This window comes from Staurois parvus, unplaced genomic scaffold, assembly GCF_062004578.1.
Source record: "Staurois parvus isolate SC_StPar_1 unplaced genomic scaffold, SC_StPar_1.0 ptg000341l, whole genome shotgun sequence".
NCBI classification, from domain to species: domain Eukaryota; kingdom Metazoa; phylum Chordata; class Amphibia; order Anura; family Ranidae; genus Staurois; species Staurois parvus.
In genome coordinates, this window is record NW_028318137.1 from 461,035 (window position 1) to 1,493,035 (window position 1,032,001).

The window sequence follows — 1,032,001 nt, forward strand, 5'->3', positions numbered from 1 at the left end:
CAGTCTAACAATAATTCAGAAGTCAAGAAACGTGAGACATCAGATCTGTATGTATTCTTTGTTCTGAATAACTTTGTAAAACTACAACATAAGCACAAACAAAACATATGTGCCAGTACATTAAACATTATACAACAGCTTCATCCCATCAGTGAGTGTACTTACGGACAATTCCATCATAAGTCCAGGAATAGCTCAGAGCTCCACTGTATGCTGCTTGCTAGATCCAGAAGCAGTCACGAAATGGAGAATAGGAAGTTCCAGGTTAAAGGTTATTGTCTATATGTGAAAATTACCACTTCCTGTCAAGTCCTGATATAACTAGGCATAATAATAACTAACTCTGACCACTAGATGGCAGCCACATCACATAACATTGCGGTATAATCCATTACAGCACATTACATACATTTATTTTCAACAATATGGGCAGAACACTCCCTGTCTGGCATAATATATTATGACACTACCTATGTAACAACTGCTATGCAGAAAAAACACACAAACAGGAAAATTGAATCCTAGCTAATCTGAGACTAAAACTCTAATGTCTGTTATAGGTCTAAGATAAATTCTGGTGGTCCCATTTTTTATAACCTTGACGTCCACCTTTCTAACCTTGCCATCTCTGCTTGGTAGTGCATTTACAACAAGTCCTACCGGCCACTCATTCCTGCCCTCTTGGCTGTCCTTCAACAGAACAACATCACCCACTTTTACATTTGGGCGATCCTTAGTCCATTTCCTACGGCTCTGCAAAGTTGACAGATACTACCTCCTCCATCTTTTCCAAAAGGTGTCTGCCAAGCATTGCACTTGCTTCCATTGCTTTGCATGAACTTGCGTTGTACTTATGTTTCCAGATGGAGCAGACAAAGAGTTCACCTTTTGAGTCAACAACATTGCTGGGGTAAGGACCATAGGTGTATCTGGGTCTGAGGATACAGGAACTATAGGCTTGGCATTCATAATAGCTGTAACCTCGGCCATAAAGGTGCTTAAAGTCTCATGGGTCAAGCGAGCAGGTTTAGTTTGTAGCAACATAGCATCCAAGATTCGCCTGGCTATACCTATAAGTCTTTCCCAGACCCCACCCCTGTGTGAGGAGTGCGGAGGATTAAAGACCCATGTACATCCTCTGTCCTGGAAAAAGTCTTGCAACTGTGAGTCGCTGGCACAAATGTTAAGTTCCTTGCAAGCTCCCACAAAGTTTGTTCCTCTGTCAGAACGGAGCAGTTTTGCTGGGCCACGAATCGAGAAGAATCTCCTCAAGGCATTAATAAAGCTTGATGTTGACATGGCTTCAGTTAGCTCTATGTGTACAGCTCAGGTGGACAAACAAGTGAAAAGGACTGCCCATCGTTTGCTGTCCGCGCTGCCTCCTCTAGTGCGACAGGTTAAAACTGACCACGGACCAAACACATCTAAGCCCACATTGGTGAAAAGTGGTTGAGCAATTTCTCTGTCCTCTGGTAGTTCTGCCATCTTTTGACTTTGTATTCTTCCTCGCAGCTTGCGACAGATGACACATTTGTGTATAACTGCTGATATCAAGCATTTGCCACCAAGAATCCAGAAACCTGATTGCACCCTCTGTGATGTGGCGCCCTTGATGAACTACTTGTTCATGATAGTATCTAACAAGCAGTGTAGCAATGTGATAATCATGAGGTATAATGATAGGCTGTTTCTCTCCCTCTGGAAGTTCGGCAAGAGACAAACGTCCACCCACTCTCAACAACCCATTCTTATCTACGAAGGGGCTGAGCTTCCTAAGGCGGCTTTGTTTTGGGAATGTCTTTTGTTTTGTGATGCAGTCAGTCAATTTCCTTCTGGAAATGTTTGTTTTGAACAGAAAAAATTATAACAGACTTTGCCTGAGAAAGTTCTTCTAGATTGACTTGTTCATGGAAACTTTCCCACCTTCGGACCTGATCGCTATTGGTTTCCCTCAGGAAGGTTTTAGGAACGTGGATGAGTCTGGCTAGGGTTTTAACTAATATCTTCCAGCAAGAAAATATCTCAAAGCAATGTAAATTAAGTGCTTCAGAAGCTTTGGTACTGAAACTTGTAATTTCCGATCTGATTTCAGAGTCAGCTTCGGGCTCTATGAGTGGATAAACATTAGCAGTGTCTATATCCTTACAGTGTGGTTGGTACAGAAAGGATGGGCCTGAGAACCATATAGAGTTCTGCAGGCATGCTGCTTGAGTAGGTCTAGTGGCAAAATCTGCCGGGTTTTGTTCTGTAGATACATAGAACCACTGATCTGGGTGTGTAGATTGCCGGATTCTATTCACTCTGTTGGAGACATACAGATAGAATCTCCTTGTGGTGTTGCAAATGTACCCTAGGACAGTCTTGCTATCAGTGAAGAATTTCACAGCATCAAAGTCAGTGTCTAGTTCATAAGTGATTAGCTCAGACATTTCGACTGCAAGTACAGCAGCACACAACTCTAAGCGAGGAATCGTGTGGGCTGGTTTAGGGCTTAATTTGGACTTTACTATAACAAATCCAACATGGCGCACATTGTCTGCATAAATTACTTTCAAGTAAGCCACTGCACCTATCGTTATGGTGGATGCGTCTGAGAAAATGCACAGTTCTTTTCTGCGAGCTGTTGATAGAGATATGGGAACATAGCATCTGTCTATCTTTAGGTGCTCTATAATGCTTGCAAGGATTCTGTCCATTGAACCCACTCACATAGTCTCCCTTCTGGAAGCAATGCATCCCATTCACTTTTCCAAGATGACAGTTCCCGAACTAAGGCCTTACCTTTTATTGTCACAGGTGACACAAACCCTAGGGGATCATAGAGGCTATTTACAGTGGATAGAATTCCTCTACGTGTAAAGGGCTTTTCCTCTGAAGAAACTCGGAAAACAAAACTATCTGTTTCTAGATCCCAACTCAGGCCTAGGCTTCTCTGCAGAGGAAGGGTGTCTGTACTTAGGCAAAGATCTTTAAGGTCCTTAGCTCTGTCTGCTACAGGGAAGGCTTCCATCACTCTTTGGCTGTTGGAAGCGATTTTATGAAGACGCAGATTGGATTCTGCCAGCATTTGCTTTGCTTTACTGAGGATGGAAATTGCATCTTCAGGCGTGCTAGCAGAAGCGAGTCCATCATCCACATAGAAATGCCTCAATACAAAGTGTTTGGCTTCTTGTCCATAGAACTCCACATTTCTCTGGGCATCTTTTTGCATGCAGTATATAGCGACAGCAGGAGAGGGCCTGTTGCCAAATATGTGCACTTTCATTCTGTACTCGACAATTTCCTTGTCTACGTCATTGTCTTCATACCAGAGAAAATGTAGAAAGTCTCTATGGTCTTCTCTGACAAGAAAGCAATAAAACATTTGTTGCACATCTGCTATGAAAGCAATGGGTTCTTTTCTGAAGCGCATAAGGACACCTAGCAAAGTATTGTTTAGGTCAGGGCCACTTAACAGTACGTCGTTTAAAGAAACTCCTTCATACTCTGTGCTGGAATCAAAAACTATTCTGACTTGGTTAGGTTTGTGTGGATGGTAAACACCAAACATGGGTAGATACCAGTGTTCCCTATCTGTCTCAATTGGTCCTACAACTTCAGCGTGATCGTTGTCCAGCATCCTTTTAATGAATTCAGTGAAATCTCTTTTCGCTTCTGGCTTTCTTTGTAGTGTTTTGCTGAGTGAATGCAAACGCTTCGTGGCTTGCTCCCTGTTACAAGGCAAAACACGTCTATCCATAATCCGTAAGAAGGTCTGATCCTCTATAGAGATGGCCTGTTTATCATCATCTTTAGTTTTCTGGAACACTGTAATCCCTAGATTGTCTGTCTCAATGTTGGAATTGACTTCTTCTTTGCCATATAGTGTAGAAGAGTCCCAGTGTTGTGTTGACCAGCCAAAGCTTTCCTTGACAACGAAGCTGTTGTGACAGGGACTGAGAAGAGATGTGCGTTCATTTGTTAACACAGATGTCTTCAAAGTACTAATGTTGTCAGGCTGGTGCACTGTCCCCAGGCAAACTTCTCCTACAATGACCCACCCCAGGTCCAGTCTCTGTGCGTAGGGGGCATTGTAAGGTCCATTGATTTGCTGGCGCACCTTGTGTACCTGAAGGATGTCTCTTCCAAGAAGTAGAAGGATAGAAACATCTGGCTCAACAGCTAGGATAAGGTGAGCAATTGAGCGGAGGTGTGGGTGATGATGGGCTACTTCTGGAGAGGGAATCTCTGTTTTGTCATCAGGTATCATGCCACACTCTATTAGGGTAGGAAGTGAGAACTGCACTGTTCATGTTTCAGCTGTCCGTGGAGTTCCCCACAGACAACTGAATGTAAAAGCATTGCAGGGAATTAAAAAAATAAATAACAGCCGCAGCGTGACACCGTGATTGACGTTGGATCTACTTCGGGAGACATTGTTTTATTAACGGACTTGTCAAAGACCCTGTACTGTGGTTTTTTACACTACACTTTTGCTTTTTTTGTGAATGAGTAGCGGTACCATGTACCGCATACTCATTCACTTAGGGGGGGGCTGGAATCTGGGGGCACCCTTGTTAAAGGGGGCTTCAGATTCTGATAAGCCCCCCGCCCGCAGACCCCCACAACCACAATAAATATTAAATAGACCTTCGAAATAAGTAAAATCATTACAGAAATAATTATAAGAGAAAAGAAACAAAAATAGAATCAATAGAACTAAGGAAATCAAATTAGAATACATAAAGATATGCCTGGCTACAAATAGTGCTGTTTGTTAAACACATTAGACACGATCGAGTGTCATCTGTCAGAGGACTCCACACTGAGATTTACTATTGAACAGCGTCTAAAAAGAAAGCGCCCACGGAAGACGTCTAAAATGTGTTCTGCACATGAGCATTTATATTGGCCAAAGACGCTACAAAAGCGTCTAGTTCTTCACTGTGTTGACTTGCTTTAAAAAAACTATTTTAATACATTTTTAATTTTTTTTGAAATGGCAGATATTGTTTAAAGTGAAGTCCTGATATTTGGAAAAGCAAATTTCAATGTGAACATGTCTCTGCAGTGATTTTTCATGGTGTTAGATGTGCCTCTTAGCAAGTCTGCTTTTTGAGTCTGATTCTTGGGCTGTGTCTCGTTAGTAAATTTAATTTGGCGTCTACTTGTTGACGCTTTCGTTATTAAATCTCTTTGCAGTGTAAAAGTAGACGGTCGCTATTAAAAAGTAGACGTTAGCACACGGAAATGCGCCTAGGCACAATAGTAAATCAGGGCCACAGTGTCAGAAAAGGCTTGATCTTCAGGTGGTTAAAAAGTGAGTGATGTGTGGCATAAACTTCTAATGCTGTGCATAAAATGCCCCACCCCCCAAAACGATTCCCTTTTGTAAAGTAGACAACCCAAACTATTTGCTGAGAGGCATGTTGAATCAATAGAAGAATTTATATTTTACCACAAGTTTTTGGAAAATGACAAAAAATATGTTTTTCTTTTTTACACAAAATTGTCAACTTAACCGCTTGCCGCCCTGCCACTGTATATATACGTGTGCAGGGCGGCAGTGGAGCGCCAAACCACGTTTTAAAACGGGCTCCGCGCGCCCGACACTTTCGTGGGTAGGGGGCGCGCGCGCGCACTCCCGCCGACACGCGGACGACTTCATTCGATCCAGGAGGGATCAATCATTAGATTTCAGCCAGTGATTTCTGGCTGAAATCAGATGATCGGCCCCTGTCCTATCCTGTCCTGTGTTGACATTTACACAGGACAGGATATGATGTCATTCTTCTCTGCCTGGACACATTCCGTCACCAGTGTCACTGATCAGTGAAGCGATTTTTACTGATCACTGTATCAGTGTCGCTGGCGACTTCCAATAGTGCTAGCGCCCCTCCCAGATAGCGCCAGTTTGCCCGCCAGTACACCAATAAAGCCGTTTAACCCCTTAATTCCCCCCCCCCCGTTAAATCCTTCACTGCCCTGTCACCAGTGTCACTGATCCGTGAAACGATTTTTACTGATCACTGTATCAGTGTCGCTGGCGACTTCCGATAGTGTTAGTGCCCCTCCTAGATAGCGCCAGGTTGCCCGCTAATACACCAGTAGTCCCGTATAACCCCTTGATCACCCCCCCCCCTGAGTTGACCCCTTCACTGCCCTGTCACCAGTGTCACTGATCAGTGAACCGATTTTTACTGATCACTGTATCAGTGTCGCTGGCGACTTCCGTTAGTGTTAGTGCCCCTCCTAGATAGCGCCAGGTTGCCCGCTAATACACCAGTGATCCCGTCTAACCCCTTGATCGCCCCCCCCCACCCTGAGTTGACCCCTTCACTGCCCTGTCACCAGTGTCACTGATCAGTGAACCAATTTTTACTGATCACTGTATCAGTGTCGCTGGCGACTTCCTTTAGTGTTAGCGTCCCTCCCAGATAGCGCCAGTTTGCCCGCCAGTACATCAGTAATCCCATTTAACCCCTTGATCGCCCCCCCCCCAGTTAACCCCTTCACTGCCCTGTCGCCAGTGTCATTGATTACAGTGAACAGATTTTTACTGATCACTGTATTAGTGTCACTGGTGACTTCCGATAGTTTTAGCGCCCCTCCCAGATAGCGCCAGTTTGCCCGCTAGTACACAAATAATTTGACCCCTTGATTGCCAGGAACACGCTTACTTGCACGCTAAACCTCCATTGCTAGTATAGTGTCTGATTGGATCAATATCTTTGATCAGATCAGTGCTATACCAGCATTCACATTTCTATAGTATCCCTTCTCCCTGTGGTTTCAATTGTCCCTGCACATGTCCTTAGGGTGTATGGAACTGCACTTGCCTTAAGGTTAAAGGTTTCAAAGAAGTCTGACTTTGCAAGGGATCTGTTGCTTTGTTCATCCAGCACTGCATACATTCTCACTGCCCTTTCTCTCTTGCCAGTGGGATATACAGTCACTAAACAGATTTTAGAGCATGATCGTGCACTCTTGCCTTGTCCACATATTTCAGTGCAATTCGACATTAATAAGGAGAGTGCGGTCTCTTGTTGCTCCCTGGCCTGATCTTTCATGGGTTCTACAGTCTCTAGTGGTGCAGGAACAGGGCCAGGGAGCAAAGCTGCATTATGTCTCTCACTGCCACATTCTGTACATTCCACTGGCATTTTACAGTCTTTGGCAATGTGGTAAGTAGATCCGCAGCACTTAAAACAGATGCCGTTTCGTTTAAGGAAGGACATCCGCTCTGCAATAGGTTTGCTTCTAAAGCTTTTGCATTTCTTTAGTGGATGTGTTTTTTTGTGAATAGGGCAATGTCTATCTGGGTTTTCTATTGTATGTCCTTATGGGTGCTTTGACAGTCTGTGACTTCTGAAGGTACAACTGTTTTGTATGTGGATACAGAGGTCTTACCGTGAGGTCTGTGAGGTCTTTGCGATTGATTGCTGCTGTTGGTGAAGGCGAAACTGGGATCACTTCGGATTTTTGCTTGCTGTCGGACAAACCTAGAGAACACAGAGAAAGGGGGAAAAGCGATTCCATAATCTTCTTTGAATTTACCTCCCACAGACATCCACTTGTCTTGCAGATTTGAAGGTAGTTTCTCTACTATGGGATTAGTGCCTCTGGCCGTATCTAGATATGAAAGCCCTGGCAAGTAGCCATCCTCTTTGGCATATTCTATCTCTAGCAGAAGATCACTCAGTTCTTGTAGCCGCACGTTGTCTCTGTAGCCCACCTTAGGAAAGACTTCAAGTTTTTTCAACAGTGCTCCTTCAGTTACCTCTGGGGATCCATACGTTTCTTCTAGTCTTTTCCAGGTCATGTTGAGTCCTGCTGCAGGGTTGAAATGGTTTGCTCTTCTCATCCTCTTTGTATGCTCTGCTGACTCGGTACCAAGCCATTTTATCATTAGATCAAGCATTTCTGCTGGTGATAAGTTCAGACCTCCAATGGCATTCAGAAATGAAGCTTTCCATGCCCAATAGTTTTCAGGACAGTCATCAAATTGGAGAAAACCTGAGCTGACCATTTCTTTGCGGATGAGATATTTGTTGACATCCACTGCACATTGTTGTTCACACATGTAGTCTTTAGGTTGAGGTGGTGGGATTTTTGTTCCTGGGAGATTCTAGTGCTTTATTTTTGGTTTGCTGGCAGCCACTGACCTCTTGTGGTTGCTTGGGCCTGCCCAGGGGGTCTGTAGATCTTGGCTTGAATTCCTTTACTTCAGGTATAAGAGACTGTTCCTTTGTATGTACATCAGTAAGGTTCTGGACGTACTCACTTGTACAATCTGCAGAGGATAGAGGTTTTTCTGGAACCTTTGGGTCCTTATATGCTTTTTCACTTTCTGACCGGCTTGTTCCCATGTAGGCAGCGGCCTCTGCTTCAGCAACTGCAGCCTGTCGCTGCAGGTTAAGCAATTTTGATTCTAATTCTGCCTCTTCTTGTGCTATGGCAGCTTTCTTAGCTGCTATCTCCTGCATCATCATGGCTTCCTTTTCTGCGTACTGTAGCTGGACACGGGCAGCTTCTGCCTTGGCATGAGCTCTAACTGCTGAGGAACTTGCTGAGGACATCTTGCTAGATCGTGAAGATCTGGACACATGTGACTGTGCATCGTCTTGCTGGGAACTGGGGATGTTGTCCCTAACTCGCTATGTCGGCGGTAGTGTGTCATCAGCCTGGTACTTTGTTCCTGATCTTAGACTCATGCTGCAGTAATGGCGTCTCCGTTTATTCCAGACCGCCACGTGGTTGTCCTTTTACTGTTCTGCTTCGCATTATTGAACTGTTGTATAACACTAGTCAGACAGTCTAACAATAATTCAGAAGTCAAGAAACGTGAGACATCAGATCTGTATGTATTCTTTGTTCTGAATAACTGTGTAAAACTACAACATAAGCACAAACAAAACATATGTGTCAGTACATTAAACATTATAGAACAGCTTCATCCCATCAGTGAGTGTACTCACGGACAATTCCATCATAAGTCCAGGAATAGCTCAGAGCTCCACTGTATGCTGCTTGCTAGATCCAGAAGCACTCACGAAATGGAGACTAGGAAGTTCCAGGTTAAAGGTTACTGTCTCTCTGTGAAAACTAACTAACTCTGACCACTAGATGGCAGCCACATCACATAACATTGCAGTATAATCCATTACAGCACATTACATACATTTATTTTCAACAATATGGGCAGAACAGTGTTTGTTTAACCCTCTGTATAACCTGTCTGCAGTGACAGTGCTATACAGACGATTATCTCAACCATTATAGTGTTATAGCTGATATCGCTGAGTTTCCTCTTTCTCTGTACAAAAAGGAGGTGGTGGCAGTGTGAAGGCTTAATTGCGTAATTAACCTGACCCAGTAACAATCGCTCCCAGGCTGCTGGTACATCGATTGTGATCCAATTAGCTGGAAAATCATTGTACAGGGTGCAGCTGGACGTGGCATTGTTACACACGTGACATTGCGGTTTTAAATTGGCTAATCCTTCGGTCACGAGTTTGGTGCGAAGGCAGGGGTCTGACGCCGCGTTCGTCACATATTGGCTGGCAGTGTACGTGGGATAGTTGCATTAGAGCCTCAGTGCAGTGTTAGAAATTGGCTCTGCACTGAAGGATTGTAACCTTTGTGGAAACAGTCCTTAGAAACAAGTGGTGCATATTTTTCATATATATATATATATATATATATATATATATATATATATATATATATATATAAAGAAAGAGAGAGAGAGAGAGAGAGACATAAAGCAAGAGCTCCTTCCTTTTCTGCTTCCTTTTCTATCTTTGCTTGCAATTATGCCTGGTGATGCAGAATACAAGAAAATGAGCAAAAGTGATTTGAGTGCGGAATGTGCCTCACGAGGAATGGTTGTCGGTTGTAAAACTTGTGATGATTTGATTCGTGACCTACAGGAGCATGATAGCCGAGCAGATCAGAACTCGGGGGAACTTGACCATGACGGGGTTCCCGCTGCCTACGTTCCCAGTGACTCAGAGATGGCCCCGCAGGATGGGCATACAGAGACTGACACTGGAGGATCACCGAATGGTATCATCACACCACCGCCTGAGCGGGCCAACACTGGAGTGCCTGTAATCAGCAGAGACTCTCCTCAGATGCAGGAAGCCCTGAAACGCATCATGGAGACGGATCCTGGGACATACTTGCGGTTCCTTGAACGCCAGGCTGACAGCGAGGTGGAGGAATGCCAAGCTGAGAGAGAGGCAATGCACAGGGAAGCTGATTGTCGGCATGAGCTGGAGATGGCAAGGCTCCAGCAGCGACAGAGTCAGAACCTCGAGTCCTTAGAGCACAGGGACGCCTCTCTGACCGTGGGCACAGCAGCCAAGTTTCCAGTGATGGAAAAAGGTAGTGACATTGACACGTATTTACTGTCATTTGAAAAAACGTGCCGTCAGTACCACGTGCCCCAAACACAATGGGCCAGAGGGGCAGGATGATGATCACGAAGCTCTAAAAGATGCCATCATCCAGAAGTACCAGATGATGCCATCATCCGGAAGTACCAGATACGCACCACATTCCGGCAGTGGACTAAAGGACTGAAAGCTAACTCCTATGAGTCTTTAGAAGATCTCATGATATGAGATCAACTCCTACATATCTGCCTGGCAGACATCAGACAGTTTGTCTTAGAAAGAGAACCAGCATCTGCTACAGCTGCAGCCGATTTGGCAAATACCTTTGTCCACACGCGGGTGTCTGACTGTCAGGGCTCCGGGTATGACCAGAGGTGCGTGGACTGACACAGGGAAATGCAGGCTTCAGATATAGTATAAACAATATAATTTACTTAAGACTAAACAATACATAAATGCAGTGCAAGACTAAACATAAACACAGTGCAAACAAACCAAACCAAAACCCCCAACAGATAACAAAAGAACAATACTAGGCGTAGTCAGACGGGCTGGGTCAGGAACAATCAGGCAGACAAGGTACCAAAGGAGCAGACTGGAGAGTGGTCAGGAATAGCAGAGGTCAGGACATGCGGAGTACAATCAGAGTCAGGGATCAAGCAGGATCAGACAGGAAGCCGACAGGATGCAGGTACAGGGGCTCTTGGGAAAACATACACCAAGGCCCTGATTGCAAGTCTGGCCATTCCTTATATGCACCTCCTGCAATCAGCCTCAGGTGTTTTGGCTGACTGCAGAAGTGAACCTCTGGTTGCTGAGAGCACCCGCTGGCCAGTCCTGGTATTGCAAACCACAAGGCAGGTGAGTCCCACCACTATTGCGCAGTGTCAGCGGGATGAGCCCCAACACCTGCCAGCACCTGCGTTTAGCCCCTATGCCCCCCCCCTTCTCCCCCAGCAAGTGCAGTGTCAGTAGATAACTGTCACTTGATACATATTACACACAAAACCGCAGTGTTCACAGAATCAGGCCTGATCTCTGTTAGCACTTGTCGGTAAATTTTTTGTAGCGGTTCAAGCAGTCCCTGACAGCCAGGCGCTCTTTTTCCCGTGAGTCGCACTAGGTACCTGTAAATTTAGTGGCCAAAATGTCTAAGCAAAGGTACACTAGAGAAGAGGCCTATAGGATTCTGAGCATGTCAAGTGAGAGCGAAGGGGAAGACTCACTGGCAGAATCAGGCTCAGAATACAAACCTATAGACAGCAGCGGCACCCTGACAGGTAGCTCAGATGACGAGGAAGTGGTCCCTGCTAAGGTCAGGCGTACCCGATCCCATTCACAGGTTGCTGAGGTGGTACAAATGCATGATGACTCTCATATGCAGCAGAGTGCCAGTACTAGTGCCGCAGTATCTTTTGGTGAACTGGCGAGCACCAGCGGCCTAGTACATCCTGGTCGTATGCATACCAGCACTGCAGTATCACTTGGTGACGTGGCGAGTCCCATAAGTGCAGTACAAGCTGGTGCGGTGGCGAGCACAAGTAGTGTCCCGCGGCCACCAAGAATTCGCAGACAGGCCCGTAGAGCCCCTAGTGTCCTTCCGGATGTGCTTGCAAATCCCGATTGGCAGCCTACAAATTCTGCAGCACCCGTACTTCCCCCATTCACTGCCCAACCCGGAATTCAGGTGGAAACAGCAAATTTAAATACTCCCCTTAATTTTTTTGAGCTGTTTTTCACAGAAGATCTTTATGCATTGATTGTGGATCAAAGCAATTTATATGCACGACAATATATCGCCGCCAACCCAAATTCAAACCTTGCCAGATCATTCGCATGGAAACCCATTACGGTTTCCGAATTTAAAGTTTTTTTGGGCCTAACCCTTAACATGGGCATTAATGATAAAAATCAATTGCGGTTGTATTGGTCCACAGACCCGCTTGTTCACATGTCCGTGTTCTCTGCTGCCATGGCCAGGCATAGATATGAGACGATAATGCGTTTTGTGCACTTCTACGACAACACACTCAGTCATCCTCGGGGTGACCCTGAATTTGACCGGCTCCACAAAATTCGGCCCCTCGTAAATCCCCTTAACCAAAAATTTGCAGATGTGTATACTCCCCAGAAAAACATCTGCATCGATGAGTCCCTCATTCAATATTCTGGCCACCTTCTAATCAAACAATATCTCCCCAGAAAGCGTGCCAGATATGGGATCAAGATGTATAAGACCTGTGAGAGGGCAACAGGCTATACATGTAAGTTTCGGATTTACGAGGGAAAAGCTAGTCACTTGGAGCCCCCCGGATGCCCAGACTACATGGGGAGCAGTGGCAAGATAGTTTGGGACTTGGCGTCATCCTATTTCCATATGGGGTACCACTTATACGTGGGCAATTTTTATTCAAGCGTGCCACTATTTAGACATTTGTTCAATTTGGGAATTTGCGCATGTGGCACTGTGTGATCTAATTGCTGAGGCTTCCCCCAACGGCTTGTAAATACCCGTCTTAAAAAGGGGGAAAAATCCTGCTTGAGAACTGTTGGGCAGCGCTGTTGGATGAGATTTTTCTTCCCCAGTTAAAAAAAAGAGAATATATGCCAAAGCATGGGGGCCTGGGGTGGCCAGTGGGTGGATGGCCCCTATGCTTCGGCATATATATTTTATATTTGTTGGCACATTTCATATGTGCCCACCATTAGAAGTGGGTGGATTGAGGGAGGTTTCTAATGGTGGGCATACCACCACACACTTTTCCTTATAAAGTTGTTTTATTGAGTTTATGTTTTATTGTTAACCATTGTTGATTTCTTTGCAGGAACGTCAAACTGCAGCACTGACCTGTTTATTCTGACAGCAACAGGGTCTTGCTTTCAGAATAGACATAAGTAGGTGTGTGCAGTGCTGTCGGATGAGATTTTTCATCCGCAGTTAAAAAAAAGAGAATATATGCCAAAGCATGGGGGCCTGGGGTGGCCAGTGGGTGGATGGCCCCTATGCTTCGGCATATATATTTTATATTTGTTGGCACATTTCATATGTGCCCACCATTAGAAGTGTGTGGATTGAGGGAGGTTTCTAATGGTGGGCATACCACCACACACTTTTCCTTATAAAGTTGTTTTATTGAGTTTATGTTTTATTGTTAACCATTGTTGATTTCTTTGCAGGAACGTCAAACTGCAGCACTGACCTGTTTATTCTGACAGCAACAGGGTCTTGCTTTCAGAATAGACATAAGTAGGTGTGTGCAGTGCTGTCGGATGAGATTTTTCATCCGCAGTTAAAAAAAAGAGAATATATGCCAAAGCATGGGGGCCTGGGGTGGCCAGTGGGTGGATGGCCCCTATGCTTTGGCATATATATTTTATATTTGTTGGCACATTTCATATGTGCCCACCATTAGAAGTGTGTGGATTGAGGGAGGTTTCTAATGGTGGGCATACCACACACTTTTTCAGGCAGAGATTTCTTCTCTTTTTTTTCATTCAGCCCACAGGCTGCATAAAGAAAAAAAGAACATAGCATATACACCCAACAAGGACCAGTGATGTACTGGTACATCACTGGACTTTGAATGGTTATACCAGGGTGATGCCTGCAGCTGCAGGCATCATCCTGGTATCATTTTTTTCAGCCGGCAATGGGCTTTCATGTAAAAGCATTCCTAGTGGTTAATTAGCTGCAGAATTGCCTTTACAAGCAGCGGGAGAAAATGCCCCCCTCCCCCTCCCTGAGATAGCATTAAAAGTGATTTAAAAAAATATATATTAAAGGGACAGTGTAAAAATAATTAAATAAATCAGAAAAAAAGAAAAAAAAAAGGACCCTCGCCCATCCGCGCACGTGCACACCTGCGGTCGTGAGCGTTGACCCTGTGCCAGTATGGAAACAACGATTGCACCATGCATGTGAGGTATCACCACAAACGTCAGATCAAGGGCAGTAATTATAGCTCTAGACCTCCTCTGTAAATCTAAAATGGTAGCTTGTAAAGGCTTTTAAAGCGTTGCCTATAGATATTAAAAATGTATGCAGTTTGTCGCCATTGCACAGGGCATGCGTAATTTTAAAGCATGTCATGTTTGGTATCTATTTACTCAGCATAGCATCATCTTTTATATCATACCAAATAATTGGTCAATATATTGTGTTTTTGTGCATTAAAATTAAAAAAAGTGTATATTTTTCAAAAAAATTGCGTTTGAAAAATCGCTGTGTAAGTAATATGTGAGATAAAAAATTGCACCACCCACCATTTTATTTACTAGGGTGTCTGCTCTAAAAAAATATATAATGTTTGGGGGTTCACTTTAATTTCCTAGCAAAAATACTGATTTTTTTAATGTGAACAAAAAGTGTCAGAAAAGGCTTGGTCGTCAGGCGGTTAGAAGAGTGAGTGATGTGTGGCATAAACTTCTAATGCTGGGCATAAAATGCCCCCACCCCTCAAAATGACCACTTTTTGGAAAGTAGACACCCCAAACTATTTGCTGAAAGGCACGTTGAATCAATAGAAGAATTTATTTTTTTACCACAAGTTTTTGGAAAATGAAGAAAGAAAATAAAAATATATTTTTTCTTTTCTTTTTTATAATTCAAAACCTTGTGAGAAAAATGAGATCTGCAAAATACTTATCATGCCTCTTTTTAAATTCCTTGGAGTGTGTACTTTCCAAAAAGGGGTCATTTGGGGGGGTTTGGTGCTATCCTGGCATTACAGGGCCTCTGAAACTGTGATAGGTAGTGGGGAAGTGAAATGAAGAAGTTACGCACCTTCAGGCTTTCAAAGTGCTCATTGGATTTCAGGCTCCTGTATGTGGCTAGACTCCCAAAAAGTGTCACACGTGTGGTATCCTCATACTCGGTAGAAGTAGCAGAATGTATTTTGGGGTATAATTTCACATATACCCATGGCTTGTGCAAGAAATAAATCATTTAAATGACAATTTTGTGTAAAAAAAAAACAAAAAAAAACGTTTTTGTCATTTTCCAGAAACTTGTGGAAAAAAAATAAATCTTCCATGGACACAATGGGGTTTATTTACTAAAGCTGGAGAGTCCAAAATCAGACTACCTTCTGCATAGAAACCAATCAGCTTCCAGGTTTCATTGCCAAAGCTTCATTGAACAAGCTGAGGTTAGAAGCTGATTGGTTTCTATGCAGAAGGGAGTCTGATTTTGGACTCTCCAGCTTTAGTAAATAAACCCCAATATGTCTCTCAGCAGATAGCTTAGGGTGTCTGCTTTCCGAAAAGGGGTCATTTGGGGGTGTTTGTTCTATCCTGGTATTTTAGCACCTCAAGAGATGTGATGGGCGGTCAGAAAGTAAAAGCTGTGTAAATTTCAAATTATCTATACCATAGTTTGTAGACGCTATAACTTTCACACAAAGCAATCAATATACACTTGTTGGGATTTTTTTTACCAAAAACATGTAGCAGAATACATTTTGGCTTAAATTTTTGACTAACTTTGAGTTTACAATATATTTTTTATAGCTGAAAATAGAAAATATTTTTTTTTTTCAAAATTTTCGTGATTTTTTTGTTTATAGCGCCAAAAATAAAAAGCGCACAGGTGATCAAATACCACCAAAAGAAAGCTCTATTTGTGTGAAAAAAAGGATGTAAATTTTGTTTGGGTACAGCATTGCATGACCTCGCATTTATCATTTGAATTAGTGCAGCGCTGTATACCAAAAAAGGACATAAATTACAGTATCTATACCATAGTTTGTAGACGCTATAACGTTCACACAAAGCAATCAATATACACTTATTGGGATTTTTTTACCAAAAACATGTAGCAGAATACATTTTGGCTTAAATTTATGACTAACTTTGAGTTTACGATATATTTTTTATAGCTGAAAGTAGAAAATATTGTTTTTTTTCAAAATTTTCGTGTTTTTTTTGTTTATAGCGCAAAAAATAAAAAGCGCACAGGTGATCAAATACCACCAAAAGAAAGCTCTATTTGTGTGAAAAAAAGGACGTAAATTTCGTTTGGGTACAGCATTGCATGACCGCGCAATTATCATTTGAATTAGTGCAGCGCTGTATAGCAAAAAAAGGCATAAATTACAGTATCTATACCAGCAATGGGCAAACTACGGCCCGCAGAGCGTGATACTGTCAGGATGGCTGTCAGGATGTGTGTAGGTGGGACAGCGTGACGAACGTGAGGGGAGCTAGGCTCCTCTCACAGTCCACCCTGAAGACCGGAACGGCGCGGGAACACGGCGAGAGGAACGCGCGGAGCAAAGGTAAGTGAATTGACACAGGGGGGACTTGGGGACTTAATATGGGGGATGAATTAATATGGGGAATGAATTACTATAGGGGGGATGAATTACTATAGGGGGGATGAATTACTATATGGGGGATGAATTACTATGGGGGATGAATTACTATGGGTGATGAATTACTATATGGGGGATGAATTACTATGGGGGATGAATTACTATGGGGGATGAATTACTATGGGGGATGAATTACTATGGGGGATGAATTACTATATGGGGGATTAATTACTATGGGGGATGAATTACTATGGGGGATGAATTACTATATGGGGGATTAATTACTATGGGGGATGAATAACTATGGGGGATGAATTACTATATGGGGGATTAATTACTATGCTTACTATGGGGGAATATTACTATACTTACTATGGATGACACATACACATCATTCATCTACTCTTGGTCTGGCCCCCGGGTCCAATATATGAACCCATTGCGGCCCTCAAGTCAAAAAGTTTGCCCACCCCTGATCTATACCATAGTTTGTAGACGCTATAACGTTCACACAAAGCAATCAATATACACTTATTGGGATTTTTTTTACCAAAAACATGTAGCAGAATACATTTTGGCTTAAATTTATGACTAACTTTGAGTTCACGATATATTTTTTATAGCTGAAAGTAGAAAATATTGGTTTTTTTGTGTTTTTTTTGTTTATAGCGCAGAAAATAAAAAGTGCACAGGTGATCAAATACCACCGAAAGCTCTATTTGTGTGAAAAAAAGGACGTAAATTTTGTTTGGGTACAGCATTGCATGACCGCGCAATTATCATTTGAATTAGTGCAGCACCAAACAGCAAAAAAAGGCCTGGTCATTAAGGGGGGTAAATCCTCTGGAGCTCAAGTGGTTAAATGATTTACTGCTCACACATACCATGAGTATATGTGGAATTGCTCCCCAAAATACATTCTGCTACTTCTCCCGAGTATAGTGGGTACCACATGTGAGAGATGTTTTGGCAGTCTAGCCAAGTACAGGACTCTAAAATCCTATAAACACCTTCAGGCTTTTAAAGGGCGTAACATCCTCATTTCACTTCCTCACTACCTATCACAGTTTTGGAGGCCCTGAAATGCCAGGATAGCACCAAACCTCCCCAAATGACCCCTTTTTGGCCTTGAAATTAAAAGGATGGGGAGGTTCCGCAGGGTGGATTGTGCAAGCGTGCTATGAGTCTGGTCCGGTGAGAGGAGAGAGTGACTGACAGAGCCCAAGGAGGAGGAGAATCCACAGACTGGTGAGAACTCAGCATGTAACAGTGGGAGGAAGGGGGAGAAATGTCTGTGACAGGAGTGCTTAGAAACGGAGTGTGACAGGCTGAGAGAGCCAGAGGGGAGATGTGTGTGTCTGTATGTATGTGTCTGTGTATGTGTGCTTGTGTGTCTGTATGTGTGTGTGTGTCAGTATGTGTGTATGTGTATGTGGTGGTGGTGGGGGCTCTGTATTCACTTTATGTAGTAGGGGGCCCTGTGTGTGTTATGGGGGGGCGCATTGTACCATAATGGAGACCATGTGCTCTAAGAGGAGGGTTGTGTGCTCATTATAACCTCAAATTATGGGGGGGATGGTGAGTAGCAGAAATACCAATCACCCCCCCTTTTTTGCCTCCTTTCCCCTCCTCTTTTTCTCTCACCCCTTCTCTCTCTCTCACCCCCCTTTCTTTTTTTAAAGGGGGTAGAGGACATGGCTATGGGGGGGGGGGTGAAGGAGGGTATATATTTATTTCTGTAACTGTATTCTGCATAAAACATTTAACAGTGTAATTTTATGAGAGAATTTACGAGGGCGTGTTTAGGGGAGGGATTAGGGGTGTGGCAGGGTAGTGGTTGTGTGGGGCAACTGGTGGTGGTAACTCTTAAGGCCTGCTAGTAGCTCAGGACTTGAAATTTTAAGCCTTGGCTTAGGGTGTCTACTTTCCGAAAAGGGGTCATTTGGGGGTGTTTGTACTATCCTGGTATTTTAGCACCTCAAGAAATGTGATAAGCAGTCAGAAAGTAAAAGCTGTGTAAATTCCATTATCTATATCATAGTTTGTAGATGCTATAACTTTCACACAAAGTTTTCACACAGTTTTTTTGGGATATTTTTTATGACCAAAATGAGAAAATATAGTTTTTTTTTTAAAAAAATGTTTTTTCTTCAAACATTTTTGTTTATAGCGCCAAAAATAAAAAGCACACAGGGGATCAAATATCACCAAATGAAAACTCTATTTGTGTGAAAAAAAGGACATGAATTTTATTTATGTACCGTGTTGCATGACAGCACAATTGTCTGCTAAACTAGTGCAGTGCTGTATAGCAAAACAAATAGTGTAAATTACCATAGTTTGTAGATGCTATAACTTTCACACAAAGCAATCAATATACACTTATTAGGATTTTTTTTTTACCAAAACATGTAGCAGAATACATTTTGGCCTAAATTTATAACTAACTTTGAGTTTATCATATATTTTTTATAGCCGAAAGTAAAAAATATAGTTTTTCTTCAAAATTTTTGGTCTTTTTTTGTTTATTGAGAGAAAAATAAAAAGTGCACAGGTGATCAAATACCACTGAAAGAAAGCTCTATTTGTGTGAAAAAAAGGACGTACATTTTGTTTGGGTACAGCATTGCATGGCCGCGCAATTATCAGTTGAATTAGTGCAGCACCAAGTAGCAAAAAGAGGCCTGGTCATTAAGAGGAGGGGTAAATCCTCTGGAGGGCAAGTGGTTAACAAAATAAGTGTTTTATTGATGTTTTGGTATTTTATGTTTTGTAATAGAGATTGATGCTTACCTTTTTATATAGTTGCACTTTTGATTCTGCCGTAAAGTCCCGTGGGGATTATTTTCCTTTCTTCCTATTTGATTTATTGGGATGTTGTCAGATTTGTACCTTTTGAACATTTCACACAGCTCTAGTCTTTACCAGAGAAATAGGCAATCACATGACCACTGATTGCTCAGTTCTTGGTCTTCACTGAGACCCTTTCTCAGCAACTCAGCAACTCTCAGTCACTGGCTCTCTGTTCTGACCCTCCACCGTTCACTGGCCGCGTTGAGAGTCTAAGCCAACATTATTGTCTGGATCCCTCCAGAGTCTGGAGTAGGTTTGTGGGCTTTAGCCCACTGTTGGTTGATTCTGGGTCACAGGAGAACACAAGTAAGTGCACTCCAGTGGCCCACGAGTCTTTGCTGTTCACATAACCAGGGTGTCTTTTGTCTTCATACTTGGTGCTGAAGGATGTCCCTCTTTCCCATTTTAGAAAACTGGGAAGTGAAAAAGTAAAAGGGATCCTAGCCGTTAAATGGCCCCTGGATCACTTTTGCATATGGCAAGAGGGGGTCTCCCCCCTCCCACCATCTTCTATCTTACCATAGAGATGATCCAGAACCGGAACGTCTCCAAAAAGCTCTACATTATAAGAGGTCAGAAGCAATGGTTATATTGTCACTTTCGATTTCACCAGGATGTAAACAAGCCATTACACTCTTGAAAGCATCTGATCAAACCGATCTTGGTTTGATCAGATGCTTTTAAGAGTAGAGAGATCTGGAATCTCTCCATAAAGAGGACCTGTCACTGCTCCAGCTCTCACAAGGAATGTTGTTCATCCCTTGTGATAGCAATAAAAGTGATTAAAAAAAGGAGTTAAGGAGACGGTGTAAACGTGTTTTTAAATAAATAACTAATTTTTAAAAAAAGATCCTTCGCCCCCCCCCCCATGCTTACATGCCCCCCCTCCCCAAAAGTGCCATTCCACAAACAGGAGGGGGGGGAACAGGCCTTAAAGCAGAACTTCTACTTTTGGGTGGAGCTCCGTTTTAAAGATTGTGTATGTGTATATAAGGGAAAAGGTGGAGGTGGAGAATTAATCTCCTAATGGAGTTAATAACAGGGTTGTCATGGGGGAGGGGATGGAGCATTGCGCTGTGAGGCAGCATAGAGCAGGAGCTCCAGACTCCCATCATGAGCACCACGAGGGATAAGCTCTAAAGCCTAGTATACACAAAACCCCAGCGCACAGGAATAACTCCAAAGCTTACACCCAGGTGATAGATTGCTGATGTGCACAGGTAAAATGAACCAAAAAATGAAAAAAAAAAACAAAACCGTGCAAATCAACACCCTTCCTCAATCAAAAATTTAAACACCTTAGAGTGAAAAAAATTCAATAAAGGTGCCCTCAAAACATATTAATGTCCAAATCAATAAAAAAAAATGACAAAAAGTAATATCTCCCCAAACAAATGATGAAAGAAATGATGAAAAAATCAAATGTCCAAACCGAGATAGTGCTTCCACCAATCACCAGTGAAAAAAACAATATCACCCGCACTCACCAGATGAAGGTGAGTAATACACCTTTTAGGATGTATAGGGATCCTAAGCCCCCTCTAAGACTTCAGGACTCCTTTCCACCATGTAGAACTTGGGGTATTTCTTCCACTTGCTCCTGCCTTATCCTCTCACCAAACTCCACAGCAGTGCAAGGGAGAGAAATGTATAATAGTGTAATACTGCTAATAACTGATGTAATGTTAAAAAAACATTACCTGGCCACTCACATTTATCAAATGAATAATTCATATCTAGAGCTAACCATATCACATACCTAAGCTCCTTATAAGATCTGAGACATACAATAAAAAAAAAACACCATAAAAATTAAAATTAACAAATCATTGATTCTATATATATATCAAAAGAATATAAAAGAGGAAAATCAAGAATAAAAAGTACATATGGATAAAACACATACTAAATGTAATATATATAATTTTGTATGTGTGTGTATATATAAATAATCAGAGAAAACAAACATATGAAAAATAAATATAAAAATAAAAAAATAAATATAAAAAATAAATAAATAAAATAAATAGTCTCTAGTCTCCTCCTCCAATGCCCGACTCCAGGACTTCCCCCATCCTCTGGAACTCACTACCCCAATCCATCAGACTGTCACCTACCCTCCTCACCTTTAGGCCCACCCTGAAAACCCATCTCTTCAGGGAAGCCTACCCTGCCCTCACCTAACAGCCGATCTCCTCCACTCCTCCTACCACTCCATCCCCACAGCCACTTCCTCCTGTACCACTACCCCCTCCCTCCTAGATTGTAGGCTCCAAAGAGCAGGGCGTGTTTTGTATTGTTACTGTATTGTCTCATGTACTGTCTCCCACTACAATGTACAGCGCTGAGCAAACTTTTTGGTGCTATATAAATACTGTATAATAATAATAATAATAATGTCCATGAAAAATGAGATTGGGACATTACGCAATGACCTGAGTCGGATATTAACCCGAATTAGAAGAAGTAGAGGGGAGAATGGAGGGATATACGCAACTAATTACCAAATTAGAAACGCAGGTGGAGGTGATGCGTAGAGAACAGAGAAAGAAGAGAAGAGAGTGTGTAATCCAATCATGGGTAGATCAGTGACAGAAAAATAGAAAATTGAGAGAGTACATAGGATTAGATGGCCAAAAGGAGTACCGGTGGAAAGCCCCAGAGATGTGATAGTTTGATTCCACCACTTCGGAGATAGAGAGAGAATATGGAAAGGGTTGCGTTACTCTACTGAAATAAAATATGAGGAAACAAAATTGCATATTTTTGCGGACATTGCCCCAGAAACACTGGCTAGAAGATCTTTGAAACCATTGCTGGACCATATGAGAGAGAAAAAAGCTCGATATAATTGGGGCTTTCCAGCATGTTTAATCAGATGGAAAGATGGAAAATCGGCAAGGCTGAGGTTCCCAGAAGATTTTAATGACTTTTGCGAGAAATTAGACTTAAAGAAAATTGACCTTGAAGAATGGTCAGAGGGGCCTAGAGAAAGCGGAGGGCAGGGGGCAGGAATGTGGCAGTGGGTGTCTAGGAAGAAGAAGTAGGGGGGTGTGGTGCGGTGGGGGTTTGGTGGGAGAGCTTTTTTTTTGTCACTCTCTCTTTCTCTCATTTCCCCCCTGCTCTCCCAGGCCATGGCATGGTTCCCTTGCTCCCAGTCCCTTCCTCCCTGGTTGAATAAATGGGTGGGAGGGACAGAGGGGCAGTGAGAATGGGGATCTGACGGGTGGTCTGCAAGCCAAGCATGCTGTCAACTCCAACCTGAGTGATGACTCGGCCAAGGATTGGGGTCGGCATGTGTGTTTTAAGTTTCACCCCAAACTAGGAATTGCTAGTGGGAATTTTCCACAACAGATTCCAGGGCAATATGCCGGGTGGGGTTTATAGATGGGAGAAAAGGGGGAAGTTGGAGGTGGGTAGAAAATGGGGAACTTATATCTATAGATATAGTGTTTCTTCAAGAGACACATATAACCCATGATACAAATATGAATTTATACTCGAAGCACTACATAACGTGGTACTATGCAGACTCTCCAGTTAAAAGGGCTAAAGGGGTAGCGATTGGGTTGTCAAAAAATGGGAGCTTTATCCTGGAGGGAAGAATGGAGGACCCAGAGGACCGATTTTTATATTTTTATATTTATGAAAGGAAAATTACAAGGATCTGAATTTAAACTAGTAAATATTTATTGCCTGTATAAAAATCCAGTAACATTCTTGGAGGGAGTGTTGAGAAAACTTTCCAAATTTAAAAAGGGTAGTCTGGTAGTGGCTGGAGATTTAAACCTGTGCATGGATCCCCAGATGGATGCATTATCCTGTACAAGGAGAGAGGGGGGAGGAAAATCAAAATTATCGAAGAGATTACTATATCAATGAAACTTGTCCAATGCTTGTAGAGTTAAACACCCAGGAGAAAGAGATTAAACCTCTCCGGTACATGGATCGTAATCAAGACTGGACTATATAATGATCGAACATAGACAACTGGAGTCATTGGTTAGCACCAACCAGGGGCGGACTGACAACTCATGGGGCCCCCAGGCAATAGAGGATCATGGGGCCCCTGTGTCCTTGCCCAAACTCACAAAAAGCTTATGAAAAAGGTACCAGGGGCATCTCATGGGGCCCCCTAGTGACCCTGGGCCCTCGGGCAGTGCCCGAGTTTCCAAATTGTCAGTCCGCCCCTGGCACCAACATAGAGGTTATGTCTATTTCTGATCATGCTCCTGTCACAATGAGACTACGGGTAGGAGGGGATAAGGATAGGATGTGCAGACTAAATGGGATGCTTATACAGGACCCTGAATTAGAAAAAAGGTTGAGGCAGGAAATTGAGCAATTTTTTTAGCTCAATAAGAACGAGGAGGTGTTGGTGGCTACAGTCTGGGAGGCACATAAAATATATATTAGAGGAATACTGATTTTGATGGGAGTAGAAAAAAAGAAAGAGGGAAAAAATAAAGATGGTGATAGAGGAGCTACATAAGTTAGAAAAGTCACATAAAGAGAAGACGGGAACAGACGTGTATCAGAAGATAACCATTAAAAGAGAAGAATTAAAAGATCTTATGGAACAGGAGACGAGAAGAATATTCAACAGGGTCTCAAAAGAAAGATTTCAGTAGGGGAATAGACCTGTAAAATATTTGATGAGAAAGTTAAAGGAAAAGAAATTCAAAAACTTTATAGAAAAAATTAAAGATGATAAAGGAGAAATGGTGTACGCCACCACTGATGTCAGGCACCGCCCATCTAGATCTCTAGTGACCCACAGAACGGGATTCCCCAGGGCGCGGAGTCTAAGCCCCAGTCTGCCTTTTCACCAGAGCCCCTGATGGTGGGGATGGACTTGGCGCAAGACTGAGACCAGGTCGTGGCCTCTGAGTGCACCCAACTGTAGTAGAGGGGTCCGCCGAAGGTATGTGCCAGGGGAGAGCCTGATGAGAAAGGGGCTGGCAGGTCCGGACAGTAGTAACTTGATCCGTGCGGGATGGATGGATGACAGTATGGAGTATTACGTGGTCAGACAAGCTGGGTTGGTAATGGTGGAGGCAGATCGGTACAGAGCAGCGGGCAAAGAGTAAACAGGTCACGAGCCAAGGTTCAGCAACAGGAGGTCAAACAGCATAGGAGTAGGCAGAAGAGTAGTCAGGAACGAGCCGGGGATCAGAGCAGGAGATGGTCAATGGGAATAAGGATCAAGCAGGGTCGGCAACTAGGTAACTTCTCGCAGGAACAGATGCACAGGGAACTAGACCTTACGGCAACCTGATCATTGCATGGCTGGTTTAAATAGCGTGCCCTGCGCCGTCATTTGTGCCAGGCGCATGCCCGCATGCCGGAGTGTGCATGCGTGGCCACAATTGCCGCCGCGTCCGCCCAGGTCCTAGTGACTGCACATTGGTGCACCTAGGTGTGAGATGGGGAAACAGCTCTCATTGTTTGAACACTGCACCGTAACATGTTGAGGCATTGTAATTTTGATGAACCAGTGTGCGTGGAGGGGATGGCTCCTCCTGCTCAGAGTACAGAGGAAATCTTCTTAGAGGAGGGGGAGGAATGGTGGGTTGTCCCTGCTCCGGTACCCACAGAGGCTCCAATCATAGCAAGTTTGCCACCAAGGGAAAGTGTTGAGCAGTCAGCAGCTCCTCTCCCATTAAATGTGCCTGATGTCCCCAGTGCTTCTGAGCCTGTCACTCTACGAAGGTCAACAAGGGTCAATGCTGGTGTGCCCCCACAGCGTTATGCCCAGAATGAGTTTGTATGTTGAGGGTTGCCGAGGACGACAACCTCTAGTGGGGTGGCATGTGAGATGGGGAAACAGCTCTCATTGTTTGAACACTGTTTGTGTGCAGTAAATTATTGTGTGGAGTAAATTGATGTTTTGACTGACATTCTGCGGTTTAGCCACAAGATGTCACTGTTTCTAACACAGGCTCAGACTGCATAGATATATGTATATTCATGAAGAGGTGGGGTTTTTAGTGAACAGGAAGAGGAGACTGCAGCCATGTTTTGGACGATGCTGAATGCAGGAGCCATGTTCTGGAGAATGTTGAATGGAGGGGCCGTGTAAGCTGCAGCTGGGTGAGCTGATGAGAGCCGAGGAACAACGCAATATCGCAGGCCTGTTGGTTGGAGAGACATTTGTTCTGTTCAGAGTCACCAGTGGATGCAAAGCAGACCCAGGTCGGTAAGATCGTGCACGCACTTAATTTCAGTGTTGGCGCCTTGAGACTGAATCCAGGCCTATAGTTAGTTAGGGTCTCTGTTTGTGTCAGGCCACAAGTGTTGTTACTGATTATTGGAAGGACTCCACAACTTAAAGTGACATTTCACATTGGAGAGCTGATAAAATCCTACAAACTCAAGCCAGACTGGAGTTTTGCTCAGAAGGAATACTCAGGCACGTGCTACAGGACCAGTTATGGGAGGGGGAATACTGTAGATTTGTGTAAGATTGTAGGGTGTTGTGCTGCAGCGCAGGCTAGCCCATACCGTACACTCATACACTGATTCCTGCTCTTTTAGGGTAATAACAGGTAAGGTGTGGCAGCTTAGTTGTGCCCGCCAGTAGGTAAATTACTTCACTTTCTACCTTCATCCATCAGAAGGCGCCGTGCTGTGCAGCACAAGAGTCTCAGCCTTTAGGCTGGGTGTATGTAAATTTATTGTATGTTTCCAGCATTTGTGGTTGTGTTTATTTGCCACATCTAAGTAAAATTCTGTTGTGGCAAAAGCTGGTGTTGAGGTTGCTTTCCTCGTTCGTGACTTCACTGTATCCTGGGGAGCCCACCCCTGTACACGGCTTACAACTTGGCATAGTCGGCAGGATACAGTGACCGTTATGGACGGGAATGTGGCGGGAGATCTTCCCCTGGCGCCAATGGCACCGGTCCAGGACCCAGCTCAGGGTGCGCCAGTGCAAGGCCAAGTTGCCCCAAAACCGCTGATACAGCTTGCCCCCGCCCTGCCCGTACCAGTAGGGTACATTCCCGTGGGGGCGCTGTTGAGTCACCTGACAAAATTTGACGGTAAAAATATGACGTTGCAGGACTGGACTGAAAGAGTGCGAAGTGCCGTTAGAATGTGTAACCTGTCCGAGCTGCGGGCAGAGGTTGCATTGGGGGCTCTAGAGGGTGACGTCAGATGGACAGTAATGGTAAGGCCCGAATCTGAGGGAGACACCCTAGAGAAAATCTTCTCCCTGCTGGAGAGAGCCCAAGGGGGGCGTGCTAAAGTAGTGCAGCTGCGGAGCTACTTCTTCAACCGACCACAGCAAGAGGGCGAGACCCTGATGCAGTACTCCAATGCCCTACAGGAGACGCTAAATGAAATACAGGGGCGAGATCCAGAGGCCATGGGAGCTTTGCGGGAGGTGGACCGGCTACTACGAGACCAGTTCATAGTGGGGCTCTCCAACAAGTTCTTACAGGACAAATTACAGCATCTACTTAGCCGCCATGGAGAGAGAGGAGGAATGCATACCTGTGGTGGCGAGAATAGTGAGTAGTACCCATGCTACAAGAGGTCAGTCTGCATCTGAAGACTCAGAATCCTTAAAGGATGTGGTCCAGGACCTGCGGACAGAATTAAGAGAACTTCGGCAGGAAGTGTCCCAGATGAAGGCAGAATCTCCCCGGTCTCCGGAAATGACATCAGCACTTCACGCTACTCCACCCAGGATAACTCATCTGCGGGGGCACGTCAAAAGGGGACCCCTCTGTTGGGCTTGTCGACAGTATGGCCACATGGCCAGAGTGTGCCCAGAACAGATGAAGTCTGAGCCGACGTTAAACTTCCGACCGCCGCAGTAGCTGGGCGTCCTGCGGCGGTACACCAGAAGCTAAGCCCTAAGCATGAGGAACACGACCTGTATGCCAGCAGCCCCATTATGGAAGCCGAGTTGGAAGGCCAGAAGGTACGCTGCCTAGTTGATACAGGGTCAGAATGCACCCTTATGCCTCTGGAGTTCTTCGAAAGACACTTTGGACATATGATGGAGCCGGAAGACCGGAGTGTCATCAAGCTGATGGCTGCCAATAACAGAGAGATGGACGTCCGAGGAATAGTCTGGATGCGGGTCCGGCTGTGTGGGCAAGACGTTGTCAAGAAGGGGGTCGTGCTGGTGGATCATTCGTCCAGGAGAGGGATGGACGTGACACTAGATATGAACGTGCTGAGGGACCTAGACCACCAACTTTATGCCAAAGAAGGGCTGAGGTATTGGCAACGGGCCACCACACACCGGCCAACCCAGAAGGTTCTACAGCAGATGGTGAGGAGCCGTAGTCTGCGAAAGGGGGACATGTCCGGTTGGCCCATTGGACACGTGAGGGTGCCGCGGAGGACCCCGGTGAAGATCCTGCCTCGACATGAGCGAATATTGATGCTGCCGGTTGGGGCTGGACGACGACTGAATGGACTGGAGGTCCTGATCGAACCCGCTTACCAAGAAGATACGCAGACTCATCCACTGGTAGCCCGGGCCCTCGCTATTGTGAAGGATGGATGTGTGCCTGTACGCTGCCTCAACGTTGAAGACTGTGAGTTAACCATCCCTGGGAATACCTTGCTGGACGAAGTTTATGTGTCCGAAGGGGATATTCCTCGACGGAGGAGCTTCACGCTACGGGCAGATAGGAGATCAGCCTGGATCTATGCTGTAGAGGTCCATCAAAGGGTGAACCCAACAGCGGAGTGGAACGGTCGAGTGATCATGGCCCGGGTGGAGGTGGACTGCAAGATCCTGACTCCAGGACAACAGAAGTTGCTGGAAGACACCCTTTGGGAGTTTCAGGAGGCCTTCTCGAGACATGATGAGGACTTCGGGTGTGCCTCCACCATCGAACACGAAATCCCCACCGGCAATGCTGCACCGATCAGGGAACGTTACCAGCAAATCCCGCCTAAAATGTACCAGGAGGTGAAGGATATGGTGGCCAGCATGTTGGAAAACCAGGTGATCCAGGAGAGTCAGAGTCCTTGGGCTGCTCCAGTAGTCTTGGTGCGGAAGAAAGATGGGAGTCTCCGTTTCTGCGTGGATTATTGGAAGCTGAATGCACAGACCGTCCGGGATGCCTACCCCCTTCCGCGGATTGAGGAGTCGTTGTCCGCTCTGAGTCATGCAAAGTTCTTCTCGACTCTTGACCTGGCCAGTGGGTATTGGCAGGTACCGGTGGCCAAGAAGGACAAAGCGAAGATGGCCTTCATCCTACCTATGGGTCTCTACAAGTTCAACAGGATGCCATTCAGCTTGTCCAATGCCCCGGAAACATTCCAGCAGTTGATGGAACACTGTTTGGGAGATCTCAACTTCGAGTCAGTATTGATATACCTGGACGATGTAGTAGTGTTTGGGGCCTCTTTTGAGGATCACCTCCAGAAACTGCGACAGGTCTTAGGACAGCTGTGAGACCATGGGCTCACAATCAAGCCCAAGAAGTGCCAACTGTTTCGACAGCAGATAGAGTATTTGGGACATTTGGTCACCCAAGAGGGGGTAAAGCCAACCCCCGAAAAGGTAGAGGCCATCCAGAAGTGGCCCCAGCCGAGTACACTACGAGAGGTGCGGGCGTTGATTGGAGTGGCCGGCTACTACAGGAAGTTTATACCCAAGTTTGCTCATTTGGTGGGCCCGTTAAATGAGTTGTTAAGGGGCACTTCAGGGGGCCTGAAGAATCGTCCCATCGAGTGGGGACCCCGGCAACAAGGGGCCTTTGAAGCAGTGAAGGGGGCGCTGATCAGTGCCCCGATTCTGGCTTATGCGCGGTTCGACACCCCATTCCTGCTGTACACTGACGGAAGTCTACATGGTCTGGGGGCTGTGTTATCCCAAGTCCAGGATGGACGTGAGAGAGTCATTGCCTATGGCAGCCGGGTGGTTGGCTCGCCTTTCTAAGTACCAATACCGCATCAAGTTCCGGTCAGGTAGAGAGAACGGCAACGCTTACGCAATCTCCTAAGTCCCTGTAGGGTTGTCGGTTTAGAGTGCCGATGAGGAGCTAGAGGACACTGAAACTCCTGACCTTGGTCGATTACCCATGTTCCAGGACATGGCACATTCAAGTGGGGTGGCGTCCGGGATGCCAGTGGTGCTGGGAAAGACGCTGGCTGATTGGGAGAGGGTCCAGGATAGCTGCCCGGACCTGTGGAAAGTGAAAGAATGGGTCCAGACCAAGACCTGGCCTCGGTCAGAAAAGCGGGCTTGCCTGACTCCCGAGGGCCAAATGTTGTTGAGGCAGTGGGATAAGCTAACTGTTACCCAGGGCCTCCTGTGTCAGACCATATACTTGCTGTCAGAGTTGCAGTACTGGCGACAGATTGTCATCCCCATGTCATTGGGACCGGAGGCTGCCCGGGAGGCCCATGAGAGGGGTGCCCATTTTGGGAGCGATAAAACGCTCAAATGGCTCCAACGGCTCGTGCACTGTCCCGATTTGGCAGATATGGTGGCCAAGGCATGTCTTAAGTGTCGGCCCTGTGGGCTGAGTAAGAGTACTGAACAGCGGGCTCCTGTCCAGGCCATCTGGACATCAGCACCCTTAGAACTCCTTATGATCGATTATGTACAGATTTGGTACTCTACCTCGGGACACTCGTACTGTCTAGTCATGACAGATCATTTCACAAAGTATGCGGTGGCTGTACCCACCAGAGACCAGACGGCAGAGTTGGCCGCTGAAGCATGTTTTCAGGGTACTCTAATGAATGAGTTGTACCAACTGTATGGGATCGAACATTCCCGCACCACCCCGTATCACCCCCAGGGAAATGGGGCGTGCGAACGGTTCAACCGCACCATGCTCCAGATGCTGCGGACTCTGGAGGACCACCAAAAAGCTTGGTGGCCTGAATACCTACCTGAACTGATGTGGGCCTATAATAACAGGGTACACAGTATCTCCACATGCCCACTTGAAGATCTCCACATGCCCGATCCGATGGATCCACCACCAAGAAATACTACCGCATGGGCGCAAGAGCACCGCCGCCGGCTGAGAGTGATCCACAAGGTTGTGGGGGAGCGCCTTAGACAAGTGGTATACCCCAATCCAAGACCAGTGCAGAAGGAGGGGTATGCTCCGGGTGATCGAGTGATAGTCAAAGCCAAGCGGCCGTCTGGAAAGTTGGATGGGCGGTGGGAGGCGGTCCCATACACGGTGAAGAGGAGGGTAGACCCTGCCATCCCTGTCTATGAGGTAGGGACTGGGGGGCCCTCACGAAACTTGCACCGTAACATGTTGAGGCGTTGTAATTTTGATGAACCAGTGTGCGTGGAGGGGATGGCTCCTCCTGCTCAGAGTACAGAGGAAATCCCCCTAGAGGAGGAGGAGGAATGGTGGGTTGTCCCTGCCCCGGTACCCACAGAGGCTCCAACCATAGCAAGTTTGCCACCAAGGGAAAGTGTTGAGCGGTCAGCAGCTCCTCTCCCATTAAATGTGCCTGACGTCCCCAGTGCTCCTGAGCCTGTCACTCTACGAAGGTCAAGAAGGCTCAATGCTGGTGTGCCCCCACAGCATTATGCCCAGAATGAGTTTGTATGTTGAGGGTTGCCGAGGACGACAACCTCTAGTGGGGTGGCATGTGAGATGGGGAAACAGCTCTCATTGTTTGAACACTGTTTGTGTGCAGTAATTTATTGTGTGGAGTAAATTGATGTTTTGACTGACATTCTGCGGTTTAGCCACAAGATGTCACTGTTTCTAACACAGGCTCAGACTGCATAGATATTTGTATATTCATGAAGAGGTGGGGTTTTTAGTGAACAGAAAGAGGAGACTGCAGCCATGTTTTGGACGATGCTGAATGCAGGAGCCATGTTCTTGAGAATACTGAATGGAGGGGCCGTGTAAGCTGCAGCTGGGCGAAGCTGATGAGAGCCAAGGAACAACGCAGCATACACTACAATATCGCAATCCTGTTGGAGAGACATTTGTTCTGTTCAGAGTCACCAGCGGATGCAAAGCAGACCCAGGTCGGTAAGATCGTGCACGCACCTCATTTCAGTGTTGAGACTGAATCCAGGCCTATAGTTAGTTAGGGTCTCTGTTTGTGTCAGGCCACAAGTGTTGTTACTGATTATTGGAAGGACTCCACAACTTAAAGTGACATTTCACATTGGAGAGCTGATAAAATACTACAAACTCCAGCCAGACTGGCGTTTTGCTCAGAAGGAATACTCAGGCACGTGCTACAGGACCAGTTATGGGAGGGGGAATACTGTAGCTTTGTGTAAGATTGTAAGCTGTTGTGCTGCACCACAGTCTAGCCCATACTGTACAATCATACACTGATTCCTGCTCTTTCAGGGTAATAACGGTAAGGTGTGGCAGCTTAGTTGTGCCCGCCAGTAGGTAAATTACTTCACTTTCTACCTTCATCCATCAGAAGGCACTGTGCTGTGCAGCACAAGGGTCTCGGCCTTTGGGCTGGGTGTATGTAAATTTATTGTATGTTTCCAGCATTTGTGGTTGTGTTTATTTACCACATCTAAGTAAAATTCTGTTGTGGCAAAAGCTGGTGTTGAGGTTGCTTTCCTCGTTCGTGACTTCACTGTATCCTGGGGAGCCCACCCCTGTACACGGCTTACATAGGCAATCTGCACATGCACAGACCCGTGTGCCGCGGCGAGCCCTGAAATCCCTGACATTGCCCCCCCCTACGGGCAGCCTCCGGATGCCCAACTGACCCCTTTTCTGTGGCTGATTTCGGAAAAATTCCTGAATAAGTCTTGGAGCATGGACATTTTGGGCCAATTCCCACAAATTTTCCTCTGAACCATAACCCTTCCATTTAACGAGAAACTGTGTCTGGCCTCTCCTTTTCCTATAATCTAGGATTGCTTCCACTTCAAACTCCTCCTCTCCGTCGATGTTTATAGCCTCTGGGGGTCTAGACCTACGATCCAGAAAGGGATCTGGTGTCGCCGGTTTTAACAGGGACACGTGAAAGACCGGATGAATCTTAAGGGATTCAGAAAGTGTGAGTTCGTAAGTGACTTCATTGACCTTGCGTCTCACCCGGAAAGGACCCAGGAACTTAGGCGCCAGTTTCCTCGATGGGCAGGACAGTCGTGGCTAACCAGACCTGATCCTCTGGGTGCAAGCTTAACTCCCCTCTTCTCTTCCTATCAAAAGCCCTCTTATTATCATCCTGGGGTTTTGCCATTGCCTCTTGTAACACCTTGTTGTTGGAAGAAAAAAAATTTAACATATCCTGCGTAGCAGGAACCGTGATCTCTGGAATCAGATCCGGCAAGAATATGGGGTGAAACCCATAATTCGCAAAAAACGGGGATTGCTTAGTAGCGGAATGACTCACATTGTTGTATGCAAACTCCACTAGCGGCAGGAGCGTCAACCAGTCATCTTGGAGAAAGGTGGTGTAGCATCTGAGGTACTGTTCTAGGGTTTGATTCGTCCGTTTAGTCTGGCCATTAGTCTGTGGGTGATATGCTGATGAAAAGGACAGCTTAATTCCTAGGGTTTCACATAGGGCCCTCCAGAATTTAGACGTGAACTGAACCCCCCGGTCCGAAACAATATCCTTGGGAATTCCGTGGAGCCTTACTACCTCCTTAATAAAAGCTCGTGCTGTCTCAAGGGCCGTAGGCGTGTTTTTTAATTGTACGAAATGGGCCATTTTAGACAGGCGATCCACGATCACAAAGATTGCCATGTGATCTTGAGATGCTGGAAGTTCCACAATAAAGTCAATAGAGATCATTCTCCATGGCCTGTCGGGTATCGGTAGAGGTCGTAGTAGACCCCAGGCCTTGTTTCTGGTGGGCTTGTTTCTCTGGCAAATGGCACAGGTTTTAACATATACTTCACAATCTTTGACCATATTTGGCCACCAGGACCAAGGTACGGGCTTCCTCGGGTACCACGATCTGACCCTCCTTCCACAAAAGTCCCTCCCTGTTCTGTAAAGGAACAGCGGGTGGACTTGGCATTTCTACGGATGCAGTTTGCAACTTGGAACGGAGCTCAGATTGGAGGACTAGGAAATTCCCCGTAGACAGAATGGTATCAGGTTTGGGGATCTCTTTAGGGTCCTCAAACATGCGGGAGAGCGCATCAGGCTTTGTATTCTTTGACCATGGCCTATAGGTTATGTAGAACGTGAATCTCGAAAAGAATAGTGCCCATCTGGCCTGGCGTGGTCTCAAGCGCTTTGCCGTCCTCTAAGTATTCTAAGTTTTTGTGGTCCGTGAAGATTAAGATTGGGTGTATAGCCCCCTCTAGCAGGTACCTCCACTCCTCTAGTGCCACCTTGATCGCCAAGAGTTCCCAATCCCCGATATCATAGTTCCTTTCCGCTGTGGTAAGTTTTCTAGAAAAGAAGGCCACTGGGTGCATGAGCTCCTTGATGCCCTTCCTTTGAGACAGGACTGCCCCTACTGCGTTCTCGGATGCGTCCACCTCCAGGATATAGGGTAAAGAAGGATCCTGGTGGCTCAGGATAGGAGCTGCAGTGAATAATTTCTTGAACGACTCAAATGCTACCTGTGCTTCAGGTTTCCACTGGAAACAAACCTTCTGCCTTGTCATTTGGGTGATAGGGGACACCAGACCTGAAAAGTTCTTGATGAACTTTCTATAAAAATTGGCGAAGCCAATGAACCGCTGGATACCCTTTTTATCGGTGGGAACTGGCCAATTCAAGATGGCTGAGATTTTCTGGGGATCCATGGCCACTCCTGTGGTGGAGATAGTCAGTCCCAAAAATGAAATGCTGCGCTGTTCAAAACTGCACTTGTCTGCCTTGGCATACAGCCTGTGTTGGCGAAGTCGCTCCAACACGCTCCTCACGTGACTTCTATGTACCTCCAGGGATGGGGAGAAAATCAGAATGTCGTCTAAGTAGACGACGACAAAGACATCCAAATAGTCCCTGAACACGTCATTTATGAAGTGCTGGAAGGTGGCGGGTGCATTACATAGCCCGAAGGGCATGACCAGGTACTCAAAGTGCCCAAACCTGGTATGGAATGCTGTCTTCCACTCATCTCCCTCTCTGACACGGACTAAATTATAAGCACCTCTCAAATCCAGTTTGGTAAAGACAGAAGCCGACTTTAGTCTTTGGAACAGTTCGGGAACCAAGGGAAGAGGGTAGCGATTTTTAACCGTTATTTTATTCAATTCCCGGTAATTTACACAGGGTCTTAGGGATTTGTCCTTTTTCTCCACGAAGAAAATATCAGCCCCAGCTGGTGATGTAGAGGGACGAATAAACCCCTTACGGAGGTTTTCGTCTATGTATTCTTTCAGTACCCCCAGCTCCCGCTCTGACAAGGGAAATATCCGCCAAAAAGGGATTTTGGACCCCTGGAGAAGGTCAATTGGGCAATCATAGGCTTGGCACGGGGTAAGAATATCTGCCCCCCGCTTACTAAACACATCCAGGTAACTATGGTAAGCCGAGGAAATAACTTGAGTCAGTTCTGCGTCCGCATCCACACACAATAAGGCCTGCGGAGCTGGGGAAGTCTTGGGGAAACAATACTTTTGGCAGTAGGGTGACTGGAACTGAATTGACTCCACCTTCCAATTAATCTGGGGGTCATGGGCTCGTAACCAAGGAAGCCCCAGGATAATTGGAAACAAGGGGGATGCAATGGCATCCAGGCGAAGGAATTCCTGGTGGTGGGCCGCCACCGTAGTGCAGATAGGTGGGGTTTCACGGTCTACTAGCCCTGATCTAATACGGGACCCATCGGCCAGGAAGATATTCAACCCACATTCCTTTGTTTGTAGGGGAATCTGCTGCTGGGCTGCAAAGTCTAAATCTATGAAGCAGCTACATGCTCCAGAGTCAACAATTGCCGTTGCTGACACAGTTCTTCCAGGAAGCTGGAGAGAAATAGGCACGGCTAGATAATTTGTGTTACTAGGATCATTAGGAGCTACAGCAGAAAAAACAGAGGCACACTTACCCAGCTTGGCTGGACAGGAAAGCACCACATGGCCTGCTTCCCCACAATAAAGGCAAAGGTTGTTTACCTGACGCCTCTGGCATTCTTCAAGTGTTAGTGCAGGCCGTGTCCATCCTAGTTGCATAGGCTCAGGTGCGTCTGTAGACTCAGGGTTCCGGTTTCCCACAAAATACTTAGGCTGGGCCGGGGCACGAGGTAGTACCCATGTTGGTCTCAGACCCTGGTTGGAACTCTCCAGTCTGCATTCCCGCAACCTGCGATCGATTTGGATAGCCAGAGTTATCAAGTCCTTCAGAGTATCGGGTATGCCCACTCTGGCCAGCTCGTCTATAAGTGACTCGGATAGCCCCATGCGGAATTGGTGACGCAGGGCCGCATCATACCATTGAGTGTCACTACTCCAACGCCTGAAATCAGAAGCGTAGTCTTCCACTGCTTGGCGACCTTGCCTCAGAGCATGTAAAGCCGCCCCAGCCGAAGCTGTCCGCTGCGGGTCATCGTACAACAGTGCCATCGCCTCAAAAAATACAGTTACCGAATTTAAATGCGGATGACGGGTCTCTAATAGGCGGTGGGCCCAGCTCTGGGGTTCATACTGCAGTAAGGATATGATGAACCCTACTTTTACGGACTCTGATGAGAATGTCCGCGGCTGAAGATCAAAGTACAGTTGGCATGACTTGCGAAATGCCCTAAATCTTCCTCGATCCCCATTGAAACGTTCCAGTGTGGGTACACGGGATTCCGGTGGGGGTATTGAGACCACTGCTCCCACAGGAGGTTCCCCGGGGTTCCTGGCGGGGGATGTTGGTGAGGCTAATGTCTGAATGCGACCCTCCAGATATTTGTAACCCTCCTGTAGGGTTTTAACTCCTTGGGTGAGTGCCACCAGGTGTTGGCATATGTAATCCAAAGGGGAAGATCCCCTTCCAGGATCAGTCATGGCCATAAGGTACTGTCCGGCACCACCCGGCGGGATCTCTAGTGACCCACAGAACGGGATTCCCCAGGGCACAGAGTGTAAGCCCCAGTCTGCCTTTTCACCAGAGCCCCTGATGGTGGGGATGGACTTGGCGCAAGACTGAGACCAGGTCGCGGCCCCTGAGTGCACCTAACTGTGGTAGATGGGTCTACCGAGGGTATGTGCCAGGGGCGAGCCTGATATGAAGGGACTGGCAGGTCCGGACAGTAGTAACTGGATCTGTCCGGGATAGATGACAGTATGGAGTATTGCGTGGTCAGACAAGCCGGGTCGGTAACGGTAGAGGCAGATCGGTACAGAGCAGCGGGCGAAGAGTAAATAGGTCACGAGCAAAGGTTCAGCAACAGGAGGTCAAACAGCATAGGAGTATGCAGAAGAGTAGTCAGGGACGAGCCGGGGATCAGAGCAGGAGACGGTCAACAGGAATCAGGATCAGGCAGGGTCAGCAACTAGGTAACTTCTCACAGGAACAGATGCACAGGGAACTAGACCTTACGGCAACCTGATCATTGCATGGCTGGTGTAAATAGCGCCCCTGCGCCGTCATTGGTGCCAGGCGCACGCCCGCGTGCCGCCACAGACGCCCAGGTCCTAGTACCTGCATATTAGTGCGCTTAGGCAATCAGCACATGCGCAGACCCGTGCGCCGCAGCGATCCCTGAAATCCCTGACAACTGATATCACCAATAGGTTTCAAAAATATTATAGCCAGCTTTACAATGTGGGCCCTAGAGACCAAAAGGAAATGGAGGAGGAAAAGAAGAAAAATAGGCAGAAATATTTAAATGAAGTGGAGTTGCCAAGACTAGCTGAAGAAAAATTAAAGGTCCTAGAAAGTCCTATTTCCCCAGAGGAAATTACTTTGGCCTTAAAAAATATGGCTATAGGAAAGAGTCCTGGTCCAGATGGATACACGGTGGGCTATTATAAGAAATTTAGAGATCTTTTAGTCCCTAAAATTTGTGGTTATATGAATGCAATAGGGGAGGGGCTGGAAATGAGAGAGGAGTCATTGCAGGCACATATAACGATCACACTTAAAGAAGGGAAAGACACCAAAATGTACGCCAACGTATTGGCAACTAGATTGAAGGAGTTGATGCCGGAGTGGACACCTGGATCAGGTAGGATTTATTCCTGGAAGAGAAGGGAGGGACAATGGCCTGAGGTCATTGCTTCTCCTACAAAGGGTAAAAAGAGATAAACTGCCATGTTTTTTCCTGTCAATTGATGCTGACAAGACTTTTGACAGGATTAACTGGGGCTTTATGATTGATTATGATTGGGAATCTTAGGAAAAGGACCTAAAATGTTAAGGTGGATAAAAGGGCTTTATAGAGCTCCATCAGCGGCGGTTATGGTTAACGGATCCCTCTCTCAGTTTTTTAAAATGTTTAACAGAACCAGACAAGGATGTTCACTCTCTCCTTTATTGTTTGTTTTATCCCTGGAACCTGTCCTGGCGAGGGTAAGAAAGTGTGTAGACATATTAGGAATAACGATAGGGAAAGTGGAACATAAGGTGGTAGCTTATGAAGACTTGTTCTTTATTGTAAATCCTAGAATAACGCTGCCTAATTTAATGAGACTTTTAAAACAGTACAGCGAGTTATCAAATCTGAAAATAAACCCTGCAAAGTCAGAGATCTTAAACATTAATATACCAAAGGCCAAGAAGTTGAGTATACAAAAAGACTTTCCCTTTACTTGGAGGGAAATGAGCTATCTGGGAAAAAAAATTAATTTCTTCAATAAAAACCCTGTGCCAGGCACACTACATTCCATTATTAAATGAAATAAAGATGAGCTAGGAAGATTGTCAAAAGGTGGAGCTTCTTGGATAGGCTGTATAAATCTGGCAAAGATGGTGATAGTACCAAAAATCCTGTATAAGTTTCACATGCTCCCAATTCACCTTCCAGGATCTTTTTTCGGGATAATAAAGAAGCTGATACTTAAGTTTATCAGGGGCAAACAAGAAACCGAGAATTAAGTAAGGGCAAAGGGGAATGGGGGTTTGGGTATGCCTAATGTTAACAAATATCAAGCGGTGATATTGTCACGAATAATAGAGTGGATATTTAATTCTCAAGAGAAATGTTGGGTGAATATGGAAGTGACTTAGTCCACTGACAAAGAAAGTTTTAAGTGTTTGGGATAGGATGTATAAGCAAAAGGGTTGGGAATATAATTCAGTTATGGTTCCCTTGGTGGGGAAAGAATATTTTCCCCCAGGGAAGGATAATATTTAAGGGAAATGGATTAAAAATAAGAATGCATGCTTGAAGGATATATTGAATAAGGGGAAATTGCACACCTTTTTAGAATTAAAGGGAAAAAAATTATTTTACACATTAGATGAATGGTGGTATGGCCAATTAGGTGATTTTGTCTCAATGCTCCCACAACCATTGAGGATGTCGGAAGATCTGTATCCATTTGAAAAATTGTTGAATGTAACTTTGGTTCCAAAGAAGGGTACCTCTAAGATCTATAAGATTCTCATGGATATGGAGAACAACAATCCGCCCCAGTTCTTGGAAAAATAGGAACATAAGCTTGGAACAAAACTGAATGATCAGCAAAATAATAAAATATTTAAATTAACACATGAGGTGACAAATATGAGCAGAGTTGAAATGAATTATAAATGTTTGGCTAGATAGTATTTCACACCAAGTAAGGCACATAACAAATAAGTAGATGTTTCATCTTTATGTTCGAGAGGACGTGGGAAAAAGAGAACAATGGTTCACATATGGTGGGATTGTCCGAAAGTACAGGATTACTGGAAGGGAATATTGCAATACATTAAAAAAATATGTAGGATTATTGTACAGCGAGACCCGTGGGTATGTTTATTTTATAAATTTGAAGCTTCAGTAAAATTGCAAAAGAACAGAATACTATAAAATTTAATCAGTGCGGCTAAGGGCTTGATTCCCAAATGTCTGGCCCCAGATCCACCAAGAATAAATGATTAGGTCAACAGAGTGCAGAATATCTACAGGATGGAGGCGCTGTGTCATATTGAAGAGGATAGAATAGAAAAAAATTAGGAAAACGTGGAGTAGCTGGTTAATTTTAAAACATCTAAAAGATATTTGGAATTGGTTGGAATATGGGGGGAAGAGTATAAGAAGGAGCTCTAATGGACTACCCGATAGAAAGAAGGAGATAGGATGGAAGGGATACAGATATACAGTAGATAGAAAATCACGAGAAAGGATAGATGCTAGGAACTCAGATATGGATTGGGGTAATGGGAGAGGGGGAGGGAAGGAGGGGGGGCATGGTGAGGGAAAAGATGATTTAAATGAATTGTATGTTTTGGAGAAGTTTCTGTTTTCTATTCTTGTGTGCTTTAGATGCACTTTTTGTATTGGGAAAAAATTCAATAAAAGATATTAAAAATAAATTAAAGGGTTGTCATGTGAAACAGGCGCATTGTGAGTGCAATAAATTGTATTATCACATGTGCCAATTTGCAGAAGCCTGAGGAAAGGAGAGCACTAGAACAGAACCTGGCAGAACAGGTGTCCAAAGAACTGGTCACGTGACAGTTGGAGCCTTTCAGTCTTCTCAGCTGCATAATCACCCAAGGGGGTCTGGCTTAGGGTTGCCACCTCATCCCTTTAAAACCGAACATATATTAATTATGCAGGTTCTGTGGCTGATTATGATGGTCATTAAACTCACTTGGAGCCTTATCTGCATTAAATTTGCCTCAGTACCTGTGTAATTAATATATGTTAGGTTTTAAAGGGATGAGGTGGCAACCCTAGTCTGGCTGCAGACTGGAGCTTCACGGTTTTTGACAGGAAACATGTGACCTCCACTCCACCATTTTTTTTAAAATGAACTTTAATGCAACAACCAACCAATGGCTGCACACTGGAGCTCCACTTGACAGGAAACGTATGACCTCCACTCCAGCTTTTTGAACTTTAATGTAACAAACAACCAATAGACACAACTAGCAGAAGTGGAGGTCACATGTTTCCTGTCACATCTACATCTCCCAAGGATTACTGGCTGCAGACTGGAGCTCCACTCTTGACAGGAAAGGTTACCTCCACAGTTTTTTTTTCCTTAAATCAACTTTAACTCTTTCGCTGCCAAAGCCGCTTTTGCATTTTTTTTTTGCACATGTTTAAAAAGTAATTTTAGGACTGAAGATTACACAAAACCCCCAAACATTAAATATTTTCTGAAAGCAGGCACCCTAGAGAAAAAAATAGTGGTAGTTCCAATTTTTTATGTCACACAATATGACCGTAAAGGTCTAGGAAACATGCCATTTCAGTAAAAAAACACACTAAAGTGAATTTTAGGGCTCACAAGCACAATAAATTACCCAAATTAGTGGTAAAATATAAAAGACAAGGTTGCACCGAGTAAATAGATACCCAGCATGTCAAACCTTAAAATTGTGTGTCCTTGAAATGGTGACAAACTTCAGTACCCTATCTTTTCTCTAGGCGATGCTTCAAAAGCTCCCTACAGGCCATTAGTTTAGTGTTGAGGAGGTCTGGTACTAGAAATGTTACTCTCACTCTGGCATGCGCAAGGATATGTAACATGTGCATTGCAATTGATGCTTTCAAGTGTAGGCTGCCCCGTGTTTCTGTTTGTACCTGAGTATATGTTGTATATATATATTTATTTCAGGTACTTATATAGTGCCATCAATTTAGGCAGTGCTTTACATATATATATTGTACATTCACATCAGTCCCTAACCCTCAAGGGGTGTACAATCTAAGGTCCCTAACTCACATTTATACATACACATACTAGGGCCAATTTAGACAGGAGCCAATTAACCTACCAGCATTTCTTTGGAGCGTGGGAGGAAACCGGAGTACCCGGAAGAAACCCACGCAGGCACAGGGAGAACATGCAAACTCCAGGCAGGTGGTGCTGTGGTTGGGATTTGAACCGGCGACCCTAGTACTGCCAGGCAGAAGTGCTAACCACTTAGCTACTGTGCCGCCCATACACATATATACACATACACACACCAACTCCTGCCTTTCAGGTGGAAGCATTCTAGTGGCTGTGCTGCCACCCGATTGCTTCCACACACCCTCAGTAGTGCAGCCCCTATCAGTGTGCAACCCCTGCCATCTATTCCAGGCTCTGCTTGCCCATCTGCGAGCCCAGGACTGACATGGCGGGTACCAACAGGTGGAGGGGAGGGAGGAGAGTGGACACACATCTGCTTAAAAAATCCCCCCTCAAAAAATCCTGAGGCCTCCACCCCCACATTTATGTACGTACAAACACAAACGTGTGTCGGGGGTGCCTACGCTTGAAAACGACAATTGTGATACACATACACTATCTCAACGTATAAAATTCAAAATACTAGCCACAACATACAAAGCCATCCACAACACTGCCCGTAGCTACATCACTGACCTCATCTGCAGATATTGCCCAAATCGCCCCCACGCTCACCTCCAGGTCTTCTCCAGAGCCTCTCCAATCCTCTAGAACACCCTACTGCAGTATGTCCAGTCAGCCCCCACTCTGTCGGCCTTTCGGAGACCTTTGAAAACTCACTTATTCAGGGAAGCCTACTCCACCTAAGAACTATACTTGAATCACCTCCACCAGATCATCCCCCGCAGCTATCACTTTTTGTATCACCTCCCCCTTTCTTTAGATTGTAAGCTCCATGAGCATTCCTTCTGTACTGAAAAGTATTGTAATTGTACTGTCTCCCTTACAGTCAGGTCCATAAATATTGGGACATCGACACAATTCTAACATTTTTGGCTCTATACACCACCACAATGGATTTGAAATGAAACGAACAAGATGTGCTTTAACTGCAGACTGTCAGCTTTAATTTGAGGGTATTTACCTCCAAATCAGGTGAACGGTGTAGGATTTGTGCTTCCCACTTGTTAAGGAACCAAAAGTAATGGGACAGAATAATAATCATAAATCAAACTTTCACTTTTTAATACTTGGTTGCAAATCCATTGCAGTCAATTACAGCCTGAAGTCTGGAACGCATAGACATCAACAGACGCTGGGTTTCATCCCTGTTGATGCTCTGCCAGGCCTCTACTGCAACTGTCTTCAGTTCCTGCTTGTTCTTGGGGCATTTTCCCTTCAGTTTTGTCTTCAGCAAGTGAAATGCATGCTCAATCGGATTCAGGTCAGGTGATTGACTTGGCCATTGCATAACATTCCACTTCTTTCCCTTAAAAAACTCTTTGGTTGCTTTTGCAGTATGCTTTTGGTCATTGTCCATCTGCACTGTGAAGCGGCGTCCAATGAGTTCTGAAGCATTTGGCTGAATATGAGCAGATAATATTGCCCGAAACACTTCACAATTCATCCTGCTGTTTTTGTCAGCAGTCACATCATCAATAAATACAAGAGATCCAGTTCCATTGGCAGCCATACATGCCCACACCATGACACTACCACCACCATGCTTCACTGATGAGGTGGTATGCTTAGGATCATGAGCAGTTCCTTTCCTTCTCCATACTCTTCTCTTCCCATCATTCTGGTACAAGTTGATCTTGGTCTCATCTGTCCATAGGATGTTGTTCCAGAACTGTGAAGGCTTTTTTAGATGTCGCTTGGCAAACTCTAATCTGGCCTTCCTGTTTTTGAGGCTCACCAATGGTTTACATCTTGTGGTGAACCCTCTGTATTCACTCTGGTGAAGTCTTCTCTTGATTGTTGACTTTGACACACATACACCTACCTCCTGGAGAGTGTTCTTGATCTGGCCAACTGTTGTGAAGGGTGTTTTCTTCACCAGGGAAAGAATTCTTCAGTCATCCACCACAGTTGTTTTCCGTGGTCTCCGATTCTTTTGGTGTTTCTGAGCTCACCGGTGCGTTCCTTCTTTTTAAGAATGTTCCAAACAGTTGTTTTGGCCACGCCTAATGTTTTTGCTATCTCTCTGATGGGTTTGTTTTGTTTTTTCAGCCTAAAATGGCTTGCTTCACTGATAGTGACAGTTCTTTGGATCTCATCTTGAGAGTTAACAGCAACAGATTCCAAATGCAAATAGCACACTTGAAATGAACTCTGGACCTTTTATCTGCTCATTGTAATTGGGATAATGAGGGAATAACACACACCTGGCCATGGAACAGCTGAGAAGCCAATTGTCCCATTACTTTTGGCCCCCTAACAAGTGGGAGGCACATATGCAAACTGTTGTAATTCCTACACCGTTCACCTGATTTGGATGTAAATACCCTCAAATTAAAGCCGACAGTCTGCAGTTAAAGCACATCTTGTTTGTTTCATTTCAAATCCATTGTGGTGGTGTATAGAGCCAAAAATGTTAGAATTGTGTCGATGTCCCAATATTTATAGACCTGACTGTATATTGTAAAGCGCTGCGCAAACTGTTGGCGCTATATAAATCCTCTATAATAATAACAATAATAGTAATGTAACATATTGCCGCGCATGCCAGAGTGAGAGTAATATTTCTAGCACCAGACCTCCCCGTATCACTAAAACTGATAACCTGTAGGGGGCTTTTGCAGCATTGCCTAGAGAAAATATAGGGTACTGAAGTTTGCTGCCATTTCACGGGTGCACACAAATTTAAGATTTGACATGTTGGGTAACTATTTATTTGGTGCAATCTCGTTTTCAATATTTTACCAATAATTTAGGTAATGTATTGCATTTGTGAGCCCTAAAATTTACTTTAATATGTTTTTTACTGAAATGTTGTATTTCCTAGACCTTTGTGGTTATATCGTGTGACATAAAAAATTGGCATTACCACTATTTTATTCCCTAGGGTGTCTGCTTTCAGAAAATATATAATGTTTGGGGATTTTGTGTAATCTTCAGGCCTAAAATGATTTATTAAACATGTGCAAAAAATGCAAAACCGACTCTGGCAGTGAAAGGTTTAAAGTTGATTTAACCGCCTCCCACATAAGGAAATGACGGGTGCAAGGTGGTTCTCTCATTCTGGGAGGACGTCATATGATGTCCTCCCACTCTAACCACATGTGCACGCCTCCGGCAGTGTGGCAATCGGTGGTGCGCTGTGTCCCTGGGACACAGCGGATCACCGATCAACGGAAAGAGCCGAAGACATCGGCTCTGTCATGTGATCAGCTGTGTCCAATCACAGCTGATCACATATAAATAAGGAAATGCCGGTTATCGGCACTCAGCGTGACAGCTCGTGAGGAGAGGAGAGCTGGTAATTGACATTACTCAGAGGGGACATGTACACTGATCATCAGGGCACTGATGATCAGTGTGCCCTGATGATCAGGGTAGCCCCATCAATGCCACCTGCCAGTGCCCATCAATGCCACCTGCCAGTGCCCATCAGTGCCACATAGTGCGTACCAGTGCACATCAATGTCACATATCAGTGCCCATCTGAGCTGCATTTCAGTGCTACCTATCAATGCCAGTCAGTGCCGCCTATCAGTGCTGCCAATCAGTGCCGCCTATCAGTGCTGTCCATCAGTGCCGCCTATCAGTGTCTGTCAGTGCAGCCTATCAGTGCCATATATATGCTGCCTTTCAGTGATGCCTTTCGATGATGCCTGTCAATGCCCATCAGTGCCACCTACCAGTGCCTCCTCATCAGTGCAGCCTATCAGTGCCCATCACTGCAGCCTCATTAGCGCACATCAGTGAAGGAGAAAAATCACTTATTTACAAAATTTTATAACATAGACTAAGAAAAAAACATATTTTTTTCAAAAATTTCAGTTGTTTTTGGTTTGTTTAGCAAAAAATAAAAAACCTAGAGGTGATTAAATACCACCAAAAGAAATCTCTATCTGTCTTAAAAAATGCTAACAATTTCATATGGGTGCAGTGTTGCATGACCGCGCAATTGTCATTCAAAGTGTGACAGCGCTGAAAGCTGAAAACTGGTATAAGTGCGCTGTAGGCAAGTGGTTAAGAAAAAAAAACTGCGGAGGTAACATGTTTCCTTGTCGAGAGTGGAGCTCCAGTCTGCAGCTAAATACCCTTGGTAAATGTAGATGTCACAGGAATCATGTGACCTCCACTTTCTCTAGGTGTGTCTATTGGTTGTTACATTAAGGCTCCATGTACGTGGGACATTTAGAAAACACTTCTGAATGATGGAAACTGACTGCTGGAAAACATAGGTTAACCAGGCGTCTTTTTGCTACTTGCTGCACTAATTCAGTTGATAAGCGCGTGGTCATGCAATGCTGCACCCAAATGAAATGTACGTCCTTTTTTTCACACAAATAGAGCTTTCTTTCGGTGGTATATGATCACCTGTGTGCTTTTTATATTTTCACGCTATAAACAAAAAAATTACAAAAAAATACCAAAAATTTTGAAGAAAAACAATATTTTTTACTTTCAGCTATAAAAATATATAGTAAACTCAAAGTTAGTTATAAATTTACACCAAAATGTATTCTGCTACATGTTTGTGGTAAAAAAAATCTCAATAAGTGTATATTGATTGTTTTGTGTGAAAGTTATAGCGTCTACAATCTATGGTATAGATACTTCAATTTACGCCATTTTTAAACAATTTTTTTTTAAAAAAAAAACAATATTTTCTCATTTCAGTCATAAAAATATCCAAAAAAACTAAAATTTTATCATAAATTTAGGCCAAAATGTATTCTGCTACATGTTTTTGGTTAAAAAAATCCCAGTAAGTGTATATTGATTGCTTTGTGTGAAAGTTATAGCATTTACAAACTATGGTATAAATAATGGAATTTACACAGCTTTTACTTTCTGACTGCTCATCACATTTCTTGAGGTGCTAAAATACCAGGATAGTACAAACACCCTCAAATGACCCCTTTTCGGAAACTAGACACCCTAAGCTTTCTGCTGAGAGGCATATAGGCCCTGATTCACTAAGATGTGAGTCTATCAGCAGAGTCTGACCATTCAGGCAGACTCCGGTCAATCAATCAGTCGTCTGACCAGCGTCTAGCAAGCTCATTAACGAGCGTCTACTTTGCCATTAGAGAATGTGGTAAACCTTCTGGCACATTTTTAGGTGCAATACCGGATATATTCGCTAGATGGCGAACAAGCACAGGCTTTATTAACATTGGCGTTTTTTCTGATAGCAAAAGAGAATTTTTAGAATGTAATAAATAGTACAGCTGTATTAGAATTTTCTATTTTTTTTTTTGCTGTTTCTCCACAATCATCAGGAAAGTATTGCATTTACTAATGAATGTCATACATTCTATTTTCAAATGTTAAACATTTTCACACTTATATCTCAAATAATTTATATACTTCTAATTTCCCAATATAGTTATATATCTTCATTCTCTTTAATCACATAACTATTCTATGTTAAAGACAAGTGCAGCGCTATAAATGCATGTGATCAATAATGAACACATGTAAAAACCAAAAAGTGCAAAGAATTGCAATAATGATGTAAACTGGTAAATCGTGCTAAAATAAGTTCATATAATCATTCCTGAATAATGGAATGTCCTTCGTGTGAGAGTACCAACTCAGAGAGTGCCTATGAATGGCACGTGTGGTCTCTCCGTGACGGACAGTAGTGCATGAACTCGTGAAAGGTAAACCACCCTTGGGACTGGTCTACACTCACCAGAACAAAAGTATTAATGTGCATGGGTTATGCACATCTGGGGGTGCAGCGGTATGCTGGCAGCTATGGGTTAGTCATCCAACTCCATCCATCCATCAGGGTGGGTGTCCAAATGGTCCTGGGGAGGAATTAGCTCAGCCACAGGAGCCAGAAAGTAGTACACTGTCACAGGGGTGGATGACCTTTCACGAGTTCATGCACTACTGTTCTTGGTTATATTTATCTTGTGTAATACCATTTTACTAGTCTATATCATTTGACCAGCGCTCGCTTTATCATTTTTAAACAATGTAACTATTCTACATTATAGCTCAAACTGTGTCTCCCACAGTGGTTTAGTGGTTAGAGCTCAGAACTTACAGCACTTGGGTCATGGGTTCTAATCCCAGTATTGGCAACATCCCAAAAAATGGAGATCAATTTTCTGGGTTGTGGCAGGAATATTGATCAATCAATTATGATTTTGCCTAATGACTAGAAAGTAGATGAATGTTACTTGCGTACTGTTCTTCTGCCAATTAGGAAATGTACAAGTTTCATGCCGTGTATATTTCATTGTAACTTTTTTCTCTTTTAAATCTGTCTCCTTATACAACTTGACCCCCTCCCCCACCCCATCATCACCTGTCCTATATGCAAATCTATGGATCACCGCCCCACTCTTTAACTATCTATTTACTGATCAAGTGAATGTGTCTCATTTTCTATCAGCTACAGCTCAGATCTCACATTATTATACGATTGCTGATTGTATATCACCACTAGTCTGATTGAATTCACAATTCCTGGTCAGTCCTGTTCCCTGACCTCTAATAACCTTTAGGGCCAGTTCACACTACATGTGTTTCAGTTGCTTTTTCGGCATCACAAACGCACAGAAAGAAGGTTATATGGTTGTCAATGTCATAGTTCACATCAGCGCTTGCATTTTCAATGCATTGCAGGTGCTGTAAACAAAGTTGACCACGCTGCATTCTTTCAGCACAGAACTGTACTGGAACACATTGAAACATCCTTGAATGTACTAAAGCGCACATGTCCCTAACTACATTGAATACAAAGAAAATAGAAAAAAATAAGTGGAAGGGATACAAAAATGCAATGTCAACGTGTCCAAAACGCATCCAAAATGTACTGGAACACACTAAACATGCATGCCAAAAGGGCATGAAAAAACCCATCAGGAACACATCTAGACTGTTTCTATAGCGTGAACTGGCCCTTAGGACTTGTTCACACCATTGGTGGTGCAGAAACGCATGCAAGAACACACATTTTCCAGCACAGCAAAGAAATGCAATGCCCTCTGTAGATGTGTGCAGGTACCATGATCAAACGTTATTGCACCTACACACGTCTATTAAAAACAGCCCCATTCACAGCCACAAAAACGCATGGCACCACACTACTGTGCGGCTAGGTGCAACACACTTGGAAAATAACATGCCTGCAGTATTGTGGCATGTTTCCACATGTTAAGCAGCCCATTGAATTCAATGGGCTTTGGGAAAAAATAAATATAACAAACACAAAATGCCACATTCACACAGGTCCTCTGACCTGTACAGCATGAATGAGTGGGTTGTTTATGTGGCTAGAGCCACCTGTTACACTATGGGGACACAGCAGCTGTATGAACACAGGTTTTAATCTGACAAGTGTGAAGGCGTGGGGAAGTGGCCCTGAATGCTCACTGTGTGTTCAGGGCTGTACAATTGCAACCATATGCTTGTCAAATTAGGATCTGCAGTATTCACATAGTGTAACATAGGTTGCATGCTAATGGCGACAGCCACAAAAACCAAACACTGATTCACACTCTACAGGCCACAGCACCCATGTGAATGAGCCCTCAATTACACAATGTTTGATTTATTAACTCAGTACAGTTTTATCATTTGGATTGAACAGGAATTTGTTTGTGATTGTGTCCATGAAGAAAATGTTGTGTATTTTTACCATATATATAATTTGGATATTTTCTCTGGTGGTGGGGGCCTGTCAGGTATGCTGTATGGGGCCCTGTGATATCTAACAGTGGCCCTGGGTGTATGCTTGTGTCTATGCCACCTGTATAGTTAGGAAGAACAATAAGTTCTTCTATGGAGTATCTTGAACCTCTGCTATGTACCTCAATGCATCTAGGGATCGGCCACGTTTTCCTATGAAAAATAACAAAATTGGTTGTAATGTTTCCCCTGAAGCAAGCGTGAACTAACCCCTTCATATTATAAAGCAGACCGAATTGGCATTTTCCACAATTATGCATAGGCCAGATCTGTGTGCCCAGATCGGACCTCCTAGTGGCTATTCTATGGACAAGGTACACTTTTCTGTATGCCTGATCTTTATTGAGCTGCAATAGTCAACACGCTGCAATGGGCAGAAATATTTGGAAACAAACCACATGAGCTCAAGTATCCAAACATTAATGTTCCTTCATAGCAAACCTCCATGATGTACTGTATGGGCCTGTCCCACTCCAAATGAATGCATTGTTCTGGTAGGTCCTCCTATGACAGACTTTAGCTACTTGTGGAGGACATTGCACTGACTTTTCCTCAGATTGCATATTATCTGGCCATCTTAAGTCTCGGGAATACAATCAAGAGGATCTGACACTTTTTTAAGGTAACAAAAAATAGTCTTTAATTGACTCAACATAAAAATAAGCCAACATGGCTAAAACATATCTTGAAAATATGGGGACTCTGATATCCGGCGACAGTCCGTTCACGAACGAGAAGCAATTCTGCACCCCTAAAACCAACATAGAGGAAAGGGATGGTCAAATTGCTGTGCTGCTTCCAAACCACCTCTGGCATGCCAGGGTCTTTATGAAGGTCCTCGATGCCAGTTCTTGCCTGGGGCCACAAAATATCCACTGGCCACAAGTGAAGGTGAGTGGAGGACGTGAAGGTGGATTTCTACCAGCTTCAACCGCAAGCAGTACCACTCCTGAAAAATGAGAGCAAATAATCATTGACACGTCATCATGACAGTCAATTCTCAGTGCAGGCTATCTAGAGTGTCTTTCCTTTTTAACCATTTCAAGAGTTCAAGGAAACATTCTTGGAGCATCTACTGTGTTTGGAAAGGCCCAAGGTCCCCCCCTCCCCCAGGCACACTAATGCTTACTTGAAGTGGAGCCCCATCCTGATTTCATGATGTGCTTGAAAAGCTTGCCTCTCTGGTCTACGTGGCTCATGAAGGAGTGTTCTTGGGCTCACACCAAAACAAGGTGCTTGTTCGGGGAGCAATGGACAGGAGAGAGGGGCCAAGGAATGCTGGCATGGGAGCAGCTAAATGAATGATCTTGGCTGCTCTGTGGTAAGCGGCTGCTTTTTAAAAGTCAGCAGCTACCGTTTTTGTAGCTGATGACTGTTATTTTTTGATAGGTGGAGTGTAAATCCGCTTTAAATGTCCTGTACAGCATTTCTGACAAACGCGGCTTAAGATATGGTGTGGCCCTAGGGTCAATGTGTGGTTAGAATACTTCCAAAATGCACATACAAAAACACTCCATCCAAATGCATGTTCCATTTCTATAGCATGTTAAACAGAAGAAAAATGCACTTACATAATGTTAACATGCGCAAGTAAAAGTAGACAAAATACACATCCTTTTATTCTGGCTTTACATACATGCATTGTGGTCTAACACCGCACTCCTAGGCAAATCACATGCAATTTGTGTGCGTTGCAATTAGAGACAAACATTTTGCACACCTCAAATTGCACCGCATCCGGGCCAAAAATGTGCAGGACCCTTTTTCAGGGTATGCACATGGGTGTGAATAGGCATGCCATCCAATTTGGCAAATCGCAATACGCTTTGTGTACCAATTTTGGTGTGTTGTTAACTTCACCTAGAAAGCCGCAGCAGGTGGCATGAAGGGGTTGCGGTTGTGATGCGGTGCAGCGCTTGCACAGAAAACACTGCAAATTTCACATCGCATCTGTGTGAAACCAGAATGTGCCAATATGTGGCTTGACAAAGCACAGTGGTCAGTGCAGATTATTTTCAATCCATGTTTTTTTACACTTTTCATTCACTGGTTTAACTCAGGTGATCGTTAATCACAATTATCTCCGGAGATCACATGCAGCCCCTCAACCATCTACACATATCTCTGGAAATCTATACAGATCTCCTTGAAAAAAAGTCTTCTCTCTTCTTCGGAAAACAATTGTCCTCCACCTCATAAACAGGGGGACAGAGAAGACTTCTCCTTGATAACTAAAATTAGATGAATTATCTGTGCTTAATAAACATACACCAATACTGCAAATGCATTGTACTGTCGAAGGCATTGCACACTAACGCATTGCACACTAGAAATGTCAAATGCGTTAGTGTGTACAGTGCATGAGTGTAAAATGCTTTAGTGCACACTGCAGTGTACAACGCATTGCATACTGTAATACACTGTACAATGTAATATCATGTACACCAACACATTGTAGACTGTAATGCACTGTACACTGTCATGCAGGATAGAGCAACGCATTGCACACTGTGATACCGTGTACACCCACACATTGTAGACTGTAATGCACTGTAAACTGTCATGCAGGATAGAGCTACGCATTGCACATTGTGATACCGTGTACACCCACACATTGTAGACTGTAATGCACTGTACACTATCATGCAGGCTGGAGCTACGCATTGCCCACTGTGATACCGTGTACACCCACACATTGTAGACTGTAATGCACTGTATACTATCATGCAGGATAGAGCAATGCATTGCACACTGTGATACCGTGTACACCCACACATTGTAGACTGTAATACACTGTACACTATCATGCAGGATCGAGCTATGCATTGCACACTGTGATACCGTGTACACCCACACATTGTAGACTGTAATGCACTGTACACTATCATGCAGGATAGAGCAACGCATTGCACACTGTGATACCGTGTACACCCACACATTGTAGACTGTAATGCACTGTACACTATCATGCAGGATAGAGCTACGCATTGCACACTGTGATACCGTGTACACCCACACATTGTACACTAATGCACTGTACACTGTCATGCAGGATGAAGCAACGCATTGCACACTGTGATACCATGTACACCCACACATTGTAGACTGTAATGCACTGTACACTGTCATGCAGGCTGGAGCTACGCATTGCACACTGTGATGCGCTGTCCACTGTCATGCAGAATCCAGCAACGCATTGCACACTGTAATACCATGTACACCAACACATTGTAGAATGTAATGCATTATACGCAGTATACATGTCCAGATATTCAAAGATTAGCCATGAAGGCCTAGCTGGTTACCTATTTAGCAACCGCAGATAGCCGAATAACGCTACACTACATCCAGGCAGCTCTGGGAGGGCATCATATGACATCCTGGCAGAACGCGCGCTCCGTGATTGCTGTGTCCTAAGGACACAGCTGTTCACGTGATGTGGTAAAAGGCCAATCACAGCGGCTTTTTACCATGTGATCAGCCATGTCCAATGACACGCTGATCACCGGGAAATGCATTTGCCGGGTCTTGGCTGCACTTTCATCACGCTGTCAGAATGTGTGGAAAGTACTGCCGAGAACCAGCAGTTATCAGAGCAGGGGTCAGCACCGATGATCAGTGCCCACCAGTGCCACCCACCTGTAGCCAGCAGTGCCACCCACCAGTGCTGCCTCATCAACACACATCAGTGTTGCTAAATTACCAGTTTACCAAATGTTATAATATAAACAGACTGTTATTCATTATGAGCTATTTTGTTGTTAATGGAGCAAAAAGTAAAACACACAGCAGCAAGTCAATACCACCCAAAGAAAGCTCTATTTGTCTGAAAAAACTGATCTAAATTTAAGATGGGTACAATGTGGCATGACCGCACAATTGTCATTCAAAGGGTAACAGTGCAGAAAGATGAAAATTGGCCAGGACAGGAAGGGGGTATGAGTACCCAGTAGGCAAGTGGTTAATATCATTGACCCATCAATACCCAGGAGCTAATGTACAGATAAGTAGCATGTGCACCAAGTGAGATTCTGCTAGGCCCCACCCAAAAAATTGCAATTACCTGTCACTCAGATGTTATAAACATATTTGCAATGGCCACACTTACTTTACATAGAAGGATCATCTCCTCAGTTGAGAACTGTGCTCTCGCCATGTCCAAATGCCAATAAAGTTATCAAAATTTTCAACCAACACAAAACCTCCAACCACTTCTCATCCACTTACACTCCCCACAACAAGTTCCGGGTGCGCGCGCACATGATGACGGACTTCCAGGATAGCCATTCATGCGCCATGGGGACACCTGTTTGGCGCTTATTTGTGTGTGATCGCGCATTTTTGTGAGCTATCGTGCATTTTTATGCACGGCTATGATAGCTTTCGCGAATATGTGTTTCTTATTGATTTGTTTTTTTAACCTTGGCTAATATATATTTGTTGCCAAAGGCCAAAAATCAACAAAGTGTGGACTATTTTATTACTGTAAATCGAATTGTAGAAAACCTGTAGCTGGCTGCACAGTGAATGTGACGTATTCATTAGTACATAACAATATTGTGGTGCAAGCGGGTTTTTTTTTTTTTTTGTTTTGTTTTGAAAAAGCCAGTTTGCACACACTTGCATATTCACGCTCTTACAAGCTACATTTGAGCAGATTATATAAGTATACAAAGTAACTATTAAGGTTGTTCATATATTGAACATAAAATAAACACAAAAACATCGGTCAAACATTTATTGATCAAATATATCTTCATTTATTTGGTCAGCAGGAACAAGTAGGTACAGTCAATATCTTGGTGAGTCACAAAAATAGGATTGACGTGGCAAAAATAAAACACTCCTGCTCATAAGAGCTTACAATCTAAAGATACTTCTAATGAACTGTGTGTGCACAGGTTATAGCAGGAAACAAAGGGGAAGATGAATCAAGTAACATTTTCATGCATATAAGATTTACTTACACAATCACTTAGTATAAAGATCCATTCACCAAAAAAGTCTACAGATCAAAATATCAAGAAAACAAAGCATGTGAAAAAAAAAACCCTCCCACCTCTACAAATCCCCTACACATACATTTGTCAGCAGGTTTGTCAGAAAAAGGCATTGGAGTCTAAAGCAAGCAAGCAAAATTAAAACAAGCAGATTTTAAACAAAACGATTGACATGTGTGAGGCTTTCAATGCAAAGAGAAAAACACAATCATTGTGCAATAACACACAAACACACTTTACAAGGCCAAAAATATGCAAACATTTCCAGTCCACTTCCAAACACAGCCTGAGTGGTGTCTGGGGCAATTCAGCACAAAATCTCTTCTTCCCCCAAACCGCTACAAGCAAGGACTTGGTCACAAACCACACGGCCTAGTAACAGGCCAAATCACTCACTACTGCACATCTTTATGTAAGCTAGGTTGTATTTGGAGCACGCCAAACAAGGCCCCACACCCAATTAAGCCACACCCACCACTGACCTTAATTTGGTCAGTGAAAGTGTTTTCACCTGATGAATCCGCTTCCTACCTGCATTAACCCTTGGTATACAGGCCCCACAAATCAGAAAGAAATATACAGTGAAATGTACGTGTGCAGCATACAACAGAACATTGAGCAGGGATGTGAAAGGGAACCCCAATTGGAACCTTTATTGCTACTATGGTCACAATTCCCTCCAAATTCTCGCATGAGGTAAGACAGTCACATGACCACATCTTGTATGCAATACTGAAAATGACAAATCGATTTGACTAGTATGGTGAATTTCCCATCAATTGGCAAAACACTCCAGAAATCAAACATCACCAAACATTACACTCTGGGCAAAGCTGATTTACAAATCATGCGACTTACAGTAAAATTGACCATTTCAATGCAATTTTCAAGACATCTGACACAGATCTCTATGCAAATTGCCACTAAAGTAGTACATGTACTACTATAGAAATCAATGTTTGAAACACACCCATGTGGTCGCTCTAATAGCATACAATAGGGTGCGACTTTGCAGACTTTCTCTCTCTCTGTCAGCTCTTTGCTTGCCAAAGCCTTCACAAAAGTGGATGGAGTGTAAACCATCATTATCAAATCTATTAGTGCTCCAGGCTCTTACCTTATCCCATTGTATGACATTCACATAAGGTGCAGCTTTGAAGGTGTTTCAACAGACAAGGCCTCATTCTAATTCACATTTTAGGGATCATTTAGACAGGTAGCAAAGATGTTGCCAGAACATCTATTTGAAGACAGCCACACACGGAGATCATGCTACTTCCTCGCCAGGGTTGGGATTCAAACCGACAACCCTAGAGTTGTGAGGTAGCAGTGCTAACCACTAATCCACAGAGCTACATTGCTAACCCAGCCTGTATTTCTGTGTTGTGAATCAATCCTAGGTCCCTGGGCAAGGTCAGTGTAACTAGCCAGATATCTCCAATGTGACACAAATGTTGTGCTATGTTGCCAATTCAGATGTATGTTGGTTCTATGTATTCCAATACAAAGGATTGCAATACTAATACAGGCGTACCTCGGTTTACCAACGCCTCAGGGAACGTCATATTTGGGGTACAAATGTCAAACCATTTCAGTTAATTGGTCTGTTTACAAATGCTTGAATAATTTGGTATGGGCATGTGGCCTGGTATGGTTCAGGAGGGGGGGGGAGGCGCTCGCTCGTCCCCCCCCTTTCCTGACCTGCTGGGCTGCATGCTCGGATAAGTATCTGTTATGGATTTTGGGGGGTACCCCATGCTGTTTTTTATTTAATTTCAGCGTGGAGTTACCCCTTAACATCCATACGAGACCCGAAGGGCTTAGTATGGATGGGAGGGGGGACCCCACTCTGGGTTTTTTACAAATTGTTTATAATTCCCTGCAATACTTTTACATCAACTGTCAGTGGGGAACTCCGCCGACAGCTAAAACATGAGCGCTGCATTGGTTTTCGCTACTAAAATGCTGCATGAGTTGATAACATAACTCATGCGGGATTGTAGGAGCGACAGCCATGTGTTAATGTTTCAACTGTCAGCGGGGTTCCCCACTGACAGCTGAATGTAAAAAAAAAAAAAGCGTGGGGTCCCCCCTCCCATCCGTACCAAGTCCTTCGGATCTGGTATGGATATTAAGGGGGAACTCCACACTGAAATTAAAAAAAAACAGCTTGGGGATCCCCCCAAAATCCATACCAGACCCTTATCTGAGCATGCATCCCGGCAGGTTAGGAAAGGGGGGGGGGACGAGCGAGCGCCCCCCCTCCTGAACCATACCAGGCCACATGCCCTCAACATGGGGGGGTGCTTTGGGGCAGGGGGGCTCCCCCCAAAGCACCTTGTCCCCATGTTAATGGGGACAAGGGCCTCTTCCGTTAGTGGGATAATTGGTCAGCCATTTTTGGGAATTTTAGCATATTTTGTTTACCAGTAAAGTTGGAAATTTTTTGTTCCAAATTTACTGATAAAAAAAATGTGCCAAAATCCCGAAAAACAGCTGACCAATTAACCCACTAACGGCCCGAAAATCGTTCGATTTTTTTTTCGGCAGAAAAATCGGCCGATTTTAGACCCATCTATGGCCTGCTTTAGATGGGTCTAAAATCGCCGGGCCGTTAGTGGGTTAATTGGTCAGCCATTTTTGGGGATTTTGCAACTTTTTTTAATTGGTAAATTTGGATAAAAATTGGCCGATTTTGCAGATCGGCCGATTTTAGCTGCAATGATCGGCAAATTGGCTGATCTTTTAACAGATAAAAAATCTGCACATGAGCCATGACCTGCAAGAAAAATAAGAAGAAAATGAAAAAGAAGAATAAAAAAAAAGAATAAGAAAAAGAAGAAAAAGAAAAATGCAGGCCATAGATGGGGCGAAAACTGACCGTTTAAAAAAAAAGAAAATCGGTTGTTCAATGGGCCCACTTTACCACCAATGGTAAAAAAATTGTTCGATTTTCGCCCCGTCTACGGCTGGCAAATATAATAGCAAAGTAATTACTTCTGTCCCTGCAGAGAGCTGCGCTATTATATTTGACATTAAAAAGTATAAAGGTTGCAACATTGTATCTATATGTATCCAAATAAAAACATCTATATCCGAAATGGATACAAATAGATACAATATTGCAGTCTCTATACTTTTTAATGTCAAATATAATAGCGGAGCTCTCTGCAGGGACAGAAGGAATGTTTCAGCTGTCATCGGGGTTTCCCACTGACAGCTGAATTTTAAATGCTTTCCGTGAATTAAATAAATAAAATAAACAAACAGCGTGGTGTCCCCCCTCCCATCCATACCAAGCCCTTCGGGTCTGGTATGGATATTAAGGGGGAACTCCACGCTGAAATTAAAAATAAAAACAGCGTGGGTCCCCCTCAATATCCATACCAGAACCTTATCCGAGCATGCAGCCCGGCAGGTCAGGAAAGGGGGGGGACGAGCGAGCGCCCCCCCCCCTCCTGAACCATACCAGGCCACATGCCCTCAACATGGGGGGGTGCTTTGGGGCAGGGGGGCTCCCCCCCCAGAGCACCTTGTCCCCATGTTGATGAGGACAAGGGCCTCTTCCCCACAACCCTGGCCGGTGGTTGTGGGGGTCTGCGGGCGGGGGGCTTATCAGAATCTGGAAGCCCCCTTTAACAAGGGGGCCCCCAGATCCCGGCTCCCCCCCACGTGAAGGATTCTGCGGTACACGGTCCCGCAGACTCATTCACAAAAAAAATAAGTGTGGTGTAAAAAAAAACAGTACAGGGTCTTTGACAAGTCCTTTATTAGAACAATGTCCCCCGATCGCGGCGGCAGGGACCCGAAAAAAAAAAAAAAGGTTCCGCTCCCGTCCGAAGCTTCCAGCCTTGTGAAGAACAGCCTAGCTGACATTTCTTATATAGGTATGGGGCGGGGCCAGCCGGGAACAGCAAGCATGTGACATGGGGCGGGTCACTGGGATGATGTCCCCGGCTGGCCCCGCCCCATACCTATATAAGAAATGTCATCTAGCCTTTTCTTCACAAGGCTGGAAGCCTTGGACGGGAGCGGAACCTTTTTTTTTTTTTTCCTTTTTTCGGGTCGCCGCCACTGCGATTGACGTTGGATCTACTTTGGGGGACATTGTTTTAATAAAGGACTTGTCAAAGACCCTGTAATGTGTTTTTTTTACACCACACTTAGTTTTTTTGTGAATGAGTCTTCGGACCGTGTACCGCAGACTCCTTCACGTAGGGGGGGGGCGGGATCTGGGGGCCCCCTTGTTAAAGGGGGCTTCCAGATTCTGATAAGCCCCCCGCCCGCAGACCCCCACAACCACCGGCCAGGGTTGTGGGGAAGAGGCCCTTGTCCTCATCAACATGGGGACAAGGTGCTTTGGGGGGGGAGCCCCCCCTGCCTCAAAGCACCCCCCCATGTTGAGGGCATGTGGCCTGGTATGGTTCAGGGGGGGGGGGGCGCTCGCTTGTCCCCCCCCCCTTTCCTGATCTGCCGGGCTGCATGCTCGGATAAAGGTCTGGTATGGATATTGAGGGGGGCCCACGCTGTTTTTTTTTAAATTTCATCGTGGAGTTCCCCCTTAATATCCATACCAGACCTGAAGGGCTTGGTATGGATGAGAGGGGGGACCCCATGCTGTTTTTTGTTTTTTGTTTTTTTATTGCGGACCTTTATTTTTACATTCAGCTGTCAAAATAAATATTATCTAGACCTTCAAAATCAGTAAAATCATTACAGAAATAATTATAAAGGATAAGAAACAAAAATAGTATCACTAGAACTAAGGAAATCTAATTAGATTACATGAAGATATGCCGAGTGCTGTTTATTAAACACAATAGTCACGACCGAGTGCCGGCTGTCAGAGGAATCCACAGTAAGATTCACTATTAGTCAGTGGCTAAAAAACAAACGCCCATGGCAGAGGTCTAAAATGTGTTCTGCACATGCTCAGTTGTATCTGCCAAAGACACTGCACGGGCGTCTAGATTTTTACTGTGTCGATTTCCTTGAAAAAAACGATTTTTAACACATTCTTAATTTTTTTGGAAATAGCAGATATTGTTTAAAGTGAAGTCCTGATATTTGGCAAAGCAAATTTCTAAGTGAACATGTCTCTGCAGTGATTTTTCATGGTGTTAGACGTGCTTCTTAGCAAGTCTGCTTTGTGAGTCTGATTCCGGGCGTGTGTCTTTTTGTGAATTAGATTGGGCATCTGCTTATGGGCTCTGGTCAATAGTGAATTAGGTTGCAGGGTAAAAAATAGACGGACGCCCATGAAAATTGGGCTTAAGCTCATGAATATGCGCCCACGCCCAATAGTGAATCAGGGCCATTGAGTCCATGGAAGATTTATTTTTTTTCCACAAGTTTCTGGAAAATGACAAAAACATTTTTTTTTTTTTTACACAAAGTTGTCATTTAAATTATTTATTTCTCACACCAGCCATGGGTATATGTAGAATTACACCCCAAAATACATTCTGCTACTTCTACAGAGTATGGGCATACCACATGTGAGACTTATTGGGAGCCTAGCCACATACAGGAGCCTGAAATCCAATGACCACTTTGAAAGCCTGAAGGTTCGTAACTTCCTCATTTCACTTCCTCACTACCTATCACAGTTTCAAAGGCCCTGACATGCCAGGATAGCACCAAACCTCCCCCAAATGACCCCTTTATGGAAAGTAGACACCCCAAGGAATTTAAAAAGAGGCATGGTGAGTATTTTGCAGATCTCATTTTTTCTCACAAGGTTTTGAAATATAAAAAAAAAATAGAAAAAATATGTTTTTTTTCTTCATTTTCCAAAAACTTGTGGCAACAAAGGAGATCTGCAAAATACTCACCATGCTTCTTATCAAATTCCTTGGGGTGTCTACTTTCCAAAAAGGGATCATTTGGGCGGGTTAGGTGCTATCCTGGCATTTCAGGGCCTCCGAAACTGTGATAGGTAGTCTGGAAGTGTAATGAGGAAATAAAGCCCTTTAAAAGCCTGAAGGTGCTTATTGGATTTTGGGGTCCTGTACTTGGCTAGACTGCCAAAACGTCTCTCAGATCTGGTACCCCCATACTCAGGAGAAGAAGCAGAATGTATTTTGGGGAGTAATTCCACATATACCCATGGCATGTGTGAGCAGTAAATCATTTAAGTGACAATTTTGTGTAAAAAAAAAAAATTTTTTTTTTTGTCATTTTCCAAAAACTTGTGGTAAAAAAAATTAATTCTTCTATTGATGCAACATGCCTCTCAGCAAATAGTTTGGGATGTCTACTTTCCAAAAAGGGGTCGTTTTGGGGGGTGGGGGCATTTTATGCCCAGCATTAGAAGTTTATGCCACACATCATTCACTCTTCTAACCACCTGAAGATCAAGCCTTTTCTGACACATTTTGATCACATGAAAAAAATCATTATTTTGTGCTAGGAAATTAATTTAAACCCCCAAATATTATATATTTTTTTTAAAGCAGACACCCTAGTGAATAAAATGGTGGATACTAAAATTTTTTATAGCACATAGTATAGCACATTTTTCAAAAGCAAATTTAAAAAAAAATACATTTTTTTACTTTAAATGCACAAAAACACAATATATTGGCCAATTATTTGGTAAAATAAAAAAGATAATGGTATGCCGAGCAAATAGATACCAAACATGACATGCTTTAAAACTGCACATGCCCCGTGCAATGGCGACAAACTGCATACATTTTTAATATCCATAGGCAACGCTTTAAAAGCCTTTAAAAGCTACCATTTTAGATTTACAGAGGAGGTCTAGTGTTAGAATTACTGCCGTTGATCTGACATTCATGGCGATACCTCACATGCATGGTGCAACCAGTGTTTATATACCAGCACAGGGTCAACGCTTGTGCACCCAGGTGTGTGCGCATGGGAGGGGCGAGTTTTTTATTTTTTTTATTATTTTTTTAAGTTATTTCAATTTTTTAAATTATTTTTACACTGTACCTTTCTTTTTTTTTTATCACTTTTAATGCTATCACAGGGAATGCAAATATCCCCTATAACTTCAATGGTCATTGTCATATATTCTTTTTTGAGAAATCTGGGGTCTATCAGACTCTGGATATCTCCTCTGCCCTTACATTATATAATCAAACCAAAATCGGTGTGATCAGATGCTTTCCCAATTTACAAATGGCGCTGTTTATATCCTGCGAAACTGAAGTGATGAAATGCTCGTAGCTTCCGAATTCTTAGACTATAAAGATGATTGGCACCACTCTGGTCTCCAATCAGCTCTATGGTCAGCTGACAGAAACACTGGCTGCATTTTCAGGTTCCCCCGTTGGCAAGCGACTGCACGAGAAGGCAGTGGAAGGCAGCAGGGGAGGGGGGGGCATCATCTGCTTGTAAAAGCAATCCTGCAGCTAATTAGCCACTAGGATTGCTTTTACATGAAAGCCGATCACCGGCTAAAAAAAATGATACCAGGATGATGCCTGCAGCTGTAGGCATCATCCTGGTATAGCCATTCAAAGTCCAGTGATGTACCAATACATCGCTGATCCTTGTTGGTTATATATGCTATGTTCTTTTTTTTTTTTTTGTATGCAGCCTGTGGGCTGAATGAAAAAAAGAGAAGAAATCTCTGACAGAAAAAGTGTGTGGTATGCCCACCATTAGAATATACCGCCCTGCATCCACCCACTTCTAATGGTGGGCACACATTAGGTCACACTTTGCTACAAGCGCCAGTTCCAAGATTGAACAATTGTCTAAATAGTGGCACGCGAATAAAAATTGTCCACGTATAAGTGGTTCCCCATATGGAAAAAGGATGACACCAAGGCCCTGATTCACTAAGATGTGAGTCTATCAGCAGAGTCTGACCATTCAGGCAGACTCCGGTCAATCAATCAGTCGTCTGACCAGCGTCTAGCAAGCTCAATAACGAGCGTCTACTGACTACTTTGCTATTACTAAATGTGGTATCCCGTCTGGCACATGTTTAGGTGCAATACCGGATATGTTCGCTAGATGGCGCACAAGCGCGGGCTTTATTAATATTGGCATTTTTATGATGGCAAAAGAGAATTCTTAGAATGTAATAAATAGTACACCTGTATTAGAATTTTCTATTTTCTTCTTTCTTTTTTTTTGCTGTGTCTCCAAAATGATCAGGAAACTAATGCATTTACTAATGAATGTCATACATTCTGTATTCAAATGTTAAACATTTTCACACTTATATCTCAAATAATTTATATACTTCTAATTTCCCAATATAATTATATATCTTCATTCTCTTTAATCATGTAACTATTCTATGTTAAAGACAAGTGCAGCGCTATAAATGCATGTGATCAATAATGAACGCATGTAAAAACCAAAAAGTGCAAAGAATTGCAACAATGATGTAATATTGTAAATGGTGCTAAAATAAGTTCATAGAATCATTCCTGAATAATGGAATGTCCTTCGTGTGAGAGTACCAACTCAGAGAGTGCCTATGAATGGCACGTGTGGTCTCTCCGTGACGGACAGTAGTGCATGAACTCGTGAAAGGTAAACCACCCTTGGGACTGGTCTACACTCACCAGAACAAAAGTATTAATGTGCATGGGTTATACACATCACACATCTGGGGGTGCAGCGGTATGCTGGCAGCTATGGGTTAGCCATCCAGCTCAATCCATCCATCAGCGTGGGTGCCCAAATGGTCCTGGGGAGGAATTAGCTCAGCCACAGGACCCAGAAAGGTGCTCAATAGTGTAGTACACTGTCACAGGGGTGGATGACCTTTCACGAGTTCATGCACTACTGTTCGTGGTTATATTTATCTTGTGTAATACCATTTTACTAGTCTATATCAGTGACCAGCGCTCGCTCTATCATTTTTAAACAATGTAACTATTCTACATTATAGCTCAAACTGTGTCTCCCACAGTGGTTTAGTGGTTAGAGCTCAGAACTTACAGCACTTGGGTCATGGGTTCTAATCCCAGTCATGGCTACATCCTAAAAAATGGAGATCAATTTTCTGGGTTGTGTCAGTGCCAGGAATATTGATCAATCAATTATGATTTTGCCTAATGACTAGAAAGTGGATGAATGTTACCTATGTATTGTTCTTCTGCCAGTTAGGAAATGTGCAAGTTTCATGCCGTGTATATTTCATTGTAACATTTTTCTCTTTTAAATCTGTCTCCTTATACAACTTGACCCCCTCCCCCACCCCGTCATCACCTGTCCCATATGCAAATCTATGGATCACCGCCCCACTCTTTAACTATCTATTTACTGATCAAGTGAATGTGTCTCATTTTCTATCAGCTACAGCTCAGATCTCACATTATTATACGATTGCTGATTGTATCTCACCACTAGTCTGATTGAATTCACAATTCCTGGTCAGTCCCGTTCCCTGACCTCTAATAACCTTTAGGGCCAGTTCACACTACATGTGTTTCAGTTGCTTTTTCGGCATCACAAACGCACAGAAAGAAGGTTATGTGGTTGTCAATGTCATAGTTCACATCAGCGCTTGCATTTTCAGTGCATTGCAGGTGCTGTAAACAAAGCTGACCACGCTGCATGGAACACATTGAAACGTCCTTGAATGTACTAAAACGCACATGTCCCTAACTACATTGAATACAAAGAAAATAGAAAAAAATAAGTGGAAGGGATACAAAAATGCAATGTAAACATGTCCAAAACGCATCCAAAATGTACTGGAACACACTAAACATGCATGCCAAAAGGGCATGAAAAAAACCCATCAGGAACACATCTAGACTGTTTCTATAGTGTGAACCGGCCCTTAGGACTTGTTCACACCATTGGTGGTGCAGAAACGCATGCAAGAACACACATTTTCCAGCACAGCAAAGAAATGCAATGCCCTATGTAGATGTGCGCAGGTACCATGATGAAAACGTTGTTGCACCTACACACGTCTATTAAAAACAGCCCCATTCACAGCCACAAATACGCATGGCACCACACTACTGTGCGGTTAGGTGCGACACACTTGGAAAATAACATAAAAATAAGCCAACATGGCTAAAACATATCTTGAAAATATGGGGACTCTGATATCCGGCGACAGTCTGTTCACGAACGAGAAGCAATTCTGCACCCCTAAAACCAACATAGAGGAAAGGGATGGTCAAATTGCTGTGCTGCTTCCAGACCACCTCTGGCATGCCAGGGTCATTATGCAGGTCCTCGATGCCAATTCTTGCCTGCGGCCACAAAATATCCACTGGCCACAAGTGAAGGTGAGTGGAGGACGTGAAGGTGGATTTCTACCAGCTTCATCCGCAAGCAGTACCGCTCCTGAAAAATTAGAGCAAATAATCATTGACACGTCATCATGACAGTCAATTCTCAGTGCAGGCTATCTAGAGTGTCTTTCCTTTTTAACCATCTCAAGAGTTCAAGGAAACATTCTTGGAGCATCTACTGTGTTTGGAAAGGCCCAAGGTCCCCCCCTCCCCCAGGCACACTAATGCTTATGCAGGCCATAGACGGGGAGAAAAATGGCCGATTTTTCTTTTAAAAAATGAAAAATCGGTTGTTCAAGCGGCCGACGTTACCAGCAATGGTAAAAAAAATGGGCCGATTTTCATCCCGTCTACAGCCAGCAAAAGGTGTCCCTGCAGAGAGCTCCGCTATTTCTTTGACAGTTCTTTGACATTTATAGCGGTTGCAACAATGTATTTGTATCCATTTAGGATACAGATGTTTTTATTCGGAAACAAATAGATACAATGTTGCAACCGCTGTAAATGTCAAAGAACTGTCAAAGAAATAGCGGAGCTCTCTGCAGGGACACTTTTTCCATACTGGAATTCCTCTCATTTTTCATCCTTCTTCTTCCTCTTCTTCTTCTTCTTCTTCTTCTTCTTCTTCATCATCCTCTTCTTCTTCTTCATCATCATCCTCTTCTTCTTCTTCATCATCATCATCCTCTTCTTCTTCTTCATCATCATCATCCTCTTCATCATCATCCTCTTCTTCATCATCATCATCATCCTCTTCTTCTTCTTCATCCTCATCTTCTTCTTCACCATCATCCTCTTCTTCTTCTTCATCATCCTCTTCTTCTTCTTCATCATCCTCTTCTTCTTCTTCATCATCATCATCCTCTTCTTCTTCTTCTTCTTCTTCATCCTCTTCTTCTTTTTCTTCTTTTTGTTTTCCTCTTGCAGGTCACTGCTCATGTGCAGATTTTTTATCAGTAAAAATCGGCCGATTTGCCCATCATTGCCGCGAAAATCGGCTGATCGGCAAATTCGGCCGTTTTTTTTTCCAACTTTACCGGAAAAAAAAATCTGCCAAAATACCGAAAAATGGCCAAACAAATAGCCCACTAACGATCCGAAAATCGGCCGATTTTATTTTCGGCCGAAAAATCGGCCGATTTTCGACCTATCTATGGCCTGCATAAGATATGGTGTGGCCCTAGGGTCAATGTGTGTTTAGAATACTTCCAAAATGCACATACAAAAACACTCCATCCAAATGCATGTTGCATTTCTATAGCATGTTAAACAGAAGAATAACGCACTTACATGTTAACATGCGCAAGTAAAAGTAGACAAAATACACATCCTTTTATTCTGGCTTCACATACATGCATTGTGGTCTAACACCGCACTCCTGGGCAAATCACATGCAATTTGTGTGCGTTGCAATTAGAGACAAACATTTTGCACACCTCAAATTGCACCGCATCCGGGCCAAAAATGTGCAGGACCCTTTTTCAGGGTATGCACATGGGTGTGAATAGGCATGCCATCCAATTTGGCAAATCGCAATACGCTTTGTGTACCAATTTTGGTGTGTTGGTAACTTCACCTAGAAAGCCGCAGCAGGTGGCATGAAGGGGTTGCGGTTGTGATGCGGTGCAGCGCTTGCACAGAAAACACTGCAAATTTCACATCGCATCTGTGTGAAACCAGAATGTGCCAATATGTGGCTTGACAAAGCACAGTGGTCAGTGCAGATTATTTTCAATCCATGTTTTTTGACACTTTTCATTCACTGGTTTAACTCAGCTGATCGTTAATCACAATTATCTCCGGAGATCACATGCAGCCCCTCAACCATCTACACATATCTCTGGAAATCTATACAGATCTCCTTGAAAAAAAGTCTCCTCTCTTCTTCGGAAAACAATTGTCCTCCACCTCATAAACAGGGGGCAGAGAAGACTTCTCCTTGATAACTAAAATCATATTAATTATCTGTGCTTAATAAACATACACCAATACTGCAAATGCATTGTACTGTCGAAGGCATTGCACACTAACGCATTGCACACTAGAAATGTCAAATGCGTTAGTGTGTACAGTGCATGAGTGTAAAATGCTTTAGTGCAGACTGCAGTGTACAACGCATTGCACACTGTAATACACTGTACAATGTAATCCCGTGTACACCCACACATTGTAGACTGTAATACACTGTACAATGTAATACCGTGTACACCCACACATTGTAGACTGTAATGCACTGTACACTATCATGCAGGATAGAGCTACGCATTGCACACTGTGATACCGTGTACACCCACACATTGTAGACTGTGATGCACTGTACACTGTCATGCAGAATCCAGCAACGCATTGCACACTGTAATACCGTGTACACCAACACATTGTAGAATGTAATGCATTATACGCAGTATACATGTCCAGATATTCAAAGATTAGCCATGAAGGCCTAGCTGGTTTCCTATTTGGCGACCGCAGATAGCCGAATAACGCTACACTGCATCCAGGCAGCTCTGGGAGGGCGTCATATGACATCCTGGCAGAACGCGCTCTCTGTGATTGCTGTGTCCTAAGGACACAGCTGATCACGTCATATGGTAAAAGCCAATCACAGCGGCTTTTTACCATGTGATCAGCTACGTCCAATGACACGCTGATCACAGGGAAATGCATTTGCCGGGTCTTGGCTGCACTTTCATCACGCTGTCAGAATGCTTGGAAAGTACTGCCAGGAACCAGCAGTTATCAGAGCAGGGGTCAGCACCGATGATCAGTGCCCACCAGTGCCACCCAACAGTTCCGCCCACCTGTGGCCAGCAGTGCCACCCACCAGTGCTGCCTTATCAACGCACATCAGTGTTGCTAAATTACCGGTTTACCAAATGTTATAATATAAACAGACTTTTATTCATTATGAGCTATTTTGTTGTTTATCGAGCAAAAAGTAAAACACACAGCAGCAAGTCAATACCACCCAAAGAAAGCTATATTTGTGTGAAAAAACTGATCTAAATTTAAGATGGGTACAATGTGGCATGACCGCACAATTGTCATTCAAAGGGTAACAGTGCAGAAAGATGAAAATTGGCCAGGACAGGAAGGGGGTATGAGTACCCAGTAGGCAAGTGGTTAATATAATTGACCCATCAATACCCAGGAGCTAATGTACAGATAAGTAGCATGTGCACCAAGTGAGATTCTGCTAGGCCCCACCCAAAAAATTGCAATTACCTGTCCCTCACGTTATTAACATATTTGCAATGGCCATACTTACTTTACATATAAGGATCATCTCCTCAGTTGAAAACTGTGCTCTCGCCATGTCCAAATGCCACTAGAGTTCTCAAAATATACGACACACAGCAAACCGCCAACCACTCCTCATCCACTGACACTCCCCACAACCACTTCCAGGTGCGCGCGCACGTGATGACGGACTTCTGGGAGGACAGCCGCTCGTGCGCCATGGGGACACCTGTTTGGCGCTTATTCGTATGCGATCGCGCAATTTTGTACCCTATCGCGCATTTGTATGCGCGGCTATGATAGCTTTCGTGAATGTGTGTTACTTAGTGATTTGTTTAACCTTGGCTAATATATATTGGTTTCCAAAGGCCAAAAATCAACACAGTGTGGACTATTTTATAACTGTAAATCGAATTCTAGAACACCTGTAGCTGGCTGCACAGTGAATGTGACGTATTCATTGGTACATAATATTGTGGTGCAAACTGGTTCTTTTTTTTGTTTTGTTTTTGAAAAAGCCAGTTTGCACCCACTTGCATATTCACACTCTTATATAATCTACTCAAATGTAGCTTGTAAGTATACAAAGTAACTATTAAGGTTGGTCATATATTGAACATAAAATAAACACAAAAACAACAGTCCAACATTTATTAATCAAATATATCTTCATTTATTTGGTCAGCAGGAACAAGTAGGTATAGTCAATATCTTGGTGAGTCACAAAAAGAATAGCATTGATGTGGCGAAAATAAAACACTCCTGCTCATAAGAGCTTACAATCTAAAGATACTTCTAATGAACTGTGTGTGCACAGGTTATAGCAGGAAACAAAGGGGAAGATGAATCAAGTAACAATTTCATGCACATAAGATTTACTTACACAATCACTTAGTATGAAGATCCATTCACAAAAAAAGTCTACACATCAAAATATAAAGAAAACAAAGCACGTGAAAAAAACCCCTCCCACCTCTACAAATCTCCTACACATACATTTGTCAGCAAGTTTGTCAGAAAAATGCATTGGAGTCTAAATAAGCAAGCAAAATTAAAACAAGAGCAGATTTTAAACAAAACGATTGACATGTGTGAGGCTTTCAATGCAAAGAGAAAAAACAATCATTGTGCAATAACACACAAACACTTTACAAGGCCAAAAATATGCAAACATTTCCAGCCCACTTCCAAACACAGCCTGAGTGGTGTCTGGGGCAATTCAGCACAAAATCTCTTCTTCCCCCAAACCACACGGCCTAGTAACAGGCCAAATCACTCCCTACTGCACATCTTTATATAAGCTAGGTTGTATTTGGAGCACGCCAAACAAGGCCCCACACCCAATGAAGCCACACCCACCACTGACCTTAAGTTGGTCAGTGAAAGTGTTTTCACCTGATCAATCCTCTTCCTACCTGCATTAACCCTTGGTATACAGGCCCCACAAATCAGAACGATATATACAGTGAAATGTACGTGTGCAGCATACAACAGAACATTGAGCAGGGATGTGAAAGGGAACCCCAATTGGAACCTTTATTGCTACTATGGTCACAACTCCCTCCAGATTCTCCCATGAGTTAAGACAGTCACATGACCACATCTTGTATGCAATACTGAAAATGACAAATCGATTTGACTAGTATGGTGAATTTCCCATCAATTGGCGAAACACTCCAGAAATCAAACATCACCAAACATTACACTCTGGGCAAAGCGGATTTACAAATCATGCGACTTACAGTAATGTTGACCATTTCAATGCAATTTTCAAAGACATCTGACACAGATCTCTATGCAAATTGCCACTAAAGTAGAACATGTACTACTTAAGAAATCAGTGTTTGAAACACACCCATGTGGTCGCTCTAATACAGTGTTTCTCAACTCCAGTCCTCATGGACCCCCAACAGGTCATGTTTTCAGGATTTCCCTCAGATGAAACAGCTGTGGTAATTAATAAGGCAGTGAAACTGATCAAATCATCTGTGCAAAATAATGGAAATCCTGAAAACATGACCTGTTGGGGGTCCATGAGGACTGGAGTTGAGAAACACTGCTCTAATAGCAGACAATAGGGTGCGACTTTGCAGACGATTTACAACTCGCATGTTGTGCAAATCACATGCCAAGTCCCACTCAATGTGCACGCTATTGTAGCGTTCATATTGTTGTGGTTAAAACTTGGTCGGAGCCGCAAGTAATAATAGAGTAATGAATACACTACTTTTCATGCAATTTGCTGAGAGATCGGTGTCGGATGTCTTGCAGATTGCACTTGAAATCACCATGTACCCCGACTTTGAAATCATGCAACTTCTATGCAAGTCACATGATGTGACTGTGGTGTCAATAACACCACTTAGAAATCTGCTTTAATGTGACCGGGTGGCCCCCAGTAACATTGTTTGGGATTGCCATGCAATTGGCATGACAGGCGACTTGCAAATCGTAGACCAAGTCGCACCCTATTGGCCACTGTAGGCTCTGTTCACATCCAATTGGATTGTGAACTCGTGGAACTTCACTGTAAGTTGGGCAATTGCTGCATCGGATTAGATGTGACAGTGGTGTTGGCCCCCAGTAACATTGTGTGCAATTTGCCATGCAAAGAGCAAGCTGCTGGCCATGCCAATCACATGACAAGTCACATCCAGGGTGTGCAATTTCAGGTGCGATTTGTGCATTGACATCGTACCTGATATTGGATATAATGAATGTGAATGTGAGTGTATTAACATACGCCATTTGTTGCAGCGAGAGTTCAAAGGTATTTGAGAATTGTGGCCATTTATTAGCAATTTAACATCTAGACTCAAATAGAAATCGCCATGCTACACACAATTGAAAACACAACTAGTTAGTAATTCTCTAAATTGGCAACTTAAAGAGTAATTTTCAATTGCATATAGTGTGAGCGAAGCAGGAAAATCAACAAAGGAAATAAATCTTTGAAGGCGTGCGGTACCTGCCTGCTGGGATAAGGGTCTGCTATGCATTTGGGGGAAAAATGCACGCCAGGATTTGTGACAAGTTTGATGTGTGGATTCACCAACCAAGTCTTTTCTCTCTCGCTCACTCTTCTGAATGTCTCTCTTTATCACTCTTCAGTATGTATATCTCGCTCACTCTTCTTCGTCTCACTGGCTCGCTCTTCTCTCTCTCTGTCAGCTCTTTGCTTGCCAAATCCTTCACAAAAGTGGGTGGAGTGTAAACCATCATTATCAAATCTATTAGTAGTCCAGGCCCTTACCTTATCCCATTGTATGACATTCACATAAGGTGCAGCTTTGAAGGTGTTTCAAAAGACAAGGCCTCATTCTAATTCACATTTTAGGGATCATTTAGACAGAAAGATGTTGCCAGAACATCTATTTGAAGACAGCCACACATGGAGATCATGCTACTTCCTTGCCGTGGTTGGGATTCAAACCGACAACCCTAGAGTTGTGAGGCAGTAGTGCTAACCACTAATCCACGGAGCTACATTGCTAATCCAGCCTGTATTTCTGTGCTGTGAATCAATCCTAGGTCCCTGGGCAAGGTCAGTGTAACTACCAGATATCTCCAATGTGACACAAATGTTGTGCTATGTTGCCAATTCAGATGTATGTTGGTTCTATGTATCCCAATACAAAGGATTGCAATACTAATACAGGTGTACCTCGGTTTACCAACGCCTCAGGGAACGTCATATTTGGGGTACAAATGTCAAACCATTTCAGTTCATTCTGTTTACAAATGTTTGAATAATTTGGTATGGGCATGTGGCCTGGTACGGTTCAGGAGGGGGGGGGGGCGCTCGCTCGTCCCCCCCCCCTTTCCTGACCTGCCGGGCTGCATGCTCGGATAAGTATGTGTTATGGATTTTGGGGGGTACCCCATGCTGTTTTTTATTTAATTTCAGCGTGGAGTTACCCCTTAACATCCATACGAGACCCGAAGGGCTTAGTATAGATGGGAGGGAATACCCCACGCCGGTTATTTAAAACACTGTTTATAATTCCCTGCAATACTTTGACATTCAACTGTCAGTGGGGAACTCCGCCGACAGCTGAAACATGAGCGCTGCATTGGTTTTCACTACTAAAACGCCGCATGAGTTGATAACATATCATGCGGGATTGTAGGAGCGACAGCCATGTGTTAATGTTTCAGCTGTCAGCGGGGTTCCCCACTGACAGCTGAATGTAAAATAATTCCCTTTATTGCAGAAATAATAAAAAAAAAGCGTGGAGTCCCCCCTCCCATCTGTACCAAGCCCTTCGGATCTGGTATGGATATTAAGGGGGAACTCCACGCTGAAATTTAAAAAAAAACAGCGTGGGTCCCCCTCAATATCCATACCAGACCCTTATCCGAGCATGCAGCCTGGCAGGTCAGAAAAGGGGGGGGACCCTGTACTATGTTTTTTTTACACCACACTTTTTTTTTGTGTGAAGGAGTCTGCGGGAGCATGTACCGCAGACTCCTTCACGTAGGGGGGGGCGGGATCTGGGGGCCCCCTTGTTAAAGGGGGCTTCCAGATTCTGATAAGCCCCCTGCCCGCAGACCCCCACAACCACCGGCCAGGGTTGTGGGGAAGAGGCCCTTGTCCTCATCAACATGGGGACAAGGTGCTTTGGGGGGGGGGGAGCCCCCCTGCCCCAAAGCACCCCCCCATGTTGAGGGCATGTGGCCTGGTATGGTTCAGGTTTTCTGACCTGCCGGGCTGCTTGCTCGGATAAGGGTCTGGTATGGATATTGAGGGGGGCCCACGCTGTTTTTTTTTTAAATTTTAGCGTGGAGTTCCCCCTTAATATCCATACCAGACCTGAAGGGCTTGGTAAGGATGAGAGGGGGGACCCACGCTGTTTTGTTTTTGTTTTTTTTTTATTGCGGACCTTTATTTTTACATTCAGCTGTCAAAATAAATATTATCTAGACCTTTGAAATAAGTAAAATCATTACAGAAAGAATTATAAAGTATAAGAAACAAAAATAGAATCACTAGAACTAAGGAAATCTAGTTAGATTACATGAAGATATGCCGAGTGCTGTTTATTAAACACAGTAGTCACGACCGAGTGTCGGCTGTCAGAGGAATCCACAGTAAGATTCACTATTAGTCAGTGGCTAAAAAGCAAACGCCCATGGCAGAAGTCTAAAATGTGTTCTGCACATGCTCAGTTGTATCTGCCAAAGACACTGCACGGGCGTCTAGATTTTTACTGTGTCGATTTCCTTCAAAAAAACGATTTTTAACACATTCTTAATTTTTTTTGAAATAGCAGATATTGTTTAAAGTGAAGTCCTGATATTTGGCAAAGCAAATTTCTAAGTGAACATGTCTCTGCAGTGATTTTTCATGGTGTTAGACTTGCTTCTTAGCAAGTCTGCTTTGTGAGTCTGATTCCGGGCGTGTGTCTTTTTGTGAATTAGATTGGACATCTGCTTATGGGCTCTGGTCAATAGTGAATTAGGTTGCAGGGTAAAAAATAGACAGACGCCCATGAAAATTGGGCTTAAGCCCATGAATATGGGCCCACGCCCAATAGTGAATCAGGGCCCAAGTCCCAAACTATCTTGCCACTGCTCCCCTTGTAGTCTGGGTATCCAGGGGGCTCCACGTGACTATCTTTTCCCTCGTAAAAACCAAAACTTATAAGTATAGCCTGTTGCCCTCTCACAGGTCTTCTACATCTAGACCCCATATCTGGCACGCTTGCTGGGAAGAAATTGTTTGAATGCAAGGCGGCCAGAAAAATTAATCAGGGACTCATCAACGCAGATGTTTTGCTGGGGAGTATAGACATCTGCAAATTTTTGGTTAAGGTTATTCATAAGGGGCTGAATTTTTGGAGCCGGTCAAATTCAGGGTCACCTCAAGGACGACAGAGTGTATTGTTGTTGAAATGAATAAAACACATTATACTCTCATATCTATGCCTGGCCATGGCAGCAGAGAACACGGGCATATGATGAATCGGGTCTGTGGACCAATACAACTGCAATTCATTTTTTTTAGTAATGCCCATGTTGAGGGTTATCACAGTCGTGCATACAAGAGCCAGGCACAGCTCTCCCTGTATTAAGAAGTCTTCATGTATCCCCTCATTCCCCCTCCCTCAGGAATGCGATCAGCGTGTGATGCTGAGACCCTGCCTAACAATTCTTTGCCAAATAAGGCTTGGCTTGTCCGTTGTGGGAAGAGACGCCCAGTTGATTTTGTGTAGAGAAAAGAAGCTGTTATGTTTTGTGTGTAGTCAGAGAAGTGAGGACTTTCTGCGTTTTACCATCTAGCAAACCGAGAGCAAAGGAGAATCGTGCTGTACCAACGAAACTGAGTGCGAGACCAGAAATCCCTTTTTAGCTCATCAGACTTGAAACTGCTTAAACCCAGGCATTTATTTGGCAAGTACTTATTTACCTAAACTTCTTTCTGTTATCTGTTTGCTGTGCTGTTGTGCTCTGTATATATATATACAGTGGGGATCGAAAGTTTGGGCACCCCAGCTAAAAATTTGTATTAATGTGCATAAAGAAGCCAAGGAAGGATGGAAAATCTCCAAAAGGCATCAAATTACAGATTAGACATTCTTATAATATGTCAACAAAAGTTAGATTTTATTTCCATCATTTACACTTTCAAAATAACAGAAAACAAAAAAAATGGCGTCTGCAAAAATTTGGGCACCCTGCAGAGTTAATATCTTGTACTGCCCCCTTTGGCAAGTATCACAGCTTGTAAATGCTTTTTGTAGCCAGCCAAGAGTCTTTCAATTCTTGTTTGAGGTATCTTTGCCCATTCTTCCTTACAAAAGTCTTCCAGTTCTTTGAGATTTCTGGGCTGTCTGTCACGCACTGCTCTTTTAAGGTCTATGCATAGATTTTCAATTATGTTGAGGTCAGGAGATTGTGAAGGCCATGGCAAAACCTTCAGTTTACGCCTCTTGATGTAATCCCCCGTGGATTTCGAGGTGTGTTTAGGATCATTATCCATTTGTAGAAGCCATCCTCTCTTTAACTTCAGCTTTTTCACAGACGGCATCAAGTTACCATCCAAAATTTGCTGAAATTTTATTGAATCCATTTTTCCTTCTACTCGTGAGATGTTCCCTGTGCCACTGGCTGCAACACAACCCCAAAGCATGATTGATCCAACCCCATGCTTAACAGTTGGACAGAGGTTCTTTTCATTAAATTCTGTGCCCCTTCTTCTCCAAACGTACCTTTGCTCATTCCGGCCAAAAAGTTCAATTTTAACCTTATCGGTCCACAGAACTTGTTTCCAAAATGCATCAGGCTTGTCTATATGTTCATTTGCAAAGTTCAAACGATGATTTTTGTGGTGAGGACGTAGAAGAGGTTTTCTTCTGATGACTCTTCCATGAAGACCATATTTGTACAAGTATCTCTTTATAGTGGAATAGTGTACCACAACTCCAGTGTCTGCCAGATCTTTCTGGAGGGATCGTGCAGTCAAACGTGGGTTTTGAATTGTTTTTCTCACAATCCTGCGAGCTGTTCTGTCTGATATTTTTCTTGGTCTTCCAGATCTTGCTTTAACTTCCACTGTTCCTGATGACTGCCATTTCTTAATTACATTCCGAACAGAGGATATTGACATCTGAAAACGCTTTGCTATCTTCTTATAGCCTTCTCCAGCTTTGTGAGCGTCAACTATTTTCAGTTTCAGTTTTCTAGACAACTGCTTAGAAGAACCCATGGTGCTGATTGTTGGAGCAAGGTCAGATGAGTCTGGGCATTTAAAACCTTTGAGATTGACATCACCTGGTCTTCCCAGACGATGATTGAGAACAATCCATGACACTGGCAGGTCTCAGCTTTGCAAAGGGGGCAGTGCATGCTATAAATTCTGCAGGGTGCCCAAACTTTTGCAGACGCCATTTTTTTGTTTTCTGTTATTTTGAAAGTGTAAATGATGGAAATAAAATCTAACTTTTGTTGACATATTATAAGAATGTCTAATCTGTAATTTGATGCCTTTTGGAGATTTTTCCATCTTTCCTTGGCTTCTTTATGCACATTAATACAAATTTTTAGCTGGGGTGCCCAAACTTTCGATCCCCACTGTATATTGGTTACATCTTCTTTCTGTAAATATTTCTACTGCACCCTTTTGACCTTTTAGTAATAAATCTTACTTCCTAAAAGTGTTGAACTGTTTCTATAGCTCCTGAATGTAACTTACGAATCCCTGCCGCTGAAGAGTGCTACTATGAGAATTTAACCCTCTGTATAACCGGTCTGTAGAGATAGCAGGATACTGACGGTTAACCAATCATCCTAGTGTATTGCTGAGTTTCCTCTTTCTCTGTATAAAAAGGAGGTGGTGGCAGTGTGAAGGGTTAATTGCGTAATTAACCTGACCCAGTAACAATCGCATTCAGGCTGCCGGTACGTCGATTGTGGTCCAATTAGCTGGAAGATCGGTGTGCAGGGTGCAGCTGGGTGTGGCATTGTTATGCACGTGACCATTACATATTGGTGGCAGCGATCGTGGGATCGTCACATATTGTTGGCAGCGTACGTGGGATAGTTGCATTAAGAGCTTCAGTGCAGTGTTAGAAATTAGCTCTGCACTGAAGGATTGTAACCTTTGTGGAAACAGTCCTTAGAAACAAGCGGTGCATATTTTATAAATATATATAGAGAGACATATAGCAACAGCTCCTTCCTTTTTCTACTTTCTATTCTATCTTTGCTTGCAATTATGCCTGGTGCAGCAGAATACGAGAAAATTAGCAAATGTGATTTGAAGGTGGAATGTACCTCACGAGGAATGGACGTCGGTCGCAAAAATCGTGAAGATTTGATTTGGGACCTATGGGTGTATGATATCCGAGCAGAGCAGAACTTGGGGGAACTTGACCATGATGGGGTTCCCGCTACATCCGATCCCAGTGGCACAGATATGGCCTCGCAGGTTAGGCATACAGAGACTGCTACTGGAGGATCACTGAATGTTATCATCACACCACCACCCGAGAGGGCCAGCACCGGAATGCCTGTAACCAGCAGAGACTCTCCTCAGATGAAGGAAGCCCTGAAACGCATTAAGGAGACAGATCCTGAGGCATACCTGCGGTTCATTAAACACCAGGCTGACAGAGAGGCTGTGGAACGCCAGGCTGACAGAGAGGCTGTGGAACTCCAGGCTGACAGAGGCTGTGGAACACCAGGCTGAGAGAGAGGTGGTGAAACACCAAGCAGCGGCTGACAGAGAAGCTGCGGAACGCCGGGCTGAGAGAGAGGCTGTGCAGAGGGAAGCTGATCGTCGGCACGAGCTGGAGATGGCGAGGCTCCAGCCACAGCGACAGGTGCAGAAACCCAGGTCCCTAGAGCACAGGGACACCACTCTGGCCGTGGGCACAGCCGCCAAGTTTCCAGTGATGGACAAAGATAGTGACATTGACACGTATTTACTGTCATTTGAAAAAAAACGTGCCGTCAGTACCATGTGCCCCCAACTCAATGGGCTCAGTACCCTGGATGCGTTTGTTGAAATGCCAGAGGGGCAGGATAACGATTATGAAGCTTTAAAAGATGCCATCATCCAGAAGTACCAGACGACCCCAGAAGTGTACCGAAAGCAGTTCAGGTCCATGAAAAAGGGACCTGGGGACTCTTACACGGATGTGGCGAGTCACTTACGCACCACATTCCGACAGTGGACTAAAGGACTGAAAGCTGACTCATATGAGTCTTTAGAAGATCTCATGATACAAGATCAGCTCCTGCATATCTGCCCAGCAGACGTCAGGCAGTTTGTCTTAGAAAGAGAAGCAGCCTCTGCTAAAGCTGCAGCCAATTTGGCAGATACCTTTGTCCACATGCGGGTGTCTTACCCCCGCAAGGCTCCTCCAAATGGCTAGAAAGGAGGGAAATCGCCCATAGCAACCCCTCCTACACCGGTGAGTCAAGATCCCCCTCAACCAACACCTGCAGCACCTGGGGCCAAGCCCTTCCTGACTGACAACCGCAGATGTTTCACCTGTGGGAAAGCTGGACATCTCAGGATGCAGTGTCCTGAGCAGAAGTAGACGACATCATCTGGCCAGCCGGCCAGCAACTCTTCTTCCGTGCTGTTTGTCCGCAGGAAGATGCGGGTAACTCCCGTCAACTTGCAGCCAGTCACTGTGGGCAACCAGTATGTAACTGGTTTCTGGGACACCAGAGTAGAAGTCACCTTGATCCGGCCAGAGGTGATTAAGCCAAGGAACCTCATCCCAGGAAAGTTCCTTAACCTCACAGGTGTTGGGGGGACCCGTTCACACATACCCTATGTAAAGGTATTCATCAATTGGGGTGCGGGAAGGGGGATGAGGGAGCTGGGGGTCTCGGATGAAATTCCCACACCTATTTTGTTGGGTGCCGATGTGGGTACTCTTGTGTCCTATTACGCCCCTGCCGAGAATACCCGGAAGGTCCCCCCTGGAATTCTCTGGACATGCCAAGGTACTGTGTGCAGATGTTAGGGTAATGTTTGGGCAACCTGTGGATGGACAAAGGGAGGGGGCTGGGAATGGAGTGGGGCTACAGGATTCTCCCTTAGCTGGAGAAGGAGAAGAAATCCCCTTGTCTGGGGAGGTATCGAACTCCTGTGTCATGGACATTAGAAACGTACCTGTTGATAATGATGACGATGAAGCCGATATTGATAATGTTGATGATAATGTTTATACGGTCAATGATAGTGATGACAATGATGACGATGATGCTGATATTGATAATGTCAATCATGTTGATGATAAGGTTGGTAATGCTAATGGTGATGATGGTCATGGTGATAAAAATGATGCATTTTCATTGTTGGGGGTCAACCACAGTGCTGTGAAGGGGGCAGAGGTACAATCTCTGGGGGCTGAACAAAGGGATGGCCTGAATAGGCCTGTTCCTTGCCTAGGCCAAGAGGATTCTACCTTGATAAGTGTCCAGGCGTTGTCTTTGCATGGTACTGGACAGCCGGCTGGGACTTGTAGTTCCATGTGTAAGGCAGCACTGGAAAGCAATTTACACATGGACCTCAGTAGCCAGATAGCTGTGAGCTTCCCTGCTGAGAAAGGTAAACAAAGGCCTGACAGGGAGACTGAAAGCATGTCATATGATCTGATCAATCCTGGTGTGTCACCAGGCAGGAAAACATGTGTCCAAGGCCGTGACAGCACACCTGGATTGGAAGTGTGAGGGGCCTCATTAGAGTTGATCAGCGGATCTCCGAGAGGGGGCTGCGGCCTTCAGCTCCAATCACCTCTTTTTCCATTCAGGTACAGAAGCTGCTGGCAAGGCCTATGAGAGATGGTGTCAGAGTTCAGGAAAACCCGGGGAGAGCTCACCGTGCTGTTCATGAGTTGGACGGCAGGGTGTATCTTTCCCCCATGCCTTCAGCCAACCTCATCTCACAGAAGGTGCAAACGGAACGGGCCAAAGAGACAGAGGGAATGGCGCCGTCAGGAATCCAGGGGTCAGCTAGAGTCTGGGCATCCCCGGTAGTCTCGGTCCCCAAACAGGATCAGATGACCAGACTTTGTTAGGACCTTGGAAAACTGAACGCCAGCCCTGTGGTTGTGGCCTACCCCATGCCCAGGAGCCATGAGGTAATGAAGCATCCGAGAGGGGCCCACTGTCTAACCATCATGGACCTGAGCGGAGCGTCTGGGCCACCATCTCTAACCCAGGAGGCTCAGGATGAGTCAGTCTTCACCACCCCATGTGGCTTGCCTAAATTCTCGGGAAAGCTATTTGGGGTTGAGAATGCACCAACCATCTCCCCAGGGGTCAGGAACGGCCTACAATGTGGAATGGGACTGGGTGCAGTTGCCCACTTTAGGAGCCTTGCGGTGTTCGGCCCTGTCTGGGAACAGCAACTCGGGCCCCTGTCACTAGTCAGGGACAAACTGCCCATGCCTAGTCTGACAGTCGAGAATGGTAACTGTCAGAGGGGCATGTCAGTGGTTCAGTTTTGGGAACCACCGGTAGGAGGAGACCCCAAGAGGTCTGGGAATAGGGAGACTGAGGCAGTTATGGCCTGGCCTGACTCCCCAGGTCAGGAAGCAGGTTTCGTCAGTCTTGGATGCAGCTGGCTACGTTAAGACGCCTGGGTGCAACTATCATGGCTCAGCTGGACCCGTGACTGACCTAGCAGACAGGAAACTGATGGAACTGGTGTCCTAGATGCTAGCAGGTAAAGAGGACTGTTCATCTTGGATGAATGTACCTGTGGATCCACCCGGGCAGCGATTTCCAGAATTCGCCTGTCCGGTTCCGGTGCACACAGGCGCCACTAACTTCGGGTCAGATGTAGTCCTGGTTCAGAGCAAGGAGATGGGAGATGGAAAGCTTACTCTCTATCTCGACAAAAAGCTACATCTCAATATGTTAGTGGATGACATCCCTGAGCCGAAGTGTTTTGTGAACAGGTGGGCACCCCGGCAGCCACCACGATATCCGGATAGTCACAGCCGACTGGTGCTCCCCCGTGACCACTCACTTGGTCGGCACAACAGAAGGAGTCTGGTTCTCCTGCAGTGCAATGGCACCCTGTCAACCCAAGGTGAACCTCTGGGCAGAGGTCGGTTGAAATTGTAGTTCCCTCCCATGCAACGACCTGAGGGGGGAGGTGTCACAGTCGTGCATACAAGAGCCAGGCTATATATATTGGTTACATCTTTTTCTGTAAATATTTCTACTGCACCCTTTTGACCTTTTAGTAATAAATCTTATTTTCTAAAAGTGTTGAACTATTTCTATAGCTCCTGAATATAACTTACGAATCCCTGCCGCTGAAGAGCGCTACTATGAGTATTTAACCCTCTGTATAACCGGTCTGTAGAGATAGCGGGATACTGAAGGTTAACCAATCATCCTAGTGTATTGCCGAGTTTCCTCTTTCTCTGTATAAAAAGGAGGTGGTGGCAGTGTGAAGGGTTAATTGCGTAATTAACCTGACCCAGTAACAATCGCATTCAGGTTGCTGGTACGTCGATTGAGTTCCAATTAGCTGGAAAATCGGTGTGCAGGGTGCAGCTGGGTGTGGCATTGTTACGCACATGACATCGCAGTTTTAGATTGGCTAGTCCTTCAGTCACGAGTTTGGTGAGAAGGGCTGGGGTCTGACGCCGCGCCCGTCCCATATTGGTGGCAGCGTTCGTGGGATCGTCACAAGGGTTAGGCCCCAAAAAAATGTAAATTCGAAAACCGTAATGAGTTTCCATGCAACTGGTCTGGCAAGGTTTGAATATGGGTTGGTGGCGATAAATTGTTGTGCATATAAATTGCACTGATCCACAATCAATGCATACAGATCTTCTGTGAAAAAGAGCTAAAAAAATCAAGGGGAGGAGTTAAATTTGCTATTTCGACCTGAATTTCAGGTTGGGCAGTGAATGGTGGAAGAACAGGTCCTGTAGAATTTGTGGGCTGTCAAGCATATCCAGAAGTATACTAGGGGCTCTACAGGCCCGTGTGCGAATTCTTGGTGGTTGCGGGACAATACTTGTTCTCGCCACCGCACCAGCTTGTACTGCCCTTATGGGACTCACCACGTCGCTAAGTCATACTGCAGTGCTGGTATTATTATTATTATTATAATACAGGATTTATATAGCGCCAACAGTTTGCTCAGAGCTACAATATAACGGGAGACAATACAGAACAATACAGTTCAGTACAAGAGGGTTAGGAGGGCCTGATGCCGTGAGCTTACAATCTAAGAGATATGTGAAAGACCAGGATGTACTAGGCCACTAGTACTCACCAGTTTACCAAAAGGTAGCGTGGCACTAGTACTGGCACTCTGCTGCATATGAGAGTCATCAAAATTTACTGATAAGTGCTAACAGAGATCAGGCCTGATTCTGCCAACACTGCAGTTTTGTGTGCAATGTATCAAGTGACAGTGACTTACTGAGACTACACTTGCTGGGGGAGAAGGGGGAGGTAAGCGTAGGGGCTAAACGCAGGTGCTGGCAGGTGCAGAGGCTGATCCCACTAACGCTGCATTTTTGGGGACACTATACTAATGTGAACGCTGGTATAGTGCTGATCTGATCAAAGATATTGATCTGTTCAGACACTATGCTAGCAATGGAGGTTTATTGTGCATGAGCGTGTTCCTGGCAATCAAGGGGTTAAATGTGATGACTGGTGTACTGACCTGCCATCTGACGCTATCTGGGAGGGGCAATAACACCACGGGAGCGTGAATCATGTATATTTAAGTGATTTTGTGCACCCATGCCGCCCTGTAGCAGTATTTCTGCTACAGGGCGGTCAGGTAGCGGTTGCAGAAGCGGTTTGTGTTACGTCGCTGCGTTATTTTAACTGACAATTGCGCGGGCATACAACACTGCACCCAAATTAAATTTATGTCCTTTTTTTCCACAAATTGGGCTTTCTTTTGGTGGTATTTTATCACCTGTGCGTTTTTTATTTTTTGCGCTATAAAAAAAAGGCTGACAATTACAGTGTAAATTAATTGGATTATGTGAAAGTTATAGCGTTTACAAATGGCGGTATAGATACTGGATTTTGAATTTTTTATACTAATAATGGCGGCGATCAGCGACTTATGGCGGGACTGCGGTGGACATTCTGACACTGGGGGGGAACTGACTTGGGGTCATTGACATCCCCAGTGACACCAATACAGTGATCAGTGCAAAAAAAAAAACACTGACACTGTACTAATGGCACTGGGGAGGAAGGGGTTAACTTTTTTAGGCAATCAAAAGGTTAACTGTGTGAGGGGAGTGTTTTACTAGTGGGCGGGGGTGTACTTCACAGGAACACACTGATCCCAAGAGCTAAACTCCCCTTCTTAGGAATAGTGTGTTGGGAACTGACAGGGAGCAGAGCTGCATTGAAAACAATGCAGCTGTGCTCTGTGTCACTGTTTGCCGGCAATCGCCGGGAACCGGTGGGTAATGACCGGCCGGGACCCGGTGATTGACACCCGCATCCGCGATCGGCGGTGCGGGTAGGGCGGTCGCACGCGCCCCCTACCTGATATGTAAAATTACGTTTATAAATGTGATTTTGCACAGCGGTGCCGCCCTGTCGCAGTATATATACTGTGGCTGGTAGGCAACCGGTTAAAAAACGTCTATTTAGCTGTGTTTGCATACCGTGTTTATGCGAGTTTGAGTGCTTGCCGTTTAGAAGTGTTTTTTTAAAGATAACCTCAGGAGACCTTCCAAAATGCCCAGAATGCACTGAAAAACAGTAAAAAATTAACTCTTTCAGACATTTTGAGAGAGAGCAGAAGAAGAGAGAGCAGTATGTGTTGAGATTACCTGTCCTTTCTGGTTGTATTCACTATGGATCCCATCATGAGCATAATACGGCACATTCTACCATTTTTTCCTTCACGCAAAACCTGGAACTGACTGTGCTGGTGTACTGGGTCCATTTGAATACATGGAAAACACATTGCATGCATTTCTGATGATGAAAAAAAACGCAAACGCTTATAAACGTGGTTAGCTGCGTTTACACTCATTTACAAGCGTTTGAAACGCTGATAAAATCTACTCCTGAATGAAAGTTTGGTGCATAAAAAAAAAACAGCTGTAAACTCAACTGCTTGTAAACGACATAGTGTACATGGACACATAGGAAAACATTATGGAGAGTTCAGGGGCTGCTAAAAAAAAATGCAGAAAAGCTCCTGAACGTGAGTTTATCAGCTGCAGAGTACATGAACCCTAAAAGTTCAAAAAGCAGGAGTGGAGTTCACACGTTTCCTGTCAAGTGGAGCTCCATTGTGCAGCCACTGGTTGGTTGTTACATTAACGTTCATTAAAAAAAAAAATTATGGAGTGGAGGTCACATGTTTCCTGGTGAAAGTGGAGCACCAGGCTGCAGGCAGACCCCTCCCTAATCGTCGAGTTACTACTTCCTGCGGAGTGTGAAGTGGATGAGAAAACGTTCCTTTCTTAGGGACTGATCGTAACAAAGGTAAAAACAAAGTTTGAATAAAGTTCTTTTTTCTTTTATTGTTTTTTTTTTGTATCTGATACGATTGGCATCATATAACTTCTGTGCTCCAGGACTTGAAATTCAGCGTGGAAACATTGTTAATATGTAGAACTGAACAGGGAATTCTTTGTTCTTTTGGTCACTCGTTTGGTTAGATGAAAATGCATTCTGTATAACTGGAGGAGAAGAAATGCGGTGTATGCATATTTGCCTGGAACAAATGGAATAGTCTTTGTTTCCGGAGGACTCCAGAAAAAAGAGCACGCAATGTACAATTCTGTAATTCTTATATACTACTAGCAGAGCTTGGTAGTAAATTGTTCGCACAAACGAGTGGTCTCTTTGGAGATGTTATAGTAGGGAGTGGTGATATATGTAAACTATAGCAAAATCTTGAGTACATATATCACTGCACTCGAGTCAGGGATTTCTTGCTATAGTTATCCTCATGTATTGTAAACTGTGGGATGTACTAAACTGCATTTTAGGATGATTTGATTATTGGCTGCAATGCTCAACAGTGACATATTTTTACACACATATATGGTAATGACTCTTACTCAGAATATGTTTTCTGTACTGCTTGATACTATGTTGCAGAAGTAGTGGCTAATGTTTAACTCTTCACTTGCTGATATAGATGCAGCTGTAAAATGGAAGCATAGTAAATTATACAGAAATAATAGAAACATTACTCAAAATATTTCTACTAATAGATTTGCTGATATTATACAGTTTATCTGTGTGTAAAACACTACATTTTGAACTGTTTTATTAGGAACCTGGAAAAAAGATGTTTCGAAAATGACGATTATAAATTACAAATGCCAAGAAAAAAAATTGATGCATTTCTAATAACAATGTGGTGGCTATTGATCTGCATGGGGACAATGGGGATTATGGATGAAATAAAATGGTTACACATCCTACATAATACATTTCACCTTTTTAGATAAGAATATGGGGAAAATGACTTTTATATTTGGTGATTATGGGGAAAATATCATGGTTACACTTAACAAATATATTTTACTTATTTTGGATAAGGAAATGCACATAGTTATTTTTCCAAATGTGGATTATGGGTGGAATATTGTGGATACACATGCCAAGGACCACATTTAACTTGTTTCTGGTAGGAATATGGGAGTAGCCTGTTTTTCTACATGATGATTATAGTGGATACACATGTCATATTTGACCTGTTTATGATAAGAATATGGGTATAGTTATTTTTATACATGGGGATTTTGGGAGGAATATTATAGTTAAACATGCCTAGGAACACATTTGACATGTTTCTGATAAGAATATGAAAATAGTTATATTTTTACATGGGGATTATGGGTGGATTACTGTGGATACACATGCCAAGGACCATATTTGACATGTTTCAGATAAGAATATGAGAATAGTTATTTTTTCGACATAGGGATTATGGGTGAAATATCATGGTTAAACATGCCTCGGAACCCATTTGACATGTTTCTGTTAAGAATATAAAAATAGTTATTTTTCTATATGAGAATCATAGGTGGATTACTGTGGATACACATGCCAAGGACCAATTTGACCTTTTTCTGATACAAATATGGAAATAATTATTTTTATACATGGAGATTACAGGTGAAATATTATGGTTTCTGATAAGAATATGGGTATAATTATTCTACATGGGGATTACAGATGGAATATCATGGTTCCACTTAACAAGGAACATATTTGATCTTTTTCAGATAAGAACACAGCTGTTATTTTTTAATCATTGAGTTTATGTGTGGAATATCATGGTTACACATCCCACAAAATCTATTTTTACCTGATTTTTATATAAATCACTTAGGAAACACTCAAAGTGGTTGAAAAAGCTGAACTTTTCTTTTTTGTTACCTTTTTGGATTCTATGCATGAATGTAAAAAAAAAAAATCAATGTGTTGCTCCCCCAACAGGCCCCGTAATACTTATCTAATTCTCCTCTTGATCCAGCAATGTGCTGGCCTGGGTTTCTCTGTCCTCATTGGCTTAGACACAGCAGTGGGAACTGGCTCACAGCCAGTGAGGAGAAAGCAAGGGGTGGGGCCGAGCCATGGCTCTATGTGTCTTATGAATGCATAGAGCAGGGCTCAGGAGCAAGCACGCACCAGTGCCTCCATAGCAAGCTTCTTACTATTGGGAGCACTGGTCAGGGGGGAGGGGTCAGGAGCTCCGGTGGGGGACCCGAGAAGAGGAGGATTGGGGTGCTCTGTGCAAAACCACTGTACAGCGCAGGTAAGTATAAGATGTTTGTTATTTAAAAAAAAAAAAAAAAGAACCTTTAATAACAAAGTAACATATCTAATTGGTTTCTGATAAGATGTTCCTTGGTATGGGTAATCATCATATTCTACCAATTATCCCCATATGTAAATTAATTATTACCCATATTCTTATCCAAAACAAATTAAATGTGTTCCTTGGCATGTGTAGCCATGATAACGCACCCATAATCCCCATGTAGAAAAATAATTATATCCATATTATTATCAGAAATGTCAAATATCGTCCTCGCATTGTGTAACCATGGAAATCCACCCACAGTCCCCATATAGAATTATAATTATCAGAACCTTTTCAAAAATGGTAAATGTGCTCCTTGTTAAATCTAACCATGATATTCCACCCAAAATCCACAGAAAAAAATGTTTTAACCATATTATTATCATAAACAGGTGAAATACACTTCACAGGATTTAAGACAAAGATATAGCCACCATGCCCCCTTCAGCCCCCAGCCCTCCCCCGATGCCCTTGAAGCAATATTATTATACCCATATTCTTATCAGACACGAATCAGAAATCTTGGCATGTGTAATCTTGGTATTCCACCCATATTCCCCGTGCAGAAAAATATTTATATGCATATCATCATCAGAAATAAGTATAATTACTTTATTTTAGTAACCATGATATTCTATCTATAATGCCCATGTGGACAAAAAAATTATGCCCATATATCTATCATAAACAGGTCAAATACATTATGTAAAATGTGTAATGATGATATCCCCCCCCCCAATCCCCTTGGAGAAAAATAGTTATATCCATATTCTTATCAGACACAGGTTAAGTATTGTCCTTGGCATGTGTAACCTCGATATTCAACATCGACCGGTCAGTTGGGTTCCTAGGCATGTGTCAGGGTCCTGTCCACAGCAGAAGTCCTGGCGTTTCTGCCAATACTCTACATGGCCGCAGAGGGACACAGCAGCCTCAGTCTGGTGCCAGACGGCCTTTATAAGGAGGTTCATCACGTCCTCTGGTTGCTGGATGATCCCTAGCTCCCTGTTGTTTGTTCCTACTACCTGTGACTTCCTGATTCCAACCCAGCTTGTACTTGGACCTGTCTGCTCTACTGACCCCCTGATCTGACCTCGGCTTGGCTAAAGGCTCTCTCTTGCTCCTTTGTGCATGACCTCGGCCATCCCACCTGACTATGTCTGTTCTGTTCCCCACCCGGTACCTGACCTTGGCTCGAACTGACTAACCAAACATCCAAATCCCGGAAGGCTTGCATACCACGCACAGGCGCCTCCAGTCTGCAGACCTATCTCCGTGCACCAGCTGTGCTCCTGAGCGTACCACCAACCAGCACTCCTACAGGCGACCTGTGCAACTTTGGGCCTGACTCCTGCTGTCCCACTCTCAGGGGAACTTAGCAGCAAAGGGAAGCCCTCTCTCCATTGGCCTCCATCACCAGGTACGTGATAGCATGTTTAACCATTATATTCCACCCAGAAAAAAGAATTATACCAATAATCTTTTCAGAAACAGGTTAAATATGTTCCCTGTTAAATGTAAACATTTGCCCCAATAACCCCCGTATATAAAAGTAATTTTACCCATATTTTGTTATCAGAAACAGGTCAAGTGTATTTTTGGAATGTGTAATTATGATATTCCCCCATAATCCCTTTGTAGAAAAATAATTGTACCCGTATGCTTATCAGAAAAAGGTTAAATTGTTCTTTGGAAATAGGTTTAATATACAGTATGTTGTTAAGTGTAACCATGATATTTCAGCCATAATCCCCATGAAGAAAAATAATTATATGAATATTCCTTTCAGGAGCAGGTCAAATGCATTACATAGGATGTGTATCCATGACATTCCACCAATAATCCCTATGTAGAAAAATAATGATACCCATGTTCTTATCAGAAACAGGCCAAATGTGTTCCTATGCATGTTTAGTCTTAAAATTACACCCATAATCCCCAGTAAAAAATTAATTAAACCCATAATGTTTTCAGAAGCACGTTAAATATTTTTCTTGTCAGGTGTAACTATGATGTTCCCCATAATACCCATATAGAAAAATTATTATACCCAAATTCTTATCAGAAATATGTTACATATGTTCCTTGTAAAATATATAACCATGATATTCTGCCCATAATCCCCATGTAGAAAAATCATTATTTGCATATTCTTATCAGAAATAGGTAAATAAATTCCTTGTTAAGTGTAACCATGATATTCCATTCATAATCCCCATGGAGTTCAATAATTATACCCATATTCCTATCAGAAACATGTCAAATACCTTTGCGTAGGATGTGTAAAATGAAGATATCCGCCCCCCCATAATCTGCTTGTAGAAAAATAACTATACGCATACTCTTATCAGAAAAAGGTCAAGTATGGTCCTTGGCGTGTGTTTCCTTAATAATACACCCATAATCCCATGTAAAAAAATAACTATACTGTAATGGGGTTTGCTCAGCAGCGGGTGTGTGTGACCCCCTGGGTCAGTTCACAACACAAAAAAACAGGCACAGCAAAACAGCATTGTAGGTGAAAAAACAAAAAGGTGCAGTTTATTTACAGTTGCAAGAAAAAGTATGTGAACCCTCTGGGATTACGTGGAGTTTTGCATGAATTGGGTATAAAATGGGCTCTGAACGTCATCTAAGTCACAACAATAGAAGAACACAGTCTGCTGAACATAATACTACACAAACATTAGATGTTGCCATGGTTTAATTGCACATAACATGTACACATTCACAGTGCAGGGAGGAAAAAGTATGTGAACCTTTGGACTTAATAACTGGTTGACCCTCCTTTGGCAGCAATAACTTCAACCAAATGTTTCCTGTAGTTGCAGATCAAACCTGCACAACGATCTGGAGTAATTTTGGACCACTCCTCTTCACAAAACTGTTTCAGTGTAGCAATATTCTTGGGATGTCTGGTGTGAATCGCTCTCTTAAGGTCATGCCACAGCATTTCAATCGAGTTGAGGTCAGAACTCTGACTGGGCCACTCCAGAAGGCGTATTCTGTGCTGTTGCAGCCATTGTTTTGTTGAATTACTTGTATGCTTTGGTTCATTGTTCTGTTGCATCACCCATCCTCTGCGGAGCTTCAGTTGGCGGACAGATGGTCGTACGTTTTCCTGCAAAATGTCTTGATAAACTCTGGAATTCATTTTCCCATCAATGACAACAATCCGTCCAGGCCCTGAGGCAGCAAAGCAGCCCCAAACCATGATGCTCGCTCTGCCATGTTTTACAGTGAGGATGGGGTTTTGATGTTGGTGTGCTGTGCCTTTTTTTTCTCCACACATAGTGTTGTGTGTACTTCCCAAACAACTCAATTTTGGTTTCATCTGTCCACAGTATATTTTGCCAGTAGTGCTGTGGAACATCCAGGTGCTCTTTTGCAAACTTCAAACGTGCTGCAATCTTCTTTTTGGACAGCAATGGCTTCCTCCGTGGTGTCCTCCCATGTACTCCATTCTTGTTTAATGTTTTCCTTATTGTAGATGTGTCAACAGAAATGTTAGCATGTGCCAGAGATTTCTGTAGGTCTTTAGCTGACACTCTGGGATTCTTCTTTACCTCATGCAGCATTCTGCGCTGTGCTCTTACAGTCATTTTTACAGGATGACGACGCCTAGGGAGAGTAGCAACAGTGCTAAACTTTCTCCATTTGTAGACAGTCTGTGTTACCGTGGACACATGAACATCAAGGCTTTTGGAGATACTTTTGTAACCCTTTCCAGCTTCATGCAAGTCTACAATTCTTGATCGTAGGTCTTCTGAGAGCTCTTTTCTGCGAGGCATGGTTCACATCAGACAGTGCTTCTTGAAACCAGTAAACCCAAAACAGGTGTGTGTTTTTTAAGGGCAGGACAGCTGTCAGCAACACATCCAATATCATCACACTGATTGGAGTCAAGGTCGGCTCACTCCTGGCTCCAATTAGCTCTGGGAGAAGTCATTAAGCTAGGGCGTCACATACTTTTTCCTCCCTGCACTGTGAATGTTTACATGTTATGTGAAATTAAACCATGGCAACATCTAATGTTTGTGTAGTATTATGTTCAGCAGACTGTTCTTCTATTGTTGTGACTTATATGACGTTCAGAGCACATTTTAGGCCCAATTCATGCAAAACTCCACGTAAACCCAAGGGGTTCACATACTTTTTCTTGCAACTGTAATACACAGCGGAGCGAATAAGGGCTACAAGAAAATGGCACTGGATACTATTTAAGGAGTCAATACATGGTGTTTCGTCCAATCACATCCCCCGGACGAAGCCACGTGACCCTGTGGCGCAACGCGTTGGGGAGGGGCACTGACGTCACCACGTACCCGACTCCTACGAACGGCGACTACAGGCAGTGTGTGTCTGCACGCCATTTAGGCTGGACACATCACATTCACTAAAGGCGCTGTATTATTTTAATATCTGTAAGTGCAAAATTGGCACTAATAAACATATATTTTAAACTAAGGATAAGGCACTATTCCTCTCTCTTTTTTCCTCCTGGTAATACGTGGAGTAATAGGGAGAAAGCAGATAAAATCTGTTGGAGGGAGGACCTCACCCTGGATCTATCCATAGCAGGATCAGCAGGAGCAAAGAGGCGAATCATCCAGCCTGTTTTCCATAGAGGAACTCATCAAGTAACCCTTTACCTTTTTGAGTATTACCATCCGGGATTATGTGAATAGTACATTACAGCAATTTTAATAAGCCCTATTTAGATGGGATTTCATCCGTGATTGGACTCTCATATGTATTGGACATTTTATTAGTTATATATATATATATTTATTTTTGATATATTTATATATATATATATATATATATATATATTTAATTTTTTTTTATTTCTTTTTCGTGTGCAATTTAATGAATTGAAGATTTGATTTATATTGAAGTAATTTATGTTAATATTTTCATTTAATTGCTAATATTTTTATTTAATTATTTTTTTAATTAATCTTAATATAGGTTTAATAGGGCGCGGCATCATTTTTTATTTTTCTTGATTGTCACCAATGTACATACAATGAGGATGTAGCTAGGAACCTGCGAACTTACCTTCTTAATCTTATATCTTAAATTCTAAATTTTAAGTGGCTCACAGGATATTCCATTACTATTTAGACCTGTTCTGGTGGCCTGAGTGGGAGAAGGATTGCAAGGCTTATGTAAATTCCTGTCCCACATGTATATGGAACAAGGGTAACAGAAGCAAGACCTGGGGATTATTAAGACCTTTACCAGTTCCTGACCGTCCTTGGAGAATGATATCGATGGACTTCGTTGTAGAACTGCCACCATCAGAAGGATGTTTAGCTGTCTTTGTTATAGTGGATCGGTTTTCTAAGATGGCCCACTTATTGCCATGAAGGGAGTACCATCTGCAGCAGACACAGCTCAAATCTTTATAAGAGAGGTGGTGAGGCTCCATGGTGTCCCAGGGAACATCGTCTCGGATCGAGGGGTGCAATTCACCTCAAAATTCTGGAAAGCTCTTTGCGAGAAGTTGAAATTGGGACTCACTCTCTTCCGCCTATCACCCTCAGACCAACGGCCAAACAGAAAGAACCAAACAGACCTTGGAACAGTACATTCGTTGTTTCACGTTCTTTTCCCAAGATGACAGGGTATCACTTTTACCCTTGGCTGAATTTGCATATAATAATTCAAAACACAGCCACAAAACAGTCTCCTTTCTTCTCTAACTGGATTTCACCCTGCATTAATTTCCAATCTAGTGCTTAAATCAGCAATCCCAGCAGTCCAAGATACCTTTGAATTCCTTCAACAGAACAACAAGATGCTACAGGAGACAATTTCAAAGGCTCAGCTAGATAATAAGAAATTCTTTGACAGAAAACGGAAAGGGGACCTGGTCCTGGAACCTGGCGAAGAGGTATGGTTGTCAACAGCCAATCTAAGGTTAACCTGTCTCTCAAGGAAGTTAGGTCCCAAAATTCGTGGGACCTTTTCCAGTAAAAAGGAGAATTAATAATGTAGCATATGAGCTCACACTACTAGAATCACTAAAAGTCCATCCCGTATTCCATGTATCATTGCTCAAGACGGCAGTCTCTAACCCCTTTCCAGGTCAGGAATTGGGGCCACCTGAACCAGTGATCATCGACGGCAAAGAGGAGTATGAGGTAGAAACTATTGTTGACTGTAGGAAAAGGAGGAACCAACTCCAATATTTAATTAAATGGAAAGGTTATGGACTTAAAGACAATTCATGGGAACCGGAGTCTAACATCCACGGTAAAGATTTAATCGTGGCATTCAAGCACAGGCATCCAGAGAAGATGGCCCAGTTGGGCATCCGGAGGCTTCCCTTAGGGAGGGGGCACTGTCAAGGATCCCGTGCAGCCGTGTGATGGCGACGGATCCCTTCGGGCCACGGCAGTGCGAGTGCACATTTGCGGGAGTGTGCAGGCGCGCATGCGCAGGAGCGTGCAAGTGTGCGCATGCGCAGTAGGGTACACATCACCGCAAGGCGGGCTATTTAAACCTGCAATACAGTGTAATCAATGCCGTCTGGTCTATAACGTCCTGCACTCCATAACTTGATTCTGTTGCCTGTATCCTGATCTGACCTGACTAAGAAAGAACTCCGCCTGCACCGACCCCGGCTATCCCTGACTATCCGCTTGCCTGCTCCCTTGTACTTGATTTGCTCGTTTGATCCTGACTCTGCTGCACCTACATACCTGTGTCTGCACCTGGCTTGTATTCTGATTGCTGACATACTTACCTGCTGCACAAACGGTCCTGCACCCGGCCTGCATCCTGGTCACTGCCATACCTGCCTGCTGCCGCACCCATGCTTCTGTGTCCAGTCCCAGTCTGTATCCTGATTGCCGTCATACCTTCCCGCTGCTGCACCTACGTTCCTGCATCTGCACTGGCCTGCATCCGGATCTCCTGGTTCTTCACCTACCTGCTGCCAGCTCCAGACCTACTCAACATTCGTGCCACTCTTGGCTCTGCGCCCTCTGTTCTCACTATCAGGGGCTCCGAGCGGGAGTCCTAAGAGGATGCCTCCTCTCCACGTCAGGCTCCTCAACCAGGTAGATGACAGGGATTTTGGGAAAGCTTGGGAGGATGGTGAGAACGAGCATCGGTCTAAAAGGGGGTTAGCTACCAAATTAAAATCGCCTCCCACCAGTAAATGGAGGGATAGAAACCCATCAAGAATTTTGAAAAACCGGGAAAAAAAGGATGCTTGCGCCAAATGTGGTGCATAGACATTAGCGATCGTGAGTTCACGACCTGAGAGGGTGCCTTTAATAATGATAAATCTGCTCTCAGGGTCACGATAAACATGTTGAACATCAAAGAGAAATGAGTTGTGTAAACATATGGCCACACCTCTACTTTTAGTAGAGTGTAAGGTGTAGAACCCCTGTTTGTAAGATCTATGAAAATATGTCGGGTGTTTAGTGGCTGCAAAATGGGTTTCCTGTAGTAAAATAATTTTTTCCCCTAGACGTTTATATTGAAAGAAGGCAGTTTTGTGCTTATTTGGTGAGTTGAATCCCTGGACATTATGTGAAATACACTGGATTACCATGGCAAACAAGAATCATATCTATCAGCATTATAGTATGCATTTGAAAGGTATCCCATATAGTTTTTCTAAACAGTGGAGCATATAGATCCACATCAGACAAGGCTAAATCCGCCAGTATCAATTTATGGAGCATCCAAGCCCCAATATGGGGGCCGGGACATCCACAAACTGGTGTATAAGCAACATCATGTACCAAAATTGTCAAAGAAATAGAAACATAAAGCAATAGAATTGGAGCTTTTAGAGCTCCTACAACTAAAGGAATCGCTATTAACCATGGATCAGGTGGGCTATCTGCCATACCTGAAAAGACATAAGAATCAAACATCAAAGGGCCAATCGGACCCAAACTCTGCCGCCGTTAAACACGGGGAATGGAGTGGCCACCCCACAACTGGGCGGTGACATCTCCGGCCATGCTAGGCGGCAGGGTGGGGTCACGTGTCCAAGAGTTTTAAAACCTTAGCGTATGGGTGGTAAAGTAAAGGTCTGAAGACCTCTGTTGATCTTTTGCTCAACCAGACAGATGAAGAGGAAATCAAACATAATAAACGTATGAGTATGAAGAGATCTCAGCATTGACCAAAAAGCCATCCAAAGGGTGTATGACATACAAATAAGCAGAATCCTTTCATCCTGGTTCTTGCCTGACTCTCCTCTTTTCCCTTAGTGGAGATGGAGTATGCCAAATGGGGGATACCCGAGGGGTGGACGTTGAGGTGAGGGAGCGTCCGCCAGGCCTAATTTAACCAGGATTTCTCGGCCTTCAGGAAGAGATGTGCTACCATTGTGTGGGACTATCAGCTTAAAGGGGAATCCCCATTTGTAGTAGATACCAGCTGAAAAAAGGGTAGATGTGATTTCCTTAATTTTTCTGCGTTTCTCCAACATGGTCGGAGAGACATCTGGAAATACAGTATTTGCAATGTTGAACTTTCAAAAGTGCTCGTTGAAGTATTGCGAGCAGCACTGAGTATATTTTCTTTGGTCAGGAAATCTTTCATACACGGGACAATGTCGCGAGGCGGTTTATCATTAGGAGGTTTTGGGCGCAGAGCTCTATGGATGCGATCACAAACGAAGGATCCAGTATCGTGGTCCGGGAGGAGGGACCTAAATAACTTGGTTGTGGTCTGTGAAAGGTCAGTCACAGTCTCTGGGACTCAATGAATTTGTAGATTATGTCTGCGGTTGTCCAGATCCTCAACCTACGCCTGCAGCTGCGTAAAGGATGTCTGCAAGTGATCGTGATCTCTGGACAGCTCGCCATAAGCTAAGCTGAGCTTGCCATGTTTTGTTTCTAAACAGTCAGTTCTGGAACCCAACGCAGCTATTTCCTGAGAGAGGACGTTTGTGCTCTTGTGGAGTTCTGAGTGGAATTTAACAGCTAACTTGGTGTACATAGTTTCCAGGCAAGATTCCAAATCCCCCTTAGTAAGTTGCTGTGTGTACTCACTGTCCTGAGCTGAAGGATCCTGCATGGAACCGGAAGGAGATGCTCGTTCTGCGGTATCTTGAGACCTGCTGCAAATCTCGTGCGTTTTCATTAAATATGTCGTAAGGGATTTTTGTGCATTACCCCTACGTTTCTTTTTTGGTGGACGGCATGCAGGAAGTCTCCTGGGGGTGATCAATTGAATTTTATATAACCAAGGATAGTATTGACCCCAGGGGACCTAAAATGCCCGGTACTGGTGCAATAGTATAGTTACATAGATGCAATCAGGCATCTAAACACAATTTCCATATTGTAAAAATTAGATTCAACATATGGGTTTAATAAGTGGATATCAGCTGTCTGCTTATATGCAATGAGGGTCAGAGAACCAGAAACTGGCCCAACCACTGTAATTGGGCCAGATAAGGCGCAGGGGACCGCCTGGCATAGGATCTCCAGGACTCCAGAATCTAGAGCTGGTCAGATGGGGTGTAGGGAGCCCAGGTACCTGACTCCCAGGCAGTTGCAGGCCCCCAAAAGCTTCTGGGCCCAATAGGGGCTACGTTTATGGTGATATAGGCCCCAGACACCTGTCAGAGTCCCTGGGACACTGGTAAGGTACCTGATGGGTGCTGGCTGCACTCCCCCCGCTGGCTGTACTCACGGTTGAGCTGGATGGTGTCCAGAACAGGGGCCTGTTGTGGCAGGCTGCGGTAGGCCTTAACAGGCCGGGTATGCCAGCTGCTGCGGAGAGGGGCCAAACGCAATCCTTTCCCCTCTTCTACATGCGGGGAGGGTTGGAAAGGCCTCCGGTGCCCACCAGAGGCTCCCCACTGTCCAGATGGTAGCAGATTATGCGAGGAGGAGAGATCGCAGTAGGCCGCACCGAGCCCAGTGTGTCTGCCACCACAGAGAGGGGCCAAAGTCACTCCACTCCCCTCCTCTAGGTGCGGGCAGGGTCGGGGAGAATTCCGGTGCCCACCAATGGCTCTCTGCTGCCCGGATGGCAGTGGATTCAGGTGTAAGGCGCCGGAGCTAGCGATTATGCGGCCGCTCCGGTCGCCATACTGGACATGCCCCAAGGGCAGTAATTCTAACACTAGACCTCCTCTGTAAATCTAAAATGGTAGCTTGTAAAGGCTTTTAAAACGTTGCCTATGGATATTAAAAATGTATGCAGTTTGTCGCCATTGCACAGGGCATGCACAGTTTTGGTGCTATCCTGACATTTCAGGGCCTTCAAACTGTGATAGGTAGTGAAGAAGTGAAATGAGGAAGTTACGCACCTTCAGGTTGTCAAAGTGGTCATTCAATTTCAGGCTCCTGTATGTGGCTAGGTTACCAAAAAGTCTCAGACGTGTGGTATCCCCATACTTGGTAGAAGTAGAAGAATGTATTTTAGGGTGTAATTTCATATATACCCATGGCTTGTGTGAGAAATATATAATTTAAATGACAACTTTGTAAAAAAAAGAATTTTTTTTCTCATTTTCCAGAAATTTGTGGAAAAAAATAAATCGTCCATGGACTCAATATGCCTCTCAGCAGATAGCTTAGGGTGTCTACTTTCTGAAAAGGGGTCATTTGGGGGTGTTTGTACTATCCTAGTATTTTAGCACTTCAAGAAATGTGATTAGCAGTCAGAAAGTAAAAGCTGTGTAAATTCCATTATCTATACCATAGTTTGTAGATGCTATAACTTTCACACAAAGCAATCAATATACACTTATTGGGATTTTTTTTAACCAAAAATATGTAGCAGAATACATTTTGGCCTAAATTTATGACGAAATTTTAGTTTTTTTGGATATTGTTTATGACAGAAATGAGAAAATATCTTTTTTTTTCAAAACATTTTTGTTTATAGCGCCAAAAAAAGCGCACAGGTTATCAAATACCACCAAAAGAAGCTCTATTTGTGTGAAAAAAAGGACACAAGTAGTTTGTAGATGCTATAACTTTCACACAAAGTAATCAATATACACTTATTGGGATTTTCTTTTTACCAAAAACATGTAGCAGAATACATTTTGGTCTAAATGTATAACTAACTTTGAGTTTACTGTATATTTTTATAGCCGAAAGTACAAAATATAGTTTTTTTTCAAAATTTTCAGTCTTCTTTTGTTTATAGCGCGAAAAATAAAAAGCGCACAGGTGAATCAAATACCACTGAAAAAAAGCTCTATTTGTGTGCAAACAAGGACGTAAATTTTGTTTAGGTACAGCATTGTATGACCGCTCAATTATCAGTTGAATTAGTGCAGCGCCGAGTAGCAAAAAGAGGCCTTGTCATTAAGGGGGGTAAATCCTCTAGAGGGCAAGTGGTTAATTGATTCCGACATAGACCATTCAGACGAGTTCACTGGAATCCTCAATTATCCACGTAATCATTCTCTATGGCTTCCATAGGATCTTAATTTTTTTTTTTTTTTGCAACAACTTTTGACTATTATTCTGGAAGATAATTTCTTCTTCTTTAAGGAGAATTACTGTTTGCAGCTCATAAGAGCAGGTTCTAAAGTCTCCCCCTCCATATGCAAATACATTTATGGATATGATAGAGAATGCATTCATATATCATAGTGACCTCTTTATTCAATACTGCCTATGTTGGTATATATTCATTGATGATGCATTTGCTGTGTGTACAGGCAACTTGGACACCTTATTTATCTTTATTTCATATTTAAATTTTTTTATACCTGGTCTGGTAGATTCATCATGTCGATGAGTACAATAGAAATTCCATTTTTAGACACTCTTAAAACTGCAAGATGGGCACATTGTGAGAGATTTATATATTAAACCCACAGATTGTAACCAGTTATTACTTTTCTCTAGTTTTCATCCATTGGGGGTTTTAAATGTATTCCCCTTAGCCAGTTAACCTGCATTTCAAGGATTGTCAATGACCCACAAGTTCATGATAATACATTCGATGAGATGGAAGGCAGACTTCGACAACGGGGATATCCTGTCAGTTTTATTGAAAAAAGGGATCATTTATCCAAACATAAAAGTAAAGAGTTGAATTCTTGTAGACTGCCTTTTTCACCTCCCAATTTCATCCTTACTTTAATTGTGTTCTCAATATAATTAAAAAAACATTGGTCCATTTTGAGCACTAATTATCCATCCGTGCCAGAATTTAGACTTCCACGTTACTTTGGTTCTTACCCATCTTAATTGCATTCAGTGTAACAGTATGATTAAGGGAAAGTCCTTTTCCCATCCACATTTAGGGTATAATATACCTATTAAGGATTATTATACCTGTCAGTCATCATTTCTGGTATATATCATAAAATATCCATGTGGTTTATATATTGGAGAGACTACTCATAAAGTTTAAGGAACGAATAGCCAGACATAAGTACTCAGTCAGAGCTAAACTTACTAAATTACCTTTCGCTAGACATTTTGTGAAAAAGGGTCACACTATATCCCACCTTAGATTTATGGTTATTGATGGAATACCCCAAAAAAGACATGGGGCAGTAGAGAATTGTCTTTGAGAAAACGGGAAGCGCAGTGGATTCCCCATTTAGATATATTATACCCTAAGGCCCATCATGCCTCTGCCTTTGGGAGTCATGCTTGTAACTGTCAATCATGCAATGCCTCATTGGACTTGTAGTTTGGCAACAGCTGGAGGGCTATCAGTTTGACACCCGTGCCCTAAGGTATTGAACTTTTGATCTGTATTTATTTCTCTGATTTGTATATGAGTTGAGTTCTTCATTATGGTGTGTATATGCAGTATATATAAAATGCTTTTTTTTGTTCAAATAGTGTATATGTATATTTTTGTAACCGTTATCTTTGCCAGCATTCTCTACTTGTGATAGGAAAGTCTTTTCACCTGACAGATTGTTCGCTCCAGCTATGTTCATAAGATATAATTGTTTAACCTGTCACTAATGAATGTAAATGATTTCAGTTTTTTGATGATTATAAATTGAGTTAATTTTTAGTTTCTATATTTAATGTATTCTAATCTGAAGAAGGGTGTTATCTATATAGCCCAAAATGGTTTGTTGAACACTGTATTTGCCGTTTTGTAATTTTTGTACATATTTTTTTCTACATTAAAATGTGAAGTGCAGAAATCCTTTTCTTCTTTTTTTTTCTATATTTGTCCTTTTGGGAGGGCCTGATTGCTATGCACTGAGACTTATTACCAATGTTAATAAGAATATCATCAAAAAGTTAATTTATTTCAGTAATTCAATTCAAAAGGTGAAACTCAGATATATTATATAGATTTAGTACACACAGAGTGATATATTTCAAGCATTTATTTCTTTTAATTTTGATGATTATGGCTTACAGCTAGTGAAAACCCAAAATTCAGTCTCTCAGAAAATTAGAATATTACATAGGATGAATTAAAAAAAATAATTTTTAATACAGAAATTACATAGTTACATAGTTAGTCTGGTTGAAAAAAGTCCATCCAGTTCAACCATTAAAAAAAAAAGTTATAATCCTATACCCACAGTTGATCCAGTGGAAGGCAAAAAAACCCAGCGAAGCATGATCCAATTTGCTCCTGCAGGGAAAAACATTCCTTCCTGATCCCCTGAGAGGCGATCGGATATTCCCTGGCCCAACTTTACCTATAAATGTTAGTAACCAGTTATATTCTGTGTATCTAAGAAATAATTCAGGCCTTTTTTTAAAGCAATCCACTGAGCTGGCCAGAACCAACTCTTGAGGGAGTGTATTCCACATTTTCACAGTTCTCACTGTGAAGAAACCTTTCCATGTTTGGAGATTTAAATATATTTTCCTCCAGACATAAAGAGTGTGCCCCCTTGTCCTCTGTGATGACCTCAGAGTGAATAACTCTACATGGAGTTCACTATATGAACCACTGATGTATTTATACTTTTTGATCATATCCTCCCTTAATCTCCTATTCTTAAGAGAGAATACATTCAGTTCCTCATAGCTGAGCTCCTCCATGCTTCTTATCAGTTTGGTTGGCCTTCTCTGTACTTTCTCCAGTTCCCCAATGTTCTTTTTGTGAATCGTTTGCTTACTGAAAAGTATGTCCATGTACAGTATATAGTATGCACTAAAATACCTGGTCGGGGCTCCTTTTGCATAAATTACTGCATCAATGTGGAATGGAGCCGATCAGCCTGTGGCACTGATGAGGTGTTATGGAAGCCAGATTACTTTGATGGTAGCCTTCAGCTTGTCTGCATTGTTGGGTCTGGTGTCTCATCTTTCTCTTGACAATACCTCACAGACTCTCTGAGGTTTAGGTCAGGAGAGTTTGCTGGCCAATCATGCACTGTTATACCATGATCATTAAACCAGGTATTGGTACTTTTGGTAGTGTGGGTAGGTGCTAATTCTTGCTGGAAAAAGAAATCAGCATCTCCATAAAATTGTTCAGCTGAGGCAAGCATGAAGGGCTCTAGAATTTCCTGGTAGAGGGCTGCGCTTACTTTGAACTTGATAAAACACAGTGGACCAACACTAGCAGATGACATGGCTCCCCAAAACATCACTAACTGTGGAAAGTTCTCACTGGACCTCATGCAAATTGGATTCTGTGCCTCTCCACTCTTCCTCCAGACTCTAGGACCTTGATTTACAAATTTAAATGCAAAATTTAATCTGAAAAGAGGACTTTGGACCACTGAGCAACAGTCCAGTCTTTTTTCTCCGTACCCAGGTAAGACAAGGAATGCGACAGTTGTAGGCCATGTCCTGGATACGTTTGTGTGTGGTGGCTCTTGAAGCACTGACACCATCCGTAGTCCACTCCTTGCAAGGCTCCCTAAATTCTTGAATGGCTTTTGCTTCACAATCCTCTCAAGGGTGCCGTTATCCCTGTTGCTTGTGCACCTTTTTCTACCACACTTTTTCCTTTGACTCAACTTTCTATTAATATGCTTGGATACAGCACTCTGTGAACAGCCGGCTACTTTAGCAATGACCTTTTGTGACGTACCCTCTTTGTGGAGGGTGTTAATGACTGCCTTCTGGACAACTGTCAAGTCAGCAGTCTTCCCCATGATTGTGTAACCTACTGAACCAGACAGAGAGACCATTTATAGGGTCGGGAAACTTTTACAGGTGTTTTGAGTTCATTGGCTGATTAGAGTGTGACATTTGGTTTATTTACTAAATCTGCAAAATCAAGTGCACTTCAGCAAAGAATCCAATCAGCTTCCAGGTTTTTTTGCCAAAGCTTAATTGAACAAGCTATGGTTAAAAGCTGATTGGCTGCCATGCACAGGTGCACCAGATTCCGAGTGAACCAGCTTTAGTATATCTCCCCCCATGAGTCTACAATATTGAACTTTTTCACAATGTTCTAGTTTTCTGAGATACTGAATTTTTGGTTTTCACTAATTGTAATCCATAATCATCAAAATTAAAAGAAATGCTTGTAATAGATCACTCTGTGTGTAACGAATCTATATAGTATATGAGTTTCGCTTTAAATGAATTACTGAAATAAATTAACTTTTTGATGATATTCTAATTTATTGAGACACACACACACGCGCGCGCGCGCGCGCACACACACACACACACACGCTATAAATATACCCAGAAGTAGGATATACAGGGTATTTTAGACATGTAGCTACAGGTTGGAGGGGGGATTATACATTTTTAAAAAAATTAAATTAGTTCTGAAGGTTGAGACTTTTTTCAAGGATATATCATTTTAAATATAATGCACGATATTGGTAACTTTCTACTTTAAATTTAATTGTAATGCCTTATATTATCTCCAGTCTATGGGCCTCCAGCTTCTCTGGGTTTACATGCTGATCTTCTCTGCACATCCCTTTAAAGTGATTGTAAACATTGGATTTTTTTTAACCAACAAACTTGTCATACCTGCTGTGTGCAATGGTTTTGCACAGAGCAGCCCTGATTCTCCTCTTCTTGGGTTCCCCACCAACACCTCTGGCTGCTCCTGCTCTCAGAGTGCCCCTAAAGAAAGCAGCAGTGTGTAGTATTGATTGCCCCTATAGCAAGGTAAGAAAGCTTCTGCTATTAGAATCACCCACTTCCTTCTCATGCCTAGGACTACATGTGCTATGAGTCGTTGCTCCTCCCACATTCACAAGTTCTGAGTCATTTGTGGATATGTATGGACAGTGTACGGAGTTGTATGTGTGCTGCACTGTGCGTATGACATGTATGAATGGTGTACTGAGCTGTATGTGTGCTGCACTGTATTTTCTGATATTTAAACAAATAATGCATTCTGTATGCAGGCCAACTAATCAGCTGACCAACTATTCAACTATGAAAATAGTGGACAACTATTTTCATAATCGATTATGTCGATTTGTTGTTTCAGCCCTAAAAAGAGGTAGCTGGTAGCAAAAATTGTCATGGTGTCATCTTTCAAATATAATATAATTTTTCTTTATTTATTTTGGCCAGATTTATTCTGCCTCTCCTGAACAGAAGCCCAACAGAAGAAAGAGGTAAAGTGAGTTTAGTAGATACAGTATATTGTACTTTACTACTGCAATGTAGAATTTTTAGGATTTCTTCAAACCAGCAAGCCATGCTGACTGCAAAATTATTTAGTGTTTGCAGGAAATAAATTGTGCTGATGCACTGATCCTGGAATGTCACACAGTTTACTTTTTTTTTAGAACTTTATTGAAATGTTGAAGTGACATTTCTTTACGTTCAAGTCACACAATGACATTGTGATATAATAGTTTGCATCGCAACCCACTGCACAGAAAAAAAGACTGCATTTCGTATATATTTGTCTTTACCCGCTTGCCTCTCGCTCACAGTAAATTTACTGCAAGCAGGTGGCACAGCCAGGCTTGACAACCTACACAGATGTTGCCTAGCACATGTGCATCAATCCAAAAAATTGTGACTGAAACTTAAAAAAAATTAATCTTGCTCTTACTAAATATCTTGGTCTGTCTACTTTCCAAAAAGTGGTAATTTGGGGGTTATTTGTACTGTCCTGGCATTTTAGAGCCTCAAGAAATAAGATGGGCTATCAGTACATCAGGATTGGTTAACTGTGAAATATATATATACATCACAGCTTGTAGACTTTACAGTATAACAGCGGTATTGAAATTAATTCAGAGGTCCGGTCAGTAAAATTTTCTTCCTGCAGAGGTCCGAATCTCATGTTTGTGTTATGATTTAGGTCCTTCACATCACAGCCCCCTCTCCTCTTAGGTTAGGTTCCATCTTTGCAGCTGGGGAACGCACTCAAAATTGCATTATTGCCCAACCTGCAGAGCAATGCTCTGAATTGTAGCAGAAATGCAGAGGTGCCTTAATTATTTAATACTTAATGGCATTCCCACACATCAGGACCTGTGGTTCATTTTCGTGTGTCCCAAGCAGCATGTTGCTGCAGCACCATGTGGCTTGGTGTGACGCGATTTTGGAAATAAATGGGTTGGGGGACTTCTTTCTCTGTGCTTATTGTGGGTAGTGCAGCCCAATGAAAAATGAATGAGCTGACCTACCATCAGGGTCCTGTCCACGGCAGAAGTTCTGGAAGATCTGGCATTTCTGCCAGTACCCTGCATGGCTGCAGAAGCACACATCAGTCTCAGTTTGGTGCCAGACGGCCTTTATAAGGAGGCTCATCACTTCCTCAAGTTGCTGGATGATCTCTAGCTCCCTGTGCCTTGTTCCTGTGTCCTGTGTTATTGTGACCTGTGATTTCCTGATACCGACTCGGCTTGCTCTTGGACCTGTCTACTCTGCTTAACCCCTGATCTAACCTCGGCTTGACTAACAGATACTCTCTCTCTCACTCCTCTGTGTATGACCTCGGCTATCCCATCTGACTATGTCTGCTCTGATTCCCACCTGGTACCTGACCTTGGCTTGAACCGGCTATCCAGTAAATCTCTAAATCCCGGAAGGGCTTGCATACCTCACACAGGCGCCACCTGTCTGCAGACCTATTTCCATACATCAGCTGTGCTTCTGGGTGGACCATAAACCAGCACTGCTACAGGTGACCTGTGCCACTTTGGGCCTGACTCCCGCTGTCCCATTCTCAGGGGAGTCTGGAACTTAGCCGCAAGGGAAGCCCTCTCTCTATTTACCTCCATCACCAGGTACGTGATATCATCCAGCCAGTATGTCCCAGGCCGAGAGAGGTGCTTCCGCACTAGAGGCCCTGTGCCAACAAATGACGGCACTTACTCAAGCAGTGAAAGATCTACAGCAAGGATACTTCCAGTTGGAAGGGTGTCTTCACTCCCTCTCTACTTCTGCGGACCAGGATCCTTCCGCCAGTTCTAACCTAGTAGCCGCACCTGCCAGTCTGTCTCCTGCCACCACTCCTGCTGTGGTGTTACCACCTCTGGAACCCAGAGTCCCTACTCGTGAATGTTTCCTTGGGGATCGATGTAAGTTCAGACCTTTCAAAAATGCCTGTGAACTGTATTTTGCTCTACAACCCAGAACCTTTTCACTGGAAGCGGTCAAGGTTGGATTCATCATCTCCCTCTTGTCTGAAAAACCTCAGTCTTGGGAACATAGTCTACTAGAACAGAAGAATCCAGCACTCAAATCAGTGAGTGATTTTTTTAAGCCATAGCTGCCCGTTATGATGATCCCCAGAGGACCTCCACTGCTAAGTCAGCCCTTCATGCTCTACTACAAGATCAGTGACCTGTGGAGGACTACATAGTGGAGTTCCGCAAATGGTCAGCGGATACTGCTTGCAACAATGCAGCATTAAAGTACCAGTTCCACCTAGGCCTGTCTGAAAAACTCAAGGACGAGTTAGCTAGGGTGGAAGCTCCCTCCTCCTTGAAGAACCTTATCCTGCTCTCTACCCAGTTGGATCAGCGTCTACGGGAAAGACGTGCTGAGTGTACTCAGACTGTTTGACCCTCATGGATTCTGCCAAAGATTCCAGGACCATTGGCTCCTGCCTCTACTCCACAACCCATCAGCACTTCTCCCCATGTCATTGCAGGTGTCTGGAAGAGACGTCAAGTTATGGGCAGTTGTTGACTCAAGAGCCTGTAGCTGTTTCTTGGACATCAAATTGGCCAAGGACTTACACATCCCTCTTCTGCCTAAGAAACAGAGACTTGACGTATTACTAGCGGATGCCACTACTCCGAGCTCTGGACCTGTTACCCAGGAAACCATTCCTATTCTAGCAACCACTGACTCCGGCCATCAGGAGTTCATTCATTTTGACGTCATCAGATCCCCCATGTTTCCAGCCATCCTAGGAATACCCTGGTTGCAAGCCCACAATCCACAGATCAATTGGCCCAAGAAGGAAATCATCTTTTCATAAGAATATTGTCTGCAACACTGTGGTGCCCCTGCTTTCACAAACTCTTTCCGTATGTCTCTCAGTCCAACCTTCACCAGGGGCCAGTCAATCAGTTCCCTCTACCTACACATTGCCTTCTCATCGGTCTTACGATTGCCCAATTGAGTTACTTCCAGGGGCAGAAATACCATTTGGGCAAACTTTCCCGTTGTCAGACCTTGAACTGGAAGCCCTCCGGCATTACTTAGACGAGAACCTCGCTAAAGGATTCATCCAAACCTTTTCCTCCCTGCCGGGGCTGGTATTTTCTTTGTTGAAAAAAAAAGATCAGTCTCTCAGACCCTGCATTGACTACAGAGAGCTTAACAAAATTACCATTAAAAATTGGTATCCTCATCCTCTTGTGCCCAAGTTGTTTCAGAGATTTCGAACAGCCCAGGTGTTCACTAAATTGGGCCTACAATTTAGTCTGTATAAGGGAGGGCGATGAGTGGAAAACTGCCTTCAGAACACGCTTTGGACATTTCGAGTACCTGGTGATGCCGTTTGAGCTATATGTAATGCCCCTGCTACGTTTCAACACTTTGTAAACAATATCTTTAGAGAGTACCTTGACCTTTTCGTATTTGTCTACCTGGACAATATCCTAATTTTCTCTACCTCACTGGAACTCCATCGAGATCATGTTAGGAAAGTGCTAAACACTCTAAGGATGCATGGCTTGTACGCAAAGGCGGAGAAGTGCGAGTTTGAGAAGCAGTCCATCCAGTTCCTGGGGCTCATAATTTCCATTGAGGGAATCTCCATAGACCCTCAGAAATTATCTGCTATCCTGGAATGGCCTGCACCTTCAGACAGGAAAGGGGTCCAAAGATTAGTGGGCTTCGCCAATTTCTATCGGAAATCTATTAAGGGCTTTTCCACCATCATTGCCCCTATTACTCAACTCACTCGCCAGCGTACACGTTTCTGCTGGAGCCAGGAAGCTGAAATAGCAGTCAAGCAGTTAAAAGATCAGTTCACTTCCACTCTGGTGTTACGGCATCCAGAACCAACACTTCCCTTCAACCCTGGAAAAGGATCAGGAACAGCTGGCTTGAGTAAGGTGATGTGGAAAACTGGATGGATCTTGTATGATTCTGGAAGAAACAGTTCAACCGCCACTGGATTGATTTCCCTCTGGATCCGGAAAGGGCCAATGTACTTTGGTCCCAACTTACGTGACGGGCAAGGGAGTTTTAGGTTGGCAGTTGATAGCCAAACTTTGTCTCCGATCTTCAGAGGAGGGTTTCCTCTCTTGTTTCCTGTCATAGTGCTTCTTATAATCAGTCTGGGATTTCTGTATAGACTCTCGGAGAACTTTACAGTTGTTCTGTATCATGGAGAGTCTGTCCTGTACTGCGGGTGCTGAAGTTTCAGGAATGGTGTCTGGTATGCAGGAAGGGTGGAATCCATAATTGGCCCAAAATGGTGACTGGTTTGTGGCAGAATGGACTGAGTTGTTGTAGGCAAACTCCACCAATGGGAGTAGGGATGCCCAAACATCCAGGGAAAAAGTAGAGAAGCACTGTAAATATTGCTCCAAAAGTCTGGTTTGTTCGCTCCTTTTGGCCCGTTACTCTGGGGATGGTAGGTGGACGATAGGCAGAGTTTCACCTTCAGGGCCTTGCAGAGGGCTCTCCAGAACCTGAAAGTAAACTGCACCCCTCGGTCTGAGACAATATTACTGGGCAGACCATGTAACCTGACAATCTCTTTCTGGAACTTAGCCACAAGGGAAGCCCTCTCTCCATTGGCCTCCATCACCAGGTACGTGATACCTACCCACTATGTGTGCACCAAATGCACATACACAGATCTCAACCTGTTCTTACATCAGTGTCCTCATTCCCCACTGCACATCAGTCGCCTCCCTTTTCACACCAATATCTGCTCTTGATGAGTGTCCTCAGCTCCCCCTTTACATCACCCTCTATCTACCACTTTCACAATAGTGTTCTTACACTTTCTTGCCATCACCCCTCCTCCAACAGGACCTACACTGCAGAGTACTCTGCCCCTTTTCACACCATCCCCCTACATTACTGCCTCAATCCCCCCACATTACTGTCCTCAGCCCCCTCTCCCACAATACTGTCCTCCCCACACATTAAATTCCTCAGCCCCCCACATTACTGTCCTCATCTCACACATTACAGTTCTCAGCCCCTTTTGCATTATTATACTCGTCCCCTCCTCCCCACATTACTGGTTTCAGCGCCCTCCAAATTACAGCCCCCCCATTACTGTTTGACTGTACAGCACTCAGCCCCTTATATCACTGTCCTCCGATCCCCTCCCCACTTTACAGTCCTCACATTGCAGTTCCCCCCCCCACATTACTATTCTCAGCCCCCACATTTTCACATCTACACCCACTTTACTGTCCTCAGTTCCCCCTCCCACATTACTGTCCTCAGCCCCCTCCATATTACAATCCCAAGCTCCCTCCCCCCACATGACTGTCCTCAGCCCCCTCCCCCCACATGAGTCCTCAGCCCTCTTCCCCCATATGACAGTCCTCAGCTCCCTTCCCCCACATGACAGTCGTCAGCTTCCTTTCCCCCACATGACAGTCCTCAGCCCCCTTCCTCCACATGACAGTCCTCAGCCCCCTTCCTCCACATGACAGTCCTCAGCCCCTTCCCCCACACGACAGTCCTCAAGCCCCCTTCACATTACTGTCTTCAGCCCCTTCCCACAGTACACTATTGTCCTCAGTCCCCCACATGACAGTCCTCAGACCCCCATATTACTATTCTCAGCCCCTCTGTTCTCATCGCCTCCCCGCACTACAGTTCTCAACCAACCACATCACAGTTCTCAGCCCCCCCAGCTTAATGTCCTCAGCCCCCACATCACAGTCCACGACCCACACATTGCTGTTCTCAGCCTCCCCATGTTATAGTTCTTAGCCCCCCTACATTTAGTCCTCAGCTCCTTTTCACATCAGCCCCCTTTCACACTAGTGTCCTCAGCAACCCCCCCACTGTCCTACCTTACACAGACAGATCGGAGGGAGGGAGGGAGGGAGGGAGGCAAGGCAGGTCTGAATGGAGGGCGGGAGCTGTAAGATAGCAATTGGTTGCTAGGACCTCCCTTAATTCTAGCAACCATTCCTTTGCATCTTAACCTCAGGCAGCTGCCAATCTCCATCCATAACTGTCCTGCCTCCCTCTGTCAGCTCTGTGAATACAACAGTGTGACGGCTGGGGGAAGAAAAGGCTTCTAAATGGCAGGAACATGGTGGTTTGGATTGGATTCTGACTTGGTTCGTATCTGTGTGTAGATATGGAAGGACCAAAAGAGTCCAAATTCATTTATTGATGTTATGTTAAAAGACAACCAGTGCGTTTTTTGGGGTCAAAGGAACTCCCCCTTCAGGGCTATAATAAATCAGAATATAATGTAAAAATAATTGTGACTGATAGTCATGAGCCTAACAATCGTAGAACATCATGGATAACATACATAGACATGTGCGTGCACATGCAAGCTTTCAAAAATGCCCGCATATTCACAAACATGCATACATACAATGAAATGAGATGTATGTAACAGTCATGGCCAAAAATATTGGCACCCCTGCATTTTTGTCAGATAATGTACCACTTTGCCCAGAAAATTGTTGCATTTACAATTGTTGAGACATTCCTATGTTTATTTTTTTTGTTTGTGTTGGTATGGCACAAAAAAACTGGAGAAACAAAAAGCAAAACCTGAGGCATTCCACGCAAAACTCCAAAAATGGATTGGACAAAATTATTGGCACCTTCTCAAAATTGTAAGAAATAATTGCATTCAAAGTTTGCGATGCGATGCTAAAATGGTGAAAAATTGACACAACCATTCTGCTGTGTGTCTCTGTGTGCCACATGAAGCATGGAGAAGAGAAAGAGCAGCAAAGAATTGTCTAAGGATATGAGAACAAAAATTGTGGAAAAACATGGACAATCTCAAGGTTACAAGTCCATCTCCAGAGATCTTAATGTTCCTGTTTCCACTGTGTTGCACATTGTCAAAAAGTTTACAGCCCATGGCACTGTGGCTAATCTCCATGGATGTGGATGAAAGAGACAAATTGATCAAAGATTGCAAGAAAGGGTTGTTCGAATTGTGGATAAAGAACCTCAATCAACTTCCAGACAAATTAAAGCTGACCTTCAGGCACAGGGTACAACTATGTCAGTCCACACTAAAAGTCACCATCTGAATAAAAAGGGATGCTTTGGTAGGAGGACTCCATTGCTGACACAGAAACATAAAAAAGCCAGATTGGAGTTTGCCAAAACTTACCTGAGGAAGCCAAAATCCAAGAATGTGCTGTGGACAGACGAACAAAATTACAGCTTTTTGGTAAAGCCCATCATTGTATTGTTTTCACAAAATGAAACAACGCTTTTAAAGAAAAGAATAAAGTCGAATATCGCATTATGAAATCTGAAAAGAAAAATAAATAAACATGGTGCATTATCTGACAGAAATGCAGGGGTGCCAACATTTTTTGGCCATGACTGTATACATGTTTGTGAATATGTGAGCATTTTTGGATGCACACATGTGAATCTGCGTTGCATTACAGCGCAGATGCATGAATAGCTGGTTGTTAAGGATGCCAAGGTGATGGCTCCTTAACAACTGGCTATTAGTTGGATTTTAAGAACGCTGGTGAGTGGTTAAGTAGCCGAAACCCACCAGCATCCCAAACAACCAGTGATAATGCCTCCCCAGTACCTCCTTGGTGGTCAGCATGCTCCAACTCCTCTTGTGCAGGAGTGATGCTGCCACCAGAGGGGGGAGGAACCGGAGAGATGGCTGGCAGGTTATCCTGGGCCATTGGCTCCAAGAATGTGAGAAAATGAGAGGGGCGTGCCCGGAACAAAGGAGCTGGATGGCTGCAGATCTCCCATGCTACCCTGGCAGGGGATCAGTAGGGAGTGCATTGTTTGCATATTCACAGATTTACATATGTGCTGGCTGCTTAACAATCAGCTATTTACTGGTTGTTAAATTCTTAAGTGGTAGGTGCAGGATCCTTAGCAACCAACATCTTTGTGCAATGTGACCCTAAAAACGCACTTAAAAATAAACCCTAGGTGAGTATTCGGTGCTTTTCCTATTGACTTAAATGAAAGATGCATCTTTGGTGATATTTAAAAAGCTCATAAAAGCTGCTTCATGCATGTGGAAAAGTAACATAGGATTTTTTTTTTTTATTTAAATTTTTATTCATTTTCTACAAATATTACATTTTTCATCATTATTCCCATACAAAAAAAAAACATTTCCATATCATTAATAACATTTCTGGCTATCTTTATTCCCATTTACCTCCCCCCCTCTATTTCCCCTCCCCCCTTAAGTAAAAACCTCCCTCCCCCCCCTATAAACCCACCTACTCTGCATAATTCTATTAACTCTTTCCCCAACTAGAATATGGGGTATGTAAATCCTTTCATCTTTCTCACATTACTACTTCATATATTTCACCATAAATTCTTCCCATTTTTTCCACCTCCTAGAGAACAACCCCATCCTGTCTTCCTGCATATAACACAATCTCTCCATCTTGCAAATTTGATTTGTTCTTTCCACCCAGTCCTCTATCTTCGGTACCTCTGGTCTATACCAAAACTTAGGTATCAAACCCTTCGCTGCATTCAGAAAGCCCCATATACCCGAGTCCTTATATTTATTTACCGATAACTCTGTACTATGTAGTAGACATACATCTGGGTCCAGTCCTAACTTTATCCCAGAGATATTCTCAATTAGTTGGACACTTTTCTCCCAGAAACCTTGGATCTTCGGGCACTCCCACCATATATGATAAAACGTGCCTGTTTTTCCACAACCCCTCCAGCACTCTTGTGATTTTTCCCCACATATCTTATACTCAACCTTCGGTGTAATGTGCCATCTCGTTAAACACTTATAATTTACCTCCACCTCTCTAACACTTATATTCTCGTGTATTAATCTATATATTTTCCTTTTGTCTGTCTTCATCTATCTCTATTCCCAAATCTCTTTCCCATTTTATTATAAACATTGGTTTTGTGAAAGTGTCTAACTCAGTGAGGATCTTATAAATTTTTGCCGTGCCTCGCCTCCCATCACCTCGTGTTTCTAACAACCTCTCAAACAGATTCCAATCCTTTCTCGATCTCAACGGTTTTGGAAGGTCTCTGACAAAGTGTTTTAATTGGTGATATTTCCATTCATCTATTTTAATAAAAAGTTCCTTTTTATCTTTTTTCAAATCCTTAAGTGTTCTCAATTCCTGTCCTTCCATTATATCTCTCAGTTGGATATCTTCTTTTTTAAACCATTTTCCTGTGCTCTCCTCCTTACCTGGGGGAAAATAATCCGTGTTCCTCAGTGATATTAATTGTGAATTAAAATCCCATTTCATAATTTTATGCAACTTATCCCAAACCTTAAGAACATTTAATGTAAAAACACTTGTGGTATCTTTTAAGCCTCTATATTGTACTGGTGCCCATATAACTCTACTCAAGGTAACTCCACTTAATTCATTCTCAATCTGAACCCACCTTTTCCCCTCTTGGTTATGTGTCCAATCATAAATTCTCGCTAGGACTGCTGCTCTATAATACCTCTTAATATCTGGTACTCCCAAACCTCCCTTCTCCTTTTTGCTACTTAACAAGTCATATGATATTCTAGGTTTTTTATTTTTCCATATGTATTTTGTTAACATCCTTTTTGTTACTTTAAAAAAGACCTCCGGGATTTTGACTGGAATCATCTGGAATTTATAGAGGATTTTTGGTACAATTATCATTTTTATCAAGTTTATACGACCTATCCAAGACGGATTACCTCCTCCCAATCTCCTTAATTCCTCCTTGATCTCATTTAAGAGTGGGATATAGTTTAATTTATACAGGTTCGTATATGAAGCAGAAAGTTTAACCCCCAAATACTTTATCTCTCTATTTTTCCATATAAAGGGGAATTCTTTTTGTATTTTTTCTTTTTCACTATTTGAAAGGTTTACATTTAAGATCTCAGTTTTTGTTGGATTGATTTTCAAGTTTGATAGCTCCCCATAATCCTTTAAACTCTTCATTAGATTTGGGAGTGTTATCCTAGGATTTCCTACATAAAACAACAGGTCATCCGCAAAGGCAGCTACCTTATGTTCGACTTCTCCTATCTGCACTCCTTTTATATCTATATTCTTCCTAATATTTGCCAATAAAGGTTCCAATGTCAAAACATACAACAATGGGGATAATGGACATCCCTGTCTAGTTCCATTTGACATCCCAATAAGTTCCGACCTCTCTCCATTAACCATAACAACCGCTGAGGGCTCTCTATACAACTTTCCTATCCACTCTCTCATTCTTACTCCTATTCCTAGAGTTTCCAGGGTATCCATCATAAAGCCCCAATCTACTCTATCGAATGCCTTTTCAGCATCGATAGCAAGCACTACTACCGGGGTTTTCCCCTTCCTAGCTTTTTGGATAAGCAACAAAATTCTCAGCCCATTATCTCTACCCTCCCTCCCTGGGACAAATCCCACCTGGTCTCCCTGGATCCATTCTGGCATAAAATTCTTTATCCTATTTGCTAGGACCTTTGCGTATAACTTAGTGTCTATGTTCAAGAGTGATATCGGTCTATAGCTAGAGCACTGAGAGACATCCTTCCCTTCCTTTTGTATCAGCACTACATGGGCCTGTAAAGATTCCCATCTCATCTCCATCTCTCCTCCCAGGGCATTCATATATTTCTTCAATTTAGGTATTAACAGGTCACTGTATTTTTTATAGTATCTTGCTGTATAACCATCTGGGCCCGGGCTTTTCCCCGTCATAGTACTCTTTAATGCTCTTATTATTTCTTCCTGTGTTATTTCCAAATCAAGGGAATTCAGTTGGTCATTACTTAGCTTCGGTAATCCTGCCTTTTTTAAATATTCCCTCCTTTTCTCTCTTGTCTCATTCCCAATTGTATTTACTGGGTCTTGGGGGGCAATATTATACAGTTTACTATAGTATTCTTTAAACACCTTAATAATCTCTTTAGTAGAATAAACCATTTCCCCCTTGGGGTTTTTTACTTTCTCTATATAGTTCCTATTTTTTTTTTTCCTCAAGGCTCTCATTAAATATTCTCCTGGTTTATTACCCCATCTATACCTCTCACTTGCAACTTTATTAAAGACTCTTCTCTTCTCCTCCTCCATCAGTGCCTCTAGCTCTTCTTTCTTTTTTATTACCTTCTGTCTTATCTCTTCTGATCTATTACTTTTATGTATCTGCTCCAAGTCAGATATTTCTTTTAGCAACCCAGTAAGTTTTTCTCTTCTTTCCCTTTTCTTTTTTGCCCCAGCAGCGATCAGTATACCTCTTATATAGGCCTTATGGGATTCCCACACTGTAGCCACCGACACCTCCCCTGTCTCGTTCTCTTGAAAAAATCTTTCAATCTCTTCTCTGATTTTCTGATCCACCTCCTGATCCAGGAGAAGAGCCTCATTCAACTTCCAACCTATCCCACCTGTCCCTCGTCTTCTCCACCTCACTTTCAGTGTTACAGGGGCATGATCTGAAAGGGACATCACCTCTATTTCTACTTTCTCCACCAATTCTATAAGTTGATGATCTATCAATATATAATCCAATCTGGAGTACATCTCATGTGCTTTGGAGAAGAAGGTATAATCTCTCTCTTTTCCATGAATCACTCTCCAAATATCCACCAGTTGACACTCATGTATCACCCTCTTCAGGATTCTCAGAGCTCTACCTCCCTCTCGTTGCACAGAAGAGGTCGTATCCATTTGTGGGTCCATACAAAAATTCAAATCCCCTGCCACTATCAAGCGTCCCTTCTTAAAGGCCATTAGTTTTCCCAAGACTTCCTTCAGATAAGTTTCTGGTCTTTTGTTTGGGCAATAGATATTCGCAATTGTACATTCTTGCTCTTGTAGTCTACCCTTCAAGAACAAAAATCTCCCCTCAGGATCTACCTCTCTCTCTTCTATCTCCAACATTATATTTTTTGCAAACCCTATTGCTACTCCCTTAGCTCTCTTAATTGGGGAATCCGCATAAAACCATGTTGGGTAATTTCTAGAGTACAACTTTATATTTGACTTAATCTCTAGGTGTGTCTCCTGCAAAAATACTACCAAAGCTTCTTTATGCTGTAGCTCCTTGAATTATTTAAATCTCTTCCCAGGACAGTTCAATCCCTTTACATTATATGTTATAAATCGGAGATCTTCCATCTATTTTTATCTCTCTGTTTTCTTTTTTTTTCTATCATGCAGAGTGTTACCCCTAAAACCCATCCCTCCCTAACCCTCCCCCCCTGACACCTCCTCTCCCTCCTCCCTCCCACCTCCCTACCCCCCCCCAGGCCTCTTATGCCTTTGGATCATGTTCCACCTTTGATCCCTCTATAGGGGTTCGACTCCGCCTATGACCGCTCACCTTCCCCCCCTCCTCCCCGGTGTCCCCTTATCTATTGACTCTCTATTTCCTCTTTTAACCAGCTGCCATTTTCCTGACCTACAAGTGTCCAGCTCTCCCTCCTCCACTTCCCAACCCGGTATCACTTGTCTCTGCAGTCCAAGTTTTTCACAAAAATCTTCCATATCTTCCGGAAATCTTAAGATAGCTGTAATTCCATCCCTCCACCCGATTAAGCTTGTGTCACGGCCCCATCTGTATTTCACATTATGTTTTTTCATCACTTCTAGTAGGGGTTTCAGTGATCTCTTCCTTCTCAGAGTCTCTGGTGTTAAATCTGCAAAAATTTGAATATTTTTCCCTCCATATGTAACATTTGTTTTTCCTTTAATCTTTTTCCATATCTCTTCTCTATCTCCGTAGTTATGGAATTTAACAATTATATCTCTTGGTTTTTCTATCCCTTTTTCTTGTTGATACTTCCCAATCCTGTACACTCCGTCCAATTTAAACATCTCCTCATCCGATTTATCCACTATGGAGTTAAAAATTTTGCCAGTTAGCTCTTTTAAGTCTTTTAAATCTGCCCCCTGTTCTTCCATCATATAAAGCAATCTCTTTTGTTCTTTTCTGTCTTCTAGTATCCATTTTTCTAATTTTGGGATGGTTTGGTTATAATTTTGAACTTTTTCCTCCTTTTCCTCCATTTCCTCCACCCTAGTTAACAATTGTCCCAGTTCTTCCCGAATTATCCCCATCTCATGCTTCATTGATTTTTCCAGGCCTTTAAACATCTCCGCCATTTCTTTTTTATTAGGTATTTGCATATCTCTTTCAAGATCTCTCGGGTCAGTGCCTTCCATTACTTGTTGACTATTATATACCGGGCCCAGGGAAAGTCTCGGGCTATTATCCAAACTTATTTCCAATTCACTTTTTTCACTTATTCCCTGAGTTCTTTCTGGGGTAACATTTCCTTGTGACACATACTTCTTAATCGTACCAGTTTGGGAGTTCTTAGGTCCACTCCCTTTGGTATTTTTACCTTTCATGTTGTTTTTGAACTTTTAACTCTTATTTCCAGATCTCCTGGACTCTTACTCCTCTCGATCTTCAGACCCGCCCTAGGAATCCCTTATTTCTTTTATTTTCAGATTGTATATTTAATACAATGTCTTACTGCAGGCATCTGAAGGTCTAATACGAGGAATCAATGTATATAAAGCTCCAATATACAGGTCCAATATATAAAGAGTGTAGAAGAAGACCTGCAGGAAAACCCACGGTCGTCACTCACCCTTCACGTTGGAATATCACTCCAGAAGTAGTCCTCCTTTGTAGTTGTATCCTCTTAAGGGGATTCCTGTGGGTCTCAAATAACTCAAAATCACTTGTCTTCCCATCAGATACCTCCTTAGATTGGAGGTGGTATGCTGGTAAATGTTAGAATAGAGATTGGGAAAGGTATAGAGGTTGAAGGGTTAATCGTATTGTAGCAGTGGTGTAAGGCTGTAGGGATGGTATGGTGTAGGGATGGTAGGGAGATTAGAGGGCTCAGGAAGATGGTATGGATATGGTGTGATGTGGGGGCAGTATGCTGGTTCACCTCCCCCACTTCTCCTACTTGCTTGGACACCAGACAATCTCTCCCACACCCGGATCTCCCAGAGCTCCTCCACGGCTGCCCATGTGTCGGCGCCGCTCCACTGCCTCGTCCGTCTCACAGGCGTCTCCCTGGCAACCCCACTCCTCCTCCGAAGCCGGCTCTCTCCTGGCTCCAGGCAGTCTGACCGGCAGTCCGACCGTCTCCCTGGCAACTCCACTCCTCCTCCGAAGCCGCCGCAGGACGTCAGAGGAAACCCCGAGGCGTCCTTCTCCCGGCTCTCTCCTAGTTCTCTCCTGGGTCCCGGCCGTCCGACCTTCTCCGGGGTTTCGCGAACCCTCTCCAGCTGGGTGAGTCTCTCTGCACACCCTCGGTGCAGCTGGTCTCTCTACCGGGGACTCATAGGGAGGATAGACGAGGGGAGGCTAACGGAGAGTGCTTACTGCACACTCTCCCGTGCCGCCATATTCAGGCTCCACCCCCGTTCAAGCCGCTCTCCAAAAAGTAACATAGGATTTAAAGAGGAATAATAGTTTGGCAAATGTACATAGGAGTGAAAAGGGCCCTTAAACTGATTTTCTGTTATATTAAATTACATAACCATATAAACAATGCAAATAGGATGTTAGAGATGCGTAATTGATTTAAACAGGAGGTTGAAGATCTGTATTGGTTACAGTCCAGTTCTTGAAAAAAGCATGTGCATTGTGATTAAAAATTAACTGGTTGCACATACTCTCTCTCTTCCAGGCTACATCTAAGAAAGCCTGATATGTCTGCTCTGCTCAGAGGTATTTGTTTCTGAATCATTTTTTAATGTTTGTGTGTGAGATAATGGGAAACTATGTGATCTTGTTTTTTTTTTTCCTTGCAGCTATGCTGAATATCATTTTGTAGGATTTCACAGTTTTCTTCATTATTATTATTATACAGTGTTTATATAGCGCCAAAGGGTTTGCTCAGCGCTGTACATTAGCGAGGGGGACAGAACATGGGACAATACAATACAATACAATACAATACATGAGGGGTTCGAGGGCCCTGCTCTTTCGAGCTTACAATCTAGGAGGTACTATTAGTAAATACTATTAGTGATTCCAAGTTTGAAAAAAAAATAATTAATTACCATTGACATTGTCCTTTTGGAGAAGAGTAAATACTATTAGTGATTCCAAGTTTGAAAAAAAATGAATTAATTACCATTGACATTGTCCTTTGGAGAAGAGATATGTTGAAGTAGAACTTCAGCCAGAAATGAACTGCAAAAGTAACAAATACACAAAGAAACAAAGCTAAATTTACATATTTATGTAATATTTACATAGTCTGGCTGAAAAAAGTCCATCCAGTTCAACCAGTTCAACCATAGAAAAAAAAAAAGTTATATTCCTATACCCAGAGTTAGATCCAGAGGAAGGGAAAAAAACCCCCTGCAAAGCATGATCCAATTTGCTCCTGCTGGGAAAAAAATTCCTTCCTGATACCCAGAGAGGCAATCGGATATTCCCTGGATCAACTTTACCTATAAATGTTAGTATCCAGTTATATTCTGTGTATCTAAGAAACAATCCAGACCTTTTTTAAAGCAATGCACTGAGCTGTCCAGAAACTACTCTTGAGGGAGTCTATTCCACATTTTCACAGCTCTCACTGTGAAGAAACCTTTCCGTGTTTGGAGATTAAATTTCTTTTCCTCCTGACGTAAAGACTGCCACCTTGTCCTCTATGATGACCTCAGGGTGTATAGCTCTACACCAGGTTCACTATATGAACCACTAATGTATTTATACATGTTGATCATATCCCCCTTACTCTCCTCTTCTCAAGAGAGAATAAATTTAGTTCCTCTAATCATTCCTCATAGCTGATCTCCTCCATGCCTCGTATCAGTTTGGTTGCCCTTCTCTGTACTTTCTCCAGTTCCCCAATGTTCTTTTTGTGAATTGGTGCCCAAAACTGAACTGCATATTCCAGATGAGGATTTTGCTTGCTTTAGAAACCGCAGCTTGGCATTGCATGCCATTATAAAGCTTGTGATCGACCAGAACCCCCAGATCCTTCTCCATCATTGATTCCCCCAGTTGTACCCCCCTAGTACGTATGATGCATGCATATTCTTAGCCCCCAAATGCATAACCTTACATTTATCAACATTAAACCTCATTTGCCACATAGTTGCGAAATTTAAACAGTGCATTGAGATCGGCTTGTAAGTTTAAGACAGCCTGTAAGGACGTTATTCCACTGCACAGCTTGGTGTCATCTGCAAAGACTGAAATGGGATTTTTAATCTCAGACCCTTTATCGTTTATAAATATGTTAAAAAGTAAGGGTCCCAACACTGAACCCTGGGGTACACCACTGATGACCCCAGACCATTTAGAGTATGAATCCTTAACCACTACTCTTTGAATATGATCTTTTAGCCAGTTTTCTATCCATTTACATACAGATTTTTCCAAGCCCGTAGACTTTACCTTACACATTAGCCTTGTGTGGAACTGTGTCAAACGCTTTTGCGAAATCCATGTATACCACGTCCACTTGCAGTACTTGCACTTAGAAGTGGAGAGTACTTGCACTTAGAAGTGGAGATCACGTGTGTGTTCCAGCTTAAAGCACAGTCACATGCATGGAATTTTTTTCACCTTTGATATTGTTTTGTTCACCTATGGCATATATCATTTATGTATAATTTAGACACCATTGTATGTGGCCAATATTCTGTTATATTCACGTATATATATATTCTGTTCATTATATTTGATTTATGCACTATATATTTAGTTTCCTAATGTGTGTTATTTAGCTATTTTGGTTGACACTATTTTTTCTTTTCACTAGAGGGAGTCAACACACATTTATTATATATAGTGGTCACTTTGATTTATAATTACACTATATGGAGATACATGATTGTATTCATGTGATACAAGCGCTTCACTAATTTTTAATTTTATTTTGCACTTATTGGTATCAGCTAAGTGACAGCAGCTGTATTTTGTCAATTATTCCCATGAGCGCAGGAGGATCCCTTATTATATACCACGTCCACCGCCACCCCTCTGTCCAAGGTTTTGCTCACCCCCTCATAAAAAGAAATCAGATTTGCTTGACAACTTCTGTCTTTCATGAAGCCATGCTGTTTGTTGCTTAAAATATTTTTTTGCAGCAAGAACTCATCTATGTGATCTTTTATTAAACTCTCCAATATCTTCTCAACTATAGACGTTAAACTAACAGGTCTATAATTACTTGGTAAAGATTTTGATCCCTTTTTAAACATTGGCACCACATTGGCAAATTAGTGGCATTCTACTTGACACTTTTTTTAGGCATTGGCCCATTGGTGCATTGTTCTCACATATGGTTGATGCCACATAAAAAAAATAAATGTGTAAGTATTTCAACGGCTGAATGCAACACACACAGGGACAATGATTTTGTTCTGTTGCTGGGTTAGGGGTTGTTGGTGAAAAGCAAAGTCTGGCATCTCCACATGCCACATTACATGTTTTGTGTAAAGTTTTTCATTGATGGCTTGTTTACACCGCAATAGCCATGTTTAGCGTGTGCTTCTGCATGCATGTTTACATGTGCTGGCACTGCTTTTGCGGTGCATTTTTATTTTTGTCTTTTTTTTTTTTTCATTTGTTTATCTTACTGCATTGCACTTGAATGTACTTGTAGTGCTTTCCATTGCAAAAAAAAAATGCAGCATGCTGTACTTTTTTTAAACACTCATGAAAACACAGCAGTGATGTAAACTAGGCTCATTGAAATGCATTAATCTTTCTTGCATATATTTTCATACTGTCCTCAAAAACATTCTTGACTGCATATGATTTAAATGAGCCCGAAATTGCTTGCTGCCGTTTTCCAACTTCTATCATATATTTTCTATTTTTACAGTAATGCAAGTATAAAGTGTAAATAACAGACAATACAGTAAATGTTTATTAGCTGAAATGCAAAGGAAAGAATACACTTGCATGTACAGACAACCCTGAGTTAATGTATTGTACTCCAAGATACACATCAAACTTACGTTGGTTTGTGAGTATATCACCTATTATTGGATTTTATTAATAAAATATATCTGAAGATAATGCACTAGGCTGGTGCACCCTCTGTTGTCTAAAAGTGGCCAGAGAAGGATATAGCCAGTCATATTTAAGTAGAGAGTTCCAGAGGATGGGAGAGGCTCTCAAGAAGTCCCAGAGATAAGTATGGCAGGAGGAGACAAGAGAGCTAGGGAGCAGAAGGTCTTGGGAGAAGCAGAGAGACAGTTTGGGGTGATATTTTGAGACCAGATGGGTGATAAAGCTCGGGGCAGAGTTGTGAATAGGTTTGTACGATGTTGTTAGCTCCTTGGCGCCAACAGTACTCAAATATGCGGCCTCTCGGAGGATGGACCTTGAATCAGAGAGGCCACATATTTGTGCACCCGATGTAAACAAACATGTGCCGAAAGCGTGTGCCCTGCGAGCTCCCGACACAGTTACCAGGGCCTCACAGAAAGCTCACAAGTAGTAGCCTGCTATGACAGGCAATCATGGCGGCCACATGACTCTAAACCCTCCCGACGTCAGAAACCTCATAAAAGGCCAGGAGGGGGTGGCGCAGAGGGGTTAGTATTTTGAATTTAATTTGCTTTGCAACTGGAAGCAAGTGGAGGGACTGGCAGAGAAGGGTGTCAGACACTGAGTGGTTGATAAGGTAGATGAGTCTGGCAGCAGGATGCATGACAGACTGAAAATGGATAGTCTGCCTATAGGTAGGAGTGAGTTGCAATAGTCAAGGCAAGAGATTACAAAGGAATGAATGAGCAGCCTGGTGGTTTCATTAGTTAAAAAGGGGCAAATGTAAATATGTTTTAGAGGTGAATTCTTCAAGCTTTCAACAGTGATTGATTGGATTTGGGACTGAAAGGACAGGTCAGAGTCTAAGATTACACCTAATACCCTGGCATGAGTGGGGGGACTAATATTTGTGTTATTATTGTTTATGGAAAGGTCAGAGAGGAATGCAGGGGTAGGGAGATATTACTCAGTTTTAGAAAGATGTCATTTGCAGTCAAGTATTGATTCTAATGGACTGCCGTACACGTGGCAAAGGAGCTCGTGAGACATTTTGGCGTGTTGCGGGTTGCACATTTTTTACTGCATGTTTTGTTGTGTTTGTCGCTTGTTTCTTCACACTACAAAATGTGTGTTTGCTTCTGTGTTTGGGGTGCCATTAACAATAAATGTCAGTGAAAGCTCAACTAGTTCATTTTAGGTATATAAAGGTGACCATACACTATACAAACTGATTGTACAATCTATGTATGTTCTTCAGATTTACCAAAACTATATAATAGGAGAACACACCATCTATCCAATCATTCTGTACCCAATCAGGCAGGCCCTTGCACTACATAGTTGATGGTAGCTGTAATAGAGATTGTATAGTATATGGTGAGCTTACATGATTCCAGGACACACTTCTGTTTTCAATACCACAGCTCTAGCCACACAGGCTGTGATCGCTCAGCTCCTACACACTCTGCCAAGTGAACGATCTATGCAAGCTGAAGGTAAGGAAAAAAAAACAATTGCTGTATATCTAATGAGAACGGTTAACACTGATTGCATTGGCAATGCATGAACCTGTGGAGGTGGGAACCATCTCCTGGAGGAGGAGGGCAAGTGCAGTATGTGTTAATAAGCTCAAACGGTGAATTGCTTCCTTCTACTGGTTCCCCTGCCCTGAATACTAAATTCAGGCAGCTAATGGAAGAGTTTTCAAAAGGACACTGAGGCTGAGGTAAGGTTTGGTGTAGAAGAAATAGAAAGCTTTAGCTTTTCTGCAAAAGAGCAGACTACTGCCCGCATGAATGTGTTGCAGAAGATGTGACATAATTACCACAGCAAGGAAAACATGTCTCAGAAGATGTGAATGAAATAACACATGGGGGGAGGGGGACTGAGTGTTGCACAGCACAAAACGCCCACGACACATCATTTAAAAAGTGCTGACGCACCCCTACAACACTTACATACATAATTAATTTGCTTTTGTTCAGCCAGAGGGTTGAAATTTATTTCCCCATCCACACACTCCCATGGATCTATTGTATTCCCTGTTATCAGAATACATTCATCAGAACCACTGGCTATAGCCAGCCTGCCCATAGATGGATCAAAATCCGGCCAGTCCCTGATGAACAGGCTGAATTTCAATCAAAATATGACTAGTATAATGAATTCATGTCACCCACACCTATGTGCACTAGGCAAGGGTCTGTAAATACTGACTACTCCCAGGAATGGGAGGGGAAGGGGCAAGGCCCCAGGCTCATCACACCAGGATACTGGCTCCTTCCATGAGAGCCAAACAGGTGGGGACTCCCTTCTTTGCTTGCTTTGAGGGGACATGCCCCTCTTCTATGGATGGGGTCTTCAGAGACTGGCTAAAACCAGTGAAGATCTCCACTGCCCTGGACCTTTAGAGAACCATGTTGCTAAATGCGCTTCACTAGTGATGTGAAAAGGAGCTGAGGACTAAATGTAGGGGGGCTAAGAACTATAACATGGGGAGGCTGAGAACAGCAATGTGTGGGTCGTGGACTGTGATGTGGGGGCTGAGGACATTAAGCTGGGGGGGCTGAGAACTGTGATGTGGTTGGTTGAGAACTGTAGTACGGGGAGGCGATGAGAACAGAGGGGCTGAGAATAGTAATGTGGGGGTCTGAGGACTGTCATGTGGGGGACTGAGGACAATAGTGTACTGTGGGAAGGGGCTGAAGACAGTAATGTGAAGGGGGCTTGAGGACTGTCGTGTGGGGGAAGGGGCTGAGGACTGTCATGTGGAGGAAGGGGGCTGAGGACTGTCATGTGGAGGAAGGGGGCTGAGGACTGTCATGTGGGGGAAAGGAAGCTGACGACTGTCGTGTGGGGGAAGGGAGCTGAGGACTGTCATATGGGGGAAGAGGGCTGAGGACTCATGTGGGGGGAGGGGGCTGATGACAGTCATGTGGGGGGAGGGAGCTTGGGATTGTAATATGGAGGGGGCTGAGGACAGTAATGTGGGAGGGGGAACTGAGGACAGTAAAGTGGGTGTAGATGTGAAAATGTGGGGGCTGAGAATAGTAATGTGGGGGGGGGGACTGCAATGTGAGGACTGTAAAGTGGGGAGGGGATCGGAGGACAGTAATATAAGGGGCTGAGGGCTGTACAGTCAAACAGTAATGGGGGGGCTGTAATTTGGAGGGCGCTGAAACCAGTAATGTGGGGAGGAGGGGACGAGTATAATAATGCAAAAGGGGCTGAGAACTGTAATGTGTGAGATGAGGACAGTAATGTGGGGGGCTGAGGAATTTAATGTGTGGGGAGGACAGTATTGTGGGAGAGGGGGTAATGTAGGGGGATGGTGTGAAAAGGGGCAGAGTACTCTGCAGTGTAGGGGACAGAGGACAGTACTGCTGGAGGAGGGGTGATGGCAAGGAAGTGTAAGAACACTATTGTGAAAGTGGTAGATAGAGGGTGATGTAAAGGGGGAGCTGAGGACACTCATCAAGAGCAGATATTGGTGTGAAAAGGGAGGCGACTGATGTGCAGTGGGGAATGAGGACACTGATGTAAGAACAGGTTGAGATCTGTGTATGTGCATTTGGTGCACACATAGTGGGTAGGTATCACGTACCTGGTGATGGAGGCCAATGGAGAGAGGGCTTCCCTTGTGGCTAAGTTCTTATGAATCCTTAACCACTACTCTTTGAATATGATCTTTTAGCCAGTTTTCTATCCATTTACATACAGATTTTTCCAAGCCCGTAGACTTTACCTTACACATTAGCCTTGTGTGGAACTGTGTCAAACGCTTTTGAGAAATCCATGTATACCACGTCCACCGCCACCCCTCTGTCCAAGGTTTTGCTCACCCCCTCATAAAAAGAAATCAGATTTGCTTGACAATTTCTGTCTTTCATGAATCCATGCTGTTTGTTGCTTAAAATATTTTTTTGCAGCAAGAACTCATCTATGTGATCTTTTATTAAACTCTCCAATATTTTCTCAACTATAGACGTTAAACTAACAGGTCTATAATTACTTGGTAAAGATTTTGATCCCTTTTTAAACATTGGCACCACATTGGCAAATTAGTGGCATTCTACTTGACACTTTTTTTAGGCATTGGCCCATTGGTGCATTGTTCTCACATATGGTTGATGCCACATAAAAAAAAAAAAAATGTGTAAGCATTTCAACGGCTGAATGCAACACACACAGGGACAATGATTTTGTTAAATGTATTTGTAGTGCTTTCCATTGCAAAAAAAAAATGCAGCATGCTGTACTTTTTTTAAACACTCATGAAAACACAGCAGTGATGTAAACTAGGCTCATTGAAATGCATTAATCTTTCTTGCATATATTTTCATACTGTCCTCAAAAACATTCTTGACTGCATATGATTTAAATGAGCCCGAAATTGCTTGCTGCCGTTTTCCAACTTCTATCATATATTTTCTATTTTTACAGTAATGCAAGTATAAAGTGTAAATAACAGACAATACAGTAAATGTTTATTAGCTGAAATGCAAAGGAAAGAATACACTTGCATGTACAGACAACCCTGAGTTAATGTATTGTACTCCAAGATAGCGTAAGGTAAAAGTACAGTACGGTTTATCCTTTTGCACTGAAGTATGTCTAGATATTAATCTGACTTGGCCTGTGTGCAACATTGCTGTTAAAAGTTATACCAAAGGTCAAAGTAGATGAACAGTAAGAATGCTGGTGTAAATTAAAGTTATATGCATTGCCAGCTTGGCTGTAACAATTACCATGAATAATACAGTTTAAATATGCCATCAGTGGCTATTAAAAAATATACAATGTATCAAAGTTAAAGTTTTATTAAACCCCAACATCAAAAATGTAATATATTGCAGTTTACCAATCATTAGTTAGGGTGCATTTGTTTTCTTTTTTTAGGCATTTTCCCTCCTCTTTTTCATCTGGTGATCTGGCCAGAAACACACCTTCTGTCTTAGAGTGTCCCCACTCTGGGTGAAAGGGCTCCTTTGGGTATCAGCATTGTCAGTGTTGGTGGGAGGGAACTGTTAGCAGATTTAAATACAATAGCAAATTGAAGCCAAAGTCCAGATAATACTTTATAAGAAGTTAAAAAAAACTAAAGGTTTTACATAAATATAAGTTGATCATTGTAAGCACCCTGCTAGTGTTAAATTGTTTGTCTCATCCCTGTAACTGATGCATTCTGCTGTAAAGCTTGTTCCTTTAAAAAACAACAGATTTGGATTGCCAGATAAAAAATTGTAGAAGGAAAGCCTAATGCCCAGCGCACACAATGAGAATATCAGACAAATGTTCGTCTTTTTTTTGCTTGCTAGTCTCATATCGAAAATGAAGAGGTTATTAAGTTACGAAAATTCTCGTACGACAGAATACAACTTCAGCAGTGATGTCATATATTCTATTGTTTCTGAGCATATGTGGTCTTGTTCTCTCAATTATTTATTTATTTTTTATATTTGCTCTGTTATACAAGCAAAATTTTCATGCTTATCCCTTTGGATACTGTTGCATATTTTTTACTTTTTGCTATAAAACATATCCAGTAAAAACATTTATAAACCAAATTTCTTCATAAATATAAAATAAATAAAAATGCATTGTTACATGTCTTTGCTAAAAAAAAAAATCCCAATACATGTAAATGGTTTATGAGAAAGTTATAGCGTCTCTAAATGGCAGTATACATACTGGAATTTTTATTTTTTTATTTTTTAAACTAGTAATGGCGGCGATCAGTGACTTATAGCTGGACTGCGGTGGGCATTCTGACACTGGGTGGGAACTGACTAACTGCCACTGACATCCCAATGACACTAATACAGTGATCAGTGCTAATTAAAAGCACTGACACTACTAATGACACTGGGCAGGAATGGGTTACCATCTGGGACGATCAAAGGGTTAACTGTGTGCTGTATGCTGTTTTACATTATGTGCTGTGTGTGTGTTTACTAGGGAGACATGCTGCTTTGTATTTCTCTCCTGTGCAGAGCGAGCCCCCTACCTGGAAATGCAAATCACGTATATATACGTCATTTTGCGCAGCCTTGCCACTCTGTAGCAGTACTTCTACTATAGGGTGGCGGGAAAGCAGTTAAAGGGTAACTCCACTTTCATGGGGGAAAAAAAAGCAAATAAAAATATAGTGTATACAATTGTGAAACTAGTTATATTGTAATTGAATATTATTAAAATTACCTTTACTTTTCAATTTGCAGCACTGTAATTTTCTGTGAAATGCAAGGCAATATGGCTACCTGGAGACATTTTGTACACAGAAGGTGTACAGAACGCCTCCAGAAACATAATTTCTTGTTTGTGATTGGCTACTGATTTTCCCAGAAGTCTGTACTAAGATACAAGTCTGATTTCAGGCATCCCTTGCAACAAAAATGTCATTTTTGGCGAGATATTCCCAAGAGGCAATCCTGTCTAAAGGGATGCTGACCCTGCAATTTTCCTCATTTAGAACCCTGCAAGTGCAGCATCTGATTGATAGTTATGAAACCACTTCCATACAGATTTGCTCTGCACATGGACACAAACAGCTATTTCTTCAGAATAACAAAAGATAAGACTCTGCAACAAAGTGTGTTTAAAATCCCTGCAATGTACATTGATCACCCAAAGGGGAATGTTTTTTTTTCAACAAAAGTGGAGTTACTCTTTAAATTAGTTTTTCTGATATTTGTTGTATACCGATACATTAGCATGCACCACTAAATAATTTTTTGGAGAAATATTTACATTTTCTTAATCATACAAGTACAGGACATGGGCTTCCATTAATTAGGACTGTGGGTTATATGATGCCACATTTGAGTGAGGAAACTGGCAAACAAATTTGTTGAGACAGCTCATATAACCCCTCCCACCACCAGCAATCATCAGTTTTTCTCTTATGTCTTTTTGAGACTGAACACTTCTTTCTACTGAGTAATTTTCTGTCTTTTAATTCTGATTTCTATTTGGAAGATTAAATAGTTTTTCACATGGGGAGATTCTTTCTCCACCTGGGCATATCTACAGCCACTACAGCTAATTCTTTAATCTCCTGGATCATTCACCCTCAGCAGCACCTTGGGGGAACTGTACCTGACCCTGCTACATGAAAAATGCAGGGCCATCCTGTAACATTGCCCCCAGGACTGAATTTTGCCTTTGGAACTCAGCTTTTCTACAGCAGTGCAGTGAAGCGCATTTAGCAACATGGTGCTCTAAAGGTCCAGGGCAGTGGAGATCTTCACTGGTTTTAGCCAGTCTCTGAAGACCCCATCCATAGAAGAGGGGCATGTCCCCTCAAAGCAAGCAAAGAAGGGAGTCCCCACCTGTTTGGCTCTCATGGAAGGAGCCAGTACCCTGGTGTGATGAGCCTGGGGCCTTGCCCCTTCCCCTCCCATTCCTGGGAGTAGTCAGTATTTACAGACCCTTGCCTAGTGCACATAGGTGTGGGTGACATGAATTCATTATACTAGTCATATTTTGATTGAAATTCAGCCTGTTCATCAGGGACTGGCCGGATTTTGATCCATCTATGGGCAGGCTGGCTATAGCCAGTGGTTCTGATGAATGTATTCTGATAACAGGGAATACAATAGATCCATGGGAGTGTGTGGATGGGGAAATAAATTTCAACCCTCTGGCTGAACAAAAGCAAATTAATTATGTATGTAAGTGTTGTAGGGGTGCGTCAGCACTTTTTAAATGATGTGTCGTGGGCGTTCTGTGCTGTGCAACACTCAGTCCCCCTCCCCCCATGTGTTATTTCATTCACATCTTCTGAGACATGTTTTCCTTGCTGTGGTAATTATGTCACATCTTCTGCAACACATTCATGCGGGCAGTAGTCTGCTCTTTTGCAGAAAAGCTAAAGCTTTCTATTTCTTCTACACCAAACCTTACCTCAGCCTCAGTGTCCTTTTGAAAACTCTTCCATTAGCTGCCTGAATTTAGTATTCAGGGCAGGGGAACCAGTAGAAGGAAGCAATTCACCGTTTGAGCTTATTAACACATACTGCACTTGCCCTCCTCCTCCAGGAGATGGTTCCCACCTCCACAGGTTCATGCATTGCCAATGCAATCAGTGTTAACCGTTCTCATTAGATATACAGCAATTGTTTTTTTTTCCTTACCTTCAGCTTGCATAGATCGTTCACTTGGCAGAGTGTGTAGGAGCTGAGCGATCACAGCCTGTTTGGCTAGAGCTGTGGTATTGAAAACAGAAGTGTGTCCTGGAATCATGTAAGCTCACCATATACTATACAATCTCTATTACAGCTACCATCAACTATGTAGTGCAAGGGCCTGCCTGATTGGGTACAGAATGATTGGATAGATGGTGTGTTCTCCTATTATATAGTTTTGGTAAATCTGAAGATCATACATAGATTGTACAATCAGTTTGTATAGTGTATGATCACCTTTATACACCTAAAATGAACTAGTTGAGCTTTCACTGACATTTATTGTTAATGGCACCCCAAACACAGAAGCAAACACACATTTTGTAGTGTGAAGAAACAAGCGACAAACACAACAAAACATGCAGTAAAAAATGTGCAACCTGCAACACGCCAACATGTCTCACGAGCTCCTTTGCCACGTGTACGGCAGTCCATTAGAATCAATACTTGACTGCAAATGACATCTTTCTAAAACTGAGTAATATCTCCCTACCCCTGCATTCCTCTCTGACCTTTCCATAAACAATAATAACACAAATATTAGTCCCCCCACTCATGCCAGGGTATTAGGTGTAATCTTAGACTCTGACCTGTCCTTTCAGTCCCAAATCCAATCAATCACTGTTGAAAGCTTGAAGAATTCACCTCTAAAACATATTTACATTTGCCCCTTTTTAACTAATGAAACCACCAGGCTGCTCATTCATTCCTTTGTAATCTCTTGCCTTGACTATTGCAACTCACTCCTACCTATAGGCAGACTATCCATTTTCAGTCTGTCATGCATCCTGCTGCCAGACTCATCTACCTTATCAACCACTCAGTGTCTGACACCCTTCTCTGCCAGTCCCTCCACTTGCTTCCAGTTGCAAAGCAAATTAAATTCAAAATACTAACCCCTCTGCGCCACCCCCTCCTGGCCTTTTATGAGGTTTCTGACGTCGGGAGGGTTTAGAGTCATGTGGCCGCCATGATTGCCTGTCATAGCAGGCTACTACTTGTGAGCTTTCTGTGAGGCGCTGGTAACTGTGTCGGGAGCTCGCAGGGCACACGCTCTCGGCACATGTTTGTTTACATCGGGTGCACAAATATGTGGCCTCTCTGATTCAAGGTCCATCCTCCGAGAGGCCGCATATTTGAGTACTGTTGGCGCCAAGGAGCTAACAACATCGTACAAACCTATTCACAACTCTGCCCCAAGCTTTATCACCCATCTGGTCTCAAAATATCACCCCAAACTGTCTCTCTGCTTCTCCCAAGACCTTCTGCTCCCTAGCTCTCTTGTCTCCTCCTGCCATACTTATCTCTGGGACTTCTTGAGAGCCTCTCCCATCCTCTGGAACTCTCTACTTAAATATGACTGGCTATATCCTTCTCTGGCCACTTTTAGACAACAGAGGGTGCACCAGCCTAGTGCATTATCTTCAGATATATTTTATTAATAAAATCCAATAATAGGTGATATACTCGCAAACCAACATAAGTAAAAGCTTTTCAGAATGGATGACGCTTCAGACCCTTGATACATCATATCACACATAGGAACAATATAGGACCCACAGGCTAATGTGTTTTGAGAATCGACCCTTCTTCCTCAGAGCCAATCCCATGGATGATAAACCGCCAACCTAAATATTATGTTGTGCTATTAGCCATGCCCCAATACCACTCCCCATTGGAAAGGGGGGAGGGCTGTAAGCCGTGGGGAGAGATAAAATCATATGAGCACATTCATCCAAAGCATAAAACACTTTATACTCAAAGCAGTGCACCAATATGAAAACAAGAGTACATTAAAATGTAATATGTTATATTTGGGAGCGTAGTTCCCTTTCTGCAATATGTCTAGCTCGGTTTCTGTAAAGACCGACTCTGAAAGGCTGTAAATCTTTATAGTAAAATGGATCAGGACCATCTCCTTCCTCTTTTTGAACTTCTTTCTTCCTCTTTTTTTTCTCGTCTTGTACATCCTCTCTTTTCCTTCCCAGACCTCTCAAGGCTGGACTGGTGTGATTCCTTGCTGCAGGTGTCTGTGGACCCGCAGAACCTCTCTCTAAAAAAGATGGATCAGAGGGGCCTAACAAAGAGGCCACATCTTTATTGTTGGAATTAGACTGAGCTTTGGGACCCCTAACATTATTTGTATTTCAATGATTAGTGTTGGGAGTAGTTATAGTTTTAAAACCCTCAACTTGTGCTTCCTTTATAGAATCAGCTGTACACTGTAGTCTGTGCTGTGATGTATTTAAACTGGAAGGGTCCCTGGGGACAAATTTGTCTATTGCCTTTTTTGGGATACTACTTAGGGGCGGTAGTGGTCTTGTTGTCCTTCCAATTTTTATTGATTTATTGTAATTATTGTGTCAGGGCTCCTGGGTATGACCAGAGGTGTGTGACTGACGCAGGGAAACGCAGACTTCAGATATGTTATAAACAATGTAATTTATTAACACTAACCATACAAACATAAACGCAGTGCAATACTAAAACATAACACAGTGCAAACAAACCAAACCAACCACCCACAGATAACAGTACATACAATGCAAGCGTCGTCAGGCAGGCCGGGTCAATATCAGTCGGGCAGGTAGGTACAGGGGGAGCAAGCGGAGAATGGTCGGGGTCACAGGCCAGGTTCAGCAGGTAGCGGGCAGCGTGGTACAGAGGGTCAGGCAGAGGAGAATGGTCAGACAAGCCAGGGATCAGAGCAGGGTCAGCAGAGAATCAGACAGGAACAGAGAGCAGGAACAGGATACAGGGCCCAAGAGAAACACAACACCAAGGCAGAGTCTGCAGGTCTGAATGTCTCTTAAATACACCAGTATAATTAGTTCCAGGTGTTTGACTGGCTGCAAGGTTGAGTCTCTGATTGCTGGGAGCACCCGCTGGCCAGCCCTGGTACTGCAGCTCACAAGGCAGTTGAGTCCCACTATTGCTGGCCAGTCCATTCCTGACAGTACCCCCCCCTCAAGGAGCGGCCTCAGGACGCTCCAAACAGTCCTAGCTGGGCAAAATGTTCCACCGCCCGGGTCTGGTAACTGGCGGGATATCAAAGACTGGCACACCGGGCAGGACTCCGGGCAGCGGCACACCGGGCAGAGGCACATCGGGCAGGACTCCGGGCAGAGGCACATCGGGCTGGACTCCGGGCAGAGGCACATCGGGCAGAGGCACACCGGGCAGAGGCACATCGGGCTAAACTCCGGGCAGAGGCACATCGGGCTGGACTCCGGGCAGAGGCACATCGGGCTGGACTCCGGGCAGAGGCACATCGGGCAGGACTCCGGGCAGAGGCACATCGGATTACCAGGCGAAGCAGCAGGCAGCGGGCCCCCAGGCGGGGCGACAGGCATCGGGCCCCTAGGCGGGGTGACCGGCATCGGGCCCCCAGGCGGGGCGACAGGCGTCGGGCCCCCAGGCGGGGCGACAGGCGTCGGGCCCCCAGGCGGGGCGACAGGCGTCGGGCCCCCAGGCGGGGCGACAGGCATCGGGCCCCCAGGCGGAGCGGCGGGCGCCGGACCCCCAGATGGAGCGATAGGTCTCGGGCCCTCAGGCGGAGCGGCGGGCGCCGGACCCCCAGGCGGAGCGACAGGTCTCGGGCCCTCAGGCGGAGCGGCGGGCGCCGGACCCCCAGGCGGAGCGACAGGTCTCGGGCCCTCAGGCGGAGCGGCGAGCGCCGGACCCCCAGGCGGAGCGACAGGTCTCGGGCCCCCAGGCGGAGCGGCGGGCACCGAGTCACCAGGCACGACAGTGGGCTCCGAGTCAACTGGCATGGCCGCTGGCACTGGGTCAGACATTGGATCGTCTGGCTGGACAGCGGGCATCGGGTCACCAGGCATCAGGTCATTTGGCTCGACAGCGGGCACCGCGTCATCTGGCAAGGCAGTGGGCTCCGAGTCAACTGGTATGACCGCGGGCACTGGGTCAGACATTGGATCGTCTGACTGGACAGCGGGCATCGGGTCACCAGGCATCAAGTCATTTGGCTCGACAGCGCGCACCGCGTCATCTGGCAAGGCAGTGGGCTCTGAATCAACTGGCATGACCGCGGGCACTGGGGCAGACATTGAATCGTCTGGCTGGACAGCGGGCATCGGGTCACCAGGCATCAGGTCATTTGGCTCGACAGCGGGCACCGCGTCATCTGGCAAGGCAGTGGGCTCCGAGTCAACAGGCACGACAGTGGGCACCGGGTCATCAGGTACCGGATTGTCTGGCTCGACAGCGGGCATCGGGTCACCACGTATGACAGCGGGCACTGGGTCACCAGGCATCAGGTCATTTGGCTCGACAGCGGGCACCGCGTCATCTGGCAAGGCAGTGGGCTCCGAGTCAACAGGCACGACAGTGGGCACCGGGTCATCAGGTACCGGATTGTCTGGCTCGACAGCGGGCACCGGGTCACCAGGCATTGGATCGTCTGGCTCGACAGCGGGCATCGGGTCACCAGGTATGACAGCGGGCCCTGGGTCACCAGGCATCAGGTCATTTGGCTCGCCAGTGGGCACCGCGTCATCTGGCAAGGCAGTGGGCACCGAGTCACCAGGTACGACAGCGGGCTCTGAGTCAATTGGCATGATAGCGGGCACTGGATCAGGTACCGGATCATCTGGATCAACAGCGGGCATCGAGTCAACTGGCCTAATAGGATCGTCAGGCTGGATCAGTTCATCATGCTGGGTAGAGGCATCAGGCTGAATGCCGGCGTCCGGCTGAGTAGAGGCTTCAGGCTGAGTAGAGGCTTCAGGCTGAGTAGAGGCATCAGGCTGAGTAGAGGCTTCAGGCCGAGTAGAGGCTTCAGGCCGAGTAGAGGTTTCAGGCCGAGTAGAGGCATCAGGCCGAGTAGAGGCATCAGGCCGAATAGAGGCATTAGGCTGAGTAGAGGATTTAGGCTGAGTAGAGGCTTCAGGCTGAACCACGGAAGGCAGGTTCACCGGTTTGGATACTGGCAGGATGGTATTGGTTGGAAAGAATTTTCGCTTTTTTCTGGTTTTAACTACTGGAGCACTGCAAGTAAACGCAGGTCTGCAAACGAATGGAGCAGCTGGAGACAGAGAAGAGCTGGAGGATGGAACAGGGGAGGGAGCAGTTGCTACAGAGGACTTTTTTACAGGGTTAAAGGCAGGATAGGTGCAGCGAGTGGGAACAGGGTACTGACATGCGGTAGATAGCAGGGCAGGAGGTACTGTTGGGAATGCAGGAATAGAGTTTTGAGGAAATAGATTAGAAGCAGGACTGGGTTTTTGTAAGCTGACTGAGGCTGGGTGCAACAAGTCTGTCCATGTCTGCAGTATGGGTTGAACAAAGCTGAGCTTACACAAAGCCTGTCTGGTCAATGACTGCACTGCGTTTATACAATCTCTTAGTGTCTGTGGTGGACATGTGGAATAACGCTCCAGAAAGTAACTCACATCATCCTCTAATAACCATACCAGGGACTCTACCTGGTCTGCACTAAATGGTGGCAAAAATTCACCCCTGCATTCGGGGGTACCAGATGAAACCAACTCAGCACAAACCTCAATCAAAGGCTGCACCTCAGAGAACTCTGTGCCCTGATCTACTAGAACATGAGCGAGCCGTATACATTCTAGCAGTTCATCCCGGGTATACTCCTTCAGAGTTTGATAAGCATACTGCCTGTCATCAAACACTAGCAGATATAAATACGCAACCTCATCCAGATCCATCCTTCCCATCAACAAGCCAAGATGGCTTCCCTGTGCAGCCACTTCTGGTCAGGATTGGCCTTGGTGTAATGTCAGGGCTCCCGGGTATGACCAGAGGTGTGTTTCTGACGCAGGGAAACGCAGACTTCAGATATGTTATAAACAATGTAATTTATTAACACTAACCATACAAACATAAACGCAGTGCAATACTAAAACATAACACAGTGCAAACAAACCAAACCAACCACCCACAGATAACAGTACATACAATGCAAGCGTCGTCAGGCAGGCCGGGTCAATATCAGTCGGGCAGGTAGGTACAGGGGGAGCAAGCGGAGAATGGTCGGGGTCACAGGCCAGGTTCAGCAGGTAGCGGGCAGCGTGGTACAGAGGGTCAGGCAGAGGAGAATGGTCAGACAAGCCAGGGATCAGAGCAGGGTCAGCAGAGAATCAGACAGGAACAGAGAGCAGGAACAGGATACAGGGCCCAAGAGAAACACAACACCAAGGCAGAGTCTGCAGGTCTGAATGTCCCTTAAATACACCAGTATAATTAGTTCCAGGTGTTTGACTGGCTGCAAGGTTGAGTCTCTGATTGCTGGGAGCACCCGCTGGCCAGCCCTGGTACTGCAGCTCACAAGGCAGCTGAGTCCCACTATTGCTGGCCAGTCCATTCCTGACATATTGTTACTTTTTGACCCCAAACCAGTGTGCTCTCTGTACCTGCCCATCCCATTACCCTTCCTGTTGTTATCACGTGAGTACCACTCTTGTCTATTGGCCTTTTGATGTGTCACTGTACTTTTTAATGTTTTTTTTTTTTTGTTAGGCTCTCTTGTTTTGTGGGTTCAAGTTTTTTCAGTAAATTTACACCCATGCAGATAGTCTAACCTGCCCCTCTCAAATTTTCCTGGCTTTTTATTAATCAGGTCTTTTTAAGAAATCATCATTTGATCATTCACCCTATTGTCCCATAGTTCAAAGGAATTTAAATGTGAGTATGTGGCCAAAATCCTTAATGTCTGATCTAATCTTACTGAGATTCCTTTCTCATTGAGTAAAAATGAACTTAAGTAACATATTTGTTACATTCTCTCAACATTTTTTGCCCAATCCAAGTTCAAACCATCTTCTAATAAAGTACACATTTTCGTTAACTTGAGTGTCATGTACCTGGATAGTGAGCCTGACGTGAAAAGGCAGGATTCCCGTACAACTCCGGCTCAAGGACCGCTGAGAGTGAGACACGGTGGGGTATGAGTGCCTGTGATCAGTCCGGTAATAGCAGGTGAGCTGAGGAATTTTAGGCCAGGAGCAGGGTGCAGATGTAGCCGTGTGGGATGGATGGATGCTGGAGCACAGCGTGCTGAGGATGCAGGGTCAGACGAGCCAGGTTCAGTATTGGCGAGGCAGATCAGGCTTACAGCGGCAGGAGGAAGAGTAGTCGGGTCACAGGCCAGGTTCAGTAACGGAAGATGAATCAGACAGGAGCAGACAGAAGAATAATCCAACGACAAGCCAGAGGTCAGGGCAGGAGGCAATCAAGCAGAAGTCAGGAACAGGCTGGTTTGGTATCGTGCGTGCGCGCCTATGTCCAAGCGCCTGCACATCTGTCCGGCTTGCAAGGACTCTGCACATGCGCATATTGTGCCCCGTGGAACTTCACCTGCACTATGGGCAGGCCTTTCCTGACATTGTCCTATCCCTATGGGCAGCCTCCGGTGCCCAATTGGCTCCTTTTTTGTGGGTGACTGAGAAAAAAACTCATGAATTAAGTCCGTAGCATGCACGTTTTGCGCCAGTTCCCATAAATTTTCCTCTGGCCCATACCCCTTCCATTTGATTAGGTATTGTGTCTGGCCCCTCCTTTTCCTACAGTCCACAATAGCCATCCTTGACCTCAAATTCCTCCTCTCTGTCAATATTTATAGGCTCAGGGGGCCTTGACCTTTGATTAGAAAAGGGATCTGGTACTGCAGGTTTTAGTAGTGATACATGAAAAACTGGATGCACCCTAAGGGATTCCGGTAGTGCTAATTCATAAGAAACATTGTTACGTTTGCATCTTACCAGAAATGGTCCCACAAACTTAGGTGCCAGCTTCCTCTAAGGACATGCCATTTTCAGGTTGGTTGTGGCAAGCCAGACCTGGTCTCCTGGGTGCAGAATCAGTTCTCCCCTTCTCCTTCTATCGAAGACCCTCTTGTTGTCCTCCTGGGCTTTTGTGACAGTCTCCTGTAACAATTTATTGTTAGTAACAAAAAAAACTTAGAGTATCTTGAGCAGTAGGGACAGAAGTTTCCGGCACAAGGTCAGGTAAAAAGGTAGAGTGAAACACATAATTAGAAAAAAAGGAGATTGTTTGGTGGCAGAATGGCTGGAATTATTATATGCAAACTCTGCCAGGGGCAAGAGCGATACCCAATCATCCTGGACGAAAGAAGTATAACACCGGATATACTGCTCCAGGGTCTGATTAGTCCGTTCAGTCTGTCCGTTGGTTTGTGGGTGATAGGCTGAAGAAAAGGACAGTTCGATTTTCAAGGTTTCACATAGTGCTCTCCAGAATCTTGATGTGAACTGTACTCCTCGATCTGAAACAATGTTTACAGGAATCCCATGGAGCCTGACATTTTCTTTACTAAAGACCCGAGCAGTTTCAAAAGCGGAGGGTGTATTTTTCAGGGGCAAAAAATGGGCCATCTTTGATAATCGGTCTACTACCACGAAGATAGCAGTACATCCTTCTGAAGGTGGGGGTTCAACTATAGAGTCCATTAATATCATCTTCCAAGGTCTATCAGGTACAGGCAGAGGTCTGAGCAATCCCCAGGCTTTATTTTGGGTGTTTTTATTTCGGGTATAGATGGTGCACGTCTTTACATAGGCTTTACAGTCTTTTAACAAATCTGGCCACCAGAATGTGCGTTGCGCTAACTCTAATGTTTTGGAGACCCCGAAGTGACCTGCTAATGGGTGGTCATGGCAATACCCAAGGACAAGGGTCCGCATTTCTTCAGGTACCAAAATTTGTTCTCCTCTCCATAGAAACCCATCCTTACTTTGTATTGTAACTCCGGGTGGACTGGATGCTCCTGCCGATGCCTGCTGTAGTTGGGATAAAAGGCTGGTCTGTAGTATCAGAAAGTTCCCTGCTGGCAAAATGGTATCTGGCATTGGGGTATCTTTCGGATCCTCAAAATGCGTGAAAGTGCATCGGGTTTGCTGTTCTTGGAACCAGGCCTATAAGTAATATGGAAGGTAAATCTGGAAAAAAAAAGTGCCCATCTGGCTTGACGTGGTTTAAGGCGTTTAGCAGTCCTCAAGTATTCAAGATTTTTGTGATCTGTATAAATTAAGATCGGATGTGTGGCCCCTTCTATCAGGTATCTCCACTCTTCCAGGGCTACTTTAATTGCTAGAAGCTCCCGGTCCCCTACGTCGTAGTTCCTTTCAGCTGAAGAGTGCTTCCGTGAGAAAAATGCTACTGGGTGCATCAATTCCTTGAGTCCTTTCTGTTGGGAAAGAACTGCCCCAACTGCGTTTTCTGATGCATCTACCTCTAAGATATAAGGCAGTGTGGAATCCGGATGGCTTAGAATAGGAGCAGCTGAAAATAGTTCCTTCAGGGATTCGAAGGTGGCCTGTGCTTCAGGGGTCCAGTGGAAACAGACCCCCAGTTTGGTGAGCTGGGTATTGGGTGTGATGAGGGCTGAGAAGTTTTTAATGAATTTTCGATAAAAATTGGTGAAGCCTACGAACCGTTGGATTCCCTTTTTATCTGAGGGGACTGGCCAGTCCAGGATTGCTGAGATTTTCTGTGGATCCATTTCGATTCCAGCTGTGGAAATGATCAGCCCGAGGAATGGAATGCTTTATTGTTCAAAATGGCATACAGTCTGTGCTGACGAAGTCGTCCAAAGACATTCTTAACATGTCCTCGATGGATCTCCAAGGATGTGGAAAATATTAGGATGTCATCTAGATAGACTATGACAAAGATGTCAAGGTAATCTCTGAAAATATCATTAATGAAATGCTGGAAGGTGGCAGGTGCGTTGCACAATCCGAATGGCATGACCAAATACTCAAAGTGGCCGAATCGGGTGCGAAAAGCAGTTTTCTATTCATTCCCTTCCCGGATACGAACCAAGTTATAGGCTCCTCTTAAGTCTAATTTTGTAAAAATTACTGCAGTTTTAAGTCTTTGAAATAGTTCGGGAACCAAGGGAAGGGGGTAACGTTTTTTTTCTGTAATTTTATTTAGTTCTCGATAGTCCACACAAGGCCGTAAGGATTGGTCATTCTTTTCCACAAAGAATATTCCTGCCCCTGCTGGGGATGTGGAGGGGCGAATGAATCCTTTTTGAAGGTTCTCCTCGATATATCCCTTCAATACTCCTAATTCCCGTTCAGATAAGTGAAAGATGTGTCCAAAGAAAATTTTGGATCCTGGAAGTAGATCGATCAGACAATCATAAGATCGGTGAGGAGGAAGGGGGTCTGCTTCTCGTTTGCTAAAGACATCCAAGTAGCCATGGTAGGCTTGTGGAACTATTTGGGCAAGTTCAGCATCAGAATCCATGCAAAGTAGTGTGGATATGGGTGAAGGTGCCATGGGTAAGCAGTGTTCTTGGCAGTATGGGGAAGAAAACTGAATTTTCACGGTCTTCCAGTCAATCTGTGGGTTGTGAGCCTATAGCCATGGTAGGCCCAGGATGACAGGGGACATGGTTGAGGCAATTGCGTCTAGGCGTAATAGTTCCTGATGGTGAGTAGTTATGGTAGTCAGAAGTGGCGGGGTCTCTTTGTTTACCAGTCCGGACTTGATACAAGACCCGTCAGCAAGAAATATGTTAAGCCCTTGTTCCTTTAGCTGTAGAGGGATGTGTTGCCGGGCTGCAAAGGATAGATCAATGAAGCAGCTGCAGGCCCCAGAATCAATAATTGCGGTCACTGACACTGTTCTTCCGGGAAGCTGGAAGGAAATAGGAACAGCCATGTGAGTTGAGCCGGTAGGTAATGGTGAATGAGTAGCTGAGGAGAAGGAGATGTACTTACGCAGCTTGGCTGGGCAGGAACGCATATAATGGCCAGTTTCTCCACAGTACAGGCAGAGATTGTTTACTCGGCAGCACTGGCGTTCTTCAGGAGTCAATGATGGATGAATCAGACCAAGCTGCATGGGTTCGGGTGCGTCCGATGTCTCCGGATCAAAATTTCTAGAAGGAGGGACTAGGCTGGCCGGAATCTTAGGTAGCATCCATGTAGGTCTAGGAACTTGGTTGAACATTTCTAACCTGCGGTCACGTAGGCGACGATCGATCTGAATAGATCAAATCCTCCAGAGAATCTGGCATGCCAACTGGTATGCCAACTCGGGCAAGTTCGTCTTTGAGGGCCTCAGCCAGACCCAAGCGGAACTGGTGACGCAGGGCAGCGTCGTTCCAATTAGTGTCCACACACCGTCTAAAGTCCGTGACGTAGTCCTCGGCCACTCGGTGACCCTGTTGGAGCTCATGTAATGCTGCTTCAGCTGTGGTGGTCCGTTGCGGTTCATCATATAGCTGGGCCATTGAGTCAAAGAAAGTGGGCATAGTGTTTAGATGTGCGTGACGACTTTCTAGCAGACGATGGGCCCAAGCTTGAGGTTCACCTTGAAGCAGGGAAATAATGAACCCCACTTTAACAGTCTCTGTGGAGAAGGTTCTTGGCTGGAGTTTGAAGTAAAGTTGACATGCGTTGCGGAATGCTCTAAACTTCAGTCTCCATTGAACCGATCAGGAGTGGGTACACGGGTTCAGAAAGCGGCATCATGCCAACTGTGTTAGCAAGGGATTTTGTGGGAGCCCCGGCTGTGGCTGGAGTAGCAGGATTCGCAGACACAGGAGCAGGTGTAGCCAGGGTTTGCATGCGTTCCTCCAGGTGCACATATCCATCCTGCAGAGTCTTAACTGCTTGAGTTAGTGCTGCCAGGTGTTGACATATTTCATCCAGGGGTGAGGTCCTCTTCCAGGCTCAGACATGGCCGTATGGTACTGTCACGTACCTGGATAGTGAGCCTGACGTGAAGAGGCAGGCTTCCCGTACAACTCCGGCTCAAGGACCGCTAAGAGTGAGACAGCGGTCGCAGGGCACGGTTGGGTATGAGTGCCTGTGATCAGTCCGGTAATAGCAGGTGAGCTGAGAAGTTGTAGGCCAGGAGCAGGGTGCGGATGTAACCGTGCGGGATGGCTGGATGCTGGAGCACAGCGTGCTGAGGATACAGGGTCAGACGAGCCGGGTTTGGTATTGGCGAGGCAGATCAGGCCTACAACCGCAGGAGGAAGAGTAGTCGGGTCACAGGCCAGGTTCAGTAACGGAAGATCAATCAGACAGGAGCAGACAGAAGAATAATCCAAAGACAAGCCAGAGGTCAGGGCAGGAGGTAAGCAAGCAAAAGTCAGGAACAGGCTGGTTTGGTATCAGGAGTCAATCACGGGAATAAGGGAACACGAGCAGGGAAAAGACCATACGGCAATGAGACAACTACAGCAGACAGTTTAAATAGCCCTTTTGGCGCCAGCATTAGTGACAGGCGCGCACCCACATGCGCAAATGCGCATGCGCGCGCACCTATGTCCAAGTGCCTGCACATCTGTTCGGCTTGCAAGGACTCTGCGCATGCGCATATTTGTGTGCTGTGGAACTTCACCTGCACTATGGGCAGGCCTTTCCTGACACTGAGTCTTCTGGGTGACTCTATCTACTTCCAAATACTTTTCCAACAGTAAAATGTACCTCCATTGAGTCATCTCTTTTTGTAATGTTTGCTTGGGTCTATAGAATGACACCATTCTGTCCTTTCTTTGTGTTTGAGTTGGAGCTGTTGGTGAATCCTCTAGCCAGAGATGTCCGCCTGAGTTCTCTCTTCAGTGGACAAAACCATCTTAGATGAAAGCGAAAATCAAACCTTTCTTCAATTTAAATTATCCACGCTCAGCAGCTGGAGTCCCCAATATGGATCCAAACAAACACATAAACTATCTCCTGCGCTCCTGCATTTGAAAATTGTTTTCAGATGTTGTAGACTCTTATCTCTATATTCCCATCCCGGCTTGTACAGGCATGTCAGACATATCAGTGGTATTGGGACATGTCTAAAATAGCACAACATGGTATTTAAATTGGTTGTTTATCATCCATAGGTTTGGCTCTGAGGAAGAGGGCTCAATCCTTGTAATGCGTTATCTTGTTGGACCTATATTGTTCTTATGTGTGAAGTGATGGACCAAGTATTTGAGGCTTCATCCATTCTGACAAGCTTTTACTTATGTTGATTTGTGAGTATATCACCTATTATTGGATTTTATTAATAAAAGATATCTGAAGATAATGCACTAGGCTGGTGGTCCCTCTGTTTGCTTTATGGTTGCAGTTTGTGTAGACTACCCCAGTCACGAGAGGGCTGCAGAGCGTGAGGTCTGTACAAGCCAGGATGGGAATATAGATAAAAGATGTAGACCGGAGAGAAATGGGGAGCACTAGAATACAGCCCCAGATGTATATACAAACAATGTGTATGTAAACCAAATAGAGATTAAAATGTAAATCCGTACATGTAAGGTAAAACTTGCGGACATGTATAATCCAGCAACGTCCTAATGAGTAGGAGTCCAGGAATAAGGAATGTCTCCTTGGTGGATATACAGTCAGGTCCATAAATATTGGGACATCAACACAATTCTAACATTTTTGGCTCTATACACCACCACAATGGATTTGAAATGAAACGAACCAGATGTGCTTTAACTGCAGACTGTCAGCTTTAATTTGAGGGTATTTACATCCAAATCATGTGAACGGTGTAGGAATTACACCAGTTTGCATATGTGCCTCCCACTTGTTAAGGGACCAAAAGTAATGGGACAGAATAATAATCATAAATCAAATTTTCACTTTTTAATACTTGATTGCAAATCCTTTGCAGTCAGTTACAGCCTGGAACACATAGACATCACCAGACGCTGGGTTTCATCCCTGGTGATGCTCTGCCAGGCCTCTACTGCAACTGCCTTCAGTTCCTGCTTGTTCTTGGGGCATTTTCCCTTCAGTTTTGTCTTCAGCAAGTGAAATGCATGCTCCATTGGATTCAGGTCAGGTGATTAACTTGGCCATTGCATACCATTCCACTTCTTTCCCTTAAAAACTCTTTGGTTGCTTTTGCAGTATGCTTTGGGTCGTTGTCCATCTGCACTGTGAAGCGGCATCCAATGAGTTCTGAAGCATTTGGCTGAATATGAGCAGATAATATTGCCCAAAACACTTCAGAATTCATCCTGCTGCTTTTGTCAGCAGTCACATCATCAATAAATACAAGAGAACTAGTTCCATTGGCAGCCATACATGCCCACGTCATGACACTACCACCACCATGCTTCACTGATGAGGTGCTATGCTTAGGATCATGAGCAGTTCCTTTCCTTCTCCATACTCTTCTCTTCCCATCACTCTGGTACAAGTTGATCTTGGTCTCATCTGTCCATAGGATGTTGTTCCAGAACTGTGAAGGCTTTTTTAGATGTCGTTTGGCAAACTCTAATCTGGCCTTCCTGTTTTTGAGGCTCACCAATGGTTTACATCTTGTGGTGAACCCTCTGTATTCTCTCTGGTGAAGTCTTATCTTGATTGTTGACTTTGACACACATACACCTACCTCCTGGAGAGTGTTCTTGATCTGGCAAACTGTTGTGAAGGGTGTTTTCTTCACCAGGGAAAGAATTCTTCGGTCATCCACCACAGTTGTTTTCCGTGGTCTTCCGGGTCTTTTGGTGTTGCTGAGCTCACCGGTGCATTCCTTCTTTTTAAGAATGTTCCAAACAGTTGTTTTGTCCACGCCTAATGTTTTTGCTATCTCTCTGATGGGTTTGTTTTGTTTTTTCAGCCTAATGATGGCTTTCTTCACTGATAGTGACAGCTCTTTGGATCTCATCTTGAGAGTTGACAGCAACAGATTCCAAATGCAAATAGCACACTTGAAATGAACTCTGGACCTTTTATCTGCTCATTGTAATTGGGATAATGAGGGAATAACACACATCTGGCCATGGAACAGCTGAGAAGCCAATTGTCCCATTTTGGTCCCTTAACAAGTGGGAGGCACATATGCAAACTGTTGTAATTCCTACACCGTTCATCTGATTTGGATGTAAATACCCTCAAATAAAGCTGACAGTCTGCAGTTAATGCACATCTTGTTCATTTCATTTCAAATCCATTGTGGTGGTGTATAGAGCCAAAAATGTTAGAATTGTGTCAATGTCCCAATATTTATGGACCTGACTGTAGGTCTTGGGAAAGAAGGCAGCCAGCTGTCAGAGCTAGAAGCAACTCTAGTACACAGGAGAGAAAAAAAACACACAGGCGCCACTGTAAGTGTAGATGTTGAATAAAATCAAGCAGTTTCATTTAAAAACTCACAAATGTAAGATAAAATTGGCATGTCACAGTGCAGTGTGTCCTGGCGGTGCAGCGGCTAGAGCCTGTGTGGACCTCCTCCTGCAAAGGAATGCTACAGACACTTAAAAGTTGGGAGAATGAGAAAAATTACTTCTGTTGTTTGGCCTATCATTATGCTTGACTAACTTGACAAAGACTACGTTTGCTTTACACACCATGTAATATCTTGCCCTTAGATTTGTTGGGGAGCATAGGATCATTAGCTGCATGATTCTAGACACCTGTTCCTATGGAATTTATGTCCACAGTGGATACTTGTTCCTCACTTCATTGCATTGCACCCTTCCTTCCCACCTTCTGTTGCCAAATCACTGACATGTGAATGAGCAACAAGTTGGATACAAGTGGTATGTGTGGAGCAGATAGACAAACTGCCCATTAGGGCCCCTTATTTTCTGGGGGACATTGCATGTAACTGGTCTTATCCATAAATGTAGTCCTTCCAAGATCAGCTTTCAAGTCATGTGGCTTCTGTGTTAAGCCAATCCAAACTAGAGATGATGTGATGGGAAACATCTTGACAGAGTTGGGCCACAGGATCCACCCACACATTGTCTACTTTGTTGCACCCCCTTTTGGCAGTCTGCACAGTTACATTCTTTTGACGTCACCTGGAAATGGAAGGTTGCATGCAGTGCGTGTTTGGAGCATGCGCTCTCTTTCCTCAGGCCATTGGGTCGGTTATCTTGAGTGACGTTTGTATGGGAAGCAGGGGCAGGTGGACTATACAGTGCAGGAAGCCCGCACATACTTCAGTGATAAACCAGTGGGATGTTTATATACACTCCGGAGACCTAATAGAGACTTAGTGGCTATGGACATGCTGATAATACATTTGTAAATGCATGCATAAAAAGACTGCTTGCATAAAAAGACCATAAAGGTCCTGTGGGGATTACAATAAGAATAAAATAAGGATCACACAATAATAATACAAAAATGATACAAAACCACAAAAAAAACAAAGGGTGGGGGTAATTACATATTCAATATTAGCAGATAGACCTGATGGTGCAAAACAGAATGCATAAAGAATCGACATACTAGATAATAGAAACTGGTGCATTGTATGTCAGAGTGTCTAAGGGGGAGCTTCGCCAAAATAAGTATTTAGGGAGAATCTAGAATATTATAGCATTAAAAAAGGAGGTGAAAGAGAAAGGGAGATTATATGTAATGCCGGGGTAGAACTAAGATGTATAGTAAGAGATATAGAACAGTATATAATTCCAGTTCTTTTTTGAGGCCCCCAGGGGCCAGGGTATCCAGAATGTAGCTCCAAAACATTTCTCTTTTACAGAGACACTTATAGTGCTCTGCTTGAGGGAAACCCTTGGGAATTAATTCAATAACCCACACTCTCAAGCCAACAGAAGACTGGGAGTGAAATTCAGAGAAGTGTTTAGGGACACTTAATTTATCCTTACCATCCTCCACTGAATGCCTATGTTCACCAAATCTTTGGCGCAGTGTTCTGATGGTGCAGCCTACGTAGAGGAGTCCACAAGGGCAGGATAAACACTAGATAACAAACTCTGATAAATTTTTTTTGTCCGTGTTGGACATGTTTTCATGTCAGACATTTTTTTGTTTACAAACGGTTTTATTTTTCAAAGGTAGACTGTAGAACAACAGTACAGTTTCAAGTAATGCAAACAATAATAACAAGGCACATTTGAGAAGTACATTTCAGAAAAGTACATTTATGTAAGAAAGGTAAGGAAGAAAATGAAAGAGAATAGATTTTAAGTACATGAGAAATGGAGACGATAAAGTAGGCCGAATGACATATCTGTCAACAGTACATGCCAATCAACCTTCAAATGGAATGCTTTTAGTCATGTAAAAAATGTCTATGAACCCTCCATGATTCCCATTTTTTATCAAATAAGTGCATCTTGTCCAGCAAAGTATAATGAATACGCTCCATGAGCATCACAGCATCAACTCTATGTAAAACAGAGGCTAAGGGTACAGTGATGGATTTCCAATGTAGGGCAATAGCCCACAAGATGGCAATACAAATAGTATGTATCAATCTCATAACAGCATCAGAAACCCCCGGGATACGAGCTCCCAATAAACAGACTTCCCGGGATACCTACAAGTGAAGCAGCTACCTCAGATATCCTGCGCCAAACCAAGGATATAGCTGGGCAAGCCCAAAACATAGGAACCAAAGTACCAGCCCCGGAAACATAAGGGGGACGTTTGTGGGTACAATACATGTAGTTTTGACGGGGTGTAATACCATCTGGTTAATACCTTGAGGGCAGTCTCACAAACAGAAAGAGATCTAGAACACTTACATATGTTATCCACCATGGAATCCCAATCCTCATCTGAAAAAGTGATACCACTATCCTCCTCCCATTTTTGTCTATATAAAGGAGGTGTGGGAGAGAAGCCAATCAAAAATTGGTTATAAAGATCAGAGATAAGACCCCTACCCCTAGGAGAGTCACGGCTAATATGTTCAAAGAATGAAATCGGAGAAGAGGGTATGAGGCCAAAATGTGATTGAAGAAAATGTCTAATCTGTCGGTAACGATAGTACTCACGAAGTGGAACATCAAAAAGTACACGCAGCATATCAAAAGTAATATAAGATCCTCCTCTTTGAAAGTCAGATAACCTAATAAAAGATCTATCATACCACCAGCGAAACGTTTGAGGGAAAGAAAATGCCGTAATAAAGTTAGGATCACCAAAATACGAAACACCCGGAGAAACAGAAGAGACCAGATTTAATTTAAGTTTATATTTGGACCAAAGTGTCAATGAATGGGCCACTATAGAGTTGTAAAAAGTTAACGATCGATAGGGGATTTAAATAAAATGGGCGTATAGACTGAGATTCAAATCTAATCCAGGGGATCTGAGAATTAACAGTCGCCCATTGTCATCCCCAATGCGAATGCACTGAGGGGGGTGGAGCCTAAACATGGCGGCGACGGAGAGCACGATGTGTGTGCTCTCCGGTAACCTCCAAACTGACCATCCCGAGACCCTCATGGTGTGAAGCCCTACCTGACTGAGGTGGGCTCCAAGGGAGGAGAGGCTGGCGCGGTGAAGGCAGTGGAGAGCGGGCACGGACCTCCGGGAGGTGAACACGCTGCAGAAATCCCAGTGCAGCTGTCGGGTTGCCGGGAAATCGATGCAGGGCGGTGTGAGCACGCCGCTCGCCGCAAAGGACTACTGGGAAGTGGAGATGCCGGCCAGTTTCCTGACAGGGAGGCAGTGACACGCCGGCTTCCCCTGCCCTACATGGCTGGAAATTCGTGCGACTAGAGGGTGGCTGATCTGATGTGACAGGGGGATGCCGGCTCGTAGCTGTTTGTACCTCCTGGCCGACTGTTTGATCCTGAATCCCTGAGGAATCCCCCCCCCCAGGACTGAGCAGCAGTGAAGGCCCTCCAAACAAGTCTTGACTCTCCGTCGGTGAAGGGAAGGGTGAGTGAAAGCTGTTGGGGGCCTATTGTGGTGTGGACCCCTGAGCGACACAGGCGACCAAGGGGTGAAGGAGGGGTGGATTCCCAGGGGTTAGAAGAGAAGAGAGGAGACCCAGGTGTCCCAAGAGAATAAAGGATATAGGAAAAATTGCAAGTCTATTAAGTTATATAGAGGATATGAAGAACAAAGGTCCCAAGGGAGCAGGGCCCAAAGGGTCCCAAACAGGAACAATAAAGAAACTTACATCATATGGAATTATTACGCCAGAAAGGGCCCAAGGCGCAAAGGGAGAAATGGACACTAGTTCAGGATCTAGCCCTAGATTATCATTGGGCATGAATAGCAGTGGCGGCCAACAAACAGTGGATGGCTTGGGAAAAAAAGAATCTGACGGTGAACTACAAATACCAAATAAGAAGGAGATGGTAGAAATGTTTAAAAATTTGGAAAAAATGATAAAACATGAAATGACAACTATTCGAAACGACTTAGGATATCTGCTATCAAGATTAGAAGAAATGGAGGAGAAAGTTAAAATCCAGGCCCAGAACATAGATACTCTAAGGGAAAAAATAAGCCAATTAGAAAATAACCAGAAAAAAGTGATCTATAGGATGGAAGATCAAGAAAATAAAGAAAGAAGGTGTAATCTTAGAATACGAGGAATCCCAGAGACTGCTAAAGGGGGAATACTATATGAATTAGTTAAAAAAACCCTAAACTCCATAAGAGACAGACCTGAAACAGACGGGATCAAGTTAGATGGAGTGTTTAGAATAGGAAAGTTTAAACAGGCTACTGAGAAGGAAAGACCGAGAGACATAATTGTCCAGTTCCAAAATTTTGGGGTCAAGGATGAGATTTGGAAGAAGACCAAGGGAAGATCATTAATTAAGTTTGGAGACTTGACTATCCAAATCTATGCGGATTTAACAGTAGAGACCCTAAGGAGAAGGAGATCCCTGAAACCCTTGTTGGAGCAAATGAGAAAACAGAATGTGCAGTATAGATGGGGTACCTCAGCATCTCTAATTGGCTGGAAAAATGGGGTCACAGCGTATCTGAGATTTCCGGAGGATATAAGAGATTTTTGTGATAGACTGAACTTGCAAAGAATGGAGATAGCTGGGTGGGAAGAAGAAAAAGAAGACAAAAGAAATACAAATGATACAAGAAAAGAGGACTGGTAACATGTCGGTGGGAGGGGGGTGGGAGGCCCCGGGGTTGGGGAGGGAAGAGAGGGAGAATTAAGTAGGAAATGATTTTTTTTTTTTTCTTCTCTCTCTTCCCTCTCTCGCACCTGGTCTTCCCACCTCTGGATGTTGAGACCCGCTTGGAGGCTCCGGTTAGGGGAGGGAGGTAAAGAGTAACAATTCTTGCTGAGCCTTGATGATAGAGAGAGGGAATCGGGGGGGTTGGAGGATAGGTGAGCCGTACATAGGCGGAGCTTACGCCCCAAATTTTAAATCAATGGTGGAAATGGATCCATAAATGATTTGTAGGCAGTTTATAGGCCTAAAAATGGGTAGGGGAAAAAGAAGAGAGGGTGAGGGTCGGGGGAGGGGGGGGGAGGGGGGGTGGGCTGGGAGGGTTGGAGGGAGGGGGGAGGCGACGGGAGTTGGGTGGGAGGGAGGGAGGGGAGGAGGTATTGGGTTAATACTCTGCATGACAGAAGGGATAAAGAGGAAGAGGCAATCTGGAAGAGAGGTGGAGTTAACTGGGAAGGATGGAAGAAATACAGTTTATAACCTATAATGTGAACGGGCTGAGTTGTCCAGGGAAGAGATTTAGGTTGTTTAATGAGTTACATCATAGGGCGACGTCAGTGGTATTTTTACAGGAGACGCACTTTGAGATAGAGGCAAACGTGAAAATGAAATCCAAACACTATCCAATATGGTACTATGCAGATTCTCCAATTAAAAGAGCAAAAGGGGTTGCAATAGGTTTGGCAAAGAATATGAGATTTGAGCTGGAGGATAGAAGAACCGACCCGGAGGGGAGGTTTTTATTCTTAAAAGGTAGACTTCAGGGGATTGAGTGTACTTTAGCCAATATATACTGCCCTAATAAAAACCCGGAGATGTATATGAAGGGTCTGTTGAAAAAATTAATGGAATTTAAAAAAGGGCGTTTGATAGTAGCTGGAGACCTAAATTTCTGTATGGACCCACAAAAGGATAATACCTCTTCTGTGCAAAGAGAGGGGAGTAGGTCTCTGAGAGCTTTGAAAAAAGTGATGCATGAATATCAACTAGTGGATACCTGGAGAATAACGCATATGAAAGACAGAGACTATACCTTCTTCTCTAATGCACATGAGATATACTCGAGATTAGATTACATCTTAATAGACCACCAACTTATAGATCATCTGGTTAAAATTGACATAGAGACAAGGACGTTCTCGGATCATGCTCCGGTCGTGATGAAAATGGGATGGGGAAGAAGGTGGACTGGAGGATTAGGGTGGAGGTTAAATGAGGTTCTTCTTCTGGATGAGGATGTAGTTCAGAAAATCGAGAAAGAGATTAAAGTATACTTTAAGGAGAACGAAACAGAGGAAGTATCGATAGCTACAGTCTGGGAAAGCCATAAGGTATTCATAAGAGGAATCTTGATTGCGGCAGGAGCAAGGAAGAAAAAGGAAAGAAGAGAGAGGGTCAGTGGGCTATTAAGAGAAATATTGGACTTGGAGCAGATACATAAGAAGAAAATAACAAAAGATACGAGACAGAAGTTATTGGATAAAAAAGATGAGCTAGAGAGGTTGATGGATGAGGAGAAGAGAAGAGTATACAACAGGGTTTTGAACGAGAGATATAGATGGGGAGACAGACCAGGAAGATATCTAATGAGAGCTTTGAATAAAAAGAAAAATAGGAACTATATAGAAAAGATAAAAAGTTCAAAGGGGGAGTTGGTCCACTCAAATAAAGAGATTATTAAAGTGTTTACGGAGTATTACAAAAAGTTATATAATATTAGTCCCCAAGGCCCTCTAAAAGAAGCTCAAGAGGGAATTAATAAAAAAAAGATGACATACTTGAAAAATGCGGGATTACAAAAACTAAGTGAAGCACAGTTGAACTCCCTAGACGCAGAAATTTCTCAGGAAGAAATTAAAATAGCATTAAAAAGCACAGGGGGGGGAAAAAGCCCAGGCCCGGATGGCTATACAGTTAAGTACTATAAGAAATTTAGTGAAGTACTGTTACCCAAGCTGGAGAAATATATGAATGCTCTGGGAGGTGGGATGGAAGTGAGGAGAGAATCCCTACAGGCCCATGTAGTACTTATTCACAAGGAGGGAAAAGATCCATCTCAGTGCTCCAGCTATAGACCTATCTCATTATTGAACACTGACACTAAACTGTATGCAAAGGTGTTAGCAAACAGGTTGAGGGATCTGATGCCTGAATGGATCCATGGAGACCAGGTGGGCTTTGTACCGGGGAGAGAAGGTAGAGATAACGGCTTGAGAACCCTGATGCTTATTCAGAAAAGTAGAAAAGGGAAAGCCCCGGTGGTGCTCTTGTCAATTGATGCAGAGAAGGCATTTGATAGAGTGGACTGGGGCTTTATGATGGACAACTTAAAAGTGCTGGGGATAGGTGATAGAATGCGAGAGTGGATAAGTAAATTATATAGGGAGCCTACTGCAATCATCACAGTAAATGGGGAGAGATCAGAACCCATTGGAATGTCTAATGGTACAAGACAGGGCTGCCCACTGTCCCCTTTACTATATGTATTGTCACTCGAACCTCTGTTGTCAATAATAAGAAATAGTGGATCGGTAAAGGGAATCCAGATAGAATCCATAGAACATAGAGTAGCGGCCTTTGCGGACGACTTATTGTTCTATGTGGGGAATCCCCGAATAACTCTCCCAAATATAATGAAGATTCTGAAGGAGTACGGTGAACTATCAAATTTAAAAATTAATCCAACGAAAACAGAGATCCTGAATATTAATATATCAAAGAATGAAAAAGAAAAACTACAAAAAGAATTCCCCTTTATATGGAGAGAAAAAGAGATAAAATACCTAGGAATAAAACTCACTGCCTCATCTAAGCATTTGTATAGATTAAACTATATCTCTTTGATAAATGAGATCAGGGAAGATTTAAAAAGACTAGAAGGAGGAAATCCATCCTGGATAGGACGTATAAACCTAGTCAAAATGGTAATTATGCCAAAAATATTGTATAGATTTCAAATGGTACCAATTAAAATTCCAGAAGCCTTCTTTAAGATAATGAAAAAAATGTTAACAAGATACATGTGGAAGAATAAAAAACCCAGAATAGCATATGAAACATTGAGTAGGACTAAAGAGAAAGGGGGATTGGGTCTACCAGATGTCAAGAGATACTATAAAGCAGTGGTTTTAGCAAGAATATATGACTGGACATTTAACCATAAGAGGAAATGTTGGGTAACAATTGAAAATGATCTTAGTGGCATTAGATTGAACCAGATGATATGGGTTCCACCACAGTTCAGGGGAATTAAAGAAAGCACAAGTATCTACACTTTAAATGTTCTTAGGGTATGGGACAGTTTACACAAAACATGAAATGGGAATTTAATTCTATATTAATGCCTCTCACAAATACTGAGTACTTTCCCCCGGGAAAGAATAAGATATCAGGGAGATGGTTTAGAAAGGAGGATACCCAACTGAGAGATGTTTTGGTGGAGGGGGAATTGAGACCACTTAAAAATTTAATAGAGAAGAAAGGAGATATTTTTATTAGAATAGATGAGTGGAAATATCATCAATTGAAATGTTTTATTGGAAATCTACCGAAACCCCTGAGAATAAAACAGGAGTGGAATATGTTCGAAAGGTTGTTAGAGACACGAAGGGATGGGAAGCACGGTATTTCAAAAGTGTATAGAATACTCACAGAATTAGACACAAACACAAAGTTAATTTTTATCACAAAATGGGAAAGAGATATGGGAGTTGGGTTTGATGAGGATAGACAGAGAAAGATGTTTAGATTGATACACGATAATGTTAGTATGAGAGAGGTTGAGGTTAATTATAAGTGTGTGACACGATGGCACATTACACCAAGTGTAGAGCACAAGATGAATGGGGAAAATTCAAATATGTGTTGGAGAGGATGTGGAGAGATGGGCACGGTGTTTCACATATGGTGGGAATGTCCGAAAATCCAGGCTTTTTGGAAGATAATAGTCAAATTGATTAAAGAAATAACTGAAATTGACATAGGGTTAGACCCAACGACGTGCCTCCTACACAATGTGGAGACATCTGTATATAAATATAAAGATTCAGGTATTTGGTACTTCTTGAATGCGGCGAAAGGGTTGATACCCAAGTTTTGGCGGAAAGCTGAGGTACCGAAGGAGGAAGACTGGATTAATAGAGTAAACCAGATAAGTAGAATGGAAAGATCATATCATATGCAGGAAGATAGGATGAGAGTTTATTTTAGGAGATGGGAAAAGTGGGAAAGAGCAGGATTGAAAGAGAAATATAGGAAAATATGAACTCGGGTGTTAGCAAAAAATTAATAAGCCTCAAGAGAGTAGAATGGGCTAGAGTCTGCAGAGGGGGAGGAGGGGGGATGAGGGGCGGGAAGGGGGGGGTAGTGGGATGGGAAAGAAAAGAGTTTTTTAGTAAGGGAAAGGTAGAAATGTTATAAATGTCTATTTGTATGAGAATTATTTCCCTTTTTTGGGTTTTTGTATTAACATGAAAAGTTTAATAAATATTTAAATAAAAAAAAAAAAAACAGTCGCCCATTGTGATAATTGTGCAAAACGGGCTGAGAGGTAATACAGTATAGCCAAAAGTTGGGAAGACCTAGACCTCCCGTCCATTGTGAATGGTACAAAACAGATGAGGTAAAACGTGGACGTTTATTACTCCAGATAAAATTATTAATAATCTGCTGAAAGTGATCTAGAAATGTTTTCGAGACCGAGACTGGAAATGCTCTAAATAGGTAAAGTAGTTTAGGCAAAATATTCATTTTGACTGCCGTGACTCTGCCCAGAAAGGAAATAGGGTACCCATGCCAAATCTTCAATAGAGTAGAAAGGCATGACATACATGGTGGGTAATTAGCAGCAAACATATCTGAGTATCTGGGAGTGAGGTTGATACCTAAATAGGAAATCCGATCCGTGGCCCAACTAAATGGAAAAGAACTATGGAGAGATGCACTTAGGGAATCAGGAACATTAACAGACATAATCACTGATTTGGTAAAATTAACAGTAAGACCTGACACACTAGCAAAATCGTTCAATACCGTGCATAAATTAGGCAATGAAGTTAATGGGTTAGTGAGGAAAAGCATAACATCATCAGCATACATGCATATTTTGAAATGTGAAACTAATAATGAGTAACCAGAGATATCCGAGTGTGATCTGATTGCAATTGCCAAGGGTTCCAACACGAGCGCAAACAATAGGGGTGAAAGAGGACAGCCCTGACGGGTACCTCTACCCAATGTAAAAAAGTCAGTTACAACCGGGAAGCCTTATTCTCCTTTTAGGAGAGTCATATAGGGTGTGTATACCAGACAAAAACTCTGCACTAAAGCTCATTCTCTGCAGCAATGAAAACAAATAAGGCCAAAGAACACTATGAAAGGCCTTGTTAATGTCCAGGTTTAGCAACAAAACCTCTTTAGAATGCAAATTGGCATCCTGAATAACATTTAAAGCGAGGTGAATGTTATCAGTGATAAATCTGTCTGGGATAAAACCCGATTGGTCTAGGGAGACCAAAGAGGAGATAATAGGGGCCAACCTGTCTGCCAAAATGCGGCTGAATATTTTCAAATCGTTATTCATTACTGAAATTGGCCTATAGTTTTGTGGTAGATGGTGGTCTTTCTGTGGTTTGTGTATTAAAGACATATTAGCCAACATCATCTCCTCAGGGAACTTACCCCCCTGCAAAACATCATTAAATAAAGTTATCAAATAGGGAGCCAACGTAGAGGCAAAGTGTTTATAAGAATTAGCAGTAAATCCGTCAGGACCCGGTGCAGTGGAGCTTTTTAGCGCGCTAATTGCACAGGTTATTTCCTCAAATGATCCCAATTAAAAAGGTATGCGCTAATAACAAACTTATATAAAGGTGTATATCATCATCCAAAAAAACATTTAGTGTTTTAAATAAATAATTATAGTGACCAAACATAAATTAGTGTCCAAAAAAATATATATTAGTGTCCAAAAAAAAAAAAATATACCGTATTTGCCGGCGTATAAGACGACTGGGCGTATAAGACGACCCCCCTACTTTTCCTGCTAAAATTTAGTGTTTGAGCTATACTCGCCGTATAAGACTACCCCTCTTCCAATGCACACCAGTGGCAGGAATAGTGCCCCATCATTGGTATCAGTGGCAGGAATAGTGCCCCATCATTGGCATTAGTGGCAGGAATAGTGCCCCATCATTAGTATCAGTGGGGGGAATAGTGCCCCATCATTAGTATCAGTGGGGGGAATAGTGCCCCATCATTGGTATCAGTGGCAGGAATAGTGCCCCATCATTAGTATCAGTGGGGGGAATAGTGCCCCATCATTGGTATCAGTGGGGGGAATAGTGCCCCATCATTGGTGTCAGTGGGAGGAATGGTGTCCCAACATTGGTGTCAGTGGGAGGAATGGTGTCCCATCATTGGTGTCAGTGGGGGGTGGAATAGTGCCCCATCATTGGTGTCAGTGGGGGGGGGGAATAGTGCCCCATCGTTGATGTCAGTGGGGGGGAGGAATAGTGCCCCATCGTTGGTGTCAGTGGGAGGAATAGTGCCCCATCGTTGGTGTCAGTGGGAGGAATAGTGCCCCATCATTGGTATCAGTGGGAGGAATAGTGCTCCATCATTGGTATCAGTGACACCAATGATGGGGCACTATTCCTCCCACTGACACTTGCTGACCCTGTTCTCGTATGGTGCTGCTGCAGCCAGCATATGTGGTTGCAGCAGCACCTCTACACTGACCACTTACCTGCTGGTCCTGCAGTCGATTTTCGCGGGGCCGCTCGGCTCCACCCCCTCGCCGGTGATTGGCCGCCTGTGTGCCTTTCCTGAGCTACAGTTCTGGCGGCCAATCACTGGTGAGGAGGCGGAGCCGAGCAGCCGCACGAACATCCAGTGACTGAACTGAAGGCGCAGCCGCGCTTCCTGGACCGGATCGTCGTTGGACCGGAACAAGGTAAGAAACAGCCGCTGCCCACCCCTGTACTTAGTGTCCCTTCCATTGGGGGAAGGGGGGGGGGCGGCGGCGGCAACGCGCCGCCCCCCTAAAAAGTGTCAGTATGCCGTATACCGGCGTATAAGACGACCCCCGACTTTTGAGAAGATTTTTAAGGGGTAAAAAGTCGTCTTATACGCCGGCAAATACGGTATATATATATAGATCTTCAGTGACTTGAACCAATTGTGAAAAATCCACCACCAAAGGAGATTAAATGAACTCACCAGAGCTAATGGCTGGTCAGATTATAAACCAGCAATAGCACTTGTGCTCTGGGAGCAATGAACCCGATGTCCAAATAGACATGGTGATGTTTCAGATACTTCCGGATAGTAATAATCACAGACAAACAACTTTGCAGCCCAAGCTCTTATGCTCTCAAACTTCTCCACTCTCTCATATCTCCATGAGAGCATACAGTACACGCAGGGACAAAAAAAGAGAACATAATGGTGCAATACATTTTTTCATTTATTTCTTTAATAAAAAAGGTATAAGGAAACTCACAAACAAGGTGTCCAACAGACACCAGCTTCAATCGCAAAAAAGGTGAGATACAATTACCGCTCACCGCGGATCTCTCCCATACAGCACAGAACAGCAAGGCTCTCTAACGTCCACATCGTGTAGGCCACGCCCAACCAGTTTCGTCACACCGACGTCATCAAGGGGCGGTACAAATGGGAACGTCAGACAGCTCTTATAAATACCACCCTTCATCTACATAATTTTAACACCCAGCCAATCACTGCGTTCCTAGTCTCCTTAATCACGCCAGCTTGAACAGGTGTTTCCCAATTTAATTATACATATACACTCTACTACATAAAAAAGCTAAATATATATACCCTGCAGGTTTAAGTCAGCGCAATACCGTTCTCCTTCAAAAATAGCCACAAAAAAAATTATAAAATTATAGAAACATAAATATATGCAGAAAAGCAATATATACTCCATCCTGTGCATGGCTCTTCAAACCACAGAAAACCCTTAAAGGGCCATGCACAGGATGGAGTATATATTGCTTTTCTGCATATATTTATGTTTCTATAATTTTATATTTTTTTTTGTGGGGATTTTTGAAGGAGAACGGTATTGCGCTGACTTAAACCTGCAGGGTATATATATTTAGTTTTTTTATGTAGTAGAGTGTATATGTATAATTAAATTGGAAAACACCTGTTCAAGCTGGCGTGATTAAGGAGACTAGGAACGCAGTGATTGGCTGGGTGTTAAAATTATGTAGATGAAGGGTGGTATTTATAAGAGCTGTCTGACGTTCCCATTTGTACCGCCCCTTGATGACGTCGGTGTGACGAAACCGGTTGGGCGTGGCCTACACGATGTGGACGTTAGAGAGCCTTGCTGTTCTGTGCTGTATGGGCGAGATCCGCGGTGAGCGGTAATTGTATCTCACCTTTTTTGCGATTGAAGCTGGTGTCTGTTGGACACCTTGTTTGTGAGTTTCCTTATACCTTTTTTATTAAAGAAATAAATGAAAAAATGTATTGCACCATTATGTTCTCTTTTTTTGTCCCTGAGTGTACTGTATGCTCTCATGGAGATATGAGAGAGTGGAGAAGTTCATCATAAGAGCTTGGGCTGCAAAGTTGTTTGTCTGTGATTATTACTATCCGGAAGTATCTGAAACATCACCATATCTATTTGGACATCGGGTTCATTGCTCCCAGAGCACACGTGCTGTTGCTGGTTTATAATCTGACCAGCCATTAGCTCTGGTGAGTTCATTTAATCTCCTTTGGTGGTGGATTTTTCACAATTGGTTCAAGTCACTGAAGATCTACAGTTGTGTCCAAAATTATTCAACCCCCAATGCTGTAAAGGGGTTTAGGGACTATAGTGTACATTTGGAATTGTATTCAGAATCAAATCCTACAAGGACGTTGTAACTACCCAAATGCAACTAAAATGACATCAATTGTTTATGTAATACAGTAGTAAATGGTTCTTATGTGGTTTCTTCATTGCCACAATTATTCAACCCCTTAAAGACTACCACTCTGAAGAACAGAGGTTCATACAGGTGCTTTCCATCAGGTATTGAAAACACCTGTGGATGTCACCGAGCAGCAATCAAGCATAATAAGCACCAATTAGGCAGCTTTAAAATGACTGTGATACTCAGCTCCTTCTAGACATTTACTGGTGTGGTTACAAACATGGTGAAGGCAAGAGAATGGTCCAGGAAGACAAGAGAAGAGGTGATTTCTCTTCACAGGAAGGGCAATGGCTATAAGAAGATTGCAAAGATGTTAAACATACCAAGAGACACCTTAGGAAGCATCATTCGCAAATTCAAGGCAAAGGGCACTGTTGAAACGCTACCTGGTCGTGGCAGAAAGAAGATGCTGACTTCGACTGCTGTGCGCTACCTGAAGCGTAGAGTGGAGAGAAGTCCCCGTGTGACTGCTGAGGAACTGAGAAAAGATTTGTCAGATGTGGGTACAGAAGTTTCAGCCCAGACAATAAGACGCACACTGCGTAATGAAGGCCTCCGTGCCAGAACTCCCAGGCGTACCCCCTTGCTGTCTCCAAAGAATAAGAAGAGTCGACTGCAGTATGCCAAAAGCCATGTGGACAAACCACAAAAGTTGTGGGATAGTGTTCTGTGGACTGATGAAACAAAATTAGAACTGTTTGGGCCCATGGATCAACGCTATGTTTGGAGGAGGAAGAACAAGGCCTATGATGAAAAGAACACCTTGCCTACTGTGAAGCATGGTGGAGGGTCAATCATGCTTTGGGGCTGTTTTGCTTCTGCAGGTACAGGGAAGCTTCAGCGTGTGCAAGGTACCATGAATTCTCTTCAGTACCAGGAGATATTGGATGGAAACGTGATGCAGTCCGTCACACACCTGAGGCTTGGGAGACGTTGGACCTTTCAACAGGACAATGATCCCAAGCATACCTCCAAGTCCACTAGAGCATGGTTGCAGAGGAAAGGCTGGAACATTTTGGAGTGGCCATCGCAGTCACCAGACTTAAATCCGATTGAGAACCTCTGGTGGGACTTAAAGAAAGCAGTTGCAGTGCGCAAGCCTAAGAATGTGACTGAACTGGAGGCCTTTGCCCATGAAGAATGGGCGAAGATACCCGTAGATCGCTGCAAGACACTTGTGTCAAGCTATGCTTCACGTTTAAAAGCTGTTATAACTGTAAAAGGATGCTGTACTAAGTACTAAGATTGAATGTCACTTGGGGGTTGAATAAAACTGATAATGCTGTGAGCACAGAAAAGACATTTGTGGTTATTTCATTATAACTGTTATGTTATATTTGTCTGACCTACAAGTGCCTCTTTAATGTAAATGTAAGCAAGATGACTGAATGATCAAAAGCAATGTCAAACTGGCCAAAACACTCAATTTCAGTGGGGGTTGAATAATTTTGGACACAACTGTATATATATATATATATACAGTGTATATATATATATATTGTAACAAGGTCAGCTCGGCAGCGGGTGTGTGTGACCCCCTGGATGGGTGCACAACACAAAAAAAAAGGCACAGCACAACAATAGTGGAGGTGAAAACAAACAGGTGCAATTTATTTACAATATTTACAGAAAAAATGATAAACAAAAAGAGACATCAAAATAAATCCTGGCCAACTTGGCTACTTACTGCAACAACAGCTTTTCCCTAGCTACCCACTAGGTACAGCCTGCTGCTATACCTAGTTGCTAGTACTGGGAGGTTAGCCACACAGGCTTTGGTCTCTCTGCACACAGATAACAGGTCAGCTCCCCAGACAGTTCAGGCACAGATCTGGTTCCAGGGTGGAGCAACTCCCTAAGCACTCTGGGAAGCTTTATACAAGTGTTAATGAGCCCACTACCTTCAGCTGGGCTCATTATCTCAGTGCTGAAGGACTCAGCACTTCCCTCTAGTGGTACAAATCCCCATAAACCCTGAATCTCGGACAAATATATCGTCCATCCAGGACGCAACCAGGTGATTTCACCTGCCTACTGTCACAATATATATATTTTTTTTTTGGACACTAATATATATTTTTTTGGACACTAATTTATGTTTGGTCACTATAATTATTTATTTAAAACACTAAATGTTTTTTTGGATGATGATATACACCTTTATATAAGTTTGTTATTAGTGCATACCTTTTTAATTAGGATTCTTGTTGCCAAAATTTATTTTGGGTGGGATATGCTGCTGACACTTTGGTGTTTTTTTGTAAATGGCGCTTTTCTCTTTTTTAATTTGGTATTTCCTCAAATGTACAGGGGGCATTAAGAGAGACTATCTGAGAGAGCAGGGAGGGGTATAGAATCCAGCCATGAGTCAGATGGTGGAACAGAATTCGACTGTGGAGGTGCTAATAGATTGGAATATAAATTTTCAAAAATACCCAGAACTTCTTGAGGAAGAGACGAAACAGCGCCAGAGTTAGTGCATAACTTATAGATATGTGGGGGGCGCAGAGAGTGATTCAATTTCCTTGCAAACATAGTAGATGCTGAGTTGCTATTAGAGATGAGCGAATCGAAGTATCCGAAGTGGAATTCGAGTCGAATATCGGAAAAATTTCGATTCGTGCCGAATCCGAAAAATAGCCTAATTCGGACGCGCGAATCGAAATTTTTCAGAAAATGGCGGCTGACATGTGCGGCGACGGAGCGGGGATGTCTGGGAAGGCGCGCAGACAAGGCGCGCTGACCCATAATGCATTCCTCAACTACATGTGATCGCATCAGCCTATCAGCAGCCAGCCAGCCAGCACTGTGTAATGGTCGAGCTATAAATAGCGGCCATTTTGGAATTCTTCATTTGCCTGCAGTTATTGAACAGAGGCAGACCGCTCTGTACTAGGGACAGGGACAGAGTTAGGGCCACAGAAACGATAATTGGGGACAGAGAAAAGTTACTTAGGGACAGAGAACCATTACTCAGGGACACAGACTTGTTAATGAGGGCCACAGAATCGTTATTTAGGGACAAAGAAACGCTAGTTAGGGCCACAGAATTCATAATCAGGGACAGACAGAATTGTTACTCAGTGCCAGAGAATTGTTACTTAGGGCCACAGAAACGTTATTAGGGCCACAGAATTGTTACTCAGGGACAGACAGAATTGTTACTCAGTGCCAGAGAATTGTTACTCAGGGACAGACAGAATTGTTACTGAGTGCCAGAGAATTGTTACTTAGGGCCACAGAAACTTTACTTAGGGCCACAGAATTTTTACTCAGGGACAGACAGAATTGTTACTGAGTGCCAGAGAATTGTTACTCAGGGACAGACAGAATTGTTACTGAGTGCCAGAGAATTGTTACTTAGGGCCACAGAAACTTTACTTAGGGCCACAGAATTGTTACTCGCACAGACACAGAATTGTTACTCGCACAAACACAGAATTGTTACTGAAGGCCACAGAACTGTTACTTAGGGCCACAGAATTGTTACTCGCACAGACACAGAATTGTTACTCGCACAGACACAGAACTGTTACTGAGGGCCACAGAACTGTTACTTAGGGCCACAGAATTGTTACTCGCACAGACACAGAATTGTTACTCAGGGCTACAGAACTGTTACTTAGGGACAAAGAAACGCTAGTTAGGGCCACAGAATTCATACTCAGGGACAGACAGAATTGTTACGGAGTGCCAGAGAATTGTTACTCTGGGCCACAGAAACTTTACTTAGGGCCACAGAATTTTTACTCAGGGACAGACAGAATTGTTACTGAGTGCCAGAGAATTGTTACTCAGGGACAGACAGAATTGTTACGGAGTGCCAGAGAATTGTTACTCAGGGCCACAGAAACTTTACTTAGGGCCACAGAATTTTTACTCAGGGACAGACAGAATTGTTACTGAGTGCCAGAGAATTGTTACTCAGGGACAGACAGAATTGTTACTGAGTGCCAGAGAATTGTTACTTAGGGCCACAGAAACTTTACTTAGGGCCACAGAATTGTTACTCGCACAGACACAGAATTGTTACTCGCACAGACACAGAATTGTTACTGAAGGCCACAGAACTGTTACTTAGGGCCACAGAATTGTTACTCGCACAGACACAGAATTGTTACTCGCACAGACACAGAACTGTTACTGAGGGCCACAGAACTGTTACTTAGGGCCACAGAATTGTTACTCGCACAGACACAGAATTGTTACTCAGGGCCACAGAACTGTTACTTAGGGACAAAGAAACGCTAGTTAGGGCCACAGAATTCATACTCAGGGACAGACAGAATTGTTACGGAGTGCTAGAGAATTGTTACTCTGGGCCACAGAAACTTTACTTAGGGCCACAGAATTTTTACTCAGGGACAGACAGAATTGTTACTGAGTGCCAGAGAATTGTTACTCAGGGACAGACAGAATTGTTACGGAGTGCCAGAGAATTGTTACTCAGGGCCACAGAAACTTTACTTAGGGCCACAGAATTTTTACTCAGGGACAGACAGAATTGTTACTGAGTGCCAGAGAATTGTTACTCAGGGACAGACAGAATTGTTACGGAGTGCCAGAGAATTGTTACTTAGGGCCACAGAAACTTTACTTAGGGCCACAGAATTGTTACTCGCACAGACACAGAATTGTTACTCGCACAGACACAGAACTGTTACTGAGGGCCACAGAAACTTTACTTAGGGACAAAGAAACGCTAGTTAGGGCCACGGAATTCATACTCAGGGACAGACAGAATTGTTACGGAGTGCCAGAGAATTGTTACTCAGGGCCACAGAAACTTTACTTAGGGCCACAGAATTTTTACTCAGGGACAGACAGAATTGTTACTGAGTGCCAGAGAATTGTTACTCAGGGACAGACAGAATTGTTACGGAGTGCCAGAGAATTGTTACTCAGGGACAGACAGAATTGTTACTGAGTGCCAGAGAATTGTTACTTAGGGCCACAGAAACTTTAATTAGGGCCACAGAATTTTTACTCAGGGACAGACAGAATTGTTACTGAGTGCCAGAGAATTGTTACTCAGGGACAGACAGAATTGTTACGGAGTGCCAGAGAATTGTTACTCAGGGACAGACAGAATTGTTACTGAGTGCCAGAGAATTGTTACTTAGGGCCACAGAAACTTTAATTAGGGCCACAGAATTTTTACTCAGGGACAGACAGAATTGTTACTGAGTGCCAGAGAATTGTTACTCAGGGACAGACAGAATTGTTACGGAGTGCCAGAGAATTGTTACTCAGGGCCACAGAAACTTTACTTAGGGCCACAGAATTTTTACTCAGGGACAGACAGAATTGTTACTGAGTGCCAGAGAATTGTTACTCAGGGACAGACAGAATTGTTACGGAGTGCCAGAGAATTGTTACTCAGGGACAGACAGAATTGTTACTGAGTGCCAGAGAATTGTTACTTAGGGCCACAGAAACTTTAATTAGGGCCACAGAATTTTTACTCAGGGACAGACAGAATTGTTACTGAGTGCCAGAGAATTGTTACTCAGGGACAGACAGAATTGTTACCGAGTGCCAGAGAATTGTTACTCAGGGACAGACAGAATTGTTACTGAGTGCCAGAGAATTGTTACTTAGGGCCACAGAAACTTTAATTAGGGCCACAGAATTTTTACTCAGGGACAGACAGAATTGTTACTGAGTGCCAGAGAATTGTTACTCAGGGACAGACAGAATTGTTACGGAGTGCCAGAGAATTGTTACTCAGGGCCACAGAAACTTTACTTAGGGCCAGAGAATTTTTACTCAGGGACAGACAGAATTGTTACTGAGTGCCAGAGAATTGTTACTCAGGGACAGACAGAATTGTTACTGAGTGCCAGATAATTGTTACTCAGGGCCCCAGAAACTTTACTTAGGGCCAGAGAATTTTTACTCAGGGACAGACAGAATTGTTACTGAGTGCCAGAGAATTGTTACTCAGGGACAGACAGAATTGTTACTGAGTGCCAGATAATTGTTACTCAGGGCCCCAGAAACTTTACTTAGGGCCACAAAATTTTTACTCAGGGACAGACAGAATTGTTACTGAGTGCCAGAGAATTGTTACTCAGGGACAGACAGAATTGTTACTGAGTGCCAGAGAATTGTTACTTAGGGCCACAGAAACTTTACTTAGGGCCACAGAATTGTTACTCGCACAGACACAGAATTGTTACTCGCACAGACACAGAATTGTTACTGAAGGCCACAGAACTGTTACTTAGGGCCACAGAATTGTTACTCGCACAGACACAGAATTGTTACTCGCACAGACACAGAACTGTTACTGAGGGCCACAGAACTGTTACTTAGGGCCACAGAATTGTTACTCGCACAGACACAGAATTGTTACTCAGGGCCACAGAACTGTTACTTAGGGACAAAGAAACGCTAGTTAGGGCCACAGAATTCATACTCAGGGACAGACAGAATTGTTACGGAGTGCTAGAGAATTGTTACTCTGGGCCACAGAAACTTTACTTAGGGCCACAGAATTTTTACTCAGGGACAGACAGAATTGTTACTGAGTGCCAGAGAATTGTTACTCAGGGACAGACAGAATTGTTACGGAGTGCCAGAGAATTGTTACTCAGGGCCACAGAAACTTTACTTAGGGCCACAGAATTTTTACTCAGGGACAGACAGAATTGTTACTGAGTGCCAGAGAATTGTTACTCAGGGACAGACAGAATTGTTACGGAGTGCCAGAGAATTGTTACTTAGGGCCACAGAAACTTTACTTAGGGCCACAGAATTGTTACTCGCACAGACACAGAATTGTTACTCGCACAGACACAGAACTGTTACTGAGGGCCACAGAAACTTTACTTAGGGACAAAGAAACGCTAGTTAGGGCCACGGAATTCATACTCAGGGACAGACAGAATTGTTACGGAGTGCCAGAGAATTGTTACTCAGGGCCACAGAAACTTTACTTAGGGCCACAGAATTTTTACTCAGGGACAGACAGAATTGTTACTGAGTGCCAGAGAATTGTTACTCAGGGACAGACAGAATTGTTACGGAGTGCCAGAGAATTGTTACTCAGGGACAGACAGAATTGTTACTGAGTGCCAGAGAATTGTTACTTAGGGCCACAGAAACTTTAATTAGGGCCACAGAATTTTTACTCAGGGACAGACAGAATTGTTACTGAGTGCCAGAGAATTGTTACTCAGGGACAGACAGAATTGTTACGGAGTGCCAGAGAATTGTTACTCAGGGACAGACAGAATTGTTACTGAGTGCCAGAGAATTGTTACTTAGGGCCACAGAAACTTTAATTAGGGCCACAGAATTTTTACTCAGGGACAGACAGAATTGTTACTGAGTGCCAGAGAATTGTTACTCAGGGACAGACAGAATTGTTACGGAGTGCCAGAGAATTGTTACTCAGGGCCACAGAAACTTTACTTAGGGCCACAGAATTTTTACTCAGGGACAGACAGAATTGTTACTGAGTGCCAGAGAATTGTTACTCAGGGACAGACAGAATTGTTACGGAGTGCCAGAGAATTGTTACTCAGGGACAGTGAGAATTGTTACTGAGTGCCAGAGAATTGTTACTTAGGGCCACAGAAACTTTAATTAGGGCCACAGAATTTTTACTCAGGGACAGACAGAATTGTTACTGAGTGCCAGAGAATTGTTACTCAGGGACAGACAGAATTGTTACCGAGTGCCAGAGAATTGTTACTCAGGGCCCCAGAAACTTTACTTAGGGCCAGAGAATTTTTACTCAGGGACAGACAGAATTGTTACTGAGTGCCACAGAATTGTTACTCAGGGACAGACAGAATTGTTACTGAGTGCCAGATAATTGTTACTCAGGGCCCCAGAAACTTTACTTAGGGCCACAAAATTTTTACTCAGGGACAGACAGAATTGTTACTGAGTGCCAGAGAATTGTTACTCAGGGACAGACAGAATTGTTACTGAGTGCCAGAGAATTGTTACTTAGGGCCACAGAAACTTTACTTAGGGCCACAGAATTGTTACTCGCACAGACACAGAATTGTTACTCGCACAGACACAGAATTGTTACTGAGGGCCACAGAACTGTTACTTGGGGCCACAGAAACGTTAATCAGGGACACAGAATTGTTACTGAGGGCCACAGAACTGTTACTTAGGGCCACAGAATTGTTACTCGCACAGACACAGAATTGTTACTCAGGGACACAGAATTGTTACTCAGGGACACATAATCGTTTAATTAAAGAGTATGTCAGACAACATGCAGAGGAGTGGCAGAGGAGGCAATGTTTTAGGAGCGAGCAGACGTGGCAGCAGAGGAAGGGGTCGAGGCAGCACTATTCGCAGCCAGAGGCCAGTGCTCCCGGTGTCATCCAGCGGTCGTGTCTCCACCGACAACCCTGCCGTCGTCGATTGGTTGGCTCGGTCGTCTTCCTCTTCCCAGGTCACCTCTGACACCTACAGCCAACGGTCGGTGGGTACGTCAGACACAACCGTTAGTTGGCATGGCCCGGGACCAAGCCCACTGAAATCACGTGTCCTCTACCTGCCCCTGTCCTTTGGTGTTCCCTCACCAAGCGAAGTATCGCATGCTGTGGGCTCAGCCCCACTGTACAGTGAGGAAGAGCTAACAGAGGGCGGTCAGGAACGGGGGGAGACATCCGCCTTTTCAGCAGCCAGGCGAAGAAGTAGTGGCGAGGAGAGTGGCTCGGTAGCCGGTCTAGAGACAGGTCTGTCTCCTGACCCAGACGCAGCCGAGGGGGCTAGTAGTGAGGCGGAGACCCTACTTGATGATGAGGAGGTTGATCGCACTTGGCAGCCTCGTCGTCATCAGGCAATTTCTTCCGCATCATCAGGAGAAGAGGGTGGCAGCTTGGCAGCGAGCAAAACAGTCGGTGGGTTGCCCAGGAGACAGCAGCAGGGTCGCAGCAGTGTCAGTGGAGCCAAACGTCCACGGAGTAGAGCACCAGCTCCACTGCAGCCTACCACCACGGCCAGTAGTGGTGCCGGTGTGCACGGAGGAAGCAGCAGTCAGCCAGTGAGGAGTATCGGGGGCAAAGTTTCCTACTCGGCGGTGTGGCAATTTTTCGTCAAGCCGCCCGAGGAAGTAAACGTAGCCGTATGTCGACTATGTGGCCAGAAAGTCAAGCGTGGCCAGGGGGCCCATGTTGGGACTACAGCGTTGCGGCAGCATATGCAGCGTCGCCATTTGGTGGCCTGGGAAAACCGTGATAAAGATACGGCGGTTCTGCCCGCCCCAGCCCCCGCTCCATCACCCGCTCCGTTACTTGCTCCGTCACCCGACGTCAATCGCCCTCCATCAGCCAGTCAAGGCTCCAACACCTCTGCTGAGGGGAGTTGTCGCTCGTTGGCATCTTCCGCTCGTTCAGATGCTCCTTCTCCTGCTACTCCTCTTCACGGATTCCGTCAGCAGTCTTTCTTGGAATCCGTTTCCAAGAGACAACAGTTTGCGAGCACGCACCCGACGGTGCAAAAGCTGAACGTCCTCCTGTCCAAGTTGCTGGTGCTGCAGTCCCTCCCTTTCCAAGTGGTGGACTCAGCACCTTTCAGAGAAATGATGGCTTGTGCCGCGCCGCGGTGGAGAGTGCCAAGCCGTCATTTCTTCGCCAAAAAGGCAGTGCCAGCCCTGCATTCACATGTAGAAGACATGGTGGGCCAGTCTTTGAGCATGTCGGTCTCTGCCAAAGTGCACGGCAGCGCCGACGTGTGGAGCTGTAACTACGGTCAGGGACAGTACATGTCATTTACGGCCCACTGGGTGAACGTGGTGCCGTCACAGCCGCACCAGCAACTTGGACAGGTCACGCCGCTTTTGCCTCCACGTTTGCACGTCCTTGGTCCGGCAAAGATGTCCGCCTCTACCACCTCTTCTTCCGCCGTGTCCTCAGCCGCCACCCCCGTGCCAAGTCCCATTACCCGACCGGCATATCACATGTGCAGGGCGCAACGGTGTCACGCTGTTCTGCACCTGGTATGCCTTGGCGAACGTAGTCACACAGGGGAGGAACTTCTGAGTGTAATGAACAGAGAAATCGACAGATGGCTGTCTCCGCGCAAACTGAAAATCGGAACCATGTTGACCGACAACGGAAAGAACATGGTGTCTGCTCTGCGTCAAGGAAGGTTGTGCCATGCGCCATGCATGGCTCACGTGTTCAATCTGGTTGTCAAGCGGTTCTTAAAATCCACCATCCCACTGCAAGACATCCTTAAAATGTCACGTAAACTTTGCATGCATTTCAGCCATTCCTACACCGCAAAGCACACCCTCCTTGAGCTGCAGCGGCAGAACGGAATTCCACAGCATCGCCTGATCTGCGACGTTGCAACAAGGTGGAATTCAACCCTACACATGTTAGACCGCCTTTACGAACAGCGAAAGGCCATCACCGATTTCCTGATGTTACAAGCGGATAAAGGTACTCCCCTGTGTAACTTCGATGTCAGCCATTGGCAGCTCATGCGTGACACCTGCCGCTTGCTCAGGCCCTTTGAGGAGGCCACGCTATTCGTGAGTCGGCAGGACTATGGGATGAACGACGTCATTCCTCTGTTGCACGTCCTTGAACAAATGCTGTTAACAATGGCTGGTCAGGGTGCGGTAGACGTGGCGCACAGATCTCAACGCCACATGACCCCTGTGGGGGCAGGACAGGAAGAAGAGGAGGAGGTAGAGGAGGACATTTGTGCTCAGGAATTATTGAGTGAAATGGGTGGTTTTTCCACTCAGCGGACAGGAGTGGAGGAGCAGGAGCATCTGGTAGAGGAGGAGGAGGAGGAGACAGAGGACCCAGACGCACCGTGGCAGTATGCTGTGGAGATGGAGGCAGGGAGTCCCTCGCATTCCTTGGCACAAATGGCCCATAGCATGCTCGGTTGCTTGCGTAGCGACAGCCGAATAATAACCATCAGACAGAGGGATGACTTTTGGCTGTCCACCTTGTTGGACCCTCGCTACCGTTCCAAAATGGTGGCCTTTTTCACACCTGCTGAGAGGGAGGCCAAAATAACGTACTATAAAAACCACCTATGTAGTCAGTTGGTCTCTGCCTTTGTGCGCCAACGTCCATCCTCAGACACTGTGGGCCCTGTGCGCTCGCGTTCCGCTGCCATGGCAGCAGGGGAGGGGTGGGGTGGTAGGAGCAGTGGCAGCTCCACCAGCAGCGGCTGCCTCAGTCTGCAGTCGATGATGAGTAGCTTTCTTCACCAGCGCAGTGAGGAAACTACTAACCAGCCGCAGCAGCAGCAGCAGCATCAGGTGGACCTGGAGCAGGACCTCAAACAACAGGCTTGGGCCTACTTGGACAGCACCCTGCCAACCGAGGTAGACAATCCCCTTGACTACTGGGCAACGAAACTTGACCTTTGGCCCCAACTAGCTGAATTTGCCCTTGAAAGGCTGTCATGCCCGGCCAGTAGCGTGGCATCGGAGCGCGTGTTTAGTGCGGCAGGAGGTATTGTAACTCCGCGGAGGACACGACTGTCCACCCAAAGTGTGGAGAGACTGACGTTTGTGAAAATGAATCAGGCGTGGATTAGTCTGGATTTCAAACCACCAGTTCCTGACACAACTGACTAAATCCGCCATGAATCATGCCTCAAACATGTGCCACTTTGAGGTCTCCTCACACACTGCTGGTGTGTAGAATTTTTTGACATAGGGTGCTGGCAGATTACGGGCCTCCCATAGCTGCTGCCAGGCCCCTAATCTGCCATAGGCCCCTATATACCGCCTCCTCATGCTGCTGCCAGGTCCAGAGTCTCTCATGGGTCCCTGTACGGCCTCCCATTGCTGCTGTCTCCATCGCCACACTCTGCCATGTGCCACTTTCAGGTCTCCTCACACACTGCTGGTGTGTAGAATTTTTTGACATAGGGTGCTGGCAGATTATGGGCCTCCCATAGCTGCTGCCAGGCCCCTAATCTGCCATAGGCCCCTATATACCGCTTCCTCATGCTGCTGCCAGGTCCAGAGTCTCTCATGGGTCCCTGTACGGCCTCCCATTGCTGCTGTCTCCATCGCCACACTCTGCCATGTGCCACTTTCAGGTCTCCTCACACACTGCTGGTGTGTAGAATTTTTTGACATAGGGTGCTGGCAGATTATGGGCCTCCTATAGCTGCTGCCAGGCCCCTAATCTGCCATAGGCCCCTATATACCGCTTCCTCATGCTGCTGCCAGGTCCAGAGTCTGTCATGGGTCCCTGTACGGCCTCCCATTGCTGCTGTCTCCATCGCCACACTCTGCCATGTGCCACTTTCAGGTCTCCTCACACACTGCTGGTGTGTAGAATTTTTTGACATAGGGTGCTGGCAGATTATGGGCCTCCCATAGCTGCTGCCAGGCCCCTAATCTGCCATAGGCCCCTATATACCGCCTCCTCATGCTGCTGCCAGGTCCAGAGTCTGTCATGGGTCCCTGTACGGCCTCCCATTGCTGCTGTCTCCATCGCCACACTCTGCCATGTGCCACTTTCAGGTCTCCTCACACTGCTGGTGTGTTGAATTTTTTGACATAGGGTGCTGGCAGATTATGGGCCTCCTATAGCTGCTGCCAGGCCCCTAATCTGCCATAGGCCCCTATATACCGCTTCCTCATGCTGCTGCCAGGTCCAGAGTCTCTCATGGGTCCCTGTACGGCCTCCCATTGCTGCTGTCTCCTTCGCCACACTCTGCCATGTGCCACTTTCAGGTCTCCTCACACACTGCTGGTGTGTAGAATTTTTTGACATAGGGTGCTGGCAGATTATGGGCCTCCCATAGCTGCTGCCAGGCCCCTAATCTGCCATAGGCCCCTATATACCGCTTCCTCATGCTGCTGCCAGGTCCAGAGTCTGTCATGGGTCCCTGTACGGCCTCCCATTGCTGCTGTCTCCATCGCCACACTCTGCCATGTGCCACTTTCAGGTCTCCTCACACACTGCTGGTGTGTAGAATTTTTTGACATAGGGTGCTGGCAGATTATGGGCCTCCTATAGCTGCTGCCAGGCCCCTAATCTGCCATAGGCCCCTATATACCGCTTCCTCATGCTGCTGCCAGGTCCAGAGTCTCTCATGGGTCCCTGTACGGCCTCCCATTGCTGCTGTCTCCATCGCCACACTCTGCCATGTGCCACTTTCAGGTCTCCTCACACACTGCTGGTGTGTAGAATTTTTTGACATAGGGTGCTGGCAGATTATGGGCCTCCTATAGCTGCTGCCAGGCCCCTAATCTGCCATAGGCCCCTATATACCGCTTCCTCATGCTGCTGCCAGGTCCAGAGTCTCTCATGGGTCCATGTACGGCCTCCCATTGCTGCTGTCTCCATCGCCACACTCTGCCATGTGCCACTTTCAGGTCTCCTCACACACTGCTGGTGTGTAGAATTTTTTGACATAGGGTGCTGGCAGATTATGGGCCTCCTATAGCTGCTGCCAGGCCCCTAATCTGCCATAGGCCCCTATATACCGCTTCCTCATGCTGCTGCCAGGTCCAGAGTCTGTCATGGGTCCCTGTACGGCCTCCCATTGCTGCTGTCTCCATCGCCACACTCTGCCATGTGCCACTTTCAGGTCTCCTCACACTGCTGGTGTGTTGAATTTTTTGACATAGGGTGCTGGCAGATTATGGGCCTCCTATAGCTGCTGCCAGGCCCCTAATCTGCCATAGGTCCCTATATACCGCTTCCTCATGCTGCTGCCAGGTCCAGAGTCTCTCATGGGTCCCTGTACGGCCTCCCATTGCTGCTGTCTCCATCGCCACACTCTGCCATGTGCCACTTTCAGGTCTCCTCACACACTGCTGGTGTGTAGAATTTTTTGACATAGGGTGCTGGCAGATTATGGGCCTCCCATTGCTGCTGCCAGGCCCCTAATCTGCCATAGGCCCCTATATACCGCTTCCTCATGCTGCTGCCAGGTCCAGAGTCTGTCATGGGTCCCTGTACGGCCTCCCATTGCTGCTGTCTCCATCGCCACACTCTGCCATGTGCCACTTTCAGGTCTCCTCACACACTGCTGGTGTGTAGAATTTTTTGACATAGGGTGCTGGCAGATTATGGGCCTCCCATAGCTGCTGCCAGGCCCCTAATCTGCCATAGGCCCCTATATACCGCTTCCTCATGCTGCTGCCAGGTCCAGAGTCTCTCATGGGTCCCTGTACGGCCTCCCATTGCTGCTGTCTCCATCGCCACACTCTGCCATGTGCCACTTTCAGGTCTCCTCACACACTGCTGGTGTGTAGAATTTTTTGACATAGGGTGCTGGCAGATTATGGGCCTCCCATAGCTGCTGCCAGGCCCCTAATCTGCCATAGGCCCCTATATACCGCCTCCTCATGCTGCTGCCAGGTCCAGAGTCTGTCATGGGTCCCTGTACGGCCTCCCATTGCTGCTGTCTCCATTGCCACACTCTGCCATGTGCCACTTTCAGGTCTCCTCACACACTGCTGGTGTGTAGAATTTTTTGACATAGGGTGCTGGCAGATTACGGGCCTCCCATAGCTGCTGCCAGGCCCCTAATCTGCCATAGGCCCCTATATACCGCCTCCTCATGCTGCTGCCAGGTCCAGAGTCTGTCATGGGTCCCTGTACGGCCTCCCATTGCTGCTGTCTCCATCGCCACACTCTGCCATGTGCCACTTTCAGGTCTCCTCACACACTGCTGGTGTGTAGAATTTTTTGACATAGGGTGCTGGCAGATTATGGGCCTCCCATAGCTGCTGCCAGGCCCCTAATCTGCCATTGGCCCCTATATACCGCCTCCTCATGCTGCTGCCAGGTCCAGAGTCTGTCATGGGTCCCTGTACGGCCTCCCATTGCTGCTGTCTCCATCGCCACACTCTGCCATGTGCCACTTTCAGGTCTCCTCACACACTGCTGGTGTGTATAATTTTTTGACATAGGGTGCTGGCAGATTATGGGCCTCCCATTGCTGCTGCCAGGCCCCTAATCTGCCATAGGCCCCTATATACCGCTTCCTCATGCTGCTGCCAGGTCCAGAGTCTCTCATGGGTCCCTGTACGGCCTCCCATTGCTGCTGTCTCCATCACCACACTCTGCCATGTGCCACTTTCAGGTCTCCTCACACACTGCTGGTGTGTTCAGTTTTTTGACATAGGGTGCTGGCAGATTATGGGCCTCCCATAGCTGCTGCCAGGCCCCTAATCTGCCATAGGCCCCTATATACCGCCTCCTCATGCTGCTGCCAGGTCCAGAGTCTGTCATGGGTCCCTGTACGGCCTCCCATTGCTCCTGTCTCCATCGCCACACTCTGCCATGTGCCACTTTCAGGTCTCCTCACACACTGCTGGTGTGTAGAATTTTTTGACATAGGGTGCTGGCAGATTACGGGCCTCCCATTGCTGCTGCCAGGCCCCTAATCTGCCATGGGCCCCTATATACCGCCTCCTCATGCTGCTGCCAGGTCCAGAGTCTGTCATGGGTCCCTGTACGGCCTCCCATTGCTGCTGTCTCCATCGCCACACTCTGCCATGTGCCACTTTCAGGTCTCCTCACACACTGCTGGTGTGTAGAATTTTTTGACATAGGGTGCTGGCAGATTAAGGGCCTCCCATAGCTGCTGCCAGGCCCCTAATCTGCCATAGGCCCCTATATACCGCCTCCTCATGCTGCTGCCAGGTCCAGAGTCTGTCATGGGTCCCTGTACGGCCTCCCATTGCTGCTGTCTCCATCGCCACACTCTGCCATGTGCCACTTTCAGGTCTCCTCACACTGCTGGTGTGTTGAATTTTTTGACATAGGGTGCTGGCAGATTATGGGCCTCCTATAGCTGCTGCCAGGCCCCTAATCTGCCATAGGCCCCTATATACCGCCTCCTCATGCTGCTGCCAGGTCCAGAGTCTGTCATGGGTCCCTGTACGGCCTCCCATTGCTGCTGTCTCCATCGCCACACTCTGCCATGTGCCACTTTCAGGTCTCCTCACACTGCTGGTGTGTTGAATTTTTTGACATAGGGTGCTGGCAGATTATGGGCCTCCTATAGCTGCTGCCAGGCCCCTAATCTGCCATAGGCCCTTATATACCGCTTCCTCATGCTGCTGCCAGGTCCAGAGTCTCTCATGCCATGTGCCACTTTCAGGTCTCCTCACACTGCTGGTGTGTTGAATTTTTTGACATAGGGTGCTGGCAGATTATGGGCCTCCCATAGCTGCTGCCAGGCCCCTAATCTGCCATAGGCCCCTATATACCGCCTCCTCATGCTGCTGCCAGGTCCAGAGTCTGTCATGGGTCCCTGTACGGCCTCCCATTGCTGCTGTCTCCATCGCCACACTCTGCCATGTGCCACTTTCAGGTCTCCTCACACTGCTGGTGTGTAGAATTTTTTGACATAGGGTGCTGGCAGATTACGGGCCTCCCATTGCTGCTGCCAGGCCCCTAATCTGCCATGGGCCCCTATATACCGCCTCCTCATGCTGCTGCCAGGTCCAGAGTCTGTCATGGGTCCCTGTACGGCCTCCCATTGCTGCTGTCTCCATCGCCACACTCTGCCATGTGCCACTTTCAGGTCTCCTCACACTGCTGGTGTGTAGAATTTTTTGACATAGGGTGCTGGCAGATTACGGGCCTCCCATTGCTGCTGCCAGGCCCCTAATCTGCCATGGGCCCCTATATACCGCCTCCTCATGCTGCTGCCAGGTCCAGAGTCTGTCATGGGTCCCTGTACGGCCTCCCATTGCTGCTGTCTCCATCGCCACACTCTGCCATGTGCCACTTTCAGGTCTCCTCACACACTGCTGGTGTGTAGAATTTTTTGACATAGGGTGCTGGCAGATTACGGGCCTCCCATAGCTGCTGCCAGGCCCCTAATCTGCCATAGGCCCCTATATACCGCCTCCTCATGCTGCTGCCAGGTCCAGAGTCTCTCATGGGTCCCTGTACGGCCTCCCATTGCTGCTGTCTCCATCGCCACACTCTGCCATGTGCCACTTTCAGGTCTCCTCACACTGCTGGTGTGTAGAATTTTTTGACATAGGGTGCTGGCAGATTAAGGGCCTCCCATAGCTGCTGCCAGGCCCCTAATCTGCCATAGGCCCCTATATACCGCCTCCTCATGCTGCTGCCAGGTCCAGAGTCTGTCATGGGTCCCTGTACGGCCTCCCATTGCTGCTGTCTCCATCGCCACACTCTGCCATGTGCCACTTTCAGGTCTCCTCACACACTGCTGGTGTGTAGAATTTTTTGACATAGGGTGCTGGCAGATTACGGGCCTCCCATAGCTGCTGCCAGGCCCCTAATCTGCCATGGGCCCCTATACCGACTCCTCATGCTGTGACGTTGCAACAAGGTGGAATTCAACCCTACATATGTTAGACCGCCTTTACGAACAGCAAAAGGCCATCACAGATTTCCTGATGTTAAAAGCGGATAAAGGTATTCCCTGTGTAACTTAGATGTCAGCCATTGGCAGCTCATGCGTGACACCTGCGCTTGCTCAGGCCCTTTGAGGAGGCCACGCTATTCGTGAGTCGGCAGGACTATGGGATGAACGACGTCATTCCTCTGTTGCACGTCCTGGAACAAATGCTGTTAACAATGGCTGGTCAGGGTGCGGTAGACGTGGCGCACAGATCTCAACGCCACATGACCCCTGTGGGGGCAGGACAGGAAGAAGAGGAGGAGGTAGAGGAGGACATTGGTGCTCAGGAATTATTGAGTGAAATGGGTGGTTTTTCCACTCAGCGGACAGGAGTGGAGGAGCAGGAGCATCTGGTAGAGGAGGAGGAGGAGGAGAAGACAGAGGACCCAGACGCACCGTGGCAGTATGCTGTGGAGATGGAGGCAGGGAGTCCCTCGCATTCCTTGGCACAAATGGCCCATAGCATGCTCGCTTGCTTGCGTAGCGACAGCCGAATAATAACCATCAGACAGAGGGATGACTTTTGGCTGTCCACCTTGTTGGACCCTCGCTACCGTTCAAAAATGGTGGCCTTTTTCACACCTGCTGAGAGGGAGGCCAAAATAACGTACTATAAAAACCACCTATGTAGTCAGCTGGTCTCTGCCTGTCTGCGCCAACGTCCATCCTCAGACACTGTGGGCCCTGTGCGCTCGCGTTCCGCTGCCATGGCAGCAGGGGAGGGGTGGGGTGGTAGGAGCAGTGGCAGCTCCACCAGCAGCGGCTGCCTCAGTCTGCAGTCGATGATGAGTAGCTTTCTTCACCAGCGCAGTGAGGAAACTACTAACCAGCCACAGCAGCAGCAGCAGCAGCATCAGGTGGACCTGGAGCAGGACCTCAAACAACAGGCTTAGGCCTACTTGGACAGCACCCTGCCAACCGAGGTAGACAATCCCCTTGACTACTGGGCAACGAAACTTGACCTTTGGCCCCAACTAGCTGAATTTGCCCTTGAAAGGCTGTCATGCCCGGCCAGTAGCGTGGCATCGGAGCGCGTGTTTAGTGCGGCAGGAGGTATTGCAACTCCGCGGAGGACACGACTGTCCACCCAAAGTGTGGAGAGACTGACGTTTGTGAAAATGAATCAGGCGTGGATTAGTCTGGATTTCAAACCACCAGTTCCTGACACAACTGACTAAATCCGCCATGAATCATGCCCCAAACATGTGCCACTTTCAGGTCTCCTCACACTGCTGGTGTGTTCCATTTTTTGTCATAGGGTGCTGGCAGATTACGGGCCTCCCATAGCTGCTGCCAGGCCCCTAATCTGCCATGGGCCCCTATACCGCCTCCTCATGCTGCTGCCAAGTCCAGAGTCTCTCATGGGTCCCTGTACGGCCTCCCATTGCTGCTGTCTCCATCGCCACACTCTGCCATGTGCCACTTTCAGGTCTCACACACTGCTGGTGTGTAGAATTTTTTGACATAGGGTGCTGGCAGATTACGGGCCTCCCATAGCTGCTGCCAGGCCCCTAATCTGCCATAGGCCCCTATATACCGCCTCCTCATGCTGCTGCCAGGTCCAGAGTGTGTCATGGGTCCCTGTACGGCCTCCCATTGCTGCTGTCTCCATCGCCACACTCTGCCATGTGCCACTTTCAGGTCTCCTCACACTGCTGGTGGGTTCCATTTTTTGTCATAGGGTGCTGGCAGATTACGGGCCTCCCATAGCTGCTGCCAGGCCCCTAATCTGCCATGGGCCCCTGTTGTCGCTTGTTGGCATATTCCGCTCGTTCAGATGCTCCTTCTCCTGCTACTCCTCTTCACGGATTCCGTCAGCAGTCTTTCTTGGAATCCGTTTCCAAGAGACAACAGTTTGCGAGCACGCACCAGACGGTGCAGAAACTGAACGTCCTCCTGTCCAAGTTGCTGCTGCCAGGCTCGTAATCTGTCATGCGCCCCTGTACCGCCTCCTCATGCTGCTGCCAGGTCCAGAGTGTGTCATGGGCCCCCGTACCGACTCCAAATGCTGCTGCCAGGCCCGTAATCTGTCATGGGCCCCTGTACCGCCTCCCCATGCTGCTGCCACGTCCAGATTGTGTCATGGGTCCCTGTACGGCCTCCCATTGCTGCTGCCAGGCCTGTAATCTGCCATGGGCCCCCGTACCGACTCCTCATGCTGCTGCCAGGCCCGTAATCTGCCATGGGCCCCTGTACCGCCTCCTCATGCTGCTGCCAGGTCCAGAGTGTGTCATGGGTCCCTGTACGGCCTCCCATTGCTGCTGTCTCTATCGCCACACTCTGCCATGTGCCACTTTCAGGTCTCCTCACACTGCTGGTGGTTTCCATTTTTGTCATAGGGTGCTGTATTGCCTCCCATTGCTGCTGCCTCCACCGCCACACTGTGGCTCCACACTCTGGTTTTGGCCCCGTGACTGCCCAAATGAGTGAAGTGTGCGGTGATTCTAAGATCGACGGCACTCATCTGCATGTCATACTGCCTGACAGTATTATTTCTCTTCCCCAGCAGACTCCAAGGGCATTTAAATTAAAGGTACAGTGTTCAGCACTAATATTAAGTCTCTCTGAAGCCTAGAAACACCCTTTTTTAAGTTAAATTCACAGGGAATATATTCGACTCGAATCGAAATTTTTCTACGAATTCGCCGAATCAGTCGAATCGAATTTTTGAATACTTCGCTCATCTCTAGTTGCTATGTAATAAGAATGAGGCTTTCGACCAGCGGAGAGCTTTTTCAGTCTTTTGAGAAAACAGAGTATTCAATTGTAAACGCTTTTGAGATAGTAGCTGTTTGTTAAGAAGAGATGGATTACCAATATGACTTCTATAATGTGCTTCTAATTCTCGGGTAAGTTGTAGTATTTGCTGCCACCGTTTTCTATTCCTGGAAGAAGCCATGGAAATAAGGCGGCCACGTAGGACCGCCTTATGTGCTGCCCATAGTGTGGCTGGAGATATATGGAGTTAGACTGAAAATATTCCTGAATGGAAGTAACCACCTCTTGGCGAGAGTTAATATCAGTGAGCAGAGTCATTAAGTCTCCAAAGTAGGGGGTAGGTGCCAACCCTATAAACTTGATAGATAAGGCCATAATATTGTCGATCCGACCAGAGGCTCAAGTGAATGCAAGCTTTCCTAGAATTAGCTAGCAAAATGGGGGTACAATATATATATAGTCTAATCTAGCATAAGAATCATGTGGGTGAGAATAAAATGAATAATCCCTGGTGTCCACCAACTAGAGGGCATCCAGTTTTTTAGTAAGGGATTTTGGGAAAGCTTGGGAAGATTGCGAGGAGGAGCTACGATCCAAAAGAGGGTTTGCTACCAAGTTAAAATCACCACCCACCAATAGATGGGGGGATAAAAACCTATCCAGAATGTTAAAAAATTGAGAAAAAAAGGAAGCTTGTGCCGAATTTGGGGCATAGATATTAGCGATCGTAAGTTCACGACCCGACAGGGTGCCTTTAAGAATGATAAACCTACTGTCCGGATCACGATACACATGTTGAACCTCAAAAGGGAATGAATTATGCAAAAAAATGGCTACTCCTCTACTTTTAGAGGAATGTAAGGTGTAATACCCCTGCTTATAGGATTCATGAAAATATGTCGGGTGTTTTGTGGCTGCAAAATGGGTTTCCTGTAGTAAAATAATTTTAGCCCCTAGACGCTTATATTGAAGAAAGGCTGTTTTGCGCTTATTTGGTGAATTGAAACCCTGGACATTATGCGAGATACATTGAATTACCATGGCATATTAAAATTATAGCTATCACCATAAAAATACTCATTGAAAAAGACATCTCCTAGAACTATTTGGCTAGACATTAGAACCTGCAGATCTACAACAGACACAACTATAGTCTGTAGTACCAATTTGGGGAACATCCAGATCCCAGTATGGGCACCGGGACATCCACAAACCGGTATAAAACCAATATCATGTACTAAAGCTTTGAAAAGAAAAAAAACATAAAGCAATAGAGGTGAAGCTTTAAGAGCTCCTACAATTAAGAGGACAGCTAAGAAACATGGATCAGGTGAGCCATTTGCCATACCTGAAAAAACAGAAAAATCAAGCATCAAAGGGCCAATCGGGCCCAAACCCTGTCGCCGTAAAACACGGAAAACAGAGCCGCCACCCCCCAATCGGGCAGTGACATCTCCGGCCATGCCAGGTGGCAGGGTGGGGTCACGTGTCCAAGAGTTTTAGAAACATTAACATACGGGCTGTGTAATAAAGGTCCGAAGACCTTTGTCAAACTTTAACACATCCAGTTATTTATAAAGAAAAGCAAACATAATAGTCAGGTATATAGAGATATCTCAGCCGTGATCAATAAAAAAAAAAACATCCAAAGGATGTATGAGATATAAACGAGCAGAATCCTTTTATCCCTGTTCATCCTGATTCTTGTCTGACTCTCCTCCGTTCTCTTCTTGGAGATGAAGTGTGCCATATTGGAGATATCCGAGGAGTGGAAGGAGGATGTCGAGAAGAAGGAGCATCCACCAGGCCTAATTTGGCCAGAATATCTCGGCCCTCAAGGAGAGAAGTAGCTATGTATGTGCTACAATTGTGTGGGACTCTCAGCTTGAAGGGGAAGCCCCATTTGTAGCAGATACGAGCTGAAAAAAGGGTGGATGTAATTTCCTTCATTTTCCTGCGTCTCTCCAACGTAGCCAGAGAGACATCTGGGAATATTTGCAAAGTTGAGCCTTCAAAAGTGATTGTTGGGGTATTGCGGGCAGCCCTGAGTATATTTTCTTTGATCAGGAAATCTTTTATATAAAGGACAATGTCGCGAGGCGGTTTATCATTAGGAGGTTTTGTGCGCAGGGCTCTATGAATGCGGTCACAAGCAAAGGACCCGGTATCGTGATCCGGAAGGAGTGATTTGAATAGCTTGGTCATGGCTTGTGAAAGGTCACTCACAGACTCCGGGACTCCTCTGACTCACAAATTATTCCTGCGGTTACGATTATCAAGATCCTCAACCTGTGCCCGCAATTGTGCAAAGGCTGTTTGTAAATGACGGTGATCTCTGGAAAGCTCACCATAAGCCTGGCTGAGTTCATCATGTTTGGTTTCTAAGCGATCGGTTCTAGAGCCCAATGCCGCTATTTCCTGGGATAGAACATTTGTGCTCTTGTGGAGTTCTAATTGGATTTTAGCAGCCAGCTTGGTATACATTGTTTCCAGGCAAGATTCCAAGTCCCCCTTTGTAAGTTGCTGTGCACATTCATTGTCCTGAGTTAATGGATGAACTTCGGTATCCTGTGTGGGATCGGATGGGGATGCTCGTTCTGTATTATCTTGAGGCATGTTGCAAATCTCGTGCATTTTAAGTAGGTATGTCGTAAGGGACTTTTGAGCTTTTCCCCTACTTTTTTTCTTGGTGGACAGAAGCTGCAGCAGGCTCCCCCAACAAGGCCAAGGATCCAAAAGCTGGCTCCAACTCCCACCATAGGGTCCGACAGGGCCAAGAATTTTTGGGCGCCACAGAGTTCACTATATACCGGCTCCAGGGTCCTCCAGGACAGATGTACGGAGGAATCTCATTGGCCTCAGCACACAGGTTACAACAAGCCTCCGGGCCCAGTGGGGGCCGCATTCATGGGGGGAGAAGCCCCCGGACCAGAGAGAAGGAGCTACAGACCCCCGAACGCCGGAGGGGGACCAGATGACCAGCACCCGTCTGCCCTTGTGCCGCCTGTACTCACTGTGGTCCGGATGGGATAGGATCAAGGCTGGATGGAGCACGCCGCAGACCTCCGCCGCCTCAGAGGGGGGAAATAAGGTCCAGTACCCCTCTCCCAGATGCAGGGGATGATGAAGGTGCCTCCGATGCCCCGGATGGGTCCACCTCTGCCCGGATGACAGCGGATTTCATGCCGAGGCTCTGCGGACGCACCAGGCCGTGGACGTCCGTGATCGCGGAGAGGGGCAACACAGTCCGGATCACCTCTCCCAAATGCAGAGAATAGCGGAGGGGCCCCCCTATGCCCCGGATGGGTCCACCACTGCCCGGATGCCAGCAGCACCTACGCCGAGGCTCCGCGGCCGCACAAGGCCGCGGACGTCCACGATCGCGGAGAGGGGCAATACAGCCCGGATCCCCTCCCCCAGATGCAGGGGACACCACAGCAGCCTCCGGTGTCCCGCACAATGCCACCGCCGCCCGGATGGCAGCTGATTAAGATCTGAGGCGCCGGAGCTCCGGATCATGCGGCCGCTCCAGTCGCCATCTTGGACACGCCCCTCGACATTTTGCCCCTGTATTTTCGTAGGATCTGCTCCATTTTTCATTAGTGTGCATGAAATTGCTACCAAACTACCAATTTTTCTTATAACATTTTGTATAATATTGTTATTAGACCTGTCACATACGTGAATGTATATTGCCTAAATATGCAGTTTATACTATCTATAGAAACTGCTAAATATGAATATCTGGAAGAACTCTACATGCTCCTTCCACCGGAGCTTTTTTCCTCTAACTGCCATTTTAGATAAATATACCCATAAGCATACATGCGCACTATTCAAAAGACTTGAAGAAACTATTGTTCATCTCAACCAACAGTGGTGCGATATATTTTTCCTCAAGCAATACCTCATGTCCAAAATTACCCCAAGAGGACTGAGAATAAAACATAGATGCGCTTTCTTCACTCAGGATTTTCAAAAAGAATGGAATTACATATTCGAATTCTACTCCCATAAATGGATGGATACTGTCATCCAACAGAGGAACATAAAGTCCCATTCGTTTATACAAAAAGCTAAATCTCTCATAGAAACTCTACCATCACGTCTTATCTACCTTCTAGTTGGTTATATACCCTCAAAAAGAATACCAAAAAGGAGAGGATAGTCTTCTAAAAGTCAAAATTAATACATTTAAAAGGGACATAGATGATTATAACCATCAGAGAATATTCAACAGGAAAAAATCTCCTATAGGCTCCCCCACCCCCCGAAGGATCACAGTGATCTACAGGCCCCCCGGATCCATACCCCGCTTCCTGGATGACTTCGCCGCCTGGCTTCCCTTCTTCCTCTCCTCTGAGCTACCGACCATCATCCTTGGGGATTTCAATATCCCCATCAACGACAACAACCCGGCTACTTCCCAACTCCTCCACCTAACCTCCTCCTTCACGCTCATACAGTACACTCAATCCTCCACCCACATCAATGGGAACACCCTGGACCTCGTCTTCTCCCACCTCTGTACCCTCAACCATTTCACTAACACCCCCTTCCCTCTCTCTGACCACCACCTCCTCACGTTCTCCATCTCCCCCCCCCCCCAAGCGCCAAACCATTACCAGCCGCAACCTGCACCCGGCCCCCCTCCACTCGGCTGCCGACCACCTACACGACAGCATCCTTCCACTGTCATGTCCTGACCTAGCCACCACCGTGTACAACGACTCACTATCAGCTACCCTAGACTCTCTGGCACCCCTAACCACACGCAACATCAAACCTAGACCGCTCCAACCATGGCAGAACGACCATACTAAATGCCTCAAACGTCGCAGTCGCGCGCTGGAGAGACTATGGCGCAAAACCAGGTCCCCTCATGCGTTCTCCCTCTACAAATCTGCCTTACTCACCTACACCTCCTCCCTCCACGCCGCCAAGCAGGCCTACTTCGTCAACCTGATCAACACCCTTTCCATCTGCCCTCGCTGACTCTTCTCCACCTTCAACTCCCTGCTCTCTCCCCCCCCTCCTCCACTCAGTACCTCACTTACCGCCCACGAGATTGCCATTCATTTCCACAACAAGATTGACGCAATCCGTAAGGACATAGTCAACTCACAATCTACCTCCCCACCTAGCCTCGTCCCCCCCATCACCCCCTCATCTCTCCCCTCCTCTGATCTCGCAACCGCACTGCCCCCCACCACACCCAAGGACCCGCTTACAGTAACCCCCCAGCACTGCACTCCTTCAGCCCTACTACCACTGAGGAAGTCACCAGAGTCTTCTCAGAAGCCCGCCTCACTACCTGCCCCCTGGACCATATCCCCTCTCAACTCCTCCGGTCACCCCCCTCTTACCTCATCTGCTCCCTCACCCACATCTGCAATCTCTCCCTCTCTACCGGCATATTCCCCTCCCCCCTAAAGCATGGGCACATCACCCCCATACTCAAAAAGCCCTCCCTGGACCCCACTGACCCAAACAACCTCAGACCCATCTCCCTGCTGCCACTCACCTCCAAGCTCCTTGAGCGCTTAGTCTACGATTGCCTAAGCGCCCACCTAACTGACAACAACATCCTTGATCCACTATAGTCCGGCTTCCGTCCCCTACACTCCACCGAAACCGCCCTCCTCAAAATCACCAACGACCTACTAACCGCCAAAGCCAACTACTCTGTCCTCCTTCTCCTGGACCTCTCCGCGGCCTTTGACACAGTTGACCACCCCCTCCTCCTTAATAAACTAATAACTTGGCATCAGAGACACCGCTCTCTCCTGGTTCTCCTCTTACCTATCCCGATGCTCCTTCAGCGTTTCCTACAACGGTGCCACCTCCCCTTCCCTCCCCCTCTCTGTTGGGGTCCCCCAGGGCTCTGTCCTTGGACCCCTTCTCTTCTCCATCTACACCTCCTCCCTTGGCAAACTCATACACTCCCACGGCTTCAACTACCCCCTCTACGCTGATGACACTCAAATTTACCTCTCCACCTCTCACCTCACCCCCACATTCTCCGCCCGTATCACTCACCTCCTAAACGACTTCTCTGACTGGATGTCGCTCCATTTCCTCAAGCTTAACCTCTACAAACCGAGCTTCTCGTCTTTCCCCCTCCCCGCGCCCCCCCCCCCATCCTATCCATCACTACCAACAACACCACCATCAATCCCGCCCCGCAAGCCAAAGTCCTTGGCGTCTTTCTGGACTCAAACCTTTCCTTCCAACCTCATGTCAAATCACTTACAAACACATGCAGGCTCCACCTTCGCAACATCGCCAAAATACGCTCCTTCCTTAGCCCAGACACCACTAAACTACTCGTACACTCCCTGATTATCTCACGCCTCGACTACTGCAACTCCCTCCTCACCGGCCCACCCCAGTGCAAGCTCTCCCCGCTTCAGACCATCCTGATACTCACTCTGACCTACAAAGCCATTCACAACACTGCCCCTAACTACCTCACCAACCTGATTCCCAGGTACCACCCTACCCGTACCCTTCGCTCTTCATAGGACCTCCTTCTATCTTGCTCCCTGGTCTCCTCCTCCCACGCACAATTGCAAGACTTCTCCAGGTCCTCCCCCATCCTCTGGAACTCACTACCCCAATCCATCAGACCGTCACCTTCCCTCCTCACCTTCAGGCGCTCCCTGAAAACCCACCTCTTCAGGGAAGCCTACCCCACCCTCACCTAACAGCCGTTCTCCTTCATTCCTCCTACCACTCCATCCCCCACAGCCACTTCCTCCTGTACCACTATCCCCTCCCTCCTAGATTGTAAGCTCGAAAGAGTAGGGCCCTCTAACCCCTCGTGTGCTGTTTGTTGTTGCTGTACTGTTTCATGTATTGTCCCCCCCTCTATTGTACAGCGCTGAGCAAACCCTTTGGCACTATATAAACTCGATGTAATAATAATAATTCCCCCTCATCATTCCCACAAGCACCCTATTCCCCTCATGTCCTGTTGTCCCCAACCCCAGCTCAAGTCTACATCCCACTCATCTGCAGCACTTTACCCACTCATGCTCCCAAACCACACATTACCTAATCAAACTCCATCCCCTATTAGGCCTAACAATTGTACCTTTATGCCCAAGACCTCTGCCCAGAATCATGATCACCCCAAACCACATAAGATCAGAAAACCCCATAAAAACATATGCAAACCTAATCTTTTCCCTAGAGATGCAGTTGAAGCAACCAACTCCACCATTCTTCCTCAGCTCAAGACCACTGCTTCCCCAGCTCTCATTGAGTCTCGTGCACCAGATAGTGCCTCCACATCCACTACTCTCCATAAGACTGTGTTCACATTACATCAGGACACTGCTACACAACCAACTATGCGCAATAACAACCACGTTTCTCCCTCTACTGCTTCTCCAGTGCTACCATCTCTCACCAGCCATATCACCGATTCTAGTCAGCATACAGAACTACCTAAGGCATCTTTTTTAGTGAATGCCCCCCTGCTCGCCCTAAAAAGAAAACTAGAAGAGGCCAAAGAGGGGGTAGAAAAGACAAGAAGAAAAAAGAAAAGTAGCCAAGACAGTAAAAATCTTCAATTTGTCCACTTACAATTTAGCTAAAGAAGACACGTCACTACTCAGTAGAGGACCAACCTTTGCTCCTACTGCCCCTTTCTAACCTATTTACTTTATTTGTGAATCTTAACAGGTTTGTGAGGAACTTATCAGTTAAACGCTATTACAACATCAAGGCATCTAAAGATACCCCACTCGCTAACCATCCCACAGAACATTCTATCTCTCCAAATAGTCCAAGCCCAATTGAATTAACAAATGACTTATTAGATGCCATTGGTTGGGCCGTATTGCAAGATCTCTATACAGAGGAGGAGGACATCTATGTGTCCATCCTCACCCAACATCTTTCATCTTCTCTTCCTATACAACACACCACATTCAGACCCAAATCATTATTCAATCCAACTCACACCAAAGGTCCATACATTGAAACCTTTTATCAAGCTGTATATTCCGGCATCTTGAGTATGTGTGAACAGAGCTCCACCATTCCCCAGATACCATCCAACCTGACTTCAGCCAAAAGAGCAGCGCTCACCAGATTATCCACTAACCCCGATATTATCATAAAACCTGCTGATAAGGGCGGGGGTATTCTCATTCAAGGTAGAGTGGAATACTTACAAGAAGATCATAGACTACTATCAGATAATACTACCTACACTCAACTCCTCACAGACCCATTGCCCCAAATTCAAAAAGAAGCCACCATTCTTTTAAATACAGCATTGCAAAAAGGTGTCCTTAATAAGACAGAATTTGCGTTCTTTAGAAAAGAATAATTTTGTACCCCATATTTTATCATCTTCCTAAGATCCACAAGTGCCTAACTAATCCCCTTGGCAGTTCTATATTAGCCTCTATGGATAGTGTCACTAGCCATTTTTCCATCTACATTGACCATTTCCTCCAACCCCTTGCTCAGAATTTGCCTGCTTACATCCGAGGCGGCATCCACTTAGTAGAAAATCTTACACCCTACTGTGACGATTGCGGCATCAGACCCCAGCCCTTCTCACCAAACACGTGACCGAAGGACTAGCCAATCTAAAACCACGCTGTCACGTGCATAACAATGCCATGCCCAGCTGCACTCTGCACACAGATTTTACAGCTAATGGACCACAACCTGTGTACCTGCAGCCTGAGAGCGATTGTTACTGGGTCAGGCTAATTTCGCAATTAACCCTTCACACTGTCATCACCTCCTTTTTGTACAGAGAAAGAGGAAAGTCGGCACTATCAGCAATAACACTATGATGTTTGAATAATCGTCGTTATACCACTGTCACCAAAGGCAGAGATATACAGAAGTTTAAAACACACACACAGTAGCGCTTTTCAGAGACAGAAATTCTTAGTTTGCATTCAAGAGCTTTAGAAACAGTTCAACACTTTCAGAAAGTAAGATTTATTACTAAAAGGTCAAAAGGGTGCAATAAAAATATTTACAGAAAAAGATGTAGCCTATATACATATATATAAATATACAAATAGCAATAGCACAGCGAAGAGATAACAGAAAGAAGTTTAGAGGGATAAAGTACTTGCCGTCAGCCTTGGTTTTAAACAGATCAGGTTTCAGAGCCAAAAGGATGCCTTATCTCCCAACGTTAGTTTCGATGTTAAAAGTGAGATTCTTTAACTTCAACTCAGCTCAGCTTAGCTTTTTCTAGAAACTCCACAGGGTGTCTCCCTGAAGTAGAGAACCAATTGTCTCATTTGGGGAGGGGGTTGTGTAGGCGGCGAGCTCAGGCTATGACCAAAGCCTTCACATATTACACTATGGCCAATAACTTTTACTAGGTACATATAACATTCTATCCATGAGTAGATTAATACCCAGGATCATCTGCAGAACGGTTAGATATGCAATATGACATACCTGCTTGAATGGTTAAGCAGATATAATTTTCTGCTTTCCTGTATATGTCACATAGGGGGTGTAATGTATCAGGCGATTTGTATTAGAGTGAGCCATCCGAATATGTGCTCCATGTTTGTGTAATTATTTCTTATTTGGAGATATAAAATTATATGGAAAACTGGGTTTTAAAATGTAAGTCTGTTTTACGACTCCCTGGACTGTCTTTTGAAGCTCAGTGAGGGCTCGGTTTATGGCTTTACGATCCCTTCTCCAGCAAGAGTCTCGCAGACAGAGGGGCACCAGCTAGTTGTGGGATTTATAACCACGACGCCCTCCCAATGAGTTTGCTGCCTGTGATCTGCATCAAACAGACCACATGTCACTCAACAGAGAGGGAGGGGGATGAGGAAAGCTGATTTGGGTGTAGAAATGATACAAAATGGAAGATTCTTAACAAGATGGATGACCACGTCCATCTCGGTGTGCATGATTGCTACACCTACTCTTGGGAACCCAAGTATCTTTGGGTATCCCTCGATGTAAACTCCTTATATACATCAATCCCACATGCAGTAGGATTAAGTGCAGTCAGCACTTAACCATAAGTAAGCCCAGTTAATTCTAGATGTGACACACTTTTGTTTATCTCATTATTATTTCGCATTTAATGGAAATTATTATTTGCAAATACAGGGCACAGCGATGGGAGCTAATTTTGCTCCCAGTTACGCTAATCTTACCATGGGCCTCTGGGAGCACCAATCCATCTGGAGCAACAATCCCTACGCTAAAAACATAACTTTTACTTGTTCGTTAACCTTGTTGTTACATAGATGACATTGTGGTCATTTGGGATGGTACACAAGCAGAAGTTGATTTATTTGTGGCCTATTCTAACTCAAATTCTCTAGGCCTGTCCTTCACATCAGTCTGTGATGCAGACACTGGCTTTTCTAGACTTAGAACTCTGTCACACTGACACATCCATATATGCAAAATACTATACAAAACCCACGGCAGGCAACTCCTTCTTACATGTTAAAAGCTGCCACTACCCGAGATGGATATCTAACATTTCCAAAAGCCAATTCTGCAGGCTCAGACAGAACTGCACACAAGACGAGGATTGTGCCCTAGAAGGTGAACAGCTAATACATACATTTCTAGAAAAAGGCTACCTCATATCACTAGTCAGAGATGCCTTCCCTTTTTTAAAAAACTTCCAATACCACTGATATACTCCCCAAAACCAATCCGTCTAGTTCCCAACCGCTATGATTCACTACTCAATTTCATACACACCATCGAAAAATGGAGCAGATCCTATGAAAATACTGGGGCATATTATTGGAAGATCCCCATCTGAAGTCCTATCCTAGATAGACCTAAGGTCTCATATAGGAGGGCCCATAATATGAAAATTAAAATAGCCCCCAGCAAATTAAAACCTCAAATGCTTCTTACCTACCTTCCTGACCATTCAAGGCATTTATCAGTGTAAAAAAACTAAATATCTGACATGTAAACATGTCCAACACGGACAAAAACAATTTACCACAAAAGGAAAAACTTATAGTATAGAAGAGTTTTATAACTGTTCATTAGAGTTTATTTATTGTTTATCCTGCCTTTGTGGACTCCTCTATGTAGGCCGCACCATCAAAATACTGCGCCAAAGATTTGGTGAACATAGGCATTCAGTGGATGATGGTAAGGATAAATTAGGTGTCCCTAAACACTTCTCTGAATTTCACTCCCAGTCTTCTGTTGGCCTGAGAGTGTGGGTTATTGAATCCATCCCCAAGGGTTTCTTTCAAGCAGAGCGCTATAAGTGTCCCTGTAAAAGAGAAACCTTTTGGATCTACACTCTGGATATCCTGGCCCCTGGGGGCCTCAACAAAGAACTGGAATTATATACTGTTCTGTAATATCTCTTACTATACATCTTGGTTCTACCCCAGCATTTTTTTGGCTGGCAGTGATCTTGGTCTGTCCCTCCATGTAAAGAATCTATGATTCACCAAGCGTAAAGTTTTTTCTTTGTTAGTTTTGAGGCAAACATTTAGTTTACATGCTTGTTAAACATACATGCTTGTTCTAGTTTTGACAATAAATCAGGGTTGTGTGAATGTTTTGGAGAACAAGGGTGTTGTATTCTTTGGTTTTCATGATGATCAACTTGCTATGGGCTATTTTCAGTCTAGCAGATAATTATATAAGGAAACCCCTGACTGAGGCCTTATGGGCAGCCCAGTTGATAGAGGGAGAGGTATACTCTGCCTTGTTGGATTGAAATTAGGATTGAGAAGCAAATATAACGAACCCCTCGTGTATCACATTGTATTGTTTTCGTACTGTCGCATGTTCTGTCTCCCTTTGTAATGTACAGCGCTGAGCGAATTGTTGGTGCTTTATAAATAACTGTATAATAATAATAATAATAATATAACGGCAGTAAGATTCGTTACTCAATAGCAATTCATTCAGGCACCAATGAGATCTAGCAGCTTTGAACGTCTGTTTAGAGAGAAATATCAATATAGGGTCATGGTCAAACCAGGAGGTTGAGACTATTTTAGCAGCAATCAATTTAGGGAGCAGTCCCAAGAGTAGGGATACATGATCAATCATGGAATATTAATTATGAGCTCTAGTATATTGAGAATAATCTCAAGTAGTTAGATTAGCTTCCCTCTAGGCATCAATTAGATCGTATTGAAACAGCAAGTGTGCAAATTTGTGGCTTTGTTTTAAGGGAGATTTGTAAGTGGCAGAGTGGGACCTACCCAACACTTTATCCAAATTGGAGTCGCCAACTAGAATGACATCTCCTTCAAATTCTGGAGCTAGTAGCTGGAATAAAGAGTGCAACAATGACAATTGATTGGTGTTTGGAGCATAATAAACCAAAGAGTTAACCAAGTCCTCAGCTAAATGGCCTTTCACCAATAGATAATGTCACTCCCTGATCAATTTTAATTCGGTAAAGGATAAACGTCTGGAAAGGCATAGGGCTACCCCCCTCTTTTTCTCAGATGCATTCACAAATTAGCATACAGGTAAATCTGTATGGATATATTTAGGAAAGAATGGGGCAAAATGTGTCTCATAAAGCTACAATATTGGCACCTAGAGATTGGTAGTGAATAAAGACTTAAATGTGCTTAGAAGGCAAATTAAGGCCACATCCTTGTGGGAAAGCAATCATACGGTAGCATTAGGGGTTTTCAGTGTGGCCATAGTGGTAGAAAATGGCAACTATTAATATACATATCCTCCATGTGAGAAAAATCCAAAGCAGCATGCCATGTCTGGGGGCAACCCTCAAAAGACAGAGAAAGAGAAGGCTAGGAAGACAAAAAGAAGTATGCTACCGGACACTGGGAATACCAAATCCCCTGTGTCCTATTCTTAACACAACTGATAACAATAACAGGAACATGGTCAGTCTAATACGTATACTGAATACTCCTGCAGCTTCAGGTCCCAAGCTAAAGGAGTCTCCCCAAAGATTAAACATCAGGGAGGGTCCTTCAAATGAGCAGGCACATAGACACCCCCTAGCATAGTTATACAGTACATAACCTTAAAACATTTGGCACCATTGAAACCATAAAAACCACTGAACAGTTAGATGAGTGAGAAAAAAGGGGGACAGGAATTAGGGGGAAAAAAAAAAAAAGAAAAAAAAAAAAAGAAAATCCAGATAGACTTGCCAAATACTGCGATTAGGTATAGTTCCTCTGATAAAGTGTTGTAATCTGCATGTAATGCAGGTCATCTTCATGGAACACAAAAAGAAGCTCCTGAACAAATTTTGAAAGTTAGCAGAACTGTGGAAGAAGGGCAATGACTAATGTCCAATACCGGAACCATGGAGAAGTCATCCTGAGAGATACCTGGACAGTACAGCCAATGAAAGTCTTTCAAGTGGCTTGACGACAAGACTTAGATATTTAAGTGGGCAATGCAGATCAGAGAGGCAAAAGAAGAGGAGTCAATCTTGGTTTACTTGGGGGACTTTGAAAAATTAGACTCAGATTCAGTGTTATTTTTTTGCCTTCCTGGAACGAAGAAAAGGAGTGGGTTTTGCCATTAAAGTTGAACTAGACCTGAAAGGGATATGTCCAGTGGTATCAGATATCATGCTTCTAACAGAGGAGAGAGCAGAGGTTTGAAATCTCTCCCCTTTTGAATGGGTAGCCTCACATATGTCCCAAGAAGATGTGGCTCTTATGACCCGAGATTTCAAGATTAGGATTCTCCCTGGCATAGTGCACGACAGCTTCTTTAATTTGAAAGAAGTGTGGCTTTACTATGAAGTCTCTCGGTGGTCCATCGGGTTTAAGAGGGACAAGGGCCCTGTGAATCCTGTCAATCTCTACATGGAGGTCATCAATATCCGGTATGGTGGATTTCATAAGGGGTTTTGTTATAGATGTATTGTCTTTCACTGTTTCTGGGAGACCTCTGATGTGAAAGTTGTAGTGTTTGAGCTTGATTTTCAAGATAATCAATTTTTGCGTAGGCCTCCTCCAGTTGACAGCACAGTTTAATATTCTGATTAGAGTTCTGTGTAACTCTATGGACTATCTCATCCACCTTTGATTTAATGCTGTCCAAGCACTGGCCCAGCTCCTGGAAATCTTGTTAACAAAACAAGTAATAAGTACATAGTCACCTGAATATTGTGGTGGTACAGGGGGAGGAGGTAGGAAAGCCTTTAAGGTTATTTGGATCCAAGACCATACCGCTATTTTGGCTGAGAAAGATGTCTGTCATTTCTCAGTCTAGTGCAAAGAGGAGTCATTGCCTACTGAGTACACTGAAGCATGAGATGTAGAGGGTGCTGTGCTGAAAAGGGAGGATAGCATGTTCTATGGTTCACCTGTGGTTTGATCAGCCTGAACGTAGCTGGTGGAGTGATCAGCGGGCCCAGCCTGCTTGCCTTTAGATCTCTGGAGCAGTGGCTTCCCCTTCTCTGCTGTGGAGTATGTGGGAGAGACTGATCCAGTTGCCATCTTGCCTCCTCTCCCCACAACCCGTGATGAGCTCAGGGAGCTGCTCGGGGTTTCTCCACTGGTTGAAGTGACATTTAGCAGGTCACCACCACTGTGAGAGGTAGTAGGAGAAACTGGCAGCTGTAGATAGGCTCGGGTGCCACTTAGGATAGCTGGAAATGCTAGGGGGGGGAGCAGGGTGCGGACTGATTCAGCAGCATGTATGCATCTCCCGCTCATGCATGAACTCTACAACTGAGCTTTGAATTTTTGCATCAACTCATACCTCAGTTATTACCTTTTGTACCACTTGCCCCACCCTATTAGATTGTAAGCTCTTATGAACAGGGCCCACTTAACCCTTGTGGCAATGTAAGGCCCCTTTTTTTTTTTATTTGTAGAGAACAGACACACTGATGGTGCAGGTGTGTGCTGGATTGTTAGGGTAATCAGAACTAGGGTTCTGGGCTCCACTGTCCTGAGGAGTGCTTGTGTGGTTGCAAGGGAGCAGTCACAAATGTGTGCATGTGTGCATGGTGCTGTCTGGGACAGGATAGAACCTGAGAGATGGAGCAGCAAGGAAGAGACAGAGAGCTGACAGAGGTACAGCATTTGTGCATGAGCTTTGAGATGTGGAGGTAAACCATCCCCCAAAGGTTGAATACAGAAGGAAAAAAATGTTGGCAAAGAAAAGGGCCAAGTCCAGAGACTCTAAAAATGGATAAAAGAGCAAAAAGAGAAAGGATAAGGGAAGGGAAAAAAAGGATAGAAGGAGGGGAAAAAAGAGAAGAGAAAGGACAGGAGGGGGGAGGGGAAAAAGGGAGGAACAAGAGAAGACATGAGGGAGAGGAATAGGGTAAGAGGAAAAGCCCTCAAGGAGAGCTTGGGGGAAAGGAGAAAAGAAAGTGGAGGGTAGGGAACAGCCAAGCAGATGGAGACATAAAGATCAATGCTGAACATCTGGGCTAGGGGGCAAACATAATTCAGCATAGAGCCCCAGGAATGTATACAATCGGACCAGATTTTGTCAAACCTTTTGGGGCAGTTTCTGTCAGTGTATACTGTATAAGCTTACACAGTGGTAGAACAGAATTAAGAGTAGCCTGCCACACTGAAACAGTCAGTGGTGCAGGAGCCTTCCATCTAACAAGTATTTCCCTACATGCATAATAGGTGGCAAAAGAAATAAACAATTGTTTATACCTTCCTGTAGTCTGATCCTGAAAGATATTCAACAGTTGGCATTTGGGGTTAAATCAAGGGTCAAGTCAGTAGCCTTGTTAAGGTCGTTAAATGGAGTGAAGGAAAGGACCAAACCATATGCAAAAAGGAGCCTCTGGCAAGACAAAGAGATAGTAGGGTAGATGGCTGCCAATCTCTGGGAAGTGTAATAGGCTCTGTGAATGTATTTATGCTGAAGAAATTAATCGCTGGCTGAGATCATAGTGGTAACATAAGATAAACAATCTTCCCAGTCCTCCTCGGTTAGATCAGGGACATCTAGCTGCCGATTATGAAATGTTTTGGTAATCTTGGAAGAGTAGATCAATAAAAGACGTAAATATGAGGATAGAGGTTTGCCTAGCACCTTGGAAGTTAATAAACTATTCTATTATGTGAAATTGTGGTGGTTTATGTAAGGATTTATTCTACTTATAAAGGGCGGTGTCCCTTTCCCTTAGATGAAATATTACAGTGCCTCCAGCCGTTAAAATACGGCAAATATTTAGTAAACCAATAATTTGGACACCTTGATAATTTGATCACCACTTATTATTAGACCTTGAATTCTTTTAGCCAGTATGATTTCGTACCATACACACAAAATTTGCCTTATAATAGATAAATATAAAAATTTATTTATGTACAAAAATTATATATATATTAACACAAAACGCAAAAGACTGGTGATGAATGAATATTGATACACACGGTCAAAGATATATCCTACCAATATCATACACAATAATAATATTTCTAAATAATGAAATCAATATAACAATCTTCTAAATGATGATGATGATTATTAAAAATTAAATTTATTAATAACTAATAATTTAGAGTATTTCAGAGGTTATATTCTCACAAACCGTGGCCATAGGATTGGAAGAAGATATTCTCTGATAAATTATACTCTAATTATTAATATTTAATAATTCATGAAATGTGAAAAATTTGTAATATGACACCAAACAATTTTAGCAGTAATACAGGATCTCTCTATATATATATATATAACCACCCAATACAGCTGTGATACACTAAGGTAATTCTTATTACTCTACACAACAGATAAAATATGCAATGCAAAATTAAATGGACAGTCTCACCACACCCGGAATTCAGACTATGAAACTTTCCAGTGGATTCAGCTGGCAATGGAACGCCTTCAGAATGATGCCACAGGGGCAAGTGATAGATATGTAGTATAGTAGAGATTCAGAGGTTTAGAAGTTTAGGAGAAAGTTTTTAAAAGTTTGAAAGGATGGAAGATGGGTTATTCAGCAGAGTTGTCTCTTCAGATGTCTTCAGATTTTCTTCTAGTGAGGTTTTTCTTAATGAGCTTTTTTTCTCTAAATAAGATGCATGGGTTTTTATACCAACTAAACTATTGTTCTAAGATACACTCCCACCAGGCTTCTTGATTGGCTAGTTGAGAAAGGTATGTACATAAGCTATTTCTCACCTGCCTGCCAGGTGGCAGTCTTGTACCATAGAACAATTTGAGTATTGATGATGACTCATACCTCGGGTGGAACTCAAGGTGATTTTAGGTATTAAATATACGTCTTATTCAGGCATATAGAGGTGACCATACCTATAATATTCTAAATAGGAACCATGGAATATATGTGTATATTCAGTTATTCCTCTCCCTGAGATACAAGCTTGTGTGAAAGCATTTGTTTCCTGATAAGACATACAACTGATGCTAACTCACAATATATCTTACGTTTTCCTCATCTCAATACTCAAGTTAGTGATATACAATCCCCATCCTGCTGAATATTTTGTGGTGTGTGAAACATATTCTTTATAACATCCATAGATACTATGCTTTTTAGTAATATCTTTGTGGTTAGATATATTCAATTCTTAGCCTTAAAATGTCCTGAATTTAACCTTTGTTTCAGAATCAAACATTCCCATAGGTAGGAAAGACTCTCTGTTTACCTGGCTCTTGTGTTGGAGTCAGAGTAAACAACCATTGATACTTTCAACCTTAGTGGATAATAGCATATTGTGATAGTTCGAGAGGTTTGTTAGTTCATTACACTCCACAGGATTTTGGGTAAACTTTCGACCAGTGAATTTCCCGTCTCATCATTGTCTTTTAGTTAGATGTGATGACTCAGTATTTGAAAGTCTAATGTCTCATCTGGCTGTCTGTTTAACTTTTGTATATGCATTCTCCCCGACCCCAATATACAAATAGTATTTGTTGACAGTCCAAATAGTCTTATTGTCTTGGAAAAATCTCACTTCACTCATTATGTACATTTCTTTAGCTGGATGGTCATTCGACTTTTCAACCAAGACAAGTTAACCCTTAACATACGGCTAGGCTGGGTTGCTGTCAGATAAAGTCATGTTTTTGATACATAATTTCAAAAGGTCCACAACAAATCCCCCTTTTTTGGGGTACAGGCACGTATAGATGGGTGTCTGTATCGCAAACCATGAGTGGGACTTTTGACTAATGTGACCGTTCGTCTTCTCAGATGGGGTGAATGAAATAAAGAATTTTTATAGAAAAAAAAAAATGGCAGCGGTGATGCTGGTTTGGTCCTCAACTTGACTCGGCGTTCTCAAACGGACACTTCTGATGACGATCCTGGTTTTGTGATGAGGCCGGCCTGGCCTGGCACATCCACCTTGGGGTCCATAGGTCCTCCACACGACAGGTCTCTTAGACGGTCTCCTAGGCGGGTCTTTTCCTCTGGACTGGCCCTTGGTGGCCTGGGACATCAGGTTATCATTTCCGGATCGATCTCTGGCATCTGGTCTTTCCCACAGGACATTATAGCTTCCTTCTAGGGTCTGGTCATTGACACCTCTGATCGCCGGTCTGGTCATGGTCTGGGCCTTCATTTCTAAATTATTAAAATGAAGAGTTAAAGTATTGGATATATATACAATTATATTACTGGATCCTGTAAGGCAAAAGATGAATGACAATGTTCAAAGGAAATTTAATAATGATCTCAATATCTCCAGATAGGAACTGGTGGGTTAGTCTTCCAACAACTGCAATTGAGACTTCGGATGGCAAGCACGTAATTGATTGATGTGCACCCATCTATCACTGATTTCACCATACCGGGGAACCTGCAATTTATATGCGACCGGAGAGATTTTATCAATGATAGAGAACGGACCTTTCCAAGATGGAAGGAATTTCCGTTCCTTGATCTGGTCTCTTGCAAAGTTGTATAGGTAGACCTTGTCACCAATCTCATATTCCTTCTTAGAGGTTTTGAGATCATAGTATGTCTTAGCACTAGTTGCAGCTCTTTCCAAATTTCGCTGGGCAAAGGCAAAAGCATATTGCAGATGTTTACGTAAATCCTCTATGTACTGGTGTATAGTGGTGGCATTGATCAAATTTTGATCTGTAGTGCGATACAATAAGTGCTGGGGCAGTACCATCCGTCTACCTGTCATCAGTTCAAAGGATGACATTTTTGTAACTGTATTCGGAGTAGCCCTCAACGCCATCAGGACCAGCGGAAGTTTGACATCCCAATCCTTTCCTGTTTCCTTAACAAATTTTTTAAGGACGTTAACGATGGTCTGATTGTATCGTTCTACACCACCACTAGAGGCTGGCCGATAGGCGATATGCAATTTCCTTTTAACCCCCAAAATTTTCCACAATTTGGCCATCACTTCGCTAGTGAAGTGCGATCCTCTATCAGATTCTATCCTCTGTGGGAGACCAAAACGTGAAAAGACATGATTTATTAGCAATGCAGCACATGTCTCGGAGCTATTATTTGGTGCTGGTATACATTCGACATACTTGGTGAATAAACATGTAACTGTTAACATATACCGATTTCCTCGTGAAGATTTTGTTACGGGCCCAATAAAATCCATTTGAAGGTCTGACCAAGGCATACATATCCCCCTTTTCTGGAGAGGTGCTCTGTGAGTTGGTTTGGTAGGTTGAAATTGGGGACATATTAGGCAACCTTGGCAGTATTCCTTCACATCACGTAACATATGATGCCAGTAGGCATAATCCCGCAGGATCTCATTCGTGATTTTCTCTCCACGATGCCCGGAAGTAGGAGCATCATGGGCATGCTGTAGCATCAAACCTCTAAATTTAAGTGGGACGACCCATTGTTGTACGCCACCCTTTGAGGTTCGTATCAACAATCCCTGGTACAAAGAGAATTGGGATTTGGATTTCATTAAGATATGTAAATCCTCCTTCCCACTACATACTTCCTTATTTACGGGATTTTGGTTGGGATCTTCTATATGACTATAAAACAAGCCAATTATGGGGTCTTCTTTTTGGGCGGTAATTAAATCCTCACTAGGAGAATCGTGACTCCACTGTAATGCATTTGGATCACCAGCTGTTCTGGCCTGTGCCTGGTGATGGTTTCAACCTGTACGGTACCTAAAAATTGATCAATGTCTAACAATTCACCTGTGATGGCCCCTTCCTTGGCTAAAGAATCGGCCAGATCATTCCCTCTTTTTCGGCACCTAGAACCTTGGAGTGGCCTTTGGTCTTCTTGAAGTGCAGGGTGATATCATTGGACCTTACCAGTTCATCGATGTGACAAAAGAGCTTACCATGTTTCACGGGTTTGTGATTACTCTTGTTCATGTTGTTTCGCTTCCACCTAGGGAAATACTCCACAAAACTATTCCTGACATAATTGGAATCGGTTATGATGGCACACTCTTTAATGTTGAACTCTATAGCCATCTCAACTGCTCTAAGGATTGCAGTAAGCTCAGCAACCTGACTGCTTTTTGGTCCAAGTTTGTATCCCACAGAAACTAGGGCGACACCTTGGGTCCAAACGATTCCAATACCTGCCACTAGTTGGAGCTGTTCCCCATCCTTGTGATGAAAAGCACAACCATCTACGTATACACACGGCAGCTGTTTACAGTATTCTTCATCATAAACCTTGTAGGGAGAGAACAGTTGTTCTTCCAGAAAGTCAGTGTCTGGGGCCTCCATAGCAGGCGTAGTTGCGGAACAATCATGGAGCTCGGCTAGGCCCTGGGCTACTGGACTTTCCTTGTTCTGTTTATACCGAATTTCAAGAGGCCACCCTTGCAAAGACAAAGTCCAAGCAGTGATGCGGCTATTAGACACATTTCCTCCCCTGATACGTTCACTCTTTAAATACTGTAAAGGCTGGTGTGCCGTTTCAACAATGATTCTCTCTCCCTGAATGTAACTGCGGAAATTCTGTAATGCCCACACGGTGGACAATAGAGCTTTTTCACAGTCACTGAATTTTACCTCTACCGGGGACAAAGTTTTACTGGCATAGGCAATCACCTTACTGACATCATCACGTTTCTGGTAAAGAACGGAACTCATACTTACCTGCGTAAATCCTGTCTCTAGATAGAAGCTCTTACCCCCTTCGGGATATCCGAGACACGGCGCTTGTGTAAGACGTTCCTTTAACTCCTTCATGGCGTCCTCCTGTTTCTTACCCCACGACCATTCGACATCCTTCTTCAGTAGGTGAAGCAGCGGTTTGCTTATCTCGGCGTAATTATCAATAAATTTACGCGAGTAGTTTACCATACCTAGGAATGATCTCAATTCTTTAAGGTTAGTAGGGACTTTACAGTTTAGAACCGCCTCAACCTTCTTCTTTTGTGGGTTCAAACCTTCAGCAGTAACTTCATGGCCTAGGAAGTTCACCTTCGTGCGACACCACTGGGCTTTTTGTAAGGACAGTTTAACTCCTGCTGCTTTTAATTGGCCCAAAACATGTCGATGTTCTGTAATGTGCTTGGCCATATCAGTACTTTTGATCAGGATATCGTCCACATAGGCCAACGTCCTCCTTTCGAAGGCGTCTGGCATGGCCTTGTGCATAAACACAGCAAATTCATGTCCGGAATTTATGAATCCAAAGGCATTCGCACCCAACAATACTGTCGATTCCCAAAACTGAAAGCCAGTTTGTATTGGTCCTCCTCACTCACCTTAATGGTCCAATACCCCTGTGCACAATCCAAGGCTGTAAAAACTTGGGATCCTTGGAGCTGGGCTAGACACTGGTCTATGTATGGGACAGGCCATCCTGACATGTACACACGTTTGTTCAGCTGACGGAGGTCAGCGTACAACCGCCATTGTCCATTGGGTTTTAAAATACTCAGGATCGGGTGGTTATAGGAGCTGTGGATGGGCCTAATTATACCCCTTTCATGTAACTTCCTGATAATCTCAGCTAGAGATTCATAGGAAGCTAATGGCAACCTATACTGTCTTACGAATATTGGTGGGGCATCTGGATCTGTTTGGATCCTAGCGATGTGTAGGTCAGTAGTCCCACAATCGTAAGAATCCTTGCCAAAGATCTCTTGGAATTCAAGGAGAAGCTCTCGGAGCAATTGTCGGTCGAGATCACTGGAACACGCACCATCTCTTCCACTAACTCCTTGAATCCAGGAAAGCTTTCCGGCTGACCTATCTCATATGCCTCTTCAAGTTTTGTGGTGAGGTCATTGGGCATGTGATGTGTGTGTGTGTTCTCCTGCCATCCAGGTTCTTTGGGGTACTCTTGTTCTTTGATTGGGTGATCAAAGACAATTGATGTCTCTTCGATTCGACAGGTACCATCTTTAGAATCGAACGGATAAATGGACTCTATGGTGAAAATACCCTCTGGTGATGAATGGAATGTTTGTTCAATTAATTGTTCCTCCGACAAATATTCATCGGGGGTGAGTCCAATCACCTGGTTAGTGACCCCAAAGGTGTAATATTCAGTCTCTACCGCTAGACCAATAAGGGTCTCTTTGGGTAAGATGATGTCCTGATTGGACAGATTATATATGTAAATGTACATCGGTGACTGATGTGTGTTGACTAGGGGCGTGTGTGTAATGTTCAGTCCTTCCCCCTGCATTTTATGGGAGAGGCATACTAATGCATCTGACCCCTTCAGTCTATGTCCCTTTTTAACTTGGATGGGGAGTATGAAATTATTTATGCCCTTAGGAATGGTAATCTTCTGGGCTACCTGGACTTCAACAGCATAAGGCATCTGTTGCTGGGATTTTAAAGCTAAGTCCAGATTTTGGTATTTCTCGGGGTCCCCCTTTGCCTGAGAACTAGATTCTCCATTAGTAGGCGTGTCAGGGACGGGACACACATCTCCTGTCATTTGACTCAGTGTTCTCCCCTGTTGGTTTAAGGCTTGGTTGCCTGTTAATTCTGTGACCCTTGGTTGGTCACAGGAGCTGCTCCTAAAAAAGGATTGGATGAAAATTTAGTGACAAGCCTGTCCATTTGTTCAGCCATTTTGCTGACCTGTGCCTCTATTTGCCCAATACGTTCAGAGGAGTCATTCTGTTGATTCTCCCTTTTCCTATACTTACGCTTGTATTTTGGACGGGACTGGTAATGAGATTCAGAGTCAGAACTACTGCTCTGGTCCCGACGCCATTTTTCCCTCTGAGGTTTTGGTGTCTCCCTGTCATTAAGGGGAGCCTGGGGTACTGTATCCCCCCTTTGAGCTTGAGGGTGTTCTTGGCGTGGAGGAAATCTTTGGAAGTCAGAGTTTTTCTTAAAATTGGGATTCTTGTTGTAATTATGGTTCCTATTGAAATTAGGGTTCCCATAAAAATTCCCATGTTGGTCTTGGTGAGGATAATAGAACCTCCGAGGATACCATTGCCCCCTTTGATTCTCATCACTGTACTGGCTCTTACCATACTTTTTATTCTTCTCACTTCCACTACCGTAGTTCCCTGGCTTTTGTCTATCCTTCCTCACCCACTGGTTTTGGGGTGCAAAGTTATGGACCTCCTTCACTTGCTGGGTTTGAGGTACAAATCTAGGGGAACCATTGGTTTTACCCCCACGGACTACTTCCGCATGTGATTTCTTCTCCGCCTGCAAATTTGGATTTGGAGGGGAAACGGTAGTGGCTGCTACTATCTTGGGACTATTCTTGGGTTCTCTTTTTATCCCGCCCTCACTGGACTGTTGGATTGAGATCAAATAGTCACTCTCTCTCACCAACCAATCAAGAGAGCACCCCTTTCTGTAATCCTGAGCAAGTCCCAATTTTATGTAAGCAGGTAATGCTTCATAAAATAAGGTCTTGAATTCTGGCTGGCCAAGATTGGGATCCTTTTCAGCCAGGAAATATGCATTTCTGAGGACAGCCGAAAATTCTGCAGGGCTTTGGTGAGGACCACACTTCAAATTATAGGCCGCAGCCTTGGCAGAGGTTACAGTTTTATAAGGCCCAAATTCCATGTGGCACTTATGTTTAACCTCTCTCCAGGACTGATTGGAATAGGTCCTCAAGGTTTCAAAGAATTGCCGGTATTTCTCTTCAAATACCCATGGAAGCAATTCTATTTTGGTGTGGTCATCTCTAATGCCCAGAATTTCTAACGTCTGTTCATATGTTTTCATGTGTTCGGTGATCTCAAGGGACCCTTTCTTAGTAAACATAGGAACAGTGTCCTTCAGGAACTTAATGACCTTTGGGGTGTCATATCTCCTGAATGACCCCTGGGATTTCCCTTCTTGCCTATATGAAACCTCATACTTTTCTTCTGAGCGCTCTGGAGTGTATCTTGAGAGCCTAGGAGGCGACCTATATTCTGTCTCTGCCTCACTATCAGGTACTTCACTGTGATGCGGGTATCCCCGCTCATCAGCCTCCTGCTTGACTGGGTTGGTCCGGTTTTGGACCCCAGAATTTATTTGGGCCGTCAACCTCATAATCTGCTCCTCCAGAGTTTTCTGCTCAGATCTTATCAATGCAAGTTCTGACTGGTCATGCTTATCCCCTGGGCGAACTTTAATTTCAATAGGAGATAACCTTTCTGATCTGAAGTACTCCACTTCATCTTTTAAATCCTGATACTTCTTTTGAAATCGTTTCAATTCCTGAAAATTTCTTTCATACAGGTCCTGAGCACTTTGAAAGTCTCTGACCAATCTATCATGATATTCCTTGGATTCGTCTAAACGAATACCGGCATGACCAAGCTTCCCTTTCTGCTTTCCAACAAAAGGCGGGCTTCTGACAACTCTTCCCTTAAAGTTATGGTTTGCTGGGCAGCTCCACCACTCATGAACCATAACATGGGCCAAGCTTCTAGGAGAAGTCTGTCACGGCTTTTATCACTTTCTGCTCTAGCAAATGCTACTAAAAACTCAACAACCTGGCCCTTTTGGTTGAACAGGTCCTCAAAGGTGCTCATAGCCTGCTTTTTTTCTTCATCCACGAATTCATTATTGCTATCCCCCAAACCTAATCTCTTGCGGAGATAATCTATTACTGCACATTCAACATACTTCTGCCAAGTACCGACAGCTTTTCGGGCTGGCTTTGGAGTTCCCTCCTCAATATCTTGGGCCGCCAGATTTTCCTCGTTATGCTTGGAAGAGGTGGATCCGTGATTACTGGATGCCATTTTGATACAAAATATATGTTTGACCAAGTGTACAAATATACAATCACCAGTGCGTTTTGTATTATGGTACGATTTCTATGGCTCTCAGCAGTGCCTCCAAATTTATCCTGTGGTGGTTTATGTAAGGATTTATTCTACTTATAAAGGGCGGTGTCCCTTTCCCTTAGATGAAATATTACAGTGCCTCCAGCCGTTAAAATACGGCAAATATTTAGTAAACCAATAATTTGGACACCTTGATAATTTGATCACCACTTATTATTAGACCTTGAATTCTTTTAGCCAGTATGATTTCGTACCATACACACAAAATTTGCCTTATAATAGATAAATATAAAAATTTATTTATGTACAAAAATTATATATATATTAACACAAAACGCAAAAGACTGGTGATGAATGAATATTGATACACACGGTCAAAGATATATCCTACCAATATCATACACAATAATAATATTTCTAAATAATGAAATCAATATAACAATCTTCTAAATGATGATGATGATTATTAAAAATTAAATTTATTAATAACTAATAATTTAGAGTATTTCGGAGGTTATATTCTCACAAACCGTGGCCATAGGATTGGAAGAAGATATTCTCTGATAAATTATACTCTAATTATTAATATTTAATAATTCATGAAATGTGAAAAATTTGTAATATGACACCAAACAATTTTAGCAGTAATACAGGATCTCTCTCTCTCTATATATATATATATATATATATATATAACCACCCAATACAGCTGTGATACACTAAGGTAATTCTTATTACTCTACACAACAGATAAAATATGCAATGCAAAATTAAATGGACAGTCTCACCACACCCGGAATTCAGACTATGAAACTTTCCAGTGGATTCAGCTGGCAATGGAACGCCTTCAGAATGATGCCACAGGGGCAAGTGATAGATATGTAGTATAGTAGAGATTCAGAGGTTTAGAAGTTTAGGAGAAAGTTTTTAAAAGTTTGAAAGGATGGAAGATGGGTTATTCAGCAGAGTTGTCTCTTCAGATGTCTTCAGATTTTCTTCTAGTGAGGTTTTTCTTAATGAGCTTTTTTCTCTAAATAAGATGCATGGGTTTTTATACCAACTAAACTATTGTTCTAAGATACACTCCCACCAGGCTTCTTGATTGGCTAGTTGAGAAAGGTATGTACATAAGCTATTTCTCACCTGCCTTCCAGGTGGCAGTCTTGTACCATAGAACAATTTGAGTATTGATGATGACTCATACCTTGGGTGGAACTCAAGGTGATTTTAGGTATTAAATATACGTCTTATTCAGGCATATAGAGGTGACCATACCTATAATATTCTAAATAGGAACCATGGAATATATGTGTATATTCAGTTATTCCTCTCCCTGAGATACAAGCTTGTGTGAAAGCATTTGTTTCCTGATAAGACATACAACTGATGCCAACTCACAATATATCTTACTTTTTCCTCATCTCAATACTCAAGTTAGTGATATACAATCCCCATTCTGCTGAATATTTTGTGGTGTGTGAAACATATTCTTTATAACATCCATAGATACTATGCTTTTTAGTAATATCTTTGTGGTTAGATATATTCAATTCTTAGCCTTAAAATGTCCTGAATTTAACCTTTGTTTCAGAATCAAACATTCCCATAGGTAGGAAAGACTCTCTGTTTACCTGGCTCTTGTGTTGGAGTCAGAGTAAACAACCATTGATACTTTCAACCTTAGTGGATAATAGCATATTGTGATAGTTCGAGAGGTTTGTTAGTTCATTACACTCCACAGGATTTTGGGTAAACATTCGACCAGTGAATTTCCCGTCTCATCATTGTCTTTTAGTTAGATGTGATGACTCAGTATTTGAAAGTCTAATGTCTCATCTGGCTGTCTGTTTAACTTTTGTATATGCATTCTCCCCGACCCCAATATACAAATAGTATTTGTTGACAGTCCAAACAGTCTTATTGTCTTGGAAAAATCTCACTTCACTCATTATGTACATTTCTTTAGCTGGATGGTCATTCGACTTTTCAAGCAAGACAAGTTAACCCTTAACATACGGCTAGGCTGGGTTGCTGTCAGATAAAGTCATGTTTTTGATACATAATTTCAAAAGGTCCACAACAAAATGAACAAACGTATTTCATATGTTTTACCAGTTTGCACAGACATAAGATTGGTAATTTTCCTCCCTCTGAAGGAATCAAATTGGCATGCTTTACACTTCTTGAATAAATGATAACCATTCATTTTACCAAAAAATGCCAGCCTAATAGGTGGATCAGGCACATTCAGTCTCAATTTGTTTCTAAGGTTACCCGCCCCCCTGAATATAACAGTAGGATGTTCGGGCAACATAGGACCTAAAATTCGATCATGCATCAAAACCGACCAGTGTTTTCGAATTATATTTCTAATAACATAATGCTGGCTGGAAAAGGTGGTAAAAAAGGCCCAGACAAAATGATCAGCGCTATTCCCGAGCCAGTTCTTTATCCATGAGATTTTCCTGGTCTTGACATCCCACCTCTTGTATTAGTCTGTCCAATTCCTCTACCTCATACCCTTTTTCCAAAGCTCTGGATTTTAAAATCAAGGCCCCTTTCTTGTAATCTTTTCTATAAGTGCAGTTACGTCTAAGGCGCAAAAATTGCCCCTTAGGTACTGCCGATAACCATAAGGGATGATGACAGGAATCCAGTGGGATGTATCCATTTCTGTCTGTTTTTTTTGTTTTTTTAAACTTAGACGTGGTAAGAACCCCATCCATTATAGAAATTGTTAAATACAAAAAGTTCTCTGAAGTGGAACTGACTTCATAGCTGAGGACTATACCTCTCTGATTATCATTCACAAATTTCAGAAACACATCCAATAATGGAATATGCAGTTCAGTTTTGGGCACCAATTCACAAAAAGAACATTGGGGAACTGGAGAAAGTACAGAGAAGGGCAACCAAACTGATAAGAGGCATGGAGGAGCTCAGCTACGAGGAAAGATTAGAGGATCTGAATTTATTATCTTACTCTCTCTTGAGAAGAGGAGATTAAGGGGGGATGTGATCAACATGTATAAATACATCAGTGGTTCATATAGTGAACTCGCTGTAGAGTTATTCACCCTGAGGTCATCACAGAGGACAAGGGAGCACTCTTTATGTCTGGGGGAAAATTTAATCTCTAAACACAGAAAGGTTTCTTCACATTGAGAGCTGTGAAAATGTGGAATAGACTCCCTCAAGAGTTGTTTCTGGCCAGCTAAGTGGATTGCTTTAACTAGTTGCCGACCGCAGATAGCCAAATGACGGCTGCACTGCGGCCGGCCAGTTCTGGGAGGGTGTCATATGATGTCCTCCCAGAACGCGCTGTCCTGTGCGCCCCGGGGGCATGCACCCGGCGATCTCCATGATCGCTGCGTCCTACAGACACAGCTGATCACGTGATGTGGTAAAAGGTCAATTACACCGACCATTTACCATGTGATCAGCCATGTCCAATGACATGCTGATCACCGGGAAATGCAATTACCGGTTCTCGGCTGCACTTTCAGTACTGCCGATAACTGGCAGTTGTCAGAGCAGGGATCAGCACCGATCATCAGGGCACTGATGATCAGTGCCCTGATGATCGGTGCCCAGCAGTGCCACCCACCAGTTCCGCCCACAAGTGCCCAGCAGTGTCGCCCACCTGTGCCCAGCAGTGCCACCTACCTGTGCCCAGCAGTGCTACCCACCTGTGCCCAGAAGTGCCCACCAGTGCAGCCCAGCAGTGCTGCCAGTCAGTACCCAGCAGTGCCGCCAGTCAGTGCCGACTATCAGTACCCATCATCAGTGCTGCCTATCCGTGCCACCTCATTAGTGTTGCCTATCACTGCCGCCTATCAGTGCCCATCAGTGCTACCTATCAGTGCCCATCAGTGCTGCCTATCAGTGCCCATCAGTGCCGCCTATCAGTGCAGCCTCATTAACGCACATCCGTGAAGGAGAAAAATTACCTGTTTGCAAAATTTTATAATAGAAACAAAGAAACTTTTTTTTCAAATTTTTTTTTATAGCGCAAAAAGTAAAACACCCAGCAGCAAGTAAATGCCACCAAAAGAAAGCTCTATTTGTGAGAAAAAAATTATAAAAATGTCATATGGGTATAATGTTGCATGACCACGCAATTGTCATTCAAACGCTGAAAGCTGAAAATTGGCCTGGTAAGGAAGGGGGTATAAGTGCCCGGTAGGCAAGTGGTTAAAAAAGGCCTGGATTCTTTCTTAGATACACAAAATATAACTGGATACTAACATTTATAGGTAAAGTTGATCCAGGGAATATCCGATTGCTTCTCGGGGGATCAGAAAGGAATTTTTTTCCTTGTAGCATCATGCTTTGCTGGATTTTTTTAACTTCCTCTGGATCAACTGTGGGTATAGGATTATAACTTTTTTTTTTATGGTTGAACTAGATGGACTTTTGTCTTTTTTCAGCCAGACTAACTATGTAACTATGAATCAAAGTCATCATCCCAAATTAAGAGGATATCATCAATGAATAGCCTCCAAAAAATTAATTGGGGTCTTCTATTGCTTAGAACTACATCCTCCCTCCTCCCATTTGGCCATACAAAGGTTGGCTATGCTGGGCACAAACGTGGCTCCCATGATGACCCCTTTCTTTTGTAAATAATAGGAAACCTTATGTCAAAAATAATTATGAGTCATACAAAATTGGAGTAAAGCCATTATAAAAATTGGAGTAAAGCCATTATAAAACTCTTTTGTAAGGCAGGGATAGAGATATCCCTGTTTAGAAAAAATGTCACTGCTCAGAACCCAACTGGTGGGAGATCACTGTGTAAAGGGAAGTAACATCAACAGTGACAAGCAAATAACTTGATTTCCAATAAATCTCCCTTAGGGTATTGATAACATGTTTGGTGTTCCTTAAGTAAGAGGGCGTATCCGCCACTAGTGGTTGCAAATAATAGTCAACGTATTTACCTGCTCAGGCTGTGATGGAATCAATACCACTAATGATGGGCCAGTTGGATCTTTTGAAGGATCATTTGTCATTTCCTTGGGTGTATTGTATATTTTTCTTGATATTACCAATGATATCCCACAAAGAGCAGACCGACCACTCTTAGTAGGGGTCACATGCCTTCTGGTAATCCTTGCATGTGAGTGGATGGCGTAACATTGGCTGTCTTTGGAAGTCTTCTGATCTCACCACGGTTTTGGGACTGGTCTATTTTGATTCCACCATATGAATATATCATCTATGGACACTTTGTGATTAAGTTTTAGTAATTTTCACACAATATTATCACCATGATTGATTAATTTTGTTTGATATATTTGAGCGCTGTACCTTATTTGAATGCTGATTATGAGGTGCCTGGTATCAGGGTATGGTGTTCAGCTGCTATATATATTTATTTAACCACTTGCCCTCCAGAAGATTTACCCCCCTTCCTGACCAGGCCATTTTTTGCATTACGGCGCTGCGTTACTTTAACTGACAATTGTGTGGTCATGCATCGCTAAACCCAAATTAAATTTATATCCTTTTTTCCCCCACAAATAGAGATTTCTTTTAGTGGTATTTGATTGCCTGTGCTTTTTTTATTTTTGCACTATTAAAAAAAAAAGCAGACAATTTTGAGAAAAAAAATATTTTTAACTTTATGCTATTCAACACGTTTAGTAAAAAAAATTTAAAAAAATCAAATTTTGTCATAAATTTAGGCCAAAATGTATTCTGCTACATGTCTTTGCTAAAAAAAAATCCCAATACGTGTAAATTGCCTTATGTGAAAGTTACAGCCTTTACAAATCGCCGTATTTTTTTCTATTTTTTTATTTTTACTAATAATGGCTGCATTCAGCGACTTATAGCAGGACTGTGTCGGGCATTCTGGACAAATGGTGCTCAGGTGCAGTGACATCTGTAAAAATGAGGAGGGTAGGTTGCATACAGCCGCTGCTGTAATACAAATCTTGCACAACATCTGCAGAGCAGCATTCCAGACAATGACCTGAATGGGACATCTTTCCATTAGTTCTCCATCACCAGGAGCTTACCCATTTTCACAGAGCAGGGTTGGTCTTCAACAATATGGCACTGGTAATGGAGACAAACTACTCAACTGAACAGGCAGTTAATATGAAGAGTGGGAGCATTAGGAAGAGAAGAGAAGAGGATGATGACTGAGCCTGCCTTGCACTCGAGCAATAGAGGAGGCAAGGACAGTGTGAGAACTCCAACCAGTGCACAAAGAGTCTATGGGGGTCACTGTGATCACCAGAGTTCCCTCTCCACATCATCCCCTTTACATCAAAATCTGCAGGATTCCCCCTTGCAGTGTAAGGGAGAACTCTGTGGACCCTGATGTAAAAGGGAACTCTGATGCAAAGGAGAACGCTGTACACTCTGATGTAAAGGGAGGGCTCTGGTGACCAGCGTCCACCTTACATCAGAGTTCCTCTTTACACCAGGGTCCACAGAGTTCCCCTTTACCTCACAGTCAGCAGCGTTCCCCTTTAAATGAGACTTCTTCCTTACATCATGGTCTGTAGCATTCCCTCTTTCATCAGAGTTCCCCTTTACATCATGGTCTGTAGAGTTCTACCTTACACTTTAGGGGGAACCCTGCAAACTATGATGTAAAGGGGAACTCTGTGGACTTTGATGTAAAAAACAGTCACTGAATGCAGTCCAGGAGTCCTGAGGTAAAAGGCAAGCGTGATCTCCCGGCACATATCAGGGCTTATACTTAAGTATTACAACTGGCAATGATAGCCGGAGCAAACTATAACACAGACTTACAAACATCCAGAAATGATGCAAAGCTTAGTCCAGAACATCAAAGTATCTTGCAAAACAGCAGAACCTAGCCATAGAATAACAAGTGACCATGGCAGGTTGTGGCTAGGTATCCAACAGAGTATGCATGAATCACGACAAGGTTTCCACAGAGTATTCCCTGGAGCCCCAGGGAACAAGGAACGGTAAAGGCAACGAGGTAACAAAAATATAGTAAAAATCTTCAGTGCAAGGAGACTGCAGTTAAGCCATCGAAGCACTGAAGGGTCAAGTAGCCAATATGCAAGTGTCCAAAGTCCAACTCAAAGCCAAGAGTCTTTATCCAGACAGAGGCTTCCTCTGGAGCAGTGAAGAATCTGACAGTCTCACCATCTTTCACAAGCAGCCGGGCTGGGAATAACATACTATACTTGAGGCCTTTTGCCCGAAGTTTCGCTCAGACGGAATCAAAGGGCTTTTGTTGTTGCTGGGTTTCCACAGAATAATCCAGGAAGATCAGAAGCTTTGCATTCTCATAATGAAGCTCTGCCATAGCCCAAGCCTCCTTAAGCAATAGATCTCAAACTCTGAAGTGGAGCAGCTTAAAGATGAAGGTACGAGGGGGCACTTCCTGGGGGGCGCCAGGCAGCAGGTATATGATGTGCTGTCTTCATCGTGCAAAAATTGAGAAAAGGGAGCATTAGGGAGCAACATTGTTTAGGCACTATTCAGGAAAAGCCGTGAGGTTGTTACCCTTAGCACCTTAAGGGAGGCCCAGGATCTGTAGAATATTCCTACGGTTGCGATTCTCAGCATCCTCCGCCCATGCCTCCAAGGATTTCACTTTTATCTTTACGGTTTGCAGATCCACATTGTGATCTCTGATGGTGTCCTCTACAGTAGAAACCCACTGCTCCTCCTCAGGAACATGACCGTGGAAGGAGTCCAAGTATTTGCAAATTAACTCTATATTCATCTGCAGATAGTCAATGTTATCTGTCAGAAAAGTCTGGAAAGTAGTGATTGCCTGCATGACCGCTTCCAGGTCAGCTGCTGTAGTCAGAGACTGGTTAGAGCCCTCCGTCTGTGTGGCCATGTAGGCAGCAATAGCATTGGACTCAATGTCTCCTGCCAGGTCCAAGGAGTCAGCCACCGAGGCCATACGGCAGGTCTGTGGTTGCGACTTTCCCCTTGTCATATCCTGGGGACAGCGCTAAGGTAGAGGGACCAAATTCAGGGTTGAAAGGATTCAATACACCCAATAAGGGTAGGATAAAAGGTCCGGTCTAAGGGAGCTCTGTTACAGTGCATCCTCTCCCTGCTCCATCTTGAACACATGCCCCCCCCCCAAATATTTGTTCTTTAGTTTGTATATGTTGTAGAATTGCATTGCTTCAGAGAAATGACATACAGCAGTGTGATAATTGTGAGCACAGATACGAACGCGGACAACCATTTTGCTAAGATTCACCATCTTTTATCATATAAATCAAATTAGAAAAGCGCCAAAGTAAAAATAAAAATTATGTAAATATGAGCAGCAAACCTAAAGCCCTAAATAAAGGTAAAAGTAATATAAACAAATATAGGAATGCGCTGTATAATAACTCAATCAAAAAACACTTATAAGTGCAAAATAAACAGAAAAGTTCATGTGTAAAGTCCAAAAAATTTTCCACTCTGTAACTTATTATGAAGAAATATATATATCACCGTGATCACAATCCACCACCAGAAGAAATAAATAAACTCACCAGAGCTAAATGCTGATTAGATTATAAACCAGCATTAGTACTGTTGCTCTGGGAGCGATGATGAGATGTATCCAGACTTTAGAAGCAAAACTCTGTAGCAAATTGGGATATCCAAACTCTGAGAGTAATACTCTGCAGCAACACCAAGCCAATGGGTAAGGAAACCTTTTATCTGATCATCTTCTCCATTGTAATCGTGGAAGCACACTATCCCAACTCTCTCTGTTCTGTGGGTAAGGAATCTCTCCAGTTTTGAGAGAGGTGTGTGTGATCTACTCAAGACATAGTACTCGATGTTGGAGGATTCCTTACCCACAGAACAGAGAGAGTTGGGATAGTGTGGTTCCACGATTACAATGGAGAAGATGATGAGATAAAAGGTTTCCTTACCCATTGGCTTGGTGTTGCTGCAGAGTATTACTCCCAGAGTTTGGATATTCCAATTTGCTATAGAGTTTTGCTTCTAAAGTCTGGATACATCTTATTATCGCTCCCAGAGCAACAGTGCTAATGCTGGTTTATAATCTAATCAGCATTTAGCTCTGGTGAGTTTATTTATTTCTTCTGGTGGTGGATTGTGATCACGGTGATATATATATTTCTTCACAATAAGTTACAGAGTGGAAAATTTTTTGGACTTTACACATGAACTTTTCTGTTTATTTTGCACTTATAAGTGTTTTTTGATTGAGTTATTATACAGCACATTCCTATATTTGTTTATATTACATCTTGTATCATACTCTGCAAATATCATTCTGTCAGGAATGGACTCAGCACTGGTGGTGGGACTCGCCTGCCGTGTGGGCAGCAGTACCAGAGCTGACCAGCGGGTGCTCTCAGCACTGGTGGTGGGACTCACCTGCCGTGTGGGCTGCAGTACCAGAGCTGATCAGCGGGTGCTCTTAGCAGCCAGAAGCTCACAATCAGCCAAACCTGGGGCTGATTGCAGAAAGGTGTATATAAGGCATGACCACGCCTGTGCTCTGGGCCTTGGTGCATGTTTTCCCATGAGCCTCTGTACCTGGTATCTTGTGTTCCTGCTTTGTTGCTGACCCGGCTTGATTCTGACCTCTGCTGACCGTCTCCTGCTGAACCCCTGGCTTGCCTGACCATCCTTCTGCCTGATCCCCTGTACCGCACTGCCCGTGAGTTACTGAACCCGGCTTGTGACCTTGACCATTCTCTGCCTGCTCCTTTGATACCTTGCTGCCCGCACGTTGCTGACTTGGCCCGTCTGACTACGCTAACTACTCTGCCATCCATCCATCCTGCACGGATCCAGCCGTACCTGCACATACCTCTGGCGGATCCCTCTACCACTAGCAGGTGTACTCAGGGGCCGTGACCTGGTTCCTGTCTGCTCCAAGTCCATCCCCACCATCAGGGGCCCTGGTGAATAGCAGACTGGGACTTAGACTCCGCGCCCTGGGGAATCCTGTCCTGGGGACCACTAGAGGTACCACCAAACGGTCATTACAGAACCCTACGGCCGGCCTGACCGTTCCACCTCTCCAGCCCTGACTACGCCTGTGTTCCTGCACCTCCTAAGATTAGTGGAAGGTTGGTTTGCTCACTGTGCGTTTATATATATATATATATATATATATATATATATATATATATATATATATATCTGGAAGGTTGATTTGCTCACTGTGCGTTTATAGATATATATATCCGGGTGGCTAATAATAAACTGTATTATACTGTACCTGAAACCTGTGTTTCCCTGTGTCAGTCCATGCCTTTCTGGTCATTCCTAGATTCCTGACACATTCTCTCTCCCTCCAGCCCCCCTCCCCTTGCAAGGAATGTGGTCTATGTGTGTGCTGAGTTCAGGAGTGCACAGGGCACAGCTGGATAGGCTTCATGGTTGTAAACCCAATTAGCTGATCCCATGATGTCTGTCAGACTCTTGCCTTGGCCTGGTTGTAAAGCTATAAATCAGTCAGTCACTGGACATGAAAAGCATTCCAGAGTGGCAGTAAAACGTACATCCCACTTGAAACCACTTTTTATACAAATTCATAAATCCCAACAGGAACAAGGTACAATAAAACAAAGCATATATTCAGATAGGTCAGTTTAATACAAGTCACCTGACACCTTACACCCCTATGTGGCACCTAAACGAGAGTAGAAAGCAATATGTCTTTATCTGGAACTGTAAGATATGTCGTATTTGATGTCTGGACGTTCAGGATATCATTCTGCATATTAATCTACCAGTGGCTAGGCTGCTGCATGTACCTAGTGAAGGTTATTGGCCATGGTATAAACTTGTGAGGGATTTGGTCCTAGCCTGGGTCTCCGCCTAAACCCCCTCCCTACAGTGGGGCAAAAAAGTAATTAATCAGCCACCAATTGTGCAAATTCTCTCACTTAAAAAGATGAGAGAGGCCTGTAATTGGCATCATAGGTAGACCTCAACTATGAGAGACAAAATGAGAAAAAAAATCCAGACAATCACATTGGCTGATTTGGAAAGAATTTATTTGCAAATTATGGTGGAAAATAAGTATTTGGTCAATATCAAAAGTTCATCTCAATACTTTGTTATTTATCCTTTGTTGGCAATGGCAGAGGTCAAACATTTCCTGTAAGTCTTCACAAGGTTGGCACACACTGTTGCTGGTATGTTGGCCCATTCCTCCATGCAGATATGCTCTAGAGCAGTGATGTTTTGGGGCTGTCGCTGGGCAACACGGACTTTCAACTCCCTCCAAAGGTTTTCTATGGGGTTGAGATCTGGAGACTGGCTAGGCCACTCCAGGACCTTGAAATGCTTCTTACGAAGCCACTCCTTTGTTGCCCAGGCGGTATGTTTGGGATCATTGTCATGTTGGAAGACCCAGCCACGTTTCATCTTCAATGCCCTTGCTGATGGAAGGAGGTTTGCACTCAAAATCTCACGATACATGGCCCCATTCATTCTGTCCTGTACATGGATCAGTCATCCTGGTCCTTTTGCGGAGAAACAGCCCCAAAGCATGATGTTGCCACCCCCATGCTTTACAGTAGGTATGGTGTTCTTTGGATGCAACTCAGCATTCTCTCTCCTCCAAACACGACGAGTTGTGTTTCTACCAAATAGTTCTATTTTGGTTTCATCTGACCATATGACATTCTCCCAATCCTTTTCTGGATCATCCAAATGCTCTCTAGCAAACTTCAGACGGGCCTGGACATGTACTGGCTTAAGCAGGGGGACACGTCTGGCACTGCAGGATCTGAGTCCCTGGCGGCATAGTGTGTTACTGATGGTAGCCTTTGTTACGTTGGTCCCAGCTCTCTGCAGGTCATTCACTAGGTCCCCCCGTGTTGTCCTGGGATTTTTGCTCACCGTTCTTGTGATCATTTTGACCCCACGGGGTGAGATCTTGTGTGGAGCCCCAGTTCGAAGGAAATTATCAGTGGTCTTGTATGTCTTCCATTTTCTAATTATTGCTCCCACAGTTGATTTGTTCACACCAAGCTGCTTGCCTATTGCAGATTCAGTCTTCCCAGCCTGGTGCAGGTCTACAATTTTGTTTCTGGTGTCCTTTGACAGCTCTTTGTCTTCACCATAGTGGAGTTTGGAGTGTGACTGTTTGAGGTTGTGGACAGGTGTCTTTTATACTGATAACAAGTTCAATCAGGTGCCATTGATACAGGTAATGAGTGCAGGACAGAGGAGCCCCTTAAAGAAGAAGGTACAGGTATGTGAGAGCCAGAAATCTTGCTTGTTTGTAAGTGACCAAATACTTATTTTCCACCATAATTTGCAAATAAATTCTTTCCAAATCAGCCAATGTGATTGTCTGGATTTTTTTTCTCATTTTGTCTCTCATAGTTGAGGTCTACCTATGAGGCCAATTACAGGCCTCTCTCATCTTTTTAAGTGGGAGAACTTGCACAATTGGTGGCTGACTAAATACTTTTTTGCCCCACTGTATATGAGGCGATTGGCCCTTGGCTTTAGTAGACACCCCCTGCTGGGACACTAGAAAACAGGCTGTCATGCCTGGAGAGGAGGATGAAGAGATTCTCCCTTTTAACATCAGGAACCAACTTTGGGAGAAAAGGCACCCTTTTGTTCAGGACACTTGAACGCTGCTTAAACCCAGGACTTCTGCAAGTATTCTACCTTTTTAAACTTCTTTCTTTTATCTCTCTGTTGTGTTATTGCTCTCTCTATTTATATATATATATTTGTTACATCTTTTCTGTAAATATTTTTATTGCACCATTTTGACCTTTTTAGTAATAAATCCTATTTTCTGAAAAGCGTTGAACTGTTTCTAAAGCTCTTTATTTCAAATATTTTTTTATTGAAAGAATTTTAACAAAACAGGGTATGGTACGACAGTACGGTTCACATTAAGTATAGCAAGGTTTATAGGCAGTGGATTCCCTACCATTTGGCTAGGGACAGCATCAACATAGGTTTTGCTTACCTGAGAGGTATGCTTGACGTGGTATGAACCGGGTTAGGTGAAGTATTGTGTATAAAGTGGGTAGGGGATAGGAGAGGGGTAGGGTGAGGAGGGGGGGGGGGAAGTGGATAGGGTGGGGGAAAACTAAACACCAGTCAATTACAAAGGTTTTTGTATGATATAGTTATATGGGTATCAATTTATAGTACAGTTGGGGTTCTGTAGCCATCGAGACCATTGGTATTTAAATTTTTGATAAAAGGATTTGTGGAGTGCTGATCTTTTTTCCATCTCGCATTGAAAGTTAAGGTCAGTAAGAAGATCTGAGAGAGAAGGAGTTTTGGATGATTTCCATAATTTAGCGATGTTGGTTTTGGCAACTGCTAATATGTGTATGATGATGGTGCGAGAATCTGCAGGGAATTTTTCGATCCCTATATGTAGGAGTGCGAGAGCTGGGTTTGGTATCATTGGGGTTTTAGTGATTGAAGAGAGCAATTGAAACACTTTGTTCCAATAGGATTTGAGAGATTTACATGTCCACATTATGTGGAAAATTGAACCCATTTCTCCACATTGTCTCCAACAATTGGGAGAGTGTTGAGAGTAGTATAGAGATAGTTTAGTCGGTGTTAGGTACCATTGGTGTAAAATTTTCATGTAAGGTTCCCAGTGGGAACTACATCTGGAAGCTTTATGGGTGATAGTAAAGGCTCTTTCCCATGTGTGAGGTTGTATTGGTAGTGTGAGAGTTATTTCCCAGTTGGATAGAGAAGAAGTTTTTAGAGTAAACTGGGCGTTAGTTATGAGTGCATAAAAGGTTGAAATTCCTTTCTTGGGGTAATGTGGTTTTTGTAGGAAGTTGAGTGTAGCAGTTGGGATTGCCATTGTATTCGGGATATTCACTTGTTGTAAGGAGTGCGCTATTCGTATGTAGGTATAGAATTCAGTGTTGGGGAGATGAAATTTTTCTTGGAGGGTTGAGAAGGAATCTAATTTATTGTTTGTATAGAAGTCCCGGATGTGTGAAATGCCTTGTTTTTCCCATTGTAGTAGATTTAGGGAGGGAATAATGAAGTGTAGGGTTGTAATTGGGGTAAGGGTTAGTTTGGTGTCCGTTTGGTTAAATGCTAAAAGATCATACCGGGCTTGGAAGGAACTCTGTATGCAAGGATGTTTAAGTATGAGTTGGTGTTGAATGGATTGAGGGAGGAATAAAATTTTATCGGGTGTAGGCACGGAATGTGGGAGTGTTTCCATGGTAGTCCATGACTTTTCGGTAGTTGGATGCCACCAGAAATAGATCTGATCCAGCAACGAAGCAATTTAGTAGGATTTTAAATGAGGGAGGCCTGCTCCTCCTCTGTATGTTGGACGTATTAATAGGTTTGTAGAGCATCTGAGCTTTTTCGAGTTCCACATGAATTTGGCGAAAATTGCTTGTAATTTGCAGAAGAATATATTGGGGATTGGGATGGGAAGAGTGCGGAATATGTAAAGAATCTTGGGCAACATACACATTTTTAATGTCGCTACTCTCCCTAGTGTTGAGAGTTGATGCGCAAAGAGTTTTGAGTTCTTGTGGGATGGATTTGAGTAATATCTTATGGTTAGAGGCATATAGTTGGTCAGTGGTAGTGGTGAGTTTGATCCCCAGGTAAGGGATGCTATGGTGTTCCCATGAGAAGGGGAAATGTTTGATTAGTAGTTTTTGAGTCTTTTCTGAAGTATAAAGATTTAGTATAGAGGACTTGGGCTCATTGAGTTTATAATATGAGACTTCTGAGTAGTTGTGTAGATGTGTACAAATCGTTTGGAGTGACTTGTAGGGTTGGTAAACATCAGGATGGTGTCGTCCGCAAACATGTTAATTTTGTGTTCTTTTTTGAGGTGTGTAATACCTGTAAATGTTGGGTCATCTCTGAGTTTGGCTGCTAGGGGTTCGATAAGTAAAGTAAAGATTATGGGAGACAGGGGGCAGCCTTGTCTAGTGCCATTGGATATATGGAAGGTTTGGGAGAGGGTACCATTAGTTAGTACTCTAGCTGAGGGGTTAGAGTAAAGGTGTCAGGGCCTGGACTTGAACCTGGGACTTCTACTGTGTCAGGCAGTAACTCTACTCACTGAGCTACCTGGGATGCTGGACAACACTTTGCCTCATCTATTGGATAATCCTGCCTTGTGCCTTGTTTGCTCTTGAACCTCGAACTCCTTGCTCCTCCCATGAACTTCCTATATAAGCCATGTCCTTGGACTTCCTCCTTGCCAGATTATTGTGCCTTTCCAGCCAATATCCTGCTACTGTTCCTGCTGCTGTCTACACCTCCGCTACTGACCTTTGGCTTGTTCCTGACCACGATTGATCTGCTACCATTTGTGACCGACCCTTGGCTTGTGACCGACTCTGCTTTCGTCTGATCCCTAACCTGTTGATCCGCTATTGGTTCCCAGTCTGCTCATTCTGCTGGTGGGGTGATCCTGAGATCTGCGACCTGGTATTAACACGCAGCCCAATCCATCTCCACCATTAGGAGCTCTGGTGAATACCGGTTAATACTTAGACCCCGCACCTCAGGTGAGCCTGCGTCATTCCCAGGGGGATCCGCTGGTGTACCTATCCTGCTGGTTCCAGGTAAGCCTTTTACTGCTATAGCAACTGGTCTCTGAACCTGACCTTACACCGTGACAAAAGGGATAGAATTGCCGATAGCATCCAGTCTGTGATCCCAAATTTTTGAAGTGTGAGTTTCATGAATTGCCATGTATGCGGTCGAATGCTTTTTCAGCATCCAGGGATAGTAGTAAGGAAAGTTGTCTGGAGCTTTTAAGGTTATGTAAAAGTGATATTAGTCGCCTGGTTGCATCTGGGGCTTGTCGACCAGGGATAAATCCCACTTGGTCTGGGTGGATTAGCGTAGGGAGGTGAGGAAGTAGTCTCTGGGCAATTATTTTAGCGTATAGTTTGATGTCTGCATTGAATAATGAGATTGGTCTGTAATTTTGGACCATTTGGGTTTTTTTACCGGGTTTGGGGATTATAGACTGTGATTATAGACTGTAGCATGTCTTTGGGGAATTGTCCTGTGGAGGCTGCTTGGTTGAAGAGGACAGATAGGTGTGGTGCAAGATTAGGGGCGAATATTTTGTAGTATTCTTCGTAAATCCATCGTTCCCCAGAGATTTATTAAGAGGCAAAGATTTTATGGTTTTTTCTATTTCTGCATGAGATATCGATGCAGAGATAGATTCAAGTTGTGAAGGGGTGAGTTGGGGGAGATTAGCGGTTGCTAGGAAGTTAAGGATGGATGTGGTTGTCGGTTGCGTTGTGTCTGGATCATCTTTAATATTATATAGAGATTGATAATAGTTCGCAAAAGCGTTGGCTATATCTTGTGGATTTGTGAGCGAGATTCGAGTGGTGGGGTGTTGAATTAGGGTGATCTTGGATTTGAGCCGTCTTTGTTTAATTATTTTTATGAGGAGTGAATTTGCTTTATTACCTAGGGAATAGAATTGTGATTTTGTCTTTTGAAGGTTAAGGTCATATTTGTAGAGTAATAGTAATCGGAGTTTGTTCCTGTCTGCTGTTAGGGATTTGGAAGTAGAAGCACTTGGTTTTTTTTTGTTAATTTCCTAATTTATTTTTATGGAGTTTAGGAGTTGGTCAATTTGTTGGGATCGTTGTTTATTGATTCGGGAATTTAGTTGTATAAGGATACCTCTCATGTAAGCTTTGTAAGCAGGCCATAAAGTGGTTATAGAAATGTCCGGTGTGTCATTACAATCGAAAAAGAGATTGTGGGCTTCTAGTAGGTGTTTTTGGTTTTCTGGGTTCTTTAGAATTGTAGAGTTCAGTCACCAGATGGGTGGGATTGTAGAGCGTTGATTGTCGTCTAAGGCTATGTTGATTGGAGCGTGGTCTGACCATGTTATGGTTCTGATTTTTGATGACAGTACATGTTGTAGTGTCCATTTATCTGTGATGAAAAAGTCAATCCTGGAATAGGAGAGTTGAGAAGGGGAGAAGTAGGTATAATCTTTCTCGTCACTGTGTTGGCATCTCCAGATATCGTAAAGGTCATTGTCATTGAGGAAACGGTTGAAATTTTGTTTGTGAGATCTTTTGCTGGAACACGAGTCTAGAAGAGGGTTGCCAATTACGTTGAAGTCCCCACCGATGAGAAGTCTGCCTTGTTTTTGAGCAGAGATAGTGGTGTAGAGTTTGTGGAAGAATTGCAACTGATTTTTGTTGGGGCCATAGACATTCACTAGAGTGTAGGGGATGTCGTTTATGTGGCATAGTAAAATATGGTATCAGCCTTGCGGTTCAGCTATTTCAGATATATATCGGAACTGAACATAGTCTTTTATAGCCGTGATGACATCGTTTTTTTTTCTTGGAGTTGGTAGCCATAAAGATGTGTGAGAATCGGTATAATTTCAATTTAGGGGTCTTGGTTGTTGCAAAAATGCGTTTCTTGTAAAAAGAGAATGTCAGCTTGAGACGTTCGAGTTTCTTTTTGAAGCATCGATCTCTTGAAGGGCGAGTTTAAGTCGCAAACATTGAGTGATGTAATATTAATCATAGTGTATATCCGTGGGTTGGTTAGTGAAAAGGTCGAGATGTTGTTTGAGATGAGCGTGTTCGGATGGTTGTGGAGAGGCATATTCTGATGTCAGGGAGGTGAGGTCTTGGCTCGATCGATGAGTTAGAGTGAGTATTCCATGATGTTTTGTAGATTTCCGGTAAAGAAGTGATGCAGTTGATCGACTGGTGAGGTCAGTGGAAGAGGGAGGGAGGTGGGAAAAAGAGGATAAAAAAAACTTGCGAAAAACACAAGTGACTCGAGTAGCAAGAGGAGCTACTTCAAACTTGGGGGCTTTGAAAAGGCTTTGACCGTAGAAAAGGTCATGCCAAACATTTTTCTTTAACAAAAACATTTTTTTTTCTTTAAGAACAGGGCCGATCGCCAGAGATTAGTAGAGTAAGGTATATTTCCCAAGGTGAAGCGTTGGAAGTATATAGAAGGAGTGCTAGGTCAGAGTCATTCTGCCTCCATTTTCTGGATATTAGTAGTGTTGGAATGTGGAGGATCTTCAGGCAGTATATTCCATGCCTTTAGTAGCTCCAAGCCCGCTTCAAGGTTTTTGATTGTGAAAATTCTACCGTGTTGTTTAATGGTAATTTTAGTTGGGAACCCCCATTGATAGCTTATGCCATGGTTTCGTAAAGCTTTAGTGATAGTAATAATTTTTTTTGCGGTTTAGGAGCGTGGCCTTTGATAGGTCAGCAAACAGCCGATTATTTGCGTGCTATGGCGGCAGTGAGGGTGGATTCCTGGCTGCCAACATAATTTTTTCTTTGATGTGGTAAAAGTGTATCCATGCCAGGATGTCTCTTGGGACTGATGCTGAGAGAAATGACAGTTTAGGTAGTCGGTGAGCCCTGTCTATGGCTACTTCCAAATCTGAGAGAGATGGGATGAGGTGTTTTTATATACTGTTGTATATAGGATAGTAGCGTTTCATTAGGGACATTTTCAGGTATACCTCTGAATTTGATGTTATTGCGGCGTGATCTATCTTCTAGATCAGCTAGTTTCAGATTTATTTGTTCGATGTCCGATGTGTGGTCAGTGTGTGCGTCAATCAGGTCATTATGCGCTGTGATAATCTCTTCCATTCTGGATTCAATATGGTGTAATCTGCGCTCCTGTTTTTTGACCACGGATGTAATCTGAACTAGTGACTGTATATCGCTATGTAGGGATTGTCTAAGCGATAGTAGCATATTTTTCATGCATAATTCCGTGATAGGTTTGTCTGATGCAGGGAATGACGCTATCACAGGCATATCAGCACTGAAATGAGGGGGTGGCTGGTTAAGGGCCTGATAATCGGGTGCGGGGTCTATATCCAGGCGAGGCTTGGATTTGGCAGGGCTGCATGTTGTGGGGGACAGAGGGGGAGAAGACTCACCAGGGTCCCCAGGGTATAGGGAGTACCATAGCCTGGCATCTGTGGGCTGAGCTGTGTGTTCTCCCTCATGGCTGCTGTAATCTCCTGTGCTGCCGCCGGTGCCATCTTGGATTTCGGCCGTGACAGGGGAGAAGTGAGTGAGTTTCCCTGGTGGTCCAGGGGTTTTTCGGCGGCGTGGCATGGATGCTGAGGTGTGCACACCTCTTATCTCCCTCCCTGTAGTCGCGGTGTCCCTCGGTACGGGTGTGCGGCGTATTAGCTCTGGCGGGTGGACGGAGCGGTGCCTATCGCATGTCCATCCAGGAGCCGGCCGTGCATTCTCTAAAGCTCTTTAATGCAAAGAATCCCTGTCTATGAAGAGTGCTACTGTGTGTTTTAAAACGTCTGCATACATCTGTCTGTGGTGGCAGTGTGTATACAGACGCTTATTCAAACAGCATAGTGTTACTGCTAAGATTTGTGAATTTCCTCCTTTTATGTAAAAAGGTGGTGGTGGCAGTGTGAAGGGTTAATTGCGCAATTAACCTGACCCAGTAACAATCGCTCTCAGGCTACTGGCACATAGATTGTGGTCCAGTGAGCTGGGAAATCTCTGTGCAGGGTGCAGCTGAGAGTGGCAGTGTTACGCAAGTGGCAGTGCGGTTTTAGATTGGCTAGTCCTTTGGTCACAAGTTGGTGAGAAGGGCTGGGGTCTGACACCATGCCCGTTACATATTGGCTGGCAGCGTACGTGGGATAGTTTGCATCAGAGCATTCAGTGCATTGTTAGGAATTAGCTCTGCACTGAAGGATTGTAACCTTTTTTTAAATATATATATATATAAAGAGACATACAGCAACAGCTCCTTCCTTTTTCTGCTTTCTATTCTACCTTTTCTTGCAATTATGCTTGGTGTAGCAGAATACAAGAGAATGAACAAAAGTGATTTAAGTGACGAGTGTGAAGCAAGAGGAATTGACGTCGGTGGCAAAACTCGTGAAAATTTGATTTGTGACTTACAGGAGTATGATATCCGGGCAGACCAGAAACCGGGGGAACCTGGAACTGAAGGGGTTCCCGCCACCTCTGATCCCAGTGGCTCAGATACGGCCTCGCAGGATGGGCATACAGAGACTGACACTGGAGTACCACCGCATGTCGCCTAAACGCCACAGCATGAGCAGGCCAACACCGTAGTGCCTGTAACCAGCAGAGACTCTCCTCAGATGCAGGAAGCCCTGAATCACATCATGGAGGCAGATCCTCTGGCATACCTGCAGATCATGGAACGCCAGGCTGAGAGAGAGGCTGCGGAATGCCAGGCAGCGGCAGAGAGAGAGGCGGTGCAGAGGAAAGCTGATCGTCAGCACGAACTGGAGATGGCTAGGCTCCAGCAGCAGCGACAGGCTCAGAACCTCAGGTCCCTAGAGCACAGGGACGCCTCTCCGGCCATGGGCACATGGGCATGGGCCATGGGCTCCTTTTTCCAGTGATGGAAAAAAAGATAGTGACATTGACATGTATTTACTGTCATTTGAAAAAACTTGCCATCAGTACCATCTGCCCCAAGCAAAAGGGGGTCGGTACCTGACATCAGGGCTACGAGGCAAGGCCCTGGATGCGTTTGTCGAATTGCCAGAGGAGCAGGACGACAGTTATGAAGCTCTAAAAGAAGCCATCATCCGGAAGTACCAGCTGACCCCGAAAGTGTACCACAAGCGGTTTAGGTCTTTGCAAAAGGGACCTGGGGACTCTTACACGGATGTGGTAAGTCGCTTACATACCACATTCCGGCAGTGGACCAGAGGACTGAAAGCTGACTCCTACGAGTCCCTGGAGGATCTCATGATACAAGATCAACTACTGCATCTCTGCCCGGCAGACGTCAGACAGTTTGTATTGGAGAGAGAAACTGCATCTGCCAAAGCTGCAGCAGACCTGGCCGACACCTATGTCCACACGCGGGTGTCTGACCACTGCAAGGCTCCTCCGAATGGCTGGAAAGGAGGGAAATCACCCATAGCAACCCCTCCTATGCCGATGAGTCAAGCTTCCCATCACCCAACACCTGCAGTACTTGGGGCAAAGCCATTCCTGCCTGACAACCGCAGCTGTTAAGCTGTTATACCTGTGAGAAACCCGGACATCTCAGGACGCAGTGGTAAGATATGTCATATTTGATGTCTGGACATTCAGGACTTGTGAGGGATTTGGTCCTAGCCTGGGTCTCCGCCTAAACCCCCTCCCCAAATGAGGCGATTGGCCCTTGGCTTCAGTAGACACCCCCTGCTGGGACACTAGAAAACAGGCTGTCATGCCTGGAGAGGAGGATGAAGAGATTCTCCCTTTTAACATCAGGAACCAACTTTGGGAGAAAAGGCACCCTTTTGTTCAGGACACTTGAACGCTGCTTAAACCCAGGACTTCTGCAAGTATTCTACCTTCTTAAACTTCTTTCTTTTATCTCTCTGTTGTGTTATTGCTCTCTCTATGTATATATATATATTACAGTGGGGCAAAAAGGTATTTAGTCAGCCACCAATTGTGCAAGTTCTCCCAATTAAAAAGATGAGAGAGGCCTGTAATTGGCATCATAGGTAGACCTCAACTATGAGAGACAAAATGAGAAAAAAAATCCAGACAATCACATTGGCTGATTTGGAAAGAATTTATTTGCAAATTATGGTGGAAAATAAGTATTTGGTCAATATCAAAAGTTCATCTCAATACTTTGTTCTATATCCTTTGTTGGCAATGACAGAGGTCAAACATTTCCTGTAAGTCTTCACGAGGTTGGCACATACTGTTGCTGGTATGTTGGCCCATTCCTCCATGCAGATCCCCTCCAGAGCAGTGATGTTTGGGGGCTGTTGCTGGGCAACACGGACTTTCAACTCCCTCCAAAGGTTTTCTATGGGGTTGAGATCTGGAGACTGGCTAGGCCACTCCAGGACCTTGAAATGCTTCTTACGAAGCCACTCCTTCGTTGCCCGGGCGGTATGTTTGGGATCATTGTCATGTTGGAAGACCCAGCCACGTTTCATCTTCAATGCCCTTGCTGATGGAAGGAGGTTTGCACTCAAAATCTCACGATACATAGCCCCATTCATTCTGTCCTGTACATGGATCAGTCGTCCTGGTCCCTTTGCAGGGAAACAGCCCCAAAGCATGATGTTGCCACCCCCATGCTTCACAGTAGGTATGGTGTTCTTTGGATGCAGCATTCTCTCTCCTCCAAACACGACGAGTTGTGTTTCTACCAAACAGTTCTATTTTGGTTTCATCTGACCAGATGACATTCTCCCAATCCTCTTCTGGATCATCCAAATGCTCTCTAGCAAACTTCAGATGGGACCGGACATGTACTGGCTTAAGCAGGGGGACACGTCTGGCACTGCAGGATCTGAGTTCCTGGTGGCGTAGTGTGTTACTGATGGTAGCCTTTGTTACGTTGGTCCCAGCTCTCTGCAGGTCATTCACTAGGGCTCCCCGTGTGGTCCTGGGATTTTTGCTCACCGTTCTTGTGATCATTTTGACCCCACGGGGTGAGATCTTGTGTGGAGCCCCAGATCGAGAGAGATTATCAGTGGTTTTGTATGTCTTCCATTTTCTAATTATTGCTCCCACAGTTGATTTGTTCACACCAAGCTGCTTGCCTATTGCAGATTCAGTCTTCCCAGCCTGGTGCAGGTCTACAATTTTGTTTCTGGTGTCCTTCGACAGCTCTTTGGTCTTCACCATAGTGGAGTTTGGAGTGTGACTGTTTGAGGTTGTGGACAGGTGTCTTTTATACTGATAACAAGTTCAAACAGGTGCCATTGATACAGGTAATGAGTGCAGGGCAGAGGAGCCTCTTAAAGAAGAAGGTACAGGTCTGTGAGAGCCAGAAATCTTGCTTGTTTGTAGGTGACCAAATACTTATTTTCCACCATAATTTGCAAATAAATTCTTTCCAAATCAGCCAATGTGATTGTCTGGATTTTTTTTCTCATTTTGTCTCTCATAGTTGAGGTCTACCTATGAGGCCAATTACAGGCCTCTCTCATCTTTTTAAGTAGGAGAACTTGCACAATTGGTGGCTGACTAAATACTTTTTTGCCCCACTGTATATATTTGTTACATCTGTTCTGTAAATATTTTTATTGCACCATTTTGACCTTTTAGTAATAAATCCTATTTTCTGAAAAGTGTTGAACTGTTTCTAAAGCTCTTTAATGCAAACTAAGAATCCCTGTCTCTGAAGAGTGCTACTGTGTGTTTTAGAACTTCTGCATACATCTGTCTGCAGTGGCAGTGTGTATACAGACGCTTATTCAAACAGCATAGTGTTACTGCTAAGATTTGTGAGTTTCCTCCTTCTCTGTAAAAAGGTGGTGGTGGCAGTGTGAAGGGTTAATTGCGTAATTAACCTGACCCAGTAACAATCGCTCTCAGGCTACTGGCACATAGATTGTGGTCCAGGAGCTGGAAAATCTCTGTGCAGGGTGCAGCTGAGAGTGGCATTGTTACGCAAGTGGCAGCTCTGTTTTAGATTGGCTAGTCCTTTGGTCACAAGTTGGTGAGAAGGGCTGGGTTCTGATGCCACGCCCGTCACAAGCAGGGCTTAAAATTTCAAGTCCTGAGCTACTAGCCAGGCCTTAAGAGTTACTCGCCACCAGTTGCCCCACCCAACCCCTACCCTGCTACACCCCTAATTCTGCCCCTAAACACGCCCTCGCAAATTATTTCATGAAATTACACTGTTAAATGTTACCCACATTACATCAGGGACCCCAGAGTCCCCCCACATTACATCAGAGCCTCCAATGTCTCCCTAAACACTCCATCATACTTTGACCATTCACCGCATACAACCATAACCCCCATAATCTTTCACTCACAAAACCATACCAAGCATTTCCAACCCTCTCTCCAACCCAGCAGTACATCAAATGCCCCATACTCCAACACCTATAATGACCACATAATCCTGAACCTGACCAAACCACCCATACATGTACAGTTGCAAGAAAAAGTATGTGAGCCCCTTGGGATTACGTGGAGTTTTGCATGAATTGGGTATAAAATGTGCTCTGAACGTCCTCTAAGTCACAACAATAGAAGAACACAGTCTGCTGAACAAAATACTACACAAACATTAGATATTGCCATGGTTTAATTGCACATAACATGTAAGCATTCACAGTGCAGGGAGGAAAAAGTATGTGAGGCCCTAGCTTAATGACTTCTCCCAGAGCTAATTGGAGCCAGGAGTGAGCCAACCTTGACTCCAATCAGTGTGATGATATTGGATGTGTTGCTGACAGCTGTCCTGCCCTTAAAAAACACACACCTGTTTTGGGTTTACTGGTTTCAAGAAGCACTGTCTGATGTGGACCATGCCTCGCAGAAAAGAGCTCTCAGAAGACCTACGATCAAGAATTGTTGACTTGCATGAAGCTGGAAAGGGTTACAAAAGTATCTCCAAAAGCCTTGATGTTCATGTGTCCACGGTAAGACAGACTGTCTACAAATGGAGAAACTTTAGCACTGTTGCTACTCTCCCTAGGCGTTGTCGTCCTGTAAAAATGACTGCAAGAGCACAGCGCAGAATGCTGCATGAGGTAAAGGAGAATCCCAGAGTGTCAGCTAAAGACCTACAGAAATCTCTGGCACATGCTAACATTTTTGTTGACACATCTACAATAAGGAAAACATTAAACAAGAATGGAGTACAAGGGAGAACACCACGGAGGAAGCCATTGCTGTCCAAAAAGAATATTGCAGCACGTTTGAAGTTTGCAAAAGAGCACCTGGATGTTCCACAGCACTACTGGCAAAATATACTGTGGATAGATGAAACCAAGATTGAGTTGTTTGGGAAGAACACACAACACTAAGTGTGGAGAAAAAAAGGCACAGCACACCAACATCAAAACCTCATCCCCACTGTAAAACATGGCGGAGGGAGCATCATGGTTTGGGGCTGCTTTGCTGCCTCAGGGCCTGGATGGATTGTTGTCATTGATGGGAAAATGAATTGCAGAGTTTATCAAGACATTTTGCAGGAAAACGTACGACCATCTGTCCGCCAACTGAAGCTCCACAGAGGATGGGTGATGCAACAGGACAATGACCCAAAGCATACAAGTAATTCAACAAAACAATGGCTGCAACAGCACAGAATACGTCTTCTGGAGTGGCCCAGTCAGAGTCCTGACCTCAACCCGATTGAAATGTTGTGGCATGACCTTAAGAGAGCGATTCACACCAGACATTCCAAGAATATTGCTACACTGAAACAGTTTTGTGAAGAGGAGTGGTCCAAAATTACTTCAGATCGTTGTGCAGCTCTGATCTGCAACTACAGGAAACGTTTGGTTGAGGTTATTGCTGCCAAAGGAGGGTCAACCAGTTATTAATTCCAAAGGTTCACATACTTTTTCCTCCCTGCACTGTGAATGTTTACATGTTATGTGCAATTAAACCATGGCAACATCTAATGTCTGTGTAGTATTATGTTCAGCAGACTGTGTTCTTCTATTGTTGTGACTTAGATGACGTTCAGAGCACATTTTATGCCCAATTCATGCAAAACTCCACGTAATCCCAAGGGGTTCACATACTTTTTCTTGCAACTGTAGGTTTACATACAGACACACGTACATACACACAAACAGAGACACCTATACACACACACAGACATGTACACACGCACACAGAAACATGTACACACGCACAGAGACACATGTACACACACACACATACAGACACATGTATACACACACAGACACATGTACAAACACTGTATATTTATATAAGGCGCGCTTGTTGGAGCCCAACCTCTGTAGCTGTAAGATAAAGGTGCCAGATGGATATCAGGGATGGATGGATGGGAGCAGTAACACTGAGGCAGCTCTTCTTAGAGTGGAAGCAAGGCTCTAATGCAGTAACAAGAAAAAGAGAGGAAGGTGCCTCTAAGTGCAGTATTGACAATTTATTTAGTAAACAATGGATAAATTGCACTTACAAGATAAACAGTAAAAAGACTCATGGTGTGGTAATTAGATCCAGGTGGGACATCCAGCTGTCCAGCAGCAAACTATGTCTATAGGATCAGGAAGTAGAGTCCAGGATGTGCCTGTGCATCAAAAATTAAGTTTGAAGAGCAGAGTCAGATGTAGGAGGTGAAGGGGGCGGTCATGCATTTCAGAGCATGGTCAATAGGCTCCTTCTTCAAACCTGAGCCCCAGTAGAACTCTGACATTTTTATAGTGTGAAGGGAATGGGAGGAAGGCACGTAGTTCCTGGGTCCTAAGGACCTACAAGTTTTCCTGCATTGTACAGGAATTAATACAAGTATAAAAACAGAAATAAAAATAGAAATAAAAAATTATAAAACCTGCTGATAAAGGAGGTAGTATAGTCATATTAAACCGTAATGACTATCTTTCGGAAATGCATAGACTACTATCAGTCTTTTTCTTCCTCCTGCAATCAGGACAGGTGGCGTATCCCCTCCTAGCTGGTCTAAGGGCTGGCTGTCCATCCAGAATCGTTCTCAAGGTTGGGCGTGGTCCCTGTACTCCTTGCTAAGAACAGCTTGACCAGGGAGCCCCGTTGCTGGTTTCGAGGCGGCATTATGCCATGGAATCGCTCTGTGCCTGAGTCCATTGTGTGAGGGGTATTGGATATTACTCACTGCCTGGAGGATAATCTTGGTCGGTGGTGGCAGTGGAGGAGAATTTTATCTGGCAAAGTTCGGTGTATGAGGGGAGTAATTGGAGTGGTACTTACTGCCTGGAGGAGGATCATGGTCGGTGGAGGCAGTGGAGGAGATTAACATCTAACAGAGATATATATATAAAAAGCTCTGTGACCCGCAAGGGTCGAATGTGGAAGGTGAGGGGGCATTTCTGCTATTGAGGGGAGTCACGTCAAGATTTTCACGAAGAGCACTATTGCAGCATGGAGTGACATTATTTGAACACTTTGCCATTATTTTGCACAGTGTGGCATCACCATTTATTTTAATAATCATTGTATTTCACCTTTTGCACAGTTTAAGAGTTATTAGTTTTCACTATATCACCAGGGATATATATTCTTTATCTATATGAAGATATTGCACTAGTTTTTTATGTATTATTTATTAGTATTATTTGTATAACCTAAGAGGTATTATTTGTGTATTGTTATATCACTAGGGATTTATTATTTATATATGGGGATATTGCACTAGTTTTGATTATTTAAGTTGAGCGCTTCACCACTTATATTATTTACTATCAGATACAGACACATATACTAAATTAAAAAGTGATCCATGCCTTACATTCAGTAACAAGGCCAAACAATTAGCTACCCAAGCATTTAATGATGGTATTATTACTAAAATGGAAATATCATTTTTGATCCGAGAATTTTACCACACGCCGTATTTCTATTATTTGCCCAAGGTGCATAAAAATACTACCAATCCTCCTGGCCGACCCATAGTGGCCGCCATGAACAGTGTCTCTAGCGGCTTCTCACAATATGTAGATTTTATTCTTACAATCGTTAGCCCAAAATCTGCAATCATTTAATCAGAGATGGTATACACTTATTAGAACTACTGCATACCTATCGATGGGAACCTACATATCTTTGGCTGTCCCTTGATGTCTCCTTTCTCTAAACCTCTATACCCCACCATGTTGGCATACGGGCCATACAACATTTTTTTCTCAGATGATGCTACCATTAACCCTAGACAGGCCACATTTGTTCTCAGTGCTACACTATTTTGCCTTACTCATAATTATTTTCAATTTGATAGAGATTTCTACTTGCAGCTACAAGGCACTGCAATGGGAGCTAATTTTGCCCCTTCATATGCCAATCTCACTATGGGCCACTGGGAACAGTCCTATAGACATAGTTGACGGCTGGATGTCCCACCTGGATCTCATTACCACACGATGAGTCTTTTTAACTGTTTATCTTGTAAGTGCAATTTATCCATTGTTTACATGTACAGACACACATACATATACATACACACAGACATATGTACATATACAGAAATACACACGCACAGACACATGTACATACATACACACACATGAAAATACACACAGACACACACACAGGCACATGTACACGTGTGCACAGACACATGTACACACACATACATGTACACACACGCAGACACATGTACATGCATACACAAACACACACAGATACATGTACATATACACACACACATGTATACACACACACACACACACACACACACACAAATACACACACGTACACATACAAATACAAACACACACACACACACACATGTACACACAGACATGTACACACACATACATGTACATACACGCAGACACATGTACATGCATACACAGACACACAGATACATGTACATACACACATACAAATACACACACATACAAACACACACACACACACACACGTATACACACATACAAATACACACATGTACACACACACACACACAAATACACATGTACACACACGTACACATGCAAATACAAACACACACACACATACAAATACAAACACACACATGCACACACGCACACACATGTACACGCACACAGACACATGTACACACACATACATGTGCACACACATACATGTGCATACACACAGACATGTACATGCATACACAGACACACACAAACACACACACATATACATGTACATACAAACACGCATACAAATAAACACACACACATGTACACACACACATACAAATACACACACATGTGTACACACACACACACACACACACACACACACACACACACAGCCCTATAAAAAGTTGCAGTATTTCGTTACCTTCACTCACAGAGCCGGGTACTGCACTCTAGGGGGAGGCAGAGAGCACAGCACACACACCTTCCTTTGCTTTAATTTTGCTCAACTGTTGATGGCTTCCTGTGCGAGTGACAGATCCGGCCCTGAGTTCGGAGCCTGCTCAGCAAGATGGCCCTGGGGACACACTTGCCCCCTTCATAATTTCCACTCGCCAATGCAAGCAGGCGAGTGGAAATTTCAAGGCCTGACATACAGTATGTGTTTGTGATTTTATAGATATATTTTCGTCTGTCTCCTGAGGAAGCAAAGCTGCTAAATGCATAGACTCTACTCCCCTCTCAGCACTGCAGCTATATAAACATTTCAGATTGTGTTGCGCTCCTTTCCATTATTGGTATTTGTGTAAGGAGAGTGGTGATATGAAGGAATAGAAAACGAGAGTGAATGTAATATGTATCACTTAATAAGTGATGTAAATGATAGACTATTGTAAGTGCAATAAGTTTTAATAGTACTGTATTCATAGAGAGATTTATTATGGTACAAAATTATCTGTATTTTGCTGGCACCTAAAAATTTCACAAACTTTGGTAATTGATTATTCACTTTGGATGTGATGCCATGACCCATCAATCAGCACAACCATCTCTTAGCAAATTATTCTATTCTGTATTTCAGAATTGCGATTTACAGTTCCATGGGGACACTTAGCAGCCAAAGCATGGGGCCCATGTGAAGGCCATCCCATTCTTTGCTTACATGGCTGGTTGGATAACGCCAATACATTTGATAGACTCATTCCTTTGCTCCCAAAAGGTGAGTTATTATTATTATTATTATTTTATTATACAGGATTTATATAGCGCCAACAGTTTGCTCAGCGCTTTCCAATATAACGGGAGACAATACAGCAACAATATAGTTCAATACAAGAGGGCTAGGAGCGCCTTGCTCCTTGGCTGATGTGTACCTTATGACTATGCTTAGAAAATGGTTTGGCAGCGCTAGATAAAAGATGTACAAATCTTGCCATTAGTGGATTATATTAATGTCTAATGGGTGAGTCAGCTCACTGACATCAACCCATCATTTGAATATCAGTTAACAAAAGTAATTCATGTGTAGATTTGGTGGCTTTGTAACCCACAAGATTGTATTATGTAAAATATCTGCATGAAAAGTGTCTAGTTTCTGTATGTTGAAGAAGAGTATAGTCTAATTAAGTATTTGACATGAGTATAAGACATGAGAATTGTGATTGTAGCAATTACTATTTCAACTGGTAATTGCATGGTCATGCAATGCTGTACCCAAATAAAATTTATGTCCTTTTTTTCACACAAATAGAGCTTTCTTTCGGTGGTATTTGATCACCTATGCGCATTTTATTTTTTGCGCTATAAATATGAAAAGACTGAAAATATTGAAAAAAACCCCAATATTTTTTACTTTCAGCTATAAAAAATATATAGTAAACTCAAAGTTAATCATACATTTAGGCCAAAATGTATTCTGCTACATGTTTTTGGTAAAAAAAAAAATCCCAAAAAGTGTATATTGATTGCTTTGTGTGAAAGTTATAGCATCTATAAATTATAGTATAGATGCTGCAATTTACGTTGTTTTTTGCTATACAACACTGCACTAGTTTAACTGACAATTGCGCAGTCATGCAATACTGTACATAAATGAAATTTCTCTTTTTTTCATACAAATAGAGCTTTCTTGCAGTGGTATTTGATCACCTGTGTGGTTTTTATTTTTGTGCTATAAAAAGACCGAACATTTTGAGAAAAAAATTATATTTTCTCATTTCTGTCATAAAAAATATCCACAAACTCACATGTCGTCATAAATTTAGGCCAAAATGTATTTTGCTACATGTCTTTGGTAAAAAAAATCCCAATAACTGCATATTAATTGGTTTGTGTGAAAGTTATAGCATACAAACTATGGTATAGATAATGGAATTTACACAGCTTTTACTTTCTGACTGCCTATCACATTTAAGGTGCAAAAATACCAGGACAGTACAAACACCCCCAAATGGCCCCTTTTCAGAAAATAGACACCCTAAGCTATCTACTGAGAGGCATTTTGAGTCCATGGAAGATTTATGTTTTTTCACAAGTTTTTGGAAAATTACAAAAACATTTTTTTTTCTGTCTCTTAAATAGTATATGTCAGAAAAGACTTGGTCTTCAGGTGGTTAGAAGAGTGAATGATGTGTGGCATAAACTTCTAATGCTGGGCATAAAATGCCCCCAAAATGACCCCTTTTTGGAAAGTAGACACCCCAAACTATCTGCTGAGAGGCATGCTGAGTCAATAAAAGAATTTATTTTTTTACCGCAAGTTTTTGGAAAATTGCAAAATAAAAAATTGTCACTTATATGATTTATTGCTCACACGTGCCATGGGTGCAGTATAAGTGAAATTACACCCTAAAATACATTCTGATACTTCTACCGAGTATGGGGATACCACATGTGAGAGACTTTTTGGCAGCCTAGCCACATACAGGAGCCTCTCATGCAGCTGGCTAACTGCATCTGTGCTGGGGATTTGAACCACAGCACCTTCTGGATACAAAAGGGCCGTGATGATCTCTTCTTGGAATTTTAGGAAGAATCCACTTCGTCCAGTTGCTTTGTAAAGCACAAAAGCATTATTGAAATAAATAGACACTTTTTTGTACCAGTGTCTGGCTTTTTGGGAAACTAAGTACAGCTTCATCATCTGGTCGTTGAAATCCACCCCTCCCATGTTAAGGTTATAGTCGTGGACACAAAGTGGCTTCTCGACAACACCAGCTGCTATGGCAATTTGGATGGTCGTGTCTGCAAGAATGGAAGACAGGACGAAAACATCCCATTTGTCCTTCCACTTCACTGCGAGCAATTCCTCATTTCTCAAGCAGGATTTTTCCCCCTTTCTAAGACGGGTATTTACAAGCCGTTGGGGGAAGTCCCAGCAATTAGGTTGCACGGTGCCACATGGTCCAATTCCAAGATTGTACAAATGTCTAAATAGTGGCATGCTTGAATAAAAATTGTCCATGTATAAGTGGTACCCCATATGGAAAAAGGATGACACCAAATCCCAAACTATCTTGCCACTACTCCTCATGTAGTTTGGGCATCCGGCGGCACCACGCGATTATCTTTTCCCTCGTAAATCCGAAACTTATATGTATAGCCTGTTGCCCTCTCACAGGTCTTGTACATCTTGACCCCATATCTGACACGATTGCTGGGGAGAAATTTTTAGAATGCAAGGTGGCCAGAAAAATTAATGAGGGACTCATCAACGCAGATGTTTTGCTGGGGAGTATTGGCTATCTGCAAATTTTTGGTTAAGGTGATTTACGAGGGGCCGAATTTTGTGAAGTCGGTGAAATTCAGGGTCACCCCGAGGATGACAGAGTGTATTGTCGTTGAAATGCATAAAACACATTATACTTTCATGTCTATGCTTGGCCATGACAGCAGAGAACACGGGCATATGATGAATCGGGTCTGTGGACCAATACAACTGCAATTAATTTTTTTTAGTAATGCCAATGTTGAGGGTTAGGCCCAAAAAAATGTTAAATTCAGAAACCGTAATGAGTTTCCCTTTCGAATGGTCTGGCAGGGTTTGAATTTGGGTTGGAGGCGGGAAAGTGTTGTGCATATAAATTGATTTGATCCACATACAGATCTTCCAAGAAAAACAGCTCCAAAAAATCAAGGTGAGTAGTTAAATTTGCTGTTTCCACCTGAACTCCGGGTTGGGCAGTGAATGGGGGAAGTACGGGTGCTGCATAATTTGTGGCCTGTCAATTTGCAAGCACATTCAGTAGGATACTAGTGGCTGTACAGGTCTGTGTGTGAATTCTTGGTGGCTGCAGGACACTACTTGTGCTCGCCACCGCACCAGCTTGTACTACACTTATGGGACTCTCCACATCACCAAGTGATACTGCAGTGCTGGTATGTATAAGACCAGGATGTACAAGGCCGCTGGTGCTCACTAGTTCACCAAAAGGTAGAGCGGCACTAGTACTGGCTGCATATGATGATCATCATGCGATTATAATGTCTCAGCAACCTGGGAATGGGGTCGGGTATGCCTGACCTTAGCTCAGACGATGGAGAAGAGGTCCCTACTCTCTGTCAGGGTGCTGCTGCTGTCTACAGGTTCATATTCTGAGGCTGCTTGTGTCATTGAGTCTTCCCCTCCGCTCTCTCCTGACATGCTCAGAATCCTGTAGGCCTCTTCACTAGAGTACCTTCCGATTGACATTTTGTCCACTAAATTTATAGGTACCTAGTGCGACTCACGGGAAAAAGAGTACCTGGCTGTTAGGGACTGCTAGAACCGCTACAAAAACATTTACTGGAAAGTGCTAAAAGAGATCAGGCTTGATTTTGCAAACAATGCAGATTTGTGTGCAATGTATCAAGTGACAGTGATCTACTGACACTGCACTTGCTGGGGGAGAGGGGGCTGGGGGGGTAAGCGTAGGGGCTAAACACAGGTGCTGGCAGGTTCCGAAGCTGATCCCGCTAATGCTGCGTTTTTGGGGACACTATTCTAATGTGAACCCTGGTATAGAGCTGATCTGATCTTGATCCGTTCAGACATTATACTAGCAATGGAGGTTTATTGTGTATGTGAGCATGTTCCTGGCAATCAAGGGGCTAAATGTGATGACTGGTGTAATGACGGGCTATCTTGGAGGGTCGCTAACTGATGCTAACACTATCTGAAGTTGCCAGCAACACTAAACCTGTGTAAACACAGGTACATGAAGATCGCTGATAGGGCAGGGATCGATTATCCGATTTAGGCCAAATATCACTGGCCTAAATCGGATTATTGATCCCTTGGGGTCAAACTCCCCCCCCCGCCTGCAAACAGCCCGCAAACGCAGGAGCACGAATCACGTATATATATATATATATATATATATATATATATATATATATATATATATATATATATAAAATGTGATTTTGTGCACCTGTGCCACCCTGTAGCAGTATTTCTGCTATAGGGTGGTTGGGAAGCGGTTAAACTAATACTTTTTTGCAGCACCTTTTGATTTATTACAGCACTCGGTCTTTCTGGGTATGAGTCTATTAACATGGCACATCTTGACTTGGCAATATTTGCTCACTCTTCCTTGCAAAAACACTCCAAATCTGTTACATTGCGAAGACATCTCCTATGCACAGCTCTCTTCAGAACACCCCACAGATTTTGGATCGGACTCAGGTCTGGGTTCTGGCTGGGCCATTCCAAATCTTTAATCTTCTGGTGAAGCCATTCCTTTGTTGATTTGGATGTATGCTTTGGGTTGTTGTCATGCTGAAAGATGAAGTTCCTCTTCATGTTCAGTTTTCTAGCAGAAACCTGAAGGTTTTGTGCCAATATTGACTGGTATTTGGAACTGTTCATAATTCCTAAATTGACTAAGGCCTCAGTTCCAGCTGAAGAAAAACAGTCCCAAAGCATGATGCTGCCACCACCATGCTTCACTGTGGGTATGGTGTTCTTTTGGTGATGTGCGGTGTTGTTTTTGCACCAAACATATCTTTTGGCATAATGAGGTTATAGGAGGTTTTTTGCATGATTGTCAACATCCCTAATATCAGGTTTGACTAGGACAAAACTCCCCCTGGGATTTGTACTTTTTGGGCAATATATAGACAAAGTTTTTTTTTAAAAAAAATTAAGAATAACTTTTATTACATAATATCTAAAAGATAACAAATAGTGAATAATATTTTGGAATTATGGCCAAAAAGTTCAACTTTGGTTTCGTCAGACCAGAACACATTTTCCCACATGCTTTTGGGAGACTTCAGATGTGTTTTTGCAAAATTTAGCTGGGCTTGGATGTTTTTCTTCATAAGAAAAGGCTTCCATCTTGCCACTCTACCCCATAGCCCAAACATATGAAGAATACGGGAGATTGTTGTCACATGTACCACTCAGTCAGTATTTGCCAGATATTCCTGCAGCTCCTTTAATGTTGCTATAGGCCTCTTGGCAGCCTCCCAAACCAGTTTTCTTCTCGTCTTTTCATCAATTTTGGAGGGACGTCCAGTTTTTGGTAATGTCACTGTTGCACCATATTTTCTCCACTTGATGATGTCTGTCTTCACTGTGTTCAATGGTATATCTAATACCTTGGAAATTCTTTTGTACTCTTCTCCTGATTGATACCTTCTAAAAATGAGATCCGTCTGATGCTTTGGAAGCTCTCTGCAGACCATGGCTTTTGCTGTAGGATGTAACTAAGAAAATGTCAGGTGGGGGCGCATGTGCGACCTTGGATGATGGCGGACGCTCAGTAGCAGAGCTCCTCTCATCCCCAGCCTTCCCGACTCTCTCGCACCCCCCAACGCCCACAACCTCCTCGATCAAGTGATATGCCTACCTGACGATCCTCTTGGGTGACCTCTCGAGGCAACCCCGGAGCCGCCCCCCTCCCCCGTTATTGCATTATTTTTGTTTATCTGGCCAAGCCCTAGTTCTTTTTCCTTGCCGGGATGGATGATTGCCAAGATGTGTCAGTTGTTGTGTTCCCCCAAATCTGTCTAGCCATAGGCCTAGATGACTTGGGTCTGTTCATTTATCCAAAGTTTATATCACCACAGATATTTGTTTTTTGTTGTAACTCCTACGGTTTTTATTTTATGTGTTATATCTGTGTACTGGATCTTTGTTTTTTCTGTTCTTAGTTTTGCTTCATTGATGATACCCCATTTACTCTTTATGCTGGTACAATTGCTATTTAGATTATTGTTTTATGATGACCTTACTGTTATTATCATATAATGTCAAAGGTCTTAACTCCATCCAAAAACAGTGGATGGCTTTGAAGGAGTTTTGATCCTCAGGAGCAGACATCATTTTTGTTCAGGAGACCCATTTTAAATCGACTGGCTCCTTTCATTTTTCCTCAAGGTTTTTTTCCCAATCCTACTTGGCTTTTGACCCCACTGGGAAGGCTGGAGTGGTGATTCTGATCCGGGGGCACTGCTCCCTGTGGGTCATTTCCTCCAAAGTCGACCCACGAGGTCGTTTTATTACTTTGGAATGTACGTTTGGTGACTCTCCCCTTGTCTTGTTGAATTTGTATTCCCTGAACACGGGTCAACTGCAGTTTTTCTCCCAAACACTTTGCAAACTGAGTTCCTCCTCTATACCACAGGTGATCATTGGAGGTGATTTTAATCTAATCATCTCCCCCCATAAAGACAGTAAGGTCCTTTTTGAATCCACTCCTTCAAAGCGGCAATGTTCCTCTTCAAAATATTTTCGCAAACTGATAAGGGAGCATCGTCTCTTTGACGCCAGGCGGATTAGACATCCTCTTCACAAACAGTTTACTTTCTACTCCACCCCTCATCGCAGCTTTCCCCGCTTGGACCATTTCTTCATTTCCGCCCCACTGCTTCCTCTTTTGGTTTAATCTAAAGTCAATCCTATCACGTGGTCCAACCACGCTTCCTTGACCCTGAATCTCCTTTTTCCTTACGTTATGTCGAATGTTTGCCACTGGCACCTCAATGAGACTTTTCTTACTGCAGCCCATCTCTGAGACGAGCTCTTCCAAGGATTAGGTATGTATTGTCGCCACAATGTTGGCTCAGTAACCTCTTCCTCGAACCTGTGGGAAGCCCATAAGGCTGTATTTTGGGGACTCTGTATCTCTATGGGCTCTCATTTGAAAAAATCCTCGGCGAGCACCAAGGAATCCCTCATCCGCCAATTATCTTCGGCTGAATGCCGATTACTTGCAAAACAGTCTATCACTGGGCTCTACAAGGTGACTTCTCTCCATGGCAAAATCAAAGCCCTGACTCATGTAAATCTGCACAATCCCTCCTTTGGCTCAAATAGAAATTCTTCAAATTTTCTAATAAACCACACCGCATGCTTGTTAATCGACTCAAAGCACAATCTCCCTCAACGTTGCCAGACCACCTAATTCAACCGGTTGGAGACCCTACGTATGATCCCCATGTAATGGCCTCACTCTTTTCATCATATTATGAGAACCTCTACAACTGTTTGACCCCGGATTTTCATCCCCCCCCCCTCACAAAAGCATCCTTTGATATTTTTTTTTGATCCCCTATCTCTTCCGAAGCTATAACCCTCTGACATTTTGGCCCTTAAACCAGGCATCTCATCCGAGGAATTATTCTAAACAGTCAAACATCTCCACTCCCGCAAAACCCCGGGACCTGATGGACTACCCTATTCATATTAGAAGACCTTCATTGGCACTCTGGCCCCTCACCTTCTCTCTCTATTTCAACATCTCTTCAAAGGCGTCGCTCCTCAGGCTGATTTCTCTCGTGTATATTTCCGTTATCCCCAAACCTGACAAGGACCATTCTATCCCGGACAACTATTGTCTCATCGCCCTACTAAACTCCGACTACAAGATTTTCACTAAGATCCTGGCCAACAGGCTGTCCAGATTCATCTACAAGCTCTTACACAGGGACCAAGTAGGATTTGTGCCTGCCAGACATGCTGCTGATAACACCAGGAGGTCCATTGACCCTATTGACCTGGTTAACCAATCTTCAACCCCTGCTATATTACTGAGTTTGGATGCTCAGAAAGCTTTTGACTGCCTTAGCTGGCCCTACATGTTTATGGTCTTGGAGAAGTTTGGCTTCTGGGGCCCGTTCGTGGCAGCCTTGAAAGTTCTTTATTCCTCCCCCTCTTTGCAGGTCAGACTGGCCTCCTTCTTCTCACCCTCTTTTCAGATGTGGAACGGTACCTGACAGGGCTATCCACTTTCCCCCTTATTGTTTATTCTCTGCTTGGTACCGCTGACTAACGCTATCCAGTCCAATCCTGATATACGAGGGATACATTCCCATGAATGTGAATACAAACTATCCCTGTTTGAAGACAACATCCTTCTAACACTCTCTAACACTCTTACCTCCCTACCAGTTCCACATAAGATTTTACAACAATTTGGGGCCCTGTCGGACTACAAAGTCAATACATCCAAAACTGAAGCACTCCTGCTACACATCCCACCCAATGTCTTGTCTTCCCTCCAAAAGGCCTTCCCAAACCGATTGTGCACCCATTCCTTGAAGTATTTGGGTACTAACCTTACTTCCTCCTACCACTCTATATATGGGGCTAATTTCCCCCCCCCTATTTGTAGCCATTTCCCTTTCCTTGAAATTCTGGGATACCTTACCCATTACCTCCCTTGGACGTATCAACGTAATAAAAATGAACGTACTGCCCAAACTCCTGTACCTATTCATGACTCTCCCCGTTCCCATCCCTATGTCCAAGCTGCATTCCCTCCAGAAATCTCTTACATTTCATTTGGCATAACAAACATCATAGAATTGCACGCACTGTGCTCCTCTCCTTGCGCTCTAGGGGGGGGCTTAGGGGCAGATATAGTGACCTATTACTACACTACCCACCTCCGATTCTTAAATTCATGGTCCACCCAATAGCCCCCCAACAAATGGACTGAGATTGAATCTTTGCAATTAACTCCGACCCACCCATGCTCTCTTCTGTGGTCGACATCGACGGTGGATATCGCTTCTTTTCGATATCTCTTGTTTGGTCCCATGCAATTCACCCTGACTATTTAGCAGAAATGTAAAGCTAAATTTGCACTGGCCTCCGATTGCTCTCCACTGACCAACCTTTTTTTTTTTTAATCCCAGCCTCCCGGATAGCTTGGCCATGTTCCGAATGTTCCCTTGGGTCGCAGCCGACCTCTTCCAACTACACCACTTGGTACACCCTGTAACTCAGAAGCTAAAATCATTCTATGAAAAAAGACCACCTACCTCCCCAACATTTCTATGTCTACCTATAGATATGCCATTTTTTCTCTACCATATCACCCTCATTGACCCTTGGAAAGCCTACCCCCTTTGAGCACCTATGTATGCAGGGCCCACATCAAAGGGGTATTATCTCTACTACATATAAGGTCCTTATGGACGCTTCTCCCTTATCTAATGACACTCACCATTACATGCGCAAGTGGTCCTAGTTTTTACAATGTGACATTGATCTGGTGTTGTGGAAAAAAATATGGGAAAATGCACCCAGATCTTCTGTATGCATAGTCTATAAGGAAAATACATACAAAATTATGATGTTGTGGTACATAACCCCTGAAGTGCTCCATGCCTGTAACCCGAATGCTTCTCCTGCCTGCTGGCGATGTGTAAAAGAATCTGGCTCCCTCTATCATATTTTCTGGGAATGTAGGTCCATCACTCCTTTTTGGGAAGAGGTTTTGTCTTTACTATTGCTATTGCATACCTCCCTCCCTTTCGAGCCTCTGTATTTTTTATTGAGCCTGCCTTTCCCAGGCCTCTCCAAACCGTCAAGGAAACTCCACGCATATCCGGACTGCGCCCAGGAGAAGTATTCCTATGTGTTGGCTCTCTTCCATACCTCCTTCAATGCCGACTTTGTTTAAAATTATTGCCGACGTTAGACAAATGGAATATCTGACCGCTTTACATGCCAGCTCAAATACTGTGTTTGAGGCAGTATGGAACCCATGGGATGCCTTTATCTCTGCTCAACCTGCCCAAAATGTACGGATTTAACTGCTCTTCCACTGTTATTTTATGACATTGTATGTTCTATACCCTTACAAGTTTCTATCATCGATGAGCTTCTTTCTCTCTTCTCTTCTTCAAATTTAATGTATGTATATACATGTGAAAACTTAATAAAATGTTAATTACAAAAAAAAAGAAAATGTCAGGTAACACCTACTAGAACAGCTGAACTTTATTTGGGGTTAATCAAAAGCATTTTAAATGATGATAGGTGTGTACAGACTCCTATTTAACATGATTTTCAATATGATTGCTTAATACTGAACTACATCCCCAATTACAAGAGGGTGTGCACACCTATGCAACCACATTATTTGAGTTTTTATGTTTACTTACCCCCCCCCCCCCCCTAAAAGATTTCAGTTTGTTTTTCAATTGAGTTGTACAGTTTATAGGTTACATTAAAGCTGGAAAATGTTCTGAAATGATTTATCTTTGTCCCATTTATTACATCACAGAAACCTGAAATGTTAACAGGGGTGTGTAGACTTTTTATATTCATCAGTGCATCAGTGCTTGTGGGTATCCTGGTGATACTATATTTATTCATCTGTATGGACATTTGGCACATTTGGTTGCTTTATTCATCTTCAACTTTGTATGCAATATTTATACTTGTTAATTTAACTTTCGTCCATATGCACATTTGTCCATCTGTAGGCATATACACTTTTAAAATGTTTTTTTCTTTTTTGAGAGGGGAGTACTGGGTTATATCACATACACCTTTTAAGTTTGCGTGCTTTTGACATCATTAGGCATCTAGCTTTTTTTTGTCCATTTGTACGGATATATACTCTTCTAGGTTTAATTTTATTTTTTTGAAAGTTGACTGGTGTTTTGGCACAACCTTATTTGTGATGTTATCTTTATATTTATTTAGGTTATTGCATATATTGAGCTCAAATAATCAATTTTCTTTATAATATGGTATGATATAATTATATTGTATGCAAAATTGCACTTTGCAATTTTTAAGAGACAGTGCACCTCCTTTTTTTATAAGTAATTATTTATATTTATCACTATTATTAGTTAAGTAATTATTTATTTGTATTATTTCATGTACTTATATAGTGCCGTTAATTTACGTAGCACTTTACATATATATTGTACGTTCACATCGGTCCCTAACCCTCATGGGTCTTACAATCTAAGTTCCCTAACTCACATTCATACATACACATACTAGGGCCAATTAAGGCTAGGTTCAAACCTATTCAGTTTGCATTTGAAACTTTTCTGCAGTGCGTTTTGCATTTTTCCACTTGCATCTTTGACGCGTCCTTGATGTGCATATTTAGAAGTACTAATAGATCCTAGCATGAGTATCTAACACAGTTCAATTATAATTATTGTTGTCGAAAAAATATTTATTTTTAGCAGTGTACAGAGATCAATGAGAAAAGCATTGGTATGCAGTGTACCCAAGCGCAAACACCCCAACAACAAGAAAGTATCTGCATTTGAAGACTAGATTAATGTAAACATGCTATAATTCAGTACCCCAGCCACAGCACAAAACTGTAGCTGTTTTGGGTAGGGCTGCCCTTTAAATGTTGCCTAATCTTTTAGACATGTATTAATGTATGTTATTATTAAATTATTTCTTCTTGCAGAATATCACTTTGTAGCTCTGGACTTCTCAGGACATGGACAGTCTTCCCACCTACCACAAGGAATGAGGTATCAACATTTGGATTATGTGACAGACATACACCGAGTTGTGACAGGTGAGCTGAAGGAAAAATTTAGAAAAGAAAATTGTCACTTCAAAAAAGACCCCCACTGTGACAGCCATCTGCAAAACATGAGCATGAATGGTTATAGAGAAAGGCATGTGTGGTTTTTTTTGTTTTGTTTATTTTTAATACTTCATTTGATCTGACCAAATACAGTGTGAATAATACATCTTACAGCAATCTGATATTTAGTCCAGCTCCCCTTACTGGAAGCTCCCCAATAGACAATTACTGTCACCATTATTTGAAACAACAAAAAACATTAAATCTGCAACAAACAAAAGAAAGAGAGAAAACATATCAGATATGTAATAATGTACACACTGACTTGTCATGGCATTAGGGTCTGCACCCTGTTGAGATCAATTTTTTAACAATAAACCAATAGAAGGTAATCAAAGAAAAATAACAGGGAAAAAAAAGGGAAATGGGGGGAGGAGAGGAAGGCAATTGGAGAAAAGAATGGGACGAATTGAGGGATGGGGTGGTCCGATAGGGCCTCCAAAGATAACATCCATCCTGGCATTCAAGACCTACTCACTGAGAGTCTAAATATACCTGCCAGGGCATCCATATCTCAGTGTTTCTTGGGTTGGCTCCTGAAGAATGCCATTAACTGTTCCATAAGTTGGATGTCAGACACCCTAATGCACCAGTGTTTGAATGTAGGTGGAGTAATTTGTTTCCATAGGGCCAGTATACATGCTTTTTCAACATTTAGAAGTTTTATGAGTCAATTTTTATAAAGTTCAATAGATAAATGCAAGTCTTGCAAGAGATATGTGGCTGGCGAGTCTGCAAGGTAGCATCCGGTAAGATTTGTAATCGAAGATTTAACTTCTGACCAAAAAGTAATCATTGGACAGCCCCAAAAGATGTGTAAAAGGGAGCCTTTTGCCTTTTGACAATGCCAGTATAGAGAGAATACTTGAGAGTTGATCTTATGTAAAACTTGTGGCGTTATATACCACCTGGTAAGTATTTTACAACCATTTTCAGTTAGTGCCGCCTATCAGTGCCAGTCAGTGCCGCCTATTAGTGCCAATCAGTGCCGCCTATCAGTGCTGCCTATCAGCGCCATATATCAGTGCCATGTATCAGTGATGTCTTTCAGTGCCCATCAGTGATGCCTGTCAATGCCCATCAGTGCCACCTACCAGTGCCTCCTCAGTGCCACCTATCAGTGTCCATCAGTGCAGCCTATCAGTGCCCATCAGTGCAGCCTCATTAGCGCACATCAGTGAAGGAGAAAAATCACTTATTTACAAAATTTTATAACAAAAACGAAGAAAAAACTAATAAAAAAAAATAATAAAAATTTCATATGGGTACAGTGTTGCATGACCGCGCAATTGTCATTCAAAGTGCGACAGAGCTGAAAGCTGGAAATTGGCCTGGGCAGGAAGGGGGTATAAGTGCCCTGTAGGCTAGTGGTTAAATGACAATTGCGCGGCCATGCGACACTGTACCCATATGAAATTCTTTTTTATTTTTTTTGCACAAATAGAGATTTCTTTTGGTCGTATTTAATCATCACTGTTTTTTTTTTATTTGAGGATGTGTAGTCTGCCATGAATCTATCAGTTGGTAAGAATGGAGAAGTTTTTTTTCCTTTTTTTTTTTCATTTCAGGTAGGGGGTCAAGAGCTAGATTCAAGACACCTCTAACAATGAGAGTACCATCCTTGGGCTATACATTCTAGAAATCTTTCTAGAAAGATATTTTGATTAGCAGTTGGAAGGTATAGGTTGGCAAGGGGGATTTTATTCTCGAACATAGTCCCCTTCACAATCAAATGGCACCCCTCATTGACCGAAATAACGTCAATCTCCCTCCAGGGAAGTTGGTTTGAAATAAGGATAGAATCATCTTTTGGATTTAGAATTTGGGGAAGCGCTGTGATATGCAAAGGGGAACCTAGAGCAATGCACACTAGGGATCTTATTCAACGGAAATGTGTCTCTTGAGGAAACACCACTTGAGACTTGATGTGTTTAATTTCCGACTTCAGTTTGGAACACTTTTCCAGGGTATTCAAACCACGTACATTATTTGAGGTAAACTGGATAGATGGCATAATAAAGGTAGCAAATGTATGTACTAGGTAAGACTTTTCAGAACAAAGCAGAGTCTTTAAAAACATAGCCATGGGAGTAACAGATGAGAGACTTGGCCATGGGGGAAGGTAATGGGTGGGGTAGTAACAAGAACGGAAAAGCCAAGAAAAAAGTTAGAAGCTATAGACCCTTAAGAATACCAGTATTCTATTATTACAATATATAAATATTGGGGGGCCCAGTAGGGAATTACAAAAAAATAAATAAATAAATTGTCCATAGAGGTTAGGAATACACTGACTCTCTCTCCACAAACCTTGATGTAGGAGATACTCCAGATAAGACCTACCAAGTAGGTGGGGAAATATGTCTGAGGGGTTGACCAAAAGGTAAAATATAAGAAGCAAAAGAGAGGGATTGCAATGCTAACAACCATTTCCTCCTCCGAGGGCAAAAATTAGATTTTTTTTCTACATACTTCTCTGTAAAATCCATTTCTTGGAGTACATCATGGGACACATAGAAGGCTATTCATGACTGTGTGGGTTATAGGTTGCCTATAGGTGAATGGACACTAGCCGACCAATCAGAGAGGAGGTACTCCCTTATATAACCCCTCCTATAGAGGAAGTATCTCAGTTTTTGTAGCAAGCAATGACATTCCAGAAAGAGGGGTGGGACCTCTGTGTCCCGTGATGTAAAATCCATTTCTTGGAGTACAGGTAAGTATGTAGAAAAAAATCCAATTTTCTTTATCATACATCACGGGACACAGAGCAGGCTATTCAGGACTATGTGGGATGTCCCAAAGTAATAAGAAATCTGAGGGGAGGGTGACACCATGATAGCCACTGTCAATAATCCCTCAGGACCTACTCAGCCGTTCATAAAACACTGCTGCCAAAGGCAGAATTCTCTACAGCTCTGACATCCACCTGGTAGAACCTTGTGAATGTGTGAACGGAAGACCATGTTCAGGCCTTGCAAACCTGAGACACTGATGGCGGATTGCCCAAGATGCCCCCACACTCCTGGTGGAGTGTGCCTTCAACTGAAAGGGTGGGGCTTTACCTTTCAAACTTTAGGCTTGAATGATCAGTTGGTGGATCCAAAGAGAAATAGTCGCCTTGGATGCCGCCTGCCCCTTCCTAGGCCCTTCTGGCAGCACAAATAGAGCATCTAACCTCCTGACCTGTGCTGTCGCCTTCAAGAAGACCCTTACAACAGTTGTCTTTTTTAAAAAATCATACAAAAATATAAACAAACCAAAGTACATGAGAACAGTCGAGCATGTAGCGTACAGTAGATAAGCAGTACATACAAACTTCCAATGCTGAAAATCTCACAGAATCAACCTGATATCATAAGCAGTCAGTAATCCCACACATACTACAGTTCAGATGGTAGCAAGCCACAAGAGAAAAGAGTTGAGGAGAAAATCACAGGACATGAGCTGGAGCAGGAAGAAAAGAGATCAGAAATGGGCAAGATGGTGGGGGGAGGGGAGAAAAAGGGTGAAGAAGAAAGGCAGGTATCACAAACAGTGATGATGATGTTCATCCATCGTGTTAAAATAGAACCTTGATATCTAACAGGTAGTGGGCTGTCCACAGTGTGTCTGTAGGTGTCTGGTAAGGTCTATATGGGCACGAAATGTTCTGCCACATGTCAGGCAGACATAGGTGAGCACCACTGTTGCAACATTTGCAGCTCTGGCTTTGTGGAGTGCTCGCTTCTCTTGTGCTATGGTTTTTATTCTCTTCTCTAATGTCTGGCAGCCTTGGTGGATCAACGTGCGCCATGTTGATCGATCTTGTGCCAGGGTTTCCCAGGAGGTGATGTCAATATCCAGGGACTTGAAGGAGGCTTTCAATGTGTCTTTGTATCGTTTCCTTTGTCACCCGTGCAATCGTTTTCCTTGAGACAGCTCACCATAGAGGAGCTGTGTAGGGACGTGGTGGTATGGCATCCTTGCAACATGGCCAGCCCAGCGTGTATGGGCCTTCATCAGCAGGGTGTGAACTGATGGCAGCCCTGCTCTGGAGAAGACTCCTGTGTCTGGCACCTTGTTCTGCCAACAAATCCTCAGAAGTCTGCAGAGGCAGGTCATGTGGAAGTGGATCAATTGCCTAGCATGCCTCCTGTATAAAGTCCAAGTCTCACTGGCATACTACTACTACTGCTCAGTAGACTTTGAGCTTTGTGGCAACGCTTATTCCATGGCAGTCCCACACGTTGGCCAGTAGTCTGCCAAACGCAAATCTTGCCTTGGCTTATCTACAGGTGACCTCGATGTCAATTGTCACTGTGTGGGATAGGGTGCTGCAAAGGTATGTAAATTGGTCCACTGCTTGCAGCTTTTGTCCCTTTACTGTGGTAGTAGGATCTTGGTGTTGGGCTTTCGGAGCTGGCTGATGCATCACTTTGGTCATTCGTGTTGATGAGGACGCCGAAGTTGTTGCATGCTGCTGCAAATTTGTACACACTGGCTTGCATTTCCTCCTCTGATCCAGCATTCGGGGCACAGTCATCAGCAACAAGGAGGTCTCGTAAGACAGTCTCCTTTACCTTGGTGACAGTCTGGAGTCTTCCGAAGTTGAACAGTTTCCCATCGGTCCTGTATCTCAGGCTAAGTCCTAAGGAATTGTTCTGGAAGGAGTCTGAGAGCATGGCTGAAAACATGCTGAACAGGGTAGGTACCAGCACGCAACCTTGCTTGATGACGTTTGTAACGGGAAAGACCTCTGAAACTTCTCCGGCGTCCAAAACACCAGCCATCATGCCATCGTGGAACTGACGTACCATTAGGATGAATCTGTCAGGACATCCAAACTTCGACATGATGCGCCACAGACCTTCGTGACTGACAGTGTCAAACGCCTTGGTGAGATCCACAAAGGTGGTGTACAATTTACAGTTCTGTGAAGATCATGTCCACAGTGCCACGCTCTTTGCGGAAACCGCACTGTGTCTTGGGTAATAAACCCTGTTCCAGGTGGTCAATCAGGCGATTCAGCAACACTCATGCAAGGATCTTGCCTGCCATGGAATGCAGTGATATTCCGCTATGATTATTGCAGACTTGGTGCACAATATCCCAGAAGCGTTCCTAGTCCTTCTCAGCATTTCCCTCTAATTACAGCTCTGAGAGTTGTTTGTCAAGATCTTCTGCTAGTGAAGCTGTTGTGTTGGAGTTTCTCAGTTTACTGACGTTAATTTTTTCATCACAGCTTTGTTTCCCTGCGGGCGTCTTTTTGGCTTCATGTGAAAGCTTAATTTGGAGATGATGAGTCTATGGTCAGTCCAATAGTCAGCACTTGGCATGGTCTTGGTCACCCTTACATCCTGTCTGTCTTTCCTTTGCACGATGACATAACCAATAAGATGCCAGTGCTTGGAGCGTGGGTGCATCCAGGATGTCTTTTTGCGAGTGGGCAGGTGAAAGATGGTATTGGTGGTGATCAGATCGTGAGCTGCACATGTCTTCAGTAATATGTCATTGCTGTTACATTTGCCGATTCCATTTTTTCCAGTGACGCCATCCCTACTCTCGCATTGAAATCACCAAGTAGAATCAGCCTGCCGGTGCACTTCACGAATGAGAGTAGGGCATCAAGATCTTCATAAAATGTTTCTTTTACTTCATTCTCATTCGTCATTGTGGGTGCGTAGGCGCTGATCAATGTTGCTTGTTTTCCTCTCAGTAGTGGGAAATGCAGTGTCATGAGTCGGTCATTCATGCCCTTGGGAAGACTGGTAAGTTTGCGGAAAACATGATTCTTAACCGCAAAGCGAACTCCAGATGTACGGCGTTGATTACTGCTGCGTCTACACCAGAAGAATGTATAACCACCTCCTGTTTCTGTAAGCTGACCTTCGAATATGAAAACATCACAAACAGCGCATATAATTAATACTAAATCAATAAAATTTAAAAATATTTAATTTTTGCCAAAATAGAAATAAATATAAAAAAAATCAAAAATAAAGAAATCAAAAAAAGTCCTTGTTCCAAAGAAGTGTACTTCCACCAAAAAATCAGTGCTTTAAACCAACATATACCACACTCACCAGATTCTGGTGAAATAAACACCATTTTTGGGATCCTAGACCCTTATGTTAAGCCTCCAGAACTCCACTCCACCACAAGAGAACTTTACTTCAACTTCCAACACCACCAGGCTCCTCTTCCCAGAAAACTCAAGGTAATGTAGGAGAGATAAAAACACATAGGGGTTTATTTACTAAAGCTGGAGAGTCCAAAATCGGACTCCCTTCTGCATAGAAACCAATCAGCTTCCAGGTTTCATTGCCAAAGCTTCATTGAACAAGCTGAGGTTAGAAGCTGATTGGTTTCTATGCAGAAGGGAGTCTGATTTTGGACTCTCCAGCTTTAGTAAATAAACCCCATAGTGTAGTACTGCAACGCCCGGCTTAAAGTACTAACAAAACACCAGGCCACTCACATTGTATAAGATATAAACCAGCATATTTTATTGCCTCCAGAGGCGTTCAAAAAATTCCATAAAACCCAGGACAGTTGACCAGGAATCCCACAGCTAGCAACAGATGACAGTGTGACTATTCACCCAAACACAAGATGGCCGCCTGGAACACAGCACTGCAGCGTGCGTTCCACTCACCGGAAGTGACGCAGGACGGCAGAAGTGCGTCAATGCGTTTTGCCCTTCCCGCAGGGCGTTTTCAGAGACGTATAAGCAGTTTAGGTAGTTCCAGGTCGCCCCGATTAATGGGTAATTGTAAGGTAGATCAGGAAAGTTTAGGGGCCTTCCCAGCCCAGAGAAATGCAGAGACAACACAGTCCACACGCTGGAAAAAGGACTGAGGGATTAGTACCGGCGTATGCAAAAAAAGTAAATAAATTTAGGAAGGAATATCATTTTTTAAAGATTAACTCAGCCTATGGTGCCAATAGAAAGGGAAGACCAAGCATTACATTTAGCCTGCAACTGGTGTAGAAGAGGGTGAAGATTGTCTGAAAGGTAGTTTGTCAGGTCATGCTGCACTATTACACCCAAGTATTTGAATTTGGAAACCGATCTAATAGGAGCAAATTAAATATCAGGAAAAGGTCCCGACACGAGAGGAAAAAAGATTGACTTCTCCCAATTTATGCGTATCCCGGAATAACCGCCGAAGCGATCGATAAGGTCCAGTGCCGCTCTAAGAGATGATTTACAGTCCTGCAGATATAAGAGTGTCGTCCGCATACAGGGAAACTCTATCCTCCCAGTCGCCCACCGGTAGCCCGTGCAGGGACTTGGAAGAATGAATCAAGTAAGCCAAGAGCTCGATCGCCAGGGCAAACAGGCCTGGCAAAAGCGGGCAACCCTGCCGAGCACCCCTATGGAGTGCAAAATGGGGAGAAAGAATATTGTTAGTGCGTACTCTCTCGAATGGCGCACTGTACAGGCATTGGACCCATGAAATTAAATTAGACCAATTCCAAAACGTCTCAGGGTCTCAAATAGATATTCCCATTCGACTGAATCAAAGGCCTTTTCCAGAGACAGCACCACACCCGGGTCGTCGCCATCCCAAGCCCTAGAGATGTGGGTGAATAGTCTCCGTATGTTGATGTCAGTGCCTTTACCCAGCATAAAGCCCGTTTGACCATTGTATACCAATGTAGAGATAACTGAGCTCAGCCTCCCAGCAAGTTTTTTTGCATCAGTGTTCAGCAGAGAGATTGGCTGATAAGAGGAGCAGTGAGTCGGGTCCTTCCCAGGCTTTAAAAATCACCCCTATCACCACCTGAAAGGGGCAAGTTCTCCATCTCAAGTAGACCATTATAAAGTGTTTGGAAGGGAGGAGCCAGTTGTTCAACATATGTTTTATAGAATTCAATTGGAAACCCATCCGGACCTGCATTTTGCCAGATTGGAGAGCACCAATCACCTGTTGGATTTTCCAAAGAAAATGGGGCCTCAAATTTTCCCTTCTGGGTCGGGGAGAGAGATGGCAGTTCGACAATATCCAGATAGTAGGACAAGTCCTATGGTGTGTAGGCAACCCTGGAGGAATACAATTTTGCATAGTAGTCTGTAAAACTACGTTTAAGACTGGATCAAGGATCCTAGAACCGTCCTTAGCCTGTATAAGGGCAACAGGAGTCAAGGCAGTTTGTTCCCTAGCCAGCCAAGCCAGTAGGCATCCAACTTTATCCTACTGTTCAAAAATACGCTGTTTTTGATGGAGCAGTGCCTGGAGGTCTCCGTTCAGAACAATTAAGCCTCTCTAATAGCCAGTTTTAAGTTGTGGTGGGGTAACAGGATCCAGGTTAGTCACATAAATGGACTCAGATTCCTGCCCCCTCTGGTCCACCAATTCCCTCGCCAACCATCGTCTAGTCTGTAGTCCCCCAATCAGGGCATGGTACTGCCCTTTAAGGGTAGCCTTACAAGCTTCCCAAGTAGTTGTAGGCACAGCAGTATTCTCGTTAAAAACCCATTATTGCTCCAGTGCCTGTCCCATAGGGGATTCCACCTCAGGTTCAGTAATCCAATATCAAGACTCCAGATTTTTTCTCCTGGGGCATCAGATATACTCAAGCTAAAGAGAAGTGGAGCATGATCAGATATCCCTCGTAGAAGGATGGAGATCTCTCTAACCCTCGCTAAGAGTGGAGGTGTAACATAGCATTGATCAATTCCAGACATTGTTCTATATGTGACGCCAAGTGGCAGGTATAGGCCCTGGTCTCTGGATTTTTCCACCTCCACACGGCCAGCCCACTTGGCCAACTCTGACTCCCTGCTGACATCAGGATATAGTTTGTCTACACCAAGATCTGGACTAAGGTTAAAATCACCAGCAAGAAGAACATGGGGTGTGGGATATGAGGCCAGGAGCAGAGTCAAAGCAGCCAGTGAGTGTGCGGAAGCCGGAGGTGGAAAATAAAGGTCAACAATTACCAATTCAAAGCAGTTGATCATCGCATGAATCACAACATATTTACGATCTTTAGCCTTAGATGGAGGAGAGTGAAGGGCAATGATTTGTGAATAAGGACACTAACTCCCCAGGCATAGGAAGAGTACGTGGCATTGTAGTAATGACCAACCCAAGCTCTCTTGAGGCCCAGCAGTCTACGGCCCGTCAAGTGGGTCTCTTGAAAAATACAAATGTGTGGATTATATGATTTGAGAAATTGGAAGACCAAGGAACGCTTCACGGGGGGAATTGAGGCCACGCACATTCAAGAAAATATATTTCAGATCAGGGGGCGCCATAAAAGAGGTGTGTAAATGGAGAGCTGCGACCACCCAGACTGAATCCCGAGAAGACAACCCAAAACTGTAAGATATGCATCAGAAGAACCAATATATCAGCTTGATACCATACATAAACTGAGCCACATGAAATAGCAAATGTACCCTGCACCAGTGAAAAACTAGGAGGGCCTGGCTGGCCGCAGATCGTGATGGCCGCTTAGAGGAAGAGCTCCCGGAGCCGCTGACTTTTACGGCGGATCACAGCTATGGGGGGCAGCAGGAAACCTAGCCCTAATAGCAGCCTTCACCCTGATAGTGTGCAGCACATCACCTGAGGTATGGGGAAACGGCAGATCAAGGAGGGACCCCGCAAACTGAAGGCGTTCTTTACTCCAGCGGGTGTCCCCTACACTCAAAATGGTGCTGGTCCCTGCTTCTCTCCGGACCTGCAGCGGCATGTGGCTGGGGACAGTCACCACTCTCCTCTGCAAACCTCCAGCCCTGCAGATCCCCTACTACTCCTACCCTGCACTACCAGCAGTCCTCAAAAGACAAAACAATGTTGCTCTCCAGATATACAGAATATGGGTGAGCATTCTAACGATTCATTTTCTCACAACACCACTAGAGAATTCATGGAACATCTGGAGGACTATCCTGCTGAGTCTTTGCCACTTACTGCCTCAGTAATTAAAGATATGTTAGTTACTCTTAAAGGCTCACTGCATAAAGATATGATGAGGTTTGTGACACAAATGAATAGAGGTTGAAAATTTGGGGGAGCGGTTAACCCATGTGGAATCTAAAATGGGCAAATTCGCTACAGCTCATAACAAATTAGTTGATGCCCATAATGATGTGGAAGAGGAGTTAAAAGCTTTAAAAATAAAAATGGCTGATTTGGAGGACCACTCACGCAGAAACAATATCAAGTTTAGGGGGATGAGTGAAACTGTCCCAGTCGCAGACATTAGAAGATACAAACAACAAATGATCTCCACACTGCTACCGCACACGCCAAATAGAGAGGTGATATTGAATAGGGCGCATAGCCTGCCAAAACCTTCCTTCCTGATCATGTCCCTCGGGACATAATTGCAAAAATCCATTTCTACCATGTAAAGGAAGAATTAATGATCTTTGCACGGAAAAACAACCCTCTCCCAGCTCCTAACAATGGGAGCTCCCTCTTCACTGATCTTTCCCAACACACCATTTTTGCTCGCAAAAGATTGTTCTAATTTACAAAATTATTGCGGAACAACAACGTGAAATATCAATAGGGATTTCCCACTAAATTGATGATTATGAAAGATAATCGTGTAATAACTGTTTGCTCTGAAGAGGAGGGTTTCCAATTAGCCAAGAAATGGAGAATTCTACCTGCGAAGGAGGAGCTTGCATCTAATAAGGCTTCACCTAGTAAAGTTACGTCTGAATGGGAGCAAGTGATGATGTGAAATAATTCTGCGTTTACGCATTGTCTTGGTTTCCTTATTATCTTGCAATCCAGTTGGATCATACATTCTATTATCAGTGACTCTCCGTTTATACCCCCAACCAGTTGAAGTGATTTGGTTCACACAAGCTTATTTGTTATCTGTTCATTTTGTTTTTTTCCAGTTCTTTCTATACTTCTTTTCTAGTTTTTTAACAGAGCACCAAGACCTGCCTTATCTCCGGAATTTGTTACAATGTTTCCCGTCCATTCAGGTAGGTGGAGGCTCATCTATTTCCAACAGGTACATCTGGATGATGTAAGTGAATCTATATCGTTTGTGAACACTACTAAGCAATCCCTGTTTGTCACTTGAGGGTGACATATCATATATGTTGTTAACTCCAATATGGTCTTGAAGATTGCCTCTATGAATGCCCATGGTCTCAATAGCCCTTTCAAACGTCAAATGCTGTGGAAAGAAGCACAACGGCTCCATGAGGATGTGATCTGTGTATAGGAAACACATTTTTCCATTCTTAAAGCTGTGTATTGCTCTCATAGATGGTTTCCACATATTTGTACCGCTAACAGGCTGGAAAAGAAATGCGGATTGCTCATTGCAGTCAGACATTCCATTGCATTTTCACTACATTCTCAGGTGGCGGATCGAAAGGGCAGATTTCGAATTTTGGTTTTTGAACTAAACAATATTCTCTATACCACTATGAACCTATATGCTCCTAATATCAACCAAATCTCCTTTTTGAACTCTCTACGAAAAAAGGTTGCAAGGGTCCAGAAGGGTTTTCTGCTATTTTGTGATGACTTTAATGCTATTATTAAGCTTGAGGTGATTGAAGCTGTATTAGTTCACTTGCGATAGAAACAATTCAGTACTGTCGGTGATACTTTTTTTATTTGCACTAACATACAATTTTGAGGACAAGCTTTCGGGGAGTGTCCCCTTCTTCACTCCTATATATATATCTTTATATGCTGAAATATAGGAGTGGATTAATCAACACGAGAGGAGGAGGAGCCAGATCATGGCAGGGAGTGAGAGCCTGATGTGAGGGCTCTGAGCTCTCAACACCTCCGTGTGTCCTGTATGGAGAGCAAGACTCACCAGTCAGAGTGGTGGTCTCGTTGGCGGAGTGCAGGCCCTGTGGAGCGGTGGAGGAGATTCTCGGAGCGGCCGGTTGTGGAGGTCAGGTGGACCAGAGATCTCCCGGGGAAGCGGCTGCTGCAGAGGGATCGCCGCACTCTCAGCCTGGTGCCGTATACTCCCCAGAGCCTGGAGGATGCTGCGGCGTTCATGTGACCCACCACAAGGATGCACTGGGAGGTGGGGAAGCCGGCCGGCGTTCTCTGAGGGAAGGAGACGCAGGATCCTCCCCCCCTCTCGCATAAGGGACTGTGGCGGCCAGGACCCCACGGAAGTCAGAAGAACCCCCCCTCTGCAACTTGCCCAATATGAGAAGGGACTACTGAAACCCCCAACGGAGGGTACATAAAGATATGGGGCAAATATTGTCCAGAGCAGAGGAGATGAAAGAAAAGGTGGATAAACATGCTCAAATTATCCAGAAGTTACAAAAAAAGATGATAGAAATAAGGAAAGAACAAAGAAATCTGCTATATAAAATAGAAGATCAGGAGAATAGGGATAGGAGAAGTAACCTAAGGATACGAGGTCTACGAGGATATTTCTCAAGAAGGAGATCTAATGAGAATAATAAGGAAAATGCTGAACACTATAATGGACAGACCTACATTAGAGACTCTTGAAATGGACAGAGTATATAGAATAGGAAGACATCAACAAGAAGGTAGAAAAGAAAATATGAGAGATGTAATTGTGCAAATTCATAATTATCGAGATAAAGAAGAGATCTGGAAGAAGATAAAAAGGAAGAACTATGATAAAATATGGAGAAATAAATATACACATTTTTGCGGATTTAGCAGCAGAAACTTTGATAAGAAGGAGGTCTCTGAAACCAATATTAGAGAAGATGAGAAAACAGAATATTCGATACAGCTGGGGATTCCCGGCGTGTTTGAATGGATGCAAAAATGGTCATTCAGCAAGATTGAGACATCCGGAAGACTTAAGTGACTTTTGTGAGAGACTTGATTTACAGAAAATAGATATTCCTGGGTGGGAAGTAGAAGAAGGGGAGATATGGGCTAAAGGAAAGGAGGGGCGGCAGGTTGTGGCTGTTGGTTATGTGTTAGAGAAGACACTGGTAGCTTGTGATGAGGCAGAATTCTGTTTTGCTTGTGTGGCTTAAGTTACAAACATACAGAGCACATTTCAGCAGACAGTGATAGCAGACATCTTGCTTTGAGAGAGAGAGAGGAAGAGAGAGAACCAACAAGTTTTACACATATGCACAACTAGTAACCTTTAGTGTACAGTGCCATCTACTGGTCAAGTGATATTAACACAGAATACTGTATATAGTACATGCTGTTGTATTCCCAACACCCCTTCTCAACGGCATGTGCATAATTATATGACATTTAGTCTCTTTTGTAGAAAACAATGACGTTCCCTTGGCAAAGGTTTGGTGAGTGCGTCTGCAGTCATCTCCTCTGATGGGCAGTACTGGATGTCGATAACCCCTTGTTCTTGCATGTCTCGGAGCAGATGATATCTTACATCAATGTGCTTGGTTCTGGGGTTATCTTCTCAGAGTGTGTAAGTTTTATGCATCCCTGATTGTCTTCAAAGATGGGTGTGGGTTGTGACATATTCAGTCCCATGTCTAGTAGAAGTTGACGAATCCAAATGGCTTGTTGACATGCATGTGCTGCTGCTATGTATTCCGCTTCAGTTGAAGAGAGTGCAACAGTCACTTGTTTCCGACTAGACCAGCTTATGGTTCCTTGCCCATACTGGAAGATGTAACCACTTGTAGATTTGCGGTCAGTGGTGTCTCCAGCCCAATCGGCGTCCACATATCCAATCAGTTTTGGGTTTGATGATGCTGGAAGTTGCAGCTTCATCTGATTTTGTTCCCTTTAGGTACTGCATTACCCTCTTTACTGCATTCCAGTCACGTTTACACGGTGTTGCGACTTTCCTGCAAAGTATTCCCACTGCTAGGGCGATGTCTGGTCTTGTCACGGTGGCGATGTATAGCAATTTTCCAATTGCCCTGCGGTAATAATCATTGTTAGGTAACAGGTTTTCTGTTCCATTGTTTTTTGGACAATCTGGTTCCATTGGTGTTTTCGCTTCCTTTGCATCTTGCATGTGAAACTGTTCTAACATTTCTGTAAGTTTCTGACTTTGGTTAAGAAGATAGCTTCCATCCTCTTCCCGCTCTATTTGAATTCCTAGGTAGTGAGTAATGTTCCCCAACTCTTTAATTTCAAAATGTTGTTTCAGTTTGTGAACTATTTGGTCATAGTCCCCTTCTTGTTCAAAACACGTCAAGATGTCATCGACGTATATTAGAATGTATGTCCATTTGTTCTCTTGATTCTTTGAATACAGACATGGATCTGCTTTACTTTTTGAGAACCCTTCTTTTCTGAGTATTTCGTTCACTTTTTCATTCCATGCTCTCGCCGCTTGCTTGAGCCCATAGATGCTCTTTTGCAGTTTGCATACAAGGTTCTTTTCTTTCTCAAATCCTGGTGGCTGTTCCACGTACAGATCCTCCTTGATGTCTCCATACAAAAAGGCAGTTTTGACATCTAGGTGCTTTACTTGCATTCCCTTTCCGGCAGCAATACTAAGGAGTGTTCTTATGGTAGAATGTTTCACAACTGGAGCAAATGTCTCATCGTAATCTTCTCCAAATTTCTAGGAGTATCCTTTGGCAACTAATCTTGCTTTGTATCTATAGATGTTTCCTTCTGCATCATATTTCACTTTAAAAGTCCATTTGCTTCTGATGGTTTTGCGACGAGGAGGGAGTTCTGTTAGTGACCAAGTTTTATTTTCTTGAAGTGATTTTATTTCTTCTTCAGCTGCTTTTCTCCACTGATCGGCTTCCCTTCTCGGCAAAGTTTCTATGTCTTCCCAGGATGTTGGCTCCTGTGTTTGATGTGTTTTAGCAGCGTATGATAACCTGCGGGGTGGTATCCCTTTTGTCATTTGAGAGGATCTTCTGATTTCTTGTTGTTCAGTGGGTTCTATTGGCTCGTTAAATTGTAAGTTCCACTTCTTGTTCTGGCTCTTGTCCTGCTTCGCATGGGTCAGTGTCTCTCGCCGATTCAGCGCGTAAATCCTCTCCACATTTTTCAAGAATTGTATTATCTGGTGCTTCACTTTCATCAAAATAAACACTGCGGCTTACTGTGACCTTGTTGGTCTTTGGACAAAGGATTCTATATCCCTTACTCTGCTCACTGTAGCCCACCAGAATGCCTTCTATGGCTTTGTTCTCCAACTTGGAGCGTTTATGACTTGGAATGTGGGCATATGCTTTACAGCCAAACACTCTGATGTGTCCTACGTTAGGTTTTGATCCATTCCACATTTCATATGGTGTACTCTCAATAGCTTTTGATGGGAGCCTGTTTTGTAGGTATGTTGCAGTCATTATTGCTTCTCCCCAGTATTTGTTAGGTAAGGCAGCGTCTGAAATCATACATCTGGTCATTTCTACAAGAGTGCGATTCTTTCTTTCAGCTACGCCGTTTTGCTCAAGAGTGTATGGTACAGTTGTTTGGTGTATAATACCTTGTTTCTTTAGGTATGATTCCATCTCTTTATTCATATATTCCCCTCCATTGTCAGTGCGTATTATTCCAGGTTTCCTTTGAAACTTGTTGCTTGTCATAGCTACAAACTCTTGAAGTTTTTCTAATGTCTCACTTTTGTGCTTTATTAGATACGTTATTGTGTACCTGGAATGTCAATGAAAGTCAGTAAATATCTGTTCCCGCCAGGTGTGATGGTTTTCATTGGTCCGCACACATCACTGTGTATCAGTTCCATGGGTTTAATGGTTTTACTCTGACTGGTCTGTGGAAGAGAGGTTCGGGTGGCCTTTGCTTTGATGCAACACGTGCACTTGCTGAGTGTGTGGCAAGGCAATATTTTCATGTCTTCTGATAGACCTCTCTTTGCAAAGTCCTTTATAGCTTCTGGGTTTCGATGCCCCAATCTTCTATGCCACAGGTGGATGCACTTGTCATGTGGGTTATGAGTTGCCGCATTAGCCTTCTCACTTTCAGTGATGAGTTTGTACAGATGTTCATTTAATCTTCCTCTTGATAGAATTTGCTTTCCATTTTGAATTGTGCATTCATTACCTCTGAACTGGACAGTGAGTCAATTGCTTGCAAGGGTTTTAACTGATAGGAGGCTTCCTTCTAGGCTTGAAACATATAGAACATTCTTTACAAGGATGCTCTGCTTGCCCCCTGATGGCGTTTTGCAGTTCAGAAATCCCTGACCATTACCTTCCACTGTAATACTTTTCCCATTTGCTAGGAAGACTTTATCTTTTACACTAAAATCAATTTCTGTGAAGAATGTCTCGTCGCTTGTCATTTGACTTGTTGCCCCTGAATCAATGTACCATCCATGTGAGGTACTATTCTGAGTCACTTTAAAAGTACCACTCCATGATGCACTTTAATTTTCTTTCATGACTGCTTTAGCTCTTTCTCTTGTGGGTAGCTCCTGCTTTCGCTGCTCAGCTTTCCAGATTGGACAGTTCTTTTTCAGGTGACCGGCCTTTTTGCAGCGAAAACATACCCTGGTTTCTTTGCTTTGTCTTATGCCTTCATGCACCTTCAGAGCTGCCTCTGGTCTCTCGTTCTCTTCACTATGCAAATTTTCCTTTCTTCTGCTGTATTCATCAATTAATTTTCCCTTAACATATTCTAGCGTCAGTTCAGTTTCCGGTCTAGTTTCTAGAGCATTTATAAGGGCACTGTATGATTCTGGAAGGCTGCATAGAAGTAGTGCCACAACATGGTTGTCTTTTATTTCTTCACCTATTGCACCCCGCTGGTCCACAATTTCTAGTATAGCATTTGCATGTTCACCCATTTCCTGCCCTTTTTCCAGCCTCATCTTATACAGTTTGCATAGCAGATATAGTTTACTGTTTAGGTTTGCACGTTCATGCAGTTTTTGTAATGCAGTCCACATACCTTTAGCTGTGTTTTCTTTCCTTATATGAATGAGTTGATCGTCCTCCACTAACAGGCTTATGACTGCTTTTGCTTGCCTGTTTTTTCTGTCCCATTCTTCCGGGTTGTCATTGGGTCTGTGTGTATCCTCACACAGGATTTGGTAGGATTGTAAATGCAGCACTTACTTGCTTGTAGTTCTCCTTTTTTCCAGTGTCTGGAGCTGGGCCCATAACCTGTTGGTTATGTGTTAGAGAAGACACTGGTAGCTTGTGATGAGGCAGAATTCTGTTTTACTTGTGTGGTTTAAGTTACAAACATACAGAGCACATTTCAGCAGACAGTGATAGCAGACATCTTGCTTTGAGAGAGAGAAAGGAAGAGAGAGAACCAACAAGTTTTACACATATGCACAACTAGTAACCTTTAGTGTACAGTGCCATCTACTGGTAAAGTGATATTAACAGAGAATACTGTATATAGTACATGCTGTTGTATTCCCAACAGTGGCAAGAAGGAATAGGGAATAGAGAGATGGTAAATAGAATGTATTGCTGCCTCCCTCTTAGGATTTTGGTTTTGTTTTTTCCTTTTTTTTTTCTTTTTCTTTCTCTCTTTCTTTAGTATATTTAATATTGTTGTTTTCTCCTATTTTTTTTCTCTTTCCTTCTCTTCTCCTGCTTTTCTGAGTTAGGCGGGACACACGGAGGTTTAGGTAGAATTCTGGCGGGACGTACATGGTCAGAGCTTCACTCTAAATTTGAATCAAAGGTGGGGTTAGGACCACAAATTATTTATAGGCAAGAAAGTAGCCTAAAAGGGGAGGGAGGGAGGGAGAAGGTTTTTGGGAGGGAGTAGTCAGCCTGGGACTCTTTTGCAACCTTAGAATAAGTGGGCTAGGTGGAGGTACATTAGTTTGGAAAAAGCTCGGAGAACAAAGGGGAAGATATGAGGGAGAGAGGGAGAAAGAGGAGGAGGGCGAAGAGGGATGAAATGAGGAGAGAAAGGGAAAAATACAAGAGATTCACTTCGTAACATATAACATGAGAGGTTTAAATAGTCATGGGAAAAGATTTAGGATCCTTAAAGAGCTTCAACATAGATGTTCCTTGGTGGTGTTTTTACAAGAGACTCATCTAGTGCAAGAAACAAATGTTACAATCTAGGCATTACCCAGAATGGTTCTATGCAGATTCTCCGGTTAACGAGCAAAGGGAGTGGCAATAGGATTTGCGAAAAATATAAGGTTTGTGTTGGAGAAAAGATGGGCAGATCCTGAAGGGAGATTTTTGTTCTTGAAAGGAAGATTACAGGAAATAGAATGCACACTAGCAAACATTTATCGTCCGAATAAGAAACCGGAGATATTTTTGAAAAACATGCTGAGAAAATTAATGGATTTCAAAAAAGGTGGTTTGATTGTGGCAGGAGACTTTCATTTTTGTATCGATCCACAGATGGATGTGACCTCTTTGGTACATAGAGAGAGTAGTAGGTCTTTGAAAAAAAAAAAAAAAAAATGCTATATCAATGTCAACTGGTAGATGCATGGAGAGTTAGGCATGTGAAAGATAGAGACTACACGTATTATTCTCAGGTACATAAGATGTAGTCGAGACTGGATCACATATCGACTTATTGAGTCTATAGTTAAAGTAAATATTGAAACCATGTCGATTTCTGATCATGCTCCTGTTACAATCAAATTACTATGGGGAAATGAGCAGAGTGGAGGGAGACTATGGAGGCTAAATGAGACACTTCTTCAGGACCAAGAGACAGATTTGAAAATTAAGACGGAAATAGAGCAATTTTTAAGGAAAATGATTTTGAGGAAGTGTCGGTGGCTACTGTGTGGGAAGCTCATAAGGCATAGGCCTATATTAGAGGAATCCTAATAGCGATAGGAGTTAAGAAGAGGGAAAGAAGGGAAAAAATAAATTCTTAGAGAACTCGGCAATCTAGAGCAGATGTATAAAAATAAAATAACAAAAGAGGGGATGCAAAAGATATTTAAAAGAGAAGAATTAAATAATTTATTGGAAGAGGATAAGAGGAGAGCCTTTATTAAAATGATAAGCCAAAGATATAGATGGGGAGATCGTCCAGGAAAATACTTAATGAGGGCCCAAAGGTAAAAAAAAATCTAGGAACTTTATGGAGAAAATAAGAGATGACAAAGGAGAACTAATATACTCAACTAAAGATATAGCAAAAGTGTTTAAAGAATAGTATAATAAGTTATACAATATAATGCCCCATGGTACTAAAGGAGAAGACGAGATAAGAAAAATATAAAGAAGACAGGCATATATAAAAAAGGCGGGATTACCGAAACTAAGTGAAGAACAATTAAAATCTTTGGAAATAGAAATCACACAAGAAGAAATACGAAGAAATAATACCAAAATTGAGGATATATATATATATATATGAATGCCCTGGGAGGGGAGATGGAAATGAGGAAGGAATCCTTGCAAGCTCATGTTGTTCTTATACGTAAAGAAGGTAAAGATGATAACCATTGTGCAAGTTATGGACCGATATCTCTATTAAATACAGACACTAAATTATATGCAAAAGTATTAGCAAACAGGTTGAGAGATTTAATTCCGAAGTGGATACATATGGACCAAGTTGGGTTTGTCCCAGGGAGGGAGGGTAGAGGTAACGGATTAAGATCTCAGTTTCTCATACAAAAAAGTAGGAAGGAGAAAACTCCTGCGTTGATACTCTCAATAGATTCTGAGAAAGCATTTGATAGAGTCAGTTGGGGATATATGTTAAGACACCTTGGGAGTTTTGGGAGTGGGCCCTAGAATGAAAGAATGGATAAGGAAATTATATAGTAAACCCTCAGCCGCAATTATGGTAAATGGGGATCTGTCAGAATATATGGAGATGCAGAACGGAACAAGACAGGGATGTCCTCTGTGTCCATTGTTATACTGTATGTATTGTCTTTGGAGTCCTTCCTGGCCACCATAAGGAATAATATAGACATAAAAGGAATTTGGGTAGGAGAGATGGAGCATATGGTGGCAGCTTATGCAGATGATATGCTGTTCTATGTAGGAAACCCAAGGATAACACTGCCAAACTTAATGAAATCTTTAAAAGAATATGGTGAGATGTCAAATTTAAAAATTAACCCAACTAAAACAGAGATATTAAATATAAACCTTCTAACTAGAGATAAAAAAATGCTACAGGAGAAATCCCCCTTTGTTTGGAGAGAAAGAGAATTAAAATAACTTGGTGTAAAATTGACGGTATCTATAAAAAATCTATATAGATAAAATTATATCCCACTATTAAATGAGATTAAGGATTAACTAAAGAAACTAGGATGGGGATCTCAGTCATGGATTGGACGGATAAATTTGATAAAAATGGTGATTATTCCAAAGATTTTATATAAATTTCAAATGATACCAATTAAACTACCCAAGGCGTATTTTGGTATGATTAAAAAAATCCTGACTAGATTTATTTGGAGGAATAAGAAGCCTAGACTTAGCTATGATATTCTAAGTAGAGACAAAGACAAAGGTGGGTTGGGTGTTCCAGAAATAAAAAGATAATTCAGTAATATTGGCAAGAATTTTTGACTGGACACATAACGCTCAGGGAAAAAGCTGGGTAAAAATAGAAAACACATTAAGCTGTACAGATTTATGTAGAAATATCTGGTTGCCTCCTCAGTACTGTGGCTTAGTAGATAACACAAGTTTATTTACACGTAATGTATTTAGAGTTTGGGATGCTTTACACAAACAGATGGGATGGGAATTTAATTCACTGATAATGCCCCCAGTGAACACAGAGTTTTTCCCTCCAGGCAAAGAAAGGGAAACTATCACTGGGAAGTGGGTAAAGAAGAAAGAAGCACAATTAAAAGATATAACGAAGGGAGGGGAAATATGCTCACTTAGGGAATTGGAAAGAAAGAGGGAAATTTTCATGAAAATAGATGTATGGCGTTATTTTCAGTTGAAACACTTTATAGGAAATCTCCCGAAACCAATAAGAAAAAAAAAAAAGAGGACTGGAATCCTTTTGAGCACCTATTAGAAGCCCGAGGAGATGGGAAGCATGGGACTTCTAAAATATATAAGATACTCACTGGTTTAAGTAGGGATATAAGGTCACAATATATAGAAAAATGGGAGAGGGATTTAGGAGTATTAATTGACGAGAAAAAACAGGAGAAAATTTATAGTTTAATTCATGGAAATGTAAATATGAAGGAGGTAGAAATGAACTATACATTTTTGACAAGATGGTACATCACACCGAGTGTTGCACATAGGATAAGTAAAAATAATTCACCTTTATGTTGGCGTGAATGTGGGAATAGAGGCACAATGTTTCACTTGTGGTGGGAGTGTCATGAAATACAAAAAGTACTGGGGATTCATAGTAAACGTAAATAACGGAGGTTAATATTTCAAAGGAACCAGACATTTGTCTCCTTTATAGTTCTGAGCTTTCAGTAAAATTTTTTTTTAAAAAATCGGATTAGTGTACTATCTGAATGCCGCGAAGGGTTTAATACCTACGTTTTGGAAAAAAACAAGTACCGAGTGTAAAAGATTGGATAGAAAGGGTGGAGAGGATTTATAAATTTGAAGAACTATACCACATGGAGGAAGATAGGATGAAGATTTTCCGTAGAAGATGGGAAAAGTGGGAAGGATTTAAAAGGTCAAGTTCATACCTAGAATACATGTACTAGGGAAGGAAAGGGGAAAAAAAAAGGGGGAAGAAAAAAAAACAGAAAAAGCCATGGAGGATAAAAATAATACTAAAGTAATATTCCTTTAGAACGAGTAGAAAGAAATTAAGTAGGGCTGGGGGGTAGGGCTTAAGGGCTGGGGAGGCATGGGATATGGGAGAGGAGGGAGGAGAAAAAAAGATACTAGGAGCGTTGTCAACGATTTGATATATTGTTAGACAAATATTATTATAATAGGGTGGGGGTTTTTTAGCTTTTGTAAATATTTCTGAAAACTATAATAAAATATCTATAAAAAAAAGAAAAGATATATATGGAGAGGGAAAAAAATCACGGATCCCATTCCTGTCTCTCACCAAGCACAAATCTAAGGGAGGTCTGGGGCTACCAGTTATATCCACTTATTACTATGCGGCACTTTTAGATCAACTTCAAACGTGGTTAACCCCTTTGGATAAATTATGGGTACAAATAGAACAGAATGTCCCTAACCAAGACCTTTAAGCTTTATTGATGGCTAGAATCATTACACCTAAACTTTTAAATACCTACCTTCCTTCTATTTCAGCAACGCTTGAAACATGGATGGTAGGTCAAAACAAAACATGCCACTCCTCACCCAAGCTTAGAATGGATATATCTTTAATAGCGTATGAACACTTTATCCCCAATCTTAATACGAGACCTCTGAGAGACTTGGGATATTGTACATTTACTGAGATCAGCTGTACAAAGTTGGGAAGTTGTATGTATCTCTTTATACAAATTAGTGACTATCATATGTCGAACCCCAGGAAGTGGGTAGAAGTGGACTCGAAAATTTGGCTTGCTTTAGCTAATCGCATTAGGCTCAAAAAAGGTATATCATGGTTCTATAAGTATCTACAGTACAAATATGATAATTCTACCTTGACCTGTATAGGTAGATGGGAAAGGGATCTGCAAAGATCGCTTACCTGAGATGAATGGCATGCTGCTATGAGTAATAACATGGGTATCACCAAATGTACTAATCATTGGGACAGCTCCTTAAAAATCTTGTACTGTAGCTACATTACCCCATATAAATTAAGCTCCACGAGCAGGGCCCTCCTATTCCTTCTGTACTGAAATGTATTGTAATTGTACTGTCTCCCTTATATTGTAAAGCACTGCGCAAACTGTTGGCGCTGTATAAATCCTGTATAATAATAATATAAATTATGTAAGATGTACTCTGACACATCACTCTTCTGTTGGGGGAATTGTGGCAGTGTGGGCAAACTATTACACATTATGTGGGAGTGTATCTACCTACATACATTTTGGCAAGATGTTTTTGCGCTAATTTCTCGAGTGGCTGGAATGACTACAAGACCAGCCCCTCATTTAGCACTATTAAATCTCACTTTAAACCTTTTCCCTGTACAATACAGAACAATAATTGGCCACATTCTAATTGCAGCCAGGCTTATAATTGCTAATGCTTGGAAATCGTCCAAAACCTTTACTATATCGAACGTTATTCATAAAGTACACTCCCACTACATTTATGAGCGGGCTGTTACCGTCTTGTCGCAGAATATTGGGCTATTTGATTTTAGGTGGTCTTGTTGAAAAGATATGTATGTTAAATAATGTGAATCTGTAGGATTGGATTACAATTTACACGTAATCACTGGTGATGGTGCACCAGTTAGAACTAATATATTCTCGAATTTTAGTTCTGTTAACTCTTTATTCTTTTTCTACTCTTCCGTTTTTTCCTTCCTTTTTCTGTATTACCTATGAGCGGGACTATATCTTGGGTCTACGCTTACAGGACATCTGTGATGGCACTGTGTATACTATGTTGGTACTATATGATCAAAGCATTATTATTACTGTCTGATGATATATATGCATTTTCAGACTTGTCACATGGCTTGATATGTTATTGCTCATCAAAGTTGGTGGATTAGGACAAATATACGAGTGTACTATCATTGTTGCGAGTGTACCATCATTGTATAATTAGTTTTGATTCTGTACATATTTTCCATCTTGACATATTTTGTTATAATTGAATAAAAAAGATTTTAAAGAAAAAAAAAAAAAAACTAGAAACTCCCAAAAAGCAAACCATTCCCCTACCCCCCTCCCTTCCCCCCCAAAGAAAGCACTCTTTCAGTGAGGCATCAAGATCAGCGCCATGGTCGTAGGGTTTCAAACCAGGAAGCTGCCTCCTCAGGCATGGTAAAGAATCTTGTGGTTTTATTATCTTGAACTCTGAGCCTCGCAGGGAACAGCATACCATAGGTAAGGCCCTTTACATGCAGTTGGGCCTTGACAGCATCAAACGATTGACTCTGCCATTGGGTATCCCCCGAGTAGTCGGGAAACAACATAAACTTGTGATTTTTTTATAGCGCAGTTCCTCCTGGGCCCTGGCCACTCTCAGTGCCATATCTCGGTCACGGTAGTTGAGCAGCTTAAAAATAAAGGTGCGGGGTGGTGAACTGGTGGGCCCTGGGCTGCTGGTATCCAATGGGCCCTCTCGACCGCAAAAAAGCTAGTGAAGATGGCTCAAGGCAGCAAGGAGCAAAGAAGGTTCTCGGTGATTCGAGGCGTATCGTCGCCCTCCGCCCCTTCAGGAAGACCCACCACACGGAGGTTGTTATGCCTTCTGCGATTCTCCACATCCTCTGCTCTGGTCAAGAGGCACTTGACCTTAACCCGCATGGTACGTATCTCAGCTGAGTGGCCACAAATGGTGTCTTCTGCATCACTGACCCTCTGCTCAACCGCCATCACTCGGAATGTGTCAAGGTCTCCCCGGATCAGCCCTATGTCAGTCTGTAGATGTTCTATATTTGTGGTGAGTACCGCTTGACAATTGTAATTGTGAGAATTAAAGTCTGCTGGTGCTGCAGGTGGGTCGGGGTCTTGTGAGGAAGGTGTGGCCATGGTTATTGCCTCTTAATCCCAGCGGGCCGACTGGACTTTCCAGATTGTGTAGTTTCGGATCTTCTACCAGCGGCCGAAGACTTGCCTCTAGTCATCTCAATGCCTCATCCGCACCAGAAGAAAAATATGGTTACTATAATAATTGGTTCGAAATACGGGTATTCGGTCCCCCGGGCCCCCAACGGTTATTGAATGAGTATATAGGAAGCTGTATGTATGCAGAAGACAACTAACTCCTCCATTGGAACTCCCAGGACACTATGACTCCAAGGGGGAGGTTAGATATAGGCCACAAGTAGGGTTGGAGCCTCTCATGAAGACCAGAGGCACAGACCACACAGGCGCAAGCCTCTGCAGGATTATTAATATTATACAGGATTTATATAGTGCCAACAGTTTGTGCACCGCTTTACAATATAAGGGAGACAGTAAAATTACAATACATTTCAGTACAGAAGCGATATGAGGGCCCTGCTCGTGGAGCTTACAATCTAAAGGAAGGGGGAGGTGATACAACAGGTGATAGCTGCAGGGGATGATCTGGTGGAGGTGATTCAAGTACAGTTCTGAGGTGGGGTAGGCTTCCCTGAAGAAGTGAGTTTTCAAAGATCGCCTAAAGGCAGACAGGGTGGGGGCTGACCGGACATACTGTGGTAGGGAGTTCCAGAGGATGAGAGAGGCTCTGGAGAAGTCCTGGAGGCGAGCGTGGGAGGTGATGAGGGAGCTAGAGAGGAAGATATCTTGGGAGGAGCGGAGTGGGCGATTTGGGTGGTATCTGCGGATGAGGTTGACGATGTAGCTAGGAGCAGTGTTGTGGATGGGTTTGTAAGCTCCCAGACTAGTAGAGAAGCTGGGTAGGGTTCAGGGTGTTCAGCATCCGGGGCATCGTGCAGCGTAGGGTATTAGTTGGTCAGGGGGGCGTGCAGCTGCTCAGATGCCCCCCCCCCAGGTAGCATATGTCTATTAGGGTCCGGGCATGATAGGAGCCGCACCACAGATAGTTAAGCCTCAGCAGACCACGGCTCCCCAAGAACGGGTTGAGGACCAGGTGATTGTCAGGGATGTCCCCCAGGCAACAGCTTACCCCACCAGGCTCTGTGAAGTAGGGCAGTGGGACGCAGGTCGGGTCCGGGACGCGTGGAGGTCGCAACAGGCCATGATCATCCGGCACTCTGGGGGGGGGTCAGACCGGCTCAACTCCCCTCTCCAGGCAGCAGGGCAAGGCAGCAGGGTCTCCGGTGCCGAAGGGAGCAGGCTACCCCCAGGATGGCTGCAGATGGAAACAAGGAAGCTGCAGAGCTCTGAATTATGTGGTCGTTCCGGTCGCTATCTTGGACACCCCCCCGAAGAGATCTTTCTCTTGCTGACTGAAGCCTAGGACAGAATAAAGGCAGAACTATGTCCTGACTGAGATGAAAGCTAGAAACCACCTTTGGTAAAAAGCATAGATGAGGTCACAACACCACTTTATCATGATGCAAAACCAGAAATGGTTCTCTGAAAGATAGAGTTGCCAGCTCCAACACCCTTCTCGCAGAAGTGATAGCCACTAGAAACAACACCCAACGAGTCAACAGGACCAGTGGAATCTATCCAATAAGTTCAAATGGTGGCTTTTGCAAAATCTCCAAAACCAAGTTCAGGTCCCAAGGACACAAGGGCAACCTGACAGGAGGGGCCATACGCATCACTCCTTGTAAAACAAAAAGTGCGGACCAAAGAGTGAGACATAATCAGCCTCTGGGAAAAAAAAAAAGTTAATGCTGCAATTTGGCCCTTGATTTGGTATCAACAGCCCAATTTTTCTGCAACCGTTTGAAGAAACGACAGAATTCTGCCAATCACATACTTTTGTGGGTGCCATTTGTGAACCTCATACCAAGAAAGGTAAGCCTTCCAGGTTCTGTAATAAAGGTTCCTAGAAACTTCCTTTCTAGCACCCAGATAATGGGGATGACAGAATTCGACAGGATCTGGGTTTCAATAGCCATGTCATCAAATTTAGTGACCGTAAAGCTGGGTACAATATACGACCTTGAGACAACAGGTCTGGGCGATATTGCAGGGGCCCTTCTACTGCCATCTTCACTATGTCCATGTACCAGGCCCTCCTGGGCCAGGTCAGAGCAATCAGTACCACTGGAATAGACTCCTCCCGAATCCTGCGTAAGAGGCAGCAGCTGGATTGGAGGAAAGGCATAAATCAGTGAGAACTGGTTCCGAGGAATCACTAAGGCGTCTACCCCACCGTGCATGGGTCCCTTACCCTGGACACAAAAAGACTGACCTTGTTGTTGAACCTGGATACCAATTTGTTCCAGACAGACAGAATGTACCTTTGCAGAGGTTTGGAGTGGAATTGGGGATAGGGAATAGCCTCGAATGAGGACACCATCTTCCCCAGCAACCTCATACAGAGGCACATTGAAAGGAATGTTTCCCTGGAGACAGAAATACCTTTGCCTGAACTGTGTCTAGCACCATCCCCAAATTCTCCAGGCTCTGCATTGGTTCCAGGTTTGACTTCTTGAGGTTGAGCACCCAGCCCAGCTGTTCCAGGATCTGGGAATGCTGAGCCCCTACCGCAAACCGCAGAAATATTTGAGGAATGAATATTCCTACATGCAGGTATACATCCTTGAGGTCTATGGATGCTAAAAAAAATCTCCCTTCAGTAGGAAGGCCACTACTGACCAATCCGATTCCATACTAAAGAATCAGACATTTAGGAACCAATTTACCCCCTTGAGGTCCAAAATGGGCCTTACATCCCCATTTGGTTTTGGGACTGTAAACAGTTTGAATAAAACCCCTGAAACCTTTTGCCTGCTGGAACCTTTGTGATTACTCCTTGAGCCAATAGGCAATTGAGTACGTGAAATAAAGCTCTTCTTTTCTCTGAATTCGTTGGTACATTTGGTCTTCTTGTTACAAAATTTTGTTTACATCCACCCCTACAAAGGATATATAGAGGAAAACAGTTAAATGGGAGGAAGCAATATGGTTAAGATGGGCAAAGGGAGTAGCGATAGGGTTTGGAAAAAATATAAAATTCACTTTGGATGAAAAGCTGGTAGATCCAGAAGGTCGATACTTATTTTTAAGAGGACACTTGCAGGAAAGAGTGTACACTAGTATATATTTATTGCCTTAATAAAAACCAAATTATATATTTGGATGGAATATTAGCAAAACGTATAGGCTTTAAAAGGGGTAGTATGATTGTGGCAGGTGATTTTAATTTCTGCATGGAGCCAGAGATGGATGCCTCATGATGCACATGGAGAGAGGGAGATAGGAGTTTAAAGAATATAAAAAAAAAGTTATATCAATACCAGCTGATGGATGCTTGGAGGGTTGAACACCCAAAGGAAAGGGACTATACCTTCTTCTCTGCGATGCACAGAGGGTATCCAAGACTGGATTATATTCTGATTGAACATAAACTCCTGGAGTCCTTGGTGAAAACTAATATATAGAAGTAACATCTATATCGGACAATGCCCCTGTCACAATGAGACTACAATTTGGAAGGGAACAGAATAAAATAAATATGTGGTGACTAAATGAGACCATTTTACAAAAACCGGAAGTGGAAACGAGTAAAGCAGGAAATAGAGTAATACTTTGAGTTAAATGAGTCCGAGGAGATTTCTATCATCACAGATTGGGAAGCTCATAAAGCCTATATCAGGGGGATATTGATTGCGATGGGGCAAAGATAAAGAAAAGGGAAAAGAATTAGGACATTAACAGAAGAGTTACACCAGCTGGAACTATTACATAAAAAGAAAATACCTACAGATAAAAAAGAGAGGAGTTAAAAGATTTTATGGGACAAGAAACAAGGAAGATTTTTAATGGGGTTTCGAAGAAAGATATCAGTGGGGGAATAAGCCAGGGAAATACTCAATGAAGAAGTTGAAAGAAAAGAAATCAAGGAACTTTATAGATAAAATAACAAATGAAAAAGGTGAAATGGTGTATTCAACCACCGATATCGCTAATACATTCCAGAGATACTATAGCGGCTTATATGAAGCAGAGGGTAAGAGCCAGAAGGAATCAGAAGATGAGAAGAGGAAGAAGAGGCAGATTTTCCTGAGTGAGGCCGGTCTACCTAGATTGGACAAAAACAGACTAACAGCCTTAGATAGCTCAATATCACTAGAAGAAGTCAACTTAGCATTAAAGGGTACAGCAGTGAGAAAGAGTCCCAGACCTGATGGATTTACTGTGGGATATTATAAGAAATCTTAAGAATTTCTAGTCCTTAAACTGTGTAAATACATGAACGCACTGGGAGAGGAGACGCATATGAGAGAGGAATCACTTACAGGGATTTATCACAGTAATACCCAAGGAAGGATAAGATTGGTCTCAGTGTACCAGTTATAGACCTATATCTTTGTTGAATACAGATACAAAACTGTATGCAAAGGTACTAGCTAACAGGTTGAAAGAGTTGATGTCTGACTGGATACACTTAGACCACGTAGGATTTGTCCCGGGTAGAGAGGGAAAGGATAATGGTCTAAGAACATTGCTTATCCTGCAAAATAATGAGAGGGAAAGTATCGGGAATTATCCTGTCAGTTGACGCTGAGAAGGCCTTTGATAGAGTAGATTGGGGATTTATGATCGACACGCTGAGAATATTAGGAATTGGGCCTAGAATGATGCAGTGGATAAAAGAGTTATATAGGTTCCCCTTAATTGCAGTGAAGGTAAACAGCTCACTATCAGATTTCTTTGGGATGTATAAGGGAACCAGACAGGGATGCTCCCTGTCCCCGCTGCTCTTCGTTATTACCTTGAAACCGCTATTAGCAACTGTCAGAAATGGTGTAGATGTCAGGGGAAAGTGGACAGGGACATTGAACATAAACTGGCAGCATATGCAGATGATATGCAGTACTAATTTTGCAAATCCCAGACTAACTCTACCAAACGTAATGAGAATTTAAAGAATATGGAGAGCTAATTTGAAAATTAATCCCTCGAAAAGTGAGATCTTAAATATAAATGTTTCAAGGGTTGAGAAACAAATTTTACAAAAAGAATTCCCCTTTAAATGGAGAGAAAAAATTAAAATATTTGGGAATAAAATTAACATTGCCTGTAAAAAATTTTATATCAGGCAAATTATATCCCATTAATTAATGAGATAAAGGAATGCTCCGGAGCTGTCTTTATACCCCTAGATGTGTGATATAAACAGATGTGCTGATTTACTTGCAGTCTGGTGCGTGTACATCCATCCGAGGCATTGGATCCTCTTCATCAATAACCACACGTTTGCACTTGCACACTTGGATAAAGGACATTAGCAGTTTTCACTGCCTGCTGTATAATATTTGTGGTCGTCACGGACTCTCAGTGATTTATTTGATTGCACTATTCACGCACTTGTTTGCACTTTATATATTCGAGTATGATATAAGATATTTATGTTTTATGAGTTTACAGCGCTGCACGTTTATGATATACGTTTGCATTGATACCTTAAGTGCTAGCAGCTATTTCATTTATCTGTAATTAATTTATTTACATAATTTTACATATAATTTTTTAGAACTTGCTTTTATACTCTCTTTTTATGTGAATTTTTGAATATATAAATTAGTACCTATACCCTACAGTACTAACGACTACTAGGTATAACACTTACTATAAGATCTCTTTATATGCGCTCGCTTATATTTCTTTTTATAGCCACTAGGATTGCTTTTACATGAAAATCGATCGCTGGCTGAAAAAAACAATACCAGGATGATGCCTGCAGCTGTCGGCATCATCCTGGTATAACCATTCAAAGTCCAGTGATGTACCAGTATGTCGCTAGTCCTTGGGTATATATGCTATTTTTTTTTTTTTTTTTGTATGCAGCCTGTGGCTGAATGAATAAAAGAGAAAAAATGTCTGCCAGAAAAAGTGTGTGGTTTTCCCACCATTAGAGTATACCGTCCTGCATCCACCCACTTCTAATGGTGGGTACACATTAGGTCACATGGTGCCACATGCGGCAATTCCAAGATTGTAAAACTGTCTAAATAGTTGCACGCTTGAAAAAAATGTGTCCACGGATAAGTGGTACCCCATATGGAAAAAGGATGACACCAAGTCGCACACTTCTCTTGCCACTACTCCCCATGTTGTCTGGGCATCCGGGGGGCTCCAATCTTTTCCCTCGTAAATCTGAAACTTATATGTATAGCCTGTTGCCCTCTCACGGGTCTTACACATTTTGACCTCATATCTGGCACTCTTGTTGGGGAGAAATAGTTAAACTATGCAAGGCAGCCAGAAAAATTAATGAGGGACTCATCAACGCAGATATTTTGCTGGGGAGTATAGACATCTGCAAATTTTTGGTTAAGGTGATTTATGAGGGGCCAAATTTTTTGGAGATGGACATGCGCTATGTTGGAGATTTCCCTTGACAGCCTGGTGGAAGAATGCCATCAATTTATCCGGTCTTGGGCCTTTCTTTCGCGGGGCAATTCTCCACTGTGTGCAGGAGCTAAACTGCTTTGAATGCGAGCTGTACCAAAGCCGGTGAGAGCCACTGGATGCTGTTGTCCTCCACAGATGGACGGAGCTCCCAGTTTATGCTGCCATCTTGTGCATGTGCTAGCCACGCCCCCCCAAGGCTTTGTTTTTAATTGACATATGGTTATGTAAGTTAAGTATGGATTTGACAAGAAAATTAATGGTTTACAAGAAAATATGATTATATGTTGTATTACCAAGACTTTTGTTTTATAGACGTTTTTGCTATATTCTGCTGTATTCTTCTTCTGAATGAAGATTCAAAGTATGAAATGTAGGAATTGAAATGCGTCGGTGTTACATTTTTCTTGATACTTACGGATACCATATTGTCATGTCACGAAAATATAATTTTTCTGTGGGTAAGTAAAGAATTCTTGTATGATGTCGACAGCCACTTGCCAAATAATGATCACGTCATCTATGTACCTGCCATAGTACACCAGATGGTGTGAAAATGGGTTATGGGCCCAGATGTGTAGATCCTCCCAATATGCCATAAATAAATTGGCATAACTGGGGGCAAAACTTGCACCCTTTACAGTTCCCCATATGTGGAGAAAAAAGTCCTGATTAAATTGAAAGTAAGTGTGGTATAACATAAATTTGATGACCTGTAAGAGAAAACTTGTGTGGGATTGAGATGGTCTTCCCTGAATAGAAAGTGTTGTACAGTGGTAAAGGGCATGGGGTTTTGATGTATATAGTGATTGTCAGTAGCCGACTGGCTGTAGCCTCCAGCGGCTTACTGGCTGGGATTCCCCAGGGCGCGGAGTCTATGCCTTAGTCTGCTAGTTCACCAGAGCCCCTGATGGTGGGGATGGACTTGAAGCAGCCTGAGACCAGGTCGCGACCCCTGAGAAACACCAGCTGTGGTAGAGGCAGGTGCCAATGGCGTGGTGCAGGTGAGAGCCAGATGTGAAGAGGTATGCGTAGTCAGACAGGCCGGGTTGGCAACAGCGGAGCAAACAGTACTGAGCAATAGGCAGAAGAATAACGGGTCATAAGCCGGGTTCAGTAACAGGAGGTCAGGCAATCAGGATCAGACAGAGAATAGTCAGGACAAGCCAGGGGTCAGGGCAGGAGAAGATAGCAGTATCAGGAGCAGGCTGGGTCAGCAACAAGGAAACCAGGAACACAGGATCAGCAGGAACACAGGTAGAGGGAACAAGGACCATCAGGCAATTTGGAGATGCACAGGGCAGGTTTAAATAGGGCGCCCTGTGCTCTCATTGGTGCGGCTGCGATCGCTAGTGCGCATGCGCGGCCGGCGCCGCAAACTCCGTGCTCGCCGGCTAGGACGAGTCGGCAATCTGCGCATGCGCGCACCGCTGAGCGGCCGGGATCCCTGACATTGCCCCCCCCCCTATGGGCAGCCTCTGGATGCCCAAGCGACATCTCCTTTGTAAATGGTTGCACTGAAACTCATGGATTATCTGGGAGCGTAAACATTCTGAGCTGGTTCCCATGAATTCTCTTCTGGCTCGTAGCCTTTCCATTTGATCAGGTATTGAATCTGACCTCCTCTCCTGCAATCCAAGATTGCCTCTACCTCGAACTCTTCTTCCCCGTCAATGTCCAAGGCTACTGGAGGGCTTGATCTGCGATCCGGGAATGGATCAGGAGTTGCAGGTTTTAACAGAGATACATGGAACAATGGGTGTATACGGAAAGATTCAGGTAGTACCAGTTCGAAAGCTACCTCGTTGATCTTCCGTTTTACCAGAAACGGGCCTATGAATTTGGGTGCCAGCTTCTTTGATGGACAGGCCATTCTCAGGTTGGTTGTTGCTAACCATACCTGATCTCCTGGGCGTAAAGTCAATTCCCCTCTTCTTCTTTTATCGAATGCTTTCTTGTTATCTTCTTGGGCCCGTGTTATTGTTTCTTACAGTAATTTATTAGACGTGAAAAAGCTTACCGCATCCCGAGCTGCTGGCAGTGGGTTTTCTGGAATCAGATCCAGAAGGAAAGTGGGGTGGAACACATAGCTGGCGAAAAATGGTGATTGGTTGGTGGCGGAATGTTTTGAGTTATTATATTCAAACTCCGCTAACGGTGAGAGCCAACCAATTGTCCTGCAGAAAAGAGATATAGCACCTGAGGTACTGCTCCAACGTTTGGTTGGTTCGCTCCGTCTGTCCATTCGTCTGTGGGTGGTATGCTGAGAATGACAACTTGATCTCTAGCAGTTCGCACAAGGCTCTCCAAAACCTTGACGTGAATTGGACTCCTCGGTCTGATACAATGTTCCTAGGAACTCCATGGAGCCTCACTACTTCTTTGATGAAGAGCTGAGTGGTCTCGGGAGCGGAGGGCATGTCCTTGAGTGGCAAAAAATGGGCCATCTTGGATAGGCGGTCTACCACCACAAATATGGCAGTGTGGTTTTGAGAGGGTGGCAGGTCTATAATAAAGTCCATGGACACCATACTCCATGGCCTGTCGGGCACGCTTTGCTCCGCGTAGGCTTATTTCTGTTGCATATGGCACAGGTTTTGACGTAAACCTCACAGTCCAGACCAAAATGTGCGCTGTGTTAGCTCTAATGTCTTGCTTATTCCGAAGTGTCTGGCCAAAGGGTGGTCGTGACAGTAGCCTAAGACCAAGGTTCGAGCTTCTTCAGGTACCATGATTTGTTCCCCCTTCCATAACAACCCTTCCTTGTTTTGCACTGAGATTCCAGGTGGGTTAGGGGCCCCAATGGAAGCGGCTTGTAGCTTGGACAGGAGCTCTGACTGTAATAGCAGGAAGTTACCAGCTGATAGAATGGTATCAGGTTTAGGGACCTCCTTGGGGTCTTCAGACATTCGTGACAGAGCGTCGGGTTTAGAGTTCTTGGAGCCAGGCGGGTAAGTAATGTGAAATGAAAACCTCGAGAAAAACAACGCCCATCTAGCTTGTCGTGGTCTAAGGCGTTTAGCTGTTCTGAGGTACTCTAAGTTTTTGTGGTCGGTGTAGACCAGGACTGGATGCAGGGCTCCTTCCAGGAGGTACCTCCACTCTTCCAGTGCGACTTTAAATCGCCAGAAGCTCTTGATCCCCAATATCATAATTCCTCTCGGCTGGAGTCAGTCTTCTGAAGAAGAAAGCTACTGGGTGCATGAGGTCTTTTACGCCTCCCCTTTGCGACAGAATCGCCCCCCACTGCATTTTCGGATGCATCCACCTCCAGGATGCAGGGCCGGGATGCATCCGGGTGACTTAGGATGGGTGCAGCTCAGGAATAACTTTTTCAGGGTCTCGAAGGCCACCTGTGCTTCCGGTGTCCACTGAAAATGTGTCCCTGCTTTGGTAAGTTGTGTGATAGGTGCGACCAGGCCTGAGAAGTTCTTAATTAATTTCCTATAAAAATTTGCGAAGCCGATAAAGCATTGCACGCCTTTCTTATCTGCTGGGACTGGCCATTCCAAGATTGCTGAAACTTTGTGGGGATTCATTGCGATTCCTGAGGTGGAGATGATTAGCCCCAAGAATTGGATACTGTCTTGCTCGAAACAATATTTATCTGCTTTGGCAAATAGTCTGTGCTGGCGAAGTCGCTCCAGCACATTCTTAACGTGACCACGATGTGTTTCCAGGGATGATGAAAAGATTAGGATGTCGTCAAGGTAGACGATCACGAAGATGTCCAGATAATCTCTGAAAATGTCATTGACAAAATGTTGAAAGGTGGCTGGGGCATTGCACAGCCCAAAAGGCATCACTAGGTACTCATAGTGCCCAAATCGGGTGCGGAAAGCTGTCTTCCACTCGTCCCCTTCCCGGATACGGACCAGATTATAGGCGCCCCTGAGATCTAGCTTCGTAAAAATAAAGGCTGTATTCAGTCTCTGGAATAATTCGGGGACCAAGGGAAGCGGATAGCGGTTTTTAACCGTAATTTTATTTAAATCTTGGTAGTCCACACATGGTCTCAGCAACTGATCTTTCTTTTCAACAAAGAAAATTCCTGCACCTGCGGGAGATGTGGACGGACGGATAAATGCCTTTTTGAGGCTCTCCTTGATGTACTCTTTCAAGGTTCCTAACTCCCGTTCGGAAAGAGGAAATATTCGGCCAAAAGGAATTTCAGAACCCGGTAGGAGGTCGATGGGGCAATCATATGCCCGATGTGGGGGAAGGATGTCTGCTCCCCGTGGGCTGAACACATCCAGATAGGAGTGGTAGGCCGAAGGAATAGCCTGGGCTAATTCTTACTCAGAGGCTACACAGCACAGAGATGGCATGGCCCCGGGGGTCTCGAGGCAACAGTGCTCCTGACAATACTGAGACGTAAACTGTATTGTACCCATTTTCCAGTCAATGTGAGGGTCATGGGCTCGTAGCCAAGGAAGTCCCAGGATTACTGGAAACAGGGGGGACGCGATGGCGTCCAATCGGAGGAACTCCTGATGACGTCCGGCTATTGTGTGGAGCGGCGTGGTTTCCCGATCTACTACTCCGGACTTAATCTGGGACCTGTCTGCCAGATATATGTTCAGACCCTGCTCCTTGGTCTGCAACGGAATTTGATGGCGAGCTGCGAAGCCAAGGTCAATGAAGCAGCTACAGGCTTCTGAATCAATGATGGCCGTCACCGGTACGAGCCTTCAGGGAAGTTGGAAAGAGATGTGTATAGCTAAGTGAGTGGCATTGTTGAGGCAGGGAGAAGACACCGTAGAAACAACTGAAGCACACTTACGCATCTTCTCTGGACAGGAACGGACTATATGGCCAGCTGCTCCGCAATATATGCAAAAGTTGTTCCACCGGCGCCTCTGGCGCTCTTCAAATGTAAGTGAGGGCTGCATTACTCCGATCTGCATTGGTTCAGCTTCCTCAGCCATTTCCTGATCTTGAATCCTGCTTGGGGAAGCAGGTTGGAGCGGAACCCGGGGTAACACCCATGTTGGCCTGAGATGTGAAGTGGCCTTTTCTTGCCGACGTTCCCGCAGCCTGTGGTCAATTTAAATGGCCACTCAAATTAACTCCTCCAGCGTGTCGGGTATACCAACTCTGGCCAATTCATCCTTAAGTGGTTCGGACAAGCCTAGATGAAATTGATGGCACAAAGCTGCGTCATTCCACTGTGTGTCCCCACTCCAGTGCCTGAATTCAGCCACATAATCCTCTGCCGCTCGGCGGCCTTGTTGCAGTGTATGTAGCATCGCTTCGGCCGAAGCGACTCGCTGTGGGTCGTCATACAGTTGTGACATTGCTTTAAAAAAGGATGACACTGAATCTAGGTGGGAGTGCCGATCCTCCATCAACCGATGGGCCCAGCCTTGAGGTTCCCCCTGTAACAGCGATATAACAAACCCCACCTTAACTGATTCGGAGACAAAGGTTCGGAGTTGGAGATTAAAGTAAAGCAAGCAAGAGTTCTGGAAAGCCCTGAATTTTTTCCAATCCCCATTGAAATGCTCGGGCGTAGGTACTCGAGGTTCAGGTGGAGGGATGGTCAATACTGCTCTGGCCGAGGATTGCGCTGGGCCCTGGGCCACGGGTGCATCTGCCGTGGCTGCTGGTGCGGTTAGAGCCTGGATACGCCCCTCCAGGTGCGTGTACCCCTCTTGAAGTGTCTTCACTGCCTGAGTAAGTGCCACCAGGTGTTGGCATATTTCATCCAGAGGTGAAGGACCTCTTCCTGGCTCCGTCATGGCCTGATGGTTCTGTCAGTAGCTGACTGGCTGTAGCCTCTAGCGGCCCACTGGCCGGGATTCCCCAGGGCGCGGAGTCTAAGCCTCAGTCTGCTGGTTCACCAGAGCCCCTGATGGTGGGGATGGACTTGAAGCAGCCTGAGACCAGGTCGCGACCCCTGAGAAACACCAGCTGAGGTAGAGGCAGGTGCCAATGGCGTGGTGCAGGTGAGAGCCAGATGTGAAGAGGTATGCGTAGTCAGACAGGCCGGGTTGGCAACAGCGGAGCAAACAGTACTGAGCAATAGGCAGAAGAATAACGGGTCACAAGCCGGGTTCAGTAACAGGAGGTCAGGCAATCAGGATCAGACAGAGAATAGTCAGGACGAGCCAGGGGTCAGGGCAGGAGAAGACAGCAGTATCAGGAGCAGGCTGGGTCAGCAACAAGGAAACCAGGAACACAGGATCAGCAGGAACACAGGTAGAGGGAACAAGGACCATCAGGCAATTTGGAGATGCACAGGGCAGGTTTAAATAGGGCGCCCTGTGCTCTCATTGGTGCGGCTGCGATCGCTAGTGCGCATGCACGGCCGGCGCCACGATCGCTGAGAACTCCGTGTTCGCCGGCTAGGACGAGTCGGCAATCTGCGCATGCGCGCACCTCTGAGCGGCCGGGATCCCTGACAGCGATGTTACATCCAGGGAAATCCATTGACAGTCATTCTCCCATCTATAATGATGTGCTGAACATACACAAACATTAGATGTTGCCATGGTTTAATTGCACATAACATATAAACATTCACAGTGCAGGGAGGAAAAAGTATGTGAACCTTTGGACTTAATAACTGGTTGACCCTCCTTTGGCAGCAATAACCTCAACCAAATGTTTCCTGTAGTTGCAGATCAGACCTGCACAACGATCTGGAGTAATTTTGGACCACTCCTCTTCACAAAACTGTTTCAGTGTAGCAATATTCTTGGGATGTCTGGTGTGAATCGCTCTCTTAAGGTCATGCCACAGCATTTCAATTGGGTTGAGGTGAGGACTCTAAATGGGCCACTCCAGAAGGCGTATTCTGTGCTGTTGCAGCCATTGTTTTGTTGAATTACTTGCATGCTTTGGGTCATTGTCCTGTTGCATCACTCATCCTCTGCGGAGCTTCAGTTGGCGGACAGGTGGTCGTACGTTTTCCTGCAAAATATCTTGATAAACTCTGGAATTCATTTTCCCATCAATGACAACAATCCTTCCAGGCCCTGAGGCAGCAAGGTAGCCCCAAACCATGATGCTCCCTCCGCCATGTTTTATAGTGGGGATGAGGTTTTGATGTTGGTGTGCTGTGCCTTTTTTTCTCCACACATAGTGTTGTGTGTTCTTCCCAAACAACTCAATCTTGGTTTCATCTGTCCACAGTATATTTTGCCAGTAGTGCTGTGGAACATCCAGGTGCTCTTTTGCAAACTTCAAACGTGCTGCAATATTCTTTTTGGACAGCAATGGCTTCCTCCGTGGTGTCCTCCCATGTACTCCATTCTTGTTTAATGTTTTCCTTATTGTAGATGTGTCAACAAAAATGTTAGCATGTGCCAGAGATTTCTGTAGGTCTTTAGCTGACACTCTGGGATTCTTCTTTACCTCATGCAGCATTCTGCACTGTGCTCTTGCAGTCATTTTTACAGGACAACCACGCCTAGGGAGAGTAGCAACAGTGCTAAACGTTCTCCATTTGTAGACAGTCTGTCTTACCGTGGACACATGAACGTCAAGGCTTTTGGAGATACTTTTGTAACCCTTTCCAGCTTCATGCAAGTCAACAATTCTTGATCGTAGGTCTTCTGAGAGATCTTTTCTGAGAGGCATGGTTCACATCAGGCAGTGCTTATTGAAACCAGTAAACTCAAAACAGGTGTGTATTTTTTAAGGGCAGGACAGCTGTCAGCAACACATCCAATATCATCACACTGATTGGAGTCAAGGTTTGCTCACTCCTGGCTCCAATTAGCTCTAGGAGAAGTCATTAAGCTAGGGCCTCACATACTTTTTCCTCCCTGCACTGTGAATGTTTACATGTTATGTGCAATTAAACCATGGCAACATCTAATGTTTGTGTAGTATTATGTTCAGCAGACTGTGTTCTTCTATTGTTGTGACTTAGATAACGTTCAGAGCACATTTTATGCCCAATTCATGCAAAACGCCACGTAATCCCAAGGGGTTCACATACTTTTTCTTGGAACTGTATACAATGGATGGCATTACAGGAAGCTATCCATTGTATACAATTGACATGTGATCTGTTATGATTGGTCACAGCGGTCACAAGACACTGGCAACGGGCCAGTGTAGTGATATGTCATTGGCTGTGTCCCGTGGACACAGCCGGTGACAGATCGCAGCCGCTGTGCAGCTCGTTTTGACAGGACGTCCAGTCACAACGAGGAGTGTCCCGCCTGGCCATCAGTCTGCTATAGGTCGGGTGGGGAGGTGTTAAAGTCCATATGGATCATTCTTCTAGTTTGATGTAGATAGAGATAACCCCAGTCCAATTAATTTTCACTAGAGTCATCTGTCCATAAATCTTGCAGCACATCTAGGACAGATTGTTCCAAGGGTTCATGATTATCTATCTGTTGGTTTTTTCTAGAGGCGTAAGAACCGAATTCACTTTTTTGTTGTGATAGAACCTAATGATGGAAAGGGATCTCACAAACCTGTTGAGGTCCTTAAATAAATGAAATATGTTGAGCTGGGTGGAAGGGGCAAAGTTCAGTCCTTTATATAACAAAGTCATGTCTGAATTCGTGAGGGGACTAGAGGATGGATTGAAGAGTTCATGGCTGATGTGGGGAGGTTGGACTTGTAGATCTGATTCTTTTTATTGCCTCCTCTGCAACCTCAGCTAGTCTTTCTAGTCACCTTTTTATGGCCATGGAGAAGGGGGTCCCTAAAAAAATCCCTCTGTATAGGTTGGTCCTTAGGGAGAGCCCCCTCATTGATGTATCTTTCCTTATCCTCTCCAGCAGGTGGTTCTTTTCTTGCAGCTGTATAGTTACAATTGCCATCATTAGTAATGCTTGAGTGTGGTTTAACAGGCCTTGGGTATACCTTATAAGTGTGAGCTTATCGCATGGAACCAGCACAGTTAAATCCACAATTCATCATAGCATAACAGACCGATGGAATCTCAACAGGCTGACGTGTTTTAAGGACTTAGCTTCTTCCTCAGAGCCCAGTGCTACTGATATCCACCACCAGCGATCTTATGCACTCATCGCCATTTTAGACCTCAGAGGGTCACTGCATGCATTCCCCACCCTGGGGGCAATTCCACTGCTATAGGATATTGTCTGCTTCACCAGCTGCTTCTGCTATAATAAGATGGATCCTCCAGCAAACAAGGCTCAAATAGAAGCAAAAAAGGCCACCATCATGTTTTTACCTTAGTAAAAGACTGAAATTTTATGAAAACCCCAAAATGCACTCATATGAAACAGTGCACTTTAAACCTTGCAAATGGATATACATATGGCTTGTATCAATCAGTATAAAATACACTGTCCCCTTCAGTTAAAAAAGAGAATCAGTATCGCCTTCTAACCATGCATTCCAACCTCACTTTCTGTTTGGCTTGACTCTGCCCCTGACTAGATTTGTCACTGGTCATGTGATTTCCTCAAGGTGGAACCTAACACTGTGCGTTCAATGTGAACTAATGGTACTACTAAGGTAACTGAAAGTGTCTAGAAATCAAAATCCTGGGAAGTGAGAAAAGCCCCATATGCCCATTCCACACAACATATGCGGGAAAGAAAACCCAGAGCCCCACCCAAATGCTTATAAATTTCTATAGTAATTGGTCCATCTCTTCCATCCCGCCACACTCCACTCTTGGACAACCATGATTCTTCAGAGAGCAATGTTTTAAGTTACCCTCCATATAAAATTTGCCATGAAATGAGATCCAGGCCAAATCCCAAAACTTTAAAGAGATTCTTTCCAAATTAATCAAACGCAGACCCTCCTTCATAACAGGGCCTGGGCAATCCGTCAATGCTAATGGCTTGCTAAAGACAGATTTAACAATCTTCCTCTCCCAGGTCTTTCTCCTCCGCTGAAGCATTTTGAGGCACGGAGCAACGTACGTCGGGAGCTTACCATGTCGGACCTTCCAGTATTTTCATTTGGCCCATCACTCTCCCAGATATCCAGAAAAGGCCTAAACCAGGACTGAAAAATACTAACCCACCCAAGCGGTTCCTCTGCCGGCATGTTTCAAAAACACCAGAGAAAAGAACACCACCAGGTTGACCATATCTAGGTACCCTCCACCTCAGAAAATATTTTAAACTTGTTAGACACCTCCGCCCTCCCAGGTTCAGTTGCACACACATCCTTTTCCTCTTCTTCTTCTTCCCAGACTCTTTTCCATCCCTGGCGCCTTGCTCCCTCCAACCCTTTGATGCCCTGGGGATGCTGGCTCAGCTCCCTCCACAGCCCCATTAATTCTGGGGAGATTGACATAGGAAGATCAGACACAACATCCACTGACATCAACTCAGGGGACATAACACAAAGGGTTGTCATACTATTGGATAGAGCATCAGGCACAGATTCCACTGAGACAACAAGGACTGAGACATCGGGGAACACTAACACAGTTCCCATCTCCTCTGCCTCCTCCATGTTCAGATGAAAAAACTCTTCCACCAAAACTGACAGAATATGCATGGCCTCAGGGCAGTAAGGATGTCCAATCTCATTACAAAGATTACATCTGGTAAAATTGCAATTCTTAGCCATATGCCCTGACATGGGGAGCACTTCAGCTCAGGAATTGACGAGGCAAAAAGACCCAGAGAACCGCACTTATTACAGTGTTTGTCCTGTCCTAAGTATTATTATTATTATACAGTATTTATATAGTGCCAACTGTTTGCTCAGCGCTGTACATTATAATAGGAGACAGTACACGAGACAGTACAGCTACAATACAATACACGAGGAGTTCGAGGGCCCTGCTCCTTGGAGCTTACAATCTAGGAGGGAGGAGAGAGTGGTACAGGAGGAAATAGCTGGGGGGGATGGAGTGGTGGGAAGAGCGGAGGAGATCAGCAGTTAGGTGAGGGCGGGGTAGGCTTCTCTGAGAAGATGGGTTTTCAGGGTGTGCCTAAAGGTGAGGAGGGAAGGTGACAGTCTGATGGAGTGGGGTAGTGAGTTCCAGAGGATGGGGGAAACCCTGGAGAAGTCCTGGAGATGGACATGGGAGGAGGAGACCAGGGAACTGGAGAGTAGGAGGTCTTGTGAGGAGCGGAGGATGTGTTTTGGGTGGTAGATGGATATCAGGTTGGTGATGTAGTTTGGGGCAGTGTTATGAACAGCTTTGTACGTCAATGTTAACATTTTGAATTTTATGCGTTGGGCAATCGAAAGCTAGTGGAGGAGTGGAGGGATTGTCAGAGGGGGGGGTGGCGAGAAAGGAGCGGCTGGTGGATGAGTCTAGACGCAGAATTCAGGATAGACTGAAGCGGGGATAGCCTGTGTTGGGGTAGGCCAGTGAGGAGGGAGTTACAGTAGCCAAGTCGGGAGATAAGGGAGTGAAGTAGAATACTGCAATCCTATGATTCCAAATGAAAGCTGAGGAGGGTAGATGCTGGTCCATACCACATTCCCAAACATCCTCATTTGCACCGACCACCCACCTGTCAATATCTCCATCTCATCCACAGTCTTCTTCAAAGGGATTAGAAGCTCCCCAAATCTTCTCAGCCAGGCGGACAAGTCAGCAGAAGGAATTGATTCATTCCTGACTAGGACTGTGGCATTTGGCGTGAGACAAGTTTTGGGACAAGTCCCTTCCGTTCAGGCAGACTTCTATAAATATGTTCATACTTCTCCCAGAAACTGTCAAGAGACTTGGGGTGAAAAAAGGATAGATCATACTCATAGAAGCCTACTGGACAGATTAAAGCAAATATGTCATCAGCCTTAAAACCCGTTGCTGCAATCTTGTTCAGAACCCACCTTTTGATATGGGGAGCACTGCCACATTCCCACCTGAGCTTTTCCACACTCCATTGCCTGCAATACAGGGGTGCAGATGGCAGACATTCCCCCTGACCTTTATGCCTGATGTGACTCCCTCATCCCCAGTCAAAGCCCCAGCATAGGTTGTACTTGCAGAATCAGATGCTCCAGACCTCAAAGCTGCACTCAGCCCATTGGTTGCAGGAGCAGAAGCCTCAGAACATCTTCTCTGAAAATTACCATCAAAGGCAACAGCAGCTGTCACTTTACCCCATGCATACTTTCCATCATTAGAAGCAGCTTCAACCTTCACATTATTTCTCTCATCCATGACACTACTGCTCCCCAGAGACCCACTGACACCAGATGTGCCTGTCTTCACATCCTCCTCCCCCAAAATACTCCTTTTAGACAAAAGCCTCCCACTCCTTGTCACTCTTCCCTGGATTTCAGTAACAACTTTTACAGTGCAGCTGCCATTTTCCTTCCCACCATTTTCTGCTATACCTGTAGCTAACAGTGGGGATTATTCAGAAAAAATGTCAGATACCACCTCTTTCCCCCCAGCCAAAGTCACGTTTCTTAGTTTCAGATTCCAGTCCTGCAGCCACAGCAGCCATCTTCTCTGCAGGACTCGTGAAGTTCTTGCCTCATGAGTCCTCACCATCATCCTCATCAGCAGAATCCACTGAAAACAGAAAGGTTCTTTCACTTAAGGGAGACTCCATTTTATTAATAATGTTTAGCAAACCTCCATCACTTTTCTCTGTCTTCTGTGCTGTTATACCAGCTTGTTGGGGAGGGAGGCAGAGGCCACCATTTTCTCCGGTACAACAAATTCTGAGGTGGATGGGATACCAAAGGCAGCATCCAGGACCCCCTCTTTACTCCCCACCCATACTGCCACCACCATTGCTGAGACTTTGCCATGATTGGTGTCCTCCCTCATTTTCTGGAACCTTTCCTCATTCTGGAACTTTTCCTTAAGTGCTCCACTCTTTTCCTTCAATGCTGTAATCAAATTCTGCTGGTTTGATGGCGTCCTCTAGAAATTTCAACTCTGGCTTCAAATTCTGCCGCTTGCTACTCCATGCTTTATAATGAACGACTTTCTTTATTCTGTAGTCAGAATATCAGGCTCACCAGCTTCTCCTCTTCTTTCTCAAATCTAACCAAATAATCACCAACTTGTTCTCTGAAGGCAGGGGTTGATTCCCTTTTTTTAGAGCCATAGTTAAGGTCTAATTTTTTTTTTTTTTTTTTTAATTTAAATATTTATTAATTTTTCGTGTTATTACAAAAATTCCGTAAAAAGAGACACAATACATATAAACTCAACATTTCTACTTTGTCCCTTCTATTTACCTCTTTTTTTTTTTTTTTCCCTTCCCTCCCAACCCACCTTTTCCCCCATCCCCCCCCTCTGTAAGATCTCCATTTCTCTCCAGGCCCAATAACTTAAAATAACTTCCTAGTTTAGAGTTTTCTATATTTCTCTTTCAATCCTGATTTTTCCCATTGCGAATAGTATACTTTCAACCTATCTTCCTGAGTATAATAAGATTTTTCCATTCTACTAATCTGGTTTACCCTATTGATCCAATCCTCCTCCATCGGCACCTCTGTCTTCCACCAGAACTTGGGGATCAACCCTTTTGCGGCACTCAGATAGTACCATACTCCTGATTCTTTATATTTATTTACTGTTGTCTCTACATTATGTAGGAGACACATGGTTGGGTCTAATCCTATGTCATTTCCAGTTATTATTTCTATTAATTTGACAATTGTTTTCCAAAAAACCTGAATTTTTGGACATTGCCATCAAATGTGAAACACCGTGCCCTCCTCACCACATCCTCTCCAACACATTTTTGAGTTCTCCCCCCTCATCCTGTGCTCAGTGTGATATGCCATCGTGTCAAACATTTATAGTTAATTTCAACGTCTCTCATACTAACACTCACGTGAACTAATCTAAATATCTTATTCAGTTGATCTTCGTCAAATACAACCTCCATGTCTCTTTCCCAATTTGTTATAAAAATTAACTTTGTGTCTGTGTCTAATTCTGTGAGAATTCTATACATTTTTGTAACACCGTGTTTCCCATCTCTACGTGTTTCTAATAGCCTTTCAAACATATTCCACTCCTTTTTTAGTCTCAAGGGTTTTGGGAGAGTTCCAATAAAACATTTTAGTTGTTGATATCTCCACTCATCTATTTTAGTAAACATGTCTCCTCTTTTAATTCTTTAAATGTTCTCAATTCTCCCTCTACCAATACGTCCCTCAGTTGGATATCTTCCTTTTTAAACCATCTCCCTGATATCTCATCTTTTCCTGGAGGGAAGAACTCCGTGTTTGCAAGAGGCATTAATATAGAGTTGAATTCCCATTTCATGTGTTTATGTAAATTATCCCAAATTCTTAAAACATTTAAAGTGTAAGTGCTTGTGCTTTCTTTAATTTTTCTATAATGTGCTGGGACCCATATCATCTTACTCAATTTAATTCCACTCAGATCATTTTCTATTTTTACCCAACTTTTCCCCTTATGGTTAAAAGTCCAATCATAAATTCTTGCTAAAATTACCGTTTTATAATATCTCTTGACATCGGGTAGTCCCATCCCCCCCTTCTCTTTATTCCTACTTAGTGTTTCATATGATATTCTTGGTTTTTTATTCCTCCATATATATCTTGTTAACATTCTTCTCATTATTTTAAAAAACGCCTCCGGGAGTTTGATTGGAATCATTTGAAATCTATAGAGTATTTTAGGTATAATTACCATTTTAATTAGGTTTGTACGTCCTAACCATGATGGATTTCCTCCTTCTAATCTCTTTAATTCATCCTTAATCTCATTTATCAGAGAAATATAGTTTAATCTATACAGTTGCTTGTATGAGGTAGCTAGTTTTATTCCTAGGTATTTTATATCTTTTTCTCTCCAGATAAAGGGGAATTCTTTTTGTAATTTTTCTTTTTCGCTCTTTGGTATGTTAATGTTCAGAATTAGAGATGAGCGAAGTATTCAAAAATTCGATTCGGCGAATTCGAGGAATAAATTCGATTCGAGGCGAATATATTCGCTGCGAATTTAACTTATAAAAGGGTGTTTCTAGGCTTCAGAGAGCCTTTATATTAGTGCAGAACACTGTACCTTTAATTTAAATGCCCTTGGAGTCTGCTGGGGAAGAGAAATAATACTGTCAGTCAGTATGACATGTAGATGAGTGCCGTCGATCTTAGAATCACCGCACACTTCACTCATTTGGGCAGTCACGGGGCCAAAACCAGAGTGTGGAGCCACAGTGTGGCGGTGGAGGCAGCAGCAATGGGAGGCCATACAGCACCCTATGACAAAATGGAACCCACCAGCAGTGTGAGGAGACCTGAAGTTGCACATGGCAGAGTGTGGCGATGGAGACAGCAGCAATGGGAGGCCGTACAGGGACCCATGAGAGACTCTGGACCTGGCAGCAGCATGAGGAGGTGGTACAGGGGCCCATGACAGATTACGGGCCTGGCAGCAGCAATGGGAGGCCATACAGCACCCTATGACAAAATGGAACCCACCAGCAGTGTGAGGAGACCTGAAGTTGCACATGGCAGAGTGTGGCGATGGAGACAGCAGCAATGGGAGGCCGTACAGGGACCCATGAGAGACTCTGGACCTGGCAGCAGCATGAGGAGGCGGTACAGGGGCCCATGGCAGATTACGGGCCTGGCAGCAGCAATGGGAGGCCCGTAATCTGCCAGCACCCTATGACAAAATGGAACCCACCAGCAGTGTGAGGAGACCTGAAAGTGGCACATGTTTGGGGCATGATTCATGGCGGATTTAGTCAGTTGTGTCAGGAACTGGTGGTTTGAAATCCAGACTAATCCACGCCTGATTCATTTTCACAAACGTGAGTCTCTCCACACTTTGGGTGGACAGTCGTGTCCTCCGCGGAGTTACAATACCTCCTGCCGCACTAAACACGCGCTCCGATGCCACGCTACTGGCCGGGCATGACAGCCTTTCAAGGGCAAATTCAGCTAGTTGGGGCCAAAGGTCAAGTTTCGTTGCCCAGTAGTCAAGGGGATTGTCTACCTCGGTTGGCAGGGTGCTGTCCAAGTAGGCCCAAGCCTGTTTGAGGTCCTGCTCCAGGTCCACCTGATGCTGCTGCTGCTGCGGCTGGTTAGTAGTTTCCTCACTGCGCTGGTGAAGAAAGCTACTCATCATCGACTGCAGACTGAGGCAGCCGCTGCTGGTGGAGCTGCCACTGCTCCTACCACCCCACCCCTCCCCTGCTGCCATGGCAGCGGAACGCAAGCGCACAGGGCCCACAGTGTCTGAGGGTGGACGTTGGCGCAGAAAGGCAGAGACCAACTGACTACATAGGTGGTTTTTATAGTACGTTATTTTGGCCTCCCTCTCAGCAGGTGTGAAAAAGGCCACCATTTTTGAACGGTAGCGAGGGTCCAACAAGGTGGACAGCCAAAAGTCATCCCTCTGTCTGATGGTTATTATTCGGCTGTCGCTACGCAAGCAAGCGAGCATGCTATGGGCCATTTGTGCCAAGGAATGCGAGGGACTCCCTGCCTCCATCTCCACAGCATACTGCCACGGTGCGTCTGGGTCCTCTGTCTCCTCCTCCTCCTCTACCAGATGCTCCTGCTCCTCCACTCCTGTCCACTGAGTGGAAAAACCACCCATTTCACTCAATAATTCCTGAGCACCAATGTCCTCCTCTACCTCCTCCTCTTCTTCCTGTCCTGCCCCCACAGGGGTCATGTGGCGTTGAGATCTGTGCGCCACGTCTACCGCACCCTGACCAGCCATTGTTAACAGCATTTGTTCCAGGACGTGCAACAGAGGAATGACGTCGTTCATCCCATAGTCCTGCCGACTCACGAAGGGCCTGAGCAAGCGGCAGGTGTCACGCATGAGCTGCCAATGGCTGACATCGAAGTTACCCAGGCGAGTACCTTTATCCGCTTGTAACATCAGGAAATCGGTGATGGCCTTTCGCTGTTCGTAAAGGCGGTCTAACATGTGTAGGGTTGAATTCCACCTTGTTGCAACGTCGCAGATCAGGCGATGCTGTGGAATTCTGTTCTGCCGCTGCAGCTCAAGGAGGGTGTGCTTTGCGGTGTAGGAATGGCTGAAATGCATGCAAAGTTTACGTGACATTTTAAGGATGTCTTGCAGTGGGATGGTGGATTTTAGGAACCGCTTGACAACCAGATTGAACACGTGAGCCATGCATGGCGCATGGCACAACCTTCCTTGACGCAGAGCAGACACCATGTTCTTTCCGTTGTCGGTCAACATGGTTCCGATTTTCAGTTTGCGCGGAGACAGCCATCTGTCGATTTCTCTGTTCATTACACTCAGAAGTTCCTCCCCTGTGTGACTACGTTCGCCAAGGCATACCAGGTGCAGCACAGCGTGACACCGTTGCGCCCTGCACATGTGATATGCCGGTCGGGTAATGGGACTTGGCACGGGGGTGGCGGCTGAGGACACGGCGGAAGAAGAGGTGGTAGAGGCGGACATCTTTGCCGGACCAAGGACGTGCAAACGTGGAGGCAAAAGCGGCGTGACCTGTCCAAGTTGCTGGTGCGGCTGTGCCGGCACCACGTTCACCCAGTGGGCCGTAAATGACATGTACTTTCTCTGACCGTAGTTACAGCTCCACACGTCGGCGCTGCCGTGCACTTTGGCAGAGACCGACATGCTCAAAGACTGGCCCACCATCTCTTCTACATGTGAATGCAGGGCTGGCACTGCCTTTTTGGCGAAGAAATGCCGGCTTGGCACTCTCCACCGCGGCGCGGCACAAGCCATCATTTCTCGGAAAGGTGCTGAGTCCACCACTTGGAAAGGGAGGGACTGCAGCACCAGCAACTTGGACAGGAGGACGTTCAGCTTCTGCACCGTCGGGTGCGTGCTCGCAAACTGTTGTCTCTTGGAAACGGATTCCAAGAAAGACTGCTGACGGAATCCGTGAAGAGGAGTAGCAGGAGAAGGAGCATCTGAACGAGCGGAAGATGCCAACGAGTGACAACTCCCCTCAGCAGAGGTGTTGGAGCCTTCACTGGCTGATAGAGGGCGATTAACGTCGGGTGACGGAGCAAGTAACGGAGCGGGTGATGGAGCGGGGGCTGGGGCAGGCAGAACCGCCGTATCTTTATCACAGTTTTCCCAGGCCACCAAATGGCGACGCTGCATATGCTGCCGCAACGCTGTAGTCCCAACATGGGCCCCCTGGCCACGCTTGACTTTCTGGCCACATAGTCGACATACGGCTACGTTTACTTCCTCGGGCGGCTTGACGAAAAATTGCCACACCGCCGAGTAGGAAACTTTGCCCCCGCTACTCCTCACTGGCTGACTGCTACTTCCTCCGTGCACACCAGCACCACTACTGGCCGTGGTGGTAGGCTGCAGTGGAGCTGGTGCTCTACTCCGTGGCCGTTTGCCTCCACTGACACTGCTGCGACCCTGCTGCCTCCTGGGCAACCCACCGACTGTTTTGCTCGCTGCCAAGCTGGCACCCTCTTCTCCTGATGATGCGGAAGCAATAGCCTGATGACGACGAGGCTGCCAAGTGCGATCAGCCTCATCATCATCAATTAGGGTCTCCGCCTCACTACTAGCCCCCTCGGCTGCCTGTGGGTCAGGAGACAGACCTGTCTCTACACCGGCTACCGAGCCACTCTCCTCGCCAGTACTTCTTCGCCTGGCTGCTGAAGAGGCGGATGTCTCCCCCCGTTCCTGACCGCCCTCTGTTAGCTCTTCCTCACTGTACAGTGGGGCTGAGCCCACAGCATGCGATACTTCGCTTGGTGAGGGAACACCAAAGGACAGGGGCAGGTAGAGGACACGTGATTTCAGTGGGCTTGCTCCCAGGCCATGCCAACTAACGGTTGTGTCTGACGTACCCACCGACCGTTGGCTGTAGGTGTCAGAGGTGACCTGGGAAGAGGAAGACGACCGAGCCAACCAATCGATGACGGCAGGGTTGTCGGTGGAGACACGACCGCTGAATGACACCGGGAGCACTGGCCTCTGGCTGTGACTAGTGCTGCCTCGACCCCTTCCTCTGCTGCCACGTCTGCTCGCTCCTAAAACATTGCCTCCTCTGACACTCCTCTGCATGTTGTCTGACATACTCTTTAATTCAAAGATTCTGTGTCCCTGAGTAACAATTCTGTGTCCCTCAGTAACAATTCTGTGTCCCTCAGTAACAATTCTGTGTCTGTCCCTGAGTAACAATTCTGTGTCCCTCAGTAACAATTCTGTGTCCCTCAGTAAAAATTCTGTGTCCCTCAGTAAAAATTCTGTGTCTGTCCCTGAGTAACAATTCTGTGTCCCTGAGTAACAGTTCTTTGTCCCTGAGTAACAATTCTGTGTCTGTCCCTGAGTAACAATTCTGTGTCTGTCCCTGAGTAACAATTCTGTGTCCCTGAGTAACAGTTCTGTGTCCCTGAGTAACAATTCTGTGTCCCTGAGTAACAATTCTGTGTCCCTCAGTAACAATTCTGTGTCCCTCAGTAACAATTCTGTGTCTGTCCCTGAGTAACAATTCTGTGTCCCTCAGTAACAATTCTGTGTCCCTCAGTAAAAATTCTGTGTCCCTCAGTAAAAATTCTGTGTCTGTCCCTGAGTAACAATTCTGTGTCCCTGAGTAACAGTTCTGTGTCCCTGAGTAACAGTTCTTTGTCCCTCAGTAACAATTCTGTGTCCCTCAGTAACAATTCTGTGTCTGTCCCTCAGTAACAATTCTGTGTCTGTCCCTGAGTAACAATTCTGTGTCCCTGAGTAACAGTTCTGTGTCCCTGAGTAACAGTTCTGTGTCCCTGAGTAACAGTTCTGTGTCCCTGAGTAACAGTTCTGTGTCCCTCAGTAACAGTTCTGTGTCCCTCAGTAACAATTCTGTGTCCCTCAGTAACAATTCTGTGTCTGTCCCTCAGTAACAATTCTGTGTCCCTCAGTAACAATTCTGTGTCCCTCAGTAACAATTCTGTGTCTGTCCCTGAGTAACAATTCTGTGTCCCTCAGTAACAATTCTGTGTCCCTCAGTAACAATTCTGTGTCTGTCCCTGAGTAACAATTCTGTGTCTGACCCTGAGTAACAATTCTGTGTCTATCCCTGAGTAACAATTCTGTGTCTATCCCTGAGTAACAATTCTGTGTCCCTCAGTAACAATTCTGTGTCTGTCCCTGAGTAACAATTCTGTGTCTGTCCCTCAGTAACAATTCTGTGTCCCTCAGTAACAATTCTGTGTCCCTCAGTAACAATCTGTGTCTGTCCCTGAGTAACAATTCTGTGTCTGTCCCTCAGTAACAATTTTGTGTCTGTCCCTCAGTAACAATTCTGTGTCTGTCAGGAATGGACTGGCCAGCAATGGTGGGACTCACCTGCCTTTTGATCTGCAGTACCAGGGCTGGCCAGCGGGTGCTCCCAGCAATCAGAGACTCAACCTTTCAGCCAGCTAACACCTGGAACTGATGATACTGGTGTATTTAAGGGATGGCCAGACTTGCAGACTCTGCCTTGGTGTTGTGTTTGTCCTGGGCCCTGTATCTGTCCTGCATCCTGTTTCTGTTCCTTTGCTACCTGTTCTGATCCCTGGCTTGTGACCCTGACCATCCCTCTGCCTGACCCTCTGTACTACGCTGCTTGCTACCTGTTCTGATCCCTGGCTTGTGACCCTGACCATCCCTCTGCCTGACCCTCTGTACTACGCTGCTTGCTCCCTGCTGAACCTGGCCTGTGACCCCGACCATTCTCCGCTGGCTCCCCCTGTACCTACCTGCCCAATTGATATTGACTCGGCCTGCCTGACGACGCTTGCTTGTATGTACTGTTATCTGTGGGTGGTTGGTTGGGTTTGTTTGCACTGTATTATGTTTAGTATTGCACTGCGTTTATGTTTGTATTGTTAGTGTTAATAAATTACATTGTTAATCACATATCTGAAGTCTGCGTTTCCCTGCTTCAGTCACACACCTCTGGTCATACCTGGGAGCCCTGACATTACACCAAGGCCAATCCTGACCAGAAGTGGCTGCACAGGGAAGCCATCTTGGCTTGTTGATGGGAAGGATGGATCTGGATGAGGTTGCGTATTTATATCTGCTAGTGTTTGATGACAGGGAGTATGCTTATCAAACTCTGAAGGAGTATACCCGGGATGAACTGCTAGAATGTATACGGCTCGCTCATGTTCTAGTAGATCAGGGCACAGAGTTCTCTGAGGTGCAGCCTTTGAGGTTTGTGCAGAGTTGGTTTCATCTGGTACCCCCGAATGCAGGGATGAATTTTTGCCACCATTTAGTGCAGACCAGGTAGAGTCCCTGGTGTGGTTATTAGAGGATGATGTGGGTTACTTTCTGGAGCGTTATTCCACATGTTCACCACAGACACTAAGAGATTGTATAAACGCAGTGCAGTCATTGACCAGACAGGCTTTGTGTAAGCTCAGCTTTGTTCAACCCATACTGCAGACATGGACAGACTTGTTGCACCCAGCCTCAGTCAGCTTACAAAAACCCAGTCCTGCTTCTAACTCTACTCCTGTATTCCCAACAGCTCCTCCAGTTACAGCCCAGTATACTTGGCTATCTACCGCATGTCAGTACCCTGTTCCCACTCGCTGCACCTATCCTGCCTTTAACCCTGTAAAAAAGCCCTCTGTAGCAACTGCTCCCTCTCCTGTTCCATCCTCCAGTTCTTCTCTGTCTCCAGCTGCTCCATTCGTTTGCAGACCTGCGTTTACTTGCAGTGCTCCAGTAGTTAAAACCAGAAAAAAGCGAAAATTCTTTCCAACCAATACCATCCTGCCAGTATCCAAACCGGTGAGCCTGCCTTCCGTGGTTCAGCCTGAAGCCTCTACTCGGCCTGAAGCCTCTACTCGGCCTGAAGCCTCTACTCGGCCTGATGCCTCTACTCGGCCTGATGCCTCTACTCGGCCTGAAGCCTCTACTCGGCCTGAAGCCTCTACTCGGCCTGAAGCCTCTACTCGGCCTGAAGCCTCTACTCGGCCTGAAGCCTCTACTTGGCCTGAAGCCTCTACTCGGCCTGAAGCCTCTACTCAGCCGGACGCTGGCATTCAGCCTGATGCCTCTACCCAGCATGATGAACTGATCCAGCCTGACGATCCTATTAGGCCAGTTGACTCGATGCCCGCTGTTGATCCAGATGATCCGGTACCTGATCCGGTGCCCGCTGTCGTGCCAATTGACTCAGAGCCCGCTGTCGTACCTGGTGACTCGGTGCCCACTGCCTTGCCAGATGACGCGGTGCCCGCTGGCGAGCCAAATGACCTGATGCCTGGTGACCCAGTGCCCGCTGTCATACCTGGTGACCCGATGCCCGCTGTCGAGCCAGACGATCCAATACCTGGTGACCCGGTGCCCACTGCCTTGCCAGATGACGCGGTGCCCGCTGGCAAGCCAAATGACCTGATGCCTGGTGACCCAGTGCCCGCTGTCATACCTGGTGACCCGATGCCTGCTGTCGAGCCAGACAATCCGGTACCTGATGACCCGGTGCCCACTGTCGTGCCTGTTGACTCGGAGCCCACTGCCTTGCCAGATGACGCGGTGCTCGCTGTCAAGCCAAATGACTTGATGCCTGGTGACCCGATGCCCGCTGTCCAGTCAGACGATCCAAAGTCTGACCCAGTGCCCGCGGTCATACCAGTTGACTCGGAGCCCACTGCCTTGCCAGATGACGCGGTGCCCGCTGTCGAGCCAAATGACCTGATGCCTGGTGACCTGATGCCCGCTGTCCGGTCAGACGATCCAATGTCTGACCCAGTGCCCGCGGTCATACCAGTTGACTCGGAGCCCACTGCCTTGCCAGATGACACGGTGCCCGCTGTCGAGCCAAATGACCTGATGCCTGGTGACCCGATGCCCGCTGTCCAGCCAGACGATCCAATGTCTGACCTAGTGCCAGCGGTCATGCCAGTTGACTCGGAGCCCACTGTCGTGCCTGGTGACTCGGTGCCCGCTGCTCCGCCTGGGGGCCCGAGACCTGTCGCTCCACCTGGGGGTCCGGCGCCCGCCGCTCCGCCTGAGGGCCCGAGACCTGTCGCTCCACCTGGGGGTCCGGCGCCCGCCGCTCCGCCTGAGGGCCCGAGACCTGTCGCTCCACCTGGGGGTCCGGCGCCCGCCGCTCCGCCTGAGGGCCCAAGACCTGTCGCTCCACCTGGGGGTCCGGCACCCGCCGCTCCGCCTGAGGGCCCGAGACCTGTCGCTCCGCCTGGGGGCCCGATGCCTGTCGCCCCGCCTGGGGGCCCGATGCCTGTCGCCCCGCCCGGGGGCCCGATGCCTGTCGCTCCACCTGGGGGTCCGGCGCCCGCCGCTCCGCCTGAGGGCACGAGACCTGTCGCTCCACCCGGGGGTCCGGCGCCCGCCGCTCCGCCTGAGGGCCCGAGGCCTGTAGTTCCGCCTGGGGGTCCGGCGCCCGCCGCCCCGCCTGGGGGCCCGATGCCCGCCGCCCCGCCTGGGGGCCCGATGCCCGCCGCCCCGCCTGGGGGCCCGATGCCCGTCGCCCCGCCCGGGGGCCCGAGGCCCGTCGCCCCGCCCGGGGGCCCGAGGCCCGTCGCCCCGCCCGGGGGCCCGGTGCCTGCCGCTCCGCCCGGGGGCCCGGTGCCTGCCGCTCCGCCCGGTGGCCCGCTGCCTGCCGCTTCGCCTGGTAGCCCGATGTGCCTCTGCCCGGGGTCCTGCCCGATGTGCCTCTGCCCGGAGTCCTGCCCGATGTGCCTCTGCCCGGAGTCCTGCCCGATGTGCCTCTGCCCGGAGTCCTGCCCGATGTGCCTCTGCCCGGAGTCCTGCCCGATGTGCCTCTGCCCGGAGTCCAGCCCGATGTGCCTCTGCCCGGAGTCCAGCCCGATGTGCCTCTGCCCGGTGTGCCTCTGCCCGGGGTCCTGCCCGATGTGCCTCTGCCCGGGGTCCTACCCGATGTGTCTCTGCCCGGAGTCCAGCCCGATGTGCCTCTGCCCGGAGTCCAGCCCGATGTGCCTCTGCCCGGAGTCCTGCCCGGTGTGCCAGTCTTTGATATCCCGCCAGTTACCAGACCCGGGCGGTGGAACATTTTTCCCAGCTAGGACTGTTTGGAGCATCCTGAGGCCGCTCCTTGAGGGGGGGGTACTGTCAGGAATGGACTGGCCAGCAATGGTGGGACTCACCTGCCTTTTGATCTGCAGTACCAGGGCTGGCCAGCGGGTGCTCCCAGCAATCAGAGACTCAACCTTTCAGCCAGCTAACACCTGGAACTGATGATACTGGTGTATTTAAGGGATGGCCAGACTTGCAGACTCTGCCTTGGTGTTGTGTTTGTCCTGGGCCCTGTATCTGTCCTGCATCCTGTTTCTGTTCCTTTGCTACCTGTTCTGATCCCTGGCTTGTGACCCTGACCATCCCTCTGCCTGACCCTCTGTACTACGCTGCTTGCTACCTGTTCTGATCCCTGGCTTGTGACCCTGACCATCCCTCTGCCTGACCCTCTGTACTACGCTGCTTGCTACCTGCTGAACCTGGCCTGTGACCCCGACCATTCTCCGCTGGCTCCCCCTGTACCTACCTGCCCAATTGATATTGACTCGGCCTGCCTGACGACGCTTGCTTGTATGTACAGTTATCTGTGGGTGGTTGGTTGGGTTTGTTTGCACTGTATTATGTTTAGTATTGCACTGCGTTTATGTTTGTATTGTTAGTGTTAATAAATTACATTGTTAATCACATATCTGAAGTCTGCGGTTTCCTGCTTCAGTCACACACCTCTGGTCATACCTGGGAGCCCTGACAGTGTCCCTGAGTAACAATTCTGTGTCCCTGAGTAACAATTCTGTGTCCCTGAGTAACAATTCTGTGCCTGTCCCTGAGTAACAATTCTGTGTCCCTGAGTAACAATTCTGTGTCTGTCCCTGAGTAACAATTCTGTGTCTGTCCCTGAGTAACAATTCTGTGTCTGTCCCTGAGTAACAATTCTGTGTCTGTCCCTGAGTAACAATTCTGTGTCCCTCAGTAACAATTCTGTGTCCCTCAGTAACAATTCTGTGTCCCTCAGTAACAATTCTGTGTCTGTCCCTGAGTAACAATTCTGTGTCCCTCAGTAACAATTCTGTGTCCCTCAGTAACAATTCTGTGCCTGTCCCTCAGTAACAATTCTGTGCCTGTCCCTGAGTAACAATTCTGTGTCTGTCCCTGAGTAACAATTCTGTGTCTGTCCCTGAGTAACAATTCTGTGTCTGTCCCTGAGTAACAATTCTGTGTCTGTCCCTGAGTAACAATTCTGTGTCCCTCAGTAACTATTCTGTGTCCCTCAGTAACAATTCTGTGTCCCTCAGTAACAATTCTGTGTCTGTCCCTGAGTAACTATTCTGTGTCTGTCCCTGAGTAACAATTCTGTGTCTGTCCCTGAGTAACAATTCTGTGTCTGTCCCTGAGTAACAATTCTGTGTCTGTCCCTGAGTAACAATTCTGTGTCCCTCAGTAACAATTCTGTGTCCCTCAGTAACAATTCTGTGTCCCTCAGTAACAATTCTGTGTCTGTCCCTGAGTAACAATTCTGTGTCCCTCAGTAACAATTCTGTGTCCCTCAGTAACAATTCTGTGTCCCTCAGTAAAAATTCTGTGTCTGTCCCTGAGTAACAATTCTGTGTCCCTGAGTAACAGTTCTGTGTCCCTGAGTAACAGTTCTGTGTCCCTGAGTAACAATTCTGTGTCCCTCAGTAACAATTCTGTGTCCCTCAGTAACAATTCTGTGTCCCTCAGTAACAATTCTGTGTCCCTCAGTAACAATTCTGTGTCTGTCCCTGAGTAACAATTCTGTGTCCCTGAGTAACAGTTCTGTGTCCCTGAGTAACAGTTCTGTGTCCCTGAGTAACAGTTCTGTGTCCCTGAGTAACAGTTCTGTGTCCCTGAGTAACAGTTCTTTGTCCCTCAGTAACAATTCTGTGTCCCTCAGTAACAATTCTGTGTCTGTCCCTGAGTAACAATTCTGTGTCTGTCCCTGAGTAACAATTCTGTGTCCCTCAGTAACGATTCTGTGTCCCTGAGTAACGATTCTGTGTCCCTCAGTAACAATTCTGTGTCCCTCAGTAACAATTCTGTGTCCCTCAGTAACAATTCTGTGTCCCTCAGTAACAATTCTGTGTCCCTCAGTAACAATTCTGTGTCCCTCAGTAACAATTCTGTGTCTGTCCCTGAGTAACAATTCTGTGTCTGTCCCTCAGTAACAATTCTGTGTCCCTCAGTAACAATTCTGTGTCCCTCAGTAACAATTCTGTGTCCCTCAGTAACAATTCTGTGTCTGTCCCTCAGTAACAATTCTGTGTCTGTCCCTCAGTAACAATTCTGTGTCCCTCAGTAACAATTCTGTGTCCCTCAGTAACAATTCTATGTACCTCAGTAACAATTCTGTGTCCCTCAGTAAAAATTCTGTGTCTGTCCCTGAGTAACAATTCTGTGTCTGTCCCTGAGTAACAATTCTGTGTCCCTAAGTAACGATTCTGTGTCCCTAAAGTATCTGTGGCCCTAACTCTGTCCTTAATACAGATAGGTCTGTCTCTGTTGAATGACCGGAGGCAAATGGAGAATTGTAAGATGGCTGCAATTTATAGCTCTACCATTACACAGTGCTGGCTGGCTGGCTGCTGATTGGCTAATGCGATCACATGTCATGAATGAATGCATTATGGGTCAGCGCGCCTTGTCTGCGCGCCTTCCCAGAGATCCCCGCTCCGTCGCCGCACATGTCGCCGCCATTTTAGGAAAAATTTCGATTCGCGCATCCGAAGTCTGCTAATTTTCGGATTCGTCGCGAATCGAAATTTTCCTAATATTCGAAACGAATTCCACTTCGCCAAGTTCGATTCGCTCATCTCTATTCAGAATCTCTGTTTTTGCTGGTTTAATTTTTAGGTTTGATAGTTCACCATATTCCTTCATGATCTTCATTATACTTGGTAGTGTTATTCGGGGGTTGCCTACATAAAACAGTAGGTCGTCCGCAAAGGCCGCTACTTTATGTTCCACGTTTTCTATCTGGATTCCCTTTACCGCTCCACTATTCCTTATTATTGATAGCAGGGGTTCCAATGTCAAAACATACAGCAAGGGGGACAATGGACATCCTTGTCTTGTTCCATTGGACATCCCAATGGATTCCGACCTCTCTCCGTTTACCGTGATGATTGCGGTGGGCTCCCTATATAATTTTCCTATCCACTCACGCATTCTCTCTCCAATCCCCAACACTTCCAAGTTGTCCATCATAAAGCCCCAGTCCACTCTATCAAACGCCTTTTCGGCATCGATTGACAAGAGCACCACCGGGGCTTTCCCTTTTCTACTTTTCTGGATAAGCATCAAAGTTCTCAAGCCGTTGTCTCTACCCTCTCTCCCCGGGACAAAACCCACCTGGTCTCCATGGATCCATTCAGGCATTAGATCTTTCAGCCTATTTGCTAGGACCTTTGCGTACAACTTGGTATCAGTGTTTAATAATGAAATTGGTCTATAGCTAGAGCACTGAGAGGGATCTTTTCCCTCCTTGTGAATGAGGACGACATGGGCCTGAAGGGATTCCCTCCTCCCCTCCATCCCACCTCCCAAGTCATTCATATATTTCTTTAACTTTGGCAACAGTACATCACAAAATTTTTTATAGTACTTAACTGTATAACCATCCAGGCCTGGGCTTTTCCCTCCCCCTGTACTTCTTAATGCTGTTTCTATTTCTTCCTGGGAAATTTCTGCATCCAAGGATTTCAATTGTATTTCACTGAGCTTTGGCACTCCCGCATTTTTTAAATATATCCTCCTTTTTTCGATCATACCTTTTCTGCTTTCTTTTGGTGAGCCTTGGTGTCTGATGTTATACAACTTTCTATAATACTCCGTGAATACTTTAATGATTTCTTTAGTTGAGTGGACCAACTCCCCCTTAGGGCTTTTTTTCTTTTCTATATAATTCCTGTTCTTTTTATTCAGGGCTCTCATTAAGTATTTTCCTGGTCTGTCACCCCATCTATATCTTTCACTTAATACTTTGTTATATACTCTTCTCCTCTCCTCCTCCATCAATCTCTCTAATTCATCTTTTTTATCCATTAACTTCTGTCTTGTTTCTATTGTTATTTTCTTCTTATGTATCTGCTCCAGATCCAGGATTTCCTTTAAAAGTCCACTAACCCTCTCTCTTCTTTCTTTTTTCTTCCTTGCTCCCATCGCAATCAAGATTCCTCTTATATATACCTTGTGACTTTCCCATACTGTAGCTGTCGTTACTTCCTCTGTCTCATTCTCCTTGAAATATACCTTAATCTCTTCCCTGATCTTCTGTACAATATCCTCATCCAAGAGAAGAGCTTCATTTAACCTCCATCCTAAACCTCCCGTCCACCTTTTTCCCCAACCTATTTTCATTATAACTGGGGCATGGTCCGAAAAAGTTCTTGTCTCTATTTCTATTTTAACCAGCATTTCAATGAGTTGATGATCTATTAGAATGTAATCCAGTCTCGAGTATATCCCATGTGCATTAGAGAAGAAGGTATAGTCTCTGTCTTTCATATGCATCATTCTCCAGGTGTCCACCAGTTGGTACTCGTGGATCACCTTCTTCAAGGCTCTCAGAGCCCTACCCCCCTCTCTCTGCACAAGGGAGGTTGCATGCTTTTGTGGGTCCATACAAAAATTTAAATCTCCTGCTATTATCAAACGCCCTTTTTTAAAATCTATCAATTTTTTTAACAACCCCTTCAAAAAGATATCAGGTTTCTTGTTGGGACAATATATATTGGCTAGTGTACATTCGATTCCCTGTAGTTTACCTTTCAAGAACAGGAATCTCCCTTCCGGGTCAGTCTTTCTATCTTCCAACTCAAATCTCATATTCTTTGCCAATCCTATTGCCACCCCCTTTGCTCTTTTAATTGGGGAGTCAGCGTAATACCATATCGGGTAATATTTGGATTTTAATTTCACATTTGAATCTATCTCAAAATGAGTCTCCTGTAAAAATACCACTGACGTTGCCCTATGATGTAGCTCTTTAAACAACTTAAATCTTTTCCCCGGACAATTCAACCCATTTACATTATATATTATAAACTGTAATTCTTCCATCCTTCTTAATTCTGTCTATCTCTCTTCTATTTCGTCTCCACCTATTAGGCCCGGATATCTTGCAGAATATTAGCCCCACCCCCCTCCCCCCCTTCCCCCCACCTACCACCCCTCACACCCTCTCTTTTTTTTCCCCTACCCATTTTTAGGCGTATAAACTGCCTACAAATCATTTGTGGATCCATTTCCACCATTGATTAAAATTTGGGGCGTAAGCTCCACCTATGTACGGCTCACCTCTTCTCCGACCCCCCCGATTCCCTCTCTCTATAGTCTAGACTCAGCGAGAGTCTTTACTCTTTACCTCCCACCCTTAACCGTAGCCTCCAAGCGGGTCTCGACCTCCGGAGGAGGAAGACCAGTGGCGAGAGAGTGAAGTAAGAGAGGAGAAAAAAAAATATATATATATTCTCTACTTAATTCTCCCTCTCTTCCCTCCCCAACCCCAGGGCCTCCCTCCCCCCTCCCCCCGACGTGCTGCCAGTCCTCTTTTCTTGCATTAGTTGTATTTCCTTTGTCTTCTTTTTCTTCTTCCCACCCAGCTATCTCCATTCTATGCAAGTCCAGTCTATCACAAAAATCTCTTAAATCCTCCGGAAATCGCAAATACGCTGTGACCCCATTTTTCCAGCCAATTAGAAATGCTGAGGTACCCCATCTATACTGCACATTCTGTTTTCTCATTTGCTCCAACAGAGGTTTCAGGGATCTCCTTCTCCTTAGGGTCTCTACTGTTAAGTCCGCATAGATTTGGATAGTCAAGTCTCCAAACTTAATTAATGATCTTCCCTTGGTCTTCTTCCAAATCTCATCTTTGACCCCAAAATTTTGGAACTGGACAATTATGTCCCTCGGTCTTTCCTTCTCAGTAGCCTGTTTGAACTTTCCTATTCTAAACACTCCATCTAACTTGATCCCATCTGTTTTAGGTCTATCTCTTATGGAGTTTAGGATTTTTTTAACTAGTTCGTATAATATTTCCCCTTTAGCAGTCTCTGGGATTCCTCGTATTCTAAGATTACACCTTCTTTCTTTATTTTCTTAAACTTCCATCCTATAGATAGTTTTTTTCAGGTTATTTTCTAATTGGCTTATTTTTTTCCTTAGATTATCTATGTTCTGGGCCTGGGTTTTAACTTTCTCCTCCGTTTCTTCCATTCTTGATAGCAGATGTCCTAAATCGTTTCGAATAGCTGTCATTTCATGTTTTATCGTTTTTTCCAAATTTTGAAACATTTCAGTCATCTCCTTATTTGGTACCTGTAGTTCACCATCAGATCCTTTCCTTCCCAGGCCATCCACTATTTGTTGGCTACTGCTGCTATTCAAGCCCAATGATAATCTAGGACTACTTCCTGAACTAGTGTCCATTTCCCCCTTTGCACCTTGGGCCCTTTCTGGCGTAGTATTTCCATATGATGTATATTTCTTTATTGTTCCTGTTTGGGACCCTTTGGGCCCTGCTCCCTTGGGACCTTTATTCTTCATGTCCTCTAAATATCTTGGTAGACTTGCAATTTTTCCTATATCCTTTACTCTCCTAGGACACCTGGGCCTCCTCTCTTCTTATCTTCTAACCCCTGGGAATCCTCCCCTCCTTCACCCCTTAGTAGCCTATTTCACTCAGGGGTTCACCACACAATAAGCTCCCAGCATTTTTCACTCACCCTTCCCTTCTCAGGACGGTGACTCCATACTTCTGTGGGGGGTCTTCACTGCTGCTCAGTCCTGGGGGGGGGGGGGGGGGATTCCTCAGGGTTTCCGATACTATATTTCTTTCTTTCCTCCTCCTTTCTCTTTCCTTTCTCACTCCTTAGAAGTCGACTCAGGGAAGGAGAATGGATCTTCTGATATTTATGGGTCTCCCTGACCCAGGATCAAACAGCCGGCCAGGGGGTACAGGCAGCTATACGCCGGCAGCACCCTGTCACATCAGGGCGCCAGCCAGCATCCACTTTCCCTCAAGGGTCCTCTGTAGCTGGCCCCTTACTCCTGCAGCATCTCTCCTCCTCTAGCCGCACGGGTTTCCATTCATGTGGCGCCAGGGGAGCAGACTTGTCACTGCCTCTCTACGAGGGAACCGGCCGGCATCTCTACTTCCCAGTCGTCCTTTGCGGCGAGCAGCGTGCTCACACCGCCCTGCTTCGTTTCCCCGGCAACCCGACAGCTGCACTGGGATCTCCACAGCAAGTTCACCTCCCGGAGGTCCGTGCCAGCTCCGCTCTCCCCTCTCCACGCCCGCCTCTCCCTCCCCAGGGCCCTCCACAATCAGGTAGGGCTTCACTCAGTGAGGGTCTCGGGATGGTCAGGTTTGAGATTATCGGAGAGCACTCACATCGTGCTCTCCGACGCCGCCATGTTTAGGCTCCACCCCCACCCCCATAGTTAAGGTCTTCTGATGAAGATGCAGCTCAGGATCGAAAATCAGATCCCTCAGGGGACCATTGCCTAGGTCATCCCCAGAATCTTCCACCTTCTCTGGTACAGAGACTGATGTGACTGGCTCAGAGTTCTGGGTTGCAAGGTGATCTCTGTATGAGTACAGGAGGAGTTTACCAAGGGTGACAAGAGTTCCTTTTTTTTTAAGAGAATATTTATTGGGTTTTAACAAGGTATTACAAAATCAATGCGGTGAGACAGTTATGACACATTTGCCACATCATATCATATCTAATCACAGAGGTAATGGTGTGGCAAAAAATATACTTAGTATAATGAGAACAAGTGCTAGAAGGCATTCATATAACACCAAGCTAAGAAGTTTGTATAGGTGAGTGATGAAGAAAGTAGTATTGAAAAGTGGTGGGCAAGTAGCTTATGGGTAGAGAAAGGGGACATGATAGCCAGTAGAGAGTGTGCGTTTGGGGAGTACAATGATGATGTGGTTTGTCAGTGGTTGCAGATAGATGACATAGATGTCACAGATGTCATTTGCTATCCTCCGATAACATAAAAGAGGGTAGTAAGAGGTGAAATGTCTATAACATGGGAGCTGAGATTAGGTAGGAGGGTAAGGGAGGGGGAGAGCAAGAGGACAAAGAGTGTAGATGGTGGGACTTAGTAGCAGATGGAATAGTCAGAGTGACTGAGTTTGTTGAGAATGTTGATAGTGAGTAGTGGTGAGAACGATATGAAAGCTGAAGGAAAGAAGTATAGAGGAGTAGGGAGATATTACCCGGGGACCTAGTTAGAATAGAGAGAGATGAAAAAGGAGGAGAAAGAAGAGAAGGAATCCAGTGGTTTTGGGTTCCGCCTTAGGCAGTAAAGAGGAGATGTCATGCTTTAGTTACTTAATGTAGGTTTATGTTATACTGATAGTGTCTGGTGGGTATATGATCCCGAGTTGAGAGGTTGAACGTAGGGTCAAAGTACAGCTGAAACGGAGGAAGATAGGAGAGAAGTGGAAGAAGAGGAGGATGTCAGTAGAGCTAGAACATTGCATTATAATAGCTTAGCAATTGATATCAAAGTCAACTAAACCAGTAGACAATGGCGCCAATGCCACAGGGTTCGAGGGAGTTTTCAATGGACAACTTAATAAGTTTGAGTTCTGGAGATAAAAATCCTGCTCCTGTGTGGATCGGGATCCTGTGATATTGGATTCCCATTTGTGGAAATAGTAGGACTCCTTTGAGGAGGCGATTTAGATTAAGGCTGTCGAGGCGTAGAAGAGAGTTGAGCTCTTGTTTAATGTCAGTCAATGTTGGAGGACAGTTGGAGATCCATTTCCGAAGAATGGCCCGTCTTGCTATTAGGAGAACTGTGGATATCCAGGGTTTGTTGTTTCTGAAGGATGTTGTTTGAGAGGAGAAGAGGCCAATGACTGGCTGTTCCAGGTAGCCGAAGAGGATTGGTAGTGGGTCAATAGGTACTTGGAAGGTGGTATTGACAGTTATGAAGTTGACCACTTGTTTCCAGAATATGGAAATAACAGAGCAGAGCCAGAATCTGTGTTGTAGTGATGGTTTTTGACTTCCACAGAGAGGGCAAGTAGACAGAGTCTGGTTACTTCTTGAGTAGAGACAGGGCATATAGGCACGTTGGAGAATCTTGAGTTGTTGTTCACGCCAGAACTTGTGATTGAAGGCACATGTGGAGTTGAAGCCTGATAGTAGTTGGTCAGCTGTAAATGCATTGTCAAAATCTTTGACCCAGGATTTCACAGCATTGAATGTCTAAAGAGGTTCAGTGTACAGTAGATTCAGGGGTCTGTATATGTTCGATATTTTATACTTTCGAGAGTTCGCCAAGACATCAATTAATGTTGTCTGAAATCTAGTAGATTTAATAGATGCCATAGAGTTGACAAAGTTTCTCACTTGAAGCATATAGAAAAAGTGGTGCGTTGGTAGACCGTAGATTTGTAGGACGCTGTTGAAAGGCTTTGGTGAACCCATAGAGGTATCATACAAGTGCTGTATCAAAAGGTAAATCTTGAACCATCCAGGTATCATAAGCATCATAAGTTTGCGGGGGAGAAAAGGAGGGGTTATGATGGATAGGAAGAAAGCGAGAGAGCCACGGAGAGACCCCTAGTTTACGTCTGACTTCCCTCCATGTAATAAAGTATCACGGATGAGCAAATTATGTTTCAAGAGGGGTGGTAGAGAGTTAACATTGGAATGTAGTAAGGCCGATAGGTCCTAAGGATGTGCTAGTGCAGATTCAATATGATGATTGGAATATTTGGAGGATTGGGTGAGCCAGTCTAGACATATACGGAGCAGACATGAGAGATTGTATGCTCACACGTTTGGAAGACCAGATCCTATCTCGCTTCGTGGAAGGAATAATTTGGCCAGTGCTATGCGTGGATGTTTGCCTTTCATAAAAAGGTTGAAATTGCCCGATTTAGCCTTGTTATGTCTCTGTGTTTAAAAAGAATAGGTATGGTCTGGAGCAGGTAGAGGAGTTCCGGGAAACTTACCATCTTAAAGAGGTGTGATCTGCCCAGGAGTGAGAGCGGTAGATCCTTCCACATTTCTAGTTCTCCTATGATTTTAGTAATTGTGGGCGCATAATTTAGCTCATATACAGATGAAGTTAGTTTTCCTATCTTTATGCCTAGATAAGCGATATGCTTGGTAGCAATTTTAAAGGTCGAATTTTGCGTCCACACTGGGAGGCGGGAATGAAATATTGGAAGCACTTCACTTTTAGAGAAAATGTATACGAAGCCCTGAACAAAGGTGGAAGGATGAGAAAATATGTTGAATGTATGGTAGGTCAAGAAATGGATGCAAGGTAAAAATTAATATGTCATCTGCGAACAAAGCAAGCCTCAGCTCCTGTTGTCCTATTGTAATTCCATGAAGGTCAGAATGAAATAATAGGAAGCGTGCTAGTGGTTTCAAGGCCAATTTGAAAAGTAAAGGGGATAGATGGCAGCCCTGTCTAGTGCCCTTGTGAAGTTGGATGGGGTTAGAGATATGGCCTGCTGCTATGACCTGAGCTGTTGGAGATGAGTACATGGCTTGGATCAGGTGCATAAAGGGGCCCTCAAAACCAAACTTCCGTAGTGCTAAGAATAGCCAAATCGAAGTTGACATTGTCAAATGCTTTTTCGGCATCTAATGAGACAATTGTTAGGTCTTGAGTGGTGTCGCTAGATGCCTGACTCAGGACAGAAATCACCTTGCGAATATTTGAAGCCGCCGAATGACCCCGTACAAACCCTGCTTAAGATGGGTGGATAAGAGTAGGTAATATAATTGCTAGACGGGAGGCGATAATTTTTGACAGGAGTTTTGCGAAAAGATTCAGTAGAGATATTGGCTGATTTGTTCAGTCGGGTCTTTATCTTTTTTGGCGACCAATTTAATATGGGCTTGTAGTCCCCTCCTCCCTTAATGGATTGGAACACCGATTGCAGGGTAGTAGAAAGTTTTGGCCATGAGTTTGTAAAATTTGGCTGTGTAGCCATCTGGCCCGGGGCTTTACCGATAGTAAGTGATTTAATGGCTGAGGATATATCTGCCTGAGTGATGGGAGCGTTCAGAGTTTGTAGTGCAGTTGGGTCTAACCATGGCAACGAGATAGTATCTAGGAAGGAGGTGGCCTTGGCAGTGTCTATAGGGTCCGAGCCGTATAAAGTTTAATAATTTTCTAAAATGGAGAAAATGTCTAAAGGGTCTTTTTTAATGTTCCCTGTGTATCCCTTAGAGATGTAAAGAGGGTAGGTGTGTACGGTTTTCTACAAAATCGTGCTGATAGCTTGCACGGCTTGTTGGCAAATTTTTGAAATTGCAGGTCACTATGGGTTTGGTGTGCAGCTTCTTGAGCTGCAGCCCATGTATCAAAGTACTTTTTGGCTTCTGCCCATGCTTTCCTATTTTTATGGGTGTTGAGATTTGCCAAGTCTTTTTGTGCCTGTCTTAGACAGAGGCTTTCCTCTGTGTAATTTCGGAGAAGGTATTTCTTGTAGGTAGATGTTAATACTATAATTCTACCTCAAAGAACCGCCTTGCCTGTCTCCCAAAAGAGATTGGAGTTACAGTCAGGTCCATAAATATTGGGACATCAACACAATTCTAACATGTTTGGCTCTATACACCACCACAATGGATTTGAAATGAAACGAACAAGATGTGCTTTAACTGCAGACTGTCAGCTTTAATTTGAGGGTATTTACATCCAAATCAGGTGAACGTAGTAGGAATTACAACAGTTTGCATATGTGCCTCCCACTTGTTAAGGGACCAAAAGTAATGGGACAATTGGCTTCTCAGCTGTTCCATGGCCAGGTGTGTGTTATTCCCTCATTATCCCAATTACAATGAGCAGATAAAAGGTCCAGAGTTCATTTCAAGTGTGCAATTTGCATTTGGAATCTGTTGCTGTCAACTCTCAAGATGAGATCCAAAGAGCTGTCACTATCAGTGAAGCAAGCCATCATTAGGCTGAAAAAACAAAACAAACCCATCAGAGAGATAGCAAGAACATTAGGCGTGGCCAAAACAACTGTTTGCAACATTCTTAAAAAGAAGGAACGTACCGGTGAGCTCAGCAACACCAAAAGACCCGGAAGACCATGGAAAACAACTGTGGTGGATGACCGAAGAATTCTTTCCCTGGTAAAGAAAACACCCTTCACAACAGTTGGCCAGATCAAGAACACGCTCCAGGAGGTAGGTCAACAATCAAGAGAAGACTTCACCAGAGTGAATACAGAGGGTTCACCACAAGATGTAAACCATCGGTGAGCCTCAAAAACAGGAAGGCCAGATTAGAGTTTGCCAAACGACATCTAAAAAAGCCTTCACAGTTCTGGAACAACATCCTATGGACAGATGAGACCAAGATCAACTTGTACCAGAGTGATGGGAAGAGAAGAGTATGGAGAAGGAAAGGAACTGCTCATGATCCTAAGCATACCCCCTCATCAGTGAAGCATGGTGGTGGTAGTGTCATGGCGTGGGCATGTATGGCTGCCATTGGAACTGGTTCTCTTGTATTTATTGATGATGTGACTGCTGACAAAAGCAGCAGGATGAATTCTGAAGTGTTTCGGGCAATATTATCTGCTCATATTCAGCCAAATGCTTCAGAACTCATTGGACGCCGCTTCACAGTGCAGATGGACATTGACTCAAAGCATACTACAAAAGCAACCAAAGAGTTTTTTAAGGGAAAGAAGTGGAATGTTATGCAATGGCCAAGTCAATCACCTGACCTGAATCCGATTGAGCATGCATTTCACTTGCTGAAGACAAAACTGAAGGGAAAATGCTCCAAGAACAAGCAGGAACTGAAGACAGTTGCAGTAGAGGCCTGGCAGAGCATCACCAGGGATGAAACCCAGCGTTTGGTGATGTCTATGCATTCCAGACTTCAGGCTTTAATACTTGGTTGCAAATCCTTTGCAGTCAATTACAAAGTGAAAGTTTGATTTACGATTATTATTCTGTCCCATTACTTTTGGTCCCTTAACAAGTGGGAGGCACATATGCAAACTGTTGTAATTCCTACACCGTTCACCTGATTTGGATGTAAATACCCTCAAATTAAAGCTGACAGTCTGCAGTTAAAGCACATCTTGTTTGTTTCATTTCAAATCCATTGTGGTGGTGTATAGAGCCAAAAATGTTAGAATTGTGTCGATGTCCCAATATTTATGGACCTGACTGTAGTTTGGTTCTGCATTTGTGTCACAGAATTCAGACCAGGCAGTATTTAATACCCAGAGTAAATTCCTGATTTTTGGCCAGGAAGGATGGGAAACGCCATGTACGTGAGTGTTGGTTATGCTGTGTGCGTTGTACGAAGATAGAAATCGGGGAGTGGTCGGAAATTGCTATGTCGTGTATCTCAGAGCATTTGATGTTTTGTAATATAAGATTGTTGACGAAAAAATTGTCGATCCTGGACAGAGTATGGTGAACAAGGGAAAAGAACGTATATTCTCTTCCTTCTGGATGTGACAGACGCCAAATGTCCGTGAGTTGTAGTGCTTCTGTAAAGCTGTTCAATAGCGTGTGCATAGTGGGGAGAGTGGGGAGGGATGGGCGATTTGTGGTAGTAGGTTTTGATTTATCTTCCTGTACATTCATGTATTGGTTGAAATCCCCTCCTAACACTAATGGAAGGTGTATGAAGTTCGATAGGTTCGATTAAAGATCTTGGAAGAATGGTTTGGGTGAGGAGTTTGGGGCGTATATGTTAGCCAAAACCAGTGGTACAGTGATGTATCGTCAAAACCAGTGGTACAGTGATGTATCGTCCCTCCTCATCCGTAGCTATCGTTATAATGTCAAGGATAAGACGTTTATGTAGAAGGATAACTACTCCTGCTTTACCACTGGGCGTGGGTAATCCCAGCACTTGTCCCACACATAATTTTTTCATGCGAGTAAAATCCGTTTGTTTTAAGTGAGTTTCTTGAAGAAACGCGATGTCAGTTTTCATGCATTTGAGATGACGAAGGACAGCCATGTGTTTGTGGGGCGATCTTAGACCCTTAACATTCCATGAAACCACACAAATCATTGGAGTGTGAATAGGAGGGTGTTTAGACTAGGATTAAAATCTTCTCTATGACTTGGCGGTACCGCGGATTTATCATCGCGATCCATGTTCTCTCGCTGCCTTGCTAGAGGGTATGGCGTTGTGGGGTCTCCGGGTAAGAGGAGGATAGTTATGAGAATGGAAAGAGAAAGGGAAGGGGGGGAGAGATACAGATATCAATGACCCAACAGGGGTCTATTGCCAAAATAAAAATAACAATAAACTGCATAGGCATCATGATCTTCACATTATTGCGCATGTTGTCTATTTTTTGGCCTGCGTTACCGGAAATGATAGGGTGTGAACCCTGCACCGTAGGGTTGCAAAGGCAGGTGTGGAGAGAAGAGGGCGCCCGATAGTGGCATATACCACCAGTGAAGGATGGGCCAGCTTGCCCTATTATCAACAGTAGCGCAGTATCCAGAGAATATAGTGGAGCATTACACAAACATTCAAATTGAAATAGAAAAAACGATACCCTGATATCTGAACATCTCAGCTAGTTTAGAGCAATATGATACAGTAAAATAATGTAACACAAGTTTTTAAATACCAGTAAGAGGGTATTTGGATGAGATGGGTGACAATCGTCAGGATGATCTTTGTTTTTTCGAGGTGTGGTTAGTGCGTTGGCACTTTGGTGGTTCTTTTCATGGCCTACGTTGATCTTGTGGACCAGGGTCTTGTGGTGAATGCTGTGATTGTGGAGGGCCCATGACCTCGGAAAGATTATTTTGAAAGTACTGGAGGGCTTCCTCTGGGTGTGTGAATGATTTGGGTTACCCTGCGGGCATAGTGAAGCGAAGTGTAGCTGGGTATGCTAGAGTGAATTTGACCCCTTTTTGAAATAGAGTAGTGCAAATTTGTTGGAATGCTTTTCTTTTGCGGGAGACTTCTTACGAGTAGTCAGCAAATAGTAACAGCTTATGACCATCTAGCTGCAGGGATTGTGAGTTGTGGAACAAATTGAGTATAGCTACCCGGTCCGCGTAATTGAGATATTTGACGATTGTTGAGCGCGGTGTGCGTCTGTCATCTGAGGGTGCGCCTAGGCGATGAGCCCTCTCAACCTGGCAAGGTGTCGTAATGCCCAATGCCGCAGGAATGCGTGTAGAACAGATATCGGATAATAAACCGGAGTTGTAGGATTCAGGGAGGCCTACGATGCGCAGGTTATTCCTGCACGAACGGTTTTCTAGATCATTTAGCTTGTCCGATATATTCTGTTGCTCACGTTTGGATTGTGTAGCGCCCACCTGCATAGCTTGAAACTCATCCTCTAGGTCAGAGAGGCGATGTTCAACTTCGGTTATGCGTTTGGCGTTTTCTCCCAGGTCACTTCTGAGCTGTTCTATGCCCTGTGTTACTGCTCTGTCTACTGCCTGAGTAATGGTGGGTAGCAACAGAGAAGCAACAGCCTGTGCAAACTTTTCATACTGGTCCGTGGGACTACTAGTATCAGCATGCCCTGGTGAGAGAGTGTGGGGTGGCTGTGCTTCTCTCCTACCTGTTCCTGGGTCTGGCTCTGGCTCTGGCTCTGTATCCATGCTGGCCGTCTTGTGGGTTTAGATGCTGCTGTTCTTTGATTCTTTGATGCCAGCAGCGTGATCGGCGGCCATCTTGGCTGCAGCAGGGGGAGATCTGTCCCTTATGGCTCGTGGAGCAGGATCAGAGCCGGATGCCGCCGGCCATATGTACCGATCCATTGGGATCGGCTAAGGTAAGATCAGGGGGGGCACTCCCGTGTCCTTCAATTATGTCCTCCGGTGCAGAAGGCTGTATTTTTAGGCTTAGTGTTCCAGAGCCGCGGGATGCCATCCCTGTCACATGCCGCGCCGGAACCAGAAGTAAAGAGTTCCTGTGGTTCCTGTGTATTACTAAGTGTGATGTTATCATAAAATATGAAGACAAAAAAAAAAGTGTGTCTAATTTAATGTTTCTTCAGCTTTAGGATGGAGACAGTTCTCAATTGTGGGACACAGTATGGGTAAGGAATAGTCTTTATTTATTTGACTCATTTACTTGAATTTCAGTAACTTTTAGAATGTATGGTACAACTTGTGTTTTTTTTTCTCCTTTTACCTATAGGTGGTGTTGTTGGTGGACTGGTAAGATAATTACCGATTTGTTTTTATATATGTTAATCAACAGAGCCCTATCCCTATTTTGATATTAAAAAATACACATTTGCATACAGTACATTTGAGTAGATAATGTGCAATGAGCACATTCATCCAGGGTCATTGGAGAAGATCTAATCGGACTAGGTGGATACGTGAACTGAATAGAATGCAACTGAACAACTGAAAGGTCTTAGACTACATGCACATGTAATAATATTACGCATGTTTTTTTTCTAGAACAAAAGTTCCTGCAAAGTGATCAGTAAATACTAGCACAAAATTGTCCTGGTTCTTTTTTCCCAGTACTTGCCTCTGGCAAACGTGTATATGTATGTACTCAGATGCAGATTTTTGGATTTTGCGTTACGTATCTGAAAGTAGCACATGTTTATGCACCTGATATCGTATGTACTCTCCAGCGCCTCAGGATATGCACAGCCAAAAGGGAAGCCAAGGGTACCAGGACAGTGACAACCAAAGGAAATGTTCCAGGGATGCAGCCCTCCTCAGACGGGGAAATCAGCCACTGGATAGAGAGAAAACAGGTGGCGCACACACCTAGTGCATTATCCAAGGCTTATTGTAGGAATAAAATAATAAAAACATACTCACAGACGAAGCATGTATCTAAAAAGCATAGAAAAATGACAATGGCCACAACGGTGGGCAAGGTGTCCTCACTGTCAGTGCGGTCAAATGGCTGATGCGTTTCGGGGACGAATCCCTTTCCTCAGAGCTGATGACCAACTTGTATGGAGGTCAAGTAGTAAATAACCAGGGCTAGATGCCTTGGGAGCAAAGCTCCACCTCCTCTACTTGTTATAAGATGAGGGGTTGGAGGGGGTTATTTAAAGTGCAATCTTTTGTAGTTTTTATAAACACATATACATACATATATACACATGCATATACACATATACAAAGATATATACATGCACTAAGAAAGAAAGCAAATAAAAAATTATTATTAAAAATACATGAATATAACACCTGCAAATGTAGATAAATAAAAAACAATTTTTTAAAATAAAATATATAAAAAAATATATAAAAATAATCATAGTAGTAACACTGGCAATGATGATAAAAATAATAATAATAATATTAGTAAACATCATAAAAATAAAAGTAATAAGACTAGTGGATAGTGGATGATTATCAGTTCAAAGTAATGAGTGTGGCTGTAGACCATATATATCTATTCAAACGTGAAGCGCTGAGCTAACTATGTGCTGTGTAGTGATATTGGACTGTTGTTGGAGAAAAGAAAAAAAAAAAAAAGTGGGAACATTAGAAAACATGAAATAAAGAGTGTGTGTATGGGTAAATGAATGACCTTTAGGAGGCAATGGTTAAGTGAATGGATGAGATATATGAATATGGTATAGATACCTCTGATGCTGATGTATGATGTATGGAAAGAAAGAACCTCGCTGTTGATGCCTGAGTGGGATGGTGTGGGAGTGTGCTTTTATGCCTGTGGGGAAATGGCTGCTGGAATGCAAACCACAAGACAGGAAGTAAACTCCGGATGACTCATGTCTGGTATCCCTGGAATGGAACATGAACAGGTGCAGTGACTGCAAGGCTCCTCCCAGGGGGGGAAGAAGGGAACTGAGTCAGCATAGCCATGTGGAGGATGGCTGGAGGGGGTAAATGTGGTGTTGTGGTGATAATGGCACGGATGGCCTCGGGAACACAGGGACTGAACTGAAGAGTGATAGGAGGCAGATAATGAGTGTGACAGAAAGGAAGGGGGGGGGGGAGGGGAGACAGAAACCTGTTGTGTGATGTGTACTGGAAATGCAGCTGATACTAGTGACAGAGCTGGGGAGAGGGTGGGGGGGAGGAGGGGAAAGAGGAGGCAGATGTGATGAATGTTCTATAATGGAAATGAACCTATGAAAGTGGCAGACTTCGGGGGCAAGGAAAAGAGGGGGGGAAAGGGAACCAAGAGGGCAGATATGTTTGTAATGAATATTGAAAATGTAATGATCAACATGTCAGAACTGAGGGGGGGAGGAGGGAAGGGGGATACAAACATGTGGTGAGTATTGTATGGAGTGTGGCAAAAATAGGGGGGGGGGGGAAGAATGAGAGAACATGAAACTAATGAATAATAAGTCTGAGAAGAGGGAAGAAGAGACAAAAAAAAAAAAACCAAAAAAAAAAAACCACACACCCTCTGATGCGGGTGTATATTAAAAATATGTGATACATTGGTGTAATTGTATTGGTTTAATTGATCACAGGAAATCTGTGTATATATATATATATATATATATATATATATATATAAATAAGTCATCCAAGTTCACACCGCACATGATGAAACTGAACATAATCAAACTATGGTGGTGGAAAAATTATGATAATGAAGACTACTGTTTATGCACCTGTTTGAAAGTCTCCTTGGAAAACAATGTAGCTGCATTCAGATTGGTAAATTAAAAACACTTGTAAATGCATTTTTCTCTTTTGTTCATTGACAGACATACTGTAGCCTCTTTTTATTCTTGACCATGGTTTATAGCTCAATTTACATGGTTAAGACACTAGGCAGAAAAGAAACTCATACCACCTATGGGCAGTGTGGACTGAGTGATGGGCTAGGTTATCTAGATTCTGTGGTCACCCCAGTCTAGCCAACAAGTGCATGCAGACCTTTTAGCTACGCACTGGGTCAACGCTACAGCCCCTTTTGAGACCAGGACAGGCCAGTGAGTTAAATGTCACTGAAGCGCATATGATCGGGCTTCTAATGTTCGTGTAACAACACTACCCTGGCCAACAGCACCACAGTTCAGGGGAGAGAAGGATCGGTCAGTGCAGTGTCTCCCACACACCATGAGACTGTCCTTGCAGGGTTCTCCCCTTCCCATTCAAGCTTCCATTGCTACATGGTTGCTCCCCCCCTTCTCCCCTCTATTCCCCCCCCCCTCAAAACTGTTACCTTTTCTGGGTAGCTCACTATGCTGTGGCTGGGGATCTCTCCCCTCACCACCTGGACCATGCAGGGTTAACTGGCTGCTGTGGGGGAGAGCATTGTGCCCTTAAAATCAGTACTTGCAGAGTTAACTGGTTGCAGGGTAGGGAGTGTGCGGTTTTCTCTACAGCATGCCTGGTTTCTGTGGCTGTTTGAGGGTGGCACGGTGCCTAACTTTTAGTGTGCCTGCAGCTGCTTGGTGATGTTGGGTGCCTTTTGATCCTGGTTGCAGCAGCCATTTTCCCTCGGCCCAGCTGACACTTTCTTGGGGGTTTAGGTGGACATTTTTGCATGTTCTAGCTGTGTCCATTTTTGTGTTGCCCTTGGGGCCAAACTAACACCTCATGGGGCCCCTGGGCAATAGGGGATCATGGGGACCCTGTGTCCTTGCCCATACTCAAACCACACTCAAAAAAGCCTATGAAATGTTCCAGGGGCATCTCATGGGGCCCCCTACTGACCCTGGGCCCTGAGGCAGTGCCCGAGTTCCCTAATGGTCAGTCCGCCCCTGGTTGCCCTTATATGCACTTGATCTCTGTAGACTGCGTGACAGTAGGCAGGTGAAATCACCTGGTTGCATCCTGGATGGACGATACATTTGTCCAAGGTTTAGACTCTATGGGGATTTGTTCCACTAGGGGGAAGTGCTGAGTCGTTCAGCACTGAGGTAATGAGCCCAGCTGAAGGTAGTGGGCTCATTAAGGCTGTTATAAAACTTCCCAGCCTGCTTAGGGAGTTGCTCCATCCTGGAACCAGATCTATGCCTGAACTGACTGGGGAGCAACAGACTGAGTGCAGTGAGACAAAAGCCTGTGTGGCTAGCCTCCAACTAACAGGGACTAGGTATAGCATCAGGCTGTACCTAGTGGATATCTAGGGAAGCTATTTGTACAGTAAGTAGCCAAGTTGGCCAGGATATGAAGTTTCTTTTTGGTTTGACGTTTTCCTGTAAATATTGTAAATAAACTCCAATTAACAGGGGTATTTCAAAAGGAACTGCTTACGGACCAGGGAACCCCCTTTATGTCCCAGGTGATGAAAGAGCTGTGCAAACTGTTCAAGGTAAAACAATTGCGCACCTCTGTGTATCATCCCCAGACGGGTTGGTTGAAAGGTTCAACAAAACCCTGAAACAAATGTTAAGGAAGGTGGTAGATAAGGATGGAAAGGGTTGGGATTATTTAATACCCTATTTGATGTTTGCCATCTGGGAGGTACCCCAGTCCTCTACCGGGTTTTCACCTTTTGAATTGCTCTATGGGAGACACCCAAGAGGGCTGTTCAATATTGTCAAAGAAACTTGGGAAAATGAGTTCTCTCCACCAATGTGTGATTGAGCATGTCGCCCAAATGCAAGATAGAATACCCAGGTAATGCCGATCGTAAAGGAACATTTGGCCTAAGCGCAGTTAGCGCAGCAGAGGGTGTACAATTGGGAGGCCCAGACCAGGTCGTTTGCCGAAGGAGATAGAGTGCTAGTGCTAATCCTTACGGTTGAAAGCAAATTCCTGGCCAAATGGCATGGCCCATACGAGGTAATCGAGAGAGTGAGCGAGGTAAATTACAGGGTCAGACAACCAGGAAGGCGAAAACCTGAACAGATATACCACATTAATCTGTTGAAGGCCTAGTTGCCGAGGCTTTGTCACCAGCGCCATCTGACTGCTTGGTTCCGGAGGTTGAAATAGCAGTCACGCTATCTACCACTCAACAACAGGAAGTTAAAGAGTTTGTGCTCCGCAACACTGACGTTTTTTCTGAGCTGCCGGGACAAACCTCGGGGGTGGAGCATGACATTATCACCCCACCGGGTGAAAGGGTAAAACTAAAACCCTATAGAATCCCAGAGGCCCATCAGGAGGCAATATGTGGGGAAGTGCATAGAATGCTGGATTTTGGGGTGATAGAGGAGTCCCAGAGTGACTGGTCCAGCCCCATAGTGTTGGTGCCCAAACCGGATGGGAGCTGGCGATTTTGTAACGACTTCCAACAGTTAAATAGAGTTACAAAGTTTGACACCTACCCTATGCTGAGGATAGATGAATTAATCGACCGACTGGGAACAGCCCGGTACATGACGACGCTCGATTTGAACAAAGGATATTGGCAGATTCCCTTAGCTAAGTCAGCAAAGGAGAAGACTGCATTTGTAACCCCAGAAGGGTCATTCCAGTATAGAAGAATGTCGTTCGGGTTACAGAATGCACTGGCCACCTTTCAGCGCAAAATGGATCAAATTCTTCGCCCCCATCAGAAGTATGCTGCAGTTTACCTGGACAATGTGATTGTCCATAGCGCAGATTGGGCCTCACATTTACCAAACGTTCAGGCTGTACTAGACGCAATACGGAAAGCTGGATTTACGGCCAACCCAAAGAAGTGTACTATTGGACAGGAAGAGGCCAGGTACCTTGGGTACACTATTGGGAGAGGGGTAATAAAACCTCAGATCAACAGAGTTGAAGCGATACAGAGTTGACCATGCCCAAATAACAAGAAGCAGGTACGGGCTTTTCTAGGAATTGCTGGCTACGATCGGCGATTTATCCCCCATTTTGCTTCTCTGGCAGTGCCCCTAACCAACCTGACAAAAGGGAAGGAGTCAGTCATGGTTAAGTGGTCCCCAGAGGCTGAAGCAGCCTTCCAGTCTTTAAAAAGGGCCTTATGTAGCCAGCCAGTGCTATACTCACCAGACTTCTCAAAAGACTTTGTGGTCCAGACGGATGCATCCGATGTTGGCTTAGGAGCAGTGTTGTCCCAGGTTTGTAAGGCGGAGGAGCACCCAGTAATCTACCTCAGCAGAAAGCTAAAAATCTCACAAGGAAAATTACGCCACAATTAAGGAGTGTTTAGCAGTAAAGTGGGCTCTAGATTCCCCGCGGTACTATCTGCTAGGCAGACATTTTGACCTGGTCATGGATCACGCTCCCTTGAAATGGATGGCTCAAAATAAAGAGACCAATAGAAGGGTAAATAGGTGGTTTCTGGCCCTACAAGGATTTAACTTCATGGTAAAGCATCACCCTGGAGTTCAGATGGGAAATGTGGATGCTTTATCCTGGGTTCATGCCTGCTTGGCTACTGGTGTTACAACCCCAAGGTTGAAACAAGAGGGGGGGTATGTGACAGTAGGCAGGTAAAATCACCTGGTTACCTCCTAGATGGATGATACATTTGTCCAAGGTTTAGACTCTATGGGGATTTGTTCCACTAGGCAGTTATAAAACGTCCCAGCCTGCTTAGGTGTCAAGGTCCTACCTTTCTTCGGACCTTGTGCATCTCCATGGGCTGGCATCCATCTTGGATCTCTGCAAAGCGTGGTGGGAGCCTTTGTGCCTTCGGGCTTCTGCGGCTCCTCCTCAGAAGGGTGTGGTTGAGCACATTTGAACCTGCTGTCTGCGGGTGTGCTCTGCACTTGTGTCCTGTATGTTGCCCTGTTGCAAGCTCTTGTGTTGTTCCCATTGCTCTCCTGGTAACCGACTCGGCTTGGACAAGACTACTCTCTGCATTAACCTTTTACCTCACCTCCCGTTGCTGAACCCGGCCCGTGACCTGAGTATTCTTTGCCTACCGTCTAGTACCGTCTGCTCCACTGTTATTGACCCGGCCTGTCTGACTACTCTACTCGTGTTCCCATCTAGCTCCCACCAGCTGTACGCCATTGGCGGCAGTCATTATCGCAGCTGGGGTCACTCGGGGGCCGCGACCTGGTCTCAGGCTGCGTCAAGTCCATCCCCACCATCAGGGGCCCTGGTGAAGGGTAGCCTGGGGCTTAGACTCCGCGCCCTGAGGGATTCTGGTCTGTGGGTAGTGGCTGTCATCAGTCGCAGCGTGACCGTACCATAGGCCTGCCTGCCCATTCCAGCGTTCCTGCCCTGACATTACACAAGTGCCATGAATCCTGACGGTGCAGGTACACCTTCGATCCCTATGTTACTCGCCAGACTTGACCAACAGGATCGCTTGTTGGATCAGTTCACTCAGGCGTTGCAGGCTCTGCTTGCACGCACAGCGCACCTTACCCCTGGGGCTATTAGGTCAGTTGTTACTCCGGTGGACTCTCCCACTGTTGCTCCGGTTGTTGCACCTACCTCCGCATCTATTGCCGAACCCGCGGTACTCAGAGGTATGACTGGTTCTGCCCCTCTTCCTCAGCGCTTTGGGGGGGAACCGAGTCAGTGTCTTGGTTTCCTTAACCAAGTGGGGATTTACTTTGAATTAATACCTCACGCTTTCCCTACTGAGAGGGCAAAGGTGGGCTTCCTAATCTCGCTACTCTCTGATAGGGCCTTGGCCTGGGCAATCCCTTATGGGAGAGGAATGACCCGGTGATTCACGTGTTTACCCGTTTCGTTGCCTCCTTCCGTACGGTATTCGACGTGCCCACTCGCTCCGCTTCTGCTGCCAAATTGCTCATGTCTATGCATCAGGGTTCACGAACCGTTGCCGAGTACGCCATCGAATTTCGTACTTTGGCGGCAGAGGTGGGTTGGAACAATGAGGCTCTGGTGGCTGCTTTCTCTCATGGTCTCTCTGATGCGTTGAAGGACGAGATCGCAGCCAAAGAACTGCCTGTGGAGTTAGAGGCACTCATCTCCTTCCTAATCTTGATTGACACCAGGCTCAGAGAGAGGCCTTCCTTTAAGGAGCATCTGCGGAGGCCTCCTAACCGTTTGGCGCCTACGTTTTCTGTCCCACCCGTGCCTCCCTCTCCTCCCACGCCTCCTGGGGATGGTTTGTCTGCTAGTGAGCCCATGCAGCTGGGGTTTGCTCGCCTTTCCGAGGGGGAGCGGGCCTCTCGGCGTCGGGAGGGTCGCTGCCTGTACTGTGGACTCGGGGGGCATTTTCGGCAGTCCTGTCCGGTCCGTCCGGGAAACGCCCGCACCTGAGATCCTGTCAGGGGCAGATCTTGGGTAGAGTTTCCTCGTCCCCGGTTTCCCGTAAAGATAAACAGCTTATCACCATTGTCCTCTCTTGGGCGGGAGGCTCGGTGACGGCCCAGGCGTTGGTAGACTGTGGGGCTGGCGGTTTGTTTATGGACAGTTCGTTTGCTGCCCAGTACTCCATTCCTCTGCAGGCTCGAGAAACTCCATTGGTTCTCGAGGCGATAGATGGCAGGCCCTTGCAGCCATCGCAGGTTACCCACGAGACCCTGCCGGTGGAGGTAGCTATTGGGGCTGTTCACAGGGAATTGGCCTGTTTCCAGGTAATTTCTTCCCCGCACTGCTCCATGGTTTTGGGCTATCCCTGGCTTCAGAGGCACAATCTGACCTTTGATTGGCGATCGGCCGAGATTCTCTCATGGTCATCACGGTGTGGGGCTGGTTGCATCCGTGGTCCGGTTAAGGTGCTGTGCACCTCCTCAGACTCTGTGCTGCCCACTGAATATGGGGAGTACTTGGACGTGTTTGACAAGGTGTGCGCCGGTGCTCTGCCTCCTCATTGTCCATACGATTGTGCCATAACCTTACAAATTGGTGCTACTCCTCCGCGTGGCAGGGTTTATCCTCTTTCGGTGGCAGAGAATCAGGCCATGGAGGAATACGTTGCGGATGCGCTTTCCCGGGGGCACATTCGCAAGTCTACTTCTCCAGCAGGAGCTGGGGTTTTTTTTGTGAAAAAGAAGGGCGGTGAGCTGAGACCCTGCATTGACTTTAGGGGTCTCAATTGGATCACGATTAAAAATGCTTATCCTATTCCGCTGATCACCGAGTTGTTTGACCGCCTCAAGGGAGCAACGGTCTTTACTAAACTCGACCTTAGGGCTGCCTACAACCTCGTACGGATCAAGGAGGGCGACGAGTGGAAGACCGCGTTCAACACCAGAACTGGCCACTATGAATACCTGGTTATGCCCTTTGGGTTGTGTAACGCACCCGCGGTCTTTCAGGAGTTTATTAACGATGTCTTACGTGACTTGTTGCAGCAGTGCGTGGTGGTTTACTTGGACGACATCCTGGTTTATTCTGCGTCTATGGAGACTCATATCCAGGATGTTAAGCGGGTGCTGCAACGGTTACGTGAAAACGAGCTTTTCTGTAAGCTCGAGAAGTGTGAATTTCACTGATCCCAGGTTGCCTTTTTGGGCTACATCATTTCCCTGGTGGGTTTTTCTATGGACCCTGAGAAGGTTTCAGCGGTTCTGCAGTGGCCTCGTCCCAGTGGTCTTCGGTCTATTCAGCGCTTTTTGGGATTTGCCAACTATTATCGGAAGTTTATCAGGAACTTTTCCACACTGTCCAAGCCTCTCTCAGATCTGACCAAGAAGGGCAGTAACCCTCACGAGTGGTCACCCGAGGCCATCTCAGCTTTCAAGGCTCTGAAAGCCGCCTTCACTTCAGCCCCGATTCTGTCTCATCCCAATCCTGGGTTGCCTTTTGTTCTCGAGGTTGATGCATCTGAGACAGGAGTAGGCGCCCTCTTGTCCCAGCGTCGGTCACCTGAGGGACCCCTACTTCCTTGTGGGTTCTACTCCAAGAAGCTTTCCTCTGCAGAGTGCAACTACCAGATTGGAGACAGGGAGTTGTTGGCCATTATTCTGGCTCTCAAGGAATGGAGGCACCTGCTTGAGGGTTCTGTGGTTCCGGTCCTAGTTCTCACTGACCACAAGAACCTCACATATCTCTCGGAGGCTAAGAGGTTGACACCCAGTCAGGCCAGGTGGGCTCTGTTTTTGTCACGTTTTAACTATGTGGTCTCTTACTTGCCTGGTTCCAAGAATGTCAGGGCTGATGCCTTGTCGTGGCAATACTCTGAGCTGTCCAGGGAGGACACTGAGCCGACCTCGGTCATTCCTCCAAACCAGATCCTGGCTGCCATTTGTACCAACCTGACTTCTCCCCTTGGGGAGCAGATTTTGGCGGCTCAAACTAATGCTCCCCCTGAGAGACCGGCTGGAAGATGTTTTGTACCTGAGGGATTGCGTACCCGCTTGCTACGTACCTACCATAATTCCAAGACTGCCGGTCATCCTGGTAGGAACCAATTGTCCTGGGTCGTTTCTCGGTTATTCTGGTGGCCATCTCTCCGTGCTGACATCGCCTCATATGTAGCAGCTTGTTCGGTCTGTGCCCAGAATAAATCTCCTCGGCACCTTCCATTGGGCCTTCTGCAACCCATTCCCAATGGGGAGCGTCCCTGGTCACACCTGGGCATGGATTTTATTGTGGACCTTCCTGTGTCTCAAGGTCATTCTTATGGTGATCGATCGTTTTTCTAAGATGTGCCATTGCGTTCCGTTCAAGAAATTGCCGACTGCACAAGAACTGGCTACGGTTTTCGCCAAGGAGATCTTTCGCTTGCACGGGTTGCCCAAGATGATTGTCTCGGACCGTGGGAGCCAGTTTGTGTCCAGGTTCTGGCGCGCCTTCTGCTCCCAGTTGGGTATCGAGCTTTACTTCTCTTCGGCCTACCACCCTCAGTCCAATGGGGCTGCGGAGCGTTCCAACCAGGCCCTGGAACAATTCCTTCGTTGCTATATATCGGATCATCATGACAACTGGGTCGATCTCCTGCCATGGGCAGAGTTTGCGAGGAACTCGGCTGTCAACTCCTCCTCTGGGATGTCCCCCTTCATGGCCAACTATGGGTTCCAACCCGCTGTATTGCCTGAGTTGTTCTCTCCACAGGACATTCCGGCTGTGGATAACCACCTGGCTGCTCTGCGCTCCTCATGGGGGCAGATTCAGAGGTCCTTGAAGGACTCAGCACAGTGCCAGAAGCTCCAGGCTGATCGTAGACGGTTGCCCGCTCCCTCATACCAGGTCGGAGATCGGGTGTGGTTGTCCACTCGCAACCTCAATCTTCGGGTGCCCGCACCAAAGCTGGCCCCCCGTTTTGTTGGTCCTTTCCGCATTCTTCGCAGGGTGAACCCGGTTGCCTATGCCCTTACTCTTCCTCCTGGGATGCACATCTCCAATGTCTTCCACATATCCCTGTTGAAACCTCTGATCTGTAATCGCTTTACTGCCTCTCCGCCTCGGCCTCGTCCTATCAGGGTTGACGGCCATGAGGAGTATGAGGTGAGCCGCATCTTGGATTCTCGGTTGGTCCGCGGTCGGGTACAGTTTCTGGTCCATTGGCGTGGTTATGGCCCCGAGGAACGTTCCTGGGTTCCTTCCGCGGATGTTCATGCTCCTGCCCTCCTCCGCGCTTTTCACGCCCGATTTCCTCAGAAACCTTTTGTTGAGCCGCGGAGGGGGAGGAGGAGGGGTCCTTGAGGAGGAGGTACTGTCAAGGTCCTACCTTTCTTCGGAGCTTGTGCATCTCCATGGGCTGGCATCCATCTTGGATCTGCAAAGCGTGCTGGGAGCCTTTGTGCCTTTCGGGCTTCTGCGGCTCCTCCTCAGAAGGGTGTGGTTGAGCACATTTGAACCTGCTGTCTGCGGGTGTGCTCTGCACTTGTGTCCTGTATGTTGCCCTGTTGCAAGCTCTTGTGTTGTTCCCATTGCTCTTGGTAACCGACTCGGCTTGGACAAGACTACTCTCTGCGTTAACCCTTTACCTGACCTCCCGTTGCTGAACCCGGCCCGTGACCTGAGTATTCTTTGCCTACCGTCTAGTACTGTCTGCTCCATTGTTATTGACCCGGCCTGTCTGACTACTCTACTCGTGTTCCCATCTAGCTCCCACCAGCTGTACGCCATTGGCGGCAGTCGTTATCGCAGCTGGGGTCACTCGGGGGCCGCGACCTGGTCTCAGGCTGCGTCAAGTCCATCCCCACCATCAGGGGCCCTGGTGAAGGGTAGCCTGGGGCTTAGACTCCGCGCCCTGAGGGATTCTGGTCTGTGGGTAGTGGCTGTCGTCAGTCGCAGCGTGACCGTACCATAGGCCTGCCTGCCCATTCCAGCGTTCCTGCCCTGACATTAGGGAGTTGCTCCATCCTGGAACCAGATCTATGCCTGAACTGACTGGGGAGTAACAGACTGAGTGCAGTGAGACAAAAGCCTGTGTGGCTAGCCTCCAACTAACAGGGACTAGGTATAGCATCAGGCTGTACCTAGTGGATAGCTAGGGAAGCTATTTGTACAGTAAATAGCCAAGTTGGCCAGGATTTGATGTTTCTTTTTGGTTTGACGTTTTCCTGTAAATATTGTAAATAAACTGCACCTTTTTGTTTTTTCCCCTCCACTGTCGTGCTGTGCCTGTGCTTTTGTGTTGTGCACCCATCCAGGGGGGTCACACCCCCCCGCTGCCGAGTGAACCCCGTTACAGCTGGGATCACGGCAGTCCTGTCCCTGTAGCCTAGTGGCAGTGGCCATCTTACACTCCTACTAGTGATCCCCTGCTTGCTATTGGGCAATTGATCCGGGGTTCTGGTGGTTGGTGTGATCTTTACTTGGCACCCTTTGGTTTTGCTCTCTTGTGGTGTGGCGGCTCCCAGTCTATATCCACTTAAAAAATGTGTAAAATTATCCCACGCTACAAGTGTAAAATAGAAATAAAAAGGAAAAATAAAATCAATCCAAAGAAGAACCCAAAAAATAATAAATAAAGCCTCTGACAAAGCTCAGAGGGAAGCGCATGTCTGACAAGCTGGACTCAGTGACACCATCATGCTAGGCGGAGACTGGGCGCCATCTTGCCGGTCTGGATGCCAATACTGTTAATGATTATGCTGTGATCTCACACTGTTATGTGTCCTTATATCCTGTGAGTGGATTTTTGTCTCTTTCGAATAAATGGTTTTTCATTGGTACACTGTGATTCTTTCTCTGCATTTTATGAGTGACACATGTAGATCTGTAGAGTACTGGAGGACCTCTATTTTTTTTTTGTTTTAACATGAACTTTTGTGTTTTTGTCATGGACATTTGCCAGTTACGTATTGAATTAGGTGTGGGACTTTTTGCATGTTATAGAACAATAAAGAATCACTGACTGGTGCTTACACTAGTGTATTCCTGGAGTTTTTTGTTTCGCAGGTGGAGGTGGCGTTGGGACTTGAGGGGAGCAAGAAATGGATCCCGCCCTTCACCCTCTTCAGACAATGAGTTTTGTTCCACTGCCGCAGCCGTGGATCCCCCTGGGGGCCCTGATAACACAAGCCACAATTCCTCCAACAATGAGGAAGGGTTCTCTGCAGCTGTTGCTGGACAAGAGAGGGCACTAGTGGTCGCACATATTACTTATTGCACCTTCCAAGGTGAACATCCTTTCAGAGTCACCCTGGATGACATCATTAAGAATCAAACCAGGGGGAGAGCGCCTTCCTTCCAACAGTCCAGGAAAGGGAAGGAGCCTCGGCGATAGACGTACCAAGCGGCCCTGAGCTGACAAGCCCACAAAGCCTGCAGACAAGTCCTCAGGATGAAGGCTTTCCTCCCAGTCCACCCATCTGCAGGGTGGGGAGGCCACAGGTTTGTGGCCCTGTGGACCCCACTTCTTTCCTAAAAATGGGTCCATGAGCTGATTTGGTCTGGTTACGTTATAGAATTCTCTATACAGAGCAATGCAGGACCTGCTGGCTGAGGGGGTGATTGCTCCAGTCCCAGCTTTAGAAAGGTTTCTGAGGTTTTATTCAAACCTTTTTATGGTACCCAAGAAGGAAGGAAAGGTTAGCCCAATTCTGGATCTCAAGGCCCTGAATTCTACATCAGGGTGTAGGACTTCAAGATCCATTTGGGTCGGTGGTGGCCTTCCTTCATTGGAGGGGCTTACCTGGCTACTAAAGCCATCAAAGATGCATACCTGTACATTCCTGTTTGTGGCGGGAACCAGCGTTTCCTACGTTTTGCAGTAGGAAAAGGTACATTATCAATTTGTGGTGCTGTCCTTTGGTCTCACCTCTGCTCCTTGGATTTTCAGGTGCTGGCTCCAGTTCTGGCTTTGCTGAGACAACAATGGGTTGCCATGATTGGCTCTCTGGACTACCTGTTTCTGAGGGTGGAGACTTATGAGGCCCTGATGAATGATGTGGCGATCATGCTTTGTACTTTACAGGAGTTTGGGTGGATCCTGAACATCCAGAAGTCCTCTCTGACTCTGATTAGGCGTTTGGAATATCTGGGTCTAACTGCTGACTCAGGACAGGCCAAGGTGTTTCTGCTAAACAAGCTTCAGAAGCTTCAGTTAGCAGCTTGTCTGATGATGTCCCACAGAAAGTCCTCCATCCACTCTTTACATGCAGGTTTTGGGCCCGATGGTCTTTACCTTCGAGGCGGTCCCATATGCACAGTTCCACATGAGGGTCTTGCAGAAGGAAATCTTGTCAAGTAGGATAAGTCCCCCATATCATTGGATACCAAGATTTGCCTGGGCCAAAAGACCAGAGTATCTCTGATTTGGTGGCTGCCATCCCCTGCCCTTCCAGAGGGGAAGTAGTTCGTTCCTGTACATTGGAAAGTGATTATGACAGACACCAGCCTATCTAGCTAGGACACAAAGAACAAAAACAAAAGTGCACCAACCTTGCGCATTACTTCAGTGAGTAAAGGGTAAACGTATTAAGTTAAGATGTATACTCATAAAAGTAGCCTTATGAAAAGCATACAAAATCCAACATCAGCAGACACGTGTGGGTCCCATCTAGAGGGGGGACTCTCAGGATGAAGCTGACGCGTTTTGAAGGGTGATCCCTTCTTCCTCAGAGCCCTGAGAATAGAACACGACACTCTTTTTTCTGTTCTTCCCCTGTCCTGGTCAACCTGGTCTCTGCCTTAAGGACTGCTTCTGTCGCTACCACACACTAGTGGAGTATTAGTGTACTATACAGTGCGGTACAGCCTAGGGCACATTTTCCCAATTCAAGGGGCCCAAAAGATGTCAGGAAACTATTGCATTTTGAGAGACCCTAAAATCAGATTCTGTTCTTCAAAGTTACAAAAAAAGTTAGAAAAAAAAACAAAAGCACAAAAGTGTAAAAAAAAATAATAAAGGAAATAAAAAAGTTGTAATTTTATTGAATTATTATTCTATCGTTACTGTGTTTTTATTGTTAATCGTTGTTTGCTTTGCAGGAACACCATCCACCTGCAGCACCGATCTGTTTATTCTGACAGCAACAGAGTTACTCTCAGAATATACACTGCTGAATAAAATTAAAGGAACACTTTGAAAACACATCAGATCTCAGTGCTGTTTTTAGGGTATGACATTTAAGGTCTCAAGCATATCAAGCACTTGGACATAATAATTTATTCTGGTAATTGAAATGAATTAAAGCTCAAGCACACCTGGATGCACTATCAGTGTTTTTTTTTTCTTCATGTAAACGCCCTGCCTTTACACTCATCAAAACGCCTCTGTGTGCAAGGGCACAGATTAAAATGCAGGGGTGTTTAGAGGCAGAAAAACAATTGCCAGATGCAGTATAAAAATGTCCAGTATGCCTAAGGCATCATTTTACTTAATGCAACTTCATCTTTTATATTTTACTGTAGATATACTGTACATACACTGCTCAAAAAAATTAAAGGAACACTTTGAAAACACATCAAATCTCAATGGGAAAAAATATCATGCTGGATATCTATACTGATATAGACTGTGTAATGTGTTAGGAATCTAAGCATGCCCCATTTTTTTATGGAAGTGAAAACTATCAACCTACAGAGGACGGAATTCAAAAACACCCCGAAAATCAAAGTGAAAAAATTATGCAGCAGGCTAGTCCATTTTGCTGAAATTTTATTGCAGCAGCTCAAAATGGTACTCAGTTTGTATGGCCCCACATGCTTGTATGCATGCCTAAAAACATCGGGGTATGCTCCTAATGAAATGGCGGATGGTGTTCTGGGGTATTTTTTTCCCAAATCTGGACCAGGGCATCACTGAGCTCCTGGAAAGTCTGAGGTGCTACATTGTGGCTTTGGATGAACCGAAACATGATATCCCAAAAGGTTTTATATTGAATTTAGGGCTATTCAATGGTATCAATTCTTTCATCCTCCAGGAACTGGCAGCATACTCTCGTCACCTGAGACAGGGCATTGTCGTGCACCAGGAGGCACCCAGGACCCACTGCATCAACATAGGGTCTGTCAATGGGTCCAACGATTTCATCCCGATGCCTAATGGCAGTCAGGGTTCCATTTTGTACCCTATAGAGGTCTGTGCGTCCCTTCATGGATATGCCTCCCCAGACCATCACTGACCCACCACCGAAATGGTCATGCTTAATGATGTTACAGGCATGATGTTCTCCATGGCTTCTCCAGACCCTTTCATGTCTGTCACGTGCTCAGAGTGAACCTGCTGTCATCTGTGAAAAGCACCGGGTGCCAGTGGCAGCCCTGCCAATTCTGGTGTTCAATGGCAAATGCCAGTTGAGCTCTATGGTGCTGGGCAGTGAGAACAGGACCCACTAGAGGACGTCTGGCCCTCAGGCCAACCTCATGAAGTCTGTTTCTGATTGTTCAGAGACATTCACACCAGTGGCCTGCTGGAGGTCATTTTGTAGGGCTCTGGCAGTGCTCATCCTGTTCCTCCTTGCACAAAGGAGCAGATACCGCTCCTGCTGATGGGTTTTACGACCCTGTCCAGCTGTCCTAGAGTAACTCTTTAGTATGTACTGGCCCTTTAAATGCTTTTGAATTGTGGTTTTATAGTAACCACATCAATATATATGTTCTCACTAAGAGTTTAGGTTTGTGGTTATCCTATATTATGTTATACATTATCCTCTTACCGATTATTATATACAGTTGCAAGAAAAAGTATGTGAACCCCTTGGGATTACGTGGCGTTTTGCATGAATTGGGCATAAAATGTGCTCTGAACGTCATCTAAGTCACAACAATAGAAGAACACAGTCTGCTGAACATAATACTACACAAACATTAGATGTTGCCATGGTTTAATTGCACATAACATGTAAACATTCACAGTGCAGGGAGGAAAAAATATGTGAGGCCCTAGCTTAAGGACTTCTCCCAGAGCTAATTGGAGCCAGGAGTGAGCCAGCCTTGACTCCAATCAGTGTGATGATATTGAATGTGGACCTGACAGCTGTCCTGCCCTTAAAAACACACACACCTGTTTTGGGTTTACTGGTTTCAAGAAGCACTATCTGATGTGAACCATGCCTCTCAGAAAAGAGCTCTCAGAAGACCTACGATCAAGAATTGTTGAATTGCATGAAGCTGGAAAGGGTTACAAAAGTATTTCCAAAAGCCTTGATGTTCATGTGTCCACGGTAAGACAGACTGTCTACAAATGGAGAAAGTTTAGCACTGTTGCTACTCTCCCTAGGCGTGGTTGTCCTGTAAAAATGACTGCAAGAGCACAGCGCAGAATGCTACATGAGGTAAAGAAGAATCCCAGAGTGTCAGCTAAAGACCTACAGAAATCTCTGGCACATGCTAACATTTCTGTTGACACATCTACAATAAGGAAAACATTAAACAAGAATGGAGTACATGGGAGGACACCACGGAGGAAGCCATTGCTGTCCAAAAAGAATATTGCAGCACGTTTGAAGTTTGCAAAAGAGTACCTGGATGCACTACTGGCAAAATATACTATGGCCAGATGAAACCAAGATTGAGTTGTTTGGGGAGAACACACAACACTATGTGTGGAGAAAAAAAGGCACAGCACACAAACATCAAAACCTCATCCCCATTGTAAAACATGGCGGAGGGAGCATCGTGGTTTGGGGCTGCTTTGCTGCCTCAGGGCCTGGAAGGATTGTTGTCATTGATGGGAAAATGAATTGCAGAGTTTATCAAGACATTTTGCAGGAAAACGTACGACCATCTGTCCGCCAACTGAAGCTCCGCAGAGGATAGGTGATGCAACAGAACAATGACCCAAAGCATACAAGTAATTCAACAAAACAATGGCTGCAACAGCACAGAATACGCCTTCTGGAGTGGCCCATTTAGAGTCCTGACCTCAACCTGATTGAAATGCTGTGGCATGACCTTAAGAGAGCAATTCACACCAGACATGCCAAGAATATTGCTACACTGAAACAGTTTTGTGAAGGAGTGGTCCAAAATTACTCCAGATCGTTTTGCAGGTCTGATCTGCAACTACAGGAAACGTTTGGTTGAGGTTATTGCTGCCAAATGAGGGTCAACCGGTTATTAAGGCCAAAGGTTCACATACTTTTTCCTCCCTGCACTGTGAATGTTTACATGTTATGTGCAATTAAACCATGGCAACATCTAATGTTTGTGTAGTATTATGTTCAGCAGACTGTGTTCTTCTATTGTTGTGACTTAGATGACGTTCAGAGCACATTTTATGCCCAATTCATGCAAAACTCCACGTAATCCCAAGGGGTTCACATACTTTTTCTTGCAACTGTATATGTCAAGCTGATATTACGATCGTTATTATTCAAGGTACCAAAGATGTTACACAAGGACTGCTCATCTCCGTTTCATATTAGGAAAATGTCATCTATATACCTTTTGTATAATGATAGTTCTGGCCACTCCCTCGCATAAATCTGGTCTTCTTCCCAATAGGCCATGAATAGGTTAGCCAGGCTGCGTGCAAACCTGGCTCCCATGGCCACCCCCTTAATATGTAATTAGTACTCCTTATTAAACCAAAAGTTGTTTTTTTTTCGATTACAAACTCCAGTAAGTTTAAAATAAATTCTTTTTGTATCGATGGTAAAGTGTTGAAGTGTGTGAGAAAGAAGTCTGTAGCTTCCATCCCGTTTTTATGGCTAATATTGGTATATAGGGATGATACGTCTGCTGTAACCAAATAGGAATCTTGTGAAATATTGACATCTTTAATTATATTCAAGACTTGTTTTGTATCTCGAAAAGATAGGAGGGTGTTTGGGTGACCAGTGGCTGGAGGTAATCTATATATTCTCCAATTTTACAACATAGAGACCCTTATCCACTTACACTCTTATGCACATCTTATAGTGTTGCTTCTCTTCCGGACTATAGGGGAAAGAGGCGGGAGAAGATGCAATGGACATAAAGAAACGGAGAACAAAGCAGGCAAGAGGATTTTTAATTTAGGTAATAGCGAATTTACTAAGGAAGAATTAAAATTGTTAGATAAGGGCCTGAAATATGCCCCAGCCACCAAACTCAAATTCCAAGCATACATAGATGTGCATAAATTTGCCAGACAATTGTCACTTAAAAGACATTTCATGAATAATCCCATACCGTTAAATACTACTGCTAGCCAATTTGTTCATTCTGGCCTCCGAAATGCGTCCACCTATAACCCCCCTCCGCAATCACACTCTTACATTAACCTTTTTAAAGAAAAGGTTCTGAAAGATTTGGCAAATATCCCTGTCAGAAGACCCTATGACAGTACGAGCACTAATATAGCCATGAGATCTCTACTAGAGAAAAAAGACCTAGTCATCAGGCCTGCCGACAAAGGTGGGGGGGGGGGGGGTAGTCACTTTAAACAAAAGAGATTCTGTCTCAGAAGTGTATAATATTTTAAATGATAGAACCACTTATTCCATCCTTCCTAAAGACCCCCTTCCAGTTTTTAAATGCTCCTTGAAACTATTAAAGGGGGTTTTGAAAATAAGATTTTAAATAAGAAGGAAAATGCTTTTTTATGCCCAACGACACCAAAATTATCCGTGTTTTATATTTTACCAAGAATGCACAAGGACCCGTTACACCCGCCATGGAGACCGATTGTAAGCGGAATAGGGTCTCTATGTTGTAAAATTGGAGAATATATAGATTACCTCCAGCCACTGGTCACCCAAACACCTTCCTATCTTCGAGATACAAAACAAGTCTTGAATATAATTAAAGATGTCAGTATTCCACAAGATTCCTATTTGGTTACAGTGGACGTATCATCCCTATATACCAATATTAGCCATAAAGACGGGGTGGAAGCTACAGACTTCTCTCTCACGCACTTCAGCACTTTACCTTTGATACAAAGAATTTATTTTAAACTTACTGCAATGGAAAAAAACTACTTTTGGTTTAATACTTTGTTCACATGCTTACGTGCCCATGTAATAAACAATATGTCGGCAGGACAAGGAGACTGAGAGACTGTCTCCGCGAACATGTTTACAACGTTAAACGGAGCATTCTCTTATCCAAGTACTTTTGACTTCATCATAATAGAGACCCCACATTACTCAGGTTTGTAGGGATTGATACAGTGACCCCGCATTGGAGAGGGACCCACAAGAAACGAGCAGTCTCCCAACTGGAGACCAAGTGGGTTTATGAACTGGGCACATTATACCCCATGGGTCACAATATAGAGGTTGATCTCAATTGTTTTATTGACAACAGTTATGTTTTACCCTGTTATTATGCTTATATTCTTTTATAGTTCCTATTCTGAACTTATTCACGGGTATTTATGTATTTTTATGATTTTTTAGATTGATTTATTATTTTCATGTGTATGCTATTCTATAATATTTTATGTGGTATATATGAAATATTTTAGGATTTATGGGTATTATATTTGTTCCTGATAAGGACGATACTCACAGTTTATAATTTCACGTTTCTCTGCTATATTCATGTCTATTCTGGTCTGTCTGGATAAGATAGAACCATTATCACCATTATCATGATTCTATTATTTTATTAATGCTAATTTTAGTTGATTTAATATTCTTTAGTGTTTTCCAGATCGGCGTATATTTTACATGGGTCTTTTATTCCTGCTTGAATAAGCAGATTATTATTTTATATAATTTTTTATAGTATTTATTTACATACAAATAAAAGTACCCATATAACGGAGTACTACCTAATTTTAAGACACTATCCCTGAACTATCATGCACCAAGAATAATTACTATATTTATATAAAAAAAAACCATACCCAGTGCATAAATGTCAATACAGTACTGTCATTTAATCTTTCTTGCATCAGTAGCTGGTCCCTGGACACGTAGCTTAAATCTCCTTACAGCTGGGCACATTTACCCAGCTCATATTTCAAGATCCATGGCAAAATGGCGCCGATACGCTCGCGTATGCACAGTAGCCGGTCACTGGCAAAATGGCGCCGATGCACGCGCAGTAGCAAATCTCCGACAAAATGGCGGCAGCGCAAAAATACAAGCGCCCTGCCTTACTTAAAACACAGGCAATGCATACACAGCAGTGTTGACATTCCTCTGAAGACATGCAGTCGCACAAAAGGCCTAAGGAGTCAACACGCTGTAATATTACTGGTCAGTGTACCTTTTTATTACCTTTTATTGTGAAGCTTGATGTATTAATAAATTCACTTTCCTGGCAATATTACGCTATGAGCACTTTTTTATGAGTTCTATACGGAGCCTTTAAGTATGCAGAACCTGGGAAGTTCTTCAATATCCAAAGAGAGGGGGAATTCCTGTAATCAGGTGGCTGACCCTGCTGATCCCTAGGGAGACCTCTGGAGCAGACATCACCCACTTACTGCGGAGCTGCCCAATTGGAGATGGATGTCCCAGACGCATACCTTACTACTCTGATTTATCAATGCGCATAATCTATGCGCTTCTGGTAAGAGCATAATTTTATCATTTGCATGGAGCACCACTTAATAAGGATACGCTTACTGGCATGATTCACAATACCAATTGTATATTGAATTATATTGGGACTTTATTTTCAATGGTTACAGCTACAACCATGATCCTGGTACCATTTTTTTCATCAACTGATTCCCTATAAGGTAAAAGCGATCCAAGCATCTCTATAGCTGCTTGATCACTTTTATAGGCAGGGCTCTCTCCGGGGAGCCTGGGAAGGATGCTGCCATTATGTGGTGTGTTTACGCTGAGAAGAATGGGTGGAACTGAAGATTCTTCCCCCTTCTCTGATCTCAGAAACCAGAAGCGATGAGGACTTAATCACTTCTAGTTTTGGTTTGTTTATTTACAAACCATTACTGGCTTGTGCAGCATCTGATCAAATGCTTTGGAGGCCAGTGGGAAGACCTGGGACCCCAGATCTCTTCAAATGAAGTACCTGTCATGGGCCATGCTATCACATGGGATATTGTTCATCCCTTGTTATAGCAATAAAGTTTGTCCAAAAAATTTAAAGGTACAGTGTAGAATTTTTTTTTTTTTTTTTTTTTTTTTTTTTTTTTTTAACTACCCCCCACGCCACACAAGTATTACCATGAACATCAGAGTGAGAGCAATAATTCTAGCACCAGACCTCCTGTGTAACTCTAAAATGTTAATCTGTAAAAGCTTTCAAACTGTTGCCTGTGTATAATTTGATGTACTATAGTTTATCCATTCTACAGATGTGTGCAATTAAAAAGTGTGACATGTTTGGTATGTATTTGATAGGCGTAACGTCTTCTTTTATATTTCCCCCCAAAATGTGGGTATTACATTGTACAAAAGTGCTGCACTTCGTGTTAATTGGTTAAATGCAGCAACAGATATAAAATAACATACTGTAAAGTGAATAGAAATACCACTGTGAAACACTCACCCTGTAATTACTGTCATATACAGCAAAGCATCAATATTGCAATGTGAGTATCTATGTTACAAATCACTGTTGAACATAAAATCATAATAAAAACCAATGGTGCTCAAAAGAGGTTCAAAAGTTCAAAAAATTCCCAAAAAGTCCAATAAATTAATCTGTGTGGAATATAAAAAAAAAGTTCTGCAGATAAGTGAAACAAATGTTCCACCAAATCCCCCAAAGATGTGCTCTCACCTAATTTATTGACTCTCACTACAAAAGGTCAAAAATCCCCGGGAAACCAAAATTTACAGCCGATCCAAATGCATTCAGTCAATGCAGGGAAAAACTCAGTCAGGCTGTCAATCCCCAAATGGCTTTGCTTACTGCCCCATGGCTCTTATGACCTCCGGATCTCAAGATCAATAAAATAGATAAGTACATATCATAACAGTGCACACCAGTATGAACAAACAATACTAATATGTAAAGTGTCCTTCAGTGTCCAAATTATTTATAACAGTGCAGTGTTTCCAATTCTATGGTGAATCTTCATCTATAAAGTGCTCTGTGCTCTCATCAACCATAAAGTGCCTAAATGTTCAAAACCACAATGTGCTTGGTGACCAGTGTCCCTCCTTTCTCCATACTCACCAGACAAGATGGACCCTCTGCTATTAAGCACAAAATGCAAAGTGGACAAACAGAAAAAAAAATCTAATTCAAATCAATATTTTGTGTGACTATCTTTTGGCTTTGAACCAGTTTCAATTCTTCTAGCTACACAGTGCTTGTGCACACTGTTTTTGAAGGAACTCAGCAGGTAGATGATTCCAAACATCATGGAGAACTAACCACATATTTTCTGTAGGTGTAAGCTGCCTCAGAGCCTTATGTCTTTTCATGTAATGACAGACAGACTCCATGATGTTGAGATCAGGATTCTCTGGGGGCAAAACCATGACTTCCAGGACCCCACATTCTTCTTTACACTGAAGTCAGTTCTTAATTACATTGCCTGTATGTTTGGGGTCATTTTCCTTCTGCAAAATAAATTTGGGGCTGCTCACATGCCTCCCTAATGGTATGATGGGTAGGTATCTGCCTGTATTTCACTGCATTGAGGACACCATTGATCAGGCAACGTTATGGACTGTAGATGCAATGGTGTGCCAAGGAAACCTAATGCAGCGGATGATCATGCTTACTTCCCTTCAACATTGGAAAATGTCCAGCAGTGCTCTCAGTGCAGAATTGGAAGAAACCAGGGGGTCCCATGTACACCCATCTACTTTCTGGAGAAGTCTGACCCTAAGTGGTCTTTATGGAAGAATTGCTGCCAAAAGGCCATACCTCCAACATGGAAATAAGGCTAAGTGACTCAACTATCCACAAAAACATAGGAACTGGGATGCACAAATATGACAGCAGGTGCTGTAGACTGATTAGTCAAAATTTTAAATATTTGGCTGCAGCTTGAGGCAGTTTGTTCAGCGAAGGGCTAGAGAGTATGGTAGAGGTTTCTTGCAAGTTTGGGGTTGCATTACTGCAAATGGAGTTGGGGATTTGGTCAGGATCAATGGTGTCCTCAAGAGTGATATATACAGGCAGATACAGTACTTATCCATTATGCCATACCACCAGGGAGGCGTGTGATTGGCCCCACATTTATTCTGCAGCAGGACAATGACCCAAAACATACAGCCAATGTCATTATGAACTATCTTCAGCGTAAAGAAGAACAAGGAGTCCTGTAAATTATGGTTTGGCTCCCAAAGAGCCCCGATTTCAATATCATGGAGTCTGTCTGGGATTACATGAAGAGACAGGAATTTGAAGCAGCCTATATCCACAGATCTGTGGTTAGTTCTCCAAGATGTGAGTGTGAACTGTATGCCTAAGCACTATGTGTACCTAGAAGAATTGATGCTGGTTTGAAGTCAAAGGGTGGACACAAAAAAATATTAATTTGGTTTGAATTTCTCTTCTGTACATTTTCTTTCCATTTTGTACATTGATAAAAAATAAACTATTAACACTTCTATTTCAGAAAGCATTCTTTTACAGCATTTTTTCACCACTGCCTATAACTTTTGCACAGTACTGTATGTGAGAAGTGTCAGAATTGGCCTGGTGTTGAAGTGGTTAAAAGAAAAGAAATGCATATAAACTCACAAGAATGGTTAAAAACAAGTGCTTTGAATACTATGGAGATCTACTGCTGTTCTCACATGCTGCACCCACCGCTGCTGCTGGATATCAGAAAGCCACTCAGGGATGGATTACACATATAGCCTGCGGGATCTCTCTCTCTCTCTCCTGGACCCATTAGCTCCACCCTATGCGTTATGTTGGAATGATATCTCCAGGTGGCAATAAAAGGTACAGACGTTTCTTTTGGGTGACAAACATGCATAGGGCGGCCCATTAAATTGGCTATGTGCGACACACGTAATCGTGAGAGAGAACGCGAGTTCTCACTGCGCAAAGTGTGATTGGGGTGTTATTCAAAGTGTGACAGCACTGAAAAATGGCTGATTACTGGTAGGTGGAAAATATGGCTGCATCAGATACCTGTCTATAAACTTCTTTCAGGTATTCCACATCCATAACCACTACTGATCCTTCTTTATCAACTGGTTGGATGACTAATGGCTAGACCAGGGGTCTGCAACCTTTAAGACATAAAGAGCCACTTGGACCCGTTTCCGAGAGGGAAAAAAAGACTGGGAGCCGCAAAACCATTGCAAAATTTAAAACAAATCCGACACTGCATATATTGCAAAAAGCGCTCTGGTCATGAAGGGGGTTTAAGGGCCCAGTAAGCAAAGGGTTAATCAGGGCCACAGTGTATCGTCATAATCACAATCATAGCCTTAGGTCAGTGGTGGGCAACCTTTTTTTTTCAACTGAGCCAAATCTCGCCAAAACCACGATTGAAATTTATTTTGAGAGCCACATTTTTAAAACTGAAAATACATCCCCATATAGTAATTCATCCCCCATATAGTAATTCATCCCCCCTATAGTAATTAATTCCCCATATTGTGTCAATTCACTTACCTTTGCTCCGCGCGTTCCTCTCGCCGTGTTCCCGCGCCGTTCTGGTCTTCAGGGCGGACTGTGAGAGGAGAGGAGTTCGCCACGCTGCCCCGCCTACATCCTGACAGCCAATGTTTGCCACGCTCCGCGGGCCGGGTTAAAAGGTCCGCCGGTCCGTAGTTTGCCCATTGCTGGGCTAGCTGCAGAGTCCTGACTTTTGGGGCGGCCGCCCGAGAGGAGGGAGGGGAGCGGGCGCCCGGCACACAGAAGAGCCGCATTAAAATGTGTAAAGAGCCGCGGCTTGCCGACCACTGAGCTACGGCAACCCTATTGCCTGTCACCTGGTGGGCAGTGTGCTCCGGAGCCGCAGCAAAGGTGAAAGAGCCGCGGGTTGCCGACACCCGGGCTAGACAGTGTTCCGATAAGTTCCACACAACAGCTTAAAGAATAGGTTCAACTTTTATCACAGAGCTCTGTGAATGGGAGAACTAGCCTTTGCGACTGTCAGCTTGTAGTTCTCAATGAACTGCCAGGGCACTGTTGAACAATCTCGGTAATTCATTGATGCTTTATGTTGGTGTATAATTGCCTGCCTTCTTTAATAACTTTACTAGTTATTTGTTCAAAATGAAAGGTTATGCTCCCTATTGTTCTTTCATGTTAACAAATTTGGAAATGACAATTTTTTTTTAAATTTGCTGAAGCATATCTTTTTTTTTTAATTTATAGTTTGCATCTGTATTTCCTGAATCAGTACAGCACCTAGTGCTTCTGGATTCTTATGGATTCTTTCCACTTCATTCGGTAAGAAAATATTTTATTGGTTATCTTTTTAGGATTGATGTTCAGTGCCTAAATGATAAGTTCACCTTTGGAACTTGTTACATGTTCCACCTGTTTTTTGAGTAGAACATGTAACATGTGCAAGCATCTGTGCCACCAACCCCCAGCAGGTGGGGGGATTCTCTCCCCATTATCACAATTTGAAAACAGCCTGGCTGTTCCCACATAGCCACATAATTTTTTTCACCGGTTTCTGTGAATGGCTACAAGTACCATCAGCCATTGTGGCTGACAAATTGTAGTACTCAATGAACTATGAGAGTACTGGTGAGCACTCTAGTAGTTAATTGATCCTCCTGCTCTCAGGTAAATGCCTGTCTGTACAAAGGTATGGACAGACAGCTATTCTGAGAGTCTGCAGGAGCATGAGATTACACCCGCAATCTGCTAATCTCAGGAGCAGTGTGCTGTAGACTCCTTAGAAAAAAAAATAGTAAATGCACATTTTTTTTACCTGCAAAAAAATGTACATTTGATTGTTTTTAAAAAGATGAACTTAGCCTTTTGTAATGGTTATCAAAGGACTTGCATTCATATGATAGAGAAAAGACAGATGTGCTGTTGGGAGATGGTAAAAGAAGACTGTTGAGCCATGGTTTGACTGCCCAACTGAAGAAGTAGATGCAGACACTCAAGTCTGTACACATGTTGCCACCATAGAAAAAATTAAACTGCATGTCACATTTGGTGGGCATTACCTCTACACGTCACATTCAAGTGAAGCAAAGCATGCAGTTGTGGTGCAGTGGTTCAGCATTTTCAGGGTTAAAATAGGTAATGAAAAGGCCTCCTCACTGCCTATCAAATGCCTCTAAGCATTCCTACACTTTTCAGAGGGGCAGCAAAGGCTGCTTGCATGCACAAATGATTCCTTAGGCTCTACTTATAACTGTGTGTACATTAATGCATGGTATGATGTGGGGCTATGCTGACACCACAGCGCATGGTATACGGTATATGCATTGCCATTTATCCTGAATAGCACTCCAATGTACATATAAAGTGTAAAAAAAAAGTAAACCAGCATGTCAGTGTATCACAACACACAAACATATGTTTTCTGTGCAATGCTTTAAACTAAGCTCCACAAAAGTAGTGCAAGTCTCTTTTATGTACTGAGGTTTGTTTAGGGGCAATTCAGATTGAATTGGCCTCCTCAATTAAGAACTGTCACGTCTATGATAGTGAGCTCTATCAAACCACAGCTTGGGGTTCCCCAGGGTGCAGAGTCTAAACCCCAGCCTGCTTGCTCACCAGGGCCCCTGATGGCGGGGATGGACTTGGAGCAGGCTGGAACCAGGTCGCGGACCCCAGGCACCCAGCTGAGGTAGAAGAGAACACTAGCGGGAGCAGGGTATAATGGGAGTAGAGACAGGCAATCCAAGGTCAGGACAGGCAGAAAACTAGCGATGTCAGGAACAAAGCCGGGGTCGGTACATAGATATACTAACCGGATTCTCAGTAGACCACACGGGAGCTCCAACAACAAACGAAGTTGCTCAGGGAATGTGGCCCAGTCTGAGCACATCTTCAATAGACAGGCAGACAAGGAGGTGAGACAGGAAGTGATGGAAGGGAAGGACATAAAACCCAGAGGATAGCAGACAACGCCCATAGGTGAGCTCAGAAAAACACACATGTGAAGGAATCAAGAGCAGCATGGAGGTAAGAGTAAACACACAAGAGGCTGCAAGCTAACTTTTGACACTATCCTACAGCTTAATGCTGCACTCGAGGCAGGAAAACATTTATTTAAATATATTCCTCAATAGCCGCAAAGGATATAAATCTGCTTTGTGTGCACTAAATAGCTTTGCAAACACATCTGTGATGGAGGTGTGGGTGGAACAGAAAACACACAGAGAGCAGGAGCACAAGGCTTTTATTGAAAGACAGTGAGGAGCACAAGACTGGTAGAGCAGAGTTCTGTTAGACAAATAGTTAAGTCTATGCACAGGCTAGGCACACAGCGGACAGGCAGACCTCTGGCTGCCAAAGGAGTTAAATCTGTAGCACAGGGTTGGCACACAAAAGGGATGGGAGAATTCCAGTAGACAAATGGTTAAGTCCCCAACACAGTCTTGGCACACAGCAAAGGGGCAGAACTCCAGCAGACAAAGAGTTAAATCCTCAGCACAGGGTTGGCATACAACAGGAATGGCAAAACTCCAGCGGACAAAGGGTTAAATCCTCAGCACAGGGTTGGCACACATCATGGATGGCAGAACTCCAGCAGACCAAGGGTTATGTCCAGCACACAGAGCAAAAGGTTCTGGGCAGAATAGGGTTCGGCCCAGCATGTAGGGCAAAGGGTCTAGGCAGAGTAGGGTTAATCCAGCACACAGGGTACAGCCAGATGTATGGTCTCCAGGATGGGGTTGTGGGGTCTGGCCACAGCTCAGAAGCACCAGAGTACAGGGAGGAGGACAGGAGGTACAAAGTCCACACACACAGAAGGGTTGGTAGAGTTCTGGTAGGGAAAGGGTTAATCCACTGGGTACACAGCAGGAATGGACAGGGATCCAGTACAACCGGGGCTAAGTCCTTGGCACAGGGTGGCACTCTAGCACACCAAAGCTTAGTCCAGAATCAAAGAGCAACAAACGGGGCCCAGAGTGGCAGGACACAAACTGGTACAGCACAGTCCAGGAGCACAATGCAGCAATTCAGGGACTCACCAGCTAACAGTGGCTTCAGCAGAGGAAGTCTAGGCAGAGTGGCATTGAGAAGGAGGTCCAGAAGGCATCACTGAATTAAGCTCATTAAGACCATTCTGACAGCATAGGTACATTATATTGTCCCTTCATTTCAACTAGACCTCAAGCACCCCATGTTGACACATCTGGCTTTTTCCAGCTGCAGGACACCGTGCTGCCTGCGCCTCCCGCTGATATCAACCTCATCTCCCAACTCCTGCAGGGCAAAGGAACTCATAGTTAATTAAGCAGACAAGCTGACTGCTTGACACACTTGAGTTAAAAAAAAAAACACAAAAATAAAATATTTCTGATCTCCATCACAACATCATCTTCTAAATGTAGTGACATCATCACTCTGCTTTACAGTCTGTGCGGATAGCAGATCTGTGGAAGGGGTCCAGCAGACTCCACCCACTACATGCTGCCTGCAGAAAACCAGAAGACCAGATACCCTTCAAGGAAAGCAGTGACAGGAAACTCCTGCACACAGACAAAGTTTTTACATGGGATCACTGCCCAGATCTGGAAGCAGCACACCAAATTTCAAGTAGGAATACATACTGTATTTTTCGCTCCATAAGACGCACCTGACCATAAGACGCGACTAGGTTTTAGAGGAGAAAAACAAGAAAAAAAATATGACCAGAGACTGCGGACACAGTACAGGGGATGACCAGAGACTGCGGACACAGTACAGGGGATGACCAGAGACTGCGGACACAGTACAGGGGATGACCAGAGACTGCGGACACAGTACAGGGGATGACCAGAGACTGCGGACACAGTACAGGGGATGACCAGAGACTGCGGACACAGTACAGGGGATGACCAGAGACTGCGGACACAGTACAGGGGATGACCAGAGACTGCGGACACAGTACAGGGGATGACCAGAGACTGCGGACACAGTACAGGGGATGACCAGAGACTGCGGACATAGTACAGATGACCAGAGACTGCAGACAGTGCAGGGGATGACCAGGGACTGCAGACAGTAAAGGAGATTACCAGAGACTGCAGACCTATGGGGAGGGAGGGGGAACGGGTACCTGAATTTGACAGGTACCCGCTCCCACTTCCGCAGAGTTGTCCGTCCTTCTTCCCGCGGTGGCTTCAGTGACAGCCGGGTGCCCACTGCGCATGCGCGAGAAGCGCTGCGCTTTTTGAGCCTTCTGGGACCTGTCATGTCCCAGAAGATGCCGGACCATTCACAAAGCACAGCGCTTCTCGCGCATGCGCAGTGGGCACCCGGCTGTTACAGAAGCCGCCACGGGAAGACTGCAGCGCTGGAGCGAGGAACACATAAGGTCCTGCAGGAGAGAAGAGCTGAGCGGTCGGCCCGATATTCTGACATGGTGGTGGCAGAAATACCGGACCAGCCGCTTTTATTCGCTCCATAAGACACACTGACATTTTCCCCCCTTTTTGGGGGGGAAAAAGTGCGTCTTATGGAGCGAAAAATACGGTACCTTATGCCTCGTCTTTAGAACATATTTGCTTATCCCAGAATTCAGCGTAATCACTTTTACTGCCAGGTCTAGTGCATTTTTTAACACATGTAAATTGTACATTTTTGGCCTGAAGAGACCCTGTACATTAAAAGCTTCAATTTTTTTATGGCGCACAATAGAGAACAGATTTTCAAATGCCTTTTTTCAGTAAATAATACACTAATGTCTTAATTGTACATTTATGTATTATTTTTATTGTATTTATTATAGGAACTTGTATAGTGCCATCACTTTAAAACCCCCTTCTCCTTGCTTCAGATAGTGAAAAAAAATTCAAAGTAATATTTTTTAAAATGTGAAAAAATTCCCCCAAAAAGAATCACTGCTACTACTTTAACCCCTCTTTAAACAAATATCATAAAGTAATGGAGCAAAAGAGTGCTCAAATCACTGGTAATGCTGTAAAAAACAAAAACAACAAACCGTAAATTCAGGATACACTTGGCCGAAAACTGACGCCGAAATGGACAGTTTTAAAAAATGTATATATTTAATATAGAGTCTTGGATGTTATTACACTATTGAAAGCTTTTTTTTTTTAATTTCATGAGTCTGTTACCATATTGAAAGTGGAGTTTAGAAGGAAAGGTGTTTAATGAGAAGAAAAACTGGTGTGGATGCTATTCTTAAGAGTTTCTGAAATTTTAGAGGCAATATAATCTGGTGAGACTAGCTTGGGGTGTTTGTTGGTAGTCACTGAAGGCACCATTGGTGATATATGTTTAAAGTGGAAAGAAGACACAGGAGGGGACTTTGTGTTTATAAAGTGAATTCAAAGTTTCTTGGGACTGAATGCACTTGACTCTTTTGCTTTATTTAAAAAATGTTTTCACTTTGAGCACAGTGTACTTTATATAAATATTTTCACAATATATATCTATAGTATTAGATATGATACACACTAACTCCCCAGTAGGGGGTAAAAGGTCACTCTGTACTGCCAGATTCTCCCATCTTGAACATATCCTCATACAGAGGTAGAATATGCACCTATATTGGCGCTGTATCAACAGTTCAAACTGTGTATCATATCCATTACTATTCCATCATTGGACATTTTTGTTCCATCGGTTTATAGTCATTATTATGTAACGGATATGTGTATTGACCTTGCTGTACCTGTTGCTTTTCCATTCCGTTTTATCATTTCCATTCACTCTCTTCCTTTTTTGACCCCATTCCTGTTTTTCATCCTTATTGCTCTATCATTTCCTTCTGAACCTACTATTCTATTTTTCCTTGCAGGCTGACTGCTCTGTGTGTGAGTGTGTGCATGTCAGAGGGGACGGGATCCCGAAACGTGGGTTGTCTTCTACATGACAACGTTGTCATTTTATTTTACATTGTTTTTGTTAGGTGGAGGTTGTCTGTTATTCTATTTTGTTTAATTCTGTTAATAAACATTTTTTTCTAGCCACTGTATGTTTTCATTAGGACCTCTATGCCATGGGGTTTACCCCCCCGGTTTTTCTCCTTTTACTGCAGGTTGGGATTTATATCCATGACGCTAGTGCTGCTGGGTGGAGGCACTAGCCACTGCATTTTTCCTGTAGCCCATACTACAGAGAGAATGAAAAAAAGAATGTGAATAATCCCCTTACTCAAAAATAGAAATGCTTAATATGAATCGGTCAGCTACATCCCTGGGGCAAAAAGAGGTGGTACCAGGACCCCACATTCAGGAGTGGGGAGAGATTGTAAGGTTGCTGTATGACACTAAAATTTGCAGGCAACTATTCCCGGGGTAACTTGTATCCAGTGACCTTGATGGCAGGGTGCTGTACGGGTCCAGTGATCCCCAGATGGGGAGTCCTGTCCATGAATGTTCTGTGGTGCGTGCCCACCATGGCCCTGCAATGATGGTGTGGTAATTTCCGACTTAATGTGGAATCTTGTGTGGCAGTCCCCTTGTGCTTTGTAAATCTGTTGTGGGCACTGCAGTTACATACACCACTGTAGCGGTGTTCAAAATGGACAGTGTGGGCCATAGCGACATATGCGATGAAGTCATGCATCTCTGCACATGCTCAGGAGCCAGTATAGGTTCCCCTGGGAGCTTTAAAGTGGAGTAACCTGCCCTATAGATTTTTGGCCTTTACAGACACTTGTGTCAGCTGAGTGACTGCTCCTATTCTTTGAGTTACAGGCCTATTGACCCTCAGCAAGCCGTAGCACTGTACAGGCAGAGAGGTTGGGGATGAGGTTGATGGGCTGAGCTGCATAGTTCATCCTGTGATGGTCCCCCCTATTTCTGGTTTGCTTGAACAGCTTTCCAGGGATCCTCATTGGGTTGGGACACAAACGTGGGAGGAACATCCTCTGGAAGAGGAGGGGGGAGCTATTGATCTAGATTTCTCTTTGGATAACTCCTTCTCAGGGTCCAGGCCTGGACTATGGTGGGCTTCCTGGCAGATGCGATACAGGCAGATATGTAGTTACTGCTTCTGGAATCATCTTCTCCTAAAGTTACTATATTTGGATCCTAGTGGCTGCCTAAGAATCCTGAACTTTTTCCTATGCATCCTCATTTGCAGGAAGTAATGCATGCTGACCTGTGCTCACTCAATCAGAGGTGTTCTCTTTAGCTCAGCAGTACCCCATGGAGGAGGATTTCTACAAACATTTGGGTTCCCTGACTGTTAAACTGGCCATTTTATACCTTAACTACTTGCCGACCGCAGATAGCCGAATGACGGCTGCACTGCGGCCGGCCAGTTCTGGCTGGGCGTCATATGACGTCCTCCCAGAACGCGCTCTCCGGGCGCACACCCGGCGATCTCCGTGATCGCTGTGTCCTACAGACACAGCTGATCACGTGATGTGGTAAAAGGCCAATCACAGCGGCCTTTTACCACATGATCAGCCGTGTCCAATGACACGCTGATCACCGGGAAATGCAATTGCCAGTTCTTGGCTGCACTTTCCTTATGCTGTCAGATCGTGAGGAAAGTACTGCCGAGAACCGGCAGTTGTTAGAGCAGGGATCGGCACCGATGATCAGTGCCCTGATGATCGGTGCCCAGCAGTGCCACCCACAAGCTCCGCCCACCTGTGCCGAGCAGTGCGCCCACTAGCTCCGCCCACATGTGCCCAGCAGTGCGCCCACTAGCTCTGCCCACCTGTGCCCAGCGGTGCATCCACCTGTGCCCAGCACTGCACCCACCTGTGCCACCCAGCAGTGTCACACAAGTGTGCCCAGAAGTGCCACCTACCTGTGCCCAGAAGTGCCACCTACCTGTGCCCAGAAGTGCCACCTACCTGTGCCCACCCACCTGTGCCCACCAGTGCCACCCACCTGTGCCCATCAGTGCAGCCCTGCAGTCCTGCCAGTCAGTGGCACCAGTTAGTGCCCAGCGGTTGTGCCAGTCAGTGCCCAGCTGTGCCACCAGTCAGTGCCCAGCAGTGATGCCAGTCAGTGCCACCTATCAGTGCTGTCTATCAGTACCCATCATCAGTGTCGCCTATCCGTGCCACCTCATTAGTGCCGCCTATCAGTGCTGCCTATCAGTGCCCATCAGTGCTGCCTCATCAACGCACATCAGTGAAGGAGAAAAATTACCTGTTTGAAAAATTTTATAATAGAAACAAAGAAACTTTTTTTTTTTTTTCAAATTTTTTGCAATTTTTTTGTTTATAGCGCAAAAAGTAAAGCACCCAGTGGTGATTAAATACCACCAAAAGAAAGCTCTATTTGTGAGAAAAAAAATGATAAAAATTTCATATGGGTACAATCTTGCATGACCGCGCAATTGTCAATCAAAGTGCGACAGCGCTGAAAGCCTAAAATTGGCCTGGTAAAGAAGGGGTAGGCAAGTGGTTAAAGACTGGGACCTCATCCAGGTCAGGGGCTTATTCAAGACATCACAAATAAGAGGTTTGAAGCCTTCTTCAAGGTGCACTTTCCCTCTGATAGTAGTGTCTATGCAGCCAGCGGTGGCTACAGTGAAAGTTTACCAAGCCCTCAAAGTTTGGGTAAAGCGTTTGCTTCTGTCTAGGGAATTTGTCTTTGGGGATCCTCCAATTGCCAGTTCCTGGAGGATTTTTCATGATCCTTGAGTTTCTCATTGGATGCCTTGAAGAACTGTATGCAGCTTTCCAGGTTGGATACCATGTTGGTCCATATGAGGAAGTTGCTTTGGCTCAAGTGAGGGTTGGTGGAACTCTTCTTCAAGAAGCAACTTGAGAGTGCTGCCCTTTAAGACCGAGCATTTATTTGGTTTATCTTTGAATGCCTTCATCCCAAAGGTGACCGAGGGTAAAAGCACACCTGAAGAATCTGGGAAAAGCTACTTACATAGGCAACAAGCCTCTGGCTCTAAGCAGCAGCCCATGTCCCATTTCTGCAAGAATAAGTTGATCTCCATGTCCTCTGTGTTTAGATTCAAGTCCTGTGTGCAGTATTTGAATGCCCCCACTCATGCAAGTTGGGGAGAATGTCTATCGGACTTTGTGGCCATCTGGAATTTAGTCTCCGACAGTTGGGTCTGTAGCGTGGTGTCCAGAGGTTTTAAGCTGGAGTTTCATTGTTTTTCCCTCCATGCTTTATGCACTCAAGGGTTAGATAGTTAGTCTGGCTGAAAAAAGGCAAAAGTCCATCCAGTTCAACAAAAAAAAAGTTATATTCCTATACCCACAGTTAATCTAGAGGAAGGCAAAAATAAATCCAGCAAAGCATGACCCAATTTCTCCCTGATCCCCCAAGAGGCATTCGGATATTTCCTGGATCAACTTTACCTACAGTTGCAAGAAAAAGTATGTGAACCCCTTGGGATTACGTGGAGTTTTGCATGAATTGGGCATAAAATGTGCTCTGAACGTCATCTAAGTCACAACAATAGAAGAACACAGTCTGCTGAACATAATACTACACAAACATTAGATGTTGCCATGGTTTAATTGCACATAACATGTAAACATTCACAATGCAGGGAGGAAAAAGTATGTGAGGCCCTAACTTAATGACTTCTCCCAGAGCTAATTGGAGCCAGGAGTGAGCCAACCTTGACTCCAATCAGTGTGATGATATTGGATGTGTTGCTGACAGCTGTCCTGCCCTTAAAAAACACACACCTGTTTTGGGTTTACTGGTTTCAAGAAGCACTGTCTGATGTGAACCATGCCTCGCAGAAAAGAGCTCTCAGAAGACCTACGATCGAGAATTGTTGACTTGCATGAAGCTGGAAAGGGTTACAAAAGTATCTCCAAAAGCCTTGGAATTCATGTGTCCACGGTAAGACAGACTGTCTACAAATGGAGAAAGTTTAGCACTGTTGCTACTCTCCCTAGGCGTGGTCGTCCTGTAAAAATGACTGAAAGAGCACAGCGCAGAATGCTGCATGAGGTAAAGAAGAATCCCAGAGTGTCAGCTAAAGACCTACAGAAATCTCTGGCACATGCTAACATTTTTGTTGACACATCTACAATAAGGAAAACATTAAACAAGAATGGAGTACATGGGAGGACACCACGGAGGAAGCCATTGCTGTCCAAAAAGAATATTGCAGCACGTTTGAAGTTTGCAAAAGAGCATCTGGATGTTCCACAGCACTACTGGCAAAATATACTGTGGACAGATGAAACCAAGATTGAGTTGTTTGGGAGGTACACACAACACTATGTGTGGAGAAAAAAAGGCACAGCACACCAACATCAAAACCTCATCCCCACTGTGAAACATGGCGGAGGGAGCATCATGGTTTGGGGCTGCTTTGCTGCCTCAGGGCCTGGACGGATTGTTGTCATTGATGGGAAAATGAATTCCAGAGTTTATCAAGACATTTTGCAGAAAAAAGGAACGACCATCTGTCCGCCAACTGAAGCTCCGCAGAGGATGGGTGATGAAACAGGACAATGACCCAAAGCATACAAGTAATTCAACAAAACAATGGCTGCAACAGCACAGAATACGCCTTCTGGAGTGGCCCAGTCAGGGTCCTGACCTCAACCCGATTGAAATGCTGTGGCATGACCTTAAGAGAGCGATTCACACCAGACATCCCAAGAATATTGCTACACTGAAACAGTTTTGTGAAGAGGAGTGGTCCAAAATGACTCCAGATCATTGTGCAGGTCTGATCTGCAACTACAGGAAACGTTTGGTTGAGGTTATTGCTGCCAAAGGAGGGTCAACCAGTTATTAAGTCCAAAGGTTCACATACTTTTTCCTCCCTGCACTGTGAATGTTTACATGTTATGTGCAATTAAACCATGGCAACATCTAATGTTTGTGTAGTATTATGTTCAGTAGACTGTGTTCTTCTATTGTTGTGATTTAGATGACGTTCAGAGCACATTTTATGCCCAATTCATGCAAAACTCCACGTAATCCCAAGGGGTTCACATACTTTTTCTTGCAACTGTATAAATGTTAGCATCCAGTTATATTGTGTGCCTCTAGGAAAGGATCCAGGCCTTTTTTTAAAGCACTCCATTGAGCTGGCCAGAACAACTCTGGAGGGAGTCTATTCCACATTTTCACAGCTCTTATTGTGAAGAAACCTTTCCGTATTTTGAAATTATATCTTTTTTCCTCCAGTCGTAAAGAGTTCCCCCTTGTCCTCTGATGATCAAAGGGGATCTCTTCTTCACAAGAGAGAATAAATTCAGTTCTTTATAGCTGAGCTCCTCCATGCCTCTTTTCAGTTTGGTTACCCTTCTCTGACAAAAATAAAAATGCAATTGGCGCAAGAGAATTTGTAGTGGATATAACGTTCACTCAGTAAATCTTAAACAAAATAATCCAGTAAACAGAAATTAAGATATATAATCATTTATGCTAGAATAAAGGGACAACAAGTAGATGATGCAGCTTTAGTGGTGAGGAAAGGGAAGGGGGGAGGGGAGGGGGGGTAGGGAAAGGAGGGGATAAAAGGCCTTGTAATGCAAACAGTACTGGATTGAGATAGATGGTGTATATATATATATATATATATATATATGTATACATATATATACAACGCTGCAATGTAGACACCGTCGTGAGGCTTGCACTTTCTAGAGTAAACCGGACTCTGTGGTAAATAGAGAAGAAAGAGAAGTGCTCCAGACTAAGTGCAGTAGGAATATAAAAGTTTATTGCACACAAGATTATAAAAACTCACAAGATGTGGGTAGATATCAGGCATCAATGTGTACATATTGATGCCTGATATCTACCCACATCTTGTGAGTTTTTATAATCTTGTGTGCAATAAACTTTTATATTCCTACTGCACTTAGTCTGGCGCACTTCTCTTTCTTCTCTATTTACCCTTCTCTGCACTTTCTCCAGTTCCCCAATATTCTTTTTGTGAATTGGTGCCCAAAACTGAACTGCATATTCCAGATAAGACCCCCAGAGGTCTTACCTCTATAAATACAAGAGAATTTTGCTCGCTTTGAAAACCACAGCTTGGCACTGCATGCCATTATTAACCAGTTGCCGACTGCAGATAGCCGAATGATGACTACACTGCGGCCGGCCAGTTCTGGGAGGGAGTCATATGACGTCCTCCCAGAACGCGCTCTCCTGCGCGCCCCCGGGGGCGTGTACCTGGCGATCTCCATGATCGTTGTGTCCTACAGACACAGCTAATCACGTGATGTGGTAAAAGGCCAATCACATCTGCCTTTTACCACGTGATCAGCCGTGTTCAATGACACGCTGATCACAGGGAAATGCAATTGCCGGTTCTCGGCTGCACTTTCCTCACGCTGTCAGATCATGAGGAAAGTACTGCCAAGAACCGGCAGTTGTTAGAGCAGGGATTGGCACAGATCATCAGGGCACTGATGATCAGTGCCCTGGTGATCAGTACCCAGCAGTGCCACCCACCAGTTCCGCCCACCTGTGCCCAGCAGTGCACCCACCTGTGCCACCTACCTGTGCCCAGCATTGCCATCCAGAAGTGCCACCCACCTGAGCCCACCAGTGCAGCCCAGCGGTTGTGCCAGTCAGTGCCCAGCGGTTGTGCCAGTCAGTGCCCAGCGGTTGTGCCAGTCAGTGCCCAGCGGTTGTGCCAGTCAGTGCCCAGCAGTGATGCCAGTCAGTGCCACCTATCAGTGATGCCTATCCGTATACATCATTAGTGCTGTCTATCCGTGCCACCTCATTAGTGCTGTCTATCCGTGTCACCTCATCAGTGCCGCCCATCAGTTCCGCCTATCAGTGCCCATCAGTGCTGCCTATCAGAGCCTATCAGCGCTGCCTCATCAACACACATCAGTGAAGGAGAAAAATTACCTGTTTGCAAAATTTTAGAATAGAAACAAAAAAACTTTTTTTTTCAAATTTTTTGCAATTTTTTTGTTTATAGCGCAAAACGTAAAACCCCTAGCGATGAGTAAATACCACCAAAAGAAAGCTCTATTTGTGAGAAAAAAAAAGATAAAAATTTCATATGGGTACAATCTTGCATGATCGTGCAATTGTCAATCAAATTGCAACAGCGCTGAAAGCTGAAAATTGGCCTGGTAAAGAAGGGGGTATAAGTGCCCTGGTTAAGCTTATGATCTACCAGAACTCCCAGATCCTTCTTCACCATTGATTCCCCCAGTTGTACCCCCCCCTAGTATGTATGATGCATGCATATTCTTAGCCCCCAAGTGCATAACCTTACATTGCCACGTAGTTGCCCAATGAAACCGTGCATTGAGGTTGGCTTGTAAGTGGGAGACATCCTGTAATGACGTTATTCCACTGCAAAGTTTGGTGCCATCTGCACAGACTGAAATGGTATTTTTAATCCCAGACCCTATATCGGTTATAAATATATTAAAAAGTATATAAAATGGTCTCTTTGGGGCCACAAATAAAGAGCTCTTTTTTTTGCAGGTCTGGAAAGGCAGCTGTCTCATGGGGTCATCACAACCATTTTAGATTTATTTCAGGTAGTTATAAAGCGCTGTCAATTTACGCAGCGCTTTACACATATCTATTGTACATTCACATCAGTCCCTAACCCTCAAGGGGTGTACAATCTAAGGTCCCTAACTTACATTCATACATAGACATATTAGGGCCAATTTAGACAGGATCCAATTAACCTACCAGCATGTCTTTGGAGTGTGGGAGGAAACCGGAGTACCTGGAGGAAACCCACGCAAGCACAGGGAGAACATGCAAACTCCAGGCAGGTGGTGCCGTGGCTGGGATTCAACCCAATGACCTTAGTACTGCCAGGCGGAAGTGTTAGCCATTTAGCCACTGTGCTGCCAGATAAAGGGAAGCCTCTGCTTCTACTCCAACCAGAGACATCCTGCCTATTCTGGATCATAAGGGTCTCTATCAATGTTTTCAGAATGGACTCTAAACAGTTGGCTCTTCACCCCATCAGGGGTACTTCCTGCCATTCGTAGATATCAAGGATTTCTACCTGCACAAGCCGATTTTTAAGCCCAACAATGATTTCTGTGGTTTTCAGTGGTGGGCCACCACTACCAGTTTGTTGCCCAGTGTTTATGACTGTAATTTTTACTGTTTTCAGGGCAGGGAAATGGAACTCCAGGAAGGTGTACCATCATACGTGGAACGCTTCTTTTGCCTGGTGTGAAGGTCGCAAGTTTCATCTCTGATAGTATGCTGTGGAGCATATTGTGGATTCTCTGCAGACTGGTGTGTGGAAATGTCTTTGGCCCTAAGTACTATCAAGGGGCAGGTATCAACTTTGGCTGTTCTGTTTCAGTGAACGTGTTCTGCCCCACTTTCTTGTAAATTTTTTTCTGTTGTACTGCATCAGGTTGTTATTGTCTTTTTTTACTTACATCTAGTGGCAGTTTTGGGTCCTTGTGTGATTTTGGTATCTTCCTCTGCACTCCCTCCTGTTCAGTGCTAGTTAGTTTAGTGTTAGCCAGATGCTCATCACTTCTTTCATGTTCCCTTAGCCAGTGTTAGTTACTGTATTCTCAGAGAAAGGCCTCAGGAAAGTCATGATGGCTGGAGGTTATCCTATAGTAAATGCCTAAAACTGCAGTACAACAGATGTTTGCACACTTTTTAACTTAAGTACAAGAAGTTTTAAATAAAAAATTAATATATTTTTAGCAGAGAGCACAATATACTCTTTTACTTTTTGAGTTTTTTTTTTCACCCTGGATCTTAACATCATGGAGGATGGAAGTGGATTGTGGAGCCACAATGGAATTGTGAATTGGAATGGAGATTGCTGCAGCAAGTTATGAGAGCCCCATTTGAAGGGGATGGCACATATCACCTAATGACACCTAATCTCACTGTATAGTTAGAGCTTCAGTATCTGAATCTCTGAGATTGGGCAACAGGGCAATTATCTCTAAAGGCAAGAAGATTGTGAATGTACTGTTACAGACTATCTTTCTTGTTCTGCTGTTCTGGAATATATTTGTGGATAAAGGATTCTATAACAGTTTGCTGCAGGAACCTGCATCTCTAATTTTTCCACCTATACCTTGTGAAAGAGCAACAACTATGCTCCCTCTAAAGAGGACTGAATGGATGCGTCATCAAAAATGCATTCTCTCATTCTGTATTGAAGTTCCCTGAAGAAGGAAGATTGCAATCCACACCGAATTGCTGAATTCTCTATCTGATCTGTATGCTTTTGCTTCTCTTGAGAGTTCTAGGGGTATTCAGCATTAGTGGAATCTTCTCTGCTTGGTCCTGGTATAGGAACCTTGACTCAATGGTTGCCTTGGGAATAGCTTTGGACAATATATCACCAAACAATGACTAGCCTTAATCCGAACTCCTCCACTTAACCTCTTCTTTTGCACTCACACAGTGTACACAGTCCTCCACCCACACCAACGGGAACACTCTAGACCTCGTTTTCTCCCATCTCTGCACCCTCCACAACCTCCCCTTTCCCTCTCTCTGACCACAACTTCATTACGTTCTCCATCTTCCAGTCCTGAAACACCTCCCCCCCCCCCCCCAAACGTCAAACCATCACCAGCCGTAACCTCCGCAACCTGAACTGGCCCCTCTCCACTCTGCAGCTGACCGTCTGTACGACAGTATCTGTCAGGGATGCAGGTGTGACCAGAGATGTGTGTACTGACACAGGGAAACACAGGCTCCAGATATGGTATAAACAAGACAATTTATTAAGACTAACAATACAAACATAAACGCAGTGCACCAAACCCCAAGCTAACACAAATACATACAACAAGGTGAAACAAACCCAAACCTAAACTGGTATAGATACACAGGTACATACACATATAGAGCACAACGTAGTCAGGCAGGCCGGGTCGATAACTATCGGGCAGGTAGGTACAGGAGGAGCAGGCGGAGAGAATGGTAAGGGTCACAAGCCAGGGATAAAACAGGAGAAGTCAGCAGAGGTCAGGATCAGGCAGGGTCGGCAACAAGTCAGGCAGGAACAGGAATGCAGGTTACAAGGTACAGGGGCCCATGGAAAATCACACACCAAGGCACAGACTGCAGGTCTGGCCATCCCTTAAATACACCTGCAATCAGCCCCAGGTAATGGCTAATTGCCAAAGTGAACCTCTGGTTGTTGAGAGCACCCGCTGGCCAGCCCTGGTACTGCAGCCCACAAGGCAGACGAGTCCCACCACTATTGGCAAGTCCATTCCTGACAGTATCCTTCCACTGTCATGCCCTGACCTGGCCACTACTGCGTATAACGACTCGCTATGAGCTGCCTTAGACTCCTTAGCACCCTAACCACACTTAGCATTAGACCCCGACTGCTTCAACCCTGGCAGAACAACCACACTAAAAATCTTAAATGACGCAGTCGCGTGCTGGAACGATTATGGCACAAAACCAAATCCCCTCGAGCGTTCTCCCTCTACAAATCCGCCTTCCTCACCTACTCCTCCTCCCTCCACGCCACCAAACAAGCCTACTTCGTAACCCTCATCAACACCCTCTCCACCTGTCCTCGCCGGCTCTTCTCCACTTTCAACTCCCTACTCTCTCCCCCACCCTCACCCAGTACCTCACTCACCGCCCACGAGATTGCCAATCACTTCCAAAATAAGATAGACGCAATCCGTATGGACATCGCCAATGCTCAACCTACCTCCCCACCTAGCCTCCCTCCCACTATAACCCCATCAACTCTCCCCTCCTCTGACCTCGCAAACGCCCTACGCCCTACCACACCTAACGTCACACACACTATAACCTCCCCAACACTCCACTCCTTCAGCCTTGCTACCACTGAGGAGGTCACCAAGCTCTTCTCAGAAGCCCACCTCACCACTTGCCCCCTTGACCCTGTCCCCACACAACTCCTCCGGTCACCCTCCTCCTCCATCCTACGCTCCCTCACCCACATCTTCAATCTCTCCCTCTCTACTGGCGCATTCCCCTCCCCCCTAAAGCACACGAACATCACCGCCATACTCAAAAAACCCTCCCTGGACCCCACCAACCTGAACAACCTTAGACCCATCTCCCTGCTGCCATTTACTTCCAAGCTCCTTGAGCGCTTAGTCTACAATCGCCTAAGCACCCACCTCACTAACAACCTCCTCGATCCACTACAGTCTGGCTTCCGTCCCCTACACTCCACCGTAACTGCCCTACTTAAAATCACTAATGACCTGCTAACCGCCAAAGCTAATGGCCACTACTCAGTCCTCCTACTCCTCGACCTTTCCGCGGCCTTCGACACAGTTGACCACCCCCTCCTCCTTAATAAACTACACTCCCTCGGCATCAGAGACTCCGCTCTCTCCTGGCTCTCCTCCTATCTATCCCAACACTCCTTCAGCGTTACCTATAACGCTACCACCTCCCCCTCTCTGTTGGGGTCCCCCAAAGCTCTGTCCTTGGGCCCCTTCTCTTCTCCATCTACACCTCCTCCCTCGACAAACTGATACACTGCTTAAACTATCACCTCCACGCTGATGACACGCAAATTTACCTCTCCACCCCTCGCCTCACCCCTTCAGTCACCCACCAACTGAATGACATATCAGACTGGATGTCGCTCCATTTTGTCAAATTGACCTTTCCAAAACCAAGCTCCTGATTTTCCCCCCAGCCCGCGCCCCCCCCCCCGCCTTCTCCATTACAACCAACAACGCCACCATCAGTCCCACCCCACAAGCCAAAGTCCTAGGTGTCACTCTAGACTCAAACCTGTCCTTCCAACCCCATGTCCAATCGTTGGCAAACTCATGCAGGCTCCACCTCCGCAACATCTCCAAAATATGTACTTTCCTAACCCCAGACACTACTAAACTCGTTCACTCCCTTGTTATCTCACGTCTGGGCTACTGCAACTCCCTTCTCACCGGCCTACCTCATCACAGACTATCCCCGCTTCAGTCTATCCTGAACTCAGTGGCCAGACTCATCCACCTTACCAACCGCTCCGCTTCTGCCACCCCCCTCTGTCATTCCCTCCACTGGCTCCCGATTGCCCAACACATTAAATTCAAACTACTAACACAGACATACAAAACCATTCATAACGCTGCCCCAAACTACCTCACCGACCTGATACCCAAATACCACCCAACCTGTACTCTTCGCTCCTCACAAGACCTCCTACTTTCTAGCTGCCTGGTCTCCACCTCCCACGCGCGACTGCAGGACTTCTCCAGGACTTCCCCCATCCTCTGGAACTCACTATCCCAATCCATCAGACTGTCACCTACCCTCCTCACCTTTCGGCGCACCCTGAAAACCCATCTCTTCAGGGAAGCCTACCCGTCCTTACCTAACAGCCAATCTCCTCCTTACACTCCATCCCCCACAGCCACTTCCTCCTGTACCACTATCCTCTCCCTCCTAGATTGTAAGCTCGAAAGAGCAGGGCCCTTGACCCCCTCGTGTTTTGTTTTGTTACTGTATTGTCTCATGTTCTGTCCCCCACTATAATGTACAGCGCTGAGCAAACCTTTTAGCACTATATAAATACTGTATAATAATAATAGGGTATTCTACAATTTCTCTGTTTGGATGAAGAGTCAGCCATTCAGTGTCTAAGATACAGCACTTTCTTCACTATAACTGCTTGCAGCATGGCTCTAGCAGGGGTGCTGGTCTCATCTATTGCTGTCTCACTGATATAGTCAGAGAATAGCTTTTTTTCCCCTAGCACTGATATTTTGCACTCCTTGTCTGTTAGCTCACATTGCAGCTTCAATGTTTCCAGTTCACAGGTTATAGGATTTTGACAATGCTGTGAGGGCTATTTCCAGATGGCATGCTCCAAAAGAATTTAGGTAGAGCATACATCCATGTTCATGTGCCTATCCAGCACATCTCTGAATGACAATGTGATATCTATAGGGTGTGTTAAATGACTGAAAAGCAAGGCATTAACCATCAACCAACAGATCTGTATCAATGTGCTTCAATTTAGAACAGTGGTTCTCAACCTTTGTAATGCCGCGACCCCTTAATACAGTTCCTCATGTTGTGGTGACCCCCAACCATAAAATTATTTTCGTTGCTACTTCATAACTGTAATTTTGCAGTGGGAGGACTAGTGCCACATCATTGGTGTCAGTGGAAGGAGTAGTGCCCCATCACTGATGTCAGCGGGATGAATAGTGTCCCATCGTTGGTGTCAGTGGGAGGAATAGTGCCCCATCGTTGATATCAGTGGGAGGAATAGTGCCCCATCGTTGGTATCAGTGGGAGGAATAGTGCCCCATCGTTGGTGTCAATGGGAGGAATAGTGCCCCATCATTGGTGTCAGTGGGAGGAATAGTGCCCCATCATTGGTGTCAGTGGGAGGAATAGTGCCCCATCATTGGTGTCAGTGGGAGGAATAGTGCCCCATCATTGGTGTCAGTGGGAGGAATAGTGCCCCATCATTGGTGTCAGTGGGAGGAATAGTGCCCCATCATTGGTGTCAGTGGGAGGAATAGTGCCCCATCATTGGTGTCAGTGGGAGGAATAGTGCCCCATCATTGGTGTCAGTGGGAGGAATAGTGCCCCATCATTGGTGTCAGTAGGAGGAATAGTGCCCCATCATTGGTGTCAGTGGGAGGAATAGTGCCCCATCATTGGTGTCAGTGGGGGGAATAGTGCCCCATCATTGGTGTCCCATCATTGGTGTCAGTGGGAGGAATAGTGCCCCATCATTGGTGTCAGCAGGAGGAATAGTGTCCCATCATTGGTGTCAGCGGGAGGAATAGTGTCCCATCATTGGTGTCAGCGGGAGGAATAGTGCCCCATCATTGGTGTCAGTGGGAGGAATAGTGCCCCATCATTGGTGTCAGTGGGAGGAATAGTGCCCCATCATTGGTGTCAGTGGGAGGAATAGTGCCCCATCATTGGTGTCAGTGGGAGGAATAGTGCCCCGTCAGTGGGAGGAATAGTGCCCCCTCATTGGTGTCAGTGGGAGGAATTGTGCCCCATCATTGGTGTCAGTGGGAGGAATAGTGCCCCATCATTGGTGTCAGTGGGAGGAATAGTGCCCCATCATTGGTGTCAGTGGGAGGAATAGTGCCCCATCATTGGTGTCAGTGGGAGGAATAGTGCCCCCTCATTGGTGTCAGTGGGAGGAATTGTGCCCCATCATTGGTGTCAGTGGGAGGAATTGTGCCCCATCATTGGTGTCAGTGGGAGGAATAGTGCCCCATCATTGGTGTCAGTGGGAGGAATAGTGCCCCATTATTGGTGTCAGTGGGAGGAATAGTGCCCCATCATTGGTGTCAGTGGGAGGAATAGTGCCCCATCATTGGTGTCAGTGGGAGGAATAGTGCCCCATCATTGGTGTCAGTGGGAGGAATAGTGTCCCATCATTGGTGTCAGTGGGAGGAATAGTGCCCCATCATTGGTGTCAGTGGGAGGAATAGTGCCCCATCATTGGTGTCAGTGGGAGGAACAGTGCCCCATCATTGGTGTCAGTGGGAGGAACAGTGCCCCATCATTGGTGTCAGTGGGAGGAACAGTGCCCCATCATTGGTGTCAGTGGGAGGAACAGTGCCCCATCATTGGTGTCAGTGGGAGGAACAGTGCCCCATCATTGGTGTCAGTGGGAGGAACAGTGCCCCATCATTGGTGTCAGTGGGAGGAACAGTGCCCCATCATTGGTGTCAGTGGGAGGAACAGTGCCCCATCATTGGTGTCAGTGGGAGGAATAGTGCCCCATCATTGATGTCAGTGTGGTGGTGGGGGGAATAGTGCCCCATCATTGGTGTCGGTGGGGGGAATAGTGCCCCATCATTGGTGTCGGTGGGGGGAATAGTGCCCCATCATTGGTGTCGGTGGGAGGAATAGTGCCCCATCATTGGTGTCCCATCATTGGTGTCAGTGGGAGGAATAGTGCCCCATCATTGATGTCAGTGTGGTGGTGGGAGGAATAGTGCCCCATCGTTGGTGTCAGTGGGAGGAATAGTGCCCCATCATTGGTGTCAGTGGGAGGAATAGTGCCCCATCATTGGTGTCAGTGGGAGGAATAGTGCTCCATCATTGGTGTCAGTGGGGGGAATAGTGCCCCATCATTGGTGTCAGTGGGGGGAATAGTGCCCCATCATTGGTGCCCCATCATTGGTGTCAGTGGGAGGAATAGTGCCCCATCATTGGTGTCAGTGGGAGGAATAGTGCCCCATCATTGGTGTCAGTGGGAGGAATAGTGCCCCATCATTGGTGTCAGTGGGAGGAATAGTGCCCCATCATTGGTGTCAGTGGGAGGAATAGTGCCCCATCATTGGTGTCAGTGGGAGGAATAGTGCCCCATCATTGGTGTCAGTGGGAGGAATAGTGCCCCATCATTGGTGTCAGTGGGAGGAATAGTGCCCCATCATTGGTGTCAGTGGGAGGAATAGTGCCCCATCATTGGTGTCAGTGGGAGGAATAGTGCCCCATCATTGGTGTCAGTGGGAGGAATAGTGCCCCATCATTGGTGTCAGTGGGAGGAACAGTGCCCCATCATTGGTGTCAGTGGGAGGAACAGTGCCCCATCATTGGTGTCAGTGGGAGGAACAGTGCCCCATCATTGGTGACAGTGGGAGGAACAGTGCCCCATCATTGGTGACAGTGGGAGGAACAGTGCCCCATCATTGGTGACAGTGGGAGGAACAGTGCCCCATCATTGGTGTCAGTGGGAGGAACAGTGCCCCATCATTGATGTCAGTGTGGTGGTGGGGGGAATAGTGCCCCATCGTTGGGGTCAGGGGAGGGAATAGTGCCCCATCATTGGTGTCAGTGGGAGGAATAGTGCCCCATCATTGGTGTCAGTGGGAGGAATAGTGCCCCATCATTGGTGTCAGTGGGAGGAATAGTGCCCCATCATTGATGTCAGTGTGGTGGTGGGGGGAATAGTGCCCCATCATTGGTGTCGGTGGGGGGAATAGTGCCCCATCATTGGTGTCGGTGGGGGGAATAGTGCCCCATCATTGGTGTCGGTGGGAGGAATAGTGCCCCATCATTGGTGTCCCATCATTGGTGTCAGTGGGAGGAATAGTGCTCCATCATTGGTGTCAGTGGGAGGAATAGTGCCCCATCATTGATGTCAGTGTGGTGGTGGGGGGAATAGTGCCCCATCGTTGGGGTCAGGGGGGGGAATAGTGCCCCATCATTGGTGTCAGTGGGAGGAATAGTGCCCCATCATTGGTGTCAGTGGGAGGAATAGTGCCCCATCATTGGTGTCAGTGGGAGGAATAGTGCCCCATCATTGGTGTCAGTGGGAGGAATAGTGCCCCATTATTGGTGTCAGTGGGAGGAATAGTGCCCCATCATTGATGTCAGTGTGGTGGTGGGAGGAATAGTGCCCCATCGTTGGTGTCAGTGGGAGGAATAGTGCCCCATCATTGGTGTCAGTGGGAGGAATAGTGCCCCATCATTGGTGTCAGTGGGAGGAATAGTGCCCCATCATTGGTGTCAGTGGGAGGAATAGTGCCCCATCATTGGTGTCAGTGGGAGGAATAGTGCCCCATCATTGGTGTCAGTGGGAGGAATAGTGCCCCATCATTGGTGTCAGTGGGAGGAATAGTGCCCCATCATTGGTGTCAGTGGGAGGAATAGTGCCCCATCATTGGTGTCAGTGGGAGGAATAGTGCCCCATCATTGGTGTCAGTGGGAGGAATAGTGCCCCATCATTGATGTCAGTGGGGGGAATAGTGCCCCATCATTGGTGTCGGTGGGGGGAATAGTGCCCCATCATTGGTGTCGGTGGGGGGAATAGTGCCCCATCATTGGTGTCGGTGGGAGGAATAGTGCCCCATCATTGGTGTCCCATCATTGGTGTCAGTGGGAGGAATAGTGCTCCATCATTGGTGTCAGTGGGAGGAATAGTGCCCCATCATTGATGTCAGTGTGGTGGTGGGGGGAATAGTGCCCCATCGTTGGGGTCAGGGGGGGGAATAGTGCCCCATCATTGGTGTCGGTGGGAGGAATAGTGCCCCATCATTGGTGTCGGTGGGAGGAATAGTGCCCCATCATTGGTGTCGGTGGGAGGAATAGTGCCCCATCATTGGTGTCGGTGGGAGGAATAGTGCCCCATCATTGGTGTCGGTGGGAGGAATAGTGCCCCATCATGGGTGTCGGTGGGAGGAATTGTGCCCCATCATGGGTGTCGGTGGGAGGAATTGTGCCCCATCATGGGTGTCGGTGGGAGGAATTGTGCCCCATCATGGGTGTCGGTGGGAGGAATTGTGCCCCATCATTGGTGTCGGTGGGAGGAATTGTGCCCCATCATTGGTGTCGGTGGGAGGAATTGTGCCCCATCATTGGTGTCGGTGGGAGGAATTGTGCCCCATCATTGGTGTCGGTGGGAGGAATTGTGCCCCATCATTGGTGTCGGTGGGAGGAATTGTGCCCCATCATTGGTGTCGGTGGGAGGAATTGTGCCCCATCATTGGTGTCGGTGGGAAGAATTGTGCCCCATCATTGGTGTCGGTGGGAGGAATAGTGCCCCATCATTGGTGTCGGTGGGAGGAATAGTGCCCCATCATTGGTGTCGGTGGGAGGAATAGTGCCCCATCATTGGGGTCGGTGGGAGGAATAGTGCCCCATCATTGGTGTCGGTGGGAGGAACAGTGCCCCATCATTGGTGTCGGTGGGAGGAACAGTGCCCCATCATTGGTGTCGGTGGGAGGAACAGTGCCCCATCATTGGTGTCGGTGGGAGGAACAGTGCCCCATCATTGGTGTCGGTGGGAGGAACAGTGCCCCATCATTGGTGTCGGTGGGAGGAACAGTGCCCCATCATTGGTGTCGGTGGGAGGAACAGTGCCCCATCATTGGTGTCGGTGGGAGGAACAGTGCCCCATCATTGGTGTCGGTGGGAGGAACAGTGCCCCATCATTGGTGTCGGTGGGAGGAACAGTGCCCCATCATTGGTGTCGGTGGGGGGAATAGTGCCCCATCATTGGTGTTGGTGGGGGGAATAGTGCCCCATCATTGGTGTCGGTGGGGGGAATAGTGCCCCATTCTTGGTGTCGGTGGGGGGAATAGTGCCCCATTCTTGGTGTCGGTGGGGGGAATAGTGCCCCATTCTTGGTGTCGGTGGGGGGAGGAATAGTGCCCCATTCTTGGTGTCGGTGGGGGGAGGAATAGTGCCCCATCGTTGGTGTCGGTGGGGGGAGGAATAGTGCCCCATCGTTGGTGTCGGTGGGGGGAGGAATAGTGCCCCATTCTGGTGTCGGTGGGGGAGGAATAGTGCCCCATCATTGGTGTCGGTGGGGGAGGAATAGTGCCCCATTCTTGGTGTCAGTGGGAGGAATAGTGCCCCATTCTTGGTGTCAGTGGGAGGAATAGTGCCCCATTCTTGGTGTCAGTGGGGGGAGGAATAGTGCCCCATCGTTGGTGTCAGTGGGGGGAGGAATTGTGCCCCATCGTTGGTGTCAGTGGGGGGAGGAATAGTGCCCCATCATTGGTGTATGTGTGGGAGAAATAGTGCCCCATCGTTGGTATTAGTGACACAAATGATGGGGCACTATTCCTCCCACTGACACCAATAATACTTACCTTGCTGACCCCTGCTCCAGCCTGGGCTCGCTCTCTCACTTACCTGTCAGCTGTCTTCCTTCTCTGGCAGCTCTCCTCTTCACTTGCTCCGGCAGCTCCCTCGATCTTCTTTGATCTACACGCGCTGCCGCTCGGCTCCTCCTCGCCAAGCTCCACCTCCTCGCCGGTGATTGGCCGCCTGTGTGCCTCTCCTGAGCTAAAGTTCCGGTGGCCAATCAGCGGCGAGGAGGCGGAGCTGTTGAGTGATCCCGGAGGTGTGGCCAGGTGACAGGGGCAGCATATCATCCCGCCCACACATCGCCTGAGACAGAGGAGCGGTGTCTCGATTCCTAAGACCATCGGAAATATGTGTTTTCCGATGGTCTTAGGCGACCCCTGTGAAATGGTCGTTCGACCCCCAAAGGGGTCGCTACCCACAGGTTGAGAACCGCTGATTTAGAAGGTTTACATAGACAATTATGAAATGATTGCTTCTTATACATGTTGTTCCACGCAGACCTTTAATCTCTCTTTAAACTCAGGAGAAAGATGGTCTCCCTTTTGAGGTTCTTGTAATTCCTTTTAGCTTGATGTTTTCTCATATTAAAGGGCCTGTTTTACAGCCTTGAGATATGGTTGCAGAAGGCTGAAATCAAAGCTTCCCAAGGCTTCCTTCTCAGACTCCTCTCAGGATGAACCCGTCTGTTATAGTTCTTTCTTCTCTTATCTGTTGACCTGGCTAAATGAGGTTGCTGAAGGTGCTAGCACCATTGCAGGAGATTTGTCTGATGGTATTGTTGAAGAAAACTCCTTAAACATTTCTTGCATAACTTGCCTTACTAGAGAAACGGACATGATGTTACCTGCCTCTTTTCCCCTAGAAGCTTCAACAAGGCTTGCACACTGGGTTTTACCATGCATTGCAGAATTAGTGCAGGCCAAGCAATGTCCTTTTGTGGGCTGTCCATGGGAAGACATGGAGGAGCGTACCTAGTGTTATGAAGGAAAACACGACCTTCTACAGTTCCAACGGTTTTCTCCACCTGAAGGCTTGTTAATGTTATTCCTGGGATGATGGTGAAAATTGTGGCCAGACATAAAATGGCTAGGAAGAAACCAAGATAGAAATAAATAAATTTACTTTACCTAAGTAGTAAGATCAATTTCCATTGCTCCCTAGTTTTTCTGTTTGAGTTGTTCCCTCAGGGATGATTGCTTTAAAATAAACAGGTACTCATGTATCAGGCCAGTGTGGAACCAGAGTGTGTTCTCCCAACTGCAAAGAATGCCAAGCATTAGTGCCCAGTCACTGCCCATTCACATTCTTGTAAAGACCTCAAACCAAACTCGCACTAGAGATGGAAAGGTATTCCCAGCGTTATGGTAAGCTCCTTTTGCCAGACTGAGAGCAGGTCACACTGGTACCTTTAAGCTGGACTGTCAAATGTCTGCCAATTGGTGGTGCCTGTGTAGAACTTCACTCAAGAAATGGACCAGTGCCCTACTCAAACAGTGCATTTGTGCTACCAAAGGTAGAAACATCTGAGTACTGTCAGTGATACTTTTTTATTTGCACTTACATACAATTTTTCAGGACAAGCTTTCGGGGTGTACCCCCTTCTTCGAGGTTTAAGCAGTACTAATGCACAAACAACATGCACTCCACTGAACTTCTCCTGCTGTAATGCACAGTGCATGTGCCGAACAGAAGTTTTTTTTTCCCTGTTCTGCACCAACCCAAGGATGTTAAACAATAAGGAAAGAAAAAAAGAACTACTGAGAGTAAGTAGATGGCTATCACATGAGCAGGCAGGCAGAAGTATTAGCCTGCACTGTACAGTGCAGACAGAGAGGCCCTGATTTACTATTGTGCCTAGGCGCATTTTCGTGTGCTAACATCTACTTTTTACTAGCGACCGTCTACTTGTACACTGCAAAGAGACTTACTAATGAAAGCGTCAACAAGTAGACGCCAAATCGAATTTACTAACGAGACACAGCCCAGGAGTCAGACTCAAAAAGCAGACTTGCTAAGAGGCATGTCTAACACCATGAAAAATCACTGCAGAGACATGTTCACATTGAAATTTGCTTTGCCTAATATCAGGACTTCACTTTAAACAATATCTGCCATTTCCAAAAAATTTTAAAACGTATAAAAAATATATTTTTTTAAAGCAAGTCGACACAGTGAAGAACTAGACGCTTTTGTAGCGTCTTTGGCCGATATAAATGCGCATGTGCAAAACACATTTTAGACGTCTTCCGTGGGCGCTTTCTTTTTAGATGCTGTTGAATAGTAAATCTCTGTGTGGAGTCCTCTGACAGACTGCACTCAGTCGCGTCTACTGTGTTTAACAAACAGTACTAGGCTTATCTTTATGTATTCTAATTTGATTTCCTTAGTTCTATTGATTCTATTTTTGTTTCTTATCCTTTATAATTATTTCTGTAATAATTTTACTTATTTCGAAGGTCTATTTAATATTTATTTTGACAGCTGAATGTAAAAATAAAGGTCTGCAATAAAAAAGAAAAAAAATTGCATGGGGTCCCCCCTCCCATCCATACCAAGCCATTCGGGTCTGGTATGGATATTAAGGGGTAACTCTACACCGAAATTAAAGAAAAAACAGCGTGGGGTTCTCCCCAAAATCCATACCAGACCCTTATCCGAGCATGCAGCCCGGCAGGTCAGGAAAGGGGGGGGACGAGCGTGTCCCCCCCCCCCCCCCAAACCATACCAGGCCACATGCCCTCAACATGGGGGGGGGTGCTTTAGGGCAGGGGGCTCCCCCCCAAAGCACCTTGTCCCCATGCTGATGGGGACAGGCGCCTCTTCCCCAGATCCCGCCCCCCCCCACATGAATGAGTATGCGGTACACGGTACCGCTACTCAATCACAAAAAAAGCAAAAGTGTAGTGTAAAAAAACACAGCACAGGGTCTTTGACAAGTCCTTTATTAAAACAATGTCCCCCAAAGTAGATCCAATGTCAATCACGGTGTCACTGCGGCAACCCGAAAAAAAGAAAAAAAAAAGTTCCGCTCTCGACGGAGGCTACTAGCCTTTTGTAGTGAGCAAGGGCGACAGCTCTTAAATAGGTAAGGGGCGGGGCCAGCAGGGGACATCATCCGAATGACCCCACCCCATGTGACATCATTGATGTCACATGGGGTGGGATCACATGCTTGATGTCCCCGTCTGGCCCCGCCCCTTACCTATTATTTAAGAGCTGTCAGCGAGACTCGTTGCATAAGGCTGGTAGCCTCCGTCGAGAGCGGAACTTTTTTCTTTTTTTCGGGTCGCCGCCGTGACACCGTGATTGACTTTGGATCTACTTAGGGGGACATTGTTTTATTAAAGGGCTTGTCAAAGACCCTGTACTGTTTTTTTTCACTTTTGCTTTTTTTGTGAATTAGTAGCGGTACTGTAGGGGGGGGCGGGATGAGGGGGCCCCCTTGTTAAAGGGGTCTTCCAGATTCTGACAAGCCCCCCACCCGCAGACCCCCACAACCACCGGCTAGGGTTGTGGAGAAGAGGCCCTTGTCCCCATCAACATGGGGACAAGGTGCTTTGGGGGGAGCCCCCCCTGCCCCAAAGCACCCCCCTATGTTGAGGGCATGTGACCTGGTATGGTTCAGGAGGGGTGGTGCTCGCTTGTTCCCCCCCCCCCCCCTTTCCTGACCTACCGGGCTGCATGCTCGGATTTGGGTCTGGTATGGATTTTAGGGGGGACTCCACGCCATTGTTTTTTAAATTTTGGCGTGGAGTTACCCCTTAATATCCATACCAGACCCGAAGGGCTTGGTATGGATGGGAGGGGGGACCTCACGCAGTTTTTTAAATTATTTATTTAATTTAAGGAAATTATTTTACATTCAGCTGTCAGTGGGGAACCCCGCTGACAGCTGAAACATTAACACGTGGTTATCGCTCCTAAAATCCCGCATGAGTTATTTTATCAACTCATGCGGAGTTTTACTCATCAACTCATGCGGAGTGAAAACCAATGCAGCGTTCATGTTCCAGCTGTCGGCGGAGTTCCCCACTGACAGCTGAATGTAAAAGTATTGCAGGGAATTCTAAAAATGTAAAAAAAAAAAAACGGCGTGGGGTCCCCCCTCCCATCCATACCAAGCCCTTCGGGTCAGGTATGGATATTAAGGGGTAACTCCACACCGAAATAAAAGACAAAACAGCGTGGGGTTCCCCCCAAAATCCATACCACACCCTTATCCGAGCATGCAGCCCAGCAGGTCAGGAAAGGGGGGGGGATGAGCACGCACCCCCCCCCCCTCCTAAACCCAACATGGGGGGGTGCTTTGGGGACTAGGGCCTCTTTCCCACAACCCAGGCTGGTGGTTGTGGGGGTCTGCGGGTGGGGGGCTTATCAGAATCTGGAAGCCCCCTTTAACAAGGGGGCCACCAGATCCCCGCCCCCCACGTGAATGAGTATGTGGTACACGGTCTCGCTACTCATTCACTAAAAAAGCAAAAGTGTAGTGTAAAAAAACACATTACAGGGTCTTTGACAAGTCCTTTATTAAAACAATGTCCCCTGAAGTAGATTCAACGTCAATCACGGTGTCACAGCGGAAACCCGAAAAAAGAAAACGTTTTTTAAATTTTGGTGTGGAGTTATCCCTTAATATCCATACCAGACCCGAAGGGCTTGGTATGGATGGGAGGGGGAACCCCACACAGTTTTTTAAATTTAACTTATGGAAATTATTTAAAATTCAGCTGTCAGTGGGGAACCCCGTTGACAGCTGAAACATTATTGCAGGCCATAGACGGGTCGAAAACCGTCCATTTAAAAAAAAAAAGAAGAAAAATCGGTAGTTCAATAGGCCAATGTTACCACCAACGGTAAAACAAATCGGATGATTTTTGTCCCGTCTACGGCCAGCAAGTTTAATAGCGGAGTAGTACTTCTGTTCCTGCAGAGAGCTCCACTATTATATTTGACAATAAAAAGTATAGCGGTTGCAACGTTGTATCTATTTGTATCCATTTCAGATACAGATGTTTTTATCCGGTTTTATTTTTTTTAACATTTTGGTGTGGAGTTACCCCTTAAGATACATACCAGACCCGAAGGGCTTGGTGTGGATGGGAGGGGGGACCCCATGCCGTTTTATTTACTATGGTGCTGGTTTTTAAATGTAATTCTCCCTTTTTTTTTTTTTCTTCACTATAGCTCAGAAATTCAGCTTTCACTTCCCCCAGCTAAAAGAGAAAGTTTTCTTGGAATTTATATCCCTAAAGGAAACAATGTTTACTTTGAGTTTCTTAAAAGATACAAAGTTTTTGGGAAAGTGACATCTAAGCTTGTGAACTATAGTGAAGAAAAAAAAAGGCTGACATTTGCATTTAAAAATCAGCGCCAACATACACTTTGTATTGCGAAAAAAAAAAAAATTAACAATTGTGTAGACCGAGGCATTATTTTCAATGCATTTTCATTCGTAAACTGAAAATTACGTTAACCGAGGCGTTGGTAAACCGAGGTATGCCTTTATTAGTTTTGCAATCCTTTGTATTGGGATACATAGAACCAACATACATCTGAATTGGCAACATAGCACAACATTTGTGTCACATTGGAAATATCTGGCTAGTTACACTGACCTTGTCCAGGGACTTAGGGTTGATTCACACCACAGAAATACAGGCAGGATAAGTGTTCAACAGCTCTGTGGATTAGTGGTTAGCACTGCTGCCTCACAACGCTAGGGTTGTCTGTTTGAATCACCAACCAACCACGGCAATGAATTTGCATGATCTCTGTGTGACTACCCTAACATTCATGTGCTGGTGGCAGCATCTTTGCTTTCTGTCTAAATGATCCCTAGAATGTGAATTAGAATGAGGCCTTGTCTGTTCAAACACCTTTAAAGCTGCACCTTTATGTGAATGTCAAAAGATGGGATGAGATCAGGGCCTAGACTAATGATTGATTTGATAATGCTGGTTTGCACTCCACCCCCTCTTGTCAAACCAAGAGAAGAGTAAGCGAGAGAGAGAAAAGGATTTAAAAAAAAAAAATTATAAAATAATGGCATGGAGTCCCCCCCCCAAATCCATAACAGACCCTTGTCCGAGCATGCAGATACCGCATGCCTTCAAAGATTTATTTCCTTTGTTGAATTGCCTGCTTGGTTCACACTAGATGCGATTTAAAATTGTGCTTTTTGTTGGCAATTTCACCGTATTTTCTGTAGATTTACCAATGAGTTATTGCGTTTTCAATTGTGTTTTGCATTGCGGTTTCTATTGTAGTCTATATATGAAATCGCTACAAAATGCTGAAAAAGTTAGACAAGAACTACTTTTGAAATTGTGCTGCAGCAAATCGCTTTCGTTAAGATACTCACATCTACATTCATTAGATCGGATATCAGGTACAATTGCAATTCCCAAATCGCACCTGAAATCGTGCACCCTTAATGCGACTTGGCATGCAATTTGCATGCCCTGCGACTTCCAAATCGTATGCCAAATTGCACCCGATGTAACTGGGGGCTAACACCAGTCACATCTAATCCGATTTGGAAATTGGGCAACTTACAGTGAAGCCGCACCGCACGATTTCAAAATCAGATTGGATGTGAATGGAGCCTATAGTGGACAAGAGGGTGCGACTTGGCCTACGATTTGCAAGTTGACTAACATGCAAATTGCATGCCAAATTGCACCGGATGTGATTGGGGGCCACCCCGGTCACATCAAAGCGGATTTTGAAGTGGTGTGACTTACATTACGGTCACATCATGTGACTTACAGTGAAGTCACATGATTTCAAAGTCAGGGGACATGCTGATTTAAAGTGCGATTTGCAACATATGTGACACAGATCTCTCTGCAAATCGCATGAAAAATAGTGTAGTCATTACTTTAGAAATTAAACTATGAATTCTTATACTGTACCGCGCTCCAATATTATCAACCTTTTGTGATTAACCTTTTTTGGTTGTGTGAATTTCTTAATATACCACCTATAATCCAATCATTACTTACTTCTATGGTGCTTAAATATACAATTAACATAAATTAATTTATAAATATGAATTAGAAAATTGTATGTGATTATAACAAATATTAATAAAAAATTAATGAAAAATTGGAATGTCAATTCTATGTGAATAAAATAATAAAAAATTAATAAAACATTAAAAAAAAAAAAAAAAAAAAGGGAAATGTCAATTATTTTCTTTGAATTTGAGATGGTGTTGTTGTTCAATTTAGTTAATGTGATAAGTCTGTGTTGGCAGCTTGAACCTCTCCCTCGTCTCCTCTCTTTGTGCTTTCTTCACTGGCTGCTTTGTTTATTCCTCCATATACGGAAGATGCAGAGAAGGGAAAAGAAACATAGTGTCTTATCCGGGATATAAGTGATTTATTGCTCTTTGATCTCCCACTCACATTGTGTAAATGTAAATAACGCTTTGAATACAATGTAACAAGATCCTGCTTCAGACAGCCTGGCTGATGTGTTTGCTTGCAGTAAATATACTCGCCGTTCCTCTGTGGATGCGTGATAACGTCACCGCCCCTCCCCTACGCGTTACGCTACAGGGACTCGTAGCTTCCTCTGGGGGATGTGGATGGGGAGGAATAACAACACCATCTCAAATTCAAAGAAAATAATTGACATTTCCCTTTTTTTTTTTTTTTGTTTTATTAATTTTTTATTATTTTATTCACATAGAATTGACATTCCAATTTTTCATTAATTTTTTATTAATATTTGTTATAATCACATATAATTTTCTAATTCATATTTATAAATTAATTTATGTTAATTGTATATTTAAGCACCATAGAAGTAAGTAATGATTGGATTATAGGTGGTATATTAAGAAATTCACACAACCAAAAAAGGTTAATCACAAAAGGTTGATAATATTGGAGCGCGGTACAGTATAAGAATTCATAGTTTAATTTCATACACCTAGAGAGGGTGTAATTAGTGCCTGGCGATCCAATATTTAATTAATATTCACTTAAGCACACAATTAACACTAATAATAGAGTAAGTTAACTCCTGGTGGCTCACAAATAACTATTCTACTAAAATTGCATTACTTTAGAAATTGTTGTGGCTCCAACCAAGTTTGAACCACACCAATATGAACGCTCTAATAGCGGTCACATTGAGTGCGACTTGGTATGTGATTTGCATGACTTGCAACTTGCAAATCGTATGCCAAGTTGCACCCTATTGTCTGCTATTAGAGCAGTCACATGGGTGCATTTCTGACACTGATTTCTAAAGTAGTACATGTACTACTTTTACGGCGATTTGCATAAATGTGTCAGATGTCTTGCATATCGCAAATAAATTGGGATCTTCACTGTACGTCGCACAATTTCTAAATCGGCTTTGATGTGACCGGGGTGTAAGGCCTTTTTATGTTTGATTTCCTGAGTGTTTTTCCGATTTATGGGAAATGCTGCATACTAGCAAAAGTGAATTGACATTTTCAGTATTGCATGCGAGATGTGGTCATGTGACTGCCTTAACTCATGCGATAATCTGGAGTGAGTTGTGCCCATAGGGCCAAGAAATATTGCCAATAGGGTTCTCTTTCACATCCCTGTTCAATTTTCTGTTGTATGCTGCACAGGTACACTTCACTGTGGCTTTCTTTCTGACTCTGATTTGTGGGGCCTGTATTCCAAGGGTTAACGCAGGTGGGAAGAGAATTAATCAGGTGCAAACACTTTCTCTGACCAAATGAATGACAGTGGTGGGTGTGGCCTACCTTATATAAAGAGTTGCAGTAGTGGGTGACTTTTTGCCTTGTACAGGTTTATTTTCTGCAAGTCCTTGTCTGTGGTGGTTTTGGGGGGGGGGGGGGGGAAGAGATATTGTAGTTGCCCCAGGCCACACTCGCGCTGTGTTTTGATGTGGGCTGTAAATGTTTTGCATGTTCTTCCTTCTAAGGTGTATTTGTGTGTTCTTGTACAATGATTGTGTGTTTATTATCTTTGCATTGTAATCCTAACACATGTCAATTGCTCTGCTCTTCCAAGTTTGCTTTATTTAGACTGAAATGCAGTTTTCAGACAAACCTGATGAGAAATGTATGTGTGGGGGATTTGGGGAGGTGGGAGGTGTTTTATTTCGGCACGTATGTATTTTTATATTGATATTTTGATCTGCAGCTTGTTTTGTGGATAAGCCTAAGTGATTCATATTAACCGTTTGTTTCCTGCTGTACCCTGTGAAAGCACAGATTGTAAGCTCTTATGAGCAGGACAGTTCTATTTTAGCAACATCAATCCTGTTTTTTTTTTTTTTTTCCTTCACCAAGAAATTTAATGTACTTACTTGTTGTTGCTGTCCAAATAAATGTGGAATGTGTATTTGATCAATAAACATTTGGATTATGTTTTTTTGGGGGGATTATTTCATGTTCTAGTTGAATGTAGCACAGTGGCTAAATGGTTAGCACTTCCACCTGGCAGTACTAGGGTCGTTGGTTCAAATCCCAGCCATGGCAGCTCTGGCCTAGAGTTTGCCTGTTCTCCCTGTGCCTGTTTCCTCCGGGTACTCCGGTTTCCTCCCACACTCTAAAGACATGCTGGAAGGTTAATTGGATCCTGTCAAAATTGGCCCTAGTATATGTATGAATGTAAGTTAGGGCTCTTAGTACACACCTTGAGGGTTAGGGACTGATGTGAATTTACCACATCTATATGTAAAGCGCTGCGTAAATTGACAGCACTATATAAGTATCTGAAATGTACTAGCACCCCTAACACTTATTTTTGCTAGCTATATAATATGCCCAAATCTTCCTTGTTAGAGCGCACATGTGCAAGTATGTCCAAAATAACAAACCAAAAGCCCCCTATTGCACAACAAGACCATGTTCGTGTTCAATGTGCAGCTAGCTATTCTTTTTCTACAATCCTCTTAACAGTAATAAATTGGGCCCCCAATTTATGTTGACTTTGGGCCTTTACTGGCAAATATATTTTCGCCAATCTCATATACACAGTATAGCTGCAAGCATACATTCACCAATGCCAAATCTACAATAGAACTGCAAACATATACAGTCATGGCCGAAATTGTTGGCACCCTTGATATTTTTCCTGAAAATCAAGTATTTCACACAAAAAAGGTATTGCATTAACACATGTTTTGCTATACACATGTTTATTCCCTTTGTATGTATTGGAACAAATATAAAACAGAGGCAGAAAAGCAAATATGACATAATGTCACACAAAACCCCAAAAATGGGCTGGACAAAAGTATTGGCACCCTTAACTTAATATTTGGTTGCACACCCTTTGGAAAACATAACTGAAATCAGTCGCTTCCTATAACCATCAATAAGCTTCTGACACCTCTCACCCGGAATTTTGGACCACTCTTCCTTTGCAAACAGCTCCAGGTCTCTCTTATTGGAAGGACACCTTTTCCCAACAGCAATTTTAAGATCTCTCCACAGGTGTTCAATGGGATTTAGATCTGGGCTCATTGCTGGCCACTTCAGAACTCTCCAGCGCTTCTTTGCCATCCATTTCTGAGTGCTTTTTGACGTATGTTTGGGGTCATTGTCCTGCTGGAAGACCCAGGATCTTGGACGCAAACCCAGCTTTCTGACACTGGGCCCTACAGTGCGACCCAAAATCCTTTGGTAATCCTCAGATTTCATGATGCCTTGCACACAGTCAAGGCACCCAGTGCCAGAGGCAGCAAAACAACCCCAAAACATCATTGAACCTCCACCATATTTTACCGTAGGTACTGTGTTTTGTTCTTTGTAGGCCTCATTCCGTTTTCGGTAAACAGTAGAATGATGTGCTTTACCGAAAAGCTCTATCTTGGTCTCATCTGTCCACAAGACGTTTTCCCAGAAGGCTTTTGGCTTACTCAAGTACATTTTGGCAAACTGTAGTCTTGCTTTTTTATGTCTCTGTGTCAGCAGTGGGGTCCTCCTGGGTCTCCTGCCATAGCGTTTCATTTCATTTAAATGTCGACGGATAGTTCGCGCTGACACTGATGCTCCCTGAGCCTGCAGGACAGCTTGAATGTCTTTGGAACATGTTTGGGGCTGCTTATCCACCATCCGGACTATTCTGCGTTGCAATCTTTCATCAATTTTCCTCATCCGTCCACGACCAGGGAGATTAGCTACAGTGCCATGGGTTGCAAACTTCTTGATAATGTTGCGCACTGTGGACAAAGGCAAATCTAGTTCTCTGGAGATGGACTTGTAACCTTGAGATTGTTGATATTTTGCCACAATTTTGGTTCTCAGGTCCTCAGACAGTTCTCGTCTCCTCTTTCTGTTGTCCATGCTTAGTGTGGCACAGACAGACACACAATGCAAAGGTTAAGTGAACGTCTCTCCTTTTTATCTGCTTTCAGGTGTGATTTCTATATTGCCCACACCTGTTACTTGCCCCAGGTGAGTTTACAGGAGCATCACATGCTTGTAACATTCTTATTTATCCGCAGTTGTGAAAGGGTGCCAATACTTTTGTCCAGCCCATTTTTGGAGGTTTGTGTGACATTATGTCGAATTTGCTTTCTTTCCTCCCTTTTTTTGTTTTGTCCCAATACACACAAAGGGAATAAACATGTGTATAGCAAAACATGTGTTAATGCAATACGTTTCGTGAGAAATACATGATTTCCTGGAGAAATATCAAGGGTGCCAACAATTTCGGCCATGACTGTATTTGCGAATGTCATATACACAATGGAGCCGCATGTAAAATTGCTATGGTGCACAAATAAACACCAAGACGGCTGTTGGAGAAGGTGCTAGAGCACCTGTCATACCGGAAATATGTCATGACGTTTGCGGAAGGACGTTTGCACACACCCGGAAGTGGAAGTGGGGAGTGTGAGTGGTGGGAGTGTACTTAGGAGAGTTTAGTGGTAATTTGCAAGTCTATTTTTTAGTTTTGTGAATTGTTCTTTTGTGGAATTCCAGACCACATCTGGACATGGCGAGATCGCTGTTCTCCACCGAGGAGCTGATCCTCATTTGCTGGGGAAACATTACTAATAATTGTTGTATTTTCAGTTGAAAACATGTCCAATTCCTAGATCCATTGAGGTACATAGCAGAGGTTCAAGGTTCTTCCTAACTATACAGGTGGCACAGACACAAGCATACACCCAGGGCCACTGTTAGATATCATGGGGCCCCGTACAGCATACCTGACAGCCCCCCACCGCCAGAGAAAATATCCAAATGATATTTATGGTAAAAATACACTAAAAACATTATTAATGGGCATAATTCCAACCATATTCCTGTGAAATCTAAATGATAAAACTGTACTGAGTTCATAAATAAAGCTGTGTGTGTAATTGAGGTGTAATTGAGGTTTTGGGGCTCATGGGTGCTGTGGCCTGTAGAGTGGGAATCAGTGGTTTGTTTTTGTCACCATTTGCAGGCAACCTACGTCACACAATGGAAATGCTGCAGGTCATAATTTGACAAGCAGATGGGTGCAGGTGTACAGCGAGCATTCAGGGCCACTTCCCCACGCCTTCACTCCTGTCAGATTAAAACCCTGTGTTCATACAGCTGCTGTGTCCCCATAGTGCAACAGGTGGCTCCAGCCACATGAACAACCCACTCATTCATGCTGTACAGGCCAGAGCACCTGTGTGAATAGGGCATTTTTTATTTATTTTTTTTCCCTCAGCTTATTAATTTCAATGACAAGTTTTTAAACTTTCAATTTTCCTTCTGTTTATATTTCATTACAACTTTTTCTTTCTTCTCTAAGGCTACGTTCACACTAGCTTTGTCAGCAGGCGTCAGACAGGTGTTTGGGAAGCATTTTTTACGCTTCACAAACGCCTATGAAAAAAAAAATCGGCCAATTTTTGCACCGTTAGTGGGTTAATTGGTCGGCCGTTTTTCGGGGTTTTGGCACATTTTTTTTTATCGGTGAAGTTGGAAAATTCGCGGCCGATTTTAACAATCGGCCGATTATCCCGGCAATGATGGGCAACTTGGCCAATCGTTTTACCAATAAAAAAATCTGTGCATGGGCCGTGACCTGCAGGAAGAAGAAAAAGAATTCCAGTCCACTATTATATTTTACATGAAAAGTTTTGCGGTTGCACCAATGTATCTATTTGTATCCGAATAAAAACATCTATATCCGAAATGGATACAAATGGATACATTGTTGCAACCGCAATACTTTTCATGTAAAATATAATAGTGGAGCTCTCTGCAAGGGTCAGAAGTAAAAATGCCAGCTGTAGACGGGACGAAAATCGACCAATTTTTTTTTACCGTTGTAACGTCGGCCAATTGAACGACCGATTTTTCGATGTAAGTTCTGAGTTCTAACCACTAAGCCACTGTAGGAGACAGAGTTTGAGCTGCATGTAGAATTGTTACATTGTTTAAAAATGAGAAAGCAAGCGCTGGTAAAATTATGTAGACTACTAAAATGGTATTACACAAGATAAATATAAATATAGGTATAGATATGAAGGTAGCAGTTAGCACTCAGGGTATTGGCAACAGTCCCAGAATAGAAATATGTTGAAGTAATAGTGCAGTGCTATAAATGCATGTTAACAATCATAAACGCATGTAAAGTCAACAAAGTGCAAATAAGTGCAATAATGATGTCAGCTGGTAAATGGTGCTAAAAAAAAGTTCATATAATCATTCCTGAATGATGTGGGATGTGTATAACCCATGTGCATTAATACTTTTGTTCTGGTGCGTGTACAACTCTCCCAAGGGTGAATTACCTTTCACGAGTCCATGCACTACTGTCCATCACGGATAAACCACACGTGCCATTCTTAGGCACTCCCTGAGTTGGTACTCTCACATGAAGGACATTCCATTATTCAGGAATGATTATATGAACTTTTTATAGCACCATTTACCAGTCGACATCATTATCGCACTTATTTGCACTTTTTTGATTTTACATGCGTTTATGATTGATAACATGCATTTATAGCGCTGCGCTATTACTTTAACATAGAATAATTACATGATTAAAGAGAATGGGAAATTAGAACTAGACATTCCCAATTATTTGAGATATAAGTGTGAAAATTTTGACATTTGAAAATAGAATGTAAGACATTCATTAGGAAATGCATTAGTTGTCTGATCATTTTGGAGAAACAGCAACCCAAAAAAAAATACATAGGTGTACTTTTTACTTTAAATTCTAAGTATTCTCATGTGCAAACAGAAAAACGCCAATGGGACAAAGCCCGCACTTGTGCACCACCTAGCGAACATATCCGGTATTGCACCTAAAAATATGCCAGACGCAATTCCACATTTACTAACAGGAAAGTGTCTACAAAGTAGACGCTTTTCAATGAGTTTGCTAGACGCCTTTCAGAAGACTGACAGGTCTAGAGTGTTTGAATTGAGTCTGCCTGAAAGTTCAGTGTCTGCTGGTAGACTCAATTCTTAGTAAATCAGGGCCAGAGTGTCAGCCTCAAAGTACAAAATAAGCAGTAAGAGGCTGGTTGCATAATAAATGGCAGACAGAAAGTGGCATACTGCATAGAACAAATCAGGCAGTGAGTAGCAAATACTGTACCGGGCAAGAGAGGCAGCAAGCGGCAGCACCTGCACAGGCAGAAAAAGCTAATTCCAAGCTGGAAGATAATCCATGTAAGGCACGAAATGCAACGAGGATTCTCCCGGCAGTCATAGACAGGACTTTAACTTTAGCACCCTAAAAGACCGTATTCAGAGAGTAGTGGTTAACTATTCATACTCTGAATGGTCTAGGGTTATTAGTGGTATACCCCAAGGTTCAGTTTGGGACCCTTCCTTTTTAATGTGTTTAGAAATTATAATGGGTCTGGGATTAACCACTTGCCTACTGGGCACTTATACCCCCTTCATGCCCAGGCCAATTTTTAGCTTTCAGCACTGTTGCACTTTGAATGACAATTGTGCGGTCATGCAACACTGTACCCCTATGAAATTTTTTGTCATTTTTTTTCACACAAATAGAGCTTTCTTTTGGTGGTATTTAATCGCTGCTGGGTGTTTTATTTTTTGCAATATAAACAAAACAAGAGCAAAAAATTTGGAAAAAATGTTTTTGTTTCTAGTATAAAATTTTGAAAACGGGTAATTTTTATCCTTCACTGATGTGTGTTGATGAGGCTGCACTGATAGGCGGCACTGATGATGCTGCACTGATACGCAACAAATGCAGATCATCTGTAACTTTTGCATGCAGATCATCAGCAAAAGCTGCCAGTTTATGTTCTACACTTCCTATCTGAATTCCCCTTATATCTCTATTTTTCCTTATTGTTGATAGAAGAGGCTCTAATGACAAAACATATAATAAGGGGGACAAAGGGCATCCCTGCCTTGTTCCATTTGACATCCCGATGGGCTCTGTTTTTTCCCCATTTACTATTACCACTGCAGAGGGTTTGCTGTACAGTTTTCCAATCCATTCCCTCATTCTACCTCCGATTCCCAGGTCTTCTAAGGTGTCCATCATGAAGCTCCAGTCTACTCTATCAAAGGCCTTTTCTGCGTCAATTGAAAGGGCCACCACCGGTACCTCCCCTTTTTTACTTCTCTGTATCAGCATCAGGGATCTTAGCCCATTGTCCCTGCCCTCTCTTCCTGGGACAAAGCCCACCTGGTCTCGATGTATCCATTCAGACATAAACTCCTTCAACCTATTCGCTAGGACCTTTGCATATATCTTAGTGTCTAAATTCAACAGTGAGATAGGCCTATAACTCGAACATTGCGAGGCGTCTTTCCCTTCTTTATGTAACAGTACCACATGAGCCTGTAAAGATTCTCCCCTCATGTCCATCTCTCCTCCCAGGGCGTTCATATATTTTTCCAATTTGGGGTTTAATATTTCACTAAATTTTTTATAATACCCTGCTGTATAACCATCTGGTCCTGGACTCTTCCCCATCTCCATGCTTTTTACTACTACCTTTATCTCTTCTTGTGTAATCTCTGCTTCAAGGGAATTTAGTTGGTGATCAGAGCACTGATCCTCAGTGCCCTGATGATCGGTGCCAATCAGTCCTCTGACAATTGCTGGTTATTGGCAGTACTTTCCTCACGCTGTGACAAAAGTTAGGTCAATGGCAGGAGTATCCTAGATATGAACTCTTCCTCCAAAGATCACCACTCTCTTTAATCCCTCCTCCACTCAGCACACATGGTGAAAAAAATATGAAACACAATAGTGCTTTATCCTTTTTAAAACCTCTACTTTATTAAAAACACTAATTTTATTGTGTTGCTTTTTGAATAATTAATTTTTCTCCTTGATTGTAATTAATTTAATGATGTATTTTCTGTATGAGATCATTCACTGTAAGTCAGAAGGGTATAATGAAGATTTGTTCTTTTTTATGTACTATCAGTTTAGCTTTTATTTGTATATGTACAGCCTTCCTTGATTTACACTAATTATGGTTGTGCAGTGTGCAATTTCAGCCAGATGATTGGTGATATATAATCATGTTAAATACACTTTTGCATTAGAGGGTAGCATTGGCGTTTACATCTTTGGCAATTACAGTATAGTGGTATATATCTACATTGTGATTGTTAGGCTTGGTCCAAGAAAGCTGCTTTATAATTGAGCCAGACATTAGGGACCCAAAGTCCTGCAAAGATTCTTGGTGTAGTTAGCAAGGATGGTTTAATGCAGGGTTTGTGTGCTGCCCACATGAAGCTGTTGACAATGCTTTGAATTTTGGATAGATCCAATTGTAGCATGGGAATTTGGAGAGTCCTAAATAAGTAAAAACAATGTGTTTAAAAGAAACATTTTTGATGGTGATATGCACTGCCCACGAGGTATTAAGTGAGGACATGGAAGTACATAATGATTAGAGTTTCTGCAAGAAAGTAAGGTTAGTACTAAGTAAAATTTTAGAGGAAAAGGTGAGTTGGATGCCCAAGTACGTTATGGATGAGTTCGGAGCCCATGAAAAGGGGGAGATTGTAGTGATGTTATCTTTAAAGAAGGTTGTAGAGAAATCCCCAGAATGGAGGGCTTAGAATGGTTTTATTTGTATAATGAGGCTTCTCCAAATTGTTCTAACAAATGGCATAGGGGAGGTAGTGAATGCAGAGGGTTGGTAATCAAGATAATGATATTGTCAGAATAGAGGCCAATTTTGTGTAAAATCTGAGCAACAGTTATTCCGTTTATGAGGGGGTTAGAGCAGATGGCTTGAGCAAGAGGATGCCAGATGTCCATACTTTACCACTGGGTTTAGAATAAAGGCCCATGATAACTTGAAGGAAATTTCCTGCTATGGCAAATTTATTTAGAACTGCTTCTAGATATTTCCAATGAACTCTATCAAACGCCTTCTCTGCGTCTAAAGAGATCAGCAGAGAGGGCATTTGATGATGCTCAGCCCATGAAATAAGATCAATAAAGCGCTGCATTCCATCAGCTGCTTGGCATTAGGGAATAAAACCTACCTGGTCAGGATGAATGAGATGAGGCATGTGTTGTGCAAGACCGGTGGCTAACAATTTGGCATACAGCTTAAGGTCCATATTTATTAGAGACGGAGCGGTAATTAGCTGGGTCTTGAGGAGATTTTCCTGGTTTGGGGATAGTGGTGACAACAGCTTCCATAGATTCAGCAGGAATCTCTCCTGTTATCAGAAACCTATTAAAGGAGTTGCATAAATATGGAATAAGCTGCTTTTGATATGTCTTGTAGTACTCATTACAAAAACCATCTGGACCCAGGACCTTGTGAGATGGAAGGAATTTAATCGCCACTCTGAGCTCCTGAGTAGTGAAGGGCATTGATAGGGCCTCTACTTGGGTAGAAGTTAGAGGGAGGTTGAAGTAGAGATAGAAATTTCAGGATGGTTGTCTAAGAGGGTTTGGGTTCAGTAGGAGACAGGCAAAGATTGTACAGTTTCAAGTAGAAGGCACCAAAACAGTTGGCCATGTCCTTCGGATTAGTAAGTCTATGCCTTTGGGGATCAATGAGGAAGGGGATTTTTGATTGTGCTGCTCTGCGTTTATATTGTTGCGCTAAAAATTTTCCTGGCTTATTTCCCTGGGCATACCAGTTAAGTCTGAGTCTCCTAAGACAGAAATCGAAACCATTTTGCAAATAGGATTCTAACTCTCCTCTGAGTTTACGTAGTTTGGAGATGTCTACAGACTGAGATTCTGCTTTGTGATGGGTCTCTAGTATCTGAATGCAATCTAAAAAAGTTTTCCTGGGCCCCTCTTTTTAGGAAGATTCCTCTGATAACAGACTTATGGGCTTTCCAAATAGTTGCGAGATTATCAATAGAGCCAACATTAGAAGTGAAAAAGGCAGTTATCTTGGATTGGACCTGCTCCTGAGTCTCCAAAGAGTTTAGAAGGGAGGTATTGATACGCCACAGAGTTTGGTTTTGGAAGGGGGGTAAAGTGTAATTGATACAGCTTCATGATCAGACAATGTTATTACTCCTATGGAAGAAGTGGAAACTTGTAACAATCTCTTGGAGAGCAGGAACAGGTCAATCCTCGAATATGTTTTCTGGGAATGCGAGTAGAAACCGTAATCCCTTTCATTACCATTTTGGCATCTCCAAGGATCATAGAGGTGTTCTAAGGAAGGGAGGGAGGATAAGGCTATGGATCTTTTTCTTTTGAGACTAGAGGAGTCTAAGGAGGGGTCTATAACTTCATTAAAGTCTCCACATATGACAATTTGGTCTTTAGGGTAATTCTGTAACTTTTGCATGCAGATCATCTGTAACTTTTGCATGCAGATCATCAGCAAAAGCTGCCAGTTTATGTTCTACACTTCCTATCTGAATTCCCCTTATATCTCTATTTTTCCTTATTGTTGATAGAAGAGGCTCTAATGACAAAACATATAATAAGGGGGACAAAGGGCATCCCTGCCTTGTTCCATTTGACATCCCGATGGGCTCTGTTTTTTCCCCATTTACTATTACCACTGCAGAGGGTTTGCTGTACAGTTTTCCAATCCATTCCCTCATTCTACCTCCGATTCCCAGGTCTTCTAAGGTGTCCATCATGAAGCCCCAGTCTACTCTATCAAAGGCCTTTTCTGCGTCAATTGAAAGGGCCACCACCGGTACCTCCCCTTTTTTACTTCTCTGTATCAGCATCAGGGATCTTAGCCCATTGTCCCTGCCCTCTCTTCCTGGGACAAAGCCCACCTGGTCTCGATGTATCCATTCAGACATAAACTCCTTCAACCTATTCGCTAGGACCTTTGCATATATCTTAGTGTCTAAATTCAACAGTGAGATAGGCCTATAACTCGAACATTGCGAGGCATCTTTCCCTTCTTTATGTAACAGTACCACATGAGCCTGTAAAGATTCTCCCCTCATGTCCATCTCTCCTCCCAGGGCGTTCATATATTTTTCCAATTTGGGGTTTAATATTTCACTAAATTTTTTACAATACCCTGCTGTATAACCATCTGGTCCTGGACTCTTCCCCATCTCCATGCTTTTTACTACTACCTTTATCTCTTCTTGTGTAATCTTTGCTTCAAGGGAATTTAGTTGGTCCTCTTTTATTTTCGGTAATCCCGCATTTTTTAGATAAATCTTCCTTTTTTCCCTTTTTCCCTTTTCCATAATATTTACTTCATCGTATGGGGTGATGTTATATAACTTCCTGTAATACTCCACAAACATCTTTGCGATCTCTTTATTTGAGTGGACCAATTCTCCCTTAGGGTTTTTTATTTTATCTATATAATTCCTATTTTTTTTTTTCCTTAAGTTTCTCATTAAATATTTTCCCGGCCTATCTCCCCATTTATAGTTTTCACTTAACACTTTGTTATACACTCTCCTTCTCTCCTCTTCCATCAGAGTTTCCAATTCCTCTCTCTTTTTTATTATCTTCTGCTTAATTTCTTTTAGCATTCTATTTTTGTGTATCTGTTCTAGCTCTGATATATCCTTTAGGAACCCACTAATTTTTTCTCTTCTTTCTCTTTTCTTTCTTGCCCCAATTGCAATCAGAATTCCTCTTATATATGCCTTGTGAGCCTCCCATACTGTTGCCTTAGACACATCCTCAGTCTCATTCTCTCTAAAGAATCTCACAATTTCCTTTCCAATCCTCTGTACAATATCCTTGTCCTTAAGAAGTGCTTCATTCAGCCTCCAACCTACCCCTTCTGTTCTCCTCTTTCCCCATCCCATCCTCAGTACAACAGGGGCATGATCCGAAAGAGTCATTACTCCTATATCTGCTTTAACCATTGAGTCTATGAAGTGATGTTCTATCAGTACATAATCCAACCTTGAGTACATCTGATGTGCATTTGAGAAGAATGTGTAGTCTTTATCTTTCATGTGCAAGATTCTCCATGCATCTACCAATTGGCATTCATGGATCACCTTCTTTAATAGTCTCAAAGATCTACTCCCCTCTGCACATTAGAAGTTGTATCATTTTGTGGATCCATACAAAAATTTAAATCTCCCGCCACAATTATACACCCCTCTTTAAAATCCATCAACTTTTTTAACACACCCTTCAAGTACTCCTCTGGTTTTTTATTTGGACAATATATATTAGCTACTGTACACTCCACCTCTTGTATTTTACCCTTCAAAAACAAATATCTCCCCTCTGGGTCCACTTTCCTGTCCTTCAGTTCAAATCTAATATTTTTTCTGAACCCTATTGCCACCCCTTTAGCTCTCTTAATCGGGGTATCTGCATAATACCATATTGGGTAATCTCTGGATTTCAGCTTCACCTTAGATTCTATCTCAAAATGTGTCTCCTGCAAAAAAACCACCGAAACTGCTTGATGATGTATTTCCTTAAATAACCTAAATCTCTTCCCAGGACAATTTAACCCCTTTACATTATAAGTGATGACTTGTAAATCTTCCATCCTTTTTATATCCTTCTTTTTCTCTTTTTAACTAGAGACCTCATAGCTATCCTTCTCTTTACCTTTGCTTTGAATACCTCTCTCTATCCTACAGAGTATTATCTTTATCATCCATTTCCCTCCCTCCCTCACCTCTCCCCCTCCCCCACCCTCCCAAGCCCCCCCCCCGGCCTTTTATGCCTTTGGATCATAATCTACTTTTGATCCCTCTATAGGGGTTCAACTCTGCCCATGGCCGTTTACCTCCCCCCCCTCCTCCCCAAAATCCCCCTATCTATTGATTCTCTATTTCCTCTTTTAACCAGCTGCCACTTTCCTGATCCACAAATGTCCAGCTCTCCCTCCTCCACTTCCCAACCAGGTATCACTTGTCTCTGCAGTCGAAATTTATCACAAAATTTTTCCATATCCTCCGGGAATCTTAAGATAGCTGTAGTTCCATCCCTCCACCCAATTAAACTTAAGTCGCGGCCCCATCTGTATTTCACATTTTGTTTTTTCATCTCTTCTAGTAGGGGTTTCAGTGATCTCTTCCTTCTCAAAGTCTCTGCTGTCAGATCTGCAAAAATTTGGATATTTTTCCCTCCATATGTAATATTTGTTCTTCCTTTAATCTTTTTCCATAGCTCTTCTCTGTCTCCATAGTTATGGAATTTAACAATTATATCCCTTGGTTTTTCTACCCCTTTTCCTTGATGGTACTTCCCAATCCTATATACTTCATCCAGTTTGAACATCTCCTCATCCGATTTATCCATTATAAAGTTCAAAATTTTACCAGATAGCTCTTTCAGATCTTCCCCCTGTGTTAGTTCCGGAACTCCTCTTACTCTGATATTACTTCTCCTTTCTCTATTTTCTTGTTCTTCCATCCTATAGAGCAATCTCTTATATTCTTTTCTATCTTCAGTTATCCATTTCTCTAATTTTGGGATGGTCTGAGCTTGAGCTTGTACCTTCTCCTCCATTTCCTCCACCCTAATTAACAATTGTCCCAGATCATCCCGAATCATCCCCATCTCTTGCTTTATTGAATTTTCCAAACCTTTAAACATCTCCGCCATTTCTTTTTTATTGGGTATTTGCATATCTCTTTCCAACTCTCTCGGTTCAATACCTTCCATTTGATTATTATATACTGGGCCCAGGGATAGTCTCGGGCTATTATTCATACTTATTTCCAAATCACTTTTTTCACTTATTCCCTGGGTTCTTTCTGGGGTAACATTTCCTTGTGACACATACTTCTTAATCGTGCTAGTTTGGGTGTTCTTAGACCCGCCCCCTTTGATATTTTTGCCTTTCATCTTCAGCTCTTCCAGGCCCTTCCCCGGGGACCACTTTTCTTTACTTCCACTTAGCTACTATATGTATATAGTGTCTTATTACAGACTCAAGGAAATCCAATGCTTATGTCCCATATATGTGAGAAAAAAGTAAAAAAAGAATAAAAAAGAAACAAAGAATCCAGCAAATATATCCAATGCATACGGAGAGTTATGAATAAGAAGTTCAAGGAGACCTACTAGGAGGTCCCAGTTAATCGCTCACCCTCCACGTTGGAGTATACTGACCTCTCCTATCTTCTCTTGGTGGAATTCTTATGATAGTTTCTTTAAACCATATTCTCCTGGATTATAGATGGTAATATAGTTGGAGATGGGTTGGATGCGTTGGTAAGGTGATGTTGGTATGAGAGCAATATGGGAGTAATATGAGAGTAATATGGAGGTAGTATGGGGATGGTAGTATAGGTATGGAGGTAATATGGAGGCATATAGCAATGCTGGTATATGGGTGAAGATAATATGGAGGCAATATGAAGACGTTGATTATGAGCATAGGTAGAATGCCAACGCTATTGTAGACACTGTGGAGACGATGGTATGGGTCTGGACATAGTTATGGAGCCAGAGTGGGGTTTATGTTCTAAATGTAGGCAGGATGTCGGCATTTCCTCCTTCCTTCAATCGCCCGACTGACATGGACGCCGGGACGCCTACCTTTTCCCCCACTCCCAGAGCTCCTTCGCGGAAGCCCACGTGTCTGCTCAGCTGTGCCGCCGTCTCCTAGGCAACCCTGCGCTTCGTCCAGACCTGTCACATCAGTCACCTGGGGATCAGGAGAGACGTCTCCCCACAAACTCGCCGACACCGGCTCCTCTCCAGCCGCACAGCCCTGCGCCCACTCTCCGCTGCAGCCGGTCACGGTAGGTGAGACATCTCAGGCTAGAGGGGACATCTCAGGGCGGATACACGGGGGGGAGGCTGCGAAGAGTGCTTAAACCTCACTCACCCGCGCCGCCATGCTCAGGCTCCACCCCTCCCCCTGGACCAAGTAGGGAGCGTTTAAATGGCCTGTTAAGGCCTTTTGGCATTTAGTGAAGTGATTTTGAGTGACATATTGGAGGGGTAGGGAGGAGATGCCACGATGGTGTAAGAAAGCTTAGATGGTTATAAGTAACAAAAAACTGAGTTAGGAGTTATAAGTACTGAATATCAGTGCAGCTTGTGTAGAGGAGAAAGGTATGTCAGAAGCTGTACATGAAGCTATAGAGTTGGTATACCCAATGCTATTTAGCAAATAACAGACCAAGTATACAAATTCGTAACTGGAGGAAAAAAAAAAAGTTACAGTTGGAGAAAAACTGTGCGCTTAGCACTCAACAATGGAGCGTGTGGGTAAAATCAACAAGACACCCGCTCCTCCACAGAGTGCGAATAAAGCTGTGTACCATCCAGCAGTTAGCTCCAATTTAGAACTGAGGGAAATGTTGAGACATGAAGGTGGATTTTGCTTGTCCCAGCGGTTGATCATTTTTGAAGACGGATTGGGTTTAGGCATCGGTGGGGAGGGCGAGAGATTAAGCCCCAATTATGTACCTGCGAACTCTTCTACGATTAAGATATACATGCCCGTACAAGGAAAAAAAAAAGCCTAGAGTCACAAATGCAAGAGGAACATGATGACAGGCCCGTTATCTTGGTGGAGATCAAGCTAGATTGTCATTTGGCAAAGGGGACGAGAACCAAGATAAAAGTTCAAGTATGGAAAATATGGGAGAACAAAAGTGTAGAACAAGAAGGGTCCATAGAACATCCTCTCTTAAAAAATGACCTAGTAGAAATGTTTGCAAAATTGGAGACAGTTCTGAAAAAGGAGAATGAGACTCTTAGTGATCTGGGCCATATCTTTACGCGTATGGAAGAAATAGAGAGAAAAACAGAAGAGCATGCTAAACAAATTAAGAACTTGGAAGGGCAAGTAGAGGAGAGGTGGAGAGAACAGAGAATTACTACTGAAATTGGAGGATCAAGAGAATCGCAACAGAAGGAACAATTTAAGGATTAGAGGTCTACCTGAGGAAATAGGACAGGAAGAGGATTTAATGGGGAAAATTAAAAAGATCTATAACCCAATAATAGGAAAATCAGAGAAGGATCATTTAAAAGTGGACAGAGTGTATAGGGTCAGATGGCCAAAGGGTATCCCAGCAGAAAGTCCCAGAGATGTGATTGTTGGGTTTAATGACTTAGGAGACAGAGAACGGATATGGAAAAGGCTGCGGGAGATCAATGAAATAAAATATGAAGAAACAGTCATACAAATCTTTGCTGATATTGCCCCAGAGACACTAGCAAGAAAGAGATCCTTAAAACCACTATTTTCTCATATGAGAGAGAAAAACGTTTGATATAATTGGGGCTGCCAAGCCTGCTTAAATCGGGTGGAAAGATGGAAGATTGGCGAGGCCGAGATACCCAGAAGAATATAATGACTTTTGTGATAAATTAAGTTACAGAGAGTGAATATTGTGGGATGGTCAGATGGGGCTAGGGAAAAGGAAGGACTGGGTCCAGGAGGGTGGAAACCGATACCTGGGAGGAAGAATTAGGAAGATGCAGTGCAGGGGGGGCAAGGGGAGAGAACAGAGGGGGTGGGTTTTTATAATTCATACCCCCCTTCCTTCTTCTTTTTTTTTTTTTTTCCCTCTCTCCCTTTGGGCCTCACTGGGCTGCATCTAGTGTCACCCACTTGCCTTTGCGTACTGAATGGGAGGAGGGGGGGATCAGAGCGGATGAAGCAGGTTGGTATCTCGGGAGACACAGCATTTGGCTGCCTACATACCAGGAATGTCATCTATCCAGGTAAAGGAGAGGCGGTCATGTGTCGTTTCACCCTAAAATAGGAATCATTAGTAGGGATTTCCCGAGTAAGATTCCAAGGCCAAATGTAGGCCAGGGGGGGAGGAGGGAAAGGGGAGGGACGGATGGGTGGGAGGGAACGGGATGGGGAAGAAGGTACACATTATAAATATCTGTATCTCTTGCTGTGTGAAGGAAAGTTAATAGGTCAAAATAATTATGGGAGAAAAGAGTGGGATTAAGTTTGACTTGTACATGAAAGGACTAAACTCCCCCCAAAAAAGACATAAGATAGGGCAGCACAGTGGCTTAGTGGTTAGCACGTCTGCCTTGCAGTAAATGGGTCATGGGTTCAATTGCCGACCATGGCGCCTCCTGCATGTTCTTCTTGTCCTTGCGTGGGTTTCCTCTGGGTGCTCCGGTTTCCTCCTACACTCCAAAGACATGCTGGTAGGTTAATTGGATCTTGTCTAAATTGGCCCTAATATGTGTATGTATGAATGTGAGTTTAGGGACCTTAGATTGTACACCCCTTGAGGGTTAGGGACTGATGTGAATATTCAATATATATATATATATATATAATGTGTGCAAAGCGCTGCGTAAACTGACAGCACTATATAAGTACCTGAAATAAATAAATAAATACTCAGGGAAGTCTAGGAATAGATGTAATATTTTTCAAGAAACCCATTTAACCCGAAATACAAATGTGAAGTTATATTCGAAGTCTCACTAAACGTGGTATTATGCTTATTCATCTGTTAAAGGGGCAAAGGGAGTATCAATTTGGGTTTTCAAAAAAAAAATTTTCCCTGGAGGACAGAAAATTGAGTACTGTCCGTGATACTTTTTTTATTTGCACTAACATACAACAGAATGGAAGACCCAGAGGGTCGGTATCTGTTCATCAGGGGAAAGTTACAAGGAAGGGAATATACATTAGCTAATATCTATTGCCCAAATAAAAATCCAGCTAAGTACATGGAGGAGGTGTTAAGGAAACTTGCCGAATTTAAAAAGGGGTTTATGGTAGTGGCGAGAGATTTTAATGTGTGTTTGGATCCTCAGTGGGATGCGTCAACATGCACAAGGAGAGAAGATGATAGGAATGTGAAATCATTGAAGAAGTTGTATAAATATCAATTGGTAGATGTTTGGAGAGTAAATGTCAGTATCCATCGCGGCGCACGGCTCTGTACAGGCGCGGTGTGCCGATTCGCACTAGCGTGTGGGCACTAGGTCCTGGGCGACCGTGACGGCGGCGGCACTCACGCATGCACACTCGGGATCGTGGGCGCGCACTTGTCACCAATGACAGTGCAGGGCGCGCTATTTAAATCCGCTCTGTACTGACACTGGTTGCCGTATGGTCTAATCTGCCTGCTCCTGCTTCTGTGTACCTGTTATTTGATTGCTGCCAACCGTGCTTGATCCTGACCTTGCTGACTTCTCCTGCCCTGATCCCTGGCCTGTATGATTTCCCTTTTGGATATCCTCATTGCATCTGACCTGTTACTGACCCGGCGAGTGACCCAACTATTCTGTGCCTGCTGCCTTGTACCGCACTGCCGTTATCGACCTGTCTGACCACGCTTCTGCTCAGCCATCCATCCATCTGTCCGCACGGACCCATCCGCCTCTTCACGTCAGGCTCTTCTCCAGAATATACCTCTGGGGGATCCCTCTACCACGGGTGGGTGTACTCAGGGGCCGCGACCTGGTCTGTCTGTTCAAAGTCCATCCCCATCATCAGGGGCTCTGGTGAACAAGTAGACTGGGACTTAGACTCCGCGCTCTGGGGAATCCTATCCTGTGGGTTGCTAGAGGTACCACCAGGTGGTGCATTACAGTAAAACATCTGAGAAAGAGACTATACCTTTTCTCATGTGCATGGTTAATACTCAAGATTGGATTATATAATGACTGCGCATAGACAGCTGGAGACAATGATAGGATCCAACATAGTGGTAATGTCTATCTCTGATCATTCCCCCATCACAATGAAGTTACAAGTAGGCAGAGGCGAAGATAAAATACTCTCTTGGAGGTAAATAAAATGCTTTTTCAAGACCCTGAAGTAGAGAAAAGGTTAAAGCAGGAAATTGAACAATTTTTTGAGTTAAACGAGACCAATGAAATATCAGTGGCAACAGTCTGGGAGACGCATAAAGCCTATACTGAATATTGATTTCTATAGAAATAGAAAAGAAAAGAGAGGAAAAAAAATAAAGTTGGTGATAGAAGAGCTTCATAAACTTGAACAAATACATAAAAGAAAGAACAAAATAGATATTTAGCAGAAGATAATATTGAAAAGAAAGGAGTTAAAAGATCTGAAGGAGCAAGAAACAAGGAGGATATTTAATGAGGTTTCAAAAGAAAGATACAAATGGGGGAAACATCTGAGAAGACTTAAGAATAAGAAATCTAGAAATTTTATAGAAAAAGTAAGAGACGGGAAGGGAGAAATGGTGTACAATACATCTGATATTGCTAGGAGGTTTTATAAATATTATAGTGAACTTTACGAAGTGAGGGGTGGCAACCAAAGGGAAAACAAAGAGAAGAAGAAAAAAAATCAGGCAAATATTTAAATGAAGTAGAATCACCACGATTAACACAAGAAAAATTAGAGACTCTTGAGAGTCCTATTACCCCGGAGGAAATTAATGTAGCCATAAAAAACACAACTGCCGGTAAAAGTCCAGGACCAGATGGGTACACATTGGCATATTATAAAAAGTTCAAGGACCTTCTTGTCCCCAAAATCTGTAAATATATGAATGCGATTGGAGAAGGGTTGGAAATGACGGAAGAGTCACTGCAGGGCCCATATTACGCTAATTTTAAAGGAGGGGAAGGATTGCTCACAATGTGCAAGCTATAGGCCCATATCTTTGTTAAATACAGACACTAAACTTTATGCAAAGGTCTTGGCAACAAGACTGAAGGATTTGATGCCTGAATGGGTGCACTTGGATCAGGTGGACTTTATACCTGGAAGAGAAGGGAGGGATAACAGCCTGAGATCCCTGATTTTGGTACAAAGGGCTAAAAGAGAAAAAATACCGGCAATGCTCTTGTCGATTGATGCTGAAAAGGCTTTCGATAGGGATAATTGGGGATTTATGTTCAATGAGTTGGAAACACTGGAAATGGGGCCCAAAATGCTGAACTGGATAAAAGGATTCTATAAAATTCCATAAGCGGCGGTCAAAGTAAATGTAGCTCTTTCACAGTATTTTAGAATGTATAATGGTACTAGACAGGGATGCCCCCTGTCCCCTTTACTGTTTGTTCTGTCCCTGGAATCATTTTTGAAGAGGGTAAGGAAATGTATTGATATAAAGGGGATACAACTAGGATCAATAGAGCATAAAGTAGCCGCCTATGCAGATGACATGATATTTTATATTAATAATCTCAGATTAACGCTGCCCAATCTAATGAAAGCATTAAAACAGTATGGGGAGATGTCAAACATGAAAATAAACCCTGTAAAATCAGAAATTTTAAATATTAACCTTTCAATGCTAGAGGAGGCGGGCTTACACACACAACAAAATAAAAGACCCAATTATGTAGCTGTTTAATTCCATCTTTGGGGGTCTGGATAACAACTTGTTGGTTCTGGTAGGTCACTAATAGCTTTACAGGGACCCCCATTTGTAAGTGATTTTATGTTCCACCAGGATTGAAATGACTGGTGATAAATCCTTACGGGCTTGCAATGTGGCTGCAGAGAGATCGTTGTAAAGTGCTAATTTTGGAGTAGGGATCAGGCAGGGATCTGATAGATCTTGTAGCCCGCATGATTTTCTCCTTAATGTGGAAAAAATGGCCCTGTCTATCAGCATGTCTTGAGGCATGAGCGAGGGCAGGAGTTTGCAAAATAGTTGGTGGAGGAATGGTACTAACTCAACCGGAGTTATGGATTCAGTTACTCCCACTTATTTTAATGTTTCGTCTAGAGTGGTCCTCTAGGTCTGCAACTTTTAGGTGCAGTTGTCTAATAGTTTCATCTTGGATATCTACAACCGCATTGTGGGCTATGGTGACTGAAGATAAGTGCTGCTCAATATGCTCAGTCCATTCCTCTAGGAACTCAATTTTGTAATGTAGAAGAGAAAGAGGAGCATAGTTCCTTTTGTAGGTCAGCCTGCATGGAGAGTAACATGGCCTTTAAAGAATGTTCTGAGGCAGGGTTGTCTGAGGTTGGAAATGATGCCAGTGTTTGTACAGGGAGACTGTCAGCCGTGGGACTACAAGTCGCAGTACCATGCTGCTTCTTCATAGAGGGAAGTTTATCAGGAGACTGTGCTGGGGAGTTAGCAACCATCTTACCTGTAAGGGACCGCCCGGCGGTACCTCTAGCAATCCACCGGTGAGGCGCTTCCAGAGTGCGGAATCTAAGTCCCAGAGCACTTGTTCACCAGGGCCCCTGATGGTGGGGATGGACTTGGAGCGCTCTGAGACCAGGTCTGGACTACTGGGCACACCCATCACTGGTAGAGGTATCCGCCGAGGGCTCCCGCAGAGGAAGAGCCTGATGTGAGGAGGTCGGGAGGTACTGACGGAATGGATGAATGGATGGCTGCGCAAGTGCAAAGTCAGGCAGGCCGGGTCGGTAACTATGGGGGTGGTGCGGTACAAAGCAGCAGGTAGAGAATAGTCGGGTCACACACCAGGTCAGCAACAGCAGGTCAGTTCCAATAGGGGGCATCCAGGAGACAGGTCAGGCAAAGAAAGGGTCTGGGCAGGAGAATACAGCAGGGTCAGGTACAATCCGGGTCAGCAACTTACAAGAACAGGTTCGCAGATACAGGATACAGAATAAGACCAAAAGGCACTGAATGACAGCTCAGAGCCATTTAAATATCCCGCCCTGTGCTGTCATTGGTGCCAGGCGCGCGCCCACGGCCTCTACTGCACATGCGCAAGCTTGATTGCCGCGGTTGGCCCGGCCCTAGTGCCCGTGTCCCTGCACAGGGCGGTGCACTGCGCCTGTGCTGAGACCAGCGCCGTGGCGATCCCCGACATTGCCCCCCCCCTACGGGCAACCTCCAGATGCCCACCCGATCTCTCCACCACGGGTGATCACAAAGAAACTCCTGGTTCAAGTCTAGGCGCATGAACATTGTGGGCTGGTTCCCAGGAATTATCCTCAGGGCCATAGCCCTTCCATTTAATTAGGAATTGGGTCTGGCCCCCCCTCCTTCGGCACTTCAGGATCGTTTCCACCTCAAATTCTTCTTGTCCTTCAACCGTTATGGCCTCCGGAGGTCTGGATTCTCGTTCTGGGAAGGTATCTGGGATCACTGGTTTAAGTAAGGACATGTGGAAAACTGGATGAATTTTTGAATTGAATGTTTCAGGAAGGATAAGTTCATATGCCACCTCGTTGGTCATTCGCTTAACACAAAAAGGCCCCACAAATTTAGGTCCCAATTTCTTCGAGGGACATAGCATTCTCAAGTTGGTTGTTGCCAACCATACCTTTATCCCCAGGTTGCAGCACCAGGTCCCCCCTTCGTTTCTTGTTAAACGCATTCTTGTTGTCCTCCTGGGCCCGAGCGATGGCTTCCTGTAATACCTTGTTGTTTGAGGAGAAGAAGGTTACTGCGTCTTGTGTCGCCGGAACTGGGCATTCAGAGACCAAATCAGGGAGAAAGACAGGGTGAAATCCGTAGTTGGAAAAGAACGGAGATTGCCCTGTTGCTGAATGGCTTGCGTTGTAATATGCAAATTCCGCCAATGGTAAAAGTGGTAACCAATTATCCTGAAGGAAGGACGTGTAGCAACGCAAGTATTGTTCCAGGGTCTGGTTGGTCCTCTCGGTCTGTCCGTTGGTCTGAGGGTGGAAAGCAGAGGAGAGGGATAACTTGATATCCAGAGCCTTGCACAGGGCCCTCCAAAATCTAGATGTGAATTGGACCCCTCGATCAGAGACAATGTCCTCTGGGACTCCATGTAGTCTTACAATTTCTTGAATAAATATTTGCGCCGTCTCGGATGCTGACGGAATCTTCCTCAATGGTACGAAGTGAGCCATCTTCGTTAATCGATCAGCGATCACAAAGATCGCGCTGTGTTCTTGGGACGGTGGGAGCTCGACTATAAAGTCCATCGCGATCCTTTGCCAAGGTTGTTCGGGAATCGGCAAAGGCCACAGCAGTCCCCAAGCCTTGTTCCTCGATGGCTTGTTTTTCTGGCAGATGGTACAGGATCTTACATAGAGCTTGCAATCCTTGGCCATGCTCGGCTACCAAAAAGAGCGTTGGAGAAGCTCCAGGATCTTGGCTGGGCCAAAGTGTCCTGCCATCGGGTGGTCATGGCAATGTCCCAAGACAAGGGTTCGGACCTGTTCAGAAACCATGATTAACCCTTCCTTCCATAGGAGTCCCCCCTTGCTCTAGAGGGACGCCCCAACTGGGGTTGACGCGGCCGTGGATGCCTCCAATAGCTTGGACCGAAGGTCCGTCTGGAGCGCCAAGAAATTTCCTGAAGACAGAATAGTATCAGGTACTGGTTCTTCTTTGGAGTCCTCAAACATGCGTGATAGTGCATCAGGTTTCGTATTTTTAGATCCGGGCCTGTACGTGATGTGAAAAGTGAACCTGGAGAAGAACAGTGCCCATCTCGCCTGTCGTGGGCGTAAACGTTTGGCGGTCCTCAGGTACTCAAGATTCTTGTGATCTGTGAAGATCAAGATGGGGTGTGAGGCACCTTCAAGCAGGTACCTCCATTCTTCGAGTGCTGTTTTGATGGCTAACAACTCCCGATCGCCGATATCGTAATTCTTCTCGGCTGGGGTAAGTTTCCTCGAACGCTACGGGATGGAGTAATTCTTTGGTGCCCTTTCGCTGGGACAGGATTGACCCCACCGCATTCTCCGATGCGTCTACTTCCAAGATGTAGGGCAGGGCAGCGTCCGGATGACCCAGAATGGTTGCCGAGGTAAAGAGCTTCTTCAAGGCCTCAAAGGCTTCCTGAGCCTCCGGCGTCCATCTGAACCAGGTTCCAAGTCTGGTTAGCTGAGTTATGGGGGAGACCAGACCCGAGAAGTTTTTAATGAAGTTCCGATAAAAATTAGCAAACCCGATAAACCGCTGGACTCCCTTTTTGTCCGTGGGTACAGGCCACTCCAAAATCGCAGAGGCCTTCTGAGGGTCCATCGCGACCCCCGCGGTGGAGATAATCAGACCCAGGAACGTAATGCTAGATTGCTCAGAGCAACACTTATCTGCCTTGGTGTATAACCCATGCTGACGCAACCGCCCCAACACCTTTCCCACATGTATCCTGTGATCCCTCAGGGAGGATGAGAAGATCAGTATATTGTCCAGGTAAACGATAACAAAAATGTCCAGGTAATCCCTAAAAATATCATTTACAAAATGTTGAAATGTGGCTGGTGCATTGCACAGCCCAAATGGCATGACCAGGTATTCGAAATGCCCGAACCGGGTACGGAACGCCGTCTTCCACTCGTCCCCCTCCCTTATGCGAACCAGGTTGTAGGCCCCCCTTAGATCAAGTTTAGTAAATATGACCGCAGCCTTCAGGCTCTGAAATAACTCTGGTACCAACGGTAATGGGTAACGATTTTTAATCGTGACCCTGTTCAGCTCCCGGTAGTCGATACACGGTCTCAGAGACTTGTCTTTTTTTTCCACGAAGAAGATCCCCGCCCCTGCTGGTGAAGTGGAGGGACGGATGAACCCCTTCTGGAGACTGTCCTCTATATATTCCTTCAGGGCCCCCAATTCAAGTTCAGATAGGGGAAAAATTCGCCCAAAAGGAATCTCTGAGCCGGGTAGCAGGTCAATGGGACCTACTACCCGTTTACTGAATACATCCAGGAATTCATGGTATGCTGCGGGAATAACCTGTTTCAGATCAGAGTCCCCTTCGGAGCATAGGAGGACCCGGGGGCCTGCCGGGCCCGAAGTGCGACAGTGTTCCTGACAGTATGGGGAAGGGAACAAGATTGACCCGGTCTCCCAGTCAATTTGGGGGTTACGGGCCCGTAACCATGGGAGCTCCAAAATGACTGGGAAAAGAGGTGATGCTATGGCATCCAGGCGGAGGAATTCCTGGTGATGGTTGGCAATGGTAGTGGCGATGGGGGGAGTTTCCTGATTAACCACTCCTGATTTTATCTGGGAGCCATCGGCCAAAAATATGTTAAAGCCCTTCTTTCTGGGTTGGAGGGGAATTTTCTGCTGGCGAGCAAAGTCTAAATCCAGGAAACAACTGCATGCCCCCGAATCAATTATGGCTGTCACTTCCACGGTCCTTTCTGGAAGCTGAAAGGAGATGGGCAAAACTAAGTATTGGGAAGGACTGACCTTGCCAATAGACAAAGAAGAAAAAGAGGTACACTTACTCATTTTCTGAGGGCAGGATCGTACCATATGACCAACTTCCCCACAGTAGAGGCAGAGGTTCTGAGAGCGTCTCCGCTGGCGTTCTTCTGGCGATTTGGGCCAAGCCAGGCCTAGTTGCATGGGTTCTTGAACATCTCCTGGAAGTGGATTCTGGACACTTGGTCTGGGTGGTTGGTTGGGGCCTTGGAATGGACCCCAGATGTTTCCGCGACCCTGGCCGGACCTCTCAAACCTGCGTTCCCGCAGTCTTCGGTCAATCTTTATTGTCAGGGCAATTAGGTCCTCTAATGACTCGGGAACCTCCACCTGGGCCAGCTCATCCTTTAGGGGTTCTGACAGCCCCATGCGGAACTGGTGCAGCAAAGAAAACTCGTTCCAGCAGGTGTCTCCCATCCAACGCCTAAATTCCGAGGCGTATTCATCTGCCGCCCGACGGCCCTGTCGGAGCGTATATAAGGTCGCTTTGGCAGAGGCTGCCCGCTGCGGGTCATCATACAGGATGGCCATTGCTTCAAAGAAATCATTGACCGTTCCCAGGTGAGGGTCATTGTTTCCCCTTAGCCGATGGGCCCAATCTTGGGGTTCCCCCTGCAGTAGTGAGATTATAAATCCTACCTTCACAGATTTACTCAGAAAGGTACGGGGTTGAAGTTCAAAAAATAGGAGGCAGGACTCACGGAATGACCTGAAGCGTGTGCGGTCCCCGTGGAAACACTCCGGTAAGGGTACTCGGGGTTCCGCCATAGGCAGCGGGTGGAGGCCCCTGACGCTGGCTCAAGAGTGGCCGGGGGTGCGGAGACCGGGGCCTGTGGGGCTGGGTCAGATATGGAGCAGGTCTGGAAACGGTTCTCCAGCTGCATACATTTGTCCTGCAAGGCTGCTACGGCCCGCGTCAAGTTAGATAGATGCGTGCAAATTTCCTCCAGCGGGGAGGGCCCTCCTCTAGGCTCAGTCATGGCCTTTTGGTACTGTAAGGGACCGCCCGGCGGTACCTCTAGCATTCTACTGACCGGTAAGGTGCTTCCAGAGTGCGGAATCTAAGTCCCAGAGCACTTGTTCCCCAGGGCCCCTGATGGTGGGGATGGACTTGGAGCGCTCTGAGACCAGGTCGCAACTACTGGGCACACCCACCACTGGTAGAGGTATCCGCCGAGGGCTCCCGCAGAGGAAGAGCCTGATGTGAGGAGGTCGGGAGGTACTGACGGGATGGATGGATGGCTGAGCAAGTGCAAAGTCAGGCAGGCCGGGTCGGTAACTATGGGGGCGATGCGGTACAAAGCAGCGGGCAGAGAATAGTCAGGTCACACGCCAGGTCGGCAACAGCAGGAGAGAGGTCAGGCAAAGCAAGGGTCTGGGCAGGAGAATACAGCAGGGTCAGGTACAATCCGGGTCAGCAACTTACAAGAACAGGTTCGCAGATACAGGATACAGAATAAAACCAAAAGGCACTGAATGACAGCTCAGGGCCATTTAAATATCCTGCCCTGCGCTGTCATTGGTGCCAGGCGCGCGCCTGCGGCCTCTACTGCGCATGCGCGAGCTCGATTGCCGCGGTCGGCCCTAGTGCCCGTGTCCCTGCACAGGGCGGTGCACTGCACCTGCGTCGAGATCAACGCCGCGGCGATCCCCGACATTACCTCTTTGAGCAGGGGAGGTAGGTTACTGTATAGCAGTGTTTGCTGATTCCTCCATCTCTAGAAACGAGTCTCCTTCAGTCCCAAGCTATGTGGGCAGTAGCTCCTGCTCTCCTTGCACCATGCCGGTGCTGTGCGGGCTGCATGAAAAATTCAAGGAGTCTGCGTGATCCTTGGTGTTGGGAACAGTTGTGGGTCATAATCCGCGGGACCAGGGAGGGGATCCTCTGTAGTGGTGAAAGTTTTGCTTGTCTAGGATGCTGAATGGTGCTTAGTTGTGCTGTGGAGCTCTGCCATCTTCTCCCGCAGACAAGCCACGCCCCTCATGTTTCATTTTTATGTTCTGTATCTAAACCCCTATTCAATCAGCGCAACACACCCTAAAATAATAGGACAGTGCTCTAAATAATTGATGCTAACACTGTTAGAGACTTCACAATACCTGTACCAAAATTAATAACTATAAAGTGTAGCGCAACAAACTAATATCTCATATAAAAATAAAAAAAACAAAGTCCCATGAAAAAGTATCTGTGCAATGTGTAGTAAGTATAAATCTTCTCCTCTTCAGTGCCAACCGTGCCACCGTTAGGTGAAAAACCTGCTCACCTCAATTTATGACCTCATCAATAGGTCATTATGTGCTCAACATATGGACAGACTTGTTTACACCCTCTGTGGTCTTCCTCCAGCTCCTCTCCCGGCACTGCCATAGTATACACTCCTCCAGCTGATGCTCTCATATAATATGTAATATGGAAAATACAAAAATGTAACCATATTGCTCTCTATTTATAAAACAATTTATTAGCGCCCAGATTAAATGCACTTACAAAATGTAAGAAACAAGCCAACATATAATGTAGAATTTCGTTACGTGGCTCACCACCCCGCTCTCCCGCATGGACATCAGTTGAAAACATCTAGGGCTCAGCTCAGAAGTGATGTCATCGGCCATCTTGGATCACTTCCTGGACACCAGAAGTGATGTCATCGACCATCTTGGATCACTTCCTGGACACCAGAAGCGATGTCATCGGCCATCTTGGATCACCTCCGAACCCGGAAGTTATGTCATCTACCATCTTGGGACACCTGCGACCAGGAAGTGGATAAAACCTGATCCCTCAAAGCTGGGGACACACTAAAAAATGAAAAGAATTACATGGTTGTACATGTGATGTAATCTCTTAATTTTATAGGTTTTTTCCTGTAGCTGTGGCTAAAAAAAATGTTCTTTTGTTATGCACACTAGTCTTACAAGCTTTACACCTACCACATGCATGAAAACCTTTTCTTTTTTAATATTGTACATTTTTATTAAAGGCCAAAGCCCATTTTTTCAGAACAAAGTTACAGCAACACTTTAGGTGTAAACGTTGCAATAAAAGAAAACCACAATCAATATAAAAGAAAACACAGACAAAAGAAATGTGAACATAATTAGACAGCTTGAAAAACTTTACAATGCAAAAGCACAAAATGACATAAACATCCACATCGTTGGGTTACATTATTTGTCAGAGGCTTGGTAAGTAAAGAGGTGTCTGAGCTATATAAGGGGGGGGGGGGGGGAAAGAAGTCTACCAAAGGGAGAATGATCCCATGGTTCCCAAATAGATCAAAAATTACCTGAGTAGTCACCCACTAGAGCTGTAAGATATTCCATTTCTCTGATTTCAGAGATGGCTCTTAAGAGATAATTTAGTGTGGGGATATCGACTAATTTCCAGAGTCATGGTATCGCCCGTCTAGCAACCGTCAGAATATTTATTCCCAACCTTAGACTGCTTAGAGATACCCCTAAAGGGTAGCCCCAAAAGATAGTGTAATGGGTCTAGGGGAAGGGTAACATTGAGTACTTGCTCCTAGACCATTTTAACCATAGCCCAATAACCCGCAATCTGCACACAAAACCAAAAGATGTAGATGTGAGCCAAGGTGTCTACTCCTCCCATGCACCTCCAGCACCTGTTAGACAGATTTGGGTTGATCGCATGAAGCCCTACAGGGGTCTTGCACCAATGCATCAATATTTTATATACATTTTCTTTATACACAACACGAGAGATCTTAGTAAACAGATTCCCAAATCATCTGCCAACAATTCAAAGATATTGGGCATTGAAGTTCCTCCTCCCATCTATTCATATAACGTAATAAGATGTTGGGAGGGACCTGCTAACAGCCATCCTCTCGAAATGGGGGCGGTCTAGTGTTAGAGAAGAATTCAAGGAATGGAAAAAATGACGGAACTGTAAACAGGTATATCTGGCTGATACAGGTATTGTGGATTTCCACTCCCTAATCTCCTCAAATGACCGAATCCTACATGAAACCGGATTGATAAAATGACGGAGTTGAAATATCCCATTAATTGCCCAAGAGGAATATCCCAGATAGTCTGTGGGTATGACAGACTATCTGGGAGCTCCGGATTATACAAAACGTTCAACAATGGAGAGCACACGGACAATAACTGCTGAGATCATACAGGACGACCAAATTTTGAGAGTGAATTTCATAGAGTCAAGCAAAAAGTGGGGGAGGGGACAGGGGTAATACATAATGTAAAGGGCGTAACAATGAAAATGTGTGGATCGGATAAATACAGTTGTGGCCAAAATTATTCAACCCCCAATGCTGTAAAGGGGTTTAGGGACTATAGTGTACATTTGGAATTGTATTCAGAATCAAATCCTACAAGGACGTTGTAACTACCCAAATGCAACTAAAATGACATCAATTGTTTATGTAATACAGTAGTAAATGGTTCTTATGTGGTTTCTTCATTGCCACAATTATTCAACCCCTTAAAGACTACCACTCTGAAGAACAGAGGTTCATACAGGTGCTTTCCATCAGGTATTGAAAACACCTGTGGATGTCACCGAGCAGCAATCAAGCATAATAAGCACCAATTAGGCAGCTTTAAAATGACTGTGATACTCAGCTCCTTCTAGACATTTACTGGTGTGGTTACAAACATGGTGAAGGCAAGAGAATGGTCCAGGAAGACAAGAGAAGAGGTGATTTCTCTTCACAGGAAGGGCAATGGCTATAAGAAGATTGCAAAGATGTTAAACATACCAAGAGACACCTTAGGAAGCATCATTCGCAAATTCAAGGCAAAGGGCACTGTTGAAACGCTACCTGGTCGTGGCAGAAAGAAGATGCTGACTTCGACTGCTGTGCGCTACCTGAAGCGTAGAGTGGAGAGAAGTCCCCGTGTGACTGCTGAGGAACTGAGAAAAGATTTGTCAGATGTGGGTACAGAAGTTTCAGCCCAGACAATAAGACGCACACTGCGTAATGAAGGCCTCCGTGCCAGAACTCCCAGGCGTACCCCCTTGCTGTCTCCAAAGAATAAGAAGAGTCGACTGCAGTATGCCAAAAGCCATGTGGACAAACCACAAAAGTTGTGGGATAGTGTTCTGTGGACTGATGAAACAAAATTAGAACTGTTTGGGCCCATGGATCAACGCTATGTTTGGAGGAGGAAGAACAAGGCCTATGATGAAAAGAACACCTTGCCTACTGTGAAGCATGGTGGAGGGTCAATCATGCTTTGGGGCTGTTTTGCTTCTGCAGGTACAGGGAAGCTTCAGCGTGTGCAAGGTACCATGAATTCTCTTCAGTACCAGGAGATATTGGATGGAAACGTGATGCAGTCCGTCACACACCTGAGGCTTGGGAGACGTTGGACCTTTCAACAGGACAATGATCCCAAGCATACCTCCAAGTCCACTAGAGCATGGTTGCAGAGGAAAGGCTGGAACATTTTGGAGTGGCCATCGCAGTCACCAGACTTAAATCCGATTGAGAACCTCTGGTGGGACTTAAAGAAAGCAGTTGCAGTGCGCAAGCCTAAGAATGTGACTGAACTGGAGGCCTTTGCCCATGAAGAATGGGCGAAGATACCCGTAGATCGCTGCAAGACACTTGTGTCAAGCTATGCTTCACGTTTAAAAGCTGTTATAACTGTAAAAGGATGCTGTACTAAGTACTAAGATTGAATGTCACTTGGGGGTTGAATAAAACTGATAATGCTGTGAGCACAGAAAAGACATTTGTGGTTATTTCATTATAACTGTTATGTTATATTTGTCTGACCTACAAGTGCCTCTTTAATGTAAATGTAAGCAAGATGACTGAATGATCAAAAGCAATGTCAAACTGGCCAAAACACTCAATTTCAGTGGGGGTTGAATAATTTTGGCCACAACTGTATATCCTAATTCAATCTCTGCCCATCTGTTCTGGGGTTTTTGGGTGAACCATGATTGCGTTTGTCTCAAGTGAGTGGCTAAATATTATTTGATAATATCTGGTACCCCTAAGCCTCCGTTATTTTTCAATGTCAGAAGAACTGTTCTCACTATTTTAGGCTTTCTGGCATGCCAAATAAATCTAAGAAATGCTTTCTATAGAGTTTGCAGTTGAGCTTGTGGTATTGCCACTGGGAGAGCCTCAAAAAGGTAAAGTAACTTTGGCAAAATTAATATCTTTAACACATTTAGCTTGCCCAGGAAAGATATAGGCATCCCACTGACTTAGGAGAGCGTAGATTTCCCGAAAAACAGTAGGGGACATGCACCAGTGGTAGGAGTGGTGCGTTCCAAGCGGCCATTTTGACTATTGTTTGGATTTGTATCCTGTCATCCCTTGCTGAACCAGGCTGTGAGATCTCTGCAATGAGGTGTGGAAGCAGTAGAATTTATGTGAGCCTATGGAGGCAATAAAATGATGATTTTTATTATTTGATAAATGTGAGTGGCCTGGTAATTTTTTTTAACATTACATCAGTTATTAGCAGTATTACACTATTATACATTTCTCTCCCTTGCACTGCTGTGGAGTTTGGTGAGAGGATAAGGCAGGAGCGAGTGGAAGAAATTCCCCAAGTTCTGCATGGTGGAAGGGAGTCCTGAAGGCTTAGAGGGGGCTTGGGATCCCTATACATCCTAGAGCAGTGGTTCTCAACCTTTCTAATGCCGCGACCCCTTAATACAGTTCCTCATGTTGTGGTGACCCCCAACCATAAAATTATTTTCATTGCTACTTCATAACTGTAATTTTGCAGTGGGAGGAGTAGTGCCATGTCATTGGTGTCAGTGGAAGGAGTAGTGCCCCATCACTGATGTCAGTGGGATGAATAGTGCCCCATTGTTGGTATCAGTGGGAGGAATAGTGCCCCATCGTTGGTATCAGTGGGAGGAATAGTGCCCCATCACTGGTGTCAGTGGGATGAATAGTGCCCCATCACTGGTGTCAGTGGGAGGAATAGTGCCCCATCACTGATGTCAGTGGGATGCATAGTGCCCCATCGTTGGTATCAGTGGGAGGAATAGTGCCCCATCACTGGTGTCAGTGGGAGGAATAGTGCCCCATCGTTGGTGTCAGTGGGAGGAATAGTGCCCCATCGTTGGTGTCAGTGGGAGGAATAGTGCCCCATCGTTGGTATCAGTGGGAGGAATAGTGCCCCATCGTTGGTATCAGTGGGAGGAATAGTGCCCCATCGTTGGTGTCAGTGGGAGGAATAGTGCCCCATCGTTGGTGTCAGTGGGAGGAGTAGTGCCCCATCATTGGTGTCAGTGGGGGGAGTAGTGCCCCATCATTGGTGTCAGTGGGGGGAGTAGTGCTCCATCACTGGTGTCAGTGGGGGGAGTAGTGCCCCATCACTGGTGTCAGTGGGAGGAGTAGTGCTCCATCATTGGTGTCAGTTGGAGGAATAGTGCCCCATCATTGGTGTCAGTGGGAGGAGTAGTGCCCCATCATTGGTGTCAGTGGGGGGAGTAGTGCCCCATCATTGGTGTCAGTGGGGGGAGTAGTGCCCCATCATTGGTGTCAGTGGGGGGAGTAGTGCCCCATCGGTGTCAGTAGGGGGAGTAGTGCCCCATCATTGGTGTCGGTGGGGGGAGTAGTGCCCCATCATTGGTGTCGGTGGGGGGAGTAGTGCTCCATCACTGGTGTCAGTGGGGGGAGTAGTGCCCCATCACTGGTGTCAGTGGGAGGAGTAGTGCCCCATCATTGGTGTCAGTGGGGGGAGTAGTGCCCCATCATTGGTGTCAGTGGGGGGAGTAGTGCCCCATCATTGGTGTCAGTGGGGGGAGTAGTGCCCCATCATTGGTGTCAGTGGGAGGAATAGTGCCCCATCACTGGTGTCAGTGGGGGGAGTAGTGCCCCATCACTGGTGTCAGTGGGGGGAGTAGTGCCCCATCACTGGTGTCAGTGGGAGGAATAGTGCCACATCATTGGTGTCAGTGGGAGGAATAGTGCCCCATCATTGGTGTCAGTGGGAGGAATAGTGCCCCATCATTGATGTCAGTGTGGTGGAGGGGAGAATAGTGCCCCATCGTTGGGGTCAGGGGGGGGGGGGGAATAGTGTCCCATCGTTGGTGTCAGTGGGGGGAGGAATAGTGCCCCATCATTGGTGTCAGTGTGGTGGAGGGGAGAATAGTGCCCCATCATTGGGGTCAGTGGGGGAGGAATAGTGCCCCATCGAGGACTTTTTCTTATATATTTTTTATTGATTTGGTCATTAATATGTTTTGAGGGCACCTTTTTTATTGATTTTTTTTTTCACTCTAAGGGGTTTAAATTATTGATTGAGGAAGTGTGTTGATTTTGCGCTGTTTTGTTTTATTCATTATATGAGATTAGTTTGTTGCACTAAAATGTATTGGTTTTTATTAATCTTTTTTGTTTGTCCTTTATGTATACTTTTTGAAACACCTGGATTATGATCTGTGAGATTGCTCTATTGTACCTACTGCTCAGCTAAGATACGGTGTTCCACTGTTTGAGGAATTATCTTAGTAGCGGGTTGTGTGTGACTCCCTGAATGAGTCGCAGTATAGTGAAAAAGGCACAGCAAGAAAGCAGGATGTTGGTGAAACACAAGCCTGTTTATTTTGTTTTTTTTTGTTTTTTACAAAGTCTGTGTTTACAAAGTGCAGGTATCAAAATTGCAAAATTAAAATAAAAACAAAAAATAAACCCTTGCCACACTGGACGTCTTACTACAAACATAGGAACCTAACTACCTGTCTTGGAACAGCCTACAGCTGTCCAAGCACTTGATTTTCAGACAGAATAAATCCTTAGTCACACAGAGTTAATCTCACCATACAAGCAAATGGCTGATCCCCAGTCTGTCCTGCACAGAAATCTGGATCCTGGATAGAGAATCCAACCTTAAGCAGCCTGGGAGTTCTATAGAGCTCATAGTACTCAACCTGCTTCAGCTGATCTTGTTAACTCCTCAGTGAGCCAAAAAGGCTCACCACACAGCAGAAAAAGGAAACATTCCGTACTTTGCTTGAACCTGTGACACATATATCTTCCATTCTGGACACATCCCTTAGTTTTTGCTGAGTTCCTGTCACATACCCCCCCTCTTGTTTCAGCCCCAGGGTTGGAACACAGGTTGCCAGGCATGCGAGCACTTAAGACAAGGCAGTGTTTCACTGTAAAACTAAATTCTTGAAGGGCCAGGAACCACCTCTTCACCCTCCTATAAACATAACGGAATGTCCTTCCCCATTGAAAACCTGGGACAGAATAGCTCCCAATCCAATGTCTGATGCATCTGTCTGGACCACAAAGTCCCTTGAAAAGTCATGGGAGTACAACACTGGCTGACTATACAAGGCCTGTTTTATTGACACAAAAGCTGCTACTGCTTAAGAGATCTGCTTTATTATGACAGACTCCTACCCTTTTGTCAAATTAGTCAGGGGAGCAGCCTGTGAGGCAAAATGGGGATTAAAGGGCCGCTAATAGCCAGCGATTCCCAAAACAGCTTGAACTTGCTTCTTGGTGGGGTGTGGAGAACTTTGAATAGCCTCAACTTTGTTTACATGGGGCTATATTAGACCTCTCCCAATGGTATATACAAGATACTTGGTCTCCTTTAGCCCAATGGTAAATTTTTTTGGATTGCCTGTAAACCTGGCTTTCCAGATATAATCTAACACAGCCTGAACCTTTTGTACATGTGGGTCCCAATTCCCACTATGGATGACCACATCATCCAGGTATGCAGCAGCATAGGCTCAATGGGGTTGAAGGGTCTTATCCATCACCTGTTGAAACGTGGCTGGAGCATTCTGCAACCCAAAAGGCATCCTCTGATACTGGAAAGACCCATCTGGATCTACAAATGCATTTTTTCCATGGCCAATTCCGAGAGAGGAATCTGCCAGTACCCTTTGGTCAGGTCCATCATCACCGTATACCGGGCTGTCCCTAGGCAATCAATCCATTTGTCTATGCGTGGCATGGAATAGGTATCAACCTAGTGACTTTATTCAATTGATGAAAGACATTGCAAAATTATCAACTTCCATCTGGTTTGGGCACTGACATAACAGGACTAGACCATTCACTATTTGACTCCTCTATAACCCCCAGTTCAAGCATGTTTTTTTTACTTGGCGCATTGCCTCTCGCCTCGCTTCTGGAATTCAGAAGTCTTTCAACTTGGCCCTTTCCCCTGGTTGGGTATTAATGTTATTAGATTAGATTACATTCAACTTTATTGTCATTGTGTGCAAAGTACATGTACGGAGCCAATGCAATGCAGTTAGCATTCAGCCAGAAGTGCATAAATGGCCCATTTACAATAAATAACAATATAACAAAAATTGGGGTATGGAATATACAGTAATACCGTAATCGGTGAAATGAGTAGTGCATGAATGGATGAAATACTCAGTAATGCAATGGTGAATAAAATATACAGTAATGCAATATTGTCTAATGATTAGCTATTCAATGCTTTAACAACCACACGAAAAAAAATATTTTTCAGTCTATTTGTATGGGCTCTGAGACACCTGTATCGCTTGCCCGATGGAAGGAGTATGAACAGTCCATGGTTAGGGTGAGAGGCATCATTAATGATGCTCCTCGCCCTTTGTACACAGCGTTTTTTGTAAATGTAATCCAAGGTGGAAAACTGAACACCAATAATTTGTTGGGCGGTTTTCACCACCCTCTGAAGGGTTTTGCGGTCTAAAGCAGTTTAGCTGCTGTACCACACTAAGATGCAACTTGTGAGGATGCTCTCAATAGTACAACAATAAAAATTGTCCAATATCCTGTAGCACAGATGGGATTTTTTAAGTTTCCCCAGAAAATAAAGACGCTGTTGTGGCTTCCTGATCAGGAAAGAAGAATTCAAGGACCAGGTGAGATCATCAGAAATGTGGATTCCAAGAAACTTAGCTTGTTAACACGCTCAACAGCTCCATTGATGTTAATGGGAGCGTGGGTGTGATTACCAGCTCCTCTGAAATCCACAATAATCTCCTTTGTCTTTTTGGTGTTAAATTCCAAATTATTGTCCTCACACCAAGTGACTAGGTGTTGGATCTCCCCCCTGCAAGCCGTCTCATCCTTACCTCTGATCAGGCCTACCACCCTGGTGTCCTCAGCAAACTTAACAATGCTGTTTGATGTATAGACATGTAAGCAGTCATAGGTGAAAAGGGAGTATAGAAGAGGAGACAATACACATCCTTGAGGAACCCCAGTGCTGATGTTAAGACTGGAAGAGGTGAAGGCGTTCAGTCGTACAGACCGTGGTCTGTTTGTAAGGAAGTCCAGGATCCAATTACAAAGAAGCATGCTGATGCCAAGCTGTTTCAGCTTCAAGATTAGCTTTGAAGGATGAACTGTATTAAAAGCTGAGCTGAAATCAACAAACAGCCTTACTTGAGTGTCGGGATTGTCCAGGTGAGTCAGAGCAGAATGAAGTACTGTAGAAATGGCGTCCTCAGTTGACTTATTCGGCTGATAAGCAAATAATGTTATGCTAAATCCCAGACACCAACCCTGGCAATTTTGCGAATTTTTCTTTATTGCGGAGAACAAAGTCAATAGCTTCCTGCTGCTGAGTTTTGGACAGAGTTTCCGCTGTCCCAACTTCAGGGATTACCAAGTTAGGTGGAGCGGGAAGTGGGATAGTCTGTGACCAAGGATTCCCTATCCTTCCATGGTTTTAGCAAATTCACATAATATACCTGTTCAGGTTTCCGTCTTTCTGGTTGGTTTTATAATTCACATCACCCATTTTTTCCAACACTTCATAGAGACCCTGTCATTTGGCTATTAATTTACTTTCAACCGTGGGGACCAGCACCAGGTGAAAAAGTACGGACCTGGGCCCTACGATTGTAAATCCTCTGCTGAGCCAACTAGGCTTGAGCCAAATATTCCTTCACAATAGGCATCACTTGCACAATTATACTTTACATTTGTGCCACATGTTCAATCACACTTCTATGCAGGGAGCTTTCACTCTCCCATGTTTTGCTGGCCAGTAGCCCCCGTGGGTGCCTCCCGTACAGTAGCTCAAAAGGGGAGAAGTCTGTGGATGAGTGTGGAATCTCTCTGAGAGCAAACATTAAATAAGTAGACAATCCCAATTCTTTCTGTCTTTACCAATCCCCTTCCTTAACATTTGTGATGCACTTAAGTACGTAATTGTGTCACCTTCAGAAGTTTGCAAAGCTCTTTAGTTACCTTGGACGTCAACTGGGTGCCCTGGTTAGTTGGTGGTACTTTAAGAATGCCCACAAGGCTGAAAACCTGAAATAACTCTTTTGCAAAGGTGTTTCGGAGAGGAATTACTTCTGTGTAAGGGGTGGCATAGTCCCACTATCACCAAGATGTGTTGGTGCCCTCCTAGAAAACTTCAGTAAGGGGCCAACAAAATCCATGGCAATCCTCTCAAAAAGGGATCTCAATGATGAGCAGGGGAACCAAAACTACCGAAATGTGGCATTGGTGCAGAAATCTGACACACCGAACAGGAAAAACAGTACACTCAAACATTTCCACTTCCTTAGTGATCCCAGGCCAATAGAACTTCTGCATGATTATTTCTCAGGTCTTTTTAGCTCCGAAATGTCCCCTAAGAATGTGCCCATGTGCCAGTTCTAAGACCAATTTGTGATAAGGTTTGGGCACCACCAGTTACTCCATGGTTTCCTCTGCCTCAGTGACACCCGATATAATAGGTCCCTTTCCATGATGAAGTATGGGGGATCGATCCTCTTGATGGGGTAAACTAATTCCCCATCTATTTTCACCTGTGCCCTTAGTAATGTGGGGTCCTTCAATTGTTCAGTAGCAAAATTTTCTCTGTGTACTTCTAGATCACCAAACACTACAGGTTGCTTTTCCATTTCTGGGGTGGCAGGCTCCTCCCTAGGCCCTGTTGTTTCCCCTGCTAATATTGACAAGGGAAACTCAGGAGAAACCTCACAGTTAGAATATTCCCTAGGAGAACATTCAGGCTTGTAAAAACATTTTTTTTAAATAGTTTTTTACAAAATATAATATAAAACATACAAGGTATAACCTGAGTTGTGAAGGCCTCGAGTAAGAGTCATAACATCCTTCACAATAAGTAAAACTAAGTACAAGGTACCACAGGTAAAGATATAGAATGAAACCTAGAAATAATGTAGCACTAAAAGAACTCTTAATAGGGTATGCAATTGCAGTGTTAAATGGCACAATTCAGCAGAAACTGTACTAACAAGTTACCTGCAGGAGTGGAAGCAGTAGGTCAAAAAAAATTTCCATGACTTCAGTAGTACTGACCAACCTTACAATGGTAAGGGAAAATAAGGTTAAATTAAGAGTCCACCCTATTGGGCAGGTAGACAGTAAGGTAGAGACACATAAGTTTTATCAAGGGATTGAGAAGTCTCTATGATTTTCAGTTTACCCAGAGAATTGGAGAGCTCTGCCTTTAGATACCAGTCCATGTATTTCAAGGCTTGCATGTGTGCAGATAGCTCCATTGGAGAGAAGGAATATTCTATGAAACAACGCCATCTGGCAAAGAAGCCCCATGTAGACTTGTAATTCATCTAAATCGTATCCAATTTTTCCAGGAGAAATAGTCTTACCAATGCCTTCATTACATTAGACAAAAGAGGTGGTGTGGGCTGGATCCAGGTTGCAAGGATAACCCTACAGGCTACTAACAGGCATAAGTGGGCCCACAGAGGAAGTCTTGAGTTAGAAGAAGACAGTGAATGAGTTGGCAGGTCCTTCGTAGCCAAAAAGACAAATCAGAGGGTCCTTAGGCAGCCTAGTCTTGTAGACATTTGCAATATATGTCAGGACATTTTCCCAGTGGGTAGAGACATGCAGACATTCCCACAATCAGTGGAATAAGTTAGGTCTTCTTGAGATCTTATCATCCCCTTGGGTGCAGAAAGGATAGTGCGCCCTATGCACAATTTTAAATTGAGTCTTACGCCACTGTTCACAGATGATACCACAGGTTCTTTGATAACCAGTTAGAAGCCATTCAGGGGCTCGATCATTAACAAGGATAGGGGTCCATGCTTTGAAAGGAGTGAGATGGTTTTTGGATGCCTGGTCTAGCTGGCATTTTTTGCTGGCTGATCACTAAAAAGAGTGGAAAATTTGAAAAGTTTTACTTTTGACTGCTTGTAATTGCTGGTGCTTTTAGTTGTTTTATTTTCTTCTTTGGGTCTTGCTAGAAGCTTTTACTTTTTTAAATTCCGTTTTCTGTCACTTTTTAAATAGCACTTTTTTTTTCCCTTTCCTTGTCTTCCTTCAGTCTGCTAATTAAGGGGAGGGGTTAATTGGTCACAGGTGATACAGGTCCTATATAACTTGCTGTAGAGCACACATTTGTGTCTGGCATTTTTTGCTGGCTGATCACTAAAAAGAGTAGGAAATTTGAAAGTTTTACTTTTGACTGTTAGTGATTGCTGGTGCTTGTAGTTGTTTTATTTTCTTCTTTGGGTCTTGTAAAAGCTTTTACTTTTTTAAATCCCTTTTTCTGTCAATTGTTAAATAGCATTTTTTCTTTCTTTCTTTCCTTGTCTTCCTTCAGTCTGCTAATTAAGGGGAGGGGTTCATTGGTCACAGGTGATACAGGTTCTATATAACTTGCTATAGAGCTCACAAGCTCACTCTGAGCTTGCCTGTATTTTGCTTGCCGGATCTTTGACCAAGTGGACCTTTGATAAGTGGAGTTAAAAAACTGGAGTGGAAAACAGGAGATCATAACAGGAGTCTACTAACCTGTAAGTGACAACTGATATTTCCTGTTAATATTGTAACTGGGATATGAGTGCTAGCAGGGTTGAAGGTTTTGTGCAGTGCACAGTGTGCCACATGTATGCAGAAATGGAGCAACAGCTCCAGGATGGATACCGCTGCAACAGATGTGAGTGGCTTGCCCTTCTGGAACCTCGCGTTAGAGATCTGGAGGAGCAGGTTGCAACACTGGGTAGAACTGACAACCTTGAAAGGGGTCTTCTGCTCTCTGAGCAGGTAGCTAATGTGATTGATGTGGAGGGCGGAGGGGCTAATCAGGATTATCAGGTAGGAAGATGGGTTACTGTAACGAGAGGGAGTGGTAGGAGCTCACAGAAAAGGAAGGCTGACCCTGGGTTTGAGCACCCAAACAGATTTGCCAAGTTGGGTGAAGATGTGGGGGTGGCAAGCTCAGGGGTGGCAGCCCTGGATGTCACTGCTATCCCTAACAGCCGGGAGGGCAGACCATCTGGGAGGGGAGGTGAGGGTAGTGCAGGAAGGCCTAGACAGCTGGTGGTAGTAGGGGATTCTATGATCAGAAGGACTGATAGAATAATTTGTCGCCAGAATCACCTCAGCTGAAAGGTTTGCTATCTCCCTGGTGCCAGGGTTTGGCATGTGGTGGACCGGGTTGTTAAATTACTGGGAGGGGCTGGGCATGACCCAGCTGTCTTGGTTCATGTTGGAACCAATGGCAGAATACATGGAAGGTGGAGACTCCTTAAGAATCAATTTATAGAACTAGGCTGCAAGTTGAAGGGAAGGACCTCCAAGGTGATATTCTGTGAAATATTACCTGTGCCATGCGCAACTCAGGAAAGACGGGGAGATTAGAGAACTCAATGCATGGCTGAAGACGTGGTGTAAGAGGGAAGGATTTGGGTTTCTAGAGCACTGGGCTGACTTTTCATTGGGGGTGCAACCTATATGCTAGAGATGGTCTGCACCTAAATGGAAGGGGGTCTGGTGTGCTGGGGGAGAGGTTTATGGGAAGGCTGGAGGAGTATTTAAACTAGGATTGAGGGGGGAGGGAGAATTAGATTATAACGGGGTAGACAGATCAGACAGGGGTCAGTACTTATTGGTGGGTGGAATGGGGAAAGATGGGGGGGAAGGCTATGGCATATGATAAGAAGGTTCACGTTACAAACAACCAGTGGAATTGGTACCATTTGTATGAAAATAAAAAATATGCAAAATACGTGTAAACAAGGTGTCAATCAATTAAAGTGTTTGTTCACCAATGCCAGAAGTCTGCCAAGCAAAATAGGTGAGTTGGAAGCTTTGTTGCATGAAGAGAACTATGATTTAATTGGTATTGCTGAATCTTGGCTTCATTCTTTGCATGACGTGTCCATTAATATTCCTGGCTATGTTCTCTTTCAGAGAGACAGAGAAAATAGGAAAGGTGGTGATGTCTGTCTCTGTGAGAAGTGATCTCAACAGCGAGTGTGAAAGAGGACCTAGTTGATGGAGAGAGGCTGAAGTATTATGGGTGGAACTGCACATGGGGGTGCGTACTACGAAGGTAATCACTGGAATTTGTTATAGTCCTCCCAGTGTTAATGAGGAGGTGAAAACTGAGCTCCTTGCATAGATCGAAAGGGCTGGGACAGTGATAATAATGGGGGATTTTAACTACCCAGAAATTGACTGGGGTAATGGTACTACAGGAACAGTTAAAGGGCAAACATTTATAAACCTACTACTGGAGAATTTTATGGTGCAGTTCATAGAGGCCCCTACTAGGAATGATGCTCTGCTGGACCTGGTAATCTCAAACCATGCAGAGCTTATTACAAATGCCCATATAAAAGAACATCTGGGTAGCAGTGACCATAACATGATTTTATTTATTAACTGTAAACAGCAAGCGCATATGGGAAAAATAAATGCTCAATTTTAAGAGAGCTAATTTTCCAAGGCTGAGAGCTGCTCTCCAAGACATAGACTGGGAGGTAATGTTGGCATCAATGAACACAATACAGAAATGGACGTTCTTCAAAATGACAGTATGTGAACACACTCCAAAATATATTCCCATGGGCAACACATTTAAAAGGCTAAAAATCAAGCCTGTGTGGCTTACGGCCAAAGTTAAAAAGGCTATAGATAATAAGAAGAGAGCTTTTATTCAATATAAAAATGAAGGAACACTATCACCGTTTAAACATTACAAAGAATATAGCAGAGTATGCAAAAAGGAAATGGAGGAGCTCAGCTATGAAGAAAGATTAGAGGAACTGAATTTATTCTCTTTTGAGAAGAGGAGATTAAGGGGGGATATGATCAACATATAAATGATGTATAAATACATCAGTGGTTCATATAGTGAACTCTGTGTAGAGCTATTCACCCTGAGGTCATCAGAGAACAAGGGGACACTTTTTACATCTGGAGGAAAAGAAATCTTTCCACTGGGTGAATGCCTCATGTATGATCGGGGGAGGGGGGGGGCATAGGGTTCCCCTGTATGAGTAAAATTCTAGAAATAGTTGAGGGCAAGCTCAGGAGTCACTGGACCTCCCTCCAGTATCTCGAAGATATTCGATTTGATGGTAGTAGGCAATAGCTTAGGGGTAGAGAGAAGGATGGCATGGAGGTTGAACGGAGAGACCAGGGTTGCTCTCAAGTACATAATTAGAGTAGTGGGACTTCCCTGATAACCAATCAATGCCCTGTCTGAGCAAACAGGCAAGATTATAAAATCTTAGGTTGGGCAAAACTGTACCACCTTTGCTCTTGGAAGGCTATAAGTGGTTTCTTTCGTTGCCATAAAAGGACTGCAGAGCCAAGTGAATTCTCTGAATTTCAGAGTGTTTCAGCAGTATGGCTAACCTATGTATGATTTAAATATAAAACGAGCGCTGGATATAAATGCAAAGAGCAGCTAGCATGAAAGGCAAAACCACTAAACCTTCTGGGAAACATAAATTCAGCATGCAGCGCTAAAAAAAAAACAGTATTAAAATCCATATGGGAAAAAAAACAAAATATCTCAGTGTGATATTGATAATGTATCACAAATGTATATAGTGAAGTGACAGTCAATCATCAATATTCAGTTGACATCCGTGATATTGGTGGTATGGTGAACAAGTGTAGAATGCACTAACCAGATGGCGCATAATAAAGCGTATTTGAGTGATTAAACCAACTCCTGGTCATCCGCATCTAAGCATCTGGAACACTGGGTCATCTGGTGGGCATCAGCAGGATCTACAGCGCACCATCAGGGTTTCCAGGTAACAGGAGTGCAATCAAATGAACACCAGGGGGAGCCAACACTTGCAGATGTCATCAATGGTCTCCTTAGAAAGGAAGGCTCATAACAAAATGAGCCCAAGCACAAAGATTTCCATAGTGCAAAACTGCTTTAATCAGATTAGGATATAACAAATATAAAAAAATATACACTCACACTTTGTGTAGAACAGCATTAAGAAAGAAAAGCACGTGGTATGTCACTGAGGGCAGCTTCCTATTCATGAGGTGTCATACACCTGTGACAAATAATCCTTATCTAATACTACTACCCCATCACCTTTATCCGCTGGGCGGATAACAAGGTCTTTCTCCTTTTATATTCAAATATTTTTATTAGGAAGATTTTGAAACATACAAAACAACTGAAAACAATGATGAAAAGGGGTTCACAATAAGTACAATCAAAGTATGTATAGAAAAGGATGGAGTGACGGTACCCCGCCATTTGGCCGAGGTACATTGCAGGATTTAGCTTTAGCTACATGAGAGGTATGCTACATTTTGTGAACCAGTTGAAACTTTAGTAGGTATATTTAAGGGGGGATTAGAAAGGAAAGGAGGGGGGGAGGGGGGAGGTAAAGGCACCTAAGTTGTCAGTCATGTAGTGTAGGGGGATATTATAGAATCATTTTATTGAGCAATTGGGATTATGTAACCATCGAGTCCAGTGGGTCTCAAATTTGTGATTCGAGAAAATATGGAGGGCTGTTCTTCTCTCCATCTCGCATAAGAAGTTGAGGTCGGTCAGCAGTCGGGACAAAGAGGGGGTGTTAATAGAACGCCAGAGCCTAGTGATGTTGAGCTTTGCAGCTGACAAAATGTCTATGGTAATAATGCGTGAAGATAGTGGAATTTTGTCTATGCCAATATATAGGAGCGCTAGAGCAGGGTTTGGGGATATTGGGGTCTTCACGATCGAGGAGATTAATTGGAAAACTTGATTCCAGTAAGAAGTAAGGGATTTGCACGCCCACAGCAAGTGGAGAAGGGAACCTGTTTCACCGCAATGTCTCCAGCAAGTTTGGGGATGTTGAGGGTAAAATAAGGACAGCTTAACAGGCGTTAAGTACCATTGATGGAGTATTTTCAAGTATGTTTCCCAGTGTGAGCTGCACTTTGAGACTTTGAAAGTAGTGGTGAAAGTTCTCTCCCAGGTGCAGAGAGATATTGGTTGGCGAATTATTTTTTCCCAGTTTGCTAGGGACGATGTATATGTGGTGAACTGTGAATCAACCAGAATTGTATAAAAAGTTGATATACCTTTTTTTTTGGGTAAGTTTATTTTTGAAAGAAATTGTGTGCAGTTGCTGGGATTTTTATGTTAAATGGTATATTCGTCTTGTAGAGAGTATGGGTTAAGCGTATATAGGTGAAATATTCAGTGGCCGGGATTCGATATTTTTCCTGAATAGTCTGAAAGGAGTGTAATTTATTGTTAGTGTATAGGTCTTGTATATGGAGTATTCCATGGTTTATCCATAGGTTTAGGTTTAAATGAGGAGAGAGGAAGTGTAGGGACGAAAAGCGGAGTAAGAATTTGGAGGTTGTCTTTGCGTAATTGGGTATGAGTAGTAAAGTCATCCCAAGCTGCTAAGGAAGCTCGTATGCAAGGATGGTTGTGTGGGTTTGTAGGGTGTACTCCGCAGGGTATAAATAGTAAGTCTGACAAGGTGTTTGGTAGGCATAGGGAGTTTTCCATAAGAGTCCAGGTTTTGCTTATTGTGGGCTGCCTCCAGAAGAAGAGTTGTTCCAGTAGAGCGGCAAGGTAATATGATTTCACATGTGGGAGACCCGCTCCGCCTCTGGAGGGAGGACAGATTAGAAGAGTTGTGACGCATCTAGGCTTTTTCAAATTCCATAGGAACTTGTTCAGTATTGCCTGAAGTTTTGTAAAAAAGATATGGGGGACTGGGATAGGGAGTGTTCTAAAGATGTAGAGTATCTTGGGTAATATACACATTTTGACTGTCGCCATTCTGCCTAACGTCGAGAGGGTAGTGGTGCGTAGTCCTTTAATCTCTTGTGGGATAGATTCAAGTAATGGTTTAAAGTTAGTGCTATATAGTTGGTTAGTCTTTGGAGTGAGATTAATTCCTAGGTACGGAATGCTAAATTTTTCCCAAGTAAAGGGGAAGTGTTTAGAAATTAGATTTTGGGTAATCTCAGGTGTGTGTAGATTCAGTATGGAAGATTTCGGCTCATTAAGTTTGTAGTAAGATACGGATGCGTAGTTTTGGATGTGCGTTCGTATCGTGTTGAGGGAGTTGTATGGGTTGGTGACCATTAGGATAATGTCATCTGCAAATAGACTGATTTTGTGTTCGGATTTTAGGAATTTAATTCCTGTGAATTTAGGGTCGTTTCTAAGGTTGGTTGCTAGTGGTTCAATAAGAAGGGCAAAAATTATAGGGGATAATGGGCAGCCTTGTCTAGTTCCGTTAGAAATGTGGAAGGGTTGAGATAGTGTGCCGTTGGTTAGAACTCTGGCTGAAGGTCTAGAGTAAAGGGACAAAATGGCTGATAACATCCAATCAGATATTCCAAATTTTTGGAGGGTATGTGTCATAAATTGCCAATGGATTCGGTCAAACGCTTTTTCTGCATCAAGCGATAGTAGGAGCGAGGATTGGGTATTTAGTTCAAGGTGGTGTATCAGGGATAAAATTTGTCTAGTGGCGTCGGGGGGCCTGTCTACCAGGAATAAATCCTACTTGGTCTGGGTGAATTAAAGTCGGTAGGTAAGGGAGTAGTCTTAGGGCGATTATCTTAGCGTATATCTTTATATCTGTGTTGAGAAGTGAGATTGGTCTATAATTTTGTACCAGTTGAGGGTCTTTACCAGGTTTCGGGATGGTAGTGATTATTGACTGTAGCATGTCTTGGGGGAATTCTCCACATGTAGCGGCATGGTTGAATAGGAGAGATAGGTGCGGAGTGAGGTTGGGGGCAAGTGTTTTGTAATATTCATTGGTGAAGCCATCGTTCCCTGGTGATTTATTCAGAGGAAGGGTGCGTATGATTTTCTCTATCTCAGGAGGAGCGATCGGTACAGAGATAGATGTAAGTTGAGACGGAGTTATGCGTGGGAGATTAGTGCTATGTAGAAACTGTTCGATTGATTGTGTTGTTGGTTGGATTGTATTTGTGTCATCTTTTAGGTTATATAGTGTCTGGTAGTAAGCCGCAAAAGCATTAGCAATGTCTTGTGGGTTTGTCAGGGTGTCGTGTAGAGTAGGATGTCGGATTGTGGATATCTTGGTTTTAAGTCGTTTTTGTTTAATAGTCTTGCTAAGGAGTGAATTTGCTTTATTGCCGAGTGCATAAAATTTGGCTTTTGTTTTTTGCAGATTAGCGTCGTATGCGTGTAGAAAAATGGTTCGTAATTTATTTCTATCAGAATTTAGGGTCGCTGTTGTGGCTGGATTTGGGTGCTGTTTATTGAGTTTTTCATTTAAGCGGATGGAGGTCATGAGTTGGTCAATCTGTCGGGAACGTTGTCTCCTAATGCGGGAGTTTAATTGGATGAGGATACCTCTCATGTAGGCCTTGTAAGCCGGCCAGAGTGTGGTAATGGATATATCAGGGGTGGAATTGGTATCAAAAAAAAATTTGTGACCTTCTTGGATATGCTTCAGGTTTTCCGGTGTTGTTAGAAGTGAGGAATTAAGTCCCCAGATAGGTGGTAGCGCTGCATTTTGATCATCATCCAATGATATTTGGATTGGAGCATGGTCGGACCAGGTTATGGTCCCTATTTTGGATGACGTCACCTGTTGCAGTGTCCATTTGTCCGTTATAAACATGTCTATTCTTGAGTATGAAAGATGTGGAGGGGAGTAATAAGTATAGTCCCGTTCAGAACCATGTTGACATCTCCAGATGTCATAGAGGTCGTTGTCATGAAGAAATTGGTTAAAAGTAGGTTTTGTGTATTTGGAAGTGGAGGATGAGTCTATGACCGAATTTCCCATAATGTTGAAATCGCCACCAACGATGAGTTTCCCTTGTTTATGTAGGGAGATGGTTTTGAAAAGTTTACGGTAGAAACGTAACTGTTTGCAGTTCGGTCCATACACATTCACTAGTGTGTGGGTCTTGTCGTTTATTTGGCATACTAATATGTGGAAGCGTCCTTGTGGATCCGCTGTCTGTGATAGGATACGGAATGGAAGAGTCATTAATGGCCGTGATCACTCCATTCTTCTTTTTGGCGCTGGTCGCCATGAATATTTGAGAGAAGCGATGAAGGTATAGTTTGGGTGACTTTTTGGTAGCAAAGAGTGTTTCCTGTATGAAAAGTATGTCCGCTCGTGACTTCCGTGCTTCTTTGGATAGTAATGATCGTTTATATGGTGAGTTTAGGCCTCGGACGTTTAAAGACGTAAGATTAATCATTGGTATTTATAATTCCAAGATTTTCCGTAAACTGGAGTGTTATTTGGGAGAATCGGAAGATTGTGTATTTTTCAAGAGGATGAGTGCTCGAGTGGAGATGATGAATCTGTGACTCAATCGGAGCGTTGAGGGGAGTATTCCAAGGTGTGTCACAGTAGATAACACTTGGGTATTGAGTGGATGCTACCTCAAAACTGGGGGGTTCAGGAGGGCTTGACCGCTAGGGTGGCGGTCAGGCCAATTGTAGAAACTTTGAGCGAAGTTTAAGGGTTTTAGTCCAAACGCCAGACAAATCGAATGAAAGAATGGCTCCTGGGAGAGCGTGAGTATGTTTAGTAAAAGAAGGAAATATGTCCTGTAGGGGCTATGTTGCCTCCATGGAACTATGCGTGGGTTCTTGTGATTCCGCAGGGATGATATTCCAGGTTTTTAGTAAATCCAGGCCTGCCTCCAATGTTTTAATGGTGAAGATCCTACCATTTTGCCGCACTGTTAATTTGGTGGGGAACCCCAATTGGTAGGCTATGCCGTGGTTTCTGAGGGCCTTGGTGATTGATAGCATACGTTTCCTGTTAAGGAGGGTAGCCTTAGATAGATCCGCATATAAGCGGAGATTTGTGTGTGATGGCGGGAGCGGTGGTGGGTTTCGGGCCGCCCACAAAATTCTGTCTTTTACGTCGTAGAAATGAATGCGTGCCAAGACATCTCTAGGGATAGATGTTGGTAAAAAGGAGGGTTTAGGTAGGCGATGCGCACGGTCAATTGCAAGCTCTAGGTCAGATATTGATGGAAGAAGGATTTTAATGTATTGCTGTATGTATGGGAGTAAGTCATCGTTTGCGACAGATTCGGGAATTCCTCTGAACTTAATGTTGTTGCGGCGTGATCTGTCTTCCAAATCTGTGTGAGCATCAATTAAGTTGTTGTGCGCCGTAATGATGTCTCCCATGCTGTTTTCAATGTGGCTTATTCTGTGTTCCTGTTGTTGTACTATATTTGATAGTTGGTTAAGTGACGTGAAGATATCATTGTGTAGAGATTGGCGCAAAGACGTGAGCATGCTTCTCATACATATCTCTGTCAGAGGTATATCCGACGCAGGGAATGCGTCTATGTCAGGCATGGCTGGGTGGGATAGGTGTGATGGAGGTTCTGAGGCCTGGAATAGTGTGCTGGGGTCCTGCTCTAGCCGTGGCCTGGACTTAGTTGGGCTGCGTGATGTAGGGGACAGTGGGGGTGACAACTCACCAGGGTCCCCGGGGTAGAGCGGGTGCTGCAGCCTGGAATCCCTTTGCTGGGACCTGTAGTCCTCCTGTTGGGCGCTGCTACTGTCTCCCTGCTCGCCATCTTGGATTCCCGGCCCGACGGCCAGGAAGAATTGAGTTAGTTTTCCGGGCTGATCCGCCGGTTTTTTTCTCCTCGGCATATCTGCGGAGGGTCGGGCACCTTATGTAGTCGGTGCGGTGTCACTCTGGTGTCCCAGGGCTGGTTTGTGCCGCTGTGTGGCTGGTGGGTGGACGGCGCTGTCTTACTGCACGTCCACCTTCATAGCTGGCCGCGCATGCGCCCCCCTTCGTCTTTCTCCTTTTAATAGGTTGACCATTAATCTGTCCACTACCTTAGGACCTTGAGGATCCCAGTTTTTCACCCTCAGTTTATCTAAATCTCTCAACACCATGTTTCTGAAGATGTTGATATGGGAGTGAATCGGGGGGGTGGGGGGGGGTTAAAGAGTGAGGCATTTTTCAGATGTGATGTTTTTATGCTTATCTGACCTTGATTGGTAATTTCTCAGGAGGGCAGATTGCTGAGAAAATATCTTTTTAAAGCTAACCTTCGTGAAAATTTGTGTATGTCAATAAATGTATGAAATTTATTGAGATTGGCAGTTGGAGCATATTTTAAGCCCTTATTTAAGAGGATAAGCTCTTCGTCAGTCAAAGTTTTGTTGCTTAAACTAAAGATTCCCTCCTTATTCAGGTCCTTCACTTTTTGTCCATTGCACCTCTTTCTTCCTCTGGTCTTAAACTTCGTTTGTGCACTGGGCCTCTCCCTAAAAAATGATCCCGGTGTTGGTCAGAACAGAGTTGGAGTCTAGCTTGATAATCCCCATAGGGCCGCCCAGTATGATAATTATTAGGATTGGGGTATGGGAACTTGTTATATTGAGGGTATGTATTATTGGGTAGTGGACCCCTCCTTCTTGAAATGGCTGGGTTAGAGTACCTGTTCCTAGAGGGAGTTAGGTTATAGGGATGATTAGCATGGTATTGTGGATGATCCCGCCAGTATTCATCTGGGTTTCTATCAAAATCTCCCTGATGACTCCCCATATTGCCCCTAGAGGATTGCTTTGGTCTAAACTGAGGTTTTCCTGAATTTTAGTTGTTAGGTCTATGGTTGTAGTTATTCTGATGCGACCTATTATTAAAGGATGCAGTCTCATGTCTCTGTATCCAATAGTGGGGCTGTAGGTGTTCTCCAAAGGTGCAAATCTATTTCTCGTGGGTACATTGGGACTAGATTTGTATGTATCATCAGGGGGTTGGTGGTGATCAAAACTAGGGGTGTTAGGAGGTCTGGCAGAGTTCCTCCTCTGAGCATTCACTCTATATCAAGGATTAGCATATTGTTAGAGAAATCGTATCTAATAGTTTCGCATTTATATACCTCTTTCTCTTTATAATCGTTTAAATCCCTCATATATTTTTTTCTTCTTTTTGGTTCTCTGGTCTTTCCATTTTCTCTAAAAGGAGTTTCAATTTATCAGATTCCGCTTTGTACTACTCATTATCCATATAAGGTATAATTTTCTTTTTTAGTCTTATTTATTTCAGCAGCTACAGGTGAAACTCGAAAAATTAGAATATCGTGCAAAAATTCATTTATTTCAGTAATGCAACTTAAAAGGTGAAACTAATATATGAGATACTCATTACATGCAAAGCAAGATAGTTCAAGCTGTAATTTGTCATAATTGTGATGATTATGGCTGCAGTCAATATAACAAGTCCCAATACCCAAATCCTAATAATGATCATACCGGGCGGCCCTATGGGGATTATCAAGCTAGACCCCAAGTCCGTTCTGACCAACACCGGGATCATTTTTTACGGAGAGGCCCAGTGCACAAACGAAGTTTAAGACCAGAGGAAGAAGAGGAAAGAGGTGCAATGGACAAAAAGCGAAGGACCTGAATAAGGAGGGAATCTTTAATGTAAGCAATAAAACTTTGACGAAGAGCTTATCCTCTTAAATAAGGGCTTAAAATATGCTCCAACTGCCAATTACAATAAATTTAATACATTTATTGACATACACAAATTTTCACAAAGGTTAGCTTTAAAAAGATATTTTCTCAGCAATCCGCCCTCCTGAAAAATTACCAATCAAGGTCAGATGAGCATAAAAACATCACATCTGAAAAATGCCTCACTCTTTAACCCCCCCCCCCCGACTCACTCCCATATCAACATCTTCAGAAACATGGTGTTGAGAGATTTAGATAAACTGAGGGTGAAAAACTGGGATCCTCAAGGTCCTAAGGTAGTGGACAGATTAATGGTCAACCTATTAAAGGAGAAAGACCTTGTTATCCGCCCAGCGGATAAAGGTGGTGGGGTAGAAGTATTAGATAAGGATTATTTGTCACAGGTGTATGATATACTGAATGACAAGGACACATATGCTGAACTACATAATAGTCCTCTTATCCCCTACAAAAAGACACTTAAGGGTATTTTAAAAAGGGGCTTTGACGCAGGTATCTTAAATAAAAAGGAGAAAGAATACCTTTGCCCCACAGCCCCTAAATTACCGGTCCTTTTATTGTTTACCAAAAGTGCATAAAAACCCAGTTAACCCACCAGGCAGGCCTATAGTGAGTGGTATAGGCTCTCACCTCACGAATAGGAAGCTGCCCTCAGTGACCTACAACGTGGTTTTCTTTCTTAATACTGTTATTCTACACAAAGTGTGAGTGTATATTTTTTTATATTTGTTATATCCTAATCTGATTAAAGCAGTTTTGCGCTATGGAAATCTTTGTGCTTGGGCTCATTTTGTTATGAGCCTTCCTTTCTAAGGAGACCATTGATGACATCTGCAAGTGTTGGCTCCCCCTGGTGTTCATTTGATTGCACTCCTGTTACCTGGAAACCCTGATGGTGCGCTGTAGATCCTGCTGATGCCCACCAGATGACCCGGTGTTCCAGATGCTTAGATGCGGATGACCAGGAGTTGGTTTAATCACTCAAATACACTTTATTATGCGCTATCTGGTTAGTGCATTCTACACTTGTTCACCATACCACCAATATCACGGATGTCAACTGAATATTGATGATTGACTGTCACTTTACTATATGCACTTGTATAAATCCCAGTGTGCCATTTATTACTATACTTGTTAAGAGGTTTATTACGTTTTTTGGGTTATTTCACCCACCATAGAGATTACGATACATTTGTGATACATTATCAATATCGCACTGAGATTGTTTGTTTTTTTCCCATATGGATTTTAATACTGTTTTTTTTTTTTAGCGCTGCATGCTGAATTTATAAGTATGGTTAACCTGTAAACCTGAGCAGGTACAGTACGTAGCAAAAATCCCTTGATTTTGAGAATATCTGAGAGGGTCAGATGAGAATAATAAGACATTATTTGCAAATAGAGCAGATCAATAGGTCTGATTACCAATCATGACACCGCTTATCCCTGCTTTTGAATTAAGTCTGGAGAGAGGTTCCATGGCCATATTAAAGAGAAGAGGAGACTAGGGACACCATTGTTGTGTACCCTTAGTGAGGGGAATTATGTCTGAAATGAAATCCGACGTGTGTAGATGGGCAGATGGAGAGGAGTACATTTGGTGGAGCTTGTGAAGTATGGGGCCTGAAAAGCCAAATGCCTTCATTACTATAAATAGCCACGAGAAGCTAATGTTGTCAAAAGCTTTCTCGGTATCTAAAGATATAATAGCAATATCCTGCTAAGGGTGGGATTTGGCGTATTCGCCATGAGTACCTTGCAGATATGGAAAGTCACGGAACTCCCAGACTGCTCCCTGTTCTTTTACACCCAGCTCAGTTTTGCTAACCGAGAAGCAATAATTTTAGAAAAAATTTTCGCATCAACATTAATTAACTAGTTGCCGACCGCAGATAGCCGAATGATGGCTGCACTGCGGCCGGCCAGTTCTGAGTGGACGTCATATGACGTCCTCCCAGAACGCGCTCTCCTGCGCGCCCCAGGGGGCGCGCACCCGGCGATCTCCGTGATCGCTGTGATGTGGTAAAAGGCCAATAACAGCGGCCTTTTACCACGTGATCAATGACACGCTGATCAGAGGGAAATGCAAGTGCCGGTTCTCGGCTGCACTTTCCTCACGCTGTCAGATCGTGAGGAAAGTACTGCCGAGAACTGGCAGTTGTCAGAGCGGGGATCGGCACCGATCATCAGGGCACTGATGATCAGTGCCCTGATGATCGGTGCCCAGCAGTGCCACCCACAAGTTCCGCCCACCTGTGCCCAGCAGTGCGTCCACTAGCTCCGCCCACCTGTGCCCAGCAGATCACCCACCTGTGCCCAGCAGTGCACCCACCTGTGCCACTCTGCAGTGTCACACACCTGTGCCCTGAAGTGCCACCTACCTGTGCCCACCAGTGCCGCCCACCAGTGCCACCCACCAGTGCCACCCACCAGTGCCGCCCACCAGTGCTGCCAGTCAGTGCCACCAGTCAGTGCCCAGCAGTGATGCCAGTCAGTGCCGTCTATCAGTACCCATCATCAGTGTCACCTATCAGTGCCGCCTATCAGTGCTGCATATTAGTGCCGCCTATCCGTGACACCTCATTAGTGCTGCCTATCAGTGCCCATCAGTGCCGCCTATCAGTGCCCATCAGTGCTGCCTCATCAACGCACATCAGTGAAGGAGAAAAATTACCTGTTTGAAAAATTTTATAATCGAAACAAAAACTTTTTTTTTTTCAAATTTTTTGCAATTTTTGTATTTATAGCGCAAAAAGTAAAGCGCCCAGTGGCGATTAAATACCACCAAAAGAAAGCTCTATTTGTGAGAAAAAAATGATCAAAATTTCATATGGGTACAATGTTGCATGACCGCGCAATTGTCAATCAAAGTGCGGCAGCGCTGAAAGCTGAAAATTGGCCTGGTAAATAAGGGGGTATAAGTGCCTGGTAGGCAAGTGGTTAAGGAGATTGGGCTATGGGAGCCTGGGTGTAGGGGTTCTTTTCCTTTTTTTTACCTATAAACTTGATATGAGCTGAGTTCCCATAGGAAGATATGGGCCACCAGTCCACATTTTCTGATAGACATGAGCGAGGGTGTGAGGGATAAATGTACACGTTAGAGAATTCAGCAGTATAGCTGTCAGGACTGGGAGCTTTGGCCGTAGGGAGTAATGTAATAGTCAATTGAATATCGTCCAATGACGAGCGTTTAGGGTCTCCAGTTGGATGTCTGAGAATTGGAGAAGATGGACTTTAGTTAAGTCAGCAGCAGTCTATTTATCAATGGGGTTGTCAGAATACAGAGAGGTGTAATAGGCTATCAACAGAGCATTGACCTCTGACAGCATAGCAGCGAGAGACCCTGCAAGGGTTTGTAAGGCAGGGATAAGTAGGTCGGCGAGGTCCCAAGCATAGCTTTGCCAATAATTTGCCCGCTTTGTTGTTGTACCTATGAAATTTAACAGTGGAGTAAGACATATTAGCTGCTCCGCCCAGTAATCACAATTCCTCTTGGCAGCCTGCCACGCCTTTCTATTGGCTGGGAAATGGTCCTGCGACAAGGACAACTCGCAAGGAGTCACTAGCTTGTTGATACTGGAGTGTAGAGTGTTTTTTTTAAACTGAGACATATACGCAATAATTCTACCTCTTTGCCTGCTTCCCAGAAAAGGTTTGGATCAGTCAGATGGGCACAATTGGTGGAGGTGTATTCCGCCCACGCAATGAATAACGTGTGCTTAAAATCCTCATTGTGAGCCAGGTATGATGGAAAATGCCAGGAGGGGGGTGGTCTGGTATTATAAGTCCCGAGAGCTCCACTGACATAGGGCCGTGGTCCGAAATAACCATATCCCCTATGTCTGCACCATGGGCCAAAGGGATTAGTGCTGGTGAGCAAAAAAAAGTAATCGATGCAAGAGAGAGAATCATGTGGAGAGGAGAAGAACCTGTACTCACGATTCGTTGGATGAGCAAGGAGCTAAACATTGATGTATTGCAACGAGGAAATGGAGCGAGCTAACATGAGTTGAAATCACCGCTGAGCAGGTGGTAAGTTTCAGGGATTTGATGCGTCCATGAGACTTAAGTCCTGAAAAAAATTTGTACATGGTGAATTAACAGCATAAATATTAAAGATAGCAATATCACGAGAGGCAATCATTAAATGTAGAGTCAGTCTGCTGCTTTCAGAGTCCGTCTCTACTGACCTGATAGTATGTAAGTTTTTATGTAGCAGAATGACAACACCTGCCTTACAGCCAACAGCCGGGGAGCTGTATACTGCACCAACCCACAGCTTACCTAAGCGAAGTATATCGTCTGCAGCCAGATCAGTCTCTTGAAGGAGTGCAACATCTGCCCGCAGATGCTTCAAAGGTCTTAATATTTGCATATGTTTATTGGAGGAACGCAACCCCTTGAAATTCCATTATACAACTTTCAGGTTATTCCCTCGGCCTTGAGGAGCTGCGATAGCCATGATAATTAGTTAGAGAATATATCCACATACATTCACATAGACTATAAAAGTCTGTTTATCTTTTTTCCCAATCTAGAACAAATAGAAATATAACAACTCAATTATTCTATTAGGATCCAACACATTCATACATATGTTAGTAATGTTAATAAGCAGATACAGTATTACATATTAGGTTATGAAAGGCTTTTAACACTTACCCGAAAAGACGGTATGTTACCTGCATAAATCTCAGCCTTGGTTTGCTGCCTCTGCTGAGGCTTCTTCGTGATGATCTCAATTCGCTGTTGGTACTTCTGTTCCTGCTGTGCCAGAAATTCCCTATGGTGGGTCTCTGCCTGTTCCAGAGCTTGCTGCTGCGTTGCCAAGCTGTGTTGGTGGGCCTCCTGTTGGACTGTAAGGCTCTTTTGCTGGGTTGCAAGGCTGTTATTGGGCCTTTTGTTAGGCTGTAAAGCTCTGTTGTTGGGCTGCAAGGCTCTGTTGTAAACAGTAGTGGGTTGTGTGTGACTCCCTAGAGAAGATGCAGCACTGTGAAAAAGGCACAGCAAGATCTTGGTGAAACACTTGTGTGGTTTATTTACAAAGTTTGTGCTTACAAAGTGCAAGTATCAAAATGGCAAAATAAATAAAAAAATAAGCCCTTGATACGTTGGGTGTCTAACTACAAACACAAGAACCTAGCTGCCTGTTCTGGAACCGCCTACTGCTATCCAGGCACTTGACATTCACACAGAATAAATCAGAGCTCTTAGTCACACTGACTTAATCTCACCATACAACGGAATGGCTGCTCCCCAGTCTGTCCTGCACAGAAATCTGGATCCAGAATGAAGCATCCTCCCTAAGCAGCCTGGGAGTTTTATAGAACTCATCCTGCTTTAGCTGAGCTTGTTAACTCCTCAGTGAGCCAAATAAGCTCACCACACAGCACAAAAACAATGTTTGTTGCTTGAACCTGTGACAAATATATCATCCCTCTTGGACACAATCCATAGTTTTTCCTGGCTTCCTGTCACAACTGCTACACATAATGCAATCACCGTTTTGTTATACTCTCAAAGTAATGTGCAGTGTTGTTATCACAGTACCAGAAGTGACCTATGCTGGTCTCCAGCAAGTTCCCTCACCAAGATCCTATCAATTCCATGAACACTTGAGAAATTTGTCTGTAATCGCTCACTGCACTCAAGGGTTGGCATTTAAAGTGATTTTAAAGTCAATTTAAAAAGTAGGGTTTAATTGCCTGTTCTGTGCAATGAGCCGGTACCTTACCTCTTTTTTTTTTTTTTTGACAGTCCACCACCGGTGCTGTCCTCTTTCTTCCTGTGAATTCCTCCATAGCACCTGCGCAGGCATGCTACTGACTTGGGCTGTGCATGTTCATAGATGCACACAGCACAGCTCAACCACACCCCCCGCTCCCTCACAGGATTTGACTGACAGCAACAGGAGTCTATGTAAGAGAGGAGAATAGGATAGCTGGTTGGGACAGTGGTGAATCGTGAGAGATGTTAGGTAAATTTTTGGGGTGGGGAGCTAGTGAAATGTTTTTTACAGGTAGGTAAAAATAATTTTGTCTTTAGAACAACTTTAGGAAAGAGGTTATTACAGCTGGACATGTATATATTATATTGGGAGGTCTTACCTGTTTGGTTGCATAATTCTTTTGCATACCTGTTTAGTTACAGGTGCAGGGAATTGCTCCTTGGTTGCTAATCCTCCACCTTTGGGTCAGACACCTTAAGTTAAATTTCTGCTCCTTGGTTGCCAAGCCTCCACCCCTGGGTCAGACACATTAAGTTGTATTTCTGTCTCCCATTCATCTCCTCACGCCTGGAACAGGATGCTGATTAAAGGATTACATTTTGGTTGTAAAAAACAATTGTCTGCCAACAACCATACTCTATTGTGACCTGGCCATGTAGACACTATGAGCAGACAGGGAGGAAGACTGATTTCCGTAGAGAGTGCCCAATTGTTCTTCACTGTTGTGTATGCCTTCTTACTCATTATACTGTTCTTCATTATACTCTTTTAACGCGGTAACAGTTATCATGCTGAAAATTGTCACTGGATGGAAGGATGGGAGAAGGGTGACCTCATTGTTCTCTGTAGCCCCCCAGGAGACATGGCTCTCTGTTACTGTCCCTTCAAGGTCCACTTGCTGGTCTTACTACATCCAGAATTTGATATAGCAGGTATGGTTTGATGTCTTACACCACTTTAGGCACAGTACATTTACTCATAGATCCTTCTTGAACAATACTCACACCCCAAGTAGAATTTTAAGGGGTACTTAACAGACCTTCAAGTTTAATTCCAGGCTGTACTATGCTACCTACAGCTTAGGCATTGAGACACCCAGCTCATGCATCTCCAGCTTAATTCTGCACACAACCTTCCCTTACCTCCCCAGTAGGTATCTGTCCATGAGCCTTCTGCTCAGTTAAAGATGTTTAATTTACCCTTAAATTTTTAATCTTAGCATAATTTCTTTACTTCCTTTCTAACCTCTTTAACACTCTACATCTTTTGCCTATCTCACATCTCATTCCAGTGCATCCCTCCCCTCACACCTTGTCCTTTTAGTATCTCCACCTTCTCCTGCTTCCCTGCTAATTAGCATCTACATTTCACTACTACTCCCAGGTGGGCACCTTAATCAATATGCCCTGATTGTTTTTGAAAGATGGGGTTAATCAAATTTGGCTCATTGAACACTACAATGCTGAACCTACCTGAGAAAAGCACCAGATTCTTGTCAAACCTGCAGGATTCTTGTCTCGCAGCCCATACAGGATTTATATAGCGCCAACAGTTTGCACAGCACTTTACAACATGAGGGCAGACAGTACAGTTACAATACAATTCAATACAGGAGGAATCTGAGGGCCCTGCTCATTAGAGCTTACAATCTAAGAGGGGGGGGATTAAGTTATATAAAAGGTAATAGCTGTGGAAGATGAGCTCATAGAGAAAATAAATAGGAGAGAAGTAGCACCAATGTAAGTGCAGCAATAAAAACAAATAATTTATTTCCTCAAAATTGGCAACTATCACGTACCTGGTGATGGAGGCCAATGGAGAGAGGGCTTCTCTTGCGGCTAAGTTCCAGACTCCCCTGAGATCGGGACAGCGGGAGTCAGGCCCAAAGTGGCACAGGTCGCATGTATGAGTGCTGGTTGGTGGTCCACCCAGAAGCACAGCTGATGTACAGAGATAGGTCTGCAGACAGGTGGCACCTGTGCGAGGTATGCAAGCCCTTCCAGGATTTAGAAATTTACTGGATAGCCAGTTCAAGCCAAGGTCAGGTACCAGGTGGGATTCAGGGCAGACGTAGTCAGATGGGATAGCCGAGGTCATACACAGAGGAGCGAGAGAGAGTATCCTTTAGCCAAGCCGAGGTCAGATCAGGGGTTAAGTAGAGTAGACAGGTCCAAGAGCAAGCCGAGTCAGTATCAGGAAGTCACAGGCCACAGGAAACAGGAACAAGGCACGGGGAGCTAGAGATTATTCAGCAACTTGAGGAAGTGATGAGCCTCCTTATAAAGGCCATCTGGCACCAAACTGAGGCTTGTGTGCTTCTGTGGCCATGCAGGGTACTGGCAGAAATGCCAGATCTTCCAGACCTTCTGCCGTGGACAGGACCCTGACAGCAACTCACAATAGTAGTATTCAAATGAGCACTTGTCAAACTAGTGTGCAACTCCTCTCCGGTCCCGCTGTAGGCAGGTCTCCAATGCTATCACGTACCTGGTGAAGACTGGAAAATTATGGAGGCCTCTCTTGCACCTCCTGCCCAACACTCCTGAAGGTGGAGACAGAGAGTGTAAGGGCAAAGAGTGGCACAAGTGCCGGAGTAGTTGGCTGGTGGTGTCCACTCTGTAGGTGGGTAGAGCTGGTAGTTGCAGTCCTCGGAATGAAGATCAGGAGCAACTTGACACCAGAGCATAAGATGAAGCAGAACCAGGAGCGAGGCAGCATACAGCAGTCAGCAGTGACTGGGCAGCGAGGAACCAAATTGGCAGGCAGAGCAAGTCCAGGAGGCAGGCCAAGGTCAGTAACAGTTGGGCAATGCAGTACCGAAAGAGTAGGCAAAGGCTAGTCCAGTGAACAGACCGAGGTCAGAGTAATCAAGTGAACAGAGTTTAAGCAGGAGCTGAAGTGAAGTCCAAAGGCAAGCCGGGTCATACACAGGTAAGCAGGTACAGCAGGTCAGGTCACAGGAACAAGCTGAAGACCATTCAGCAACTGCTCATAATGACAGATCAGTTTAAACAGGCCATTGGGCGCCAAGTGTGCATGCTAATTGGAATGTGCGTTAGCCCGTTTGCATGTGTGTGCATGATGAACTGGAACAGCACATCTTCTGCTTCTTCGCTCATAAATATGCTCATATTCGTATGCATTGCTCACATGCTCATAAGTCTTTACTGGTTCTCTGGTGCTAGAAATTCGGTTTCTCTCACATTGCCCCCTCCTAATGGGCAGCCTAAGGATGCCCATCTGGGACATCTTTTCAGGGTGGGCTTGGAAAAACTTTTTCACCAGTCTTGGGGCATGAACAATACTTTCTGGCTCCCATGAGTTCTCCTCAGGACTATAGCCTTTCCACTTGATTAAATACTGAATAAGGCCTCTCCTCCTCCTACAATCGACAGTGGCCTCAATTTCATACTCCTCTTCATTGTCAATCATGATCGGTTCTGGATGATTCAGTTTACAGCCAGGAAAGGGATCTGGTACAGCAGGCTTTAGCAGAGATACATGAAAAACTGGATGAATCCTATACTTCTCTGGTAAAAAAAGTTCATAAGCTGTTGGATTTATTCCCTTTTTTTACAGCTAATGGACCAATGTACTTGGGGCAAATTTCTTAGAAGGGCAAGCCAATTTCAAGTTAGTGGTTGATAGCCAAACTCTGTCCCCTGGTTTGAAGTCCAGCTCACCCCTTCTCTGTTTATCGAAGAATTGTTTATAGTCCTGTTGGGCCTTGGTAATAGCTCCCTGCAGAACTTTATTGTTGGTATGCAGAAATTTCAGTCATTCCTGGACAGCCGGAACAGGTGAAGCAAAGACTATATCAGGTAGGAAGTTCAATCCAAAGTTCAAGTAATTGTAGGCAAATTATGCTAGAGGAATGAGTGGAGTCCAGTTATCCTGCGTGAAAGAACAAAAACACTGAAGATATTGCTCTAGAGTCTGGTTTGTTCATTCTGTCTGACCATTCATTTGGGAGTGATATGCTGAAGATAACCGTGTCTCAATTTTAAGTGCTTTACAGAGTCCTTTCCAGAATTTGGACATGAACTGAACCCCTCGGTCAGAGGTTTTACTCTGAGGAACTCCGTGCAACCTTACTATTTCTTTAACAAATGCTTGTGCCATCTCTAAAGCAAATGGTGTTCCAATCATTGGTACAAAATGCGCCATCTTGGATAGCATATCAATTATCACAAAAATAGTGGTAAAGTTTTCAGATGGTGGTAGCTGTACAACAAAGTCCATGTTAATCATCTCCCAGGGCTTACCAGGAATAGGCAAAGGCCTTAACAGACCCCAAGCTTTAGTCTTGTCTCCTTTGCTTCAAATGCAGACCTCACAAGCCCTTACACAACCCCGACAAGCAGACCTCATGCTAGGCCACCAAAATGACCGTTGTAAAAGTTCCAAAAGTCTTGCGAATCCCAAAATGTCCTGCGAGGGGGCGGTCATGGCACAGGTTTAAGATTGACTGGTGCAAGCCTGGAGGTACACAAATGTTTTTCCTTATGGAAGAACAATCCATCCCGTTCTTGCAATTGCGAGTCACTTGGACCTTTTGCCCTTGATGCTTGTTTGAGCTGTGACACCAACTCTCCTTGCAGCAACAGAAAACTTTGTGCAGGTAGGATGGTATTGGGCTAGGTAGCTTCCTTTTCTTCTGGAAACGTGTGACAGAGCATCAGGTTTCCCATTCTTAAAACTCGGTCTGTAGGTTATATGAAATGAGAATCTCGAGAAGAACAAGGCCCACCTGGGGTTTCAAAGGCTTAGCTGTATGGAGATACTCCAAGATTTTGTGGTCCCTGAAGATCAAGATTGGGTGACTTGCCCCCTCAAGCAGATAACTCCATCCCTCCAGAGCGGACTTGATAGCAAGTAGCTCACGGTCTCCCACATCATAATTTTTCTCTGAAGAACCATATTTACATCTATTCTGAGGGATGGTTTGGCTAGGGTATCCCCTTGCTTATAGTTTTCCACTACTGCTTTCATGGAATATAATTAATATTTTCATTATCTTCTGGATTTATTTCTCCCTCCCCCTTCTCCGGGGTTTTGTCACATTCTGTGTACTACTTGACGTCTCACCCTGCTTGTGTTCATAGCAGTGTATAGGACGTCTAGTCATAAGTATAAGGTCCACTGCAAAATGTCGTCTCGTTGAGCGCGCATGCGCATTTCCCCGTTCTTCGAGAAGATGGCGGCAATCCGCACGCGCTTGCACGGACGCGGCTATTTAAACACTGACGTCTGTCACACGGCTGTTGGCCTCCCCTCTGATGAAGTGCCGTAGCACGAAAGGCCTCAGGAGGAGTCGACAGCACATGTGACGTCATACACCGCCGAGACCACGAGGATGTCTGGCGGCCATTTTACTCTAGGGTCAGTACACTATCCATGTATTTTGCCATACAATTGTACTCGTACCCAAATTGTTGCTATATTTTCCTGGAATAAAACGTTATCTACTACACTATGGGCACTCCCTCTTTGTTCTAACCCTCCATATCAAGGGTTTCAGATCTACAGCAGTACCTGCATCCAGAGGACATATCCATCCATCCAGGCTGTTCATCCGGCATTAAGGGAGACCTCTGAGCCCTGCTGCATTTCTCTTCACCCAAGCTGGATGATCTGTATCCTAGAGGGGGTCCTGCTATCCATCCGGTGCCATCCACTTCAACTGATATATTATTCACATGCGCATTCTTTATGCGCGGTCAGTGAGTGCGCATTTCTGCTATTTTTTTCACCAGTGATACGTATTACAGCAGAGGAAGTGTTTTCTAGTGCCGCACACTAGATGAATTATATGAATCTTTCATTGTTTATTTTATTTGATCGATAGCGCTGGACTGTTATTTTATTTAGTGTTATTTTATTTCGCTCTCTATAGTCAACACAAGGTCTCAGGGTGTGATCCTTCTTTTCAACAAAAAATGTCAGCCCCAATGGGTGATGTGGATGGACGAATGAACCACCTTTCCAGGTTTTATTCAATGTATAGGTGCAATGCCTCAAGCTCTAATTCTGATAAGGGGAAAATTCTCCTAAATGGAATCTCAGCCCCAGGTAACCGTTCAATTGGGCAATCGTATGTTCGATGAGGTGGTAAGGTCCCACCTTCTTATCAAAAACATCTAAAACGTTATGCTAAGCGAATGAAACATGTTCTGAAACTGAGATCTCTGGCTGCAGTTCCATTAGAGGGTTTGGGAAAAACAGTGTTGCGGGCAGTAGGTGGTAGGACATGACACAGTTCCAGATTCCCAGTTTATTTGAGGATTTTGTGCCTGCAACCATGAAATACTTAGGATGATGGGAAACAAAGGTGACGGAATCATTTTCTAGGTTTAGGTATTCCGAATGACCCCTAGAGGTTACTGCCAGTATTGGACAAGTTTCTTGTGTGACTGGACCTGACTTGGGGTTTGAGCCATCTGCCAGATGAATCTGCAGATTCTGCGACTTAGCTTGCAGCGGAATGTGGTGTTTGTTAGCAAAGGTATAGTCCATAAAACCGCTGCATGCCACGAAGTCAACAATTGCTTGGGTCTGGATGCTCCTCCCAGGTAGCTGTAACGAGAGATCCAACAGGAGATGAGTGTAAATGCTCTTTGCAGGATTACTGGAGATGGCAGATGCAGGGGCAAACTTCCCCAGCTTTACTGGACAGTCACACAAATAGTGATCAGCACTACCACAGTAGAGGTATAAGTTTTTCTGCCGTCATTGGAGTCTTTCCTTGGATGACAAAGGTTAATAGGTAAGACCCAATTGAATAGATTCCACCATGAAGGAGGATATTGGTGGAGCTGGAGCCGAGTGCACAGGAGCTGCTGGTGTCCAGGTAAGTTGAGTATTGCCAGACCTCTCTGCCCTACTCTCTCGGATTCTGCGATCAAGCTGAATAGCAAGCTGGATCAGGTCTGGGAATGTTGCTGGTGGATCCAGTCTGGTAAGTTCGTCTTTGAGAGCCTCTGAAAGTCCCAAACTGAACTTTTATCGCAAGGCTGCATCATTCCAGGCTGTGTCAGAACTCCATTTGCAAAACTTAATCACATAATCCTCCACGGGCTGAAATCCTTGCCAGAGTATATGCAGGATAATTTCTGCTGTAGAGGCTCATTGGGAGTCATCATAAATCTGAGCCATGGCCTCAAAGAAGGAAGAGACTGACTCAAGGACTGGGCTGGTCTGTTCCTGAAGATGATGGGCCCATGACTGTGGGCCCATGACCTCATGCAATAGAGAAATGACAAAGCTCACGTTAGTAAATTCATGGGAAAAAGTTATTGGTTGTAACTCAAAACACAGCTGGCAAGGCCCACAATTTGTGACGATTTCCTGAGAAGCATTCCGGGGTAGGCACTCGAGGCTCTGGAGGAGAATTACTACTGTAGGTGCAGGAGTTGAAGCTGGAGATGTAGTGAGCAGAGAGCGCATACAGCCTTCCAGCTGGAAATAACCCTCCTGGAGTTCTGTCACCTCTTGCATTAGGGTTGAGATTTGCTGGCATAGAGTCTCAAGCAGAGAGGTACCTCCTCCAGTCTCAGTCATGGCTGAATGGTACTATCACGTACCTGGTGAAGACTGGAATGTTATGGAGGACTCTCTTGCACCTCTTGCCCAACACTTCTGAAGGTGGAGACAGAGTGTGAGGGTAAAGAGTGTCACGAGTGCCGGAGTAGTTTGCTGGTGATGTCCACTCTGTAGGAGGGTAGAACTGGTAGTCACAGTCCTCAGAATGGCATGCAGGAACAGCTTGACACCAGAGCAGAAGATGAAGCAGGACCAGGAGCTAGGTAGCATACAGCAGTCAGCAGTGATCGGCAGCAAGTAACCGAATCGGCAGGAAGAGCAAGTCCAGGAGGCAGCCCAAGGTCAGTAACAGCCAGGTAACGCAGTACCATAACAGTAGGTAAAGGCAAGTCCAGTAAACAGATCGAGGTCAGAGTAATCAAGTGAACAGAGTTTAAGCAGGAGCTGAAGTGAAGTCCAAAGGCAAGCTGGGTCATACACAGGTAAGCAGGTACAGCTGATCAGATCACAGGAACAAGCTGAAGACCATTCAGCAACTGCTCATAATGACAGACCAGTTTAAATAAGCCATTGGGTGCCAAGTGTGCATGCTAATTGGAATGCATGTGAGCCTGTTTGCAAGTGCGCATGCGTGCACAAATGTGTGCGTGATGAACTGGAACAGCACATCTTTTTGCTGCTTTGCTCATAAATATGTGCACATGAGCTATATTACGAATATGAGCATAAGTCTTTACTGGTTCTCTGGTGCTAGAAATTCAGTTTCTCTTACAAATGCACTGTCCTTGGATGTGCTGGTGGTTCCCAGTACTTCCTGGTCGGTGTTGATCCACAGGGCAAGCTGGACTGATGTCAGCTCCAGGTACAGCAGCAGTAGACATGGAATGCGTTCAGACAGGCCATGTTGGATTATCCCTTAACCACCTTTGAACTTTAAGGACTTTACTTGTGTGGTTAATATACTAGCCATCACATAATACATCTGGTCTTTTTCTTCTCAGTGCACCAAATATCTCTCTTGTTCTTGTAGAAAATAAAGGTACAGTTGTTAAGTGGGGGCAGAATTAGACTTCTTTGAAGAGAAGGGTTTTCAGGGATTGTCTGAAAGCAATAGTCAGAGATAGTCGGACAGATTGGAGTAGGGATTTCTATTGGATGGTAGAGGCTCAGGAAAGTTTCTGGATGTGAGCACTGGAGGAGGTGACGAGGGAGCTAGAGAGCAGGAGGTCTTGGGTGGAACGAAGAGAACAATTAGGTTAGTATTTTGAGACTAGGTTCATAATGGAGCTGGGGGCCAATTTGTGGATGGCACTGTAAGTTGTTGTTAGTATTTTGAATTTAATTTTTTGGGTGAGCGGAAGCCAGTGGAGGGATTGACAGAGACGAGTAGCAGACACTGAACGATTGGTAAAGTGGATGAGCTTGACAGCAGCATTAATGATGGATTGAAGGGGAGATAGCCTATGTAAAGGTAATCTAGTGAGCAGGGAGTTGCAGTAGTTGAGAGATGACCAGGGAGTGAATTAGAAACTTAGTGTTGTCATTGGTTAGGAAGGGGCATATTTTGGAGATGTTGTGTAGGATGAGGTGGCAAGCTTTGGACAGAGATTGGATGTGGGGCTAAAAGGATAGTTCAGACTCCAGGATTACACCTAGAAGCTTGGCATGAGGGGGCAGGTTGATAGTTATGCCATTGATCTTGACAGAGAAATCAGGGGAAGAGGCATGTGGGGGAGGAAATATGAGCTCAGTTTTAGATAGATTAAGTTTGTGGAAGTGAGATGACATCCAGGCTGATAGGTCTGTTAGTAAATTAGTGATGCATGAGGAGACTGAAGGTGTGAGCTGAGGGGTAAAGATAAATTTGGGTGTGGTCAGCGTAGAAACGGTATTGGAAGCCATTGGAGGCTATCAAATGACCCAGGAAGATCAAGTGTAGATCAAAAATAGGAAAGGTCCAAGAACAGAGCCTTGGGAGACCCCGCCAGAGAAAGGAAGAGGAGGAAATAGAATTGTAAGTAACACTAGAGGGTGTGGTCTGATGATGGCGGCATAAAGATGCTCACCTCTGAGCTCTGCACAGGCTGGGACAGATAACTAGCCAGACCAGCCACACTGCCCGGTCTTTTTCACATGCCAGGGGACTGGAGAATACAGCCTACCAACTAGGACACTCGTAAAGGTGACCTAACACATTGTTTCCTCCACCAACACCCTGCACCGGCTCCCAGGGCCTCCACCGAGATGGTGCTGCCACACCCCAGCTCCACAGGCCTGGCCTGGCCCTAGGAAAGCCACGCAACATGCGGGACATCGCGCTGATGAGTCCACAGCCCTGGACCCTGATCCTATTTCCCTGATACCGTTCCAAGTGCTTCCACAAGAGGTCTCCCTGTCCAACCCCAGCCTAACTGGTGCATCTGAGGGCCACATAGAGGGTGTCAGGAAACGCCTGCCCATAGTGCAGGTGAAGTTCCGCGGCGCACAAATATGCGCATGTGCAGAGTCCTTACAAGCCAAACAGATGTGCAGGCACTTGGACATAGGCGCGCACTCGTGCACATTTCGCTCCTGTCTGATTGATCCTCCATTGCTGACCTGGCCTGTGACCCGACTACTCTTCCTCCTGCTGCTTTTAGCCTGATCTGTCTGACCAATACCAAACCCGACTCGTCTGACCCTTCATCCTCAGCACACTGCTCTCGGGTATCCACCCATCCAGCACGGCTGCATTAGAACCCTGCTCCCTACCTACAACTCATCGGCTTACCAGCTATTACTGGACTGATCACAGGCACTCATACCCCACCGTGCCCCTGCAACCGCTGTCTCCCCATCAGCGGTCCTTGAGCCAGAGTTGTACGGGAGGCCTGCCTCTTCACGTCAGGCTCACTATCCAGGTATGTGACCGTACCATATGGCCATGTCTGAGCCTGCAAGAGGACCTTCGCCTCTGGATGAAATATGTCAACACCTGGCAGCACTGACCCAAGCATTCAAGACTCTGCAGGAAGGATGTGCACCTGGAGGAACGCATGCAAACCCTGGCTACACCTGCTCCTGTGTCTGCGGCTCCCACTGTCCCAGCCACAGCCGGGGCTCCCACAGAATCTCTCGCTAATGCTGTTGGCATGATGCCACCTCCTGAACCTCGTGTACCCACTCCTGAGCGGTTCACTGGAGACCGAAAGAAGTTTAGAGTGTTCCGCAACACGTCAGCTTTACTTTCTCCACAGAAACTGTTAAAGTGGGGTTCATTATTTCTTTGCTTCAAGGTGAACCGCAAGCTTGGGCCCATCGTCTGCTAGAAAGCGATCACGCACACCTGAATACTATGTCCACTTTCTTTGACTCAATGGCCCAGCTGTATGATGATCCACAATGGACCACCACAGCAGAACCAGCCTTACATTCACTCCAACAGGGTCACCGAGCGGCCGAGGACTACATCACGGACTTTAGACGTTGGAGTGCAGACAGTAATTAGAATGCTTCTGCCCTGCGTCATCCGTTCCACTTGGGTCTTGCTGAGGGCCTCAAAGACTAACTTGCCCGAATTGGCATACCAAATTCTCTGGAGGACTTAAACACCCTATCCATTCAGATTGTCCGTCGCCTACGTGAACGCAGGTTAGAGAGGTCCACCCTAGCCTACATCCTGATTCTGATTCCCCCAGTTGTACTCCGCCTAGTATGTATGATGCGTGCATATTCTTAACCCCCAAGTGCATAACCTTACATTTATCAACATTAAACCTCATTTGCTACATAGTTGCCTAATTAAACAGTCCTAGGCTTTGGCAGGTATTTCCCGTCCAGACAGTCCTTAAAGCGCAACAACTTCACAGTAGCTCTCAATCATGTCTGTCACTCTATACCTTACTATCCCACACCTTGTCTCTGGACCTTCCTGCCTTTTAAGGGTCTCTTCCTGCACGTAGGTTAGCTGCCCGTTTCTCCTTAAAAGGACAACAACCAAAATAAAGGAAAAACATAGCATGCATCCAGGGCTCATCCTTGGAACCCTGTACAACATACTACTTTCCACCAAACCTGTTCTAGGCTAGAATTTTTTCTTATTCAACACAAAGATCTCTGAGATAGATATCATCTCTTTATCTATACATCTGATGATGGAGATTGACCCTATCCCCCCAAGACCCTAAATGAGGAGACTCAATGAGTCTCTAGACTTAGGCATTACAAATAAACTTGGCAAGGATATTGCAAAGTACTTCTTGTTAAACACTGATTCATTGGCAAATCCTTTGACTGTATGAGAAGCCAACAAATGTTTACAGCAAGGCACTCCGATTAATATTAGTTCCAGGCTCAAAAATGTGTCCAATAACTTGAAATGGCTCATAAAGAGGAAACCTGGACCCAAAATTATTCTCCAGAGTCCAAGCCCATAGATTGCTGCCACACCTGACTATGACTAAGTCATACGGACCAGGTGGATTTTGTATCGCTGCGTGAAGTTAGAGGCAACACCATTTTGTCCACTTTATCATCTTTGAGGTGATTTGTCCATCAAGGCAACCTAACTGCCACTGGCTTTCTACTATTTATTACCTATTGGTGGTGTGGGTGCAGACTTTATCCCACCTGTTCTTCAAAAATGGGAATCTGAGATGAAATCCAACTGACAACTCAACAACAAGAGAAAATATTGTATTTCGCACATAAATCCTCCAAAGCTAACCCATTTCAGGTGATGGGGTGTAAGATCCTAACCAGATTGTATAAAGTACCTGCTTTCCAAAAAATGAGCTATCAAATTCCAGTTGTATGCTTGAGATGTGGAACAAAGCTACATGTTTTTGGCATTGTCCAAAAATTCAGTCTTTTTGGGGTGACTTGACTGCCATGATTAAACAACTTACATTGGTAGATTTGTGTCAAAATCCTGCAGCCTACCTTCACCTGACACAGAGACCCACCTTGAAATATAAAGTGGTTGATTTACTAAAGGCAAATAGTATGTGCACTCCAAGTGCAGTTGTCATAGATCTGAGAGGAGTCTCTGAAATGAGGGGAAGCTATGCTGATTTCTATCATCCAATCATGTGCAAGCAAAAATGCTGTTTTTTTATTTTCCTTGCATGTGATTGGGTATTCTTTGCAAAGTGAAGCTTTACCTCATTTACTAAGCTCTGGAGCAACTGCACTTGCGGTGCACTTGAAGTGCACAGTATATTTGCCTTTAGTGAATCAACCCCAAGGCCTCCCTCACTCTCCATCTCTTAAATGCAGCACATTTTTGTGGAAACAAACACACCTACCCACTAAGTTCCTACGTTTCTCTCTCAGCAAAAGACCTTACTTCAACTGTACACAATTCGGAGGAGAAATTTAGGTCAGCATGGAGACCCTGACAACACCTACTTACGGGTAATATCTCTGAGAGCTAACTCCAAAAGAATTAGCCCCATGGCAGACCACAGTGAATTTGACCCTCCCCCACCTTTCTATGTAGAGGCTAACCCTGGTTTACTGATGATACTTTCTTCTCCACCCTTTCTTTTTCCCTCCACCTCTGTAACTGTTGGTGATAGCTCATCCCTATTACATGCAGATAAGTCATAGGTTCAACAATAGTCTATTTTATGGGTAAATATATTCTTATCAAAAGGCAACTGGGAATATTAAGTAGGTAAACAGCAAGGTACATTCAGATTGGGGTCAAAATACAAATGCCTTTTCATATCCACATGCAACGTTCGGAACAGAGAGAGAGAAATATATGGCATCACTGAAACAGTGAACTGTAAAAGGTATATTACATCCAGATAATAAGTGCAACATATCAATACAATTTTGAAGAACAGACAGGCAACGTAAATAGGGCAACATGTCCAATACACTAAAACAGAAATAAAAAAAAGATCAAATGAAAAGATTACAAAAAGAATAAAACCGAAAGGAAGCAAAACAAAGGAGATAGAAAGAGAAGTAAGAAAGAAATCAAAAGTTTCCAGGGGACCTGGGTATACAAGAAAACAAAGCTCCATGAGAGGGGTGGCTATGATGGAGAAAGTAGGAAAATAGGAAAAAAAACACAGAAGTAGGTGTAGCAGAATCCATCACTAGGACTGCCAAGTGTCAATTGTCCAACTGCAGGGAGTCAAGATTGCTAAGAAACAGAGATGAAGGCCTTCAAAACATCTGAGGAAGCGAAATGCATCCATACATAACAAAGTATTTTGAATTTGTCAGAGGTGTCATTTTCAAAGGCTGTCAATAAATGTAGATATCCACTGTGAAAGGAGCGACATGCTGGGGAACTTCCAATAAGAAGGTATTACCTTTCTAGCAACTGAGAAAAAATGTCTCAACAAACTAAGTTTCTGAGATCTCACAGACCCCAGTAAGATACAACTTACTTTTACTGCTTTATCCAAACTAAAAGAAAAGTTAACTGTGTGTATGCGCACCTTGGAGAAATGATGTTTCAAAGGCAAAGGGTGGACACACCAAACATTGCTCTGATTTTGTTTTTTTCTGTTTATGCACTCCGCATGTGAAAAATAAAAAATAATAATTTCATTATTTTTACAGCATTTGTTTTTCAAAAGTGCCTAAAACCTCTGTTCAGTGCTAGAAATGGGCTATAACGTGTTTATAACACAATTTACAACAAACTGAACTATTTTATATACTTGTATGTCTACTGTATTTACTGTATATTATATTTTAAAAAGAAAACACACTTCCTTTAAAGAAAAGTAAAAAATAATTTACTGTGGGAAAACATCACAACCATTCCAATGTGTAGGCTGGCCAAACAAACATTTTTCTTCAGCTTAGCATTTTTCTTTGGCAAATTTACCAGTAGACTATTTTTCACACCACAATGCTTAAAATGCCTGGAATTAAAGAGTAGAGAAAAGGCAAATGTGGCAAATACATTTGGAAAATCTATACATTAAACTGTTTAACATTTAAAAACTGAACTGAATATTCCTGCTTTAATTATGTCCCATGTCTCTGATTGGTTTTTATCATGCTGCTTGTGTGTGTGTGTTAAGTGTGATGTGCAGAAAAACAGTATTGACACTTCTATTCAACTTCTTTTCTATAGGACTTACTGATGAGTCACCTCAAAAAGGCAATAATCCACTATTCTCGCCTGGAAGGTGCAAATGCAGCAAAGATTTACACACCTGAAGGAGCCTTGCAGAGGTTAGTTTTTGACTGTTATAGTACATGCCTTGTAAATTGCAACAAATTTGAAATGGAACTATGGACAAAATAAAAAGTTACATACAATATATCATGTAGTCTGTAAATAACATTAACTTAGCAGTTTTTGTTTTCCTAAGTTCCCCTTAAATATAGTGTTATCACCTGTTGATTGTGGTAGTAGATCATTTTTATATAATTTTTAAACTTCCTTTAATTGGCCAAGCTGTTGTGCAAAGGTGTCGAAGGGGTTCGGACAAATGCTGCCAGGGACGAACAGTGGTCTGCTTTTTTTACATATGATTTAAACCATGTTTTTCAGACAAATGCTGCCAGGGAGTAACAATGGTCTGCTTTTTTACATATGGTTTAGACTGAATATATTTTTATTAGAGATTTTCTGTTCTTGATACAAAAGTCCAAAAAAAAACAAGGAAGGAACAAATGACATGTAAAATAAGACACAGGTGCAGCCAGTACGTTAATGAAGTCAAGGTGTCACTAGCATATGTGGATAGACATACAGTGGGGCAAAAAAGTATTTAGTCAGCCACCAATTGTGCAAGTTCTCCCACTTAAAAAGATGAGAGAGGCCTGTAATTGGTATCATAGGTAGACCTCAACTATGAGAGACAAAATGAGAAAAAAAAAATCCAAACAATCACATTGGCTGATTTGGAAAGAATTTATTTGCAAATTATGGTGAAAAATAAGTATTTGGTCAATATCAAAAGTTCATCTCAATACTTTGTTATATATCCTTTGTTGGCAATGACAGAGGTCAAATGTTTCCTGTAAGTCTTCACAAGTTTGGCACACACTGTTGCTGGTATGTTGGCCCATTCCTCCATGCAGATCTCTTTTAGAGCAGTGATGTTTTGGGGCTGTCACTGGGCAACACGGGCTTTCAACTCCCTCCAAAAGGTTTTCTATGGGGTTGAGATCTGGAGACTGGCTAGGCCACTCCAGGACCTTGAAATGCTTCTTACGAAGCCACTCCTTCGTTGCCCGGGCAGTATGTTTGGGATCATTGTCATGTTGGAAGACCCAGCCACGTTTCATCTTCAATGCCCTTGCTGATGGAAGGAGGTTTGCACTCAAAATCTCATGATACATGGCCCCATTCATTCTGTCCTATACATGGATCAGTCGTCCTGGTCCCTTTGCGGAGAAACAGCCCCAAAGCATGATGTTGCCACCCCCATGCTTCACAGTAGGTATGGTGTTCTTTGGATGCAACTCAGCATTCTCTCTCCTCCAAACACGACGAGTTGTGTTTCTACCAAATAGTTCTATTTTGGTTTCATCTGACCATATGACATTCTCCCAATCCTCTTCTGGATCATCCAAATGCTCTCTAGCAAACTTCAGATGGGCCCGGACATGTACTGGCTTAAGCAGGGGGACACGTCTGGCACTGCAGGATCTGATTCCCTGGCGGCGTAGTGTGTTACTAATGGTAGCCTTTGTTACGTTGGTCCCAGCTCTCTGCAGGTCATTCACTAGTTCCCCCCGTGTGGTCCTGGGATTTTTGCTCACCGTTCTTGTGATCATTTTGAACCCACAGGGTGAGATCTTGCGTGGAGCCCCAGATCGAGGGAGATTATCAGTGGTCTTGTATGTCTTCCATTTTCTAATTATTACTCCCACAGTTGATTTGTTCACACCAAGCTGCTTGCCTATTGCAGATTCAGTCTTCCCAGCCTGGTGCAGGTCTACAGTTTTGTTTCTGGTGTCCTTCGACAGCTCTTTGGTCTTCACCATAGTGGAGTTTGGAGTGTGACTGTTTGAGGTTGTGGACAGGTGCCTTTTATACTGCTAACAAGTTCAAACAGGTGCCATTGATACAGGTAATGAGTGCAGGACAGAGGAGCCTCCTAAAGAAGAAGGTACAGGTCTGTGAGAGCGAGAAATCTTGCTTGTTTGTAGGTGACCAAATACGTATTTTCCACCATAATTTGAAAATTATTTCCAAATCAGCCAATGTGATTGTCTGGATTTGTTTTCTCATTTTGTCTCTCATAGTTGAGGCCTACCTATGATGCCAATTACAGGCCACTCTCATCTTTTTAAGTGGGAGAACTTGCACAATTGGCGGCTGACTAAATACTTTTTTGCCCCACTGTATACAACATGGAAAGACATACACAATAATGTGATGGGCAAGTCCATCCAACATCAAGACAAGAAAAAAGGATGTATAAAACACAACATCTACAGACAATTAGTCCCAATAACTCCTAAATAAACCAGAGCGAGAGAAGGAAAAGAGAAGTAATGATATAGGGAAGAAAAGAGAAAAAGAGTACAGCTACGTACAGAGACTCCCAGAAGAATAGGAGAGAGAGAAATAGTATGGGCAAGGAAGAGTACAAAGACGCACATGGACAGAGGGAAGATGGCATGAGATCCACTAGTTCAATTCCTTGACCTCATAGATAGAGGAGCCAACACCATAGGAGTTATTAAAGCAGATTTTGCAGGTGGAATATTGAGTCCAGACAGACCATAGGAAATTGAATTTCGGCTGCAAATCCATTTCAGAGGCCTGCATATCCTCCATTAACACAATATCATTTAAAATATCTACCCAGAGAGATATGGAAGAACTAGTGGTAGTCTTCCAAAATCTGGAAATAAGTTGGCATGCCGAAGAAAGGAAAAACCTTAAAAGATTAGTTTTTTGTGATTTCATAGAGCCAGGTAATATAGATAACACAATTTTGGGAGATGGAGTGATGGAGTCATCATAAATGTCAGAGTATATTTGAAAAATCTTAGACCAGAGCGAACTAATAATATCACAGTCCTACCACACATGTAAATACATTCCTCTCTCCCTGAGACAGTGCCAGCAGACATCTGAAGCAGAAAATACGATGTATGGAAACAGGATCCTGGTACCATCTAGAGAGCAATTTATATTTTTTTTTCCTGTATATAGTTTGATACAGGAGATTTATGGGTGAAAATAAACGCCTTCTGCCATTCACCAGGGGAAATCTCCACACCCAATTCCTCTACCCATACCCTAGAGTAAGTAGGTAGAGAAGTATGTGTGTGGGCCAGTATCAATTTATATACTCTAGAGAGGACATGGACAGGAAATTCGGCAAGAAGGTACATACTTTCAAAAGTCATCAGAGGCCTATTGTCAGGGCTCTGGGTATGACCAGAGGTATGTGAACTAACGCAGGCTTCAGATATGTTATAAACAATATAATTTATTAATACTAACAATACAAAACGCAGTGCAATACTAAAAGATAAACACAGTGCAAACAAACCAAACCACCCACAGATAACAATACATACAATGCAAGCGTAGTCAAGCAGGTCGGGTCAATAACAATCGGGCAGGTAGGAACAGGAGGAGCAGGCAGAGAGTAGTCAGGTCACGAGCCGGGTACAGCAACTAACGGGCAGGTAGGTACAGGGGGTCAGGCAGAGAATGGTCGGGGTCACAAGCCAAGGATCAAACAGGAGAAGTCAGCAGAGGTCAGGATCAAGCAGGGTCGGCAACAAGTCAGTCAGGCAGGAACAGGAATACAGGTAACAAGATACAGGGGCCCATGGAAAAACACACACCAAGGCACAGACTGCAGGTCTGGCCATCCCTTAAATACACCTGCAATCAGCCTCAGGTGTTTTGGCTGACTGCAGGGTTGAGTCTCTGATTGCTGAGAGCACCCGCTGGCCAGCCCTGGTACTGCAGCCCACAAGGCAGGTGAGTCCCACCATTATTGGCAAGTCCATTCCTGACAGTACCCCTCCATCAAGGAGCGGCCTCAGGACGCTCCAAACAGTCCTAGCTTGGCAAAATGTTCCACCGCCCGGGTCTGGTAACTGGCGGGATATCAAAGACTGGCACATCGTGTGGACTCCAGGCAGCGGCACATCGGGCTGGACTCCGGGCAGCGGCACATCGGGCTGGACTCGGGCAGCGGCACATCGGGCTGGACTCCAGGCAGAGGCACATCGCCCCCAGGAGGAGCGCAGGCACCGGGCCCCCAGGAGGAGCGGCAGGCACCGGGCCCCCAGGCGGAGCGGCAGGCGCCGGGCCCCTGGGCGGAGCGCCGGGCCCCCCCGGGCGGGGCGCTGGGCCCCCAGGCGGAGCGGCGGGCACCGGGTCGTCCGACACGACAGCGGGCATCAGGTCACCAGGCATCAGGTCATTTGGCTCGCCAGCGGGCACCGCGTCAGCTGGCAAGGCAGTGGGCACCGAGTCACCAGGCACAACAGTGGGTTCCGAGTCAACTGGCATGACCGCGGGCACTGGGTCAGACATTGGATCGTCTGGCTCGACAGCGGGCATCGGGTCCCCAGGTACCGGATCGTCTGGCTCGACAGCAGGCACCGGGTCATCTGGCGCTGGATCGTCTGGCTCGACAGCGGACATCGGGTCACCAGGCATGACAGCGGGCACTGGGTCATCAGGCATTGGATTGTCTGGCTCGACAGCGGGCATCGGGTCACCAGGTATGACAGTGGGCACTGGGTCATCAGGCGTGATAGGATCATCAGGCTGGATCAGTTCATCAGGCTGGGTACAGACATCAGGCTGGGTAGAGACATCAGGCTAAAGTGCGGGTGCCGAGGCACCAGGCTGAACCACGGAAGGCAGGTTCTCAGACGGCAGGCTCACCGGTTTGGATACTGGCAGGATGGTATTGGTTGGAAAGAATTTTCGCTTTTTTCTGGTTTTAACTACTGGAGCACTGCAAGTAAACGCAGGTCTGCAAACGAATGGAGCAGCTGAGGACAGAGAAGAGCTGGAAGATGGAACAGATGGGGGAGCAGTTGCTACAGAGGACTTCTTTACAGGGTTAAAGAAAGGATAGGTGCAGCGAGTGGGAGCAGGGGACTGGTATGTGGTAGTTAGCAGAGTATACTGGGCCGTCACTGGGGGTGCTGTCGGGGATGCAGGAAGAGTGCCTTGAGCAGAGGAATGACGTTGCAAGCTGACTGAGGCTGGGTGCAACAAGTCTGACCATGTCTGCAGTATGGGTTGAACAAAGCTGAGCTTACACAAAGCCTGTCTGGTCAAAGACTGCACTGCGTTTATACAACCCCTTAATACCTGTGGTGAACATGCAGCATAATGCTCCAAGAAGCAATCCACATCATCCTCTAATAACCATACCAGGGACTCTACCTGGTCTGCACTAAATGGTGGCAAAAAGTCATTCCTGCTTTCAGGGGTACCAGATGAAGCCAACTCTGCACAAACCTGAATCAAAGGTTGCACCTCAGAGAACTCTGTGCCCTGATCTACTAGAACATGAGCGATCCGTATACATTCTAGCAGTTGATCCCGGGTATACTCCCTCAGTGTCTGATAAGCATATTCTCTGTCATCAAAAACCAGCAGCGACAAATACACAACCTCATCAAGATCCATCCTTCCCAGCAACAAGCCAAGATGGCTTCCCTGTGCAGCCACTAATGGTCAGGATTGGCCTTGATGTAATGTCAGGGCTCCGGGTATGACCAGAGGTATGTGAACTGACGCAGGGAAACGCAGGCTTCAGATATGTTATAAACAATATAATTTATTAATACTAACAATACAAAACGCAGTGCAATACTAAAACATAAACACAGTGCAAACAAACCAAACCACCCACAGATAACAATACATACAATGCAAGCGTAGTCAAGCAGGCTGGGTCAATAACAATCGGGCAGGTAGGAACAGGAGGAGCAGGCAGAGATTAGTCAGGTCATGAGCCGGGTACAGCAACTAACGGGCAGGTAGGTACAGGGGGTCAGGCAGAGAATGGTCGGGGTCACAAGCCAAGGATCAAACAGGAGAAGTCAGCAGAGGTCAGGATCAAGCAGGGTCGGCAACAAGTCAGTCAGGCAGGAACAGGAATACAGGTAACAAGATACAGGGGCCCATGGAAAAACACACACCAAGGCACAGACTGCAGGTCTGGCCATCCCTTAAATACACCTGCAATCAGCCTCAGGTGTTTTGGCTGACTGCAGGGTTGAGTCTCTGATTGCTGAGAGCACCCGCTGGCCAGCCCTGGTACTGCAGCCCACAAGGCAGGTGAGTCCCACCATTATTGGCAAGTCCATTCCTGACACCTATGTACGTTTCCAGATGAATGAAGGAATTTGCAGTACGTGGATAGCTGGATCTTCGTTAACCAGTTGAAAGAAGATGGTAGGTGGGTAGAGGTATGCACAAAGAAGCCTGTAGAAGGATTAACAAAAGAGCAAGCAAATGGCCAAGAGGATATGTCATAGGAGCCGTATATGGAGGTATTTGTGCTATTAGGAAGCTTGGGGTTGTCAAAAAGGGGAGAAAGTGAACTCAGATCCGAGGACAGCGCTCAACTACCACATCGGAGGTACCAAACCCCAAGCACGGCTTCTGTCATGAGGAAGAGCATAGGGAATTTGCGATAAGAGCTGGAGTAACCCCAGGGTAGTGCTCGCAGATCCACTGGAGAAAGGTCTTCGATGATTACAGAAGCCTTGGTAAACGGGCAGGGAACCATTCTAATAGATGGGCCAGGAGTGCAGAGGCGTTATAAATTTAAAAATCTGGAAGACCGGCACCCCCTTTAGACTTGGGATGGCATAAAAGCTTATGTTTCAATCTGGAGTGGTGCCGGTGCCAGATAAATTGAATGGTGAGGGTGTGAAGGGCACTATAAAAATGCAGAATGTAATAGAATTGCAATGGTTTGAAATAGGTATAACAACTTAGGCAGAATGTTCATCTTCAAAATGTTCATGCGTCCAAACCAAGGCACAGGAAGATCTCTCTAAGTCTCCAGTGACCGGCATATTTTATTAAGGAGTGGACTAAAATTAAGATTATAGAAGTCTTGTAAATGGGCAGGAATCGCTGTACCCAAATATGTTATTGCCTTGGATTGCCATTTAAAGTGGGAATTCCGATTTAAGCATGGAAAGAGTATGTGAGATCAGAGAAAGATTCAAGGCCTCTATCTTAGTAAGATTCAATTCAAAATTACTAAAGCCACCTAACCGTTGAATTTCAGTTAGTATGGAGGGGATACTAATATGAGGTTGAGTAACGAATAATAAAAGGTCATCCGCATATAAGGAGAGCTTACAGTGCGGGGAAAGGGTATGAATACCCTGAATAGAGTTATTATTGCGTATTGCTTGGGCTAAATGCTCAATCACTATCACAAATAGTGGGGAAAGGGGGCAGCCCTGTCGTGTGCCATTAGAAATGTTAAACTGTTCAGATTGTATGCCATTAACTGACACAGTGGCTGAGGGTGTGGAATATAGGGACATAATACGGCGTAACATTTTTGGACCCACCCCAATTTGTACCAAAGCCTGTCAAAGAAAAGACCAGTTGACTGTGTCAAAAGCCTTTCCTGCATCACAAGAGAGAAGGCAGGTCGGGACCTGAGTTTTCTGTACCATAGAAATAAGGTGAATAGTTTTCGTAGTGTTGTCCCTGGCCTTCCGCCCGGGGACAAATCCAACCTGGTCTTTATGAATTATGTCAGGCAACAAAGGAAAAGGTGAGTCGCTAAGACCTTGGCAAAAAGTTTTAAGTCTATATTTAACCGCAAAATTGGCGTTATAGTTACTACAAAGGGACAGATTCTTCCCTGTTTCGGGATCACCACTATCTGAGCTTGAAGAAGTTGAGAGGAAAATGGGTGAAATAAATCTATGGCTTCAAATGCGGCAAATAAGAGGGGATATAACTGTGTGCGGCAAAAGCCCCATAGAAACTGGGGGTAAATCTGTCCGGACCCAGACTTTTCCCAATCTTAAGGCCCTGTATTGCACCCAAGATCTCCGCGACCTTAAAAGGAGCCTCGAGATCCTGGGTGTCAGTTGGAGAGAGAGTGGGTAACGCAGTTTCCTGAATGTAAGAAGATAGCTTGATATGATCCGGGGAGGCGGATACAGACTGTCATGGTGGTGGAAGATTGTAGAGTCCCGAATAATAATGCTGAAATTCAGAAGCAATCTCAGAGTTAGTATACAGTTTATGATTAGAAGAAGATAAGAGATGGGAGATTACATGTCTCAGTTGTCTAGGATGAATAACTCGAGATAAATGTCTACCACATTTATTCGCTTGGGTATAATGAAGATAACGTATTTTATCGTGGGCCACTAAGGAGTTAGACAGGGCCACTAGGGTATCAAGATTCAGGGTATGTTCATGGGTAGATTCTAAATCAGAGATTAATGTTAATAACTGGCGGATGTCAGACAAACGTTCTCATTTAAGTCTAGAACCATGCTGAATAAAGATGCCCCACAGGACACATTTGAGTGCCTCCCACTTAGTCTTGGGATGCATCTGGTCGGAAATGTGATCTTTAACAAAGTCAACAATGGCCTGGGAGATAGTGCCAAATCCTTTAAAAGATTATCATTTAGTCTCCAGGAAAATCTGAGTGGCATGGGCAGATGGCCAATAGCGAAATGTATACGGGCATGATCCGACCAGATCCTGAGGCCTATAGAGGAGGAAATATCGAAATCCAAGAGTGAATGCAAGACAAAAAGGTAATCTATCCTACTATAGGAGGCATGCGCTGCTGAGTAAAATGAGTAATCCTTCTCTGACGGATGTAAAGTGCGCCAGACATCTACTAAGGAAAGTTTGGAGAGCACAGTGCGAATCTTAGTTAAAACAGTGGGAGATGACAAAGACTTACCCGTAGAAGAATCTAATCTCGGGACCATGGGAACATTGAAATCCCCCCTACAATAAAGTTATGTGTAACAAGTGACTCCAGATGCTGCATCACTGAAGAGAGGAAAGATAGCTGCTCCTGGTTAGGGGAGTAAATGTTAACAAGTATGAAAATAGATTGCTGATATCTTAATTTCAAAATTATATACCGACCTTTAGGGTCCAGAAATGACTCCAACACTTCAGGGGTAAAAGAATAATGGAATGCAATAGACACACCTTTGGATTTAGCCAAGGGGTTAGTGCTGTGAAACCATGTAGTATAGAATTTATTTTGTATGGAGGGCACCTTGTCAGACCGGAAGTGAGTCTCTTGTAAAATTAAAATTTCGGAGTGGCTTTTATGAAAATGATAAAGGATTTGTCGCCTTTTTTCAGACTTATTAAAACCTCTGCAATTGAGAGAAGAAACTCTCAAAGACGATCGGGATGCCATAATCACATAATAGGGACAGGGCAGTGATGGGAATAGAATGCTCATGCCAGTACCCAGGAAGAAAGGAGAAAGAAGGGAGAGACGAAAAACAGGAGAAAAAAGGGAGCCAAAGAGGGGAAAGAGAAGGCGAAGGGATGTCGGCTCTAGTTGAATTTGTGATCCACTGGTTCCAGTTAGTGAAAAATCATCAATGACAATAATACAATAAAAAGAGAAGGGACCATTGATTAAAGTTGCGTATAATAACATGTAAGCCAACATAAATTAGTAACATGAGAAAAATTTGCCTATTAAAAGCCATAAAAAATTAGCAACAATATGTTAGGCCAAAAGGCCTGGAGGATGTGAAGCTAGACAAAAAAACAATTAGCAGAGCCAGTATGACTGCTGTAAACCCTACAGTGTGAGTCATGGGCAACACAGTTCGGGGATAAAAATGTCATTTAAAAGTAGCATCCCAAAGCACCTGCCTCAAGATGAGTGGGAGGATAGGGTCCAAACCCATAGTCCCCAGACACCAGATGCCTTGGATGCCACCATCAGTATATAATAACTTTAAGCTGTATCCAACATCTTACAACTGATAAAAACAGAAATAGTAACCGACAATAAGCAAATAGATAATGAAACAAGCAAACAATAATATAATGAGTGATCAGCAAGTAGAGGGTAGGCCGAAGCCAAAGGTGGTGTAAACACCAGAGAAGAAACCCGATCTGTGCACTAAAAAGGCTTGCTGCGTTCAACCAGTAGGTGATTTAGAGGCATTGGATCGAGGGCGTTTCTTCTTGGAATGGGTCTGCCACCCAGTTGATAAAGGCAGGCCAGACGTAGCACTTTTTATAGGCCAATCCAGAATAGCGATTTGAGGAAGTTCAAAAGTTCCCAGAAAATTAGCCAAGTCACCCATTGAGCGGAAAATTGCAGATTTGCCTTCATGGGATGCAGAAAGCTGGAAGGGGAATCCCCAGTGGTATTTGATCTTTGGCCTGTAGGGCTCCCGTTAGCAGCTTCATAGCTTTTCGCATATCCAGGGTGAGCTTGGACAGATCTAGCAAAAGCATAACTGGATTGCCATTAAACAAAATGGTGTCCTGTGTCCGAGCCACTCGCATGATGTCCGCCTTAAGTTTAAAGAAATAGTTTAAAGAAATGTCGGGTACCGACATATGACATCGCTGGGGTAGTCCGGGTTGGTATGACAAGGGCCCAGAGCCCTATGAACATGATCTAACTCAAGGGGAGCATCCTTGGGTTTTTGTAATAAGTCATTGAATATTGCTATGACCGCAGGGGCTAAATCTGTAGAGTCCACTGTTTCCGGGAGACCGCAAATGCGTATATTATTCCTGCGATTCCTATTCTCTTGATCATCTAGATGATAGAATAATTGCTGCATTTGGACAGTATGTTCCTGGAGAATAAGATCATGTTCATGTGTTTTAGTTATAGCGCTTTCGACAGTGTGTTCCAAATCTTCCATGCGCCCTCATAAATTCCAGCGTAGTTCAGCAATTTCCTGCTTATAGGAATGCTCTAGGCGATTCACATAGGCCTCAAAGTCTGTGTAGGTAGGGAGAGTCCTTATGTAAGCTTCCATGTCCCATCCCTCTTTGGATGCTTGTGATGCTGGGGAAGAACTTCTCGATCTGACCGATCCACGGTCAGAAATCTGGGGATCTGGTGCGGTGTCTGTCTCTCACCTGTGAAAAGCCTCGCAGGACCAGCGCCATCTTGGATCCCAGGGAGCTGCCACCCTCCGTACAGGAACGGGTGAAAAAACGTCCGACTTCCCCTCCTTTGAGAGAGCCGCCAAGCCAACGACCCTCACTGCAGCTTCTCCTTCCCATAGAAGGTGGTGTGGGTAAGTATGTGTGCTGGGAGACTCAAAAATCCCGAAGCTGAGCGGGAGCCGAGGATTTCAGCGTCTTACCGCTCCATGTGCCTGTCCATGCCCCCTTTACATATGGTGGTTTTTTTTTGTTTTTTTTAATAAATATTTATTAATTTTTCACTTCATATACAAGTCATTTCAACATTTCTATTAAAATATTTATCAAAAACATATTTAATTTATTCCTATATATGACCTTCTTTTCTTTGGCTTTATAAAGGTTCTTATTTGAGGCTGATAGTTTTATTTCTAGATATTTTAATTCTTTATCTCTCCAAAGGAAAGGGAATTCCTCTTGTAGTTTTTCTTTTTCGCTATTTTTGAGATTTATGTTTAAGATTTCGGTCTTTGTTAGGTTAATTTTCAGGTTCGACAGGTCTCCGTACTCCCTTAGTGCTTTCATTAAATTTGGTAGTGATGTTCTAGGGTTTCCAACATAAAACATCAGATCGTCCGCATAAGCCACTACCTTATGTTCTCTATCTCCTATCTTTATTCCTTTTATATCTATGTTCTTCCTAATCCTAGACAGTAAGGGCTCCAGTGATAGCACATATAGCAATGGAGACAATAAACATCCCTGTCTTGTACCGTTTGACATCTTAAAATACTCTGATCTTCCTCCATTTACCATTATGGTAGCGGTAGGCCCTCTGTATAACTCTCCAATCCAGCCTCTCATTCTATCTCCCATTCCTAACGTTTCCAAAGTGTCCATCATAAAACCCCAGCTCGCTCTGTCAAATGCCTTCTCAGCATCTATTGACATCAGTATCATTGGGGTTTTCCCTTTTTTGCCCTCCTGTATAAGCAACAATGATCTCAAAGCATTATCTCTACCCTCTCTACCCGAGACAAACCCCACCTGGTCTCCATGTATCCACTCCGGCATCAGCTCTTTCAGTCTATTTGCCAGAACCTTTGCATATATTTTAGTGTCTACATTCAGCAGTGCTATTGGACGATAACTCGCACATTGCGAGGGGTCTTTATCCTCCTTCTGTATCAATACTATATTCGCCTGTAAAGACTCTCCCCTCATCTCCATCCCATTCCCCAAAGCATTCATATAGATCTTCATTTTGGGTATTAAAAGCGCTTTATATTTTTTATAATATTTGGCCGTATATCCATCCGGACCCGGGCTTTTCCCTCCCGCCATGCTTTCTAATGCTATTTTTATTTCCTCTGAAGTTATTTCTGCCTCTAAAGAGTTCAGTTGTGTTTCTCTAATTTTCGGTAGGCCTGCCTCCTCTAGGTATATCTTTCTTTCCCCTCTATTTACTGTTTCCATTTTCTTAACGTATCCTGGGGTATAATATTATACAGCTCATTATAATACTCTTTAAATGTTCTAGCAATATCCTTGGTTGAATGTACAAATTCCCCCTTGGGATTTCTTATTTTCTCAATATAATTTCTATTTTTCTTCTTTCTTAAAGTTCTCATTAAATACTTTCCCAGCCTGTCTCCCCATCTATATCTTTCACTTGTTATTTTATTAAAGATTCTTCTTTTTTCCTCCTCCATTACATTCTCTAATTCTTCTTTCTTCTTTATTAACATCTGCATTATCTCCTTAGATCTTTCCCTTTTATGCACTTGTTCAAGATCATATATTTCATTTAATAATCTATTTATCTTTTCTCTCCTTTCTTTTTTCTTTTTTGCTCCCATTGCAATGAGTAGACCTCTGATATAAACTTTATGTGCTTCCCACACCGTTGCTACCGAGACATCCTCTGTTTCATTCTCTTCAAAAAACCATTCAATTTCCCTCTCAATTCTTTGACCAATCTCTTCCTCTATGAGAAGATGTCTACCAGCTGACACTCATGCATCAATTTCTTTTAACCACTTCCAGACCGGACACTTTTATCCCCTTCCTGACCAGGGCAATTTTCAGCTTTTAGCACTATCACACTTTGAATGACAATTGCGTGGTCATGCAACACTGTACCCAAATGAATTTTTTATCATTTTTTTGAGATAGATAAAGCTTTATTTTGGTGGTATTTATTCACCACTGGGATTTGTATTTTTTTTGCTATGTAAATGAAATGTCCAAAAATTTTGAAAAAAAGTGTTTTTTTTAATAAAATTTTGCAAATAAATAATATTTCATCATAAATCTTAGCCAAAATGTATTCAGTCATCTTTTTAGTAAAAAAAAAAAAAATCCAAATTAGTTTATAAGCAAAAATTATAATTTTTAAACATTTTTTTTTTTACATTTTTATTTTATTTTTTTATATTATTTTTTATTTTTTATTTTTTTTTTTACATACTGTCACCCTAGCAGTACAGTGTCACCATGGTGACACTGTACTACTTGTGAGGGGTGATGAAGATTTTTTTTTTTTTTTTTTTACACTGGTTGCTTTTACACCCATATAGGATGTAGAAGCAATCATTTCTCTTTCTCTCTGTGTGCATTCTTGCACTCATTAAGAACTGAGTGAGCTGTGATTGGTCACAGCTTGTCACATGGTACAAGGCTTTTGTGAATAGCCTTGTACCATGTGACCTCTGTGATCATTCACAGATTTCACACATAGTAAGCAATGATGTCAGAAGTGACATCTTGCTTACTACTTTGCATGTGATCACTGATTGGCCAATCAGTGATCACATGATCGGGACCTCGTACAGAGGTCCCGTCCGACGATCGGTGTTTCACTGTGTCCGGAGGACACAGCGGGCACCGGATCGCGGTGCTGCGTGCTCCCAGGGAGCGCGCACAAGCAGGGTGCGGGGAGGCCGTTTATAGACGGCCACCCGACCCTGCAGTGCCACCGTCCGGCCGTTTATATACAACGGCCGGTCGGGAAGTGGTTAACATTCTCAAGGATTTGCTTTCCTCCCTCCTCACAGAGGAAGTGGTGTCCATCCGCGGGTCCATACAGATGTTTAGGTCACCCACTACTATCATACACCCACTTTTAAAATCCATCACTCTCTTCAACACTTCTCTCATAAACCTCTCCGGCTTCTTATTTGGGCTGTATATATTTGCTATTGTACACTCAATTCCCTGTAATTTACCTCTCAAAAATAAAAACCTTCCCTCCAGATCCGTTAATCTCTCCTCCAGCTCGAACCTTATATTCTTTGTGAATCCTATAGCAACTCCTTTTGCTCTTTTAGTTGGTGAATCCGCATAGAACCATGTTGGAAAATATCTAGTCCTCAGTCTAACCTTCGACTCTATCTCTAAATGTGTTTCCTGCAAGAATACCACTGAGGATTTTCTATGTTGGAGTTCTTTAAATAACCTGAATCTCTTTCCTGGACAGCTTAACCCTTTTACATTGTAGGTTATATATTGGATTTCTTCCATCTTCCTCTTTTCCTACCGTCTCCTTCTTCCTCCTTTCCTTCCTCTTTCTTATTCCTATGGAGCGTTTTTATCCCTCTCCCCTTTTCCCTCCCCCCCCTCTCTCTATACACCCCTCAATCCACTTCCTCTCCCTCCCCTCCCTCCTCCTCCCTCCCCCCTCTCCCCCCCCTCCTCCCCCCTCTTTTTAGGCCTTCACTTTGCCTAACCGTCATTTGTGGAGGTAGCATCCACCTTTGACTTAATCCTTAGGGCTTCACTCCTCCCATGGATGGCCTCCCCTCCGTCCGGATCCCCCCCTTGACCTCCTCTCTACTTGTACTTTCTAAAGAAGGAAAAGAAAGGAGTCAGGCTGGAGGCACAAGGGAGAAAAAAGGCGACGGAATGGGAGCAAGGAGAGAGAGGAAAAAAAAAACTTCTCTCCTCTTCACTCACCCTCCCCCCCCCTCCCCCCCTCCCCTCTTTTTGATCTATTTCCCCCAGATTCTTCTTCCCAACCGTTTATTTCAATTTTCTGCATTTCAAGTCTATCACAAACATTTCTCAAGTCCTCTGGGAACCTCAAATGGGCTGTTATTCCATTTTTCCATCCTATTAAACTCTCCGGAACTCCCCATCTATATTGCACCTTCTGTTTTTTCATCTGCTCCAGCAAAGGCCTCAGAGCTCTCCTCCTCCGGAGAGTCTCTAGTGACAAGTCCGCATATATTTGAATATCCATTTATCCATACTTTATAACTGATTTTCCCTTAGTTTTCCTCCAGAGTCTTTCCCTTTGCTGTAATTCATAAAATTTTACAAGTATGTCTCTCGGCCTGTCCTTCTCATAATTCCCCTGGAGTTTCCCATTTCTAGAGATTCTTTCTATATTAGTCCTTTCCATTTCAGAGTTTTCCATTATATAGTTCAGTATTTTGCAGAACATCTCTTCCAATATTTCTCCTTTTAAACTTTCCGGTACCCCTCTTATCCTTATGTTTCTCCTTCTTTCTCTATTCTCTTGTATTTCCGCCTTGTACTGCAATTTTTCCTGAGTTTTTTCCATATTAATTATCTTCTCTAATTCGGAAATAATCTGGGTCTGATTTTCAACTTTCTACTCCGTTTCTTCCACTCTTAACAACAACTGCCCCAGGTCATTCCGAATATTTACCATTTCTTGCTTTATTGTTCTCTCCAGATCTTTAAACATTTCTGTCATCTCTTTTTTTATTTGGGATTTGTAGGTCTTTTCCTATCTCTGATATTTGCTGATTACTGATATCCAATTCCAGTGATTGTTTAGGACTATTTTGCATACTTAAATCAGACTCTCTATCATTTCTGCTCTGGGGCCTTTCTGGGGTCACATTTCCCTGGGATGTATACTTTTTAATTGTCCCCGTTTGGGTCCCCTTAGGCCTGGTTCCTTTTGTACTTTTATTTTTCATTTCTTCTGTAACTTTTATTTTCTTCTCATAGACTTATACTTTACAAAAACAAGGAAATTAATAAGGTGTAGAGGTAGAATTCCCAGCTCTGTCTTCCCACCTTTCTGTACACCTTTGGCTGCACCTTGCGCTCTTCTCCTTATTTTTATTGTTATTCTCTGGGGGTCCCCCCCTTTTCTCTCTCTCCCAGCTCTATACAGTTTTTTTTTTTTTTATATATATATATTTGGGGCCACCGCCAGACTCACTCACCCTTCCTGCGCTTCTCGTGAGACAGCTTCAGGCTCCACTCTCCAGCTCCCTCGATAGGTCAGCTCTCTTTCTCTCAGGGGGACCCTCCAGGACTTTCCTCCACACTCTTCTGCTTTGTTGGGCAGGCTCACCATCGATCCCCTGCCAGGGCTCCAGGGATAGCAGGTCGTCCGACAAAACGGGGATCTCTCCTGCTCTCTGTCAGCCTCCGGCCGGGCGGCCGGCTTCCTTGCCTCCCAGGGATGCACCGCGGCCGGTCACGTGTCCCAGCCGCGGCTCCCTGTTTCCCGGCAACCAGGCACGGCGCCCAGGCTCAGCGTCCCCGCCTTTCTCCGCTGGTCTCCGCTCCCGACTCCCCTTACCGCGGGCAGCCACTCAGCTACAGGAGCCAGTAAGTCCCCCGGTCAAGGAAGGTCTCTGCCTTCTAGGGCTCCATCTCCATGGGGGGAATTTTAAGGTCCAAGGGGGGGTAGGTCGGAGGAGCCTCGTGCGGGAGCTCCTACCACGAGCTCTCCGCCGCCGCCATAGTCAGGCTCCGCCCCCCAAAGTCCCTTTTACATATGGTTTAAACCATAGGGGTTTTTTTCAAAAATTATAAAAATCAAAATTCATTGCTGTAACTTCTTAAAACATAATAGCTAGAGTTGGGCTATAATTTTTTAGCTGCTTCTTGAATTAAGAATAAATATAAATGCAATTACCGTATTTTTCGCTCCATAAGACGCATCTGACCATAAGACGCACCTAGGTTTTAGAGGCAGAAAACAGGGGGAAAAAATTCTGAACTAATGGACTGCAGACATAGTACAGGAGATGACCAGAGACTGCGGACACAGTACAGGAGATGACCAGAGACTGCGGACACAGTACAGGAGATGACCAGAGACTGCGGACACAGTTCAGGGGATGACCAGAGACTGCGGCCACAGTACAGGAGATGACCAGAGACTGCAGACACAGTACAGGAGATGACCAGAGACTGCGGACACAGTACAGGAGATGACCAGAGACTGCGGACACAGTGCAGGAGATGACCAGAGACTGCGGACAGATGTTGATCACTAGTACAGATGTGGATTTGACACTGGTACTATGTGACAGATATTGATCACTGGTACGCTATGACAGATGTGGATTTGACACTGGTAGGTCGTGACAGATGTTAATCACTGGTACAGAAGTGGATGACCACTGGTATACCGTAAGATGTGGATCACTGGTACAGATGTGAATTTTACATTGGTACACCGTGACAGATGTGAATTTTACACTGGTGCAGATGTGAATTTTACACTGGTACAGATGTGGATCACTGGTACAGATGGATTTTACACTGGTACAGATGTGGATCACTGGTACACATCTGGAGTTTACACTGGTATGCCGTGACAGATGTGGATCACTGGTACAGATGTGCATTGTACACTGGTACTGTGTGACAGATACACATGTTGATCACTAATTCAGATGTGGATGACCACTGGTACACTGAGACAGATGTGGATCACTGGTACACATGTGGAATTTACACTGGTATGTCATAACAGATGTGGATCACTGGTACAGATGTGAATTTTACACTGGTACACCGTGACAAATGTGGATCACTGGCACTGATGTTAATTTTACACTAGTACACCATGACATATGTGGATCACTGGTACAGATATGGATGACCACTGGTACACTGCGATAGATGTGGATCACTGGAACAAATGTGGATTTTACACTGGTATGCCATGACAGATGTGGATCACTGGTACAGATGTGGCTTTTACACTGGTATTGTGTGACAGATGTGGATCACTGGAGCACTGACAGCTGTGTGGGGGACACTATGATCAGTATGTTTTAACCTACTGCTTAACACAGATCGGCTCTGCTTCTCCTCACTAGCAGGCTGTGTGTGAGGAGAGGCAGACATGATCAACAGACTGGCAGCTTTGTTGACATTTCATGATGGCTGTGATTGGACACAATATGATATAAGTGCAGTGCAGCGCTACAGAACATAAACAAAATGAAAACAATATACATGAAAAGCACAAATATAACACATCAATGTGCAACAGGAAAAAAACATACACTTGCATAGAGCTGAGCCCTTGTGAAGAGAATCCTCAATTGGGGGATCAATAAGTGCAATCAGTGTGTGTATCCCTTGCCGGGAATAAATAGCATGCAACTAGGTGTATTAAAGGATAAAATATGCGGAAACACTATGGGCAGCCAGATAATAAATGTCCATAAAATGGAAAAAACACTCCTCATGCAGGTGTGAGCAAATTCGTGCCAATCCTCAGTGTCTGGGGTGCCCCCTCACCTTCCTGCCCAGGCCCCTCAGGACCAATGAGCCTATCAAGCAACACAGTATTCCTCCAGGACGATGAAGGGTCTCCTTAGCAGTAGTGGCTGGACTCCCTTCTCCTCTTATGGGTAGGCATCCAATGATAGCCCTGAAGTCAGCGGGTGGTTAATGAACCTAACCTTGCCCTGCCAGAAGACAGGACATGATGAAAGTGTTTTGTTAAGAAAAGGAACAAAAAGGAGGAGACTTTAATTCTTACATGTACTGGCAGGAAGATTAGTAATCTTATGCCTTACTGGGGACATGTATGGAGTACCACCTGTCCAACAATATCACCTATCATTCCATGCCTACCCATTAGAGGAGAAGGGAGTCCCACCACTACTGCTGAGGAGACCCTTTATCATCCTGGAGGAATACTGTGTTGCTTGATAGGCTCATTGATCCTGAGGGGCCTGGGCAGGAAGGTGAGGGGGCACCCCAGACACTGAGGATTGGCACGAATTTGCTCACACCTGCATGAGGAGTGTTTTTTACATTTTATGGAAATTTATTATCTGGCTGCCCATGGTTTTTTCGCATATTTTATCCTTTAATACACCTAGTTGCATGCTATTTATTCCCGGAAAGGGATACACACACTGATTGCACTAATTGATCCCTCAATTGGGGATCCTCTTCACAAGGGCTCAGCTCTATGCAAGTGTGTGTTTTTTTTTTTTTTTTCCTGTTGCACATTGATGTTTAATATTTGTGCTTTTCATGTATATTGTTTTCATTTTGCTTGTGTTCTGTAGCGCTGCACTGCACTTATATCACATTGCATCCCTATTGGTGCCTAGGTTGTGGCATTTTAGTGCTAGCTACTTATTAGCTTGTTACGCATAATAGTGCAGGAGGATTTTTACATTTTTTTCTGTGATTGGACATCAGGTGATCATAAGGGTCAATCAGAGATCCTGTCAGGGCTCCCGGGTATGACCAGAGGTGTGTGACTGATGCAGGGAAACGCAGACTTCAGATATGTTATAAACGATGTAATTTATTAACACTAACAATACAAACATAAACGCAGTGCAATACTAAAACATAACACAGTGCAAACAAACCAAACCAACCACCCACAGATAACAGTACATACAATGCAAGCGTCGTCAGGCAGGCTGGGTCAATATCAATCGGGCAGGTAGGTACAGGGGGAGCAAGCAGAGAATGGACAGGGTCACAAGCCAGGTTCAGCAGGTAGCGGGCAGCGTGGTACAGAGGGTCAGGCAGAGGAGAATGGTCAGACAAGCCAGGGATCAGAGCAGGGTCAGCAGAGAATCAGACAGGAACAGGAACAGGAAACAGGGCCCAGGAGAAACACAACACCAAGGCAGAGTCTGCAGGTCTGAATGTCCCTTAAATACACCAGTATAATTAGTTCCAGGTGTTTGACTGGCTGCAAGGTTGAGTCTCTGATTGCTGGGAGCACCCGCTGGCCAGCCCTGGTACTGCAGCTCATAAGGCAGGCGAGTCCCACTATTGCTGGCCAGTCCATTCCTGACAGTACCCCCCCCCCTCAAGGAGCGGCCTCAGGACGCTCCAAACAGTCCTAGCTGGGCAAAATGTTCCACCGCCCGGGTCTGGTAACTGGCGGGATATCAAAGACTGGCACACCGGGCAGGACTCCGGGCAGCGGCACACCGGGCAGAGGCACATCGGGCTGGACTCCGGGCAGAGGCACATCGGGCTGGACTCCGGGCAGAGGCACATCGGGCTGGACTCCGGGCAGAGGCACATCGGGCTGGACTCCGGGCAGAGGCACATCGGGCTGGACTCCGGGCAGAGGCACATCGGATTACCAGGCGGAGCAGCAGGCAGCGGGCCACCGGGCGGAGCAGCAGGCAGCGGGCCCCCAGGCGGAGCAGCAGGCATCGGGCCCCCCGGCGGGGCGACAGGCATCGGGCCCCCAAGCGGAGCGGCGGGCGCCGGGCCCCCAGGAGGGGCGACAGGCATCGGGCCCCCAGGCGGGGCGGCGGGCGCCGGACCCCCAGGAGGGGCGACAGGCATCGGGCCCCCAGGCGGAGCGGCGGGCACCGAGTCACCAGGCACGACAGTGGGCTCCGAGTCAACTGGCAAGACTGCGGGCACTGAGTCGTCTGGCCAGACTGCGGGCACGGAGTCGTCTGGCGGAACAGCGGGCACCGAGTCGTCTGGCCAGACTGCGGGCACCGAGTCGTCTGGCCAGACTGCGGGCACCGAGTCGTCTGGCAAGACTGCGGGCACCGAGTCGTCTGGCAAGACTGCGGGCACCGAGTCGTCTGGCCAGACAGCGGGCACCGAGTCGTCTGGCCAGACAGCGGGCACCGAGTCGTCTGGCCAGACAGCGGGCACCGAGTCGTCTGGCGGAACAGCGGGCACCGAGTCGTCTGGCGGAACAGCGGGCACCGAGACGTCTGGCGGAACAGCGGGCACCGAGACGTCTGGCGGAACAGCGGGCACCGAGTCGTCTGGCGGAACAGCGGGCACCGAATCACCAGGCACGACAGTGGACTCTGACTCAATTGGCACGACAGCGGGCACCGGGTCATCAGGTATGACAGCGGGCACTGGGTCACCAGGCATCAGGTCATTTGGCTTGCCAGCGGGCACCGCGTCATCTGGCAAGGCAGTGGGCACCGGGTCACCAGGCATTGGATCGTCTGGCTCGACAGCGGGCATCGGGTCACCAGGTATGACAGCGGGCACTGGGTCACCAGGCATCAGGTCATTTAGCTCGCCAGCGGGCACCGCGTCATCTGGCAAGGCAGTGGGCACCGAGTCACTAGGCACGACAGCGGGCTCTGAGTCAACTGGCATGACAGCGGGCACCGGGTCATCAGGTACCGGATTGTCTGGCTCGACAGCGGGCATCGGGTCACCAGGCCTAATAGGATCGTCAGGCTGGATCAGTTCATCATGCTGGGTAAAGGCATCAGGCTGAGTAGAGGCTTCAGGCTGAGTAGAGGCTTCAGGCTGAGTAGAGGCTTCAGGCTGAACCACGGAAGGCAGGTTCACCGGTTTGGATACTGGCAGGATGGTATTGGTTGGAAAGAATTTTCGCTTTTTTCTGGTTTTAACTACTGGAGTACTGCAAGTAAACGCAGGTCTGCAAACGAATGGAGCAGCTGGAGACAGAGAAAAACTGGAGGATGGAACAGGAGAGGGAGCAGTTGCTACAGAGGGCTTTTTTACAGGGTTAAAGGCAGGATAGGTGCAGCGAGTGGGAACAGGGTACTGACATGCGGTAGATAGCCAAGTATACTGGGCTGTAACTGGAGGAGCTGTTGGGAATACAGGAGTAGAGCTTTGAGGAAATAGATTAGAAGCAGGACTGGGTCTTTGTAAGCTGACTGAGGCTGGGTGCAACAAATCTGTCCATGTCTGCAGTATGGGTTGAACAAAGCTGAGCTTACACAAAGCCTGTCTGATCAAAGACTGCACTGCGTTTATACAATCTCTTAGTACCTGTGGTGAACATGTGGAATAACGCTCCAGAAAGTAACCCACATCATCCTCTAATAACCACACCAGGGACTCTACCTAGTCTGCACTAAATGGTGGCAAAAATTCATCCCTGCATTCAAGGGTACTAGATGAAACCAACTCAGCACAAACCTCAATCAATGGCTGCACCTCAGAGAATTCTGTGCCCTGATCTACTAGAACATGAGCGAGCTGTATACATTCTAGCAGTTCATCCCGGGGATACTCCTTCAGAGTTTGATAAGCATACTCCCTGTCATCAAACACTAGCAGATATAAATACGCAACCTCATCCAGATCCATCCTTCCCATCAACAAACCAAGATGGCTTCCCTGTGCAGCCACTTCTGGTCAGGATTGGCCTTGGTGTAATGTCAGGGCTCCCGGGTGTGACCAGAGGTGTGTGACTGATGCAGGGAAACGCAGACTTCAGATATGTTATAAACGATGTAATTTATTAACACTAACAATACAAACATAAACGCAGTGCAATACTAAAACATAACACAGTGCAAACAAACCAAACCAACCACCCACAGATGACAGTACATACAATGCAAGCGTCGTCAGGCAGGCTGGGTCAATATCAATTGGGCAGGTAGGTACAGGGGGAGCAAGCGGAGGATGGTCAGGGTCACAAGCCAGGTTCAGCAGGTAGCGGGCAGCGTGGTACAGAGGGTCAGGCAGAGGAGAATGGTCAGACAAGCCAGGGATCAGGAGCAGGAGAATGGTCAGACAAGCCAGGGATCAGAGCAGGGTCAGCAGAGAATCAGACAGGAACAGGAAACAGGGCCCAGGAGAAACACAACACCAAGGCAGAGTCTGCAGGTCTGAATGTCCCTTAAATACACCAGTATAATTAGTTCCAGGTGTTTGACTGGCTGCAAGGTTGAGTCTCTGATTGCTGGGAGCACCCGCTGGCCAGCCCTGGTACTGCAGCTCATAAGGCAGGCGAGTCCCACTATTGCTGGCCAGTCCATTCCTGACAGATCCCTTCTGCCGTGCTGCATTGCGCTGTGTTTAGAGCACACAGGCACACCGAGAGCATGCAGGCCATGTTCTGAGGGACATTCGGGAACGTCCACTCAGAACGACAAAGATCCTACCTGACCATTTATGTGCAGTAGCCAGGTGGGAAGCGGTAAAAAAAAAAAGTCTTGGGGTCCCCCCAAAATCCATAACAGACCCTTATTCGAGCATGCAGGCCAGGAAAGGGGGGGGTGAGCAAACACACCCCTTGAACCATACCAGGCCACATGCCCGCAACATGGGGGGGAATGTCTCCTAAAGCACCTTGCCCCTATGTTGATGAGGACAAGGGCCTCTTCCTCATAACCTTTGCTCAGGGGTTGTGGCAGTGCAGGGGGTGACTAATTGGAATCTGGAAGCCCCCTTTAATAAGGGGGCCCCCAGATCCCGGTACATAGTATCCCTACTCCTTCACCAAAAAAGTGAGTAAAAACACAGCAGTTTTGACAATTCCTTTATTAAAAAACACCCAAAATAAATGTCCCCTGAAGGAGACCCAATGTTAATCACGATGAAAAAACAAAGAGCTCTGCACCCGAAGAAGGCACTTGCTGCCTGACAGTTCTTAACTAAGGGGTGGGCTCAGCTGATGACATCACCTGGTGACCCCACCCCCTTGTGGCATACTTTTTTTTTAGAATGACAGCTGATGAGTCATCCGTATGTAAGGACGTGGCTGCGGGCTTGCCAGCCCGCTGCTTAGTAGCCAGCTATTCTTCAAATAGATTTCGGATCGGTCGATCAATTGTCAACCGATTTGAAATTTAATAATTTCAAAAATTTGTTAGAAAATTAATAAATGAAACAGAATGAAAATAAAGAAATTCCGAAAACAAATAAGGAAACAAAATTAGTAACATAACGAATATACCCGAAGCTAAACTATACGAAATTTTCCGTACTGCACATATCTATTAACTACTGTATGACAGGTAACAAGAATATTATCAATATATTATGTTATTATAGAGCTAACTGAGGGGCCAGAGAAACAAATAGTCTAATAACCTCTGATAATTTGGAGAATTTTCCACAAGAAACTGTTGAGGCTTTTACAGTACCATAAGAAACAATTGAGTACTGTCTGTGATACTTTTTTTATTTGCACTAACAAACAATTTTTAAGGACAAGCTTTCTGGGTCCAGTTCTTCAGGTCAAAGCAGTACTGATCAGAAAGGTATAGCAGAATGTTAGAAGAGATGTAGGGGATGGAGAGGAAGAAAAAAAAAATAGAACAGAGATAAGACACAGCAAAAGCAAAGTCTAGTGGTGGGGGGGGGGGAGACAACACTCAGAGGCAGTTATGCTTGAGGTCATAAAACTGTTGGATAATGATTGAGGAATCCCATGTCCAAATTCAGGCCGTCATCTCTTGTGTCAAATAGAATTATCATTCTTAGCTCAAAAGTTTTTCTTTCCTGAATGGATTTGAAATTTCCTTTAAGAACTAAAATAAACAAACAACCGTGAATATTTATGCTCCTAATCAAGACCAGAGCCCCTTTCTCTCTGCAGTTCTTTACGAGTTGTCCGCCTTTGGTGGCCCATGTTTCATTGTAGAAGGTGATTTTAATATGGCCCTGTCTCTTGCTGCAGACACCTCCTCCAGCAGATCTTCTGTCTCCTTTTTGGTATTATCTCAAATCAAGACTCATTTACATGATTGGTAGACGTGTGGCAGGTCCTGCTCCCTTCGGAACAGGATTATAGCTACTATTTGGCAGCTCATGAGTCCTATAGTCGTTTTGATTATTTTTTTGTTTCACAATCCTTACTCGATTCCCCTATGTTGGCTTCCCTTGGTCATTTCTTATGGTCTGACCATGCTCCTATTCACCTCACTATATACAAGCTCCCCACGCCTTTACGTCACTCTTCCTGGCGTTTGAATGATACTTTGCTTAAATATTCCGTATGTGTCACGGAGGTCACGAGGGCTATATAAAACTTTGTTCTGGATCATGCTTTGGATGCCACTGGCCCCCATACCCAATGGGAGGCCCATTAATGTGTCCTCCAGGGAGTGTTCATCCAGCATGGCACCCGATTGAAAAGGGCTCGGATGGCGGAGATTCATCGGTTGCTTTTGCTTATCACAGCCTTAGAGTCCTCCCACAAGTGTACACTGAATCCGGGGCTCGTGGTGGACCTCTCTAAAGCCTGTGGTGACTTACTCCAATTATTAGACTCCTCCTCCCTTATTGCCCAAGATAAAGCCCGCAACACCCATTATTCTCTAGCTAACAAACGTGGTCAGAATCTGGCGTGGGTACTCCACCCTTGCCCGTCTCATCGCCCAATTCAATATATACAAGCACCTGACACCAAAATCTTTCACAATGGGAATTTCAACCGCGTTTCGAACGCTATTACTCTCAACTCAATAATTTGTTCCCCCGCGTCTCCAACTGTCTTCATGGATTCTTCGTTACCAGTTCTTGATGTGCAGGACTCTTGACGAGGTGCCCTTTCCTGTTCCGGAGGTTCTTGCAGCAATTAAGGTCCTTTAAATCTGGCAAGTGCCCGGGCCCTGATGGGTTTACCCCAAGATTCTACAAAACATTTGCCCCTCTGCTGGCCCCGCTTTTGACTCGGGCCTTTAATGCTATTGATGACTCTCATTCACCCTCCCATTTCTTTCCGCTAATATTTCGGTTATTCTTAAACCAGGAAAAGATCCTTCTCTTTGCAGCAGTTATCGGCCGATTTCTCTGCTTAACTTGGATGTTAAACTTTTTGCAAAAATTATGGTGAACCACCTTTCTCCATTTCTTCCGGCCCTGATACATCATGATAAGGTTGGAATCGTTCCCAGTCGAGAAGCTAGGGACAACACTATTAAAACAATCAAGCTTATCTTCTACATTAAACACTGTCTAAAGGCCTGCCTTCTCTCGTTTGATGCTGAGAAGGCGTTTGATCGTGTTGATTGGTATTTCCTGCGCCTTACCCTAGAGCAAATAGGTCTGGGTCCACGGTTTTTTATTAAAATTATGTTCCTGTACTCTCACCCCATGTCTTCTGTTCTTGTGAATGGTACGGCCTCTTCGTCCTTTTCTATCTTGAATGGTACCAGATAGGGTTGCACTCTTTCTCCTTTACTTTTTGTCTTGGTTATGGAGCACCTTGTGCTGGCTATTTGGGCTAATGGTTCTATATTAGGCATTCATACTCCTTCCTCACATCATAAACTGTCCCTTTATGCAGATGACCTCCTAATTTATATAATAGCCTCTCATCTCTCTCCCCAGCCTGCTTCAGGAGTTCCATAGATTCGGTTTGTTTAGTAACTTTAAACTCCACACTTCCAAAACAGAGATATTGAATATTTTGTTTCAATGGCGTCCACAGGTTTTGATTTCTTCTGCTCTTACCGCTCTCTACTTGCGTAATTATCTGCCCCAGCATACGTGCCTTCGCAAAGACTTGGCCTCGTGGGAGCTTCCGCTCTGTCCTGGTTTGGACGCATTAATACCCTTAAGATGGACACCCTTCCTAAACTTTCCAGACTATCTCGGTCTCTGTGCCCAAGAGTTTCTTCCTCTCCTTGTGTTCTCTATACAAACTGCTCACCTATCCGAAGCTTAGGGGTGGAGTGGGTTTACCTGATTTTGAGTTGTATTATCGGGCCGCCCTGTTGGCACGTATGCTTGACTGGTTCCCCAGACCTTTTTCATAAAGCCTCCTGCATGGTAGAACAGGACCTATCTCAAACCGACCTTCGGCTCTCCTCTGGGGCTATGGCCGTGACCTTCAATGTCTACCTGGCCTGTCTCCTTTGACTTTGGCAGCTCTACGCTTGTGGTATAAACGCGGTCTTCTTACCCTTCTATCCTCTGACCCTTCCCCTTTATCTCCCCTATTTGATAATCCTTCCTTTCCCCAAGGGATGTGATCTTCTGTCCTGGGTCCCTTTGCCCGTAACTCTTGGCTGGTGGCCCAAGACTTTATTCACCCTCAGACAGATCTCTCGCTCCTCCCGGGCAGCCCTAGGGATTGGTTGACTGCTTTATATTTGTCTACGTTTTTGTAAACATTTACATTCCACTTATCAAAGTTATCGCCCGCTTACTGAGTTTGAGCAATTGTGCTCCCTTTCGGAACCTCTGAGACATGTTCTGGCTTCCCTTTTACAAAGTTTTGGATGCCACAATTAATTCTGAACTTCCCCCCTTCACTGGAGCGTGGACTCGAGACATTGGCAGAGATATATCTGCTGAGGAATGATTTACGTCGTTTCACTTCACACATATATCCTCTATTTCTTGCTACTCTCAACAAAATAATTTTAATCTCCTCTCTCGCTGGTATAGAGACCGCTATTCCCTTCACAGGATTTTTCCATCTGCATCCAATCTTTGTTGGTGTTGTAATGTGGCTGTGGGCACACAGTTTCATATTTGGTGGGATTGTGATAAAGTTCGACCCTTTTTGGTACCAAGTTTTTGAAGTCTATAATAAAATCTATGGTGAGTCCTTGACCTCCTCGCCGGAGATTGCTCTTTTCTCCATTTTACCAGGCTCGATGGTGGCACAGAAGTTTATTACATTTCTTCTTGTCTGCGGCTCATCAATTGATACCTCTTTTTTGGAAAATAGACACCCCCCACACACACACACACACACACACACACCGCTGTGGGTTTCTGTGATTAATGATATCATGCAAATGGAAGAGATGTTGGCATTTGCCAATAATACCTTTGAAAAACATAAATTATTATGGTCAGTCTGGCTCCATTTTTCCTCCTCCTCGACCCTTTGTGACTTGTGTGCTCCTGCTGTACCTTCTTGGATTGCCCACCTGGGGGGCCCCTTTGGAATTGTTCCACTTTGGCTTCGCCCCCTTGTCTGTCCAGGCTCCCGACCCTTCCTCCTTTCTTTTCTTATTTCCTGTGCTCCTTCCTTCCTTTCTTTCTCCCTCCCTTTCCCCTTTTTCTTTGTATATTTTATTTGGTGGACTCCGCCCGGACATATGTTGCTGCTCTTCATGCCCTTTTTTGGGATATATTCTCAAGATACAGTCAGGTCCATAAATATTGGGACATCGACACAATTTTAACATTTTTGGCTCTATACACCACCAAAATGGATTTGAAATAAAACAAACAAGATGTGCTTCAACTGCAGACTGTCAGCTTTAATTTGAGGGTATTTACATCCAAATCAGGTGAACGGTGTAGGAATTACAACATTTTGCATTTGTGCCTCCCACTTGTTAAGGGACCAAAAGTAATGGGACAGAATAATCATAAATCAAACTTTCACTTTTTAATACTTGGTTGCAAATCCTTTGCAGTGAATTACAGACTGGAGTCTGGAATGCATAGACATCACCAGACGCTGGGTTTCATCCCTGGTGATGCTCTGCCAGGCCTCTACTGCAACTGTCTTCAGTTCCTGCTTGTTCTTGGGGCATTTTCCCTTCAGTTTTGTCTTCAGCAAGTGAAATGCATGCTCAATCGGATTCAGCTGAAGTGACTGACTTGGCCGTTGCATAACATTCCACTTCTTTCCCTTAAACTCTTTGGTTGCTTTTGCAGTATGCTTTGGGTCATTGTCTATCTGCACTGTGAAGCGGCGTCCAATGAGATCTGAAGCATTTGGCTGAATATGAGCAGATAATATTGCCCAAAACACTTCAGAATTCATCCTGCTGCTTTTGTCAGCAGTCACATAATCCATAAATACAAGAGAACCAGTTCCATTGGCAGCCATACATGCCAAAGCCATGACAAAACCACCACCATGCTTCACTGATGAGGTGGTATACTTAGGATCATGATCAGTTCCTTTCCTTCTCTATACTCTTCTCTTCCCATCACTCTGGTACAAGTTGATCTTGGTCTCATCTGTCCATAGGATGTTATACCAGAACTGTGAAGGCTTTTTTAGATGTAGTTTGGCAAACTCTAATCTGGCCTTCCTGTTTTTGAGGCTCACCAATGGTTTACATCTTGTGGTGAACCCTCTGTATTCACTCTGGTGAAGTCTTCTCTTGATTGTTGACTTTGACACACATACACCTACCTCCTGGAGAGTGTTCTTGATCTGGCCAACTGTTGTGAAGGGTGTTTTCTTCACCAGGGAAAGAATTCTTTGGTCATCCACCACAGTTGTTTTCCGTGGTCTTCCGGGTCTTTTGGTGTTGCTGAGCTTACCGGTGCGTTCCTTCTTTTTAAGAATGTTCCAAACAGTTCTTTTGGCCATGCCTAATGTTTTTGCTATCTCTCTGATGGGTTTGTTTTGTTTTTTCAGCCTAATGATGGCTTGCTTCACTGATAGTGACAGCTCTTTGGATCTCATCTTGAGAGTTGATAGCAACAGATTCCAAATGCAAATAGCACACTTGAAATGAACTCTGGACCTTTTATCTGCTCATTGTAATTGGGATAATGAGGGAATAACACACATCTGGCCATGGAACAGCTGAGAAGCCAATTGTCCCATTACTTTTGGTCCCTTAACAAGTGGGAGGCACATATGCAAACTGTTGTAATCCCTACACTGTTCACCTGATTTGGATGTAAATACCCTCAAATTAAAGCTGACAGTCTGCAGTTAAAGCACATCTTGTTTGTTTCATTTCAAATCCATTGTGGTGGTGTATAGAGCCAAAAATGTTAGAATTGTGTCAATGTCCCAATATTTATGGACCTGACTGTATATGTCTTAGGTGTTTTCATGTTGTTTATCAAGGTTTTCCTAATTTGACTGGTGAAGTTCACTGATTTATATTATCTCTTTGGCTCATCTTCTGTTTGAGCCTGTTGATTGTTCATATGTGTATGTAATCACTGGTTCCCTTTTTTCTTTTCTGTATACTGTTATAAAACTTTAATAAAGACAAATTTGCCTTTTAAGTGAGACACTCCTTCAGGATCAGGACACGCAAGAGAGAATAAAAAGACATAGAGCAGTATTTTGAAATGAGACTGGAGGAGTCTCAGTGGCCACGGTCTTGGAAGCCCATAAGGAAAATATGAGGGTAATATTGATAGCGATTGGGGTAAGAAAAAAAAAAGGAACGACAAAAGAAAATCAATACGCTATTAGGGGAATTATATGAGTTGGAACAGTCTCATAAAAAGAGAATAACAGTAGACATACAGCAGCAAACAAAGAGAGAGGAATTAGACAATTTAATGGAGGAAGAAGTGAGAAACTTTAAATATGGTGGCGATATATTAGTGAGATATAAGAGATATATCAGTGGGGGAATAAACCGGGTAAATACCTAATGAGAGTACAAACAAAGAAGAAATCTAGGAATTATATCAAGAAAATTAAGGACAACGATGCAGATCCGGCATATTCGACCACTGATATCGCTAAGGTATTCAAAAAGTACTATAGTGAAATATATGACATAAATCGGAAACGGTTAAAAAGGGGGGAAGAGGAAAGAACAAGACAGAGGCAAAGGTCTTTAAAAGAGGCATATTTACCGATCTTAGGAGAAGACTGATTAAAACATTTAGAAAATCTGATAATGCAGGAGGAAATCCAAAGGGCATTAAAGAAGACATGCTGGGAAAAGCCTGGGACCGGATGGTTATACACTGAGATATTACAAAAAATTTCAAGAACAACTAATCCCCAAACTGAGGGTATATATGAATACATTAGGAGAAGGGACTGAGACGAAGGAGGAGTCATTGTAAGCATATATTGCGCTCAAATTAAAAGGGGAAAGATGGGACTCAATGTGCTAGTTATCGGTTTATCTCACTGTTAAATACAGATACTAAACTGTTTGCAAATGTACTAGCAACTAGATTGACAAAACTAATGCCAGAGTGGATTCATTTGGACCAAGTGGGATTTGTCCCCTGGAGGGAGGGAAGAGACAATGGGTTAAGGTCATTATTCCTTATACAGAAACATGTAAGAGAGAAAAAACCCCTGTACTGGTCTTGTCAGTTGATGCAGACAAGGCTTTTGATATGGTAGATTGGTGCTTTATATTAGACATGTTGGAAACCCTGGGAATTGGGCCCAAGATGAGAGAGTGGATAGGACCACTGTTCTATCCGGGTTCTTTATTAATGTGTAATCTGCAAGTATTTTATGTAATTTAAATGTGAAAGGCTATATTCATTTAATAATGTTCTTTGTACAAGTTATCAATAAACCTTAAAGCAAACATTTATTATTTCTCTTACATTTCTTGATGGACATATCTTTTCTCATTCTTGACCATAGGGTTATAGTGGCACCTACAGGGCTAGGCAAAAAAAGAACACAGCACCACCTGTGGCCAGTCCTAGCAAAAATACGGTATGCGGTATAAACCCCTCTCTGCTATAGGCAAGCCAGTTTATTTCTGCCTTGTGGCAGACCTCTGCTGGGACCTGTGTTTGTTTAACCTTTATATTTTTCCTTTTTGTGTTTTTGTTTTCTTTCTCAAAACGTCTTCCAGGACAGTCCTTAAGACATAGAGTTCCTCTCTCCGGGACAGGAAACATGTAAACCCAGAACCTTAAGAGGTGGTCCTCCAGACCTCCCTCTTCAGTATTCGTGTTTCCTCCGGAGGATTAGGCTGAACTTCTAAGAACCTGTAAAAGGAGCCCTAGGCTTAAGGGCTGTGCTGGTGTCTCCTAAAGGTTTGGTACCTCCTCCTGAATGGCACAATCCCTTCATTAGGGAATTGGAGTGGGGCTGTGCTCTTGCTGCCTTCAGTGGTCAGGGGAGAAAAAACTGATGATAGGTGTTTGGCAGCGACCGCCGACGGATTCTGACCAGGTCAGCATCCTCCATTGGATGGAAAGTTGGGGTTGGTTGCCACTTTTGATTGGGGCAGAGAGGCTACGCACCAAGCTAGTTTCCCGGAAGTTGCACAAGCAAGCTTCTGAACGGAGTGACATCATCTGGGGGTGCCGGGGACTTGTGGTTCTGGTCTCAGTGGCAGCGCATGGCAGCAAGTTCCTCGGACGGTCCAGTACTGTGTGGCTAAGACCCAGCAGAGGCTGTGGACATCACTCCACAGGAACAATATGGAAGGCACTGGGCCCCCCCAGAAGGTGGACTCTTGTTCCTTGGGCACCAGCTCTTTTCAGGTAGGCTAGTCTCTGAGGACTATTGTTTGATTCTCAGGTGACAGTGCGGCACATTTCTTGTTTTTTTCCCCTAGAACCGTGGTGTACTGGACTAACAGGAGCTTGAGCTTAGTTGAATCTTCGTTGTGTTTTGGTTTCTTCAGGTTAAAACCCAAGACTAGACCCAGAATCAGGCTCCCAGGAGGAAGTATGCAGCTTGCATGCCCAAATTAGGCTCTACTTGGGAGAAGCCCTTATGCCACAGTTGTGTGGATAGCCTAAACAAGGATGAGTTCTATTAAGGACAAGATGGCAACTACCTTTCAGACATTTAAATCCTTGCTGGATAGAATGCAGACGCTTCTGGTTTCCCTGACTCAGTCTTCAGGGACAACTCCATTGTTGAAGTCATTTAGCCAGGGGTAGGAAGACACAGAAGAAGATCACAGATCCCAGGCTTCCTCCCAGGCAGGGTCAGGTTCAGAGAAGGCAGCTCCTTCAGGGGTTCTAGGTACAAATTGACCCTGGATGATGTAGATGACCTCCTTAAAGCTATCTATGAAAACCTTGAGATTGAGGAGGAGGATGTACATTTGTCTAAGCACAACCTCATGTACCAGGGGTTGCATGCTAAGAAGGCTAGAGTTTTTCCAGTTCACAGTTCTTTGGTTGATACTATCAAGCTTGAACAGGAGAACCCTGAAAGAAAACCCATTTTCTCAGGTAGTCTTAAGAGAAGGTTTCCTCTTGAGGTGGATGTGTCTTAAACGTGGAACAAGGTCCCAAAGCTGGACATTCTGGCCCTGATTTACGAACAATGTCCGCTAGGTGGCGCACAACTGCGGGCTTTGTCCCGTTGGTGTTTTTCTGTTTGTATATGAGAATACTTATAATTGAAAATAAAAAGTACACCTATATTATTATTATTATTTTTTTTTTGGGTTGCTGTTTCTCCAAAATGATCAGATAACTAATGCATTTCCTAATGAATGTCATACATTTCAAATGTCAAACATTTTCACACTTATCTCAAATAATTGGCAATGTCTAGTTCTAATTTCCCAATATGATATATCTTCATTCTCTTCAATCATGTAACTATTCTATGTTAAAATAATAGTGCAGCACTTTAAATGCATGTTATCAATCATAAACGCATGAAAAATCAAAAAAGTAAAAATAAGTGCAATAATGATGTAAACTGGTAAATGGTGCTAAAAAAAGTGCATATAATCATTCCTGAATAATGGAATGTCCTTCGTGTGAGAGTACCAACTCAGAGAGTGCCTATGAATGGCACGTGTGGTTTATCCGTGACGAACAGTAGTGCATGAACTCGTGAAAGGTAATCCACCCTTGGGACAGGTGTACACTCACCAAAACAAAAGTATTAATGCGCATGGGTTATACACATCACACATCTGGGGGTGCAGCGGTATGCTGGAAGCTATGGGTTAGTCATCCAGCTCCATCCATCCATCAGGGTGGGTGCCAAAATGGTCCTGGGGAGGAATTCGCTCAGCCACAGGAGCCAGAAAGGTGCTTAATAGTGTAGTACTTTATTATAATGGACACGAGTAACAATTTAAAATATCCACGTGGAGTAATAAAAATAATAGCAATGTCATAGCAGTGCATTGCAGGTGCTGCCAAAAAAGTCGAACAGGCTGCATTGTTTATGCATAGAACTGTACTGGAACGCACTATATGTCCCTAATTAAATTTAAGAAAAAGAGAGGGAAAAAAATTAACTGGAATGCATAAAAAAATGCACTGGAACACACCAAAAACGCATCCAAAATGCTCTGGAACAAGCTAAACATGCATAAAAAAATGCATGCAAAAACGCATCTGGAACACATCTAGACTGTGTTTCTATAGTGTGAACTGGCCCTTAGGACTTGTTCACACCATATGTGGTGCAGAAACGCATGCAAGAGCACATTTTTTTCCAGCACAGCAAAGAAATGCAATGCCCTCTGCAGATGTGCGAAGGTACCATGATGAAAACTGAATTGCGCCTCCACATGTCTACTAAACACAGACGCATTCACAGCCACCAAAACGCATGGCACCACACTACTGTGCGGTTAGGTGCAACACACTTTTAAAATAATATGCCTGCAGTATTTTTGCATGTTCCCACACGTTAGGCAGCCCATTGAAATTAATGAGCTGCGGCAAAATAAGTCAAAAATGCTCCATTCACACAGGTCCTCTGGCCTGTACAGCATGAATGAGTGGGTTGTTCATGTGGCTGGAGCCACCTGTTACACTATGGTTGACACAGCAGCTGTATGAACACAGGTTTTAATCTGACAGGTGTGAAGGCATGGGCAAGTGGCTCTGAATGCTCATTGTCTGTGTTCAGGGCTGTACACCTGCACCCATATGCTTGTCAAATTATGACCTGCAGCATTTCCATTGTGTAACATAGGTTGCCTCCAAACGGCGTCAGCCACAAAAACAAACCACTGATTCCCACTGTACAGGCCACAGCACCCATGTGAATGAGCCCCAATACCTCAATTACACACACAGCTTTATTTATGAGCTCAGTACAATTTTATCATTTAGATTTCACAGGAATTTGGTTTGGATTGTGTCCATTAATAATATTTTTAGTGTATTTTTACCATAAATATAATTTGGATATTTTCTCTGGCGGTGGGAGGCTGTCAGGCATGCTGTACAGGGCCCCGTGATATCTAACAGTGGCCCTGGGTGTATGCTTGTCTGTGCCACCTGTATAGTTAGAACAATAACTTCTATGGAATACCTTGAACCTCTGCTATGTACCTCAATGTATCTAGGAATGAGGCATGTTTTCAACTGAAAATACAACAATTAGTAATGTTTCCCCGGAAAATGAGGATCAGCTCCTTAGTGGAGAACAGCAATCTTGCCATGTCCAGATGTGGTCCGGAATTCCACAAAAGAACACAAAATAGCTAAAAAATAGACTTGCAAATTACCACTAAACTCTTCTAACTACACTCCCATCCACTAACACTCCTCACTACCACTTCCGGGTGTGTGCAAACGTCATGACGTATTCCTGGTATGACAGCTGCTCTAGCAACTCCAACAGCTGTCTTGGCGTTTATTTGTGCACCATAGCAATTTTCCATGCGGCTCCATTGTATATATGACATTGGTGAATATATAGTTGTAGCGCTACTGTGTATATGACATTGGTGAATATATGTTTGCAGCTCTACTGTGTATATGACAATTGGTGAATGTATGTTTGCAGCTCTATTGTGTATATGATGACATTGGTGAATATATATTTGCCGGTAAAGGCCCAAAGTCAACATAAATTGGGGGCCTAATTTATTACTGTTAAGAGGATTGTAGAAAAAGAATAGCTAGCTGCAGATTGAACACAACCTATTCATTGGTACATAACATGGTCTTGTGGTGCAATAGGGGGCTTTTGGTTTGTTAGTTTGGACATACTTGCATATGAACATGAAATAATCCCCCCAAAAAATACATAGTCCAAATGTTTATTGATCAAATACACATTCCACATTTATTTGGACAGCAACAAGTAGGTACATTCAATTTCTTGGTGAAAAAAAATTAAAAAAAGCAGGATTGATGTTGCTAAAATAGAACGGTCCTGCTCATAAGAGCTTACAATCTAAAATATACTTCTAATGAACTGTGCTTTCACAGGTTACAGCAGGAAACAGACAGTTAATATGAATCACGTAGTAGGGTTATCTATCCACAAAACAGGCTGCAGAACAAAATATCAATATAAAAATACATACGTGCCAAAATAAAACACCTACCACCTCCCCAAATCCCCCAGACATACATTTCTCATCAGGTTTGTCTGAAAACTGCATTTCAGTCTAAATAAAGCAAACTATAGCCAAGTGCAGATTTGGAAGAGCAAAGCCATTGACATGTGTTATGATTACAGTGCAAAGATAATAAACACACAATCATTGTACAATAACACACAAACACACCTTAGAAGGAAAAAAATACAAAACATTTACAGCCCACATCAAAACACAGCGTGAGTGTGGCCTGGAGCAATTCACCGCAATATCTGTTCCTCCCCAAACCAGACTTGCAGAACATAACCTGGCCTCTTCCAAGGCAAAATCACCCACTACTGCAACTCTTTATATAACATAGGCCACTCCCACCACTGTCATTCATTTGGTCTGAGAAAGTGTTTGCACCTGATTAATTCTCTTCCCACTTGCGTTAACCCTTGATATACAGGCCCCACAAATCAGAGTCAGAAAGAAAGCCACAGTGAAGTGTACCTGTGCAGCATATAACAGAACATTGAACAGGGATGTGAAAGGGAACCCCATGGCAATATTTATTGGCACTATGGGCACAATTCACTCCAGATTATCGCATGAGTTAAGGCAGTCACATGACCACATCTCGCATGCAATACTGAAAATGTCAATTCACTTTTGCTAGTATGCGGGATTTCCCATAAATCAGAGAAACACTCAGGAAATCAAACATAAAAAGGCCTTACGCCCCGGTCACATCAAAGCCGATTTAGAAATTGTGCGACATACAGTGAAGATGCCGATTTTTCCTTGCAATTTACAAGACATCTGACACAGATATGTATGCAAATCACCACAAAAGTAGTACATGTACTACTTTAGAAATCAGTGTCGGAAACGCACCCATGTGACCGCTCTAATAGCAGACAATAGCATTATTGGCATACGATTTGAAAGTCACATGTTATGCAAATCACATGCCAAGTTGCACTCAAAGTGACCGCTATTAGAGCGTTCATATTGGTGTGGTTCAAACTTGGTCGGAGCCGCAACAATTTCTAAAGTAATGAATACACTACTTTTCATGCGATTTTCAGAGAGATCTGTGTCAGATGTCTTGCAAATCACATTTTAAATCAGCATGTCCGCCGACTTTGAAATCATGTGACTTCACTGTAAGTCACATGATGTGACCATAGTGTAAATCGCACCACTTCAAAATCCGCTTTGATGTGACCGGGGTGGCCTCCAGTCACATCGGGTGCAATTTGGCATGCGATTTGCAAATCGTAGGCCAAGTCGCACCCTATTGTCTACTATAGGCTCCATTCACATTCAGTCTGATTTTGAAATCGTGCGACTTCCACTGTAAGTTGCCCAATTTCCAAATCTGATTAGATGTGACTGTGATGTTAGCCCCTGGTCACATCATGTGCAATTTGGCATGCAATTTGCAAGTCACAGGGCATGCAAATCACATGCCAAGTCACATCCAGGGTGCACGATTTCAGGTGCAATTTGGGAATTTAAATTGTACCTGATATCGGATCTAATGAATGTGGATGTGAGTGTATTAACATAAGCGATTTGCTGCTGCACAATTTCAAAAGTAGTTCTTGTCTAACTTTTTTTCTTCATTTTGTAGTGATTTCACATATAGATTACAATAGAAATCGTAATGCAAAACACAATTGAAAATGCAATAACTCATTGGTAAATCTACAGAAAACACGGTGAAATTGCTATCAAAAAGCACAATTTTAAATCGCATCTAGTGTGTACCAAGCAGGCAATTCAACAAAGGAAATAAATCTTTGAAGGCATGCGGTATCTGCATGCTCGGATAAGGGTCTGTTATGGATTTGGGGGGGGACTCCACGGCATTATTTTATTTTATTTTTATTTTTTTAAATCCTTTCTCTCTCTCTCTCTCTCTCTCTCTCTCTCTCTCTCTCGCTCTTCTCTCTCTCTCGCTCTTCTCTCTCTCTCAGCTCTTGGCTTGACAAACCTTTCCCAAAAGGGGGTGGAGTGCAAACCAGCATTATCAAATCAATCATTAGTCCAGGCCCTTATCTCATCCCATCATTTGACATTCACATAAGGTGCAGCTTTAAAGGTGTTTGAACAGACAAGGCCTCATTCTAATTCACATTCTAGGGATCATTTAGACAGAAAGCAAAGATGCTGCCACCACCACATCTATGTTAGGGTAGTCACTAGAAATGAGCGAATCGAACCAGGCGAAGTGGAATTCGTTTCGAATTTCAGGAAAAATTCGATTCGCGGCGAATCCGAATATTAGCATACTTCGGGTGCGCGAATCGGATTTTTCCCGATCAGCCGGCAAAAGTGTCCCTGCAAAGAGCTCCGCTATTTCTGACAGTTCTCTGACAGTTCCTTCACATGTACAGCGGTTGAAACATTGTATCTATTTGTTTCCATTTAGGATACAGATGTTTTTATTCGGAAATAGATACAATGTTTCAACCGCTGTAAATGTGAAGGAACTGTCAGAGAACTGTCAGAAATAGCGGAGCTCTCTGCAGATACACTTTTTGCTGTACTGGAATACTTCTTCTTTTCATTCTTCTTCTCATTCTTCTTTTCATTCTTCTTTTCATTCTTCTTCTCATTCTTCTTTTAATTCTTCTTCTCATTCTTTTCATTCTTCTTCTTCTTTTCATTCTTCTTCTTCTTCTCATCCTTCTCCTTCTTCTCATCCTTCTTCTTCTTCTCATCCTTCTTCTTCTTCTCATCCTTCTCCTTCTTCTCATCCTTCTTCTTCTTCTCATCCTTCTCCTTCTTCTCATCCTTCTCCTTCTTCTCATCCTTCTCCTTCTTCTCATCCTTCTCCTTCTTCTCATCCTTCTTCTCATCCTTCTCCTTCTTCTCATCCTACTTCTCATCCTTCTCCTTCTTCTCATCCTTCTCCTTCTTCTCATCCTTTTCCTTCTTCTCATCCTTCTCCTTCTCCTTCTTCTCATCCTTCTCCTTCTTCTCATCCTTCTCCTTCTCCTTCTTCTCATCCTTCTCCTTCTTCTCATCCTTCTCCTTCTCCTTCTTCTCATCCTTCTCCTTCTTCTCATCCTTCTCCTTCTCCTTCTCCTTCCTCATCTCCAAGGGCATTTAAATTAAAGGTACAGTGTTCTGCACTAATATAAAGGCTCTCTGAAGCCTAGAAACCCTTTTTATAAGGAGAAGAAGAATGAGAAGAAGAATGAGAAGAATGAAAAGAAGAATGAGAAGAAGAAGAATAATGAAAAGAAGAATGAAAAGAAGAAGAAGAATCTTTTCATTCTCATTCTTTTCATTCTTCTTTTCATTCTTCTTCTTCTTCTTTTCATTCTTCTTTTCATTCTTCTTCTTTTCATTCTTCTTCTTCTTCTTTTCATTCTTCTTCTTCTTCTTTTCATTCTTCTTTTCATTCTTCTTTTCATTCTTCTTCTTCTTCTGAGGATGAAGAAGAAGAAGAAGAAGAAGTAGGATGAAAATAAGAAGAATTCCAAGCCGGCAAAAAGTGTATCTGCAGAGCTCCTCTATTTCTGACAGTTCTCTGACATTCACATTTACAGCGGTTGAAACATTGTATCTATTTGTTTCCATAAATGGAAACAAATAGATACAATGTTTCAACCGCTGTATGGAGTGAATGTCAGAGAACTGTCAGAAATAGCGGAGCTCTGCAGATACACTTAGTGGAGCTCTGCAGATACACTTTTTGCCGGCTTGGAATTCTTCTTATTTTCATCCTACTTCTTCTTCTTCTTCATCCTCATCCTCAGAAGAAGAAGAAGAGAATGAGGATGAAGAAGAAGAAGAAGAAGTAGGATGAAAATAAGAAGAATTCCAAGCCGGCAAAAAGTGTATCTGCAGAGCTCCGCTAAGTGTATCTGCAGAGCTCCGCTAAGAAATAGCGGAGCTCTGCAGATACACTTTTTGCCGGCTTGGAATTCTCCTTCTTCTCATCCTTCTTCTTCTTCTCATCCTTCTGCTTCTTCTCATCCTTCTCCTTCTTCTCATCCTTCTGCTTCTTCTCATCCTTCTCCTTCTTCTCATCCTTCTTCTTCTTCTTCTCATCCTTCTTCTTCTTCTCATCCTTCTTCTTCTTCTCATCCTTCTTCTTCTTCTCATCCTTCTTCTTCTTCTCATCCTTCTTCTTCTTCTCATCCTTCTCCTTCTTCTCATCCTTCTCCTTCTTCTCATCCTTCTCCTTCTTCTCATCCTTCTCCTTCTTCTCATCCTTCTCCTTCTTCTCATCCTTCTCCTTCTTCTCATCCTTCTCCTTCTTCTCATCCTTCTCCTTCTTCTCATCCTTCTCCTTCTTCTCATCCTTCTCCTTCTTCTCATCCTTCTCCTTCTTCTCATCCTTCTTCTTCTTCTCATCCTTCTCCTTCTTCTCATCCTTCTTCTTCTTCTCATCCTTCTCCTTCTTCTCATCCTTCTCCTTCTTCTCATCCTTCTTCTCATCCTTCTTCTCATCCTTCTTCTCATCCTTCTTCTCATCCTTCTTCTCATCCTTCTTCTCATCCTTCTCCTTCTTCTCATCCTTCTCCTTCTTCTCATCCTTCTCCTTCTTCTCATCCTTCTCCTTCTCCTTCTTCTCATCCTTCTCCTTCTCCTTCTTCTCATCCTTCTCCTTCTCCTTCTTCTCATCCTTCTCCTTCTCCTTCTTCTCATCCTTCTCCTTCTTCTCATCCTTCTCCTTCTTCTCATCCTTCTCCTTCTTCTCATCCTTCTCCTTCTTCTCATCCTTCTCCTTCTTCTCATCCTTCTCCTTCTTCTCATCCTTCTCCTTCTTCTCATCCTTCTCCTTCTTCTCATCCTTTTCCTTCTCCTTTTTCTCATCCTTTTCCTTCTCCTTTTTCTCATCCTTCTTCTTCTCATCCTTCTCCTTCTTCTCATCCTTCTCCTTTTCCTTCTTCTCATCCTTCTTCTCATCCTTCTCCTTCTTCTCATCCTTCTCCTTCTCCTTCTTCTCCTCCTTCTCCTTCTCCTTCTCCTTCCTCATCTCCAATGGCATTTAAATTAAAGGTGCAGTGTTCTGCACTAATATAAAGGCTCTCTGAAGCCTAGAAACCCTTTTTATAAGTTGAATTCGTAGCGAATAAATTCGCATCGAATCGAATTTCTTCCTCAAATTCGGCGAATCAGCCGAATCAAATTTTTGAATAATTCGCTCATCTCTAGTAGTCACCCAGGGAGATTGGTCAAATTCATTGCTGTGGTTGGGATTCAAACCAACAACCCTAGTGTTGTGAGGCAGCAGTGCTAACCACTAATCCACGGAGCTGTTGAACACTGTGTGAATCAACCCCAAGTCCCTGGGCAAGGTCAGTGTAACTAGTGAGATATTGCAAATGTGACACAAATGTTGTACTATGTTGCCAATTCAGATGTATGTTGGTTCTATGTATCCCAATACAAAGGATTTTACACTAATACAGGCGTACTTCGGTTTCCCAACGCCTCGGTTAATGTAATTTTCAGTTTATGAATGAAAATCCATTGAAAATAATGCCTCGGTTTACACAGTTGTTAATAATTTTTTTCACAGTACAAAGTGTAGGTTGGTGCTGATTTTTAAATGCAAATGCCAGCCTTTTTTTTTTTGTTCACTATAGTTCACAAGCTTAGATATCACTTTCCCAGAAGTTACAGAAAACTTTATTTTTTAATAAACTTAAAGTAAACATTGTTTCCTTTAGGGATATAAGCTAAAGAAAACTTTCTCTTTTAGCTGGGGGAAGTGACAGCTGAATTTCTGAGCTATAGTGATGAAAAAAAAAAGGGAGAATTACATTTAAAAACCAGCAACATAATAAATAAAAATAGGCGTGGGGTCATCCCTACCATCCACACCAAGCCCTTTGGGTCTGGTATGTATCTTAAGGGGTAACTCCATGCCAAAATGTAAAAAAAAAAAAATGGCGTGGGGTCCCCCCCAAAGTCCATACTAGACCCTTATCCGAGCATGCAGGTCAGAAAAGGGGGGGGCGAGCGAGTGCCCCTCCGAACCATACCAGGCCACATGCCCTCAACATGAGGGTTGCTTTGTTCTTTGGGGCAGGAGGGACTCCCCCCCCATACCCCCCCCCAAAGCACCTTGTCCCCATGTTGATGTGGACAAGGGCCTCTTCCCCACAACCCTGGCCGGTAGTTGTGATGGTCTGCTGGCGGGGGCTTATCAGAATCTGGAAGACCCCTTTATCAAGGGGACCCCCAGATCCCGGCCTCCCCCATGTGAATGAGTATGGGGCAGGGGCGGACTGACAACTCATGGGGCCCCCTGGCAATAAGGGATCATGGGGCCCCTGTGTCCTTGCCCAAACTCAAAACCTATGAAAAAGGTACCAGGGACATCTCATGGGGCCTATATATTATAGATAGTTATTAAGAGGTTGTTAATTAAGTTATCGTGTCACCCAATATTTGGTTTCCATTCAGTAGCCAAAAAAGGCATTCAAAAAAAGGGGGTTTGTGAAAAGAGATTCACAGAAAAGCGGCTACATTATGAACAGACCGTGACACTCAGAAAATTTTCCAAAAATTATGCTTTATTACACAGATATAAATATGACATATGGGCGTTCGCCCTGGTTTACCATCACCTCAGTATGAGACAATAACACACAGACCTAAAACCATATAAAATGACATCAAGACCGGTCTAAATGTATGTGCAACAGAAAAAGTGACTGCAAGAGTCTAATATCTCTGTAGTACAAACACATAGGTAAACACTTCCCTGAAGAGGTGTATCCAAAAATTATACCATAGGTATACCATAATATTAAATAATGAATTTACACCAATATCATAATGGTGAATCCCGAACAGGGAATCCAAAAATTATACTATGGATATACGTATATCACATGTATGAAATGCGGTAAGCACAATAAGCGCAAAGAGGGGAACAGTAAGCCTCAGGCCTGTTTGGAAAAAGACATAAATGTCACATATATGATGCAATACATTCCTGTGCCGGCACACGTGGTTGGGGCCCGTTCATCTGTTATGTGAACAGCTGTATCATAAAGCTCTTGAATGGAAATAAGCCCCATTTATTCCCATGATGGGAGAAACGGTGCAGACTGCAGCACTCTGCTTGAAATGGTGTCTTCACCACTGTATGTGGACTACACACCACCCTTTGTAGGAAAAACAAAACATATCCCAAGGAATCTTCTGCCTGTTGAGCTATATGCGGTATGTCCTGTATCCTATACAAAGCACCATAATGTCCCCATCCTGTAGTGAAACAAATAATGTGGGAAGTCACTGACAGAGCTTGCACTCAATAAGATATGTAGGTCATATTGATCACAGAGGACCGTATATCTAATGTCCTGTAACAATCCACTCACCACCTGTGCCGTGGATAAAGGAAATGAAAGGAAAGTCCTTCATGGATATTGCCAAACACGGCCACAGAGGCCCAGGAACCACCGCTGACATCCGCCGATATACCGCGGGTTCCAGCCCCCTCTCAGCGCCTGTACTGCTCACGCTTGCCTCATGGCATGTGAAGATGGCTTCCTCCTTATGGGTCAGCGTGCGTTCCACCTAGTGCGCATGACCGGAAGTGACGTATCTGACGTATGACGTCAACGCGTTTCGCCGATGGGCGTATCTCACTCAGCTTCGTCAGGAAGGACTCAGCTTCGTTTGGTCCTGACGAAGCTGAGTGAGATACGCCCATCGGCGAAACGCGTTGACGTCATACGTCAGATACGTCACTTCCGGTCATGCGCACTAGGTGGAACGCACGCTGACCCATAAGGAGGAAGCCATCTTCACATGCCATGAGGCAAGCGTGAGCAGTACAGGCGCTGAGAGGGGGCTGGAACCCGCGGTATATCGGCGGATGTCAGCGGTGGTTCCTGGGCCTCTGTGGCCGTGTTTGGCAATATCCATGAAGGACTTTCCTTTCATTTCCTTTATCCACGGCACAGGTGGTGAGTGGATTGTTACAGGACATTAGATATACGGTCCTCTGTGATCAATATGACCTACATATCTTATTGAGTGCAAGCTCTGTCAGTGACTTCCCACATTATTTGTTTCACTACAGGATGGGGACATTATGGTGCTTTGTATAGGATACAGGACATACCGCATATAGCTCAACAGGCAGAAGATTCCTTGGGATATGTTTTGTTTTTCCTACAAAGGGTGGTGTGTAGTCCACATACAGTGGTGAAGACACCATTTCAAGCAGAGTGCTGCAGTCTGCACCGTTTCTCCCATCATGGGAATAAATGGGGCTTATTTCCATTCAAGAGCTTTATGATACAGCTGTTCACATAACAGATGAACGGGCCCCAACCACGTGTGCCGGCACAGGAATGTATTGCATCATATATGTGACATTTATGTCTTTTTCCAAACAGGCCTGAGGCTTACTGTTCCCCTCTTTGCGCTTATTGTGCTTACCGCATTTCATACATGTGATATACGTATATCCATAGTATAATTTTTGGATTCCCTGTTCGGGATTCACCATTATGATATTGGTGTAAATTCATTATTTAATATTATGGTATACCTATGGTATAATTTTTGGATACACCTCTTCAGGGAAGTGTTTACCTATGTGTTTGTACTACAGAGATATTAGACTCTTGCAGTCACTTTTTCTGTTGCACATACATTTAGACCGGTCTTGATGTCATTTTATATGGTTTTAGGTCTGTGTGTTATTGTCTCATACTGAGGTGATGGTAAACCAGGGCGAACGCCCATATGTCATATTTATATCTGTGTAATAAAGCATAATTTTTGGAAAATTTTCTGAGTGTCACGTAGCCGCTTTTCTGTGAATCTCTTTTCACAAACCCCCTTTTTTTGAACATCTCATGGGGCCCCCTACTGACCCCAGGCCCTAGGGCAGTGCCCGAGTTTCCAAATGGTCAGTCCGCCCCTGGTATGGGGTACATGGGTACTAATTCACAAAAAAACTAAAAGTGTAGTGTAATAAAACACAGGACACGATCTTTGACAAGTCCTTTAATAAAAGAAAAATCTCAAAGAATGTCCCCTGTAGCAGATCCAACGTCAATCATGAAGCCCGCCGTTCACGTGGGGGGGGGGTGGGATCTGGGGGCCATCTTGTTAAAGGTGGCTTCCAGATTCTGATAAACCCCTAGCCCGCACACCCCCACAACCACCGGTCAGGGTTGTGGGGAAGAGGCCTTTGTCCCCATCAACATGGGGACAAGGTGCTTGGGGGGGAGCTCCCCTGCCCCAAACATGGTTCAGGAGGGGAGGGGGTTGCTCGTCCCCCCCCCTTTCCTGACTTGCCAGGCTGCATGCTTGGATAAGGGTATGGTATGGATTTTGGGGGGGACCCCACGCCATTTTTTTTTTTACATTTTGGCATGGAGTTACCCCTTAAGATACATACCAGACCCAAAGGGCTTGGTATGGATGGGAGGGGGGACCCCACGCCGTTTTTTAAATTATTATATTTTTAATTCCCTGCAATGCTTTTACATTCAGCTGACAGCTGAAACATGAATGCTGCATTGGTTTTCACTGCTAAAATGCCGCATGACTTGATAAAATTAATCATGCGGGATTTTAGTAGTGTTAATGTTTCAGCTGTCAGCAGGGTTCCCCACTGACAGCTGAATGTTAAATAATTTCCGTAAATTAAATAAATAATAAAAAAAGGCATGGAGTCCCCCCTCCCATCCATACCAAGGGGGCCCCCAGATCCCAGCCCCCCCTACATGAATGAGTATGGGGTACATGGTACTGCTACTAATTCACAAAAAAACCCAAAGTGTAGTGTAAAAAAACAATGGACACGGTCTTTGACAAGTCCTTTTAATAAAAGAATGTCCCCCAAAGTAGATCCAACGAAAAAAAAAAAAAAAAAAACCTTCAGCTTCCGACGGTGGCTTCCCAGCCTTCTGCAGTGAGGTTCAGTGACAGCACTTAAATATGTAATGGGCGGGGCCAGCCGGGGACATCACGCATGTGACCCACCCCATGTAACATCAATGATGTCACATGGGGCAGAGTCACTCTGATGTCCCCGGCTGGCCCCGCCCCTCCCTGGCTGGGAAGCCACCATCGGACGCGGAACGTTTTTTGTTTTTGTTTTTTTTCTCTTTTGGTATAGTTCAGGAGGAGAGGCGTTCGCTCGTCCCCCCCCTTTCCTGACCTGCAGGGCTGCATGCTCGGATAAGGGTCTGGTATGGATTTTGGGGGGGACCCCACGTCGTTTTGTTTTTAATTTTGGCATGGAGTTACCCCTTAATATCCATACCAGAACCGAAGGGCTTGGTATGGATGAGAGGAGGGACCCCACACCGTTTTTATTTATTTATTTTTTTTTTTATTGCAGATGTTTATTTTTAGATTCAGCTGTCAAAATATATATTATCTAGACCTTCGAAATAAGTAAAATCATTACAGAAATAATTATAAAGTATAAGAAACAAAAACAGAATCAATAGAACTAAGGAAATCAAATTAGAATACATAAAGATATGCCTGGCTACAAATAGTGCTGTATGTTAAACACAGTAAACGCAATCGAGTGCTGTCTGTCAGTGGACTCCACACAGAGATTTACTATTGAACTGTGTCTAAAAAGAAAGCGCCCACGGCAGACGGCTAAAAGGATCCCATGGATAAGAGGGGGGCATAAGACCTTGGGACTCCATCAGCTTAAAGCCAGCTCTGTCAGCCTGTGTGGCCAGAAATCTTGAGTGCTGGCTTACTTAGTTGCAGACACATCTCTGGCCGGGCACTTCTTGGCAAAAGATACTGAAATCCTTTCCTTTACTGTTCAAAGTGGTAGGTTTTTTCACAGATGGTTCTGCTGAATCTGTCAATCTGCAAGAAGAGCATTGTGGTTAAAAACCTGGTCTGGAGATTCAGCGTCCAAGCTGCGCCTCTGTGCCTTACCCTTTCAGGGGACAACCTTTGTGGTCCAGGCCTCCAGAAGACCTTGGAACACATGGCAGATAAGAAAAAGGGGTTTCCTGAGAGTAAAAAGTCTTACCCTATGAAATTTTCTGTGGCGACAAACAGCAGGGTCAGCAGGACAGAGATATCCACCCTAAGAAACATTGGAAAGGGTACAAAAACAAGAGTAAAGGAGGAATCTTATTCAATCCTCCTCAGGCCACCACCAAATCCCAATGACTCGAGGAAGACTCGCAACCTTTCTCAGTGGGCTTCAATTTCCTAAAACCTTTATATCCTAGATTTAGTAGAGAAGAGATACAGGTTGGAGTTTGACACCAGTCCCCCCTCCAAATATTTGGCAACCAGCCTTACCAGGGATTGGGAGAAGGCGCAGGCTCTATGTTGCCTAATTGGGGACCTAGCGGATCAACTAGTCCTTACTTGGGTTTCCCAGAACAAGCAGGCGATGGGATTTTATTCCCATGTATTCGTGCTGAAAAAGCCATTAGGCAAATTTCGCCTGATCTTAAACTTGCGCCCACTGAATCGGTCACTGTGGTACAAGCACTTCAGGATAAAATCAATCTTCTCTTTAAGAAGCAAGAGATCTCTATGGTGGTGGCTAGTTCATCACAATTTTTGCAGAGTTCTGGAATGGATCACGCCAGATCCAGTGATCATCACGACCGATGCCAGCAGGTTTGGATGGGAAGCCCATCTAGGCATCAGGGTGGCCCAGGGTTCCAGGTCTTTAAGGGAAGCTCAGAGGCCCTTAAACCAGAGAGAACTGCTGGCAGTCCAGTGAGCTTTGAATGCTTTTCAGACGAATTTAAGAGGTTGTCACATGCAGATTTGTTCAAACAGTGTGACTACAGTGGCGTTTATCAATAAACAAGGGGGTACAAGAAGTCCACCTCTCCGGTCAGTTGCAGGCAATATCCTTTCTTGGGCCGAATAGAGTCTGTCTTCAGTATCTGCCATTTATTTGAAGGGAACGCAAAATTCCCTAGCAGATTTTTTCAGTTGTCTTCAGGTGAGACATGACAAATGGTCTCTCAACCAGGAAGTGTTTGTGACCATCACTCAGAAATGGGGCATGCGGAGGCGGATCTCTTTGCGTTCAAAGACAACAGGAAGGTCAGTCAGTTCTTCTCCTTAAATCTGCGATATCGGGTCTTGGGATTAGATGTCCTCACGAATGTGTGGGAGTTCAATCTCTGCTATGCGTTTTCTCTCATGAGACTAATCCCAGCAGTTCTTCAAAAGTTTCTGTCAGAAAGGACCAACCTCATTATGGTGGTCCTGTTGTGGTTAAAAAGGCCATGGTTCTCACTACTGAGGGGTCTTTCGTCAGTTCCACTATTCCTTCTACCAGAGAGAGAATCTGTTCTCGCAGGGACCTTGAAGTTGGCAGCATGATTGCTGAAGAGCAACTCCTGAGAGCACAGGGGTTTTCTGAGAGGGCGGTGAAAATGTTAGTGAATTTCTGCAAGCCGGGCCTATTTACACTAAAACTCTTGTTTATCTTATCAGGGCCAGAGTCCTTTGGATATCCTGGTAGTCTTGGATTTTTTCCAGGATGGAGCAGATCAGGGTCTCTTAGTTAGCACTTTGAAAGTGCAGGCCCCAGCGTTTAGTGTTTTCTTTCAGGTCTTTCTTCAGCAAGATCCTTTTTGTAGCATATTTTTTCAGGGCTCTCTCCACGTCTAAGCTGGTGGCAGTCTAGACCTGTCCAGCTTGGGATCTGTCTTTAGTCATTAGTCCCTTTCAACCTCTGGAAAAGTCTTTAACTGCTTTAGGACCGCCCACAGTACTTTTACTGCTACAGGGCGACCCCTGTGTGCAGGATCACGTATATATACGTATATATTTTCTAGTAAGTCTCACACATGTAGTATCCCCATACTCAGTAGAAGTAGCAGAATGTATTTTGGGGTGTAATTCCACATATATCCTTGGCTTGTGTGAGAAATATATAATTTAAATGACCACTTCGTGAAAAAAAAGTCTTCCATGGACTCAATATGCTTCTAAGCAGATAGTTTAGGGTGTCTACTTTCCGAAAAGGGGTCATTTGGGGGTGTTTGTACTCTCCTGGTATTTTAGCACCTCAAGAAATGTGATGGGCAGTCAGAAAGTAAGTTGTGTAAATTCGTTTAGAATATATAGTTTGTAGATGCTATAACTTTCACACAAAGCAATCAGTATACACTTTTTGGGATTCTTTTAACCAAAAACATGTAGCAGAATACATTTTGGCCTACATTTATGACGAAATTTGAGTTTGTGTTTTTTTTATATTTTTTTATGACAGAAATGAGAAGATATTTTTTTAAAAAAAGAAAAAAAAACTATTTTCTGGCCCGTGGGGATGCTTAGGACTCCGTCCTGTTGCTGGGGGTTACTAGGAGCGGATTTTGGCACCTTATTCCCTTTGTGGCACAGTGTTCCATGTGTCACATTGCCCCACCAGAATTCCCAGACAGATGGGTACTAAAACCTGATTTAAAAGTCCATCTAGTTCAACCAATAAAAAAGGAAAAAAAATTATACAATTTTATACCCACAGAGGAAGGCAAAAAAAACCCTTCCTGATCTCCCAAGAGGCAATCAGATGTTTCCTGGATCAACTTTACCTTTAAATGCTGCTCTTACTGTGAAAAAGCTTTTCCATATTTGAAAATTAAATCTATTTTCCACCAGGCGTAAAGAGTGCCCCCTTGTCCTCTGTGATGACCTTAAAGTGAATAACTCTACACCATGTTCACTATAAGGACCACTTATGTATTTATACATGTTGATCATATTCCTCCTTAATCTCCTCTTCTCAAGAGAGAATAAATTCAGTTCCTCCAATCTTCTGATCTCCTCCATGTCTCTTATCAATTTGGTTGCCTTTCTCTGCACTGTCTCCAGTTCCCTGATATTATTCTTGTGAATTTGTGCCCAAACCTGAACTATTGCAGATGAGGTCCGCGAATGCTTTGGTGGCTCTGTTGATGGGGGCTTCCTTCTCCCTTCCCGGGTTAATATGCGGATTGGAGATTGTGGGGACTTACAGTGCAGGCCTTGGCTTCTGCACCTGAGTGTGGCATCAGTTGCTTCGCTGCTGTGAGTGGTGGAGTGCTCCGGACCCCGCTTTACTCAGCCTGTGCCTTGTACTTTGCCTCCCACAAGTTCCTGCACCACAAGGCCGTGCTGCTCATAATTGAAGCTGGGGCTTTGCAGTCTATGGGGGCAAGCTATTATACCTGCTATTTTTCTTGTGGACATTTGTCCTTTTTCTGATGTCACTTCTGCCCATGCTTTTACCCTGAGCTGAAGCCCGGCACCTTTGCCTAATGGGTGGAACAGTAATGGGTGGGGCTTAGTTGGATGGTCGCCCAACTGGCTGTTGCACTGCCATTTTTGAGTTGAACTAAAGCAGGAGAACTTAAGCAGCAGGAAGACACAACAACAGCAAGAAACTCTACTGCACGCTGGACAGACTGCAAGCATACACAGTCGGAAACCTCTCTTACATAACTGAGTCCCCCTCCGTGTACCTTTATATAATACGCCCCCTCTTCTCCTTATCATATTACTATCCTCTGTTCCCAAATCTCATTTCTTTAACCCTCTGCTCCACCCCAAAACTTGTACATCTCCCCCTCATTGCTATCATCTCCCTACTACTGCTCTCATCACCTCCCCAAAATATCTCATTCACTCCTTCTCATTTTCCTCTCCTCCGTTCCCAAAATCCATTCACTATATCCCTCTGCTCCTCCCAAACATTTGTATATTGTGTCCTCACTACTTCCTTTGCCCCTCTACGGCACCCACCACCTCCTCCTATTACTCCACTCTCCCATTGACCCGAACACCTCCACTAGTAGTTTCTCACGCTCCTGCACATCCCGCTCCCATGCCACCTTTCTCAACCACCTTCTCCTCCTAACCGCGGGGGACATCTCCCCGAATCCTGGCCCTCCACCACCTCCCTCACCCGCACAACACCCTCCCGCCTCCACGTCCTGCCGCAACCCCCGTAGCTTAGTATCTGTCCCCTTGCTCCCTAAAATCTCCCCCCCCTCCCCGTTTTCATGTGCACTCCTGAATGCCCGATCGGTGTGCAACAAGCTTACCTTCATCCACGACCTCTTTGTTTCCCGCTCCCTCAACCTCCTGGCGATCACAGAAACCTGGATCCAGCCCACTGACTCTACCTCCCCTGCTGCACTCTCCTACGGAGGTCTCACCTGGACCCATTCACCCAGGCCTAACGGTCGTAAAGGTGGTGGGGTTGGTCTGCTCCTGTCACCGCAGAGCACCTTTCGAGTCCTCCCAAACCCCCCCCTCCCTATCCATCTCCTCCTTCGAGGCCCACTGCGTCCAACTATTCTCCCCAACCCCCCTCAAGATTGCTGTGATATACCGGCCTCCTGGATCCATATCCCGCTTCCTGGATGACTTTTCCTCCTGGCTACACTTCTTCCTCTCCTCTGAGCTACCCACCATCATCCTTGGGGATTTCAACATCCCTGTCAACCTCAACAACCCAGACACATCCCATCTCCTCCACTTAACCTCCTCCTTTGCACTTGCACAGTGCATACAATCCACCACCCACTCCAACGGTAATATCCTTGATCTCGTCTTCTCCAACCGCTGCGCTCCCCACAACCTCACTGACACCCCCTTCCCTCTCTCTGGCCACAACCTGATTACTTTCTCTATCTCCTCGTCCTCCAACGCCTACCCCTCCAAATGTCACACTACTACCAGCCGTAACCTCCGCAACCTTAACCCTGCCCCCTCCACTCTGCAGCTGATCAGCTCCACGACAGCATCCTCCCCCTGTCTTGCCCCGACTTGGCTATGACTGCCTACAACAACGTGCTGTCAACAGCCCTTGACTCACTAGCGCCTTTAACCACACTCAACATCAGACCCCGACCGCTCCAGCCCTGGCAGACTGATCACACCAAAACCCTCAAACGACACAGTCGTGCCCTGGAGCGACTATGGTGCAAAACCAAATCCCAACAAGCCTTCACCCGCTACAAATCTGCCTTCCACACCTACACCTCCTCCCTCCACGCAGCCAAACAAGCCTACTTCCTGACCCTCATCAAGGCCCTCTCCTCCAATCCTCGCCGACTCTTCTCCACCTTCAACTCTCTACTCTCGCCACCCCCACCTCCACCCAGCACCTCACTCACTGCCCTTGAGATTGCCAATCACTTCAAAAACAAGATTGACACAATTCACAAGCACATCGCCGCAACTCACACACCCTCTCAACCCGTCCCCTCTCACACAGCTACCCCTTCATCCCCCCTCTCCCATGGCCCCACCACTGCTCTGACCTACACTTCCACCCCACCCTACATTCCTCATACTGAAGCCCCCCCAACACTCTGCACCTTTGACCTTACTACCATTGAGGAAGTCTCCAAGATCCTCTCTGATGCCCCCCTCACCACCTGCCCCCTCGACCCTATCCCCTCATAACTCCTACGACCTCCCTCCCCCTCCATCCTATGCTCCCTCACCCACATCTTCAATCTCTCCCTCTCCTCCGGCACTTCCCCTCCCCTCTGAAACATGCACGCATCACCCCCATACTTAAAAAGCCCTCCCTGGACCCCAATGATCTGAACAACCTCAGACCCATCTCCCTGCTCCCATTTATATCTAAACTCCTCGAGCGCCTAGTCTACACCCGCCTAAGCTCTCACCTCAACGACAACAACCTCCTCGATCCCCTACAGTCCGGCTTCCGTCCCCTACACTCTACCGAAACTGCCTTACTCAAACTCTCCAATGACCTGCTAACCGCCAAAGCTAATGACCACTATTCAGTGCTCCTACTCCTTGACCTCTCTGCGGCCTTCGACACAGTCGACCACCCCCTCCTCCTCAAAAAACTACACTCCCCAGGCCTCAGAGATTCTGCTCTCTCCTGGCTCTCATCCTACCAGTCACAACGCTCTTTCAGCGTTACCTATGTTGGGGTTCCTCAAGACTCTGTCCTTGGGCCCCTTCTCTTCTCCATCTACACCTCCTCCCTTGGCCAACTCATACACTCTCACGGCTTCAACTACCACCTCTATGCCGACGACACACAAATCTATCTCTCAACCCCCCACCTCACTCCATCGGTCTCCGTCCGAATCACACACCTACTGAGCGACATATCAGACTGGATGTCTCTCCACTTCCTTAAACTGAACCTCTCCAAAACCGAGTTTCTTGTCTTCCCCCCAGCCCGGACACCACCCCCCATTGACACCACCCCATTGACACCACCCCCCATTGACTTCATCCAACAACGCCACCATCAAACCCGCCCCGCAGGCCAGAGTACTTGGTGTCATTCTGGACTCCAACCTATCCTTCCAGCCCCAAGTCCAATCTTTAACAAACTCGTGCAGACTCCACCTCCGCAACATTGCCAAAATACGCACGTTCCTAACCTCAGAAACCACTAAACAGCTCATCCACTCCCTCATCATATCACAACTCGACTACTGCAACTCCCTCCTCACTGGCCTGCCTCGCCGCTGGCTATCCCCGCTTCAGTCGATCCTGAATACGGCTGCCAGACTCATTCACCTTTCCAACCACTCCATCTCCGCCAATCCCTCCACTGGCTTCCGATTGCGCAACGGATCAAATTCAAAATCCTAACACTGACGTACAAAGCTGTCCACCATACTGCCCCGTACTACATCACTGACCTAATATCCAAGTACCGCCCAGCACGCACACTCCGATCCTCACAAGACTTCCTTCTCTCTAGTTCCCTGGTCTCCTCCCATGCCTGCCTCCAGGACTGCTCCAGGGTGTCACCCATCCTCTCAAACTCCCTGCCCCAACCCATCAGATTATCACCTACTCCCCTCTCCTTTAGGCGCAGCCTGAAAACCCATCTCTTCAGGGAAGCCTACCCCACCCCCTGCTAACCTGCCGACTTCCTCCACTCTTCCTACCACTCCATCCCCCACAGCTATCTCCTCCTGTGCCACCATCCCCTCCCTCCTTGATTGTAAGCTCGAAAGAGCAGGGCCCTCGATCCCCTCATGTTTTGCATTGTATTGGTATTGTTCTGTCACATGTTCTGTCCCCCTTTGTAATGTACAGCGCTGAGCGAACCATTGGCGCTTTATAAATACTGTATAATAATAATAAAATAATAATTTTTGCCTACCTGCTGCACATGCTCTAACTTCCTTGCTGAGGGGGTAGATATGTGTTTGTATGGCTCCTTACTCTGGCAGACAGTGCTGAGGTGAGCAGTCCACAGGATGCCATCCCTACAAAGGTGGACCCTGACACAGCTGGTGCTGCGGTCCTCCAGAATAGGTTGAACTGCAGGTGCATAGCAGTCTATCTCATGCTATACCTTTCATAGGTCAAAAGCGTTTTTTTCAGTTACCCCTATGATGAGGCCCCTAATTAGAATTTTAAAAAAGCCAAGGTTTTCCTCCTGAGGGACAAGCTCCAGAAACTTTGAGTCTTATGGTTTCCACCTCTGGGGCAGTCCCGTATGTGCAGTTCCAGACAGGATTCTGCAGAGAGAAACCATAGACACTTGGAAGGCATCTCCTGCTTCCCCGGGACAGTCAGGTTCATCTGGGTCTGTCTGCCAATGCCTCTCTCCTTTGATGACTTCGGTCCCCTGCCCTTCAGGCCAGGAAGTCTTCCCCATATTGGAGGGCGGTTGCAATGGACAGAGCCCATTAGGGTATCAAGGGGTCTTGGGGTCAAGGACGGTTCAAGCTTGTTGGTAGCTGAAGGAGGCTTGGACGCCCATTAGGGTCCTGGAGCTCAAAGTGATTTGGGTGTGTTTGGATCAATGGATGGACCTTCCCTGAGGGCACCAAGTCAGATACGAATCCGAAAACGCTATTGTGGTGGCCTTTGTCCACCACCAGGGTGGCACGAGGAGTGTGGCAGCAGTGCTGGAGGCCTCACACATTCTTCGGAGTGCAGAGCTCCTTATTCCGGTTTTCTCCACTGTGTAAAACAACATAATAAAAACACATTTACATATATACAGAATAAAAAAAAATTATTTATATATATATATATATATATATACTTTTTTTTTTTTTTTTTTTAAACAAAAATCGCTTACATCAGCATAGAAAACCATAAACTGCCCTTTTTCTGGAAAAAAAACAAAACAGAACCAAATATAGTTTAATATTATTATTATCTTTATAATGTATCTCAGCAAACCCGACCTTTACCTAAACACCCCCTAAGACCAAGAAGCAATGAAAAACATTTATCTCATGCATGCAGCCTTTTTCAAAAATCTGATCGTACAAAAATTTAGGGGACGGGACAGGACAGAAAGAAAAGCCACGCCCCCAGAGACTGACAGACAGCAGCTTTCTCCAATGTGTACTTTCCAGGTGTGGTGAACTGCCAGGCAGACTACCTCTGTCATCAGATGCTGGATCAGGGGGGAGTGATTCCCACATCAAGATTTGTTCTGACATATCTTTCTACACTGGGACACCCTGGACGTGGATCGCCTGGCGTTCTGCCTCTGTAGCACGGTGCCAAGGTTTTCGGTGAAAGCAGGGGACCCCCTGGTGGATAAAATGGCTGCACTGGTGGCGCTGTGGGGTCAGTATTGTCTCATTTATGTTTCCCTCTCTCAGACTTCTTCCTCATCTGCTGCACAGGATAGAGGTCGAAGGGTTTCCAGTCATTCTGGTTGCTCTGGACTGGTCTCAACGACCCCTTTTTTAATGCCGCAATGGTGCGGCTGGTTGTGGATGCTTCCTGGTGGATGCTCCTTCTGGAAGATGTTTTGTTGCAGTACTAGTCTTCCACCCTACCTTGAAGTTTTTTAAAGCATGGCCATTGACAGCCTGGTTCTGAGAGACAAAGTGTTGTCAGGTTTGGTGATCCCTACAATGTTGAAGGCATGCAAGTCTCGACCTTGGGAAGATTAATCTTTGCATCTGGAAGGCTTATGTTGCTTGGAGAAAGGCTCTGGGTCTCTATCCACGCCTATTCTCAGCATCTCAGCTTCTGATCTTTGTTCAATCAGCATTGACAAGCAACTTGCCTTGAGTACTATTAAGGGCCAGGTTTCTTCCCTGACTATCTTCTTTCAATGTACTCATTGAGAGGCCAGGTTTCTGCTCTGGCAATTTTCTTTCACTGTATTCCTTTCACCCAAGGGGTTCATCATGTGGCACCCCCAATGCATACATGAACTTGGTTCTTTCAGACCTCCAGCAGCCACCAGTTGCAAGTATCCGAGTTATTTCCCTGTTTACTCCTGCTCACCAAGTCACCCTTCTGGTCGCCACCGTTTCCGCACGGTAAGTGTTGCGCTGGCAACCTTGTGTTTAAGGCCTTATACAGAAATTAGGTGGTTTTCCACCCACGTTCCCCTTCCTTTTGCAGGAGCTGTACGATGTCCACCTGCATGAAGACACTGTCTTACCTTCTCTGTGTCAACAGCCTTCGTACTCTGAGGTTGCAATGCACTCTGTAAAATTTTCTGAGACACATATAATACTTCTTCAGTGTCTATAGGCGATTTTTGCGAATAATTAAAGAGCCGGTGAAATAAGAAATAAGGCGTGTCACCATAATTTTCATGGCTGATTGTCCTTCATGTGCTCTTGTCTTGTTCAATGTAGTTGAGTCTGACCAAGTGACGAGTTCTTGTCTTAGAGAATGCACCTGTTCCAGCTTCTCAGCTTTGCTTGGGCTTGTCTGTGTGGATGGACAGACGCGTGTGTGTGCGTCCCCCCCCGCATGTTTAAATGATATTATAAATTAAGAATGTATCTTTACAACATCTCAATAATATTGTATAACCAGAAATCTACATATGTAACAATATTACCAACTTATAAAACAAACTAAATACACACAGATACTATTAGAAGATATTATGTCATACTTATTCTATTTTGGTTTACTCCATGACATTCTACACTAGAGTCCTTTAACCAGCTATGCCCTTCTAGAGTCCTTTAACCAGCTGGTTAGTTCAGCTAACTCCTGTCTCAGCTTTTAACTGAAGAAATTAACACTATCACTGGTTCAAGACCATTCACACAATATTAATTATGATTAATCATAAAAAACAAATATTTTGCAAGCTTGCCATCAATATAATATTAGTGCCGAATTATGAATTTGATATAAAGGTTTATTAAGTCCCCCTTATGATTATTCCAAATGAATTTATTAACCAATGCACACTTTATCCTTGGCCCACACACACAGCCTTGTACCAAATGACCGTATGTATTTTTCATAACTGGACCAACCAAAAATAACTTTCCTTCTAAACTCTGTTCACCTTTCTTTAGTTTCTCTTTCTATAAAAATACTTAATCATAATATTGATTTTAAATATGATATATGATGCTAATAATAGTAATACAGTAATAATAATAATAAATGATATACCGTATTTTCCGGCATATAAGACGACTGGGCGTATAAGACGACCCCCTACTTTTCCTGTTAAAATATAGGGTTTGGGCTATACTCGCCGTATAAGACTACCCCTCTTCCAACGCACATCAAATAAAAATTAAAAAACATCAGGTTTGATTTCAATATGGTATGGTATTCCAATGATGGGGCACGATTCCTCGCTCTGACACCAATGATGGGGCACTATTCCTCCCCCTGATACCAATGATGGGGCACTATTCCTCCCCCTGATACCAATGATGGGGCACTATTCCTCCCACTAACACCAATGATGAGGCACTATTCCTCCCATTGACACCAATGGTGCCCCATCATTAGTGTCAGTGTGTGAGGAATAGTGTCCCATCATTGGTATCAGGGGGAGGAATAGTGCCCCATCATTGGTGTCAGTGGGAGGAATAGTGCCCCATCATTGGTGTCAGAGCGAGGAATTGTGCCCCATCATTGGTGTCAGAGAGAAGAATCATGCCCCATCATTGGTGTCAGTGGGAGGAATAGCGCCCCATCATTGGTGTCAGTGGGAGGTATCGTGCCCCATCATTGGTGTCAGTGGGAGGAATCGTGCCCCATCATTGGTGTCAGTAGGAGGAATCGTGCCCCATCATTGGTGTCAGAACAACGAATCGTGCCCCATCATTGGTGTCAGTGGGGGGAATAGCACCCCATCATTGGTGTCCGTGGGAGGAATCGTGCCCCATCATTGGTGTCAGTGGGAGGAATAGTGTCCCAACATTGGTGTCAGTGGGAGGAATAGTACCCCGTCAGTGGGGAGAGGAATAGTGCCCCATCGTTGGTGTCAGTGGGGGGAGGAATAGTGCCCCATTGTTGGTGTCAGTGGGAGGAATAGTGCCCCATCATTGGTGTCAGTGGGAGGAATAATGCCCCATCATTAGTATCAGTGACACCAATGATGGGGCACTATTCCTCCCACTGACACCAATGACACTTGCTGACTCCTGTTGCCACCATTTAGTGCCGACCAGGTAGAGTCCCTGGTGTGGTTATTAGAGGATGATGTGGGTTACTTTCTGGAGCGTTATTCCACATGTTCACCACAGATACTAAGAGATTGTATAAACGCAGTGCAGTCATTGACCAGACAGGCTTTGTGTAAGCTCAGCTTTGTTCAACCCATACTGCAGACATGGACAGACTTGTTGCACCCAGCCTCAGTCAGCTTACAAAAACCCAGTCCTGCTTCTAATCTATCTCCTCAAAACTCTATTCCTGCATTCCCAACAGCTCCTCCTGCCCTGCTATCTACCGCATGTCAGTACCCTGTTCCCACTCGCTGCACCTATCCTGCCTTTAACCCTGTAAAAAAGCCCTCTGTAGCAACTGCTCCCTCTCCTGTTCCATCCTCCAGTTCTTCTCTGTCTCCAGCTGCTCCATTCGTTTGCAGACCTGCGTTTACTTGCAGTGCTCCAGTAGTTAAAACCAGAAAAAAGCGAAAATTCTTTCCAACCAATACCATCCTGCCAGTATCCAAACCGGTGAGCCTGCCGTCTGAGAACCTGCCTTCCGTGGTTCAGCCTGGTGCCTGTACCCAGCCTGGTGCCTCCACTCAGCCTGATGCCTCCACTCAGCCTGGTGCCTCCACTCAGCCTGGTGCCTCCACTCAGCCTGGTGCCTCTACTCAGCCTGGTGCCTCTACTCAGCCTGGTGCCTCTACTCAGCCTGATGAACTGATCCAGCCTGATGATCCTATTAGGCCAGTTGACTCGATACCCGCTGTTGATCCAGACGATCCAGTACCTGATCCAGTGCCCGCTGTCGTGCCAATTGACTCAGAGCCCGCTGTCATACCTGGTGACTCGGTGCCCACTGCCTTGCCAGATGACGAGGTGCCTGCTGGCGAGCCAAATGACCTGATGCCTGGTGACCCAGTGCCCGCTGTCATACCTGGTGACCCGATGCCCGCTGTCGAGCCAGACGATCCAATGCCTGGTGACCCGGTGCCCACTGCCTTGCCAGATGACGCGGTGCCCGCTGGCAAGCCAAATGACCTGATGCCTGGTGACCCAGTGCCTGCTGTCATACCTGGTGACCCGATGCCCGCTGTCGAGCCAGACGATCCAATGCCTGGTGACCCGGTGCCCACTGCCTTGCCAGATGACGCGGTGCCCGCTGGCAAGCCAAATGACCTGATGCCTGGTGACCCAGTGCCTGCTGTCATACCTGGTGACCCGATGCCCGCTGTCGAGCCAGACAATCCGGTACCTGATGACCCGGTGCCCGCTGTCATACCTGGTGACCCGATACCCGCGGTCGAGCCAGACAATCCGGTACCTGATGACCCGGTGCCCGCTGTCGTGCCAATTGACTCAGAGCCCGCTGTCGTACCTGGTGACTCGGTGCCCATTGCCTTGCCAGATGACGCGGTGCCCGCTGGCGAGCCAAATGACCTGATGCCTGGTGACCCAGTGCCCGCTGTCATACCTGGTGACCCGATGCCCACTGTCGAGCCAGACAATCCGGTACCTGATGACCCGGTGCCCGCTGTTTTGCCAATTGACTCAGAGCCCACTGTCGTGCCTGTTGACTCGGAGCCCACTGCCTTGCCAGATGACGCAGTGCCCGCTGTCGAGCCAAATGACCTGATGCCTGGTGACCCGATGCCCGCTGTCCAGCCAGACGATCCAATGTCTGACCCAGTGCCAGCGGTCATGCCAGTTGACTCGGAGCCCACTGTCGTGCCTGGTAACTCGGTGCCTGCCGCTCCGCCTGGGGGCCCGAGACCTGCCGCTCCGCCTGGGGGTCCGGCGCCTGCCGCTCCGCCTGGGGGTCCGGCGCCCGCCGCTCCGCCTGGGGGTCCGGCGCCCGCCGCTCCGCCTGGGGGCCTGAGACCTGTCGCTCCGCCTGAGGGCCCGAGACCTGTCGCTCCGCCTGGGGGTCCGGCGCCCGCCGCTCTGCCTGAGGGCCCGAGACCTGTCGCTCCGCCTGGGGGTCCGGCGCCCGCCGCTCCGCCTGAGGGCCCGAGACCTGTCGCTCCGCCTGGGGGTCCGGCGCCCGCCGCTCCGCCTGAGGGCCCGAGACCTGTCGCTCCGCCTGGGGGTCCGGCGCCCGCCGCTCCGCCTGAGGGCCCGAGACCTGTCGCTCCGCCTGGGGGTCCGGCGCCCGCCGCTCCGCCTGAGGGCCCGAGACCTGTCGCTCCGCCTGGGGTCCGGCGCCCGCCGCTCCGCCTGAGGGCCCGAGACCTGTCGCTCCGCCTGGGGGTCCGGCGCCCGCCGCTCCGCCTGAGGGCCCGAGACCTGTCGCTCCGCCTGGGGGTCCGGTGCCTGTCGCCCCGCCCGGGGGCCCGGTGCCTGTCGCCCCGCCCGGGGGCCCGGTGCCTGTCGCCCCGCCCGGGGGCCCAGTGCCTGTCGCCCCGCCCGGGGGCCCGGTGCCTGCTGCCCCTCCCGGGGGCCCGGTGCCTGCTGCCCCTCCCGGGGGCCCGCTGCCTGCTGCTCCGCCTGGTAATCCGATGTGCCTCTGCCCGGAGTCCGGCCCGATGTGCCTCGGCCCGATGTGCCTCTGCCCGGTGTGCCTCTGCCCGATGTGCCTCTGCCCGGAGTCCAGCCCGATGTGCCTCTGCCCGGAGTCCTGCCCGATGTGCCTCTGCCCGGTGTGCCGCTGCCTGGAGTCCTGCCCGGTGTGCCAGTCTTTGATATCCCGCCAGTTACCAGACCCGGGCGGTGGAACATTTTGCCCAGCTAGGACTGTTTGGAGCGTCCTGAGGCCGCTCCTTGAGGGGGGGGTACTGTCAGGAATGGACTGGCCAGCAATAGTGGGACTCAGCTGCCTTATGAGCTGCAGTACCAGGGCTGGCCAGCGGGTGCTCCCAGCAATCAGAGACTCAACCTTGCAGCCAGTCAAACACCTGGAACTAATTATACTGGTGTATTTAAGAGACATTCAGACCTGCAGACTCTGCCTTGGTGTTGTGTTTCTCTTGGGCCCTGTATCCTGTTCCTGCTCCCTGTTCCCTGTTCCTGTCTGATTCTCTGCTGAACCTGCTCTGATCCCTGGCTTGTCTGACCATTCTCCTCTGCCTGACCCTCTGTACCACGCTGCCCGCTACCTGCTGAACCTGGCTTGTGACTCCGACCATTCTCCACCTGCTATACCTGCCCCTGTACCTACCTGCCCGATTGATATTGACCCGGCCTGCCTAACGACGCTTGCATTGTATGTACTGTTATCTGTGGGTGGTTGGTTTGGTTTGTTTGCACTGTGTTATGTTTTAGTATTGCACTGCGTATATGTTTGTATTGTTAGTGTTAATAAATTACATTGTTTATAACATATCTGAAGCCTACGTTTCCCTGCGTCAGTCACACACCTCTGGTCACACCCGGGAGCCCTGACAATGGTACTGCTGCAGCCAGCATATGTGGTTGCAGCAGCACCTCTGCACTGCACACTTACCGGCTTCTCCCTCACTCGATTTTCGCGGGTCCGCTCGGCTCCGCCTCCTCGCCCGTGATTGGTCGCCTGTGTGCCTTTCCTGAGCTACAGTTCTGGCGGCCAATCACCAGTGAGGAGGCGGAGCCGAGCGGCAGGAGTGAGGGAGTGGCCGTAGTGACTGAAGGAGCAACGCGTCCTGGACTGGATCGTCGTGGGAGCCAGGTAAGAAACAGCAGCTCTCTGCCCACCCCTGTACTTAGTGTCCCTTCCATAGGAAGGGGGGGACGGCAGCGGCACCGCACCGCCCCCCTAAAAAGTGCCGCCCTGACGTATACCGGCGTATAAGATGACCCCTGACTTTCGAGAAGATTTCCAAGGGTCAAAAAGTCATCTTATACACCGGAAAATACGGTAATAATATATTTCTATATTTGTATAATATTTTAGCAAAAGATATTCTATTAACTGGAATAATTCTGTGAAGTTTTAACCAAAAAATATTCAGTATATGAATATGTAAAAATAATAATATATTTATCCTAATATGGATGTTAGTTTCAGAATAAGAGGATCATCAAAATGTATATGTGACCTATAACAATGTTTTCAATAATAAATTATTTTATCACTAGATAGTTTTCCTCTGATGAATCCTTTCTTCATGCAATGTATATAACATATCTTCTTCTTTAGGTTCTGTAAAATTTGAAAACTTTTGCTGAACGTGATAAAGTAGTCATAAGTATGAAGTATTAAACTCTTGTTCAATCTTCTTCCTATGAAGATCTCTTCTTTTATTTCCGAATTCCTTGATGTTGGCTCAGTAGGAGATTGCTACGCTTCATTACTTCATTACATTCAGTACTACATACTCGTTCAACACCTTTCTCAATTCTTGTGATGAAAATGTGAGGTAGAGATTTTTCTGATACAGCTGTACAAACATGTGTTGGTGTATTTTCCTGAAAATGTCTTCCTGTTACATCTATCTCAATATGTTTGGCTAACAATGCTCTATACCATTGGGGATACCTTTTGCAACATTCTCTGAATGTATCTTCCACAAGAATTTCTCTTGGTGAACAGTCAGGAGTCTGTAATATGATCCTGTTGGACTTCACTATGCTCTCTGATGCTTTGATTGCATAATAAACACTTAGCAGTTGCTGTACATCTATGTAAACGTTTTTTCCAATAGTGAAAAACTCTGGAGAAGTAACTAATTATTCTCTCATTACCTTTTAATTGAGACAAAGTTACTGAAATTGCATTATCATGAGTTAAAACATGAGTTTTCAAAACAAAAGGAGCTTTAGAACAGACCTTTTATAGTATCTAATGCTGGCGCATTCTGCAAATCTTTTTTCAACACTTTTAAAGCATTTTTCTCATTTGGACCCCATTGGTCAACTATATTATCTTTACTCCTCAAAAGATTATATAATGGTTTAACTTCCTCAGCGAAACTGTGTATAAACTCTCTGCAATTTATTTATTTTTTTCAAAAATTGCTGCAATGTTTTGAGTTGTTGGAACTAGAATGGCAGTGATAGTTCTGACTGTTTCTTGCAATAATTGTCTCTTTCCTTGACTAATCTGCATGTGAAGGTATTCCACCTGACTTTTCATCAGCTGAACTCTTTCCGTGTTTAATTTTAGGCCTGCAACCTGTAACAACATAAATACTTCAGACAAAAGAGTAATATGTTCGTCAACATTCTGCGTACTTAGCATAATTTTATCTACATGCTGAAAAATGCATTCTGGCCTTGAAAATTTTGATAGTATTTTCGCTATAGACTCATGGACTACACCATCACTGATATTTAAACCAGCTATTAATCGAGTGAATGCATAAGTCTCTTTCAGGAACTTGAAATCTAGCTTATACTGACAACTTTTAGCTAAGGGGATGGATAAATGACTGTTAGCAATTTCTAGAACTGAAAACACTTCGGACTCTGCATTCAAATGTAACGTGATATTAGAATGATCAGGAACAACTGCTTTGTTATTTGTGATTATGTTTATTCAGTGTCCTGAAGTCAACTGACAAAGAATATGAATTGTCAGCATTTTTGATAGGCCAAATACAGTTATTTACCACTGATTGTGCGTTCTTTAAAATGCCAAGTTGTACAAACTCTTGAATAATGACAGAAAGTGGTCCTATTGATTTTAGTGGTAACTCATACTGTTTAAGAGGTATTGGATCTTTTCCCTCAATATTCAATTCTGTGTTTTTCAAAGTTCCTATGTCATTTGTAAATTTTGTCCACAAACTTGGAAAACGCTGTACCACGTCCTTGAAAGCACAATTACATCCGTATTAGGACATTTTTGTGTTTTAGACAAATTAGTAATGGAACCAACATCACTATATACAGAAGGATCAATTAACATTGATTTGGGCCTAGATGGATTCCTCCAAATAACTTTGGTCATAATATCAATAATCCACTTCTGCTTATTGATTACATCAATGCCAAGAATATTCTCTGTACCGTGACAATACCAAATGTCAATGTTAGTTTTCACTAGCCCAGGTACTTCAAATGTTACATTAGACACCTGTCTAGCAGTGGAATGACCTGTATTAAAACCTTTTCTATTACACATAGGTGAGTTAAGTTTCACAGGTATGTTTTCTCTGGTTAGACTAATCTCAGATCCACTGTCAATCAAAAATGTAATCTCTTTACCATTCAGTAAACCTTGTACATATGGTCTTCCATTGTCATCCAATACAATTGGAGCAACATATTCTAATGGTATTGGGGATGAATCTTGACGTGATTCTATTTTTGGAACTGGCAATAAACCATTTGTGTCACTGACAGCCCTTTTTGCCATATTGTCTGAATTGTTGTTGCTAGTCTAATTACGAATCTGTTTAACTGTTGAGGCATAAGGCAATTCAGTCAAACTTTTATCATGACATAATAATGCAGGTTGTACAAAAGCTGCTCTTTTATTTTTTATTTGTGAGTTTAAGTTAAACTTCCAGCACTGCCGTTTCATATGACCTTGTCTATGACAGTAAAAACATGTGGTAGACTCTCCTTGACTCACTTGCCTGCATCTGTCATTGTCATTCTTACTGGGACCTGTAGTTCCGGACATAACTGCTGCCTGACTATTTTTGTCACATTGAATCACAGCTACCTCGTAAGTGAGATTGCTCTTTTTCATCTGTCTCCTAATTTTATCAATGAAACTTACTATGTCATTCAGATTTTGTTTTTCCTCTGCTATGGCAACTGTTACTGGGTCAAGATACTTGAATTTCTTTACAAAAGCTTTAATCATAGCTGAGTCATTTTCTACTCCAAATATAATTTTATATGCTTTGGAAAATGTATTTTTAAACTCAAAAGGGTCTTCTTCTGCAGTAGTCTGTAGTAGATGATTTCTTATTTGAAAGTTTGTGACATTCTGCATGAATCCCAAAGGTTGTTGAAGAACACATCTTTCTTTGAATCATAAGCAGGGATGTCTTTTTTAAAACTTTTATTAATTGGTTATGTATTTGCAACTTAAGTTTTGCAGTTTTACATAACAATTCTTTGTTTAATTTGTGTTTCGTCATCAGAGTTAATATCCGAACTTTCGGAAATATCGGAAGGTTGTGGCTCTGACCTTGAATCACTCTGTCATCTGTGCTTATCATGGCAACCTGTTTATTCTGCAGTCTTAATAAAAGATTTGTTTTGGAATTAATTTGTTCCTCAAGATTTTCTATAGAATTACAAAAAATTTCAGTTTGGGCAATTAAGAGCATCTTGGGACAAATTTTCATGCATTTCTGTATTCTGTACAGTGCTACATTCTGTCTGCTTTAATGTACAAGCATTTTTAACAGATAAATCAACTTTCAAAATCATTTTGTTGAATATTCTTACCAAATTTAAAATATTAGATAACTTTTTACGCTGTCTGCTTACAGTAAATTTAGATTTTTCTATCTGAATATTGGCCTGTAAACATTTATTGTACATGTACTGCCATAAACGACCATCATCAGGATATAGAGAAACATCTTTAAACTCTAGCTTGCTTTCTCTAGCTAATTCATCAATAAATGCCATAATCACCGTAATCAGAGGATTTTCTCGTTGACCCAGCTCAGTCACTGGATCTCTCGTCCACGTCTTTTCAATCGCCTTGTCTTACAGGTTCTTTTACCATGTTTTTCCCAGACTTGATCACAGAACTGTGCTTTCTCCCCCTTATCAAGGAAATGGAAAACCTTAGAAAAACAGTGGCGGAGACTGGCTCACCATTAATGTAGAATTTTTTGAGACACCTATAATACTTCTTTAGTGTCTATAGGCGACTTTGCGAATAATTAAAAGAGCCGGTGAAATAAAAAATAAAGTGTGATTTTATTTTATCACACAATGGCTTAAAATAACAATGTACAGCGGATCATGAACAATTCCATGTAGATAAAACAGAAGAGTCAAGACTGAAGTTATAAAGATGTGTCACCATTATTTTTAAGGCTGATTGTCCTTCATGTGCTCTTGTCTTGTTCAGTGTAGTTGAGTCTGACCAAGTGATGAGTTCTTGTCTTAGAGAATGCACCTGTTCCAGCTTCTCAGCTTTGCTTGGGCTTGTCTGTGTGAATGGACAGGTGTGTGTGTGTGTGTGTGTGTGTGTGTGTGTGTGTGTGTGTGTGTGTGTGTGTGTGTGTGTGTGTGTGTGTGTGTGTGTGTGTGTGTGTGTGTGTGTGTGTGTGTGTGTGTGTGTGCCCCCCCCGCATCTCCTAGGATGCCTTTTTATGATACTTGTAAGCCTCATAATTTGTGATTTTAGAACCTTGTATGGCAAACAATACTGCGTAGCAGAGCAATTTCATTGAAGGGAGATGACACTACATATATGGTCTTTTGATTGACAGGCCCATATGTAGTAAACATAAATTGACCATGTTACATCAGCCTGCTCATGTTTAAATGATAATATAAATTAAGAATGTATCTTTACAACATCTCAATACTGTTGTATAACCAGAAATCTACGTATGTAACAATATTACCAACTTATAAAACAAACTAAATACACACAGATACTATTAGAATATATTATGTCATACTTATTCTATTTTGGTTTACTCAATGACATTCTACACTAGAGTCCTTTAACCAGCTATGCCCTTCTAGAGTCCTTTAACCAGCTGGTTAGTTCAGCTAACTCCTGTCTCAGCTTATAACTGAAGAAATTAACACTATCACTGGTTCAAGGCCATTTACACATTTTAATATTAATTATGATTAATCATAAAAACCAAATATTTTGAAAGCTTGCCATCAATATAAGTGCTGAATTATGAATTTGATATAAATGTTTATCACACTCCTTCAATGTGGTCCAGGCAGTGTGTGCACACTCATCTGCGATTGCTTCATTTTGGAGATTTGATTCCTTTTTTGTGATCACAGAATGCCCACGGACAAGCCTGGCTGCCTCATCTGAATACAGGTCTGTTAGCACTTCTACATTCCCACATCCCAGCTCCACCCAGTGCTCAGACTCACAGGCTGCTGGTGCCTCTAAGTAACACAGATCACAAGAGATGGCATCCAACAAAGGTTATCCTGTATTGAAAAAACATGTAGGACAGCTGTAAAACAGCCAACGGGTTTTGACCATCAGGCTTGGTCATCAGGCTTGGCATGACTAAGGTCTGATGGCTAAAACGCATTGTCTGTTTTACAGCTGTTATACATGTTTTTTCAATAAAGATAACCGTTGTTGGATGTCATACTGCGTGCCGACTTCTCCTCTTGTGACCTGGCTGCGTCATATGCCACTCTTTTCTGATGGAGTTTAATGTCAGACATATGCTGTTTACGATCAGGACTCCCCCCCCCCCCCCTTCCCCATCACAGAACACTCCATTGGGTCAATTAGTACCTCTTGGTTGTTCCTACAGTACATAAGGCATCTGTGTCTCAGGTTTGCAAGGCAGCTCCCTGGTTGTCTGTACACACTTTTATCAAATTTGATGATGTTGATGTGTTTGCATTTTCAGATGTTGGTGTTTTGGCTGCAAGGTTTTTCAGGTTGCTGTTCCTTGTTACCCCTTGTGGGTTTGTATGGGTGGTTGACATGTTTGTCTGGTTGCCACTGTTTGTTTTCCCACCCCTCAATGAGGCACTGCTTTGGGACGTCCCTATGGTCAAGAATGAGAAGAGCTGGGTCCGTCAATGAACATAAGAGAAAACAGGATTTTTTTGTTGCTTACCATAAAATCCCTTTCTCTTAATTCATTGAAAGACAGAGCACCCACCCTCCTATTGGTTCTTTTACTTTTGTTGTAGTGCTTTGTGACTAACTGGCTTGCCTATAGCAATAAAGGGTTTATATCAGCTAGGACTACCCGTAGGCAGTGCTGTTTCTTTTCTGCCTAATGTCCTACTCCTGTAGGTGGCACTATAACCATATGGTCAAGAAGAAGAGCTTTGTCTGTCAGTGGACTCAGAGAAAAGGATTTTACGGTGAGTAACAAAAAATCCTGTTATTACAGCTTACCAATTCTTAGTTGTGATGGCTGAATTTGTTTCTTCTTATTTTGGCTTGCTTTCTTCTATATCCATCTGGTGATATAGCTAGCAACTGTTTTTCAGAAGTTCAAGATCTCCAGCAGAATGTATCAGCTTACATGGATGTGACCATCCATTTCCCACTGGCAGGGGTGATTAAAATGATCAGCTTTTATTCATGTAAAACCTTTATCCCAAAAGGAAAAAAATAGTTTGCTGTAACTGATTATAAAGTGTTAGCTGGAGTTTGGCTTCAATGTATTTGTATTCAAATCTGCCAATACATTTAACACTCCCATCCCCCCCAGACTGACAATGCTGCTGTCTCCTGGCTCATTTCTCCAAAGTGGTTTCTCATTAATACAGGAGGTGTGTTATTGGCTGAATCACCAGGTGAAAACAGAGGGGAAAAAAGCTAAAGGAAAGCAATGCAGCCACCACATCTAACGATTGGTGACCTGCAATATAATACATTTTTGGTTTGGAGTTTTAATACTGCTTTAATTCCTTTGTTATACTAGGATTTAACTGAGACATGGGTATAAATGTTTCGAACACAGTAAGAGGTACTGGGATAGGGCTTAGATTGTTCTTGGGATACAGAATAAAAAGTTCTCCAAGTAATAACAGATATTTGTATCGATGGTGATAGGGGTTGCCAAGGGTCAGCCATTAAACAGTTATACAGATAATTTGTAGATAGTATGGTTTGTTTGATTACTGACCATAATACCTCTGAAGATGGTTTAAATCAACATTTAAGCTGGTCAAGATGTACCGCTGTATAATAATCTTTAACATCTATGTAGCCCATTCCACAAGATTTTCTATGCTTAATCAGCTGTGAATAAGCACTTTGCTCCTTTTTTACTGTTCCAAATACTTTTTTTTTTAATTAATAATTTAGGGATTTGAGGTGGTTAGAGTTGAGAGGAATTGCCAATCTATCGACCAAGTCAAGTCATGTTTAGTCAGATTTAGAATTTTTTTACATGCTTTATAAGTGATTTATAATTCATGTCAGCCAACAATACAATGTTAGGTGTCAAGGTGATAGGGACCCCACTGGCATTCTAAGTGTAAGAAAATAAGTTATGTTACTGACATTTGGTGTATTGATCAATGTCTAAATCTTATATCAATGATTTGCAAAAGTTCACCTTGCAACAGGTTAATGTACTGAAAAATGTTGATACTTGATGTGCATCATGCAAAGATGTTGATCAGCTCATCAGTAACAGGACAACATTGTCTGCCAAAAGGTTTATCTTATGTGATCTGTGCTGAAAGACAGTTTATAACAGGAGGTATCCAAAGCCAACAATGACGTTCTTTTTTTTTATATTTTCTCAGGTTGTTGGAAGGCAATCCATCACTGAATTCTGCCACAGCCAAAGTGCTTCTACAACGAGGAACTAGGCCTGTGTCTGAAGGTAAATGCTTCTACTCATTCTATACACTAAATGCAGTGTTTACGGATTTAAAGAAATTTTGTTATACACACAATCACATTATAAATGCTAATTAGAGATGAGCGAATCGAACATGACGAAGTAGAATTCGTTCCAAAGATTTGGAAAAATTCGATTCGCGACGAATCCGAAGATTAGCAAACTTCGGATGCACGAATCGAATTTTCCCAAAAATGGCGGCGACATGTGTGGCGACAGGAGAAAATGGACAGAGAAGATGGGGCGGGGATCTCTGGGAAGGCGCGCAGACAAGGCGCGCTGACCCATAATGCATTCATGAGTCATGAATCATGACATGTGATCGCATTAGCCAATCAGCAGCCAGCCAGCACTGTGTAATGGTGGAGCTATAAATCGCGGCCATCTTAGAATTCTCCATTAGCCTCCGGTCATTCAAGAGAGACAGACCTGTCTGTATTAAGGGACAGAGTTAGGGCCACAGAGACTTTAGGGCCACAGAATCGTTACTCAGGGACACAGAATTGTTACTCAGGGACACAGAATTGTTACTCAGGGACACAGAATTGTTACTCAGGGACACAGAATCGTTACTCGGACACAGAATTGTTACTCAGGGACACAGAATCGTTACTCAGGGCCACAGCTATCAAAGAATCGAAAATTTAAAGTGACATACACCCTTTTTTTTTTTGGTGGCTGTCGTGCACAGTTGGTGCTGCAGTTTGCCGATTGTGCAAAATAAACTGACTTTCTGCTTCACAACCACTATTGTACGTTCAAAGAGTTAAATCCATTTACACGCCGGCTGGCGGTAATATTTTTTGGGTGATTAGTGCATTCCAGTGACATAAACGTACAGTTTCCAGCCAACGGCAAGCTGCAATTGACCGATTGTGCTAAATAAACTGACTTTCTGCTTCACAACCACTATTGTACGTTCAAAGAGTTAGATCCATTTACACGCCGGTTGGCGGTAATATTTTTTGGATGATTAGTGCATTCCAGTGACATAAACGTACAGTTTCCAGCCAGCGGCAAGCTGCAATTGACCGATTGTGCTAAATAAACTGACTTTCTGCTTCACAACCACTATTGTACGTTCAAAGAGTTAAATCCATTTACACGCCGGCTGGCGGTAATATTTTTTGGGTGATTAGTGCATTCCAGTGACATAAACGTACAGTTTCCAGCCAACGGCAAGCTGCAATTGACCGATTGTGCTAAATAAACTGACTTTCTGCTTCACAACCACTATTGTACGTTCAAAGAGTTAAATCCATTTACACGCCGGGTGGCGGTAATATTTTTTGGGTGATTAGTGCATTCCAGTGACATAAACGTACAGTTTCCAGCCAACGGCAAGCTGCAATTGACCGATTGTGCTAAATAAACTGACTTTCTGCTTCACAACCACTATTGTACGTTCAAAGAGTTAGATCCATTTACACGCCGGCTGGCGGTAATATTTTTTGGGTGATTAGTGCATTCCAGTGACATAAACGTACAGTTTCCAGCCAACGGCAAGCTGCAATTGACCGATTGTGCTAAATAAACTGACTTTCTGCTTCACAACCACTGTTGTACGTTCAAAGAGTTAGATCCATTTACACGCCGGTTGGCGGTAATATTTTTTGGGTGATTAGTGCATTCCAGTGACATAAACGTACAGTTTCCAGCCAGCGGCAAGCTGCAATTGACCGATTGTGCTAAATAAACTGACTTTCTGCTTCACAACCACTATTGTACGTTCAAAGAGTTAAATCCATTTACACGCCGGGTGGCGGTAATATTTTTTGGGTGATTAGTGCATTCCAGTGACATAAACGTACAGTTTCCAGCCAACGGCAAGCTGCAATTGACCGATTGTGCTAAATAAACTGACTTTCTGCTTCACAACCACTATTGTACGTTCAAAGAGTTAGATCCATTTACACGCCGGCTGGCGGTAATATTTTTTGGGTGATTAGTGCATTCCAGTGACAGAAATGTACAGTTTCCAGCCAACGGCAAGCTGCAATTGACTGATTGTGTACAATAAACTGACTTTCTGCTTCACAACCACCATTGTACGTTCAAAGAGTTAGATCCATTTACACGCCGGGTGGCGGTAATATTTTTTGGGTGATTAGTGCATTCCAGTGACATAAACGTACAGTTTCCAGCCAACGGCAAGCTGCAATTGACCGATTGTGCTAAATAAACTGACTTTCTGCTTCACAACCACTATTGTACGTTCAAAGAGTTAAATCCATTTACACGCCGGCTGGCGGTAATATTTTTTGGGTGATTAGTGCATTCCAGTGACAGAAACGTACAGTTTCCAGCCAACGGCAAGCTGCAATTGACCGATTGTGTACAATAAACTGACTTTCTGCTTCACAACCACCATTGTACGTTCAAAGAGTTAGATCCATTTACACGCCGGGTGGCGGTAATATTTTTTGGGTGATTAGTGCATTCCAGTGACATAAACGTACAGTTTCCAGCCAACGGCAAGCTGCAATTGACCGATTGTGCTAAATAAACTGACTTTCTGCTTCACAACCACTATTGTACGTTCAAAGAGTTAAATCCGGTTTTATTTTTGGGGGTGCTTATTGAATTAAAGAGTATGTCAGACAACACGCAGAGGAGTGGCAGAGGAGGCAATGTTTCAGGAGCGAGCAGACGTGGCAGCAGAGGAAGGGGTCGAGGCAGCACTAGTCGCAGCCAGAGGCCAGTGCTCCCGGTGTCATCCAGCGGTCGTGTCTCCACCGACAACCCTGCCGTCATCGATTGGTTGACTCGGTCGTCTTCCTCTTCCCAGGTCACCTCTGACACCTACAGCCAACGGTCGGTGGGTACGTCAGACACAACCGTTAGTTGGCATGGCCCGGGAGCAAGCCCACTGAAATCACGTGTCCTCGACCTGCCCCTGTCCTTTGGTGTTCCCTCACCAAGCGAAGTATCGCATGCTGTGGGCTCAGCCCCACTGTACAGTGAGGAAGAGCTAACAGAGGGCGGTCAGGAACGGGGGGAGACATCCGCCTCTTCAGCAGCCAGGCGAAGAAGTACTGGCGAGGAGAGTGGCTCGGTAGCCAGTCTAGAGACAGGTCTGTCTCCTGACCCACACGCAGCCGAGGGGGCTAGTAGTGACGCGGAGACCCTAATTGATGATGATGAGGCTGATCGCACTTGGCAGCCTCGTCGTCATCAGGCTATTGCTTCCGCATCATCAGGAGAAGAGGGTGCCAGCTTGCCAGCGAGCAAAACAGTCGGTGGGTTGCCCAGGAGGCAGCAGGGTCGCAGCAGTGTCAGTGGAGCCAAACGGCCACGGAGTAGAGCACCAGCTCCACTGCAGCCTACCACCACGGCCAGTAGTGGTGTCGGTGTGCACGGAGGAAGTAGCAGTCAGCCAATGAGGAGTAGCGGGGGCAAAGTTTCCTACTCGGCGGTGTGGCAATTTTTCGTCACGCCGCCCGAGGAAGTAAACGTAGCCGTATGTCGACTATGTGGCCAGAAAGTCAAGCGTGGGCAGGGGGCCAATGTTGGGACTACAGCGTTGCGTCAGCATATGCAGCGTCGCCATTCGGTGGCCTGGGAAAACCGTGATAAAGATACGGCGGTTCTGCCTGCCCCAGCCCCCGCTCCATCACCCGCTCCGTTACTTGCTCCGTCACCCGACGTCAATCGCCCTCTATCAGCCAGTCAAGGCTCCAACACCTCTGCTGAGGGGAGTTGTCGCTCGTTGGCATCTTCCGCTCGTTCAGATGCTCCTTCTCCTGCTACTCCTCTTCACGGATTCCGTCAGCAGTCTTTCTTGGAATCCGTTTCCAAGAGACAACAGTTTGCGAGCACGCACCCGACGGTGCAGAAGCTGAACGTCCTCCTGTCCAAGTTGCTGGTGCTGCAGTCCCTCCCTTTCCAAGTGGTGGACTCAGCACCTTTCCGAGAAATGATGGCTTGTGCCGAGCCGCGGTGGAGAGTGCCAAGCCGGCATTTCTTCGCCAAAAAGGCAGTGCCAGCCCTGCATTCACATGTAGAAGAGATGGTAGGCCAGTCTTTGAGCATGTCGGTCTCTGCCAAAGTGCACGGCAGCGCCGACGTGTGGAGCTGTAACTACGGTCAGGGACAGTACATGTCATTTACGGCCCACTGGGTGAACGTGGTGCCGGCACAGCCGCACCAGCAACTTGGACAGGTCACGCCGCTTTTGCCTCCACGTTTGCACATCCTTGGTCCAGCAAAGATGTCCGCCTCTACCACCTCTTCTTCCGCCGTGTCCTCAGCCGCCACCCCCGTGCCAAGTCCCATTACCCGACCGGCATATCACATGTGCAGGGCGCAACGGTGTCACGCTGTGCTGCACCTGGTATGCCTTGGCGAACGTAGTCACACAGGGGAGGAACTTCTGAGTGTAATGAACAGAGAAATCGACAGATGGCTGTCTCCGCGCAAACTGAAAATCGGAACCATGTTGACCGACAACGGAAAGAACATGGTGTCTGCTCTGCGTCAAGGAAGGTTGTGCCATGCGCCATGCATGGCTCACGTGTTCAATCTGGTTGTCAAGCGGTTCCTAAAATCCACCATCCCAATGCAAGACATCCTTAAAATGTCACGTAAACTTTGCATGCATTTCAGCCATTCCTACAACGCAAAGCACACCCTCCTTGAGCTGCAGCGGCAGAACGGAATTCCACAGCATCGCCTGATCTGCAACGTTGCAACAAGGTGGAATTCAACCCTACATATGTTAGACCGCCTTTACGAACAGCGAAAGGCCATCACCGATTTCATGATGTTACAAGCGGATAAAGGTACTCCCCTGTGTAACTTAGATGTCAGCCATTGGCAGCTCATGCGTGACACCTGCCGCTTGCTCAGGCCCTTTGAGGAGGCCACGCTATTCGTGAGTCGGCAGGACTATGGGATGAACGACGTCATTCCTCTGTTGCACGTCCTGGAACAAATGCTGTTAACAATGGCTGGTCAGGGTGCGATAGACGTGGCGCACAGATCTCAACGCCACATGACCCCTGTGGGGGCAGGACAGGAAGAAGAGGAGGAGGTAGAGGAGAGGACATTGGTGCTCAGGAATTATTGAGTGAAATGGGTGGTTTTTCCACTCAGCGGACAGGAGTGGAGGAGCAGGAGCATCTGGTAGAGGAGGAGGAGGAGACAGAGGACCCAGACGCACCGTGGCAGTATGCTGTGGAGATGGAGGCAGGGAGTCCCTCGCATTCCTTGGCACAAATGGCCCATAGCATGCTCGGTTGCTTGCGTAGCGACAGCCGAATAATAACCATCAGACAGAGGGATGACTTTTGGCTGTCCACCTTGTTGGACCCTCGCTACCGTTCAAAAATGGTGGCCTTTTTCACACCTGCTGAGAGGGAGGCCAAATCAAAGTACTATAAAAACCACCTATGTAGTCATGCAGTATATAGCCCTATCGGCCACTTTCTGGCATCCAGTTGCTGTAGCCCCCATCACCACACTGTGCCACGGGCCCCTGTACCGCCTTCTCATACTGCTGCCAGATCCATCCTCTGCCATGTGCGTCTTTGTCGTCTGCTCACGCTGCTGGGTTCTAGTTTTAAACCTAGGCCTGTGTATGGCTTCCAAATACTGCTGCCTCCACCGCCACCCTGCGCCATGTGCCTCTGTCGTCTGCTCACGCTGCTGACGGCTTCCGCTTTTTAACCTAGGCCTGTGTATGGCTTCCGAATACTGCTGCCTCCACCGCCACCCTGCGTCATGTGCCTCTGTCGTCTGCTCACGCTGCTGACGGCTTCCGCTTTTTAAACTAGTCCTGTGTATGTCTTCCGAATACTGCTGCCTCCACCGCCACCCTGCGCCATGTGCCACTTTCAGGTCTCCTTACACTGTTGGTGGGTTCCATTTTGTGATAGGGTGCTGTATGGCCTTCCATTGCTGCTGCCTCCACCGCCACCCTGCGCCATGTGCCTCTGTCGTCTGCTCACGCTGCTGACGGCTTCCGCTTTTTAACCGAGGCCTGTGTTTGGCTTCCGAATACTGCTGCATCCACCGCCACCCTGCGCCATGTGTCTCTGTCGTCTGCTCACGCTGCTGACGGCTTCCGCTTTTTAACCGAGGCCTGTGTTTGGCTTCCGAATACTGCTGCATCCACCGCCACCCTGCGCCATGTGCCTCTGTCGTCTGCTCACGCTGCTGACGGCTTCCGCTTTTTAACCGAGGCCTGTGTTTGGCTTCCGAATACTGCTGCATCCACCGCCACCCTGCGCCATGTGTCTCTGTCGTCTGCTCACGCTGCTGACGGCTTCCGCTTTTTAACCGAGGCCTGTGTTTGGCTTCCGAATACTGCTGCATCCACCGCCACCCTGCGCCATGTGCCTCTGTCGTCTGCTCACGCTGCTGACGGCTTCCGCTTTTTAACCGAGGCCTGTGTTTGGCTTCCGAATACTGCTGCATCCACCGCCACCCTGCGCCATGTGCCTCTGTCGTCTGCTCACGCTGCTGACGGCTTCCGCTTTTTAACCGAGGCCTGTGTTTGGCTTCCGAATACTGCTGCATCCACCGCCACCCTGCGCCATGTGTCTCTGTCGTCTGCTCACGCTGCTGGCGGCTTCCGCTTTTTAACCTAGGCCTGTGTATGGCTTCCGAATACTGCTGCCTCCACCGCCACCCTGCGCCATGTGCCTCTGTCGTCTGCTCACGCTGCTGACGGCTTCCGCTTTTTAAACTAGTCCTGTGTATGTCTTCCGAATACTGCTGCCTCCACCGCCACCCTGCGCCATGTGCCACTTTCAGGTCTCCTTACACTGTTGGTGGGTTCCATTTTGTGATAGGGTGCTGTATGGCCTTCCATTGCTGCTGCCTCCACCGCCACCCTGCGCCATGTGCCTCTGTCGTCTGCTCACGCTGCTGACGGCTTCCGCTTTTTAACCGAGGCCTGTGTTTGGCTTCCGAATACTGCTGCATCCACCGCCACCCTGCGCCATGTGTCTCTGTCGTCTGCTCACGCTGCTGACGGCTTCCGCTTTTTAACCTAGGCCTGTGTATGGCTTCCGAATACTGCTGACTCCACCGCCACCCTGCGCCATGTGCCTCTGTCGTCTGCTCACGCTGCTGACGGCTTCCGCTTTTTAAACTAGTCCTGTGTATGTCTTCCGAATACTGCTGCCTCCACCGCCACCCTGCGCCATGTGCCACTTTCAGGTCTCCTTACACTGTTGGTGGGTTCCATTTTGTGATAGGGTGCTGTATGGCCTTCCATTGCTGCTGCCTCCACCGCCACCCTGCGCCATGTGCCTCTGTCGTCTGCTCACGCTGCTGACGGCTTCCGCTTTTTTACCGAGGCCTGTGTTTGGCTTCCGAATACTGCTGCATCCACCGCCACCCTGCGCCATGTGTCTCTGTCGTCTGCTCACGCTGCTGACGGCTTCCGCTTTTTAACCTAGGCCTGTGTATGGCCTTCAATTGAAGCTGCTTCTGCTCCTCCACTCTGCCATTGGACTCTTGATAGTCGTCTCCCCACGCTGCTGCTGGGGGGACTTTTTAACATAGGCCCCTGTATGGCCTTCAATTTTAGCTGCTTACGCTCCGCCACTCTGCCATGGGCCCCTGTACCGCCTCCTCATGCTGCTGCCAGGCCCGTAATCTGCCATGGACCCCCGTACCGACTCCTCATGCTGCTGCCAGGCCCGTAATCTGTCATGGGCCCCTGTACCGCCTCCTCATGCTGCTGCCAGGTCCAGAGTGTGTCATGGGTCCCTGTACGGCCTCCCATTGCTGCTGTCTCCATCGCCACACTCTGCCATGTGCCACTTTCAGGTCTCCTCACACTGCTGGTGGGTTCCATTTTGTCATAGGGTGCTGTATGGCCTCCCATTGCTGCTGCCTCCACCGCCACACTGTGGCTCCACACTCTGGTTTTGGCCCCGTGACTGCCCAAATGAGTGAAGTGTGCAGTGATTCTAAGATCGACGGCACTCATCTGCATGTCATACTGACTGACAGTATTATTTCTCTTCCCCAGCAGACTCCAAGGGCATTTAAATTAAAAGTACAGTGTTCTGCACTAATATAAAGGCTCTCTGAAGCCTAGAAACACCCTTTTTATAAGTTAAATTCGCAGCGAATATATTCGGCACGAAGCAAATTTAATCGGCGAATTCGGCGAATCAGCCGAACCGAATTTTTGAATAATTCGCTCATCTCTAATGCTAATGATCAAAAAGTTGTAGAACCCCACCATTTTTTGTAGTCGGAACCAAAGGCAAAACATTTTCTTTCATTTTGTATAAAGTAAGAGAGGGCCATCTCCATGTCCCATTGTGGAGATTTCCCTTTCGTTTCCTGGCCCATAGCCAAAACGTGAAGTGAAATTAAATACCCGTTTGTCACTACGGTCACCAATGCTAGTTGTCCCCATTGGAAGTTTCCCCTTCCATTGCTGCTGTAGTGACAACTCAAAATTTTGGATTTTCCTTCGCTTTCACTCTCTATGATGATGGTAAACAGGAAAAAAGGGGGGAATGAAAGAGGTAGCGTGAGTTTTTTATATTTTTATATAATATTTGTATTATTCTAAGTTTCATTCAAGCCTTCCTTTTAATGGGATTATTGTAGGTTATCTTCTTAAAAAGTGTACTGCGCCTTGGCGATCTTTGATTTTTTCCATGTTGTTCAAGTAGATCCTCCAAGGTTGCCTAAAGACGTTCTACTGAATGAAAATTAAGTAGAGTGAACTTGCCTTAGCAGGTGTTTTGGTCTTTCAGGCCAGTTTTGGAATGTAAAAGCAATTGAACAGGTGTACCTAATAAAGTGGACAGTGAGTGTATTTGTATATTTAGTTACAGTAGTTGTTAGGTTTCTGAATTTTGGTTGTTCAGTTTTGACTTTCAGGCGTTCTTATGTTTATTGCTGTTGGTTTGTGGTTATTGCTCACTGTAAATAAATCTCACTTTAAAGATATTTATATATTTATATACGGTCTGGTCCCAGTTTCTTTGTGTAGGTACACATATCTGCTCATCCCAGCTACTGATTCCTAACAAAACGTTACTTGACCACCGTGATAAACAACCCCAAATGGTCCAGAGCAGCATCTTGGACAAGGGTTACTTGCTACCTAGATTGAGGCGGTTTATCAGATAAGCTGGTGTTAATAGGTGGACTGTAGCAGTACATAGGGGGTTAAACACTGCCTGCACTTTTCCCCACCTGGGCTGTAGTTTTGAGTCTGCTCTGGGAGTTAGTGAGGTGCATTAAGAGAGGGATTGTTTGCAGATTGCGCTGGAACAGGCTGCAGGTCTAAGCAGGCCCATATTATCTAATAATGAGCAAGGAGGCTAACTCTTGTTTAAAAAAGAAGTCAGCCAAAGATAAAGTAGAGGTCTGGCCTAAAGAACAGAGGGTAACATTGTTGCATCATTATAGAGAGCCTCCCAAAAGGTGTACATTGACCTTAATCCCATAATAATCCCATAAATTATGAAAAGTTCCACTTGGGAAAAAGGGGGGCCCACTGTACTCTGGGTCATACTGCACATATGGAGATGTCTCAGCCGCTGCAGCAGTACCTGTCTCTGCCCCACTGCCTTATTAGAGGATCTCCCTCAGACTATGACACAGATCTCAGTATCCTGCGTAGCCATCCATATATTTCTGGCAGTAAAACTAAGTCTGAGGCCGGAAAAGCGAGCCAGGGAGCGGACCGGCATCTCCCTCTCTCTTCTCGGGATGCCGGCCAGCTTCTCCTCCTCCCAGACCTCCTCCGTGACAGCCCACATGGCCCCGCCGCGTCACTCGGTCTCCCCGGCAACCCGATGCTCCGTCCTGAGTCCCCGCCTGCGAGTTTCAGGAATCCCGGGACTCGCAACTCGCTCCGTTGTTTCCCTGCTCACCGAGCCGACATTCCTTCGCCAGGATCCCCTCGCACAAGTAGGTCTCTTCCACTAGGAGGGCGCTTGGGGTGGTTGGAAGCGGAGTCTGTCGGAGAGCACTTACATCATGCTCTCCTATACCGCCATGCTCAGGCTCCACCCCTCAACAGGTCGGGTGAAGTAATTTTGCAGTGAAGGGAACTCTTAAGGTGTCAGCCTACCAAGACATTTTAGACAATTTTATGCTCCCAACTTTGTGGGAACAGTTTGGGGATGGCCCTTTCCTGTTCCAACAAGACTGCGCACCAGTGCAAACCAAGGTCCGTAAATATTTACATAGTTAGTCCAGCCAAAAAAGACAAAAGTCCATCCAGTTCAACCAAAAAAACCCCAAAAAACGTTATAATTCTACACCCACAGTTGATCCAGAGGAAGGCAAAAAACCCAGCAAAGCATGATCTAATTTGCTCGAGCAGGGGAAAAAAATTACTTCTGATCCCCTGAGAAGCAATTGGATATTCCCTGGATCAGCATTACCTATAAATGTTATATCCAGTTATAGTCTGTGTATCTAGCAAAGAATCCAGGCCTTTTTTAAAAGCAATCCACTGAGCTGGTCAGAAACAATTCTTGAGGGAGTCTATTTTCACTCTTACTGTGAAGAAACCTTTCCATGTTTGTAGATTAAATTTATTTTTCTCCACATGTAAAGGGTGCCCCCTTATCCTCTGTGATGACAGGGTGAATAACTGTACACCAAGTTCACTATATGAACCACTGATGTATTTATACATGTTGATCATATCCCCATTAATCTCCTCTTAAGAGAGACTAAATTCAGTTCCTTGTGCCATTATTAAGCTTGTAATCTACCAGAACTCCCAGATCCTTCTCCACCATTGATTCCCTCAGTGATACTCCCTCTAGTGCATGCATACATATTCTTAACCCCCAAGTGCATAACCTTACATGTATCAACATTAAACCTCATTTGCCACATAGAGGTAGTTGTCCAATTAAGCAGTGCATTGAGGTCGGCTTGTAAGTTGGAGACATCCTGTAAGGACGTTATTCCACTGCACAGCTTGGTGTCATCTGCAAAGACTGAAATGGTATTTTTAATCCCAGACCCTATATCATTTATAAATATATAAAAAGTAAGGGTCCCAACACTGAACCTTGCTGTACACCACTGACAACCCTGGACCATTCAGAGTATGAATCATTAACCACTACTCTCTAAATATGATGTTTTAGCCAGTTTTCTATCTATTTACATATGGATTTTTCCAAGCCTTTAGACTTTACCTTACACATAGCTGTGTGTGGGGAACTGTGTCAAACGTTTTTGCAAAATCCAAGTATACCACATCCACCACCCCTCTGTCCAAGATTTTGTTCACCTCCTCATAAAAACAAACCAGAGTTGTTTGACAACTTCTGTTTTTCATGAATCCATGCTGTCAGTTGTTTAAAATATTTTTTCCAACAAGAACTCATCTATGTGGTCTTTTATTAAACTCTCCAGTATCTTCCCAACTATAGAAGTTAAATTAGCAGGTCTATAATTACTTGGTAAAGATTTTGACCCCTTTTTAAATTTTGGCACCACATTAGCCTTAACACATTAGCCTTACGCCAATCCAGTGGTACTATGTCAGTCAGTTAAAAGTCCCTAAAAATTATAAACAATGGCTTTGAAATGACAGAGCTCAATTCTGTAAGGACACATGGGTGTATGCCATCCAGTCTAGGTGCTTTATTCACCTTTATACTGTCTAAATATTTTTGGATCATATCAATTGTGAGCCAATGTGGATCATCTGGAACTGTGTCCATACCATGCCCATTATGGACAAGAGCTCCCCATGCTCCTTTGTATACATAGAGCTGAAGAAGGTATTTAATAAATGTAGCTTCTTTGTCCCCAGTCACCCACTCTAGATTATTTTGTAAAGAGCCTACATGCTCGGACCAGACCTTTTTACTATTAACCACTTGCCATCCTGAGGATTTACCCCCTTAATACCCCCTTTTTGATATTAGGCGCTATTTCAACTGATAATTGTGTGGTCATACAATGCTGTACCCAAACAAAATTTACGTCGTTTTTTAACACAAATAGTGCTTTCTTTTGGTGGTATTTGATCACCTGTGCGTTTTTGTTGTTTTTTTTTTTTTTACTTTCAGCTATAAAAAATACATGGTAAACTTAGTCACACATTTATGCCAAAATGTTTTCTGCTAGATATTTTTGGTAAAATATCCCATCAAGTGTATATTGATTGCTTTGTGTGAAAGTTATAGCATCTACAAACTATGGCATACATACTGCAATTTACGCCATTTTATTGCTATATAGCGCTGCACTAGTTTAACTGACAATTGCGCGGTCATGCAATACGTTACATAAATTAAATTTATGTCCTTTTTTCACACAAATAGAGATTTCTTTTGGTGGTATTTGATCACCTGTGCGCTTTTTATTTTTGGTGCTTTAAACAAAAACATTTTTGAAAAAAATTCATTTAAAAAAAAAAACATTTCTCATTTCTGTCATAAATAATATCCCAAAAACTCAAATGTTGTCATACATTTAGACCAAAATGTATTCTGCTACATGTTTTTGGTTAAAACAATCCCAATAAGTGTATATTGATTGCTTTGTGTGAAAGTTATAGCATCTATAAACTATGGTATAGATAATGGAATTTACACAGCTTTTACTTTCTGACTGCCCATCACATTTCTTGAGGTGCAAAACTACCAGGACAGTACAAACACCCCCAAATTACCCCTTTTCGGAAAGTAGACACCCTAAGCTATCTGCTGAGAGGCATATTGAGTCCATGCAATATTTAATTTTTTCCCACACGTTTTTGGAAAATGACAAAAACATTTTTTCTTTTTATACACAAAGTGGTCATTCAAATTATATATTTCTCACACAAGCCATGAGTATATGTGAAATTACACCCCAAAATACATTCTGCTACTTCTAACAAGATGCCCTGGAATGCTAGGATAGCACCAATACCCCCCCCCCCCCTCCGAATGACTCCTTTTTGGAAAGTAGACACCCCAAGGAATTTAAAAGGAGGCATGGCGAGTATTTTGCAGATCTAATTTTTTCTCACAAGGTTTTGAAATATAAAAAAAGAAACGAAATAATGTTTTTGTTTTCTTCATTTTCCAAAAATTTGTGGCAACAAACGAGAACTGCAAAATACTCACCATGCTTCTTATTTGGTGCTATCCTGGCATCTCAGGGCCTCCGAAACTGATAGGTAGTCAGAAAGTGAGAAAATAAAGCCCTTTAAAAGTCTGCAGGTGCTCTTTGGATTATGGAGTCCTATACTTGGCTAGACAGCCAGAAAGTATCTCACATGTAGTACCCCCATACACGGGAGAAGTAGAATGTATTTTGGGGAGTAATTCCACATATACCCATGGCATGTGTGAGCAATAAATCATTTAAGTGACCTTTTTTATGTCATTTTCCAAAAACTTGTGGTAAAAAAATAAATTCTTCTATTGACTCAATATGCCTCTCAGCAAATAGTTTGGGGTGTCTACTTTCCAAAAAGAGGTCATTTTGGAGGGTGGGGGCATTTTATGCCCAGCATTAGAAGTTTATGCCACACAGCATTCACTCTTCTAAACACTTGAAGACCAAGCCTTTTCTGACACTTTTTGTTCACATGAAAAAAAAATCTGTATTTTTTGCTAAGAAATTACTTTGATCCCCCAAACATTATATATTTTTTAAAGCAGACATCCTAGTGAATAAAATGGTGGGTGCTGCAATTTTTTATGTCACATAGTACTCACGCAGCGATTTTTGAAACGCAAGTTGTTTGAAATAAGTAAACTTTTTTTTTTTTAGTTTAATGCACAAAAACACAATATATTGGCCCATTATTTGGTAAAATATAAAATATTATGGTATGCTGAGTAAATAGATACCAAACATGACATGCTTTAAAACTGTGCATGCCCCATGTAATGATGACAAACTGCATACATTTTTAATATCCATAGGCAATGCTTTAAAAGCCTTTACAAGCTACCATTTTAGATTTACAGAGGCGGTCTAGTGCTAGAATTACTGCCCTTGATCTGCCATTCGCAGTGATACCTCACATGCATGGTGTAACCGCTGTTTACATACCAGCACAGGGTCAACGCCCGTGCGCAGGGGGGTGAGGGTGCTTTTTTTTTTTTTTTTAAGTTATTTTGACCGTCTTCAGTAAACGGGAACCACACTCCCATCACCTTAGTTGGTCCCTACCCACTTCCGGGTTGTCATAGGAGTGCCTCAACGACACGTCATCACCTTGCCTTTCCAGCCGCTTAGAACCAGTGACGCTTGAGTACGTGGCGTAGATGTTGGCGAAACCCCCAGCACGGACAAGAATTGCAAAGGTGGCGGGTGAAGCAGGAGGGGAGTTGTAACGGAAGAGAGAAGACACTCTGTACCGAGCATTTAATCCCCCAGGACCCCAGGTGACCATCCCAGGGCCCAGAGGAGAGAGATCCATAGCAGACCCCCACCACAGCTTACCTTTAAAGGGGGCCTCTAGAGGTGGCATCCTACTGCCCATACCCATGGAAGAGGTTATCTTTTGGCTTTCTTTTGGTAGTATTTGATCGCCTGTGCGTTTTTTTTTTTTTTTTTGCACTATAAAAAAAAGGCTGACAATTTTGAGAAAAAAACAATATTTTGTACTTTTTGCTATTAAACATGTCCAATAAAAAAATTTAAAAATCAAATTTCGTCATAAATTTAGGCCAAAATATATTCTGCAACAAAATATATTCGTTGCTAAAAGAAATCCCAATACGTGAAAATAATTGGTTTGCGTGAAAGTTATAGCGTTTACAAATGGCGGTATGGATATTGGAATCGGCGACTTATGGTGGCGATCAGCAACTTATAGTGGGACTGCGGCGTTCTGACACTGGGGGGGAACTGACTTGGTCTCACTGACATCCCCAGTGACACCAATACAGTGATCCGTGTTAAAAAAAAAAGTGGGAAGGAAGGGGTTAACATTTGGGGTCAATCAAAGGGTTAACTGAGTATTTTACTAGGGGACGGGTGTGTGTGCTTCACTGTAAAGCACACTGATCGGGATGGCTCTGCTCAGCCATCCCCAGCAGAGTGCCCAAACTGACAGGGAGGAGTGCTGTTGGTAAACAATGCAGCCCTCCTCCCTGTTGGTGATCGCCGGTAATCACTGGGCTCCGGTGGGTAATCACCAGCTGGGATGCGGTGATTGACACCCGGGCGGCGATCGGTGGCGTGGGTACGGCGGTCGCGCATCTCGTGCGTGCCCTCTACCTGGAAATGCAGAATCACGTGTATATATACGTGATTTTGCACAGAGGGCCCACCCTGCAGCAGTAAATGTACTGTGGGCGGGCCTTAAGCGGTTAATATATTTGAAGAATTTTGGGGAGTTGGTCCTGCTATCTTTTGCTATCTGTCTTTTTGTTTGCAATTTTTGCTGCCTTGATTTCCTTTTTACATATTCTGTCATATTCTTTATAATGTTTAAATGATAGCATTCCTTCATTTTTATATTTAATAAAAGCTATTTTCTTATCTATAGCTTTTTTAACTTTGGCCATAAGCCACATAGGTTTGATTTTTAGCCTTTTAACTTGTTGCCGACCGCAGATAGCCGAGTGACGGCTGCACTGCGGCCGGCCAGTTCTGAGTGGACGTCATATGACGTCCCCCCAGAATGCGCTGGGGCGCGCACCCGGCGATCTCCGTGATCGCTGTGTCCTATGGACACAGCTGATCACATGATGTGGTAAAAGGCCAATCACAGCGGCCTTTTACCACCTGATCAGCGGTGTCCAATGACACGCTGATCAGAGGGAAATGCAAGTGCCGGTTCTCGGCTGCACTTTCCTCACGCTGTCAGATCGTGAGGAAAGTACTGCCGAGAACCGGCAGTTGTCACAGCGGGGATCGGCACCGATCATCAGGGCACTGATGATCAGTGCCCTGATGATCGGTGCCCAGCAGTGCCACCCGCAAGTTCCGCCCACCTGTGCCCAGCAGTGCGCCCACTAGCTCCGCCCACCTGTGCCCAGCAGATCACCCACCTGTGCCCAGCAGTGCACCCACCTGTGCCACTCTGCAATGTCACACACCTGTGCCCAGAAGTGCCACCTACCTGTGCCCAGCAGTGCCACTCACCTGTGCCCACCCACCTGTGCCCACCAGTGCCACCCACCTGTGCCCACCCACCAGTGCTGCCCACCAGTGCCACCCACCAGTGCAGCCCAGCAGTGCTGCCAGTCAGTGCCCAGCGGTTGTGCCAGTCAGTGCCGCCAGTCAGTGCCCAGCAGTGATGCCAGTCAGTGCCGTCTATCAGTACCCATCATCAGTGTCACCTATCAGTGCTGCATATTAGTGCCGCCTATCCGTGACACCTCATTAGTGCTGTCTATCAGTGCCGCCTATTCATGCCACCTCAGTGCTGCCTATCAGTGCCCATTAGTGCCGCCTATCAGTGCCCATCAATGCTGCCTCATCAACGCACATCAGTGAAGGAGAAAAATTACCTGTTTGAAAAATTTTATAATAGAAACAAAGAAACTTTTTTTTTATTCAAATTTTTGGCAATTTTTTATTTATAGCGCAAAAAGTAAAGCGCCCAGTGGCGATTAAATACCACCAAAAGAAAGCTCTATTTGTGAGAAAAAAATGATCAAAATTTCATATGGGTACAATGTTGCATGACCGCGCAATTGTCAATCAAAGTGCGGCAGCGCTGAAAGCTGAAAATTGGCCTGGTAAATAAGGGGGTATAAGTGCCTGGTAGGCAAGTGGTTAAACTTGTTGCCCATGGGAATATATTTTGCAGTGTGTTCACATACTGTCTTTCTGAAGAACTCCCATTTCTGTGTTGTGTTCATTGATGCCAATATTCCCTCCCAGTCTTTGGAGAGCAGCTCTCAGCCTTGGAAAATTAGCTCTCTTAAAATTGAGCGTTTTATTTTTCTCGTATATGCTTGCTGTTTACAGCTAACAATAAATGAAATTATGTTATGGTCACTGCTACCCAGATGCTCTTTTACATGGGCATTCGTAATAAGCTCTGCATGGTTTGTGATTACCAGGTCCAGCAGAGCATCATTCCTAGTTGGGGCCTCTATGAACTGTACCATAAAATTGTCCTGTAGTAGGTTTAAAAATGTTTGCCCTTTAACTGTTCTTGCATTACCATTACTCCAGTCAATTTACGGGTAGTTAAAATTCCCCAATATTATCACTGTCCCAGCCCTTGCAGTCTTTTCGATCTGTACAAGGAGCTGAGTCTCCACCTCCTAGTCAACACTGGGTGGCCTATAACAAACTCCAATGATTACCTTTGTAGTAAGCATCACACTCTCCATCAGCTAGGTCCTCTTTCACACTCACTCTGAGATCACTTCTCACATAGAGACAGACACCGCCACCTTTCCTATTTACCCCATCTCTCCAAAAGAGAACATAGTTATGAATATTAATGGCCCAGTCATGTGAAGAATGAAGCCAAGATTCAATAATACCAATGAAATCATAGTTCTGTTCATGCACCAAAGCTTCCATCTCACCTACTTTGCTTGGCAGATTTCTGGCCTTAATGAACAAACACTTTAATTTATTGACACCTTGTGTACACATATTTTTCATAATTTTTATTTTCATACAAATGGTACCAATTCCACTGGTTGTTTGTAACATGGGAACCTTCTTATCTGCCATAACACTCCCCCCATCTTTTCCCATTCCACTCACCAATAGTAAGTATTCAGGCGACTGGCCTGCTTTGAACACTCAAATTTTTTCAAAGTAAAAACATGGATGAGTGAGTTTGGGGTGGAGAACATGACTAGCCTGCACAAAGTCCTAACCTCAACCCGATAGAACACCTTTGGGATGAATTAGAGTGGAGACTGAGAGCCAGGCCAGTCCTTCTCGTCTGACATGCCTGACCTCAAAAATGCACTTCTGAAAGAATGGTCAAACATTCCCATACACACACTCCTAAACCTTGTGGACAGCCTTCCCAGAAGAGTTAAAGCTGTTATTGCTACAAAGGGTGGGCCAACTCAATAATGAACCCTACAGACTAAGACTGGGATGCCATCAAAGTTCATGTGCATGTAAAAGCAGGCGTCCCAATACTTTTGGCAATATAATATATCTCCTGAAGGAAACCATCATAAAGAAAGCTTGCAGTGCTCATAAGGTGCTATTTGGAGGATCCATTGTATAGCTGTATCCTGATCTATCCTGGATCACCCTACAAAAACTTAGTCTCCTTCAGCCATTACAAGAAACTAACATCACCTACTGCTGGGGGTTCCCCTTCAGCCTTACAGCGAAACGCAGTTAAAACCAGCTGTTCTATGTTTTCTGGAGGACACCCCTACAATCTGTGACATCCTGGAGATTCCTGTTCCAAAATTGCCTGAATGAGATCTCATCTCAGCACCTCCTCCACCGCCTGCTGTTTTGCAAAAAGTTTCCCCAAATAAATACACCCAGTTGCCTGATTCTCCCCGCAAAAGCTCTAGACATAAAGTCAGGTGAGCTTGAAGTGTTACTAAACCTACAACAATAAAATCAGTCTGTATATGCAGTAAATCATCCTTGTTATACTCACTGTGATTCCTAAGGGGTTAATCCTCTGAATTGTGTAAAAAGGCTGTTTGATCTTGAATTCTTGTATCCTCCCCTTTTACAGTGCCCTCCTTTTATCTCCTTATAAGACATATCCGTGTGGAGGCACTCTACACATGCTCAGTTTGGTGTGTATTGCTAGATATATATTTTTTTTTTGGGGATCGTGGATGTGATCAGCACAGGGCCAATCAGCTGTCGGGTTCTTCATCCTCATATAGCAGACAGAAGACTTCTCCTACAAGCTTTAACCAGCACTCGGCTGGATACTGATAGAAGTCACAAGACTGCACTAACTGCTGATGAGAAAAGGTATTTTGCAGTTTGTATTTGCTAAAATAATTTAATTTCCATGTTCTGTGGACTGTGGGAGATCAGATAGAGTGAATGCAGGGTCCTGGGTTTAGTAACACTTTAATGTGAATGTATGCTTTATAGCTTATTATTGCATGCAGTGCCCCTAATAGTCCCTGTGTTGGGCTGCCGCCCTGTCTTGAAAATTCGGATATATTTCCTGTGTAAGTTTGTCTTGCATAGGCATTGTGTCTACCTTGTGCAGCATATTATTCTTATTCTGGATCCTGATTCATCTTTTAATTTTTTTGACCTATACCTCCTGAATGCTTAGTGGATTCTTAGCACTGCATTTGCTTTTGGATTGCTTCCTCATTTTGTACTCCCCCTAGTGCTACATGTTTGCGGGCTCGACCCTGAAGGGGTCCATGGGCTCACTGTTCTCCTGTTTACACCCCCCAATTCCTGCTAATTGGTAGTTCCTAATTTGTTTGTTTTTTATGCCCTCTTGCCCTGCCCTTTGTTTTGGTATAGAGGACACTTAGGAACTTAGATGGTATTGGCTGTATATGTACTGTATACTTATGAGCATTATTGCCACTGTGGTATCTCTGCACTTTATTTGTTTGCTTTTCCTGTTAACCTCTTTCTCTTTTCTTTCTGTTTTCTATTTCTCTGGACTGCTGCACTGCCACTTCTGCCATGATACAGGTTAAACGGCATCTGGCATTTAGGGAGTTTAGACATTCTGGAGCATATATTTTTTTTATCCAGGAGACTCATCTGGACAAGAGCTCCTTCGCATTTGCATCCAGATATTTCACAGATTTATCAAGCCTCTAATTTGCGTAAATGAGCGGGTGAGGTCATTCTTATTAAGGCTGTCTCCCCTTTCACATGCTCTGACTCTTACTTGGGTCCACGGGGCCTCTTTATTTTTCTGTGAGGTAGCTGGCAAACTCATCCTGTCACTCTGTGCACTCTCTATGCCCCTAATTTCAATCAATCCAATTTTCTTTCCTGCATTTATACACGCTTATTTCAAGCCTAACACAAATATTTAATTATTGGAGGCAATTTTAATTTACTCTACTCCACTGTCCTCGATTGCCACCTGATGGATGACCGCGCTTTTCAGCCTTGGACTTGGAGAGGCTCCCAAACTTTCTGGCAAATCTCTAGAGCATATGCTCTGTTTGATGCTTGACACGCTCTCCATCCTGTGGACCGACGATACACATAGTATTCTGCCCCACAGCTTACTTATACCTGCATAGATTAGAGATATTTGATCTCACCATAAAAAGAGGCAGAAGTCGTTCTAAGGGTCGATTTTTCCGTTCTCATTGTAGATCAATTGGAGAAACTCCATCTAGTGAAAGTGACTCAGAGAGCCTTGGTAAATCGGTATCTTTTTTAGATCAACGGAATGAGGATCTACCTTTTGGTAGATCAATCCCAGATAGGCAAAGGAATCCAAAAAAGAAAGGAGGAACAGATAAAAGGGAGGCAACAGGAAAACAAGGGCAGAATAAGGAGTCAAAGAAGATGGCAGGTAGTAATCCTTATAATCAAATGGTCATCAATTTAACAGACTTTCCACTTAAACAGGAACATATTTTATTAAATAAAGGGATGTCCTTCTCTCCTATGACCCCCATGGATGAATTTTAGGTCTTTAAAGATGTCAACTTATTTTTAAGGAAAGTGTTCCTTAGATTGGTACATGAAAGACCTGTGATTTGCTTGTGAATCCGACTCAGATACACCCATGGAGGACAAAGAGGCTTTGGAAATGCTGGTTTCCCTAGCAGTGGATGGAGGATTTTGTGATCAGGAAGAAGACAATGAAATTGGCCGCCCAGGTGCAATTAGAAAGGTAGATTTAACATTTAGATCCATGAAAATGTCAAAAATACTCAGTAATAAAAGGATTGCAGCATTTCTTGACCTTGTGAGCAGAGAGAAAGGAAGGCACTTAAAGAACTAAAGGAAGCTAAGGATATTATTATTAATAGAAGTGACAAGGGTGGAAATGTTGTAATACTGAAAGAACAGAACTACGTGAAAGAAGTTAAATGCCAACTAGGTGACCATAGTACATACTGTAAATGAGATACTAATCCTTTTCCCACTTTGGTTAAAAACCGTAACTTTACATTATCTCTAGGAAGAGAAGCTGGCCTTTTAACTAAGATAAGAATATGAATACCTCAGGGTTGAGGAATTAAATTTTTCAACCTTCTATATAATCCCTAAAATTCTTAAAGATCCGTTTAATCCACCAGGGAGACCAATAGTCTTTTCGATTCAGGGCCCCCTAGAAAGAACAGGTAAATATATTGATCTCTTTCTTAAAGATATGGTTCCTAATTTATCCTCCTATGTGAGATATACCAAGGTTGTCCTTGCTAAAATACAGGATTTGGAAATTGAAGAAAATTCCATCCTTGTTGGGGTGGACGTTGAATCACTTTATACGTCCATCCCACATGAATGCAGTCTCAAATTGGCCTGTCACTTCCTGGATATCTTCTATCCAGAAATGGGTGGACGGAATGAGTTCATTATTGATCTATTAGATTTTGCGTTGCATCATAATTTTTTCCAGTTCAATAATAGCTTCTATCAACAGATAAGAGGTACAAGTATAGGAGCACCTTGGGCCCCAGTGTATGCATGTTTACATCTTGGATATTGGGAGGAACAATTTGTATATAGGTTACAAATGTTTCTCACTCAGATTTGGTTGAGATACATTGATGACGTGTTCCTTGTCTGGAGAGGGTCTATTGAGGAGTTGAGTCGGTTCATGGATGAGTTAAATCATAATGTATTGAATATTAAACCTACGTCCATCCATGACAGATGACAGATTTCCTTTTTGGACCTTAATATTAGACTTGAGAAAGGCAGATTAGTTACTAAAACTTTTAGAAACCCTACTGTGGCTAATACATTACTTGAGGTGAGAAGTCATCATCCACGTTCGCGGATTATGGGTATACCTATTGGACAGTTTCTGCGTTGCCGGAGAAACTGTTCAAATATTGATTTTAAAATGGAGGCACAGAATCTCTATAAGAGATTTAGGGACCGTGGATACTCTCACTCTCAGTTTAGGAAGGCAAGAAAACGAGCATATAATGTTGATAGGAAAATTTTGCTGTCCCCAAAAGAGGATGGCAACGTGTCTAAACAGATTGCCCAACCAGTTAGGATGATAACCCAATATGGAGCACAATGGAAGGAAGTTAAACAGGTTTTGGAAAAACATTTGAAGATTCTTACACAGTGTCCCAATTTGGGTAGAATTGTAGGGGATCGTCCACAAATGGTAGCTAAAAGAGCACCAAATCTTGGTGACTTACTTATCCATTCTGATTATCAACCTTTAAAACAATCTACTTGGCTTACCTTATGCAATAAAGGGATGTTTAGCAGTGGGAGATGTCAGATCTGTAAATTCGTAGATCGCACAGATCGATTTTCTGATTCCGATAATAAGGCCCAGTATAAAATCCAAAGCCTCATTAATTGTTCTACATCAAGAGTACTATATATGTTAACCTGCCCAAGTAACAAAATGTATATTGGGATATATAAAAGGCAACTTAAAGTTCGTATAGGAGAACATTTTAGGGATGTTAAATCCAATGAATCAGAAAGTAATTTAGCTCAACACTTCTCAAAGTACCATGGAGGTAAACTAGAGGGTGTTAGGGTTAAAGGAATCTATGCCCTTAACTTTCCACAAAGAGGTGATTTTGATAAGGAGCTTTTAAAATGTGAAAAACATTGGATCTATAAGCTTGATACTCTATATCCTACAGGGTTAAATGTTGAACTTGATCTCCAAGTGTTTCTGCATCAATAGAGAAACAAAAGAAATTGGATTAGACTAAAAAGTACTTCCTTTTCCATCAATAGGGTATTTTCAAGTTTTTCCCTATATATGTATAGCTAAGGCATATAGAACTACTTTGACTTCCACTGTGAATACTGCCAGGTATACATAATTATTGCTATAATGACCATTTTTTATCCATTTACCAATGAAATGCTCTGCTGGGTTTGTATTTGCATATATGGGTGGAGATTGGCCTGATATAAGTAGAATTTCCAACTATGCATTCTATTGGTCTTGACGAAGCTGAATAAGATACGCCCATCGGCAAAACACGTTGATGTCACACGTCAGTGACGTCACTACCAGCCGGCGCATTGGTGCCATACACCTAGTCCTGCAGGGGACACGGAAGCACACGCTCTTGCTGGGCATTTATCAATCTACATGTGTTTCTGGATGGAAGTGGAGCCCGTTTGTCTACAGTCCCGATGCTGGTGGCTGCCTCCAAGCTTGAATCCAATAACAGGAGATATTATGCACTGTTCCTTATTCACTGTGGATGGGGACATTATGCCACACTTCCTAGACAGTGCGCAGCATCCTACCTCCACTATACAGCATGGATATCCATATTGTTTCCACATAAGCCATACATTAAGGCAGGTATTTAGTCCGCATGCTGGCGGTGAAGAATCCCTACACCTTATATTGGCAGGGCCCTGCCATTTCAACTACAGATGACGGATGTCATGTGGAGAAATCACTATTGTCGTCAAGTTTTTTCCAAAGATCCATGTTCACCCAGTGTTACATCTGGACACTGTTTTCAGCCTATTAGTCAAGATTAGAGATGAGCGAATTATTCAAAAATTCGGTTCGGCTGATTCGCCGGATTCGCCGATTAAATTCGCTTCGTGCCGAATATATTCGCTGCGAATTTAACTTATAAAAAGGGTGTTTCTAGGCTTCAGAGAGCCTTTATATTAGTGCAGAACACTGTACCTTTAATTTAAATGCCCTTGGAGTCTGCTGGGGAAGAGAAATAATACTGTCAGTCAGTATGACATGCAGATGAGTGCCGTCGATCTTAGAATCACCGCACACTTCACTCATTTGGGCAGTCACGGGGCCAAATCAGAGTGTGGAGCCACAGTGTGGCGGTGGAGGCAGCAGCAATGGGAGGCCATACAGCACCCTATGACAAAATGGAACCCACCAGCAGTGTGAGGAGACCTGAAAGTGGCACATGGCAGAGTGTGGCGATGGAGACAGCAGCAATGGGAGGCCGTACAGGGACCCATGACACACTCTGGACCTGGCAGCAGCATGAGGAGGCGGTACAGGGGCCCATGACAGATTACGGGCTTGGCAGCAGCATGAGGAGTCGGTACGGGGGCCCATGGCAGATTACGGGCCTGGCAGCAGCATGAGAAGGCGGTACAGGGGCCCATGGCAGAGTGGCGGAGCGTAAGCAGCTAAAATTGAAGGCCATACAGAGGCCTATGTTAAAAAGTCCCCCCAGCAGCAGCGTGGGGAGACGACTATCAAGAGTCCAATGGCAGAGTGGCGGAGCAGAAGCAGCTTCAATTGAAGGCCATACACAGGCCTAGGTTAAAAAGCGGAAGCCGTCAGCAGCGTGAGCAGACGACAGAGGCACATGGCGCAGGGTGGCGGTGGATGCAGCAGTATTCGGAAGCCAAACACAGGCCTCGGTTAAAAAGCGGAAGCCGTCAGCAGCGTGAGCAGACGACAGAGGCACATGGCGCAGGGTGGCGGTGGAGGCAGCAGCAATGGAAGGCCATACAACACCCTATCACAAAATGGAACCCACCAACAGTGTAAGGAGACCTGAAAGTGGCACATGGCGCAGGGTGGCGGTGGAGGCAGCAGTATTCGGAAGCCATACACAGGCCTAGGTTAAAAAGCGGAAGCTGTCAGCAGCGTGAGCAGACGACAGAGACACATGGCGCAGGGTGGCGGTGGATGCAGCAGTATTCGGAAGCCAAACACAGGCCTCGGTTAAAAAGCGGAAGCCGTCAGCAGCATGAGCAGACGACAGAGACACATGGCGCAGGGTGGGAGTGGATGCAGCAGTATTCGGAAGCCAAACACAGGCCTCGGTTAAAAAGCGGAAGACGTCAGCAGCGTGAGCAGACGACAGAGACACATGGCGCAGGGTGGCGGTGGAGGCAGCAGTATTCGAAGCCATACACAGGCCTAGGTTAAAAAGCGGAAGCCGTCAGCAGCGTGAGCAGACGACAGAGACACATGGCGCAGGGTGGCGGTGGATGCAGCAGTATTCGGAAGCCATACACAGGCCTCGGTTAAAAAGCAGAAGCCGTCAGCAGCGTGAGCAGACGACAGAGACACATGGCGCAGGGTGGCGGTGGATGCAGCAGTATTCGGAAGCCAAACACAGGCCTCGGTTAAAAAGCGGAAGCCGTCAGCAGCGTGAGCAGACGACAGAGGCACATGGCGCAGGGTGGCGGTGGAGGCAGCAGCAATGGAAGGCCATACAGCACCCTATCACAAAATGGAACCCACCAACAGTGTAAGGAGACCTGAAAGTGGCACATGGCGCAGGGTGGCGGTGGAGGCAGCAGTATTCGGAAGCCATACACAGGCCTAGGTTAAAAAGCGGAAGCCGTCAGCAGCGTGAGCAGACGACAGAGACACATGGCGCAGGGTGGCGGTGGATGCAGCAGTATTCGGAAGCCAAACACAGGCCTCGGTTAAAAAGCGGAAGCCGTCAGCAGCGTGAGCAGACGACAGAGGCACATGGCGCAGGGTGGCGGTGGAGGCAGCAGTATTCGGAAGCCATACACAGGCCTAGGTTAAAAAGCGGAAGCCGTCAGCAGCGTGAGCAGACGACAGACACATGGCGCAGGGTGGCGGTGGATGCAGCAGTATTCGGAAGCCAAACACAGGCCTCGGTTAAAAAGCGGAAGCCGTCAGCAGCGTGAGCAGACGACAGAGGCACATGGCGCAGGGTGGCGGTGGAGGCAGCAGTATTCGGAAGCCATACACAGGCCTAGGTTAAAAAGCGGAAGCCGTCAGCAGCGTGAGCAGACGACAGAGACACATGGCGCAGGGTGGCGGTGGATGCAGCAGCAATGGAAGGCCATACAGCACCCTATCACAAAATGGAACCCACCAACAGTGTAAGGAGACCTGAAAGTGGCACATGGCGCAGGGTGGCGGTGGAGGCAGCAGTATTCGGAAGCCATACACAGGCCTAGGTTAAAAAGCGGAAGCCGTCAGCAGCGTGAGCAGACGACAGAGACACATGGCGCAGGGTGGCGGTGGAGGCAACAGTATTCGGAAGCCATACACAGGCCTAGGTTAAAAAGCGGAAGCCGTCAGCAGCGTGAGCAGACGACAGAGGCACATGGCGCAGGGTGGCGGTGGAGGCAGCAGTATTCGGAAGCCATACACAGGCCTAGGTTAAAAAGCGGAAGCCGTCAGCAGCGTGAGCAGACGACAGAGACACATGGCGCAGGGTGGCGGTGGATGCAGCAGCAATGGAAGGCCATACAGCACCCTATCACAAAATGGAACCCACCAACAGTGTAAGGAGACCTGAAAGTGGCACATGGCGCAGGGTGGCGGTGGAGGCAGCAGTATTCGGAAGCCATACACAGGCCTAGGTTAAAAAGCGGAAGCCGTCAGCAGCGTGAGCAGACGACAGAGACACATGGCGCAGGGTGGCGGTGGATGCAGCAGTATTCGGAAGCCAAACACAGGCCTCGGTTAAAAAGCGGAAGCCGTCAGCAGCGTGAGCAGACGACAGAGACACATGGCGCAGGGTGGCGGTGGATGCAGCAGTATTCGGAAGCCAAACACAGGCCTCGGTTAAAAAGCGGAAGCCGTCAGCAGCGTGAGCAGACGACAGAGGCACATGGCGCAGGGTGGCGGTGGATGCAGCAGTATTCGGAAGCCAAACACAGGCCTCGGTTAAAAAGCGGAAGCCGTCAGCAGCGTGAGCAGACGACAGAGGCACATGGCGCAGGGTGGCGGTGGAGGCAGCAGCAATGGAAGGCCATACAGCATCCTATCACAAAATGGAACCCACCAACAGTGTAAGGAGACCTGAAAGTGGCACATGGCGCAGTGTGGCGGTGGAGGCAGCAGTATTCGGAAGCCATACACAGGCCTAGGTTAAAAAGCGGAAGCCGTCAGCAGCATGAGCAGACGACAGAGACACATGGCGCAGGGTGGCGGTGGATGCAGCAGTATTCGGAAGCCAAACACAGGCCTCGGTTAAAAAGCGGAAGCAGTCAGCAGCGTGAGCAGACGACAGAGACACATGGCGCAGGGTGGCGGTGGAGGCAGCAGTATTCGGAAGCCATACACAGGCCTAGGTTAAAAAGCGGAAGCCGTCGGCAGCGTGAGCAGACGACAGAGACACATGGCGCAGGGTGGCGGTGGATGCAGCAGTATTCGGAAGCCAAACACAGGCCTCGGTTAAAAAGCGGAAGCCGTCAGCAGCGTGAGCAGACGACAGAGGCACATGGCGCAGGGTGGCGGTGGAGGCAGCAGTATTAGGAAGCCATACACAGGCCTAGGTTAAAAAGCGGAAGCCGTCAGCAGCGTGAGCAGACGACAGAGACACATGGCGCAGGGTGGCGGTGGATGCAGCAGCAATGGAAGGCCATACAGCACCCTATCACAAAATGGAACCCACCAACAGTGTAAGGAGACCTGAAAGTGGCACATGGCGCAGGGTGGCGGTGGAGGCAGCAGTATTCGGAAGCCATACACAGGCCTAGGTTAAAAAGCGGAAGCCGTCAGCAGCGTGAGCAGACGACAGAGACACATGGCGCAGGGTGGCGGTGGAGGCAGCAGTATTCGGAAGCCATACACAGGCCTAGGTTAAAAAGCGGAAGCCGTCAGCAGCGTGAGCAGACGACAGAGACACATGGCGCAGGGTGGCGGTGGATGCAGCAGTATTCGGAAGCCAAACACAGGCCTCGGTTAAAAAGCGGAAGCCGTCAGCAGCGTGAGCAGACGACAGAGACACATGGCGCAGGGTGGCGGTGGATGCAGCAGTATTCGAAAGCCAAACACAGGCCTCGGTTAAAAAGCGGAAGCCGTCAGCAGCGTGAGCAGACGACAGAGGCACATGGCGCAGGGTGGCGGTGGATGCAGCAGTATTCGGAAGCCAAACACAGGCCTCGGTTAAAAAGCGGAAGCCGTCAGCAGCGTGAGCAGACGACAGAGGCACATGGCGCAGGGTGGCGGTGGAGGCAGCAGCAATGGAAGGCCATACAGCATCCTATCACAAAATGGAACCCACCAACAGTGTAAGGAGACCTGAAAGTGGCACATGGCGCAGTGTGGCGGTGGAGGCAGCAGTATTCGGAAGCCATACACAGGCCTAGGTTAAAAAGCGGAAGCCGTCAGCAGCGTGAGCAGACGACAGAGGCACATGGCGCAGGGTGGCGGTGGAGGCAGCAGTATTCGGAAGCCATACACAGGCCTAGGTTAAAAAGCGGAAGCCGTCAGCAGCGTGAGCAGACGACAGAGACACATGGCGCAGGGTGGCGGTGGATGCAGCAGCAATGGAAGGCCATACAGCACCCTATCACAAAATGGAACCCACCAACAGTGTAAGGAGACCTGAAAGTGGCACATGGCGCAGGGTGGCGGTGGAGGCAGCAGTATTCGGAAGCCATACACAGGCCTAGGTTAAAAAGCGGAAGCCGTCAGCAGCGTGAGCAGACGACAGAGACACATGGCGCAGGGTGGCGGTGGATGCAGCAGTATTCGGAAGCCAAACACAGGCCTCGGTTAAAAAGCGGAAGCCGTCAGCAGCGTGAGCAGACGACAGAGACACATGGCGCAGGGTGGCGGTGGATGCAGCAGTATTCGGAAGCCAAACACAGGCCTCGGTTAAAAAGCGGAAGCCGTCAGCAGCGTGAGCAGACGACAGAGGCACATGGCGCAGGGTGGCGGTGGATGCAGCAGTATTCGGAAGCCAAACACAGGCCTAGGTTAAAAAGCGGAAGCCGTCAGCAGCGTGAGCAGACGACAGAGACACATGGCGCAGGGTGGCGGTGGATGCAGCAGTATTCGGAAGCCAAACACAGGCCTCGGTTAAAAAGCGGAAGCCGTCAGCAGCGTGAGCAGACGACAGAGACACATGGCGCAGGGTGGCGGTGGATGCAGCAGTATTCGGAAGCCAAACACAGGCCTCGGTTAAAAAGCGGAAGCCGTCAGCAGCGTGAGCAGACGACAGAGGCACATGGCGCAGGGTGGCGGTGGATGCAGCAGTATTCGGAAGCCAAACACAGGCCTCGGTTAAAAAGCGGAAGCCGTCAGCAGCGTGAGCAGACGACAGAGGCACATGGCGCAGGGTGGCGGTGGAGGCAGCAGCAATGGAAGGCCATACAGCATCCTATCACAAAATGGAACCCACCAACAGTGTAAGGAGACCTGAAAGTGGCACATGGCGCAGTGTGGCGGTGGAGGCAGCAGTATTCGGAAGCCATACACAGGCCTAGGTTAAAAAGCGGAAGCCGTCAGCAGCGTGAGCAGACGACAGAGACACATGGCGCAGGGTGGCGGTGGATGCAGCAGTATTCAGAAGCCAAACACAGGCCTCGGTTAAAAAGCGGAAGCAGTCAGCAGCGTGAGCAGACGACAGAGGCACATGGCGCAGGGTGGCGGTGGAGGCAGCAGTATTCGGAAGCCATACACAGGCCTAGGTTTAAAACTGGAACCCAGCAGCGTTAGCAGACGACAAAGACGCACATGGCAGAGGATGGATCTGGCAGCAGTATGAGAAGGCGGTACAGGGGCCCGTGGCACAGTGTGGTGATGGGGGCTACAGCAACTGGATGCCAGAAAGTGGCCGATAGGGCTATATACTGCATGGAATTATAAAGTTGTAAAGACAGCGGCCTATAAGGCTATACACACTATAACAATCATGACTTGATTGACCATTGGCCTATAAGGCTATACACAGCATGAATATCATGACTTATTCTGAGAGTGGTTTGGAAGGCTATATACAAAAAGTAATTCATGAGCTGTCCGACAGCGGACAATAAGTACATATATACAAATCAATTCATCAGCTGTCCAGCCTGCGGCCTCTAAGGCGACAGATATACAAAGCAATTCCCGAGGTGTTCAGGGAGCGGCCTGAACGGCTAGGTTATTAGGTCAGTTGTGTCAGGAACTGGTGGTTTGAAATCCAGACTAATCCACGCCTGATTCATTTTCACAAACGTGAGTCTCTCCACACTTTGGGTGGACAGTCGTGTCCTCCGCGGAGTTACAATACCTCCTGCCGCACTAAACACGCGCTCCGAAGCCACGCTACTGGCCCGGCATGACAGCCTTTCAAGGGCAAATTCAGCTAGTTGGGGCCAAAGGTCAAGTTTCGTTGCCCAGTAGTCAAGGGGATTGTCTACCTCGGTTGGCAGGGTGCTGTCCAAGTAGGCCCAAGCCTGTTGTTTGAGGTCCTGCTCCAGGTCCACCTGATGCTGCTGCTGCTGCGGCTGGTTAGTAGTTTCCTCACTGCGCTGGTGAAGAAAGCTACTCATCATCGACTGCAGACTGAGGCAGCCGCTGCTGGTGGAGCTGCCACTGCTCCTACCACCCCACCCCTCCCCTGCTGCCATGGCAGCGGAACGCGAGCGCACAGGGCCCACAGTGTCTGAGGATGGACGTTGGCGCAGAAAGGCAGAGACCAACTGACTACATAGGTGGTTTTTATAGTACTTTAGTTTGGCCTCCCTCTCAGCAGGTGTAAAAAAGGCCACCATTTTTGAACGGTAGCGAGGGTCCAACAAGGTGGACAGCCAAAAGTCATCCCTCTGTCTGATGGTTATTATTCGGCTGTCGGTACGCAAGCAAGCGAGCATGCTATGGGCCATTTGTGCCAAGGAATGCGAGGGACTCCCTGCCTCCATCTCCACAGCATACTGCCACGGTGCGTCTGGGTCCTCTGTCTCCTCCTCCTCCTCTACCAGATGCTCCTGCTCCTCCACTCCTGTCCGCTGAGTGGAAAAACCACCCATTTCACTCAATAATTCCTGAGCACCAATGTCCTCCTCTACCTCCTCCTCTTCTTCCTGTCCTGCCCCCACAGGGGTCATGTGGCGTTGAGATCTGTGCGCCACGTCTACCGCACCCTGACCAGCCATTGTTAACAGCATTTGTTCCAGGACGTGCAACAGAGGAATGACGTCGTTCATCCCATAGTCCTGCCGACTCACGAATAGCGTGGCCTCCTCAAAGAGCCTGAGCAAGCGGCAGGTGTCACGCATGAGCTGCCAATGGCTGACATCTAAGTTACACAGGGGAGTACCTTTATCCGCTTGTAACATCAGGAAATCGGTGATGGCCTTTCGCTGTTCGTAAAGGCGGTCTAACATATGTAGGGTTGAATTCCACCTTGTTGCAACGTCGCAGATCAGGCGATGCTGTGGAATTCCGTTCTGCCGCTGCAGCTCAAAGAGGGTGTGCTTTGCGGTGTAGGAATAGCTGAAATGCATGCAAAGTTTACGTGACATTTTAAGGATGTCTTGCAGTGGGATGGTGGATTTTAGGAACCGCTTGACAACCAGATTGAACACGTGAGCCATGCATGGCGCATGGCACAACCTTCCTTGACGCAGAGCAGACACCATGTTCTTTCCGTTGTCGGTCAACATGGTTCCGATTTTCAGTTTGCGCGGAGACAGCCATCTGTCGATTTCTCTGTTCATTACACTCAGAAGTTCCTCCCCTGTGTGACTACGTTCGCCAAGGCATACCAGGTGCAGCACAGCGTGACACCGTTGCGCCCTGCACATGTGATATGCCGGTCGGGTAATGGGACTTGGCACGGGGGTGGCGGCTGAGGACACGGCGGAAGAAGAGGTGGTAGAGGCGGACATCTTTGCTGGACCAAGGACGTGCAAACGTGGAGGCAAAAGCGGCGTGACCTGTCCAAGTTGCTGGTGCGGCTGTGCCGGCACCACGTTCACCCAGTGGGCCGTAAATGACATGTACTGTCCCTGACCGTAGTTACAGCTCCACACGTCGGCGCTGCCGTGCACTTTGGCAGAGACCGACATGCTCAAAGACTGGCCCACCATCTCTTCTACATGTGAATACAGGGCTGGCACTGCCTTTTTGGCGAAGAAATGCCGTCTTGGCACTCTCCACCGCGGCTCGGCACAAGCCATCATTTCTCGGAAAGGTGCTGAGTCCACCACTTGGAAAGGGAGGGACTGCAGCACCAGCAACTTGGACAGGAGGACGTTCAGCTTCTGCACCGTCGGGTGCGTGCTCGCAAACTGTTGTCTCTTGGAAACGGATTCCAAGAAAGACTGCTGGCGGAATCCGTGAAGAGGAGTAGCAGGAGAAGGAGCATCTGAACGAGCGGAAGATGCCAACGAGCGACAACTCCCCTCAGCAGAGGTGTTGGAGCCTTGACTGGCTGATAGAGGGCGATTGACGTCGGGTGACGAAGCAAGTAACGGAGCGGGTGATGGAGCGGGGGCTGGGGCAGGCAGAACCGCCGTATCTTTATCACGGTTTTCCCAGGCCACCGAATGGCGACGCTGCATATGCTGACGCAACGCTGTAGTCCCAACATTGGCCCCCTGCCCACGCTTGACTTTCTGGCCACATAGTCGACATACGGCTACGTTTACTTCCTCGGGCGGCTTGACGAAAAATTGCCACACCGCCGAGTAGGAAACTTTGCCCCCGCTACTCCTCACTGGCTGACTGCTACTTCCTCCGTGCACACCGGCACCACTACTGGCCGTGGTGGTAGGCTGCAGTGGAGCTGGTGCTCTACTCCGTGGCCGTTTGGCTCCACTGACACTGCTGCGACCCTGCTGCCTCCTGGGCAACCCACCGACTGTTTTGCTCGCTGGCAAGCTGGCACCCTCTTCTCCTGATGATGCGGAAGCAATAGCCTGATGACGACGAGGCTGCCAAGTGCGATCAGCCTCATCATCATCAATTAGGGTCTCCACGTCACTACTAGCCCCCTCGGCTGCGTGTGGGTCAGGAGACAGACCTGTCTCTAGACCGGCTACCGAGCCACTCTACTCGCCAGTACTTCTTCGCCTGGCTGCTGAAGAGGCGGATGTCTCCCCCCGTTCCTGACCGCCCTCTGTTAGCTCTTCCTCACTGTACAGTGGGGCTGAGCCCACAGCATGCAGTACTTCGCTTGGTGAGGGAACACCAAAGGACAGGGGCAGGTCGAGGACACGTGATTTCAGTGGGCTTGCTCCCGGGCCATGCCAACTAACGGTTGTGTCTGACGTACCCACCGACCGTTGGCTGTAGGTGTCAGAGGTGACCTGGGAAGAGGAAGACGACCGAGTCAACCAATCGATGACGGCAGGGTTGTCGGTGGAGACACGACCGCTGGATGACACCGGGAGCACTGGCCTCTGGCTGCGACTAGTGCTGCCTCGACCCCTTCCTCTGCTGCCACGTCTGCTCGCTCCTGAAACATTGCCTCCTCTGCCACTCCTCTGCGTGTTGTCTGACATACTCTTTAATTCAATAAGCACCCCAAAAATAAAACCGGATTTAACTCTTTGAACGTACAATAGTGGTTGTGAAGCAGAAAGTCAGTTTATTTAGCACAATCGGTCAATTGCAGCTTGCCGTTGGCTGGAAACTGTACGTTTATGTCACTGGAATGCACTAATCACCCAAAAAATATTACCGCCACCCTGCGTGTAAATGGATCTAACTCTTTGAACGTACAATAGTGGTTGTGAAGCAGAAAGTCAGTTTATTTAGCACAATCGGTCAATTGCAGCTTGCCGTTGGCTGGAAACTGTACGTTTATGTCACTGGAATGCACTAATCGCCCAAAAAATATTACCGCCACCCGGCGTGTAAATGGATCTAACTCTTTGAACGTACAATAGTGGTTGTGAAGCAGAAAGTCAGTTTATTTAGCACAATCGGTCAATTGCAGCTTGCCGTTGGCTGGAAACTGTACGTTTGTGTCACTGGAATGCACTAATCACCCAAAAAATATTACCGCCAGCCGGCGTGTAAATGGATTTAACTCTTTGAACGTACAATAGTGGTTGTGAAGCAGAAAGTCAGTTTATTTTGCACAATCGGCAAACTGCAGCACCAACTGTGCACGACAGCCACCAAAAAAAAAAATGGTGTATGTCACTTTAAATTTTCGATTCTTTGATAGCTGTGTCCCTGAGTAACGATTCTGTGTCCCTGAGTAACGATTCTGTGTCCCTGAGTAACGATTCTGTGTCCCTGAGTAGCGATTCTGTGTCCCTGAGTAACGATTCTGTGGCCCTAAAGTCTCTGTGGCCCTAACTCTGTCCCTTAATACAGACAGGTCTGTCTCTCTTGAATGACCGGAGGCTAATGGAGAATTCTAAGATGGCCGCGATTTATAGCTCCACCATTACACAGTGCTGGCTGGCTGCTGATTGGCTAATGCGATCACATGTCATGATTCATGACTCATGAATGCATTATGGGTCAGCGCGCCTTGTCTGCGCGCCTTCCCAGAGATCCCCGCCCCATCTTCTCTGTCCATTTTCTCCTGTCGCCACACATGTCGCCGCCATTTTTGGGAAAATTCGATTCGTGCATCCGAAGTTTGCTAATCTTCGGATACGTCGCGAATAGAATTTTTCCAAATCTTCGGAACGAATTCCACTTCGTCATGTTCGATTCGCTCATCTCTAGTCAAGATCTATCCAAATTCTTGAGAAAGCAATATTTGTCTGAGGACAGTGTTTTTCATATATTGCAGCATTAGTCCTTACTGGTGCACATATTAGCAGCTATATACTGTATTCATATTTATGTGTTGCATATATCTCTCTTTTTTGATTCATGCCCTGAGTTGGATTTCATACTATTATTCTAGCATTGTCTAACTGGGATCCTCAGTCCATATATTCTATTGGTACCAATGTTTTGCATTGCAATTTTGATGCACAGGCCTACATGTTTAGATTATTTGTGTACATCCCCTACATAGTGGTGTTTCCAATGTGCCTGTGCTGTATATACATAAGACTGTGTCATTGTCTTTACAGCACAATTATACAGTGTGTATGGCCGGTCATGATGTCCTTCTTTGATAATTTTTTGTGTTAGGTTTATTCTTTTGGTATTGCCTCATGTTGTGGTGATGGCTAACTGTGGTTTACTAAATGTATATATATATGTGCAAGATTTGCAATAAAGCATCATTTTTTTATACATTTTTGGGTGTCGCTTTCTGTCCATAATGTAACCGCTTTTTCTTGTGAATTCCTTTTCACATCCCCCCCCTTTTTTTGGTGTATCAGTCAATACCTTCACTAGAGCAGAATCCCTAAACGTCAGACTTCCGAACCTTCTTTTTCTTAATGCACCCATCACGGAAGAGGAAATTGAACTGACACTTAAAACCTTGCTTTCTCATAAGGCTCCTAAGTTGGCCTTTTCTTTTTGACACACTCCAGTATGTGGGATTCATAGGACCATTCCTATTAAACATTTATACTGTAACCCTACATCACAGGTCAAAATGCCTTCTGCATCCTCATTTAATGTGATCATTGGTATCCAACAGGGCTGCTCGCTATCCCCCCTGTTGAATGCCTTATGTGTAGAGAGCCCCTTGCTGCATCCATTCGTAACAATCCAGACATACTGATTATACCAGTTAGAGGAAAAGAGTTTAAAAACTTTTTGCAGATGACATTATCTTGACTGTAACATAGGCTAGACTTATTCTACCTAACCTACATGCTGAAAAGGACCGTTATAGTGCCCTATCAGGTTATAAAAAGATTCATATAAGTCCGAAGCTCTCCCCATTCACATCCCAGCTTCGGAGCTGCAACACTTACCTTCTTCTTTTCCTTGTGCTTGGAAGGCCAAGGGATTTAAATATCTTGGGGTTTACATTACCCCGTTTTGACACGCTCTATAAAGAAAACTTTCCTCCTAATTTTCACCACATTAGAACAGGGGTCACCAAACTCCCAGGTGTTGAGGAACGGTAAGACCCATGAAGCCTTGCAAGACTCTGACAGCCACAGGTAAGACTCCCAGAGTCATGATGGGACTTGTATTGCTTCAACAGCTGGAGGGCCGTAGTTTGGAGACCCCTGCATTAGAACAATGCTACATCAGTGGAAGAAACATCACATTTCTTTATTAGGTTGCATTACATTAATCAAAATGTCTATACTTGCTAAACTCTTATATTTATTTGAAACATTGCCCATTCCTGTACCTTCTTTGCACCTCAAAAAATTGCAAATAGTTACTTAATTTTGTGTGGGGTTACAAGTGACATGGAATACCCCATAAAGTTATTTTTGAATCATGGAGTGATGGTGGCCTCATGTTTCCCAACCTTATACTATATTAAGCTGCCCAACTGCATGAAATTGCGTCATGGTCCACACTGCGTGCCAATACCAAATGGACTGAAATTCAGAAGCTATGGTTGGCTCCTATACACCTAATCTCTTATGGAATGCAGATGTGGAGGTAGATTCTAATAACCTACTCGGGACAATGAGTCAGCTCTGCAATCTGTGGTGTGTAACGTCCCGTAAGCATGATTTTATGTCAGATGCTTCTCTACTGACTGTTTTTCTATACAATTACAAAATGCCAGGTAGCCTGACATTTATGATGTCTTCCCCTTGGTTGATGTGGAATATTTTTCATTTTGGTCACCTGGTTGACCCCAGAACTTGTAGATTTTTACCTATTGATGTGCTTAAAGATAGGTTTGATTTACCATGCCAGCTGTTTTATGAGTATTTGCAAGTCCGCTTCTATGTACAGTCTAATACTACCTCATTTCAGATTCCTTCTCTGAACCCTTAGGGGAGGAATTTTCCCTGGAGGCATGGTAGATGGTCTGGTCCAAGGCAGATAGCAGCTTCCTCTCTATAAAGAAAATTCATATAAAATACTTTGCTTCTGGTACCTGATGCCAGACATTCTCCATGCTATATACACAGCTAGTACTGACCACTATTGTCATTGAGATGGGGTACGCTTTACCACATCTATTGGACCTGGCCAAGAATAAAATATTTTTGGAAATCAGTTCAACACATTGCAATGTCTTTTTTTGACATACAGTGGGGCAAAAAAGTATTTAGTCAGCCACCAATTGTGCAAGTTCTCCCACTTAAAAAGATGAGAGAGGCCTGTAATTGGCATCATAGGTAGACCTCAACTATGAGAGACAAAATGAGAAAAAAAATCCAGACAATCACATTGGCTGATTTGGAAAAAGTTTATTTGCAAATTATGGTGGAAAATAATTATTTGGTCAATATCAAAAGTTAATCTCAATACTTTGTTATATATCCTTTGTTGGCAATGACAGAGGTCAAACGTTTCCTGTAAGTCTTCACAAGGTTGGCACACACTGTTGCTGGTATGTTGGCCCATTCCTCCATGCAGATCTCCTCTAGAGCAGTGATGTTTGGGGGCTGTCGCTGGGCAACACGGACTTTCAACTCCCTCCAAAGATTTTCTATGGGGTTGAGATCTGGAGACTGGCTAGGCTACTCCAGGACCTTGAAATGCTTCTTGCGAAGCCACTCCTTCGTTGCCCGGGCGGTATTTTTGGGATCGTTGTCATGTTGGAAGACCAGCCACGTTTCATCTTCAATGCCCTTGCTGATGGAAGGAGGTTTGCACTCAAAATCTCACGATACATGGTCCCATTCATTCTGTCCTGTACATGGATCAGTCGTCCTGGTCCCTTTGCGGAGAAACAGCCCCAGAGCATGATGTTGCCACCCCCATGCTTCACGGTAGGTATGGTGTTCTTTGGATGCAACTCGGCACTCTTTCTCCTCCAAACACGACGAGTTGTGTTTCTACCAGACAGTTCTATTTTGGTTTCATCTGACCATATGACATTCTCCCAATCCTCTTCTGGATCATCCAAATGCTCTCTAGCAAACTTCAGACGGACTCGGATATGTACTGGCTTAAGCAGGAGGACACGTCTGGCACTGCAGGATCTGAGTCTCTGGCGGCGTAGTGTGTTACAGATGGTAGCCTTTGTTACGTTGGTCCCAGCTCTCTGCAGGTCATTCACTAGGTCCCCCCGTGTGGTCCTGGGATTTTTGCTCACCGTTCTTGTGATCATTTTGACCCCACGGGGTGAGATCTTGTGTGGAGCCCCAGATCGAGGGAGATTATCAGTGGTCTTGTATGTCTTCCATTTTCTAATTATTGCTACCACAGTTGATTTGTTCACACCAAGCTGCTTGCCTATTGCAGATTCAGTCTTCCCAGCCTGGTGCAGGTCTACAATTTTTTTTCTGGTGTCCTTCGACAGCTCTTTGGTCTTCACCATAGTGGAGTTTGAAGTGTGACTGTTTGAGGTTGTGGACAGGTGTCTTTTATACTGATAACAAGTTCAAACAGGTGCCATTGATACAGGTAATGAGTGCAGGACAGAGGAGTCTCTTAAAGAAGAAGGTACAGGTCTGTGAGAGCCAGAAATCTTACTTGTTTGTAGGTGACCAATTACTTATTTTCCACCATAATTTGCTAATAAATTCTTTCCAAAACAGCCAATGTGATTGTCTGGATTTTTTTTCTCATTTTGTCTCTCATAGTTGAGGTCTACCTATGATGCCAATTACAGGCCTCTCTCATCTTTTTAAGTGGGAGAACTTGCACAATTGGTGGCTGACTAAATACATTTTTGCCCCACTGTAACTATTACCTTTACCCCAAAATTTTTTCTTTTGGGCCTGAATCTTTCTAGTTTTCCCAAGGCCTAGTAGAAACTTTTGTGCCGTGTGCTGCCTTCTAGCACTTAGTTGTAAGAAAGTTTCCCCTCCATCAGCTGCCTTATATGCCAGAATAAAAGGTGTTGAACTCATGGAAGAATTAATGGCCAGGCTTCATGATTTTTTTTTGGGGGGGGGAGCTGTGGTTGGAGGTGGGTCACAGTGCAGCAATCCTTATCTACTCTCTCTCCCTTCTTTGTTTTCCAGTTCAATTTCTTCTCTCTTGTTCTTTCTTTCATCCAGTCATCATGTCATACTATTTTTCAGGCTCTGATGGTCTACTGTTTGCATTGCACTGAGTATATTCATGACCCTAAGCTGTTTGTATATTTTTTATTGATGCACTACAGTCCCTTGCCTCACTGTGACAATTGTTAGAGGGTACCTCTCTTCTGTATTGGAGGCTTGTTTACTTCTTTTTGTCATACTGTTTTTTCTAACACTATATGCTCTGTGAGCTGAGAGCTATGTATACTGTGATTGCAATTTTTCTATATAATCTATTAATACGATGTTAATTATAAAAACTGAGACTCTTACTTATGGCACAACAACCTAAGCATATTTTATGGGTACAAGAAGGCTTTTGTTTAATGTAACCACACAATTTGAATACACCCACCATTCGCCGCAGTGCGCTGCATGTGCCACTTTCCTACTCGACTCTTAGTTCCCAAAAGTACCTCAGGTCTTTTATAATCCCACTCTTCACTACAGCACACTAAGCGCACCGCTTTTTTTTTTAATCAAGCATTGGGGCTAAGCTTATAAGTTTGCCGACAGGTCCACTGATTTCGTAAAATGCTCCTGCTATACACAAATGTTTTGCCTTTCTTTTTTAAACTGAATGGGTTGTTTTACAAGGTGAGGATTTCCAATCACTTTAAGTTTTCTATAGGTCATCAGTACATCTTGGTGGTTATGTACTATGGTGTGGGTGGGTGGTAGAGCTATATTTTAATTCCTGTGGATACCACTTTTTACACCCAGGTATCAGAAGTGTTTCAGAGTTAAATTATAACTAAAGGCAAAACATTTTTATTGGTTTTGGATACAGTGGAGGGGGATTAGAACACCTGTAAAGTTTTATGATAGTCTGTGCCCCGTGAGATTCACTGTTTTTGTCCTGTCAACCATTATAATCGAAAATGAAAATGGAGAAAACCCCAAAGTTTGAGTTGTCCTCAGAGAAGTAATAGATGGGAAATTTTCCAATGGGGACACTAGTTCTGGTGACTGGTGAGGAATTCTCTTAATTTGTGGGGATTATCTCTCACATCTTGTTTTTGCTTTGGAACAGGAAGTGAAGGGAAATATTCCCAATGGGCCACAGATGGTAAACATAAAGGTCTTAGTATTTCAGGTCTATCTACATCTGAAATGGGTCTTGGACTTTGTCAACTGGAAGAACTTCATGTGTACCATATAAATGAGTATGTAAGAATAGGAGGTGCACCTTTATCCCAGTATACAGATTAAGGGAAGGTCAGTCTTCCAGTAGGGTCATTAATTATAGCATCCAGAGAAGCCCAAATAAAGGGTTCCATGTGAATGGGAGTTAGAATAAAAAACACTTAGATACCTAATCTAGAGACCAGCACTTAAGCCACAGTACCCTCCAAAGTACCATGTACCATGGCAGCTTAACTGATTCAGGCTACCATTCCCTGTTTCTAGGCAGACATAACAGATAAACTATACTACTTGTACAGGACAATCAGGTAATTCGGAGATTAGAGGAGAACCCAAGAAAACAAGTTTCTTCAGCAGAATTCTGGCCCATTTAGTCACAATCTGGGAAAACTAGGCACATGAAAATACTGGCCTGAGAACGGAGGCAGCAGTGGAAAAAAAAAAAAAAAGTCTAGCCACTTGCCTACTGGGGACTTTCACCCCTTTCCTGACCAGGCAAACTTTCAGCTTTCAGCGCTGTCACACTTTGAATGACTATTGTGTGCTCATGCAACACAGTACCCAACAAAATTTTAACTTTTGTTTTTTAGACAGAGCTTTCTTTTTGGTGGTATTTAATCACTATTGGATTTTTTTTATTTTTTGCTAAACAAATGAAAAAAGAATGAAAATGTTGGGAAAAAAAAGTTTTTCTTAGTTTCTGTAAATAAGTTGGGGCACATGCGCGACATGGAGTAGAGCTGCTGCACTTAAGCAGGGCTCCAGTACTTCTCTGCCTTTTAGCCACTATCTCGGGGAATTTTATCCTGGTCATCGGCTCGTCTTCTTATCACTCCCCTCCTGAAATACTTCTGCATGCCTATACCAAAAAAGAAGAGCCACATTGGGGCACAGAGATCACTGACATACTACCTCCTCATTGTCTAGGAACAGTACAGCATGGCTGGACATGGGGCCAGCGCACAGCCCGCCCCTACTGCAGCTTTGTCTTCTTTCACAGTATCTCAATTGCTGGATCGAGAATCCACAAAGGACTGTGAGTACCCTTATCTTACTAAATCAGACCTCGATACTAGTCTGGAAGCTTTATTCACTAAGCTGATCTCTATGTTCCAGAGTGAGCTGCAGAAATCCACAGCCACACTTTCTCAGGAGATTGCAAGTTTGGCCTCCAGTACTGATCTGTTGAAGACTAAACATGGTGAACTGTCCATTGCCTTTAATGATCTTTCCAGAGAGCATGAAGTCTTTTTAGTTGCTTTTCTACAACTTCACCTCTGTATTTGAGGAACCCCAGAGTTGGTTACTGATCTTACAGCTTATACCATAAAGCTTTTTAATTCTCTCTTGCCAGACTCTGATGTTACTTCATTCATGTGTGATTGCAGTCACCATGCTCTGAGAGTCAAACCACCCAGGGACATTGTGTTATGTATGAAGGACTCTCTCATTAAGGAAGAAATACTTACAGCTGCCAGAAACACTACAAACATTGTTAGATGGGGTTCCCATGCAAATATATCCTTGGGACTCTCTTGATACCCTGCAACGCCATCATTCCCTCATATAATCTTAGGAGGAGACTTTAATTTTTCAGCCCCTTTTGGACAGGAATAAAATAACACCTTATTTCAAGGCTTTCCCCAAATCTATTTTTATGTCGCATGATATTACCGTAAAATGTCAGTAAAAATATAAGTTAATTTTAGGGCACAAAAAAAGCAATAGATTTCCCATTTTTTTGTAAAATATAAAAGATGAGGTTGCACCGAGTAAATAGATATCCATGTCAAACCTTAAACTTGCGTGCGAACGTGAAATGGCGATGAACTTCAGTACTCTATATTTTCTGTAGGTGACACTTTTAAAGCATCTTATAGGTCATCAGTATAGTGTTATGGAGGAGGTCTGGTGCTAGAATTATTGTCCTCATCCTAGCATGCGCGATGATATGTAACGTGTATCGCAATCGATGTTTTCATGCGTAGGTGCCCCAGTGCGTGCTTGTACGTTTGTACTTGCATATATGCGGGGGTGGGGGAGCCTCATTTTTTGGTGGGGGGAGGGATGTTATGTGCTTGGGTGTAACTTTCATTTTTTACAATTAATAAGAAAAAAAAAAATTTTTTAACTTAATTTTGTTTCATCACATTGTGGACAACTTTCGGGTCAGGACAAGAAAGGTAGGGGAGCGGACATGTCCGCTGTCCTCCATCGACTCTACCTGATGGCGGTGAGCCGGTCCCGGGCCCGCAAATAGCAAGCGGAGCCCGGTAGACAGTGGGCAGGAGGAGGTTCACATGGGGGGGGGGAGGCGGAGAGGCTGGCACTGTGTGGCCTGAAAGCTTCCACCTGACAGGTGACCCTGCTGCTTGCCTGCAGCAGGGCTGAAGGTTTAAGAAGACTACCTGCCCGGCCCCCGGAACTACATGTCTCACGCGTCGGGCGATATAAATTCAGCATCCCTGATCCATATTACTCCAACCCACGTAATACCTTTGGATGTTTGGATTACATTTTCTGCACACCTATAGACACCTCAATTCATACATGTCCACAGAAACCTCAATTCATATATGTCACTGGTCAGAACACTAAATAGTTTCCTTTTCAACAAGCATGATTGGCCTCACAATCACCTCATTCTCCTGGAGGCTTGAAGCCCTTTTAATGGACCCTGATTGCCAACAAGAAATTGTTAAAATAGATGAATATTTCAGAATTAACTCCAGTCCAGCTATTTCAGCCTCTTCCTTGTGGTTAGCCCATAAGGCTGTCTTTCGGGGTCACCTTATAAAGTGAGATGGCACCTACCCTGACTCAGGAATAAAATAAACAGTATTAGTCTCATCCTAATACCCAAGACCCTGCAGTTCTCTCCCTTATAACACAAAAATGCGTGGAGTTGGTCTACCTTTTCACATACAAGGCAGAGAAAGCTCTTAGATGATCCAAAGCCAAATTTTTATTTTCTGGTAATGCTATACAACAATGTCTGCCAGAACGCTGAATCAAACCCTCAAACCTACTCGTGTTTATAAATTACAAGCTCCCTTGGGCAATAATGCACATCACTACCATGAGATATTAAAACATTTTCAGAAGTTCTATGCAGATTTACTTGCAAGTCCTACTACTTCTATGCCTCCTTTCACATATGCTTAGCTGGCAAACATCCCCCTGCTCACATTAGTTACCACTCAAATAGAAAAGCTAAATGTTCCGTGCACAGATGAACTCCGTCAGAAAACCACTTCCTCGCCACTGGGAAACAGGACCAAGGTATTATAGCTGGGCATTGTACCCCAGACTAGACAAGACTAGCTTCGATGACAAACTGGAACTACTTTATTGAACAGAAATACAGTTTTTATACACTCCAGAAATAGGGGCAGTCCCCAAAATAAAAAAAAATTACACATTAAGATAAACATCACACACTGATTAGATAATGAGATGAAGCTGACATCAGTCTAATTCTATCATGTAGGCACCTCCAGAAGGACTTGCCAACAGACAAACAGAAGGTGACTATATTAACGCAATTAATAATGGGAATGCACACCTAGGAGGCACACAATGGGAGAAGATAGTAAACACATAGTTACATAGTCTGGCTGAAAAAAGACAAAAGTCCGTCAAGTTCAACTATTAAAAAAAAAGTTATAGTCCTTCACCCACAGTTGATCCAGAGGAAGGCAAAAAAAAAAACAGAAAAGCATGATCCAATTTGCTCCTGCTGGGGAAACAATTCCTTCTTGATCCCCCGAGAAGCAATCGGATAGTCCCTGGATCAACTTTACCTATAAATGTTAGTATCCAGTTATATTCTGTGTATCCAAGAAAGAATCCAGGCCTTTTTTAAAGCAATCCACTGAGCTGGCCAGAACCAACACTTCAGGGAGTCTATTCCACATTTTCACAGCTCTTACTGTGAAGAAATCTTTCCGTGTTTGTAGATTACATTTATTTTCCTCCAGATGTAAAGAGTGCCCCCCCCCCCCTCCACTGTGATGGCCTCAGGGTGAATAACTCTACCCGAACTCAATATATGACCCACTGATGTAGTTATACAGGTTGATCACATCCCCCCTTAATCCCCTCTTCTTAAGAGAGAATACATTAAATTCCTCTAATCTTTCCTCATAGCTGAGCTCCTCCATGCCTCTTATCAGTTTGGTTGCCCTTATCTGTACTTTCTCCAGTTCCCCCATGTTCTTTTTGTGAATTGGTGCCCAAAATTGAACTGCATATTCCAGATGAGGTATTACTAATGATTTGTTCAGGGGTAAAATGATATCTCGCTCTGGAGTGTATACCTCTTTTAATAAAAAGGATTTTGTTCGCTTTGGAAACCGTAACTTGGCATTGTATGCCATTATTAAGCTTGTGATCTACCAGAACTCCCAGATCCTTCTCCACCATTGATTCCCCCAGTTGTACTCCCCCTAGTATGCATGATGCATGCATATTCGTAGCCCCCAAGTGCATAACCTTACATTTATCAACATTAAACATTATTTGCCACATAGTTGCCCAATTAAACAGTGCATTGAGGTCGGCTTGTAAGTTGGAGACATCCTGTAAGGACGCTATTCCACTGCACAGCTTGGTGTCATCTGCAAAGACTGAAATGGTATTTTTAACCCCAGACCCTATATCATTTATAAATATATTAAAAAGTAAGGGTCCCAACACTGAACCTTGGGGTACACCACTGACAACCCTAGACCATTCAGAGTGTGAAACATTAACCACTACTCTCTGAATACAATCTTTTAGCCAGTTTTCTATCCATTTACAGATTTTTCCAAGCCTGTAGACTTTACCTTACACATTTGCCGTGTATGGGGAACTGTGTCAAACGCTTTTGCAAAATCCAAGTATACCACCTCCACCACCACCCCTCTGTCCAAGGTTTTGCTCACCTCATAAAAAGAAATCAGATTTGTTTGACAATTTCTGTCTTTCATGAACCCATGCTGTCTGTTGCTTAAAATATTTTTTGCAGTTAGAATTCATCTATGTGGTCTTTTATGAAACTCTCTAGTATCTTCCCAACTATAGAAGTTAAACTAACAGGTCTATAATTACTTGGTAAAGATTTTGACCCCTTTTTTAATATAGGCACCACATTGGCCTTACGCCAATCCAGTGGTACTATGCCAGTCATTAAAGAGTCGCAAAAAATTAGAAACAATGGCTTTGCAATGACAGAGCTCAATTCTTTAACCGCCTCCCGGCACCATATAAGGTACAGGCTGACAGCTCCTGAGGAGTGGAGAGCCGGTAATCGGCATCCCTCAGAGGGGACATGCACACTGATCATCAGGGCACTGATGATCAGTGTGCCCTGCTGATCAGTGTAGCCCCAGCAGTGCCACCTGTCAGTGCCCATCAATGCCACCTGCCAGTGCCCATCAGTGCCACATCAATGCCACATATCAGTGCGTACCAGTGCACATCAATGCCACATATCAGTGCCCATCTGAACTTCCTTTCAGTGCCACCCATCAGTGCTACCAATCAGTGCTACCTATCAGTGCCAGTCAGTGCCACCTATCAGTGTGCATGAGTGCTGCCTATCAGTGCCCGTCAGTGCCGCCTAACAGTGCCAGTCAGTGCCACCTAACAGTGCCAGTCAGTGCCACCTATCAGTGTTCATGAGTGCCGCCTATCAGTGCCCATCAGTGATGCATGTCAATGCCCATCAGTGCCACCTACCAGTGTCTCCTCATCAGTGCCACCTATCAGTGCCCATCACTGCAGCCTCATTAGCACACATCAGTAAAGGAGAAAAATCACGTATTTACAAAATTTTATAACAAAAACTAAGAAAAAACTTTTTTTTTCAAAATTTTCAGTTTTTGCTTTGTTTAGCAAAAAATAAAAAACCCAGAGGTAATTAAATACCACCAAAAGAAAGCTCTATCTGTCTCAAAGAAATGATAAAAATGTCATATGGGTACAGTGTTGTCATTCAAAGTGGCCTGGGCAGGAAGGGGGTATAAGTGCTCTGTAGGCAAGTGCTTAAGGACCCGTGGGTGTATGCCATCCAGGTGCTTTATGCACCTTTATTCTGTCTAAATATTTCTGGATCATATCAATTGTGAGCCAATGTGGATCATCTGGAGCTGTGCCAGTATATTGCCCATTATGGACAAGAGCTCCCCCATGCTCCTTTTGTACACACAGAGCTGAAGAAGTTATTTAATACTTTTGCCTTCTCTTCTCTTTGTCCCCAGTCACCCACTCTAGATTATTTTGTAAAGGGCTTACATGCTCGGACCGGAACTTTTTACTATTAATGTATTTGAAACCTTTTTGGGGGTTGGTTCTGTTATCTTTTGCAATCTGTTGTTCGTTTTATTTCCTTTTTGCATATTCTGTTATATTCTTTGTCATGTTTAAACGATGATAGCGTTCCTTCATTTTTATATTGAATAAAAGCTCTTTTCTTATTATCTATAGCTTTTTTAACTTTGGCCATACGCCACATAGGTTTGATTTTTAGCCTTTTAAACATGTTGCCCATGGGAATATATTTTGCAGTGTGTTAGCATAGTCTTTTTGAAGAACTCCCATTTCTGTGTTGTGTTCATTGATGCCAACATTCCCTCCCAGTCTGTCTTGGAGAGCAGCTTTCAGCATTTGAGTATTTTTATTTTTCCCGTATGTGCTTGCTGTTTACAGCTAACAATAAATGAAACCATGTTATGGTCAATGCTACCCAGATGTTCTTTTATATGGACATTCGTAATAAGCTCTGCATGGTTTGAGATTACCAGGTCCAGCAGATCATTATTCCTAGTTGGGGCTTCTATGAACTGTACCATAAAATTGTCCTGTAGTAAATTAAAACATTTTTGCCCTTTAACTGTTCCTGCAGTACCATTACTCCAGTCAATTTTCGGGTAGTTAAAATCCCCCATTATCACTGTCCCAACCCTTGCAGCCCTTTCCATACTGTATGTGCAAAGAGCTGAGTCTCCACCTCTTCATTAACACTGGGAGGACTATAACAAACTCCAATAATTACCTTTGTAGCATGCACCCCCATGTGCAGTTCCACCCGTAATTCTTCAGCCTCCTCACACTCTCCATCAACAAGGTCCTCTTTCACACTCACTCTGAGATCACTTCTCACATAGAGACAGATATCACCACCTTTCCTATTTACCCTGTCTCTCCGAAAGAGAACATAGCCAGGAATAATAATGGCCCAGTCATGTGAAGAATGAAGCCAAGATTCAATAATACCAATGAAATCATAGCTCTGTTCATGCACCAAAGCTTCCAACTCGCCTATTTTGCTTGGCAGACTTCTGGCATTGGTGAACAAACACTATAATGCATTGACACCTTGTGTACACATATTTTTCACATTTTTTATTTACATACAAATGGAACCAATTCCACTGGTTGTTTGTAACATGGGAACCTTCTTATCTGCCATAGCCCTCCCCCCATCTTTCCCCATCCTACCCACCAATAAGGACTGACCCCTGTCTGATCTGTCTACCCCGTCATAATCTAATTCTCCCTCCCCCCTCAATCGTAGTTTAAATACTCCTCCAGCCTTCCCATAAACCTCTCCCCCAGCACAGCAGACCCCTTTCCATTTAGGTGCAGACCATCTCTAGCATATAGGTTACACTTCAATAAAAAGTCAGGCCAGTGCTCTAGAAACCCACATCCTTCCCTCTTACACCAGGTCTTTGGCCATGCATTGAGTTCTCTAATCTCTCCCTTTCTTTCCTGAGTTGTGCTTGGCACAGGTAATATTTCAGAGAATATCACCTTGGAGGTCCTTACCTTCAACTTGCTGCCTAGTTCTTTTAAATTGATTCTTAATGAGCCTCCATCTTCCATGTATTCTGTCATTGGTTCCAATATGGACCAAGACAGCTGGGTCATGCCCAGCCTCTCCCAGTAATTTATCAACCCTTGCCACCACATGCCGAACCCTGCCTCTAGGGAGATCGCAAACCATTCAGTTGAGGCGATCCTGGCGACAAATTATTCTATCAGTCCTTCTGATTATAGAATCCCCTACTACCACCAGCTATCTAGGCCTTCCTGCACAACACCTTAATAAACAGATTAGAGCAATAGTCCTCAGCATGAGGTTTTTTGAGCCGATTATATCAACATTGTCTTGGAGTATCTGAGTCTAGGAAGGAGGGGGTTGAAGCAGTCAATGTGAGTTTGGGCACAGAGACCCCCAAATCTGTATCCTGGTCCTCAGAGTCTGTGTGTTTTTGGGAGACATGGACTTGAACCCCGAGTAAACTGCTCCAAATGTCCCCCCAGGCACACACCAAAGAATTTTGGATGTGTTTTTTTGTGTTCCAGTGCATTTTGGATGCATTTTTGGTGTGTTCCAGTGCATTTTGGATGCGTTTTTGACCCTCTTTTCCTTAAATTTACAGTCAGGTCCATAAATATTGGGACATCGACACAAATCTAACATTTTTGGCTCTATACACCACCACTATGGATTTGAAATGAAACAAACAAGATGTGCTTTAACTGCAGACTGTCAGCTTTAATTTCAGGGTATTTACATCCAAATCAGGTGAACAGTGTAGGAATTACAACAGTTTGCATATGTGCTTCCCACTTGTTAAGGAACCAAAAGTAATGGGACAGAATAATAATCATAAATCAAACTTTCACTTTTTAATACTTGGTTGCAAATCCTTTGCAGTCAATTACAGCCTGAAGTTTGGAACGCATAGACATCACCAGACGCTGGGTTTCATCCCTGGTGATGCACTGCCAGGCCTCTACTGCAACTGTCTTCAGTTCCTGCTTGTTCTTGGGGCATTTTCCCTTCAGTTTTGTCTTCAGCAAGTGAAATGCATGCTCGATCGGATTCAGGTCAGGTGATTGACTTGGCCTTTGCATAACATTCCACTTCTTTCCCTTAAAAAACTCTTTGGTTGCTTTTGCAGTATGCTTTCGGTCATTGTCCATCTGCACTGTGAAGCGGCGTCCAATGAGTTCTGAAGCATTTGGCTGAATATGAGCAGATAATATTGCCTGAAACACTTCCGAATTCATCCTGCTGCTTTTGTCAGCAGTCACATCATCAATAAATACAAGAGAAGCAGTTCCATTGGCAGCCATACATGCCCACGCCATGACACTACCACCACCATGCTTCACTGATGAGGTGGTATGCTTAGGATCATGAGCAGTTCCTTTCCTTCTCCATACTCTACTCTTCCCATCACTCTGGTACAAGTTGATCTTGGTCTCATCTGTCCATAAGATGTTGTTCCAGAACTGTGAAGGCTTTTTTAGATGTCGTTTGGCAAACTCTAATCTGGCCTTCCTGTTTTTAAGGCTCACCGATGGTTTACATCTTGTGGTGAACCCTCTGTATTCACTCTGGTGAAGTCTTCTCTTGATTGTCGACTTTGACACACATACACCTACCTCCTGGAGAGTGTTCTTGATCTGGCCAACTGCTGTGAAGGGTGTTTTCTTCACCAGGGAAAGAATTCTTCGGTCATCCACCACAGTTGTTTTCTGTGGTCTTCCGGATCTTTTGGTGTTGCTGAGCTCACCGGTGCGTTCCTTCTTTTTAGGAATGTTCCAAACAGTTGTTTTGGCCACACCTAATGTTTTTGCTATCTCTCTGATGGGTCTGTTTTGTTTTTTCAGCCTAATGATGGCTTGCTTCACTGATAGTGACAGCTCTTTGGATCTCATCTTGAGAGTTGACAGCAACAGGTTCCAAAAGCAAATAGCACACTTGAAATGAACTCTGGACCTTTTATCTGCTCATTGTAATTGGGATAATGAGGGAATAACACACACCTGGCCATGGAACAGCCGAGAAGCCAATTGTCCCATTACTTTTGGTCCCTTAACAAGTGGGAGGCACATATGCAAACAGTTGTAATTCCTACACCGTTCACCTGATTTGGATGTAAATACCCTCAAATTAAAGCTGACAGTCTGCAGTTAAAGCACATCAAGTTTGTTTCATTTCAAATCCATAGTGGTGGTGTATAGAGCCAAAAATGTTAGAATTGTGTCCATGTCCCAATATTTATGGACCTGACTGTAATTAGGGACATGTGCGTTTTAATGCGTTCCAGGGCGTTTTACCGCGTTCCAGTACAGTTCTATGCATAAACAATGCAGCCTGTTTGACTTTTTTGGCAGCACCTACAACGCACTGGAACTGCAAGCGCTGATGTGAACTATGACATTGACAACCATATAACCTTCTTTCTGTGCATTTTGGATGCAAGAAAAGCAACTGAAACACATGTAGTGTGAACTGGCCCTAAAGGTTATTATAGTTAAGGGAACGGGACTGACCAGGAATTGTGAATTTAATCAGACTAGTGGTAAGATACAATCAGGAAACCTATAATAATGCGAGATCTGAGCTGGAGGTGATAGGAAATGAGACACATTAACTTGATCAGTAAATAAATAGTTAAATAAAAAGTGTGGGGCGGTGATACATTGATTTGCAGATGGAACAGGTGATGACAGGGGGTCAATTTGTATAAGGAGAGAGGTTTAAGGGCTCGTTCACACTTGACTTTATTTCTAACTCTTGCCAAACGGCCCTATAGCGTTTGACAAGTGTTTGGGAAGAGCTTTTAATGCTCCTCAAATGCTCTATGTGCGGTTTTCAGGCATGTGATAAGCATTTGCCAGGCGTTAAAACTGCACCACAACTGTGACGCAATGCTAACGCTTCAGTGTGAACAGCACTGTGTGCTGCCATGTGCAGAATTTTCATAGGCGTTTGAGAAGCGTAAAAAACACTTTCCAAATGCCTGTCTGACGCCTGCTGACAAAGCTAGTGTGAACATAGCCTTAGAGAAGATTAAACAAAGTTGTAATGAAATATAAACAGAAGGAAAATTGAAAGTTTAAAACTTGTCAGAAGAACAGGACACAGATGAGATTCACTCCCTTTGCACTCAGCAGCCAAAATCTTAATTGATTGATCAATATTCCTGGCACTGACAGAACCATGGAAATTGATCTCCATATTTTGGGCATTCACAAATGTCAAGGAGCTTACAATCTAAGATCAGAAACTCATACTAGGCCCAAATAACCTAACATCATGTCTTTGGTGTGTTGGCAGAAACATACCCGCGCAGAGAAAGCATGCAAACTGGGGTGCAGACAGGTGCAGCCATCACTGGGATTTGAACCCATGACCCACATGCTGTAAGTTCTGAGTTCTAATCACTAAGCCACTGTAGGAGACAGAGTTTGAGCTGCAATAAATAGTTACACTGAATAGTTACATTGTTTAAAAATAATGATAAAGCGAGCGCTGGTAAAATTATATAGACTAATAAAATGGTATTACAAAAGATAAATATAAATATAAATCTAGGTATAGATATAAAGGTAGCAGCTAACACTCAGGGTATTGCCAACCGTCCCAGAACAGAAATATGTTAAAGTAATTGTGCAGCGCTATAAATGCATGTTATCAATCATAAACGCATGTAAAGTCAACAAAGTGCAATAATGATGTAAACTGGTTCATGGTGCTAAAAAAAGTTCATATAATCATTCCTGAATAATGGAATGTCCTTCGTGTGAGAGTACCAACTCAGAGAGTGCCTATGAATGGCACATGTGGTTGATCCATGATGAACAGTAGTGCATGAACTCATGAAAGGTAATTCACCCTTGGGACGGGTGTACACTCACCAGAACAAAAGTATTAATGCGCATGGGTTATACACATCACACATCTGGGGGTGCAGCGGTATGCTGGCAGCTATGGGATAGCCATCCAGCTCCATCCAGGGTGGGTGCCAAAATGGTCCTGGGGAGGAATTGGCTCAGCCACAGGAGCCAGAAAGGTGCTTAATAGTGTAGTACTTTATTATAATGGTCACGAGTAACAATTTAAAATATCCACATGGAGTAATAAAAATAATAGCAAAGTGAGTACCAAGATGGCGGGCGCTCCTGAATGGCGTCAGCAATAGGGCTCCACCCAATGCATTTCGTGTACCAACACGTCCTATTGGTGTGCCTCTGAGAAGATATATCATTATATTGGGAATTTAGAACTAGACATTCCCAATTATTTGAGATATAAGATGGGCATTGACAGACATCACTGGTAGGCACTGAAAGGCAGCATTCATATATGGCACTGATTGGCGGCACTGATGGGCACTGTTAGGTGGCACTGTTTGGAACTGTTAGGCGGCACTGACGGACACTGATAGGCAGCACTGACTGGCACCGATAGGTGCCACTGACTGACATTGATAGGCGGCACTGACTGGCACTGATAGTTGCCAATGAAAGGCAGCTCTGATGGGCACTGACATGTGGCACTGATGGGCAGCGGTAGGCACTGATAAGTGGCATTGATGTGTACTGATGTGCACTGTTATATGGCATTGATGGGAACTGACTGGTGGCACTGGTGGGGCTACACTGATCATCAGGGCATTGATCATCAGTGCCCTGATGATAAGTGTAGATGTTCCCTCTAAGGAATGCCGCTTACCTGCTCTCCTCTCCTCACACACTGCACCGTGAGGAGAGGACTGCTGATAACCAAAGTTTCCCTGTTTACATGCGATCAGCTGTGATTAGATACAGCTGATCACATGACAGAGCCGACGTCATCGGCTCTTTACTCTGATTGGTGATCTGCTGTGTCCCAGGGACACAGCGCACCACCGAACTTTGCACCGTACGGGTGGAAACATGCACAGTTTGAGTGGGAGGACGTCATATGACATCCTCCCAGAACGAGAGAACTGTCGCTTGCCCGTCTATTTACTCAACTGCAACTTGTAACATCCAAGTGAAAGATATAACACCAACAAGTCAGAAATGTTTTTTCTAAAAATTCAAAAAACTTCAAAAACAGAATTACCGAGTTGGAAAAAAGAATCACCCCGTCCTGAAAATGACCTGTAAACTCAATCCGGTTTAGCTAATCAGCTTCTCAATGGCACAGAAAGTCATTTGACTTTCAGCTGTCATCGGCTCTGGTCATTTTGATTAGCTCAGCATGAAAGAACTTTCTTTTAGCATTTCAGTCCCTAATAGTGCAACTCAAGCAAACAGTGAACTATGGTAGCAAGGTACTGTCAGAAGATCTCCGGGATAAAGCTGTGGACAGGCAAAAATCAGAAATGGACCCAAAAATGTCAAAGGCTTTATCAATGCCTAGAAGCACGGTGAAGTCCATTATTAAGAAGTGGAAGGTATTTGGTACAACACATACCCTTCCTGGATTAGAACGTCACTCCAAACTGCATGAAAGAGCCAAGAGGAAACTGTTCAGAGATGCTACTAAGGGGCCTATAGCAACTCAAAAGCAGTTGCAGGAATTTATGACAGAGTGGTCATCGTGTGCTTGTGACAACAATATCACAAATTCTCCACAAATGGGACTTGTATGGAAGGGTTGCAAGAAAACAGCCACTCTTTAAGAAAGGCCACATGCAGTCATAACAGAGATTTGCCAAAATGCATCTTGAAGATTCTGAAGCTACATGGAAAAAGGTTTTATGGTCAGTTCAGACTCAAATTAAATTATTGGCCTCAACACTGAACAATATGTCTGGCGGAAATCCAATGCAGCTTACCATCCAAATAACACCATTCCTACAGTAAAGCATGGAAGTAGTAATATCCTATTATGGGGGTGTTTCTCTGCAGCAGGGACTGGAGCACTTGTCAGGATAGGAGGAAAAATGGATGGGGCAAAATACTGTCAAATTCCTGAGGAAAATCTGCTGCCCTCTGCCAAAAAGTTGTCAATGGGAAGAAGGTTTATCTTCCATCATGGCAATAACACAAAGCACACAGCAAAAATGACCACACAGTGGTTGAAGGAGAAAAAGGTGTGTGCCCTTGCATGGCCTAGTCAGAGCCCAGACTTCAAAAGCATTGAAAATCTGTGGAATGACATGAAGACTGTAGTCCACAAACAGTCATGCAAAGAAGAGTGGGCAAATATTGTAAAGTCTAGATGTGCAAAGTTAGTAGAGACAAATCCCAACTGACTAAAGGCTGTAATTAAAGAAAAAGGTGGTTCAACAAAATACTGACACTAGGGAGTGATTCTTTTTCAAGCTCAGTAATTCTGTATTTGATTTTTTCCATTTTTTTCCCAACATGTTGGTGTTGTATCTTTCACTTGGATGTTGTAAGTTGCACTTAGTAAATACAGCTAGATAAAACAAAAACAGTTTCAGGCTGCAAAGCAACAAAATGTGATAATTTTAAAGAGGAATGATTCTTTTCTATACCCACTGTAACTAGACCAGGACTATGAACAACCAACTTGACCTTGTTTTTCAGGATTGTGCAATTGCAGAGAAATTACATCAGATCCCCCCCTTTCTTTTCTGTGTAAATGCCTTGAAACACATTCTAAGTCCATTACCCAGGATGACTCTTATCTCTGTTCATATACACATGATTCTCTGGCTAAAAGTGTGAACAGCAGAACCTGCATTTAAGAGTTACCCAACATGTATGCTTTTTAAGGAAGATGCCTGAGGCACTTAACCAATTTAGCACACTGTTAAGTCACAGATGGAAAGGTTTGTTGCTTCCTCAGGAAAAGGTAACACAATCCTTCTCTTTAGGTGCTCCTAGCGCCTCTAAATGTAGAATACCTCCACACTCTTTCCAGGCTTCTACTTCAAAACCTAAGTTTAGCTCTTCCTTTTGGCACAAGGCATGGCCTGCAAAGGCCACTAAACCCTCTCTAAAGGCCACTTCCAAATGAAGGGCCATCCTTACTACTAAGAGTGGGATGTGTGTTCCAGTTTGCTTCTCTCTGAACCACAGACATCTCAGACCTTTGGTTCAATCAATGAAGGCTAAGATAGAGTTCAAAACTCTACCTCCCCACCACTTTCTCCCTCCTATCTTCTGTCAAATCAGATTTGCTAAATGCCCTGAACCATCTCTTGTCTCAGAGAGTCATGGTACCAGTATCACCTTAGGACAGGTTCAAAGGATTCTACTCTACCTGTTCACAATACCAAAACCCAACAGAAGTATCCATCCTGTCTTGGGCTTAAAATCCCTCAGCAAATTCCTTTACATTCCAAACTGTTCTATGGAATGAGCAAGGTCAGTAATTGCCTTTCTGTGACCAAGAGAATATGTGTCGTGTGTGACCATTTTATCACATTACCTTTCTGCCTGTGCTCTGCTCCCAGGGTGTTCACAAAGATCTTAGCACCCTTACTTTCCCCTCTCAGAACTCACAACATCATCTTCCTCCCCTCGCAACTTTTAATGAATGTCCAAAAAAACAATTCAGCTGCTTCAGGCCTTTGGCTGAGTGATTATCTTCAACAAATCTGCTCTCCAGCACTCCAAGTGCCTAGAGTGTCTGGGTCTAATTTTAGATAAGTGTCAGGCAAAAGTCTTTCTTTCTGAAAAATAGTTCTTTCTCCAAGATCTCATGTTCAACAACTGAGATCCAGGAGAAATTCCGCCCTGAGATTTGCCATGAGTTTTAGGCCTAATGGTTGCCTCCTTTACCTTTCACCCAATTCCATTCAAGAATTCTGCAAGTAAATATTCTCTCAGCATGGAAAAAGTAGGCTCCTTCTCTGGATCTACCTATGCTTCTTTGCCCTCAAACAAGTAATTCCTTGTCCTGGTTGATCATCTCTTCTACCCCAGCTGCCTTTGAAGGAAGTAAACCAAATTTTCCCATAGAGAGAAACTCATTGTCTAGTGATTTTTGCAATTCACATCCCAGGAGTGGATAATTGGCAGGCAGAACATCTCAGCCACCACCGCCTGAACCAATGGGAATGGTCTTTTTCCAGATGTGTTCAATCTGTTATGATAAAAATCAGGGGCTCAGTATGTGAACATCCTAGCATCCTGATTACAGCAACAAGCTACCCCTGTTTGTATTCAGAACCATGGATCCACTAGCTCTAGCCTTGCATGTTCTAGTTATCCCCTGGTCTCTGTTCAGGCTAGTTCATACCTTCCCTTCTGTGAGCATTCTACCTAGCTTGCTTCACAAAATATAGCAAGAGAAGAATCTGGTACAAAGACATACTCAGACTTCTTGTAGAAGGCCCCAGGCCTTCTGCTCTCTCAAGGGCTTCTATTCCATATGGCTTTACAGTCTCTGGCGTTAATGGCATGGCTGTTGAAACCCAGGCCATAAAAGAAGGTGGGATCTCTATTATACCTCAAAAATCTTACTTCATACATCACAATGACTACGTCACCTTTCCTTCCAAAGGTGGTTTCAGCATTCCATCTCAGTGAGGACATTGTTCTGCAAATGTTGTTCCAAAGGAAGCCTTTCTGCATTACCTGGATGTTGTCAGAGCCATTAGAGTGTACCTTAAAGCTACTGCTTCCTTTCAACAAACAGATTCACTGTGTGTACTCTTCTCGGGTCCTCACAAAGGACACCCTTTTTCAAAATCCATCATTACTAGGTGGATGAGGATTTTGATCACTAGAGCTTATGCTCTAGAATGGGGGTCAGCAACCCATTGATCACGATTGTCCGGTCGACCGCGGGGAGCCACCAGGTCGATTGTGACCACGGTTCTGCCTCCCCAGCCTCCGCCGTTCTCGCGTTACTGGCAGAGCAGAGAACAGGAGGCACCATAGTGGTTGGAGGGCAGGGTCAAGCTGCTCAGTGATTGGTTGCTAGGCAGTCCTAGCAACCAATCACAAGCTTGGTATTATGAACTTTGGCAGCTCCTGCTACTGCCTTCCACCCAGCACTGTGTTGTCTTCTGATCTCTGCTCTGCTGTACACATGCTGACAGGTAGGAAGTGCTACCTGTGTGTGTGTGTGTGTGTGTGTGTGTGTGTGTGTGTGTGTGTGATATGAAGGGGACACAGGAGACACTGGGGGGGGGGAATGTTTAGGAGACACTGTGGGAGGGGGGACACCGGACATACTGTGGGAGGGGGGGCTTAGGAGACACCGTGGGAGGGGGAACACAGGGGACTCAGGGGGGGGGGGCTTAGGAGACTCTGTGGGAGGGGGGGCATAAGAGACTCTGTGGGGGACTTAGGAGACTCTGTGGGGGCTTAGGTTGTCCAGGTAGACCTTTTGTAAGATCTTTTGTAGCATCCTGGCACCAAGCCTCTGTTTACCCAGCTCTGTAAGGCCACCACGTGGTCTTCTGTTCATGGATTTTTTTTATTTTACCAGATGCATATTCAATCTTGTGCTGATGCAGCTTTCGTCCACAAGGTTTTTGCAGTGGCAATATGACCCCTTGTTTTTTTACCCCTGTTGTTTTTGAGCCTTTTGACATAGTATTTAGCTTAGTTGTTGCCAACTTTTTATTTATTACTTTGGGATGTCCCATGTTATATGAATAAGTCACCTGTGTCCGGTACTGTACTATTAAGATAAAGGGAATTTTGACTTGTCTGTAAATTCCATATCTTGAAGTACAGTAAGTGGCACAAACCACCCTCCCTAACCTCTCCTTGTTACTCTGCATTGTTTGCTACAAAACTTGAGGACTCACGAGTAGAGTTATAGGGGAGTAGACTCAGGGGGGCATATCCTCAAAAACGTGCTACTGACCAACCATCAGAAGGTACAGAGCTTTAACCTATGGTGCATGAATAATTTGATTGTGTCCTGTACTGTACTCTAAGATATGGAATTTACAGTTTCTTGTTTTATTTATATATATATATATATATATATATATATATATATATATATATGGGTGACAGTATTTTGTCAATATATATCAGGATGAAAGGATGATGATGAGTGATGATTATTGTAAAATGAATCTCTGCATATATAAGTAATGATCAATATGTATCTCCGCAACAACGAGGTTCTTTCCCAGAGAGAGACGAGCGACGGGCTGGATAATCTAGATCCAATGGTCACTCCAGTATGACAAGCGAGCACATACAGACTGCTAGCTCTGCGCTCAGTCAGGCATGACAAAGCCCCATTCTGGAGTTGGGCGACCAGCGAGTTAAACATCTCGTGGAGACACATATGACCGGGCGCCTACAGTCTGTGTCAGCTCCACAGTAAACAAATATACTTACAGTATATAATTTAGTAGAATGCTATATTTAGTGTAGACCTCTAGGGGTCTCGCTCCTTGGTTTGCTGGGTAGAGTCTATAGCCCTAGTCATCACTATGGAGCCAGTCATGGCTAACCGAATATAACGTTGCTATAATTCCGGAAGTGATGTGGGCTTTCTGTTCTAGCTGAAACACAGAGCGTAGGTGCACTTCTGGTTTAGTGGCGTAGCGTGTGTTCCACCACAGAGGGAGATGCGACCTATATTTTTCCAGGGGCCCATCTTATTGTGACCAATAGCGCTCATGGGGTCGATGTGAACAAAACGAAAAAGGACTAAGCTGCAAGTATGTCACACAATATAATAACATTATGAAAGCACAGTATTTGGTAACTCCACAAAAAAAGGGTGTCATCTATGTCTTTATCTATGTACATATCTATATATATATATATATATATATATATATATATATATAGTTGTGTTCAAAATAATAGCAGTCAGACATCACTAACCTGATCAATCACTGTTTTTGGTAGAAATTATATTTCTACATGGCAAATAATTTACTAGCAGGTGCAGTAGAGTAATAGAAATCCAACAGACCCAACAGTCATGATGTGCATGCTGCTGATTCTGTGTAATTGAATCACTAATTGAAAGAGGCATGTTCAAAATAATAGCAGTGTGGAGTTCTATTAGTGAGGTCATTCATTCTTTGAAAAACAGGTGGCAATTATTGCCCTTATTTAAGGAAGGAAGGCAGCAAATGTTGTACATGCTGGTTACAGTGCATTTCTCTCTGAAATTCTGAGGAAAATGGGTCGTTCCAGACATTGTTCAGAAGAACAGCTTACCTTGATTATACGTTTTCCCCTCTCCAATCAACTTTTTAAAGAAGTGCAGAAAATGATGGGCTGCTCAGCTAAAATGATCGCAAATGCTTTAAAATGGCAACCAAATCCTGAAAGACGTGGAAGAAAGCGAAAAACTACCATTTGAATGGATAGAAGAATAGCCAAAATGGCAAGGAGTCAGCCAACAATCAGCTCCAGGAAGATCAAAGAAGGTCTAAAGTTACCTGTGAGTACTTTTACAATTAGAAGATGCCTATGTGAAGCCAAGCTATCTTCAAGAAGCCCCCGCAAAGTCCCACTGTTGAAAAAAAGACATGTGCTGAAGAGGTTACAATTTGCCAAAGAGCACATTGACTGGCCTAAAGAGAAATGGCGCAACATTTTGTGGACTGATGAAAGTAAGATTGTTCTTTTTGGGTCTAGTGGCTGAAGACAGTTTGTCAAATGACCCCCAAACACTGAATTCAAGCCACAGTACACTGTGAAGACAGTGAAGCATGGTTGCACAAGCATCATGATATGGGGATGTTTCTCATACTACGGTGTTGGGCCTATTTATCGCATACCAGGGATCATGGATCAGTTTGAATACATCAGAAAACTTGTAGAGGTCATGCTGCCCTATGCTGAAGAGGAAATGCCCTTGAAATAGAAAGCTTGTGGGGTGACATCAAAAATGCAGTTTCTGAGGCAAAACCAAGAAATAGAGAAGAACTGTGGAATGTAGTCCAATCATCCTGGGCTGGAATACCTGTTCACAGGTGCCAGAAGTTGTTTGACTCCATGCAACACAGATGTACAGCAGTTCTCAGAAACAGTGCTTATACAACTAAATATTAATTAATCTCCCTAGCGGTATTCCCGAGTGTAGCTCGGGGTAAAGTTTCAGTACCAAAAGCGGTAACCCTGAGCTACACTCGGGCTTACCATGCAGTGTTGCATAGGGAGTCCCTGCAGCGCCTACCTTGTCCTTCGCTCCCGCGATGCGTCCCCTGCAGCGTCCCCGGCCATCTCCTCCGGCCGATGCCGGCATCCGTCTTCCGGTCCCTGTGACGTCAGGACGTACGGGCGCCGGAACCGGCGGCACATTTCAAATTTTAAAAAGTCATTTTTTTCAAAATGATTATTACATAGTAAAACATTGCTGTTTCAAAACATTTCACATACATTTTGTCCCTACTGCTTTCTCCTGTCCCCTGCCTGCATTTTGACTGTTCTTTCTGTTCTGGAAACTTAGAAAAGTCCATGGCGTCCAAAAAGCGTCCCTTTATGTCAAAAGCGGTTTTAGACCGGCTAGAGAACAGCGATAGTAAATCAGAACCACTTGCAGAATTGAGTGATAGTGATTTGTGGGGAAATTCGTCATCAGACACTGAAAACGATTCTGCGACTTTGCTCAGCGATGTGCGAACTTGGTGCTATATTTCAAATTTCAGTGTTTTTGGTTTGATTATATTATTTAATTAAATTTATTAATATTATATTATTATTTTTTATGATAATTTATTAAATTATAATTTATGATTTTGTGTTTCAAGTTTTATCATATCCGGAATTTTTACTAGACTCTTGTTCGGACAGATTTCAGTGAGTTATTCCTAAATTACAGGCCTACAATAAAAAAAATACATATTTCCATGCAAAAAAATGGTACCGCTTTCAGCACCAAAAATCTGAAATAATCATACCGCTAGGGAGGTTAAGTGATTCAAAGGAAAGTAAAATCTTCAAACATTTTTCAGTTTATATAGTGAATGTTTGAGTTTGTAAAGAAGAATACAAACACTGCTATTTTTTTGAACAGTCTAATCACTTTTCTTAAATTTTTTTAGAGGAACAACACAAATTTGATATATTTTTCTTCATGTTTTGATTTGGAATAGAATGTGTAGTGTTCCCAGTGCATTTTGTGTGTATGGAAATAGAAGCTATTAGAAGGAATTTGAGCTTTATTCACTTTTTTCAACACACTGCTATTATTTTGAACACAACTGTGTGTATGTATGTATATATGTATGTATGTATATATATATGTATGTATGTGTATGTATGTATATATGTATGTATGTATGTATGTATATATGTATATGTATGTATATGTATGTATGTATATGTATATATGTGTATATGTATGTGTATATATATATATATATATATATATATATATATATTACCCATACCATTTTTGAGTGATATCTGTAACAGTGGTCCTGAGTTTCCCTGAATTGATTGTGGTCTGGAAGTAGGTGGAAATTATTTGTGTGCTAGCTGAGAAGGAATTATGTTTAGTTGTACGTGTGTGATTTTACACAGCAGAGGATTAGCAGTGAGGGATTAATTCCTGCCCACAGGTGCGTTGATTTGGATACCCCCATGTGACAATAGCCATATCCGATTTACTGTTTAAGTATGGATACTCAGTACAGACTGAGGAAGAGGTGAGGCCTCAAAACGCATGAGCCAATTGGATCTTTGCATGTTCCACCATATGATGTGATGCATCAAAGATTTGCTGTTTTATTACGACAAGCCTGTATACACCTGTTGGTATGCAAGTATAATACTTACCACGGTTTTAATAAAGTTTAGCTTTGAGGATATTGCACTAGACTGGTGCACCCTCTGTTCTATTATTATGATTTCATAGTGTTACCCTGGCTGAAAGCCCCCCGCTGGATTGGCAAATAGATGCCCACCCTTCTTTCCCCAGACATGGAGTGAGGCGTGGGTGCTCCCTGGGGTGGTCGGCACCCTGCAGGATTTCCTCCTTCCCTTCAGCCCTGATGGGGGTCTATTACTCCCCCTGTTACCCCCCTTCCCTCCCCGGGTAATGAGGCTCACCTGATTGCACTGGGCATCGTCTTTCTCTGGGGTTCCTCGATGGGCGCTCAGTTATGGCAGTCCTATGGCAGTCTGTTGGTCGGGAGTGACACTGGCTACCGCGCTCCCTTCCATCTTTTTTTCTGGCAGGTGGATGCTCAGTGACTGTAGGGGGGTGTGAGGTGTGGGCTCCTTATGGTTTCCTGGTTGTGATAGATGGGAGCTGGGGTGGTTTGGGCTCTGCTGTGCACTGGACCGGGGGTTTTGCTGTGCTTTCTGTGGGGGGTGCACCATGTGGTTGTGCAACTTTAGGTTGTGGATCTGCGGCTTATGGGGCGAGCTGTTGTTTTGGGCACATGCCCTCCTTTGATGTCATTTCTGCCCTGGAGTCTGGCACCACTTCCTGCGGGGAGGGATACTGCCATTTTACTCCACCATTGGGCAGAATTCCCCTGCTCGTGGCCAGCCTCTAGTGGTGGCTCTTTTGTACTGAGGCTGCGGTGGGTGGCCATCTTTAAGTAGTCTCTGCTGGTGGCCATTTTGTTGGTGACTTGCTGGAGGCTAAGTGGGAGCAGGTTGCAGCAATGCACGGTCCCCACTACCTACTTCTGTAGAAGGCAACTGGTGGGGTTTTGTCCCCTCCTCCAATGCTGTGCCCTAAGGTGTTCTATGACCTCTAGAAACATAGATGGTTGTGCCTGGGCTATGCAGACATCTGCATCGCAGCTCTGCCACTTTGCCTCATTCACTGATGCCGTCCGGTGGTGGTCGACAACAGATGGCATGCGCACATCTGCCCACCAGTGATGGTAGGGGTCCTCCGTCTCTGGCATTGTCCAGGAAAGGGCATTGGTAGCTGCTCTTATCACCTCTGTGCAGGCAATACTGGAGTTAAAGGATTCTGTGGGGGCATCTGAGGTGGTGCCTATCATTTTCAGTATGCAGAGCGGCTTGGGCTGTCAAGGTCTTCCTTACCCCTCACATTTTGACATGCATGTCTGTCATGACTAGGGTTGTCCCTAGCATACACTTGGCCCGTTACTGTCAGAGGAGCTTCTTCTAGAGCAGTGGACCTTTTCACCATTCATGGATTCCCCCATTAACAGACCACGGTGGTCTCAGATGTAGAATCCCCCATGTTTAGGACCCTATGGACCGCAGGGTGGAGGCAGCTGGTTTTTCACTATTCTCCGTCTCTGGGTTGGCACTCCAGATTATAGTGGCTATGGCCTTGATATCTCAGATGCTGAACACATGGGCCAAAGCTTGGTGACCAGCCCTGACTACTAAGCGAGTGCCCCATGCGTATGGGCATTTGGTGGACCAGTTGATCCAGGAGAAGTACGGTATATTTGGGTTGCATCCTTGATGCAGCTCAACTTCTCCCCTACCATTCCATTTCAGCTGTGGTGCTTCTTCGAGTTCCTTGGCTCTGCTGACCAGACATCCAACAATTCTCTGGCAGTCCTTCTCTTTCAGGGAAACCATCCATTTGGGGCTGCCCTTTATGACATTTTGAAGCATCATTTGGTTGGCATGATTCCCTCCAGCGTTCTGGGCTTGTGGGGAAAGGTAAAGTGCCAGCAGGCTGAGCTGACAGATTTTGCTCATGGGATGTGGTAATTTCCCTGAGTCCTTAGCCAAAGACTTCAAACCTGTCCTGGTGCCCTGCGTTCATGGCTTCTGAAGCCCTCCAAGCCCACAGACGAGTCCTCCTCGGCATGATGGCTGCCCTGCACATTTCCAGGGTATGGAGTCGCCTTTGCTGGTTTCCAGAGCCGTGGACCTCCGTCATCCACGATCCATAGGGCCGCAAAATATCTCTCTCCGGCTATCTCCCTCCAATCTGTGGCTCTCACCAGTGTGCCTGAAGGGCCCTTTATGGGGCTGTGCAGAATCTGCTTCTTCACAGGAGTGGTTGTCACTGCCAAGAGTTTGTGTTTTTTTTTTTTTTTCTCTTGTCTCCATAGCCATCCTGGATGCTGCCCTGTGCTTTCCCATTTGCAAAGAACATCATTGCTTCCTCCGCTTGACTATTGGGAAAATGCATTATCACTTTGTAGTGTTACTCTTGCTGCGATGATGTGGTGATAGGTTACCTGGATGACTTGCTTCTACATAAGGGGTCTCACTCATAGTGGATGGACAGCATGGGGATCAGCACGTGTTCCATACCGGACTCGGGTGGAACTTGCACCTCAGGAAGCCTGTGTTGAGCCCATCCACGTGCTAGTTTATCTTATCTGCTGCTGATTCTCGATTCAGAGGAGGCCAAGGTTTTTTTTCCATTGATCAAACTGCAGAGGCTCAGGTCCGTGGTCTTGTGTGTGTGGCCCTCCCTGCGTTTGTACTTGCAGTTTTTAGGCTGGATTGTGGCTACCTTTGAAAAAGTTCCAGTTCCATACGAGAGTGCTGCAGATGTCTTTCCTTCCCTGGACAATTGGATTCCTCCGGAGTGGTCACAGAGGGCCTCTCCACTCTGGTGGCTGTGGCCTCTGTCTCTACGGGCTGCAAAGCCTTTCTTCCTCTTCACTGGCTGAGGTCATGACAGCTTGTCAAGCAAGGGAGGAGTTAGGCTTAAGGTTCCTGGATTTCAAAGCAGGCTCGACAGCCCATCGATGTTATGGAGGTTCGAGCACTCAGGATGTAGCTGACACAGCATGATACTGCATGGATCAGTCTCTCAGGATCCAGTCAGACAATGCTGCTGCATGGGCCTATTTCAATCATCAAGAAGATATGAGAGGTGCTGCAGGGCTGCAGAAAGCATCTCTCAACCTACTCTGGGTAGAAAGGTTTGTCCCGTCTCTGGCTTCCATGCTCATTCCAGGGTCGCAGGCTGGCTGGCAGATTATCTCAGCTGTCAGATGTGGGATCCCAGCAAATGGTCCCTGCACCTGGAGGTGTTCCATTGACTCTGCCTTCACTGGGGGATGCCGGCTGTGGATCTTTTGGCATCGCATCTCACCCGGAAGGTTTTGAGGTTTGGCCAGAACTTTAGTTCCTCTGGTGGCGCAGTGGGATCAGTACCATCTCGGCTATGTTTTCTTCCACCCCTCAGGCCAATTCCTTCTCTGCTGCGCAGGATGGTAGCTGATGGGCTCCCATTCATCCAGATGGCTCCCATCTTTCCCTGCCACCCATGGTCTGCCAACGTAGTATGCTAGTGGCAGACGCACCTGAGGACCTTTTGTCCCAGGGGCTGGTCTTCCTTTCTGTTTTCCCATCTCTGGCTTGCCAGTATTCTGATAGGGGGCTGTCGCTCAGTGCTTACAATTACAGTTGGGTCCATATATATTTGGACACAAGCACAATTTTAGTTTTTTCAAGTATTTACTAAAACATATTCAAGCTATACTTCTATAATGGATATGCGCTGAAAGTGCACACCCTCATGTTTAATTTGAGTGTATGTATATCCAAATTGGAGGAAGGGTTTAGGAATTACAGCTCTTAATAGCCACCCCCCCTTTTTCAAGGGACCAAAAGTAATTGGACAATTGAATCAAAAACTGTTTCATGGTTAGGTGTGGGCTACTCCTTTATTTCTTCATCAATTAAGCAGGTCAAAGGTCTGGAGTTGATTCTAAGTGTGGTATTTGCATTTGGAATCTATTGCTGTGAACCTACATCATGCGTTCAAAGGAGCTGTCCATGCAAGTGAAACAGGCCATTGTAAGGCTTAAAAAACAAAACAAATCCATCAGATTGCAGCAACAGGAGTTGCCAAATCAATAGTTTGGTACATTCTGAGGAAAGAAGAACGCACTGGTGAGCTCAGCAACATAAAAAGGCATGGACGTCCATGGAAGACAGCATTGGTGGATGATCGCAGGATCCTCTCTATGTTAAAGAAAAACATATTCACAACATCCAGACAAGTGAAGGACACTCTCCAAAGTGTCAAAGTCTACAATCAAGAGAAGACTTCACAAGAGCAAATACAGAGGGTTCGCAACAAGGTGCAAACCATTCATAAGCCTGAAGAATAGAAAAGCCAGATTAGACTTTTTTCCAAAAAACATTAAAAAAAGCCAGACCAGTTCTGGAAAAGCATTATTTGGATGGATGAAACTAAGATTAATCTGTAACAGAATGACAGGAAGAAAAAAGTGTGGAGAAGGCTTGGAACGGCTCATGATCCAGAGCACACAAGGTCATCTGTAAAACATGGTGGAGGCAGTGTGATGGCATAGGCATGCATGGCTTCCAGTGGCACTGGGTCATTGGTGTTTATTGATGATGAGACAGAAGCAGCCAGATGAATCCTGCAGTGTTTAGAGATATACTGTCAGCACAGATTCAGCAAAATGCAGCAAAGTTGATTGGACGGCGCTTCACAGTACAGATGGACAATGATCCAAAACACACTGCAAAAGCAACCCAGGGGCTTTTGAAGGAAAAGAAGTGGAATATTCTGCAATGGCTGAGTCAATCGCCTGATCTCAACCCAATTGAGCATGCATTTCACTTGCTGAAGGCAGAACTAAAGGCAGAAAGACCCACAAACGAAGAACAACTGAAGACAGCTGGAGTTAGAGCCTGGCAAAGCACCAGAAAAGAGAAAACCCAGTCTTTGGTAATGTCCATGTGTTCCAGACTTCAGGCACTCATTGTCAGTACAGAATTCTCAACAAAATATTAAAAATTAACATTTTATTTATTATTATATTAAATTATCCAATTACTTTTGGTCCCTTGAAAAGGGGGGGATGGCTATTCTTAAGGGCTGTAATTCCTAAACCCTTCATCCAGTTTGGATGTACATACCCTCAAATTAAACCTGAGAGTGTGCACTTTCAGCCCATATCCATTATATAACTATAACTTGAATATGTTTCGGTAAATACCTGAAAAACTCTAAAATTGTGCCTGTGTCCAAATATATGGACCTAACTGTATATACTGTATATGCACACATATACAGAGTGAAGGGGTTAATCATGTTCATGTAGGATTAATTAATGCTTCCGTGTAATGGTGTGTGAGTAGTTTTGTTATTCTTTTAGAAAGTGCAGTGCCTAGCATGGAATGTGTCAGTCAGAGCTAGTTCCTGCTATTTTAATAAAGCTAGATTATTATTTTGCCGATGATTATGCTAAGCTGACTACAAGATGATGTGATACTTAACCTCCCTGGTGGTAAGCCCGAGTGTGGCTCGAGGTTAATTTTCAGTACCAAAAGCGTTAATCCCGAGCCACATTCAGGATTACACTGTAGTGTTTTGAGATGGGGAAACAGCTTTCATTGTTTGAACACTGACTGAAGTAAATTAAAAATGTTCTGACTGACATTCTGCAGTTTAGCCACAAGATGTCATTGTTTTTTCTAACACAGCCTCAGACTGCATAGAGATTTCTATATTCATGAAGGGGTGGGGTTTTACACTTGGAGAGTAAACAGGAAAAGGAGAGGAGAGCAGCCATGCTTGAGAGAGAGAAGGGGGGTTGTGTGATCTGAGAATCCGATACCATCCAGATGTGAGGACAGCCCTCCGTAATCAGAAATTCAGTTGAGTGAAGCTGATGGTGTTCAAGACGCTAACCTTGTTCAAAGAAAGGAAGATTGCTGCCAGGAAGCTGAGGAACTAAGCAATATATATACTGTGATATCGCATACTTAGTGGAGAGACATTTGTTCTGTTCAGAGTCACCAGTGCATACAAAGCAGACCCGGGTCGGTAAGATCGTGCACGCACCTTATTTCAGTGTTGGCGCCTATAGGACTGAGACAGGCCTATAGTTAGTTAGGGTCTCTGTTTGTGTCAGGCCACAAGTGTTGTTACTGATCATTGGAAGGACTCCACAACTTAGTGACATTTCACATTGGAGAGCTGATAAAATCCTACAAACTCAAGCCAGACTGGTGTTTTGCTCAGAAGGAATACTCAGGCACGTGCTACAGGACCAGTTATGGGAAGGGGAATTCTGATGATTTGTGTAAGATTGTAAGCTGTTGTGCTGCACCGAAGGCTAGCCCATACCATACACCCATACACTGATTCTTGTTCTTTTAGGGTAATAACAGGTAAGGTGTGGCTGCTTAGTTGTGCCCGCCAGTAGGTAAATTACTTCACTTTCTACCTTCATCCAGCAGAAGGCGCCGTGCTGTAGAGCACAGGGGTCTCAGCCTTTGGGCTGAGTGTATGTAAATTTATTGTATATTCCAGCATTTGTGGTTTTGTTTATTTGCCACATCTAAGTAAAATTCTGTTGTGACAAAAGCTGGTGTTGGGGTTGCTTTCCTCGTTCGTGACTTCACTGTATCCTGGGGAGCCCACCCCGGTACACGGCTTACAACTTGGCGTAGTCGGCAGGATACAGCGACCGTTATGGACGGGAATGAGGCTGGAGATCTTCCCCCAGCACCAATGGCACCGGTCCGGGACCCAGCTCAGGGTGCGCCAGTGCAGGACCAAGTTGTCCCAACATCGCTGATACAGCTTGCTCCCGCCATGCCCGTACCAGTAGGGTACATTCGGGTGGGGGCACTGTTGAGTCACCTGCTAAAATTTGACACCCTAGAGAAAATATTCTCCCTGCTGGAGAGAGCCCAAGGGGGGCATGCTAAAGTAATGCAGCTGCGGAGCCACTTCTTCAACCGAACACAGCGAGAGGGCGAGACCCTGATGCAGTACTCCAATACCCTACAGGAAACGCTAAATGAAATACAGCGGCAAGATCCAGATGCCATGGGAGCTTTCCGGGAGGTGGACCGGCTACTACGAGACCAGTTCTTAGTGGGGCTGTCCAACAAGTTCTTACAGGACAAATTGCAAGAGATGACCCGGACGGGGCCCAACATGACATTCTACAGTATCTACTTAGCCGCCGTGGAGAGAGAGGAAGAGTGCATACCTGTGGTGGCGAGAATAGTGAGTAGTACCCATGCTACAAGAGGTCAGTCTGCATCTAAAGACTCAGAATCCTTAAAGGATGTGGTCCAGGCCCTGCGTACGGAATTAAGAGAGCTTCGGCTGGAAGTGTCCCAGATAAAGGCAGAATCTCCTCTGTCTCCGGAAATGACCTCAGCACCTTGCGCACTCCACTCAGGATAACTCAGCTGCGGGGGCTTGTCAACAGTACAGCCATATGGCCAGAGAGTGCCCAGAACAGATGAAGTCCGAGCCGATGTTAAAGTTCCGACCACCGCATTAGCTGGGCGTCCTGCGACGGTACACCAGAAGCTAAGCCCTAAGCATGAGGAACACGACCTGTATGCCAGCAGCCCCGTTTTGGAAGCCGAGTTGGAAGGCCAAAAGGTACGCTGCCTAGTTGATACAGGGTTGGAGTGCACCCTTATGCCTCTGAAGTTCTTTGAAAGACACTTTGGAAATATTATTATTATTATTATTATTATACAGTATTTATATAGCGCCAAAGGGTATGCTCAGCGCTGTACAGTAGCAAGGGGGACAGAACATGAGACAAGACAGTAACAATACAATACACGAGGGGTTTGAGGGCCCTGCTTTTTCGAGCTTACAATCTAGGAAATATGATGGAGCCGGAAAACTGGAGCGTCATCAAGCTGATGGCTGCCAATAACGGAGAGATGGACGTCTGGATGCGGGTCCGGCTGTGTGGTCAAGATGTTGGCAAGAAGGGGGTCGTGTTGGTGGATCATTCGTCCCGGAAAGGGATGGACGTGACACTAGGTATCAACGTGCTGGGAGACCTAGACCACCAACTTTATGCCAAAGAAGGGCCGAGGTATTGGCAACAGGCCACCACACACCGGCCAACCCAGAAGGTTCTACAGCAGATGGTGAAGAGCTGTAGTCTGGGAAAGTGTGACATGTCCAGTCGATCCATTGGACACGTGAGGGTGTCGCGGAGGACCCCGGTAAAGATCCCGCCTTGACAAGAGAGAATATTGATGCTGCCGGTTGGGGCTGGACGACAACTGAATGGACTGCCGGTCCTGATCGAGCCTGCTTACCAAGAAGAAACGCAGACTCATCCACTGGTAGCCCGGGCCCTCGCTATTGTGAAGGATGGATGTGTGCCTGTGCGCTGCCTCAACGTTGAAGACTGTGAGTTAGCCGTCCCTGGGAATACCTTGCTGGCCGAAGTTTGTGTCCGAAGGGGATATTCCTCGACGGAGGCACTTCACGCTACAGCCAGATAGATCAGCCTGGACCTATGCTGTAGAGGTCCATCAAAGGGAGACCCCAACAGCAGAGTGGAGCGTTTGAGTGATCATGGCCCGGATGGGGGTGAACTGCAAGATCCTGACTCCAGGACAACAGAAGTTACTGGAAGACACCCTTTGGGAATTTCAGGAGGCCTTCTCGAGACATGATGAGGACTTCGGGTGTGCCTCCACCATCGAACACGAAATCCCCACCAGCAATGCTGCACCAATTAGGGAATGTACCGGCAAATCCCGCCTAAAATGTACCAGGAGGTGAAGGATATGGTGGCCAGCATGTTGGAAAACCAGGTGATCCAGGAGAGTCAAAGTCCTTGGGCTGTTCCAGTAGTCATGGTGCGGAAGAAAGATGGGAGTCTGTTTCTGCGTGGATTATCGGAAGCTGAATGCCCAGACCGTCCAGGATGCCTACCCCCTTCCGCGGATTGAGGAGTCGTTCTCCGCCCTGAGTCATGCGAAGTTCTTCTCGACTCTTGACCTGGCCAGTGGGTATTGGCAGATACCGATGGCCAAGAAGGACAAAGCGAAGATTGCCTTCATCCTACCTATGGGTCTCTACGAGTTCAACAGGATGCCATTCGGTCTGTCCAATGCCCCGGGAACATTCCAGTGGTTGATGGAGCACTATCTGGCAGATCTCAACTTTGAGTCGGTATTGATATACCTGGACCACGTAGTAGTGTTTGGGGCCTCTTTTGAGGATCACCTCCAGAAACTGCAACAGGTCTTAGGACGGCTGCAAGACCATGGGCTCAAAATCAAGCCCAAGAAGTGCCAACTGTTTCGACAGCAAATAGAGTATTTGGGACATTTGGTCACCCAGGAGGGGGTAAAGCCAACCCCCGACAAGGTGGGGCCGTCCAGGAGTGGCCCCAGCTGAGTACACTATGAGAGGTGCGGGCGTTCATTGGACTGGCCGGCTACTACAGGAGGTTTATACCCATGTTTGCTCGTTTGGTGGGCCCGTTAAACAAGTTATTAAAGGGCACTGCAGGGAGCCTGAAGAATCGTCCCATCGAGTGGGGACCCTGGCAACAAGGGGCCTTTGAAGCAGTGAAGGGGCGCCGATTAGTGCCCGATTGTGGCTTATGCGCGGTTTGACACCCCATTCCTGTTGTACACTGACGGAAGTCTACATGGTCTGGGGGCTGTGTTATCCCAAGTCCAGGATGGACGTGAGAGAGTCATTGCCTATGGCAGCCAGGCTCTGAGGGAGTCAGAGTGCAACCCTGACAACTATAGCTCCTTTAAATTGGAACTACTGGCACTGGTGTGGGCCATGACCGAAAAGTTTGCGGAGTACCTGACCGGTGCAGAGGTGACCGTGATGACTGACAACAACCCGTTAGCACATCTGGAAAATGCCAAACTCTGTGCGGTTGAGCAGAGGTGGTTGGCTCGCCTCTCTAAGTACCAATACCGCATCAAGTTCCAGTCAGGTAGGGAGAATGGCAACGCTGACGCACTCTCCCGAGTCCCTGTAGGGTTATCGGCTCAGAGTGCCGATGAGGAGCTAGAGGACACTGAAACTTCTGACCTTGGTCGATTACCCATGTTCCAGGATGTGGCACATTCAAGTGGGGTTGCGTCCGGGATGCCAATGGTGCTGGGAAAGACATTGGCTGATTGGGAGAGGGTCCAGCTGCCCGGACCTGTGGAAAGTGAAAGAATGGGTCCGGACCAAGATCTGGCCTCGGTCAGAAGAGCGTGCTCGCCTGACTGATAAGCGGGATAAGCTAACTGTTACCCAGGGCCTCCTGTCTCAGACCATATACTTGCAGTCAGAGTTGCAGTACCAGCGACAGATTTTCATCCCCATGTCATTGGGACCGGAGGCTGCCCGGGAAGCCCATGAGAGGGGTGCCCATTTTGGGAGCGATAAAACGTTCAAGTGGCTCCAACGGCTCGTGTACTGTCCAGATTTGGCAGACATGGTGGCCGAGGCATGTCCTAAGTGTCGGCCCTGCGGGCTGAGTAAGAGTACTGAACAGCGGGCTCCTGTCCAGGCCATCCGGACATCAGCACCCCTAGAGCTCCTTATGATCGATTATGTACAGATTGGGTACTCTACCTCAGGACACTCGTACTGTCTAATCATGACAGATCATTTCACAAAGTATGCGGTGGCTGTACCCACCAGAGACCAGATGGCAGAGTCAGCCGCTGAAGCGGTCTGCAGACACTTTATACAGGTGTTCGGGTGTCCACAGAGAATACATTCGGACCAGGGGGCATGTTTTCAGGGTACTCTAATGAATGAGTTGTACCAGCTGTATGGGATCGAACGTTCCCGCACCACCCTGTATCACCCCCAGAGAAACCGGGCATGCGAGTGGTTCAACCGCACCTTGCTCCAGATGCTGCGGTCTGGTGGACCGCCAAAAGGCTCGGTAGCCCGAATACCTACCTGAACTGATGTGGGCCTATAATAACAGGGTACACAGTACCACTGGATACTCCCCACATATGCACATGTTTGGGAGGGCCGGACTGGAGATTGAAGATCTCCACATGCCCGATCCGATGGCGCCACCACCAAGAAATACTACCGCATGGGTGCAAGAGCACCTCCGCCGGCTGAGAGCGATCCACAAGGTTGTGGGGGAGCGCCTTAGACAAGTGGTACACCCCAATCCAAGACAGTGCAGAAGGAAGGGTATGCCCCGGGCGATCGAGTGATAGTCAAAGCCAAGCTGCCGTCTGGAAAGTTGGATGGGTGGTGGGAGGCGGTCCCATACATGGTGAAGAGGAGGGTAGACCCTGCCATCCCGGTCTATGAGGTAGAGCCAATAGGGACTGGGGGGCCCTCACAAAACTTGCATCGTAACATGTTGAGGCGTTGTAATTTTGATGAACCAGTGTGCGTGGAGGGGATGGCTCCTCCTGCTCAGAGTACAGAGGAGATCCCCTTAGAGGAGGGGGAGGAATGGTGGGTTGTCACTGCCCCGGTACCCACAGAGGCTCCAACCTTAGCAAGTTTGCCACCAAGGGAAAGTGTTGAGCAGTCAGCAGCTCCTCTCCCATCAAATGTGCCTGACATCCCCAGTACTTCTGAGCCTGTCACCCTACGAAGGTCAACATGGCCCAATGCTGGTGTGCCCCCACAGCGTTATGCCCAGAATGAGTTTGTATGGGGAGGGTTGCCGAGGACGACAACCTCTAGTGCAGTGGCATGTGAGATGGGGAAACAGCTTTCATTGTTTGAACACTGATTGAAGTAAATTAAAAACGTTCTGACTGACATTCTGCAGTTTAGCCACAATATGTCACTGTTTTTTCTAACACAGCCTCAGACTGCATAGAGATTTCTATATTCATGAAGGGGTGGGGTTTTACACTTGGAGAGTGAACAGGAAAAGGAGAGGAGAGCAGCCATGCTTGAGAGAGAGAAGGGGGGCTGTGTGATCTGAGAATCCGATACCATCGAGATGTGAGGACAGCCCTCCGTGATCAGAAATTCAGTTGAGTGCAGCTGATGGTGTTCAAGACGCTAACCTTGTTCAAAGAAAGGAAGATTGCTGCCAGGAAGCTGATGGGAAGCTGAGGAACTAAGCAATATATATATACTGTGATATCGCATACTTAGTGGAGAGACATTTGTTCTGTTCAGAGTCACCAGTGGATGCAAAGCAGACCCGGGTCGGTAAGATCATGCACGCACCTCATTTCAGTGTTGGCGCCTATAGGACTGAGACAGGCCTATAGTTAGGGTCTCTGTTTGTGTCAAGCCACAAGTGTTGTTACTGATCATTGGAAGGACTCCACAACTTAAAGTGACATTTCACATTGGAGAGCTGATAAAATCCTACAAACTCAAGCCAGACTGGCATTTTGCTCAGAAGAAATACTCAGGCACGTGCTACAGGACCAGTTATGGGAGGGGTAATACTGATGATTTGTGTAAGATATTAAGCTGTTGTGCTGCACCGCAGGATAGCCCTTTCCATACACCCATACACTGATTCTTGTTCTTCTAGGGTATTAACAGGTAAGATGTGGCAGCTTAGTTGTGCCCGCCAGTAGGTAAATTACTACACTTTCTACCTTCATCCATCAGAAGGCGCCATGCTGTGCAGCACAGGGGTCTCAGCCTTTGGGCTGAGTGTATGTAAATTTATTGTATATTCCAGCATTTGTGGTTTTGTTTATTTGCCACATCTAAGTAAAATTCTGTTGTGACAAAAGCTGGTGTTGGGGTTGCTTTCCTCGTTCTTGACTTCACTGTATCCTGGGGAGCCCACCCCGGTACACGGCTTACAACTTGGCGTAGTCGGCAGGATACAGCGACCGTTATGGACGGGAATGAGGCTGGAGATCTTCCCCCAGCACCAATGGCACCGGTCCGGGACCCAGCTCAGGGTGCGCCAGTGCAGGACCAAGTTGTCCCAACATCGCTGATACAGCTTGCTCCCGCCCTGCCCGTACCAGTAGGGTACATTCGGGTGGGGGCACTGTTGAGTCACCTGCTAAAATTTGACACCCTAGAGAAAATATTCTCCCTGCTGGAGAGAGCCCAAGGGGGGCATGCTAAAGTAATGCAGCTGCGGAGCCACTTCTTCAACCGAACACAGCGAGAGGGCGAGTCCCTGATGCAGTACTCCAATACCCCACAGGAAACGCTAAATGAAATACTGGTGTTGGGGTTGCTTTCTTCGTTCGTGACCTAACTGTATCCTGGGGAGCCCACCCCGGTACACGGCTTAGTGTAACTTACCTTGTCGTTACGATCTCCCGATGTCCTCCCACTGTGTCCTCCAGCTGATATCGGCATCTGTCTTCCAGGTTCCCTGCGAGCGGCACGATGCAGGTGAGCGGAACCGGCGGGAAACTTAAAAAAAGTAAAGAAAACCTGACATACAATACATTGTAATCTGTTATTATTGCATTACTGTATTAAACCATTTCACCTCAGTTTTATCAGTTTTTCACCTCAGTTTTATCCCTAGTGCTTTGTCCAGTGCCCTGCCTGCACTTGTACCATTCTACCTGCCTGGAAACTTGAGAACGTCCATGGCATCCAAAAAGCGTCCCTTTAGGTCAAAAGCGGTTTTAGGCCAGCTATAAAACAGCAATAGTGAATTAGAATCACTTGCAGAATTGAACGATAGCGATTCGTGGGGAAATTCGTTATCAGACACTGAAAGTGATGACAGCGAAGATTCTGCGACTGAGCTCAGTGATGTGCAAACTTGGTGCTCTATTGACTGTGGTATGGATCAGGCAGCGCCCCCAATATTCCCATTTAATGGAGCATCTGGTATGAAAGTAGACATTGAACATGACAACCCCTTGGCATGCTTACAATTATTTCTGACCGATGAGGTTATTGAAAAAATAGTTACTGAGACAAACTGATACAAAGAGCAACAATTGGCTACTTTGCATCAGAAGTTTTCAAAAAGCAGAAAGTGGGAACCAGTGACCAAATATGACGTTTGGAAATTTCTGGGCCTAATAATACTTCAGGGAGTGGTGGGGAAACCCCTGCAGAAGTGGTATTGGACAACTAATAAATTACTTGCCATTCCATGCAAGTAATAAATTACTTGCCACGGTCATGTCAAAAAACAGATTTTTCCCTGATCATGAAATTTTTTCACTTCGAAAACAACAAAGAATTTGAAGAACTAATCCTGCACCAAAACTAAAGAAAATTTTAGATACTAGACTCTTGTTCGGACAGATTTAGTTGAGTTATTCCTAAGAATTACAGTATAGACCTACAATATAAAACAACAAATTTCCATGCAAAACAATGTACCGCTTTGACATTCAAAAATATTGACATAATCAGACCACCAGGGAGGTTAACTGAATATCTGACAAAATCTGAATACTTTAATAACTGTCTCACTTATGACACCATTTACCTTATTTTTAATTTGATGTTAACTGTTTTATATTCTTTCTTTTTCTCTTGGTTTTTGTTGTTTTTTGCATTTACTTAGTAGGATTTCCATGTTTTTGGAAATCGTTAATCATCTTAGATCTTTATATTATGGGTTGTCTTGATTTACATTCTTTGAAGGCTTGATATTTAAATTTTGTGATTTACACTTTATTATTTACATAGTCTAGCTGAACAAAGACAAAAGTCCATCTAGTTCAACCATCAAAGAAAAAAAAAAGTTATAATCCACACCCACAGTTGATCCAGGGGAAGGCAAAAAACCCCAGCAAAGCATGATACAATTTGCTCCTGCAGGGGAAAAAATTCCTTCCTGATCCCCTGAAAGGCAATTGGATATTCCCTGGATCAACTTTACCTATAAATGTTAGTAACCAGTTATATTCTGTGTATCCAAGAAAGAATCCAGGCCTTTTTTAAAGCACTCCACTGAGCTGGCCAGAACAACTCCTGAGAGAGTCTATTCCACATTTTCACAGCTCTTACTGTGAAGAAACCTTTCCGTATTTGGAGATGAAATCTCTTTTCCTCCATGTCATGTTTCACGTGACTGTCATATGCCTTTAAGTGTTCTTTATATTTTATCTCTGCTCCTCCCTTTCCTTTGGTTTAGTTCTTGCTGTATAGATAGCCCACCCTTTTTCCCAGTAATGCATTTCAGCTTCTAGCCTCATGTCTTATGGAAGCAGATCACATTATGATCTTTTGACCTATCCGATCTTCATTGTTGTAAGATTCTCTCAGTTTATAGAATAAACTTCACAAGATGTACAAGGTATCATCTGATCGAGTCACTGCCTGTGTTATTCAACTAAGATTGGAGTTATCGCTATCTTATCATAACTGAAAGTTACAGAGATCACACTTTCAATGCTTAGATTGTAGAGACAGAACACTCCAGACGTAAAGAGTGCCCCCTTGTCCTCTGTGATGACCTCAAGGTGAATAACTCTACACCAAGTTCACTATATGAACCATAGATATATTTCTACATGTTGATCATATCCCCCCTTAATCGCCTCTTCTCAAGAGAGAATAAATTCAATTCCTGTAATATTTCCTCATAGCAGAGCTCCTCTATGCATCTTATCAGTTTGGTTGCCCTTCTCTGTACTTTCCGCAATGTTCTTTTTGTAAATTTGTGCCCAAAATTTAACTGCATATTCCAGATGAGGTTTTACTAATGATTTGCACAGGGGTAAAATGATAACACTTTCTCTGGAGTCTCTACCTCTTTTGATACAAGAGAGGATTTTGCTCGCTTTAGAAACTGCAGCTTGGCATTGCATGTCAATATTAAGCTTATGATCTACCAGAACTCCCAGATCCTTCTCCACCATTGATTCCCCCAGTTGTACTCCCCCTATTATGTATGATACATGCATATTATTAGCCCCCAAGTGCATAACCTTACATTTATCAATATTAAACCTCATTTGCCACATATTTGCCCAATTAAACAGTGCTTTGAGGTCGGCTTGTAAGTTGGAAACATCCTGTAAGGATGTTATTCCACTGCACAGCTTGGTGTCATCTGCAAAGACTAAAATGGTATTTTTAATCCCAGACCCTATATTGTTTTTAAGTGTATTAAAAAGTAAGGGTCCCAACACTGAACCTTGGGGTACACAACTAACAATTAGTAAAAAATAGATTTAGAGGTTCAAATATAAATTACTTTATCACCCAGTATATGGCTTCCATCCAGTAGCCAAAAAATATGCAGACCAACAAAGAGATTTGTGAAAAGAGATTCACAGAAAAAGCGGCTACATTATGGACAGAATGTGATACTCAGAATTTCCAAAAATTATGCTTTATTACACATTAATATTAGACAATCGGGCAATCGCCCTGGTTTTCCATCACCTCAGTATGAGACAATACACACAGACCTAAAACCATTTAAAATGACACCAAGACCGGTCTGAATATAAGTGTGCTGCAAAGGTTGTGACAACCATAGTCTAAAACCTTTGCAGCACCGCACATTGGTTACACTCCCTGTAGGAGGTGTTTTCAAAAATTGTACCTTAGGTATATAATATATCGCATGCTATGCAAATAGGCAAAATACAGTTACCACATGAAGAGAGACATAACCCTAAGCCTATACAAGGCAATATGGGTAAAAAATTGGAATGAGAAAAGGGGGGAGAAAAAAGTACTCCAAAAATGTAATTATGGATTCAAGCAGTACAACCCTATATAGGCATATGTGGTTGGGGCCCGTGGTAGATGCAAATAGTTGCAAAGATTCTTGTAGATGCAAGAGTCCCTGTTGATGTCTTGATGGAGAGTTAAATGAAGATAGCAGAGGCCTGCTGTATATGGTTTCTTCACCACAACATGTGGACTGCAAACCACTTTAATATTTAAGATGGAGTGAGGCCCAATGGGTCTTCCACCTGTTGCAATATATGTTGTGTGCCTTGCATCTAGGTAATGCATCATAATGTCCCCATCCTGAAATAAGACAAATAATGAGGATAGTCACTCTGGGTACTCTCACTCTGATGTATATGTAGTATAAGTAACAAGAAAACTTCTTCGTTATTCCTGTTCAAAGTCCACTCACCACCTGTGCCATGGGTAGTAAAAAATAGAAGTATCCTTCATAGGTACTGCCGTGTTGATCCAGGGAACTACCGCTTACATCAGCCGACATTTCGCGGGTTCCGACCTCTCCATGGCGTCTGTACAGCCTTTGCATGACTCATGGCATGTGAAGATGGCTGCCTCCTTGTAGGTCGGCATGCATATACCCAATGCGCATAACCGGAAGTGACGTATGACGTCAACACGTTTCGCCGATGGGCGTATCTCACTCAGCTTTGTCAGGACCAATGAGATTCCTGCCTTTCAGCTTCCTATTTATAGTGGGTTAAAACCCACCCACATATGTAAATCGTTAACCTGCAGCCACTCTCAAAGGAAAAAAGGCTAATTACTTAGCACAACAGCTGGTCATTCATCATATTTAAAACAGCAGGCAACTAGACACATCAAAAGGAGAGAGGGCTTATCATGTTCTGTTGACATTAAAGGAGATAAATAATTACCGCAAAATCACCAGAAGATGGCGATATTAATTAGAAAATCCCTGTATAAGGCTATTTATCCAAAAATGCCTGAAGATCACACTGAACATTTATTAACCTGCAGCTATTCTCGATGGAGGAAGGGGCTAATTACTTAGCACAACAGCTGATTTTTTATCACATTTCAACCAGCGGGCAACTAAACACATCAACAAAAGGGAAGGCTTTATCATGTTCTATTAACATTAAAGGAGATAAAAAAATTACCACACATTCACCACAAGATGGCGACATTAATTAGGGAATCCCTATATATAGGGCTATTTATCTAAGAATACCTGAAGATCACACTCAACATTTAACCCAGTGGTTCTTAACCTTGTTGGAGGTACTGAACCCCACCAGTTTCATATGCGCATTCACCGAACCCTTCTTAATTGGAAAAATAAAATATGATTTTTAAAATTCAAAACATAGGTATATATTTAGGTATATATTTATACATAGGTGCACAAAATGAACAAAACCGTTAAGAACAAAGAACAAAACCATTAAAACATGATTTTCACACAAAAACAAAAACATAATAATGAATATTTACTGCACGAATCATATGAGTCGGGTGTGGGTCTTCACCTCCGCCGAACCCCCGAGACTGACTCACCGAACCCCTGGGGTTCGATCAAACCCAGGTTAAGAACCACTGATTTAACCCCTTCGGGAACAATGTATCAAGTTTATATATCCAATATTTTTCCTTTCTTAATAATTCTTTATCGAAATCACCTCTCCTTTGGGGAAAATGTAGTGCATAGAAACCTTTCACTTTTGTACCATCCAGTTTACCCCCCGTGATACTTAGCATAATGTTGAGCTAAATTACTTTCAGGGTCATTGGATCTGATGTCTCTAAAGTGTTCGCCTATTCCTACTTTAAGTTGTCTTTTAGTTTTACCTATATACATCTTTTTGCAAGGGCAAGTCCATATATATAGTACTCTAGCTGTAGAACAATTTATAAGACTTTGAATTTTATAGTGAGTACTATTTTTTGAATCACAGAAAAGATCTGTGCGATCCACAAATTTACAGATCTGACATTTTCCACATCTATACATCCCTTTTGTACGTGACTTCAACCATGTTGTTTGTTTTAACGGTTGATAGTCGGAATGAATAAGGAGGTCACTGAGATTTGGTGCTCTTCTTGCTACCATTTGAGGACGCTCACTGTTATGATCCGCCAGGTGATGCCTCAGGCTGCCAACTGACAGACCTACTCAGAGCGTGGGGTCTAAGCCCGGGCTGTGCTTTCACCAGAGCCCCTGATGGTGGGGATGGACTTGAAACAGTCCCGGGCCAGGTCACGACCTCCGAGCAGGCCCACCAGTGGCTGAGGAGACCTTTGGGGACAGGTACCGGGAGAGCCAGATATGAAGAGGATGGCGGCCCCAGCAGGGTAGTAACGGATCGTGGGCCCGTGAGGGTAAGCGGGGTACAGAATCGGTAGGCGAAGAGTAGTCGGGTCACACGCAGGGTCAGCAGGGAAGTCAATCCGTAGAATGGTCAGGGCAATCCGGGTCAAACGCAGGAGCAGGCAGAGTAGTCAGGACAATCCGGGTCAATCACAGGAGCAGGCAGAATAGTCAGGGCAATCCGGGTCAATCACAGGGGCAGGCAGCGTAGTCAGGGTCAATCAGGGTCACTAGACAGGTGCAGGAACTCAGGATCACAGGAAGACCTTGCGGCAATCTGTGACAGTGCAGGGCATCTTTAAATAGTGCGCCCTGCACTGTCATTGGCCGGCTAGGACGCGCCCCCGGCTGTCATTGGGCGCCTGAGGCGCGCCCCCGGCACCTACTGCGCATGCGCGGCGTCCTGTCAGCCGCGGCTCGCCGGGACCTAGTGCCTGTGTCCCGGCGCGATCTGCCGCCAATGCGCATGCGCGGGGGACAGAGCCGCGATCGTGGACCACGGAGCCGCGATCCCTGACACTCACCTGCAATTTTACTCAATTTGGGGCATTGGGTTAGAATCTTTCAGTGTTTTTCTAATATTTGTTTCACAGCGTGCCATTGAGCTCCAAATTGAGTTATCATTCTAACGGGTTGCTCGCTTAGTTTAACCTTCTCTTCCTTTTTTGGGGATAATAAACTCCTACGGTCCGTTTGATATGCCCGTCTCCGAGCTCTTCTAATCCGAGAGTGAGAGTATCCCCGTTCTCTAAACCTTTTATAGAGATCCTGCGCTTCGATCCTAAAGTCATTACTGTTCGAGCAGTTTCTCCGACATCTCAGAAACTGTCCTACCGGAATTCCTGTAATCAGTGAATGTGGATGATAACTTCTAGCCTCTAATAAAGTATTGGCTGCAGAGATGTATTAGCTAAAATTGAAAATTTAATAATAAACGAAAATTCTATTCTAGTTGGAATAGATGTAGAGTCACTTTATACATCTATCCCACATGAATGTGGTTTAAGATCGATTTTTCACTTTCTTGATACCCCACTTTGGGAGGACAAAATGAATTTATTAGTGAGTTACTGGACTTTGCATTACAACATAATTTTTTTAAATTTAACAATACCTTTTATCAACAGACTAGAGGTACAAGTATGGGGTCACCATGGGCTCCTGCCTATGCGTGTCTACACTTAGGATTTTGGGAGGAGCAGGTTGTAAGGTTTCTTGCACATGCCCAGATTTGGTTGAGATATATTGATGATATTCTCCTTATATGGAGAGGAACATCGGCGGAATTAAAACTTTTCCTGGAGAAATTAAATCAAAACTCCTTCAATATTAGACTCACATATGTGTTTGATGAAAGATGTATTTCCTTTCTTGACCTTGAAATTAGACTTAAAGACAAGAGGCTCCTTACTAAAACGTTTAGAAAACCAACTGCGGCCAATACTTTATTAGAGGCTAGAAGTTATCATCCACATTCACTGATTACAGGAATTCCGGTAGGACAGTTTCTGAGATGTCGGAGAAACTGCTCGAACATTAATGACTTTAGGATCGAAGCGCAGGATCTCTATAAAAGGTTTAGAGAACGGGGATACTCTCACTCTCGGATTAGAAGAGCTCGGAGACGGGCATATCAAACTGACCGTAGGAGTTTATTATCCCCACAAAAGGAAGAGAAGGTTAAACTAAGCGAGCAACCCATTAGAATGATAACTCAATTTGGAGCTCAATGGCAGGCTGTGAAACAAATATTAGAAAAACACTGAAAGATTCTAACCCAATGCCCCAAATTGAGTAAAATTGTAGGTGAGCGTCCTCAAATGGTAGCAAGAAGAGCACCAAATCTCGGTGACCTCCTTATTCATTCCGACTATCAACCGTTAAAACAAACAACATGGTTGAAGTCACGTACAAAAGGGATGTATAGATGTGGAAAATGTCAGATCTGTAAATTTGTGGATCGCACAGATCTTTTCTGTGATTCAAAAAATAGTACGCACTATAAAATTCAAAGTCTTAAAATTGTTCTACAGCTAGAGTACTATATATATTGACTTGCCCTTGCAAAAAGATGTATATAGGTAAAACTAAAAGACAACTTAAAGTAGGAATAGGCGAACACTTTAGAGACATCAGATCCAATGACCCTGAAAGTAATTTAGCTCAACATTATGCTAAGTATCACGGGGGTAAACTGGATGGTACAAAAGTGAGAGGTTTCTATGCACTACATTTTCAGCAAAGGAGAGGTGATTTCGATAAAGAATTATTAAGAAAGGAAAAATATTGGATATATAAACTTGATACATTGTTCCCGAAGGGGTTAAATGTTGAGTGTGATCTCCAGGTATTCTTAGATAAATAGCCCTATATAGGGATTCCCTAATTAATATCGCCATCGTGTGGTGAACGTGTGGTAATTTTTTATCTCCTTTAATGTTAATAGAACATGATAAAGCCTTCCCTTTTGTTGATGTGTTTAGTTGCCCGTTGGTTGAAATGTGATAAATCAGCTGTTGTGCTAAGTAATTAGCCCCTTCCTCCATCGAGAATAGCTGCAGGTTAATAAATGTTCAGTGTGATCTTCAGGCATTTTTGGATAAATAGCTTTATACAGGGATTTTCTAATTAATATCGCTATCTTCTGGTGATTTTGCGGTAATTATTTATCTCCTTTAATGTCAATAGAACATGATAAGCCCTCTCTCCTTTTGATGTGTCTAGTTGCCTGCTGATTTAAATATGATGAATGACCAGCTGTTGTGCTAAGTAATTAGCCTTTTTTCCTTTGAGAGTGGCTGCAGGTTAACGATTTACATATGTGGGTGGGTTTTAACCCACTATAAATAGGAAGCTGAAAGGCAGGAATCTCATTGGTCCTGATGAAGCTGAGTGAGATACGCCCATCAGTGAAACGTGTTGACGTCATACGTCAGATACATCACTTCCGGTCATGCGCATTGGCGATATGCACGCCGACCTACAAGGAGGCAGCCATCTTCACATGCCATGAGTCATGCAAAAGCTGTACAGGCGCCATGGAGAGGTCGGAACCCGTGAAATGTCGGCTGATATAAGCGGTAGTTCCCTGGATCAACACGGCAGTACCTATGAAGGATACTTCTATTTTTTACTACCCATGGCACAGGTGGTGAGTGGACTTTGAACAGGAATAACGAAGAAGGTTTCTTGTTACTTATACTACATATACATCAGAGTGAGAGTACCCAGAGTGACTATCCTCATATTTGTCTTATTTCAGGATGGGGACATTATGATGCATTGCCTAGATGCAAGGCACACAACATATATTGCAACAGGCGGAAGACCCATTGGGCCTCACTCCATCTTAAATATTAAAGTGGTTTGCAGTCCACATGTTGTGGTGAAGAAACAATATACAGCAGGCCTCTGCTATCTTCATTTAAGTCTCCATCAAGACATCAACAGGGACTCTTGCATCTACAAGAATCTTTGCAACTATTTGCATCTACCACGGGCCCCAACCACATATGCCTATATAGGGTTGTACTGCTTGAATCCATAATTACATTTTTGGAGTACTTTTTTCTCCCCCCTTTTCTCATTCCAATTTTTTACCCATATTGCCTTGTATAGGCTTAGGGTTATGTCTCTCTTCATGTGGTAACTGTATTTTGCCTATTTGCATAGCATGCGATATATTATATACCTATGGTACAAATTTTGAAAACACCTCCTACAGGGAGTGTAACCAATGTGCGGTGCTGCAAAGGTTTTAGACTATGGTTGTCACAACCTTTGCAGCACACTTATATTCAGACCGGTCTTGGTGTCATTTTAAATGGTTTTAGGTCTGTGTGTATTGTCTCATACTGAGGTGATGGAAAACCAGGGCGATTGCCCGATTGTCTAATATTAATGTGTAATAAAGCATAATTTTTGGAAATTCTGAGTATCACATTCTGTCCATAATGTAGCCGCTTTTTCTGTGAATCTCTTTTCACAAATCTCTTTGTTGGTCTACACCACTAACAACCCTAGACCATTCAGAATAGGAATCAGTAACCACTACTCTCTGGATACGATTTTTTAGCCAGTGTTCTGTCCATTTACATATGGATTTTTCCAAGCATGTGGACTTTACCTTACAAAATAGCCGTGTGTGGGGAACTGTCGCAAACGCTTTTGCAAAATCCAAGTATACCACGTCCACCGCCATCCCTCTGTCCAAGGTTTTGCTCACCTCCTCATAAAAGTAAAAAAAATCTGATTTCTAACTTCTGTCTTTCATGAATCCATGCTGTCTGTTACTTTATTTTTTTTTCCCCAGCAAGAACTCATCTATGTGGTCTTTTATTACACTCTTCAGTATCTTCCCAACTATAGAAGTTAAACTAACAGGTCTATAATTACTTGGTAAAGATTTTGACCCTTTTTTAAATTTTGGCACTTTACACCAATCCAATGGTATTATGCCAGTCATTAAAGAGTCCCTAAAAATTAGAAACAATGGCTTTGGTATTTATTGGTATGTAAGATTTCAGACCTTCACGCTTATTCTGTCTGATTCATACCATGTACATAACCTAATAAATATCATTGTACCACAGCTTTTGTAGAGCATGTACTTAGATATTTGTTGTGTTATATCCTTTGCTGCTTATTTTTGTACCTATGATGACAATTGTCATGTTTTTCATATGCTTATAAGATATTTATTCTTTAATAAAAGTTTATTGAGGGAAAAAAAAATATTATTTTGCATCTCGGTGCACAGTGTTCTTGTTGGTGGCACAATTGATTTCTTCAATGGAGAAAAGTCCAGCAAACACCTGAGATGTAACCATGGAGTCTGGAGTCTAATCTCAGAGGGGTATGTGTATGTTTAGTATAATAATACTCTGGCAACCTGATTTTCATTAGTTTCAGTAAAGAGTAGGGTGTCGTTTTGACAGTGTTGTTGGTTTTATTGGTGATGGGTTGTGGATGTGTTTAAATTTAGTTTTAATGTGTTTATGAAGTTTATATTTCTTTTTTAACCCATACTACATTAGGCCTCTGTTAATCCTCTTCAACCCTTCATGGAGGTTTTGCCTTTGCAAACAGCTATATACACAAAGTACAGACTGTATTTGTTCCCTTTTTTAAATACCTTGGCTAAACTGTAGAGCTGTACACTGTATACAGTATACGTTTCATGAACAGTCTGCATTGACGTGGTATCTTTATTAGCTACTACCCCACATCCATACAAGCACTTTCACCTTCACTGCGACAAAGTGCAATCATCTTGGATTTTACACGAATCTAACTCTAAACTATCATGTAAACTATATATTAGTAAAAATAACATTATGTTTGAAACGATTGTTAAAGGTTAAAGTGGTTGTAAAGGCTCAAGGTTTTTTACCTTCATGCATTCTATGCATGAAGGTAAAAAACCTTCTGTGTGCAGGAGTGCCCCCAGCCCACCCTAATGCTTACCTGAGCCCCATCGCAATCCATCAATGTGCACAACAGCCTCAGCTGTCCTGGGTCTCTGCCTCCTCACTGGTTGAGACAGCAAATGGGAGCCATTGGCTCCCGCTGCTGTCAATCACAGCCAGTCCACCAATGAGGAGAGAGGGGGCACGGCCAAGCCGTGGCTCTGTGTGTGAATGGATACAAGGAGCAGCGGCTTGGGAACACACCTGCTGACAGAAAGGAAGAGCCAGGAGAGCCTGTGGGGCACCCAGGAAGAGGAGGATCCAGACTGCTCTGTGCAAAACCACTGCACACAGTAGGTAAGTATAACATATTTGTTATTTCCAACCAAAAAAAAAAAGAACCTTTAGAATAACTTTAACTTTAAGTCTAGCTAAAAGTGATATTATAGTTTTAAAGTGTTACTAAACCCAGGACCCCGCATTCACTAAATCTGGTCTCCCACAGTACACACAACATGGAAATGCAATTGTTTTAGTAAATATAAACTCCTAAATACCTTTTCTCATCAGCAGTATATAGCAATTCTGTGGCTTCTGTCAGTGTCTGGCTGAGCACTGATTAAAGCTTGTAGGAGGATTTTTTTCTGCTCTGACTGTATAATGAGGCTGCAAAACCCCTGACCCTCTGTCTGGACAGTGCTGATCACATGCACCTTCCCAAAGAAAAAAAAAACTCTCTAGCCATACACCCTAGACTGAGCATGTGCAGAGTGACTCGGTACTATCAGCAGATGAATTGGGGACAGTAGAAGGGGAGGATCAGAGAAGATAGGATCAAACAGCCTTTTTACACAATGTGGAGGATTAACCCCTTAGGTTTCACGGTGAGTATAATAAACATGCTTTATTGCATATACAGACTGATTTTACTGTTGTGGGTTTAGTAACACTTTAAGTGTAGCCTGATGAGTCAGTTTCTCGCTTCCTATGCATCTTGAATTTTCTAACAGTGGAATTGCTATGCCACAATCAAAGGAATTGTGAGCATTCCTCTACACCTTGAGGTTTTCCAGTTTTATTCTCCATAATTTATAAAGCATTAAAACTCCAAGGGCAGACCCCTTAACTCAAATACAGAGACTCCACAATAATCAGAAGCATAGAAACTTGTACCTGGTGTAACTCTCTTAATCTGCAGATATGCAAGAACTGAAATATTCTTTGGTTGTGTAACACCTCCCTGACCTCCAGTAGGCATTGTCAATCCACCAGGGACAGTGCAGGCTGACATTTCACCTTAGGGTGTAGATGTCTTAAGTAATAGTGAGAAATGTGAACAGATGGGCACCAGTTACTTTTCACACTTAAAGCTCCAAAGAGAAGGAGGTAGGGAGTTCAGAACACCTGTACAGGAAAGGTCCTTTCATTTAAAATTCAGACCCTGTACCCTTTTAGTAGAAGTCATCTTCACTAGCAACCAGATCTTTCCCAATAGCAGTAGCCTTGATGATCCCATCTTGATGTTTTCCCAGGCTCTCCACGAGTTCCTCACCCAGGACCTCAGTTCTCCTGTCCCTTGCAAGGCTCCATGAGCACAGGGCCTTAATCAGCTGGACACACCGGATAGGCAGGCTGCTTTTGCTCCAAGCACATGCACAGGCAAAACCAAATGAACAAGTAGACTATAAATCAGCTAGATTGTCTACTACCCAGCAGGACTAAATTTAGATAGTAGCCCCTGTTCAGGACAGGAGTTGACTGATTTATTAATCACTTGCATACATACAATAGAAAGTGTTTACAGTTCCTAAATTGTACTTTAGTTTTGCCTCCAAGCATAAATTAAACAATTTTTGGGGAAATGGAATTTACCAATTTCTTATTTCTGTTGCAGGTGTTGTGTTCAGCCGGGATATAAGAGTCACCGTGGTAAGTCAATTTTGTATAGTAATCTTCAAGAAGTAGGAATGATGTTAAAACTGACTTGCTGTAAAAATGGGCAAAATTATTAAATGATTTAGGGTTTGTGCAGTTTCTCCTACTACATATTGTCAATTAATTGCTACTGTAAGGCAACCAATAAATGCAAGTGTATGACTGAGAGAGCAATTCTTGCAGCTTTTGACATGTAGCTGATTTATGAAAAGTGGGAAAGTTACAAGTTATAGGTCTGTTACCCACAGGAAACAACCACGTTAGCTTCTACTGTTGGGCTGACAATGAAATGATATATGGAAACAGCTTGAAGTTGGCAGCATTTCAATTTAATCCCATAAAGATTTGACGAGAAATGTAGAAAAACATATAGAATATAATACACACGGGTATACAGTGATCAAAAGTACATGCAAGGTTAAAGTAACAAAGGTACCATAGGGCTTAATAACAACCTCAGAAAATTACAGTTATGGATGAATATTCATTTTATAAAAAAGGGATTATTTCATTATTCTTAGCATAAAGAAATGCACAGAAAAAGGTACTGATGAGTTTTATGCCTCGTACAAGAAAAAGAAAAAAAAAAGTTACATCTTGAGAGCAAAAAGCAATATAAGCATTTGAATTTATATTGCTCAAAATTCTATAAATTGCCCATTTTCTATTTTTTAAAGGGTAACTCCATCTTATCAGTCCAAATTGTAGTTGTTTAATAATTATCCAAGTTTTTACTTGAATGCTGTAAGGTTTTCTCTTGACAGTGTTGGAGTAGTCTGAGTCTGCTCACCTCAAGGTATCCTGTATAGGGACACTTTGAGGGAAACCTTTTCCCCCCCAAAGATGTGGAAAGTTCTTATGACAAATACCAGCATGTCAGACTGGGGAGGAGTCCTAGATGCTCTCCTGGTGCAACACACTTATTCATCGAAGGACGCCTATCGTCCCATTAACATCCTAGAAGTCTGTTCAGTTGTCTCTTCATCAACCACTTGACCACTGGAAAGTTTTACCCCCTTTTCTGACCAGGCCATGTTTTGCATTTCAGCACTGTGCTGCTTTAACTGGCAATTATACGGTCATGCGATACTATACCCAAACAACATTTATATAGTTTTTGCATACAGAGCTTTTTTTGGCAAGACAAAAAAAAAGAGCAAAACTTTTGAAAAAAACTATTTTCTAATTTCTGTTGTAAAAAGTATCCAATAAATTTAAACTGTAATAAATTTAGGCCAAAATGTATTCTGCTACATGTCTTTGGTTAAAAAAATCAAAATAAGTGTATAGTAATTGGTTTTTGTGAAAGTTAGAGCGTCTACAAACTATGGTATATATACTGGAATGTATCCAGGTTTTACTCTGACTATTTCTTGAGGTGCTAAAATGCCAGGGCAGTATAAAACCCCCCAAATGACCCCTTTTTGGAAAGTAGATACCCCAGGGAATTTGCTGAGAGTTCATGTTGAGGCCTTGGAAGGTTTTATTTTTTTTGCTAAGTTTTTAAAAATGTAAAAACATTTTTTTCCTTTTTTCTCCCCAAAATTTTCACTTTAAAGCGGAGTTCCAGCTGAAAAAATAAATAAAAGTCAGCAGCTACAAAAACTGTACTTGCTGACTTTTAGAATACAGCCACTTACTTGTCGCACAGTCCAGCGGTGTCCTCACCACCGCTGGTTTCACCGGCTGTCTTCTCTCCCTGGCGCCGGCATCTTTAGTGTGGGCATCCGGCTGGGACAGCTTGCAGCTTCACAGCTGGGTGCCCACTGCGCATGTGCGTGAAGCGCTGTGCTTTGTGAATGGCCCCTTAGTCTTCTGGGACCTGTCAAGTGTCCCAGAAGACTACGGGGAGGGAGGACAACTTCCTCTTCTGATTGCCTAGGTGATCGCAGCGGAAGTGAGAGTGTGTACCTGTCAAATTCGGGTACCCACTCCACCCCCTGCTCCCCAAAAGTGCCAATCCTTAATGGGGAGCGGGGGACAAAGCATTAAAGCGGAACTTCCCCTTTTGGGTGGAGCTCCGCTTTAATAAGATATTTCTAACTCATGCCATTGGTGTATGTGGAATTACACCCCAAAACACATTCTCCTACTTCTCCCGAGTATGGGGATACCACATGTGAGAGACATTATGGCGGCCTAAAACCAATGACAACCTTCAGGCTTTCAAAGTGTATAATTTCCTCATTTCACTTCCTCACTATCTATCACAGTTTCGGAGGCCCTGAAATGCCAGGATAGCAGAAGCAGCACTCCAAATGACAAGCTTTTGGAATGTAGACACCCCAATGTATTTGCTGAGAGGCATGTTGAGTTTGTGGAAGATATTTTTTTTGCCACAGGTTTTTGAAAATGACAAAAAAAAGTTCTGTTATTTGTACAAAGTTTTAACTTTAATGAGATGTTTCTCACACATACCATGGACATATGTGGAATTACAGCCCAAAACACATTCTGCTACTTCCTCCAAGTATAGGGATACCACATGTGCAACTTTTTTGGCAGCCTAGCTATGTAGATGCCCAAAATCACCACCTTCAGGCTTTTTTCTCATGTCACTTCTATACTACCTATCACAGTTTCGGAAGCCCTGAAATGCCAAGATAGTACCACCCCCCAAATGACCCCATTTTGGAAAGTTAAACAACCCAAGGAAACTGAAAAGGTAAGCACAGTGAGTATTTTGCAGATCTCATTTTTTTTACAAGGTTTTGAAAAATTAAAAAATAAATTGCTTAGAAGCCCCAAACATAGATTTTTTAAAGCAGAGGCCCTAGAGAACACAGTATTTGTGCAGCAGTTTTTCAAATGCAGTTAAAAAAAAGAAACCCTTTTTTAATTTTAATGCAAAATCACACAATATAATACCCAATTATTTGGTAAAATTTAAAAGATGATGCTATGCCAAGCAAATGGATACCAAGCATGCCACACTTTAAAATTGCGCATGCCCGTGTAATGGCAACAAACTACATACATTTTTTTATCCATAGGCAATGCTTTAAAGGCCTTTACAAGTTACTAATTTTGATTTACACAGGAGATCTAGTGCTAAAATTACTGCTCTTGATCTGACATTTGCGGTGATACTTTACTTGTATGGTGCGATCGCTGTTTACGTACCAAGGTGGGATGGACACGTGTTCGCCTTTGCGTGAGGGGATAGGGGCAATTCTTTTTATTTCTTTCATTTTTTACACCATCCCTTTATTTTTTTTAAGTCACTTTTATAGTTTTTACAGGGAATGTAAATATCCCCTGTGGTAGCAATAGGCAGTGACAGGTACTCACTGAGAAACCTAGAGTCGATTAGACCCAGATCTCTCCTCTGCCCTTACTATAATCTGGTCACTGATGTGTGATCAGATGCTTTCCTAATTTTAAAATTGCGCCGTTTACATCTGGCGAATCCAGAAGTGATGAAATGCTCATAGCTTCCGGCTTCTGAGACCATAGAGATGATCTGAGCCATTCTGGTTTCTGTTCAACTTTATGGTCAGCAGGCAGGACTGCCGGCTACATACCCCAGTTGCTCGAGAAAGCCATGAAGGTGGCGGGGGGGGGGGGGGGGGCATCTGTAGGCTGAATGAAAGAAAACCTAACAGATTCCTCCATTCACATCATTCAATGTGGATGAAGAAAGCTCTGCCAGAAACCGTGTGGGATATGCCCACCACTGGAATCTACCACCCTGTATCCATCCACTTTTAATGTTGAGCATACATGTAGTGTTCTTATTTTATGAAAAAAAGAGCCTAACAGATTCCTCCATTCACATGATTTGGATGAAGCAATCTCTGGCAGACAAAAAGTGAAAAAAAAGACAAATTCCAAAACACAAGAGGACCTTCTAAATGGCTGATGTGTTTTGAGGGGGGATCCCGTCTTTCCCCTTTTGCGTTTTGGGGTTTGTCTTGGTGACCAGGTCACTTTGAGTGCATTGTGGACTCTGATATGCCTTTATCATTATTTGTCTGTGAGTATGCATCGATTTTATGAAATTAATAAACCTATCACTTAGGTAATGTACAAGGCTGGTGCAACCTCTTTTCCTTGTTTTACAGTGCTTCTTTTGGGTTTTCCCTGATCCCCAGAGGGCAACAAAGCTTGTGTCGGTATTGTAATTGCTAAGGACCTATGATCCATCTATTGCAGTACACTGCTTTTTCTGCTTTTAGTTTGGGTCTGGGTACCAGGGAGGACGTCAGGAAAATGCCTCTCATGCAGCTGGCTCACTGCATCTGGATTTGGGGTTTGGGCCAAAGCACCTTCTGAACACAAAAGGGCCGCGATGAACTCTTCCTGAAATTTTAGGAAAAATTCACTTCTTCCAGTTGCTTTGACAAGCACAAATGCATTGTACAGAGCCAATTGAAATAAATATACGGACACTTTTTTTGTAACAGTGTCTGGCTTTAAAGGAAACTAAGTAGGGGGCGCATGCGCGGAAACTAACAAATTTCTTCCCTGCCATCACTGCTGGAATCCAAAATGGCGCTGGCGGCTGAGACGTGAGGGACAGCAGGCAGGAGAGGGACTACACTGCCCAGCAACAAGACCACAGACTACAGTACCAGCTATATCCAGGGGACCCTGGTGAGTTGTCTCCCCCCCTGTCCCCCACCTCTAGAAGCCCTGCCAAATCCAAACCCAGGCTGGACCCTGAGCAGCAGCCTGAAAATCAGGCTCTCAGCCACCCACCTCCTCAGATACAGGCAGACCTCCCTGTTATAGAGGCATTCTCAGCTACGGATCAACCAATAACCAAGATATGCATGAAGAACATGCTATTATCTCTCAGGCAAACCCTGCACAATGACATGTCATCATCCCTAGTACACATCACCACCGTGGTAAAGCAGCAAGAGCATAGAATACAACATATTGAAACCAAAATGGGCGACATTATAGCGCACAATGATTTGATTGACGCACATACAGATCATACTTCTGACATTGAACAAATCAATCTGAAACTAGCGGACCTAGAAGATCGGTCGAGACGTAATAACATCAAATTCAGAGGTATCCCTGAAAGCGTCACTAACGAAGCATTGCTGCCCTATATACAACAGTATATGAAATTCCTTATGCCAGCTATCTCCGACTTAGAGATTGCTATAGACCGAGCTCACCGACTACCTAAGCCTTCATTCTTACCGGCTTCCATCCCAAGAGATGTCCTAGCCCGGATTCATTTCTACCATATAAAAGAAAAAATTATGCTGGCGGCCAGGAATTCATCTGCACTCCCACCTTCACATGCAAATATCCGGTTATTCGCAGACCTCTCTAAGACAACACTGCTTAACTGCAAAAAGATGATTACCATCACTAAAGCCCTGCGTAATCACGGTATACCATATCAATGGGGCTTCCCCATAAAATTGACCGTAAAACAACACGGTAAAATCTTCACCATTAGAAGCCTTGAAGCGGGTCTGGACTTGCTCAAATCTTGGAAAATAATCCCTGAAGATGCACAACATAACTCACCTACTCCCAGAATATGGAGGCTGATTAAGCCCGTTAAGGCCCACCTCCGCTATAACACAAATTCAACATCTCAAGTTGGCATCACTCTCCACTAATCTCTGGCGATCGGCCAAGTTACAAAGATCTTATGTTACTAGAATTTGTTTGGCTTGACCTTTTTTTCGGTCAGAGCCTGTTCGAACCCCCCACTTCTGAAGCAGCAAGTCAGGCTACTCAGACCACTTGCATTCTACGCAAGTTTTTTTTTTACCCCTATCCACCTTCCTCTCTACCTCCTTCCCTGGCACCACCAGTCACTCAAACTAGCCTACACACTAATATTTCCACGACGAAATCACATGGAAACTCCACCCAGCCTCAGCAACCGAACCTAAACGGCTTTACTACCTCGGATCACCTCCTCCCTCTCGTAGATCCAATTACACAACTTCATAGCTTCTCAAATATCACCTCAAACATCTCGCTCCGCACTCAAAGACCCCCATCATGATCAACATTACTTCCCTCAACGTCCGAGGCCTAAACTCTCCATTTAAAAGATCGATGCTACAAAACGAAACTAGAAGGTTCCAAGCGGATGTCCTTTTTATTCAAGAATCCCACTTCGCCACAAACAAGATCCCCCAATTCCACCTCTGATTCCCAAACACCTTTATGGCTACTAACCTCAAGAAACAAAAAATGGAGTCATCACGGCTATAAGAGATTCTATCCAGTTCCGACGCATTTCAGAAACTATTGACCCTCAAGGTCGTTACCACATTCTAATATGCCAACTAAACAATAACTACTACACTTTGGTAAATGTCTATGGGCCCAACAAAAGACAGCTGAAGTTCTTCAACAAGCTATACAAAACCATCTCATTATTAAAACAAGGCAGAATTATCATCGGAGGTGACTTCAACATCATCGGAAACCCACAACTTGACTCGTCCTTTAACAACAGATCGGCTACACAAACCTTCAACCAATTCCTTCACAACCAGGACCTCTACGACATTTGGAGATGCCAACATAGCAACGAGAAAGACTATATCTATTACTCCCCTGCGCACCTTTCATACTCCAGAATTGATTTTTTCCTCACGGACAAATGGACATTACAACATATCTTATCTAAAATTGGTACAATTACTTGGTCAGACCATGCTCCAATCCACATCTCATTAGACGATAATCAACGCTCAGCAATCCCGCCTATCTGGAGATTGTACTCTACGATCCTGAAGAACCCAGAACACCAGAAACATATCTTAGAAGCACATAACCTATTCTTTGAAACCAACTCGATCCCTAATATGCCTATAACCACAATTTGGCCTACGTATAAGGCATACATGAGAGGTATCCTCATACAATTAAACTCCCGCATCAAAAAACAAAGATCACATCAAATTAACCAAATCCTAGCCTCCATTAAACGGAACGAGGAAATAAACAAAAAATACCCAAACACCTCCACAGCCACAACCCTGGCCTCTGAGAAATAAATTACGAATAATTTTGTTACATGATTACGACCTTAACCTACAGAGAAACAAATCTAAATTCTATGCGCTTGGTGACAAAGCGAACGCACTCCTATCGAAAATAATTAAACAAAAAAGGCTTAAATTTAAGATCGCCACGATTAAACACCCAACGACACAGGCACTACTTACAAACCCACGAGACATATCCAACGCCTTTGTGACATATTACCAAACATTATATAAAATTAAGGATGATCTAAACACAACCCAACCCACTGCCACTAATATTCAAAACTTCCTAGACACTACCAACCTACCCCGACTCTCAGCGACTCAACTTTCAGCGCTATCAATACCAATTTCCCCCGCAGAAATAGAACGTACAATAACAAGTCTACCCCTAAACAAATCTCCAGGAAACGATGGTTTCACTAATGAATTCTTTAAAATAATGGCACCCAACCTCACACCACATTTGTCTGTATTATTTAACCATGTCGCCTCTACGGGGACATTCCCCTCAGAAATGCTACAATCAGTAATCACAACCATCCCTAAACCAAACAAAGACCCCCAATTGGTCCAAAGCTACAGGTCGATTTCTCTACTAAACACGGACATAAAATTATATGCCAAAATAATCGCTCAAAGATTGCTCCCTTACCTCCCTACACTGATTCACCCGACCAAGTGGGATTTATTCCAGGTAGACAAGCACCTGATGCTACCAGAAGAATAATATCCCTCCTCTACAAACCTGAAGCCACCAAACAACCCTCTCTACTCTTATCGCTTGATGCTGAAAAAGAATTTGATCGAATTCATTGGCTTTTTATGAAACTTACGCTCCAAAAATTTGGACTTGCAGAGTGGATGCTATCGGCAATCCTCGCCCTTTACTCCAATCCGTCTGCTACAGTTCTAACGAATGGTACACTCTCAAAACCTTTCCAAATTTCTAACGGCACCAGACAGGGTTGCCCCCTGTCTCCCATAAGTTTCACCCTATTAATTGAGCCTTTGGCTTCTAAACTCAGAGATGATCCAACATTCACAGGTATTTCTCATTTTAAAACGGACCATAAAATCAGCCTCTTCGCGGACAATATTATTCTAATGGTTACTAATCCTTATAGATCGCTCCAAACAATACGCATGCACCTCCACAACTATTCAGAAGTCTCCTATTATAAGCTTAACGAACCGAAATCCTCTATCGTGAACCTTTATACTCCTCCTAAGATCCAAAATATGCTAACCAAACAATTCCCCTATACGTGGGCACAACACAGCATCCCATATCTAGGAATCAAACTCACAACCGCTACTAACCAATTATACGAAAATAATCACAAACTACTACTTGACTCCATCCCACAGGAACTTAAGCAACTGCACACACAAACATTATCGACAATGGGCAGAATAGCAACCCTGAAAATGTACATATTACCTAAAATACTCTACATATTCCGCACCCTTCCTATTCCACTTCCTAACTCCTTTTTCTCCAAACTTCAAGCGATCCTAAATAAATTCGCGTGGAATTCAAAAAAACCTAGGTGTACGACTAACCTAATAATCAGACCCTTCTCCAGAGGTGGAGCAGATCTTCCCCATTTAAAGTCCTACTACAACGCCACGCTTCTAGACCAGCTCTTCTTTTGGTGGCATCCCACCAAAGACAAATCGTGGTCCTTTATGGAAATTTCCCCACAATTCCCACATACTCCAGACAAACTTTTACTTCTCCCGTTACATACCCAAAATCTCCCTCTAGCCAAACATCCATGTATAAAAGCCTCTTTACAGGCCTGGTCTGACCTCTTATACCTTAATCACCCAGAAAACGAGACAACAAAAATTCAGACTCCCCTTGCTACACTACACATCATTATCCCCTCTTTAAACCTGACACAGTGGGAAAATAGAGGTATAGCCAATATTCGAGACTTATATTCAAATCATAAACTAATGTCCTTTTCTGATCTTCAAGAAAAATTTCACCTTCCTGACAATGAAAATTTCACATATATAAGAATAGCCCACACCATACATAAAATAGACTTGCCTCTAACACTCGCAATCCCCTCCACTGTGTATCTTTTTTTTCAAAGAACGCAATATCCTAAGAAGGGAATCTCAACCTTTTATACGCTTATCAATAAAAATCAGTTTAATATCCATACCACTTTCCTAACTAACTGGGAAAAAATCCTTCTTCAACCGGTGTCTCCACACACTTGGGCAAAAACCTTCAATACCACATACAAAGCCTCCAAATGTAGCTCCCACTGGGAATCGTACATGAAAATCTTACATCAGTGGTATTTAACGCCCGTTAAACTTAATCTATACTACACTCAACATTTGCCCAAGTGCTGGAGACACTGCGGAGAAATGGGAACAACCCTTCATACTTAAAAAGCCCTCCCTGGACCCCAATGACCCGAACAACCTCAGACCCATCTCCCTGCTCCCATTTACATCTAAACTCCTCGAGCGCCTAGTCTACACCCACCTATGCTCTCACCTCAACGACAACAACCTCCTCGATCCCCTACAGTCCGGCTTCCGTCCCCTACACTCCACCGAAACTGCCTTACTCAAACTCTCCAACGACCTGCTAACCGCCAAAGCTAATGGTCACTATTCAGTGCTCCTACTCCTTGACCTCTCTGCGGCCTTCGACACAGTCGACCACCCCCTCCTCCTCAAAAAACTACACTCCCTCGGCCTCAGAGATTCTGCTCTCTCCTGGCTCTCATCCTACCTGTCACAACGCTCCTTCAGCATTACCTATAATGCTACCACCTCCCCCTCACTCCCCCTCTCTGTTGGGGTCCCTCAAGGCTCTGTCCTTGGGCCCCTTCTCTTCTCCATCTATACCTCCTCCCTTGGCCAACTCATACACTCTCACGGCTTCAACTACCACCTCTATGCCGACGACACACAAATCTATCTCTCAACCCCCCACCTCACCACCTTGGTCTCAGCCCGAATCACACACCTACTGAGCGACATATCAGACTGGATGTCGCTCCACTTCCTTAAATTGAACCTCTCCAAAACCGAGTTTCTTGTCTTCCCCCCAGCCCGGACACCACCTCCCATTGATTTCTCCGTCATATCCAACAACGCTACCATCAAACCCGCCCTGCAGGCCAGAGTACTGGGTGTCATTCTGGACTCCAACCTATCCTTCCAGCCCCAAGTCCAATCTTTAACAAACTCGTGCAGACTCCACCTCCGCAACATCGCCAAAATCCGCATGTTCCTAACCCCAGAAACCACTAAACAGCTCATCCACTCTCTCATCATATCACGACTCGACTACTGCAACTCCCTCCTCACTGGCCTGCCTCGCCGCTGGCTATCCCCGCTTCAGTCGATCCTGAATACGGCTGCCAGACTCATTCACCTTTCCAACCGCTCTGTCTCCGCCACCCCCCTCTGTCAATCCCTCCACTGGCTTCCGATTGCGCAACGGATCAAATTCAAAATCCTAACGCTGACGTACAAAGCTGTCCACCATACTGCCCCGAACTACATCACTGACCTAATATCCAAGAACCGCCCAGCACGCACACTCCGCTCCTCACAAGACCTCCTTCTCTCTAGTTCCCTGGTCTCCTCCTCCCATGCCTGCCTCCAGGACTTCTCCAGGGTGTCACCCATCCTCTGGAACTCCCTGCCCCAACCCATCAGATTATCACCTACTCTCCTCTCCTTTAGGCACACCCTGAAAACCCATCTCTTCAGGGAAGCCTACCCCACCCCCTGCTAACTTGCCGACCTCCTCCACTCTTCCTACCACTCCATCACCCACAGCTATCTCCTCCTGTGCCACCATCCCCTCCCTCCTAGATTGTAAGCTCGAAAGAGCAGGGCCCTCGAACCCCTCGTGTATCACATTGTATTGGTATTTTTCTGTCACATGTTCTGTCCCCCTTTGTAATGTACAGCGCTGAGCGAACTATTGGCGCTTTATAAATACTGTATAATAATAATAATATGCTCTGGTCATGTAAATCTCTTAAATCGTATTGGAATAAAGTATTCCAATTGATCTCCTCCATATCCGGAATCCCGACGACTCCAAGTCCTGCTTTAGCCCTCCTACACTTAGGAATTGACAACTTTCCCTCAGTTTCATGTACTGTCATAATCCACGTACTACCAGTGGCAAAAAGTAACATCACCAAATTCTGGAAATCCACCACTGCCCCCTCGTTCGCAACCCTTACTGTTGAACTCAATCTCCATTGTGAAATGGAGAAGAGAACAGCAACTCAGAATCTCTCATACCATAAATTCCGATCTCAATGGTCTCGGTGGCTTCAAAACCCTAACTGCTCTGTCAAGTGACTTATGTAATAGCATAATAATATACTACAGACAATTCACCCGACTAGTGCCTCCCTTCCCCCTTCCTCCCTCACCCCCTCCTCCCTCCCTCCACTGGTTATCACACTTCCAACCTTAGAAGGTCCATAAAGAATTGAGTATACCTCTCGTGGATCCGTGGTCGTGCTTTATCGTCCCCAGCCAAATGGTGGGGACTTGTCTTCTTTTTTGAATATGTGTTTATTTCCCTGCTGACACAGTTTATTGTATATACCGCTCAGTTCTTATCTTCCTTGCGGCTTGTGAAAACATGTTTGTTGAAAATATTTTAATAAAAATATTTGAATATAAGGGAAACGAAGTACAGCTTCATCATCTGGTCGTTGAAGTCCACCCATCCCATTTTCGGTTTCATTGGTTCTTTATTATAAGTTTTAACATATACAGTACATAGAAATAGAACAAAGTTATAACAGTTGTCAACAAATCAATGGGTCCGTCTTAGAGAACCAGAATATACCAGGTTACAAGGTGTATATGATGTCAGATGAATGGTTCAAAACAAAATACTCATGTTAATGCATGAGGCCTAAGGATGGTTGTGAAGTTTGTACTCTAGACAAAGGGAAGGGGAGGTAGAGGGAAAAAGAGGGAGGGGGAGGGTAAAGAGGGAAGGAAGGAAAAGGAAGGTAAGTGGAAGTTAGAGGCGGGGAAGGAGAATGGATATTAGGAGGGAGTGGGTGGGGAAAAAAGGAAAAGGAGAACACCAGCAATGTAAACATATGATCAAAAGAAGTGAATTTTACACATGTACTGTACATTTCAGATGTTGTAACCATGTAGACCATGTGTTGGTGAATTTTTTTATTAGTACATTTTTTCTGGCTACTAACACTTCCATTTGACATTGAAAATTAAGATCTGCAATTTTCCTAAGCAAAAAAAAGAGCTAATAGATCTGCAATACCGTAATGTGTGGGCAATAGTGCCTTTGCTACCGCATTGTCTCCAACATGTGGGAGGATTATTAGGGCATATCTTGGAGAGCCAGTAGGGAGTTAAGTACCACCAATGGAGAGTTTTTTTTTTTTATATGATTCCCAGTGATTAGAATAATGAGAGGCTTTGTGAGTTTATTTAAACGACTGCTCCCTGAACATATATGATGTCAGCTTGGAGAACTTTTACTTCTTTCTGGAGAGCTGTTCTTTTCTGAGGACTGTTTAATCCCCTGACATTGATAGAGACAAACTTGAGAGCCACAGCAGGGTCAAGAGTAACAAGCTCGCAAAACATAGAGTGGGTGCTACTGGTGGAAGACAAGTCTATTGAGACTATTTGCTTGAGGAGATGCTAATCAAAAATTGAGCAAAAAAAAAAACTGTTTGGCGTGAAATCACCATTTGTAGGCAATGTAGTTATTTTGCAGGGCCTTGGTAATAGCTGCTAGTTGTCTCCTACGTTCCACTGTTGTTTTAGAAAGGTCAGCGTAGAGTTTGATACTTGTAAAGTGTTCAGGTAACCTAGTGGCTCTTTTTGCTGCAAGCATAATTTTTTCTTTAGTATTGAAAAAATGGATGCAAGATAGAACATCTCTAGGTGTGGATGCAGAAAAGTGAGATGGCTTTGGGATCCTATGAGCTCTATCTATTTCCATGTCTTTAGAGGACAGGCCAGGTAGTAGAGAGCGCATCAGAGTTTGCAGATATTTCACAAGTTCAGATTGCTGAATTTCTTCAGGCGTATTTCGAAATGTTATTTCGTCTGTACTGGTCTTATAGGTCTGCTAATTTTAGTTTTTTCTGCTGGAGCTCATCTTCATGCTCTGTGTATCCATCAACTAGATTATTTGCATTAATTATGTTATCCATTTTAGATTCTGTGCATATAATTCATTGGTCCTGATCCTGGACTGTGTGAGCTAGGGAGGAGACCGCTGTAGAGAGGTCAGTATACAGAGATTATTTAAGGAAATCAGCATATTCTTCATGATCTGTTCTGATATAGGTTGATTTGAGGCTGGGAAGAAACCTATATTAGGTGGTAATTCTGTATTAGTAAGAGGCAGCATGAGAGGGGTTAATTTATTTTTATTTATTTCAGGTACTTATATAGCGCCATCAATTTACGCAGCACTTTACATATATATTGTACATTCACATCAGTCCCTAACCCTCAAGGGGTGTACAATCTAAGATCCCTAACTTACATTCATACATACACATACTAGGGCCAATTTACACAGGAGCAAATTCACCTACCAGCATGTCTTTGGAGTGTGGGAGGAAACCGGAGTACCCGGAGGAAATCCACGCAAGCACAGGGAGAACATGCAAACTCCAGACAGGTGGTGCCGTGGCTGGGATTCGAACCAATGACCCTAGTACTGCCAGGCGGAAGTGCTACCCATTTAGCCACTGTGCTGCCTGTATGGGTGCCGTGCCTTCTCTTTTAGGTTTGGGTTTAACTGGGCTGGCTGTGGAGGGTGAGCTAAGTGGAGAAAACTTACTGTGTGCCTCATGAGAGAGAGTGAGACCCGATCTCTGTGCAGGGCTGAGTCTTGAAAGAATGATAGGGAGAGGACCGCGAGAAGTCACTGTGTGAGCCACTGGCGTCATCTTGTAGATCTTGAGATAAGAAGTCTGTCAGCTTTTGTGGAAGATGATTATCCTTCCTTTTCTTGGTCATAGTGCCCAGGTGCAGTAGGAGTAAACTGGCTGCTGTTGGGGTATATTTCGTGCCCTGGAAAAGTCGCGATGTAGCCGCTAAAGCTCGTTAAGCAGGGGAGCTCAGGAGTTATGCTGCCATCTTCTGAGCCAGGCGACTACTCCCCCTCCACTCATCTCATTTTAAGGTTATAGTCGTGGACACAGATGCCGTGAATAACACCAGATACCATAAACATTTGCACTGTTGTATCTGCATGAATGGAAGATAGGACTAAAACATCCCGTTTTTCATTCCACTTCACTGCAAGAAATTCTCCCCCATTCGAAGTCAGGTGTTTACAAGCCATTTAGGGAAGCCCCTACAATTAGGTTGTACAGTATCACAGTACCCCATAAGGAAATAGGGTGACACCAAGTTTCATTACTAACTTGCCACTGCTCTCCATGTAGTCTGAGAATCCAGATGACTATCTTTTCCCTTATAAATCCTAAAAGCATTTGGCACGATCTGGATCGGTCATTCTTGCTGGGGAGATACTGCTTGAATGCAAGAAAAATTAATGAGGAACTCATCTACGCAGATGTTTTATTGGGGGATATACACATCTGCAAGTTTCATAAAGTGATTTATATGAAGCCAAGTTTTGTGGAGCCAATCACATTTAGGGTCACCCTGAAGATGACAGTGTATTGTCGTTGAAATGCATGAAATTCATTATATTCTCATATCTACACCTGGCTATGGCAGCAGAGAACATGGGCATATGATGAATTGGGTCTGTGGACCAAAATGACCACATTTAATTTTTTTGTAATTCCCATGTTAAGGGTTAGGCCCAAAATATTTTTAACCTCGGAAAGCGTGATACGTTCAAATGGTCTGGCAAGGTATGAATTTGGGTCGGTGGCGATGTACTAGAAGTGACAGTGTATGAGAAGTGACTGTGATCTACTGACACTGCACTTGATGGGGGAGGGGCTAAACACAAGTGATGGCAGGTTTTAGGGCTGATCCTGCTAACTGCATTTTAGGGACACTATACTATTAGGGACGCAAGTATAGTTCTGATCAAGATAGTGATCCATTCAGACACTATACTAGTAATGTACAGTGGGGATCAAAAGTTTGGGCACCCCAGCTAAAAATTTGTATTAATGTGCATAAAGAAGCCAAGGAAAGATGGAAAAATCTCCAAAAGGCATCAAATTACAGATTAGACATTCTTATAATATGTCAACAAAAGTTAGATTTTATTTCCATCATTTACACTTTCAAAATAACAGAAAACAAAAAAATGGCGTCTGCAAAAGTTTGAGCACCCTGCAGAATTTATAGCATGCACTGCCCCCTTTGCAAAGCTGAGACCTGCCAGTGTCATGGATTGTTCTCAATCATCGTCTGGGAAGACCAGGTGATGTCAATCTCAAAGGTTTTAAATGCCCAGACTCATCTGACCTTGCCCCAACAATCAGCACCATGGGTTCTTCTAAGCAGTTGTCTAGAAAACTGAAACTGAAAATAGTTGACGCTCACAAAGCTGGAGAAGGCTATAAGAAGATAGCCAAGCATTTTCAGATGTCAATATCCTCTATTCGGAATGTAATTAAGAAATGGCAGTCATCAGGACCAGTGGAAGTTAAAGCAAGATCTGGAAGACCAAGAAAAATATCAGACAGAACAGCTCGCAGGATTGTGAGAAAAACAATTCAAAACCCACGTTTGACTGCACGATCCCTCCAGAAAGATCTGGCAGACACTGGAGTTGTGGTACACTATTCCACTATAAAGAGATACTTGTACAAATATGGTCTTCATGGAAGAGTCATCAGAAGAAAACCTCTACTATGTCCTCACCACAAAAATCATCGTTTGAACTTTGCAAATGAACATATAGACAAGCCTGATGCATTTTGGAAACAAGTTCTGTAGACCGATGAGGTTAAAATTGAACTTTTTGGCCGGAATGAGCAAAGGTACGTTTGGAGAAGGGGCACAGAATTTAATGAAAAGAACCTCTGTCCAACTGTTAAGCATGGGGTTGGATCAATCATGCTTTGGGGTTGTGTTGCAGCCAGTGGCACAGGGAACATCTCACGAGTAGAAGGAAAAATGGATTCAATAAAATTTCAGCAAATTTTGGATGGTAACTTGATGCCATCTGTGAAAAAGCTGAAGTTAAAGAGAGGATGGCTTCTACAAATGGATAATGATCCTAAACACACCTCGAAATCCACGGGGGATTACATCAAGAGACAAACTGAAGGTTTTGCCATGGCCTTCACAATCTCCTGACCTCAACATAATTGAAAATCTATGGATAGACCTTAACCATTAGCCGCCCGGCCAATAGCCGTTTGGCGGCTTGAAAAGCGCTGCAGCTTTCCGGGTCCACGCCATTTGGCGTGCTCCCGCACATGCGCCGTTTGCGCTATTGCAGAGCGGCGCAGCAGCGGGATCTGTCACCGCCCGTGCACCTCGGACACGGCCGATGACAGATCCGAGTACCGGCTCCCGTTGCCGGTACCATGTGACCTGCCGCGACCAATCACAGCAGGTCACATGACAGTTGTATACAATGGATGGCTTCATTCATGATGCCATCCATTGTATACTAGTGCCTAGCTGTGAATGGTCACAGCTAATCACATGCACATGTCATGTGATTAGCTGTGACCAAATCACAGCTAAGCACAAAAAAAAAAAAAAAAAAAAAGCTGAATGAATCGATTTCATTCAGCTAAATGCTTGCTTATAGCAAAGTAATTCTTTGCTATAAGCAAATTGTGTAAAAAAAAAAAAAAAAAAAAAAATACTGATCACTTCCCCAAAGTAGTACAATGTTACTATGGTAACATTGTACTATTTTGGTCATAGTAAAATATGAAAAAAAATCTTAAAAAAAATAAAAAAAAAATGTAATAAAAAATTAAATATAATAAAAAAATAAAAAAAAATTAAAAAAAAATATAATTTTTTTTTTTTTTCATACTGTCACCAGTCAGTGTCCCTGTTCACCGCCATGCCAGTTATATGATGACGCTGTACTGCACTGGTGACAGTATGTAAAAAAAAAAATAGTGAAAATAATATTTTTCATTTTTTCATTTTCGGAAAAATTATGACAAAAAAATACAACTTCAAAAAACTCGCCATGCCTCTTATGAAGTACGTCCGACTGTCTACTCAGCAAAAAGGGGTCATTTGGGGATATCTGTACTATTCTGACATTCTTGGACCTCAAGAAATTAGATTGGCTGTCAGTACTTCAGGATTGATCAATATTCAGATCTATACCATAGTTTGTGAACTCTATAACTTTCCTACAAACTAAATAATACATCCTAATTTGGGTTATTTTCACCAAAGACATGTAGCAGAATACATCTCGGCCTAAATTTATGAAGAACAATTATTTATTTGTAAACTTTTATAACAGAAACAAAGAAAAATGTGGTTTTTTTTCAAAATTTTTGGTCTTTTTTTGTTAATTTAGCAAAAAATAAAAACCCCAGCGGTGATTAAATACCACCAAAAGAAAGCTCTAGTTGTGTGAAGAAAATGATAAAATTTTAGTTTGGGTACAATGTTGTATGACTGCGCAATTGTCATTCAAAGTGTGAGAGCGCTGAAACCTGAAAAATGGCCTGGGCAGGAAGGTGTAAAATTGCACGGTATTGAAACGGTTAAACGAGCAGTGCGTGACAGACAGCCCAGAAATCTCAAAGAACTGGAAGACTTTTGGAAGGAATAATGGGCAAAGATACCTCAAACAAGAATTGAAAGACTCTTGACTGGCTACAAAAAGCGTTTACAAGCTGTGATAATTGCCAAAGGGGGCAGTACAAGATATTAACTCTGTAGGGTGCCCAAACTTTTGCAGACGCCATTTTTTTGTTTTCTGTTATTTTGAAAGTGTAAATGATGGAAATAAAATCTAACTTTTGTTGACATATTATAAGAATGTCTAATCTGTAATTTGATGCCTTTTGGAGATTTTTCCATCTTTCCTTGGCTTCTTTATGCACATTAATACAACTTTTTAGCTGGGGTGCCCAAACTTTCGATCCCCACTGTAGGTTATAGTGTATCTGTGATAGTATTGCTATCAAACAGTTAAATGTGATGGTGATAGTGTGGCAAGCATTCTGACACTATCTGGGAGGGACCCTAACTGACGGTTATGCTATCTGACATTGCCTGTGGCACTAATACAGTGATCAGTAAAAAAAATCTGTACAATGTACTAATGCCACTGGTGACAGGGCATTGAAAGGGTTAACAGTGAGGGGCAATCAGGGGGTAAAGTGTGCTTAACTAAGTGTTTTTAATGTGTATGTGTGCTGCTTGTACACACTGTGACTGAACTCTTCTCTCTCTGGAGCTGAAAAGGGCTCCAGGAGAGTAGATCACGTAAGTTCCTGTGTCAGTGTTTTGTAAACATAGGCACAGGCTGATCTGTGATCAGTACACCCGATCATCAGGTCCATGCCAAAATTCAGTGGCCTTGACCCGATGCCTGATCGGTGTTGTACCAAATCACAGTACCACTGGGCAGGAGCTCATGCTCACCACCTTTTCTGGGAGCATGGATCATGTAGTAGGTACATGATCTAGTGCAGGGAGCCTGATTTGCCACTATACATCCTCATGATGCAATCAGCAAACAGTTAATGGACCCCTCAGTTCTGAGGTCACCCTACAAGGATATCGTTGGACAATGCCATGGCCTACATCAAGCACCAAGAAGGCACCAGATGTTATGCTGCTTTAAAGAAGGCAGATGTGATCCTCTCTTTAGCAGAATTGCACATTCCCCCGTTAATTACCATTCACAAAAATTGTCAGGTGGAGATTAGCCATTTAAATTTTTGAAAGTTCTGTAGGTGGCACTCAAGTGCCATACAATCCAAAACCAAACACACTAAAACCAACATCTACAAAAGGGATTTTTCATGGTACTATAAACATACACATAATTGTATATACTGTATAATATATTACAAAGGTTATTTACAATCTTTTAAAATCAGATAACAAAAAGGCTTAAGCCGTCACATGGAAAAAGAAGATTTTTGTATACCACTTCGTACTCTCTCTGATAGTTGGCAAACATCTTAACTACATTAATAGACTGAAGATATAGATCTTCATATATTTGTTTACAGAGGTTGTAATCTCAACATGTTTCGCAATTAGATACTAAGATTAGAGCAATAATATACTGTGCATGATTATAACACAAACAATAAATGGAAGAAAATCCATAAAGTTTTTTGCAATAGGATTACACAGCTTCACCAAAAACTCAGATGTGGGTGTTTAGGTCCAAAGAGGCGAAAGTGTGCATCCAAACCTCCCAATTTCCTACATCTGAGTATCACTGGAATAGATTATGGGGAGTTGACAATCCCAAACACACAGACAGATGGTAAAGAGGGATTTTAGTGGATTAAAATTAAGAATGGTAAGTATGGATCGTGTGCATACAGATAGAAGTATTGGGAAGTGGGGTGGGGGGTTAGCCCAATACTTATTCTAATGGAAAACTACAGTATATGGCATAAAAGCATGAGTTGCAATACATACTGTAACAAAGTAACAAGAGATTAACCGCTTCCGCGTCGCCCAATAGCGGGTGTCATGATTTGATCCCCAAGTGATCAATCATCCAATTTAGGCAAGTGATGGTCTGCCTAAGTCGGATGATCGATCCCTGTCCTATCAGGGATCTTCCTGTACCTGTGTTTACACTTACTTAGGTACAGGAAAGGCTTAAAGGCATGAATTGCAATACATACTGTAACAAAGTACTACGAGATTAACCGCTTCCGTGCCGCCCTATAGCGGGTGCCCTGATTTGATTTGGCCCAAGTCAGATGATCGATCATTGTCCTACCTGGGATCCTCCTGTACCTGTGTTTACACTTACACAGGAAATGATGTAATCTTCTTTCGCTGGGCACATTCCGTCCCGAAGAAAGAAGACACAGTGAGTAAAAGCACTACACTTGCACAGTTAGAACACATTTTAGGACACATTTAACCTTGATTGCCCCCCCCCCCCAGTTAACCCCTTCACTGCCCTGTCACCAGTGTCATTACTACAGTGTACAGATTTTTTGTTGATCACCGTATTAGTGTTGCCGGCAATTTCAGATAGCATTAGCATCAGTTAGCACCCCTCCCAGATAGCATCTGATTGCCTGTCAGTACACCAGTAATCACATTTATCCCCTTGATTGCCAGGAAGATGCTCACATACACAATAAACCTCCATTGTTAGTATAGTGTCTGAACAAATCAATATCTTTGATCAGATCAGCACTATACCAGCGTTCACATTAGTATAGTGTCCCAAAAAACGCACACTGCCAGCACCTGCGTTTAACCCCTATGCTTACCCCCCCCCTCCCTTCCCCTCCTCTCCCCCAGCAAGTACAGTGTTAGTACATTGCACACAAAACCGCAGTGTTCGCAGAATCAGGCCTGATCTCTGTTAGCACTTGCTGGTACATTTTTTTGTAGCAGTTCAAGCAGTCCCTGACAGCCAGGTGCTCTTTTTCTTGTGAGTTGCACTAGGTACCTATAAATTTAGTAGCCAAAAAGTCAATGTAAAGGTATTCTAGGGAAGAGGCCTACAGGATTCAGAGCATTTCAGATGAGAGCAAAGTTCACTGCCATAAGCAATCATAGTGTGTAAAAAAAAAAAAAAAAAAAGAAATCCTGATCACCTCCCCAGGGTAGTACAATGTTACTATGACAACACTGTATTGCTCTGTCACAGTATACAAAAAAGAAAATTTAAGAAAAAAAAATTTTTTTTCTTCTACATAATGTCACCAGTCAGTGTCTCTGCCACACCAGTTATATAATGATGATGTATTGCAGTGTACTGCACTGGTGACAGTATGTTTTTTTTTTTTTTGCTTATGCTATGCTTTTGCTGCCTACCTCTGCCTGTGATCCTCCCTAAATATGTTCCATACTTTTTTGGAGGTACTTGTCCTGTATTCATTGCATTTATTTAACTTTAACAATTTTGGCTCTGTATGCTCTTTCATGCTACTGTTATGTATTTGTGTTTTCTCTGCGGCATTTGTACCACTGATACAAACAATGAAGAGCAATACTGGTTGTAAAAAAAAATACCACCAAAAAAAAAAAAGCACTATTTGTGTGAAAAAATTATAAACATTTAAATGGGTACAATGTTGCATGACGCAATTGTCATTTAAAGTGTGACAGTGCTGGAAGCTGTAAATTGGCCCGGGCAGGAAAAGGGTAAAAGTATCTGATATTGAAGTGGTTAATATTTCTTTAATGTTTCTCAGCAATGTTTGAAGCTGCTGGTTTATCACTTGCTGGGACAGGTCAAAGCTGAACTCCAGATTCCTCTTAAATCTCTCTTAAAATGTATTTCACAACCCCAAGAAAAACAAATGTTTGTGTTTAGAAATATATCCATCTGTTCTGATTGAAAAAGCATACCTGTGGTAAAGAGTGAGAAAAGTTAGAAGTGAGTGGTGAAAAGCTTTAAAAGGTCATGCTTTGCATGCATGCAGGCTGAAGATTGCGGTCGCACATTAACACAGCTCAGCTTCAATGTCTTCTTTTCCCACTCCCCCAGGGCAAAAATCAGCCACAGTCAGCAGGGAAACACCTGCATGAACCTCGGTGTTGCCTGAGGATCCCTATGGACAAAATAGGGCGCCAAACATCAGAGCTCTTCACACATGGAGAAATTCATCTCCTGCGCCGCATCCCTGGCCTTTACTGATCAGACTCACCTAGCGGCAGTACCACATGGCACAGTGGTAACACACCATGATTCTCGCTCTCCTTCCTCTCATACCCCATATCTCACTGCAGACAACCTGGATGACAAGTTGCATACTCTCTTGCAGAATATATCTCATACTATCTCTGCAGCTGTGGGGAAAATAGCGCATGAACTCAGAGGGGAGGTAGCATTGGTAGAAGAACATGCAGATCATTTAGAAACCAAATTTAATGATTTGGTGCAATATGTACAAGTGGTGGAGGAAGATAATAACACTAACACACCAGGTCTCCCAGCTGCAGTCACAACAGGAAGATTTGGAGAATAGGGAGAGGAGACAAAATCTCCATATTAGAGGAGTCCCTGAATCAATAGGAGATGCAGAAGTACAATATTATGTAGCCTCCCTGGCGGTATTCCCGAGTGTAGCTTGGGGTAAAGTTTCAGTACCACAAGCAGTAACCCCGAGCTACACTCTGGCTTACCATTAGGCGCTGCTCTGGGATCTGTTCTTCACTTACCTTGTCCTGCGCTCCCACGATGTCCCTCCTGCAGTGTCCCCTGTAATATCCTCCGGCGGATGCCGGCATCTGTCATCTGGATTCCATCCCTTGCGAGCGTCGTGATGTACGGGGGACGGAACGGCGGGAAATTTGAAAATGACAAAAAGTGACATTCACTAAATACACAAAAATCACATCGTAAAACATTGCTGTATCAAACCATTTCACATACATTTTGTCCCTAGTGCTTTGTCCTGTGCCCTGCCTGCATTTTAACTGTTATTTCTGCCTGGAAACTGAGAAACGTCCATGGCATCCAAAAAGCGTCCCTTTAGGTCAAAAGCGGTTTTAGACCAGCTAGAGAACAGCGATAGTAAATCAGAACCACTTGCAGAATTGAGTGATAATGATTCGTGGGGAAATTCGTCATCAGACACTGAAAACGATTTTGCGACTGAGCTCAGTGATGTGCGAACTTGGCGCTCTATTTCAGAGTTTTTGGTTTGATTACATTATTCAATTAAATTTATTATTATTAGATTATTTTTATGATTATTTAATTATAATTTATTATTTTGTGTTTCAAATTGTAACATACCAGGGATGTTTACTAGACTCTTGTTCGGACAGATTTCAGTGAGTTATTCCTAAAAATTACAGGCCTACAATAAAAAAATACATATTTCCATGCAAAAAAATGTACCGCTTTGAGCACAGAAATATGGACATAATCAGACCGCTAGGGAGGTTAAGAGGCCTATTTACCACACTGGCTCCTGCAGTTTTAGACATAGACTGGCACCTAGATAGGGCCCACCACTCCTTGGCCCCGAAACCGCTGGCAGGAACCAGACCAAGGGACATTATTGTCCGGTTTCACTATTACAACCATAAAGAATCCCTACTGAATTTTACACGCAACAAGGCCTCCATAGATTATAATGGTGAAAAAAATTCTAATTTATAGTGATCTCTCTCATATTACACTAGCCAAGAGGTACTTGCTCTGTCCGATTACCCTTCAACTTCAAAAACATTGAATCATCTATAGATGGGGGTTTCCTTTCAAATTAACAGTAACTAAAGATGGAACATAACATATCATTAGAGATCTACAAGGAGGAGAGGCATTTCTGAAGAATTTGGGTCTACCCCCCCCCCTCTCAGATGAAGCCTTGGCAATGCCTATAGCTAGGCCAAGATCTAATACTCCTAGCAAAATTTGAATCCCAGCAAAGTCTAGGAACAAAACCCGCGTACCAGTTCCACAATACACTCCAAACTTATGGGTGCCAATGGGAACCTGAATCCATACGACCAAATTGCAGTTGGTAATTACTAATGTCTAGAGACATTCCTGCCCTTTTTTTATTTCTTCCATATCCTTCGTTGAATACCTCTGACATCCTGTTGGGATCGACTCACGACTACCTTTGTATATTGATGGTTTACTTTTCTTGACAGTTTTTACTAATTCTGGAAGTGAAGCAGGAAGCCACCGTCCAGAATTCGTCCTCCCTACGTCCCCCTCAAGAATTATGTTGTAGATACCTGAGTTTTCTCAGTTACTTAGGCCTTCGGTACATATTTGTTTTTTTTTGGACTCACAGATCTTACTTAGGTTTATTTTTTTAGATTTGGTTTTCTCTTTGTTCTATATTTGGTCTTTCATTACAATATTTAATTTTCCATTCCATGTTATTACGGCATGGTCTTACTCTTTTTTTTTTTTTTTTTGACCTGCAAATGTCAGCTTAATCTGAAATGCATTTTAACATGTCTTTACGTATACAGTATATACTGTACATGTTAGGTCAAGGAATTGAACTCGATGAGGAAACGTTAGTTGGACTTACAGGAGTTTCACCATTCTCAGGCTGATATAATTCCTATCCAAGAAACCCATTTCAAAATTGGAAGCTCCTTATTTTTGCTCTTAAATAGTATCCTATAGTTTATTCTGCTTCGGATCACACCGGTAGAGCGAAAGAAACATTTGCCAAAAACATTGCCCTATTCCAGTAATTTCAACCAATTTGGATGCACAGGGAAGATATATACTACTTAACTGTCAATACAACAATACTCATAGTATGATTATAAATGTTTATGCCCCAAATTCTAGCCAAATAGTTTTTTTCAGATATTTTTTCTCTCCATTGCTGTTGTCATCTCATGCTTTTACGATAGTAGGAGGAGATTTCAATGTATCTATTTCTCCTTCTAGAGACTCTTCAGGGCCACCTATCTTCCAAACATGTTTTAAAGCAGAGCTCACATTGATTGGATTATTTTTTGGTATCCTCTCCACTACTTTAACAAATGGTGGAATCTGATTTTATCACAAATTCTTGGTCTGATCACTCTTTTCTAACTTTAGACCTACTCATAGATCAACCAACATCACGCATAAGCCACTGGTGTCTGAAAGACACCCTTTTACGTCATGCAGACATCAATGCTTCTATATCAGAGGCATTGAGTGAATTCTTTAGACTCAATGAAGGTTCTGTGCCAAAACACTGAACTATGTGTGAAGCCCATAAAGCTTACATTGTAGGTCATATCATAGCAGCAAGCTCTCGCCGCAAGAAAAATTCAGCCAAACTGAAACTGGACCTCTTGCAGCAGTTGACTCAGGCAGAAAATAAACTTATAGAATCCCCCTTGATTACTAAACTAAGGACAGTGATACAGCAAAGAGCAGGCTAAGGGTCTTAGAAGTAGACGCTGCTGCAAAATATTTGTTATGAATGAAGCAAAAATTTTACTGATATGCCAATAAATCACATAGATTACTAGTTAAAAAGGTATGGACAAAACCTTCTGGTAACGTCCCTGAATTCTTATTTTAGACTGATGGCACTTCAAGGGATTGCCAATGCTTTTGGTAACTTCTACAGCAAATTGTTTATCACCAGATCTACACCCGTATTTAATAAGGAATTATTTGAATAATTCATGTCCACCCTACACTTTCCTAAACTAAGGCAAGCAGATAAGCTTATTTTAAATGCCCCTATCACCATGGAGGAATGGTATAAAGTTGTAAAAGATCTTCCAAAAAAAAAGTTTGGTCCTAATGGCTTTTCCTATGCTTACTATAAGCATTTTATTTCAGAGCTAGGCCCTTCACTACTGGACTTGTACTCCTCTCTGATGAAATGGGAAATACCTTACCCACACTTCCAACATTCTCATATTACAGTCATTCCAAAACCAGGTAAGAACTCAGCTACTCCAGCCAATTACAGGCCCATAGCCCTACTTAATACAGATTATAAAATCTTCACAAAAATCCTAGCGAATTGCTTATGCAGGCCATAGACGGGTCGTTTATCGCCCGAACGAAAAATCGGCCGATATTCACACCGTTAGTGGGGCGATTTTCACGGTTCTTCTCGTTTCTTTTTATTGGTCATGCTGAAAGCTCTACAAAAAACGGCCGTTTTTCATAAGCATTGGTGGCAGCAACGACCAATTTTTTGTTTATTGCCCAACAATTCGGCCGATAAATGTCCCGTCTATGGCCTGCGTTAGTCCCTTTATTACCTAGACTCATACATAAAGATCAAGTAGGGTTAATCCTAGCTAGACAGGCAGGTGACAACAGGAGACAAACAACAAATTTAATCAATATAATTAACACCTCACACCCTAGCTTTGTTACTAAACTTAGATGCTCAAAAAGCCTTTGACAGGCTAGGATGGCCCTATATGTTTGAACTACTGCAGCATATATGCATACGAGGTCCTTTTTTTAAGGCTATCACAGCATCAAATTCATCTTCCACTGCCCAAGTCAAATTGCCCTCTGCTATGTCTGAAAATTTTCCAGTGTTTAATGACACCAGATAAGGCTGCCCTTTATCCCCACTTCTGTTTGTGTTATGCCTTAATTTGAGGATTGTAAGATTTTGGAACGCCAAAAGAATCAATTTTTTTGTTTTTAAAGTTCGTACACTTCAGTTGCTGTAACTAAGCTATTTCATGAAATAATTGGCAAAAAGCTAGATCCATTTGTTTGTTGATAAGAACTAATATTTTGATTCAAACCAAAAAAAAAAAAAAAAAAGAGTTTTAAGTTCTTAATCAACGCAATTAAAAACATGGGACAAATACATCCCTTGGTCCTCAAAGGGTTAAGCCTTTGGCCATGGCAATTAGAACACATCCAGATGTTACAGGAGTGAAAGGTAAACAGAAGAAATATAAACTTTCAATGTTTGCAGATGATGTCTTATTACCGGTTACCAAACCTCATCTCTACTGTCTTACATAAACTTTTACAACCTTTTAGTGATCTTTATGGATACAAAATAAATACTTCTAAAACTGAAGCTCTGCCAATAAACATCCCGAACCCACGATCTTCATCTGTTGCAACAAAACTACACATATCATTGGTGTTCTCATTCCATTAAATATCTGGGTACTCATATCACCTCTAAATATTAATCTTTGGGGGTGTGGCCAGGCACGTGGAGCGATAGGCAGCATATCTTTCTCGCAGGCTGTCTTACGCCCTCCGTAAGGGCAAGAATCAGCACCGGACCCCCCGCAGTACAACGGGGGAGCGGTCCGGCGGCAATCTTCAGCGATTCCTCACCTGATCCTTGGCCGAAGCCTTGGGCACCCCGCCCTGCAAGATGGAGCCAGCACCTCTCTCCTCCTCCTCCCCCCGGGACTCAGGGCTCCAGGAAGGCGGCCAGGTAAGCCCTCGGGGCTTATCCACCTGTGGATTCTGCCATCAACTTACAGGGCACACAGAGGTCTCACAGCCCTTCCCCAGCATCTCTCTGCTCTGAGGATGACTGGGACCTGCAGTTCCACATGTGGTCCCTGCACACCTATATTAAATCTCTCCCTACAAAGGCGGATTTTGTACTTTGTGTGAAACGTATTGAAAATACATACAAACAGGCAATCTCTGATCTTAAACAAGATATCTGTGGTTATACGGTCTTAATACAACAACTCATGTACCAGCATGATCACATCGAGAACAGGAACCACTATAATAATATCCGGATCAGGGGCATACCAGAATCCACTGAATTAAAAAATTTTGCCACAGCGGTTACTGCCATATTCAATCAACTGCTCCAGCAACCTAAAGATACCTATATTGAGTTGGACCGCGTACGTCGCACGATGGGCCCCAGAAACCCTGATCCATCTTTTGTTCATGATACACTATGCAGGGTCCACTACTTCAAGGACACCATTATGCGTGCTGCCAGCACTCAAGATACCATCCTGTTCAAGTGTCGCTGATGCTTCTCCCTGACCTCTCACGCCAGACTCTGGCCATGCGCAGGGCCCTGCATCCTCTCACCCTGATGTTGCAGGAGAGGCATATTCGCTACCAGTGGCAGTTCCCATTTCAACTTAATGCCTCGCAGAATGGCAAATCCACACAATTTCGCATTCTCGGGGACTTGCCCACATTTCTCGGTGTGTTTGGACTACCTCAGGGGTCCCTCCCGGACTGGCCCTTTCAGCTCCTGACCCCAGGCCTTCCATTCCCCCCATCTTGGTAGCGGTTCAATTGCAAAAAGAAGAAGGGGTGGAGCCTGAACATGGCGGTGTGGGAGAGCACGATGTAAGTGCTCTCCGACAGACTCCGCTTCCAGCCACCCTAAGTGCCCTCCTAGTACCAGAGACCGGGTACCTACCTGTGTGAGGAGATCCCGGTGAAGGAATGCCAACTCTGTGACTGTGAGCGGGGAAAGATAGAGCGAGACGGGAGGCCTGGGCTTCCTGAGACGTGCAGGCGGGGACTCGGGACAAAGCATTGGGTTGCTGAGGAGACGTAGTGACGCGGTGGGGCCACGTGGTCGGCCGCAAAGGAGCTCTGGGAGGAGGGGAAGCCGGCCGGTGTCCCGAGGGAGACAACGGTCCGTTCCCCGGAGCGATCTTTTGGCCTGAGCTCTGGTCTGTTTGTGCTGCTGGAGCATATGGATGTCCAGGTAAAATAAACCCTGGAGGAATCCCCCCCAAGAACTTGAAGGGACGAGGAATATGTGAAACTGCAGCCTGGGACCATCTCACAAGAGAGCCAAGCGAAAGGAGGGTGAGTGAAAATGGCCTAGGCTAGCATTATAGTGGATTGGACTGTGTTATATATACTACATATTGTGTAAAGGAAAAAAGGGGGATTGCCAGGGGACATGAAGGCGTGGAAGAGGAAAATGAATTAATTGACCTTAAAATTGGAAATGAAAGGGTAAAAGGACAAATAGTAAATCAAGTCTGGAAGGAGCCGGAACATATACATGAGTATATAGAAGAGAATAAGACCTATAGAGGATATGAAGAATAAAGGAGCTAAAGAAAGTGGGCTCAAAGGGTCCCAAACTGGTACGATCAAAAAATACACGTCCCAGGGAAACGTTACCCCAGAGAGGTCCCAAGGCGGCAGTGAAAAGGGTGAAATGGAAACTAGTCTGGGAAATAGCCCTAGGTTATCACTGGGCATGAATAGTAGTTGTAGTCAACAAATAGCAGGTATTATGGAGAAGAAAGAATCTGAAAGTGAACTACATTTTACAGATTACAGAAATGTTTAAAAGCTTGGAGAAAACAAAGTAAGAAATGGCAACTATTTGGAATGATTTGGGGCAGCTGTTAAGAGTGGAAGAAACTGAGGAGAAAGTTAAAAATCAGGCCCAAACCATAGCCGATTTAGAAAAGATAACAAATATGGGGAAAGTTCAGAAAAAATAGCTTTATAGGATAGAGGTACAAGAAAATAGTGACAGGAGGAGTAATCTTAGGATACAAGGAATTCCAGAGACTGTAAAAGGGGAAACATTGCAAGAATTAGTATGTAGAATTTTTAACTCCATAATGAATAGATCTGAACTAGACTTGATTAAACTGGACGGAGTTTTCAGAATAGGAAAGCTCCAACAGGGTACTGGGAAGGAAAGACCGAGAGATAGAGTTGCCCAGTTTCAAACATATGGTGATAAAGATGAGATTTGGAGGAAGATCAAAGGAAGAACAACAATTAAGCATGGAGAAATAGATATCCAGATTGTTGCAGATTTAACACCAGAGACCTTGTGGAGAAGGAGATCCCTGAAACCCCTGTTGGAGCAGATGAGAAAGCAGAATGTGCATTATAGATGGAGAAACCCAGCGTGCCTAATTGGATGGAGAAATTGAGTTACAGCTTATTTGAGATTTCTGGAGGACGAGAGACTTCTGTGATAGACTGGACTTGCAAAGAATGGAAATAGCTGGGTGAGAAGAAGAGGATGGAAAAATAGGAGTTATAAGAAAAGAGGACTGGCAGCTTGTTAGAGGGGGAAAGGGGGGAGGGAGGGGTTTAGGAGAGGAGAGAGAATAAAACATTTTTTTTTTTGGTCTATTCCTCTCCTCCCCCCTCCTTATGATACCGTTCTAAGGGGTCGGTAGAAATTTACTGAGTCAATTTGATAAAGAGAGGGTAATTGGGGAGGTTGAGGGAAGGGAGAGCCGTTCACATGCAGAGGTCAACCCCAAAGTTTTAAATCAAAGGTGGGAATAGGCCCACAAATGATTAGTAGGCATTTCACAAGCCTAAAACCGAGAGGGGGATGGGTGGGGGGTGGGAGGTGATAGATGGGAGGAGGGTTGGGAAGGGGAGCTGTAATGGAGGTGGTGTGGGTGGGGTTTTAGGGACAACACTCTTAGGGACATGATAGAAGGAGGTATGAAAGTAGAGATACAAAAAGAATGGAAGATTTACGGTTTATAACATATAATGTAAATGGGTTGAATTGTCCTGGGAAGAGATTTAAGCTATTCAAAGAATTGCAACATAGAGAAGTTTTGGTGTTTTTTTTTTGCAGGAAGCACATCTTGAGATTAAATCAAATATTAAGTTGAATTCTAGAAATTACCCAACATGGTTTTATGTAGATTCCCTAATTAAGAGAACTAAGGGAGTAGCAATAGGGTTTGCAAAAAACATAAGGTTAGAGATGGAGGAGAGAGAAATAGATCCTGAGGGGAGATTTTTGTTTTTGAAAGGTAGATTGCAAGAGATGGAATGTACAATTGCGAATATTTATTGCCCAAATAAGAAACCAGAGTTATATCTGAAAGGTGTTTTGAGAAAATTGATGGCCTTTAAAAAGGGACGCTTGATAGTGGCAGGGGACTTGAATTTCTGTATGGACCCACAAATGGATACGACCTCTTCTGTGCAGCGAGAAGGAGGTAGGTCTCTGAGAACTTTAAAGAAGGTGATGCATGAGTGCCAACTGGTGGATATTTGGAGAATACTACATGGAAAAGAGAGAGACTATACCTTCTTCTCTAATGCATACGAGATGTATTCGAGATTGCACTGTATATTGGTTGATCATCAACTTATAGAGATGGTGGCTAAAGTAGAAATGGAGATAATGTCTCTCTCAGACTATGCCCCTGTTATATTGAAATTAGGGTGGGGGAGGCGGTCGACAGGTGGTATAGGATGGAAGTTGAATGAGGCTCTTCTCCTAGATCAGGAGATTGATCAGAAGATTAGAGAAGAAATTGAAATATTTTTTCAGGAGAATGAGCAGGGGAAGTGTCGGTGGCTACTGGGAGTCCCATAAGGCCTATATAAGAGGTATATTGATCACGTCTGGGGCAAAAAAGAAAAGGGAAAGAAGAGAGAAACTTACTGGGCTGTTAAAAGAAATATTTAACCTGGAGCAGATACATAAAAGTAGAATAACAACAGAGATAAGAGAGAAGGTAATAAAAAAGAGAGAAGAACTAGAGATAGTGATGGAGGAGGAGAAGAGAAGAGTTTTTAATAAAGTGGCAAATGAGAGGTATAGATGGGGAGATAGACCAGGAAAATATTTAATGAGAGCTTTGAGGAAAAAGAAAAACAGGAATTGTATAGAAAAAATAAGAAACCCCAATGGAGAAACGGTTTATTCTACTAAAGAGATCGTCAAGGTGTTTAAGGAATATTATAGTAAATTGTACAATATTACTTCCCAGGATTTAGTAAATAAAAGTGGAAATGAGAGCAGAAAAAAAAAGAAGGGTATATCTAAAAAACGCAGGACTATTGCAGCTAGGTGAAGATCAACTGAATTCCCTTGATTTAGAAATTACGCAGGAGGATATAAAAATAGCATTAAAAGGTACTGTCAGGGATCACCGCGGCGTTGGGCCCGGCGCAGGCGCAGTGTGCCGACTCACGCTGGTGTGTGGGCACTAGGTCCTGGCCGGCTGCAGCGACGGAGCTCGCGCATGCGCACTGGGGACCGTGGGTGCGTGCCTGGCACCAATGACCGTGCAGGGCGCGTTATTTAAATCCCCCCTGTGCTGTCACTGGTTGCCGTATTGTCTTCCTTGTGTCCTGCTCCTGAACCTGTGTACATTGTGATAGTTGCTGACCCAGATTGCTCTGACCTTGCTGATTTCTCCTGTCCTGACCCCTGGCTTGCCTGACCTCGCTCCTGGATGCCCCCTTGTGGATCTGATCTCTTGTTGCTGACCTGGCGTGTGACCCGACCATTCTCTGCCCGCTGCTTTGTACCGCACCAACCCCACGGCTACCGATTCGGCTTGTCTGACCTCGCACCTGCTCATCCATCCATCCGTCCACCTCGTCGGGATATCCCTGCCTCCTCACATCAGACTCTCACCCCGCTGGAACCTCTGGCGAGCTTTTCTACCACTGGTGGGTATACCCAGGGGCCGCGACCTGGTCTCGGTTCGCTCCAAGTCCATCCCCACCATCAGGGGCCCTGGTGAACAAGGGAACCGGGACTTAGACTCTGGGGAAGCCTGACCAGTGGATTGCTAGGGGTGCCGTCAGACGGTTCCTTACAGGTACCATGACGGGGAAAAGCCCAGGCCCAGATGGCTATACTGTGAGATACTATAAAAAAATATAGTGAATTGTTAATACCTAAATTGAAGAAATATATGAATGCCCTGGGTGGGGAGATGGAGATGAGGCGGGAATCTTTACAGGCCCATGTGGTGCTTATTCAAAAGGAAGGGAAAGACGCTTCTCAGTGTTCTAGCTATAGACCAATCTCACTTTTGAACATAGACACTAAGCTACAGTTGCAAGAAAAAGTATGTGAACCCCTTGGGATTACGTGGAGTTTTGCATGAATTAGGCATAAAATGTGCTCTGAACGTTATCTAAGTCACAACAATAGAAGAACACAGTCTTCCAAACATAATACTACACAAACATTAGATGTTGCCATGGTTTAATTGCACATAACATGTAAACATTCACAGTGCAGGGAGGAAAAAGTATGTGAGGCCCTAGCTTAATGACTTCTCCCAGAGCTAATTGGAGCCAGGAGTGAGCCAACCTTGACTCCAATCAGTGTGATGATATTGGATGTGTTGCTGACAGCTGTCCTGCCCTTGAAAAACACACAACTGTTTTGGGTTTACTGGTTTCAAGAAGCACTGTCTGATGTGAACCACGCCTCGCAGAAAAGAGCTCTCAGTAGGCCTACGATCAAGAATTGTTGACTTGCATGAAGCTGGAAAGGGTTACAAAAGTATCTCCAAAATCCTTGATGTTCATGTGTCCACAGTAAGACAGACTGTCTACAAATGGAGAAAGTTTAGCACTGTTGCTACTCTCCCTAGGCGTGGTCGTCCTGTAAAAATGACTGCAAGAGCACAGCGCAGAATGCTGCATAAGGTAAAGAAGAATCCCAGAGTGTCAGCTAAAGACCTACAGAAATCTCTGGCACATGCTAACATTTTTGTTGACACATCTACAATAAGGAAAACATTAAACAAGAATGGAGTACACGGGAGGACACCACGGAGGAAGCCATTGCTGTCCAAAAAGAATATTGCAGCACGTTTGAAGTTTGCAAAAGAGCACCTGGATGTTCCACAGCACTACTGGCAAAATATACTGTGGACAGATGAAACCAAGACTGAGTTGTTTGGGAAGAACACACAACACTATTTGTGGAGAAAAAAAAGGCACAGCACACCAACATCAAAACCTCATCCCCACTGTAAAACATGGCGGAGGGAGCATCATGGTTTGGGGCTGCTTTGCTGCCTCAGGGCCTGGACGGATTGTTGTCATTGATGGGAAAATGAATTCCAGAGTTTATCCAGACATTTTGCAGGAAAACGTACGACCATCTGTCCGCCAACTGAAGCTCCGCAGAGGATGGGTGATGCAACAGGACAATGACCCAAAGCATACAAGTAATTCAACAAAACAATGGCTGCAACAGCACAGAATACGCCTTCTGGAGTGGCCCAGTTAGAGTCCTGACCTAAACCCGATTGAAATGCTGTGGCATGACCTTAAGAGAGCGATTCACACGAGACATCCCAAGAATATTGCTACACTGAAACAGTTTTGTGAAGAGGAGTGGTCCAAAATTACTCCAGATCGTTGTGCAGGCCTGATCTGCAACTACAGGAAACGTTTGATTGAGGTTATTGCTGCCAAAGGAGGGTTAACCAGTTATTAAGTCCAAAGATTCACATACTTTTTCCTCCCTGCACTGTAAATGTTTACATGTTATGTGCAATTAAACCATGGCAACATCTAATATTTGTGTAGTATTATGTTCAGCAGACTGTGTTCTTCTATTGTTGTGACTTAGATGACGTTCAGAGCACATTTTATGCCCAATTCATGCAAAACTCCACGTAATCCCAAGGGGTTCACATACTTTTTCTTGCAACTGTATATACAAAAGTTCTAGCAAATAGGTTGAAAGATTTAATGCCAGAATGAATCCAGGGGGACCAGGTGGGATTTGTACCAGGGAGGGAGGGTAGAGACAATGGGTTGAGAACTTTGTTGCTTATCCAGAAAGCTAGGAGGGGGAAAACTCCGGTGGTGGTGCTTTCGATCGATGCTGAGAAGGCATTCGATAGAGTAGATTGGAGCTTTATCATGGACACTCTAGAGACTCTAGGATTGGGAGTTAGAATGAGAGAGTGGATAGGTAAATTGTACAAAGAGCCCTCTGCGGTTATTTTGGTCAACGGAGAGAGGTCGGAACCTAATGGGATGTCAAATGGAACAAGGCAGGGTTGCCCACTGTCCCCACTGTTGTATGTATTATCATTGGAACCTTTACTGGCAACAATTAGGAAAAATATGGACATAAAAGGAATACAGATAGGAGGAATTGAACATAAAGTGGCAGCCTTTGCGGATGACCTGTTCTATGTGGGAAATCCTAGGATAACACTCCCATATTTAATGAAGAGTTTAAAGGATTATGGGGAGCTATTAAATGTGAAAATCAACCCAACAAAAACTGAGATCTTCAATGTAAATCTTCCAAATAGTGAAAAAGAAAAGATACAAAAAGAATTCCCTTTTATATGGAAAGATAGAGAGATAAAATATCTAGGGGTTAAACTCACTGCTTCATATACGAACTTGTATAAATCAAATTATATCTCACTTTTAAATGAGATTAAGAAGGAATTAAAGAAATTGGGAGGAGGTAACCCGTCTTGGATAGGGCGCATAAATCTGATAAAAATGGTAATTGTACTTAAAATCCTGTATAAATTCCAGATGATCCCAATTAACATCTTTTTAATTACCTTGAAAAAAACCTCCGGAAGTTTAACAAAATATATATGGAAAAATAAAAAACCTAGAATATCTTATGATTTGTTGAGTAGAAATAAAGAGAAGGGAGGATTGGGAGTGCCAGATTTTAAGAGGTATTATAGAGCAGCAGTTCTAGCAAGAATTTATGACTGGACACACAATCCAGAGGGGAAAAGGTGGGTCAAGATTGAAGGTGAATTAAGCGGAGTTAACTTGAGTAAAATCATATGGGTACCAGCACAATATAGAGGATTAAAAGATACCACGAGTGTTTATACATTAAATGTTTTAAAGGTTTGGGATAAACTGCACAAGATTATGAAATGGGATTTTAATTCGCAATTAATGTCACTGAGGAACACGGAGTATTTCCCTCCAGGTAGGGAGGAGAGCACAGGAAAATGGTTTAAAAAGGAGGATGTTCAACTGAGGGATATTATGGAAGGGCAAGAATTGAGAACACTTAAGGACTTGAAAAAGGACAAAAGGGAACTTTTCATTAAGATAGATGAGTGGAGATATCACCAATTAAAACACTTTGTCGGGATTCTTCCAAAACCTTTGAGATTGAGAAAGGATTGGAATCTGTTTGAGAGGTTGTTGGAATCACGTGGAGATGGGAAACTGGGCACGGCAAAAGTTTATAAGATTCTCACTGAGTTAGACACACACACACAAAACCAATGTATATAGTAAAATGGGAAAGGGATTTGGGAATAGAGCTAGATGAAGACAAACAAAGGAAAATATATAGACTAATACACGAGAATATAAGCATGAGAGAGGTGGAGGTAAACTATAAGTGTTTAACAAGATGGCACATTGCACCAAATGTTGAATACAAGATGAGTGGTGAGAATACACCAGAGTGTTGGCGGGGGTGTGGAAAGATAGGTACGTTATATCACATATGGTGGGAGTGCCCAAAGATTCAAGGTTTTTGGGAAACAATGGCTCATTTAATTGGGATAATCTCTGGGATAAAGATAGGATTGGATCCAGAGCTGTGTCTATTACATAGTACAGAGCTATCCGTGAACAAATACAAGGATTCGGGTATATGGTACTATCTGAATGCGGCAAAGGGTCTGATACCTACATTTTGGCATAGTTCAGAGGTGCCGAGAGAGGAGGATTGGATGGAAAGAGTGAACCAGATATGTAGGATGGAGAAATTGTATTATATCCTAGAAGACAAGATGGGGTTATATCACAGGAGATGGGGAAAATGGGAAGATTTTGTGTTCAAGGTGAAATATATGAAGTAGCAGAGTGGGATATGTGAAAGTACACCTTACTTAGGCAAAGATGTAATGGAGAAATGCAGAGTGGGTGGTTTTACTTGTGGGGGGGTTCAGGGGGGGGGGTGGGGAGGGGTTATGGGAATAAAGAATAAATAGGGATACAATTAATGGTTTGGATACAACTGACGGTTTTGTATGTTATATGAAAGTAATGATGTAGTATGTATTTATATGGAAAATGAATAAATACATTTAAAAAAAAATAAAAATTGCAAGAAGAAGAAACATTTCAGATCCTCCTCCCATAAGATCCCAGAGGGCTGATCGTAATCCACGTAACTTGGGAGGTGTCAGGCTCCGCCCAACGGGATCTCTAGTGGTCCACAGCACGGGGTTTCCCAGGACGCGGAGTCTAAATCCCAGTCTGCCTTTTCACCAGAGCCCCTGATGGTGGGGATGGACTTGGTGCAAGACTGGAACCAGGTCGCGTCCCTGGGCACCCCCGGCGGTGGCAGAGGGGTCCCACTGAGGGTATGTGCCCGGGATGAGTCTGCTGTGAAGGGGATGACAGACCCCGATCCGAGCGGGATGGATGGGATGACAGATCCCGATCCGAGCGGGATGGATGGACGACTGCTAGGAGTGAGCGAGGTCAGACTAGCCGGGTCGGTATCGTGCGGGCAGCGTGGTACAGGGGGAGCAAGCAGAGAATGGTCGGGGTCACAAGCCAGGTTCAGCAGGTACCGGGCAGCGTGGTACCGAGGGTCAGACAGAGGGATGGTCAGGAACGAGCCGGGGTCAGAGCAGGAGAGGGTCAACGTAATCAGAACAGGCAGAGTTTGGCAATAAGGAAATGTACTAGCAGGAACACAGGAACAAGACCTTGCGGCACTTTGGAAATGCACAGGGCAGATTTAAATAGGGCGCCCTGTGTTTCCATTGGTGCGGCCGCGATTGCTACTGAGCATGCACGGCCGCCGCCGCGATCTCTCTATTCGCCGGCCAGGAAGAATCGGCGATCTGCGCATGCGCGCGACGCTGAGCGGCCAGGATCCCTGACAGGAGGCTTCTCTCCCCTTCTCATTTTTTCTACAGTTTTTTATGCACTCTGTTTGTTATTCTCGTTTGATCTGCAAATTATATTTGTGCCTGTTTTCTTTTATACCCTGGGACTGTGGCTGGAGGCTAATTCCTGGGTGCCACCACCGACGTTTGCTGTGGCATGAGCGGACGCCTTCGACCATAGTCTCAGGGGCTTTGGGACTTCTTCCTGTTTGATTCATTCACACTCTGTGCTTGCCGTGTTATATTTATTTGGGGAGGGGGCTTATTTTTTCATGCCGGTTTAAGGGTTTACTGAACACGTTTTGTAGGGGGGGTTCATTCTCACAGGGGGTGACCTCCCTCATGGTTAACATTTGCCTGTGGGAGGCCTGGGTCGGGGTCAGATACATGCGCCTCTGACAATCCCCAACTAGGACTTCAGTGTACTGCACAGTGCCACACTGTATGTTATTTGGACAATTCGCCTGTCTACTAGTTTTTTCTTCTCACTTTTTTCCTTTTTCTGTACTTCCTCTCTCGGCTTTATATCCTTTTCCCACTAGTTCTTTTACTCTTCTTTTCTTCCCCCTTTTTTTTTCCTCTTCTGAGGGATCGGGCTTGGCGAAGCTGTCGGTGCCCCGCTATTCTTCTACTTGCTCCACCATAGACAAATATGACTCCGATTAAATTTTCCTCTATTAATTGTAGGGGCTTTAACACTCCGGAGAAGCGGAGCCAGATGCTCTATCATTTCCATAAACATGGATCACAGATTTTGCTCCTTCAGGAGACTCCTTTTCACTCCGATGGTATCCCTGTCCTCCGCAATCGTTACTATACTCAGTGGTATCATAGTACTAATCCGCAGGTCAGGTATAGGGGGGTGTTGGTGGCCTTTCATCATACCTTCAGCCCAGAGGTCTTGGACTCCCTAATTGATCCACCTTTTCTTCAAATTGAAATTCCAAGATTTTTTTTTTACGTTTACGCTTCCAATCAAGATCAGGTTCCATTCTTGCCGCAGTCCTCTCTAAGCTGTCTGATTTTGGGGGTCCCTGTTTCATTGTAGGAAGAGACTTCAACATGGCTCTCTCTCCAAACCTGGACATCTCCGTGGGTAAATCGTCTCTCTCCTCATCGGTCTTATCTCAAATGAAGTTGTGTTTGCATGAATTACATTTAGTGGACGTTTGGCATATCCAACACCCTTTGGAGCGAGACTATAGTTTTTATTATGCAGCTAATGCGTCATACAGTCGTATAGACTATTTTTTGTTTTGCGGTCTATTCCTGATTGTCCGACTTCATCCTCTCTCGGTCATTTTTTATGGTCGGACCACACCCCAATCCATCTTATGATTCAGGACCAGCCATCGTCCTTGCGTCATTTTTCGTGGTGCTTGAATGATACCCTGCTCAAAGATTCTTTGTGTCACAGAGAACGTGAAGACTATTCAAGACTTTGTTCTTGATCACACATTGAACACTACCAGCCCTCTTACTTGATGGGAGACCCTCAAATGTGTCCTTAGAGGGGTTCTTATTAAACACGGTTCTCATTTAAAAAAGGCTCGAACGACGGAGATGCGTCGATTATTTTCACTCATTGCGCACCTGTAATCTTCTCACAAATGCTTGTTGGACCCTGTGCTCGCGGTGGACTTATCTAATACTCATAGATACTTACTCCAACTTTTAGATTCTTCCTCCCTAGTTGCACGAGACAGAGCATGCAACACTCATTACTCCCTAGCTAATAAATGTGGCCAGCACCTGGCACGTGTACTCCACCCCTGTCCATTCCGTTGTCCGATCCATCATATTAAGGTGCCTAACAATACTAAACTCTACCGTAATAAAGGAATTTCTTCCGCTTTTGAGCATTATTATTCTCAACTTTACAATCTATCGGTGACTCCTGATGCGCCTTCTGTTTTCTTCCGGCTATGTCACAATACATTACGGAGACAGCGTTGCCTGTTCTAGATGCCCAGGATACATTGGATCTAGAGGAGCGTTTTTCGATTATGGAAGTTCTTGGAGCAATTAAGGCCCTGAAAACGGGTAAGTGCCCGGGTCCGGATGGGTTTACCCGTGATTTTACAAGACATTCACTGCCCACCTCTTCCCGCTTCTGGACCAAGCTTTTAATGTTATCGACGATCTGAACGTGCCTTCATTAGCTTTCTTATTCACCAATATTTCGGTTATCCCTAAGCCGTGTAAAGACCCCTCTCTTTGTGGTAGCTTTCTCCCAATTTCTTTACTCAATCTGGACGTTAAGCTTTTTGCGAAAATTTTGGCGAACCACCTTTCCCCTTTTCTACCAACCTTGATTCACCACAATCAGGTTGGTTTTATCCCTGGTCGCGAAGCCAGGGATAATACTTCTAAAACAATCCATCTTATCTCTTATATCAAGCAACATGGCTTAAAGGCTTGCCTCCTTTCTTTTGATGCTGAGAAGGCTTTAGATCGTGTTGATCAGCGCTTTCTACATCTCATCCCAGAACAGATAGGTTTGGGTTCGCGGTTCCTCGCTCGGATGATGTCCCTCTATTCCCATCCTTCGGCATCTGTCCTAGTGAATGGTACGGTTTCTTCGCCCTTAACCATATTGAATGGGACTAGACAGGGTTGCCCCCTCTCGCCTCTTCTCTTTGTCTTAGTAATTTTATTTATTTATTTATTTATCTAGTTTATATAGCGCCAAAGGGTTTGCTCAGCGCTGTACAATAGAGGGGGGGACAATACATGAAACAGTACAGTAACATCAAACAGCACACGAGGGGTAAGAGAGCCCTACTCTTTCGAGCTTACAATCTAGGAGGGAGGGGGTAGTGGTACAGGTGGAAATGGCTGTGGGGGATGGAGTGGTAGGAGGGGGGAAGGGCAGCGGCTGTTAGGTGAGGGTGGGGTAGGCTTCCCTGAAGAGGTGGGTTTTCAGGGAGCGCCTGAAGGTGAGGAGGGAAGGTGACAGTCTGGTGGATTGGGGTAGTGAGTTCCAGAGGATGGGGGAGGACCTGGAGAAGTCTTGCAGTCGTGCGTGGGAGGAGGAGACCAGGGAGCAAGATAGAAGGAGGTCCTGTGAAGAGCGAAGGGTACGGGTAGGGTGGTACCTGGGAATCAGGTCGGTGAGGTAGTTAGGGGCAGTCTTGTGCATGGCCTTATAGGTCAGGGTGAGCAATTTGAATTTAATGCGTTGGGCAATGGGGAGCCAGTGGAGGGAGAGGCAGAGGTGGAGCGGCTGGTGAGGTGGATGAGTCTGGCAGCTGAGTTCAGGATGGTCTGAAGCGGGGAGAGTTTGCACTGGGGTAGGCCGGTGAGGAGGGAGTTGCAGTAGTCAAGGCGTGAGATAATCGGGGAGTGTACGAGTAGTTTAGTGGTGTCTGGGGTAAGGAAGGAGCGTATCTTGGCGATGTTCCGGAGGTGGAGCCTGCATGTGTTTGTGAGTGATTTGATATGAGGTTGAAAGGAAAGGTTTGAGTCCAGAATGACGCCAAGGACCTTGGCTTGCTGGGCGGGATTGATGGTGGTGGTGTTGGTAGTGATGGAAAGGATGGGGGGGGGGGGCGCGGGCTGGGGGGAAGACGAGAAGCTCGGTTTTGGAGAGGTTGAGCTTCAGGAAATGGAGCGACATCCAGTCAGAGATGTCGTTTAGGAGGTGAGTGATGCGGGCGGAGAATGTGGGGGTGAGGTGAGGGGTGGATAGGTAGATTTGAGTATCATCAGCGTAGAGGTGGTAATTGAAGCCGTGGGAGTGTATGAGTTTGCCAAGGGAGGAGGTGTAGATGGAGAAGAGAAGGGGTCCAAGGACAGAGCCCTGGGGGACCCCAACAGAGAGGGGGAGGGAAGAGGAGGTGGCATCGTTTTAGGAAACGCTGAAGGAGCGTTGGGATAGATAGGACGAGAACCAAGAGAGAGCGGTGTCTCTGATGCCAAGAGAGAGTAGCTTATTAAGGAGGAGGGGGTGGTCGACTGTGTCAAAGGCCACGGAGAGGTCTAGGAGAAGGAGGACAGAGTAGTCGCCTTTGGCTTTGGCGGTTAGTAGATCGTTGGTGATTTTGAGGAGGGCAGTTTCGGTGGAGTGTAGGGGACGGAAGCCGGACTGTAGTGGGTCAAGGAGGTTGCTGTCAGTTAGGTGGGCGCTTAGGCGATCGAAGACCAAGCGCTCAAGGAGCTTGGAAGTGAGTGGCAGCAGGGAAATTGGTCTGAGGTTGTTGAGGTCAGTGGGGTCCAGGGAGGGCTTTTTGAGTATGGGGGTGATGTGCGCATGTTTTAGGGGGGAGGGGAAGACGCCAGTAGAGAGGGAGAGATTGAAGATGTGGGTAAGGGAGCGGATGAAGGAAGAGGGGGGTGACCGGAGGAGTTGAGAGGGGATAGGGGGCAGGTAGCGAGGCGGGCTTCTGAGAAGACTCTGGTGACTTCCTCAGTGGTAGTAGGGCTGAAGGAGTGCAGTGATGGGGGGGTTACGGTAGGCAGGGCCTTGGGTGTGGTGGGGGGCAGTGCCGTTGCAAGGTCAGAGGAGGGGAGAGATGAGGGGGTGATGGAAGGGGGGAGGCTAGATGGGGAGGTAGATTGCAAGTTGACTATGTCCTTGCGGATTGCGTCAATTTTGTTGTGGAGATGAGTGGCAATCTCGTGGGCGGTAAGTGAGGTACTGAGTGGAGGAGGGGGGGGAGAGAGCAGGGAGTTGAAGGTGGAGAAGAGTCGGCGAGGGCAGGTGGAGAGGGTGTTGATCGGGTCAACGAAGTAGGCCTGCTTGGCGGCGTGGAGGGAGGAGGTGTAGGTGAGGAAGGCAGATTTGTAGAGGGAGAATGCATGAGGGGACCTGGTTTTGCGCCATAGTCTCTCCAGCGCACGACTGCGACGTTAGTAATGGAACATCTTGCGAAAGCCAAACGAGCTAATGACTCAATCTTGGGCATCCACAGTCACTCCGCACATCACAAACTATCCTTATACGCAGATGACCTTCTAGTTTACGTTCAACAGCCACTTATTTCACTCCCCAGTCTTTTCCACGAACTCTGCAGATTTGGTTTATTTAGCAACTTCAAACTCAATATCTCTAAAACGGAGGCCTTGAATATATCTTTACCTTCCCATGTGTTGGAACTTGCGCTCTAATTTTGCTTTTCAACGGCGAGCAAAGGCTATTATGTACCTGGGGATCATGATTTCTGCCGATCTTACTGCTCTATATTCCCTTAATTACTTACCCTTGCTTTCATGTATCTGAAAAGATATGACTTCATGGAGCGCTTCAGATCTGCCCTGGTTCGGCTGCATCAACACCCTCAAGATGGATACCTTACCTAAGATACTCTGTTTTTCAGACTGTACCGCTTGCTGTCCCTGAGAGTTTCTTCCTCTCTCTACGCTCCCTTTTGATTAGATTTGGCACTGAAGGTTCTCAAGGTTAAAATATAGGTTACTTACTTACCCGAAACGCGGAGGCAGAGTGGGTTTACCAGACTTTGAGATATATTATAGAGCCATGTTTCTAACCTGGATGCTTGATTGGTTTTCCAGAGCCTTCTGTAAAGCCTCTTGTATGATAGAGCAAGATTTTTCTCAGTTTGATCTTCGGGTTTTACTATGGGGTTATAGCCAGGACCTTCGGACCTTTTGCTGGCCTGTCCCCATTGACTATGGCTGTACTGCGATTGTGATATCAACGGGGCATCATTGCTCTCTTATCTTCTTATCCCTCTCTCTTATCACCCCTAGTTGATAACCCTCTTCCTCAGGGGTTGGGCTCTTCTATTATTGGTCCCTGTACTCGCACCTCCTGGCCCGTAGCTCGAAACTTTATTTTCCCCCAATCATGTCTCCAGCGCATTCAGGGTGGGCCTAAGGATTGGTTGACCACTTTAAATGTTTGCAAAATGAGCATAGATGTATACTCTTCCTCCTACATACACCATCCACTCACTGAGTTTGAGCGGTTGTGCTACCTCTCTGAACTGCCAAGACATGTCCTAGCCTCCCTCTATAAAGTGTTACACAATGCTCTTCATTCCGAACTCGCTCCCTACACCAAGGCGTGGGCTCAAGACATAGGTAAAGACATATCGGATGAAGACTGGTCCAGGTCGTTCCACTTCACTCATAAATGTCTATTTCTGGCTATTAACAAGAAAAGAACTTTAAGCTCCTTTCTCGATGGTACAGGGACCCCCTCTCCCTACACAAAATATTTCCTTCTACAACTAATCTCTGCTGGTGCTGTACTAAAGCTGTTGGTTAACCGCTCCATATTTGGTGGGATTGTGACCTTATACAACCCTTTTGGTGACAGGCCTTTGCTGTATATGACATTATCTATGGTGAGTCCTTGGCCCCTTCGCCGGAAATTGCTCTCCTCTCTATATTACCAGGCTCGATGACTGCGCAGAAGAAAAGTCTGTTGCGTTTCTTTCTATCCACTGTCCGCCAATTGATACCCGTCTTTTGGAAAATGGCCACTTCCCCGCCTCTGCTCATGTGGGTTTCTGTGCTTAATGATATCATGCATATGGAGGAAATGCTTGCATTTGCCAATGATATCTATGATAAACACAAGTTTATAGATTGTTCCCCCAATACATTTTGGCATGTTCGCCGGTTTGGCCACATGGCCTCTGATGGGATACTGGTGTGGGGCTGCCTTGACTACGCTTTTTGCCGTATCCATCCCCCGACCCTCTCTCTTCTCCCTCACTATCTTTACAACTGACTTCTCTTTTTTCTCTTCTCTGTAGACTTTTTCTCCTTTTTTTTTTTCTGTTTGTGTTCATACTCTTGGTTATATGGAGTTATCATATTTTGTTACATGTATTTCGTCTGGGGATGCTCCCCTTGAACCTATGTTTTTGTTGTTTTTTATATATATTTCCATAATATGTGTTATTGAAACACTTCCATTTTGCTGTTGTTTAGAATCATTTTCATTCATCTGCATGGACTATAGACACGCCTGTGATGTTTTTCTATCCACTTACTTGTCCATGTTATTATTGTTTCTCATGTTTTGTATTGTTAAAATTGATGTAAAATATAATAGACAAATTTGCCTTTAAATATTAATCCTTGTATGAAACCAATTTCCCTCCCTTGTTTAAAGTAATTCATATCCTCCTGAATCAATGGGATACATATGATATCTCTTTTCTAGGCAGAATAAATGTGTTAAAAATGTCTAACTTACAGAAGCTGCTCTCTTTTTGAGACACTGCCAGTTACAATCCAAAATCCCAACTTCGTTCTCTGCAGTGCCTATTTCTCAGATTCATTTGGCATGTTGAAAAACCCAGGATAGCAAAACCAGTACCCTTACCCCCGAAATCTAGAGGAGACCTAGGAGCCCTGGACATAACTAAATACTATTCAGCATCCCACCTAAGACAGACACTGTCATGGTTTTCCCAGATTCCTCATAGTAAATGGTCAGAGATTGAATTAAATCATATATACTCTATCCATACCTCCTTACTATTACTGTACGTCCTTTAAAAACCTCATCCCCTCTAAACCTTTACACCCCATTGCTAAACTCTATGGCATTTACCATTAAGAAATGGTTAGATTGTATAAAGACTTATACTCGTCTAAATACCTGTTCTCCTTTGATAAACATATACAATCCAGAGATCCCTAATAGCCTGTCTTATGCTCAAATGATTCACTGGGCAAATAGGATATTCCAACTTCGCCATTTAATTATCCAGGTACCTGTAAGATAAGATCTTTTGAGGAGCTCAGCGTGCAGAAATCTTCTATACCTTTTCAAGCTTGCTATACTTAACCCCAATTCCGCCACTTTTTCACACTCTTGAGTCCTTCTCTAATACTGGAAAATCCCACTGACTTTGAAAGAACAACTATACAGGGTCCTACTTAGACGCATCATATATCTTCACTGTATAAACTCCTTTAGGATGAAGCTCCTTTGGAAAACACCCATCTCTATATGAGTAAATGGGCAAAAGCCCTTCAACGTCCAATCTCTTTAAAATGTTGTCAGATGATTTGGGAGGCAGCTTCTATAACCTCCAAAGTGTGTTACTTATAAAGAGAACATATACAAAATATTGATGCACTGGTACAAAACCCCTGTTGTCATGCATGCTATCAATCCGACCTTACCTGAGAGATATTGGAGATGTTTTGGTGATGCAGGATCTTTTGTACATATCTTTTGGCTATGCCCTCAGACTCAACACTTTTGGGCTACAGTTAAAAATGTCTTAAAACAGGTTTTAAAAGTAGCACTCTCCACCCATTGCATTATCTTTTGGGACTCTGATTTAAGGGAATTTCTAAGCATTCCAAAAAATTAGGGGCTTACATCTTGCCTGCTGCTAGACGATTGATATCTAGATTTTGGAAATTGATGGAAACTCCCACGCTGAGTCATCTGCTACAACTCATCTCTGAGATTAGAGGTATGGAATACCTTGCAACTTTAGCTAGTGAATATCAAGGTCATTTCAATGCTACATTGGAATTATTGGATCATTCCTCTTTTGGTGACACCTCCTCATCCATCCCTGATGTTTCATAAATTTCTTGCCTGATCTACTTATAATGCTCAGCAGGTCCATGTTACCTCATATTGTTATTACATATTGCTTCATCATGGGTCACACAGCAATGCTATGAGGCCCCGAAGACCTAAGACTGTTCCGCGAAACTTTAGACGTTGCAGTGGTGGCATTACCGGATTGTACAATGGTCTCCACCTGCCATCCTTGCCTGAAGGGGAACCCACGGAGCTACAAGTCCAGCGTAGATCCTCAACATCCAGATGCCCTAGATCTCCGTGTCAAGAGTCAGCGGCACCAGCCAACCATCTTCTCCTGCACACCGTAAAGCTAGACATGATTAGTAACAACACGGAGGCCTGTTGTCCCATGACTTCTCCTGAGTAAGACAGCTGTCCACTCTAGTCAGCGAGATACCAAACTGAAGTAGAATCTCTTTGAGGTATGCTTATTTGACCCCTAGACCCTAGTAATGGGTGCATATATTTTTGATATCAAGTACAACACCGCTTATCTTTACTGAGATACTTTTGATAATATTGAGGGGCTTTTTTCACCCTGTTTATTAAAATCTAGAGCTTGAACATTTACAGTTAACATGCTAATGCTGTAGGTAATTATCCTCCAGACCCTAGGATTGGGTACACATATTTCTGATACTAACCGCATCATTGCTTGACTTTATTGGGATAACGGTTTCCCCTAACACTTGTGATGTTATTGAGGGAATTTTCCCTCGTGTTTATTGAAGTCTAGAGCTTGAAATTTTTAGTTCGCACACAGATGCTATAGTTAACTTACCACTAAGGTTAATGCTATTTCCCAACTCCTAACACAGTGCCTAACGGAATAACGCTGTTAATGGGAAACATATGACATATACTGTGTTGCACTACTGATTGTGTTATTATTGTTTGCTTCTTATCTCTCTCCATTGCTCACAGGGAATTGTAGTTATCTCTGGGGGAATTTCCAATGAGTTCTCAACTACAAGCCCATTCAACTAAGTGTATCTGCTGGTGTATTGCTCTGACACACCTTTGAGACCGCTGACCTAGATGAGGGATGTTAATATCATGCACAGCCCCGTCACATAGGAGGGGAGCCCTTCCACTTGTTTTTCGGATGGTGTTAACAGGCGGATCCTCAGGGCAGCACACTATACACTTGCTGAATGGGCCTCTTGTAACCTAGATGCACCGTATCAAGTCAATGGGAAGAATTCAAACAGTCTATATATTGTGATAGATGTTTTATCTCGTTTACAAAGGTAAACTGGGCACACCTAATGCTACGCTTGCGGATACACTCAATAGGGGAAATCTCTCCCCTTGTTCTAAAGGTGAGACCTGCAATCTGACCCAGCCTATCTGGAGAACAGACAACATCCCCTTGACATCCACTTATTGGCATACCTGGAAGTGGGAAACTACTATGGATCCACATACATGTACAGCATGCTGCTCTGACTTGCGACACACGCTGCAGCTGGCCAAGTATAGTTTCAGCTACATGACTCATGACAGCGAGTAAGATAACGTGTACCACATAGGCGCCTATCCCCGAGATCTATCAAATAAACTTCAACAGTTTTGTGAAAAAGGCGAACCTCCTATGCAGTTATCCCCCCTAGACTCTAACTCACAAGTGAGTGCCATTTTCCCTCCTCATTAGCTCCCTGACCTCTTAATTGTCGGACACATTCTGATACAAATTTAAGATTTGAATATAGGAGTGTCAGTTCTGATATCTAAAAAGTTACCATTGCACATAGACGACTCCCTCACAGACGATGAGGGCAGATACATATTTATTGAAGGCTCCCTATGGGGGAAACCTCTTACCCTAGTGAATATATATATAGTCCAAACAGAACTCGGGTGGGATTTTTTCAGAAAACCACTCAAGCCCTTGCTGCCTTCTATTCAGGTATAATTGTATTGGGAGGCGACTTTAATCTTGCACTTAACCCCCTAGAAGATACTTCCAATGGTTCTTCTATACCTTTCCGAGCCCTCAAACAAATAAAGCTTCACTTACATGAGCTCCTACTCCATGACTCCTGGCGCACACTGCACCCTAACACTAAGGACTATACCTTCTTCTCCTCACCACACAAACGATACTCCAGAATAGATTACTTGAGCCAGAGAGACCTCCCTTTCTTGAAAAAAGCTACCATTGAAGCGAAGGTTATTTCAGATCACCACCCAATAACCATGACGCTACAATTCCCTGAGCAACTACACCATAACAAAACTTGGAGACTAGACTCATCACTTCTTATGGACTCCGTGTGCGTCGCTCAAATTCTGAATTGTATGACAAACTTCTTTACAGAAAATGACACGCCAGAAACCTCCCAACTCATACAGTGGGAAACACATAAATCCGTATTACGAGAAACCTGTTTGAGTTTAGCAGCGACACATAAAAGAGAGTCACAAGCCACGCTGTCTGCCTTGTTGCAGAAAATGCTGTCACTGGAAGCAACTCACAAATGTACATTAGCCTCGTTGGCCCAGGCGAAATTACTCAATGCACGTTGCTGGAGGAATTAGGTCGTAAAACCAGGTGTAAATTCATCCTCTCACAAAAACAGGGCAATAAAAGTGGTAAACTTCTAGCCAAAGCTATCCAAACTAAAGACGTTATCCACGATATGTCAAGTACGCTCTTCACAGGGAAACCTAGTTTCCACCTCTCCGGAGATAGTGAACCAATTTGAGAAATACTACTCAAACCTATACAATCTACCCCCCACCCAATGACCACCCTCGGGCCAGAGGCCCAGAATGGAGATTCTTTGCGAATTCTTGACTAAATACAGCCCAAAACCGATTGCCGAAGACGTGGTGCATAAATTAAACAATACTCTGACCATGGAAGAATTTATAATTGCAGTTAAACAATTAAAATTGGGAAAGAGCCTGGGACCAGACTGCTACACAGCGGTCTATTATAAAACATTCTCTGAAACCTTGTCGCGTCCCTTCCTAAGAGCTTATAATTCCCTCGAAAACCCTGACGTAGATATGACTAACCTCTCGGAGGCCCATATAATAGTAATCTCAAAACCGGGGAAGGATCCCGCCTTAGTTACCAATTATTGCCCAATTTCTCTACTCAGTGTGGATTTAAAAATCTATGCAAATTTTTTTAGCAAATAGGCTTCTAATGATAATACACCCTCTCATCGCCAAAGACCAAGTTCGATTTGTACTGGGTAGGGAATCTAGGGACAACACAATTAAAGCAGTCAACGTTCATCACTGGATTACCACATCCAAACAACCAGGTTTCTTTCTCTCATTGGACGCGGAGAAGGCGTTCGACAGACTGACATGAGGCTACTTGCAAATGGTCCTTCAGAAGTTGGGCCTAGGAACCCAACTAATCAATTTTATAATGGCCCTCTATGCTAATCCCACAGCTAGAGTACGTGTTAATGGGAATCTGTCAGACGCCTTCTCCATCCATAACGGGATGCGACACTCCCCGCTGCTCTTCATACTCATGCTGGAGCCTTTCCTTAATTGCATTCGGCATAATGATAACATCAAAGGTATCACAATTGCAACAAAGCAATATAAATTGTCGTCCTTTGCAGACGATATGTTGCTCTTTTTATCTGAACCCCACACCACTTTACCCAACTTGCTGCAAGATTTCTACCTCTTCCAATACATTTCCAATTTCAAAATCAACTTTGGCAAATCACACGCACTAAATGTCACCCTGCCAGTATCCATGGTTAAGCTTTGTCGGGAAAATTTCCCCTTCACTTGGCAATCGGAGGCCATCACCTACCTTGGTATACAGTTGCCAAAATGCCTCTCCGAACTATTTACCAGAAACTATGTACTGCTCTTACGCGCTGTGACAGAAGACCTTAAAAGATGGGAAAAGCCCAAATTTTCCTGGTTTGGGAGAGCAGCAATCTTTAAAATGAATGTGCTCCTGTGCCTTTTATATATCTTACAGACCGTACTAATTGAATTGCCACAGACATATCTATCAAAAGATATGCTCACGGTTCCTATGGTATGGGAAAAATCCACATATCAGCTACAGCCAATTGACGCTGCCCAAACAGACAGGGGGAATAGGGCTTCCAAACCTTAAATACTACTGGGTATGTCCCATCTCCAGAATAGTGGATTGGCATGTACATGGTAAAATAAAAGATTGGATTAACCTGGAAGCTTCCTTTTCAGACCTACCTCTGCAGGCAATTCCATGGCTCGCCAGTAAATACCTCCCCAACGCTCTTAAAACTCATCCGTTGATTAAACCGACCATCCTCAGGTTCCACGCAGCATGCAAACATACTGAAATCTCCTTGATCCTAAGCCCTATGATACCCATCAGACTGTATCCCGATTTTATAACCGGTATGACACCCAGATTCTTGTCAGATTTCACACCAAATTAAATCATACGGTCTCACCAGTTTTTTCATGCCGGGGTATTAAGGGATTGAGAATATTTCATTACACAACAACCAGCAATACGACTCTCCCCCTGGACATACCTTCAGCTTCACCACTTTCTCACATCCTCAACCTCCTTGATGCACACGTTTCGTAATTTTACAGCATTTGAAAAAAATCTGCTTGAAAACCACTCCACAACAACATGTCATATCCACTGTTCATGCCCTCCTGGATGCTCACATACCAGCAGACTCAGGGTTAGCATGTGTGAAATGGTCCAAAGATCTGTAAATTGAAATCCCTACCGATAATTGGGTACAAATATTTCAAACCGCACATAAAGGTACGGTGAATGTGTCGACTCAGGAAACGAACTATAAACTGTTGTCCAGATGGTATAGGACCCCGTCTTGGCTACACAAAATGAGTCCGGCCCTTTCCGATAGATGTTGGCGATGTCACCAGGACGCAGGAACTTTCCTACACATATGGTGGGACTGCCCAATGATTCAAACTCTCTGGTCAAAAGTACACACGATAGTACACTGAATTACCTCAGACTTGCTAGATTACTCTCCTTCTCAATATTTGCTGCATTATACCGCTTCATCTGGCCGGGCATATCATAAGTGACTTAGCAATGCACCTGGTGAATGCAGCAAAGGTTTGCGTACTGGTACACTGGGGAACTCCACATGTACCCTCCCTCAAAGAATGGTTCAGACGTATAAACAGGACAGAGGACATGGAGGAACTTGTACACATCGCCAAGAACTCCCCATCTAAATGTATTAATATTTGGTTATGCTGGGTTCATTTCAAGTCTATTGAGATTTACCGTGACACATTAGACTAACAATATCACTTATTAAACCCATGTAGACAAGCAGACTCTTTGACTATTCTCACAATACACATTCATCTTTCAAACGAGAAAGGTACATATGTCCCTTCCTGTTCCCACATAACACCACATATTGCTAAACTCTCCCTCTCTGGAGTGAACAGCATGGGGAAAAATGGGATGGGGCTAGAGTTGACCATATCTATCTACAAGGGATCTCTCCGCTTTAAGCTTTATTTTCCCGATCTTCTCCAACCCTATAGGAGGAACCCCACCTTTCTTTATTATCCTGTAGTACACCTTGTGACTTCCACTCTTGCTCTATCTCCGATTCCACTTTTTATACTTAGATTTCTCTAGTCTGTACCCCCCCACCCTCCCTTTCCCCACCCCCTTTTTCTTCCCCCCTCCCCTAAGTATTTTTTCTCTCTTTCGCTATCCCTTTTACACCCCAGCTTAGCTGGGATAGACCACTCGTAGACCGAAATAAAGCATCTACAGGGGGAAGGAATTGGCCATAGTGAAGAAGGTAAACCTAACACCCAATAACAGTAGATCCCCCCCCAACATGACTGTACATTAGCTTGTCTATATTCTGGGTCAGTTTATATGCCACTATACTAGGTGATCTAGCCAACTCGAAAGCCTATATGACCATTGGAAGCTAGGTAAGTTCACATGCCACTCCGCAATATTAGGACATACTACTTGAAGATGCTCTATCAGTATGTGACATGATCTCAATACTCTCTTTTTCCCTTGTATGCTTACTGAATTATTGTGACATTAATGTTTTAACAAAGTTGTGTTATTTCACCTGTAACCGATGCTTACATTTCAATAAAATCTGTTATTGGACAAAAAAAAAATCCCAGTATACAGTATATACCACCATTTGTAAACACAAACACTTTCATGTAAACCAATTAATTTACAGGTATTGGTATTTTTTATAGCAAAGACATGTAGCAGAATACATTTTGGCCTAAATTTATGACATTTTACTGGACTTGTTTAATAGCAAAAAGTCAAAAATATTGTGTTTTTTCTCAAACTTATCGGTCTTTTTTTTTTTTCTATAGCACAAAAAATAAAAACCGCAAAGGCGATCAAATACCACTGAAAGAATGCTCAATTCATGTGGAAAAAAAGAAAGTAAATTTAATTTGGGTGCAGCATTGCATGACCGCTCAATTGTCAGTTAAAGTAATGCAGCGCTGTAACGCAAAAAATGGTAAGAAAGGGGGGTAAATCCTCTGGAGGGCAAGTGGTATTGCCATCACAAATAAGCTGCTCTTTCTTTCCTACCTCCTTTTGTGTTTCCAGCAGGTGCACTGCATCTTTTATGTAGCTCTCAGTAATGGTCCATCTTGAGTTTGAAAGTTTAGAGGGGGAGGATGCTATTTCAGCAATCAACTTCCTCTCTCTGTCCCTCCTTCCCTGGGAGTTGTGGATGAGCTTCCTGCTTACAGTGGTGTATTAAGGTTTCATGCTAAACTAGGCAATACAGAGATTGCCCCCCCCCCCCCCATGGAGAGACACTGACCAACACCCCCCCTCCCCCATGAACAGAGCCTGACATTGACCAACCATACCCCATCCCCCCCCCACCCGAGAGAGCCTTCTACTACCACTGCCCCACATACAGAGACTACCTCCCCCCACCCTGGTGAGAGAGAAGACACTCACCTTCACAGCTCCGGACATCCTTGGGAACAAGAGTCAGGCTCTGCATACACCATCAAGCAACCTGCAGCCTCTCTCAGATCCCACCTGGTCCCCATGCTGCATGTGTCCCTTCTTCCTTTCCTTCTATTGGGGGATGGCACTGCCCCCCCCTGAAAAATGCTACTGCCCCCCTGAAAAATGCTGCCCTAGGCAAATGCCTTATTTGCCTTGTGGTAAGTATGCCCCTGCCTGCATGGGCACACATCCAAGTAGCAAACTAGAGCAAACATTTCTGTCACATGGGTCTGTTTCCATACTGACACACAGAAAACAGAGGCTGTCTGGCAAGATGATAAATGCTGTGCTGTCTAATTTACTGCTTGGACAGAAGTGTCATATACATATCCGGATCTGAGGCTGTTTGGGAGGGCATTTTCTTCCCCAGATTTTAGTTTTACCCCCCCCCCCCCATTCTTTCTGTAGACACCATGGCTGCTGAGCTGCTCCTCTCATCCTGTCACTACACATGGCACTTAACTGAGCCCCTCCTCCCCACATGCAGGTATTGAATTCTCTTACAGACCACTTGGATTTGTGATGAATATACAGACAAAGCCTACCTCTGCCCCCTTTTTATATAGAGAGCCTGCATATGCACACTGTGTTTACAGACACAGCCTCCTCGATCCGTACACTATACTGGCTTCTGTTTACTGAAGGTCGTAACATCCTGATCATGAGGGAGGGAAAGGAAGATGGGGAGAGAGCAGCTCTGAAGTCTCGGGAGTGAGCAGACAGTCCACACCCTACATCAGTCAAACAGAGGAGAGGAAAGGGAGGTAGATCCCAACCATGTCGGCATGACGCTACAGAGAAGACTGTATCCCCTCCCACAGGTATTTAGTGCGATTTTAACAAAGGGTGCACTTTTGAGAGGTCTGGAAAAGTATTATTTTAGGTATTAGCAGCTCACATACAGTATAACAGGTGTAAGCTAAAAAAAGGAAACCTATACTTCTCTTTTAAAGAGGCGCTCCACTTTAAGGCCTCGCCCCCCCCCCCTGCTCCCCATTAAGGATCAGCACCTTTGGGGCTTTCTTTTGGTGGTATTTGATCAACAATGGGGTTTTTATTTTTTGTGATATAAATGAAAAAAGACAATATTTTGAAAAAAAAACAATATTTTTAACTTTTGGTTATAAAAAAATATATAGTAAACTCAGTCATAAATTTAGGCCAAAATGTATTCTGCTACATGTCTTTGATTAAAAAAAATTACAATACATGTATATTAATTGCTTTGTGTGAAAGTTATAATGCGTCTACAAACTATGGTATATATATTGGAATTTATGCAGCTTTTACTTTCTGACGATCACATTTCCTGAGGTGCTAAGATTCCAGGGCAATACAAAAAAAAACCAAATGATACTTTTTTGGAAAGTAGACACCCCATGGAATTTGTTGAAGGCATGTTGTGTCCATGGAACATTGTCATTTAAATGATATACTGCTCATGCATGCCATGGGTAAAGGTGGAATACAAAACACATTCTGCTACTTCTCCCAAGTATGGGAATACCACATGTGAGATTTTTTGGCAGCCTAGCCACTAGAGATGAGCGAATTATTCAAAAATTCGATTCGGCTGATTCGCCGAATTTGCGAGAGAAATTCGATTCGATGCGAATTTATTCGCCGCGAATTTAACTTATTAAAAGGGTTTCTAGGCTTCAGAGAGCCTTTATATTAGTGCAGAACACTGTACCTTTAATTTAAATGCCCTTGGAGTCTGCTGGGGAAGAGAAATAATACTGTCAGTCAGTATGACATGCAGATGAGTGCCGTCGATCTTAGAATCACCGCACACTTCACTCATTTGGGCAGTCACGGGGCACGACGACGACGAAGAAGAATGAAAAGAAGAATGAAAAGAAGAATGAAAAGAAGAAGAATGAGAAGAATGAAAAGAAGAAGGAGAAGAATGAAAAGAAGAATGAAAAGAATGAGAAGAATGAAAAGAAGAAGAATGTAAAGAATGAGAAGAATGAAAAGAAGAATGAAGAGAAGAAGAAGAAGAAATAAAAGAAAAAGAAGGAAAAGAAGAAGGAAAAGAAGAATGAAAAGAAGAAGGAAAAGAAGAAGAAGAAGAATGAAAAGAAGAAGAAGAATGAAAAGAAGAAGAAGAATGAAAAGAAGAATGAAAAGAAGAAGAAGAATGAAAAGAAGAAGAAGAATGAAAAGAAGAAGAAGAAGAAGAAGCAGCAGAAGAATGAAAAGAAGAAGAATGAAAAGAATGAAAAGAAGCAGTATTCCAGTACAGCAAAAAGTGTATCTGCAGAGAGCTCCGCTATTTCTGACAGTTCTCTGACAGTTCCTTCACATTTACAGCGGTTGAAACATTGTATCTATTTATTTCCGAATAAAAACATCTGTATCCTAAATGGAAACCAATAGATACAATGTTTCAACCGCTGTAAATGAACTGTCAGAACTGTCAGAAATAGCGGAGCTCTCTGCAGTGACACTTTTGCCGGCTGATCGGGAAAAATTCGATTCGTGCACCCGAAGTTTGCTAAAATTCGGATTCGATGCGAATTGAATTTTTCCTGATATTCGAAACGAATTCCACTTCGCCAGGTTCGATTCGCTCATCTCTACTAGCCACATACACGCCCCCAAAATCAAATCACCACGTCCAGGCTTTCAAAGGGCATATTTCCTCATATCACGTCCTCCCTACCTATCACAGTTTTGGAGAAATTCCAGGATAGTACAAACACACCCCCCCAAATGACCCCTTTCTGGAAAGTAGATACCCCAAGGAATTTGGTAATTCCTTGATGAGTATTTTGCAGATATAATTTTTGTAACAGGGTTTTGAAAAAGAATAAAAGAAAAGAAACAAATACATTTTTGTTCTTCATTTTCCATAAACTTGTATCAACAAATAAGATCTGAAAAAATATTCACCATACCTCTTAGCAAATACCTTGGCATGCCTACTTTCCAAAAAGGGGTCATGGGGGGGGGGGGGGGAAGCTTCTACTATCCTGGCATTTCAGGGCCAGCATTAGAAGTTTATACCAGACATCACCCACTTTTCTAGCCAATTGAAAACCAAGGCTTTTCTGACACTTTGTTTTCTTGAAAAAACAGTTTTTTTTGCTAGCGAATTACTTTAAACCCCCAAACATTATATATTTGTTTTAAAGCAGAGGTCTTAGAGAATAAAACAGTGGGTGTTGAAATTTTTTATGTCACACAGTAGTTGTGCATTGATTTTTCAAATGCAAATTTTTTGAAACAATTACACTTTTTAGAATTTTAATGCACAAAAACACATTATATTGCCCAATTGTTTGATAAAATATAAAAGATGATGTTATGCTGAGTAAATGGATACCAAACATGACATGCTTTAAAATTACGCATAAAATTACACTACCTTTCTTTTTTTTTTTTTTTTTTTTGATCACTTTTATTGTTATCACAAGGTATGAAAATATCCCCTGTGATAGCAATAGACAGTGACAGGTATTCTTTTCTGAGAAATCTGGGGTCTATTAGACTCTAGATCTCTCCTCTGCCCTTTAAAGTATTTAATCACACCAAAATCGGTGTGATCAGATGCTTTCCCAATTTTAAAATGACACTTTATATCCGGCGAAACGGAAGTGATAAAATGCTCATAGCTTCTGGTCTCTTAGGCCATAGAGATGATTGGAGGCATTCCAGTCTTTGATCAGCTCTATTGTCAGCCAGCAGAACTTCTGGCTGCATTTTTAGGTTCCCTGGTGGGACGGGAGAGCCCAAGAAAACCTTGGAAGGCGACGGGAGGAGTGGGGGAGTCCCTTCCCACTGCTTATAAAAGTGATCCAGTGGCTAATTAGTAGCCAGGATTGTTTTTACATGAAAGCTGACCACCAGCTGAAAAAACACCAGGATGATGTCTGTAGCTGCAGGCATCATTCTGGTATAACCACTCAAAGTCCAGCAATGTACCAGTATGCTTCTGGTCTATGTTGGGCATATATGTAACAGCAGAGAACATGGGCATATGATGAATTGGTTCTGTGGACCAATATGACCACAATTCATTATTTTTTTAATGCCCATGTTGAGGGTTAGGCCTAAAAAGGTTGTACACTTGGAAACTGTGATAGGTTTCCATTTGAATTGTCTGGCGAGAGCTGAATTGGGGTGGAGAGAAGTTGCTCGTTTGATTATCTCCCTATAAATTTAGAGCAGCTTATGGGGGAGGTCACAGATGGGGGGTACAGTTGCAGACTGGGTGTATTGTCCTGCGTGAGTGCATTTTCTGCTGGAGTGCAAAACCGCAGTTGAACACAGCAGTTTAACTAAAGCAGAATAATTCAAACAGCAGCAAGATGCAACAAAGAACTCTACTGGGCAGCACAGTGCCTAAATGGTTAGCACTTTTGCCTGGCAGTACTAGGGTCGTTGGTTCAAATCCCAGCCACGGCACCACCTGCCTGGAGTTTGCATGTTCTCCCTGTGCCTCCGTGGGTTTCCTTCGGGGACTCCGGTTTCCTGCCACACTCCAAAAGCATGCTGGTAGGTTAATTAGATCCTGTCTAAATTGGCCCTAGTATATATGTAAGAATGTGAGTTAGGGAACTTAGATTGTACGCCCCTTGAGGGTTAGGGACTGATGTGAATGTACAATATATGTATATGTGTAAAGCGCTGCGTAAATGGACAGCGCTATAAAAGTACCTGAAATAATTAATAATACTGCACGCTGGATGGACTGCAAGCAAAGACCCTGGGAAACATCTCCTACAAGTTTGATTCCCACTCCATCTACCTTTTTAAAATGCCCCCCTCTACTACTAATTTTCATATTTCTATCCTCTGCTCTCAAAATCTCCTTTCTTTACTCCTCTGCTCCACCCCAAAGCTTATACATATCATCCTCACTTCTACCATCTCCCAACTACTGCTCTCATCACCTCCTGCTAATACTTTACTCACCTGCTCACTTTACTCACTCATATACATCCCACTCCCATCTTACTTTCCTCATCCTCCTTCTCCTAACCTCTGGGGATATCCCCCCAAACTCTGGTCCTCCAGTATCTCACCCCCACATTAGGCACCCTCCTTCCTCTGGGAATAGCCACCATCCACTCAACTTAATCTCAAACCCCATGTTCCTAAAAACCATCCTCCCTTTTTCATGCGCACTCTGGAATGCCCGCTCTGTCTGTAATAAGCTCACCTCTGTCCATGACCTTTTTGTCTCCTACTTCCTTATCCTACTAGCAATTACACAAACCTGGCATCAAGCATCAGATTCTGCTTCTCCTGCAGCACTTTCCTATGGAGGCCTTCTCTGGACCCACTCACCCAGACCCAGTGGTCGGAAAGGAGGTGGAGTTGGTTTGCTTCTATCCCCACTAAGCATCTTTCAAATCCTCCCTAACACTCCCTCTCTATCCTTCTCTTCTTTCGAGATTCACTGCATTTGGCTGTTTTTTCCCATTTCTCTGAGGATTGCCTCCTGGACCAGTGTCACGCTTTCTTGATGACGTCTGTCAGGAATCAAGGAGTGACCAGAAAGGTGTGGACTGACACAGGGAAACGCAGGTTTCAGGTATAGTATAATACAGGTTATTATTAGCCACCCAGATATATATATAAACGCACAGTGAGCAAACTAACCTTCCACTAATCTTAGGAGGTGCAGGAACACAGGCGTAGTCAGGGCTGGAGAGGTGGAATGGTCAGGCCGGCCGTAGGGTTCTGTAACGACTGCCTGGTGGTACCTCTAGCGGTCCTCAGGGCAGGATTCCCCAGGGCGCGGAGTCTAAGTCCCAGTCTGCTATTCACCAGGGCCCCTGATGGTGGGGATGGAGCAGACAGGAACCAGGTCGCGGCCCCTGAGTACACCTGCTAGTGATAGAGGGATCCGCCAGAGGTATGTGCAGGTACGGCTGGATCCGTGCAGGATGGATGGATGGCAGAGTAGTGAGCGTGGTCAGACAGGCCAAGTCAGCAACGTGCGGGCAGCAAGGTATCAAAGGAGCAGGCAGAGAATGGTTAAGGTCACAAGCCGGGTTCAGTAACTCACGGACAGCGCAGTACAGAGGATCAGGCAGAAGGATGGTCAGGGATGAGCCAGTAGTCAGAACAGGAGACGGTCAACAGGAATCAGGATCAGGATCAGGCAGGGTCGGCAACAAGGTATCTTCTCACAGGAACTAGGAACAGGATACAGGGGCTCATGGGAAACCATACACCAAGGCCCAGAGCACAGGCCTGGTCATGCCTTATATACACCTTTCTGTAATCAGCCCCAGGTTTGGCTGATTGTGAGCTTCTGGCTGCTAAGAGCACCCGCTGGTCAGCTCTGGTACTGCAGCCCACACGGCAGGAGAGTCCCACCACCAGTGCTGAATCCATTCCTGACAACGTCTCTGCTTGGCTACCCTACTTTCTCTCCTCTGAAATACCTACTACCATTCTTGGAGATTGTAACATCCCCATTACTGTGAACAACCCAGCTACATCCCAACTCTTCAACCTAACCTTTGCCTTAACACAATGGATACAGTTCTCCACTCTGATGGGAATACATTAGACTTTGTTTTCTCCCATCTTTGCACTCCCTACAATCCCACAAACACCCCCTTTCCTCTCTCTGATCACAATATCACCTTTACAGTATCCTTGTCTTCAAACACTTATGCTTACAACAAGCAGCAAACGATTACCCGCAGAAACCTTCACAACATAAACCCTTCTCTTTTCCAATCTGCAACTGACTGCCTCTATGACAGAATCTCTCCCCTGTCCTGCCCTGACCTGGCCACTGCTGTCTACAACAGTTCACTTTCATCCACATTAGACTCACTTGATACTCTAAGTACACGAAGTATCAGGCCCCGACCATTAAAACCGTGGCAGACTGACAACACCAGAAACATTAAGCGACATAATCGTGCAGTTGAGTGATTGTGGCGAAAAAACAAATCTCAGCAAGCATTCACCGTATATAAAGCTGCTTTCTTAACATACAATTCCTCCGTCCATGCTGCCAAAACAAGCCTACTTTGTCTCTCTCAGTAATACCTTGTCATCTAGTCCTCGTCGTCTCTTCTCTACTTTTATCTCTCCACTTTCTCCAGCCCCACCTCCACCCAGTAACTCACTCACTGCTTACGAGATTGCAAATCATTTAAAAAACAAGATTGATGCAATTCGTAGGGGCATTTCCACTACACAGACATCTATTCCACCTGCATACCTTATACTAAACCTCCCTCAACACTTTCCCCTTTTGATCTTGCTACTACTGAAGAGGTTACTAAAGTTTTCTCAGAAGCCCATCTCACCATGTGCCCCCCGGTGATCCTGTCCCCTCTCAACTACTACGGTCACCCTCTTCTTCTGTCCTATACTCCCTCACTCAAATCTTCAATCTTTCTCTCTCTAATGGTGCCTTCCCCCACCCCTCTAAAGCATGCACAGATTGCTCCCATACTTAAAAAACCCTCACATGACCCCACCAACCTGAAAAACTTAAGACCCATCTCCCTGCTCCCGTTTACCTCTAAACTCTTAGAACGCTTAGTCTACAATCGCCTGAGCTCCTACCTCACTGAAAACAACCTTCTTGACCCTTTACAGCCTGGCTTTCGCTCACTCCACTCCACTCCACTGAAACTAATGATTTACTAACTGCTAAAACCAATGGCCACTACTCCATACTCTTACTACTTGACCTCTCTGTGGCTTTTCATACTGCTGACCATCCCCTCCTCCTTAAAAAACTCCACTCTCTTGGCCTCCGAGACTCTGCTCTCTCCTGGTTCTCCTCCTACCTATCGCAATGCTCCTTTAGCGTTACCTATAACTCCATCTCCTCCTCTCCACACCTCCTATTTCTGTATGGGTCTCTCAAGGTTCTGTCCTTAGACCCCTTCTCTTCTCCATCTACACCTCCTCCCTTGGTGACTTGAAAAACTCCAATGGCTTTAAGTACCATCTCTATGCTGATGACACACAAATCTATCTTTCTACTCCCCACCTCACCCCTTCAGTCTCCTCTTGCATTACTAACCTACTAAGTGACATATTGGCATGGATGTCACTCCACTTCCTCAAACTAAATCTTTCCAAAACAGAGCTCATACTATTCTCTCCAGCCCATGCCCCCTCCCCTGACTTCTCCATCAAGATCAATAATACAACCATCAGTCCCTCCCCTCATTCCAGAGTACTAAGTGTAATCCTGGACTCCCATCTGTCCTTTCAGCCCCAAATCCAAACACTGTCCAAATCTTGTAGACTTCACCTCCGCAACACCTCCAAGATGCGCCCATTCTTAACCTCTGAAACCACTAAGCAACTTATTCACTCCCTTGTTATCTCTCGCCTTGACTATTGTAACTCCCTCCTCATTGGACTACCTAATCGCAGGCTATCCCCTCTTCAGTCTGTCATGAATGCTGTTTCCACACTCATCCACCTTATTAATTGTTCCATATCTCCCATCCCTCTCTGCAAATCCCTCCACTGGCTTCCCATGGCCCAATGAATAAAATTCAAAACATTAACAGCAACATATAACCAAAAGGTCGAGTATCTGGCTGCTCATCCCTAAATGAGTATATGTACCAAAGGAGCCCCCAGTGGGACTTTGTCAGCAATAAGATATTACACGCATATCCAAGAGAGCATTTTTGTAAAAGAATTATCAGCTTTATTACATACACATATTTTGTATGAAATACTTACATTTTAAAAGAACATTGATCCAACAACATTCTTACAAGATACCTTTCTTCACAAAGTCAAAGACCACTCAAAAAGGAAGAGAAAATTAGCCCAAGGCGTTTCGATCATTCCACATTTTTAAAGACCAGGAAAGTTTATAATAAACATTGTCAAGGTCCTACCTTTCCTCAGACCTTGTGCTGCTCCATGTGCTGGCATCCATCTTAGGTGTCTGCAAAGCATTGTGGGATCCTTTATGCTTTCAGCCCTCTGAGGCTCCTCCCCCAGGAGGTGGCGACTTATCACATATAAGTCTACTGTCTGTGGCTGTCCATTGCATTCATGTCCTGTCTGTTGCACAACAGCAAGCTCCTGGTTAGCTACTCATTGCTTTCCTGGATACCGACTCGGTTTTGGCTAAGATTCCTCCTGGCGACCATTCTTCCTGGCTCCTGATCCCGGCTCTGGCGACAATTCTTCCTGGCTCTTGACCCCGGCTTTGGCTACGATTTCCGCTGTTGGACTTGCATAGACTCTTGTCTTATTTTTATATTAATAAACCTACCTTTAATTGCACCTCCTTGTGTGTCTATCTCCTTCGCTCCCTGACACTACACGAATGCCATGAATCCTGACGGTGCAGGTATGCCCCTGCTCCCTATGTTGGTTGCCAGACTTGATCAGCAGGATCTCTTATTGGCGCAGTTCGCTCAGGCATTGCAGACGCTGCTTGCACGCACAGCGCACCTTGCTTCTGGTGCTATTAGGCCGGTTGTCACTCCTGTGGTCGCTCCCGTTGTTGCTCCGGTTGTTGCGCCTACCTCCGCATCTGCTGCCGCACCTGCGGTGCCCAGAGGTACGACTGGTTCAGCCCCCCTTCCACAGCGCTTTGGGGGTGAACCGAGTCAGTGTTGGGGTTTCCTTAACCAAGTGGGCATATATTTTGAATGGATACCCCACGCTTTTCCTACTGAGAGGTCAAAGGGGGGCTTCCTAATCTCGCTGCTCTCGGACAAGGCTTTGGCCTGGGCAAATTCCTTATGGGAGAACAATAATCCTGTGATTCACGAGTTTGCTGGTTTTGTTGCCTCCTTCCATACGGTATTTGATGTGCCTGCTCGCTCCGCCTCTGCTGCGAAGCTGCTCATGTCCATGCATCAGGGTTCACGAACCATTGCCGAGTACGCCATAGAATTTCGTACCCTGGCGGCAGAGGTGGGTTGGAACAATGAGGCTCTGGTGGGCTTTCTCTCATTGTCTCTCAAATGCGTTGAAGGACGAGATTGCAGCCAAAGAACTGCCTGTGGAGCTCGAAGCACTCATTTCCTTCCTAATCCTGATTGAAACCAGGCTCAGGGAGAGGCCTTCACTTAAGGAGCGTCTGCGGAGGCCTCCTAACCGATTGGCGCCTACGTTTTCTGTCCCACCCGTTCCTCCCTCTCCTCCCTCTCCTCCCACGCCTCCTGGGGATGGCTTTTCTGGCGGTGAGCCCATGCAGCTGGGGTTTGCTCGCCTTTCCAAAGGGGAGCGGGCCTCTCGGCGTCGGGAGGGGCGTTGCCTGTACTGTGGTCTCGGTGGGCATTTTCGGCAGTCCTGTCCGGTCCATCTGGGAAACGCTCGCACCTGAGATCCTGTCTGGGGCAGATGTTGGGTGGAGTTTCCTCGTCCCCGGTTTCCCGCAAAGATAAACCCCTAATCACCGTTGTCCTCTCTTGGGCGGAAGGCACGGTGACGGCCCAGGCGTTGGTAGACTCTGGTGCTGGCGGGTTGTTTATGGACAGTTTGCTGCCCAGTACTTCATTCCTCTGCAGGCTCGAGTTACTCCATTGGTCCTCGAGGCGATAGATGGCAGGCCCCTGCAACCGCTGCAGGTTACCCACGAGACCCTGCCAGTGGAAGTAGCTATTGGGGCTGTTCACAAGGAGTTGGCCTGTTTCCAGGTAATTTCTTCCCCGCACTACTCCGTGGTTTTGGGATATCCCTGGCTTCAGAAGCACATTCCGACCTTTGATTGGCGGTCGACCGAGATTCTCTCGTGGTCTCCACAGTGTGGGGCTGGTTGCATCCATGGACCTGTTAAGGTGTTGTGTGCCTCCTCAGACTCTGTGTTGCCCACTGACTATGGGGAGTACCTGGACGTGTTTGACAAGGTGCACGCCGGTTCTCTGCCTCCTCATCGTACATACGATTGTGCCATAACCTTACAACCCGGTGCCACTCCTCCGCGTGGCAGGGTGCATCCTCTTTCGGTTGCGGAGAATCAGGCCATGGAGGAGTACGTTGCGGATGCGCTTTCCCGGGGGCACATTCGCAAGTCTACTTCTCCAGCAGGAGCTGGCTTTTTGTTCGTGAAAAAGAAGGGTGGTGAATTGAGGCCTTGCATTGATTTTAGGGGTCTCAATGGAATCACGATTAAGAATGCTTACCCAATTCCGTTGATAACTGAGTTGTTCGACCGCCTCAAGGGAGCAATGGTCTTTACTAAACTCGACCTTAGGGCTGCGTACAACCTCGTACGGATCAAGGAGGGCAATGAGTGGAAGACCAGGTTCAACACCAGAACCGGCCACTATGAATCCCTGGTTATGCCCTTCGGGTTGTGTAATGCACCCGCGGTCTTTCAGGAGTTCATTAATGATGTCTTTTGTGACTTGTTGCAGCAGTGCGTGGTGGTTTACTTGGACGACATCCTGGTTTACTCTGCGTCCATGGAGTCTCATATCCAGGATGTTAAGCAAGTGCTGCAACGATTACATGAGAACAAGCTTTTCTGTAAGCTCGAGAAGTGTGAATTTCACCGATCCCAGGTTGCCTTTTTGGGCTACATCATTTCCACTGTGCGATTTTTCCATGGACCCTCAGAAGGTTTCGGTGGTTCTGCAGTGGCCTTGTTCCAGTGGTCTTCGGTCCATTCAGTGCTTTTTGGGATTTACCAACTATTATCGGAAGTTTATCAGGAACATCTCCACGCTGGCCAAGCCTCTCTCAGATCTGACCAAGAAGGGCAGTATTCCCCACGAGTGGTCATCCGAGGCCATCTTAGCTTTCGAAGCTATGAAATCCGCCTTCGCGTCGGCTCCGATACTGTCTCATCCCAATCCTGGGTTGCCTTTTATCCTCGAGGTTGATGCATCTGAGACTGGAGTAGGTGCCCTCCTGTCTCAGCATCGGTCGCCCGATGGACCCCTACTTCCCTGTGGCTTCTACTCCAGGAAGCTTTCCTCCGCAGAATGCAACTACAAGATTGGAGATAGGGAGTTGTTGGCCATTATTCAGGCTCTCAAGGAATGGAGGCACCTGCTCGAGGGTTCTGCGGTTCCGATTCTCATTCTCACTGACCACAAGAACCTGACGTATCTCTCGGAAGCTAAGAGGTTGACTCCCCGTCAGGCCAGATGGGCTCTGTTCTTGTCACGTTTTAACTATGTGGTCTCCTATTTGCCTGGCTCCAAGAATGTTAGGGCTCATGCCTTGTCGCGGCAATACTCTGAGCTGTCCAGGGAGGACTCTGAGCCGACCTCAGTCATACCTCCGGATCAGATCCTGGCTGCCATTCGTACCAGCCTGACTTCTCCCATTGGGGAGCAGATTTTGGCGGCTCAAACTGATGCTCCCTCTGAGAGACCGGCTGGTAGATGTTTCGTACCTGAGGGATTGCGCATCTGCTTGCTGCGTACCTACCATAATTCCAAGACCGCCGGTCATCCAGGGAGGAACCAGTTGTCTTGGGTCGTTTCTCGTTTATTCTGGTGGCTATTCTGGAGGACATCGCCTCATATGTAGGGGCATGTTCTGTCTGTGCCCAGAATAAATCTCCTCTGCATCTTCCATTGGGCCTTCTGCAACCCATTCCCAATGGGGAGCGTCCCTGGTCACACCTGGGCATGGATTTTATTGTAGACCTCCCTGCGTCTCGAGGCCATACGGTCATTCTTATGGTCATTGATCGTTTCTCCAAGATGTGCCATTGTGTTCCGTTCAAGAAATTGCCGACTGTGAAAGAACTGGCTACGGTTTTCGCCAGGGAGATCTTTCGCTTGCATGGGTTGCCTAAGGTGATTGTCTCGGACCGTGGGAGCCAGTTTGTGTCCAGGTTCTGGCGTGCCTTCTGCTCCCAGTTGGGTATCAAGCTCTCCTTCTCTTCGGCCTACCACCCGCAGTCCAATGGGGCTGCGGAGCGTTCCAACCAGGCCCTGAAATAATTCCTTCGCAACTATATATCTCTGACCATCAAGACAATTGGGTCGATCTCCTGCCATGGGCAGAGTTTGCGAGGAACCCGGCTGTCAACTCCTCCAGGATGTCTCCCTTCATGGCCAACTATGGGTTCAAACCCGCTGTATTGCCTGAGTTGTTCTCGCCACAGGACATTCAAGCTGTGGATAACCATCTTGCTGCCCTGCGTTCCTTGTGGGGGCAGATCTAGAGGTCCTTGAAGGATTCAGCTCAGCGCCAGAAGCTCCAGGCTGATCGTAGACGGTTGCCCGCTCCTTCATACCAGGTCGGAGATTGGGTGTGGTTGTCCACTCGTAACCTCAATCTTCGGGTGCCCGCACTGAAACGGGCTCCCCGTTTTGTTGGTCCTTTCCGCATCCTCCGCAGCATGAACCCAGTTGCCTATGCCCTTGCTCTTCCTCCTGGGATGCATATCTCCAATGTCTTCCACGTATCCCTGTTGAAGCCTCTGGTCTGTAATCGCTTTACTGCCTCTCCGCCTCGGCCTCCTCCTATCCAGGTCGACGGTCATGAGGAGTATGAGGTGAGCCACATCCAGGACTCTCGATTGGTCCGCGGTCGGGTGCAGTTCCTGGTCCATTGGCGTGGCTATGGTCCCGAGGAGCGTTCCTGGGTTACTTCCGTGGATGTTCATGCTCTTGCCCTCCTCCGCGCTTTTCACGCCCGCTTTCCACAGAAGCCTTATGTTGAGCCACGGAAGGGGAGGGGCTCTTGAGGAGGAGGTACTGTCAAAGTCCTACCTTTCCTCAGACCTTGTGCGTCTCCATGTGCTGGCATCCATCTTAGGTGTCTGCAAAGCATTGTGGGATCATTTATGATTTTAGCCCTCTGCGGCTCCTCCCCCAGGAGGTGGCGGCTTATCACATATAAGTCTGCTGTTTGTGGCTGTCCATTGCATTCATGTCCTGTCTGTTGCACAACAGCAAGCTCCTGTTTTTAGCTACTCATTGTTTTCCTGGATACCGACTTGGCTTTGGCTAAGACTCCTCCTGGCTCCTGATCCCGGCTCTGGCGACCATTCTTCCTGGCTCCTGATCCTGGCTCTGGCGACCATTCTTCCTGGCTCCTGATCCCAGCTCTGGCGACCATTCTTCCTGGCTCCTGATCGCGGCTCTGGCGACCATTCTTCCTGGCTCCTGATCCCGGCTCTGGCGACCATTCTTCCTGGCTCCTGATCCCGGCTCTGGCGACCATTCTTCCTGGCTCCTGATCCCGGCTCTGGCGACCATTCTTCCTGGCTCCTGATCCCGGCTCTGGCGACCATTCTTCCTGGCTCTTGACCCCAGCTTTGGCTACGATTTCCGCTGTTGGACTTGCATAGACTCTTGTCTTATTTTTATATTAATAAACCTACCTTTAATTGCACCTCCTTGGGTGTCTGGCTCCTCACTCCCTGACAAACATGTAAGCAATAAAAAGCGAATATATAAAAAATAAACAATTGGTCAATAGAATTTTGTCTCATAACCAGGGATTATACTTACAAAAACATATGTCAGAGCAATTATGGAATGGATGACATCTAGGATGAGACCACATGGATCCAGGTGCCGGCAGAATATACCATCCAAGAAAGCAAGAGTGGTCAGATGTGAGTCACCAGGCACCAACGACAGCTAGGAAGCACCAAATAACCCCCCAATTGGACTGTAGGCAGTATAGGGAATGAGATGGATTAGATTCAAAAAGTAAATCAAACTAATTTGATAGATCTAGTAAAAAATATATATTCAAAGTGTTCCATAAAGAAATAAAACTGACCATGTTGAAATCAGGCCAATATGCAAGATAAATTGGTATTTCACTTGATGATAAATAATGCAACTTGGAGCAGTGGAGTGGAAGATTGAGATACTATTTCCTTCAATAAATGGGGATGTCATAGATCCCATAAGGCAAAGACCTTTGGGACCATAATGAAAATCAAACAATTATAAACTCAATTAACAACAATTGCCCGTGATGATATAAAAAATGATGAGTTATCAGTGCCATAGCAGTCCGTAATAAAAGTATAAGGATATTCTGGTCTCAAGATGTAGAAATGTAGTGCGCCTCAGTTGGTATAAATTGCATCCAAATGGTTATCTATGAATAAGATCAGATCAAACCATGTATACACTGAAAGATTATCCATAATCACAACTAGTTCTCTTTATTAAAAACATAAAAGCAAATGCAATGCTCACCAGGTCATAAGAGTGATACAGAGAACAAGAGACTTAACCTCCCTGGCGGTATTCCCGAGTGTAGCTTGGGGTAAAGTTTCAGTACCAAAATCGGTAACCCCGAGCTACACTCGGGCTTACAATGTGGCGTTGCTCAGGGATTCCCTGCAGCGCTCACCTTGTCCTTCGCTCCCGCGATGTGTCCCCTGCAGCGTCCCCTGCCATCTCCTCCGGCCGATGCCAGCATCTGGCTTCTGTGTTCCGGTTCCTGCAAGCATCGGGACATATGGGTGCCGTAACAGCGGCAAATTTAAAAATTTTTAGAAACTGTCATTTTCTTAGAAATTAATTTGACATAGTAAAACATTACTGTATCAAACCATTTCACATACATTTTGTCCCTACTGCTTTGTCATGTGCCCTGCCTGCATTTTGACTGTTCTTTCTGCCTGGAAACTTAGAAACATTCATGGCGTCCAAAAAGTGTCCCGAATGTAATGTTATACTCATTAAATAGGATTGAAAATGGGTGGTTATCCTATTAGAGAGTGATTGATACACCTGTGTCATCAGCCTGGAGAAGAGCGGCGTGCGCCGCAAATAATGCCAACATTGTGTCTCCACATGGCTACCCCGGCGTCCGTGAGGGAAGAGACTCCCCCAGCATCCACCGCCGACCATGATGGAACTGACGTAATGACGACATGTTGGCACCTGCATAGTGCGTCACTAGGAGGGATGCATGCACAGCAGAACGTGACGTATTGGGCCGTCATTGGGCGCTGCCGGTATTTAATCGGTTTTGCCTGAAGTAAATTTCTTCAAAAACAGATGAAAGGATATTATTTCATTCAAACCTAAAGGTGCCGTAGCCTGCATTCTGAGGAGGTTTTTATTCCAATTCTCACCACGATCAGGGATATGAATGCAATCCAAAGCAATTAATTTCACTAGAGGAACTCTATAATTGTGGACTAGTGCTGCATGTCTTCCAATTGGAAGTTAGCGCTTGCCTATTTGCATGGTATAAACATGTTTGTAAATGCGACGCCAAAATTCCTGTTTGGTCTTACCAACATAAAATGCACCGCATTCGCATGACATAAGATATATCTCTCCTCTAGTTTGACAATTGGCAAAATGTTTTATGGTATGAAGGGTTCCATTAGATAACAAGATAGCCTTCGTCTTGTCTATCAAGGGACAAAATGGGCAATTCCCACAAGGATATGTCCAAAATATCCTTTGTATTCACTATGGACAAGTTTGTCCCCTAGTGAACTGGCCTTTCTTAAAGTTATAGATGGTACAGTGTCTACAAATTCTTTAACCAAATCATCATCGGTCAAAATTGACCAATGACGTTGTAAAATGTGTCTTATTTGTGCGTGCTGATTGGAGTATTCTAACACTATCTGAGTGAGTTCATTTGCCATATCAACCTTCTTCTGATAAAGGAGATTCTGGCGTGACTGTCGACAAGTGCGATTATATGCTTTACGTAAGCAGGTCTTACTATATCCTCTATCCAGTAATCGCTTTCTGAGATTGTCAGCTGCCTCTTGAAAACTTTATTCAGCAGAACAGTTGTGCTTAAGCTCTGGCTATAAGGTATAGAATTCTTAAGGGATTGTGGATGGAAACTGGATGCGTGTAGTATGGTATTTCCTGCAGTATCTTTCCTATATAATTCACTAGATAGATGGCCATTACTGTCCTTATACACGCAGACATCCAAGAAAGTCACCATTTCTCTGTTATAGGGCATGTTGAGTTTGTGATTGTAGTTGTTAACATTCATTTTATCAAAGCACTCCAAAAGCATTTGTTCAGAACCCTTCCAGATGAGAAAAACATCGTCAATGTACCTATGGCACATGGATATGTGGCCAACGTACAGTGCAAGGTTCTCATCTGAGAGGAAACACTGTTCTTACTCCCCAAGGTACAGATTGGCGTAGGGTGGGGCACATGTCCCCATAGCTACGCCCTGCACCTGGAGGTAGTGGGAACCGTCAAATGAAAAGTAGTTATGACGAAGGATATAGTCCAATCCTGCCAGTACAAATTCATTCATGGGCCAGTCTTGAAAGGGTCGTTGGGAAAGGATACATCGGATAGCTGCTAGACCCAGATCGTGGGGAATAGAGCTATATATTGTGACCAAGAAATCTTCTTTGGAGATCGTAGAATCTTCAGTGATTTGCAAAAAGTGGATGGTATATTTAACAAATGAAGGTAAAGATGATACATGAGATTGTATCACACGACTTAAATTTTCCGTTAGACTACCATTCCTCGAAACAGTCGGATGTCCGGTGGGATTTTTGGGGTCCTTTTGTATCTTAGGTAAGCTATAGAATGTGCGAGTTCTAGGAAATTTCACCCTGATGAATTTGCACAATGCCTTCTGAATTATACCTTGCTCCAAAGCACTGTCAATTAATTTATAGAAATCTAAGACAAATCTTGCAATCAGAGTTACAGGAATAGAATGATACCAATTGTTATTAGACAGGATTTTGTAACACATTTCCTTGTATTGTACATTGTCCATAATGACTACATTACCAATATTTATCATTTGGTTTGATTGTAATATTGTTGTTCTTCTGTAGAGCGTGTAGCACTTCTTGTTCCATAGGTGACAAATTCTCATTGTAGGTCCGATTGTATTAGAGTTTCTTAATATCTTTTAACGTTTGTTTGAGAAATATTGCAATACTAGGATAGTTACTCAATGATGGAAATTTAGACGACCGCTTTTTAAATTGGGTTAGAGAATCAGGCGGCGGCTGATTTATCTCACCCAATAGTGAATCCAGATCAAGTTGATCAATGAGATCCCTAGGTTGACTTTCTTCCAGTAAGAGAGTCAAATCCCTAAGGACCTTGAAATCTCTGCTGGAATATTGGGACCAATCAAATGACTCAATGGCATTATCGATTTCGCATGTGCACATCTTAGGAAAAGTTTCCCGGCGAAAAGCTGAAGATCTTTGACAATTTCAAACTCAACAGCATTTTGGTGTGGACAAAAACTTAATCCACAGGAAGGTTTTCTTCAATTTGGGTTAACCCATATGAGGACAAATTGACAATGTTTAATGCAGAAGTTAAGTTTGAGTCAGGTAATGTTCGGTATAGATCTCCCCCAAGTTCGACCTAAAAAAGCAGTGGAATGCGATTGGTGCATACCGATGGGAAAAAACCTATATTGGATAACTGTGCTCGATGAGTCTGAAAGAGAAGATTCCGACTCACTTACTGTTTCACCCTCTACATGAGAGGGTTGTGTAGTAAAACTCCATGACTCACCTAATGTATTATCTTTTGAAGGTATAGGTTTGGTGTCTAGTGAACATTTTTTTGATTTCTTGTTCAAAGGAAACCTTGCTGTTTCGGTTCCTTTTGAGATGACCTCGTCCTCTATTCGGAATGACAATCATCCGGAGAGAGGAGGAGGAATCAGAATCCAATAGTGTATTATTGAACTGTGATACTTCTAGAGTGTCATGTGCAATATGGGGATGACGCCTCTTATGGGGGTGAGTATATTGAAAAGTTGTCCACTCATGCTTTCCCTTCCAAAAACGCTGTTTTATTTTCCCAAACTGTATTTTTATTCTTGGTATATGTTTGTTTAAATCTGCTAGACCTTCCCTTAATTTCCTCTATAAATCAGAATACAATGAGTTTGTTTTGAATGCAAATAATAATTTCTCTGCAACCTCAATGTCCTTATCTAATGATAACATCTGTTTATTATATTCCGTAGTCAATATGGACATCATTTCTGTGAACATGATTTTAAATTCTCCTCCCATTCCCTCTTAAACTCTTCACTTATTTTTTCGATGTTGGGAAAAATCTGGATCCTTAACCCAAGTGGGATAATTTTCTCTTCGGCACTTTTTTGGCACATGAAAACATTTGACAAATATGCCAATTTCTTTTCCAGAAGTTTTCCCAACCTCAAAAACAGCAAAAAAATTTCTGTTTCAGTTTGTTCCTTCTGAGAAAAATCATCTTGATAAGTGGACATCAAGTTTACCCATTCCTGACCCTGGAACTCACTCATATCTGAAGACCTTCAATCCTTTTCCACTAGATGTAATACTTCAAAAAGCAGGAGATGTGCACTGTACAAAAAAGAGATAAACAACATAATATAAATGTGTTATCTTGTGGTATAAAGAGATATTCTATTGGGGGATGGGGAGGGTGGACGACACCCAAATAGATTATAACCAAAAGATTGAGTATCTGGCTGCCCATCCCTAAATGAATACATGTACCAAAGGACCCCCCAGTGGAATTTTATTGCAGCAATAAGATATTACATGTATATTCAAGAGAAAAATTTTGTAGAATAATTATCTGCTTTATTACATACACATATTTTGTATAAAATACATAAATTTTAAAAGAACATCGCTCCGAAAATATTCTTACAAGATAACTTTCTTCACAAGGTCAAAAACCACTCAAAAATTAAGAGAAAATTACTCATGCGTTTCGATCATTCCACATTTTTGATCTTCAGGAGGCATAAAGACAGGGAATGTTTCTAGTAAACATGTAAGCAACAAAAAGTGAATAAACCAAAAATAAACAATTGGTCAATAGAATTTTGTCTCATAACCAGGGATTATACTTACAAAAACATATGTCAGAGCAATTATGGAATGGATGACATCTAGGATGAGACCACATGGATCCAGGTCCCAGCGGAATATACCATCCAAGGAAGCAAAAGTGGTCAGATGTGGGTCACCAGGGACCAACAGCTAGGAAGCACCAAATAACCCCCGACTGGACTGTAGGCAGTATAGAGAATGAGATGGATTAGATTCAAAAAGTAAATCAAACTAATTTGATAGACCTAGTAAAAAATTTATATTCAAAGTGGTTATAAAAAATAAAACTGACCATGTTGAAATCAGGCCAATTTGCAAGATAAATTGGGATTTCACTCGATGATAAATATGAAAATTTAGAGCAATAGAGAGGAAGATTGAGATACTATTTCCTTCAATAAATGGGGATGTCATAGATCCCATAGGGCAAAGACTGTAAGAACATGTGGGACTATAATGAAAATCAAAAAATTATAAATTCAATTAACAATTGCCCATGATGATATAAAAAATGATGAGTTATCAATGCCGTAGCTGTCTGTAGTATTTGCTTAGAAATAAATATAAAAGTATAAGGATATCCTGGTCTCAAGATGATAAAATGTGAAAATATAAAATATCTCACTAGAAAAAAGAGACTTCTATTAAAACAGATTGTTTAAAGGAAAAATCCCACCAGGTGGTAGGGATACCGGAGAGCCCAACATTTATTTATTTCAGGTACTTGTATAGCGCTGTCAATTTATGCAGCGCTTTACATATATATATTGTACATTCACATCAGTCCCTAACCTTCAAGGGGTATACAATCTAAGGTCCCTAACTTACATTCATACACATACTAGGGACAATTTAGACAGGAGCCAATGAACCTACCAGCATGTCTTTGGAGTGTGGGAGGAAACCGGAGTTCCCGGAGGAAACCCACGCAGGCACAGGAAGAACATGCAAACTCCAGACAGGTGGAGCCATGGCTGGGATTCGAACCAGCGACCCTAGTACTGCCAAGCAGAAGTGCTAACCATTTAGCCACTGTGCCCCCAACATGATAATACATACTAATATGCCACACAAAAAACTAAAATTATTGCGCACCAAGTCCACAAGGAGACACAGGAAGCTACTGAGCTACCAGGTAGGCAGAAATGTAGTGAGCCTCAGTTGGTATAAATTGCATCCAAATGCTTATCTATGAGTGAGATCAGATCAAACCATGTATACACTGAAAGATCATCGATAATCACAACTAGTTCTCTTTAGCAAAAACGCAAACGCAATGCTCACCAGGTCATGACAGTGCTACAGAGACCGCCTTAAGAACAAGAAACCAAGGACCGAACGTAATGTTATACTCACTCATTAAATAGGATTGAAAATGGGTGGTTATCACATTAGAGAGTAAATGATACACCTGTGTCAGTAGCCTGGAGAAGAGCGGCATGGGCCGCAAATAACTCCAAAATGGGGTCACCATGTGGCCACCCTGGCGGCCTTGAGGGAAGAGACTCCCCCGGCATCTACCGCCGACCCCAGCCATGATGGAAGTGAAGTAATGACACCACGTTGGCGCTTGTGCAGTATGACAATAGGCGGGGTGCATGCGCAGTAGAATGTGACATTTTGGGCAGTCATAGGATGCCACCGACACAGGAAATTGCCCTGCAAGTGCACGCAGTGGGAAACCGTTCCCCCACATTGTCCGGGGCTGCGGATGGGTCGCAGGGAAAGATTCCCCACAGACCCAGCCATATCCCATGCCGGATGCCGAAAAGGATGGCCATCCGGCAGGACTAGAACCAAACTCATCTAGAGTGGAGAGGTCATCTAGAGTGGAGAAATAAAAAAAAAAAAAAAAGAAAACAAAGAAAGAAAATTAGTACAATGAATATTAGGAAAATATTCAAATCTCATTATAGGTTAATTTCCACAATATGTATCAATGGTAATAATAATAGTGCACAGCCCCTGGATCCATGCCTGAATACAAAAACATTTATATTGAACAAAAAAATATATATGAGTGAGTTCCAGGGTCACAAATTATCTGTAGTGCAGAGTATCATTTTTGAGGGAGGAATTTAATCAGTTTTGCTCGAAGTAAATCCCTTCAAAAACGGATGAAAGGGTATTGCTTCATTCAAACTTGGAGGTGCCGTAGCCTGCATTCTATATACTGTATCCATTTCTTTGCTAGCTAGAGGAGGTTTTTATTCCAATCTCCACCATAATCAGGGATATGAATGCGATCCAAAGCAATGAATTTCACTAGAGGAACTCTATAATCATGGACTAGTGCTTCATGTCTTACAAACGGAAGATATTGATTACCTATTTGCATGCTATAAACATGTTTGTAAATTCGATGCATGTTTATAGCACACAAATAGGTAATCAATATTTTCCAAATGGAAGACATGCAGCACTAGTTCACGGCAGCGTCCTATGACTGCCCAAGACGTCACATTCTGCCGCACATGTGCCCCGCCTAGTGACGCACTGCGCAGGTGCTGGCTGACATGTCGTCATTACGTCACTTCCATCATGACGGGGGTCGGCAGCGGATGCTGGGGGGAGAGTCTTCCCTCAAGGACGCCAGGGTGGACACATGGTAACGCCATTTTGGCGTTATTTGTGGAGCACGCCGCTCTTCTCCAGGCTGATGACACAGGTATATCAATCACACTCTAATGGGATAACCACCCATTTTCAATCCTATTTAACTGGTTCCCAACCGTGCTATAGCCAAAGGATGGCTACAGCGTGGTTGTGTAATCCTGGGATGGCGTCCATGGACGTCTTTCTAGGACACACCCGCCTGCGCGCCCCCAGCGGCGTGCACCTGGCCCCGCTGGTGATCGCTGTATCCTACGGACACAGCTGATCATGTGGCATGGTAAACGGCCAATCACGGTGGCTTTTACTACGTGATCAGCTGTGTCCACACAGCGATCACCTGGTAAATACAGTTGCCGGTTATCAGCTGCACTTTCCTCACGCTGTCACAGCGTGAAGAAAGTACTGCTGAGAACTGGCGATTGTCAGCGAAGAGATTGGCACTGATGATCAGTGCCCTGATGATACGTGCCCAGCAGTGCCACCCACCTGTGCCCAGCAGTGCTGCCCTCCTGTACCCATCAGTGCCACCCACCTCCATCAGTGTCACCCACCTGTACCTATCAATGCCACTCACTTGTGCCCATATGTGCCACTCAGCAGTGCCACCCATCTGTGCCCATCAGTGCCACCCACCTGTGTCACCCACCTCTTCCACTCAGCAGTGCCACCCACCTGTGCCCTGCAGTGCCACCCACCTGTGCCCTGCAGTGCCACCAAGGAGTGCTGCCCAGCAGTGCCGCCTATCAGTGCAGCATCATCAGTTCCACCTCATCAGTGCGCCTATGAGTGCTCATCAGTGCTGCCTATCCATGACACGTCATCAGTGCCCATCAGTGCTGCCTATCTATGCCCATCAGTGCTGCCTGTCAGTGCAGCCTCATCAACGCACATCAGTGAAGGAGAAAAATTACCTGTTTGCAAAATTTTATAATAGATACAAAGAAAAACTTATTTTTTTCAAATTTTTTGCTCTTTTTTTATAGTGCAAAAAATAAAACACCCAGCGGCAATTAAGTACCACCAAAAGAAAGCTCTATTTGTGTGAAAAAAATGATAAAAATTTATTTGGTGCAGTGTTGCATGACCGTGCAATTATCATTCAAAGTGTGACAGCGCTGAAAGCTAAAAATTGGCCTGGGCAGGAAGGGGGTATAAGTGCCCAGTAGGCAAGTGGTTAATGAGTATAACATTACATTTGGTCCTTGGTTTCTTGTTCTTAAGGCGGTCTCTGTATCACTCTTATGACCTGGTGAGCATTGCATTTGCTTTTATTTTTTTGCTAAAGAGAACTAATTGTGATTATGGATAATCTTTCAGTGTATACATGATATGACCTGATCTTACTCATAGATAACCATTTGGATGCAATTTATACCAACTGAGGCTTCTACATTTCTGCCTACCAGGGATCTGGTAGCTCTGTTTCTCACAGTAGCTTCCTGTGTCTCCTTGTGGACTTTCTGAGCAATAATTTTAGTTTTTTTGTGTGGCATATTAGTATGTATTATCATGTTGGGTTTTCCGGTATCCCTACCACCTGGTGGGATTTTTCGTTTAAACAATCTGTTTTGAATTAAGTCTCTTTTTTCTAGTGAGATTTTATATTTTTATATCTGATACACTTTACCATCTTCAGACCAGAATATCCTTATATTTATTTCTAAGCTAATATTACGGACAGCTACGGCATTGATAACTTATCATATTTTATATCATCATGGGCAATTGTTAATTTCATTTATAATTTTTTGATTTTCATCATAGTCCCACATGTTCTTACGGTCTTTGCCCTATGGGATCTATGACATCCCCATTTATTGAAGGAAATCTTCCACTCTATTGCTCCGAGTTGTCATATTTATCATCGAGTGCAATCTCAATTTATCTTTTATATTGAACTAATTTCAACAAGGTCAGTTTTATTTCTTTATGGAACACTTTGAATATATTTTTTTACTAGGTCTGTCAAATTAGTTTGATTTAATTTTTTAATCTAATCCATCTCGTTCTCTATACTGCCTGCAGTCCAATTGGGTTATTTGGTGCTTCCTAGCTGTTGTTGGTCCCTGGTGACCCACATCTGACCACTCTTGCTTCCTTGGATGGTATATTACGCTGAGACCTGGATCCATGTTGTCTCATCCTAGATGTCATCCATTCCATAATTGCTCTGACATATGTTTTTGTAAGTATAATCCCTGGTTTTGAGACAAAATTCTATTGACCAATTGTTTATTTTTGGTTTATTCACTTTTTGTTGCTTACATGTTTACTAGAAACATTCCCTGTCTTTATGCCCCCTGAAGATCAAAAATGTAGAATAATCGAAACGTGTCAGATAATGTTCTCTTCCTTTTTGAGTGGTTTTTGACCTTGTGAAGAAATATTTTCGGAGTGATGTTCTTTTAAAATTTATGTATTTTATACAAAATATGTGTGTAATAAAGCTGATAATTTTACAAAAATGTTCTCTTGAATATACATATAATATCTTATTGCTGCTTCTCGTGCATGCGCAGTGGGCACCCGGCTGTCACAGAGGCCAGCGCGGGAAGGACAACTCCGCGAAAGTGGGAGCGGGTACCTGTCATATTCAGGTACCCGCTCCCCCTCCCTCCCCAAAGGTCCGCAGTCTCTGGTCATCTCCTTTACTGTCCGCAGTCTCTGGTCATCTCCTTTACTGTCCGCAGTCTCTGGTCATCTGTACTATGTCCCTGATATTTTCCCTGTACTGTGTCCACAGTCTCTGGTCATCTCCTGTACTGTGTCCGCAGTCTCTGGTCATCTCCTGTACTGTGTCCGCAGTCTCTGTTCATTCCCTGCACTGTGTCCGCAGTCTCTGGTCATTCCCTGTACTGTGTCCGCAGTCTCTGTTCATCTCCTGTACTGTGTCCGCAGTCTCTGTTCATCTCCTGTACTGTGTCCGCAGTCTCTGGTCATCTCCTGTACTGTGTCCGCAGTCTCTGGTCATCTCCTGTACTGTGTCCGCAGTCTCTGGTCATCTCCTGTACTGTGTCCGCAGTCTCTGGTCATCTCCTGTACTGTGTCCGCAGTCTCTGGTCATCTCCTGTACTGTGTCCGCAGTCTCTGGTCATCTCCTGTACTGTGTCCGCAGTCTCTGGTCAACTCCTGTACTATGTCCGCAGTCTCTGGTCATCTCCTGTACTATGTCCGCAGTCTCTGGTCATCTCCTGTACTATGTCCGCAGTCTCTGGTCATCTCCTGTACTGTGTCCGCAGTCTCTGGTCATCGCCTGTACTGTTTCCGCAGTCTCTGGTCATCTCCTGTACTGTTTCCGCAGTCTCTGGTAATCCCCTGTACTGTGTCCACAGTCTTGTGGTCATTCCCTATACTGTCCACAGTCTCTGGTCATCTCCTGTATGATGTCCGCAGTCTCTGGTCATCTCCTGTACGGTGTCTGCAGTCTCTGGTCATTTCCTGTACTATGTCTGCAGTCCATTGGTTCAGAATATTTTTTTTCTTGTTTTTCGCCTCTAAAACCTAGGTGCGTCTTATGGTCAGGTGCGTCTTATGGAGAGAAAAATACGGTAAATGAAAAATACCAAAAATGTGGAGAAATTTTTTTTTCTTCATTTGTTATAAAAGTTTGCAAAAAATATTTCTTTATACATTTAAGCCAAAATTTATTCTTCCTTATTTAGACCAAATGTTCCTTATAACTGTGCTCTGTGCACGCCTTAATATAACAAATACCCACAGCAGCACTCACAACATAAAAATACAATATGTTCTTATATACACACCATACAATTGTTGCGCTGTGTATTTCTATATTACCAATAATGTCCCTTAAAGTTATTTTAGTGAATAAGTTAAATAAACCAAATATTTAAACATTCAAAATGAAGTCTATAAAGTGATCCATATAACATCGATGCTCCGTGTAATCAAGTGTCCTTAATCATCTAAATAAGAACCAGTGAAATGTGAATCTACCACCTGCAAACACAGCCTCTTACCCTATTTTCAGACCCCAAATCATAGGTGGCCTGATATAGCATGAAGCTGTGTATATCTTGATCTGGATCATATGACAATGAAATACATGGAGATGTTGTGATCCCCTTCCCCTGGTCCATTTAAGACTGGGTATGAAATAGATGAATCTCCAATAGTGAAATACCGTTAAAAAGGTTTTTAATTTAAAAGCCAAAAAACTACTTACAATGTATCATCTCATAAAATGCATACAATAAAAACGCTGCTGATGCCAGCTCCAGCTAGCGTGAATGATGTCAGTGTGAACTCTCTCCCACCACCTCAATGTACGTTTCGTCTGGACATACAGACCCTGATTTACTATTGTGCCTAGGCGCATTTCCGTGGACAAACGTCTACTTTTTACTAGCGACCGTCTACTTTTACCCCGCTAAGAGATTTACTATTGAGCAGCGTCAACAAGTAGACGCCCAATCAAATTTACTAACGAGACACACACCAGGAATCGGACTCAAAAAGCAGACTTGCTAAGAGGAATGTCTAACACCATGAAAAATCACTGCAGAGACATGTTCACATTGAAATTTGCTTTGCCAAAAATCAGGACTTCACTTTAAACAATATCTGCCATTTCAAAAAATTTTTTAAATGTGTTAAAAATAGTTTTTTTTAAAGCAAATCGACACAGTAAAGAACTAGACGCACGTGCAGTGTCTTTGGCCGATATAAATGCGCATGTGCAGAACACATTTTAGACGTCCTTTGTTGGCGCTTGCTTTTTAGACTCTGCTCAATAGTAAATCTCTGTGTGGAATCCACTGACAGCTGGCACCTGGTCGCGTCTACTGTGTTTACAAACAGCACTAGGCATATCTTTATGTACTCTAATTTGATTTCCTTAGTTCTATTGATTCTATTTTTGTTTCTTATCCTTTATAATTATTTCTGTAATGATTTTACTTATTTCGAAGGTCTAGATAATATTTATTTTGACAGGTGAATGTAAAAAGAAAGGTCTGCAATAATAAAATTTTAAAAAAAACTGCGTGGGGTTCCCCCTCCCATCCATACCAAGCCCTTCGGGTCTGGTATGGATATTAAGGGGTAACTCCACGCCGAAATTTAAAAAATCCATACCAGACCCTTATCCGAACATGCAGCCTGGCAGGTCAGGAAAGGTGGGGGACGAGCGAGCGAGACAAAGCACCTTGTCCCCATGTTGATGGGGACAAGGGCCTCTTCCCCACAACCCTGGCCCATGGTTGTGGGGGTCTGCGGGCGGGGGGCTTATCAAAATCTGGAAGCCCCCTTTAACAAGGAGGCCCCCAGATCCTGCCCCCCCTACGTGAATGAGTATGCGATACATGGTCCCGCTACTCATTCACAAAAAAAGCAAAAGTGTAGTGTAAAAAAAAAACACAGTACAGGGTCTTTGACAAGTCCTTTAATAAAACAATGTCCCCCCGAAGTAGATCCAACGTCAATCACAATGTCACGACGGCGACCCGAAAAAAGAAAAAAAAAACTGTTCCGCTCTCGAGGAGGCTCACTAGCCTTATGCAGCCAGTCTCCCTGACATTTCTTATGGCCCCTCCCCTTACCTATATAAGAAATGTCAGGAAGACTGGCTGCATAAGGCTAGTGAGCCTCCTTGAGAGCAGAACTTTTTTTTTTTATTCCGGTCGCCGGCGCGTGACACCGTGATTGACGTTGGATCTACTTCGGGGGGACATTGTCTTATTAAAAGACTTGTCAAAGACCCTGTACTGTGTTTTTTTTTTTTTTTTACACTACACTTTTGCTTTTTTTGTGAATGAGTAGCGGGACCATGTACCGCATACTCATTCACGTAGGGGGGGCCGGGATCTGGGGGGTTAAAGGGGGCTTCCAGATTCTGCTAAGCCCCCCACCCGCAGACCCCCACAACCACCGGCCAGGGTTGTGGGGAAGAGGCCCTTGTCCCCATCAACATGGGGACAAGGTGCTTTGGGGGGCCCCCCTGCCCCAAAGCCCCCCCCATGTTGAGGGCATGTGGCCTGGTATGGTACAGGAGGGGGGGGCGCTCGCTCGTCCCCCCCCCTTTTCTGACCTGCCGGGCTGCATGCTCGGATAAGGGTCTGGTATGGGTTTTGAGGGGAAACCCACACCGTTTTTTTTTTTTTTTGTTTTTTTTTTTACTTTCGGCATGGAGTTACCCCTTAATATCCATACCAGACCCCAAAGGCTTGGTATGGATGGGAGGGGGGACCCCACACTGTTTTTTTAAACACTTTTTTATAATTCCCTACAATGCTCTTACATTCAGCTGTCAGTGGGGAACTCTGCCGACAGCTGAAACATGAGCGCTGCATTGGTTTTCACTACTAAAATGCTGCATGAGTTGATAAAGTAACTCATGCGGGATTTTAGTAGTGACAACCATGTATTAATGTTTCAGCTGTCAGTGGGGTTCGCCACTGACAGCTGAATGTAAAATAATTCCCGTAAATTAAATAAATAATAAAAAAAAACAGCATGGGGTCACCCCTCCCATCCATACCAAGCCCTTCGGATCTGGTATGAATTAAGGGGTAACTCCATGCCGAAATGTTTCTGATAAGCCCCCCTGCCCCAAAGCACCCCCCATGTTGCGGGCATGTGGCCTGGTATGGTTCAGGAGGGGGGGCGCTCGCTCGTCCCCCCCCCCTTTCCTGACCTGCCGGGCTGCATGCACGGATAATGATCTGGTATGGATTTTGGGGGGGGGGGGGCTATGCCATTTTTTTTTTTTTTCAATTTCGGTGTTGTTACCCCTTAATATCCATACCAGACCCAAAGTGCTTGGTGTGGATGGGAGGGGGGACCGCATGCTGTTTTTTATTTATTATGGTGCTGGTTTTTAAATGTAATTCTCCTTTTTTTTTTCTTCCCTATAGCTCTGAAATTCAGCTGTCACTTCCCCCAGCTAAATGAGAAAGTTTTCTTGGAATTTATATCCCTAAAGGAAACAATGTTTACTTTGAGTTTAATAAAATATACAAAGTTTTCTGTAACTTTGGGGAAAATGATGTCTAAGCTTGTAAACTATAGTGAAGAAAAAAAAAAGGTGGCATTTGCGTTTAAAAATCAGCGCCGACATACACTTTGTATTGCGAAAAAAAATTAACAACTGTGTAAACCGAGGCATTATTTTCAATGGATTTTCATTCGTAAACCAAAAATTACGTTAATCAAGGCGTTGGTAAACCGAGGTACGTCGGTTTTATGTATCCCAATACAAAGGGTTGCAATACTAATTACAAACATACATGTGAATTGGCAACATAGCACAACATTTGTGTCACATTGGAGATATCTGGCTAGTTACACTGACCTTGCCCAGGGATTTAGGATTGATTCACACCACAGAAATACAGGCAGGATTACTGTTCAACAGCTCTGTGGATTAGTGGTTAGCCCTGCTGCCTCACAACGCTAGGGTGGTTGGTTTGAATCTCAACCACGGCAATGAATTTGCATGGTCTCCGTGTGACTACCCTAACATAGATGTGCTGGTGGCAGCATCTTTGCTTTCTGTCTAAATGATCCCTAGAATGTGAATTAGAATGAGGCCTTGTCTGTTCAAACACCTTTAAAGTTGCACCTTATGTGAATGTCAAACGATGGGATGAGATAAGGGCCGGGACTAATGATTGATTTGATAATGCTGGTTTGCACTCCACCCCCTTTTGGGAAAGGTTTGTCAAACCAGGAGAAGAGTGAGCGAGAGAAGAGTGAGCAAAAGAGAGAGAGAAAAGGATTTAAAAAAAAAATAATGGCATGGAGTCCCCCCCAAATCCATAACAGATCCTTATCCGAGCATGCAGATAACCGCATGCCTGCAAAGATTTATTTCCTTTGTTGAATTGCCTGCTTGGTTCACACTAGATGCGATTTAAATTTTGCTTTTTTTTTCCACTGTATTTTCTGTAGATTTACCAATGAGTTCTTGCATTTTCAATTGTGTTTTGCATTGCGATTTCTATTGTAGTCTATATGTGAAATCGCTACAAAATGCTGAAAAAGTTAGACAAGAACTACTTTTGAAATTGTGCTGTAGCAAATCGCTTACATTAAGACACTCACATATACATTCATTAGATCCGATATCAGGTACAATTTCAATTCCCAAATCGCACCTGAAATCGTGCACCCTGGATGCAACTTGGCATTCGATTTTCATGCCCTGCGACTTGCAAATCGCATGCCAGATTGCACCCGATGTGACTGGGCGCTAACACCACAGTCACATCTAATCCGATTTGGAAATTGTGCAACTTACAGTGAAGCCGCACGCAGGGGCGGACTGACCATTCGAGCACTCGGGCACTGCCCGAGGGCCCGGGGTCAGTAGGGGGGCCCATGAGATGCTCCTGGTACCTTTCATTGGCTTTTTCATAGGCTTTTTTGGGTGTGGGCGAGGACACAGGGGCCCCATGATCCCCTATTGCCCAGGGGCCCCATGAGTTGCCAGTCCGCCCCTGGTCGCACGATTTCAAAATCAGATTGGATGTGAATGGAGCCTATTGTGGACAATAGAGTGCAACTTGGCCTACGATTTGCAAGTTGCCTAGCATGCAAATCGCATGCCAAATTGCACTCGATGTGACTGGGGGCCACCCTGGTCACATCAAAGCGGATTTTGAAGTGGTGCGACTTACACTATGGTCACATCATGGGACTTACAGTGAAGTCACATGATTTCAAAGTCGGGGGACATGCTGATTTAAAGTGCGATTTGCAGCACATCTGACACAGATCTCTCTACAAATCGCATGAAAAGTAGTGTGTTCATTACTTTAGATATTGTTGCGGCTCCAACCAAGTTTGAACCACACCAATATGAACGCTCTAATAGCGGTCACATTGAGTGCGACTTGGCATGTGATTTGCATGACATGCGAGTTGCAAATCGTATGCCAAGTCACACCCTATTGTCTGCTATTAGAGCGGTCACATGGGTACGTTTCCAACACTGATTTCTAAAGTAGTACATGTACTACTTTTGTGGCGATTTGCATAGATATCTTTGTCAGATGTCTTGCAAATCGCAAGGAAATCGGCATCTTCACTGTACGTTGCACAATTTCTAAATCTAATTTGATGTGACTGGGGTGTAAGGTCTTTTTATGTTTGATTTCCTGAGTGTTTTTCCGATTTATGGGAAATGCCGCATACTAGCAAAAGGGAATTGACATTTTTAGTGTTGCATGCGAGATGTGGTCATGTGACTGCCTTAACTCATGCGATAATCTGGAGTGAATTGTGCCCATAGTGCCAAATATTGCCAATAGGGTTCCCTAACACATCCCTGTTCAATGTTCTGTTGTATGCTGCACAGGTACAGTTGACTGTGGCTTTCTTTCTGACTCTGATTTGTGTGGCCTGTATACCAAGGGTTAATGCACGTGGGAAGATGATTCCTCAGGTGCAAACACTTTCTCTGACCAAATGAATGACAGTGGTGGGTGTGGCCTACCTTATATAAAGAGATGCAGTAGTGGCTGATTTTGGCCTTGTACAGGCCACATTATTTTCTGCAAGGCCTTGTCTGTGGTGGTTTGGGGAGGAAGAGATATTGTGGTGAATTGCCCCAGGCCACACTCACGTTGTGTTTTTGATGTGGGCTGTAAATGTTTTACGTTTTTTTCCTTCTAAGGTGTGTTATTGTACAATGATTGTGTGTTTATTATCTTTGTATTGTAATCCTAACACATGTCAATTGCTCTGCTCTTCCAAGTTTGCTTTATTTAGACTGAAATGCAGTTTTCAGACAAACCTGATCTGCAGCTTGTTTTGTGGATAGATAAGCCTACTACGTAATTTATATTAACTGTTTGTTTCCTGCTGTAATCTGTGAAAGTTCATTAGAAGTATAATCTTTTAGATTGTAAGCTCTTATGAGCAGGACCGTTCTATTTTAGCAACATCAAACCTGCTTTTTTTTTTTTTTTTTAACCAAGAAATTGAATGTACCTACTTGTTGCTGTCCAAATAAATGTGGAATGTTATTTGATGAATAAACATTTGGACTATGTATTTTTGGGGTATTATTTCATGTTCTAGTTGAATGTACTAGCACCCCTAACACTTATTTTTGCTAGCTATATAATATGCCCAAATCTTCCTGAGTCCACTTATGCAGGTATGTTCAAACTAACAAACCAAAAGCCACCTATTGCACCACAAGACCATGTTATGTACCAATGAATAGGTCGTGTTCAATGTGCAGCTAGCTATTCTTTTTCTATAATCCTTTTAACAGTAATACATTAGGCCCCCAATTTATGTTGACTTTGGGCCTTTACTGCCAAATATATACTCGCCAATGTCATATAGAGCTGCAAATCTACATTTACCATTGCCAAATCCACAATAGAACTGCAGACATATTTGTGAATGTCATATACACAATGGAGCCGCATGGAAAATTGCTGTGGTGCACAAATAAATGCCAAGATGGCTGTTGGAGGTACTAGAGCAGCTGTCATAGCGGAAATACGTCATGACGTTTGCGGAAGGATGTTTGCACACACCCGGAAGTGGTAGTGGGGAGTGTTAGTGGATGGGAGTGTAGTTAGGAGAGTTTAGTGGTAATTTGCAATTCTATTTTTTAGCTTTGTGAATTGTTCTTTTGTGGAATTCCAGACCACATCTGGACATGGCGAGATTGCTGCTGTCTACCAAGGAGCTGATCCTCATTTGCCGGGGAAACATTACTAATGTTGTATTTTCAGTTGAAAACATGTCCAATTCCTAGATCCATTGAGGTACATAGCAGAGGTTCAAGGTATTCCATAGAAGTTATTGTTCTTCCTAACTATACAGGTGGAACAGACACAAGCATACACCCAGGGCCACTGTTAGATATCATGGCGCCCCCCCATACAGCATACCTGACAGCGCCCCACCACCAGAGAAAATATCCAAATTATATTGTAAAAATACACTAAAAACATTAATGGACAACCATATTCCAACCAACCATATTCCTGTGAAATCTAAATGATAAAACTGTACTGATTTCATAAATAAAGCTGTGTGTAATTGAGGTCTTGGGTGCTGTGGCCTGTAGAGTGGGAATCAGTGGTTTGTTTTTGTGGCTATCGCCGTTTGCAGTCAACCTATGTTACACAATGGAAATGCTGCAGGTCATATTTTGACAAGCATATGGGGCAGGTGTACAGCCCTGAACACAGTGAGCATTCAGGACCACATCCCCACGCCTTCACACCTGTCAGATTAAAAACTGTGTGCATACAGCTGCTGTGTCCCCATAGTGTAACAGGTGGCTCTAGCCACATGAACAACCCACTCATTCATGCTGTACAGGCCAGGGGACCTGTGTGAATAGGGCATTTTGTGTTTTTTTTGCTTTTTTTTTCCCTTAGCCTATTAAATTCAATGGGCTGCCTAACGTGTGGAAACATGCCAAAATACTGCAGGTATATTATTTTCAAAGTGTGTTGCACCTAACTGCACAGTAGTGTGGTGCAATTACATTTTCAGCATGGTACCTGCGCACATCTATAGAGGGCATTGCATTTCTTTGCTGTGCTGTAAAATGTGTGATCTTGCATGCGTTTCTGCACTATAAATGGTCTGAACAAGTCCTAAGGGCCAGTTCACACTATAAAAACAGTCTAGATGTGTTTCTGATGCATTTTTTTTCATGCCCTTTTGGCATGCATGTTCCAGTACATTTTGGATGCGTGTTGGACGCGTTGCATTGCATTTTTGTATCCCTTCCAGTTAGTTTTTTTCTACTTTCTTTTATTCAATTTAATTAGGGACGTGTGCGTTTTAGTACATTCAAGGATGTTTCAACGTGTTCCAGTACAGTTCTGTGCAGAAACAATGCAGCGTGGTCAACTTTGTCTACAGCACCTGCAATGCACTGAAAATGCAAGTGCTGATGTGAATTATCACATTGACAACCATATAACCTTCTTTCTGTGCGTTTGTGATGCTGAAAAAGCAACTGAAACACATGTAGTGTGAACTGGCCCTAAAGATAATTAGAAGAAAGGGAACGGGACTTACCAGGAATTGTGAATTCAATCAGACTAGTGGTGAGATACAATCGGCAATCGTATAATAATGTGAGATCTGAGCTGTAGCTGATAGAAAATGAGACACATTCACTTGATCAGTAAATAGATATTTAAAAAGAGTGGGGTGGTGATCCATAGATTTGCATATGGGACAGGTGATGATGGGGTGGGGAAGGGGGTCAAGTTGTATTAGGAGACAGATTTAAAAGAAGATAAAAAAAAGTTACAATGAAATATACACAGCATGAAACTTGCACATTTCCAAATTGTCAGAAGAACAGGACGCAGGTAATATTCATCCACTTTCTAGTCATTGGACAAAATCATAATTGATTGATCAATATTCCTGGCACTGATACAACCCAGAAAATTGAGCTCCATTTTTTTAACGTTCATAAATGTCAAGGAGCTTATATTCTAAGGGCAGAAACTCAGCCATATACTAGGCCCAATGAGTGTTGGCAGAAACACATCCATACAGGGAAAGCATGCAAACTGGGATGCAGCCATGACTGGGATTAGAACCCATGACCCAAGTGCTATAAGTTCTGAGCTCTAACCACTAAGCCACTGTGGGAGACACAGTTTGAGCTACAATGTAGAATAGTTACATTGTTTAAAAATGATAAAGCGAGCGCTGGTAAAATTATATAGACTACTAAAATGGTATTACACAAGATAAATATAACCACGAACAGTAGTACATGAACTTGTGAAAGGTCATCCAGCCTTGTGACAGTGTACTACACTATTAAGCACCTTTCTGGCTCCTGTGGCTGAGCTAATTCCTCCCCAGGACCATTTGGGCACCCACCCTGATGGATGGATGGCTGGAGCTGGATTACTAACCCATAGCTGCCAGCATACCGCTGCACCCCCAGATGTGTGATGTGTATAACCCATGCGCATTAATACTTTTGTTCTGGTGAGTGTAGACAAGTCCCAAGGGTGGTTTATTTTTCACGAGTTCATGCATTACTGTCCGTCACGGATAAACCACACGTGCCATTCATAGGTACTCTCTGAGTTGGTACTCTCACACGAAGGACATTCCATTATTCAGGAATGATTCACTGTTCAACAAATTTGTATTTTTTGCCAGTTTTGGAAACAAAAGGATCCATTTCTTAATGAATTTCACATTCTGAGTTCAAATATAACAATGAAATTTGTCAATTGGCTCTAGTTTTTCTGTAAACGGAAAGTTTTCTACTATAGGCGTAATGACTACATAATGCACAATAATTATATAGATGGATGTCTTTCCACAAATATAAAGCAAGTGATATTGACTACATAACAAAGCCTAAATGGCATAATATATTGCATAGGATTACCAAGAAAAATTATAGCCATAAGCTAAGTTGAATCATTTTATTACTTAGGATTCTCACTAGTTTTGTCTTCAGTTTGTGTCGGTTTTGCTTCTCTTGGCTTTTCTCTTGTATTCGAGGAAAGGGCTATCTCTTACAACTGCACGTGACTACACGCTTCAGGTTCTTCCTCACTTGACTCAACCACGAAGGATTCTGGTGCTTTAGGAATTGGTAGCCCCTCTCCATGAGGAACTGGACGTATTGCCGATGGAATATTTGGATAGTGCACAGATAACTTTTTCTTCTTATTTAGCCCTTTTACAATTGGAGGCACCATACAAAAGTAACAATTACTAACATGATCTGTTGGCTCTCTCCAAATCATTGGCACAGCGAAAGGCATAGATGCCTTTTTTCCATTCAACCATTGCTCCAGTGCCGTCCCACAAGAATTGCAGCATATATGTGGTGCCCATCTCTTGTCCTGGTCTCCTATCTTGCAGCCAAAATACAAGTTGTAGGCTTTCTTAATCATTCCTGTTATCCTCCTTTTTTGTGAGATAAAAGTTATTTCACCGCAGATATAGCAGAAATTATCTGCTTTATTCACACAAGTTCGAGGCATTACTGAGTAGCCTATATAAGCATAAAACGAAATGTAAAGACGCTGTCGAACTACAATCAGCTACAGATACTGCAGCTTTTATGCAGTGAAGTGATGCAATTAAAGGCTAATATTGCATCATCTCAGTATACATGCAATTTTCTATTGGTCACCAGTATCAATTGCGCAATATGCAGCTGAAGTTGCATCATAATTTTGAATGGCTTACGTCATTAGATGGGTGAATATATCATGGAAACTAGAGCCAATCAACATTTTTTAGGGTCATTTTCGTTTTCAGCACCCCAAAATTATGTAAGATTAGCTAATTTTATGCCCAAAACTTTTTACCTGTTGAACAGTGTTATATGAACTTATTTTAGCACCATTTACCATTTTACATCATTATTGCAATTATTTGCACTTTTTGGTTTTTACATACGTTCATTATTGATCACATGCATTTATAGCGCTGCACTGTGACTTTAACATAGAATATTTACATGATTAAAGAGAAGGAAGCTATATCATTATATTGGGAACTTAGAACTAGACATTCCAAATTATTTGAGATATAAGTGTGAAAATGTTTAATATTTGAAAATAGAATGTATGACATTCATTAGTAAATGCATTAGTTGTCTCATCATTTTGGAGAAACAGCAAAAAAAATAAATAAATTATAGGTGTACTTTTTATGTTACATTTTAAGTATTCTCTTATGCAAACAAAAAAACGCCAAGGGTACAAAGCCCGCGCTTGTGCGCCATCTAGCGAACATATTCAGTATTGCACCTAAAAATGTGCCAGACGCGATTCCACATTTACTAATAGCAAAGTAGATGTTCGTCAATGAGATTGCTAGGCGCCGCTCAGAAGACTGACAGGTCTTGATTGATTTAATTTAGTCTGCCTGAATGTTCATAGTCTGCTGGTAGACTCAAGTCTTAGTAAATCAGGGCCACGTTGTCAAGGGGATCAGTCTGTTGTTCTGACGTGCCATTGTGGAATATATACAGTAGAAAAGCTGTATAGACAGGAACCACCTCTTATTCACAAATTATCTTGTAAAGTGTATACTTTATTAGTATTAACCTTCAGGTCATACCAATACACATAATCTCTGTAAACTTAAATTGAATTTAATTGAAGATGAAAAGTAAAATTCTAGATAATATTATATTAAACTGTTATAAACATTGGAGGTCAGATCCCCTAGTGTTGTATTATATTTTATCTTTAATTGAAATTGTAAACTTCAGAAAAAGAAGTGTATCCTATCCACATGCCAATTTAAAAAGACATAACTTTAAAGAAAAACAAAAACAGAAATAGCATACATGCATTAGCATTAGAAAAATGTATTAACCACTTGCCCTCCAGAGGATTTACCCCCCCTTAATGTTCAGGCCTCTTTTTGCTACTCGGTGCTGCACAAATTCAACTGCCCGGTCATGCAATGCTGTACCCAAACAAAATGTATTATTATACAGGATTTATATAGCGCCAACAGTTTGCTCAGCGCTTTATAATATAACGGGAGACAATACAGCAACAATACAGTTGAATACAAGAGGGAAAGGAGGGCCCTGCTCCTTGGAGCTTACAATCTAGGAGAAATTTACGTCCTTTTTTTCACAGAGCTTTCTTTCAGTGGTATCACCTGTGCGCTTTTTATTTTTCATGCTATAAACAAAAAAAGACCAAAAATGTTTGAAGAAAAACGATATTTTTTACTTTCGGCTATAAAAAAATATATAGTAAACTCAAAGTTAGTTATAAATGTATGCCAAAACGTATTCTGCTACGTGTTTTGGGTAAAAAAAAATCCTAATAAGTGTATATTGATTGCTTTGTGTGAAATTTATAGCGTCTACAAACTATGGTATAGATACTGCAATTTACGCCATTTTTTTGCTATACAGCATTGGATTAGTTTAACGGACAATTGCGCAGTCATGCAATATGGTACATAAATTCAATTCATGTGTGCATTTCAGGGCCTCTGAAACTGTGATAGGTAGTCAGGAAGTGTAATGAGGAAATAAAGCCCTTTAAAAGCTTGAAGGTGCTTATTGGATTTTGGGGTCCTGTACTTGGCTAGACTGCCAAAAAATCTCTCGCATGTGGTACCCCCATACTCTGAGAAGTAGCAGAATGTATATACCCATGGCATGTGTGAGCAGTAACTCACTTAAGTGACAATTTTATGTAAAAAAAAAAAAAAAATTTTTTTTGTCATTTTCCAAAAACTTGTGGTAAAAAAATAATTTCTTCTATTGATTCAACATGCCTCTCAGCAAATAGTTTGGGGTGTCTACTTTCCAAAAAGGGGTCATTTTATGCCCAGCTTAGAAGTTTATGCCATGCATCACTCACTCTTCTAACCATCTGAAGATCAAGCCTTCTCTGACACTTTTTGTTCACATGAAAAAAATCTGTATTTTTTACTAGGAAATTAATTTAAACCCCCAAACATTATATATTTTTTTCTTGTTCAAACTTTTTATTGGTATTATAACATGGGGAGGGGGACATTAACAGTAGGCATTGGACAGTACATTGACAGCAAAATACTGGGGTAAAAAAATGCACAGTATCAATGTCCTTATATAGAAGGAGAGAGAGAGAGACTCAAAGAAACAGTGCAGCATAACTTATGGTGTTGAGTAAATAAAGATTAGTAACAGAAAGAAACAAGAAACCATAATGAGTTTAATCAGTGTGAGTGATGACTCTCCAGTGCTGCATGTGGAGCTAAGGATAGACCGAGGGGGGCCGGGGGAGGGTGATAGGGATGACTCCATGGATGGCAGGGGAGGACATAATCCTTTGTGTATTTGGTTAGGAGTGGTACCAGGTTAGTACTGAAAATGCACACTTTCACACTTTGCATATTAGGGAAGGAGTGATTCGTCAAAATTTTTCGGGAGGAAATGTTCTACCCAAGGGTTCCAAACATTCAGGAACTTAGGGATTGTATCAAGGATTGTGGCTTCCACCTTTGCGTGTATCATAGCTTGAGTTACCCTAGTGTTAACTGCGGCTATACTTAAAGTGGGGGATTTCCAAGATTTTGCTATAACCTGTTTGGCTGCTGTGGTTATTTGCAGGATGAGTTTGAATTGCGGTGTGGTTACGCCGGGGGGGCATTATATATTTTTTTAAAGCAAACACCAAAGTGAATAAAATGGTGGGTGGTACAATTTTTTTATGTCACATAGTACACTCTTTTTACTTTTTAATGCACAAAAACACAATATATTGCCCAATTATTTGCTAACGTATAAAAGATGATGGTATGCTGAGTAAATAGATACCAAACATGACAAGATTTAAAACTACGCATGCCCAGTGCAATAGTGACAAACTGCATACATTTTAATATCCATAGGCAATGTTTTGAAAGCCTTTGCAAGCTACCATTTTAGATGTACAGAGGAGGTCTAGTGTTAAAATTACAGCCCTTGATCTGACGTTCACGGCGATACCTCACATGCATGGTGCAACCGCTGTTTACTTACCAGCACAGGGTCAACAATCGTGCACACAGGTGTGCACACATAGGTTTTTTTTTTTTATTATTATTTTACACTGTCCCTTTCATTTTTATTTTTGTTATCACTTTTAATGCTCTCACCGGGAATGCAAATATCCCCTATAACTTCAATGGGCATTGTCATATATTCTTTTTTGAGAAATCTGGGGTCACATCAATGGCTTTTTTTTTTTTTTTTTTTGTATGCAGCCTGTGGGCTGAATAATAAAAAGAAAATAAATCTCTGCCAGAAAAAGTGTGTGGTATGCCCACCATTAGAATATACTGCCATGCATCCACCCACTTCTAATGGTGGGCACACATTAGGTCACACGGTGCCACATACGCCAGTTCCAAGATTATACCCCATATGGAAAAAGGATGACACCAAGTCCCAAACTATCTTGCCACTGCTCCCCATGTAGTCTGGGCATCCGGGGGGCTCCACGTGACCATCTTTTCCCTCATAAATCTTCAACTTATATGTATAACCTGTTGCCCTCTCACAGGTCTTCTACATCTTGACCTCATATCTGGCACGCTTGCAGGGGAGAAATTGTTTGAATGCAAGGCGACCAGAAAAATGAATGAGGGACTCAACGCAGATTTTTTGCTGGGGAGTATAGACATCTCCAAATTTTAGGTTAAGGTGATTTGCGAGGGGCTGAATTGTGTGGAGCCGGTCAAATTCAGGGTCACCTCGAGGACGACAGAGTGTATTCTCGTTGAAATGCACAAAACACATTATACTCACATATCTATGCCTGGCCATGGCAGCAGAGAACACAGGCATATGATGAATTGGGTCTGTGGACCAATACAACCGCAATTAATTTTTTTAGTAATGCCCATGTTGAGGGTTAGACCCCAAAAAAATGAAATTCGGAAACCGTAATGAGTTTCCATGCGAATGGTCTGGCAAGGTTTGAATTTGGGTTGGTGGTGATAAATTGTTGTGCATATAAATTGCTTTGATCCACAATCAATGCATACAGATCTTCCGTGAAAAACTGCTCCAAAAAAATCAAGGGAGTAGTTAAATTTGCTGTTTCCACCTGAATTCTGGGTTGGGTAGTGAATGGGGGAAGTACGGGTGGTGCAAAATTTGTGGGCTGTCAATCAGGATTTGCAAGCACATGCGGAAGGACACTAGAGGCTCTATGGGCCTGTGTATGAATTCTTGGTGGTTGCGGGACGATACTTGTTCTCGCCACCGCAGCAGCTTGTACTACACGTATGGGAATCACCACGTCACCAAGTGATACTGCAGTGCTGGTATTATTATTATTTTTATACCGGATTTATCTAGCGCAAACAGTTTGCACAGCGCTTTACAATATAATGGTAGACAATACAGCAACAATACAAATCAATACAAGGGGGTTAGGGGGGCCCTGCTCCTTGGAGTTTACAATCTAAGAGGTATGTGAAAGACCAGGATGTACTAGGTCAATTGTGCTCGCCAGTTCACCAAAAGGTAGCGTGGCACGAGTACTGGCACTCTGTTGCATATGAGAGTCATCAAAATTTACAGACAAGTGCTAGCAGAGATCAGGCCTAATTTTGCGAACACTGTGGTTTTGTGTGCAATGTATCAAGTGACAGTGACCTACTAACACTGCACTTGCTGGAGGGGAAGGGGTGGTAAGCGTAGGGGCTAAACGCAGGTGCTGGCAGGTGTCGGGGCTGATCCCGCTAACGCTGCGTTTTTGGGGACAGTATACTAATGTGAACGCTGGTATAGTGCTGATCTGATAAAATATATTGATCCGTTCAGACACTATACTAGCAATGGAGGTTTATTGTGTATGAGCATGTTCCTGGCAATCAAGGGGTTAAATGTGATTACTGGTGTACTGATGAGCAATCTGACTCTATCTGGGAGGGACATGAAAACCAGGGGAACGCGAATCACGTATATGTATGTGATGTTGCGCACCCGTGCCGCCCTGTAGCAGTATTTCTGCTATAGGGCGGTCAGGAAGCGATTACAGAAGCGGTTTGTGTTACATTGCTGCGTTACTTTGACAATTGCACGGTCATGCAACGCTGCACCCAAATGAAATTTACTTCCTTTTTTCCCCACGAATTGAGCTTTCTTTTGGTGGTATTTGATCGCCTGTGCGTTTTTAATTTTTTGCGCTATAAAAAAAAAGTCTGTCAATTTTGAGAAAAAAAAACTATATTTTGGACTTTTTGCTATAAAACATGTCCAGTAAAAAAATGTAAAAATCAAATTTTGTCATAAATTTCGGCCAAAATGTATTCTGTGACATGTCTTTGCTAAAAAAAAAAAATCTGAGTACATGTAAATTATCAGCGACTTATGGTGGTGATCAGCGACTTATGGCGTGACTGCGGGACTGCGACGGACATTCTAACACTTGGGGGGGGACTGACTTGGGATTACTCCCATCCCCAGTGACACCAATACAGTGATCAGTGCAAAAAATAACACTAACACTGTATTAATGGCACTGGGGAGGAAGGGGTTAACATTTTTAGGCAATCAAAGGGTTAACTGTGTGAGGGAAGTGTTTCACTAGGGGGCGGGGGGGTGTACTTTACAGGAACACACTGATCCAGAAAGCTGAAAGCTGCTCTCCAGAACAGTGTGCTGGAAACTGACAGGGAGGAAAGCTGCAGTGCTCCAGCGTGTAATCACTCGGTGATTGACACAAAATCATGTGTATATATATATATATATATATGTGTGTGATTTTGTGCAGCGGTGCTGTCCTGCTGTAGTATATGTACTGTGGCTGGACGGCAACCGGTTAATCAATTCTAATATAGTTTCTTAGCTATTACTAATGAAACTGTTTAAATCCCACGCTATGTTATGACCTAATGGGGAATAAGATTTTAAATTCAATTTCCATCTGGTTTCTAATTGAGAAATACTTCTTATTTTATTAGTATCTCTCCAATATGACACATATCTATCAATCCCCAAAACTTTTAAACTGAAAGGATCCTTGTTATTCTGTAAAGGATAATGCTTCGACAGACTATGATTAGGGTATTCTTCTTTGATGTTATCTGTATGTTCTCCAATTCTAGTTTGTAAACTTCTTTTGGTCCTTCCTGCATACTGTTTCTTACATGGGCAGCTGATCACATAAACATATGTAGTAGAACATGTTATAAAGTGTGTAATATCATATGATTTATTTGTTACTTCTGATGAGAACAATCTACAGGCATACCTCGATTTACGAATTCAATTCGTTCTGTGGGACTTTTTGAATAGTAAAAAAATTGTAAAACGAAACGCTGTTTCCCATAGGAATGCATTGAAAGTTAATGCTACTAAAATACTGCATGAGTTATTTTAGTTGCGACAACTATATGTTAATGTTTCAGCTGTCAGTGGGGTTCCCCACTGACTGCTAATGTAAAAGAAAGAATTGCCAGCAATTAAAAAATATTTAAAAAAACGGCATAGGGTTCCCCCTCCATCCATACCAAGCCCTTTGTGTCTGGAATGGATTTTGAGGGGAACTCCCACGCCAAAATGAAAAAAAAATGGCGTGGCGGTCCCCCCCAAATCCCTACCAGACCCTTATCCGAGTATGCAGCCCAGCAGGTCAGAAAAGGGGGGGGGACGAGTGAGCACGCCCCTCCTGAACCATTCCAGGACTCATGTCCTCAACATAGGGGGGTGCTTTGGGGGGCTCCCCCCCAAAACATGTTGATGGGGACAAGGGTCTCTTCCCCACAAGCCTGGCTGGCAGTTGTGGGGGACTGTGGGCGGGGGGCTTATCGGAATCTGGAAGCCCCTTTCAACAAGGGGGCCCCCAGATCCCGGCCCCGCCATGTGAATGACTATGGGGTACATGGTCCTGCTACTCATTCACAAAAAACAAAAACTGTAGTGTGAAAAAAGAGAGGACAAGGTCTTTCACAAGTCCTTTATTAAAAGAAAAAACTAAAAGAATGTCCCGTGCAGTAGATCCAACATCACGTTGTCTGCCGCCGTTGCCGACCCAACGTTGTTTTATTTATTATGGTGCCGGTTTTTAAATGTAATTACCGCTTTTTTTTTCTTCACTATAGCTCAGAGATTCAGTTTTCACTTTCCCCCCAGCTAAAAGAAAGAAAGTTTCCTTTTAGTTTATTTCCCCGACTTAAAAGAAACAATGTTTACTTTTAGTTTCTTAAAAGAAACAAAGTTTCCTTTAACTCTGGGGAAAGTGACAGCTAATTCTGTGAGCTATAGTGAAGAAAAAAAAAGCCGGCAATTGCATTTAAAAATCGGCACTGACATACACTTTGTATTGCAAAAAAAATCTGTAAAACATGTATTTTCAATGGATTTTCCCTCATAAACCGAAAATTACATTAACTGAGGCGTTTGTAAACCGAAGTACACCTGCACTCTATTCTAATTAATTTTTATAGAGGTTATGTGTATTGGTGTATGAACTGAAGGCTAATACTAAAATACACTTTACAAGATGATCTGGGTGGTTCCTATCTATACAACTTTTCTATATATACCACAATGGTATGTCAGCACAACAGACTGATCCTCTTGACAACATCTGTTGAGACAAAACCTACAGGGTGGTGGGAGAGAGTTCGTGCTGACATCATTCACGCTAGATGGAGCTGGCATCAGTGGCGTTTTTGTTGTATGCGTTTTATTAGATGATACATTGTAAGTAGTTTTTCAGCTATTAAATTAAAAACCTTTTTAACGGGACTTCACTATTGGAGATTCATCTATTTCATACCAAGTCTTAAATGGACTAGGGGAAGGAGATCACAGGATCATTATGTGAAAATGACAGAAACTTTTTTTTTTTTTAAACAAAGTTGTCACTTAAATTATATATTGCTCACACAAACCATGGGTATATGTGGAATTACATCCCATAATACATTCTGCTACTTCTACCGAGTATGGGGATACCACATATGTGAGACTTTTTGGGAGCCTTAGCCACATACAGGAGCCTGAAATCCAAAGACCACTTTGAAAGCCTGAAGGTGCGTAACTTCCTCATTTCACTTCCTCACTACCTATCACAGTTTTGAAGGCCCTGAAATGCTAGGATAGCACCAAACCCCCCAAATAACTCCTTTTTGGAAAGTAGACACCCCAAGGAATGGTGAGTATTTTACAGATCTCATTTTTTCTCACAAGGTTTTGAAATATAAAAAAAGAAAAGAAAAAATGTTTTTGTTTTCTTTCTTCATTTTCTAAAAACTTGTGGCACCAAATGACATCTGCAAATAACCATGCTTCCTATCAAATTCCATGGGGTGTCTACTTTCCAAAAAAGAGGCATTGGGGGGGCGGGGGGGTGCTATCCTGGCATTTCAGGGCCTCCGAAACTGTGATAGGTAGTCAGGAAGTGTAATGAGGAAATAAAGCCCTTTAAAAGCCTGAAGGTGCTTATAGGATTTTGGGGTCCTGTACTTGGCTAAACTGGCACAAAGTCTCTCACATGTGGTATCCCCATACTTGGGAGAAGTACCAAAATGTATATACCCATGGCATGTGTGAGCAGTAAATCATTTAATTGACAATTTTGTGTAAAAAAAAACATAAAAATTGTTTTGTCATTTTCCAAAAACTTTTGGCAAAAAAATGAATTCTTCTATTGATTCAACATGCCTCTCAGCAAATAGTTTGGGGTGCCTACTTTCCAAAAAGGGGTCATTTTGGTGGATGGGGGCATTTTATGTCCAGCATTAGAAGTTTATGCCATACTTCACTCACTCTTCTAACCACCTGAAGACAAGGTGTTGCAATTGTTTGTCACACAGTCATTTTTAAAAATTTTTGGTAAAAAGTACACTTTTTTAAATTTTAATGCATAAAAACACAATATATTGGCCAATTGTTTGGTAAAAAAAAAAGATAATGGTATGCCGAGTAAATAGATATCAACCATGACATGCTTTAAAACTGCGCAAAGCCTTTACAAGCTACCATTTTAGATTTTTTTAGTTATTTAGATTTTTTTTTATTATTTTTACACTGTCATTTTAATTTTTTTCTAAATCACTTTTAATGCTATCACAGGGAATGCAAATATCCAATATAACTTCAGTGGGCTTTGTCATATATTCTTTTTTGAGAAATCTGGGGTCTATCAGACTCTAGATCTCTCCTCTGCCCTTACATTATCTAATCTCACCAAGATCGGTGTGATCAGATGCTTTCCCAATTTACAAATGGCGCTGTTTATATCCTGCGAAATTGAAGTAATGAAATACTCGTAGTTTCTGATTTCTTAGACTATAGAGATAATTGGCACCATTCTGGTCTCCAATCAGTTCTATGGTCAGCTGACAGAAACACCGTCTGCATTCTCAGGTTCTCCCAATGGCACGGGCCTGCCCAAGAAGGCCGTGGAAGGCAGCAGGGGAGGGTGGCATCTTCTCCTGCTGCTTGTAAAAGCAGCTAATTAGCAACTAGGATTGCTTTTACATGAAAGGTATAACCATTCAAAGTCCAGTGATGTACCAGTACATTGCTGGTCCTTGTTGGGTGTATATGCTAGTTTTTTTGTTTTTTTTATGCAGCCTGTGGGCTGAATGAAAAAAAGAGAAGAAATCTCTGCCAGAAAAAGTGTGTGGTATGCCCACCATTAGAATATACCGCCCTGCATCCACCCACTTCTAATGGTAGGCACAGATAAAATGTGCCAAAAAATATTATAAAATATATATGCTGAAGCATAGGGGCCATCCACCCACTGGCTACCTCAGGCCCCCATGCTTCGCCATATATGCTCTTTTTTTTTTAACTGCAGATGAAAAATCTCATCCAACAGCACTGCCCACACTGACTTCTGTATATTCTGAGAGCAAGTTCCTGTTGCTGTCAGAAAAAACAGGTTGGTGCTGCAGCTAAATGGCTTTCCTGCAAAGAAAACAGCAATAGTTAACAATAAAACAGTAACAATAAAACATTATTATTATTATAATACAGGATTTATATAGTGCCAACAGTTTGCTCAGCGCTTTACAATATAATGGGAGACAATACAGCAACAATACAGTTCAATACAAGAGGGTTAGGAGGGCCCTGCTCCTTGGAGCTTACAATCTAGGACACTAAAATTGTTACAGTAGAACTGTAACAACAACAAAAAAAACCTATATTTTTGGTGTTTAAAATTTGTGATTTTTAATTTTTTATGCTTTTTTTTTTTTTACTTTTTTTTTTAAACTTTAACTTTTTAAAACAATTTGTAGGGTCTCTCAAAATGCGATAGACAGTTTCCATACCTAACATCTTTCAAGACCCTGTGTAAATATGTGCCCTGAACTGTGCAATTCTGTACCCTATACTAATACTCCACTAGTGTGTGGTAGCGACGGAAGCAGTCCTTTAGGCCAAGTTGGCCAAGACAGGAGGGACAAAAAAAGCAGGTGTCACACCTAATTCTATGTCTGCTACAGACACATCTTTTTTTGGGGTGTCCTTTGGGTTGGTGTATCAAGAATGGCATTTGGAAAATGCCTCTCATGCAGCTGGCTAACTGCATCTGGTTTGGGGGTTTGGGCCTCAACACCTTCTGGATACAAAGGGGCCGTGATGATCTCTTCTTGGAATTTTAGGAAGGATCCACTTTGTCCAGTTGCCTTTTCAAGCACAAAAGCATTATATAGAGCCAATTGAAATAAACACACTTTTTTGTACCAGCATCTGGCTAGGGAAACTAAGTACAGCTTCATCATCTGGTCATTAAAATCCACCCCTCCCATGTTAAGGTTATAGTCGTGGACACAGAGGGGCTTCTGAATAACACCAGCTGCCGTGGCAATTTGGATGGGCGTGTCTGCGTGAATGGAAGACAGGACGAAAACATCCCATTTGTCCATCCCTCATTTCTCAAGCAGGCTTTTTCCCCCTTTGTAAGACGGGTATTTACAAGCCGTTATGATTAGGTCGCACAATGCCACATGCTCCAATTCCAAGATTATACAAATGTCTAAATAGTGGCATGCTTGAATAAAAATTGGCCATGTATAAGTGGTACCCCATATGGAAAAAGGATGACACCAAGTCCCAAAATATCTTGCCACTGCTCCCCTTTTAGTCTGGGCATCCGAGGGGCGCCACTTGACTATCTTTTCCCTCATAAATCCTCAACTTATATGTATAACCTGTTGCCCTCTCACAGGTCTTCTACAGTTGTGGCCAAAATTATTCAACCCCCAATGCTGTAAAGGGGTTTAGGGACTATAGTGTACATTTGGAATTGTATTCAGAATCAAATCCTACAAGGACGTTGTAACTACCCAAATGCAACTAAAATGACATCAATTGTTTATGTAATACAGTAGTAAATGGTTCTTATGTGGTTTCTTCATTGCCACAATTATTCAACCCCTTAAAGACTACCACTCTGAAGAACAGAGGTTCATACAGGTGCTTTCCATCAGGTATTGAAAACACCTGTGGATGTCACCGAGCAGCAATCAAGCATAATAAGCACCAATTAGGCAGCTTTAAAATGACTGTGATACTCAGCTCCTTCTAGACATTTACTGGTGTGGTTACAAACATGGTGAAGGCAAGAGAATGGTCCAGGAAGACAAGAGAAGAGGTGATTTCTCTTCACAGGAAGGGCAATGGCTATAAGAAGATTGCAAAGATGTTAAACATACCAAGAGACACCTTAGGAAGCATCATTCGCAAATTCAAGGCAAAGGGCACTGTTGAAACGCTACCTGGTCGTGGCAGAAAGAAGATGCTGACTTCGACTGCTGTGCGCTACCTGAAGCGTAGAGTGGAGAGAAGTCCCCGTGTGACTGCTGAGGAACTGAGAAAAGATTTGTCAGATGTGGGTACAGAAGTTTCAGCCCAGACAATAAGACGCACACTGCGTAATGAAGGCCTCCGTGCCAGAACTCCCAGGCGTACCCCCTTGCTGTCTCCAAAGAATAAGAAGAGTCGACTGCAGTATGCCAAAAGCCATGTGGACAAACCACAAAAGTTGTGGGATAGTGTTCTGTGGACTGATGAAACAAAATTAGAACTGTTTGGGCCCATGGATCAACGCTATGTTTGGAGGAGGAAGAACAAGGCCTATGATGAAAAGAACACCTTGCCTACTGTGAAGCATGGTGGAGGGTCAATCATGCTTTGGGGCTGTTTTGCTTCTGCAGGTACAGGGAAGCTTCAGCGTGTGCAAGGTACCATGAATTCTCTTCAGTACCAGGAGATATTGGATGGAAACGTGATGCAGTCCGTCACACACCTGAGGCTTGGGAGACGTTGGACCTTTCAACAGGACAATGATCCCAAGCATACCTCCAAGTCCACTAGAGCATGGTTGCAGAGGAAAGGCTGGAACATTTTGGAGTGGCCATCGCAGTCACCAGACTTAAATCCGATTGAGAACCTCTGGTGGGACTTAAAGAAAGCAGTTGCAGTGCGCAAGCCTAAGAATGTGACTGAACTGGAGGCCTTTGCCCATGAAGAATGGGCGAAGATACCCGTAGATCGCTGCAAGACACTTGTGTCAAGCTATGCTTCACGTTTAAAAGCTGTTATAACTGTAAAAGGATGCTGTACTAAGTACTAAGATTGAATGTCACTTGGGGGTTGAATAAAACTGATAATGCTGTGAGCACAGAAAAGACATTTGTGGTTATTTCATTATAACTGTTATGTTATATTTGTCTGACCTACAAGTGCCTCTTTAATGTAAATGTAAGCAAGATGACTGAATGATCAAAAGCAATGTCAAACTGGCCAAAACACTCAATTTCAGTGGGGGTTGAATAATTTTGGCCACAACTGTACATCTTGACCCCATATCTGGCACGCTTGCTGGGGAGAAAATGTTTGAATGCAAGGCAGCCAGAAAAATTAATGAGGGACTCATCAACGCAGTCCCTCATTTTTTGCTGGGGAGTATGGACATCTGCAAATTTTTGGTTAAGGTGATTTACGTGGGGCCGAATTGTGTGGAGCCGGTCAAATTCAGGGTCCCCCCGAGAACGATAGTGTGTTGTCGTTGAAATGCATCTATGCCTGGCCATGGCAGCAGAGAACACGGGCATATTATGAATCGGGTCTCTGGACTAATACAACCACAAATAATTTTTTTAGTAATGCCCATGTTGAGGGTTAGGCCCCAAAAAAAGTTTAAATTCGGAAACCGTAATGGATTTTCATGCAAATGAGCTGGCAAGGTTTGAATTTGGCATGGCGGCGATAAACTGTTGTGCATATAAATTGCTTTGATCCACAATCACTGCATACAGATCTTCTGTAAAGAACAGCTCCAGAAAATCAAGGGAAGTGTTTAAATTTGCTGTTTCCACCTGATTTCCGGGTTCGGCAGTGAATTGGGGAAGTATGTGTGCTGCAGAATTTGTGGGCTGCCTTTTGGGATTTGCAAGCACGTCTGCAAGGATACTAGGGGCTGTATGTGCCTGTGTGCAAATTCTTGGTGGTTACGGGACACTACATGTGCTTACCAGCGCACCAGCTTGTACTGCACTTATGGGACTCGCCACGACACCAAGTGATACTGCAGTGCTGGTATGTGAAAGACCAGGATGTACTAGGCCGCTGGTGCTCGCCAGTTCACCAAAAGGTAGAGCGGCACTAGTACTGGCTCTCTGCTGCATATGAGAGTCATCATGTGATTGTAACATCTCAGCAACCTGGGAACAGGGTCAGGTGCACCTGATCTTAACAGGAACCTCTTCTTCATCATCTGAGCTCTCTGTCAGGGTGCCGCTGCTGTCTACAGATTCGTATTCTGAGGCTGATTGTGTCAGGGAGTCTTTCCCTTTGCTCCCACCTGACATGCTCAGAATCCTGTAGGCCTCTTCACTAGAGTACCTTTCCATTGACATTTTGTCCACTAAATTTATAGGTACCTAGTGCAAAAAGAGCACCTGGATGTCAGGGACTGCTTGAACCGCTACAAAAAAATTTACTGCCAAGTGCTAACAGATCAGACCTGATTCTGCGAAAACTACGGTTTTGTGTGTAATGTATCAAGTGACAGTGATCTACTGACACTGTACTTGCCGGAGGAGAAAGGGGGGTAAGCGTAGGGGCTAAATTAAGGTGCTGGCAGGTGCCAGGGCTGATCCCGCTAACGCTGCATTTTTGGGGACATTATACTAATGTGAACGCTGGTATAGTACTGATCTGATCAAAGATATTGATCCGTTCAGACACTATACTAGCAATGAGGTTTGTGTATGTGAGCATGTTCCTGGCAATCAAGAGGTTAAATGTGATTTCTGGTGTACTGACAGACAATCTGATGCTATCTGGGAAAACTGCTAACTGATGCTAACACTATCTGAAGTTGCCGGTAACACTAATACAGTGATCAGCAAAAAATCTGTACACTGTACTAATGACACTGGTGACAGGGCAGTGAATGGGTTAACTGGGGGGGTGATCAAGGGGTTAAATGTGTCCTAAAGTGTTGTAACTGTGAAAAGTGTGCTGCTTTTACTCACTGTGTCTTGATTCTTCTCTCTCTGGGACGGAATGTGCCCAGAGAGAGATGATATCACTTCCTGTACCTGTGTAACTGTAAAAGCCGCTGGAGTGCAAATCACATACATATACATGATTTTGCTCAGCCGTGCCACTCTGCAGCAGTATTTCTGCTATAGGGTGGCGCAGAAGCGGTTAATCCTCTCTTGCTGTGTTCACAGGCAGGGGGCGCATGTGCGCCCCCACCGGCCAAGCAGTGCTGTGATTTGGTATAGCACTGATCACTCACCAGAGTCAGGCTAATGATGTTTTGACTGGAGTCCAAGCAGCACACGTTTACAGTAAAAGCACTGCTAGGTCATATTTAACCCCCTGTTAACTGCTTCAATATCCTCTCACCAGTGTCATTAGTACAGTGTATAGATTTTTTTTTTTACTGATCACTGTATGAGTGTCATGGGTGACTTCAGATAGTGTTATCGTACCTTCCAGTCATCACATTTAACCCTTTGATTGCCAGAAACACACTTATAGACACAAAAAAACCTACATTGCCAGTATAGTGTCTGTATGATCAATATATTTGTTCAGGTCAGAACTATACCAGTGTTCATAATAGTATAGTGTCCCCAAAAATGCAGGGTCAGCCCCGACACCTTCCAGCACCTGCGTTTAGCCCCTACGCTTAACCCCCCACCTCCCCCAGCAAGTGAAGTGTTAGTAGATCACTGTCATTTGATACATTGCACACAAAAATTGGTGGGTTAACAAGATCAGGCCTGATCTCAGCTAGCAGTAGCAGATACATTTTTTTGTAGCGGTTCAAGCATTCCCTGACAGTCATGTGCTCTTTTTCTGAGTCGCACTAGGTACCTATAAAGTTAGTGTCCAGAATGTCCAATGAAAGATACACTAGTGAAGAAGCCTACAGGATTCTAAGTATGTCAGAAGAAAGAGAAAGGGAAGACTCACTGACAGAATCAGGCTCAGAATACAAACCTGTAGAGAGCACCAGCACCCTGACAGATAGCTAAGACGATGGAGTAGAGGTCACTGCTAAGGTCAGACGTACCCGACCCCGTTCCCAGGTTACTGAGGTGTTACAATTGTGTGATTATTCTCATATGCAGCAGAGTGCCAGTATTAGTGCCGCTGTACCTTTTGGTGAACAGGTGAGCACTCGCGGCCTAGTACATCCTGGTCTTTTACATACCAGCACTGCAGTATAACTTGGTGAATTTGAACATAGGCACGTAGAGCCCATAGTGTCCTTCCAGATGTGTTTGCAAGTTCTGCAGCACCCATACTTCCTCCATTCACCCCCCTATTCACCCCCCCAACCCGGAATTCAAGTGGAAACCGCAAATTTAACTACTCTTCTTGATTTTTTTAGAGCTGTTTTTCATAGAAGATCTGCATGGATTGATTATGGATCAAAGCAATTTATATGCACAATAATTTATCGCCACCATCCCAAATTCAAACCTTGCCAGACCATTTGCATGGAAACCTATTATGGCTTCTGAATTTAAAAATTTTTTTGATCCTAACCCTCAACGTGGGCAGTACTAAAAAGAATGAGTTGCAGTTGTATTGGTCCACAGACCCAATTCATCATATGCAATTTATTCATTTCAATGACAATACATGTTGTCGTCGGGGTGACCCAGAATATGATGGGCTCATAAATCACATTAACTTGAAATTTACAGATGTGTATACTCCCCAGAAAAAATATGTGTGGATGAGTTCCTCACTAATTTTTCTGGCTGCCTTGCATTCAAACACTTTTTCCCAGCAGGCGTGCCAGATATGGGGTCAAAATGTATAAGAACTGTGAGAGGGCAATAGGCTATACATGTAATTTTTGGATTTACGAGGGAAAAGATAGTCACATGGAGCCCCCCAGGTGCCCAGAATGTGGCAAGATAGTTTGGGACTTGGTGTCATCCTTTTTCCATATGGGGTACCACTTATATGTGGAATATTTTTATACAAGCGTGCAGCTATTTAGACACTGTGGCCCTGATTTACTAAGAATTGAGTCTACCAGCAGACGCTGAACATTCAGGCAGACTCAATTCAAACACTCTAGACCTGTCAGTCTTCTGAAAGGCGTCTAGCAAACTCATTGAAAAGCGTCTACTTTGTAGACTCTTTCCTGTTAGTAAATGCAGAATCGCGTCTGGCATATTTTTAGGTGCAATACCGGATATGTTTGCTAGGTGGCGCACAACCGCAGGCTTTGTCCCATTGGCGTTTTTCTGTTTGCATGAGGATACTTATAATGTAAAGTAAAAATTACACCTATATATTTTTTTTTTTGGGGTTCCTGTTTCTCCAAAATGATCAGACAACTAATGCATTTACTAATGAATGTCATACATTCTTTATTCAAATGTTAAACATTTTCACACTTATATCTCAAATAATTTGGAATGTCTAGTTCTAAGTTCCCAATATAATGATATATCTTCCTTCCAGGGGCGGACTGACCATTTGGAAACTCAGGCACTGCCCGAGGGCCCGGGGTCAGTAGGAGGCCCTATGAAATGCCCCTGGTACCTTTTTCATAGGCTTTTTTGAGTTTGGGCAAGGACACAGGGGCCCCATAATCCCCTATTGTCCGGGGGCCCCATGAGTTGTCAGTCCGCCCCTGCTTCTTTCTCTTTAATCATGTAACTATTCTATGTTAAAGTAATAGTGCAACGCTATAAATGCATGTTATCAATCTTGAACGCATGTAAAATCCAAAAAGTGCAAATAAGTGCAAGAATGATGTAAACTGGTAAATGGTACAAAAAAAAGTTCATATAATCATTCCTGAATAATGGAATGTCCTTTGTGTGAGAGTACTAACTCAGAGAGTGCCTATGAATGGCACATGTGGTTTATCTGTGACGAACAGTAGTGCAGTTTATCTATGACGGACAGTATGGCGGATGCTACTCAATGGCGGTAGCAATAGGGCTCCACTCAATGCATTTCTTGTACCAACACGCCCTCAGGGGCACACCAATAGGACGTGTTGGTACACAAAATGCATTGGGTGGATCCCTATTGCTGACGCCACGCTGCCTCCATTGAGGAGCGTCTGCCATCTTGGTACTCACTTTGCTATTATGTTTATTACTCCACGTGGATATTTGAAATTGTTACTCGTGACCATTATAATAAAGTACTACACTATTAAGCACCTTTCTGGCTCCAGTGGCTGAGCTAATTCCTACCCAGGACCATTTTGGCACCCACCCTGATAGATGGATGGAGTTGGATGACTAACCCATAGCTGCCAGCATACCGCTGCACCCGTCCCAAGGTTGGATTACCTTTCATGAGCTCATGCACTACTGTCCGTCACAGATAAACCACATGTGCCATTCATAGGCACTCTCTGAATTGGTACTCTCACACGAAGTACATTCCACTATTCAGGAATGATTATATGAACTTTTTTTTAGCACCATTTACCAGTTTACATCATTCTTGCACTTATTTGCACTTTGTTGATTTTACATGCATTTGATTGTTAACATGCATTTCTAGCGCTGCACTATTACTTTAACATATTTCAATTCTGGGACTGTTGCCAATACCCAGAGTGCTAGCTGCTACCTTCATATCTATACCTATATTTATATTTATCTTGTGTAATACCATTTTAGTAGTCTTTATAATTTTACCAGTGCTCGCTTTATCATTATTTTTAAACAATGTAACTATTCTACATTGCAGCTTAAACTCTGTCTCCCACAGTGGCTTAGTGGTTAGAACTCAGAACTTACAGCACATGGGTCATGGGTTCTAATCCCAGTAATGGCTGCACCTGTCTGCATCTCAGTTTGCGTGCTTTCCCTGCACGGGTGTGTTTCTGCCAACATTCCAAAGACATGCTGTTAGGTTAATTGGGCCTAGTATATGTCAAAAGCCAGCCGTTTTTTAAAAAAAATGAAAAATCGGTCGTTCAATCATCCGACGTGTCCACCAACGGTAAAAAAATCGGGAGATTTTCATCCTGTCTACGGCCGGCATTTTTACTTCTGTCCCTTGCAGAGAGCTCCACTATTATATTTTACATGAAAAGTTTTGTGGTTGCAACAATGTATCCATTTGTATCCATTTCGGATACAGATGTTTTTATTTGGATACAAATAGATACATTGTTGCAACCACAAGACTTTTCATGTAAAATATAATAGCGGACTGGAATTCTTCTTCTCCTCTTTCTTCTTTTTCTTCTTCTTGCACGTCACGACCCATGCGCAGATTTTTTATCGGTAAAACGATTGGCCAATTTGCCCATTATTGCCGGGATAATCGGCCGATCATTAAAATCGGCCACGCATTTTCAAACTTTACCAATTAAAAAAAAAAAAAAAATGTGCCAAAACCCCGGAGAACGGCCGACCAATTAACCCACTATCGGTGCCAAAATTGGACGATTTTTTTTTTTCGGACGATTTTCGACCCATCTATGGCCTGCATTAGATTGTAAGCTCCTTGACATTTGTGAATGCCCAATATATGGAGATCAATTTCCAGGGTTCTGTCAGTGCCAGGAATATCGATCAATCAAGATTTTGGCTACTGACTAGAAAGTGGAAAGGGAGTGAATCTTACCTGTGTCCTGTTCTTCTGACAAGTTTGAACCATTCAATTTTCCTTCTGTTTATATTGCCTTACAACTTTATCTTCTCTAAGGCTACGTTCACACTAGCTTTGTCAGCAGGCGTCAGACAGACCTTTGGGAAGCGTTTTTTACGCTTCTCAAACGCCTGTGAAAATTCTGCACATGGCAGCACACTGTCAGGACGCGGGTGTTCTGCAGCATCGTGCCGGGCGGCGCATGCGCAGAACACAAGTCCTCGCTAGCCGACGAGCGACGGGACCTGGGCGTGCACGGCGGCAGCGGTGTTCGCGCATGTGCACTCGCGATCACGAGCCCCAATCCAGATGGAGTGAGCAAGCTGCATGAGAGGCATTTTCCTGATGCCATTCCTGGTCCCTTAACCCAAAAGTCACCCCAAAAAAGATGTCTGTAGTGGACACAGAGTTAAGCATGACACCCGCTTTTTTTTTTTGTTCCTCCTGTCCTGGCCAACCTGGTCTCTGCCTCAAGGACTGCTTCCGTCGCTACCACAGACTAGTGGAGTATTAGTATACGGTACAATACGGTACAGTGTAGGGCACACATTCACACAAGGTCTCGAAAGATGTTAGTCATGAAACTGGCTATTTCTCATTTTGAGAGACCCTAACATTCTGGAATGTTTACAGTTTAAAAAAATAAATTAAAAAGTAGGGAAAAAAAACAAAAATAGTTGTTTTATTGAGTTACCATTTTATTGGTACTGTTTTATTGTTAACCATTGTTGTTTTCTTTGCAGTAATGACATTCAGCTGCAGAATTGATCTGTTTATTCTGATGTCAGTGTGTGCAGAGCTGCTGGAAGAGATATTTCTTCCGCAGTTAAAAAAGAACATGTATGCCTAAGCATGGGAGCCTGGGGTGGCCAGTGGGTAGATCACTCCTATGCTTTGGCATATGTATTTTATCATATTTCTGGCACAGTATTCAATAAAAAAAGTTGTTTTATTGAGTTACTGTTCTATCAATACTGTTTTATTGTTAACCATTGTTTTCTTTGCAGCACCTATCTGTTTATTCTGACAGCAACAGGGTGTTCTCTCAGAATATATATCAATGTGTGCAGCGCTGCTGGATGAGATTTTTCATCCGCAGTTAAAAAGAACATATATGCCCAAGCATGGGGGCCTGGGGTGGCCAGTGGTTGGATTGCTCCTATGGTTTGGCATATTTTTTTTTTCATATTTTTTGGCACAGATTTCAATAAAAAGGTTGTTTTATTGAGTTACTGTTCTTTCGTTACTGTTTTATTGTTAACCATTGTTATTTTCTTTTTCAGGAGCGCCATTCAGCTAGAGCAACAATCTGTTTATTCTGACAGCAATAGGGTGTGCTCTCAGAATATCAGAATATACAGTCAGGTCCAAAAATTTTGGGACATCGACACAATTCTAACATTTTTGGCTCTACACACCACCACAATAGATTTGAAATGAAACGAACAAGATGTGCTTTAACTGCAGACTGTCAGCTTTAATTTGAGGGTATTTACATCCAAATCAGGTGAGCCAAAAATGTTAGAATTGTGTCAATGTCCCAATATTTATGGACCTGACTGTATGTCGGTGTGTGCAGCGCTGCTGAATCAGATTTTTCATCTGCAGTTACAAAAGAACATATTTGCCCAAGCATGGGGACCCGTGGTGGTCAGTGGGTAGACCGCTCCTATGCTTCAGCATATTTTTTTTGCACAGATTTCTTAATCCACATCAATTGATGTGATTAGAGTAATATGTTCATGGGCTGAACAAAGAAAAAGAACATTTCATGTATGCCCAGCATTAGAAGTGGGTGAATGCAAGGCGGTATAGTCTAATGGTGGGCATACCACACACTTTTTTTGGCAGAGATTTCTTCTCTTTTTTTATTAAACCCACAGGCTGCATAAGAAAAAAAAGAACATAATATATATGCCAACAAGAACCAGCGACATACTGGCACATCACTGGACTTTGAGTGGTTATACCAGGATGATGCATCATCCTGGTATTATTTTTTTTCAGCCAGCGATCAACTTTCATTTAAAGGCAATCCTAGTGGCTAATTAGCTGCAGGATTACTTTTACGAGTAACGGGAGGAGATGCCTCCCCCTCCCGCTGCCTTCCACAGCTTTCCCAGGCAGTCCCATGCCATCAGGAAACCTGAGCATGCGGCCGGCATTTCTGTCAGCTGACTATAGAGCTGATTGGAGACCAGAATGGTCTATAGTCTAAGAAACTGGAAGCTACGTACATTTCATCACTTTGGTTTCGCCGGATATAACTGCCATTTTTAATTTGGGAAAGCATCTGATCACACCAATCTTGGTGAGATCAGATGATTTAAGGGCAGAGGAGATATTTAGAGTTTAATAGACCCCAGATTTCTCAGAAAAGAATACCTATCATTGCCTATTGCTATCACAGGGGATGTTTATATTCCCTGTGATAACAATTAGTGATAAAAAAATGCAAGGGACAATGTAAAACTAAATTAAAAAAACTAAAATAAATTAAAAAAAATGAAAGCACCTTATGCACAGGGGGCATGTGTGCGCGCAATGGCGTATGCAAGCCGTTGGCCCCATGTCGATATGTAATCAGCAGTTGCACCATTCATGTGATGTATCGCCGCAAACGTCAGATCAAGGGCAGTCATTGTAGCACAAAACCTCCTGTGTAAATCTAAAGCAGTAGTCTGTAAAGGCTTTTAAACCACCGCCTATGGATATTAAAAATGTATGTAGTTTGTGGCCACTGCACAGGGCATGTGCAGTTTTAAAGCCTGTCATGTTTGAAATCTACTTACTCGACATACCATTATCTTTTTTTATTTTACCAAACAATTGGACATTATACTATGAATTTGTGCATTAAAATTAAAAAATTTGCAGAATTACTGTGTGACATAAAACTTGCAACACCCACCCTTCGCTTTAAAAAATATATAATATTTGGGGGTTCAAAGTAATTTTTTAGCAAAATATACTGCCGTTTACATGTGAAGTGTCAGAAAAGGCTTGGCTAAGTGATTAGAAGAGTGAGTGAGGTGTGGCATAATCTTTTGGTGCTGAGCATAAAATGCCAAAATAACAACCCCCCCCCCCCCCCAAATGATCTATTTCCAGAGAGGCATGTTGAGTCAAAATACCACAAGTTTTTGGAAAATGACAAAAAAAAGAATTTACACAAAGTTGTCACTTTAATGATTTATAGTTCACACATGCCATGGGCATATGTGGAATTACTCCCCAAAATACATTCTGCTATTTTTCTTGAGTATGGGGATGCCACATGTAAGAGACTTTTTGCCAGTCTAGCCAAGTTCAAAACCCCAAAATCCAATAAACATCTTCAGGTTTTTAAGGGCTTTATTTCCTCATTACACTTTCTAACTACCTATCACAGCCAAGTACAAAACCCCAAAGTCCAATAAGCATCTTCAGGTTTTAAAGGGCTTTATTTCCTCATTACACTTTCTAACTACCTATCACAGTTTTGGAGGACCTGAAATGGCAGAATAGGGCAAACCCCCAAAATGACCCCTTTTTGGAAAGTAGACACCCCAACGAATTTATGTAAATCAAGAAGTGCTGCGCTATGAACCAGTATATACAAATGTATCTACATTTGTAAGTTTGGCTGCAGTTTTATTTCCACATGGATTTTATGATTGTTTTTAATCTTAATTAAATACTACACTATGTTCCTCCAATTTGGGCTCTCTGTGGTGAGCTCTCCGAACAGGGTACGTCTTTGATGGCTCCTAACAAGCCCCAAGAACTGAATGGCTTGGAGTGTAAGTTTTTGAATCTGATTGTAGCTTAGTTCTGGTGAGTGCATATTGGTGAAGGATTTCACGGATAGCCTTTTCACAGTTGTATGTGGCTTCACTGCACTTAGGACTTTAGTTCAAATGGATTGTCTACACAGTCACTACTTTCACTGTGCACTTGATTATTATATTTTGCACTGATTTTAGAAGATATTTGTTTCAAGTGTACACATTATTTATGATTATTAATATCTTTGGCATATTGTTTATGAATTTAGAGATTATTTGTTATTCACACTTTACGGTAGATACATTTGTATATATTCATAGCACAGCATTTTTTGATTTACATGTATTTGATTTATGGGTTGGGTTCACCATATGTGCTAGCTGCTCCCAGATCTCCAAGTGCTCACTTTATTTTTGATTTTGACCCCAAGGAATTTGGAATTTGTTACCACAAGTTTTTGGAAAATGAAGAAAGAAAACGAAAACATATATTTTTTCTTTTCCTTTTCAAAAACCTTGTGAGAAAAAATGAGATCTGAAAAATACTCACCATGCCTCTTATTGAGGTCCTTAGGGTGCCTACTTTGCAATAGGGGTAATTTTTTTTGGGGGGGATTGTGCTATCCTGGAATTTGAGAGTCTCTGAAACTGTGATAGGTAGTGAAGAAGTGAAATGAGGAGTTTAGGTACCCTCATGATTTCAAAGGGTTCATTGGATTTCGGCTCCTGTATGCAGCTAGGCTCCCAAAAAGTCTCACACGTGGTATCCCCATATTCAGAAGAAGTAGCAGAATATATTTTCGGGTGTAATTCCAAATATATCCATGGCATGTGTAAGCAATATATTATTTCAATGAGAACTTTCTGTAAAGAAAAAAACATTTTTTGATTTAATTTTCCAAAAACTTGTGAAAAAAAAAAAAATATTTAATGGACTCAATATGCCTCTCAACAGATAGCTTAGGGTGTCTAGTTTCCAAAAAGGAGACATTTGGAGGTGTTTGTACTGTCCTGGCAATTTAGCATCTCAAGAAATGTGATAGGGAGGGTCGTGGCCAGAGCTGAATGGCTGCATAACCACACACCTCTGCTGTACTCATAGTGCCAGCACACAGCAGCGGCGGACCTGACACTCCAAAAGTGACCAGAGGAGAGGCAGCAGCCCAGTGACCCTCAGTGAGATGACAAAGAAGAGGAAAGCTGAGAAGAAACTTCTGAAATTAACAGTTTCCCCCTAGGCTGGATCACAGCAATCCCCAACATGACAGCAGCAGCTCAGGGTCCTCCTGCTCTCACTCAGCACCCAGGCAAGTATCTGCAGCTTCTCCTGTAACACCTGTTAACCAGTAAAACAGCTCTATAGTACTGCATCCTGTCTCCCCTGCTTTGTCTACTTCCTCTATAGAGAGCCCAGCGAAATCTAAACCTAGAATGACAGATATATTGTTCCACAAAGTTTATTGAGAAAAAATTCAAAGCATACAAATTGTACAAGGAAATACAATGTGCCAAAGAGAAACGCGGTGAAACACCAACCGCATATGCCAAACAATAAGAAATACTCAGGTGAACAAAATGATAAAGCCATCTCATGTCTCCTGTAACAATAATGAAGTTCAACTAGGAGAAAGAACACGTGTGTCAGGGCTCCCGGGTGTGACCAGAGGTATGTGACTGACGCAGGGAAACGCAGACTTTAGATATGTTATAAACAATATAATTTATTAACACTAACAATACAAACATAAACGCAGTGCAATACTAAACATAACACAGTGCAAACAAACCAAACCAACCACCCACAGATAACAGTACATACAATGCAAGCGTCGTCAGGCAGGCCGGGTCAATATTAATCGGGCAGGTAGGTACAGGGGGAGCAAGCGGAGAATGGTCGGGGTCACAGGCCAGGTTCAGCAGGTAGCGGGCAGCGTGGTACAGAGGGTCAGGCAGAGGGATGGTCAGGGTCACAAGCCGGGGATCAGAACAGGAGAAGTCAGCAGAGGTCAGAATCAAGCAGGGTCAGCAACAAGACAGGAACAGGAACAGGAACGCAGGTTTACAAGATACAGGGCCCAGGAAAAACACACACCAAGGCAGAGTCTGCAGGTCTGGCCATCCCTTAAATACACCAGTATAATTAGTTCCAGGTGTTTGACTGGCTGCAAGGTTGAGTCTCTGATTGCTGGGAGCACCCGCTGGCCAGCCCTGGTACTGCAGCTCATAAGGTAGGTGAGTTCCACTATTGCTGGCCAGTCCATTCCTGACAACGTGTATACAGCAAAAAAAAAAGCAAACACTAATCATAACCACTACACAGCGTACAAAATATCACCAAACGGGCAGGGTCATTTGTTTGCTCCCCCATTTATCTTTTATCATAGAGTAGCAGAGTAGGGGGGGAAGGGGATAGGGCTAAAGGTGCTGGGCTTCTGGTGCAAGGAAGAAGTTGCGAAGGTATAGAGAGCTCGGTGCTATCCATGAGGAGCAACAAAGGTACCGCTCAGAGGTAGCCAACGTGTAGGAAAATAACTCCGTGGATTGGGAAAGGCACATGTGCAGGTGTAGTCTGGGTGTGAGATTAGGTTGCCTATGGACAGAGGAATAAGCCTATATGTAGGAGGAAAAAGGAAAAATGAAGTAGAGAAGATGTGAAAAACAGGAAAGACAGAAATGGCAAGTACAGGACACAATCAGGAAGGAGTCGGGAGGGGATACAAAATGGTGAGGAGCTGGAAAGCCAAAGAGAGGGAAGAAAAAAAGTGTAGAAAAAAGGGAAATGAAATTATAAAAAAAAAAAAAAAAAAAAAAAGGAAAGAGGGGGGGGGGGGTGTACTTGTCAGAGGGGGAGGAAACTAAGGGGGGGGGGTGTGGATAGACATGACATGCATGTGGGTGGAATCTCTGAGGATAGAGCTGTTGTGCTCATCCCCAAGGGAGTAGAGACATAAATCAGACAATCGGGCGCCAGGGAAAAGGAGTGTCTTACTCCCTGATCGGTGAAGGGGATATAATAGAAAAGTGTTATCGACAGCCTAGCAAGGGTCGAGGGGTCAATACAATACAGAATGTAATATATAGCCACAGGTCTGGCTCAGAGTCAGGTAGAAAGACCCATGAGGGAATGGTATTCGGGGATCGTTTGGAAGTGAATCCAACACGACCAAATATGGGAAAATTTAGTCGGGTTATCTTGGGAGGAAGCAATCAGCTCCTCCATCTCTGCAATTCTTCCTAGACGAGTGAACCAATCTTGTATTGGGGGGGTGAGTAGATCTCCATAGCACAGGTAGGCAGAGTCTAGCACAGCAATGGGCAAACTACGGCCCGGCGGACCTTTTAATCCGGCCCGCGGAGCGTGATACTGTCAGGATGGCTGTCAGGATGTGTGTAGGCAGGGCAGCATGACGAACATGAGGGGAGCTAGGCTCCTCTCACAGTCCGCCCTGAAGACCGGAACGGCGCGGGAACACGGCGAGAGGAACGCGCAGAGCAAAGGTAAGTGAATTGACACAGGGGGGACTTGGGGACTTAATATGGGGAATGAATTACTATAGGGGGGATGAATTACTATGGGGGATGAATTACTATGGGGAATGAATTACTATATGGGGGATTAATTACTATGGGGGATTAATTACTATGGGGGATGAATTACTATATGGGGGATGAATTACTATATGAGGGATGAATTACTATATGGGGGATGAATTACTATGGGGGATGAATTACTATATGGGGGATGAATTACTATGGGGGATGAATTACTATGGGGGATGAATTACTATATGGGGGATGAATTACTATGGGGGATGAATTACTATATGGGGGATTAATTACTATGCTTACTATGGGGGAATATTACTATACTTACTATGGATGACACATACACATCATTCATCTACTCTTGGTCCGGCCCCCGGGTCCAATATGTGAACCCATTGTGGCCCTCAAGTCAAAAAGTTTGCCCACCCCTGGTCTAGCAGCATTAATCATATGCATTGCTAATGATTGGAAGTATAGACGTTTGGAGAGCGGTGTATGGTGGAGGAGAAATTGGGCCGGGGAGAATTTGAGAGGTAAAGTGGACACTGACGAGGTTATACGGTGGACTTCCTGCCAGAAGGGCAGGACGATAGGACAGGTCCACCAAATATGGAGAAGGGACCCATCAGGTGCTCCACATCTCCAACACTTATTGAGTAGAGAAGGGTTAAGACGATGAGTTCTGGATGGGGTAATGTACCAATGGGAAGCTAGCTTGTATCAGTTTTCTTGTGTCGATACATTCAGCGAACATTTGTGGGAGTATGTAAAAATTTGGTCCCAATCTGAGGAAGAAAAATCTATATCAAAGTCTCTCCTCCAAGCTCGGCAAGCGGGGAGCGAGTTAGGATTCCCATCTCCGGTTAGAAGGAGGTACATGGATGAGATTAGATGCCGCTGGGGTTCAGCCTTAGAACAAGTTGATTCAAAGGGGGTGAGAGGGCGAGTCCATTTGTGGCGATGAGCAGAGGATGTGAGAAAATGCCTGATTTGAAGGTAGGCCCAAAAGGGGAAGGTATGATCTTTCATGGTGCTTGCCAAAGAGGAGTAGGATTATGAAAAAAGTGTTCCGCTTTCACCTGGCCATGCGGCCAATGTTCAGACAGGAAGGCCTTGTGCATGCCCGGAGGAAAGTCCGGGTTTAAGCAAAGGGAGGTTAAAGGGTTGGGGGCATCCGAGATGGAGGCCGACTTGCATGCCAAGTGGAAGATGCTCAAGGTAGGACCAATCAGTGGATGAGTGAGAGGGGCCTGGGGGGTATGTGTCGTCATGAGCCACGGGATCGATGCTATAGGAGAAGGAGAGAGGGAGTTTTCTAGATGCACCCAATCTTTGGTAGTCGAATGAATATTCCAATCTATAATTCTGCAAAGATGACAGGCCCAATGATATTGCCTGAGGTCTGGGAGCCCAATCCCACCCTTGGATTTGGGGAGAACCAATTGGCAGAAAGATATGCGCGGGCGCTTGTGGTTCCAAAGGAAGAAGGAGCACATTCTCCTACATGAAGCGAAAAAGGCGGGTGGCAATTGGATAGGTAAGGTTTGAAATAAATAGAGGAGGCGGGGGAGAATGTTCATTTTTAGTATAGCAGCTTTGCCGAACCAGGAAAAGCATGGGCGATGCCATTTAGTGAGATATTCCTGAATGGATTTAAGTGCTGGGATAAAGTTTTTGACGTAAAGGTCAGAGAGGTCGCACGTAAGCTTAATGCCCAGATAAGTGAGGGTCTCACTTTCCCATCTGAACGGGAACTGCGATCGGCAAAATGAGACTACGTCAGAAGGGAGGGTGACATTGAGGGCGTATGACTTTGAATGGTTGGTTTTAAGGTTCGACATATATTGAAAAAGTGAGAAATCTTTAAGCAAATTGGGCAAGGTGGTCCGAGGTTCCGTTAGAAACAGCAAAATGTCATCCGCATAGGCGGCGAGTTTATACTCTTGAGCCGGTGCGGAAATGCCCTTAATATCTGGGTTAGAACGGAGTTTACGCAGCAGTGGCTCTAATGATAGTACAAAGAGGAGAGGAGAAAGGGGGCAACCCTGGCGCGTGCCATTGGCGAGAGAGAAATGATTTGATAAATGGCCATTTACCCGAACCTGTGCCATGGGTCCAGAGTACAGGGCCATGATGAAATTAAGCATGTGTTCTCTCAGACCAATCGCCTGTAGGGATGCCCTCAAATAGTCCCAGGACACTCTGTCAAAGGCCTTCTCAGCGTCCAGAGAGAGAAGGAACCCAGGACTCTTTGATGTGCGAAGCCAATGGATGAGGTTGAGGGCCTTGATAGTATTATCTCTCGCTTCCCTGCCAGGGATGAAACCCACTTGATCGAGGTTAATCAAAGAGGGGAGTAAGGGGAGGAGACGGTTGGCTAGAATTTTCGCATAAAGTTTCACGTCTACATTCAGAAGGGAGATGGGCCTATAACTGGAAACCAAAGTTGCATCTTTATCTCCTTTGGGTATGACAGTGATGTGTGCTTCTAGGAGGCGATGGCACGGCACAGGGATTGAAGAGAAGGTGTTGAAAGCGGAAAGGAAGGGGTTGGACAAGATGTTTAAAAACTCCTTGTAATATACTGCAGAAAGACCATCAGGGCCCGGGCTTTTACCAGACTTCATTTGTTTGACGGCCCGTGACAGTTCCTCTGCCGTGATATTTTGCTCCAGTTCCTGGGCAGATGTCTCCGAAAGTGCAGAAGGGCTATAAAGATGAAGAAAGTCCGAGATCACAGTGGCTCTGAGTTTGTTGGTTTCAGGTGGGGGACGTTCCGGAGGGAGGTTATATAATGCCTTATAATACTGCTCAAAATGAGAAGCAATGTCATTAGTGGTGGCAAAAGAACCGTCTGGACCCCTGATTTTGTGGATTGTTAAGCTCGACTTTTTCGCTTGAAGGGATCTGGCGAGGAATCTCCCGCTTTTGTTCGCAAACTCATAAAATAATTTTTGAGATAAGACATGTCTACGTTTAGCCGCCTTGCCCAGTTCGGTTAAAAGCTGTGTGCGGGCGTTTGTGAGTTCAGTCAAGGTTGAAGCCGCTTGATTGTGTTTGTGAACTCTTTCCAAACATTTGCTGCGCTCCATAAGTTGTTGCAGATGTGCTTGTCTCTCCCTTTTATGCTTCGTAGCCATAGCTATGAGAACCCCGCGAATTACGCATTTATGTGCCTCCCATTGTGTCAAGGAGGAGGTATCTGAAGTCTGGTCGGTCGCGAAGTAATCTACCAATTGGGAGCGGATCTTGGCTTTGTTTGTTGGGTCCGAAAGCAGAGAAGCGTCCAATCGCCAAATCTTAGAGCGGGAGCATTTTTCAGGAAAACGCAATGTCATGGTTATGGGATGGTGATCTGATAGGACCATTGGTTCAATGGAGGTGTCATGAAGAAACGGCAGGTCCACTTGCGAGAGAAAAATGTAGTCAATTCTGGAGTACTTGTTGTGTGGAAGAGAAAAGAACGTGTAATCTTTAATGTTCGGGTGTAGGATTCGCCAAGAATCGTGAAGTTGTAAATCCTGAAGTTGTGTGCGGATCTGTCTTAGAGATTTGTATGGTAAAAATGAACTGCCCGAGGAGGAATCCAGTAAAGGGCATAAAGGGACATTAAGGTCTCCCCCCAAGATCAGCACACCCGACTGAAAGGAAGAAAGAGAGGTGGTGATTGAGCGGAAGAAGGGAACCTGCTTGGTATTGGGCGCATATAGATTTGCCAGTGTAATGGGTCTGTTGGCAAAAGTGCCTTTTAGAAACAGGAACCTACCTTCTGAGTCAGGGAGCGACTCCGTGACAGTTAAAGGGAGATGTTTCGCAATCAAGATGGCGACACCTTTTGATTTGGCATGAGGGTTGGGGTCATGATAGACTGTCGGATAACGTGAGTTAAAGAGCTTGGGAATAACATCCTGTTGAAAATGCGTTTTCTGAAGGAAAATGATATCCGCTCTTTGTTTATATAAGTAGGAGAGCAGAAGGGAGCGTTTTTCAGGTGTGTTCAAACCCTTCACGTTAAGAGATAGAACTTTTAAGGATAAGTGCCCTGACAACAATTTGGGAGAAGACATGTCCAAAGAGGTATATGAAAGAAACCTAAGGAGAAGGAACACGGGGTACTAAGAGGATGGGAATAGGATTGAGGGGGGGGGGGGAATTAAAGATATAAATTAAAGAAAAATAAAATAAAAGAGAAAATAAGGAAGGGGAGAGGAGGAGAGTAGGTACAGGAGAAAAAAAAAAAACTACCAGCGGGAGGAGTAGACCAGCTAATCCACCTAGATATATGAGAGGAGGGAAAAAGAGAAAGGAAAAGAAGATGGGGAGGGGGGTTAAGGGGTAACAGAAAAGAGAAAGGAGGGAGTAAAGGCAGCCGGCAAGAGTCAGTAAAAGCTCTCCGAGCTTACTGTGTGGGGAACGCTGTGGGTCGAAATCCAAAGTAAGAGAGCCCGCCGTACGGAAGACCTTAAGTGCAGGGAATGGAGAGGTAGGGCGAGGATAGGGCATTCACAGAGAGGGACTATGCCCAACCGGCGAGGGAGATGTATCAACCCTCACCTGGTAGGGCGTATGGCTCAGGATTCAATGAGAGATTGGGGTCAAGAGTAGAACGGTAGCCTGCGCTGGGAGGGAAGTGAGACAGGCAGCAAGCCATAGCAATGTTTTTGAGATACACATAAGAATAGAGTATGACGTAGGAATTCTAGAGCGGGAATATGGTGTCGTGAGTATACCGTGGTGGAACTTCTAGGAGTGTCGTCCTCAAAGGTAGGGCTTCATAGAACGGTCAGCCCGCCGTCTCCTCAGGGAGAGAACAGTCAGTGTCTCAAGACACCTGAAGTCATAAATTATTGGCAGAGGAACATTAAGGCATGACATGTGCAAAAAAACATACAGCTCAATTATCGCATATCAAAGAACACAATATACAAAATTGAAAACAACCAAAATGACAGAACGACCCCCCCCCCCCGGCCTGGACTCTCAAGGTACTCCTGGAATCGAGCAGCACCTCATATCAGATAGGAGGAAATGTGTGGGGACCCCCCTGGAAGGGGGGAAGGAAGAAAAAGGCACAGGCAGAGCACCTACAATGGAGCCTCATCAGTGGTACTCCATTAGTATGCAGAGGGTGGAGAAGGATACAGAACGGGATGGGAGAGACCAATCTCTGCTAGGAGTCTCCATCTGGAGAGCTTATTGAGGTGATGCTCATTCACAGGTGCACAATAACCGTGTGATGGTAAAAAAAAAAAAAATATAAGCAAAGGTCCCAGGTCCCCCACCCCTCCCAATCCGAACTCAGCATGCCGCTCATCTAATAAGTACATGAAAAAGGATAACTGATGCTGAGGACGTCTCGCCGTCCTCTCCTAACTCGGTCTTCTGGAAACGGTGCAAGGCGAGTTGAATACGATGTGTAAGGGGGGACATAGAGTCCTTCATTGGCGAACCCGAGATCCTCGGAGGTCCCCAGGATAGGCTTGGAGTCAGATGTGCAGGGGATGTAAGAGGATCGGAGCCCTCTGGAGTCCACCCGGTGTCTCTAGGTGGCAATAGACCTATCAGAGGTGTCATGGAGGAGGCTGGGCAATAAATTGGTTGTAGACCCGATAGTCCCGTTGCGGAGCGACAGTGGTGATGCAGAAAACGGGCGGGTAGAGGGGTGGAACTTATTGGAATGTTCTGTGCCAAACAATCTTTAAAGGTCAGGAATCGTAGGGATAAGATCTCAGTGGCCCCAGATGCATAGGGCTGCCTGTGTGCAAGAGTACCATTGAGTCCAGTCCAGAGCAGGTGGAGGGAAGACCCCAGGGTGATAGATCAGAGAGCTCCATAGGTAGGGCTAAATGAAACAAAGGATTTTGCAGACAAAGTCTGAAGAGTGACTGAAGCTGATCCTGAGCAGTTAAACCAGTGGTAGTGCACAGTAAATGAAGGAAATCAGGACAGAATTTAGAGAAGGGTCTCTAAGCTTCATGACGAGGCCTTCGATGTGCAGGAGAGGCCGTCGGGCTGGTATTGCTGGTAGAGCCACTGCCTGGAAGTCTCGACTGGGTCGCGGGAACCGAGCGGCATCGGCGAGAGCCGGGGCCCTGCCATTCCATATCGCTTGGCGTCGGTCCGGATTCAAGAACACCTGGGAGACGCATATTTCTGTACCAATCGGGGAGGTCGATTAGTGGGATATCCAGGGAAGTACAGAAATTAGGCAGATCCTCCGGAACTCGCAGGTAGGCTGTGCGCCCCTGCGCCTGTGCGGAAAGACAAAATGGGAAACGCCACCTATATGATATGTTATGGGAACGGAGTGCATCCAGTAGGGGGCGAAGTTCCCGTCTTTGTTGCAGAGTAAGATTGGAGAGATCCTGGAATAAATGTATTTCTGACCCCTGATATAAGAGGCGCCTTCTTTCTCTGGCGCTCCTGAGGATGTCCTCTTTAATTGGGAAGCTGACTAGGCAACATATTACATCTCTTGGGGGATCAGAATCTCTGCCTCTGGGACGGAGTGCTCTGTGTGCTCGTTCCAACTCTATAGGTGTGGCAGGCGGGCGACCTATTAGGTCATTAAAGATCGCCACAACCGTTGTAGAGATGTCATTCGGTTCCACAGATTCTGGCAAACCACGGAGTCTAATGTTATGTCTGCGTCCACGGTTATCCAAGTCCTCTATTTGTCTGTAGAATTTGCGGATATGTGATGCGTGTGAGACTGTTGTCTGCTGTATTTTTGCTATGGCGTCTGCATTATTTCGGTTAGCAAGTTCCACTCCCTCCAGTCTTGTGCCTAAGGAGAGTAAGTCATCTCGCAGGTCACTGAGGGCGGTGGTGAGTGTGCCTTTAATATCTGCAGCCACCGCCTGAAGATCTCTGAGAGACCATGCCTGGGAGTCAGAGGAGAGATCATGCTGCGGGACCGTGTCTGTGACATTCTCAGTGTCAGTGCTTTGAGCACAGGCTGCTGTTGATGAGGGAGGAGGGGGGGAGAGGGGGAAGCTGTTTGGGACCTGTCCCTCTGCTGGGAGCGGAACAGCTCCTGTATATGCCGCGATTGCTGAGGATTAAGGACCCGTGGGGAACGGGAATCGGGTGTGTTCCGGTCCGTTTTCCCCATGTTTATTTGCCCCTGCCTCACCCGATCCTCTGAGCAGAGTGAAGTGAAGTCTTCGGCCGGCGGGAGCTCCTGGCTTAAGCGGCCATTCCGGGCTGTGGCAGACCACGCCCCTAGAATGACAGATATTAACCCACAGTATGCTGTACAGTTTTTCACACTAATACTTCACATTCTGCAAGTAATTTCTCAGATCCAATGGCTAACTTTCCTACTACTAGTCAGCCTATTTCTGATACATTAATGAAGGAGATGCTCCTTTCATTAAGATCATCCATACAGTCAGATATCATTGACTCTATGAAACAAATCAAAGATGAATGATCTTGGCGACAGAGTTGACCATGTTGAAACAAAAATGGGAGAATACGGCACTTCCTTTAACACCCTAGTAGACACCCACAACGAAAGGGATGAAGAAATTGAATGGCTCAAAAATAAAGTCGCAGATCTAGAGGATAGATTACGATGTAACATTAAAATAAGAGGCATTCCAGAATCTATAAAACCTGACCAATTGAGAGCTTATACCCAAGAACTCTTTCATGCCCTCCTGTCTGATGCTACAAACACAGATCTGAGCATTGATAGAATACATTGCCTTCCAAAACCCTCCTGTCAGATAAAGTACCTTGAGATGTCTTGATGAGAATTCATTTTTTTCATGTCAAAGAAAAATAAAATCATGGAAATTGCACGCAAACCCCAAAACTTGCCTGCACAATTCTCCTCCCAATAACAAAAGCTCCACAAAACCACAAAATTATTTATCATTGAGGTCACCCCACTAAATTGATCATCACCAGAAATTACTCAATCATCACAATCAACAGCCTAGAGGAAGGTCTGCAATGTCTTGGAGAGTGGGACATTCTCCCAGAAAGCGACCCACAAAATTCTACCGCCACCAGAACATCACCAGAGTGGAATCTGGTCACTCACAAACGCTAAGCTAAACATTGACCGTATATTTGCAATCTTATCTCATGGTCCCGCTTAGATGTAATTTCACATATTTAGGCACTCGGGGTACTACCCTTACCTAATACACTACCTGTAACTATGCCTGCCAATGGCAAGGTCACGTGTTTTGTTTTTGCCCCATAAGTACTACACAATTTTCAGGGGGTTCAGATCTTGGCTAAGATCCTATTTTTTATTGATTTGTTATCTGTTCAGTTATCTGCATTTGTTTATTTTTTCCTCTTGTTTCTACTATTGTGTAATTCCTGATAGTCTAAGTGGTTTAACTGACATATAGGCATAAAAATGTATTACAGCTTTAGGGGCCCCTTGGTTAAGCCCCAATTATTATCGGTAAATATATCTATTCAAAGGGTATAAAAATTATCTCTATTAATGTCAATGGCTTGACTCATCCAGCCAAACATTCAAACATGTGGAAACAGGCATTTAAAGATAATTTTGATATACTGTATGTTCAAGAGACTCATTTCATAAATTCAGCCCCTAAATGCTCACACAAAGAGTTTCCACATGTCTGTACTGCCAATGCCTCTGAAAAAAGGAGGAGTTCTTCATAAAAATATCTTGTTCTTGTTCTTCATAAAAATATCTCAGACCTCCGAAGGCCAGTACCTGATTCTTATATGTACAATAGATCAGGGGTGGACTGACAATTCATGGGGCCCCCGGGCAGTAAGATAATGGGGCCCCCTGTGCCCCCTGCCTACACTCAATCCACACTCACACAACATCCTACCTATATATTGCAGCTCAGCTGCATAGAAGGGGCATTTAAATATTTACTGCAGCAAAGACTGCATGAATGTTCCCGGCTTCTTTCCGTAGAAGCCACTGGGCACTTCCAGGTTTAAAGATGGCTGCCATGCGGGGGAAGTGAAAGAGAGAGGGGAGTGAGAGGGTGAAAAATAGGAGGGGTGTAAGAGAGAGAGAGAGAGAGAGAGTGGAGGAGTGAGAGAGGAAGGGATGAGAGAAGAGGGGTGTGTTTTAAATTGGAAGGAGCTACACACCCCATCCTGATATATACCGATCACAAAAACCTGGAATATTTGAGGATGGCCAGACGACTGAAGCCACGCCAGGCGAGATGGGCTCTTTTCTTTTCCCGGTTTACCTTCCACATAACTTATCGACCTGGCTCTAAGAACACAAAGCCGGACGCACTGTCCCGCATGTTTGAGGACCCCGACGATACACCAAGACCTGACACGATCCTACCATCCGGAAACTTCCTCGTCCTACAGACGGAACTCCGCTCCAAACTTCTTGACGCTTCCGTGGGACTACCAGCGCTGCCTGGGACGCCTCTCCTGAACCACGAAGGGTTATTGTGGAAGGATGGTCAGATCGTAGTACCCGAAGGAGTCCAAACCATGGTTCTGGGCCACTGCCACGACCATCCGATGGCGGGCCATTTCGCAGTTACGAAGACCCTGGAACTTCTGCAGCGCTCATTCTGGTGGCCAAACATGGTCAAGGACTGCGAGCGCTACGTTCAGACTTGTCCTACCTACCAGAGGAATAAACCCTCCAGAAGCAAGGCCTGGGGATTGTTGCGCCCGTTGCCAATTCCAAAGAGGGCCTGGCAAATGATAGCCATGGACTTCATTGTCAAACTCCCACCATCTCAAGGCCACACTGCCATATTTGTGATTGTCGATCGCTTGTTTAAGATGGCCCATTTCGTACCCCTGGAAAAGACACCATCAGCGCCGGAAACTGCACGAATATTTATCAAGGAAATAGTAAGACTACATGGAGTTCCCGAGGATATAGTATCAGATCGGGGAGCTCAGTTCACTTCAAGGTTTTGGAAGGCCTTGTGCGAAGCATTGGGAATCAAGTTGTCACTCTCGTCCGCTTACCATCCCCAGACCAATGGGCAAACAGAGAGGACCAACCAAGTATTAGAGCAATACCTCAGATGCTACACGTCCTACCTACAGGACGACTGGCTGATGCTGTTACCGTCAGCGGAGTTTGCCTACAACAACTCGAACCACTCCGCTACGGGGCAATCCCCGTTCTTCACCAATTACGGTTACCATCCAACATTTCTTCCCGATCTCATGCCGGAAAGGTCAGTACCTGCATCTCAAGACATCCTAAATTTCCTTTCGACCAATAACAAAACAGTTCAAGAGGCCATCACGAAAGCCCAGGAGGACAGCAAGAAGGCATTTGACAGGAGGACAAGGGGGGAACTGACGCTTCAACCTGGAGATCGGGTTTGGCTGGCTACTGCCAACTTGAAGATGCAGTGTCCATCAAGGAAATTGGGACCGAAATTTGTTGGCCCGTTCCAAGTCAAGCGAGTCATCAACGAGGTGGCTTACGAACTCGAGCTGCCGGAGACTTTCAGGATTCACCCGGCGTTTCATGTGTCTCTTCTGAAACCGGCCGCACCGGACCCCTTCCTGGATCGGGAATCCAGACCCCCTGAGGCAGTCACCATAGGTGAACAAGAAGAGTACAAGGTAGAAACGATTCTCAGTTGCCGTAGGAGGGGAGGCCAGACGCAGTTTTTGATAAAATGGAAGGGTTATGGTCCTGAGGAGAACTCATGGGAACCCATCCAGAATGTTCACGCTCCCAGGCTCATCGAGTTCTTTCATAGCCACCCGCGGTGGAGAGATCAGTGGTGCTCCCGGAGGGTGCCCGTAGAGGGGGGGCAATGTCAGGGTCTGCCGCGGCTCCGTTCCCGGCGCATGCGCAATAGTGGCGGCTCACGCCGGGACACAGGCACCAGATCCCGGCGGCCCGCGGCTGACAGGAGGCCGCGCATGCGCAGTAGGAGCCGCGGCAAATGACAGCCCGGGGGCGCATCCTGGGCAGCCAATGACAGTGCAGGGCGCGATATTTAAAGGTGCCCTGCACTGTCACAAATTGCCGCAAGGTCTGACCTGTTACCTGTGTTCCCTGTGCCCTGTGATTGTGACCCGGATTGTTTGACCTTCTGCCTGCTCCTGCCCTGACCCGGATTATCTGACTACGCTGCCTTCTCCTGTGATTGACCCAGATTGTCCCTGACTACGCTGCCTTCTCCTGTCACGACCCCCGGCTTGTTTGACCATTCCGCGGACTGACTCCGGTAACTGACCCTGCGTGTGACCTGACCACTCTCTGCCTGCCGTCTTGGTACCACGCCATTTCCCACGGTGACAACCGCCGGTTTATCCTGCCTGGTCCTGCCGGCCTCCTCACATCTGGCTCTATTCTGTCCTACTCTCATCCCCGGAGGCTCCCTCTGCCACTGGTGGTATTGCTCGGAGGTCATGACCTGGTCCTGGTTCTGCTCCAAGTCCATCTCCACCATCAGGGGCCCAGGTGAAAACGCAGACCGGGACTTAGACTCCACGCTCCGGGTGATTCCGCCTAGTGGGCTGCCAGAGGTACCACCTGGCGGATCCGTAACAGGAGGGAATGGATGGAGGAAGAAAGGGGAGGGAGGGAAGGAAGGAAAGGGAAAGGGATAGTTGGAGGCAGGAAGAAAGGGGAGGGAAGAAAGAAGGAAGGAAGGAAAAAGGAGGGAGGGAATAGATGGAGGAAGGAAGAAAAGGGAGAGAATGGATGGAGGAAGGAAGGAATGAAGAAAGAAAAGAAAATGGATGGACGAAGTAACGAAGGTAAAGGAAGGAAGGAAGAAAAGAGAGGGAATAGATGAAGGGAGGAAGGAAGCAGATTGTTTTTAGGAAGAAATGAAGGAAATGAAAGGAGGGGAGGGAGGAAAGAATGAAGGGAGGGGAGGGAGGAAGGGAGAAAGGAAGGAAAGATTGAAGGAAGGGGAGGGAGGGGGAAAGGAAAGAAGGAATGATTGAAGGACAAGGAGAGTGGGAATGAAAACATGAAGGGAGGGAAGGAAGGAGATGGATGAAGGAAGGGGAGTGAAGGAAGAAAATTGAGGGAGGGAATGGATGAAGGAAGGGAGGGAAGGAAGTAGGAAACGGGAGGGAATGGATGGAGGAAGGAAGGAATGAAGGAGGGTGAGGGAAGGAGGAAGGAAGGAATGAAGGAAGGGGAGGGAAGGAAGGAAAGAAGGAAGGAAATGAAAGGAGGGGAGAGAGGGAGGGAGGAAAGAAAGGAGGGGAGAGAGGAAGGGAAGGAAGGAAAGAATGAAGGGAGGGGATGGTGGAAAGAAGAAAAGGGAGGGAGGAAATGGATGAAGGGAAGGAAGGAAGGAATGAAGATGGGGGTGGGAAGGAGGAAGAAAGGAAGGAAATGAAAAGAGGGGAGGGAGGAAAGAATGAAGGGAGGGGATGGAGGAAGGAAAAAAAGGGAGGGAAGAGAGAGAGGGAGGGAGGAGAGAGAGAGAGATGAGAGACCTGTGAAGGGGGGGCTAAAGAGTACAGAGGGGGGTTCAGGAAGGAAATCTGATGCACAGTCAGGGATGATTGGTGCAGTGGAGGGACAGTGACAGCACCGATCTCCCTGCAAGGATTTCAAGGACGCAGCTGGAAGGCTTTCCCTCCCACGGCTTTCAGCTGCTTCATTGAAATCAATGCAGGGAGATCAGTGCTGTCGCTGTCCCTCCACTGCACCGATCACCTCCGACTTTGATACAGATCATCCATGGGGATGGGGTGTGGGCAGGGTATGTGCGGTGAACACCTCGCACCCATGGATGATATGCCTCTCACCTTCCCACTGCCCACCGGCTCCATCATGGGTCAGGATCTGAGACTGCTTCCTCCTCCGCTCCCCACACTGTCACTGTACAGTGATCCTCTCAGGGGCCCCCTACTGACCCCGGGCCCTCGGGCAATGCCCAAATGGTCAGTCTGCCCCTGCAATAGATAATACAGATTGCACTATTGTAAATTCATATACTCATCAAAAAAGATACGTTACCAAGCTCTTTAAACTAATCTCCAAAAATCGTTCTGGTTCCCTTATACTATGCGGTGACTTCAACCTCATAGTTGACAGAAACCTAGACTTAACAGAATCTCAAAAAAATTCTACCCTGACCTTATACCCCTTTCTGCCATAGGCAATATACTGTAACGTGGTCAGTCCATGCGCCTGTTTCAATTACTATTTCGGATAACCACTTATTGAAACCACACAACCTCTGGCATGTAAATTCATCCATTATAACAATCCCCAACAATAATTTGATACTTGAAAAGCATCTTGCGTTCTTCCATATGAATTTGCAATCTGTATCAAACTCTGGCACTCTTTGGTGTCCTCACGAAGCATTATTGTGGTATAATTTTACAAATGTGCGCTAAAGCTAAAAAGCAAATAAACAGCTTAATGACTTACTACAGGATATTTGCAAACTAGAAATGCAAAATAAAGCTTAAGTTGGTCAAATCACCTCGAATACACTCTCCAGACTAAAGAACAAATTACGCATTTCTACGATAATGTACCAATTTGATAGAAGTACGCAAAGATTAAAACTCAACTACTACTCTAATGGAAACAAAGCAGGGAAATACCTTGCAAATAAAATTAAATCCCTGCATACTAGAACTAAAATACAGTATTTTATCAACCCAAAAGATAAAACTAAAATCATTAATCCTCAAGAAATAGCAAGTTAATTTACTAGTTACTATGATTCGCTTTATACCCTAAATCAAGACAAATCCACTCTCCAACCTTCTATAGAAAACATACAAGCATTTTTATCACAAATTCGCTTACCCACTCTTTTGAAATCACAACTAAGTATTTTAAAGTTCCCTATAACAATAAATGAAATAAACAGAACAATAGAAAAACTACCCAATGGCAAAAGTGCAGGACCAGATGGATTTTCCAGCGAATGTTATAAAATTTTCAAAAATACCCCGAGTCCTCCTCTAAACCAACTATACACTGATGCTTTTTCTTCCGCCTCATTACTCCAAAATGCTGCAAGCATTAATTGTAACAGTCCCCAAATCAGGTAAAGATCCAGACAACCTACAAAAGTTCAGGCCTATTTCTTTATGAAATACTGATATTAAGATCTACGCTAAAATTATAGCATGCAGACTGGCCAATATACTCCCACATTTGATCAAGCCTGATCAGTTAGGCTTTACTAAAGGTAGACAAACATTTGACGCAACCCGGAGACTAATCAACAAAATTCATTACGCAGACTCACATAAAATTCCCTCCTTATTACTTGCTCTGGACACTGAAAAGGATTTTGATAGGATACACTGGACATACATGTTCCAAGTACTGCAAACATTTGGATTTTCAGGAACAATTGTTAATGCTATTTCAGCACTTTACGCAAATCCTTCTGCCCAAGTCTATGTATCTAACATGCTATCCAAACCATTCTTAATTACGAATGGTACCAGACAAGGATGCCCATTGTCAACACTAATTTTTAACCTATCAATTGCACCTCTTGCTGAAACTATAAGAAACACTCCAGATATACATGGCTAGGTAAAACCACCACAAAATAACGCTCTTTGCGGGTGACATCATTTTAATACTAACTAATCCCTCTACTTTTTTAGCAGCAATTCAACAAACTTTCATACAATTCAGTAATATTTCATATTATAAAATAAATGCATCCAAATCTAATACAGTATCCTAAATCTGGGTGTAGATCACATTCTAAAAATGCATCTACAAAACAAATTTCCCTGCATCTGGGAAAATGAAGCCTTTCCTTATCTTGGAATTTTGTTGACAAACAAAGCCTCTGACCTAGAAACTCTCAACTATTCTAAATGAATTCCAAAAATTCAAACCCACCTTAATCAAATGGCTAAACATGAACTATCCTGGTCTGGCAGACTGACTGCATTTAAAATGTTCATATTGCCACAGATTTTATATTTATTTAGGTCAATTCCAATCCCTATTAAATCTTCATATCTAACAAAACTACAATCTATGCTTAAAAAATACGTCTGGGGAAATATTAGACCTAGATGTTCACAAAATATATTAATCAAACACAAAAAATAGGAGGAATGGGATTTGTTGACATTAGGGACATCATTATTGATTGATTATTGATGTTGACAAAGCATCATTATTAGACCAACTCAAACATTGGTTTATAGTGGAAGATGATACAAAATGAGGTGACATTGAAAAAACTCTAGCCTCTACTACAGATTTAAGCGCCATACTACTAGCGAGCTCGTGGCAAAGGATTCCCACTAGTAAAACAACACCAACTATACGAGCCTCAGTTGAAGCCTGGAAATCCTTAAGCTCCATGCCTATAGATCCTCTTCGAAGAAGTCCTCTTCTTATACCTATAACAGTCTTAGAAGTTGTAATGCCTAGCATAGATATCTCGAATTGGAAGCATACGCACAATACAAAATATTTGTGTTAAAAACTACATAAAAATTTTTGAATTCCTTATTAAAGAATTTAACCTCCTCCTTTCTGAAAAATCAACCTATACACGCATCAGTTGTTGCCTATCAAAACATCCAGTAAAAACAATATATATATTCCCAAAGTATCTTTACAGTTCTATAGCTCCGCTAATACTAAATCAGGTGGTATAACCCTATTTTATAACCTTCTACAATGTAAATCAGAATGTAATAAGACTGCTCCCTTATTCAAGTGGAAAAAAAGAATTAGAGACTGAAATCTCTAATGAGCAGTGGGAATGTGCATTCAGTGTTCAGCTACTAGTTGTGTTAACCTTTGGGAGCTAACGTACAAAATTTCCACAAGATGGTATCTTACTCCTTACCAAATGGCCAAATTCTCAGAAGAACATAGTCCTCAATGCTGGAGAAACTGCGGTCAGATTGGTACTCTATTACATATATTATGGACATGTAAAAATATTAGAAGCTATTGGTATAACGTTTTCCACATGATATCGGAAATTACTGGGATATTAAAACAACCAGATCCTACCCTAGCCATTTTTAAAATAAATATAGATACATATCCAATCCATTATCGACTTAGTGACACATATTCTTCTAGCATCAAGACTTACCATTATTAGACACTGAAAAAAATACTTAGCCCCTTCTCTAAAAGAAGTAATTGAGCTAGTCCAGACCCACTTCATCTATGAGAAATCTTTACCTTACCTAAACGATAGAATTACCAAATTTGACAAAGCTTGGAAACCCTGGTCCGACTGGTTCAGAACTGTGTAACCTAAGATATTATGTTTAACCTTTTTTTTTTTTTTTGGATACTCTAAAATGATTATTTTGTGGAACTAGTAGGATTGTTAAGAATTATTCAATATTTCCTTTTTTCTTTTTGTTAAACTTTAACGCAGCATCTATACTGTGATATTGTGTAGCTTTTCAATGTCCTATTTTTTTTTGTTGTTGTAACAATATTTGTAAAACCAAATAAAAATGTATTATGGAAAAAAAAAAAAGAAATGTGATAGGCAGTCAAAGTAAAAGCTGTGTAAATTCCAGTATCTATACCATAGTTTGTAAACGCTATAACTTTCACAAAAACCAATTCATATCCACTTATTGTGATTTTTTTTTACCAAAGACATGTAACAAAATACATTCTGGCCTACATTTTTGATGAAATTTGAGTCTATTGAATATTTTTTATAACAGAAATTAGAAATTTTTTTTCTTTTCAAAATTTTTTTTTTTTTTTTTGTTTACAGCGCAAAAAACCCACAGGTCATAAAATACAACCAAAAGAAAGCTCTGTTTGTGGGAAAAAAATTACTTAAATTTTATTTATGTACAGCATTGCATTACCCTGCAATAGTTCCTTAACCATTTGCCACCCGCCCTATGGCTGAATGGCGGCCGTCAAATGTCATCAGCGTTCCGGGTGGACGCCATATGGTGTCCTCCCGCACATGCGCAGATTGCGCTCCTGCAGAGCCGCGCAGCGGCGCGATCTGTCACCGGCCGTATACCTCGGACACAGCCGATGACAGATCTGAGTATCGGCCCCCGTTGCTGGTACCATGTGACCTGCTGTGACCAATCACAGCAGGTCATTCATGCCATCCATTGTATACTAGTGTCTAGCTGTGAATGGTCACAGCTAATCACATGCACATGTCATGTGATTAGCTGTGGCCAAATCACGGCTAAGCACAAAAAAAAACCCCAAAAAAACCCTGAATGAATCGATGTCATTCAGGTAAATGCTTGCTTATAGCAAAGTAATTCTTTGCTATAAGCAAATTGTGTAAAAAAAAAAAAAAAAATACTGATCACTTCCCCAAAGTAGTACAATGTTACTATGGTAACATTGTACTACTTTGAACATAGTGAAATATGAAAAAAAAATCTTAAAAAAAAGAAAAAAAATTTAATAAAAAATAATAAAAAATAATAAAAAAAATATACATTTTTTTTTCATACTGTCACCAGTCAGTGTCCCTGATCACCGCCATGCCAGTTATATGATGATGCTGTACTGCACTGGTGACAATATGTAAAAAAAAATAGTGAAACTAATTTTTTTCATTTTCCGAAAAATTATGACTTCAAAAAACTCGCCATGCCTGTTATGAAGTACGTCGGACTGTCTACTTTGCAAAAAGGGGTCACTTGGGGGATATCTGTACTGTTCTGACATTTTTGGACCTCAAGAAATTAGATTGGCTGTCAGTACTTCAGGATTGATCAATATTCAGATCTATACCATAGTTTGTGAACACTATAACTTTCCTACAAACTAAAAAATACATCCTAATTTGGGTTATTTTCAGCAAAGACATGTAGTAGAATACATCTTGGCCTAAATTTATGAAGAACAATTATTTATTTGCAAACTTTTATAACAGAAACAAAGAAAAACGTGTTTTTTTTTTTCAAAATTTTTGATCTTTTTTTGTTAATTTAGCAAAAAATAAAAACCCCAGTGGTGATTAAATACCACCGAAAGAAAGCTCTAGTTGTGTGAAGAAAATGATAACATTTTAGTTTGGGTACAATGTTGTATGACCGCACAATTGTTATTCAAAGTGTGAGAGTGCTGAAACCTGAAAACTGGCCTGGGCAGGAAGGTGTAAAATTGCCCGGTATTGAATTGGTTAAACTTGCGCAGCGCCGTATAGCTAAAAATGGTGTAAATTCCAGTATCTATACCATAGTATGTAGACGTGATAACATTCACATAAACCAATTAATATACACTTATTTGGATTTTTTTTTACCAAAGACGTAGCAGAATACATTTTGGCCTAAATTTAGGACAAAATTTGTGTTTATTGGATATTCTTTATAACATAAATTAGAAAATATCTGTTATTTTTTTTTTCAAATGTTTGATCTTTTTTTGTTTATAGCGCAAACAGTGACAGTGACAGCACATACCACCAAAAGAAAGCTCTGTTTGTGTGGGAAAAAAAGAACATAAATTTAGTTTGGGTACAGCATTGCATGACTGTGCTATTACCAGTTGACTTAGCGCAGCACCAAATCGCAAAAACATGGCCTGGTCAGGAAGGGGAGTAAATCTTCCGTAGGGCAAGTGGTCAAAAACATTTATATTACATAAATAATGAATTACCACAACATTCACTTTAGAATGTTTATCGTGCTACATGACAAAGAATCAAATTTAGCTAGATGCACGTAACAAATGCATAACATAGTGGCCCTGATTTACAATTGTGCCTAGGCGCATTTTCGTGTGCTAACATCTACTTTTTAATAGCGACCGTCTACTTTTACACTGCAAAGAGATTTACTAACGAAAGCGTCAACAAGTGGACGCCAAATCGAATTTACTAACGAGACACAGCCCGTCTAACACCATGAAAAATCACTGCAGAGACATGTTCACATTGAAATTTGCTTTGCCAAATATCAGGACTTCACTTTAACCACTTGAGCACCTGAGGATTTACCCCCCTTAATGACCAGGCCTTTTTTTGCTGTTTGGCGCTGCACTAATTCAAATGATAATTGTGCGGTCATGCAATGCTGTACCCAAACGAAATTTACGTCCTTTTTTTCACACAAATAGAGCTTTCTTTTGGTGGTATTTGATCACCTGTGCGCTTTTTATTTTCTGCGCTATGAACAAAAAAAACACAAAAATTTTGAAAAAAAACAATATTTTCTACTTTCAGCTATAAAAAATATATTGTAAACTCAAAGTTAGTCATAAATTTAAGCCAAAATGTATTCTGCTACATGTTTTTGGTAAAAAAAATCCCGTGCATTAGCGGGCAAAGTGGCGCTATCTAGGAGGGGTGCTAACACTATCGGAAGTCACCAGTGACACTAATACAGTGATCAGTAAAAATCTGTTCACTGTAATCAATGACACTGGTGACAGGGCAGTGAAGGGATCAACTCGGGGGGGGGGGGGGGCGCGATCAAGGGGTTAGACGGGATTATTGGTGTATTAGCGGGCAATCTGGCGCTATCTGGGAGGGGCGCTAACACTATCGGAAGTCGCCAGCGACACTGATACAGTGATCAGTAAAAATCGGTTCACTGATCAGTGACACTGGTGACAGGGCAGTGAAGGGGTTAACTGGGGGGGGGGGAGATTAAGGGGTTAAATGGGATTACTGGTGTACTAGCGGGCAATCTGGCGCTATCTGGGAGGGGCGCTAACACTATCGGAAGTCGCCAGCGACACTGATACAGTGATCAGTAAAAATTGGTTCACTGATCAGTGACACTGGTGACAGGGCAGTGAAGGGGTTAACTGGGGGGGGGGGTGCGATCAAGGGGTTAAACGGGATTACTGGTGTACTGGTGGGCAATCTGGCGCTATCTGGGAGGGGCGCTAACACTATCGGAAGTCGCCAGTGACACTGATACAGTGATCAGTAAAAATCGGTTCACTGATCAGTAACACTGGTGACAGGGCAGTGAAGGGGTTAACTGGGGGGGGCGATCAGGGGGTTAAATGTGTCCTAGGTGTGTTCTAACTGTTAGTGTAGTGCTTTGTACTCACTTTTACTGTGTCTTCTTCTCTGTCTGGAACGGAATGTGTCCAGGCAGAGAAGAATGACATCATATCCTGCCCTGTGTAAATGTCAACACAGGGCAGGATAGGACAGGGACCGATCATCTGATTTCAGCCAGAAATCACTGGCTGAAATCTAATGATTGATCCCTCCTGGATCGAATCGTGTCACCTGCGGGTCGGCGGGAGCGCGCGCGTGCGCCCCCTACCCGCGAAAGTGTCAGGAGCGCGGAGCCCGTTTTAAAACGCGCTTTTGCGCTCCACTGCCGCCCTGCACACGTATATATACAGTGGCAGGGCGGCAAGCGGTTAAACGATATCTGCCATTTCAAAAAATTTTTTAAAATGTATAAAAAATATATTTTTTTAAAGCAAGTCAACACAGTGAAGAACTAGACGCTTTTGTAGCGTCTTTGGCTGATATAACACATTTTAGATGTCTTCCGTGGGCGCTTTCTTTTTAGACGCTGTTCAATAGTAAATCTCAGTGTGGAGTCCTCTGACAGATGGCACTCAATCGCGTCTAATGTGTTTAACAAACAGCACTATTTGTAGCCAGGCATATCTTTATGTATTCTAATTTAATTTCCTTAGTTCTATTGATTCTATTTTTGTTTCTTTTCTCTTATAATTATTTCTGTAATGATTTTACTTATTTCGAAGGTCTATTTAATATTTATTTTGACAGCTGAATGTAAAAATAAAGGTCTGCAATGAAAAAAAAAAAACTGCGTGGGGTCCCCCCTCCCATCCATACCAAGCCGTTCGGGTCTGGTATGAATATTAAGGGGTAACTACGCCGAAATTAAAGAAAAAACAGCGTGGGGTTCCCCCCAAAATCCATACCAGACCCTTATCCGAGCATGCAGCCCGGCAGGTCCGGAAAGAGGGGGGGTGAGCGAGCGCCTCCCCCTCCTAAACCATACCAGGCCACATGCCCTCAAAATGAGGGGGGTGCTTTGGGGCAGGGGGGGCTCCCCCCCAAAGCACCTTGTCCCCATGTTGATGGGGACAAGGGCCTCTTCCCCATAACCCTTGGCCAGCGGTTGTGGGGGTCTGCGGGCGGGGGGCTTATCAGAATCTGGAAGCCCCCTTTAACAAGGGGGCCCCCAGATCCCACCCCCCCCTACGTGAATGAGTATGCGGTACATGGTAATTCTCCCTTTTTTTTTTCTCTTTACCATAGCTCAGAAATTCAGCTGTCACTTCCCCCAGCTAAAAGAGAAAGTTTTCTTGGAATTTATATCCCTAAAGGAAACAATGTTTACTTTGAGTTTATTAAAAGATAGAAAGTTTTCTGTAACTTTGGGGAAAGTGACATCTAAGCTTGTGAACTATAGTGAAGAAAAAAAAAAAGGCTGGCATTTGCATTTAAAAATCAGCACCAACATACAGTTTGTATTGCGAAAAGAATTATTAACAATTGTGTAAATCAAGGCATTATTTTCAATGGATTTTCATTCGTAAACCAAAAATTATGTTAACCCGAGGTGTGGTAAACCGAGGTACGCCTGTATTAGTATTGCAATCTTTTGTATTGGGATACATAGAACCGACATACATCTGAATTGGCAACATAGCACAACATTTGTCACATTTGAGATATCTGGCTAGTTACACTGACCTTGCCCAGGGACTTAGGGTTGATTCACACCACAGAAATACAGGCAGGATTAGTGTTCAACCGCTCCGTGGATTAGTGGTTAGCACTACTGCCTCACAACGCTAGGGTTGTTGGTTTGAATCCCAACCACAGCAATGAATTTGCATGATCTCTGTGTGACTACCCTAACATACATGTGCTGGTGGCAGCATCTTTGATTTCTGTTTAAATGATCCCTAGAATGTGAATTAGAATGAGGCCTTGTCTGTTCAAACACCTTTAAAGTAGCACCTTATGTGAATGTCAAATGATGGGATGAGATAAGGGCCTGGACTAATGATAATTGATGATAATTGGATAATGCTGGTTTGCACTCCACCTCCTTTTGGGAAACTTTGTCAAACCATGAGAAGAGTTAACGAGAGAAAGAAAAGGATTAAAAAATAAAATAATGGCATGGAGTCCCCCCCCCCAAATCCATAACAGACCCTTATCTGAGCATGCAGATACCACATGCCTTCAAAGATTTATTTCCTTTGTTGAATTGCCTGCTTGGTTCACACTAGATGTGATTTAAAATTGTGCTTTTTGTTGGCAATTTCACTGTGTTTTCTATAGATTTACCAATGAGTTATTGCGTTTTCAATTTTGTTTTGCATTGCGATTTCTATTGTAGTCTATATGTGAAATCGCTCCAAAATTTGGAAAAAGACAAGAACTACTTTTGAAATTGTGCTGCAGCAAATCGCTTACGTTAAGACACTCACATCCACATTCATTAGATCGGATATCGGATACAATTTCAATTCCCAAATCGCACCTGAAATCGTGCACCCTGGATGCGACTTGGCATGCGATTTGTATGCCCTGCGACTTGCAAATTGCATGCCAAATTGCACCCGATGTGATTGGGGACTAACACCACAGTCACATCTAATCTGATTTGGAAATTGGGCACCTTACAGTGAAGCCGCACCACGATTTCAAAATCAGATTGGATGTGAATGGAGCCTATAGTGGACAAGAGGGTGCGACTTGGCCTACGATTTGCAAGTCGCCTAGCATGCAAATCGCATGCCAAATTGCACCCGATGTGACTGGAGGCCACCCCGGTCACATCAAAGTGGATTTTGAAGTGGTGCGACTTACACTATGGTCACATCATGTGATTTTGATATTTTGATCTGCAGCTTGTTTTGTGGATAAGCCTAAGTGATTCATATTACCCGTTTCCTGCTGTAACCTGTGAAAGCACAGTTCATTAGAAGTATAATCTTTAGATTGTAAGCTCTTATGAGCAGGACCGTTCTACTTTAGCTACATCAATCCTGCTTTTTTTTTTTTTTCACCAAGAAATTGAATGTACCTACTTGTTGCTGTCCAAATAAATGTGGAATGTGTATTTGATCAAACATTTGGACTATGTATTTTTGGGGGGATTATTTCATGTTCTAGTTGAATGTAGCACAGTGGCTAATTGGTTAGCACTTCTGCCTGGCAGTACTAGGGTCGTTGGTTCGAATCCCAGCCATAGCACCTCTGGCCTGGACTTTGCATGTTCTCCCTGTGCCTGTGTGGGTTTCCTCCCACACTCTAAAGACATGCTGGTAGGTTAATTGGATCCTGTCAAAATTGGCCCTAGTATATGTATGAATGGAAGTTAGGGACCTTAGATTGTTCACCCCTTGAGGGTTGGGGACTGATGTGAATTTACAACATATATACATAAAGCGCTGCATAAATTGACATGCTATATAAGTATCTGAAATAATTAAATGTACTAGCACCCCTAACACTTATTTTTGCTAGCTATATAATATGCCCAAATCTTCCTTGTTAGAGTGCACATATGCAAGTATGTCCAAACCAAAAGCCCCCTATTGCACCACAAGACCATGTTATGTACTATAGGTCGTGTTCAATGTGCAGCTAGCTATTCTTTTTCTACAATCCTCTAAACAGTAATAAATTGGGCCCCCTATTTATGTTGACTTTGGGCCTTTACTGGCAAATATATAATCGCCAATGTCATATACACAGTAGAGCTGCACGCATACATTCACCAATGCCAAATCCACAATAGAACTGCAAACATATATTTGCGAATGTTATATACATAATGGAGCCGCATGTAAAATTGCTATGGTGCTCAAATAAACGCTAAGACGGCTGTTGGAGGAGGCGCTAGAGCAGCTGTCATACCGGAAATACGTCATGATGTTTGCGGAAGGACGTTTGCACACACCCGGAAGTGGTAGTGGGGAGTGTTAGTGGATGGGAGTGTAGTTAGGAGAGTTTAGTGGTAATTACCAAATCTATTTTTTAGTTTTGTAAATTTTATTATAATGTGTACTTGTGAGCTACTATAGTGGTATGAAATAATACTTATAAATACTTAACTGTTTTAAAAAAATGTGATGGTGCATCAACACAAAAAACACATACTCATAATACTGTGTGCAAATAAACCAAATAAAATATCAAATGTGTTGCGCTCCACTACTCAAAAAACTGTATTATCAATACTCTCCTCTTCAAACGTGCAAAATATGGACCTTTATACTAGTTATTAATATATAAATAAAAATAAATAAATCTAAATAAATATTAATCCATAATGGTATGATTTAAAATTAAAATTAAAACACCCCTTGTGTTAAAATTAATTGTAGTACAATTCTACTAAATTAATAAAATTGATAATGTAAAAACTGAGAAATTATTCAAATTCCATGTGCATGATGTTGAAATTAATCAAATCAAATATATAGAAAACCTCCATACTTAGTAATATATATGTGCAAAACGTATATGTGCAAACTTACAAAATGCTTAATAATATATATGTGCAAGACGTATATGTGCCAAATTGCAAAATACAAAAAACAATTCTATAAAAAATGAAAAAATAATAAAAAAAATAAAAAATAAATAATAAATGATAAACAAATTAATATAAAATATTTTTTTAAAATAATAAGAGATAATAAATATCAATAAAAAAGAGAAACCTCTTACTATGCAGATGATATGATATGCTCACCTCACTTATACAACCTAAGATGGTGATTAAAACTATATACTAATTGTCCTTAGCTAAGATGAAATATAAACGTCCCAATTTGTATATAGAGATATATGGAAAATATATTGCTGTTGAAGTAAACTGTAGTGTTACTTTCCTTCCACTAGATGGCCTTCCAATTTCTTCTGGGTTATGAGGGCTGGATAGATAGATATGGATATCTCCCCTCGTCCTGTGGGGTTCTATCTCCTATCTCCTCTTCTTCCCTTTTGCTCCTCCAATTTTAGGCCATGAAAAAGAAAGATTCCCACATAGTGTTTTATCCTTTTCATAAGGTTATAATTTGTCTCCGGTCAAATGCGAACTCACATTTCACAAAACAATACAGAGCGGTTTTCCAATGTGTGCCTATGCACAATGACAGTACTCGCCGTTCTGCTGAAAGTGGCGTCGTGACGTCAGAGCCCCTCCCCTACGCGTTACGCTACAGGGTCACGTGGCTTCCTCAGGGGGATTCAATAGGACGCCATAACACCACTACCCTTTTATAGGCCGTTCCTGCGCCATTTTCTCGGAGTCCGCACAAGGGCGGACATCTCAATGGGGCCAGATATTATTGTTTATGCACCTGCAATGCGTGCATGTGTGAAACACATTACTTGTATTATATTTGCAGGGTTTATTAAAGAACACCCTTTTTACTCTGACTCTATATCACTAGTATTGTAATCGAGCTAGGCACCATCAAATACATAAATTGAACACATAAAACATATTGATATTCTTCATACTTATTATCCCATAATTTACAATATAAAAATCTTTTAATAAATTCATTTAAAATATATTGGATAAAATGTTATGAAGGAAAAGACAAAAATAGAAAAATGTTTTATTATTATTACAGGGAAAAATAAATAAAAATAATCTAATAGAAAAAAATTAAAAAATAAAGAAATAAAAATATTGAAAAATAATAAAATTAAAATTAAAAAATGAAAAGATAAATAAAATAAAACTAAAAATAAATATATATATAAAATATATAAGATATATAAGATGTCCGCCCTTGTGTATAAAAGGGTAGTGGTGTTATGGCGTCCTATTGAATCCCCCTGAGGAAGCCACGTGACCCTGTGGCGTAACGCGTAGGGGAGGGGCTCTGACGTCACGACGCCACTTTCAGCAGAACGGCGAGTACTGTCATTGTGCATAGGCACACATTGGAAAAACGCTCTGTATTGTTTTGTGAAATGTGAGTTCGCATTTGACCGGAGACAAATTAAAACCTTATGAAAAGGATAAAACACTATGTGGGAATCTTTCTTTTTCATGGCCTAAAATTGGAGGAGCAAAAGGGAAGAAGAGGAGATAGGAGATAGAACCCCACAGGACGAGGGGGGATATCCATATCTATCTATCCAGCCCTCATAACCCAGAAGAAATTGGAAGGCCATCTAGTGGAAGGAAAGTAACACTACAGTTTACTTCAACAGCAATATATTTTCCATATATCTGTATATACAAATTGGGATGTTTATATTTCATCTTAGCTAAGGACAATTAGTATATAGTTTTAATCACCATCTTAGGTTGTATAAGTGAGGTGAGCATATCATATCATCTGCATAGTAAGAGGTTTCTCTTTTTTATTGATATTTATTATCTCTTATTATTTTAAAAAAATATTTTATATTAATTTGTTTATCATTTATTATTTATTTTTTTATTATTTTTTCATTTTTTATAGAATTGTTTTTTGTATTTTGCAATTTGGCACATATACGTCTTGCACATATATATTATTAAGCATTTTGTAAGTTTGCACATATACGTTTTGCACATATATATTACTAAGTATGGAGGTTTTCTATATATTTGATTTGATTAATTTCAACATCATGCACATGGAATTTGAATAATTTCTCAGTTTTTACATTATCAATTTTATTAATTTAGTAGAATTGTACTACAATTAATTTTAACACAAGGGGTGTTTTAATTTTAATTTTAAATCATACCATTATGGATTAATATTTATTTAAATTTATTTATTTTTATTTATATATTAATAACTAGTATAAAGGTCCATATTTTGCACGTTTGAAGAGGAGAGTATTGATAATACAGTTTTTTGAGTAGTGGAGCGCGACACATTTGATATTTTATTTAGTTTTGTGAATTGTTCTTTTGTGGAATTCTATACCACATCTGTAATGGCGAGAGCTGATCCTCATTTTCCGGGAAAACATTACTAATAATTGTTGTATTTTCAGTTGAAAACATGTCCAATTCCTAGATCCATTGAGGTACATAGCAGAGGTTCAAGGTTCTTCCTAACTATACAGGTGGCACAGACACAAGCATACACCCAGGGCCACTGTTAGATATCATGGGGCCCCGTATAGCATACCTAACAGCCCCCCACCGCCAGAGAAAATATCCAAATTATATTTATAGTACACATACACTAAAAACATTATTAATGGACATAATTCCAACCATATTCCTGTGAAATCTAAATGATAAAACTGTACTGAGTTCATAAAGCTGTGTGTGTAATTGAGGTGTAATTGAGGTATTGGGGCTCATGGGTGCTGTGGCCTGTAGAGTGGGAATCAGTGGTTTGTTTTTGTGGCTGTCGCCATTTGCAGGCAATCTATGTCACAAAATGGAAATGCTGCAGGTCATAATTTGACAAGCATATGGGTGCAGGTGTACAGCCCTGAACACAGACAGTGAGCATTCCATGCCACTTCCCCACACCTTCACACCTGTCAGATTAAAACCTGTGTTCATACAGTTGCTGTGTCCCCATAGTGTAACAGGTGGCTCCGGCCACATGAACAACCCACTCATTCATGCTGTACAGGCCAGAGGACCTGTGTGAATGGGGCATTTTTTACTTTTTTTTTTTTTTCCTCCGCTCATTAATTTCAATGGGCTGCCTAACGTGTGGGAACATGCAAAATTACTGCAGGCATATTATTCTAAAAGTGTGTTGCACCTAACCGCACAGTAGTGTGGTGCCATGCATTTTGGTGGCTGTGAATGCATCTGTGTTTACTAGGTGTTTAGAGGTGCAATTAAGTTTTCAACATGGTACCTGCGCACATCTGCAGAGGGCATTGCATTTCTTTGCTGTGCTGGAAAAAACATGCTCTTGCATGCACAAATGGTGTGAACAAGTCCTAAGGGCCAGTTCACACTATAGAAACACAGTCTCAATGTGTTCCAGATGCGTGTTTGCATGCTCTTTTTTAAAGCATGTTTAACGTGTTCCAGAGCATTTTGGATGCGTTTTTTTGTGTGTTCCAGTGCATTTTGGATGCGGTTTTGGTGTGTTCCAGTGCATTTTGGATGCGTTTTTGACGTGTTCAAGTGCATTTTTTTATGCATTCCGATTAATTTTTTCCCCTCTCTTTTTCTTAAATTTAATTAGGGACATGTGCGTTTTTAGTGCATTTCAGGGCGTTTTACCGCATTCCAGTACAGTTCTATGGATAAACAATGCAGCCTATTCAACTTTTTTGGCAGTACCTGCAACGCACTGGAACTGCAAGTGCGGATGTGAACTATGACATTGACAACCATATAACCTTCTTTCTGTGCGTTTTGGATGCAAACAAAAGCAACTGATACACATGTAGTGTGAACTGGCCCTAAAGGTTATTATAAGTAAGGGAATGGGACTGACCAGGAATTGTAAATTCAATCAGACTAGTGGTGAGATACAATCAGGAATCGTATAATAATGCGAGATCTGGGCTGTAGGTGATATGAAATGAGACACATTAACTTGATCAGTAAATAAATAGTTAAATTAAGAGTGGGGCGGTGATGCATATATTTTCAGATAGAACAGGTGATGAAGGGGGGAGGGGGTCAAGTTGTATAGGGAGAGAGATTTAAGAGCTTGTTCACACTTGACTGTTTTACCAATGCTTGCCAAATGCCCCTATAGCGTTTGACAAGCATTGGTCCGGCGTTTGCGGAGCATTTTTTAACGCTCGGCAAACGCTGCGCAAACGCCGCATGCGCGGTTCAGCGGCGGTTGCTAGGCATTTGCCGAGCGTTAAAAACACTCGGCAAATGCCTATAATGAAGTTTAAATGATGTTACCGCTCCGCAAACACCCGCGTCGCAACCGCACCGCAAATGCCGGCCGACCATAGACTAGAATAGGAGGCTTCAACGCCTCCTGACTATACCAGAGGCATCCGTTTTGCCGTGATGCTAACGTTCCTGTTAGAACGGCACCATGTGCTTCAATGTGCAGAATTGTCAGAGCCGTTTGGGAAGCGGTAAAAACGCTTCCCAAGCGCCTCTCTGCCGCCTGCACACAACGCTAGTATGAACGTAGCCTAACTCTTGCCAAACGGCCCTATAGCATTTGACAGGTGTTTGGGAAGCGGTTTTAACACTCCTCAAATGCCCTATGTGCGGTTTTGAGGCATGTGATAAGCATTTACCAAGTGTTAAAACTGCACCACAAATGCCTGTAATGAAGTTAAATGGTATTGATGCTCCGAAAATGCCTCGCAACCACACCGCAAACATCTGCCAGGCATTTGAGGAGTGGTACCATACCACTTGAATGGGAGGCTTCAACTCCTCCTGACTCGACATGAGGCGCCAGTTTTGCCATGGCGCAATGCAAACGCTTCAGTGTGAACAGCACTGTGTGCTGCCATGTGCAGAATTTTCATAGGCGTTTGAGAAGCGTAAAAAACTCTTCCCAAACGCCTGTCTGACGCCTGCTGACAAAACTAGTGTAAACGTAGCCTTAGAGAAGATAGAAAAAGTTGTAATGAAATATAAACAGAAGGAAAATTGAAAGTTTCAAGCTTGTCAGAAGAAAAGGACATAGGTAAGATTCACTCGCTTTCCACTTTCTAGTCAGTAGCCAAAATCTTAATTGATGGTTCGATATTCCTGACACTGACAGAACCCTGGAAATTGATCTCCATGTTTTGGCATTCACAAATGTCATGGAGCTTACAATCTAATGCAGGCCATAGATTGGTCGAAAATCGGCTGGAAAAAAAAATCGGCCAATTTTTGCACCGTTAGTGGGTTAATTGGTCGGCTGTTTTTTAGGTTTTTGGCACATTTCTTTTTATCGGTAAAGTTGGAAAATTTGCGGCCGATATTGACGATCGGTCGATTATCCTTGCAATGATGGGCAAATCGGCCGATCGTTTTACCAATAAAAAAATCTGCGCATGGGCCGTGACCTGCAAGAAGAAGAAAAAGAATAAGAATGGCAGTCCGCTATTATATTTTACACAAAAAGTCTTGCGGTTGCAACAATGTATCTATTTGTATATGAATAAAAACATCTGTATCCAAAATGGATACAAATGGATACATTGCTGCAATCACAATACTTTCATGTAAAATACAATAGCAGAGCTCTCTGCAAGGGACAGAAGTAAAAATGCCGGCCGTAGACGGGATGAAAATCGGCCAATTTTTTTAACGTTGGTAACGTTGACCGATTGAACAACCGATTTTTCGTTTTTTTTTTTTAAAAACGGCTGGTTTTTGACATATACTAGGCCCAATTAACCTAACAGCATGTCTTTGGAGTGTTGGCAGAAACACACCCGTGCAGAGAAAGCGCGCAAACTGAGTTGCAGACAGGTGCAGCCATTACTGGGATTATTAGCACCATGACCCATGTGCTGTAAGTTCTGAGTTCTAACCACTAAGCCACTGTAGGAGACAGAGTCTGAGCTGCAATGTAGAATAGTTACATTGTTTAAAAATAATGATAAAGCGAGCGCTGGTAAAATTATATAGACTACTAAAATGGTATTACACAAGATAAATATAAATCTAGGTATAGATATGAAGGTAGCAGCTAGCACTCTGGGTATTGGCAACAGTCCCAGAATAGAAATATGTTAAAGTAATAGTGCAGCGCTATAAATGCATGTTAACAATCATAAATGCATGTAAAGTCAACAAAGTGCAAATAAGTGCAATAATGATGTCAACTGGTAGATGGTGCTAAAAAAGGTTCATATAATCATTCCTGAATAATGTAATGTCCTTTGTGTGAAAGTACCAACTCAGAGAGTGCCTATGAATGGCACGTGTGGTTTATCCGTGACGGACAGTAGTGCATGAACTCGTGAAAGCTAATTCACCCTTGGGACGGGTGTACACTCACCAGAACAAAAGTATTAATGCGCATGGGTTATACACATCACACATCTGGGGGTGCAGCGGTATGCTGGCAGCTATGGGTTAGTCATCCAACTCCATCCATCCATCCATCTATTAGGGTGGGTGCCAAAATGGTCCTGGGGAGGAATTAGCTCAGCCACAGGAGCCAGAAAGGTGCTTAATAGTGTAGTACTTTATTATAATGGTCACGAGTAACCATTTTAAAATTTCCACGTGGAGTAAATACAAATAATACCAAAGTGAGTACCAAGATGGCAGACGCTCCTCAATGGCGGCGGTGTGGCGTCAGCAATAGGGATCCACCCAATGCATTTTGTGTACAAACACGTCTTATTGGTGTAGAAATAGAAAAAATACGAGCGCTGGATAACACTGTTCAACAAATTTTTTTATTTTTTGCCAGTTTTGGAAACAAAAGGATCCATTTCTTAATGAATTTCACATTCTGAGTTCAAATATAACAATGAAATTTGTCAATTGGCTCTAGTTTTTCTGTAAATGGAAAGTTTTCTACTATAGGCGTAATGACTACATAATGCACAATAATTATATAGATAGATGTCTTTCCACAAATATAAAGCAAGTGATATTGACTACATAACAAAGCCTAAATGGCATAATATATTGCATAGGATTACCAAGAAAAATTATAGCCATAAGCTAAGTTGAATCATTTTAATACTTAGGATTCTCACTAGTTTTGTCTTCAGTTTGTGTCGGTTTTGCTTCTCTTGGCTTTTCTCTTGTATTCAAGGAAAGGGCTATCTCTTACAACTGTCCAGCAATAGTCAGCAAGCATTGATGGGCTCCATTTACCTTGATATCATCTTTCCATAGCTGCAATATCTTGATGGAAGCGCTCTCCGTGTTCATCACTCACTGCTCCACAGTTTGGTGGGAAAAAATCCAGATGCGAATGTAGAAAATGAATTTTTAGAGACATGTTGCAACCCAGATTTCTGTAAGTCTGGATGATTTTTTTCTACCACTTTCTTGCAGTCTGGTGTTTTATTGTTTCCAAGAAAATTTGATGTTACTGATACAAATGCTGTCCAGGCAGCCTTTTCCTTTCCATGCAACAGAGAAAGAAACTCATCATCATGAATAAGTTTACGAATCTGTGGCCCAACAAAGACTCCTTCATTCATTTTTGCAGCACTAAGTGCTGGAAATTTGCTAATCAGGTACTTGAAACCTGCTTTATTCTTGTCCATTGCCTTAACAAAGTTTTTCATTAATCCCAACTTGATGTGTAATGGAGGTAATAAGATCTTATTGCTGTCTACAAGTGCTGGATAGTTAACATTTTTTTCTCCAGGCTGCAATGACTGGCGTAATGGCCAGTCTCTTTTGGCATAGTGCATTTCTCTCGCACGACTGTCCCACTCACAGAGGAAGCAGCAGTACTTAGTATATCCACCTTGAAGTCCAAGTAGGATAGCAATCACCTTCAGGTCACCACAAATCGACCATTGATGTTCATCATAGTTGATGCACCTTAAAAGCTCTTTCAAGTTTTCATACGTTTCTTTCATTGAAACTGCGTAAGCAACTGGAACTGACGGCAGCTGATTGCCATTATGGAGCAAAACAGCTTTAAGACTCGCCTTTGAAGCATCAATGAACAGCCTCCACTCATCGGGATTATAGCATACGCCGATGGCTGAGATTAAACCATGAACATTGTTACATACAGCAATATCACCTTCCTGGACGAAGAATGGGATCAGATCTTTCTGACGATGACGGTAGAAAGACGTACGAACATCACTTGCTAGGAGATTCCACTGTTGTAGTCTTGACCCCAAAAGCTCTGCCTTGTTCTTTGGAAGATCCAGGTCTCTGATAAGATCGCTCAATTCCACTTGTGTAATGAGGTGTGGTTCAGTGGGTGTGGATGGAAGAAAGTCTGGGTCATGTGAGGTTGATGGTTGATGACTACACGCTTCAGGTTCTTCCTCACTTGACTCAACCACGAAGGATTCTGGTGCTTTAGGAATTGGTAGCCCCTCTCCATGAGGAACTGGACGTATTGCCGATGGAATATTTGGATAGTGCACAGATAACTTTTTCTTCTTATTTAGCCCTTTTACAATTGGAGGCACCATACAAAAGTAACAATTACTAACATGATCTGTTGGCTCTCTCCAAATGATTGGCACAGCGAAAAGCATAGATGCCTTTTTTTCCATTCAACCATTGCTCCAGTGCCGTCCCACAAGAATTGCAGCATATATGTGGTGCCCAGCTCTTGTCCTGGTCTCCTATCTTGCAGCCAAAATCCAAGTTGTAGGCTTTCTTAATCATTCCTGTTATCCTCCTTTTTTGTGAGATAAAAGTTATTTCACCGCAGATATAGCAGAAATTATCTGCTTTATTCACACAAGTTCAAGGCATTACTGAGTAGCCTATATAAGCATAAAACGAAATGTAAAGACGCTGTCGAACTACAATCAGCTATAGATACTGCAGCTTTTATGCAGTGAAGTGATGCAATTAAAGGCTAATATTGCATCATCTCAGTATACATGCAATTTTATATTGGTCACCAGTATCAATTGCGCAATATGCAGCTGAAGTTGCATCATAATTTTGAATGGCTTACGTCATTAGATGGGTGAATATATCATGGAAACTAGAGCCAATCAACATTTTTTAGGGTCATTTTCGTTTTCAGCACCCCAAAATTATGTAAGATTAGCTAATTTTATGGCCAAAACTTTTTACCTGTTGAACAGTGTAATCAACCAGAGAGCGGCTAGCATGAAAGGCAAATACCAGGAGCCTCAAAAGTAATATATATCCAACAACCATGCAGCGCTAATACGTACAATGATGCATGCAAATAATCATTTGGTGCAGGTAATAACCAGTGAAGTGAACACCACTTAATATTAAAAAGGATCTTAAGAGTTATCTAAAAAGTCCAGGAATACTACTGATGATGAATATAAATCATTCAACAAGAGTGTTCTTGCGGTGCATAATACATAAAAAATTGACACAATATGTGACTTCTGTGACCATATTCCTCCCGCAGAGATGAGTGTAGATTGCACTAACCAGAGAGCGCAATCTTAATGCGCATTTGAGTGTTAACCAACTCCTGGTCATCCGGCTACTGCAAACTGGAACTGGATCACAGAGTGGTCATCTGGCCTGCATCAGCTGGGCAAACATCACAACCTCAGGGACACCAGATATCAGAAGGCGTGTAGTCGTCTCACCACCGGGGGGAATCTAACCAGTCCTGATGTGGCCACCAGATCATCCCAATAAGCCTTGAAGGAGGGGGGGGGCTCGGAAGTAACGAGCCAAGACAATAGAAGATTCTGATAGTGTAGTACTTTAATTATCTACATTAGAACAGTAAACAAATAGCTGAAAATCTTACTCACATGTGTAGCGAGCAGCTGGTAGCAGGGAATTCCAAAATGGCCGCCGGCCATTATCAAAGGGATAACGTGCCATCGCACGAAATGCGTTAGGGAGGTGCCTGTATACCCTGTGACGTCACTCTGCATGGCCCCTGTGGACGGCCGGCGGCCATTTTGGAATTCCCTGCTACCAGCTGCTCACTACACATGTGAGTAAGATTTTCAGCTATTTGTTTACTGTTCTAATGTGGATAATTAAAGTACTACACTATCAGAATCTTCTATTGTCTTGGCTCGTTACTTCCGAGCCCCCCCCTCCTTCAAGGCTTATTGGGATGATCTGGTGGCCACATCAGGACTGGTTAAACTCCCCCCGGTGGTGAGACGACTACACGCCTTCTGATATCTGGTGTCCCTGAGGTTGTGATGTTTGCCCAGCTGATGCAGGCCAGATGACCACTCTGTGATCCAGTTCCAGTTTGCAGTAGCCGGATGACCAGGAGTTGGTTAACACTCAAATGCGCATTAAGATTGCGCTCTCTGGTCAGTGCAATCTACACTCATTTCTACGGGAGGAATATGGTCACAGAAGTCACATATTGTGTCAATTTTTTATGTATTATGCACCGCAAGAACTCTCTTGTTGAATGATTTATATTCATCATCAGTAGTATTCCTGGACTTTTTAGATAACTCTTAAGATCCTTTCTAATATTAAGTGGTGTTCACTTCACTGGTTATTACCTGCACCAAATGATTATTTGCATGCATCATTGTATGTATTAGCGCTGCATGGTTGTTGGATATATAATACGTACACGAAATGCGTTGAGTGGAGCCCTATTGCTGACGCCACGCCACCGCCATTGAGGAGCGTCCGCCTTACTGTCCGTCATGGATAAACCGTCTGCACTACTCTCACGGATAAACCACATGTGCCATTCATAGGCCCTCCCTGAGTTGGTACTCTCACACGAAGGACATTCCATTATTCAGGAATGATTATATGAACTTTTTTTAGCACCATTTACCAGTCGACATCATTATCACACTTATTTGCACTTTTTTTATTTTATATGCGTTTATGATTGATAACATGCATTTATAGCGCTGCACTATTACTTTAACATAGAATAGTTACATGATTAAAGAGAATGAAGATATATAATTAGATTGGGAAATTAGAACTAGACATTCCCAATTATTTGAGATATAAGTTTGAAAATGTTTGACATTTGAAAATAGAATGTATGACATTCATTAGGAAATGCATTAGTTGTCTGATCATTTTGGAAAAACAGCAACCAAAAAAAAAAAAAAAAAGTGTACTTTTTACTTTAAATTATAAGTATTTTCATATGCAAATAGAAAAACGCCAACAGGACAAAGCCTGCCGTTGTTAGCCACCTACTGAACATATCCGGCATTGCACCTAAAGATGTGCCAGACGCGATTCCGCATTTACTAACAGGAAAGAGTCTAGGAAGTAGACGCTTTTCAATGAATTTGCTAGACGCTTTTCAGAAGACTGACAGGTCTAGAGTGTTTTAATTGAGTCTGCCTAAATGTTCAGCATCTGCTGGTAGACTCAATTGTTAGTAAATCAGGGCCAGTATGTCCAAAGCTGAAACAGGTAATTTAGTTACAATAAAACACATCAAAATAAAGATGCCAGGACCATATAAATACCCCCCAAATTACCCTTTTTGGAAAGTAGACACCCCAAAGTACTAGTAAGAGGCATGGTGAGTTTTTGGAAAGTGAAAAAAAAATGTATATACTGTCACCAGAGCAGTACAGTGTCATCATAAGACTGGTGTGATGCTGATCAGGGATACTGGCTAGTGAGAGCATGTTAAAAAAAAATATATAGTTTTAAAAAAAAAAATGCACTTTTTTTTCCTTTTTGTACATTTTTATTTTACAAACTTTAACCATAATGACACTGTACTACTCTGGGGAGGTGATACTGATTTTTTTTGTGTGTTTTTTTTACACTATGATTGCTTATAACAGTGATGATCATTGTTATGTGCCATTATATACAATTGTGATAGCTGTGATTAGCCAATCACTGTGACCAATCACAGTTATCACAATGAATAGCTATGAATGAAAGCCATTCATTGTGTATAATTGACATATGATCACTGTGATTGGTCACAGCAGTCACATGGTACTGAGGCTGTCCCAGTACAATGAGCTGTCATTCTCTGTGTCCAGTGAATACAGAGGTGATCTTGTCACTGCGCAGCCCCTAGGGCACTCACAAGGCATGCAACTGGGAGGACATCATGGCCCTGATTTACTATTGTGCCTGGGCGCATTTCCGTGGGCGAATGTCTAATTTTTATGAGCGACCGTCTACTTTTACCCCAAAATGAGATTTACTATTGAGCAGCGTCCATAAGTAGACGCCCAATCGAATTTACTAATGAGACACACGCCCGGAATCAGACTCACAAAGCAGACTTGCTAAGCGGAACGTCTAACACCATGAAAAATCACTGCAGAGACATGTTCACTTTGAAATTTGCTTTGCCAAATATCAGGACTTCACTTTAAACAATATCTGCCATTTCAAAAAAATTAAGAATGTGTTAAAAATAGTTTTTTTAAAGCAAATCAACACAGTAAAAAACTAGACGCCCCGTGCAGTGTCTTTGGGCAATATAAATGCGCATGTGCAGAACACATTTTAGACGTCCTCTGTGGGCGCTTGCTTTTTAGCCACTGCTCAATAGTAAATCTCAGTGTGGATTCCTCTGACAGCCGGCACTCGGTCGCGTCTACTGTGTTTAACAAACAGCACTAAGCATATCTTTATGTATTCTAATTTGATTTCCTTAGTTCTAGTGATTCTATTTTTGTTTCTTATCCTTTATAATTATTTCTGTAATGATTTTACTTATTTTGAAGGTCTAGATAATATTTATTTTGACAGCTGAATGTAAAAATAAAGGTCCGCAATAAAAAAGAAAAAACAAAAACAGCGTGGGTCCCCCTTCTCATCCATACCAAGCCCTTCAGGTCTGGTATGGATATTAAGGGGGAACTCCCCGCCAAAATTTAAAAAAAAACAGCGTGGGGACCCCCTCAATATCCATACCAGACCCTTATCCGAGCATGCAGCCCGGCAGGTCAGGAAAGGGGGGGAGGGACGAGCGAGCGCCCCCCCCCCTCCTGAACCATACCAGGCCACATGCCCTCAACATGGGGGGGTGCTTTGGGGCAGGGGGCTCCCCCCCCAAAGCACCTTGTCCCCATGTCGATGAGGACAAAGGCCTCCTCCCCACAACCCTGGCCGGTGGTTGTAGGCGTCTGCAGGCGAGGGGCTTATCAGAATCTGGAAGCCCCCTTTATCAAGGGGGCCCCCAGATCCCGCCCCCCCCCCTACGTGAATGAGTCTACGGTACATGGTACCGCGGCTCATTCACAAAAAAACAAAGTGTGGCGTAAAAAAACACAGTACAGGGTCTTTGACAAGTCCTTTATTAAAACAATGTCCCCCGAAGTAGATCCAACGTCAATCACGGCGGCGGTGACCCGAAAAAAGAAAAAAAGTTCCGCTCCCGTTGGAGGCTTCCAGCCTTGTGAAAAAAAGGCTAGCTGACACTTCTTAAATAGGTTAGGGGTGGGGCCAGCTGGGGACATCATCCCCGCCCCTTACCTATTTAAGAACTGTCACCCTGTCTCTCCACTGAGGCTAACTAGCTGAATGCAGGAGACAGTCTGACAGTTCTTATATAGGTAAGGGGCGGGGCCAGCTGGGAACAGCAAGCATGTGACATAGGGTGGGGTCACTCGGATGATGTTTTCCTCCCTGTTTTCCTCCCTGTTTTCCTGTACTTCCATCCTATAAAGCAGTCTTTTTTGCTCTTTCCTAATATCTTTTGTCCTTTTTTCTAAACCGGAGATAAATTGGGCGTGGTTTTTAATTCTTTCCTCTGTCTCCTCCATCCGCAATAACATCTGCCCCAGATCACTCTGTATAATTGTCAGTTCTTGTTTTATTGTTTTTTCTAAGTTTTTACACGTCTGCCATCTTTCTTATTTGGTACTTGTAGTTCACTTTCCAGTTCTTTCCTCTCCACATTCTCTGATACTTGTTGGCTATTATGCTTTGTTCCCAGGGAGAGTCTAGGGCTAACTTCCAGACTCATTTCCAGCTCACTTTTATCACCCATACCTTGAGATCTTTCCGGAGTCACATTTCCTTGAGACGTATACTTTTTTATCGTACCTACTTGGGACCCCTTTAGCCCACTACTTTTAACGTTTTTATTCTTCATCTCTTCTGTGTGTCTTATTCACTTAAATACAGGAACCACAATGAGTTAACAACTACAAGCCAGGGATCCAGATTTCAATTCACACTTATTTTCCACTTTCCCACTATATTCTCCTTCTAGGGCTGCTAGTTCCTCTTTCACTCATTCAATCCTCCCCAGGGAGTCTCCCCTTCAAAAATCTTACAGTCACTATTTGGTCAATATTGGCTAGGCCGAGCTGCTCACACTCACCCTCTGCTTGCTTTTCTTCTGATGAGACAGCTACGGACCACCAGCTGTGAACTTCAGCCTCCCATTGCTCTCTTCAGGGGGATTCCTCTGGGTCTTCTTTTTCAGATCCTACTCCCCTGTGTATAGACTTAGCTCACAAGGGGAGCAGGTTATCCGTAGGGAATACATTTTCACTCGTGTGCTGTGGGGGGGAGCGAGCCGGCGTCTTCACTCTCACTTCGGACGCTGGCCGGCTTTTTCCCCTTCCCAGTACTCCTCTGCAGCTTCCCACGTGGCCACACCGTGTCTCCCTGCTCTCCCAGCAGCCCCGTACATCAGTCCGGACTTCCTCCAGCGGGTCCCGCCGTCATGGCACACCTTCTCCCCACCACTCCCAGGACCGCCGTACCCGTTCTGGACCCGTCACTTGTGGGTAAGTCCCCGGATCACTCCTCTGCAGGCATCTGGAGCGGTGTAGATGTCTCGGAGAGCACCCGCTCCGTGCTCTCCTACACCGCCATGTCTAGGCTCCACCCCCGTCTGCGGATTTAAAAATCAGCGCCGACATACACTTTGTATTGCGAAAAAAAATTAACAATTGTGTAAACCGAGGCATTATTTTCAATGGATTTTCATTCATAAACCAAAAATTATGTTAACCGAGGCGTTGGTAAACCGAGGTACGCCTGTATTAGTATTGCAATCCTTTGTATTGGGATACATAGAACCAACATACATCTGAATTGGCAACATAGCACAACATTTGTGTCACATTTGAGATATCTGGCTAGTTACACGGACCTTGCCCAGGGACCTAAGATTGATTCACACCACAGAAATACAGGCAGGTTTAGTGTTCAACAACTGTGTGGATTAGTGGTTAGCACTACTGTCTCACAACGCTAGAGTTGTTGGTTTGAATCCCAACCACAGCAATGAATTTGCATTATCTCTGTGTGACTACCCTAACATACATGTGCTGGTGGCAGCATATTTGCTTTCTGTTTAAATGATCCCTAGAATGTGAATTAGAATGAGGCCTTGTCTGTTCAAACACCTTTAAAGTAGCACCTTATGGGAATGTCAAAGGATGGGATGAGATAAGGGCCTGGACTACTGATTGATTGGATAATGCTGGTTTGCACTCCACATCCTTTGGGAAAGTTTGTCAAACTATGAGAAGAGTGAGCGAAAGAGATGGATTAAAAAAAAAAAAATAATGGCATGGAGTCCCCCCCCAAATCCATAACAGACCCTTATCTGAGCATGCAGATACCACATGCCTTCAAAGATTTATTTCCTTTGTTGAATTGCCTGCTTGGTTCACACTAGATGTGATTTAAAATTGTGCTTTTTGTTGGCAATTTCACTGTGTTTTCTGTAGATTTACCAATGAGGTAATGCGTTTTCAATTGTGTTTTGCATTGCGATTTCTATTGTAGTCTATATGTGAAATCGCTACAAAATGCTGAAAAAGTTCGACGAGAACTACTTTTGAAATTGTGCTGCAGCAAATCGCTAACGTTAAGACACTCACATCCACATTCATTAGATCGGATATCAGGTACAATTTCAATTCCCAAATCGCACCTGAAATCGTGCACCCTGGATGCGACTTGGCATGCGATTTTCATGGCATGCGACTTGCAAATTGTATGCCAAGTCGCACCCTATTGTCTGCTATTAGAACAGTTACATGGGTGTGTTTCCGACACTGATTTCTAAAGTAGTACATATACTACTTTTGTGGCGATTTGCATAGATATCTGTGTCAGATGTCTTGCAAATCGTAAGGAAATCAGCATCTTCACTGTACGTCGCACAATTTCTAAATCGGCTTTGATGTGACCGCGGTGTAAGGCCTTTTTATGTTTGATTTCCTGAGTGTTTTTCCGATTTATGGAAAATGCCGCATACTAGCAAAAGTGAATTGATATTTTCAGTATTGCATGTGAGATGTGGTCATGTGACTGCCTTAACTCATGCGATAATCTGGATTGAATTGTGCCCATAGGGCCAAGAAATATTGCCAATAGGGTTCCCTTTCACATCCCTGTTCAATGTTCTGTTGTATGCTGCACAGGTACAGTTCACTGTGGCTTTCTTTCTGACTCTGATTTGTGGGGCCTGTATACCAAGGGTTAACGCAGGTGGGAAGAGGATTCATCAGGTACAAACACTTTCTCTGACCAAATGAATGACAGTGGTGGGTGTGGCCTATCTTATATATAGAGATGCAGTTGTGGCTGATTTTTGCCTGGTATAAGCACATTATTTCTGCAAGTCCTTGTCTGTGGTGGTTTGGGGAGGAAGAGGTATTGTGGTGAATTGCCCCAGACCACACTCATGCTGAGTTTTGATGTGGGCTGTAAATGTTTTGCATGTTCTTCCTTCTAAGTTGTGTTTGTGTGTTATTGTACAATGATTGTGTTTATTACCTTTGCATTGTAATCCTAACACATGTCCATTGCTCTGCTCTTCCAAGTTTGCTTTATTTAGAATGAAATGCAGTTTTCAGACAAACATGGTGAGAAATGTATGTGTGGGGGATTTGGGGAGGGTGAGGTGTTTATATTTTGGCATGTATGTATTTTTATATTGATATTTCAATCTGCAGCTTCTGTGAATAAGCCCAAGTGATTCATATTAACCATTTGTTTTCTGCTGTAACCTGTGAAAGCACAGTTCATTAGAAGTATAATCTTTTAGATTGTAAGCTCTTATGAGCAGGACCGTTCTATTTTAGCAACATCAATCCTGCTTTTTTTTTTCTTTTTTTTTCACACCAAGATATTGAATGTAGCTTTTTGTTGCTGTCCAAATAAATGTGGAATGTGTATTTGATTAATAAACATTTGTACTATGTATTTTTGGGGGGGATTATTTCATGTTCTAGTTGTATGTTGCACAGTGGCTAAATGGTTAGCACTTCCACCTGGCAGTACTAGGATCATTGGTTCAAATCCCAGCCATGGCACCTCCTGCCTGGAGGTTGCTTGTTCTCTCTGTGCCTGTTTCCTCCGGGTACTCCAGTTTCTTCCCACACTCTAAAGACATGCTGGTAGGTTAATTGGATCCTGTCAAAATTTGCCCTAGTATATGTATGAATGTAAGTTAGGGCTCTTAGTACGCCCCTTGAGGGTTAGGGACTAATGTGAGTTTACCACATCTATATGTAAAGCGCTGCGTAAATTAACAGCGCTATATAAGTATCTGAAATGTACTAGCAGCCCTAACACTTATTTTTGCTAGCTATATGATATGCCCAAATCTTCCTTGTTAGAGCACACATGTGCAAATATGTCCAAAATAACAAACCAAAAGCCCCCTATTGCACAACAAGACCATGTTATGTACCAATGAATAGGTCATGTTCAATGTGCAGCTAGCTTTTCTTTTTCTACAATCCTCTTTACAGTAATAAATTGGGCCCCCAATTTATGTTGACTTTGGGCCTTTACTGGCAAATATATATTCGCCAATGTCATATACACACAGTATAGCTGCAAGCATACATTCACCAATGCCAAATCTACAATAGAACTGCAAACATATATTTGCGAATGTCATATACACAATGGAGCCGCATGTAAAATTGCTATGGTGCACAAATAAACGCCAAGATGGCTGTTGGAGGAGGCGCTAGAGCAGCTGTCATACCGGAAATACGTCATGACGTTTGCGGTAGGATGTTTGCACACACCCGGAAGTGTGAGTGGATGGGAGTGTAGTTAGGAGAGTTTAGTGGTAATTTGCAAGTCTATTTTTTTAGTTTGTGAATTGTTCTTTTGTGGAATTCCAGACCACATCTGGACATGGCGAGATCGCTGTTCTCCACCGAGGAGCTAATCCTCATTCACTGGGGAAACATTACTAATAATTGTATTTTCAGTTGAAAACATGTCCAATTCCTAGATCCATTGAGGTACATAGCAGAGGTTCAAGGTTCTTCCTAACTATACAGGTGGCACAGACACAAGCATACACCCAGGGCCACTGTTAGATATCATGGGGCCCCGTACAGCAGACCTGACAGCCCCCCACCGCCAGAGAAAATATCCAAATTATATTTATGGTAAAAATACACTAAAAACATTATTAATGGACATAATCCCAACCATATTCCTGTGAAATCTAAATGATAAAACTGTGCTGTTCATAAATAAAGCTGTGTGTGTAATTGAGGTTTTGGGGCTCATGGGTGCTGTGGCCTGTAGAGTGGGAATCAGTGGTTTGTTTTTGTGGCTATCGCCGTTTGCAGGCAACCTATGTTACACTATGGAATTGCTGCAGGTCATACTTTGACAAGCATATATGTGCAGGTGTACAGCCCTGAACACAGACAGTGAGCATTCAGGGCCACTTCCCCACGCCTTCACACCTGTCAGATTAAAACCTGTGTTCATACAGCTGCTGTGTCCCCATAGTGTAACAGGAGGCTCTAGCCACATAAACAACCCACTCATTCATGCTGTACAGGCCAGAGGACCTGTGTGAATGGGGCATTTTTTACTTTTTTTTTTTTTCCTCAGCTCGTTCATTTCAATGGCCTGCCTAATGTGTGGGAACATGCAAAAATACTGCAGGCATATTATTTTAAAAGTGTGTTGCACCTAACCGTGCACATCTGCAAAGGGGATTGCATTTCTTTGCTGTGCTGGAAAATGTGTGTTCTTGCATGCGTTTCTGCACCACCAATGGTGTGAACAAGTCTTAAGGGCCAGTTCACACTATAGAAACAGTCTAGATGTGTTCCTGATCTGTTTTTGCATGCTTTTTTGGCATGCATGTTTTAGTGTGTTCCAGTACATTTTGGATGCGTTTTGGACACGTTGCATTGCATTTTTGTATCCCTTCCAGTTAGTTTTTTCTACTTTTTATTCAATTTAATTAGGGACATGTGCGTATTAGTACATTCAAGGACGTTTCAATGTGTTCCAGTACAGTTCTGTGCAGAAACAATGCAGCGTGGTCAACTTTGTTTACAGCACCTGCAATGCACTGAAAATGCAAGCGCTGATGTGAACTATGACATTGACAACCAAATAACCTTCTTTCTGTGCGTTTGTGATGTCGAAAAAGCAACTGAAACACATGTAGCGTGAACTGGTCCTAAAGATTATTAGAGGTAAGGGAACGGGACTGACCAGGGATTGTGAATTCAATCAGACTAGTGGTGATATACAATCAGCAATCGTATAATAATGTGAGATCTGAGCTGTAGCTGATAGAAAATGAGACACATTCACTTGATCAGTAAATATTTAAAAAGAGTGGGGCGGTGATCCATAGATTTGCATATGGGACAGGTGATGATGGGGTGGGGGAGGGGGTCAAGTTGTATAAGGAGACAGATTTAAAAGAAAAGAAAAAAGTTACAATGAAATATACACAGCATGAAACTTGCATATTTCCTAATTGGCAGAAGAAAAGGGCGCAGGTAACATTAATCCACTTTCTAGTCATTAGGCAAAATCATAATTGATTGATCAATATTCCTGGCACTGACACAACCCAGAAAATTGATCTCCATTTTTTTAACGTTCATAAATGTCAAGGAGTTTATAATCTAAGGGCAGAAACTCAGCCATGTAACAAGGTCCAATGAACCTAACAGCATATCTTTTAAGTGTTGGCAGAATCACATCCATACAGGGAAAGCATGCAAACTTGGATGTAGCCATGACTGGGATTAGAACCCATGACCCAAGTGCTGTAAGTTCTGATCTCTAACCACTGTGGGAGACACAGTTTGAGATACAATATAGAATAGTTACATTGTTTAAAAATGATAAAGCGAGCGCTGGTCAAATTATATAGACTACTAAAATGGTATTACACAAGATAAATATAACCACGAACAGTAGTGCATGAACTCATGAAAGGTCATCCACCCCTGTGACCCCTGTGTTATTTTAGCACCATTTACCCTTTTTCATCATTATTGCAATTCTTTGCACTTTTTGGTTTTTACATGCGTTCATTATTGATTTCATGCATTTATAGCGCTGCACTTGTCTTTAACATAGAATAGTTACGTGATTAAAGAGAATTAAGATATGTAATTATATTGGGATTTGAGATAGATTTTAGACCTTGAAGAAGGGGACATACCCCGAAAGCTTGTCCTCAAAATTGTATGTTAGTGCAAATAAAAAAAGTATCACGGACAGTACTCAATTGTTTCTGTCAGATATAAGTGTGAAAATGTTTAATATTTGAAAATAGAATGTATGACATTCATTAGTAAATGCATTAGTTTCCTGATCATTTTGGAGAAACAGCAAAAAAAAAAAAAAAATAACAATTCTAAAATAGGTGTACTATTTGTTACATTCTAAATATTCTCTTTTGCTAACACAAAAACGCCAATGCTATAAAGCCCACGCTTGTGCGCCATCTAGCGAACATATCCGGTATTGCACCTAAAAATGTGCCAGATGCGATTCCACATTTACTAATAGAAAAATAGACGTTCGTCAATGAGATTGCTAGACGCCGCTCAGAAGACTGACAGGTCTTGATTGATTTAATGGAGTCTGCCTGAATGGTCAGAGTCTGCTAGTAGACTCACGTCTTAGTAAATCAGGGCCCATATGACAACCACCCAGAGTAACCGTGCTCCCGCTCAGCCACCATTTGACAATAGGGAGGCTTCCAGCTCTTTTAGGTTCAGTCGGTGAGCCTCCTGTTGATGCGCTGCTAGGCACACCCCCCCCCTCGTCCTTTGTCAATGAAAACTGTGCCTCCTGGGATATGTGACATGCATATCCCAGGAGGCACAGTAAGTATAGTGCATGTCATTCACATAGGCAAGTGACATGCCTGGAACGGTCTTTATTTAAAAAAAAAAAATAATGCAGGAATCCTGTGAAATCCTGGGCAGGGACTTTAATGTAGTTATGCACAATGATATTGATCAAAATCAAAACGGAGAACATCCCACGCAACATCCTAGACAACAGCTTCAGTGTCCCCCCTTTACTGCTTTAGCACAATCTATGGATATGCTTAATCTGCATGTCGTATAGCATCTCCAACACCTGACAGATTGGGAATACACGTTCTATTCATCCCCTCATGACTCTTTTTCTCACAGCCTCTTTTGTCTATGCTATGTAGAACGACTATTTCTGATATGGGCATTTTCGACCAGTGTCCCATCCTATTACAGCTATCTGGGTTGAAAACTCCAAAATCCCTGAGCCCCTGGTGCTTCCCCCGCTTATTTAGCCATTAACAAAGACTTCAAATCTTATTTACTGGCAGCATGGCAGGAATTTGCGGACACGAATGGAGCACCTTTAACCACTCCTAACCTATTCTGGGAAGCCAGAAAGGCGTTCCTTAGAGGGCGCATAATCTCCTATACCACGCAATTTAAGAAAAGGTCCCAACTGCTATACAAACAGGTGAGCAAATCTCTTCATGAGGCACATATTGCGCTCTCCCTCAATTGCACGCACGAGAATAGGCAGAATTGGCAATCTGCCAAACGAGCCTTTGATTACTGGGCTGAACACCAGGAAGCAGTCAAATTGGCCTTTTCCACTTTAAATTTTATAGATATGGCAATAAGGTGGGAAAGCTGTTGGCACGGCTTAGTTCGGGCATTTGTACTACCATTTATATCTCTGCGCTCCAGTCACCCGCGGGCAATGTCATAACGCTGTCATCTGATATTAACCTCCCTGGCGGTATTCCCGAGTGTAGCTCGGGGTAAAGTTTCAGTACCACAAGTGGTAACCCCGAGCTACACTCGGGAATACAATGCGGCGCTGCTCCGCGATCCCTCGATCTCGTACCTTGTCCTGCGCTCCCGCGATGTCCCTCCTGCAGTGTCCCCGGCAATGTAATCCGGCAGATGCCGGCATCTGTCTTCTGTGTTCCGTCCCCTGCGAGCTTCGGGACGTACTGGGGACGGAACTGGCGGGAAATTTGAAAATGACAAAAAGTGACATTCACTAAAATCACATAGTAAAACATTACTGTATCAAACCATTTCACAAGCATTTTGTCCCTAGTGCTTTGTCCTGTGCCCTGCCTGCATTTTTACTGTTCTTTCTGCCTGGAAACTGAGAAATGTCCATGGTGTCCAAAAAGCGTCCCTTTAGGTCAAAAGCGGTTTTAGACCAACTAGAATACAGCGATAGTAAATCAGAATGACTTGCAGAATTGAGTGATGATTCGTGGGGAAATTCGTCATCAGACACTGAAAACGATTTTGCGACTTTGCTCAGTGATGTGTGAACTTGGCTCTATATTTCAAATTTCAGTGTTTTTGGTTTGATTATATTATTGAATTAAATTTATTATATTATTTTTTATGATTATTTATTAAATTATAATTTATGATTTTGTTTTTCAAGTTTTATCCTACCCGGGATGTATATTAGACTCTTGTTCAGACAGATTTCAGTGAGTTATTCCTAAAAATTACAGGCCTACAATAAAAAAAAATACATATTTCCATGCAAAAAAATGTACCGCTTTGAGCACAGAAATATGGACATAATCAGACCGCTAGGGAGGTTAATGACCATCTTATATCCTATTATATTTCCTTGTATTCAGAGGACCCGATTGATTCTAGAGCTGCCAAGGACTTTCTAACCTCTATTAATCTTCCTAAGCTTTCTGGATCTCAGCTAACCACCTTAAATGCTCCCATTACATGAGACAACATTTTTGCCATTATCAAACCTCGGTTAAAGCTCCTGGACCCGACGGTCTTAGTGCGGAATTCTAAAATTGAACTTCAGAATTCATCCCAGAAACTCTCTATCATATCTATAAGGCAATGTGGGAAGATGGTCCATATCTTCCGACTGGCTCCCAAGTACACATTAAGCTCATAGCTAAGAAAGGGAAAGATCCACTTGTGGCAGAACCATTCTGCCTAGGCATCCTCGTGCAGAGCGATGCGCCTCAGCCAATGGTCCCCTTTTCCGGCAAGTCTTCCAGCACTCTGCCAAGGCGGATATCAGAGCTCAAAGAGAATCCTTCCCCGATATCCCAAACCACAAGTCAGAACTTCGTGTAGGGTGAATGAATGAATGCTTTATTGAACACAGCTCAGTTTATATAGCACATGCTGGCAGTAATCCCTGCCCCCTTCATCCCCACCCCCACCAGACAGTCTGGCACCTGGTTTTCCCCGCCCACAACAAAACTCTACAGCACACAGAACAGCACAGTATGAAATCTAGAGAAGTGAAAGACTACAGGTTCACATTACTCTAAACAAACAGTGTAGAATGCCTGTCTACATAATAGCTACTAAACATATACAGCTTTAAAAAGGGTAGAACGGGAAGACCACTTAACAAAGGGATTAAACCGGAACAGAAAGGGCAAAATGTTATCACAAAGGGACAGTTCGTCACACCACTGCTCCCAGAATCATACCAACCCATCTCTTTAATCAATGTAGACGCCAAAATACTTTCCAAAATCGTGGCATCCAGGTTGTCGCTACTGCTTCCCGAAATACTACATTCGGCCCAATCCAGGTTCATGCCAGGTCGCTTGGCAACGCTTAACGTCTGCAAAGTACTATTAACCCTGGAACATGCTAAAACAAACCCACAGATGGACCTAGCACTTACATCTTTAGACACCAAAAAAGCCTTTGATAACATCAGCTTTGCTTGGCTCTTCATGAAGAGGATCGGTTTTTGGGCTCTATTTGGACTTTTTGCGATGCATGTACTCCTCGCCCACGGCTAGACTAGTCACACCTAACTTTATTTCCTCAAGCATTCCCTTTTCCAAAAGCACTAGGCAGGGCTTCTCGCTTTCCCCCCCCCCCCTCCTCTTTAATATTGCCTTTGAACCTTTGTCCAGACAGCTCAATTAGGAGTCAGGATTTACTGGTGTCATGATTGGTGACCTTACTCTCTGCTCAGCTCTCTTTGTGGATGATATACTACTATTTTCCTTGGGTCCACCTAAAGACTTCCTACAACTCTAGGACCTGTTTGCGACCTTAGAATCAATTTCGATAGCAGCGAAGTACTGCCTTTGAATGCTTCTATGGCAAAGCTTTGGATTCATTCCTCTCCATTCGGTATAGCTACTCAATCCATCACGTATTTGGGCATCCACACAGGCAGCAAACCATTGTCTCTCTATTACCTAAATTACCCTCCTTTAATCAACAAGATTGTACAGGAACTGTAAGTTTGGATGACTCTTCTCCTTTCACTCTTTGGGAGATGTCATCATTACAAAATGGTTTCTTTCGCAAGACTGCTCTATCCTTTGCAAACACTTCTATTAAAATATTCTGATGTTCAAAAAATCCATAGGGCTCTACAGATCTTTCTGTGGCAGCATAAGAAACCACGTATTGCATTACAAAAGCTTAGTCTCCCAAAGAGTGAGGAGGGTGCAGGCCTGCCGAATATTAGATTTTACAACTTGTCCTGCCTCCCCTGTCAGAGTCTTGATTGGATTACTGGCAATTCCCACTATTCAAACTACTTCCTAGAAGAGGCCCTGGTCTCTCCACTACACCTTCCAGCCATCCATATATTCTAACCTCAAGGCCTTACCTTGACTCCTCCAATTGAACCACCTCCTGGAGGGAAATGCAAAAACTACTTGACCTACCGCCAAGGATATCCTCCCATCTGCCTATTCTTGGAATCCGTATGTTCCCTCCAGCGAGTGAACATGCAGCATTCAACCAATGGTCTCACTTACTAAAGTTATATCTATCTTTGATGATACCAAACGTACCTTCCAACCTTTTTCAGTACTAGCTGCCAAATACTCCCTACCGGGATCTCATATCTTTCACTACCATCAGCTGGTGACCTTCCTCAAGACGTGCTATTCTCCAAAACAATATCCCTTCCAGCGCACCTTTATAGAAACTCTGCTACATCAGGATAATTATTCCATCTCAGCAATTTACTCTCATCTAATCTCACACCAGTCTGCAAAGTACCATCTTACTCCTTTTAAGCCATGGACTCCCATACTTTCTACTGATGATGCTCCGGACAAAATATTGTTGAGATACCAGAAAATCTCACTCGTACTCTGCGAAACATGGCAGGAAACTCAATTTAAAATCATCCACAGGGCTTACTATCCTTTTTCAGCGAACCCAGCAGTCACTCCCCACCCTACGTGTCTTTGGTGTGACCACACCTGACCTACTTTGTTTCATCGCCTTTGAGAATGTGTCCAAGTCTCCAACTTCTGGAACCGAGTTCTCCATTACATTAATCATCTGTATAAAAGCACTCTCACCAAAGACCCTATGATCTGTCTCTTCAATTATCAAGATCCTGCGATGTCAACAAGTCCAAATGCTCTTCCTCAGTGGATTCATATTTGTTTGTTGGTGGCTCGCACAGCACTCATGCAAGCATGGATACAGCTAAATCCTCCACAGCTTAAAATGGTAATACAGGCACTAACTGCCGTATTTAATTTGGGGAAACAGGACACCATTACCCAGAATTTTAAATCTTCACATCACTTCTCCTGCCAAACTGGCCACCCATATGAAACCTTTTGATATTCGGTTTGGTATCTCAAAGCTCAACTTACCAATACGCAGGGTAAACTTCAATTGCCTAACTCCTCTCATAGCCCCACTCCACAGCTTGATATTTCCCAGTCATGTAATGGAGCCCATGCTCCTCCACATGTTTCTTAGCCCATATGACACTCTTTCCCAATTGTCTTTTTGATAGAGATGTAATTGTTCAGGCCTGCATAACCAAGCTTCTGTTCCTAGGGGATTGCTCAAAGAAGTTTTTTCTTTCTTGGAAATCTGCATATGTTGTACTGATTTGTTGGGACATTGATGTCTAGTTGGATACTGTCTTTTGTTTCCATTACAGAAGTTGTATTGACTTCTGTACTCACCACTGTTGTGTAAAAAAAAATGGTTTACAGAGTTGTATGTCAAGGTATATTTGTATGAAGCATATAAAATAAATATTGTTTAAAAAAATGCTGTTTATATAGGGGGAGGAGGGGTGCAAAGGAGGGAACAGCAAAATGAGGGCGAAGATCCGCTTTAAGGTTACAGTATTTGTATAACAAAAATGCCAATTTTAATGCAGCATTGCACAATTAATTGCATTATTATCTCTTTCCTCAGAACAATTCTGCCCCTCTGTCACTTGAACAGTGTTTGCAGGTCATGAAGTCCATCCAGGCCAATGTCCATATTCTCATGTAAGTCTTAGGAAATCTATCATGGAGACATACTGCTAATAGTAATGTGTAATTTAAACAAAATGGGATCCAGAACCATTTATATATAGAGATCTGTTTTATTTGTGTGCAGGAGAAAGCTATTTAGTTGATTTAATTTGTTCTGTAGCAATGTTCCTAACTTTTTCCCTAATGCAGGCAGGTCTTCATCTGAGCTGACTGCATCTATGTCCCCCTCATAACCCTTCTTGGAGCCTTCCAGAGCACTTATGGCCATCTTTTCTTTGCTGTAAACGCTCCGTTAGTTTATGAAGAAGTTTGTCTCACATTGGTAAGGGTTTTTTTTTTATTCCAAATCTGGCTTGGAATGTTTCCCACAAAACCCACAGCTTTGTTGACAGCGTATTTCACTGATTACAATGGGGAAAATAATTCTTTGATCCCCTGCAGATTTTGTAAGTTTGCCCACTTACAAAGAAATGAAGGGTCTATAATTAATTATCATTAGTGTATTTTAAATGTTAGAGACAGAATATCAACCAAAAATCTAGACAAACACATCATACAAATGTCATAAATTGAGTTACAGTTCAGTGAGTAAAATAAGTATTTGATCCCCAAGCAAAACATGACTTCGTACCCTAAGGGTGGAGAAACCCTTGTTGGCAAGCACAGAGGTAAAACATTTCTTTTAGCTGGTTACCAGATTTGCACACATGTCAGGAGGGAATTTGGTCCTCTCTTCTTTACAGATTTTCTCTAAAACCTTAAGGTTTCTTGGCTGTTGGTTGGCAACTCGAAATTTCTGCTCCCTCCATACATTTATTTATAGGATTAAGGTCTGGAGGCTGGCTAGTCCAATCCATGAACTTAATGTGCTTCTTCTTGATGGTATGTTTTGGGTCATTTTAATACTCATCCATGACCCATCTTCAGTGTTCTGGCTGAGAGAAGATGGTTCTCATCCAAGATTTTACAATACATGGCCCCGTCTATTGGCCCCTTAATGCAGCAAAGTCTACCTGTACCTTTAGCAGAAAAACAGCCCCAAAGCATAATGTTTCCACCTCCATGCTTGACTGTAGGGATGGTGTTTTTAGGTTCATAGTCAGCATTTTTCTTCCTCCTAACACGGTGAGTTGAATTAATACCAAAGAGCTCACATTTAGTCTCATCTGACCACAGCACTTTCTCCCAATCCTTCTCTGAATCATTTAGATGTTCATTGGCAAACTTCAGACGGGCACTTGGGGGCTAAATATATGCATGCATCATACATACTAGGGAGGGTACAATTAGGGGAATCAATGGTCGAGAAGCATCTGGGAGTTCTGGTAGATCACAAGCTTAATAATGGCATGCAATGCCAAGCTGCTGTTTCAAAAGCAAGCAAAATCATATCTTGTATTAAAAGACTCCAGAGAAGGAGATATCATTTTACCCCTGTACAAATCATTAGTAATGCCTTATCTGGAATATGCAGTTCAATTTTGGGCACCAATTCACAAAAAGAACATTGGGGAACTGGAGAAAGTACAGAGAAGGGCAACAAAACTGAAAAGAGGAATGGAGGAGCTCAGCTATGAGGAAAGATTAGAGGAACTGAATTTATTTTCGAGAAGAGGAGATTAAGGGGGGATATGATCAACATGTATAATCAGTGGTTCATATAGCGAACTTGGTGTAGAGCTATTCACCCTGAGGTCATCACAGAGGACAAGGGGGCACTATTTACGTCTGGAGGAAAAGAAATTTAATCTCCAAATACGGAAAGGTTTCTTCACAGTAAGAGCTGTGAAAATGTGGAATAGACTCCCTCAAGAGTTGGTTCTGACCAGCTCAGTGGATTGCTTTAAAAAAGGCCTGGATTATTTCCTAGATACACAGAATATAACTGGATACTAACATTTATAGGTAAAGTTGATCCAGGGAATATCTGATTGCCTCTTGGGGGATCAGGAAGGAATTTTTTTCCCAGCAGGAGCAAATTGGATCATGCTTTGCTGGGTTTTTTGCCTTCCTCTGGATCAACTATGGGTATAGGATTATAACTATTTATTTATTTTTTTAAGGTTGAACTGGATGGACTTTTATCTTTTTTCAGCCAGACTAACTATGTAGCTAAGTAACTATCATCCTTACCTCATGAAGCAAATTCTTGCATGGAGCTCCAGACCAAGGTCGATAGATAGGTCTTTTTAAAATTTATTTTATTTGCGAATAATCGCTCCAATAGTTGTGTCCTCACCAAGCTTCTTGCTGATGGTCTTGTTCCTGACCTCCTTTGACAGCTCTTTGCCCATGGTGGTGAAGTTTGAATGGGAAAAAGATTCTGTGGACAGGTGTACTTTATACACATAACGAGTTGTCTTTAGGAGCACCTTCTGAAATTGACAGGACTAATCTGTGTACCATATAAACACATAGCCAGACTGTGGGAGCCAGAATTATTGTTGGTTGGTAGGGGATTAAATACTTATTTTACTCACTGAACTGCAAATCAATTAATAAAATTTGTATCGTGTTTTTCTGGATTTTTGGTTGATATTCCGTCTCTATCATTTAAAATTCACCTATGATGAAAATTATAGACCCTTAATTTCTTTGTAAGTGGGCAAACTTACAAAATTTGCAGGGGATCAAATAATTATTTTCCCCACTGTACTTGTGTGATGGTAAACCATTGGACCCTTTTCTGTTGCAGATCATGGAGCCCTTATTAGTGTGGTTACTGAGATTTTAAAATTTCCAGAATAGGTTTTTTTGTCCACCTTGTGGGAATCTCAAATATTGGCCAGCTGATTTTCAAGGTAACATGCCCTCTTTTTCCTTCCTTTCATGCCTTTCAGGCTTCCAGATCTAAGTCCAAGACTGGTACCAAGGGCTCTTCCCAGTGATGGGGCACCAGAGCTGTTTGTTCAGAGCATTATTTTTCAGGACTACAAGGTGGAAATTTGCACGTTGCTCCCTCCTGTCCCCACATCATGCTTTTAAACATGTCCAGTTCCCTGTCTCGACAGATGGATCTATTAGCCACTGTTTAACAGCATTTATCTTCCATGGTTTTCCCCCTGGTTCCTGCAGCTGAACACTTTTGGGGTTTTACTTAAACCTCTTTACGGTCCTGAAGTTCGTCCAATTTGGAACTTAAATGTTCTTAACTTGTTGCTGCAGGTTTAGTCGTTTTTCATAGAGAAAGCAAGGTCAGTCATTGCCTTCCTTTCTTCTAGGGGATTTTCTAGCCTCCACAAACACAAGGGGTGTTTACCTGTATGCCCTCTTTTTTCTGTAACACCAATATCTGCATTTTGTTGTGGGCAACCTGCAATACCAATTAGTTGCCTTTACTTTTGGCCTATCTAGTCTTGTGTAGAAGTTTCTTCCTTGACTGATTCACAGGATTGAGAGGGACTGTGTCCCAATGATTATCAGCACATCAACGTGGCCCAGGAGAACTAGGTCCTCTAACATTTTCGGGCTTTGAAGATGTACCATGGGAACTTTTGAACCGCCTGAATCTTCTGTACCACCGTTTCGGTCGCTGGCTGTAACGGCATGGCTGTGGAAGCGATGGTTTTGAGAGAACTCTGGGGTTTTGTCATCCCTACCAATTTGATGGATAGGAATTATACCTGTTAGAAGGTATACTGTTTTACCTGGAAGTCCTATTTTGCCTGATGCAAGGCAAAGGCATTTTATCCCAGGAAGTACTCAGTGGACCATATTATGTCCTTCCTCCAGTCAGGTCTGAACCTTATCTTGAGTACTAGCAGCAGGAAACATTCAGTAATGTTCAAACAACAGTGGTAGTAGCCAAGGACTTTTTGAAGAACGTATAGATAACAAAAACAACATTGTGTGTATCAAAACAATACATTTTATTATAACATTTAATAACAAACAAAACAAGGAACATGCAATAACATACTGAATTTAGAGTCCAAGCAATTGTTTAGGTCCAATACAATCAACATGTAGACTCAACACGTTTCGGTAGATCCTATTGAGGAGTACATGTGAATTATCTTTAAAAGACATATGCATCATAAACACATTATAGTTGGAAACATTTGTTCATACCAGCATGAAGAAACCTACATTTCCCATTATATTAAAACCATAGATTCTCTGGAATCCTACAGGTGTGTGTTGTTCTCTCCCACTGGGGGGGCCCGAGGTTCTTGTATAGTAAGATAAATGCAAAAGATACCTCAATAGTCATCCATAATCTACAAACAAAAAATATATATCATACTATACTAAAATCAATGTAAAAAATCAAGAGCATATATCTATCGGATATACAGGTGAAATTCGAAAAATTAGAATATCGTGCAAAACTGCTTTTATTTCAGTAATGCTGCTTAAAAAGTGAAACTGATATATGAGATAGACTCATTACATGCAAAGCAAGATAGTTCAAGCCGTGATTTGTCATAATTGTGATGATTATGGCTTACAGCTCATGAAAACCCCAAATCCACAATCTCAGAAAATTAGAATATTACATGCAATCAATAAAAAAAGGATTATACATAGAACAATATCGGACCTCTGAAAAGTATACGCATGCATATGTACTCAGTACTTGGTTTTGGCCCCTTTTTCAGCAATTACTGCCTCAATGCGGCGTGGCATGGAAGCTATCAGCCTGTGGCACTGCTGAGGTGTTATGGAAGACAAGGATGCTTCAATAGCGGCCTTCAGCTGTTCGGCATTGTTCGGTCTCATGTCTCTCATCTTTCTCTTGGCAATGCCCCATAGATTCTCCATGGGGTTCAGGTCAGGCGAGTTTGCTGGCCAATCAAGCACAGTAATCCCACGGTCATTGAACCAGGTTTTGGTGCTTTTGGCAGTGTGGGCAGGTGCCAAGTTCTGCTGGAAAATGAACTCAGCATCCCCATAAAGCTCGTCTGTGGAAGGAAGCATGAAGTGCTCCAAAATCTCCTGGTAGACGGCTGCATTGACCCTGGACTTAATGAAGCACAGTGGACCAACACCAGCAGATGACATGGCTCCTTAAATCAACACAGACTGTGGAAACTTCACACTGGACTTCAAGCATGTTGCAGTGTGTGCCTCTCCATTCTTCCTCCATTCTCTGGGTCCTTGGTTTCCAAATGAGATGCAAAAGTTGCTCTCATCAGAAAAGAGGACTTTGGACCACTGAGCAACAGACCAGGTCTGTTTTTCTTTAGCCCAGGTAAGACGCTTCTGACGTTGTTTGTTGTTAAGGAGCGGCTTGACAAGAGGAATCCGACATTTGAAGCCCATGTCCAGGATCCGTCTGTGTGTGGTAGCTCTTGATGCACTGACTCCAGCCTCAGTCCACTCCTTGTGAAAGTCCCCAATACTTTTGAATGGCCTTTTCCTGACAATCCCCTCCAGGCTGCGGTCACCCCTGCTGCTTGTGCACCTTTTTCTTCCACACTTTTCCCTTCCACATAACTTTCTATTAATGTGCTTTGATACAGCACTTTGGGAACATCCAACTTCTTTTGCAATTACCTTTTGAGGCTTTCCTCCTTACGGAGGGTGTCAATGATGGTTTTCTGCACAACTGTCAGGTCAGCAGTCTTTCCCATGATTGTGATTCCTACTGAACCAGACTGAGAGACCATTTAAAGGCTCAGGAACCCTTTGCAGGTGTTATGGCTTAATTAGCTGATTAGAGTGGGACACTCTGAGCCTAGAATATTGCACCTTTTCACAATATTCTAATTTTCTGAGATTGTGGATTTGGGGTTTTCATGAGCTGTAAGCCATAATCATCACAATTATGACAAATCACGGCTTGAACTATCTTGCTTTGCATGTAATGAGTCTATCTCATATATTAGTTTAACCTTTTTAAGTTGCATTACTGAAATAAATGAACTTTTGCACGATATTCAAATTTTTTGAGTTTCACCTGTATACTGTATATAGTGAAATGTGATAATTACCCAATTAGATGGATACACCAATTAGAAGATAAAGATACACCATCATCTATACTTCAAACAAGATAAGGAAGGCTGTTTACTTATCCATGTCCTAATGTCAAATCATTCTATGAGTCTGAAGAATGGGCAACCAAAAATACTTTTAGTAGATGTCAAGTGGATAAGGAATCATTTCTTTAAAGAAAACAAACTTCAAAAAAAAGACAATTTTGAGAAAAAAAACAATGTTTTTGGCTTTTTGCTATTAACCATTTCCCGTCCAGCCCATGTATATAAACGGCCGGACAGGAGCAGTGCAGGGGTGGGTGGCCGTGTATAAACGTCCTTCCCTCTTCCCTGCTTGTGCGTGCTCCCTGGGAGCACACAGCACTGTGATCTGGTGCCCGCTGTGTCCTCTGGAACAACGATCGCTGTACGGGACCTCTGTCTGAGGTTCCAATCATGTGATCACTTATTGGCCAATCAGTGATCACATAAATAGTAGTAAGCAAATCATTGCTTACTAAATGTGAAATTTGTGAATGATCACAGAGATCACATGGCACAAGACTATTCACAACAGCCTTGTACCATGTGACAAGCTGGGACCAATCACAGCTCGCACAGTATTTCTCAATGGCTGCAAGAATGCAGCCAGAGAGGAGAAATGATTGCTTTTACAGCCTTTATGGGTGTAAAAGCAAACAGTGTAAAAAAAAATGAAATCTTTATCATCCCCCACAAGTAGTACAGTGTCACTATGGTGACACTGTACTGCTAGGGTGACAGTATGTTAAAAAAAACAAACAAAACAAAAACCATAAATAATAATATAAAAAAAAAAATAAAAATGTAAAAAAAATTTAGAAAAATTATAATTTTTGGTTATAAACTAATTTGGGTTATTTTTCTTTTACTAAAAAGATAACTGAATAAATGTTGGCCAAGATTTATGAAGAAAGATTTATTTGCAAAATTTTATAAAAAAAAACTTTTTTCAAAATTTTTGGACTTTGCCATTTAGCAAAAAAAATAAAAATCTTAGTGGTGAATAAATAAATACCACTAAAATAAAGTTTTATCTGTCTCAAAAAAATGCTAAAAAATTCATATGGGTACAGTGCTGTATGACCGCGCAATTGTCTTTCAAAGTGTGATAGCACTGAAAGCTGAAAATTGACCTGGACAGGAAGGAGGTAAAAGTGTCCGGACTTGAAGTGGTTAAACATGTCCAGTAACAAAATTTTAAAAATAAAATTTCTTCATAAATTTAGGTCAAAATGTATTTTGCTACATGTCTTTGCTAAACAAAAATCCCAATATGTGTAAATTAATTGGTTTATGTGAAAGTTATAGCATTTACAAATGGCAGTATAGATACTGGAATTTTTTTTTTCTACTAATAGCGGCGATCGGCGACTTATAGCGGGACTGTGGTGGGCATTCTGACATTGGGGGGAACTGACTTGGTGTCACTGACATCCCCAGTGACTCCAATACAGTGATCAGTGCTAAAAAAAAAGCACTGACACTGTACTAACGGCACTGGACAGGAAGGGGTTAACATGAGGGGCAATCAAAGTGTTAGCTATCAAAGGGGCAATCAAAGTGTTGTGCAGGGCGTGTTTTACTGTGGGGCGGTGTGTTGGTGCTTCACTGTAAGCACACTGCTCTGGATGGCTGTGCTGTGCACAGCCATCCAGAGCAGTGTGCCCGAGCTGACAGGGAGCAGGACTGTTTAGTATATAAAGTAACCCTCCTCCCCGTCGGAGATCCTCGGTAATCACTGGCCGGGACCCAGTGATTGACAGCCGCAGCCGCGAATGGCGGCACAGGTAGGGCTCGGTCCCCCAACCCGGCAATGCAAAATTACATATATTTACGTGATTTTGTGCAATATATCTGCTATAGCGCAGCGGGGATGTGGTTAACATAGTTATAAAATCATTCAATTCATAAACAATCTAAATACTCATTTTGTAGAAAGTGGTCCATCAGCCCCAGGAAAATACAGTAGAGGAACTCAAATATGATATAATTATTGTAGGCAACCCAAGCTTAGTATCCGGGTCCTCCAACTGAAGGGCTTCCTTCTTCCACAGAGTTGCTCTGCTCTACATGTTTCGTAACTAAAATTGCTTTTTCAGGAGGTGATGTATAGCATCTATAGAGAAGAAAAGTACACACAGTGACATACACATATTATAATCCCTCTCATAATATTGTTATAGGTCATATAGAAGAATTATATAAAAGTGTACACTTACTAAAATAAAAAAGATCAATAATACAACGTACAAACTCTTGGGGCGAGAGACGACTCCATAGGCTAATTATAGGGCCAGTCACAAAGTGGATGCGGGGGCATACAGCAGACTGAGGGAAGACAACACAGAGGAAGCATGCAACCCAATACACTATAAAATTCTATAAATTTACTGTGTATTATCCTAATTGCTACAGATACTAGTGTCCCCGATGACTAGATGTATACTTATAACTCAAACAAATGCCCACTAGGCAGCCATATGGTCCCACAGACAGGGCCTGCAAAAATGACCCAGAGATATTATTGGCTCAATAAAAGTAATGATGTGTTTACACATAGCTATGGCGCTTATATTATAAGGTTACCTTATATAGGCCAATCAGTGTGAAATTAACAATGGTCATAAGCATAATCTTCTTGATATAATCATCTAGTTGCATAAAATCTTATATCCATCCACAAGACCATATAGGTAACAACCACCTTTTTATCTTGCCACTAAGCTCTGCAAAATATAAGCAATACTTCCTATGACCATCCACTAAAGCGCATGAGAGATGTGTCAAATGTTGTTGCATGCCAGATATAAATACGCTACAAAAGTCCATAACAAAGGATAATAGTTACCTGTTGTTGCTGTGTATGAATCCTCGCCACAATGGTGGACTGCCATACAATCTCTCAAACTGCCTTGAAGTGTGTCCTCATTTGTTCTCTGCTGTCCAACCATATATGTACACCCCAATCACGGTGCCTATGCCAAGCGGTGTGTGACGCCATCCGATTTGGCCAATAGTTACTGCGCATGTGCACCGCCACGGTGCATGCACCATACACTACTCTAAATGTCCCCCCAAGCACACACCTCCCAAAGAATAGAGCCCCCTCAGATGCCAGGGCCTGTGGTCAGTAGGCAAGCTGCTAGCCTGCAGTCCCCTCCAAAAGCTTCTGTCCCAATTCTCTCATCGCCTAGTTCACCTCCCTAGCATCTTTGCCAGAATCTATGTCTGAGGCCCTTATTGTGCTAGTGATTAAACCTGGTAAGTATCCTGAGGATTGTGCCTTGTATAGGCCCATTTCCTTGATTAATTCAGATGCTAAACTCTTGGCCCTTTGTTTTTCTAAGGTGATAGATGACCTCATACATGTTGATCAGACAGGATTTATGCTGGGGATGAGTACTGACATTAATATCCATCGTCTTTCTCAATATTTCGGCTGTACAAAACAATGCTGGCACGAGAATGGTAGCCTCTTGAGATGCTGAAAAGGCCTTCAACTTTGTCAAGTGGCTTTTTCTTTGGGAGGTGCTGCTCAGTTTTGGCTTTGAGCCTAGGTTTCTTCAATGGTTGGGAATGCTTTACTGTGCCCCCAAGGCACGTGTTCGGGCTAATGACAGGGTTTCCAAATAATTTACTCTGGGTCGCAGTACCCGGCAGAGGTGTCCCTTTCCCCAAGTCTTTTTGCCCTGTCCCTAAAGCCATTGGCTATTTTGGTGAGGGACTCTTAGCTCATTGAGGGATGACAGGTCAGCATCTTGGAAGAGAAAATATCACTTTACGCTGATGACGCCTTGCTTTATTTGGGTGATGTGAACTCCTCCTTGCAGGCTGCCCTGGCAATCTTCATTGAATTTAGCCTCTTCTCTGGTATCCGAATTAACTGGAACAAGTCAGTGCTTTTTCCTTTGGACCCCCGGGTGAAGGAATCTGCTGTCCCCTAATTTGAGAGTTGGAGTTTAAATATCTGGTTATATGTGTAACAAAAGATTTACGAAGCTTTTACCCCTTGTTGTTGCAGTTGAAAGAGAAATGCTCTTCTTGGACTAACTTGCCCTGGAACCTTTTAGGTCATATTAACATTCTTAAAATGATCTTTCTTCTCAAATTCAATTACATGTTTCATAACTGTCCAATCTGGTTTAGGAACATCTTTAGAGAGGTTGACCGCTGTATGGGCTCATTTCTGTGGGTGGGATCTGCTTCCCGTTTACTGAAATCAACCCTGCAATTGCCGATCTGATGTGGAGGACTAGTTCTTCCAAATTATTTAGTCTATTTTTGGGCTGCCATCTTAGTTACCATTTGTTGGTGGTTAATGGGATTAAGGGTGAATGCAGCGGTCTGCTTGGAAGCTGTCTTATTGGGGTCCTATATGCAGTTAAGTAATTTAGTCTATAGGGGTTCCAGGGCCTATCCTTCCCCTCCACTCCCCACTAGAGCCATGCATTGAGTATGGACTGTTGCTAGGATGCATTTTAGGCAACCTAATCGTTGGTCCCCCTTTCACCCCTTATGGGGTAATCTTTCTTTTCCTCACTTTAGGATGCTCCCTGACCCTCAGATCTGGGCCAAGTGTAATATTAAACGACTTCTGGACATTATGGCAATGGGTACACTGCTAACTTTTAGGGAGCTGTCCTCTGGGCTCGGTTTTCCCAGATGGATGTATTTCCGCTGTTACCAGTTACAACATGCAGCTTGCTCCCAGTTCCCCAACCCTCCTATTTTGGAAACTGATTCAACTGAGCATCTTCTTGCACAGAACCATTGTCCATTCTCTATATAGCATTACTTAGTGTGGAAACTCTTACAGTTGCAAGAAAAAGTATGTGAACCCCTTGGGATTACGTGGAGTTTTGCATGAATTGGGCATAAAATGTGCTCTGAACATCATCTAAGTCACAACAATAGAAGAACACAGTCTGCTGAACATAATACTACACAAACATTAGATGTTGCGATGGTATAATTGCACATAACATGTAAACATTCACAGTGCAGGGAGGAAAAAGTATGTGAGGCCCTAGCTTAATGACTTCTCCCAGAGCTAATTGGAGCCAGGAGTGAGCCAACCTTGACTCCAATCAGTGTGATGATATTGGATGTGTTGCTGACAGCTGTCCTGCCCTTAAAAAACACACACCTGTTTTGGGTTTACTGGTTTCAAGAAGCACTGTCTGATGTGAACCATGCGTCGCAGAAAAGAGCTCTCAGAAGACCTACAATCAAGAAATGTTGACTTGCATGAAGCTGGAAAGGTTTACAAAAGTATCTCCAAAAGCCTTGATGTTCATGTGTCCATGGTAAGACAGACTGTCTACAAATAGAGAAAGTGTAGCACTGTTACTACTCTTCCTAGGCGTGGTCGTCCTGTAAAAATGACTGCAAGAGCACAGCGCAGAATGCTGCATGAGGTAAAGAAGAATCCCAGAGTGTCAGCTAAAGACCTACAGAAATCTCTGGCACATGCTAACATTTTTGTTGACACATCTACAATAAGGAAACATTAAACAAGAATGGAGTACATGGGAGGACACCACGGAGGAAGCCATTGCTGTTCAAAAAGAATATTGCAGCACGTTTGAAGTTTGCAAAAGAGCACCTAGATGTTCCACAGCACTACTGGCAAAATATACTGTGGACAGATGAAACCAAGATTGAGTTGTTTGGGAAGAACACACAACACTATGTGTGGAGAAAAAAAGGCACAGCACACCAACATCAAAACCTCATCCCCACTGTAAAACATGGCGGAGGGAGCATCATGGTTTGGGGCTGCTTTGCTGCCTCAGAGCCTGGACGAATTGTTGTCATTGATGGGAAAATTAATCCCAGAGTTTATCAAGAGATTTTGCAGGAAAATGTACGACCATCTGTCCGCCAACTGAAGCTCCGCAGAGGATGGGTGATGCAACAGGACAATGACCCAAAGCATACAAGTAATTCAACAAAACAATGGCTGCAACAGCACAGAATACGCCTTCTGGAGTGGCCCAGTCAGAGTCCTGACCTCAACCTGATTGAAATGCTGTGGCATGACCTTAAGAGAGCGATTCACACCAGACATCCCAAGAATATTGCTACACTGAAACAGTTTTGTGAAGAGGAGTGGTCCAAAATTACTCCAGATCGTTGTGCAGGTCTGATCTGCAACTACAGGAAATGTTTGTTTGAGGTTATTGCTGCCAAAGGAGGGTCAACCAGTTATTAAGTCCAAAGGTTCACATACTTTTTCCTCCCTGCACTGTGAATGTTTACATGTTATGTGCAATTAAACCATGGCAACATCTAATGTTTGTGTAGTATTATGTTCAGCAGACTGTGTTCTTCTATTGTTGTGACTTAGATGACGTTCAGAGCACATTTTATGCCCAATTCATGCAAAACTCCACGTAATCCCAAGGGGTTCACATACTTTTTCTTGCAACTGTAAGATGAACAGACTGTAGGAGCAGTGGTAGGCAGATTTTTCAGCCCTGGATAGGGAGTCTTGGGGGGGACGGCTTTGTGGACAGATCCAGGTTGGTCATATCATCTAGAGATAGAGTAAGAGTGTACTACACACCACAGAGGCTGCACAGAATCTATCCGGAGAGGTCCTCCATCTGTACAAGGTGCCACACAGCAGTGGGAACATACTTTCACATGTTTTGGTCATGCCCTAGGGTGGCACAGTTCGACCTTGTAAATGCTCGTCTGCAACTGTCCCTGCAGTGCACAATTGAATTAGTACCTCTGGGCATACAGGATGATGAACAAAGACCTAGGTACACTAAATTATTAATAGTCTATTTGTTTTATTATTCCAAGAAGGACATACTCTTTAAATGGACCTCATTCTTCCTTCCCACATTATCATCCTGGGAATCTATGATAAATGTGGTATTACCGATTTACAAATTGACATATATTAATAGGAACTGTCCTAGGAAATATGAAAAAAATTGGTAGCCGTTTGTGGAATGCTGAGTGCTTCCTTCTCAATTGGGATGGGACTCTATCTTTAGAATTCACATGCTACTTTTAGTGGGTTTCTTCCCCTTCCTGTACCCCCCCTCTATTATACTGATAATGTTCTATGGGTTTCCTGTACTGTACATTGCTAACCTATGCATGTCCTTTATGCCTTCTACTGTGCAATATATTGTCGCTGTACCTTATTTTGATATGTTACCTTTCTGTATAACTTCTTTGTTCAACAAAAGAGCAATCCTGGTTGTTTGAAAAAAAAAAGATTCAATTCTCCTAAAAATAAACTAATGGTTAGATACATGTAACAAAACATAGCATACGAAAAGCATGAACGTACAGTACATTACATAAAGGAAGTCTTTGAACATTTTTCTTTTTTAGTTGTTTTGGAACAGTGCACTTTTTTCACATGCCAAAAATTTCTTCAAATACCAAAAATTGTTGAGCTCAAATCAGTATTCGCAAATGGATTTTTTTTATGGTATATTATTAATGTCCAAAAAACTATTGTTCATCATGGTTAAAAACGAGCATCTCAATATAAACCTTTTAGTAAGTTACCATTTGTCTGCAAGAAAGTTATACTTCACCATACTGAACACATTGAAATCAAAACTGTATCTCTAGGAAAACAAAGCACACTATAGAGAGTACACAAATCAATTCACTGTTACAGATATTTGACCTTTCCCTTTTAAAATTAACTGGGCTCAGTAAATTTACAGCTGAGATAACACTTCTAAGGCTTTAGAAAGGAAGTTCAACACAGGTAGCTCGGACAACACAACATAAAAATTGCATTCATCTCACACAACCAAACATACTCTCATAAGTAGCTAACTTGAAGAGGAACTTCAATTATTGCTCAAAAATGCTGGAAAAAATAAAATCAGCTTCTAAAAACTGTAGTGATGTGAACTAGCTACCTAATTTTCTTAATGCTCCTTTCTGCAATGTTAAAAACAGCTTGTTACTCCACTGGATGTATATGTGATGGTGGCCATTTTAACTGAGGGCAGCTGAAGCCAGTGTCAGTTTCCAGGGAATTCTTGTGGTTTCTCCATTGTCCATAATATGAGTCCGCTTATGCGCAATAGATAAGTCCAAGCACGCGTAGTACAGCAGCACATAGCGAGTCCATGCATGTGCAGTATACCGTGGAGTCTGCCCTCCACCCGAGTCCGCCTATTGCCTGCACATCTACTTTGCCTGTGGTCCACCCTCTTCCAACTCTTCTCTGCCCTGCCTCCAGCTCACAATAAAATACAAGAGCCTGAAGACTCCTGGGATTTCTGACAAAAATACCCAGGAGTCAATAGGAGCAGATGTTTGTCATTTGCCTAAGGGGAAGAAGCAGGAAGTGGAAAGAAACTATGGAGAAATCGTTATTTACAGCTAGAAAATGTCATTCTTGTCATCCATTTATATTTAAAGAGGGGGAGACAATGCTATTGGAAGCAAGTTTACTAAAAGACTGAAGTGCCACTTTAAAGACAAACTCTAGACATCACAAATACCAGCATGTTTTTTCTAATATACTGTACTTTTTCTTTTTACTTCCAAAAAATCTGTTTTGGAAGTTTGAAATTCCTTCAAAGATCCATTTCATTTCACTTGCTTATTCTCAGGCTGTAAAGATGCATCCTTTACTCAATATTTATGAATGGGACCCATGCTCTTGGCTTTTTATATTTATTACACCTAGACCATGTTCCAAGTGCTGAGTACACTTCAATATCACATCTCGTTGTCCTATATGGATTTTGTTTCACTGCCTTTCCAACAGAAGAGTATAGACAAAATCATGCAATGTGGCCAAATAATCCACATGCATAAATTTTTATCTTTTCTAAAGTGGTAAAGCATCTCTTAACAAAAAGCTTTGTTTTTGACTGAGAGTATTTAGCGGCTGAAACCTGAGTGCTACTACCTTCCAGGGATTTACTCATATTGGCACATACATTGGGTGTGGGTATGGATGATTTCCCACTGAATTCAGAAATACCCAAATCAGTCATTTTATTTTCTATTCTAACTGGAAAATGAGCAGGCTGCTCCCGGCAGCTGACAGAAAATTGCTTCACTTCACTTTTTGCATTCTTCAACCTTTGCACCAACTGATCAATTTCCTCCAGTAATTTTTTGTTATTTCTTGTTAGCTGTTGGTGGCTAGCATCAGAATTTATTACAGATAAATTTTAAAGGCTCTGAGGAAGAGGCAAGTCCTCAAAACGCGTCAGCCATTTTGATGTCCATCATTCTCATCACAATTCAGAAACGCAGTGCAAATTGGACAGAGCGGTCTCATATGATATGCCTATATTCATGTGCTTTTTTGAGTAGAATACTGTCTTTTTAACTACTTGCCCTCCTGAGGATTTACCCCCCTTCCTGACCAGGCCTCTTTTTGCTACTCGGCGCTGCACTAATTCAACTGATAATTGCGCAGTCATGCAATGCTGCACCCAAACTAAATTTACGTCCTTTTTTCACACTTTCTTTCGGTGGTATTTGATCAGCTGTGCACTTTTTATTTTTCAAGCTATAAACAAAAAAGACCAAAAATTTTGAAGAAAAACGATATTTTTTACTTTCAGCTATAAAAAAATATATAATAAACTCAGTTATAAATTTAGGCCAAAATGTATTCTGCTACATGTTTTTGGTAAAAAAAAATCCCAATAAGTGTATATTGATTGCTTTGTGTGAAAGTTATAGCGTCTACAAACTATGTAATTTACTGCAATTTAGGCCATTTTTTTTGCTATACAACGCTGCGCTAGTTTAACGGACAATTGCGCGGTCATGCAATACGGTACATAAATGAAATGTATGTCCTTTTTTCACACAAATAGAGCTTTCTTTTGGTGGTATTTGATCACCTGTGCACTTTTTTTATTTTTGGCGCTATAACCAGAAAATGTTTTGAAGAAAAAGTTTTTTTTTTTTTTTTGAAAAAAACAATTATTTCTCATTTCAGTCATAAAAAATATCCCAAAAAACTAAAATTTCGTCATAAATTTAGGCCAAAATGTATTCTACTACATGTTTTTGGTTAAAAAAATCCCAGTAAGTGTATATTTATTGCTTTGTGTGAAAGTTATAGCGTCTACAAACTATGGTATAGATAATGGAATTTACACAGCTTTTACTTTCTGACTGCCCATCACATTTCTTGAGGTGCTAAAATACCAGGATAGTACAAACACCCTCAAATGACCCCTTTTCGGAAAGTAGACACCCTAAGCTATCTGCTGAGATGCATATTGAGTCCATGAAAGATTTATTTTTTTTCCACAAGTTTCTGGAAAATGACAAAAACATTTTTTTTTTACACAAAGTTGTCATTTAAATGATTTATTTCTCGCACAAGCCATGGGTTTATGTGGAATTACACCCCAAAATACATTCTGCTACTTCTACCGAGTATGGGGATACCACGTGTGTGAGACTTTTTGGGAGCCTAGCCACATACAGGAGCCTGAAATCCAATGACCACTTTGATAGCCTAAAGGTGCGTAACTTCCTCATTACGCTTTCTCACTACCTATCACATTTTCGAAGGCCCTGAAATGCCAGGATAGCACCAAACCCCCCAAATGACCCCTTTATGGAAAGTAGACACCCCAAGAAATTTAAAAAGAGGCATTGTGAGTATTTTGCAGATCTCATTTTTTCTCACAAGATTTTGAAATCTAAAAAAAGAATAGAAAAATGTTTTTGTTTTTTTTCTTCATTTTCCAAAAACAAATGAGATCTGCGAAATACTTACCGTGCTTCTTATCAAATCCCTGGGGTGTCTACTTTCCAAAAAGGGGTCATTTGGGGGGGTTAGGTGCTATCCTGGCATTTCAGGGCCTCCAAAACTGTGATAGGTAGTCTGGAAGTGTAATGAAATAAAGCCCTTTAAAAGCCTGAAGGTGCTTATTGGATTTTGGGGTCCTGTACTTGGCTAGACTGCCAAAACGTCTCTCACATGTGGTACCCCCATACTCGGGAGAAGTAGCAGAATGTATTTTGGGGAGTAATTCCACATATACCCATGGCATGTGTGAGCAGTAAATCATTTAAGTGACAATTTTGTGGTAAAAAAATAAATTCTTCTATTGATTCAACATGCCTCTCAGCAAATAGTTTGGGGTGTCTACTTTCCAAAAAGTGGTAATTTTGGGGGGTTGGGGCATTTTATGCCTAGCATTAGAAGTTTATGCCACACATCACTCACTCTTCTAACCACCTGAAAACCAAGCCTTTTCTGACACTTTTTGTTCACATGAAAAAAAATCAGTATTTTTTGCTAGGAAGTTAATTTAAACCCCCAAACATTATATATTTTTTTTAAAGCAGCCACCTTAGTCAATACAATGGTGGATACTACAATTTTTTATGGCACATAGTACTCGCGCAGCGATTTTTCAAAAGCAAATTAAAAAAAAAAATACACCTTTTTTTTACTTTTAATGCACAAAAACACAATATATTGGCCAATTATTTGGTAAAATATAAAAGATAATGGTATGCCGAGTAAATAGATACCAAACATGACATGCTTTAAAATTGCGCATGCCCCGTGCAATGGTGACAAACTGCAAACATTTTAATATCCATAGGCAACGCTTTAAAAGCTACCATTTTAGATTTACAGAGGAAGTCTAGTGTTAGAATTACTGCCCTTGATCTGACACTCACGGCAATACCTCACATGCATGGTGCAACCGCTGTCTACATACTGGCACAGGGTCAAGGCTTGTGCACACAGGTGTGCGTGCACGGGAGGGGCTATTTTGTTGTTTTTTTTTTTAAGTTATTTTTATTTTTTTTAATTATTTTTACATTGTACCTTTTAATTTTTTTTTTTTCTATCACTTTTAATGCTATAACAGGGAATGCAAATATCCCCTATAACTTCAATGGGCATTGTCATATATTCTTTTTTGAGAAATCTGGGGTCTATCAGACTCTGAATTTCTCCTCTGCCCTTACATTATCTAATGAAACCAAAATCGGTGTGATCAGATTGTGTTGCCTTCACAGGCTAATTGAATTATAGTTACTTATATGGGATATGTAGTGTACCACTGCCATCTAGTGGCAAACATGAATGGCAGTTCTCCTCTGGATATGCACATTCTCAGACAGGAAATGACTTTTGGTTTAGGAAGTTCTTCAGCCATTTTTAGATTGCCATTCACTGTGGATGCATGTGCCTGATTCTCTCCCAAGGGGCTTGAGACATCATCACCTGTAAGTGCCTTTCTACTGTGTCATCTGTCATTTATGCTACACTAGTTATTCTATGTATACTGATATGCTGTCATTGTATTGTGTTTCAGTTTCACCTGTAAAATAAAGTTGGATTCTTTGGTGGACAACACAAGCAGTGGGCTTCTGTTTGCTGGAGATTCTGACAAGGGTTTAGCTGTCCGTTTAGAGCCACACATAGTCAGTGTTTTGAGAACGGAACAGTGAAAAGGTGGAGCGCAACAAGCCTGGAGATAGGAGTCACTGCACAGACAGAATGAGTCTAAGATCAGGAAGGCAGTATAAGGCTGAAGATCGGCCACCCGGGACACATCAAGGCAGGGAAAGCATGTCAAGTGTCCAGCAAGATGATGCACGCTCACACTCGTCTAGATCAGCAAGGTCCAGTCAGATTTCATCAGCAAGTGCCCTTTTAGCCAGAGCTCGCGCCAAAGCAGAGGCAGCTCGTGTTCAGCTAGAATTCGCTAAGAAAGAGGCCACCGTTATGAAGGAAATTGCTGAGAAAGAAGCCGCCGCTGCAGCAGCAGAGGCTGCCATTATAAAGGAAAGGGCTGAGAAAGAAGCCGCCGCTGCAGCAGCAGAGGCTGCCATTATGAAGGAAAAAGCAGAGAAGGAAAGAGCAGAGAAAGAAAAAGAAAAATCAGAACAAGATGCAAAGTTGCATATTCTTCAGCGTCAGTGTGCAGCCGCCGCAGCAGCGGCCGCAACTTATGCCGAAATGGAACGGTATGGAAGTGGGTCTATCCACGAAGGCCCATATGTGCCTGAGAAACCCCTCTCCTCAGTAGAACGCACAAGGAAGTATGAACTTTCAAGCAGCAATGCAACAAAACAGTTCCCCAATCCAGAGTCAGCTGAATTTAAACCAAGACCAGCAGAACCCCTGAGTGTACGAAAACAAACCCATGAGGCCAGCAGTACTAGAACGATTAAAAATGAATCCTTACTACAGCAATCCAAACACCAGAGTACACAAGATGTCACTAAATATCTTATCCGAAAAGAAATGGTTAATTCGGGCTTTCTCAGGTTTGATGACTGCCCTGAGAATTACTGGGCATGGAAGTCTTTTTTTCTGTATGCAGTCAAAGACTTAGACTTATCAGCAGCCGAGATGCTGGATCTGATGATAAAATGGCTTGGGACAGAGTCAGCAGAACATGCAAGAAGGATGCGCAGAATACATATATTTAATCCTCCAGCAGGACTTGATATGGCCTGGCAAAGGCTAGAGGAAAGATATGGATCACCAGAGGCAATTGAAGGTGCTCTAATGAAAAGACTTCCGAGTCTTTCCCCAAGCTAAACAGCAAAGACAACTTGAAACTGCAAGAGCTGGGTGATATTCTTTGGGATGTCCAGTGTGCCAAAAAAGAAGGCTATCTAAGAGGACTTGCACATTTAGATACTGCCAGCGGTACTAAGCCAATAGTGGAGAAACTACCTCACAACCTGCAAGAAAAATGGGTGAGTGTTGGAGCCAAATACAAAGAAGAACATGATGTCCCCTTCCCCCCTTTCTTTGTGTTTTCTAGATTTGTACAGCAGCAAGCAAAGATCCGGTTGGATCCCAGCTTTTCCTTCATCACCAGCAGTCAACTGCCAAAGGTAGAAAAGCCACTTAGATCCTACAATAGGACTTCAGTGATCGCCCACAAGACAACGGTTCCCTCTGAGGACCCAGGCTGTCCAAGCAGCTACAAGGTAAACACCTTTGAAGGTCCTGACAGACTTTGCCCACTTCATAAAAAGCCCCATCCTCTAAACAAGTGCAAAGGGTTCAAAAGTAAACCCATCAAGGAAAGGATAGCCTTTCTTAGATAAAACGGCATCTGCTTCAAGTGTTGTGGATCCACTAAGCATGTAGCAAAAGACTGCAAAATACAAGCGGATTGTTCAGAATGTGGCAGTAACAGACACATCACAGCTTTACACCCTGATACATTGCATCAACCACTAGAGGACTTTGCCCACTTCATAAAAAGCCCCATCCTCTAAACAAGTGCAAAGGGTTCAAAAGTAAACCCATCAAGGAAAGGATAGCCTTTCTTAGATAAAACGGCATCTGCTTCAAGTGTTGTGGATCCACTAAGCATGTAGCAAAAGACTGCAAAATACAAGCGGATTGTTCAGAATGTGGCAGTAACAGACACATCACAGCTTTACACCCTGATACATTGCATCAACCACTAGAGGTCGCTGAAGAGCTGAAAGATGAGGGCAGGGAGCAAAAGGATAATTCAGCTACCCCAGTAATGTCCAAATGCACTGAAATCTGTGGCGACAGTACAAGTCCACGCTCATGTGCCAAGATCTGCCTAGCAACAGTGTACCCCACAGGGAAAAAGGAGAAGCTAGTTAAGATGTATGTAGTTCTGGATGAACAGAGTAACAGGTCACTGGCAAGGTCAGACTTTTTCGATGCCTTCAACATTACATCAAGTGCTATCCCATACACCCTAAAGACATGTGCAGGAATGATAGAAACTTCAGGAAGAAGAGCTACTGACTTTACTATTGAGTCTCTTGACAAGAGAGTCCGTCTCTCACATCCCATTTTGATAGAGTGTGATATGATACCGGATGATAAAACAGAGATCCCTTCACCAGAAGTAGCCCATCATCATCCTCATCTCAATTCAATATCTCACCTTATTCCAGCTATCCAGACAGATGCCTCTATTCTTCTACTTCTTGGGAGAGACATTCTACAAGTACATAAGGTACGCCAACAAATTAATGGGCCCTTTAATGCCCCCTATGCCCAAAGACTTGACCTAGGGTGGGTCATAGTAGGAGAAGTTTGTCTAGGAACAGTACATCGGCCTGACAGTGTCAATACTTTAAAGACATCTGTGCTATTTAATGGGCGCACATCCCTTCTAAGTCCATGCCAAAACGGCTTTGTTGTGAAGGAAACCCTTAACATCCCAAAACTATACTGTGACTTTCCTTCTAGTTACAATAGAGACATTAGTAGTGGCATGGAGTCTGACACTTTAGGGAACTCAGTATTCCAGAGAACAAAAGATGACGACAAACAAGCAATGTCTATAGATGATTGAGCTTTTCTCCATATCATGGATAAAGAGACTTTCCAAGATGAAAACAACAATTGGGTAGCTCCCTTACCCTTTCGCACACCAAGGTGTTATTTACCCAGTAACAGAGAGTGGCCATGAAGCGCCTGAACACACTATGTAAAACCTTGCAAAGAAAGCCTGAAGTGAAAAAAGACTTTACAGAATTCATCAAAAGGATGCTTGATAATAATCATGCTGAAGTAGCACCGTCACTGGATGAAGGTAAAGAACACTGGTATCTGCCAATGTTTGGCGTTTACCATCCACACAAGCCAGACCAAATAAGAGTTGTGTTCGATTCCAGTGCTCAACATGGAGGTGTTTCAATGAATGATGTACTACTGAGTGGCTCAGATCTAAATAACACACTTCTGGGTGTTCTCTTATGCTTCAGGAAAGAGCCTATTGCTTTCACAGGTGATGTGCAACAGATGTTTTATTGTGAATTCTTATACTGTACCGCGCTCCAATATTATCAACCTTTTGTGATTAACCTTTTTTGGTTGTGTGAATTTCTTAATATACCACCTATAATCCAATCATTACTTACTTCTATGGTGCTTAAATATACAATTAACATAAATTAATTTATAAATATGAATTAGAAAATTATATGTGATTATAACAAATATTAATAAAAAATTAATGAAAAATTGGAATGTCAATTCTATGTGAATAAAATAATAAAAAATTAATAAAACATTAAAAAAAAAAAAAAAAAAAAGGGAAATGTCAATTATTTTCTTTGAATTTGAGATGGTGTTGTTATTCAATTTAGTTAATGTGATAAGTCTGTGTTGGCAGCTTGAACCTCTCCCTCGTCTCCTCTCCTCTCTTTGTGCTTTCTTCACTGGCTGCTTTGTTTATTCCTCCATATACGGAACATGCAGAGAAGGGAAAAGAAACATAGTGTCTTATCCGGGATATAAGTGATTTATTGCTCTTTGATCTCCCACTCACATTGTGTAAATGTAAATAACGCTTTGAATACAATGTAACAAGATCCTGCTTCAGACAGCCTGGCTGATGTGTTTGCTTGCAGTAAATATACTCGCCGTTCCTCTGTGGATGCGTGATAACGTCACCGCCCCTCCCCTACGCGTTACGCTACAGGGACTCGTAGCTTCCTCTGGGGGATGTGGATGGGGAGGAAGCTACGAGTCCCTGTAGCGTAACGCGTAGGGGAGGGGCGGTGACGTTATCACGCATCCACAGAGGAACGGCGAGTATATTTACTGCAAGCAAACACATCAGCCAGGCTGTCTGAAGCAGGATCTTGTTACATTGTATTCAAAGCGTTATTTACATTTACACAATGTGAGTGGGAGATCAAAGAGCAATAAATCACTTATATCCCGGATAAGACACTATGTTTCTTTTCCCTTCTCTGCATGTTCCGTATATGGAGGAATAAACAAAGCAGCCAGTGAAGAAAGCACAAAGAGAGGAGAGGAGACGAGGGAGAGGTTCAAGCTGCCAACACAGACTTATCACATTAACTAAATTGAATAACAACACCATCTCAAATTCAAAGAAAATAATTGACATTTCCCTTTTTTTTTTTTTTTTTTTTTTTTGTTTTATTAATTTTTTATTATTTTATTCACATAGAATTGACATTCCAATTTTTCATTAATTTTTTATTAATATTTGTTATAATCACATATAATTTTCTAATTCATATTTATAAATTAATTTATGTTAATTGTATATTTAAGCACCATAGAAGTAAGTAATGATTGGATTATAGGTGGTATATTAAAAAATTCACACAACCAAAAAAGGTTAATCACAAAAGGTTGATAATATTGGAGCGCGGTACAGTATAAGAATTCATAGTTTAATTTCATACACCTAGAGAGGGTGTAATTAGTGCCTGGCGATCCAATATTTAATTAATATTCACTTAAGCACACAATTAACACTAATAATAGAGTAAGTTAACTCCTGGTGGCTCACAAATAACTATTCTACTAAGATGTTTTATTGTTTCCTAGTGAGAGAGGACCATCGTGACTACCTGCGTTTCCTGTGGTACAAGGATAACGACATAGCTAAAGAGGTGGCAGAGTACAGAATGAGAGTACATGTTTTTGGTAACAGCCCGTCTCCTACTGTTGCCATATACTGCATGCGCAAAGCTGCCCAGAAAGGTGCAGAATGTTATGGTCAAGATGCCAAACACTTTGTGATGAGACATTTCTATGTGGACGATGGACTTGCTTCAGCTAACACACCTGAAGGAGCAGTCGACATTCTCAACAAAGCAAAACAGATGCTGGCGGAGTCTAACCTGTGACTACATAAGATTGCCTCTAACAGCAAACAAGTCATGGAAGCTTTCACAGCAGAAGATAGAGCTAAAGATCTCAAAGACCTGTGCCTGGGAACAGACACCCTTCCTCTACAGAAGAGTTTAGGCCTAAGCTGGGATCTAGATAAAGACTGCTTTGTGTTTCAGGTTTCTTTAGCAGAAAAGCCATTCACAAGAAGAGGGCTCCTATCCACTGTGAACAGTCTCTATGATCCTCTCAGGTTTGTAGCACCAGTCACCATAAATGGTAAGGCCTTAGTTCGTGAACTGTCAAGTGGAGAAAGTGAGTGGGATGCCTTACTTCCACAAGAAAGACTCCATGAGTGGGTCCAATGGACAGTCTTTACAAGCTTTACAATGTCTTCAAATATCCAGATGTTATGTTCCTGTTTCTTTGTCACAGGCCTGCAAGAGGGAACTGTACATCTTTTCAGATGCCTCTGTTATAGCGATAGGTGCAGTCGCTTACTTGAAGGTAAGCGATGCAGGAAATGTCTGTCATGTTGGATTCGTAATGGGAAAATCCAAACTGAGCCCTAGGCCGGCACATACAATTCCATGCCTAGAGTTATGTGCAGCTGTACTAGCGGTTGAACTGTATGAGCTAGTGAGAGACGAGATAGACCTCAGTCTAGATGCTGTGAAATTCTTTACAGACAGTAAAACAGTTTTAGGCTATATCTGCAACATTTCAAAGAGATTCTTCTTGTATATCTCCAATCGGGTGACTAGGATCAGACAAACAACCGGTCCAGAGCAATGGTTCTATGTACCCTCAGAACAAAATCCTGCAGATTATGCTACCAGGCCTACACAGATAGCTTGCCTTCAGAACTCTATATGGTTCTCAGGTCCACCTTTTCTGTATCAGACAGCTGTAGATAATCCTGATGACAACAATGTTTATCCTTTAGTGGATCCTGAAGCTGATTCTGAAATTAGGTCAGAAGTAGTAAACTTCAGTACTAAAGCCTTTGACACCAGACTACGGCCGCATTGTTTCGAAAGATTTTCCAACTGGAAGAGACTAAGCAGGGTTATAGCAAAATTAATTCATGTTGCCAAAAGCTTCCAGAAGAAAACCAATGATGATCAACCCGGAAGCTGGGGAGTTTACCATGAAAGAGTCAGTTAAGAAGAACTTTCACAGGCCAAAACAGTTATAATTCCTTCTGTACAACACGCATGTTTCAGACAAGAATATGACTGTATTGAACAACAAAAGACACTTCCAAAACAAAGCCGTCTTACAAAACTGAGTCCCTTTGTAGATCAAGATGGACTATTGAGAGTAGGTGGCCGTTTATCCTTTGCCACGCTGTCAGATGAGGAGAAGCATCCTGTCATCATTCCTCATGATCACCACATTGCTACATTGATCATAAGCTATTATCACAACCAGATAGTTCACCAAGGGCACCACATAACAGAAGGTGCAATCAGAGCTGCAGGTTTCTGGATTCTTGGTGGAAAACGTCTAGTGTCTGCAATCATTCACAAATGTGTCGTGTGCCGTAAGCTCAGAGGGAGATTGGAAAGCCAAAAGATGGCAGAGTTGCCTAAAGATAGTCAATCCTGAACCTCCCTTCACTAGTGTGGGTGTTGATGTGTTTGGCCCCTGGGCAGTTGTAACACGACGAACTAGAGGAGGCAGTGCTGACAGCAAACGTTGGGCTGTTCTTTTCACATGTCTTTCTACAAGAGCAGTGCATATAGAATTGGTTGAGTCCATGTCAGCATCCAGTTTCATCAATGCTCGAAGAAGATTCTTTTCTGTTCGTGGTCCAGCTAAGTTGATTCGCTCTGATAGAGGTACTAACTTTGTAGGAGCATGCAAAGAGCTGCATAAATGCTCAAATGATGCAGAACTTCTAGACTATCTTCAAGACAAAGGATGCCCATGGATCTTTAACACTCCACACTCATCTCACATGGGAGGTGCTTGGGAGAGATTAATAGGTATAGCTAGGTGCATTTTAGATGCAATGTTACTCCAAGCTAAACCTACTCGTTTGACTCATGAGACTTAGGGTACTTTCATGGCAGAAGTTATGGCTATCATTAATGCAAGACCTTTGGTACCACTATCTACAGATCCTGATAATCTTACAGTTCTTATGCCTGCCATGCTCTTGACCCAAAAGGTAGACTCTTTATCGGCCCCTTATGGGGACTTTAGTACAACAGAACTTCATGTAAAGCAATGGAAACAAGTCCAATGCCTGGCTGATATGTTTTGGAAGAGATGGAGGAGAGAATACCTGTGTACCTTACAAAGTCGCAAGAAATGGACTGAGACCAGTCCCAACGTCAAAGATGGTAATGTCAGAAAGGTTGAAGTCAAAGTGACGAAACAAGGGACTGCTAAAGTGTATACTAGACCAGTTTCAGATGTCATTGTTCTCCTTTGAATAGCATTTCTGTTGTGTAGCTGGCACAATACATAGCAGAGAGCTCCTCACGGATAGCGTTCAGGCGAGACATTTGCCATTGAGTTAAATTCCATCCTGTGGATTACAATTGGGGTTGGAGATAGTTTGGCCTTGGGCGGCTTCTCCAATCCGAAGATGGGTTTATGGAATAAACTATTTCTTCATGTGGGCTATCAGCTTGAAGTACCATAGCCAAAAGACCCTGATATGTTGTGGACTCATGTTTTAGTTTATGTTACCAATCTAGGCCGGAATGTATTTTCTTATTATGTGTTTTCCCTGTACAGTAGCTATGTATAGGTAGTGATATAATATATCAGGCAAGGAGTGTGTTGCCTTCACAGGCTAGTTGAATTATAGTTACTTATATGGGATATGTAGTGTACCACTGCCATCTAGTGGCAAACATGAATGGCAGTTCTCCTCTGGATATGTACATTCTCAGACAGGAAATGACTTTTGGTTTAGGAAGTTCTTCAGCCATTTTTAGATTGCCATTCACTGTGGATGCATGTGCCTGATTCTCTCCCAAGGGGCTTGAGACATCATCACCTGTAAGTGCCTTTCTACTGTGTCGTCTGTCATTTATGCTACACTAGGTATTCTATGTATACTGATATGCTGTCATTGTATTGTGTTTCAGTTTCACCTGTAAAATAAAGTTGGATTCTTTGGTGGACAACACAAGCAGTGGGCTTCTGTTTGCTGGAGATTCTGACAAGGGTTTAGCTGTCCGTTTAGAGCCACACATAGTCAGTGTTTTGAGAACGGAACACAGATGCTTTCCCAATCTACAAATGGCACTGTTTATATCCTGCGAAACTGAAGTGATGAAATGCTCGTAGCTTCCGAATTCTTAGATTATAGAGATGATTGGCACCACTCTGGTCTCCAATCAGCTCTATGGTCAGCTGGCAGAAACACCGGCTGCATTCTCAGGTTCCCCCGATGGCACGAGACTGCCCAAGAAGGCCGTGGAAGGCAGCGGGGGAGGGGGGCATCATCTCCCGCTGCTTGTAAAAGCAATCCTGCAGCTAATTAGCCACTAGGATTGCTTTTATATGAAAGCCGATCGCCGGCTGAAAAACGATACCAGGATGATGCCTGCAGCTGTAGACATCATCCTGGTATAACCATTTAAAGTCCAGTGATGTACCAGTACATCGCTGATCCTTGTTGGGTGTATATGCTGTGTTCTTTTATTTTTTTTTTTTGTATGCAGCCTGTGGACTGAATGAGAAGAAATGTCTGCCAGAAAAAGTGTTTGGTATGCCCACCATTAGAATATACCGCCCTGCATCCACCCACTTCTATTGGTGGGCACACATTAGGTCACACTTTGCCACAAGTGCCAGTTCCAAGATTGAACAAATGTCTTAATAGTGGCACGCTTGAATAAAAATTGTCCAAGTGATAACCCTTATGGAAAAAGGATGAGACCAAGTCCCAAACTATCTTGCCACTGCTCCCCATGTAGTCTGGGCATCCAGGGGGCTCCACATGACTATCTTTTCCCTCATAAATCCGAAACTTATAAGTATAGCCTGTTGTCCTCTCACAGGTCTTCTACATCTTGACCCCATATCTGGCAAGCTTGCAGGGGAGAAATTGTTTGAATTCAAGGTGGCCAGAAAAATTAATGAGGGACTCAACACAGATGTTTTGCTGGGGAGTATAGACATCTGCAAATTTATGGTTAAGGTGATTTGTGAGGGGCTGAATTTTGTGGAGCCGGTCAAATTCAGGGTTACCCCAAGGATGGCAGAGTGTATTGTCACTGAAATGCATAAAACACATAATACTCTCATATCTATGCCTGGCCATGGCAGCAGAGAACATGGGCATATGATCAATCAGGTCTGTGGACCAATACAACCACAATTCATTTCTTTTAGTAATGCCCATGTTGAGGATTAGGCCCCAAAAAAATGTAAATTCGGAAACCGTAATGAGTTTCCCTTTCGAATGGTCTGGCAAGGTTTGAATTTGGGTTGGCGGCGATAAATTGTTGTGCATATAAATTGCTTTGATCCACAATCAACGCATACAGATATTCTGTGAAAAACAGCTCCAAAAATCAAGGAGGTATGTGAAAGACCAAGATGTACTAGACCGCTGGTGTCACCAGTTCACCAAAAGGTAGAGCGGCACTAGTACTGGCACTCTGCCTCATATGAGAGTCGTCAAAATTTACCGGCAAGTGCTAACAGAGATCAGGCCTGATTCTGCGAACACTGCGGTTTTGTGTGCAATGTATCAAGTGACAGTGACCTACTGACACTGCACTTGCTGGGGGAGAAGGGGGGGGTAAGCGTAGGGGCTAAACACAGGTGCTGGCAGGTGCCGGGGCTGATCCCACTAACGCTGCGTTTTTGGGGACGCTATACTAATGTGAACGCTGGTATAGTGCTGATCTGCTCAAAGATATTTACCTGTTCAGACACTATACTAGCAATGGAGGTTTATTGTGCATGAGTGTGTTCCTGGCAATCAAGGGGTTAAATGTGATGACTGGTGTACTGATGGGCAATATGACGCTATCTGGGAGGAGAGTGAAAACCACAGGAGCGCGAATCACTTATATATATTTTTTTATTTATATATTTTGCGCACCCATGCCGCCCTGTAGCAGTATTTCTGCTATAGGGCGGTCAGGAAGCGGTTACAGAAGCAGTTTGTGTTATGTTGCTGTGTTACTTTACCTGATAATTGCGCGGTCATGCAACACTGCACCCAAATTAAATTTACATCCTTTTTTCCCACAAATTGAGCTTTCTTTTGGTGGTATTTGATCGCCTGTGCGTTTTTTATTTTTTGCGCTATAAAAAAAAGGCTGACAATTTTGAGAAACAATATTTTGGACATTTTGCTATAAAACATGTCCAGTAAAAAAATGTAAAATCTAATTTAGTCATAAATTTAGACCAAAATGTATTCTGTGACATGTCTTTGCAAAAAAAATCCCAATACGTGTAAATTAGTTGGTTTACGTGAAAGTTATAGTGTCTACAAATGGCGGGAAAGATACTGGGATTTTTTGTTTATTATACTAATAATGGCGGCGATCAGCGACTTATGGCGGTGATCAGCGATTTATGACAGTGATCATCGACTTATGGTGGGACTGCGGTGGACATTTTGACACTGGGGGGAACGGACTTGGGGTCACTGACATCCCCAGTGACACCAATACAGTGATCAGTGCAAAAAAAAAAACACTGACACTGTACTAATGGCACTGGGGAGGAAGAGGTTAACATTTTTTAGGTAATGAAAGGATTAACTGTGTGAGGGGAGTGTTTTACTAGGGGGCGGGGGTGTGTGCTTCACGGGAACACGCTGATCCCGAGATAAACTCTTCTCTCAGGATCAGCGTGTGCTCGGAACTGACAGATAGCAGAGCTGCAGTGTAAACACTGCAGCCGTGCTCTCTGTCAGTGATTGCAAGTAATCACCGGGACCCGGTGGGTAATGACTGGCCGGGACCCAGTGATGGACACCCGCTGCCGCGATCGGCGGGACAAGTAGGGCGGGGACGCGACTCGCGCGCACCCCCTACCTGTTTTGCAGAGCGCCGTTAAAAAACGGCGCAGAGGTGCCGCCCTGCCGCAGTAAAAACACTGTGGCTGGTCGGCAACCAGTTAATACAATAAACATACTTTTAAAGGTAATGCACAAGGCCGGTGTGCCCTCTGTTTTGTTTTTCTCTATTAGTACTTTTGGACTCCCCGGTTCTTTGAGGGCAGCAAGGCGTGCATATTCCAAGGTATTCACTGTGTGATCCCTAAGACCTAGAGTCCATCCCTAAGCGCAGGAGTATTTGGGTTTTCCACTTTCACATCACTGTGTCCCTTGGACACAGCCCTTCCCCACTGAAGGTAAAGAGCCAATGAAATTGACAGGTCACAGCCGATCATAAAGTCAGTGCAGCCCATCAGTGCATCCCCATCAGTGCATCTGTCAGTGCACAGCCCATCAATGGACCTGTCAGTGCAGTCCATCCGGGGACCTGTCAGTGCAGTCCATCAGTGTACCTGTCAGTACAGCCCATCAGTGCTTCCATTATTGTTCCTGTCAGTGCATTCATCAGTGCAGCCCATTGGTGTACCTGTCACCACAGCTATCAGTGCAGCCTAATCAGTGTACTTGTCACTGAGTCGACACAACTGCTGCCTATCAGCAGTGTACCCCTCATACAGCCACACTCACCAGCGCCACAAAAAATATTTTACTAGTGAGGAGGCGCTCAAAATCATCAGCATGTTGGATGCGAGCAGCGGGGAGCTCTCACCATCCAATTCTGATTCTGAATACAAGCCAGTAGAAAGTAATGGGTCAGTGACCAAATCGGAGGATGAAGCAGTCCCTCCTAAAAGGATACGATGCTCTGCACAGCAGGCAACCATAAGCAGTGTCATAAACCCCAATGGTCAATCAGCAGGCACCAATGGCGCTAAACCCCAGGATGAAAGGCCCAGTACCAGTACTGGAATATCCCGCCAGACCCCAAGAATTGGGACCCAAACATATCTTCCTGATGCCCTGGAAACCCTTTATGGCTGTCTTCCAGCTCAGGATCAGCTTCAATCCCCTTTTTTCACCACACAGCCAGGTACTGAAAATTTTTCTGAAATTGATTTTTTTTATTTGTTTTTCTCTGCCAATTTACTTCAATCCATTGTGGACCAGACAAACCATTTTGCTCAGCAATATATTGATAACAATCCCAGTACATCCTATGCCCATCCTAATCTATGGAGATGTCTCACATAGGAGGAGTTAAAATTGTTTTTGAGCCTTACATTTAACATGGGGCTTACAAAAAAAAAAACTTGCGTGCCTACTGGACAACCAACCCCATCCATCATATTCCCATTTATTCTGCTGTCCAGGTCACGCTGTGATCTGATCATGCAATTCCTGCAAGTCACAGTGCCCTCCCCGAGATCATCCAAAATATGACAAACTACAAAATCTGCCTCCAAATAAATTCTTTTGTTAAGAGATTTGCAGAACTTTGTCCCTGAGCAACACATCTGTGTGTTTGAATCCCTTGTCCACTTCACTGGCCGGCTGGGATCCAAGCAATACATTCCCAGTAAAGGGGCCAGGTATGGATTGAAGATGAACAAGCTCTGTGAAAGAGCTACAGAATATGTGCATGCCTTCTGCATGTACATAGGCAAAGACTCCCAGCTCCAGCCCCCTGAGTGCCCAACCTACATTGGCACAAGTGGCAAAAATGTCTGGAAACTGGCATTCCCACTGTTCCAAAAAGTTTGTCATACGTACCTTGATTATTATACCAGTCTGCCCCTTTCCCAGCATCTGTAACGTGAGAAAACCTTAGCCTGTGGTACCACTCAAAAAAACAGAGAGATCTTCCCACAAAGTTTAGTAACCACAAGGCTACAAAAGTAAGAATCCGCAAGTCTGAGAAACGAGGAAGTGTTGGCCATGAATGAGGGATAAGAGAGATGTTTACATCCTGTCCACTATCCACAGTGACACCTCAGTGAAAATTCACAGAAGACGCAGACCCATCCAAAAACCTGAATGTATCCACGATTTATAATCGGTTCACGGGGGGGGGGGGTGTATTTAAAAGATCAGATGCTACAGCCCTATTTGTCAACATGAAAGTCCCTCTTCTAGTATAAAAAAGTTGCACTTTATTTTTGCCATTTGGCCATTTACAATGCATTTGTCATCTATCAAAAGTCAACAGAAAGACCCACCACCTTCCTCAAATATGTAGAATAAATTATCACTGCCCTGATCTACCAGCAAGGATCCCTCCCAGAAAACATTCGCTCTGATTGTGTGAGCAGACTTCATGAGCAACATTTTCCAGAAAACATTCCACCCCCAGAATCAGGAAGAAGATGCCAAAAAAAATGTTGAGTATGCAGCAGAAGAGGAGTTAAGAGAGACACCCATTGTCCCCAATGTCCCTCCCAACCGGGCCAATCGGAGACTGCTTCCGACATTATCACACGTCACTAAAATATTAGTTCCCCTTTATTGTTATAAAAAAAAAGTTTTCATTTTCTTTCCACATTTTTCAAACACTTGTGAAAAAAAATTACATTTTTAAAAGACTAATTTTGCCTTATAGAATATACGTTGGGGTGTTTTATTTCCAAAATGGGGTCATTTTGTGGGTAATTGCATTGTCCTGGTGCTCCAGGGCCTTCACAAATGTGATAGGTAGTCAGGAAATTAAAAGTGTAATTTATGCCCCTGTATGTGTCCGGGCTGTGTAAAAGTCTCACACATGTGGTATCGCCAAACTCAGGACAAGCAGCAGAATGTATTTTGGGGTGTAACTCTTGGTATGTACATGCTATATGTTAGAAATATCGTATACATTGACAATTTTGTGTAAAAAAAAAAATGCAAAAATGGAAAACAAATTTCCATGTGGGCTAACTTATGTTGGACGCACAGTGGCTAAGTGGTTAGCACTTCCGGCTGGCAGTACTAGGGTCGTTGGTCTGAATCCCAACCACGGCACCACCTGCCTGGAGTTTGCATGTTCTGCCTGTGTTTCCTCCGGGTACTCCGGTTTCCTTCCACACTCCAAAGACATGCTGGCAGGTTAATTGGCTCCTGTCTAAATTGGCCCTAGTATGTGTATGTATGAATGTGAGTTAGGGACCTTAGATTGTACACCCCTTGAGGGTTAGGGACTGATGTGAATGTACAATATATATGTAAAAATCTGCGTAAATTAACGGCGCTATATAAGTACCTGAAATAAATAATAATAAGCACCCCTTGAAAGCAAGAATAGCAGAACACATGAAAAATATTAGGAAAGAATATAATTATCACAGTGTATATCTGATCATTTCTTGCGTTATCATGCAAGAGATCCATCCAAACTGTTGTTTTGGGGGAGAGATCGAGTTGTTCCCTCTTGGATCCCTCCAATAGAGTGAGGGACTGCTCCAAGAGGGAAACTAAGTGGATTTACATCCTACACTCTTTAGCACCAGGTGGCCTTAATATTGAGCTGGATATCGCTTTATTAGTGATCTTTAAAGATGAGACTATGGGAATCATACCTCGGTCTATTTTAATATTTTTATTTATTGTATTTATTTTTATTTTAGTTTCCTTCCAATTAAAGGGGCACCCTCTCTCATTCGGTCAGGGGGATGTTTGCGGGAATTTGCGGAAGTATAGCAGGGGGAGATGGCAGACAATTGTACAATTGTTCACAGCTACAGGTTGGAATTATACAGTTGCCCTCCTCATTTTCTGCTTTCAAATGTTTCTATGAATCTGCAAAAAAGATTGTTGATTGCTGCAGGCTCTCATTCACCTTTTTTCTTAAGGAGTGATTGTACTAATTCCAGAGAATTAAAAGTTTCACAAGCTATTTTATTGGTTCCAAAGCCAAATGTCGATGTTAATCCTATAATGGATCTGAAGTCCCTCAAGAAGTTTCTCTATGTACAAAGGTTTCAGATTAAGTCAGTGTGCACAGTAGTGGCCTTGCTCCAACTAAATTTCCTGGTGTCATTGGACAAAAAGGATGCTTATGGTTTTAAGTTCTTATGGTTTTCAATGGAGGACCAGCATTTTCAGTGTGTGTGGTCCTGCCATTCAACCTTTCACAACACCCTGAGTTTTTACAAAGGCGATGGCTCCAATTCTAGGCATCTCAATCACCCAGGAGGTACTTGCCCTGGGATACCTGGGCAATCTTCTGCTCAGGGAACAGTCGTTTTATCTTCTGGAGCACAGCGTATCTCACACAGTATGTTCTCTGGAGAGGTTTGGCTGGGTTCTCAATCTCCAGAACTTGGTGTCAGCTCAGTAATTGGAAAATCCAGGCCTGCTTCTGGAAACAGTCTAGGTGAAGGTGATTCTTCTTCCAGAAAACTGCCTTTCTTGTAGAAATCAGGTGGTGTTTCTCAGAAAATCAGGTGGCGTCTCTGTATGAGAGTAGAGGGAAAGATAGTTGCCTCATTCGAGCCAGTTCCCTTTTCTCAGTTCCATTCTAGGCCTTTACAGCAGAATTTTCTGTTGCGATGGAACAGGACTTGTTGAACTATCTGATGTCCCTTTGTCCCAATACGCTATGGTCTGTAGACTGGTGGATGTCTCCCCTAAGGTTGGAAACAGAGAAATCTTTTCTTCACCTTTCTTGGAAAGTAGTGACAATGGGCATCTGCCTAACAGGTAGTGGAGACGTTCTAGATCACTTTTCAATTTAAGGAACATGGTCTTCATGGGAAAGATTGTTACCTATGAATATTATGAATACCTCTGCAATTCACCTGGTTCTCTTGCATTGGCCGAACCAATTACAGGTCCTTCCCATAAGGGGACAGTCAGTCAATGCCACGGCCGAGGCATAAATCAATCATCAAGGGGGTACCAGAAGCTAAGCAGCCCAAGAAGAGGTTGATTTTGTCCTGGCTTAGGCAGAGCTATATGTCCCCGCTCCATCTATGATCCATATCCCAGAGATAAAGAATTGACAGCTGGATTTCCAAAAAATAGAAAAAAACCTCCTGCGCTGAAATGGAATCCTACTCACAAAAAAGCTGCTGACACTAACCTTATACCCAATAAGTGAATACTCAATAAAATAAAACATTGTAGCGCTAATATTACTAAAAAGTATTATGTAAATCGGTGATTACAAAACACAAAATTAGTTAAATAAACATCCCCTAAATATAAACATCGGGGAAAAAACAACACACACATTTATAGCTAATAGTGTCATGCGTGAATCCCTCATAAGGGAATATCCAGTGCATAGGGTGACAAATACAACCCTAAATCAATACTGTGAAAAAAACACAATAGTGCACAATATTAGTGAACAAATAATCAATTCCAAAGTCTGAAAAAATAATTGCGATGCTTAACCGTTTCAATACCGTGCAATTTTACACCTTCCTGCCCAGGCCAGTTTTCAGGTTTCAGCGCTCTCACACTTTGAATGACAATTGCGCGGTCATACAACATTGTACCCAAACTAAAATTTGATCATTTTCTTCACACAACTAGAGCTTTCTTTTGGTGGTATTTAATCACCGCTGGGGTTTTTATTTTTTGCTAAATTAACAAAAAAAGACCAAAAATTTTGAAAAAAAAACACATTTTTCTTTGTTTCTGTTATAAAAGTTTACAAATAAATAATTGTTCTTCATAAATTTAGGCCGAGATGTATTCTGCTACATGTCTTTGGTGAAAATAACCCAAATTAGGATGTATTTTTTAGTTTGTAGGAAAGTTATAGAGTTCACAAACTATGGGATATATCTGAATATTGATCAATCCTGAAGTACTGACAGCCAATCTAATATCTTGAGGTCCAAGAATGTCAGAATAGTACAGATATCCCCAAATGACCCCTTTTTGCAGAGTAGACAGTCCGACGTACTTCATAAGAGGCATGGCGAGTTTTTTGAAGTTGTATTTTTTTGTCATAATTTTTCGGAAAATGAAAAAATTAAAAAAATTATTTTCACTATTTTTTTTTTTTACATACTGTCACCAGTGCAGTACAGCGTCATCATATAACTGGCATGGCGGTGAACAGCGACACTGACTGGTGACAGTATGAAAAAAAAATATTTTTTTTTATTTTTTTTTTTTTTTTTTTATTATATTTAATTTTTTATTACATTTTTTTTTTTTTAAAGATTTTTTTTCATATTTTACTATGACCAAAATAGTACAATGTTACCATAGTAACACTGTACTACTTTGGGGAAGTGATCAGTATTTTTTTTTTTTTTTTTTTTTTTTACACAATTTGCTTATAGCAAAGAATTACTTTGCTATAAGCAAGCATTTACCTGAATGAAATCGATTCATTCAGCTTTTTTTTTTTTTTTTTTGTGCTTAGCTGTGATTTGGTCACAGCTAATCACATGACATGTGCATGTGATTAGCTGTGACCATTCACAGCTAGGCACTAGTGTACAATGGATGGCATCATGAATGAAGCCATCCATTGTATACAACTGTCATGTGACCTGCTGTGATTGGTCACAGCAGGTCACATGGTACCGGCAACGGGAGCCGGTACTCGGATCTGTCATCGGCCGTGTCCGAGGTGCACGGGCGGTGACAGATCGCACTGCTGCGTCGCTCTGCAACCGTGCAAACCGCGCATGTGCGGGAGCACGCCAAATGGCATGCACCCGGAAAGCTGCAGCGCTTTTCAAGCCGCCAAACGGCCATTGGCCGGGCGGCAAATGGTTAAGGTGGTCCTCCCACTTCACTCTTCATGCAAAATATCGTGCAGTGTACGTGATTCACACGTGTCAATCCTTCAACATCCAAAATGCCCCCTCACCTCCTTACTTAGACCCCACAGGGCCAGCACGCTTTGAGGATCAAGGTGATCCTGTAAGAATAAATTCCTCTCAGGCTTTCCCCTCACTGTTGGTAAACGTCTCCAGCCTTCACCAGATTAGCAGCCAGCTCCTCCCAGGGTCATAATGAAACACAAGCAGAGACCCTCCATAGTGGAACCAGTTTTAATAGATAAATATCCAGATAAAAAGTATTTCACTCACATTACAGCAAAAAAGTCTCTTCCTCCAGCTTTCTACCTCATGCTATGGGTGTACTGCATGGGTGATCGAACAGGGTGATCCAATATGGCCCCCACGCCGGAAGTGACGTCACCACGTTTAGTGGAAGCTTCTCCACACGTACCGACACATTGCGTCACGTTCAACACGTGACTTCCTCAGGGTCGGATACACATCTTGGTAAGCCACTAACTATGCATGACCTGCACACGGTCACTGCAGATATTAAAGACACAATCTCAGCTGCTATCTCAGACCTTTGCTTCGATATATGTTTCGTGTACAGGAATGCAGACAACACAAGCTGCTGGTGTGAGGAATCATGTTGTACAACAGAACTGCATCCAGGTCAGCATAGAACAGGAAACTGAAAGTATAAGGCAATGCAATATTACCATATGCAAGTAGGATCACAGTATTTGCATAATAACTCTATAACATCTCCTTTTTTTACATTCAATTCAAACCTTGTAAACAAACTAAAACTGATGCTGAACAGTCTTGAACATGGCATACTGTGTTACTGGTAGATACGCTACAGATTGAGTCTGTCTGGTGGTCTTGAAACTCGACCACTACGCAAGACCACAGGGAAGTTGCCTGGGGAAATCCGTTCAGCTCCAGAAGGTGTTAAGGAGCTACCCTCTTTCCTGGCTGGTGTGTTTGGCAAAGAAGAACTTGACAGGATATGTGGCTGCATTATGTCATCCTCATTGTATCCCGATATGACAGCAGAGTTCTCTCTGCTTTGAGTATATGGTCCAGTAGGACTCGGGGCATTGAGCACCTCAGGAGGATCATGTTCAGGATGCTCATAGGTTTGTGTGATGAATCGTTCTGCCCTTCGCAGGTCCACTCGATTGCGGCGGTAAAGACTGCCTTCTACATCCACAAGATATGATCGAGGAGCAACACTCTGAACACAGGAACCCAGTCTCCAGCGACCGGTCCTGTCACCTGGAAGCGGCTTCATACGGATTGGCTCCCCAATTCTTAGTTTAGGTACGTCTTTAGCAGACACATCGTATGACAGTTTGGCAATCTGTTTCCTCCGCTGCAGTTTCGCCGGGACACCTGTAACCACACAAGGATCAAGTAATTTGTTGGCCACAGGCAATGAAGTCTTCAGTCTCCTAGACATCAAGCGCTGTGCAGGACTACTGTCTATGACTTCAGATGGGGTGTTCCTCCAATGTTGAATGGCCTTCCACGGATTGGTACCATCAAACTTGGCCTTCTTACAAAGATTCTTCACTATCTTGACAGCCGATTCCGCTTTGCCATTGGCTTGTGGGTGCCTCGGGGATGAGGTAACATGCTCGAATCCCCAATCTGTAGAGAACCGTCTGAATTGCTCACATGCAAATTGAGGTCCATTATCCAAGATTACTCTATCTGGCTGGCCATAACGTGCAAATTTTGCTTTACAACGCTTGATGGTAGTATCAACAGACAGGTCAGGAAGTAGCTCAATCTCCCAAAAGTCGGAATAGTGATCAACAATTAGTAGAAAATTCTGCCCAGTGTAATTCAGTAAGTCCATGCTTACAATTTGCCAAGGCCGGGTGGGCAGCACATGCGACTGTCAGGGATCTAGGTATGACCAGAGATGTGTGGACTGACACAGGGAAACAGCAGGCTTCAAGTATGGTGAAATAATAAGATTTATTATTAGCTGCACAAAATAAACGAACGCAGTGCAAACAAAACCTTAACTAATACTAATATGTACAAGGCAGCAGGCAAAGGGTAGTCAGGTCACTCGCCAGGTTCGGTAACGGGGGTTCAGATCAGAATAGGGATGTCCAGAAGAGTAGTCAAACGAGCCAGGGGTCAGAGCAGGAGAAGTCAGCAGAGGTCAGGATCAGGCAGGATCGGCAACAAATCAGATAGGCAGAAGAACAGGAACAGGAACACAGGATACAAGGTACAGGGGCTCATGGGAAACAAACACCAAGGCACTAACTGTAGGTCTGGCCATTGCTTAAATACACCTCCTGCAATCAGCCTCAGGTGATGACTTGATTGCAGGAGTGAGCTTCTGGCTGCTGAGAGCACCCGCTGGCCAGCCCTGGTACTGCAGCCCACACGGCAGGTGAGCCCTAGCACCACCTGTGGTGAATTCATTCCTGACGGGTGTGGTTGTATGCTGGAGAGTTCAGCTGAGCTCCAGGAAGCCCTGAAAAGCCTGGGGCTAAAGTGCCCTGCCCAGCCCAGGCAGGATGGCGGATCCTGGTCCTGCGTCCAGCGATGGGAACGCCCTGGAGGGGCCTAGTACCGGCCACTCTTTTCCACTGGCAGAGGACCTGGGAATGGCCCCTAGGAAGAGGGAAGTTTACTCTGCCTACCGGGACCAAGTGGCTGCTCGGGCCAGGTTAGTAGAGAAGGAGGAAGCCAAGCTCCAGAAGCTGACTCTGGAGCTAAAGAAGCTCCGGTCATCCTACGACCGTGTATGGTGTACAAAGCGGCAGGCCATGAAAACCGGGCCTGCAGGCACTGGAATTACGTGTGTCCCAGCAGGGGAGGTATGTGGCGACGCTGCAGTGCAAGAGCGGCGTCCTAAGTGAAAAATATTTGAACGAAGCGAGATTTAAGGCTGCAAGAAGCCGCAGTGTTGCGGCGATGCGGGGTCCGGTGGAGGAGGCCTCCTTGGTGGAGGAATTGTCGGGGGAGTTGCCGGTGGAAGGCGAACAGGAGCAGGCTGAGCCCGCAGCACCCTCAGAGAAAATGGCGCCTAAAATGGAAGACAGCGTGGTCGCGGGATCGTCAGAGTCCCTCCCCCCTGGGCAGCAGCCTGTGGATTGGGGGACCCAGGTGGAGGAGGTGGAGATGGCGGGCGGATTGTAGTTCGTGGCAGAGGCGGTGCCGGAGCTGCATGGAGCCGACTTCAGGTTTACATCCGAGGACTCGGAGGAAGAAGCTGAAAGTGATGTCATCCCCCGCAAGCCGGCTAAGCCGGTGGTGAAAGAGCGTGCTGCCTTTGTCATGCTGCAATGCATCCCCAAGGACGTGTTGGCAAAGGCAGGGGAGCCACTGTCTGTACAGAAGAAGGACTCTGCTGAGTGTGTTGGTGAGATGGTTGTGGACACTGGGGTAGCGGGTATAATGCCTGCAAATTTGTCTGAGGTGCAGGTTAGCCCTACAGTCCTGGCTAAGGGTGTTTCCCCTCTGGTGGTGGTCCCACTAGGCCCTGCCCCTTCGGGGGGCATGGTGGCCTCTGGTGCGCAACCAGCAGGTCCCCCGGTTTCTCCTCAGAGGGCTCCAGGTTCTCAGGTCCAGGCCCCTGTGTGTCAGGCTCAGGTGGGTTCTCCTGCTGGTGTGGGTGGTCCCCAGCCCCAGGCTACCCCAGGTCATGGCTCATCTGCATCTGCCCCTTCAGTTGCTGTTGTGGCGGCTTCCCCTGGTCATGCCCCCTTCGTGTTGAGTGCCCCTGGGGCTAGATCGGGGCTCAGTTACTCCACTGCAGTTAGGGAAGGTCAGGGGTCAGTGGGATCGGCCCGGGCAGGTAACCTACCCACTTCTGCCGCCAGGCAAAATGTTGTTCAGCTCAAGTGGTCAAGGGAGGCCCCCCCCCCCTTAGCAGGAGAGAGGTCATAGACCGGATACTAGAAATGGGCTTCCGTGCCACAGATATTTTTGCGTTTATTGCTCCAATTGGTACTGGAGAATATGATGTGTCCTTTATACGGCCGGAATTGTTGGACCTCTTTTGGCAGAGGTATGAGACCACCTTTGTCACCAGCCCTAGGTGGGTGGGCCTTACCCCGAGGCTCGTCTCTCGCCAGTCTCTGATTAAAAAAATAACAGTGCTAGTCAGAAACGAATCCATCCCAGCATCGGATATTGTGGTCATGTTAAGTAGGTATGGGGATGTGATGGGGCCCCTTGGGAAGATCAACGGTGAGAGGGGAATATGGACGGGTGGGTGGACGACCACCATCCACTTAAAGGTGGTTGGAAATGTGCTCCAGCACATTCCCTCTTCCGCTTTTTTGGGAAAGGACCGCTTAATAATTTTTTTTGCGGGTCAGTCATTCGATGCAATCTCTGCGGGGAGCTCGGACATTCATACAACCAGTGCCCGGAGGCCCTCCACAACCTTCCGGTGGGGGAGCTTGAAGCAGAGTTGAATCAGATAGATGCTGAAGAGGTGGAGGCGGCATTGGAGAGAGCGGCTTCGGTTGCTGTGGCGGCCCTTGTGAGGGAAGGGGAGGTTTCTGTGGCCCGTCCTGTCTCTGTCCCCCCTGTTTCATCTACCCCTTTGAAGTCCCCTGTTGTTCCCCCTTGTGTGCCGGTCCCTCCTTCTAGAAGTAAGAAACAGCTGAGGGAGGCTGCTAAAGGGGCCGGGATGGTTGAGACTAGGTCTAGTCCCTCAGTGACTGCTCCCCCCATGCTCCTGCCGCTGCGGCAGAGTGGGAAGCCCGGTAGGGAGTCCAGGGAGTCCCAAGATTCTGCTCCAGTAGGGGCTCAGGTGGAGGAGGGGTGGTCCCTGGTGGGTAGGTGGAGTAAGCCAGTCTTGTCCCCAGCGGGGTCGGTGTCCTCTTTAGAGGTGGGGGATGTGGCCCTGGGGAATAGGTTTGGGGCTTTGTCGGGGGAGGAGGAGGGGTCAGGTGATCCCGCTTCCCCGATGGAGGATGAGGATGCTGGGGGGTCTCTTAAGAGAGTGAGGGACCCTGCCAAGAAAGTCAAGAGGAGGATTAAGAAACGTCCCTCTCAACTACCTTAATGGCAGTTCCCGCTCCGATAAAGGTGGCAACTATTAATGTTGCCAGCCTACGGTCTGTAAGAGCGAAAGAAACCACCTTATTTTTGCTCAGTGGGATGGAAGCTGATGTTTTCTTTTTGCAGGAGACCAGGATGTCCAGCTTGGCTGATATACATCTGGCTAAGTGTGAGTGAAGGCGTGGGCCCTCCTACTGGTATCTTGCGGCCGAGCCTTACAGCGGAGTTGTGGTGCTTTTTACCGGCATGGTAACGTGCCGGCGGGTAATTGAGGTAGAGATTGGAAGATGTCTGATCCTGGATGTCCTTGTGGGGGGGCAGGAGTTGCGGCTGATAAACATTTACGGGCCGCAGTCCAAGTGGGACAGGAAGTGCCTCTTCACAAGGATCAAACCTTTCTTTTTTACGTCCCGGCTGGTGGTCTTTGGAGGAGATTTTAATACTATCACTAGGCCCAAGGACAGGAGGGGCTTCAATGACAGGCTGGGATATGATAGCGTTTTTCTAAATGCTATAGTCAGGGAAGCAGGTCTGGTAGACGCCTTGGTTAAGAGCAGCCCAGACAGCACTGGTTTCACTTTCAGGAGAGGTAACAGTCAGAGTAGGATAGACAGGTTTTTTTTGAAGGAGAACTCTACCTTCTCGGCACCTGTGTGTCGGGCGGTGGAGTTTTCCGATTACCTTATGCTATCTGTGACTTTGAATGTTTCAGACACACCACTGAGAGGGAAGGGCATCTGGAGAATGAATTTGTCTCTGCTTGAGGATGAGGAGGTGAGACGATCTTTCAAGGAGTTCTTTCAGGCTCAGGAGATAGTGCTGGATTTCTGCGGCAGTAGGTCTGAGTGGTGGGAGCTTACCAAAGTGCGGATCAGCAGGTTTTTCAAGGCCGTAGGTAAGAAAAGGCAGTTTAATCAGTATATCACCTACCAACGGTTGCGGAGGAAGCTCGACCGCCTTGTTTCTAGCGGTGGAGATTCGGGAGATTCGGGGGCAATCTCTGAGCTTCTTCTCAGGAAGTACCAGTATGATCGGCGTGCCTCTTTGGTTCTGGAGAGGGATTATGGGAAATACCACTCACCTGACCCTTTCCAGAACTGCACACAGAGTGCAGCGATTGAGACGGTCTCTACTCTGAGAGATAGTACGGGGTCCCTGACAAGATCCAGGTCAGGGATTCTGGAGGTCTCCAGGTCTTTCTATGCGGACTTACTGGGTGAGAAGCGCCTTGACCGGACAAGGATGCTGAGCTTTTTGGAGTCTACGCCAGATCTGGAAAATAATATCCCACTGGAGAGGAGGTGGCCAGGGCCATTGATAGTCTGGCCATTAAGAAGACCCCTGGGCCGGACGGTTTGACAGCCGAGTTTTTCAAAACCTTTAAATCGTGCCTGGCACCTCGCCTCGCGGAGGTTTACAATTGCTGTCTGGATGAGGGATCCCTCCCTCCTTCCATGAGGCAGTCTGCAGTAATTCTCTTGTCAAAGGGTAAGGATCCTTCGGCTATTGAGAACTGGTGCCCCATAAGCCTCCTCAATGTCGATAGAAAGGTTCTGGCAAAGATCTTGTTCTGGCGCTTGTCGTCAGTGGCAGACGGTTTGCTTTCTCATCAGCAGCATTGCTCGGTCCAGGGCAGGAGTACCTTCACAGCGGTGTTAGCTGCCCAGGAGGCCCTGGAGCGGTGTAAGGCTGAAGGATGGGGGAAGTTCTTGCTAGCGGTGGACCAGGCAAAGGCCTTTGATAGAGTCAATCATGAGTACCTCTGGCATCTCCTGGACCGGTACGGTTTGGAGGAGAGGTTCATTGGCTGGCTGAAGACGTTGTACAGAGAGGCTGAGAGCTTCATGTTGGTGAATGGCTGGGTTGGGAGGCCCTTTGGGGTCGGATCCAGGGTGCGCCAGGGGTGCCCGATGAGCCCCTTGCTCTATGCCTTTGCCATCGACCCTTTCGTCAGGAGGTTAGATGGTGGGGCGGCGAGCGGGGTGGCGGTGGGTGCTACTGGGGATCCGCCTCTGAGGGTCATAGCTTATGCTGATGACGTTTGTTTTTATCTCTGGACCGGAGGAGGTGCAGGAGGTGGTTTCGGTGATGGATCAGTATGCCGAGGCATCAGGTTCCAAGGTCAACCAGGATAAATGTGAAGTTCTCTGGATGGGTAGGGAGAGTGAGAGCTTCACTCCCAGACACCTTCCAGGTGCCTCAGCAGAGTATCAAAGGTTTGGGCATTAATTTCGGCCCTGCTGAATACAGCAAGTTAAATTGGGAAACCAAACTGTCGGATGCAGAGGTCAAAGTGAAATGCTGGAAGGGGTGGCGGCTCTCCTTGAGGGAAAGGGTTGATTTGATCAAGACTTTCCTGCTCCCCGTCTTTTTATACGTCAGCTTCGTTTGCCTCTTGCCAGAGTCGCTCTATACGAGGATCTACAGCTGTTTCTTCCAGATGTTATGGGGGAATCGGCTGAACCTCGTCAGGAGGGATGTGACCTACTCATCCAGGCGGGAGGGTGGCCTAGGTATGGTCAACCCGGTGGTTTTCTTCTCTCTGATGTTCCTGAAGCATAATCTTGGTAGCATGTTGGTTGAGAGACCGCCTGCATGGGTAGGACTGTTCCGGATCTGGTTTGGACCCTTTCTGAGCAGTTGGGAGAGTGGCGGGCCAGTGAGAAGCCTGCGGGTCAAGCATTGTAAGCTCCTGGCTTATGTGGCCCTGTGCCTGAAGTTACTCCGGCGGTGGCATGTGACTGTGGATGAGGTCAGGTCCCTCCCCAGGAGACTCCTGGGTGAGAGGATTGTGGCGACCGCTTTCCATGCGCTGTTGGCCTTGAGAGATTGCCCGGGCCATGTTATGAGGGAGGGTCTGTTTGATAAATCTGGATCGGATCCCCTTCAAATTGAGGGACCAGGCCTGGCTCGCCTTCCATGGCAGGCTTTACGTGAGGGGCAACATGAAGTACCGTCCTCCGGATGACCGTGGTTGTCCGAGGTCGGGGTGAAGTGGAGACTATGGACCACTTCTTGCTTCGGTGCCCCTTTAATGTTGAAGTGTATCAACAGGTGGGTGGGGCTCTGGGTGTTCCTTTCCTCCATCGCATGTCCTATGCGGAGTGGGTGTATGGGGCATTCAAAGGTCGCTCGCGTTTTGATTTGGACACTCTCTTTATAGTCAGTTTAGTGGCCCGGTACTACACATGGTTGGCACGGTGTCAGGTATCCATTCGGCAGAAAATCCTCCCTGTTCAGGTGGTGGTGAGTGACATCCTTGGTGAGGTTGGGAAAATTAGGGGCCTTGAGAAAGACAGGCTGCGGCGAAGGGCTTGGATGGAGGCATGGAGGAACATCAAGCCTGTCCCTGCTGTCTGTTGATCTGGGGTGGTGGGATCTGTCCCTGGCTTCTGCCTCTTTCACCCCCCTAGATTTTGCAGATAAGGTCTTTTTGATGAAGGGTTGGCAGGGCTAGGGCACTGAAGGTCTACGGGTTTCTTAATCCTTCTCTTACAGTGTATGTGATTGTTATTGTCTTCTTAGTTATTTTTATTGTATAGTTAGGCCATAATGGCCATATGCAGCAGTTATATATGGAAATTGCATGAGTCAGTCGGTTCTATAGGAATCTGAAACAGCGGTTGCTGTTCTTTTGGCCATAAGGGCCTATGTATATAACTGTGTGTGAGTTTCCCTTTCAGGAATTGGTCTTACATTTTGGGCCGTAAAGGCTAAGTTTATTATGGTTTTTTTGTTCCCCAGGGACTTTGGGACTTTTTTCGTTTCAGTTCATGTGTTATGTTTGTATTTATTTATATTTTTATATTTTTGTAAAAAACGGTTAATGGTGGTTATGTATGACACAATACATATCAATAAATATCTCCATTCCTGACAGCGACTTCATAGGTTCTTTCTGTTATGCCTGCGCATATTCATTGCATGCCGAGCAAGAGCTAACAAAGTCTCTAATCTCGTTCTGCATGTTGGGCCAGTATAGGGTATCACGTGCTTTCCTATAGCATGCTTCTCCGCCAATGTGACTGGCATGAATATGAGTCAGCATTTCAGATCTTAAAGATTTAGGAATGATGACCCTTGGCCCCTTGTACAGTATACCATCTTGAATGGCGATTTCATCTCTGAAAGTCCAATATTCTCTCACAAGTAATGGCACTTCCAACTTGGAATCAGGCCAACTATTCAGAACAACATATTTAAGAGCCTGCAAACTCTCATCGGTTTCAGTGTGCTGTTTTATCTGAAGCAATCGTTGGTCCGTGACGTTTAAATAGTCTGAATGATTAATCTGTGACAGGACATCAAGGTCCCGTTCAACATTGCAAACTGTGTGTTGTGCATACTCAGGTGTACCACCTGCTGCTGTAGCTCTGCTAAGGGTGTCACTAATGTACATTTCAGGACCAGGTTTATAGACAACATTTTAGGCAATAGTTTTGTAACGTGAGCAACATGCTCTGTAGATGTTTGGGTGCACACAAGTGGTTTCTTAAAAATACAAATCAGAGGTTTATGGTCAGTTTCTGCTGTGATCTCGTCGTGCCCATAGAGGTAGTGGTGAAAGCGCTGGCAGGCAAACACTATACTCAGACATTTCTTTTCTATTTGTCCGTAGTTTTGTTCGGTAAGAGTCAGTGCCCTTGAAAAGCGATAGGCTGGCCAGCTTGCAATAGGCAACACCCAAGTCCAGTTTTGCTTGCATCGCTTTGAATAGTTACAGATTTTGTAACCTCATAGTACTTCAGGACAGGTGTGTCTGTGACCAAGCGTTTGATGTCCTACACTGCATTATCATGCTTAGGAAGCCAATGCCAAACAGCGTCCTTGTCCAGAAGCCTTCTCAATGGCTCGCAGACCTCTGAGAGGTGTGGTAGGAATTTTGCTAGGTAGGTAACAAATCCAATGAAGCGCTGCAGGGATTTCACATTTGCTGGCTGCGGCATATCCAGTATGGCTCTGATTTTTTCTGGGTCAGCCTTCAAACCCTCCCAGGTTAGAATGTGTCCATGAAAGCAGACCTCTTTGACCTTAAATTGCAGTTTTTTCATGCCAAGTCTCAATTTTACCTGCCTACAGTGATTCATCAGTTCCAGCAGTTTGCCTTCATGATCTTGCTGTGCTTCCTCATCTGTGTCCCCACAGCCAACCACAAGGATGTCATCAGCTATTGGTTCAATACCACTGAGTCCAGCCAATAGTTCATGTTGTTTATGTTGATACACCTCTGGTGCAACTGATACTCCAAAAGGCAGTTTGAGCCATGTTTTCCTGCCCCACGGAGTCCAGAAGGTTGTCATGTAACTACTTGCATCATCCAACTTACACTGTAAAAATGCATCCCGGGCATCAACAAGCGTGAACAGACGTGCCTTAGGCAGCTTGTACAAAACATCCTCGAGATTTGGCATGATGTAGTGAGATCTTCTCAGTGCCATATTTAAGAATTTGGGATCTATGCATATTCTTAGCTTATTTGGCTTCCTTACAATCACCATATTACTTATCCAGTCAGTTGGGTCAGTCACTGGTGCCAAGTGTTCATTGGCCTCATACTGGTCAAGCTGTGCCTTAACTGCCTGTTTTAATGCCACCGGCACATTGCGTGGTGCACATTGGACTGGAGGGACACTCACATCAAGGTCGAAATGAACTTCCCCTGGTACAGATTCTACTGGCCCAGGAAATACATCACTAAATTCCTTTAGCAGCAGTTGTTTTGTCAAGGGCCCCTTGGAGAGATTGTCCATCACATTAAGATCCGCAGGGACGGAGAATTGTATCAGCCCTAGACGCTCACAGGTTGAGCCAGACAACAGTGGCTTTTGACAGGCTTCCACAATTTCAAACTCCAACTTGTGTGTTAGTCCACGTATGGCACATTCTGTCTTGAAGAGCCCTAGAGATTTCATAATCGCACCGGAGTATAACTTTAATCTGGTGTCACTTGGCAGTAGATGTGCTTCTGGTACTAACACCATTTTGTCTCTTAAGCACATTACATCACAAGTTGCTCCTGAATCGAGCTGTCAGGATTGGGGCTTATTATTTAAATGTAAAGTGACAAACCATTTCTTTCCTCTGGATTGCACAGCGCCGATCAATTCACTGCTGTATATAACTTCAATAGTGTGTGTCTCTTCCTCATATGCAGATGTGTTCTCCACATTGTGTAATTTGCCTATTGATGGCCGTCATTTACTTGACAAACGTTAGCAAAGTGGTTTGTTCTTCCTCAAGACTTACAAGATTTGCCATAAGCTGGACACTGCTCTTTAATTCTTTGATGCACAGTTCCACAGTATTTGCAAGCTGTAGGGTTGGCAGTATTTGTGCTAATCAGGCAGCGTTGCTGAAGTTTGTTTATGTTGAGATGCTGCATTGCAATGTTTATGCTGTCAGTCTGCTGTCTGTCCTGTTCCATAACTTTCAGACATCTGTCAGGGAGCTCTGCTGTACGGCACATCTCAATGGCTGTGTGTAGAGTTGTAAGATGGGGAAACAGCTCTCATTGTTTGAACACTGTTTGTGTGCAGTAAATTATGGTGTGGAGTAAATTGATGTTTTGACTGACATTCTGCGGTTTAGCCACAAGATGTCACTGTTTTTCTAACACAGGCTCAGACTGCATAGATATTTGTATATTCATGAAGAGGTGGGATTTTTAGTGAATAGGAAGAGGAGACTGCAGCCATGTTTTGGACGATGCTAAATGCAGGAGCCATGTTCTGGAGAATGCTGAATGGAGGGGCCGTGTGAGCTGCAGCTGGGTGAAGCTGATGAGATTGATGCCAGGAAGCTGATGAGAGCCGAGGCACAACGCAGCATACACTACAATATCGCAGGCCTGTTGGAGAGACATTTGTTCTGTTCAGAGTCACCAGCGGATGCAAAGCAGACCAGGGTCGGTAAGATCGTGCACGTACCTCATTTCAGTGTTGCCGCCTTGAGACTGAATCCAGGCCTATAGTTAGTTAGGGTCTCTGTTTGTGTTAGGCCACAAGTGTTGTTACTGATTATTGGATGGACTCCACATCTTAAAGTGACATTTCACATTGGAGAGCTGATAAAATCCTACAAACTCAAGCAAGACTGGTGTTTTGCTCAGAAGGAATACTCAGGCACGTGCTACAGGACCAGTTATGGGAGAGGGAATACTGTAGATTTGTGTAAGATTGTAAGTTGTTGTGCTGCACCGCAGGATAGTCCATACCATACACCCATACACTGATTCCTGCTCTTTTAGGGTAATAACGGGTAAGGTGTGGCAGCTTAGTTGTGCCTGCCAGTAGGTAAATTACTTCACTTTCTACCTTCATCCATCAGAAGGCGCTGTGATGTGCAGCACAAGGGTCTCAGCCTTTGGGCTGGGTGTATGTAAATTTATTGTATGTTTCCAGCATTTGTGGTTGTGTTTATTTGCCACATCTAAGTAAAATTCTGTTGTGGCAAAAGCTGGTGTTGAGGTTGCTTTCCTCGTTCGTGACTTCACTGTATCCTGGGGAGCCAACCCCGGTACACGGCTTACAACTTGGCGTAGTCGGCAGGATACAGCGACCGTTATGGACCGGAATGCGGCGGGAGATCTTCCCCTGGCGCCAATGGCACCGGTCCAAGACCCAGCTCAGGGTGCGCCGGTACAAGGCCAAGTTGCCCCAGCACCGCTGATAGAGCTTGCCCCCGCCCTGCCCGTACCAGTAGGGTACATTCCCGTGGAGGCGCTGTTGAGTCACCTGCCAAAATTTGACGGTAAAAATATGATGTTGCAGGACTGGACTGAAAGTGCGAAGTGCAGTTAGAATGTGTAACCTGACGTCTGAGCTGCAGGCAGAGGTTGCATTGGGGGCTCTAGAGGGTGACGTCAGATGGACAGTAATGGTAAGGCCCAAATCTGAGAGAGACACCCTAGAGAAAATCTTATCCCTGCTGGAGAGAGCCCAAGGGGGGCGTGCTAAAGTAGTGCAGCTGAGGAGCCACTTCTTCAACTGACCACAGCAAGAGGACGAGACCCTGATGCAGTACTCCAATGCCCTACAGGAGACACTAAATGAAATATAGCGGCGAGATCCAGAGGCCATGGGAGCTTTTCGGGAGGTGGACCGGCTACTACGAGACCAGTTCATAGTGGGGCTCTCCAACAAGTTCTTACAGGACAAATTGCAAGAGATGACCCGGACGGCACCCAACATGACATTCTACAGCATCTACTTAGCCGCCGTGGAGAGAGAGGAGGAGTGCATACCTGTGGCGGCTAGAATAGTGAGTAGTACCCATGTGTCAGGGATCACGGCGCCGGAATCCTGCATCACGGCGCCGTCCCCCCGCGCATGCGCACTGGCGGCGAGCCGCGGCTGACAGGACGCCGCGCATGCGCAGTAGAGAGTCGAGGGCGCGCCTCAGGCGTCCAATGACAGCCGGGGGCGCGTCCCAGCCAGCCAATGACAGTGCAGGGCGCACTATTTAAAGATGCCCTGCACTGTCACCCATTGCCGCAAGGTCTTATGTGATCCTGGATACCTGCTCCTGTTCTGTGACCCTGTTTTCGACCCTGACTACGCTGCCTGCCCCTGTGTTTGACCCGGCTTGTCCTGACTACTCTGCCTGCTCCTGCGTTTTGACTCGGATATCCTGACTATTCTACGGACTGATTTACCTGGCTGACCCTGCATGTGACCTGACTACTCCTTGCCCGCTGATTTGGTACCCCGCTTACCCCCCACGGAACCACTATCCGTGCCACCCTGCTGGGGCCGTCATCCGCCTCATATCTGGCTCTCCCGGTACCTACACGCATCCCCGGAGGCCTTCCCAGCCGCTGGTGGGCCCGCCCAGAGGTCGTGACCTGGCCCGGGACTGTTTCAAGTCCATCCCCACCATCAGGGGCCCTGGTGAAGGCACAGCCCGGGCTTAGACCCCACGCTCTGGGTTGGTCTATCAGTTGGCAGCCGGAAGGCTCCGCCTGGCGGATCATAACAGTACCTTGCGGCCATGACAGAGCCAGGAGGTGGACCGGCGTCCCTAGAGGATATTTGCCAGCACCTGGCAACTTTGACCCAGGCCTTCCAGAACTTCCACAGTCGCTGCGCCCGACTGGAAGACCGCATGGAGACATTAGCCCCCCAGACTCCTCCTGCTCAGAGTCCCCCGTCTGGGGAACCTCCCGCTACCCCGACATCCGGAGCGGTTGCCACACCCTTAGCTCCTGAGCCCCGCGTTCCCCTGCCGGAACGGTTCCGTGGTGACCGGAGCCGCTTCCAAGCCTTCCGGAATGCTTGCACACTATATTTTGACTTGCAGCCCCGCACATTCTCCTCCGAGACCGTCAGGGTGGGGTTTATAGTCTCTCTCCTTCAGGATGAGCCCCAGGATTGGGCTCACCGTCTGATGGAGAGGCGTGACCCCCAGCTTGACTCCGTGACCAAGTTCTTTCAGGCCATGGCAGTATTGTATGACGACCCTCAGCGGGCTGCCTCCGCAGAGGCTACCCTATACTCTCTGCGGCAAGGCCGCCGGGCAGCCGAAGAATACGCGTCCGACTTTAGGCGATGCATGGGAGACACCAGATGGAACGATGCGGCCTTATGTCACCAGTTCCGCATCGGGCTGTCTGAGTCTCTCAAGGACGAACTAGCACGAGTAGGCCTACCAGACTCCCTGGAAAGACTGATTGAGTTGGCCATCCAGATTGACCGTAGGTTAAGGGAACGTCGGCTGGAAAGGAGCAGCCAGGGTCAAAGGGTGGCATGGATCCCACCGAGAGACACAGCTCCAACCCCAGGGAACCATCCCCGAGGCACGGAATCGGGGGACAACCCGGAACCCATGCAGCTGGGACTGGCCCGTTCCCACTTGTCGGTCGAGGAACGTCAAAGGAGACGATCGCTGAACCTATGCCTGTACTGCGGGGAAGCTGGTCACCAGGTGCGCTCCTGTCCTGCAAAGATGAGTAAGTCCGCTTCCTTTTCTTTTACCTTACCCGCAGGAAGGGATGATCAGTCCAATTACCTGGCCATACCTGTGTCTTTGCAGCTCCCGGGAAGAACACTATCGGTGACCGCAATCGTTGACTCTGGAGCTTGTAGTTGCTTTGTCGACCTGACTTTTGCCCACCGGCAAAAAATACCACTGCAGACCAAAGAAAGGGGGTTCAACATCTTCTTGGCAGACGGCTCCAGTATAAAATCAGGGGTGGTGGACCAGGAGACACCACCCATTTTTACCACAATAGCAGACCATCACCAGGAGTTCCTCCGTTTGGATGCCATCGCATCACCCCTATTTCCAGTCATTCTGGGGCTCCCTTGGCTGCGGGCCCATAACCCCCAGGTTGACTGAGAAAGGGGGACGATTCAATTTAGGTCACCCTACTGTTTGAATCACTGCCAGGTCACGGGATCCGTGGGTCCCCGGTTCCTCCTGTGCTTGGACGGTGATGCCAATCTATCCCAGACTATTCCCCCGGCCTACCATGACTTCTTGGACGTTTTCAGTAAGCGAGGGGCTGACGTTCTTCCCCCACACCGTTCTTACGATTGTCCTATAGACCTCCTACCCGGATCTGAGATCTCGTTCGGCCGGATCTTTCCCTTGTCAGAAACGGAATCGGGTGTACTGAGGGAATATATTGACGAGAACCTGCGGAAGGGGTTTATTCGTCCTTCCACATCCCCAGCCGGGGCCGGGCTGTTCTTCGTAGAGAAGAAGGACAAATCGTTACGGCCCTGAATAGACTACCGTGATCTAAACAAGATAACGGTAAAGAACCGTTATCCCTTACCGTTAGTCCCCGAGCTCCTCCAGAGATTAAAATCGGCAATGATATTCACTAAACTAGACCTGCGGGGGGCCTATAACCTTGTCCGTATCAGGGAGGGGGATGAGTGGAAGACGGCCTTCCGTACGAGATTCGGTCACTACGAATATCTAGTGATGCCATTCGGGCTCTGTAATGCACCGGCAACCTTCCAGCATTTCATCAACGATGTTTTTCGTGATTTCCTCGATGTCTTTGTAGTAGTTTATTTGGATGACATCCTAATTTTCTCCCCTTCACTGGAGGTTCATCGAGGTCACGTAGTACGGGTATTAGAATGGTTGCGTCAACACGGGCTATACGCCAAGGCAGAAAAGTGCTGTTTCGAACAGCGCGAAATCACGTTCTTGGGACTGGTTCTCTCTTCCGCGGGGGTCGCGATGGATCCCCAGAAAGTCACGGCGATCTTAGATTGGCCAATACCCGCCGACAAAAAGGGGGTACAGCGTTTCATCGGCTTTTCCAATTTTTATAGAAAGTTTGTTAGGAACTTCTCCGGTCTGGTCTCCCCGATCACGCAACTGACGAAACAAGGGGTCCGTTTTAAGTGGACTTCCGAAGCCCAGACGGCATTCGAGAAGCTCAAAAAAATATTCACGTCTGCGCCCATCCTCTGCCATCCGGATACTTCCCTCCCATATGTCTTGGAAGTGGATGCCTCTGAGAATGCGGTAGGAGCGGTTCTGTCCCAAAGAAATGGAACCAAGGAACTACTGCACCCCGTGGCGTTCTTCTCCAGGAAGTTGACGCCGGCTGAACGTAACTATGACATTGGAGATCGGGAGCTCCTGGCCATCAAATCCGCTCTAGAAGAATGGAGGTACTTACTGGAAGGAGCCACACACCCAATCCTAGTCTTCACAGATCACAAGAACCTGGAATATTTAAGAACAGCGAAACGACTGAGACCTCGCCAGGCAAGATGGGCTCTTTTCTTCTTGCGATTCACTCTCCATATTACGTACCGACCCGGTACTAAGAACACAAAACCAGACGCTCTGTCCCGCATGTTTGAGGACCCCGATGACACAGTGGCACCTGACACCATCTTACCTTCTGGAAGTTTCCTTGCTCTACAAACAGAACTTCGTTCCAGACTCCTCGACGCTTCTACAGGACTACCAGTTCCGTCGGGGTCACCCCTCCTGAACCACGGCGGGCTGTTTTGGAAGGAAGACCGGATCATGGTCCCAGAAGAGGTGCGAACCCTGGTCCTAGGGCACTGCCACGACCATCGAATGGCAGGTCACTTCGGGGTTGCGAAAACTCTGGAACTACTACGGCGCTCGTTCTGGTGGCCGAACATGAATAAGGACTGCGAGCGTTACGTCCAGACCTGCTCCACCTGTCAAAGGAACAAGCCCTCCAGGAGCCGGGCATGGGGATTGTTACGTCCATTACCAATACCCAAGCGGGCCTGGCAAATGATTGCCATGGACTTTGTGGTCGAACTCCCACCATCCCAAGGCTACACAGCAATAATGGTGGTCGTGGACCGCTTCTCAAAGATGGCACATTTTATACCCCTGGAGAAAACCCCATCGGCACCTGAAACGGCACGGATCTTCATTAAGGAAGTAGTCAGGCTTCATGGGGTCCCCGAAGATATAGTGTCAGATCGGGGAGTCCAATTCACCTCCAGGTTCTGGAACTCCTTGTGTAAAGCACTAGGAATCAAGCTGTCGCTTTCATCCGCCTACCACCCACAGACCAACGGCCAAACCGAGAGGACCAACCAAACGCTGGAACAATACCTGCGATGTTACACGTCCTACCTTCAGGATGACTGGTTGACGTTGTTGCCGTCCGCAGAATTCGCGTACAACAACTCGAGTCACTCTGCAACGGGGCAATCCCCGTTCTTCGCCAATTACGGGTATCATCCCACATTTCTCCCTGACCTGATGCCTGAAAACCCGGTACCGGCATCTCAGGACGTCTTAAACTTCTTCTCTGTCAATAACAAGACAATTCAGGAAGCCATCGCCAAAGCCCAAGGGGACAGTAAGAGGGCGTTCGACAGGAAAAGAAGAGGAGAATTACTGCTTCAACCAGGGGATCGGGTATGGCTGTCAACGACCAACTTGAAGATGCTGCATCCTTTGAGGAAGCTGGGACCCAAGTACATTGGCCCATTTCCGGTAAAGCGTGTAGTCAACAAGGTGGCCTACGAGCTTGAGCTTCCGCAGACCTTCAGGGTACATCCTGTGTTCCATGTGTCTCTCCTGAAGCCATCCAGACCGGATCCTTTCCCGGACCGTGAGTCCAGACCTCCCGAGGCAATCTCCGTAGATGACCAGGAGGAATACGAAGTGGAGACTATCCTCAGTTGCCGACGGAGGGGGAACCAGACCCAGTTCCTGATAAAATGGAAGGGTTATGGCCCTGAGGAGAACTCATGGGAACCCGCCCAGAACATTCACGCTCCCCGGCTCATCCGGGAATTTTTTCGTGGACACCCGCGGTGGAGAGATCAGTGGGGCTCCCGGAGGGTGCCCATTGGGGGGGGGCAGTGTCAGGGATCACGGCGCCGGAATCCTGCATCACGGCGCCGTCCCCCCGCGCATGCGCACTGGCGGCGAGCCGCGGCTGACAGGACGCCGCGCATGCGCAGTAGAGAGTCGAGGGCGCGCCTCAGGCGTCCAATGACAGCCGGGGGCGCGTCCCAGCCAGCCAATGACAGTGCAGGGCGCACTATTTAAAGATGCCCTGCACTGTCACCCATTGCCGCAAGGTCTTATGTGATCCTGGATACCTGCTCCTGTTCTGTGACCCTGTTTTCGACCCTGACTACGCTGCCTGCCCCTGTGTTTGACCCGGCTTGTCCTGACTACTCTGCCTGCTCCTGCGTTTTGACTCGGATATCCTGACTATTCTACGGACTGATTTACCTGGCTGACCCTGCATGTGACCTGACTACTCCTTGCCCGCTGATTTGGTACCCCGCTTACCCCCCACGGAACCACTATCCATGCCACCCTGCTGGGGCCGTCATCCGCCTCATATCTGGCTCTCCCGGTACCTACACGCATCCCCGGAGGCCTTCCCAGCCGCTGGTGGGCCCGCCCAGAGGTCGTGACCTGGCCCGGGACTGTTTCAAGTCCATCCCCACCATCAGGGGCCCTGGTGAAGGCACAGCCCGGGCTTAGACCCCACGCTCTGGGTTGGTCTATCAGTTGGCAGCCGGAAGGCTCCGCCTGGCGGATCATAACACCATGCTACAAGAGGTCAGTCTGCATCTGAAGACTCAGAATCCTTAAAGGATGTGGTCCAGGCCCTGCGGACAGAATTAAGAGAACTTCGGCTGGAAGTGTCCCAGATGAAGGCAGAATCTCCCCGGTCTCCGGAAATGACCTCAGCACCTCGTGCCACTCCACTCAGGATAACTCATCTGCGGGGGCACGTCAAAAGGGGACCCCTCTGTTGGGCTTGTTGACAGTACAGCTACATGGCCAGAGAGTGCCCAGAACAGATGAAGTCCGAGCCGACGTTAAACTTCCAAACTACGCAGTAGCTAGGCGTCCTGCGGTGGTACACCAGAAGCTAAGCCCTAAGCATGAGGAACACGACCTGTATGCCAGCAGCCCCGTTATGGAAGCCGAGTTGGAAGGCCAGAAGGTACATTGCCTAGTTGATACAGGGTCGGAATGCACCCTTATGCCTCTGGAGTTCTTCGAAAGACACCTTTGGACATATGATGGAGCCGGAAGACGGGAGTGTCATCAAGCTGACGGCTGCCAATAACAGAGAGATGGACGTCCGAGGAATAGTCTGGATGCGGGTCCGGCTGTGTGGGCAAGACGTCGGCAAGAAGGGGGTCGTGCTGGTGGATCATTCGTCCAGGAGAGGGATGGACGTGACACTAGGTATGAACGTGCTGAGGAACCTTGACCACCAACTTTATGCCAAAGAAGGGCCGAGGTATTGGCAACGGGCTATCACACATCGGCCAACCCAGAAGGTTCTACAGCAGATGGTGAGGAGCTGTAGTCTGCGAAAGGGCGACATGTCCGGTTGACCCATTGGACACATGAGGGTGCCACGGAGGACCCCGGTTAAGATCCCGCCTCGACATGAGCGAATATTGATGCTGCCGGTTGGGGCTGGACGACGACTGAATGGACTGGAGGTCCTGATCGAGCCCGCTTACCAAGAAGAAACGTAGACTCATTGTCAGGAATGGAGATATTTTTATTAGGTGAACTTGCAACCAGCAAGCAAAATTATTTTATACAAAAGTAAAAAACATACAATAAATAACTACAATTATACACGGGATACTTCATCACAAAGAACAGCAAGACTTATAGGCAAAGGCATTTTAGCCACTAGGGCTTGCACTAAAAAATGTCCACAACCTGCAAAGAAAACATTATGGCTTACCTGCCAAAAAAAAACATAATATAGGCAAAGGAGGCCTTTATGACCCCCTTAGCCAACACTACAAACAATACTGTGTTTCTATTAGTGGCCTTTATGGCCCATCATCTCTGTAAAGAGAAAGCATTGGCCTTTACTGCCAAACCACTTGATTAAAAAGATCAATTTTTAATCAAATTCCACGCACTTAACTGTACTGCCATGAAAAAGGCCTCTATGGCCTAACCAATACATATTATTTATACCAACACTAAGACCAACCATTTAGCCTAGAGTCCTACTCACTCTGGACTCCTAGGCATAACACAAGAAACTTATAACCTTATCTACACCCAAGAAAAGAATAAGAAACTCAGATCTTCAGTGAATGCAGCCTTTCATAAAAAAGCCAAGCCTACCAAAATATAGGGAGGTGAAAAGGAGGAAACCGGGACAGGAACCACCACCCAAGATCAACAGGCTTCAGCTACGGGCCTGATATTCCTCCACGCCTCCATCCAGGCCTTTTGCCGCCCCCTATCTTTCTCAAGACCCCAAATTTTCCCATCCTCACCAAGGATGTCACACACCACCACCTGGACCGAAAGGACTTTCTGCCGAATGGAAACCTGACACCGTGCATTCCAGGTGTAATAATGGACTAAACTAACTAGAAACAGAGTGTCCAAATCAAAACCCAGGCGGTTTTCAAATGCTCCATACACCCACTCCGCGTAAGACATGCGGTGTAGGAAAGGGACACCCAGAGCTCCACCCACCTCTTTATACACCTCTACATTGAAAGGGCACTGACATAAGAAGTGGTCCATAGTTTCCACTTCCCCCTGACACTCTGACCTCTGACAACCACAGTCATTCAGAGGACGGTACTTCAAGTTCCCTCTCACATAGAGCCTGCCATGGAAAGCGAGCCAGGCCTGATCCCTAAATTTCAAGGGAATCTGTTCCAGATTAATCAACTGTAAGCCTTCCCTCATAATATGGCCCGGGCAATCCTTCAGGGCAAGCGGGGCATGAAAGACGGTTGCCACAATCCTCTCACCCAGGAGCCTCCTAGGAAGAGATCTGACCTCCCCCGCCGTCACATGCCACCGCCTGAGTAACTTCAGGCTCGGGGCTACATAAGCTGGGAGCTCACCATGCTTGACCCGCAGGCTTTTCACTGGCCCGCCACTCTCCCAACGGTCCAGAAAGGGTCTAAACCAAATCCGAAAAAGTCCCACCCACGCAGGCGGTCTCTGCCAGCATATTACCAAAATTATGTTTAATAAACATCGGAGAGAAAAAAACAATTGGGTTGACCATACCTAGGCCACCCTCCTGCCTGGATGAGTAGGTCACATCCCGGTTGACAAGGTTCAGCCTGTTCCCCCATAACATCTGGAAGAAACAGCTGTAGACCCTCGTATAGAGCGACTCTGGCAAGAGGCAGACGAAGCTGACATACAGAAAAATGGGGATCAGGAAAGTCTTGATCATGTCAACCCTTTCCCTCAAGGAGAGCCGCCACCCCTTCCAACATCTCACTTTACCCTCAGCATCAGACAGCCTAGCCTCCCAATTTAACTTGCTGTAATCAGCAGGGCCGAAATTGATGCCTAAAACTTTTATTTTCTGCTGAGGCACTGGGAAGGTGTCCGGAAGTGAAAAGCTCTCACTATCCCTACCTATCCAGAAAACTTCACATTTGTCCTGGTTGACCTTGGAGCCCGACACCTCGGAATACTGATCCATCACCTCCTGCGCCTCTTCGGTCCAAGAAATGAAAACAGAAATGTCATCGGCGTAGGCCACGACCTTCAGGGGGGGGTCCCCAGTAATACCCACCGGCACCCCACCCAACACCCCACCATCTAACCTCCTAATGAAGGGGTCAATGGCGAAGGCGTAGAGCAAAGGGCTCAGTGGGCACCCCTGACCCAACCCCAAAAGGCCGCCCAATCCACCCATTCACCAACATGAAGCTCTCAGCCTCACTATACAACGTTTTAAGCCAGCCAATAAACTTCCCCTCTAGGCCGTATCGGTCCAGGAGATGCCAAAGGTACTTGTGATCAACTTGATCAAAGGCCTTTGCCTGATCCACTGCCAGCAGGAACTTTCCCCAGCCTTCAGCCCTACACTGCTCCAGAGCCTCCCGGACAGCTAACACCGCTGTAAAGGTACTTCTACCCTGGACCGAGCAATGCTGCTGGCGAGAAAGTAAGCCGCCCGCCACTGACGACAAGCGCCAGAACAAGATCTTAGCCAGAATCTTTCTATCGACATTGAGAAGGCTAATGGGCACCAGTTCTCAATAGCCGAAGGATCTTTACCCTTTGACAAGAGAATTACAGCAGACTTATCAAGGTCCTACCTTTCCTGAGGGCTTGTGCTGCTCCATGTGCTGGCATCCATCTTAGGTCTGCAAAGCATTGTGGGATCCTTTATGCTTTCAGCCCTCTGTGGCTCCTCCCAGGAGGTGGCAGCTTATCACATTTAAGTCTGCTGTTTGCAGCTGTCCATTGCATTTGTGTCCTGTCTGCTGCACAGCTCCTGTTTAGTTAACTCTTTGCTCTCCTGGCTACCGACTCGGCTTTGGCTAAGACTCCTCCTGGCTTCTGACTCCGGCTCTGGTGACCATTCTTCCTGGCTTCTGACTCCGGCTCTGGCGACCATCCTTCCTGGCTTCTGACCCCGGCTCTGGTGACCATTCTTCCTGGCCTCTGACCCCGGCTTTGGCTACAATTCCCGCTGGTTCTCGACTTGATTATCCTGGAAGACGACCTCGGCAGGAGAACTTCTGTCCTACCAAGTCATCCGCTGTTGCTGTCGGACTTGCATAGACTCTTGCCTTGTTTCTGTGTAAATAAACCTACCTTTAATTGCACCTCCTTGTGTGTCTGGCTTCTCACTCCCTGACACTACACGAATGCCATGAATCCTGACGGTGCAGGTACACCCTCGCTCCCTATGTTGGTTGCCAGACTTGATTAGCAGGATCTCTTGTTGGATCAGTTCGCTCAGGGGTTGCAGACGCTGCTTGCACGCACAGCGCACCTTGCTCCTGGTGCAATTAGGCCGGTTGTCACTCCTGTGGTCGCTCCCGCTGCTGCTCTGGTTGTTGCGCCTACCTCTGCATCTGTTGCTGCACCTGCGGTGCCCAGAGGTATGACTGGTTCAGCCCCCCTTCCACAGCGTTTGGGGGTGAGCCGAGTCAGTGTTGGGGTTTCCTTAACCAAGTGGGCATATATTTTGAGTTGATACCCCACGCTTTTCCTACTGAGAGGTCAAAGGTGGGCTTCCTAATCTTGCTGCTCTCGGACAAGGCCTTGGCCTGGGCAAATCCCTTATGGGAGAATGATAACCCTGTGATTCACGATGTGCCTGCTCGCTCCACCTCTGCTGCCAAGCTGCTCATGTCCATGCATCAGGGTCACGGACCGTTGCCGAGTACGCCATAGAATTTCGTACCCTGGCGGCAGCGGTGGGTTGGAACAATGAGGCTCTGGGGGCTGCTTTCTCTCATTGTCTCTCAGATGCGTTAAAGGACGAGATTGCAGCCAAAGAACTGCCTGTGGAGCTTGAAGCACTCATTTCCTTCCTAATCCTGATTGACACCAGACTCAGGGAGAGGCCTTCACTTAAGGAGCGTCTGCGGAGGCCTGCTAACCGATTGGCGCCTACATTTTCTGTCCCACCAGTTCCCCCTCTCCTCCCACGCCTACTGGGGATGGCTTGTCTGGCGGTGAGCACATGCAGCTGGAGTTTGCGCGCCTTTCCGAGGGGGAGTGGGCCTCTCGGCGTCGGGAGGGTCGCTGCCTGTACTGTGATCTCAGTGGGCAGTCCTGTCCGGTCCGTCCGGGAAACGCTCGCACCTGAGATCCTGTCGGGGGCAGATCTTGGGTGGAGTTTCCTCATCCCCGGTGTCCCGCAAAGATAAACCGCTAATCACCGCTGTCCTCTCTTTGGCGGAAGGCTCGGTGATGGCCCAGGCATTGGTAGACTCTGGTGCTGGCAGGTTGTTTATAGACAGTTCGTTTGCTGCTCAGTACTCCATTCCTCTGCAGGCTCGAGTTACTCCATTGGTTCTCGAGGCGATAGATGGCAGGCCCCTGCAACCGCCACAGGTTACCCACGAGACCCTGCCGGTTGAAGTAGCTATTGGGGCTGTTCACAGGGAGTTGGCCTGTTTTCAGGTAGTTTCTTCTCTGCACTACTCCGTGGTTTTGGGATATCCCTGGCTTCAGAAGCACAATCCGACCTTTAATTGGTGCTCGGCCGAGATTCTCTCGTGGTCTCCACAGTGTGGGGCCAGTTGCATCCATGGACCTGTTAAGGTGTTGTGTGCCTCCTCGGACTCTGTGTTGCCCACTGACTATGGGGAGTACCTGGACGTGTTTGACAAGGTGCTTGCCGGTGCTCTGCCTCCTCATCGTCCATACGATTGTGCCATAGCCTTGCAACCCGGTGCCACTCCTCCTCGTGGCAGGGTGTATCCTCTTTCGGTTGCGGAGAATCAGGAAAATGGAGGAGTACGTTGTGGATGCGCTTTCCCAGGGGCACGAAAGGGCAAACCTTTTTTGGTCTTGATATAGCATCATTCTTCAACATATCTTCTCTATTGTATTTGCCTATGTTATCCATCACTGAATCAAGTGTAGGTGCGTCATAGCCTTTTTCTAAAAACTTATCTTTAATGGTTGATGCCTGTTTTTGGTATGTGGTGATTTCGGTGCAGTTTCTTCTATATCAAGATCAAAAAAGGTTTGCCCTTTCGTCACTGGTTATTCCATCCAACATAAGGCTATCACCCGTATTATCAAAAATAACTGGAAAATTTTAAAATCTGATCCAGTTCTAAACCTATTACCAGATAAACCTGAAATAACATTCAGGAAGGCTTCCTCATTGAGAAACAGAATAGCTCCAAATATTACGGATCCCCCTAAAAACATCACATTATTTTCGGATTTAAAAGGCTTCCATCCTTGCAGAAAATGCATAATCTGCCGATGCAGTAACTTCACACAGAAAAGTTTCTGCTTTAATTCCACGGTAAGAGGGACCTCTTACAACGTTGATGACTCTATTACATGCACTAATAAAATTGTCGTCTATCTACTTCAATGCCCCTGTAGGATGCAATATGTGGGACGCACCACTAGGCGGCTAAAGGATAGACCAAAGAGAACATGTCAAGAACATCAAAAAAGGCTACAAGGAACACTCTTTATCACATCATTATAAAATACATCACAATAAGGACCCATCCTCACTTAGGTTTATGGGGATTGGAGTCATTAACACTCACTGGAGAGGATTAAATAAAAGGCGAGCAGTATCGCAACTCGAGTCTAAATGGATATATGAACTAGACTCTCTATACCCTAAAGGGCTTAACATTGACTTCGATTTGAACTGCTTCATAGACAATAGTTAGACTATATCCACTCGCCTTTATCTGCTTGTCTCTTTGGAAGCATTAGCCGGATTATTACCACCATTGGGTATTATTGGTCTCACTGGATAGTGTTTTACGATATTCATATATTATCCTTATCCAGCTGTCCAGATATTTTTATTCAGCTATTCTACTATCGATTAATATACATATTTCATACATGTTTGGCATAATTTTAATTTGATATTTATTATATTAATTTCAAATACATTAATGGATAACATGATCTTTTATTATAGATCTGGTTTACTTTGTGTCTGTTTACACTATTACCCATGGAAACATACTATAATCATAATTACCAATTTTTATTCATTAAATTTATTTATATCTCATCTGTATTTTGACAGTGTTTTTATATATATATATATATATATATTTTATTTTCATATATGCTTGTATAATGTTTTTAATATACATCTGACTCATTTTATATTTATACTATTTATAGTGGGGGTCTAATTGGCATCCACCGTCTGATGTCACAAAGGGAAATATTATTAATCATTTATACTATTTCCCCCGTTTTTTACACAATTAAGGGTCATATATATGTGTATAGAGGGTAGTCCTCAAATATACATTATCCCATTGTCCCTGAGGGAAGACTACCATAAGTAGTATGGGCGTTAATGGTATATCCTGCTTTGGGGAATGTTCTGCAGGTTCATACCTGCATCTCCCCCTCCTTGTTCATATACTGTCAACAATATGGCGCGGGGATGCGCGCGCATACACCGAGGATTGAGGAAGTAGCTATGACCCTCACGATCCACGGCAAAATTGCGGTGACGTACTGCGCATGCGCCGGTATTCGGCAAAATGGCGGGCGCAACAAGCGCGATTGCCATTCATTCAGTATAAATACAAAGAGCAAGACGTCTTCTGCTGTAAGCCCTAGACCCTATGACTACGTGCATCGCACAAAACGCGTCAGGGGGCTACAGCAACTGGACGTCTAGCCACCGCAGGTGGCCATCCTGAAATCCCTAATACATGGTCAGTGTTCTGTTTCCTTCTTTTGTCATTTGCACTTCTTATTTGTTGGAATAAAGTTCCCTACGGTATCACACTATGTGGTCTCCTTTATTGGTCCCTATTTTGTGAGGGGCATTCACAGAGACCGCACTAAGGGTGAGCCCCCAAGGTGATACGCATCAAGGATCCCTGAGTGCTGCATGCAGATGTGACTGGGAGTATCCTGACCTGGCCTGATCTGGGAGGTGGATAACCTGAATCATACCTATTGCGTTTTTACACGCACTTCTGGTGAGTGCGCATTTCATTCATATTTGAACACCTGCCACTGGAAGTAACCCTCCACGCACGCTTATCGGGATCATTCAGGATCCTCACGTGGGCAATACATCTGGGACTATTTTGCACTTTATTCACCGATTGGTGACATCATTTATGCACAAATTTTATCTATTTATTTATCTGCATATTTTATTGGTTTATATAGGTTTATTCCCGCGAACAATCTATTATTGCTGGATATCTATACCTATGTACTGAGCACATGTTATTAACTATTCTCATGTTGCATTATTTTAAAGAGACTGCATTTTCTTATTTTTCTTTTAATCGATCAACGAGATTTATGGTGTCTCAGACTTTTTTGGTGTCTCAGCGCTCGCATGTTCACTCTTTACATAATCTTCAAATTCAGCTCTGAAAGATTCCCAATTTCTGCTCCAATCCCCACTCATTGTCATCCCCTCTGGGGGATGTATGCAATTCATGGCAGTCATAGTCCGTAATATATATATAAGTATAGAACCAGCGCCACGGAAATTGTATAAGACAACAGTAAGCTGCAGAACCTAGCCTAAAAACTTATAGGATATACAAAACTTCAAAAAAAAAGGTTACAAAAAATCTAACAAAACCATGCTTGTAAGTGCATTTCTTCATTAAAGTTTGATTTTTTTTAAAACATACTGCACCATGATTGTTCACTTTTTTCTTTCGAGTGACGGTCTGATCATCTCTCAGTTTGGATATTAAATCACCTTTGGAGTGGATTTTCAGCTTTGCAGAACATCTGTTGGAGTTCATCCCTCATTTCTTCAGTGTTGCTGTCACCATATTAATCATTTGCTCCCAGAGTAACAAGTGCTACATGCTGTTTTTTACAATCAGCATATTACTCTGGTGAGTTTTATTTAACCATTTTTGGTGGTGGATTTACTTGGTGATTAATTATTTTGGACATTATTATTTGAACTTTTGGATTTTTTCTTTTTTGCTGGATTTCATTTTGATTTAAAATATTGTTTTTTATTGTTTTGTTAAATTTTTTGTTACACTTTTGTATGTATTTAAGAGCAACCTATTTTTTTGAAGTCATAGTCAGTAAGCCTCTGAGCTATCAAATATCAGAAAATCCTCAGTCTCAGGCTGTAGTTCACAAAACTGTGTTTCCCAAAGCTGCTGTGCTCCAAACAAGAGGCTCAGTCCTGATTCAAGTCACTTCTGACACCAAGTTTTATGTACAGGAATGCAGACAACACAAGCTGCTGGTGTGAGGAATGATGTTGTACAACAGAACTGCATCCAGGTCAGCATAGAACAGGAAACAGGAAGTATAAGGCAATGCAATATTACCATATGCAAGTAGGGTCACAGTATTTGCATAATAACTCTATAACAATATACAAGCGGTCACCATGTGGCTTGAAGATGTAGAGGAAATTGTGGCCTGCCATGACACTGCTATTCACAGAATACAGCAAACTACAGATTCTCATGCCCTACATATCTGCGAACTATATACTGTAGACATCTGGAAGATTTAGTTAATCGTGATTGCAGACATAATTTGAGGAGGAAAGGGTTCCCTGAGACGGTCAAACCTAACCAGCTACCACATGCCGTTCTCGCTATGTTTAATGACCTTCTGGGAGACCCCCAGAATCCCCCATAGAATATCAACGCCTACATCGCACATTGAGGCCCAGGAGCAGGGACACAGATCTTCCCAGGGATGTAATCTGCTGTCTGGTCAGCTTCCAATTTAAGGAAGAGATATTACGGAGGGCTCGCAACCGTATCATATTCAATGGCACAGAAATCAAAATTTATCAGGACTTATCCCATATCACATTACAACATCGGAGGGATCTCCTAGATTTATTACACTCCAGGAACATCATGTACAGATGGAAATTCCCATTCTGTCTCTCCACCTCACATATGGGCCGCAATGCTAACCTAAGCGTACCTGAGGACTTATGCAAGTTTTGCGAGCTAGACATACCCCTCATTGACATACCAGACTGGTACAGCTCCTTACACCTGCTGTCGATACCATCCCTGGCCTATGGTGACCATGGGATGAACAGCAATAATCAAAACCTTAGCTGCAGATTGACGCCACCATCTTCTCCACCACCTTCTATGCGCGAAGCAAAAGGAGGAGATAGTCTCCCGGCTTCTCCGACGCATCGAAAGGCCAGACATGTATGGCTGTCATGATCAAGTACAGTTCTTCTGGGTACAGTGATTTATCTCACCCATGAATGAACCCTTGCTACTCCTTTTCTTCAAATATCTCCCTATGTCAATTTCTGCTTGCACAGATATTGACGGCTCCAGTCCTCAATTGCTCACATCAACAAACTGCCCTTCAAAGTGTACATGCACTCACTTTCCTGGTCCTCCCTCTCCAGACCTGCTCAGACAGGCATGTTCATACTGACACAGAGTTTATTGTCACTTCACCCCTGCCGTGGACTCCGTCTGCTGCCATCATCCCTATCTCTGTATCTGGTAAACCTGTATGTTAATTTAGTGTATGTTTTTATTCCAACAATAGAAGATACCATAACATGCGGATTCCTCTTCATGTACAGCTGAATATGCATGTTCAGTATGTTAAACTGCTAACCTGTCCTCTTTACATGTCTTATATCCACAACTATGCACGGAGGATGTGGAAAGACGTCCTAACTATGATTTCTCTCCTGCACCTTACCTATTTCCCCCTAATACTTTGCCTTCCCCCCCCACTTTTCTTCCATTTTCCATTTTACCTTTCCTTTTCTCAATAGTCTCTCAAAGATGATGGAGCCACATATCTTAGTGACAGAAATCGGTGCTACTGACCTATTGTTGCCACTAGCTTGCACCTCTACCTGTATACCTTATGTGTGGGGCCTTGCAATTATACCTAACCTCTGTACACCAGGAATGTTGCTGTTCTCGACTTTTTTTTTTTTGCTCTTTTGCCCTCCGGATACCTGAGCCTACCTGCCTTATGATCACACTTTTTATGTACCTTGCCTTTGCCATGTATTAGATAAATTTTACATGTTACTTGTTACTTAACCTCCCTGGAGGTATTCCGAAGTGTAGCTCGGGGGAAAGTTTCAGCACCACAAGCGGTAACCTCGAGCTACACTCGGGAATACCTTGCACCGTTGCTCCGAGATCTTTTCTGCACTTACCTTGTCCTTCACTCCCTTGATGTCCCCCCTGCAGTGTCCCTGGCAATGTCCTCCGGCCGATGCCAACATCTGTCTTCCGGGTTCCGTTCCCTGCAACGTTAGAACGTACGGGGACAGAACTGGCAGGAAATATTTAAATTTTAAAAGTGACATTCACTAAATTCACTAAAATCACATATTAAAACATTACTGTATCAAACCATTTCACATACATTTTGTCCCTTGTACTTTGTCCCGTGCCCTGCCTGCATTTTTACTGTTCTTTCTGCCTTGAAACTGAAAAAAGTCCATGGTGTCCAAAAAGCGTCCCTTTAGGTCAAAAGCGGTTTTAGACCAGCTAGAGAACAGCAATACTAAATTAGAACCACTTGCAGAATTGAGTGATAATGATTCGTGGGGAAATTCGTCATCAGCACTGAAAATGATTTTGCGACTTTGCTCAGTGATGTGCGAACTGGCACTCTATTTCAAATTTCAGTGTTTTTGGTTTGATTACATTATTGAATTAAATTTATTATTATATTATTTTTATGATTATTTATTAAATTATAATTTATGATTTTGTGTTTCAAATTTTAACATACCCAGGATGTTTACTAGACTCTTGTTCAGACAGATTTCAGTGAGTTATTCTTAATTACAGGCCTACAATAAAAAAACACATTTCCATGCAAAAAAAGTACCACTTCGAGCACAGAAATATGCGCATAATCAGACCGCTAGGGAGGTTAAGGAATGTTTTCTGGCTGCTAATGCTGTTCATATGATTCTCACATTTAACAAACCACATAATGTTTAAGCATCTCCCTCGCAACCCCCCCCCCGTGACAGGTGTGACAACTCATTCACTCCATTCCCGCTCTTGACTCTTGGGTACGGGGAGTAAATGCCTTGCTTTGGTCCCTGGATACCAATACTCTCATCGCCGGGGGAGGAGGCAGAGAGATGCTTTGTAACTGATCTTTCACTTTCACATATGGTGCCTTACGGAGCTAAACCACTCTCTAGAATATGATTGTTATAAGCGGATACAATGTAAGGGATTATCGGTCTATGTATGTATAGTTATATTAACGCAGACTTGTCTTAATTTCCCACGTAAATCACATAATACCCCACTCGCTTGATTCTCTAATTGAGCATTATACCGGACCAATGTGAGCTAGAGAAGTATTGACGTTCTCGGCCGCCACCTACCACGTCTCCACCCAGATGATTCTGTGAATCTTGACTGATTATCTCCAGACTTGATTACCTTTTAGAGCAAGTTAGCTGGTCTACACTTGCTCCCCGGATTAATAGTTCTTCTCCTACTTCTTCTGACTTTTCTTCCTCTTCAGCTCCTTTCATTCTCTACCCCTCCCCCTTTTTTTCCCCCTGCCTCCCTTCCCGCTCACCCGCACCCTCCTAGGAAGCTCCCTGCACCCCTTTTATTAGTGGGCACAGTCCTCATGAGAACTGTCCCTTCTTCTTGCACCTCTAGAGGGTCATATAATTTTACCCTTCACAATAGTCTTTACAAAGAGAGTAGCCAAGGCATTGCATATACCGCTAGATTGTCCGACCACCATTAAAATTGTTTCCTTGAATGCCAAAGGCCTAAATGTTCCTGAAAAGTGTTCTCAAGTTCTGACATCTATGCGTAGTCTCAAAGCAGACATTATCTTTCTTCAGGAGACAAACTTTTGTACAGATTCCGTACCCAAGCTCTCCAATCCATACTACCCTACAGCTGTCCATGCCACAAATGCATCCTCCAAAACAAAAAGGGGTCTCTATCCTCATTTCCAAAAAGTTAAAATGGCAAACCATCGGCACACTGTCTGATGTAGACGGACACTATGGCCCTGATTTACTAAGAATTGAGTCTACCAGCAGACGCTGAACATTCAGGCAGACTCAATTCAATCAATCTAGACCTGTCAGTCATCAGAAAGGCATCTAGCAAGCCCATTGAAAAGAGGTCGGGTTCTAATCCCAGTCATGGCTGACCTGTCTGGAATTTGCATGCTTTCTCTGCACGGGTGTGTTTCTGCCAACACTCCAAAGACATGCTGTTAGGTTAATTGGGCCTAGTATATGTCTGAGTTTCTGGCCTTGACATTTGTGAAATATGGAGATCAATTTCCAGGGTTCTGTCAGTGCCAGGAATATTGATCAATCAATGAGAGTGAATCTTACCTGCATCCTGTTCTTCTAACAAGTTTGAAACTTCCAATTTTCCTTCTGTTTATATTTCATTACAACTTTTTTTCTCTTCTCTTAGGCTACGTTCACACTAGCTTTGTCAGCAGGCATCAGACAGGCATTTGGGAAGCATTTTTAACGCTTCTCAAACGCCTATGAAAATTCTGCACATGGCAGCACACAGTGCTGTTCACACTGAAGCGTTAGCGTTGCGTCACAGCAAAATTGGCACCTCATGTCGAGTCAGGAGGAGTTGAAGCCTCCCATTCATGTCTATGGTGCCGCTCCTCAAACGCCTGGCAGGAGTTTGCGGTGCGGTTGCGACACGTTTGCGGAGCGTTAATACCATTTATCTTCATTACAGGCATTTGAAGTGCAGTTTTAATGCTTGGCAAACGCCTATCAAATGCCTCACAACCGTGCATAGTGTGTTTGGGGAGCATTTGAGGAGTGTTAAAACCGCTTCCCAAATGTCTGTCAAACGCTATAGGGCCGTTTCGCAAGAGTTAGAAATAAAGTCAAGTGTCAACGAGCCCTTAAACCTCTCTCCTTATACAACTTGACCCCATGCCCCACCCCCCCTGTCATCACCTGTTCCATCTGCAAATCTATGTATCACCGTCCCACTCTTTTTTTTATTTAACTATTTACTGATCTAGTTATTGTGTCTCATTTCCTATCACCTCCAGCTCAGATCTTGCATTATTATAAGATTCCTGATTGTATCTCACCACTAGTCTGATTGAATTCACAATTCCTGGTCAGTCCTGTTACCTTACCTATAATTACCTTTAGGGCCAGTTCACACTGCATGTGTTTCAGTTGCTTTTCTGCATTCAAAATGCACAGAAAGAAGGTTATATGGTTATTTAATGTCATAGTTCACATCAGCGCTTGCAGTTCCAGTGTGTTGCAGTGCTGCCAAAAAAGTCAAACACCCTGAAATGCACTAAAACGCACATGTCCCTAATTAAATTGAAGAAAGAGGGGAAAAAATGTACTGGAATGCATAAAAAATGCACTGGAACACATCAAAAACGCATCCAAAATGCACTGGAACACATCAAAAATGCATCCAAGATGCACTGGAACACGTCAAAAACGCATCCAAAATACACTGGAACATGCTTAAACCTACATCAAAAAATTGCATGCAAAAACGCATCTGGAACACATCTAGACTGTGTTTGTATTTGTGTGAACTGGCCCTTAGGACTTGTTCACACCATTTGTGGTGCAGAAACGCATGCAAGAGCACGCATTTTTCTGCTTAGCAAAGAAATGCAATGCCCTCTGCAGATGTGCGCAGGTACTATGATGAAAACTTAATTGCACCTCAACACGTCTAGTAAACACAGACACATTCACAGCCACCAAAACGCATCGCACCACACTACTGTGCGGTTAGGTGCAACACACTTTTAAAATAATATGCCTGCAGTATTTTTGCATGCTTCCACACATTAGGCAGCCCATTGAAATTAATGAGCTGAGGAAAAAAAAGTAAAAAATGCCACATTCGCACAGGTCCTCTGTCCTGTACAGCATGAATGAGTGGGTTGTTCATGTGGCTGGAGCCACCTGTTACACTATGGGGACACAGCAGCTGTATGAGCACAGGTTTTATTCTGACAGGTGTGAAGGCGTGGGGAAGTGGCCCTGAATGCTCACTGTCTGTGTTGAGGGCTGTGCACCTGCACCCATATGCTTGTCAGATTAGGACCTGCAGCATTTCCATAGTGTAACATAGGTTGCCTGCACAAAAACAAACCATTGATTCACACTCTACAGGACACAGCACCCATGTAAATGAGCCCCAAGACCTCATTTACACACACACACACACCTTAATTTATGAACTCAGTACAGTTTTATCATTTAGATTTCACAGGAAAATGGTTGGGATTGTGTCCATTAATAATGTTTTATGTTTTTTTACCATAAATATAATTTGGATATTTTCTCTGGTGGTGGGGGGCTGTCAGGTATGCTGTATGGGGCCCCGTGATCTCTAACAGTGGCCCTGGGTGTATGCTTGTGTCTGTGCCACCTGTATAGTTATGAAGAACAATAACTTCTTTTATGGAATACCCTGAACCTCTGCTATGTACCTCAATGTATCTAGGAATCGGACATGTTTTCAACTGAAAATTCAACAATTATTAGTAATGTTTCCCCTGCAAATGAGGATCAGCTCCTTGGTCGAGAACAGCGATCTCTCCATGTGCAGATGTGGTCTAGAATTCCACAAAAGAACAATTTACAAAGCTAAAAAATAGACTTGCAAATTACCACTAAACTCTCCTAACTACACTCCCATCCACTAACACTCCCCACGACCACTTCCGGGTGTGTGCAAACGTCCTTCCGCAAATGTAATGACATATTTCTAGTATGACAGCTGCTCTAGCGCCTCTTCCAACAGCCGTCTTGGCATTTATTTGTGAATCATAGCACTTTTCCATGCTGCTCCATTCGAAAATATATGTTTGCAGTTCTATTGTGGCTTTGGCATTGGTAAATATATGTTTGCATCTCTACTGTGTATATGACATTTGTGAATATATGTTTGCAGCTCTACTGTGTATATGACATTGGTGAATATATGTTTGCAGCTCTACTGTGTATATGACATTGGCGAATATATGTTTGCAGCTCTACTGTGTATTTGGCATTGGCGAATATATGTTTGTAGCTCTATTTTGTATTTGGCATTGGCAAATATAGGTTTGCCGGTAAAGGCCCAAAGTCAACAAATTGGGGACCTAATTTATTACTGTTAAGAGGATTGTAGAAAAAGAATAGCTAGCTGCACACTGAACACGACCTATTCATTGGTACATAACATGGTCTTGTGGTACAATAGGGGACTTTTGGTTTGTTAGTTTGGACATACTTGCATATGTGCACTCTAACAAGCTAGATTTGAGCATATTATATAGCTCGCAAAATATAAGTGTTAGGGGTGCTAGTATATTGAACTTGAACATGAAATAACCCCCCCAAAAATATACATAGTCCAAACGTTTATTGATCAAATGCATATTCCACATTTATTTGGACAGCAGCAACAAATAGGTAGTCAATTTCTTGGTGGGGAAAAAAAAAGCAGGATTGATGTTGCTAAAATAGAATGGTCCTGCTCATAAGAGCTTACAATCTAAAAGATTATACTTCGAATGAACTGCGCTTTCACAGGTTACAGCAGGAAACAAATGGTCAATATGAATCACTGAGTAGGCTTATCCATAAAAACAGGCTGCAGATCAAAATATCAATATAAAAATACATATGTGCCAAAATAAAACACCTCCCACCTCTCCAAATCCCCCACATATACATTTCTCATTGGGTTTGTCCGAAAACTGCATTTCAGTCTAAATAAGCAAGCAAACTATAGCCAAGTGAAGATTTGGAAGAGCAGAGCAATTGACATGTGTTAGGATCACATTGCAAAGTTAATAAACACACAATCGTATAATAACACACAAACACACTTTAGAAGGAAAAAATGCAAAACATTTACAGCCCACATCAAAACACAGCGTGATTGTGGTCTGGGGCAATTCACCACAATATCTCTTCCTCCCCAAACCACCACAGGCAATAACCTGGCCTCTTCCAAGTCAAAATCACCCACTGCTGCAACTTTTTATATAACATAGGCCACACCCACCACTTTAATTCATTTGGTCAGAGAAAGTGTTTGCACCTGATGAATCATCTTCCCACTTGCGTTAACCCTTGGTATACAGGCCCCACAAATCAGCGTAACAAAGAAAGCCACAGAGAAGTGTACCTGTCAGGAATGGATTCACCACTGGTGGTGGGACTCACCTGCCGTTTGGGCTGCAGTACCAGGGCTGGCCAGCGGGTGCTCTCAGCAACCAGAAGCTCACTCCTGCAATCAGCCATCACCTGAGGCTGATTGCAAGAGGTGTATTTAAGGAATGGCCAGACCTGCAGTCAGTGCCTTGGTGTATTGTTTCCCATGAGCCCCTGTACCTGGTATCCTGTGTTCCTGTTCCTCTGCCTATCTTCTGTTGCCGACCTCTGCATTGTTGCTGACTGTCTACTGTTTAACCCCTGGCTTGCCTGACCATCCTTCTGCCTGACCCTCTGTACCGTGCTGCCTGTGAGTTACTGAACCCGGCTTGTGACCCTGACCATTCTCTGCCTGCTCCTTCGGTACCTCGGTGCCCACACATTGCTGACCTGGCCTGCCTGACTATGCCTTACGCTACCCAGACGAACCATCCATCCATCCTGCACAGATCCAGCCATCCCTGCTCACACCTTCTGCCTCTTCACATCAGTATATACCTCTGGCGGATCCCTCTACCACGAGCAGGTGTACTCAGGGGCCGCGACCTGGTTCCTGTCTGCTCCAAGTCCCTTCCCACCATCAGGGGCCCTGGTGAATAAGCAGACTGGGACTTAGACTCCGCACCCTGGGGAATCCTGTCCTGAGGACTGCTAGAGGTACCACCAGACGGTCGTTAACAGAACCATATGGCCGGCCTGACCATTCCACCTCTCCAGCCCTGACTACGCCTGTGTTCCTGCACATACTAAGATTAGTGGAAGGTTGGTTTGTTTACTGTGCGTTGTATATTTGGGTGGCTAATAATAAATTGTATTGTTGTTATATCATTCCTGAAGCCTGTTACTTCCCTGTGTCAGTCCACACATTTCTGGTCATACCCGGATCCCTGACAGTACCTGTGCAGCATACAACAGAACATTGAACAGGGATGTGAAGGGGAACCCCATGGCAATATTTATTGGCACTATGGGCACAATTCACTCCAGATTATCGCATGAGTTAAGGCTGTCACATGACCACATCTCGCATGCAATACTGAAAATGTCAATTCACTTTTGCTAGTATGTGGGATTTCCCATAAATCGGAAAAACACTCAGGAAATCAAACATAAAAAGGCCTTACACCCCGGTCACATCAAAGCCGATTTAGAAATTGTGAGACTTAGTGAAGATGCCGATTTCCTTGCGATTTGCAAGACATCTGACAGATATCAATGCAAATCGCCACAAAAGTAATACATGTACTACTTTAGAAATCAGTGTCGGAAACGCACCCATGTGACCGCTCTAATAGCAGACAATAGGGTGCGACTTGGCATACGATTTGCTAGTCGTATGCTATGCAAATCACATGCCAAGTCACACTCAATGTGACCACTATTAGAATGTTCATATTGGTGTGGTTCAAACTTGGTTGGAGCCGCAACAATTTCTAAAGTATTGAATACACTACTTTTCATGCGATTTGCAGAGAGATCTGTGTCAGATATCTTGCAAATTGCACTTTAAATCAGCATGTCCCCCTACTTTGAAATCATGCAACGTCACTGTAAGTCACATGATGTGACCGTAGTGTAAGTCGCACCACTTCAAAATCTGCTTTGATGTGACCGGGGTTGCCCCCAGTCACATCAGGTGCAATTTGGCAAGCGATTTGCATGCCAGGCGACTTGCAAATTGTAGGCCAAGTCACACCCTATTGTCCACTATAGGCTCCATTCACATCCAATCTGATTTTAAAATTGTGCGACTTCACTGTAAGTTGCCCACTTTCCAAATCGGATTAGATGTGACTGTGGTGTTAGCCCCCGGTCACATCGGGTGCAATTTGGCATGCATTTTGCTAGTCGCAGGGCATGCAAATTGCATGCCAAGTCGCATCCAGGGTGTGCGATTTCAGGTGCGATTTGGGAATTGAAATTGTACCTGATATTGTATCTAATGAATGTGGATGTGAGTGTCTTAACATAACCGATTTACTGAAGCACAATTTCAAAAGTAGATCTTGTCTAACTTTTTCTAGATTTTGTAGCGATTTCACATATTGACTACAATAGAAATCGCAATGCAAAAGCACAATTGAAAACGCAATAACTCATTGGTAAATCTATAGAAAACACGGTGAAATTGCCAACAAAAAGCACAATATTTAATTGCATCTAGTGTGAACCAAGCAGGCAATTTAACAAAGGAAATAAATCTTTGAAGGCATACGGTATCTGCGTGCTCGGATAAGGGTCTGCTATGGATTTGGAGGGGGACTCCATGCCATTATTTTATTAATTTTTTTTAAAAATCCTTTTCTCTTTCTCTCACAGCTCTTGGCTTGACAAATCCTTCCCAAAAGGGGGCTGAGTGCAAACCAGCATTATCAAATCAATCATTAGTCCAGGCCCTTATCTCATCCCATCATTTGACTTTCACATATGGTGCAGCTTTAAAGGTGTTTGAACAGACAAGGACTCATTTTAATTCACATTCTAGGGATCATTTAGACAGAAAGCAAAGATGCTGCCACCAGCACATCTATGTTAGGGTAACCACCCAGGGAGATCATGCAACTTTATTGCCGTGGTTGGGATTCAAACTGACAACCCTAGCACTGTGAGGCAGTAGTGCTAACCACTAATCCACTGAGCTGTTGAACACTAATCCAGCCTGTATTTCTGTGGTGTGAATCAACCCTAAATCCCAGGGCAAGGTCAGTGAAACTAGCCAGATATCTCCAATGTGACACAAATGTTGTACTATGTTGCCAATTCAGATGTATGTTGGTTCTATGTATCCCAATACAAAGGATTGCAATACTAATGCAGGCATTCCTCGGTTTACCAACACCTAGTTTAACGTAATTTTCGGATTATGAATGAAAATCCATTGAAAATAATGCCTCGGTTTACACAATTGTTAATAATTTTTTTCGCAATACAAAGTGTATGTCGGCACTGCTAGCCTTTTTTTTCTTCACTATAGTTCAGAAGTTTATCTATCACTTTCCCCGAAGTTACAGAAAATTTGTATCTTTTAATAAACTAAAAGTAAACATTGTTTCCTTTAGGGATATAAACTCAAAGAAAACTTTCTCTTTTAGCTGGGGGAAGTGACAGCTGAATTTCTGAGCTATAGTGAAGAAAGAAAAAGTGAGAATTACATTTAAATACCGGCACCATAACAAAAACAAAAGGCATGGGATCCCCCCTCCCATCCACACCAAGCCCTTCGGGTCAGATATGGATTTAGAGGGGAACTTCCATGCCAAAATTTTTTAAAAAAATGGCGTGGGTCCCCCCAAAATCCATACCAGACCCTTATCCGAGCATGCAGCCCGGCAGGTCAGGAAAGGGGGGGGTGAGCGTGCGCCCCCCTCCTGAACCATACCAGGCCACATGCCCTCAACATGGGGGGTGCTTTGGGGCAGGGGGGCTCCCCCCAAAGCACCTTGTCCCCATGCTGATGGGGGCAAGGGCCTCTTCCCCACAACCCTGGCCGGTGGTTGTGGGGGTCTGCGGGTGGGGGGCTTATCAGAATCTGGAAGCCCCCTTTAACAAGGGGGCCCCCAGATCCTGCCCTCCCACGTGAATGAGTATGGGGTACATGGTACCGATACTAATTCACAAAAAAACAAAAAGTGTACTGTAAAAAAAAAGACAGGACAGGGTATTTGACAAGTCCTTTAACCTCCTTGGCGGTATTCCCGAGTGTAGCTCGGGGTAAAGTTTCAGTACCAAAAGTGGTAACCCCGAGCTACACTCGGGCTTACCATGCGGCGTTGCACAGGGAATCCCTACAGCGCTTACCTTGTCCTTCGCTCCCGCGATGCGTCCCCTGCAGCGTCCCCGGCCATCTCCTCCGGCCGATGCCAGCATATGGCTTCCGTGTTCCGGTCCCTGTGATGTTGGGACGTGCGGACGCCGAAACCGGTGGCAAATTTGAAAATGTAAAAAAAGACTTGTTTTAAAATGATTATTTCATAGCAAAACATTCCTGTATCAAAGCATTTCACATACATTTTGTCCCTACTTCTTTGTCCTGTGTCCTGCATTTTGACTGTTCTTTCTGCCTGGAAACTTAGAAAAGTCCACGGCGTCCAAAAAGCATCCTTTTAGGTCAAAATCGGTTTTAGACCGGCTAGAGAACAGCGATAGTAAATCAGAACTACTTGCAGAATTGAGTGATGATTCATGGGGAAATTCGTCATCAGACACTGAAAACGATTTTGCGACTTTGCTCAGTGATGTGCGAACTTGGCGCTATATTTCAAATTTCAGTGTTTTTGGTTTGATTATATTATTGAATTAAATTTATTATTATATTATTATTTTTTATGAGTATTTATTAAGTAAGTAATTACTAAGAATTGCAGGCCTACAATACATAACACCAAATTTCCATGCAAAAAAATGGTACCGCTTTTGGTACAAAATTACTGACCTAATCATACCGCCAGGGAGGTTAATAAAAGAAAAATCTAAAAGAGTGTCCCCCAAAGTAGATCCAATGTCAATCACGAAGCTCGCCGCCGGCGACCCAAAAAAAGAAGAAAAAAAACGTTCCCGACGATGGCTGCCCAGCCCTCTGCTGTGAGCCTGATTGACAGTTCCTAAATATGTAAGGGGCGAGGCCACACAGGGACATTATCCAAGTGACCCCGCCCCAGGTGACATCAATGATAGGTGGGGTCACATGTGTGATGTCCCCTTACATATTTAAAAAGCTCGCTCGTCCCCCCCTCCCCTTTCCTGACCTGCCGGGCTGCATGCTCGGATAAGGGTCTGGTATGGATTTTGGGGGGGGACCCCACGACATTTTTTTGTGGGGTTACCCCTTAAGATCCATACCAGACCCGAAGGGATTGGTATGGATGGGAGGGGGGACCCCACACCATTTTTTTAAAAAAAAATTTTAATTGCCAACCTTTATTTTTAGATTCAGCTGTCAAAATATATATTATCTAGATCTTCAAAATATGTAAAACCATTACAGAAATAATTATAAAGGATAAAAAACAAAAACAGAATCAATAGAACTAAGGAAATCAAATTATAATACATAACGATATGCCTGGCTACAAATAGTGCTGTTTGTTAAACACAGACACAATCCAGTGCCATCTGTCAGAGGACTTCACACTGAGATTTACTATTAAACAGCGTCTAAAAAGAAAGCGCCCACGGCAGATGGGCTAAAATGTGTTCTGCACATGCGCATTTATATCCGTGCATAGACGCTGGAAAAGCGTCTAGTTCTTGACTGTCATGAATTCCTTTAAAAAACTATTTTTTACACATTTTACCCCCTCCTGCCCAGCCCAATTTTCAGGTTTCAGCGCTCTCACACTTTGAATGACAATTGCACAGTCATATAACATTGTACCCAAACTAAAATTTTATCATTTTCTTCACACAACTAGAGCTTTCTTTTGGTGGTTTTTAATCACCGCTGGGATTTTTATTTTTTGCTCAATTAACAAAAAAAGACCAACAATTTTGAAAAAAAAAATACGTTTTTCTTTGTTTCTGTTATAAAAGTTTGCAAATAAATAATTGTTCTTCATAAATTCAGACCAAATTGTATTCTACTACATGTCTTTGGTGAAAATAACCCAAATTAGGATGTATTATTTAGTCTGTAAGAAAGAGTTCGCAAACTATGGAATATATCTGAAAATTGATCAATCCTGAAGTACTGACGGCCAATCTAATTTCTTGAGGTCCAAGAATGTCAGAACTGTACAGATATCCCCCCAATGACCCCTTTTTGCAAAGTAGACAGTTCAATGTATTTCATAACAGGCATGACGAGTTTTTTGAAGTTGTAATTTTTTTGTCATTTTTCGGGAATGAAGAAATGAAAAAAAATGATTTTCACAATTTTTTTTTTTACATACTGTCAACAGTGCAGTACAGTGTCATCATATAACTGGCATGGCGGTGATCAGGGACACTGACTGGTGACAGTGCAAAAAAAAAATATTTTTAATTTTTTTATTAACTTTTATTATAAATTGTTTTCTTTTTTTAAGATTTTTTTTTCATATTTCACTATGACCAAAGTAGTATAATGTTACCATAGTAGCATTGTACTACTTTGGGGAAGTGATCAGTATTTTTTTTTTCTTACACAATTTTCTTATAGCAAAGAATTTATTTGCTATAAGCAAGCATTTACTTGAATGAAATCGATTCATTCAGGGTTTTTTTTGTGCTTAACTGTGATTTGGACACAGCTAATCACATGACACAGCTGGGCTGTGATTGGCCAAGCTTGTGCATGTGATCGCTGTGACCATTCACAGCTAGCCCCACTTGTTTACAATGGATGGCATGAAAGGAAGCCATCCATTGTATACAACTGTAACGTGACCTGCTGTGATTGGTCACAGCAGGTCACATGGTACTGGCAACGGGGTCGGCACACAGATCTGTCATCGGCCGTGTCTGAGGTACACGGCCGGTGACAGATCGCGCCGCTGCATGGCTCTGTGGGCAGGTGCAGTGTCCATGCCTGAAAGGATGCCATATGGCATCCACCCGGAGGGACGAGCTGCTCGCCTGGCCGCCTTTGGGCTATTGGCCGGGTGGCAACTGGGTAAAGTGATTTCCCGATATTTGTGAAAACAAATTTCAATGTGAACATGTCTCTGCAGTGATTTTGCATTGTGTTAGACGTGCTTCTTAGCAAGTCTGCTTTCTTAGACTGATTCCTAGATTGGGCCTGGTTAGTAAATTCAATTTCGTGTCTATTGTTGAAGCTTTCTTTAGTAAATGTCTTTGCCGTCTAAAAGTAGAATTGAAAAATAGACGTTAGCCCACGGAAATGCACCTATGCAGTAAATCAGGGCCTATGTCTTTCTCAAAGATTCCCTCCAAGGCCAACAAATGCGTTATCAGAGGTACCCTCTTAGCAATGGCCTCGGCAATTAAAAAAAGGTGTCAAGCTAGGACCCTAGAACTTATAAACCAAATCAAACTACTAGAATTGACACATAAACATTCCCATGCACAGCAAACGTATCACAACCTCACTCAGGCTAGATCACTTTTGTTAGAAGAACTAGGCTGTAAAACGCAAATTCGTCCTATCCAACAAACTCTTCTATACACAAGGTAACAAAAGTGGTAGATATCTGGATAGAGCCCTTCAATCCAAGAAAGCAGACCTAACGATACACCATATCCGAGACACTTAAGGTACAGTCTTTTCTAAAACGGAGGATATAGCAGCCCAGTTTGAGAGCTATTATTCGGGCTTATGTAACCTACCTTCTCAGACACATAAGAATATGGCCCCTATTACTAGAAAGCGCATGATCAGGGATTTTATTCAACAATATTGTCCAAAACGTATTTCAGATTCGTTGGCTACCAAGTTAGAAAAACCTTTATCTGGAGAAGAATTGCTACTAGCGATCACACAACTCAAATCTGGAAAGAGCCCAGGCCCGGACGGGTTCACAGCAGCGTATTATAAAACTTTTCACGCGGCAACATGCACCTCAAGATTTAACAGCTTTCAATTCCCTAATGTCTCCTACTCCCCAAACTGCAAACATAGTAGAGGCTCACATCACGGTCATCCTAAAGGATGGCAAGGATGCCACATCGGTTACCAATTACCGTCCTATCTCTCTACTAAATGTGGACCTGAAGATATTTGCTAAGATACTAGACAATCGCCTTCTCCCCTTCTTAAATGCTTTGATCTCTAAGGACCAAGTGGGATTTGTCCTTGGTAGGGAAGCCAGGGATATTACCATTAAGGCATTGAACCTACATCACTGGCTTACTTCCAACTCCACAAAACATTCGGAGTTCTTTCTATCCCTTGACGCAGAGAAGGCATTCGACAGGGTGGCCTGGGACTACATATTAGCCGTCCTCCAATCTATAGGATTATGTAATAATATGTTGAACTTTATAATGTCTCTCTACACTACACCCACTGCGAGAATCCGTGTCAACGGTCACCTGTCAAATGCCTTCTCTGTCCTCAATGGAACGCGACAGGGCTGCCCATTATCCCCAATACTCTTCGTAGTGACCCTTGAGCCCATGCTATGCCGGCTCAGAGCTAATGAGGATATAAAAGGTATCGCTGTCTCTAATCTTCCCTATAAGCTAGCGTCTTTTGCTGATGACATTCTCCTTTTCCTCACAGAGCCACTTGTTACTTTCTCTAATCTGTTGCAAGATTTTAAACTATTTCACTCTTTAACCTCAAGATAAACTTCACAAAATCCAATGCACTTAACATTTCACTCGCCACACACATAGTAACTACCAAATGCCAGACTAATTTCCCGTTTAAGTGGCTGATTCCCTCGCCTACCTGGGCATCCAAATACCTGCTACCTTGAGCGACCTCTATTCTAAAAATCTTTACCCCATGCTTCGTGTTATCCAAAGTGATTTACGTAAATGGGACAAATCGCACTTCTCCTGGTTTTGACGCGCAGCTATTTTAAAAATGAACATCTTGCCGCACTTTCTTTATATTCTCCAAACCATCCCCATCAAATTGCCTCTGATATTCTTTGCTACTTACCGTCAAGCATGTACTTCCTTTTTGTGGTCCACGCGCCATCCGAGAATACAATACTCACAACTAATCCTGCCCAAATCGAAGGGTGGAATTGAACTCCCTGATTTGTGCAATTATTATAGGGCCTGCCACCTAGCTAGGATTGTAGACTAGAATGTACACGCACGTCTGAAGGATTGGGTCGAGTTCGAGACCTCCTTAACGTCACTATCGTTAGACTCAATGCCGTGGATCTCCCCCAAACAGTTACCAACATCACTCCAGCAACATCCTCTTATTGGCCCCACTTTGGTCCCACTAAAACGTCTGGGAAGTGGCGTCCAAAGTCGCTCTTTCTTCCATGCCGGGACCTATGACACCGATTCGCCTGAACCCAGAATTCCCTCCTGGAATGTCTCACTAATTCTTGGTAAATTCTTGGCCGCACCCACAAATCAGAGCCTCTCAGTTTTTCTGAGCTGGATGCATCCTTGACTATGCAACTCTCTCTTCCCAAATTAACTGCTCGTCATATACTTTTTGGACCTATGCTCAAATTTGCAACATTCTCCAGGCCATAGATGGCTCCCGGTCCATTTCTCTCTCATTGACGCCCTTTGAATCCATCTGTTATTGTTCCTCGCCAAAACACCATGTAATTTCTCAAGTACTCGGACTGCTCTATGCTGATATCTCTCCACACTCCAATAAAATTTGTCTATCTTGGGAAAGAGATCTCAATCTAGGTCTTTCCAGAGACCAATGGGAACACATTTTTGCTACATTAAAGTTACAACCCAAGAAAACTGTTACAAAATCTTGTCACGTTGGTTTAGAACCCCCACGCAGATACATCGATTCCACTCGGAGACAACGAACTAATGTTGGAGATGTAACAAGGAACCAGGTACACTTATACACCTCTAGTGGTCGTGTCTGCTGATTTCAATCATACTGGTCAGAAGTCCACGATATTATCACTCGACCACATAAATGTTGGACTACACCCCAGCACAACTTCTCTTACACCATTCCTCCATCCCCACCAAAATGTACTGTAAATCGCTAGCAATGCATATGCAGCCAAACTAAGCATACCAGTCTACTGGAATTCCACCCACCCTCCTCTGTCTGAATGGCTTGCTAGATTGGGTAAGATTGAAGAAATGGAAGAACTGATACACATTGCTAATGATACCCCTTTGAAATTCTCTAAAATATGGGCATGCTGGACCCATTTCAAGTCAACTCACCAGTTCCATCAACTTTCAAAGGCCACATCCTGAATGCATTTTCTATATTAATACACCCCTCTGTTACGGACCCCCCTGCCAGTATAGAGGCCACTGAGTGCATTCCCTGTACCTTCACATTTGTCTTGGAACAGATTAAAGCTGATGGGGTACTAACGTTGTTGGGCCCTACCTTGCTGGACTGTAAATCTCCTTGCCATCCCTGGTTCTCTTTCCCGAAACACCCTCCCCCCCCTAGTTCTACTCCCTACTTAACATACCCTCTAACTTTACCTTTACTCTTACCCGTATTCCCTCCCCCCACTTTTTTTTTCTCTTTCTTTTCTCCTCTCCCCTCCCCCCTTACCCCTTCTTCCCTCGTCAGCCCTCTATCTACTCTCTCTTGTCTTCCTCTACTTTTTCAGCACCATCCCACTGTTTACTACCTACCTCCTACTTCTAGGTAACTGACCTATTTCCTTTGAACAAAAATTTACCTGTTACATTTATTTCACGGAATGATACATACGCTTCACTGAATCCATGTGTATCAGTTTATCATAAGGTTTTGATAGCTTGCCACGCATGCCGTAGTACACAGTTCCCCCTGCCACATCTGCACATTTCCATACAAGACAGATATTTCCTTTGAGATTCATGGTATGAGCTTGTTATCCTGTATAACATACTGAATATGTGTATTGATGATGAATCTGTGATCATATGTCACTTTATACTTACCCTGCAATGTATTCTGAGAAATGTACACTGCTTATAGTAGTTACGACTTTTTTCAATAAAATGTTATTGTAACAAAAAAAAAATTATAATAGTAGGGAGAAACCAGAGCATTTGAAATTGCATAAAGCAAACCTTGTTGACCACATAATATATTTTTTCATATCATAGGGCTAATGAAGGACTGTCTGCAGATCTAATGCGTGGTGTTTATACAGATGTGGGGCAGGCTATACTACATGGATACAAAGAGAGCTTAAAGGATGTAAGTTCAAGAACTACATTGTCTTAATTCTTATTACCTATTCAAAAGGTGGTACTTTTGTGATTACAAAGAGAGTGACTGAAGGCAAGCATGTTTTGTTCTTTCAATAATTTGTATTTAATGCGTAAGTAGTTACAATAAGTTACATGGCTTAGAGTATACATATTATTTGCAACGCTGGTCCTGCAATCAATTGTGTATGTGTTTGTGTATATATATATATATATATATATATATATATATATATATATATATATATATACTGTAACTACCAAATGACTTTAGCCCAAAATACAACAATAGTATCTCATAAATGGGTTTCTTTACCATGTATTTGAGAGAGTGTCCATTCAGAGCTATTTTTGTTTCTAAGACAAGCAACCAGACAAACCGATTCTTCCCTGTAGTATGAGGAAATCCATACACATACAGTGCCTGAAAAAGTATTCATACCCCTTGAACATTTTCCACATTTTGTCATGTTACAGCCAAAAATGTACATTTATTTTAGTGGGATTTTATGTGATAGACCAACACAAAGTGGCACATAATTGCAAAGGGGAAGGAAAATGGTTTTCAAAATCTTTTACAAATATCTGAAAAGTGTGGCGTGCATTTGTATTCAGTCCCCTTTACTCTGATACCCCTAACTAAAATCTAGTGGAACCAATTGCTTTCAGAAGTCACCTAATTGGTAAATATCTGTGTGTACTTTAATCTCAGTATAAATACAACTGTTCTGTGAAGCCTTCAGAGGTGTGTTAGAGAATATTAGTGAACAAACAGTGAACACATCATGAAGGCCAAAGAACACACCAGACAGGTCAGGGATAAAGTTGTGGAGACATTTAAAGCAGGGTTAGGTTATAGAAAAACATCCCAAGCTTTCAAAATCTCACAGAGCACTGTTCAATCCATCATCCAAAAATGGAAAGAGTATGACACAACTGCAAAACTACCAAGACATGACCATCCACTTAAACTGACAGGCCGGGGAAGGAGAGCATTAATCAGAGAAGCAGTCGAGAGGACCATGGTAACTCTGGAGGAGCTGCAGAGATCCACAGCTCAGGTGAGAGTGACAAGAAGAAAGCCATTGTTGAAAAAAATCCATAGGAAGTCCCATTTGCAGTTTGCGAGAAGCCATGTGGGAGACACAGCAAACGTGGAAGAAGGTGCTCTGGTCAGATGAGACCAAAATTTAACTTTTTGGCCTATGTGTGGTGGAAAACTAACATTGTACATCACCATGAACACAGCATCCCCACTGCAAAAAATGGTGGTGGCAGCATCATGTTGTGGGGATTCTTTTCTTCAGCAGGGACAGGGAAGCTTTTCAGAGTTGATGAAAAGATGGATAAAGCCAAATACTGGGCAATCTTAGAAGAAAACTTGTTAGTCTGCAAAAGACTTGAGACTGGGGCAGAGGTTTACATTCCAGCAGGACAACGACCCTACACATACAGCCGGAGCTACAAAGGAATGGTTTAGATCATGTGTTAGAATGGCCCAGTCAAAGTCCAGACCTACAGTCAGGTCCATAAATATTGGGACATGGACACAATTCTAACATTTTTGGCTCTATACACCACCACAATGGATTTGAAATGAAACAAACAAGATGTGCTTTAACTGCAGACTGTCAGCTTTAATTTGAGGGTATTTACATCCAAATCAGGTAAACGGTGTAGGAATTACAACAGTTTGCATATGTGCCTCCCACTTGGTAAGGGACAAAAAGTAATGGGAGAATTGGCTTCTCAGCTGTTCTATGGCCAGGTGTGTGTTATTCCCTCATTATCCCAATTACAATGAGCAGATAAAAGGTCCAGAGTTTATTTCAAGTGTGCTATTTGCATTTGGAATCTGTTGCTGTCAATTCTCAAGATGAGATCCAAAGAGCTCTCACTATCAGTGAAGCAAGCCATCATTAGGCTGAAAAAACAAAACAAACCCATCAGAGAGATAGCAAACATTAGGTGTGGCCAAAACAACTGTTTGGAACATTCCTAAAAAGAAGGAACGCACCGGTGAGCTCAGCAACACCAAAAGACCCAGAAGACCACAGAAAACAACTGTGGTGGATGACCGAAGAATTATTTCCCTGGTGAAGAAAACACGCTTTACAACAGTTGGCCAGATCAAGAACACTCTCCAGGAGGTAGGTGTATGTGTGTCAAAGTCAACAATCAAGAGAAGACTTCACCAGAGTGAATACAGAGGGTTCACCACAAGATGTAAACCATTGGTGAGCCTCAAAAACAGGAAGGCCAGATTAGAGTTTGCCAAACGACATCTAAAAAAGCCTTCACAGTTCTGGAACAACATCCTATGGACAGATGAGACCAAGATCAACTTGTACCAGAGTGATGGGAAGAGAAGAGTATGGAGAAGGAAAGGAACTGCTCATGATCCTAAGCATACCACCTCATCAGTGAAGACAGTGGAACTGGTTCTCTTGTATTTATTGATGATGTGACTGCTGACAAAAGCAGCAGGATGAATTCTTAAGTGTTTCGGACAATATTATCTGCTCATATTAGGCCAAATGCTTCAGAACTCATTGGACGCCGCTTCACAGTGCAGATGGACAATGACCCAAAGCATACTGCAAAAGCAACAAAAAAGTTTTTTAAGGGAAAGAAGTGGAATGTTATGCAATGGCCAAGTCAATCACCTGACCTGAATCCGATTGAGCATGCATTTCACTTGCTGAAGACAAAACTGAAGGGAAAATGCCCCAAGAACAAGCAGGAACTGAAGACAGTTGCAGTAGAGGCCTGGCAGAGCATCACCAGGGATGAAACCCAGTGTCTGGTGATGTCTATGCGTTCCAGACTTCAGGCTGTAATTGACTGTAAAGGATTTTCAACCAAGTATTAAAAAGTGAAAGTTTGATTTATGATTATTATTCTGTCCCATTACTTTTGGTCTCTTAAAAAGTGGGAGGCACATATGCAAACTGTTGTAATTCCTACACCGTTCACCTGATTTGGATGTAAATACTCTCAAATTAAAGCTGACAGTCTGCAGTTAAAGCACATCTTGTTTGTTTCATTTCAAATCCATTGTGGTGGTGTATAGAGCCAAAAATGTTAGAATTGTGTCGATGTCCCAATATTTATGGACCTGACTGTAAATCCAATTGAGAATCTGGCAAGACTTGAAAATTGCAGTTTACAAACACTCTCCATCCAATCTGACAAAGCTTGAGCTATGTAGCAAAGAAGAATGGGCAAAACTTACACTCTCTAGCTGGGCAAAGCTGGTAGAGACAAAAAAGACTTGCAGCTGTAATTGCAATGAAAGGTGGTTCTTCAAAGTATTGACTCAGATATTTATTTGTAAAACATTTTGAAAACCGCTTATCATTTTCCTTCCACTTCACAATTATGTGCCACTTTGTGTTGGCCTATCACATAAAATCCCAATAAAATACATTTACGTTATTGGTTGTAACATGACAAAATGCCGAAAATTATATATATATATACTGTGTGTGTGTATGTGTGTGTGTGTGTGTATATATATATATATATATATATATATATATATATATATATATATATATATATATATGTATGTATAGGGATGCCTGCTTTTACATGCACATTATGCTGGCTGATAGCTAAAAAGAGTAGGAAATTTGAGTGGAGAGTGAAAAACAGTTTTACTTTTGACTGCTGGTGATTGCTGGTGCTTGTAGTTGTTTTACTTTCTTTGGGGTCTTGCTAGAAGCTTTTTCTTTTTTAAATCACTTTTTGCTGTCACTTTTTAAATAGCATTTTTTCTTCTTCCTTTCCTTTAGTCTTCTAATTAAGGGAAGGGGTTAATTGGTCACAGGTGCTACAGGTGCTATATAACTTTCTTTAGAGCTCACTCTGAGCTTGTGCATCCTTGAGCTTGCCTGTATATTGCTTGCTGGACCTTTGACAAAGTGGACCATTGATTAAGTGGAGTTATAAAACCAGAGCTGAAAACAGGAGATTATAACAGGAGTTTACTAACCTGTAAGTGACAAAAGTGATATTTCCTATTAGTAATATTAATATTGTAACTGGGATATGAGTGCTATCGGGGTTGAAGGTTTTGTGCAGTGCACAGTGTTCCGCATGTATGCAACAATTGAGCAAGAGCTCCAGGATAGATACCGCTGCGACAGATGTGAGCGAATTGCCCTTCTGGAAGTTCGTGTTCAGAGGCGGACTGACAACTCATGGGACCCCCGGGCAATAGGGGATCATGGGCCCCCTATGTCATTGCCCAAACTCAAAAAAGCCTATGAAAAAGGTACCAGGGGCATCTCATGGGGCCCCCTACTGACCCCGGGCCCTCGGGCAGTGCCCGAGTTTCCAAATGGTCAGTCCGCCCCTGCTCGTGTTAGAGATCTGGAGGAGCAAGTTGCAACACTGGGCAGAACCGACAACCCTGAAAGAATTTGTCTGCTCCCTGAGCAGGTAGTTAATGGGATTGATGTGGAGAATGGAGGGGCTAATCAGGATTATCAGGTAGGAAGATGGGTTACTGTAGCGAGATGGAGTGGTAGGGGCTCACAGAAAAGGGAATGTTGGCCCCGAGTTTGTGCACCCAAAAATATATGCCAAGTTGGGTGAAGATGTAGGGGTGGCAAGCTCAGGGGTGGCAGCCCTGGATGTCACTGCTATCCCTAACAGCCGAGAGGGCAGACCATCTGGGAGGGGTGGTGAGGGTAGTGCAGGAAGGCCTAGACAGTTGGAAGTAGTAGGGGATTCTATAATCAGAAGGACTGATAGAATAATTTGTCGCCAGGATCGCCGAATCAACCAAATGGTTTCCTGTCTCCCTGGTGCCAGGGTTCGGCATGTGGTGGACCGGCTTGATAAATTACTGGGAGGAGCTGGGCATGACCCAGCTGCCTTGGTCCATGTTGGAACCAATGATAGAATACATGGAAGGAGGAGGCTCCTTAGGAATCAATTTAAAGAACTAGGCTGCAAGTTGAAGGGAAGGACCTCCAAGGTGATATTCTCTGAAATATTACCTGTGCCATGCGCAACTCAGGAAAGACAGGGGGAGATTAGAGAACTAAATGCATGGTTAAAGACCTGGTGTAAGAGGGAAGGATTTGGGTTTGTAGAGTACTGGGCTGCCTTTTCATTGGGGTGCAACCTATATGTTAGAGATGGTTTGCACCTACAGTAAATGGAGGGGGGTCTGCTGTGCTGGGGGAAAGGTTTATGGGGAGGCTGGAGGATTATTTAAACTAGGATCAATGGGGGAGGGAGAATTAAACAATAATGGGGTAGACAGGGGTCAGTCCTTATTGATCAGTGGAATGGGGAAAGATGGGGGAGGATTATGGCAGATAAGATGGTTCCCATGTTACAAACAACCATTGGAATTGGTACAATTTGTATGAAAATAAAAAGTATGCAAAATACGTGGGCACAAGGTGTCAGTGAATTAAAGTGTTCACCAATTTCAGAAGTCTACCAAGCAAAATAGGTGAGTTGGAAGCTTTGGTGCAAGAAGAACTATGATTTAATTGGTTTTGCAGAATCTTGGCTTCATTCTTCACATGACTGGGCCAATACAGCAACAACACAGTTCAATACAAGAGGGATAGGAGGGCCCTGCTCCTTGGAGCTTACAATATAGGAGGGAGGGTCTAATGGTATAAAAGTTAGTAACTGTGGGGGATGCACTGGTAGGAGTATAAGATTCCGTTACTAGCTGAGGGCAGGATAGGCTTCCCTGAAGAGATAGGTTTTCAGGGATTGCCTAAAAGTGAGCAGAGTAGGCGATAGTCTGATAGATTGGGGTAGAGAGTTCCAGAGGATGGGGCAAGCTCTGGAGAAGTCCTGGAGATAAGCATGGGAGGAGGAGACAAGGGAGCTAGAGAGCAGGAGGTCTTGCGAGGAGCGGAGAGTACGGTTTGGGTCATATTTGGAGACAAGTTTGGTGATGTAATTTGGGGCATTATACATGGCTTTATATGTTATTGTTAATGTTTTGAATTTTATCCGTTGGGCAATGGGAAGTCAGTGGAGGGATTGGCAGAGAGGGGTTGCAGATATGGAACGGTTAGTAAGGTAGATGAGTCTAGCAGCAGCATTCATGATAGACTGAAGAGGGGATAGCCTGCGGTGAGGTAGGCCAATGAGGAGGGAGTTACAATAGTAGAGATGCCACTACGAGTTGCATCAATCTTATTTTTTAAATGATTTGCAATCTTGTAAGCAGTGCGTGAGGTACTGGGTGGAGGTGGAGAAAGAGAGTTAAAAGTGGAGAAGAGACCACGAGGACTGGATGATAAGCTATTGATGAGAGTGACAAAGTAGGCCTGTTTGGCAGCGTGGAGGGAGGAATTGTATGTTAACAAAGCAGATTTATATAGGGTGAAAGCTTGGTGAGATTTGGTTTTATGCCACAGTCGCTCCAGCACACGACTATGTCTCTTAAGATTTCTGGTGTCGTCAGTCTGCCAAGGTTGTAATGGTCGGGGCCTGATGCTTTGTGTTAGAGGAGTAAGTGAGTCTAATGTGGATGAAAGTAAACTGTTGTAGACAGCAGTGTCCATGGCAGGACAGGGGAGAGATTCTGTCATAGAGGCGGTCAGTTGCAGAGTGGAAAGGAGCAGGGTTCAAGTTGTGAGGTTTCTGCGGGTAATTGTTTGCTGCTTGGAGGGATAGGTGTTTGAAGATGAGGACACTGTGAAGGTGATGAGATTGTGATCAGAGAGAAGAAAGGGGGTGTTTGTGAGGTTGTAGGGAGTACAACGATGGGAGAAAACAAGGCCTAATGTATTCCCATCAGAGTGAGTGGAGGACTGTGTCCATTGCGTGAAGGCAAAAGATGAGGTTAGGTTGAAGAGCTGGGATGTAGCCAGGTTGTTCACATTAATGGGGATGTTAAAATCTCCAAGAATGGTAGTGGGTAGTTCAGAGGAGAGAAGGTAGGGAAAGGGAACTGGTGACGAGGGGCGGAGCCTGGCTATGGCGGCGTGGATGAGCACGGAGTGAGTGCTCCCTGATGCCTCCGCCTTACCTCGGATGCCTGTTGGGATGGGGACACTGAGCCAGGGATTTGTCCACTGGTGACCGGGTCGGCGATTGGCGATCCTGGCTGCGCCGGAGAGAGTGCTGAGACGAGGAAGCTGGAGGAAGTGCGACCCAAGGAGGGGGGCTGCTGGGAGGACAAGGACGGGATCACACGATCAGCCGCAGAGGAGCTCTGGGAAGGGGAGATAGCCGGCCGGCGTCCGAGGAGGGAGAGAGACGCTGATGCTTCTCCCCCCCAGTATTGTGACATAAACAGCTAGTGAGCCCCTAGCGCCCCTGGGTGAAGAGACATTAAATCAAAGAGGACTGGGAAGTGAACTACAGGAGGAGAAGCCCAAAGGAATCCCCCTGAAGAAAAAGAGGATTAAAGCTCTTTGTCGGAGGCCCAAACTGTCTCAAATAAATCCACTGGAGAGAATCACAAGGAGAGGGTGAGTGTGGACAGTCTGGGATGGTAAAAATTGCATAAAAGTATACTGTTACTGGAAAGATAAAGAGGATACGTAAAAAGGGGGGGATTCCCTGGGAGAGTTTGCTAGTGATCTAAATTTGATAACAAGAGGATCTAGAAAAGAAATAACTTGGAAAAGTGGACAAAATAATAAAGAGAATTGAAATTTGAGCACCAGGCCTAAGGTGTCTAGATCTTATTGTGGTTCCAGCCTTTTTAGGCGTGAGTAAGGAGAAAAGGAGGAAAAGTCGAGCCTAGAAGATGAACAACAAAAACATGAAAAGTAGTGGGACAAAGGGGTCTCAGATAGGTACAATAAAAAAATATACGTCTCAAGGTAATATGGCCCCAGAAAGGTCTCAAGTGATTGGGGAAAAAAGTGAACTGGAAATAAGCTTGGAAGGTAGCCCTAAACCCTCGGTGGGAATACAATATAGCAACCAACAAACAAAAGAAAATTTGGAGATAAGAGAACTAGAAAAGGAGCTACAAGTCCCAAACAAGAAGGAGATGGCGGATATGTTTAAAAATTTAGAAAGAACGATAAAGCAAGAACTGGTAAATATTCGGAGTGATCTGGGGCAGATATTATTGAGGGTAGAGAAGACGGAGGAAAGAGTTAAAAACCACACCCAAGACATATCTGAACTGGAAAAGAGAACAATTGATATCAGGAAAGAACAAAAGAAACTACTCTATAAGATGGAGGTACAAGAAAGAGGAGTACCAGAGTTCATAAAGGGAGAAGAGATACGTAGCATAATATGTAGAATTATAAACTTTATATTGGATAAACCAGAAACAGAAGCGGTGAATCTTGAAGGTGCATATAGAGTAGGAAGAATGCAACAAAGAGGTGGAATAGAGAAACCAAGAGATATAATTGTCCAATTCCAGATAAGAGGAGATAAAGAAGAGATTTGGAAAAAGACAAAAGGAAAAGCAAATATCAAATATAAAGATATGGATATACAGATTTATGCGGACTTGACACCAGAGACAATATGGAGAAGGAGAACTTTGAAACCCCTGTTAGAGCAGATGAGAAAGCAAAATGTGCACTATAGATGGGGTATACCAGAATGCTTAATCGGGTGGAAGAACGGAGTAACAGCCCATGTGAGATTCCCTGAAGACTTGAGAGACTTTTTTAAGAGACTTGATTTACAAATAGTGGAGATCCCAGGGTGGGAGGAGGAAGAAGAGGATTGTGAAGCTAGAGAAAAAGAAGATTGGAAATTAGTTAGAAGAAGGACATAATAGGGGAGATTTGTGTTTTGTTTTTTTTTCCTTCTTCTCCCCTCTCTCTCTCTTTATTAATATAGAAGGGGGTTTTATAATATTCTTCTGAGACTTTAGAACTTTGCTGGAACCTAACGAAATCTTAAAAGATAGACCAAGGGTATCCGGGGGGGGGGGGGGTAGAGGGCGCCGTGTATGGGTGGAGCTCAACCCCAAGGTATACATCTATGGAGGGGCGGGTCCCTCAAAAGATGAATAGGCAAATGGAAAGCCTAAATAAGGGAGGTGGAGGGAGGGAGGAGGGGGTGGATGAGAGGGAGAGAACTGGGGAGGGAGCGGGGAGAGGGGGTTTTAAAACTGACATCTTGTATGAGAGAAGAGGTATAAGGAAGGGGAAGAAGAAAGGAAATGGTAAAATAGGAAGACAAATAAAATATGGAGGAAATACGGTTTGTAACCCATAATGTAAATGGGTTAAATTGCCCAGGTAAAAGATTTAGACTATATAGAGAATTACAGCATAGAGAGGCCTCAGTTGTATTTTTGCAGGAAACACACCTAGAGTTAAAAAAAAAACATTAAGCTGAACTCTAGACATCACCCGACATGGTATTATGCAGATTCCCCAGTTAAGAGAGCGAAGGGTGTGGCTATAGGAATTGCAAAAAACATTAGGTTTGAACTGGAGGATAGAAAGACGGACCCGGAGGGGAGGTTTTTGTTCTTGAAAGGTAAATTGCAGGACATTGAGTGTACGCTCGCAAACATATATTGCCCTAATAGGAAGCCGGAGAAGTTTTTGAAAGGGGTTATGAGAAGATTGATGGACTTTGGAAAGGGATAGTGGCGGAGAGACTTTAACATATGTATGGATCCACAAATAGATACAACATCTGTAGTGCAGAGAAGGGGAAATAGGTCGATGGCATCATTGAAAAAGGTGATGAAAGAGAGCAAACTGGTGGATAGCTGGAGAATTGTCAACATGAGAGATAGAGATTACACTTTTTTTCTCCAGTGTACATAGGACATACTCTAGATTGGACTTCATACTGGTGGACCATCAACTCGTTGAGGATTTGGTTGGGGTAAAAATAGAAGCAATGACTTTTTCGGATCATGCACCTGTGGTAATGAAATTAAGATGGGGAGGGAAGCTGTCAGGGGGCCTATCATGGAGGCTGAATGAGGCACTCCTCATGGACCAAGATCCCGACCGGAAGATCAGAGAGGAGATAGAGCGGTTCTTTGAGGAAAATGAAACGGGAGATGTATCACTAGCTACAGTGTGGGAGGCGCATAAAGCATATATAAGAGGAATCCTTATTGCGATTGGGGCAAAGAAAAAAAGGGAAAGGCGAGAGAAGATTAGTGGGCTTTTGAAGGAAATAGCTGAGATGGAACTCCTACATAAAAACAACATAAGCAAAGAGAGCAAAAAGTGATAAAAAAGAGGGAAGATTTAGAGAAAGTAATGGAGGAAGAAAAAATGAGAACTTTTAATAAGATCACTGGGGAAAGATATAGATGGGGAGATAGATCGGGAAAGTATCTGATGAGAGCCTTGAGGAGAAAGAAGAATAGGAACTACATAGATAAAATAAAAAACTCCAAGGGAGAGTTAGTCCATTCAACCAAAGACATTGCAAAGGTATTTAAGGAGTACTACAGTAAATTATATAATATTGCCCCCAAGGATGCTATAAATAAAGATAAAATGGTAAACATTGAAAAAAGAAGGGACTATTTAAGAAATGCAGGACTACCAAAATTAAGTGAAGAACTATTAAACTCCTTAGAATTTGAAATCACACAGGAAGAACTAAAAATAGCATTAAAAAGCTTTATGACGGGAAAAAGCCCTGGTCCAGACGGGTATACCGTGAGGTATTATAAAAAATACAGTGACTTACTGCTACCTAAGTTAAAGTTATATATGGACGCGCTGGGGGGAGAGATGGAGATAAGACAGGAATCCGTACTGGCACAGGTGGTTCTAATACATAAGGAAGGTAAAGACATCACCCAGTGCTCAAGTTATAGACCAATATCGCTACTGAACATAGATATGAAGTTGTATGCAAAGGTATTGGCGAATAGGCTAAAGGATATGATGCCAGATTGGATACATGGAGATCAGGTGGGCTTTGTTAGAGGAAGAGAGGGTCGAGATAATGGGTTGAGATCCCTGCTGCTTATGCAGAAAAGTAAAATGGAAAACAATCCAGTAGTGCTGCTCTCGATAGATGCAGAGAAGGCGTTTGACAGGGTTAACTGGAGCTTCATGATGGATACACTAGAGGTCCTGGGATTGGGTATTAGGATGAGAAAGTGGATTGGAAGGTTGTATGAAGGACCGTCCGCGATGGTAATGGTAAATGGAGAGAGATCAGACTTTTTCGATGTGAAATGGAACCAGACAGGGCTGTCCACTTTCCCCATTGTTGTTTGTTCTATCTTTGGAACCCCTGTTATCAACAATTAGGAAAAACATAGATATAAGGGGAATTAATGTAGGAAAGACAGAACATAAGATAGCCGCCTTTGCGGACAATTTATTGTTCTATGTTGGAAACCCTAGGATAACACTTCCTAACCTAATGAAAACACTGAAGGAATATGGGGAAATGTCAAATCTGAAAATTAACCCGAGCAAAACAGAGATATTAAATATAAATCTTCCAAAGAGTGAAAAAGAAAAGATACAGAGAGAATTTCCCTTTATCTGGAAAGATAGAGAAATAAAGTACCTGGGAGTAAAACTCACTCCTTCACAGAAAAACCTTTATAAAGCTAATTATATCCCATTGCTAAACGAGATTAGGGAGGAATTGAAGAAAATTGGTGGAGGAAATCCTTCCTGGCTAGGTCGTGTTAACTTGATAAAAATGGTAATTGTCCCTAAGATACTGTATAAATTCCAGATGATTCCCATTAATCTTCCAGAGGTGTATTTTAGGACAATTAAGCGAATGGTAACAAAATATATATGGAAAAATAAAAAACCTAGGATATCATATGAAGTGCTAAGTAGAAACAAAGAAAAGGGGGGGTTGGGAGTACCGGATTTTAAAAGATACCACAGGGCAGTTATCTTGGCAAGAATTTTTGATTGGACGCACAACTCAAAGAGTAAACATTGGTTCACAATAGAAAATACACTTAGTAGAAAGGATTTGAGTAGGAGTGTTTGGGTGCCAGCACAGTTTAGAGAATTAGAGGAGAGCACGAGTATATACACGAGGATTGTAATAAGAGAATGGGATAAAATGCACAAACAGAGGAAATGGGATTTTAATTCATTGCTAATGCCACTAAAAAATTCAGAGTTTTTTCCCCCAGGCAAAGAGGAAATTACAGGCAGATGGATTAAGAAGGAAGATGCTCAGTTGAGAGACGTTGTCAGGAATGCTCTCAGCACTGGTGGTGGGACTCGCCTGCCGTGTGGGCTGCAGTACCAGAGCTGACCAGCGGGTGCTCTCAGCACTGGTGGTGGAACTCACCTGCCGTGTGGGCTGCAGTACCAGAGCTGACCAGCGGGTGCTCTTAGCAGCCAGAAGCTCACAATCAGCCAAACCTGGGGCTGATTACAGAAAGGTGTATATAAGGCATGACCAGGCCTGTGCTCTGGGCCTTGGTGTATGTTTTCCCATGAGCCTCTGTACCTGTATCCTGTGTTCCTGCTTCGTTGCTGACCCGGCTTGATCCTGATCTCTGTTGACCGTCTCCTGTTCTGACTACTGGCTCATCCCTGACTATTCTTCTGCCTACTCCTATGCTGTTTGACCTCCTGTTGCTGTACCTTGGCTTGTGACCCGTTTACTCTTTGCCTGCTGCTCTGTACTGATCTGCCTCCACCGTTACCGACCCGGCTTGTCTGACCACGCTAACTACTCTGCCATCCATCCATCCTGCACGGATCCAGCCGTACCTGCACATACCTCTGGCGGATCCCCCTACCACTAGCAGGTGTACTCAGGGGCCGCGACCTGGTCTCAGTCCTGCGCCAAGTCCATCCCCACCATCAGGGGCTCTGGTGAAAAGGCAGACTGGGGCTTAGACTCCGCGCCCTGGGGAATCCTGCCCTGAGGACCGCTAGAGGTACCACCAGGCAGTCGTTACAGAACCCTACGGCCGGCCTGCCCATTCCACCTCTCCAGCCCTGACTACGCCTGTGTTCCTGCACCTCCTAAGATTAGTGGAAGGTTAGTTTGTTCACTGTGCATTTATATAGATATATATCTGGGTGGCTAATAATAACCTGTATTGTATTGTACCTGAGACCTGCGTTTCCCTGTGTCAGTCCACACCTTTCTGGTCATTCCTTGATTCCTGACAGACGTAATGGAGGGGGTAAATTTAAGAACACTGGAGGAATTGAAAAGGGAAGAGGGAAAGATTTTCACTAAGATAGATATATGGAGGTATAATCAACTGAAACAATTTGTGGAGAAATTGACGAAGCCCCTTAGAACCAGGAAAGATTGGAATGTATTTGAGAAATACTTAGAAGTTCGAGGTGATGGGAAGCACAGCACTGCTAAAGCATATAAAGCTCTCACTGATTTAGATAGTAAGGTAAAACTAAAGTATATAGAAAAATGGGAAAGGGACTTAGGAGTGGAGTGGGAAGAGCACACACAGAGAAAAATATATAGAATGGTACACGAAAATATTAGTATGCGTGAGGTGGAAATGAACTTCAAATGCTTGACAAGGTGGTATGTTACACCGATGATAGAGCACAAGATGAGTGGGGAGAAACAACCTTGGTGTTGGCGAGGGTGTGGAGGGTTGGGCACGATGTACCACATATGGTGGGAATGTTTAAAAATACAAGTATATTGGAAAAAAGTTATAAATCAAATTAGGATTATCACCTGAATGGAGATCGGACTGGACCCTGAAACTTGTCTTTTTCATAATTCAATAATATCTGGAAATAAATATAAAGAACTGGGTATATGGTGCTACCTAAATGCAGCAAAAAGTTTGATTCCTAGGTTTTGGTGCAAAGTTGAGGCACCGAGGGAAGAGGATTGGATGAATAGAGTGGACCAGATTGCTAGATTGGAAAAACTTTATTATATACAGGAAGATAGGATGGTGGCATATCATACGATGGGAGAAGTGGGAGGAGTTTAAGGTAAAGGTAAAAGAAGGTACTGAGTAAGTAAGCGTAAAGAAAAGGGAAAGAGAGAACGAGAAGAGAGGAAGGGAAAAGGGGAAAGGAAAAGGAAAAGGAGAAAATATAGTAATTTGCCTTTCCTTCTTTCTTTCAAATCTCGGTATCCAGAGGATGTGAGATATAAGTCGATCAGATAGATGTCAGGGGTTTAAAGAAGCGGGGTGGGGTGGTGGGTGGGTTGAAAGGAAGGGAGTTATGGGGAGAAAATTATACGAAATAAGTGTTTTATGAGATTTTGTTATGTTGTATTTTCCATTGTGGAAATGTGTATTGTTCTATTTGAAAATGAATAAATATTTAAATTAAAAAAAAAAAAAAGAGGAGAGAAGGTAGGGTAGCCAGGTGGAGAAATCATCAAGAAAGCGGGACACCAGTCCAGGAGGCCGATAGATCACTGCAATCCTCAGAGAAATGGGAGAAAGCAGTGAGAAATATACCAGTGAGTCTCAAAAAAAGAGAAGGATAGAGAGGAAGGGTTAGGGAGAACTTGAAAGGTGCTCAGTGGTGATAGAAGCAAACCAACCCCACCTCCTTTCCGACAACTGGGTCTGGGTGAGTGGGTCCAGAGAAGGCCTCTATAGGAAAGTGCTACGGGAGAAGCAGAATCTGCTGCTTGAAGCCAGGTTTCTGTAATTGCTAGTAGGTTAAGGGAGTGTTAGACAAAAAGGTCATGGACAGAGGTGAGCTTATTACAGACAGATATAAAGAAAGAAATGATGTGGCGCTACTACAAGTACATGTGTGTTATATCATAAATGTGCAAAAAATCTCATATATACAATATCATATATAAAACTAAATAATCAAAAAAATTATAATTAATAAAAATTATAAAAATCTATTATAAAATATATATTATATATATATATATATATATATATATATATATATATATATATATATAAAAATTATAAATAATTAAAAAAATTATAGCCAAAAGTGCTAATAACAAAGTGAATGTGATTGATATGCAATCAACAATATGTGAAGAAATAAATAAACGTGCATAAAAAAGTGATCCAACAAATATCACTCTAAAGAAGTATGTGCACTAAAATGCACTGAACTTGAGGTGAAAAAATCCCCAATCTGGACTATAATGTCCAATATATCTTAATTAGATATAGAAGTGATTGTGAACCATCCAATTAGTACAAAATAGGACTTCAATAAGTGCTGTGTGCTGAACAAATAGTGAAAAAAATAGTGAAAAAACGCATAAGTGTCAAACAAATGCATAAATGCATAAACACTAAAAAAAATCCCCTATTCTGCTCAAACGGTTCTAAATGAAGCAAACTGATATGCCAGCATGCATAAAGTGCAAATAATCTGAATCAAAAAATGGTATCTCAAATAAACATCTAAACCTCTCCCCTGAAAGCATATAAGCCTTACTTTCACCCTTGAAAGTGTAATAAATGAGAATACCTCAATATGCTCACCCTATAGCCAAAGCAAACAAATGCTACACTAAGTGAACTATGCACAAAAAAATAAATCAATTAAATCAAATGCATATAATGATATAAATGCAGTGTCCAAAATAAATTATATAAACGTAGTGTCCAAAATTCCAAGTGTCCAAAAATATTAAAGTCACACACTAAAGATGCAAATCCAAGTCCTCTCTGCAGATACTTTCCCAAAAGACTCCAAACTTCAAAGTGATCCTCAAAAAAAAAAAGAAACTAAAATAGTGTATTATCCTTAAATCAATAATGTACAATCATATACAACATATGTGTCACTCCACATCAAACCATATATGTGAATCAAGTGCTCAATGTGAAAAAACGTGCTAGTGATCCAACATATCAAAAATCAAAGTGCTGGTAGTAGTTCCCACTTCTATAGTGTAATGACTGAATACCCTTACCAGATGGCAAAAGAAACAGCACTTTAATACCACTATGGGTATACACCATCCAAGGAAAGCTAATCCAGCCTGGATATGTTCATTGAGATGTCCTCATAGCCTCATGGATAATGCTCCTAGTTGGCATCAGGGCCTTGAGCAGGAGTACTCCATAGTACTCATAGTACCCATGCTCCATCGATATCCATCATATATAAAAAGGATATATAGTGTAATTCTGTATGGTATAAATAAATAACACTTTATTAATGCTCTTACTTTAAAAACAGATAAATTGTGCCACAGCTCTCATAACCCAAACTTCTTGCAGAGTCTCAGTAGCTATCAGAAACGCCTGGATGTGATTTCTTCTCTCCAAACCTTATTGCAGAGTCTCAGCAGTAAACAGAAGCGTCTGGATAAGATCTCTTATTTCCAAACCTCATGCAGAGTCTCAGCAGCTAACAGAAGCGTCTGGATAAGATAGCACTATTTCCAAACCTCTTGCAGAGTCTCAGCAGCTAGCAGAAGCGTCTGGATCAGATTTTGCAGTTTCCAAAATGGCCAATTTGCCACTTCTGGTTCCTCCGTTGCGTCTGACGTCACTTCCTTGCGTTTCATCACAGGGACTTAATCATAAGGATGTGTACGTCAGATAGGGCAGTTCCTTTTATGCCTCTCCTCTCATTGGTGCCGGGCGACGTCGAGTACAACATCTCCATCTTACACCAGGGAAAGGTGCCAACACTCTATCTCCATAACAGTAAGAGAGTGTACACTAATCTTTCACTATACAAATATATATAATGCAGCCAGCTATACACAATCACTACTAATACTAATCTATGATGTCATAATGAGCCAGAGAACATATACAGCACAAAGCCCTATATACAATCACTACTATTAATACTATTATATACAATTACTCCTAATAATCACCCATTAATAAATTCATTAAAATACTCAAATTCATATATTAAAGCACTAATTAACCCATTCAATACTAAAACAATCTATATATTCTGATCTCCAATCACATATAAATGCTGTCATGGTTCTATAACTTCCGACTAATTACCGGATAAATAATACATTATTTAACCACTATATCACTTATCCATAAAAGGCTATCTACATCTTCTTATAATTGATTATTAAATGTCAAATAATAATGTACAATTATAATTAATAATATATCAGACACCTATCACTATATATATATATATATATATATATATATATATATATATATATATATATCGGATGAATATATCCCCATGTAAACTAATCTATAAAAAATTAGTCCATAAAAATATATTAAATAAATTAAAAATATGTTTAATACAATATATAAAATTATTATAATATATAAATATATATTTTATAGTAATTAAAATAATTATATTATACATATGGTAAAATAAATTAAATTAAAACCTACATAGCCATACTCCTATCTTTAATAATTGGAAATAAAACAATTGAGATCTAAATCTACATTTAATCCTTTAGGTCTAAGAGTCTGTAATTGGAATATCCAGAGGGTTTCATTTTGGGAAATAGCTTTAATTTTACCTCCTCCCCTCCAGGAATCCAGGAGGATTGAACAGGGACTTATTTCTTAAAGATGTATGTAAAATTCCGCTACTTGGAGCACTGCTAATGGCTCCTGATAGATTCAAAAAATGCTTTTTTAATGTTGACTCTCCTAATAAATTTTGTGTGTCCACAAAAATATTAAACTTATTTGCTGATTTAGGCGGTGCATACTTAAGGCCTTTATCTAAAACCATTAATTCTTCGTTGGTAAGGGTTGATCCACTCAAGTTAAATAATAATAATAAAAATATCATACTAACGTGGGAGTATAGCCATGAACAAATACATTTTTTGGATCTCAATATTGGAGTGAAAAATGGGAAACTAATTACTAAAACCCACTTTAAAGGTGTGGATCGAAATGGCTATATACCGATAGACAGCTGTCATTACTCACCATGGTTATTCAACATCCCTAAGGGGCAGTGTGTCAGATTAAAAAGAACGTGCAGGCTACAAGAGTAATATTACCAGCAAGTAGAAGTTAAAGGAAGAAGATTTGTAGATAAAAGATAGAAGTTATACATGAAGTAGGAAATAAGGACAGAACTGCACTCTTAAAGAATAACACCAAAGATAATAATTACGAAGATATCCTAGGAATTATACTTGATTACAATATACATCATAAGAAAGTGGAAAAAATCTTCAAAAAGCACTGGCCACTTCTTATAGTGGATCCTGCATTAAATAAGATATTGCCGGAACGCCCAAGATTTATATATAGAAAAGCCCCTACATTGAGGAACAAATTAGTTAAGTGTTCTGGATCCCCCGGTAAGAGACATACATATAACGTTTTTAGATTAAAAAGGATTTTATTAGTGTAAAACATGTTACACCTGCCTAGCCACAAAAGGACAAAATAAAAAAACGGAAGGAATTTACTGCAACTTCTACGGGTATGAAACATGATATAGAAGATTTCATATCATGTAGAACGGAGGGAGTCGTTTATGCATTAGAATGTAGCTGTGGACTACAGTATGTAGGCAGGACTAAAAGACCTCTGTGGGTTAAGTTAAGGGACCGTATACAAAACATCAGAAAAAGACTTCCCTAAGCATAGCGTGTCTAGACATTTTTTGAAATATCATAAAGATCCCTCAGGTTTAAAGTTTTGGGGCATAGCAAAGTACAAAAAACATTGGAGAGGGAGTAATAAAACCCGCTTTATTTATTGTATGCAGACGCTGACCCCTAGAGGGCTAAACATAGATTTTGATCTAAATTGTTTCATTTCAGATTATTAATTTCCTTGGAGCTAGTATATAGTGGTGCACATCTTTTTTTTGCTATATCATAATATTTATGTCCTTATCTTTACCATATTATAGCATATACTTGATTTATTAGATAATTTTATACATACAGTTGCAAGAAAAAGTATGTGAACCCCTTGGGATTACGTGGAATTTTGCATGAATTGGGCATAAAATGTGCTCTGAACGTCATCTAAATCACAACAATAGAAGAACACAGTCTGCTGAACATAATACTACACAAACATTAGATGTTGCCATGGTTTAATTGCACATAACATGTAAACATTCACAGTGCAGGGAGGAAAAAGTATGTGAACCTTTGTACTTAATAACTGGTTGACCCTCCTTTGGCAGAAATAACCTCAACCAAACGTTTCCTGTAGTTGCAGATCAGACCTGCACAATGATCTGGAGTAATTTTGGACCACTCCTCTTCACAAAACTGTTTCAGTGTAGCAATATTCTTGGGATGTCTGGTGTGAATCGTTCTCTTAAGGTCATGCCACAGCATTTCAATCGGGTTGAGGTCAGGACTCTGACTGGGCCACTTCAGAAGGCGTATTCTGTGCTGTTAATAAGAAAAATTAATAATAGCGCCTATGGTCAAAATTATATAACTTACTAATAGTGTACCAGCTGCAAAAAATCACCATATATAAAGTGTACCAATAAATAAATAATTTGCGCTAGTAAATGTGTATAAATATATAAATATATATAAAGAAATCATCAAATCATAAGTCCAGAAAAAAATATATATATGCCAATACCACAAAAAAATATAAAAAAACTTTTAAGTGCAATAAACTTTTGTGCAAAAAAAGTGTCTAAATATGAAAAATTCCCCAAAAAACCTTGATAATATAATGGCAGATCATCCATAAATATATCTTCAGAAACGGAAACTCTGCAACACACCGATCCTCATCGATCGAAATAACAGGATGCAAAACTTTGTAGTTAATCGAAAATCCACTTCTCCAATAGATAAAGGACCACCTTCAAACGTATCCATAGGGGGAAATGCCAAGCACTCGAGAGAAACAGAAAGACTTCATGGTGCAATATTATAAAAACCAATTCCTTTATTAGGTACTCATTGCACTTACTCAAGAGGTGTCCCAGCCGACACCAGCATCAACAGCATAACAGCAATCACATAAACGAGCCTGGCTACTCAGCACATGCGCAGTAGCTGGCAGCCAAAAACGTAATGACGTCACATCAATCAAGCTCCGCCCTACGCGTTTCGTCATCGACTTCCTCACGGAGCGGATAGATGTGAGACGTCTCAACCTCCTTAAATATTCACTCACAGGAAACGAACAGCTGACATCAATGGGGAATCAAGCAAAGCAAGCCGCCCCACAGATGACAGGAGTCCACAAAGGATATACAATGTATCCAATATATTTGCCATCACAAGCAAAAAAACTTTAAAACAAGAGAACAAAAATACAATAAAAAGAAATTTAAATAAAACACTAATGATAAATAAATTAAATAAATAAATACATTAACGGGCCAGCACCCTCTAAGACTGTGTTTCAAAAAGGGAACTTAAAGGGCCAGTGACACTTTAAACACAAATAAAGGGGAACTCTAGTAATAATACAAAAATAATGCAAAAATTGTACAAAAAGCATACAATCTCCCATATATCATCTTTAAACAGTTGCCTATATAAAAATATACTTAAAATAACATAAAAATTAAAAATGTGTGAGAAAACAATTCAAATCTATATCGACATTTAACCCAAATGGTTGCAATGTCATCGAACCCCCAAAAAAGTTCGATCTGTTTCCAAATTTAAATGTTTTTTTTCCTTGTAGGAAGTGTAAAGTTTGTAGGACTGTAAAAGTTGGTAATAATAAAAAAAGAAAACAATTCAAATCTATATCGACATTTAACCCAAATGGTTGCAAGGAATTTAGTTCATAAATCCAAAACGTCTCTTTTTTGGAAATCTCATTAACCAAATCCGAGCCCCTCCAATGGGGTTTTACCATCTCGATCCCATAAAAGGTAAGTAAGCTCGGATCACAATTATGTACCAATTTGAAATGTTTGGATACACTATGTTTATCAAATCCTTTTACTATGTTTCTTATATGTTCGCCTATTCTTGTTTTTAAACATCTCCCAGTTCTCCCAATATATCTCAAATGACATGGACATTCTAAAACATAAATCACATGTGTAGAATTGCATGTAATCAGGGATTTAATATCATATTCTTTTTTGGAAAATGAGGAGCAGAATGACTTTCTTTTTTTATTATTACCAACTTTTACAGTCCTACAAACTTTACACTTCCTACAAGGAAAAAAACCATTTAAATTTGGAAACAGATCGAACTTTTTTGGGGGTTCGATGACATTGCAACCATTTGGGTTAAATGTCGATATAGATTTGAATTGTTTTCTCACACATTTTTAATTTTTATGTTATTTTAAGTATATTTTTATATAGGCAACTGTTTAAAGATGATATATGGGAGATTGTATGCTTTTTGTACAATTTTTGCATTATTTTTGTATTATTACTAGAGTTCCCCTTTATTTGTGTTTAAAGTGTCACTGGCCCTTTAAGTTCCCTTTTTGAAACACAGTCTTAGAGGGTGCTGGCCCGTTAATGTATTTATTTATTTAATTTATTTATCATTAGTGTTTTATTTAAATTTCTTTTTATTGTATTTTTGTTCTCTTGTTTTAAAGTTTTTTTGCTTGTGATGGCAAATATATTGGATACATTGTATATCCTTTGTGGACTCCTGTCATCTGTGGGGCGGCTTGCTTTGCTTGATTCCCCATTGATGTCAGCTGTTCGTTTCCTGTGAGTGAATATTTAAGGAGGTTGAGACGTCTCACATCTATCCGCTCCGTGAGGACGTCGATGATGAAACGCGTAGGGCGGAGCTTGATTGATGTGACGTCATTACGTTTTTGGCTGCCAGCTACTGCGCATGTGCTGAGTAGCCAGGCTCGTTTATGTGATTGCTGTTATGCTGTTGATGCTGGTGTCGGCTGGGACACCTCTTGAGTAAGTGCAATGAGTACCTAATAAAGGAATTGGTTTTTATAATATTGCACCATGAAGTCTTTCTGTTTCTCTCGAGTGCTTGGCATTTCCCCCTATGGATACGTTTGAAGGTGGTCCTTTATCTATTGGAGAAGTGGATTTTCGATTAACTACAAAGTTTTTCATCCTGTTATTTCGATCGATGAGGATCGGTGTGTTGCAGAGTTTCCGTTTCTGAAGATATATTTATGGATGATCTGCCATTATATTATCAAGGTTTTTTGGTGAAATTTTTCATATTTAGACACTTTTTTTGCACAAAAGTTTTTTGCACTTAAAAGTTTTTTTATATTTTTTTGTGGTATTGGCATATATATATTTTTTTCTGGACTTATGATTTGATGATTTCTTTATATATATTTATATATTTATACACATTTACTAGCGCAAATTATTTATGTATTCTGTGCTGTTGCAGCCATTGTTTTGTTGAATTACTTGTATGCTTTGGGTCATTGTCCTGTTGCATCACCCATCCTCTGCGGAGCTTCAGTTGGCGGACAGATGGTCGTACATTTTCCTGCAAAATGTCTTGATAAACTCTGGAATTCATTTTCCCATCAATGACAACAATCCGTCCAGGCCCTGAGGCAGCAAAGCAGCCCCAAACCATGATGTTCCCTCCGCCATGTTTTACAGTGGGGATGAGGTTTTGATGTTGGTGTGCTGTGCCTTTTTTTCTCCACACATAGTGTTGTGTGTTCTTCCCAAACAACTCAATCTTGGTTTCATCTGTCCACAGTATATTTTGCCAGTAGTGCTGTGGAACATCCAGGTGCTCTTTTGCAAACTTCAAACGTGCTGCAATATTCTTTTTGGACAGCAATGGCTTCCTCCGTGGTGTCCTCCCATGTACTCCATTCTTGTTTAATGTTTTCCTTATTGTAGATGTGTCAACAAAAATGTTAGCATGTGCCAGAGATTTCTGTAGGTCTTTAGCTGACATTCTGGGATTCTTCTTTACCTCATGCAGCATTCTGCGCTGTGCTCTTGCAGTCATTTTTACAGGACGACCACGCCTAGGGAGAGTAGCAACAGTGCTAAACTTTCTCCATTTGTAGACAGTCTGTCTTACCGTGGACACATGAACATCAAGGCTTTTGGAGATACTTTTGTAACCCTTTCCAGCTTCATGCAAGTCAACAATTCTTGATCATAGGTCTTCTGAGAGCTCTTTTCTGTGAGGCATGGTTCACATCAGACAGTGCTTCTTGAAACCAGTAAACCCAAAACAGGTGTGTGTTTTTTAAGGGCAGGACAGCTGTCAGCAACACATCCAATATCATCACACTGATTGGAGTCAAGGTTGGCTCACTCCTGGCTCCAATTAGCTCTGGGAGAAGTCATTAAGCTAGGGCCTCACATACTTTTTCCTCCCTGCACTGTGAATGTTTACATGTTATGTGCAATTAAGCCATGGCAACATCTAATGTTTGTGTAGTATTATGTTCAGCAGACTGTGTTCTTCTATTGTTGTGACTTAGATGACGTTTAGAGCACATTTTATGCCCAATTCATGCAAAACTCCACGTTAATCCCAAGGGGTTCACAAACTTTTTCTTGCAACTGTATATCTTAATGCATGCGTCTCGTTATTATTTATTTATTGGCAATATGGAGATATATATATATATATATTTTTTTTTTTTGCTGCAGGGTTTTTAATAGAGAGGTTATATATATATTATTTTTTAGTACATATTTTTTAGAACGCGCATTTTTTAAAACACACATTTTTAATATGTTTTTAGTAGTTTTTGATAGTACTTAATACTTTACATATCATAAAATATACACCTTGAGTAAGGGGGAGAGGAACTACAGGTCCTGTAATCACCTGGTACGGTTTGAGTAGGATCCAGTGGAGACCCTGAAAGTGAAGTGGGCCTGTTGGGTCGCCTAAGGGAGGTGAGGAGGCAATCTAGCCATTGAGGATTGAAGTGTGCTGACACTTTCACAATATACCATCACCATATCATATTGCATGGTTTATGTCGTTTCAAGCACTTGTTTATGGACTATTACATCTGTGTGGAATTTGAAGTGTACCAGTGTGATCACTTTTTTGTCACTTTGTCACTTTTATCCCCAGATATAGGGGTCTTGTGTTGATATATTCTATGAGTTATTGCCACTTATTTAGCTAATGTCCATGGTACTTATTATATTCACTGGTTTATAAGGCACTAGGGTGACTGTAGGTCACTTGTTTATTAGAGCACTTGATGCACGTTTATTATTTTTTATATTTATATAGGTTGGTATTTATGTGTATATTTTGTGGGAGGTAGGGATAGAGCGCTGCACTATTGTGGGTTATATTGTTTTACACTGTTAAGGTATCAGTTATAAGTGTTGGCTGCTGTTCTATAGGACACTTCTATAAGTGCAGGAGGAACTTTATATTTATATATAGATTGGGCTTCAGTATCATGGCTGCAGGTAGCCTGATAGTAGATTTTATATTATTTATATTTAGTTTTAGTTAATTATCTATATATATATTTTTTACACATATGTCTTCTATCCATTCTGTTTTTATACTACCGCATTTGGTTAATAAATTATAGTGTTTTTTAGTTTTTAATAAAGTTAATATTCAACAGTAGAATTATCCACACAAATATGGCCACCGGAGCTTTAATTAGCAATAGTAAGTCCTGCCCAGCCCAGGTGATTTTCATCTGGCTTTCTTTATATGGGAGGTTCGTAACCCAATAGCGTTAGCCCTGAGGAAGTCACGGTTTGGACGCCATCTTTGTACACCCATGTTACTTCACCCATTGCAAGAGGTTTTCCTATCTATGCTTTACACAGGAAAGCGGATAATGTGAGTGTTCATTTTGGAGGTCCTGTTTGATATATACATGTGATATTAAAACGGTATTACACTATTGGAGCTTCTGCTTATATTTTATTATGAGTATACTGGCCATACTATACGGTATTATGGGGAAGGAGGTCTGCCACTATATATACCTGCCTGAAAGAGGGAAACCACCAAGGAGAAAGTGACGCAGCTATGAAGGAGTTTCATACATGAAGGATCCAGAAATAGTGATCCTTAAAGCGTTGTGACCCAGTGTGGGTCGAGGCAAGGAGGTGAGCACGCATTTTTACCACCAGTGGATACACCCTTGTCACCTTGCACATATTTCACCCAATTCCATGGGAGTCTATTTTAAATGAATATATGGTGGTCTACACCCATTTTGGAAATTTTTTGTGTGTTTACATGAGTTTGAAACAAGTGTGATTTATCATTATAATATACATGTATTTGCAGGGCATGTGAGTCATTATTTGCACTTTATGCATGCTGGTATATCATTTTGGTTCATTTAGAATTGTTTGAGCAGTATAGGGGATTTTTTTGAGTGTTTATGCGTTTATGCATTTGTTTGACACTTATGCGATTTTTCACTATTTTTTTCACTGTTTGTTCAGCACACAGCACTTATTGAAGTCCTATTTTGTACTAATTGGATGGTTCACAATCACTTGTATATCTAATTAAGATATATATTTCACCTCAAGTTCAGTGCATTTTAGTGCACACACTTCTTTAGAGTGATATTTGTTGGATCACTTTTTTATGCACGTTTATTTATGTTATATATTTCTTCACATATTGTTGATTGCGTGTCAATCACATTCACTTTGTTATTAGCACTTAGGGGTTATATCACATCGATAGTTTGTCAATTATTATTTTTTTGATTATTTAGTTTTATATATGATATTGTATATATGAGATTTTTTGCACATTTATGATATAACACACATGTACTTGTAGTAGCGCCACATCATTTCTTTCTTTATATTTGCATTTATCATTAGGTATATGATTGGATGTTGGCAGCAGTTATAGATCTGTAGAGTTTAGGCTTAGAAGCGCAGGAGTTTCCTATATATTATTACAGACAGAGTGGACATTCCAGGGTGCACATGAAAAAGGGAGGGTGGTTTTTAGGAGCACGGGGACTGATATTAAATTGAGGGGATTGTGGCTATTCCTGGAAGAAAGAGGGTGCCTGGTGTGGGGGTGAAATAGTGGAGGACCAGGGTTCAGGGAGATATCCCCAGAGGTTAGGAAAAGGAGGGTGAGGAAAGTAAGATTGGAGCGGGATGAATACGAGTGCACATGCCTTCCAGTCCTGGTGTTTGGGTCAGCAGGTGAGTAAAGTATCAGCAGGAGGTGATGAGAGCAGTAGTAGGGAGATGGTAGCAGGGAGGGCGAGATGTATAAGCTTTGGGTGGAGCAGAGGGGTAAAGAGATGAGATTTTGGGAACACAGGATAGTAATATGAAAAGGAGTAAATGTGGCATATTAAAAGGTAGATGGAGTGGTAATCAGACTTGTAGGAGATGTTTCCCAGGGTGTTTTCCTGCAGTCCATCCAGCGTGCAGTAGAGTTCTTTGTTGTATCTTCCTGCTGCTTGAGTTATCCTGCTTTAGTTAAACTACTGTGTTCAACTGCAGCTTCACACTTCAGCATAAACCACACTCACGCAGAGACTTGCACCCCGTCTGTGACCTTCCACCATGTGCTGGTCTAAATGTATAGGGAGATGGTCAAATGAGCAACTCTTCTCTGCCCAAATTAGGAACTGATAAGGATGTTTCTCAAAGACAGACCAGACACATGCCAGAGTCATGAAAGAAGTGCAACAAGAGGTGAGAATCAATCAACACAAACAGACCAAAATATATACACTATTTGTTCTGAGATTTACAGAACGTCTATGTGTTGCTGAAGTTACAGTTTAGAGTGGTGATGAGAGCAGATGAGAGCAGCAATTTACCTATGAAAAAGCAGAGAAGCCATGATTAGAGTGCTGTGTTCAACTGCAGCTTCACACTTCAGCATAAACCACACATTAGTTAAATAATATGGTAGTGCAGCGCTAAAACAATATTAAGATCATAAAATTAATAAGAAATTGATAAAATTGTTATAATAAAAGTTCATATAAAATAAAGTGACTTTCAGTGCTCTTAAAGGTGCTTGTAATTCTGGTACGTCAGTGCTTGTGCAGTGTAATGAGGAGAATTGCGCACTCACCAGACACGCAATAAATATACGCCACAAAGAATATATCCTGAAGTCATCAAGGTAGATATGATGTTAAGGTGACTTTCCTCTGAGGGGCAGGGTGGTAGGACGATCAAATCCTGGGACTTTAAATGCTGACCCAAAACAGCCAGAGTTCCCCTTAAGGGCTAGGTGGATGCTGCTTCCTGGATAGGCAGGAGGATCCCTCTGGGTACTGGGATGGATCATTATCATACACAGGGCATCTGAAAATGAATGCTCCACTTTGGAGTTCAGACACAGGAATATGCCCATAGTGTAGTAGATTATATCTTCATTTATCGAAAATTGCATTTAGGTAAACAGGATAATATCAGAGTAAAATCGCAGTAATAACACAGTGAGAAACCAGGAATAACTGTCCTTCAATAAAGATGGCTGTCGGAGCTCCACGTTGCTCCGGCGGCATGACGTCACAGCGTAAGTGGCTCCTCCTTACGCATTTGCGAACCCGCACGTCTTCAGAGGAGATCGCCAATAACGCCATGCCGTGCCATCTGTAAATATAGACGATGGTGCATGCGCATTAGGTCAGCGCCATCTTGGAAGAGACCAAAGCCAGTGCGCACGCGCAACTAAGCTGCCGCCATTTTCCCATGGATCTTTGAGTAGCAACAAGCTATAATGGCAGCTAAAGAGCCTTTATAATCTTGAGATATATAGCGGTATAGACAGATGGAAAATTTAACCAACCAGAGATTAGATTCGGATGGTAGACTAAAAACAATGAAATGGGCATGGTATTGTAACTTCAGGTTAGGGTGTCTCCAAGAAAGACTTTCTAGATGAGATGCCGAGTCCAAATTGATAAAGAGAGGTGCATTTATTACACTGCAGTGGAGATAATATAGCATACAAAAGTTCACCTTATGTGAGATGAACGAATGTAATACAAAATATATATCTGTCTCTTAAGCTTTAGACTATTACATATATAGACATAAAGTCTACGCGTGATCGTACACAATGTCAGGCGTGGTCATATGGTTTTAATCCAATCAATTCTTCATATGCTTAACAGCAAACTCAGAGTTAAGTGCAGGTTAATAGCACATGATCAGTCCAAAATAGACGGTTGCTGGTTCAAACTGGTTCGACCATAAGATGCTTTTCTTATCCTTGAAAGAGGAAGTTAAAATTTTTCAAGCCGGCTAGGTTTGCGTCTCAGACATACTTCAAATCACATTTCCTGAGAAGAAAGAAAAGGAACTGCAGTAAAAACATATACATATCTGCAGATGATCCACATTGCCTTACAATTGATACGATCCAGAAATGTTTAGATAGATTAAAGGTGAATAAAGCACCTGGACTGGATGGCATACATCCACTGGTCCTTAAAGAATTGAGCTGTCATTTCAAAGCCATTGTTTCTAATTTTTAGGGACTCTTTAATGACTGGCATAGTACCACTGGATTGGCGTCAGGTCAATGTGGTGCCAATATTTACAAAGGGGTCAAAATCTTTACCAAGTAACTATAGACCTCTTAGTTTAACATCTATGGTTGGGAAGATACTGGAGAGTTTATTAGAAGATCACACAGATAAGTTCTTGCTGGAAAAAAAGATTTTAAGCAACAGGCAGCATGGATTCATGAAAGACAGAAGTTGTCAAACAAACCTGATTTTCTTTTTATGAGGAGGTGAGCAAAACCTTGGACAGAGGGGTGGATGTGGCCGTGGTATACTTGGATTTTGCAAAAGCATTTGACACATAGCTAATGTGTACAGTAAAGTCCACAGGCTTGGAAAAATCCATATGTACATGGATAGAAAACTGGCTAAATGATCGTATTCAGAGAGTAGTGGTTAATGATTCATACTCTGAATGGGCTAGGGTTGTTAGTGGTGTACCCCAAGGTTCAGTGTTGGAATCCTTACTTTTTAAAATATCTATAAACGATATAGGGTCTGGGATTAAAAATACCATTTCAGTCTTTGCAGATGACACCAAGCTGTGCAATGGAATAATATCCTTAAAGGATATCTCCAACTTCAATGCACTGTTTAATTGGGCAACTATGTGGCAAATGAGGTTTAATGTTGATAAATGTAAGGTTATGCATTTGTGGGCTAAGAATATGCATGCATTATACATACTAGGGGGAGTACAACTGGGGCAATCAATGGTGGAGAAGGATCTGGGAGTTCTAGTAGATCATAAGCTTAATAATGGCATGCAATTTTGGGCACCAATTCACAAAAAGAACATGGGGGAACTGGAGAAAGTACAGAGAAGGGCAACAAAACTGATAGGAGGCATGGAGGTGCTCAGCTATGGGGAAGGATTAGAGGAACTGAATTTATTCTCTTTTGAGAAGAGCAGATTAAGGGGGGATATGATCAACATGTATAAATACATCAGTGGTTCATATAGTGAACTCAGTGTAAAGTTATTCACCTTGAGGTCATCACAGAGGACAAGGGGGCACTCTTTATCTCTGGAGGAAAATACATTTAATCTCCAAATATGGAAAAGTTTCTTCACAGTAAGAGCTGTGAAAATGTAGACTCCCTCAAGAGTTGGTTCTGGCCAGCTCAGTGGATTTTATTCAAAAAGACCTGGATTCTTTCTTGGATACACAGAATATAACTGGTTACTAACATTTATAGGTAAATTTGATCCAGGGAATATCCAATTGCCTCTCGGGGGATTAGAAAATAATTTATTCTCCTAAAGGAGCAAATTGGATCATGCTTTGCTGGGTTTTCTTTCCTTCCTCTGGATCAACTGTGGGTGTAGGATTATAACTTTTTTTTTTATGGTTGAACTGGATGGACTTTTGTCTTTTTTTTAGCGAGACTAACTATGTAACTGTGAACTTTAATGGCATCCCAGTCTTAGTCTGTAGGGTTCAATATTGATTTGTCCCACCCTTTGCAGCTATAACAGCTTCAACTCTTCTGGGAAGTCTGTCCCCAAGGTTTAGGAGTGTGCCTATGGGAATGTTTGACCATTCTTCCAGAAGTGCATTTGTGAGGTCAAGCACTGATGTCGGACTAGAAGGCCTTGCTCGCAGTCTCAGCCATGGAAACCCATTCCCTGATGCACTCTACACACGGTTGTTGTGCTAATCTGAAGGCCACATGAAGTTTGGATGTTTTTAGCTATTGACTCTGCAAACAGTTGGCAACTTCGGCGCACTGTGTGCTTCAGTGTGCACTGACCCCACTCTGTCATTTTACGTGGCCTATCACTTCCTGGCTGTTGTTCCCAGTTGCTTCCACTTTGTTATAATACCACTAAAAGTTGACCGTGGAATATTTAGTAGCAAGTAAATTTCATGGATGGACTTATTGCACAAGTGGGAACCCATCAGGGTACCACGCTTGAATTCACTGAGCTTCTGGGAGTGACCTATTCTTTAGCAAATGTTTGTAGAAGCAGTCTGCATGCCTAGGTCTTTGATATTATACACCTGTGGCCATGGAGGTGATTGGAGGGGTGTCCCAATATTTTTGGCAATATAGTGTGTGTGTAAATATATATATATATATATATATATATATATATATATATATATATCTCAAACGCAACACATCATGTTAAAACAAACATCTCAAATAGTAAAATATGAGAAGTTGAACTGTAAAACATCTGCCAGAAGCCCTCATCCCTTTATTTGCATCTACAGTCAGGCTTAACTGTATCCTGACACCCACACACACTTGTGTTCCGTATCCTCACACCCACACACAATTGCTAATTTTCTTTAATAATAAAACTAATTTTATAATCATTACATTTTTTTTTAAAGGAAGATTGGGACCAGGGGCCCCAGGGCAATTGCCCCCTTTTCATCCTTATAAATCTGTCACTGCCTGGGAGAGTCCTTGCTGATGCAGTATAATTGTGTGTTTTTGCTGTGCTCAGTTTTGCCATGGTGTATGACCTTTGACATGAAACTGTCTTCCACAACCTCACCTCAGTAGCAGAATTTAGCTTTTCTTCACCCAGTCTTAAGCCTCCTACACAGCTTTTTTCTGTTTCACTTAATCAATTTCATATGTACATTGAAACACAATAATTATTATTAGCACCTGCTTGGTATAGTTGGTTAATCAAAAACCTGAATCCTACAAAATCCCTGACTTTGTGCAAGTGTACAAAGTGTGCCAGTATACAAATTGATGCTGGTTTGAAAACAAAGGGTAGTTACACCAAATACTGATTTGATTTTGATTTTTCTTCTGTTCACTTAGTTTGGGTTTTGTAAATTGATAAAAATAAACAATATATATATTTTTTTAAATATTCTTACTTTGCAGTCTTCACACCTGTCTAAAACTTTTGCACAGTACTGTACATATTATTTGGCTGTCTCAGCATCAGAAAAGACATGCATGTAATCAATCCAGAAAGCATTGCTACAGTAGTCCTTTCCTCTGTGTTAGTGTGTATCAGCAGTGTAACAAGGATCTTGATTGAGGTCTTTAAACATTAAGGGCTGGTAAAAACTATGGTTAGAATATTCAGAGCTGAGGAAAAAGGCATGCAACCTCCTAGGACACTAGCATTAAACTGAGACATGCTGGGTAGAGGAAGGGTTATATGGGAGCTGACCTAAAATGTTTTTTTCTGGTTTCCAGTGTCCAAATCTACTGTAAGTGGCAGGATATAATCCAACCATTTCAGAATTCCAGTCTCCCTTCATGGACAATAAATACAACTATTAATCTCTTCATCTATATTGTTGCTTATACTTTCTAGTACAACCTCTTTAATACATGCTTGTGACAAATACCGATTTACTTTATATTATGTACTTAAATAAGTGGTTGCAATTTACACATGTAGTTGCTAGGTAGTATCACAGTTTGGTTGTATAAATATAAATGAGGAAAAGGAAATGAACAAATGAGTAAAGAAAAATTTCTAACAATTGAAATATTTATACACCTAAACCTTTGTCAGCCATTTGGAGTTGATTTAGTTTTACATTTAGTAGTTCACTGAAAATTTGTATCAAATCCAAAACTTTCTTTCTAGTTTTGGATAATGTGAGGAAAAATTAGAGCACCTCTCAGGTTTTTACTGCTACTTTGGGCTCTTTTAGGGCCAGTTCACACTACAAAAATGCACTTTTTTACTTACAGTTCACACCAAATGCAGTTCCGGTGCAGTTTTGATGAAGTTTGCTATGTTCCAGTATGGTTCTGTGCAGAAAAAATGCAGCATGTTCTACTTTTTTTTTCTGCACCAGAAACTGACTGTGCTGGTGTGAACTAGGACCATTGGAATACATGGAAAACACTGTGCATGCATGTTTGATGCAGAAAAAAAGCGCACTGAACTGTATCTAGTGTGAACTAGCCATTAGAGAGATTCTTCCTCACTTCCTGTCATGTTTTAAGTTTTCAAGAGGTTGTGTGAATCATATGTTTAAGTCTGCATTGACTATTTGAGCCACAGCCTCTGGAAAAATTCTAATACTGCCAATCTTGCAGATTCTTAGTATTGTGACTTTTGATAGATGCACATATGTAATTTATTGTATATGGTGGATATACCTGCATTATTTTAGTAAACTAATAATCACTTCTACCATTTTTTTTTCCACAGCGTTTTAAGTCCACTGTTGTGGATGGAAATCATTTTGTGCATTTAAATGAGCCAGAAAAGGTTGCGAAGATCATCACAGATGAATTACATGAACAACTATATATTCATTCACAGCTTTAATCATAATCTACCATTAGGACATGTACACACTTATGTACTCTTTGAAAGCATTAAATGCCCAATTAAACCTTGTAATTTTATTACTAGGATGCAGCCATTCTGCACAATAGTACTATAAATGTGAGCATCTTCCCTTTTTTGTTTCCTTTTTATTTTCTGCAGCAAATAGTTAAAATACCCTCTGCTAGCAGCATGCTGGAGAGTGGACTTCTGCTTAACAGAGTACAGGGGTCCAAGTCTTTAGTGGTTTGGACAGGTCCCCCTTGCACAGTGCGCCAGTCAACAGCACTGCTAAATGAGTGCAAGTGCAGTTTGTTAGAACAGTGTGTAGAAGGGATAAGGGGTGTCAGACCATTGGAGTCCCAGACTACTATGCTCTGTGTTGAGTAGAGGTCCAGCTACCAAGCATTTGATGCTAAAATGTTTTCAATGCTGTCAGCAACCAGCAAAGTAAAAATATAAAGACACCCACATTTATTACAGTGTTTTCAACCTGATCTCATCACAGTGATAAAATTGGAAGGTTTAATTGGGCTTAAAAGACTGCTTTTTTCCAGGATGTTTTATGGATTGTATGTTGGAGTTTATTCATGTTTGAAATTTGACATAAAAGAATGTGGACCTAATATCAGTACCCAAAAATGCCTTCATCTGTTTTCCTCTACAGAAGAATAGAGACGTTGTTCTGATTTAATGCAGGGTCCACACTCTTAGACTAAGATGAATGCTAAGATATGACACAATTATTTCAATCCTGTGTTAAAAAATGTCTGACATAGATCAGCTTCTCACCCTTGACCTGATAAAAATTACACCACTGAAGTCTGTTTATTGGGAAAGAGGTTAATTAAGGATAAGGAAATGCTACCTCCTTCCTATAGCAGATGATGACATCATCTTAGCTTTGAAAAAGTGAGTAGACTGGAACTCAAGAACTGCTTTTTAAAAAAATAATACTGTTGCAGAATTTTGACATCTGTCAGGGGTTGATTCATGCAAGCTTTGTACAGTTGTTGAAAGGTCCACTTTAACTTTTAACCTGCAGTTATAATCTTTCTATAATTAATTTGTTGAATACATTACAAGCAGCTTTAAATGCCTTCACAAGTCCATTAAATGCTGACCACACAGCAGGGTGAATTTACTGGAGGAGGCAAAATGTGGAGCAGCTGCTTGTTACTTCAGCTTGCTTAGCTATGAAAATGAAAGCTTGTAGCTGACTGATTGCCATGCAGAACTGCTTCAGGTTCTGTCATCTCCAGTATTGGTATATTCCCTTTGATGTATCTGGGCATAATTTAAAAAAAGCAACTGATGTACCAAAAACACATTGCAAATTTGTTTGTGTTTAAAAGTATCATAAGTACCATATAAATTAATTTGCACATTAAAATCCATGGAACACATCAGTTTCACTTTTATTGTTAAATTTCTAGCTTGCCATGAATACAAAAAACATTTTATGGCAGTTCACATCATTAATGAATGCGGGGGATGGGAGGATGGCTTGCAGGACCTCTTGCCACTGGATTCTGAGCCGCTGCTGCTAAGTACAAAATACTCTTTCCGCAGTTTAGCCTCAACAACACCAACTATTCTAACCCAGCTTCCAAACGAATGAAAAGGAACAAGGATGACTTGGCAGTAGTGGACTGCCCAAATTGGTGTGAGCTCCGTCTCCACTAAACTGAGGAAAGACAAAAAGAAAGACACTGTAGGTAAACCAAAATAATACACTCATACACCCACAAAATGGACCGAGCAAGCTGAACATTTTTTTTTTTTACTGGATTCCGATTCACCTGACACTAAATCAATTATCTTTCCTGCAGCAAACCCCAGAAATGGCAAGCACAGAGGGCAATGCCTTTATGGTTGCAGTAAATCCTTACTTCAGACATAATTACATAGATATAACACATCCTGGGGTTGGGAAGTCTGGTTTTAAAGCGGTCCTAACAGAGTATAATCTTGCTTTGCATGACCTGCAAAATATTAGCAATTCCCAAAACTGGACTGGACTGAAGATTGGGGGCATAGAGGACATCTGTCATGGATCCGGATATGAACAGAGATGTGTGGACTGACACAGGGAATAGCAGGCTTCAGGAGTGATGTAATAATATAATTTATTAAGAGCTACACAAGTATACAAAAACGCACAGTGCCAACAAAAACGAAACCTTCAACTAATATCTATATGTTCAGAAACACAGGCGTAGTCAGGGCTGGAGAGGTGAAGTGGTCAGGCAGGCCGGGTCAGGAACAATAGGGCAGATCTGGTACAGAGGGGTAGGCAAACGGATAGTCAAAAAGGAGAGCTGGGTCGGTGCAGGCAGAGTTCAATCATGGTGAGAATCAAGCAGGTAACTGACAGGATACAGGTACAGAACAACAAGGGCTCATGGGAAACAAACACCAAGGCACTGATTGCAGTCCTGGTTACTGCTTAAATACACCTCCTGCAATCAGCCTCAGGTGATGGCTTGATTGCAGGAGGTGAGATCCTAGCTGCTGAAAAGCACTCGCTGGTAAGAACTGGTACTGCAGCCCATAGAGCAGGTGAGCCCCAGCACCACCAGCGGAGAGTCCTTTCCTGACAACATCATAGCACATTTAAAATATCTCCCTAGTCAAAAAGTCATTGTGCAGGATAGCAAACTGAAAGACATTGAAATTGGTTTTTACATCTAAATGGTATACCTGAGCATGCTGACGATTTCATTTTTACTAATTTAACCGCTTCCCGTCCACCCTATAGCAGCAAAATCACGTGTGTATATATATATGTGATTTGTGGTCCTGTGGTAATCGCGAGCCAAGGGGGGCACGCGCGCGCGCGTGTGCCTGCCGACCCACAGGTGCCGTGATTTGGTCCCCAAGGGATCAGTCATCCAATTTAGGCCACTGACATTCAGCCTAAATCAGATGATCGATCCCTGGCCTATCACAGATTTTCCTGTACTTGTGTTTACACTTACACAGGTAAAAGAAATGAGGCAATCTTCTTTCTCTGGGCACATTCCGTCCCAGAGAGACAAGAAAGAAGACGTGTGAGTAAAACACTACACAATTTCAGTTACAACACATTTAGGTCACATTTAACCCCTTGATCGCCCCTCAGCGTCAGGGCTTTGTCTACAGCAGAGGTACGCGGAGACCTGGCATTCCTGCCAGTACCTTGCATGGCCAGAGAAATGGACGCTGGCGAAAATCTATGCGCATTGGCGCACGGACGAGAGTCGGAACATGCATGCGCACTGGCGTATAGTTATGCACGCATTAGCTCAGTTTGGCGCCAGACGGCCTTTATAAGGAAGCCCATCACTCCCTCAAATTGCTGGTTGATCTCTGGCTCCCCAGTGTCTTTGTCCGTGTTCCCTTGCTACTGTGATCTCCTGTTACTGATTCGGCTTGTTCTTGGACCTGTCCTCTCTGCCTGACTCCTGATCTGACCCTGGGTTGGCTAATAGATATTCTCACCTGCTCTCCTGATCTGACCTCGGCTTGGCTAATAGAAATTCTCACCTGCTCTCCTGATCCGACCTCGGCTTGGCTAATAGATATTCTCACTCGCTCTCCTGTGTATGACCCCGGCTATCCTATTGGCTTTGTCTGCTCCAATCTCCATCTGGCATCTTATCTTGGCTTTGAACCAGAAAATGTATATTATATAGAGCACGCTTGCTGGAGCCCAACCTCTGCAGCTGTAAGATAAAGGTGCCAGATGGATATCAGGGATGGATGGAAGCAGTAACACTGAGGCAACTCTTCTTAGAGTGGAAGCAAGGCTCTAATGCAGTAACAAGAAAAAGAGAGGAAGGCGCCTCTAAGTGCAGTATTAACAATTTATTAGTAGACAATGGAAAATTTGCACTTACAAGATAAACGGTTAAAAAGACTCATCGTGTGGTATTTGGATCCAGGTGGGACATCCAGCCGTCCAGCAGCAAGCTATGCCTATAGGATCAGGAAGTAGAGTCCAGGGTGTGCCTGTGCATCAAAAATGAAGCTTGGAGAGCAGAGTCAGATGTAGCAGGTGAAAGGGGCGGTAATGCATTTCGGAGCATGCTCAATAGGCTCCTTCTTCAGACCAACAAATAGATTTGTGAAAAGAGATTCACAAGAAAGCGGCTACATTATGGACAGAATGCGATACTCGGAAAAATTTCTAAAAAATTATGCTTTATTACACATTAATGATAGACAATATGGCAATCACACAGACCTAAAACCATTTAAAATCACACTAAGACCGGTCTGGATATGTATGTGCTGCAGAGACAGTGACAAACTTTGTCTAGAGCCTTTGCAGCGCCGCACATTGGTTACACTTCCTGTAGGAAGTTTTTCAAAAAAATATGCTGTATGCCTTGCATTTAGGTAATGCATCATAATGTCCCCATCCACCTGTGCCATGGGTAGTAAATAATGGAAATATCCTTCACATGTACTGTCGTTGATCCAGGGAACAACCGCTTACATCAGCCGACATCTCGTGGATTCCGTTCTCTCCATGGCGCCTGTACAGCTTTTCATGACTCATGGCATGTGAAAATGGCCGCCTCCTTGTAGGTCGGCTTGCATAAAGCCAATGCGCATGACCGGAAGTGACGTATCTGACGTATGACGTCATACGTCAGATACGTCACTTCCGGTCATGCACATTGGCGTTATGCACGCCGACCTACAAGGCGTCGGCCATTTTCACATGCTGGGATTACTGGGATCAGCCCCGGCACCTGCCAGCACCAGCGTTTAGCCCCTGCACTTACCCCCCCTCATCCCCAGCAAGTGCAGTGTCAGTAGATCACTGTTACTTGATATATTACATACAAAACTGCATTGTTTGCAGAATCAGGCCTGATTTTTTTGTAGATTTTTTTTTAATCCGCAGTTAAAAACGAGCATATATGCCAAAGCATGGGGGTCTGGGGGGGGGGGGGGGCAGTGGGTGGATGGCCCCTTTTGCTTCAGTATATATTTTAAAAAAAAATTTTGGCAGAGATTTCTTCATCCAAATCGACCAATGTGAATAGAGAAATCTGTTAGGCTCTTTTTTTTTTGTTCAGCCCACGGGCTGAACGACAAAAAAAGAACATATCATGTGTGCCCACCATTAGAAGTGGGTGGATGCAGGGCGGTATATTCTAATGGTGGGCACACCACACACTTTTTCTGGCAGAGATTTTGTCTCTTTTTTTTTATTCAGCCCACAGACTGCATAAAAATAAAAGAACATATCCCTAATCCACCCTGACCAAGTAGGTTTCATACCAGGTCGACAAGCCCCAGATGCCACTAGGCGATTAATCTCCCTACTACATAAATTACAAAATCACCAAGTACCTTCTCTGCTATTCTCGTTAGACGCAGAGAAGGCATTTGACCGTGTCCATTGGGGGTTCATGCAAAATGCCCTGCAATGATTTCGTATCTCAGGATGGATACAATCAGCAATATTGTCTCTTTATTCTTCCCCATCGGCCAGACTTTTAACAGCTTGCATATTATCACGCTCCTTTAATATCCCTAAGGGAACCAGACAAGGTTGCCCTTTATCCCCCCTGATATTTGCATTACTAATAGAACCACTTGCTGCAAAAGTAAGACAGGACCCCCTAATAGCAGATATAAAACTCAATGACTATGAACACAAAATCAGCCTATTCACTGACGACATCATCCTAATGGTGACAAACCCAACTGGGTCTCTATATAGAATTAAAGAACTCCTGACTCACTACGCCAATATCTCTTACTACAAACTCAACAAATCCAAATCCCTAATTCTCAACCTATATACCCCTAGACTGACCCAACTCTGATTATCTAAAGAACTACCCTATATCTGGACAACACACTCAATTCCATACCTAGGAATCAATTTGACCCCATCCCAATCCCAATTGTATGACCACAAGTATAAAACATTTCTACGGAACCTTCCCAAAGAGATATCTTCTCTTCAAACATATGGACTATCCAAAATGGGCCCTGAAAATGATTATCCTTCTTAAAATCCTATACTTATTCAGGACCCTACCCATATCTATACGTATGAACTTCTTTCATTCAGCTCTTATATGCTTTTCTAACTTTTTATGGGAGTCCGAAAGACCTAGATGCTCCAATAACTTACTCATCCACCAAAGGGGGAACAAACCTCCCCCATTTACACACATACTACCTAGCTACTCTACTAGACCAGACCTACGTTTGGTGGCATCCGTCTGCACACAAAAATTGGTCACTCCTAGAAACTAATATTTTTCACCCAAGCACACCACAATCATACCTTCTTCTCTCATCCACCGCTGGAAAGCTTCCAACTCACACACACCCCTGCATCAAACCCTCACTAGATGCATGGTCAATCTTATTTTCTCTCCCCGTTCCTAAATTCGACAAGATTTACATTCCTCTAAATGCCCTCACCATTTTAATTCCGGACTTAGACTTAAAGTCTTGGGAGCAGCGAGATATCTTACATATCTTAGATCTTTTTGAAAACCAAATTCTGGCCCCCTTTCACCAATTACTACAGAAATATCTGTTATCCTCCAAAGACAAAATTTACGTATTTCAGAATTACACACTGTGTGAAAACTAATAGTCTCCCGTACATCACTACACTACCTGCCTCAGCTTTCCCTATAGGGAAATTGGGAAAGCATCTGATCACACAGATCTTGGTGAGATTAGATTTTGTAAGGGCAGAGGAGCTATCTAGAGTCTAATAGACCCCAGATTTCTCAAAATAGCAATAAAAGTGATACAAAAAAAAAATGAAAGGGACAGTGTAAAAATAATAAAACAAAATTTAAAAAAAAAAGCACTTCTGCCCCCTGAGGCCTGCGCACACCTGCATGCGCGAGCTTTGACCCCATGCCGGTATGTAGACAGCGGTTGCACCATGCATGTGAGGTATTGCCGTGAGTGTCAGATCAAGGGCAGTAATTCTAACACTAGACCTCCTCTGTAAATCTAAAATGGTAGCTTTTAAAGCATTGCCTATGGATATTAAAAATGTTTGCAGTTTGTCACCATTGCACGGTGCATGCACAGTTTTAAAGCATGTCATGTTTGGTATCTATTTACTCGGCATACCATCTTTTTTATACTTTACCAAATAATTGGCCAATATATTGTGTTTTTGTGCATTAAAAGTATAAAAGGTTTATTTTTTTTTAAATTTGCGCTTGAAAAATCGATGCACGAGTACTATGTGACATAAAAAATTGCAGCAACCACCATTTTATTCACTAGGGTGTCTGCTTTAAAAAATATATAATGTTTTGGGGTTCAAAGTAATTTCCTAGCAAACAATACTGATTTTGTTTTGCTTAGTCTTCAGGTGGTTAGAAGAGTGAGTGATGTGTGGCATAAACTTCTAATGCTGGGCATAAAATGCCCCCACCCCACAAAAAAAAACCTTTTTTGAAAGTAGACACCCCAAACTATTTGCTGAGAGGCATGTTGAGTCAGTACAAGAATTAATTTTATTCCACAAGTTTTTGGAAAATGACAAAAAAAAAATGTTTTTTTACACAAAATTGTCATGGGTATATGTGGACACACATGCCATGGGTATATGTGGAATTACTCCCCAATATACATTCTGCTACTTCTTCCAATTATAGGGATACCAAAATCCAAAAAGCACCTTCGGGCTTTGAAAGGGCTTCATTTCCTCACTACACTTCCTGACTACCTATCACAGTTTCGGAAGCCCTGAAATGCCAGGATAGCACCAACAGCCCCCCCCCCCCCAAGTGACCCCTTTTTGGAAAGTAGACACCCCAAGGAATTTGATAAGAAGCATGGTGAGTATTTTGCAGATCTTGTTTGTTTTTGGAAGATGAAGAAAGAAAACAAAAACATTTTTTTTCTTTAAATTTATATTTCAAAACCTTGTGAGAAAAAAAATGAGATCTGCAAAATACTCACTGTGCCTCTTTTAAATTCCTTGGGGTGTCTACTTTCCAAAAAGGGGTCATTCGGAGGGGTTTGGTGGTATCCTGGCATTTCAGGGCCTCCAAAACTGTGATAGGTAGTGAGGAAGTGAAATGAGGAAGTAGCTAGGCTCCCAAAAAGTCTCACACATATGGTATCTCCATACTCGGTAGAAGTAGCAGAATGTATTTTGGGGTGTAGTTCCATAATACCCATGGCATGTGTGAGCATTATATAATTTAAGTAACAACTTTGTGTAAAAATAAAAAAAAAATGTTTTTGTCATTTTCCAAACATTTGTGGAAAATAAATAAATCTTCCATGCATTCAACATGCCTCTCAGCAGATACAGTATTGCATGACCGCACAATTTTCAGTTAAACTAGCGCAACTGTGGGGAACAACGGGGGGAGGGTTATGGCAGGTGATAAGAAGGTTTCCATGTTCCAAACAACCACTGAAAATGGTACCATTTGTACTAAAATAAAAAAATGCAAATATTTGTGCAAAATGTGACAATGAATTAGTGTTTGTTCATCAATGTCAGAAGTCTGCCAAGCAAAATAGGTGAGTTTGAAGCTTTGGTGCACGAAGAGAACTATGATTTAATTGGTATTGCTAAATCTTGGCTTCATTCTTCATATGACTATGCTGTTAATATTCCTGGCTATGCTCTCTTTCGGAGAGACAGGGCAAGATGGAAAGGTGATAGTGTATGTCTCTATGTGAGAAGTGATCTCAAAGCGAGTATGGAAGAGGACCTAGTTGATAGAGAATGTGATGAGGCTGAAGCATTATGGGTGGAACTGCATATGGGAGTGTGTATGACAAAGGTAATCATTGGAGTTTGTTATAGGCCACCCAGTGTTAACGAGGAGGTGGAGACTCAGCTCCTTGCACAGATAGAAAGAGCTGCAAGGGCTGGGAAAGTGATATTAATGGGCAGATTTAAATACCCAGAAATTGGAGCAATGGCACTGAAGGAAGAGCTAAAGGGCAAAAATGTATACACCTATTACAAGACAATGTTATGGTACAGTTCATAGAGGCCCCAACTAGAAATGATGCTCTGCTGGACCTGGTAATCTAAAACCATGCTGAGCCTATTACTAATGTTCATATAAAAGAACATCTGGGTAGCAATGACCAGAACATGAGTTCTTTTAATATTAGTTGTAAACAACAAGCACATACTGAAAGTTAAAAATGCTTAACTTTAAGAGCACAAATTCTGCAAGGCTGAGGGCTGCTCTTCAAGACTTAGACTTGGAGGAAATATTGGCATCGAAGAACGCAGAACAAAAATGGGAATTCTAAAAAAACACTGTATGTGAACACACTGCAAAATATATTCCCCTAGACAAGTTTAAAAAGGCAAAAAAAAAACTTATCTGGCTCACGCCCAAAGTTGAAAAGCAATAAAATGATAAGAAAAAAAATTTAAAAAATAAAATTAAGAAACACTATTATCATTTATTGTTGCAAGGAATATAACAGAATATGTAAAAAGGCCATCAAAATTCAAAACAAACAACAGATTGCAAAAGAGAGCAAGATAAACCCAAATAAATTCTTCAAATATATTAACAGTAAAAATAACAAATTGTGTACATTGTGGACAACCAATGAATCATATAATATTTCAGAATTAATTTCATGTGGACAACCCTTTGATAAAGTCACATGACGAAACGTGTCAGAGTCACTCCACACGACATATGAGATAGCAGGACTGTAGGAAGTGAGGGAGAGAGGAAGGGAAGGAAGAAGGAAAGGAATGAATGGAGAGAGGAAAGGGGAGAGGAGAGGAGAGGGAGGGAGGAAGGAACAGAGGATGGGATAGGAGGGGATGGAGAAAGGAAGAGAGGGAAGGATGACAAGGAAGGAAGGAGAGGAAGGAAAGAAATGGGAGGGAGAGAAGGAATGGAGGAAGGGAGGAGAGCAAGGGCAAGTAGGAAAAGGAGGGTGGTCAGACTCACATGGCTCAGGCATCATAGGGCTGCTGGCTGGTCTCTAATATTTCCCACCCACACAACCGCTTATAAACCGCATGGACTGAACTCTGGGGGGGCACAGGGGGAAGCAGAGCAGATTCAGCCTCTCTGCTCTTCTGTTACATAGTTAGTCTGGCTGAAAAAAAGACAAAAGTCCATCCAGTTCAACTATTTAAAAAAAAAAAAAAGTTATAATCCTATACCCACAGTTGATCCAGAGGAAGGCAAAAAAAACCCAGCAAAGCATGATCCAATTTGCTCCTGCAGGGAAACAAAATTTCTTCCTGATCCTCCGAGAGGCAATCGGATATTCCCTGGATCAACTTTACCTATAAATGTTAGTATGGAGTATGTCAGGAGGGGCTGGGCATTGAGGAGCACATGGAGGGCAGAAAGAAAGGGAAATCAGACGGATGGCCGGGGATGATTGGTGCAGCAGTGGGGGCAGTGACCAGCACCGATCTCCCTGTATGGCTTTCAGTGAAGCAGCTGGAAGCAGAATCTCCTCCTCTCCTTCCTGAGGCTTTCAGCTGCTTCATTGAAAGCCAAATGCGAGCAGATGAGTGGAAATTTTGAGGGCTGTTCTAGTAGATCATACGCCTGATAATGGTATGGAATGCCAAGCTGAAGTTCCCAAAGTGAGCAAAATCCTTTTTTGTATTAAGCAGTATGGACTGCAGAGAGAGAAAGAGAGACATCATTTTGTCTCTGTATAAATCATTAGTAATACCTCATCTGGAATATGCAGTTCAGTTTTGGGCACTAGTTCACAAAAAGGACATTGGGAAACTGTAGAAAATGCAGAGAAGGGCAACCAAACTTTTAAGAGGCATGGAGGTGCTCCGCTATGAGGAACGATTAGCTGAAATGAATGTATTCTCTCTTGGGAAGAGGAGATTAAGGGGGATATGATCACCATGTATAAATACATAAGTGGTCCATATTGTTAACTTGGTGTGGAGTTATTCACCTTAAGGTCATCACAGAGGACAAGGGGTCACCTCTTACATCTGGAGGAAAAAAGATTTAACTTCCAAATACTGACAGGCTTCCTCACAGTAAAATCTGTGAAAATGTGGAATAGACTCCCTTAAGAGCTGGTTCTGGCTAGCTCAATAGATTCGAAACCAAAATGATGCAGCGCTACCCTAATAATAAAATACAATATGGCAAAAACAAAGTGACATAAATATATATATGTGACAAAAAAATTAGTGGATTGATCCTCTCTGGGGATCTCAATATAAAGTGACATAAAATATATATACGTGCCAATAAATCAGTGGATTGATCCTCTCTGGGATCTCAACTCACAGACAGGATAAAAATAAAAAGAAACCTCCCATAGTGTAAATCCGTTTTAATAGGGACTCTCAAATCACAGCACAGCCAAATACCCACTCACATTTAGTAAGATTATAACAAGCTTTTCAAAAGACCTCATGCTAAAGGTGTACTTGCATGGGAACTCATTGGGTGCAGCAAGATGGCGTCCACGCCGGAAGTACATCAGCACACTCGCATCCTATGAGTTACGTCACGCTATCACGTGACTTTTTCAAGGCCTTGAAAAAGTCACGTGATAGCGCGACGTAACGCGTAGTATATATTATTTCCATCGGTGGTGATGCACATCCACAATATCACCTGCACTTAGGAGTAATTGGAAAGTATTTGGTGTATATGTACCTATTTGGACTTGGTTGTTTTAAGTTTTTTTATTTTTTCATTTTTTGTTTTTTTTTTATGTTTACGGACTATTATATGTTCACTTATTTATTTTTTTATGTGTTTGCTCATAAATATACTTTTTGTATGTGTGTTTTTTGGCACTATTGTATTTAATTGATCCCACATTTAGGGATCCATTTTATGTCACTATTTACTTTTTGGCTTAATTTAGCCATTATTTGTCATGATCTGCATGAGATTGTTGATCCCTGTTAGGGGTTCACATTCTCATTTTCACCATCATTTGAATGAATTTATTGATCCCTATTTAGGGATTCACGCTTATTTCTGTTTTGTTTTATTTTGTGTATGATTCTATTTTGGATAGTGGGGGTATTGGTTCCTGTTTTTTTATACCAGATGTGATCACTTTTTCACTTGAGATCCCAGAGAGGATCAATCCACTGATTTATTGGTACGTATATATATTTTATGTCACTTTTTATATTGAGATCCCCAGAGGATCAATCCACTGATTTTTTTTTTTTGTCACACACATCTATATATAGATATATACAGTGGGGATCGAAAGTTTGGGCACCCCAGCTAAAAATTTGTATTAATGTGCATAAAGAAGCCAAGGAAAGATGGAAAAATCTCCAAAAGGCATCAAATTACAGATTAGACATTCCTATAATATGTCAACAAAAGTTAGATTTTATTAACATCATTTACACTTTCAAAATAACAGAAAACAAAAAAATGGCGTCTGCAAAAGTTTGGGCACCCTGCAGAATTTATAGCATGCACTGCCCCCTTTGCAAAGCTGAGACCTGCCAGTGTCATGGATTGTTCTCAATCATCGTCTGGGAAGACCAGATTATGTCAATCTCAAAGGTTTTAAATGCCCAGACTCATCTGACCTTGCCCCAACAATCAGCATCATGGGTTCTTCTAAGCAGTTGTCTAGAAAACTGAAACTGAAAATAGTTGACGCTCACAAAGCTGGAGAAGGCTATAAGAAGATAGCAAAGCGTTTTCAGATGTCAATATCCTCTGTTCGGAATGTAATTAAGAAATGGCAATCATCAGGAACAGTGGAAGTTAAAGCAAGATCTGGAAGACCAAGAAAAATAACCGACAGAACAGCTCGCAGGATTGTGAGAAAAACAATTCAAAACCCACGTTTGGCTGTACGATCCCTCCAGAAAGATCTGGCAGACACTGGAGTTGTGGTACACTATTCCACTATAAAGCGATACTTGTACAAATATGGTCTTCATGGAAGACTCATCATAAGAAAACCTCTGCTACATTCTCACCACAAAAGTCCTCGTTTGAACTTTGCAAATGAACATATAGACAAGCCTGATGCATTTTGGAAACAAGTTCTGTGGATGGATGAGGTTAAAATTGAACTTTTTGGCCGGAATGAGCAAAGGTACGTTTGGAGAAGAAGGGGCACAGAATTTAATGAAAAGAACCTCTGTCCAACTGTTAAGCATGGGGTTGGATCAATCATGCTTTGGGGTTGTGTTGCAGCCAGTGGCACAGGGACCATCTCACGAGTAGAAAGAAAAATGGATTCAATAAAATTTCAGTAAATTTTGGATGGTAACTTGATGCCATCTGTGAAAAAGCTGTAGTTAAAGAGAGGATGGCTTCTACAAATGGATAATGATCCTAAACACACCTCGAAATCCACGGGGGATTACATCAAGAGGTGTAAACTGAAGGTTTTGCCATGGCCTTCACAATCTCCTGACCTCAACATAATTGAAAATCTATGGATAGACCTTAAAAGAGCAGTGCGTGACAGACAGCCCAGAAATCTCAAAGAACTGGAAGACTTTTGTAAGGAAGAATGGGCAAAGATACCTTAAACAAGAATTGAAAGACTCTTGGCTGGCTACAAAAAGCGTTTACAAGCTGTGATACTTGCCAAAGGGGGCAGTACAAGATATTAACTCTGCAGGGTGCCCAAACTTTTGCAGACGCCATTTTTTTGTTTTCTGTTATTTTGAAAGTGTGAATGATGGAAATAAAATCTAACTTTTGTTGACATATTCTAGGAATGTCTAATATGTAATTTGATGCCTTTTGGAAATTTTTCCATCTTTCCTTGGCTTCTTTATGCACATTAATACAAATTTTTAGCTGGGGTGCCCAAACTTTCGATCCCCACTGTATCTATCTATATATGCTGTATTTTTCTCTCCATAAGACGCGCTTTTTTCCCCCCAAAAAAGGGGGGAAAATGTCAGTGCATCTTATGGAGCAAATATAAAGCGGCCGGTCCGGTATTTCCGCTGCCAAAATGTCAGAATACCGGGCCGGCCGCTCAGCTGTTCTCTGAGGCAGGAACTCACCTGTTCCTCGGTCCAGCGCTGTGGTCTTCCTGCGCCGGCTTCTTCCCGCCACGGCATCTGTGACAGCCGGGTGCCCATTGCGCATGCGCGAGAAGTGCTGCGCTTTGTGAATGGTCTGGTGTCTTCTGGGACACATGACAGGTTCCAAAAGACGCCGGGCCATTCACAAAGCGCAGCACTTCTCGCGCATGCGCAGTGGGCACCAGGCTGTCAAAGTCGGGTGCCCACAATATAGGAAAGAGAACTCCGCGGAAGTGGGAGCAGATACCTGTTAAATTCAGGTACCCGCTCCCCCTCCCTCCCTAAAGGTCCACAGTGTCTGGTCATGCCCTGTACTGTCTGCAGTCTCTGGTCATCCCCTGCACTGTCTGCAGTCTCTGGTCATCCCCTGCACTGTCTGCAGTCTCTGGTCATCTGTACTGTCCGCAGTCTCTGGATATCTCCTGTACTGCCCGCAGTCTCTGTTCATCCCCTGTACTGTCCGCAGTCTCTGTTCATCCCCTGTACTGTCCACAGTCTCTGGTCATCCCCTGTACTGTCCACAGTCTCTGGTCATCCCCTGTACTGTCTGCAGTCTCTGGTCATCTCCTGTACTGTGTCCACAGTTTCAGGTCCATCTCCTGTACTATGTCCGCAGTCTCTGGGCCATCTCCTGTACTATGTCTGCAGTCTCTGGTCCTTCTCCTGTACTGTGTCCGCAGTCTCTGGTCATCTCCTGTACGATGTCCGCAGTCTCTGGTCCTTCTCCTGTACTGTGTACGCAGTCTTTGGTCATCTCTTGCACTGTCTGCAGTCTCTGGTCATCTCCTGTACTATGTCCACAGTCTCTGGTCCATCTCCTGTACTGTGTCCGCAGTCTTTGGTCATCTCTTGTACTGTCTGCAGTCTCTGGTCATCTCCTGTACTGTGTCCGCAGTCTCTGGTCATCTCCTGTACTGTATCCGCAGTGTCTGGTGACTTCCTGTACTATGTCTGCAGTCCATTGGTTCAGAATATTTTTTTCCTTGTTTTTCTCCTCTAAAACCTAGGCGCGTTTTATGGTCAGGTGTGTCTTATGGAGCGACAAATACGGTATGTGTGTGTGTATATATATATATATATATATATATATATATATCACTTTGTTTGTTTTTGCCATATTGTATTATTTTATTATTAGGGTAGCGTTGCATCATTTTGGTTTCATTTTTATTTCAACATGGTATACAGGTGAAGCTCGAAAAATTAGAATATCGTGCAAAAGTTCATTTATTTCAGTAATGCAATGTTTTGTTTTTATTTCCACATGGTATACAGGTGAAACTCGAAAAATACCGGGGACGCTGCAGGGGACACATCGCGGGAGCGAAGGACAAGGTAAGCTCTGCAGGGACTCCTTATGCAGCGCCGCATGGTAAGCCCGAGTGTAGCTTGGGGTTACCGCTTTTGGCACTGACATTTTACCCCGAGCTACACTCGGGAATACCGCTAGGGAGGTTAATGTGCTTGATACAGCACTTTGGCAACATCCAACTTCTTTTGCAGTTACCTTTTGAGGCTTTCCCTCCTTATGGAGGGTGTCAATGATGGTTTCCTGCACAACTGTCAGGTCAGTAGTCTTTTCCATGATTGTGATTCCTACTGAACCAGACTGAGAGACCATTTAAAGGCTCAGGAACCCTTTGCAGGTGTTATGGCTTAATTAGCTGATTAGAGTGGGACACTTTGAGCCTAGAATATTGCACCATTTCACAATATTCTAATTTTCTGAGGTTGTGGATTTTGGGTTTTCATGAGCTGTAAGCCATAATCATCACAATTATGACAAATCATGGCTTGAACTATATTGCTTTGCATGCAGTGAGTCTATCTCATATATTAGTTTCACCTTTTAAGTTGCATTACTGAAATAAATGAACTTTTGCACGATATTCTAATTTTTCGAGTTTCACCTGTATGGTTAGGTGCTAGCAGCTCCCACTCACCTAATTTATCACGTAATAGTAGCGCAGGAGATCTTCAGTATTTTAGTTCAATAGATTGCTGTAAAAAAAGGCCTGGATTTTTTTCCTAAATGCACATAATATAACTGGATATTAATATTTATAGGTAAACTTGATTCAAGGAATATCTGAGTGGGGGATTTTCCCCTGCTGGAGCATATTGAATCCTGCTTTTATTGCGTTTTTTTTTCTCACATCTCACATATCTCTTAGATTGTAAGCTCCAAGGATCAGGCCCTCCTAACCCTCTTGTATTGAACTGTATTGTTCTGTATTGTCTCCCGTTATATTGTAGCTCTGAGCAAACTGTTGGCGCTATATAAATCCTGTATAATAATATTAATAATACCAGCACTGCAGTATGACTTGGTGACGTGGTGAGTCCCATGAGTGCAGTACAAGTTGGTGCGGTGGTGAGCACAAGTGTTGTCCCGCAACCACCCAGAATTCACACACAGGCCTGTAGAGCCCCTGGTATCCTTCCGTATGTGCTTGCAAATCCCGATTGACAGCCCACAAATTCTGCAGCACCCATACTTCCCCCATTCACTGCCCAACCCGTAATTCAGGTGGAAATAGCAAATTTAACTCCTCCCCTTGATTTTTTGAGCTGTTTTTCACAGAAGATCTGTATGCGTTGATTTTGGATCAAAGCAATTTATATACACAACAATTTATCGCCGCCAACCCAAATTCAAACCTTGCCAGACTAGTTGCATGAAAACTCATTACGGTTTTCAAATTACATTTTTTTTGGGCTTAACCCTCAACATGGGCATTACATAAAAATTAATTGTGGTTGTATTGGTCCACAGACCCAATTCATCATATGCCCGTGTTCTCTGCTGCCATGGCCAGGCATAGATATTGAGAGTATAATGTATTTTATGCATTTCAACAACAATACATTCTGTCGTCTTTGAGGTGACCTTGAATTTGACCAGCTCCACAAAATTCAGCCCCTTATGAATCACCTTAACCAAAAATTTGCAGATATTGTCTATATTCCCCAGCAAAACATCTGCGTTGATGAGTCCCTGATTAGTTTTTCTGGCCGCCTTGCATTCAAACAATCTCCACAGGAAGCATGGGGTCAAGATGTAGAAGACCTGTGAGAGGGCAACAGGCTATACTTATAAGTTTTGGTTTTTACGATGGAAAAGATAGTCAGGTGGAGCCCCCCGGATGCCCACACTACATGGGGAGCAGTGGCAAGATAGTTTTGGACTTGGTGTCATCCTTTTTCCATATGGGGTACCACTTATACGTGGACAATTTTTATTCAAGCGTGCCACTATTTAGACATTTGTACAATCTTGGAATTGGCGCTTGTGGCAAAGTGTGACCTAATGTGTGCCCACCATTAGAAGTGGGTGGATGCAGGGTGGTATATTCTAATGGTGGGCATACCACACACTTTTTCTGGCAGAGATTTCTTCTCTTTTTTTCATGCAGCCCACAGGCTGTATACACAAAAAAAAAAAAAAAAAAAAGAACATAGCATATATAACCAACAAGGATCAGCAATGTACTGGTACATCACTGGACTTTGGTTATAACAGGATGATGCCTACAACTGCAGGCATCATCCTGGTATCATTTTTTTCAGCTGGCGATCGGCTTTCATGTAAAAGCAATCCTAGTAGCTAATTAGCTGCCTTCCACGGCCTTCTCGGGCAGTCCCGTGCCATCGGGGGAACCTGAGAATGCAGCCGGTGTTTCTGCCAGCTGACCATAGAAGTGATTGGAGACCAGAGTGGTGCCAATCATCTCTATAGTCTAAGAATTCGGAAGCTATGAACATTTCATCACTTCAGTTTCACAGGATATAAACAGCGCCATTTGTAAATTGGGAAAGCATCTGATCACACCGATTTTGGTTTGATTAGATAATGTAAGGGCAGAGGAGATATCAAGAGTCTGATAGACCCCAGATTTCTCAAAAAAGAATACATGACAATGCCCATTGAAGTTATAGGGGATATTTGCATTCCCTGTGATAGCATTAAAAGTGATAAAAAAATGAAAGGTACAGTGTAAAAATAATAAAAAAAAATAACTTAAAAAAAAACCCGCCCTTCCCATGCGTGCACACCTGTGTGCACAAGCGTTGACCCTGTGGCGGTATGTAAACAGCGGTTCCACCATGCATGTGAGGTATCGCCGTGAATATCAGATCAAGGGTAGTAATTCTAACGCTAGACCTCCTCTGTAAATCTAAAATGGTAACTTTTAAAGGCTTTTAAAACATTACCTATGGATATTAAAAATGTATGCAGTTTGTTGCCATTGCACGGGGCATGCACAGTTTTAAAGCATGTCATGTTTGGTATCTATTTACTCAGCATACCATTATATTTTATATTTTACCAAATAATTGGCCAATATTTTGTGCATTAAAAGTTAAAAAAAGGTGTATTTTTTTTTTTAAATTGCTTTTGAAAAATCGCTGCGCGAGTACTATGTGCCATAAAAAATTGTAGTACCTGTAGTGGATTGTGATAGACAGTCCACGTTTTATTAGATGATCAGTAAAATGACAATTTTATAGTCTTGCTACTTTATGTTTCTTGTTCTTTAAAAATTCCTTACTCTCTTAAGTAAACAATCAGATATAGGTTGACAGAACAATGATGATAATTAAGATGGCGCCTTCATCCGGAGTCTCACCCTTGGTGACTCATTAGGAGAAAAGTATCTTTTAATGTAAACAACCCCCATAAAAGGGAATGAGTCTCTTTGGGGACAATGATTGGAAGATATCAACATGGATGGAAGAACACGCAGAAACCCAGTGGACTTTTCACCCAATCAATGTATATCCTTTGCCTGCATCATAAGCCCTATAAATGATACTGTTAGTTCCTCAATAAAACAGAATTTTAGGAAGTTGGCAAACTGCGAAGTGTCAGTGTCTTACTTCCACGTGCACGTATTCTCATATTAATTTGGCTCACTGGTAGATCACGGTAAATGGTCTGTAAGTGACCTAGTCCAAAATATTTTGGCGCCCAACGTGGGGCTCGAGTTCTGAACACCCAGAGTGGACGAGGGGGACCGTGGAGCATTCCAGACGTGGAGACTGATCACCTCCGAAAGCGGTAAGTGAATTTTTATGTTTAATAATTCCTTACCTGCGTAGTCTGGAATTGCCCAGCGGGACTACTCACCCGTCTGGCTGTCCGTTGATCAGCAAAGTGACAGGTATACTTGCCCGGGGCTCCTTTGAACCCACCTGTCAGTGTAACGTCATCTACCAGTGTGATATGTCTTGTCTTTTGTGTTGTCTGTGTGTGTACCAGTGTGATTGGTTGGGTTGTTGTTGATGCGCCTGTGAGGGAGGGGAGAATTACGGCAAAATATTCCTCGTCAGGAGTGGACAGGATACACCCTGATTTAAGAGAGGGTGCCGGGAACTCGCAGTCGCAGTAATGGTGACTGACGAGGGGAACTCGCAGTCGCAGTCATGGTGACACGAGGGAAATAACCACAGCCAGGGATTGGTCTTGTGGGGGAGAAAAAAAAAAAAGAAAAAAAACATTTTACTCCCGACAGGCGTGTCTGAAATACTATGTCATGATCACACTGTGTATGTGGATTAATGTTTGGTGTACACGAAAGAGTGAGGATTGGTGAAAGTAGTACAGTGACAATCGTAGCTCCTGATATATTGGTTTACAGGGTTAATGTACATTATTCTCAGTGTAGCTGACAAATAGGGAAGTTACTGGAGGAGAAGCAGGGGGGGAAGTGCTGCGCTTTCAGAACAGAGTGACGGCTTTGGGGACCACCTTAGGGTCCCCGGGAGGGAAGTAAAACAAAATGGGACAGAAACTTATAAAGCCAGAGAACAGTTCGTTTGCCTGTGAACTGGTGGAGGAGAGAGAGGGACCAGAGTATGTAAAAAAGTTGAGAAAGTTAAACAAGCTGGGTGGAACATGTAAGAATGGTGGGAGGTTGCAGGCGGAGGACTGGAGAAAGCTGTGTAAAGAAAAGAAAGGGCTTTCTAATGAAGCATAACATGTTAAAAACAGCAGAAACTTGGTTTAATGTGTTCCGTGCCCTACATCAGGAGGGGTGGGTGGAGCAAAAACTGAATCAGGACGGGGGAGTTGTATATGTATATTACAGGAAAGGAGATGCGCCCGGCAAGGCGCCGCCCCCCTATGATGATGGCCCATCCTGGAGGTGCGAGGCATGTGGAAATACAGGAAGGCCCCACCCCGAGAGTCCAGATTTTTGCATACCGTGTAGTCAGAACCTCCGGATATGTAAGGGGTGTTTAGTTAAGAATCCGGGGTGGGAGGAGATTTGCAAGGGATGTGACCGGAAGCTGACTATGCAACATCCGATGCTTCCAACTCAGTCACCTCCATTTCCGCCTTCAGCCCCGCCCCTTCCGCTTCCGCCCTCTTCAAAGATGGCGGCACCCAGTGAGGCCACCGGAAGCCATGTTGACTCTGGGCTTAGTACACCGATACACCATACACACCTCATACCAGCTGCCCCCCTTTGCCCAGTGCTTACTGTCTCTGGCTCCCAACCACCTTCGGCCCTCCACACACCCCTAATGCCTGTAGTACCACCACCACCAAAACAAACAGAGGCTTCAGACCAAGTTGAACTGAAGACACCCACAGAATGCCCAGGACATGGAAGGGCTGGAAGTTTACCGACCCGGACTCCCCGGCCTCCCAAGGAGATAGAAGGGCCCCAGAAGTGTCAGCGGCCACTGCGGATCGCCAGGTCACACAGGCAGATGATGCCAGCTCCATCTGCCCCCCCAACAGGACTACCCACTCCCGGAAGCCCGCAGTCCGAACCCGGAAAAACACCCGATGCCTTTTTACCGGCGCATAGCCCAGATCCACAAGACCTATTCCACAACTTGGAGGGACCTAGTGAGTCCGTGTGAGATCAAGGCTGGGGATGCATATTGGCCTATAATGGAAAAGGACCTCACCAGAGTAAAGCCAAATGAGGAAACCACTTATGTCTCGGGAATTTCTTTCTGTGACCAGTTGCAGCAGTGGGCCAGAGAGAGACTGGCGGAACCAGGAGACCACATTGCAGGACATTACCCAAGACAAGACTGAGTCGGTGGAAAAGTTTCATACCAGACTAACACAGGTGTTTACAGACCTGGGATTCAGTGTCCATAACAAGGTACATACTCAAATGCTGGCCTCTGCATTTGTATCGAGACTAAAGGAGTCTGTTCGCAAGGGTTTGATCACTGCCCGTCCAGAGTACCGTACCCTCCACCTGGATATACTGCTATTAGTGGCAAAGGGTCTGGAGACCGCCCAGGTGGCCTGAAAGCTGACACCATTTATGTTGTCAGCTAGAGAGCAGGTCCCCAGAAGAAACCCACTTGTTTGTTTCAACTGTGAAAAACCAGGACATTTCAGAAGGGAATGCAGAGCTCCCAGACGTCCACGGCGACCCATTGACTACAACTCAGGGTAGGAAGAGTCTGCAATGCCACCACCTGGCTGAACAGGGTTGCAAGGTTTCCAAGGACAAGTTACAGTGGTTGATGGGGACAAGGGCCTCTTCCCCACAACCCTGGCCGGTGGTTGTGGGGGTCTGCGGGCGGGAGGCTAATCAGAATCTGGAAGCCCCCTTTAACAAGGGGGCCCCCAGATACCGCCCCCCCCCACGTGAATCAGTATGCGGTACATATGTGGTCGGTACATATGCGGTCGGACGATTTTAGACCCATCTATGGCCTGCATTACCGATTAAAAAAAAAAAATGCCAAAATCCCAATAAACGGCCGACCAATTAACCCACTAACGGACCAAAAATCGGCCGATTTTTATCCAAATTTACCTATAAAAAAAGTGCCAAAATTCCAATAAACGGCCGACCACTTAACCCACTAATGGCCCGAAAATCAGCTGATTTTTTTCCGGCCGAATTTAGACCCATCTAAAGCAGGCCATAGATGGGTCTAAAATCGGCTGATTTTTCAGCCGAAAAAAAAAACCAGCCGATTTTCGGGCCGTTAATGGGTTAATTGGTTGGCCATTTTTCGGGATTTTGGCATTTTTTTTATCAGTAAATTTGGAAAAAATTTGGCTGATTTTGCCGATCATTGCCGCGAAAATTGGCCGATCAGCAAAATTGGCCAATTTTTTTCAAAATTTACTGATAAAGAAAAAGTGCCAAAATCCCAAAAAACGGCCGACCAATCATCCCATTAACGGAAGAGGCCCTTGTCCCCATCAACATGGGGACAAGGTGCTTTGGGGGGGAGCCCCCCTGCCCCAAAGCACCCCCCCATGTTGAGGGCATGTGGCCTGGTATGGTTTGGGGGGGCGCTCGCTTGTCCCCCCCCTTTCCTGACCTGCCAGGCTGCATGTTCGGATAAGGGTCTGGTATGGGTTTTGGGGGGAACCCCACGCTGTTTTTTATTTCATTTCGGCATGGAGTTACCCCTTAATATCCATGCCAGACCCGAAGGGCTTGTGTGGATGGGAGGGGGGACTCCACGCATTTTTTTTTTTGACATTTTGGTGTGGAGTTACCCTTTAAGATACATACCAGACCCGAAGGGCTTGGTGAGGATGGGAGGAGGGACCCCATGCCGTTTTTTATTTAATATGGTGCTGGTTTTTAAATGTAATTTTCCCTTTTTTTTTTCTTCACTATAGCTCAGAAATTCAGCTGTCACTTCCCCCAGCTAAAAGAGAAAGTTTTCTTGGAATTTATATCCCTAAAGGAAACAATGTTTACTTTGAGTTTATTAAAAGATACAAAGTTTTCTTTAACTTCGGGGAAAGTGACTTCTAAGCTTGTGAACTATAGTGAAGAGAAAAAAAGGCTGGCATTTGCATTTGAAAATCAGCGCCAACATACACTTTGTATTGCGAAAAAAAATTATTAACAATTGTGTAAACCGAGGCATTATTTTTAGAGATGAGCGAATCGAACATGACGAAGTGGAATTCGTTCCGAAGATTTGGAAAAATTCTATTCGCGACGAATCCGAAGATTAGCAAACTTCGGATGCACGAATCGAATTTTCCCAAAAATGGCGGCGACATGTGTGGCGACAGGAGAAAATGGACAGAGAAGATGGGGCGGGGATCTCTGGGAAGGCGCGCAGACAAGGCGCGCTGACCCATAATGCATTCATGAGTCATGAATCATGACATGTGATCGCATTAGCCAATCAGCAGCCAGCCAGCCAGCACTGTGTAATGGTGGAGCTATAAATCGTGGCCATCTTTGAATTCTCCATTAGCCTCCGGTCATTCAAGAGAGACAGACCTCTGTGTATTGTTACTCAGGGACACAGAATTGTTACTCAGGGACACAGAATTGTTACTCAGGGACACAGAATTGTTACTCAGGGACACAGAATCGTTACTCAGGGACACAGAATCGTTACTTAGGGCCACAGCTATCAAAGAATCGAAAATTTAAAGTGACATACAGCATTTTTTTTTTTGGTGGCTGTCGTGCACAGTTGGTGCTGCAGTTTGCCGATTGTGCAAAATAAACTGACTTTCTGCTTCACAACCACTATTGTACGTTCAAAGAGTTAAATCCATTTACACGCCGGCTGGCGGTAATATTTTTTGGGTGATTAGTGCATTCCAGTGACATAAACGTACAGTTTCCAGCCAACGGCAAGCTGCAATTGACCGATTGTGTACAATAAACTGACTTTCTGCTTCACAACCACTATTGTACGTTCAAAGAGTTAGATCCATTTACACGCCGGGTGGCGGTAATATTTTTTGGGTGATTAGTGCATTCCAGTGACATAAACGTACAGTTTCCAGCCAACGGCAAGCTGCAATTGACCGATTGTGCTAAATAAACTGACTTTCTGCTTCACAACCACTATTGTATGTTCAAAGAGTTAAATCCATTTACACGCCGGGTGGCGGTAATATTTTTTGGGTGATTAGTGCATTCCAGTGACATAAACGTACAGTTTCCAGCCAACGGCAAGCTGCAATTGACCGATTGTGCTAAATAAACTGACTTTCTGCTTCACAACCACTATTGTACGTTCAAAGAGTTAAATCCATATACACGCCGGGTGGCGGTAATATTTTTTGGGTGATTAGTGCATTCCAGTGACATAAACGTACAGTTTCCAGCCAACGGCAAGCTGCAATTGACAGATTGTGCTAAATAAACTGACTTTCTGCTTCACAACCACTATTGTACGTTCAAAGAGTTAAATCCATTTACACGCCGGCTGGCGGTAATATTTTTGGGTGATTAGTGCATTCCAGTGACATAAACGTACAGTTTCCAGCCAACGGCAAGCTGCAATTGACCGATTGTGCTAAATAAACTGACTTTCTGCTTCACAACCACTATTGTACGTTCAAAGAGTTAAATCCATATACACGCCGGGTGGTGGTAATATTTTTTGGGTGATTAGTGCATTCCAGTGACATAAACGTACAGTTTCCAGCCAACGGCAAGCTGCAATTGACCGATTGTGCTAAATAAACTGACTTTCTGCTTCACAACCACTATTGTACATTTAAAGAGTTAAATCCATATACACGCCGGGTGGCGGTAATATTTTTTGGGTGATTAGTGCATTCCAGTGACATAAACGTACAGTTTCCAGCCAACGGCAAGCTGCAATTGACCGATTGTGCTAAATAAACTGACTTTCTGCTTCACAACCACTATTGTACGTTCAAAGAGTTAGATCCATTTACACGCCGGGTGGCGGTAATATTTTTTGGGTGATTAGTGCATTCCAGTGACATAAACGTACAGTTTCCAGCCAACGGCAAGCTGCAATTGACCGATTGTGCTAAATAAACTGACTTTCTGCTTCACAACCACTATTGTACGTTCAAAGAGTTAGATCCATATACACGCCGGGTGGCGGTAATATTTTTTGGGTGATTAGTGCATTCCAGTGACATAAACGTACAGTTTCCAGCCAACGGCAAGCTGCAATTGACCGATTGTGCTAAATAAACTGACTTTCTGCTTCACAACCACTATTGTACGTTCAAAGAGTTAAATCCATATACACGCCGGGTGGCGGAAATATTTTTTGGGTGATTAGTGCATTCAAGTGACATAAACGTACAGTTTCCAGCCAACGGCAAGCTGCAATTGACCGATTGTGCTAAATAAACTGACTTTCTGCTTCACAACCACTATTGTACGTTCAAAGAGTTAGATCCATTTACACGCCGGGTGGCGGTAATATTTTTTGGGTGATTAGTGCATTCCAGTGACATAAACGTACAGTTTCCAGCCAACGGCAAGCTGCAATTGACCGATTGTGCTAAATAAACTGACTTTCTGCTTCACAACCACTATTGTACGTTCAAAGAGTTAGATCCATTTACACGCCGGGTGGCGGTAATATTTTTTGGGTGATTAGTGCATTCCAGTGACATAAACGTACAGTTTCCAGCCAACGGCAAGCTGCAATTGACCGATTGTGCTAAATAAACTGACTTTCTGCTTCACAACCACTATTGTACGTTCAAAGAGTTAAAAAAGAGTATGTCAGACAACACGCAGAGGAGTGGCAGAGGAGGCAATGTTTCAGGAGCGAGCAGACGTGGCAGCAGAGGAAGGGGTCGAGGCAGCACTAGTCGCAGCCAGAGGCCAGTGCTCCCGGTGTCATCCAGCGGTCGTGTCTCCACCGACAACCCTGCCGTCATCGATTGCTTGACTCGGTCGTCTTCCTCTTCCCAGGTCACCTCTGACACCTACAGCCAACGGTCGGTGGGTACGTCAGACACAACCGTTAGTTGGCATGGCCCGGGAGCAAGCCCACTGAAATCACGTGTCCTCGACCTGCCCCTGTCCTTTGGTGTTCCCTCACCAAGCGAAGTATCGCATGCTGTGGGCTCAGCCCCACTGTACAGTGAGGAAGAGCTAACAGAGGGCGGTCAGGAACGGGGGGAGACATCCGCCTCTTCAGCAGCCAGGCGAATAAGTACTGGCGAGGAGAGTGGCTCGGTAGCCGGTCTAGAGACATGTCTGTCTCCTGACCCACACGCAGCCGAGGGGGCTAGTAGTGACGCGGAGACCCTAATTGATGATGATGAGGCTGATCGCACTTGGCAGCCTCGTCGTCATCAGGCTATTGCTTCCGCATCATCAGGAGAAGAGGGTGCCAGCTTGCCAGCGAGCAAAACAGTCGGTGGGTTGCCCAGGAGGCAGCAGGGTCGCAGCAGTGTCAGTGGAGCCAAACGGCCACGGAGTAGAGCACCAGCTCCACTGCAGCCTACCACCACGGCCAGTAGTGGTGCCGGTGTGCACGGAGGAAGTAGCAGTCAGCCAGTGAGGAGTAGCGGGGGCAAAGTTTCCTACTCGGCGGTGTGGCAATTTTTCGTCAAGCCGCCCGAGGAAGTAAACGTAGCCGTATGTCGACTATGTGGCCAGAAAGTCAAGCGTGGCCAGGGGGCCAATGTTGAGACTACAGCGTTGCGTCAGCATATGCAGCGTCGCCATTCGGTGGCCTGGGAAAACCGTGATAAAGATACGGCGGTTCTGCCTGCCCCAGCCCCCGCTCCATCACCCGCTCCGTTACTTGCTCCGTCACCCGACGTCAATCGCCCTCTATCACCCAGTCAAGGCTCCAACACCTCTGCTGAGGGGAGTTGTCGCTCGTTGGCATCTTCCGCTCGTTCAGATGCTCCTTCTCCTGCTACTCCTCTTCACGGATTCCGTCAGCAGTCTTTCTTGGAATCCGTTTCCAAGAGACAACAGTTTGCGAGCACGCACCCGACGGTGCAGAAGCTGAACGTCCTCCTGTCCAAGTTGCTGGTGCTGCAGTCCCTCCCTTTCCAAGTGGTGGACTCAGCACCTTTCCGAGAAATGATGGCTTGTGCCGAGCCGCGGTGGAGAGTGCCAAGCCGGCATTTCTTCGCCAAAAAGGCAGTGCCAGCCCTGCATTCACATGTAGAAGAGATGGTGGGCCAGTCTTTGAGCATGTCGGTCTCTGCCAAAGTGCACGGCAGCGCCGACGTGTGGAGCTGTAACTACGGTCAGGGACAGTACATGTCATTTACGGCCCACTGGGTGAACGTGGTGCCGGCACAGCCGCACCAGCAACTTGGAAAGGTCACGCCGCTTTTGCCTCCACGTTTGCACGTCCTTGGTCCAGAAAAGATGTCCGCCTCTACCACCTCTTCTTCCGCCGTGTCCTCAGCCGCCACCCCCGTGCCAAGTCCCATTACCCGACCGGCATATCACATGTGCAGGGCGCAACGGTGTCACGCTGTGCTGCACCTGGTATGCCTTGGCGAACGTAGTCACACAGGGGAGGAACTTCTGAGTGTAATGAACAGAGAAATCGACAGATGGCTGTCTCCGCGCAAACTGAAAATCGGAACCATGTTGACCGACAACGGAAAGAACATGGTGTCTGCTCTGCGTCAAGGAAGGTTGTGCCATGCGCCATGCATGGCTCACGTGTTCAATCTGGTTGTCAAGCGGTTCCTAAAATCCACCATCCCACTGCAAGACATCCTTAAAATGTCACGTAAACTTTGCATGCATTTCAGCCATTCCTACACCGCAAAGCACACCCTCCTTGAGCTGCAGCGGCAGAACGGAATTCCACAGCATCGCCTGATCTGCGACGTTGCAACAAGGTGGAATTCAACCCTACATATGTTAGACCGCCTTTACGAACAGCGAAAGGCCATCACCGATTTCCTGATGTTACAAGCGGATAAAGGTACTCCCCTGTGTAACTTAGATGTCAGCCATTGGCAGCTCATGCGTGACACCTGCCGCTTGCTCAGGCCCTTTGAGGAGGCCACGCTATTCGTGAGTCGGCAGGACTATGGGATGAACGACGTCATTCCTCTGTTGTACGTCCTCTGTTGCACGTACAGGGGCCCATGACACACTCTGGACCTGGCAGCAGCAAGAGGAGGCGGTACAGGGGCCCATGGCAGAGTGGCGAAGCGTAAGCAGCTTAAATTGAAGGCCATACAGAGGCCTATGTTAAAAAGTCCCCCCAGCAGCAGCGTGGGGAGACGACTATTAGTCGTCTCCCCACGCTGCTGCTGGGGGGACTTTTTAACATAGGCCTCTGTATGGCCTTCAATTTTAGCTGCTTACGCTCCGCCACTCTGCCATGGGCCCCTGTACCGCCTCCTCATGCTGCTGCCAGGCCCGTAATCTGCCATGGGCCCCCGTACCGACTCCTCATGCTGCTGCCAGGCCCGTAATCTGTCATGGGCCCCTGTACCGCCTCCTCATGCTGCCGCCAGGTCCAGAGTGTGTCATGGGTCCCTGTACGGCCTCCCATTGCTGCTGTCTCCATCGCCACACTCTGCCATGTGCCACTTTCAGGTCTCCTCACACTGCTGGTGGGTTCCATTTTGTCATAGGGTGCTGTATGGCCTCCCATTGCTGCTGCCTCCACCGCCACCCTGCGCCATGTGCCTGTCGTCTGCTCACGCTGCTGACGGCTTCCGCTTTTTAACCGAGGCCTGTGTTTGGCTTCCGAATACTGCTGCATCCACCGCCACCCTGCGCCATGTGCCTCTGTTGTCTAACGCTGCTGACGGCTTCCGCTTTTTAACCTAGTCCTGTGTATGTCTTCCGAATACTGCTGCCTCCACCGCCAGCCTGCGCCATGTGCCACTTTTAGGTCTCCTTACACTGTTGGTGGGTTCCATTTTGTGATAGGGTGCTGTATGGCCTTCCATTGCTGCTGCCTCCACCGCCACCCTGCGCCATGTGCCTCTGTCGTCTGCTCACGCTGCTGACGGCTTCCGCTTTTTAACCGAGGCCTGTGTTTGGCTTCCGAATACTGCTGCATCCACCGCCACCCTGCGCCATGTGTCTCTGTCGTCTGCTCACGCTGCTGACGGCTTCCGCTTTTTAACCTAGGCCTGTGTATGGCTTCCGAATACTGCTGCCTCCACCGCCACCCTGCGCCATGTGTCTCTGTCATCTGCTCACGCTGCTGACGGCTTCCGCTTTTTAACCTAGGCCTGTGTATGGCTTCCGAATACTGCTGCATCCACCGCTACCCTGCGCCATGTGTCTCTGTCGTCTGCTCACGCTGCTGACGGCTTCCGCTTTTTAACCTAGGCCTGTGTATGGCTTCCGAATACTGCTGCCTCCACCGCCACCCTGCGCCATGTGCCTCTGTCGTCTGCTCACGCTGCTGACGGCTTCCGCTTTTTAACCGAGGCCTGTGTTTGGCTTCTGAATACTGCTGCATCCACCGCCCGCCCACTGCTGCTGCCAGGCCCGTAATCTGTCATGGGCCCCTGTACCGCCTCCTCATGCTGCTGCCAGGTCCAGAGTGTGTCATGGGTCCCTGTACGGCCTCCCATTGCTGCTGTCTCCATCGCCAAACTCTCCCATGTGCCACTTTCAGGTCTCCTCACACTGCTGGTGGGTTCCATTTTGTCATAGGGTGCTGTATGGCCTCCCATTGCTGCTGCCTCCACTGCCACACTGTGGCTCCACACTCTGGTTTTGGCCCCGTGACTGCCCAAATGAGTGAAGTGTGCGGTGATTCTAAGATCGACGGCACTCATCTGCATGTCATACTGACTGACAGTATTAGTTCTCTTCCCCAGCAGACTCCAAGGGCATTTAAATTAAAGGTACAGTGTTCTGCACTAATATAAAGGCTCTCTGAATCCTAGAAACACCCTTTTTATAAGTTAAATTCGCAGCGAATATATTCGCCGCGAATCGAATTTATTCCGCGAATTCGGCGAATCAGCCGAATCGAATTTTTGAATAATTCGCTCATCTCTAGTCGTAACCTTCACTAAAGCATATTACCTTCATGCCCAATTCCCAAGGCACCACTCTCTAACACACAAGCTGGCAATCGGCCCCTGATCAAACATATTGATCGTCCAAGTTCATCTCAAGCATGAGCTTTCAAAAGAGTCATGCTTTCTTGTTCCTCCACTCTACACAGTAGCAGATACTGCTACACATGATACTTGCGTTGTTTGAAAGTCTTTTTTACCCCCGTTTTTACCCTTGTTCATACCCCAAGCTACCAGTCATACCAGTCGCTAGAACCACTCCTCTCAACAACCCCCTCCACACAAATGAACACTCAATCCACAACAATGACAAACCCATGCTCACTAAGCCGCACACCTGGCGGTCCATCACCTCTGCCATGCGGAAAACCACTTATCTCCACAGCATCGGAAACACCACAGCTACAGAATTCAAACCATCTACAATCAACAAAATGATTACTATATCTTTGCTAAATGTCCGAGGTCTCAACTCCCCTTTCAAAAGGTCCTTGCTCTCGAGAGAAGTTTGCTCCATTTAACCTGATAGCGTATTCCTACAGGAGACCCACTTCGCCTCATCCAAAATCCCTAAATTTAATATTCCTCATCTCTCCACAGTGTATGGCAACAACCCCTAAAAAGAAAAACGGCGTCATTACAGCCATAAGAGACTCCCTGAAGTTCCAATTCATTTCCGCAACAGCAGACCCGCAAGGTCGCTACCACATATTGATCTGCAAAATCAATGATATTACATATACATTGGTGAACGTCTATGGTCCTAACAACAATCAACTCCAATTCTTCAACAAACTTAACCCCATCATAAATCAACACAGAAATGGTAGACTACTAATCGGTGGAGACTTTAACACTATCGGGAACCCTCTTCTCGACAAATGATCCAAAACAAGAACTTCAAAACAATCCTTCAACCAATTTCTTCATTCCAACAATCTCTATGACATCTGGAGATGCCAACCCAGTACAGAAAAGGACTATAGATACTATTCCCCATCCCACTTATCCTATTCTAGAATTGACTTCTTCATCACCGATAAATAGTCTCTACAACACGTCACCTCCTCCAAGATTGGTACCATTACTTGGTCAGACCATGCTCTGATCACTATCTCCCTTGACAGCAAACATTCGTCGATACCCCGTTTATGGTGATTGAACGCGATCTTGCTGAAGAACCAAGACTACAAGCAACAAATAATAGATGCACACAGAACATTTTTTGAATTTAATGATACCCCTGATATATCCATAACCACTCTGTGGTTAACCTATAAAGCATACATGAGAGGTATTCTGATACAACTAAATGCTCGCGTCAACAAAAACAGAACCCAACAGGGTAGGCGCCTGAGCATGGCGGCACAAGAGTGTGGTGTAGGCACTCTCTGATAGCCTTCCCTTCCATCCTCCCTAAGTGCCCTCGTAGCTGCGGAGGATGTCCGCCCGAGACCTACCTGTGAGAGGGGGGGTCTCGGCAGAAGAGTAGTGGCCCGTGCGGGGTGGGTAGTTAGGTCAACACTCTGTGATATGGGAGGAGTCACATTAGTAAAGAGAAAAGGAGAGAGGGGACGGAGAGGAGGTAAAAGAAGGATGGAAGAGATACAGTTTGTAACTTATAATGTAAATGGGTTAAATTGCCCCGGGAAGAGATTCAGGTTGTTTAAGGAGCTACAACATAGATTATCTTCAGTTTTTTTTTTTTTTTTTTTTACAGGAGACACATTTGGAGCTAAAGACAAATGTGAAGTTAAACTCTAGATACTATCCAGTGTGGTACTATGCAGACTCCCCAATCAGAAGAGCAAAGGGTGTAGCAATAGTGTTTTTCAAAGAATATAAGTTTTGAGCTGGAGGATAGAGTGACAGACCCTGAGGGGAGATTTCTGTTTCTAAAGGTTAAATTACAAGAAATAGAGTGTACAGTAGCTAATATTTATTGTCCAAATAGGAAGCTGGAGATATTCTTGAAAAATGTATTGAAAAAATTGATGGATTTAAAAAAAGGTGGTTTGATTGTGGCTGGAGATTTTAATCTCTGTATGGATTCGCAGATGGACGCAACCTCTTCTGCACAGAGAGAAGAGAGTAGGTCTCTGAGATCATTGAAGAGGTAGATATATGAATGTCAATTGGTGGATATATGGAGAATTAAGCATATGAAGGATAGAGACTATACTTTCTTCTCACATGCACATGAGACATATTCGAGACTGGATTATATATTGTTAGAACATCGATTTATAGAGTCCTTGGTCAAAGTAAAAATTGAAGTAATGTCAATATCGGATCATGCTCCTGTTACAATGAAATTAAGATGGGGAAGGGAGTTGAAAGGGGGAATAGTATAGAGGTTCAATGAGACACTTCTCCTGGATCAAGAGACTTATCAAAAAATTGGGGAGGAAATTGAGCAACTTTTTTTTTTTTTAAATGATACAGGAGATGCGTCAGCAGCTACAGTATGGGAGGCTCACAAGGTTTGCATTAGAGAAATTCTTATTGCGATCGGGGCAAAAAAGAAAAGGGAAAGGAGAGAAAAAAATTAATGGGCTTTTAAAGGAAATTTCTGATCTTGAACAAATACATAAAAGTAGAATAACAAAAGAGATAATGCAGAAGGTAATAAATAAGAAAGAACTAAATAATTTGATGGAAGAAGGAAATAATAGTTTTTAATAAAATGACAAGTGAAAGATAAAGATGGGGAGATAGGCCTGGAAAGTATTTAATGAGAGCCCTGAGGGAAAAAAAAAGAATAGGAATTATATAGAAAAAATAAGAAATCCCAAGGAAGAACTGGTTCATTCAACCAAAGATATTGCTAAGGTGTTTAAAGAATATTATAGTAAGTTGTTTAATATTACCTCCCATAACCCTATAAATAATGATGGAATAGGGAATACTGAAAAAAGATGGACATATTTAAAAAATGCAGGATTACCAAAATTAAGTGAAGTACAACTGAATTCCCTAGAATCAGAAAACGCAGGAAGAAATACAAGCAGCATTAAAAAATACCATGGTTGGGAGAAGTCCAGGGCCAGATGGATACACTGTGAGGTATTCTAAAAAATATAAAGAACTATTAGTACCCAAATTGAAGATATATATAAATGCACTGGGGGAGAGATGGAAATGAGGCGAGAATCCCTACACACATGTGGTTCTTATTCATAAAGACAGAAAGGATGTCACTCAGTGTTCAAGTTATAGACCGATTTCATTGCTGAACACAGATACTAAATTATATGCAAAGGTACTAGCAAATAGGCTGAAAGATTTAATGCCTGAATGGATACATGGGGATCAGGTGGGGTTCGTCCCAGGGAGGGAGGGTAGAGACAATGGGTTGAGATCCTTGCTACTTATACAGAAAAGTAGAAAAGAGAAAACCCTGGCGGTGGTGCTCTCGATTGATGCTGAAAAGGCATTTGATAGAGTAGCAAAATACATGATGGATACCTTAGAAGTATTAGGGCTGGGAGTTAGAATGAGAGAGTGGATAGGAAAGTTGTTTAGTGGGTCCTCCACAGCCATCATGGTTAATGGGGATATATCAGAATTTTTTGGGATGTCAAGTGGAACAAGACAGGGATGCCCATTTGTCTCCATTATTGTATGTTTTTTGTCAATGGAATCTTTGTTGTCTACAATAAGGAAGAATATAGACATAAAGGGAATATGGATAGGAGACATAGAACATAAGGTGGCAGCTTATGTGGATGATCGGTTTTATGTGGGGAACCCCAGGATAACATTGCCAAATTTAATGAAGACATTGAAGGAATATAGGGAGTTATCAAACCTAAAAATTAATCCAACAAAAATTGAGATCTTAAATATAAACCTTCCAAATAGAGAAAATGATCAGATACAAAAGGAATTTCCCTTCATATGGAAAGAAAAAGAATTAAAATATCTAGGGATAAAACTCACTGTTTCTTATAAGAACTTATATAAATTAAATTTATATTCCATCGTTAAATGAGATTAAGGAGGAATTAAGGAAATTAGGAGGAAGCCCGTCATGGATAGGACGTATAAACTTGATAAAAATGGTAATCGTTCCCAAAATCTTATATAAATTTCAAATGATTCCAATTAAGCTCCCAGAGGTATATTTTAAAATAAATTTAAAAAATGATAGCAAGATATATATGGAGGAACAGAAAACCTAGAATAATCTATGAAATGCTATGTAGAAATAAAGAGAAGGGTGGACTGGGAGTACCAGATTTTAAAAGATATTATAATTCAGTAATAATAGCGAGAATTTTTGATTGGACGCATAATCCAAAAGGGAAAAGCTGGGTTAAAATTGAAAATGTACTCAGTGGAACTAATTTGAGCAGGATCATATGGGTGCCTACACAATATGGAGGATTAGTAGATAGCACAAGTTTATACACTTTAAATGTTTTAAGAGTTTGGGATATGTTGCACAAACAGAAGGGATGGGAATTTAATTCACTGTTAATGCCACTAGGGAATACAGAGTTTTTCCTTCCGGGTAGGGAGGGTATCACAGGAAAGTGGATTAAGAAGGAGGATGCACAATTAAGGGATATAATGGTGGGGGAGGAAATGGGATCACTTAAGGATTTGGAAAAGAAAAAGGGAGAGGTTTTCACAAGGATAGATGAGTGGCGTTATTATCAATTGGAACACTTTGTAGGGAAGCTTCCGAAACCCTTGAACTAGAAAGGATTGGAACCCATTTGAAAGGTTATTGGAAACACGGGGAGATGGGAAATACGGAATTGCTAAAATATATAAGATTCTCACTGAAATAGACACAAATATAAAGCCAATGTATTTAGCAAAATGGGAAAGGGACATGGGTGTGGTAATAGACGAGGAAAAATAGAAGAAGATATATAGATTAATTCATGAAAATATAAGTATGCGGGAGGTGGAAATGAACTATAAACGTTTAGTAAGATGGTATATTACACTGAATGTGGCACATAGGCTGAGTGGGGAGAATTCACCATTGTGTTGGCGGGGTTGTGGAGGGAGAGGCAAGTTGTATCATATATGGTAGGGGTGCCCAAAAATACAAGAATTTTGGGAGAAAATAGTGCACATTATTCGGAAGATTACTGAAGTTGATGTTATGTTAGATCCAGAGATTTGCCTTTTCCACAGCACAGAGTTATCAGTGAACAAATATAAGGAATCTGGTATATGGTATTATTTAAATGCAGCAAAGGGTCTGATACCCAAGTTCTGGCGGAGACGGGAGGTGCCGAAAGTAGAGGACTGGGTGGATAGAGTGGACCAGATATGTAGGAGAAACTTTACCATATGAATGAAGATAGGATGGGAAGATATTATGTGAGATGGAACAAATGGGAAGAATTTAAGTTAAATGTGGAATATATGGGGGTATTATGTAAAATATTATGAGTACACCTCTCTCATTTATATGGAAAATGTGGGAAAATGCAGAGTGGGGGGGTGGATAGATAAGAGGTTGGGGGGGGGGTTTGGGGAGGTAGAGACAATTAGGGGAATGATAATTGTACTATAAATATGCTAATGTTTTTAAGAGAATAAGATTGTATAATTTATTTGTTTGAAAATCAATAAATATTTAAATATAAAAAAAAACCCAGAACCCAACAATATAAAAAATCTCCTAACCTCAATCAAAATAAATGAGGAAAGAAAAAAAAATCCCAAGACCCAACAATCTCTTCGTCCCTGACAGCAGATAGAAATAAATTAAGGTCCCTTCTACTTCACAAATACGATCTAAATCTCCAAAAAATGAAAGCAAAATTCTACTCACTAGGTAACAAAGCCAGCTCGCTGTTAGCCAAATCGGTAAAACAAAAACAGCTGAAATCCAAAATAGCCTCAATTAAACACCCATCTACGAATACCCTAAACACAAACCCGCAAGACATAGCTAACGCCTTTGTAACATACTACCAAAACCTATATAACCTTAAAAACGACCCTGACACCATCCAATCAACAATCACATCCATACAACAATTTCTCCAAACGACCAATCTCCCTCAAATATCCTCAGACTAACCTGACTTCATTTTCCCCAATATCACCCAAAGAAATAGAAACGACCATTAAAACACTCCCAATTAACAAATCACCAGGCAACTACAGATACACTAACTAATACTACAAACACCTTTCCACAGACTTATCACTACACCTGGCCAAACTCTTCAATCACGCAGCCACCACAGGCTCATTCCCCAAAGACATTTTGCAATCCATCATAACGACTATACCAAAACCAAACAAAGACCCTCAACTTGTCCAAAACTACAGGCCAATTTCATTACTCAATACCGACATAAAATTGTATGCGAAAATCATATCCAGAAGAATTCTCCCCTACCTCCCCACCCTTATTCACCCAGATCAAGTAGGTTTCATACCAGGTCGCCAAGCACCCAATGCTACCAGAAGAATTATCTCCCTCCTACACAACTAAGAAAGTACTAAGAGCCCCTCCCTATTCCTATCTCTAGATGCAGAGAAAGCATTCGACCGGATACATTGGTAATTCATGCAACTCACACTTCAAAAATTCGGCATCACAGGTTGGATGCTGAATGCCATCTTGTCCTTATACTCACATCTATCCGCTAGAGTACTGACAGATGGCACATTATCTGACCCCTTTGACATCTCAAACAGTACAAGACAAGGCTGTCCACTCTCCCCGATAATATTTATGCTCCTTATTGAACCCCTAGCTTCCAAACTTAGAGAGAACTGATCATTTACAGGAATCACACACCTTAACTTGGAACACAAAATGAGCCTATTTGCTGATGATGATATATTAATGGTGACCAACCCAAAAAAATCCCTCCAAATGATTCGCTCACACCTATACACCTACTCAACAGTCTCATATTACAAACTTATTGAACCCAAATCTTCCATAATTAATCTACACATCTCAGCCCAACTCCAAGTCCAACTAGCCAAACAATTCCCATTTTTATGGGAAACAAACAACATTCCTTACTTAGGAATCAGAATCACACCAACGGCAGACCAACCATATGCAGCAAATCACAAAATATTGCTTGAAACTATACCCCCGAGAACTAAACACTTTACGCACTTCAGAACTCTCCAAACTAGGCTGAGTGGTGACTCTAAAAATTTATATTTTACCCAAAATCTTATACGTATTCCGCACACTCCCCATACCAATCCCTAATTCATTCTTCTCTAACCTACAAACAATCCTCACAAAGTTCCTATGGATTTTGAAAAAACCAAGATGTACCACCAATCTCTTAATACGCCCTACAACTAAAGGAGGAGCAGGACTCCCACACCTCAAGTCTTATTACACGGCTACTCTTTTAGACCAACTATATTTCTGGTGGAATCCATCGAAAAAATTTGGTCTATAATGGAAACCCTCCCCCTTCAACCACTTAAGCCCCAAAATATACTCTTGACCCCACCGACCAACCGAATGGAATCCCAACTAAAACATCCTTACATTCAAGCCTCCCTACAAGCTTGGCGAGACTTTGTATCAACTAAATTTAAAGATGTCAAACATATACCTACTCCAACCAATATACTACACTTCTCATTCCCTCATTAGACTTATCCCAATGGACAAAACAAGGGATAACCAACATAACAGACCTCTATATCAATCAATCTATTTGCCCCTTCCAAATTCTCCAAACTAAGTATAATCTCCATACCACTGAAAACTTTACATACCTAAAAATTGCTCATTGTCTACAACCTGCTAGCTTACCCCACACCACTAAGATAACAATTACAGCCTGCACCTTCTTCACCAAACCTCAATACCCAGGTAAAGGTATATCCACCTTCTATACATACCTCATAAACTTACAATTTACCCTACAAACAACCTCCCTAACCAATTGGGAAAAATCCTTTCAGACCAAATAACTTTAAAATGCTGGGAAAATACCTCCAACATCACCTATAAAGTTACCCGATGTAGCTCCCACTGGGAGTCATATCTAAAAAATACTCCACCAATGTTACCTAACCCCGGTCAAACTCCATCTACTACCCGAAACAATCTCCTACATGCTGGAGACAATGTGGTGAACCAGGCTCAACACTACATATTCTTTGGTCATGCAAGTCACTTCGATCCTTCTGGAATACTACTTTTCAATTAATCTCCGAAATAACCAAAATTTTGATAGTCCCGAACCCCTCCTTAGCACTCCTACACACTGGAATCGAGAAATTCCCCCCTCATTCCCGAACAATTATTACCCACATACTCTTTGCCGCCAAAATTAATATTACCAGATTATGGAACATAAATAATACCCCTTCAATCACTTCATTAATTACAGACCTAAACACTCAAGCCCTGATTTACTAAGACTTGAGTGTACCAGCAGACTCTGAACATTCAGGCAGACTCAATGAAATCAATCAAGACCTGTCAGTCTTCTGAGAGGCGTCTAGCAATTTCATTGACGAACATCTACTTTACTATCAGTAAATGTAGAATCGCGCCTGGCACATTTTTAGGTGCAATACCGGCTATGTTCGCTAGATGGCGCACAAGCGTGGGCTTTATAGCATTGGTGTTTTTCTGTTAGCAAAAGAGAATACTTAGAATGTAACATAATTAGTAGACCTATAGAATTTTTTTTTTCTGCTGTTTCTCCAAAATGATCAGACAACTAATGCATTTACTAATGAATCTCATACATTCTATTTTCAAATGTTAAACATTTTCACACTTATATCTCAAATAATTTGGAATGTCTAGTTCTAAGTGCCCAATATTATGATATAGCTTCCTTCTCTTTAATCATGTAACTATTCTATGTTAAAGTCATAGTGCAGCGCTATAAATGAATGTGATCAATAATGAACGCATGTAAAAACCAAAAAGTACAAATAATTGCAATAATGATGTAAAATGGTAAATGGTGCTAAAATAAGTTCATATAATCATTCCTGAATAATGGAATGTCCTTCGTGTGAGAGTACCAACTCAGAGAGTGACTATGAATGGTTTATCCATGACGGACAGTAATGCATGAACTCGTGAAAGATAAACCACCCTTGGGACTGGTCTACACTCACCAGAACAAAAGGATTAATGCGCATGGGTTATACACATCACACATCTGGGGGTGCAGTGGTATGCTGGCAGCTATGGGTTATTCATCCAGCTCCAGCCATCCATCCATCAGGGTGGGTGCCCAAATGGTCCTGGGGAGGAATTAGCTTAGCCAAAGGAGCCAGAAAGGTGCTTAATAGTGTAGTACACCCGTCACAAGGGTGGATGACCTTTCACGAGTTCATGCACTACTGTTCGTGGTTAAATTTATCTTGTGTAATACCATTTTAGTAGTCTATATAACTTTACCAGCGCTCACTTTATCATTTTTAAACAATGTAACTATTCTACATTGTAGCTCAAACTGTGTCTTCCACAGTAGCTTAGTGGTTAGAGCTCAGAACTTACAGCACTTGGCTCATGGGTTCTAATCCCAGTCATGGCTGCATCCCAGTTTGCATGCTTTCCCTGTATGGATGTGTTTCTGCCAACACTCAAAAGACATGCTGTTAGGTTCATTGGGCCTAGTACATGGCTGAGTTTCTGCCCTAAGATTATAAGCTCCTTGACATTTATGAATGTTCAAAAAATGGAGATCAATTTTCTGGGTTGTGTCAGCGCCAGGAATATTGATCAATCAATTATGTTTTGCCTAATGACTAGAAAGTGGATGAATGTTACCTGCGTCCTGTTCTTCTGACAAGTTGGAAATGTGCAAGTTTCATGCTGTGTATATTTCATTATAACTTTTTTATCTTCTTTTAAATCTGTCTCCTTATACAACTTTACCCCCTCCCCCACCACATCATCACTTGTCCCATATGCAAATCTATGGATCACCGCCCCACTCTTTTTAACTATTTACTGATCAAGTGAATGTGTCTCATTTTGGATCAGCTACAGCTCAGATCTCATATTATTATACGATTGCTGATTGTATATCACCACTAGTCTGATTGAACTCACAATTCCTGGTCAGTCCCGTTCCCTTACCTCTAATAATCTTTAGGGCCAGTTCACACTACATGTGTTTCAGTTGCTTTTTCGGCATCACAAACTCACAAAAAGAAGGTTATATGGTTGTCAATGTCATAGTTCACATCAGCGCTTGCATTTTCAGTGCATTGCAGGTGCTGTAAACAAAGTTGACCACGCTGCATTGTTTCTGCACAGAACTGTACTGGAACACGTTGAAACTTCCTTGAATGTACTAAAATGCACATGTCCCTAATTAAATTGAATAAAAAGAATGTAGAAAAAACTAACTGGAAGGGATACAACAATGCAATGTAGCGTGTCTAAAACGCATCCAAAATGTATTGGAACACACTAAACATGCATGCCAAAAGGGCATGAAAAAAACACATCCGAAACACATCTAGACTGTTTCGATAGTGTGAACTGGCCCTTAGGACCTGTTCACACCATTTGTAATGCAGAAACGCATGCAAGAACACACATTTTACAGCACAGCAAAGAAATGCAATGCCCTCTGTAGATGTGTGCAGGTACTATGATGAAAGTGTAATTGCACCTACACACCTCTATTAAAAACAGACCCATTCACAGCCACAAAAACACATGGCACCACACTACTGTGCGGTTAGGTGCAACACACTTTGAAAATAATATGCCTGCAGTATTTTGGCATGTTTCCACATGTTAGGGAGCCCATTGAATTCAATGGGCTGAGGAAAAAAAACAAAATGCCCCATTCACACAGGTTCCCTGGCCTGTACAGCATGAATGAGTGGGTTTTTCATGTGGCTGGAGCCACCTGTTACACTATGGGGACACAGCAGCTGTACGAACACAGGTTTTAATCTGACAGGTGTGTAGGTGTGGGGAAGTGGCCCTGAATGCTCACTGTCTGTGTTCAGGGCTGTACACCTGCAACCATATGCTTGTCAAATTAGGATCTGCAGCATTCCCATAGTGTAACATAGGTTGCCTGCAAATGGCGACAGCCACACAAACCAATCACTGATTCACACTCTACAGGCCACAGCACCCATGTGAATGAGCCCCAAAACCTCAATTACACAACGTTTGATTTATTAACTCAGTACATTTTTATCATTTTGATTGAACAGGAATTTGTGATTGTGTACATGAAGAAAATGTTTTAGTGTATTTTTACCATAAATATAATTTGGATATTTTCTGTGGTGGTGGGGGCCTGTCAGGTATGTTGTACGGGGCCCCGTGATATCAAACAGTGGCCCTGGGTGTCTGCTTGTGTCTGTGTTACCTGTATAGTTAGGAAGAACAATAACTTCTATTGAATATCTTGAACCTCTGCTATGTACCTCAATGCATCTAGGGATCGGACACGGTTTCCTATGAAAAAAAACAAAATTCTTCGTAATGTTTCCCCTGAAGCAAGCATGAACTAACCCCTTCATATTATAAAGCATACCGAATTTGCATTTTCCCCAATTATGCATAGGCCAGATCTGTGTGCCCAGATAGGACCTCCCAGTGGCTATTCTATGGACAAGGTACACTTTTCTGTATGCCTGATCTATATTGAGCTGCAATAGTCAATACGCTGCAATGGGCAGAAATATTTGGACATAAACCGCATGAGCTCAAGTATTCAATGAACGTGCATGTTCCTTCATAGCAAGCCTCCATGATGTAGTGTATGGGCCTGGCCCACTCCAAATGAATGCATTGTTCTGGAAGGTCCTCCTATTACAGACTTTAGCTACATGTGGAGGAAATTGCACTGACTTTTCATCAGATTGCATATTATCTGGCCATCTTAAGTCTCGGGAATACAATCGAGAGGATCTGACACTTTTTTAAGGTAACAAAAAGTAGTCTTTAATTGACTAAACAGAAAAATAAGCCAACATGGATAAAACATATCTAGAAAATATGGGGACTCTGATATCCAGCGACAGTCCGTTCAGGAACGAGAAGCAATTCTGCACCCCTAAAACCAACATAGAGGAAAGGGATGGTCAAAATGCTGTGCTGCTTTCAAACCACCTCTGGCATGCCAGGGACTTTATGCAGGTTCTCGATGCCAGTTCTTGCCTGGGGCCACAAAATATCCACTGGCCACAAATGAAGGTGAGTGAAGGACGTGAAGGTTGATTTCTCCCAGCTTCAACTGCAAGCAGTACCACTTCTGAAAAATGAGAGCAAATAATCATTGACACATCATCATGACAGTCAATTCTTAGTGCAGGCTATCTAGAGTGTCTTTCCTTTTTAACCATTTCAAGAGTTGTAAACCTTCTTGGAGCATTTACTGTGTTTGGAAAGGCACAAGGTCCCCCCTCCCCCAGGCACACTAATGCTTACTTGAAGTGGAGCCCCATCCTGATTTCATGATGTGCTTGAAAAGCTTGCCCTCTGGTCTACGTGGCTCATGAAGGAGTGTTCTTGGGCTCACACCAGAACAAGGTGCTTGTTCTGGGAGCAATGGACAGGAGAGAGGGGCCAAGGAATGCTGGCATGGGAGCAGCTAAATGAATGATCTTGGCTGCTCTGTGGCAAGCGGCTGTTCAGAGCAGGTAAAGAGTCCTTAGACAGGGCGCAAAATTGGCTGATCTTACAAAAGAAAAAAAAAATAAAAATCGGTCGTTTGATCGGCCGACGTTACCACCAACGTTATAAAAATTGTCTGATTTTTCAACCCGTCTATGGCCGGCATTAGTCTTACATGTTTATTATTGTAATTTGGAACAATTGTTAAGATCACTTTTCCAAACCCACCTGTGACGTCAGACAGCGAATTCCAACAGGCTTCCCAGGGTCTCCATGTGCCTTCTCCCCCAGCAGTTAATCAACTGAAAGAAAAATAAAAACATTTAGATACATAGCATAGGTTTTTTCTTCAGAAATCTACAGGTGGCACAGACAATAGGCCAAACTGGCCAGCTGTTCTACTTCCTCTTCACTCTCTTGCCCAAAGCCACAGCATTTATTCATGTAATGTTTGATTGGCCAGGACAACTTGTTGGCATGTTGACAACACACTGGCTAAAATGGCAACCAATGCTTGGCACCCACCCTCTACCCAATATCCTGCTACAGGGCGTCATGGGTGCGCGTACCTTGGCCATGTTGCCTTTTTTTCCTTGGCTGTCAATCCCTGGGCCCTTGCTGCTGATGACTCAGCTGTGCCCGCTTATTCACGAGCATCTCTGATGGGGAGGATAACTGCATGTAAACTAGACAGTTCTCCTCCCTGTCAGCTTGTGCATACTGCTTTGGATGGCTGTGCCCACTATTGGTCAAGACCAAAACAAGGACCCAATTGATTGCAACTGCAACAAATTTAATCTCTACTAATCTCTTCTAAAACAAACAACAGCATGCAATACTTGTCTAACTTTGTCCACTATCCTGAAAGCACTCTATGCTGTTGTCAACTCATAATTGGAACACAGAGCTTACATTTCTTGCCTGGGAGGATTTCATGGGCCAGGGAGTGAGCTTGGAATCCGTAGGCCTAGATTAAAGTGTTTGCTCACTGACTACAAATATATCTGTGGGCAACAGTGAAAAGGGCAATCTCATCAGTAAAGACAACAGATGACTTTGCCACACCTATCTCCTGCACAGAGTTCCCAAAGACATCTATCCTAGCTTTCTATTAGCTGCGGGGGGGGGGGGGGAAATCCCTACACACATTATACACAGCCAGAACACAGAGCTGAGCAAACTCTGTGAGCCTATTGGAGGCTAGTAGCCCAGCTCCCTCCACACAGGTCCAGAGATTCCTATAGAGCTGGCAGTGTAATTAACCAGGTGAGTCCTTGAAGGGAGGCGGTCCATCTCCCAGGAAGCTGGATGTTTCAGCTGCATTTTATTTGTAGTGATTCTCTTAGATGGCGGAGAGACCAGAGTGGAACAAACACTTACTTGGGAAGGAGGTTTTTGATCACTGGAGTGTCAGGTTAGTGCTTGACTATTGTGTCATATTCTTTATTTATTGTCCTTTCTTAATTTGAAAAACACTTTAATGTATGCCTATGTAGACAAACTCAGCTGTCAGGTCTAAGTGTGAAGATTAAGCCCCTATCTGCCTGATCTGTTGTTTAGTGTGAATGTTTTATTTCTTTGGGGGGGGGCATCCTAAACACAGGATGAGGCCAACCAATTTAGACAAGGGGGAGCTGAAGCCTTCTACATACGTTACATGTGCATATGTGTAAACAGTTTAAAAACTGACCTTCAGGGATGTTGGCATCCAGAGGGGGCTGGAGCTCCCCCATATCAGGCGGGGCGTCCTGAGGTACAACTACGTGAAGAGTAACAAAAAAAAGACACAGTAAAGATGCGAGGCCTGACATTTGACAAACACATGGATGTTAAACAGTCACATAGTACAGGCCCCAGGTAGTAAGCCCTAGCCCTAACCAACATAGCAAAGTCCTCTTTTGGTTTGGGTTACTAAACTAGATGACCAGAACCAGAAGAACTTAAGGCCAAATTCATTTGGCCACTTGTTGGTACCCACACTCCAGCAAGCTGCTCATATCCTACAATGCTAACATACTCTCTAGCTGTCCATTGACGATGTTTTAGATCACCTTAGGACATAACCCAAATGTTACAGCTGACAGCCATGATAAGGAACAGTCTTCCTTGCCAGTGGTGTGCTGCCAGCATTCCAATATTGGAGAGGCTTGCTCTTGACAAGAGGAACTGGCTCACACACATCAGCTTAGCTACGCTTACACTACAGTAAGAGTGGAAACACTCATTGGTCAGCCCTTGCAGCCATTCCCACTTTCCTTCCTGGGGTCTACAATAGAGTGACTTCAAGCATCCCAAAGCAAAGGACACAGGTCGGCAGCAGATCTGAGGCTTCACAGGAAGATGTCACAAGGTCTAAGTCTTTGACAGTCTAGCTACAAAAGGGCTCAGTCCATACAATATTCCCCTCTCCTACGCAAATACACAAATTCCCCCTCGAGTGTTAACACATGCACACTGCAAGGTGGCATTTGTAGCTTGGAGAAGATCGGGAATCACAAAAAAAAAATAAGTCTGGTGCCAGGCTTAACACCCTTTACCCAACACACCTCATGTGACACCCCCACACATAGACACTGTCCAAAAGCAAATATTGTAAAGTTGATCACATTCACACAAATGGGACATACCTGGGCCCTGGGGCTCAGGGGAACTGGAGGAGGCTTGACCCTCCTCCAAAGACTCCTCCTCCTCCATCCCTTGCCTCCTGGGGGCTCTGGAGTGCAGCCACTCCCTTTCTGAGTGCCAGGTAACTTGAAAAAAACACAAGCAAAAGAGCTCCACATGTCAGTATAATTCAAGGCTTTGTAAACTTAAGAGTTTACTACAAGCACACACAATGTTGAAACCAAGCCTTACATTCTCTCAGACTTGAAGCACAAGGTACAGACTAACTCCAGACAAATTTGGATAGTGTATGACCCTAGGGAGCCATGGAATTCCAAGAAAGTTGAACGTGAAATTCTGGCTCATGAACATCCAAATAGAAGAGGGTGCGCTCATGAAAATGAACAAAGTCCAATCTTTATGTTGGATATTGTAAGGGGTTGTGGTGTTAACAGCCACTGTACCCTTAGCTGTAACCTTTTCAAAAGGTTGACACAAGGGAAAGGCCTTAACCATTGGATATTCAAAGACACACAACTCAAAACACTTCCCAAACGTTAATAGCTGAGAAGCTCCTCAGAGATAGGCTCTCCCACCCCTCTGCTAGTGTATTTTGGGGGCACATATCCTGTGTTGGATGGTCATTGGAAATTTAGTCAAAAGGCCAAAGTATCTTGCCTTCATGCATTTGCAGCATGCCTTACTGCTTGGCATCGTCCTCAGGCCCCAAAAATACTGACCTGCTGCCAATTATCATCCCATGCTGTGCTAGAGAGCAGAATTTGGTCTCAGAAAGGTATGGATGTGTACAGGCCTACACATATTGAGCTAATAACTGCCTGGCCACTACACTAGGATCCACATTGGAAGCTGTATTCCCAAAACTGCTTGACCATGTGTGATAAGGAAGCAAGTAATATTACTTTAAGTATTACTAAACCCACAACAGTCAAAGCAGTGTAAATATGCAGTAAAGCTTCCTTGTTATACTCGCTGTGTAACCTAAGGGGTTAATACTCTGTCTTATGTAAAAAGGCTGTTTGATCCGGTCTTCTCTGCCCCTCCTCTTGTTGAAATGACCAAGTCATACAGACTGAATCTGTAATCACATGCACATGCTCAGTTTGCTGTGCATTGCTATACTTTTTGGGTGTTGGTTTGGGGAGGGTGCATGTGATCATCACAGAACCAATCAGCACTGTTCACATAGAGGGCCAGAAGATTCACATCCTCCTAGAGCAGAAAGAAAAATACTCAAAGTTTAAACAGAGCTCTGCTGAAGTCACAAGACTGCTCTAACTGCTGATGATAAAAAGCATTTGGCTGTTTTTATGGCCTTAAATACTTGCATTGCCGTTTTCCTGTTTACTGCGGGAGACCAGACAGAGTGAATTCTGGGTCCAGGGGGAGCGGATATAGTCAATGCATGGTTTGCGTAGACCAGATAGAGTGAATGCGGGCTTTGGGGTTTAGTTACACTTTAAGCCTGACATACATAGATTAAAAGGGAAGTCCAGCCAAAGATTTTTGGACTGTACCTCTCCTGTGGATTACAGAAGTGTAGTTCATTTGGCACTCCTGCGACACAATTTTAAGGGGACAGCTGCATTAAGTCCACTGAAGTCACACAGCATGGCCAGACCGGATCAAGATCACGACTTTCAAGTCATGATATACTGCAGACTCTGGAGCAGCAACTGGATCAGCCTAGCCATGAATAACAGAGTTTTAGCCTGTCGCTGCCTCCCCCTCCACAGCCTAGTAAGTGCTGGGGGGGTTGAGCTGACCCACCATCTACATGTGATTGCAGATGTCTTGGCGTGCCTGCTCTCCGAGAACTTCCCACCCCCCTCCTGGTGCCTGTATTCCCTCACCCCCCCTTTCTCATCCTGTAGCAGCCTTTGAAGTTGGCCTGCACAGGATGAGAAGTGTCACTTCCTCCCATCCTGCACAGCGGGATGAGAGGAAGGTGACCCCCTGTGGAGAGATTCACACCTCTCCTGGCCATACAGCCAGGAGAGGGCTAACCTCCTGCCAGGTGGTTCAGGAGCATCGCCACCGGCCTGTCGCCGCATGCCCACCCAGCGGGTCCAGCGCCAGTGCAAGGCTTCCTGCACCTGTTCCCGCTGGAGACAAAGGCCGCGCTCTCGAGAGCACGGCCCGTGTCAAGGGGGCATGCCTCGTTGCCCAGGCAATGTGGCGCTGGGCTGAATATTGTCAGGGCAACCCGGAGCGTCCTGCTCGGCCTTAAGGATGACGCAGGATTCTCCCAGGTGTTCCATCCACTGCGAAGCTGCTGGGAGGTCTGTGCTGAGGCAAGACCACCGCAGCCACTCTGCATAATACTCTGGGGATACCAGGATTATTACCTGCTGAGCATTCTGCATCCTACTCGGAGAGACTCAGGATTATTACCCGCTGGCCCTCTACATAATACTCCGGGGATACCAGGACTATTACCCGCTGAGCACTCTGCATCATCCTCGGAGAGACTCAAGATTATTACCGGCTGAACACTCTGCTAATACTCGGGGCTCAGGAGGAGTACCTGCTGCTACACTGCCTAATACTGTGGGGCCAGGATTGCACGTATTGCAGTGTGCTGTAGAAGTGGACCCTCTGCTGTGTGCTGATAAGTGTCGCCCCATGTTGTCAGCCGCTGTGAGCCAGGAAAACCCCTGCCGGAACTGTGAGTGTTTGTGCCCCCCCTGTCTGAACGAGCCATGAACTCTCCCTCCTTTCCCTTCCCTGCCTGGATTACAATATAACAGAGACTCTAAGTTTGCCCTTTCTGGGGCCGGATTACAATTTTTTTGTGAGCCATCCCTGCTCTTTCCCTGCCCCGGGAACTTGGACGCTACCTTCAGACCCAAATTGAGTGACTGTCCTAATTCAATAAAGCTTTGTGTGTTTATCATCTGCTCTGTGTGTTCAGTCCTGCCTACGCTCCGTCACAGCAGAGTTTCCATCTTTACAACCTAAGGGGGACAGAAGAAGTATTGGACCAATGCTTCAACCACCTAGGTAAGTTGCAGTAGTGGAAACAAAAACAAGGCCGACTTAGATAAACTACAGTGTGGCCAATATTGATCAGTCAAATTAGCCTACAGCTATGGTCAGCATGATTGTACAGAATCACCAAACACATTGAAGGTACTTACAGTGGACCTGAGGGGGAAGAGCACTCATCCCTCTCCTCTTCTTCCACCTCACCCTCTTCCAATATGGCTGGAGCTACACAAACAACAAGAAAGAACCAAACAAACATTTCAAACATCAAATTGACATAATGCACACAGAGAACAGGAAAGCACATTCAAGGCACTTACAGTGAGCTGGAGGTGAGGGAGTCTCCAGCCAAACTGGTGACCGTCGTGGAGACAGGTGTGCCGCCTCCTCCTCCTCCACGGGAGGCAAACTTGTTGGTACTACACAAACAAGAAAGAACAACATCTCCCTTTGAGAGAGCCAAGGACAACAAGGAACACAGAGAACAGACAAGCACATTCAATGCATTTACAGTTGGCGTGAGAGGATGTGCCCTCCTCCTCCTCATCCTCCTCGTCCCCCTCTTCCAACATAGCTGGTGCTACATAAACAACAAGATAGAACACAACAAACACATTGCAGACATCCAAGTTACATAACGCACACAGAGAACAGCCAATCACATTCATAGCACTTACGGTGGCCCTCCTCTTCACTCTCTTGTTCTACAAAAAGAATAACACAGAACTGTAACATTAACAACCTAAAAACATGGCAGAAGTTTACTAATTTCTCGCAAACCTGTGTGCCAAAGCTAAGGCCACAGGGCTGAATGACAACTGTCCATTTCCTGGTGTCAGGCCACACATACAGGCACAATTTCGTTCTTGTCCCTAATTTGTTGTGTTTTGACTTTGGATGTACATCCACTGGGGCAGACTGCATCCTTTTCCACAACTTTGTCCACCGAACTACAGCAGATAGCAAGTCATGGTAGGAGGATGATTTATTAAGCTTGTTGATCATGTATTTGCTATGCAATGACATGATCACAATGTCAATTCAGATATTTGGAAGTCCTAATGGGATTGGACCACACTTATCACATGGTATTTGGACCAATCACAGCACCCTGGTCAATATGATTGGCTGTAGACTATATATACCAGATCACCAAAAGGCCACATGGCAGTAATGTAAGCAAGTCAGGACAATGTTAAACATTTCCGTTACAATGATTCTCAATGTAAGGACAAGCCAAGATTATGAAATTCCCCCATCCCCAAAACTAACCAAAAATCCCCCCAGATGTGCCCTCTCTATAATACTGTATTCATGTGTTAATGTGTTAATAATAACGTACTATGCATTGTAGAATATTTCTCATGTTCTGTCATCTTATGGGGCCTCACCAAATGAGATTGGCTGTACATCATGGAGTTGCATTCTAGTCCAAAATATTCCATAATTTGTATACTCTGCAACTTTCAAACAGCATACATAACATACACATATTGTAATTTAATGGGTCCAAAGAAGTCCAATTCTGTCAAGTGTAAAAACAAAATGTTATGACTGCGATTTTGATGGGATATGTTTGTGAACATCTAAGCCATAATGTTTTTAGGCAAAAATCTTGCATCACAAACAAACAGCCATTGGGGATCAAATGACACCAAACACAGCTCTATTAGTGATTAACAAATGGTTCTTGTCACGGTCCCCCCCCCTCAAGCCTGCTGTCCCTTCCTCCCCCCTCGCTCTCCTTTCATCATCCCCCCTCCCTTCCCCTTGCTGATTCCTAGGGTCTTGCACAAGCCTACATCAAAGGCTGTTCAGGACGGGAGGAAACACCCCATGTGGTGTGGGTAGCACCTCTCCTCAGCAAAGTTGCCAAGGAGTCAGCCACCCCACTGGGCCCGCATGGCACAGGCCCTGCGTGCTCCCCCGGTGGGCACAGCGCTGGCACGAGGCTTCCCGCGCTCTGTGCCTGCTAAAGACAAAGGCCATGCTCCTTGAGTGCGGCCCGAGTGAGCGGGGTGTGCCTTGTTGCCCCGGTGACCCAACGCTGGGCCGGCCATTGCCAAGGCAACTGGGAAGCATCCTGCCCTGGCTTAAAAAAACCGGAGCAGGACCCAGTCCACTGTTGGTCCCCTGTACATCGCCATGAGCAGCAGAGTACTCAGCTCCAAGAACCCGCTGAGTACTCTGCTGATACCTGGGGGGCTAGAGGTGCTTGCTATCCACTGTGTGCGAGGGTACTCCTGCCTCCTACCTGCTGTGTGCCCAAGGATACTCCTGCCTAAACCGTGAGTGCCCCAATCCTCCTGTCTGAACTACCCCCCCCGGTTCCCCAGATTTTCCCCTGCCTGAACTGTCCCGTGGAACTCTCATACATTTTTTTCTGGATTGCCCTATGGAACCTCCCTATTACTTTTGCCGGAGCTACCTGCTTGGATTAATACTTGCTTGGGCTATCGCTACACAAATTGCCCTATAGTGGGCTGACTTACAATTGTTTGGAGCTACTCCCCTCTCCTCCCCCTTTTTGGGTACCCGGATGCTAAATTCCTACCCTGATTGAGTGCTTTCCGTATAACAATAAAGCTTGGTGTGTTTAGCATCCTCCATGTGTGTTCTGTCCTGCCTACGCTTCTGTCACAGTTATGTCATTTACAAGCAATGTGTGTGGCATTAATGTACAATTGACAGTCACTGGAGATCAGTGTGGGATGCCAACAATGGCAAGGTCATGAGGTCCAAGCTTCCAGAGCTTGTGCTTACCTTCCACAATGCGGAGTCTCCGCAGGGGATGCCCCGCCTGTGACCGGCAAAAGAGGACGGTGGCTGTCCTCCTGTGGGGCTTTTTTGCCAAGCAGACCACCACCTGGCGCCCATCAGCTGTGGCTAGAACAAGTCAACAAAGACAACATTATTGCCAAACAAATTCAGAATGAATGTAGCAAAACATTTTTCACAATACAAAAATTAAACTAAAGTTTTTAACAACAACTTGACTTACCAGAGATTCGGCGGGCAACTTTTTTTAAAACATGTGGGTTGTGCCGCTTCACATCGCTCCAACTGTGCTGTATTTGTAGCACAGTGGAGCGATTGTGGAATCTCTGCCACAGCTGATGTTTGATGTGGCGCAGGATGGTCTGCTTGACAAAATTGGAGCAGCCACCATCATACTTGCGTAACAGTAGTATCTGTGGATGACAAAAAAAGGTCAAGAATTTAAATGTGAGAGGTTTGTGTAATCAAACATACAAAATATCCCACACAAAGCAGGGGATAATTGTCCCAAAAGGCAAGCTAAAACATGAACTAGATCTACATATGTGTGAGTATAATTGTATTGTATTGTTATTTTCAATGCATTCTCACCTGAACAATGCCTAATTGTTGGCAGAATTGCACAATTGTTGCTGCACTTCTAAATTGTGCTCAAATGGTCTTTAAATACGCATTGTGCTTTTGGGTGCCATTCATTGTTAATGGCACCCCAAGTGCTGTTAGCAAACATGCATTTTGCTGCACATTTGAGCATTTAACAAATATGCTAGGCACGCACCTAAATGAGCATTGAAAAAAGACACAACACTCCATGGGCACAAAAGTTAAATTTTTGCTTTGTTGGACATTTTAATGCTCATTGTGGTGTATTTTGTAATCAACATTTTTGGAGCTTTTTGGTCATCAGATATGTTTTGTAAAATGTTGTTTGAAATTTGGATGTGCATGTTTGTCTTGTTTGAGCCTGTATTTTGGATTATTTTGTAACAGCATTTTTGTGTGTGTTCTGGCAACACATGCCAAATGCATTTCATTTTGGCTGGGACATTATTTGGTTAATTTTCAACACAAAGTTGAATGCAGATGTGCAGTTTGCCAAAGTATGCATAAAAAACACCAAAAATTAAAACAAAAATACACTTTCCACAAATGCAAACACACATTCTTTGACACAAAAAACACCTGGTAAAATCACCTGTGGCCAAATGTGCACTCAGGTTGTGTTGTAGCCGTCTCTGCATTGTGTTTTGTGTTGTTTTTTCACTTGTTTTTTATGTTTTTTTTCTGGCTTATTGTTTTCATTTTTGTTGCTAGGCAGATTTAAAATGGCAAAACGCAGACAACATTAAATACGTTCTTGTCTGCAGTGTTTCCATTTAAGTATTTTGACAAAAACATTACACTTTTGGAGTTCTAAAAAGGCTCTGACCTTTTCCAAAAAAACAAGCCATGTGAAAATGCACATGTGTAAACATGTCCCATAGGAAATCATCTGAAAATGGAGCTCCATCCAAAAGGGGAATTTCCGCTTTAAGGACTGCTCCCCCGTTCCCCCTTAAGGATTGTCACCCTTGGGCAGCGGGTCCCCAAATTTGACAGGTACACGCTCCCACTTCTGGTACGATCGCCTAGACGTTTGGAAACGGAAGGTGTCCTCCCTCCTTGTAGTCTTGTAGTCTTTTGGGACATGTGAAAATTCACGAAGCACAGCTCTACTTGCACATGCAGTGGGTAGCTGGCTGTGAAGCCGCAAGCTGTCACAGCCGGGTGCCCACAGTGAAGATGCCGTACTCCTGGAAACCAGGACAGCCGGTGAAAGGAGCTGCGGGGGACACACCATGGAACCGAGGGAAAGGTTAGTGGCTGCTTTTTAAAAGTCAGCAGCTACAGTTGTTGTAGCTGATGACTGTTATTTTTTGATAGGTCGAGTGTAAATCTACTTTAAATGTACTGTACAGCATTTCTGACAAACACGGCTTAAAATATGGTGTGGCCCTAGGGTCAATGTGTGGTTAGAATACTTCCAAAATGCACATACAAAAACACTACATCCAAATGCATGTTCCATTTCTACAGCATGTCAAACAGAAGAAAAATGCACTTACATAATGTTAACATGCGCAATTAAAAGTAGACAAAATACACATTTTTATTCTGGCTTCACCTACATGCATTGTTGTATAACACGTCATTTGGACATGTGTTATACCACAACGCATGTATGTGTTGTGGTATAACATGTCATTTGGACAGGAACCACATGCCTGGGCAAATCACACGCAATTTTTGTGCGTTGCAATTTGAGACATACATTTCGCACGGCTCAAATTGCACCGCATCTGGGCCAAAAAGGTGCAGGACCCTTTTTTAGGGTATGTACATGGGTGTGAATAGACATGCAGTCTGATTTGGCACATCGCAATACACTTTGGGGACCAATTTTGGTGTGTTAAGTTCACATACAAAGCCACAGCAGGTGGCATGAAGGGGTTGCGGTTGTGATCCAGTGCTGCGTTTGCACAGAAAACACTGCAAATTCCACACCGCATCAGTGTGAAATCAGAATGTGCCAAAATATGGCTTTACCAAAGCACAGTGGCCAGTGCTTATTATTTTCATTCCATGTTTTTTGTTACTTTTCTTTCACTGGTTTAACTCAGGTGGTCGATAATCACAATTATCTCAGATCACATGCAGCCTCTCAACCATCTACACAGATCTCTGGAAATCTATACACATCTCCTTGAAAAAAAGTCTCCATTCTTCTACTTCAGAAAACACATGTCCTCCACCTCATAAACAGGGAGACAGAGAAGACTTCTCCCTGAAAACTAAAATCAGATCTGTGCTTAATAAACATACACCAATATTGCAAATGCAGTGTACTGTCAAAGGCATTACACACTAACGCATTGCACGCTAAAAATGTCAAATGCATTTTTGTGTACAGTGCAGTAGTTAAAATGCGTTAGTGCACACTGCACTGTACAACGCATTGCACACTAATGCACTGTACACTGTAATGCAGTATACAGCAACGCATTGCACACTGTAATACACTAATGCAGTATACAGCAACGCATTGCACACTAATGCACTGTACGCTGTAATACCATGTACACCAACACATTGTAGATTGTAATGCACTGTACACTGTAATACCATGTACACCAACACATTGTAGACTGTAATGCATTATATGCAGTATACATGTACATATCTGCAAAGATTAAACATGAAGGCCTAGCTGGTTAACTAGTTTCAAACCGCAGATAGCCGAATGACGGCTACACTGCGTCCGGCCAGTTCTGGGAGGGCATCATATGACGTCCACCCAGAACACGCGCTCCTGGCGATCTCCATGATCTCTGTGTCCATAGGACACAGCTGATCACGTGATGTGGTAAAAGGCCAATCACAGCGGCTTTTTACCACATGATCAGCCGTGTCCAATGCCACGCTCATCACCGGGAAATGCAATTGCCAGTTCTCGACTGCACTTTCCTCACGCTGTCAGAATGTGGAGAAAGAACCAGCAGTTAGAGCAGGGATCGGCACCAATCATTAGGGCTCTGATAATCAATGCCCAGCAGTGCCGCCCACCAGTTCTGCCCACCTGTGCCCATCAGTGCCACCCATCAGTGCAGTTCAGCAGTGCAGCCAGTCAGTGCCGCCTATCAGTGCTGACTATCATTACCCATCATCAGTACCGCCTATCAGTGCCGCCTACCCGTGCCACCTCATTAGTGCTGCCTATCAGTGCCGCCTCATCAACGCACATCAGTGAAGGAGAAAAATTACCTGTTTGCCAAATTTTATAATAGAAACAAAAACATTTTTGTTGAAATTTTTTGCTATTTTTTTGCTTATAGAGCAAAAAGTAAAACACCCAGTGGCAAGTAAATACCACCCAAAGAAAGCTCTATTTGTGAGAATAAAAAATGATAAAAATGTCATGGGTACAATGTTGCATGACCGCGCAATTGTCATTCAAAATGCGACAGTGCAGAAAGCGGAAATTTGGCCTGGTAAGGAAGGGGGTATTAGTACCTGGTAGGCAAGTGATTAATATCAGTGACCCATCAATACCCAGGACAGTACAGACAAGCAGGAAGCAGCATGTGCATGTACACTAAGTGACATTCTGCTAGGCCCCACCCAAAAAGCTGTCCCTCCCATATGTTAGGAACATATTTGCAATGGCCACACTTACTTTGCAAATGAGAATCATCTCCTCAGTCGAGAACTGCGATCTCACCATTTCCAAATGCAAATCTGACCAAAATAATCACACAGCACCAAAAACCTCCAACCACTAATCCACTAACACTCCCCACAACCACTTCCGGGTACGCGAACGTGATGACGTATTTCCGGGATGACAGCCGCTCGAGCGCCTTGCTTGACAGCCGCTTGGCGTTGATTTGTGCGCGATCGCTTATTTCTACGCGCACATGCTGCATATTAGCTTTCGCAAATCTATGTTTTTTATTCCATTGGCGAATATATATTTCTTGCCAAAGGCCCAAAATCAACATACAGTGGGGTCTAGTTTATTACGGTTACTAGAATTGGAGAAAACCAAATACCTTGCTGCACATTGAACATGACCTATTCATTGGTACATAACATGGTCTTGTGGTGCAAGAGGGGGCTTTTTTTTTCTTTTTTAATTGTCAGTTTGGACATACTTGCATATGTGCACTGTTACAAGCTACATTTGAGCAGATTATATAGGTATACAAAGTAAGTGTTAGGGGTGTTAATATATTGAACATGAAATGACCACAAAAAAAAAACAAAAAAAAAAACAAAACACATAGTTCAAGCATTTATTGATCAAATAAATTTTCATTTATTTGGACAGCAGCAACAAGTAGGTACAGTCAATTTCTTTGTATGTCACAAAAATCTAAATATACTTCTAATGAACTGTGCTTTCAGAGGTTATAGCAGGAAACAAAGGGTAAGATGAATCAAGCAACATTTTCTGGCCCATAAAATTTACTTAGTATGAAGATCTATTCACAAAACAGGCTACAGATCAAAATATCAATAGAACAAGACATATGTGAAAAAATGACCCCTTCCCACCTCTACAAATGCCCTACACATACATTTCTCAGCAGGTTTGTCAGAAAAATGCATTGGAGTCTAAATAAGCAAGCAAAATTAAAACAAGAGCAGATTTTAAACAAAACTATTGACATGTGTTAGGCTTTCAATGCAAAGACAAAAACCACAATCAGTGTTCAATAACACACAAACACACTTTACAAGGCAAAAAAAATGCAAACATTTCCAGCCCACTTCCAAACACAGCCTGAGTGGTGTCTGGGGCAATTCAGCACAAAATCTCTTCCTCCCCAAACCACAACAAGCAAGGACTTGGTCAAAAACCACACAGCCTAGTAACAGGCCAAATCACCCACTACTGCACGTCTTTATATAAGCTAGGTTGCATTTGGAGCACGCCAAACAAGGCCCCACCCCCAATTAAGCCTACACCCACCACTGTCCTTCATTTGCTCAGTGAAAGTGTTTGCACCTGATGAATCCTCTTCCTACCTGCGTTAACCCTTGGTATACAGGCCCCACAAATCAGAAAGGGATCCACAGTGAAATGTACCTGTGCAGCATACAACAGAACATTCAACAGGGATGTGAAAGGGTACCCCAATGGGAACCTTTATTGATACTATGGTCACAATTCCCTCCAGATTATCTCATGAGTTAAGGCAGTCACATGACCACATCTTGCATGCAATACTGAAAATGACAATTCGATTTGGCTAGTATGGGGAATTTCCCATCAATCTGTAAAACACTCCAGAAATCAAACATCAACAAACATTACACTCCGGTCATATCAAAGCTGATTTACAAATCATGCGACCTACAGTAAAGTTAACCATTTCAATGCAATTTTCAAGACCTCTGACACAGATATCTATGGAAATTGCCACTAAAGCAGTACATGTACTACTTAAGAAATCAGTGTTTGAAACACACCCATGTGGCCGCTCTAATAGCAGACAATAGGGTGCGACTTTGCATACGATTTGTAACTCGCATGTTGTGGAAATCACATGCCAAGTCCCACTCAATGTGCCCGCTATTGGAGTGTTCATATTGTTGTGGTTCAAACTTGGTCGGAGAAATAATAAAGTAATGAATACACTATTCATGCGATTTGCAGAGATCTGTGTCAGATGTCTTGCAAATTGCACTTGAAATCACCATGTACCCCGACTTTGAAATCATGCGAATTCAATGTAAGTCACATGTGACCATGGTGTAAATAACACCACTTAGAAATCTGCTTTAATGTGACCGGGGTAGCCCACAGTAACATTGTTTGCAATTTGGCATGCAATTGGCATGACAGGCGACTTGCAAATCGTACACCAAGTCGCACCCTATTGTCCACTGTAGGCTCTGTTCACATCCAATTGGATTGTGAACTCATGCAACTTCACTGTAAGTTGGGCAATTGCCACATCGGATTAGATGTGACAGTGGTGTTAGCCCCCAGTAACATTGTGTGCAATTTTCCATGCAAATGGAAGGTTGCTGGCCATGCCAATCGCATGACAAGTCGCATCAAGGGTGTGCAATTTCAGGTGCGATTTGTGAATTGACATCGTACATGATATCGGATATAATGAATGTGAATGTGAGTGTATTAACATACGCGATTTGTTGCAATGCGATTTCAAAGGTAGTCCTTGTCGAACTTTTTGGCCATTTAACAGCAATTTCACATCTAGACTCCAATAGAAATCGCAATGCTAAACACAATTGAAAACACAACTAGTTTGAAATTCTCTAGAAAACAAAGTAAAATTGGCAACTTAAAGCACAATTTTCGAATGCATATAGTGTGAATGAAGCAGGCAAATCAACAAAGGAAATAAATCTTTGAAGGTATGCTACCTGTTCGGATAAGGGTCTGCTATGCGCTTGGGGGAAATTCCACGCCAGTATTTGTAACAATTTTGATGTGTGGATTCCCTGCCCAAGCCTTTTCTCTCTCTCTCACTCACTCTTTGTCTCACTGGCTCGCTCTTCTCTCTCTCACTCACTCTTCTGTATGTATGTCTCGCTCACTCTTCTTTGTCTCACTGGCTCCCTCTTCTCTCTCACTCTTCTGTATGTATCTTTTACTCACTCTTCTCTCTCTCAGCTCTTTGCTTGACAAATCCTTCACAAAAGGGGGTGGAGTGTAAACCAGCATTATCAAATCTATTAGTAGTCCAGGCCCTTATCTCACCCCATTGTTTGACATTCACATAAGGTGCAGCTTTGAAGGTGTTTCAACAGACAAGGCATCATTCTAATTCACATTCTAGGGATCATTTAGACAGAAAGCAAAGATGTTGCCAGAACATCTATTTGAAGCCACACAGGGAGATCATGCTTACTTTCTTGCTGTGGTTGGGATTCAAACCGACAATCCTAGCGTTGTGCGGCAGCAGTGCTAACCACTAATCCACAGAGCTGCAATGCTAATCCAGCCTGTATTTCTGTGTTGCTAGTAAGCCTCGTCGAGTGCGGAACGGTTTTTGGTTTTCTCTTTTTTCGGGTCGCCGGCGCGTGACAGCGTGATTGACGTTGGATCTACTTCGGGGGACATTGTTTTATTAAAGGACTTGTCAAAGACACTGTACTGTGTTTTTTTACACTACACTTTTGTTTTTTTGTGAATGAGTAGCGGTACCATGTACCGCATACTGATTCACGTGGGGGGGCGGGATCTGGGGGCCCACTTGTTGAAGGGGGCTTCCAGATTCTGATAAGCCCCCCACACGCAGACCCCCACAATCACAGGCCAGGGTTGTGGGGAAGAGGCCCTTGTCCCCATCAACATGGGGACAAAGTGCTTTGGGGGGGAGCCCCCTTGCCCCAAAGCACCCCCCCATGTTGAGGGCATGTGGCCTGGTATGGTTCAGGAGGTGGGGGCGCTTGCCCGTCCCCCCCCTTTCCTGACCTGCTGGGCTGCATGCTTGGAGAAGGGTCTGGTATGGATTTTGGGGGGGACCCCACGCTGTTTTTTCTTTAATTTCGGCGTGGAGTTGCCCCTTAACATCCATACCAGACCCGAAGGGGGGACCCCAACGCTGTTTTTTTTTTTTTTTTTTTTTTTTTTTTATAATTCCCTGCAATACTTTTACATTCAGCTGTCAGATGGGAACTCCACTGACAGCTGAAACATGAGCGCTGCATTGGTTTTCACTACTAAAATGCCACATGAGTTGATAAAATAACTCATGCGGGATTTTAGGAGCAACAGCAATGTGTTAATGTTTCAGCTGTCAGCGGGGTTCCCCAATGACAGCTGAATGTAAAATAATTTCCTTTATTGTGTAGTGACTTTTGGGGGACTATTTATTAAAAATATAATTTCATTCCAAAAGTAAGAAACCCAGCTGTCTGTGAGGGGTTAACATTTCCTGGTTGGAATTCAAGTGACCTTCTAGTAGATTACAAAAACCAGTGGGAGAAACTTGTTGGAAGACAATGAAACACACACCACTATTGAAATGCCTACAGGTGATCAAACAAAGTCCCTGAGAAAAACAATGGGGGATCTGATGTGGATTAGTCAAAGGCCTGAAAGATATTTCAATGGCAGGAAAGTTAATTATAAAATCAAACATTACTATGTGGACTTCCACAGGTGAGTCATCACACCTGACCAAAACAACAATGATGAGACTAAACTGAAGGTCTGAGAGATTACACCAAAACCTTGAAAGTGTGAATTACCAGAGGAAACTTTATGGACTGTCACAATAGGCTATTGAATTAAGGTCTAACTACAGGCCAGTCTATGTACTTTAAATAATCAACAATGGATAAGGTTCTCTGTCACATTCCCATGAACTATACATCCAGCCAAGGTAAAATCTGGGTCGATTAAAATACCAAGGAAAGTGTGGGGGATCTCAATGGGATCTTATAAAGGGTATGTTTCCACACACAAAAATATATTCAGCAGAGTTGGGGATTGCATACCACTCAATTAAGTATGAAATGATGGAGAGTAAGATGTTTGTGAATTGGTATCAGTTGTATATTTCCATCAGAAATCAAATGTTTCAAACAGTTGAAATATCAAGGAACTGAATGAACATATGTCTTTCTATGGTTCTTATCCACGAATTAGTAGTGAAATTAACTACATTTGGATAAGACATATATATATATTTAATACCTAAAGTTATCTTGGTTCCAATCAAAGCATGAGTCATCATTAATACTCAAATTGTTTTGTGATCCCTGACTGCCCCCCAGTGGACAGGTGAGAGATATCTTATGTACACACACTTCTCGACCGGCCAATCAACAAGCCTGTTGGGAGGGTCTTTTAAAACAAAGGTTTGGATGGTATATAAAGCCATGCACCTCACATCTAAAAAGATCAAGCTGGAAAAAAAAAGAAAAAGCTGAAAAACACAACAACAGAAAAACCCAACCAACAAAAGAAAGGTGATCTGAAAAGCTGAAGAAATCTGAAGAAGCTGAAAACTTAAAGATCTTCTAAACTACTTCTAAATCTTCTAAAACTTCTGCTAAACTTCTGAACCTCTGAACTCCTATACTTCTACATTTCTTCTAAACACTACAATCCAGACTGCACTATCTCTCACTTGCTCCCTGCGGCCATTTTGCTGAAGGAGTTCCAGCTGCCATCTTGTCTTGAGGACCATTTGAAGGCCCCACTGCATCCCACTGGGGAAACCTCAAAATCAAGGTTCTGGGGAGTGGTGAGACTGCTAAAAGTTTATATTGTATCTTATATTTCCTATTTTTCATAGACTGATAGCTGTTGTATTGGGTGTTTAGAAATATTAAGATATATACATAATTATTACTAAAAATTATTTGATTTGATATTGAAATTATAGAGATTGCATAATTAACTGATTTGTAATTTTGTTAGTGTAATTTACCAGATAATATTTTCTTACATTTCTATGGCCACAGAATGGGAGAAATAATTCCTGAAGCACTATAAGGTTACAACTCATAACTAGATTTGATTTTAAATTTCTTTTATTTTAATTCTAATTTAATTTTAATTTCTTATTATTTTTAATCATCTATTGTTTGGTATATAAAATTAGCATATTATATTTTTGATCGTATGTACAAGTATACATTTATCACCAGTCTTTTGCGTTTGTATTAATATATATATAAATTTTGTACATAAATAAATTTCTTTATTTATTTATTAAAAAGGCAATTTTTGTGTATATGGTACGAAATCATACTGGCTAAAAGAACTCAAGGTATATTATTAAGTGGTGATCAAATTATTAAGGTGTCCAAATTATTGGTTCATTAAATATTTGCCGTATTTTAACAGCTGGAGGCACTGCGATATTTTGTTTAAGGGAAAGGACATCGCCCTACATATCTAGAATAAATTCTTACATAAACCACCACAATTGAATAAATAAAAACGGTGTGGGGTCCCCCTCCCATCCATACCAAGCCCTTTGGATCTGGTATAGGTATTAAGGGGTAACTCCATGCCGAAAAAAAAAAAAGCGTGGGGTTCCCCCCAAAATCCATACCAGACCCATATCCGAGCATGCAGCCCGGCAGGTGAGGAAAGGGGGGGACGAGCAAGCGCCCCCCCTCCGAACCATACCAGGCCACATGCCCTCAACATGGGGGGGTGCTTTGGGGCAGGAGGGCTCCCCCCAAAGCACCTTGTCCCCATGTTGATGGGGACAAGGGCCTCTTCCCCACAACCCTGGCCGGTGGTTGTGGGGGTCTGCGGACGGGGGATTATCAGAATCTGGAAGCCCCCTTTACCAAGGGGACCCCAAGATCCCGCCCCCCCCCACGTGAATCAGTATGCGGTACATGGTCATTCACAAAAAAAAACAAAAGTGTAGTGTAAAAAACACAGTACAGGATCTTTGACAAGTCCTTTAATAAAACAATGTCCCCCGAAGTAGATCCAACGACAATCACGCTGTCACGCGCCGGCGACCGGAAAAAGAAAAAAACAAAAACCGTTTCGCACTCGACGAGGCTTTATAGACTTATGCAGTGAGTCGCTCCCTGACAGCTCTTATATAGGTAAGGGGCGGGACCAGCCGGGGACATCAAGCATGTGATCCCACCCCATGTGACATCAACGATGTCACATGGGGCGGGCTCACTCGGATGATGTCCCCGGCTGGCCCCGCCCTTTACCTATATAAGAAATGTCACCCTCGATCACTGCATTAGGCTAGTAAGCCTCGTCGAGTGCAGAATGGTTTTTGGTTTTCTCTTTTTTTGGGTCGCCGGCGCGTGACAGCGTGATTGACGTTGGATCTACTTCGGGGGACATTGTTTTATTAAAGGACTTGTCAAAGACCCTGTACTGTGTTTTTTTTACACTACACTTTTGTTTTTTGTGAATGAGTAGCGGGACCATGTACCGCATACTGATTCACGTAGGGGGGGGCCGGGATCTGGGGGCCCCCTTGTTAAAGGGGCTTCCAGATTCTGATAAGCCCCCCACCAGCAGACCCTCACAACCACCGGCCAGGGTTGTGGGGAAGAGGCCCTTGTACCCATCAAGACGGGGACAAGGTGCTTTGGGGGGGAGCCCCCCTGCCCCAAAGCACCCCCCCATGTTGAGGGCATGTGGCCTAGTATGGTTCAGGAGGGGGGGCGCTTGCTCGCCCCCCCCTTTCCTGACCTGCCGGGCTGCATGCTCGGATAAGGGTCTGGTATGGATTTTGGGGGGAACCCCACCCTGTTTTGTTTTTTTTTTTAACTTCGGCATGGAGTTACCCCTTAATATCGATACCAGACCTGAAGGGCTTGGTATGGATGGGAGGCGGGACCCCACGCTGGTTTTTTTTCTTTTTTTTTTATTGCAGACCTTTATTTGTAAATTCAGCTGTCAAAATAAATATTATCTAGACCTTCGAAATATGTAAAATAATTACAGAAATAATTATAAAGGATAAGAAACAAAAATAGAATCAATAGAACTAAGGAAATCAAATTAGAATACATAAAGATATGCCTAGTGCGGTTTGTTAAACACAGTAGATGCGACCGAGTGCCGGCTGTCAGTGGATTCCACATAGAGATTTACTATTGAGCAGCGTCTAAAAAGCAAGCGCCCACAGAGGATGTCTAAAATGTGTTCTGCACATGCGCATTTATATCGGCCAAAGACACTGCATGCACGTCTAGTTCTTTACTGTGTCGATTTGTTTTGAAAACTATTTTTAACACATTTTAATTTTTTTTGAAATAGCAGATATTGTTTAAAGTGCTGATTTTTGGAAAAGCAAATTTCAATGTGAACATGTCTCTGCAGTGATTTTTCACGGTGTTAGACATGCCTCTTAGCAAGTGTGCTTTTTGAGTCTGATTCCTGGTGTGTGTCTCGTTAGTAAATTCGATTGGGCGTCTACTTGTTGACGCTGCTCAATAGTAAATCTCTTAGCGGGGTAAAAGTAGACGGTCGCTAGTAAAAATTAGACGTTCGCCCACGGAAATGCGCCCAGACACAATAGTAAATCAGGGCCTTAATGTCAAAAATTATCCACAATTAACACTTCTTCTTATCACAAATTCAATAACCAATGGACCCGATGGTTAAATCACCCAAAATGTTCTGTACAACCCTGAGGACATATTATGAGCTGAAATTACCTCCCACACCAAGTCTGGTATCTCCTCATTTACCTAGTTATACCCCTCCTCCCCCAATCCTATCCTCCCCCACCCCTCCACCAAAACCCCCCTAACACCCCACTCTCCTCATCAAGGTTCATCATATGCACATGAATGCCTCTGATGATAATGTTAAACAAGATTAACGCCTCCACCGTCCAATGGGCGGAACCACAACAAAATTCTCAACTATATAAAGTCTATTGCAATATTGTATGAATGAACCATATATAATTTCCCTGTATCTCTGAAAAATTTTATAAAATATTGAAATATAAAATAGACCGAATATAAAGGGTGGGTAAGTGAGCGCAAACAGATCAGGTGAGCAGCTAACATACAGGGTAAACCTCAAAACCTTGAAATAAAAACTTATGAATGGGGTATGTAGCGCTAGAGAACAGATGAAAAGCACGGGGACTGTTACAATATGAAGTAACCATACAGTAGTTCATATAATGATTCATATATAACGGTCAGAAGCAAAACGGAGATGATCCAATGCTGCTCCAGATCACATTCGGTGAGATAAGAGAAAATAGTGAGGTTGTGCGCTTACCACAAGTACACACAATATGAGCATTGTATGCAATTCAACAGCAACCGGGCATCATGGTCTGGTCAATAGCCTGGGCACCCTCTGGTCATATCCGAACATCTGGGTCACAGGTACACCACTATCCAGGCCCCCTCTGGCTTTCAAATCCAAAACGCCACCTTGCATAAGCTCATTAAAAAACGAGCCGGGAGGCAAGAAAGCGCTAATAGTGAAGTACATTTATTAAGAACACAAGATGTAAGCAGAACAACCAGAACTTACATCGACAAAATATATATCCAGGCCCAAATATATAGGCTCCCTGGTGGTTAGTGGTTCATACAACATGCACTGCATACAGATCCAGGTCCAATAGATGAAACCCTGGTGGCTAGTGGTACCATGAGTATAAAGTCATATAGTATAATGGGTGATAATGCAGATATACTCATCCAGGTCTGGCGAGGTAGTTCCATGGTGGCTAGTGGGTCCTCAATAGCAAGGCGTCAGTAGGGTGGATCCCCTAACATGTTTCGAGCTAAAGCTCATTTTCAAAGGGGTGAATCCTGCCCATAGACGCCAGTTTAAAAAGCCCGTGGTCGCGCATGCGCATTACGCACCACGCGCCGCTCCGGGATACTGCGCATGCGCGAATGACATCACACGCTACCGTGTAACTACTGCACATGCGCGAGCGCGTCATCAATATGGACACTGAAGCCCAATGACAAGATCTGCCCACACTTAGGCAGGCTTAGGGCGGGTCTGAATGGCTGTTCTCATCCTCCATAGAAGCGAAGACCAGAGCAGCAACTTATAATGGTATAAACACGATCTAGATACACTAGATCGCCAGGGAAATACCCCAGAGACCTTATAAACATTTATATCAATGATAATGGCATAAATTTAAAAAACATGAATATAAAAGAACCACATATGTTAATTTTAATGAATATAAAAACTACTGGATCACATATAATTAGAGTCCTTAAAGTGATCCATCCATAACTGCACCCAATGGTGACTTATAAAAAAGAATTGAAAGCGATTATTAAACGAGGTTTTGATAATAATATAATAACCAAAAAAGAAAAAGCATATTTATGCCCAGTAGCTCCGCGGCTTCCAATAATGTCCTGCCTCCCTAAAATACATAAAAATTCAAGTTGCCCCCCCTGGAAGACCGATCATTAGTGGTATAGGGTCATTGAATTCCCGTATAGGGGAATATGTTGATGTTTTTCTTCAACCTTTGGTTAGATCCACACCTGCATTCCTACGTGATACGAAGCAAATATTAATAGATCTTAAAGATTTTAATATTAATGAAAAAACTTATCTGGTTACTGCAGATGTTTCTGCTTTATATAGTAACATAAGGCACAAAGATGGAATGGAGGCGGTCCAGTTCTATCTAGATACTGTTTCTGATATTCCCAGACAGCAAAAAGAGTTCATTCTGGAACTTCTGGACTTTGCTATGCACAAAAACTTTTTTTGGTTTAATCATACCTTTTATCTACAGGTCACGGGTGTTGCGATGGGGGCTAGGTTTGCCCCCAGCCTGGCCAATTTGTTTATGGCCAGGTGGGAGGAAGATTTAGTTTACTCACATGACTGGCCCCCTCTTATATTTTATCGGCGCTACATCGATGACCTGTTTCTTTTATGGCAGGGTGATGAGTTTTCTTTAAATAATTTTTTTACTACTTTAAACAATAATGACCTCAATATTAAGTTATCATATGAATATGATCTTAAAGAAATTAATTTTTTAGACCTTGTTTTAATGAATAGTGGTACTAAGGTTGTGACCAGGACGTATTTTAAAAGTACAGACAGGAATGGATATATACCGACTGATAGCTGTCATTATCCGACCTGGCTAAACAATGTTCCAAGGGGACAGTTCCTTAGGCTGAGGAGGAATTGTACCACCTTACCGGATTATCATTACCAATCAGGGTTACTGAAAGCCAGATTTGTGGAGAAAGGCTATAACTCTCACATTCTGGATCAAACTGCCAATGAGATCAGCTTATTGGATAGGGAGGATTTGCTTACTATGGAGAAAAGAGTAAGACCGGACAAATTTTGCCCCTTTATTACGGATTTCTCCATCCAATTCAGAGAAGTCACCAGAATTATTAAGAAAAAGTGGGCTGTCCTTAGGAATGACCCTATATTGGGTGATTCTTTACCAGAATTCCCTGAGATTACTTTCAGGAAGGCACCTCCACTCAGACTCTTGGTTGCCCCTAATGTAGTTGATCAGCCAAGGAGGATGACTTCACCATTTGGCCTTAAAGGGTTCTTCCCGTGCAATAAATGTATTGCCTGTAGACATAATGGGGTACATAAGACCAAAGTTAAGGAGTTCGGTTCTAGCATTACCGGAAATAGGTATACCATACATCAGACTATCACATGTAATACCACGCACACGGTATACCTTCTGCAATGTCCCTGTAATCTCCAATATGTAGGTAGAACTACAAGACGTCTGAGGGATCGCCTCAGGGAACATTACAACAAAATTAAAAAGGGTTTTGAGTACCACTCATTATCAAAGCATTACAAAGATTGTCATGCTAAAGACCCCTCATCACTGAAATTCACAGCTATTGATGTGATTGACCAGCATTGGAGGGGGGGGCATAAGAGGAGAGCAGTGTCCCGTCTTGAGATGAAGTGGATTGTAGAGCTCAAGTCTCTTCAGCCTAGAGGCTTGAATGTAGACCTGGACATCAACTGCTTTATTGATAACAGTTGATTCCGGTTTTAGTAGGTTCATTGTTTCCATCGATACAGCTTTTTTATGTGTTTAGACTTCTATTCGTCCACGGTGCTACCTATATTATGTTTTTAGCTTTTCTACTAGTAATGTGCTAATTCCGGTGTATTATACCGTTACCTGGGGTGCATTCACGATATTGTTTCACCATTGAGTGATGGAATGGGGTCCCTGAATTTATATTGACATATTTACTGCTGGGTAATGACTGTTTATATAGAATTCTATCCATCATCTGGAGATGGTTTATATCCCTCTTTGACATTAATAGGATTTCTTAATAATGGGAGATTGAAACTATTGTGCATGATGTTCTATTCTGCACTTTTGAACGTTAGTTCTTTTATATTGAATAATATTAATTATGTGGGTATAAATATTGTACATTTATTATATATTATATTTCTTTACATGATATCATATGATCATTAGCATCGTTTTACCGTTTGTCATAAGTATGTGACACTTATTTTTGATAATAGCATATATAAGTCATTGGAATGTGTCACGATTACATTGTTTTATCTAATAGTTTCTTATTCCATTTTTTACTTGGGTGCAGTTATGGATGGATCACTTTAAGGACTCTAATTATATGTGATCCAGTAGTTTTTATATTCACTAAAATGAACATATGTGGTTCTTTTATATTCATGTTTTTTAAATTTATGCCATTATCATTGATATAAATGTTTATAAGGTCTCTGGGGTATTTCCCTGGTGATCTAGTGTATCTAGATCGTGTTTATACCATTATAAGTTGCTGCTCTGGTCTTCGCTTCTATGGAGGATGAGAACAGCCGTTCAGACCCGCCCTAAGCCTGCCTAAGTGTGGGCAGATCTTGTCATTGGGCTTCAGTGTCCATATTGATGACGCGCTCGCGCATGCGCAGTAGTTACACGGTGGCGTGTGATGTCATTCGCGCATGCGCAGTATCCCGGAGCGGCGCGTGGTGCGTAATGCGCATGCGCGACCACGGGCTTTTTAAACTGGCGTCTATGGGCAGGATTCACCCCTTTGAAAATGAGCTTTAGCTCGAAACATGTTAGGGGATCCACCCTACTGACGCCTTTGCTATTGAGGACCCACTAGCCACCAGGGAACTACCTCGCCAGACCTGGATGAGTATATCTGCATTATCACCCATTATACTATATGACTTTATACTCATGGTACCACTAGCCACCAGGGTTTCATCTATTGGACCTGGATCTGTATGCAGTGTATGTTGTATGAACCACTAACCACCAGGGAGCCTATATATTTGGGCCTGGATGTATAATTTGTCGATGTAAGTTCTGGTTGTTCTGCTTACATCTTGTGTTCTTAATAAACGTACTTCACTATTAGCGCTTTCTTACCTCCCGGCTCGTTTTTTAATGAGCTTATGCAAGGTGGCGTTTTGGATTTGAAAGCCAGAGGGGGCCTGGATAGTGGTGTACCTGTGACCCAGATGTTCGGATATGACCAGAGGGTGCCCAGGCTATTGACCAGACCATGATGCCCGGTTGCTGTTGAATTGCATACAATGCTCATATTGTGTGTGGTAAGCGCACAACCTCACTATTTTCTCTTATCTCACCAAATGTGATCTGGAGCAGCATTGGATCATCTCCGTTTTGCTTCTGACCGTTATATATGAATCATTATATGAACTACTGTATGGTTACTTCATATTGTAACAGTCCCCCTGCTTGTCATCTGTTCTCTAGCGCTACATACCCCATTCATAAGATAAAATAGACCGGTCCTGCTCATAAGAGCAACATTTTCAGGGCCATAAAATTAACACACCATCACTTCGTAGGATTAATCTATACACAAAATAGGCTGCATATCAATATATCAATATAAAAATACATAAGACAGTGCCAAAATACTAAACGCCTCCCAACTCCCCAAATCCCCCACACATACATTTCTCATGAGGTTTGTCTTAAAACTGCATTTCAGTTTAAATACCAAGTGCAGATTTGGAAGAGCAGAGCAATTGACGTGATAGGATTACAATGCAAAGATAATAAACACACAATCATTGTACAATAATACACAAACACTTTAGAAGGAAAAAATGCAAAACATTTACAGCCCACATCAAAACACAGCCTGAGTAGGGTCTGGGGAAATTCAGCACAATATCTCATCCTCGCCAAACCACCACAAGCACGGACGTGCTGAAAATAATCTGGCCTAGTAAAAGGTAAAATCACCCACTACTGAAAGTCTTTATATAACATAGGTTGCATTTGGAGCACGCCAAACAAGGTCCCACCCCCAGTGAAGGCCACACCCACCACTGTCATTCATTTGGTCAGAGAAAGTGTTTGCACCTGATTATCCAGCACCAATCCTCTTCTCACCTGCGTTACCCCTTGGTATACAGACCCCACAAATCAGAGTGAGAAAGAAATCCACAGTGAAGTGTACCTATGCAGCATACAACAGAAAATTGAACAGGGATGTGAAGAGGAACCCCATGGCAACATTTATTGGCACTATGGGCACAATTCACTCTAGATTACCGCATGAGTTAAGGCAGTCATATGACCACATCTCGCATGCAATACTGAAAATGTCAATTCACTTTTGCTAGTATGCGGGATTTCCAATAAATCGGAAAATCACTCCAGAAATCAAACATAAAATGACCTTACACCCCGGTCACATCAAAGCCGATTTAGAAATCGTATGACTTACAGTGAAGTTGCCAATGTCTTTGCAATTTGCAAGACATCTGACACTGATATCTATGCAAATCACCACAAAAGTAGTACATGTACTACTTTAGAAATCAGTGTCGGAAACGCACCCATGTGACTGCTCTAATAGCGGACAATAGGGTGAGACTTGGCATACGATTTGCAAGCCACATGTCATGCAAATCACATGCCAAGTCGCACTCAATGTGACCACTATTAGAGCATTCATATTGCAGAGAGCTCTGTGTAAGATGTCTTGAAAATCGCACTTTAAATTAGCATGTCCCCCCGACTTTGAAATCATGTGACTTGACTGTAAGTCACATGATGTGAACATAGTGTAAAAAGCTACTTCAAAATCTACTTTGATGTGACCGGGGTGGCCCCCAGTCACATCGGGTGCAATTTGGCATGCGATTGGCATTACAGGCGACTTGCAAATTGTAGGCCAAGTCGCACCCTATTGTCCACTATAGGCTCCGTTCACATCCAATCTGACCTTGAAATTGTGTGACTTCACTGTAAGTTGCCCGATTTCTGAATTGGATTAGATGTGACTGTGGTGTTAGCCCCCGGTCACATCTGGTGCAATTTGGCATGCAATTTGCAAATTGCAGGGCATGCAAATCGCATGCCAAGTTGCATCCAGGGTGCACGGTTTCAGGTGCGATTTGGGAATTGAAATCGTACCTGATATTGGATCTAATGAATGTGAACGTGAGTGTCTTAACATACGCGATTTGCTGCAGCACAACTTCAAAAGTAGTTCTTATCTAACTTTTGTAGCGATTTCACATATAGACTACAATAGAAATCACAATGCAAAACATAATTGAAAATGCAATAACTTGTTGGTAAATCTACAGAAAATGCTAACAAGAAGCGCAATTTTAAATCGCATCTCATCTTTTGACATTTACATAAGATGCAGCTTTGAACAGACAAAGCCTCATTCTAATTCACATTCTAGGGATCATTTAGACAGAAAGCAAAGATACTTTTAGCATCTATTTTAGGGCAGCCACCCAAGAGAGAACATGCAACTTCATTGCCATGGTTGGGATGCAAACCGACAACCCTAGCGTTGTGAGGCAGCAGTGCTAACCACTTATCCACTAAGCTGTGACTCCAATCCAGCCTGTATTTCTGTGGTAAGAATCAACCCTAAGTCCCTGGGCAAGGTCAATGTAACTAGCCAGATAACTCAAATGTGACACAAATGTTGTGCTATGTTGCCAATTCAGATGTATGTTGGTTCTATGTATCCCAATACAAAGTATTGCAATACTAATACAGGCGTACCTTGGTTTACCAACGCCTAGGTGAACGTAAATTTCGGTTTACGAATGAAAATCCATTGAAAATAATGTCTCGGGTAACAAATTTTTTCATAATTTTTTTCGCAATACGAAGTGTAAGTCGGTGCTGATTTTTTAAATGCACATGCCAGCCTTTTTTTTTTATTATTTCACTATAGTTCACAAGCTTAGCTATTACTTTCCCCAGAGTTACAGAAAACTTTGTATCTTTTAATAAACTAAAAGTAAACATTGTTTCCTTTAGGGAAATAAACTCAAAGAAAACTTTCTCTTGTAGCTGGGGGAAGTAAAATAAAAAAAATGGCGTGGGGTCCCCCCCAAATCCATAGGCAGGTCAGGAAAGGAGGGAGGATGAGCGAGCACCCCCTCCTGGATAAAACCAGGCCACATGTGTTTTTTTCTTTTTTTGGGTCACTGGCTTACATTGTGATTGACGTTGGATCTACTTCGGGGGATATTCTTTTAGATTTTTCTTTTATTAAAGGTCTTGTTAAAGATCGTGTCCTGTCTTTTTTTTACACTGCGCTTTTTGTGAATGAGTAGCAGTACCATGTTTCCCATGCTCATTCACGTAGGGAGGGGCTGGGATCTGGGGGCCCCCTTCTTAAAGGGGGCTTCCAGATTCTGATAAGCCCTGTGCCTGCAGACCCCCACAACACCAGCCAGGGTTGTGAGGAAGAGGCCCTTGTCCCCATCAACATGGGCACAAGGTGCTGTGGGGGGAGCCTCCCTGCCCCAAAGCACCCCCCCATGTTGAGGGCATGTATCCTGGTATGCTTCAGAAGGGTGGGCACCCCCCCCACCTTTCCTGACCTGCTGGGCTGCATGCTTGGATAAGGGTCTGGTATGGATTTGGGGGGGGCTATGCCTTTTTTTTTTTTTTTAATTTTAGTGAGGGGGGACCCCACACCGTTTTTTTTTATTGCCGACCTTTATTTTTAGATTCAGCTGTCAAAATATATATTATCTAGACCTTCAAAATATGTAAAACCATTACAGAAATAATTATAAAGGATAAGAAACAAAAACAGAATCAATAGAACTGAAATTAGAATACATAAAGATATGCCTAGCTGTAAATAGTGCTGTTTGTTAAACACAGTAGACGGCATCTTGCAGAGGACTCCACACAGAGATTTACTATTAAACAGCATCTAAAAAGAAAGCGCCCACAGCAGACTGCTATATTGTGTTCTGCACATGCTCATTTCTATCCCTGCATAGACGTTGGAAAAGTGTCTAGTTCTTGACTGTCATGAATTCCCTTAAAAAAACTATTTTTTACCCATTGAAAATTTTTTTTGAAATGTAATATATTGTTTAAAGTGAAGTCCAGATATTTGGGAAAGCAAATTTCAATGTAAACATGTTTCTGTAGTGATTTTTCATTCTGTTAGACGTGCTTCTAGCACATCTGCTGTTTTAGACTGTTTCCTGGATTATGCCAAGTTAGTAAATTCACTTTCGAGTCTACTTGTTGGACTCTTTTCTTTAGTAAATGTCTTTGCCATCTAAAAGACATTTAGATTTAGTAGACATTTAGTAGACTTTATCCCACGGAAAATGTGTCTAGGCACATTAGTAAATCAGAGCCTATGGCCCTGATTTTCTAAGAATTGAGTCTACCAGCAGACTCTGAACATTCAGGCAGACTCAATTAAATCAATTAAGACCTGTCAGTCTTCTGAGAGGTGTCCAGCAATCTCATTGAAAAGCGTCTACTTTTCTGTTAGTAAATGTGGAATCGCGTCTGGCACATTTTTAGGTGCAATATCGGATATGTTCAATAGGTGGCGCAAAAGCGCGGGCTTTGGTGTTTTTATGTTTACATATGAGAATACTTAGAATGTAAAATAAAAAAGCACATCTATATTATAATTTTTTTTTTTTTTGCTGTTTCTCCAAAATGATCAGACAACTAATTCATTTACTAATGAATGTCATACATTCTATTTTCAAATATTAAACATTTTCACACTTATATCTCAAATAATTTGGAATGTCTAGTTTAGAGATGAGCGAAGTATTCAAAAATTCGATGATTCGGCGAATTCGTGGGAAAATTTTGATTCGAGTCGAATATATTCGCTGCGAATTTAACTTATAAAAGGGTGTTTCTAGGCTTCAGAGAGCCTTTATATTATTGCAGAACACTGTACCTTTAATTTAAATGCCCTTGGAGTCTGCTGGGGAAGAGAAATAATACTGACAGTCAGTATGACATGCAGATGAGTGCCGTCGATCTTAGAATCACCGCACACTTCACTCATTTGGGCAGTCACGGGGCCAAAACCAGAGTGTGGAGCCACAGTGTGGCGGTGGAGGCAGCAGCAATGGGAGGCCATACAGCACCCTATGACAAAAATGGAAACCACCAGCAGTGTGAGGAGACCTGAAAGTGGCACATGGCAGAGTGTAGCGATGGAGACAGCAGCAATGGGAGGCCGTACAGGGACCCATGACACACTCTGGACCTGGCAGCAGCATGAGGAGGCGGTACAGGGGCCCATGACAGATTACGGGCCTGGCAGCAGCATGAGGAGTCGGTACAGGGGCCCATGGCAGATTACGGGCCTGGCAGCAGCAATGGGAGGCCGTACAGGGACCCATGACACACTCTGGACCTGGCAGCAGCATGGGGAGGCGGTACAGGGGCCCATGACAGATTACGGGCCTGGCAGCAGCATGAGGAGTCGGTACGGGGGCCCATGACACACTCTGGACCTGGCAGCAGCATGAGGAGGCGGTACAGGGGCGCATGACAGATTACGAGCCTGGCAGCAGCAACTTGGACAGGAGGACGTTCAGCTTCTGCACCGTCGGGTGCGTGCTCGCAAACTGTTGTCTCTTGGAAATGGATTCCAAGAAAGACTGCTGACGGAATCCGTGAAGAGGAGTAGCAGGAGAAGGAGCATCTGAACGAGCGGAATATGCCAACAAGCGACAACAGGGGCCCATGACAGATTACGGGCCTGGCAGCAGCATGAGGAGTCGGTACGGGGGCCCATGGCAGATTAGGGGCCTGGCAGCAGCTATGGGAGGCCCGTAATCTGCCAGCACCCTATGACAAAAAATGGAACACACCAGCAGTGTGAGGAGACCTGAAAGTGGCACATGGCAGAGTGTGGCGATGGAGACAGCAGCAATGGGAGGCCGTACAGGGACCCATGAGAGACTCTGGACTTGGCAGCAGCATGAGGAGGCGGTACAGGGGCCCATGACAGATTACGGGCCTGGCAGCAGCATGAGGAGTCGGTACGGGGGCCCATGGCAGATTACGGGCCTGGCAGCAGCAATGGGAGGCCCGTAATCTGCCAGCACCCTATGACAAAATGGAACCCACCAGCAGTGTGAGGAGACCTGAAAGTGGCACATGGCAGAGTGTGGCGATGGAGACAGCAGCAATGGGAGGCCGTACAGGGACCCATGAGACACTCTGGACCTGGCAGCAGCAAGAGGAGGCGGTACAGGGGCCCATGGCAGAGTGGCGAAGCGTAAGCAGCTTAAATTGAAGGCCATACAGAGGCCTATGTTAAAAATAATAACATGTTTGGGGCATGATTCATGGCGGATTTAGTCAGTTGTGTCAGGAACTGGTGGTTTGAAATCCAGACTAATCCACGCCTGATTCATTTTCACAAACGTGAGTCTCTCCACACTTTGGGTGGACAGTCGTGTCCTCCGTGGAGTTACAATACCTCCTGCCGCACTAAACACGCGCTCCGATGCCACGCTACTGGCCGGGCATGACAGCCTTTCAAGGGCAAATTCAGCTAGTTGGGGCCAAAGGTCAAGTTTCGTTGCCCAGTAGTCAAGGGGATTGTCTACCTCGGTTGGCAGGGTGCTGTCCAAGTAGGCCTAAGCCTGTTGTTTGAGGTCCTGCTCCAGGTCCACCTGATGCTGCTGCTGCTGCTGCTGCTGCTGCTGCTGCGGCTGGTTATTAGTTTCCTCACTGCGCTGGTGAAGAAAGCTACTCATCATCGACTGCAGACTGAGGCAGCCGCTGCTGGTGGAGCTGCCACTGCTCCTACCACCCCACCCCTCCCCTGCTGCCATGGCAGCGGAACGCGAACGCACAGGGCCCACAGTGTCTGAGGATGGAAGTTGGCGCAGACAGGCAGAGACCAGCTGACTACATAGGTGGTTTTTATAGTACGTTATTTTGGCCTCCCTCTCAGCAGGTGTGAAAAAGGCCACCATTTTTGAATGGTAGCGAGGGTCCAACAAGGTGGACAGCCAAAAGTCATCCCTCTGTCTGATGGTTATTATTCGGCTGTCGGTACGCAAGCAAGCGAGCATGCTATGGGCCATTTGTGCCAAGGAATGCGAGGGACTCCCTGCCTCCATCTCCACAGCATACTGCCACGGTGCGTCTGGGTCCTCTGTCTCCTCTTCCTCCTCCTCTACCAGATGCTCCTGCTCCTCCACTCCTGTCCGCTGAGTGGAAAAACCACCCATTTCACTCAATAATTCCTGAGCGCCAATGTCCTCCTCTACCTCCTCCTCTTCTTCCTGTCCTGCCCCCACAGGGGTCATGTGGCATTGAGATCTGTGCGCCACGTCTACCGCACCCTGACCAGCCATTGTTAACAGCATTTGTTCCAGGACGTGCAACAGAGGAATGACGTCGTTCATCCCATAGTCCTGCCGACTCACGAATAGCGTGGCCTCCTCAAAGGGCCTGAGCAAGCGCAGGTGTCACGCATGAGCTGCCAATGGCTGACATCTAAGTTACACAGGGAGTACCTTTATCCGCTTTTAACATCAGGAAATCTGTGATGGCCTTTTGCTGTTCGTAAAGGCGGTCTAACATATGTAGGGTTGAATTCCACCTTGTTGCAACGTCACAGCATGAGGAGTCGGTACGGGGGCCCATGGCAGATTACGGGCCTGGCAGCAGCAATGGGAGGCCCGTAATCTGCCAGCACCCTATGTCAAAAAATTGAACACACCAGCAGTGTGTGAGGAGACCTGAAAGTGGCACATGGCAGAGTGTGGCGATGGAGACAGCAGCAATGGGAGGCCGTACAGGGACCCATGAGAGACTCCGGACCTGGCAGCAGCATGAGGAGGCGGTATAGGGGCCCATGGCAGATCTACACCTCCTCCCTCTACGCCGCCAAGCAGGCCTACTTTGTTAACCTAATAAACACCCTCTCCTCCTGCCCCCGCCGACTCTTCTCCACCTTCAACTCCCTGCTCTCCCCCCCCCCTCCTCCACTCAGTACCTCTCTCACCGCCCACGAGATTGCCACCCATTTCCACAACAAGATTGACGCTATCCGTAAGGACATCGTCAACTTGCAATCTACCTCCCCACCTAGCCTCCTCGCCCCCGTCACCCCTTCATCTCCCCCCTCCTCTGCCCTCACAACCGCACTGCCCCCCTCCTCTCCCAATGCCCCGCCCACCATAACCCCCCTCGCACTGCACTCCCTCAGCCCTGTCACTACTGAGGAAGTCGCCAAAGTCCTCTCAAAAGCCCGCCTCACTACCTGCCCCCTGGACCCTATCCCCTCTCAACTCCTCCGGTCACCCCCCTCTTCCCTCATCCGCTCCCTCACCCACATCTTCAATCTCTCCCTCTCTACTGGCGTATTCCCCTCCCCCCTAAAGCACGCGCATATCACCCCCATCCTCAAAAAGCCCTCCCTGGATCCCGCGGACCCCAACAACCTCAGACCCATCTCCCTGCTGCCACTCACCTCCAAGCTCCTTGAACGCTTAGTCTACGATCGCCTAAGCTCCCACCTTACAGACAATAACCTCCTTGACCCTCTACAGTCCGGCTTCCGTCCCCTACACTCCACTGAAACTGCCCTCCTCAAAATCACTAACGACCTACTCAACGCCAAAGCCAAGGGCGACTACTCTGTCCTCCTTCTCCTGGACCTCTCTGCGGCCTTCGACACAGTTGACCACCCCCTCCTCCTTAATAAACTACTCTCCCTTGGCATCGGAGATACTGCTCTCTCTTGGTTCTCATCCTACCTATCCCGACGCTCCTTCAGTGTCACCTACAATGGTGCCACCTCCCCCTCCCTCCCCCTCTCTGTTGGGGTCCCCCAAGGCTCTGTCCTTGGACCCCTTCTCTTCTCCATCTACACCTCCTCCCTGGGCAAACTCATACAATCTCACGGCTTCAACTATCACCTCTATGCTGACGACACCCAAATCTACCTCTCCACCCCTCACCTCACCCCCACTATCTCCGCCCGCATCACTCACCTCCTAAATGACATCTCAGACTGGATGTCGCTACACTTCCTCAAGCTCAACCTCTCCAAAACCGAGCTTCTCGTCTTTCCCCCTGCCAACACCCCCCCCCCATCCTATCCATCATCACCAACAACTCCACTATCACTTCCGCCCCGCAAGCCAAAGTCCTTGGCGTCATTCTTGACGCGAACCTCTCCCTCCAACCGCATGTCAAATCAATCACAAACACATGCAGGCTCCATCTTCGCAACATTGCCAAGATACGCTCCTTCCTCACCCCAGACACCACCAAACTTCTAGTACACTCCCTCATCATCTCACGCCTTGACTACTGCAACTCTCTCCTCACTGGCCTACCCAAGTGCAGGCTCTCCCCGCTCCAGACCATCCTGAACTCAGCTGCCAGACTCGTCCACCTCACCACCCGCTCCACCTCTGCCACCCCCCTCTGCCTCTCCCTCCACTGGCTCCCGATTGCCCAACGCATCAAATTTAAACTCCTAACCCTGACCTACAAAGCCGTTCACAACACTGCCCCTGACTACCTCACCAACCTTATCACCAAGTACCACCCTACCCGTACCCTTCGCTCCTCACAGGACCTCCTTCTATCCTGCTCCCTGGTCTCCTCCTCCCATGCACGACTGCAGGACTTCTCCAGGTCCTCCCCCATCCTCTGGAACTCACTGCCCCAATCCATCAGACTGTCGCCTTCCCTATTCACATTCAGGCGCTCCCTCAAACACCATCTCTTCAGGGAAGCCTACCCCACCCTCACCTAACGGCCATCCTCCCTCATTCCTCCCACCACTTCATCCCCCTCAGCCACTTCCTACTGTACCTTTTACCCCCTCCCTCCTAGATTGTAAGCTCGTAAGAGTAGGGCCCTCTTACCCCTCGCACATTGTTTGTTGTTGTTGTACTGTGCCATGTATTGTCCCCCCTATTGTACAGCGCTGAGCAAACCCTTTGGCGCTATATAAACTCGTAGTAATAATAATAATAATAATAATGGGAGGCCCGTAATCTGCCAGCACCCTATGTCAAAAAATTCAACACACCAGCAGTGTGAGGAGACCTGAAAGTGGCACATGGCATGAGACACTGTGGACCTGGCAGCACCATGAGGAGGCGGTACAGGGGCCCATGGCAGATTAGGGGCCTGGCAGCAGCTATGGGAGGCCCGTAATCTGCCAGCACCCTATGTCAAAAAATTCAACACACCAGCAGTGTGAGGAGACCTGAAAGTGGCACATGGCATGAGACACTGTGGACCTGGCAGCAGCATGAGGAGGCGGTACAGGGGCCCATGGCAGATTAGGGGCCTGGCAGCAGCTATGGGAGGCCCGTAATCTGCCAGCACCCTATGTCAAAAAATTCAACACACCAGCAGTGTGTGAGGAGACCTGAAAGTGGCACATGGCAGAGTGTGGCGATGGAGACAGCAGCAATGGGAGGCTGTACAGGGACCCATGACAGACTCTGGACCTGGCAGCAGCATGAGGAGGCGGTATAGGGGCCCCTGGCAGATTAGGGGCCTGGCAGCAGCTATGGGAGGCCTGTAATCTGCCAGCACCCTATGTCAAAAAATTCAACACACCAGCAGTGTGAGGAGACCTGAAAGTGGCACATGGCATGAGACACTGTGGACCTGGCAGCAGCATGAGGAGGCGGTACAGGGGCCCATGGCAGATTAGGGGCCTGGCAGCAGCTATGGGAGGCCCGTAATCTGCCAGCACCCTATGTCAAAAAATTCAACACACCAGCAGTGTGTGAGGAGACCTGAAAGTGGCACATGGCAGAGTGTGGCGATGGAGACAGCAGCAATGGGAGGCCGTACAGGGACCCATGACAGACTCTGGACTTGGCAGCAGCATGAGGAGGTGGTATAGGGGCCCATGGCAGATTAGGGGCCTGGCAGCAGCTATGGGAGGCCCGTAATCTGCCAGCACCCTATGTCAAAAAATTCAACACACCAGCAGTGTGAGGAGACCTGAAAGTGGCACATGGCATGAGACACTGTGGACCTGGCAGCAGCATGAGGAGGCGGTACAGGGGCCCATGGCAGATTAGGGGCCTGGCAGCAGCTATGGGAGGCCCGTAATCTGCCAGCACCCTATGTCAAAAAATTCAACACACCAGCAGTGTGTGAGGAGACCTGAAAGTGGCACATGGCAGTGTGGCGATGGAGACAGCAGCAATGGGAGGCCGTACAGGGACCCATGACAGACTCTGGACTTGGCAGCAGCATGAGGAGGTGGTATAGGGGCCCATGGCAGATTAGGGGCCTGGCAGCAGCTATGGGAGGCCCGTAATCTGCCAGCACCCTATGTCAAAAAATTCAACACACCAGCAGTGTGAGCAGACCTGAAAGTGGCACATGGCATGAGACACTGTGGACCTGGCAGCAGCATGAGGAGGCGGTACAGGGGCCCATGGCAGATTAGGGGCCTGGCAGCAGCTATGGGAGGCCCGTAATCTGCCAGCACCCTATGTCAAAAAATTCAACACACCAGCAGTGTGTGAGGAGACCTGAAAGTGGCACATGGCAGTGTGGCGATGGAGACAGCAGCAATGGGAGGCCGTACAGGGACCCATGAGAGACTCTGGACCTGGCAGCAGCATGAGGAGGCGGTATAGGGGCCCATGGCAGATTAGGGGCCTGGCAGCAGCTATGGGAGGCCCGTAATCTGCCAGCACCCTATGTCAAAAAATTCAACACACCAGCAGTGTGAGGAGACCTGAAAGTGGCACATGGCATGAGACACTGTGGACCTGGCAGCAGCATGAGGAGGCGGTACAGGGGCCCATGGCAGATTAGGGGCCTGGCAGCAGCTATGGGAGGCCCGTAATCTGCCAGCACCCTATGTCAAAAAATTCAACACACCAGCAGTGTGTGAGGAGACCTGAAAGTGGCACATGGCAGAGTGTGGCGATGGAGACAGCAGCAATGGGAGGCCGTACAGGGACCCATGACAGACTCTGGACTTGGCAGCAGCATGAGGAGGCGGTATAGGGGCCCATGGCAGATTAGGGGCCTGGCAGCAGCTATGGGAGGCCCGTAATCTGCCAGCACCCTATGTCAAAAAATTCAACACACCAGCAGTGTGAGGAGACCTGAAAGTGGCACATGGCAGAGTGTGGCGATGGAGACAGCAGCAATGGGAGGCCGTACAGGGACCCATGACAGACTCTGGACTTGGCAGCAGCATGAGGAGGCGGTATAGGGGCCCATGGCAGATTAGGGGCCTGGCAGCAGCTATGGGAGGCCCGTAATCTGCCAGCACCCTATGACAAAAAATTCAACACACCAGCAGTGTGAGGAGACCTGAAAGTGGCACATGGCATGAGACACTGTGGACCTGGCAGCAGCATGAGGAGGCGGTACAGGGGCCCATGGCAGATTAGGGGCCTGGCAGCAGCTATGGGAGGCCCGTAATCTGCCAGCACCCTATGTCAAAAAATTCAACACACCAGCAGTGTGTGAGGAGACCTGAAAGTGGCACATGGCAGAGTGTGGCGATGGAGACAGCAGCAATGGGAGGCCGTACAGGGACCCATGACAGACTCTGGACTTGGCAGCAGCATGAGGAGGCGGTATAGGGGCCCATGGCAGATTAGGGGCCTGGCAGCAGCTATGGGAGGCCCGTAATCTGCCAGCACCCTATGTCAAAAAATTCAACACACCAGCAGTGTGAGGAGACCTGAAAGTGGCACATGGCAGAGTGTGGCGATGGAGACAGCAGCAATGGGAGGCCGTACAGGGACCCATGACAGACTCTGGACTTGGCAGCAGCATGAGGAGGCGGTATAGGGGCCCATGGCAGATTAGGGGCCTGGCAGCAGCTATGGGAGGCCCGTAATCTGCCAGCACCCTATGACAAAAAATTCAACACACCAGCAGTGTGAGGAGACCTGAAAGTGGCACATGGCATGAGACACTGTGGACCTGGCAGCAGCATGAGGAGGCGGTACAGGGGCCCATGGCAGATTAGGGGCCTGGCAGCAGCTATGGGAGGCCCGTAATCTGCCAGCACCCTATGTCAAAAAATTCAACACACCAGCAGTGTGTGAGGAGACCTGAAAGTGGCACATGGCAGAGTGTGGCGATGGAGACAGCAGCAATGGGAGGCCGTACAGGGACCCATGACACACTCTGGACCTGGCAGCAGCATGAGGAGGCGGTACAGGGGCGCATGACAGATTACGAGCCTGGCAGTAGCAACTTGGACAGGAGGACGTTCAGCTTCTGCACCGTCGGGTGCGTGCTCGCAAACTGTTGTCTCTTGGAAACGGATTCCAAGAAAGACTGCTGACGGAATCCGTGAAGAGGAGTAGCAGGAGAAGGAGCATCTGAACGAGCGGAAGATGCCAACGAGCGACAACTCCCCTCAGCAGAGGTGTTGGAGCCTTGACTGGCTGATAGAGGGCGATTGACGTCGGGTGACGGAGCAAGTAACGGAGCGGGTGATGGAGCGGGGGCTGGGTCGGGCAGAACCGCCGTATCTTTATCACGATTTTCCCAGGCCACCAAATGGCGACGCTGCATATGCTGCCGCAACGCTGTAGTCCCAACATGGGCCCCCTGGCCACGCTTGACTTTCTGGCCACATAGTCGACATACGGCTACGTTTACTTCCTCGGGCGGCTTGACAAAAAATTGCCACACCGCCGAGTAGGAAACTTTGCCCCGATACTCCTCACTGGCTGACTGCTGCTTCCTCCGTGCACACCGGCACCACTACTGGCCGTGGTGGTAGGCTGCAGTGGAGCTGGTGCTCTACTCCGTGGCCGTTTGCCTCCACTGACACTGCTGCGACCCTGCTGCCTCCTGGGCAACCCACCGACTGTTTTGCTCGCTGCCAAGCTGCCACCCACTTCTCCTGATGATGCGGAAGCAATAGCCTGATGACGACGAGGCTGCCAAGTGCGATCAGCCTCCTCATCATCAATTAGGGTCTCCGCCTCACTGCTAGCCCCCTCGGCTGCGTGTGGGTCAGGAGACAGACCTGTCTCTAGACCGGCTACCGAGCCACTCTCCTCGCCACTACTTCTTCGCCTGGCTGCTGAAGAGGCGGATGTCTCCCCCCGTTCCTGACCGCCCTCTGTTTGCTCTTCCTCACTGTACAGTGGGGCTGAGCCCACAGCATGCGATACTTCGCTTGGTGAGGGAACACCAAAGGACAGGGGCAGGTAGAGGACACGTGATTTCAGTGGGCTTGGTCCCGGGCCATGCCAACTAACAGTTGTGTCTGACGTACCCACCGACCGTTGGCTGTAGGTGTCAGAGGTGACCTGGGAAGAGGAAGACGACCGAGCCAACCAATCGATGACGGCAGGGTTGTCGGTGGAGACACGACCGCTGGATGACACCGGGAGCACTGGCCTCTGGCTGCGAATAGTGCTGCCTCGACCCCTTCCTCTGCTGCCACGTCTGCTCGCTTCTAAAACATTGCCTCCTCTGCCACTCCTCTGCATGTTGTCTGACATACTCTTTAATTAAACGATTCTGTGTCCCTGAGTAACAATTCTGTGTCTGTCCCTGAGTAACAATTCTGTGTCCCTCAGTAACAATTCTGTGTCCCTCAGTAACAATTTTGTGTCCCTCAGTAACAATTCTGTGTCTGTCCCTGAGTAACAATTCTGTGTCCCTGAGTAACAATTCTGTGTCCCTGAGTAACAATTCTGTGTCCCTCAGTAACAATTCTGTGTCCCTGAGTAACAATTCTGTGTCCCTGAGTAACAATTCTGTGTCTGTCCCTGAGTAACAATTCTGTGTCCCTAAGTAACGTTTCTGTGGCCCTAAGTAACGGTTCTGTGTCCCTCAGTAACAAATCTGTGTCCCTCAGTAACAATTCTGTGTCCCTCAGTAACAATTCTGTGTCCCTGAGTAACAATTCTGTGTCCCTGAGTAACAATTCTGTGTCCCTCAGTAACAATTCTGTGTCCCTGAGTAACAATTCTGTGTCCCTGAGTAACAATTCTGTGTCTGTCCCTGAGTAACAATTCTGTGTCCCTAAGTAACGTTTCTGTGGCCCTAAGTAACGGTTCTGTGTCCCTCAGTAACAAATCTGTGTCCCTCAGTAACAATTTTGTGTCCCTGAGTAACAATTCTGTGTCCCTGAGTAACAATTCTGTGTCCCTCAGTAACATTTCTGTGTCCCTGAGTAACAATTCTGTGTCTGTCCCTGAGTAACAATTCTGTGTCCCTAAGTAACGTTTCTGTGGCCCTAAGTAACGGTTCTGTTGCCCTCAGTAACAAATCTGTGGCCCTAAGTAACGTTTCTGTAGCCCTAAGTAACGTTTCTGTGGCCCTAAGTAACGTTTCTGTGGCCCTAAGTAACAGTTCTGTGGCCCTCAGTAACAGTTCTGTGGCCCTCAGTAACAGTTCTGTGGCCCTCAGTAACAATTCTGTGTCCCTCAGTAACATTTCTGTGTCTGTCCCTGAGTAACAATTCTGTGTCCCTAAGTAACGTTTCTGTGGCCCTAAGTAACGGTTCTGTGGCCCTAAGTAATGTTTCTGTTGCCCTCAGTAACAATTCTGTGTCTGTCCCTAAGTAACAATTCTGTGGCCCTAAGTAACGTTTCTGTGGCCCTAAGTAACGGTTCTGTGTCCCTCAGTAACAATTCTGTATCCCTCAGTAACAATTCTGTGTCTGTCCCTGAGTAACAATTCTGTGGCCCTAAGTAACGTTTCTGTGGCCCTAAGTAATGTTTCTGTGGCCCTAAGTAACGATTCTGTGGCCCTAAGTAACGTTTCTGTGGCCCTCAGTAACAAATATGTGTCCCTCAGTAACAATTCTGTGTCTGTCCCTAAGTAACAATTCTGTGGCCCTAAGTAACGTTTCTGTGGCCCTAAGTAACGTTTCTGTGGCCCTAACTAACGATTCTGTGGCCCTAAGTAACGTTTCTGTGGCCCTATGTAACGTTTCTATGGCCCTAAGTAATGATTCTGTGGCCCTAACTAACGTTTCTGTGTCCCTAAGTAACGTTTCTCTGTCCCTAACTCTCTCCCTGCATACAGCCAGGTCTGCCTCTGTTGAATGACTGGAGGCAAATGGAGAATTCTAAAATGGCCGCCATTTATAGCTCGACCATTACACTGTGCTGGCTGGCTGGCTGCTGATTGGCTAATGCGATCACATGTCATGAATGAATGCATTATGGGTCAGCGCGCCTTGTCTGCGCCCCTTCCCAGACATCCCCGCTCCGCCGCCGCACATGTCGCCGCCATTTTAGGAAAAATTTTGATTCGCGCATCCGAAGTCTGCTTATTTTCGGATTCGACGCGAATCGAAATTTTCCTAATATTCGAAACGAATTCCACTTCGCCTACTTCGATTCGCTCATCTCTAGTCTAGTTCTAAGTTCCCAATATAATGATATAGCTTCCTTCTCTTTAATCATGTAACTATTCTATGTTAAAGTCATAATACAGTGCTATAAATGCATATGTGACAATAATGAACGCATGTAAAATCCAAAAAGTGCAAATAATTGCAATAATGATGTAAAATGGTAAATTGTGCTAAAATAAGTTCAAATAATCATTCCTGAATAATGGAATGTCCTCCTGCATGGAGTTTGCATGTTCTCCCTGTGCTTGCCTGGGTTTCCTCCGAGTACTCCAGTTTCCTCCCACACTCCAAAGACATGCTGGTAGGTGAATTGATTCCTGTCCAAATTGGCCCTAGTATGTGTATGTATGAATGTGAGTTAGGGACCTTAGATTGTACACCTCTTGAGGGTTAGGGACTGATGTGAATGTACAATATATGTGTAAAGCACTGCGTAAATTGACAGCGCTATATAAGTACCTGAAATAAATAAATAATTGCACTTTTTGGATTTTACATGCGTTTATGATTGATAACATGCATTTATAGTGCTGCACTATTACTTTAATATATTTCTATTCTGGGACTGTTGCCAATACCCTGAGTGCTAGCTGCTACCTTCATATCTATACCTAGATTTATACTTATCTTGTGTAATAGTAGTCTATATAATTTGAACAGCGCTCTCTTTATCATTTTTAAACAATGTAACTATTCTACATTGGAGCTCAAACTCTGTCTCCCATGGTGGCTTAGTGGTTAGAACTCAGAATTTACAGCACTTGAGTCATGGGTTCTAATCCCAGCCATGGTTGCATGCTTTCCCTGTATGGATGTGTTTCTACCAACACTCCAAAGACATGCTGTTAGGTTAATTGGCCTAGTACATGGCTGAATTTCTGCCCTTAGATTATAAATTCCTTGACATTTATGAATGTTAAAAAAATTGAGATCAATTTTCTGGGTTGTGTCAGTGCCAGGAATATTGATCAATTAAGATTTTGCCTAATGACTAGAAAGTGGAAAGGGGGTGTGCGTCCTGTTCTTCTGACAAGTTGGAAATGTGCAAGTTTCATGCTGAGTATATTTCATTGTAACTTTTTTTATCTTCTTTTAAACCTGTCTCCTTATACAACTTGACCCCCTCCCCCACACCATCATCACCTGTCCCATATGCAAATCTATGGATCATGCCCCACTCTTTTTAACTATTTATTTACTGATCAAGTGAATATGTCTAATTTTCTATCAGCTACAGCTCAGATCTCACATTGTTATACGATTGCTGATTGTATATCACCACTAGTCTGATTGAATTCACAATTCCTGGTTAGTCCCGTTCCCTTACCTCTAATAACCTTTAGGGCCAGTTCACACTACATGTGTTTCAGTTGCTTTTTCGACATCACAAACGCACAGAAAGAAGGTTATATGGTTGTCAATCTCATAGTTCACATCGGCACTTGCATTTTTAGTGCATTGCAGGTGCTGTAAACAAAGCTGACCACTCTGCATTGTTTCTGGACAGAGCTGTACAGGAACGCATTGAAACGCCCTTGAATGTACTAAAATGCACATGTCCCTAATTAAATTGAATAAAAAGAAAGTAGAAAAAACTAACTGGAAGGGATACAAAAATGCAATGCAACGTGTCCAAAACGCATCCAAAATGTACTGGAACACACTAAACATGCATGCCGAAAGGGCATGCAAAAACGCATCAGGAACACATCTAGTTTCTATAGTGTGAACTGGCCCTTAGGACTTGTTTACACCATTGGTGGTGCAGAAACGCATGCAAGAACACACATTTTCCAGCACAGCAAAGAAATGCAATGCCCTTTGCAGATGTGCGCGGTTAGGTGCAACACATTTTTAAAATAATATACATGCAGTATTTTTGCATGTTCCCACACGTTAGGCAGCCCATTGAAATTAACGAGGAAAAAAAAAAGTAAAAAATGCCCCATCCACAGGTCCTCTGGCCTGTACAGCATGAATGAGTGGGTTGTTTATGTGGCTAGAGCCACCTGTTACACTATGGGGACACAGCAGCTGTATGAACACAGGTTTTAATCTGACAGGTGTGAAAGCGTGGGGAAGTGGCCCTGAATGCTCACTGTCTGTGTTCAGGGCTGTACACCTGCACCCATATGCTTGTCAAATTATGACCTGCAGCATTTCCATAGTGTAACATAGGTTGCCTGCAAACGGCGATAGCCACAAAAACAAACCACTGATTCCCACTCTACAGGCCACAGCACCCATGAGCCCAAAAAACCTCAATTACACCTCAGTTACACACACAGCTTTATTTATGAACTCAGTACAGTTTTATCATTTAGATTTCACAGGAATATGGTTGGGATTATGTCCATTAATAATGTTTTTATTGTATTTTTACTATAAATATAATTTGGATATTTTCTCTGGTGGTGGGGGGCTGTCAGGTATGCTGTACGGGGCCCCATGATATCTAACAGTGGCCCTGGGTGTATGCTTGTGTCTGTGCCACCTGTATAGATAGGAAGAACCTTAAACCTCTGCTATGTACCTCAATGGATCTAGGAATTGGACATATTTTCAACTGAAAATACAATTATTAGTAATGTTTCCCTGGCAAATGAGGATCAGCTCCTTGGTGGAGAACAGCGATCTCGCCATGTCCAGATGTGGTTTAGAAATCCACAAAAGAACAATTCACAAAACTAAAAAAATTGATTTGCAAATTACCACTAAACTCTAACTACACTCCCACCCACTCACACTCCCACTTCCGGGTGTGTGCAAACGTCCTTCCGCAAACATCATGGCATATTTCCGGTATGACAGCTGCTCTAGCGCCTCCTCCAACAGCTGTCTTGGCGTTTATTTGTGCACCATAGCAATTTTACATGCGGCTCCATTGTGTATATGACATTCGCAAATATATGTTTGCAGTTCTATTGTGGATTTGGCATTGGTGAATGTATGCTTGCAGCTATACTGTGTATATGACATTGGCGAATAGATATTTGCCAGTAAAGGCCCAAAGTCAACATAAGTTGGGGGCCCAATTTATTACTGTTAAGAGGATTGTAGAAAAAGAATAGCTAGCTGCACATTGAACACGACCTATTCATTGGTACATAACATGGTCTTGTGGTGCAATAGGGGGCTTTTGGTTTGTTATTTTGGACATATTTGCATATGTGCGCTCTAACAAGGAAGATTTGGGCATATTATATAGCTAGCAAAAATAAGTGTTAGGGGTGCTAGTACATTTCAGATACTTATATAGCGCTGTCAATTTACACAGCGCTTTACATATAGATGTGATAAATTCACATCAGTCCTTAACCTTCAAGGGGCATACTAAGGGCCCTAACTTACATTCATATACTAGGGCCAGTTTTGACAGGATCCAATTAACCTACCAGCATGTCTTTAGAGTGTGGGAGGAAACACCGGCATAGGGAAAACATGCAAACTCCAGGCAGGAGGTGCCGTGGCTGGGATTTGAACCAACAACCATAGTGCTGCTAGGTGGAAGTGCTAACCATTTAACCACTGTACTACATTCAACTAGAACATGAAATAATCCCCCCAAAAAATACATAGGCCAAATGTTTATTGATCAAATACACATTCCACATTTATTTGGACATCAACAAAAAGTAGCTACATTCAATATCTTGGTGGAAAAAAAAAAGGCAGGATTGATGTTGCTAAAATAGAACGGTCCTGCTCATAAGAGCTTACAATCTAAAAGATTGAACTGTGCTTTCACAGGTTACAGCAGGAAACAAATTTTTTCATATGTGAAAAACAGTTTTCATATGTGCCTCCCACTTCTTAAGGGACCAAAAGTAATGGGACAGAATATTAATCCTAAATCAAACTTTCACTTTTTAATACTTGGTTGCAAATCCTTTGCAGTCAATTACAGCCTGAAGTCTGGAACGCATAGACATCACCAGACGCTGGGTTTCATCCCTGGTGATGCTCTGCCAGGCCTCTACTGCAACTGTCTTCAGTTCCTGCTTGTTCTTGGGGCATTTTCCCTTCAGTTTTGTCTTCAGCAAGTGAAATGCATGCTCAATCGGATTCAGTTCAGGTGATTGACTTGGCCATTGCAGAACATTCCACTTCTTTCCCTTAAAAAACTCTTTGGTTGCTTTTGCAGTATGCTTTGGGTCATTGTCCATCTGCACTGTGAAGCGGCATCCAATGAGCTCTGAAGCATTTGGCTGAATAGGAGCAGATAATATTGCCTGAAACACTTCAGAATTCATCCTGCTGCTTTTGTCAGCAGTCATATCATCAATAAATACAAGAGAACCAGTTCCATTGGCAGCCATACATGCCCACGCCATGACACTACCACCACCATGCTTCACTGATGAGGTGGTATGCTTAGGATCATGAGCAGTTCCTTTCCTTCTCCATACTCTTCTCTTCCCATCACTCTGGTACAAGTTGATGTCGGTCTCATCTGTCCACAGGATGTTGTTCCAGAACTGTGAAGGCTTTTTTAGATGTCGTTTGGCAAACTCTAATCTGGCCTTCCTGTTTTTGAGGCTCACCAATGGTTTCCATCTTGTGGTGAACCCTCTGTATTCACTCTGGTGAAGTCTTCTCTTGATTGCTGACTTTGACACACATACACCTACCTCCTGGAGAGTGTTCTTGATCTGGCCAACTGTTGTGAAGGGTGTTTTCTTTACCAGGGAAAGAATTCTTCGGTCATCCACCACAGTTGTTTTCCGTGGTCTTCCGGGTCTTTTGGTGTTTCTGAGCTCACCGGTGCGTTCCTTCTTTTTAAGAATGTTCCAAACAGTTGTTTTGGCCACGTCTAATGTTTTTGCTATCTCTCTGATGGGTTTGATTTGTTTTTTCAGCCTAATGATGGCTTGCTTCACTGATAGTGACAGCTCTTTGGATCTCATCTTGAGAGTTGACAGCAACAGATTCCAAATGCAAATAGCACACTTGAAATGAACTCTGGACCTTTTATCTGCTCATTGTAATTGGGATAATGAGGGAATAACACACACCTGGCCATGGAACAGCTGAGAAGCCAATTGTCCCATTACTTTTGGTCCCTTAAGAAGTGGGAGGCACATATGCAAACTGTTGTAATTCCTACACCGTTCACCTGATTTGGATGTAAATACCCTCAAATTAAAGTTGACAGTCTGCAGTTAAAGCACATCTTGTTTGTTTCATTTCAAATCCATTGTGGTGGTGTATAGAGCCAAAAATGTTAGAATTGTGTTGATGTGCCAATATTTATGGACCTGACTGTACATTTCTCACCATGTTTGTCTGAAAACTGCATTTCATTCTAAATATTGCAAACTTAGAAGAGCAGAGCAATTGACATTGTTAGGATTACAATGCAAAGATAATAAACACACAATCATTGTACAATAACACACAAAAACCCAACTTAGAAGGAAGAACATGCAAAACATTTACAGCCCACAACAAAACACAGCATGAGTGTGGCCAGGGGAAATTCACCACAATATCTCTTCCTCTCCAAACCACCTGTCAGGGCTCCAGGTATGACCAGAGGTATGTGAACTGACGCAGGGAAACGCAGGCTTCAGATATGTTATAAACAATATAATTTATTAATACTAACAATACAAAATGCAGTGCAATACTAAAACATAAACACAGTGCAAACGAACCAAACCAAACCACCCACAGATAACAATACATACAATGCAAGCGTAGTCAGGCAGGCCGGGTCAATAACAATCAGGCAGGTAGGAACACGAGGAGCAGGCAGAGAGTAGTCAGGTCACGAGCCAGGTACAGCAACTAATGGGCAGGTAGGTACAGGGGGTCAGGCAGAGAATGGTCGGGGTCACAAGCCAGGGATCAAACAGGAGAAGTCAGCAGAGGTCAGGATCAGGCAGGGTCGGCAACGAGTCAGTCAGGCAGGAACAGAAACAGGAATGCAGGTAACAAGATACAGGGGCCCATGGAAAAACACACATCAAGGCACAGACTGCAGGTCTGGCCATCCCTTAAATACACCTGCAATCAGCCTCAGGCAAGTCCATTCCTGACAGTACCCCCCCTCAAGGAGCGGCCTCAGGACGCTCCAAACAGTCCTAGCTGGGCAAATTGTTCCACCACTCGGGTCTGGTAATTAGCGGGATATCAAAGACTGGCACATCGGGCTGGACTCCGGGCAGAGGCACATCGGGCTGGACTCCGGGCAGAGGCACATCGGGCTGGACTCCGGGCAGAGGCACATCGGGTTGGACTCCGGGCAGAGGCACATCGGGCTGGACACCGGACAGAGGCACATCGGGCTGGACACCAGACAGAGGCACATCAGGCTGGACACCGGATCACCAGGCGGAGCAGCAGGCACCGGATCACCAGGCGGAGCAGCAGGCACCGGGCACCAGGCGGAGCAGCAGGCACTGGGCACCAGGCGGAGCAGCAGGCACCGGGTCACCAGGCGGGGCAGCAGGCACCGGGCCACCAGGCGGGGCAGCAGGCACCGGGCCACCAGGCGGGGCAGCAGGCACCGGGCCCCCAGGTGGAGCGACAGGCATTGGGCCCCCAGGCAGAGCGGTGGGCACCGGGCCCCCAGGAGGAGCGGCAGGCACAGGGCCCCCAGGCGGGGCGGCAGGCACTGGGCCCCCAGGCGGAGCGGCGGGCACCGGGTCATCAGGCACGACAGCGGGCATCGGGTCACCAGGCATCAGATCATTTGGCTCGCCAGCGGGCACCGCGTCATCTGGCAAGGCAGTGGGCACCGAGTCACCAGGCACAACAGTGGGCTCCAAGTCAACTGGCATGACCGCGGGCACTGGGTCAGACATTGTATCGTCTGGCTCGACAGCGGGCATTGGGTCACCAGGCATCAGGTCATTTGGCTCGACAGCGGGAACCACGTCATCTGGCAAGGCAGTGGGCACCGAATCACCAGGCACGACAGTGGTCTCTGAGTCAATTGGCACGACAGCGGGCACCGGGTCATCAGATACCGGATCGTCTGGCTCGACAGCAGGCACCGGGTCATCTGGCGCTGGATCGTCTGGCTCGACAGCGGGCATCGGGTCACCAGGCATGACAGCGGGCACTGGGTCATCAGGCATTGGATCGTCTGGCTCGACAGCGGGCATCGGGTCACCAGGCATGACAGCGGGCACCGGGTCATCAGGTACCGGATCGTCTGGATCGACAGCGGGCACCGGGTCATCAGGCATTGGATCGTCTGGCTCGACAGCGGGCATCGGGTCACCAGGCATGACAGCGGGCACTGGGTCATCAGGCATTGGATCATCTGGTTCGACAGCGGGCATCGGGTCACCAGGTATGACAGCGGGCACCGGGTCATCAGGTACCAGATCGTCTGGCTCGACAGCGGGCATTGGGTCACCAGGCATGACAGCGGGCACTGGGTCATCAGGCATTGGATTGTCTGGCTCGACAGCGGGCATCGGGTCACCAGGTATGACCGCGGGCACTGGGTCATCAGGCTTGATAGGATCCTCAGTTTTATCAGTTCATCAGGCTGGGTACAGACATCAGGCTGGGTAGAGACATCAGGCTGAAGTGCGGGTGCCGAGGCACCAGGCTGAACCACGGAAGGCAGGTTCTCAGACGGCAGGCTCACCGGTTTGGATACTGGCAGGATGGTACTGGTTGGAAAGAATTTTCGCTTTTTTCTGGTTTTAACTACTGAAGCACTGCAAGTAAACACAGGTCTGCAAATGAATGGAGCAGCTGAGGACAGAGAAGAGCTGGAAGATGGAACAGAGGAGGGAGCAGCCACCACAGAGGACCTCTCCACAGGGCCAAAGAAAGGATAGGTGCAGCGAGTGGGAGCAGGGGACTGGTATGTGGTAGTTAGCAGAGTATACTGGGCCGTCACTGGGGGTGCTGTCGGGGATGCAGGAAGAGTGCCTTGAGCAGAGGAATGACGTTGCAAGCTGACTGAGGCTGGGTGCAACAAGTCTGACCATATCTGCAGTATGGGTTGAACAAAGCTGAGCTTACACAAAGCCTGTCGGGTCAAAGACTGCACTGAGTTTATACAATCCCTTAATACCTGTGGTGAACATGCAGCATAATGCTCCAAGAAGCAATCCACATCATCCTCTAATAACCATACCAGGGACTCTACCTGGTCTGCACTAAAGGGTGGCAAAAAGTCATTCCTGCTTTCAGGGGTACCAGATGAAGCCAACTCTACACAAACCTGAATCAAAGGTTGGACCTCAGAGAACTCTGTGCCCTGATCTACTAGAACATGAGCGATCCGTATACATTCTAGCAGTTGATCCCGGGTATACTCCCTCAGAGTCTGATAAGCATAATCCCTGTCATCAAAAACCAGCAGCGACAAATACACAACCTCATCAAGATCCATCCTTCCCAGCAACAAGCCAAGATGGCTTCCCTGTGCAGCCACTTCTGGTCAGGATAGGCCTTGGTGTAATGTCAGGGCTCCAGGTATGACCAGAGGTATGTGAACTGACGCAGGGAAACGCAGGCTTCAGATATGTTATAAACAATATAATTTATTAATACTAACAATACAAAACGCAGTGCAATACTAAAACATAAACACAGTGCAAACAAACCAAACCACCCACAGATAACATTACATACAATGCAAGCGTAGTCAATAACAATCTGGCAGGTAGGAACAGGAGGAGCAGGCAGAGAGTAGTCAGGTCACGAGCCGGGTACAGCAACTAACGGGCAGGTAGGTACAGGGGGTCAGGCAGAGAATGGTCGGGGTCACAAGCCAGGGATCAAACAGGAGAAGTCAGCAGAGGTCAGGATCAGGCAGGGTCGGCAACGAGTCAGTCAGGCAGGAACAGAAACAGGAATGCAGATACAGGGGCCCATGGAAAAACACACACCAAGGCACAGACTGCTGGTCTGGCCATCCCTTAAATACACCTGCAATCAGCCTCAGGTGTTTGGCTGACTGCAGGGTTGAGTCTCTGATTGCTGAGAGCACCCGCTGGCCAGCCCTGGTACTGCAGCCCACAAGGCAGGTGAGTCCCACCATTACTGGTAAGTCCATTCCTGACACCACCACAGACAAGGACTTGCAGAAAATAATGTGGCCTGTACAAGGCAAAAATCAGCCATAATGCATCTCCTTATATAAGGTAGGCCACACCCACCACTGTCATTCATTTGGTCAGAGAAAGTGTTTGCACCTGATTAATTCTCTTCCCACCTGTGTTAACCCTTGGCATACAGGCCCCACAAATCAGAGTCAGAAAGAAAGCCACAGTTAAGTGTACCTGTGCAGCATACAACAGAACATTGAACAGGAATGTAAAAGGGAACCCTATTGGCAATATTTCTTGGCCCTATGGGCACAATTCACTCCAGATTATCGCATGAGTTAAGGCAGTCACATGACCACATCTCGCATGCAATACTGAAAGTGTCAATTCACTTTTGCTAGTATGCGGCATTTCCCATAAATCAGAAAAACACTCAGGAAATCAAACAAAAAAGGCTTTACACCCTGGTCACATCAAAGCCGATTTAGAAATTGTGTGACGTACAGTGAAGATGCTGATTTCCTTACGATTTGCAAGAAATCTGACACAGATATCTATGCAAATCGTCACAAAAGTAGTACATGTACTACTTTAGAAATCAGTGTTGGAAACGCACCCATGTGACTGCTCTAATAGCAGACAATAGGGTGTGACTTGGCATATGATTTGCAAGTCGCATGCCATGCAAATCGCATGCCAAGTCGCCTCCAGGGTGCACGATTTCAGGTGCGATTTGGGAATTGAAATTGTACCTGATATCCGATCTAATGAATGTGAATGTGAGTGTCTTAATGTAAGCGATTTGCTGCAGCACAATTTCAAAAGTCGGGTCTGGTATGGATATTAAGGGGTAACTCCATGCCGAAATTAAATAAAAAACAGCGTGGGGTTCCCCCCAAAATCCATACCAGACCCTTATCCCAGCATGCAGCCTGGCAAGTGGGGAAGGGGGGGGCGAGTGTGCACCCCCCCTCCTGAACCATACCAGGCCACATGCCCTCAAAATGGGGGGGTGCTTTGGGGCAGGGGGCTCCCCCCAAAGCACCTTGCCCCCATGTTAATTTGTTTCGTTAGTGGGACATTTTTCGGGATTTTGGCACATTTTGTTTATCGGTAAAGTTGGAAAAGTTTTTGCTGATCGGCCAATTTTCGCAGCAATGATCGGCAAAATCGGCTGATTTTTTTTCCAAATTTACTGATAAAAAAATGTGCCAAAATCCCGAAAAATGGCTGACCAATTAACCCATTAACGGCCTGAAAATCGTCTGATTTTTTTTTCGGCTGAAAAATTGGCCGATTTTAGACCCATCTATGGCCTGCTTTAGATGGGTCTAAAATTGGCCGAAAAAAAAATCGGTTTAATTGGTTGGCCGTTTTTTTAAATTTTGGCACTTGTTTTTTATCGGTAAATTTGGATAAAAAAAATCGGCCGATTTTTGGCCCGTTAGTGGGTTAATTGGTCGGCCATTTTTCGGGATTTTGCCACTTTTTTTATCGATAAATTTGAATAAAAAAATCGGCCGATTTTGCAGACCGACCAATTTTAGCAGCAATGATCGACAAATTGGCCGATCTTTTTACCCATAAAAAATCTGTGCATGAGCTGTGACCTGCAAGAAAAAGAAGAAAATGAAAAAGAAGAATAAAAAAAAGAAGAAGAAAAAGAAGAAAAAGAAAAATGCAGGCCATAGATGGGGCGAAAACTGGCATTTAAAAAAAACCCCCAAAAAACCCCCAAAAATTGGTTGTTCAATCGGCCGACGTTACCACCAACAGTAAAAAAATTGTCCGATTTTTGCCCCATCTACGGCGGCAAATATAATAGCGAAGTAATTACTTCTGTCCCTGCAGAGAGCTGTGCTATTATATTTGACATTAAAAAGTATAGAGGTTGCAACATTATATCTATTTGTATCCGAATACAAACATCTATATCCGAAACGGATAAAAATAGATACAATGTTGCATCCTCTATACTTTTTAATGTCAAATATAATAGCGGAGCTCTCTGCAGGGACAGAAGTAATGTTTCAGCTGTCATCGGGGTTCCCCACTGACAGCTAAATTTTAAATAATTTCCGTGAATTAAATAAATAATTAAAAAAACAGCGTGAGGTCCCCCCTTCCATCCATACCAAGCTCTTTGCATCTGGTATGGATATTAAGGGGTAACTCCATGCTGAAATAAAAAAAAAAAAACAGCATGGAGTCCCCCCCAAAATCCATACCATACCCATATCCGAGCATGCAGCCCAGCAGGTCAGGAAAGGGGGGGCGAGCAAGCGCCCCCCCTCCTGAACCATACCAGGCCACATGCCCTCAACATGGGGGGGTGCTTTTGGGCAGGGGGGCTCCCCCCCAAAGCACCTTGTCCCCATGTTGATGGGGACAAGGGCCTCTTCCTTACAACCCTGGCCGATGGTTGTGGGGGTCTGCAGGTGGGGGGCTTATCAGAATCTGGAAGCCCCCTTTAACAAGGGGGCCCCCAGATCCCGCCCCCCCCCCCCTACTTGAATGAGTCTGCGGTATATGGTACCGCTACTAATTCACAAAAAAAGCAAAAGTGTAGTGTAAAAAAAACACAGTACAGGGTCTTTGACAAGTCCTTTAATAATGCAATGTACTCCGAAGTAGATCCAATGTCAATCACGATGTCACGGCGCCCCAAAAAAAGAAAAACTGTTCCGCACTCGACGAGGCTCACCAGCCTTATGCAGTCAGTCTCCCTCACATTTCTTATATAGGTAAGTGGCGGGGCCAACCGGGGACATCATCCGAGTGTTCCCGCCCCATGTGACATCATTGATGTCACATGGGGTAGGATCACATGCTTGCTGTCACCAGCTGGCCCCGCCTCTTACCTATATAAGAAACCTGACCTGCTGGGCTGCATGCTCGGATAAGGGTCTGCTATGGATTTTGGGGGGACTCCACCCTGTTTATTTAATTTCGGCGTGGAGTTACCCCTTAACATCCATACCAGACCCAAAGGGCTTGGTATGGATGCGAGGGGGGAACCCAAGCTGTTTTTTTTTTTTTTAATTCCCAGCAATACTTTTACATTCAGCTGTCAGTGGGGAATTCCGCCGACAGCTGAAACATGAATGCTGCATTGGTTTTCACTACTAAAATGCCGCATGAGTTGATAAAATAACTCATGCTGGAGTTTAGGAGCGACAACCTTGTGTTAATGTTTCAGCTGTCAGCGGGGTTCCCCACTGACAGCTGAATGTAAAATAATTTCCTTTATTAAATGAATAATAAAAAAAACAGCGTGGGGTCCCCCCTCCCATCCATACCAAGCCCTTCAGGTCTGTAATGGATATTAAGGGGTAACTCCATGCCGAAATGTAAAAAAAAAAAACAGCCGGGGACATCATCCGAGTGACCTCGACCTAGCCCCGCCCCTTACCTATTTAAGAACTGTCACCCTGTCTCTCCACTGAGGCTAACCAGCTTTATGCAGGAGACAGTCTGACAGTTCTTAGGTAAGGGGCGGGGCCAGCTGGAGCCCCCCCTGCCCCAAAGCACCCCCCATGTGGAGGGCATGTGGCCTGGTATGGTTCAGGAGGGGGGGCACTCGCTCGTCTCCCCCCCCCCTTTCCTGACCTGCCGGGCTGCTTGCTCGGATAAGGTTCTGGTATGGATATTTGGGGGGACTCCATGCTGTTTTTTTTTTATTTCGGCGTGGAGTTACCCCTTACTATCCATACCAGACCTGAAGGGCTTGGTATGGATGAGAGGGGGGACCCCACGCTGTTTTGTTTTTTTTTTTTTTATTGCAGACCTTTTATTTTTACATTCAGCTGTCAAAATAAATATTATCTAGACCTTTGAAATAAGTAAAATCATTACAGAAATAATTATAAAGGATAAGAAACAAAAATAGAATCAATAGAACTAAGGAAATCAAATTAGAATACATAAATACATAAAGATATGCCTAGTGCTGTTTGTTAAACACAGTAGACGCGACCGAGTGCCATCTGTCAGAAGACTCCATACAGAGATTTACTATTGAAGAGCGGCTAAAAAGCAAGCGCCCACAAAGGACGTCTAAAATGTGTTCTGCACATGCGCATTTATACTTGCCAAATAAGCTGCACGAGCGTCTAGTTTTTTACTGTGTGGACTTGCTTAAAAAAAAAACTTAACACATTTAATTTTTTTTTTGAAATGTCAGATATTGTTTAAAGTGAAGTCCTGATATTTGGCAAAGCAAATTTCAAAGTGAACATGTTTCTGCAGTGATTTTTCATGGTGTTAGACGTGCCTCTTAGCAAATCTGCTTTTTGAGTCTGATTCCTGATCTGTGTCTCGTTAGTAAATTCAATTTGGTGTCTACTTGTTGATGCTTCTCTTTAGTAAATCTCTTAGCAGGGTAAAAGTAGATGGTCGCTAGTAAAAATTAGACGTTCGCCCACGGAAATGCGCCTAGGCACAATAGTAAATCAGGGTCTATGTGTCCTGTTTTTAAAGCTGTGTTATGTGGTTTGTATAGTATGTTATTCCTGATTCAAGTTTAATTCCCAATTGTCATCAGCTGTTATATTCTGTTTAAAGCTTCCTCTGACAAGTGAAAATCAGTAATGACTAAGGCTGGCCATACACTATACAATTTTCTTGAGATTTTTGGTTTAGATTTACCAAAAACCATATAACAGGAGGTCAAACCTAACAACACTTTCAGTTGTATCCAATAAGGCAGGGCCCCACACTACATAGTTAAAGCTAAATCTAAAGGAAATTGGACAGAAAAATGTATAGTGTGTGGCCAGCCTAAGCACGTGTTCGTGTGAAACACGTCCACTGCTTCTTTGCCCTGTCTTGGAGCTGTCATGTTCTTATCATATTGCATGTAAAGGATTTCATCCACCACATTGCTGTTTGTGCGGCCAACCATTCTGTTTTTCCATTGCATCTGTGATCATGGATCGGGCCAGCACCTGCGTGTCTGGGGAGGGGTTATACAGATTTGGCACTCACCTGCAGCAGATCTTTTGCTCTTTACATGTTCTCCCTGTGCCTGCATGGGTTTCCTCTGGGTACTCCGGTTTCCTGCCACACTCCAAAGACATGCTGGTAAGTTAGCCTAATTAAAAGGTATGCGCTAATAACAAACTTATACAAAGGTGTATATCGTCATCCAAAAAAAAAAAAACATTTAGTGTTTTAAATAAATAATTATAGTGTCCAAACATAAATTAGTGTCCAAAAAAAATATATATTAGTGTCCAAAAAAATATATGGTTTTAAAAAAATGGTTGAGACTGAAATTAAAGATGTGAATCTTTAAAAAAAAAAAAAAAATTTTTTTATGGAATTGAGAGAGTAAAAAGTCATTGGAGTTGTTTAGATCTGACTAAAGAAATATCAAAAAAGGAGACTTTTTGGATATATTAATTGGAGTCTTTAGTATCAAGAGGTTTAAACATAGATATTTATTATCTGCTTTAAATATTGATATACATATAGTGTTTGTTATATATAATGTATTTTAATTTGGTTTATATTTTTTATAAATGTTTGTAATTTGATTTGATTTTGAGAAGAGTTGTGCTTTAAGTTCTGTGCATGGCCCTTTAAGGGTTTTCTGTGGTTTGAAGAGCCATGCACAGGATGGAGTATATATTGCTTTTCTGCATATATTTATGTTTCTATCATTTTATATAATTATTTTGTGGGTATTTTTGAAGGAGAGCGGTATTGCGCTGACTCAAACCTGCAGGGTATATATATTTAGCTTTTTTTATGTAGTAGAGTGTATATGTATAATTAAATTGGGAAACACCTGTTCAAGCCGGCGTGATTAAGGAGACTAGGAACGCAATGATTGGCTGGGTGTTAAAATTATGTAGATGAAGGGTGGTATTTATGAGAGCTGTCTGACATTCCCATTTGTACTGCCCCTTGATGATGTCAGTGTGATGAAATCGGTTGGGCGTGGCCTACTTGATGGGGATGTTAGAGAGCCTTGCTGTTCTGTGCTATATGGGAGAGATCCGCGGTGAACGGTAATTGTATCTCACCTTTTTTTGCGATTGAAGCTGGTGTCTGTTGGACACCTTGTTTGTGAGTTTCCTTATACCTTTTTTATTAAAGAGATAAATGAAAAAAACGTATTACACCATTATGTTCTCTTTTTTTGTCCCTGAGTGTACTGTATGCTTTCATGGAGATATGAGAGAGTGGAGAAGTTCATCATAAGAGCTTGGGCTGCAAAGTTGTTTGTCTGTGATTATTATCCGGAAGTGTCTGAAACATCACCATATCTATTTGGACATCGGGTTCATTGCTCCCAGAGCACAAGCGCTGTTGATTGGTTTATAATCTGACCAGCCATTAGCTCTGGTGAGTTCATTTAATCTCCTTTTGGTGGTGGATTTTTCACAATTGGTTCAAGTCACTGAAGATATATATATTTTTTTTTTTTGGACACTAATTTATGTTTGGACACTATAATTATTTATTTAAAACACCAAATGTTTTTTTTTTTTTTTTGGATGATGATACACACCTTTGTATAAGTTTGTTATTGGCGCATACCTTTTTAATTAGGATTCTTGTTGCCAAAATTTATTTTGGGTGGGATATGCTGCTGACACTTTGGTGTTTTTTTTGTAAATGGCGCTTTTTTAATTTGGCATTGATGCTGGTAAGTTAATTGGTTCCTGTTTAAATTGGCCCTACTATGTGTATGTATGAATGTAAGTTAGGGACGTTAGATTGTACACCCCTTGAGGGTTAGGGACTGATGTGAATGTACAATATATATGTAATGTGCTGCGTAAATTGATGGCACTACATATTTACCTGAAATAAATAAACAAAATGAATAAATAAATTACATATCTGGAGGGGTTGTGACCGAATCAGGCCCTTCTGGTCCCAGGTTTTTGACATTTATAACAATCTATGGTGAGTCCTTTACCCCTTCTCCAGAAATCGCTCTCTTGTCCATGCTGCCAGGATCATTACTTGCCCAGAGAAAATGCTTATTGATTTTTTTCCTTTCTGCTGCCCGACAACTGATACCCCTTTTTTTGAAAACTACTACCACCCTGCCCATCTCTGTGGGTCTCCACGATCAACAATATAATGCACATAGAAGAGATGTTAGCGCTTGATAACAATACTTATGAGAAATATAAACTGTTATGGTTGGTTTGGCTCCAATTCTCCTCCCAACTGCCCTCAAAGAGATATTACCACCTGTAGTGCATAACTGAGACCTCGATGGATGGGCAAGCTTGGCTTGCCAAGAAAGCATTGACTTTCTTGGCAAGTCTCTCCACCACTTGCTTGGTCTCATCCTGTTCCACTCCCCTAACATCTGGCATATGTGTCCATGCCTGCACAAACTCCTTATTGTGATATTCCTTGTTTTGATGCTCCCCGTTTCGGTTCTGGCTCTTGCCCCCCCCCACATCCCTTCCCAACCCACTACCTTCCCTCTCCCCAAATCTCCCCCCCCTTTTTCTCTCTCTCTCCTCCTCTTTAGATTTCTCAGACTATCTTTTTTGTTCCTGCTCAGCTCTTGTTCTCTGCATTTTCTGCTTTTAACTTCATGTCATCTGCTGTTCCTAGCCAGTGGAATCTTACAGACACACTCTACTGTTTTTGCTCTCGGTGCGCTCACACAGACTTGGCATAACATGTATGTATGTACCTTTCCTTTCTGTTATAATGCATCTACTAAAATAAAATATATATTTGCCTCTAAACACACCAATTAAACAAGCTTCTGCTTCATAAGCCGGACCTGAAGTAAGTTGTGGAGGCACGAGAAACTTCTATGGCATGATGACAAGATTTTAATTCCTCAAGTCCTAAAAATTGGTCATGATCATCTGCTAGCAGGTCACTTTGGAGTACAGAAAACAAATGAATTCATTGAAAGACAAGACTGTAAAGACTATGTAAATTTGTGCAACTTGTCTTTGCAATAAAGGCAGCAATACCAAAGTTTAGGGTCTACTGAGACCTCTCCCGGTTCCAGAACAACCTTGGAAAATGCTATCCATGGATTTTATCATGCACTTACCCTACACCATCCTGGTGGTAGTTGACAGGTAGTCTAAAATGGCCCATTTTTACCCATGGTGGGCACTCCTTCCGCTACAGACATGGTGCAGTCATTTATCAAGGAAATTGTGAGACTGAATGGGATACCTTTTATTCCCTTTGCACACATTCCTGGAAGTATGGCTCATCAATGGAGGGTGCTGTAGCGACTACTAGCTGGGACTGGAAACATCATAAGCAAACGTAAATATTCGTCAGAACACCACAGATCTCCAACATGGTCCAAAAAAGGTTTTTATTCCAAAACGATCACATCACAAAAGAAAGTGCAACATTTTGGAGCTGTGCAGGCACCCTTCGTCAGGCATGTGATAAGGGTTCAGTAGTGACTATACAGACTATATTATACATAAACCAACAACATATCCCCACCCCCCTCATCTGGCATCCCATGATATCACAATCCCACCAAAATATATAAAATATGGTTTAATAGAGACATACTATGTACATGTACCTTCATGTACTGAAACTTATCTTCTGTCAAGCACAGCAGACGTGGTGCTAATATCTATTGTTGATCGGGCACTAGCCAGATGTGCCCAATCAGGGATTACTAGGGAGGCTCAGCGTTGCTGTTGCTAAGCAGTGGAGGGTGGCCACCACTCAGGGTGTGCCTTGCGTGGTGCATGTGAGCATAGCTACTGAGCATCGGGACGCCATCATGGCAACACATGACAGGGGTCCGCTCATCAGGCCAGGGGCAAGCTCAGCTCTGGAAAAAAAAAGATTATTTCACTTGATGTAGTCGCATGCATTATTCCACTTGGCTAATTTCTGATGATAGTGTTATGTGAGTTTTTTTGTCCTTAGGGGCAATGCTTTTCTTTTCCATTCTTCCTTTCTTATTCTTTTTTTTTTATTTTATTTTTTTCTCTTCATCCCTAATACAAAATTTCCCCACTTCCTCCCCCCCCCACACCTTTTTTCTTTTTCTTCTTCTTTTTTCTTTTTCTATTTCTTTTCCTTCTTTTTATCCCCCCCCCCCCTTGCTTTTCCTTTTTTTTTCCCTTTTTTTCATTTTTAGTTCCCCTTTTTTTTCTCCCTTTTTTCCCTCTTTTTTTTTTTTCCATTTTCTTTTTTTTTTTTTTTTTTGTTCCTCTTTTTCTTTCCTTTTTGTTGTTTTTTCCGTTTTCTATTTTTTGTCCTGATAATTCTTGCATTCTCCATTTTGTTGTCTTGTCTTAATTGGAGGATGATGCTGGTGAGTGTATTTATCAATGTATTTTCCCACAGCAACTAGTCCAACTGTTCTTTTCCAGAGAGATGCATTTATTCGGATAAAGATATTTGTAAGAGATGACAAACATCCAATCTGTAATACTTCTAAATATTACAATGAACAATAGCCCTCAGTCCCATTTAAGATACTTCATGTCAAACATGGAGATACTACACCGTCCAGCATATGTCCAATCAATAATATGCATCTAAGTAGCTTTCATGTGTGCAATAATGTGAGTTTTGATCTATACCTTGCTTACATATTAATGTCAGGAAGAAGCTCCCTCCCAGCCAAAAAAACTTCCTTTGAAATGCAGTTTACCTGAGGGGTTTCTAACTGGCTGACAAAACACTTTTGATCTTCCATGAAAACACTTCACTTGCATTACTGTAAATAACAATTAAGGTCACTATAGTGTTTACCAGGTGCACAAGTCACCCTTTCATCATTTCCCAAGAATACCCCTTCTAATTACCATACCATTTGAAATGTCTAATTAGATAAACAGTGGTCTTGTCACTGGCCTGTCCAAGAATGAACAGTATGTATTTCAATATCATATATATATATATATATATATATATATATATATATATCACACAATATACATATTTTTCATGTTCACTTTTTTTTTTTCACTGTCCCTGGTCTCTATTCAGGACGCTTTGCGCTTTGCGGAGCTGAGCCTGCCCCTGGCCTGACAAGCGTACCTTTGTCATGTGTTGCCATGGCGGCGGCGTCCTGCGTTCCACCGCTCAGTAGCTATGCGCGCATGTGCCACACGAGGCACACCCTGATTGGTGGCCTCCCTCTGGTGCTTTGCAATGGCAAGGCCGAACCTCGCTAGTTATCCCCTATCGGGTACATCTGGCTAGTGTGCCCGATCAACAATAGATATTAGCACCACTTCTGCTGCACTTGGCAGAAGATAGTTTTCAGTACATGGAGATATATACACATAGTACTCTATTTAGCCATATTTTATATACTTTGGCGGGATTGTAACATTATGGGATGCCAGCTGAGGGTGGTGGGGATATGTTCTTGGTTTTGATTAGTGGTTTATGTACTATATAGTCTGTATAGTCCATACTGCACCCTTATCCCATGCCTGACGAAGGGTGCCTGCACAGCTCCAAAATGTTGCACTTTCTTTTGTGATGTGATCGTTTTGGAATAAAAACCTTTTTTGGACCATGTTGGAGATCTGTGGTGTTCTGACGAATATTTACGTTTGCTTATGATGTTTCCAGTCCCAGCTAGTAGTCGCTACAGCACCCTCCATTGATGAGCCATACTTCCAGGAATGTGTGCAAAGGGAATAAAAGGTATCCCATTCAGTCTCACAATTTCCTTGATAAATGACTGCACCGTGTCTGTAGCGGAAGGAGTGCCCACCATGGGTAAAAATGTGAAGTGAAGTGATCTTTTTGGAATAAAAAAACTTTTTTAGACCATATTGGAGATCTATGTTGTGCTGGTGAATATGTACGTTTGCATGGGATACCTAACAATACATTCTCCGACAGGGGGTTATAATTTACATCTAGATTTTAGAGGTCTTTGTAAAGTCCTGAAGATTGAGGTTTGTCTGTCTTCTGAATATCACCCACAGAGTAATGGACAAACAAAAAGAATGAACCAAACCCTGTAGCAAAACCTCAGATGTTTCTCTACGTTTACCCAAGACAACTGGGCAACTCTTCTCCCTTGCGCTGAGTTTGCTTACAATAATTCTGTCCATGCCTCTACTAACCAGTCTCCTTTCTGGGCAAACTATGGGTTTCACCCTTCCTTGTTGCCAGATGTTATCCCAGAAGCATTGGTAACTGCAGTTCAAGATAGATTGACTTTCATCCAAATAAACTATCAGGTACTCCAGGAAACCATGCAAAAGGCTCAGGAGGATTACAAAAGACATTTTGATAAAAAGGAGAGGTATTCCTGTGCTGAAGATGGGAGACAAAGTTTGGCTTTCTACAGCAAATCTCAAACTCGCTTGTCCTTCATGGAAATTGGATATCAGGTTAATTTGCCCTTTTTGAAATCAAGAAGGAAATTAATCCTGTTGCTTTCAAGCTGAACTTGCCCAAGTCTTATAAGATTAATCCAGTCTTCCCCGTCTCTCTACTCAAACCAGCTTTGCCTAGCTCATTCCCTGAAAGAGAAGAGCCACCTCTGCTACCAGTTACGGTAGGGGAATCAACAGAGTTTGAAGTAGAAGTCATTTTAGATGCACGAAAGAGGGGGAGACAAGTCCAGTACCTTATTAAATGGAAAGTTTATCCACCAGAGGAGAATTCCTGGGAACTTGGGAATCCTGGGTAATGTGCATGCTCCTAAATTGTTTTAGGAATCATTTTACAGGTTCCCAAAAAAATGAGCATTTGGAGGCTGCCCCTCGGGATGGGGGGCACTGTCAGGGAATAAACTGGAGAAATCCTGGCAAATGTGCCAATACCCAGTATGGCTGCACTAATTTGCGCAAAAATGTACACACAGTACGTAGTGGCGCATTCGGGTATATGGCGGTGCATCAGTGCACGCAAAGCTTGATAGTTGCTGGTGCTCAGTGGCTTTTATAAGGACTGCAGCTCTTCTCAGTAATTGATGGATTATCGTCAACCTTCTGTTCCAGAAAAAGAAAAAAGTTGTTATTCAGAATTATATCAAATAATTTTTAAAAATAAAGAAATTTGTGACATAGCGTAAAGGCCACTCTCTTCGATCAACTGTATAACAGCACAAGTGTTAGCTTTATGTGGTATTGAAGTGTATAAGCTATTAACATCCCAGGTTACCAGGCTTTCATCATCTTGGCATTCCGACATCAATTTGAACTTTTTCAAATAAGCATTAGTGTCATGTATGTTGCTGTATAATGTACCAAAGGAGACAGAATTTTATCTAAAAATTGTGATGTTGGTACAAAAATGTAATCTCTCCCGTACACAATAGGGCAATCACTGTTTTTGTTTATTTTTGGCAGAATATACAATATTGGAGTTTTAACGTGTAGGTAATAAATATTCAAATAGCTCTCAAGTGATGGCACTATCTCTTAAAGCTTGTTTAAGAATTCCTTCCAATTGTTTCTGTATAGCCCAAGTGGGATCAGATTAAAAGTTTCTTGTCAACTTCCTTATCTTGTAATTGTCTAGTAATCTCTCTCTCATATGCCTAAGTGTCCATTATCACAATTGGTCCACCTTTATCCGCTGACTTCACTATAATATCTTCATGTGAGCCTAATTGTTTCAGAACAGTTCTTTCTACACGAGAGAGATTATTAGGTATGTGGTCACAGTAATTCATATTTGAAACAAAGTCCTGTACATCCCACATAACCTCTTTGACAAAAGTTTCTACTGGTGCATACGTGGTAGATGGTACCGCTTTAAATTTAACTGATAGTCCCAGTTGTTTACAATCCAAGGTCCCATCAGGGACTTCAATGGTTAAACTTGGTTTCTGCAGAAAAAAAAAAATAGTAGAGGAGGAATCTGTATCAGTGGTAGCTGTCATAGAGGAGTCAGACATACCTTATCTTCTCATAGAATTAGCATCTGCAAAACCATTTCTTGTGCATGTGTGCGGCCACCTGTATACCTGATTTTGCTGATAGTCTTCATTATCTCCATCAAATTTATTGCGTTTCTTTGTATCTAAATCTGCCCAATATTTGGCAATGTTGGAATCTACAGAGTCTTGTGTTTAACAAACTCTTCAGAAGTTACAGCCACCTTTTAAATCCTGTTCAATCTTCACCAATTGTTCCGACAGAGAATCCAACTCCTTTTTAATGTAGGCGATGGTAAGAGTCGTCAAATCAAATGAACACTTGCTAAAAATTTGCATAGATGTGTTTTTGTATTCATTATTATCACTGAACAATGTTGCAGTCAATCTCACTCATAATCCCCTACAGATATGCTGTACTCAGTGGTACGCAGCTAAAGTCAGTCCATGTAATTCAAGTGAAACATATGTTCCCTGTACTTTCTTCCAGGAGCGAGTGTTGTGAGCCAGGGTGTTCTCAGTGAGGATTCAATTTGAGGCACAGTAGGGTTGATTTACTAATGGCAAATAGACTGTGCACTTTGCAAAGTGCAATTGCACTCTGTAAGAGCAGTAGCTCCAGAGCTTAATAAGCTCTGCTGACGTCCATCATCTAGTCATGTTCAAGCAAAAGTGCTTTTTTTTTTGTTCAATTTTCCTTGCACATGATGGTATTCCTTGCGAAGTGAATATTTATCTTATTTACAAAGCTCTGGAGCAATTGCACTTGTATGGTGCAGTCTATTTGCCTTTAGTAAATCAACCCCAATATGTGCATTACAATTGTAGCTTGATGAAGAGCAGTGTTATACTTGACACTGCGCAGTCACACTAATTTGGTGGTATTATAACAAAGTGGAAGCAATTGGGAACAAGAGCAACAGCACAAAGTGGTAGGCCGCATAAAATGACAGAGTGAGGTCAGCGCAACCTGAAGCCCACAACTTTCTGCAGAGTCAATAGCTAAAGACCTCCAAACTTTGTGTGGCCTTCAGATTAGCACAACAGTGTGTAGAGAGCTTCATGGAATTTGGGTTTCCATGGCTGAGTAGCTGCATCCAACCCGTACATCACCAAGTGCAATGCAAAGCATTGGATGCAGTGGCATAAAGCACATCGCCACTGGACTCTAGAGCAGTGGAGACGTGTTCTCTGGAGTGATGAATCACGCTTCTCTGTATGGCAATCTGATGGACGTGTGTGGGTTTGACGGTTGCCAGGAGAATGGTACTTGCCTGACTGCATTGTGCCAAGTGTAAAGTTTGCTGGAGGGGGGATTATGGTGTGGGGTTGTTTTTCAGGGGTTGGACTTGGACCCTAAGTTCGAGTGATGGAACTTTAAAGGATTCAGCATACCAATACATTTTAGACAATTTCATGCTCCCAACTTTGTGGGGACAATTTTGAGGATGGCCTCTTCCTGTTTCAACATGACTGCGCACCAATGCACAAAGGAAGGTCCATAAAGATATGGATGAGCGAGCTTGGGGTGAAGGAACATGAATGGCCTGCACAAAGTCCTGACCTCAGCCTGATAGACCACCTTTCGGATGAATTGGAGTGGACACTACGATTTAGGCCTTCTTGTCCGATATCAGTGCCTGACCTCACAAATGCACTTCTGGAAGAATGGTCAAACATTCCCATAGACACATTCCTAAACTTTGTGGACAGCCTTCCCAGAAGAGTTGAAACTGTTATAGCTGCAAAGGGTGGGCCAACTCAATATTGAACCCTACGGACTAAGATTGGGATGCCATTAAAGTACATGTGTGTGTAAAGGTAGGCGTCCCAAAACATTTGGCAATACAGTGTATATATTATCCCACAATAAATTTAAATAAATACATGACATTCAAACTAAAGTCCATATTATAATTAATTCTCTGTGAATAAAAGTGTCCATCATTCAATTAAATCCAGTGAAATGTGAATCCAACCCCATAAAACACAGCCTCTTACCAGATGTACAGACCCCAAATTATAGGTGGTCTGATAAGGCAGGAAGCTGTATAGGCTTTGATCCAGGTCATCCACCTAGGCAAATACATGCGGTACCGCAATCTCCCCCTCTTAGTCGTTTAGGGATTAGGTGTAAAAAGAGACAAATCTCCGATAATGAGACAAAAAGAAAAAAAATACTTACAATGTTCCTGTACAAATAGTGCATGTAACAAAGAGCCACTGGTGCTGGCTCCAGCAAGTGTGGGTGTCTTGGAAATTCGCTTTAACGAATTTCTCCTTACCGTGAGTACTCGCAGTTGGATGCGCAGAAATCCCCCATAAAGCTGTGCGAATCTTGCTTACCACGACTGCAGCTAAACTACACGATTCCTGCCCATCCAACTGGGTTAGCTCTGTTGAAATGTGGGGAATTGGAGCTCCGTTACCCAGGAATGATCACACGACACTCTCAGGTTGATGGTTGAATTCACATAAGGGCTGGCTTCAGACTCAGCCCCCGGTTTTATTACAAGCAGACACACGCCCCCCACATGAATAAAGTCAATCCCCTCCCACCGAACAATGCAATGGGGAGTGCCTATACACAGGATATACATTCCGATTGGAGCATAGCCTTTCCTATTATCTATCACTGGTCCTCCCCCATGAGCCCTCTGAGGTCAGCAGACTTCCTCCCCTTCCACCCATGAGCCCTCTGTGGAGAGCATATCTCCTCCCCTTCCCCCCCCCATGAGCCCTCTGTGGAGAGCATATCTCCTCCCCTTCCTCCCATGAGCCCTCTATGGAGAGCATATTTCTTGTTCCAGCTCCTAGCAGTATGTTCATTCTCTGTACAAGCATCCCCCAGGCTAAACACCAGTCTGTACCTGGATGGGCCCGATATGATCTTTATTAAAACACATCCATCCGGATACAGTTCAGGTCGGTAATGGGTTGTAAGATATGCATAAGCCTACATGCGGAGTTCGTACCGCTTGGCGCCTTGCGTTATGAAGTCCATGTGGTACTATGCTGCTGATATATGGATACAGGCCCGCGGCCTACCGCCAGCGGCATTCGCATCGAATGCCGTGGTGGTATACACGCCGGTCTATAAGCGCAGATCTACCATCTCATCCATTACCGAGCTGAGTACTGTAATACATACATTGTACATGCGCATGGCCCAATTGCAGCCTTCAGAGCTTTAATTAGGCCACACGAGAGACATATGAATAACACGAATATATGACACATTTAAAGTTCAACCAACAATACAAAATTTCCATGACATTCCCTCCTGTTTTATCATATTCTCCTCGAATCCCTTCTTGATCTTCTTCAGCTTGATGGGTGTAGTCTCAAAACCTCAAAGAGTTGGTCTTAGACCAGAGTTCCTGTAGTTGTCCCTGAGAATAAAGCTCCACGGGGTACCTGAAACAACAAGTCCCGACGCAGACTCGACGCAAACAGGCTTGATTGAAGCAATGATCCTCAAGAGCGTTGGAACCTTCACTACAGGAAGGCTCTTGCAAAAACCACAAACAGACTTGTGGTATGAATAAGGCTTGTGATCCCACGGTGGTCTAGGGAGATCCAGCAGCAGATTCTCAAATTGCCCCTGCAGATGGGGCCACACAAGGCTGGTCTCGACCCAGACAGTTTTCCAAATCGCAGACACAAACCATGATGAGGCTTGAAGCTTGCTTGGAGGTCTTGGAGAATGTGGTCTTCAGGGAGATAAATTAGAGGGAAGCCAGGACGTAATCTGTAGAGAAGGTGGTTGGTTGGTGAGGTCTTCCTCCGATCAGTGGTTGGAGTGGGATCCCAGGAGCGGGCATGGAGATGTGGTCGTCTGCCCGAGCTTGGCTTACACGGTCGATGAGGCAACAGCAACATCTCACCGCGGCATATAAGAGGCAGAGGAAAAAGAGAAGCATCAGGATATACACTCCCACTTCCTTCAACCAAGATCCGATGGAGAACAGGAGATCTCCCAATCCTCCCAAACCCTTGAACGGATTCCAACCCTCACTAGCTATAGCTCTAGCTTTTCCCTGTAGTTCACTAACTTTGTCCATATGGGCCTGGACCTTGTCATCGGTGTCTTCTATCCAAGTACAACAATCCTCTCCGATGAACTCACAGAACCCCCCTTTGGCAGCTAAAAGGTAATCAAGGGCCATCTTCTCCTGAAGCACTAGAATTCCCATCTGCCGTTGTTCTTGGGCAATTTCTCTGACAGCCTCTACGGTCTCGTTAAACATACTATCTAGAGATGAGCGAATCGAACCAGGCGAAGTGGAATTCGTTTCGAATTTCAGGAAAAATTCGATTCGCGGCGAATCCGAATATTAGCATACTTCGGGTGCGCGAATCGGATTTTTCCCGATCAGCCGGCAAAAGTGTCCCTGCAGAGAGCTCCGCTATTTCTGACAGTTCTCTGACAGTTCCTTCACATGTACAGCGGTTGAAACATTGTATCTATTTGTTTCCATTTAGGATACAGATGTTTTTATTCGGAAATAGATACAATGTTTCAACCGCTGTAAATGTGAAGGAACTGTCAGAGAACTGTCAGAAATAGCGGAGCTCTCTGCAGATACACTTTTTGCTGTACTGGAATACTTCTTCTTTTCATTCTTCTTTTCATTCTTCTCATTCTTCTTTTCATTCTTCTTTTCATTCTTCTTCTTTTCATTCTTCTTTTCATTCTTCTTTTCTTCTTCATGAAAAGAAGAATGAGAAGAAGAATGAAAAGAAGAATGAAAAGAAGAATGAAAAGAAGAAGGAGAAGAAGAATGAGAAGAAGAATGAGAAGAATGACAAGAAGAATGAGAAGAATGAAAAGAAGAATGAAAAGAAGAAGAAGAAGAATGAAAAGAAGAAGAAGAAGAATGAAAAGAAGAAGAATGAAAAGAAGAATGAGAAGAATGAAAAGAAGAAGAATGAAAAGAAGAATGAAAAGAAGAAGAAGAAGAATGAAAAGAAGAAGAAGAATGAAAAGAAGAATGAAGAATGAGAAGAAGAATTCTTCTCATTCTTCTTTTCATTCTTCTTCTTCTTCTTCTTTTCATTCTTCTTCTTCTTTTCATTCTTCTTTTCATTCTTCTTCTTCTTTTCATTCTTCTTCTTTTCATTCTTCTCATTCTTCTTTTCATTCTTCTTTTCATTCTTCTTCTCATTCTTCTTCTTTTCATTCTTCTCATTCTTCTTTTCTTCTTCATGAAAAGAAGAATGAGAAGAAGAATGAAAAGAAGAATGAGAAGAAGAATGAAAAGAAGAATGAAAAGAAGAATGAGAAGAAGAATGAAAAGAAGAATGAAAAGAAGAATGAGAAGAATGAAAAAGAAGAATGAAAAGAAGAAGAAGAATGAAAAGAAGAAGAAGAATGAAAAGAAGAATGAAAAGAAGAAGAAGAAGAATCTTTTCATTCTTCTCATTCTTTTTTTCATTCTTCTTCTTCTTCTTTTCATTCTTCTTTTCATTCTTCTTCTTCTTCTTTTCATTCTTCTTCTTCTTCTTTTCATTCTTCTTCTTCTTCTAAATGGAAACAAATAGATACAATGTTTCAACCGCTGTATGGAGTGAATGTCAGAGAACTGTCAGAAATAGCAGAGCTCTGCAGATACACTTTTTGCCGGCTTGGAATTCTTCTTATTTTCATCCTACTTCTTCTTCTTCTTCTTCTTCATCCTCATCCTCAGAAGAAGAAGAAGAGGATGAGGATGAGGATGAAGAAGAAGAAGAAGAAGTAGGATGAAAATAAGAAGAATTCCAAGCCGGCAAAAAGTGTATCTGCAGAGCTCCGCTAAGTGTACAGTTGCAAGAAAAAGTATGTGAACCCCTTGGGATTCCGTGGAGTTTTGCATGAATTGGGCATAAAATGTGCTCTGAACGTCATCTAAGTCACAACAATAGAAGAACACAGTCTGCTGAACATAATACTACACAAACATTAGATGTTGCCATGGTTTAATTGCACATAACATGTAAACATTCACAGTGCAGGGAGGAAAAAGTATGTGAACCTTTGGACTTAATAACTGGTTGACCCTCCTTTGGCAGCAATAACCTCAACCAAACGTTTCCTGTAGTTGAAGATCAGACCTGCACAACGATCTGGAGTCATTTTGGACCACTCCTCTTCACAAAACTGTTTCAGTGTAGCAATATTCTTGGGATGTCTGGTGTGAATCACTCTCTTAAGGTCATGCCACAGCATTTCAATCGGGTTGAGGTCAGGACTCTGACTGGGCCACTCCAGAAGGCGTATTCTGTGCTGTTGCAGCCATTGTTTTGTTGAATGACTTTGGGTCATTGTCCTGTTGCATCACCCATCCTCTGCGGAGCTTCAGTTGGCGGACAGATGGTCGTACGTTTTCCTGCAAAATGTCTTGATAAACTCTGGAATTCATTTTCCCATCAATGACAACAATCCTTCCAGGCCCTGAGGCAGCAAAGCAGCCCCAAACCATGATGCTCCCTCCGCCATGTTTCACAGTGGGGATGAGGTTTTGATGTTGGTGTGCTGTGCCTTTTTTTCTCCACACATAGTGTTGTGTGTTCTTCCCAAACAACTCAATCTTGGTTTCATCTGTCCACAGTATATTCTGCCAGTAGTGCTGTGGAACATCCAGGTGCTCTTTTGCAAACTTCAAATGTGCTGCAATATTCTTTTTGGACAGCAATGGCTTCCTCCGTGGTGTCCTCCCATGTACTCCATTCTTGTTTAATGTTTTCCTTATTGTAGATGTGTCAACAAAAATGTTAGCATGTGCCAGAGATTTCTGTAGGTCTTTAGCTGACACTCTGGGATTCTTCTTTACCTCATGCAGCATTCTGCGCTGTGCTCTTGCAGTCATTTTTACAGGACGACCATGCCTAGGGAGAGTAGCAACAGTGCTAAACTTTCTCCATTTGTAGACAGTCTGTCTTACCGTGGACACATGAACATCAAGGCTTTTGGAGATACTTTTGTAACCCTTTCCAGCTTCATGCAAGTCAACAATTCTTGATCGTAGGTCTTCTGAGAGCTCTTTTCTGCGAGGCATGGTTCACATCAGACAGTGCTTCTTGAAACCAGTAAACCCAAAACAGGTGTGTGTTTTTTAAGGGCAGGACAGCTGTCAGCAACACATCCAATATCATCACTCTGATTGGAGTCAAGGTTGGCTCACTCCTGGCTCCAATTAGCTCTGGGAGAAGTCATTAAGCTAGGGCCTCACATACTTTTTCCTCCCTGCACTGTGAATGTTTACATGTTATGTGCAATGAAACCATGGCAACATCTAATGTTTGTGTAGAATTATGTTCAGCAGACTGTGTTCTTCTATTGTTGTGACTTAGATGATGTTCAGAGCACATTTTATGCCCAATTCATGCAAAACTCCACGTAATCCCAAGGGGTTCACATACTTTTTCTTGCAACTGTATCTGCAGAGCTCCGCTAAGAAATAGCGGAGCTCTGCAGATACACTTTTTGCCGGCTTGGAATTCTCCTTCTTCTCATCCTTCTTCTTCTTCTCATCCTTCTTCTTCTTCTCATCCTTCTTCTTCTCATCCTTCTCCTTCTTCTCATCCTTCTTCTTCTTCTCATCCTTCTTCTTCTTCTCATCCTTCTTCTTCTTCTCATCCTTCTTCTTCTTCTCATCCTTCTTCTTCTCATCCTTCTTCTTCTGCTCATCCTTCTTCTTCTTCTCATCCTTCTCCTTCTTCTCATTCTTCTCCTTCTTCTCATCCTTCTCCTTCTTCTCATCCTTCTTCTTCTTCTCATCCTTCTTCTTCTTCTCATCCTTCTTCTCATCCTTCTTCTTCTTCTCATCCTTCTTCTTCTTCTCATCCTTCTTCTTCTTCTCATCCTTCTCCTTCTTCTCATCCTTCTCCTTCTTCTCATCCTTCTTCTCATCCTTCTCCTTCTTCTCATCCTTCTCCTTCTTCTCATCCTTCTCCTTCTTCTCATCCTTCTCCTTCTCCTTCTTCTCATCCTTCTCCTTCTCCTTCTTCTCATCCTTCTCCTTCTTCTCATCCTTCTCCTTCTCCTTCTTCTCATCCTTCTCCTTCTTCTCATCCTTCTCCTCCTTCTCCTTCTCATCCTTCTCCTTCTTCTCATCCTTCTTCTCATCCTTCTTCTCATCCTTCTCCTTCTTCTCATCCTTCTCCTTCTCCTTCTTCTCATCCTTCTCCTTCTTCTCATCCTTCTCCTTCTCCTTCTTCTCATCCTTATCCTTCTCCTTCTTCTCATCCTTCTCCTTCTTCTCATCCTTCTCCTCCTTCTCCTTCTCCTTCTCATCCTTCTCCTTCTTCTCATCCTTCTCCTTCTTCTCCTTCTCCTTCTTCTCATCCTTCTCCTTCTCCTTCTCATCCTTCTCATCCTTCTCCTTTTCCTTCTCATCCTTCTCCTTCTTCTCATCCTTCTCATCCTTCTCCTTCTCCTTCTCATCCTTCTCATCCTTCTCCTTCTCCTTCTTCTCATCCTTCTCCTTCTCATCCTTCTCCTTCTCATCCTTCTCCTTCTTCTCATCCTTCTCCTTCTCCTTCCTCATCTCCAAGGGCATTTAAATTAAAGGTACAGTGTTCTGCACTAATATAAAGGCTCTCTGAAGCCTAGAAACCCTTTTTATAAGTTAAATTCGTAGCGAATAAATTCACATCGAATCGAATTTCTTCCTCAAATTCGGCGAATCAGCCGAATCGAATTTTTTAATAATTCGCTCATCTCTAATACTATCCATGATGACAGAAAAATTGTTCAGGCGCTTCATAAGTTCTATTCCCCAACCTGTCCATGAGGGGAACCAAGCCCATGCTTGGTCGCCCTCAGAGAACAGCTCCCTGCGAACTCTCCCTGCCATCCTTACCTTCTTGTGGACCATCAACTCTTCATGATCCATCACTACATAGGATGCTGGGACTAGCTTTATGAGGGCACACGAACCTTTCGCGTTCTGGGGAAATGTTCTATAGGCTGCCGAACCACACAGAAAATAGTATGGACCTGTCAGAACAGAGCAGGAGGAGTTCCTCGTTTGGCCTCTGGCACTGAGCAACAGTTGCACAGACTGGGAGATTGCTCCCTCAGTCTGCACATCACATCCGTCCTTCCAACACACGTGGTCTGGTCGGTCAGTGTGGTTACTCAGAAGGGAAGTCAGGTTAGTCAGATTGACAGTTATACCTCCCTCACAGGTGGTAGTCCCAACAAACTTGTTACCTGTGCCAAAGCTGATGTTAAAGCACACCTGAGGGCTGCCTAGCTGTCCAGTTACCCATAATGGACTGGTGAGGGCCCTACAGGAGCTAGAGCTAATATTGGTGCTGAAACTGATGTTACCTGCTAAAAATGTGTCATTAAGTTCTACCGACAGATGTCTACGTGGGGGGCTGACCAGGGGTCCCTTGCTTTTTCATGCTGACGCGGATGTCATATAGGGCATGAACAGCGGCCATTGCGGACATGTGATGACTGGGTGGGGGCTTAGAGCATACCCAACAGTTGGTTTTGTTGGCGGTTCTGGCTAAACGCAGATGCATTTTAAATAAAAGGTTGGGGTATCTGCCGTCTTTTCCTCTGTTCACACACATGTAAGACATACAAACAAAAAGAAAAAGGAAAATGACACCCCTCATTCTCTGGTGTAGCTGAAAAGCTTCTTGCAGTGGCTTGCGTGCACCCAGTTGTCTCGTCCCTCGAGCTTGAGTGAGGTAGGTGTCGTCAGCTGGACTTGGTATGGTCCGGTGAACCGTGGCTCGAGTCCGGTTCTTTGATGTTTCTTTAGGACGACCCAATCACCTGGCTCAATAGAAAGAACACCTGTTATTGCATTTGGATCGGGGAGTGATTCGCGAACCCGATGGTGTATCTTCTGCAGCTCCCGTTGCAGAGATTGCACATAACCTGTAAGCTGTGAATGCAAAGACGACAACTGTTGAGGAAAGTACAACCCTGTTTTTGGGAGGTCCCCCAAACAACACCTCGTAGGGTGACAGCCCATGTGGTTGCCGAGGGGCATTCCGGATGGAATAGGGGGCAATGGGGAGACACTCAGGCCAAGGTTTTTGGGTATCGGCCATGATGTTGGAGATCCTGTTTTTAAGGATTCCGTTAAGACGTTCAACCTTACCGCTAATCTCGGGGTGATATGGGGTGTGTCGTCGCTGACTCCAGTTCCACCAAAGAAATGCAGTCGTGTCCTTTGGCAGAGAGGTTAGTAGTGGACAAGAAGACATGTTAGCAGAAGAGTCGTTAGTATTGTTAGTCGGGTTGCAAAATTCAGCACTGTCATTGCTGTCCTCCCCCCCCTTCTCATCTTCCGACACAGGAAGAAGAGAAGCTGGGTTAAGAATAGTGCATCGTTTGATAGTGAGGTTAGTAGGGGTTAGGAGGGCTTTCCCCTGAGAGGGGTACCTTGCCTTGGATGTCCTGTTTTCGCAAGACCGTTCTTGCTGCACTGGTGTCGGTGAGGCAAGGGAGGGGATATTTTAATTCCTCTAGAAAAAGATGGATCTGGGCCAACACCGATTTGTCAACTTCCTATGAGAATTCATAGGAGTTACTTACCATGGTGGTCACAGGGGCGGAGGACTCATCAGGAATGAACTGCCACCGACCTTTATGTAATTGGGGACAGCTCCTCCTCATGTGCCCCGTTTGGTGGCACTGGAAGCACCTGGGTGGGGGCCTATCCTTCCTGTGACCCAGATCCCTTGGTTTTTCATGTGGGGTCTGGGACATAAGAACTTTGGCCTTGTCCTGTTTTCTTCTATCCATTTCCCTCTCTATTGCTGCAAGAGTGGAAAGGATAGCAGGGATAGACATCTCATTATATTCGGGTCGGGCCAGAACCAGCCTTTCCCGAATTTTAGTATCGATGCCTTCCAAAAATTTGGCCCGCAACAGAATGTGCGTCGCGGTCACCTTTACCCCTTCAGTTGGAGCATCAGGTCCAACTTCCAGATCCGCATCCAGTGCCGTCTGTTTGAGACGGCGCCAGAAGCAGGCACTTTCCTCATTAGGACCCTGGGTGAGCTTCATCATGTCCGTAGTAGAGGTAGCACCATACATTTCTGGAAGCTTTGAATTTAGCTGTGTACAGAACTCTTTGCCCCCTGAAGTCATCTCCTCATGAGTGGTTATAGAGCACCCTGCAATCACTGTACTGGCCACTTCCATGCCCACCTTCCCCCGCAGGATCTGCGCACAATCTAACCCGCTCATACCATAGCTGAACTGGTTTTGTCCAAACATTTGAGCAAATCCTCTCGGATTGACTCGATAGTCCGGGAGCTCAGCCAGAATAGTGTGGATCTCTGCCGGGGTGAAGGGGACATGCCAAACTACCCGTTCCCCTAAAGTCCGTTCCCCCTGTGCATTGGGAGGACCTTCAAATTGCTGCACCCTGACTGGATAGGCCTCGGTCCGGGAAGAGTGCAAGGGCTGGCCCAGCTTCATCGGTGGGCTTAGATTAACCACCTCGCTTACTGCACCTTCAGGTTTGAGGTCCCTCAGATCAGGGTATAGCTGGGGGGCAGGGGTCTGATCAGTGGTTCGTAGCGCTTTGATGCAATCCGCCCTGTTTCTTAACCGGGTGTCTATTCCCCTTGATTCACAGATAGTCTGCAAATCGGTTGTTGAGAAGGCTTCATAGTTGGAAACAGAAGGAGCTGGGGTGAAGCAGGGAGAAGGGAGAGGTAGAGGTAGAGGCTGAGGCATAGATACAGAAGACACGGAAGGTACGTCAAGAGTGACGTCACTAACAGAAGAGACAGGTGCAGTTATACTTATCTCAGCCACTGTTGGTTGTTCGGGAACCCCAGCAGACCCTGATCCTGCCTGCCTTAGTAGAGTCAGCCCTGAAAGAGATTCCTCCACCTCTGACACTGGATCCTCCTGTTTTATTCCTTCTGGAGGCCAGGTATACATCACCTGGTTCTTCCGGACAGACACCAGTTTATGTATGCCCTGCTTCCCTAATTGGATTGACCTGTGAAGCCATAGCTGTGCGATCTCTAGTTCTGATGCCTGTATCCGTGGTTCAAATTCAGAGATTAATTTTTCCCACCTCCATGCGTCAAATGTACCTTCCCGGGGAATTTCCCATCTGGTACCCTTCGACCATTTATTCCATCTTTTGAGGGGTTCTGTAGACTTCCCCCCCAAACTCACCTTCATCAGTTGTGCAGCTGTCCTTACCCTGAAGAGGGCTGGTTCCCCCTCTCTCTTCATGGACTGACTACTGCCCATCGTGACTAGTCACTGGTATATATCCCGCGTCCGGGTACCTGTTTACCCCCTGGAGCACTCGGTGGGATCCTACCGAGAGGCCTGATTCCACCACTTTCCCAGCACAGCGTAATTTATGTGATACTTATCGATCACCCGAAGCGCATCAAGTAGCGGTCAGACTGAGAGCACACCTCCCACTCCCACAGCGCAATTTATGTGATCCTGACCACCCGAAGTGTTTGTGGTAACCAGGCTAAGCGTTACACTTCCCTGGACCGCCCACTCGCACAGCGCAATTTATGTGGTTCTCATCACCCACTGTGTTTGGCAGGCCACACCGCACAATGATGAAAGTGGCTTTTCTCTCCCTGCACACAGTAGCTAACACAAGTCAAAACAAAAAGAGGGGTTCTTGGATGTTACTTAGGGGTCACTGGTTGGCCGGAAACCTGCTAACTGACCTTTAGGAAATTTGTGTAAAGAAAAATCTTTCCTAATACACACAGAAAAACTCCTTTTCAACCTGAAAAACCGTTAAAAAGGACAAAGTGGATCCTTATGAAAAACACGGGACGTTTCGCAGTAAAACAATTACACAGAGGTGAACCGAAAAACTGCGCCAAAAGTAACCTTGTTGCTGACGCAAAAATCACTCATACCAGCGCCGCTAAACAATCCACGTTACACACGCAATCTTCGCTGCAACCACCTAAAACCGTTTACACAAAAAGTCTGCTGGACGCGAAACACGTAATGCAGCAGCTTAAAACAAACCCGCTTTACAATAAGGAACTACTTTTAACAAGAAAAACACAAGAAAAACAAAATCACTATACAAGAAATCTATGTGCAAAAACCCAGACTTCACCACGCTCACTAAATGTGGAACACGCGAGGGAAAAACTCGCTTAACACACTTTAAATTGGCCGGCAATACGCAAATTTAAAGCTAAAATCAAACAACTTAAACTGTAAAAATTTGGATTAAAAACACAAAATGGGTTAAATGCATATAGGAAACTTCATGCACATTGCATAGAGATTACTGCACATGTGGTAGTCAACAAAATGGCCACCAACAGGGAACACATGGCAGTCAACAAAATGGCCACCAACAGGAAAAGCACATGGGAACACTAGCCTCATAAATTGCCTCTAACCTCTTACATAAAACAGACTTTTGGACAGAACATACACTGGACAATTACACAACAATATGCAGCATACATACAACACAATTTGGTATAATCACAGAACAGACATAAAACACCAACATATCACACTAACATGCACATGTAACAGAACGGACCCCCTGCTGCATGCTTGCTGGGAGCAGTAGTACCGACAAAACACTGCACAGACTACATACACACAAAGATCTTACAACAGTTAACAATTAACCTAAACCTTTCAGCACTGTAATAATTACCTCACGTGGAGGGGGGTAAAGCAATTACCACAGTACCTACAACCCGCAAATACTTACCTAACACTATGCAACAACTTTTACCCGCTAAAACATATACCCGTTTAATTTTTGGTTGGAAGATTTTTAAACTTTACCAAATCCAGCCAACCAAACCCACCCCTCTGCTGCTCTCAGCAGAGACAAACCCTTGTCTTTCACCCACAGATCAAGATTTTAGGATAAAGGTCCTTGCTAAGCGGTTATTCTTGTTAGCTAACAGAGAGCGAAATCAGCCACACGAACGCGCAAAAAGCGATCCTCTTAATGGCAGAGAGACCTGAAACGTGCCGGCATACTTTTTGCTAGTTCATGATGGCTCATTCCCCCCTCGTACTCGGTTAGCTATCCCAGAATACGCGTTAGTATCCACTGGCTCGCCAAACTGTCTTGGAAATTCGCTTTAACGAATTTCTCCTTACCGTGAGTACTCGCAGTTGGATGCGCAGAAATCCCCCATAAAGCTGTGCGAATCTTGCTTACCACGACTGCAGCTAAACTACACGATTCCTGCCCATCCAACTGGGTTAGCTCTGTTGAAATGTGGGGAATTGGAGCTCCGTTACCAAGGAATGATCACACGACACTCTCAGGTTGATGGTTGAATTCACATAAGGGCTGGCTTCAGACTCAGCCCCCAGTTTTATTACAAGCAGACACACGCCCCCCACATGAATAAAGTCAATCCCCTCCCACCGAACAATGCAATGGGGAGTGCCTATACACAGGATATACATTCCAATTGGAGCATAGCCTTTCCTATTATCTATCACTGGTCCTCCCCCATGAGCCCTCTGAGGTCAGCAGACTTCCTCCCCTTCCACCCATGAGCCCTCTGTGGAGAGCATATCTCCTCCCCTTCCCCCCCATGAGCCCTCTGTGGAGAGCATATCTCCTCCCCTTCCTCCCATGAGCCCTCTATGGAGAGCATATTTCTTGTTCCAGCTCCTAGCAGTATGTTCATTCTCTGTACAAGCATCCCCCAGGCTAAACACCAGTCTGTACCTGGATGGGCCCGATACGATCTTTATTAAAACACATCCATCCGGATACAGTTCAGGTCGGTAATGGGTTGTAAGATATGCATAAGCCTACACGCGGAGTTCGTACCGCTTGGCGCCTTGCGTTATGAAGTCCATGTGGTACTATGCTGCTGATATGTGGATACAGGCCCGCGGTCTACCGCCAGCGGCATTCGCATCGAATGCCGTGGTGGTATACACGCCGGTCTATAAGCGCAGATCTGCCATCTCATCCATTACCAAGCTGAGTACTGTAATACATACATTGTACATGCGCATGGCCCAATTGCAGCCTTCAGAGCTTTAATTAAGCCACACGAGAGACATATGAATAACACGAATATATGACACATTTAAAGTTCAACCAACAATACAAAATTTCCATGACATGGGTAACATCAGCTTGGACTCCTTCCCACTCCAACGTATGTTTTGTCTTAACAGATGTTGTCAAGGGGATAAGTCTGGTGTGCTGATGTACTTTTACAAAATATCATAAGATCTACACTGATGGAAGCCGCTTCTCTCTCCAAGATCACCATAGACTGTATATATTGTTACTATTTAGCTCCAATTTATTTACCAGTGAATAAAACTTTTATTAAATTCACAATCAAATAAAAAGATTTTAAAAATAAATCAAATATAAATATAAGAAATGTACTTAATTCATGTTTATGTCGGACGTCAGAGCCCCCTTGTGTATGTTACTGATATTGTTGTTTATGTCCTAGGTTACTTATATTAATTTCATTAGATTACGAATCTGTGGAGAGATAATTTTTCCCATCTGAATACAATCTAAAAAAATATTAATAAAAACTTCTAAAACAAAGTGAAAACAAAAATAAGAATAAAAGAAAAATAAACAAATACATACATGTGTAGCCAATATACAATTTGTTCCCCTAAATATTGCTGATGAAACTTTTCAAATCCCAATCTTTGTTGTGGCCATTGGGGGGATAAAAGATTTTATATAAAATATCCATCATGTTTCTAGTTGGGGAGATACCTCTTATTTTGTTACTGGCTCTCCAGTGTGGTATATACAGTGGGGCAAAAAAGTATTTAGTCAGCCACCAATTGTGCAAGTTTTCCCACCAAAAGATGAGAGAGGCCTGTAATTGGCATCATAGGTAGACCCAGGGGCGGACTGACCATTTGGAAACTCGGGCACTGTCCGAGGGCCCGGGGTCAGAAGGGGGCCCCATGAGATGCCCCTGGTACCTTTTTCATAGGCTTTTTTGAGTTTGCGCAAGGACACAGGGGCCCAATGATCCCCTATTGCCCGGGGGCCCCATGAGTTGTCAGTCCGCCCCTGGGTAGACCTCAACTATGAGAGACAAAATGAGAAAAAAAATCCAGACAATCACATTGGCTGATTTGGAAAGAATTTATTTGCAAATTATGGTGGAAATTAAGTATTTGGCCACCTACAAACTAGCAAGATTTCTGGCTCTCACAGACCTGTACCTTCTTCTTTAAGAGGCTCCTCTGTACTGCACTCATTACCTGTATCAATAGCGCCTGTTTGAACTTGTTATCAGTATAAAAGACACCTGTCCACAACCTCAAACAGTCACACTCCAAACTCCGCTATGGTGAAGACCAAAGAGCTGTCGAAGGACATCAGAAACAAAATTGTAGACCTGCACTAGGCTGGGAAGACTGAATCTGCAATAGGCAAGCAGCTTGGTGTGAACAAATCAACTGTGGGAGCAATAATTAGAAAATGGAAGACATACAAGACCACTGATAATCTCCCTCGATCTGGGGCTCCACGCAAGATCTCACCCCGTGGGGTCAAAATGATCACAAGAACGGTGAGTAAAAACCCCAGGACCACATGGGGGGACCTAGTGAATGACCTGCAGAGAGCTGGGACCAACGTAACAAAGGCTACCATCAGTAACACACTACGCCGCCAGGGACTCAGATCCTGCAGTGCCAGACCTGTCCCCCTGCTTAAGCCAGTACATGTAGGGGCCCGTCTGAAGTTTGCTAGAGAGCATTTGGATGATCCAGAAGAGGATTGGGAGAATGTTATATGGTCAGATGAAACCAAAATAGAACTGTTTTGTGGAAACACAACTCATCGTGTTTGGAGGAGAGAGAATGCTGAGTTGCATCCAAAGAACACCATACCTACTGTGAAGCATGGGGGTGGCAACATCATGCTTTGGGGCTGTTTCTCCGCAAAGCGACCAGGATGACTGATCCATGTACAGGACAGAATGAATGGGGCCATGTATCGCGAGATTTTGAGTGCAAACCTCCTTCCATCAGCAAGGGCAATGAAGATGAAACGTGGCTGGGTCTTCCAACATGACAATGATCCCAAACATACCGCCCGGGCAACGAAGGAGTGGCTTCGTAAGAAACATTTCAAGGTCCTGGAGTGGTCTAGCCAGTCTCCAGATCTCAACCCCATAGAAAACCTTTGGAGGGAGTTGAAAGACCATGTTGCCCAGCGACACGAAGGTTCTGGACGTACTCACTTGTACAATCTGCAGAGGATAGAGGTTTTTCTGGAACCTTTGGGTCTTTATATGATTTTTCACTTCCTGACCGGCTTGTTCCCATGTAGGCAGCAGCCTCTGCTTCAGCAACTGCAGTCTGTCACTGCAGGATAAGCAATTTTGATTCTAATTTCGCCTCTTCTTGTGCTATGACAGCTTTCTCCTGCATCATCATGGCTTTCTTAGCTGCTACCTCCTGCATCAATATGGCTTCTTTGGCTGCTATCTCCTGCATCATGGCTTCTTTTTCTGCTGTGGCAGCTTTCTTAGCTGCTATCTCCTGCATCATCATGGCTTCTTTAGCTGCTATCTTCTGCATCATCATGGCTTCTTTTTCTGCGTACTGTAGCTGGACACGGACAGCTTCTGCCTTGGCACGAGCTCTAACTGCTGAGGAACTTGCTGAGGACATCTTGCTAGATCGTGAAGATCTGGACACGTGTGACTGTGCATCGTCTAGCTGGGCGCTGGGAATGTTGTCCCTACCTCGCTGTGTCGGCGGTAGTGTGTCATCAGCCTGATACTTTGTTCCTGATCTTAGACTCATGCTGCAGTAATGGTGTCTCCGTTTATTCCAGACCGCCACGTGGGTGTCCTTTTACTGTTCTGCTTCGCGTTATTGAACTGTTGTATAACACTAGTCAGACAGTCTAACAAAAATTCAGAAGTCAAGAAACGTGAGACATCAGATTTGTATGTATACTTTGTTCTGAATAACTTTGTAAAACTACAACATAAACACAAACAAAACATATGTGTCAGTACATTAAACATTATACAACAGCTTCATCCCATCAGTGAGTGTACTCACGGACAATTCCACCATAAATCCAGGAATAGCTTGGAGCTTCACTGTATGCCACTTGCTAGTTTCAGAAGCAGTCACGAAATGGAAGACAGGAACTTCCAGGTTAGAGGTTATTGTATCTAATTACCACTTCCTGACAAATCCTGATATAACTAGGCATAATAACTCCAACCACTAGATGGCAGCAACATCACATAACATTACAGTATATTACATATATTATTTTCAACAATATGGGCAGAACACTCCCTGCCTGGCATAATTTATTATGCCACTACCTATGTAACAACTGCTATGCAGAAAAAACACACAAACAGGAAAATGGAATCCTAGCTAATCTGAGACTAAAACTATAATGTCATAGTTCAACCATTATCCCTCCAAAAACAGAGTACCGTATTTTTCGCTCCATAAGACGCACCTGACCATAAGACGCACCCTAGGTTTTAGAGGCAGAAAACAGGAAAAAAAAATTCTGAACTAATGGACTGCAGACATAGTACAGGAGATGACCAGAGACTGCAGACATAGTAGAGGAGATGACCAGAGACTGCGGACAGTACAGGGATGACCAGAGACTGCAGACATAGTAGAGGAGATGACCAGAGACTGCGGACAGTACAGGAGATGACCAGAGACTGCAGACACAGTACAGGGGATGACCAGAGACTGCAGACACAGTACAGGGATGACCAGAGACTGCGGACACAGTACAGGAGATGACCAGAGACTGCGGACACAGTACAGGAGATGACCAGAGACTGCGGACACAGTACAGGAGATGACCAGAGACTGCGGACACAGTACAGGAGATGACCAGAGACTGCAGACATAGCACAGGAGATGACTAGAGACTGCAGACATAGTACAGGAGATGACCAGAGACTGCGGACACAGTACAGGGGATGACCAGAGACTGCGGACACAGTACAGGGATGACCAGAGACTGCGGACACAGTACAGGGATGACCAGAGACTGCGGACACAGTACAGGAGATGACCAGAGACTGCGGACAGTGCAGGGATGACCAGAGACTGCGGACACAGTACAGGGATGACCAGAGACTGCGGACACAGTAGAGGGATGACCAGAGACTGCGGACACAGCACAGGGATGACCAGAGACTGCGGACAGTGCAGGGATGACCAGAGACTGCGGACACAGTACAGGAGATGACCAGAGACTGCAGACACAGTACAGGAGATGACCAGAGACTGCGGACAGCACAGGAGATGACCAGAGACTGCGGACAGTACAGATGACTGCTGACCTTTGGGGAGGTGGGGAGCGGGTACCTGAATTTGACAGGTACCCGCTCCCACTTCCGCAGAGTTTTTTTTTTATCTTACCTGTTCCTCTATCCAGCCGCGCGCTGTCTTTCCGGCTTCTGTAGTGTGGGCACTCGTCGGACAGCCGGATTCCCAGTGCGCATGCGCGAGAAGCGCTGCGCTTTGTGATTGGTCCGGCGGCTTCTGGGATCTGTCATGTGTCCCAGGTACCGCCTTACCATTCACAAAGAGCACTGCTTCTTGCGCATGCGCACTTGGGACCCGGCTGTCACGCACACTACAGAAGCCGGGAAGACAGCGCGCCACTGGATAGAGGAACAGGTAAGGTCCCACTGCAGAGCTGAGCGGCCGGCCCGGTATTCTGACACGGCGGCGGTGGAAATACCGGACCGGCCGCTCTATATTCGCTCCATAAGATGCACTGACATTTTCCCTCCTTTTTTGGGGGACAAGAAGTGCGTCTTATGGAGCGAAAAATACATATTGTATACCAGCCTTTCTCAACCTTTGGAAGTTTGGCAAGAGACAAATGTTCACCCACTCTCAACAACCCATTCTGGTCTACAAAGGGGCTGAGCTTCCTAAGATGGCTTTGTTTTGAGAATGTCTTTTGTTTTGTGATGCAGTCAATTTCCTTCTGGAAATACTTGTCCCGAATAGAAGAAACCACAACAGACTCTGCCGGAGAAAGTTCTTCTAGATTGACCTGTTCATGGAAACTTTCCCACCTTCTGACCTGATATTGGTTTCCCTCCGGAAGGTTATAGTGACGTGGATGAGTCTGGCTAGGGTTTTAACGAATATCTTCCAGCAAGAAAATCTCTCAAAGCAATGTGAATGAAGTGCTTCAGAAGCTTCGGTACTGAAACTTGTAATTTCTGATCTGATTTCAGGGTCAGCTTCGGGCTCTATGAGTGGATAAACATTAGCAGTGTCTATATCCTCACAGTGTGGTTGGTACAGAAAGGATGGGCCTGAGAACCATATAGAGTTCTGCAGGCATGCTGCTTGAGTAGGTCTAGTGGTAAAATCTGCAGGGTTTTGCTCTGTAGATACATAGAACTACTGATCTGGGTGTGTAGATTGCCAGATTCTATTCACTCTGCTGGAGACATACAGATAGAATCTCCTTGTGGTGTTGCAAATGTACCCCAGGACAGTCTTGCTACCAGTGAAGAATTTCACAGCATCACAGTCAGTGTCTAGTTCATAAATGATTAGCTCAGACATTTCAACTGCAAGTATAGCAGCACACAACTCTAAACGAGGAATTGTGTGAGCTGGTTTAGGGCTTAATTTGGACTTTCCTATAACAAATCCAACATGGCACACATTTTCTGCATCAATTACTTTCAAGTAAGCCACTGCACCTATCGTTATGGTGGATGCGTCTGAGAAAATGCACAGTTCTTTCCTGCGAGCTGTTGATAGAGATATGGGTTCTTTTCTGAAGCGCATAAGGACACCTAGCAAAGTATTGTTTAGGTCAGGGCCACTTAACAGTACGTTGTTTAAAGAAACTCCTTCATACTCTGCACTGGAATCGAAAACTATTCTGACTTGGTTAGGTTTGTGTGGATGGTAAACACCAAACAAGGGTAGATACCAGTGTTCCCTGTCTTATAAAGACATCAATTATGAATAGGTAGGCGCTGTGCATCAAAAGAACATAAAATAAAAACATCTCTATATGTCAAGACCATTATTAATAAGTGTGGTTTTATAACCTCCCAAAAATGTCTATAACAATAAATGTGATACCACATTAAAAAAATGTGACAGTCTTTTTAGGATGCAGTGCTGTGAGCCATAAGTCCATCTGTCTTCACCACATGCCAGAAAGAATAAGTGAATTGCTCATTCACCAAACTTATTTGATCCCGGTTAAGGCGGTCAAAAACGCATTTTGATAATATATGCAGAAAGGTCAGCCTCTGGCTATCCTAGGGTGTTCCTCCCAGTCGCCGACATACCGCAGAATATAGCCCCAAGGAAATGGTCATGAGATTTCCAGTGAACCAACAATGCATGAATACTCTGCATCAGGCTCTCCTTGCCTTTAGAGGAATGTTTCCAAGCAGCTTGAATAACCCAGATAGATTATATCATTCTAACTGCAGCATTTATTGGTTGTAATGAATAAATAAAAGAAAACTATGCACTCACATGTACAGGTGTCTTGTTAACCGGCACCAGTATGTACAGCCTATGTGATCCAAAAATGGCCAATGTGTATTCCAAGCCTCGCTCTTGCTGGGCCGGACGTGACATCACAGGAACCTGGAAGTGAAGGAATCATGCTTCAATGTACATTTCGCCTGGCGACGTCTTCAAGAAGTGATGACCGCTGTATCCGGGCTGATTAGAGGCTATCTCTCACTGATTGGATGACTCCAATAGCAGAGCCAACAACTTCATTGGACGGCTCTGGATTAATGGCCAACTTGTCAGATATCTTTGAATTTGTACTAGAAGGGTTAGAGATGGCTATGGCCAATAACTACTTCTGGTACAATGGAGAATTCTTCAACCAACTTAAGGGAGTAGCCAGCCATGGGAGCTAGGTACGCTACCATCTTCCTAAATAAATGAGATGGGCAGCCGTGAATCCACATTGCTGTCACAGTGTCGGCACAACATTAATATTATTTAGTACACTAATACTAGGTGCCATAATAATGCAACTTTATTTTTTGTAAAATTCCTTATAGACCCTCAATCATATATAAATAGTTCCCTGATTTGAGACACTTTATAGCCCGAAATGTGGTTGACAAACAATTAAAAATGCATATGTTTGGAGATCTAAAAGGGCTTTTTCCCTGTAAGAAATGTAAAGCATACAGAACAGTGGGGAGTAACTGTCATAAAAGTAGGACATTTATGTCAGCAACAACAAATAAATCTTATGATTTCAAACATTTTATAACATGTTCTACTACATATGTAGTCTATATGCTTAGTTGTCCATGTAAGAAACAGTATGTAGGGAGGACCATGCTAAGTGTAAAAATTTGAACTTGGGAACATATTAATAACATCAAAAAAGGTTACCCTGATCATAGGTTGTCGAAGCAATATGCTTTACAGCATAACAATAAAGACCCATCCAGTTTAGGGGTTATGGGTATAGACAGGTATATACCACACTGGAGAGGCAGCAGCAAAATAAGATGTATCGCCCAACTAGAAACATGATGGGTATTTAATTTGAAAATCCTCTGCCCCCATGGCCACAACATAGAGTGGGATTTGAACAGTTTCATCAGCAATATTTAGGGGAACAAATTGCTTATTGGCTACACATGTATGTATGTACAGGTGAAACTCAAAAAATTAGAATATTGTGCAAAAGTTAATTTATTTCAGTAATGCAACTTAAAAGGTGAAACTAATATATGAGATAGACTCATTACATGCAAAGCAAGATAGTTCAAGCTGTGATTTGTCATAATTGTGATGATTATGGCTTACAGCTCATGAAAACCCCAAATCCACAATCTCAGAAAATTAGAATATTGTGAAAAGGTGCAATATTCTAGGCTCAAAGTGTCCCACTCTAATCAGCTAATTAAGCCATAACACCTGCAAAGAGTTCCTGAGCCTTTAAATGGTCTCTCAATCTGGTTCAGTAGGAATCACAATCATGGGAAAGACTTCTGACCTGACAGTTGTGCAGAAAACCATCATTGACACTCTCCATAAGGAGGGAAAGCCTCAAAAGGTAATTGCAAAAGAAGTTGGATGTTCCCAAAGTGCAGTATCAAAGCACATTAATAGAACGTTATGTGGAAGGAAAAAGTGTGGAAGAAAAAGGTGCACAAGCAGCAGGGATGACTGCAGCCTGGAGAGGATTGTCAGGAAAAGGCCATTCAAAAGTGTTGGGGACTTTCCCAAGGAGTGGACTGAGGCTGGAGTCAGTGCATCAAGAGCCACTACACACAGACGGATCCTGGACATGGGCTTCAAATGTCATATTCCTCTTGTCAAGCTGATCCTGAACAACAAACAACGTCAAAAGCGTCTTACCTGGGATAAAGAAAAACAGACCTGGTCTGTTGCTCAGTGGTCCAAAGTCCTCTCTTCTGATGAGAGCAACTTTTGCATCTCATTTGGAATCCAAGGACCCAGAGTATGGAGGAAGAATGGAGAGGCACACACTGCAAGATGCTTGAAGTCCAGTGTGAAATTTCCACAGTCTGTGTTGATTTGGGGAGCCATGTCATCTGCTGGTGTTGGTCCACTGTGCTTCATTAAGTCCAGGGTCAACGCAGCCGTCTACCAGGAGATTTGGGAGTAGTTCATGCTTCCTTCCGCAGACGAGCTTTATGGGGATGCTGACTTCATTTTCCAGCAGGACTTGGCACCTGCCCACACTGCCAAAAGCACCAAAACCTGGTTCAGTGACCATGGGATTACTGTGCTTGATTGGCCAGCAAACTATGGGGCATTGCCAAGAGAAAGATGAGAGACATGAGACCAAACAATGCAGAAGAGCTGAAGGCTGCTATTGAAGCATCCTGGTCTTCCATAACACCTCAGCAGTGCCACAGGCTGATAGCTTCCATGCCACGCTGCATTGAGGCAGTAATTGCTGCAAACCAAGTACTGAGTACATATGCATGCCTATACTTTTCAGAGGTCCGATATTGTTCTATGTACAATCCTTTTTTTACTGATTGCATGTAATATTCTAATTTTCTGAGATTGTGGATTTGAGGTTTTCATGAGCTGTAAGCTATAATCATCACAATTATGACAAATCACAGTTTGAACTATCTTGCTTTGCATGTAATGAGTCTATCTCATATATTAGTTTCACCTTTTAAGTTGCATTACTGAAATAAATGAACTTTTGCACGATATTCTAATTTTTCAAGTTTCACCTGTATTTGTTTCTTTTTATTTTATTTTTGTTTTCACTTTGTTTTTAGACGTTTTCATTAATATGTTTTTAGATTTTGTCCAGATGGAAGAAATTATCTCTCTGGTGATTCGTAGTCTAATGAAATTATTAGAAGTAACATAAACTAACGGGCTTGACCTCTGACATAAACAAGTAACAATACAAGTGACATACACTAATGGGCTCTGACCTCCAACATAAACATGAATTTAATTAATTTTTGAAATTTATATTTGATTTATTTTTTAAATGTATTATCTTTGATTGAAATGTAATAAAAGTTTTGTTCACTGATAAATGAATTGAAGCTCAATAGTAACAATATATACAGTCTATGGTGATCTTGGAGAGAGAAGCAACTTTCATCAGTGTAGAGCTTCTATATATATTATAACAGTACATCAGCACACCAAACTGATCCCCTTGACAATGTCTGTTAAGACGAAATATAAGCCAGGGTGGGAAGGAGTCCATGCTGACGCCACCCACACTTGCTGGAGCCGGCACCAGCGGCATCTTTTGCTACATGTACAGGAACATTGTTAGTTTTTTGGCTTTTATCAAATGTTTTCTAATGGTACCTCACTATTGGAGTTTTGTCTATTTTTACACTGCATCCCTAAATAGACTAGGATGAGGACATTTCGGTACAGACTAGGAGGAGGAGATTGAGGTACCACATGTATTCCCTAGGTGGATGATCTGGATTGAAACCTATATAGCTTCCTGCCTTATCAGACCACCTATAATTTGGAGTCTGTACATGCAGTAAGAGGATGTGTTTTATGGTGCTGGAATCACATTTTCCTGCATTTAATTGAATGATGGACACTTTTATTCACAGAGAATTAATTGAATTATAATATGGACTTTAGTTTGAATGTCATGTATTTAATTAAAATGTATTGTTTTAAGTCACTATATGGGATTATATATACATGGTTTGGTATGTACATTTAGAGCATATTGTATTATATGTTGCAAGTGCAGCTTTGGTGGGTTATTTTGAATTTATTCATTTATTGAGCACTAAGAGCAGTGAATAGGGATTTTTTGGTAAGCAAGACCTTAGACAAAGGAGTGGCTGTGGACATAGTATACTTAGATTTTTTAAAAATGTTTGACACAGTTCCCCATGCACAGCTAATGTGTAAGGTAAAGTCTAAATGCTTGGAAAAATCTGTTTGTAAATGGATAGAAAACTGGCTAAAAGACTATTCAGAGAGTGGTGGTTAATTACTTATACTCTGAATGGTCTAGGGTTGTTAGTGCTAGGAAGGTCTTTGTTAACCACTTGCCGTCCAGAAGATTTACCCCCCTTAATGACCAGGCCATTTGTTTGCTATTTGGCACTGTGCTATTTCCACTGGTAATTGAGAGGGGCCTGAAGTGCTGTATCCAAACAAAATGTATGTCCTTTTTTCACACAAATAGAGCTTTCTTTTGGTGGTATGTGATCGCCAATGAGCGTTTTAGTTTTTGTGATATAAACGAAAAAGACTGAAAATGTTGAAAAAAAACAATATTTTTTACTTTCGGTTTTAAAAAAAAATATATTAAACTCAAAGTTAGTCATAAATTTAGGCCAAAATGTATTCTCCTACATGTTTTTGTAAGAAAAATCCCAATACATGTATATTAATTGGTTTGTGTGAAAGATATAGCATCTACAAACTAGGGTATACAATGGGGAAAATAATTATTTGATCCCCTGCAGATTTTGTAAGTTTGCCCACTTACAAAGAAATAAAGGGTCTATAATTTTTATCATAGGTGTATTTTAAATGATAGAAACCAACCAACCAATGACATCAATCAAAAATCCAGAAAAAACACATTAAACATAAATTAAGTTGCAGTTCAGTGAGTAAAATAAGTATTTGATCCCCAAGCAAAACATGACTTAGTACTTGGTGGAAAAACCCTTGGCAAGCACAGAGGTAAAAACCTTGTAGTTGGTTACCTGGTTTGCACATCTCAGGAGGGATTTTGGTCCACTCTTTACAGATCTTCTCTAAATCCTTAAGGTTTCTTGGCTGTTGCTTGGCAACTCAAAGTTTGATCTCCCTTCCTAACTTTTCTATAGGATTAAGTTCTGCAGACTGGCTAGACCACTCCATGACCTGAATGTGATTCTTCTTGAGCCACTCCTTTGTTGCCTTGGTGGTATGTTTTGAGTCATTGTCATGGTGGAAGACCCATCCACAACCCATCATCAGTGTTCTGGCTGAGGGAAGGAGGTTCTCATCCAAGATTTTACAGTGCATGACCCCTCAATGCAGCAAAGTTGGCCTGTACCTTTAGCAGAGAAAGAGACCCAAAGCATGTTTCCACCTCCATGCTTGACTGTAGGGATGGTGTTCTTAGGGTCATAGTCAGCATTTTTCTTCCTCCAAACACAGCGAGTCGAGTTAATACCAAAGAGCTCAATTTTGGTCTCATCTGACTACAGCACTTCTCACAATCCTTTGATGTTCATTGGCAAACTTCAAATTGGCCTGTGCATGTACCTTCTTGAGTAAGGAGATCTTGCATGTGCTGAAGGTTTTCAATCCATAGCAGCATATTGTGCTACCAATGGTTTGTTTGGTAACTGTGGTCCCAACTACCTTGAGATCATTCACAAGCTCCTCTTGTTTAGTTCTGGGCTGATCCCTCACTTTTCTCATGATCATCCTTATCCCATGAGGCAAAATCTTGCATGGAGCTCCAGACCGAGGGCAATTGAGACAGTCATTTTGTATTTCTTCCATTTACAAATAATCTCTCCAACAGTTGTCTCCTTCTCACCAAGCTTCTTGCTGATGGTCTTGTAGCCAATTCCAGCCTTGTGCAGATCTACAATCTTGTCCCTGACGTCCTTTGACAGTTCTTTGGTCTTGCCCGTGTTGGTGAGGAAGAATGAGATTCTGTAGACAGGTGTCTTTTATACACATAAGGAGTTGTCGTGAGGAGCACCTTCTTAAATTGACAGGACTAATCTCTGTACCACATGAGCACATAGCCAGTCTGTGGGAGCCAGAATTATTGTTGGTTGGTAGGGGATCAAATACTTATTTTACTCACTGAACTGCAACTCAATTTATGACATTTGTATCATGCGGTTTGTCTGGATTTTTGGTTGATATTCTGTCTCTATCGTTTAAAATACACCTTTGATAAAAATTATAGACCCTTCATTTCTTTGTAAGTGGTCAAACTTACAAAATCTGCAAGGGATCAAATAATTATTTTACCTACTGTATATTGGAATTTCCGCAGCTTTTACTTTCTGACTGCCTAAAACATTTCTTGAGGTGCTAAAATGCCAGGGCAGTAAAAAAAAACCCAAATTAACCTTTTTTTTAGAAATTAGACACCCCAACGTATTTGCTGAGAGGTATGTTGAGATAGTACAAACACCCACCAAATGATCCCTTTTTGGAAAGCAGACACCCCAAGGAATTTGATAAGAGGCATTGTGAGTATTTTGCAATATCATTTTTGTCACAGGGCTTTAAAAAATAATAAAAGAAAAGCAAAAATACATTTTTGTTTTCTTTCTTCGTTTTTCAACATGACAACAAATGAGATCTGCAAAATACTCAGCATGCCTCTTAGCAGATACTTTTGGAGTGTTTACTTTCCAAAAAGGGGTCTTTTGGGGTGGTGCTTTTTCTGACACTTTTTGTTTACTTGAAAAACTTTTTTTGCTAGAAAATTACTTTGAACCTCCAAACATTATATATATATTTTTTTAACGCAGAGGCCCTAGAGAATAAAATGGTGGGTGCTGAAATTTTTTATGACACACATAAATTTGTAATATCCATAGGCGACGCTTTAAAAGCCTTTACAGGTCACCACATTAGATTTACACAAGGAGGACTAGAATTACTGCCTTTCATCTGACGTTTGATACCTCACATGCTTGGTGCAATCTCTGTTTACATACCACCATGGGACCGCCACTTTGCCTTTGTGCGCGAAGATGGGAATGGGGGTGGGGGTGAATTTTTTTTAATTATTTATTTTGCTTTTTTTAATTATTTTTACACTGCCCCTTTCATTTTTTTTTTTTTCGATCACTTGTATTGTTATCACAGGGAATGCAAATATCCCGTGATAGCAATAGGCAGTGAAAGGTACTCTTTTCTGAGAAATCTGGGGTCTATTAGACTCTTGATCTCTCCTCTGCCCTTAAAGCATCTGATCACACCAAGATTTAAATATAAGATATAAATCTTTCATGAAAAACAGCAGAGGGCTAAACGCTAGTGCTGGCAGTGAACGCGACCGATCCTGCTAACACTGTTTTTGGAGACACTCTACAAAGGAGGCACTAGTATAGTTCTGTTCATGATCAATATATTGATCTGTACAAACATTATACTAGTAATGGTCAGCGACCTATAGCGTGAATGCGATAGTGTGTGGGAAATCAAACGCTAGCTGACCCTGGCTGGGAGGAGTGCTAACTGACCCTGATGCTATCTGATGTAGCTAGTGACAGTAATACATTGATCAGTGAAAAATTCTATATAGTGACACTGTACTAATGACACAGGCTGAGCGACGGGGTGATCAAAGGGTTAATATGGATGATCAAAGAGTTAAATGTGCTAATCTAACGTGTGCGTGTAAAATGTAGAGCTTTTACTCATTTTTTTTTGTTAATTTTTCTCTCCCTAAACAGCATAGGAGGCAGTGGGGGATGCACGCGCACACCCGGAAATAGAAAGCAATGTAAGATTAAGCCACTTTTCCCAGAGCCACCGCTCACCCACATACTGTTGGTGGGCGGCAAGCAGTTAAAAAAAAAATCTATTTTTTTTTAAACTTTTTTTTTTTTTACATTATTTTTTTTAAATACTTTCATCAGAGTAGTGCAATGTAACATTGTACAACCCTGGGAGGGTGATCAGGGATTTTTTTTTATTTACACTTTGCAATGAAGATCATTGCTCTACAATGCAAAGCTTGCTTTGAACTGTCATGAATGTGTTAAGTTCCTGACAGTTCAATATAATAGTGATCTATGATTGGCTCCAGCTTGTCACACGGACAGGGTCCTGTGATTGGCCCATATGTTATGTGAGAGCTGTGGACCAATCACAGCTCTCTAGGAACAGAAGCAAAGCTCTTATGAATCAGATTGATTCATAAAAGCTTTGTTGTCATTGTGATCTTGTGATTGCGTAGCGTTCTCATGATCACCGCATCCCAATTACTGGGTCTCTAATTCTGCTGTGTCTGATAGATACAGCGGATGTGAGGGGTAGAGTTGAGCGCCTCCCTGTGTTGGCAAAAGACCAGCAATGTACAACTAAGTCACTAGTCCTGTAGCTGCTGCCCGCCTGCAGTACATTGTGGGCAGGCAGCCCAAAAGTGGTTAACCTCCAATTAAGCAATGGATAAGGAAAGCTGGCACTCCAGTGCACCAGCTATAATCAAATGCTCTTTTTTAAAGTTCATGTGATGTATCACATGAACTTTAATAAAGAGCATATGATTATAGCAGTTGCACTGGAGTGCTAGCTTTTTTATGCATATATTTTTTCATGTTTATATATTGGTCCATGTTTATGGACACTTACTTTTCACATTAAGTGTGTTTTTTACACTCATTTTAGTGATTGTGTTAGAGAGCTGGACTGTGTTTACGTTTTTATTCATCTCCAAGGTGTGCCTTATGTAATCCTGCATATCCTGGCCTTTCATCGGTTTGGTTTGGTATAGCTGCATAATCAAATATAGTTTATTGCTGAGATTAGCTCTTTTATGCTCCTTTTGTAATCCTTCCCACATTTCTTTAGCAGTTTCACATTTACACATACAGTATGTATGATTTGATAATCTTCTATGCTAAGAGAGATTGTATCACAAACCTGTGGTGGTGAGTCCTTGTAGACCGCCAACTCGGAGTTCCCCAGGGTGTGGAGTCTAAGCCCCAGCCTGTTGCTTCACCAGAGCCCCTGATGGTGGAGATGCAGCAAGCTAGAACCAGGTCGCAGCCCCCAGGTATGCCCAGCTGAGGATGCAGAGACCAATCACGCAAGCAGAGTGTAATCCAGGAGACAACAGGGAAGCCAATAGACAAGCCAAAGTCAGGATTAGTGGAAATCAAACACAGTCAGTGGATGACGCTGGGGCCAGTACATGGGTAGTCAGATACAGGCTACAAGCGTAGCAACAGCCAGGAGCTCAGAAAACTAAGAAGTTGCGCAGGCAAAGTGGGCTAGACTGAGCATGTCTTATATAGACAAGAAAACTAGGAGGCGGGACAGGAAGTGATGGAAGGGAAGGAAATAAAACCCAGAGAATAGTAGATGATGCCCATAGGCGAGCACAGACAAACAAACATGTGAAAGGAATCAGAAACAGCACTGCAGCAAGAAGGTAAAAATGCACAAACAGGAAACTGCAGGCTAACTTGTGACAGGTTGTCCTCTGAGCTTTTTGATTTTTTTCCATCCACTCACCTAAAAGGTGTTCTGACCTGACTTCATTTATACATTTCCATGTACCTTCTCTTATTAGCAGCATTTTGATCTTGAATTTCCAGAACCGGTAGTTCGAGTTTGTCAGATTTGCAAATGAAGGCTTTGTTGCAGTTGTGTTACAGGCTGTTTTCTTTTATTCTCGTGCAGTCTCCTTTCTGTTACTGTATCTTGCACTTATTTGCTGCAGCTGGCTATGAGTGGGCCCATAACCTGTTCAAAATTCTGTAAATAGCCCTACAGAACAGACAGTGCACATGTGTTTTTCTGCTTCACTACAACAAGGAAACTGGAAACTTTATTCAGAGAAAAGGCAGAGTTTGCCCAAGATGCAGCTACAAACCTATAAACACTGCCATCTACTGGTTTGAAAAACTTTGAAAACACATCAGATCTCAATGGGGAAAAATATTATATCTATACTGATATGGACTGGGTAATGTGTTAGGAACGTAAGGATGCCCATCGTTTGATGGAAATGAAAATGATCAACCTACCAGAGGACTGAATTCAAAGACATCCGAAAATCAAAGTGAAAAAATTATTCAGCAGGCTAGTCCACTTTGCTGAAATTTCATTGCAGCAACTCAAAATGGTACTCAATAGTTTGTATGGCCCCCACTTGCTTGTATGCACACCTGACAACTTCGGGGCATGCTCCTAATGAGACAATGGATGGTGTCCTGGGGTATTTCCTCCCATATCTGGACCAGGGCATCACTGAGCTCCTGGACAGTCTGAGGTGCAACCTGGCGGTGACAGATGGACTGAAACATGATATCCCAGAGGTGTTTTATCGGATTTAGGTCAGGCGAGCATGGGGGCCACTCAAGGGTATCAATTCTTGCATCCTCCAGGAACTGCCTGCATACTCTCGCTACATGAGGCCGGGCATTGTCATGCACCAGGAGGAACCCAGGGCCCACTGTACAAGTGTAGGGTCTGACAATGGGTCCAAGGATCTCATCCTGATACCTAATGGCAGTCAGGGTGCCATTGTCTACCCTGTAGATGTCTGTGCATCCCTCCATGGATATGCCTCCCAAGACCATCACTGACCTATCTCCAAAACGTTCATGCTGAATGATGTTACAGGCAGCATAACATTCTCCATGGCTTCTCCAGACCCTTTCACATCTGTCACATGTGCTCAGGGTGAACCTACTTTCATCTGTGAAAAGCACAGGGTGCGAGTGGTGGACCTGCCAATCCTGGTGTTCAATGGCAAATGCCAATCAAGCTCTATGGTGTCGGGCAGTCAACACAGGGCCAACAAGATTTCGGGCCCTCAGGCCACCCTCATGAAGTCTGTTTCTGATTGCTTGGTCAGAGACATTCACACCAGTGGCCTACTGGAGGTCATTTTGAGGGGCTCTGGCTGTGCCTGTTGTGCAAGGAGGAACATCCTGTTCCTCCTTGCGCAAAGGAGCAGATACTGGTCCTGCTGATGGGTTTACGACCCTGTCCAGCTCTCCTAGAGTAACTGCCTGTCTCCTCCATGCTCTTGAGACTGTGCTGGGAGACACAGCAATCCTTATGGCAATGGCACGTATTGATGTGCCATCCTGGAGGAGTTGGACTGCCTGTGCAACCACTGTAGGGTCCAGGTATCGCCTCATACTATCAGTAGTGACACTGACCCTAGCCAAATGCAAAACTAGTGAAAAATAGTCAGAAAAGATGAGTAAGGAAAAAAATGTCAGTGGCCTCCACCCTTAAAACCATTCCTGATTTGGGGGTCATCTCATTGTTGCCAATCTAGTGCACCTGTTGTTAATCAGTTTCAGCTGCTTTGATGTTAATGAAATTAACAACCCCCTATGTTACTTAACTGACCAGATCAATATCCCAGGAGTTTAATTGACTTTATGCTATACTCTGATTAAAAAGCGTTCCTTCAATTTTGTTGAGCAGTGTATCTCTACCGAATACTGAAGTAGTTGTTGCACAAAATACATGAACACTGCATTCCAACAGATCCAGAGTGCTGAGTTTGAATGCAGACTAGGGAGTGGATTAATCTCTCTGTGTGGCCGAATGGTGAGCTGCAATATCACTGGGACTAGTAAACTGCTGCTGTTTTGATTTACTATCTGCTGCAAGAGAAAGAGACTGAGCCCTTTTGAAACTGACCATATAGTCATCTGGTAGCTTTATTTGCTGCCTGCAGGTGTTACTACGACTGTATCCATGTACACCAAAGGTAAATGCTGGGTCCCAGTGCTAACTGACTGAAGAGTTAGGACTAAAGGTCACTTTATATATTCCAGGCTTCATACTTTAGATTATCAGGTAAGGTGCATAAGCCATTAGGTGGGGAGTCACCTTAATATTAGGCATTGGTTGGCAATCACCTAATTTGGTTAAGTGTGAACACATTGGCACAATTGATATCCGCTTTATTGTAAGTACTGCACTATATGATTTTTGTTTTGTTGGAGAGCAATTCACCACGTATGAAGAATAACCATAAAGGAGGAATTCACAAGATTCATCTCCCCTTACAAAGCAAAGAATTTTGATTGGAGTGTAAGAGTAAGAATTTTGGATTGAGAGTGGTGACACATGATGAAGTTTTGGCACTATTAAAACACTTTTATGTGAGTTTAATACTATTTTATTTACTGCGTTTTAAAAAGATAATGCACTATGTGCGGTTTATATACTTTTTTTGCATGGAGGAGTTAATACTTTTTGGAAAGGAAGAAGAGGAGCACATCATCTTGGTGATATACAGTATGAATAGGGCACGCAAATATTCACTGAGAACCTTGGAAGAATAAAGGACATAGTATGAATTTCTACGGAATGTGTTTAAGGAGTTTTGATTGAATATCAATTTGGATGCTGATCAATCATTTATATCTTAGCTTCCTAGGGGGGAAGTAGTACCTTGGCGACTGTGAACTTCACTTGTTTTATTTGGATTTGTTTATTGATTTTATTGAGTTATTGAGGTTTGTCCTGGCTTTGGATCTTATATACAAACGTTCATCTAGTTCAACCATAAAAATTCAAAAATAAATTTAAAAAAAAAGTTATAATCCTATACCCACAGTTGATCCAGAGGAAGGCAAAAAAACCCCCAGGAAAACATGAAATCATTTGCTCCCGCAGGGGAAGAAATTTCTCCCTGATCCCCCGAGAGGCAATTGGATATTCCCTGGATCATCTTTACCAATAAATGTTAGTATTCAGTTATACAGTTGCAAGAAAAAGTATGTGAACCCCTTGGGATTACGTGGAGTTTTGCATGAATTGGGCATAAAATGTGCTCTGAATGTCATCTAAGTCACAACAATAGAAGAACACAGTCTGCTGAACATAATACTACACAAACATTAGATGTTGCCATGGTTTAATTGCACATAACATGTAAACATTCACAGTGCAGGGAGGAAAAAGTATGTGAACCTTTGGACTTAATAACTGGTTGACCCTCCTTTGGCAGCAATAACCTCAACCAAACGTTTCCTGTAGTTGCAGATCAGACCTGCACAACGATCTGGAGTAATTTTGGACCACTCCTCTTCACAAAACTGTTTCAGTGTAGCAATATTCTTGGGATGTCTGGTGTGAATCGCTCTCTTAAGGTCATGCCACAGCATTTCAATCGGGTTGAGGTCAGGACTCTGACTGGGCCACTCCAGAAGGCGTATTCTGTGCTGTTGCAGCCACTGTTTTGTTGAATTACTTGTATGCTTTGGGTCATTGTCCTGTTGCATCACCCATCCTCTGCTGAGCTTCAGTTGGCGGACAGATGGTCGTACGTTTTCCTGCAAAATGTCTTGATAAACTCTGGAATGTATTTTCCCATCAATGACAACAATCCGTCCAGGCCCTGAGGCAGCAAAGCAGCCCCAAACCATGATGCTCCCTCCGCCATGTTTTACAGTGGGGATGAGGTTTTGATGTTGGTGTGCTGTGCCTTTTTTCTCCACACATAGTGTTGTGTGTTCTTCCCAAACAACTCAATCTTGGTTTCATCTGTCCACAGTATATTTTGCCAGTAGTGCTGTGGAACATCCAGGTGCTCTTTTGCAAACTTTAAACGTGCTGCAATATTCTTTTTGGACAGCAATGGCTTCCTCCGTGGTGTCCTCCCATGTACTCCATTCTTGTTTAATGTTTTCCTTATTGTAGATGTGTCAACAAAAATGTTAGGAAAACTCATACAAATGAGCGCAGAGAGGCCACTCCAGGTGGAAACATGTGAACAGTTAATCATGAGCTCACCACTGCTGCCTTGTTAATCATATGCATGATGAAGAGAACTGGAAAAAAAGGCGCTGTGGAAAATGCTCTCAGACAAGCACCTTAGTGGAGGTGCATCTTTATTGGGTGAGATAAAGTAGCAAGTATAATAAAATTAACCAGCCTGAAGTGGACAGTGTGATTCCAATGGACGGCCCGTCCGCTCTGAGGGGAGCTGAGATCAAAGAATGCTCCTGTCGGCTTCAAATCACGTGGTGTCAGCGTACCAGCGTCCTGGGTGGTGTCACCATGGCAAACAAGACTTGACAAAGCGCAACTGCGCGAAACATGTCGTCTTGGTAACCCCACATATGCTCCCAGCTGAAGCCAACGCCGGACACTGCCTTCGTTTGCCATGGTGACACCACCCAGGACGCTGGTACGCTGACACCACGTGATTTGAAGCCAACAGGAGCATTCTTTGATCTCAGCTCCCCTCAGAGCGGACGGGCCGTCCATTGGAATCACACTGTCCACTTCATGCTGGTTAATTTTATTATACTTGCTACTTTATCTCACCCAATAAAGATGCACCTCCACTAAGGTGCTTGTCTGAGAGCATTTTCCACAGCGCCTTTTTTTCCAGTTCTCTTCAACAAAAATGTTAGCATGTGCCAGAGATTTCTGTAGGTCTTTAGCTGACACTCTGGGATTCTTCTTTTTTAAAGCAATCCACTGAGCTGGCCAGAACCAACTATTGCGGGAGTGTATTCCACATTTTCACAGCTCTCACTGTGAAGAAACTTTTCCGTATTTGGAGATTACATCTCTTTTCCTCCAGATGTAAAGCGTGCCCCCTTGTCCTCTGTGATGACCTGAGGATGACTAACTCCACACCGAGTTCACTATATGAGCCACTGATGTATTTATACATGTTGATCATATCCCCCCTTAATCTCCTCTTCTCAAGAGAGAATACATTTAATTCTTTTAATCTTTCCTCCATGCCTCTTATCAGTTTGATTGCCCTTCTCTGCACTCCAGTTCCCCAATATTCTTTTTGTGAATTGGTGCCCAAAACTGAACTGGATATTCCAGATGAGGTATTATTAATTATTTGTGCAGGGTTAAAATGATCTCTCTCTCTCTCTCTCTGGTGTCTATACCTCTTTTAATACAAGATAGGATTTTGCTCACTTTAGAAACAGCAACTTGGCATTGCATGCCATTATTAAGCTTGTGGTCTACCAGAACAGCCAGATCCTTCTCCACCATTGATTCCCCCAGTTTTACCCCCCCCCCCCCCCAGTATGTATGATGCATGCATATTGTTAGCCCCAAGTGCATAACATTTATCAACATTAAACATAATTTACCACATAGTTGCCCAACTAAATAGTGCATTGAGGTTGGCTTGTAAATTGGAAACATCCTGTAAGGACATTATTCCACTGCAAAGCTTGTTGTCATCTGCAAAGACTGAAACAGTATTTTTAATCCCAGACCCTATATCTTTATAAATATATTAAACAGTAAGGGTCCCAACACTAAACCTTGGGGTACACCACTGACAACCCTAGACCATTCAGAGTATGAATCATTAACCACTACCCTCTGAATATGATCATCTAGCCAGTTTTCTATCAATTTACATACTGATTTTTCCAAGCTGGTAGACTTTACTTTACACATTAGTCATGTTGGGGAAACTATAACAAACACTTTTGCAAAATCCAAATATACTGGGTCCACAGCCACCCCTCTGTCCAAGGTTTTGCTTACCTCCTCATAAAAAGAAATCAAATTTGTTTGACAACTTCTGTCTTTCATGAATCCATGCTGTCTGTTGCTTAAAATATTTTTTTCCAGCAAGAACTCATCTATGTGGTCTTTTATTAAAGTCTCCAGTATCTTCCCAACTATAGATGTCTATAATTGGTAAAGATTTTGATCCCTTTTTAAATATAGGCACCACATTGGCCTTGCTTCAATCCAGTGGTACTATGCCAGTCATTAAAGAGTCCTTAAAAATTAGAAAAAATGGCCTTGAAATGACAGAGCTCAATTCTTTAAGGACCCGTGGGTGTCTGCCATCCGGTCCAGGTGCTTTATTCACCTTTATTCTGTCTAAATATTTCTGGATCATATCAGTTGTGAGCCAATGTGTCAATACCATGTCCATTATGGACAAGAGCTCCCCCATGCTCCTTTGTATACACAGAGCTGAAGAAGGTATTTAATAAATTTGCCTTCTCTTCGTCCACAGTCACCCACTCTGGATTATTTTGTAAAGGGTCTACAAGCTCGGACCAGATCATTTTACTATTAATTGATTTGAAGAATTTGGGGGTTTTGCTCTGCTATCTTTTGCAATCTGTCATTCGTTTTCAATTTTTGTGGCCTTGTTTTCCTGTTTACATATTCTGTTATATTCTTTGTAATGTTTAAACAATGATAGTGTTCCTTCATGTTTATATTTAATAAAAGTTCTTTTCTTATTATCTATACCTTTTTTAATGTTGGCCATAAGCCATATAGGTTTGATTTTTAGCCTTTTAACCACTAGCCTACAGGGTACTTATACCCTCTTCCTGCCCAGGCCAATTTCCAGCTTTCAGCGCTGTCACACTTTGAATGACAATTGCGTGGTCATGCAACATTGTACCCATATGAAATTTGTATCATTTTTTGAGACAGATAGAGCTTTCTTTTGGTGGTATTTAATCCCCTCTGTAAATTATGTAAATAAGTGATTTTTCTCCTTCACTGATGTGCGCTAATGAGGCTGCAGTGATGGGCACTGATAGGCTGCACTGATGAGCACTGATAGGTGGCACTGATGGGAACTGGTGAGGAGGCACTGGTAGGTTGCACTGATGGGCATTGACAGGCATCACTGATGGGCACTGAAAGGCAGCACTGATACATGACACTGATATATGGCACTGATAGGCGGCAATGATAGGCAACACTGACTGGCACTGATAGGTGGCACTGACTGGCACTGTTAGGCAGCACTGACTGGCACTGTTAGGCGGCACTGACTGGCACTGATAGGCAGCACTGGCTGGCACTGATAAGCGGCACTGACTGGCACTGATAGGCGACACTGACTGGCACTGATTGGCAGCACTGATAGGTGGCACTGATTGGCATTGATAGGTGGCACTGACTGTCACTGATGGGCGACATTGAAAGGCAGCTCAGATGGGCACTGATATGTGGCATTGATGTGGCACTGATGGGCACTGGCACGTGGCACTGATGGGCACTGGCACTGATGAGCACTGACAGGTGGCACTTCTGGGGCCACACTGATCATCAGGGCACACTGATCATCATCGCTGCTCACTCCCTGAGCTGTGCATGCACAGTGAGAATGGTAGGACGTCATATGACGTCCTATCAGAACGAGAGAACCACCTTGCGCCCGTCATTGTACTATAGGGCGGGCGGAAGGTGGTTAAACTTGTTGCCCACGGGAATATTTTGCAGTGTGTTCACATACAGTCTTTTTGAAGAACTCCCATTTCTGTGTTGTGTTCATTGATGCCAATATTCCCTCCCAGTCTAAGGCTGGCCATACACTATACAATTTTCTGTTCAATTTCTGCCCAATTTCCTTTAAATTTACCTTCAACTAAGGACCTGCTTAACTGGATACAGTTGCAAGTGTTGTTCAGGTTTGACCTCATATTATATGGATTTTGGTAAATCTAAAGCAATTTTCTAATGAAAATTGTATAATGTATAGCCAGCATAAGTCTTGGAGAGCAGCTCTCAGCCTTGGAAAATTAGCTCTCTTAAAGTTGAGCGTTTTTATTTTTCCTGTATGTGCTTGTTGTTTACAGCTAATAAATGAAACCATGTTATGGTCATTGCTACCCAGATGTTCTTTTATATGGACATTCGTAATAAGCTCTGCATAGTTTGAGATTACCAGGTCCAAAAGAGCATCATTCCTAGTAGGAGCCTCTATGAATTGTACCATAAAATTGTCCTGTAGTAGGTTTATACATTTTTGCCCTTTAACTGTTCCTGCAGTACTCCAGTCAATTTCCGGGTAGTTAAAATCCCCCATTATTATCACTGTTCCAGCCCTTGTAGCCCTTTCGATGTGTTCAAGCAGCTGAGTCTCCACCTCCTCATTAACACTGGGAGACCTATAACAAAAACTCCAATTATTACCTTTGTAGTACGCACCCCAATGTGCAGTTCCACCCATAATGCTTCAGCTTCATCACACTCTCCATCAACTAGGTCCTCTTTCACACTGAGATCACTTCTCACATAGAAACAGACACAAACACTTTCCCTTTTTACCTTGTCTCTCCAAAAGAGAACATAGCCGGAATATTAATGGCCCAGTCATGTGAAGAATGAAGTCAAGATTCAGCAATACCAATTAAATCATAGTTCTCTTCATGTACTAAAGCTTTCAACTCACCTATTTTGGCTGACTTCTGGCATTGGTGATCAAATACTTTTATTCATTGACACCTTGTGCACATGTATTTTGCATATTTTTTATTTTCGTACAAATGGTGCGAATTCCAATGGTTGTTTGTAACATGAGAACCTTCTTATCACCTGCCATAGCCCTCCCCCCATCTTTCCCCATTCCACCCACCAATAACTACTGACCCCTATCTGATATGTCTGCCCCAATATAATCTAATTCTCCCTCCCCCCTCAATGCTAGTTTAAATACTCCTCCAGCCATCCTATAAACCTCTCCTCCAGCACAGCAGACCCCCTTCCATTTAGGTGCAAACCATCTCTAGCATATAGGCTGCACCCCAATGAAAAGTCAGTCCAGTACTCCAGAAACCCAAATCCTTCCCTCTTACACCAGGTCTTTCGCCATGCATTTAGTTCTCTAATCTCCCCCTGTCTTTCCTGAGTTACGCATGACACAGGTACTATTTCAGAGAATATCACCTTGGAGATCTTTCCCTTCAACTTGCAGCATAGTTCTTTAAATTGATTCTTAAGGAGCCTCCACCTTCCATGTATTCTGTCATTGGTTTCAACATGAACCAAGATAGCTGGGTCATGCCCAGCCCCTCCCAGTAATTATCAACCCAGTTCACCACATGCCGAATCCTGGCACCAGGGAGACCGCAACCTATTCGGTTGAGGTGATCCTGGCGACAAATTATTTTATCAGTCCTTCTGATCATAGAATCCCCTACTACCACCAACTGTCTAGGCCATCCTGCACTACCCTCACCACCCCTCCCAGATGGTCTGCCCTCTCGGCTGTTAGGGATAGCAGTGACAACCAGGGCTGCCACCCCTGAGCTTGCCACTCCCACATCTTCACCCAACTTGGCAAATCTGTTTGGGTGCTCAAACCCAGGGCTGGCCTTCCTTTTCTGTGAGCTCCTACCACTCCCTCTCGCTACAGTAACCCATCTTCCTACCTGATAACCCTGAGTAGCCTCTCCACCTCCCACATCAATCCCATTAGCTACCTGCTCAGAGTTCAGAAGACCCCTTTCAAGGTTGTCGTTTCTGCCCAGTGTTGCATCTTGCTCCTCCAGATCTCTAATGTGAGCTTCCAGAAGGGCAACCCGCTCACATCTGTTGCAGCGGTATCCATCGTGGAGCTGTTGCTCCATTGTTGCATACATGCAGCATACTGTGCAGTGCACAAAACCTTCACCCCTGCTAGTGCTCATTATCCCAGTTACAATATTACACAGGTCTGCAAAAAAATGTTGTTTATTCCACATAATCTTTGTTTTTTGGTGCGCTGAATCCGAAAATGACCTCCATTTTGTCATAGGACATCATGTTTCCTGACAATTTATGTAACTATGTTAAATAAGGCAATACCTCAAAATAAATGGAAATAGACTTATAAAATTAAAGTTTTATTACAATTTTTCATGAAAATCCTTTTTTGAACTGAAATGAGCTCACCTACACACACTAAACTCGATTCTTTTTCCCTGTGAGGCTCCTCTTGGTGCATTTACGCTTGTGAGTAGCATCTGGAATGTCTTTTTGAAGCATCCAATAGTAGTCTGCCATCATTGTAATGCTCCATTTTCCCTGGTATCTCCTTTCCATCTCTTTAATGGCTTGGTGGAATAGTTCACCTTGTTCCTCACTCACAGCTCCCAAATTTTCAGGAAAGTAGTCAAGGTGGGACTAGAGGAAATGCACTTTCAAACTCATCAGGCAACCTAAAGCTTAAAATGCTTTCAGCATTCGTCCGACGATCTTTTTGTAGTGAGGATCTTTGTTATTGCCGTAAATATTTCTGTACGACTTCTTTTGGTATTGACAAACTCTTGATCAACTATATGCCTTCTAATGTCTGGTCTGACGAACACACCTTCCTTCAATTTTGCCTCAGACAGGTCTGGAAACTTGGTGACCAAGTATTTGAAGCATTCTCCATCTCTTGGAAGTGATTTTACGAATTGCTTCATCAATCCCAATTTTATGTGGAGAGGTGGTAGAAGAACTTTATGGGAAGGTACCAAAGTTTCTCGGAGGGCATTTTTTTCACTGACTGTTAGCACCCTCGGCTGCCAACTCTTCTTGGTCCAGTGATTTTTTCGGTCTCGACTGTCCCATAAACACAGAAAACAAGGGTATTTGGTATCCCACCCACTGGATTCTTCAGGAAAGATTAACCCCTTCTACCATTAGAAGCACAGACTCAGGGCTGAGGCTTACACATACAGCATGCTACTGAGTATCCCAGTAGTCAGAATGTCACTCAGAGCAGCACTTGTATTCACGCCCTTTGCAGGGGGGAGGGGCAGAGATTGTTTACCTGCAAATAAAAACAAAGGGCCAGAAGAGAACTAGGGAAATGAGGAAATAGAATTTTTTTTCCCTTAAATGGACTTAAGTTAATTAATTAATAGTAATTTGGACTTTAACATCCATCCCTAGCGGTATGATTATTTCAGATTTTTGGTGCTGAAAGCGGTACCATTTTTTTGCATGGAAATATGTATTTTTTTTATTGTAGGCCTGTAATTTAGGAATAACTCAC

At 44.0% G+C, this 1,032,001-nt stretch overlaps 1 protein-coding gene across 6 annotated transcripts; it reads left to right on the forward strand.

Annotated features, from left to right (window-relative positions):
* The first annotated feature begins 83,450 nt into the window (after nucleotides 1-83,450).
* Nucleotides 83,451-885,304, forward strand: SERHL2 (serine hydrolase like 2). 6 transcript variants are annotated; one of them, XM_089684280.1, is made up of 15 exons: nucleotides 83,451-83,527; nucleotides 102,305-102,348; nucleotides 117,006-117,046; nucleotides 231,944-232,081; nucleotides 243,525-243,638; nucleotides 314,441-314,482; nucleotides 314,584-314,603; nucleotides 340,722-340,796; nucleotides 444,356-444,456; nucleotides 513,855-513,934; nucleotides 601,411-601,445; nucleotides 768,148-768,224; nucleotides 851,296-851,389; nucleotides 877,727-877,796; nucleotides 883,779-885,304. In XM_089684280.1, exons 3-15 carry the CDS (start codon nucleotides 117,028-117,030, stop codon nucleotides 883,784-883,786), a joined length of 873 nt encoding a protein of 290 aa, XP_089540406.1. In that variant the 5' UTR covers nucleotides 83,451-83,527; nucleotides 102,305-102,348; nucleotides 117,006-117,027; the 3' UTR covers nucleotides 883,787-885,304. The 6 variants fall into 6 exon arrangements, 4 of the variants coding, with proteins under 4 accessions (XP_089540406.1, XP_089540405.1, XP_089540403.1 ...); XR_016313777.1 differs by lacking the exons at nucleotides 851,296-851,389; nucleotides 877,727-877,796; nucleotides 883,779-885,304 and adding exons at nucleotides 786,484-788,116; nucleotides 791,493-794,928; XM_089684277.1 differs by lacking the exon at nucleotides 877,727-877,796 and having other exon boundaries at nucleotides 83,458-83,527.
* The last annotated feature ends 146,697 nt before the right edge of the window (nucleotides 885,305-1,032,001 follow it).

What these genes read in the sequence shown, in the direction of transcription:
- SERHL2 (XM_089684279.1), top strand. An exon ending in CATTCCTTTGCTCCCAAAAG is followed by an intron (nt 232,082 to 243,524) that starts GTGAGTTATTAT and finishes TTCTTCTTGCAG; the next exon opens with AATATCACTTTGTAGCTCTG. An exon ending in AATTGTGGGACACAGTATGG is followed by an intron (nt 314,483 to 314,583) that starts GTAAGGAATAGT and finishes TTTTACCTATAG; the next exon opens with GTGGTGTTGTTGGTGGACTG.